Source organism: Mesoplodon mirus (genome assembly GCF_964341445.2).
Source record: "Mesoplodon mirus genome assembly, chromosome: 20".
Lineage (NCBI taxonomy): Eukaryota > Metazoa > Chordata > Mammalia > Artiodactyla > Ziphiidae > Mesoplodon > Mesoplodon mirus.
This window is the reverse complement of record NC_138996.1, coordinates 36477559-37630991: the sequence shown is the minus strand read 5'-3', so window position 1 is coordinate 37630991 and position 1153433 is coordinate 36477559. Positions and strand designations below refer to the sequence as shown.

Genomic DNA, 1153433 nt, shown 5'->3' with positions numbered 1-1153433 from the left:
GGCAGCCTTGTCTTTTTCCTGATCTTAGTGGAAATGGTTTCAGGTTTTCACCATTAAGGTAGATGCTGGCTGTGGTTTGTCATATATGGCCCTTATTATGTTGAGGAAGGTTCCCTCTATGCCTACTTTCTGGAGGGTTTTTATCATAAATGGGTGTTGAATTTTGTCTAAAGCTTTCTGTGCATCTGTTGAGCTGATCATATGGTTTTTCTCCTTCAATTTGTTAATATGGTGTATCACATTGATTGATTTGTGTATATTGAAGAATCCTTCTATTCCTGGGATAAACCCCACTTGATCATGGTGTATGATCCTTTTAATGTACTGTTGGATTCTGTTTGCTAGTATTTTGTTGAGGATTTTTGCATCTATGTTATCAGTGATATTGGCCTGTAGTTTTCTTTTTTTGTGACATCTTTGTCTGGTTGTGGTATCAGAGTGATGGTGGCCTCATAGAATGCATTGGGGAGTGTTCCTCCCTTTTCTGTGTTTTGGAAGAGTTTGAGAAGGATAGGTGTTAACTCCTCTCTAAATATTTGATAGATTTTGCCTGTGAAGCCCTCTGGTCCTGGGCTTTTGTTTGTTGGAAGATTGTCAATCACAGTTTCAATTTCAGTGCTTGTGATCGGTTTGTTCATACTTTCTGTTTCTTCCTGGTTCAGTCTCAGAAGGTTGTGTATTTCTAAGAATTTGTCCATTTCTTCCAGGTTGTCCATTTTATTGGCATAGAATTACTTGTAGTAATCTCTCATGATCCTTTGTAGTTCTGCAGTTTCAGTTGTTACTCCTCCTTTTTCATTTCTAATTGTATTGATTTGAGTCTTCTCCCTTTTTTTCTTGATAAGTCTGGCTAATGGTTTTTCAATTTTGTTTATCTGCTCAAAGAACCAGCTTTTAGCTTTATTGCTATTTGCTATAGTTTCCTTCATTTCTTTTTCATTTCTTTCTCATGTGATCTGATCTTTATGATTTCTTTCCTTCTGCTAACTTTGGTGTTTTTTGTTTTTCTTTCTCTAAATGCTTTATGTGTAAGGTTAGGTTGTCTACTTGAGATGTTTCCTGTTTCTTAAGGTAGGATTGTATTGCTATAAACTTCCCTCTTAGAACTGCTTTTGCTGCATCCCATAGGTTTTGGGTCGTCATATTTTCACTGTCATTTGTTTCTAGGTATTTTTTGATTTCCTGTTTGATTTCTTCAGTGACCTCTTGGTTATTAAGAAGTGTATTGTTTAGCCTCCATGTGTTTGTATTTTTTACAGATTCTTTTTCTGTAATTGATATCTAGTCTCATAGCGTTGTGGTCAGAAAGGATACTTGATATGATTTCAGTTTTCTTAAGTATAGCAAGGCTTGATTTGTGACCCAAGATATGATGTATCCTGGAGAATGCTCCAGGAGCACTTGAGAAGAAAGTATATTCTGTTGTCTTTTGGATGGAATGTCCTATAAATATCAATTAAGTCCATCCTGTTTAATGTGTCATTTAAAGCGTGTGTTCCCTTATTTATTTTCATTTTGGATGATCTGTCCATTGGTGAAAGTGGGGTGTTAAAGTCCCCTACTATGATTGTGTTACTGTCAATTTCCATTTTATGGCTGTTAGTATTTGACTTATGTATTGAGGTGCTCTTATGTTGGGTGCATAAATATTTACAGTTGTTATATCTTGTTCTTGGGTTGATTCCTTCATCGTTATGTAGTGTCCTTCTTTGTCTCTTGTAATTGTCTTTGTTTTAAAGTCTATTTTGTCTGATATGAGAATTGCTACTCCAGCTTTCTTTTGATTTCCATTTGCATGGAAAATCTTTTTCCATTCCCACACTTTCAGTCTGTATGTGTCTGTAGCTCTGAAGTAGGTCTCTTGTAGACAGCATCTATTTGGGTCTTGTTTTTGTATCCATTCAGCCACTCTATGTCTTTTGGTTGGAGCCTTTAATCCATTTACATTTAAGGTAATTATCGATATGTATTTTCCTATTAACATTTTCTTAGTTGTTTTGGGTTTGTTATTGTAGGTCTTTTCCTTCTCTTGTGTTCATGCCTAGAGAAGTTCCCTTAGCAGTTGTTGTAAAGCTGGTTTGGTGATGCTGAATTCTCTTAGCTTTTGCTTGTCTGTAAACCTTTTAATTTCTCTGTCAAATCTGAATGAGATCCTTGCTGGGTAGAGTAATCTTGGTTGTAGGTTTTTCCCTTTCATCACTTTAAATATGTCCTGCCACTCTCTCTTGCTTGCTGAGTTTCTGCTGAAAGATCAGTTGTTAACCTTATTGGGATTCCCTTGTATGTTATTGGTTGCTTTACCCTTGCTGCTTTTAATATTTTTTCTTTGTATTTAATTTTTGATAGTTTGATTAATATATATCTTGGCATGTTTCTCCTTGGATTTATCCTGTATGGGAATCTCTGTGCTTCCTGGAGTTGATTAACTATTTCCTTTCCCATATTAGGGAAGTTTTCACCTATAATCTCTTCAAATATTTTCTCAGTTCCTCTCTTTTTCTCTTCTTCTTCTGGGACCCCTATATTTCTAATGTTTGTGCAATTAATGTTGGCCCAGAGGTCTCTGAGACTGTCCTCAATTCTCTTCATTGTTTTTTCTTTATTCTGCTCTGCAGTAGTTATTTCCACTATTTTATCTACCAGGTCACTTATCCTTTCTTCTGCCTCAGTTATTCTGCTATTGATCCCTTCGAGAGAATTTTTAATTTCATTTAGTGTGTTGGTCATGATTGTTTGTTCACTCTTAGTTCTTCTAGGTCCTTGTTAAACATTTCTTGTTTCTCCATTCTATTTCCAAGATTTTGGATCATCTTTACTATCATTATTCTGAATTCTTTTTCAGGTAGACTGCCTACTTCCTCTTCATTTGTTGTCTGGTGGGTTTTTGCCTTGCTCCTTCATGTGCTGTGTGTTTCTCTGTCTTCTCATTTTACTTAACTTACAGTGTTTGGGGTCTCCTTTTTGCAGCTGCATGTTTGTAGTTCTCATTGTTTTTGGTGTCTCTCCCTATTGGCTAAGGTTGGTTCAGTGTGTTGTGTAGGCTTCCTGGTGGAGGGGACTAGTGCCTGTGTTCTGATGGATGAGGCTGCATCTTGTGTTTCTGGTGGGCAGGTCCACGTCTGGCGGTGTGTTTTGGGGTGTCTGTGACCTTATGATTTTAGGTAGCCTCTCTGCTAAAGGGTGGGGTTGTGTTCCTGTCGTGCTATTTGTTTTGGATAGGGTGTCTAGCACTGTAGCTTGCTGGTCGTTTAGTGGAGCTTGGTCTTGGCCTTGAGATGGAGATCTGTGGGAGATTTTTGCCGTTTGATATTTCGTGGAGCTGGGAGGTCTCTAGTGGACCAATGTCCTGAACTTGGCTCTCCCACCTCAGAGGCACAGCCCTGATGCCTGGCTGGAGCACCAAGAGCCTGTCTTCCATGTGGCTCAGAATAAAAGGGAGAAATAAAGAAAGAAAAAAGTAAAATAAAAAAAAAATTTAAAGTTATTAAAATAAAGAACAGAAAATAATTGTTAAAAACAAATTTTTAAAGTAATTAAAAAGAAAGAACTAAAGGAAAAAGAGAACAATGAAACCAATAAACAAATGCACCAATGATAACAAGCTCTGAAAACTATACTAGAAAAAGAAACAAACAAAAAAATAAATAAAAAATAAAAAGTGGACAGACAGAACCCTAGGACAAATGATAAAAACAAAGCTATACAGAGAAAATCACACACAGAAGCATACACATACACACTCACAAAAAGAGAAAAAGGGAAAACAGTATATATATTGTTGCTCCCAAAGTCCACCTCCTCAATTTGGGATGAATCATTCTCTATTCAGGTATTCCAGAGATGCAGGTACATCAAGTTGATTTTGGAGATTTAATCTGCTCCTGAGGCTGCTGGTAGAGATTCCCCTTTCTCTTCTTTGTTCTCACAGTTCCCAGGAGCTCAGCTTTGGATCTGGCCCTGCCTCTGCGTGTAGGTTGCCTGAGGGCTTCTGTTCTTAGCTCAGACAGGACGGGGTTAAAGGAGCTGCTGATTTGGGGGCTCTGGCTCACTCAGGCCAGGGGGAGGGAGGGGTACGGAGTTCGGGGCGAGCTTGCAGTGGCAGAGGCCAGCGTGACATTGCACCAGCCTGAGGCATGCCTCGTATTCTTCCGGGGAAGTGGTCCCTGGATCCCGGGACCCTGGCAGTGGCGGGCTGCACAGGCTCCTGGGAAGGGAGGTGTGGATGGTGACTTGTGCTCGCACACAGGCTTCTTGGTGGCGGCAGCAGTAGCCTTAGCATCTCATGCCCGTCTCTGGTGTCCGCGCTGATAGCCGTGGCTCACGCCCGTCTCTGGAGCTCCTTTAAGCAGTGCTCTTAATCCCCTCTCCTCACGCACCAGGAAACAAAGAGGGAAGAAAAAGTCTCCCTCTCATGAGTGTAAATTTTAAAGGAGATAATTTCTTCCCTTTCCTTAGTTCAAAAGAAATCTGTATTTCATAGCACACCTAAGTCCCTCTTATATTACTAATCATGCAGCCTAGCCTAGGTATATAGCTTATTGCTTTGTTATATAGTTGAGGTTTCATTTAAAATATTCTTATAACATGTTGAATACATCACTACTTTAGATTCTAATTTGTAACTGTATTTTTTATAACCAGTTATAATATTAGAATTTCTGTATCATACACAGAAAGTAGTTTAATGAGCATTAAGTGGTTAAGTTGTAACATGCATTGTTGAAAATTATATGCTCCTATTTTTAAGTTCAGTAGTATTTGTAAATAATGTGAACAATAATGGTCTTATAAGTATATAAATACAAATATATATATTCTTATGTCAAACATATTTGGAAAATATGTATCTTCTTGAATGAAATACAGAGTCTCTGACAAATGGTTTCTGTATATTTTGCTGTTACAGATTTTTTTAATCAAGAATTATTTAAGCTTACTAATACTTTTATAAGAAAAAAAGTATTGCTCTTTTCTTGAAATTTATCTCTTTAAACTATATGAGATAAAAACTGCAGTATTTGCATTTTTGCAAATCTGGTTAGGATCAGCACATTAATTTTGCTGGTTTTTGCTGGCTGTGCATAATTTTTGCACTACTATTTTTTTTGTAGATATATGCAATGAGACTGTTTTTTCCGTTCTTAGTTTTAAAAACTATGTTTATTCGATATATAGTTTTAAAAGGTGGGGTGAAAGATGATATACTTGAAGGGAAGCAAATATAAGTTAAAATTAAACTACTAGGAACTTATGTATGAAGACCTTAGGTTAATATTGAGACTTTTTTTGTTTACACCTTTATTGGAGTATAATTGCTTTACAATGGTGTGTTAGTTTCTGCTTTATAACAAAGTGAATCAGTTATACATATACATATGTTCCCATATCTCTTCCCATAAGCGTCTCCCTCCCTCCCACCCTCCCTGGCCCACCCCTCTAGGTGGTCCTAAAGCACCGAGCTGATCTCCCTGTGCTATGCGGCTGCTTCCCAGTAGCTATCTATTTTATGTTTGGTAGTGTATATATGTCCATGCCACTCTCTCGGTTTGTCACAGCTTACACTTCCCCCTTCCCATATCCTCAAGTCCATTCTCTAGTAGGTCTGTGTTTTTATTCCTGTCTTAACCCTTGGTTCTTCATGACATTTTTTTTTCTTAAATTCCATATATATGTGTTAGCATACGGTATTTGATTTTCTCTTTCTGACTTACTTCACTCCGTATGACAGACTCTAGGTCCATCCACCTCATTACAAATAGCTCAATTTCGTTTCTTTTTATGGCTGAGTAATATTCCATTTTATATATGTGCCACATCTTCTTTATCCATTCATCTGTCGATGGACACTTAGGTTTCTTCCATGGCCTGGCTATTGTAAATAGAGCTGCAATGAACATTTTGGTACATGACTCTTTTTGAATTCTGGTTTTCTCAGGGTATATGCCCAGTAGTGGGATTGCTGGGTCATATGGTAGTTCTATTTTTAGTTTTTTAAGGAACCTCCATATTTTTCTCCATAATGTTCTCCACTGTACCAATTCACATTCCCACCAGCAGTGCAAGAGTATTCCCTTTTCTCCACACCCTCTCCAGCATTTATTGTTTCTAGATTTTTTGATGATGGCCATTCTGACTGGTGTGAGATGATATTTCATTGTAGTTTTGATTTGCATTTCTCTAATGATTAATGATGTTGAGCATTCTTTCATGTGTTTGTTGGCAGTCTGTATATCTTCTTTGGAGAAATGTCTATTTAGGTCTTCTGTCCATATTTGGATTGGGTTGTTTGTTTTTTTGTTATGGAGCTGCATGAGCTGCTTATAAATTTTGGAGGTTAATCCTTGGCCAGTGGCTTCATTTGCAAATATTTTCTCCCATTCTGAGGGTTGTCTTTTGGTCTTGTTTATGGTTTCCTTTGCTGTGCAAAAGCTTTTAAGTTTCATTAGGTCCCATTTGTTTATTTTTGTTTTTATTTCCATTTTTCTAGGAGGTAGGTCAAAAAGGATCTTGCTGTGAATTATGTCATAGAGCGTTCTGCCTATGTTTTCCTCTAAGAGTTTGATAGTTTCTGGCCTTACATTTAGGTCTTTAATCCATTTTGAGCTTATTTTTGTGTATGGTGTTAGGGAGTGATCTGATTTCATACTTTTACATGTACCTGTCCAGTTTTCCCAGCACCACTTATTGAAGAGGCTGTCCTTTGTCCACTGTACATTCCTGCCTCCTTTATCAAAGATAAGGTGACCATATGTGCGTGGCTTTATCTCTGGGCTTTCTATCCTGTTCCATTGATCTATCTTTCTTTTTTTGTGCCAGTACCATACTGTCTTGATTACTGTAGCTTTGTAATATAGTCTGAAACAAGGGAGCCTGATTCCTCCAGCTCCGTTTTTCGTTCTCAAGATTGCTTTGGCTATTTGGGGTCTTTTGTGTTTCCATACAAATTGTGAAATTTTTTGTTCTAGTTCTGTGGAAAATGCCAATGGTATTTTGATAGCAATTGCATTGAATCTGTAGATTGCTTTGGGTAGTAGAGTCATTTTCACAATGTTGATTCTTCCAATCCAAGAACATGGTATATCTCTCCATCTATTCATATCATCTTTAATTTCTTTCATTAGTTTCTTCTAATTTTCTGCATACAGGTCTTTTGTCTCCTTAGGGAGGTTTTTTTTTTTTTTTTTTTTTTTTTTTTGCTGTACGCGGGCCTCTCACTGCTGTGGCCTCTCCCGTCGCGGAGCACAGGCTCCGGACACACAGGCTCCGCGGCCATGGCTCGCGGGCCCAGCCGCTCCGCGGCATGTGGGATCCTCCGGGACCGGGGCACGAACCCGTGTCCCCTGCATCGGCAGGCGGACTCTCAACCACTGCGCCACCAGGGAAGCCCCTTAGGGAGGTTTATTCCTCTGTATTTTATTCTTTTGTTGCAGGGGTAAATGGGAGTGTTTTCTTAATCTCACTTTCAGATTCTGTTTCTTAAGGTAGGATTGTATTGCTATAAACTTCCCTCTTTGAACTGCTTTTGCTGCATCGCATAGGTTTTGGTTCATCGTGTCTCCATTGTCATTTATTTCTAGGTATTTTTTTATTTCCTCTTTGATTTTTTCTGGATAACTTCGTTATTAAGTAGTGTATTGTTTAGCCTCCATGTGTTTGTATTTTTTACAGATCTTTTCCTGTAATTGATATCTAGTCTCATAGCATTGTGGTCGGAAAAGATACTGGATACAATTTCAATTTTCTTATATTTAGCAAGGCTTGATTTGTGTCCCAAGATATGATCTATCCTGGAGAATGTTCCATGAGCATTTGAGAAAACTGTGTATTCTGTTCTTTTTGGATGGAATGTCCTATAAATATCAATTAAGTCCATCTTGTCTAATGTATCATTTAAAGCTTGTGTTTCCTTATTTATTTTCATTTTGGATGATCTGTCCATTGGTGAAAGTGGGTTGTTAAAGTCCCCTACTATGATTGTGTTACTGTCAATTTCCACTTTTATGGCTCTTAGTATTTGACTTATGTATTGATATGCTCCTATGTTGGGTGCATAAATATTTACAATTGTTATATCATCTTGGATCGATCCCTTGATCATTATGTAGTGTCCTTCTTTGTCTCTTCTAATAGTCTTTATTTTAAGTTCTATTTTGTCTGATATGAGAATGGCTACTCCAGCTTTCTTTTGGTTTCCATTTGCATGGAATATCTTTTTCCATCCCCTCACTTTTAGTCTGTATGTGTCTCTAGGTCTGAAGTGGGTCTCTTGTAGACAGCATATATATGGGTCTTGTTTTTGTATCCATTCAGCCAATCTGTGTCTTTTGGTGGGAGCATTTAGTCCATTTACATTTAAGGTAATTATTGATATGTATGTTCCTATTCCCATTTCCTTAATTGTTTTGGGTTCGTTATTGTAGATATTTTCCTTCTGTTGCGTTTCTCACCTAGAGAAGTTCCTTTATCATTTTTTGTAAAGCTGGTTTGGTGGTGCTGAACTCTCTTAGCTTTTGCTTGTCTGTAAACGTTTTAATTTCTCCATCAAATCTGAATAAGATCCTTGCTGGGTAGAGTAATCTTGGTTGCAGGTTTTTCTCTTTCATAATTTTAAAAATGTCTTGCCACTCCCTTCTGCCTTGCTGAGTTTCTGCTGAAAGATCAGCTGTTAACCTTATGGGGATTCCCTTGTGTGTTTTTTTGATGTTTTTCCCTTCCTGCTTTAGTATGTTTTCTTTGTATTTAATTTTTGACAGTTTGATTAATATGTGTCTTGGCATATTTCTCCTTGGATTTATCTTGTATGGGACTCTCTCTGCTTCCTGGAGTTGATTAACTATTTCCTTTCCCATATTAGTGAAGTTTTCAACTATAATCTCTTCAAATATTTTCTCAGTCCCTTTCTCTTTCTCTTCTTCTTCTGGACCCCCTATAATTTGAATGTTGGTGCATTTAATGTTGTCCCAGAGGTCTCTGAGACTGTCCTCAGTTCTTTTCATTCTTTTTTCTTTATTCTTCTCTGCAGTAGTTATTTTCACTATTTTATCTTCCAGGTCACTTATCTGTTCTTGTGTCTCAGTTATTCTGCTATTGATCCCTTCTAGAGTATTTTTAATTTCATTTATTGTGTTGTTCATCGTTGCTTGTTTCATCTTTAGTTCTTCTGGGTCCTTGTTAAATGTTTCTTGCATTTTGTCTATTCTATTTCCAAGATTTTGGATCATCTTTACTATAATTATTCTGAATACTTTTTCAGGTAGACTGCCTATGTCTTCTTCATTTGTTAGGTCTGGTGGGTTTCTATCTTGCTCCTTCATCTGCTGTGTGTTTTTTTCTGTCTTCTCATTTTGCTTATCTTACTGTGTTTGGGGTCTCCTTTTTGCAGGCTGCACGTTCGTAGTTCCCGTTGTTCTTGGTTTCTGTTCCCAGTGGCTAAAGTTGGTTCAGTGGGTTGTGTAGGCTTCCTGGTGGATTGGACTAGTGCCTGTGTGCTGATGGATGAGGCTGGATCTTGTCTTTCTGGTGGGCAGGTCCACGTCTGGTGGTGTGTTTTGGTATGTCTGTGGACTTATTATGATTTTAGGCAGACTCTTTGCTAAAGGGTGGGGTTGTGTTCCTGTCTTGCTAGTTGTTTGGCATAGGGTGTCTAGCACTGTAGCTTGCTGGTTGTTGAGTGAATCTGGGTGTTGGTGTTGAGATTGAGATCCTTGGGAGATTTTTGCCGTTTGATATTATGTGGAGCTGTAGGTCTCTTGTGGACCAATGTCCTGAAGTTGACTCTCCCACCTCAGAGGCACAGCACTGACTCCTGGCTGTAGCACCAAGAGCCTTTCATCCGCACAGCTCAGTATAAAAGGGAGAAAAAATAAAAAGAAAGAAAAGGAAGGAAGGATGGAGGGAAGGAAGGAAGGAAAGAAAGAAAGAAAGAAAGAAGTTAAAATAAAATAAAGTTATTAAAATAAAAAATAATTATTAAGAAAAAGAAATTTTTTTAAAGAAAACAAAAGCAGAAAAACCCTGGACGGATAGAACCCTAGGAGAAATGGTGTAAGTAAAGCCACAGAGACAAAATCTCACACAGAAGCATACACATACACACTCACAAAAAGAGGAAAAGGAGAAAAAATAATAAATCTTGCTCTCAAAGTCCACCTCCTCAATTTGGGATGATTCGTTGTCTATTCAGGTATTCCAGAGATGCAGGTATATCAAGTTGATTGTGGAGCTTTAATCCGCTGCTTCTGAGGCTGCTGGGAGAGATTTCCCTTTCTCTTCTGTGTTCGCACAGCTCCTGGGGCTCAGCTTTGGTTTTGGCCCCCCCCTGCGTGTAGGTCGCCTGTGCGCCTCTGTTCTTTGCTGAGACTGGAGGGAGTTAAAGGAGCCGCTGATTCGGGGGTTTGGGCTCACACAGGCCCGGGGGAGGGAGGGGCACAGAGTGCGGGGCGAGCGTGTGGCGGCAGAGGCCAGCGTGACGTTGCACCCGCCGGAGGCGCGCCGTGCGTTCTCCTGGAGAAGTTGTCCCTGGATCACGGGACCCTGGCCGTGGCAGGCTGCACAGGCTCCCAGGAGGAGAGGTGTGGACAGTGACCTGTGCTCGCACACAGGCTTCTTGGTGTTGGAAGCAGCGGCCTTAGTATCTCATGCCTGTCTCTGGTGTCCACCCTGTTAGCTGTGGCTTGCGCCCGTCTCTGGAGCTCCTTTAAGCAGCACTCTTAATCCCCTCTCCTCACGCACCAGGAAACAAAAAGGCAAGAAAAAGTCTCTTGTCTCTTCCGCAGTTCCAGACTTTTTTCCCCGGACTCCCTCCGGGCCAGCTGTGGTGCACTAACCCTTTCAGGCTGTGTTCACACCACCAACTCCAGTCCTCTCTCTGCGCTCCGACTGAAGCCCGAGCCTCAGCTCCCAGCCCCACCCGCCCCAGCGGGTGAGCAGACAAGCCTCTCGGGCTGGTGAGTGCTGGTCAGCACCGATCCTCTGTGCGGGAATCTCTCCGCTTTGCCCTCCGCACGCCTGTGGCTGTGCTCTCCTCCATGGCTCCGAAGCTTGCCCCCATCCGCCACCCACAGTCTCTGCCTGCGAAGGGGCTCCTAGTGTGTGGAAGCCTTTCCTCCTTCACAGCTCCCTCCCACTGGTGCAGGTCCCGTCCCTATTCTTTTGTCTCTCTTTTTCCTTTTTTCTTTTGGCCTACCCAGGTACGTGGGGAGTTTCTTGCCTTTTGGGAGGTCTGAGGTCTTCTGCCAGCGTTCAGTAGGTGTTCTGTAGGAGTTGTTCCACGTGTAGATGTATTTCTGGTGTATCTGTGGAGAGGAAGGTGATCTCCACGTCTTACTCTTCTGCCATCTTCCCCTCGTCTCCCAATATTGATACTATTAACAGTCTTATAATAGCAGACAATAAAGGTATGCACCAAAGAACTAAGTATTAACAACTTCTTAGGAAAATTATAAATATAGAAAGGCTTATCCTGTTTATTTCTATAAGCTCTGTACCTAAGACAATATCTAGTACAGTTTAAGTAGTTAATAAATATTCGTTTAGTGAAAGAAGGAATAAGTGAATGTTTTTTATGAAAATAATATATTTTTTAAATGTAACAGTAAAAATTAAACGGTTTAAAAGGTGTCAGGATATTCATACATACTTAGAAAATTAACACAGTGAATATTATTTAATCACAGAATAACTAAGAGAGAAAACGGTTTGAGTTTAGCATATCTTTCATAATTTAAAGTAAAACCATTTGCCTTTTTCAGTTCTAGAAATAATTCCATTTTAGCTTTCAGAAGTTAGTCTTAGGAATTAAACATAGTAAAGTAAGTAACTACAGATCTCAGCCTTCATTTCGGGTGAGTGCCCAGAATAACCAGTTCTGATGTTTGCAAAGATACATTGTGTTCGACAGACAAGAGCAGAAAATATTGAATCTTTAAATAGTAGACTTGGCTGGCAAGTGAAATCAGTTCTTCAGACGGTATTGAAATCAACATTTTTAGGAATGTGTTCAGGAGAAATTGTAAAATATTTTAAAACTGTGCGCAGTATAAACTATTTCTATATAATCTATGAACATAATTAATGTTAAAAATTAGTGAGCCACTGAGGACTCTAAAGAGTATTTACAGAATTGGAACAAGAAAAATAATTAAAATCCCAAAAGAGCAAGTGATTGGGAGAACACATAAATTTATTAATAAAGTTGAATTTATTGTTAGAGAAAGATGAGAGATTTGATTGACAAACAGGAAGCAAAGCCCTATATTAATCCCTATAATTCATAGAGTGATGGAGAGTCATCCACGTTGACTTGTTAGAATAATCACTGACAAGGGTAATAGTATTTCTTAGCTTTTTTCTACTACTGGTCCTTATAGAAATCACCTAAATACTGCAGGTTAGCAGCACAATTATAATTTTTCATACTCAGTACCTTGTAATACAAATAAGATGACAAACTTCTTAATATTTTGGATATATGGTTTAATGTCTTACTTGAAAATTAATTTTCTTCCTTTCATCTTAACAGATAGAAAAAAATTTTTTAAACAAACAGTACTTTTATTCCTTCAGTGACTTATGAGCAGAATTTTTCAGTTTCTTTTGAAGCAATTTCTGATTGCTTATTGCTTGATGAATTTTTGGAAGTAAATTGGCATTGTAAGACTTACACAACTTATAGCCATATATATTATAAATAATAGATATCTTATCATCATGATATTATAATCAATGGTTCAGTCTCAGTACATGGAAAACAAACCAAATAGAGTATTATATGTACCCAGAATTAAATTTGCTGAATTACTCAATACATTTTGGAGTATAAATTGTGGCAGTATTTGAAGGGATACCTGAACTAAATGGAATACCTTAACTCTCATATTTTACATTATGTTTAATGAAATTGTAATAAATCTTAAAAGTAATCTGTCTTTCAACTGCTATGCTCCTTGGAGTGTTCTTTTCCAAAATCAAAAAACTTCTCATCAACATTTTCACTGATCACATTTTTAATCTAAACATAATTTTAGGTGTCTCACTCCTGTATAAAAAGTATTATCATGGATTCATTTCCCTTCATAGTAAATCAGTGTTATCCTTTGTGTGTTTTCTTACTCTAATTCTCTCTCATTAGGTAATGTGCTAAAGCTGCACTATGGTAGCTCCACTTTCCATTGCTTTAAATGATAATTTAGTTAATAGGTCAACTTACTAAACTTCATTTATCATCCAGATAGAAAAGAAGTCCAGTTATACTCAGATGAAATCTGACCATTACTTCAGTGTATAGAATTATATATACATATGTTTTTTAACATAGGATCTTTCTAACTGGAATTCTAAATGGATGAATAGCTATATGCTTATCAGTATAAGTTATTTACCAAAATAGTATGTCATATCCTATCAATTATATACAAAGAATGATAGCAAATTCATGCTCCCATACCTTTAGTTTTTTTTTTAATTGAAGTATAGTTTTTTGCAATGTTGTGTTTGTTTCTACTGTACAGCGAAGTGGAGTTCCCTGTGCTATACAACAGATTCTCATTAGTTACCTATTTTATACATATTAGTGTATATATGTCAATCCCAACCTCCCAGTTCATCCCACCGGCCCTTTCCTCCCTTGGTGTCCATACATTTATTCTCTATGTCTGTGTCTCTATTTCTGCCTTGCAGACCGGTTTATCTCTACCATTTTTCTAGATTGCACATATATGCGTTAATATATGATATTTGTTTTTCTCTTTCTGACTTACATCACTCTGTATGACAGTCTCTAGGTCTGTCCATGTCTCTACAAATGACCCAATTTCATTCCTTTTTACCACTGAGTAATATTTCACTGTATATATGTACCACATCTTCTTTATCCATTCATCTGTACCTTTACTTTTAATTTTGCCCCAGAGGCTCATGATTAATTCTAAGCCTTTGCACAAAGCAGGAAAATCTATTTCTCATGTCCATTTAACAATAGTGTAGACCACTTATTTCTCAGGCAGCGTTTTGTCTCATTGCACTGTGTTATCTCTGTTTAAAATTTATTTAGTTCAGCGAACTGCGTAATATCATTATAATATCTATCCTTAGCACAACTACATCTCCACATGTATGTACCATATCCATCCTCTTATATTTTCTTTGTACACAATATCACTATGTGTGATCAGACAGCATATGGTATAATGGTTCATTGAGGCCTTGAGCAGGTTACATAGTCATGATTATCAGCTTCCTGGAATGGGAATACAAAACTCTCTGGATGATTTTAAATACTAGTTTGTATAATGAGAACAAATCATCCAATATCGCACCCAGGATATAGTTATTCAACAAATGTCAACTTCATTCCTTTTCAGTGTAGTTAATGGGTGATCTACCCCTTATGAATTAAGGAGTGTAGAATAAATTCAGACAATGTTAACTGCCACTGTAATGAAAACTTAACAAAAATAAAGACTGACAGTATGCAGAAAAGAATATATGCATTTAATTTTCCACACACAATTTATTATTTTTTTTTCTGTCAACAGGCTTTAGCTGCAGTGAGTTATAAGCAAAATAATTAAATTACTGAGCTCTGTGTAAATCAAATGAGAAATAATTGAAAGGTTCTATGTACATGATGCATAGATTGCTCATAGTCAAAGAATGGGAACTTAATAACATATATTAAAACTGTCCTGATTATGTTTTCTCTGTGTTTATAAATAAATATTAAGTTGTTAAAGTATATCCTTATGATTGGTAGAACATTAAGTTTTAATTGAAAATATTGCAATGTAGAAGTATTGGTAGATGATAATATTTTAATAATATTTCAGGTAATCAATATTACTACTCAAGGAAGTTAAGACTGAAAATTAAAATGTATCTTAACATAAACTCTAAAACATGAATCTTTAAATATAAAATTGTCAAATAATATGTCAAATATAAAAATTATAAATTAAAATAATTGAAAACTATTATGTCTTTGTATGTCATATTTAAATACATTATTTTTAAAAAACATAATTATGACCTGATTTCACCAGATATAATTATCTTAGAGAACATTTTGTTTCAGGTATAATTTATTTTTAATTGTTATATAATGTAATATATCCAATAGTCAGAAAATGAGTATGTGCCAGTATATTCAACATAAAGAATTGGTGCTTAGTAGGCAGATAATATTTTAATTAGGATTTTTCATTTTTCTTGTGACATTCATGTGTAACTAGTATAATAATGGGAAATAATAAATGGAAAGAAAACTTTCCATTATCCATTTTCTTTATTTATTTAAAATGCCAAGCTTAGTATATTAAAATGAATTAGAAGAAGTATAATTTCTGCAAATATTTAAATGTCCTTTTTATTGTTTCTTACAAGTAGTCTTTATATTACAGTGTTAATCAGTGATGGATAATTCCCCATTTCATAAGTATTACAACTACCTGTCAATTTTAAGTTGTTACTTGAACAGCTGTATCCTATAAAAGAATTTCCAGCATAAAGATAAGAATTTAAAATAATAATTTTTGGGAATTCCCTGGTGGTCCAGTGGTTAGGACTTAATGCTGTCACTGCCAAAGGCCTGGGTTCAATCCCTGGTTGAGGAACTAAGATCCCACAAGCTGCGTGGCACAGTCCCCCCCACCAAAAAAATAAATAAATAAAATAATTTTCTTAGTAGAACAAAAGCTGAAGTTCAACAAAATAAGTTGTTTTTGAAAATATGTTTGAGAACCTATGTTGTCTTGAAAAATAATGAATTGGAATATTTTCTTATAGGAATATTAATGATGATTATGGCATTTAAAATAAAAATGAAATCCTGTAACTACAGGACTATAAATCCAGAATATCAGATGGAGAATACAGGTGTCTTGATAGCTCTGAAAATTAATAAAACAAATTTCAAAAAGAAACAAGAAATTGGACGTTTATGGCAGATGGAAGAGTAGGAAGACCCTGAGCTCACGTCCTCTCACGGGCACTGAAATTACAGAGCCACTGCTGATGAGGAAGTCCAGGGTATACCAGAAAGGATCTTCTACAGCTAGAGATATAAAGAAGGTACCACGTCGAGATGGGTAGTAGGGGCAGCGTTGTGATTTAGTCAAGACCCATACTCCCAGATGGGTAACCCAACAATGGGAGAATAATTATAATTGCAGAGGTTCTCCCTAAGGGCTGAGGAGTCTGAGCCCCACATTGGGCTCCCCAGCCTGGGGGTCTTGCACCAAGAAGAAGAGCCTCCAGAATATTTGGCTTTGAAGGCCAGCAGGGCTTACTCTCAGGAAACCCAGAAGGCTATGGGAAATAGAGAGTCCATTCTTCAGTGGTGCTCACAAAATCTTACACCCTCTGGGACCTGGGGAAGAAGCAGTAATTTGAAAGGAGCCTGGGTCAGACCCACTTACTGATCTTGAAGAGTCTCCCAGAGAGGCAGGAAGCAACTGGAGCTCACCTTGGGGACATAGACACTGGCAGCAGCCATTTTGGGGAGATACTTCTACCATCATGGACACAGTTGGCTTGCAAGCACCATTTTGGAACCCTCTTTCCAGCTTATTAGCCTCAGGACCCAGCCCTGCCTCTGCCCAGCAGCCTGTAGGCACCAGCACTGGGAGGCCTCAGGCCAAGCAGTCATCCACACGTGGACACAGCCCCACCCACCCGCAGGCAGGCTGCCTTAGGAGCCCCCGAGCCCCAGCCGTCTCTGGACATGGCGCCACAGACCAGTGCACAGCACTAGACCTGGGACCCGCCACGGTCCTGTAGCCAGAGACCCTGGGACCTGGCTCCGCCCACCAGTGGATGGCTGCCAGCCACAGAACACCCTGGGCCCAGTCCCATCCACCAGTGAGCTGGCTCTAGCCTCGGGACAGGCCTCGCCCACAAGTGGGCAAGCACTTGCCCCATGACACCCTGGGCCCCGGCCCTGCACTTAGTAGGCAGACCCCAGCCTCAGGACTGCTGCAGGCCTGCAGCCTGCCATGGCAGGAACCAGCCTACCCACCAGCAGGCCAACATCAGCTCTGAGACACCCCCAGCTCCTCAGACAGCTGCCCTGGGATCCGGTCCCACTCACCAGTGGGCTGATACAAGCTTCAGGACACCGTGGACCCTGCTGCCAGCTGTGTCAGCAACTGTCATCATCCATCAGCAGTCTAACACCAGCTCTGGGACCCCTAGTCCCTGCAGCCAGAAGCCCCAGGAGCTGGCTCTGCTGCCTGTGGGTTGACACTAGCCCCAGGACCTGGATTCACCCACTGGTAGCTGGACACCAGCCGTGGGATCTCCCGGACTGTGACTTTACACACCAGTGGGCAGGCACTGGACCCAGGACCACCACAGCACCACAGCCTACCTTGTGAGGTCCCAGCCAACACATCAGCAGGCTGGCACCAGATCTGAGATGCCTTGGACTCCTCATCCAACAGCCCCAAGATCCAGCCCCAAGAACCAGCAGGCCATCACCTGCTTTGGGACAGCCTGGGACCTGTAGAGAATTTTGTCAAGAACACTCCTACCCATCAGCAGACCGACACTAAGATCTGGAAAGCACAGCCCTGCAACCACCACCACCCCCACTCCAGTCCATAGCTCTGTCCACTGGTGAGCCAGACTAGCAACAGGACCCCCCCAAATGCTGCAGCCAGTTTCTTCACGACACAGCCCTGCCAACTAGCAGCCGGTAGCCTCACAAAGGCAGGGCGGGGTAACCAACTGGACGACGGGCCAGCCGCACCTGCCAGACAGTCCATAGTAGTCAGCCCACCACAACAGAAGGACACAAACAGCCCACAGAGGAGGCACCCCTAGAGTATATAGCTCTGGTGACCAGAGGTGCGTGCACTGCTGGGACTCGTAGGACATCTCCTATAAAAGGCCACTTCTCCAAAGTCGGGAAATGTAACCAACTTGTCAGATACATGGAAATAAAAAAGAACATACCAAATGAAAGGACAAGGTAAACCACAGAAGAACTAAGTCAAGTGGAGGTAGGCAATCTACCCAATAAAGAGTTCAAGGAAGTGATCATAAAGATGATCAAAGAACTTTGGAAGAAGAGTGGATGAACAAAGTGAGAATTTTAACAGAGTTATAAGACATAAAGAAGAACCAAACAGAATTTAAGAATACAGTAGCTGAAATAAAATATACAGTAGAAGGAATCAACAGTAGATTGGATGATACAGAGGAATGGATCAGTGAGGTGAAAGAGTAGTGATAATTACTGAAGATGAACATAAAAAAAGAATAAAAAATATGAAGAAGGAGGTCAGTTTAAGAGATTTCTTGGAAAACATCAAGTGTACTAACATTTGCATTATAGGGATCTCAGAACAAGAAGAGAGAGAAAGAAAGGGGCAAAGAATATATATGAATACACAATCGCTGAAAACTTCACTAACCTGGGAAAGGAAACAGACATTCATGTACAGGAAGCACAGAGAGTCCCAAAGAGGATCGACCCAAAGAGGACCACACCAAGACACGTCGTAATTAAAATGACAAAAACTGAAGATAAAAGAGAGAATATTAAAAGCAGCAAGAGGAAAGTGACAAATTTCATACAAGGAAACTCCTGTAAGACTATCAGCTGACTTTTCAGCAGAAACTCTGCAGGCCAGAAGGGAGTGGCATGATATATTTAAAGTAATGAAAGGAAAAAAACTACCACCAAGAATATTTTACCTGGCAAGGCTCTCATTCAGATTTGATGGAGAGATCGAAAGTTTTACAGACAAACAAAAGATAAGAGTTTAGCACCACCAAACCAGCTTTACAAGAAATATTAAAGGAATTTTGCTAAGCAAAAAAGAAAAGGCCACAACTAGAAACATGCAAATGATGAAAGGAAAAATCTCATTGTTAAAGGCAGTAAATCAATGACATACAAAGCTAGTAGGAAGGTTAAAAGATGAAAGTAGTAAAATCATCTATGCTCACAATAAGTAATGAATTCATACAGAAAACAAAAAGCTGTAAAATATGGCAAAAACAGTAATCATAGGCGGAGGGGATTAAAATGGAGAATTGTTAAAATGCATTTGAAATTAAGAGATCAGCAATTTAAAATAATCCCATATATTATGTCTATAGATATGTAGACATATCTATATATCTATAGGATAGGTATAGTTATATTGCTATATATAAACCACATGGTAAATACAACCCAAAAAGTTATGATAGATACACATGCAAAAAAGAGAAAGAAATCCATATGTAACACTAAGGATGATTACCAAATCACAAGGGTAGAAAACAAAAGAAGAAGAAGAAAAAAGAATTACAAAACAAACCCCAAACAATTAATAAAATGACAGTAAGTACATACCTATCAATAATTACTTTACATGGACTAAATGCTCTGATCAGAAGACGTGGAGTGTTAGAATGGTTACAAAAACAAGACCAACATATGCTGCCTACAAGAGACTCACTTCAGAGCTACAGACACACACAGATTGAATGTTAGGGGATGCAAAAAGGTATTTCATGCAACTGGAAATCAAATGAAAGCTGGGGTAGCAATACTTACATCAGACAAAATAGACTTTAAAGAGTGTTATAGGAGACAAAGGACATTACATAATGCTGAAGGGATTAATTCAAGAACATATAATAATTGTAAATATATATGCAGCCAACATAGGAGCACCTAAATACATAAAGCAAATATTAACTGACATAAAAGGAGAAATTGAGAGTAACATAATAATAGTAGGGGATTTTCGTACCTCTCTTACATCAATGGACAGATCATTCAATCAGAAAATCAATAAGGAAACACTGGCATTAAATGACACATTAGACCAAATGTACTTTATAGAGATATAATGAGAGCATTCCATACAAAAGCAGCAGAATACACATTCTTCTCAAGTGCATGTGGAACATTCTCCAGGATGTATCACATGCTGGACCACAAAACAAGTCTTGGTAATTTTAAGAAAACTGAAATCATAAGAAGCATTTTTTCCAACTGTAACATGATGAGACTAGAAATCAACTACAAGAAAATACTGCAAAAAACATGAACATGAGGCTAAATAATATGCTACTGATGAATGGATCACTGAAGAAAATGAAGAAGAAATAAAAAAATACCTGGAGGTAAATGAAAATGAAAACATAATGATCCAAAATCTATGGAATGCAGCAAGAGCAGTTCTAAAAGGGATGTTTATAGTGATATAAGTCTACCTGAAGAAAGAAGAAAAATCTCAAACAACCTAATCTTACACCTAAAGGAGAAGAACAAACAAAGCCCAAAGTTAGTAGAACGAAAGAAATCATAAAGATCACATCAGAAATAAATGAAATAGAGATTAAAGAAAACAATAGAAAATATCAATGAAACTGAGAGGTGGTTCTTTAAAAAGATAAGCAAACCTGATAACTCTTTAGCCTGACTCATCAAGAAAAAAAGAGAGTGGGCCCAAATGGATAAAATCAGAAATGAAAAAGAAGTTACAACTTACACCACAGAAATACAGTGGATTATAAAATATTACTAAGAACAACTATGTGCCAATAAAATGATCAACCTAGGAGAAAAGGACAAATTCCTAAAAATACACAATTTCTCAAGATTGAACCAGGAAGAAATAGAAAATACGTACAAACCAATTACCAGTAATGATACTGAATCAGTAATAAAACAAACAAACAAACAAACAAAAACTCCCAACAACAAAAGTCCAGGACCAGAAGGTTTCACAGGTGAATTCTATCAAATATTTAGAAAACAGTTAACACCTATCCTTATAAAACTATTCCAAAAAGAATTGCAGAGGAAGGAATGCTTCTGAACTCATTCTGTGAGGCCAAAACCAGGCAAAGGTATCACAGAAAAAGAAAATTACAGGCCAGTATCACCGGTGAACATAGATGCAAAAATCCGTAATAAAATATTAGCAAAACAAATCCAGCGATACATTAAAAAGATTGTACATCAGGATCAAGTGGAGTTTGTCCCACGGATGCAAGGATTTTCATATCTACAAATCAAAGTGATATATCACATTAACAAATTGAAGAATAAAAATCATAAGATTGTATGATAATCCCACAGCTAACATCATACTTAATGGTGAAAAGCTAGAAGCATTTGCTCTAAGATCAGGAGGAAGGCAAGAATGCCCACTCTTGCCACTTTTATTCAACATAGTATTGGATGTCCTAGACACAGCATTCAGACAAGATAAAAAAATAAAAGGAATCCAAATTGGAAAGGGAGAAGTAAAGCTTACTGTTTGCAGATGACATGATAGTATATATTGAAAAATCCTAAAGGTGCACCAAAAAATGTCTAGAGCTCATCAGTGAATATGGTCAAGTTGCAGGGTACAAAATTGTTATAAACAAATCTGTCGTGGGCTTCCCTGGTGGTGCAGTGGTTGAGAATCCGCCTGCCGATGCAGGGGACGCGGGTTCGTGCCCCGGTCCGGGAAGATCCCACATGCTGTGGAGCGACTGGGCCCATGAGCCATGGCCACTGAGCCTGCACGTCCGGAGCCTGTGCTCAGCAATGGGAGAAGCCACAGCAGTGAGAGGCCCGCATACCGCAAAAAAAAAAAAAAAAAAAAAAGAAAGAAATCTGTTGTATTCCTATATCCTAGCAATGAACTACCAGAAAAAGAAATTAATAAAATAATCCCATTTACAGTCACATGAAAAAGAATAAAATACCTAGAAATAAATCTAGCTAAGGACGTAAAAGACCTATACTTGGAAAACTATAAAACACTGATAAAAGAAATTGAAGGCTACACAAACAAGTGGAAAGCTATACTGTGTTCACGGATTGGAAGAATTAATACTGTTAAAATGATCATACTACTCAAGGGAGTCTACAGATTCAATGAAATCCTATCAAAATACCAATGGTATTTTTCACAGAACTACAACAAATAGTTTAAAAATTTGATGGAAACACAGAATACCCCCAATACCCAAAACAATCCTGAGAAAGAAGAACAGAGCTGAAAGTGTCACACTTATTGACTTCAGACTATGCTACAAAGGTACAGTAATCAAAAGAGTATGATAATGGTACAAAAATAGACTAATTGATCAGTGGAATGGAGAGCCCAGAAATAAACCCACATGCTTATGGTTAATTAATCTACAACAAATTAGCCATGGATATACAATTGGGAAAAGACAGTTTCTTCAATAAGTGGTGCTGGGAAAACTAGACAACCACATGTAAAAGAATGAAATTAGAACATTTTCTCACACCAGATAAAAAATATATAAGCTCAAAATGGTTAAAAGACCTAAATGAAAGACTGGAAAACATAAATCTCCTAGGAGAAAACATAAGTAGAACACTCTTTGACATAAATAGAAGCAGTATTTTTTTGGATCTGTCGCCTAAGGCAAAGGAAGCAAAAACAAAAATAAACAAATTGGACCTAATTAAACTTTAAAGCTTTTACACAGCAGTGGAAACCACTGACTAAATGAAAAGACAACGTATTGAATGGGAGAAAATATTTGCAAATGATATGACTGATAAGGGGTTAATATCCAAAATATATAAAATCTTGTACTACTCAATATATTGAAAGAAAGAACAACTCAATTGAAAAATGAGCAGAAGACCTGAATAGACATTTTTCCAAAGAAGATATACAGATGACCAACAGGCACATGAAAAGATGGTCAACATAATTAATCAGAGAAATGCAAATCAAAACCACAGTGAGCTGTCTCCTCACGCCTGTCAGGATGGCCACCACAAATAGCAATTGATGGTGAGGCTGTGGAGAAAAGGGAACCTTCATACACTGTTGGTGGGAATGTAAATTGGTGTAACCACCGTGGAAAACAGTGTGGAGGGTCCTGAAAAACTAAAAATAGAACTGCCAAATGATCCAGTAATTCATTCCTGGGTATATATTCAAAGAAAATGAAAACACTATATTTGCAAATATACATGCACCCCAATGTTCATAGCAATATTATTTACAATAGCCAAGATATGGAAATAATCTAAGTGTCCATCAACAGATGGACGTTGAACCATAAAGAATAATGAAATTTTGCCATTTGCAGTAACATGGATGGACCTGGTGGGTAGTATGCTTAGTGAAATAAGTCAGACAGAGAAAGACAAACACTGTATGTTATCATTTATATGTGGAACCTAAAATATAAAAGAAAGAAATGAATATTACTAAACAAAAAGAGACTCACAGATGTACAGAACAAACTAGTGATTCCCAGTGGGGAGAGGGAGTGGGGGAGGAGCAGCCTAGGGGTAGGGGATTAAGAGGTACAAACTACCATGTACAAAGCTACAAGGATATAATGTACAGGACTGGGAGTATAGTTTATATTTTATAATAATTTTAATTGAAATATAATGTATAAAAATTTTGAGTCACTCTGTTGTACACCTGAAACTAATGTATTATGTCACTATACCTCAACAACAACAAAAAAGCAATAATACACTGGAAAGAATCTTACCAGTCACACACACACACACACACACACACACACACACACACACACACACACACACACACACACACACACACCCACCCCAAGGTCTCATATGAGTGTGTCTGCACAATGGGTATCAACTTGAACCCTGTGTGGAAAAAAACTTAAAAATTCAAATTCCTTGTGTGTCAGCTATACTCAGAAAACTAGTTAGTGTTGAGTTATCTAAGAACTATTAGTTTTTAAACTTCACACATATCAACTTCCATGTGCTTTTACTTTAGATAAATTTTAATTTAGATAATTTTTTCATGAAAATACATTATTTTTAATGAATAGAAATATATCCACAGAGTGTATCATAACTTTTTATTATGAAGCATGAGGCTTGCTTTATTTTGTATCACCATGTATTTATTTATATATTCATGTACATGGGCATTATTCTGTGTGTATATTATACATATATATAAAAGGATTACATAAAATGCCTAAAGTATATGGAGTTTAAAGTCTGTCATTACTTAGGATTGTAGAACATGTCAATAGATTTGACATAGTTGTGTGCATTTTGATGATTTTGTTTATAGAATTGCATATAACTAGCAAGAAGACCCGTGTCTCATTTTTTTACCTTAACTGTAGTGGTTAATATCATGTAACCATAAAAATTCCCCAGATACTTCTTTTTAATACATTTTTAGATTTATTATTTTTAGCACAACTCATGTATCTTAAAAGAAAAGTTATGATTAATCCGTGTACAATTTAGCAGTCTGCAAATCCTTCATAATTTAATACCGAGATCCTTTAATGTTTATCTAGAATATGTTTCTTTATTGTATTAGTAACATATTAGTTATTTGCAGTTCAGACAAGTGGAAAATTGCTTTCCATAGTATCTTTTGTAAATATGTTTTCAGCTTTCTTCTTATAGGTTGCTAAGCTAGCAGTGAAACACATTTTCTGTTTGATGCAATGCACTAATTTTCATGTCAACATAATACACTTGTTCTAAAGTATAATTTCTTAAAATGATAGTGTTTTTTATTAATAATTAAGGTAAATGGTAATTTCTCATACTGCCTTATTTCCCAAGAGATATAAATGTTTTGTGATTGTAGTTTCAATAAGAAGTGTTAAACTATGGCAGTTCCTTATACTTACAAATTCAAGAATAGAACAGAAACTCAAATTATCAGGTGTGGAATATAAGGTGACTGCTGTTACCTATACTTGCCTAACATGAAAGTCACAGTGCAGAATAATGAAGAATATGTTTACTGTTTACATTTGCTGTTCTTTGATAATGTAAGATGTCTTATATAAACAGCATTCATACCAAATTATAAACCAATAATTAAAGTTTTCCAAGTCAAATGTTCTTATGTTGATTAAAATATCAAAAAAATTCTGCTTATACAGTTGAATTTACAGACTTCAGTTTTTAAAAGAAAGAAACCTAATCCAAAGTGTATAGGTATATTTGGGCAATCCTAAACTAAATTGAGCTTCGCTAAATGAAGTTCTGGAAATGATCAGTTCTTATGAGAAACAGAAAGGCCCCATATACAGAGAAAATCAATTTGCTATGCATATTACTTCATTCAAAGCCCATGATACTGCCTTTAAGTTTCCTAGAAAATTGATGGGGCCAAATGTTTTAGCAGTTTCGTTGATACTGCTGTTTTTTATCTATCCCAAAGAATTTACTGATTGGCAAAGACATATGGAAATGTTGTATCAGTTGATATACCCAGAATTAATTTTTATCATAGCTTTTCCGTTTTTCAAATATTAATTTTAAAGAATAATGGCTTGTTTAATTTTTCTAAAAACCCAAATGTGTATTTTTCATTTTAATTTGTTTATTGAAACTTTTGTTGTTAAAAGAAAAAAGCATCTGAAGAGAATTAAGTCAGTATTGTTTTTGTGGGTGAATAGAAGAAAATTGTGTAAGATTTTAATTGGGCCCAGTTAATGAAGGGCTGGGTTTCTTTTTTTTTTTTTTTTTTTTTTTTTGCGGTATGCGGGCCTCTCACTGTTGTGGCTCCAGACGCGCAGGCTCAGCGGTCATGGCTCATGGGCCCAGCCGCTCCGTGGCATGTGGGATCTTCCCGGACCAGGGCACGCACCCGTGTCCCCTGCATCGGCAGGCGGACTCTCAACCACTGCGCCACCAGGGAAGCCCAGGGCTGGGGTTCTTAGTTACAATTCTCAAATGACATAGGTGTGCCTATGCATAAAGTTTTGTAAAAATTTAACTTCGTAGCTTCTATTTGTGCAGCATGATAAAAGTTCAGGAGATGGTTGGTGCCGACGGTTGCACTACAGTGTGCATATACTTAATGCAGTGGACTGGTGTGCTTAGAAATATCTAAAATAGGAATGTTAAGTTATGTATATATATTTTTTCACTGTTAAAAAATAAAGCTTAGTATTTGAAAAGTAAGCTCTTATTGAATAGTGCCATTCACGTGGCATATTGCAGATGCCTGTCTATGATAAATTTGCCTTGTTTATCATCTAGCATGTAAATACTTTATCACTTTATGTATATCATTCTAAAAAAGTTCAATTTGCTGGTAAAATTATTTCAAATTTCGTAAGAAAATAACTTATGAATCTATTTGTAATCTTTAAATATGTTTTCATTTGGATCTTCAAATGTAACATCTTCCCTCGTTATCATCTTTTGGAATTCCAGTTGCATCATTTTTCTTTTCCTCTGGCTTTCTTATTTTCTTTATTCACATCAGGTACTAATTTCTCTGTCTTTCCTATTCTCTCTGTTCTACAGAGGCACTCAAGCTCTTTCCTCTGCCCCCAGGCTTCTCTCTTCCTTTCTTTGCCTTATGTTCTGCCTGTTTATCTCCCAGGACACCATTTCCCTCTGGCAGTTAAGCACTTCAACTGTTAGAGTTTGGATTTTCTTTGTCCTAGTTTGCTTTAACTCTATCCATCCCATTCCTGCTAAAATATGATATTGCTCTTGGTCATTGTTTTCATTGTTAGAAGTGATTCTCTTCTCTGATAACCTTTGTTTTTTCAGTTGATGGGAAAATCAGACCAGCTCAGAGCATTTTTTTTTTTTTTCCGGTACGCGGGCCTCTCACTGTTGTGGCCTCTCTCGTGGAGCACAGGCTCCGGACGCACAGGCTCAGCAGCCATGGCTCACGGGCCCAGCAGCTCCGCGGCATGTGGGATCTTCCCGGACCGGGGCACGAACCCGCGTCCCCTGCATCGGCAGGCGGACTCTCAACCACTGTGCCACCTGGGAAGCCCCAGAGCATATTTTTGAACTCAAAGAAAGATGCCAGGCAGTAAACTTCTTTTTGGACTCATCTCCCTACTTCTCTTTGATTTTATTGGATCTACTGATTTTTTGGTGATGGCCCACCTTGATTAGACTATACTGACTGTACCCTTGGGGGACACATTCCCTTCTCCCCTTTCCTCTCCTTTTAATACTTAATGAAGTCTTGTTTATCCCTCTTTAGCAGAAAAACCGTGTTAATTAAGATAGGCAACAGACTCAGTCACCTTGGGGTCAAATTCTGGTTCTGATATACTCTGATTAAGTAAACTTGAAGAAATTCATCTCTCAGTGTCTCAGTCCTTAGTTCAATTCTCCATTAAATGGTCATAATAATGTTCAGATCAGTATTTTAAGGATTAAATCACATACTCAGGTAGAATCCTTAGAACTGGGCCTTGTTTTAGTCTGTTCTGGCTTCTGTAAAAATGCCATAGACTGGGTGGCTTTAAAGAAGAGATACTTATTTCTCACAGTTATGGAGGCTGGAAGTCCAAGACTAAGCCACTGGTCGATTTGGAGTCTAGTGAGAGCTTACTTCCTGGCTTATGGTTGGTCCTGTTCTTGTAGTGTGTTCACACGGCAGAGGACCATGTGAGGGAGCTCTCTTAGGTCATTTACAAGGTCACCAATCCCATTCAAGTAAGCGTCATCCTCACCATCTAATCACCTCCCAAAGGCCCCACCTCCAGATACCATCACATTGGAGTTTAGCTTTCAACATGGGAATTTTTGGAAGGCACAAACATTCCATCTATAGCAGACCTGAAAGAATAAATAATCAATAAGCATTTATTTTTATCATTCTTATTATTGGTTATTATTTTATACTGAAGCAGAATTTCTAAAAAGGTAACTTACAATTAAAATATAGGTGATTCAAGCATTTTAAATAGGATATTTTGTTACATTTGTTCATTGCATATAAGACCCCATAAGTTGTAAGTAATCTAAATTTTTTAAAGTATATATTTTAATTATATCCATAATTTTAAAACAAAGTTATATACTTTGGCCATGAAAAATATTTAAAATGTATCAAAAACTAAAAATTACTTCAAAAATAATTTTTTGTTTTTTAGTAAAAGCTAAAGCTTTTAACTCCAGGTTCTAGAGTATTTGTCACTTTTGCTAGACATACAACTTTTTAGATATAATAACACTGAGTATGTATAAAATAATTAACCAGGGTCTATTGATGAACCCTTAAGAGTGTGAGCACCTTGTTGTTTTTTTCAGCCGCATGTTTACCATTTATTCTTGATAACATCATTACCACCCCAGACATCTCTGGAGAACTGATTTACCATGTGCACCGGTTAGAAGATTCTGGTTGTGCTGCTGGGAAACAGAAATTGGAATTGGAAATGGAATTGCTCCAAATTTGAGCAACTGATCAGATTCTCTTTCCTAGATTTTCAAACCTGAGCTGAAGCACACCTGAGCTGCCACTGAGCTGGAGTTAATGCAGTGAACATAATGAAACTTTACAAGCTCCGTATGCTGATAAACATAGTTACCTTTTATTTTAAATAAGCTTTTATTATGGGAAAGTACACAAATTATAATTTTTCAGATGTGTGTATTTCATGATATGAACACACCTATGTCATTCACATCGAGAAATACAGCTTCTTACTGTGGGATCACCTACTCTTCCCAGGTTGCTCCAAACTGTCCTCCATGGTCCAGTGAAGGTCCCACTGATGGGTTAAATAATTTGCCCACATTCACTAAATCAGAACATATTAGAATCAGGATTTGGCCCCAGTGGGGCCTGACTCTGATGCTATTTCTGCTAACTGATATGGGTGCGCTGCATCACCATTAGTTAGTGAGAAAAACCAAGTTTTTCAGTTAAATCTCTGACATTAAAATAAGATCTTTATTTCTGAATTTGTTTTATTTAGATTAAGGTGTTGATCATCTATAGCAAATGCTACAGATCTGTTTTTAAGCACTTTAGTTAAGAATATTAGAACAGTATTTTAAAGGGAATAAGCAAGAGTTAAGTATAAATAGGAAAGGTATGAGAAGGAAGAACATGGTTCCAGTGGTACAGCCAGTGTGGGCAAGTCGAGGGAGGACATCACAGTGCAGTAGGTCCAATAAAGCTCAGGATGTAATGGCAGAAGATGTGTATCTTCAGCTTCACTAAACACTGTCAGAGTTTTCCAAATTTACACTCCCATCAGCCGTGTCTAATAGTTTAAGTTACTTCATGTCCTCACCTAAACTTGGTGTTTTATGTCCTAAATTTTTTTTAAAATTTCCCCATTTAGGTATGTTAGTTAATTGTTTTCCTTCACATTTTACTGATGACTAGGGTGTGCATCTTCATATGTCTTGGGATTTACAAAGTCTTTTATGTGAAGTACTTTTTCCAGTGTCTCCCCATACTTTTTGTACTTTTTGTCTACTTATTAGTTATTTGAGGTTTACATATTCTGGATACAAGTCCCTTGCTAGTTATATGAATTATAAAAAATTCTGTTTCTTTGTGGATTGTTTTTGATGAAAACAGTTTTCTAATTTTAGCATAATTGAATTTATCAATTTTTTGTTTAGTGTCCTTCATGTCCAGTTGTTTACCTTTTCAAAGGCATGAACAAATGTTCTATATTTCAAAACGTTTATGTATATTTACTATTTACAGTGATATCTGTGATCAAAGTTATTTTGGGAAATACATGAAGATAGGCTTCACATTTAGTTTCATTGTGTTTTGTTTTCCCAATATGTCTGATCAGTTGACTCAGCAATAATTATTGAAACGTCTGATCTTCCCATGTGTCCTGTGGTACTACCTTCATTATAAATCAATAATCTATGCATGTGTGGTTCTACTTGGGGGCTCTCTATTCAATTCCAGTGGTTTATTTGTTTACCTTTACACTGTTGTCACACAATCATAATTAGTGATCTTTCTAATAAGTTTAGATTTCTGGAAGTCAGAGTTCTCCATATTGGTCTTTCAAAATACTTCTAGCTCTTCTTAACACTTTTCATAAATAATCTTGTTAATTTCCATATAAACAAATGTGCTGAGGTGTTCATCAGGATTTCATAGCATCCAAAGAACAACATGGATAAAATTGTGTCCTTTGCAATATTGGTTCTTTAAACAGTGAACGTGGTATGGCCTTCCATTTACTTGAGTATTCTTTAATTCTATTCTGTTATTTTTATTATTTTCAGTATAGAGGTTTTGTAAGGCTTTTATCTGAGTTATTCCTATTATCTGGTGGGTTTTATGCTATTAAAAATAGTAGTTATATTTTTCTTTATTAACTTGTTGGTATTTAGAAATAAAATTGATTCTTGTACATTTACTTGTATCCAGTAAGTTAGCTAAATTTATTTATAAATTCTAATAGTTTATCTGTATGTTAAAAAAATAATCTGTATTTTACATTTATATCTGTTATAAAGAATACCATTTTATTTATTTCTATTTAATATTTATTTTTACTTATTACACTGGCTGAGGCCTTCATTATAATGTTAAATACAAGAATACACATGGTAATAGTAGACATAAATGTGTCATTTATGATTTCAGAAAGAGCTTTCAAATTTTGTCATTTAATCTGATGTTTACTCAAGGATTTTTGGTGTTCCCTTTAATAGAGAAGTTTTCTTTTGTTGGGTGGGTAAGAAATTTTATGAAATAACATGTTGGATTTTATGAAATGGGTTTTTTATGCCTCTATTTTTATACTCATTTTCGCTGTTGGTATTTGCCTCTATTTTGCTGTTTTTTTACTTCTGTTAATATGGCATATTACAAATTGGTGTATGAACATGAATCCATTATGAATTTTTGGAGTAATCCCATCTTGGTTATGATATCATTGTTTTTGTCACTGCTTTGATGTTTTATATTGGGAGTCATCCTATTATTTGTTTAGAATTTTTTTTACATCTCTCCCATTTCAGCTATTTTTTGGCATACACATATTCATATCATTCTCATTATCCTTTTGAAGACTATACATTAATAGTAATGCTCTGTTTTTTCAATCCTGGCATTGGTAAATTATTTGTTCTGTACTTTTTTCTTTGGGAGAAGATGTGGTGTTTGTTTGTTTTGGATTTTATTGATCTGTACTTTCAGTGTTTTATTATTACTTATTAGTCTTTTCAAAAATTAACTTTTGATGTAGTTATTATCTCTAGTATATACTTTTCTATTTTATTATTTAATATTTTCTTTAAAATTATCTTTTATTTTAACTTTGAGAAAAACACTTGGATCATTTTCAGCCATTCATCTTTTTAATATAAACACTAATGTCTATAAATTTTCTTCTACACAAAGCTTTAAGTGAATTTCACAGCTATATACTTTTCATGTTTCAGTTCAATACATGTCATAACTTCCTTGTGATTTCTTCTTTGAGACATGTATTATGTTTAAATTGATTGCTAATTATCAAATGTTTAGGGGATTCTTTTAGTTATTTTTTTTTGTACTTAATTTCTGGCTTAACTTTACGATGGTAAAAGAACATATTTATTATTATTTCAATTCAGTGTTATCAAAACTTGCTTTATGTTCTGCTATATAGCATAAAATTCTATTTTTATAGAATTAACTGGTACTAGTGCTTTTATTTATATTTATATGGATTTTGTTTGTTTTCAGATGAGCATTGGCAATTTCTTTTCATTTTTTATTCAAATCTGTCTGTTTAGATCATTCTTCTCTTCTGGGACAAATATGGTTTCTTTGTTTCCAAATATTTTGCAAATATATTTGTAAGACTTTTTTTATATTTGTTATAACCTACTGATATGTTCTATCCAATATGTATTAATTATCCATTTACTTATCATTTTTCCCCAAAAACAAAACTTTGGTTTTATTTTATAGTTTGATATTTTTCTGTATTCTTATTAATATATATATTTTTTCATTTTCCTTATATTTTATTTCAGTTTTTCTTTTTCTCACATTATCTTGAGTCAGATACATGCATAATCGTTTATTATGCTTCACTTTATTACACTCCACAGGTATTGTATATTTTACAAATTAAACGTTTGTGGCAACTCTGCTTTGAGAAATCTATCAACACCATTTTTCCAATAGCATTTGCTCATTTGTCTCTCTGTTTCACATTTTAGTAATTCTCACAATATTTCAAACTTTTTTATTATTATTGTATTTGTTATGGTAATCTGGGCTCAGTGATTTTTTTTTTTTTTTTTTTGCGGTACGCGGGCCTCTCACTGTTGTGGCCTTTCCCGTTGTGGAGCACAGGCTCCGGACACGCAGGCTCAGCGGCCATGGTTCACGGGCCCAGCCACTCCACGGCATGTGGGAATCTCTCCCGGACCGGGGCACGAACCCATGTCCCCTGCATCGGCAGGCAGACTCTCAACCACTGCGCCACCAGGGAAGCCCTGGGCTCAGTGATTTTTGATGTTACTATTGTAATTGTTTTGGGGTGCCACTAACCATGCCCATGTAAGATTGCAAACTTAACTGATAAAAGTTGTGAGTGTTCTAACTGCTCCACCGACTGGCCATGCCCCCATCTGTTGCCATTTTCTCAGCCCTCCCTATTTCCTGAGATACAACAATATTGAAATCAGGCAAAAATAGTCCTACAATGGCCTCTAAGTTGAAGCCTTTGCTCATTTGTCATTTTGAAAATTCTAGTGCCCTTAAGAATTATGCTAAATCTACTCTGCCTGTGCTCTAGAAATGGAACCACAAATCCTGGATAACAGCGTATCTGCTTACAACATAGCTTACTGAATATTTTAAACCCATTGTTGAGACCTGCTGCTCAGAAAAAGTAGATTCCTTTAAAAATACCAGTGCCCATTGACAATGCACCTTGTAACCTAAGATCTCTGATGGAGTTGTACAATGAGATGAATGTTGTCATGCCTGTTGATACAGCATCCATTCTGCAGCTCATGGATCAAGGAGTAATTTTGACTTTCATGTCTTATTATTTAAGAAATACACTTCTTAAAGCTATAGCTGACATAGATTCCTCTGAGGGAATCTGGGCAGTCACTTGAAAACCTTTTGGAAATGATGGACCATTCTAGATGCCATTAAAATCAATTGTGATTCATGGGAAGCGGTCAAAATATCTACATTAACAGGAGTTTGGAAGAGGCTGATTCCAATCCTCATGAAGGAGTTTGAGGGGTTCAAGCCTTCAGTAGAGAAGTAACTTTAGATGTGGTGGAAATAGAGAACTAGAATTAGAATAGAATATTTTAATATTCATTGCCTCTTCTTTTAGTGGAAGAGAATTTAGAACATCTGTCTTCACTGAATATCTTCTATTAGCATTCTATTTAGTTATAGCAATAAATGGGCTTGGGAATATATATCACAGAAGAAGAATATTTCTCTCTTTTATTCAATATATTCTAATAAAATCATTATATTAAAATGTTTTTGAAAAAAAGATTAAAGAGGCAAGTAGAAATTTGTAGGTGCTAAGAATGTTTTCATTAATCTTGACTTTTATCCGGGGTGTTGAGTGTTAAACTTCAAAATAAACTCTAATAAGTATGAAAAGGTTTGAGGTTGAGAAATCCCCCTCCACCACAAACTTATAATTCTTCATATCTTTCCTTTAATTTTCATTTAAAATTGCACAGTTCAAGTGAATAGAATTTACAGGTGTAAATAGCAAAAGAAAAAAAAAGCTCTCAGAACTTTGAACAAATGGAAAAAATCGTGACTTTGTTGAAAAAAAAATCAATAGAACTATAATAAGGAATAAAGCAGTTCTTTCACTAAAGTGACAAATTGTTAAACCATTCATATTTAAGTTTTTCAAATGAAACACAATAACATCCGTTAAAAATGACACCTTTGAAGATTTTTTTAAGCTGGTGTTTTTTTAAATTCCGTTAAGTGATTGATTAATTATTAATCCCCTTAATAATTACAAATTGAATTTTCTTTTTTATTTGTATAATAGTCCAAAGGACTTAGAAATTATCCTGAGTGGAAAGGAAATGCCCATTTTTCTTTTTTGTTTTTGCATAAAGAATTAAGTGGAAGTCACATTTTTATTTTCTTTTATCACAGTTCACCGTTAAATATTTTGACCTGTATAAAGTTTACTTGCAAAGTCCTTTAGCAATAACTGCCCCAACCATTTTCTCCTGCTGCAGACACCAGCCATTGTCCAGCTTCCTTACCTCTCCGTTTCAGGATTGGCTATGATACATTTACATGTTTCACTTAGCAATCTTAAAGCATAATTGAATATCACTTAAGTATATATGTAAGTGATTATTGCCTGTTATTACCCTTCTTCATATCTGGTAGTGCATTAATTGAAATCAAAAGCTTAGGTGGGGAGAGGGGGAGAAAGCCCTAATATTAGGCTTCCTGGTACAACCTGCTATTAGAAAAAAATTCCTTTAGGGGGATTAGTCCTCCTCAGTACCCCTAATACAAGCTTCTCCACATAGCCACAGTCTACTTATTTTGGTAAAAGAGAAATCATATTAGAATATGAAGTTAAATTACTTACTTTATTACGTGTTTCAGATGGACATCAAAGGCAGAAATTTTATTTATCATCTGCACTGTCGAATTCCCATAGCCATAGGTCTGATACATAGAAGGCACTCAATAGTAATTTATTAAATGAATGAATAACTATAAACCCCTGTTTCTTTAAAAGCTATTGTAATTTTCACTTGTGTAGAGGATAAAAATCAAGTACCATGATACGCTGGCGATCTAGAGTTCTCCAGTACCATCCTTAGGCTAAGTGAGGACTCAGAAAAGCTGTTTACTCATAATTATGATTTATTACAGTGAAAGGATACAGATTAAGATCAACAAAGGGGAAAGGTAAAGGGGGTGAAGTCCAAACTAAATCATAGGGACATACTTAATTTTCCCAGCTATCATGTGTGACGACACATGAGAAACATTGCCAACCGGGGAAGTTCACTGGAGCCTTGTTCTCCTGGGTTTTATTGGCATCAGTCACATAAGTATGCAGGGGACTCAGCTACTCAGATAACCCCTCACCTCCCAGCAAAAATAGGCATTCACCTTAAATCACAGAGTTAAGATGCATTTATCTGATCAACCTGGTAGAGCATGGCCCAAGGCCTTGGCCCATGGCCCAAGGGATACAAAAATATAGAATCAAGAATCACACAGAATATTCCAAATTCCCAGAGATCATCTGACAGGAGCTGGTCAGGGAAAAACCTTTGTCCTTTCACTTCAAGTGTAGAGTATTAGAGTTTAGCATCCCAGGGCTGCTGAGTTAACCTCTCCCTGCTCACAGGGCATGGCATATAGATCCTTTTCATAATATTTTACTAAATTCCTTTTCTAGAACCTTCATCTACCACTTTTCCTACTCCATCTCATATCTTCCCATAATCTGACTATATTGAATTACTTTTTTTCCCAGGACACGTATGTTATTTGATGTTTCCATGTTCTCAACCCTCTGTCAGATTAAGTATCATGACCCTTTATGACCCACTTTGTTCAAATGTTTCAGTGACTGCTAGGTGAATTGTCTGAGATGACATTCTCTAAGTGGCTACATGGCATATAAAGAAACAATCAAGACTTAAAGCTGGGAGTCCTGGATTCAAGTTTATTTTTCACCATTTAGTAACTAGGTGATTTTAAGTTTGTCAGGTAATTAAGGTTATGAAGGGATGATTTTAATGCTTATCTCATGGGAAATTATGAGACTAAACTGATTTACTGACACTGAAAAACATAAGTAAAGATTTGATGGATGAGTTATATATGCATTTGTGTGTATTTTCTGATATATTGTCAACAAATTAGTTTGACGTAGGATTTTAATATATACAGATATATTAAATCCTTGTTTTTAAGATATAACACATTAAATATAAAAATATTATATATGTATATTAAAACCCTTTGTTTAAATCTAATTATCTGTTCATGTAAACTGCCACAATAGAAGAATTGGCTCTTATTATTTTTAATTGTATATTATGATTAGGAACAATCTGTCTCTGAATCTTTTTACAGTGCTTTTATTATAAGGCAAAGGGTCACTCGGTTGTGGTATTCATATATATGGCTCTTATCTGTTGTATTAAGAGCACATAACTTTGAAGTGAAACTAAAATTGAGAACCATATTGTGTGTATAATAGTTTTCCTTTCTTCATCTCTGTGATTGATGCCAACGCTGAAAACAAAACAAAAACTCCTATGTTATCTTCCCCTGTTAAGCTGTCTACAGGACACAAGCTTAGTTTGCCCGAGTTCCCTTTATTTTTCTGTCCCTGTCCATCAATCTCTTGAATGAGAGGAAAAATGACATCAAGTGATGAGCGCTTATGAAGGTGGCGAGCTTTCGGGCCACACTCTGCCGACTTGCTTATATCACTTAATAGAGTCACTGTAGTTAAGCATTTCATTGCCCGTGCTATAGCAACAGGTTTCAAAATATGGATAGGCTATTTCTAAGAGACATTACTTTGCTTGACATAAAATTTATGTTTCATAACTCAAGAGAGTTACATATCCATCAAAACAGCAGTAATAATGGAAAGTTAACAGAATGATAGCAGTCATCAGCTTTCTATGTTTAAAGCTACTGTCACTACATTTTATCATGGAAAGTGTCTTCCAACAAGACCTAGTTATAGCTTTGTTTGCTGCATGGCCACTCCCTTCTTTACTACAGTGATGCATATTTATAGCCTTTTATAAGTATTTTGGGGCAGAAAAATAAATCACTTGGTGACAGAGATAGAAGGCATGGTATATTCCCTCGACCTGTCGTTCACCTGAAGCTTATCTTTTATAAAATTATTAAAAACATTATTAACCATTGACCCCTTTAGTGTCCAAAGTGAGTTTTGTGTAAAACTTTCTTTCAGGTTTCCCTTTCATTGTTTCACATAGTTGAAGAAAATATTGAGGTTTAGGTCTGTAAATGCTGTTCTGTCTTTAGCTTCTGTCATAAATATCAAATTGTACATTTGGCTTTACACTTAGTGACACAAAACAATATTCATTCTGTGTCTTGTGACTTCCACTTGTCCACTCCCTATTTCATATTCTCTTTCACATATGAGATGTATTGAACTCTGCCCACTGCGCTTCAGGTTTCTTGATAGATGGATGGCATTTTAATGAAGCTGAACACTGAAGATGACATTGCTATGTTCTAGTTAGTTCAAGACCTATATTACACTTTCTTCAAAATATCTAGCATATCATGTGTCGAATAAATGTTGGTCTAACTCTTGAGAGAATGTAAGAAGCTGAATTATTTTCATTTCATAGTAAAATGTTTTTATTTTATTATGCTCAGAATTTTGGAAGAAGATATTTCCTCGCTCCAAGGAAGAATTTAAATATTTTCAGCTCAATTAATATGAGTGCTCATTTCAGAGATAGGTTCATTAAGGGAAAGTTCTCAGATTGTTTTTAAAAAAAGGTATTGTTAAAATACCTTCAAAATAATATGAACTGAACAAAACCGCTTTATCCTAAGAGGTTTGGGACTCTGGGTGTTGTCATTTTTTATTGAAGCAAATAGCATTAAAATTTTTATTTATTAATTAATTTACTTACTCTTACACCCACATTGCTGTCGTTACTAGTTGCCATATTTAATCCCTGGGGATAAAAACATGTTATTAATGTAATAGAAATGCAACCAACAAAATGGTCTGTTTCACTCAGAGTATAAAGCTCATTTCCTAAATATGCCTCAAAAGGGAAACAACAATAAATGGAAATTTTAACTTGCCACATTGCTAGATGGATGGACACATTCTGTCATGGGTTATCTGAAGCTTTCAATAGTGAAATGTTTATAACAAACCCAAATTCATTCAATTGGTTAAATTATTGGCAAAATATCAGGTAGTATAATTCTTCAGGCACATTAAAATATATCTTGGGGATTAGACTGATATTTACTATTAATGCAAGATTTGGGGAATAAAAAGAAAAGCCCAGTTTAAAATATAAAGATGTGCTGCCTCCACACTATATCTGTATGTACATATGTAGACACATACGTTATCACATATATATTTTGGCATACACTTGTATACATATTTTAAGAAAATAATTAGCAAGCAGAAAATTGTTTGTAATATATACATCTACAATGTTTATAATTCTAAATTTGAATTCCGAATTAGATGATTTTGATGTGAAAAAATTATATCTGTGGAATTTAGTTGCTTAATATTTACATTACACATAGTTATGTCTTTTAATGTTCAGGTGATCAGTATAATGTGACTTTAACACAGTCACAATATAGTTTTCTGAAATTTCCCCTTGACTATTATAAATAAACTTTTATATATTTGTGTTACAGATACAATATCAAAATTATTTTTGAAAACAAGATCACGAAAAGGCAGGCTATTCATCTTAAAATTGCTGAAATGCAGATATATGTTTCATGAGGAAAGGGGTGATCATCCCAAAGTTTTAAATGAATTATGATTATTTATTAAAACAATATATATTTCAGAATTTAATCTTTATCATACCAAAGTTAGATACTTTTAAATAAGTTCATCAAAGGAAGTCATACATTTAATTTAATTACATGATTTGACAGTTTATCAATGAAAGGTTAGTGAACATACTCAATATGGAATAACAACAAATTTAGTCTCTTACATGAAACAACCAAAACTTGGAAAAAAATATATAAAACAGTGTTTTCTTTCAAGACGCTGGACATCTATAAATGAAGGACAGTGGTTCCTGAGAGACAACAACAACAACAAAAATAAAGTGACGTCCTGTGTTTGCCCAGCTTATTGCCTTGAGAGAGTTTTCAGGTGAGGAAGGGGAACCCTGCTGGAGCCCGATGGGCTCCTGGAGTAGAGTAGTTAGAGTTGAGAGAGTCCAGGGAGATCAAGAAGGCTTGAGTTTCTAAGACAGAGCACCAGGGGGGTGAGAACTACACAGAATGGGAACATCATAGTTCTGAAGGGGGTCTCCATTAAGAAGTGAGCAGTTGAGTGATCAGGATATGCCTGTGAGGAAACTATCCAAAGGGGTAAAAATACATTTAAATTGGATCAGAGGTAACAGTGCCTACAAACTATGTTTGGAATAGTTTTCTTTTACCCCAACTGGACTGGAAAACATCATGATGCACAGAACATTGGCTCAATAATAGGGAATAATTAACTCTAGACTAAATGGTGTTCTATTAACATATAACAAATTTAAAAAGTACTAGAGAAAGAATCAAGTGGTCTTGAAGTAACTTAAATGAATCCCAACATAAAGTGCAAGAGAAACTGTAGGAATACAAAACCAACCAGTGCCCCAAAAGATAAAATGATAATCCCTACAATTCAATAAAAAAATGATCAGGCATGGCAAGAAACAGCAAAAATTGTCCCAAGATAAGGAGAAAATTCAATCAATCAAAATAGAGCCAGCCAATATTGAAACAGATGTTAGAATTAGAAGAAAAATATGTTAAAACAGTTATTTTTACTTCATTGTATAGTGCATCAAATATTGTATATTTAAAAAATTGAAACTAGAAAGTGAAAACTACGAAATGTTGAGTGAAGACATGGAAGGTATAGAGAAGATTAAATTAAAATTCTAAAAATGAGTACTACGAAATGTGAGGTGTAAAATTCACTGAATGCAGTTAATTATCCATTAGACTTTGCAAAAAATATCAGTGAAATTAAAAATACAACAATAGAAAATATTCAAAATAATAGAAAATATTCAAAAAGAGACAATATAAAGATATGAAAAGAGTATATATGCAAGCTATGAGACAACCTCAGACAAAATGTACATGTAATTGTAGTTCCCGAAGGAGAGGAGCATAGACAGGAAAAATATATGTATTTGTAAGAAATAATGAGGGAGAGTTTCTTAATTCGATGAGTTTTACTTGGAAAGAAAATGCTCATAGACATTATTTTTCCCTGTAGTTCTAACTTTGTTTTTAAGACTAGTATTTTCAAGGATACCATTAATTAGGTCCCCCTCTATAACTCTTAGGTTATTTTGGGTCCAACACATCCCTAGCCCCTTTTATCAGATTAAATTAAGCAATTCCAATTATGTCAATTTAACCTCATCCTCTAAGGAGCAACTAAAATCTGCTTTCAGATAACATCAAAGTTAGTTAAATAATTAAATATTATTTAAATTTACCATTAAATTATCATAAAATTGATCATTTGACTTGGAGCTGTGAATTTTTTTTTTTTTTTTTTTCTTTTTGCGGTATGCGGGCCTCTCACTGTTGTGGCCTCTCCCGTTGCGGAGCACAGGCTCCGGATGCGCAGGCCCAGCGGCCATGGCTCACGGGCCCAGCCGCTCCGCGGCATATGGGATCCTCCCAGACCGGGGCACGAACCCGTATCCCCTGCATCGGCAGGCGGACTCTCAACCACTGCGCCACCAGGGAGGCCCGGAGCTGTGAATTTTTAAATCAAGGCACATGTATACATATGTCAATATTTTAGTTTAACCAATATTTATTGAAAGAATGGTATGAAAGACTTTCAAGGAAAAATTTTTTTAAATAGGTTAAAGAATTTGGGTGAAATTGATGAGGGGTTGGGTGGATATCCCATCTTTGATAATAATAATGTTTCTGTAATTGTGTTAGTTGCTGATGTAGTGTATGATTGTCTTCTGCCATTCACCACATACGCATTTCATTTAATCCCTCTATTAGTGGAGTGGCAGTGTGAAGGTTTAATCCAGGCCTATATTTTTCTGTAGATAAGTTCTGAACAACGTCACCATTTTAATTTGTTTTAGTAGAAGTATCAGTAAAATCTCATCAGCATTTTGACAGATAAAGAGTTTACTATTGCTTTTAAATCTTTCTCTTATTTTCTGTTTTCTTGCAGTCTCTTAGCCTACATTCTCTAAGAAAAATCACATTAATTCTTTAAATTATAAAGAAATATAATTGTTAATGTATATTATGGTTCATTATAAATAATTTTCAGAATATATGTTAACGGCCTTCTTTAATAAGACTCTATGAAGGTTTATTAGATAGAAACCACTGAGATGTATGAAGTCACCTTCTGATTGATAATAATGTGAGTGTAGCTTCTTGTAACTTATGAATTCCTTTTTCTTAGTAACGTTTTTTCAGCAGCATGAAACATCATGTGATTCTACTTATTTTCCTTTTCTAAATCATGCAAATGTGGTTCCTCTACATGTTGAACATAAAACACAATGTCTGTGTGAAATCTGTCATACCTAGGACTTATTTTTACCATATTCTTCTTCAAAATATTTTCATGCTATTAGAATTTCTAAATAATCATAAACTAATACACTTGCCAGTGTTTGGAGGAAAGCAATTTTACGAAGTGACAGGTTCAACCACTTGTTTGAATTGTTACAGCTATTTTTCTTTAATAACTGTAATTAAGTTGACAAAATCAACTGTAAAAAAAAGAATGATGATACTTCAGTGAAGAAGGTGGTGGTCATATTTAGTTCATTTTTATGGTATAAATTCATAGAACTTACAACATTAATGTCTATCAAGGGTATCAATTCTTAACTGCAGTGATATTGGTTTGTCTGTTTAATGAGAAAAGTTTCAAGTAATCTATTACTTACATAGAAAAGTACATTCACTATAATTCCCATAATAATTTATTACTCATGAATATGGCAGTAGGTTTCCATTCATGGGAGTAGGAGTGAGATTACAATTTACAAAATATAAATAATAAACTTTTAAATTTGTTGGTTAGTGATGATTAAAGTTATATTTATGCCTTAAATGTAATTATCTTTGTGCTTGTGAGTTACAGTCATTCTCATTTTGTAACTCACAGTTGTGATTGTGCATTACTAAGTAAGAAAACGATAGCTGAAGGAAACAGCAAAAATATACATGTATGGCAAATTAGCAGGAGGCATGTATGTGTATTTTTTTTAGTAACATTAAAAAGCCGCTATAAACAAATTAAATGCAAACCATATTGCATGTGAAAATTCCCCAAATAGGATATATGTCACATTCTATGAATCTTTTAGTAATATTTACTATAGTATTATATGTTATTTGCCTGTGTGGTTATTCTTTAATAATTAACCTACTTCATTGGGCAACATAAATATAACCCTTGGAGTAGTTCTAGAAAGCATACATGAAAATTAGTTTATGTGGTTTTCTTTTTCTTGTAAACTGGTACTGTTAAGAATTTAAGGAGATTTACTAAAGTTACAGTGAAATCTGTATAACAGTCTCCATCTGTTAAGAAAAGTTGCCTGTGATGATTTTAACCTTCTTTCTTCATATGTTTTGTTGGGGCTTCTTGTCAGATGTGTGCATGCCTTTGGAAGTTTCTTGCCATTGGGATTATCTTTGAAAGGCATCCTTACCAGTAGAGGATATGAGCCAGAGGCTATAAGGCACAGATAGATGCGTGAAGACGGAAGCAGTTGAATTATAAGCAGTAGATAAGATTCAATCAATGATGCATATTTATACAATGTCATTGCAAAATCAAGTGCTCCTTTGGTATATTTATATCAATGTAAATACCTGTTACACCATAGGAATTCTGATTTTTCTGTGCTTTGTTTTTCTCAGCCAACAAGTGGGGGTGGTAATTGTACCTATTCAGTAAGATTGTTGAGGGGGTTAGGCAATGTGAAGCAGCTAGAACAGTGCCTGACTCATGATAGGCATCCAGTAATTGTTTGCTTTCATAGAACTTATTTCCATTGCAGTTAATAATATTTTCCAAAGCAGTTTAACTTACATTATTTAACACAATACCTTTGACATCGGTACAGATATTATTAGGTAACATGTTGACAAATAGGCTAGTACAGTTTTCTTGAGTGTAAAATACCATACTAATACTAGTGTCTCCTAAAACACTGGTAATCTAGAAGAGAAGGCAGTGTGAAGCACATGAATCTTATGCAGAGGAGAAGGGAATACGTGGTATATTGGAGGTAAAAATCAAACTCTCACAGGGAGCAGAGAAGAGAGTTGTTAATCCTTATGTGGCTTGCAAAAAGTGCAAATTGTGCTTTGGGAATGGATTATCAAATTAATTTTTCTACTCTTTTAGAAGAAGCCTCTTGAAAGAACAATTTATAAGGGCCTCCAGTAGTTCTGTTACAAGCCTAGACAATCTCAAGGGATACTTAATTACAGGTGTATACTTTGTATCTCTCCCAGCCTAAAAAGAAAATATCCACTACCCCTACCCCTCTCATCAGTGGGCTTTCATGTTTCACAGTGACGCTGCTTGTAGCTTCTCCAAATCAGAATCCTGACCCTGCACCTCCAATTTCTGGCTGCTGAATTCCTTTTTCTTAGGAAAAGAATTTTCCATTCGCTCAGTTACTTTTTTCCTCTGATACAAATCTAGAACTTTGTCTTGTCAATTTTTTAAACTTTTTATCTTTCCATACTGTCTGTCTCAGAATTTCATATCCTGGGCTTCCCTAGTGGCGCAGTGGTTGGGAGTCCGCCTGCCGATGCAGGGGACACGGGTTCGTGCCCCGGTCTGGGAAGGTCCCACATGCCACGGAGCGGCTAGGCCCGTGAGCCATGGCCGCTGAGCCTGCGCGTCCGGAGCCTGTGCTCCGCAACCGGAGAGGCCACAGCAGTGAGAGGCCCACGTACTGCAAAAAAAAAAAAAAAAAAAAAAAAAGAATTTCATATCCTGCCTCTGATACTTGCAAGGCCCTGCTTTTGAAGACTTCAGACTGGCTTCTTCCTGGATCTCAGGGTTTCCCTGAAATTGCCTAGAATTGCCAACCTGTAAATGTGTGGTGTTTGACTCTTCTCTTAGGCTCCCGCTTCCTTCTGAATTCTTTTTTTCCTCTTTGACTGCTCCTTCTTTTCAGCTTGTGCTGCCACATCTCTCTCTCCATTTTTCACTTCAGAAGCCAAGTAACAGATTATGCTAAATCTCATTTGAAGATCCGCATTAAGATTGCAAACTTGAAGACATATTCAGTTCTCAGTTGCAGTAGCTGTGTAACCTTTGATGGGCCAGTTGACTTCTCTAAATGTCAAGCATTATTTGAATGCTTTATGTCATCCTTTTCGGGTCTAGAATATAATGACTTTATAAATCTAACTCAATTATTTGAAATAATGTATAAAAAAATGTATAAACTTAATACCCAAGTGCACAAGTGCATTACTGTTATATTTTGCTGCCATATAATTTTATAATGATATATAAAGTTTTTAAGCTGCACCTTTGGAAATGATTTTAATACATGGGATATCCTTTGCTTAAAGGAGTGAACCAGGATTAGGAAGGAGACCAGCCAGATATGTTTCAATGCTATGCTTTTGTGAAATATTATGCCAAATTATGTGAAATATTTCATGATTTTTGGTCTATAAAATGGCTATTTTACATAACTCAACCTAATAAAATTTGAATATAAAATTTCCCTTTTTGACATATAGAATTATAGTAGTACACATATTACACAAGAGATCATCTTGTTCCATCCTCATGTAAATACTAGGAGGTATTTATCTTTGATATATTTTTAAGATCATGTAAAGTCCCATATTAATTTTTACACACATTTTACTATATTTTGATAATTTATCACATTTTAATAACTTACATTTATCTTATATGAACTTTGAACTGCTCATTATTTCCATTTTATTATAAATATTTAAAATTTTATTGCCATAACATATATTAAATTCATATTTATATAGAAAGCTCTCAAGTAAAGTATAAAACACTCATAGAAAATAGTTATTTAGTATAATATAAATTAAATGGCTAGTTCATGTAATGCAAATGACACTATATTACTTACAGAATTTTTATTGTTCGGGATTTATTAATATTTAAGATCAGTGACATGAGAATGAATACACTTGGCACATTACTCTACTTTAAAGCACAAAGGATTGCAACCAAAAATGGTACACAGAGCAAAGCCACTACTTGTATTTTCTCTAAATGTTTTCTATTTTGAGAAGCAGACCTATGGAAGAAAAAGGAAAGTAAATTTTATATCCATTTGAGAAAAATACTTTTTCTAGAATACAAATAGAATTAAAAACTAAGAAGAATAAAAACAAACACAACCCGAGTAATAATTTCTAAGGCATATTTTTCTCCTGTCTTAGGGTAGAAGGAAAATTTACTGAGCTAAGCTTAGTATTTATGACAAGTTTTCACATTGTCATTTTACTAATCCATGAATATAAGGATTAATCACTTCTTCCTGTGGCACAATATGTTCCTGTCAAGTCAAATTCTTTTTAAAAGAAAATCCGCGAGCCTGAACATTTCAGATAACAAAAATCAAACTAAATTTGTTAAACTTTCCAGTGCTTACAAGTAAATATGTCTTATTTATACCTGTTTAAAAATGACATCATCCTGATGAAAAACACTGAATCACATTGTAACCCAAAATGGCATGTGGCCTATAATATTAATAACTAACGTTCATAATTTTCTTATCTATTTGAGCCCTTTAAATGAGTGTATTACCATTCTGTGCAACTGGTGCTACAGATTTACATAGTATGTTACTATGAATGACACCATAATTAAATGCACTAGATTGATGATGCAGAAAATATTTTATCTTTCAATACAGGATTATAAAATACCCACTATGAAAAGTACTCTTCATATCAAAAGCTTGCCCACTCCCACCTGCCAATGATAGAAAACAAATTTATTACTAGTAGTTAAGCAGAGATTATTAATTCTCAAATCACATTTCCAATATTTGTAGGTAAAGTAAGTCAAATAAAAATGATTTGCCCCGTGTTGACAAGAATTATATAATTATGAGCACTGTGCGCTATGGGACTGGCCTACTTCAACTTTACTAATTTCAGTTTAAAGTGAAATAAATGCATATTTTTTATGTGCAAGCAGTAGACTAAATGTCAGAGAAATAAGGTGTCACTGTATTTTACCAGTATAAGTTAGGTTAGTTCAATTCAACAACCACTTTTTGAGCATAAACTAGGTGCTGGTCACTCACTGTCCCCGGGGGCACAAAATAAACTAGATGTGGGAGCAGTCTTTGAAAAAATTACAATCATATAAATTTGCAGACAGCCATGATCCACTGGAAAAATCCAATGGCAAAATCAGGCAATGATAATTATGAGAAAAAAGCTAATATTGTGCAGGTGTTTTTCTTTACTTGTGCTTTTTTGCCAGCAATATGTATGTAAAACTTCTGAATTATTTTTATTCAAGTATTAATGAATTGGATTAAATCCTTAGCTATTAAGTAGAGTCAAAACCTTGTATTTGCCTTGTCAAATACATTATATTCCACTCAGGCAAACCATCAGACAATCTTTTTTTGACGCTGGATGGGTCATATTATACAAGTTAACTATTAATTATTTCTCAGAAGAAATAAAACTTTCAAGCATTTGTTAACTTATTGGAACTTGTAAATGTGTCATGGAAAGCAAAAGATTTGTAGACTCATCTTCTACTTTGGGGTATCGATGTGATTTCTTGGACTATAGGAATATAAAATGAAAAGTGAGATAGAGCATTCCTCTCCACTGCACGTTATTATTTCTCTATTTAAAAGTAGCATGAATGGGAAGAAAGAGGGTAAAAAAGAAAAAGAAAGGTGATTTTTTTGCCTCCGTTTGAAAATATCTTTTAACAAGACCACTGTGATCAAAGTATGGTTTTGTCTACCAAGTTTTAGGGTAGATATAGTTCCTTTAGTGCAGTAAAGCACATTAAGTGTAATGTTTTCCCTTGCAGAGAGTATTTCTTGTTTTCATGTTCCTCTTTGATGTCTTTTACATTGAAGTCTTAGAACCTGTAAATCACATATTCAGAGTTCTTCTTAACCTGTGACAGTGACATATTTAACATTTAGAGTTATCTTTTGTAGTATAATTTATTTTCCTTTTCAATGCAGTGTTCAGTATGTAATAATAATTAGTTGGAAAATTTATTTGTAAGTACAATTAAAATATTTGAAACTAGTTTGGCATGAAGGAAAATATAATATGAACTGAGTTAATTTATAAATTAGAAGTGTATGTGTTTGCTGTAATGTAAGTTTATCATTGCATGCGTATGGTAAAGCTATATGAACCATATGTTTTCATTTTCAGAATAACATATGGAAAGTGTTTAAAATAAGTACATTGTAAAAATATGACAGGTTTGCTAAAGGGTACTTTTCTAGTAAATAAACAATACTCCATGTGAGTGCAACATGAACAATGGATAATAATACATTTCAACTAGAAATCTTGACAGTTCAAGTACTTAAAGAGGATTACTGCACTAAGGTCATCATTACTGTTTGTTAATATAACCTTTATTGTGTAAGTGTATGTGTGCCTGTGTGTGTGTGTGTTTGTATGTGACATGGTGAGACAGTTATGATGATTCTAATCACATTAAGCAATGGTAAAAAACCCCTTCTAACAGTAATTGAATAGTGCTCATAACCTCTTCACGAGTTGGAATATCAAAGGGACTATCAACATGATTTCCAAAAATATACTTACATATCTAAATTGTAACATTTCAGTAAAGGTATTGAGGAATATCAAGATCTAGATTTGTTTATATTCAAAGATGCAAACAGCACAATAATAGTCACATTCTTTTTTTTAAACTTAATTTTACTTCTTTATTTCTTTATTGCAGGAATAATTATTTAAATTTGTAGTGCTTTACAATTTTCAAAAGTTCCACACAGATTATTTCATATAATCCCTAAATAACCCTTTTTTCCCCACCACTATAATGCCCCCCCTTCCCTCTTCCCACTGGTAACCACTAGGTTGTTCTCTATATCTGTGAGTGTACTTTTTTCTTTGTTTTATTAACTAGTTTGTTGTATTTTTTAGATTCTACAGATAAGTGATATCATACAGTATTTGTCTTTCTCTTTCTGACTTATTTCACTTAGTATAATGCCCTCTAAGTCCATCCAAGTTGCTGCAAATGCCAACTTTCATTCTTTTTTATGGATGAGTAGAATTTCATTGTGTATGTATATATACACAATGTGTGTGTGCGTGTATATATATATATATATATATATATACATATATATATACATATATATAAAACATCTTTATCCATTTATCTGTTGATGGACACTTAGGTTGCTTGCATACTTTGGCAATTGTAAATAATGCTACTGTGAACAGTGTGGTGCATGTATCTTTTTGAATTAGTGTTTTAGTTTTTTTTTTTTTTTTCGGATATATACCCAGGAGTGGAATTGCTGGGTCATAATTACAGGTCAATTTCACTGATTAACATAGATGCAAAAATCCTTAACAAAATATTAGGAAACCAAATCCAACAATATATTGAAAGGATCATACACCCCAGCCTTCCCTGGTGGTGCAGTGGTTAAGAATCTGCCTGCCAGTGCAGGGGACATGGGTTCAAGCCCTGGTCCGGGAAGATCCCACATGCCGCGGAGCAACTGAGCCCATGCACCACAACTACTGAGCCTGCGCTCTAGAGCCTGCGAGCCACAACTACTGAGCCCACATGCCATAACTACTGAAGCCCGCATGCCTACAGCGCGTGCTCCACAACAAGAGAAGCCACTGCAATGAGAAGCCCGCACACCGCAAAGAAGAGTAGCCCTCGCTCGCCACAACTAGAGAAAGCCCACACACTGCAATGAAGACCCAACACAGCCAAAAATAAATAAATAAAATGAATTTATAAAACAAAAAACAAAAAACGGATCATACACCTCCATCAAGTGGGACTTATCCTAGGGATGCAAGGGATGTTTGTCGATATCTGCAAATCAATCAATGTGATACACCACATTAACAAATTGAATGTAAATTGATACAGCCACTATGGAGAGCAGTATGGAGGGTCCTCAAAAAACTAAAAATAGAACTATATGACCCAGAAATCCCACTGCTGGGCATATACCCTGAGAAAACCATAATTCAAAAAGAGTCATGTAACACAACATTCATTGCAGCTCTATTTACAATAACCAGGGCACAGAAGCAACCTAAGTGTCCATCGGCAGATAAATGGATAAAGAAGATGTGGCACATGTATGCAATGGAATATTACTCAGCCATAAAAAGAAATGAAATTGAGTTACTTGTAGCAAGGTGGATGGACCTAGAGACTGTCATACAGAGTGAAGTAAGTCAGAAAGAGAAAAACAAATACTCTATGCTAACACATGTATGTGGAATCTAAAAAAAAAGGTTCTGAAGAACGTAGGGGCAGGACAGGAATAAAGATGCAGATGTAGAGAATGGACTTCAGGACACGGGGAGGGGGAAGGGTAAACTGCTACGAAGTGAGAGAGTGGCATGGACATATATACACTACCAAATGTAAAATAGGTAGGGAGATCAGCTCGGTGCTTTGTGTCCACCTAGAGGGGTGGGATAGGGAGGGTGAGAGGGAGATGCAAGAGGGAGGAGATATGGGGATGTATGTATATGTATAGCTGATTCACTTTGTAATACAGCAGAAACCAACACACCATTGTAAAGCAATTATACTCCAATAAAGATGTTTTAAAAAATGTATATTGCAAAGAAACAGAAAAAAAAATGGAAGAATCAAAATCATATGATCATCTCAGTAGATGCAGAAGAAGCTTGTGATAAAGTTCAACATCCATTTATGATAGAAACTCTCGAGAAAGTGGGCATAGAGGGAACATATCTCAGTAGAATAAAACCTGTATATGACAGATCCACAGCTAACCTCATAGTCATTGGTGGAAAGCTGAAATCATTCCCTTTTAAATCAAGAATAAGACAAGGATGCCCACTCTTGCCACTTTTATTCAACATAGTTTTGGGAGTCCTAGCCACAGCAATCAGAGAAGAAAATGAAATAAAAGGAATCCAAATTGGAAAGGAAGAAATAGAACTGTCACTGTTTGCAGATGACATGATACTATGCATACAAAATTCTAAAGAAAATCCTAAAGGACCTCCTTGGTGACACAGTGGTTAAGAAACTGCTTGCCAATGCAGGGGACACAGGTTTGATCCCTGGTCCGGGAAGATCCCACATGCCATGGAGCAACTAAGCCTGTGCACCACAGCTACTGAGCCTGTGCTCTAGAGCCCGTGAGCCACAACTACTGAAGCGTGCGTGCCTGGAGTCCGTGCTCCATAACAAGAGAAGCCACCCCACCGCAATGAGAAGTCCACACACCACATCAAAGAGTAGCCCCCACTCACTGCAACTAGAGAAAGCTGACATGCAGCAACAAAGACCCAGTGCAGCCGTAAATAAATAAATAAATAGATAGATAGATAGATAAATAAATAAATAAATTTAAAAGAAAGAAAATCCTAAAGACACCACCAGAAAACTACTAGAGCTCATCAATAAATTTGGTAAAGTTATAGGATACAAAATTAATGTTCAGAAAACTGTTGCATTTCTATACACTAACAGCAAACTATCAGAAAGAGAAATTAAGGAAACAATCCCACTTACCATCATATCAAAAAGAATAAAATACCTAAGAATAAACCTACCTAAGGAGGTAAAAGACCTGTACTCAGAAAACTATAAGACACTAATGAAAGAAATTGAATACAACACAAACAGATGGAAAGATATACCGTGTTCCTGGATTGGAATAATTAATATTGTTAAAATGGCCACACTGCCCAAAGCAATCTACACACTCAGTGAAATCCCTATCAAAATATCAATGGCATTTTTCAAAGGACTAGAACAAATAATTTCAAAATTTGTGTGGAAACACAAAAGTATAGTTCAAGTTCACTGTTTCCTTATTGATATTCTGTCCGAATGATCTATTCATTGTTGAAAGGGGTGTTGAAGTCCCCTGTTATGATTGTATAATCATTTGTATTGAACTATTATTTGCATATCACTCTTGGACGGAGCTGTAGAATTTTATTCACTAAGGTTTAACTTAAAACTTTTCGTTCTTCTTTATAAGTGCGATTCTCTGATTATATTATATTTTAGTAGAATTTTATGGAAGTATATCATCGATATAGACAAGGACATTAAATGAAGTTGCAATAACTGAAATGAATTATCACACAGTTAATATGTGCATATTGTGACCCCTCAGATCAAGACTTAGAAATTTACTGGAACTCCAGAAGCACCCCACAAAGCTCCTCTCTGTGTCCCTCTCCAAAGATACATATAATCTGACTTTAGACAACAACAATTATATTTACCTGTTTTTGAAATTTATACAAATGGGGTCAAAAAGTGTTACTATTAGTACTGCTATTTTAATGATGTTTTATCATTAATATTACAACATAATTTTGGAGCTTGAGGATGTTCTTGTAGTCAAACACAATTTTCCATTTATAACCTCTTTCAAATTAGAAAAGTCAGTTTATATTCATTATAACAAAATATTTTCTCATATTCTCCATACTTAATTTAGTTTTACTTAATTTGGCATAGGCTGACAAAGGATAGCTAAAGATTCTCATTTCTGATGTGTTTTCTTTAACTCTTTTATCCTTTCTCTCCCATGCATCCATTATGAGTTAAAGGCTTTGCTCTTCGGTTAATAAATATTTGTATTGCTTTCTCATTGTGGATTGCAAATATCATCTTATTAAAATTACCTTTGTTACCTCTTTAATGCCATTTGTCTAATTTTGGAAACAATACTGATGTTTAATTTTCTTTGTACTTTTTTATTTTCAAGATATTCTCTAATTATTATATTTTACTTTTAATTCAAACACAGATTACACAAATGAATAATTAAAATCATTTTTTATAATAAAAAATTAGTCATTTTCTCTTATGTTAGCTACTTACTGTTTAGGATATGGGGATAATTTCACTATACATACATCTGTATTGTAAATGATGGACCAAAATAGTTAGATGAACTGGATAACTTGCCAGGTACTTCCTTTCTTTACAGCTTTCTCAAGGATGATTGTATTATATATTTGGAAGCCTTTTTGTTTTATCAAAAGTATATAAGGCACTAATACTTTTCTACTAAAACTAACAGTTAAATTTTGATGACGTCTTTGTAGTAATAAGTAGCAAGTCTTTTGGTAGACCCTGTATAAAAATATGAAATGTAAACTAATTGTCTTAGCAGGTACAATTTGTCAACTTCAAAACTATTTTTCATTAGCACACATAAAATTGTAAATTCTGAGATCCACAAACACAATTACTTATGTAAAAGTTATTTGTACATTCGAACACTTTGGAAAATTAACATCAAAGTCACCTCTCCTAAATAAAAATGACCTATATAATTTTTGTATTATTTTAAAATTAGTATAAAATATTTTGGTATGGCTATGGAAATATTTTATTAAATACTACCCTGTAAATATAAAATAAGCTTTTAAATTTTGTCACACAAAAATCTATTTTTTCTCAACTTGCTCATAATTTGCTTACACTTTCATAAAGGTGCTTAAAATAAATAATTAGAAACACATAAGTGATTTTGGGAGAGCTTGATTATCTAAATGCTGTTATGTATTTGTTCAAATGATATATTTAAAAATATAATGACACAAATCATCACAACGCTTTACGACTTCATTATAGGACAGCTGCTAATTTATTATTATAAATATTCACCTCAAGATACAGTAAGATTCACGAAATAAACATTAAATTGCCATTAAAAAAATGGGGCCATGGTTTGTTTTTTTGTTTGTTTTGTTTTGATTTGTTTGTGGTACACGGGCCTCTCACTGTTGTGGCCTCTCCCGTTGCGGAGCACACACTCCGGATGCGCAGGCCCAGTGGCCATGGCTCACGGGCCCAGCTGCTCCGCAGCATGTGGGATCTTCCGGGACTGGGGCACGAACCTGCGTCCCCTGCACCGGGAGGTGGACTCTCAACCACTGCGCCACCAGGGAAGCCCGGGGCCATAGTTTTATGTGTACCATTTATGACTTAAGTAGCTAACTCAAATTTAGTTTCCTGTTCTGTGAAATAAGATTAATAATCTTTGCCTGATATCCTTGTGGATTTCTCAGGAAAATAAAGTTGAAAAAATTATTTGAAATTATAAAGCACCACTCAAATATTAGGTGGCATTATATAGTCCTAGTGACAAAACTCCGATTGAATTCATTTAATTACTATGATCTGTATATTTAATCTATATTTTAAAAATGTATTGTTTCAACTTTCATAAAACTATATATGTTAAAGTTACACATTTCTATTCAATCATATTTCTGGCTACTATGCAAGAAATGAGAGAAATTATATTAAAACAAAATTTTATAGCTTTTTCTAGATTGTACTTCATTTAAATTGAGTTGCTCCTTTCTTATGTTAATTGAAAACACTATTATTATTTTATTCAATATATCAGAAAGTGTGTTGAACATTATCAAAATAAATGATCACATTTTATTCTGTCATGTCAATATTTATAATAAATAATATAAAAATGAAACTCCAGTTTAGATATTAATATTTAAATATAGATATTATTTGTATATGCACATGTGGTTTTAGAATGCTTATTAATTAGAAGATTAAAAATGCATAGCATCAGGATTTCAATAAATATTTTTCTTTAGTACCAACCTTAATCCTAATTCCAAAAGTATTTGTTTGGTACATATTGATAGAAATTAGCTTGACATTTAGACATTTCCCGTTAGCTTTAGTAGAATCTGATGAAATCGTTATTTCTGTGTACTGTTGTAGGCAAGTTGGGAATGAATCTTTACTCATCCTCGATGTATATTTTCAATTGTAAAGTCTATTTACATTTTGGTTTAGTGATAATCACAGGCTCATGGCTGTAGTTGCAATAGGAAATCTGGAAGAATTTTAATAGATTAGAAAAAAGTAGAAGATTGTTGAGTTTCCCTCTAGAAATTTGTGATATCTACAAACTAAAAAGACTGGTTCTTTTATACCATATGGATGAAATTGTTCTGTTATGCACATTAGTCAACCATTGTTTTGTATTCTGAGAAACCAAGATGATGGCTTTTGGGGAGCTTCACAAGAAAGAAAATTCTCACCATGAACACAAAGACAACAAACCATTTAACATTTGTCTATCTACATATACATTATAATATATTAAGGCACATTTCTTTTTAGTGAAATAACATTTTTACTTTTCAAAAAGATAAACAAACGGAGGTACATTAAAATTTTGAAGCATTTGAGCGAAACATTGATTTTAATTGGACAGTGCCAAACCAAAAATGCTTGGGAGCACTCTATCCATAGGTGCTAGGGAAAGGTTTTTATAGAAAAGATGTGGAAGCAAAGCAAAAAAATTATTTGATTGACTGTAGCTTAAGTGGTTGCATTATTCAGGAAAGAGTAGTTGACTTTTTATTATTAGCTCTTTTTAAGTTTTGTATACTTGGATTTGGGTGCATTGTCTCTGATGTAGGTTTCAATTTGCTTACATAGGCCGGCCACCAAAGCATTAGAGCCACCTCAGGCTAATGGCTTTCATGTTTAACACTTGCCCTCTTTTGGTCATCCTCTCCTACATGAGATAGTGAGCAAAATTTGGTATTAGCACCACTTTCAATGACCATCAAGGTTCAGTTGTTCTTGTCTAATTGTGAAGCTCATAGGTGTGATTTCAAGTCTGTGGAAGAATTGGTTTTGCTGTTCATCTCATTGTTCAACTTGTTTCTGTTGCTCCAAGTTCAGTGAGACCATTTCTTGTAATGCTGATGGCTGCTAACATATATTTAAGACCATGGAGAGAAGACAATGTACCTGGGAGTCTACAGTGCTGATTTCAGGAGGGTAATGCCAAGAGACTGGCATCTGCTGCTTAGCAAGTATCCCCATGAACCTAACAAATTGGTATCAAATAAATCAAAGAATGTATCTGAATAGACATCAATCTCATTTAGCCAAATAGCTTGTTAATTTGTTGTTTTTGAGTTTCTATAATACCAGAAGTGTTGATCCAGGTACAGTAAGAGGCATTTGCTTTGGTACAAATTCCTCTTTTTTTAGCCAACAAGTAATCTAAAGCAATGCTCTTATCTAAAACTACCTTATCAGCTCAAAATAATCCTATGTGAAAGAGGCATATTTTGCAGTCGCTACTATTCATTCCCTGCCTTTGAAAATTCCCCAAGAAGTTTCACAGTTTAGAAGTTCAGTTGGTAGATTGTTCCATCTCATTTAACCAGTCTCTTAGTCCTGTGAATAGGTCAATTCAGTTAAACAGTTATCTCATTTCAAGAGATAATATTCCAGGTGGGCTCCCAAAGTTAGGTCTGTGTGTTGAAAGCAATCAGGAATTTAATAAAAGGCACTTTTCTGGAGACAAAAGAAAAACAAAGGTAATTGATGGAGCAGATTATAAATCAGTTTCTGAGTCCAGAGGGCAGCCAGTTGATATTCCCAGGTAGCAGGTTCCTAGACATTGGGCTCAAAGCATCTTTTGTAGTCTGAATGTCTCTGGCGATGTCATCAGACGTTCTAGTGAACTTTTTGAGTGACCCACACAACAACAGATGAAAAGGTTGTCCGTACATGAGCTGTTATCTTGATTTCTCTGAAATTTATATCAAGTCATCTAGCTTCAGTTTACAGGGCTTAAAGAAAAAGGAAGTTTTCATTTTTATAATTACAAGTCAGAAAGATGGAAGAAAATTGGAAAGGATAGTTTGGAGAGTTTGAGCCAGATATTGGAGGAAACTAGAAAAATTCAGGATCCAATCCAAGAATAGTGATTTATGTATATTCTAAAATATTATGATTCCAGGTACAGCTTTGATGATATCTAATGGCCTTTAAGTTCTGAAACCAGAATTTTTAAAAGATAAACTGAGGTACATTAAGAGTTTATTTGAGCAAACATTGATTCCAAACCGGCAGCTGCCAAACTGAAAATGGTTAAGAGCACTCCATTGACAGGAGCTAAGGAGAGGCTTTTATAGAAAAGGTGGGAAGCAAAGCAAACAAATTAGATTTGATTGGCTATAGCTTAATGGATCACCTTGTGTGGGGAAGGCTGATTAACTGTTTGTGATTAGGTGTTCTTAAATTTAATTTTCTCAAATTTGAGTGCATTAACTCTGGCTTAGGTTTCAGTTTGCTTACACAGTCCACTGAGGCATTACAGCTTCCTTAGTCTAATGACCTCCTGTTTAATTACTTTAACAAATGTATTATTTTCAAGTAGAGTGATACTTTCAAGTTATTAGTCACTCTGAATTACATTAAATTGACTGTTACTGCTATATGCAAGAGCAGTTAGAATGAGATATGATGCTGGGAAATTTGGGAGAAATCATGACTATGTTTAACTGAATCCTCAAAATAAAATTTCATTAAAATGTTAGTTTTTGTTTGAATCCATAGCAACATATTCTTCTAGTTTGTCCATCTGGCAAAGGCATGACGATAAATTTGAACAATATTTAGTACTCAAAAATTTGTTTTTCAATAACCTGAACTTTGAAAATTAACACGTATGTCCATTACCTTCTGGGCATTTGATCTGGCCTCCTGCTTTAACAGTATATGACATTATATAACATTTCACAGTTTCTTTAAAAGCAGCTGTGAAATAAGTCTGGTCTAGTTTTATCATACTTGACCTCAAGAAGCTATTAGAAGAAATAACTTGTAAAAGGATAATTACTTAATAATTTTACTGCTGTAAAATATGGTGTGCAGTAGGAGAACAGAGAACACATGCATCTAAACACAGATGTTGGGTTAGGGAAGGTTTCCTGGAGCTGATCATTATATAGTAGTTAATTAGGTGTAAATTGGGGAAAGGACAGGAGGAATGGTTTTAATTATTTTAAAGAAAGACAAGGGAACAAACCTATTAGCTCAAATACGGCCCTCCAAGCCAAGCTCTTCTCCACGTCCTCAGTTAAATAGTGATTGCGCTGTCAGAAGTCATAGTTCTCCCTCCCCAGGGTTTCAAACTAGTATTACTACTTTGTTGTTAAAGGCTATTATTTAACTTCCAGAAAATTGTCATAACGTATCTAGTGGCCAAGAATTCTGTGACCTATTAGGAGAAATAACTTATGGATAAAGTCTTTCTATATATCTAATGCTGAAACTGCAATTTTGATGTCATCTTCATGATAAAATTCAGTAAATGAGCATAGTATGCTAGACTATGTTTATCCAAGTTCTTTTCTCAGGAACTAACAAAAATAGTCAATCCTGGGGCCTCCCTGGTGGCGCAGTGGTTGAGAGTCCGCCTGCCGATGCAGGGGATACGGGTTCGTGCCCCGGTCTGGGAGGATCCCATGTGCCGCGGAGTGGCTGGGCCCGTGAGCCATGGCCGCTGAGCCTGTGCGTCCGGAGCCTGTGCTCCGCAACGGGAGAGGCCGCAACAGTGAGAGGCCCGCGTACAGCAAAAAAAAAAAAAAAAAAAAAAAAAAAAATAGTCAATCCTTTCCTATACTAACTTTAAGGGATTGTATCTTTCTATAGTGTCTACATACTCCTTTTTTTGTTCTACTCTTTCTTGACATAAGGTTATCAAAATTCTACACAATATAAAACATTCTATTTGATCCCTTTTCTACTCTCTTCTTCTCTATACCTCCTTCTCCCCACCATCAAATTCTTTATTTGATTAATTCCTACTAAACATTAAGTTTCTACTTTATTTTTTTTTAATTTTTTGCTTTATAACAAATTTAATCAGTTATACATATACATATGTTTCCATATCCCCTCCCTTTTGCGTCTCCCACCCACCCTCCCTATCCCACCCCTCCAGGCGGTCACAAAGCACCGAGCTGATCTCCCTGTGCTATGCGGCTGCTTCCCACTAGCTATCTGTTTTACGTTTGGTAGTGTATATATGTCCATGCCGCTCTTTCACTTTGTCACAGCTTACCCTTCCCCCTCCCCATATCCTCAAGTCCATTCTCTAGTAGGTCTGTGTCTTTATTCCTGTCTTACCCCTATGTTCTTCATGACATTTTTTTTCTTAAATTCCATATATATGTGTTAGCATACAGTATTTGTCTTTCTCTTTCTGACTTACTTCACTCTGTATGACAGACTCTAGGTCTATCCACCTCATTACAAATAGCTCAATTTCATTTCTTTTTATGGCTGAGTAATATTCCATTGTATATATGTGCCACATCTTCTTTATCCATTCATCCGATGATGGACACTTAGGTTGTTTCCATCTCCGGGCTATTGTAAATAGGGCTGCTATGAACATTTTGGTACATGTGTCTTTTTGAATTATGGTTTTCTCAGGGTATATGCCCAGTAGTGGGATTGCTGGGTCATATGGTAGTTCTATTTGTAGTTTTTTAAGGAACCTCCATACCGTTCTCCATAGCGGCTGTACCAATTCACATTCCCACCAGCAGTGCAAGAGTGTTCCCTTTTCTCCACACCCTCTCCAGCATTTATTGTTTCTAGATTTTTTGATGATGGCCATTCTGACTGGTGTGAGATGATATCTCATTGTAGTTTTGATTTGCATTTCTCTAATGAGTAAAGATGTTGAGCATCCTTTCATGTGTTTGTTGGCAGTCTGTATATCTTCTGTGGAGAAATGTCTATTTAGGTCTTCTGCCCATTTTTGAATTGGGTTGTTTGTTTTTTTGCTATTGAGCTGCATGAGCTGCTTATAAATTTTGGAGATTAATCCTTTGTCAGTTGCTTCATTTGCAAATATTTTCTCCCATTCTGAGGGTTGTCTTTTGGTCTTGTTTATGGTTTCCTTTGCTGTGCAAAAGCTTTGAAGTTTCATTAGGTCCCATGTGTTTATTTTTGTCTTTATTTCCATTTCTCTAGGAGGTGGGTCAAAAAGAATCTTGCTGTGATTTATGTCATAGAGTGTTCTGCCTATGTTTTCCTCTAAGAGTTTGATAGTGTCTGGCCTTACATTTAGGTCTTTAATCCATTTTGAGCTTATTTTTGTGTATGGTGTTAGGGAGTGATCTAATCTCATACTTTTACATGTCCCTATCCAGTTTTCCCAGCACCACTTATTGAAGAGACTGTCCTTTCTCCACTGTACATTCCTGCCTCCTTTATCAAAGATAAGGTGACCATATGTCCGTGGGTTTATCTCTGGGCTTTCTATCCTGTTTCATTGATCTATCTTTCTGTTTTTGTGCCAGTACCATACTGTCTTGATTACTGTAGCTTTGTAGTATAGTCTGAAGTCAGGGAGCCTGATTCCTCCAGCTCCATTTTTCGTTCTCAAGATTGCTTTGGCTATTCGGGGTCTTTTGTGTTTCCATACAAATTGTGAAATTTTTTGTTCTAGTTCTGTGAAAAATGCCAGTGGTAGTTTGATAGGGATTGCATTGAATCTGTAGATTGCTTTGGGTAGTAGAGTCATTTTCACAATGTTGATTCTTCCAATCCAAGAACATGGTACATCTCTCCATCTATTTGTATCATCTTTAATTTCTTTCATCAGTGTCTTATAATTTTCTGCATACAGGTCTTTTGTCTCCTTAGGTAGGTTTATTCCTAGATATTTTATTCTTTTTGTTGCAATGGTAAATGGGAGTGTTTCCTTGATTTCACTTTCAGATTTTTCATCATTAGTATATAGGAATGCCAGAGATTTCTGTGCATTAATTTTGTATCCTGCAACTTTACCAAATTCATTGATTAGCTCTAGTAGTTTTCTGGTAGCATCTTTAGGATTCTCTATGTATAGTATCATGTCATCTGCAAACAGTGACAGCTTTACTTCTTCTTTTCCAATTTGGATTCCTTTTATTTCCTTTTCTTCTCTGATTGCTGTGGCTAAAACTTCCAAAACTAGGTTGAATAAGAGTGGTGAGAGTGGGCAACCTTGTCTTGTTCCTGATCTTAGTGGAAATGGTTTCAGTTTTTCACCATTGAGGACGATGCTGGCTGTGGGTTTGTCATATATGGCCTTTATTATGTTGAGGAAAGTTCCCTCTATGCCTACTTTCTGCAGGGTTTTTATCATAAATGGGTGTTGAATTTTGTCAAAAGCTTTCTCTGCATCTATTGAGATGATCATATGGTTTTTCTCCTTCAATTTGTTAATATGGTGTATCACGTTGATTGATTTGCGTATATTGAAGAATCCTTGCATTCCTGGAATAAACCCCACTTGATCATGGTGTATGATCCTTTTAATGTGCTGTTGGATTCTGTTTGCTAGTATTTTGTTGAGGATTTTTGCATCTATGTTCATCAGTGATATTGGCCTGTAGTTTTCTTTCTTTGTGACATCCTTGTCTGGTTTTGGTATCAAGGTGATGGTGGCCTCGTAGAATGAGTTTGGGAGTGTTCCTCCCTCTGCTATATTTTGGAAGAGTTTCAGAAGGATAGGTGTTAGCTCTTCCCTAAATGCTTGATAGAATTCGCCTGTGAAGCCATCTGGTCCTGGGCTTTTGTTTGTTGGAAGATTTTTTATCACAGTTTCAATTTCAGTGCTTGTGATTGGTCTGTTCATATTTTCTATTTCTTCCTGGTTCAGTCTCGGCAGGTTGTGCATTTCTAAGAATTTGTCCATTTCTTCCAGGTTGTCCATTTTATTGGCATAGAGTTGCTTATAGTAATCTCTCATGATCTTTTGTATTTCTGCAGTGTCAGTTGTTACTTCTCCTTTTTCATTTCTAATTCTATTGATTTGAGTCTTCTCCCTTTTTTTCTTGATGAGTCTGGCTAATGGTTTATCAATTTTGTTTATCTTCTCAAAGAACCAGCTTTTAGTTTTATTGATCTTTGCTATCATTTCCTTCATTTCTTTTTCATTTATTTCTGATCTGATTTTTATGATTTCTTTCCTTCTGCTAACTTTGGGATGTTTTTGTTCTTCTTTCTCTAATTGCTTTAGGTGCAAGGTTAGGTTGTTTATTCGAGATGTTTCCTGTTTCTTAAGGTGGGATTGTATTGCTATAAACTTCCCTCTTAGAACTGCTTTTGCTGCATCCCATAGGTTTTGGGTCGTCGTGTCTCCATTGTCATTTGTTTCTAGGTATTTTTTAATTTCCTCTTTGATTTCTTCAGTGATCACTTCATTATTAAGTAGTGTATTGTTTAGCCTCCATGTGTTTGTATTTTTTACAGCTCTTTTCCTGTAATTGATATCTAGTCTCATAGCACTGTGGTCAGAAAAGATACTTGATACAATTTCAATTTTCTTAAATTTACCAAGGCTTGATTTGTGACCCAAGATATGATCTATCCTGGAGAATGTTCCATGAGCACTTGAGAAAAATGTGTATTCTGTTGTTTTTGGATGGAATGTCCTATAAATATCAATTAAGTCCATCTTGTTTAATGTATCATTTAAAGCTTGTGTTTCCTTATTTATTTTCATTTTGGATGATCTGTCCATTGGTGAAAGTGGGGTGTTAAAGTCCCCTACTATGAGTGTGTTACTGTCGATTTCTCCTTTTATGGCTGTTAGTATTTGCCTTATGTATTGAGGTGCTCCTATGTTGGGTGCATAAATATTTACAATTGTTATATCTTCTTCTTGGATCGATCCCTTGATCATTTGGTAGTGTCCTTCTTTGTCTCTTCTAGTAGTCTTTATTTTAAAGTCTATTTTGTCTGATATGAGAATTGCTACTCCAGCTTTCTTTTGATTTCCATTTGCATGGAATATCTTTTTCCATCCCCTTACTTTCAGTCTGTATGTGTCTGTAGGTCTGAAGTGCGTCTCTTGTAGACAGCATATATATGGGTCTTGTTTTTGTATCCATTCAGCCACTCTGTGTCTTTTGGTGGGAGCATTTAGTCCATTTACATTTAAGGTAATTATTGATATGTATGTTCCTATTCCCATTTTCTTAATTGTTTTGGGTTCGTTATTGTAGGTCTTTTCCTTCTGTTGTGTTTCTTGCCTAGAGAAGTTCCTTTAGCAGTTGTTGTAAAGCTGGTTTGGTGGTGCTGAACTCTCTCAGCTTTTGCTTGTCTGTAAACGTTTTAATTTCTCCATCAAATCTGAATGAGATCCTTGCTGGGTAGAGTAATCTTGGTTGAAGGTTTTTCTCCTTCATCACTTTAATTATGTCCTGCCACTCCCTTCTGGCTTGTAGAGTTTCTTCTGAGAGATCAGCTGTTATCCTGATGGGGATTCCCTTGTGTGTTATTTGTTGTTTTTGCCTTGCTGCTTTTAATATGATTTCTTTGTGTTTAATTTTTTTTTTTTTTTTTCTTTTTGCGGTATGCGGGCCTCTCACTGTTGTGGCCTCTCCCGTTGCGGAGCACAGGCTCCTGACGCGCAGGCCCAGCGGCCATGGCTCACGGGCCCAGCCGCTCCGCGGCACATGGGATCCTCCCAGACCGGGGCACGAACCCGTATCCCCTGCATCGGCAGGCGGACTCTCAACCACTGCGCCACCAGGGAGGCCCTGTGTTTAATTTTTGACAGTTTGATTAATATGTGTCTTGGCGTATTTCTCCTTCGATTTATTCTGTATGGGACTCTCTGTGCCTCCTGGACTTGATTAACTATTTCCTTTCCCATATTAGGGAAGTTTTCAACTATAATCTCTTCAAATATTTTCTCAGTCCCTTTCTTTTTCTCTTCTTCTTCTGGAACCCCTACAATTCGAATGTTGGTGCGTTTAATGTTGTCCCAGAGGTCTCTGAGACTGTCCTCTGTTCTTTTCATTCTTTTTTCTTTATTTTGCTCTGCAGCAGTTATTTCCACTATTTTATCTTCCACCTCACTTATCCGTTCTTCTGCCTCAGTTATTCTGCTATTGATCCTGTCTAGAGTATTTTTTATTTCATGTATTGTGTTTTTAATCGATGCTTGATTCATCTTTAGTTCTTCTAGGTCCTTGTTAACTGTTTCTTGCATTTTGTCTATTCTATTTCCAAGATTTTGGATCTGGGAAATAGAATCTTGGATCATCTTTACCATCATTATTCTGAATTCTTTTTCAGGTAGACTGCCTATTACCTCTTCATTTGTTAGATCTGGTGGGTTTTTATCTTGCTCCTTCTCCTGCTGTGTGTTTTTCTGTCTTCTCATTTTGCTTATGTTACTGTGTTTGGGGTCTCCTTTTTGCAGGCTGCCGGTTCATAGTTCCCGTTGTTTTTGGTGTCTGTCCCCAGTGGCTAAGGTTGGTTTAGTGGGTTGTGTAGGCTTCCTGGTGGAGGGGACTAGTGCCTGTGTTCTGGTGGATGAGGCTGGATCTTGTCTTTCTGGTGGGCAGGTCCACGTCTGGTGGTGTGTTTTGGGGTGTCTGCGGACTTTTTATGATTTTAGGCCACCTCTCTGCTAATGGGTGGCGTTGTGTTCCTGTCTTGCTAGTTGTTTGGCATAGGGTGTCCAGCACTGTAGCTTGCTGGTCGTTGAGTGAAGCTGGGTGCTGGTGTTGAGATGGAGATCTCTGGAAGATTTTTGCCGTTTGATATTATGTGGAGCTGGGAGGTTTCTTGTGGACCAGTGTCCTGAAGTTGGCTTTCCCACCTCAGAGGCACAGCACTGACTCCGGGCTCCTCAATTTGGGATGATGTGTTGTCTATTCATGTATTCCACAGATGCAGGGTACATCAAGTTGATTGTGGAGCTTTAATCTGCTGCTTCTGAGGCTGCTGGGAGAGGTTTCCCTTTCTCTTCTTTGTTCTCACAGCTCCTGGGTCTCAGCTTTGGATTTGGCCCCGCCTCTGCGTGTAGGTCGCCGGAGGGCGTCTGTTCTTCGCTCAGACAGGACAGGGTTAAAGGAGCAGCCGCTTCGGGGACTCTTGCTCACTCAGGCCGGGAGGGAGGGAGGGGCGTGGAGTGCGGGGCGAGCCTGCAGCGGCAGAGGTCGGCGTGACGTTGCACCAGCCCAAGGCGCGCCGTGCTTTCTCCCAGGGAAGCCGCCCCTGGATCCCGGGACCCCGGCAGTGGCGTGCTGCACAGGCTCCCGGAAGGGCGGTGTGGGCAGTGACCTGCGCTCGCACACAGGCTTCTTGGCGGCAGCAGCAGCAGCCCCAGCGTCCCACGCCCGTCACTGGGCTCCGCGCTTTCAGTCGCGACTCGCGCCCGTCTGTGGAGCCCCTTTAAGCAGCGCTCTTAATCCCCTCTCCTCGCGCACCAGGAAACCAAGAGGGAAGAAAAAGTCTCTTGCCTCTTCGGCAGCTCCAGAGTTTTCCCGGACTCCCTGCCGGCTAGCTGTGGCACATTAGCCCCCTTCACGCTGAGTTCTCGCCGCCAGCCCCAGTCCTCTCCCTGCTCTCTGACCGAAGCCCGAGCCTCAGCTTCCAGCGCCACCCACCCTGGCGGGCGAGCAGACAAAGCCTCTCGGGCTGGTGAGTGCCGCTCGGCACCGATCCTCTGTGCGGGAATCTCTCCGCTTTGCCCTACCCAGGTATGTGGGGAGTTTCTTGCCTTTTGGGAGGTCTGGGGTCTTATGCCAGCGTTCAGTAGGTGTTCTGTAGGAGTTGTTCCACGTGTAGCTGTATTTCTGGTGTATCCGTGGGGAGGAAGGTGATCTCCGCGTCTTACTCTTCCGCCATCTTACCCGGAAGTCCTCTACTTTAATGAATTGTCATTATAAGAGATATCAATGAGCCATAAATCTAATTCAGGCTCTACATATTATAATCTCAACTATCTTTTACTTTCATTCATAGAATGTTTTTCTTTTATATGTTTTTCTTTTATATTTGCTTGAGGTATTTTTCTCCTGTGACTAGATCATAAGCTCTCTGAGGGTAGCAATCTTGCTTCTCTTAACCACTTTTGTTTCTCTATATCTAGCACTCAAGAAAGCCTCAAAACATATTTGTGAACAGAATGAATTGGTGGGCAAATGGATAAGAGATCAAACACACTATATATTTTAATATTATAATTCTGTAAGTCAAGAAGAAATTATTTTTGGCTGCCTCATCATTTTATATAGACTTGCACAGAACTGAAAGCCAAATTTTGAAAGTTTATTATTAAACTCAGTGGCTCCATCTCATTCTGAATGCTGAATTTTTTGCAACTGTCAAACTTTATACCAGTTCCCATTGACTCCGACCTTAATAGAGCCTAGAGTATAGGTTCTGGCTTCAAATTAATCTTCACTTTAATTTTTGTTTCAGTCTTACTACATTGTAACCTAGAGCACATTACTTAACCTAAGTTGCAGTTTCCTCATCTATAAAATTAGTAACATAAAACCTACCATATTAGAACCAATAGAAAGGGTACTTATATATAGACAGAGATTTATTGTAAGGAATTGGCTCGTAATTATGGAGATTGGCAAGTCCAAAATCTGAAGCATGGGCCAGCAGGCTGTAGACCTAGGAGAGCTGATGTTTCAGATGAAGTCTGACGGACATCTTCTGGAGAATTTTGCTCTTGCTCAGGGAAAGCTGGTCTTTTGTTCTATTCAGGTTCAATTGATTGGATGAGGCCCATTCACATTATGGAGGGCAATCTAATATACACAATAATCGCTGACTTAAATGTTAATTTCATCTACAAAGCCTCACAGAAACACCCAGAAGAATGTTTGATTATCCATCTTGGGCACCCCGTGCCACAGCCAAGTTGACACAAAATGAACTATCACACATACCAAAAAGGGCCTGTATAAGACGTCAAGAAATCATGCATAATAGACTGTCTGATGCATATTAAGTTCTTAGAAGATGTTATCATGTTTGTTATTGTGTAAAAAAATAGTAATGATTATCAGTCTTTTTACATCTAATTTTTCCACAAGTGTCATGAAAATTAAACATGTATCTGGTACAGTTACGGAAATATTATTACTTTAAAAGAAGTATCAATATTTATATCTCTTTAATATCTATACCTCTTTAATAGTTGTTAACATCCCTTAAATTTTTCATTAGTTTGGTTATTTTAGCTCCTATGATACTGACCTAAACTATAAGCTCTAGCAATAATGGAACACTTGATGGGTTTTCAACTATTAAGCTTTTATACTTATTACTTAACTCTTATTCATCACTCAATGTCCAGCTCAAATGTTACCTCATTTTTAAAGCTTTTCATGATATCATTAATACCCTAGACTGTCTCTCAAATCATAATATCATTGTCTCTAATTTTATCTTAATATATTCATCAATCGATTTTCAGTGTTTAGAATTAGATTTTAAAAAGCTATGATTCCAAACTTTTTTTTTTTTTTGATTCACTGAGCAGTAGACTTGAGATTAGATACTTTCTCAATTCAGTCTTTCAACTGAGAAAGGTACTTACTTTCTCAGTTCATCTTAGTAGTAAGATGACATTTTAGCTACAAAGCTTGGGAACAATAGAGATTTGCCTTGGCATATATATTTCTTCAGAGAAATCTCTGGAAGGGAGAAGTAAAGAAATAGTGTAACATTTTATTATGATTTTGGATGTTCATCCAAAAATAGAATTTACTAGAATTTAGGGTTGGACTATGAAGACACTTATTTATCTAGGGTGGAAGCATTTTAGAACTTAGGACCAAAGCAAGACCCGGGGCCCACTATTCCCCAAATGTAAGTCCATATCACACAGTTTTTTACTCCAATAAAGAAAAAGTTCACATCCATGACAAAATACAGAGAGACTCTACTAATGTTAGAAAATACTTTTTTATTTAATGCTAATGATTTAATTCCCTAGGCTACCAGTGGTTAGATACACCAGAGGGTTATGCTGTTTCTGCCTTCCCACGTTTCTCTTAGATCATGTAACATAGGTAGAGGAGGCTCATGAGTTACAGTATGGGAAGTGTAGACCTTGAAGTCAAGAAGTTGATTTCACTTCCCCACATCCCCTCCTACTACGTCTTTACAGTCAACCTAGTCTCCTCTTAATCATTGGAAAGTAACAATATGCTTTTCTCCCTGTAGTCTTCGTTTTTCACAAATGGTTTATTACGGTGTCTTTTGAGTCTGACTTCTTTCACTTATACTGCATTTTATATTTATCCATCACGTGTGTGAATCAATATTTCATTCTTACTTATTGCTGAGTAGTATCACATTGCACAGATGAAATGTATTTTGTTTATCCATTTCCTAATTGAAGGACATTTGGGTCATTTTCAGGTTCTGGCGTTTAGGATTAAAGGTGATATAAACAGTGGTATCCAAGTACTCCTGTGAACATAGTTTTTTAAACTTAGCTATTCCAATGGATAATGTCTCACTGTTATTGTAATTTGTATTTCCCTAATGACTAATGATTCTGAGCATCTTTTTACACGCTTCTTGACTCACCATATATTGGTGATGTATCTCTTCACATCTTTTGGTCAATTTCATCAGGTTGTTCATGTTCCTATTGTTGATGTTGAGAGTTCTGTATATATTCTGGATACAGGTCCTTTGTCAAATTTGTATTTTGCAAATATTTCTTTTTCCAGTCAGGCTTCACTTTTATTCTCTTGCCAATTTCTTTCACATGGCAAAATTTTTTTAACTTTTGGTGAAGTCCAATTTATCAATTTTTAATGGATTATACATTGATTTTATATTGTCATAGCTAAAAAAGTCTTTGCCTAATCCAAGTTCACAAGGACTTTCTCATATGCCTTTTAAAATTTTGGAGTTTTATGTTTTAAATTAAACCTATGAGCCATTAAAAAATTTATTTGATTTTGTATATAGTAAAGTGTAGATCCATATTATTTTTTTGTAGGTGGATGTTTAATCTATCTAGCACCATTTGTTGAAAAGACCACATTTTCCACTGAATTGCCTTTGCATCTTTGTGAAAATTATATTGACCATACCTTTGTGGCTCTACTTATGGACACCATTTTGTACCATTATACTTTTGCCTATTTTACACTGTCTTAGATATTGTGGACTTTTAATATAGTTTTAAAATAAGGTTATGTGATTCCTCTGACTTTGTTCTTTTTTTCAAAATTGTTTTTTGCCCGCACTAGTTTTAGCAACAGCTTGACAATTTCTACCAAAACAAAACAAAACAAAATTACTGGGATTTCAAATGAAATATGTTGAATCTCTAGGTCAATTTGGAAAAATTAAAATGTTAACAAAATTAAACCTTCCAATCAATAAAAGTTTATCTCTCCTTGATTTAAATATTCTTTGGCTATTTCCACTTGCATTTTTGTTAGTTTTGGTATGCAGACCCTGCACATATTTTGTTAGATTTTTGTAGGAATATCATTCTTTGTTGCCATTGTCATCTGTACATACAAATGTAGGATTGTAATAACTTCTTAGTGAATTGACCCTTTAGTATTATGCAATGTCCCTGTTTATCCCTGGAAATATTCCTTCTTTTACTTTGGCCGATATTAATAGAGCCACTCTAACTTTATCTTGTTTCATGTTTGCATGATACATTTTCACTCAATCCTTCTATATCATTATATTTAAGATGAGTTTCTAATAGGCAGAATATACTTGATTTTGTTTTTCTATCTGATATGTCTTTCAATTGATGTATTTAAAACATTTACATTAAATATTACTCTTGAAATGTTTCTTTCAGGTTTGACATTTCCTTTATTCCTTTTATTTTTCTCATCTATTTTTTGTTTCTCTGCACTCACCATTTCTTGCCATCTTTCAGAATTTTTGGAATATTTTTTAGAATTCTGTATAATGTCTCTATTTTTTGACTATATCTGTTTATTTTCAGTGGTTACCAAACTTCCATAGCCTATTTTGAGTTAATGTTTTATCACTTAAAGTAAAACATAGAAGCCTTATAACCATATGTTTTCTTAGCTTTTAATCATCTGAGAATGTCAATTTGCTTTCATTCGTGAAAGAAATTTTCACCTGCATAGAATTTTGGGTCAATCATTCTTTTTTTCTTGACCCTTAAAAGGGATTATCCCATCTTGTTCTGCTATCCTTATTTTGTCATGAGAAATATGTAGTCATTTGAATGGTATTTTCCCTGTATAAAACTTTTTTCCCTCTATTTGCATTTATTGTGTCTGTACATGGTTTTCTTTGAGTTTAGCCTCTTTGAGAATTGCTGTGTGTGTGTGTGTGTGTGTGTGTGTGTGTTTTGCGGTACGCAAACAGAGAATTTTCAGCCATAATTTCTTCTTCCAAACGAGTATCTTTTTCCTCTCCTTCAAGAATGTTAGACCTTTGATATTTCGCCAGCATTTCCTAAGGCTCTCCTCATTTAAAAAAAAAAAATCTTGTTTTTTGTTCTTCAGATTGTAGAATTTCTATTGATCTGTTTTCAATTTACTTTCTCTTTTTTCCTCACCACCGTTAGGTGAGCTGACCCAGGTTGTGAAAGAATTCACAGAAAAGGTTAGCAAGGGAAGAAAAGAAAGTTTTTATTCACTTTGCAGGGGTGGAAAGGGGCCAGACACAGAGAAAGTTTTTATTCACTTTGCAGGGGAGGAAAGGGGCCAGACGCAGAGAGTGGCGTTGGCACCGAAGGGTGGGCGTTTGAGTCTTTTACTGGGCTTCAGAGGGCACGGTGCAGGAAAGGGATGGCTTTATGTCTCTTCCGGCTCACAGCACTACCTGGGCTGGCTGCATCTCTATAAGAGGTGTTTTTTTCAGAGAATAGACTTGCAGTCTTCAGTAGTTTTCCAGTCCTTGGGTGTCTGAAAGCGACTTGATAGTGGCCCTGGACAGGCGCTACTCTGTCGTGAGCAATGTTAGATGTGTTTACAACCACCGTCCTGCTATGGAGCCAGTGAATTCTTTAATTTCAGGTATTGTATTTTTAAACTCCGTAGTTTTCACTTGGTTTTATTTTGCAGTTTGTATTTCTCTGACAAGGATTTCTGTTTTTCCTCTTCCTTAAATGTTCACCTTTCCCTCTTGGTGCTTGATTGTAACAGTGGCTTCAAGTCTCTGTCTAATAAATACAACATTCGGGAATCTCATACTTGGCATTGATTTGCCTTTTCCTATGAAACTGGTAAGGTTTAATCGTTCTTAACAAATCAAGAAATTTTCTGTTGCATCCTGGACATTTTGAATATTATGTGATGAGATTTTGGGCTACATTAAAATCTTATCAGGAATGTAGATTTCTTTATTTGTTTTAGCAGGCAATCAGTCGGATTTGGTTTCAATCACAGGTCCCGTCTTACCTTCTATGGGTGGTTCCAATGCAACATCAGTTTTCTAAGCCTTTGCTGTTTTTGGCATGCGCCCCTTGCATGATTGTGACTTTGGCTTATGTTATATAATTAAGTTCTCAGTGTTTTTGTTTATAATTTTCCATGTGTGTTCCAGGCATGCACAGCTTGAGTGTAAGCCCAAGACTTTGTTAGTTTATATTAAAGTTCCTCTTCTCTGGCTCTCCCCTCTCAAGGACTTCTGCTATACCCTCTGGCTCTCAGAGTCTCATTTTAAAACCTTCTCTGTTCAGAAGTATGGGGTTGTTTCAGATTTTAGCTCCTTGTGCTATTATTGAGCAGCAAAATGTGACAGACCAACCTAGGAGTTAAGCTTTGAGAGAAAAGAGAGGAAAATAATAGAGATTATCCTCACTCTTAGCCCCCGCTCACCGCAACTAGAGAAAGTCCGCGTGCAGCAGCGAAGCCCAACGCAGCCAAAAATAAATAAATAAATAAATAAATAAAATTTAAAATTAAAAAAGAAAAAAAGGATAGAGAAGATATTTATAAAACAATGATCAGAGCACATTGACCCATATACGAGATCTTATTTTTAAAATTTTAGTCAAGATATAGGTGGTGATTAACAGATTTTACCTGTTTTTTTTCCTTATTTGCCTTCAGATAAGAAAATTATGAACGAAACATTGACACTGCATCAAAATTAATTCATTCAGAAATTATTAAGTCCCTTAAGAATTTCTTCAGTGATGTGTGACTACTGATGGCAGTATCTTATGCTTTAGGAACACAGTATAACTAGAAGCTTAACATAGAACGCTTGAAGCCCTGATCAGTGAGATATCTGGCTTTTGGGATGGCTACAGCAGTCAACAGGTATGAGGCAGAAATGCTGAAAAAGAAAAAATATATGTATATAATGAAATGAAGAACTAAATTTGATTTTTAAATGGATCAGAGTGTTTCATGAAAAATTAGTCCTTATCTATATATAACACAGTAGGGTCTAGTCAAATAAATATAATTCAAGTATACAAAGGCCAAGGTAAAAACAGCTTTTCTTATGTGCAAACAAACAAAACCAGGTTGGATCAAAATGAGATTTGTGGGAAAATATTTAAACCAAGCAGTCTTTACCTGGCAAAATTGCCATTTATATGTGAATGCAACACAGGAAAGTATGAAACTATATTTTTATATATTTGTTTAGAACCTGTGCAGAAGGGGCAAGGCAGCAGTCCAAGGGGTGCCTCCAGAGTCTGGGGGTGGGGCCCTGGGTGAGGGGGTGTGGGTGGGGTTTAGGCCCAGCACAGTTGGAGGGGGTCTCAGAGGGGGCCTCCGAGTGTAGAGGTGGGGCACTGGGGGGGTTACAGGGGCGGGGCGTGGGCTTTGCACGTCAGGAGGGAGGCTCCGAGGGCGGAGGATTAGGCCAGGGAGCCCAACAGGCTCCCCAGTGCCTAAGTGGGCAGGGAAAGCACTGGTCCCTTTCGCTTCCATTGCTCTGCACCTCCCAGTCTCTCCCAGGGTCTCCCCCATCCCCACTGGAGCCCTAACCGTGGGGGGGTCCCGCTGGGTGTAGGAACTCCTCCCCCCGCCAAGCCGCCCCTCAGGAGTGCTGGTCCCATTGGTCCAGTCTTTACTTTTGCTCCCCCTTCCCTCCCTCCCTCTCCCTCGAGATCCGCGTGGCTGGAGGGGGCCTCGGTGGGCAGAGGATCAGGCCCAGGATCCCAGCGGGTTCCTGGGGGTCCAGGTGGGCAGGGGAAACCGGGCCATGCTCCCTTTTGATCCTCCCAATGGTTCCCCCATTTCCCCCTTCGGGCGTGGGATCCCTTCCCCTCCCCCAGCCGCCCCTCAGGGGCGCCAGTCCCACCCAGCGTCCACTCCTCCCCCCTTACTCCCCCCCACGCCCAATGGCCCATCCAGTCACTGGGGGTTCCTCCTGTCCCCTTAGGCGCCCATGGTCCCCCAACAGTGCCTGGTAGGTGCCTAGTTGTGAAGAGACGCAAATTCTGCATTCTCCTAGTCCACCATCTTGACTCCGCCCCCCCCATACACTTTATACTTCTAAAATTGTGAAGTCCGAGATACTGCTAAATCTGTGAGTGAATTAACTGAAATGCAGATGGAAGTTCTGAAGCCCTAAATGTGACAGCAGAGAATAAGCAGGAAAAGCCTTATTCTTACTCTGAGTGTCTCCAAAGAGATTTAAGAGGAATTTTAATCATTAATACTCTTACTCAACTATGACTATTGACAAACAGACATCTGATATTATTTTGTTTGACTGACTTATCTAAAGTCTCAAATTCATTCTGAACAATTATCTACTAGTTCTAGACTTCCAAGATGTTGTTTCATGTCCTGGATCATATTTTTATGATTTTCTGATTTCATTTTTTGTAGTATAATTTTTTGGACACAATTATTGGGTTGGGTCAACATTTTCTGTCTACCTCTAAACCCACTTATGATTTATATACTATGCAATCACAGTAAACGTTAGTAAATTATTTTTTTAAAGGACCTGATAAACTATTCCTGATGAGGAATAGTTGCCATGAGTCCACTCATGGTAACTGGGAAGTGGAAAAAAGACAGATCCTTTACTGTTTTGGGTATAATATCGCCCTTGTAAATTTTAGTAACTCATTTGAATGCTATTTTCAATCATGTCCTGTGATGGACAACATGGGAATAATCTCCCATAATATGTAAGAACAGAATTATTTACACCATGAAAGTCAACCTCTTGCTTTCAAGGCAGCATGATATGTTTGCTCAATTTAGACAATGCAGTTAGAAATCAAGAAAATAGCATTGGTAATCTTCAAATGTATCTTCCAATTTACTGGGAATTAAAATGTGCCTAGGATCCACATGTATAATACAGCATTAAAGAGAAGGTGATTGTGAATCTTTGAAAGAGTGCCCAAAATCTGCCCACCTGAAATAAAGAAGCAAAATTCTACTATAAAGCTATGCTAAAAATGACTTGGTAATAAAAATCACTTAACACAAAGAAGCAAAGATCTTCATTACCCTCTTTATTTTACTGTAACAATATGATCTAAATACATTACATTCTCAAGGCTAATTCTGTTCCCTCATAAAGAATTTACTCTTTGCTAAAGATTGTAAACTTTACTTAGAAAGAAAAGTTCCAGAAAATATATATTCTGAGGCATTTTTTATCCTACTATGAATTCCCTCTTAATTTTATACTGGTAAATGTTGGGATGTAGAAAGGAGAAATCTAAGAATAATATCTGCATTTTGGGAACTTGCCAGTTGAAACTGTCTTGTGAGAAATATGTGAGATTCCCAGAATAAGAAAAACAAAGGTTAATGTCCCCCTTGACCTGTGTGTCTAGTTAGTAAAATGTATAGAGATTTTTCATAATAACTTTTATATGAAGATTAAGAATGGAGTTGCTACACATATTATGCTCCCCCAAAGATTACCAACTAAAACATCATACAATCCAGATTTGTCCCAAATGCATGCCGATTTTAATCATTCAACCAATAAATGATCGGACATATAGTGTTAAAAACCTGGTCTTGAGCTCTACCCACCACCAGTCGCTCCCATCAGGAAACTTCTGCACATCTCTTAGATAGCCTCATCCACCAGAGGGCAGACAGCAGAAGCAAGAAGTACTACAATCCTGCAGCCTGTGGAACAAAACCAAATTCATAGAAAGATAGACAAGATGAAAAGGCAGAGGGCTATGTACCAGATGAAGAAACAAGATAAAACCCCAGAAAAACAACTAAATGAAGTAGAGATAGGAAACCTTCCAGAAAAAGAATTCAGAATAATGATAGTGAAGATGATCCAGGACCTCGGAAAAAGAATGGAGGCAAAGATCGAGAAGATGCAAGAAATGTTTAACAAAGACCTAGAAGAATTAAAGAACAAACAAACAGAGATGAACAATACAATAACTGAAATGAAAAATACACTAGAAGGAATCAATAGCAGGTCTGCTATTGCACTGCTTAAGAGTGGAGTCTTGGTTTCTTATAGCCCTCTGGTAAGGCCCACTTGTTTTTAAGCCAGCTAAGGGGGGCTTGTCTTTCTGGTGTTGTACCCCAGGGATGGCATGACTGATAGGGAACTCGAAGCCCTTGCTCCTTAGGGAGGATCCCTGAGCCTCCTCTTCCTGTCCATCCACTAGGGGTGTGGGTCCCAACTATGTCACTTACCTCCCCTCCTGCTGCATTCCATGTTATTCTTTCATTACAGCCTTGGTTTTGGATGAGCTGTTCTGCTACTTTTCAGGTCGTTCTCAGCAAGAGTTACTGTATATGTAGTTGTAGCTTTTATGTGTTCACAGAGGGAGGTGAGCCCAGGGTCTTCCTACTCCGCCCTCTCGATCTCACCCCCCTTAACCTTCCTTTTAAAATGCACTGTTTATTGTGATTTATTATCTATATATGCCATTAACTCCAGTATGCCTCATAGTCAGAACATCAACATCCTTTCTTACACCTGTATTCTGCCAATTTTGAAACTCTCCTGTTAGTTTCCTTAAGTGTGTTTCTACAAAAATAGGTATAGATTGATAGGTAAGTAGATAGGTAGGTAGGTAGGTAGATAGATAGACAATCTTAAGCTCGAACTGGTAGATTCTTCTGTGTGTCCTTCACTGAGACTGACACCATTTTCTGCAGATGATTGTTGAATTTGATCTTCTGTGATGTTATTATCTTTATCATCTGACACAAAAGAGGTTCTAATTTATAGTTCTTAATTGAAAACATAAAATATTAAATGGAAGTGTTACGTATTAATGGGGCAAGTGTCTGACCTTACTGTAATGCTATAAATTTATTTTAAACTTAAAATTTATTTTAAACTTAAAAAACTTAATACTGAATTAAAGGAATCTAAAAAATGAATATTTATCTTATATATAATCATATACATTTATCTATAATAACTGTTAGTATTGCACTATTGCATTTATAAATGTCTTTATCCCTTTTCAATTCTTATGTCTATCTCTTCTTTCCTCTCACCCTCCCTTTTATATCTCAATTCTGCTTTTCACATTCAAAACTATTTCTCTATTACTTGCATGCTGTTTTTTGCAATATTTGTAGTTCAGAGTTAATTTTGATGAATGTAATATTTGCATTAATGTTCTCCAACTATAATCCTATGAGATTTCCCTCTTGCTATGGAATATTTTCTATTTATTCTAGACAGCAATTCACCCCTAAAAATGGAGATGAAATTTGCTTTAATCAATAGATTTCTTGTCAGGCACATATGCAAAGCTTCTTTTATCTCAAGTTCAGATGTTTATTTTCTTCCAGCAATTGCTTGTGCTTTGCTGGTATTTATTCAGTGGCCCATAGCTTAGTTATATTATTTATAGTAAGAAGGAAAATTTGTGTGATTTCAATTTAACTTTGCTTTAGTCTCAAATATTCATTTATTTTGTGAAATGTGAGCACATAAAGTTTCTTATATCACACAATTGCAAATTTTTAATATAAGTAACTTTGAACATCATATTTAGTAATTAATTACATTTCTAATAGCCAAAATAGGCATATTAACTTTCTAGTAGTCATTGAAATTGTTTCACTTCAATCTAATGTTAATAATATCCTTTATCATTCTCTACTTATGGAAAATCAAAGTTTAATGGAGTAGAATGGCCTTGGTTAGCCACTACTCTGGAGATTTGGATAACTGCCTAGGAGTTCTAGATGTGTATGAATTAATATAGGCTATACTTTGCAATTTAAGTATTTAAAAAATTGTGTCATTACCCCTCACAATAATATTGTTTGCTTATTTCTATAGCTTTTATCAATACAAAATTTAAAATTAGTATTTTATAATTACTTAACCTTGTAAAATAAGATCTATTGATACATTTGCCCCCTAAAATGTAAACAATATAAGTGATAATTGGCAATTCAATAAACTTCTTGATATTTACCCAAAGGTTTTGAAAACTTATATCATACAACAACCTACATGTGAATATTTATAACACCTTTATTTATAATTGCTAAAACTTGGAGGCAACCAAGAGGATCCTCAGTAGGTGAATGGAATAATAAACTGTCATACATCTAGACAGTGGAGTATTATTCAGCACTGAAACTAAATGAGTTATTAATCCATGAAAAAACATAGAGGAAACTTAATTGCATATAACTAAGTAAAAGAAGCTAATTTGAGAAGGCTACATACTGTACGATTCCAACTATATGATATTATGGAAAAGGCAAAACTATGGAGACAGTAAAAAGATCAGTGGTTGCCAGTGGTAAGGAGGGAGCAAGAGCTGAACAGGAAGGGCACAGAGATTTTTCAGGGAAGTGAAACTATTCTTTATGATAATACAATGGTGAGTTGGTGTCATTATACATTTATTAAAACACACGGAATGTAAAACACCAAAAATTAACCCTAATGTAAACTGTGGACTTTGGGTGATAAGGATATGTCAGTGTAGGTTCATCAGTTGTAATAAATGTACCACTCTGGTGCAGGATGTTGACAGTGGATGAGGGTGTTCATGTGTGGGGACAGGAGATATAGGACAAATCTCTGTACTTTCTGATCAGTTTTGCTGTGAACCTAAAACTGCCCTAAAATATGAAGTCTGTTTTTTAAAAAGTAACACTTAGTGGAAAAAATCAGAAATATGTATCTTATAAAGAATTTATCCTTGGGAATTCTCTGGCAGTCCAGTTGTTAGGACTCTACAGTTTCACTGCCAAGGGTGTGGGTTCGATCCCTGGTCAAGGAACTAAGACCTCGCAAACTGCACAGCGTGGCCAAAACTAAAAAAAAAAAAAAAAAGAATTTATCCTTTCTGGAACTTACAGTTTAATTCAGATTTGTACAATTAGACCATAGAATATTCACCCTACTCCTTCATTAACCAGCATTAGAAATATTTATAAGAAAAAGTATGTTGGACCTGGAAGATAATCGTGATGAATGAGGAATATTTTCTGCCCTTAAGAAGTCTACCACCAAATATTATCTGGGGAAAATCAAATTTTAAGTTATTAAAAAGTGAAGGGAAAATATAATATTAGATATACAAAAAGTGCTTTGGAACCAAGAAGAAAAAGAACAATCTCTGTTGTTGTACGTTGGGGAATTTGAACCTATAGATATTTTAATTGAGTGGAAATAACTTCATGGCCAGTTAATCTTTTGTAAGGACTTATGCGTGTCTTTATTTTCACAGAAAGATCTCTTATGTAGACCATGGTATTTTCAATTATGAGTGACCCTTTACCATGTATCACAGGGAAGACAGTCAAGGGTTTATTAGGAAATTTCCTTAAAAATGGGATAGGCTGGCCTTCCCTGGTGGCACAGTGGTTGAGAGTCCGCCTGCTGATGCAGGAGACACGGGTTCGTGCCCGTGTCTGGGAAGATCCCACATGCCGCGGAGCGGCTGGGCCCGTGAGCCATGGCCAGTGAGCCTGTGCGTCTGGAGCCTGTGCTCCACAATGGGAGAGGCCACAGCAGTGAGAGGCCCGCATACTGCAAAAAAAAAAAAGGGATAGGTTGATAGTAGAGGGAAATTAGACAACAAGAAAAAAATAACTAATTCTTCCTATTCTTGTTCAGAAATATTCACTTTCTTCTTTAAATATCTTTCCTTTTTTTTTTTTTTTCCATTTGTAGGCATAGAAGCAGTATTTAAAACTTCTGACTGTCATGGGCAATAAATCTCTCTGATTAGTTCATATTTTCAAACTTTTCTAGAGTAATGAATAAAGACCAGTATCAATCTCTAGCAAGAGCCCTTGATGCAATTTTGTCCTGAGTCTAGAGGCTTTAGAACCAGTGATACATATAATAAAATTTTTATATTAAGTTGATGAGTCCAAAAAGCTATGTCCTTTTAAATGCAGGTTCCCATAAAGCCTTTAGTTAAACAATGAGTGGTAATAGGTTAAAATTGATGATAAAATGCATCTGGTTATTTTCACATTTATTATAGCCTTCACAAGTAATTAAATATATATTGTGTTCAGTGTTAAACACTAATGCTAACCACTTAAGTTATATTTTCATAAAAGTTATAAGACAAGGCTTTTTCTTCAATTAATCTTGATGCATTCACTAAGATGTCAGTGTTCACCTTGCAAAACTATGCCGTAATTGCAGAAACTTTATCTAGATAGAAATTTACCGTAGCTTGGCAGAGAGGAAGCACAAAATAAATGTATACTATTTTGTTTTGTTTTGAAAAACATAATGCATGTTCTTCCCGTTTTCCACTGGAGCTATTAAAATGTTAATTATAGTTTTTTAAGCTTCCCTGCTTGTTGATATCAACACTTACGTCGCTTATATATTTTTTCTCTGTAGTTTCTTCTAAGGATCCATCATGCCTTTGGTATAATATCTAAATAATTTTTGCCTAACCCCATGTCTCAAATACTTTCTATTTTATTGTAAAAGTTTCATAGTTTTCAGTCATATATTCAGGTGTTTTGCCTATCTTGAGTTAAATTTTGTATATGTTGTAGAAATATGTAGAAAGTCCACTTTCTTTGCATATGAATATCCAATTTTTCTAGCACTATTTCTTGAAATTAATATTCTTTCTCCATTGAGTTGTGTTTCCACCTTTGTCAAAAGTCAGTTGACTTTGTGAGTCTGTTTCTGGTGTCTCTTATCTGTTCCAGTGATCTGTATTCCTATCATATAACAAATACATTTTACATTGCCACCAGCAATGATTGAGAGATTCTGTTGCTTCAGATCCTCATCAGTGTTTGGAGTTGACATTCCAGTAGGTGTGTGTTGTTTTCACATTGCTGTTCTGTCTTTAAATTCTTAGTGACATATGATGTTGAGAACCTTTACATATGCTTATTTGCCATAAGTGTATCTTCTTTGGTGAGATAGTCGGTAAGAACTTTGGTCATTTTTTAATTGGGTTGTTTATTTTCTTATTTGTATATTTTGGGTACAAATCATTTATCAGATATGTCAAAAATATATCACCTCTATTGAAAGTCAGATGATTATATTCATGAGTATTTCTGGGCACCTCTGTTCTGTTCCATTGTGTTTGTTAGTCTCTTTCTGGGTTCTCTATTCTCTAATTTTTTTTGGCAATATTACCCTGTCTTGATTAATGCAACTTTATAGTAAATCTTAAATTCAGATAGTGTCAGACCTCAACTTTGTTCTTCTTTTAAATATTGTCTTGGCTCTTCTGGGTTTTGCATTGTTGCATAAACTTCACAGTTAGTTTATTGATATCCAGAAAGTAACTTGCTGGGATTTTGACTGGGATCACATTGAATCCATACCTCAATTTGGGGAAAATGGCATCTTAACAATACGGAATATTCCTGTCCATGAATATAGAATATCTGCCCATTTATTTAGGTCTTTTTAAAAATTTCTTTTATCAGAGTTTTGTAGTTTTTCTCATGTTGATATTGTACATACTTTGTTGAATTTATACCTAAGTATTTCTCTTTTTTTGATGCTAATGTAAATGGTATTGTGTTTTAAATTTCAAGTATCAATTTTTTCTTTTGCTGGTGTATAGGAAAGCAATGCTTTGTGTATATTAATCTTGTATCCTGCAAATGTGTTTTGTATACTTGTTAGTTCTATGAGTTTTTTGTTGACTCTTTGGTATTTTCTACATAAGTAAATCATGTCATCTCTGACAAAGAGAGTTTTAATTTTTTCCTTTCCAATATGTATACTGTTTATTTTCTTGCCTTATTGCATTAAGAAGGACTTGTAGTACTATGTTAAATAAGACATCTTGCCTTCTTCCTGATCTTAGCAGGAAAACATCTAATTTCTCACCACCTAAGTGTGATGTTAGCTGTAGGGTTTTTTGGTAGGTGTTGTTTATCAAATTGAGGAAGTATTGCTCTTTGTTGAAATTTTTTATTGTGAATTGATATTGGGTTTTCTCAAATGCTTTACCTGTATCTATGGATATGATCATATGATTTTTTTGTTTCCTTTGGCCAGTTGATGTGATGGATTATATTAATTGATTTTCAAAAGTTGAACCAGACTTGCATATGTGGAATAAATTCCATGTAGTCATGGTATACAATTATTTTTACATGTTCTTGAATTTGATTTGCTAATGTTTTGTTGAGGACTTTTGCATTTATGTTCATTGGATATATCAATATGTGTATTTTTAATTTCTTCTAATATATTTGGTCTTAGGGTAATGCCAACCTCATAGAATGAGTTAGGAAATACTTCCTCTGCTTATCCATTCTGGAAGAGATTGTAGAGAATTGGTGTTTTTACTTCCTTAAATACTTGGTAGAATTCACCAGTGAAACATTCTTGGTGTAGTGAACATTTTGGTGTAGTGCTTTCTGTTGTGGAAAGTTATGAATTATTGATTCAATTTCTTTAATAGATATAGATATATTCAGATTATATATTTTTCCTTATGTGAGTTTTGGTAGATTATTTCTCTCAAGGAATTTTTTAATTTCTTCTAAGTTATCCAATATGTAGGCATAGAGTTGTTCATAACATTTCTTTATTATCCATTTAATGTCCATGGGATCAGTAGTGATGACTCCTCTTTCATTTCCTATATTAATAATTTGTGTCTTCTCTCTTTTTTTCTTGGTTAGCCAGGCTACATATTTAGCAATTTTATTCATCTTTGCAAAGAACCAGGTATGGTTTCATTGATTTTCTTTATTGATGTCCTATTTTCAATTGCATTAATTTCTGCTTTAGTTTTTATTATTTCTTTTAATCTGTTTATTTATATTTAACTTTCTCTTCTTATTCTAGTTTCCTAAGTTAGAAATTTATAGTACTGATTTTAGATCTTTCTTCTTGTCCAATATATGCATTCAGTGCCATAAAATTCCCTCTAAGTAATGTTCAGTGCATCTCACAAATTTTCATAAGTTGCAATTTCATTTTCATTTTTAAATAGATTTAAAAAATTTCAGATAGATTGGAAGTCAACCAATCGCTTGATACTAGATTAACAAGTTATCTCTTGCTTCATAACAAGTCACCTAAAATTTAGCAGATTAAATAATTAACATTAATTACCATACAGTTTTTCAGGGTCAGGAATCTGAGAGCAGCTCAGCTGCATAATTCTGTCTCAGGATCTCTCAAACTATTTCAGTCTTGCTGTTAGTCTGGGATGCATTCATCTCTAGGCTCAATTTAAATTAGAGAATCTTCTTCCAAGTTTACTCATATGGTTAAGTAAGCTTTAGTTTCTTAATGGACGTTGGTCTAAGGCTTAAGTTCCTTGCTATGTGAACATCTCCATAAGAATTCTCACAAAGTGGCAGATTGATTTCCTCCTAGCAAATCATTAAATAGAGTTAATGAGCTAAGGAGCGAACTCCAGGGATGGAAACCTCAGTCTCTTATACTTTAATCTCTGAAGCAACATACCATTACATTTATTTGCCATTTGCTGTTAGTCACAGAGACCAGTCCTGGTATCACGTGAAAGGTTGTGGATATTAGATGTGGAGATTACTGAGGGCCAGCTTGAAGACTGGCTAGCTTTGGTATCTTGGTTGTTTGTGGTCACTTTGACGAAAATGAAAATATCTGATAAAGAATTAGAGGCTACCAGGTCTGCCAAGCTATGGCAGATGATGGTGTCTATAAAAAGGAAGGAAGTGATGCTAAAAGTGAATTGAGTGGGTATTTCCTTCAATGGGAAAACAACCCCATCTGCCTGATAACACAGTAGAGACCATGCAATTCATAAAGGAAGAGGATCAAGTGATAGTCAAAAGACAGGGATAATGAGTCGAAGAGTTAAGTCATTTTGTGGACGGAACTTAACAGCTTCCTGGTGAGCCACTGCTGAAATGTATTGTGTACATTTATGCAAAAATATTTATATATCGGTGACTATAGTGAACTGTATGTTTGCTTCCCCCAAGTTCATACTTTGATATCTCTGATGGCATAGGGAGGTGAAGACTTTGGGAGATAATTGGTTCATGAAGGTGAGCCTTCAAGAATGGGAGTAGAGCCTCATAAAAGGGACCCTAGAGCACTTTCTCTCACCCTTTTTCCACCATGTAAGGATACAATGAGAAGTCAGATGTCTGCAGCCTGGAAGAGGGCTTTCACTACAACCCAACCATGCTGGCACTCTGCTGTCAGATTTCCAGCCTCCATAACTATGGGAAATTAATTTCTATAGTCTATAACCCACCCAATCTATAGTACTTCGTTATAGCAGCCTGAATTGACTAAGATACCAAGAAGTAGGGGTGCTGCTGTAACAAATACCTAAAAATATGTAAGAGGCATTAGAAGTGGGTAATGGGTAGAGGACGAAAGAACTTTGAGGTGCGTGTTATTACAGGCCTAGATTGCTCTGAGTTCTATTTATTTATTTATTTATTTATTTATTTCTATTTTAACATTTTTATTTTAAAAAAATTTTGGCTGCGTTGGGTCTTCGCTGCTGCGCGTGGGCTTTCTCTAGTTGAGGTGACTGGGGGCTACTCTTCGTTGCGGTGCACAGGCTTCTCCCTGCGATGGCTTCTCTTGTTGTGGAGCACGGGCTCTAGGCATGTGGGCTTCAGTAGTTGTGGCTCGTGGGCTCTAGAGCGCAGGCTCAGTAGTTGTGGCGCACGGGCTTAGTTGCTCCACGGCATGTAGGATGTTGCCGGACCAGGGCTCGAACCCGTGTCCCCTGCATTGGCAGGTGGATTCTTGTCCACTGAGCCACCGGGTAAGTCCCTGCTCTGAATTTTTAAGGCAATTCTAGTGAGGACTCAGAAAGAAAAGAAAAGAAGAGGGCTGTAGAGAAACCTTACATTTTCTTAGAGAATATCTAAGTAATCATGAACAGAATGTTGGTGGAAATATGGACAGTAAGGCCATTCTGGTGAGATTCCAGAAGGAAATGAGGAACGTGTTATTAGACAGCGGAGAAAAGGTGATCCTTGTTATAAATTAGCAAAGAACTTGGTTGAATTGAGCTCATGTTCTAGTGTCCAGTAGAAGATTGAACTTGTGAATGATGAAGTTGGATATTTAGCTGAGAAGATTTCTAAGCAAAGTGTTGAAAGAGCACCTTGTTTCTCCTGAATGCTTATAAAAAAATGTGAGAAGACAGAAATGACTTGAAGACAGAATTATTAAGGAAAAAGAAACTGGAACTTAAAGATTTGGAAAATTCTTAGCCTTCTCATATTGCGAAAAATGAGAAAATGTGTTTGGTAGAGAACATTAAGGATGTGTTCAATGAGTCTTTGATAAAGAGATTGGTATATTTATGAATCACAGACTTAAAGGCTATCTCAGCAGAAGCCAAGTGCTATTCTTTAACACACAAAGCAAGGGAATAAGGACCACACAGAAGGCAATTCAGAGATGTCAGGGCTGCCACTCCCACCACAGGCCCAGTGTGCAAAGGCCAGGGGGTGGAGCAGTTTCAAAGGGTAAGGCTACCTCACCAGTGCAGGCAGGCCAGGATGCTTCCTCCTAGTGCTCCAGGTGTGGAGCCCCCCCAGCGAGCTGGAGCAGGGGCTGTGCCCAGTGGAGCCTAAGAGCAGGGCCACCAAGGATCACAACCTAAGTCTGGGAGAGCCATGGAGGGGAGATGGTGTCCCTGTGGTTTTGGAGGGCGGAGTGTTGAGCTGAAGAGGATTATTCTCCCAGTTTAAGGTTTACTGTTTACCCTTTTAGGCTTTGGACTTACTTGAGAGTCATTATCCCTTTCTTCCTATCTATTTTTCCCTTTTGGATGGAAATGTCCATCCTCTGCCTGTCCCTGTTGTATTTTGGAAGCACACAACTTGTTTGGTTTCACAGATTCACAGTTGGAGAGGAATTTTGCCTCAGGATGAACTGTACCTTGAGTCCACCCTTATCTGATTTAGATGCTATTTAGAGGAGATTTTGTTTTGGACTTTGGAGTTGATGCTGGAATGAGTTAAGAGGTTTGGGGCTGTTGAGGTGGAATCAATGTGCTTTGCATATGAGAAGGACATGAATTTTGTGGGTCCAGGGGCAAAAAGCAATGGCCTGAATATTTATGTCCTGCCCAAATTCATGTTTAAATCCTAACCCCTAAAATATGGTATTAAGAAGCGTGGCCTTTGGTAAGTAATTAGTTCATGATGTTAGGGCTCTCCGGAATGGGATTTGTGCCCTTATAAAAGTGTCAATAGAGAGCTCTCTTGCTTTCTTTATGCCATGTGAGACTATAATAAGCAGTCTGCAACCTGGAAGAGGGTCCTCACCAAAATCTGACCTTGGTAGCACCTTGATCTCAGACTTCCAGCCCTCATAACTATGAGAATGCATTTCTATTATTTATAAGGCATCTAGTCTATTTAAGGAAATCTTTGAAAATGCAAGAGAGGAGTCTATAGATCCTCTGTAAGTGCCAGTTCATACCACACGATGTAGAAGGTGAGTTATGATTCTGAGTAAGAGACTGTAAGAAAGGGACTTGGGACTGTTAGTGCTAATGGGTAAAATGCCCTTAGTGTGGTGAAGGAATTTTATTGGGATTATTGGACACTGTTACACAGTGTAGCACCATACACAAACCTGTTGACTGAAAGGTAAAGACAACATAATTAAGTTAGGAAGGTACGGTGATGTAACTAGAAGACATAAAAGTAAAAATATGGCTCAGAGTAGGAGTTGAATGAAATTATAATGGGTTTTAATATAACCCATGCATGAATGTATTACTACAATAAATGCGATGTCTGAATGTGGTATGATAGGAATGGGTTTGCATGAAAGTCTGCTGTTTGTCCCATTTTAATTGGGCATTCTTGGTGGAATCTTTAGAATTACCTTAAAATATTTCTTTGTTTATTTTAAAACAATATAAAATACCTAGAGGTCATCAAGAACTTTTGCCTTAAATTTAAAATCATGTTAAATGAAATTATATTAATATCCACAAATCCCTTTTTTGGTGGCCTGTAAGAAAATATGGGCTGTGAGAAATCGTATGGATCTTGAGGTTTAGTTATAGCCTACAGAGGATTAAATACATTTGTACCTCCAAATGTATCAGATGTGTTCAGTGTGGTATTAACAATTCAAGTTGGGCAGTAAGTTAAAGGACATTGGTATTCTGTGACTGATTGGACTAACACTTTTTTCTTAATTTCTGTCTTGCAAGAAAATCAAAACCAGTTTGAATTCATGTGTGATGGACTCCAATACTTGTTTACCGCACTTTCTCAGGGATATTTAAGTTTACCTGCTTATGTCCACAACCTGGTGAGATGAGACTTAGATTTGGTTCAATTGAAAAATAAAGTTATTTGTTGTATTTATTATATACTGCTGATATTGCAACCTGAATATTAAGCTAAAACTGAATTTTAAATAGTAATTAAATGTACAACCACAGGGGAGTGGATATTGAGCTAAGATACAGGTCCCAAAATAAATGTTAAAATTATGAGGAATAGCAGAGGCCAGAGCATTAGAGATACTCTTCAAACAATCAAAAATGTTATTACCTCAGCCAGTTCTGAAATCAAAACAAGAGGCATAAGATTTGAATCAGTTGTTTGATTTGTAGAGACATCACCTGTCACATCTGGAAACTTTAATAGCCCCTACTCACAAATATGATGGAAAACTAGTAGACGTATATGGTGCTCTAAACAACTGCACGCTCTCTTAGAGCTTCAGAGAACTATTACCCAGTTGATTCCTTCGGGTTCACAGTACTCCAATGTTCAAATGACATTGAAAGTGTCAGCAATTTACACACAGACAGGAGCCTTTGGCAAAAGCCCCTGATTGCCAACCAGTGGTGACCATGAAGGCTTTGGATTAGACAGTTACCTGAGCTGGCCTCAGGATACAGTCCCTGTGAGAGGCAACTGCTAGTCTGTTATTGAACTTCAATTGAAATTGTTTCTGTTACAGACGGAATTCAAACTATTTTAAGACCTGAAAAACGGATCATGTCTTGGGTTATGTAAGAACAACATTCTAAAAGTGAGGGGGATGCATTCTCTAAATAGAAGGGGTTTATTCAGTAATACGTATAAGGGCATCGCTGGGGGAACCCCTCATAATTAAATAGGAAGCTCTTATGACTTCAAGCCCTACATTAGACCCCTCTGGTAACTTAATTGATTCACAGCTAAATGAATAATTTTCTATTTTTACCAGAAGATAGTAAACAAGTGATATGGTTTACAGATAGTCGGTAGCTCAAGGGTAGAGGGCTAAAATTCTAACTAGACGGCAACTGTATTGCAATGTGTTGTAACGCAGCTGTACGTTGACTGAAGAAGGAAAAGAAAATCTTCTCATTGGGTAGGATAAAAATTGGTAATCCTCACAGCATTTTAGGAAATGGACAATAGCAATCACTACATTAGGAGATGTCAATAGGGCAAAGCCTGCAGAAGTCATCCTCCATTGTAGCTGAAGGTCCAGATGGGTCTGTGCAGATTTAAGGAGTATTCGATTTAGGGTAATCTATGTCTGTGATGTATCTTGATGCAGCTGCATGAACATCTGCAGTAATTCTAAGGTTTTCACGGTCTTTTGGTTTCCATTTGACAGGTTTATCTGTGACAGAGGGCACCTTCTCAGGTACTAATGAGAAGTGCTGCCTCCTAAATACACGCAAAGACTTGGTCAGCAACAGAGATATGGAAACGTGTAATTTCTAAACTAATGATCTTTTCAGAAAGATATCCACCTATAATAGTTATAAGTATCTCCTGCTTTCCCAACTTGTTATAGTATCATGTGACCTAATGCATATAGGTTATGTTTTGTAGATGGAAGGCACTGATCCAGGCAAATCATATGCGGTAAACTGAAAGCAGTGTCATTTGGAGATGATTTGGAGCCCTGTGAGTCCTTTCCACTATCCAACACTGTGGATATGCAAATACCATTTCTCTAGCGGTCCCCAGCTTCAAATTGCATCAAGTCTATTCCTGAAGTATGTGAACTCATATTAATACGTATCTCTACAGGGGAAGGCACTCTGTAGACATTTTTGTTTTAGTTTTTTAAATTGAGGTGAAATTCATGTAACATAGTATTAACCATTTTAAAGTAAACCATCCATCGCCATTCAATACATTTACCATGGTGTGCAGCCACTACCACTGTTTAATTCCAAAGTACTTGCATCAACCCACGGGGAAAACCCACACCATTAGGCGATTACTCTCTATTGCCAGGAGCTAGTGTGGTGGTAGAGGAGGCAACAACCAATCTGCTTTCTGTCCCTACTGATTTACCTGTTCTGGGTATTTCTTTTTTTTCTTTTTTTTTTTTTTTTTGCAGTAGGCGGAGCTCTCACTGTTGTGGCCTCTCCCGTTGTGGAGCACAGGCTCCGGACGCACAGGCTCAGCGGCCATGGCTCACGGGCCCAGCCGCTCCGCGGCATGTGGGATTTTCCTGGACCGGGGCACGAACCCGTATCCCCTGCATTGGCAGGCGGACTCTCAACCACTGCGCCACCAGGGAAGCCCCTCTGGGTATTTCATATAAATGTAATCATGCAGTGTGTGACCTTTTGTGTCTAGCTTGTTTTACTTACTATAATGTTTCTGAGGTTCTTCTACTGCTTGGTCCAGCACTATATTTGATGCTTGGGAAAAAGCACTGAATAGAGAAGATAAAAAGTCATGCTCTCAGGAGATTGCAGTTTAGTAGCTAGAGAAGGTTAAGAACAACATCTACAACACATAAAAATTTATATAAAATGTATAGGGTGGGAGATGGTGATAAATGACATGTGAAAAAAGAAAATATAAAGCCAGCTAAGAAGTATTTGAGAGATGGAGTTATTGGTTGCAATAGGCGTGGTTGTAGTAATAAGTAACTGGCAGAGCCAGGACTTTTGTTTTTTTATTTTTGTAAATTTTATTTTATTTATTTCTTTTATACAGCAGGTTCTTATTAGTCATCAGTTTTACACACATCAGTGTATACATATCAATCCCAATCACCCAATTCAGCACCCCACCACCCGCACCCCACCACCGCTTTCTCCCCTTGGTGTCCATACGTTTGTTCTCTACATCTGTGTCTCAACTTCTGCCCTGCAAACTGGTTCATCTGTAACATTTTTCTAGATTCCACATATATGCGTTAATATATGATATTTGTTTTTCTCTTTCTGACTTACTTCACTCTGTATGACAGTCTCTAGATCCATCCACGTCTCTACAAATGACCCAATTTCATTCCTTTTTATGGCTGAGTAATATTCCATTGCATATATGTACCACATTTTCTTTATCTTTTCATCTGTCGTTGGGCATTTAGGTTGCTTCCATGACCTGGCTATTGTAAATAGAGCTGCAATGAACATTGGGGTGCATGTGTCTTTTTGAATTATGGTTTTCTCTGGGTATATGCCAGGAGTGGGAATGCTGGATCATATGGTAGTTCTATTTGTAGTTTTTTAAGGAACCTCCATACTGTTCTCCATAGTGGCTGTATCAATTTACATTCCCACCAACAGTGAAAGAGGGTTCCCTTTTCTCCACACTCTCTCCAGCATTTGTTGTTTGTAGATTTTCTGATGATGCCCATTCTGACTGGTGTGAGGTGTTACCTCATTGTAGTTTTGATTTGTATTTCTCTAATAATTAGTGATGTTGAGCAGCTTTTTACGGGCTTCTGGGCCATCTGTATGTCTTCTTTGGAGAAATACCTATTTAGGTCTTCTGCCTATTTTTGGATTGGGTTGTTTGTTTTTTTAATATTGAGCTGCATGAGCTGTTTATATATTTTGGAGATTAATCCTTTGTCCGATGATCCATTTGCAACTATTTTCTCCTATTCTGAGGGTTGTCTTTTTCTCTTGTTTATGGTTTCCTTTGCTGTGCAAAAGCTTTTAAGTTTCATTAGGTCCCATTTGTTTATTTTTGGTTTTATCTCCATTACTCTAGGAGGTGGATCAAAAAATATCTTGCTGTGATTTAGATCAAAGAGTGTTCTTCCTATGTTTTCCACTAAGAATTTTATAGTGTCTGGTCTTATATTTAGGTCTCTAATCCATTTTGAGTTTCTTTTTGTGTAGGGTGTTAGGGAGTGTTCTAACTTCTTTCTTTTATAGGTAGCTGTCCAGTTTTCCCAGCACCACTTATTGAAGAGACTATCTTTTCTCCATTGTATATCCTTGCCTCCTTTACCAAAGAAAAGGTGATCATATGTGTGTGGGTTTATCTCTGGGCTTTCTATCCTGTTCCATTGATCTATCTTTCTGTTTTTATGCCAGTACCATACTGTCTTGATTACTGTAGTTTTGTAATATAGTCTGAAGTCTGGGAGCCTGAATCCTCCAGCTCCCTTTTTCTTTCTTAAGATTGTTTTGGCTATTAGGGGTCTTTTGTGTTTCCATACAAATTGTGAAATTTTTTGTTCTAGTTCTGTGAAAAATGCCATTGGTAGTTTGATAGGGATTGCATTGAATCTGTAGATTGCTTTGGGTAGTAGAGTCATTTTCACAATGTTGATTCTTCCAATCCAAGAACATGTTATATCTCTCCATCTATTTGTATCATCTTTAATTTCTTTCATCAGTGTCTTATAGTTTTCTGCATACAGGTCTTTTGTTTCCTTAGGTACGTTTATTCCTGGGTATTTTATTCTTTTTTTTGCAATGGTAAATGGGAGTGTTTCCTTAATTTCTCTTTCTGATTTTTCATCATTAGTGTATTGGAATGCAAGAGGTTTCTACGCATTAATTTTGTATTCTGCTACTTTACCAAATTCATTGATTAGCTCTAATAGTTTTCTGGTAGCATCTTTAGGATTCTTTATGTATAGTATCATGTCACTGCAAACAGTGAGAGTTTTACTCCTTCTTTTCCAGTTTGGATTCCTTTTATTTCTTTTTCCTCTCTGGCTGCTGTGGCTAAAACTTCCAAAACTGTGTTGCATAACAGAGGTGAGAGTGGGCAACGTTGTCTTGTTCCCAGTCTTAGTGGGAATGGTTTCAGTTTTTCACCATTGAAAACGATGTTGGCTGTGGGTTTGTCATATATGGCCTTTATTATGTTGAGGTAACTTCCCTCTATGCCTACTTTCTGGAGGGTTTTTATCATAAATGGGTGTTGAATTTTGTCAAAAGCTTTTTGTGCGTCTATTGAGATCATCATATGGTTTTTCTCCTTCAGTTTGTTAATATGGTTTATCGCATTGATTGATTTGCATGCATTTGAAGAATCCTTGCATTCCTGGGATAAATCCCACTTGATCCTGGTGTATGATCCTTTTAATGTGCTGTTGGATTCTGTTTGCTAGTGTTTTGTTGAAGATATTTGCATCTATGTTCATTAGTGATATTGGTCTGTAGTGTTCTTTATTTAATGACATCTTTGGTTTTGGTATCTGGCTGATAGTGGCCTAATAGAATGAGTTGGGGAGTGTTCCTCCCTCTGGTGTATTTTGGAAGAGTTTGAGAAGGATAGGTGTTAGCTGTTCTCTAAATGTTTGATAGAATTCACCTGTGAATCCATCTGGTCCTGGGATTTTGTTTGTTGGAAGTTTTTTAATCACAGTTTCAGTATCAGCGCTTGTGATTGGCCTGTTTATATTTTCTGTTTCTTCCTGGTTCAGTCTCAGAAGGTTGTGCATTTCTAAGAATTTGTCCATTTCTTCCGGGTTGTCCATTTCATTGGCATACAGTTGCCTGTAGTAATCTCTCATGATCCTTTGTATTTCTGCAGTGTCAGTAGTTCTCCTTTTTCATTTCTAATTCTGTTGATTGGAGTCTTCTCCCTTTTTTTCTTGATGAGTCTAGCTAATGGTTTATCAGTTTTGTTCTCAAAGAATCAGCTTTTAGTTTTATTGATCTTTGCTATCATTTCCTTCATTTCTTTTTCATTTATTTGTGATATGATCTTTATGATTTCTTTCCTTTTGCTAACTTTGGGGTTTTTTGTTCTTCTTTCTCTAATTGCTCTAGGTGTAAGGTTAGGTTGTTTATTTGAATTTGAAGAGAATTTTCTCACTTGCATCATGACATGAAACAGTTAATTTTCTTTTTGTAAATATTCTAGGACCTAAGTATAACTGTCTCATCCTTGTACATTCTGCATCTTGCCTTTTTGAAATCAAAGGAGGCATTCTCAGAGAAGCTTTCAGTCTGAAATAGTGCTTGATTTTTGCATATTTTGAAAAAGCACATAGATGTAAGCATCAGTATATAAGCTATTCTTAAGTTGGGAAAATACTGAGTTCTGCAATTGCCATTACACTAGTCTACTTATTACAATTTAACAATGGAAATAAATAATTTTCTTCCGTCTGTATTACCATATAGTATTGTGTTTACAAATATGGTTACATGGGGTTTTTATGATTCTGCACTGACTTGAAAATATTTCATCATTCTCTGAGTTGCTGCTGGACAGCTGCAAGCAGCCACATTGTGTTAAGGGCATTGCACAACATACAGGTGGAAGTCCCTTAACCCACAGAACTGGAAAGGCACGGTGAGATGGATAGAAACCTCAGCTTGCCCTGCCTGCAGCAACTTCTCTGGCCGTTTTAGACCTGGCATTGATGGGTTTCTGAGGGGGTGACATTCATATGCCCTTGGGCAAAACCACATCATCCTTTATGAGGAATGGAAAGGCTGAATGCTTTAAAGGTGGAATGTAAGATCTTTTTAAAAGTAGTGATTTCAAAGTTTTCTTCTTCCCCCAACTATTAATATGAAAATTCAGACAACTTTCCTTTAATCTGTACTTCATGTATCAACATGAAAGGCATTTTTAATCTTGACTTTATTCATTTTCTAGATATAAGCATCTGATGTAAAAGTGCACTTTCTAAAGGCTTGATACACAATATATTACTCAGTACTGCTTCTCCCCTCACATTGACTCCCACTTAACAACAACCATAGAAAACAAGTCAGCGAAAGTACTATATCGCCTGGTTCCCAAACTCAATATTCCCTCCTCAGAAGTGCTCTTGGGATCCTGTGATGCAATGCAAATTTCTACAGAAGTTTTCCTTAAGCTGTGTGACACTCGTTGAATATATTGGTTTAATCTTCAATACTTCCAGGAAATTTTGCTTATGAAAAATAGCCTTTCTCTTTCATAAAAGAGGAAATACAGATAGTTAAATATAGCTCAACCTCATGATATATAATTGGTAGCATATATTAAATTAAAGTTTAACAAAAGTTGGTATTGGTAATTTTCCAGTTTTGGAAATTTATCTAGAAAAGAAATAAAAAGGTGTATAGTATTCAATTCTGGCCAGATTAGGCATTCTCATTTATTATTCGTGGGAGTATAATCCATGAAAATCTCTCTACAGACCATTTAGGAATAGCAGTCAAAACTACAAAATGTATTAAAGTCCAGTAGCTCTCCTGCAAGGGAATAATTACACTAACTTGTGCATATTGTTCAGTAAAGCCTTGCTTCTCATAAAAATTTTTGAAAAATTTAAATCATCATGTCTAGAGGATTGGATAAATTATGCTACTTTATTTATTTTTTTTCTTTTGCGGTACGCGGGCCTCCCACTGTTGTGGCCTCTCCTGTTGCAGAGCACAGGATGCGCAGGCTCAGCGGCCATGGCTCACGGGCCCAGCTGTTCTGTGGCATGTGGGATCTTCCTGGACCGGGGCACGAACCTGTGGCCCCTGCATCGGCAGGAGGACTCTCAACCACTGCACCACCAGGGAAGCCCTATGCTACTTCTATGCAATAAATTACTGAGCATATATTAGAAAGACATGCTCTCTGTATACTCTAATTACAAAAATTACCAAAAAACTTACACAGTATTATTATATTATAATTATGATGATTACATATATTACACACACACTTTTGTGGAAAATTATATCCCCAAATATGCACAGTGAATACATTGAGGTAGAGGTAAAAAAACCTTTCACTTTCAAACTTTTTCTATTTTTGAATTAAAAAGTATATATCAGTGTACTAATTGTAGAAATATATATGTTAAAAAAGAAAGCAACAAGGATATGTCAGAATATTGCACTTTGAAATTTTTAGAATACTGAATCTTGAGTAAACCATGTAAAAGATACAGATTTTCAATTACCTGTAAGACTGCTGACATACTATTTCAGTCTGTGATTTCCTAGTAAAAAGAAAAATTATGAGTCAGGTTCTGTCCTAGAAGGTTTCTTGTATTATCTAGGTCATTCCTCTAAACAAGCTGAGGCTCAAGAATGGTCAAAACAAAAACAAAACATCCATGCTGACATGATTTGACTATATTTGAATCTTGGTTTTCTGAATCCAGTCAATTTCTTCTGACTATAACTTAATATTAGACATGTATCTCTTTAAGGGTAGGGGAGAAGAAAATTATTTTGTATTTTAATCTTACAATCTTGTGAAAGAGTTAATGGAAGTAAGGCAGTAGCACTTTGTAGTCCTTTACAAAGATATTCTCATATTGTTATGCTACCTACAATGGTCCAGAAAGGGAAGGTTGAGGAGGATCTAAGGAGCTCTGTGATGGCTAAAATGCAAGTGTGAGGAAAGTTAATATACCTACTGGAGGTTTTCAGCACCACCCCCCCAATTTTTTTTCTTTTGTTAAAAATAATTTTGGATATATTTCCTTTATGCAGTTACATACAGCCCATTTGTAAGTGAATTGAACATATATTAAACTTAATCTGAGAGGGCTGTTTGTTTTTTCGTCCTTAATATTTACATGAAGACAGTGTGACAGCTTAAGCCACTAACCTTTTGTCTGTCAGAACTGGGAATTAATTATTTTATCTGCTGTTTCTATCTGAAATGTAATATGGTGATAGTTCCTTAAAAATTTTGGCGAAGTGAAGTAAAATACAATACTATTAAATCACAGTTTTCTGTTTTTAACAATAAGGCTAAGGAGTTTATGTGACAGTGTTTCTATTTACGTAATAGTTTTCTAAAGTGTATAGATATACCCGAACATTCCTAAAATCTTTATAACTTATATTGAGTTAAACATGTTCTTTTATGAATGAATGTTATATCTCTTATTTTATAATTATCTCACTTCCGTGCTAACTATCTACAGGTTTAAGGAGTTTTAAGAATCTTGAAGTAATATCCTTCAAGAATCATATGGTAGTCTTGTTTATTTCTGATCTGTATATCCTTTGTGACTGCAAAAATTTCTTTTATTCCCCAGTGTTTATTTCTAGCCTGAAAAAATTTAATATTTCCTTTTCATCATATAGTCTCATAATAAAGTCAATCTTAGAATCTTAGTTACCTTTATTTGAAATTATTTTAGGCCTGTAACATATTTCTTCTTATTCAAAGGAAAAAGAAAAAAAAAAAAACCTGAAGGGATTCTCAGTATGATAGTTAAGCGGAACCTCTCACGCTTTTACAGAATGGTTTATAACCCCAGCAATATTTTTGATGTTGTGTAGTTACAACCTAAACATGCCTATGTAAATAAGACTGGGCAGGTACTTTCTTAGAGATGATATAGTAAAAGAGGAAATGCCAAGAAGCCTAAAAGAGAAGTACTTAAAGTTATACATTATATGTATTGATGGGAAGGAAGCCTAGATAATTATAAAAATAAATAAAAGCATATTGAAGTTTTTCCTCAAGGGGCAAAAAATCAAAAAGCAACCATTTGGATGTCCTAAAACTCTGTTTTGTGACCCTAAGAGAAGAGCAGTATTTACAGGGAAGCAAAATCAAAATACTGAAGATATTTAAATTAAATATTAAAGTATCTAGAATTATGTAGAATTCTTTTATTGTTTTCTACTGGTATAAATCAAAGTAAAATGTGGAAGTATTTGTTAAAAAGGTTATTCCTTTTGCAGTATGCATTTAATTGATACCACTTAAGATCATTTCTTCATTTATTCAAATAAAATCAACTCTAATACTGCATTTCCTGCTTTTAAAAAAATTATTGAACATTTACATTTTCAATGCATTGTATTTGAAGCCAAGGGATGACCAAAGTAGCATATGACATTTTCTCAGATATCCAGAGTTTAAAATCTAGGTAGAGTAAGGGCACATTTTTAAAAGGATATTATGCATAAATGGAGGGAAGGATCTCTGTGAAAAATCTAGTCAGCAGTTAGATATGAGTGCCTGGTGCTTAGGTGATAGACAGCTATAAAAGGCATTAGCAATAAAATAAAATGTGGAACCCTGTGAGTAGAAAGCATCTCTTGAGTGAAAAAGAACATGTACCCAAAAGCAGAAGATAGATCATTGGAACACACCAGTATTACTAGATTAAGTAGTTGATAAGAAACCTATCAAGTAGCTGATAACGGGTACTAAACCCAAGAAAAAGAGAAATTAAGAAGGAAAAAAAATAGAGAGAGAAAAAAGGGTGTCTTAGTTGCCAGGAAAAAATGCCAACAATGCCAAGTTCTGATGAAAGGTCATGTAAAATGAGTAAGAATAGGTTATTTGGAGATCATTCCTACGGCTCTCAGCCATGGAATTAGCACACTATTATTTTGAGTGACTTTGGCATAAAAGGCCAAATGAGAGTGACAAGCAAGAGAGGAACTTGGAATTAAAGCAGTAACTTTTACAAATGGAATATACATATGACAATTTAAAGCATTAGGAAATGGCATGATTTTAAAATACGGAAGCAAGGGGATCATTATATCTACCTAGTAAGGATCTAAGAAACATCCGAATATATCCATACCTGGATATATTTTTACTGGATATAAATATAATATTTATATATTTAAAAGTAAAACAGTACTTTTAGCTCACTACAGATGACAGATTTATCTAGCAGATATTTTTCTTTCATCCATCAGATATTTCTTATTGTGAAGATTTTAGTTTTTACCTTTAAAAGATTGATTGCTGCAAGTAGTTAGGAAGACAGAACATAAAGCCTAGGATATGCCCATGTAGAGCTGGTACCACACAAAACTGGTACCACAAAGGGCTAAAATAAACTAAAAGAGTAAATAAAAAATACTTGGAACAATAAGTGAGATTTCTATCTTGAATCTGGCACTGGATGGAGGAGAATATATTTACTCTGAGAATTTGTAACCATAAGTTAGTCCTCATGAAATTTTTGGGGCAAATTCATATGACTTGTATGCCCCATTAAACCTCAATAAAGGGTTTAATGCCATATTTTTCCCAAGTTGGGAATATTCCTGTGGAGAAATGCAATTCTACTCTTTCCTCAAAGATTAAAATTGTGGAAAGAAGGCACCATGACTGTGAAAAAACAAACTCAGGAAATAATATCTGCATCAAATATTTTTTAAATATTAAAAAGTAGGAAATTATAAAAGTATAAATAAAGCTAGTTATATTTGGAAAAAAAAAACCTGAAATATATGTTCTAGAAATGAAAATTTTTCCATTGATATTGAAAATACAGTGACACTTCAAACTGCTGATTAGATAGTGTGAAAAATAAAATGTGTGGACTAGAAAACGAATCCCAACAAACTGCAGGAATACTGCATTATATTACACTTTGCTTTATTGTGCTTCAAAGATGTTGCATGTTTCACAAATTGAGAGTTTGTGGCAACCCTGCATCAGGGAACCCTGTTGTTGCCATTTTCTCTAACAACAGTTGCTCACTTCCTATCTCTATCACACTTCGGTAGTTCTTGCAATATTTCAAACGTCTTCATTATTATTATATTAAATAGCACGGTGATCTGTGATCAGGGAACTTGTTTTGAGGTGCCACGAACTACGTCCACATGCAATGGCAAAGTTTATCAATAAATGTGTGGTCGGATTTTTCCACCAATGAGCCATGTCCCGTCTCTTTCCTTTTCCTTGGGCTTCCCTATTCCATGAGACACAAAAATATTGAAATTAGGCCAATTAATAACCCTACAATGGTCTCTAAGTCTATGTGTTCAAGTGAAAGGATGTCTTTCACTTTAAACTAAAAGCTTGAAGTGATTAAGCCTAGTGAGGAAGGCATGTCAAAAACCAGGATAGGCCAAAAGCTAGGCTTTTTGTGCCAAACAGCCAAATTGTGAATGTAAAGGGAAAGTCAAGGACATTAAAAGTACTACTCCAGTGAACACATGGATAATAAGACAGCAAAACAGCATTACTGCTGACACAGAAAAAGTTTTAGTGGTATGGATAGAAGATGAAGTCAATAACAACATTCCCTTAAACCAAGGCCTAATAGAGAGCAAAGCCCTAAGAGCTTGGTCCAAGAGGTAGAAAGAAAGAAGCCAACTTCATAACACCAAAGTGCAAGGTGAAGCAGCAAGTGGTGCAGAAGCTGCAGCAAGTTATCCAGAAGATCTAGCTAAGATAATGAATGAAGATGACTAAACAACAGATTTTCAATATAGGTGAAACATTCTATTATTGGAAGAAGATGCCATCTAGAACTTTTGTAGCTAGAGAGGAGAAGTCTGTCTGGTTTCAAAGCTTCAGTGGACAGACTGACTCGTTAGGGGCTAATGCAGCTGGTGACTTTCAGTTGAAGCCAGTGCTTATTTGCCATTCTGAAAATCCTAGGGCCCTTAAGAGTTATTCTAAATCTACTCAGTCTGTGCTGCAGAAAAGGAACCACAAAACCTGGGTGACGGCACATCTGTTTACAGCACGGTTTACTGAATATTTTAAGTCCATTGTTGAGACCTACTTCTCAGAAAAAAGGATTCCGCTTCACAATATTACTGCTCATTGACAACGTGCCTGATCACCCCAGAGTTCTGATGGCGATGCACAGTGAGATGAATGTTGTCATGCCTGCTAACACAACACCCATTCTGCAGCCCATGAATCAAGGAGTAATTTCATTGTAGTTTTGATTTGCATTTCTCTAATTATTAATGATGTTGAACATTCTTTCATGTGTTTCTTGGCAATCTGTATATCTTCTTTGGAGAAATCTCTATTTAAGTCTTCTTCCCATTTTTGGATTGGGTTGTTTGTTTTTTTGTTATTGAGCTGCATGAGCTGCTTGTAAATTTTGGAGATTAATCCTTTGTCAGTTGCTTCATTTGCAGATATTTTCTCCCATTCTGAAGGTTGTCTTTTGGTCTTGTTTATGGTTTGCTTTGCTGTGCAAAAGCTTTTAAGTTTCATTAGGTCCCATGTGTTTATTTTTGTTTTTATTTCCATTTCTCTAGGAGGTGGGTCAAAAAGGATCTTGCTGTGATGTATGTCATAGAGTGTTGTGCCTATGTTTTCCTCTAAGAGTTTTATAGTGCCTGGCCTTACATTTAGGTCTTTAATCCATTTTGAGTTTATTTTTGTGTATGGTGTTAGGGAGTGTTCCAATTTCATTCTTTTACATGTAGCTGTCCAGCTGTCCAGGCCTCTCTGGATATTTCCATTCAAAACTAAGTTACCTCCTATGTGCTTCTGCCAACAATGTGATTACAGTCGGCCCTCCATATCCTCGGGTTCCGCACCCACAGGTTCAACCAAGGGCAGATCAAAAAATTTCCAGAGAGCTTCATAAAGCAAAACTGGAACTTACGTGCACTGGCAAATGTTTACATAGCATTTATATCACATTTACAATACTTTATATAGAATGTACCTGGTATTAGGTAGTAGACGTAACCTACAGATGATTTGAAGTATAGGGAATGCTACGCATAGGTTATATGCAAATACTGTGCCATTTTATATAGGGAACCTGAGCATCCAAGGATTTTGGTGTCCACAGGGGTGCAGGAACCAATGCCCTGCAGGTACTGAGGGAGGACTGTATGTCTCCTTCAGCATTTACATTGTGTCTTACATTATTGAATGTGTATTATTCCCTCTCGAATAAAATCCTTGGGAAAAGGGACTACATTTTACTGATTTTTATAACCTCATTATACCTACTGTGCCTTGTAAATTTTTAATACATTCCAGCATAAATTTTTACTGATGGAACACCACAAACTCCTTATCTAATAAATCATCGTAGACACTAAGAAATGCATTGTTCTGTTTGGCATAGGGCATTTGTTATCTTGGCCTTCTAGTTTTATGATTTGGATTTTACATAAAAGAAAACAGAGTCATTACTTCTTTCAGTGCAACACAGTATTTACAGAGAAGAACGCTAATTTGTTTCTGTCCTTGATCCTCAGTGTTTTTGATGACTGCGTGCCAGCAGATGAGTCTGTAATTGACTAAATAGGAGAAGACATGGTCTCTAGTCTTACATTATCTTGTCTGTTTCGAACCTAATAACATAAATAGTGTTCATAATATTTCCATTTGCATTATTAAAGGATCAAAATACATCATGCATTTTCATAGTTCACTCACCCTTCTGCTAATAAAAAGAGCCGTAAAACCTGAGAAAGTTTATTGGCTGTCTACAGGGTGGTCCAGTTAATGGAGTTTATAGCAAGAAATTGGAAGCCTGGAGGTGGAAGAGGTCAGGGCTGTCTTTCCTGCTCCCTCCCTTCTCCACGACCTTGGATCTGGTGGTAGCATCACACCAAGATTAAGGTTCCACCCAGTGGCCCCTCTTCTGTGTGAACAACGTTATTTCCATATTTACCACCTTAGCACCAGAGGTGGGAACAGCTTCTTGTTGTTACTAGATTCTGCATGTCATAACCTCCCTTACATCCTTAATCCTGCTCACACCTATGAATTCAAGAGTCCATATGTCATTTTTACATATGTTTGTATTATCATCTGTCTAGGATTGATTGACACGAAGGACCCCATATCATCTGAGACTCAGCTGATTTCAAATTATATGTCTGAAGGCTGAGATATTATCCTCATGGAACCAGAATTGAAAAGTTGCTCTGTTAAGGCTGCAAGGTATGTTTAAATTTGTGTAAACTCAGAAGAATTATTTAGAGAAACTCTGCATCTGGCTGATTATTATAGTGGTGGACACTGTTTGATATTGAGGCTGCTACTGAAAAATGCTATTTTAAGAATGACATTTTGCTTTTAAAATATATTCTACAGTCATTATGATAAAATAGGGGGGAAAAAGTGTGAACATAAAGTTCATTCTTACTTAAAGAACAGAAACCCTCAGGGTGAATGTCAGCCTTGGTGCTCTCTTACCTCCCAGGGCTGTATTAGTTTCTCTTTGCTTTAGTCCTTACGGTTTATTTATATTTTGTTGGCAAAGGTATGGGTTTACAAAGGGGATTTTTTGGCTTCATTTTATCCGTCATTTAATAATTTTATTTGGGAATGTCTTTTAATGTATGTTAGCTGCCATTATGCTTCTAGAAATAGAAAGTATGACTATTAGATTCTTGCCTTCATGTTTCCCAGGGAAAGCACATAATAAACATTCAAAAGATAGGTTATGTGAATGCCTGTATAGGAATGTGCATGTAGCTAATCTCATAACCCATAGTAATTCTTAAGCCCTCTGATGAATATCTGTCTCTTTGCCTATATGTGCTACCCCAAACACTATAAGATAAATACTACTGATATTTCTGAAGCTTTATCCATTCTCTCTGGTAAATTGTGTAATCCCAATAAGAATTGAATAACTTGTAGAACTCTAAACAACCTTTTGTAGCTATCATATTAAGATAAGAAAAAAGATACTTTGGGTTTCTTAAGCCAGTACTTTTTATTAGGAGCTTCTCATTATGCAAGAAAAGAAGTAGGATTTCTAGACTTCACTTAGACCTGCGTCAGAGAGGTGAGGGGGGCAGAATTACTTCCACAAGTGCTCACCCTGAAGCCAGTTTCTAGGCCTGGCTTCTCACAGAAACTACTAAGTCATGGGCAGAAGTACAAAAACAGTGAATTATGTCAAAGGGTGATCTTTCTCCCTCACCTGAAGTAAATATGAGTGCCTGATTAGCTTTTTAAAATTTCTAATGCAGAATCACAGCATGTTTTTTTCTCTGTATTTTGAGTAATTGAGATATTTCCAGGTTGATTGTAAATCACATCTCTGATATCAATATTATGCTTATTATTGTGAAAACTTTATTATCCATATTGAATGTTTTATATTTTAATTTTCAATTTTAATAAAATAATTTTATTCAGAATATTTGGTAAAGGAAACAAGTGTACCTTTGCCATCCATGATAACTTTTAAAAAGTTAGATAAAATTAAGCTTTTGGCCTGAGGCTCAATAATGGCAAATTTCCAGATGAAAGGCAAAATATTCTTCATTCTGAGAACATGGAAATAGAGATATAAAAGAAGATTCTTTTGCAGCTGTTAACTATACCTGTCACTGCACATGACAGATGTAATGAGTGCGGCTCTCTTGGGTTCCAGGGAAAAAGAAATAGGAACTTCAGGAGATCTTATCATTTACAAGAAACTTAAAAGGCTGACAGGTATTTTTATTGGATATGTGTAATTTTTGTATCGCTCCTCTATGATTTTCCATTCAGCATTGTTATCATTACTAATGCCACTTACTGTATTGTAAACAATGCTTCAGAGCAGTGTGTCCATTAGAAGCATAATATGAACTACACATATGAGCTAATATATGTCATTTAAAATTTTCTAGTAGCCACACTAAAAAAATTATAAAGAAACAGAAAATTAATTTTACTTATGTAGAATTTAATTTTACACACAATATTAATTATTTGGCTGATATCAGTACAGATTTTTTTTGCCGTTTTTTGAGAGAGGGATTATTAAGAAAATAGAATCCTGAATATTAACAACAGGTGGAGAATGAACGTACTTTAAGAAAACAAAAAATAATCCTTATTATGTCACACTCATAGTTGTTTCATTACCTATGGAAATATTAATATATACACTAGATAAATAAATGAGCATGCACCTAGAAGTATAATATCTTTGTGAAGATGCCCATTTAATTATCTTCAGTAATTTGATTATTATTTCCATAGAAAATGGTGTCATGTATCCATTCGTCAGCTCAGTTGGCTGAAAAGAGGCTCTGTAACCCATAGCGTCCATTTTCTCAAGATGCGAGCTGTGTTCTAAGCATTTTCAAGGAGGGTGGTTTGAGGAAATCTAGGGATAATATCGATTCTATTTGTTTTACTTTCCTGCTTTCCTGGACTATAAACTATAATTTCAGTTTCACTATAATTTAAGGGTTAAGAATTCAGGACATCCCAGGTTGGTTTTATGAGGAACATAAAATATTGCTGTATTTGTTTAAATATGGATTTGGGTGTATATAAACTGAAAGATTTCCCCAATTTGCTGCCCTTTGTCTAAATAACCTTGTAAAGGGAATAAATCACATCTTACTGAACACAAAATAAAATTAACCAAAATTTTACACACACCCAATTTTGTGTCCATCTCTTTTGCAAAATTAGACATTGGCAGAGAAGAGTTAAACACACTCTTACTAGACAGGTGTGAGAGAAACCACTTACAAGAGCCCTGGCTGACAAGCAGGCAGTCAGTCAACCTTCACGCATTGTAATCGTAACCGTTATTGATCATAAACCTGCCTTTAAATTAAGTCATTCAAGACTGTGTCAAAATAGACCATTCAAGTAGTAAAAGGAAGTTTACCAATTTGAACAGGAAGCCTATGCAATCATTTGTACATTTAAAATTTTAAAATGTACTTCAAAGTTCCAGTCTTTTGATAAACACAGTGGAAACTGATTGTTCTTGCCTTCTTTAAAAGTATTCCAAATCAAGACAAGATGTGCCTTGGAAAACTATTCATTATTTGGGCATTTATTTGTTTTCCCTTTGGGGAAGCTGTAGGGTACTCAGTAAAGCACAGAAAGAAAGATGGAGATTTTTAGGGAGAAACATAAAGGTATGGTTTTGATTGAGGGTATATTAAAATACTTAGAAAACATAGAATATTTATAATTTTAGAAGTGGTTTTTAAAATTAATATATCTGAATAAATTCATCTTAGAACAATTAATATAGGAAGAATACTTTTTTAAATGTCAAATAAACTAAAGTCCAAAAATCTGATGATATATTTAAAATAAATGTTTCCAGTGAAGTAATGTTTTAGAAGTGTTGAAAAAGTATACTTATTAAACTAGGAAGCATATAGTTAGGTAGAGTAAAAATGGAGTACTTTTTTAGGCCACAAACAAACATATTCTTGAGTTTAAAATATAGTAATCTCAATAGATTCAGCTTTCTTTCAAGAACTTATAAAAAGATTAATTAGTCCTGAACTTTCCAATAAGTGTAACTTATATTGACTGAATAAAATAGTATTTGGAAAAACTATCTGCTTAAATGGTATTTGTCTGTCTGAATTGATTTGATTTAAATATATTAGTGCTTACTTCTGCCTTTCAGAATTTATAGTGAGAATTAAAATATATGGTCATCATCCTAAAAATAGTTTGATTTTTATGAACTATGGTATGAAGTATTAAAGAACTTTAAAAAATACTTTATTCCTTTTATATATTTAAGGAAAAGAACTGTTACTTAGTGTTTTTAGCTCATATATTGGGATGGCACATATAAGATACAGTACATTGCATAGTTAGATTTAATTAATTTTATAAATACGTTTGTGTGTGATAATGACTGTACTTGAATCAAACTGTAATTATTTTTGTTTGTTAATTTATTTCTCAGAAATATTTCTTTTAAGTTTAAAAATCTCCTATTTCTTCTACGGATTCATGTAAACACAGAAACTTAAAGTTATGAAACAGATGTTCAACATCATAAAAATATATCAAAAATCCATAGTCTTAGGAGTTATTCTTCTGGGAAACAGCTCAAATTTCTTGGTTGGTAGGCACCATACTCTTGCAAAACATATGCACTTTGACCAAATTTGATAGAGACAGGCAGTTAACCGACTGATCAGTTACACATATCGAGTAGTTATCACTTCAGGTGCTATGAAGGCTTACAAATGAAGTTAAAGATTTTCACCCTTTCTCAAGTAATGTAAAAAGAAACAAGAGTGGTAAAACTAATACAATTGAAAGTAGGAATATAATAACCAAATTTGTAAGTTTATAAGACTTATACACATCTGTAGCTATACTTCTTAGAAATTTATGTATTTATGCTTAAGATGTGGTGTATAATTGATTTCAGTAAACATGTATTATTTACTAACTATGAGACCTGGGAAAGGAGTTGAAGACGCATAAGAATTAATTCAGTGCAATTCTTACCTAAGCTAGTGAAGAAGACAGGCATGTAAATATCTAATTGTAATTATTTTTCACCATCAGTTTTTTTTTTTTTTAATCTACCATGTGCAGGGCACTGTATTAGTATACATTAGGGATTTTAAAATGTATGAGATGGTTTTTATTTCCAGTGGATTTGTATTCTGATTACAGAAACAGAGCATACACTTGCAGTACATGAGGACATGCTAAGGGCTACACTGATTATATAAGCAGAAAGTATTTGTAAGCAATGAAGTCAACATCGAGGCTAAAGTAGGTTAATGCCCTACTTCTTTCCCAGGAACTTCACGTGGACTGAAGCCATTGCTATCCTGGTTACAATGATGCAAGTAGATGGTAGCACTTAATAAATATAGAGAATATGCCCACCTGCAGGTGGGGCAGCAGAATGAGCATCCAGAACCACTGGGAGACTGAATGAAAGTTAAGACAAAAACTCATTTTTAAAAGGAATTTGAAAAATTAAGGAGGGGGCGGGGGGTAGTTTTATCACGATTGCATTGGAAATATGTGGGTGTCATAGTGGTATCAGCAAGTGATTGATAAGCAAGCAGGGCCAGATCTAAACATTTGGCTGTCCTTCCGAATTATTTCAGTGAGGTCTGGCCAGTCCAGGTAGTTTGTCATCCCATGGAGGTTGTCACTCTAGTCAGCTAATCACACTAACTAGAATATCATACTCCTTCAAACTGGTATTCTTTATTTATTGAAGAGAGATAATTGATACCCTATCATTATAAAATTAGTATTTCATGTTTAAGTGACATTTGTTACTGGCATTTATTGGGTTGGCCAAAATCTGCCTTTGTTTTTTTTTGCGGTACGCGGGCCTCTCACTGTTGTGGCCTCTCCCGTTGTGGAGCACAGGCTCCAGACGTGCAGGCTCAGCGGCCATGGCTCACAGACCCAGCCACTCCGTGGCCTGTGGGATCTTCCCGGACCGGGGCATGAACCCGTGTCCCCTGCATCGGCAGGTGGACTCTCAACCACTGCGCCACCAGGGAAGCCCTGCCTTTGGTTTTTAAGTAAAAATAAAAGACACATTTTTCATTTTCACCAAGAACTTTGTTGAAAAATGTATTCACCCGTTTGTTCCAGTACCTTCTGCCATTTTTCAGGCAACTTCACAATTCCATCTTCCCAAACTTTTTTAATCTTTTTGAGCAAAAAACTATTCCAGGTGCCTTTTACAGTCTTCCAGGGAATTGAAATTTTTTTCCATTAAGCGAATTTTGTAAAGACGAAAATAAATGGAAATCCAAAGGTGCACTGTCTGGTGAATACGGCAGATGAATCAGAACTTCTCAGCCAGACTAACCGTTCTTGCCTGGTCATCAAAGAAATATGCAGTTTTGCGTTATCCTGATACAGGATTATGCATTTTCTGTTGACTAATTCTGGACGTTTTTCGTTGAGTGTTGCTTTCAGTTGGTCCAATTGGGAGCAGTACCTGTTGGAATTAATCATTTGGTTTTCTGGAAGGAGCTCATAATAGAGGATCCAATCCCACCATATACACAACATCACCTTCTTTGGATGAAGACCGGCCTTTGGTGTGGTTGGTGGTGGTTCATTTCGCTTGCCCCACGATCTCTTCCGTTCCACATATTGTACAGTATCCACTTTTCATCTCCCATCACAATTTGTTTTAAAACCGGGATGTTTTCATTAAGTTTAAGTAGAGGATTGCTTGTGGAAATATGGTCAAGAAGGTTGTTTTCGCTTAACTTGTGTGGAACCCAAACATCAAAGCAGTTAACATAACCAAGCTGGTGCAACTGATTTTCAGTGCTTGACTTGGATATTTTTAGTATGTCGGCTATCCCCCGCATGGTATAATGTTGATTGTTCTCAATTAATTTTAATTTTAATTAATTTTAATTTTAATGAATTTTTAAAAGTCTGGATTTCATCGCTATCAACTTCAACTGGTCTACCGGGCTGTGGAACATCATCCAGCAAGCAAACTCCAGCATGAAACTTCGCAGACCACTTTTGACACATTCAGTCAGTCACAGCACCTTCTCCATACACTGCACAAATCTTTTTTGCATTTCAGTTGCGTTTTTACCTTTCTTGAAATAATAAAGCATAATATGTTGAAAATGTTGCTTTTTTCTTCCATCTTCAATATTAAAATGGCAACAAAAAATTCACCAATTTTGATGAGTCTTTTTTTAAATGCATGCTTGGTATGACAGCTGTCACGTACAGTCTAACAAAATTGTTTCGAATGAAGTTAAAGACATCTAAGTGCTACTAGAGCCATCTTACGAAAAAACCAAATGAACCTTTTGGCCAACCCAATATTCTATTTTTCAAACAAAATATGAGTATGAAGCATACCAAAAAGTCATTTTCAATTAATTAAACAAATCTCTCATTCCCACTTAATTATGTCACACACTGTTGGCTTCTGTATTTTAACCAACTCCAGACTGATAGATGAGTTGACAGAAAAGGGGTTGTTCATCAGCCACTAGCACCTTCTACTTCATAATCAAGAAAGAAAAGGAAAAAAAAAATCAAAAGCTATAGGTCTATACTTGGAAGTAGGGGTTCTTTTTCTTTCTTTCTTTAAAAATTTTTTTTTCGTTTGAGAGATTTATCTACTTTGATGGAAAGGAGCAATGTATGTTTTGAGGAATTTCTTGTGGAAACCTGAATTGATCTGCAACCATATTTCAGAGTTGCAGTGGTGTTTGAATATTCTATACAGATTGCTGCTCCAGTCAGCTGCCTGTCTGCTCCAGGCCTTCCTGTAGAGTCTAAGTGTGGGAGTGTCAAGTAGCCCTTCGGGCAGAATGTGCAGTATTTATAGAGCAAATGAGGCATAAGCCTGGACTTAACTGTTGAGTGGGTGTAAGAAAAGAGATGGCTTAAGAGCGTTCCATTCAGGGCCTCTGCAGAGACTAGAGTATCAATGATAATTCCAGAAATTCTCAATCTATCTAGGAGCAAAATAGTTTAATGGAGGGGCTTCCCTGGTGGCACAGTGGTTAAGAATCTGCCTGCCAATGCAGGGGACATGGGTTCGAGCTCTGGTCCAGGAAGATCCCACATGCCACGGAGCAACTAAGCCCTTGCACCACAACTACTGAGCCCATGAGCCACAACTTCTGAAGCCCACGTGCCTAGAGCCCGTGCTCCGCAACAAGAGAAGCCACCGCAACGAGAAGCCTGCGCACCACAACGAAGAGCAGCCCCCACTCGCCACAACTAGAGCAAGCCCACACGTAGCAATGAAGACCCAACACAGCCAAAAATAAAAATAAATAAATAAATAAAATTTAAAAAGTAATAATTTAATGGAGAGTTATTTAGAATTCAGTCCTTCATGAAGCTACAACAGACTAACACTTGCTGGCCTTCAACATGGTTTAAATATCAAAACTATATAAACACACCCACAAACGCAGGCATGTATGCACACACTCAAAGAACATGGAAAATTCAGATAATCAGTGACTTGATTCTGAGAGAACATAGGTCTAGATTTTCTTACCATACTTTCTCTTTTCTTCCCTCTCCCTCTTCTGGCTCCTCCATGCTCCACAGTCACACCCTTCACATTCGTTCCTCAGGAATCATCCTGGGGCCACCTTTTCTGTCTTTCACCTAAAGTGATTACATTCAACCCTGTGGCTCTACCTGTTGATGTTTCCCAAACATCCATCTCCTGGTAAGACCATATCTCTACTGCCTAAACAATTAAATTAATGTATGGGATTTTAATAGACCTCTTAAACTCAATAAAACAGAGCTTTTCACAGACTTTTCCTCCTCCAGTCACCGAATCTAAGTACTAAAATGGGAACCTGCCTTCTACATCTCCTTGCAGCAAAGGCCTGGAGATTTTCCTTGATCTCTTCCTTTCCTCATCCCACAGATCCAGTCAATCAGAATATCCTATTGATTCTAACATAAATTTTCTTCAACTGCCAGCACCCTATTTCCAAGCTACTATCAGCTCTCACCTCAACTCTGCAAGAGTCTGCTTTGGACTGATCTCCCTGCTTCTGCATTTGCCTTTCTAAATAGCAGTTAAAATAATAGTACACTAACCCTTTTCTTTAGTAACTTCATGCCTTTTTATAAATTTTATTTATTTATTTATTTATTTTTGGCTGTGTTGGGTCTTGGTTGCTGCGCGCGGGCTTTCTCTAGTTACGGGGAGCGGGAGCTGCTCTTCGTTGCGGTGCGCAGGCTTCTCATTGCGGTGGCTTCTCTTGTTGCAGAGCACAGGCTCTAGGCATACGGGGTTCAGTAGTTGTGGTGCACGGGCTCAGTAGTCGTGGCTCATGGGCACTAGAGCGCAGGCTCAGTAGCTGTGGCGCATGGGCTTAGTTGCTCCACGGCATGTGGGATCTTCCTGGACCAGGGCTCGAACCCATGTCCCCTGCATTGGAAGGCAGATTCTTAACCACTGCGCCACCAGGGGAGCCCCATGCCTTCTTAATATATTAGGAATAAAAGCCAAATTCCCCATGACTGCAATGTCCAACATAAATCAGCCCCTTATCACCTTTCCAATATTTTTATTACTGTTTTCTCTTTAATCATATTTTCCATGCAAATAGACATTATTTTAGTATGTTGAACTTACTCAAGCTTTTTAAGGCTCAGGGTCTTTGCACTGGTTATATCCATTGCTTGGAACACTCTTCTCCTTGACCTTAATTTGGTGAGCTCAATTCCGTCTTTCCAATCTCAGCATAATTGTTACCTTCTCAGAGAGCCCTATTTTTCCACTATACCCAAAGTAGTCTCCTGACCACAGTATGCCCTGGGCATTATGTTCTTTCTTGCATCACTACATTTATTCATTATTTTTTCATGGTACTTATCACTACCTGAAATTGTGTTGTATCCATGTTTATTTTCCACCTTGCCTTTTTGAATAAAAAAATACCATGACATCTATCCCACCCCGGCCAAAAAAAAGGGAAATTTTTACGCAAAATGGGTTACATTAAATGCAGAATCTAGTGACGATAATTTGACTATGATATGTAGGATGATGTGTGAGAATATTTAATGAGATATTAGGTACCAAGTTCTTTTCACATGTTCTATGCTAAGTGTCTAGTATTTAGTTCAGACTTACTAACTGTAGTTCAGACTTACTAACTGTAGGCTGTTAGTGTTATGATGAAGATGATTATGATCATGAAGAAGGAGGAGAAGAGAAAAGGAGAAGAGGGTGTAGAGAAAGAAACTAGTTCATGGCACGACAAGACCTCAGTAGATTGCCAACAACGAAAGAGAAAGGAAGCAACAAAGCTGAGACGCACAAATGAGATAGAGTGTATGGTGGGGCATGAAAATATATTCTAATGAAGAAGCTAGGTTTGACTCCCACATTTATTACCTAAATTTTTATGTGACCTTAGACAATTTACTTAAATTTTCTAAGCCACAACATCCTCATCTGTGGAAAGGGGGTGTGCTCTAATTATCTATTGCTGTATAACAAATTACCCCCAAAGTTTAGAAACTGAAAGTCACAATTTATTATAATCTCTTACGGTTTTGGGATTTGGACTCAGGCAGATGGTTTTCACCTGGGATCGCTCCTGAGGTGACAGTAAGATAATGGGTGGGAAGGGAATTATCTAAAGGCTGTTCATTCATATCTCTGACATTTGAGCTGGGATGGCTGGACAAATTAACATCTAACCAGGCATCTCTCTTTCACCATGGCTTTTCTAAAAGGCTAACGTGGACTTCTTCGCTGCGTGTTGGTCTCAGGGATTTGGACGTCTTTCATGGCAGCTGGCTTCACTCATAGCAAGCTTTCCAAGAGGCCCAGGTGGATGATGCTGCCTTGAAAATCTCAGAGCAGCAATTTGCCAGTAGTGGGCATCAAAATAGTATTTTAAAAATTTGTTAATTTTATGAGAACCTCAATGAGATTATTGCCATCAATATTATATATCTCTTACTGTAAACCAGAAAAGTTCTTTATCTCTCAATTAATTATCAATTTCACAAAGAGCAATATTATAACTTATTCTATTTTTCAGGAAAGGCATAATTTGGGAGTTTCTGATTTCTCTTTCTGTTTTCATTTATTCAGGCAATAAATAGGTCAATCATTTGCTTTAGTCAATTTTCTCTCTCTGTTCTCTCTTCAGGGTAAGGTTAATAAATATAGAGTCAGAAGTGAAAATGGTTTTACAGTGAGAAATAGAGATGAGACATTTGAGTAAGGTGTGAGTTTAAGGGAAGTCATGAGGAATAATTACTACTGTGCACACAAGATCTTAACTATTTCCCAGTAAGTGGAATAAGGGGTGGTGTGAAATTTCACACGGCATTTTTGATGTCAGTGACAACACCTCCACAGTTTCCCAAACTCTCCTTCTTAACTCCTGTCAACCAAAATTAATGTGTCCACAGAACTTAATTGTTTGCATGGTCCAGGGACAGACTTTTATTTAACAACTTTAGTGTGCGTTCTTCTGTAAGCTTAATTTTTTGAACCAGGATCTGCAAATGGAAAATTCTCAAAATATTTAGTGCTGTGTTATGTAAAGGAGGAATCGTAGGCTGAATAATGTCTGCAGATCCTAATGGCTGGAACCTTTAAATGTTACCTTGTGTGGAAAGAGGTCTTGGCAATGTGATTCAGTTATGGATCTTGACATGTGGGGAGTATTTTGGATTACCCAGATGGCCCCTAAAGCCATCACAAGTGTCCTTATAGGAGAAAAGCAAACGAGCTTTGACACACAACACAGGGCAGTGAAGGTTGCGTGAAGATGGAGGCAGAGATTGGAGTGATGCAGGCAGAAGCCAGGGGACGCCGGCAGCTACTGAAGCTAGAGGGGCAAGGAGCAGTCTTCCTCCAGGGGTACATTGATCTCAGCCTTCTGCCCTCCAGAACTGTGAGGGAGTAAATTTTGGTTGTTTTATACCATCAAGTTTATGATTATTTGGTACAGCAGCCTCAGAAATCTAATATAGGAGGAAAATAAGCTAACATGTGGAAATTAAAATAGAAAATAGTGGAAATCTTTAAGATGCCTGGATTTGAAGAAGTATTATTAGATGCCCCATCCTATCGACCCTTGCTAAAATTCTCAGTCATATTTTCTTATGTCCTTTTGATCTATCCGTTTGCCCTCCTAAAATGGCCATTTATTTATGCAACAAATATTTAACAAGAGAAGACACAGGACTAGATTCTGAGGAATACAAAGTAGCCATAGAGTTGTCATTCCCCCAGAGCACACGGACTTTTAGGTAACAATTTATGACTTAATTATTGATTAAATGGAATTGTTTTAAGTACTGTGAAGAAATACAGGATAGTATGAAAGTGAACTGTGTGATTTTAAGCAACTTACTTAAAATCACCAAGAACCTTTGTTCTGTTTTGTTCTATTTTGTTTCACCTTGCTTGGAAAGGCTTGCTTGTAAGACATTTAAGTGAGATTATGTGTCTGGCACATATGTAGTTTATTAAAAAAATCCCTTTGCATTATTTTTCTGTCCTGTCTAGACTCATATTACCCTAATAAGACTGAGACTATAGCCATGGTGTTAGAATTCTTACTCTCTTCACAAGTATGCTTGTTTTTAAATCATCCTTAATTCATAATCTTACCAAATGAATATAATTATAGTTCATAATATATTTTTCTATATCACGTCCCTAGTGTCAGTTCTCCCAGTACTGTAAATTGTGTAACATTACATTGTGGACACTATAAACCGTCAGTAAAACTTGTCTGTAGGGTGTAGCTGCTTACCAGATTTTCCTGGTCATGAATAATATCCTAAAATAAGGTATTATTTTTGACTTTCATATATATTTAAAGCTTTCAGCAAACCCTAAGTTTGCCTCTAAAATATGCATATTTTAATGCTAATGCTGTCAGGTATTAGGAGTAAACCTGAACTGAACAATTTGTATGCCATAAAATCAAAAAAAGAAAAATATATTTCTTAACCTGAATATTTACCAATGAGGAAGCATTTTAAAAGCGGCTGTCTGAGACCAATCAGCACTCTAGAGAACTCAGTAATGATTAAGATATTGGTTTGAATTAAGATCCAACTTACATTCTACTTCAAGTTAAATTAAACGTGTAAGATGAACATTTTATCATAGTTTCACATCAATCTGTGTGAGTCTAAGCCAGTCCAACTGGGTCGAAATCATCAGGTAATCTATCTTTGAAAAATATATAGCAAGCTTTTGATTAAGGTACTCTGTTTTAACTATTTTTTTCTTATTGGACCACTATGTTAGTTTATGTAGATAAAATGGATTTAGTATATCCATATTTATATTAGAAAACCACCTGCTTTTATTTCTGGGACAATCATAGCATTAGCTCAGAGTACGTACAAGCTGCTTCTCCCCAGCTCACTCACACTATTTCTAGGACTGCTCTAGGTGCTAAAATAGTCAATTGTGGCACCCAAACTAATTAAATGAATATCTGCCAATACAGAATTAGATCAAATCCATTTCCTGAAAGAACTTAGATAAGTAAAAATGGAAATTTCTTATTTAAGAGTTAATAAACTAGACTTAGCTTAAATGCTTAGCTATGGCCATTGAGTTGAAAATGATGGTTATAGTTTGCAAAAATCTATATGTGTAAAAAGAAATACAGATTGAGATCATAATTTTTTTTGCCTTTGATTAGGGAATTGGAAAAATGAAAAGTAGAAACATCTCAAATAAAGAGAGAAAAGCCTCAATGTGACTGTTAGCTAAATGAGCACAGATTTCTGTTATTCTTCCTACAGTAGAACACAATTATATACCCTGGCTGAGAAGGCCAGGGGCTGGTGCCAGCCTGCTAGTGGGCAAGGTCGTGTCCTTGCATGACTGGTTGTGCAACCTGGGGGTCCCAGGACTGATGCTGGCACACTGGTGGGTGGGTAAGCCCCTATCAATAAGAGGCAGAGAAAAGATGCCGAAACGGTCTCTGCTGGCACCAGTGTCCTCATGGTAGAACCAGCCCCTCAGAATGGCTGCGGCTAACTAACATTTATGTCCCCGGGGAGGGTCTCCGTTGCCTCCCACCTCTCCAGAGGCTCTCCAGGGTCGCGGGTGGGTCTGACCCAGGCTTCTTTCCAGTGACTGCCTCTGAGCTGGGGCCCAGGCTGTGTGAGGTTTTGCTTGCACCCTTTCATTGCGGAGTCTGTTTCTTTCAGCCCTCCAGCTCTCTTGTACCCAAGCCCCACTGCTCTTCAAAGCCAGACTTTCTGTGGGTTTGTCTTCTGGGTGCAGGACCCCTGGTCTGGGAGCTTAATGTGGGGTCAGACCCCTTGCTTCCTGGGGAGAACCTCAGCAGCTGTGATTATTCTCCTGTTTGTGGGTCAGACTTCCCTGGGGCGAGTCTTGCCCACACTGCATCTCCACTCCTCCCACCCATCTCATTGTGGCTCCTTTTTTTATACCTTTAGTTGTGGAAAATCTTTTCTGCCAGTCTTCAGCTCATTCTCATAAAGAGGTGCTCTTCAGGTAGCTGTAATTTTGGTCTGCCTGCGGGAAAAGGTGAGCTCAGGGTTCTCCTGCTCTACCGTCTTTGCCACATTCCCGTTTCTTTTTTTTAAAGGAAATGTACAGTTTCATGACCATGCTATACTTAAATCTATGGTTTTTAGATGGAAAATGGGAGGAATTTCTGGAGGATATATTTTAGTAAATTCTTTGAAAATGGGGACAGTTGCATTTCGGTTTGAAAGATTGTTTCCTTTACTAATGTAAACAAATATTTTTCTATTGATTTTTGAGTAGTTTATAATCTAGTAGAGGGGAGGCTGATTATAGAAGATAAGTTATAGCATATGATATTGTGTGTTTCATGCAAAATAGTGATAATTCAGACATCAAATGACATAACCATGAGCTGTGGTAGTTAAGAAAGGATCTAACAAGGATGGGCATAGGGGGTTATTAGGATGTTATAGGATTTAAAAGGGGGTCAATACATTTTACCTTTACATTTAAAGCTATACATTCTAGTTCTGTGGACAATAGATCTGTAGGGAAAAAGAAGAGATCATGGTCATTGTATTAGATAAATTAGCTTGCATGATTATGGAGGCTGGCAGTTTCAAAATGTGTAAGGTGGGCTGACAGCCTGGAGAGCCAGGAGAGCCGATGATATAGTTCAAGTCCAAAGGCCATCTGCTCGGGGGAATCCCCTCTTTCTTGGGAGAGGTCAGGCTTTCGTTCTATTCAGGCCTTCAGCTGATTGAATGAGGCCCACCCATATCTTGGAGGGCAACCTGCTTTACTCAGAATCCACTGATTTAAATGTTAATCTTATCCAAAAAACCTTGAGAGAAACATCCAGAATAATGTTTGAGTACACGTCTTGGCACCAAGGCCCAGCCAAGTTGATGCATAAAATTACCATCATAGCCATCACTGCAGTGATATAGTGTAATACCTTTAAAATGGGATATGCATATACTTAGGATGTAAAAGGGGATGGGACTTTTTATGGGAGTAACTTTCCAGATCCTGAGCTTCCTCATCTACTCTTTCTTCAAAGTGATCTGTCTGAGAAGACATACTGCGATCTACCGCTTCTTCTTTTTACCTTTCTTTTATTTAATAATAGTCTCTACTCCACTTGGAAGACCACGTTTAGCAAAAATATAGAGAATAGATGTATCCAGTATTTAATATGCTAGAAATTACATCATTTATAACTACTACTAATATTAAATTTCTCTCCCAATGTAAGCATTGATGTCAAAGTTTTTTAGATGTCAAATTTCAGGGTTTATGTGAGTCAAAAATATAGATATATATTTTGATATATAGATATATAGCTATTGATAGCTTTGATAATGTGAGTTTTTACTATGATATTGCCATTAGTGCTTTAAAAATATCTATCACTCTTTTTACTGCTGATAACAACCATATGTATGCTCAGTATCTAGAGATAATATAATGTATAAAAACTGAACTATTATTAAAATTTACAAAAATGAAGAAAATAATGGCTCTGGTTTTTAACCAAGGGTGATTTGTTTCCCAGCAAGGGACATTTGGTAACGTCTAGAGAATTTTTGGTTTTCACGTTCGGGGAGAGTGTGCTACTGGCATCTAGTGCGCAGGAGTCATGGACGCTGCCAAACATGCTACAATATGTAGGAAAACCTTAAACACAAAGAACTACTTGTCACAGAATATCAAGAGTGTCCCTATTAAAAATAACAGAAAATCTGAAATATGGGACATTTCATAAAAGCTTTACAGAAGAAATATATGCATTGCATAATATCAGTCATTAGGAAGATGCAAATTAAAATCATGAGATACCGTTCCTCATCTGTTAGAATGGATAGAACAAAAGACAGAAAATACCCAACGTGCTGGGTAGAGATGAGAATGTAGAGCAACTGGAAATCTCATACATCACTGATTAAAAACTAAAATGGTGTGACTACTTTGAAGAACTCTTTTTGTGATTTCTTAGAAACCTAAATAAAATCTATCCCATGACTCAGTAACACAACTATGTGTTTAAAATGAAAATGTCCCAACAACAAGAAATGTAAACAATGTTCACAGTACTTTTATTGAAAATAGTCAGGAACTGAAAACAGCCCAGTGTCCACTAACTGGAGAACAGATGAGCACACTGTGTTACATCCACACAGATGACTCTCAAAGGGAGAGTGTACTCTACTCATATACTCTGCTGGTATTCACATCTATCGTACAGACATAATTCATTTGCCCGTTCAATGACATTGACAAATATAAAAAATATATATACTATGTTGAGAAAAAAGATAAAAAGACACCAAAATACCTTTCGTATAACTCCACTTATATGAATTTTTTGAGAAGGTAAATCTAATCAATGGTTATAGAAATCAGAAAGTGGTTACCATTGAAATGGAGAGGGAGATTGAAAAGAAGCTCAAGGGAATTTTTTAGGATTATAGAAATATCTTTTAGCTTGTTTTGGGTGGTTCTTACATGAGTGTCTATGATTGTGAATATTGTAAACTTAAAAATGAAAATGGTATAATAATCACTAAAAACTTAAGGTCCGTACATTTAATTTTATGTAAATTTTATTTTCATTGAAATATATAACACATCACTCACACTCTCCTGCTATGCAGAAATTTCCCTCCACCTTTAAGTAGTCCTGGAACCTTCTGAAGATGAGTCAGAGATCCATAGTAAGAAGTTCTTTGTAATTAATACAAGGGACCACTCAGTATTAGTCCAGGAAATACAGCAGAAATCAGCAGGGTTTTGGATGAAATTCACTGTAAGTTGTTAAAAAAGGAGACCTTGAGTGACTCTTCTAACACCATTGAAAGACAAGATCAAGAACAGGGGAGAAGTGACCATGAAGCAGTGTTTAACATGCATGGGAAATATTTGAAATGAGATCATTAAAAAACAGTCTAGGGGACATGTGATAACTATACCAAACGAACAATCAGAAAAAAATCAGAAATGTAATCAAATGCAATAGGAAGCAACACCCCAAAGGACACTGAGGGTAGCTATGCTTTGTATCTTGCCTGAAAGCCTGTGAAAAAGTTGGCCTCTGGAAAAAAATCACTCAAAGAAAGAGAAGAAATGAGAAACAGATAAGAAAACCAAAATGAGTGACAAACTTTTTAGTAGAATACTATTCTGGATTTCTGGTTCTTGTTGATGACTTAAAAAAAACACCTATTTAGTCCTTCTTATGTTCCAAATATCTATTAGAATGATTAAGAAATGTAAAAAAAAAAACAGGAAAAAAAATCCAGTGCCAGAAACTATGGAAGCATTATATTTACATGGCAGACTCTAGTATATATATACACTGTAAAGCTGTAATGAGACTAACTAGATAAATACGTTTATATTTATCTCATTGGAAGATAAAGCAATTCTGAAAAGTAATTTGAAGAGATTCTTTGTGAACCCATGAATCCAGTTCAGTGCAGAGTAGCAGAGTAGCATATCCTTTCATTATTTCTTATAAAGGAGTCATAGAGTACCTGCCATGAACTGGTCACTTACAGGCTCATGCAAATAAAAATACATCCATCCATACTTGTTTCCAGTCTTTTACAAACTGAATAACTAAATATTTTAAAGCATTAACTCATTTCAGTCCTATCATAGGCTTCCTTTCCTTCAACCACTTAATCATCTCCTACATGACCTATTTCAGATGATTCAGTATTCTGCAAAAGACATCAGAGAAATATTTACCTTGGACATCACCACACACACAAAAAAACCTTATCAGATATTCTTTTTTTAAAATGTACTTTATTGAAGTATAGTTGATTTACAATGTTGTGTTAATTTCTGCTATACAGCAAAGCGATTCAGTTATACATGTGTATATACATTCTTTTTCATATTGTTTTCCAGTATGGTTTCTCACAGGATATTGAATATAGTTCCCTCTGCTATACAGTAGGACCCTGTTGTTTATCCATTCTATATAATCATTTGCATCTACTAACCCCAAACTCCTGATCCATCCCTCCCCCGCCCCCCTCCCCCTTGGCAACCACAAGTCTGTTCTTTATGTTCCTTGTCAGATATTCTTGACTACTTTTCAAGCAATTAAAGCACAAGGAATTTATCTTTGAGTGTATACTAACCAATTAAGACAACTTCACCCATTATCAAAGTAGAAGATTATACCCATAATCTTCTGTCTTAAACAGAGGGTCTCCAGAAGACTTCTAGAAATAGTCTACAGAAGCAAACTACAGACCAAATCTTTGGAATATGCATGAGGTAACCAGTATTTGCTAAATGCCGTTGGGACAAGAGATTCTTAGATGCCTAGAACCATGTTTGTAATACCCTCTTTACATACATTTCCACTTTATCCCATCAGCTATATTTTTCCTCTGCCCACCTTTAAGGCTACATCTAAGATGCCCCCTTACTACTACTACTAACTTGCCTAGATCTAGGTTTTACCAGGGACAATCTATAAATGCTTTCCCTAACTAATTTTAATATATTCAATTTATGTAATTTTGCACATGCAATGCCTACAAAATACAAATGAACTAACAAATTCAGGTTGTATCTGTCTAACTGTTCAAGCATAGGAAAACAATGAAAAATAATATAAAGGGTATAGCAGACCACCTTAGCTATACTGATACTCTTTTGAACATAAAGGAAATTATCCTTGGGATGAAATAGGTAAATAAATGTTCTAGGGGTGTAGCAGTGATTTTTTTTTTTCAAGAAAACTGCCAGAGACAGTATACTTAGGACTCCACTAAAATTGGTTACATATCTTGCACATTTCCTAATTTCTTTTTTTATGTGGGAATCATTCCTTTTTTTTTTTCTTTTTCTAAATACCAATCTAGGAACAAAGGCTTATTTTTCTGTGGGATAAAGAGTTGGACAATTACAAGTATATGACTCTCCAACTTTCTCAGAGGACAGTCTTCTTGAAGAGATAGGAGGGACAAAATTCTGGTAATAGAACTAATACTTTTTAGAACAGATTCCTAAGGATGGTTACCCTACCTATTGGAATAAACAATACAAGGTGGTAATCAAAAAATGTGTGCCTCACTTTACCTGATAAATACAATTGCATATTTCCTGGTGGCATAGCCTACCAATTTAATTCCTTAGCTTAAGTAATTACAGATGAAAGAATAGCCTCTGATTTTCTTTTGGCCAAGCAGCAGGAAGTCTGCACTATTGTTAGACTGCATGTACATAAGTAAATACCACAATTAATATGGAAATTCTATATCAGTACTAATGAAGAGGCAGCCCTGCTAAACTTCATCTAATTTAAAGAAAGGAATGTATGTAATTAAAAGAAAATATAGACTTAGGGAGTCATTGACACTTGTTTTCTTGATCAAGCCTGAAAAATCTTATAATAATTTGTTATACTTGCATGTTTCATGTCCCTTTGATATGTTATCCAGAGCCTGATGCTTTTGTGCAGCCACTGTCCCTACATGATTCAGTAAGTCAGTCAAAGAAAAAAACCAGTATGCAATCATGCTAATCAGCCCTCAAATTGATAATCAGACTTTTACAAACCTTTATCTTCTGGTAGCATCAGCAACACTGGCAAGGTTCTAGACACTTCCTGGTAATAGCTCCTGCATTTCTGGCTTAGAAGGACAAAAGCCGTGGACTGAGGATAGAAAACTTCTGACCGAGGAGGGAAGGACTCATCTTTCTTAGAAACTAATAACATCTAACCACTAGAGCTGTGTGAAAGTAGTTCTAAATGATCCATGACAATTCGGCATCAGTAGGCAGGCTTCTGAGAGCCAGCCAATAACAACCTTACGCTTTCAGGATAAGAACCTTTCAGGCTTCTGAAAGTCAGCCAATCCATAAAGCATCGCTCCAGTTTACATACTTTTGAAATCCTTGAAGTTCATACTTCTAAACACCTGTATACAATCATTTGTCCACTTTGTTCAAACACTGCCTGTGTGTCTTACAGCTCTCCCTTAGTTATTGATTAATATTGTAAATTCAGCTTTCTTTCTTCTCTTCCTTCCCTTCCTCCCTCCCTCCCATCCTTCCTTCCTTTTTCTCCTTCATAATGAAGTTTGACCTCTTTATTTATCATCCATATTTAACTGTGCAACTTAGTTCATATCAATTTGTAGCCCCAAAATACAAAGGTGAAAATATGTTACCTATTCCTTTATTTCATATACCCTATATTTTTACATAAGTGATAAAAAATTAGTAGTTACACAGTATAATGCATGCATGATATTTTGTTTTACTTTCATAAATCAAAGAAATGTACATCTTGATTCTGTTTTAAAAAAGAGCCATAAGTCAGCAGTCTTGTGAATGTCAAAGAGAGTCAGCAGTGCAGACAATACAAAAGTAAGGCTGTGTTTCATTTTGTCAACATTGGCTACTAGAAATTTAGAGAAAATATTGAGAAAGAAAGGAAAAATTCATCATGGCATTGACCTATCTTAACATCTGATGGATATCTCATTAATAGCTATTTCTTCCATTTCCAGATTTTCTCAGAGAATGTATCTTTTTTCCTTAAATGATAGTATTCACTACAAAAATGAAGAGCTATGTATGAAATGTTTGAAAGCAGAGAAATGCTTTAGGGGGTTGGGAGAAGAAAGAATATCCTGCAAGGACTTTGTTCATGTAATGTGTTTGCAAGTCGAAGTATATCAAAGGAAATAGAATCTCATGATCTTACTCTAGAGAGATGCCAGCTACTAGGGAAGAAAACACTTACGGGCTTTAGCAAAACTCACAGTATAGGTCAGTTAAATGCAAATTGTAAAACACAAAGGTTGATTTTAATCCACTTTGCTTGCTTGGAAGAAAGCTTTAAGCCTTTCAAAATTCAGAGAGGCTCATAAATTGAGAGCTAGCTAAAATCCTATTAAACCAAAGAGAGATTATGTAGATTAATAAAAGGGTTTGTTTTTTTGTTTGTTCTAGTATAACATTCTCTGAATCAGTCTTGATTATTGGTGTCTTCCCATCGAGTCCTTTTTTGAAACTAGTATTCATACAGTCCTTATAAATGAGGGAGATGGCTAGTTAATACTTTTTAGTGACAAATTTTACCAGGAATGAGGTCATTAAAAATATTTTGCTTATAGCAGTATGTGATAGAAGAACATATTAAGATTAAAAATTAAGTGTGGAAAAATAGCTGCATAGGCTAGATCCACCAGAGCGTTGCATTTGCATGCAGGATGGGAAATTTTGCCAGGTTTATTTAAATTTCTTGATTTTGTTGCTGTAGTTCCTCGCCCTTCCTCCTACCCCCCCCCCAAATTGGTCAGAAGATGGATAGATAGACAGACAGATGTATGTATATAGATATCTATCTCTGTCCATCTATATACTTGATATCTTATTTGTCTGAGTAAACTTGAAAACTTTGTTAATGATACATTGACAGTTCTTAAAGAGATTTTTAGTTCTTCAAAAACTTATATGACTTGATCTTTAGAACAGGATAAGGGCTAATAAATGCAGGGTATGTATATACAGTTAGCCCTTGAACAATGTGAAGGTTAGGGGCACTGACCTCTGTGCAGTTGAAAATCCACTTGTAACTTTCCAGATCCAGGGTTCCATATCCCCAGATTCAACTAACCGTTGATCATATATTTCTGTAGTATTTACTATTGAAAAATATCTGCACTTAAGTGGACTTGGGCAATTCAAACCCAGGTTGTTCAAGGGTCACCTGTGTATATTTTTTTCACCTAATATTTCTTTAAATCTAAGATAGCTACTTAAAATGGAAAATTAGTGTTTTGATTCTTATTAGGATACATAATTAGAAGGTGTTGTCTATTTATTTAATTACTACTTATGAGTCCCTAAGATGTTTCAGGGATGGTGCTATGCACTGTGGATGAAGAAGGACTCTGCCCTTGGGCCATCCACTGAGGGAAGTTGGTCATTGATTTCTTTATGTATGTCCAGACCCTTATTTATGTAATGAATAAAGATGCAGAAATCTAGCAGGCAGAAGTAAGTATCCATACAGACATAGACACAGTGTAGAAAATAATTAGGAAAGTATAGATGTATAGATAAAGGCATAAAATGTAGATACAATTAAATATTTTAAATTAAGTCAGTATTTAAAAGTGAGTAAGGCTCTTAATTCCATTCCTGGGTTATATTATTCCTAAAAAGGAACATGATTAAAGGCTTGTTTTAAAATATCTCCAAAAAAGACAGGGTTATTTTTAAAAATTGGTTGGGTAGTCCAAATGGGGAAAAAATGGTAGAAAGAAATACCTTAGAGGAGAGTTTTGTTGTAAAACATTTGGCCTTAAATAAATGCATGGACCTGCTACTGAAAATGTATTACATATGTCAAAGGAACAGTAATTAAACTGCTCCCTCTAAGCTTTTCTGATAGGCCATTTTCAGAATGAATGGCTGAGGCTGAGAAAGGGCACTTGGCATTGAAGATCCCTACCTTTAGGATATTATTCTCCCTGATTTTTCCATTCAACATGATTTCTTTTTTCACTTTCATGACAACTTAGAAGAAAGTTTTCTGCTATTTAGCAAAAGATGACTTTAGAGCCACATAGAAATTGTAAATTGTAAATTGTTCTTACAGTATATGTAATTAATTTAGTCATTAAAGAGAAATGATGAGGATACATATATATACTAAAGAAAGATGACAGATTTAACAGGATGTCATGGTAAAAATTGCAAATTTTACAGTTTGGCATTGACTAATGGAAATTAATATATACCACAGTGATTGTCACAAAATAGTTGAAAGTTATCATCTATTTAAAGTTGTTTTTTGTGTATGTATGATATATATAAATATAGTTTGTGATCACAGCCTACAATTTCTTTTTTTTTCTTTTTTTTCTTTTTTTTTTTGTGGTACGCGGGCCTCTCACTGCTGTGGCCTCTCCTGTCGCGGAGCACAGGCTCCGGACGCTCAGGCCCAGCGGCCATGGCTCACGGGCCCAGCTGCTCCATGGCACGCGGGATCCCCCGGACCGGGGCATGAACCCACGTCCCCTGCATCGGCAGGTGGACTCTCAACCACTGCGCCACCAGGGAAGCCCCTGCAATTTCTTTTTGAGAACAAGTTATTCATGAACTAAATCCTTACTAATATTTAAAAGAAACTGATAAAAGTTAAACTGTTCTTTATTAAAAGTAATTATTAATCACTTTCAAAACTCTTGCTTATAAAAATTAAATTTAATTGATATTTTCCATATACTCTCATGAGTTTCTCTTCATTGTGTCTCAACACACATCATACAAGTGTATAGCACACATACTAACTTGCTGCACTAAAGGTAACATATTTGTTTAATATTTGTGCTGGTACCTCTTTCTTATTCCCAAGTCTACTAGCAGTAACTGGAAAAGGAAAGGGAGCAGACTAATTCAGAATTAAGTACTAAACCTCATCATTTCAACCTGTATATACTCCTGGCACATTTTATTTTTTAAAATCCTATCACTGTCTTTTCATTCCTATCTTAACATGCTTTATATTTTATTTCAATTTTTGGAACTATTGTCAGTCCACTTGTATCTTTTTGTATCTTTTTTCTTCCTATGTGTTTACAAGTTGTAAACCAAACTTAAAAAATTAGTCATAAGAATATAGTTCACACTGGCCAGAGTCTTAACAATTAATCACACAAGCATTCCTTCTATTTTTTTTAACATTCTCTGATTCTTATATTCATTTATTCACTTTTAAATTTTACAGATATTTATTAAGAACTTATTGTGTGCTAATCACCTTTCTTCTCATTAGGAAAACAAAGATAGTTAATAGCCTCTGTCCTCAAAGCAGTAAAAATATGAGAAATAGAGAAACAAGATAACAATTACAAGGTGAGAAATCAATGATGGCAATAATGAAGCAATAGAAAAGGACTCCTAAATAAGTTAGTAATAAGGAAAGGGTGTGATTGTCTGGAAAAGACTTAGAGAAGCTTACATTCAGTCTGAAGCTTAATAGATGCTTGGTGAGTATAAGTATATGAGGGAAAGGGTAAGAACCATCATTTCCCAAAAGAGACGGAATGATTAAAAGAAAGGAGGCCCCAAATGTATATACCATTCCATGAATATTTTAGGGGAGGATGAATTAATAATGAGAAATAAACCTCTTGGTAATTGACAGATATCTATATGTGTGCTGCTTCCTGAAATTCCAGTAAAACCACTAGTTGTTTAATTAGTGGATGTGAAACCAAACAAATATAACAGACTTAATTTTGACAGTTCTCAGTTTCTGTATTCTAAATGTCTCATCCAAGGAATTCTCCTGCCATATCATATCATAAAATATATAATATTCTAAAAGATAGACTAGGTGAAGTTATACGTGATACTAACTGTACTTAAAGGTATAGAATTATCAGAAATGACCTCAAAATCATCACCCTGATTTGTAATATGGAAAAGCTTGATTTAATAAACATTAATAAAATCATCATCTTAACGTAAGATTTTTCAAAAAACCTACCTACCTATTGTGGATAAACACATGGAGGGGCCATTTGGTGTTTGCAGAGTATCTACATGGCTATTTGTAGATGACTATTATATCTTAAGAACCAAGTTATTAAGAAGTTATGAATTAGTAGAGCCAAGGCTTAAGACAGCCTCGTTCCAAAACCCATGTGATCTTTTGTTACTCAAATTGCATTACGTTAAGCCTAGGAGAGTCGTTTTTTCAATATGTTCATAAGTGAGTTGGGGTTGGTCGGCAGAGGAGGTTCCTACAATGAAATAATATGCAGTCTCTCAATATATAAAACAGACAAAATTGGTACTCCTACACTTGAAACAAGATTGTAAACTGCTTTTCATGAATCATGATATAACCTTTATTGTCCATGATGAAGAATCTGAAATTCACAGACAGGTATTCACAAACAGGTCATCATCATTTTAATTTTTTTAAAAGATATTACCACAGAAAATGTGACATTTTGAGTTACCATTTTTTTAATAATTTGCTCCTTGATGTAGCAGATAAATAAAATGAAACAACATACACACAATGATAATTTAAAAAATACTTTGTTAAATAATAGTGACTGAAATCTTATGTTTCAGTAATTATCAGCTACAACTGATTTAATGAAAAAATGTTATCAATTATTAATACTTCATATTATAAACTCTCAAATCATTTATAGTATGCATGCTGTTTCTTTGCTTATATAGGGCAATAATTCTGTTTCTTTCCTTTATTTGTCAAAAGCTCACAACACATAGTAATTTGGCTCATTATTTTTTAGGGAATGATTCCTAAATGTTTATAGTGTTTAATTATCAACTGATCCTTGAATGCAAGGACAAAATTCCATTATTTAATCTTAGAGTTAAACACTTAAACATGAGAATATGTAGCTAAAATTCCCCCAATAAGCTGAAATAATTCAACAGTGGTTACTGATTTTAATATAATTACTTTAACAGGTAGTCATATTTTTTTAATATGCAGTACTAGCCAGTTATCCTGATAACTTTATGTAGCAGGTAGTTGTTGAAAGAAATTTCAAAAAGGAGAGAACTGAAGTTATAATTATTGACTTCTAATGATTTATAATGTAATCGAAGATACTGCAAATGGAGTTTATTTGGAAATCACTGTATATATTGATCTACATTGTAGATTTTTCTTTAATAGGACACTTAAAGTGTTGTTCCCTTTCTTAGTAAACAAGAGAGATGATAACAGAAAAATAGTCTTGCCTTAAATATTTTTCTGTAATCTGATGTGAATGGTATCGATTAAGGTTCATACCATAAGTGTGATTTTTCTATTTTATGTAATTTTAAAGAAATAAGTCATTGAATAGTTAAACATGATTTTAATTATATAAAATCACATATTTAAGAAAAGACATATAAGTGACAATTTTAAAACTGATGAACCCATACAGAGAATATATTCTTCATTTATTGAGCCTTAGTAAAAGTAATACTTGTCCTGGCATCTTATTCACATGCTTTAATTAGAATATCACAGAGTAAATATTTGTTTATAATAAAAAATCCAACTCAACTTTAATTTATTAACCAGACACTGATATCTCATGATACCCAAGGACAGAAATATCTCTATATCTTAAAAACCACTGGAACTAGGAACAAGAATGTCAGGATGACTTGGCCTCTTGGTCTCTTTTTCTTTTCTTTTTAGTCTCTTTTTCTTTTGTTTTCATTCTCTTCTTTTTCTGTTTTAGTTTTTGCTTTCTTTCATCTGTTAGTAAGGATGGTTTTATCCACATAACAAGAATCATACCCATGGATATATTTCAAATAAAATAATAATCTATCCCTTAATAGTATCTAAAAATCCCAAGCATTTTTTGAACTTAATATAAATGTGGAATGTCAAATCAATAGGGACATGTAGATTAATTAATACATATTTGCAGATTGAACATTTGTTCAAAAGTACAGGTGGATTCATATCTACCATATTACATTCAAATATAACTAATTCCATTTGTGATTTATTTTAATGGACAGTATGAGGCACAAAAACGTTTTAACATTTTCCAAAGTGTTACCCAATAAGTAATTTATTGGATAATGGTACTTTCTCTAAACATGCCAACTCCACGAATACAAACTAGGGTCTGTTTCTATTTTTTTCTTGTGTTAATATGACATTCTTTTACCAGGAGTTAGGAAATGCTTCAGAATCAGATAAAGTATTAAAATAACTATTTTTAAATATGTTACAGCTGTCCACCTAAAACAGTTTTTCGAATAGCTCAGCAATGTATTATTAAATTTCAAATGAACAAAATACCTTTATAAATTTTACTTCAAAAGATAGAATTATAAATTCATGAATTTCAATAAGAGAGGACTATCATAATCAAATATGGTGCTTTTAAAATTACCATAATTCAAAAAGAGTCATGTAGGGCTTCCCTGGTGGTGCAGTGTTTGGAAGTCTGCCTGCCGATGCAGGGGACACGGGTTCATGCCCCGGTCCAGGAAGATCCCACATGCTGCGGAGCGGCTGGGCCCATGAGCCATGGCCGCTGAGCCTGCGCGTCTGGAGCCTGTGCTCCACAATGGGAAAGGCCACAGCAGTGAGAGGCCCGCGTACCGCAAAAAAAAAAAAAAAGAGTCATGTACCAAAATGTTCATTGCAGCTCTATTTACAATAGCCAGGACATGGAAGCAACCTACGTGTCCATCATCGGATGAATGGATAAAGAAGATGTGGCACATATATACAATGGAATATTACTCAGCCATAAAAAGAAACGAAGTTGAGTTATTTGTAGTGAGGTGGATGGACCTAGAGTCTGTCATAGAGTGAAGTAAGTCAGAAAGAGAAAAACAAACACCGTATGCTAACACATATATTCGGAGTCTAAGAAAAAAAAAAAAGGTCATGAAGAACCTAGGGGTAAGATGGGAATAAAGACACAGACCTACTAGAGAATGGACTTGAGGATACGGGGAGGGGGAAGGGTAAGCTGTGAGAAAGTGAGAGAGTGGCATGGACACATATACACTACCAAATGTAAAATAGGTAGCTAGTGGGAAGCAACTGCATAGCATAGGGAGATCAGCTTGGTGGTTTGTGACCACCTAGAGGGGTGGGATAGGGAGGGTGGGAGGGAGGAAGACACAAGAGGGAAGAGATATGGGAACATATGTGTTCTGTGAGTGTTCTCTCTTGTATGTATTTAGGCCATATCCATTCCCAGACTTCTAAGTATCTTTGTTTTTGGAGGTAAGATTGTTAGCACGGTGAGCTGCATGGTATATGAGTGTAAAAAAATGTGCCGTGTGAGGGGTGGACCACCCCAGAGTAAGTTCTCTGTCAACAACACTTCCTTCCCGAATCTTACTATTTTCAAAATAGAATTCACTGTTTATATATAGTTCCAGAATTACGTTTTCAACATTTTCTACTCAAAACGGTATTACGTTTGTGTTTTATAGAATTAAAATGCTTCTATTTTAGCTGAAATTCATATGTGGTCTTCAGTTACTGTATTACAAAATAGGAAATAAATTCCCTTCCTAGTCTATTAAACATTATCAATGGATACAGAGAGACTGATACCTTAGTTCTACCATTAAGAGACTGATTAGGTAGGTGCTGGGTATATAGTTGTGAAAATAATGCAGTTTTGCCTTTGATGTATTTAAAATCCAAATAAACCAGTTACTATGAAACTACAAATTATGTTCATATGTAAGCCTACAGTACAGGGTTTTAGAAGAGAAATAAATTTTATATTTGGTTACGGACAGCATAGAGAAAGCCTGGCTGAGGAAGTGTTATTTAAAATTTATGAGTGTTACACCTGAAACTAATATAATATGGTAAATCAACTCTACTTACTTAATTGCCAACAATGTATCAGAGTGATGATCAGTAGGAATTAGCCTGTGAACTCATACTGGGTAGTAGAGGGGCTGAGGGAGAAGAAAAAGAACTTTCTCCGTAGAAGGAGCAGCCCGTAATGACCTACTGATTAGACTGTTGATTATCAGGAGATGCTACTGGGGGAGGAAGATTGTTGTGTGATGCGTTGCTCCAGGGCTGCTTTTCTGACAGGCAAGGCCGTTCCCTGAGGTTCACGTCACTTTAGGACAGCAGAGGTGATGCGTCCTCTTGCCTCCCAGTCCACTCAGTCCGCACTTAGGTTCATACACTCGTAAACAGTGATGATCAGAGGTGCTGTAATCCCTCTCTCCCCTCAAGCACGGAAGGAGTGCACGATTTATCCCAGACATCTCGAGTGTACCTGGAGGCAGCCCCTCCTCCTTCTCTACTCCTCGGACCCAGTCATTCCACCCAGCTGCAGCCCAGTCTCTCCAGGAGCCTAGTCAGGGAAATTCCAGGCCTGCACCCAGGAGCTTCTGCTACCCGCTCTTAATCTCCTCGGGTTTGGTGGCGATCTGGGACCGAATATAGTTCAGACAGTTCCCACCCCCTCCCTACTGGCTTCCTTAGTATCCTCTGAGGTGGAATATCCTTCCCTTCCGGGAAGTGGCCACGGAAGCATTTGCTCGCTGCTAAATAGCCAGACTCAAGGAGAGGCTTAGAGAGGGCTTCATGCCCATCATCATGCCCAGCTCCCCCATTAGCACAGAGTATAAATAAAAGCAGTGTGTCTGCTCCTTAAACGTGGTGTCAGGACAGGCCCCCTGCACCTCCCAATCGCTGTGCCACAGTCAGCGCTTCTCCGTCGTCGGTGCTCTTGATGCTTCAATAACGAGCCACCTCTGAAATGTAGGGGCTACCAAGGGTAGAGAAAGCACTTTGTCCTTAAAAAAAATAAAACCTGATTGTTTTATATTATGAATAAAAATACACACATTTCTGATTTTGGGGGCGTTCATTTATGTATTTGTAATTCTGAGCTACTTGTGTTGGTACTACTAATCAAAATGTGATTTTTTTATCTAATTAAAAGTTCTTGTAAAATAATAATGACAGAATGACTTTGGAGATTAGAAGAAATATTTACAATGCTGTTAATTTTCAAAAGAGAATTTAGTAAATAGTGTCCTTGATGAAAGTGCATGCCAGAGGGATATTGATTTTTTTCTGTTAATTATGTCTACTACAGGCACAGAGTATTCAAGACTCTTTCTCTTCATTCTTTGAAATATGTGTGTGTGTGTGTATATATGTGTGTGTGTCTCTCTCTATATATGTATATACTGTGAGATATATACTATATCTCCAAAAATTGGAGAAACTATCACTTGTCGTAACTAGTATTGGAATTAATCTCTGTTGTGATTCTTAATTTGTAGGATTTGTAGGGGTCAGTGCTGGTATTATAACTTAAGAGGGTTCCCTTTTACCCTTCTTTCAAGAAATAGTTGGAAAAATTGCAGTCTTCTCAATTGTTATGAAAATTATTTTAAAAACTGATTAAAATAAAATCCCTCCAAAATTAGAAAACCCAATAAATGAATCACTTCATTCTTCATGACAAATTATACTTTTCTATAATGACATACTATATTTTGCCTGAAAACGGAATTTGTAATTACATATATTAGATAAAGAGAGCCTTAGTATATTCTACAGGGTGGTCATCATCCTTGTTCTGTAAAACATGTTTATTAGTGAGTTGACCTAATGATAAAATGTGCAACAATATTGTGGTGGGGAGTGAATAAAATATGTTGCATCAAATGATTCAAGAAAGATGGGATAAATCTAACAATATCAAATTTAATGGAAATGAGGTCAAATTATCCATCTTATTTCCAAGAAAACCAAATGATATTAGGAAAGTCAAAAGAGAGAATACATAACTTAGCATGAAAATCAGGAAGAAACTATTATAAAATAAGTAAATATTATGTTTGAAATTAGTAAGAAAAATGGCAGTAATACCAGAAAGATCATTTAATTTAAACTGTACTGATAGGAGTAGATTCAAGTCAAGAATGAGATGATGGCCCTTGGGATGATAGTGGAATATGACCTGTAACTCTATTGCTAGTCCCCATGTTAGGATGGCCTGCTGAATTCTTCTGGTCCCCTAGGGCAGTATCTAATTGAGGTTGTTAAGAGATAACATTCCACCTGCAGCAAGTTTGCCATGAGGACACCAGGCTTATCACATCACTTGTTTTATTTTTCCTGTGCCCTGTGTACTGTGTACAGCCTATTAAAAAGCAAGGGCATTGCAGTAGTTCATGACATCTAACACATATTTCCCTGCAATATGGCCTTGGTGTTTCCCATCTTTTCATCTTTAATCAGCGATTTAAAAGCAAGATTAACAAGACACTATCTTATCTCCCACTTATAAAATTTTTTAAAAGTGAGACCATCCGGGTTAAACATTTCTCCCAATGTCTGATGCTTCCAGTCTGTCCAGTGATCATCATCCTGATAGTGACAGCTAGAGTGAAAAAAAGAAGGGGTGATTACAGTTGTCACACCGTCCTATGTCTACTCCTTCCTTTTGGTGTTTGCCATTTTTTATTTCACAGAGATCTAATGCTTTGACTGTCCACTGCTTCCTGCTAAAATTTGACCGTTATGACATGCGTGATGTAATGCCAGATTTTGAGATCTTGACTTTCAGAATTAGCATCTGAAGCTAGAATTTAAGTAATATAATTCATCACAATGTGCTCCATATATAAAATTTGTAATTCTAGCAATATGGCTGGATCCATCTGTAATATGGTAATTCCATGCACTTGTCTGTTGTTGTTTTTTTTCCTGTCCCCTGCCTGCTGAGATTTAAATGACTAGAAACAGAGCTCAGAGGCTTCACTCGCTTGGTGCTCTTGTGAACAGTGACATTAATCCCTTGTACATCATCCACATGCTGACTTTCCCACACAGGTGTTGGTGCATCAGTTCCCACACCTGCAGAAGTACTCCAAGCCTGGGTGTGATCAGCTGCAGTTTACCCTCATGCTGTGTCATGCATAGCAGCCCCTGAGTCAGGCACTACAGCTTGGCCTTCACCACCTATATAATCTGAAGGAGCTGCCAAAAATTCTGCATCATCATTTGCTTCATGAAATACCAAAAGAGTAGCAAAGACACTGGGATCACACTACCTGGCCTATTAACAAAGTGCACAAACAGTCCCATCCTAAAAATTCTGCAGTTTGTCAGCATCTCAAGTGAGGCAATTAGCTACCTCCACCCCAGGTTACTTGTCCTCAGAGGTCAGGGTCATACAGAGTGGCCATAGGTGCAAACTCTTCATAGCAGAACAGTGAATCTTCTCTTCTAGGTCTGATGCAAGTCTGCCTCTCTGTTTCCCAGCCCTGGGTTTCTCCTCCCCTTTCCCCTGAATGGAAGCTAGATAGATAGGTTTCTTTTCCTGCATTTCCTCAAAATGCCCCTTGCTAGCTCTCCCGATGGCTGGCTCCCTTACTTCTTTCAGCATTTTGCAGCAATCCTGGCTTCCTGGTGAGATCTGCCATGAGCATCACATACACAATGGTAGTCCACTCCCCACCTTATCCCCTATCTCAGTAACACTTTTCTACATCACACTTATAACCTATTATATAACCTACTTGTTTATTTTGCTTGTTACTTGTATCTCCACACTGGGATATAAACTCTAAAAGGATAGATAATATTGTTTTGTTGTGTTTTGTTTTGTTTAGCGCCAATTCCCCACTATTTAGTACAGAGCTCAATAATTACTGAATAAATTAATTCAAAGTAACAGCCCCACATGTAGACCACAAGATTTTTCTTATCAATCAGCAAACTATAGTAAACATTCTAGGGCAGAATAGATATGGGTTCCATAATGTCATTGTTCATTATGGTACTTATATTATTATGGCACAAATTGTTTCTAAGTTGTTAGTAATTATTTTATTATTGTTTTATCATTGAATATAGGATACGTATCCCAGTATCACTCATGGGCATATCTGGAGTTCAGCAGTCAATGTGATCAATGGGAAGGAATGGCCAGAAAAGTTGCTACTTTTTATACCAGGCAATGGCTGTGTTCAAGGTAATTTGCTACTATGTTATAGCCTACTACAATTTACTTTTAGGAAAACTATAGATTATCCACGTGTTCTATACATTGACTGTAATATGATACATAGCAAATACAGATTAATATAATATGAACGTGAAGTTGATAATGCTAAATACTATTTACTATAGTAAATTTACTAAAACATTTTTTAAAAGTAACAGTAGTAGCAGTTGAATACATTTTATCCCTGGAATAGTCAATAATTTAAAGCTGGTAAAATAAACAGCAACCATAAATTAAACAATTTTTGCAATCTCAAAAGATATCAAAAGACCAAATAAAATAATCACCTTACTTACACCACAAGCACCTTAAATCCAATCAGAAACTAAACTAAGGTTAAAATGTTATTTTTTGTCCAGTGGAATTAACTTATTATATTACAAGGTGGAAAGACTATTTATTCTACAAATTTTATTTCTTCCAATGTTAAATATAAGTAATTGGTAACTGCAATGAAAAATAATTGTATTGTAATATTTTTATTTATTTATTTATTTATTTTTGTATTGTGGTACACGGGCCTCTCACTGCTGTGGCCTCTCCCATTGCGGAGCACAGGCTCCGGACGCGCAGGCCCAGCGGCCATGGCTCATGGATCCAGCCGCTCCGCAGCATGTGGGATCCTCCCGGACCGGGGCACGAACCCACGTCCCCTGCATTGGCAGGCGGACCCTCAACCACTGCCCCACCAGGGAAGCCCTGTAATATTTTTAAAATGGCAATTTATTTTAATCATCCATCAGTATATCAATAAACAATATCAGTATATCAATAAGCAAAAATGTACACATTTTTACAAAATAAAGAGTAAGAAAGTACAATTTTATGTGTGTTATTAAGGCGTATTGAAATCTAAATGAATGAAAACAAATCATACAGACAGATTTTTCCGTAAAGGTAGCATAACTTTTACACAGAACCTTGTATATATTACTTGACAGTATAATAATTGTCATATAAAAGTCAGGGGTACAAAGCAGGCCAATTTGTATAATTTGTCAGGTAGGTAGTTAACTAATTGAAAAACTATCAATTTAGTTTTTTAGTTCAAGACATACACTTAAACAGATACAAGATGAAAACTGTTAAATGAAAAACAACACACAAATAAACAAAAATAGTTTTAGAAATTGAAATGTCAACATTTGAGTGTGAATCATGCTAACAGAATGGATGGGTCGCCCTATATTGGTATTTCTCTTGAGGCATTTAATGATTTGCTAGAAGAATGAGATCAAGAATCCAAAAATTGGCTGCTTCACTGTGTCAAAGAACTGAAAGGTTAGAATTCATGGTTACAAGGTCAGTGAGGGGTTGAGAGACTAAAAACCTATAGGAGACACTACTTGAGTTCAAGACATAGTGTGAAGCTACAGTAATCAAGACAGTGTGGTATGGCAACAACAACAACAAGGGGAAAAAAGATAAATAGATCAGTGGAACAGAAGAGAGAAGTCAGAATAACCCCCAATATAGACAACTGATCTCTGACAAAGGAGCAAAGGCAATACAGTGGAGCAGAGATAGACTTTTAACAAATGGAACAACTATGCATCCACGTACAAAAGAATGAATCAAGACACAGACCTTACACCCTTCACAGAAATGAACTCAAAATAGATCATAGACCTAAATGTAAAACATGAAACTAAAGACTTCTGGATGATAACACAAGAGAAGGCCTTGGGTATGGTGATGCATTTTTAGATACAATACCAAAGACATGATTCTAGAAATAAATAATTGATAAGCTGGATTTCGTTAAAATTTTTAAAAGTCTGCTTTGCAGAAGACAATGTCAAGAGAATCAGAAGGCAATTCACAGACTGGGAGAAAATATCTGCAAAAGACACATCTAATAAAAGACCGTTATCCAGGATATACAAAGAACTCTTAAAACTCAATAATAAGGAAACAAAAAAAACCTGTTAAAAAAAATTGACCAAAGACCTTTACAGGCACCTCATCAAAGAAGACATACAGATGGCAAAAAAGCATATGAAGAGATGCTCCTCGTCTTATGTCATCAGGGGAATACATATTAAAACAACAATAAAATTCCACCACACACGTATTAGAATGGCCAGGTTGCAGAATGGACAACACCGAATGCTGGTGAAGATGTGGAGCAACAGGAATTCTCATTTATTGCTGGTGGAAATGCAAAATGACGTAGCCATTTTGGAAGACCGGCAGTTTCTCACAAAACCAAGTATATTTTTACCCCCATGATCCAGTAATTGTGCTCATTGGTAGTTACAGAAGGAGTTTAAGTCTTATGTCCACACAGAACCCACACATGGATGTTTATAGCAGCCTTCTTCATAATTGCCAAAAATTGGAAGCAACCAAGATGTCCTTTGGTAGGTAAATGAATAAATAAACTGTGGTACATTCAGCCAATGTAGTATTATTTAACACTAAAAAAATGAGCTCTAAAGCCATGAAAAACATGGGGGAACCTAAATTGCATATTACTAAGTGAAATAAGTCAATCTGAGAAGGCTACAACTGTATGATTCCAACTGTATGACTGTCTGGAAAAGGTGAAATTATGTAGACAGTAAAAAGATCAGTGGTTTCCTGGGGTGGGAGGAGAGAGGAAGATGAATGGGCAGAGCGCAGAGGTTTCTTTAGGGCAGTGAACTCACTCTGTGTGATGTCATAATAATGGAGACATGTCATCAGACATGTGTATAAGCCCATAGACTCTACAACGGCAAGAATGAACCCGAAGAGAAGCTGTCGACTTTGGATAAGTATGATGTGTCGATATAGGTTCATCCTTGGTAAAAAACAAACAGAACATTCTGATGAGTGATGTTGATAGTGGGAGCATGTGTGGGGCAGAGGGTATGTGGGAAATCTTTGTACCTTCCTCAATTTTGTTGTAAACCTAAAATCGCTATTAAAATGAAGCCTTTATAAAAAAGTCCTACAGGAAAATGTACCGCAGAATGGCAAACCCAATTTTTTGTGCCACTTTTATTCTTGAGGCATTTACCAATTTCTAAGCTGTGCTTCCCAAGAGGCCAGCCAACTAGACAGTGGTCTTAAGTGAGGACAGTGGTCTTAAGTGAGGAGATTGGAAAATTAAGCAGTCTCAAAGGAGTAAGGAGAAAGGTAGAGAGTTCAGGAACTGCCAAACAGGAGGTTTTCTCAAAAAAGGTTTTTGTTTGAGATCCCAGAATAGCTCCACACTCTCAGCAAAGGCAAATAAAAATAATATAGATCTTAGAATGATTGAACCAAGCATTAAATTAACTCCATGAAAGAGTGGATGAAGTGACATTTTTCTTCTCAAATTGGCTGAGTGGAGATATATATCTAGACCAAGATAATTTTATCCAAAGTCTCTTAACTATTTTCATACTTATTGCCCAGCCTTAAAACAAAATTACTAGACATGTTTGGAGATAAGATCAAATAATAGAAAACCAGTGGAAAAGAAATGAAAAAGATACTAGAAACAGACACGAGGATGCATATATTGTAGTTACCAGGCACAGCGTTAAAATCCTTAATATGTTTAAACTTGTAGATGAGAGATGGAGGAAGTCCATGTAGAAGCGAAATCTCCATATGTAATATAACCAAATAAATTTTTATAAATCAGAAACTGCTTGATATGTCAGATGACTCTGATGAAAGCATGTTAAAGGCAAACATTTTAATGTTAAAAATGCATAATTTGTTTGTGAGCAGGTAAGATACAAGCAAAAAGAGAAAAAATTATAGTGAAATAAAATGTAAAAATTAATCCAAAAGAAGTTAAGTAAGGAAGAAAAATAAAATACAAAAGTAAAGAATGGGTAGTGGTGCCAGATACAGTCCCATAATATATTGTTTAAGTCTATAAATAACAGTGATCATAAAAGTAAATGGGCTGAATTGTCTAGTTATGATGTAAAAAGTATCACACGAGATGCTTTTTGCATGAGAAACATCTAAAGAATAAGGACCCAGAATGAATGGAAGAATGTATATTAGGTAATGTTCAATTTTTAGAAAATCCTTGTATAGTGTTAGGCACATCAGACAATACAAATTGAACAGCAAAAATCATAACATGGGATAAAGTTTTCACTATAAAATTCAAGATATTTTACTTATCAAGATGATATGTAATTCTAAACTCGTACAAAACACAAAATCGGGAATATGCTTAGACTGACACAAGTAGGGAAACTGGCCTCAGGCCTGCACTTTTGAGGACCCTTCTCTGGCCTTTCTCGAGTGATGCCTTTTCCCAAATGGGTGAAGAGTCCTCTGGGCATAAAGGAAAGTTTTCCTTTATTGAACCTCATTAAATTGAATAATACTATTGGTATTAAAAACACAACACAACATGTATTTTTAAAAATATTATGTAATTATGATAAAGCTATAAAGCAAAGCAATGAATCGCAAAATTCAGAATCACTCTGGGGTGAGAGAAGGAATTATGATCAAGGCACACAGCGGACCACAGACTCCATTTAGTGTTTTCTTTCTTAGGTTTGTCAGTGCGTGCACAGGTGTTCATTTTATGGTTCTTCTTTAAAGGGTGTGTGTAGTTTATACCATCTTTTGTATGTATGATTATTTCACAAAAAGACAATATTAAAAGAAAAAGGAATTTGAAAATAAGTATATAGATTACACAGAATAACTAACAAAAACTATGAAAATAATTGAGTTCAGAAGAAATATTCTGAAGTAAAATACACTGCAATTCTGAGGAAGTAAAATGTAAGGTGATTTTCAAATAAACAACAAAATAAGGCATGTTGGATTGCTCTTTATGTTGTTAAGGCTTCTTACATTTAGGAGCATAATCAAGAGGCTTCTATGTACACTTCCTTAGGTTATAAAAAATTACTTAGGTGTTTAATTTCTTTGATTTGCCCAAGTGTATTGCTTATAAGATTGTTTGCCAAAATTTTAATGATAGCAGTATCTGTGCCAGTAGTGTTTATACCAGCTGTACGGGACTAATTATTTGGTTTCCTCAAATGTCTACTTTTGAAATAATTATGGTTTTTGAACACATAATAGACAATATGCTTGGAGTATACAAGAATTTTGCCTAAATCACTTCTTTAAAAACCAGGCAAATCATTTCCATATTCTGTTTTACAAGGCCATTGGCACCCAGACCCCAACAATCTTGCTCTTGTCATTATATAAGCAAATTTTACCTTTAGGTATATATACCCTTTAGTTTACTTAAGGTATGATTTACGTAAGTCCAGAATATGTTTTGTCCTGTAAGTACTTAAAATATGATACAGTATCTCCCTCGATTTTTTGGAAAAAAAACCACATAACATTTCTAAGAGTAAATTTGAGATGTGAGCCCAGAACTGCACTGTGTGATGGGTCAGTGTGCCACATCACTATCAGTTATCAGAGTTATTATTTTAGTGTGAACTAAATTTGACAAGCTAAGTAGAATGGAATGTTGATAGCATAGGTAGCTTGTATCGATAGTTGTCCAAACACACGTACAAACACACACACACACACACACACACTGCAGTGATCATAACACTAGGCAACTGGACAGTTGTGAAAATATGATGGTTTCATATCATTTAAAGTCCTACTGTTTCATAACCTCAAGAATGTTGAATATGAGAAAAACAATATCATATAAACAAGTTAACAATGTTTTATTTTTCTCCCTTTCTGGACAATTTAAAAAGATTTATGTATAACTTCAGTGCAGAATGCATTTTAAAACATATTGCATCACATGACTAGTCATACACAATATTTTGAAATTTTGCCACTCAAAAGCTATTAAAAGTTTTCAAGCTTGATAGCAAATGAAATCATACAAATCATTTCAACCATGAACAGATGAAGAAACCGCATTCAGTGCCTGAGGCATCATTCAATTATTTCTTTCCCTTTATAATTTTCAGTATGACTGACAATTACATTTACGTTTTTCTCAAAAAAAATATAGCCTTCTTATTTTCTCATTTTAATTGAAAACTATAGAGAAAATGTCAAGAATTTTGTTCTGCATTTTAACTTTCTGTGTTTACTGATTAAATGAATCTATTCACAGGATAATTTATTTTAAAATATATTAATATGTAAAAATATATTTTCATTTCTATTACCCTTTACCTTTATATTTTAAGTTCTTCTATTAGTATTTTTCTCCATACAAAATATAATGTATTTTTAAAATGTAATAGTTTCTTTTAAATTTCAATTGCTACTTTATTTTCTTTCTAGAAATAGAACATAGAACATTTTCTAGTTCTATAAATTTCTATCAAATTAATAGCTTTTTTCCATAACCTTTATAACACATTGTCCAGTTATTGATCATTCTGCTTATTTAATTACGATTTACAAAAAAACTCTTTCCAAACTTCACTCTATTTGTGTATCAGATTTTTTCCAGACTCTTGTGGAAGTTTTTACCTTCTACAGAGCATTCCACAAGTAGTACTCAATACATATGGAAATGTTTTGTGCTAACTTTCAAGTTTATAAGCTCAATTATGGCACATTTATTAATTACCAATTGGTGGAAAATTTTCTGTGTAAATTGTTAAGGAAGTAGTGTTTTAAGTTGATTCAAATACTGAAGGAACTCATATCAAGTTGGACAGAACTCTCTCTCTCTCCTGAAAAAATCCACTGAAAATATTCTAAAATATACAATATCTACAAAAAAATCTCCTCTAAAGGTGTTTCCTTTTTAGTCTGACTGCATATATTCTCAATCCTTGACAGTCTTTAATGTTTGAAGTTGAGCAGCCTTTGAGCTTAAGTAGGTATTTAGATTTATAAGTTTTTATTTACATGGTAACATATGAACAGGTTTTTCCTGAATGAAATATGGTCACATGCATAAAAATGTTATCTGGTATTTAATCAATTTACCTTTGCTTTAATATTTGTCACACCCTTATGCAATAATGCATCATTTTAAAAATAGTTCACCATAGTCCTTTAATTCACTTAAACTAAAATGTATCTTCTCAGCGTTTCATTTACCATCCCGTGAGTCATATGTTTTGTTACAACACTACTAGTCTAACACTCCCACTGAGTTAGCCAAGGGTGGTCCACTACTTCTATTAAGAGGCTGATTTTCTGCCTTAGCCCGTGGTTCTAGAAAACAGAGCCTGAGAGATATGTATTAAGGTTTTATCGGGCAGTGTAATCTCAGGACAGTAACAGCCAGGGGAAAGGGAAACTGAAGTAGGAAAGAGAGAAAACGTATACAAAGTGAGGTGATGTTTTACTGAGCTGGCCACAGATTTTAAGAAAGTGCCAGTTTCCTTGGTCCCGCGGGATGACTTTCAGAAAGACCTTGAGGAACCAGCAGCCTCAGCATAGTCCTTTGAGGGAGGGTGGGAGAGAACTTGGTCCAAGTTGTGTTTCCGTCTCTGTCTCTTAATTATCAAGGCTCGTTCCAGGAGATATTAACTGCCTCGTTTTGGATTATTCTGTCTCTTGGCTGCCGTCAGGGAAGCAAGGTTCCATAGCTGGTGGTGTGGTACTTCCTCTGAATTCAAAAGTGATGGGAGTAAGTCATAGCTTCCATGAGTTAAGAAATGTTGAAAAATATGTAAACATACTCTAATTTCTTATTTGGACACTGGCTGTAGAGGTGATCTCAACTAATACTTTGAAAAACTATTTTACTGTGTCAGAAGTTTCCTGTTTCTTTAAACCCTACAGTTTCTTGTTACGGATTACAGTTTTTTGTTTTTTTAAAAATTCTCCAATAAAAAAGAAATGTGAACAACACAGTCTTATATTCGTAGGTACTATTATAATGTATGTTCATTTTATTGGGTTTATACTCACAAAAACATAACTATAGGAAAATAATATAAGTGAGATTACAGCTGATGAATATTTGGCTACTGGACTATCATATCCTGCATGAGGTCTCTGGGTGTTGGTATACAGGATGTGCAATGAACAAGGACAAGAAGCCGTGGACCCTGCGTGGAACTGAAGGAAGGAGCCCTGTTGTAAGGATGTGGACTACCTTCAAAATTTATGTGCCTGCCCAGTTGTGATATGTTTTTCTAATCGAAATACAGGAAGTGTATAGACTATTGGCATCTCTGAATGTGAATTCAAGCAGAATTATAAGTGGGGCCTGGAGCAATTATAATGGTTCTTGATCGTGTTAATCAAATATTAACCATTTTCACTTTATTTTATGCCATGTAGAAAGCAATCTTGTGAAAATATTTTGAATCATTCCATGTGTTTAGTGATCTATAGTATCTCCTCTAATATACTCAAAGGAAATGCCAATAAAACACAATTCATCCACATGCTGTAAAGCAAAGGTAAAACAAATAAACCAAAACAATCCAGAAAACGTCCATCATTTACATTTACATTTTTTATATTTAAATAACAGACGTTAGATGCTAGACAGTTTGTTTTAAAGGGTTGTAGGTGAAATCCTCTAATCCAATTACAAAGAAAGTCTTCCCACCTACTTCAGATCCCTGGAATTCATTCAACTTAGGGGAGACAAAATGAACATTGCTTTTTGAGATAATATTTCAGTGTAATCAAGTCTTAAGTTTATTTGTCAATGGTCAGTCCCATAAGTTAATGCAAATAAGATATCAATCATCAAAAACTTGCCCATTTTTATAGGAAGAGTGGCGATGACACATAAGGTAACTGTAATAGGAAAGCATTCAGGGAGTTGAGGATGTATCGAGCTGGTTGAAAATGCAAAAAATTTGCCTAGGTGAGGACCAATTTATTTTTTATTAACCAGAAAGAATATTTCACTTAAGTTTTTTTTTTTTTTTTTTTTTTTTTACCACATAGAAGCACAAAATTTAGCCATTTAAAAAATTTAAGCAATTAGAAAAATTACTCAAGGCATGTCTTCTTGAGTGGATATACAGAGAGAGATAAATAGATATAAAGAAACAAAACTGCCAGTCTATTTTTTACCTCTATTTTCTAAGCATTGATTCAGCACAGAAGAGATTTTATTTTTTTAATTTGTTATCATTAATGTTTTATGAGTATCCTATTATCATAATTTTTAAGTACTTGGAATCATTTTATCAATGTCTTTTAGTACAGACACATCCTTGAATCAGTCTCACTCTTTTAATAGTGGCTACCTTACTCCCTGTTCTCTCTACCATGACCAGCCAGTATTATTAAGGATTTGTATGCGTCCTACTCTTTATCTCTTCTTATCTATTCATGTATATTCTCATATATACATATATGTGGCTTCAATTATCACCTTATTTTTATACAAATATAATGATATCACATACATTCAATTTTTCTCATTTAGTAATACAATCAGAATATTCTTCAAAGGTTCATATTTCATTCTTTATATGCATATATAATTATGAAAGTATGTGAAATATATAGATTTGAATGTTCAAGTATGTCTTTCTTTTTTACATACTTACTTTACTACTTTTTGCTTCTACTTATTTTTACTATTTTTTCTCAGTATGCTACACTTTTCCTTTCCTGAACTTACGTTGCTCACTTTAGCAGCAGCGTCTTTTGACCTTTTCAAAAACCATTTCAAATATCATCTCTTACTTATAAATATGTCTCAGTATGCTCATATAGCAAAACCGATAGCTTATAAGTTATGCATGTTTCTATCAAATGGTATTAAACCACATATTACATTTGATATAGAATTACTTGATTGCGTGCTTTTCTGGTAAACTAGAAGTTTTCTTTATGATAAAAATTGTATTCTTGGGGCTTCCTTGGTGGCGCAGTGGTTGAGAGTCCGCCTGCCGATGCAGGGGACACGGGTTCGTGCCCCGGTCTGGGAAGATCCCACGTGCCACGGAGCGGCTGTGCCTGTGAGCCATGGCTGCTGAGCCTGAGCGTCCGGAGCCTGTGCTCTGCAACGGGAGAGGCCACAACAGTGAGAGGCCCACGTACCGCAAAAAAAAAAAAAAAAAAAATTATATTCTTATTTTATCTGTACTGTCTTGCATAGTTAATTTTTTAGTTCATGGTAGATAGTATCACTTACATGTTGGGTATTTAAATTTAATGACAGTTAGATTTGGCACCATGGCATGGAAGAAGGGGAAAATAAGAATTAAATTAAGAATATCACCAAATTGAAAAATCATGAGGATGAAAATTATAGATTAAGGGAATACTTTATAATAAATGAGCTAGACATACTATATGTGTTAAATAAATGATTGAACTAGCTTAATAACAGACTTTTTAATTTTTTGCAAAATATTTTAGTAATGATATTAGTGTTGTATAATCTCATTTGTGAAAATGGTTGTTTAGCGTAAAGGGTATTTTATATATTTGTGTAAGCAATTCCCTTATACCCCCCCCAAAGTATTTGAATATCACCCAAAAATGCATACCAGATTGCTATTCTTGGACATAAACCAATTTTATTCCCAGACGAAACCTGATGGTAAAATCCAGAGCATGGAAGTACAGGAGTCTAATGTAGAGAAAAAAAATAAAGGAGAGAATAAAGGCTGTTTAATTATGTTATGGATTTTCCCGTCTTTATCCAACTTAATTCAAATAACTGGCAAGAATCTGGTAATACTTATGACTCAGCTGGGACACAGATACCATTAATTTTGCCTGGTAATACTGTCTGTGTCCTTTCCCAGCACATATTTATCACAGAAGCAGTCTTACAGTGTCAGCCATGAGCTTTTCAAGTTAAAGGTCCTGTGTTTTATATACTGTTATTACTTGCAAAATCAGGTAAAGGAATTGAGCTGTTCTGAGTATTCAGTTAACATATTTTTCTTTGATTATTTTCCATATACTGTACTTGGGGGTCAGTAAAAGTCATACATGCTAATAGTTCCACTCCATTAATAATAGAATGGCCTTTCATATAAAATTATTTTTTGTTTAAAAAATCAGCAAGAAGAAGCCAGTTACCAAATGACAGTTGTCTAGACTTCCCATCTTTTAGGCAAGATTTATTAAGATACCAAGTCAAACACTGTCTCTGCTTCTTGACAGCATCGAATTCAGAGTAAAGTCCCATGTCCTCAAATTATTTGTGAAATCACCTAATACAAACCCAATTTCTAAAGCAAGTTATTCCTAACACACTTTTACCGAGACACCAAATGGCTTCCTATGGTGTGTGGTCTCCCTCACAAAAACGAGCAATAAACCCAACTGTTCAGCTACAGGTGCGTTCCAGGTCTTCTTTGGCTTCCCTGGAGGACATTGATAAATATGTTGAATGTGATTTTGGACACTAGACACTGGCACATATATACTAATGCCACCACCTCCTTTGCATTTTGGTCTCTCACTCACTTTTTCTCTTTCCCTCTCCCTTTTCCTTTCACCTTCCCTCCCTGTTTTTCTCTCAATCAGTCTCACTCATCCACACACTCATATAAAAAAAAAAAAACCAGTACAACCAGCATAAAAATTTGCATAAAACTAGACTCCATAAAATGCCTACAACTCTACCCACTGTACTGTAGAGCTACTACTTTTAAATATAACTACTTGCTCTAAGAGAAAGTAAATATTACTAGCTGTGGGTAACTTGAAAACAGTGATAAGAGCTATTGACTACCATGAATGTTTACAGTTTGAGTATTGCCAACTGCAACTCATTTGTAAAAAATAAATGTAACTTATGGATTATGTGGCTCCAAAATTCAGTTACAGAGTCACGAACATGTACATGAGGTTATTCAGGAAGCGCACTTCACAATGTGAAACACTTCTGATGTTCTTGGTGTAAAAAACATAAGCAACACAAAAGAAAAACCACACCCTGTGTCCTGAGGGAAGAAATGAGAACCCAAGAAGAGTTAACACTTTCAATCAAGATCCCGCTCTTCTACTTTTAGTGAAAAATCTTACGGCCGATGTGTGGTGATATTCCACAGGGATTATTGCCATTTGAAAGACAGTTTTTAGAGCTGGCTCCTGTGTGTCCTCTCTGTCTCACTCCCACACACACATACTTCAAAGCACTCCCCAGTCCTACTTTTTTTTTTTAAACATCTTTATTGGAGTATAATTGCTTTACAGTGGTGTGTTAGTTTCTGCTGTATAACAAAGTGAATCAGCTATAGTATACATATATCCCCATATTCCCTCCCTCTTGCGTCTCCCTCCCACCCTCCCTATCCCACCCCTCTAGGTGGACACAGAGCACCGAGCTGATCTCCCTGTGCTATGCGGCTGCTTCCCACTAGCTATCTATTTTACGTTTGGTAGTGTATACATGTCCATGCCACTCTCTCACTTTGTCACAGCTTACCCTTCCCCCTCCCATGTCCTCAAGTCCATTCTCTAGTAGGTCTGCATCTTTATTCCCATCTTGCCCCTAGGTTCTTCATGTCCAAATCCTACTTTTTACTTGTCTCCTGTGTAATTTGATGTATATAGCAGAAGTTGACAGTTAAAAAATTGAAGCATCTATGGAAGGATTTTGACGCTTTTAAGAAAACATGAGAAATGCTTCTGACTAAATCACTTCACAGTATAACACAAAATAAATGATTAAATTTGTCACCCAAATATATTTCATAAACAAGAAAGTTGTTTTTAATTGCTGCTACCCCAAATTCTGTTAATTGGGTAATGAGTCAAATTTACCACTTTTGAATAATAGAACAGTTTTACTAATGTTAATTTGAAAAGGAAAAAGAGTATTTGGTGATAAATCATTCATTACTTATGAAGAGTGCTGGCTTATGTGGAATCCTCCTTCTTGTTTAGTTTAAATAATAGACAGTCATTTTGGTGTACATTTTTACCCGATAGCTTACTTAAAGTTATTTATCAATATTATTTGCACAGTTGAGAAAATAACTGTGTAAAGACCCAGGGTAAAATATGCCACAATAGAAAATAATCTCTTTTATGTATGTATTTTTCCTAAAGACCCATATCTGTCTGAAATTCTTATGGAAGAATGGGCTATTTCTTCCGGTGATTTCTATATATCATTGAGCTGTGGGACACCATTGGCAATTTAGAGAAGACTAATGCCCTACAGGTTAGAGACCAACAGCAGGAGTTTCTCCTATAAAGACAGATGTTCTAAAGATTTATCTGTTTACCTACAGAGTTTTTTCCTGTTTAAGGTACCTAGGGATTTTTGTGCACCATTTGGCACTGATTTGTAGGGTACTGTTGTCATGAGAAAAAAAAAAAAGAATGTTATATTTCTCTCATTGAAAATACCTCATTTTCTAGCATTTAAGGAGTAGCAGAGCCTATTTAAAAAAAGTTTGTGAATTCCAAAATGATGCTGCTAATTGCCTTTGAAAATCTAAGTACATTAATGGCATTTTGAATTTTCCATTTGTGAAAACATCATGCTTAATATAATTTTAGTGCTATTCAAAAACTTAAAAAAAGCTTACTCTTTATATTTACAAAATCTCTAACCCGTTTTGAAGAATGTAACATATAAAATTAATTTTTGAATACTCTAGAACTATTAAACAAAAACATGTTACAAATAATTGGCACTAAGTCATAAATATGTCAAGCAACTATTTTCAAAGGAATTACATAATTATTCAAAAAATTAAATAATTTCTGTCAGGTACAAGCAATAAGTCACACTGTAACATAAATACTTGCATTATAATAAAATTACAATTATGAATAATGGCATTGATATTAGTTGAATTTAATACTTAGATATCATTATGAGCCTAGGAATGGTGATCAGTGACTCACTTAATCCTCATAGAAGTGATGTGAAAGCATCTTTTCCTACCCTAATGCCACCATAAGGAAATTAGGCACTGAAAATGTGTGTTTATAGTTAATGCAGTTGTTTAAAATAATGTTATAAAAGCCTACCACTCCATGGCTCTCCCCTTCTGAAAAAAATAGAAGAGATTAAAACTTTTACCTCAGTTTAGAGCGGTCTTCCCCAATCTCATATGCATATCTAATTTTTAGCCAGTTAAGTATAGCTCTGTAGTAAAAAGTGATCTATTTGATCATTCTTAGATGGAAGATACAACAGAGAATAAACAGAAAAGTTCTCATACAGAAATTATTTTTCTCTGTCTACTCTCTTTACTCTAATCCGCTGAAGATTTTATTATGAAAAACATGGTCTCTTCTCCACAGTGGAGTAGCGTCCTCACCTAGTGGAAAGTTGTTTACATGTCCACATTCCTAGCTTTGATAGCATATGTGAGGAATTTTATGCTCCATGGAAGAAAGGCCTGCCTTGCTCTGAAGGGAGCATTATAGTTATTACACGCAGGGCCCTTGTTTAAGGATCTGTCTTTAAATGACAACTACAAGGCCCATTTAAAATTCACTTCAGCTTCAAACATACTGATAATTTAACTTGAGAATATCCAAGTCACCAGTGTACTATTTGTAGGATGTAGTTCTGATTCAATCTACATAGATCATTACTGACACCTAAAAGCCGTTCAAAGATATGTAAAACTTGGTCTGTTGAAGGTTAAATGAATTAAAAGAGACTATCATCAAATAAAGAGTCCAACAGTGTGATCCGGTAAAGTCCTTAAAAATAAGGAAATATATCAAACTATTTGCCTTTGTATACTGCAACTACAACAATTTAAAATCGTATGAAAATATTTTCTTTCAGTCTTAAATTAGGCACTTAAGTTGGAACCTGTCAGTTAACAGTCAGAAAGTGTATGAACTATCCCAAATAGCAAAATTTAATGGATATACATCTGTAGGGGACTTGTTTTTGTTTTTGCTTTTTGTTTGTTTGTTTGTTTTGGTATGCTTGCTTTATCTTCCCTTAGAGGATCTACAGCCTTAATCAGATTCTCAAAGGTCTGACATGTCTATATTCATGGATTTAAATGGAAGAATTTCCTCATGACAATCATTACTCTTTACTAGAATAGTAGTTGGAAATTAAATCCCAGGAAGTAGCTAATCAGAAAATACTTTTCACTTCTCTAGATTACTAAAAAAATTACCATATGTTTCTCTAACCTCAACTCACTTATGTTAAAGCACAACTAGAAAGGGGAGCACATATGAATATTTAACATTTTTTTTCATGTGTTCTTTCACAGCTCAACTTGTGACCTACTTGACTGCATGATTTTTAAATCTTTTGGCTTCCCGTTGACTTTTTATATCTCTGCTTAGAACACTCTGTACAACAAATGTATATTACCTATTATGTGCCAGGTATCAAGGACACAGTTATAAACTAGAAAGATGGTCCCTGTTACCACTGAGCATGTATAGCCTAACAAGCGAGACAAATATTAAACAAACACTTGCACAAATAATGTTAAATACAGTTGTAACAAGTGCTATAAAGAAATATGGAATTTTGTGTAAGTACATAATAGATCCCAAATAAGCAAAGAGCAAAATGATCTCAGAATATGAGAATAACTTCAGATGAGAAAGAGCTAGGCTTAATGGATACTATATTTAAACTAAAATAGCTTGAGAAATTGCTCAAGTTCTCACTTCCTAATGTAAAATATCTTTATAGTCATACAATCATTGTTTCCATTATCGACCAATATCACATTGTTTGGTGATTCTTTTCCATGATATATTCTTTAGACAGTGTATTTGTTATTTTTTATTTCTAGAACATTGGAACTTATGATTACTAGTCTTTGATGACCTTCTATCTCTTCCAATATTAGTCTAAATATACTTGTCATTTTTATTATTCCTTTTTAATATAATTTGCATTGTATGCAATCACTGAGACTCTAATCAGAGCATATCGATATCACTTTTTATGTGACTGAAGTCTCAAACACGTAGACCTGCTGCCCCCAAATGCAAAGTTAAGCAATAATATCAGCAATGTGAAGTCTACCATTCCATATTGTAGAATATTTAGATTTAGTATTTTCTGTTACTGTTCATTGTTGAGAAGTTAGTGGAGATTGTACTGTCTTTATGAGTGAACCTTATTGCAACAAAAGGCCACAAAATGATATTATTTATCCCCCAAACACTTTCCTTCTGGTTGCATTTAAAAGGAGTGTGTTGACACTAACAACTTCTCTGAAGTCTAGAGAATGTGGTGCAATATACCTTGGTATTGTCTATCTGTTATGGCTTTGATATTTCTGCACGATGCAGACACTGGCACAGTTTTTATGTTTCTAAGGTACAATTTAACAACTAAGTAATTCAGGTTGAGCATTTAAAAGGAACTGTGTCATGCAAAAGACTTATGAATAGGACAAAATCAAATGCTTCAATGCATACTGTTTCAAAAGAAAATTTGAAATTATTAACAAAATGAAATCTTCTTAAAGAAGAAAAGTATTTTTCTTTTTCATTTTTTTAACTATTGTATCTCATAGCTACTCAGACTACCAGGATCTTTTTCTGCAAAATGGGGGTAAATAATTGTGCTTATTTCATAGAGTGGTATCAGGGTTACATGAAAGCAGCACGACTGACAGAGATATAGTACATCAGCTATTCTTTTACATATTATTTTTGGCCAAGCTCATTTACTTTAACATTTGACACCATTCTGCCTTGAGGTTCATTTAACTTAGTTTATATAAAGTCAGTTAAATCTCATTTTAAACTATTATGTGTGTTAAAGGTAAATGAAGCATTTTAGATATATTATGCAACTATCAAATATATTGTACATAATTGTAGCAAAATTATCATGAGAAAATAGTCTTGATTTACCAAATGAAAAATATTCATTAAGCATCTGGTTTGAAAACACTAAGATGAACGTTAGGAGAACTGTAGTGAAAATTACATGCTTCCTTTTATCAGTCAGTGACTCTCACACAAGCCTTTGTGTTCCCTTCTCAGCCAGACTGTCAGGAAATATCTGCTGATATTTTTAACTCTTACTCTTCTATAAATTTATAGATCCTAGTTTTTATTTCATTTCATTATTTAGATATATTTTAATGAGTTGAGATACTTCAAATTCATTCCTCATTTATGTAATGCATTAATTTTGAATGATTTTTTACTGAAGAGGAGTTACATGTGCATATATATGTATGCACATAGATTAATATAAATTGTTAATTTTATAGAATAATAGGTAAATTTTGCTTTGCAAAGGAATGTTAACTTATGAAAAATCACCCCCCTGTTGGCAAAACATTAGATTGAATAAACAAAAACATGCTGTATTCGTCTCAGGATAACTGGTACTTATCCCACAGAGCATGAGACACTGGGTACAACAGTTATTTGGAAAAATTAAATGAATGAATCCCTAGTCTTCACACTATTGCCTGCCTTCATCATAGCAAAAATCCTAATATTCTCTTGCTGCTTACTCTCTGTCTTCGCGTATTGTTTTCTTCTGCCAGCATGACGTTTATGTTACTACGTAGATAGACTTCTAAAACACTATCCTGTGTATAGCACTCCATTAATTAAAACTCCTTCATGATTCAATAAAATTTCTCAGTGTGGTGTTATAGATCATTTATGAAGTAGTCCTAATCTGTAATTCTTTTCTACTTACTCTCCCTCCTATAATTCCTACTTTCCATTCTCTCAAAACTCTTCTGACTCTATTCCTTCCCAGGCCTTCCCCATTAAAAAGCACAAAATCTGCTGTCTAGTTGTTCACATAAAATTTAGGATCAACTTTGATTCTTCTTTCCTTACACTTGAAATATCAATCTGTCATACATAAGTGATATCATACAGTATTTGTCTTTCTCTCATTTAGTTACTGGGTTGGTCAAAAAGTTTGTTCAGGTTCTTCCATGAGATGTTACGGAGCAATAACTAAGCATAATATTCTCTAGGTCTAGCCACATTGCTGCAGATGCTACAAATGGCAACATTTCATTCTTTTTTATACTCCATTGTGTGTGTGTGTGTGTGTGTGTGTGTGTGTAATACTGAATAATACACCATTGTGTGTGTGTGTGGGTATGTCTCCTTCCTGAGCCTATTTTATTTTAAAATGTGGTCATTTATTTTTATAATTATAGAAAGTGTTTTTCTATTTATAAATCAATAAAAGGCATTATAGAATCTTTGGAAAACTTAGATGACTAATAAAATCAGTTAAATTCAATAGCCAAGAGGTGATGTCACTTACCAACTGTGGATGTGTGTGCATCTGTGTGCTTGAGAGTGTGTGTATGTATAAAATGTATTATTTTTGGGGCTTCCCTGGTGGCGCAGTGGTTGAGAGTCTGCTTGCCGGTGCAGGGGACACGGGTTCGTGCCCCGGTCCGGGAAGATCCCACATGCCACGGAGCGGCTGAGCCCGTGAGCCATGGCCGCTAAGCCTGTGCGTCCGGAGCCTGTGCTCCACAACGGGAGAGGCCACAGCAGTGAGAGGCCCGCGTACCGAAAAAAAAAAAAAAAAAAAAAAAGTATTACTTTGAAACTGTTTCTCTCAGTTAAGAATTAAGAGTATACATTTGACTTTTGTTGGTATAGGTGCTTTTTATGTCATTATTCTTAATTACTCCCTAATGTTCAATCAGATGGATCTGTCAAAATATGGAACCAGGTTCAACATTTTGATTTTGGGGGGTTATTTCATAAATAATTTTTATTAATGTAATCAGAATTCATTTAAATTATCTGTCATTTGCATGTACTATCAATATATTTTACTAAAATAGAATATTGGTTCCTAGGTCAATCATAATACCTATTGTTCATTAGGTTTTACTATTTAAGCAGTATGTTCAGAATTTTTACAAATATTAACTCACTGAATAGGGAGCAACCACTTCAGATAGGTACTATTATTATTGACAATTTTGACAATAAAAAAACAAAAGTTAATAGTTATAAAGGTTTTACACAGTTATTAGCTAATGTTAGTTTTAGTAAGTTTTGTAAAATTGATGTGAATTTGTATATGTAACTAATTATAGTTACATATAATCAGTTAGTTACATATAATCAGTTAAAGGACTTATTTTGTAATGGTAGGGGCTACCTGCTGGGACAGAAACTGCTTAAAGTATATAATTTTTGAATTTCTCTGCAGAGCTCTAATATAATGCCAATTTTGCCCTCTACCCCTATCACAATAGTGAAGTAAATAAAATTCAGAATTAAAATTTTGTATCCTCTATTTCCTAGGATGTTAGATTCTGCCCCCATCCCCCAAGCAGAAACTGTTTTTTCTAAACAATGAGAATGACATAAACAACCTAGAGTTTTTACTTTTAAGTATAGCAATGAAGGATAAAACTGTCCAAAATTATGTACTGAGGTGCAGTTCATATCCACCCAGAATGTTAAAAAATAGTTTATATAGTGCTATACATATTGTCTAAAGATCAATAGGTGCTGTCCACCATTGGTTTCCAAAGCATTGAGGTTTATAATATAAAATATTGGTTTCTCCCCAATTCTTGACAAATGATAACACTTCTTAGTCTAGTTGAAGCCCGTGTGCTCATGAGTTTTAGAAGCAGTTGATAATCTACATTTCTTTGTCAGACTGAGCACTAGGTTGTATCCTGTTGTCTCCTTATGTAGCTAATGGGAGAGTGGAATAAACTGCAGCCAGGTCACTTAACTCCTCTTTCTTGTTGGGGGAATGATAAATTCTGGGACTTGAATCATTGTTTAATGTCCTTTTACTTATTTTGAAATATACCATGACATTGCATTGTTTTGAAAGATTTCCAGAAGACAATTAGTGATATTACAAACACTACTGATAATATACCATGATCTTAAAAAAAAAAAAGAAAGAAAAAGAAAAGGTGACTTAAAGTCACAGAAGAGTAAATAACATGGTCTTACCAGAAAAGCCATCCATCCATCCACTTTCTCATTTGTAAATTGCTCAATGCCACTATATTATATTTCTGTAATAAGATGCCATATCAGACTTCTTAAAGCATGTGGGTCCAGGACTTTTACCTAGGGACTTCAGTAATGCAAGAATGTTTTGCATTTGAGAGCAGGGACACCAGTATAGCCAGCAGGTATATGTTGAGCATCGACTAATTGCCAGAGACTATAAACTGTAACTATACTAAAAGTATTACAACCCAGGCTTTGGAACTCACTGCCCAGTGATAGTGACACATAGGCAAATAAATTATGCAAACAGCAATATAAGCAAGAGGCTTGATGAAGCATTTTGAGAGTTTCAAGGCTAAGATATAAAAGAAATGCCTAGAACAGAAGATCCTTTATCCGAGGTTTTTCAGAGTCAAGGTCTATTTCAATTCTCTCATATTCAGTGTGGTGAATGACAAGTGAGATAGATGTTAAATTTAAAAATATATGAAATTTAATTATGGTGTGTTTGACTGCACTTCTATTCCAGGATACATAGGTCTCTGTCAACAAAACTGAAAAATAAAAAAATAAAAAATATTCATCAAGTAGGCAATATTTATATATTGCACTTACGTAAGTAGGCAGTATTTATATATATCTGCCTACTTCCCCTTTCAATGCCTTTTGCCTTTTCAGTTCCCATCCATAGAAACAGACAAAAAAAAAGAAAATAACTGAAATGGAATTTTAACAGAAGCAAATATGAAAAGGATGATGATGTATGTATTTATCATCACAGCCTACTAATATTAGCTTCAGTTTCCTATCTGCCAGTAAAAAATACCTGCTTTCCATGATCAAATTGAAAAACATGTACTGTCACCTTTTCGTTAAATAGGTTTTTATTTTACTTAGGTATCATACATAAAGAAAAGTGCACAAATATTGTTTACTTTTTAATCAGATGTGCACACATGTGTAACCAACTGAAATCAGGTACCCAAAGTCCCCATCATATACCCTGTCTGTCACTAATCTCTCTTTTACATTTTTGGAATTGTATGATGGATACCTTGTGTCTGCCTCCGTTCACTCAGTGTTGTGTTTGTAAGATTCATCCATTTCATGGTGTGTAATTTTATTTACTTAATTTTTATTGCGATATAGTGTTTCATTGAGCATATGACTTTTTCCAAGCACAGATTTGTCTTTATTCTCAAATCATTAATGTGAATTGGATGGATCATGTAGATAAGAAAGGCAGTGTAGCATAAAAATGAAGGGTACAGGTACTAGAAAGTGGATGTGCTCTGCTTAATGGAGCAAGTTAATTAAGCTTTTTCCTTTTTTTTTGTTTTGTTTTTTTTTTGGTTAAGATTTTTGTCTTCCTTACCGCATTGGTTTTGGGGTAACTAACTGACCAAGAAACACATTTTATTTTTTGTTTGTTTGTTTTGTTTTCCTATACAAAGTCAAAACAATCTGCCAAATATGAGCAGCATTATAAAGGAAAGGATAAACTCCATTAATAGTATGTGGGAGTTAGGTGTGACTTCAGCTTAAACTTAATGCAGACCTTAGTTCTAAGTTAAGTGAAATGTAGGTTATTAAGAATGGAAATAATTTCCTTCATTTCGAATTCTTTGATATTCTCCTAAATTAAAATAAATCAAAATGCTTAATCCTGTTTTCTAAAAATATCATATGGAGAATTTGAAAATATTTATAAACATATCGTTGTATTATCATAGTTTTCCTACTTTATAATATTAGTATATGTGCCAATAATATTGGATTTTTTTGCCATCACCTTTTTATTATCAAAAGGTTTTAACATGGCTATGCCTAGTTTTCCTCTGTTTCCACCCAGATCATCTCGTCAAACCTTTTTTGATTATTCTTACAGACCTTTATTATATTCATATATGTGTATAATACATCATTTATTAATAAATGTATTTCTGTTCCTTGCAATTTTTTTTCTTTTTAGTACATTATCTGACTTGGAGAGATATATTTGTGTCTTTGATTTTGATTTTAAAATGTTTACTGTAAGACCAAAAACTTATTCATGGTAGCAAATTTGTAGACTACACTGAAAAAATAAGAATAATAAACAGTAATTATTATAATCTCAAATTAGGAAAAAGATTGATAAAGAGAAAAGAGGGAGAAAGAGGAGGAACAATTGAAGGAGAGAGGAAGGGGGGAGGGAGGGAGGGAGGAGGGAAGGAAGGAAGGGAGGGAGGGAGGGAGGGAGGAAGGAAGGAGAGAAGATAAGATCAAAATGTGCTAAGCAGAAATCTTAAGATGGGCCCCAAGAATCCTGGTCTTGTGCATACATACCTCGCGGTTATTTAATCAAACAGTAACTAGTTTATTCTGTGCTCTGTGAAAGATTTTGCAAACATAATTAAATTTGTGGTAATTTGTTATGCAGACATAGAAAACTAATACAATTTCTGTCCAGGTACTCCTTTTTTATTAAAAGTTAAAAAAATTAAAGGGTATTTAAATGAAAAATTAAAGCGCTTCTCAACATGGATGTCTCTCCCCACATAATGACTGATTCCTAGACTATGTCTAAACAAATACAGTGTACACACTTTAGCGTTTATGATCTAAATAAAAGATACTCTATAGGAAATATTTTACTGCTTGTTTCTTTTTAACCTATAACTATATCTGGGCTATAGCTGCATAGCAGAAATAGAGATCAACCTCATACTTTTTAATATCTGCATCATATAGCATGTTATGTGTTTTTGTGTTTCATTTAACCAGCTCTCTATTGTGGACACTATATTTGCTTCCAAACACTCACTAGTGCAAAAATATGCAAAAATAAATAGTCTTCTCTTGAAAAAATTTAATTGTGATTGCGGTTATCGTTCTATTCAGAATTACTGAGAATTTGAAAATATCTTGCTATAAAATTTTTCATATTCTTTGTGTATTCTTCCTATTGATGGTTTATCATTTTCTATTCAATTTATCATTGATTTAACATCTAAAGAGTAGTTTATTAAGATATATTAATTTGTCATGAAGTATGTCCATTTTAGACTTTTATAAATATTTATAAATTGCCTTCCACAAAATATCCACAACTAATGCTTCCTCCAGCATTACATGAGGACATGTTTTTCCCTCATCTGCATCAATGCTAGATATGTGAATGATGGGTTTCTTGTTATTTTCTTCTCAAATGGTGATTCATTTTTGTTATCTTTCTGGATGGACCCTTTTTTCTTTCAGTTTTTAAGTTACTGCCATGCGTATACAAGAAATTCTTGACTTTTATCAGCTGATTATCTGAAGAGGTGGTAAATTAAGTATCAATTTATTGCTTTTGGTACATTTCAGTTGATTTTTTTTGGCTTTTCTAAGTATTTAGCGTATCATCTTAGATGATTACCTTCCAATATTTATAAGTAAAAAAATTCCTGTCTTGTTTCACTGAGTGTTAATTGCTAATATTAGCAGTAATAGTAGGCTTTTTTCTCTTAAAATTTTTAAGTGAGAAGACTTTGTCCTTTTAATGTTGTGCAATGCATTCTGAAAGTTCCTGATACATATATATAGTTGAAAAAGTTGAGGTTTATTTTTTTAACTTAAAATTTAGGAATATGTGCTGAATTTCCTCAAATATTTTTGAGATATTCTCATCTTTTGTTAATGTTTAAATTTAACTAATTTATAGATTGAATAAAAAGAGTCCATTACATTGAATGGTATTAAGTGCATTTATGTATATGCCATTGATCAGAATTATTCATTCATATATGGCTTGATTACATATGCTAAAATTTATCTTAAAATGTCAGCTGATATTAATGAATAAGATTGCTTTCCAGTTGTTGTTATTTTTTATTATTTTATTATTTTGGAATATGTGTTGGAGTAGTTTCATTGAATAAATTTGGAGTCTTTTATGTAACATCTCCATGGAGTAAACATTTTTAATAGAAGTCACTTCAAATGTCATCACATGATTAATTTTTAAGCAGTGTATATTGACCACATTTTGCAACTATTTAATGTACATATTTGTAATTTTGTGATTTGTAATTTTAAAAATTGATATTCATCTCAAGAAACATGCACTTGATTTTTCATATATTTTGCCATAAATTTCCAGATACATAGTAATGTATTTTTTTAATGTTTTTTGTTTGTAAAACAAACATTTTTGTTTGTTTGTAGTTAGCTCCAATTTGGACTTAATGTTTCTTAAGCTAGAAGAGTTATGAATTCTTGGGGATTATATAGTTATTGTGCCATTTTACAGAAGAGCAAATCTAGGAACAAATAGTGACATAGTGTACTTTTTTTCTTTTTAATATGTTATTACAAGATATTGAATACGGTTCCCTGTGCTGTACAGTAGGACCTTGTTGAGTATCTATTTTATAAAAAGTAGTTTGTATCTGCTAATCCCAAACTCCTAATTTATCCAAACGCGTAACTTATTATGTTGAGATATGCTCCCTCTGTACTCACTTCGGTAAGAGTTTTTTTTAATCATGAATTAATGTTGAATTTTATCAAATGCTTGTTCTGCATCTATTGAGATGATCATGTGATTTTTTTCCTTTCTTTTGTTGATATGGTGTAGCAAATTGATTGATTTGCCTATGTTGAACCATTCTTCTGACGCTGGGATGAATCCAACTTGATCATGGTGTATGATCTTTTTTTATGTGTTGTTGGATTTGGTTTGCTAATATTTTGTTAAGAATTTTTGCATCTATATTCATCAAAGTTATTGGCCTGTAGTTTTCTCTTTTGGTATTGTCTTTGTCTGGTTTTGGTATCAGGGTGATGGTGGCTTCATAGAATGACTTTTGGGAGTGTTCCCTCCTCTTCAATCTTTTGCAAGAGATGAGAATGATCAGTATAAGTGCCTCTTTGTATGTTTGGTAGAAATGCCCAGTGAAGCCATCTGGTCTTGTACTATTTTTGCAGTGATTTTTTTAATTACACATTCTATTTCACTTCTAATGACTGGTCTGTTCAAATTATCTACTTCTTCTTGCTTCAGTTTTGGTGGGCTGTATGTATCTAGAAACTGGTCCATTTCTTCTAGGTTGTCCTATTGGTTGGCATAAAATGGTTCATACTCTTCTCTTATGGTTGTTTGGTATTTCTGCTGTATCCATTGTTATTTCTCTTCTTTCATTTCTTATTTTGTTTAATGTATCCTTTCTCTTTTCTTCTTGGTTACCCTGGCTAGAGATTTGTCAATGTTGTTTACCCTTTCAGAAAAACAGCTCTTGGTTTTATACATTTTTTTATTGTTCTTTAATTTCTGTTTTATTTCCTCTCTGATCTTTATTATTTCCTTCCTTTTTCTGACTTTAGGTTTTGTTTGCTCTTTTAATTCTTTAAGGTGGTAGATTATGTGGTTTATATGAGAGTTTTCTTGTTTTTTGAGGAAGGCCTGTACTGCAATAACTTTCCTCCTAGGACTGCTTTTGCTGCATCCCATAGATTTTATATGGTTGTGTTTTCATTATCATTTGTCTCAAGGTATTTTTAAATTTCCTCTTTGATTTCATTGTTGATCCATCAGTTTTTTAGTAGCATGTAGTTTAGTCTCCATGCAATAATTTTTTTCTCATTTCTCCTTCTGTGGTTGATTTCTAGATTCATGCCATTGTGGTCAGAAAAGATGCTTAAAATAATTTCTATCTTAAATTTGTTAAGGCTTGTTTTGTGGCCTAGTATGTGGTATATCCTAGAAAATGTTCTGTGTGCACTTGAAAGGAATGTATATTCTGTTTCTTCTTTTTTTCTTTCTTTTTAATGTAATATCCTGAAAATATCAATCAAGTCTAATTGCTCTATTGTATCATTTAGGGTCTCTGTTGCCTTATTGATTTTCTGTCTGGAAGATCTGTCCATTGATATTAGTGGTGTGTTAAAGTCTCCTGCTGTTATTGTATTCCCATCAATTTCTCCCTTTATGTCTGTTTGTATTTATTTTATGTATTTAGGTGCTCCTATATTGGGTGCATACTTGTTAACGAGTGTAATATCCTCATCTTGTATTGATCCTTTTATCATTATATAGTATCCTTCTTTTTCTTTCTTTCTGGCCTTTCTTTGAAAGCCTATTTTGTCTGATATGAGTATTGCTACCCGGCTTTCTGGTCATTTCCATTTGTATGAAATATCTTTTGCCATCTTCTCACTCTCAATCTATGTGTGTCCTTCCCCCCAAAGTATGTCTCTTGTAGGCAGCATATTGTAGGCTCTTGTTTTACTGTCTAATCTGCTACTCTATGTCTTTTGATTGGAGCATTTAGTCCATTGACATTTAAGGTTATTAAGGTTATTATTGATAGATATGTATTTATTGCCATTTTAAACCTTGTCTTCCATTTGATTTTGTATTTCTTCTTGGTCCTTTTTTCTTTTTCTTTTTTATTTTGTGGCTTTATGATTTTATTTTGTATTTTGCTTGAGTTTTCTTTTTTCTTTTTTCAGTTTTCTTTTTATTTTATTTTTTTTGCGGTACGCGGGCCTCTCACTCTTGTGGCCTCTCCCTGTTGTGGCCTCTCCTGTTGCAGAGCACAGGCTCTGGACATGCAGGCTCAGCGGCCATGGCTCACAGGCCTAGCCGCTTCACAACATGTGGGATCTTCCCGGACCAGGGCACTGGTCGGACTCTCAACCACTGCGCCACCAGGGAAGCCCTCTTTTTTTGGTTTTCATGAATCTACTGTATGTTTTTGATTTGTGGTTACCCTCTTTTTCAAGTATGTTAACCCATTACTATATCTAATTACTTTAGACTGGTAGTCATGTAGGCTCAAACACATTCCAAAAAAAAAAAAAATGTACATTTTCTTACACCCCTCTCCCACATTTTGTTATTTTGATGTCCTCTTTTACATCTTCATGTCTGTCCTGACATAGTGTATTTTTGATATAGTTATGTCTCATTTATTTCTAACCTTGCTTATAGAGCTAGAAGAAAGATTATTTAGTCACAATGTTATCCTGATACATAATTGAGGAAACCTGGTAACAGATGCATAGTGAAAGCTTTTGTAGTTGTGTTCTCTTTCCCCTAATCTTATTTATAAAGCTAGTAGAGTTCTTAGGCACTGTGGTTAGTAGCTGATATTTTTAAAGCATCGCTTCTGTTTCAATTATGTAGATATTAAAATATATTAGATCAATCTAATCAAATCTAATCTAATCAAATACTTTGGTTTAAATTTAAAATTCAAGTTAAACTTTAACATCAAATAATTTAATTAGTAATAATAAGCTAACAGATTAGTGTTAGTTTTTATAAAAGTATTCAATTTGTACATCGCCACTTACATTTTAATGTCTCTAATAAAGCAAGAAAATTTTAAGAGTTTATTTAGCTAACACACACTCTTCCATTATTATGCAGAAGAGGCAGTGAATGAAAAGGGTGATGAAAATGTGAACTTTTTAAGAATCAGTGATCAAACCTCATATCCTTATTCCCAGAGCTTGACTCTACTATTTATATGGAGATACTATAAAATCATATTAATGCTTTTATCTCTGACCCCAAAATATATTAAATAAGGTTGACTGGTAGGCATATTTGGTTTTTGATGTGACATATTTTTGAAGGCCTGCAAAGATTCAAAGAGGTTACAAACAAATTTTTTAAAAAAATCCCTCTGAAGTTTTGATAAAAATGGGATATGTCTCAGTAGTTTTCTATTTTCTGTTATTTGTTACTTTCTGAGTCCAGTGGCCCATATGGCAGAAGACTTCTAAGAAATTGTTTAGCTCCGCTGAGATGTATAAGGGCAGAACCACATGCCCTTCATTATTTGTATGCACAACATACATTTTCTTCCTTCTAATACTTCCTGGTTCCCTTTAACTTAAAATCACTGACTCTTCCTTTGAAGAAAAGCATCCATCCTTGTCGTTAGGAAGAAAGCTGTACACTAACACTCTATTTTTTCTTCAGGTGAAGCTAGGTGAGGATGATGTCTCCTTTACTTCTTTCTAAGGCATGAAGGCACAGGCTCAACATTTTTTCTATCAATTCCTTGGCAGTTCTGTTTGACAAAGTCGGAGGAAGAATTTACCTCCTCCCTCAGGCTTACAGGTTAGGTTGTAAGATTCTCAGAGATTTCCACTGCATAGCTTTCAACAAATTCTTGTTCTGAGGAAAAAAAAATCAAAAGTAAGCCATGTAAAGTGTTAGCAACAAATCTGTCTCTATAAATGACATAATCTGTCCCGACAAGTTACAGTCTGTTATGTGCTAATGTTTAACCGATTTTCATCTCAGTATCACAATGGCTCAAAATATTCGGTGAATTCGTATTTTTGGTTATGTTATCCACCATTATTTGTGTTTAAGTGGGGGGCTTTCATGTCATCTCATTCCACCATGTAGGATAGAATTATTTTCAAAAATGTGAAACTTAGCCAGGTTGTCTCTGGGAGTAAAATGAGAGATTCAGAAAACAGAGGTCAGAGGGTATAGGAATAGTGAAGAAAATGATTTTTCCTTCTATCTATGGTATCAGATGAATAGACCAGTATATTCTACATCCATTTCATCTTTCACCAATTGGCTTTCATATCTCATAATTAAGCATATTTCTATCTTTAGTCTCCCTTTTTTAAAAAGTTCGCATTCTCTATTATGTATATGTAACTCATGTTTATGATTATTGACCTTCCTAGGTGACAGTGGCCTGAAATTTAACTGGAATTTGGAGTAATAACCCCTAGTAGTATTTGTGAACCTCAGCTCCACTGGTTGAGGAATATGGGTTTCAGAATATAGATGTGAATGCAATGGTCTCCGTGTTCTTACCCAGATTGCCGTATTTCTCTCATTTCCCCTCTCAACCCCTAACTTTTTCCTTTGGTTTTTACTAATATAATCATCACATAGTGTGTTGGGCTTGGGATTGAGTTTATTTACTCTAGAAGGAAGGGAATGCACAGGGAAAACATACAGGTATCATTAGTCATTCTGATAATTTATGAGCTTCCATAGTCCTGCAGGCACAGAGTCTTGTAAACATCATAGTTTACCTTTCTTGCACACAACTGTAATTTATTTCTCATATAGCCCAAAAGTCAATTGTAATTTACAATCACTAATCTACTCAACATTCTGGAATCACTATTCTACCCTCTTAGACACCAAATTTTCTATATATTTATATCCTAACAATTTCCCATGTAACTAAAATTGTGTTTTTTTTCATTCTTTAAACTTACCTTTGAATTCAACATGTTTAGCATACAGTGCTTAGTGCTGGAGTAACATTTTACAAAAAGCACATTCATTTCATTTTACGTATTCAACAAATTTATGTTTAAGAGGGGAAATACTTCCCTAGGTATCTTTTCCCCAATAGTCCACATACTTTTTTCCTTCACATTGGCAACCTCCTTGTGGCTGAAGCAAAGATTTATCACCCCGGGAAGGGAAATGTGGGTACTGCCAAGAATGGTGATTTGCAGTCCTAGATGCCCTTTAGAACCAACCACCTGGGAACCGTTTAAAAATTGCCAGTGCCTGGGATCCAATCCAGACTAATTAAATCAGAATTTGGGGGGATGGGTCCTGAAATGATTATAGAAGTACTCCAGGCATAATACTTTTCTGTTATGCAGCCAGAGTTGAGAATGATGGATCTAGTAAGAAGTGGATGACTTGTCAACTTAATGAGATTCCTATTTCTTAAAATCCAGAATATCCTAATCCAAACTTTTGAAATTCAGGGGAAATTATCTACTTACGTATAGTTGGAAGAGATGGAAGTTAGTTTTATTATTGATGATATGAATTTATAATTTAATCTCTTAAATACTTAATGAACACCTACTATATATATGCAAGGAAAGTGTGATTAAAAACCACTCCTGGGAACTGTTGGTTTGTTTGTTTACTTTGGGTCATAAATGAGTCCAGGATGGATGTATGAGTCTCTTTCACAGTGGAAAAGAGATGGTAGTAGAGTGAAACTAGTATCTGAGTAGGATTTAATAAAGGAGCTGTTTATCATGATGTGGGCAAAGTTTAGGGAAATCAACAAGGAAGGGGGCAGGATCCTAGAGCTGGCTAGTAACGGTGAGAGACATCAGCATTCCTAAGCCTGAGGGTGCCAGTCAGCCTAGCTGTATTGGGAAGCCTTCCTGACAGAAGCAGTGAACCTCTTCAGGGTGATGCAGCCAGTCCCACAAAGACCCTGGGTAATTCTAAGTTAATTCTAGCTGAGTTCCTGCCTCATACAGCCCAAATAAACCCAATAAAGACAAGCAATTTACTGTGGAATAACAGTGCTGAGTAAGAATTTGGCTTTGACTTTAACTAACCATATAATGTCTTAATGTTATTTTGAAATTTCTGTTTTCAGTTTCCTATAGAGATGTGATTTGGGCACTGTTGAGGGAAAGATGCAAAAAAGTGCAAAACCAAACCAAAACACACATAATGTCTGTGCCCTTATGGTTATTGTAGACTGAAGCCGTGGAGTCCTAGGATGAAAATGTGTCCCCAAGGTATATTTTGATTGACTTTCAAAGGGTCTCCACGGCCCTGGGGGAAGGATCTGAATGTTTTTTGACGGAGTATTGTGCACGTCCCACTTAGTTATTATTCTGTCTACTACCTCTATCCTACAGACCATCCAATTCAGTGATTTTCTGCATGAAGTCTCTGGGGCTTCAGTTATTTGATGTTATGATCTATGATTTCTTAGATGATGAAAAATTCAAACAGGAAATAAGTTAATGGGAAAGTCCGACTATTAGGAGAATCTCAAAGGAAAGTACATGGTACAATGAAGATGATACCAGGTGTGTTAGAGAAAATTTCTCATAGCAAGAGATTTTGTAAGTTTGTATTTGAAAATGTGTATGAGATTTCCTAGGTGGATTGGGGCTTGAAATAGAGCAATAGAAACAGAGCAAACCTGAAAATTCTTCTAGTGCAGAGTTTCTTAAAGCGTGATCTGTGGACCCTGAAGGGTCCCTGGGATCCTTTCGGTCCGTCTGTGAGATCAAAACTATGATGTTTCACTGTGTTGAGATTTGCACTGATCATGCAAAAAACAATGGTGGGAAATACTACTGGACCTCAGCACAAATCAAGACAGGGCACTAAGGTTTTAATTCTTTACTATCACTTACTCGCAGAATGTAAACATGCCTGTTTCAGATAAGAATGTCCTTGGTAAAGAATTAAAAATTTTAAATTTTATTATATAGTGATGCTTCAGTACCTATCTTTTTGATATTCTGTTGGACAGTTGAAACCACTGATAAAGCACTTCTCTTGTAAGTTCTTGTGTTGACAAGGAGCATTTACATGATCTTTTCTGTTGAGAGTGGAACTAGCTACATTTTTTTAATGGGAAACCATTTCTACTTACAAATAACAGTGTGGTGAAAGTAAGTCAGAATTGGTTGCTGAGGGACAATTCACAGAGGGCCTTTTAGGCATTAAAGATGATGCCCTTTCACATAGGAACAAACAGAAGCCATTTAAGGAAGTGAACATATGTGGAGATAATTACAAAAATTAATTGACCAATTTCTCTTTAAATGAATTATTTCAAGTTTAAAATTAGGCCTCAAAAACGCCCCTGCAAACTACCCATGTTTCTGTATCAAATTTACTTCCCCACTCCATCAGCTAAAATTTACTATATTATTTTATTTTCTATTTCTCATGTGTTTCCCATATGCCTTTCTCTATTCAAAGTTTAAGTTGGTCATCTCACTTGTTCCTCACTCAGTAAAAAAGAATTTACCAGATGACAAGTCCTTCTTCATATTAAGAATATAATATCCAGTCTTTAGAAACTATCTCTATAATTCTTTAGAGATGAGGAAACTACAGGCCTAATTGCCTACATTTTTTAGTTGCAGATTTAAAAGCTAGATCTACTGTCTGCCAGCCTGGCAAGATTTGTGCCTAATATATTTATAAAATACTATTTATTTATTCTGATAGTATTTTAACCTATAAGTAACAATATTTAGGGCAAAGCATTGGAAACTAGGAAGACATATATTATCACTATATTTTCACAATCAATCCTGAAGCTAAAGTGTTTTTCTCTCTTGCAACAATTTTACCTTCGATGTGGTTCCTAGCCTAGAGCTTTTAGAGCTGTTAGAGACAGGTGATACCAGACCAGGCCACTTACCAAAAACAAAACAACAACAACAACAAAAAATGGAGACTCCCTTAATAGAGACTTTTTCCACATCAAAATTATAGAAGGTCAATTTTTTTTTAAGGCAATTTCAGTCAACAACTAGAGGAAACAATCTTCAGTTCTTCAGGCAAGTCAATGTAAAATTCTTCATTTTTGTCATCAATCATTATTGTTGACCATTATCCCTAACTTCCTGTTGAAATTTCTTAAAAGTTTTATTTTCCTCATCTAATAATTTTCCTTTAATAAAGTGAATTAGCTGACCCTGAAAATATTCCCCTAACATGTTACTTGTAGAAGCTATGTACAGTCTTCAAATAAATGCCCAGTTTTATCATTTATCTTTGTCTAGATAAATGATAAAATCACAAATGGATGGATATAGCATTTATCACAGAGGGGCTAAGAGGAACATTTATAAGGAACTTAGAGTTCAGACTTTGGATTAAACATCTCCATTACCCTGTACTTCCATTCAGAAGGATAAAAACAATGGAAAAATAGCTCTTTATCTTGCAACTTTCCCCTTGAAATGTAAATGATCACACTGTGTGCGGCATGAATTCATAATTTTACACATCCTAATATCATAGAGTAATGCATATATGCTTTATTATATACTTTTTGTGTTAAAGATCTATATATAAACATTTAAAATACCTAGCCTTTGGTGTTGCTCTTTTTTCAATTCTTTGTTTTCTAATACACTTGAAGCCCCTATATGCAGAGGTAACTCCAAATCTCTAAATCTCTGAGAATTCCAGTTTAATAAAAACAAGGAAATAAAAATTAAAAAAGAAAAAAAAAAAAAAAAAAAACAAGGAAAAATTTTCCTCCCATTTATACCATTAAGTATCTGTCAGACCAATAAGAAATAAATGTATTTAGGGAAGTTATAGCAGCATAAAATCAGTAAGTAAATTTTGGGTTTAAAATATAGTTTAATGTATTGTTATTAATTGTTTATTTTACATAATGCGATGTTATTTATTCAAGAGTTATCGATAGATGAAAACTATATATCAAGCTAAAATTCACTTCAGTAACAGATTTCCACTTTTGGAGAGAAAAGTAAAGGAAAAATAAAAGATAATATGCATTAAGCAGATTCTGAAAAGGAAAAGATGTGGTGGGAAGTAAAGGAAAGCTCAGTTAGAGTAAAAACATTAGACCTTAAGCTGAGTTGATAAAATACTAACTAAACAACCAGCCATACCTACTGGCATTTTAAAGTAGCATTCCCAGGGAGGAGTGCAATTGTGTGTGTGTGTATGTGTGTGTGTACCCGTTTCAATTGAATAGATTGGAACAGATTTGAAGTTATAACCACAATAGTTGCTTAACTGCAAAGAAATCTAAGTACAAAGCCATTGTTTTCCAGTTAAAATTATTGTTATTTCATAAATACAGACTAACTTTTCCCAAATTTTTATTCTCCCATATGTTCTGTTTATCAGAACTATTTCTTTTCTTTTTTTAATAGAAAATTCTTCTGTTTCCAGCAATAGTAAGTTGCAAAAATGGGCATCTGTTTTACTTCCTTATGTATAGCCTTTACCGTCTGACTGCAGTTACTCCCACTGAGATGTGAAATCTAGTTCTCTTCCCCTTGAATTTGGTGTGTTGTGATTTTCTTTGTCTAATAGACTGTAGCAGGAATGATGGTGTTCTAGTTCACAGCCTTGTTTGCTTCCACTCTGCATTTTTGGATTACTGGCTCCCATGTGGGATGCCTGGGCTAACCTGCTGTAGAATGAGAGATTATGTAGACCAGAACCATGTCATTTCAGATGATGCAGCCAAAGCTCCAGACGTTTAAGAGTAATGAATCCAGATCAGTAAATCTAACACACAGCTTACATGCATCTGACAACAAATGAATGAGAGAATCCAGCTTCAACCAGAAAAACCACTAAGCTGAACCTAGCTGAAATTGGCAATCCACAGAATCATAAACTAAATAAATCCTTAGCCACTAAATATGGATATGTTACGTTATGCAGTAATGACTAAGTTACACCAAAACCCATATTGAAGTGTGTTGATTCAAATGCGAGAATGTCCTGCTGTAAAACAATTTTTAATTAGTAAAACTGGTTATCTTTTCATTTCACTTCAAGGCAGGTAGATAAAATATATATAATTAGAAAATATACAAATTATCTGACTTTTCTTCTATTATTATCTTTAGAATTTTTATTTTTACATCATGTTTAAATTTACAAAAATATTCTTATTATATGGTTAAGCAGGAAATTATGCTATTACTTTAGATATAAACCATTGTTTATTTTATACAAATTATTAAGTGAACAAAATATTATTTCATGTGAATATTGAAGTTTGTATATATTTTGCATATTATCATAAAACTGTTCCATTAGTCATGTATTTTAAGCTTTGCTTAGCTGCAAATGGAAATTATGAATAAATGGTATAGATTTAGTAAATCTACATTGAAAACTCAGCTGTTGTAAATTGACAAATAAATTGTACAGTTATTAAATAATTAAGTTCTATAATACTGAATTGTCTGCTCTAAGAATGAAATACAGTAAACTATAGTTAAATAAAATATCATTTTAGGTATTAACTATTACTCCATTAATATGTGCTACCTTGGAAAAACTAAAATCTGACAAAATAAACTTCCACAACTGAATGAAGTGGCTCCTGTTCTGAAAACTTGAATTTTCTCTCAGAACTTATTTCATTTCCATGGCTCTTGTGTAGAACTCATATCCTATGTCGCATAAAAATATTACATTTTAAATTTTTATTGAGAAATCCTTACTGTAGTGTATAGACACATAAGGATTGGATAGCATGCATACTTATGTAAATGTACAGAGAGATTTTCTATGCAATTTTTAAAAAGAATGTGATGTATGATACTTACATTCTGTTTAAAATTGCATAGAAACACTGAACTTCATTACAGTTCCTATAAAAATGATTTAATTTTGCATTATGTTCATAAATCATCTCTGGCGTTGACTATATATATATATATATATATATATATATATATATATATATATATATAAAATGTAATGGATTCAAGTAACATAGAGATATGTATGTTTCAACTTATGATGAAAATACCGGATCGTAGATCCTCTTAGAGTAGAGAGATTTCATGGTATATACTCTTTGTATTAACTCCTGGTTTATAAAAAGTTTCCTGGTTTATAATGTTCATTTCAGTTGTGAAATATTTAATGTCATTAATGTCACAAGATGGCACTTGATTTAGCATGAAAGGGAATCTATTGCATGGACTTGAAATCCATGGATCCTTGCGTTTCAGTCCATACTTTTAAATCATTGTGTAAGTTTCAACAATCAATGTTAATTCACTTTGCTATGAGACATGTAATTTATAATTTACCTTGTTTTATGAACAACATAGTATAGTAACTTTTAAATTTCTATGTGTAATTTTTTGAAAACTTATTTTTATTGTATTATACAAATAAATGAAGATATAAAGTTGAGTGCTAGGGAGACAACAATGGAGAAATATCACAAAGATTTATTTTAATCTGAATGAAAGCAGAAAATTGTTATCAGTAAACATCATTGATAAGAGTTTTTAATTTATTTAGAACAATGACTACTATATTTCCCATTTTGGTTATATGGCATATATTTGTGGATTTCCTTCTTTTCGCCTGAATAATATTCACATATATAGTCTATGAATGTATGTATCACAACTTCTTTATCCATTCATATCTACAAATATTATATCCTCTTGTTGGATTGACCCCTTTATCATCATATAATTATATATATATATATATATCATATAATGAGTTTATTATAGTCTTTCTAATAAAGATGCTGACATTCTTAATGATTGCAATAATTAAAATTAATTAGGTTTAATTAATACAAAATAATTAACAGACTTCACTTGGATAGAACATTGTATGATGTATCAAAAACATTTTTCCTAGTTCCAGAATTTATTATTCCGAATTATTTTAATGTCACCTGTATTCCAGGCACATATTTGTTGATCCCCAATCTTGGGAATTCTTCAGGGGAAATTCAAAACTGGCTCTACAGACAGAGGGAAGGGAGAGACCAAAGGAAGAGGCTGACCATTTCAGATTGGTAAGTGGCAGTTTTGATAAGCAAAGGAACTTTTATATGAGGCTTGTCTTGGACAAAAGGTGTAGATCTCTGCACCTGCTTGCCAGAATTTTAATACAGAATTTTAATTTTAATTTTATACAGAGGACTAATGGGGGTTCAGTCACTTATTCAGTCCAGATTGTCTCAATAGCACATTACTCTCTCAAGTCTGCATCCCTGGAATGGCTGCCAATATGGGAATAGTAGACAGAATGTACGGTCCAAGGACAGAGAGAGGGTAACAAGCTTCCAGTTGTCTGGTCCACCTTTTGGGTCAACTGGTGGTCAAGTCCTTCTGATGACCTCCTCCAAAAACATTAGGAGGAAAAAATGTATATATATATATATATATATATATGTATAAAGGAGAGAGAGAGGGAAAGATAGAGAGGGACAGAGAGACTATTTAAAATTTAAATTGTAAAATTTAGTCATTTTGAAATAGTAGAACATTAAATACATATGCTTTTTTTTCTTTAAAGCATTTTATCTAAGGATTAGATTTAAATTGATAGCTAAAAGATACCCTAGTAATTATCTAGTTAAACCATATAATTTCATAGAAAAATTAAGGTAATCTACTGGGATAATAGAATCATTATCTAAGATTCTATGTTGAGACTCTGGATACAGGTACAAATGTTTGTTTTAGGAAAATTTTGCTCGTTGATTATTTTATTTATACTTTCTTAATTAACTGCAAGAATGTTTTCACATTTAAGTTTTAATGTTATGTTTAATTGTGTATGCTTTGCTAATTTTTAACCTTTAGATTCAAGTATAATTAATACATGTGTAACCTAATGATTAAAACATTGAGTATGAAACAAAGCATGTGTTCTATGAAACCAAAAGTCACTCCTCTACATCTATCATCTACAAAGAGATTATGCAAAGTTAAATATTTCAAAGGATTGCAGGCAAGTGAGGGGAACAATGTTAGTAGGTAAGGTAACAACAAAGAAGCAAAGTTAATGAATATGATTTATTATGCTGTTGATACAATGCTAAAAATAAATGAGTCACTAACATATAGACAGTTTTAAGTAAACAAGCTGACTTAAATAACTAGAAAACAGTGTTTTGACTAGAAACCCTAAGGCTAATGATTAAAAAATTATAATAAAAACAAAAGCTGTATTAAGTTCTTCTGCCCATTTTTTAATTGAGTTGTTTGTTTTTCTGATGTTGAGTTGAATGAGCTGTTTATATATGTTGGGTATTAACTCCTTATTGGTCATATCATTTGCAAATACTTTCCCCTATTCAGTAGGTTGTCTCTTCATTTTGTTGATGGCTTGCTTTTCTGTGCAAAAGCTTTTAAGCTTAATTAGGTCCTATTTGTTTATTTTTGCTTTTATTTCCTTTGCTTTAGGAGGCAGATCAAAAAAAAATATTGCTACGATTTATGTCAAAGGGTGTTCTGCCTGTGTTTTCCTCAAGGAATTTTACAGTATCCAGTCTTATGTTTAGGTTTTAATCCATTTTGAGTTTATTTTTGTATATGGTATTAGAGAATGTTCTAATTTCATTCTTTACTATGTAGCTGTCCAGTATTCCCAGCACCACTTATTGAAGTGACTTGTCTTTTCTCTGTTGGATATTCTTGTCTCCTTTGTCATAGACTAATTGACCCCAGGTGTGTAGGTTTATTTCTGGGCTCTCTATTCTGTTTCGTTGATCCATGTGTCTGTTTTTGTGCCATTACCATACTGTTTTGATTACTGTAGCTTTCTAATATAGTGTGAAGTCAGGGAACATGATTCCTCCAGCTCTGTTCTTCTTTGTCAAGATTGTTTTGGCTATGTGGGGTCTTTTGTGTTTCCATACAAATTTTAAAATTATTTGTTCTAGTTCTGTGAAGAATGCCATTGGTATTGGTATTTTGATAGGGATTGCATTGAATCTGTAGACTGCCTTGAGTAGGATGCTCATTTTAACAATATTTTTCCAAAGACGAAATGCAGAGGCCAACAGGCACATGAAAAGATGCTCAACATCACTTATCATCAGGGAAATGCAAATCAAAACCACAATATCACCTCACACCTGTCAGAATGGCTATCATCAAAAAGAACACAAAAAATGTTGATGAGGGTGTGGAGAAAAGGGAACCCTCATACACTGTTGGTGGGAATGTAAATTTGTACAGCCACTGTGGAGAACAGTATGGAGGTTTCTCAAAAAACTTAAATTAGAACTACCATAGGGGGATCATCTCGGTGCTTTGTGACCGCCTGGAGGGGTGGGATAGGGAGGGTGGGAGGGAGGGAGACGCAAGAGGGAAGAGATATGGGAACATATGTATATGTATAACTGATTCACTTTGTTGTAAAGCAGAAACTAACACACCATTGTAAAGCAATTATACTCCAATAAAGATGTAAAAAAAAAAAAAAAAAAAGAACTACCATATGACAGCAAGTCCACTCCTGGGTATATATCCAAAAAAACAAAAACACTAATTTGAAAAGATACATGCATCCCAGTGTTCATAGCAGCATTATTTACAGTTGCCAAGATATGGAAGCAACCTAAGTGTCCATCAACAGATGAATGGATAAAGAAGGTGTGGTATATATATACAATGGAATATTACTCAGCCATAAAAAAGAATGAAATTTTGCCATTTGCAGCAACATGAATGGACTTTGAGGGCATTATAAGTCAGACAAAGACAAATACTGTGTGATAACACTTACATGTGGAATCTTAAAAATACAACAAATTAGTGAGTATAACAGAAAAGAAGCAGACTCACAGATATCAGAGAACAAACCACAAAAGTGGTTACCAGTGGGGAGATGGGGACAGATAGGATTAGAAAGCTTCTTTACAGAATAATCCCAAATGATATATTGATATGGGTTTCTTCCCTTTCTGAGATGGAGCTTATTCATCCCTCCCCCAAAATGGGCTGGAATTAGTGATTGCTTCCAAATAATAGAATATGGAAATGAGAAAATAGTAACTTACAATAGAGAAATTCAGCGAACACCACCCTAACCAACCTTAACTAAGTGATCAAGGTTAACTTCATCAGCAGTAGGGCATTTTGGTGTCAACCTTTTGATACCTGACACAGTGTGAAGAAGAGCACGTCACCTCCATCTGTTTGTCCTCAAAATCCATAACCCAGTGCAACAGTCGGACAAAGAAAATAGCCACACCCCAATTGAGGGACTTTGTACAACTCTTCAAAACTGTCAAAGTCATGGGAAAACAAACAAACAAAAAACAAGGGGAGTCTGAAAAACTGTCACAGCATAGTAGAGACTTAGGACACATGATAACTAAATGCAAAGTGACCATCTGTGATTGGATTCTGGAACAGAAAAAAAGGCATTAATAGAAAAACTAGTGAGATTCGTATAAAACCTCAAGTTTAGTTAATACTAATGCACTAACATTAATTTTTAGTTTTGACAAATGTGCCATGGTATGTAAGATGTTAGCATTAGGGGAAAATGAGTAAAATATATGTTGGAACACTCTGTACTATCTTTAAATCCTTTCTGTAAAGGTAAAATTACCTCCAAATTAACATTTATCTTATTTATTAAAAAAAAATGAGAGCGAGAGAGAGAGAGAAAAAAAACATTAGGAACAGACCATCAAGTATTCAAAACTTGAGGAAATGAAAATTTTCATGATTGCACTGGAAGGAACTTCATCTCACCAACATGCCTGCAGATATAGCGGGAGGAAAATGAAATGAATGCTATAGGAAGGAAGTTAGGATTAACATATTAAGTCTCACGACAGTTTAAGAAGCATTACTCTGGCAGCAACGTTTTATGTGAATTAAATTTTCTTTTTATAGTTTCCCCCCACCACATAATTTATTTGAAGCTTGCCTTATTTTCAGGTAGGAATATAACTGAATTAAAATCATCCTTAATAACACAGTGTCTGATACAAAATTTGTGGCTTCCCTGAGTTGGGATAACAGGGTTTCATTCAGATAAACTATGTGTGGAAAAGAGGTTGCTGTGTTAAATGGAATTGTCCTTTCACATCTGTTCTCTACACTTCCCACCCGAGGAGCTTTTGAACAGACTCTTAACACTTCTTCTGTTTGACTTCAGTTAGGAAATAAGAGGGCCGAGGAGGGTAGAATTGTAATTGATAATAGTGTATACTCTACAGAAGGCTCCTATTGGGAGGTTTCTCCTGCAGCTTAAGCTTTCTATAGCTTCTAGCAAAGGGTCCCTGCTTTGGGCTGAATTGTCTCCCCCAAATTCATGTCAAGGTCGTAAACCCCAGTACCTCAGAATGTGACTGTATTTGGAGTTAGATCTTTAAAACAGGTAATTAAGATTAAATGAAGTCATTAGGGTGGGCCCTAATCCAGTATGATTAGTGTCTTTATAAGAAGAGGAGATTAGAAAACACACATGCACAGGCAAAGGACCATCAATAAGCCCAGGAGAAAAGCCACAAATCAAATTAACCCTGCTGACACCCTGATCTCAGACTTCTGTGCTCCAGAATCATTAGAAAATAAATGTCTGTTGTTTCAGCCACCCACTCTGATAATTTGTTATGGCAGCCCTTGCAAATGAATACACTCCCACACGTGTCTCTTTTAGCACAGCCTCCTCTTACTACTGTTGCTAGTTCTGAGATGCTTCACCATCTCTTGTTGGTTTCCCTTATCCCTGAAAAATTTTGTAAGTTATTTTTAATCAATCACTGAGATTTTAGTATATTATGTTATCTGCCAGGATCCTGTTGGATGTATTACTCATCACAAAATAAACAAAGTGAACAATCCTTTTCTCTAGATATTCTAAATAAAATATATGTCAGTTTTCTGGATTATGAATCACAAACTGGATTTTAAACAAATGTCCTCAATGAGACATAGCTGGAGTTTGGGGGTAAGTATTCCACTAATGATCATTCTCATGTAGCTTAGCATCTTTGAGTTTATATTAATATGATTAATTTATACATATACCAAAATATATGTTTAAGTAGCCGGCCTCTTTAAATTATGAGACTCTTAAAAGAGTTAAGTCAACATTTCTTTGCCAAATATGTCACCTTCATTTTGAAACTCATTTAAATCACCATTTCTTGTCACACATAAGATAATTAATCCTATTGCTTTGTATTACATCTTGCTTTTGAGAAAACTGGTATAATTCATTTGGATTACTCTTTCTGTCTAAAAAATAAATCCTGCTGTTTTCCAGTGATGATGAAGATTTGTCATCACAGGGTACTAAAGATCTTCCAGGAACGTTTAAATGTAAATTTATTATTATTTTTTTAAATTAATTAATTTGTTTATTTTTGGCTGCGTTGGGTCTTCATTGCTGCGTGCAGGCTTTCTCTAGTTGTGGCGAGTGGGGCCTACTCTTCGTTGTGGTGTGCGGGCTTCTCATTGCAGTGGCTTCTCTTACTGTGGAGCACGGGCTCTAGTCATGCGGGCTTCAGTAGTTGTGGCACGTGGGCTCAGTAGTTGTGGCTCGTGGGCTCTAGAGCACAGGCTCAGTAGCTGTGGCCCACTGGCTTAGTTGCTCCGTGGCATGTGGGATCTTCCTGGGCCAGGGCTGGAACCCGTGTCCCCTGCATTAGCAGGCGGATTCTTTAACCACTGCGCCACCAGGGAAGTCCCAAATGTAAATTTAAAAGAAGTGTGTCAAAACTGGCTATATTAATAAAAGTGATTTTGGATTAAGTATATTGTACAGCTTGGTGACTATTCCAAAGTACTAGTTATTGAAATAAGTATGTTAAAAGTTAATTTCTGCTTGTTTTGTTTGTTTGTTTTTAGTATCTTCAAAATATATTATTCTCTGTGATATATTTACTTTAAAGAAACATGGATTATTAAGTACTGACAAAGTCTGAGCAGAAAAAAAAGATCTTTATACTAAAGAAAAGAGAAAAAACATAATTTTAAATAAATTCCAAATTTTGAGGTTCATAGTATTGGCTTTTTTAGGCAATGCATTTTGTATTTATTTACATATACGATTTCTTATATCTAAGATATTAGAAAATTTCAAAGAAATCACTACTTTTTTTTTTTTTTTTTTTTTTTTTTGCTTAGCTCTTGCTAAATATTATGGTTGTATGGACAAGGCTTTGTAAAATGAAATGATTTAAGTTGATTTATATGTGTAGAATGTATATTTTTCCCATGACTCCAAATTTAGGTGAGACTATAAACCCCTTGGATTGTGCATAAATGTTCACTAGGCATTGCTGCTTAAAATTTTCAGAAAGATAAAAATTATTTACAGTCTTTTATGAAAGCATTGTCCATCAGGTTGCATTTAGAATGGTACAGAAAATTCATGAGAGTAACAATTCATGTGTCTGTCAGTCAGACTAAAATGGATACATTAGATTTCATAGAGATCAAAATGAAACAATTGCCCTGCTGATTGTAGGACAAATCAGTGAAGCCTCTTAAAACATCTGCTGGAGGTTGTTAAGTGTTTGCTGATGTGAAGCCTGCCTTCTATTCCCTGCCATCATTCAGAGAAATCCTGACCAGTTTAAAAATCAGTGTTCACAGATGCACATAAATCACCAGAGATTAGTGTTATATTTTCAAAAGGCTGACTTTTTCTCTTGTACCTCTGAAAGTTTAGCAAATAATTTAATATTCATTTTCAGATCCAGAAGTTGATTAAATTATTCTGGAGATCTTAAGATAATCAACCAGAATTTTTCACCCAACTTAATATGTAAAGATAATAGTGATATTTACATTTTCTTAGTAATCAATAGTTTTCTTGATTCCTCGCTTTACATTGTAAAATTGAAACACTGTTGGAATATAAGGAGAAAAGAGTGAGACGCAGGGCATCATCTTTATTGAAGATTTCCATGTGGTTGGCTTTGGCAAAAGGGATAAGAATGACCAGTAGGATTTCAGCCCCTCTAACTTCACTTTCTATCCTCTTTGGCCTTTAATTTAGCTCTATTTCATTTCTATAGTAGTGCTTATTCCATCAGCTAGCAGAAACAGACATTTTTAAGAAGGTTATAAAAGTTCTCTTTTAGATTTACATGTCCTAATAAACATATGTTAACGGTAATATCTACCTTAGAATGTAGGACTAATTTAGTTATCTATAAAATATACTGAGAACAGTGTCGAGACATATTAAGAAATACGTAAATATTTTCTATCATCATCATTACTCTCATTATTATTATGAGAAGAGTTATTTGATTCACAAAAGTGTATTATAGACATCTACTTTGCTTCAGGAATTTAAAAAAAGACTCTGAAATATATTCAAAATAATGCAATAGCTTATTACCCAGTCGTATAACCTAAAATGTGATTCCTGAGTGTTCTGAGCCCTTGTGGTTTGACTCTTTTCCTCAGTGGAATCATCAGAGGATGCCCTTAAAACCTCTCTAGATTACAGCTACCTTTTCCTTTGGACCTAAATTATCAGTATCCCTATTAATGATAGTTAAGATTATTCCCCTTACTCATCAAGGTGACTCTTACTGTTGCCTGCTAGTTCAGTAAAAACCTTATCTTCCTCTTGAAGCAACCAGTATGTGTATACCAGTGAAGTATTTCTCACTAGGAAAGCAAAAATTCTAAGCCAGACAATCCCAGTAGGCAGAGAAGGGGGAGAAGGAAAAGCAGAGGTTTTTGTTTTTGTTTTTGTTTTTTCAGTTGAATCCTCACATGTAATAGTGAAAGATATGACTGCTTTTTCCATCTCTTTTTCTTTTCTTTTCATTTTTGTTTTTATTTTTTAAAACTCTACATTCTGACTGAAGGAGAGGAAACTCCATCATGCATTGTTAGTGTATCCCTAGAGCTACTCAGCTAACGTCTACATGTATTATCAGCTGACAGGCTTCGTTACTAAATTTTCAATATGTCACTTCATATTGTAAGGACTGTTGTTCTAATGTGAGGGGCAGTATGATAAGTGCAATGAAGGAGGTGGGTTTTGTTAAAATGTATTTATCATATAAATATAAACACTTTTGAAGAGTCTAGGAGAGAAATGAGGATAATATTAATAGGTTGACCACAAAAATTGGTCTAATCCAGGACCATTTCAGACAATCCTGGATTTAAAGTCTTCCCAGCAATGAATGCCATGGACCTCAACCTATCATATTAAATATATGTTCGTACATTAAATTATTCGCCTAAAATCATTGCCATTACTAGGTTTCTCATGATGTGATATAAGGCATTAAGCAAGTCCAGATATGCTTGGACTAACAGTAAGTACAAGAAAGGAATCCATATCCCAAATAATCAAGAGTAAACCTTGCTTCTCCAAATGTAATCAGCCTTCCATGATGTGTCTGCTTTGCTGTGAGACAGCACAGCAGTGTGGACATCTAGAAATCCTTTTAGCTTTATTTCCATTCAGTGGAAAATGGTCAGATCAGCACAACAAGTGTGTTTTTTGTGGCTTAAAGATTACTTTAAAGAGCTATGTCTCTTCATTCATTTTGGGAACAGTTATTGTACACACCCTAGAACACTAGATCAACAGAAATTTTACTGAAATGACAGACACCTAATTTTATGGAATTAATCTCCTACTTTATGCCCGAAATAATTCTTAGCAGTATATATTATACCTGATACCCTGTGTTTTCTAAGTACTATCATAGGGAGATGTAAGGAATTTATGCTGTAATGTCCCATGCCATGTTGGACATTTAAGGCCCTTTTATTCTCATTTGTGTCTTAGAGCCAAAGGGTGACTAAAACCCAATGTGATAGTATGAACATATGCTGTTATCTCTGCCTTCAGCTTCTGGTATTCTCTAATTATTGGAGTGAGAGGGGAAAAAACCCACATTTGACAGTTTAGATGGTATTTATCAAATCGTAGGGCTCTATTGATTTGCTCAAGTGAGGAGTACACATCAGGTAAAATCTCCGAATTTGAAGTTTCCAATTAATGAAACATGTTAAACCACTATCTTTCTCCCAAAACCATGTGACTTCTTTTGAGAACAATCAGGAAATCTTATTTTATTTCTTTGTGGTGATACTAATCTCTATGATTCCCCAAGTGAAATAGTATTGCCTTTGGTTGAGTATTTTTGGAGAAAGATGTTTCAATTTGGTCCCTCATGCTCAAATGATCATATAAGGATTAGAGCAAATATGAGAATTCTGCCGAATGTTATTACAAATATATGTTTAAAAAGCAGTAAAATAATTTTAGGTAGGATTAAAAGACTCACTAAGAGAAATATTTATCACTTGACAAAGAAAGCTCCACTCTCAGCAGTGGACCCCAGAGGTGTTCAGTTTGCCCAGAATTCATGAAGAGCTCAGAGCCAGTTTTGAATATTTTCTGTAATGTTATTTTCAAGATTTTTTTAGTTTCCTAATACATATTTACTCTGTAAAAGTAGCAGCAATTATATTTGAGGAATTCTAGGAATACGAATTATGGAACATACCTGTGATGTTTTATGAAATACTTTTGAGACTTTGCTGTCCTGGGAATCCTGAGGTTCCAATTGAAATCAGAAATGCCCGTTTAACTGAAGTACCTCCCTACAGTGAACAATGAATCTACAGCAACCAGGTTCCTTATGAGGAATTCATTATGGTGGTCATAGTCAAGACCACTATGGACTCTGTTTGGTAGATTTCTTAATGACTTGGTGAATGAATTGACCTCTCTGTCCATTCAGAGAGCATTGTTTGGGGGCAGTGAGTGTCTTACACCTGATAAATCTACTCAAAAATTTTATTTCTCTGTGTTCTTAAAGTCTATTCACTACATTTTAATCAGGGATTTCTGGGATTTCAAATTTAGTTTTCATGGCCCACTACTGAATCCAAATATGTCATCTAATCAAGAAGAGTGATTATAAACACTCCCATCTGCTTGACCTGGCACACAGAGTACAGAATATCTGGCAAATGCACTCATATTCATAAATTCAAACCAACCAAAATTACGTTCAACCTTAATTTTTTACAGCCTTCAGAAGCCATTCACAGATTTTCTTCTCCTGATTTTATTCTAAATAATGAAATTTAGAACAACTTTCAAGTCCTTAAGTCCTTACATGTAGGTCTTCTGCTCCCAGGCTTGACTTGGTAATTCATCCACAGAGCATGATCTCATCTGGTACAGTCTGGAGAAAAGGGGGAGACTTGCATAATATTTCATTCTTCTTGCAAGATTTTTCTTTCAGGAGAGGTTGCTAATGGATCTTCAGAAAGGAGAGGAAGAAGTGATCCTACTAGCAAGGGAGACTCTTCACTATAAGATGATGTTCATGACAGAGTGATACTGGGTTTTTTCAGCATCTAGAACAGGATGTAGAATGTAATAAACTCTCAAAAGAGATTTGTTGAATGAATGAATTAATGAATTCAAACCTTCAGATTTGACCCCCATTCTCTTTTGCAATCAGTTCCCAAATGTTACATAGAAAATCTAAAAGGTTATGAGTTCAAGTGTTATTGAAATTTTGCAAGAGAGGATTTGAAATTTGATTTTTTTCATCAGTTTTCTTAGCTGTGTGGCTGAAAAAGATAAGAATGTACTTTAGCATAATTATAGAATTATGGAATTTAGCCCAATCCGAGAACATAGAAATGTGAAGTTTACATCCTTTTTATTTAAGCCGAGTATTTGAAAGAATCAGCCTTCCTCTATAGTATTTGAAATAATAAAGTAGAAATACTTAATTTTCTACTGTGGCAGTGGCAGTTTATTCCTGTGGTCTTTAACTCATTTATCCATTCAATACAAAGTGATTGGTGAGAATCCATCACAGCAGTGACACAGCAGTGAATAAAGAGATATCTTTATCCTGTGGAACTAGCAATTTAATAAAATGAGACAAGCAATAAACAAATTGAGTGAATATATGGCACATCTAATGAAGACGGATGCTATGCGAAGGAAAAAAAATAGTTTATAGGAGGATAGGGGGTGCTGGGAAAGGACATGGGTTGCTACTTTATATTTTCTGCCCTTTCCTACATGGTGTTCATTTTTCCAGGTGATGAAAGGGGATCATTTGATTAATTGTTTTATAACTGCACTCCTTGAACTGACATTAAGCCATCCCTTGTCCTTAACTGGATCTTCACTGCTTTAAGTCCCACCAGTCCAGATGGCTTCTCCCACATGAACCCAGATAGCCTACTCTTTGTGTATAATCAGTATATGCACCAGTCGCTCTGTCATTCAGGTTTTGGTGTTGAGTGTGAAGGCAAAAAACAAAACAAAACAAAACACAACAATAAACTGCAAAATTCAAGCAGAAAAATAAAATTGTTAGAAACTGGTTTTAAGATCAATGGAAGCTCAAGATTGTTAGAGAAATAACAATGTGATTACACAGTCACAGGGACGATACCCCAAATAGTAACACAGAATCAGCCCTCTCATGGCACAGATACACTGCAGTTTCTACCAAAATTCCACAGTTGTTGGATACTAGATGCTGCTACCCGAACCGTTACCACATCTACCTTTATAAATTATTGCCACTCCCACAGCGCTTGCCAAAACTTATATCATCGGATTTTGTTTAAATGATGGGGATGTGTTTATCTCATTTATTGAGATTATGATGCAGTTATGACCTAGCCTCAAGGAAGATAAAAATTGCTGACTCTCTTGGTAGGTTTTGATCAGAGGATAGATCTAACCTAGATATTTCAATCAGAACGTTATACATACAGAGGATTGGAGGCTTACCACAGTGTTTAAGTGGAGGATGAATGCCAGGAAAGCTGTCACTAGAAATGCAGGAATTGTAGGAAAACAACACTAATGATCACAGCTCCCTGATGCAATGAAATGACTCATTCACTAAAGAAGAGCCATATGCTTCTAGAAAAATATCTCATTGACTATCTGATGGTCACAAATTTTCTTTTTATTTTTTAGCAACCTTATTAAGGTATAATTGATATATAAACAACTACACCTATTTAATGTCTATAATTTGACGATTTGAAACATACACACACACGATACCATCACTACAATCAAAGTAATAGACATATTCAACATATCGCAAAGTTTCCTTGTGTCTCTTTGGGAATTTTTTTGTTTGTTTGTTTGTTTGTTTTTATGGTAATAATGCTTAACATGAGATCTGCCCTCTTAACAAATTCTGAAGTGCGCAATACCGTATTTTAACTATAGGCACCGTGTTGTACAGCAGCTCTCTAGAACTCACTTATCTGGCATGGCTACAACTTTGAGATCAGGCCTGATTAGTACTTGGATGGGAGGCCACGAGCTTTCCGTCACTGCCAAATCAGTAACAGCTTCTGACTCTATTTTGGTTTATAAGTTTCAAGCAAGTGATTCTTGTTGGTAAACTCTAACTCAGAGGTTTGCTGTAAGTGAACTTAGAGAATATTGTTCTAAAGTTTCCAGACATTTTGATGAGAAGAGAACATAGAAAGGGGCTGGGACTGGAACACACATGGCAAGACTCTATCCTGTGCATTCACTTCATCAGCCTTCCTGAGGCTAATCACAGGCACATGTACTCATACAACATTTTTTAAGGTAAAAAAAAAAACAACAAAAGTAATTATGTAATCAGTGTTATGAATAAGAACAGAAAGAGGAACTCTAAGAATTTAGAGAAATATTATTAGAAAATGAGAAATGAAAAATAACCTGGTAGATCTCAGAAAAGAACTGAAAGAAAATAAAGAACCATTACAGTATTTATGTGAATGTGAAAACAGTACAAAAGGACATAGCACTGTTAATATAATAAATTAAGAAACATAAAAGGCATGATCAAAAATAGTGAGAGAAAGGAAATGAAAATTAACAAAGTGTTAAATAAATTGAGTGAAATAATTGAAATGGAAGGCAAGGAAGAAAATCTAACTTCTGCCTAATTGGTGTCCTTGAGGAAAGAATTAAAACAATAGATTTAGAAAAGAGAGAATATTGAATACAGAAAAAAATTCCAGGAACTAAAAATAATTTTTACACATACAAATTAAAAGGGCATATGTTTTCCAAGGAGATAAAGGAGATTTGGCATACAATAATCAACACAAAGGTACAGCTGGTAAAGGTACTGAAATTTTCTAATATAAATAAACAAGTCTTAACAATTATAGTAATTTCTAATGGAAAATTTATATCCTACTTATCCCTTACTACATCCATTGGCAGAAAATAGTGACACAATGAGATGTTTCTCCAAGACATTTTGTAGTAAACAAACTATCGTTCCCCCCAAAAAAGAAAAGGTAGCTGAAAACTGTTGGATCAAGTAAGAATTAGTTCCCATAAGCCCTTCTTTTAGAAAGTACTAAATACTAATATTCAAGCAAGCAAGAAATTACTCAAGCGATTTTGCCAAAATCTTGGAGGCAACCAGTGACCATTGACTATTACAAAATAATAAAAGTAATACCAAAATAAATATGGTCACAAGCCAAGGGTATTAATGATATAAAACCGGCATATGTAGAAATGATGTAAAAATATGTGAATAAAGAAAGTATATGCAGAAAACTACAAAACAGTGATGCAAAGTGTTAGTGACGATCTAAATAAATGAAGAAGTAAATCATGTATATGAATTGGAAGACTTGATATTCTTAAGATGTTGATTCTTCCCAGTTGTATCCATAGAATCAACATAACACACATCAAAATCTCAGCAAGCTATCTTGTGGATATCAATAAACTGATTCTAAATTTTATATGAAAACTATAAAAACCTGGAATATCCAACACAGTTCTGAAAAAGAAAAGGAATATTGGTGGACTCACATTATCTGATTTCAAAACTTACCGTCGGCCACATTAATTAAGATAACATGACATTGGCAAAAGAAAAGATATGTAGATCATTGGAACCGACTAGAGAGCCCAGAAATAGATCTACACTAATGGAGTCAACTGATGCTTGACAAAAACCAAATTTCCAAAAAAGGAAATTAAGGAAGTGATTCCATTTTCAATAGCATTTAAAGTCCTAAATTAACTTACGGAAATCAGTGGCCTTTTCATATAAAAGCCACAGATAGAAAATATATCAAAAAAGTTCCCTTTACAATGGCCAAAACTGTGTTAAAGCCTCTAGATATAAACATAACACAAAATGAGCTTGATCTATGTGAAGAAATATTTAAAATATTACTCCAAGACCCAAAGATGGCATAAATAAATATAACGTATATCAGATTCTACATAGTAATATTCAAAATGATAAGAATGCCATTTCTCTGTATGTTCTTCCGTAAGTATAATGAAATCCCCCCAAAAATAAAAATAATATTTTGTGGGAAGGAGATGAAACAATGAATCTGGTTTTAAAGGTCACATGAAAAAATAAATCAGCATGATCAGCTAAGAGCTTTCTAAAAAAATAGAGTATAGTGGAAAGGCAGAGGGGGTTAACCCTATCAGGTATTAAAGCACAATGTAGAAATGCACAGATCAAAGTCAAAATTCTAGAAATAGCCTTCACACAATTCTGGAATCTACTGTATGAATTATGGTACATTTAAAAACCAGTGGGAAGAAAAGTTGGATGATTATATAAACTGGTGGGGAAACTGGAATGTCAGGTGGTTGAAGGGAGCCATATATTTTTTACTAGAGGCAATATTTAGCTTCTTGGAAAAAAATCTCTACCAGGTATAATCTATATAGGTAACACTTGTATACGTTATACTTACATATGTTATATTTTATATTTTACGTAAGTTGAAAGCATTTGAACCATACCATATTACATTTGCCCTGAGAACTAGAACTATTTTAACGTTTGGACAAAAATGTAACCCTATATTGCAGCATCAGATATGGAGCAAACTTCTTGCATGATCTGATGTTTAGATAGTTTTTTTTTCCTTTTATTTTCTACTCTATAAATTCATCAGTCAGGTTGTTCGTATAATTTCTGTTTGGGTTGTAAACAATGCAGTAGAAGAAGGAATATATGACTTCTATTTGCAAGGTCTTTTTCAGAAGTAGAATTTGATGATGTGGAGAACTTACTTGTAATAAATAATCTTATTGAATATGTTAGTCACTATATTTTCTCTCCCTTATATTGATTTGCAAAGTTTGGAACATTGAATGTGCTACATAAATATATTGATTGGGCAAATGAGATTTATATACCCCTGAATCTTAAAACAATCTATGGAATAATTATAATAGTGGTTTTCCTCATTAAACTGTACTTCAACATAGTGTCAATTATTTATTTCTGTACGTTATCTACACATTAAATTTGGACTTGATTAAATAATATATTATAAACAATAAAAGCTAATTACAACAGTTTAATAATTAAAACTGCATGATAAAATTAAACAAAAAAATGTGTTTCACACACTGAATTCAGTAAGTGGTTGTTTAAAAAATGCATAGAAATCAATGATCTTCTCACATAGAAGCAAACACCAGTAGCCTCTAAGGCCCAGATATATCAATGAATTGAATCAGGAGCAAACTCATCTGCTTCTAACTAATCTTTACATGGGATTCTTCAGTATATGCTCAGAGGTTCTTAAATGGTTTGGTTGTAAAAGAAGATTTGCAAATTATCATATTGCTAAAGAAATAGAAATATGAAATCTAAGCCATTTTTCCTTTAACAAAAGAACCCCTTGCAACATCTTCATGAAACCTTTAAGGATTCACAAGCTGAAGGTTGGCGAATGCTGCACTAAACTAAACAACTACCAGTGTTTTATTCACCATTGTGTTTCTAGAGCTTAGCCTAGAGGATTGAATAAATGCATAAAGAATACATGATTAGTGAAGTAGGAAATAAGGGAAAGAAGCTTCGCCAGCATGACTTGACACACAATAAGCTCCAATTACTTTCAGATTAAATGGCCTAATAAACATTAAGTTGTCCTAAGTAGAATTTTACTGTCAGTTATATAACCTTAAATATGAACATGTTCCTAATGATTCTCTTTATAGGTTCTAAATTCTCAGTGTAGTAATGAAGCAAATGATGTACGAAACTTTGAAGAAATTTGCTGAATGGCATAAAGCTTGTGCGTGACAGTAGCAGAACTGGGACCCAAGTTTTCATAACGTATTTTAATCATTTTTATAAATTTTAATGACAGTTATTAAACAAATATTTTTAAAATAAATACATTTAATATAGACACAGCTTACACTATCTCAAAGTTTCAGTTCGTATCTACTTTTATTATTGTCCTTCTCATTATCTGTTCTTTTCTGCTTCCTTTTCTCAAGCTATATATCAAAACAATTAAAGTTAAAATGCATACCAATATAGTAGCACATTTCTCCCAAACATTGATTCATAATATTGATTATGTTTCAAAGTCTTCATACTTTAAGGAATTAAAAAGTAGAAAAGGAGTTTTGGTTTTTTTTCTGTATCCCCAGTTGTGTTGCATGATGGATATAGTGTCATACTTTATTGATTGATGAAGGGCTTAACAAGAATTTATATTATGCTTTGATAATATGTATTTTAAATAATTAACCTGAAATTATGTGTTACATGTCTTTAAGTTATTTACTGAACATTGTTTATGTTTGAGTAAAATGTGCTTTCTATACTTTATAACACAGAGACTATTCCAAAGAGAAAGAAGTGGGATATCGATACCTCTGTTAAAAAACTAATTTTTAGAAGTAGCATGAACTAATGCCTAAAATACTTTCAGATAGGATTCTGTATTTTTCTACTGGGATTTTCTTAATACATGTGGTATGATCTTTATAAATAACAAAAATATCTGAAAGAAATTTCCAAAACTTGAGCATGAGAAAATGAGTCAATTAATGACAAGTAAAGGAAATAAAAGGTTATAAAACAACTTCCAAATTGTTCATAAAATTCCTTCACTTTCTTTTTTATAATTAGAAAACTGGATATTGTACCTAATAGAATTACAAGTTCAAAATCAATGGAAATATTGATAGATCCCATAATTAGGCCAACTAAAATAGTAATGTCAGCTGTAAGCCTTATTGATGGCCCTTAATTTTTCAAATACATATTGCTTTAAAATATATTAAATTGTACAAGTTTATCAGTGTTAGAAAAACAGTTGCTCATGTAAGATTAGGCTATGGCCCACAAGCAAATCTATTATAATTGACAATTAAAAATGCACTAATTTTCTTTAATCTTTGCATAACATTTCTATTCTTCAATACTGAAGGAACTAATTCTGTTTATTTCATAAAAGTAACTATAATTTGCACATGGTTTTCATGAGGAAACAGTAATATACTGTATTTTTTAAACTGTGCCAACCACATATTATCTGGTGAATTCATTCTCCTTTATGTTTAAGAAGGATTGTCTCAAAGCTTCAAATTCCATTCAGTATGAAGTTCCACGTCCATCCTCAAGATTTCTGCAGAGAATCCGAGATATTTATTGGTTTTCTTGCTTACCTTTGCCACTGGATTTCTTCTTCAATGAATGTTCTCTCTGTTTCATGTATTATTAGCATGATCCATAATTCAACTTTATCATTAATTTTGTTACATGCTCTGGTCATGCACATATTCATCCATTTAGTAGACTATATTAAAGATATGACTATTTTAAGTGTTCACATATTTAAAATGTGAATAGGTAACCACAACATTTCAAATCAGTAAGGAATTCATATCTAAAATATGCAAGAAATTCTTCCAAATAACATGAAAAATATAATTATCTGTAATCAGATGAATGCAAGTTTTAAAATGTGTTTTCATCAGCAGTGTATGAGTGGTCTGTTTTCTCTGCATCCTCACCAGCATTTCATGGTGTTACTATTTATTTTTCAGCTGTTCTGATAGTTATGTAGTGACACTCATAGTAGTCTCAATTAGCATTTTCCTTAAACTAATGATGTTTAACATCTTTTTCATGTATTTGTTTGCTATCCATATAGCTGCTTAGGTAAAATATCTCTTCCTCAGTAGTGTTTTGTTGTATCCAGTATATAAATCTTGTATACACTTTGTGAAATTTACATCTAAGTGTTTTTATTTTTAAGAAATTACAGATGAAATTGTATTTTTCATTTCAGTTTCCACATGTTGATTGCTAGTATATAGAAATATACTTATGTTTTGTATGTTGATCTTATATTCTATGAACTTGCTGAACTCACTTATTAATTCTAAGAGAGTTTCTTAGAGATCCCTAGGGTTTTTCTAAGCAGAAAATACTTTTATCTGAAAATAGGAACAGTTTATTTCTTCCTTCCTAGTATACATGTCTTTTGTTTCCTTTTCCCCTTATTGCACTGACTAGACTTTGAGTATTATGTTGAGTAGCAGAGATGAGAGTGGAAAATTATGCCTTGTTTCTGATTTTATAAGGAAAGCATTCAGTCTTTCACCAAGCATAATGGGAATTCTGGGGGTTTGTAGATTTTCTTTATAAGTTGGGGAAATTCCCCTCTTCCTAGTTTCTGAAAAGTTATGAGTGGGTATTGGATTTTGTTGAACATACATTTCTCCATAAATTAATACGATCATATATTTTTCTTCTTAACACTGTTATTGTGGATTGTGATGACTAATTTTCGAATATTGAATCAGCCTTGTATACATTTGATCATGATATATAATTATTTTCAAATATTTTGAATTTGACTTAATATTTTGTTTGAAAAACTTTACACTATATTAATGAAGGATATTGACCTATAATTTGCTTCCTTCCTTTCCTCCTGCCTTCTCTCTCCCTCCCTCCCTCCATCCCTCTCTCTCTCTCTCTTAAATTATTTTCTTTTGGGTACTGCCTTTGTCTGGCTTTTGTGTCACTGTGATGCGGGCTTCAGAGAATGAGTTGAGTGGTGTTCACTTCATTTTTTCTCAAAGAGAATCTGTAGAATTGCTGCTAATTCTTCTTTAAATATTTGATAGAATTCTCCAATGAAAGCATCAAGACCTGACAATTTATTTTTCCAGAGGTGTCAAAGTATGAGTTCAGTAGTTTCTTTTAGTAGTTAAGGGGTTATTGAAATTATTTATTTCATATTTAATGTTTGTTGAAGTAGTTCCTACTTTCTGACTAAATCATATTTAATTTTTCATATTTAATGTTTATATATTTATTCATATTTAATGTTTGTTGAAGTAGTTCTTACTTTCTGACTAAATCAAAGTGTGAAATTTGTGTGTGTAGCACTGTTTATAGTATTACCTTATTATCCTTCTGGTGTCTGCAGAGTCTGTAATGATATCTCGTTTCATTCCTAATATTAATAGTATGTCTTCTCTTTTTTTTCCCCCTTAGGTGTCTTGCTAGAATTTTGAAAATTTTATTAATCTTTTCAAAGAACCAGCTCTTGTTCTATTAATTTTCTTCTTAGTTTTTCTTTTCAGGTTTCATTGCAGTCTCTGCTCCTATTTTTATTTTTTCCTTCTACTTCACTTTGATTTTTGTTCTACTTATTCTAGTTTCTTCTGATAGAAATTTAAATTATTTATTTGAGACCTTCCCTCTTTGCTAATATAAGCATTTAGAGCCATGCATTTCCAATTCAATACTGATTTAGTTGTGTTCCACATATTTTAATATATTGAAATTTTTATTTTCATTCAGTTTAATTTTTTTTTTTTTTTTTTTTTTTTTTTTTTTTTTTTTTTGCGGTATGCGGGCCTCTCACTGTTGTGGCCTCTCCCATTGTGGAGCACAGGCTCCGGACGCGCAGGCTCAGCGGCCATGGCCCACGGGCCCAGACGCTCCGCGGCATGTGGGATCCCCCCGGACCGGGGCACGAACCCGTGTCCCCTGCATCGGCAGGTGGACTCTCAACCACTGCGCCACCAGGGAAGCCCCAATTTAATTATTTTAAAATTTTCTCTCAATGCTTTTCTTTAACCAAGGGATTATTTAGACATGTGTAATTTAGTTTCCAATTATTTGAAAAGTTTCCTGTTTTCCTTCTGTTATTAATTTCTAGTTTGATTCATTGCGGTCAGAGGATGCACTCTGTAGGATTTTAATTCTTTTAACATTGTTGAGGTTTGTTTTACAGCCCAGGATATAGCCTATCTTGGTATAACTTTTGTGGTCACTTGAAAAGAATACCTATTCAGTTGTTGTTGGATGGAACGTTCTATAAATCTCGATTACTGTTGGTTGATGGGGGGATTGATATCTTTGCTGATTTTCTATCTAGTTGTTCTTTCAGTTGTTGAAAGAGGGCTGTTGAAGTCTCCAACAATTAGAAGTTTGGAGTTTTTATGTGTTCTTGCAGTTCTGTCAATTTTTGCTTCACGTGATTTGTAGCTATTTTGTTATTCTAGATGCATAACATTTAGAATTGCTGTGTCTTCTAGATTGGTTGAATCTCTATGTCTCTAGTAATTTTCTTTGCTCTGAAGTCTTATTTATCAGATATTAATATAACTACTCTTGCTTTCTTTTGACAATATTTCCATGGTATGTATGTGTGTGTGTGTTCTTTTATTTTCATACTGCCTATGTTATTATATTTGAAGTGGGTTTCTTGTATACAGCATCTAGTTGGTTTTTTATATATATTTATTTATATATTTATTTATATATTTATTAATATACTCTTCTAATCTCCTTCTTTTAATTGATATGTGTAGACCTTTTACTTCTCATCCAGTTATTATTAGTATGTTAAAGTTTAAATCTGACCTTTTTGTTCCCAGTCAATTATCTCTCTGCATTTTGTTTCTGCTTTCTTTTCCCTTCTTTCCTGTGGATTACTTGAATATTTTTTAGAATTCCATTTTTATGTATCTGTAGTGTCTTTGAGTATCTCTTTTAATACATTTTTTTGGTGGTTGAGATCTATCTGTCTTTCTGTCCACACACACACACACACACACACACAGTATTAATATTTTAATAAGAAGCTTAAGAATCTAAATGTTAGAATGTCAAGTGCAATGACATTTGTGTGAAGCAAGAATCATTTCAATTCCATGGAATTATAGTAATTTCAAAACTAGTAATTTCTAGGGCTTCCCTGGTGGCGCAGTGGTTGAGAGTCCGCCTGCCCATGCAGGGGACACGGGTTCGTGCCCCGGTCCGGGAAGATCCCACATGCTGCGGAGCGGCTGGGCCCGTGAGCCATGGCCGCTGAGCCTGCGCGTCCGGAGCCTGTGCTCCGCAACGGGAGAGGCCACAACAGTGAGAGGCCCGCGTACCACACACACACACAAAAAAAACCTAGTAATTTCTAGAAATAATTAGTATCGTAAGCATCCACGTGTAACAACTCTAAACACAAATCTGCTTAGAGTACCGATACTTCAGTTTCCCATTTCTGTGATGCTCAGGGGTTAAAATGAACTTTGATCCACAGTGGCTTAGAGAGTCTTTGTCTTGAGATTGTCTTTAAGACTGAAAGTTTTAACAAAAGAAATATTCCACAAGAGTGATCTATAAATCTGTAAACCCTCCCGTGGCTACAGAACCTCATCTAAGAGGCACCCCTTGACTACCGAACAGTCTAAAATACTATTTCCTGTTGCTGCTGCTCTTGCCATGTGTCTGTTCTAAAACCTGCAGACTGGCTGCTTCCATTGTGCCATCCAATTGCATGCGCATGTCTGAGGTTGATATACCAGACTGAATTGCCCACGTTTATCACAGTTTGGCTTTCCAGCCTTAGTCCCTTCACTCACTATCACTCTGTGGCAGAAAATACTTCCATTAGCTCAGTTTTGGGAACTTGTCCCTGCCCTACCAAAGCCCACATCAGTCATGTGCCACTTTGGTGATTCTTTTATTCCGACTCCCTAGCTACAATCAAAAAGAAAAGTAAGTTAATTCTCTGCTTTCTTTGCCATAAATGTTTCATCAAATCACAGAGCTTGAGGGGTTGATATATGTAAACTAATAGTACTGGTACCACTTCTCGTGAGCCCTTATACTTCTAAGAAACATCTTTCTCCCTAGCACTTCCAGCTCTTTCCTTCCTCTGAGTTTGGTTTGCACATGTAACTTCAATCTTTCTGCTTTTTCTTAAAGCTTTACCTCCACTTTTATTCAATAAATAATTCATATTACTACATTCATCTATTCATTCACTCATTGTAAAAATAATTCCTTCAATGAAAGCATTACGTAGTACTGAAGATAGAATAGGAACACTGGTTTTAAGATTTTTTTTTTATTAATAATGGAAAAGAAGGAGATAGCAATTTGCACATTTGTAGGCACTTGGTATATCACGTAGATTTTGCCTGGACTAATACACCTTAAAATAGTACTTCTTAAACTTTACTGTCAGGGATGTTGTTAAATGCAAATTCATATTCATTAGGAATGACATAGGGCATGAGACTTTCCATCTCTAGAAAGCCAGGCAGAGTGCTACAATTGGAGTGGGACGGTCTTAGGTAGTTTCAGTTGAATATATCATCTTCGGGCAATGTGTTAGTGGCCTTTTTTTACATTAATAACAACACTTGAAAATAATATAAACCACGTTAAAACACAAACCTGGAAGAAGAGTACACTGTGCATAAAAATGGATAAATCTTTATTTTGTTTTTAATTGTATCACCAGCATTATTTCTTTTATTTTACTTTCTAATTAGTTCCACACAACTTGAATTGAGAATTCATAGCTTTGCCTACTCCAGATTCATTTGTCAGAAAATGACTAATATGACACAATTTGATTAAGTAATAGTCATTCTCTTGAAGTTTATCTCTAAGATATTTCACTTAAAATTTTTTAAAAAGATATGGATATATTCTGATTTACCTTAAGTACTTCATGTGCATTAACTTTTTTAAAAGGGAGTTCATATTATTTTGTGTAAAGATAAGATGTTGAAATTCAATTTTTTAGACCATTCAAGTTTTCATATTCTTACTTGTCTAATGACCTATTACTTTTGAGATCATTTATCATTATTTTAATAATTTCTATAATTTTCTTCATAATATTTGATTGCATAACAAAACTATAACTCGTTATCTGTTTAAGGTTTACAAAAAAAAGAAAACTTCAGATTTCCTAATGGCACTGCACCCTTAATTACACTTCAAAAATGACTAGCCCAGGGCTTCCCTGGTGGCGCAGTGGTTGAGAGTCCGCCTGCCGATGCAGGGGACACGTGTTCGTGCCCCAGTCTGGGAAGATCCCACATGCCGCGGAGCGGCTGGGCCCGTGAGCCATGGCCGCTGAGCCTGTGCGTCCGGAGCCTGTGCTCCACGATGGGAGAGGCCACAACAGTGAGAGACCTGCGTACCACAAAAAAAAAAAAAAAAAAAGACTAGCCCACTTAGAAATACTAATAAAACATATTAAATATGCCTTTGCAATCTATTGATCTAAAGGAGAAAAAATTGCTCTTTATATTAAATAGCTCTGCAGCTTGCTGTAAATGGAATTAGATATGGACTTATTTAAAATATATATATATATTTAAAGTTATTTGCAAGATTCAAATAGCATAAGAATTTAGTTTCATAGAAGAAACTAAAATTACCACCACGCCCTCACACTTCAAAATCTTGCATGACACCTGATTTTCAGATACATTATGCCCTTCATAAGTTGAATTTTTATTGCTATTATTCTGGCTACTTTCAATATCAACCAGGCAGCAAAGGTTTACTAATTTTTTACCACTAGTAATTCTACTCCTAATACTACCCTAGGTGGTGGATTTATGAAATGCAGTTACATAATAGTAAATTTTTAAATACAGACACTTACTCAAGTAGTCCACTTTGGGATGCTATCCATTGATTCCGTAAAGCTTTGTAATCCACTTTTTAAAAAAATTTCTTTTAGATGCCACAAAGGTCCAAGATATAGCTTTGGTGTAGTTCATTCAGATCTTCAAGTATAGATACCTTCTTACAAAATTGTTTTATTATAATGTAAATAGTTAAGTATAACCCCTCAGTTTTCTAGATCTTATTATATAATGGTGTCTTAATGGGCTTTAGAATTTTGTTGCAGTTTCAAATAATAAAGAAATGAGCAGTTTCTTATTAAAGAAATTTCATTATTCACAGTATTTCTGAAACTTTTCTTTAAGAAATAATCTTAAGGCCATCGAGCAGCAACATAATAAAGTTGGTCTCATTAATTTGTAGTTTCATCTTATCTCTGACCTCAGATATTTCGACTCAAATTACTTGTCATATTAGCTCCCATGTTCTAAGAGAAATTACGACATGAGTGCCATATTTTCTAGACCTATATATATAGACATGAAACTAAAAGCATCAACTCATGAGTCTAAGAGGTTAGATGAAGCTCAGAATCCACAGGCACATCTCAAGAGTTCATGTAAGTCAGAATTTAGGAAGATTTAATGGGTAAGAAACAATCCAAACAAGGAGAATTTGCCAGTGGAGATAATAAAGATGACCAGAGTTTGGGAAAAAAAGGATTGGTTTACCCTAAATATAGCTCATGTTTTTTGCTAGCCATGCTGTTTTTCATGTTTCGTGGAGTCCATCTATTTGAACTGCTTTCCATCTTTGCTTATACAAATGTTTTATCTTATCCATGAGTGATTGAAGTGCCATTACTTCCTCCAGGGACCCTAACTGATTCTTTTAAGACATTTATTCTCTCTTTGATTAAATGTGACAAACAGCATACCATCATATAATAAATACTACTACAATTTATCATGTGTGTACTTATTTTCACAGTTGGATTTTGTATTGATTTGTTTTTCAAAACCTTATAACACAGAGCTCAGAAGTAGGCACATGGTAGATATTAATTAAAATAATAATTGATACAATATATAAAGAAGTAGTTGAGAGCAACGACTGCAGCCAAATTGCCTGGGTTTGAGTTACAATTTTATCATGTTTTAGATGTTACTTAACCTCTCTGTGGTTAGTTCTTTTATCAACAGAAATGAAAGTAATGTTACCTTTTAGGTTTGTTGTATTGATTAGTGAGCAAATATATTCAAAAACTGATTCCAGTTCTGGGAGAGTAATGAGTACACAATAAATGGTGGCTGCTTTTATCCAGCAATAACTTTTGTGCTGATGATCTTTTCATCCTGTCGCAACTTACTGCTTACTTCCTATAAGAATACAGTTAATGACTAGGTAATTTATCTGTAAGATTCTGAGATGTTAATTACAACTATGAATAACAATTTTCCTATAAAGAGTAAATATAGAATATTCAAATAATGCTCTGACATTTTGGTTCAGATACACTTCATTTCAACATTACCTAAGTTAATTTTCTCAGTAAGTCCTCTTTATTTAAACAATAATAGTTTTATATGAGTTCTGTGAGCCTCTTCTCTGTCATCCGTATACCGTGGTTAGGACTAGCTTTTTGCCCTTGAGTATCAATGGTCTGCTGCCAGATTGCGCTTATCGAGCACAGAATAGAACAAATGGTCGTATTAAATGAGTCAGCGAATCAGCAACACTCTTGGGAAGAGGATAATTATTGATACATACTTTCATCAGGCGTGGAATAATTAGAGGCAAGTTGAGTGAGGTCTCAGATGTGTTACCAGGGTGCTCACGTCTGATCTCATGTAGGGATGCTCTTGTACCTTTGACTTTAGATTTGTATACCCAGCCACAGAGAAGCCACTGCCAAGTATAACAGTTGATGGTATGGAAATATACAATGTCTTTGTGCCTTAGATACATGAGCAGGGTAAGAAGATTGTAAATCTAAAATCGGATTATTGGAAGGAAACTGTAGTTGGTTGAGTATTATTAATACATGCAGAGTTTCAGGAGTCACAGAATACTTTAATCCAGTGTGTGTGTGTGTGTGTGTGTGTGTGCGCTTGTTAGTTTTTTAAACTAGAATTATCTTAACTGAAGGAAGAGGGAAAAACACTTTTATTTTTTCAAATAACTGTCTATGGATCAGCTATATATAATCAGAAAAATAAACAGTGATGCAAAATTGGGAACAGATGCTAGTCAATACATAAGGGATATACTGTGCAGTGTGATTGCTTGAGCAACCCAAGTAATTGATAGAAATACATTAAAACACTGCTTTGTGTTTGGCAGAAACCAAAATAAATCAAAAGAAGAGAAAAAGGCATTTTTGATTGAGGGATAATAATTTTCCCAGATTATTTAGAAAATTGTATAATTTTACATAATATAGAGTGGCCTTTGTCTAACTTTAGAATGCACTATTTTGATAAAATTGTAATGTATGACTGTTAGCCATTCTGAAGTAGCCGAATCATTCTTCATTTGAGTTAAGCCTTTTAAAGAAATCTGTATATAATGTATGTATGTTTTTAAATGATTAAATAGCTAGAAATAATATTTAATAATGATACTATTCCCTGGCAACATTATGCTATATAAATTATGAATTAATTGTTTATAGTTGTAAGTCTAACTGTATATTTTAGCTTAATATTTTACATAGCAGCATTCTGTGTAAATATCTTTTGATAATCAAAACTTAGCTTAATGAAGTATCTGGTTGAAGAATGGGGCAGCACATAGCTCTCTATGAGAAATCAAGCACGTTTTTAGTTTCCTCAAACTGGGTTCAAATTCTGGGTATTATCAACACTAGTTTATTAATCAAAACTTCATAAACATATTATCTTCTCTAAACCAGAGAAGTTCCTTTGTCCATTAAAAAAAAAGGGACTAATAATAAGCTGAACAATCTGAAATTACCATTTAGTACTTCAAAATGATCGAACAGCAGCAAATTCATGTGTTTTAAACCTTTAACTTTCCAGTTTTAGTGAGAATATAAACTTGATACATTAGCAATGCTTTCAAATGTTAGTTTTATTCATTTCAGCATTGCTTTAATAGTAAAAGACTATGAACGCTCAATATCTATCAGAGAAAATTGTCTAATTAAATTATGATATCTAAACTAAGCCTCAGACTAGTAATAATAGTAATAAACCTAAAATATAGAGTTAAGTAAAAAGAGAAAGTTAAGCTTAGTTTTTTTTTTTACATTTTGTATTATAATGAAGTAAAAATATATACTCATATTTTTACTTATATTGATATAAAATAATCTCTGGAAGCATAAACAGCAATAATGGAGCTTCTGTTATATAGAGGATTGGTAACTTGTTCCATGGTGTCAAGAAAAAATCATTTTTTCTTGCTGTATAATGTTTCAGTTGTAATAATTTTGAAGCACTTGGATGCATTCAGAAATTAAAAATAAAAACCATAGATAAAGTGCATTGTCTTTCTTTTCCTCATGGTCACTTCCCTTTGAGCCAATCTTTTACATCACTGTAGTTGCACTAATAGTAATACAACATTTCCTGATACAGGTTTCAAGTACTTTAGACTTTCCTTTAATTGTGTAGCTTCTTCTAATATTTAGATTTCAAAAATTGCAACATATATAAGAATTCATGGAAAACTCCATCAATGACTCATCCCATTCCAAGACACAACAGAAGTAGCCCAGTTTACTTGTTAATCTTTCATCCATTTAAATTCCTTCAGGTTTCTCCCTTTTGCTTTTTTCTCCTTTGTATAGCAGTATCAAACTTTTCAAGAGAGAAACACCCATTGGGAGTGTCTCATCAACAGTTTAATGAAGCATCCATAATGAGAGGTATCAGACCACATCCACATGTGTAGGTCCTTTTTCGTGCCTAGTCTACAGGTTGTTGTTTTGGCTCAGGCATCAATCCATAGAACAGTAAATTGTGGCCACAATAACATGGTGGCATTGCATCAGACATGGCACAATTACACAAAAAATTCTCCTGTGAATATTTTTCCAGATTGGAGCTCTGGGCATAGCAAAATTTTAGTGTGTCTGTGAATATCAGTTACACAAACATCAAACTTACTTTGTACAGTCTATGTGAATTTTCCCACAGCTTGAGTGGCTACATCACGTGGACCTTCACGACAATGATAAACCATTTATTGATGAGGAGATATTGAATTGTTTGAAGAGCAAAATATAATGTGATTTACATTTTTTTAAACAAATTTATTTATTTATTTTTGGCTGTGTTGGGTCTTCGTCTCTGTGCGAGGGCTTTCTCTAGTTGCGGCGAGCGGGGGCCACTCTTCATCGCGGTGCGCGGGCCTCTCACTATCGCAGTCTCTCTTGTTGCAGAGCACAGGCTCCAGATGCGCAGGCTCAGTAGTTGTGGCTCACGAGCCCAGTTGCTCCGCGGCATGTGGGATCTTCCCAGACCAGGGCTCGAACCCACGTCCCCTGCACTGGCAGGCAGATTCTCAACCACTGCGCCACCAGGGAAGCCCGATTTACATTTTTTTTTTTTTTTTTTTTTTTTTTGCTGTACGCGGGCCTCTCACTGTTGTGGCCTCTCCCGTTGCGGAGCACAGGCTCCGGACGCACAGGCCCAGCGGCCATGGCTCACGGGCCCAGCCGCTCCGCGGCATATGGGATCCTCCCAGACCAGGGCACGAACCCGCATCCCCTGCATCGGCAGGCGGACTCTCAACCACTGCGCCACCAGGGAGGCCCCCGATTTACATTTTTTAAATGAACCTCTGGCTCTCCACGGAGAACAAAATTTGGCGGGGGAAGAATGGAATTGAGAAGACTGGTGATAAAGTTCTTCCCCAGGGACAGCAGTGGGGAGGAGACCAGCCTAAATTGTTTACTTACTGACTAGGTTGATAATTGTTCTTAAAATTGAGGTTTGAAACATAAAAGTAGGAGCAGTTTTGATAGAGTTTATGGGATAAATTTGGACTGTGTTTTTTGCTTATGTACATCCAAGTTATATTATAGTAATAATATTTTGTTACATGAGAGAGAAAATTCATATGAAGATATAAATTTATGTATCACCACAGTTAAAAAGAACATATAAAGAATATAAGTACTCTTTTAAAAATATGTATTTAATCCTAATATAACATCAAACTTAAATTATTACTTTAAATACTATTTTTTAAAACAAACAGAAAACTTCTTTTACTTTATTCCCCAATTCAAAGCCAGAGTGCAATCAGACTGTGCCGTCGCAATTGTAGAAATACTCATATGGTAATATGGATGAATTGCAGGAGGTCGAATCGAGTGTGGACTAGCATAAGAGTCTTAATCTTCTAGGGCATGGGATGACTGCTGCTGGGTATGGGGTTTCTTACACAGTCCTGTGAATATACTAATACACATTGAATTGTACAGTTTAAATGGGTGATTTGTGTAATATGTTAATTACACCCCAATAAGCTGTTAAAAAATCGAACACAGCGGGTACTCTAGAGTCAGACTAGAGTGGCCAAATCATTATACATCTCCATAAATCTTTAGCTTCGTCTCTAAAATTGGAACAATATTCTTCAAATTAACTATACAAATAACACATGATCAAGATAGAGCACTGAGAGAAGTGCCTGGCATATGACACTCAATCATTATTAGTTATTATAGATATCTGTTAACCTTTGGATATGAGGTTCCATATTTGAAAGTTTCTATGAAAAGAGAAAGAAAACCTCTCTAAGAGAAATATCAGACTCATATTTGAATGAGTTGTTGGTAGAGTGTAACACAAAATGGCAAAAGCGAGGTTATTAGAGTCTGTACTTACATTTCCACTGTGTTATGCATCTATTTGTTCATTTAAGTAAAAAAGTAAAACAAAGACTGAAGAACATCCATATGGATGAAACACCAAAAAGGTCAATAAGAAAGTACATTGGAATGACACTGGGTTGAAGTGCAGGGGCCAGAGTCAGCCACATCCAAGGCTTTAAATTTTATCCTAAGTACAAAAGTCGTCTGAGAAGGAATAGATTTCAGAGAATACTCTGTGGCCAAGATCTGCTGTAAACACTATTTGATTAATCAAATAAGGTATAGAAAATGGGGTCATTGACAAAATGATATAAATAAATCTGAGTTGATATGAGGATATAGAAAAGGTTTTATAAGAGGAGGAAGCCTGTTCAGAGGTTTAGTAAAGATTAAGTGTTAAGCAAATGCATATGTGTGTATTGTATGTTTATTTTTGCAAAGTAAACATATTCAAATTGATGTAGGTGCATTACATGTTTTAAAGGATCTGTAAAATATACCTAAGAATTAGATGATGTTTAAATTTGCAATGATAATTTAAATCAGTGCTGTGCAATGCTGGCTAAACAGTAAATTGCTTGTGAGACTTTCAAAACCAAAAAACCATGCCAAGTCTATTAAATCAAAATTTCTGGGCTTCAGTAATGGATACAGGTATTTAAATGTTTTTTTTAATTTTAAGTTTTAAAGGTTTTTATTTTTAGTTTCTCCAAATGATTCTTAAATTAACCAGGTTTGAGAACCATTGATTCAAGTAATCCAAATGGTAAAGGGCTTTTACATAAAGGAATTTTTTTTAATATAATCTTTTTATTTCTGTCTGTGTTGGGTCTTTGTTGCTGCGCACGGGCTTTCTCTAGTTGCGGCGAGCAGGGACTACTCTTTGTTGCAGTGCGTGGGCTTCTCATTGTGTTGGCTTCTCTTGTTGTGGAGCACAGGCTCTAGGCCCACGGGCTTCAGTAGTTGTGGCACGCGGGCTCAGTAGTCGTGGCTCATGGGCTCTAGAGCGCAGGCTCAGTACTTGTGGTGCACAGGCTTAGTTGCTCCCCAGCATGTGGGATCTTCCCGGAGCAGGGCTGGAACCCGTGTCCCCTGTATTGGCAGGCGGATTCTTAACCACTGCACCACCAGAGAAGTCCATAGAGGAATTTTTTTAATTGGTAAAAATGGAAGCTATGATGGCTTACTATTAAACACAGCCCATATTTTAAGACAATATCTTTATTTAGTAAGAATACTATTTCAGAATTAGAATGAGCTTAAATAAATGAATTTTTTTTTTTTTTTTTTTTTTTTTTTTGTGGTACGCGGGTCTCTCACTGTTGTGGCCTCTCCCATTGCGGAGCACAGGCTCCAGATGCGCAGGCTCAGCGGCCATGGCTCACGGGCCCAGCCGCTCCGCGGCATGTGGGATCTTCCCGGACCGGGGCACGAACCTTTGTCCCCTGCATCGGCAGGCGGACTCTCAACAACTGCGCCACCAGGGAAGCCCAATAAATGAATATTTGATTTATCTTTGTTTTAAGCCTATTAATTCAAGAAATTCAGATTTATTTAAATTCTATAATTCCTTGGTGACTAACAAGAAAAAATTGGATCTTTGGGAACACCCACATCATTGTGATATTAGTAATCAGGTCAAAAATTGGCAGAGTTTAATAAGGTTGCTGATCATGGGGAAATGTATAGCATTGATAAAATACATTGAGGGAAATGGTGAATGCTAATATACTGGTCTGTGTTCCACACTTTGAAATATATGCAGATTTAATAGCCACTGTTTTATGCATATTGTTAAAGATTATTTTACTGGCAAGTGATGGAAACTCAACTCAAACAGCTTCAGCAAAAAGGAATTTTATGTTAAGTACTGAGTACGCACATGGTTCACAGGATCAAAGAAATAACTCAGGTTTGATCTGTTGGTTGTTTTGGCTTTATTTTACCAACAAATTCTCTCTCTAAATGGTTCAAAGTGTAGTTTTACATCAGCACAAAGAAAAAAATTTCCCAATGTTTATATAGTAGTTCTGGATTTTTTTTTTAACTGCTACTACTTGGTCATTTGTCCATCCCTCAGGAAGACAGCCTTGATATATAGATGAGCCTGAGCCAAATGTCTATTGCTGTGTGTTTTCTGTAACTAGAATAAAGAAGTGGGGAAATTTTATATGCAGAGGAAAAATAAGCTACCACAGTTCACCCTACAGTGATTAAGAAAATAGTGTAAGTATTGAGGTAACCATCTCTTCATTTTATCAATAACCTGTCTTGAAAAATCAATGCCCATTTCTTTCTTTTTTGAGTTATGTTACTATAAACAGTAAATCTGTATTTCCCCTAAGGGCCCACCAATATTTAGTGCTACACAATGTTAAATTTATTTTGTATTGTGTGGTGCCAAATTGAAACTACTGATGAGTTAGTTAGATAATAGTAATTCTTCCATTCCCTTAAATCAGTAGTTTTCGAAGTTGCTTCTAACAAGTTCCCAGGTGTTGGTGAGGATGCTGGTCTGGAGGTCACATTTTAAGAACTACGATCCCTGCAATCTATAAATTACATAAGTATAAAAAGAAATGTTTCTATTCAAAATTTTATTTCAACCTTATGAACACCATGGTTATTAGGAAATATATAAAATACCTTATGTTGAACAAATCTTGATAATATCTTATAGAAGATAACATAGCATTTATGAAATACTGAGAGTTATGACAAGATGTGATACGTAATATAAAATCCAACTCAAACTGGCCTTGACAAAAACTGACTTTATTGATTCAAGTAATGAAAAATCCAAGGATGGTGCTGGCTTCAGTCAAGACTAAATCTAATGACTCAAATGTCAGCAAGGTCACAGTTCCTTCTTTTTCTGTACCTTTGCTCTATGGGTTTCATTCTCAGGTGATGATGAGAGCCTTTTACTCACCCAGCCAACATGGACAGCTCCAGAAATTCCGCTATTGGTCCAGAAGAGTGGTGGAAGCCACAGCTTCTCATTTTGGACCATTCTTCATTCTTGACTCTTAACAAATCTCACAAGTAAGTCTCCCATTCAATTGATTCCCCTAAAATACTGTGAAAGTTTTAAAATTCAATATTTATCTTCAAGTTCAGAATTTTAAGTGCAAATGCAGGTAGAAAAACATGGTATATACGTTATACTGTTTTTCTTTCAAGGGAGAGAACACAAACTCAAATTCACAGGAACAGGGAAAAGGACATTTTAGGCTTAAGGGAAGAGGATTAAAATAATCTCTGTAGGATCAATATCTTCTCAGGCTCTTTGTGGTCTCCCACTGCTTTAGACTCTCCACTTATGGACATAAGTTGGCTACAGCCTCAGAATTTACCATGTCACCCCACCAAATCCATGAAAGAGAAAAATGTAACGTAGCAGAAACTCTAACAGAGGTGTCCAGTATTTCCTTCTTAGGCCATGTGTTTATTCCTGAATGAACCATATTTGTTAGAAGAATGAAATATATAGAATGGCCAGTCAGAGCTAATGATGGTGTCAACTTACCCGCAACCACACAGGTTGGATGGAGGAGTTGTGACTTTTCAAGTGAAAATCAGAAAGCTGTGCTTGGAAGAATGGGGAGATGTGTGTTGTGCACAAAGTTAACTTGATAGAGGGTAACATGGTGTATTTATTTTCTATTGCTGACATTAAAAATTACCACAAACTTTGTGGCTTAAGTCAACACAACTTCATTTTATCACAGTTCTATAGATCAGAAGACTGAAATAGTTCTCACTTAGCTAAAATCAAGGCGTTGATTGGGCTGCTGCATTCCTTTCTGAAAGCTTTGGGGAAAGGGACTTTGTTTCCTTGCTCATTCAGTGGTGGACAGAATTCAGTTTCTTGCTGCTGTAAGACTGGGGTCCCCATATTCTTTCTGACTTTCAGTGTAGGGCCATTCCCAACTTCTGGGGGCTGCCATCATTTCTTGACTCAAGATTCCATTTCTTCATCTTCCAAGCCAACAACAGATATCTGAATTTGTCTCATGCTTTGCATCTATTCTGCATTTTCCTCTGTCTTTTCTCTCCCTAACTTTATCTGGGAATGATTCTTTGCCTTTAAGGATTCATGAGATAAGCCAGGTAAAGTCTCCTCATCTCACCATGTCTACTTTAATCACAGCTGCAGAGTCCTTTTTCCCTGTAATGTAGCATATTTACAGGTTTTGTAAATTAGAGAATAGACTTTTCTGGGAGGGGGGGAGTCATCATCATTCAATCTCCCAAACATTGAATATTGTTGTAAACCGAACCTCTATGCTTTGCTTTCCAACGTTGTTTCACTAACTTTACAAATGTAAATTTGAGGTTTATTTTTAAGTCAGAAACTGAAGATCTTACTACTTGCAAGGTAACAAGTACCCTGTTACAGCATGAAATATATGTATATAGTGCTGTAACACTACAAATATATTGTGTGTGTTACAGAAAGACACAAAAATTTTAAAACAAAGAAATAGGCCTTTTATTATTCACAGCAGAAACAGCAACCAGAGCAACATCTTGCTCTGATGATGGCTGGACATTACCTGTGTGCACAGTGGAAGAACCCCCAAGTTAGGAGATGCTGAGCTTTTACGGGGCTGCTGGCATAGCTTCCCATTCTTTCCTCCATAGAGAGAGATTACATAGTACCCTTAAGTATAAGTAAGTCTTCTCTGGGAGAAAAGAGGGAAGATATCTTAGGTTTATTACTATGGAATGTAAGCAAATGTGTCTGAAGAGTGGAAAGATAGGACTTGAGCTTTAACACCATGGTATGCTCCCCGGGAGTATCTTTCATTCTCTCTGGGGCATGTACTAATTGTAGCTTCCAAGACATATATGCTATTCAAACATGTCCTTTGTTCAGAAGCCCAAATCATGCAAAAACCCCATAAATCTATAGAGGATTTATCTCCCAACAGTGATATTTTAATATTTCTGTTTTTGAATCAAAACCAGATTATTCAAATCTTTAAATATAAGTAAAACTTATAGTGGAGGAAGTGTTTTATCTTTGATAAAATATAGATAAGCTTATAGGTAGACATATGTTATTTCTTTGAACGTCATAATTAATAATTGCGTATGTATATTAGGTATTATAAATCAGACTCTCTCTAGCTACATTCTTTATAACAAAGTTAAGAATAGGTCAAATGTTGCAGTTTTTAGGATGTGGCAGTGAAAAGAATGGTGTAAGTTAGTGATAACCAAAACTGTTACATCTTCCAAACCTCAGTTAACACAACTTGTTTTCTGTGATTTAGTTACGAAGCATCAAGAAAAAAAAATATTTAAAGAAGTGTATTTTTAATCTATATATATATATCAAATTTTATTTTTTTAAAATTATCCAGGGCTTCCCTGGTGGCACAGTGGTTGAGAGTCCACCTGCCGATGCAGGGGACACGGGTTTGTGCCCCAGTCTGGGAAGATCCCACATGCCGCGGAGCAGCTGGGCCCGTGAGCCATGGCTGCTGAGCCTGCGTGTCCGGAGCCTGTGCTCCGCAACGGGAGAGGCCACAACAGTGAGAGGCCCGCGTACCAAAAAAAAAAAAAAAAAAAACACAATTATCCAGAAAGATACTTATGCCTATTTTTAGATAGTGTCTCTCATCTTTTTTGAGATATGGAGTCAAAAGTAAGTAATTTTTCATCTGTATAAGCTAAGAATAAAGGAAATTTTCAATCCATTGTAAAATGGCTTCTTACATCCTTTTTTATACTGCAGTGTAAAGATTTTAACATTGAATTTACCCTCAATAATATCTCAGCTGTTTTCCCTTTGTGATCACTAAACTGTTGTTTTATTTTAAGATTTTATCATTATCTACAAAAATTCCTACTTTTTAGGAAGTCTAGAAAATATTGTTTCTTTTATTTTAATTGAGCATATTTAAATTATTATTATTTTTGATGCATTGGTTTATCTCCTTTAAAAAAGCAGATATAGTGGTTGCTACTGCAAAAAACTGTGACCAAATGAACAATAAACTATGTTAAAATAACAGAAAGAGCCAGCAGCTTTTCACATTTAAATACACTCTTTATTCCACACATTGAAATGGCATCTCATTTTTCAGTGAGTCCCAGAACAGCAGGCATATACAACTCCATCAAAACACATGAATCAATAGACTAAACAAGTTACACTGTAGCAGTTTATACATCAAAACCACTTGTCTATTTCTTTGAGCAATATCGTCAAAATCAATATATCCCCCAGTCTACAGCTATTCCCCAAACTACCCTTTCATATTACATATTCTAACAGCTGTAAACAAATTAATAAATTGCTGTGGACTTCTGTTTTCTCTCCTCCTGAATTTTAATTGATTCATATCATGAGAAAATCCATGCAGGCTTGTTATCTTGGCTTTTTCCCCTTTTCTGGCATGAAGATGAATACAGTGAATAAGAGTTTCAACCTCACACTTCACTAACCACTTGTAGTTTTGATGTTAAACTCAAACAGAGTTCTTCTGTTAAACATTTAGTATGCAATTTTCTTCTATCATTGAAACACAAAGCAAAGAGTTTTCTTATCCAGACCATAGTGATGAGTCCTATAATGCCAGTGAAGCACTAAATGTACAGATGTCATTAGAAGGCATCCAGTCTATGCCAGCTAATAAAGCAGTGATTAGATAACTGACATCTGCATAAGCTAGAACACTCAGGAAGAGTTTATTGCTAAATGTCTTACTTGCATGTTATATTAAGGAAATTACCCTATTGAATTCCTTCTTCCTTTTTATTGGCTTTTTTCTGTATTTATGTATGTTTTGTGCTCTTATAGTGAAATGTTATTACTTAAATTTGAAATATTATACCTAGAAAACAAACTTCAACCAACCAACAGTTTAACTGTATTTAATCTTTTGTTGCTGTTAAAAATCATTAAGTTGATTTCAGATGAGGCTCGTATTTGATACAATCCTAGATATAAAATTATAGATATTGTGTAGTGGTAAACAAGAAAGCATAAAATGTATAGGATTCAGAATTTTGAGGCAACATAGCTATTAACCTGGCCACGTGGTGTGACTGATGTTAGCCACAGGTTGTCCAGCTGTGTTGAGTGATGATAATGATACACAGCTCTTATGGTTATTTTCAAGGTTAAAGATGAAGTATTATAAAGTATTTAGCATACTATTCAATAACATTTTTTTCTGTATATCCTCAGTTCACCACATTTATTTGCTCAGTAATCAAAAGAGTTGCAGATTTTGTGTGACAAGCATCGAGTGGACAGGAATCTCAGGAAACTTGACATGGTCACACAATGTCCAACCAAAAAAACTCAAGTCACTTTTCTATTTGTGTTAGGTTATTTAGGGTTAGTTCATCAAGAGGATAAAACAATTATAAATGCACACATTGGGACACCTAAATATATAAAGCAGATATTAACAGACCTGAAGGGAGAAATAAACAGCAATAATAGTAGGAGACTCTCAACAATTGACAGATCATTCAGACAGAAAATCAGTAATGAAGTAGTGGATTTGACAGCATTATAGAATCAAAGGGGGACCTAACATGTACAGAATATTCCATCCAACACAGCAAAATGCATATTTCTTTCAAGGGCACACAGACATTCTGCAGGGTAGATCATATGTTAGGCCACAAAACAAATCTTAACAAATTTGAGAAGACTGAAATTATATCAAAAATCTTTTCCAACTACAATGGCATGAAACTAGAAATCAATAACAGGAGAAAACTTTGGAAATTGCCAAATGTGGGAAATTAAACAACACATTCTTGAACAGCAAATGTGTCAAAGAAGAAATCAAAGGGAAAACAAAATATATCTTGAGAGAAATGAAACTAGAAACACAACATACCAATACTTACAGATGCAACAAGAACAATTCTAAGAAAGAAGTTTATTGAGATAAACACCTACATTAAGAAAAAAGAAAGAATCTCAAATAAAAAACCTAATTTTACACTTCTAGGAACTAGAAAAAGAAGAAAAAACTAATCTCAAAATTAACAGAAGGAAGGAAATAATAAATATTAAAACAGAACTAAATGGATTAAGGCTATGAAAATAATAGAAAAAAATCAACAAAACTAGGAGTTGGTTTTTTGAAAAGATAAATAAAATCTACAAATCCTTAGCTAGACTAAGAAAAAGTGAGAAGATTGAAACAAAATTTGAAAAGAAAAGGAGAGATTACAGCTGATGTCACAAAAACATAAAGGTTTGTAAGAGACTACTGTGTATACTTATATGCCATCAAATTGAATATCCTAGAAGAAATAGATGCATTCCTAGAAATATACAACCTACCAACACTGAATCTCGAAGAAATAAGAAGTCTGAACAGATCAGTAATAAAGAAGGGCATTGAAGCAGTAGTCAACAATTTCCCAGAAGAAAAGCCTGGGACCAGATGGCTTCACTGGTGAATTATATCACTCATTTAAAGAATTAACACTGATCTTCTCAAACTCTTCCTAAAAGCTGAAGAATAGGGAACACTTCCAAACTCATTTTATGATGCCAGCATTAACCTCAAACAAAACCAGACATGGGTACTAGAAGAAAATACAATTAATGGCCAATATCCCTGATGAACATAGGCGCAAAAATCCTCAACAATATATTAGCAAACCTAATTCAACAGCACATTAAAAGGATCATACAACATGATCAAGTGGGATTTCTTCTAGGGATGCAAGGATTGTTCAGTTTCCACAAGTCAATCAGTATAATACACCACTTTAACAAAATGAAGAATAAAAATCATATGATAATTTCAGTAGATGTAGAAAAAGCATTTGCCAAAATTCAACATCCTTTTGTAATAAAAATTCTCAACAGATATAGAAAGAATGTACCTCAACATAACAAAAGACATGTATGACAAGCCACAGCAAACATTATTTATGCTCTACGGTGAAAAGCTAAAAGCTTTACTTCAAAGATCAGGAAAAGTGCATGGGTGCCCACTCTCACCACTTTTATAGAGTGCTGGATGTACTAGCCAGACCAATTACGCAAGAAAAAAAGGCATCCAAATCAGAAGGGAAGAAGTAAAACTGTCTGTTTGCAGACGACATGATATATATAGAAAACCCTAAAAACACCATCAAAAATCTGTTAGAACTAATAAATTCAGTAAAGTTGAAGAATCTGAAATCAACATACAAAAATCACATTAAATGAATTATCTAAAAAAAAAAGTAAGGAAAAATCTCATTTACTGTAGCATCAAGAAAAAAAAAACACTTAGGAATAAATTTAAACAAGGAGGTGAAAGATCTATACACTGAAAACTATAAAACATTGATGAAAATATTGAAGAAGACACAGGTGGAAAGATATCTTGTGTTCAAGGACTGAAAGAATTAATGTTAAAATGCCCATACTACCCAAAGCAATCTACAGATTCAAGGTAATCTCCATAAAAAATCCAATTGCATTTTTTACAGAAATAGGAAAAATTCTGAAATTCATGTGAAACCATGAAGGACCAGAAATACATAAAGCAATCTTGAACAAAAAGAGTGACACTGAGGAGAGTGCACTACCTAATTTCAAAATATACTACAGAACTATAGTAATCAAATCAGCATGGTACTGGCATAAAAGCAGACATATAGACCAATGGAACAGAACATAGACCCCAGAAGTAAATACATGCATTTGCTATCAATTGATCTTTGACAAAGATGCCAACACACTGGAGAAAAGACAGTCTCTTCAATAAATTTTACTGGGAAAGCTGGATATCCACATGCAGAAAATGAAATTGGACCCTTACCTCACACATCTACAAAAATCAACTCAAAATGATTAAAAACTTAAATATAAGATCAGAAACTGTAAAATTACTAGAAGAAAATATAGAGGGAAAGCTTCTTGATATATTCTGAGCAGTGGTTTTTTTTTTGGATCTGATTCCCCCAACACAGGCCACAAAAAGCAAGTATTGACAAATGGGACTGCATTAGCCTAAAAGCTTCTGCACAGCAAAGGAAACAATCAAAAGAGTGAGGATACAACCTCCATAATGGGAGAAAATGTTTGCAAACCATCCATCTGATAAGGGTATCCAAAAATTATAAGGAACTCAAACAGTTCAATAGGAATAAATCAAAAACAAGATTAAAAATGGGCAAAGGGCTTGAATAGACATTTCTCAAAAGCAGACACACAAATGGCCAACAGGCATCTGAAAAACATGATAATATTTTAATCATTAGGGAAATGCAATTCAAAGAAAGCCATGATGTGATATTGCCTCACACCTGTTAGAATGGCTGTTATGAAAGAGACAAAAGATAACAAGTGTTGGTGAGGATGTGGATAAAAGGAAACCCTCCTGTACTGTTGGTGGCAATGTAAATCAGTACATCGTGGAAAGCAGCATGAGGTTCCTCAAAAAACTAAAAGTAGAATTGCCATATGATCCAACAAAATCACTTCTGGGTCTATATTCAAAGGAAATGAAAACAGAATCTTGAAAAGATATCAGCACTCCCATGTTCATTGCAGCATTATTCACAACAGCCAAGATATAGAATCAGGCTAAGTGTCTATTGATGGATGAACGGATAAAGAAAATGTGGCATATATATATATATGTGTGCATTTACGTATATTTTTACATATATATATATATATATATGGACACATGGAATATTATTTAGCTTTAAAAAAGAAAGAAATCCTGCCATTTGTGACAATATAGATGAACCTGGAGGACATTATACCAAGTGACATAAGTTAGGCCAAGAAAAAAAACAATTACTGCATGATCTCACTTATATGTGGAAGGTGAAAAAGTTGAACTCATAGAATCAGAGAGTAGAATAGTGGTTGCCAGGGGCTCTGAGAGGTGAGGGAATGGATAGATGTTGGTCAAAGTATATGAAGTTTCAGTTATGTAGGATGAATGATTTCTGGAGGTCTAATGTACAGCATGTTGACTATGGTTAATAATACTGTATTATATACTTGAAATTTGCTAGGAGTATACATCTTAAATCTTCTCAACACACATAAAAAATACCATGTGAAGTGATAGATATAGTAATTAAATTCATTGTGGTAATCGTTTCACAATTTTCAAAACATCTTATTGTATACTATAAATATACATGATTTTTATTTGTCAATTATACCTCAATCAATCTTGAGAAAAAAGAAAAAAAATTGGATCTTTGTATTTTGAAAGTTCCTCCTAGACTGTTTTTGTAGACAAGCTTGCATCATGTAAAATATTCTCATCAGTCCAATTCCAGGTATCAATAAAAATAAGTCTTTTAAGCAGATATTTAAACATAGGGAAGTGGAATCTCATATATTTTAAAGTGCAACGAGAAGGCACTGGTGCCAACTATCTACTAATATTTCTCTTTCACCCATGGTTTCTGAATAATAGATTTTATAGACTAGGTATTCTTTTCTGTAGGATGGATTTGGCTTCTGTGTGCGCCGAGGAAGTCAATCTATGATATGTCATGGATACAAATTCCTTTAAAATCCCTCCAAGAAGACATAAAGGAGTAGTGTTTGATCTCAGTTTGGCAAGGTTGGGTGTTCAGTACAGCCCACGGCAAGAGTTAAGACCTTTTACACAAGTTCCCCACCCCCCCGTCCCAATTTTGTAAATCCATCAGCACTTCTCTGTCAGAATAAAGATAGTTCTTTAACTGGTCCTTTTTCCCTCAGGTTGTTACATCACTAGAGGCTTTTCTCTAATTGACCATTTCTTCCCCCTTAAACCCAGTCTTAGGCTTGAGAATTAAAATTACTTTTGGTTTAAACATTTTATCTTACTTACGGAGACAGGTATAATAAATCAAACATTCTTCTAAGTTATGATAATCAGTATAAAATTACCTGGGCTTCATAATGTGTTTTATGCTGAAACTCACTCCCTATGTGAACTGTAAACATGCCAAATTCTTTTTGTTTTGCTTTTCAAAACACAGAATTTAAAATATTATATGTATAAAATCATTTTCATAAGATGCATATTTTCTTTAACTCTCTGGCCTGCCTGTTGACTTCATCACGAACAAAAGGTTTTAAAAATACCTAAAAAAAAATTTGCATTGAGATATTCAGCCTGGACTCTAGAGAGAGGGAAAAGAGTTTCATTCGATGAATATTTAACTTTGATCAGCTTCTTCCTCATTTGAATCTCAAAGCAGTGTCTGAAGTAGGTGTAATTATTTCTTTTTGCAGATTAGAAAATTGAAGGACTGTATGACTCATTTGAGTCACTCATTTGAGGTATTACATCTTTTGAGTGATGGGACAAAATTTCCATCCAATCCTGTTAAGCTCCAAAGCCACAGTATAACTATGGAATGACATATGAAACAATACAACATACTGATAATGAATTCTAATTCTGGGCTCAGAATATGTTAATTTATACCCTGGTACTACCACATAATTAAAAGTATCCTGGGAAAGTTACTTAATAATCTTATACATCAGTTTCTATGAAATCTGGATAATAGCAATGCCTATCTGAAATAGCTGTGAAGACTAAAAGAGATAATACAGGTAGAATGCTTAGCACACAGCGTGCCTCAAATTTATTAATTCAATATACATTCAATTTTCAAGTCCCATTTATTAAAACCATGCAGATTCAACTTATGTGTTTCTACAACTAAAATTCCCTTTCTAGTGGATGGTGGAAAGAGGAAACACCAACATTTTGATGATTCAATATTTTTAGAGGGTTTGTAATATATCTGGAAATTTGAAATCAGATTTGAGATTTCAGGCCATTTCAAGCCAATTATGTTTTCTTAAAAAGAAAAACTAGGGAAATTAATTTGAATAAGTCATACTAATAATCTCTATTCAAATCCAACTCCCAAATCTTTCCTCTTCACTTCATCAAGAGTTATCAAAGTTTCCTAGTTTTTGTCCTCGAAACCTGAGACTCCATCTTGATTTTTCTTCATTCTGCATTTTCCACAGCCATCAGTGTATTTCACTGATTCTGCCTTCAAAGTACCTCTTAGAGCTATTCACGTTTTCCCACCTCATTATTGTTCAAGTGGACAATTTAAAAAGCTTTTTAACCATTCTTCTTACTAAATGTTTACCTGACCCTCTGCATTTCTACAAGACCATCAATTGCAAATATAAATCTGATCATATCACAACGCTTTAAATATTATTGAAGGGGCTTCCCTGGTGGCTCAGTGGTTAAGAATCTGCCTGCCAATGCAGGGAACACGGGTTCGAGCCCTGGTCCGGGAAAATCCCACATGCCGCAGAGCAACTAAGCCCGTGCGCCACAGCTACTGAGCCTGCGCTCTAGAGCCCGTGAGCCACAACTACTGAAGCCTTCATGCCACAACTACTGAAGCCTGCGTGCCTAGAGCCCATGCTGTGCAACAAGAGAAGCCACCGCAATGAGAAGCCCGCACACCGCAACGAGGAGTAGCCCCTGCTCGCTGCAACTAGAGAAAGCCCACGTGCAGCAGCGAAGACCCACCGCTTCCAAAAATAAAAAGAAATAAAAAAATTTTTTAATATATTATTCAATATATTACAATTAGGTTGAGCATAAATCCCAAATGTTTTATCATAGTGTATTATTAGATACAAACCTGTATGCTTTCTAGGAGTCCTTCAATATTGCTTCCCTCTCTCTCTCTCTCTGTTCCGCTGTCTTTCTTCTGTTAATCATTACCCTTCATTTTTCATATCATCCCTTCACTTGTGTGCTTGATGAAGCCGCAAACTATGGGGTTTCAGAGCATGATGACAAAACCTGAAAGTGGAGGGATGTGAGTGAGATCTTTGGCTAATGGAAAACAAGAAATGGAAGGGATTTGCACAGATTAACTGTCCCCCAGACCTTTTTTCCTTTCACAAAACTATCCAAGTTTAGTTTCCTTCTTAAATCCTCTGGAGGAAGCCTCACTTTCTGAGAAAACATATTTACTAAGAGTCCAGCTGTGTCTCTTCTCAGCATTTTACAAAAAATGGGCCAACGATGTAAATTATTGCATGTAATTTCTTTGCATTTTTCTTTCCTGTTTGCTTCTGTTTATTTTTCAGCTTCCCACTGGGAATGCAACTCACAAGTAAGCTCTCAGAATTTTAATCCTTACTTTGGATTCTATGACTGTGGACAAGGGCTCGGGCATATATTCCATAAATGCCTGAAAGATAGATTCCCAGCCTGACACTACCACATTGTCCCCTGACCTGGACCTTGAAGACTAGGTGCAGGCACTCTGTTTCTCATTGGTGTATGAAAACATAACAAATTTTTTCTTGTCTCAGCCCGTAGCAAAAGTCAGTCCTTTTCCTAAGATGCTCTTCCTTCGCATACCTTGATTCCTGTCTTCCTTCCTTTTTCAGAAAAGCTTTGGCACACTATACAAATCAGATCTGGTACACCATTAATCTTTCTAACAGCATTCTGTTATTTATGTACCTTTTCACATTTGAAATTATAAATTCATTTGCTTTGAAATTATTTTTAGTTTTCACCAAACTGTAAGATCCATTAGAGTAGAAACTGTGTTCTTTTCTCTATGCAGAGTCTGATCCTGACTGTGGTATTCATTAAGTTTAACTGTTTTCTAATTAAAAGGATAAATTTCTATAATTACTGGCTTGGTCTCTAATCTACCATGTATAGAGAGACAATATATCATTCCATGTACTGAGGCAAATCGCAAATAATACTGAGCAGAGATTTCATAAGTCCGCTATTTTCAAAGTATTTTAGAAGATGCAAATGCCATAATGACTATTGACTTCTTCCATTTGTTTCATGAATAAAAATATTGAAAGGGAATAATGCTTTAAGAGTCATATGCTCAGTGGCATATGCTTAATAAAAGTATTTTTTTCTAAAAATCTAAAAACCTTTGTCAAATATTGTTATGACAATGTCATTTTATGGATATTCATAACTGGACTTTCCCTTACATCTAATTAAAACCGACTATTATTGATTACTTAAAATCATCAAACTTTTAGGTAAATATATAAGCAAGATTTAAGTTGATTCTTTCTCCCTTATCTCACCCCATCTCCTCAATTATACTTTTCCTATGTCTTACCATTTGCGTAACTGAAAAATTAAATGTGATGGAGAAGGAAATAAGATGATATATCTAGCTTATCTATAAAGTGATAAGTATACTTGGAAAATTTTGAATTGAAGAGATAAAGAAATATTCCTAAAGACGTATTAATTCAAAAAATGCATTATCTACAAGGTAGATAAGTCAGTCTGGCCTCAGATTTAACTGCAAAATGAAATTTGAGCAGAAAATGAATTATTCTCTACTGAATACTGAAGAGAAAATACTATGTAAAAAAAAAGAATAAAAACCCATCAGTTGTCATTCAGTGAGGACATTTACAACATGTTAAGCCCTGAAGAAACAACACTAAGACAACCTTGCAGGAAAAAAGCATATGCATGCATATATAAACATATATGTGTGTGTATGTCTATACCAAATAAGTTCTCAAAAAAATGAGAACTGAATAATGGGAAGTCATGGAATTAAAGAACTTACGTTTAGCGTGGAAATTACTTAACAATATTTTCCTGTTGCATTTTTCATGGCTACCTTGATAACCTAAATGACAAAAACTTAACTGAAGCTAACTGAAGCAAAACAAAACAAAAAATGGCAAAGGGGATTGACAGATGTAACTGAGATGTTTAGAAAAGTCTTGAGGTATAAATGAAATTTAGATATATCTAAATTTCACGTTTCCCTTTCCCACTCTCAGCACACAATTTATATTATTTTCAAGTATACATGAGATACTTAGCAAAACTGATCATGTATTGGACCATAAAGAAGCTTCAGTAAAATTTCACAGGTGAAATCATTAAGGATTTATTACCTCAACACCGTGGAATTAAACCAAAAATCAGTAACAAAAGTTAAGGTGTGGGGCTTCCCTGGTGGCGCAGTGGTTGAGAGTCCGCCTGCCGATGCAGAGGACACGGGTTCGTGCCCCAGTCCGGGAAGATCCCACATGCCGCAGAGCGGCTGGGCCCATGAGCCATGGCCGCTGAGCCTGCGCATCCGGAGCCTGTGCTCCGCAACGGCAGAGGCCCGTGTACCGCAAAAAAAAAAAAAAAAAAAAAAAGTTAAGGTGTGATTTCAGCAAAGAGGCAGGATAAACAAGTCTTATTCAAGCTGTTCAAAAAACACTACTGATTGGATAAAATGTGGATAGAATATGTAGTACAATAAAGCAAGAAGTTTTGCTAATGAAGATTACACAAACTTTAAACAAAACTTTTAGAACAAGATTCCTCAGAGTATTTAATAAGCAAATATAAATTGTTAATTTTCAAGTGTGTATAATACACAGGTTTAATTCTGTGGCCCCGGAGCGGAGCACTTCTTTCCAGGAGTACTTATCATCACTCCACACATCGGTGTCCAGTGGAGTACAACCTGGGCCATGTTGTTCTACGAAAGTTATTATTCCCAAATGTGTTCTTTGTATGTTTGCAGTGTTGTCATAGGATCTGCACATGATTGGAAGAGAGAGAATAATAGGGAGGGGGCTTTTTAGGTGTCCCGAACCCCATGATTCTTTTGTGCTTAAGATAGACAATATGGAAATATATTTTTTAAAGTCTCATGATAAACTTATTGACCATACTGAATTTGTGGTGGAACCCTAAGCTACGAAGTAATGTGATTATAGATATTGATAATTTTTATCATCTACTCGGAGTAAACAGATTGACTTGCTCCAAAATAAGTTTTAAATATTCTTGCAATTTAGTATATTGGCATGTGCTAAGATATATAGTATCAATATTTACTCTATGTGTGAGACACAAAGAAATGAAAAATGAATACGGAATAAACATTTTTAAAACTTACATTTTATCAATGTAAATAAAAGTATAATAAAGAGGAATAATTGATACAATTCAAACATAATTGTGAACTACTTACTGATCTCCTTATTGCAATAAAATAACCCTATGATCTCATTCTGAAAGTAACCATATGGAACTGACAAGTCAGCTGACTCTTAACATATTTTGAAATTTCCTGGAAGCTTAGTTAATCAGAGCCATGATTTCCAAATTGCTCCTACAAGCTGACTGCTCAGACTTCATGAGGTTGAAAGGACATTTTGGCAACAGTTTGCTTTCAGGTAAATGAAACTGTATTACTTAAATCTCTGTACGGAACATGAAATGTTAAAATGAATTAAGTATTACCCAGTTACTCAAATGTCCTAATTATTTAAACAACATTTTTGGTTAGTTTAGGCGTATGCCACAGTTTTCTTCCAGTGGAAAAATTCGGTGGGAATTTACCATAAAATATTGTTTCTTCCACATTCAGTTCAAATGTCACCTCCTCTATCATTCTGTTCTTGTAGGCATGGACTTTTCTTCCTGTTGATATGTAGACTACAAAATAACTTTTCAAAAAAAATTCCCTTTCTGTTTAGGTTAACCCTAAACACATGGTAGAAGTAAAGATGTGTGTGTGTGTCTGTGTGTGTGTGTGGTGTATGGTGTGTCTTTGTGTGTATTCCTGGTAAAGATGTGCCCATCAGTTCCTGTTCTACGAGTTTGGTTTAACCAGAATATGCATGCATATTAAATGTATTTTCCTTGTAATTCTATAAGAGACATCTTTTTGCTGGTGAATGGTATTTTAATATGCTGCTGTGTTCTTTTTCTAATAATTTCTTTATCATATTTGCATTATTTTTATGAGTGAGAGTTGACTATAGTCATTTATAAGTATTTTAGAAAATAAAACGGGACAATTGCATTTTTGTATTATACAAAGTTTATTTTTCAGTGCTTTGACATTCATACAATATTTAGATTATGATTATTAGTCTGTCATTAGGGATTAGATATTTGAAGTATACACAAACTTGAACAAAAATTTTAAGATGTCTGTTTTTTTCCTAAAAAATGTTATTTATTTCTGTGTTATGTACTTCTTATCTATTTTATGTAGTTCTTACTGGCTTTATGTAGTGTCATTCTCATATATTTTCTTTGGGTTTCAAGACAATTTTCCAGAACTAATCAATAAAGTAAAGAAGCAAGCTACTGAAATAATACAAAATACAATAACATTTTTTTCTGATTAAAATAGCACACAAGCACACACACACATTTGGAGGAACATCTTGAAAAATAATATCCCATCTTTAGTATTATTTGTGGACAGTAAAGATGGTCACTGAGTATATTTAGTGTTTATCTATTATAAAATTACTCTTTTAGTTTTGAAATGTGAAAATAACTAAGGTATAATAATGACACGAAAAATGACATCATTATTGTGTGTGTTTATTAAGATTTAAATCCTACAGTGAGGTTAAAACATTGGAAGGTACTAAAACAAAATTGAAACAGATATTGTACTAGATTAGAGGAATTGTAGAACCTATTCTTTGTCCAGAGGTTTTTAATTAGTTCTTGTATTTAAATGTAAACATATTATCAAAATACTTTTTGTCATGTGTTGAGCAAATTTTGAATCAAAATGTTTTTATAGAGAGTGATTTAACATGATCAGCATGTCATTGATATCATTAAGGGACTGTTCACTTCCTTTGAGTGATTATGTTATTTCTCTAGGAGTGTTTACTAAATATCACTTGTAAATAGGTTGGATAGACATAAAATTACTCAATATGCTCATTCAAACATATTGGATAGCAATTAATTCAATATTTTGCAGCATTTTTTGATACAAGTCCAAATATTACTATTTCAATTTGCAAATATTGATAATAAATGTGCAAAAAGATTTAAATGTGTGTTTAAAACATATTTGACCAGATCTTATCAGAACAAGAAATATATTCAGTGAAAATTTTAATCAGCCTTTTGTATATTATCATATCATTTTACCAATAATATGCAGTTGTATAATTCAACTCTTTATGTAAGAATGAACTGCAAATCCCCATGTTATTTGTTGTAGTTACTACATTGAATTTTAATTATTTAAATTCTGTCTTGGAGGAATGTCAGCATAGTAACTTGCAAAAGGATGAACATAGCTGGGTATCATTTTTTTATGTGTAGAATATGGACCCATATGATAGATTTTTAAGCTATTGATGACTACTTATGCGAAACAAATTATAAAACATAGTCCACATTTGCAAATAGGGACAAATCTTCAGATATAACTGAAAAATGTATGTATTGTCAACATTTTAAAATTTTTTTCAAAAGTGAGTGGCAAGCATTTAATTTTTTCTTGTTTATGTACTTCTCATTCCAACAATGAACTCTCAGCTAATGCTGATGGAATGAAGTCCTAAATGAGACTCCATAATAAAAAGTTTTCAAGCTCTTTTTGCTTTGCCTCATTTTCCCTTATTTTTTAAACAGTTATGTCATCTATACATGGAAAGGAAGATGAATAGTAATGATTTTCTTGCTAGATCTTCTAACTTTAATTAAAATAGCCTTGAAATATTCTGAGAAGCATCATTTGGTGTTCAGTTTGCTTAGCATTCTGGAAGCATTATATGGCATGTAACATAGTTTCTTTGTATTTGATAGAGAAACTCTACAGAATTTGTCTCTTCTTTCCTAGGCATTCACAACTATCCTATCCAGAGAGGAGGGTTTTTGTTTGTTTGTTTGTTTTTTGTTTTTTTTCCCATTTAAGAAAACCAAAGTGAGAGAGAAAGTAAATAGTAATTAGTTAAGAGGTTCTATGGATTCACCTCTTTTTTGGAAAATAAAAGGAAATAAACCATTGTTTAAATGTCCCTTTCATATTGAAAAAATAATAGTGCAAAATATCTACCTGTTTTTTTAACAGCTAGGCTCACCACAAACTTTGAAAGACTACAGAGAAACAGATTGAGACCTCGCAAAGCTGTACACGTCTTACTCATGCATTACACATGGTCTAGTCATAAGGGACTCAGACATTTTTAACCTAGGTATTTAAGAGGACTAAATTATATATAAACTTACTCCAGATTAAATTTTGAGGTTAAAATAAAACCAAAGCCCACCTGATCAAATATCCTGGTTCAGAGGATATAAAGACTTTGATAATTCAATGAAAATTTACCCCAGAATTCAAGTGCTACTGGATTTCATTCTGTGAGTTGGTCTCTATGTTTTCATATCAGTTAGTTCTTAGTAGATTGATACATATAATGTTATTGGGAGATATTCTCCACCTTTTGACACCTTTTTGTTGACTTTCTTATTTACTTTAATGTTCTAGTATTTGAACTTCCCAAGGGCATGCTTTGCAACTTTTTTGTATCTCCTTTTCTACATTATTTTTAATGTCTTGTGTATTATGGTTATATGTTTACTTTGCCAAAAAATTGTTATTTCCACTTTGGAAAATGTGTTAAAACTTCTAGCTATTAGAAAGTTTTATGTTTGTGTGTGTGCACATGTGTGTGTTTTCCCAACCTCTCCTCAAATCAAGCTCTTGTTCCTATTTTTCTCTGTATCTAATTTATTCAGATTCTGGCAGGCTATGATGATCTGTTCTATTTCTGGTTTATGGCTGTTTTCAATACAGTAAGCCGGTAGCTTTGGATTTCTTAGAAATTAAATTGAAAACGTTGTTTCCATTGGGTTTCAACTTATTGATAAGCATATCATTAGTTTTGCTGTAAATTGCTGGAAAATTATAATAGTTTTTAAATTAACAAAACAATTTTCCAGTCAGTAATATAGTCTGGAACAGTAAGGGATGTTGCTGGTATTGAAGTGGTTTAATGGTTGATGATATAAGATGGGACATTAAAAGAAAAATGTCCTTGTGTAACTCATTTTATTAGAGTATCAATATTTTTCTTTCACGTGTGCTGTATTTCTCCTAATGGAAGCAGGGAGTTCCAATGTAAAGCACATCAGACAAAGAATGGAGTGAAGTATATTCTGTATCAGTTCTGTCACTGACTGTTTAAATGTTCAAATGTGCTTGCTATTTTGCCAATTTAAATCCTATTAAGATGAAATACTAAAAAGCATAGAGTTTTGAGATGATTGAGAGGAATAAAAAAAAACATTCTTTTCTTATAATTATCATCTGTGAAAGGCTGCCCATCATGATAATATAAAATTTATTTATGTGATTATTTTATCTTAAAACTATTCATAACAATCATACGCATTTTAAATGATTTATTTCATAATAAATAATATGTTTTCTATGTTATACTTTTATAACTTTTATAACATCCTTAAACTCTTTTCTATCTTTAAAGTATTAACCAATTAGGGACTTCCCTGGCGGTCCAGTGGTTAAGACTTTACCTTCCAATGCAGGTGGTACGGGTTCGATCCCTGGCTGGGAAGCTGAGATCCCACCTGCCTCGCAGCCAAAAAAACAAAACATAAAACAGGAGCAATATTGTAACAAATTCAATAAGGACTTTAAAAATGGTCCACATCAAAAAATATGTTTTAAAATAAATAAAGTGTTAACCAATTAATGAGATATAAGCCACAAATTTGTAGCATGAAATATTAAATTCACTTTCCTTTTCATTCTGTTGGCTCATAACTATCCTTTCAAAGAGTAACGTTGAAATAAAACTCCAGAATTATTTAAGGACCTGATCACCCTGGTCTTCTTTACATAAAAAATGCGAGAATGGAGATCGATGATTACAGTGATTGATTTTCATAAACAACTTCTTTTTTATTATAGTGATGAATACGTACCTATTATTATATTTTTATTAATATTTTTTTAAAGGGAGAAGTGTTTTTTTAAACTGTAGAGTAAGAGAATTTTTCTTATATTCTAATGAGTAATGCAATATAATTGTATTTTGAATATTAACTTTTTCTTACATTAATCAGTGTTTTCCTGTGGTCAGAGCAATATACTTGAAATTTGTATAGTGACTGTACTTAAATACAGAATGTTTATACTATCTGTGTGGAAAGCAGAAGGTATAATTATTATATAACAATACCTCTGGGTGCTTGAAGGCACATGGCTGCATCTGGCACAGATATTCTCTTTAGGGATGATATTAGGTCATGATAACTATTATACCCCCATGGCCTGTTATTATTTAAGCTTATTCTTAACCCCTAAAATCTACTACTGAAAAGTCTATGCTATCACAAGCTATAATATCACTGATTTAATGACATATTTTTTCATTTTTTCTTTTTCTTTTTCTTTTTCTTTTGCGGTACGCGGGCCTCTCACTGCTGTGGCCTCTCCCGTTGCGGAGCACAGGCTCCGGACACGCAGGCTCAGCGGCCATGGCTCACGGGCCCAGCTGCTCCGCGGCATGTGGGATCTTCCCGGACTGGGTCACGAACCCGTGTCCCCTGCATCGGCAGGTGGACTCTCAGCCACTGTGCCACCAGGGAAACCCTCTCGTTTCTTGTTTAATTATATCAAAAGCTATCTAAAGTTGTTTTCGGAGAGTTTGTTAGTAGTAAGTAAACTTGAAAATGGAATGATTAAATCTCCCGCTCTGTAGTGGATTTTTCTGTTAAATCCTTTTAGTTCTTCCAGTTTTCATTTATGGCACATTGATATTAGGTTCTGGTAGCTTACACGGTTAGTATTGATATAGCTTCCTATAGAATTGTCTCAATCATTTTTTTTTCTTTTTTTAACATCTTTATTAGAGTATAATTGCTTTACAGTGGTGTGTCAGTTTCTGCTTTATAACAAAGTGAATCAGCTATACATATACATATGTCCCCATATCTCCTCCCTCTTGCGTCTCCCTCCCTCCCACCCTCCCTATCCCACCCCTCTAGGTGGTCACAAAGCACCAAGCTGATCTCCCTGTGCTATGCGGCTGCTTCCCACTAGTTATCTATTTTACATTTGGTAGTGTATATATATCCATGCCACTCTCTCACTTTGTCCCAGCTTACCCTTCCCCCTCCCCATATCCTCAAGTCCATTCTCTAGTAGGTCTGTGTATTTATTCCCATCTTGCCCCTAAGTTCTTCTGACCATTTTCTTTTTTTTTTTCAGATTCCGTATATATGTATTAGCATACGGTATTTGTTTTTCTCTTTCTGACTTACTTCACTCTATATGACAGACTCTAGATCCATCCACCTCACTACAAATAAGTCAGTTTCATTCCTCTTTATGGCTAAGTAATATTCCACTGTATATATATGCCACATCTTCTTTATCCATTCATCTGTTGATGGACACTTAGGTTGCTTCCATGTCCTGGCTATTGTAAATAGAGCTGCAATGAACATTGTGGTACATGACTCTTTTTGAATTATGGTTTTCTCAGGGTATATGCCCAGTAGTGGGATTGCTGGGTCGTACGGTATTTCTGTTTTTAGTTTTTTAAGGAACCTCCATACTGTTCTCCATAGTGGCTGTATCAATTTACATTCCCACCAACAGTGCAACAGGGTTCGCTTGTCTCCACACCCTCTCCAGCATTTATTGTTTGTAGATTTTTTGATGATGGCCATTCTGACCAGTGTGAGATGATATCTCATTGTAGTTTTGATTTCCATTTCTCTAAAGATTAGTGATGTTGAGCATTCTTTCATGTATTTGTTGGCAATCTGTATATGTTCTTTGGAGAAATGTCTATTTAGGTCTTCTGCCCATTTTTGTGTTGGGTTGTTTGTTTTTTTGATATTGAGCTGCATGAGTTGCTTTTATGTTTTGGAGATTAATCCTTTGTCAGTTGCTTCATTTGAAAATATTTTGAAATATATTTATTTTGAAATAAAATATATTGAAAAAACAGGAGAGGGAAAGAGAGTGTGTCATGGGAAGAGGGAAAGTAACTTCAAGGAGGTGTCTTACTAAACTGCTCATAGACTTTCAAAACATTACTAGTTATTTGGATACATAGAGGGGTTTTATGGCTACTGCCGCTTATAATCAGCTGTCAGGGAGAAGAAGTGTATGAATTTAACTTCCCAATTCCGATTGTCTCCTTTCTTTCACTAACAAAGTTCACTTCATCATGCATTATTTTTCCTTCTCTTCTATGTTGAGTTATAAGGTCCTTCTGTGCAGATTCTGGGGAAAATGAGGGACTCTGTGTTCTGAGATTTTTTGTGTTATTGGACCCAGATGTTGGTAGTGCCTGGGCTCTGACCAAAGTGGGCACAAAAAAGGCTGAGCCAAAGCCACCCTTATCTCGTGGAGGAGACTAAAATAGCCAGCAGTATTAAATCAACCTTCCAAGTGCAGGCACTTCTGAGATGGAAAGGGGTTATTATTAATGACACTAAGTATAATAATTATACTAATGACATAGGCATAAACTGGGCTGGGCACACACTATGAGGCACTTACTATTATTATCCACTTCTACAGGTGAGGAAGTTGAGTTACAGTATCCTGTTGTATGGGGTGGAATTTGTTGGAAGTACAATAAATATAATCCCTCCTTCTCTATCCTATTTAAAAATTGATAGTAAAATAATAAGTAGATGAAGAATAAAAATATAACTAATATTGATAAAAGTGATACTTGAGAATTTGGCTTAGACTTGGAATACTCTTGTATTTTAAATACTCGGTATAAAAATAGTGTTCAGCTGATTAGATACAAGTCCCATAGGGGTAGAGCCTTTATGGCTAACTGGGAGTATGTTAGAGAGTAGTTAAAAGTGTTTTGTTTTTCTTAGTGGTGATCCTAAAGGAGAGCGGTAGATCAATAAGTTGACGCATCTTGCCAACTTCTTCATCCTAAAGCCACATGAGCAGACTGGTAGAATCCAAGAGTCTTAGTTTGAAGCTCCCTCTACATGGAGGGACATATTAGGAAAGAGATCCTCCAAGAAGAGACGTTCAAATTGTTTACCAAAATTATCACATCACAAAAAAGATGCTGTAATAGGTTTCCAGGTGTTAATTTTTTTTGCATGTAATAGAAGGTGATATAGTCCTATCAGTGGAATTGTTGGACCAAAGTGCATGCATCCTTTTTAAATCTGGGTTCATAATACCAAGTGTGCTTGGTAAAAAGGGTGTGCCCATTTATACTCTTGTTCACACAAAGTAGATACTGAATATATTTTACAGTTACTAGAACACAGACACTGACCAATTAGAACAGATGCTGGTAACAGTTGGAACATATGGTCACACTGCTGCATCCTACCTCAATATCAGCCCGGCACAAACAGTACATGAAAATGACAAATTCCCCCATTCACTTGTCAAGGTGGGATAGTATCTAACTTTGATTTGTTGCCAATTCAATATAGGAAAAATGGTGTATTACTGTTATTTGATTTGCATGTCTTTAATTAGGAGTAAGTATGAGAATATTTTAAAATTTCACTCACTATGTACTTTTAAATCTACCATATTTGCTTCATTTGTCCATTTTTCCTCTCGTATGTTTCATATTTTTAAAATTAATTTATGAGTTTCTGGCAAACTAAAGAACTTAGACTGATATCCTTCATATATGCTACAAATTCTCTTCATACAAATATATTAGTTTTCATGATATTTTTGCTATACCGGATTTTCAAAAAAAAATTTTATTTTAGTCATATCTTTAGTGCATTCTTTATTGCTTCTTGGTTTTCTTTTTTTTTTTTTTTTGAAATCTCTTTTCAACCTGATGATTAAAAATCCAAATAGTTTTGTTAGTACTTATATAAAAACATTAGCTATTCCATATAGAATTCATTTTGGTGTAAAGATTAAATTAGTGATCCAACACTTTCTGAAAAGAACATGCAAGCTACATGTCCCATTACCATTTATTGAATAACTCATCTCTTTTATCACTAATTTAAAGTAGGTCTTTATCATTTACTAAATACAAATAGCTCTCAGTATGGACTCATATGTTATTTCTACTCTAACAAATCCCTGCAGTCATAATCATGATTCCCAACAATGTCAATGCGTTTACTCATTTGATCTATACTACAGAAACGAAAGTGGTTTAATTTCTATACCAATACAACTACTCACAACAAATATACTAAGTAAACTTCAAGATTCCTTTGTAGTTATTTTGTCCTAATAATAAATATCCCATTGAGAGTGAACAGTCATAGTGTTGTGTTTTAAAGTTAACTAAAGTAGTTCTTAGTATGTGTGGTTATGTTTTGAATTTGATATAGGTTTTCTATTTTGCTGTTTTAAAAGTTCGTTATAAAGTTTTTACCCTGATTTTAAATTTATTTTACATTTCAGAAAATGTATCTTTTGAACATGGACATTATTAACATGTTAGGTCAAAATTATCTTCTATCCAATTTTACCCACCTTCTTAATAAGCATTTTTACTGATTTCTGATTTGTAAATGCTTTCTGTGTTTCTTGTATTGTTTTGCAACAGTAAACAGATATATTTCAATATGTTTAATTGCTTTTAGTATTCTGCACATTGCTGTTTTTTACTCTCCCTTAGCTGATTCTGCTGATGTAGATCCTTCTTATTATTTCTACTGCTGCACAGAACCTCATTGTGTGGATGTGAACCAAGTCTTCTATACATGGGTGTCTGGGTGTTTTCCAATATATTGCTATTACAGATTCTGCTACAATATTTTTTTTCAAAAATTTCAAGATATATCCTTAGCTTTATGCCTAGAAGTGGGATATCTGGGTCCAAGGGTGTGTGTGTGTGTAGCTTCATTGGATGCACTAAATTTCCCTCTCTAGGCGGTCCATGTTGCATTCCTGCAAGCAGTGCGTGGGCGAACCTCATTCCCCGCAGCTGTGCCTCCTTAGTTTGCTCTGAAGCCTTAAGCATTTCTATAATCTACTAGAACAATTTTTATCCTTGGGTACTAGTTTTATTTTGCATTTTTATTATGTGTGAAAGGCCATTTGAGTGAAGCGACTGTTCATGTTCTTTACCAATTTTCTGTGTTTTTCTTCTTGATTCTGAAAACATTTTATATGTTAAGATGTTTGGTTTGGTTTTTGACTTCTTATATCTGGTGCTGCTATTGAGCAGTCTGATGATTGGAATCAAGTAGCTTTTTAGACGGCTGTTTTTTTTTTCTCTGGAAGCTTTACAAATGTGTTAACGTTCTTAAATTTAACTAAAATGTGTCTGCTTCTATAATTGTCCTTATCTCTTCTTTGGCATATTTTGAGCCTTTTAAATGGAAATTTAATCTTTATTTAACTCTGGAAAATTTATCACCATGTTTCTTCAAGTACCTTTCTATCTACATTTGTGATATTTTTCCTTCAAAACTCCTGCTCTATGGTTGCATTTATTTTATATTATGTTTTTCTTTATCTTCTCGAAGTGACTTCAAAAGTATTCCTCTCTCTCATCCTTCTGTTTACTAATTTCTTTGCTGCAAAATTCATTCCAATGTTTTTCTCAACTCTTTTGTCCTTTACTTCAACAAATAAATTTTCTTGTTAATATTTCCATGTCTTTTTTATTTTCTTGTTAATATTTCCATGCCTTTTTTATTTTCTTGTTTTTTAGTCATATTGCTAATAAATCTCCTTATTTTCTAGGTTTTTTTTTTTCCTGCCTATTTAAAATTTGGTGTACATGTTTCACTAATTCTACTTTCAGTGGTGTACCTGGTTCCAGTCTGCTTTCTGTCTTTTGAGGGGCTGTACTTTTCAGGCAGGTGTCTGCTTATAGCCCGTAAGCTCTTGCTCTCCTAGACACGGCAGCTCTCTTTTGTGAGAAAGTACCCGGGAAGATTTGAAGCCAGGGCTACCATTTATATGGAGTTTAAAGATAAGGGTGTGTTGAAGAAGAAAGATGAGAAGAAGCCCCACAGAACAGTTTCCCAGGCCCCTGAGACGATTGCTAATCTCTCCCTTTTACAGCCATCCCATTTGCTTCTGGTCCCAAGGTTTACCTCAGGGAGAGCAGCTGCCTCAGAAACGGTGGGGGGATGCCTGTCCCAGCGCATCTCCTCAGCCCCTCCCTGTTTCCCTCAACTCCTGGCCCTGACGTGGGTTGTATTACACCCCTGTCTGTGGAACCTTAGCCCCATTACCTGTGACCTGAACTGACCACATAGTTCTGCCACAGTGGGAAAAACCAAGAGCGGAACTTAGACACATTTCTCTTGTGTGTCTTCCCACCACTTCCTCAAGCACGTGCTGCCCACTCCACACACTCCCCCCAAGGCGATACCACTTCCAGTGTCACTGGGTGTTTCTCATTTCTTGGTTTGCTTTCAGAATTCTAGTCTCCCTTGTGTTTTGTCACTTCTTTAGACTGACTTTGGAGTAAAAGGACAGTAGCTCATACTGGTTTATCTTCTTAAAGAAATAGAAGCCACTTCTCATATTTTTGTTTGCTAATTAGTTCACCCTACTTCTGATAGCCACCTAAACCCTATCTGATTACTGATACACTTAGGGATGCAGACCCTCAGATACTAACCCCAGAAGTGTCCAGTCAGCATCTCTGGGCTGTGGTTCAGAGCCTGTGCATTTAAAACTCCCCAGGTCCTCCTGATGACCAGCTCCACTTCGCAACCAGTTGTCTAAACCATAGACTTGAGCAGTTAATTTATTACTCATAAATACGTATCTTTTCTTCTTATTATAAACTAAGTTATTAATTTGCTAGAAAGGACTCAGAGACACACAGACAAACACAGACACATACAACACACACACAATGTGGATAATTTAACACTAATGTGCTGAAAATTATTAATGTCATAGGTCAAGTCTAATACAGAGTTCTCTGCTTTCTTTCCCTTTTTTTCAACCCTAAACATTCGGTTGTGGGTTTTGTTGATACATGACTATAGTCCGAATTCCACACTCTTCATTTCTTTCATTCAGTCTACAAATGTTTACCACTTACTATATGCCAGTCATTGTTTCAGGTGCTGGGATACAGTAGTGAACAAGATAAAGGCATTACTCTCATGGCACATTCTGCAAGGAAAGGGAGATATGCAGTAAACAAACAAACGGACTTAGATTGCATCAGGTAGTGGTAAGGGCTATGAAGGAACAACATAGCTAGAGAGTATGAGGTGTGCGATTTTAGACAGGAACGTTAAGGGCGGCCATCATAAGAAGTGATGTTTTACATAGAACCCAGAAGAAGCGGGGTCTCCACTCCTGCAGGCAGGTGTGGAGAGCAGCCAGAGGGAACAGCTGCACAGCTTCTCTTCTCTGCTCCTGACTCCTTTCACATAAGGACCCCTGTGGAGAAGGTGGTGCCCTAGGATAACAGGATATGGGCGCTCGTGGCCCAGCTGTCCTGGGGTCCATCCTGAGCTTGGAGAACCGCGTGGGGAGGGTCAATATCTGAGTATTTGTTAGAGCAGTTCCTGACAGCAGGCTGGGAAGCTCTGTTCTGGGTCCTTGTAGCCATGTAAAGGTACAGGAGTTTGTTCTGAACAGGGGGAAAAATACTGGATGCCCTTGTGTTCAGGACTTTAGCTGAAGATTTCTCACCAGGATTACCAAGAATCTTATGGAGCCAGAGTGTTTTTTCAGATCCTGTCTTTTTTCACTTCTCCACATTTCATACTCCTCTTGTCCAACTTTTTTTTTTTTTGAAAGCTTTGTTCTCCTGTGGAACTACCCTCTCTTATTCCTCCTCTCTCTGCCCATGACTTTTTTTTTTTTTTTTTGCGGTACGTGGGCCTCTCACTGTTGTGGCCTCTCCCGTTGCGGAGCACAGGCTCCGGACGCGCAGGCTCAGCAGCCATGGCTCACGGGCCCAGCTGCTCCGCGGCATGTGGGATCTTCCTGGACCGGGTCACGAACCCGTGTCCCCTGCATCGGCAGTCAAACTCTCGACCACTGCGCCACCAGGGAAGCCCTGTGCCCGTGACTTTTGACCCCTGTTTGTTACTAACTTTTTTTGCTACCCCTTCATTTTTGGTGCTCCCCTGGGCTCTGTCTTTAGAGTTTGCTTCTCTTAATACATCATATCCAAATATATGAGTTCGAATACATAGATACTCTGGAGGGGCTCCTTCTCTTGTATTCCCAAACTGTTAGCGCACCCCTTTACTATAATATATAGTTTATACTGTAATTCTTGGAATGTTTGTCTCCTCTGTAGTCTGTTAGTTTTCCTTTAAAAAAAAGGCTTTATTTTTTTCTAGCAATTTTAAGTCCTCAGGAAAATGGAAGGGCAGGTACGGAGATTTCCCTGCCTCCACACAGGGGTAGCCTCCTGCGTATCAACATCCTCTACCAGAGTGGTGCACTTGTTACAAACTAATGAAGCTACACTGACACATGATTACCACCCAGAGTCCATCGGTTCCCTAGGGTTCACTCTTGGTGGTGCACATTCTGTAAATTGGGATGAGTGTGTAATGACATGCACCCACCATTGTTCACTGCTCTAAAAATCCTCTGTGTTCTACCTGTTCAGCCTTCCTCCCTCAACCCCGGGCAACCACGGGTCTTAGCAGTCTATATAGTTCTGTGTTGGTTTTATTTTGATGACAAATACTTATCTTTTCATATCCTTGTATTTCTGTCATCAAGCTCAATGCCTGGCATATATATATATATATATATATATATATATATATCCACAGATATTGATATTCAGGAAAGAACACCATTCCTCCTGTGATAAGTTAAGTACAAAATTTGCACCTAACCTATGCTTGAATGTATGATTAGTCGAACAGCTCATAAGAAAGCAGGTACAAGAAAAGAATATGTTTTTAAAAGAACTGTGAAGGGAGTAGAAACAGGATACAGAGAGAAAAAAGATAGGAGCAGAGTTAGAAGGAAAGAGAAAGAGAGAAGACAGACAGAGAGAAAACAGCTTGCGTCAGCCAAGGGTAAGGCTGGATAATTTTACATGTCAACAACCACCATACCACCACCACTTCCCCAAAAGAGTATATGCCTCTGCCTTCTGAAAGCTGTAGAGACTGATAGGTTCCCATTGTAATAGATTTATTTTACAGGCGTGGTGAGTAACAAAAATATAGAATGCATTTATTTCTTCATGAGGACATTAAATATTTTAATACTCTGTAACCAAATAATCTGTTGATTTGTGATATTATTTAGGAGAATTATGCATAATTCAGCTCATGTTGATATAAACAATAATAATTGATGCTTTATAAGGTATTATATAGTATAAAAAACACTTCAGTATACACTCTGTACATTAGTCCTAGTAAGGTCGTTAAGAGTCTGTCTTTTCCAGACAGAGAAATGGACACAGGAGAAGCTGATTGATTGAACAGCAGAAGCGCCACACCTAGATCAGGTCAACACTTCCCAGGTCAATTTCATGGCATCAGCTCTTGCCATAAAATCATCTCATTCAAACATCTTCACCAGCTGGTTCAAATAAAGTTGGCATATATGTAACTCATTTCTTATTCAGAATTCCCCAACACTTGTAACCTGAGAGTGGGTTCTCAGAAGAAGTCATTGCATGAATTTGTTGTGTAAAAGCTAACACTTTAAATTGAGAGTATATGTGTTGCCACTTTTAATTGACAAATTGACCACCTCCAAGAAGATTGCATTCAAGTTCACAGTGTCAGTTATTATCTCTGTGAGAACAAACACTTAAAGCCAGTGAAAATTTTCAATTTTTGATATTTATAATTTATTTTCATGTGATTCAGTGTTATTTTGAAGTACCAGTTTGCCTGAAACAATTTTATGAAAGATAGGAATGCTTTTCTGAAATAATACTTTGATAAACTTTTGCTACAGAAAGTTAATTTTTCTAAAGTTCTAAATTTTAACACATATATGTTAGTTTAAATTAAATATGAAAGTAAACACTTATAATTGGCTAACTTCACTGACTTTGTAAGGAACATTTAAGGAAATATATTTTGTATTATTTTCAGTTGTTTAGTAGCAGCATGAGGTCACTGCACTTATAGTAGGTAATTAGATAGAAGGTTCAAAAACATATTATCCAAATATCACATTTTCCATTTTAATTAGATTATACTTGCAGACACGGCAGGTATAGGTACCCAAATTAAGTTAAATTGTCCTATAAATTTGTAATCATCTTGGCTCTAATCCTTCATGGCAAAACAAAAACTTTGTCTACAATAGTATATTTGTATGTATATAAATATATTTTCTTTCTCTTTTTCTCCCTCTCTACTGCAAACAAAATATTCCAAACGAGGAAAGTAGAAGGTGCTAAAATGTATGGCATTATTTAAACTCAAAATCTCTCCTTAGTGTGTCTCAGAGTACAGCACTGGGCTCATTTGCATCAAAATCATGTGGGGAATTTGTTATAATTTCAGACTTCTTGACCCTACCACAAATTTGAATCATAATCTCTAGGTATGGAATCCAAGTATTTATATTTTTAGCAAAATGCTATGTAAAACTTGACAACCAATGCTATAGCATATTAATTTAATATCAAGCAATTTATCTCCAATACTTTCTATCTCACCTAGAGAAGGTACAGTAGCTATAAACGTAGCTGGACAGCTGGAGAGGTAAATAGGGGTAAATTGATAGTCTTTTACTTAGCAGAGCAAGACATGGAAGACTGGGAATTTCTGGTTTCTATTTATACAAAGCGCGTGTTGAAATTGCATAAGTAAGTAATGCTTATGTAAGAAGGACACTGTTAGGAGAACTCAGGCCACTAGAAAAGGGTGGGTTTTGTGAAACCAAAATAGAACATGAGTGAAGCAAGTAGCTTCTTCACCACTCTGAGCTTGTTCCATCATCTTTAGGGGCGGTAGGGGTGGTGTCTCAGGGCTCCACAGACTTGAGAAGTGAGACGACGTGACTGAGAGTGCCCGATACAGAGTATATAGCCCCTCTCTCTCTCACTCCCTCGCTGTCTCTGTCACTCCTCTCCCACCCCCAGTATGAGTGTATGCGTTCTATAATATGGTGCACGTACATTAACATTTTGTAACATTAATTTCAGTAGGTGTAAAACAATAGTGCCCATACTGTTTGGGGGTGTAAAAGATAAGCATTTGTATGCCAGTTTATTAAAGAAAGAAATCTATTTTTTCTTTAACACAGTGTAATATTTAACACTAAGCATTATTCTATTGTTTCCTTAATTATAATTATTTGTCTTAAATTTAAGAAAATAAATTACTAGCATGCACAACAGTATCTGATTTTGCTGTTAAATGTTTGAATATTAAAACTTTCAATGGAAGTTTATTTTGACTTCTTATTTCACTGAGATTTTAAGCTTATTCATTATTAAATGTGTTTTGTCACATTACATCTCTTAACATGGTTTTTCTTCAAACAAAATGTTTCAAAATTAAAATGAGTCAGAGAACATCATTGTGACACAAGAAATATTTCTCAGCGAACTTAAATTGGAAACCATGTTTTGCGCCATGGCACTGTCCTCTCTTGGTTTCAGATACATGAGGAATTATGTGTGAAGAAGAACCTACTGTTCTCCCCTCCTCACTGATATTTTCTTTTTTTCTTTCTCAGATGAGACAAGTGACATAGGCAGATACCTGCCAGAATAGAATAGTCATCTACTGCTTTCCCCCCACCTGTCTGATATGGCTATTAGAATGCCAGATCACACAGTTAATATCAGATAGTGCAAAGAACAGAACACCTTCATTGAATCTGGCATCTAAAATGAGAAATGAAGTCTTGGATTACCCAAGGAAGCTGAACGTTGCCATTAAATGCTGGAAGTGTTCAATTCTCCTTCTTACAGACTCTTTACTTTTCTAGTCTCTCTCTGTTCTCTTCAGTTAAACCTGACAAATGTCAGACCTTTATGGTCCATTACTGTATGCAGTAGAAATCAAAGAAGTTGAATATAGGCACCCTAATTTGCTTTTTATTGAATGTTTAATTAAACAGGATTGCTTGGTTGGAGAGAGAGGGGAGCATTGTTTGACCTCATTAAATGAAAACTTCAGAAATCTTTACGTGTTGTTACCTTTCCCCAAAGTCCCCCCTCATCTTCATGATTTCATGACTAGTGACTGCTTCTCTTCCATCACTGTTGTTTCTTTCTCATCCTGCATCAAAAAAGACTGCTAAGAAAGAAAGGCCACTTCAGATTCATAACTTTCCTCCTAGTAAAAGATCACCATAAAACTGAAATGTGGGGGGAAAAGACTACTCAGTAGCCTCAAAAAAAGGACAGGGAAAGAGGATAAACTCATCTGTTATATCTTTCATTCTCTTAACATCACCCTTAGAGAATAATATCTTGCTTTTTGCATCTCAGTGTTTTTTTTTTCATTTTCATCTATTCCTATATCTGTGTCTTTGTCTGTGTCTATGCCTCTGTCTATCTGTCTGTCTATCCATCCGTCCATCCATCCATCTTGGAGAGAGTTCTTCAGGAACCTCTGGGCTAAATTGTTTTCATCCACGGACTCCAAAGAATATCTGAATTTATTTTATTTTACTTTTATTTATTCCTATTTTATTGTTTTTTTAACATCTTTATTGGAGTATAATTGCTTCACAGTGGTGTGTTAGTTTCTGCTTTATAAAAGGTGAATCAGTTAGACATATACATATGTTCCCATATCTCTTCCCTCTTGCGTCTCCCTCCCTCCCACCCTCCCTATCCCACCCCTCTAGGTGGTCACAAACCACCGAGCTATTTTATTGTTTTTGATGCTACTGTAAATTGGATTGTTTTTTTTTCAGATAGACTAGATTTTATTCTTTAAATTTAAAAAATTTATACAATTTTTGAAGGTTACTTTCCATTTACAGTTATTGCAAAGTATTGGCTAAATTCCCCGTATGGTACAATTCATCCTTGAGCCGATCTTACACCCAATAGTTTGTGCCTCCCTCCCCTGCCCCTTGTTCCAGGTGCCCCACTTTTAAGATCTGTGAACCCTGTTCGGCCCTTCAGCCATCTCCTCCAGAACCAGCGAACCACCCTAAGTAAAAGTCTGTCCCTAAATTAAGCTTGTATCCCAGGTCATCACTCTATTTTAACTTAGTAATTTCTAACTATTTTCTAGCTCTTTCATGCAGATGGATTTTATACTTGTCCAGATTTTTTGCTTTCTTTCAGCTGGAGGGTAGGTCTGGATAATTTAGTTAACAATAAGCAGAGGTTTCAGAATGGTCTTTTTTCTCTCAACTTCTTTGCCGAAGTAATTTTTTTTTTTTATAATGTGAAATTTATTAGGAGTAATTTTTTTTATTGGGTTCATGATGCTTCCTTCTTACTCATGCTAATTATGGGTGGTACTACTAAATGCATCTAAATTTTCAAACCTGATAGAGTGAATTACCCCTGACTCCTTCTGTAGGTAAAGTTCACATTTTAGTCCAATAAAAGTATAAAGATTCTGTCTCCCCCCTGGCACTATCATGGTTAGGAAAATTCTCCCTAAAATGGAAGGGAATGTGTCTGTCTCCAAATTTATATGCTTTTAACCTTTGCTCTTTTACCAAAACACAAGGGCTGATGACTGATTAACAGCTTGTAGTAAATTGGAATCTTTAACAGAAAGAAGTGCACAAAATTATTTTAGAGGATAAGATACATTTTCCTAGTTAGAAGTGTTCTAGTTTTATTAGAAGGGAGATGAATTTTTTTTAATAGCAGGTACATTTATAGTGTTGGACTAACCACTGAGCACAATTAAAATGCCACCATTTCTTGTGATGAGATGAGAGCTTGTTAAATTATGGAACCCTGTTGATGTATTGTCATCAACAGTGTACAGGTGAATGTATCATTTCAAAAAGAGAATTTTGGACCAGAATTTTTTTTTAGAAACGTGTTATTTTGTAGGTATGTTGTGTGCATGTAAAAATAGATGTACATGATTATTTTATACTATTTTTATATAATATGTTAGATTAAAATCGGCATTTATGTTTAAAGGTAGTTAAATCATAAACATTGAAAGATGGCATTAGAGGGAAACAATGAATAATTGTGCTCTGTTCTGTGCTCAGATATAGGCAGGATTGAGAGGTGACACAGGAATCAGGCAGATGTAAACTCATACTTGTTTTATGTCTGGCTGCAGTCTACACTTGTCCACTTACTTTATCATGGTACACCTTGAATTTAACTTATACACCCCTCATGGTCACACACAGTACGAAGACAGTGAATCACTACAGCCCTCCACTGTAGAGCCTGCCCACGTATACGTACTGCAGAGAGCGGCGTGCTGTTTCGGGTAGAAGATCCTCATAAAGGCAGAGAGTGGGGCCTAATCAGCCATGCTCGGTGCTTCTGCCAGACTCACCAGCCATATATGTCACTGCCTGCACCAGAGGGAGAATTAGGGGGCTGAGGCAACAGACATTATTGTACTAGGGGACCTCCCTGTAATTTTTATTATATTTTATCATAGTTATTATGCACAACTAATTGTTATAATTACCTTATATTATCATTGTACGTAAGGCAACATGTAACTAGCGAAAAGATGTCCTCAACCAGGAATATTCTTCCCTTTCCACTAATCCTACTGCACTTAATTCCACGTCCAACAGCTTTTGCCTAAAACGTTCCACTGAAGTTTCTCTTCCAAACCATACCAATTCCTTCTTCAAAAGCTTTTAAGACAAAATACCCTTGTGATTACTTCATAGCCACCAGTATCCGTTCCCTCTCAAACTCTACTTTATTCTCTTTCCTTGTTTGCGTGCTGTTTTCTTTGGCTACATTTCGTTATCCTGCACTCCCTAAGGATATGGACTGAATCTTCTGTGTCTTCTGTTCTTCCTAATTGTGCTGAGTACAAGAGTGGATATTCAATATTTTTTACGTTAAGGTGAAATATAAGGAATGTCTCCTGGTAAATATTCTGGAGCATATAACTAATTTTAAGAGAGTAAGAGCCTATCTCTCCACTGTTATTCCTCAGAAACTATGTGATTGTTGTCCGGTAAGAGTAACCATGTAATACTTTTTTATGATTAGTGGTGAGTCTCCTGGCCTCTGCGAAGAGGCGCAGATCGATTTTCAGCTTATTTTAATCGATACCATGAACCTTATGAAGGAAGCTGCTCAGTTACCAAGAACAAACAGAACGCAGAGGGGGTTCAACAGTCTGTCAGGGACAAACGAAACTAAGCCAGTCACAAATTACACAGAAACATGCTCTTTGTAAAGGAGTGTGATTGTACATGTAAGTGTGGGTGTCTGCTTGTATATATTCAGACACATTTTGATAAGGTTTGGACTGTGTACTGAATTCTTATTTGACTCTAACATGGCTCAGCAAAAATATTTATTGATATTTCAGAAAAATACATTTAAAACACCTTGTAAACAAGTTATCCTGGGAGAAAATTATACTCAAATCAGACCATAGTAATTTAGTACTTTGGGCTTAGAAGGGTAATATTTGTGGTAGGTGAATAGGGAATTTATTATTTTTCCAAAGTTGAACTATATTTTAAGAAATGTAATTATTCCATACCTAAGAATTCAGAATACAACATCAACAGAGGGAAAAAAAGAAGAAGAAAAAGGTACTTATTCTACACTATAGCAAGCTTACCGAGGCTTTAAATGAATATATATTTATAAAATTCCTTCTGACAGTTCACATGATCTGATTATGTGGCAGGATATGCTCTGACGAAGGGTTTGATTACATGGCGCATTGAGCTGTGGCTGGTAAATAATAACCTTCCCTGTTCATGCTTCTACTTGTTATTGTTGGGAAAGAGGCAGGATACTGAGAATTAGTTTATATCATAAACAAATCAATTACTGATTCAAGACCTAGGATGGCATGACATTTATGTTATGCCACTGAATTTTATGAATGGATAATAAATTTTTCTAAAGAGGATGTTAATTTTGATTAGGTCAGCTGTGCTTATAGTAACTGGTCCATGTCAAAGATTCCTTCCATCTGTTCTGAACGATTACATAGGCCTGTAAAGACGTTTCTTAGGTAGAGGTGAAAGTCATTAATCACGCTTTTCTGGGGCAAGAATTACCTAAGACTCTGTATTCAAGTTCTGTGTAAGAATTAAAATAAGTGATAATTTACATATTAGGGCATAATTTATATATTAGGGGAAGAGTTTGAATTTGGGAGAGAAGAATTTCAGGAAAGCCTACGGTTTAAGCTATAAAAATCAGAATTAATTTTAATATAATTATTAAAAAACTAGTTTTCTTTATATTGCATTTCCTGTTGAGTAAATGTGCTTGGCACAAAAATAGATGCCGTGGCAAACCCCACTGAACTCAATTATAGGATTTATATTATAAATAAGTGTGTAACTATATGTGTGTGTGTTTGTGTATATTTACAAATGATATGAGGAAAAATTATATATATTCCAAAGAATCAAAAATATTACTGTAGCAAGTAATTAATCTCAGAAATGCAAAGTACTCACAATGGGAATAGTGATATTAGTACATGTGAATTATGCATGTAAATTGTGAAGGTTGTATGCATTATAAAACAGATTGGGTAAAGTTTAAATTTACTTGGCTTTATTCAGTTTATTTTTTGACTCGAAGTTTGTGATGTGTAGATATTTTATTTACATATGGCATAGTGTCTTACACCAGTAAAGGTGTTCAATAAATATTATTTGATTTTAACTATGAAATTTATAAATAATTCCACATCTTCTGACACAGATAAAAACTAATGATTTATGTGACTTTTAATACTGAAGATTAAATGATTTCTAACAGTATCTTTATTGTATGGTTTTTACTGTTCTTATTGCATAGACGGATCATGATAGAAATGTTGGATAAGCCAGTTGATCCAGTCTCATTCCAGTCTATCATCTGGAACTGCAGGGAAGATATAGACAACATTTCCTAGACCATCTTTAAGCTAGGAGTCCTGATATAGTGGGTGAATCACTGTTCTCACGTGGCAGCTGCAGCGTGGCTCCGGAGACAAGTGGTCTGGAGCACACTTCCTGGTTCCTAAATTGAAGCCAAGTTATTGTGTTCCTGAAGCCAGAATTTTAAAAAGTTATTTTTTATCCCCAGAGTGTGGATAAAAAGTAGTCTTGTGTCCAGCAGTTGACACATGGCTTTCTGAACACGGTAGTCCCTTCTTATCTGAAGTTTCAGTTACCTGTGGTCAACTGCAGTCTGAAAATATTAAATGGAAAATTCCAAGAATAAACCACTTGTAAGTTTTAAACTGTGCACCATTCTGAGTAGCATGATGAAATCTCATGCTGTCCCGCTTAGTCCTGCCTGGGAACTGAGTCATCCCTTTGCTCAGCATATCCCACTCATTAGTCACTTAATAGCCGTCCCGGTTATGAGATGACTGTGGAAGTATAGCGGTGCTTGTGTTCCAGTGGCCCTTATTCTAGTAATGTCCCCAAAGTGCAAGAGTAGTGACGCTGGCAATTCGGATACGCCAAAGAGGAGCCATAAAATGCTTCTTTTAAGTGAAAAGTTAAAAGTTCTCCACTTAATAAGGAAAGAAAAAAGTCGTGTGCTGAGGTTGCTAAGATCTACAGTAAGAACAAATCTTCTGTACGTGAAATTGTGAAGGAGAAAGGAAATCTGTGCTGGTTTTGGTGTCACTCTTCAAAATACAAAAGTTATGGCCAGTGCGTGAGAAGTGCTGGGTGAAGATGGAAAAGGCATGGTTTGTACAATAGGTATTTTGAGAGAGAGAGAGAGACCACATTCACATAACTTCTACTATAGTATATTCTAATTGTTCTATTTTATCAGTAGTAGTTGTTGTTAATCTCTTCCTGTGCCTGATTTATAAATGAAGCTTCATCATAGGTATTTATGTATAGGAAAAACAGTGTACATAGGGTCTGGTACTGTCAGTGGTTTCGGGCCTCCACTAGGGGTCGTGGAACGTGTCCACGGCAGCTAAGTGGGGACCACACTGCAGCAGAGGCAGCAGCTCTCCTGATGGGCAGGCTGTACGGTGATGCATGGGAAGGCGTTTACCGAGCCAAAACTAGCGCCCGCGTCTACAGCCCTCTCAACAATCTGTAAGCACCTAAATTCCTAAATTTAATCGGTTAATGCTTGTAACACCTAAAATTATTTCTATCAATATTACCTACCTACAAATCTTAATTGTTATACAGATTAAGTTACTGATAAAACCTTGTGTCATTTCTTTAATTTTATTATATATTGTGTTGCTTAAGTTGAGCAGACTGGGATTTTGGAATAGTTACTAAAAATTTAAATGCTAGGATACCTATTTTGGAGGTTTTGATGAAATAACAAGAAGAAAATATTTTATCTTTCAACCAATATATATTTATTCAGTGTGGGTCACATGACACACGGGGATAGATGCTGGGGATTTAACTGTAAACTAAACAGAGTGCCTACTCTCTAAAATACCAGTGTATATTATGGGGAAAAGATAGATAAACACATAAATTAATATGCAGTTTAGTAATGCAACAGCGAAAATCATGCGTGAAATTTTTTTTAAAATGTGTTTTTTCTGACATATCAGGCAAACTTCTATAAAATAGACACTTGGCAAGAGTTAGCCGGTCAAGTCCTATGGGGAGCGGAAGAAGGGCTCCAGCAGCACTCCTGGCTCTAAGAATCATCAAGCTGTTTTCCTGCAATAATAGACCATTTAGTGTTGCTCGACCATAAAATACAAAGGGATGAGAGGTTAAGTAGAGACTTAGTAGTCAAGCAGACCCCATCATGAATGACATTTTGTGACTTTATAGCAATTTTCAACAAGACCCAGGAGAAAGGGTAAACACTGGCATGATTCAGACCAGGAAAAGCATGACCTTATGTTAATGTGAATAATATTTTTTCAGCGTTTGTGAGGAGGCTAGGTCAAGGATATGAGACAACAACTAAATAGTTGTCGAAATAGAGTAGGCCAAAAAAGTGAGAGGTGTCTGAAGGTAATTTCCAACTCCATGCTGACTGGAACAGGAGCCAAAAGGAAAGAAGCTGTCTAAGATGGTTATCAAGTTCTGGCCCGAGTTGACAATACTAAGATTAAAAACAAAATAAAGAAAATGTAGATAAAAAGTAGATTGGGATTACATATGATTGATGTTTCATATTTTATATGTTTGTATATTAACTTAGGTTATAGCCAAGTTTTGCCTGATAATCATCTTTTCTCTTCATTATGTTATTTTACAAATCTTTCAACGGGTATTTTGTTGTTGTTGATCTTATACCTCTGAGGAGGAAACCGTCGATTCCCATGTAGATCACTAGAATGTGGATAGGTAGGGTTATTGATTCTTTCCTTTCTTGTAAACCTAAAATTCTATTCTGTAAAGGCATAGTATATTATACATGTCCATTCTTTTTGCTGACCTGTATGTGGCTGGAATGATTGTTTAAAAAAAGACAACCTAAAGTTGCTGGCATATCAATACTCTTTCTCATTAAATATGTTTATATTTATTTTCCAAAAACGATCCCATTTTAGAGATATTTGAGATTAAAAATGTTATAATCACACAGTGTGTGTGTGTGTGTGTGTGTATGTCTGTGTCTCGCAGGTATCTCAAACTTTTCAAAGAGTTCCATAATCTAACACACACACATATGCAAGTCAGTCCATGTCCACACATGTCTACACACACACACACATTTGTAGGCTCTGTATACTTTCAACCTCAATGCAAATTTGACTAGATTGCTAAATGGAACTTTTAGAGAAGACTAAGGAATGAGAACTATGAAATTTTCTTTGTAGTAGCCTTTTACACTTTAAAATATTCATAATTATTGAGACAGTACCACTTCACAAGATTTATTATATGGAAACTATTATAAGTTGAAAAACATTTCTGTGTTATGTGGTTTTTGTATCACCATAATATGAAAAGTAGAGGCTACATTTAGGTTCATCAGAGGGAAATGGTTTAAAAAAAAAGTAAACTTTCATATAATAGAATATTACACAGTTCCTAAAAATAAGATCGTCGAGTAACTAATAATGTATTTATGATATGAATAATATGACATAGTAAAAATAAGTATTATAGAAAAATCACCTTTATAATACATTAACTTTTAAATTTCTTATTAATGAAGTTATAGTTATGTGCAGTTTTACTTCTATATATTTTCAAAATAAAAATAAAATAATTTTATAAGAACAAAGTGGATTTCTAGAAATTGTTCTTGAATTCACTAACTTTTATATAAGCCTCATCTCTTTCATTGTACTTTATTATTATAATTAAACACAAACAAGCAAATAAATAATACTGGCAAAATTCCCTTGCTCCACCTTTTACTTGATGTGTCAAATCAAAATATATACTGAAAAAGCCTTTTGAAATGTAGCACATTATTATTAGTTGGCAGAATTAGAAGCATTGGTGTCATTTATATATCACTGCCACGGTGAACCATATCATAGAAAGAACATATAAATTCTTCATATAAATTTTCATGTAAAGAATCCTGAACTAGTGGTAGATAAACTTGGTTTCAACACAATATCACTTTGTTCATAAGAACTGTAGCCTTGAAACTTTAAAATATGACAGACTAATGTTTTTATGAGTAAATTTAATGTACTGAAAATAAAAATTAAGAAAAAAAAGAATTATAGCCTTGAGCCAAGAACTTCATGTTGGTGGGAAAACATTAATTTCCATGTGTATAAATCGAAGAAAAAAAAGTTAGTGCTTATTAATAAAGAAATATAGGTGTTTCTTAGAGGGAATCTCTGGACATTGGATAATATCTGATCCTATACGTTTTGCCTTGGGAAATATTCTTCTCATTCGCAGTGAAAGATGAAAGAGTCCTATCAAACATTTTGTGTTAGCTGAAGAGACCAATCATTTTTTCTAAGTGATTTCCTCATCAAATTGGAAAATAAAGAACAAATAATAATTTTTGAGATAATAGAAGTATAGCTGTATTTAATAATATATATTTTATCTCCTAGTATGTTTATGCATACCATGGTATAATGATATAAAATAAAATTAGAGTTATTCCGAATTGTTAATTAATTATAGAAAAATACTTCTCTCTTTGGAATGGGTGACCAGGGCTGCCATTCATGGTGTTGCAGGATGGCCAGTGCATAGCCGGCCCTGCTCTATGCAGAGGAAATGGAGATATAGAATAACAAGGGCAAGTTTAAAACTCACCAGGATAATTTTGGCAATAAAACAAAATATGTACTTTTTTTTTTTTTTTTTTTGCTTAATCATCTAAGTATTTCACAGATAAAATCTGGGGCTATGCTACTTCTTGATTGTTTTAATAATCCATTTCACTTTTGACTGCTCTATGTAACTTGTAAATTTAATTCTTGAAAACAGACTTGAAGTACAGAACAAAAATTATAATGGTTTGCTTTTGGAGATTATCAGTCTTGCTCCTGGATGCACATGTGAAATAATTCTCATGATCTACTGGCTAGTAGTTTTTGCTACACTAAATTTTCTCTCTCATTAAGTTTTTATGTATACATATATGTACATTTTAATACTATATATTTATATCTCATTAAGTTTTAAGATAGATAGATAACAAGTCATGTGTGTATGTGTACCATCTAAAACCTTAACCATTAAGACAAAAAATGGGCGTTTTGAAATAAGGTATATTGAGTCTTATATAAAAAAAAAGTACGGAACACAAAAATAATTTAAGACCTAAGGCAGACTAATGGGAAAAAGTTTAAGAATCAGCTAGAACAGTGTCCTTTTCTCAGGAGGGTTCCGCTAATGAGATTGCTCTAGTATGATCTTATGTTTCCCTGGTAGGATATGTTATCACTTAACAACCAGTTGAGAATCCTGGTACTAAGATATTGTAGATGGACTCAGATAAGGGAGTGTTTTTCCTCCTGCCGTGTTACTGTATTAATTTCTTAAGCTCAGTTGTTCTTTCTGTAACTTATCTTAGGTCTCTTGTGTGCCACTGCTTCTTACTTTAAGTATATAACAGGTATCGTGTTGACACCTGTGAACAAATGTCTTATAAATTGTATAACTAAAAAACCAAAGGAAGTCACAGATATTACAATATACTTTAATATTTTATCAAGTAACCTTTGTGATTCCTTCTACTGGATACATATAAAATAAGTGCTTCTTCATGACATTCCTAAATAAAAAGAAAAAATTGAATAACTGTTCAGAAATATTACTTCTAGATATTATTAGTTATATGGAAGATATAGATTACTAGTCTCATTATCTTTTGGAATTTATTATTATAATCATTATTATTATTGAGAACAGAGAAATACTATATACTGATTACACAGTATGACAGATAAAAATGTATTTATATATTACATGACTACCATTCCTAACAAGAAGAATCTCCAACAGATGTATAAAATTTTCAGATTTGATCTCTATTTTATGAAAATTATTCAGTGGAAATTATATTAAGGAGGAAATAATAATTATTTTGAAGGAAATGTTTCATACAAATAATTATCTTAAAATTACAAATGTGCTATATACAATGGAATATTACTCAGCCATAAAAAGAAATGAAATTGAGCTATTTGTAATGAGGTGGATAGACCTAGAGTCTGTCATACAGAGTGAAGTAAGTCAGAAAGAGAAAGACAAATACTGTATGCTAACACATATATATGGAATTTAAGAAAAAAAATGTCATGAAGAACATAGGGGTAAGACAGGAATAAAGACACAGACCTACTAGAGAATGGACTTGAGGATATGGGGAGGGGGAAGGGTAAGCTGTGACAAAGTGAAAGAGCGGCATGGACATATATACACTACCAAACGTAAGGTAGATAGCTAGTGGGAAGCAGCCGCATAGCACAGGGAGATCAGCTCGGTGCTTTGTGACCGCCTGGAGGGGTGGGATAGGGAGGGTGGGAGGGAGGCGCAAAAGGGAGGGGATATGGAAACATATGTATATGTATAACTGATTAAATTTGTTAAAAAAATAAATAAAAAAAAATTACAAGTGTGCAAATATTTGCAGGAAAATTAATTAACATGTTTTCCAGCTAAAATTCACAGAACGGATTACTGTATTCTAGTACATTTATAAATAACAAAATCAAAAACGAAATAATATCCAGATGCTATAGAAATGAATTATTATTGAATGCAAAGAGTATTTTATATTTGTTTTCTTTTTTGGTAAATAAATTATGTAATATTCTTCATAAACAAAATTAGATTTATTTAGGATAAGAGTTCCATATGGGAGGAAAAAACACTATTTTCAAATTTGATTTTGGCTTTTATCCCAAAACAATAATCAGGATTCATTCCACTGAAGACTACAAAAAAAAAAAAAAAAAAAAATCACTGAATGATTGGTTTTCCTATATTCCAGGTTTTTGATGCCTCTTCTGTGCAAAATTTGGTTCCTCTCAGTAGTACTGATCAAATAACAAGGAGCGAGCCATAAGCAGCTTAGAGGTAAGTGAAGGAAATGCCAATTTTTTTTTTTTTTTTTGCGGTACGCGGGCCTCTCACTGTTGTGGCCTCTCCCGTTGCGGAGCACAGGCTCCGGACGTGCAGGCTCAACGGCCATGGCTCACGGGCCCAGCCGCTCCGCAGCATGTGGGATCCTCCCGGACTGGGGCACGAACCCGTGTCCCCTGCATCGACAGGCGGACTCTCAACCACTGCGCCACCAGGGAAGCCCGGAAATGCCAATTTAAAGCAAACAAAAGAACATAATAAAATATCATAATGGTTGCAACAGAATAAATCCTGAGTGTTACTCTAAACAAGAGATCGGAGAAAATGAGCAGATAATGCCAAAGGACAGAAACTCTGTTGGGGAATTTAAATAGGGTTATCTCAGAACAAACTTTGCAGGAAGAGACAAAGCACATGAATGAAGGCCTGGAAGAGTGTGAGAAGGTGAAATCACAGGAACCTGCGAGTGTTTTAGTATGTTACCCTGTAACCGAGGAAGCAATAATGAGTGATAATGGAAAAGGAAGCATAGGTCAGATCATGACGATGTGCACCACACTGAAGCATTTTGTCTTTTGCTGAGAGAAATTGGGTTCCATTGAATAGTTTTAAGCAAGGGAATGCATGTTTCAAGTTTAGAACAGAGGTTGGTCAATTTTTAAAAAACGACCAGATGGTAAAAAAAATTCTTTGCTTTGCAATACTGTTTCTGTTAGAAACTACTCAATTCTAATACTGTAGCTCAAATGGAGCTGTGAACAAAATATGTGAGGGCATGTAATTTACAAAACAGCAGTGTTGGATTTGACTCATGGGCTGTGGTTTGCCAACCCCTAGGTTAGAAAGATCAGTCTGGCCTCAGTGAGGATAATGGCTGCTCCTGGGGACACAAACCAAGTAACTGTAGGCCACAGAACGAAGCCTTTGGGAATGAAGAATTACAAAGTTATTTAGGTTATAAAATACAAAGAACACAGCACCAAATTAGATGCGAGGGTTATGGGAGAGACTAAATGTGGGACGGCTCCCAAATTGCTGGCAGTGACGAGCAGCTGCATGGTGGCAATGCTGTTGGGTGGGCACAACAGTAGATTCAGGAATGTGAGGGTAGATAGAAGTTAAACTTGTGTGTGTTGGGTCTTGGATGCCACTAGATATCCAGGGAAAACTTTCAAGTAAGCAGTGAAATGTGCATCTATCTAGAGAGAAAGATCTACTCTGGGCTTTAACATGTAGGGGCTACCTGATGACATAGAAGCAAATAAAATTACTCAGGGATAATATGTAGTGTGGGATGAGCTTAGTGCTTAGGACAATATCTTAGAAATGCTCACATTGATGTTATTAGCCACGAAGGCTGAATGTGCAAAGGAAATGTAGGAGAAATAGCTAGAGAAATATGGCAGGTAAACAACTGTGTATTGAAAGTTAGAGATATTCCAGCTCCCAGGTCGTAGAGAGCTGAAAGGAACATCGTTCCTACTCCAACAACAACAAAAAAGCTCACCAAACTTCTAGATCGTGTATTTGTTCAGATATAGAGAAATCCAAAAGTTTAAATTCTAAAGCAATACAGGGCACATGGTGCCTTCAAGTAGAGAAGACAGGGGAGCAGACACTCATCTGAAATTGAGGCCACTGGATAGGGATAAAAAGAGTTCTTCCTGAGAAATTGACAAGTGAGTACCGAGTGCTGACTGGAAAGACAGTGTGAAAACCATGGGAACTGCAGGACTGGGGGAATCTTGCAGGTCTTCGTGACTCCCACTGGGCACTCCCAGAAGATAATGGAAGAAGTACTAGGAAGTGCCCACTGGGGATGCTGCTGGAAAGGAGAACAGCAGCTTGTGAGAAGAGCATGGACCTCTGCCTAGGTCCTTCCCTCCTTTTTCTACTGTGGGGGAAAAGCCTTGATCTGTGAGGGAGAGGGCAGCAAGCACTGGTGTGTTTACTACGGTGGTAAAAACGTAAGGCGGCTGCAGGGAGAGCACAGGGAAGAAAACTAGTTCTCTGAGCTCACAGCCACACGGAGGGGGAGGGGTCAGGAGATCCCAGGAGGCCAGACCCCCATGACCTAGGAGCATTACAGCTGTCTGAGACTACGGTGGCTTTTCAAAACAAAGACACACACACCGCACAACCCCTCCTCAACAAGCCAGTAAGACTGACTAGTAAGACAGTAGACAGTTCGTTGGGAAGGGACGGAGGAGCAGAAAGAGGACAGAGAGATGCCCTCGTTGATGCACAGCACAGAACTCACAGTCAGAACTGAGCGGACAGGCCTGGGACATCAGCGCTCATCGGAATTCCAGGGTGTCTCTATAGAATTGAAGTCTGAAGGGCAAATATGTATAACGACAGCAATCATATATCCCGGCCCCAGCCCAAATCTGTATAGATTAGCTCAACCCCCGACACTGAAGGTCCAGCAGGAAAAAAGGTGTGATCACTTCCTGGTACAAATATTTATATAAATATGAATATTTATATACAAGATACATACTATAAAACTTATTTAGATAAACCACTATTTTTAAAAGAAGATATAACCAATACATCAATAGAGGAGATAAAATGGAATCAGATAGAAGACAGCTAGTGAGTTGGTAAATTATAATCTAGCATATCACCTTCAATGTGAATAATTTTACACACCAGTTAAAGGAGATTGCCAGATTGAATAAAACAGTAAATCCAAATATATGTTGCCTACAAGAAAATCACTTTAAATAGAAAGAAAATATTATCCAATCACATGTATGACATATGACTTGAATTCAGATTTTATAAGGAACTTTTAAAACAATAAAGAAACAAATTAAAAAAAAGTGACCAAAAATGAAAAGCAATTGGAACTCTCCTATAGCACTGATAAGAATAAGAGCAGTTTTGGAAATCAGTTGACAAATTTCTTATGTATTCATGAATGCTCCTAATATATGGCCAAGCAATCTATCTGCTATCCTACTGCTAGGTATAAGAGATAAGAGATAAGAAAGAGGTAAGAAAGAGATAAGAAAAGAGATAAGAAAACTTTATAGTTACACAGAATCTTAATGTGCATGTTTTATTCTATTCATAATTATAAACTAATGTGCATATGTCCTTCAGTTGGAATATTAATAAGCAACTATGATATACCAGTAAAAAGGAATGTTAATACGTAGCGAATGAAAGGAATAAACTGTTGATTCTTGCAAAAACATTAGTGAAACTTAAGTGCAGTTTTCTAAGGGAAAGAATCCAGTACCCAAAGGTTACATATTGCATGATTCCATTTATGTTATCATCTGCAAAGAAATTAGATCAGTGGCTGCTTAAGGGGTGGGGTGCATTTATTTATACAGGCGTAGCCTGAGGGTGTATTTGTGCTGATGAAACCATTCTGTATGAAATTGTGATGGTGGACACATGACTCCACATATTCACAAAACTGCACACAAGAAGGTAAATGTTATAACCACCTTCCGAGCTCACCCAAAATTTGGTTTAGATGTGCAGACAGATGACTCCACGTGTACATACCAAGAGGGTTTGGAAAGGTTTATTACTTACATATTCGAAGTCTCTAGGGAGAGCAGGGAAGTCCTCTCAAGGAGCTTTGAAATGCCTTGAGACAGCAAGGAAAACAATCAAGCCTGGGATTTAATTGGAGACGGCTCATTCTCCTCACCAAGGGATAATTAGGAAAAGAATAAACTGGTCATTAATTATTTTAAAAAAGGAATAAACACTTGCAATCAGGGAATCAAAGGTTTTTGCAGTAAAACATTTGGAAATATAAAGGAGGAAATATCTAAGAAACTTTCAGCACACCCATGCATTCCCCTATTCAGATGACACATCTAATGAGGAACTGAGTTGAAATATATATAAAATAAAAATTTCTGGTCATATGTCATCATGGGTAGACTAATAATGTAGCTCTAGTATTTGGGCTGGTTAAAGGAAAACATTTTTTTCACCAACAAAATTACTCTGAACCTCTGGGACCATAGCTAGAAGCAGGATTCTGGAAGAGATACTCAGTGGCTTCCAGACAGTTAATTAAAAAGAAAAAAAGTAATAGTACACTTTTCAAAGGAAAATTAGAATGTCTCTTGTATGCATTTTATCTGGAACAAATTTAAATGAATTTAATATTATCTCCTTGAGAATAAATAGGAGTTACAAAGTGTTTTCAGTTAAATCTAGGAAAGTGATTGACAGATGGACTCAGCAACCATTTATACAGATTTAACCTACGTAAGTTGCCACTGTATTGTGAGATGCTTCTGAGCTGCTCTTAATAACATGTTGTGCTCACTGCAGTTCTCCCGAGTCCATCTTCATGATTCAAGTGAATTGTGTACTTTTTTACACCAGGGACTAAAAAGGGGAAAGATAGTAGCTGATGAGTACATGAACACATTGGAAAAGATAAGCTTGGAGCCAAGCCTGCCTACTTCCAGGACAGAATAATTTGCCCCATACATTCATGTTTCTCATTAAGAGAGAGGTGACTTTGAGGTAAAAGAACTTTAGTAGCTCTGTGTTTTAGTAGATAAAATTAGTAGTTCTATTGAATCTAGATTCAGCTATATGAGTCACTCCTTGCTTTTCCAATTCTAAAGAGGCCTAGCAGAGAAGATTGGATCCTATGGTATTGTCCTAACAGGATGGAAGTAACTCCAACTGATATAGCTTCATTCTGTGATCAGAGATGACCCACTTCATAGTGCCATCCCCACCACATGTACACACGTGAGTTCACGCCTGCACACTGGAGAAAATTCAGTTTCGATTCAGCTTCTTATTCGTCTCTATAGGAGCAGACGGCATCTCAGAAGGGCAGTGGGGACGGCAAGGTGGCTACTCCATAGATTGCCTCTGAAAAATACAAACAAAGGAGAGTGAAATCTAACTTTCACCGGAGTAATAATTTATCTTATTTAGGGACATAGTTTTAATAGATCATATTACACGGCTGGGCCATATTACCAAACAAAACGGTTTATTTGATTCAGAATATGATTACTCATTATTTAAACTAAACATTATGTGGCATGGATTTTCTCTTTTTCAAAGGGCAAAAAATCTGCAGGAAAAGATTCTAACAAACAGCCTAAACATGTTTTAATTTTTAATCCAAAAGCCCAAGGTAGCTAATCACCAAAATAGCCTGGAGATTTTTCTCTATAAAAACATATTTGATATTTATTTCAGTGTATCTAAAACTCATTATAAAGGCTCTCAAGGATCCTTATCAAACCTAACCTTCCTCCCCACACCCGCTCCCCCAAACCTAACTGTCTGTACTTAGGGAAAGAGTAATATGAAGTCTTTATTGTAGAAAGATTATGGGAAAGATTCATTATCTAAATATTATGTCATACAAGCATGCTCTGAAAATACAAGATGACAAGAAGTTCAGATTTATCCTCAATATAAGAGAATCACCTGTGTAATTCTGGCAGAAAAATAATTTCTAAACTATTACATCTAAAACAGCAATGTACAAGTAAATGAGGGATCTCCTCACACCTGATTTCCTCTGGAGCCTCATTGCTGCTCATAGACTAGTATGTGACTTTCAGAATTAAGGAAAAACAGAGTCTCACTCTGTTTGCAAACACTGTTTAGTTATTCACCTAACAGAACTGGCGCCTGCCAGCTGGAAATCGTGGGATCTATTTTTAGTTGGATCAACTGATTCACTCTAACTGAAGGACGTTTCCCCTGATGCTGAGTGAATTGTTCTTGGTTTCACTGGGGTCTGTATTGTGGCTGTCGCACATCGACAGCTTTATCCATGGCCGTTTTTTTTAAAACCGTAGCCATGGCTTCTTGGGTTAAGAGAGAGACCTCATGACTGGAAGAAACTTAGGATATTTCATGGATCACAAGTCATTCAGCATTCTCTGTGCCATGCTCAGTTTATATCCTGGCTCAAAGAAGGAGAATGTCATATAAAATTATATACTGTAATACTGGAGCCTATAAAATTATAGGCTCCAGTATTACAGTATTTCCTACTTGTTCTCCAGTTACAACGGAGGCACCAGGAGAGTTTTCTGCTGTGATTTTATCCGTGGGATTTGTTCTCATCTTTTCATATCCTAAGACTTACAACCTATCAGTATACTCAGCATTAACCATCCAGATATCCTCACTGACATTTTATGTGTCCATGAGGATTCAGAGTTCCCATAAGAGGAATTTGAAAATAAAGTTTTCTAAATTAGTGAATTGTGTTAAAACAAACACACACAACCTAAGACTAAGAACAATTGAAAAATCTTCAGGCAAAATCATCTCCGTTCAAGGGTGTTCTGTTTTGAGGAGGTGTCAGATTTCTAGCAGAGAATGAGGCAAGTAGAGGATTATAATTTTATTTGAATTACAAGCCCCTCTATGCTGAATATTAATGCCAATAACCTCTGCAACTAAAACATATAAATACCCCTAAACACCTACAAGGTGGCAAAGTTAGGCAGGGACTATAAGGCACTCTTCCTTCTCTGCCTTCTCTTCTATTAAAACATTTTAATGCATTGCCCCAGTGCCTTTCCGTTTGAAATGTTTCCTCTGACGCTCCACCCAGATGCCCTGCCTTGGCTCACCCAACGGGCTCATGTTTTGGTTGTGATTCTCAGAACACCAGGCCCTACTAAAATATCTCACTTTAGATCTGGCCTCCTTCATTATAGCTGTGCTGGATTCTTCAATTCTATGATCTCTATACTTCTATTATTCATCTTCAGTCTTAAAGGAAATTTTGTATTTCATTTTCTCAGAATCTTCTAATCCCAGATTTCTTTTTCAGTTGTGAGTGGAGTCTGCCCCAAGATATTCTCCCTAGGTTTTCTGAAAACTCTAAGGAGGCATGTGAAGGGAGAACTCCTAGAAAAAGAAAGAGGTTTTATGGAAATGTCTAAGTGACAGTTCTCTTTACTTTACCTAGCAAATAAAAGATACACATACATACCTTTGATTACCTAATAAGGGAAACCTTTGTATAATTAGAAGTTTCCTAGGAAGCCAACCAAAAAGAGCAATTTATTCCACAATAACTAAATTTTATTTGCATATATTGACATGTTGGTTCAAAATACCAAAAGTGATATTTCCTTGTTACCTTTAACAAAAGAGAGAAAAGGAGCACAGAGAGGCGTACACAATAAAACAAACTGCAAGTAACACATTCAAGCGAGATTACTTTATAGGTTTGTTACTGTAGTCAGTATATATGATGGTACCTTGTATATTTTAATTTAAATGTAACTTTATGATATCACAATTACGGTTAGAGTCACCTTGTTTCTGTAATTTCAATAATTCATTTTATATTAATTTCAGTGAGGAATACATTTCCAATATTCATCAGATTTCTGTTTGCATTACTCATTAAATAATAAAATGACAACCTTTATAGATGCAAACTCGCCTTCATCCAGTGGGTGCTGAGAGAGCAGAAGGAAAATGAAAGAGCTCCAGAAATGGCGCAGATGTCGGCTTGACTAGAATGTTAATGCGCTAGTGTTTCCAAATGCTACTTAGTCTGAAAGAAGAAAATGGTGCTTGTGTTTCAAGAGACTGACGCATAATATGCCATATACAGCTGGCTGAAGGGAGAAAGGGAGTGAAAAATTATGATTAGGAGAGTTTAGATAGGAATACAAATTGCCTACTGTGGAGAGATATTGCAGTTCTTCTGGTATTTGATTTTCAGTTGGGTTACTTGGGAATGAATACTAAAGATCATTTTGGATAGTCTTCAGAATATCCCCACAGTAACAGAACCAGGTAACATTTATCATCGACTGCTATCATCTGTTTGCAATAGAAAACTGCACATCACTCTTTATTTCTGACTGACATATTAGAAACACAGATAAGCACAGAATAGTTTAATCCAGATGAAGAAGACCATGGAAGGTTTCACCATGTCCAACTGAGTTGAGTTCATCGTTCTTCCAGTGTGTCCTCTGTAGCTGTGATCCTGGGAATAGACTCCAAAATTATGTATGCCAGAAGAGAAATCCTGAATTTTCCACTCAATAAATGATATTTATTGATTTAACAAATTCTATTTAGTCTTTCTTCTAAATAATTATAATATAACCTTTCCTGTTTTTAGTCTCAATCTTCATTCAATTCCATTTCCTGTAGTCTCCTGTCCCTTCTCACTTAATCACCCCTCCCCATTCGTATCAGTCTGTTCTGTTTCTTATAATTTCCCTTCATATTGTGTTGTTGTTTCACAGTCTCTGTCTCCATCTGTCTGTCTGTCTGTCTGTCTTTCTCTCTCACACACACATAAAGTATCGAAATTTGAATAAACAACAAGGATCCAGGTTTTGTTTACAAGATACAAACCACTTCCTCATACCTTTCTAAATATTTAACTTTTACTTCAATTCCTTTTTAAAATTCAGATTTGCTTTCATACTATAAAATCCATATTTCAGTTTACAGTTTAAGGGGGCTTAGGAGACACATACAGTGATTTAATCACCACCACAATCAAGATACAGAGTTTTTGCATCTGAAGGATTTTAGCAATATTTTAAAAGAGCCACTTCAAAGTTATATGATTAAACCAAGTTTAATCACAAGTGACATGTCCCAGGCCATTTCTGAACTCCTGTAGCTTGTGACTCTGGATGTTTTCCTAGCCTTCTTTATGTTTCATAATTATCTGTTGAAATAGTTGCATCTACTTCACTAGAAATGTGTTAGTATATGTACAAAGTTTAGACATTGGCACAATTAATGCTAAATGAATCAAAATAATTATTATCAATATCGTTATCACCATTATGACAGCCTTTACCCCAGGAAGTCCTCACTTAAGGACAGACTGATTGCTTTTGTGGGGGGAATGGAGAGTAGTGGTAATGACCAGTGACAGTGCTTGAACGCAGAAATATCTGCTCTGATACCGAGCTGCTGCCTATTTTCTCCTCTCCCTTTGAAGCAACAAGGGTATCATTCTGCTCTGCTTTCTGTTCTTTTCGAAGGTGTTTTCCTACCACTGGGATTGTTGTGGAGCCCTCATGACAAGCAAATAAAGCTCAGTTCCAGTAGTGATTTTGTGGATAACTGGACCAGGCATGGGTGAGTAACAAAAGTAAGACATCTTCAAAAGTTTATGATGTTAGTATATAACTTCAGCATAGCTATTAAATTAATAAGTAGCAAATATTGGAAATTTCAGTAATTCACGTATATTCCTGATGCTAATATTCACCAGACTCCCTACATTACCCTCAAGATTGCCCTTTGCGTAGACAAATGTCACATTCCTGTTAGATAACTTGTGATCCTAACTCCTGTCTTTATTCAAATCAAATGGATAAAATATTGTGTCCTTTGCCCAAATAAGCTAATCTACATTTATGAAATACTACAGACTAGTGATACCCTAGTCTGTGTATTTAATGGAAATTGTTTCTTGTAATTGACCAGTTCCTTTCAGTGAGTCTTACATAGGGGATTGTCACACTACTTGGCATCAACAGGTCACAGAAGGTCAGAAGGCATCTTCTAAAAATCATGCGAATAGGAGACATTCTGGGGAGAGGAGGCGGGCTTTCTGACTTTGGCATATGCACCTAGTTGATATTTTCAATCTAAGTTTTTGTCCAACTGTTAGAGGATAATATTCATTCCATCTTATATGAAATGTCTAATAGAATACTCATTTTATGGAAAAGGAAATCAATTGAAGTGTTATTGCCTTGCTCTTATCTAGATCATTCTATGAACAGCTTTGAAACTCATTTATGTTCCTAAAGGCCTTAGGCATTTTCTGTGGCAATCATTGATGGATTTTCAGTCAGAGGAAAATAAGAGGCAAATAAGTTTACACATGTATTTTTTCATTGAATTTTCACAATGTGTTGTACCAAAAGATGTGTATGGAGGAGAGAAGAAATAGGAACAGGTAAATAAATGTCAGAAAAATTCGGCATAAAAAAAATGAGAAGCAGCGTATGGAGAAAGATTAGTAATTATAGTTTTGACTTTGCAAGGGCATTTTTACACAGAAAATCATATATGTGTGTATATCCATATATGTAGTATAATTTACATATGTGAAATATAATTTCATGGGTCAATATATTTTTTATATTTTTCTTAAAGTACTCAGTGATAAATTTTATCATTCACATCTTTGCATCTACATAGCAAAGTAGGGAGCCAATGACACGGATTTCCTTTTGTCCTGTATTACAGGCAAACATGCTTTTAGGGTTACTTTTTTCCTTTTCTTTCAAGTTCTATAGAAACTTTTACAGAAAAAAAAAAAAAAGGACCTTAGTTACCAGTGAGCCTCACCCCCGCCTGCATCACATTTAGTGTCTTCTCCACTCTGTAGAGCAGTCATTCAGAAGTAAAAAAAAAAAAAAAAAAAAAGTTTTTTAGCCTGTTACCAGTTATTAGTTAGAAATATTTACTTCATATCTACCTATTCATAAAGTACTTTGAAAGAGGATGCTTTGTGTCTTAAAACAGAAGTGCTGAATAATAATTTGTGACATCAAATACATCTTTGAATGATCATCCCTTTTATATCCCAAGAGCACCTGAAAACTATTACATTGGTTATTGTGGTTTGGCCACTGTTCTACTTAATGTTAAGTGAGATCTGAACTTCAGTTTCTTTCCTGCAGCCTCTTATAATTTTACCAGTAATTTGAGCTCCTTAAAAACAAGAGAGGTTAAAAGAGTTAGTCTTAATGGAAAAAAGAATGCAGTTAATATTTTCAGCATATTTATAGGTAGCATATAATGTCAACTTGAAGCTGACATTAAAATTCTACATTAAGGCCTTCATATAAGTCTTTCAGTATATATTTAATGATGAGTCTACAATGTGGGTTTAAAAGTATTTATCCACAAGAAAATATTTTAGTAAAAGTACCTGCATTTAGCGTAATAAGACACTTAGTCTCTCCTCTACTGTTACTCTTACCTTGTCACTCCAGTGCCCTCACAGTGCATTTTTCCTACTTCTCTTCTAAGAAGTATTTTAAGGTATGCAAATCATATAATTCAGAGTACAGTTAGACATTAGGCCCAAAGAGAGGTGTAAGTATGGTGACAACACTTTCTGTTTATTTATTTAGAATAATGTAAAATTAATACATTTTATCTACACAAATTTTTTTAATATTAAAATTATTCTAAAATATGGAATATAAACATATACATGGAAAATGTATAGATCTTATTCATGTTGACTTCAGGGGATGTATATAGATCTTATTGTCATGAGAAAAAATAAATAAAAACAACTATTATTTGTGTATACACACAGGAAAAGCACCTGTTTTTAACTCTAGTGAAAGTAATACTTAGCACAGATCACACAATGTAGCAATTGAATACATAACAGAAAATAACACTGATTCAGCATCCATAAAAACAACACCTCCTTAAATTTTCTAAAAATTAGAGCAAAATAGTGTGTTAAAATCTTACTTGTAAAGAGTCTATAAATTTCCTGATCAAATGTCCAGTAAATGCATATAATATAAAATGTGCAAAAATTGTAAACTAATGTGATTAAAAATTTTCAGAATTCTATGTCATACCCATTTCTAAAGGAGGCACTTTATTTTTGACAAAATTATATCATGAAAAGAAGAAAGTGTTCCTGTATCATTTAAGTGCATTTTATATGTGGTTAACAAAGAGTACCAGGAATGTTAACACGTGCTAATCAAATATGGTCATCTTTACTTGTGATGTTAAACTATATCTAAAATATGGATGACACGTCCTCTATCTTTTTCTCTCTCTCTCTAAATATATGTATATATGTATATATATATATATATATATATGTGTGTGTGTGTATATATATATATATATATATATATAATACAGGCACGCACATATATGCATTCTGATTTTGTGGAAAAATAACTTTAAAATGCTTAGAAAAGTTTCATATCTGTTGGACAGTTAATTAATGTAAAGAAAGTATTGGAATGTAGGTTTCCATACCTGTGATATTGTGATTTATAGTAAGAAATATGTATTTGGTCTTTGTCCTCATTTCTGGCACAGAGTTCCTAAAACCCTTGAATTTCCTAAGTGTTGAGAGCAACAAAGGTGTCTTTTGTTATGTTAGTGAGTCGACCTTTGGAATTTTCAGTCCCGCCCTCAGATCTCTGGGGGGGGGGGGGCATGGGACGGGACTGGAGATTCAGTTCAATCACAAATGGCCAACGATTTAATCAATCATGCCTATCTAATAAGGCCTCCATAAAACCCCAAAAGAACAGGATTCTGAGAGCCTCCGGGTTGAGGAACAAGAGTGTTTCCACCCATGTACAAGGGTGCCAGACCCCAAACTCCACAAGAATAGAAGCTCCTTTGTTCAGGACCTCACCCTTCGTGTCTCTTCATCTGGCTCTTGATTCCTATCCTTTAAGATATTTGGTAATAAGTTCTAGTGAGTAAACAGCTTCTAGAGTTCTGTGAGCTGTTGTAGCAAATTAATTGAAGCCAAGGAGTGGGTCACGGCAATCTCTGATTTATAGACAGTCAATCAGATGTATAGGTAACAACCCGGACTTGTGATTGGTGTCTGATGTGGGGTGGATGGGGAGCAGGCTTGTATCCTTAGTCTGTGGGATCAGACATTACCTCTGGGTAGGTAGGGTCAGAATTGAGTAGAATTGTAGGACACCCAGCTGGCGTCGGAGGATTGCTTGTTGGTGGATGGGACACCCCTCCACACGATGAAACTGGGTCCAGGAACCCAAAAGAATACCTCTCCTGGCAAAGAAGGTCATAAATTGAGCTAAAGCTGAACTATAGATGTAGAGTTTCAAGGAAGGATTTTCTTTGATTGTTTTAAGATGGGAGAATTATAAACATATATAGAATCTTACTGGAAAGATCCAAGATTGAAATAAAGATTAAACACAAATCAGAGAACAGGTATAATAAACTCTCAGGAAGTAGAAGGTGATGGAATTCATCATACCGAGTGATTACCTTCAATGAGACTAGGGACACACACATGTACATTCACATGCACAGAGGGGAAAGAAAATATGTGTGGATAAATGTTGTTCTGTAGATTTTATGATAGGAAATACGTGGAGTAAGAAAAAAAAACACCTGAGGCCTAAGGTTATATGTTGTCACCTAGGATCTTCTCCCATGTGATCTATACCTACCCTCATCCCATCCACAGCACCACCCTCTCCAACTTCCCAGATTTTCTACCTTATGGTCTGGAACCCATGGTCTAATATCAGAAAATCACCATCACATTTTGCTTTGAAGAGTCCCTTTGCTTTTTTCGTTTAACAGAATCTGGTTTTCTATAGCTTTCATTACTTATTTTGTTGCCTTTCGAGGAAGAGGTTTTTGTTGGTTAGGTTTGGTTTGATTTTTTCACCTAAGTAGGCCCTAAATAGCACAGATTTGTTGGTGGGATTGATATTATCCTAATTGCTCTTTATGCTACTTCCAAATTATCCCTCTTCATTCAAAACCTCTTTGCTAGGAATCTTAAGGTCAGTTCTACCCAGTCAGAAGTTTTCAACCTCTTTCCCTGCATCGCCCTCAGTGACAGGTTGAACACCACAGAGGCAATCCACCTAACACCCTTGCCTCTCAGTTATTTCAGATCTGCACTTCCACATCTTGTCCTCTAGGCCCCCAGAACCCTTAACATATAAAATCATATTCTAGAACTTGATGCCATCCATCATTTCACTACCCCCACAGTTCAATTTCAAACATCCAATCCCCACATATTTTTCTATTGTTCCAGCTTACTTAACCCTATTTAGGAAATAAGGCTGTTGTAGTAATTGTGTGACTCATTGGAGCCCTTTGTCGACACAAAACAGTTGTTTCTAACCATCCCAAAATCTTTGTAGATTTAGCAATTCTTCCTTTCCTAATTACCTTCTTTAATATATTGCCTTTCCCATAGTTATCCTCACTATCGAGTACAATTTATGTTTTGCTATGTTATTTACAATAATCTTTACTAGTTGAAAATATGTCATATCTTTGCTTATTCAGTGCTGACTCAGTTACTAGAATGCAAGCTCTCTGAACACAGGGAATTTTTCTCTCATTGCCTATTCCACCCCCAGGTTTGGCAAAGAGTAGGCAGTAGTAAATATCTGTCTAAAAAATAAGTGGATGAATGAACTGATTGTCATTTCCACTCTACTGAATATATTTAAATATGGATGGTAGCCTACATTTATACCTCAGTTATACTTAGAGTCAAATCATGCATTATCATTTCAGTTGTGGGTTAGATCATTACAAATACATAATTATTTTGGAACAATAGAGAAAACTATATAATTAATTTTGTTCTTTTTTTTTTTTTTTTTTTGTGGTGCACGGGCCTCTTACTGTTGTGGCCTCTCCTGTTGCGGAGCACAGGCTCCGGATGCGCAGGCTCAGTGGCCATGGCTCACGGGCCCAGCCGCTCCACGGCATGTGGGATCTTCCCGGACCGGGGCACGAACCCATGTCCCCTGCACCGGCAGGCGGACTCTCAACCACTGCGCCACCAGGGAAGCCCTAATTTTGTTCTTAAAGTTGCTATTTTGTAATAGTGGTTTTCTTAATTAGTATTTATCAAAAACACTACTCATGTAAGCTTAAAGATATTAGAAGCAGAGAAGCCAGTGTTTAAACACTATTCTTTGAAATTGTGTCATATTCTCTTTAAATTGTGAAAGCGCAAACTATGCACTCTGAAAAAATTGTTTAAATTAATTTTGTCAGACTAGGTAAGAGACTAATATATGTAGTCTGCAGCATCCATTTTCATGATCTCACTGCTTATCATGCTTATCATTTATATATACATTTCTCTACCGGGTTATACATGCAGAACTATGTAGGGTGAACTTAATGGGTGATTCAGGTGATTCTTCATTTTTTTTTTGTTTTTTACTATAAGTGAATTTCACTTAATGCATAGGTTTCCTGTAAAATCTAACTTCTACCTAGATGCAATTCCGTTTTTCCTGAATTATGACAATTATAAGGCTAAAAATTTGGCAAAGCTTAAAGAAAGATTGCTGTATATTGGCCTTAAAAATGCAGATTTCCTTGAAACAAAATGTGCTTCTTTTAGATGAAAAATAAAGACACAGAATGAATGAGATATTTGGAATAGATAATGCTGTACAAATGGAAAATATTATTAAGTAGTAACACTTCGAGTTATATATGTATTAATGTTACACCTAAGTAAAACTATCTTAGCAAGGTTCCTTATGTAGAGAGTTTTATTCCATTTCAGATTCTTCTTATATTGTACAATAGGCAGTGAATATAATTATACAGATGACACCATCCACTGAAATATTATTCATAGTCTCATCATTTTCTTTGGCTCACTCTATTTATCATATTTTTTGTCCTCTAACCCTTTCTACACACTTTAATTCCTGCAGCCTGAAAACAATTCAAACTCATCTACTTTCATAGTAAGAACAAATTCATTGTCTTTTTTCTCTATTCCTCCAATTCAAGCCCATCTCCTATGGAATACCATGTTTCATAACCAAATACTCACTTAAGGAAATTAATATAATCAAGAAAAAATTTTAATTTCTAAATGAATTCAACCAACCTCCTCAGTAATCTTCTTCCATTATTCAAAAACTATAGTAATATGCTGCAGTGATAAATAGTAAAGTAGAAAATGTAACATCAGTAGCAATAATTATAGTAAAATTCATTCAAATTTCTTGAATTGCTGGATTTGTCCCAGGTATGCTGTTTCTATTAACTTACTTAATTCTCACACTTATTATTGGTTAAAATGTAGTTCCAACTCTGTAGAAAATAAATTCACAGGGGGAGTCTAGCTCCATACCTCTTCTCTTAGTGCTGTGCTACACTGCCTTTTCCATGTAGCATACCTGGTCTTGTTTTAGTGGTGCATGGGCATCGAGTTAGGGGATGATGCAATGTGGTGGTGTCTTTAATGGGAGGAGAAATGAGAAAAGAGTAAGGCTAAGAAATAAGACACAGAATGCAAATAGGGAATTCAGTAGGCAGTATTTAGATATGAAATTATCTGGGCTTAATGTTTCCCTTTTAATATTTGATTTAAACATATGTTAACTATTTGGAGAAGTAGCTATACCTTTTATAATTCATATAGCATCAATCTTTTAAAATCATAGTATATATTATTAAATAAAATATACATCTAATAGAGTAACATTGGTCCATAAACAATGTTCGTTATAGGAATTATAGTATGAAAAAATACACTATCAGAAATGAATTAGTTTCCTCTGCAAGTACTTTATTTTCAATCAGGAACCCAAAACATAAACTTCCATTCTGCACTAGCGCTCTTTTCTACCATATTTGTTCCTTCCCTACAGGCAGGGCGTCCATCTTTCCTTACTGCAGGTTCACACACACACACAGAACCCAAAGTGCAGTTTATTAGGGGCTGTTCACTTCTCTCTCTGACCTGAAATAATTCTAGCCACACTAAAGCTTTTAGTTATAGGCCTACCTTGAAGATGTTGTGCATTTGGTTCCAGACCACTACAGTAAAGCAAATATAACATTAAACTGAATCACATGAGAATTTCTTTTTATTTCCTAGTGCCTATAAAAGTTATGTGTACACTATACTGTAGCCTATTAAGTGTGCAAAAGCATCATGCCTAAAAATGTACATACCATAACTAAAAAATACTTTATTGCTAAAAAATGCTAACTAGCCATCATCTGACAAGGCAGGTTTGCCACAAATCTTCAATTTGTAAAAAATACAGTTTATGCAAAGTGCAATAAGGTGAACAATAAAATTTGTCTTTATACTATATGGAATACCTATAGGGAATAGTGGAGCTTTGGGGCTGAAAAAATCTAATTCTCATAGCTGTCTTTTCATAAATCTTCTATACCCTGTCACATTGTTTGTAATAGGCCTGTTGACATGTAAGTCTCCCACACTTGATTGATTAAAAGAGAGGATTGATAAAATAAAACTTACAAATAGTCAAATTAATGTTATATATAGAATGAAAAGAGTGCATTTTACTTTCTTCTGTAATTTATTAGCTCATCTAATTTTAACTTTATGTAGTTTCCTGAATTAAGAACCAACCATCCTAGTTATAGCCAATATACTGTATTCCAGTGTTTTAGCTAAAAACTTTCACTGGAATATGACCTTAGTTGAGAGCTCAGGTAGGAGATATGCCAGTCCTCAAGGATCCTGTCCTATGAATCTCTTGAGACGTAAAGACTTCATGATGAATTTTCCAGAGATGCTCATAGACACCTTCTCAGAGAGGCCTGGTGTCTGTTGTTTCTGGTCAGGACCCTTAAGGAGGCCTGACAAACACACATCCTCAACAGGCTCTTCTCTCATTCATTGAAACCTGGCACGTGGCGCTGCACTAGGAAAAGACGTCAGCTGTCTTAATGATGACATGTGTCTCGTTCACTAAGCACAGATCAAGTGTCTGGGATTGTGATAGTTTGCCCCTCCTACACACACACACACACACAATGTTACATGTAATCTCACAGCTTGTGAAATAAAATTGCAGTGAGCCATAGTTCTCTTGTTCAGTGTCTGCTGGTTTTACAGTCGTTGTTTTAAGGTTCAGCACAACTGGAGACTAGGTAGCTTCCTTCAGGAGAATGTGACTGAGGGATTATAATTGTTAAATATATAAATGAAATGACTTCTCACAGGGTGCAAATTTCCCCAAAATAATATTTTACACAGAAGTGCACCGTTGAGGCTTTTTGCTCACAAAGGATCAAAAATCCAAATTTGTTTTCATTATCAACCCTCAAAAGAAATAAATTAGTCATAAATGTAATTAATATGAAAAGTTATCCTATCCTGATTTTTAAATGAAATCAGAACATATGTGAAATCTAACCCCCCATTTTCCTACTATATATTTAAAATGTGTGTATATTGAAATAGTTATCTATGAAATGTTTTAATCAATGTCACTGCATCATATTTATTTAAAATAATAGTTGTCAGAGGAAAGCAGTTAATGTACATTAAGAGAATCTAGAGTTTCAAGTCTTAATTTTGAACATCTCACAGATGATAAATAATAGTTTATAGACATGTTGAGAGACATTAAAAATTAAGGAATTAAAACATAAATGGGAAAAATGATATAGACTCAAAATCTTAATTTCTGTATAAATACATTAAAATTAAAAGACATAAATATAATGAAATATTTATTTTAAGTGACATATAATTTTATTTTCACAAAATATGATTGTCCCCTATTGAAATGCTATTGATTATAGATTTTCATAATTTGGCAATATTATATATTTAGTAATCATAGTTCCACAATTCAGGTGCTTTTTAAAATTATTTTTTCTTCACTTTCTCTTGCAAAACCATAAGAAATATATATGAAAAACAATTCAATGCTAATGTAACAACAAGGTTAGAAATCTAAACATATAGGTCAGAACAGAAAAGTTACAGTTCTCATGGTAACATTATATTATCAACATTATACAGCATGCACACTAAAATATGTATTTAGAAACCTAACTGGTAATTTAAAGTAGCACATGTTATATAAAATGAGGATAAGTTAGCATCCCTAGGAGAACCTTAACTTACCTAGTTTTGTATTAATATGTCTTAAATTAATAACATTTTACTATTAGAAGTTTCTAGTGTACAGCTGTAGTCACCCTGTGCTTGAATTCTTTTGCCCTTTCTCTTCGTGCATGGATTTATTATAAAACTGAGTACAAAGGGTTGGAAATGTGTTGAGATGGTATGTTGTATACATTACATTATTAGCCTCAGCATTTTTTCTAGGATAATGCTCTGCTATTACCATATTTTATGACAATATGATAACTCTACATCTGATAGAAAAACAAATTAGATGGAAGCCATACCATTAGAGTGTCGAGATGTAAAGCTTCCATTCTTGAATTCTGAGTAAAATATTTATGATCTTATTTAAATAATAATGAGATAGAATACACACAGTGCCATTGCTTAAGAATTATGCCACATATGTAATACTAGAGGGACTTCTCATCATAGGAAACCTAGGTTTCAAGCTAAGAACCAGATTCTAAGTCACACAGTTCCAACCTGGTTAACACATTGAAATAGACCCTGATAACTTCTGATATGTAAAAGTATTTATTACACAAAACCTTTTCATATGGCACCTTACATGAAAATGTGTATATAAATATATACATATATATCATTAACATTTCAACATGGTGATTCTAATAATTCCAATCATATTAAAATTAATTTATAATGCCATTTCTAACAGAGTATATGTTTATAAGCTCTCTCCCACATAAACCTGAAAATGTAAACTAAATTTTTTTTTGATGTGGACCAATTTTAAAGTCTTCATTGAATATGTTACAGTATTGCTTCTGTTTTATGTTTTTGGGTTTTTTCTTTGGCCCCGAGGCATGTGGGATCTTAACTCCCTGACCAGGGATCGAACACGCACCCCCTGCGTTGGAAGGCAAAGTCTTAACCACTGGACTGCCAGGGAAGTCCCAAAATGTAAACTAAACTAAGTTTATAGAGAAATATGTATCTTTGGATAACTTTTAATTAGACAGTGGTTTGACTTTTAGGTCCTAAAGGTATTTTGAGAGCTCAGTGAGGTGCATGAAGTTGAAAGATAATAAAAGTCACGTTTTATTTTTCAGTGGAATTAGGATTGAAGCACTTACGTATTTTATTTTCTGGCCAACTCCAGTTGAATTGGACATAAATATGCCTGCCATTTTGTGTTCTTTTTTTCTTCTTCTTCTCCACACTAAATTATCAGGGTCATAAAAGTTTTTATGTATTCACTTTTTCAATAGAGTGCATAGCCATTTGATTGAAGATACGATACTCTCTTTCATATGTCTCAGTTGCATTTACTGGAAATACCCGAGTATTCAAAAGCATTAATTAAATAGCATTGCTGTTTTTGCACATCGTTCATGATTCTGAGTGAGGTTAGAAACAATCAATCCAATCCTTAATTTATATTTTACTTGAAAATTAAATGCTATAATTTACTGATAGAACTTGAGTACATAAGCAAAAAGCAAACTGGCTCCTTCTTCATAAAAAGAGAAAAACAAATCAGAAGAATAAACATCCCAGTATCCGCGAGGTCTTGGTTTAGAGTTGTTCCCAGTGAAATGTTACTGTGTTGTCGGAGAAGGAATTCAGAGACAAGACAGGAAGGTTAAGAAAGCAAAGTGAGGATTTATTTAAGCAACAGGTGGCTGTCGAGATGAGAGGGGGCAGTTTCGGGTGATGAGCTGCCCCGAGTTTCTTTGTCAAGCCAGTTAAGTGGGGCGTACAAGTGAAGGGATGGAATATTCATTGGGGAGGGAGGGGTTTGGGAGCTCTATTCCCTGATTTTCATCCCAGCACTGCCTTCCTGAGGGGAGGAGGGATTTTTGTCCATATTTAGCTTTGATCGGAAGTGTCAAGGTGTAGGTGCATGATGGGAGCTTCTTGTCTGCAAGGCTAATTTTATTGTAATGAGGGTATAACGAGCAACAGGTTACACTCTGACGCTGGAGATTCCCGCCTTTTCCCACCTTCTTTGTCTGCCTCCAGGACATATATCACCCCAAAATGTGTGGTTTCCTGTCAGTCTGGAGGTTCCTCCTGCCTTTCTTTGTCTGCCCATGGACCCCTGCTGTTTATAAGATGCAGGTTTCCTGCCCTCTGGCCTGTGCCCACTTTTTCTGCTCATGTCAAGCTATCTGCCTGCTATAACAGTCAGTAGCTTGTAAGTTGCTTAAAAGGTGATTTGTGTCGGGGCTTCCCTGGTGGCGCAGTGGTTGAGAGTCCGCCTGCCGATGCAGGGGACATGGGCTCGTGCCCCGGTCCGGGAGGATCCCACATGCCGCGGAGCGGCTGGGCCCATGGGCGATGGTCGCTGAGCCTGTGTGTCCGGAGCCTGTGCTCCGCAATGGGAGAGGCCACGGCAGTGAGAGGCCCGCATACGGCAAAAAAAAAAAAAAAAAAAAAAAAAAGGTGATTTGTGTCTTGTTTAAAATAATACTTTGCTGTAGTGAAGCACCTGGTCGGTGCTCAGTAAATGCTGTTGTATGGAAATATGTGCCATAAAGGTAATCAAATACTTTTTATAATATGTTGTAACTGCCATATAAATGCATGGATTATTATTATATAAAATATCCTGGAAAATGCTATTCAAAAATCTAGTAAAGAAATTTAACTAGATTCTGTATGTATCATTGAATTTCTTAGTTATTTAATACTCATGCCACCGTCACAAATATCATGGCAACTTCTAAGACCACTCTCATTTTAGATTGTGTATTAGTTTTTTAATGCTATTACAAATTACCACAACCATGATGGCTTAAAACAATAGAAATGTATTATCTTATAGTTCAGGGTGTTGAAATTCTATAATGGGTGGGCAGGACCATGTTCCTTCTGGAGGCTCTATGGAATAATCTGTACTATTGCCTTTTCCACTTCTAGAGTTTGCCTGCATTCCTTGCCTGACAGTCCCTTCTATTTTCAGAGCCAGCAGTGTAGCATCACCAATGTCTCTCTTTCTCTCTGTCTCTCTATCTCTGCCTCTCTCTCTCTCTCTCTTTCTGAGCTCTGCTTCTGCCTTCCTGTCTCCTCCTCTCCATCTGCTTCCACACTCACATTGCCTCTTCTGACTCTGGCCCTCCTACTTCCCTCTTACAAGAATACTTGTGATTACAGGGGCCTCTGTAATATAAGCCCTGACAGTTGCTTGTTTTTGTTTTTGTTTTTTGTAATGGAAGTGCCTGACTTAAGCTTTGATTGCCAAGGCATCCACTTCAGAGATGGCTATCTTGAATAAACACAGTGGCAGCCACAGGACTAGATAAAGAGCCAGACTACAACCTCTCCCCCACCCCAGACTCCTTTATTTTAGAGATCATGGTTGATTCCCATAATTACCACTGCTACCTCAAGCCAGCAGTGGAGAATTTCTGGAGTGTCAGATCTCCTAGGGCCTAATATCTCTTTCAGCAGAAAGAACCCAGGTCCTTCTAAGGGCTGAACTGATTCGGTCTGTCCACTTAGGATAATCTCCCTTTTGCAAAGTCAACTGTGCCATAACATAACCATTATCACCCTTGATGTTCAAGATATTTTTGTACAATGAGCCTTTTCCAAATGGGGAGGAAATTTTGCTGACCATCAAAGAAAAATATACCACTTTAGAAATAGTGATCTGAAAAATAACATCTTCATTTATATCAAATTTCAGAAATCTCAGTTTGAGTACATTGAATTTTTTGACAGAATTTCTACGTGGTTCATAATACCTTATCACTTAAAGATTATTGTAATTATACCATCTTATCTTTTTCAAGTGTGTGTGTCTAATCCAAGCACATCCTCTTATTTTTTTTGCCAGCTTCCTCATGTATAAACAAGAGTGCTGAACTGTGCATCATAAATACATATGCATACTGATAACCAAATAAGGTAATGTTCATGCACAAAACATAAGAGTCTTGTATTGCTCTTCAAACACTTGTGAATGTCTTATTGTGAAATGATACAATACATATCTTCTCTGAATATAAGCTGCTACATTTCTTCACCCCCCTTTATCATCAAGGGCATAATTTTCTGGTTACAATTAAAATGTAAATGTCATTGGAAACAAAATGGAGAATATCCAATTCACTCTGTGTAATGTGTCACCAATTGGAAAACTATGTCAAGCAGTATAATTTCCAAACCATGATTGCAAAACTATATTATTGAATCTAGGAACAAGTGGAATATAGTATCTTTAAGATATATGGGAATTATAATTATAAATGTTAATATATCCTCAAACTGATTTGAGAACCTGTAAATGAAACACAGGGCTGTTTAGGGAAATCAACTGTATAATGTTTTCATTTACATGTTTTTGTTGTTAACATTAAAAATACAGAGATCTTGACAGGCCTGATAAGCTATAATGTAAGACAGGGACTCTGATGGAAATGGGAGGGAGTTGTCTGTCTCCTATGCTTTCACTGGAATGTTGTTTAAAATCATATCTATTTTGCCAACTGCCAGTTCTGTGTCTCTAATACTTAGAAAAGCCACATTATATTAAATATCAGCCATCTTATGCGATTGTAGTCTTTAAATGCTTCCTTTTCTTGGGTCATATAGGCACTTTTGGTTAACATTCTATATTTCGATATAGCTTTATTTTGGCATTTTGCTTGGTTCAAAGATTGTGCAGGTGTCAAAACAATGAATTTCTGGAGGCTATTTTTTTCCTTTTCTCTTTCAAGAGCTTGGGTATTGTTAATATCAACAGGAAAAAGAATTACAGTGACACATAAAGCAGAAGTGCAGTTTTTGTTCTTTATAGGTAGCTGGCAGTGGTTCTCTTAATTTACCAATGTAATAAAACAGAAATGACAGTGCTTTTTCTAAAAGGGGAAAACATATTTTCTAATATGTGGAGAGGCCAAAGCGGTAATATTTTTAATCACAAGTCCCACTTAAACAGCATGATCCCAGATAAGTGTGTCAGAGTGTGTTACTATGTGAGTTATTGTCTAAGCTCTCAGTAGCCTACTGTAGTGAAAGCAGGTGGTTTGAGTTCATATCTTTTGTGCTTCTCAGTTATTGATGTGGATTATATGCGAAGATAATTGGCAGGGTTTTGTACATAATTGATATAAAACGCTGTTTAGGATCTTCTCTGATTTGTCAAGTTTCCGGGACATCTGGGACAGCAGTCTCCTGGATTACATATGAAAAAGATAGAACTTTCAATCATCTGTATGCTAGCAGCAAACTGCTATAATGCTTTATAATTTTTCTGTGCATTTGAAAAAATTAAAATAGGTTTACTCTTAGGAAAATTGCTTGATTCAGAACTGAGAAACCACTAATTTAAAAAATATTTCTTTTTCCTTTATTTTTCCCTACACAGGAGGGTAGGAAAATAGGTAAAAAGACAAACCCAATTTAAAAGGAAGAGAAGGGGAGTAGAATGTATTAAAGCTATGTTTGCGGCACTCTGCTATTTCTCCTTAAATACTTTTCTTCAACACAAGATATTATAATGATCTTACATGTATCATCATCTGTCTGGAGGCTTGAAAAGCACTGGGAGAAATTTGAATAATGATAATGTTTATAACAGCAATCAGATTGCCTAGCAGCACCTATTTAAGTAGGTGGAATTTGTATCTGGTATCTCCTCTTTTCTGTAATGCCCACTATTCCCCTCAATTAATCAACCCAAGTGTTTTCCACAAGTAACACATTATTATACTATCTTACAAATCCCAGAATTCTGTCTGACTACCAACTGGAAATTTTGCCTCTCTTATTTGTCTTCCTATTTTCAAATACCATGTTAAATTTAGTAATAGCAAATAAGTAGGATGTTGACCACAGACAGATTTTTGACAGATTTTAAATGTGCAGATTTCAGGAAATTCCAACACACACACACACGGATAGATAAATAGATTAATGGATGGATATCTTGATCTCGATAACAATATTTCTTAAAAGGAATATATTTGTTTACGTTTGAGAGGTTGGAAATAAATTCAGAAAGAATAATGAGTCAATAATCATGTTCACTAAACTAGTCATGCCAGACTGACAACTTTTAGGTACTATGATTACAGTGATAGTGTAGGTCAGTTTTAGTCAATTTAAAAAATGCTCTATAATGTCATTATAGATAATACTGGAAACATACGATATATCTAGGCTCTAGCCCAGTATACTTATAATTTTACATCAACCACACTCAAAATGTGATGATTATCAGTGTGTCATTTGGGGAAAACCACATAGTTCTGCCCTTGAAGCTGTGCTTCCAAAATGTGAATTACTTACTTGTATTCTTGTTGCAGATATTTTTCTGGCTTTCCCCAAAGCATAATTATTCTCCACTTTCCTCTACTTTCAATGTCTGTTTCCTCTAGATTTTTCCTGTAGTCAAGCCTTGTTTAAACTAAATAAGTAATTACATTTCAAAAACTGTACTATCTTCAGGTAGCATGCTGTATCTCCTCAATCCATTAGGTTTTAAAGGTTTCTTAAGAATATTCTACGTGTTCTCTGTCCAATTATTGTTTTATAGTTCAAAACCCTTCAACACTTCGCAGTCTGCCTCCAGCCAGACTCTATATGATGTGATATTCCTAATACCTAAGATTCAATCAATAACCAATAGACATACAAATAAATGGGGAAATGTGATCCAAAGACGAGAAAAAATGTAGTCAGTAGAAAAAAAAAACTGAAGGACTCTGATGATAGTTTTAGCAGAAAAGAACTTTCTCCCATGCATAGTTCTAATAAAATAATAATGCAACATAAATGTACATTTCTCACTCTTGTGGGTGCTCGTGATTAGACAGCTTTACTGAGCACCTCTCCTCAAGGAGGATATTCAGTGATCCAAGGCCCTTCCACTCCTTTGCTATGGCATCTTCCTAGAAATGAGAAAAGTGGAGGTGTGGGGACCATATATGAAAGTCATCTACTGACCTCTTTCACTTCCATAAAACTCCATTGCCCAGAAACCAGTAACATGACCAACTATAACTACAGAGAGTTTGGAAAATGTATTTTAGTAGAGCGTCCGGGAAGAATTAGTTAAGCTTGCTGAGAATCTCGCTAATTCCTCCCACGCTCTCCACCTTCTCCCTTGGCTCCTTTTCCTTTCATTAAACATAAAGTAAACATTTTTCCTTAACTAATATTCTAAGATTTCTTTCCTTCTCCCTTTACACTCTTTCTCAGAATGATCATCCCAATCTATGTCTCTAAATGGCATGCCTATACAGTAATATATTTTTTAAAATATATACACTGGATAATTTTGAACAGACCCAGAAGAATGGAGAGTAGTATAATACACATTTAAGTAGGACAAAATAAATTAACAATTCACTTTGTGCAGATATCTTAAAATTTGTATGCATGGATGGGCAAAATTTCTCCCAAATCTGAGATTTCATTATTCTCTTATGTCTACTTTTGAGTTTCTGTCTTATCTTTTCTCCATTTTCTGTCTGATATTTTCTTTAATTGTTTGTTCCACCTCTTCACCTGGAAATCTCTCTTGCAACTCATGCTCATTGTGTTCAGAACTAAACTCAACTCTCCCACAAATCTGTTCTTTGCCCTTTGCACCATAAATAAGATAATGTCAAATTTCTCTAATTCAAACTCAAAAATATAGACTTAAATGCATTCTCCTTTTTGTCTCCATTATTAGGCTAAGATTAGAGTCACTATAATGCCAAATTTAAAATGATATTTTATGGTTTCATTATAATTCAAACTTACGCATATTTCAGAACATTGATGCTTATAAATCACTTGCAAAAATTTAGAATCTGGATTTCTTTGTGAAATCCTAATTGCTTAAATATACATTGGAAACAATAAGTTAACTGTAATTTATATAATACACATTGATATGGAGATTTTAGTTGATCACAAGTCAGTTTTAATTGAAGGAGGCTGTATGGTTGCTAATGCCAAGTATAGTGTCATTCTCAAATAAGGTAATACTCACATTGAACTTTGTACTTCCTAAATGTTATGAAAAGGGAAGTTGACAGTCTGAAGTAGGGCCATAAAAGGGTTCCCAGAAGACTGAAGAGTTGGAAAATGAAGTAATATAAGGAGCACCAGAAGTAGCCCATGTTATTTAATATGGCTAATAGAAGACGTAGGCATTTGTGATAGTTCTCTTAAAATATCTGAAAACTATGCTCTGCCAAAGAGAATACATCTTTTATTTGTGCTGGAAAGCAGAACTGGAATACACAGGTATGCAATACCAAGAAGTTATTTTTTTTTTTTGTCTGCTCTAAGAAAGAATTTTCCAAAAGAGCCCTTCATAAATGGAATGGTAGTTTTATAGATATTCGTCATCCACCATTGAAATTATTCCTGGTGTGGGGAATGAATTAGAATATTTCATTTAAAAGGTCCCCTCCAAACTAAAGTTTTATCATTGTATGCATGTGTATCAATTTAATAATGGATAAAATGTATAAAGAAATATGTTAAAATAAAGGAAAATACCATTTTGCATCCTAAGAACTCACATTTTTAAGTGCTTAGAATGCAACTCTATCTCCAGTGAAGAGAGGATAGAGCAATTAGTATGTATCAGAGATCCAGAACATTGGCCTATGTGTTCTAACTCTCAGTAGGAGACACTGAAGTAATATGGGCAACTAATGTATAGGCTCTTAAGAAAAGAGTTAAAATTGTGGTTCAAATCTAGTGCTGATTAAAGGAAATAAGGTCTGTAAAAGGACAACATTTACCTTCTTTGAAAATATAGTCAAGTGATCTTTACAGGGAAAAATGCCTTAATGGAGTAGGCCTTTATTTGAAATTCTCTATATGTTTTGTAAATGCGACTTTACACGAGGAAGTCATACTATTTCACATTTTTACCATGTGTAAGAGCGTAGCTTTGGCCATCTTTAGCTACAGACTTAAATGCATTCTGCATAAGACTCATTTTAAAGGATGTCTGCTGATGAAAATATTAATATGGCCATTTTAAGTAACTTCTTCCAGATAATTGTTACATTAGTTGCATAAAATTATCCTAGCACGTAGTCTATACTGGCTGAACCAGGTAAACTAAAACCTAATGTATATTTTTGAATGTTTTTAAATTAATGCTCTAAAGATTTGAGGAATATATCCAAATTAGATATAAACCTAATGTTAGATTTAAATAACTTAGTATGACTGCTGTAAATTTATGACTAGTAAATTCATTAAGTCTTATATATAAATTCACTACTATTTATATACAATTTGGAGATATACTACCTTACGTATTAGTCAATCATAGATGACAATGTCTTACAAAATTCATTTTCAGTACCTCAGATAGAAATACTCTTGGATGAGTACAAGGTACCTTAACCAGAGATTAAATGAGTGATATAATTGATATTCCCAGAATAGTGCTTGAATAGTTCCTGAAAAGATAAAATGAGTTACCCAAATAACTTCAATTGAAAATTTTCTTTTTTGTGAGGTACGGTTGATTTACAATATTATATTAGTTTCAGGTGTACACCATAGTGATTCAGTCTTAATTATTGATTATCACATTCAATGAGTCATACATATTGCATTCATATTCATACATTTTACATTCAAAAAAGTTTGTTATTCTAGATTTTCTTAAAATATCTTATATTTTATCAGTTTTTTATTGTTTGTATATCTTTAAAAATCATATCACGAACTGTATATAAACACAGTTCATGTGAATACGTATAAGTATGTATTATATATACATACGCATACACACTCACATAAAACAAATTTAAAGATAGTTATTTAAATGAGGAAAAAGTCCGTAGCCAGGTAACTTTAATGTTAATACTAGCATTTTCCCCCAGGATATTGTCATCTCCTCAGGGCTCCAGAGTTACTTAAGAGCTTAAGACATTCAAAAGTATATCAGTTCATCTCAGTCAGTGTAGAAAATGACATAGCAAAGCCTGACTTTTGTACTCTGTTTCCTACACTGACAGACTTACTATTAAAAGTTAAACAAAACATTGTATACTTTATCTTTCCTCTCTGATAATGTACATTTTCAAAATCTTTATTGTTCTCATAATAAATATTTTTTCCAGTCTTTTTCCATCCAGTATTCCTATTCAGCTATCCCACACTATTAGCTATTACAGTAAATTGAACTTTGGGACATTTATACCAGCACCACCCTCAAACGCAGCACACCCTTCTGTGCTCGTGTCCTTTTCTGAGTCCTACGGTAAGTTTGTCAAACGACTGCCACCATCTCCTGTAGCTTTCTTGGCTGCAACTTAAATCCACACTCTTCCACTCCCCAAAGTCCTGGCTGTCTACATTTTATCTTTCAGGCTTCCCCTGTCTCACATTTACTTTTCAGTTCCTTACAGAGGACAAGAGTGGCTGCTGGCATTGTCACAGGGTTAGGTGGAATGACTGAGGGAACATCTCTCAGACTTAAAGCTGAAAGTAGCGCTGAAATCATAGTAATGTACAGAGCCAGGAGTTCAGGAAGGTGATCGAGTTGTAAACTAGAGAATGAGGTACAACCTGGCCTTTCCCTGCAGCCTTTCATCTCTTTGAGAAAGGCAATACTTTCATTAAGGTACAGCTTAAACGTTTTGTCTGTATACCAAGAGGACTCTTCTAACTGCCCATACCAGGTTTGGTTTCTCTTTTACATGTTGCAGTAGAACACTGGCTTGTTCATAATATAAGACTGTATACAATTTATTTTTACTACTCACATGGTAGGTTATGAACTCCATTTGAATAGGAACCCTATCTCTTATGTACAGCTAAATCACCAGTCCTTAATGTAATGGCTGACGAATAGCAAAAGTTCAGTGAATATTTGTTGAACAAATATATAAATAAATAAATGCATAAAGAACAGGACCTCGAGTATATATAAAGAGCTGAGATACTGTACAAAGAAACTAAAACCCAGGGAGGCAAAATCGTAAAGCATAAATGGAATTTGTAGGTTGAGGTGGGTTCTGGGTGAATACCTCGGGGTGGCACTGTTGTTCCAGATTGGCTTTTATACACTGTGTATAGCATGACTTGTAGAAAAGCTATGTTCATAAGTCAAAACATGGTACATCCATTCAAAGAATATTCATTGAGTATGTATTATGTGGCAAGATACTGTGTGCAAGGAACAGCATGGAACAAGATACAGAGATCTTGGAAAGGAGACAGTCAGTAGTCAAGAAATAAAAACCATAACTTGAAATTGTGATAAAATCAAACAGAATTATAATATTCCTGAACCTAGACTGCTTAAAACAGTGCCTAGAACAGATTAGGGCCTCAATAATTATGTATTCAATGACAAAATAATAGGGTAAAAGGGACATTGTACTACTCCAAAGGAGTAGCATTTAAGCTTAGATCTAAATGGAAGGGGAAAAAAAGAATAGAAAAGGGAAACATTGGAGAAATCAAGCTCAAAGACACTGACATTAAGAAATAGCTCAATAATCTTAACTCCAGAAAGCAGGCCGTGAATACATTCCATGAATACATCCCCAAAAGACAGAACACTGATGGATATTAAGCAAGGTGGAAAATAATTTATTTGCATTTTCAAAAAGGTGTTTGTAGCTGTTTTGAATAAAGGATTGTAGAGCAGGTAAGATTGAAAAATATAGAACCCAGATCGGAAGCCACTGGCAGTTTTAAGAAATGAAACCATCATGATTTGCTCATGGGGTAGAAATGAAGGTGAGAAAAAGAAAGACATAAAAACATCATGACTCCTACGTATCATTGGCTGAGCAACTGTGAGGCTTAGGTTAGTGGAGAAACATACTTTATTGTGTGTGTGTGTGTGTGTGTGTGTGTTAGGGTATGGAATTGTTTGAAAAGCCTGTGATACTTATGTAATATCCAAGAAGAACTAGCATTATAGGAATTATTTCAGTTAGTAGTTTGTGGTTTTCAATGCTTAGCACCAACTTCTTATATGAAAGTTCTTCCACTCTTAAACTTTTAATTTTGAACTCTAAAATTTACTTTTAGATTACTCAGATTATAATTTCCATAATATTTTTCAAGGGTAATACATGGAAGATATAATTCTGGAGGGCTTGGATATCTGAAAATTTCTTTCTGCATATTTCAAATGTGTGAGATGACTTAGATAGAAATAGTATTATTGAGAAATATCATTCTCCCCTCAAAACTCAGTTCCATTGTACTCTTTATATTTTGAAATATATTTTATTTGAATATATGTTTAAATGACAAAAGTAATATACACTTATTTTAGCAAATTCAAATGGACAAAAATGAAAAGAAAAATGACTGTGCCCTTTCCTCCCACCCCCTCTCTCCAGAGGTGTCCACTGTTAAGTCTTTTTCTATCCAATATTATCTAGACTATAAACTACACTTTTGATTAATTTAATATATTGTTGTTTCACACTAAAGGTGAAATTTTTTTTGTGGAAAACCCTCCATTGAGAAAAAGAGGGTCCGATAAGAGAGTCACAAAAGTAGGCCACTGTATTGCTTGTTTATTTGGAAGCTCCCTAAAATGACGCCTGCGGTGCTTGAGCTCTTGTACCTGCTCTGTCACTAACTGTGTGTGAGAATTCTGACAAGTCACCTCACAGCTCTGGGTCTGTCTTCCTAGCGTGAAATTCTTACTGTATTTATGCAACTAGCTGTGAGCCTATTTGAAACACATATGAATATTTTGAAATTCATTTTTGAATGAATCTTTGAAATTAAATATTTGAAATTCATTTTTGAATATTTTGAAATAATATTTGAAACCATATCAGTCTCAGCTCTCTGATCTTGGATCATATCTGTTAAGTGACTGGACTAGAGGCTCTAAGCTCCTTTCTGTATCAGGAGGTCTGAGCTTGCCCTTCCATCCTTCCCTCCTTCCCTCCCTCCTTTTCTCCCTCCCTCCTTCCTTCCTTCCTTCTCTCTCTCTTTCTTTCTCGCCCCCTCCCTCCTCCCTCTCTCTCTCTTTCTTTCTTTCAACAGCTTTATTAAGATATAATTCATATACCATACAACTCACACATTTACAATGTATAACACAATGGTTTTTAGTATATCGACATGTATGTGGAACCATTATGTCAATTTTAGAACATTTTCATCTTGAAAAGAAGTCCATACCCTTTAGCTATCACCCATCTACTTCCCTATCCCATCCAGCCCGAAGCAACCACTAATCTAATTTTTATTTCTCTAAATTCGCCTATTCTGAACATTTTATATAAATGGAATAATATGGTGTCTTTTGACTGGCTTCTTTACCTTATGTACACATTTCATTTTGATATAGAAGTCAAAGGCAGCCCTTTCCAACAGGGGCACAACCATTTGGAGTCAGTAGACATATTCTGAGAAATGTGAGGATTAATATTCTACTTTTTTTTTCCACTTTGGGGATCTTCTATTTCATGAGAGGAAAGCTGACAGAAACTCCAGATAGGTTACTCTTAATTTTATTTGATGGGAAGTTAGCAGAGATTTCCATGGGGTCTTAGATTATTTGTTTCTCCAAAGGTCATAGGGTTTAGCTCTTTAAAGATTGTCAACATATTTCGTTATTTTCATTTTATAATTATTATAGTTGGAAATTTGAGAAAGTTATATCAGACAGTGCTAGCCAGATGCCACAAGAGGCCTAAACAAACATTTTTCGGTAACTGCAATCAATGCACATTCTCTTCTTCTGCGTTTATACCACATTTGCAGTTAAAAAGTAAAAACCTAATGAGCCAAAAGCAGACAGTTTCAACCAGGCCTGTTGCTATTAGGAGACATTTGAAAGAATCACAAAGGAAGTAATTGTAGTTTAAAGGTCATTGCAAGATTTGAAGAGACACTTTCTGCAGAACTCTGATCAGAAGTTTTTCTTTTCCTTCAAATGTCAGGAAAATTGATTAAACTGCTCCCAGTGCAGCAGTTCAGAGGGAGAGAAGGGCCTTTTCAAAGCAGTCGCTTTGCCTGTTAGAGAACAACTTCATATCTTCACGTTCCTACATTCCCAGGGATCTGCGCCAGTAAATAAAAACAGAAACAATGCACACTGAAGCAGTTCAACTGATGTTCTCTGTTCTTTAAAAGTCTCAACTTTAAAAAAAAGAGCAGGCTAAGACAGATGCTTCTCTGCAATTAGTACCAGTCAGTTCTGACACAGAAAGTGACCCATCCAATGCAGAAGTGGTTTGGATCGATGAGCACGTCTTTTACTGAGGTGGGACACAGAAAAAGAACAGAACTCTAATAGAAAAATACTGCATGAAAAGAGGATTCTGAAAAGGCCAGGACAAGGGTGTTTCTCGTGACTACATTTAGTTAAACATCTTCATTCTTTCTTTGGGAAGAAAATCTGATAACACATAAAGTATGCTCTAAGCTTGTAGTTTGATCTGGGTGCACAAAAGTTAAGTAATTTTTATCTGTATGTACTTGATTCCCCAGTTTGGGTTCAGCCCTCTTTAAACACTGGTGTAATTGTTGTTGTAAAAGAATCTTTTCTCTTATTAATGGGACAAACTAAAGTGTGTGATCTTAACTGACAGTAACCTGGAAATCTTAATTATTACAATATGTAGGAAGGAAATCCTTACCATGTGGTGCTTACACAGGGTTAATGTCTGTTTCAGAATGTATAGCATTCCATACTTGAATATTATTTTAGCATTATATTTTCAATATATTGGTCTGTTTACCAAGAATGCTCGCACATTCATTTAATTGAGATAATAGATGGAATATGCCCTGATTTCTGAATGAGTTGTGTCCAAAATAGTACTGCTTTGAAAGACTATTAGCAAACTTTATTTTTCATTGAAAAAGAAAAATAAACATGTTAACGATGAAAATCACACTTACAACAGCTAGCAATAGATAGCTTCTCTAAAGACTCTTGTGTTTTATCTTCTCATTTTTGTCCTTTATACTTATTTACAAAATTGTAATTATATATAAATAAACGTCCTTTTCTCACTTCTTATTCCATCATGAATTGCATATCATGAAATGCATTTAATACATGACTTCAGGCCTCCATCTTATCGTACATAACGGATATACCAAAATTATATAACCATTTTTCATTTTTTTTTTTTTTTTTTTTTTTCTTTTTGCGGTATGCGGGCCTCTCACTGTTGTGGCCTCTCCCGTTGCGGAGCACAGGCTCCGGACGCGCAGGCCCAGCGGCCATGGCTCACGGGCCCAGCCGCTCCGCGGCATATGGGATCCTCCCAGACCGGGGCACGAACCCGCATCCCCTGCATCGGCAGGCGGACTCTCAACCACTGCGCCACCAGGGAGGCCCCATTTTTCATATTTTGAAACAGCAGACATCTTCTGTATTTTTAAGGTACAAGTAATATATTTGAATATAAGTTATAACCTAATAGCTAATTCCTTCTTCAGTATATATTTCTAGAGCTTAAATATATGAACATTTCAAAATACTTTCTTAGTTATATCCAAATTGCCTTCAGAAAAGGATGTTCAATTTGCATATTCAGTTTGTTAGAGTAATATCTCACTCCACCCTCAACAGTATTTGTTATTATTATAATGAAGTGCTTTGTAATTTGATAGAAGCATATGGAATCCTTCTTTTTCTTTAATTTGACTACCTTTTATTTCCGGCTAGGTTAAACTTTTTTTTTCAATTTATCTGTTAACCAGCTGCTTATATGGTGAATAATCTGTGACTGCTTTTGTTCATTATTATATTAGAATATTATTTATTACATGATTTATTTACAGGGGCTATTTTGATTTAAATGACTGAACTTTAGTTTATCATCTTTGCAAATCAGTCATTATCTTATTTTTCTGAGTACACAGACTTATACTTCTGCTATACAGAAGTTGTATCCGTGTCTATTTCCTTTCCTTTGTTTTCCTTTCCCTAATTTTTGGGTCTTCTGCTTAAAACATTTCCACCAGTTGAGAACAAGTCATTATTGACCTATGTTTTTATTCTGGCTTTTTAATGATAACATTATTCACATTTAATTATTTAATGTATCTGCGAATTAGTTTGGTTTAGGCTTTGAGGAATATTGCTTATTTTAGTTCTCCCCTTACCTTGTGGTTTGTGATGTAACTGCTCTGTAGGACACAGATTTGAAATTCTCACATTTATACTTTATTCCTTCAATCTGCATATGCATGCAGCCACCATATTTTACTTATTTTATAATTATATATGATTATGTATTATGTATATATTATATATAATTATATGTAAGCTATAATATATAATATACTTTTCATTATGGAAAATTTCAAATATATATATAAAAAAGAGAACAATGTAATAAACACCAGTTGCACATCAGACTGCTCTGACAATTGTCAACGTTCTATTGTCTTTTCACCTATTTCCCTCACATTTTTTGTTTGCATTTTAGACAAATGGAGTATTTTCCCACTAACAAAAAAAGGAAAAATTTAAACATACAGAAAACTGGAGGAGCACGTCTATATCCTCCGTGTACATTCAACATGTAATATATGCTGCTGTAATATTTGAAAATAAGTTGCATGAAACTTGTAGAAAGCATGATATTTCATTCTCAAATACGTTATCATGTAGCCTCTAAGAATGAGGGCATTCTTTCATAAACCACAATAACATTTTCCCTTCCAAGGAATTAAACATTGAAACAATAATATCATCTAATACAGAGTCTATAACATCTTTCCCAAACGCACTCATCATGTCTTTTTTAAGTGTAATATCAATTCACATATGTATTGACCTCATTATAACTTTGGCATCATAAAATATTTCTGTTTTTTATAACTTTTATTTTTGAAGAATCTATACCATTCGTCTAAAAAAGTCACGAAAAATCTCAATTTGATTATTTCATGTGAATAGATTCAGAGAAAACATATTTGGCAAGACAGCTATAGAGGTGATGTTATATACGTTCTGTTGCATCATGTCATAAGGATATATATCAGTTTGTTTTAATGGTGGAACTATGAGCGTCTGCCTTAGTTAAGTTGCTGCTGTTCACCAGCCTTTTCTGGAAGTACATTATATTGCATTTCCCTTTGGAAATTATACTTAATCTGTGTGAGGTTTTGTGAATATCTTATTTGTCAATAGTTGTTGAAGTTATTAATTGCCTGAATTAATTCGGGTATTAATTGTCTGAATCAATTAACATGCAGTTGGTTACAAAATGGTGATTTTTTTTCTCTCATCCCTTCTAAATTATCTGCCATTTTTCAGTATATGCAAGCTTTCTCCACTTCCTTCAATTTTCTCTCATAGTTTTTTTTAATATGATATGCTTATGGATTCATTCTCTAGTCAAAGCATTATTGAGATATAATTTTCATTATTCTTTTCGGTGGTACAGTTTCCTCACATTTGGCCGGTGGACGCCCTTCAGGTCGGCCTTAGTGTCTCCGGACGCATCTCTCGTTTGGTTCTACGTCTGAACGTCAGTCCCTAGAAGGTACTGCAGCGTCATTTCTAAAACAACATGTTCACAGCCTCAGGATCTGTATTCAGTACTTTCTTCAAGGAGCTCTGGTTCCTTTACTGGGGAGGATATTTAGACCCCAAGATCTAGGCAATATGTATGCTTACTGCTACTGGTGTGTCATTTCTTCCAGGCTCTTTCAGTGGACAAAAGTAAGGAACATATTTTGTAAAAGATCACGGCTTCATACCAATTTCTCCAGCTCCAACTTAACGTCGCAGGATTCTTTCTCTTCTTCTGTCATTTCAAATGTTTACTTTCCTACTGCCACAGAGGATATGCTGGTTCCTTATACTATCTTCTATTTAATCATTTGTTCTATCTTATAATGTGCACATAACATGTCTAGAATCATGATACTGATAACACTACCCCCCACCAAAAAGAACCACTGCCCTCCAAAACAACTTAACTAAACATGTTTACAATAGACTGGAAGATTATTTATCTAATTAAGGGTATACATATGATTGCTGTGCTCAAAGGTTACTTAAGTTAATTGATTTTTGCTTGTAAGATGTGTGTGCATGTGACTTTGCTGTAACTCAATAATGTTTAGGTAAATCTTGAGCTTTCTTTCCATTCAATTTTTTGTTTGGCTTTTAATTATCCTTTCCAATTCTGTATTATATGCCTAGAATCATGTATCTAACGTGCAAGATCGATACAGAATAAATTTGGCTGTATAAAAATACTTTTAAAAAGAAAGAAAAACAAAGGTTAAAGTGATCCCAGGAAGGAATGAAGACAATGACAAACAAACATAACTGTATCACAAATGCATGACACAACTTAAAGCCGAGGGTGAGAAAACAGAAACTGACTTAAGTGACTTTGGAAACTCAAATTTTATTGGACACTATAAAGCCAAAGGAATTGAGCCCAAATACTGTTCTCTAGATGGTAAATGGGTTTCTCACAGGGTAAACCCATGAGTTAGCAATTCTGAAACTCCTTTTTTATATATCCTAGGGTTGACCAAATAAGTAAATACAGTGAAGATAATGGAAGCCAGGTTTCTCAGGTTCTTTGTAACTTCAGAAAAAGAAGTTACAAATAAACGGGAGAGGGAGGCTAGAATGAACCATTCCATAGTGAATTAGAGTTGGAGATATCAGCAGAACCAGTTATAGATACATGTGTGTATATGCATTAGTGCCCTGATGGAGAGTTTCTAGCTCTGTCTGCTGGGAGGGCCCTCCAGCAGCTGCGTACAAATGCCCATTACCTATATCTTGGTTTCTAAATACAATTCCCCAGTGAAAGGAACCAGGGCTCCTTGGAGAAATGGCTGATTCTAGGACTGGGTGACGGAATATAAAATAGGATCCTGGAACACACACACAGGAAGGCTACTGAGCTCCACCTTCTGGTGCAGAATAGTCAGGAGTTGTGGTGGAAATTATCTACATAAATTATTTAGATTTGTCTCCTTTCTTTCTTTCTTTCTTTCTTTCTGTTTATATCATATAGAGTTGAATAAAAATAATTTATTATTTGAGCTATAATACTATCATTGTTTATTTTGATGCTCCAGTTATTTCAGATTTGGATATTTGGAGCCCCTTCATATGGGCTTCTGTGCCCTTTGCCATGCCCCACTCCTGGGCAGGAACAAGAGAACAGCTGGGTCTTGGGCCAAGAGTGTTCCTTTGGTGGAATCCTCTCTACAGGGAAGTGTGAAACCAGGGTACAGGTGATTCCCCTTCTAGTAGAAAATTATTTCAGGAATACCATTTCATGGGAAAGAAACACCTTTCCAAATTATTTTGAATCTAAATCAATTCTAGTTGGTTCCCTTTTTTAATTGGTAAAAATTAGACCAAATATGTCTGACATTTTACTGTAGCATTTGTTGTTGTAGTTTTATTGAAGTAAAAAAATAAATAAATAAAATAAAATCTGTCAATAATGGAAATTTTACCAGGATGAATATGATGAATAAAAAACTTTCATCTAATCAAAATAAATTTACTTATTAAATAATTCATGGAAAGATAGAAGATTAGAATAAGTGTCTATAAGAATAGAAGAAGATAGAATAAGTATTCATTGGTAAAACTCCAAATTTCATAAAAGCCAGTTTATTTCATTTTAAACAAAGTGGTTTCTTTGTTTCATTAAACAAAGTTTTAGATATAGCACTGCGTAGAAAAGGGTGCTGCTGGTGATGATACTACATATATCCATGAAGCAAGATTGCCAATAAAAATTGTATTCCTCTCCTTATTATTGGAATTTGTAATATATTTAGTAACAATAAATGCTAATTACAATGTGTAGTGCTTTTACTAAAGCATGGGCCATTGACAAACATTCCCAATTATTCTCCTATACCTGTTCAATTTGCTCTCTAAAAATCGATAATATGTTATTTAAGCTTGTGTTTCAAATTACAGCCCTCTCCTAGTATTCATGAAGGATTGGTTCCAGGACCAACCCCACCCCAGAAAATACCAAAGCCCCAAGATGCTCAAGTCCCTTTTATTAATATAATAGCTTGGTATTTGCATATAAATTTAGCACATCCTCCCATATACTTTAAGTCATCTCTAGATTACTTATAATACCTAATACATTGTATGTGGTATGTTAATAATTGCCTGTGTATGGCAAATTCAACTTTTGCTTTTTGGAACTTCTGGAATTTTTTTCCAAATATTTTTGACTTGCAGTTAGTTGAATCTGCTGATGCAGAATTCGTGGATATGGAAGGCCAACATTATGCATGTGATTATTTGACTTTCAGTTTTTTAAGTGCAGAATATAATATATATGGTGCAGTCCACTTACTGTAAATGAACAGTGTAATAAATTGAAAACCCAACATCCTTGAAACCATCATTATAGTCAAGAAATAACATAGTGTCAATATGCCAGAAGCCCCTAGAACAACCCTTCCCAATTACCTACACCCCTTTAACCCATAGTCAACCGCCATCATGTTGTTTATGGTAATCACACCCTGTTTTTTGAGAATGGTACCTCCTAACTATATGTACTTTATACAGCGGAGAATAGATTTACTGTTATTTTACTGTATGTACATGAAATCATCAAATGGGATTTTTTCATGATGGCTTTCACTCAGCACCATGTTGTTTCAATTGATTTATGTTCTCGTGCATAACTGTAGATTTTTTCCACTGCTATATAATATTCATTTGTGCATAAATATAGAGCAGAATAGGATGGACTAGAATAGAGTAGAATAGAAAGGAAAAGAAAAGAAATGGATTGAGTTATTGAGGAATTCCCTGTTTATGGCTAATAAGAACAATGGTGAGACTTTTTTTACTCTAGTTCGATGCTCACGGTCAAAACACTACTCTTGAGTATATTTCTAGGAGTGGAAATATTGCATCAGTAGGAATATAAATCTTCAACTCTGTAGCAATGCTATACTGTTTCTACTGTAGTTGTTTCAATGTACATTCTTAACAGTTGAAAGTTCACACTGTTCTATATTTCTGCCAGTAGTTGATGCTGTCAGATGTTCTCACCTTATGTTGTTTCTTTATAATGTGTGACTAATTCTAGTGAATTATTAAAACTAAGATGGTCATGGGAATCCCAAATTTATGGCCAATTGGTCAGAAATGCCAATGGCCTGGGTACCCCCAAAGTACAACTGGGGTCTGAAATAAGGGCATTCTTGTTGGAGGCTGTGCCCTTTATCTTGTGGGGTCTGCAGGTGGTCACTGTCAGAACTGGATTGCATTACACCCCAATTTGGCTTTTAAGAGAATAATGGGCCCTGATGATTGGCCAATATTCTCAGGATCTGAAAAGCCACAACATGTAACTAAGAGCTACTGCACCTGAATGTAATATAACAGCAATGGTGGTAGTAACTTAATTTTTTAAAATCAGTTGCACAAGTTCAAGATAAGAAGGAGGTGATTTTGAATGCTTCGGTCTTATATCCCTGATGGCCTTTGCTTACTTCAGGGGTTCCTTTCACATATTTTTTGGAAGAGTTCTCTAGATGCCCTTCATATCTCACTCCTTTACAAGATTCTCCAGGAGGAGCCTGTCCTGACCCCAGTTCAGTGTGCATTGATATCTGATTGGTTTCCCCATGCCATGCTAGCTAACAATCAATCAGACTGTTTTTTGTTTTTGTTTTTTTGCCGCGCCATGTGGCTTGTGGGACCTTAGTTTCCCCACCAGGGATGGAACCCATGCCGCCTGCCGAGGAAGCGCGAAATCCTAACCACTGGACCACCAGGGAGTTCCCCAGACCGGTTCTTACTATCAAAACTTTTCAGGAGCTCCCCTGGCTTTAGGAGACATTTGAATTGCTGTCACATGACTTAAAGATCCTTCATAATTTGGATCCTGCTTATTTTTCCAGTTACCTTTCTATTCTCACTCAAACTGCAGTGTTCCTACACTGAATTTAAGTTTTTCAAATGACCCATCCTCTTGTCAAAATAAGTGGTTTTATCTGCATCAAATGTTCTTTACTCACTTATTTCCCTAGATATGAATATACAAAGTAGCTGGTAAATACTCTAATTTTAATTTAGAGCTGGGTAAATAGGTGACTTTACTTAGTAACTGCTGAGGGTTATGGGTTTTAAATAACCTATACAAATAGGGACTTTCTATAAGTTTCAATTTTCTGTGATTATTTTAAAAATACATTGATTTAGTGAATAAATACCTAAAATTTGAAAAACTGTAAGGTAAATCCCAAAGTTCTCTGAAATATATCATAGCTATAATTTGAGTTACACTTTCCAACAAGACAAAAAAGTATTTCCAAGTTATTACCCAGTCAATCCTGCTTATAGGTTATTATCCAGGTGTGTGTGTGTGTGTGTGTGTGTGTATGTGTGTAGAGTCTAGTAAATGTCCTCGAGATGATATGATGGGTAGAGGGATTTGCTCTCTTTTTTTCTAGCATTAAAGCCCTGGGTATCCCCATGGCTATGCATGAGGAAGGCATCCCTGTGGCTATGTGTGAAGTTTAAAAGCTTTATTCTTGTTTTGTAAGTTTCTTTAAGCGTAGCAACATTCAGAGATGAACCTAAAAGCAAAATAACTTTTAAGCTTGGAGTTCTGCTATGAAGATTACTTCCTTTGGTAAAGAGAATACACAATAGCATCTGAAAACAGGTCTCCATAGGCACATTTTAGGATTTGAAAGACTTTCTTTTTTTTTTCTTTTTCTTAGAAAGGCTGTTTAGAAGCCTAAATAACTAACTTTAGTGAAAGAGAAAAAGAGCTCACCAACTTTGGAAAGTAGAAAAAGTACCTTCCATTTCCTGTCTTCGATCCACAGCTCAGCTGACAGAATGGTAGCCATACCACCTAGGATCAAAATCACTGATTTTCTAAATACCAATCTCTAGGTATTTAGACAACAACAAACATTTTCAACACATTAGTTTGTCATATTAATTTAACACATTTTGCGCTTTCTCATCCTATTCATTCTGAATGTATTTTTCTCCTTTACTAAATTTGACACCTCCTATGTACCCCTTCAGATCCTTTGGTCTTTCTCACCTGACTCTTACTTCAGCTATTGTGTGTGGGGGCTCCAGTCACTTTTTGACAGCACCTTTCCCTGTTTCCACACTGCAGCACATCTTACATTCTACCCCCAACCCACCTTGGTTGATGTGAAAAGTTATAGAAGCCCTCTCTGTGCTCATGCATGCACAACCCAGAGATGGAGGTGAGTTAATATTACACAGAGTATTTAACATTGATCAGTAGAGAATGTGGCCTAATAAAGAAATGATCACCTCTTTCTCCACCCTCTGTGAAGGACAATTTTAGGATGTATTACATATTGCTTCTCTGATGGTCCTAAAAGAACAAGCAACTAGTTTCCGACAGGAAAGGCCAAGTCAACGAGACAACATTGTCGTGGCTCTCCTGTTCCCCTTTCTCCTTAATTCCCTTTTCCCAGGATGATAGTCCCCCCATTTTCCCCTTACATATACATTTATTTCAGGCTCTTATTTCTAGGAGACAAAACTAAAATATTCATCATTGCATCTGATGAATCATTATGTATTTTAAGTTTTACTTATTAAAAAAATTGCAAACCTGGGCTTCCCTGGTGGCACAGTGGTTGAGAGTCCACCTGCCGATGCAGGGGACGCGGGTTCGTGCCGCGGTCCGGGAAGATCCCACATGCCGCGGAGCAGCTGGGCCCGTGAGCCATGGCCGCTGAGACTGTGTATCTGGAGCCTGTGCTCTGCAACGGGAGAGGCCACAACAGTGAGAGGCCCATGTACAGCAAAAAAAAAAAAAAAAAATTGCAAACCTGTTATTCCCAGGAACACTGCTTGTATCAGAGCTTTGGTCCAGAGCCTCCTTATTTCTGACAGTAGCCTCCCGGTTTCCTTTTTACACACTCCCCAGATTCTTTTCATTACCATCAATGTTATCTTTCAAAAACTGCAAACCCTGCCCACACCTCACTGCATCTACTGTACTCTGATTAACATTGTAGACATTTAGCATGGTAAACCAGTCAATGGCTGCTTCTCTAGCCTCATGCCCTGTTCTTAGGCATGTAGATATTATGTTTGCAGGTAATAAAAACTTCTAGAAAGATAAGATGGGGCTATTTCATAAATAGTTCTCTTTGCTATGGTAGGTAACTGTTAAGCAGGAGACATACGTATACACTTGGCAACATTTGTGTGCGCCTCTGTGCACATGGCCGTAAGAGTATCACCCCCTGTCTGGTATACTCGTCAGCCTGAAAACATAGTCAGATATTACTTGCTCTGAAAAGTTGGCCCTGATCACCTCACTTGATGTAGATTTCAGCACTCCTTTCTCTGTGCTGGTCTGTACCTGCTCTTCCATCTGTTATATCACAAATCCTTTTTTATCTTCTTCCAGATATTTGTTGAGTTGAGTTGTGTGTGTTCACCATCAAACTGTTTTAAAAGTATTTTTCTTTTTTAGTACGTTGCTATGCCAGTAGTTTACGCATATTTTATAAGCACAGGTTAATTCTACATCTGTCTGGCGTACTTCCTAAGAAATTACTTTCTACGTGTGGTAGGTGCTTGGATAAAATGACATATATTAAACCTCTTGTTGTCCATTGTGCTAAAAATTGAAAAGAAGTGACAAGTAAGGAAGAGTCCTATACAGTCAATTATATCTAACATTGCCCTTTAGAGTTTCTGTATAAGCAATAGTGAGAGGCCAATCATACATGAAACACTGAGAAAGTGTCATGGCGTTATCACAAAACCGGTAATATAAGTAGTATGAGCAGTAAACAATCTAGAGAAAGCAATAAATAATTCAGAGGAAGGAAGTATTGATTTTTACTGGGGTGTTTTGAAAGGTTTATAATTGAGGGATGGCACAGGCTATTTTATTGATGTTGCAGAATTAATTCAAAAATCCAAAAGCAGTATCCAACACGTGACAGAACTGTTAGTACTTAGTACACATTGGTACATGAAAGATACATACCATGATAGAGGGGACAGAGGAGTTCAGATAGAGTAGATCAAGAAACTGGTACTGAGTGGAGCTCAGTGGATTCTGACTAAGTACTTAAAAGTACTGAACTACCATAAATCTATTAAATAACAAGGTGAAAGAACATTTTAAATGGTGAAACACTTATTTATCAGTTATATAAAGAATTTGATGCTTGCCTACTATATATTATTATTCAATTTTTTGAGGTTCTGGAAAATTAAATACACAATAAAATTATTTAAAAACTTATTGAAACTTCATAAAAGAAAAATTAAACTATCTCTTTTTTTACTGGTGACTTGATTACATTTAAAGATAAAGCCTAAAGGATATATATAATAAAATTAAGTTGAATTAAGATAGAATGATAAATATCTTTATATAAGCTGAAAATAAATCATTGCATGTTCTATTTAAAAAAATAAGTACCTAGAAACCAAAATTTGAAAATAAAATAAAATCTTGATGAAAGGCATGGAACAAGGTTTGAACAAATGTGAAGAAATTATGTGCAATTGGATAAAGACATAGTATAAATATACAAATTAAATAAAGTTACAATAAAAGTGTTAAATTTTTAAAGTAGATGATTTTGAAAGTTTATGTAAAAATAAATGTATAAAAATTGCCAAGACAGTTATTAAAAAATAATATATAAAAAAAGGGAAACATACTGTGACAGACACTGATAGGTGGCTTCACAACAACTGATTCCAAATTTCTTTTCCATTAATTGACTTCCACTCTCCTGATTAAAAAAATAAGGACTTTTCTAGCCATCACATTCTTAAGTGTATGCATGGTAACTACATCTGCCCAATGAGACAGATCTAAGAAGTAATATTGAGGGGGTTTAGCAAGACATTTCTCTTTGATTAATGATATGTCCACAAGTAATATTTAAAATTCTTACCTAATAAACAATTTAGGCCAATCAAAAAAAAATTAAATTAAAAAGTATGCCCAATAATTAAGGTCTCCCTTATTTCTTTTTTCTCCACAGTCTATTTTCCCTTTAGTTGAGGTAAAGTGAGCACCAAAGCGTTGTCTGTAGATCGCTTTTTGACCTCATGAACTGTGATTAAAAAATAAAGTTCCACATGTTTTTATCCCCTGTTATTTGAGGTTTTGTTACTCCATTTATTATTAATTCAAGAAATATTTATGGAATTTTAATTAAATGGTAGAAGTATATGAAACTGAAATACTAGTTAGCAAAGCAGAAAAAAAAAATTTCTGCCTTCACGGAACTTAACCTCTTGCATGAAGAAAAACCATAACTGGCAATTGATGGAGACTCTGTCATCAAAGTAATATAGGATAAGGACCCATTTTCAGCCAAGACGGAATAACTGAAATCGAATTCATCATTCTGCCTTAAACAGTTAAAAAAGAGTGCAAAGTATGTGAACCAACAGTTTTCAGAATTTGGACAGGACATGTCAGTGATCCCTGAGAAACAGGAACAAATCAGAGAAATGAAAACATATGATCATGCTACAATCTGTATATTAATGTTCATAGAAGCTTTATGGTAAAAACCAAAAACTGGAAAGGAAAAAAAAATTTCTCCATCAGGTGAATAGATAAACAATTTGTGGTATATCCATAGTACAGGATGCTACTTAGCAAAAAAAAAAAAAAAAGAATTAACTATTGATACACTCAGTAGATCTAAAAATAATTACACTGAGTAAAAGTAGCCACAGCAAAAAAGTATGTACTGACATACTGTATGATCCCATTCACATACATTTCTAGAAAATGCAAACTAATCAACAGTAATGGAAAGCATATTAATGGTGCCTTGAGAGTAGGTGAAGTAGAGGGAGAGAGAGGGATAACAGAAGGACATGAGGGAAATTTTGGTAGTGATGGATATATTTGTTATCTCAATTGTGGTGATATATGATAGGATCATAAATAAATATTTATCATTGTTTTCAGTAGTTATCGAATTACATATTTTAGATAATGTAATTCATTCTACATCAATTATACATTTTAAAAGCTGTAGAAAATACCATCAAGTCCCAAATGCCCACAAGTTTCTCAGAAGATGGTGTCTTCCTCTTTGTATCCACTGCCTAATGGCCTTCAGGAGCTTCAAATTCTATTAAAAATGTTTCTTTTCAAATAATAATAGCTACCAGTTCCTATGATTTTGTATGTGCCAGACAGAGACTAGTGCTCTGCGAACATTGTCTTTGCAGGAAGACTCCATTGTTTAGAACAGTTTCTGAATCTAACTTTAAATGTATATAAATACATATATAGAGAGGGAGAGCATATATTTTATATATTTATGTATAAAATACATATTTGTAAATATATGTACATGCACACATACATACATATGCATCTATCTATATATTGCAAGATTATACAAATTAATAATTAGAACTGAATTGGGAATCCAGAAAATAAGTAAATACATATACTTATTAGAAAGAAAATTTGAATTTTCTTTTCAATGGTTAAGAATGCTGTTTCATAAACAGCACCTGATACAACTGACAAGTTATTTGAAAGATAAAAACGTTGATTTAAATTTCATATCAGATATAAGTAATTTTAGATGAATTGTATTAAAGAATAGACATTAATAAATCATTAAAAAGTGAAGGTGATTGAGTGCATAGCAAAATGTAGTGGAGATAACGAATACAATAAAGATTTAAATGATATTTTGAGATCTACATTTTTAACAAAACAGTCACTGTTTATACAATTTATTTAAACCCTGGTTGGCTTCCAAGCATTTAATTTTCTGGTCCAATTATACTAGTGAAAACAAGTAAATCTTAAAACAAAAAACATGCAAACATTTCTGGCATTAGTGACATTTTCCGGATAATACATATACAGAATAAGTCCTTTTAATTTGAATTTCTTCCAAGAGTGACAAACAATTTTGAAGAAAAAAATTATAAAACATGCAATTAAATTCACTTTGAAAACTCACCATCGAAGTTTCCAAATTTGATATTTGTCTTTAGTTTCATCTTTCATGTTTTTAATACGGTTTTGTTTTAGTTCATTAACATAGAATAAATGAAATTTTAAGGGAACATATTTATTTTGGTTTTCCAGAACAAGCTAAATGCAATCTGCCAATTTGTTTTGTAAATAGGGCATATTCACATCTTGCACATACTCCATATTCATGTTCCTCTTAAGACATTTTACAGATGGTGAGCCACCTATGTAGACTAGTGAAAAAAAATGAGTTTGTTTGTTTTTGTAATAGGATATCATCACTGAACTTCCATGTTGATTCCGTGCATATTTATGAGCCTCTGACAATGTGCACAAGGACATGCACCATTTCTTTTCTTGCAAATTTGAGTTTTTATTCATTTCTCTGAATAAAAGAACATAAAGCCATGTGTTGATATTTGTATGTCTGACCAAAGCAATCATATGTTTTCATATGATTTATTTTTCTGGGTCTTCCAATAGACAGTTATGTATCACTGTCTTTCTCCTAATTTGAATGAAATAAATAGTATTTAATCTAACTGAATAATGTGGATAATATCTAAAAATAAACATACATTAAACATTTTTACCAAGTAGCATTTTGGTAGAATATAGAAATGGGAAATGTAATAATAGAAGTTTTATAGAAATATGTATTTGCTATCATAGTAGTTGTTGGGATTTACAAATATCTTCACTGCATTATGTCTATCGTTTGGCTTAACTGAAACTGGAAACTGGTATCCTACACTGTAACTATGGCTACTGTCTCTGAAAACTTACACCAACTCTGCTCATTTAAGAAACTAAAAGATGTAAATACCAGATTGATCCTTTCTATCTTTGCTATCAGCATTTACTTAGATATAATCCCATGTGTTTATACCATCTATATTTTGTAAATATAATAATTTTTAATTTCATTTCTATCATCAGAATTTACCTTTACCGGAAATGACATTTTTAAAAAATATTGCCTTATAATGAATCTCTTCTCTCACATTGATAAGGTCCAGTTGACTTCTTTGTCAGATTAGCTCCACATAAACAATGAAAACATAATAGTTGGAACTGCCTTTCCTTCCCACTCACTTCTGGCATGGTCCATTTGTAAATCATAAGCACCAGCAATTTTTACAAATGCCTTTGATATTCCACATGTACATGTAAGTGATCAAGAAAGGAAAGGAAAATGTGTTTTACTTATTATAGAGCTATGGTGAGTACTTAGAATGGCCTAGATATTCTACTGATTTATTACACTGGCCTGCCCAGATGTTTGATCAGTCTGAGTGAATATGCCTGCTGCTATAGAATTATGTGGAAACAACCTCAGCATCTAGGTATATTTAGAAATGGTATGTTTTATGAGAAATAGGTCATATAAGTAAATGGAAAGGTATCTTTTCTTACTTCTAGATTAACCAGAGTAGACCTGTTATCATGGATCAAAACTCAACATTGATAAGTGATACTGAGTCAAATTGTGTTAATTCCAACTTCACTATATGTATAAGCAAACCATATTTTTAGATATTACCACCAGCAGAGTCTATGGGGACTCTGGAAATTCTGACAGAAAATGAGTTATCTTGTCCACAAAACTGACCGAGTGGCTAGACAGATATAACACAGAGTGTTTTACTATTCCGTTTCCTCTGACTGCACAGGTTCAGTAAAAACCAGTTCACTCTGCTATACAGATGAAAGTTTATGCCCATAACCATGCTGAAATGTCATAATCAAAGGTGAATTTCCCTTAATTCAGTATGACAAGTCCATTACTATACAGAGTTCAATGGTGTTTTAGTCATCCTACTATTAAGTGCTATTAAGAAAATACTATAGACTAGATGGCTTAATACTATAGACTAAATAATACTTAATACTAGTTGGCTTAATACTAGATGGCTTAATACTGTAGACTAAATAATACTTAATACTATAGACTAGATGGCTTAAATACTATAGACTAAATAAACAACAGACATTTATTTCTCACAATCCTGGAGACTGGAAAGTCCGAGCGTGTGATACAAGCACATCTGGTGTCTGGTGAGGGCCCTCTTCCTGGTTGGTAGATGGCTGCTTTCTCATTATGTCCTTACATGGCTTTTTCTTGGTGCATGTGTGCAGGGAAGCACTCTGGTCTCTCTCATCCTCTACTTATAAGGACACTAACCCTCTCATAGGAGCTCCACCTTCATGACCTCATCTGATTAATTACCTCCCAGAGGCGCCCACCTTCTAGCACCATCACACTGGGGGCCAGGGCTTCAAAATATGCATTGGAGGGAGACACAGACATGTCCCATAGCAAACAGTGTCCTCCCAGACTCGTGTCCGCTTGAAGCCCAAGAACGTGATCTTACGTGGAAACAGGGTCTTTGCAGGTGTCGTCACATTAAGATGAGGCCTACTGCATTAGTGCAGGCCCTAATTCAATACTGGTGGCCTTAAAAGAAGAGGGAAATTTAGACGCGGAGACATACACAGAGGGAGGATGGTGTGAAGAGACATGGGGACACACAAGGTGGAAGACCATATGACCACCAAGGCAGAGACTGGAGTAAGGAACACCAAGGATTGCCAGCAATCATCACAACCTGGAACGGACAAGGAAGAATTCTTGTCTAGAGCCTTCAAAGGAAGAATGACCTTGCATACAGCTTGGTTTCTGAATTCAACCTTCCAGAACTGTAAGAGAATACATTTCTGTTATTTTAAGTAGCTCAGTTTGTGGTAATTTGTAACAGCAACCCTAGAAAACTAATAAAATTACTAAGGAAAAAAAAACATATTTCATAACAAATCCCTCCTAGGAACTTGGCCTAGTATTTGCCCTTGCTCGATAGCTTTTAAATGTTCAGACTTACAGTGGTAAAGAATGTTGCCTCTTGGAAGATCAAGAAAACGGATAATATGTGTAACCTCAGATAAAGAAGACATCTCTACTTTTCTTGAGTTTTCAGAAGAAGAAAAGCCCCTGGAACAATAGCTTCTGATTCAGGAGGGGGCTTGGAAACAAGGACAGGGATAAGAGAAGCCATCCAAAGTGCAGCCGTGAACATTTTACTTAACCTCTAGATAGAAGTTAACTGGCTGTCTGTAGTAGATATTCACCACTTCCTAAAGGCTCTGGATTTGTTGACCACACTAAAAAGTTTTTCTTTGCTAATTAATGCCTGTTTCTCCCTGATCTGAGAAAAACTGGCTGAAGAGAAAAAGATATTCATGATATAAAAGCTGTGGTCCAAAGTATCTGAAATAGCTACCACTGAAACAGAGTCACCATGGGACCTTTTAAACACAGGACGTTTATTTTAGTTTTCAGAGTTAGAGTCTGCTAAATTGAAATTTAAAGTTAGAGTAAGAAGGAGGAAAAAGGAATGTCATCATCTTCCCATGAGAAAATAGAATGAGAAAAAAATGTACAGGAGAAATATGAGATACTAGGTATATTCTATTAACCTTCTTGAATGTTCTAGGCATTAGTAGGATCAGAAATACATTCATCAATTAAAAATTGCTTTCTGTGGGAAAGCATTCTCTCTTTATTTCTATCTGCCAGCCCTCAGCACACACACACACACACACACACACACACAAATGTTCCACAACATACATACACAGGAAAAGCATTTGTGAATTCACATTGGGATTTATTAATAGAGTTATGCATTTATTCTGCCTAAAAAATTTAAAAGGACCCATAAATGGGTTTGTTTATCATCTGTTTTGAGTGCGTTTGAGATGTAAATTTCCATGATTTAGCCATTTCCAGAAGAGAAAAATATTAAAAGTGGTACGTCTGACCTTTACTAATTAAATCAACTACTTGCTCTTAAAACTGACTGACTGGAACAATCTTAAATGTATCATGAGTGTGGGTTAAATAAGGGGATTTCTGGATGCAGCTGTCACTTCCTGCTGCCTGTGCTGCTGACACTGGTGACTAGATGCAAGCTTTTAGTTTGCTCTATCAGCCGCTGCAGTGTGACGTACGAGATGAGGTCTAGAAATAATCTTACAAACAGTCAACCAGTCTGTCTTTCAAGTTTTCCAGCTCTGCTGCTATACAAGCAAGCTTATTATACAGGTCACAAGAATTACCCCTATAAGGGTAACTCATCTACATGGAAAGGGACTACCCTAAAGTTTATCCCTAATTATAAAGAGGTAGAAAATAAATTTAAATGGTGCCTTAATTCTTTGAAACATAAGTACATCTAATATTCATACTATCGTAACCTGTTCTAGTTTAAATTTGGTGTATATCTTGCTCAATTCCAGTGGATAGAAAAATTTCTCTTTAGCCCATGCCTTACCTTAATCAAGATACACTTTCTCTCAGTATATTGGACAATTGTCACTTCCCATTGGATCTTTTCTTTCTTAGATATGACATATTTGGCATGAAATGCTTCATAATCCATATTTCATACACAGATTTCATGAAAAAATTGATATAATGCTCTCTTTTGCCCTGAAGATAGATATAGTCAGAGATTATCACTTAAAACTAAATACCTTTTGATAATTCTCATTTGAAATAACTCTAAGGTCTTTTACAAATAGGAAAAGTTTTCTTCTAGAACCACCCAATGTATTATTTTACTTGTGAATTACAGAATATGTCAAGTTGATAATTTACTTCAAGTCATCCTCATATAATGGAGAAAACAGCAAACATGAAGATTTTACAGGATTTTCATAAAAGCCAACAGAGAAAAGACTTCATAAAGTTTCTATGCACTTTTTTCCCTTCTCAAAATGCTGAATTTTTGAGGGAGTGTATTTCCCAGGACCTATGATTAATGTTTTACTGACTACGAGTGCGTGATTTACTGGAATTATTATATGATTGTCATATATGTGATTATATAATGATGCACTTCTTAGTGTTACAAGATTGGTCTCCAGGACCCGCCTGGGAGAAGATTCTTTTTCCATTTGGGTTCGTGCAGCCTGTACTGAGACTGAACCAGCGGGAGCTTTATTCCGGGGCCAGACAATGGAGAAATGGAACTTAGTTCACAAATCAACTTCTCCTGGTGGTTGTGAGGGGGTGATCAAGGCAAGACTTTTAAAGGTAGGGTTAATGAGGGGGAGGCATAGGTATTAGCTTTCTGGGAAGAGGCAGGTTTCTCCCTGGAACTGCGGTGCAACCTCGTTTTCTTCCTTCTGTGGTCCTGTGTTTCCTGTCATGGCCGCTGGTGGGTGTCATTTGCAGGTTAATGTATTAAAATGAGCATATAGTGAGGCTCAGGTACTAGAGGTCAAGGTGGTGACTCAACCAAATTACAGCTGGATTTTGTTTTTCTCTTTGGTTTCCTCCTTTTGAGGTTTGGTTCTACAAATGAAGGGAGCACAGTCAGTTTCCATTTGAGGGAGGGGCCGGGGTACAGGGCAACAACCTCAGTGACAGGTAGTGAAAGCGTACCGTTAATGCCGTTATTAAAATATTAATATATTCTTAATAATATAGACTTGTAATCCTCAAATTAATATAGTTCTTTTCACCATGAATTTCTCAGTTAAAATATATAGAAAGTAGCATAGATTATTAAGTTACCCAAATTGTCAAATTGATGATGGCAGAGTGAAATACTAATGAAAAACATTTCAGAATCACCCGGTTAGTTGTGTTTGGCATACGTATTATCTCACTTAGTTTTTAAAAAATTAATTAGTTGGTAATATAACAATCAGAAGTTTAAAAATAAACATCTACACTTTGGCTTTAATTAAAACTTTAAATGATCTGGGATCCCTCAGCCCACATTCTAGCATGAAAATTTAAAGGACCTGAAGAGCGATACATTCTTAGACTGAAATTTCAGAATTCTATCCTGACATTAAAACAGTATACTTCTCCTTAAACCTGGCCTACAGCCCTCATTTTTAATTCCTGTCTGGTAATTGCAGGCATGGTATTTCAACTATTAAATGTAGGTGTCATTGATCTTTTATTGGAAGGTTTATAAGGTACTGAATTAGTAAACTAGCTCTTGGGAAAATCAATCAGTAATTTATAGCAATTCAAACATCATGTAATCATACCCTCATTATCTGAAATTGTGCAGTTAGAAACATAATCAAAATATACTTTTTGGTATTTTATTTATTTTTATATTTTATAACATTTTTATAATTTACATCAATAATAACTTTATTTTCATTCCTCCAAATATCTTTGAGATTTGAGTTTCGTCACATTTCATAACCAACACTTTGTTCCAAATGGTATTAAGGGACACATAATAGCAGCTCGTAAAAAGAAAGAAAAAAGATGAACCGGTTTGCAGGGCAGAAGTTGAGACACAGATGTAGAGAACAAACGTATGGACACCAAGGGGGGAAAACCGCAGGGATGGGGGATGAATTGGGCAATTGGGATTGACATGTAGACACTGATGTGTATAAAATCATGACTAAGAAGGACCTGCTGTATAAAAAATAATAATAATAATAAAAAAAGAAAGAAAAAGACTTGGGTAACTCATTAAGAGAAGTTAGGACTGTGAGAGACCCTTCTACATACAGACTTGATGTCGTTCTCAGCCTGGAAGCACAGCACCATAGAGAGTGTTTCTGGGTGTCAGGATGATGAGATGTGGGTGTTACTGGCCTGCTGGCCTTTTGTGAACAATCAGGGTGGCCAGATCTCCTACAAAGCCATGTCCACTATAACAAAGAATTACCTCTGTTCAGCAGAGCTTGTGAATGCCCTGAATATCTTAAGACGGTGCTTTTCAATCATTACTATGTTTAATGCATCACCTGCAGATCTTGTTAAATTATCATTTCTAACCAGCTCTCAGGTGAGACCTATGTTGTTAATCCTTAGACTGCATTTTGAGTCACCAGTCAGGGGTCATTAATGTATGTGAAAACCTATTTATAAATTTTAGAGGTAAGAAACTAGTTCTGTTTTGCATATAAATGCAAACTCTTTTTAACAGGGTTCTTATGTACTCTGAATTTCCCAGGAATGGGAATACCTGACAAATGGAAGAAAGATTGTACTTTGTTCAGACTTTACCAAAGATTGTTTCATTTCAGAAAAATTACATCATCAACAACAGCAATGCTGCTGCTTCTGTTTGTAATAAAACACACTGTATCAGTCTGGATAGTAGCTGCCACAACAATAGTAATTCTTCCTGTAAGTGAAAGCATTTGACTATTTCATTAGGTCTAATAGGTAATTGTGCCTACAGACTTACATATTAAAATTCTCATTTTATGATAAATTCCTTTTATTTTTCTTTATATTATAATTACATTGATTTTTAAAAACTGTGTGTATATATACATTTTTTCTATAAATTTTATTTCTTAATAGGAAATGGAGTATAAAAAAGTATTTTTTCATAAAAGTGGGGCATTGAGTTTCAGAGAGCCAAAATCCACTGTCTAATGCAGAGGATTTTTGTTGTTCTGCTCTGATTTGTCTTTCTAATTCTTTAAATAATTGGATTTAAAATATAATAAACCTACCGATTATGGTTTTAAGTCATGTAATGAAGAGTGATCTTATCAGGGTACCTCTCTAAATTCCCCAGCAATTAGTACAGAGGTGTTTTCCCCTAGGCTCTTTTACTGAAGATGTTACCAAGCAAGGGCTCAATGCCAGACATGCATAGCAGCCAAGGCCATGGCAGCAACTTCTGAGAAAAGAGCTTTATTCTGAGATCGACAACCAAGGAGACAGAAGGCAAGGCTCTCAAATCTATCTCCTCGATTCAGGGTTGGGGCTAAATTTAAGGGTTTAGGGGAATTTCACACTTGGAAGCTGATGGGCTAGTCTTGAATCAGTTCATCTGGCTTCTGCTGGAAGCCAGATTTTCCTTATTGAAGGACTTGCTTCCTAAAGGGCTCAGGTGGCAACATTTCTATTCTTTAAGTTCTGTAGACTGAAGATTCTTGGTTTGGTGGGTCATCCAGGAGACGTGGGTTCCCCTCTTACACATGAGCAGGGCTGTCTCTGCAAAATAATGCAAGGCTTTGATTAATCAACAACCTGTTTAAGGGGACAAAACCAAGTTTAAGCTTGTCAGCGTTTTAAGTGCTATTTCAAAAGGACCAACAGTATTGGCATCACCTTGGAGTTTTTTTCTTTTAGAAAAGCAGAATCTCAGGCTCCACCCAGATCTCCTGAGTCCTAATCTACATTTTACCAAGATGTCGAGGCAGTTTGTATTGCACATAACATTTGAGATACACCGCCCTACCCTAAATACTGGTACCAGCAGCAGTCCTGGCCCCCTCTCTCTATTTTGTGCACCGGAATCTGCAAAGCTTATGTAGTTCAGCCTGCATCTTCTGCGTGTTGACGTGTTACTATAGCCCATCATTCCCTGAATGTGAAGGAAGTCTGCAGCATGGGTTATCTTCTGTTTTATTTTGGGCAAGTTGGAGATCGTTGTTTCCGTAGGGAGGAAATTGGGAGATAGTAGGGGCAATAACAGGGTGTCAGGGAGGGGCTGTCAGGTGGGCCTAACATGTCCCGTAAGAACAACAGTGATGGAGCCGGGGTGCACCCTTGCCTCACAGGGGCTCTCGCCTCCGCCAGCAGCCCTGGCCTTGTTCATTACTATCGCTTCTCCAAGCAACAGCAGGACACAGAAGTTGACAGTTTACCCAGGTTCAGGTTTCCTTTCTTGTAGATTTTCTCTTATAAATAAATAGTTTTTTTGGTCCCCTTTAAACATTTGAAATACAGGGTTTGAGTACATCTTTTCTCTCCCATTTCCCCTCTCCAACTCTCTAAGGATGACTGCTAACCCTCTATAACCACATGTAAGCCAAGTTCACTGCAATAATCCTTAATCACATAGGGTCTGTAATTGAACTAGGGATTCCTCCCTTAGCCTGTACTTGCCCTCAAAGGAAACCAATCTTCCTTAATACCCAAGACACAGGAATTTCTCATTACACTAAATAATGGGAGACTTTACCTCACGCACAATAAAACAAAACAAACAAAAAAGCACTAACTTTAGTGATTCTAAAGTACTTTCCTCTGTCCACTTTATCATAACGGGGGAATACATGGGAGGAGGCTGTCATCAAGGCGAGTTTAAGGTAATTTTCTGGAGTGATCTCTGTGAAGAACGAGGGGAAAGCTGTCTCTACCTGGTACGGTCCGCTAAAGAGGTAAATACAGGAGAATGTCAAGGACAAAGGGGATGGGTGCTACCTGCAAAGTTTGAGGTTATTTTCTAATTTGAGACTGGATCAGAAATAAGGATTCCTGACTCTCCATCACATTCTTCCTGGAATTTAGGTTTAATGTCCTTTATATCAACTTTTACATCAACTTGAAATCTCTTGATTATCCTCAATAGCGACTAGATAGGAATGAGGAAAAGCTAATGGACAGGAAAATATTATTTGTCAATTTCCATTTCCTGAATTCTTTGGAGGAAAACTTTCCATTATTTCTAGGTTTTTTACATGTTTATTTTTGTTTTGTTTTTATCCCTGTTTTTGTTTTATTTTGCTTCCCTAAATCTCTCCTATTTAAAACCTTAGAAATAAAGAGGTTTTAGCCATACTTCTAAGTAATCATTTAACTCAAATTTCACTCAAAATATGTATGCATTTATGGTTCACAGCTGTTAGTCAAGCAAGGCTCACGCAGGCTGCTGCTGACTGTAATACACACATTGTGGTTGTGCACATCTGGCAGTAGTTTGTTCTGTACTGAGCCAACTGACATGTTTTGGCCATCTGGAATCATGCTGTCTAATAGCTAAAACACAGACGATTAAGTTGCCCTGCAATAACTGTCAAAGAAGTTCTGGAATCATTGATTATGAACAATAACAAGGAAAAATACATAGCCTCTTAGTTGTAGCTTCCTACTGCTGTAAATGTGAAGAGGCATTTTATATCCTCAGAGAAAACGTATACGTGTCAGACTTTGTTGTTGTTGTTTTCTATGCCCCCTACACATTTCTGAGCCTACCTGAACGTGGCACCTTCAAGCTGACTCTTACACCTCCGGTGAAGAGATCCACTGAAATGTTGTTCCCTTAAAGATATATATAGATATATAGATTTAGAATCTGCTGTATTCTACTGAGTCAATCCCTGTTTATGTCTAGCTGATGTCATGTGGGTCTCGAACACTCTGACACAGTAGGAAATCCAGCTGTGTTTAAAGGTATGTATGTAGCCATGTGTGACCTTCAGGGAGCATGTAAATACCTTGTCAGAGCAATCAGATCCTCCCATTCATACAGCAGGTTCTTGTCTGCATGCATTAGCCCGTTTGTCCTTGGAATACCTTTTTATCCCTTTTGTAGACAAGACCAGTAATTCATGAGAGAGCTGGGAGGAGAAAACAGTCCTCCCTTTTCCCAGCAGACGATTCTTGCCACTAGGTTATATTGACGCCTTGTACACATAGCCATTTCACTTGCACACTGAAACAGATCAGTATTTTTGATTGAGTTTGACATTTTGAAATCTAACTACAATAGCTTACCCTATAAACAGGAAGTGACTGTAAAACAGATGTTCTTATTTAGGGAGCATGTTACCAAAAGAGCAAAACACTAAATTTGTCCTTGCTGTAATTGTGTCATTTAAACCAAGAGGAAAAGTCAGAGTCCTAAGACTGAAGAAACCCTGATAGAAAAATTATACCATCATTCAGTGCTATAAGATGTCACCTGAAGAAAGAATGTGATTTAAGCCTCAACGTTGCTCCCATGTGATATGAATACCAATTTCCAAATTCTGGTATACAGTTACTGAGTTTTGAAGCCTTCCAGTATGTGTGGAAGTAAAGATTTGTGGGTGGTTTTTAATGAATTAGGGAAAAGACTCATCCTTAAACTCTGGAAGCTAATGACTATGTTTTTAAGTTTTGTTAAAATTAATCCTGTGCATTCATTAATCATGAGCTTTTGTCTGTGAAAGTCATGCAAATGATTTTTCATTTGTTTATAAAAGACAAATTTAGCATGAAGGCAGTCAATTCTGAAAGCAAACTTTATCAGTTTATCATGAATGTACATGTTGAATGGATTAACTATTGAAAATTGTTTAAACCATTTTGAGAATGATAAAGCAAGTATTTTCAAGTACTTTATCTTGCAATAATAATTATGACTGTCCTGTGATGCCTCCCAAGGTAATCTACACTCAATCACAGCCCCTCAGAAAGGGTGGATACGGGGACCATACGTGCGCCTAATGGATTAATTTACATGGTCACAGCCGATGGAGCCATGGTGGATGACTGTCCCACGTTGGGGCAAAGTATTTGGAATGAACACGTTGACAGATTTGATCAGTTCTGTATCAGAAGCCAAATAGCGTATGTGATTTTTTTAAGGTTATAAGTAACAGTGCCTTTTGGAGAGGCCATAATGACACATGACCCACTGGAGTTGAGATCAGATAGTGCTCATTTGTTTAGAGAGGAAAATGAATCAAACACAGAAGGAAATGCTGTACTGAGAGACTCCATAGCTCTGTTGGAGATAATATTGACTTGGTTCTTACTGCTCAAGAGTAAGTCCCAGTGTGATCTGTCTGTACTTAATTTCCAGTTCCTAAATGATGTGGCATCTACTAATTCTTTCTTGTGAAAAAAAGTAAAAAATAAAAATTGACTCCATTACTTAAGCCAGCTTGACTGGGATAGTATTCTATATGTAATGACTATAATATTCCAAATGTTCTTGAGTCAGACACATTCAGATATGTAATTTCAAAACTGTATTTCTAGAACTGGCTTTAATTTTTAACTTTGATTTTGCCTAATGGCAGAGAATTTAATCTAGACCCTTGAGCTTTCAATTAAATAGTCTTTTCAGGATATATAAATTAATGATAGTCAATTTAGGAACTTCGTTTCAGTATTACCTGCTATTCTTGTAATTAATGTCCTGCAGAGAAGCATGGACCTACCAAAGTAGCCTCCACAAGAATGTACTTAGGGAATTGGGCACATGCCAGCAGTGGGCATTAGAATGGACCAGAGATTCATCATATTTCTGAATAAGGGGGTTTTGGGCTGGCATCAGCCACTGATTTTCTCATCACTGTGGAAGGAAGATGTCTCATACTGGCCCATACAAGTGAGTCATTCTAATTTGCTGGGTGAAAACTCTGATTCCCCTGGTGTATTTGGTTATATATTTTATCTACTCTGAGGTAGTGACATTATGGTGCATTTCTCTAATGTGCTACTCCTTGATTCAGGGGATGATGAAACACTTCAATTATTACTAGCTTCTAAGTTTATCAGGAAAAGTTAGACTTCTTTTTCAGGTACTTAAAAAGCACAGAAATCATAAGGAAAGGGATTATCAAGGGACACCTCTCATATGTAGTTGCAACATAACCTTCTTGGGTATTCTCATCAGAGAGTGAAATGGAAATTTTCTATTCTAGTTCCTCACTTAAAATTCTCTTTTCTCAGATAATCCCTAAAATTCGGAGATCTTTCTTATCTCACAAGATTTTATTGGTTACACTTACAGTATCGGAATGGAGTCTTTGATCCCAAGGAACTTGTTATTTTATTCTTCCCATATTTCCTGTATTTATTTATAAAGTATAAGAAAACCATTAAGCATCAATTAATTGAAAAGCTAAAAGTTATTATAAAACCACTAATGAGCTGTATTGAGGAGTATAGAATTGTAACAAAACGATATGTATGTTCTGACTTCTGTAAAGGTATGTATAAGCAACCACCCCATCGATGGCAATAACCAAAAGAGGGGAGGATTAAAAAAAAAAACATATTGAATATAAGAGAAAGAATAAGAATAATGAGAGGAAATGAGAGATAGCGGCTGTGGCCATTTATGTTGGGATAATCTTTATAAGAATAAAAGGTGAACAGAAGTTTTGATTGTCCTTCAAACTTCTTATCTATTTCCATAGATTTCAACAATAATCATCCCATGACCACAGTGGGTAGTGATAGCCATTTAGTGAAATAAATCAGAGCCATACATAAGCATTTTACTTGCTTTTTTGTTCTAGTCTCAGGAAGCAAATTGCCTGAACATGTCACGTTATTTTTCACTCCACCTTACTTGTTCACGTCTCCACCCTCTATAGACATTCTGGGTTCTGAGACTACTAAAGGAAGCCTAAGGCCAATAGTTCAAAACAAGTAATTTTCATCTATTAAGAAGGGGAAATGGATGAAATATAAACATTTGTTTTGCACCTTTTATTCTTTTCTCTGACTGATTCTTTGTGATAACTATGTACCCTAAACACAGTAATAGACTTAAAAGGGATCACAAGACACTCTATACCTATAATTCATCTCATTAAAGATGCATGATTTATATATTGCCTGTATCTAAAAGCATTCAAGAAATTTAATGCAGTTCAACTGTAAAAAGCATAAACATTATTAAAATTAGGTGATGTAACTAGTAATGGTAAACCAGTAATTTATTCGTATGATTATTATTCTTTCTCACAAGTAGATTTCTATATTCAGGGTTAAAGAGGTTATATCTCTAAAATACTACAGAAATACCCAATAGAAAAGGAAGGCATCAAAGGAGGTTACAAAAAAAAAAAAACTGTAGTTCAGTTATCTGAATTACAATGTAATAGAAATATGTTTTATTAGTATTCTAATAATATGATAAAATATAGGATTTTACATGTTAATTTATAGAATATTTTAACTTTAAAGAACCTTTACCCTCAGAATCTTCTGATTGAAATTACTTTATTAAAAACCAGAAGAATAAAATTTGCTATAAAATTAATTAAAATAGTCAAGAGAGTTTGTAGGAACAGAGACATGACATTATAAATTATACATAGCCACCTTTAAACTCTTGAAAAATCATGTTTTAAGAGATCACTTCCGCATAATATGACTCAAGATTGATCATCATTCTCTTTTTTAGAAGAAATTGTGAACGTTCTAGAGCACGTTGGGAGAATTTTAACAAGGTTTTAGTATGTAGTGCCTAATTCAGACAATGTTGAATCAGTTGCAAATGTGGTGAATTTCTGTTGTTGCTTTTTGTAGGGTCAGAGAAAAGAACCTGAATGACTTCAGGAATAAAATAGCCTGAACCTGTTATTGTTCACATTAAATTCCTTTTTTGTGCATCACTCAGAGCTGATATAAATCTTCTACTATTATACACAGATTGGGAAAGAAAATGCTGCTGCCTGGTAACTCCAGGCAAGGTCCCGAATCTGGTCAAGGTAAAGTGGACTTAATAAATTCCAGTCCACTTAACAAGTTTCAAATCTTTAAAATTCTGCATGAACCTACTTCCATATCTTACCTGACCTCCCTTTATTTACTTTGTAAGAAGGCGTAGATAATATACCAACTTCTTTCCCCGTTTTCTTCTCTGGCCTCTTTGCATTTGGTATGTTCCCCAGAGGCCTCCTGGAAAGACGCTGGCAGTCATTTACATACATCCTCTCTCTGTAGAGGCTGTTCTTGGGAAAGACTAATTTTTTTGTCTTTACCGTACTTCCTTCATGGAAAATTCTTTCAAACTTCTTTCTTGCGTCTTCCAGCTTGGTCTTCTTGAACTTTTCTTATTTTTTGTTCCATAAATCCTATCAAAGAGCAGCCAGTCCCAAAGTTAGTTCCATGTTATGGAGACTTGCTCAAAATACATGTATCTTGCTTGATGCCTTGATGTTCATAATTCCAAAAGCAACTATACTGTATTTCCAAAGGTGAACTAGGATTCATATGATACTTGGTGACATTTATCCAGCAGACACAAAAAATAGTACAAGTTTTCTTATAAGCTTTGGGTTAAATGTTCAGTTCAGCCAACACATCAAAAATTTTAAAATGCACATCAGCCCAAGACTTGTCGCTGAGGAAACAAAGCACCAAACCAACTAACCACCACCACCAAAATGCTAGCATGTGGAAAAAGTTGCGTAGATAGACAGATAGAGATCTATCTAACATACTTATGCATATACACACTTTCCCTTTTTTTTGTATTAAATACTTCTCCAAAAAAATGTAAGAAATTTAGAGATAAGTGTTTTCCCTCCATTTCAGTTTTAGAGTTGGTTTGATAAGGAAACTCATCATCCTCTATAACAAGGCCAACGTATTTGCCATCCTACAAATCGCTTCAGCTTCAATGGCTCTATTAAAAATAACATGGTGTACTACTATAGGTAATATAGATATTAGTATAATAATGAAAAACTTAAAGATTCTTACGGAATTCCAAAGAGATAGGGACTTTTTTTCTTGCAAAAGGAATGCCTTGGCATTAAACTCTTTCCTAAATCAAATCAAATAACTCCTGTAATATTTGCATAGTCAAATTGAACTTATTTTCCAGGCTTCATGACTATTCAGTAGAAGTATCTAGGCTCCATCTCTCACTTTTACCTCTAAAACCTTTCCTTTCAATATGACCCATGCGAGATTCTCATTTTTTTAAATGAAAGGATTATAGACCTATGACAGCCCTAATCTACCCTGAGCACTTCTATTGATTTCAACCTCTATATTTTTCTTTAGTTCTCCATTTTCAGTTTTGCAATCAACTGTGAACTATAGTTGAGGAAAATGAAGACTGGAGTAAGGTATTTTAACATAACCCCCTGAGAATCAGGCAGAGCCTGTGATGTCTCAGCCATTGTAATCATGGGCAAATCATGGGCATGTAATTGTGGGCAAATGTCATTTTTTTAAACTTACTCTTTCTCTATCACCTAAAACCTGGATTTGTTGAAAATTATTAGATTATTCAGTGTGTACAGGATTCAGTTGTAAGTGCCGAGAAGACTATAAGTCTCTGGAATGGTCTTGAAACTTCACAAAGTCTTCTGTAGAACTGAGGACCTCCAATATACATCCCTAGTATATACCCGTGGGACTTTACATGCCTAGTTGTTCGTCGTTTTGGCACACAACTCCCAATTTTAACCCAGGCCACCTTTGCTGAGTGGGGCATCTTGGTAGACACTAAATAAATACATAAATAAATAAACAAATGCATTTACATAAACAACATTTACACGTATATGTATAAAAAACTTATTTATTTACATTATGTGGCTGTATATATTATTATTATGTCACCCCATTAAAGCCCTTGTATTACTTGATCCCAGCTTCTCTCTGGCATCATCACTCAGTATATTTCCTCATGCACCCTATATTCCAGGCTATTGGACCACAGTTTATGTTTTCAAAGAAACATTATATATACTGTCTTGAGTCTTTGCATATTATACTCCCTTTGCCTGACATATCTGTCCTCCTTTTGCCTGGTTCTTTCCAGCTTTCCTTCAGGATTCACCCCGAACTCACCACCACAGTCTATCTTACTCTGCCCCTTCTGTCCCCATCAGCCTGTCCACAGATAAGAAGTTCGCCGGGTTAACAAGTAGTATTTTTTATAGTTTTATTTATCTTAAAATAGATATTCTTCAATCTTCAAGTTCAAGTAGTCATGTTGCCTAGACAGTAATAACTACTCAAAATGTTAAGTGATCAAATAGTTGAATCAATGAATGTACTGAAGTCAGTAGAATTTGTTGAAAAAGTAACACCTCAGTTCCTGGCAGAGACTGGGAAGTTGTTCAGAAAGCCCATTGTTTATTTTCTGTTGCCCATAATCCTAGCCTATCCTGGCCCAAATTGCTGTAGCAGCCCATGTGATTTATTTTAATCAGAGTTGTAGGAGTTCTGTATACCACCTCTAGTCATGGCCAACTAAATATTTCCTATATGATCCTCTTCTCTCTCTCTCTTTATCCATCTGCTAGGATTTGATTCATCTCAAATCCCGGGGTAAGTCTGAGAGTTTTGAAGTTTACATCTCCTTCTTCTCCTTCCTCTTCCTCTTCTTCTCCTCCTTCTAATACAACAGCCTATTCTAGAATATGTGGAGCCTGTTTCCTCTCCATTCTTGTCACATTTTACTTGGGCAAGATATAAACTTTTCTTGTTACAACAGCTAGCATTATTTAGTTAATACAAACGTTATTATAGAAGCGGGATACTAAATTAAAATTCCTTAAACATGTCTCATTGTTGGTCAGGCAGTGAGCTCCTAGGATATTGATAAAAAGATTGGAAAAAGGGAGATCTTTATTATGTAGTGAGGAAACAAATGTTCAAAATGGTATCTGTGATAACTTATGAGGCAGACTACATGCCTACTAAGCCTCCAGCCCTAGCAGAAGCGATTGGAAAACAGAACTTAGTAATGTATGTTGGTCGCTACTAACTGCATTTAGCAAAGTATTAAAAGAATGAAATGGCCTCAAGATATAACTGCCTTATTTACAAGCAGAAATGAAAGTGAATAGAGAAGGTGCAAACATTTGAGTCCACGGTAGATTAGCTTCTAGATTCCAAAATAATAAGAATAAAATTTTAAAATATTTTGGACATCAAAACGCTTTCTGACCCAGTTTTGAAAAAAAGCTAAGACTAATGCCATCAGCTTCAAGGTCACCTCTGTTAAACTGAGCAAGAATGGAGACAAGGAAACCATTAAGTAAGAAAACAAGAGACAATGGGAGGCATCTGGAACTGACTAAACAAATATTGCATTTTTGAGGGGATGTTACTGTCAAAGAAGCTGCAATTCTAAACTAAAAAAGAAAACCTTTGACAGTTAGACTATTCTGGTCCAAAAAAGTTATCAATAGGAAGTTGGCTGCAAAAATGATAGCCTCCAAGGAGGCGTCCATCTCAACCTCACCTTTGTCGTGGCTACCGAAGTTGTTGAATAAGTAAAATCCTTCCAGCTGGTGGAGCCAGGACAAGAAGGTCACTGAAAGCAGATCCATAGTCTAGTCAAGGCATTGCCATTTTCCCAAGTGTGGGCCTGCAGGCTGCACCCTGCCTGACCTATGCCATTGAGAGCTGTGTCTCTCCCGTTTGTTTATTTTGTGAATTAGAGTTGTCGTTGTGGTTATGATGCATCATCTCTATTATATATGTGTTTTTAGATAAATTGTCTTTTTAATTTACAGACCCCCTTAGCTCAAAGAGCAATGTAGATTTGAGCCAGTGGCTAAATGGGGTTTGAGAGAGGGGGTGAGTGTGATATGTGTTAGTGCAAAAAAAAAGATAAACAGCTACTTGGTGAACAGAAGGGCAGAGTATGACAGAAAATGGCTGGAAGTTTTCATGTCCTTATTTTTTGGACACACAACTACATCTTATTTTTCATTCTTTTTTTTCATATGTCCTTATGTCTAAATTCTGGCAAATATCTGGCAAATTATGAGTAGGTGGCATATTCCACTTTTAGCTAAAACACCTTCTCCCACACATGCATACAAAATAAAATAAAATAGTAAGATAAAAAATTTCCGTGCAGTCATCTACTTATTTTTTCCTGGCGACTTGACTGGCACTAACACTCAGAGTCACGTGGAAACCACTGATATGTGAAGGTGGCAGCTCCATGTCAGCTTGGGTCTCCCAGTGGACAGGCTTGAAGAAATGCCTCCTTCACATGTCCCAATGACCTCCCCCAACACATGCAGGATAGGACCTTACCTGAGCAAGAGAGAGACTTTTATTATGTTAATCACTGAGGTTTGGGGGTTATCTGTTTCAACAAATAGCATTATTTTAATTAACAGAGTAACTTTCAATTAAATCCCAAATTTAACGTGTTACTTTGATAGAATAACTCAGTAAAAATATATAATCTCTCAAATACCATTTAGTGTCCTTCTAAAGATGATTTTATTTTCATGCATTTCCGTCCTCTTTATACTTAAAATGCATATACATTTCTCAACTACAAAATGTGCCCATCTTTCCTGCTGATCCGACCTGGGGATCACACTTCTGCTAGTCTCTCCTCCTAGCTGCTACTTCAGTGTATTTACCCTAGGGCGGCTTTCCTATAACGCTTTTTGTGTCTAAAAGAAGAATTTCTATTTTTCCTGTTTTGAAAATGATAACCCTGATTAACTCATTTCAGTTTCTCATATTCCCTGTGAATCATCAACGAGGTGGCTAAAAATAATCTATATATCTAAATAAACTACATTAACATTTTCAAAATATTTTCATGTAGAATATTTTATTTGATATGCACATGAAATCCTGTGTCAGAGGCGAGGCCACTGCTATTAGTCTCATTTTACTAATAAGTGAAAGCCTGGGAGTTGTTGAGTTGCAGGTCATCCAGCGGTGTCTGGCTGACTCTGGTCTTCAGATTCCTAGCTCAGGGCACTTTTAACCTCAGCAAAGTGCCATCAGTTTGTAATCTACCACAGCAATCACTGCCGGTTTCTTTTCTTGTTCTCTTTTTTAAATTCATTCCTGAGGTCAGAGAAAGTATTCTATATCTGTGTACTTTTTAGCACCCATCATAGTTTGTCAAACATCACAGACCCCGCTTTTAAACAGAGTTGATTGGATAATTATTTTTCTAAGCTTCATCTCAGTTATTTATTTATTCATTTATTCTTTCTTTCATTTTTCTGTGAGGAGTTACTCTGGACTTTCCTGACCATTCACAGCTGTCTTCTCTCTGGGGAGTTTATTTCCAAATACAATGCTTTATAAATGAAAATTTTTATCAGTTTATTATTCCTATCTGTTATTATTACCAAATACTTGGAAATAGCATTAAAGGGGAGGAGGTTACACTTCAATGTGATTTGTATAATTGTGTATCCGTAGCCTTTGAATAAAATTTGGAAGAATAATGTGGAAATTTTTCCTATTCTTGATGACTTCATGCAAATATCTATAAAAGTAAGCAAGCTAATATCAACCTTTATAACTATTATGGAAAGACATGTATATTATTAGATAATTTGTTATTTCTTCTCATTCTATTGCTTACTAATTAGTTGATCATATCTTGTAAAAACATAAACATGTCTTGTCTGTGTATCATGTGTCTGGGTTTATGTGTTTAGGGGGAGGAGGGGGTCATACTGCCACCCTCACAGGATTGATTGACAGGTTAAATGAGAACCACATGAGAAAAGGATGTTGCAAACAATACAATGATCTCATGTTGTCATTGAATAGTTTCCAGATACACAAAGAAAAGTGTTTTAGTTAAATTTTCAGAATCATTAGAAGGGAAAGAGAAAACAATAAAAAAATAATGATATCATAATTAGAAGATTGGATTAGGGGAGTCACACTGGAGGAGAGAGGGTTAGTGCAAGGGTCCTCAACCCTCAGGCAGCTAAAGGAGGCCGGTCTGCGGCCTGTTAGGGACCGGGCCTCACAGCAGGAGGTGAGCGGCGGGAGAGCGAGTGAAGCTTCGTCTGCCGCTCCCCACCACTCCCCGTCCCTCCCCACCACTCCCCGTCGCTCCCCGTCGCTCCCCGCCGCTCTCCGTCACTCCCCGTCGCTCCCCGTCGCTCCCCGTCCCTCCCTGCCGCTCCCCGTCGCTCCCCACGGCTCCCCGTCACTCCCCGTCCCTCCCCGTCGCTCCCCGTCGCTCCCCACCGCTCCCCGTCGCTCCCCGTCGCTCCCCACGGCTCCCCGTCGCTCCCCGTCGCTCCCCACGGCTCCCCGTCGCTCCCCACGGCTCCCCGTCGCTCCCCGTCCCTCCCTGCCGCTCCCCGTCGCTCCCCGTCGCTCCCCACGGCTCCCCGTCGCTCCCCGTCGCTCCCCGTCGCTCCCCACCGCTCCCCGACGCTCCCCGTCACTCCCCGTCGCTCCCCGTCGCTCCTCGACGCTCCCCGTCGCTCCCCGTCGCTCCCCGTCGCTCCCCACCGCTCCCCGTCCCTGGCATCACGCCTGAGCCATTCCCACCCAGTCCATGGAAGAACTGTCTTCCCCGAAACTGGCCTCTGGTGCCAGATGGTCGGGGACCGCTGGGTTAGTGGGAGACGTCTCCGCTCACTGCCACCAAGGCTTTCTTTGAACAACCTGGTGCTATGATTGCTTGTGTTACTTGGGGTCATGCCGCAAGCTTCAGGCCAAATGGGAGATGAGCTGCTCTTTTTAATGGGATGTTAAGACTTGTGAGGATCTCATGAAAGACGGGCCACATCATTTCCCCAGGGAAGCCAGAAGAGGGAAGCTGTTAGTCCATCTGAAGTAAGTGGTTCCCGTGTAACCTTGTAGCCAGGATCTATCTCCAGGCCAGAGGAAGTCCCAGAATGGAACAAAGTGTTCTCAGGCAGAATAAACACTGCCAGTGGGGTAGTGGACCCGCTCCCTTCTCTTCAATCACTCCTAACCCATGTGCCTGAGAGAAAACTGCTGTCTGCAGATTCCCCTTGCTCATTTCTTTAGTCTCATAACCCAGAGTTATCTGGAATTACCTCATTTACTTCTCACCACAGCCCTGTGATTTGGGTATTGTTAGCCTCCTCTTTCAGACAGGCAAATGAAGTTTAAAGTCGTAGCTGCTTTCAAGAAAAGATAACAGCAAAGCTAATAATGGGAGGAGGTGAGTTTGAATAGAGTTCTGTGTGACCCCCCGAATTACTGTGTTCTTCACTGCTTGCCTTTCCCTAACGACATCACATAAAAACACTTTTCAGAGAAGGAAACCGAAACTTGGAGGCATTAACTTCTGAACACTGTCATGGCCTGTACCTGGCTTATCAGGCCGTGGACGTTTCTCTTCAGTTTCTAAACCCGATGCTCTTTCCACTATACCACTCTCTACTTTAAACTGACATTTTAATAAGAAAAAAGGGTAATTATGTGGAGCGACAGATGTTAACTAAACTTATTGTGGTCATCATTTTGCATTATATACATATACCAAATCATCATGTTGTACACCTTGAATTAATACAATGTTATATGTCAATTATAACTCAATAAAACTGGAAACAAATTTTAAATAAAAAATTCAATAATTGTCATTTTACATCAAGTTGACATGAGAATTGGTAATGTTCCCAATGTTATTTTGCTTATGTATTATTGTAAACACTAGAAATTCTGGATCTAAGTCTTAGTTATAATATAAGCCTTTGAAAATATTTTAACTTCAATGACTAGGATTTTGGGTTTGATGTTTAAAAAAATCTGCAGTTTTGGGCTTCCCTGGTGGCGCAGTGGTTGAGAGTCCGCCTGCCGATGCAGGGGACGCGGGTTCGTGCCCCGGTCCGGGAGGATCCCACGTGCCGCAGAGCGGCTGGGCCCGTGAGCCATGGCCGCTGGGCCTGTGCGTCCGGAGCCTGTGCTCCACAGCGGGAGAGGCCACAGGAGTGAGAGCCCCGCGTACCGAAAAAAAAAAAAAAATCTGCAGTTTTATCCATATAATTTTTTATCCAAAACATAGGAAACCTCATCAGTTTGATCCTTTTAAGTTTGTTTTTAAGCCAAAGTGTCAGTTAGTGGAAGTACATATAACAGAGTACTCCTGTCATATTTTTCTAATGATTTTTCATGTCAACAAACCATGTATTCTTTGTGCTGTTTAAAATAGTAGCATGAAAATATTTCTAGCTTTATCTTATGGCAAAGTGCCATAACACGGGCTTATTCCTGAATAGCCATATGGCAATGGTACTGCCATCTGCTTATCCTGATATTCCTTTTCCTGGCAAACCTTGGACCCATATGGGTGCTTTGTGTCTCTGTGTACATCACTAGGAGAGGCAAAATCAATACCTACACTTTTCCCTGGAAACAACTTTTTATAATTACTCAGAACATGAAGACAATTTTCTTTTCTGTTTACTGTCTTCTTCCTCTAGTTTTCACACACCTGCCTTGTAATAGAAGCAGAAACAATTTGACTTCAGGAATATGTGAAAGCTGTCAGGGCAAGCTGTCGGGTTTGAGGCATCACAATCACCTTAAAGGACTGATGGCCTGTGCTTTGTGGAGTTGAAACTTCATCACTCAGGAGATAAAATGATCCATCCTTTTACATGTTGACAGGATGGCAATTTGGTGTCAATTTGGAGAGTCACATATTCAGGCAGTAAGGCATATGCCTTCAGTCTATGAACGGGCCTCGTATTTCCAGTGACAGGCGTTTTCAATAATGCCTAAAATATTTGATAAGGGCTGTTTAGAATAATTTTAAGCAACTATGTCAATTTCTTGGGTGATACATTCTTACGCTTTAGTGGAAATATGGTAATGGCCCATTTGCCATTCTTTAATGTTTGTCTTCAAACTAAATAATTTTATTTATATTATTAAAATATTTAAATGCATCTATGTATGCCTCTTTTTAACTGTAGTATATTTCAATTCAATTTGAAATCTGTTTGGGGGTAAGTGAACTTTTTTTTAAACTTAAAAAGATCTCTTTCATATGAAACAATAAATATGAAAAAAATCACAGCCATATTGGGAATAATTAAGTGAATGGTTGTAACTCATACAGGAAACTCAATGTTTACAAAAGGACTGACCCATAGGCTTGCTTTGTGAAGATCTGTATTAGGCCAAATTAATGTTTTAGCAAACACAATTATGAGCGACATGATATTCACAAAGGAAATTTTTCCAGAATACAAAGCCCATCTTTTGGCTTCTGCACCTGTCCCTGAGACTGGTGTAAGCTGTCACTGTACTTGAGAAGTCAGCACAGGTTCCTTGACAAGAGCCTCTACCAAAGCTTCTACCTATTATTTTGTTCCTGCTGCCCCAACTACAGGAGCTTCAAAAAACTGAACAGCTGTAAAATGGGCACATTTCTAAAGAAGACAGATTCTAAATTTGAGAGAACAATAATTTTCACTCAGCAAGATTTAAGGTAATATACCTACATATTTTAAAGTATGACTAATCTGAAAGATGACCATTTTGAAGAAAGTGAGTGGGTGGTGATAGAAATCAGAAGTTACAAGGACAAAGGCCAAAATTTGCATTTTATGTTCTTCCAAGGAAGTGAAATCTGTGTCTAAGAATTTAAAAGAGGAGTAGAAATGCTTAGTGTGCTTTCAGACAACTAAAAAATTAGTTTATCCTGTTTAGCTTGCCTAGAAACAACTGTGGAAAGCACCTAATAAATGTGTATTTTACTATTTGATTTGATTTGATTCTGGACTTTTCTAAATTAAGGCTTCCTACATGCTACCAGGTGAGAAAATTGTACTGGTAATACTGCGTTACAGAAAGCACAATGGTGACACGAGAAGTGAGTCTCTAAATTCAGTTTCACTAAGAAACTTTGATGTTCAGTTTTTATAGATGGATAGATTCTACATTTCTGCTTAAAAAGTTTACTAAAAGTCTTTCAGTAAAAATAAGTTCCATAGTAACCTATTTTCTAATGAAATTTTTGAAAAAAAGAGGCAAACATGTTTCTTCGTAAAGAACACAGGCTAGAATACAGGTGACCTAATAGCAGGCTGGAGAGTATAAGGAAATAGAAGGCACAGGAAGTCATTTCAGCTGCCACAGCCGTGACCAGCAGGCATCTTAGGAGGTTATAGCTGCCTCATAAACCTGAGCTGCATAAAAAAGATGCTCTTACATATCACAATTTAATATTAAAATCTGTTTCTTCATATAAAAAAGGCCTTAGTTTTCTAGGCACAGTCAGCTGGAGGGCCATCCTTAAGAAACTGTGGAATCAAAAGTCTGGTTAAGAATTGTCTATAAAATGAAAATACTATTGTTTATCTTCATTACCTTATCTTTCATTCTATTCATCAGAGGCAATCCTTCTCTTTACTGTGTATTTCCTTCCTGTACTAGAATATCAGAAGTGAGGGCTTTCTCTCCATTTATTTCTTCCTAAATTATGCTCAGAGGATTGAGGGAGGCTACACTTACTGCATGCACATTTGGGACGGTATTTAAATAAAGGAAAACTAGGGCCTCCCTGGTGGCGCAGTGGTTGAGAGTCCGCCTGCCGATGCAGGGGATACGGGTTCGTGCCCCGGTCCGGGAGGATCCCATATGCCGCGGAGCGGCTGGGCCCGTGAGCCATGGCCGCTGAGCCTGCGCGTCCGGAGCCTGTGCTCCGCAACGGGAGAGGCCACAACAGTGAGAGGCCCGCGTACCGCAAAAAAAAAAAAAAAATAAAAAAATAAATAAATAAATAAAGGAAAACTTCTTTCAGGTGGGTATCAGTGACCAGCGCAACTCACTTGATACTTTTAATAAAATATACTTAAGGTTTAGATTTAAACATACACATAAGGAGTAGGGCAAAAAAAATTTTCTTTATCCAAGTAAAGCAGACAAATCATTATCCCATGGAAAATTTGCTCCCATATCTATACTTGTTTTCCCGATCCATCTTCACCTCTCACCCACCTCTCCCAATAGACACAGGTATGTGCTCACTCAGAGGTTTTCTGTTTCTTTGGTGTCTAGTTCATACTGAGTCCTTCATGGGAACTACAGGAGCACCACAGGTAGCAATGCCCTGCTTTAATCATCTACTAAAAGCATGCACTACTGTGACCACTGGATTTTTGTTGCATCCTGAACAAATCACACTCTCAGGTAATCACACTCTCATATTCTGAACTAATATGAAAATCATGAATTTTTAGTACAGTCAATATTCCAGTAGAAGCAATCTGCCTTCGTTTACCCATCAAATTGCTGGTAACCGTATTGCTCACACTACTCTTCCTGACCCAACTACAAGAGGGAGAATAATGATTTCCCTCTGTAGAATTCAACCCATTTGTAGGTGGACAACTGTCGCTTTTGATTGCCAATTGTTCATTCCCTTTTCTCTTTGAACAGCTCCTTGATTTTCCAGTGATTCAGTGCAGACCGTTTCCATTTAGTGGCTCCAGATATGTCAAGTAACTCAGGTCTATTTGATGAGATACTACATCATTCTGACCAAAATTCCTAATTAAGGGTCAAGTCAGGCCAATCAGAGCCATTAAACATCTCTTGTCATTGTTGGTCAAGGATTTTTTTTTTTTTCCCTGCTGTGGTTGTAAAGCTGAAAGAAAATTACCTAGAGTTATTGACATCTTCTTTGCCATTGATTGTAAAGAGTTTGAAATCCAGAGAAAGTGTAACAGAGAACATTGTTTGAACACTTGAATCTGACAATATCTTAAGTCAACTCTACCTGTGGGTTTATATTATATATACCAATAGTCTCTTTTTAATTTAAGTCAGCTGAGTTGAATGTTTAGCTAATACCATTCTTACTATCAGCAACTAAATATCAATACAATTCACAAGCCTGAGTATCACTATGAATTTATATAATTTCATCACCTGTTAGGTTTAAATGACCTTAACTGCATATGTGCTGTCCTCAGTATAAAGTAGAGATTTCAAAGTGGACATCTTTGGAGAGGTCAAAAGGATGACCAAGATGACACTGCCTACCTACTATATCCCCTACTGGTGAATGATGAAATAAATAAATTGTTTTGGATATTGTCTATCTAACAAGTATAGGAGATTATAAGAGATATAAGGGTCAATATGAAACATCAACTTAAATAGCTTAAATTGTTTTGGATTGACAACCTTAATACATTATTTCAGAGAGTATAATGATGCACTACATGGGGATTTTCACTATGTATATAGATGTTGAAATCATATTAAGATTGACATTTTTCGGGCTTCCCTGGTGGCGCAGTGGTTGAGAGTCCGCCTGCCGATGCAGGGGACGCGGGTTCGTGCCCCAGTCCGGGAGGATCCCACATGCCGCGGAGCGGCTGGACCCGTGAGCCATGGCCGCTGAGCCTGCGCGTCCGGAGCCTGTGCTCCGCAACAGGAGAGGCCATAAAGAGGCCTGCGTACCGGAAAAAAAAAAAAAAAAAAAAAAAGATTGACATTTTTGAGGGCCCAAATATGAAAATTTTAACAAAATATTTCTACCTCATTTACACTTACATAAGCTTGGTGTTTTTTACCACAAAAAATTATTTCTGATGCCTATTGATGCTGTTGTATATCAGTAGTCCATTACTTATATTAAGTGGCATGCCACTATATGGATATACCATAATTCTTTTAATCTATTCACCTGTTGAGAGATCTTCGAGTCACTTTCAGTTTTTTGTCTGTTAAAAATTAAGCTGATATGTACAATTTTGTATAAGTTTTTGTATAGACATACCCTTTTTTTTTTTCCTGAGTAAATACCAAGGAGTGAAATTCCTGGATCCTATGGGAGATAAATATTTAACTTTTTCAAATAAACTGCAAAATTGTGCTTCAGTATGGGGATACCATGTTATACTCTCAACAGGAGAAGATGATAGTTCCAGTTCTTCCACATCCTCACTGACTCGTGGTGTATCCAGTGGTTTGAACGTTAGCCGTTCTGAGATGTGTGCAGTGATTTGTGGCTGGGGCATAATTTATGTTTCCCTAGTGGTTCGTGATGATGAGCATCCATAACATAGTTTGCTGCTATGTTATTTTTCTTGTTGAAGTTCCTGTGCAGATAATGTGCTCCTTTTAAAAATTGGATTGTTCGTTTTCTTATTGACTTTTGAGAGTTCTTTATATATTTTGGATGCAGGTTTTTTAATAAGGTATATGATTTATTAATGCTTTCTCCCAGCCTGTGGCTTGTCTCTTCTTTCTCTTAATGATGTTTTTTTGAAGAACAGAAATTTTTAATTATGATGAAGTCCAGTTTATCACTTTGTTCATTTTATGGATCATACTTTGGTATCCTCTATCAAAATAATTATGCTGATTGAGAGAAGTCAAACAAAAAAGAGTATATACTATATATATATACATTATAATTACATGTATATTATGTCATATATATTTATATATACATAATATAATATTTTATATATTTTTTTAAAACTCTAGAATATTTAAATTTATCTGTAATGACAGAAAGTGGATCAGTGGTTGCCTGGGGGATAGAATTACAAAAGGGATATGAGGAAACGTTGAGAGCATTGGACATGCTCACTATCTTGATTGTGGCAGTGATTTTTAGTGTATATTTATGACACAACTTACGAGGTTGTAAGTTTAAGTATGGGTACTAGATTGTATGTCAGTTATATCTCAATAAAGCTGATAAAAACATATATATTGCATGGAAACATAAGTGAATGCTAGGAGCTCAAATCAAATTGAATAAAACATGATTTATTTTTGTTATCACTGTGGCTTGAATAGCTTTTGAACTGTTCTGGGAACTGATTCTTAAATATGGAAAAAAATTCTTAAATATGGAATTGTCATCACAGAAGGATTCAAAGGGTAATGAGATATATGGATATGTCAGTTTGCACTTTCCAGTGTATGGTAAAGTCCAGCTTTTATTTTCCATGTTAACTACAGAGACAGCCCTGACCCTATCTAGTAATAATCATAGTTACAATATTCCGTTACTGAATCCCCTAATTTTCCCCCAGGTGACTTATTATTACACTGAGTTACTGTTAAATTCTGTTTCTGCAGCTTACACTCCAGGTAGAATGCAGATTGTTTATTTTCCACAAGACTAGCCTTGGAATAACTCCTGGTCATAGTGTTCTGACAGCCTATTTAGGGAAAGAAAAAAGGTAGGAAAAAAATCTGTAAGTAGTGAAGGTCAGAATGTATGGCAATGAAAACTGTAATTAATTTTCTTTTATTTAGAAAAAGAAATAGTGATAATACAATCAAAATGTGCTTAGTTCCAGGATAATTTGGCTCAGAAAAGATCATCACTTCTTTAACAACAAATGCGGTTGCCTTGGGCATATCGGTAGAAAAAAACATGGGCAGTAAAGGTATATAAATTCCAGCCCTATTGCTTACTAGCTGAGAGACTTCACACAAGGCATTTAACCATGAGTAGCAGATTCCTAACCTAATTTATTTGTTTAAAAAATAGGGAGAAAACATTGATTCTTCTACCAGCATTAAAGCTATCAATTGTTTACTCACTGTGAAATGAAATTTTAAAAAAATTACAAGCCATTTAAAAGCAACGCTTAAAAGTAGAAGTGTACTATTTAGGAGTAAGACAAAATTTTGGTTAAGACTTGAAACAAAATTTGGAACAGTCATGAGCACACATATTCACTGAAAATTGCTAGGTATAAGGGGAGAAGACTCCTCTAGGCTTTACTATGACAAGCACCGATCCTATCCTTCACAATACAAAAGTATTAGTTTGTCTGCAAATTTTCTCTGTGCTCTTTTACCCAAAAAAAAAACCTTTTCAGGAAGCAAATACATCTATCCCAGGCAGATAACATCTTAAAAGTCTTAGTACACCCTTCAGTTATCACATTTAAACACTGTCTTTCTATTCTTTCCTGAAACTATTCTTCACCAAGGAAACAGCTTTTCTCAGGGCTGGGGTCTACTTCCTGTAGGTGTGATATCAAATACACTAAAGATAAATTTAGGGCTTCCCTGGTGGCGCAGTGGTTGGGAGTCCGCCTGCCGATGCAGGGGACGCGGGTTCGAGCCCTGGTCTGGGAGGATCCCACATGCCGCGGAGTGGCTGGGCCCGTGAGCCATGGCTGCTGGGCCTGCGCGTCCAGAGCCTGTGCTCCGCAACGGGAGAGGCCACAGCGGTGAGAGGCCCGTGTACCACAAAAAAAAAAAAAAAAAAAGATAAATTTATACACATGTAATCCCTCCATGCAAATGTGTTGTTTTTTAATTGTGGTTAAAAAACAAACAGAAAAACCATGTAACATAAAATGTACCACCTTAACCATTTTTAAGTGTTCGGTTCAGTAGTATAAAGTGTATTTGCATTCTTGCACAACAATTCTCTAGAACTTTTTTTGCAAAATTGGAACTCTATACCCATTAAACAACAACTTCTCATTTCCCGCTTCCCCAAGTGCCTTGCAACCTCCATTCAACTTTCTGTTTCTAGGAGTCTGACTACTTTACATATCTCACATGAGTGGAATCATATGGTATTGACTTTCTGTTACTAGCATATTTTATTTAACATAACATCCTTAAGGTACATCCACATTGTAGCATATGACAGAATCTCCTTGTTTACTACAGCTGAATAATATTTCATTGTATGTGTATACCACATTTTATTATGTCCATTCATCTGTCTATGAACATTTTGTGTTGCTTTGTGGGATAATGCTTCAGTGAGCATGAGTATGCCAATATCTCTTCAAGGTCCTGCTTTCAGTTTTTTTGGACATGACCCAGAAGTTAGGTCGCTGGATAATAGAATAATTCTATTTTTAACTTTTTGAGGAACCACCATACTGTTTTCCATAGCAGCTGCACCATTTTACATCCCCACCAGTACTGTGTAAGAATTCCAGTTTCTCAGCATCCTTGTTAATACTTGCTATTGTCTGGTTTTCAATTTTGTGTTTGTTTTTTGTTTTTTAATAGTGCCCACCCTAGCCCCAATAGTGTGAAGTGATTGTGTGGTTTTGATTTGTATTTTTTTTAATGATTAGTGATGTTGAGATTCATTTAGTTTGCTTGTTAACTCTTTGTATATCTTTTTGGGAAAATGTCTGTTCAAGTCCTTTGCCCATCTTTAATTGGGTTATTTGTTTTTTCTTTGTTGAGTTGTATGAGTTCTTTATATATTTGGGATATTAATTCCTGATCAGATATATAATTTGCAAATATCTCCCTCCATTGCCTTTTCACTCTGTTGGTTGTGGGTTTTGATGCACAGAAGTTTTGGAGTATTTTGGTAGTCCTATTTGTGTATGTTTGCTTTTGTTGCCTGTTCTTTTGGTGTCATAGCCAAGAAATCATTATCAACTCATATGTCATGAAGCTTTATCCCTGTGTTTTCTTCTAGGAGCTTTATAGTTTTAGGCCTTATGTTTAAGTCTTTAATCCATTTTGAGTTAATTTTTGTATGTGGTGAAGGGTAAGGGTCCAACTAATGCTTTTGAATGGGTATATCCAGTTTTCCCAACATCATATGTTAAAGAGACTCTCCTTCCCCCATTGTGTGGTTGGTATTGGCACCTTTGTCAAAGATCATTTGACCATATATGTAGTGTTTATTTCTAGGCTCTCTGTTCTTTTCCATTGGTCTATAAGTCTTTCTTTATATAACTGTCACACTGTTTTAATCACCATAGCTTTGTAATATGTTTTGAAATCAAGAAGTATGAGGCCTCTAACTTTGTTCTTCCTTTTAAAGATTATTTTGGCTATTCAGGTTCTTTTGAAATTCCATATGAATTTCAGACATTTTAATAGTGGTAAGTCTTCCAATCCTTGAACATGTAACGTTTAACCATTTATTTGTGCCTTTAATTTCTCTTAGGATTGTTTTATAGTTTTCAGTATACATGTCTTTTCGCCTTCTTGCTTATATTTATTCCAGAATATTTTACTCTTTTTGATACTGTTGTAAAGTTTACACCTATAAGCTTCCATCTTATTACTGCCTTTGCTGCGTCACATAAATTTGGTGCATTATATTTTCATTGGTTTTTGTGTATTTTCTAAATAACCTTGTCATTTCTTCTTTGATCATTGATTTTTTGAGTATATTGTTTAATTTCAACACATTTGTGAATTTTTCAGCTTCACTTCTGCTAGATTTCTAGTTTATTTCCATTGTGGTTGGAAAAGATACTTTGTGTGAGTTCAATCTTCTCAAATTTGTTAAGAATTTTTTTTGTAGCCTATCATGTGGTCTATCCTGGAGAATGTTCTGTGTGTGCTTGAGGCGAACTTGTATTCTATTTTTGTTTGGTGGAGTAGCCTGTATATGTCTGTTAGATCACTTGGTCTATAGTGTTGTTCAAGTCCTCTGTGTCTTTATTGATTTTTCTATCTTATTGGTCTATCCATTATTGAAATTGGGATATTGAAGTATTCTACTATTATTATGTTGCTGTTTATTTCTTCATTCAGAACTGTCAGTGTTTGCTTAATATATTTGGGAGTTCTGATATTAGATACATATATATTTATAATTTTCATATACCCCTCCATAACCAATACAGTATTGAAGGAGAAGAACAAAGTTGGAGGGCTGAGTCTAACTGACTCCAAGACTTACTATAAAGATACAGTAATCAAGATGGTGTAGACAAATAAATCAAAGATACAAATAGAGAGCCCAGGAACAGACCCGTGTAAATGTAGACAACTGATCCCTGACAAAGGAACAAAGGCAATACAATGGAGCAAAAATAGTCTTTGAAACAAATGTTGCTGGAACAACTGGACAGCCATGTGCCAAAAAATGAATCTAGAGTCAGACTTCATATGCTTCATAAAAATTAACACAAACTGGTTTATAGACCTAAATGTAAAAGGCAAAGCTATAAAACTCCTAGAAAATAATGTAGGAGGAAACCTAAATGACCTTGAGTATGGTGAAGACATTTCAGATACAACACCACAGTCATGATCCATGAAAAAATTTGATGAGCTTGACTTTATTAAAATGAAAAATTTCTGCTCTCCAAAAGGCAATGTCAAGAGCTGAGAGGATAAGCCACAGACTGGGAGAAAAAAATTGCAGAAGAAACACTACCTAAAATATACAAAGAACATTTAAAACTCAACAAGAAGAAATCAAACAACCCAATTAAAAATGGGCCAGTCTTTAATAGACACCATACTGAAGAAGATATACAGATGGTAAAGAAACATATGAAAAGACATTCCTTGTCTTATATCATTGGAGAGATGCACATCAAAACAACAATAATATACCAGTCCACACCTATTAGAATGGTCAACACTGACAACACCAAATGCCAGTGGGGACATGGCACAACAAGAGCTCTCGTTCGTTGCTGGTGGGAACACAAAATGGTGCAGCCACTTTCGAAGACAGCTTGACTGTTTCTTACAAAACTAAACATACTCTTACCATTCAATCTAGTAATCACACTTTTCTGTATGTACCCAGATAAATTGATAAATCACATCCACACAAAAACCTACACACAGATGTTTATAGCAGCTTTATTCACAATTGCCAAAACCTGGAATGTCCTTCAGTATGTGAATGGATAAATAAACTCTGGTAAATCCAGATGATGGAATATTAATCATCACTAAAAAGAAATAAACTCTGAAGCCATGAAAGGACATGGAAGAACCTTAAATGCGTATTACTAAGTGAAAGAAGCCAATGAGAAAAAGCTACATACTGTACGCTAGTAAAAAAAAATGAGAAGTTTCCAGGCATTTGGTGAGGAAGGGAATCAGGAAGGCTAAATAGGCAGAACATAGAGGATTTTTAGGCCAGTGCAAATACTCTGTATGAAACCATGTTGATGGATATATGTCATTATACATTTTTCCAAACTCATAGAATATACGACACCAAGAGCAAACCCTAGTGTAAACGGTGGACTCTAGGTGATAATGATGTGTCAGAGTAGATTCATCATTGTAACGAATGTGTAACACCTTGGTGATGGTGAGGAGGAGCTACACGTGTGTGAGGTTAGGGATTTATGGGAAATCTCTGTACCTTCCCCTATATTCCATTGTACACCCCAAACTGCTTTTAAAATAGTCTTAAAAAACAGGCCACCCTTGCCTGTCTCGATAGACTGACTTTGTACAGGTAAAGACTTTCACCAATCAGTCCAGATAGAGATTCTGGGGACCTCTGAAATCTACTGGGGATATATCATCTCTGGGTCCATTTGTAATTGGCCAGTTAAAAAGGGTTTGCCTGTTTCTTCTCTGAGGTCCATGATTTCTTCCTCCTTCTGGTGTCTGTCTGCAGGGCTACAGTCTCTTCTACGTTGTGACTGGTGGTACTTACCTAACTCCAAGTCGGATGAGATGGAAACCAGCCTCTGGGATAGCTCTGCCACAAAACCCTTCACGTTAGATACATAGTACCTTCTTCTCTTTGTCTCCTAAGGAAGAAGCTGTGATTTGTGAGTTTTCTCCTGATCACAGTGTGTGGTGCTGGGGGTGGGGACTGGCGTGAGTAAAATGCTATGAATCTTCCCGCCTGCTTTGATGTACCTCTCCTTGCCTTGCGCTCACCTGCTAAGAGGCTCTGCAACCTCTTCAGTGCGCTCTGGAGTTCTCACAATGATAACATTGTCTGCATATTGTTGTTAAATTGGCGATTCCCTGGAATCAGGAATGAGCGCCTGGAGCTTCGTTCCTATTCTGCCGTCTTGTTAAGATCACTCAAATGTGTTTTAAAAATAATGACTTTATTCATACATTTTACTACTTTTTGTATTCTTCTCTGTAAAACCTGCTGAGCCTTTTGTCATTTAGGATGCTGTAAAGAAACCAGAACTCATTCTGTATATTCCAGCAGAAAATGATTTAATCCAGGAATTAGATGATTATAAATTATGGGGTTTTAAAACCACCTTTCTGAATGATCTGGAGTCAGGTGGCCACAGCTTGATTGCTGAGTTCCAAATGACATCTTCATAGCAGAGATGACAGATAGTTTTCCACCTCCACTATCACTGAAACTGCTTTTCCATATCCAAAAATCCTGGTGACTCAGCACTGCAACACTGAAACTGGCCAGTTTCTAATCTCCCATATCTCCAAAAATAAGAAAATATTTCCACTCACTTGTACTTCCCAAATGTCATTAAGTGTTTTCAGTTGAAATAATTCACTCACAGAATCTTAGCTGCAAGAAGCTCCTGAAATTTTCATTTGTACCTTTTCACCTTCACTGTTCACAAGTGGACACCAAATCAAGTGAAAATAGAGACTAAGTTCCAACTGGCCACAAGTGCCACACACCCTTCGGGGTACTTAGTATTGAAATACATCCTCGCACTCAAAAGGACAAAAATAATGTGCTTATAACAAAATAATGAAAAATTCCTCTTACATGCACAATTTCACTCCTCTCCCCAAAAGGAGGTATTTGATGACCAACAGTCATTCTCTTCTTCGCTAGATGTTCTTTCTCCTCTAGTTTAGTCATAATCCAAGCTTGAACTACATCTCAAGTAATAAATAGAAAGTTGACTAGCAAAAAAGTCAGCTTAAAGTAACCGAGACTGTTCAGTGTTCTGCTTATGCGTGAGATGTACAAAACTGTAAAGAGAGTCGCTTCAATTTAACAAGAAGAAAAAGCTGGTAAACTAAAAAAAAAAAAAAGAAAAGAAAAACCAAACAAAACAACTTTTTTGAACTCGTCAGAAAGTTGAAGTCCCAGGACAACCAGATAGCATAAAAGGTGATAGAGTGAGGCAACTCAAAATGATGGGATAAGGACATGGGAGCACCTGTGCCAGGGAATATGCAGCAGTGCTGGGGGATTATCGACTGCTAAGAAGAATTCACTGAAACTTTTTAGTATTTTGCCAAAAATTTAGTGTGGACTAGCAGGCAGTTCACAGTCCCTGCAGCCACAGATATGAGTAGAGTTTTTACCAACTCGCAAAACTGTTCTTCAGAGATCTCCACTGGATTTCATGACAATAAGATAGGTATGAAGATACAGAGAAGTCATATTGATTACCTTTTTTTCATTCAGTCACCCAACAGGTATTTATTTGTTACAGGCACTGTTGTAAATGGTGATGACCCAGCAGGTCATAAAACAGACACCGCCCTACTTTTCTTAACTTATATAATAATAATGAACAAATGATAACATTAAAATTAAGGCAGCTTTAACTTGATGCTATTTATCCTGTGGTCATGAGAAAGCTATTGAAATAAAGTATGGAAGTCTAAAATGTAATTTGAATGCTGAACAAGGATATGATAAATTTCTTACATTTTATGAGTTAACCAAAATTAAGGTGTGATTTATAAAATTTCATAAAATATGTCTTATATATTTTATGTCTTATATATTTTAATATAACTACTTTATATAGTGGTTATATTAGTAGTTATAAAGTAGTTATATATATTATATAAAGTAGTTATATTATTCCTTTTTAAAAATGTAACATTAAGGTAGAATTATTTAGGTAGATACATGATCCAAAATACATTTTTTCTTTCTCTTTCTTGATTACATATACATACACACACACACACACACACACACACACACACACTTTCTTTCATTTCAATTCCTACCTCTTTCCCTTTCCTTCATATATTACTTACATTTTATTATCAAGGAGCTTTAGCATCCTCTGACATTTATATCATCTTATGGAAACTGTTACCTGAAATGTAGACTTAATAATTTATAATTCATTTCATTTCTAAGAACAATTCATTTGTTCTCTGTGCCAAATATATAATTAAGAAATGTTTACTGTGAACACAACTACAATTTTAGGAGGCCTATTGTTTGCTGAGTGGTGGAGTTATTAACTCTGCAAATCATGTTCCATCCCAGGCATTCCAAAGCTGACAAGCGCAACTATATGTATAAATGTAAAACGGGTAGACCATATCGAATTTAATTACACTCTATTTTACCGTTTGAATAGAGTTAAAAAGGAAACAACATAAATTATTGTTATAGTTACTTATTTATTTGCCTTGAAATATTTTGACCAGCATCAAACATCTTTAGGTAATCAATTTATCAAGGGTTCTATATGAAAAAAGAGAAGTTAAGATAAATTAATAAGTTAAATTGTCTAATGAGTTAATTGTATAATTAACCTCAGAAGCATTACCTAATCTTTCTAATCTCCAGAATATATTCAAAACATTTTACTTCACTATTTTATGTTTAACATATCTTTCTGATTAGAGATCAAATTTTAGCATTTAGGCCTGTTATCTTCATATATTTCAGGTCTGTATTTGATACTACTGATGAATGATATTAATTCAAAAGTGGCTTAAAAGATCAAAACGTGTAAAACCCCACTTGAGTTTAGTTATATGATGTATAACTTTTCTGGGAATAGGGATGTTGTATTAAAAGGAGAAGAAATCCAACCATATCAATTATAAAGATAAAAGTATACATGAAAAAGTTTTCAGAGTGTTTCATATATAATCTCCATGACAGTGAGCCCTAGTAGGTTTTGTTCATCATTTCATCCCCAAGTGTTTGTGTGAAATTTGCCCAATAATTATTTTGTAATGAAATGGTAATGAAGAAAAAATATAAATATTTATAGCCATGTCAAAAATGTTTCCTGCCTCAAGAGTTATGCCATTTCTGTTTTGAGAGGAAAGGACAGGAAATGGGGAAAACAAATACTGAAGACCCCATATGTCCTTTGCAAATATTTTTCTCATTCAGTATTCACATCAACATTGTGTGGAAGTTGTTGCCTTTATTTTCCAAGAAAATGAGGCAAACAGTATTGAAACAATGTAACCAAGATTGTAGTTAAGAAAAACAATTAGTTTGAACATATTTGCCAGGGGAATTTGTTCCATTCTCTCTTAGAACTTAAGCCAAGGCTACATTCACAGAACTAGCAAAGAGGGCATAGTCAATTTGGTTATGCTAGCCATTCCAGTTATCCACAACTGTCATTGAATTAAGAATGCAGTCATCTGTTAATGAGAAAATTACTTAAAACTTTGATCATATGTATTTAATTATATATATATATATATATATATATATATATATATATATACACATATATAGTATTAATCTCGAAGAGTTAAGTGTATTTGCAGAGACTATGATCTTTGTTCCTGACTGGCTAGGATTCATAGGTTCTTGCAAGAGTCACCCAACACAATTTTCTAAGAAGTTAAAATCATGGGATACTCTAGCCAATTGCATTCACTTAATTCCCAGCAAAGACTTCTAGTGTGATTTTTTTCCTATCTCTGTACCTAAAGAAGAGAGATAAAAACAGTGTATCATGAAAATTAAAGATTAACTGGTAACCTGGTCTCTCCCTCTCTTTCCCATCCGGATCCTGATATGATCCTTCAAAATACTTGAGAGTAAAACAAGCCTCCCAGTTAGAAGAAAACAACACCGTCTCAAACTTTTTCCCTTCGAATTCCTTTAGTCTTTTTCTAGCAAGTACCACTCAGTAGTACAGAGAAGATATATTGTTCATCTGATGACCAACAGTGCATGAGAATGTACAGTTCTCTTGTCAGCTTTTACTCTTTCATCCCATTCTAGGTAGGAGACTGGGCTACAGACTGAAAACATGGGGTCATTTTATAATCCTTATGTGATGCAGTTCAAATGATACGTGTGTAATCTTCCATGAAGATTATATCTTCTTTGATTATAATCAAGTCACTGAAACCAGTCAATGCTCTGAATCCTTCTATCCAATCCTAATAATCTAGGAGGTAAATGCTGTATGTATAGGTAATTTTATCTTGATATTACAGATGTAAATCTGAGACACTCCTATTTCAATATATAATGCTGGGAATTCCATTTCATCAAAAAGGGACATCACCAGAATGATGAAAAATAAAGGTGTTCTATTCTTAGGTAACATTTTAGGAATAACTGATGACCTTAATGACATATCTAGGAACGTGATGTAGCAAGATTACTATATTGGCCCATTTCAAAGCTAAAATGACTGCTGCCCTGGCCCATTTTACGCTTAGATTTGCTTGGTTTTGAGAATGTCATTTTAAAAATCATTATGTTAATAATAACTCTCAAATACTAAGGACTTACACTGTGTAAGACTCTGGGCATAGAGCTTCACGTTTATTGTTACATTTAATCCTTAGAACAATCACTTTTATTTTGTATTATATTTTCCATTTTATAGCCAAAGAAACCTAAGAACAACAACAAAAACAATGTCACATAACTTGCTTAATACAACCAATTTAGTAAATGGTACTTAGAAATTGATTCATTTTCTTGATTGACTCACTATTACAACCCTTGTACATGTGCTACAGTTGAAATTATTTTCAGTGTGTTGATGATACATATACTAGAATAAAATTATTTTAAATTTCTAAGTCCTAAATTTAAGAAATAGCCTATTGAAAGTATTTTTTTAATTAAATATATTATTAACATTTATATTGATTTTAAATTTCAAAGCCCTCTATTATAAGTGATGCCAAAAATTTATAAATGTAGGTAACAAATTGATATACAAATATATTTTCACATAACACCTATCATTATAATTATTGTAATTGGTAAGTTCCATCATCCTAGTATATATTACTTTCTTCTGTAAAAAAAAAAAATTGCATAAGTCCGTTTTTTGTGTCTGCTTAACAGTATTTTTAATAATATCACTATTCATTTAATGGAAGATGTTTAGACAAATTTGATTTAGCTTAGGTAATACAATTATCTAATATTTTCTCTCTACTAAATATTTTATAATATTAGTAAACTAAAATGAATCAGTGTTTCATCCATCTAAATTTATCTATTTAAATTTATTGAAAACTAAATCTATTATTATTATAAATATATATGTAGAAATAAGAAATAAATATATGAATGTATATTATATATAAATATAAATACACAGTAGTCTCCCTTCATCTGCAGTTTGGTTTTCCACAGATTTAGTTACTGTGTGGAAAACATTAAACAGATAATTCCAGAAATAAACAATTCATAAATATTAAATTGTGCACCGTTCTAAGTAGCATGAGGAAATCTCACGACATAAACTCCATCCTGCCCTGGACTTGAGTCCTCCTTTGTCCAGAGTAGCCCAGCTGTAGGAGCCGCCCACCGGTTAGTCACTAGGCAGCTATCTTGGGTATCAGGTCGCCTGTCAAGGTATCGCAGTGATCATGTTCAGGTGACCCTTACCTTATTTAATAGTGGCCCCAAAGCACAAGAGAAGTGATGCTGGCAATTCAGATATGCCAAAGAGAAGCCATGAAGTGCTTCCTTTACGTGAAAAGGTGAAAGTTCTTGATTTAATAAGGAAAGAAAAAAAATCATATGCTGAAGTTGCTAAAATCTAAGGTAAAAACAAACCTGTTATTGAAATTGTTGAGAAGGAAAAAGAAATTTGTGCTAGTTTTGCTGTCGCACTTCAAACTGCAAAAGTTTACACTACAGTGCCTGTGATTAGTGCTTAGTTAAGATGGAAAAGGCATTAAATTTGTACAGTAAGATATTTTGAGAGACCACATTCAATTAGCTTTTATTACCTATATTGTTATAATTTTTTTCTATTTTTTATTAGTTATTGTGTTTAATCTCTTACTGTGCCTAATTTATAAATTAAATTTTATCATAGGTATGTATGTACATTAAAAGGCATCGTGTGTGTGTGTGTGTGTGTGTGTGTGTGTGTGTGACAGAAAGTTAACTGGAATAACTATTAATAGGTTCTAGGAAAAAACCTGAACTTTTATCTTATGCTGATGACCACTCAATGATGTGATGTGTCAGTAACAAGCACTCTTGTTGCTTGATTGACAAAAAAAGTGATGCAGGTGTACAAGTGCATTGTGTGTGCATGTATGAGCATAATTCCTCAACTATTGAAATAAGATAAAAATATTTTCCCACCATTATTTTAGAGTTACACTTTTAATTAATGTGATGATTTTGAATTATTTTGACATCCTTCTTTATAACAAGTATCACATATAAATAATTCTGGATAGGTTTCCTTGTTCTCATTAAAAAAACAAAGGAAAGTACATTATATAGATTTGCTTAGTCATGCATAAGTGGAATCAAGCAGCTCTGGTGGCTATACTTCATATCACATCTTTGCTTAATGATTTCAGTGTGCCCCTGGCATTTTATGGGAAATAGTTACAGGAATACAGTGTACCTGTCTGGCTTACACAATTTATACACTTAAAAAAATTAAGTACATTACATGAAGTAAATCTTAATTATTTGAAAATAAAATGTTAATGAAATACATTTATCTTCTCCTTTTATTAGCTACTGAGAAAGTTAACAAAACTCCTGAATTTAAAAATAAACCACTTGAATATTTAAAATTTGTTCTTTGAATTTAAAATTTTTTCCATTATTATTTGGGCATGTACAGCTGACTTTTAACATAGATAAATATTTGGTTTTCACAGTCTTTCTACTTGGCACTTGTAGACATGACTATTTTCTGAATATGTATTAATGTTCCCTCAAAAATTACAGGGAGGTAGAATGAAAACAAAATATATTTTAAAATAATAAAGGTGAGGTAAATATAAATTTGCTTCTGTGTTTCTAACCATAAATATAGAAAAGCACATCTGGTACTTTTTCCCATCCCTGCCCTCCACATACTCCTAGGAGCTAGTGTGATATTAACTCAAGAAGAATTTTTTGCTTAGTTTTCTAGGTTGCAGATTCTAAACAGAGTGACCTTTGCTACTTTATTCCCTCTCAGTCTCTTTTAATTTTAAATTTAGAACTATGGATTAAGAAGTGCTGGGCAACCGAAGGATTTTAGGGTTAATATTTTTAAAGATATTGGTATTTAAAGTGGGTTTCTTTATTTACTGAACAATGGATCAGAATTTCATGTGTATTGTCGGGCATTTGTACTATCTAGTCTTAGTTTTGTTATTAGTTTAAAAAATAGGTAACATCTACATTACAGGATTTGTTTCTTTTTTTAAGTTTTAATTTAGACATAATTTTGGAACTTATAGGCAAGTTGCATGAGAAGGCCAAAGAAATCGCAGATATCCTTTCCCCAGATTCAATAAATATTAACATGTTATTACATTTATTGATTCTTTCTCTCCTTACTATGTGTGTGTGTTTGTTTGTTTATACACACAGGACCTTAACTAAAAGTTGAGGATGCCCCTTTATTCAAATATGTACATCAATAGGTATTTCTTAAAAACAGGAATTTTATTATATTACATAGTAAAGTTATCAAAATCAGAAAATGTATATTAATCTAATACTATTATGTAATCTACTGACTTTATTCAAACATCATCAATTAACCCAATACTATTCTTTTTTTTTAATTAATTTTTATTGGAGTATAGTTGCTTTACAATGTGTTAGTTTCTACTGTACAGCAAAATGTATCAGCTATACATATACATATATTACCTCTTTTTTGAATTTCCTTCCCATTTAGGTCACCACAGTGCATTAAGTAGAGCTCCCTGTGCTATACAGTATGTTCTCATTAGTTATCTATTTTATACATAATATCAATAGTGTATATGTGTCAATCACACTCTCCCAATTCCTCCCCCCTCCCTTTCCCCCTTGGTATCCATATGTTTGTTCTCTATATCTGTGCATCTATTTCTGCTTTGCAAATAAAGTCATCTATTCCATTTTTCTAGATTCCACATATATGCGTTAATATATGTTATTTATTTTTCTCTTTCTGACTTACTTCAGTCTGTATGACAGTCTCTAGGTCCATCCACATCTCTACAAATGACCCAGTTTCATTCCTTTTTATGGCTGAGTAATATTCCATTGTATATATGTACCACATCTTCTTTATCCATTCCTCCATTGATGGACATTTAGGTTGCTTCCATGTCCTGGCTATTGTACATAGTGCTGCTATGAACATTGGGGTGTATGTGTCTTTTTGAATTATAGTTTTCTCTGGGTATATGCCCAGTCCAATAATATTCTTTATAGCAAAACAAATCTAACATCATGCATTACATTTATTTATCATGCCTCATATGTCTCTTTAATCTGACAAATTTGCTGAGTGATTCTTTGTATTTCATGACTGTGTTTCCTAGGAGTGCAGGCCAGCTGTTTTGTAGATCACATTCAATTTGTGTAATACTGCCACATGATTGCATTCAGGTTATGTGCTTTTGGCAGGAATACCTCAGAAGTGATGCTGCATCTTCAGTGATTTATAACTGGATTCGGATATTACTGATTAGTCCTGTTACTATTCCTGTTAGATCACTTGGTTCAGATGGTGTCTGTCAGAGTTCTGTGCAGTGCTTTACTATTTTACCATTTTCTAGTTAATAGTTATTGTGAGGAGATATGTTGAGACAAAGTAACTATTGTTACTCTTCAAATGTCTGCCTACTATTTCAGCATCCATTGTTGTTTCTTGCTTAAATCTGTTATTGTGATGTACAATTCCATGTGTACTTGGAAACTCTGGACTTTCTATTTTATTGCAAAGGTCTAGCTTTATATTCATGTGTCAGTACCACACTTTTTAATTATACAGTCTTCACAGTATGTTTCATTATCTGATATTTGGAGCCACCTCACATAGATTTTTTTTTATGTGTGTGTGTGTGTGTGTGTGTGTGTGTGTGGTGTGGTGTAGTGTGTTTTCTTGGCTATTCTTGAATGTTTAGATATCCATATGAAGGTTTACATCAAATTTTCTAGTGCCAGTAAAAGGTATGTTAACATTTATATTGGGATTACATTTAATTTATGAATTAATTTAGGGGAAACCGAGTCCTCTATTATATTGAATTATCATATCTAAGAATAAGAAATGTCTTCCTACTGGTTCAAGTCTACTTTAATGTCATTCAGAAGTGTTTTAAAATTTTACTCATACAGTAAAATTTTGCATATTTTCTGTTAAATTTACTCTTAGTTTCTTTTCTTCCTTTCTGATATTAAAATTTTTTTTTCTCGTTATATCTACTATTATTTATTATGTATATGGAAACTATTGATTTCCTATTAACTACTGAGAAAGCTTATAAAACCCCTGAATTAAAAATTGCAATCTTGAGTATTTAAAGTTTGTCCATTGAATTTTTTAGTTTTTTCATTATTGTTTGAGCATTTACAGCTAATTTTAACATATAAACAGATATAGTTTTCACAAACTTTCTATCTCTTTGAAGAACATTTGTAGACATGACTATGTCAGACTATTTTCTAAAGATGTATGTATTTTGTCCTGATTTTCCCTCATAAATTGCAAGAAGGTAGAGTGAATGCAGCGCCCTGCACTTTTGTGTTCTTACCACTGAACTCGGGTGGCCCGGTGGCTCAGTCATGCATGAATATCCTCTTATTTGAGCCTCCTCTGTATTGAAGTATTTGGGCTGGGAATTCACTTGGGAAATTGACTTCCACATTTTGCTCTCTTTACTTACTTTATTGAATCCTTTTATTGTTTGAGTTAATTTTATCATTGTGTATGTTTGAGTTAATTTTATCATTGTGTATCTGGGATTTTCCAGATGACTAAATGGATCATCTACACATAGAGATCATTTTATTTCTTGTCATTTAATTCATATTCTAATTAGTTTTCCTACTTAATGGAGTAATAGTGGAGATAATGGACACCTTGCCTTGTTTCTGATGTTATTGGAAATGCCCATGCTTTTTCCTCAAAAGTAAGTTAGTGTATTTAGGATTAAGATACACTGCGTATAATCATCGTAGGAAAGAATTGTTTCTCATTCTCTTGTGCTTTTTTTTTTAATTAGAAGTGAGTATTGAAGTTCATCAAAAGCTTTTTCAGCATCTATGGAGATATTTATATGATTTTTCCTTAAGTATTAATATAGTATATTACATTAATACAGTTATATAAATAGATTTGCTAACACTGAAACAACGTTGAATTCCTAGAATAAATTTTGCTTGATCTTAATGTATCATTTTCTTACTGTGGTACTAGTTTCTATTTATTTTTTGTACAGTGTATGTATATGTACTTTTTGTTACAGTATATATGTAATTTTTGTTTCACTATTTGTAAGTGATATTAGTATAAATTTTTTTCCTTTTTTTGTACAGTCTTTTTCAGGTTTAGGTATCAAAGTTATATTTAGGAATAATTTATGATACTTTGAGACAATATGGCCCTTGAGATTTGGTAGATTCCTTTGTGATACCACCTTGCCCTTTCACTCTTTCCTGGGTTACTTTCTTAATAACATTGTTAATATCTCCAAGGAAAATTTATGAGTTGAAGCTCTCTATTTTTAATGTGGTTATTTTGGAAAATTGAATTTCCCTAGGAAATTCTCCTATTTGCAAAAAAGAGATCATAGTTTTTACAAATTAATTTTGTTTCAAAGGTCCTTTTCCCTTTAGAATCTTTTATTATGTTTCTGTGTATTTTCTTTGTTTTCCTTAATTACATTTGTAAGCAATATGTCTATTTGTTAATCTGGACTAGGCACACACCTGATAGAAAAGACCCATAATCATCCAAATTTCTTGAACTTTAAGTTGAATGAAGTAAATAACTGGGAATTTGAGAATGATTCCCTTGGAGAAGGGGTGAGTGTTTTATATGTCTAGGAAAGGGCATATGCAGATGTTTGGTGGCCAAAATGATGCACTGTGTTAGGAATTGATTACTGTGTTAAAATATCCATTTATTGTCTCTGTCTTCAGTCGTCTGTAGAAATGGTAGTGTCACTGGTTTATCAGCATATCACCACATAAAAGAAAAACTACATTACTAAGCTCCCTTGCAACAAAATTTAGCTAAAGATTAATGGTGAGTTTATGTGCACATTCTAGGAGGGGTCCACAAAGAAGGGAAGAGGTTTCTATGTCTTTTCTCCTTTACTTTCTACCTTCATATTGACTAGGCTTTGGATATTGTGTCTGGAGCAGCTGTTTTCTGCTCTGAAGATGATCTTTTGAATGGAGCTTATGCACAAGGGAAAACTAAAGATAACAATGTCTGGTTCTCTGATGCAATACATACCACAGCATTTGTGGAGAAATGAATGCATGTCATCCTTTTGTTTTGGGCTATTTTGAACTTTAAAAAATGAAATTGTACAGTGGATATTGTTTTGAACCTAGTTTCCTTTGCTCAAAAATATGCATACATTTGTGTAATATAACAATACTTTTCTCATTTTTAATACCTATAACCTAGTCCATTATATGAACTCACCATAACTTCTTTAGATATACTGTTGATGAGTATCGGCTCTGTCTACTTTGCAGTTAGTGCTATGAAGATATTCTTATATTTCTCTTTTGGTAACTATGTGTGTGTCTGTGTCTGTGTGCACTCAACTGAGTAACATATTTATATATAATATTAATATGATTTCCAATTTACTGCTAAAATTCATCAAATTATTATTTCTTGAAATATTAAATTAATTTTAAATTTCATGTCTAACAATTCCAATATCTAGAACTTCTGTGTATCTTCCTCTACCTCGCTCTTCTTTCCTCCTAATTTGCACTTATAGTCCCACAGTCATTTTGTATTACTTTACTTTTTAATGACAATCCTTATATATGAAAAATTCTAAATAATTCAGAGCTTTGGTGTGATGTCATTTTCTATCTGAAAGGATTAACTTTTGCCTCTGGTTAACAGTTGGCAAGGAAGAGTTATCTTAATCCAGTCAGATATTGAATTTATTTGAAGCTTGGTTTCATTTATTTTAAAGCCTTATTTATTTATATCTTGCTGTTATTCTTATGCCAGAACCTTTGAATCTTCAAAGGAAAGCCTGGAGTATTTACAGTGTCTCCTTTCTGTAGTGGACCCTTAAACCAAGCTTGGTGGGTTTTTTTGTTTGTTTGTTTTTTTCCTTCCAGCACTTTGAATCTCCTAAGTGTTCTGTTCTCATAGCAATTGCTTCCAAGTCAATAAAAGTCGTACCGTACGTTGAACTCTTATTTCTTGGCTTTCATTCTCATTAGCATCCTGCCACTACAAGTCCACAAGAGTTCTCCAGTGCTTCCAAACAAATTGAATTTATTTTTTATTCCCACTTTTAAAGTTTTTCTTATAAGGAAGACTGATCTGAAACAAGCTAGCCCACCATTTCTGAAAGTGAAATCTGCATCCACAGTCACCTATAAGCCAGTGTTATTTGGGTTTTCTTCATTTGAAGATGAACATAATTCCAGATAGTGCCAGCCTGATAATAGATAAAGGTTTAGAACAAATTATTTGGCAAATAACTCTTCTTATATTAAGAAACGATACTGATTTGCCTACGTCTTAAAGGCTGAAATTCTCATTTCTGGGCACCATCTAAACTGTGACCTGACATCCATATGAAAACTGGGTGTTATATCCAGAAGCGCTTCATTATCACTTGGAATTAGACTGAAGCAGCCCCTGAAAACACACTTCCTATGGATCTTAATATTCCCATGTGAAGAGTTACATATAACTATTAAATTCATAAATAATTGTTTAAAATGAGTCTGCATTACAGAAAGTTTTGTACCACATGTCAACACACTGATTTTTACAGTATTACAGCTGAGCCCAAAGGCATCCTTGAAGCTCAGTAATGCATGAACGTCCTCTCATTGGTCAGAACTTCAGGTAGTGTATTTCATTGGCCAGTTTTCTTGAATTGGCTATGAACAGCATGAATAAAAGAGGCTTTGAGGGATATCAAATTTTACTTACATATGAGAAAGGGGAAGCACCCTAATGTTAGTTTTACTATGATTCTTGTTAAGTGTTTGCTGCTGTTGACTCTGTGAAATCACCTGCTGTCTTTTAGCGATATTTTTAAAATTAAGTAGCCAGATGGATTCTGTTATTTGTAAGAACCCCTAGTAACATTGGATTAATAGTTAGTTTCTTCTTGAAGTATTTCTCTCTCCTACATTGCTTGAATGCAGACATGGTGATAATTGAGAAAAGTTTTCATACAACAATGGTTCGTGAATAATACTTTTTCTGAGTCTTTAAAAAAATGACTTAACATACAAATAAGCATATACCAATATAACTATCACATATGTTTATATATACTATGTTTATATATTTTATTTATTTAATTAATTAATTTAAAAGAAAGGAAGTAGAACATAGTTTCTAATCACTCCATCTAGAAATGAATCATAGTGGGAGACCTTTTTTCAGAAGTATAAAATTTAATTTTATGCATAATGTAAATCTTATTCTCACTCATTCTTTTTTTCTATATGTGATTTTATGTTACTTTTATAGCATAACTCACTGTTTATACCTTTGTTAATTCTTTTTTAGGGGAGAGGTTGGTTAGAATGAATAAAGAAAACATAATTTTAAAAGGTACTGTCATTTTTTAATAGAAATGAAATATTAAAGTTGGATATTATTTTTATTTTCATTCAGATTTCCTAAATACTAGAAGAATGTCAAAACAGTTTTCTGGGTTTTAAGTATTATTTCTTTTAAATTGTTTTTCTCCTTTGTTTATAGCAGGTTCATATAACTGTGCCCTTCCTTATACAGTATAAGCATTAGCTAATTGTCTCAACGTAAAAAAAACAACTCTTGAAATTAATAATTATTTTTCTTTATGTAGAAAATTCTTTCCTATGTTTTCGTAATATAATAGTCCCACCATAATTAAAATAATAATACGGAATATATCAATTGCTTAATGTTTAAAATTGGAGCAATGTAGGTTTTATTTTATATATGATTTTGCCTTCCACTTATGTTAATTTTTCTATACTGAAACAGAACATCCTTTCTTAAATGTGCTATGGGATACAACAAAAAGTAAAAATGTGTCATTCTCATATCTACCCTCAACTTACAGATATATTTACATAATGAATAAAATAGTGTTAACCCATGGTCAGCATGTAGTTAATGATGTATGCCATTAAGAACCTTGTTCTTGGGGCTTCCCTGGTGGCGCAGTGGTTGGGGGTCCACCTGCTGATGCAGGGGACACGGGTTCGTGCCCTGGTCCTGGAGGATCCCACGTGCCATGGAGCGGCTGGGCCCATAGGCCATGGCCACTGGGCCTGCGTGTCTGGAGCCTGTGCTCTGCAGCAGGAGGGGCCACAGCAGTAAGAGGCCCACGTACCACAAAAAAAAAAAAAAAAAAAGAACCTTGTTCTTAACCATTCTTTTTTTGTGTGTGTTTCATATTCTTTATATGTTCCTCTATAAACATTGTGTTAATTTATACATTTTTCTTCTAGATTTTTTTAAGTTTTCAATTTTTAAAAAGCATTTTGATTTTTTTATCTCAAAACCTAACCTTCTTAAAACTGTGAATATCTTTCCTTTAGATCACCATTTTCTTGTATCTTTGATAAGTTAATGTTTGTTAATGAATTAATGTATCTGAATAATTTTCAACATCATTGTTAGTAAATATTGTGGTATGTTGTGAGTGTATCAGAATATCTCTATTTCTTAATAGAAATTCCCAGAGCACAAGGACATGAGTGTAAGTTCCATATGATCAGGATTTATATAAATCTTGTTAATTTCTTTTTCTTACACAATGCCTAGCCACAATATTTGTCACATAAATTAGTTGACCAATAATTGTTTAATTACTAATTAATTGTGAAAATACATCAAAATTTTCAAACAATGGTATTTCAATCTCTTCGATAAATGTCTCTCAAATATTTCCAATGGATTGCCTTTAACAGCAAAAGATAAAACAATATTTCTTGTGTCCAGTTCAGTTCTATTCCATTTGGAAAATTCACATGAACACTCAATCTATTTTTTAAATGTATAGATTTTGATTTCTGTTTCATAATATATCTGCGTTTTATTACTGTGAAAAAATCCTGTTTTCTAGTTTATGAAATAAAAAATAAAATGGAAGTTTCTAGTGTGTCAGCACACCATCACTGAGCCAGCTCCATCATGGTGCTTGTCCATGTAAACCCCTGACTCCCCTCCCCACGCCATTACCTACACTCAAAGAGGTAGAAAAGAAACTATTTCTTTCCTTTAGGATATTTCCAGAGTACTTTTGTGCAGGCTGGCTTGGTGTTTGGCACTACTTTTTTTTAACATGAATAAATGTTTATCCAATTTGCCGTGTACTATGTATAACCTAAATTTGCAGGTATGAATCAGAGTATGATTATAATAAGTGCCTGTCTGCATTTTTTATGTAAATTAGAATGCTATTCATTTACAATCCTGTTAATCTTTTATAATTATACTTTTTTATAAATTCATTCCAAGTAACTTAAAATATTTACTTATATTTTGGATTAAATTAGTTGACCAGTAACTTGTGTTACTGTTCATTAAACAAGATATATTTTGTTATTATTAGGTGTGTTTCTTCATATCTTTAAGTGTTGTGAACATCTTAACTTTTTCTTAAATGGAAGAGTGGGTGATACTTGTTGTAAGAGAAGGAAAGAGAGAGAGAGAATACTTTACTTTCCAAAGTTGAATCATGTCATCTTAACACTCATTTGTCATCAATGGCCCAAAATTCTTCAAAATGTCTTTCCGGTAATAAATATATTTTGTTTTTAAAGTTTTATGTCTCTAGATTGGAAGTTCACTTAAGTAAATACATTTCTCTGTATTCATAAACTAATCGAGGAAAGGAGTGAGGCTAGAGTCTGACACAGCATCAGACATCTTGTAGTCACATGATAAAAGTTTTTTTTTTAATAAACTGAAGGAATTAATTTATTTCCATAGAGGTACAAGTTCATTCATGTGATCATTTGTCTTTGCAGAGAAAATTTAGCTGTTTTATGGCTTTAACTTATCTAATCTTCCCGATGGTTCGTTCATTTGGTCACTTGAAAATATTTATATATTGAGTGCTACAGTATGCCAGACATTTCTATTCTACAGCAGGGAAAGGTAATAAACAGAATAAATCATAGAGAACTATGAGTATTTTAGACTGAAATAAATACTAAAGACAAAATAAATTTGGAGAAAGTAAGTGATAAAGAAGGGACTCTGGAAGCATGGGTAATGAGTCAAATCCATTTCACCTACCTTCACAAAATAAGGTCTTTTTTTTTTTTTTTTTTTTTTTTTTTTTTGCGGTACGCGAGCCTCTCACTATTGTGGCCTCGCCCATTGCGGAGCACAGGCTCCGTACACGCAGGCCCATTGGCCATGGCACACGGGCACAGCTGCTCCACGGCATGTGGGATCTTCCCGGACCCGGGCACGAACCTGTATCCCCTGCATCGGCAGGCGGACTCTCAACCACTGCGCCACCAGGGAGGCCCCAATAAGGTCATTTTTAAGACTTGCATGTTCTCCAAGTGGCACATGGCCTAAACAGTAAGATGTTTGCCCGAGTTGTTTTCCAGAAACTTAGAGTCAGCTGTGTCTAGTTGGAGCTGGTTAAAACTGGATAGGACCACTGACCCTCCATGCGCATGTGCGAGTGTCCCCTGGGTGACCTTTTGAACGAGCAGAGGCCTGTAGCTTAGTTATGCCTGCGCAGAACTATGATTAACCACACCTTTTTCCAATCACTTTTCCCCACCTTCCCCATGCTCCCTGCACCTTGGACTCCTGCTTCTTCATTCCTCATCCCGTCAATAACCCGAGCCCCTTGCCCTCAGGGAGGCGGACTTGAGATGTGTTCTTCTGTCTCCTTGCTTGGCTGCTGTGTGAATGAGCCCTCTCTGCTGAAGGTCTCGGCATCTCAGGGTTTGGCTGCTGCCTGTCGGGAAGAAGAACCTGGTTGGTAACAATCTTTACTTAGAGTGTCGGGGGAAAAAGCTCACTGTTACTTAAATTACAATGAAAGGAATTGACTGAATCAACCATGTTGATTGAGAGTAGAGAATTGGGAGTAGAGAATTCTAGGCAGACTAAGGTCAAGAACAGAGACCCTGTGAAGGAAGTATGTTTAGCAAGTTCAAGAAAAACTGATGAAACTGGAGGCAGTGTAGGGAATAGGAGTAAAGTCAAATAAGTCAAGACTTCCATATCTCGTGAGGCCTTTTAGCTCATCGTGGGGGATTTGGTATTTACTCTGAATGATACGAGAAGCTGCTAGGGGGGTTTGAACGGGAAAGTGGGCTGATCTGAATTAGACTAATTTTTCTAGCTTTATTGAGGTGTAATTGACAAAAGTTATATACATTTAAGATGTACACATGGTATTTTGATATACATAATACACTGTGAAAAGATCAACACAATCCAGTTAATTAACGTTTCCATCACATAGTTTGCATGTGGTGAGAACACTTAAGGTCAACTCTCTTGGCAAATTTTGAGTATACAATATATTTACCATGGTGTATGTTAGATTTTCAGAACTTATTCATCCTGCATGACTGATACTTTGTACCATTGGATCCACATCTCATTTCCCTACCCCAAGCCCTTGACAGCCACCTTTCTACTTCTGCTTTTATGAGTTCGACTTCTTTAGATTCCACATATAAATGAGATCATGCAGTATTTGTCTTTTCCTATCTGGCTTCCGATTTTAAATTTAACGGTATTCCTCTAACTTCTGTGTTGAAAATACATTGAAAGGAGGCAAATGGGTGGAAACAAGAAGAGTTAAGCTGCCAGGGCGGTGCTCCAGGTGAGAGATGTGTAGAGGCAGAGGGAGGGGCTCGTGAGAAGGAGCCAGATCCCCGTGTCCTTGGCTCCAGTTTACACACATTTTCCATATTCCCTAATTATACCAACCCTCCACCCACCTTGCTTATAGCACGTCATTGCCTTTCTCCTGTTTATCACACAAGAAATGTTCAACTACTTTTCTAACAAAAGCTATCAATCAACACCCTTCTAAAAAATAAAATTTCTCCACAAAAGTTTTCTTGATTCCTCCCAAACCTATGGCCCTCCGAGGTTCAATTTGTTCTGTCCAGTATTGGCTTCCCCTGGCTAACCTGCAAGATTCCTGGGAGTGTGAAATTACTTCTTATATTTATGAAAGCCCTCCAAAGAAAAGATGCTCCCTCTCCCCCAAGCATAATGAAATCTAAGACACAGAGAGTTTAAATGATGTTTCAGAAACTGCCCAATGGACAAAGTACAGTGCTGGATCTTAAAGCCAGTTCTGTTTTGCTTCAAAGCCCCGAAATTTTTCACCCTACCACATAGCCGCCTTGTTTGTAATTTATATCATCATAGGTAATAGCAGCATTTCCACTGAATAAATCCTATGCTACTTAATGCAGGAGCTCTTTGTGACTCACCTTGGAATTTCTTCCAATTGACCACTATACAAACTGAAGTTTTCTATTAAATTTCTCCTTTTGGAAGGGAGGTAACATTAGTGTGTATTTTGATAACATCCGAGTAGTTTATTCTCCTCCGAAAGAACCTAAGCTGTTCTGTTTGATTCCAGTATTGCAACTATGCGTTTACTCCAGTTAGGCCTTTTAGTCTTATAATCTTAATTTAGATGTTTTAATAATATAAAGTAATTCAAAATGTCTGAGAAGTCGATTTAACTTATAAGTTAAATAATTAAAAATTACTAAATTAGCCCACTGTGTAATTTAAGTCCTTTCTCCACTGCTTAAATTAGGATTTAAATTAGGTTTTAAGATTAGGATTAGATTTTAGGATTTGATTTAAAAATAACATAAATTTATATCAATTGTATATTGTATTGTGAAAGCTTTATGGTTAGCACCTAAATCACTATTATGATATTATTATCATATAATGGTGGTTATTATTATTGTGAGATTCTTTTTAAATTAAAGGTTCTAGGGATTCTAATTATAGGATACAAATTTCTTCACATTTTTCACAATTTCACTAACTGTGATATATGTGAGATTGGGTGAAATATAATTAGATATTACTAGAATTGAACTTTGCAAAAGGAGTAAAGATAAGAATGTTTTTCTGGAAGAATCCATACTAAAGGCACTTCCTGTGCTAGAAAAGTATTAAACAGTTTTGGGGAAATGCTAGAAGCCACCCAGGTTTTACTATAGTTACTGAGCTTTAAAATACTGTGTTCCAAAGAACATTTTTGATATTGAATATTTTTTACCTTCAAGTATATGGTAACAGAGACCATTTTTAAAATGTATAATAAAAGAGAAATATCTTTGAGATGCATATTAATATTTTATTTCTAATTTTATCAAATAATTATGTTTAAAATGAATGTCTCCTTAAGATCATCAGATTTATGGAACATACGTATAATTCAGTGCTGAAGGAATTTATCATTAAAAGGGCAGTTTTGGTTGGTCATGCCATTTCTTTAATCTGTCTGTCCAAAATTTCATTAACTCTCATGGCTTTGAGGAAAACTTATACAAAGTTCTAAATAACTGAGAAAAGTTTATACTTCTTATATGTGTATAAAATTTTAAATGAGGAAGCCATAAAAGGGGTATTACTAGTTTTTTTTTCTCTAATTTTGTCTGAAATTTCAGTCAGCTTAAGTTTGAAATATTGAATCATTATTATTGCAGATGTCTTGTAGTGATAATTATTAAAACAATATTAACCTTACTATCTAAATAACAGACAAGCTCATTTTTCCTTTAGAAGTGTGACACTTCTAGTGTTTGGAAGTGTTTGGGACCTAACATTTAACAGTCAAAAGGCCAACTGTCATCATTTTTATAACATTATTTGGTATAGTAAACTTTGGTGTCTAGAGAATACAGTACCTCCGTTTAAACATGTTTCTCTGACCAAACAGCGCCTTTATTGTAATCCTCACAAACAATCAATGTGATATTTATTTGTTCTCTATGTCCTGTGTGCAAGGCACTATAGAGAGTATGAGGATAAATGGAAAAATACTGGACAGTTTATTCCACATTCTTTTTTGAAATGAATTGAGCAAGGGGTGGAGGTTAGGCCAAAGAGAAATGAGTACACATTTACAAAGTATACTTTAAATAAAAAGAAAATGTGTTTTAAAAGACCACATAACAAAAAAGTCATAGTCGAACAGTAAAATAAAAACAAAGGAAATGTTAGTGCAAAGAAATGCATGTGACACATACTACAAATGTCCTAAATCTGTGATGCACGATCATCAATGCAAAACAGCTAAACACGATCAGTTGTAGAATTCATTGTTTAATACTTGGCGGCATCCCAGTAAATCAGAAGAAAAGGAATGTTCTGCTGATGCTTATACATATTTTTAAAAACCTTGTAGTTAGGCCCTCATGAAAGGGCAACTTGGTGATTTAGGGAATATGGCCTCTGACATAAACAAATAAAACCACAGAGATTTTCATGTGGCTATCTGTTAAAGTATGTCTGCTTCTTATTTGTCTCTTTTAAGAGTTATCTTTTAAAAATTACCTCTTCATTCTCTCCAACCCTGGATTACCCTGATAATTACTACTCTACTTACTGTCTCTATGAATTGGATTTTTCTGAGTACCTCATATAAGTGGATTATACAATATTTATCCTTTGGGGTTTGGTTTATTTCCCTTAGCATACTCTTTTCAAGATTTATCCATGCTATAGCATGTATCAAAATTTTGTTTCTTTTTAAGGCTGAATAATATTCCATCTTATGTATATACTACATTTTGTTTATCTGTTCACCCGCTGTTGGGCATTTGGGTTGTCTCTACCCTTGGGCTAATGTGAGTAATGTTGCTATGAACATTGTTGCACAAATATGTGTTCAAGTCCCTGCTTTCAATTCTTTGGGAATTGAAATTCCTACAAGTGAAATTTATGGATCATATGGTAATTTTATGTTGAATTTTTTGAGGAACTGCCCTATGTTTTACAGAGGCTGCACCGTTTCCCATTCCCACTAGCAGTGCACAAGCATTCCCATTTCTCTACGGCATCACTAACACTTATAAATTTTTATTACTTTTCTCTTAACGGTTCTCATCCTAACGGGTATGAATCTTACTGTGGTTTTGATTTGTATTTCTCTAATGATTAGTGATGTTGAGCATCTGTTCTTGAGCCATTTGTATATCTTTTTGGAAGAAATGTCTATTTAAGTCCTTGGCCCATTTGTTTTTCTTGTAAAGACTTTTTTTAGAGCAGTTATAGGTTTACAACAAAATTGAGTGGAAAACACAGACATTTCCCATATGTCTCCTTCCCCCATTATTTATTTTTTTAATTGAAGTATAGCTGATTTACAATGTTGTGTTAATTTCTTCTGTTCAGCAAAGTGACTCAGTTATACACACACATACACACACACACATATAAATGTATTCTCTTTCATATTCTTTTTCATTATGATTTGTACAGGATATCAAATATAGTTCTCTGTGCTATACAGTAGGACCTTGTTTTTTATCCATCGTATAGTTTGCCTCTGCTAATCCCAAACCCCCAATCCATCCCTCCCTTACCCCCCTTCTCCCTTGGCAACCACAAATCTGTTCTCTATATCTGTGAGTCTGTTTTTGTTTCATAGATATGTTGATTTGTATGTTATTTTAGATTCCACATAAAAGTGATATCATGTATTTGTCTCTTTCTGACTTACTTCACTTAGTATGATAGTTTCTATGTCCATGCATGTTGCTTCAAATGACATTATTTCATTCTTTTTGATGGCTGAATAATAGTCCATTGTGTGTGTGTGTGTGTGTGTGTGTGTGTGTGTATCTCACATCTTTATCTATTCATCTGACCATGGACATTTAGGTTGTTTCCATGTCTTGCCTATGGTAAATAGTGCTGCTATGAACATAGGGGTGCATATATCTTTTCAAATAATAGTTTTGTCTGTGTATATATGCCCAGGAGTGGGATTGCTGGATCACAGGCAACTCTATTTTTAGTTTTTTGAGTAAGCTCCGTACTGTTTTCCATAGTGGCTACACTGATTTACATTCCCATCAACAGTGTAAAAGGGTTCCCCTGTCTCCACACCCTCTCCAGCATTTGTTATTTGTACAGTTTTTCATGATGGCCATTCTGACCAGTGTGAGATGGTACCTCACTGTAGTTTTGATTTGCATTTCTCTAATAATTAGCAATGTTGAGCATCTTTTAATTGACCATCTGTATGTCTTCTTTGGAGAAATGTATATTTAAGTTTTCTCCCAACTTTTTTGATTTGGGTATTTTTGTTGTTGTTGAGTTGTATGAGCTGTTTGTATATTTTGGAAATTAAGCCCTTGTCATTTGCATCATTTGCAAATACTTTCTCCCATTCCATTGATTGTCTTTTCATTTTGTTTATGGTTTCCTTTGATGTGCAAAAGCTTGTAAGTTTGATTAGGTCCCATTTTTTTTGTTTGTTTTTATTTCTATTGCCTTGGGAGGCTGACCTAAAAAAACATTGGTAGATTTATGTCAGAGAATGTTTTGCCCATGCTCTCTTCTAGGAGTTTTATGGTGTCATATCTTATGTTTAAGTCTTTAAAACCATTTTGAGTTTTTTTGTGTGCATGGTGTGAGGTTCTAAGTTTATTGATTTACGTGCAGCTATCCAACTTTCCCAGTAGCACTTGCTGAAAAGACTGTTATTTTCCCATTTTATATTCATGCCTCCCTTATCGAAGATTCATTGCCCATAGGTGTGGGGTTCTTTTCCTGGACTCATTATTCTGTTTCATTGATCTATATGTCTTTTTTTTTTTTCCAATACCACACTGTTTTGATTACTGTAGCTTTGTAGTATTGTCTGAAATTTGGGAGGATTATGCCTCCTGCTTTGTCTTTTTCCTCAGGATTGCTTTCTCCTGTCCCCATTATTAACATCTGCCACCAGAGTGGTACATTTGTTATAATTGTTGAGCCCACATTGACACGGTGTCCAGAGTTGTGTTCACTCTTGGTGTTGTACATTCTTTGGGTTTGGACAAATGTATAATGCTGTATATCCATCATTATGTTATCATGCACAGTATTTTCACTGCCCTAGAAATCCTCTGTGCTCTATTCATCTCTCTCCCCACTTACCCCAGTCCCTGGCAACCACTGATATTTTTTACTGTCTCCATAGTTTTGCCTTTTCCAGAATGTCATATAGTTGGAATCATTTAGAATATAGCCTTTTCTGCTTTGCTTCTTCCACTTAATAATATGAATTTAAGTTTCTTCCATGTCTTTTTATGACTTGATAGCTTCTTTTTTGTGCTGAATAATATTCCATTGTGTGGATATACCAAAGTTTATTTACCCATTCACTGACTGAAGGACATCTTGGTTGCTTCCAAGTTTTGGCAATTAGGAATAAATCTGCTATAAACATCTTTGTGTGGGTTTATGTGTGGACATAAGTTCTCAACTCCTTTGGGTAAATACCAAGGAGTGTAATTGCTGGATCACGTGGCAAGTGTGCTTGGTTTTGTAAGAAACTGCTGAATAGTCCTCCAAAGTGACTATACCATGTGCATTCTTATCAGTATTGAATGAGAGTTCCTATTACTCTACATCCGTGCCAGCAGTTGGTGTTGTTAGTGTTCTGAATTTTTGCCATTTTAATATGTGTGTAGTGGTATCTCACTGTTGTTTTAATTTTAGCATTACCCTGATGACACAAGACGTGGAGTGTCTTTTATGCTTATTTGCCATTTGTGTATCTTCTGTTGTGGGGTGTCTGTTGAAGTCTTTGACCCTTTTTAAAATCAGGCTTTTTACTTATTGTTGAGTTTTAAGAGTTCTTGTATATTTTGGATAACAGCCCTTTATCAGATATTTATTTTGCAAGTATTTTTCCCAGTCTGTGGCTTTTCTTGTAATTCTCTTGATATTGTCTTTAACAGAGCAGAAGTTTTATTTTAATGAAGTCCACCTTATCAGTTATTTATTTCATGGATTATGTCTTTGACATTATATATAAAAAGGCATACCATACCCAAGGTCATCTAGGTTTTCTCCTATGTTATCTTCTAGTAGTTTTGTAGTTTTACATTTATAGTTTTGCATTTTACCTTTAGATCTGTGATCTGTTTTGAGTTAATTTTTGTGAAGAGGTAATACTTCTGTCTAGATTCTTTATTATTTTTCTTTTGCAAGTGGATTTCCAGTTATTCCAGCACCATTTATTGAAGAGATTATCCTTGGCCTATTTTTTTAAACCAAGTTGTCAGTTTTGTTGTTGTTGAATTGTTGAATCTTTATATATTCTGGATGTTAACCCCTTACTAGATATATGATTTGCAGATATTTTCTCTCATTCTGTAGGTTACTTTTCACTTTTTTGATAGTGTCCTTAGCACAAAAGTTTCCCATTTTAATGAATTTCAATTTACCTATTTTTCATTTTGTTCTCTGTGCCTTCAGTGACATATCCAAGAAATCACTGACAAATGCAATGATATGAAGCTTTCCCCCTGTGTTTTCTTCTAGGCTCTTATGTTTAAATTTTGATCCATTTTCATTTAAGTTTTGTGTATGGTGTAAGGTAAAAGTTCAGTTTTATTCTTTTGCATGTAGATAGCATCTCCCAACACCATTTATTGAAAACACTATTATTTCCCTATTGAATAGTCTTGGCACCCTTGTCAAACATCATTTGACCATATATGTGAGGGTTATATCTGGGCTGTCTATTGTCTTTGACTGGTCTCTATGTCTCTCTTTTTGCCAACACCATATTGTTTTGATTACTGTAGCTTTGTAGTAAGTCTTGAAATCAGGAAATGTGAGCCAACAACTTCATTTTTCTTTTCCAAGATTATTTTATCTATATGGAGTTTCATGAAATTATATATGAATTTTATAATAAAATTCTCAACTTATCAACTTGTACATTTAAAAATCATATAATTTATTGAGAATGGTTTATTGTATGGTCTTTCCAGGAGACTGTGGCATGTGCATCTGAAAAGAATGTGTATTCTACCAGAGGGGTATTCTATAGACGTCTGCTAAGTATAGCTTGTTCAGAGTGTCATTCAAATCTTCTATTTTCTTACTAATGTTCTATAAAATGATAAATGTACTGTGTTTATGCCTCTTATTATTGAATTATCTCTCTCCCCTTTTAAAACTTTCAGTTTTACTTCATGTATTTTGGTATGCTATTTTTATGTGCCTATATTTTTAAAATTCTCAAATTTTGATTGTAAATTGACCCATTTATCATTATCAAATAACATTTTGTTTCATTTATGGTTTATTTTGTATGATAAAATAGCCACTGCAGTTCTTTTATGACTGCACTGTGCATTAGTTATATTTCTTCCATTCTTTACTTTTTACTTGTTTCTCCTATACACCAGGGGTCCCCAAACCCCGGGCCATGGACTGGTACCGGTCTGTGCCCTGATAGGAACTGGGCCGCACAGCAAGAGGTGAGTGGTGGGCGAGTGAGCAAAGCTTCATCTGTATTTACAGCCACTCCCCATCACTCGCATTACCACCTGAGCTCCACCTCCTGTCACAGGAGCAGCGGCATTGGATTCTCATAGGAGCATGAACCCTACTGTGAACCGTATATGCGAGGGATCTAGGTTGCGTGATCCTTATGAGAATCTAATGCCTGATGATCTGAGGTGGAGCTGAGGTGGTGATGGTAGCACTGGGGAGCGGCTGCAAATACAGATTATCATCAGCAGAGAGGTTTGACTGCACAGAGACCATAATAAATCAATTGCTTGTAGACTCATATCAAAACCCTATCAGTGAGTGGCAAGTGAAAACAAGCTCAGGGCTCCCACTGATTCTGCATTATGGTGAGTTGTATAATGATTTCATTATATATTACAATGTAATAATAATAGAAATAAAACGCACAATAAATGTAATGTACTTGAATCATCCTGAAACCATTCCCCTGCCCTGGTCTGTGGAAAAATCATCTTCCACGAAACCAGTTCCTGGTACTAAAAAGTTTGGGGACCACGGCTCTAGACAGTACAGACTTGGATGTGAATTTTCCAATAGATAAACTTTGCTTTTTGTTTAGATTGTTCAATCCATTCGATTTTAATATTATTATTGATATTGTTGATTTAACATCTGCTATTTTGCTTTTTGTTTACTACACATGGTGCCTTTTTGTTTCTCCATTCCTCCTTTAGTACCTTATTTTTATTAAGTGGGTGTTTTCTAGTGTAACATTTTAATTCCTTTAAAAGTTTAACAATTTTTTTGAAAATTTTCAGCTTTTTAAAAAATTTTACAAGTTGAGTTTTGAGAACCAGCACTTCAATAGCAGGTTTTTAGATTATACCACTGAATATTAACCTATTGTTCAGGCACAAAATCCCAATGATGTATAGCATAGAAATATTTCTAGTCATGTGTTACTCATACCTGATATCTTCTCTTTATATATATTAATACATATTAATGTTTAACCTTAGATTGTTTAAGGTTATAAATAAGTAGACTATGTCTTTTATTAATGTCTTATCTTGCTAGTTCCTATATATCCTAGAAGAAAAACAATACATTACAAATTGACTTTTCTTTCACCTCAGTGGCATTTTCTAGAACAAAGTATAAATCTCATTTTAAACCATGAGCACGATCACAGTGGAAAGGATGTGGTCAATGCCTGTTTGTTACTGTACTTAAAATCAAATTAATGAATAAAATTATTTTCAAATTAATAAATTCATAAGGAATTGCTATCATAAAATTTTATATTATATGGAATTATGTAATTTGTTTACCTTTGTAAACAAAAATAACTGTCACAAAAATAACTTCTTAAAGAGCTCGAAGAACTTTACTCTGCAAAAGTAGTATGCTCCCATTTCTGTAGATACCACTGTACATCTTCTTAGATTTTTCCTGCTTGAATTATTGAAAGGTAATTCCATGCACTCAAAACACCTTTATTTTCTTTATGAGATCATGGTGTCTCCTACTAATCTATTCATGTAGCTTCCAGAAGCATCTATTGCAAGCTACTCTTTTATTTCAAGATTTAGTAGTTTATTTTCCTGTTATATAAGTGACCTTTCCACCTATTGATTTCCAGGACAAGAGTATGTATAATTATGGCTACCTGGTCTGCTAAAATGCCATTTTGACCAACTGTGAATTAATTTTATCGGTATCCTTTGGGAAAATGAAACTCAGCTTATTTTGGATTATCCACATTAACATGAAATACCCAAATATGTATCAAAAGAATAAAATTAATCCACAGATGATTGTTAAGTCAAACCCAATATATAACATCTGTCATCATTACTGATATTTACAGTAATTGCTTCCAGACTTCAAGGTTTGTGCTGCAGTGTTAAAGGAAATTTTATTTGAGCACCTGAGTTACTAAAGTATCTTATGATTATAAGTAATAAAAATCCACAGAGGCTAGTTTAAGCAACAGAAGGTTGGAGGGGGGACATTTGCTATATGTCAAATAATTTTCTTTATAAGCAAAAAATATACAAACACTAGCTTAAATGAAGAGAAATGGTTATTATAAGGTTATAGAAGTGGTTCATGGAATGCAAAGGCAGGGATGGATCTCGAACTCAGATTAGACTAAAATTAAGTACTGGTGTGATTCAGAGTAGTGCTTTTCAAACTTTAATGTGCATACACAGTGCCAGGAAGATATAAACTCATATATCAAGACTTGAATGCTCATAATCACTGCAGGTTTATTTGTGATAGCCAAAAACTAGAAAAAAAGCAAATGCTCATCAACAGAGGAAGGGATAATCAATATTACACAGCCACTAAAATGAATGAGACAAGATGAGACAAAAATGCTAGATAAAAAGAGTACGTTCTCCATGATTCCATTTATATAAAATTCTAGAAAATGCAAACTGACTATAGAAAGCAAATCAGTGACTTTCCAGGCATGTGAGGGGGCAGGGAGATAGGGGCTAGGGAAACTTTGATGGTGATGTAAATGTTCATTACTCATATTGTGTTAATAGTTTCACAGGTATAGGCATTTGTTAAAACATATCAAAGTTTCATTTATTACATGTCAATTATATCACAATTAGGTATTTTAAAAAATAAAAGAATATTCACAGTAGGCACAACATGGTGAAACTAAAAAACCCTCCCCATGGGTAGGAGAGAAAAATCTTCAAATCAGGCAGTGGAGAAAAATTATATTTAGAAGAGCAGTAGTTAGGTTGGTAGCTGATTTTGAAATATCAACATTGAAAGGAAGAAGATACAGGGGTAATATCTCCTATTGTCTGGCAGAGGGTAAGGGAGAAGTGGGAGACTTGCCGAGGTAGAATTCTATAAACAGCATTTTTTTAAACAAGAAAATAAACAAATGGAAAGAGCAGAATGAACTTTAGGCAGAAGGAAGGTGCTCTCGCATAGGAAGTCTCATATGCAGGACAGAACAAAGCTGGAGATATATAATCTAAATATATGTCTACTATATTAAACAATAGAATACTAATGTATCACAGGGATTAAAGGAATATAAAATACATTATACAAATTTGGGAAGAGATAAATGACATCACAGTGTTTTAAGGTCCAGTGTGAGAGTGAAAATATAAAAAGTGGGTGGGAGGTTCTAACAAAAAATAGGCAAAGATTGCAAGTAATTATCATTAAAAGAATGGATCAGAAAACCTCAGTAAATCCAAAACTATATAGCAATTAAAATAAAGTAGATCGGGCTTCCCTGGTGGTGCAATGGTTGAGAGTCCGCCTGCCGCTGCAGGGGACACGGGTTCGTGCCCCGGTCTGGGAAGATCCCACATGCTGTGGAGCGGCTGGGCCCGTGAGTCATGGCCACTGAGCCTGTCCGGAGCCTGTGCTCCGCAATGGGAGAGGCCACAACAGTGAGAGGCCCATGTACCGCAAAAATTAATTAATTAAAAAAATCGTATAGGCCAGCATATGTAACTGAGGTAAATGAAGTCAGACAAAAAGTTACAAAGGCTATTTGTATATGGGTCACATATAAATAGTAAGATTATAAAGGCTCCATAAAAGAGGACAACAGCCTTAATTATATAATTCAGGAAGGGAAATAGAAGAAGGGAGAAAACATTTTTTGGTTTTTAGTTCAACATTTCATTTTTTGAAAACACAAGACTGAGATAAGTTTGGCTGAAAATTAATATGGTGAATATTTACTCTCTCATATTCTCTACTTTTAAACTTGAAATGACAACCTAACAATGTTTACAAAAAATAATTGCTCTTCCATTGATAGTGTTAGACTTAACTATTTTTAGAATTGAAAGATTTAATCGAGGTAATTGATCTTGGAGAAGAAAAATATTTTGGTGACAGGCATGTTGAAGTATATCACTATGTAGATTCAACAATTAAAATGCAACAATAGGCTTCAAACAATTGGTAAAGATAATTCAATAAAACTTTGTAATTATACTTTACTAAAATCATGAGGAGGAGTAGTTCTGGGATATTTGTTTGCAGAAAAAGCTTGGGAGTAGAGGAGGGGAAAGTCACTGAAACAGGTTTTTTAAAAAATGTTTAAACAATCGTGACAGCATTGAGCAGTATTCCTAAAGCATTTGATGTAAAACACCATTTCTAAGAGTTTTAAGAACAGGTTACATGATCAAACTAATGTAAAGAATGGAAATGCTGTATTTTTCCTCTTTAAGTTGGCAAGGCACATTACTAACATGAAAGATTCTGAGAAATCTCAGGAGAAAGAACTGTTTAATTTTGTTCATCCCAACCCATGCTAATTTGATCACCAGAGATTTTTTTTTTTTAACTAAACATCTCATACAACACTCTAGTTACCTTGGAAAATTCATTTGTAAAATGAATACTGCAAGAGAGTGTCAAATCATACAGAGATGTCAATGAATATGGATGAAGAGAAACCATCACATATGGTGACTGGGCATTCACTGGTGTTTTGCAAGACAGAAGCTTTAGGAAAAAGTGAGTTACAAAGGAGAAAGTAGGAAATGTAACAGTAGGTGTAAAAAACTCAGTTAAAAGGAGAAGCAATTATAATATGAATGCAAGAAGGGAGAAAGTGCAAGTTTTGTCAGTCTTGATTTAATATCTGTAGTTTCAATTATGCTATAGATATGGATCTGAAATTGCATATAGTCTTAAGCACAAATTTAAATTTCTTAGTCACCATATCTTGAGGAAGATGGAATGGAGAAAAAAAGAGCTCTTAAAGCAATGTTTCTCAAAATGTGACTTTAGAACCAGTAGCCTCAAAATTACCCCAAGACATGGGCCCAAGTAAATGGCATTTCAGAGAAGTACTCTAGGTGAGAAAAATCTGTTCTTTTCTGATTTCATTTAATATGATAGAAAAAACTTAAGTGCCCCTTAACAGTAACTTTTTCTGGAGAAGCTAGATAACAGTTAATATGATATAGAATTGTCACAATTAAAAACAGTGTAATCAGGATTTTTTAAAGTATAAAATTATCAATTCATTAAAGATAGGTATCAGCGCTTTAAAATTACTGCATTGCGCTCAGAGCCCACAGAGACAATGTGGATGAAGTCACCCCTCCAGTCACTTTTGGTCATGCTGCTTTTGAAGGTCACCAGCTCTGACCATGCACTTGGAGAAGTTCTCCAGAAAAGAGACAGGTTAGCTGTGTGTACAGAAATGTCTCCACCCCTGCGCTTCCAATGAGGCTTCAGGTAGTTAGTCCACTCAACGAAGGTCTGAGGCAGGTTACATTACATGCTGCTTTAATTTGATGATTTTAATTCTTCATAGAAAATTTTCCTTTCCTTTCAGAAGCATTTATACTTTTGTTTAAATTAGAGAGAATATCATTTTTTGTTCTGTTGATTTCTTACAGTATAATCAATTATGCTTCTTGCATTTTAAATCACATTAACTATGATTTTCTTATATTAATCATGTTATCTTAATTTTGAGTATGCATAGGAAATGTGTGTGATGTTTCTAAAATACTAACTGCTGAATTATTGAAAATGAAGACAATGCTGTTCCCTTTCTATCAATATCAAAATATATATTCATTTCAAGCTGCATTGAAAACTTCATATTCTTACATACGTCTTTCTGAATGTAAATATGCTCTTATTTGTGACAGTATATCAACAGAAGAGAAGAAATAAGAGCAATAAATCAATAAATCAGTTTTATTTTTGGCAGTGTAGAAAGTAACTTTCTTTTGGTTTCTGCAAAAAGTAAATATACTTTAAAATGATCAACTCTATGACCATATGAAGTTCTGTGATATTTGAAGAAATTATTTCAGATAAATTTTGAAAATAAAATATTCTATGATGTTATATACAGTGAGCAAAAAAAACAATATTTGGAGACAGTGAAATTAGGAATATTCATTACCACTTTTTAAAATTATAGTAATCTTAAATATATGCATGTATAAGCACACATACATATTGCACATACATTTTCACACAAGTCTGTTGCTAACAAATTTTATCAGCTCTATTTTCTTGACATTCGTTTGCTATTATTATTTTAATTTTAAGAGAATACTGCCTAAATATATATAGATTATAGATGGAGTTAAAAGAGACATGAAATGTTTCTGTGCTATTTCATTGGTCAGAAAATACATGTGGGCTATTTTAAGATCTGCAGTAAGGAAATCAACTAAACCTAGTTTTGCTCTTCACTCTCTATGACAGATCTGCAAATATTGGACAAATAAACCCAGGGAGGTTACATGGACTGTGAATGGCTCTATGTTAAGTGTTAGTTTTATTATTTTATACTTTGTTAAAAGATAGATTAGGGGGGACCTTCAAGATGGTGGAGGAGTAAGACACGGAGATCACCCTCCTCCACACAAATACATCAGAAATACATCTACACGTGGAACAACTCCTACAGAACACCTACTGAACGCTGGCAGAAGACCTCAGACCTCCCACAAGGCAAGAAACTCCCCACGTACCTGGGGAGGGCAAAAGGAAAAAGAAAAAACAGAGACAAAAGAATAGGGACGGACCTGCACCAGTGGGAGGGAGCCGTGAAGGAGGAAAGGTTTCCACACACTAGAAGCTCCTTCATGGGCGGAGACCGCGGGTGGCAGAGGGGGAAGCTTCGGAGCTGCGGAGGAGAGCGCAGCCACAGCGGTGCAGAGGGCACAGTGGAGAGATTCCCGCACAGAGGATCGGTGCCGACCGGTACTCACCAGCCCGAGAGGCTTGTCTGCTCGCCCGCCAGGGCGGGCGGGGGCTGGGAGCTAAGACTTGGGCTTCAGAGGTCAGATCCCAGGGAGAGGACTGGGGTTGGTGGCGTGAACACAGCCTGAAGGGGTTAGTGCACCACAGCTAGCTGGGAGGGAGTCTGGAAAAAAGTCTGGACCTGCCTAAGAGGCAAGAGACGATTGTTGCAGGATGCACGAGGAGAGGGGATTCAAAGCACAGCCTAAATGAGCTTCAGAGACGGGTGTGATCCGCGGCTATCAGCGCAGAAACCAGAGATGGGCATGAAACGCTAAGGCTACTGCTGCCGCCACCAAGAAGCCTGTGTGCAAGCACAGGTCACTCTCCACACCTCCCCTCCCGAGAGCCTGTGCAGCCCGCCACTGCCAGGGTTCCGGGATCCAGGGACAACTTCCCCGGGAGAGCGCACGGCGCGCCTCAGGCTGATGCAATGTCATGCTGGCCTCTGCAGCCGCAGGCTCGCCCCGTATCCGTACCCCTCCCTCCCCCCAGCCTGAGTGAGCCAGAGTCCCCGAATCAGCGGCTCCTTTAACCCCGTCCTATCTGAGCGAAGAACAGACGCCCTCCGGCGACCTACACGCAGAGGCGGGGCCAGATCCAAAGCTGAGCCCCCGGAGCTGTGCGAACAAAGAAGAGAAAGGGAAATCTCTCCCAGCAGCCTCAGGAGCAGTGGGTTAAATCTCCACAATCAACTTGATGTACCTGCATCTGTGGAATACCTGAATAGACAACGAATCATCCCAAATTGAGGAGGTGGACTTTGGGAGCAAGAGGAGACTTGGGGTTTGCTTTCTGCTTCTAATTTGTTTCTGGTTTTATGTTTATCTTAGTTTAGTATTTATAGCTTATTATCATCGGTAGATTTATTGATTGATTTGGTTGCTCTCTTCCTTTATATATGTGTGTGTGTGTGTGTGTGTGTGTGTATGTATATATACACACACACATACATATATATATGTATTTGTCCTGTTTCTCTTTTTATGTGTATGTATATGCTTCTTTGTGTGATTTTGTCTGTATACCTTTGCTTTTACCATTTGTCCTAGGGTTCCGTCTGTCCTTTTCTTTTTCTTATTGTAGCTTTTAGCACTTGCTTTCGTTGGTAGATTTGTTTTTTGGTTTGGTTGCTCTTCTCCTTTTTTTATTTTTAGTAGTATATATTTTTAATTTTTAGTTTTAAAAACTTTAGTTTATTTAACTTATTTATTTACTTATTTATTTATTTTCTCCCTTTTCTTCTGAGCCATGTGGCTGACAGGGTCTTGGTGCTCTGGCCGGGTGTCAGGCCTGAGCCTGTGAGGTGGGAGAGCCAACTTCAGGACATTGCTCCACAAGAGACCTCCTGGCTCCCCTAATCAATGAATTTGGTAAAGTAGGATACAAAATTAATGCACAGAAATCTCTTGCATTCCTATAATGATGAAAAATCTGAAAGAGAAATTAAGGAAACACTTCCATTTACCATTGCAGCAAAGAGAATAGAAAACCTAGGAATAAACCTACTTAAGGAGACAAAAGACCTGTATGCAGAAAGCTGTAAGACACTGATGAAAGAAACTTAAAATGATACCAACAGATGGAGAGATATACCATGTTCTTGGATTGGAAGCATCAACATTGTGAAAATGACTATATTACCCAAAGCAATCTACAGATTCAATGCAATCCCTATCAAACTACCAGTGGCATTTTTCACAGAACTAGAACAAAAAATTGCGCAATTTGTATGGAAACACAAAAGACCCCAAATAGCCAAAGCAGTCTTGAGAAAGAAGAACGGAGCTGGAGGAATCAGGCTCCTGGACTTAAGAGTATACTACAAAACTACACTAATCAAGACAGTACGATACTGGCATAAAAATAGAAAGATAGATCAATGGAACAGGATAGAAAGCCCAGAGATAAACCCTCACACATATGATCACCTTATCTTTGATAAAGGTGGCAAGAATATACAATGGAGAAAAGACAGCCTCTTCAATAAGTGGTGCTGGGAAAACTGGAGAGCTACATGTAAAAGAATGAAATTAGAACACTCCATAACACTATACCCCCAGAAAACCTCAAAATGGATTAAAGACCTAAATGTAAGGCCAGACACTGTAAAACTCTTAGAGGAAAACATAGGCAGAACACTCTATGACATAAATCACAGCAAGATCCTTTCTGACCCACCTCCTAGAGAAATGGAAATAAAAACAAAAATAAACAAATGGGACCTAATGAAACTTAAAAGCTTTTGCACATCAAAGGAGACCATAAACAAGATGAAAAGACAACCCTCAGAAGGGGAGAAAATATTTGCAAATGAAGCAACTGACAAAAGATTAATCTCGAAAATATAGAAGCATCTCATGCAGCCCAATATCAAAAAACCAAACAACCCAATCCAAAAATGGGCAGAAGACCTAAATAGTCATTTCTCCAGAGAAGATATACAGACTGCCAACAAACACATGAAAGGATGCTCAATATCACTGATCATTAGAGAAATTCAAATCAGAACTACAATGTGGTATCACCTCACACCGGTCAGAATGGCCATCATCAAAAAATCTACAAAGAGTAAATGCTGGATAGGGTGTTGAGAAAAGGGAACCCTCTTGCACTGTTGGTGGGAATGTAAATTGATACAGCCACTTTGGAGAACAGTATGTGGGTTCCTTAAAAAACTAAAAATAGAACTACCATATGACCCAGCAATCCCACTACTGGGCATATACCCTGAGAAAACCATAATTGAAAAAGAGTCATGTACCACAATGTTCATTGCAGCTCTATTTACAGTAGCCAGGACATGGAAGCAACCTAAGTGTCCATTGACAGATGAATGGATAAAGAAGATGTGGCACATATATACAATGGAATATTACTCAGACATAAAAGGAAGTGAAATTGAGTTATTTGTAGTGAGGTGGATGGACATAGAGTCTGTCATACAGAGTGAAGTAAGTCAGAAAGTAAGCATACAAATGCCGTATGCTAAAACATATATATGGAATTTAAAAAAAATTGTTCTGATGAACCTAGGGACAGGACAGGAATAAAGATGCAGACGTAGAGAATGGACTTGAGGACACGGGGAGGGGGAAGGGTAAGCTGGGACGAAGTGAGAGTGGCATGTACATATATACACTACCAAATGTAAAATTGATATCTAGTGGGAAGCAGCCACATAGCACAGGGAGATCAGTTTGGTGCTTTATATCCACCTAGAGGGGTGGGATAGGCAGGGTAGGAGGGAGATGCAAGAGGGAGGAGATATGAGGATGTATGTATATGTATAGCTGATACACTTTGTTATAAAGCGGAAACTAACATAGCATTATAAAGCAATTATACTCCAATAAAGATGTTTAAAAAAAGATAGTTTAAAGCGATAGCCAGTAATTTTCCAATGCTATCTTTTTTTTTTTTTTTTTTTTTTTTTTTGCTGTACGCGGGCCTCTCACTGCTGTGGCCTCTCCCGTTGCGGAGCACAGGCTCCGGACACACAGGCTCCGCGGCCATGGCTCGCGGGCCCAGCCGCTCCGCGGCATGTGGGATCTTCCGGGATTGGGGCACGAACCCGTGTCCCCTGCATCGGCAGGCGGACTCTCAACCACTGCGCCACCAGGGAAGCCCCCCAATGCTATCTTTTAATAATCAAACACATTTTTAATAACTCAACGTTTAATTCATTTAATGAAATGGAGAACGTTTATCCTTAATTCTTGGACAAACGAGGTTTTTCATCACTGATGGCAATGCTGTAGTTTGGGTGAAATATCAAAATCAGTCTTATGATGCAGGCTAATTTTTTCTGCAACACCAAATGCCTTCCACTTGCTTGAACACTTATGACACCTATTATCTTCGTCAGTTTGGACTGCTGTAACAGAATTCTATACACTGGATGGTTTAAGCAACAGACATTTATTTTTTACAGTTCTGGAGGTTTAGAGGTCTAAGATTAAGATGCAGGCAGGTTTGGTGTCTGATGAGGCCTTGGCCTGCAGATGGCCATTTTCTGCTGTGTCCCCACATGGCAGAAAGAGGGGAAGCAAGCTCTCTAGTCTCTGCTTGTAAGGGCACTAATCTCATCAGGAGGACTTCACTCACATGGCCTCATCTAAACTCTCCTGAAGCCCCATTTCCCAATACTATCACATTGGGATTTAGAGCCGTAACATATGAATTTGGAAGGAATGCAAACATTCAGTCCTTAACACCTGTCTTGCTCCATCTTTGCTCTGTGCATTTTAAGAATGTGGACAGAGATATTTGTAGAGTCTATATTAGTAAACTTGTTGAATTAGAATATCGGTTCATTCTAGCAACCGTTCTAAATTCATCATAAAGTTGATTTTGTATCTTTTTATGTTTTAAATATGAATAGTGTCATATATTTTTAGAAAGCAGTATTTCCTTTATAAAATAAGCACAATATTTACACTTTCTTCTGACATACTTCTGATGTGTGTTCACATTTACCCTTTTCATTGAATATACAGTTATTCTGCATTTTTAACTTCAATGCATGTTATACAAGAAAAAAAAGAAGAATGTATATATTTTCCATCCCAAGAAGGCTTATACAATTAATATTTAATTTTTAAGTAAATATTAATTTTTATTCTGTTCTTTCTCTCACTTTTATTATTTTTCTGCCATTTAAATTCTCAGGAAATTTGAGAATTAGGGGAATAAAAATTTTTAAAAACACTTTTATTGTTTAAATAAGAGCAACACCTGATAACTACAAGTCCTTTATCATAAAAATATATATATATAATTATAAGATACATAATTACAAAGCTTTCATTAATACTTCTTTTCCATAATTATTCTTTTGTAATATATTTAGAGTTTATTCTCATACCTTGTAACTGGATGGCTTTCACTATCTCCTGTTCATCAGTGTAGAACAAATTATTCATGTTTCAGTACTTCAGTAATGAGATGTCAGCCCATAATCCTTGCTGTTGAAGGGACTGTCAGAAATGATTGAATCCTTGGTGATGTGACCTCAGTGCCATTTAAAGCTTGCCCTCGTAAGAGAGTACATGCTCTCTGAGAAGCCCCTTTTCTTCTTAGCTTTTTTTTGTTGTTTTGCATAATATTATACATGTATATGCATAATTCAAACTGAAAATCAATTCAGCAATAACTATATACATGTGGAACATTTATTAACTACTATTTATTTTGAACACTCACTGTGAAGATATATGGATATCATGTTAATTTTTATTTCATAAAATCCAGCATGGTTCGTTGGGGCTGCTAATTTTCAGTTGCTCCATGGTAGATGTGTTTGCCTGCTATTAGGATGTTTGTTTGCTTAGTTATTTAAGTATTATGCCTTTGATAATTACTTAAGTGAGTAAAAAATCCACCAAAATGATTTTATATCCATGAGAATTTCCATTGTCATAAGTTTGCAAACCAGAGACGTTACGTATTAGGGTCCCGCCAGCAAAACGAGCCAATACAGTACATATATTACAAGACTTACTGTAAGGAATTGCATTACAGAATGGTGTGGGCTGGCTAAGCAGTTCTGAAATTTACAGGGCAGGCCTTCAGGAAGAGCAGCCTGGAACTCCCAGTCAAGAGCTGAAGCTGCAGTCCATAGGCAAGTTCTTTTTCAGGGAAACCTCAATTCTACTCTTGAAACCTTTAAAATGATTGAATCCGTTTCACCCAGATTATCTAGGATAATCTCCTTTACTTAATGTCAACTCATTATGGACCTTAATCACATCTACAGAGTATCCTCAGAGCAATACCATGAAAAAGAGTGTTTGATTGAGTAATTGGGTACTGTAGTCTAGAAAATTGACACGGAAAACAACATTACAGGTTATTTCCTATTTTTACAGGATTAGTATTCGCCTGATTCATGAATGATGAAACTATGAGTGCTTAACTCAAGTCTCAATGAGCTTAATTCGTATCACTGGGAGGGAGGAGGTACCGTAATATCTTGAAAAGTTTACTTTTACATATTCAATTTCAGTACTACTTATAAATTTTGATATATATATATATATTTCAGTACTACTTATAAATTTTGAGATCTTAGGGCTGGTTAATGCTTACAGTTTCAACAGATTTTATACATCATACTTTGACCAAGATCTAGTTGCAATTATATAAGCAGACTTAATTGTACTTATAACCATATATTTAAAAATTCAAATCAACTTATGGACATAGTCCAACTTTAGCTCATTCATTCTGTATTAGTCATGCATATAGATTAAATATATAAATAATAAATAACAGAGGTAGGTCAGTGAGTATAAGAACTTTTTAACCTAGATGACACAGAATAGATATTCAAAATTAACCTTTCACTCAAAAACTATGATTTAGGAGGTTTATGGACAGTGGCTAAGGTACAGTACTTCTAGCTGAGGAACTTCATTTCAAAGGGTGAGAAACCTCACACCAGATACCTTAGGCTTCAAATGTTCTTTCTGTTTTTTACTTAAAAGTACCTTTTTATTTTAAAAGTCTAATATATCTCTAAATCCCTCTGCTCCTTTTCTTTATAGTATGGATTAGTTTTCTATTGCTTCATAACAAATTAGTACAAATTTTGTGGCTTGAAACAAAAGTTTACTATCTCACAATTTCTGTGGGATCATGAGGTAACTCGGTTCGTTACTGAGGGTCTCACTAGGCTGAAATCAAGGTGTCAGCCAGGGTTGCTCCCTCATCTGAGGCTCAAGAGTTTTCATCCAACTGGTTGTCATCAGAATTCAGCTCCCTGCACTTGTAGAAATGGAAGTTCCATTTTCTTGCTGAATATTGGCAAGGGGCTGCTCGCAGCTTCTAGGGGCACCTGTAGGTCCTTGCCACGTGCTGCCCTCCATAGACAGTTCACAGCACATGTATTTATTTGTCAGAGGCTGGGAGGAGTGTACCTCGTTTGCTTTGAATGTGTCTGCTGCTTTGAGTCTCTTTAAAAGATTCATCTGATTAGGTCAGTCCTACCCATGGTAATCTCTCTTTTGGTTAAAACAAAGTCAACTGATTAGGGACTTTAATTATATCTGCAAAACGGAATCACGTATGCCAACATTTGAAATATCTAATCAACTGTTAAGATTCTCTTTTTATTTTCCATTATCTTCAACTCTGAGCGAATATATAGGCTTCCACAAGACACTAAAAACCAAAAAATGAACAAAACAAAACAACACAAGGCAGAGCCAGTTTCACTGCGAGAGAAGCTTTACATCTGTCCATTAAAAAAAATAAGTATATTTTACACATACACACATATACGAGTGTGTATATTTACTCGCATTTAATCAATAAATAAAACTTACTATTACCAAGGGCTGTTCTCCACTGGCAATTGAATAAATGAAAGGATATGATTTTCAAGTAGGTTTTAAATTTGCAAAGCATCTATTAATAATGTATATAAAGGAAAATTATGAATAGTATAACTTATTATTACTCTCCAAAATTTAAATTTTAAAAATAAATCATAAGTACTCCTTTGTAGATTTGAAGTCCTTTGAGGAAGTGTTATGCTTCATTTATACATTATACCATTTTACTGTTTCTGTTCAATAATTACATATTGTTGACATTTTTAATGTAGTTATGCTTGCTTTTATGGTTCTAAGATGCAGCTTATTGTTATGTGGAATAAATGTATTTCAGTTTCATGTTACTTGGAAAAGTAATGGATGAATCGAATTGTACTTCATGGATACTCATCCCCTCTGAGGCGTTCAGTTGGTATTGAACACTGCAATACTAACTGCTTTGATACACTCGATATTGCCCTGAGTCAAAAAAACCTATTCCTCAGAACACTTACAGTAACACAAAGGAGTAATGTTTCCCAGTAAAAACAAGCAATATACATTATGTAATATTTTGAAAGGAAATTAGAATCTGTCACTACTTAAGCTATGAACTCACATTTTTATGAGAAAAGGATTTAAAATTGTTACAGAATAGTGAGTGGTACATTAACCACAAATGTAATAATTATTAGTGACTTTTTGGCTGTATAAAATTAAGATCATACTTGAGCAACTTACTGCAAAAAAATAGGTGGAAAATTAAAGTATAGGTTTTTAAAATGTAATTATCCAGCAATAATGGAAAGCAAATTGTTTGCTTATAATAATTAGTATTTAAAAATACTGGGCTGAATTAAAAATAATTTAGTAGCTGCAGCTATGATTAGATAAGTAGAAAGATGTCAAGGTAATAATACAATATGTAAAGTTATAATATGAAGTACAAAGATATAAAGGTAGCAAAATAAACATTACCAGACATAAGTAAGAATTAATGAAATGAATATTGGCAACAATATAATTAGATGCCCTAAAAATGTAAAGGTGAGATTTTTATAAAGCATATTAATGAGTTATCATTACTCACTAGCCTAGGTTAAAGCCTAGAGTTGAATATCACATCATAAAAACTGCTTTGCAGAATAATACGACTTTGAAACACTGTATGAGCCTGAAAAGGAAACCTTTGGGAAATGATTAATGGTAGTAATTGTATAACACACATTAGGATAGAAGTTCAACCATATAAATATTTATGTCAATTATCTAGGAATTAGATGCAAGGTTAAAACTATATGTGCCATATGAGAACTAAATACTTCAAAAGAAATATTGTTTGGAAATACAGTGAGAGACCATTCTACAAATTGGTATGTTATCATAAGTGCACTATTATATAAGGGTTTTGATTTGATAGTGTAAGAATAGGTTACACAGTTCATTAGAATAAGGAATGATGCTCTTTTCTATAGGGAATTCATAAATAACCTGGACAAAGACAACTCTATAAAGCAGAAGCTTCTAGTGGTATTGCTTCTAGAACTAAGGTTTAATTTAGGAACATAAATATACAATTTTTAAAATTATTTTATCAAAAAGTTTGGAACAATCTTCATACATTATATTATGAGTTAAACTATGTAATGCTATTTAGTATGAAAAGGCAAAGGAGCAATATTGTTATATTTTAATTGTGTAGATTGAACTAAAAGCACACCTCAGTTTTTTTTGTTGTTGTTTTTTGTTTGTTTGTTTGTTTTTTGTGGTACGCGGGCCTCTCACTGTTGTGGCCTCTCCCGTTGTGGAGCACAGGCTCCGGACACGCAGGCTCAGCGGCCATGGCTCACGGGCCCAGCCGCTCTGCGGCATGTGGGGTCTTCCTGGACCGGGGCATGAACCCATGTCCCCTGCATCGGCAGGCGGACTCTCAACCACTGCGCCACCAGGGAAGCCCCATACACCTCAGTTTTTAAAACCATGTTTTTATTTTAAAGTTGTGCAAAGTAACCCAACATAACAGAATCATCAATAAGTTTATTTCCACTTTCATTAAAGTAAAAACCTTGTATTCACATGATTATAAATACCACAAAGATATGTTTGGAATATATCTAATTGAACCACTTGATTTTATTTATAATCTTTATTTTTTATTAATAAAAAGTCACCATGGAAAACATGTAGGAGAAAATATTTGAGGGAAGTATAAGTTCATGACATCTTAGGGAAACAGTAGTCTGTATGACATAGTATATTCTCCTAATATCTTTTCCTGAATTCAATACTATATTAAAATATCCTTCAAAAATATGCATGTTATTAAATGTATTTATTCAATGTTAATACAAATGAACAATAATTTATTTCCAAAACATGGTGTAAACAAACAAAAAAGGGAAAATATTAAGAATGGGCAGTAATTCAGAATAGTCATGGGGAAAAATACACCTTCAAAAATGCAAAATGTAATATGAATGAAGTGAATAATAATGGGAAGGAGAGAAAATATTTAAGAGATCTGTTTAAACTCAGTTTCTCTTCCATTGTAATTTGCATCAGTTTATTTGCTTTCAAATTCTTATATTGAATAATTTGCAAACTCTGTATTAAAGACTAAAACACAGCTAAACATCACTGACAACAAAAGGAGTTGGGTTGGTAATGCTAATATAATGCTGTTGAGGAAATGGATTTGACATTTTTAAATGGGATAAAATGTAAAATTCCTTCAACATCTCTCTGAATTTAGGCTTATTTGAGCTTAACAGAGGCTTGACATACTTCAGGGAGTAAAAGGTGTGTGTGTGGGGGGTGTTTAGAACTAGTTTTGTATGTTTTGTAAAAAGAAAAATAAAGTAATACAAAAATTGAAGACGTAAATACCATTCTTTGTAAGGCATCAGTGATTATTTCCTAAATTGGATAAATAACTTTACACTGAATCCACTACAAGATGCTTTTTGACACAGTGTCAATTTTCAGTTTATTTTCAAGTCTTAACTAGATTCATACTTTTCTATGCAATTTCTTTTAGAACAATTGAGACGTTTCTAGGCTCTAACATGCTTGTTAGTAGAGTGCAATTAAACCTATTGTTTATCTTTTGTTTTACTTGCAACAATGCTTTTACATCAGGTGATACCATATCAGTATGTGATCACCGATGATTTTCATTTCTGCAGTTATTAACTAATATTTTGGGGAAATTTTCTGTGTACATGATTGTTTCATTCTATTTTATATTTTTGCTATATGAGGAGGATTTTTAAAAGTTCTTTCCACTCAGTAGCTGAAAATATTAGATGGAGAAAGGATAAAGGAACTACTAATTGGGTTGGGAGGAGAGAGATGTGTGGGATACTGAAATGATGGAGAGGATGATGATGACACCAGTTTTCTGTCCTCTAGAGCAGGATGAATGTTGAATCCATTTTCTAACTAGGGATCATCAGAGAGGAGACTGTTTTTGGAGGAAGCTCATGCGATCCATGTTTTATCCATTTTGTGCTTGATTTCCTGTAGAGACATCCAATAGCAACATCAAAGAGGCAATTTTTTTTGCACAAATTCAGTACAGAGCTATTTGAACTTGAAGATCACTGGCATATATGTGGTGATCGGAATGTGGATGAAATTGCCTAGACAGAGAACATATGGAAGATGAGGTCTAGAAGGAAGCTGCAAGAAACCCTACATTTCACGGCCAATTGGAAGAGAAGAACTTGCAGAGCGCATAGAAAAGAAGCAGGGTAAGTCACACATGGGGAAACTGGGGAGACTGTGATGTCACAGAAACAAGAAAGGAGTGCCTCCTCCCACATTGTGACTCTTCCTATAAATAAAGAGTGAGCTTGGGAGCATACAAAGGATTGTGCACTGGGGCAGTTGTCTGATTTCAGCTTTCTCACAATTTAGGGTTTGCTAGCTTCATACTAATTTTAACAGCTCTATGTAAAACCAGTACATCACTGTCACTTTCTTGCATGTTATTCATCCTAATGCATCAACGGTTTTAGTCTCCAACTATAAAGAGCCAGGACCTTATTTTAAAATACAATTTCCTTATATTCTATAAAAGAAATAATTACAGAGCAATCACCAGCAGGAATGGTTGAGTCCTTTCTAGTAAAGAATTACGTAGGAACTACAAAACTAAAAACTTTTACTGTTAATGTATCATTAATCTCATTTCCATTTCCTTCTCCAAGGGGAGGCTTATTAGGGGAAGGGTTAATGACACTGACCTCAAACACCTGCAGTTATGTTCATTCTATCTATATCACTTGACCAGTAAAGAGTGTGAGTAATAATATCATGCATTCGTGGATTCTAGGCTTATTGGACCTTCAGTGCTATTTTGGCCTCATAAATGTTCTGTTACTAATATCTGCTAAGCGTTAAGGGATTTTATTCAGAGTCAGTCATGACATCTGCTAAACTCATCACATGTGAATTCTCAGAACTCAGGTGACTATATCATGATGGGAGATCATTTCAGATATTGCATCAGGGAACAGAAAGAATAAAAGCATACTTTTTAAAAGCCATCTGGTGTATTATTTAGAATTGTATTGTGAAGCCACTTGTATTGGAAAGTGTTGCCTTGAACTTCCCTTTTAAATGATACTACATTGAAATTACTCATTATTCACTCCCATCAGTTGCCATCCTCAGGGAATTGATTAACCCTAAAATGTGAATCTAATTCTTTCTTAACACTTTCTAAGCAAATGTTTAAAGTCTATCAACATTTAATTTTTTTTGAATTTTATTTACTTTTTTATACAGCAGGTTCTTATCTATTTTATGCATATTAGTGTATACATGTCCATCACAATCTCCCAATTCATCCCACCTCCACCACGCCCCACCCCAACCCGACCTTTCCCCCCTTGGTGTCCATACATTTGTTCTCTACATCTGTGTCTCTGTTTCTGCCCTGCAAACCAGTTCATCTGTACCATTTTCCTAGATTCCACATATATGCAATAATATACAATATTTGTTTTTCTCTTTCTGACTTATTTCACTCTGTATGACAGTCTCTAGGTCCATCCACGTCTCTACAAATGACCCAATTTCATTCCTTTTTATGGCTGAGTAATATTCCATTCTCTCTATATATATACCACATCTTCTTTATCCATTCGTCTGTCGATGGACACTTAGGTTGCTTCCATGACCTGGCTACTGTAAATAGTGCTGCCATGAACATTGGGGTGCATGTGTCCTTTTGAATTATGGTTATCACTGGGTATATGCCCAGGAGGGGGATTGCTGGATCATATGGTAATTCTATTTTTAGTTTTTTAAGGAACCTCCATACAGTTCTCCGTAGTGGCTGTATCAATTTAAATTCCCACCAACAGTGCAAGAGGGTTCCCTTTTCTCCACACCCTCTCCAGCATTTGTTGTTTGTAGATTTTCTGATGAATCCCATTCTGACAGGTGTGAGGTGATACCTCATTGTAGTTTTCATTTACATTTCTCTAATAATTAGTGATGTTGAGCAGCTTTTCATGTGCTTCTTGGCCATCTGTATGTCTCCTTAGGAGAAATGTCTATTTAGGTCTTCTGCCCATTTTTGGATTGGGTTGTTTGTTTGTTTAATATTGAGCTGCATGAGCTGTTTGTATATTTTGGAGATTAATCCTTTGTCCGTTGCTTCATTTGAAAATATTTTCTCCCATTCTGAGGATTGTCTTTTTGTCTTGTTTGTAGTTTCCTTTCCTGTGCAAAATCTTTTAAGTTTCATTAGGTCCCATTTGTTTATTTTTGTTTTTATTTCCATTACTCTAGGAGGTGGATCAAAAAAGATCTTGCTGTGATTTATGTCAAAGAGTGTTCTGCCTAAGTTTTCCTCTAGGACTTTTATAGTGTCTGTTCTTACATTTAGGTCTTTAATCCATTTTTAGTTTATTTTTGTATATGGTGTTAATTTCATTCTTTTACATGTAGCTGTGAAGTTTTCCCAGCACCACTTATTGAAGAGACTGTCTTTTCTCCATTGTATATCCTTGCCTCCTTTATCATAGATTAGGTGAACATAGGTGCATAGGTTTATCTCTGGGTTTTCTATACTATTCCATTTCTCTATATTTCTGTTTTTGTGTCAGTACCATATTGTATTAATTACAGTAGCTTTGTAGGATAGTCTGAAGTCAGGGAATCTGACTATTTCAGCTTCATCTTTTTCCCTCAAGATTGCTTTAGCTGTTTAGGGTCGTTTGTATATCCATACAAATTTTAGTATGTTTTGTTCTAGTTCTGTAAAAAATGCCATTGGTAATTTGATAGGGATTGCATTGAATCGGTAGATTGCTTTGGGTAGTAGAGTCATTTTCACAATATTGATACCTCCAATCCAAGAATATGGTATATCTCTCCATCTGTTTGTGTCATCTTTGATTTCTTTCATCAGTGTCTTATAGTTACCTGAGTACAGGTCTTTTACCACCTTAAGAAGGCTTATTCCTAGGTATTTTATTTTTTTGTTGCAATGGTGAATGGGATTGTTTCCTTAATTTCTCTTTCTGATCTTTCATTGTTAGTGTTTAGGAATGCAAGAAATTTCTGTGCATTAATTTTGTATCCTGCCTTTACCAAACTCATTGATTAGGTCTAGTAGTTTTCTGGTAGCATCTTTAGGATTCTCTATGTAGAGTATCATGTCATCTGCAAACAGTGACAGTTTTACTTCTTTTCCAATTTGTGTTCCTTTTATTTCTTTTTCTTCTCTGATTGCTGTGTCTAGGACTCCCAAAACTATGCTGAATAATAGTGGCAAGAGTGGACATCCTTGTCTAGTTCCTGATCTTAGAGGAAATGCTTTCAGTTTTTCACCATTGAGAATGATGTTTGCTGTGGGTTTGTCGTATATGGCCTTTATTATGTTGAGGTAGGTTCCTTCTATGCTCACTTTCTGGAGAGTTTTTATCATAAATGGGTGTTGACTTTTGTCAAAAGCTTTTTCTGTATCTATTGAGATGATCATATGGTTTTTCTTCTTCAATTTGATAATATGGTGTATCACATTGATTTGCATATATTGAAGCATCCTTGCATCCCTGGGATGATCATGGTGTCTGATCCTTTTCATGTGCTGTTGGATTCTGTTTGCTAGTATTTTGTTGAGGATGTTTGCATCTATATTCTCCAGTCATATCCATCTGTAATTTCTTTTTTTGTAGTATCTTTCTCTGGTTTTGGTATCAGGGTGATGGTAGCCTCGTAGAATGAGTTTGGGAGTGTTCCTTCCTCTGCAATTTTTTGGAAGAGTTTGAGAAGGATGGGTGTTAACTCTTCTCTAAATGTTTGATAGAATTCACCTCCATGTGTTTGTGTTTTTCACATTTTCCCCCCTGTCATTTATTGCTAATCTCATAGTGCTGTGGTCGGAAAAGATGCTTCATATGATTTCAATTTTCTTAAATTTACCAAGGCTTGATTTATGACCCAAGATTTGATCTTTCCTAGAGAATGTTCCATGCGCACTTGAGAAGAAAGTGTAATCTGCTGTTTTTGGATGGAATGTCCTATAAATAGCAATTAAATCTATCTGGTCTATTGTGTCATTTAAAGCTTGTGTTTCCTAATTAATTTTCTGTCTGGATGATCTGCCCATCGGTGTAAGTGAGGTGTTAAAGTGCCCCACTATTATTGTGTTACTGTTGATTTCCTCTTTTACAGCTGTTAGTAGTTGCCTTATGTGTTGAGGTGCTCCTATGTTGGGTGCATATATATTTATAATTGTTATATCTTCTTGGATTGATCCCTTGACCATTATATAGTATCCCTCCTTATCTCTTGTAGCATTCTTTATTTAAGAGTCTATTTTATCTGATATGACTATTGCTACTCCAGCTTTCTTTGGATTTCCATTTGCATGGAATATCTTTTTTCCATCCCCTTGCTTTCATTCTGTATGTATCTCTAGGTCTGAAGTGGGTCTCTTGAAGACAGCATATATATGGGTCTTGTTTTTGTATTTATTCAGTGAGCCTGTGTCTTTTGTTTGGAGCATTTAATCCAGTCACATTTAAGATAGCTATCAATATGTATGCTCCTATTACCATTTTCTTAATTGTTTTTGGTTTGTTTTTGTAGGTCCTTTCTTCTCTTGTGTTTCCTACTTAGTGAAGTTCCTTTAGCATTTGTTGAGGAGCAGGTTTGATGGTGCTGAATTCTTTTAGCTTTTGCTTGTCTGTAAAGCTTTTGATTTCTCCATCAAATCTGAATGAGATCCTTGCCGGGTAGAGTAATCTTGGTTGTAGGTTCTCCCTTTCATCACTTTAATATATCGTGCCACTCCCTTCTTACTTGTAGAGTTTCTGCTGAGAAATCAGCTGTTAACCTTATGGGAGTTCCCTTGTATGTTATTGGTCATTTTTCCCTTGTTGCTTTTAATAATTTTTCTTTGTCTTTAATTTTTGTCAATTTGATTACTATGTGTCTCGGTGTGTTTCTCCTTGGGTTTGTCCTGCCTGGGACTCTCTGTGCTTCCTGGATTTGGATGGCTATTTCCTTTCCCATTTTAGGGAAGTTTTCGACTATAATCTCTTCAAATATTTTCTTGGGGCCTTTCTCTCTCTCTTCTCCTTCTGGGAACCCTATAATGCAAATGCTGGTGTGTTTAATGTTGTCCCAAAGGTCTCTTAGGCTGTCTTCATTTCTTTTCATTTTTTCTTTATTCTGTTCCACAGCAGTGAATTCCACCATTCTGTCTTCTAGGTCCCTTATCCGTTCTTCTGCCTGAGTTATTCTGCTTTTGATTTCTTCTAGTGTATTTTTCATTTCAGTTATTGAATTGTTCATGTATGTTTGTTTGTTCTTTAATTCTTCTAGGTGTTTGTTCTTTAATTCTTCTAGGTGTTTGTTAAACATTTCTTGCATCTTCTCGATCTTTTCCTCCATTCTTTTTCCGAGGTCCTGGATCATCTTCACTATCATTATTCTGAATTCTCTTTCTGGAAGGTTGCCTGTCTCCACTTCATTTAGTTGTTTCTCTGGGGTTTTACCTTGTTCCTTCATCTGGTACATAGTCCTCTGCCTTTTCATCTTGTCTGTCTTTCTGTGAATGTGGTTTTTGTTCCACAGGCTGCAGGATTGTACTTCTTCTTGCTTCTGCTGTCTGCCCTCTGATTGTTGAGGCTATCTAAGAGACTTGTGAAAGCTTCCTGATGGGAGGGACTGTGATGGGTAGAGCTAGGTGTTGCTCTGTGGGCAGAGCTCAGGAAAACTTTAATCCACTTGTCTGCTGATCAGTGGTGCTGAGTTCCTTCCCTGTTGGTTTGGCCTGAAGCGACCCAGCACTGGAGCCTACAGGCCCTTTTGTGGGGCTAATGGCGGACTCTGGGAGGGCTCACACCAAGGAGTACTTCCCAGAACTTCTGCTGCCAGTGTCCTTATCCCCACAGTGAGCCACAGCCACCCCCTGCCTCTGCAGGAGACCCTCCAACACTAGCAGGTAGGTCTGGCTCAGTCTCCTTTGGGGTCACTGCTCCTTCCCCTGGGTCCCGATGCGCACACTACTTTGTGTGTGCCCTCCAAGAGTGGAGTCTCTGTTTCCTCTAGACCAGTCGAAGACCTGCAGTCAAATCCCGCTAGCCTTCAAAGTCTGATTCTCCGGGAATTCCTCCTCCCGTTGCTGGACCCCCCAGGTTGGGATGCCTTACATGGGGCTTAGAACCTTCCCTTCAGTGTGTGGTCTTCTGTGGTATAGGTGTTCTCCAGTCTCTGAGTCACCCACCCAGCGGTTATGGGATTTGATTTTACTGTGATTGCGCCCCTCCTACTGTCTCACTGTGGCTTCTCCTGTGTCTTTGGATGTGGGGTATCTTTTTTGGTGAGTTCCAGTGTCTTCCTTTCAATGGTTGTTCAGCAGTTAGTTGTGATTCCTGTGCTCTCGCAAGAGGGAGTGAGCAAGCTGACATTCTGACAAGGTCATATTCCAATTCAAAATAGTTTCCCATTGATCAGGATGAATCTAAATGCCTGTGCATAACATACAGACTCTCCTTGAGATCATTTTACGCCTATTGGCCTAGCTTGGTATCCAATGTATTTCTCTCCATTCCAGCTACACTGCAGTTTGCTGTTCTCTAAACCTGCCATGTTAGTTTATGCTTCTATTCCTTTGGATTCACCCCTTTACATAATTGGGGTACTGCTTCCTCCTTCTGTGTATGTGAAGTTCCCACAAATATTCTAACCCTCTCTCAAGTCCTGCTGACTCCTATCATCCTTCCTCCAAGTTCCCACTTCACTCTAATTGAGATTTTCTTTCTCTACTTCACTGTAAGAAACTTAGAAAGTGGTCAGTTTTATTGTTTTTACATTAAATGGTAATAATAAAACAGTATCAAATATGTGTTACATATTTTGTTATAATGTGAAGGTAATGAGCAAGTAGAAATTGATGTAGAGAGTATGAATTTTTCTGACAGAAATAAAATGGCAATAAGTGAATATGCTGGAAATAATATACTCAGAGTGGGCAGTAAAGTTTTCAGCATTCATAAAAGTTATGAGTTTAGAAAGAGTAAAGTTGGCAGGTAGTGAACTGAAATTTAAAGATGAGATGTTTTAAAATTACCCAGTGGTCTATTAAAGAAACTGTTTTAATAGAAATTTGAAATTCAGAGTTATGTTTGAGAAGAAGACACGTTCTGTTTTTAAATGTAAATGATTTAAGGTTTTCATGGTCATATGCAGCTATTCTAAAACAAATTCATACTTTCAAAATTAAAATTGGCAATCAAATTTAAATATGAAGAAACAGAAAAGTTAACAAAATAATACAAAAGTGTTATGATTTCTTGTTTTCAGTCTCCAAATTATCCACTAGATTTTAATCCATATAAATTAAGTAGAAAATATGTTACAATATTTTTATATAGCATTTCCAATACTTTTAATGTTGTCTCATTATAAAGAAATATTTCTAAAGTCTTATTTGAAATATTAATAGTGATTTTAAAGGATGAAAAATTTTCAAATAATGGAGTATTTGGTTGGCACCATAGTGACATCAAAGACACAGTGTGAGGCAATTAAAATACATGACTACATCCCAAATTTAGTTATCTATAGTCTTCAGGAAATAAAACCAAACAGTTTTGGAAGACACTGTGAAAGACTCTCATATAACAATTATACAAATGTCTTTAATTACATACTAGTAAAGGAATTAAGTGAAATGAACTGTGTAAGAACTTTCCAGGAAAAGGCCAATCACAATCTGGATGTAACAGTAGCTAAACAAGAAATTTGCCACCTGCAAGGTAACAAATCTGTGTGAGGAGGTGTGGCCTATGCATTCTAGTGGGTGCCTAGCTAACTCATTTGTATTTAACTTCTCAGGGACATTTGGCACTTTCTGCTTTGTAACTCAGCAGATTTGGAGGATTTTCTTATTTACCTTAGAGCCTGAAGAGCAACTTAATATTCATCCTGTTTTTACTGCTTGAACAGTTAGTTCCCAGGTAAGACTGACACATAATTTTCACAACTTCCTCTCTCTTTTTACATTTCTAATCCAACTTTAATTCAATAACATCTAGCATTGTGGAATTCTCAGTGAATTTGTAAAGTCTCATACACGTGGATAATTTCATTTTGCCTCTCAACGTGTTCCGAAAAACCCTCAGAGACACATAATTTTATATTTATTTAAAACCCCTTTCAGGGCCTCCCTGGTGGCGCAGTGGTTGAGAGTCCGCCTGCCGATGCAGGGGATACGGGTTCGTGCCCCGGTCTGGGAGGATCCCATATGCCGCGGAGCGGCTGGGCCCGTGAGCCATGGCCGCTGGGCCTGCGCATCCGGAGCCTGTGCTCCACAACGGGAGAGGCCACAACAGTGAGAGGCCCGCATACCGCAAAAAAAAAAAAAAAAAAAAAAAAAAACAAACCCTTTCAGAACGTTCTGTTAAAAAATAAAGTTAAAAAGCAACTGACAGATCAATCAGTAAGTTACTGGAATATCATTGGTTAAAAAGTTTAACTGCATAAATAACTATTAATTTTAGTAAAAGAATTACTGAAGTACACACTCTACCCTTCAACTGTGCTGGGTAAAGGTTTTTGTTTTATTGATAACTCTAGGGTTCCGCTAACTTTCCAACTAGGAGAAAAGATTTAGAAACCCAAATGCCAAAATAAAGTTTGAAATAAGAAAAGTTTCACTGCCTAATTAGTAGATTTTGGAGACAAAGTTAGCAGGTAATTAATATTTCTTAATGCCTGTTTTGAGCCAGCCTCTATGTTGGCTGCCTTTTTGTCTCATATCCTTCTCACAAATCTGAGGAGCTGTTCTGTTCTCCATACTATATGTTGGTAAACCAATGGGCACAAAGGTTAAATCATTTGCACATGGTGCTAAAAATCATATGGCACAGAAAGTCTCAAATACTGTTCTAGATGATCCTAAAGTCCACAGATCTTTCACATTGTTACAAAATATAATTTTGATGATTAAGTACTTAATTCAAAAATTTTTCCCATTAAAATAATTTTCCCCAGAGCAACAGATATAAAATCAATCAGAATAACTTAAATAATGTGAAACGCTTCATATAAACTAGTTGTGAAGTTGCAATACTGTTATTTTTTTTAAAGACTTTATTTTTTAGAGAAGTTTTAAGTTCACAACAACGTTGAGCAGAAAGTATGCAGATTTCTCATATACCTCCTGCCCCCGCACGTGTATAACCTTTGCCATTATCAACATCCCCTGCCAGCATGGCACATGTATTACAGGTGGTGAACCTACATTGACACATCATAATCACCCAAGCCCATAGTTTACATTACACTTCACTCTTGGTGTTGAACATTCTATGGGTTTGGAAGAACATACAGTGACATGTACCCATCCTTATAGTAGTATACTGATTAGTTTAATTGTGCTCCATCTGTTCATTCCTCCTGCTTATCCCTGGCAACCACTGATCTTTTTATTGTCTCCATAGTTTTGTATTTTCCAGAATGCCATATAGAAATAATTATACTATATATAGCCTTTTCAGATTGGCTTCTTTCACTTAGCAATATGCATTTAAGTTTCCTCTATGCCTTTACCTGGCTTGATAGCTCATTTCTCTTTAGTGCTGAATGATATTCTATTATCTGGATATACTACAGTTTATTTATCCAGTCACAGACTGGAGGACATTTTGGTTGCTTCTAAGATTTGGCAGTTATGAATAAAGCTGCTATAAACATCCGCGTGCAGGTGTTTGTGTGGATATATTTTCAACTCCTTTGGTAAATACGAAGGAGATGTATATGGATATTATGCTGTGGATATGTGTAGTTTTGTAAAAAACTTGACAAACTGTCTTCCAACATGGCTATACAATTTTGCATTCCAAACAGCAATGAATAAGGATTCCTGTTGCTCCATTTCAATACCAGCAATCGATGTTGTCAGTATTCTGGAATTTGGCCTTTCTGATAGATGTTTAGCAGTATTTCACTGTTTTAATTTGCAATTCCTTAATGACATGTAATGTGGAGCATCCTTTCATATGCTTATTTGCCATCTGCGTATCTTCAGTAAGGTGTCAGTTAAGGTCTTTTGCTCATTTTTTAATTGGATTGTTTTCTTAATGGTTGAATTTTGAGAGTGCCTTGTACAATATATATTTGGATAAAAGTACTTTATCAAAGGTATCTTTTGCAAATATTTCCTCTCTGTCTGTGCCTTGGTTGTTCCTTTTCTTGATAATGAGTGACATATGAGAATGTATTCCTTTCCTTTCCCCACCTCAGTCCCTGTCTCAGTATAGATGACTTTTCTGATTAATTAGAGGTTGATATTTTAGCGTGATATTGGAATATAATCCAAGGAGATAAAAAATTAATCCTATTCACAGTTGAGTCCCAGTACATCCTGTCAATTCTTCTGGCTTCTCAGTACATCAAATATTGTGCTACCAAACATTCTGCCATTTCATATTGTATCATTGGGGTATTGAGTTCCCAAATAACTTTACACTATATAAAATAAATAACTTAACATGAAATAAATTGAGCTGCCTCTAAGATGAAAAAAGAAGATGGAAAGAAAAAAATGTGTCAAGAAAGACAGTCTAAGGAGAAGAAAAAAGTATGCCATTTTATTATGCAGTAACAACAGAAAACACTACTTTCCTTCCTATCAAAATTAAAGTCTTTGTTATCTAAATTTCTTTCAGGGTTTGCAGGTGGTATGGGTGATTGCTTATACAGGCAGACCTCAGAAATATTATGGGTTTAGTTCCAGACCACTGCAATAAAGCAAATATCACAATAAAGAGAGTCACTTTTTTTTGGTTTGCCAGTACATATAAAAGTTATGTTTACACTATAATGTAGTCTAATTAAGTGTGCAATAGCATTAGGTCTAAATAAACATACCTTAATTTAAAAATACTTTACAGCTAAAAACTGCTAACCATCACCTAAGCCTTCAGAGAGTCTTAATTTTTTGTTGGTGGAGGATCTTGCCATGATGTAGATGGCTGCTGACTGATCAGGGTAATGGTTGCTGAAGGGTGGGGCATTTGTGGCTATTTCCTTAAAAAACACAACGATGAATTTGCAACATCTATTGACTCTTCCTTTCACAAAAGATTTCTCAGTAGCAGGCAATGCTGTTTGACAGCATTTTACCCACAGTAGAACTTCTTTCAAAATTGCAGTCAGTCCTCTCAAAACCTTCTGACGCTTTCTCAACTAAGTTTATGGAAAATTCTAAATCCTTTGTTGTTATTTCAGTAATCTTCACAGCATCTTCAGGAGTAAATTTCATCTGAGGAAACCACTTTCTTTGCTCAGCCATAAGAAGCAACTCCTCAACTGTGCAAGTTTTACCATGATATTGCAGCAATTCAGTCACATCTTCAGGCTCTATTTCTAATCCTAGTTCTCTTGCTATTTCCACCACATCTGCAGTTACTTCCTCCACTCAAGGCTTGAACCCCTCAAGAACTGAACCCCTCAATCCATGCGGCTTGGAATCAGCTTCGTCCAAACTCCTGTATGTTAACATTTTGACCTCTTCCCGTGAATCACAAATGTTCTTAATGACGTCTAGAATGGTGAATCCTTTCCAGGTTTTCCATTGAATTTGCCCAAATCCATCAGAGTAATCACTACCTTTGGCAGCTATAGCCTTAGAAAATGCATTTCTTCAATAATAAGACTTGAAAGTCAAAATTACTCCTCGATCCATGGGCTGCAGAATTGGTGTTGTGTTAACAGGCATGGCAGCAACATTCATCTCATTGTGCGTCGCCATCAGAGCTCTTGGGTGTCCAGGTGCATTGTCAGTGAGCAGTACTATTTTGAAAGGAACCTTTTGGTCTGAGCAGTAGGTCTAAACAGTGGGCCTAAAATATTCAGTAAACCATATTGTAAAAAGATGTGCTGTCATCCATGCTTTGTTGTTCCATTTATAGAGCACAGGCAGGGTAGATTTAGCATAATTCTTAAGGGCCCTAGGATTTTCAAATGGGCATTGGCTTCAACTTTTGGTCACAACTGCATTAGCCCCTAGCAAGAGAGTCAGCCTGTCCTTTGAAGCTTTGAAGCTTGGTGTTGACTCCCACTCTCTAGCTATGAAAGGCCGAGATGTCATCTTCTTCAAATAGAAGGCTGTTTTATTTAAATTGAAAATCTGTGGTTTAGTGTGGCCACCTTCATTATTTATCTGAGTTAGATCTTCTGGGTAACTTGGTGAAGCTTCTACATCACCACTTGCTGCTTCACCTTGTATAATACTTCGATTTTACAAAGTTGGCTTCCTTCCTTCAACCTCATGAACCAACATCTGCTGGCTTCACACTTTTTTTCTGCAGCTTCCTCACCTCTCTCAGCCTTCATAAAACTGAGGAGACTTAGTGCCTTGCCCTGGATTAGGCTTTGGCTGAAGGGAATGTTGTGTTTGGTCTGATCTATCCAGACCATATCAGTGATAAGGCTGTTTCGCTTTCTAAAGATGCATGTGTTCACTGGAACAGCAGTTTTGATTTTCTTCAAGAACGTTTCCTTTGCATTCACAACTTGGCTAACTGTTTGGCATGAGAGGCTTAGCTTTCTCCTGCCTTGGTTTTTGACATGCCTTCCTCACTAAGCTTAACCATTTCTAGCTTTTGATTTAAAGTGAGGGACATGCAACACTTCCTCTTACTTGAACACTTAGAGGCCATTGTACGTTTGCTAATTGGCCTGAGTTCAAATTGGTGTGTCCCAGGGAATAGGGAGGTCTGAGGAAAAGGAGAGAGAAAGGGGAAAAGGTCGGTTGGTGGAACAGTCTGAACACATACAACATTTACCGATTAAGTTTGCCATCTACGTTGGCACAGTTCCTCGTGCCCCCAATTACAGTAATAACATCAAAAATCACTGATCACATATCACCATGGCAAATATAATAATAATGAAAAAGTTCAAAATATTGCAAGAATTAACAAAATGTGACACATAGAGATGAAGTGAGTAAATACTGTTGGAAAAATAGTACAAAAGACTTGTTGAGACAGGGTTGCCACAAGCCTTCAATTTAAAAAAACAAAACACAAAAAACAAGACCAAAAAAACCCACCACAATACTGCTGAAGTGAAATAAAGGGAAGCACAATAAAATAAGGTAGGCCTGTATGATCTGAGTATGTTCATCCTGTCAGTTAACATGATGCCAATGAGGAACGTGTCAGGGACTGCTCCAAAGTTGGTCCATTGCTACTTAAACAGGTATAGACTTACCCCCAAGTGAGGTTTCCTAATTCATGGTGAAATATCACTTTCATGAAAAATTTTTCAAAAGGAAACACTCTTGTATAATAATTTTAAAAACAAACAGCTAAATGTTTTCTATAGCAATAGGATAAGAATCTCTATTGGAACATGCCTGCCAGTGGTAGATCTTGGACAATGCTCTTATAGAAATCTCAGCATCTATTTCTTTCTAATTTGGCATTTAAAAGAGCTAAAATTACAACCAAATTGAATGGAACAAAGTGAAAAACTTATTTAAAAAAAAAAAAAGGTGTCCAAAATCACATACTATTAATTTAATTCAAATGATGCATACGTCTAACGTTAAGGCCCTCTGATATTTTGCTTTTATCTGCAATAAATGTATTAGTAGATTTAACAAATTTCTTTATTTTTCCATTGAGCCTATCATATATCATAATGCAAAGTAATAAAGTCAAATAATATCAAGCCTAATTCAGAATATTTAAAATTTGTAACATATAATGAGAAGCATCAGAAATATAGTCACCAAGTATAGTAGTAATATTTTAATTGTAAGAAAATATATATAACATAAAATTTACCATTTTAACCATTTTTAAGTGTACAGATCAGTGGCATTAAGTACATTCACACTGTTGTACAACCTTCACCAGCATCCAGGGCTAATATTTATACTCATGTAACAGAAAAACTCTGGTAAGAATTTTGGTAGTACCATGAAATTTGGCAATGCAAAATAATCTTATTTCTCTTATAAAATAACTCCCTCATATTAGGACTATATATCCTACTATTGGACTGTTTAAGTACATTAATTGTCTTTATTACATTTGCGGAAAGAACATTGGTCTTTTTTTTTTTTTTTTTTAGTTTCTGCTTTATAACAAAGTGAATCAGTCATACATATATATCTGTTCCCCCATCCCTTCCCTCTTGCGTCTCCCTCCCTCCCACCCTCCCTATCCCACCCCTCCAGGCGGTCACAAAGCACCGAGCCGATCTCCCTGTGCTATGCGGCTGCTTCCCACTATCTATCTACCTTACCTTTGGTACTGTATATATGTCCATGCCTCTCTTTCGCTTTGTCACAGCTTACCCTTCCCCCTCCCCATATCCTCAAGTCCATTCTCAAGTAGGTCTGTGTCTTTATTCCCGTTTTACCCCTAGGTTCTTCATGACATTTTTTTTCTTAAATTCCATATATATGTGTTAGCATATGGTATTTGTCTTTCTCTTTCTGACTTACTTCACTCTGTATGACAGACTCTAGGTCTATCCATCTCATTACAAATAGCTCAATTTCGTTTCTTTTTATGGCTGAGTAATATTCCATTGTATATATATATGCCACATCTTCTTTATCCATTCATCCGATGATGGACACTTAGGTTGTTTCCATCTCCAGGCTATTGTGAATAGAGCTGCAATGAACATTTTGGTACATGTCTCTTTTTGAATTATGGTTTTCTCAGGGTATATGCCTAGTAGTGGGATTGCTGGGTCATATGGTAGTTCTATTTTTAGTTTTTTAAGGAACCTCCATACTGTTCTCCATAGTGGCTGTACCAATTGACATTCCCACCAGCAGTGCAAGAATGTTCCCTTTTCTCCACACCCTCTCCAGCATTTACTGTTTCTAGATTTCTTGATGATGGCCATTCTGACTGGTGTGAGATGATATCTCATTGTAGTTTTGATTTGCATTTCTCTAATGATTAATGATGTTGAGCATTCTTTCATGTGTTTGTTGGCAGTCTGTATATCTTCTTTGGAGAAATGCCTATTTAAGTCTTCTGCCCATTTTTGGATTGGGTTGTTTGTTTGTTTGTTATTGAGCTGCATGAGCTGCTTATAAATTTTGGAGATTAATCCTTTGTCAGTTGCTTCATTTGCAAATATTTTCTCCCATTCTGAGGGTTGTCTTTTGGTCTTGTTTATGGTTTCCTTTGCTGTGCAAAAGCTTTGAAGTTTCATTAGGTCCCATTTGTTTATCTTTGTTTTTATTTCCATTTCTCTAGGAGGTGGGTCCAAAAGGATCTTGCTGTGATTTATGTCATAGAGTGTTCTACCTATGTTTTCCTCTAAGAGTTTGATAGTTTCTGGCCTTACATTTAGGTCTTTAATCCATTTGGAGCTTATTTTTGTGTATGGTGTTAGGGAATGATCTAATCTCATACTTTTACATGTCCGTGTCCAGTTTTCCCAGCACCACTTATTGAAGAGGCTGTCCTTTCTCCACTGTACATTCCTGCCTCCTTTATCAAAGATAAGTTGACTATATGTGGGTGGGTTTATCTCTGGGCTTTCTATCCTGTTCCATTGATCTATCTTTCTGTTTTTGTGCCAGTACCATACTGTCTTGATTACTGTAGCTTTGTAGTATAGTCTGAAGACAGGGAGCCTGATTCCTCCAGCTCTGTTTTTGTTTCTCAAGATTGCTTTGGCTATTTGGGGTCTTTTGTTTTTCCAAACAAATTTTGAAATATTTTGTTCTAGTTCTGTGAAAAATGCCAGTGGTAGTTTGATAGGGATTGCATTGAATCTGTAGATTGCTTTGGGTAGTAGAGTCATTTTCACAATATTGATTCTTCCAGTCCAGGAGCATGGTATATCTCTCCATCTATTTGTATCATCTTTAATTTCTTTCATCAGTGTCTTATAATTTTCTGCATACAGGTGTTTTGTCTCCTTAGGTAGGTTTATTCCTAGATATTTTATTCTTTTTGTTGCAATGGTAAATGGGAGTGTTTTCTTGATTTCACTTTCAGATTTTTCATCATTAGTGTACAGGAATGCCAGAGATTTCTGTGCATTAATTTTGTATCCTGCTACTTTACCAAATTCACTGATTAGCTCTAGTAGTTTTCTGGTAGCATCTTTAGGATTCTCTACGTATAGTATCATGTCATCTGCAAACAGTGACAGCTTTACTTCTTCTTTTCCAATTTGGATTCCTTTTATTTCCTTTTCTTCTCTGATTGCTGTGGCTAAAACTTCCAAAACTCAGTTGAATAAGAGTGGTGAGAGTGGGCAGCCTTGTCTTGTTCCTGATCTTAGTGGAAATGGTTTCAGTTTTTCACCATTGAGGACGATGTTGGCTGTGGGTTTCTCATATATGGCCTTTATTATGTTGAGGAAAGTTCCCTCTATGCCTACTTTCTGCAGGGTTTTTATCATAAATGGGTGTTGAATTTTGTCGAAAGCTTTCTCTGCATCTATTGAGATGATCATATGGTTTTTCTCCTTCAATTTGTTAATATGGTGTATCACATTGATTGATTTGCGTATATTGAAGAATCCTTGCATTCCTGGAATAAACCCCACTTGATCATGGTGTATGATCCTTTTAATGTGCTGTTGGATTCTGTTTGCTAGTATTTTGTTGAGGATTTTTGCATCTATGTTCATCAGTGATATTGGCCTGTAGTTTTCTTTCTTTGTGACATCCTTGTCTGGTTTTGGTATCAAGGTGATGGTGGCCTCGTAGAATGAGTTTGGGAGTGCTCCTCCCTCTGCTATATTTTGGAGGAGTTTGAGAAGGATAGGTGTTAGCTCTTCTCTAAATGTTTGATAGAATTCACCTGTGAAGCCATCTGGTCCTGGGCTTTTGTTTGTTGGAAGATTTTTAATCACAGTTTCAATTTCAGTGCTTGTGATTGGTCTATTCATATTTTCTATTTCTTCCTGATTCAGTCTTGGCAGGTTGTGCATTTCTAAGAATTTGTCCATTTCTTCCAAGTTGTCCATTTTATTGGCATAGAGTTGCTTGTAGTAATCTCTCATGATCTTTTGTATTTCTGCAGTGTCAGTTGTTACTTCTCCTTTTTCATTTCTAATTCTATTGATTTGAGTCTTCTCCCTTTTTTTCTTGATGAGTCTGGATAATGGTTTATCAATTTTGTTTATCTTCTCAAAGAACCAGCTTTTAGTTTTATTGATCTTTGCTAATGTTTCCTTCATTTGTTTTTCATTTATATCTGATCTGATCTTTATGATTTCTTTCCTTCTGCTAACTTTGGGGGATTTTTGTTCTTCTTTCTCTAACTGCTTTAGGTGCAGGGTCAGGTTGTTTACTCGAGGTGTTTCCTGTTTCTTAAGGTGGGATTGTATTGCTATAAATTCCCCCTTAGAACTGCTTTTGCTGTGTCCCATAGGTTTTGGGTCGTCGTGTCTCCATTGTCATTTGTTTCTAGGTATTTTTTGATTTCCTCTTTGATTTCTTCAGTGATCACTTCGTTATTGAGTAGTGTATTGTTTAGCCTCCATGTGTTTGTATTTTTTACAGATCTTTTCCTGTAATTGATGTCTAGTCTCATAGCATTATGGTCGGAAAAGATACTTGATACAATTTCAATTTTCTTAAATTTACCAAGGCTTGATTTGTGACCCAAGATATGATCTATCCTGGAGAATGTTCCATGAGCACTTGAGAAAAATGTGTATTTTGTTGTTTTTGGATGGAATGTCCTATAAATATCAATTAAGTCCATCTTGTTTAATGTATCATTTAAAGTTTGTGTTTCCTTATTTATTTTCATTTTGGATGATCTGTCCATTGGTGAAAGTGGGGTGTTAAAGTCCCCTACTATGAGTGTGTTACTGTCGATTTCCCCTTTTATGGATGTTAGTATTTGCCTTATGTATTGAGGTGCTCCTATGTTGGGTGCATAAATATTTACAATTGTTGTATCTTCTTCTGGGATCGATCCCTTTATCATTATGTAGTGTCCTTCTTTGTCTCTTCTAATAGTCTTTATTTTAAAGTCTATTTTGTCTGATATAAGAATTGCTACTCCAGCTTTCTTTTGATTTCCATTTGCATGGAATATCTTTTTCCATCCTCTTACTTTCACTCTGTATGTGTCTCTAGGTCTGAAGTGGGTCTCTTGTAGACAGCATATATATGGGTCTTGTTTTTGTATCCATTCAGCCACTCTGTGTCTTTTGGTGGGAGCATTTAGTCCATTTACATTTAAGGTAATTATTGATATGTATGTTCCTATTCCCATTTCCTTAATTGTTTTGGGTTCGTTATTGTAGGTATTTTCCTTCTGTTGTGTTTCTTGCCTAGAGAAGTTCCTTTAGCATTTGTTGTAAAGCTGGTTTGGAGGTGCTGAAATCTCTCAGCTTTTGCTTGTCTGTAAACGTTTTAATTTCTCCATCAAATCTGAATGAGATCCTTGCTGGGTGGAGTAATCTTGGTTGAAGGTTTTTCTCCTTCATCACTTTAATTATGTCCTGCCACTCTCTTCTTGCTTGTAGAATTTCTGCTGAGAGATCAGCTGTTAACCTGATGGGGATTCCCTTGTGTGTTATTTGTTGTTTTTCCCTTCCTGCTTTTAATATGATTTCTTTGTGTTTAATTTTTGACAGTTTGATTAATATGTGTCTTCACGTATTTCTCCTTGGATTTATTCTGTATGGGACTCTCTGTGCCTCCTGGACTTGATTAACTATTTCCTTTCCCATATTAGGGAAGTTTTCAACTATAATCTCTTCAAATATTTTCTGAGTCCCTTTCTTTTTCTCTTCTTCTTCTGGAACCCCTATAATTCGAATGTTGGTGCGTTTAATGTTGTCCCAGAGGTCTCTGAGACTGTCCTCTGTTCTTTTCATTCTTTTTTCTTTATTTTGCTCTGCATCAGTTATTTCCACTATTTTATCTTGCACCTCACTTATCCGGTCCTCTGCCTCAGTTATTCTGCTATTGATCCCATCTAGAGTATTTTTCATTTCATTTATTGTGTTTTTAATCGATGCTTGATTCATCTTTAGTTCTTCTAGGTCCTTGTTAACTGTTTCTTGCATTTGTCTATTGTATTTCCAAGATTTTGGATCTTGGAAATAGAATCTTGGATCATCTTTACTATCATTATTCTGAATTCTTTTTCAGGTAGACTGCCTATTTCCTCTTCATTTGTTAGGTCTGGTTGGTTTTTATCTTGCTCCTTCTCCTGCTGTGTGTTTTTCTGTCTTCTCATTTTGCTTATGTTACTGTGTTTGGGGTCTCCTTTTTGCAGGCTGCAGGTTCGTAGTTCCCGTTGTTTTTGGTGTCTGTCCCCAGTGGCTAAGGTTGGTTCATTGGGTTGTGTAGGCTTCCTGGTGGAGGGGACTAGTGCCTGTGTTCTGGTGGATGAGGCTGGATCTTGTCTTTCTGGTGGACAGGTCCATGTCTGGTGGTGTATTTTGGGGTGTCTGTGGACTTTTTATGATTTTAGGCCACCTCTCTGCTAATGTGTGGTGTTGTGTTCCTGTCTTGCTAGTTGTTTGGCATAGGGTGTCCAGCACTGTAGCTTGCTGGTCGTTGAGTGAAGCTGGGTGCTGGTGTTGAGATGGAGATCTCTGGAAGATTTTCGCCTTTTGATATTACATGGAGCTGGGAGGTCTCTTGTGGACCAGTGTCCTAAAGTTGGCTCTCCCACCTCAGAGGCACAGCACTGACTCCTGGCTCCTCAATTTGGGATGATGTGTTGTCTATTCATGTATTCCACAGATGCAGGGTACATCAAGTTGATTGTGGAGCTTTAATCCACTGCTTCTGAGGCTGCTGGGAGAGATTTCCCTTTCTCTTCTTTGTTCTCACAGCTCCCAGGTCTCAGCTTTGGATTTGGCCCCACCTCTCCGTGTAGGTCGCCGGAGGGCGTCTGTTCTTTGCTCAGACAGGGCAGGGTTAAAGGAGCAGCCGCTTCTGGGACTCTGGCTCACTCAGGCCGGGGGGCAGGGAGGGGCACGGAGTGCGGGGCAAGCCTGCAGCGGCAGAAGCCGGCGTGACGTTGCACCAGCCCGAGGCCCGCCGTGCGTTCTCCCAGGGAAGCCGTCCCTGGATTCCGGGACCCCGGCAGTGACGGGCTGCACAGGCTCCCCGGAAGAGCGGTGTGGACAGTGACCTGCGCTTGCACACAGGCCTCGCGGCTGCGGCAGCAGCCCCAGCGTCCCACGCCCGTCTCTGGGGTCCGCGCTTTCAGCCGTGGCTCGCGCCCATCTCTGGAGCTCCTCCAAGCAGCGCTCTTAATCCCCTCTCCTCGCGCACCAGGAAACCAAGAGGGAAGAAAAAGTCTCTTGCCTCTTCGGCAGGTCCAAACTTTTTCTTGGACTCCCTCCCGGCTAGCTGTGGCGCATTAGCCCCTTCAGGCTGTGTTCACGCCGCCAACCCCAGTCCTCTCCCTGCGCTCCGACTGAAGTACGAGCCTCAGCTCCCAGCACCGCCCGCACCAGCAGGCGAGCAGACAAGCCTCTTGGGCTGGTGATTGCCGGTTGGCACCAATCCTCTGTGCGGGAATCTCTCCGTTTTGCCCTACCCAGGTACGTGGGCAGTTTCTTGCCTTTTGGGAGGTCTGAGGTCTTCTGCCAGCGTACAGTAGGTGTTCTGTAGGAGTTGTTCCACGTGTAGCTGTATTTCTGGTGTATCTGTGGGGAGGAAGGTGATCGCCACGTCTTATTCTTCCGCCATCTTCCCCAGAAGTCTCAAGAACATTGGTCTTACAATTAGAAAAGTTAGTACATAGATATAATTCTACCATGTATGAGGAGGTGCTTAATCTTGGGCATATTGAGAACAGATTAAGAAAAATGAGGGATCCAAATGTGTCTCATTACTAACCACTGTCCAACTCAATCTCACATCTGCAGCTAAACCACACTGTCCTATCACTCACATTCGAATGCACCCTCTTTTACTTAGCATTTACATTTAGACAAAAACTTAAGGCAAGCTAAGTAATTAAGCAAAAACCAAAACAAATATTTTTTAAAAATTGTGCCTATTCTACTGTCATAATTATGCACCATGATTTATTTTGTGTTTCTTAAATAAAACATGTTAGACAGGAAATAGTTTATACTAGATCCTATGGTGCTAAGTTGTATTGTAGAAATGAATATCTTCACCTCATTTTACAGTATTTGTCTTTAAATCAAGCAAATGTGTAACCCCTAGGAATCATCCAGAGAACAAGCTAATTTAACTGTAAATTGGTTCAACTTTGATTGAAAATATTAATCAAATTATCCAAATACTATAAAATTAAGATGCAATCAGATGCGTGGTGTAGCATGTGAATGCTGTTGAATATATTTATTTCAGTGTTTTGTGAAGGATGATAATGACATATCTTTAAACTTCTATGAAATTAATTGAAGATAGTATATAAAGGAATGATGTTATTTTTCTTTATAACTCCTATTTCTTTCTTAATCAAGCTTCATTCCTTTTATCACTAGCATTTGTCACTTTCCTAAGGCTTTCAAAATAACTTAATAAACTAAAATTTATATTCCATATTTACTGTATAAATATCCTATCACTTACTTATATATTCAAATTAGATTCTCCTCTACATTTATAAATATTTAGTGTTAATTGTAATAGGTAATTTTATATCATGAAAAAATGCATATTCACTCAGCTATAGGCATATTTACTGAATGTCTTTTATTTATTACAAAGCCATGGGTTAATTTCTGGGCTTAATAGTGCATAACAATAGTGGTATTAGAATTCTGAATATGAAATCTTTTAAATATATATTCTATTTGCAGAAATTTGTTATAAAAAGAATATTAAAATGTTCCTTCCGAAAATTAACAGTTTATATTGTACAGTATGATCTCTGAATTTTACAATAAGCAAGTAGATCAGTTTATTGTACTTCCTTATATCTCATAATTAGCAATTACATTTATTGACAATATATTATCTATATGCACTTTAATAATTATACTGTATAAGTTACTTAATTTCTTCCTCACAAATTCCTTTGGAGGTAGACATTTATAACCATCTCCATTTTACAGATGAGGAAATTTAGACACAGAGAACTTAAGTAATTGAGCTTAAATCACGAAGAGAATGAGCACTGCAGATTAAATTTAGATCTAACCTGACTGATAAACCTATGAGTGTGGTAAACTGGTGTGAATAGATGAGAAATATCTGTCCTCAATGAGTTTGTGATCTTGTTCAAGAGCTAAAGAGTACACAAGAACAGCAAAATACACATAGATATATAGCAGTCAACTCAGGTTCTGAAAGCATTAATATTATTGGCTCTGCTAGAGGAAGAGGCCATGGAAAAGCTGGAAATAAGCCCATCCTTGATAACTGTCTATGATTTGGACAGAAGATAACATAATCAAAGTATTTAAAGTTGGAGGAAAATAGCTAAAATTATGCATTAAAAAAAACCCAAATGAGCATTCATTCATTAGACTGTGAAGACACAAACCTCATGAGAAGGGTCTTTATTCATTGAGCACTGGAAGGACAAGGACTTAAATCTCCATAGATTTTCCAAGTTGATTGGTTCCATTTAAAAAATGTTGATAGAGGATTCAGTTAAGATGGCAGAGTAGAAGGATGTGTGCTCAATCCCTCTTGTGAGAGCACTGGAATCACAACTAACTGCTGAACAACCATTGAAAGGAAGACATTGGAACTCATGAATAAACTACCCCACATACAAAGACACAGGAGAAGCTGAATGAGACAGTAGGAAGGTCCCAATCACAATAACATCAAATCCCATTACCACTGGGTGGGTGACTTACAAACTGGAGAACATTTATACCACAGAAGTCCACCCACTGGAGTGAAGGTTCTGAGCACCACATCAGGCTTCCGAAGCTGGGGATCTGGCAATGGGAGGAGGAATTCCTAGAGAATCAGACTTTGAAGCTAGTGGGATTGACTGCAGGTCTTTGACAGGTCTGGAGGAAACAGAGACTCCATTCTTGGAGGGCACACACAAAGTAGTGTGCGCATCGGGACCCAGGGGGAAAGAGCAGTGACCCCATAGGAGACTGAGGCAGACCTACCTGCTGGTGTTGGAGGGTCTCCTGTGGCGGCAGGGGGCAGCTGTGGCTCACCACGGGGACAAAGACACTGGCAGCAGAAGTTCTGGGAAGTACTCCTTGGCATGAGCCCTCCCACAGTCCACCATTAGCCCCACCAAAGGGCCTGTAGGCTCCAGTGCTGGGTTGCCTCGGGCGAAACAACCAACAGGGCACAGACAGGGAACCCAGCCCCACCCATTAGCAGACAAGTGGATTAAAGTTTTCCTGAGCTCTGCCCACAGAGCAACACCCAGCTCTACCCACCACCAGTCCCTCCCATCAGGAAGCTTTCACAAGCCTCTTTGATAGACTCATCCACTAGAGGGCAGACAGCAGAAACAAGAAGAACTACAGTTCTGCGACCTGTGGAATGGAAGCCACATTCACAGAAAGATAGACAATATGAAAAGGCAGAGAGCTATGTACCAGATGAAGGAACAAGATAAAACCCCAGACAAACAACTAAATGAAATGGAGATAGGCAACCTTCCAGAAAAAGAATTCAGAATAGTGATAGTGAAGATGATCCAGGACCTCGGAAAAAGAATGGAGGCAAAGATTGAGAGGACGCAAGAAATATTTAACAAAACCTAGAAGAATTAAAGAACAAACACCTAGAAGAATTAAAGAACAAACAAACACACATGAACAATACAATAACTGAAATGAAAAATACACTAGAAGGAATCAATAGCAGAATAACTGAGGCAGAAGAACGGATAAGGGACCTGGAAGACAGAATGGTGGAATTCACTGCCGTGGAACAGAATAAAGAAAAAAGAATGAAGAGAAATGAAGACAGACTAAGAGACCTCTGGGACAATGATAAACATACCAGCATTTTCATTATAGGAGTCCCAGAAGGAGAAGAGAGACAGAAAGGCCCCAAGAAGATATTTGAAGAGATTATAGTCAAAAACTTCCCTAAAATGGGAAAGGAAATAGCCACCCAAGTCCAGGAAGCACAGAAAGTCTCAGGCAGGATAAACCCAAGGAGAAGCACACCAGGACACATAGTAATCAAACTGACAAAAATTAAAGACAAAGAAAAATTATTAAAAGCAACAAGGGAAAAATGACCAATAACATACAAGGGAACTCCCATAAGGTTAACAGCTGATTTATCAGCAGAAACTCTACAAGCAAGAAGGGAGTGGCATGATATATTTAAAGTGATGAAAGGGAAGAACCTACAACCAAAATTATTCTACCCGGCAAGGATCTCATTAAGATTGCACAGAGAAGTCAAAAGCTTTACAGACAAGCAAAAGCTAAAAGAATTCAGCACCAACAAACCTGCTCCTCAACAAATACTAAAGGAACTTCTCTAAGTGGGAAACACAAGAGAAGAAAAGGACCTACAAAAACAAACCCAAAACAATTAAGAAAATGGTAATAGGAACATACATATCGATAGTTACCTTAAATGTGGATGGATTAAGTGCTCCAACCAAAAGACACAGGCTTGCTGAATGAATAAAAAAGCAAGACCCATATATATGCTCTCTTCAAGAGACCCACTTCAGACCTAGGGACACATACAGACTGAAAGTGAGGGGATAGAAAAAGATATTCCATGCAAATGGAAATCCAAAGAAAGCTGGAGTAGCAATACTCATATCAGATAAAATAGACTTTTAAATAAAGAATGCATAAGAGACAAGGAAGGACACTACATAATGATCAAGGTGTCAAACCAAGAGGAAGATATAACAATTATAAATATATATGCACCCAATATAGGAGCAGCCCAATACATAAGGCAACTGCTAAGAGCTGTAAAGAGGAAATCAACAGTAACACAATAATAGTGGGGCACTTTTTTTTTTTTTTTTTTTCTTTTTGCGGTATGCGGGCCTCTCACTGTTGTGGCCTCTCCCGTTGCGGAGCACAGGCTCCGGATGCGCAGGCCCAGCGGCCATGGCTCACGGGCCCAGCCGCTCCACGGCATATGGGATCCTCCCAGACCGGGGCACGAACCCGTATCCCCTGCATCGGCAGGCGGACTCTCAACCACTGCGCCACCAGGGAGGCCCTAGTGGGGCACTTTAACACCTCACTTACACCAATGTACAGATCATCCAGACAAAAAATTAATTAGGAAACACAAGCTTTAAATGACACAATAGACCAGATAGATTTAATTGGTATTTACAGGACATTCCATCCAAAAACAGCAGATTACACTTTCTTCTCAAGTGCACATGGAACATTCTCTAGGAAAGGTCACATCCTGGGTCATAAATCAAGCCTTCGTAAATTTAAGAAAATTGAAATCATATCAAGCATCTTTTCTGACCACAGCAGTATGAGATTAGCAATAAATGACGGGGAAAAAAACATGAAAAACACAAACACATGGACGCTAAACAATACGTTAGTAAACAACCAAGAGATCACTGAAGAAATCAAAGAGGCTGTCAAAAAATGTCTATAGATAAATGACAACTAAAACATGATGATCCAAAACCTATGGGATGCAGCAAATGCAGTTCTAAGAGGGAAGTGTATAGCTATACAATCCTACCTTAAGAAATAAGAAAAATCTCAAGTAAACAATCTAACCTTACACCTAAAGGACCTAGAGAAAGAAGAACAAACAAAGCCCAAAGTTAGCAGAAGGAAAGAAATCATAAAGATGAGATCAGAAATAAATGAAATAGAAACAAAGAAAACAATAGCAAATATCAATAAAACTAAAGCTGCTTCTTTAAGAAGACAAAATTGATAAACCTTTAGCCAGACCAATCAAGAAAAAAAGGGAGAGGACCAAATCAGTAAAATTAGAAATGAAAAAGGAGAAGTTACAATGGACACCGCAGAAATACAAAGCATCATAAGAGACTACTATAAGCAACTCTATGCCAATAAAATGAACAACCTGGAAGAATTGGACAAATTCTTAGAATGGTATAACCTTCCAAAACTGAACCAGTAAGAAATAGAAAATATGAACAGACCAATCACAAGTAATGAAATTGAAGCTGTGATTAAACATCTTCCAAGAATCAGAAGTCCAGGACCACATGGCTTCACAGGTGAATTCTATCTAACATTTAGAGAAGAGTTAACACCCATCCTTCTCAAACTCTTCCAAAAAATTGCAGAGGAAGGAACACTCCCAAACTCATTCTACGAGGCTACCATCACCCTGATACCAAAACCAGAAAAAGATACTACAAAAAAAGAAAATTACAGACCAAATCACTGATGAATATAGATGCTAAAATGCTCAACAAAATACCAGCAAACAGAATCCAACAACACAGTAAAAGGATCATACACCATGATCAAGTGGGATTTATCCCAGGGATGCAAGGATGCTTCAATATATGCAAATCAAGCAATGTGATACACCATATTAACACATAGAAGAATAAAAACCATATGATCATCTCAATAGATGCAGAAAAAGCTTTTGACAAAATTCAACACCCAGTTATGATAAAAACTCTCCAGAAAGTGTGCCTAGAGGGAATCTACCTCAGCATAATAAAGGCCATATACAACACACCTACATCAAACATCATTCTCAATGGTGAAAAACTGAAAGCATTTCCTGTAAGATCAGGAACAAGACAAGGATGTCCACTCTCGCCACTATTATTCAGCATAGTTTTGCAAGTCCTAGACACAGCAATCCAAGAAGAAAAAGAAATAAATGGAATACAAATTGGAAAAGAAGAAGTAAAACTGGCACTGTTTGCAGGTGGCATGATACTATACATAGAAAATCCTAAAGATGCCACCAGAAGACTGCAAGAGCTAAACAATGAATTTTGTAAAGTTGCAGGATACAAAATTAATGCACGTGGGCTTCCCTGGTGGCACAGTGGTTGAGAGTCCACCTGCCGATGCAGGGGACATGGGTTTGTGCCCCAGTCCAGGAAGATCCCACGTGCCGCGGAGCGGCTGGGCCCATGAGCCATGGCCGCTGAGCCTGCGTGTCTGGAGACTGTACTCCACAACAGGAGAGGCCACAACAGTGAGAGGCCTGCGTACTGCAAAAAAAAAAAAAAAAAAAAAAAATTAACACACAGAAATCTCTTGCAATCCTATACACTAACAATGAACGATCAGAAAGAGAAATTAAGGAATCAATCCCATTCATCATTGCAACAAAAAGGATAAAATACCTAGGAATAAACCTACCTAAGGAGGAAAAAGACCTGTATGCAGGAAAATAGAAGACACTGATGAAAGAAATCAAAGATGACACAAACAGATGGAGAGATACACCGTGTTCTTGGTTTGGAAGAATGAATATTGTGAAAATGACTCTACTACCCAAAGCAACCTACTGATTCAATGCAATCCCTATCAAATTACCAATGGCATTTTTTACAGAATTAGAACAAAAAATCTTAAAATTTGTATGGAGACACAAAAGACCCCAAATAGCCAAAGCAATCTTGAGGGAAAAACACGAAGCTGGAGCAATCAGACTCCCTGACTTCAGACTATCCTACAAAGCTACTGTAACCAAGACAATACGGTACTGACCAATAACAGAAATACAGATCAGTGGAACAGGATAGAAATCCCACAGATAAATCCATGCATCTATGGTCACCTAATCTATGGCAAAGGAGGCAAGGATAAACAATGGAGAAAAGACAGTCTCTTCAATACGTGGTGCTGGGAAAACTGGACAACTACATGTAAATAAATGAAATTAGAACACTCCGTAACACCGTACACAAAAATAAACTCAAAATGGATTAAAGATCTGAATGTAAGACTGGACACTATAAAACTCTTAGAGGAAAACATAGGCAGAACACTCTTTGACATAAATCACAGCAAGATGTTTTTTGACCCCCTTCCTAGAGTAATGGAAATAAAAACAAAAATAAACAAATGGGACCTAATGATACTTAAAAGCTTTTGCACAACAAAGGAAAATATAAATAAGATGAAAAGACAACCCTCAGAATGGGAGAAAGTATTTGCAAACAAATCAACGGATAAAGGATTAATCTCCAAAATATATAAATAGCTCGTGCAGCTCAATATAAAAAAACAGACAACCCAATCCAAAAATGGGCAGAAGTCCTAAATAGACATTTCTCCAAAGAAGATATACAGATTGCCAACAAACATATGAAGGGATGCTCAACATCACTAATTATTTAAGAAATGCAAATCAAAACTACAATGAGGTATCACCTCACACTGGTTAGAATGGGCATCATCAGAAAATCTACAAATAATAAATGCTGGAGAGGTTGTGGAGAAAAGGGAACCCTCTTGCACTGTTGGTTGGAGTGTAAATTGATACAGCCACTATGGAGAACAGTATGGAGGTTCCTTAAAAAACTAAAAATAGTATTACCATATGACCCAGCAATCCCACTACTGGGCATATACCCAGAGAAAACCATAATTCTAAAAGACACATGCACCCCAATATTCATTGCAGCACTATTTACAATAGCCAGGTCATGGAAGCAACCTAAGTGCACATCAACAGAGGAATGGATAAAGAAGATGTGGTACATATATACAATGGAATATTACTCAGCCATAAAAAGGAATGAAATTGGGACATTTGTAGAGACATGGATGGATCTAGAGACTGTCATACAGAATGAAGTAAGTCAGAAAGAGAAAAACAAATATCGTATATTAACGCATATATGTGGAATCTAGATAAATGGTACAGATGAACCAGTTTGAAGGGCAGAAATAGAGACACAGATGTAGAGAACAAATGTATGGACACCAAGGGAGGAAAGTGGGGTGGGGGTGGGGGTGCAATGAATTGGGAGATTGGGATTGACATGTATACACTAATATGTATAAAATGGATGACTAATAAGAACCTGCTGTAAAAATAAATAAATAAAATTAAAAACAAAATGTCATCTTGCAAAGTTCACACCTGGGGGTGACACCAAAACTTCAAAGCTGGGTGGAGGGGCAGGTCAGAAATAGGAATCAGATTATAAGGCTAATGTAGAAGCACAGACAAAAAATGTACATCTGATACATGCAAGAGAGAGAAAGATAAAATGTAAATTATAGTTAAGATGAAGATTGAGAAATGTTGATGATTAAATGCATGGTGATTCGGAATGGGATGTGAGAAAAATCTTGGAATCCAGATTTACAGACTTGAGCAGCTCTGTTCATATTAACTGAGACAGGGAATGTGGCAAAGAAGAGCTTTGGTGGTAAATCGATGAGTGTTACTGTTTTGGACATATTCTAGAAGTTCCTGGAGGAAGTCCAAAAGGAGATATCCAAAGGTTTTGCACTGAGACGTGGATGTAGAAATGGTCACTATCTATCTTGTAACTAGATTTTTGAGTGTTCATGGGCTAATTTAAATGAAATCTGAAGTATCAGAAGTGAAAAGACCGAGAATGTTGCATCAGGGAAGTTGAGGGCAGAGTACTTCCTATTGACGTTTAAAGGATAAGTGGAAAAAGAATAGCCCATGAAAGAAATTAAAAACGGATATCCAGGGAGTTATGAAAGAACCATAATAGAATGGTGTCAATTTGTCATGTTTCTTAACCTTTATTACAATTACATTGTTCTTGATGACTAAGATCATTAGTCTAATAACTATAATTAGTTATAATTATGCAAAATGGGAATTGAAGTTAATGTGTTCTCTATTTACTGTTCTCAATAGGTCTCATTAATACTGTTTATGAACAAAGTGTTTATCTCCATATTAGACCGTCTCTAAGGTCCTTCCAGCTATAAACATAGACTGCATATGAGCTCATGCTATGTTTAGAATCATAGACTAATTCCTAGAGGTGCAAGTGGCTTGCACAGAATTTTGCACATAATAGTTGCTGAAAAAATCCAAGTGACTTTTTTTCAGTCTAATACTCATTTTATAGATAGGGAATCAAGGCCAAAATATGATAATTCAAAAAGTTCAAAAGGATATCTAATATCATAGCTAGGAGGAAACAGGCCTTTATTTCCTAGTTTCATCATCATTATTTTTTTCTCACAATATGATATCACCTTTTCTTAGGCAATTAGGAATATTTACAAATTAATACATCTTAAGTGATGCCAACAAAAACTATTAAATGAAACCTATCTTTTATTTATATCATAAGTTTACATTAAGCCAAGCACTCAACTTATTTTTTCATTCAGTTTATTTTTTCATTCATTTTAGCATGACCTGACCTTCTCAGATAGCATGCCAGTCTCCTTAGCCGTCAATAAATTACAGGCTGAGCACTTTCTTAAGCACTCTTTTAAGTGCTTAAATGATAAGACACTGCTCTTGCAAAATACATGGAAGTTATTTCTCCTATTTATACTCTGTATGTATCTATAAGTGCACTGGCAAAATCAGCTTTAGGATCATGCAGGGATGAGGGAGTGGGAGACCCAGGGCATGAAAAATTCACTAAGCTAAAACCACCTAGGACCACTTGCCGATCTGCCACCTGTTTCTTCGCATTAGTGCCTTCATTAGCTTGCAGACTCATTGTGCATTTCCCATTTTTTATATTATTTTCCAAGTGTATTTAATTTTGTATTTTGGTTTTATGGTTTTTATAACTTAGAGAGTATAATGTCTGTGAATTACTAGGGGTTGCTAAAAGCCAGAAGCACCTATTAAAATTCTGCAAATAGTTGTTTCCTTCCCTTCCTTTTGAGTTATGACTTCTGTGACATAATATGCTAAGGGTTGTATCAGCCCCAAAAGATAATGTTTCTTTAAAAATGATATTTGTGATTTATCTTTATAATATAGTAATTATCTAAAATTATATATTATTAATTACATGTTTATATATTTATAACATTATTATGTGATTAATCATATTATAATATAGAAATTATTTTAAATACTTGTAGTATAAACTACCCTTCAAAAATATTAAGAAGTTGAGAACATGTATTTTGCTGCACTTTAAAATCTATTGGTAGGGACTTCCCTGGTGGTGCAGTGGTTAAGAATCCGCCTGCCAGTGCAGGGGACACGGGTTCGAACCCTGGCCCAGGAAGATTCCACATGCCGCGGAGCAACTAAGCCCGTGCGCCACAGCTACTGATCCTGTGCTCTAGAGCCTGCGAGCCACAACTACTGAGCCCCCGTGCCTAGAGCCCGTGCTCCACAAGAGAAGCCACCACAATGAGAAGCCCCTGCACCACAATGAAGAGTAGCCTCTGCTCGCCGCAATTAGAGAAAGCCCACGCACAGCAACAAAGATCCGACGTGGCCAAAAATATATAAATAAATAAATTTATAAAAAAGTAAGATCCCTTGATACTTAAAACATCATTTTTTAAACAGTAATTATTGATAGAGGAAAATGAACATAAATTTGTAAGTACAAATCATGTTAGCAGTTGTAAATAGTATAATTGGAAACAAACTTCTCACTCAACTGTTTTTATAAATAATCTAATAAGAGAAAAGTTTTGGTACAAATACATTTGTGAGATACTCTAACTTTATTTTATTAAAATCTTTTCTAAAAGTACATTTCGGATTTGAAAAAAAAAACTGTAAAGTGAACACAGGCATGGAGATTTATAAAGTCGTAAAATTGGACAGATCATTCTGCTTGAACATTTCTTTGTTATACATAAAAATATAAAATTCAGAATGTGTTCAAGTCTTTTTACTTATAAAAAATCAAAACAAGAGGCATGATTTTTACACTTAAGCTGAAAGCATTTTTATAAACTGCATTTTCTATGTTTATTATGAGGAGGTTTGCAAATGTCCAAACTTAAATGTATTTTCTAGTAAAAAATACATGATCTAAAAGAGTATTGAGTAGGAGTACTCTGACGTCTGTTGCTTTAAACATAAGATATATAATACCGTAAATCTGTGTGATACAAGCCAACTTAATAATCAAAGGGAAAGATTGTTATGCTTCAAGTGCTTCTGTGCTGCAAAGTTTCTAAGAAGCTTTTGAGTTTTCATGATTTTTTTTACATGATCTTTTAGATGGTAAAAGGAAGTAAATGTGAATGTTGAAAAGTAATACAGTATCCTATTTTCTGTTGATTCTAATAATTGCTAAAATGAGACAGCTAATAAATTCTGGAATATTTTAGGTTGTAAATCAAGTTTATTTTCCACTGTGTTCATGTAACATGCTTGAGAGGTAGCTGTCAAAAAAAAAAATTAAGGACAAATGATACAAATTGATATTAAAAATAGTACAAGTCAAAGAAGTATTTTATAAGGGCTATAAGTTCAAACACCATTGATATTGTATCTTTTCATCTTTATTATCCTTTTAAATCCGGATCACAGATAATAACCTGTGAAAAATTTGCTGAATCAACTATGAATGTTTTTCTAATGACTGAGTACTCATGCTCATAAGTTTGCTATACTTATCAACATGGAAGGACTATTTATGATACTCTCACAAAATAAAATTATCCCAAAGACTTGGGCCTTCTAAATTTTTCAATTTCTTTTAATTTAGTTATGCTTGTAAAAAATTCATCTGTTGTTCACATGTAGCATATGCTTTCAAAGGTCATAATTTTTGTCTGAAAAAATTACCAGAAAAGTACTTACTGCCATTTAAACAGGAAGATTATTTTATTTTATTTTATTTATTTATTTATTTTTTGCGGTACGCGGGCCTCTCACTGCTGTGGCCTCTCCCGTTGCGGAGCACAGGCTCCGGACGCGCAGGCTCAGCGGCCATGGCTCACGGGCCCAGCCGCTCTGCGGCATGTGGGATCTTCCTGGACCGGGGCACAAACCCATGTCCCCTGCATCGGCAGGCGGACTCTTAACCACTGCGCCACCAGGGAAGCCCAGGAAGATTATTTTATAATGAAACATTTCTCTCTGTGTCAGAAAATATATTTCAAAATAAATATTTTACAGATTTGATGTACTCCCCATATTCAAAAGCTAAATCACCGGATCAGACTTACTGATTTACTTTTCAGTGTGCTCACTTGACAGTATTTAGAGAGTTTCTGTGACCTCATGTGTCAGAGCTCATGCTAGAGGACAGGAAATTTGAATTTTTGGTGTGTTTTTGCATTTTCCTCTTCAATTTTAAAATTAAATCTCTTGTATTATACCGTAATCACATTTTAGCTGGATGAAGAACAATCTGAAAACCACCCTGAGAGCTTCAGAGTGGGAGATGTTTGTATGGAAGGATTTCCAAGCTATCAGGGTGTCAGCCCACCTAATTAAGGAAGAGCTGCGAAAGGGGTTCCCTGGCCTCAAAGTAATGTGACAAGTACTTACTGAGCATATAACTTTAGCCTAGAGCTTAATTCCTTTTGGGGAGGTCCAGAAGAATGCTTAAACCAGTCACTTTCTGGGCTCGAAAGTCACAACAAGATCTACATGATGTGGCATCTTTCTAAACAGTGTTCCTAAATTATCTTTTGAAGTGGTGGAAAACGGAAGATCTCTCTATGTGCGGATGTTCTACTAACAGAGGAAACGATTAGATTAACTGTTGAGTTTATATGAGCGTTCCTTCAACGTTGTTTATTTTGAACCTGTATCAGGGAAGTTGACCTCCTCCAAGAGTAGTGCTGACACATTTTCTTATAATCCAAGATTAACTATTATCATGGAAAAGAAAGTCTACTGATTTCTAATAAATATGGGACAAAGTGACACGGTGTTTAGACTTTTCCTTGCCTTCTGAACTCCACAAAATTTTTGGATTGTGACTATAATGACTTTATACACTGATAATAAAATGAGACATTCTGCAACCACACAGGAAAGTGTACTGTTATATTAGAATTATAAATCACAAAAAAGAAGAAAGGAAATAAATGAAAGGGAGGAAGAAAGGAAATAATGGAGGTAGGAAGGAAGGAAATTATTAGCAGAAATAATTTAGGACATCTCAAAAAGAAGTAGAAAAAGGAATTCACTGTTACGATTTCATGGCCAAGGCCATCTGGATTTATTTTGTCTATATAACACAACAAAATTGGAGCATCACAGTGATGTGAAATCCAGAAGCCATAAAAGAAATGTTCTAAATTTTGCTACATAAAATTAAGTAAGAGTTTATATGGCAAACAAGCAAACATGCAAAGATGTCAAAGGCAAATTACATACGGGAACATTTTGGTCACATCCTTAAAATATAAAAGCCTTTAAAAAGTTCAAAAAAGTCCAAGAATCTGATTGAAAAAATAGCAAAAGTTATTAACAGCTCATAGAAAAAGAGAGGCCCTTATAAGTATGTGCATGTGATACGCTAAACATTAACTATAAAGCAAACAAAAAAATGTGATGATAAAATTGGCAGTTGGAATAGATTAAGGACTTACTATGTGCCAGAAAATTTAGCATCTCATAGGAATTATCTTTTTCATGCCTCAACCTCATCAGGTCAGTATAGTTAACACCCCTATTTTACAAAAGAGAAAAGTATGGTTTAGAGAGTGTTAAAGACAGAATGTTTGTGACCCTCCAAAGTTCATACGTTGAAACCCTATCCACCATGTGAAGGTATTAAGAGGTGGGGACTTTGGGACATAATAAGGGTCATGAGGGTGGATCCCCCATGATGTGGCTGGTGCCCCTATAAGAGTCATGAGAGAACCCACTTCCCTTCTCTAATCTTTTCCAAGTGAGGCTACAAGGAGAAGTCATCCATTTGCAACCTGGAAGAGAGCTCGCACCAGAACCAGACCATGCTGGCACCCTGATCTCGAACTTCCAGCCTCCAGAACCGTAAGAAATAAATTTCTGTTGTTTATAAGCCACCCAGTGTATGGTATTTTTGTTGTAGCAACCCAAACAGACTAGGAGAGATTTTCTTGTGAATGTTATTAGATGAACAAAATTTAGAATACAGGGAGTCCCCCTTATATTTGAGTTGTTCAAAAAGCCTTTTTGTGGGAAAGAAAGGTTAGACATATTTTTCCCTATTCCTCCCCCAGTACAGCTGAAATTCCTGGGTGTTATATATAAACAAAACACAAGCAGACTCTGAAAGGAGAGAAGAAGATGAACTGACTAGGTACCTAGGGACCCAAGGAACAGGAATGGCATGGTGGTAAGTTCCTTGGTTTTTCTCTTTACCTCATTTATCACAGTCTCTGTGTTTGGTGGAGAAATCAGCCAACCAGTAAACACAATGGGTGAAGGAAAAAAAAAAAAAACCAAATACACAAACCTAGCTTCTTTAGCCAAAGGACCAGTCTTGAAGGACAAAAAATACTTACGGATTAACGGTAAATCTATTCCAGCCACACACTACACACACAGAGTCTAAACACTCTTCCCCTCCCTCCGCAGGCAAAGGCGTAGATTCCCACCTTGGTCCTGAAGTAACGAGGGTAACGAGATGCTCCCATCCCACACCCTCCCCCATGTGGTGTCAGAGAAGGTTGAGGGGGGAGTGAAACTTCTGTCTCCACCAGGTTAATGAGCCCCACCTTCCTTGCCTCAATGTGTTATTACCATAGGGTAGAAGTCAAAGCTTTGTTAATGGTCAACCATTAATGTTAGAAAAGTATCCAATTAATACTAGTTTCAAATGCTTATAAATGTCTTTCAATGAAATGTATTTAAATATAGAAGTCAAAGCAACCAATATTTCTTCCTAAGGATTCTACATTATAGTACACAAACCTTTTAACATCTCATTTTAAAAATCAATACATTACATTCATTCGGTGGTTATACTGTGGAGAATATATATACCCATACACACACATATATATCTCTATGTACAGACATATGTATACAAAACTAATACACGTTAACTGTATGAAAGATATGTGATCAAGTACTCGTGGCTTTGGATAAATTTTCAAGTAATAGCATAATGCATGGATTTAAAAACCATTGTGTATCAAATATTTCTAATGGAGAAAAACATGTATCAGTAAAACTATTGGGTTGGCCAAAAAGTTTGTTCGGGTTTTTCCGTACCGTCTTACGGAAAGTCCGGAACGAACTTTTTGGCCAGCGAAATATTTTGATTATTGAAAAGTGGTTCATGCAATGATGAAGAAATTAATGGGAAAGATAAATGTTAAGAGAATTCCTAAGAGTGTTGTTCATAATTTGTGACAGTGGTTAAAAGTTGTATGACAAACAGTATATTATACCTGCTATTACATGGTAATTTTAACTAGGTTTTTTCCCCTAAGATACATTTTCCCATACTAGGAAGTAATCTATTCCCCCAGTTATACCTTATTCATTTTTCCATTTCTAATGTATATAGTAAGAGCCTAATAAATGTGTTTTTAGTGAGTAAACTAATATATTTTTTATTTTAAAAAGTGCCATATGATACATTTTTTATAAACATGGAAGGCTTTATTCTCTACTAATATAAAAATGAGTACATAGACACTCTGCGTATCAGCATTTTTAACAATTCTGTTAAATACACAAAGGTGGCATCTCTCTGGTTACATATTGCGAAAATATAGTTCTTGACTTCCTCATGTCCTTGTGTTAACTCTTGAAGCAAATAAGAAGACAGTACTCTTCCTGTTATCATAAAAGGGCCATTTGATCTTCATGAGAAAAAACACAAGTCTTTTTCGCCCCCGAGGGCAGCACCGAAGCCAGGAGCACTGGCTCTCGCTGTGGCTCCCTGAGCACAGGGCTGCACCGAGAGGCAGCCTGCATGCTGAGCGAGTAGCTCCTATGCCATGATCCTCCCTAAGGGGAGGCCACCTCCAAGGGATAGAAATCTACCCCAAAGAGGAATCACCCAGGGCTTTGCAGCCGTCATCAGAATGGGGAAAGGGGGGGCAGAAGGATTCAGAGGACCAAACTGACCCTCAGCTCAGTTCTGTCAGAGGAGATCGATGGTACTAAGTACATAGTGTGGGCTGGAAGGTCTTTGGGATGGACTGAAAGAAACCCTGATTCCGGTATATTCCCTCTGACCTCCGGCTCTCGGCTTCCTCATCTACACAAAGAACTGAGTCAGGTGATCTCAGAGGTTCCTTCTAGCTCTGGGTTTCCGTGGAATTGTGATTAGTGACACCACCATTTGTGTTTCAGGCATGATGCCAAGTCCTTTTATGTGTCATATTTAAGCCTCACAACCACCCTATAGGGTGGAACTATTATTGTCATCCCATCTTGTATGAATGAGCAAGGTCACACAGCTAGCAAGGGGTACAGCCAGGACTCAGACCCCATCTGTCTGAATCTAAGACCCAGACTTTTTTATTTTTAATTTTGATTACTATATTTACATATTTATTTAAAATAGTTTATTGAAGTGAAAGTCATGAAACATAAAAGTAACCATTTTCAGTGGCATTGATGACATTCACAATTTTGTGCAGCCACCATTTTCATCTACTTACAAAACATTTCTGTTCCTCCAAGCAAAACCCCATTTATCCCCACGCCTCCTCCTCTCTTCCTCTGGCAACCACCAATCTGCGTCTCTCTTAAGCAATCAACTATTCTGAATATCCAGATTTCATATAAATGGAACTATACAATATGTGTGTTTTTTTAATTAAGTGAATAAAGCCAGGTTTGTGGAATTTTTTAGACCTTATCCTTAAATACTTTTGTTTTTTGGTGGGGGGATGTACACGGGCCTTTCACTGTTGTGGCCTCTCCCGTTGTGGAGCACAGGCTCCGGACGCGTAGGCTCAGCAGCCATGGCTCACGGGCCCAGCCGCTCCGCGGCATGTGGGATCTTCCCAGACCGGGGCACGAACCCGTGTCCCCTGTATTGGCAGGCGGACTCTCAACCACTGCGCCACCAGGGCAGCCCCTTAAATACTTTTAACACAATCTGCCTAAGGACAGAGCCAAAGATCTCTGGGAATATATGGAATTCCTCAAATCTCTACTAAGCAAAGCAAAGCAATTTTCTTCAGATGTGTTAATTCTGTCTTATTGGAAAGGGGCATCTGGAATTCTTATTTTGTATTTCTGGTCTAAGATTTTCACATTTCTCTTCATTTATGTTGTTTTGTCCTTGTCTTTTGAATATGCTTTTTGGAAGAGTTTATCAAATTTATCTTCCACATTACTGATACAGTTTTCTACAAAATAAACTCTGCTCTTCTCTGACTCCAATAAAAATGTTAATTTTGTTACTGAACTTTAAGATTCTAAGCAGTGAGTCTTACTGTCCTTTATATTGGCACATTTACCTTTCTGCTACCGTTTCATGAAAATCATAATGCTTTGCCGCTATCAGATGTTAAATAATTTTCTAAGATAATTTTCATTTTTTTGTATTTGCAAAGATTCAGTTAACTCAAAGACAATACATTTTTTTGCTACAATAATCTAAAGGCAAGGGATAAAATGATAGAAATCCATTTTACCAGAATTTACTTGCACGCTTATAACTGATATCTCTTGTATAACTTATTTAAGAATATAAAATTCTTAATATTCTCATATTCTTAGAAATATTATTTTTATCCTAATTAATGTAAACATTTTTATGATAAGGTGGGGATATTGAAGACACTGTATCATCAGCATGCAAGTATATTTGAAGTGCAAACATGGCTTTTAATAACAGATTCTATAAGTGTTTCAACATAATGGTTATCTATCTTCTTAACTTATTATAAAGTTACTCTATAACATCCGCCCAATATCAAGGTAAATAAACCTGTCAGACTCAATGACCTCTATATTCCTAACAAATATATTGATTCAAATTTTAACTTAATGATTTAACCTACTTTAGTCCACTGAAAAAAATGCACAACCTAAAAGTTGAGAGTTACGTTATATTCGGTGGACATTCTTAGGACTTCAAGCCCGGGAGCCAGCCTCTCAGATAGCTCTAAGAAAACTGCTTTGAGGAGGCCAGGCTTTGTTTTTTTGCAACAAAGGGCAGGTAGTCGGAGCATCAAAAGATTCTTGTTAATTAAAGAAAAGCAGATATCTCAAGTTAGGGAATTTAGCACTTTTATATATATGGGAAGATGCAGGAGTCTGGGCTCACTGGAATCTTTGCTTTGCTTTGCACCTCAGCTACCTGGGGCCAGTATCCTGTGTTTTCTCATCCTCAGTTCCCTCAAGCTTCACCCTCAGGGGTGGCTGCAGTCTGGTGGCTGCTAGATGGCGGGCATTCCTTGTTTCCTTCCTGACCTCCCTCAGGGCTCACCATCAGGAGTTGTTGCAGTCGCTGATGGCTGTGACATCCATCCTGTTTATTGATATGGCAGGCGGCATTCTTAGTTCACACTGTATAGAAGTTATGTTTTCACCTTTTGTGTTTATCATCACTGCACGTTTTGCTTGGATCTTGAAATGAATGAATAACCAATTAAATGAATAAAATTATCTTTATGTTGGTGAAGAGAAGTTAAAATCATAATTTATTTAGCAGGAAATCTAGGTTGACCTGAACTGAATTGAATTTTCTAGAGTATGGTAAAATAAATAAACATAAGATTTCATAATTGCTCAAATTATCGATATTTTCAGAACATCGAGTTATCTGTTCATACAATAAATGGGATTTCTGACTGTTATTATAAATATAGCCCTTCTCACTATCGTGTACTGTTTAAGATACAAAGATATAGCAAAACTGAGAATGCACAGATTTGTGATGAATACCATACTAAGAACTAAGTAGATAATTCAGCTTAATTTAAAAATCACTTTGATGGTTCCCATCAATTCGAATTAATCAGATAGTTACACAGCTCTGGCTTCACAATGGGTATCTGCTGAAATAGAGATATTGAAAAAAAAGATGTCTGATACTTCTCTTTTAATCTTGACCATTTTGTGTAGGGAAAACAATTATGCAGGATTTCATTTTCACATGCCTGCTAGGGCTGATGGGGAATAGAACTCTGTTTAAAAAAAAGGGGGAGGCAGGGGAGTGACGGTGAAATGGAGAACGCTCTGACAATTGCATTTGATTAATTAAAAACAACACATACAAAAACACCAAGCAAACACAAATCAGTCTGAAGGCCAGATCCCAGTAGCTTTCCATTCCTATATGTGACTAATGGGTAAAAACATGACTTGACAACAGAAAATAAATGACCAGCAATTAAGTTAATCTAATTGATTTTGGTGTCACTTAGAAATATTTGGTTACTATATTAAAAAACCTTTTACTTAAATGATCATTAAGGGAATATCATTCTTTAATGATTCTAGAGTCACTGACCATATATTTTAGTAAATACAGAGTATCAGCATTAAAAGTAGAAAGAAAATTGGAAGCATTGTGGAGAATCTTCATGCCACGGCCGACTAGAGTACAGAATTTCATATGACAAGGCTCTGCCTTGGACCATTTGCGAGTGAAATAATTTATTAAGGGGAAGACATTATAGCTAAAATAAGACCCACTGATATTATTAATGTAGAAATACTTAAATGTCGAGAATAAAGAAGTCTCAATCCTCTGCTGATTTGTGTGATTCCAATAAAACAAATTGTAAAGACACTTCTACTCCTCACAAATTCTAAGTGTTTGATATAGAATAATGAGATTATAACAAAAATGAACTTGATGGTCTAGAATCAGCTTACGGGCATCATTTAATCAACATTTTGTTGGGAGCCTCTGTGGAAGAAGTCATTAGTAGGGAGATGAGCAAACAAACAACAAAGAAAGATGGAACCATCTGAAGTGTCAAAGTGAGGTTATTGCTTCTTTCATGAAAGGGCAGTCTGCCATTTTAAAATTCAAATGAATGACCTTTTCCAACATATTGGAAACAAAAATACATAAATAAAACTGGGATGAGTTTTATGATTCTAATTGTTGGAGGAGGGCCGTATATGGGCCACAAAGTAAGTTTAAAAATTTTATAAGAATTGAAATCTTACAAGGAGTGGTCTTTGAAAAGAGTGTAATGAATGTGAAAACTAACAAAAAATGATATCTGGAAAATCTCCAGTAGCCTAGAAATTAAACCATAGACTTCCAAATAACCCAGGAGTCAGGAAGAAATGACAATGCATATTACAAATGTTTAAAGAAAATAATGAAGGGAGAATCTGTTAAAATTGGGTAATACAGCTAATACAGTGTTTCTAAGATATTTCTTGATCTTACATGCATATATTAGCAATGAAAGAAAGCTGAAAATCTAAAAGCAGACCTCCCATCTCAAGAATCTAGTAAAACAACAGAAAAGGAATAAGGAAGGGAGGGAGGGAGGGAAGAAGGAAGGAAGGAAGGAAGGGGAAAATACTAAAGGAAAACCAGAAATTAATGAAATAGAAATGAAAGTACAATAGGACACATCAACAGAGTGTTGGTTCTTTGAGAATATAAGATTGATATTCCTTCAGTGACAAAATTAATAAGATTGATAAACTCTCAAAAAGACATAAAAATGTAAACATACAATATCAATAACAAAAAAATGGAGTGAAATGAGACAAACAATTAAAATGATGGTTTGCAACATTGTATAGGCACGAAAATATAATATAGGGATATGAAGAGCCACTTTAAGTCATTAAATTTTTAATCTTGAATACAATGGGGGAATTTTAAAAATACAGCTTACCAATATTGATGCACACATAAAATATGAAATCTGAAGGGTTGGCTATGTATTAAAGAAATTGAAGCTGTTAATAACTAATAACTTTCCCACAAAAATTTGAAAATGAAAAGTACTAGTCTTAAAAAAAATCTTCAAAGAAAAACAGAATGTACTAGCACAAATATTTTGTAAGGTTGTCTTTAGCATGATATATAACCCAATAACAGGGGCATTATAAGAAATGAAAATTACCAACCAATCTGTCTTGTGAATATGAATGTACATGCCTTATACAAAATACAATTTATTTTATCAATTTTGGAGTTTATTCCAGAAACACAACACTGATTTAATATTTGAAAAGTTATCAGTATAACACACCCACCGTATTCATGGAAAAGTGAGATGTATGATTATTTCAATAGAGATGGAAAAAAATGTAAAAACCGAACACCCATTCATGATAAAGATTATTCACAGACCAAGAATACAATAAAACCTTCTTAATATTATAAATAATTGGTACAAAAACCTATAGTAAGCATCATCTTAATGATTGTATATTAAAATATTTCTTCCTCAGATCAGAAAATAATCAAGGGCATCCATTATCACTATTGCATTCAGCTCTATGCTGGACATCCAAGATGGTGCACTAAGGTAAAAAAAAAAATATATATATAGAATTGTTTTAATTTATGAAAACATGAAAGAAAAAACTAAAACTGCCATTATTTGCAGATGGCAGAATTGTATAATTAGAAAATCTAAAAAACCTTCAGCCAAACTGTTAAATGTCAATAATTAATTTGGCAGTGTTTTGGGGAAAAAAGTTAATATTTGAATCAATTTTATTTCTATTTCTCGACTATAACTATAAAATTAATTTGTCAAAGGGACATCGTTTTCAATATCTTTAACACATAAAATACCTAGGTACATCTCATAAAGACTATGCAGGAACCTGAAACCCACAAAACATTTTTGAGGGAAATTTTAAAAGACCTCTGTTTTAAATAGAGGATTATACTATGTTTATATAAATTTTAAAGCTATAAAAATATCAGACCTTTCCAAATGAATTTATATTTTCAATGACATTCCAATTTAAATTTCATCCACTTTTAGAGAGGAGCTGATGATTGACAATCAGTTTATAAAATTTGCATGAAATAGCAAATGGTCAGCAACAGTTATAGCTTTCATAAAGAAGAAGAACAAAACTGGATGGTTTATATTACCAGACATCAAGAGAAAATAGGAAGTCCAAAAACAAACTCAGCATGTGGAGCCACCTGATATATGAAAAAGGCTGTACTAGAATGCTGCTGGGAAAATAGAAACTTTTCAGTAAATGTATCTAGTTTAACTGGGTATCATTCATAAACAGAAAATGCGTTTTGATCCTACACCATACCCCAAAATATATTTCAGATAGATCACAGACCTAAATATGAAACACAAAACGATGAAGCTATAGAAGGAAACATAGACGAACATATTCATAAGTTGGGCATACGAAGAGTTTGTCTAAGATGCTACAGACAGGAATAATTTTAAGTCAAAAAATGATGAATTGGGTATATTAAGATTAGAAATAGGTATTCATCTTAATGTCTTAATGTCATTTAAAATGACAGATTGCCCCAAAGGAAAAAAAAAGGGGGGGGATTGCAAAAAAATTCACAAAAGAGGTTATTCAGATGGCAAATAAATGTACAGAAATGTGCCCAACTCCATTAGTAATAAGGCAAATATAAATGAGATACAGGATAATACTATATTCCCAACAGAATCACTAAAATGAGAAAGATACAGTAAAGACAAAATGTGGAACAAATGGAACTCTCATATACAGCTGGTGAATAAAATGGTACAATCACTCTGAAAAGCTATTTGGTACTATTTACCAAAGCTGAACACAGGCATAACTAGGGTAAAACATAACCCAAAACCTGTGTGTTACCCCAAAAATATGTACTAGAAAGTCCATGGTAGCATTATTCATAATAGCTTAAAATTGGAAGCATCCAAATACCCATGAACTGTGTAGAATGAGTATTTACCTAAAGAAATACCACATAGAAACGAGAATGAGTTATAACACAGATGAGTTTGAAAATAATGCAGAGCAAAAGAAGCCATACATACGTCCATACAGTATGATTCTATTTCAATAAAACTCTAAATCAGGCAAAGCATATCCATAATTTTAAAATAAAGATGGTGGTATGGTAATTACCCAGCGTGGCAAGGGGCAAGGGATTATGATTGAAAAAAGAGCAAAATGGGGCTTAGGGAATGTTAGAAATGTTCAATTTCTTGATCTGAATTCTAGTTACACAGATTTGTTTCCTTTGTAAAATTCATTGATATGTACACTTGTCTGTAGGTAGGCTATCTTAATAAATATTTTAAATATTTTGCATTGGAAGAAAGGAATTAAACAGATTAAAATATAAAGAAGGTATATCTCTGTGAGGTAAGATCCATCCAACATTCTTACATCTATTTCACAGATTGTAATAGAATTAGCATTCAATTAGATGTTAAGAAGTGTCTTTAAAGAGTAACTGACTCAAATATCTACTTCTTAGTGAATGACAATTAACATTCTCATACTAAAAACTGAGAAATTTCATATCAAGCATAGCTATTTAACCGTATTTAACTTAGTATTCCACAAAATCAATCGTCCATACACATACATAAGTAGAGTGTTGTTTCATTTTGCGTATTTTAACTTCGTTTTATTCCACTTTTCCTTTTACAAGTTGCTCGCTTGCCTCATTTGTGACGATGATCCTCGGCATACAGTTCATTTCTCTGCTATTTAGATGACACTGTTGCTTGAAATCATATGCTTTCTTTCCCTGTAAGTGGTATACACTCCCCCGCTTCATTGACTTTTGAACTTACATGCGTCTTGCTCTGGCCAAAGGTCTCTGAATAGAAGTGATGTACAATAGTTCTTTACAGGGGACTTTAGAAGCACTGGAAGTTTCCACATCTGTGGACAAGGGCTCTCTTTCAGCCAGTTTCCTGGAAAGAGAAGTTGACTCCATCAGTTGACTGAACTGGGCTTGCAGCATGGCCCAGAGTCCCGCAGGCATATCTATATTTGCAGACATGTGGCCTGTGTAAGAAATAACCATTTGCTGTAAGCCAGTGAGATTTAGAGACTGTTTGTTATATAGCATAGCATGCCAAAACCTGACTAACACCTGAGGGATTATGAGTTGCATTAATACCAATCTAACTAATACTACATGATAGCCCAGTGTATGAATATAGTAGGATATATCCACTCTTCTGATGAAGGATATTTAGCTAAGGATATTACCCCCAAAATCAGTGGTGTACTTGTATATATCTTCTTGTGCACATGGGCAAAATCACTTCTGAGTTATATATTTAGAAGTAAAATGCAGGAACATTCATAATTGTATATTCATCTTGATTAGATGCCAAATTGCTCTCCAAAGTGGATACACTAATATAAACTCCAACAAGCGGATTGATAGATGCCATTTCTCATACCTCAGAAAAGTTTGTTAATACTTTCTTTCAGCCAATGTGAATGCTGTGAATTGAAATCTAACTTTTGTATCCCTGAACAAAACCACAATATCTCTTCAAGTTTTTTTTTTTTTTTTTTTTTTTGCTCTCCTACTTAACACTAGCAGCATGTTAACATATCGGTTATGGCTCTTTTGGTTAGATATGATTAATTTAGGCCTGGGTCGTATGCTTTATCTCCTGGGGCAGAGTGAATGGTCATATATGAAAACCTGAGAATTGAGAGTAGCAAAATCTAGATTCTCAAACAAAATTTATGATGGCAGTAGAGAAAAGGGTACAGGATATATAAAGGAGAAGTTGCAGAATTTTACAGTACATGTAACTCTCTCCTTGAATGTAGGAAAAGGAAACAGATAAATTACAAAAAAAGCATAAAATAACTATTCACAATATTAATCAGTGGCATACTATTTTGTATTACACATCAAAAATCCATAGTAATTGCAAATACAGACTGTTTCAAGAAGCCAGAATCTCAGATATCTTGTGCAACGAAAAGAAAGTATGATGCATCATTTCTCATAATTTGTACTCACATATTAACACGTTTGTTATCTTTATGCTGTATGACAAAAGGAATTGTGACAAAATTTTTGTTTCAAAATTTAAGGATTTTTAAAATTACCTTTCCCCAAGGAGGTCAATAAATACTATTCCAGTAATAATGACGTTTCTGTTAAAGTAGGGTTAATTTTGGATGGTGTAGGCTCACAACCCAGACTATGCATTTGAGTCAACAGAGAAGCTTTCTAAAAATAATAATGCCCAAACTTCCACTGGGTAGAGATTGACTTAATGGGTTTAGGCTCAGGTCCAAACAAAATGACAATCAACACTCATCAGTCGGTAATGAGAATGCTTCAATAAATAACTCCTTTAAAATACTCTAACATATACAAAGTAGAAATTATAGTATAATAAACTCTATCAGTTAAATTAATCAGTGCATGACCAATTATCCAATTATGTGACTCTGGTACTCTCATCCACTTCTCCACCTTGATTATTTTGAAGCAAACAAGATACTGTATGTTTTATTATATAAATATTTCTATATCTGCTATCTTAAAGAGAAATTTTAAAAAATTATAACCATAACAATGTTATCATACCTTAAATGATTAACAGTAATTCTTTAAATATCCATCCAGTGATTATATTTGCCCTGTTGTCTCTCTTTTTAAAAATTTTATAATCCAGACAAATGAGCTCCAGAGATTCACTTGGTTGTGTTTTTTAAAAAGAGTGTCATATGTCTTAGATGCCTCGGTGCCGTCCCTGCTTACTCCCGTTGTCCATGCATAATTTATAATTGCAGTCACATTCTTCTCTCAGTGTCTCTTATTTGGATGACCAATTATACAGTTATCCTTCTCTTAAGTATCTTTTAATCTGTAGATTCTACTCTTTCTTTTTATTTTCCCCTTAGAATGTATTTTGTTGAAGAAAGCAAGTTGACTCTCCTGTAGATTTTTTTGTAACCTGTATTTTGCCAATTGCATCCTTGTTTGTTGTTGAACATGTTATTTTGTCCTCTGCATTTCCTGTAAATTTATTGTCAGATGTAGAAACATTGTTAGATTCAAGTTTGATTTTGGGGGAAGGAATATTTCCTGGATGGTATTCCATAGTTCCAACAAGGGGTTATCTCTTGTGATGTTTGCAGGTATTAATGATCATTCTCTAGACTCATTATTTCATAAAAGTGGTGAACTTCTGTCATACCTTCATAATTTTTGGTGGAATATTTCTTCAAAAGGAAATGTCCCCAGTAAACAATTAGATTCTCTGAGGTATAGTTTGTATAGGAAATGCAGTATAGTTGCCTGATGTTTCCCTTTATTTGCTGATTCTCAAATTGTTGAGTTGTTTCTTTAGTAACAGCAAAAGGGACAATTAGGAACTCATGCATTTAAAATATTGAATGTGATTCAATTCATTTTGGTTAGTATTCTTTTTGAAGCTCAAAATTTTCCATCTCTTGTCAATGGTTGATTCCTCTCGCTGTCTCCTCTGTACTTTCAACAGGAACACCATAATTTTTGATAGCTTGCTTGAATTCCAGTTTGGCTAGATATTCCATGCTCATTTTAGACCTGTCCTACCCCAGACATGATATCAGCCAATTAATTTCTCTATAGAGCCCATATTCCCTTTTCTTTTGGGGGGCGGGGTACAGAGGAGGCAATGGCATATAGAGAATACAGCCTAGGTGTTAGTGATGCTCACTGCTATGGAGTGGTCTTTTCAGGAGACAGAGACGGGAAATATGTTTGTTTTATGAAAAATAATATACAATATGTGCTTATTCTGGTACATTCAGGAATATAGGTTTTTAGGTTTTTAGTTGCCCTCATTAATCTTATTTCTGTAACTCCTTTGTACACAGAAAATCCAAACTGGCTGTGACATCAACATAGCCATTTACATTAATTCACAATAATCTCAAGACAGTCTCAGAATAATGATAGCTACCCTGTCACCAAGAATTATCAAATAGTTTCAGATATTTTTGTCAATTCCCCCTTTAAGATATATTGTACAAGGGAGTTATATTCAAATTACAGTATTTTAACTTCTCTTTAAAAAAACCTTTCTTACCATGTGTTATGTAAGCACTCATTATACTAATATTAATTGGTTTCTTTTTTAATGTTTTTTAAGGATTACATTTTAAACTATTATTTGCTTTTTTATATAAAATATTTACATGTTTCAAATCAAATGTACTGAAGAAAATAAACATAAAGCTCAGTTTCTTCCTGGTAACTTCCAAACTGTGCGCTTGAATTCCCTCCCTCGTGTGTAACCATTTTTTAAAAATAGTTTGGTTCACCTTTCAATTTATATATCTATTCAATATAGACATATATATAAATTTAATATACATAAATATATAAATCCTATATGCATATAAGTTAATGTCTGTATATGCATTTCTTAAATATATGGGAAGTGGTAGCATATTTTACACACTTTATATGCCTTTTTAATTATAAGTATCTTGAAGATAACTTCATACATTGTATATAAAAATGCACATCCTTCCTTTTCAGACTTGCTTGGTATCCATTAAATGATTGCATCATGGCTTGTTCAACATTCTCTGATTGATGAATATTTTTAGTTTTCTTGGTCTTCTGTTGAAGTACCAGAAGGATAACTTTATGTATATTAATGATATTACTGGAAAGGCAATTCAGAACTACTTTGAGCAAAAAAGATGACAGTACTTACACAGAGAGTTTTGTACTAATTCTATGGTCTCTCAAAATTAAGGATTTTTTCCCCTCTGTTAAGAGACTATATTCCAGTTATTTTTACTGCATTGACTAGGAAACTCTTGACATGGTGAGTCAGAGACCACTTGAGTTACTTTACATATTAACTAATCTAATCTGGAAATTATCCTCTAGCAATGGTCCTATGAACACATATTTTATTTTCTTTAATATTATTAAAAATATTATTTATTTCATCAAAACTATCTTTTGGTGGAGGAAAGTTGAGAATAAATTATTTTTCCTTTTTCTATGAGATATATTCTTCTTTTATATTATGCATGTAGTAATTTGTATTGCTAGAAGGATTTCTCCTTTAAGTTTTGATTGTTAAAACTGTGGAACAATTCTAGTCATGCTCGTATAATTCACATTTCTAAACATTTTTATGTGCTCATCATTGTTTTATCTTTCTCATAAGATATAATTTATATTATCTGATTAACTGATATATCAACATACTTTTTATTACTGAAGGAGATATTACCATCATGTCATTATTATTAATAATGGGAAGAATAATAATTATACTTGTTTCCAAGATCACTCTTTATCCACAATGTCAAAAAACTGATCAACTTATTTTTAAATATTTATATATTAAAATGTAGTCTGTCTTGTCACCAGCTTGTCAACTTAATCAAAGATTCTTCTTCATTAGAAGTTTACAAATAAGAAAAAACACACTTTTTCTCTTTTATTTATTGAAGTTTTTCAGCATATGTAATCAAAGGTTTTTTTTTTTTTTGGAGGTTGTCAGCAGGAAAAGATAATTTAGTGGGTAGATGATGACTTCATAACCTGCAATTATACACATAAATAAAATAGAACAAAATTAAGCAGTATCAACCTTAATGCATATTGTAAAATTGAAACATCAGTAGAATAAGTCAATTAGTTGGTTGAAAACCAGTGATGTTAGATTTACTAAGATGTGCTTTAGAAATCGTGACCATAGAATGATATGCTAAATGCCACCTGCTAACCCTACAAGTATATCTCACACTTTATTCGACCACAAAACAGTTGAAAGAACCTTTGAATCCAACCAGCAGTTGCAATCAGAGGCAATTAATGATCCATAAAAAGGGATCAATCTTCATGTGTAGCTTACCTTACTGATTTTTTCAGAACAGTAGCCCAGATTGAACAAATTAAAATAGTACAAAGTACTACATGAAAAGGTTTCATATGTACAGATTTAAAAACCTTACAGAAACAAGAAAAGCAATCTCATATTAAGAAGGTCTTCCAACTCCAGAAAAAAAGTGCAGTCCTTTTTCTTGATTCCCCTAAAATACTAAAGATTATAATACATGATTCTCAGCAAGTTATAAACTAGCATGGTTGTAAACTAGCATGAAATTTGTAGAGTAACTTGCTAATCCTTGTAAATTATCTCACATATTCTTATTCACCTTTATACTAAAATTTTTTATATATAGTAATATAACATACTTCTGAATTTCATATTTTACTTACATACAATGAATACTTAATAATAAACATGGACCTAATTGTCCCATATGAGACTTAGACTACTATTAGTTGTGTATTTGGGTCCTTTGTTTATCATATTTTACAATCGAATTGTTGTAACAAATACCTATTTTAGAAATCCTGATTTTTAGATCCCCAAAAGTTAGTAGAATGTACGTATGATAAATTTAAACCTTTCTGGAATTTCTAACTTGGTCATGAGGGTAAACAACCAATATAATTACAACAGTTCTGTACCCATACAACCATTCTGTTCTTCACCTTCAGTATAGTATTCAATAAATTACATGAGAATTCAACATTTTATTATAAAATAGTCTTTGTGTTAGATGATTTTGCCCAACTGTAGGCTAATTTAAGGATTCTGAGCATGTTTAAGGTCAACTAGGCTAAGCTGTGATGATCAGTAGGTTAGGTATATTAAATGCATTTTCAATTTACAACTTTTCAGTTCACAATGGATTTATTGGACATAACCCTATTGTAAGTGGAGGAAGATCAGTATATATTTACTAGTTCATTACTTTAGCTGTAAAATCTTCTATTAATTAGTTTTTTCAACAAAATATTATAGACACCTTTGCAACAATTTTGTTTTCTGAACCTATGTTTTGCTCAGTCCACGAAATAGCATTAGTATAACTATTTACAGCTATTTTACAAACATGTTTTGAGTAGTCTATTGTAGGAATCAACGTTGCCATTTTCAATTGCTGTTGGTAAGAAAAATGTCATTTTATTTCCAGATCTATAAATTCTACTTCTGAAAGTCACTACAAAAACTAATGGTGGGAATGTAAGTTGATACAACCACTATGGAGAACAGTATGGAGGTTCCTTAAAAAACTACAAATAGAACTACCATATGACCCAGCAATCCCACTAGTGGGCATATACCCTGAGAAAACGATAATTCAAAAACAGTCATGTACCACAGTGTTCATTGCAGCACTATTTACAGTAGCCAGGACATGGAAGCAACCTAAGTGTCCATCGACAGATGAATGGATAAAGAAGATGTGGCACATATATACAATGGAATATTACTCAGCCATAAAAAGAAATGAAATTGACTTATTTGTAGTGAGGTGGATGGACCTAGAGTCTGTCATACAGAGTGAAGTAAGTCGGAAAGAGAAAAACAAATACCGTATGCTAACACATATATATGGAATCTAAAAAAATATAAAATTGGTTCTGAAGAGCCTAGGGGCAGGACAGGAATAAAGAGGCAGATGTAGAGAATGGACTTGAGGACACGGGGAGGGGGAAGTGTAAGCAGGGACGAATTGAGAGAGTGGCATGGACATATATACACTACCAAATGTAAAGTAGCTAGCTAGTAGGAAGTAGCTGCATAGCACAGGGAGATCATCTTGGTGCTGTGTGACCACCTAGAGGGGTGAGATAGGGAGGGTTGGAGGGAGGCTCAAGAGGGAGGGGATATGGGGATATATGTATATGTATAACTGATTCACTTTGTTGTACATCAGAAACTAACACAGCATTGTGAAGCAATTATACTCCAATAAAGATGTATTAAAAAATGTACTGTTTTCCACAAATCTTGTTTCTGAATATAGATTTTATATAAGTAGACTTTGGAGCTCTCTATTTTACAATGATTATTATGAGTGTGATAAATTTTTTTGATCTAGGAGGTGTTTAGGCATTCTGAATGCCCAGTTTCTTTGTAGTCAAGGAAATAAATCAAAAGGTTATAACACAAAAAATTGTTCTAGACTTATAGTAACGTGAAAAAAATTAAACACTTGTGGATTCTTTCTGCGTGAACTCTACTGTTCATGGTTCAATCTATTTTTTAAACACCTCCTTTCACAGAGGATGCATCCTCTAAATGTATTTGCTTTACGATTGCCCATTGAAAATCCAATAAAGTTTAAGGATAATATAGTTTTCTTTACTCTCTTTACTTTGTTTTGACTATCTCTTTCCTTGCAGTGTCTCTCTTCATACTTGTCATATAGCATTTCCAAACTCTAATGAACTTACTTGCTTGTGTATGTTGCTCACTATTAGGTAACATATCAAAGAGATCTGTGCATCTTATTTATTACTTTGTTCCAATTATCTTGCATATTACCTGACACAGTATAGTCAGCTAAGAAATGTTAAAATAAGGACTTCACTACAGAAATATTTTGTGGAAAAGCTGACTTCAGGCACTTATATATCCAGATGTTCACAAAGTTTGGTCCTGTGTAAACATCTCTGGCATTTGCTTTCTCCTGCGTTAGTAGCTTTACCCGGAAGCAGGTCCCACTCTTTGTTTCGGCAGAACCACCACCAGCAGCTTCAGGCCCGATTCCTACTAGCTCAGCATCTTCAGCAGGAGGACAGATTTCATTTCCCAGAACTTTCCACTAAAGCCTTGGCATGTCCCCTGAAGAGACTTGTTTTAGTTACATGCCCATATCTGTAGTAAATTAGGTGGAGTTAGTAGAAAGGGAAATATACAGCCTGGCCAAGGCATCATCAGTGTGTGCCTCTAGCACTGCATGGTAGGGTGGGGGCAAGGGCAGCCCCACCTCAAGTGCCAAATTGGAAAGAGCGGAGGGTTTAATTTCCCAAAGGGAAAAGGGGATACTTCACGGACCAAAACAACAGATGACCGCTACAAGATCCTAAGGCATTAGAAAATAGCCTGTAATAATCAGCATGAAAAACTCATATTTCTCTATAGTCCAACTATAATTAACTTAGATAATACTAACATTAAATTAATAAGTTGTATCATGTTAAGTGACAACCATTTGCCATTTGTTTTTATTCTTTAAAAATCTGTAGTGTCCCTCAAAATATCTGTTGCTGTGTATATTTCATTGAATCTGTTTTTTTTTATTTTCATTTTAACAAGTGAGTTATAAAAAGGTGTTTATACTTTGGACATGTGGTAAAGAGTTAAAAATATATTTGTGGTAATATAGTAAAAATGTATGCACAAGAGTTCCATTAAGAAAAATGAAATGTAGCAAAGGAATTTTTCCTTCTCTTTGATATAAATGCATACACATCTATACATAGAAAGAGAGAGAAAAGGAGAAGACATTGAGAGAGTAAAAGATACACGTGCACATGCACACGCACGTGCACATGCACACGCACACACACACACACACAAAATATACCCATGAAAATGTCTTGCTTTATTTCTGACTGGGTATATAAAAATTCAAAATAAGAAAAGTATCATAGAATTCCTAGGCTAAAATATATGTAAGAATAAATATTACAATCACAAGTTATTCTAAAACAGGCAAAATTGTTACAAGTCAATTGTAAAAACGCATGAGACAAAAGAAATACATATGGAGGGATTTTAATTTAAGAAAGAGTGACATTCTTTGCAGCTAAGAGGCTATATTAAAGAAGTATCGAACCAAAATAAGAAACTAGAAAATAATAAAGGCAACAGTTGATTTATTTAAAACCATGAAAATAGTAGAACTGACTTTTTTAAAACCTGAATTGTTTTTCCCTTTAGGCCATATAGACTACCTTAGAATTCACACAAGTAAGTTAATTTAACAAATGTTTTCAAATTATCTAGATCTCTACTCGCAATATTGATCACTAGTCTATCTCCATTGAAAACTTTTCTGACCTGACATCCACAAATGCCCTTTCCCCCAAAATGTTTAATTTAGAATGACTTTACATTTCTCCTTACTTAAAGACATATATTAACATTTAGTTCTTTTAAAACTCACCATCTTGTGACTTTTTTTTATTAACGGATAACAAACCCCTCCTACCACTACACCATCTGGATACGTGTCCACTGTAGCACTCATTACTTTATTTACAAAGATTCTTTCCATGTCTCTCTTCTCTTTGTTCTATAAACCCTTCAGAGCTCAAGTTGTTTTTCACTATTTTGTGCCTGTGTGTTGCCTAGAATATAGGAAGTGCTTAATTTGTGTTTGCTGAATAAATGATGAGAGAGAGTTTTGTGAAAGGAGGAAGTGGAAGGGAGGAGAGAAAGGTCTTGCACAGATATATTTGCACATCGGTGAGTGTGTCTAACTATATAATTTAGCAGATGGGGAAAATGGTCTGTTTATTCAGGATAATACCCTTAAATCCAAGATGTACTTTTCTTCTTTGGGTTTTTTAGGACTCTGTTGGAACCTTAATAAATCCTCAAAAACTCCTTAAGCCCCATCTAAATTGTGATTATTTTCCTTTCTAAGGAGTTTTTAAAAACAATGCCGTAATTGTGCAGTGTTCTGTTTGATTTGTATCTTCAATATTAACTGTTAATAAGCAATGAACCAAAGTCAGGAATTTTTGCTGATTAGCAACAAATGATTTTTACAAATGTTATCATAACTGGGCTTTGTTGAAGTTGCTACAATGAATTTAAATCAGGAACAAAGGATGTTTTAATTGATCAGTGCCTCCTTTCCTGCAAAGCCAATCAATCATTTGTCTCTTGAAACCACAAAACATTCCAATAAATACTCAAGGAAGACCCGGTAGTAGTTTATTTCATAAACAGGAAGATATAGACAAGGCTTGATGTGTTCTACCCAACTTTGGCGGGAAGTTTAAAGTACAGCTTGAAAGGTATGGAAAGACCTTGCCCAAGGCTACAGATACAAATGATTGCCTTTGTGGAGAAATTCTTTTTAATCAGTAGATTATACAAGATGGTAAAATTATTGATTGTTCAGCAGTTTGACAAAGCATTCCTGTAGGTTATTCTATTTGCAAATAGTAAAAATGTCTTTCTAACTTCCTCCTGGCACTTGCCTCATTTATTTAACCCCTGTAATACTATGGGAAGTTCATCCTTCACTAAAATAGATTAAATTGCAAATCTCTGAAGTGTTTTTTTTCCCCCAATTGAGGATACTAATAAATAAGAAGACAGCAGAATTCTAATTTCAGTTATTATCAGTATATCCTATTTTTAAATGTTGGATTCCAAGGCATCAACTTTCCTTACATTTTTTTTGTGAAAATATTTGGGTAGAGTATAGACAGAAAAAAGGTTTTATAATAAAAACGCAAACAGGGATATTGCATCTCTGAAAGATGCTGTTATGAATTGGTCTTGATATTGTCCTGTCAAGTTTCAGTGCGGTAGCTTCATTTAGCCAGGAAAGTATTTCTAAAATATACAGGAATTTTGTGATACAAGCACATATGATTTGTATACTTTGCACAAGATTAAGAAAAATAAAGGGTGAAACTAATGCCAATTTTAATAATCAAATATTTTGTCAAACCAATCATTATCAAATATTTCTTTTAGCAAATCTTATAAAGGAATCACTACATTTTTCAGTCAACTATGAAATTGAATCATGATCTTTCAGTCATGTTAATGGATTTTTAGATAGCCTTCTCAATTTCACAAATAGTAAAACATAGGTGACATATTAATATCTGATATGATTTTCTGGGAGTGCTGATTTAACTTGGTATAGAAAGTGGAAACAAAATTATTTTCTGTGTAGCCCTTGTACTTCAGTTTCAATACACCCTTAATTTTATTAGCCCTGGGATTAAGAAAAATAAAATAAAACAAAGAAGTATAATCCCAGCAAATGCAACTCACAGAAGTATTTAAGTGAGAAAACATAGGAGCAAGAAGGAAAATTAAGTGAAATAAACTTTTTGCCCCAAAGAGGAAACAGTTGATGAGAGAAATATGTTTAAAAAAATACACATAAAAGGGGTACAAAATTAAAATGAGGAAGTATATCAAAAACTCATTTTAATATGATATGATTAAGCAGTAGAAATTATACATAGCTAATATCTTAGTTGCAGTTATCTTTTTTGTTCAAATCCACTTGTCCATTTTCTCAGTTTTGTATCCATTAAATCAGAATAGAAATTATGGAAGTCAGATATTTGAAATGTGTCTATATTAATCAGCCTTTTTTTATGTATTTTGCATTTCAAATATTTGTACACATAAAATATTCTAATTAGCAGAAAAAACAACTTTGGCCAAATTTTATATTTGTGCAATCAAAGCATCCTTTGACACAAGTTGGCTAATATGTCTCCAGCCTGTGCACCTTACCATGCTCCCCATCTGTTTTTTTTTTGTTTTTTTGTTTTTTTTTGGAGTAGGCTGTGTCCAGTTCTTTGAAGTTGAAAGGTAAACAGTAGCTGGTTGTTTTATGTTCAGAACGCCAAGCAACTATCAACCAACCTACACTTAAATCTTCTAGAACTATGTGGGCTCTCTGGAGTACTAGTGGATACTAGAGTTTTCAACATGACTGTGGGGGTCAGGAGTGCTCAGAGAAGTCTTGCCTTACAAAGTGCTCTTTTCAATCAAAATCTAAAGGGGTAGTGACACTAGTCAGGGATGGCCAAGGGGCAGGGTTAGCTTCAGAGGAGGGAATGGGATGTTTCAAGGCTCTAGGGAGGAGCAAATCTGGGGCATTTAGAGGGTGAATAACAGCCCAGAGGGGCTGGGAGGGCTGGTTTGTGGAAATCCCAGCGAGCAGCCAGGGGTTAGGCTGCAGTGGGAAGCAAACAACCAATAGTGCAGGTCTTTTTAGACCTTCATCTTTTAAGCTACGGTAATTTACTAGAGAGATTTACAGAGGACAGCAACAAGATAACAGATGGCATATTTTAGGATGCCGACTGCAGTGTAGAAAATACATTGAGGTTGGGATAAAAAATGGAATAAGAGAGCCCAGATAGAAATCTATTATATGTGCTCAGATGAGAGATTGTGATACCTTAGAATAAGGCAGTAGCAGAAGACCGATTTGAGAAATGTTAAAAGGATAAAATTGCAAGAACACTTTGGTCCTCTACAGCTCTACAGCTACAGTATCTGCGCATTGAGGTGTACTTGATAGTTCTAATCACTTCATACCTTAAAGACTTATTTTTATATGCTCATATTAAAACTTAACAAAATAGAGACTTCCTCTTTAAGAATCAACGCACATTCCTTAGTCTTTGGTTATGCAGGGAATCCCTACTTGTTCTGAGCACTAAGACATTGCTTCTAGTTTTCAGACCTGAGTTTATGTTGAACCCTTTTTCCCCCCTTGCTTCAATTAGAAGGTTTAAACTGAGACTCAGTGCCTTCATTTGCCCCTCCTTTATGATACGGATGTCTGAACACCAAACCAGCAAAGTATGTTTATGTTTTCTGCCTGGTGTGTGCTTGTAATAATTACCAAGCAAATGAAACCAAGTGCTTTAATTGTTCATAAAATGGTTTCAGAGCTAGACATATTCACTTGTGTTAAAGCAATAACTAGTAAAGAAATTGTCTCACTACTGAAGAAGAATGTTGATAAAGTTATTGGGAGACCCTAGCATTCTTCAAGATTTTAATGCACAGAATAGATATTACCAGATGTTTTAGTTTCTGCAGACAGGCAACTTTGTTGCCAGGAAAGGAGTGCATCTTGAGAAAGAAGTAGCTACACACCATAAGGAATCTATATAATTTATGACTATTATTACATTCTAACTTCACTGCAAATCTATGAAGAAGTTTTGATACTTTACTCACATTTGAAACCTAAGAAGACTGAGTCACAGGAAATTTAAATAATATTTTTGATGGCCTGGAGTTAATTTGGACAGTAAAAGGCGAAGAACTTTCCAGAAAGCTAGTTGGCATAATGTAATAAAGCCATTAAATTTTCATAAAGAGATCTCTAAACCTACCTCAAGAATTCATATCAATGCTATAGAATGATCTTAGAGACATAATTTCATTATGTTAATTTTCTTTATCAAAATGACATTCTCTTCTACTTTAAGACCTGCTTCAGTATCACTTGTCTATACTTCTTATTTGCTGACATATAAAACTTATGTAATTCTCTTAAAATTTATGCATATATTGAGTGAACCATTTATGTTCATTGTAGAATAATCAAGAAGTTCATATAGCAAAAAAGACAAAATGCACCCATAATGTCAGTACTCCAAAATAACTTTATGGAGTATATTTATGTAGTATTTTTACACATATAAATGTTCAGTGTTTTTTGTTTTAGAAATGGGATCATGTAATAGATACCAGTTTATAGCCTAGTTTTTCCTCCAATATACAAAGAATTACAAATATTTAATGTGTACATTTTGATAAGTTTGGACGTATGCAATAACCAGTGATACCATCACCAGGATCAAGGGAATAGACATATCCAGCGCTTCTCAAAGCTTCCCCTGTATCTTTTTGGGTTTTTTCTTTATCTTGTTTTGTTTTCTGTTTTTTTACTATGGTGACTTTTAAAAGAGTAAAATACAGGTATGTTCTCAGCGTGATAAAACTTTTTTTCGTTAATAAATTTGAAATCTGAGTCATCTGTATTTTCATACTTACTAGGAAGTTTTATTCCACCTTGAAAATCAGAATGAGACTTAAGTGCAATCTTTTGAACTGTGTTATAATCTTATTTTCTTTTAAAAAATTCTCTAAAGATGTTTTCTTGCAATTAACTTATTCAAGTTTGCTGATGAAGTTAAACATTGTTTTTATATTTATTAATCATTTGCATTTTACCAGGTTCTGTTTGGCTCCCGCTATTACTTCTAGAAGACTTAGGATGGGTGGAGGGAGAAGAGAGATGGAAAATAAAATAAGATTTTGAAATGTGATGAGAGGAATAGAGTGGGGAGAAGAGGAGGAGGGGCAGTGACTCTAATCCTCAGACCTTCCTGGGCTGACTTCCTTCCCCTCGGCTAGATTCCGTCACTACCCTCTGTTTTAGAGCTTGACTCCTTTTAACTCTAAGTTGGTTTATTTTGACCAGGATTTCATTCCTTAGTAATCCTTCCTAGAGACTCCGGTGGACAAAGGGTCATTCCGGACCACGGAGCTTTCTCATTTGATCTGGAATGTTGATGAAATGATAACCATATCTCACTTTTAAGTAAAATATCACTGGGAATACTATATTTAATCATTATTGGTAGCAACTCCTGGAAAATAGAGCATTGTATTTTACTTATATACTGCAATTACAAGCATACCTCATTTTATTGTGCTCCTCTTCATTGTGCTTCACAGATACTGTGTTTTTTTGCAAGTTGAAAGTTTGTGGCAAACCTGTATCGAGCAAATCTACTGGTGCCAGTTCCCAACAGCATTAATTTTTAATTAAGGTATGTGCATTGTTTTTTTAGATATAATACTATTGAAGAGACTACAGTATAGTGTAACCATAACTTTTATAAGCGCTGGGAAACCAAAAAATTTGTATTACTTGCTTTATTATGTTATTCACTTCCCTGTGGTGGTCTGAAACTGAACCCACAATATCTTTTAGGTATGCTTGTACTACTTCATTACTTGCAAAATATCTTTAATTCTTGGTGATAGACATTCAAAAACTACATTTCATCCACAAATGTTAAATATTCAGAATTGTCTATGAGTGGAGACAATATTTCTGGGCTTCTAAGAATATTCAGATCCCTAGAAAGTGATACACAAGAGTATTAATTCTCTAGGTTCTCCCATAGTGCCCATAAAATACAAGTCTACTTTGGAGAGACATGCTCACCAACTTTCCAAGCATGAACTTGGTTTTCCTAAGAAGGGTGTACTGACTCTGGGACATGTGCATCTCAGTATAAATTAATGACGTTATATCCTTCCACTTTGTGAAGAAGACATTATGTGCATTTCAGCAGTTAAAGACTACCCTCTAAATGTAAGGCGAAAATCCTATTAATCTAGTGTGCAATTTGTACGTAGTAGTTACACAAATTATTTTGAATGGTTAAGACTGGTTTCCTAAATAAAGTTATCTGTGGACTCTCTCCCCATACCCACATTCACTACTATAAATAAATTAAATTTTGTTGTTAAAAATCTTAATTGGGGGTAGAAGGAAATATTGATACATTGTTTCCTCTCTGATTATACCTGATGGTTTCTATTTGAAATACAGTTGACCTTTGAACAACAAAGGTATTAGGGGTGCTGACCCTCAGCACAGTTGAAATCCAAGTTTAACTTTATAGTCAGTGCTGGGTATCTGGTTCCTCTGTATCTTTGGTTGAACATCTAAAGATCATGTAGTACTGTGGCATTTACTGTTTAAAAAAAAACAGCACATATAAATGGACCTGTGTATTTCAAACCTGTGTTGTTCAAGAGTCAACTCTATAACATGGTATCTGAAAATTTGTGAGAGGAGAATTCCAATCATAAAACATGCCATTTTTATAACCTAAAGATTTTACCAGAAAAAAATTAATTTCAATTGATATTTGAATTTTCTGCTAACTTCTTTTCTTACATGTTTATATTTTACACTTGAAGAATAATCTTCAAAATATTTGATTGTTGGAATACAACAATTCAAAGGCATTAGATAAAAATGCCTGTTGATGGAGCTTCCCTGGTGGTGCAGTGGTTGAGAGTCCACCTGCCAATGCAGGGCACACGGGTTCGTGCCCCGGTCCAGGAAGATCCCACATGCTGCGGAGCGGCTGGGCCCGTGAGCCATGGCCGCTGAGCCTGCGTGTCCGGAGCCTGTGCTCCGCAAAGGGAGAGGCCACAACAGTGAGAGACCCGCGTACCAAAAAAAAAAAAAAAAAAAAAAAAAGCCTGTTGGTGGAAGCCATACTTTCAGTCTGCTCTTAACACCCCCCAACATTTCAGTAGCTGTCTTCTGGCTACTCATTCTGAGACTGAAAAGCTACAGTTATTTCATTTACTTTTCTGTAATATAGTCTCTCAACCTTCCATTTCCAGTGCCTCTTTGCATATGATATATACTTTTTTAACATCTTTATTGGAGTACAATTGCTTTACAATGGTGTGTTAGTTTCTGCTTTATAACAAAGTGAATCAGCTATACATACTCATATATCCCCATATCCCCTCCCTCTTGCATCTCCCTCACTTCCACCCTCCTTATCCCACCCCAGCTAGGTGGTCACAAAGCACCAAGCTGATCTCCCTGTGCTATGTGGCTGCTTTCCACTAGCTATCTGTTTTACATTTGATAATGTATATAGCTCCATGCCGCTCTTTCACTTCATCCCAGCTTATGCTTACCCCTCCCTGTGTCCTCCAGTCCATTCTCTACATCTACATCTTTATTCCTGTCCTGCCACTAGGTTCTTCAAAACCCTTTTTTTTTTTTTTTTTTAGATTCCATATATATGTGTTGGCATACGGTATCTCTTTTTCTCTTTCTGACTTAACTTCACCCTGTATGACAGTCTCTAGGTCCATCCATCTCACTACAAATAACACAATTTCAATTCTTTTTATGGCTGAGTAATATTCCATTGTATATATGTGCCAGATATTCTTTATATGTTAATCTGTCGATGGAAACATAGGTTGCTTCCATGTCCTGGCTATTGTAAATAGTGCTGCAATGAACATTGTGGTACATGACTCTTTTTTGTTTGTTTGTTTGTTTGCGGTACGTGGGCCTGTCACTGTTGTGGCCTCTCCCGTTGTGGAGCACAGGCTCCGGACGCACAGGCTCAGCGGCCATGGCTCAGGGGCCCAACCGCTCCGTGGCATGTGAGATCTTCCGGACCGGGGCACAAACCCGTGTCCCCTGCATCGGCAGGCAGACTCTCAATCACTGCGCCACCAAGGAAGCCCTATATGACTCTTTTTGAATTATGGTTTTCTCACGGTATATGTCCAGTAGTGGGATTGCTGGGTCATATGGTAGTTCTATTTGTAGTTTTTTAAGGAACCTCCATACTGTTCTCCCTAGTGGCTGTATCAATTTACATTCCCACCAACAGTGCAAGAGGGTTCCTTTTCTCCACATCCTCTCCAGCATTTATTGTTTGTAGATTTTTTGATGATGGCCATTCTGACTGTTGTGAGGTGATATCTCATTGTACTTTTGATTTGCATTTCTCTAATGATTAGTAATGTTGAGCATTCTTTCATGTGTTTGTTGGCAATCTGTATATCTTCTTTGGAGAAATGTCTATGTAGCTCTTCTGCCCATTTTTGGATTGGGTTGTTTGTTTTTTGATATTGAGCTGCATGAGCTGCTTGTAAATTTTGGAGATTAATTCTTTGTCAGTTGCTTCATTTGCAAGTATTTTCTCCATTCTGAGGGTTGTCTTTTCCTCTCATTTATGGTTTCCTTTGCTGTGCAAAAGCTTTTAAGTTCCATTAGGTCCCATTTGTTTATTTTTGTTTTTATTTCCATTTCTGTAGGAGGTGGGTCAATAAGCATCTTGCTGTGATTTATGTCATACACTGTTCTGCCTATGTTTTCCGCTAAGAGTTGTATAGTGTCTGCCCTTACATTGAGGTCTTTAATCCATTTTATTTTTTATGTACAGTGTTAAGGAGTGTTATTTCATTCGTTTACATATAGCTGTCCAATTTTCCCAGCACCACTTATTGAAGAAGCTGTCATTCTCCATTGTATATTCTTGCCTCCTTTATGAAAGATAAGGTGACCATATGTGTGTAGGTATATCTCTGGACTTTCTATCCTGTCCATTGACTTATATTTCTAATTTTGTGCCAGTACCATACTGTCTTGATTACTGTAGCTTTGTAGTATAGTCTGAAGTCAGGGAGCCTGATTCTCCAGCTCCATTTTTCTTTCTCAATATTTCTTTGGCTATTCGGGGTCTTTTGTGTTTCCATACAAATTGTGAAATTTTTTGTTCTAGTTCTGTGAAAAATGCCATTGGTAGTTTGATAGGGATTACATTGAATCTTTGGTTGCTTTGAGTAGTATAGTCATTTTCACAATGTTGATTCTTCCAATCCAAGAATATGGTATATCTCTCCATCTGTTTCTATCATATTTAATTTCTTTCATCAGGGTCTTCTAGATTTCTGCATACAGGACTTTTGTCTCCTTAAGTAGGTTTATTCCTAGGTATTTTATTCTTTTTGTTGCATTGGTAAATGGGAGTGTTTCCTTGATTTCTCTTTCATATTTTTCATCATTAGTGTATAGGAATGCAAGAGATTTCTGTGCATTAACTTTGCATCCTGCTACTTTACCAAATTCATTGATTAGGTCTATTAGTTTTCTGCTTGCATCTTTAGGATTCCCTGTATAGTATCATGTCATCTGTAAACAGTGACAGCTTTACTTCTTCTTTTCCAATTTGGATTCCTTTTATTTCTTTTTGTTCTCTGATTGCTGTGGCTAGAACTTCCAAAACTATGTTGAATAATAGTGGTGAGAGTGGGCAACTTTGTCTTGTTCCTGATCTTAGAGGAAATGCTTTCAGTTTTTTACCATTGAAAATGATGTTGGCTGTGGGTTTGTCATATATGGCCTTTATTATGTTGAGGTAAGTTCCATCTATGTCTACTTTCTGGAGGATTTTTATCATAAATTGGTGTTGAATTCTGATGAGAGCTTTTTCAGCATCTATTGAGATGATCATATGGTTTTTCTCCTTTAATTTGTTACTATGGTTTATCACATTGCTTGATTTATGTATATTGAAGGATCCTTGCATTCCTGGATAAACCTCACTTGATCATGGTGTATGATCCTTTTAATGTGCTGTTGGATTCTGTTCACGAATATTTTGTTGAGGATTTTTGTATCTATGTTCATCAGTGATATTGGCCTGTAGTTTTCTTTCTTTGTGACATCTTTGTCTGGTTTTGGTATCAGGGAGATGGTGGCATTGTAGAGTGAGTTTGGGAGTGTTCCTCCCTCTGTGATATTTTGGAGGAGTTTGAGAAGGATAGGCGTTAGCTCTTCTTTAAATATTCGATAGAATTCACCTATGAAGCTATCTGGTGCTTGGCTTTTGTTTGTTGGAAAATTTTTAATCACACTTTCAATTTCAGTGCTTGTGATTGGTCTGTTTATATTTTCTATTTCTTCCTCATTCAGTCATGGAAGGTTGTGCGTTTCTAAGAATTTGTGCATTTCTTCCAGGTTGCCCATTTTATTGGCAGATAGTTGCTTGTAGTAATCTCTCATGATCCTTTGTATTTCTGCAGTGTCCGTTGTTACTTCTCCTTTTTCATTTCTAATTCTACTGATTTGAGTCTTCTCCCTTTTTTTCCTGATGAGTCTGGCTAATGGTTTATCAATTTTGTTTATCTTCTCAAAGAGCCAGCTTTTAGTTTTATTGATCTTTGCTATTGTTTCCTTCTTTTCTTTTTCATTTATTTCTCTTCTAATCTTAATGATTTCTTCTGCTAACTTTAGGGTTTTTTTCTTCTTTATTCTCTAATTACTTTATGTGTAAGTTTAGGTTGTTTATTTGAGATGTTTCCTGTTTCTTGAGGTAGGATTGTATTGCTATAAACTTCCCTCTTAGAACTGCATTTCCTGCATCCCAAAGGTTTTGTGTTGTCCTGTTTTCATTATCGTTTGTTTTTAGGTATTTTTTGATTTCCTCTTTGATTTCTTCAGTGATCTCTTGGTTATTTAGTAGTGTATTGTTCAGCCTCCATGTGTTTGTATTTTTTACAGATTTTTTCCTGTAATTGATATATAGTCTCATTGCATTGTGGTCAGAAAAGATACTTGATATGATTTCAATTTTCTGAAATTTATCAAGGCTTGATTTTGACCCAGGATATGATCTGTCCTGGAGAATGTTCCATGGGCACTTGAGAAGAAAGTGTATTGTGTTGTTTTTGGATGGCATATCCTATAAATATGAATTAAGTCCATCTTGTTTATTGTATCATTTAAAGCTTGTGTTTCCTTATTTATTTTCATTTTGGATGATCTGTCCATTGGTGAAAGTGGGGTGTTAAAGTCCCCTACTATTATTCCGTTCCTGTCGATTTCCCCTTTTTATGGCTGTTAGCATTTTCTTTATGTGTTAAGCTGCTCCTATTTTGGGTGCATAAACATTTACAATAGTTGTATCTTCTTCTTGGATTTATCCCTTGATCATTATGTAGTGTCCTTCTTTGTCTCCTGTAATAGTCTTTAAGTCTCTCTTGTCTGGTATGAGAATTGCTACTCCAGCTTTCTCTTGATTTCCATTTGCATGGAATATCTTTTTCCATCCCCTCACTTTCAGTATGTATGTGTCCCTAGGTCTGAAGTGGGTCTCTTGTAGACAGCATATATACGGGTCTTGTTCTTGTATCCATTCACCAGTCTATGTCTTTTGGTTAGAGCATTTAATCCATTTACAATTAAGGTAGTTATTGATTTGTATGTTCCTATTACCAGTTTCTTTTTTTTTTTTATTAGTTTCTGCTTTATAACAAAGTGAATCTGTCATACATATACATCTGTTCCCACATCCCTTCCCTCATGCATCTCCCTCCCTCCCACCCTCCCCATCCCACCCCTCCAGGCGGTCACAAAGCACCGAGCTGATCTCCCTGTGCTATGTGGCTGCTTCCCACTATCTATCTACCCTACGTTTGGTAGTGTACATATGTCCATGCCTCTCTTTCGCTTTGTCACAGCTTACCCTTCCCCCTCCCCATATCCTCAAGTCCATTCTCAAGTAGGTCTGTGTCTTTATTCCCGTTTTACCCCTAGGTTCTTCATGACATTTTTTTTTTTAATTCCGTATATATGTGTTAGCATACGGTATTTGTCTTTCTCTTTCTGACTTACTTCACTCTGTATGACAGACTCTAGGTCTATCCACCTCATTACAAATAGCTCAGTTTCATTTCTTTTTATGGCTGAGTAATATTCCATTGTATATATGTGCCACATCTTCTTTATCCATTCATCCGATGATGGACACATAGGTTGTTTCCAGCTCCGGGCTATTGTGAATAGAGCTGCGATGAACATTTTGGTACATGTCTCTTTTTGAATTATGGTTTTCTCAGGGTATATGCCCAGTAGTGGGATTGCTGGGTCATATGGTAGTTCTATTTGTAGTTTTTTAAGGAACCTCCATACCGTTCTCCATAGTGGCTGTACCAATTCACATTCCCACCAGCAGTGCAAGAGAGTTCCCTTTTCTCCACACCCTCTCCAGCATTTATTGTTTCTAGATTTCTTGATGATGGCCATTCTGACTGGTGTGAGATGATATCTCATTGTAGTTTTGATTTGCATTTCTCTAATGATTAATGATGTTGAGCATTCTTTCATGTGTTTGTTGGCAGTCTGTATATCTTCTTTGGAGAAATGCCTATTTAAGTCTTCTGCCCATTTTTGGATTGGGTTGTTTGTTTTTTTGTTATTGAGCTGCATGAGCTGCTTATAAATTTTGGAGATTAATCCTTTGTCAGTTGCTTCATTTGCAAATATTTTCTCCCATTCTGAGGGTTGTCTTTTGGTCTTGTTTATGGTTTCCTTTGCTGTGCAAAAGCTTTGAAGTTTACCAGTTTCTTAATTGTTTTGCGTTTGTTATTGTAGTTCTTTTCCTTCTCTTGTGTTTCCTACCTAGAGAATTTCCTTTAACATTTATCGTAGAGCTGGTTTCGTGGTGCTGAATTCTCTTAGGTTTTGCTTGTCTAAAAAAGATTTAATTTCACCATCGAATCTGAATGAGATCCTTGTTAGGTAGAGTAATCTTGGTTGTAGGTGTTTCTCCTTCATCGCTTTAAATATGTCCTGCCACTCCCTTCTGGCTTGCAGAGTTTCTGCTGAAAGATCAGCTGTTAACCTTATAGGGATTCACTTGTGTGTTATTTGTTGTTTTTCCCTTGCTGCTTTTAATATTTCTTCTTTGTATTTAATTTTTGTTAGTTTGATTAATATGTGTCTTGGCGTGTTTCTCCTTGGATTTATCCTGTATGGGACTCTCTGTGCTTCCTGGACTTGACTGAGTATTTCCTTTCCCACATTAGGGAAGTTTTCAACTATAATCTCTTCAAATATTTTCTCAGTCCCTTTCTTTTTCTTTTCTTCTTCTGGGACCCCTGTAATTCAAATGTTGTTGCATTTAATGTTGTTCCAGAGGTCTCTGAGACTGTCCTCAATTCTCTTCATTCTTTTTTCTTTATTCTGCTCTGCAGTATCTGTTTCCACTATTTTATCTTCCAGGTCACTTATCCCTTCTTCTGTCTCAGTTATTCTGCTATTGATTCCTTCTAGAGAATTTTTAATTTCATTTATTGTGTTGTTCATCATTGTTTGTTTGCTCTTTAGTTCTTCTAGGTCCTTGTTAAACATTTCTTGTATGTTCCCCATTCTATTGCCAAGATTTTGGATCATCTTTACTATCATTACTCTGAATTCTTTTTCAAGTAGACTGCTTATTTCCTCTTCATTTGTTTGGTCTGGTGGTTTTTTACCTTGCTCCTTCATCTGCTGTGTGTTTCTCTGTCTTCTCATTTTGCTTAACTTACTGTGTTTTGGATCTCCTTTTCACAGGCTGCAGGTTTGTAGTTCCTGTTTTTTGGGGGGTCTGCCCCCAATGTCTAAGGTTGGATCAGTGGGTTGTGTAGGCTTCCTGGTGGAGGGGACTAGTGCCTGTGTTCCGATGGATGAGACTGAATATTGTCTTTCTGTTGAGCAGGTCCGTGTCCAGTGGTGTCTGTGACCTTATTATGATTTTAGGCGGCCTTTTTGCTACTGGGTCGGGTTGTGTTCCTGTCTTGCTACTGGTTTGGCATATTGTGTCCAGCCCCATAGCTTGCTGTTCATTGAGTGGAGCTGGGTCTTGGCGTTGACATGGAGATCTCTGGGAGATTTTTGCCTTTTGATGTTACGTGGAGCTGGGAGGTCTCTTGTGGACCAGTGTCTGAACTTGGATGTCCCACCTCAGAGGCACTGGTCCAACACCCGGCCAGAGCACCAAGATCCTGTCATCCACAGAATAAAAGGGAGAAAAAAAGAAAGAAAAAGTAAATAAAATAAAATAAAGTTATTAAAATAAAAAATTATTATTAAAAATTTAAAAATTATTAAGTAATAAAAGAAAGAGAGAAGAGAGTAACCAAACCAAAAAACAAATCGACCAATGATAAGAAGCACTAAAAACTATACTAAAAAAAAAAATACTGGTAGACACAACCCTAGGACAAATGTAAAGGCAAAGCTATAGAGAGAAAATTACACAAAAAATCATACAGATACACACTCAGAAAAGAGAAAAAGGAAAAAATATATATATCGATATATTAAAAAAATAAAGAGAGCAACCAAATCAATAATCTACCAATGACAGTAAACTCTAAATACTAAAGTAAGATAAACATAAAACCAGAAACAAATTAGATGCAGAAAGCAAACCCCAAGTCTACAGTTGCTCCGAAAGTCCACTGCCTCAATTTTGGTATGATTCATTGTCTATTGAGGTATTCCACAGATGCAGGGTACATCAAGTTGATTGTGGAGATTTAATCTGCTGCTCCTGAGGCTGCTGGGAGAGGTTTCCCTTTCTCTTCTTTGTTCGCACAGCTCCTGGGGTTCAGCTTTGGAGTTGACCCCACGTCTGCATGTCAGTCGACTGAGGGCCTCTCTTCCCTGCCCAGAGAGAAGGGGGTTAAAGTAGTGGCTGATAGGGGGCTCTGGCTCACTCAGGCTGGCGGGAAGGGAGGGGTACAGAATGCAGGGCTGAGCCTGTGGCGGCAGAGGCCGGTATGACACTGCAACAGCCTGAGGCACACCATGTGTTCTCCTGGGGAAGGTGTCCCTGGATCACGGGACCCTGACAGTGGCGTGCTGCACAGGCTCCCAGCAGGGGAGGTGTGGACAGTTCCTGAGCTTGCACACAGGCTTCTTAGTGGCTGTAGCAGCAGCCTTAGTGTTTCATGGCCACCTCTGGTGTCCGCGCTGATAGCCTCTGCTCGCACCCATCTCTGAAGCTTGTCTAGGTGGTGCTCTGAATCCTCTCTCCTCGCGCACCCCGAAACAATGGTCTCTTCCCTCTTAGGCAGGTCCAGACTTTTTCCCGGACTTCCTCCCGGCTAGCTGTGGCACACTAGCCCCCTTCAGGCTCTGTTCATGCAGTCAACCCCAGTCCTCTCCCTGTGGTCTGATCTCTGAAGCCCGAGCCTCAGCTCCTAGCCCCTGCCCGCCCCGGCAGGTGAGCAGACAAGCCTCTCGGGCTGGTGAGTGCCAGTCGGCACTGATCCTCTGTGCGGGAATCTCTCCACTTTGCCCTCCGCACCCCTGTGGCTGCGCTCTCCTCCCCGGCTCCGAAGCTTTCCCCCTCCGCCACCCACAGTCTCCGCCCACGAAGGGGCTTCTAGTGTGTGGAAACCTTTCCTCCTTCACAGCTCCCTCCCACTGGTGCAGGTCCCATCCATATTCTTTTGTCTGTTTTTTCTTTTTTCTTTTGCCCTACCCAGGTACGTGGGGAGTTTTTTGCCTTTTGGGAGGTCTGAGTTCTGCCAGCATTCAGTAGGTGTTCTGTAGGGGTTGTTCCACATGTAGATGTATTTTTGATGTGTTCATGGGGAGGAAGGTGATCTCCACGTCTTACTCCTCTACCATCTTGCAAGTCTTAACCTGTATATGATATTTTTATATGTTTGGGTTAATGAAGTTTTTTTACAAGCTGTATTTTGCCTTTTATTTTAATGACCTAAAAAACTCTCAAACTTTGTTTTTATTTTGCTCTCAAAAATATTCAAAGTAGAATTTACATTTACCACTTCACTGTGTTTGTAATAATCAGCAGAATGAAATGGTAAGTACAGGAAATTCATCTTTTATGGTTGGAAAAACCCATCAATAGGAACAAAAAAAGGTTGCCTCTCTTTTTTTTAATAATTTTGAGAAAGCATCTGTCTTACTCTAAACAATATACTTCACCAACCATGTAAGAATTTATTTCCATTGTCCTGATTTACTTAGTTGAAAAATGGCCTTACCAGCTTGCAAGTTACTTATTGTTCTTATTAAAGGAAGTTTTTTCTTTATGGAAGGCAGTGGACACTGCAGTAGATAGTAATTTTATACAGTAGAGATTCTAAAACTAGTGCTTTCTTAACTATTTCTTCAGTGTCTAAATATCATCAACATACAGGGAGTTAAGAGAACTGATGACATAAAAATCCTCTCAATATATGCAGCATGGAAAAAGACTGAGAATTTGAAATCCCAAATCATGACTCTTTTACCAATGTCACCATTGAATCAAAAGTGAAGCTAATTGCATGATGAGAGAAATAACCTTATTCAGCACATAGCCAAAAGGTAATTTAACAGAATGTAGTTATGTTACAAGAAGGATGTAGCAGATTTAGCTCAAAAGAATTCCTTTAACCTCCTATTCAAGACTAGATATTTTACTGACACTAGTTCAAAGGTTATAAATTCAACAAACTGGATATTTGTATTTCTCATATGGTTATTATATATTTTACCACACAGCCAAACGTGATTATCAACATGTTAGATCTGTTTCAATGAATGGGTGGGTTATGAAGTCAGAGAAGATTTGTAGATGATGTGACATTTAACTACATTTGAAGAATAGTCTTTGGATGATAAGACAGGAAAATATAGGAAATACTAAGTATGACACTGAGCATGAGGGTTGCTTCAAGTATTAAATAACTATTACATTTTAAAGGGTTACTGATAGGAACAAAGAAAGGTACAGTTCAAGGAAGTAGGAAATAAATGTGCTATAGCTGTGGCTCTACTGGTTGCTCTAAGGACCTAAGCTGAGTCTGTTTGTTTCTGCTCCTTGTGCTGTCATTCCCCTGGGTGTTCAGCTGAGATTCTCACACAGCAGCTCTGCATTCCATGAGGGCAGTGAACTGGTGGCAGCTCTGAAACCCAGTTAGGCACCTGTTGCCAGATCCCCCTACTTTAAAGGGAGGAAATGTTCCTTGATGAGGGTGAGGTTCTTATACTCAGATATGGTTCTCTAACTCCTGGTTTTCCTGACATTGATTGAGCACTGGATGGTTACTTCTTTTTACAACTGTCTTCAGAACACAGATAAATAAGAGAAGAATCTGTTTTCTAAAATCAAGTAGTTGAATAAACATAATAAGTGTATTGTGGTAGGATAACACAGATAAATGGGCAGATAATTGGTAAAATTATATTACATACTTAGAAAATGTTAAGTAGCTATTATGAGTAAAATACACATTTTATTGGCACCATGATATATCTGAATGTGAAAAACTTACACATTCTAAATTGAGAAGGCCATTTTGTACAATTCAAAATTGTTAGAATATTCTTAAAGGCAAAAAAAATGAGATCCATAAAACTTAAAGTTTCAAAGTATGTGTGTGTGTGTGTGTGTGTGTGTGTGTGTGTGTGTGTGTTTCAGGCTGAGAATGATATGCATAAACAGGACAACATACATCCATAAGTAGGGTACCTGAGCTAGAGGGCTGGCAAACTTTATATATTCCATGATGGAAAAAAGGGAATTCAGTACCCAGCAACTTGTAATTCTGCTAGATACTATACATGTGACTTCATTATGCCTTACAGCACCCTATATTACCACAGTTTTTAAAGAATGGTCATTTATTTTCAAGATGAGGAAGCAGAAAATGAACGATTGTCATTAGCTTGTTTAGTTCAGTCAGTGTCAGAGCTGAAATTAGAATCTAGGTGTGTTCAATTAAATAGCCCATGTGATATCCAATAAACCAAGTTGGCACAGTTTCCTGATTCAGGTCCATGGATACTCTGTTAAGTTTATAAATTGTAATAATGGGAAAAAGATATTTGGATGTTTGTAACTATAGTCTCTGCATTAAATGTTTAATAAGAGTTGTAAGAATTAGGTGTTGAGAAATAGAGAGGAAAAAATCTACTGAAATACATACTACTAAGAGTGAAGATTAGCTCCCAGTTTGAGTTCCCTAAAATAAATGAGCATAAACACTTGAAATAAATCTTGGATGACTTTTGAATTATTTATTTTATCTAAATACATTTTAAGGTGTTTGCAAACAGATTCTTTCCCTGCTCTCACTTACCCCATCCCATCCTAACTCCCCAAGGTTTCACAATAAACTTCACCCAGTAGCAAACAAAAAGCAAACAAAACAAAACAAAAAAACAGTTTTTATTATAGTACCTAACTTCTGATGGGAAGGTAAACATTAAATCTTGTTTTATTAATAAATTGAAATGGTCAAATGCACAAAAAAGCTTTGTAAGATATCCAGAGAAAAACAGCAGGCAACTTATTGGGAAAAATCCAATTTGAATGACAGTAAACTTCTTATCAGAAATCATGGAAGTCAGAAAGAAGTAGTACAATATTTTTCAAATGCTGAAAGAAAAGTTAACATAAATGCAGAAACTTAAAGTCAGTCAAAATATTAATTAGGTGTGACAGGTCACGGAAGACATTCTCAGATAAAGAAAAATGAAGACAGTTTGTCACAGGCATACCTATTCTAAAGAATGGCTAAAGGAAATTCTCTAAACAAAAAAGAAATAATTTACAAAACAAACTTTGATACTTCAAAAAGAAAGACAGAACACAGTAAGCAAAAATATGGGAATATACGTTTGGCTTTTATTCTCCGCTTGAGCATTTAAATTCTGTTTGACAATCGAAGTGAAAATTGTGAAAATGTCTGATATGTTTTTAAATGTATACAGAGGAAAGTTTTAAAGCAATTATACTGTAAATGAAAGAAAGTAAAGAAATTTAAGAGGAAAATGTCTCTATTTCATTCAAACTAGTGAAATGAGGACACCAGTGGACAGGGATAAGTTATGTGGATATAATACAGTGCTTAGAGCAAACAATTAAAAAGCTATGCAAAGAATTACAATCAAACACACTACAGATAAATGAAAATAAGATTTTTAAATGTTCGAGTAACACAGGCAAGAAAAAGAGAAAGAAATGAAAGAGAAGAACAGGAGAAAAATGGAAATGTCAGACTTAAGCTCTAACAAATCAATAATTACATAATTTCTAAATCAGTGGTTGGAAGAGTGGATTAGTAAACATGCTTCCACTATGCTCTGTGTACAAGAAACTCACTTCAAGTATAATGATTTAGACAGGTTTAAACTAGAAGGATGGAAAAAAGATACATCATAAAAATTTTAATAAAAGAACAACAGGCATGGCTATGTTAATATTAAAAAAGCCATAATTTAATAAATATTACATAGACTTCACAGCAAAGAAATTTACCAGAGTAAGCGAGGGTCATTATATAATGATAAAGGGTTGATACAATAAAAAGACATATTTCTTTAAAATATTTATAGGAACATTTTCATATCCAAAGATACTAAAGTTTAAAGAGCTATGTAACATGAAGACAAATATTTTCAATTCCTATCTGCAAAAAGGATTAACTTTTGATAATAAAAAACCATTACAAATTGGTAGGCGGGACCTTCAAGATGGAAGAGGAGTAAGATGTGGAGATCACCTTCCTCCCCACAAATACATCAGAAAAACATCTACATGTGGAACAACTCCTACAGAACACCTACTGAACACTGGCAGAAGACCTCAGACTTCTCAAAAGGCAAGAAACTCCCCACATACCTGGGTAGGGCAACAGAAAAAAAAAAAAAACAGACAAAAGAATAGGGACTGTATCTGCCTCTCTGGGAGGGAGCTGTGAAGGAGGAACGGTTTCCACACACTAGGAAGCCCCTTCACTGTGGAGACGGGATGGTAGGGGGGAAGCTTTGGAGCCACGGAGGAGAGCACAGCAACAGGGGTTCAGAGGGCAAAGCAGAGAGATTCCCACATGGAGGACTGGTGCCATCCAGCACTCACCAGCCCGAGAGGCTTGTCTGCTCACCCTCCGGGGCGGGCGGGGACTGGGAGCTGAGGCTCGGGCTTTGGTCGGAGCGCAGGGAGAGGACTGGGGTTGGCTGCATGAACACAGCCTGAAGGGGGCTAGTGCACCACAGCTAGCTGGGAGGGAGTCAGGAAAAAAGTCTGGAGCTGCCGAAGAGACAAGAGACCATTGTTTAGGGGCGCATGAGGAGAGAGGATTCAGAGCACTGCCTAAATGAGCTCCAGAGATGGGCACGAGCCGTGGCTATCAGCGCGGACATCAGAAACAGGCATGAAATGCTAAGGCTGCAGCTGCAGCCACCAAGAAGCCTGTGTGCAAGCCCAGGTCACTGTCCACACCTCCCCTGCTGGGAGCCTGTGCAGCACGCCACTGCCAGGGTCCCGTGATCCAGGGACAACTTCCCCAGGAGAACACACGGCACGCCTCAGGCTGGTGCAACGTCACACTGGTCTCTGCCAATGCAGGCTGGCCCCGCATCTGTACCCCTCCCTCCCCACAGCCTGAGTGAGCCAGAGCCCCTGAATCAGCAGCTCCTTTAACCCCGTCCTGTCTGAGCGAAGAACAGACGCCCTCTGGCGACCTACAAGCAGAGGCGGAGCCGAATCCAAAGCTGAAGCCCAGGAGCTGTGCGAACAAAGAAGAAAAAAGGAAATCTCTCCCAGCAGCCTCAGGAGCAGTGGATTAAATTTCCACAACCAACTTGATGTACCTGCATCTGTGGAAAACCTGAATAGACAACGAATCATCCCCAATTGAGGAGGTGGACTTTGGGAGCAACTGTAGACTTGGGGTTTGCTTTCTGCATCTAATTAGCTTCTGGTTTTATGTTTATCTTACATTAGTATTTAGAACTTATTATCACTGGTAGATTTGTTTTTTGATTTGGTTGCTCTCTTCCTTTTTTTTATATACATATATTTTTTATTTTCCTTTTTCTCTTTTTGTGAGTGTGTATGCTTCTTTCTGTTTTTTGTTTGTTTGGTTGGTTTTTTTTTTGGTACGCAGTCCTCTCACTGTTGTGGCCTCTCCTGCTGCGGAGCTCTGGACACACAGGCTCAGCGGCCATGGCTTACGGGCCCAGCCACTCCGTGGCATGTGGTATCTTCCTGGACTGGGGCATGAACCCATGTCCCCTGCATCAGCAGGCGGACTCTCAACCACTGCGCCATCAGGGAAGCCCTGTTTTTTTATGTATAGCTTTGCTTTTAACATTTGTTCTAGAGTTCTGTCTGTATTTTTTTTCCTTTAAGTATAGTTTTTAGTGCTTCTTATCATTGGTGGATTTGTTTTTTGGTTTGGTTGTTCTCCTCTTTCATTCTTTCATTCTTTCTGATTTTTTTAAGTTACTTTTTCATTTTTAATAAAAATTTTTTTATTTTAATAACTTTTATTTTACTATTTTCATTATTTTTTTCTCCATTTTCTTCTGAGCCGTGTGGCTGACAGGGTCTTGGTGCTCTTTCCGGGAGTCAGGCCTGAGCCTCTGAGGTGGGAGAGCCGAGTTCAGGACATTGGTCCACCAGAGATCTCCAAACCACACATAATATCAAATGGCAAAAGCACTCCCACAGATCTCCATCTCAATGCTAAGACACAGCTACACTCAACGACCAGCAAACTATGGTGCTGGACAACCATGCTAAACCACTAGCAAGACAGGAACACAACCCCACCCATTAGCAGAGAGGATGCCTAAAATAATAAAAAGTTCACAGACATCCCAAAACACACCACTGAATGCAGTCATGCCCACCAGAAAGACAGGATCCAGCCCCAGCCACTAGAACACAGGCACGAGTCCCCTCTACCAGGAAGCCTACACAACCCACTAAACCAACCTTACCCACTGGGGGCAGATCCCCAAAACAACAAAAACTATGAACCTGCAGCCTGCGAAAAGGAGGCCCCAAATGCAGTAAATTAAGCAAAATGAGAAGACAGAGAAACACAGAGCAGATGAAGGAGCAAGGTAAAAACCCACCAGACCAAACAAATGAAGAGGAAATAGGTAGTCTACCTGAAAAAGAATTCGGAGTAAGGATAGTATAAGTGATCTAAGATCGTGAAAATAGAATGGAGAAAATACAAGAAACGTTGATGAACAACACAATAAATGAAATTAAAAGTTTTCTAGAAAGAATCAATAGCAGAAAAACTGAGGCAGAAGAATGGATAAGGACCTGAAAGATAAAATAGTGGAAATAACTACTGCAGAGCAGAATAAAGAAAGAATGAAGAGAATTGAGGACAGTCTCAGAGACCTCTGGAACAACATTAAATGCACCAACATTCAAAGTATAGGGGTCCCAGAAGAATAAGAGAGAAAGGGACTGAGAAAATATTTGAAGAGATTGTAGTTGAAAACTTCCCTAATATGGGAAAGGGAATCAACTCCAGGAAGCACAGAGAGTCCCATATAGGATAAATCTAAGGAGAAACACACCAAGACACATATTAATCAAACTATCAAAAATTAAATACAAAGAAAAAAATATTAAATGCAGCAAGGGAAAAGCAAGAAATAACATACAAGGGAATCCCCATAAGGTTAACAGCTGATCGTTCAGCAGTAACTCTGCAAGACAGAAGGGAGCAGCAGGACATATTTAAAGTGATGAAAGGGTAAAATGTACATCTAAGATTACTCTACCCAGCAAGGATCTCATTCAGGTTTGACAGAGAAATTAAAACCTTTACAGACAAGCAAAAGCTAAGAGAATTCAGCACCACCAAACCAGCTTCACAACAAATGCTAAAGGAACTTCTCTAAGCAGGAAACACATGAGAAGGAAAAGTCCTACAATAACAAACCCAAAACAATTAAGACAATGGTAATAGGAACATACACATCGATAACTACCTTAAATGTAAATGGATTAAATGCCCCAACCAAAAGACATAGACTGGCTGATGGATGCAAAAATAAGACCCATATATATGCTGTCTACAAGAGACCCATTACAGACCTTGGGACACATACAGACTGAAAGGGAGGGGATGGAAAATGATATTCCATGCAAATGGAAGTCAAAAGGAAGCTGAAGTGGCAGTTCTCATATCAGACAAGACAGACTTTAAAATAAAGACTATTACAAGAGCCAAAAGGGACACCACATAATGATTAAGGGATCAACTCAAGAAGAAGATATAACAAATGTAAATCTTTATGCACCCAACATAGGAGCACATCAATACATAAGAAAAATGCTAAGGGCCACAAAAGGGAAAATCAACAGTAACACAATCATAGTAGGGGACTTTAACACCCCACTTTCACCTATGGACACATCATCCAAAATGAAAATAGATAAGAAAACACAGCTTTAAATGACACATTAGACATGATGGACTTAATTGATATTTATAAGACATTCCATCCAAAAACAACAGTATACACTTTCTTCTAACGTGCTCATGGAACATTCTCCAGGATAGATCCTGTATTGGGTCACAAATCAAGCTGTGGTAAATTTTAGAAATTTGAAATCATATCAAGTATCTTTTCTGACCACAATGCTATGAGACTAAATATCAAATACAGGGAAAAAATCTGTAAAATACTGAAACACATGGAGGCTAACTAAACACTACTAAATAACCAAGAGATCACTAAAGAAATCAAAGAGGAAATCAAAAAATGCCCAGAAACTAATGACAATGAAAACAGGATGACCCAAAATCTATGGGATACAGCAAAAGCAGTTATAAGATGGAAGTTTATAGCAGTACAATCCTACCTCAAGATACATCTCAAATAAACAATGTAATCTTACACCTAAAGTAATTACAGAAAGTAGAACAAAAAAACCACAAAGTTAGCAGAAGGAAAGAAATCATAAAGATCAGATCAGAAATAAATGAAAAAGAAATGAAGGAAATTATAGAAAAGATCAATAAAACTAAAAGCTGGTTCTTTGAGAAGATAAATAAAATTGATAAACTATTAGCCAGACTCATCATGAAAAAAAGGGAGAAGACTCAAATCAATAGAATTAGAAATGAATAAGGAGAAGTAATGACTATCACTGCAGAAATCCAAACACCATGAGAGATGACTACAAGCAATTATCTGCCAATAAAATGGACAACCTTCAAGAAATGGACAAATTCTAACAAAAGCACAACCTTCAATTACTGAACCAGGAAGAATTAGAAAATATAAACAGACCAATCACAAGCACTGAAATTGAAAGTGGGATTAAAAATCTTCCAACAAACAAAAGCCCAGGACCAGATGGCTTCACAGGTGAATTCTATCAAACATTTAGAAGAGACCTAACACCTATCCTTCTCAAACTCTTCTAAAATATAGCAGAGGGAGGAACTCTCCCAAACTCATTCTTCAAGGCCACCATCACCCTGATACCAAAACCAGAGAAAGATATCACACAAAAAAGAAAAGTACAGGCCTATATCACTGATGAACATAGATGCAAAAATCCTCAACAAAATACTAGCAAACGGAATCCAACAGCACATTAAAAGGATCATACACCATGGTCAAGTGGGATTTATCCCAGGAATGCAAGGATTCTTCAATATATGCAAAATCAACGTGATACACCATGTTAACATATTGAAAGAGAAAAACCATATGATCATCTCAGTAGATGCAGAAAAAGCTTTTGACAAAATTCAACACCCATTTATGATAAAAATCCCTACAGAAAGAAGGCATAGAGGGAACTTACCTCAACCTAATAAAGGCCATATATGAAAATCCACAGCCAACATCATTTTCAGTGGTGAAAAACTGAAACCATTTCCTCTAACATCAGGAAAAAGACTAGGTTGTCTACTCTCACCACTGTTATTCAACGTAGTTTTGGAAGTTTTAGCCACAGCAATCAGAGAAGAAAAAGAAGTAAAAGGAATCCAAATCAGAAGAGAAGAATTAAAGCTGTCACCGTTTGCAGATGACATGTTACTATACATAGAGAATCCTAAAGATGCTACCAGAAAACCGATAGAGCTAATCAATGAATTTGGTAAAATAGCAGGATGCATAATTAATGCATAGAAATCTCTTGCATTCCTATACACTAATGATGAACAATCTGAAAGAGAAATTAAGGAAACACTCCCATTTACCAGTGCACTAAAAAGAATAAAATACCTAGGAATAAGCCTACCTAAGGAGACAAAAGACCTGTATGCAGAAAAATAGAAGACACTGATGAAAGAAATTAAAGGTGTTACAAACAGATGGAGAGATATACCATGTTCTTGGATTGGAAGAATCAACATTGTGAAAATGACTGTACTACCCAAAGCAACCAAATATTCAATGCAATCCCTATCAAATTGCCAATGGCATTTTTCACAGAACTAGAACAAAAAATTTCACAATTTGTATGGAAACACAAAAGACCCCAAAGAGTCAAATCAATCTCGAGAAAGAAAAACGGAGCCAGAGGAATCAGGCTCCTGGACTTCAGACTATACTACAAAGCTACAGTAAGCACGACAGTATGGTACTGGCACAAAAACAGTAATATAGATCAATGGAACAGGATAAAAAGCCCAGAGATAAACCCACGCACATATGGTCACTTTATCTCTGATATAGGAGGCAAGAGTATACAATGGAGAAAAGCATCTTCAATAAGTGGTGCTGGGAAAACTGGACAACTACATGTAAAAGACTGAAATTAGAACACTCCCTAACACTGTACAAAAAAAGTAAACTCAAAATGGATTAAAGACCTAAATGTAAGGCCAGACACTCTAAAACTCTTTGAGGAAAACATAAGCAAAACACTCTATGACATAAATCACACCCACCTCCTAGAGAAATGGAAATAAAAACAGAAATAAACCAATGGGACCTAATGAAACTTAAAAGCTTTCCCACAACAAAGGAAACCATAAACAAGACCAAAAGACAACCCTCAGAATGGGAGAAAATATTTTCAAATGAAGGAACTGACAAAGGATTAATCTCCTAAACATACAAGAAGCACATGCAGCTCAATATCAAAAAAACAAACAACCCAGTCCAAAAATGGGCAGAAGACCTAAATAGACATTTCCCCAGATAATATATACAGATTGCCAACAAACACATGAAAGGATGTTCAACATCCCTAATCATTAGAGAAATGCAAATCAAAACTACAATGAGATATCATCTCACAGTGGTCACAGTGGCCATCATCAAAAAAATCTACAAACAATAAATGCTGGAGAGGGTGTGGAGAAAAGGGAACCCTATTGCACTGTTGGTGGAAATGTTAACTGATACAGCCACTATGGAGAACAGTATGGAGGTTCCTTAAACAATTAAAAATAGCACTACCATACAACCCAGCAATTCCACTACTGGGCATATACCCTGAGAAAACCATAATTCAAAAAGAGTCATGCACCACAATGTTCATTGCAGCTCTATTTACAATAGCCTGGACATGGAAGCAACCTAAGTGTCCATCGACAGGTGAATGAATAAAGATGTGGCACATATATACAATGGAATACTACTCAGCCATAAATGGAAACGAAATTGAGTTATTTGTAGTTAGATGGATGGACCTAGGGACTGTCATACAGAGTGAAGTAACTCAGAAAGAGGAAAGCAAATACCGCGTGCTAACACATATATATGGAATCTTAAAAAAAAAAAAAAAAAAAAAAGGTTCTGAAGAACCTAGGTGCATTACAGGAATAAATTGCAGAAGTAGAGAATGGACTTAGGGGGAAGGGGGTAAGCTGGGACGAAGTGAGAGAGTGCCATGACATATATACACTACCAAATGTAAAATAGATAGCTAGTGGGAAGCAGCCGCATAGCACAGGAGATCAGCTCGGTGCTTTGTGACCACCTAGAGGGGTGGGATAAGGAGGGTGGGAGGGAGACGCAAGAGGGAAGGGATATGGGGATATATATACATGTACAGCTGATTCACTTCGTTATACAGCAAAAACTAACACACCATTGTAAAGCAATTATACTCCAATAAAGGTGTTTAAAAAAAAAAAGCCATTACAAATTGGTGAGAGAAAAACTGAAACCGTGAATAGATACATGGGCATAGGTTACAAGCAGATAATTTTCTCTAGATCAGTATCAAATGACCTGTATAAATACAGAAGAATATTCAACCTCACAAAAGTAATTAAATAAATGCAAATTAAGAGAAAATGTAATTTGTTAAGCTAATGAAATAAAGGAAGATTAGAGACTTGATTTGAAAATCCACCGGCATGTAGCAGAAACATCTTTATTATTGACATTTATCTGATGAAATCAACATACAAATGCTTGTGAAAATTTTTAACAACCTCATTTTTAAAATGTATTTGACAACCTTTATAAAAAGCCCACAGATACCTATACCCTTTAACATAATATGTGTTCTTCCAGGAATCTTTATGAAATGACCTGTGACAGAGATTTACATGTAAACATATTGATCACAGTGCTATTTGTAATAATAATAAAAGCTAATATATACTGAGTGTTTAATATGGGCAAGATCCTATTATAAAACCTTTATATATTTGTGATAAATACAGTTAGTGTTCATCAAATATTTCAGGTGTTTCTCCATGTTTTCCAGCCTTTATACCACTTCCTTTGAGCCCAAGTGGCTGTTTTGGTCAATAGTCTGCCCGGACCTGACGTGTGTTGCTTCTGGGCTGAGGCAGTTACAAGCCAGTGTACTTTGTCCACCCTTCTCGTCCTCTGCTAAGAGGACCTTCGAAGCCATGTGAACATATGCTTGTGATGACAAAGAAGCATTACAAGAGGAAGATAGTCTTGTTTCTTAAGTTAACATGTAGAAGAGATTTCCAGTGATGCATGTCAGACTTGATGTGAACAAGACATATGTTTTCCTGCCAAGTCACTGGGATTTCGGTTGGTATGTTATTCCAGCATAACCTTGACTGACTAATAAAGTACATTAGAAATCCATTAGAAATCCCTAACAGGTAGGAACAATCATTTCTTCATGTTACTTTTGAGGAAATTAAGATATAGTGTGGTTAAGAAAAAAATTATCAACGTGAAGCATGCTGTGAGTCCTGCCTGCTCTAATCTTGCTGTTTATTATGACTGCTGATTCTTGCTCATGGGAGTTCATTTCAGCATGTGATTTGTAATTTTATAATGTGTAGCTTAAAATTTGCATAATATACAGCTATTGTTATAGTTTTTATCTGTGAGAATTGCTCCGCTCCTGTTTTGTGGAGAAATTGTATCCAAGGATTGGCTTTAAAGGCAGTCTTCCTATCTATTATAATAACTATTGTTATTGAAATCAGTTAAAGTAAAGCTCCAGGTCTCATAAAAAAAATATATACTAATATAAATTGAAATTCCTCTTACTACAAATTCCTAGAAAAGAAGCAAGATACGTAGTGAACATTGTTTTAAATGCATAGCTGAGCTTACAAGAAAGGAAAATCATCAAATACTAGAAATTAAGAAGAAACTCTTAATAAACAAACTGAGGCCATAAGCAGGTGTTGTCACTGCCATGTAGACGTGATTGGTCACGAGGGGTCTTTGGGGTTGGTGCCCACACAGGAGGAGTGGTGAGGACCTTGGTCTTCACACGAGAGGGTGTGAACTGAGAGATGCCTCCAGAGCCAGAATCTTAAAGGAGTAAATCTCACTGGACCAGGGGAAAAAAATCAGCTTTTGGCACAGGAAGAATAAATGTCTTTCTCTGCCTCAAATCTGACCAACCAAAAAGTTTCTCATAAATATATGAAAGCTTAAACTTGCACTTCATATGGAAATTAGAAATTTATGCCATATTTGTGTCCTGAAAAATCTCAAGATGCAAAAATTACCCAACTTAAAACAGGTTGATGGAGCTTCTGCAGCTACAAAGAAACAATGGCAAATGGCTCGGGTGGGATACTCTCACCAAGCAGGAGAGGAGGGATTCTCATGGGGAAAAACGATAACAATTACTGTGCATCAGCTCAATATCAGAAAAACAACCCAATCCAAAAATGGGCAGAAGACTTAAATAGACATTTCTCCAAAGAAGATATACATATTGCCAACAAGCACATGAAAGGATGCTCAACATCACTAATCAGTAGAGAAATGCAAATCAAAACTACAATGAGGTATCACCACACACCATTCAGAATGGCCATCATCAAAAAGTCTACAAACAATAAACGCTGGAGAGGGTGTGGAGAAAAGGGAACCCTCTTGCACTGCTGGTGGGAATGTGAATTGATACAGCCACTATGGAGAACAGTATGGAGGTTCCTTAAAAAACTAAAAATAGAACTACCATATGACCCAGCAATCCCACTACTGGGCATATACCCTGAGAAAACCATAATTCAAAAAGTCATGCACCACAATGTTCATCGCAGCTCTATTTACAGTAGCCAGGACATGGAAGCAACCTAAGTGAAGTAACCTAAGTGTCCATCAACAGATGAATGGATAAAGAAGATGTGGCACATATATACAATGGAATATTACTCAGCCATAAAAGGAAACAAAATTGAGTTATTTGTAGTGAGGTGGGTGGACCTACAGTCTGTCATACAGAGTGAAGTAAGTCAGAAAGAGAAAAACAAACACCATATGCTAACACATATATATGGAATCTAAAAAAAAAAAAAAAGCCTCTGAAGAACCTAGGGGCAGGACAGGAATAAAGACGCAGACGTAGAGAATGGACTTGAGGACATGGGGAGGGAGAAGGGGAAGCTGGGACGAAGTGAGAGAGTGGCATGGACATATATACACCACCAAATGTAAAACAGATAGCTAGTGGGAAGCAGCTGCATAGCACAGGGAGATCAGCTCCGTGCTTTGTGACCACCTAGAGGGGTGGGATAGGGAGGGTGGGAGGAAGGGAGACGCAAGAGAGAGAGGATATGAGGGTATATGTATACATATAGCTGATTCACTTTGTTATACAGCAGAAACTAACACACCATTGTAAAGCAATTATACTCCAATAAAGATGTTAAAGAAATAGATTGACATATATACACTAATATGTATAAAGTGGATAACTAATAAGAACCTGCTGTAGAAAAAAATAAACTTAAAAAAAGTTTAAAAATAATAAAATTATAAACTTAATAATAATTAGTGTGCATTATGCAGATTTCAGGCTACACATAAAAAATTACAAATCATATGCAGGAATGAACTTCCATAAGCAAGAATCATCAGGCGTTATACGCAGCACAATTAGACCATTATAATCATCACAATTATGATCATAGTATGGTTTTCATTTTTATGAAATTTAAGGTCAAGACACTAGGCAAAAAGAACAGGCAGCTTTGAAAAATGGAATAAGTTGCACAAATAGAATAAAATAGCCACCGAAGCAAAAAGAAAAATAAATTAGCTAAGTAACAGATGAGACACATTTAATGAGCAAGTTCGTGAATTTGAAATTTGTAGAAAGAGGAAATAACTAAGAATGTTGCATAATGATTGAGATGTGTAAGAAAAGATAGTTCAATACAGTAGTCTCGCCTTGTCCATAGTATCCCTTGTCTACAGTTTCACTTTCTGCAGTTTCAGATATCTGTGGTCAATTGAAGTCTGAAAATGTTAAATGGAAAATTATGAAAATAAGCAATTCGTAAGCTGTACACTTTTTGCATAGCATAATGAACTTTTGTGCATTTCACTCAGTCCTGCCGGGGATGTGAATTATCCCTTTGCCCAGCATATCATGTCCATTAGTCAGTAGCCACTGGGTTATCAGATTACCTGTCAATATCACAGTGCTCGTGTTCAAGTGACCCTTGTTTTACTTAATAGTGGCCCCAAAGCACAAGAGGAGTGATGCTGGCAGTTCGGATATGCCAAAGAGAAGCCATGAAGTGCTTCCTTTAAGTAAAAAGGTGAAAGTTCTCGACTTAATGAGGAAAGAAAAGAAATGTATGTTGAGGTTGCTGAGATCTACAGTAAGGATGTACCTTTTATCCATGAAATTGTGAAGAAGGATAAAAAAATTTGTGCTAGTTTTGCTGTTGTTTGTTGCACCACAGTGTTGTGTGATAAGTGCTTAGTTAAGACGGAAAAGGCATTAAATTTGTACAATAAAATATTTTGAGAGAGACACCACATTCATAAAACTTTTATTTCAGTATATTGTTATAATTGCTTTATTTTATTATTATTGTTAATCTATTACTGTGCCTAATTTATGAACTTTATCATAGGTATGTATGTATAGGAAAAACATTACATATACATACACACACATATATACACACACACACATATATATATATATATAATACATACATACATATATATCCACAGTTTCAGGCATTCATGGTTTGGTATATCCATGGCTTCCAGCATCCACTGGGAGTCTTGGAAAGTATCCCCCGTGGATAAGAGGGAACTACTGTATATCTTACTGGATTTCCAGACATATAGACAAAAGAGTTGGACAAAAATATCTCATGTAGTGGCTGATTTTTGTCTGGTATGTTGAAATAAATAATTTCTCAGATTCAAATTAGCTCAGTGTATCCTTAGCAAAAAGAAAAAAAAAGAAAAAAGCATAAACACCTAGGTAAAACATAACAGCATTATAAAATAACACAGAAAACATGGTTATGAGCAGTGTAATTGCACTGAGAGCAGACTTCTTCCTTAATAAGGCATGCTGAGGAAATTCTGAGGCAAAACACAGTTTACCAGAGAATTCTATAAACCCATAAAAACTGAAATTCAAGTGAAAGGATTAAAAAAAGGAAAAAGAAAAGTCTTAAAGAATTTGCTAGTAACAGAGCCTCATCAAAGAACAATTAATTAAAATATATTTTAGAAACAGGGAAACTGAACCCAGAAAAAGAAGATTGAATTGAAGAAGCAGTTGTGAGTAAAGAAAGTGATACATTTGTGGGCAGATCTAATAAGAAAAGGCTATATAAACACCACCTCTATATTAATAGTGACTCATTTAGGGGGGCATAAAAACAAGATGATTACGAAGTACTATAGAAGAGTAACATGCCAGAAATGGGGCCAGGGTAATAGATGTCAGAGCATACAAAAGCCTTTGCAGTATTTTAAGGACGACAGAAATAGGATCAGCAGTGAATTTTGTTATTAAGCCAATTATCTTTTTTTTTTAATTTTTTGCTTTATAACAAATTTAATCAGTTATACATATACATATGTTCCCATATCCCCTCCCTTTTGCGTCTCCCTCCCACCCTCCCTATCCCACCCCTCCAGGCGGTCACAAAGCACCGAGCTGATCTCCCTGTGCTATGCAAGCCAATTATCTTTTAAGAACAGGATATTGAATGGGACAAGACAGTGTGGAGGCTGCCCTTGAGGCGTTTGTCATGGCTAGCAGCAGTGTTCCCTGCGGGGAAATTCAGTGGGCTTCCTCATGGCTTCCCCACGGAAGGTGCTGAGGCAGGAGCTGTGTCACCCACACTCCCCCTCCTCCGACACAGGAAGAGCTGTTGCTTGCACACGATGTCAGAGACAGCACTGCTTATGGCAGAGGAAAGGTCCTGCAACCTTCCCATAAGACCGCCATGATAGAGGCAATTCCGGTCAAAGAAGAAGTGCACATCCTCTGGGTAAGTCTTTACCTCTCATGGCATCTTTGTGTGCCTTGATTTGAAGGAGTCACGAGACAGAGGAGAAGGAGGAAGTCAAGAAAGGGACGCTGAATATATTAAATCTCCCTCCCATCACAGGCGTCTGGGGCAGGTGAGAGGAGAATGATTGGGTTTGACATGGGATCAAAGTTTTAATTTAGAGTGGCTGCAATTTTCACACGAGTAGATGCAAATCATCAATAAACAATCTATAATAGAAATAGAAGAGTGTCATTTGAGCCAAACTGAGGACTAGGGGACACAGATTCAAGAAACACTGTAATTGCGTTCTGCAGGGCTGCAAAATAGGGAAGGCTTATATAGGCAAAAGCAGCAAAGTTACATAAATCATGCGTCAAAAATCAGGATTGGGACTGGCAAGAAGTAAGGGAGTTTGTTAAGCAGGAATTGGTTGGGGTCTGAAATGGTTGCATAGTTACAAGGGGAGACCTTGTGACCATAATGTTGCAGCTGGCACCTACTACTAGATATTGTTTTGAAAATGGCTGAGGGTATCCTTTAGTTTGATACAGTTCAGGAAATTCAAGTTCCCAGGGATGCGGGAATGTGTCTGAAACCACATCCACAATGGCCACCGGGCTCCATTTTGAATCCCTGAATCACAGTTACTCCATTTTGATTTCTAAATGCATTCTTTTCTTTCATGGTTAAAGCTGTCGAACAGTGTGTGATAAACAGGCCAGGAGACAGGCCATTCTCATTAACATAAAGTTCAAGCCAGAATGATTTCTGTATACCTCAGTATGTGAAAATTTCTTCTATCACACTTGAAAGTGAATAGTAACTCTCTAAAAGACAGAACTGAAATTCATAACAAAATTGTGGGTTCTGCCCAAGATGACATCTAAATTGAAGAAGGGCATTGCTACATGGCATGTTAGAAGAATTAATGGGAAAAACATTCATTCATGTGTACAAGGAGACATGTTCAGGGGTCTGGATTCTCCATGAAATTGAATACTTTGAGTTAAAAGTGTATGCAAATTAAAGAATAATGTTTCATATTGTAAATTTAAAAAATAACATTTAGGAAGTTAAGCAAGTTGCAAAAGGATACATGCAGAATGATATCATTAATATAAAAGCCTAAACAAAAAAGTATAGTAAGCATTTTGTGTTTATATACATTTTTGTGTTATATATATTTTGTATAAATATATGTGTAAAGCCTTAAGTAATTCTTGGTTATGTGGACAAATATATTACTATGTCTAATGTAGAATCAATTCCAAACTTCAACTATTTATACTATTTTTTCAGCATTTTGTTAACATTCACAAAAATAAGTAATGATTTATATGTTTTTACACTGTTAAGTGTGTTGAAATTCTTGGTATTGGCTTGAGTATAGTTCTGTTTAATGATATTAGAAAATGTCTTAGTTCTGCCTACAACATGACATGGGTTTTGCAGTCTAATTAATTTTTTTGTTTTGTTGTTGTTTTTTTTTTTTGCGGTACGTGGGCCTCTCACTGTTGTGGCCTCTCCCGTTGCGGAGCAAAGGCTCCGGACGCATAGGCTCAGCGGCCATGGCTCACGGGCCCAGCCACTCCACGGCATATGGGATCTTCCCGGACCGGGGCACGAACCCGTGTCCCCTGCATCGGCAGGCGGACTCTCAACCACTGTGCCACCAGGGAAGCCCCCTAATGCATTTTTAATAATACAGCAGTGCATCCATCTATGGCCCATTCCTTTATACATAAAAGGAGATGGCAGTCATCATATGCCATTAAGTGTTTATCAATGGAGTGAATGTAATTTCCCTAAAGCATTATTTACACTAACATTGTTAAAAACAGTGTCATACACACACACACACACACATATGTGTATATATATAAATATATATATATTTATAATCGTTTTATCCAGTGGAACTTGTTAATAATAAAACCCACTCATACAAATAACATAAGATCCAAAAAAGGTATTTTAAGATACTATATTTTTGAGTTAACTTATCAAGCTTAATACCTTTGTAAGTTTAATACATTCTGAAGTTTAAATTTTCAAAGTTTTGAGATGATAATTTATTTTACTTCAATATTGTAGAGATTGATTTTTAATCTTACTTACAAGTTTAACATGACCTTCCATAGTTGAGGTAGCTTAATACATGGAGTAGTGTCCTTTGTATTTTAATAGTGACATAGGATCATAAATATTTAAAATATAAATGGAATGAAAAATATAATCCTCTTATCTTCTTACAGTTGAACTGATCCAAGAAAGAAAGTTGATAAAATTACCATAGAAAATTAACAAATGTTTTCCTCATAAATGGCAATCCTTATTTCTTGCGTGGATGATCTGTTTGTAGGAAGATTCTGGAAGACTACATAAAGAATATAATTTTTATGATAGGGCTCAGTGACTGCCTTTATCCAAGGTCAAGTTTCCCTGAAAATTTGAAGACCTAAAATTCTGAAGTTTATAAATGTCAAGATTTATTTACTCTTGACAATATGCCACCTCTTAGTTCAAAGGAAAATAATACGTATACATTTAAGAGCTAAGAAATAAAGCTCAGTAGAGTATTTAACTTTATATAGCTCTTTAAAATGAAAAATTTTTATGACTTGAGTGCAAGATAGTAAAAAAAAATCATAGATTAACTTTTCTTCACCATGGATTTGGAGCTTTAAATGAAAGTTGAAAGTGACCCTAAAATGTTCTATTGGTTTCATACTTTCCAAAGGAAAAAAAATATTGGTGATAATGTATGAATCCAACTGTGTACTTCACTTGGTTGACTGGGGAGGAAACAATATATAAATATTAAGACAGTGTCTATAAGAAAGCAATAAATCCTTTGAAAACAATGTAATTTGGGAAATCAGATACTTTTCTTATTTTTATTAAAATTATAAATTTGATTAATGTTTTCACTGAATTGACAGATTATCTACATTGTTTTGTCTGTTTATGCTGATTAATTTCCACCTAATAATTATATTATGAAAGATCCTACCTGCAGATTTGGGGAAGGAGTAGATTGATTACAAGTGGTCTTATGAGAATATGTGTGAAAAAATCTCAGGTTTTTCTACATGGAATTAATCATAACACTGTGAATAACTTTATCTCTATGAATTAAATGCTTGTTAAAATTGGCCTAATGTATTATTTTGGCATTAATTCCAGTCACACAGTTTGGTCTCATGTAAATTTAAGACATGTAATCTTTTCTTTCCTCTCTCCTTTTTACGTCCCTCTGTCATTCCCTTAGCCTAATGCTTATTCCTCAAAAAACAAAATCATGAGATGACCAGTATAGTGAAAATTATCAATCTCATAAATTTTGAGTCCAAATGCCCTAAAATTTTGAGTCTCTTTTGAATCCAAGAAAGTTAGAATAAGAACACAACTATGGAGAGAGCTAAATTTTGTTTCAAAGTTCTTTATTACCATCATCATCATTATTATCATTGTTATTATTATTATTTTTAATCTAGGGAATTGTCAACAATCAATAAGGAATTATGTAAACAAATTGTTGTATATCCAGAGAATGGACTTCACTGGCCTTGCAACCATTAAAAATATCATAGAAGAATACCAGCCTACATGGAAAGGTATTACTGGTATTTCTTAAACTGATAATAATTAAAAGTATTACATACAACAAAGATGCCCTTCAATAGGTGAATGAATGGACAAATATCAAGGCAATGGAATAATGCTCAGAAATAAAAAGAACTATTGATTCGTACAGCAACATGACTGAATCTTAAATATGCTATGATAAGTGAAAAATGCCCGAACCGAAAGGTTATGGATTGTATGATTCCATTTATAGGACAATATGGAAAAGGCAAGGCATGAAGGCAGGAAATAATGGTTTGTGTGGTGGTGGTGGTTCTCCGGTGTGCCACCCTCGAGTCATGCAAAGAATATGTCCAGTCACAGTTCTAGGAGGACGTGACCATATGAAGAAAACCTTTTCCCTTTTTAGTTGGATCCCAAATCTGCTTCATCCAGTCCTCATTTGAACCCCAACTACCCACAAGTGTAAAACTGAGAAAAAAATGCTCATGTGACATTGATAAGACATGCATGACGTTAAGATTTATGGCTGTTCGTAATAGAGCATTATTGTGACAATATCAAAATGACAGAATCTGACTACATAAAAAATATGGTTAAACGTACACTTAACCATATTATAAAAAATTAAGAAATGAGAATTGTAGCAAATATAATATATGATGGAGTTTTATCTGTAACACACAGAGAGCCCTTATTGTGGAATATAATCAATAAAATGGACAAAGAACATAAATAGTTCATAAATAAGAGATACATAATATGAATATATTACAGTATTTTTAGCACTTCAAAGGTAAATTCAGTCAATAAGGAGAACCCATTTCCCACATTTCACGACTTGTATTCTATTTGTAGAAGGAGGCTGTTAGGAATATGAATGAGTATAATAGTCTCTAATAATGTTTGATGATATGGAGCATATTTTAAACCCAGTAATTACTTTTCAAGCAATGAACCTAAGGGGCGTGTTCATCTTTAAAAATCCATTTGTACATTTAGTACAAATAGTCTAAATTTGTACAAACTTATGCAAAATTTGTATATATACACATATTTTTACATGAGTAAAAATACTACAAGTAGATGTTTAACTTTCTTATAGCAACAACAACAAACTCCTCTATATCAAAATAAGGTGACTGGTTATTAATAGATGCTACATCTATACGTCTATTAAATAATGAAAATTTTATAGATAAGTACATAAGAAATATATATATATATATAGTTCTAAGATGTATATATATATTATAAATTTGGTTGGAAAAGGCAGGTTGCAAATACATATATGTATATTCAAACATATTGACACGTAATATATGGTATATATATTTCAAATGACACATACTTTTTAAATGTCAACTATTTTTAAATGACATCTATACACAGAAAAAAGAAGACTAGGGCTTCCCTGGTGGCACAGTGGTTGAGAGTCCGCCTGTCGATGCAGGGGACATGGGTTCGTGCCCCGGTCTGGGAATATCCCACGTGCCGCAGAGCAGCTGGGCCCGTGAGCCATGGCCGCTGAGCCTTCGCGCCTGGAGCCTGTGCTCTGCAACGGGAGAGGCCACACAGTGAGAGGCCCGCGTACCGCAAAAAAAAAAAAAAAAAAAAGACTAGAATGGATTGTGTCAGAATGTAAGAAATTTTTAGTCATTGGTTATCAAACTTTGCATTGTATGCTCTTAAAAAGTATTGAGGATCCTGGAAAGATTTTATTTATGTTGAACATAACTGCTCATATTTATTGTATTATAAATTTAAACTGATAACTTTTTAAACAAAAACAATGACACACAGAGTAATGACGTCCATGTAATGCAGCCTCTGCAACAGAGTACCCATGAAAGAATGAGTGTGAACAAGACAAATATAGGTTTAGTATTATTATGAAAACAGTTTCAACCTAACTGACCCCAGAAAGGATCTTGGGAACTTCCAGGCATTCTTGAGCCACACTTTGTGTATTGATGGTTTAGGTAGTGTCATTAGTATGAATTTATTTTTTTACACATATTTTAAATTTTAAGAATAATTTTACATCTTAACCATGTACGCATATACAGAAAAAAATCAAATTTATTATTGTAATAACAAAAAGGTCACTAGCAAAGCATCTCCAGTCTGATCTTTCTCATATTCTGCATGTGACACTAGAATACTTTTTCCTTATGTCTCTATTTCTTCTCCTCCCTTTTGTCCTTCCTTTCTTTCCCTGCCCTTTGACCTTCCAACCATTTCTTTCTTTTCTTTCTCTTTTTTTTCATACAAATCAAACTGAGTACCACACACATATTTATCACTGGATATATATATATATATGTTTTTTTTGTTTGTTTTTTTGTTTTCTGCGGTACGCGGGCCTCTCACTGTTGTGGCCTCTCCCATTGTGGAGCACAGGCTCCGGACGCGCAGGCTCAGCGGCCATGGATCACGGGCCCAGCCGCTCCGCAGCATGTGGGATCCTCCCGGACCGGGGCACGAACCCATGTCCCCTGCATCGGCAGGTGGATTATCAACCACTGCGCCACAAGGGAAGCCCTATCACTGGATATTTAAAAGAAAGTGACCAATGCCCTGTTTTAGAAGCTTATAATTAAATGAAAAATAACATGTAAGTCCTTGATTGTCTTGCATTCAACTCCCATACTAGATAACACAGATTTGGGGTTTTTTCCCATACATTCTCTAGATTGCCTAGAGCCTCATCTTTCCAAATATTTTCTCAGTGTTTTAGGTCAAGTTCAGGCCCCCCCACCATGAAGAATTCTCTGAGATTTCTAGAACACAAAGCTTTGCCCCTTCTTTTTAAGTCATTGTGAGATCTTCAGTTATCTCTGTTTCTCTGCTCTTCCCAAATACATTTAAAGGAATTTAAGACAGCAGATGTGTATTATAGTTGATTATATTCCCCAGAGTGTCATGCATCTTTTCAGTACTTTCTTGATGCTCTCTGAAGAACTGTTGGCTTATCAATTGCTTTTGTATCTGAAAATTTAGGGGAAAAAAAAAGACTGTCATACATTGAGATAAACGATACTGTTAGACACTCATACTCACTGGCAGGAAATAAAAACTTTATTGTCTTTAAAATGGAAATGACAAAGTATCTTGAATAAAATTATTATTAGGATATAAAGTGCAAATTGGTATTACTATAGATGAAATCTCAAAGGTATGCAAATATGATATTAGGAGGTGTGTTTAGAAATTATATAAGAAAGTATATGGAGAATTTTAGAAATTGAACTTAGAAATGTCTTTAACCATTACTTTTTCTTCTTTGTCAAGTGCAGGAGTCCTTTTTATTGTTTTAAAACAAAATCTTTTAGCATTAATTCATAATAGTGGTAGTTTTATCCACTGATTTCTTTCAGAAATATGTTATTAATATACTTTAACAGACCAATTAACAGACCAATACTGCTATAAGGGCCAGAATAAATTCTTATATAAACAATTTAGAATATTGTCATTTTCTTATAAGAAGCATATATTTTAATTGCATAATTTTAAAATTATAGTGAACCATTTAAATTTAAGTATAAATAGTAAGACCCAACCATATGTTTTATGGGCATTACTACTGTTGAAATTTTATTACATTTCATTCATATTTATCTATATATCTCTATGTTTACCTGCTCTATCAATATATAACTACACATATATGCACATAAGTATACATATGCATATATAGAGAGAATTGTAGATATAACTTGAATGTTTTGACATGTCTGCAACATAACATGACAAACTTGTTACAACTTAAACAAAATTATATATTATTCTTATGATACTTTGATTTCCTTTTTAAAATTCTACTTGTGCATTTCCAATATTTTATTTGGTCATTAGTAATTTTTTCTTTGTTCCTTTGTGAATTTTTTGGCCATGGCTTTGTCATTGATTGATTAGGGCATTTAATGGAATTTTTATTGACTGGTATGGACTATATTTTGCACCAGCACCAGTGGTCATGAGTTTGAATTGACAAACAGCTCACATCTACAATATGTCCTTCTATGTCTGTGCAAGAATTTCTGTGAAATACAAACCCAGGAACAGAATTACTGGATTGAAAGATGTACGTGTATGTGTGTGTGTATGTGTGTGTGTGTGTGTGTATGTATATGTGTATATATGTGTGTGTGTTAAATTGGATTAAGTGATGCCAAATGCATTCATATTTGTAAGATTTCTCTAGTGTATATGTATCTGGGTAGAAGTAAAAATATGTGTGTAAGTGTGCAATCTTTGTGAATTTCAACATTAGTTTCTGATGAAATTTTATCCTTTATCATGTTCTGGATTAGTTAATATAACGTAAAAGAAACCTCAGATAAAATCATCTGCTCTAAATGTAACAATGCAGTTGACTATTTTTACAAAATCTTTAGCCTCTTAGAGATTATTTTTATTCATTTTTATGAATTTTAATTAATTAAAAATGTCCAATGTCTTTGTATTTAAGAATTATTTTCTTTTTTATTTATTTCCAGTGTTGTCTATTTTGTTTATTTATTTGTTTTATTTCTGTTTTCATTTTGATAACTTTCTTTTGCCTTCCTGTCTTGTTTAATATGTTTGATTAACAACTTGAGACATAGTTTAGCTCATTTATTTTCATAATTTTGCATTAAAGACCATTATTTTACATTAAAGACCATCACTTATTACATATATTTATAAGATTTAAAAGTTCAAACATATATTATTCCATGTTTATTAATTGCATGAACGGCGTTTTTGTTATAGTAATTTTTTCTGTCAGAGAAATGTTAAATTATTCACCATAATTATGTACAGGTCTACCCAGAAGAGTCCTGATTTATTGCTGTTTTCTCCAGTATAATTATAAATAATGATACTTTCATCCTCAGAATATCAATTTGTATTATAAATTATGTGTTCATTCTAACAAAATTATTTATATTGATCTGTTATGTTTAAGGTTTGCTTTATGTATTATGATGCTAATTATGAAAAATTATAATAAAAATAAAACTAGTTAAATTTTATCTGAGAACTAATTATTTGCTAGACATTCTTCCATACACTGTCCATGCATGAAATAATTTAATACTCAAGCCACCCTGTGAGGGGGCATTAGCCTCATTATACAGATAACAAAAGTGAGACATAGAGAATTAAATGTTTCCTTAGGTTCCCTTAGTTTAACAAAAATAAAAATTAGCATGATTTCTTATTTAATTATGTATTTTATAATCATTACATAGTTAATTTTATCTCCATCTGAGGGATTGTTGCTTTATAACAGATTAGGATAAATCATCTAAACAAATAATTTAAAATAGGTTTACTTTTGTTACAGAAAATGACAGAATAGGAAGCTCCAAGCTCTTGTTCCCCCCAGGGAGAGATCAAACAAATAAAAACTCGGCTAAATTAACCTTACAAGAACTCTGGATAGAAGAAGGCCTACACCAACCAAGTGAACGCCCCCTCAAGAAAAAGCCACATCATAAAGGTATGAGATTTGGGGCCATTTTCACTTATGCTTGCCTCATCCCCTCACCAGCTCAACCTGGTGGAGGAAGTGGAGGAAGCAGAGAAGACTTGCTTGAAACATTCTAACCTGACTGGGGGCTGCCTGAAGGACTAGTGCTTGTTTCACCTAACTTAGATCTCAGGCAGGGAAGGCAGTGGACGCCTCTTGGGAAGGCTGTCGGGAGATTGCACCGGCAGACACCTGGAGCGAGAGAGTACAGGTGAGGCAAACAGTAGACCATCAAAGGCCCGGGGAAGCTAGGGTGAGACTCTTGAAAATCAAGGCATTTAAAAGCAGTGCATGTGGAAGGGAGAATCAAAAAAGCCCCCCACAGACCCAGGCAAGACACATGCTCAGGAAAGACCTGAGAAAACCTTACTATTAACTACAGTCACCATGCTGTATATTAAGTCCTCAGAACTTAATCATCTTTTTTTTTTTTTTTTGCTGTACGCGGGCCTCTCACTGTTGTGGCCTCTCCCGTTGCGGAGCACAGGCTCCGGACGCGCAGGCTCAGTGGCCATGGCTCACGGGCCCAGCCGCTCCGCGGCATATGGGATCCTCCCAGACCGGGGCACGAACCCGTATCCCCTGCATCGGCAGGTGGACTCTCAACCACTGCGCCACCAGGGAGGCCCAGAACTTATTCATCTTATAACTAGAAGTTTGTGCTCTTTGACCAACATCTCCCCATTCTCTCCCAGCCCCCTCCCCAGCCCCTGGTAACCCCTGTTTTACTCTGATTCTAAGAGTTCTGCTTTTTCATATTCTAAATACAAGTGTACTATATGTTATTTGTCTTCCTCTGTCTAACTTATTCCACTTAGCATAATGCCCTCAAGTTCAATCCACATTGCTGCAAATGGCAGGGTTTCCTTCTTTCTCATGGCTGAATTTCATTCCACTGCATATACATGCTGCATCCTTTTTATCTGTTCATCCATCAGCAGACTCTCAGGTTGTTTCCATGAGTCGGCTATTGTGAATAATGCTGCAGTGAACATGGGGTGCAGATCCTAGTTTCATTCCCTTTGGTAAGATACACAGAAGTGGAATTGCTGGATCACATGGTAGTTCTAGTTTTTAATTTTTTGAGAAATCTTCATACTGTTCACCATAGTGGTTGCACCAATTGACATTCCCACTAACAGTGCACAAAGGATTCCTTTTCCTTTACATCTTCAGTTACACTTGTTAGCTCATACATTTGATGCTAGCCGTTCTAAGAGGCTTGAGGTGGTATCTCACTGTGATATTGATTTGCACTTCTCTGATGATTAGTTAGGTTGAGCATCTTTTCATGTACCTCTTGGTCATTTGCATGTTTTCTTTGGAAAAATGTCTATTCAGATCCTCTGTCCATTTTTAAATTGAATTGTTTGTTTTGCTATTGAGTTGTATGAGTTCTTTATATATTTTGTATACTAACCCCTTATCAGATGTATGACTTGCAAATATTTTCTCCCAATCCATAGGTTGCCTTATTTTGTTGTTTCTTTTGCTTTGCAGAAGCTTTTTATTTTGATGTCAAATTCAGTTAGCTCATGCGTTACATTGGCATAAATAAGAGAACACTATATAATCCAAAACAGAGTTGAAAATTAAACATAATAATCTTTAAAGTTTTTTTATTATTGTTTATTCTCAGACCATATGTTTCTGCATCATATATCATTATCTCTTGCAAACGCAAAATCCTCAATTTATAATTTCGATTGTTTTTTTCTTTAAAAACATTATATATCCCATACAAACCTTATCTTCTAAAATACTTTTTAAAATCTTAACAGAAAAAAGATTACTTTTGTTTGATTACTCTTATTTAATAAGATATATTCTGTACATACAATACATTCAAGAAGGTTAGACATTTAAGGATTTCAATTAAAATAAATTATGGAATATATACTTATGTAATTTAATAGAACTGATATTTACTTCTTATTTTGAGGTTACCTGGAAAATGTATATGCATGTTACTAAATAATAACTTACTCAACTATTCCATATTAAGCACTGTGAGAAATAAGATAATATTTACTACATTGTTTCTGATCTCATGTAGGGTACTGGGAAATATGTCAAACAGTACTAAAATTCTTGAAAACAAAGCAAAAAAAAATTATTTGTAAAGTTTGCCAACACGACACACACTCTTTCATGGACTGTCACCTTAGGTAATACTTAACAGGAAGACACTGGTTTTCCATCAAAATTATAAAAATTATATTATAAAATACAGTAATTGATATTTATGTAATCCTTTCTATCTTCTAAACACTTAGCTTTGGGCACTTTCAAACCAGTTCATAGTCTTATTGAGTCCATTTTTCCTAGGTATTCAGGCTCAGAGTTCTTAAATAAGTTACCTATATTCTTTAACTCCATGGTCCAAGCTCTTTTCACTTTACCATTAAAATTTGGGTACTTGGGTAAGGACATTAAGGAAGCACAAAATATTAGTAGGAAATAAAGTAGGGGGAAATACACAAACACACACATACACATGCACATATTGACTTTGAAATAGTTTTGAGTTATAAAACTATAAAATAACTCTACAAAAATAACACTAGAGAAAGAAAGAATTAAGGAGCGGTATGGTCACAAAAAACTTCTGTTTATGAATGTCCTATCCATCTGTGGTTTGTGAAAATACAAAATTCCTCAAGTTCAGCAATGCAATTTGCTTCTAATCTAAAGGAACTGCCTTCCCAGATCGCTCTTGCAGATGTCTTCTTATAGTCTTCAGATTTGTAATACAGGCAGAGACTGTAAAACTCTATTTACTTTGAAAAGTAAAATATTTCAGTCCAGCCATTCACATAACTCTGGCTTCATCTTCAGCCTAAGTCAACTCAATGGGAATTGGCAGACAAAACAATGTTAATATTCTCAGTTGTTGCCGTACTGTGTCTGCTTTCTCATTCTTATAGAATTCATCCATCTCACCGTATTGAAATGGGTTTATGGCTTCCATAATACATGTATGGATTAACATAATTTTCAGTGGTAATATTTGTTGAGTTTTAACATAGTTAAAAAAACAAGAAAATAAGCAAATGATATTTATTCATATCCAGATGTTGAAGAATAGCAGGGTTCTAGTATTGAGGACTGAGAAAAGACAAATGACTGTAATAGAGACACAGAGTCTCACCTCTCCTTTCTACTTTGCTGCAAAAACACAGTGTGCTTTACTGAATGACAGTGGCAATTGCTATGATAACAGCACTTTCGTACTGTGGCTTTCAAAGACCTCAATGATTATATTAAAGAAAATTGCATGTCATCATTTCAAGAATTCTCTTTTAAAGATTCTGGGAATAATTGTGTTACATTTCAAGAAAATGTGTAGATAATAAGGAGTGCAGATTTTATACTAAAAGTGCACTTTCGCATGTATATCAAAACATCCCAAAGAACATACCAACATTTTTTTTCATACTTCTGCTAGTAATTATTTAGGATGTTTTTCAACAGCAATTGCTGTTTACCCAGAGATCATCCTGCCAAGCATACAACTGCCACAAAATCTACTCTAAGCACATTCTTTCTTCTAGAAATGGAAAACTTAATATAGATACTAATGTCAATAAACACTTTAAAGGAAATTTAAACAATAAAAGTAAACATTCTGTTAATACACAGAAAGCTTGGTGGAGATAGATTTAAATGCAGAATTTGAGTGTGGACCAAAAAATGACATGGTGGAATAGAAGAAATATAGGAGCAATAATGAATTTATTGCACTTCTGTGTGTCTAAGAAACATCTTAATGATATATGGACATGCTCATAGTAGATGATTACATGATAAGTTATTACATATATACTATAATTTCAAATATGTAAATTTATGAAATAAAGATCAACATGCAAAGTTTTAAAATATAAATTGCTTATATCTACATGGCATGGGCATGCATGGTTGTTCTTTATTCATACATCCTTAAATTTTTCAAATTTTATCATTGGTAATTCTTTTATTTTATAAAAATAAGTTGATTTATGCATTAGAAATAATTCTATTTTCAATATTTACTATATAGTCTTTGAAATATGCTAACAGAAAACTAAAGGAAAACAATGTCTATCATGAAAATAGAATTCTTGTACTTCTGTGATTTCTTTCAGTTATAGTATTTTTCTACATTGTGTATAATCACTGGAAATTCATTATTCTCCTTTTTACTTGATATATATATATACATATATATGATGTCAGGTATATATATATGTATATCTCTCTGTATATACATATGTGTATGTTTTCTGAACATATGATCAAATGTGAATAGTGACAATTCAAGTTTTTTTAACATTCATTCTTGAGAAAAATTTGAGTGTTCTCTATTTTTAAAGACAATGAATTATAAAACTAACTTCAATATTGTCATTGAAACTTAAACAAAAATAGTATCTTAAAATCAGAATGTTTACACTACTGGCAAATGCAAGTTATTTTCTCATTTCTTTAGTATTAATTATGTCCCTGATTACGTTAGAATTTTCTTCTGGGCTGACTCTTAAAACCTAAATCAGTCATGACTAACTGGCCAAAGTGACTTCCATTTTTCCCTTAATTTTATATTGATATCTGTGTAGACATATGAATGACTAGCTGAAGGCTGATTAATATTCAAAAATCACTGGTGGTTCCAAGAAAAATGGTAATGTGATATTTAAATACATCATTCACTAATGATTACATGGAAAGTTTTAAAAAATGGGAAAATAAACCCACTGGACATCTGAGGTTAATAGAAAGTGTGAGATGACAAGTAAACTAAAAGACCTACAGTGACCAAGCTGGTGATATTGAAGTCAAAGTTTGCTTCCTTCATATTTTAATCTAAATGAACTTCATATATGCACTGAAGGATAAAATACTAACCTGTAATTGTGTGAGATAAACTGTATGATTTTTTAAATTCCTCATGGATGATCCTTTGTGAATCACTTGTTTCTCAACAGAAACTGTTTTTTCCTCGAAGGTGTAATGTGAGCTTATATGTTACACTCAGAGACAACTTATGCTCTGGTTAAATAATATGGAAGTCCAGAAATCAAGCTTAGAATAATTACATTTTAATTCATGAGACTACTGATGGTATCTGAACTGTAAAATTTCCATTTGATAACATATGAGTGTGTGAACGTAAATGTACATGTACAGAGAATTAGAATTTATTGTGTGTATGATTTTTATAGGCAATAATAATGTTAATTAAATGCCTACTAAGATTCAGAGAGATGCAAATTATCTTAGAAAGATAAAAATCTGAAATACTTGCTATCATGACTCAATGGGCTAAGCATTTTTGCCAAAGAAGACGATCTTAAATTGGCCTCTTTTTATTTGTATTTATAAAATAATAGCTTGAATCTATCATATTGACAAATACCTTCAGATTGTCTTCAAGCAAGAACTTTTCAAAGCCGGAGATGCCAGTTTACATTTTATTCATTTCACACCAACTGAATCTGATATCTCTTATTACTTAACGTTAAGAGAACTTGAACACTCCCAAGAGGGTGGAATTCAAATGTACATTCCTGACTTCAGACACATATTTACATACAATACCTATTATTTGAATTCAACCAAATTTTCCTATATTAGATACATGCAAAGCAAAGGTGTTTCCCAGCTTTTTTCTCCACATATTTATTTATAGATTTTTTTAAACCACATCTATTAGGCTTTATTCATAAGAGTGACTTGTTGAATGCTATAGAAAAGATCTGAGTTGCCGAATATGAAAGGTAAGAAAATACAACCATTAAATATCTATCATCCAATTATATTGGATAAACTGATTTATTTTTCAGGTTAATAAAATTGCATTTTATTTTTTGCTTTTTCTTTTATTACCTACAGATTTAAATTACTCCTGTTGCTTCATGCCAATGTCATTTTCTTACAAACAAAATATGAAAAAAAATTGATAACTCAAAACTATTTTAAAAACCTAGTAGCAAACTCTGTATCTAGTGAAATGGCAAATAAGGTATCCTGAAGATGCTATAAAGGACACAGCTAAAAATATTTTACATAGTTAAATAAGTATCTTTTAAAATTGTATTTGAAGTATCAAGAAAGCTATAGTCAATTTAGCAGAAGCATGGCTCCAGAGATTTAGTAAAACGCTGACACCAATACTACCCTCAGAACAAAGACTGAACATTGGAGCTTTAATATTCACAGCCTCATAAAGGGGAGGAGCTAAAGCCTAGATTTTTTTTTTTTTTTTTTTTTTTTTTTTGCGGTATGCGGGCCTCTCACTGCTGTGGCCTCTCCCGTTGCGGAGCACAGGCTCCGGACGCGCAGGCTCAGTGGCCATGGCTCACGGGCCCAGCCGCTCCGCGGCATGTGGGATCTTCCCAGACCAGGGCACGAACCTGTGTCCCCTGCATCGGCAGGAGGACTCTCAACCACTGCGCCACCAGGGAAGCCCTAGAAATTATTCATGGTCACTAATTTAATAGTATGTCTTCACCAGATATCTGCCACTAAAATAGCATTATTTTCAGTAAGAATGAAGTGGAAATAAACCCAAGTGAAAATAAGGAAAATAAACTGTCTCCAGTTTTGGAACAAGGTGGGGAAAAAAAAGTCATCTCTAAAAATTTGCAATCATAAGCTTACCCTAACAAAGATTTTCATTCTAAACAGCACCACCTAAGTATTATAAAAACTTCAGGTAAGGTAGAGAATCATCTTCAAAAGAGGCCTCAAAAAATTCTTTGAATTTTATTTGATATGTGTGCAGTCAAAATTCTCAACAAGGCAACTAAACCATGAGCAAGAGAAAACAAGAACAGCTGTCAGCAAAATCATATCAGCAAAGACTTTAGATACTCGAGTTATTCACAGAATATGAAAGTTATGCTTAATATTTTAACTATATTCTTAACTTTTTATTTTGAAATATGCTTAGACTCATAGGAATCAGCAAACATAATGAAGAGGATACCCATATGACTTTCACCCAATGATAACATTTTGAATAACCATAGTACATTACCAAAAAAGAGGAAACTGACATTGGTACAATACTATTAACTCAGTTATAGACCTTATTTAGATTTATCATTTTTTGCATGCACTACTCATTCTTGGTGTCTACTTCTATAAAATTTTATCACATGCATAGTTATGTGTAACCACCATCACCCACCCCCAACTCTAAACCCTGACCCCCCACTGATCTGTTCTTAAGCACTGTAATTTTTGGCATTCTGAGAATGTTACATAAATGGAATCATAAATATGTAACCTTTTGAGATGAGCATTTTTCACTCGATATAATGCTATTGAGATACATATAAGTTGAGTATATCAATAGTGTGTTCCTTTTTAATATTGTATATCCTTCATGGTATAAATGACCCACAGATTATTTATCCTTTCACTCACTGAAGGACGTCTAAGTTGTTTTCATTTTTTGGCTTCTAAAGTTAAAACTTCTATGAGCATTTGTGTATAGCTTTCTGTGTAAACACATGTGTTCACTTCTTTAGAAGTCTAATTGTTGATTCGTATTGGAAGTATACGGTCTTTACGAAACTGTCAAACTATTTTGCAGAGTTGCTGTACCATTTACATTCTGAAGAACAATGTATGAAAGATTCAGTTGTCCCTTATCCTCACTAACACTTAGTATTGTCGATGTTATTACAGCTGTTCTGAAAGGTGAATGTAAAATCTCATCATAACTCTAAGTCTTATATCCCTAAAGGCTAATGATAATGAGCATCTTTCATGTTCTTTATCGTCATAGATGACACAGATGTCTGTTCAAGCCTTTTGCACAGTTCCTCATTTGATTGGTTGTTTTCTTGCTGTTTCATTCCGAGAGCTCTTTAAATATTCTGGATACAATCTTTTTGTCAGATGTATAACTTGCAAATATTCTATCCCATCTCATCTAATTGAATCTCCATTTTTAAATATCTTTGAGTAAAAGAATAGCAAGTAAAATTAAGTCATTGAGAAGGTCTGGGTAAAACCAATTTGCATATGCTTTTCAATACCCAAATTTAGTAGAAATTTGGTTTAGAAAGAGAATGATTACATGACTAACAGGTGAATAATTTTACAAATTATTTGAATTCTAATTTGCTTTTAACAAATTTGTAGAAAGATTTGATCATCTAGATACATAATATATCACCAAGATAATTCTACTTTTTAATAGACAACACTTGTGAATTTTATCTCATAACTTAGAAACACTTTAAAATCAGGTAACGTTGCTGTACAAAACACCTTCCATTTCCATTGACTTACTTTCAGATACACTGTTTTCTCATTGGTTTCATTTCTAAAAATATACTATAGAATAAAATTGATGAACTCACTCTAATTCTTGCACCAAGTAATACTCATTCATAAATATATGAACTATCTAACAAAACATTACATGTAGGTAGATATAATATTAAGAGCCTTTTTTAAAATTTATTTTTATTGGAGTATAGTTGCTTTACAATGTTGTGTTAGTTTCTACTGTGCAGCAGAATGAATCAGCTATACATATACATATATCCCCTCTTTTTTGGATTTCCTCCCCATTTAGGTCACCACAGAGTGCTGAGTAGAGTTCCCTGAGCTATACAGTAGGTTCTCATTAGTTATCTATTTTATACATAGTATCAATAGTGTATATATGTCAATCCCAGTCTCCCAGTTCATTTCGCTCCCTCCTTCACCCCTTGGTGTCCATACGTGTGTTCTCTACGTCTGTGTGTCTGTTTCTGCTTCGCAAATAAGATCATCTATACCATTTTTCTAGATTCCACATATATGAGTTAATATACGATATTTGTTTTTCTCTTTCTGACTTACTTTACTCTGGATGACAGTATCTAGGTCCATCCATGTCTCTACAAATGACCCAGTTTTGTTCCTTTTTACAGCTGAGTAATATTCCATTTTATATATGTACCACATCTTCTTTATCCATTCATGTTGATGGGCATTTAGGTTGCTTCCATGTCCTGGCTATTGTATATAGTGCTGCAATGAACATTGGGGTGCATGTGTCTTTTTGAATTATGGTTTTCTCTGGGTATATGCCCAGTAGTGGGATTGCTGGGTCATATGGTAGTTCTATTTTTGTTTTTTTAAGGAACCTCCATACTGTTCTCCATAGTGGCCATATCAATTTACATTCCCACCAACAGTACAGGAGAGTTCCCTTTTCTCCACACTCTCTCCAGCATTTGTTGTTTGTAGATTTTCTGATGATGCCCATTTTAACCCATGTGAGGTGATACCTCATTGTAGTTTTGATTTGCATTTCTCTAATAATTAATGATGTTGAGCATCTTTTCATGTGTTTGTTGGCCATCTGTATGTCTTCTTTGAAGAAATGTCTATTTAGGTCTTCTGCCCACTTTTTGATTGTGTTGTTTTTTTGCTTTTGAGCTGCATGAGCTGTTAGTATATTAAGAGACATTTTCAATATAACTTTAATTTTATGCCTTTTTTAAAAATTTGCAATACATTTTTATTGTTTTGACCAGGTATGTGCTAAAATAATTGAAGTCTTAACTCAGTTCTGAAAAAATCTTTTGAAACGTACAGGCTTATGGCCTAAAGAATTAAGCATAGAGTTCAATACACATATGTGATTTTATAGATAAAAATTATTACATGATGATTAATAGAAGACTTTCCAGTTTAAAATTTATAATATATAAGGGTAATAGTCTATGAGAAATGTGAAATGAAAATATGACCTAAGAGGGAAAGGTGACATGGTCAACAATTTGACTGTTAAAAATGGGTTTAGTTATGTATTTTTTTCTTCATAGATAAATGTGAGTTGTCAAATTGCTTTGGATTTAAATGGGTCATTTCAAAGAGAAATGTATAATTTTATTTTAAATATAAATATTTACAACAATATAATGGAGATTACATTTGTCATTTATTATAAAACTATTAAGAAGCCTATTATCTAAAATGTAGATATCATCATAAAATATGTGATTATTCATCAAGGGCAAGGACTGTTGTCTTTTTGCTTGTCCAGCACAAGCAAAATCTCAAGTACGAAGACATCGCAATATGCCACAATTGATTAAATTAATATTAGTAATTAAATAACTAGGTTAACCAGTTAGGATTTGTTATCTCACCATGTTTCTGAATTTCCCCTTGAAATAATGTCCTTGCCTTTGGGACAACCTATTAATAATACTACCATAATCTGTGAATTCAATCCAGCAAAATAGAAACAGGCACAGTTTCTACAAAAGGATATGTGATGCTGTTGAGAAAAATTTGAGATGTATGAGATTATAGAGAGGACATATAAATTTTAAAATAAAGTACATATACAAAATAACAACCTCATATGTTCTTCAGTTTCTTTCAGTGTTATTTGAAGCAAATATTTCAATTCATGTGAATAGTATGCTTAGACACCTCTTTCTGGTTCTAATTGCCTACTTGAACTTTCCTCCTTAAAACTTTTTGCCTACTTGAACTTCCCTCCTTAAAACTTCTCATATATATTCTACTGACTCATACAAAAGTAGTTGATGTCTGTGTATTGTTATTGGTAAAATAAATAAATTCTTTGAATATTTCTGATATCTTACAATTACATCTAAAGGAAAAATCTGCTTCTATCCATATATTTCAAAGAATTTTACATAATATCATACCTATATACTAAAATTTAGTCTTGTGTTTAATGGATACTGTATTTATGCCATATAATTTGGAAAAAAATTGCAGATATCTATTATTCATATTTTTTTGCTATTTAATGCCATTGATTACTTCAACTTCCTACTTTCTAGAAGTACAAATAAGACAATTAATTTTATTCTCTCAGAAAATGCATCATATATTTTATAAAATTACTTTCATTTTAATTAAATTACTTCAGTTTTGCTAGACTACAGTATCTCCTATGCACCTTCATGGAAAAAGTGATTTGAATACTTTTATATAATAAAGATTTATATAGATCGTATCATAAGAGATAAAACATAGATCATGAAACATTTCAAGATGTAGAGAAACCACAAAAATCGTATACTTTCAAAGGAAATGACAACTTAAAATTGAAGAAAATTGTAGTCTGTTAATTTGCAGTGATTTAAAGAAATACAAGCTTAAAAGTGTCAGATTTGGGGCTTCCCTGGTGGCGCAGTGGTTGAGAGTCCGCCTGCCGATGCAGGGGACATGGGTTCGTGCCCCGGTCCGGGAGGATCCCACATGCTGCAGAGCGGCTGGGCCCGTGAGCCATGGCCGCTGAGCCTGCGTGTCCGGAGCCTGTGTTCCGCAACGGAAGAGGCCACAGCAGTGAGAGGCCCGCGTACCGCCAAAAAAAAAAAAAAAAAAAAAAGTGTCAGATTCTTGGTATATTAGTACCCATTTTATTTTACCCCTTCAGAGAAAATTAACTGCTCTGAATGAACACACAGAACAATCAAGGGCACACAATATATTGCTTTGTACACTAGCAATTTTAGTCTTAATTTTCCAAAATATTTCTCCCATCAATACTTTGATTGTCCTAGAGAATATTAAGCTACAGCCCATCCAGTGCTCTTCAAAAGAAAAAAATAAATGAAACAAAAAACAAACAAATACCAGAGAAATTGCACTCTCGAATGAGAAGCACAAGGGTTGTGTTTATTCATTTCACTCTCCTATTCTAGAGGAGACAAGTGGTTTGTTTCTGTCCCCAGAGAAAGCTCTTGGTATGAGCTTTGAAATGTCAAGTATAATTAAGACAAAGTATTGTTTTTATCCCATCAAAAGAAATACACCTTTCAAAATAACCGTCTCTTGAAGTTAGAGAACACAAATAGTCGATCTCAGTTGAAACAGCTCATTGTGCTAAATCAGTTGTCAACTTCAGCGTGGCTCCACATTGGCATAGCATCTAGCTGGTGCCCCATCACTGCCCAGCATGGCTGGTCCAACCCATGGTACAATCACAGCACATTTATAAAGTTCTGACTGTTCAGTCCAAGAGAACCAAGGTGCCAACTGCCATAAAATGTAAACAATATGAGTTTGTTTGTGACAGAATCAACTTAAGTTGAAATAGTACATTCAGGAGTAGTTGGAATGAAACGTGTAAGAAAAAAGGAAGACTTAAACACAGTTTAGCATTTCACTGAAATTTCTGATTTAGCTCTCATGGTACATGCTATATTTTAGACATGTGAGAGTTCATTTCTTCAGAGAACAGCCATACAGCACACTTATATAGAAAATATACAATCCTTTGTGATTTCATGGATGGTTTCTCCTAACAGAATGTATATTAACATAACACAAAAATATGTGTAAACCTTATTGTAGGAGAGTTTTTCAAGGAATACACTTATGCTCAATGCCTGGCTGGATACAAGTATGTTATCAGAAAAAAATTGTTTTAATTTATTAAAATTTCCTATCCATATTTTTTCAAATGGGAAAGAAACCAGTGTGATTTTTATGAATAAATAATTTTTATTTTCATTATTTTTTCTTGTGAACAGCTAAGAAGAAGCTCCAACATGCAGTTGACAGACCATGCTCTTAGATTAAGGGATACTTTAGTTCCCAGACAGATATGCCACTAACAGACTGTATGATCTCAGCAAATGGTAAGTGACCTCATCATCATAATTACTACTTTATTAGGTGCTGTGGGCTTTATGATTAAAGCCAGTTTTCATTCAATGTATAATAATTCCTATCTATACTTCTGTCAAAGGGGTGTTCTTGAAGTTTCATACCTGGAAGATATTTTTGAAACTTGGAAGGACATTTTATTGAAGGGATGCATATAGCTGGCCTAATTTCAGCTTCATTTTGCAGTTTTGAGAACTCCATGTCTTTTCTCATACTCATGCTCCTGCTCTACATGGCATTCTCTAATTTTCTCTTCCTGGACATGTTTATCTGTTCTTCAAGATGAGTCAGTTGTGACCTCGTAAGTAGAGTGTTCCCTAATACTGGAAGGCGCTTTAATAACCCCTTTTACTTTGTTTTCAAGACATACTACTGTTGTATTTGTTCTAGTTCTTATTCCATTGATTATGGTAGGTTAAATATGTACCTATCCTCTAAGCTAATGATCAGTTTTTCAAGGGCAGAGGATATATCTTTTTAATTTTTAAATCATTAGTTCCTGATAACAAGTAAGAATTGATAAAGTATCTGACATGAATATAATTCAGTTTAAATACCTTGCTCACCATTTTAATCAGTCCATATTAACATAAGTGTAAAAGTTGAAGAAGATCATCCATATTGCATTTATGACCCTGTTTATATGTCTTCAAGACTCATGTCCACAGCTCATGGGGAAACAATGTGAACAGGACAGATTAGATGATAGGTGCAGAAATAATGTCAAGAATACGAATGATTTGGGAGAACTATATTTTACCAAAAATACAATATATTCTAAATTTGAGCCCCTTCTTGACAGAGTGATGCATAGAAAGACTTCTTCTTAGACCCCCCCCCCAAATTCACCAAGCTTCTTGTAATAATTTTGAGCTTTTTAGACAACTAGAAGGCATGAAAATAAGCCCAAAAATCAGTCAAGAGAAAGGGAAGTCTTCATTTTTTTAACAGAAAAACTGAACCTCAAGGAGATCTCACATCCCCTTTTACCCGTCACTCATCTCCTCAAGTCTGTATCTGTACACATAGTGTTAAATCACTTAAGAACCATGAATGGATGGTACACATTCTAACTGCCCATCAGTTAATCATTTATTGGGCCATATATGTGCCAGAGTATGTTATTTGTATGCTTTGCCTTATTTCATCTTCATAACAATTTTAGGAAATGTATTTATGGATGGTAAAATTGAGGCTTATAGAATTTTCTCAAGTCTATACAATTTGAAAGCCTGTGTTCTGAAAACCCCTCTGTACTCTTTTCTTGAAGGACAGCTCCTGATGACTATTCCTCATTAATGATTGTTGTGCTAAAAATGTGTTTTTTGCCAGTGTGTTAAAAAATTTCCATCTGCTTTCAAAACATTTATAAGTATAGATTATTAAAAAGTGGCTAAATTTTGCAATGGAAGTAGCATGTTGATCTATAATATCAGGAAGAGAGACTCAGCTAAAATGCATAATGCCAGAATATTTCAAATATAAGATAACTCATGCACATTAAAATATGCTCAGTGAAAGTATAATCAGGTGTGTCTTCTTCCCCTTGGCCTTGCATATGACCATAATTCCATACCTTGGTTTTTTATACGGCTCTGGAGATGGACCCAGCTTCAGCTCCTGTGATGTCAGAAAGCTGACCCTGAGAGTCTGGGTTCCAGTGTAAGATGTGAGTGATTTGCAGGGATGATCCGAAAACTGAGCACCATTTAGCCTTTACTCTTTCATCTGGTACCTGAAAGTACATAGTAAAGTATTCCATAGTGCCACTTAAACGTTATCATTATTTCCTCATAACTTAAAACTGTTCCAGATAAGAAGAGATCTAAATGCAAGTTCCACATCTCGGGAGCAGAGATTGTCTATTTGTGAGTACATTGAAAATAGATGCGTCTCAGAGCCTTCAGGTCAGACAGCTATTGCTTTATTATAGATTGCCCCCAAATGTGTTACTTCCCCCTACAACCATCATTTATTCTGTACAAAATCTGCAATTTGGGCAGAGCTTGGTGGGGACAGCTAGCTACCTCTTCCCCAAGTGGCACCGGCTAGGCTGGCTCAACTCTAAACTGGAAACTCCACTCTTAAGAGAGCTAGTTCACATGACGGACAGGGTGATGATGACTGGCAGGTGGCAGCTCAGGGAGGCCGGGGGGCAATGTCCCTGGAGTCCCTCCACCCTCCACACAGGCATCTGCACAACCCGCTTGAGCGCCCTTAGGAATGGTGCCTAGGATTCAAGAATGAACGACTCACAAACGACTTCGCTGGAATCTGCCAGTTTATTAAGGGTTGATCCTGTACACCGTAAAGTGTAATTTCCACTGTATTCTGTTGTTCAAACAGTCAGAGTCCATATCCAAGGCGGGCTGACATAGACCTCACCTTTCAACGAGAGGAGCGTCAAAGAATTTTCCAGACATGTTTCACAACGGCCACAAACCACAAAAGCTGAAATCACTTGCCATTTTAACCCTTTGTTATTGAAAAGATAACATTAGAAAAAACAATATTTTCAAAACAGCAATTAGAGTAAATGTTAACCAGAAAGGAGAAATATATATTTATTATTAAAATATAAGCATCCATGTGTATTTGTGAGTAAATATCAGTTATTTGCAGCTGAGCAAATGTTTCTTAATAGTATTGACATCTAAGAACACCTTCTATAATTCAATTGCTACATTTGTTAATTATTTTCACTAGAAATTCATAGAACTTCATACTACCCTCTTTGAAGGACTTTAGCACCATTGTTAAGAGTTTAGCTTCTGAAGCCAAAAGGCTGAATTTACCACTCCTTTTTCCTAACTTACTACTAATTTTCTAACTCCTCTATTTCTCAGCTTACCTATAGGGAAAAAGAGGTTAGGAAGACCACCTACCCAAAAAAGACTCTTTTGAAAAGGTAATGAGAAAATGTTTCTAAAGCCTTTACTTTGGTGATTAGCACATAGTGAGCACTCCACAAGTCTTAGTGTCTTCACTGGGAGGGTCTGGTTTAAAGTGGATTAAGTTCAGATGTCCTTGATGCAGCATTGTCATTTAGATAATTTGAAAGATGATCAAAGAAGATAAAAACTCATGAACTATTAAAACGTTTCACTGGAAACCTATATAATGTCAGATTTTTTAGAGAGTGCTGTAAGGTAGGATCCTAACAAACGGCACCGCGAAACAGAGGAAAGCGTCAAGTGAGCTTTATTAGGGGGCGCTCCCGGGCGAGGTTCACTGGTCCGAGAGAAAGGGGCCAGAGAAGTCGCACCCGGGCGAGGGTTGGGCAAGATTTTATAGGGGAAGAAGGGAAAGGGGCGTGGTGAACCTGGGAGGGCGCAGGGTATTCCTTATCTGGTGGTCTCTTCGGGTATCCTGGCAATATCTGGTGCCGGTTACATCAGACTTGGGACCGCTAGTCCCGCCCCTCGAAAGGCGGGAAGGCTGGGCAGGGAGGGAGGTCCCCAGGTCAGTTCCTGGAACTGGGTGGTCCGGAATGTCTCCAGGTCAGTTTCTGGAACTGGGTAGTCCAGAGAGTTTCGATCTGATGCAACCTGTGAATCTGATTGCGTTCCCCTGCCTCGGGCCAGTTGGCCTTACAAGTGCTACAGACTGTAATACAGATGAACTTAACTTATACTATAGGTTATGAAAAATAATTTTCCCTCTACTCTTCTGGGGCTCGGCTGAGACACCACCCCTCCCCATTGTAATAAAAGATTAACAGGAGAAAAACAAACAGAAGTTTAATAACATGTATACCTCCTGTGTACATGGAGGAGACCCAGGAAAGTGAGTAACTCCCCAAAATGACCCAAGCCACCACCTTAAATACTGTGTCCAGTTAAACCAAAGAAGGTGTTGGGGCATGGGAAAGCCAGCTATGGGCAGCGGCTGTCAGGAAAAGCACAGTAAATAAGGGTAAGGTTATTGTGCAGATTTAGGGCATTGTCTTCTCCATTGATAAGAGTTTCTAGAGATTTGGTCATCCTTCTCTTCCTGGGAACAAAGAGGGAGACACCCTTTCAAATGGAGATTTCCTATATAAATGTAGATGTCTCTTACGAAAGGGTAACTTCTACTCAGTTTTCAGAGCTTTTCCTAGGTCTGCTGCTTCTTAAAAGTAATCAGCCTATAATAAGCCTTATGCCAAAGCGGTATATTTTGGGGTGGCAAATTCTGCCCTCCTTCAGTACGCACACACTGTTTAGTCAATGGCTCATGTAGGCTTTATTTCTTACAAAAGACACTTCCTGAAAAGAGGTTAAAGGCTCTTTGTACCTACTTTAGTAGTTTCCAGTCCTCCATTGAGAGACCCATGGTTGGTATCAGTCAGAAACCAAAGCCCTGGTCTTTGTTATAACTAGAGCACTGCCCCAAACTCTCCACTTTTCTGCCTTCCCTCAGATATTGGACATCCCGTAAACTAAAAATCTACTGGATGGGAAATGAGAATGTGGAGGTAGAGAAGGAAATGGCAAAGGATTGTGAGGACCTGATAGCATTCTGGGAAGTGCAGAACTGATTCCAAGTAAAAGAGGGAAGGTTGGAGTGGAGGTGGCTACCATAATTACAGTTCATACGGGAATTAATATTTAACTATTTATATATTTAAAATATGTGAAAACTAGGCCATGAAGGAAAGACTGCACCTCTTAAGTTGGAGTTACGGTAGCACACATAGTCCTCTAAGTGGGTGAGAACGTGATAGAAGCTGTGTACTTTGTACAGCTCAGAATTTACCAGACTGGGGAAGGACTGGGCCACCCCCCAAGGATACTGTGTAGACAAGGCTATGAGATAACAAATCTTTGAGAGGAATCTTAGCTGGTCAAGGTAAAAATTCAAAGAAAAAATAAAATAATAGTGTTATTGGTAAATACAAGACAGAACCAGATAAAGAAGTATTATATGAATACTCGGAAGCAAAATCTATTCCTAGAAATTATCTGTCTCAGAGTCCAGGAGACAGTTTCAACGTATTTGTCATTTTTAATGTTATGCTAGGTGACATAGCCTCTACTATAAGAGCCCCAAGATCCTCCTGAGAAAATCAAGTGGAGTTGAAAATTCAGCAGGATCCAATTAAAATTTAACAGAACATGAAGAAAAAATAACTTCTTTAAATTAAGAGAAATAAATGATCTATGGCAGGACTTCAAAAGAATTTAAGTCTAATGTCAGAATACATTTCTATAGTAGAAGCAGTAAAAGGCAGACTTTATACTGTGGAAATCAAATTTCAAAGCTCAGTCTTGATGACAGCCTGAGCTGACACGTGCAGTCCCCCTCTCGGTACACAGTGACACACGTACATGGTCAGGCTTCAAAAGGAATGGGAAATTCTATCTTGGAACAGAAAGAAAGAGAGAAATCAAAGCCATTAAGTGTGAACTGATGCCACATCAGTTACCAGCTTTGGGGCTGGTAACTGGAAGAATGCACCCTGGCTCCAGAAAAGACTGGAGACACAGCAGCAACTGTAGGAGCTGGGCCTGAACTCCCCGCAGGGCTCCTGGAGCCTTGAAGTACCACCAGGTATGTGAACCAGGGCCGGATTTGGCTATTCTTCCCAGAATGGCAGATTAGGTGATTTGGTCCCATCTTTCTGCTGATGTCATTTAGAAGAGTTGAAAAATATTATAAAACAATTTTTTGAAGGGACTCAAGAGCTAACCAGAAAGTGAAGAATTGTGATATCAAGGTCCAGAGGAGGTTAACCCACAGGTATGACATGGTATTTATGACCATTTTTTCCCTAGGCACATCTGTTGATTTCAACAAGTAGCTTAGAGGAAGTAATAGTAAATCTGAGAAGAATAGTGGGTTTTTCTTTTAGAAGAAAGAAGAGGAAGTTTAAACGTGGATTGGGCTATTATATGCCTAGGTGGTTCAGAGAATAGATAATGCAATCAATTTGTAACAAGTTGAGTTTGATGTGTATTATGTGTACAGTTTGATTTGTATTTTCAAATTATCCAGGCTATCTATTAGGTGTTATTTATCCATTTGGTTAATTTGTCAGTGAATAAATGAAGAAAAAATGGAAAATGAATGGGGAAAAAATAAATAAATAAATAGACATACCCAAATCAGAAGAATGGCTTTTGGAAACCTAATACATATGAAAGAGCCCACTTGCCAGTATTTTTCAGCTCTTCATAGATTAATGGGCATTATGTTAAAATAGTTTTTGTATGCTGATTTAGCTTAGTATTATAAAACAGAGGACCTGTTAAAAATTAATGACTTTTATATTTGGTTTACATTCTGAAATCTATTAATTTACTCCCTTAATGTTTTATCTATTGAAAAATACACAAATGTGTTCTGTATAACACCAATACTTATTTTCCTAGAGAAATTGATATGCAACACAGCATGAGCACGTCTCTTTCTCTTTTTCTTCCTCTACACGTGCATGCACACATGCACACACACACACACACACAACACAATCAGGATTATAGACCTACTGAGCAGATGGCCTTTGGCTTGGAGAAAATTGGATCTGGGATAACTTTCTGAATTTATCTTCAATTCAAATTGTCTTTAGTATGCACAAGTCATTAAAGCACTAGTCTGGGTCTGAAGAGGTTTTCCTTCAATATTTCATAGGTAGGATTTTGATCTATGATTTATCAGTCAACGGACAGCACTAAGGGCAGAGAGGATTTTTTCTTTTCCATTAGGAATCAATCCTTCTGGTAGATAGATTTTTATTTCCATCCTCATTCCGCTCATTGAAAAAAATCTGCTTTGGGATATGTCTGTCAATTTGAGTGACCAGACACATAAGTGGTATAAAACACAGGCATTTTTAAGCTGTGAGAAGAACTGCAGTGTTGCAAAATACATAAAAAATGAATAAATAAAAACTACCAAGCGTCTTCTCTGGTTTGTAGGTTCTTTTGAATGCAGGAAATATTAAAGAGGAATGCATTTTGTTTATGTAAAGGTCACCATTAGGTTTTATTTTTACATATATCTCCCCAGCTCATGTATAGAATAAAAAACTTTGTGGACAAACGTGATTATATATCTCAGGGAGATCTGTAGTTCATCTTCACAGTATTTTGTTTAGTTTCATCTGTTTTGTTATAGTTTGTGATTTATTGCATGTCATGCCAGTCAGTATATTTTCCATTCCTCAGAAATATGTGACTGAATTGCAAGTAAATTTTTCAGTCAGTTACCTGGGCTTGAAAAGTAAATATTATGGAAAAGAAACTATCAAATTTTATAAGGAGATATATCTTGCTACTATTTATTTCTGCATGCAAAGCTGACTGCAAAAAGCTGTCAGGCACAGAGAGCTGGGTGGCAGCTGCTAGGCTTCAGGTGACTATCAAATAATTTGGAAATGGCTTTCTTAGAGTAATGTTCTCTTCTCCTAAGAAATCATGGGTTGGGACGTCCCTGGGGATGCAGTGGTTAAGAATCGGCCTGCCGATGCAGGGGACACGGGTTCGAGCCCTGGTCCGGGAAGATCCCACATGCCGTGGAGCAACTAAGCCCGTGTGCCACAACTACTGAGCCTGCGCTGTAGAGCCCTCTAGCCACAACTACTGAGCCTGCGCGTCTAGAACCTGCGAGCCACAACTACTGAGCCCGCGCGCCTAGAGCCCGTGCTCCGCAACAAGAGAAGCCACCACAATGAGAAGCCCGCGCACCTCAACAAAGAGCATCCCCTGCTCACTGCAACTAGAGAAAGCCCACACGCAGCAACAAAGACCCAACACAGCCAAAAATAAATAAATAAATAAATTTATAAAAAGAAGAAAAAGAAATCATGAGTTTTAGGAGATCGTTAGTCTTTCAAACTGCTTCCCTGAAAAGTTGCTAGGTTTTCATGAAGGTTCTATTATGACAATGAATTACAGTTAAAACAGAGCTCTACCACCGGTGTGAGGAGATACTGCAAATAGTAGACTTTTATCAGGTTCTTCCTATTGATTAAATAAAGCATTTCAGGGTCTTTATTCATGTGATGCATGAATATGCTGCTACTAAAACTATAACAAATACAACACTTATTTATATTTATCAGAATTATGGAGATGCCTCTAATAGTACATGTAGAGGAAATATTTTTTTAAATATGGTTCATTGTGGTCCTAGGACTTTAGCCCCCTGCCCCCCATCATGATCTTGTTAAAACAGAGGTTTTTGCTTCTATCCTGTACTACACTCTTCACATGATTGTTTCTTTTGGAATCTAAGCTACTTGGAAGTATACATTTCATCATTTATTATTAGGATCACTAATTTGCATATGCCCACATATTTGCTGAATATCTTTAGCCAAAACTCCACTGTAGCTTTCAGAATGCTTTTACCAAGTGCAGAGCATAGCATATTTTCGCTCAACTTGCCTCCCTAGGGTACCAAAGTAGAATAGTAAAATGGCATATTGTTTCCCCTCTCTTTAAACTGCCACTTTGTGGCAAATACCCATGTCCAGGTTTACATGTGGTACACATGGCTTTGTGTGTTTGTACTAGAGTGAGAAATACTAATATTTAATGTGTGTGAAGGGATGGCTGTCTGTTTTCCCCAGGAAATACTAGTTGGCTCCAAGTTGAAGAAACACTGCTCATCACATCCTAAGATAGAGGCAGAATAAAAGTGTTAGGCAAAGGAGATACTACTTAAAAATTTAGGATATTTTTTTTGGTTTCTTGAGGGATACTGTTCTCAAGTAACCACGGGAGTTTGGCTCAGCTGGGGTTATCTATTTTGAAAAAAATGATGATGGGTAGAAAAACAACTAGGAAAATAGGAGAATAAACTATGGATAAAATATAAGATGAAATGATGACATTCAGCCTCATTATGGAAGGATAATGGAAGTTATTAAAAGTATCTTTTAAGATTGACTCGGCATTTACTTTAGATATTTTAAATTTCTTACTGGTGAACAATCTGTAGTGTGAAATATGTCTATTATGAATTAACAAAATCTTGTATTGAGGATACACACCCACACACAACTGGGTTATGAACTGGTCGTATTGGGAGACAGGGGGTCACTGCAGGTTAAGGAGACTATATTTCTGAGCTAGAAGCATATAAGAGTTACATTCCTTCCAAAAATGGCACATGTCATTAATCTTTCAGTCATGTAATCATTTAAATGTTCCCCATTGCCATCAAAACAATCTAAATGTCATAATCTGATCCCATCTACATTTACATTCTAACCTCTCACCATGCCTATTTTTCCAATATAATTTAGCTCATACACCTGCTTGCAAAACACGGTACGTGCACATCTTTTGGATTTCTTGTCTTTTCACCTGCTGCCCTTTTGACTTGCACTGCATTTACTCTTGCCCCATTTCTTTTACGATCCTATTAAATTATGGTTTAGCTGACATTGCCTTCTGAAAGCCTTCCTCAAATACCAACTGTAACTGGGTTATACGTTTTGTGTGCTGCCATAGTTATGTATGCATGCTTGTTTCATAGAGTCTGACACTGGCAGTTACTTTAAGTCCATTCTTATGACTTTATGATTCCTGAAGACAAAGAAAGCTTTTATCCATCTATGTTTCTTTAGCAACCATCCTGGTGCCTAGGCCATGGTGGAAGCTAATCCCTTGATGAAAGGAGGAAGGGAAGGAGAGAGGGAGGGAAAAAAAGAGGGAGAGGTAGGAAGGAAGTAATGAAAATAATGACATATAGTAAGGGAAAAAAAACCCAACTTTCCTCCAAGAAGAAACTTAACTTTAGTATGAGAAAAGAATACTAATATTAAGGAGAAAACGCTGGTCTTGAAGTCTGGATATGGGTAAGTGTCTTCATTTCCAACTCTTGTTCGTCATGGGAGCTTAGGCAAGTACCGTAATCTTAATGAGCCTTAGGTTCTCATTCTGGAAAGCTGAAATAACAACGTACGTTCATCCTGCTACTCCGGGGTGCAACAAGTGTCACATTTAGTGATATTTGTTTACGTGCTTCATAATTTTACAGTACAGAACAACTACAGGGTCTTATTATTTCAAAACATATCAAAGATTTTAAAATGACTAGATAAATATAAAAACGTATACATAGCATATCTGTAAAATTATTAAAGAACGAGTGATTTTCTAATTAAAAGCAGTCTTAAATGGAAGTCATAAGTATTCTGTAATTAAGTATGCTTTTTTTGTGTTCTTAAGCAAGTACTTTGGGCAATTACAGAACATTTTCCAGGAAGACTGCTTTAGTACCTAGCTGCTTTTGCTTATACCTACCATATCCCTCCCTCCATTTCTTCTCTATTCAGCATTGTTAGTTTATTATCTGGGCTTCCAAACAATTATTTCAGAAATGTTTTCATTAATTATAAAATGAAAGCCTTAGCTAGTAGTTTTACCTATAGAGCATTAGCAGGTTTATTTTTCATGTGCAGTTTTTGTATCACAAATCTAGGAAAACTTGTGGCTTTATTTGTGTGGAATATTCCATTCGTTCAAACTCACCATCTCAAATACTTTCTTTTTTTTATTTCTGGGGCTATCTGGAGGCCTATAAGTTCAAAATAAAAAAACTAATGTATGAATTCCCTTAGTACTTCAAGGAACATTCTTTTATACCTCATTTAATCAACAGTGTTCTCAAAAGCTAACAATGTATCTTATTATACTGTCTTATTTGTCATTTTTGCTGCAGTAACAAATGACCAGAATATCTCCAAAGGTTTATTTCTTGCTGTCATTACATACGAGTTTTGAGTCAGTGGTAGTTCCACATTTCTCTTTCATTTCATGATCTAGACTGGAGAAGCTGCCCCACATATGGGGTATGGTCTTCTGCTGAAAGAGGGAAAAAAAGCAAGAGATCCTGAAGCCAATACATCATGACTCTTAAAGCTAAAGCTGCCTTGAAGAACTGGTCTATTGGTCATTCTGCTCACACATTTATGAGCCAAATAAGCCAAGTGGCCGAGTTCATGTTCATGGGTAGAGAAGTATATTCCTTCCCCCAGAAGGCATGGTGGTTGTAGAACAACACAGTGATGCATTATCCACTTAAAAGGAAAAGGAAAACAAAGAAAACAATAGTGCAAAGAACAGTGTCTATCGTCTTAGTGACAAACATTTGCTTCTCTTTTTTCCAGGTGCTAAATATTGCCAACCCCTCCCCAAGGAAGATATGACAAAATCCAATCCAGTCATGACAATTAGATTGAAATTTCAAAATGTGTTGATAATCTCTATTGCAGGTCCAAATCTGGCTTTTTAAATTTTGGTGGTACGTGAACACACACACACACACACACACATACTCTGCATTCTGATTTCTATATACTCAATGATAATAGAGGAATAAGGGTCAGATATCCACAATTAACAGTGTTACTCAGAAATGGGACAAATTAGTGTCATATGGTGATCAGCGGCCCATAGTAATTCTGGAATTCTGTTGGCCAGGTTTTTCAAGGAACATAACATATTTCTTGATTATGACCTAATCTTGCTTCCTGGAAGTTCTCCAATCTGTTCTTCTCAGTGGCTCTTAGCTCTACTTCCTGGACAATTTTTATTTCTTATACAGTTAAACTTGGTTATCTCTGAAGAGGGCATTGAGGAACACACCTTTGTTTGTGCTTGAACAGCTTGCTTACTACTTTCGGACGTTATATACATCTCTACAAAGCTGTTATACATCTCAAATGGTCACAGTCTTGTTTAATTCATGTTGGTGGTTCTTTTGACAGTGCATCCGTCTTTATAACTTTACTTTTCATCTGTTTGATTCCAGTCATTACCATGTGCAAACCGTCATACTCACAGTGCCTTTTGTTTTTTTTTAATTTTTATTTTATATTGGAGTATAGTTGATTTACAATGTTGTGTTAGTTTCAGGTATTGAGCAAAGTGATTCAGTTATACATATACAAATATCCATTCTTTTTCCAATTATTTTCCTGTCTAGGTTCACAGTGTTTTCTGAGGCAGCCCCTGGCCCTCTTCTTCTGCCTTGTTTTTATTTAAAGCCACGTTGAGTTTATCAGACTTCACTCTGAAGCCATTTTGGTATGTTTTCTGTGACATATTTTGTTCAACTGAAATGATTTATCTGTAGCTACCATAATCTATTCAGACTTTTTAAACAAGAGCAAGATGACAATTATAGGCATCCCCTTGCTTTTGGAAAGTTTGCTGTAGGCCACTTTGCTTTTACAAAAGACTTGTTTTTTATATTGGTACCTGTTTTCACTAACAGAAAAATCTGAAGAGGATTTTAGCTTTTACAAAAAAAGGCGAAAAGGGAAAATAGCTTTTCATCTGTGTTTTGCAGTGAGCTGTTCCAGAGACAGTGCACACGCCCAGAGCAGCCAGCACGGCCCTGGCGAGCTTCTTCCCAGGGAACCACACTTAGCATCTCAGCCTCAAGCTGCCAGAGCCTTGGACTGTCCATGAGCATCTGTGCTTTGTCGTAGTTTATTCTGTGCATCCATTAGCAACATGTGTTCTAAGGTAATTGCTTCTTCACTTTATACTCTTTTGGCTTATGAAAATTTTCATAGGAACTCTCTGCTTTCCCATAGGAAGGTGAATCTGTATCTTAATTTGGTCTTTGCTCTGGGTTAATTAGTCTTAGCTGGTTAGAGTACTTCCAAGTTTTATCACTTATTGGTAGCCTATTAGAAGCAGTTGAGTTTTTCAACCCTGCAAGTCCTTAGTTGTCTACATTGTCTTATTCCTCTTTTACTCCTTGCTAACTAGTGAGTTCTCTTCTGTTTTCATCTTTGTTTTCTTAAATCCAGCCAATAACAAAAGCACGCTTGATACTGTTCTGTGTCTTATCCCTTTTGCCAAGAGTCACAAGTTAATTATTTACCTTAAATGGCTTAAATGTTACTGTAGAAAACACTGTTACCAATTTCATTAATACATAAAATTTCATCAGTACACAAAATGAGTTGCCATTTTCCATCCTTCAGTTATAGTTCACTTCATGCCCATAGCACAGCCCTGGAACCAGTAGCACAGACACTGAGTTTTCTATGTGGCAGTGCTTCACTTTTGTACGATTTCTCAACTACTCAGCCTTGCTGTGTTAATAAACCACCCCAAAGTATCAGTGACTTACACCAGCACATATTTATTCCTCTAACGTTGGCTGAAGTTGTTGACAGATCTGCTCGTACTCCACTTTTTTCTTCATTTTAGGATGAAAAGGAATTACTCCATATTGTGACATGCTGCCCTGTGGCAGATTAAAAACAAAAAACAAAACAACAGAGTTGGATAAAACCTACAGTGGCTCTCAATGCTTTTGTTTGGAATTGACATCCTGTCACACCACTCACCAAGAGAAAGCACATGGCCAAGTCCATGGCTTAAGTAAATGCACTCTTCCCACCCCCTGCTGGAAGGCACTGCTGATTCAGGCCAAGCAATTGATAAATAATCCTCTTCAGGGAATGGGGTAGTAAATAATTGGGAATAATTATAATCATGATGTCACAAATGGTCTGATACCTATTTATCCCTCAATGCACTCTGTATAAAGCTCATTAATTTCTTACAGTTTTCTGTGCCCAAACTCTATCACACAGTTTAGATAGTTAGCTTTGTGTTTGTCCTTGACTTCTTCACTTCCTCCCAATTGTATGTCCTTCTAGCATTCTATGGGCTCAGCTTCGTCTAATTACTTTAGCCTGGCAACACACCAGGAACCAAATTTACAAAAGTAAATTTCATCTGAAATTGGCTCTCTGCCCTAAGTCTCATCTATATAGTATAAGTGAGTTGCAGTACTTCTGGTGAAAATGAAGCCTGCTCTTGAAATCCAGGAGGTTTCGTTAAGGTTCTGATTTCCTGGCTGGCAATTGCCATCCTTCTCCCTGGAGGGTTGGTCCTATTCTTTTCCCTTGTGGGTGTCTTAGTTTCCTGCATCAACACTACACAAATATATACTGAGATCTCTGTAAAGTCCTTTCCTGAGACCCCTCCAGCTTATCCTCATCTGAATATTTTAGAGAACAGAGACTAAATTAAGACTAGGTTTTCTGGGCCTCCCTGGTGGCGCAGTGGTTGAGAGTCCGCCTGCCGATGCAGGGGATACGGGTTCGTGCCCCGGTCTGGGAGGATCCCATATGCCGCGGAGCGGCTGGGCCCGTGAGCCATGGCCGCTGAGCCTGCGCATCCGGAGCCTGTGCTCCGCAACGGGGGAGGCCACAACAGTGAGAGGCCCGCATACCGCAAAAAAAAAAAAAAAAAAAAAGACTAGGTTTTCTATTCCATTTGAACATTGCAATTTAAACTATGATCAGCCCAATAAAGGCAAGCTTCACTTTAGAACAGCATATTCCCCCTTTCCTCTGATCTTCCTGTTATCTCATTTAGCATTTGCTTTAGCTAAAGCTATATAGGTTTTAAACTTTGGGATAAAACGTACATGTATTTGATTTGAGTCTGACCACCTACTGTTGGTGGAATACTTGATAAAATATTTAATTTTCAATAAATGACTACAAAAAAATAGCTATCTACATGATAGAAACACAGTTTGTTTTCTTTTTATTACCATCATTGTAAAGAACTAATGTTAGCTCATCACAGTTCTGAAAAATTCATAAGGGGACCCCATAGTGGATGAAATACAAAATTGTGGGTATCAGACCCCTGGTGTTTGTTCTTTTTTCTAAATTAATTAATTTATTTATTTATTTATTTTGGCTGTGTTGGGTCTTCATTGCAGTGCGCGGGCTTCTCATTGCGGTGGCTTCTCTTGTGGCGGAGCATGGGCTCTAGGCACGCAGGCTTCAGTAGTTGTGGCTCGCGGGCTCAGTAGTTGTGGCTCGCGGGCTCTAGAGTGCGGGGTCAGTAGCTGTGGTGCATGGGCTTAGTTGCTCTGCAGCATGTGGGATCTTCCTGGACCATGGCTCGAACCCGTGTCCCCTGCATTGGCAGGCAGATTCTTTTTTTTTTTTTCGTTTTTGTGTGGTACGCGGACCTCTCCCTGTTGTGGCCTCTCCCATTGCAGAGCACAGGCTCCAGATGCGCAGGCCCAGCGGCCATGGCTCACGGGCCCAGCCGCTCCACGGCATGTGGGATCTTCCCGGACCAGGGCACGAACCCATGTCCCTTGCATCGGCAGGAGGACTCTCAACCACTGTGCCACTAGGGAAGCCCGGCAGGCAGATTCTTAACCACTGTGCCACCAGGGAAGCACCCGCCCCCATCCAAGTGGTTTTAATAATTATTTGACAACTAACAAGCTATAATTTTGTCAAAGCAGAAATTGTATGTTTGTAAGTTATAGAGCTGGTGAGAGTGTAATAATCATTCTTGATATTATGTAATTGATGATTTGGCATCTTAAAAATCATAGGCCAAACTAAAGGCCAGAATTGCTTACTTATACATCCATATGATCCCTGTGTTTTCATAGGCATGCGAAAATCATATTATCAAACCTCTAGGGCTCTCTAGTCACCATAAATACTTCTTATGAATTGGTTGAAAATTTAGTTTTCAGGTAAACGTGGACATCAAAGAGACATGGGAGTTTTTTTGGGGGGGGGTTTGTTGTTTTTTTTTGGCCGCACTACCTGGCTTGTGAGATTTTAGTTCCCAACCGGGGATCAAACCTGGGCCCTCAGCAAGCAGTGAGAGTGCAGAGTTCTAACCACTGGACCATCTGGAAATTCCCCGACATGGTTTTGTATGAAGATGTACAGAGGAAACACACGGATCTGAATAGAGGTATTATTTAAAAATAAAATAAGTAAAATAAAATAGCCTGTACAATTATTTCCACACTTAAAATTTGGAGAACTGCAAATATTTGAAGTGTACATTCCTCACAAAACCTTAGCGTCTTTTGAATGTTAATTGAATCAGTTCTTACCACAGTACTAGAAGTTTAAAAGACTCTGGTGAACAAAGGAACACACAAGGCCATACAAAACAGTCTCTAAAGGTAGCTATGAGGCAGTTTGCATGGCATTATTCAGAAGATTTTATGTATGTTTAGTTTTCTATCAAAAGTCTTAAAGCCAAATATACATATTTGTAATATTCAAAAATGCAAAGGATTTGGCCTGAATGCTTTACTCTTGTTATATTTCCAACATTCAAGTTGTGTTTATATGTATATATACACACACACGGACATATATATACACGTATATATGTCTGTGTATATATAGAGAGAAAGTTAAAAATGTAATCTATCATTTAGCAAATTTTTAGTTCCTCCAACATGTATTTTATGTGTTCTGGTGGATCCTGAGCCTGCCTTTTTCTCAAACTGGAAAGTCTTAGGAGTCCTTGCACGTGGGAAGTTGGTGATGAAGCCGTGTCTCTTTGTTTTTCTGTGACTTCTTGGACAGATGAAAAGGTCATTGTTTAGATTAGAACCATTTAACCTTGGTGTTGGTAGTTCATGTCTTTTCTCTCCCTCACCTGGGGTTTCTTACAGATGAGTCCTTCTTAGTTGCCTCACTTAACTGATAGATCTCTCCTGCAGGACTGGCATAGACTTACTTAATGAAAAGAATAATACTCCACACTTCACCGTCAGTGAAGTAAGGGGCTAAAAAGAAATCATAGGTTAACATTTTATCATCTCTGAATATATTTGTTTTAATTTACAGTTCTCACGTTCATCTTACAGAGGGCTGTCATAATTGTCACGTAAAGTACAACTTGAGGTGACAGTTCCTGTACAAAAATATTGTCACAGGTGGATCCACCAAGTCCCGAAGACACAGAAACGTTGGCCTCACCCAGCCACGCAGCGCTCTTTTCCTCAAGCCGTCTCTGTCTTCTTCCATTATTTCCCCACCAAGCTGCTTGAAAGGGGCTGTGTTTCCACTTCCTCAGCTCCCACTCGTATTTTAAATTATTAATCCCCAGTTTCACACACCGCTCTTGGGACTCTCATCAGTGGTCATCTAGGATCTGGTTGATAAGTCGAAAGGCACAGTTCATTGTATCCGACATCTTCTTCTTGGCTTTAACTGAAATGGCCCTCGCATCTATGCCAGCAGCTCAGCTACTTACACACATCTGGACCCGATTTGCACCTCTCTGAGCAGGTCCGTCTTCTGTCCAGCCAGCACCTAGAGCTCCACCCATGCAAGCACAAACTATGACTGCTTTCTCACAGACCTCCTCTGCCCTCCTGTATTTTCTAAATGGCATGACCGTCTACCTACTCTTTAAAACTAGCCATTCTAGGCTGAATGTCACTCTTTCTCATTCCCTGCAAAAGTCAGCCATCAGTTCAGGTTCACTTCCTGAGAGCATCTCTCCCCAGTGGCATCTCCTCACCCCTGTCACTGCCTGTCCTGCACCTCGTCGTCTCATTTACATTATTATAGTAGCCTCGTCGACATTAGGATCTTCCCACACCTAGCCATCAAATTGACTATTTTAAGAAGCGAAACGGCTTCAGTTTTTAAAAGCTCAAATCCTCTTTCCCACAGGATAAGATCCAAACTCCTCAGCCTTTCACAGTTTGACTCCCATTTCCACCTAAATATCCAGCCACTAACCTTGTAACCCTTCTCCGCTTCTGCCCCATTGAATTGCTTTGAAACTCTCTCCCTTCGCACATTCTCTTCTTTTGCACTTTGCTTTCAATGACACTGAACCCTCTTCTTTTATCAAACTTACCTGTTACCCGGTTTAGATACCTGTTCGTCAGGCAGTATCTTCCATGATCCCCCTGAAAATTTAATTACCCGACATCCCGTCCTCCCGTAGTACATGGTTCATGGACATTTCTGCCCTCAGCCAGGATGTGTTGGATTTGATCTGCGGCAGAGAGTCCCCGGCTCACTGAAGCTCTGAGTTCTTTGAGGACATAGGAACTGTTGATTCACATTTGCTTCTTCAGCTCTGAATACTTCAGATGAGCTGATTAAAATCTTCACTGACTGCACTGCCTTCCAAGCAGTGCCTGAACCCGCGTTCTCAGACCTCGGTGGCATAGTCCCCAGTGCATACTTCCCGCTCGTATCAGCTCAAAATACCTTCTTATTCCTGCCTCTGAGTTTTTGTTTATGTTCAAGTTGCTCCTAAGCTGTAGGCCCCCTTCATTATACAGCATAATCTCCTTCTCCTTTGAACACTCTTAACCAGAGCTGGTAGTTGGCTGGTTATACAGCAGGGGTATTACATGAATGCAGGCTGGTACCAAACACACACCAGTTAAATATTCTGATTGGCATTCCTATCCGTATCACATTAGATGTAACTTTCTTAGAACATCTGTGTCTGACGTTATAGTTATTATTTATCATACATGAGTCCTGGAGGTGTGTTGGAGCGAGTTCCCAATGGCTCATGGGAGCCCATTTTTAAATCTTCAGGAATTTGTGTGAAAAAGTTGTTAAATACTGACATTACTTGAAAATTAAATTATATAAAATTACAATTATTATCTTAAAAATAGAAGTAATACTCAAAACTCATTATTTCATAATCAGTTTGCTAGTACATGTTACGAGGTTATTTATGTCTAGTGTGGGAATACTGTGTAATATTGTGCTACCGTGCATCTCTTCTAAACATCGCCTTCAGTAATGCTGCACAGCTTGAAATCAGGTAATGGAAATATTTATATCACTGCAGTCAGAAAGCTTTACAGATCAGGCCTGGAGTTATTGTTTCAATGAAACAAAACAGAAATTGTCTAAACTTCAGAAAGTGATGTAGAAAATATTAATAAGGCAATTTAGGTGTAAAAGTGTATTGCGTCTGTAGCCATTGCATGGAGAACAGTTTAAAATTTTGAGGAAAGATGCCTTCATTTTCTGAAAACTTTTTTTCCGAATCAGAAAAGAAGCTATTCATTTCATTGTTGAGTTTGTATTTTCAACATCTTCATTGTTTCTTTTTTCTCACTCATTAATTTAAATGAAAGTATCAAATAACTTTCATTTTGGAATGACAGTTTTTCATCAGTTGCAACTATAGGTGGTGGGTGGGCTGGTGATGCAGAAGTTCAGCAAAATCAACAAGAGCATTCTGGGAGAATCAGCTGGCTCTATGAAAATGGCAGTAAAGAATATTGCATATTATATTATTTGAATTATGTATTAAAAAGCTTTATATTAATACAATTTACACTAAAAATATGTATGTATAGGCACACATTTTCTTAGAACCAGTTCTTATACGTTTACTGGTTCACCACCAATAAGACTACGTAGGTATCAACCAAAAAAAAATTACATGATTGAGATCACTTGCCTGTTAAGTCATAGAATAATATAATTGAAGAATATTCACAAGAGTTTACATTTTCTAAATCAGTATTCTGTTAATAAAGTAAATTTTTCTAAATAATTTTCTGTAAAGCTTAGAGTTAAACCCAGGTTTCCTGATACTCACTACCATTTCATGTTTAATTCGAGTTATTTTTGCCACCCATCTGTATGATCTGGTACAATGTTTTAAACATTTTTTGGTTTTTATATTCATCTGTAAAATTAAGTTATTAGAATAGATGAATTTCTAATATTATGTAACGTATTAATTTTCTTATCAACTACAACACTATCAATTACAATGAATTTGTAAGATATATGCCAAAATGAAATATTTGCTGAATCTATGGTAGGAGGATGATTAAACTGAGTGAAGAAAAGTCTTAATCAATAATCCTTGGTTTCAAGGAAAAGAAGCCACTTGAACAAGTTTAAACTGGGGGGGAAAAAGTATACTTCTTAGGAATGTTTAAAGGTATCATAAAATTTAAGTCTAAATGAACCACACCTGGGACTGTCGCAAACTGTCTGGGACCTCAACTCTCTTACTTCAGGAATCTTCAGGAGTCTTCCCCTCTTTCTCTGCAGTTCCTCTGCTTTGGTTATTCATGAATAATCACTGCTGTTCCTACAGGGCTTCCATTGCCTCAAGTCAACAGCCCATCATCTAATATTTGCCAAAAACTGACCCCATTTAAAAATTCCATTGAAAAAGTCATCCACTGGCCCCGTTTGGGTAAAGAGCACCCTCCTCCTTCAATCAGTTATGGTCATGAGGCCTGTATTGCAGTCAGCACGGGCTGCAGGTCCCACTCAGGCAGTCCTTGGAAAAGAAATAAGGGCTGAGTGTCACCTTGAGATTTTTCGAAGCAACTTTCTACTTAATCTTAAGCAGCTTCATTACTTGGCTTAGACTATATGTCTCCATCTTATTTGATTCGAAGGATAGCCTTAATAAAATCATATTTTTGAAGAATATTCTTTTTCTGGAGAGTTTTTAGCAAATCTGTATTTTTATACCACTTATTTTTCTCTTCTAAATTACACATCCTTTAATCTTAAAATAGTTAACTTTATCCATTTCTGAAAGCAAGACCATTACAGAATCTGTACTTCCACTGCATATTATATATAAACCAAATAAGCTATAAAATTTAAAACCATTATTTGTCATAATAATTTTTCTATAGTTTAAGGGAAAATGTAAATGGAAATTCCACAAAGAAATAATAAACTAACAGTACCTTAAGTGATTTCATTAAAATGTTTTTGATTAATTAATTTGCATATTAATATGACAAAAATTATTGAAATCATTATTTCTTTAAATAAGCACCAGAAATGATTTTTTTTTTTTTTCGGGACGCAGGCCTCTCACTGTTGTGGCCTCTCCTGTTGCGGAGCACAGGCTCCGGATGCACAGGCTCAGCGGCCATGGCTCATGGGCCCAGCTGCTCTGTAGCATGTGGGATCTTCCCAGACCGGGGCACGAACCCGTATCCCCTGCATCGGCAGGCGGACTGTCAACCACTGCGCCACCGGGGAAGCCCCAGAAATGATGTTTTAATGTCCTGGAGGTCATCAAGGCATGAGAACTTCAAAACAAATATAACCACCAAGCCCAAATGGTGATTTCTTGGCGTGAGTATATTGCCAATTAGCACTTTTTATAACCCTAATTATATGTGGAACGAAGATGTACTATTGATACTAATATAAAACAAAATTTGGGAATGAAGTGTTCAGGATTGATGCCTCTGCATACAGCAGAGAGTTTAGAATGATGTGAAATATGCTGAGTATTCACAAGGAATATCTGGCACATCTCAACCCATTAAATCATAATTTCCAGTATAAGCAAATGATTAAATCTCTGAATATGTATTTCTATAACTGATCTTTTGAATAAATGTTAGATGTTTTATGATCCCTACATTGTGTTTATTGCTGTAATAACACTGCAAATATCACAGGATAAACCATTTTTATTTTATTTTAAAAGGACCAAATGAAAACTGCAAAGGAAACACATGCTAAGCAATTGTTAAAATTAGCCTTTCCTTGACAGAAGTCATATTAGTACATAGAATTCTATACTTCTAGCTGCGGTGGCTATGCATTTCTACTAAAATAATTAAATGGATTATAAAATGTTTTACTGTAAACGTGGTATTTATTTTGCTAGATTCTGTGGGTAAAATATTGTAATTTTCTAGCAAGTTTTCTTCTCTTCAGAGTCAGTGCTATTGTAACCGAAAGTGGGGTCTGGCTGCTCCCCGCTCAAAGGCCAATACAGAGGCCAGGTTTGTGGAAAGGAAAGTTTGCTTTGTTTTGGATGCTGGTAACCAGGGAGGGGAGGGGGGGGAGTGGACACCTGTCCAAAGGCCAGCTCCCCCTCCCCAGACAGTCAGGGGGCAAGAGCTTTTATAGACAGAGGGAGCGGCTACCTGCAGAAACAGCGCAGGCAGCTCTGTCATCTTGAAATTGGCATCGGTGGTCTGACCAGCGTCATCTCGATAGTTTTAGGTACAGTTAATCTCAGTTCCAGAGTTGGTTTGTTTCCATTTCTTTGAGGCCAGTTCTCAGAATTGTGGCAGCTTATGTCTGATTACAGCCTGGTCATCATGTGTTAACGTCTTCCACCTGGTGGGGTTTAGCATCTATAACACAGCTCACAAGATATGGCTCAAGACTCTCTTATCTATAGCCCTTGAGGAGGACCTAAAGGTCCTTGACTTTGCTTAATGACTAAACAAACATTATTTTGTCTCCTCTGACCAAATAATGGTTTTCCTTTGTTTCTGCATTTTCTCACTGCTGTTATTAACCTTATTCTTTGGCTAAAGTTTTTCCACAGACAAAAGGCAGGCGGAGGACCTGGGTGGTGAGGACCATAGGGTGTGGCTCCGTTGCACTGTGAAGTCCAATACACCCTTCACATCACTGTGCTCTAAGTCCTTAGAGATACAGCTCTGGGTGAATGACACCTAGTGATACAAATGAATTAGTTACTGATGATGCAACAACAGGGATCTCAGCGAACATCACATTGAGTGAAAGAAGCCAGGCACAGAGAGCATTACTGTCTGATTCTACTCACATTAAGTTCCAGAAAAGACCAGTATAATCTGCTGTGACAGAAACCAGATCAGTGGCTGCCTAGGACTAGAGCTGAAGAGAGGACTGAGTGAGAAGGTGCAGGAAAAGAGATTTGAAGTGTTGGAAACATCCTGTATCTTGATTTGGGAGGTGGTGACATGGGTGTGTACATATATCAAGGCTCATTGAAATGTGCATCTGAGTGGGTACACTTTATATAAATTATACTTCAACAAAGTATGTTAAAATAAACAAAAAAAGCCAACAAACAACAGGAAGAGCTGTCAGATCGGCCTGAGGAGGCAGAGGTCGGTTTCCTGGAGAAAGAGACGTGACGAGAACTGGAAGGTCAGAGTCGTCAGGGAGCGGAGGCAAGGTTACGCGGTTCCCCAGGAAAACCCTCTCTTAGGAGATGCACCTGAGAGTGAGAAGTTGCCCTGGAAGATTGTTATCCTCGGGTCTTCTGGAAGAAGCAAATAAGGTTCTCGTTTGAGACTGAGAGCAATAAAGAAGGAAGAGACAGGTGGGACGAGATCTTCCCTTTTACAGGTGACGGCGTTTCCCCGCAGCCTGCATGGCGGCTGAACTTGGGCAGGAGGCGGCTTTCTGAGTCCCGCTGCAGGGCTGCTTCCACTGTGCACCGTGCCTCCTGCACCATCCGCAGTCAGAGCATCTCGTGCAGCAGGAATACCCACGGGCTGTGGTGCCCAGAGCCAAGGACGAGCATCCTCGTCTGCCACCTACTAGCTGTGTGACTTTGGCCAAATTACTTAAATTCTATTTGGTTCAGTTTATTCATTGGTGAATGAGACATATCCATGCAGTACTAAATGGGGCCGCACATACCGAGTACCAACTGCAGCGGCTGGCACACAGGAAGCTTGATGTTTTAACAGGAGCTCTTACTGAGCTGCAGTGATAGAAACCAAGCTTCGCGGTTCCCTTCTGCTTGATTACTGTTCTCTCTCATTTACGTTTTGTGAGAAAACTTACAATTCACATAGGCTCTTCCACTCCTCTCATCTTAGCTGGCGTTATGAGTTACCCAAAGGTCTTTGGGCCACATCCTTCTTGTATGATCCTTAAGTTGTTTTCAGGACAAAAATCACACGTGAAGCGTATCCTCATGATGGGAATCCTGGTGGGCTGACAGTGCCCCCCTCAGAGACGTGCACACCCTAATTCCTGGCACCTGTGGATACACTGCCTCGCATAGTGGGATTAGTTGAGGGTCTTCAGGTGGGAGATGAGAATATCCAGGTGGAGTCAATGTGACCCTGACCTTATAGGAGGGAGGCGTGCAGCTCCCAGCCAGAGCTGGAGCTGCGCTGCTAGAAGCAAGATGGCGGGTGATGCGGAGAAGGCGTCGTGAGCCGGGGAGCACTGGCCCCTCGAGACGCTGAAGGGGACGAGGAATTCTTCCCGAGAGCCTCCGCGAGGAGCGCAGCCCTGCCGGACACCTTGATTTTACGCGTCTGAAGGTAAGAACGTGCTTTCGTTGTGTGAAGACGCTCTGTTTGCAGCATTTGTTGCAGCAGCAGTGGGAAACTCGTGCCGGCGTGTTGGGAGACGCATGAGAAGGTCCGCACGTGCTCTCTGCAGCCGCCCCTGGACTCGAGTCACCTGGACTCTGAGACCATGCTCCTGGTCCAGCTCCCCTGAGGCTGCTCGCTATTACGGCCCCTTGTTCCTAGGTTTCTCTGAGAGGCAAGGCGCATCCATCCCACCACCTTCCCACCCCATAGCTTCGGAGCGGGGAGGGGGAGAGAGTCTCTCTTCTCTGCCGTCGAACTGGCAAATAACCGCGCTGTCGCTAGCTATTCATTTTTTAAATATGGGCTATTGGTCACAAGGCTCTTGCTGAGCTGGCCAAGGAATGACCCAGGGCAAACTCATTGCTGCTAATGGGATAACCAGAAAGTTCTGTGTGTTTAACCGGAGCTAGAAATAGAGAGCAAGGGAATGCGTCTCTTTTCTTTGGTCTCCTGAGCACACTTAAGGGGCACTAAGGGCTTAAACCGTCCCGCACTTTTCTTATGTTTAGAAAAGTAATAATTAAAATGAACATGTTCCACATCATTCTTTGAAATGAAAATTGTTTATAGTAACAGTTGTCTTTTAGGAAGAACTGTTCAATGAGTTGTGTGTGTGTGTGTACATGTGTGTGTGTGTGTTTATGTATGTATATATTTTGCTGCCTTGCAAAGTACCTGGGAGAGAGCTGTTTTCTTCAGACCGATGATTGTGCAGAGAGCACTGCAGGTTGAATCACTTTAGGGATAATGAGACATTCAATTAAAATAAAAGCGCTTGTGTAATGGCTATAATTACAAAGGAATGTGTTACAGAGGAGAAAAGCTATATTTGAAAAATCTATTTTGTGTTTCTTGTGAATCTAAATGTAAGAAGACGTGTAGAGGAAGCAGTTACTCTAAACGTCCCTTTGTTTTCAAGTGAATGTAGATGGAAATTCTTAAATACCTGTTTCAGGGTACTGTGAATTTGGTGACTTTCTCTGGAAGAAGATTCAATGGTGGTAAATACCAGTGGGAGGGCATAAGGAATCAGAACCTTGCAAAATAGGGTAAAATCCAGTGGAAAGGACTACTCTCTGGGTGGACGAAACCACAAAGCTTTAAGTCACTGCCTCAGACGCTCTGTGATAGTTTCTCAACTCTGGCTGAGGGTTCAGAGGAATCACCTGGGGGGCTTTCAGTATCTGATATCCCAGCCCCAGAACCATGGGCTTAATTGGCTTGGGGTGTGGCCTGATGGGTTATTAAAGGCTCTTTCTGCCTCGGTGGTTGGAGTGTTCAGCCAGGTCTGCGACCCCGCCTGCGTTTCTTCCTGGGCTCTGTGGCACCGCTGGGAACCAACCTCACCCTACGGATATGTCCCCTCTTCGTTTTAAAAAAAGAAAAAAAAAAGAAAAACACAACGTTTGGTTGGCTGAGCCTTAGAAGGTTTCAACATGGTCTTATTTCCTCTATGAAAGATAAGTAATGACTCAGCCTGATGATTTTATAAACTAAATATTGTCAAAACATCTAAGACTCCTGCCACCCATTTTATCTTCCCATAAAAAAAAATACAACTGGGATCCATTAGTGAGTGGGTGGGAGGGTGCGAGGTGGACAGCTCTTCCTGGGGGGAGCATCTTCGTTCTGTGAATCCCATCCTGCATCCTGAGAAATTCTCCTTCGTTACATGTCTCTTATTTATACTGGTCTCCAACATTTTATATTTTAAAATATAAAAATATTTTAACAGGCCTTTAAAATATTTTAAATTATTGTAAGTCAGCTGAGAAGGAAAGGTAATGCGAAATATTTTGCAGATGTGTGGCCATTAAAGGTTTTCCTGCTTTAATTGAAAGTACTTTTTCCCTTTTAAATTTTACAGCCTTATTTATTGTAAAAAAAATAATAATAATAATAATTCAGTAATCTATTAACATAAATATCATTACTTGTTAAATGTAATGAATTATTAATGCCAGTAATCCGTTTTCTAGTGTGTGGCTTGGGCTTTACTAACCTAAAAGTTCAGTGATATAAAGGGATGTACATGGGAAGCTTTGTTATCTTATCCTGGGTCAGGCTCATTTCTTAGTGGCTGAATAGTGTGTGTGATGCCTTAAGAGTTTTGAAGGTAAAATGTTAAACTGTTGAGACTCTTTGTTCCTGTCAGGATGCTCTGAAATTGTCAGAGCTGGGACAAAGTGGTTGTAAGCATCAGTCCTTTCTCCTACCTCAAACAATATAAACTGTGTAATGATAGAAAACATATAAATACAGTGTGATCAAAAAGAATAAAAGGATTTCTCAGAGGAGTAGGAATTAAGAAAGTAGGGAAGAAGATACTGAAGAGTGAAATGGCTGCACATAGGAATATTGAGTATCTGCCGGGGAGAGGCTCACAGTGATGTGGGCACATCAAGGGTGTTGCATGCCTGGAGGTGGTGGACCCCAGCAGCAGGAGAGGCATGGGAGCGCCTGGCAGGGAGATGCTTTCAGGTACTGCAGAGGAACTGGTCAGGCTGCTTGATTCTTTTGTGTTTCCTTCTTCCCTGTGAGCCAGGGCGTGAGTTGGGGCATCTAACAAAAGTGGGAGCAGTCCTGAACACAGAGGCAGGACGGTGCTCCTCCAGCGGCAGGTTTTGCCAAGCTCAGCAGATAGGGGACTGGGGCTTCCTGCTGGGGCGCTTCCCATTCCAGCCCAAGAGGAGGTATGGACATATATACACTACCAAACGTAAAATAGATAGCTAGTGGGAAGCAGCTGCATAGCACAGGGAGATCAGCTCGGTGCTTTGTGACCACCTAGAGGGGTGGGAGAGGGAGGGTGGGAGGGAGACGCAAGAGGGAGGAAATATGGGGATGTATGTATACGTATAGCTGATTCACTTGGTTATAAAGCAGAAACTAACACACCACTGTAAAGCAATTATACTCCAATAAAGATGTAAAAAAAAAAAAAAGTACGTGTCAGAGAGGTGGATAAAGGATCTGAATAAGAATTCACTGAGAAGAAAATAAAAATGGCCAATTCATATGTGGTTGAGGGTTGTTTCATATCTAGAAACTGAAATTCAAAAAACAGAGTAAAAATACAGTGTATTGGCAAAATTCCAAGTCCAACAATAACAGTAGTTAGGATAAAGGGAGAAAATTTACTGTCCTATTACTGGTGGAGGTGAAAATTATCATGGATGCTTTAGAGGAAGCTGGCACTATCTATTCAAAAACGTAACACATGATTCAGCTACTTCATTTCTGTACATAAAACTGGTCAATAAAAAGATGTAGAAGGATGTTCATTGCAAGTGTATGTAATGAATAAGTGGAAAACTGTTAAATGATCATGAAAAATACAATAGGTATGCCATAGTCATAAAATACTATTCAGTTTAAAAGAATTCACTACATCTACTTGTATCAAAGTAGAACAATATACTGAGTAAAAGCAAAACACAGTTTATGGTATTATAATTATGTAAATAAAACAGCATTTCAACAAAGTTATATATTTACTTAAACATATTAATTGACTACATTCCCCTTAAGTATTAACTTTGTTTCCCTTAGTAACAAAACTTGAACAAGTTGTTTGTACTTAATATGTTTAGTTTCTTATCCTGTAAGGCCTTGTTTCTACCTCTGTTAAAATCACTCTGCCAATGTCTGTGACCTTTATCTTGTTAAATACATTGATCTTGTCATAGTCCCTGAATTTCCTGATTTTGTTTCACCAGCATTTAACACAGCTGACTGTTGCCTCGGTTTTGAAATTATACTACTGATTTTCCAAGGTACCATACTTTTTTTCAGAAACCTCAGTTCTCTTTCCAGTTTTACCTCTTCCTGAACTCAAACTTTTGCCTTACGCAAAAGGCTTTCTCCATGCTTGTCTTGACCTTTATCTAGACTCTTCTAGGTGATCTTATCATTCTCATTTTCTATACTACATACAGACTAAACTGATGACCCTAAATATTTAACTCCAGGACTAACTCTGGCCCTGAAATCCAGACTCTTAATGTTAAATCACTTTTCATCACATCAGCTTCTACCTTATTACAAGGTACTATAATTTCTTACTTGGAAATTGCAACAATTTTCTAAAATGTGTGAACTTTCTCAGAGCACAGGAGGAGACAGAAAATAGTAGAATAATTAATGTAAAAATCTGCTAAATATGAGGATATCTATAAATCCACAGACCCCAAAACTGAATCAATACCAAATAATAAAAAGAACCTCTCCAAGGCAAAGAAAGTGATAGAGGTACGTTCTTTAAAGCAGGTAGAAAAATGTACATTACTGTCTATACAGAGGAGCAAAAATGAGTGAGAGCAGACTACTTGTCAGAAACTAAGGAAAAGCACAAGGTGATGACATTAATTTACTGAAAACATGCCAGTGTAGAATTTTATACCAAGCAAAAATATAACTCAAAGAAAATGATTAAATTAAACTTAAAAGCTTTTGCACAGCAAAAGAAACCATAAAGAAAACAAATACAACTTACAGAATGGGAGAAAATATTTGCAAATGTTGCAACTGATGAGGGATTAATCTCCAAAATATACAAACGGCTCATACAGCTCAATATCAAAAAACAACCCAATCAAAAAATGGGCAGAAGCTCTAAAGAGACGTTTCTTTGAAGACCTACAGATAGCCAATAGGCACATGAAAAGATGCTCCACATCACTATTAGAGAAATGCAAATCAAAACTTAAATGAGGTATCACCTCACACCATTCAGAATGGCCATCATCAAAAAGTCTACAAATAATAAATGCTGGAGAGAGTGTGGAGAAAAAGGAACACCCCTACACTGTTGGTGGGAATGTCAGTTGGTGCAGCACTATTGAGTACAGTATGGAGGTTCCTTAAAAAAACTAAAAATAGAGCTACTCTATGATCCTGTAATTTTACTCCTGACTGTGTATCTGGAGAAAACCATAATTTGAAAAGATGCATGCACCCCAATGTTCATAGCAGCATGATTTACAGTAGCCACGACATGGAAGCAACCTAAGTGTCCATGGACAGATGAATGGATAAAGACAATGTAATATATATACACAATAGAATATTACTCAGCCATAAAAAAGAACAAAATAATGCCATTTGAAGTAATGCCAACACAGATGGACATAAGGATCATTATACTAAGTGAAGCAAGCCACACAAAGACAAACATATGATAGTGTTTATTTGTGGAATCTATAAAAATGATACAAATGAACTTATTTACAAAACAGGCTCAGACAATAAACTTACTAAAAGGGAAAAGGGGAGGGAGGGATAAATCAGGAGTTTGGGACTAAAATATACACACTACTATATATCAAATAGATAACCAACAAGGACTTAATGTATAGCACAGGGAACCATGCTCAATATCCTATAGGAACCTATGATGGAATAAAATGTGAAAAAAAGAATACATATATATTTTTATATATGTGTAACTGAATCACTTTGCTGTACATCTGAAACTAACATAACATTGTAAATCAACTATATTTCAATTTAAAAAAAATTTAGGAAATCTAGAAAGTGTGCTGTGGTATAGAATTTGGATTTAATTTGCCTAATGACATTATTTTGAGTATCTTGTGTTTTTTTGCCGTCCATATTTTTTTTTTGGTGAAATGTCTCACGTATTTTGTCTACCTTTCTATTAGGTTTTTTTATTACTGAGTTTTGTGCATTCTTTGTATATATTCTGGAATCAATTTCTTTATCAGATAAGTAACTTTCAAAAATTTTCTCAGACTGTTGTTTACCTTTACATTTTATTTAACTGTATATTGTGAAGATAAAAATACTTGAAATTTTGATTAAAGCTCACACTACCAATTTCTTGGATATTTTTAAGTATCATATTTAAGAAATCTTTGCAAGCCCAGTTGCATAGATCTTTTATGTTTAACTCTGAAAGTTTTTATAATTCTAGGTTTTATATTTAAGTATATGATTTGTTTTGATTTAATTTCTGTATATTGTACAAAATAGGAAACAAAGTTCACATTTCCCACACAAGGACATACTTTTATAGCAATATTTGTGGAAAGCACTATCCTTTCATCACTGAATTGCCTTTTAACTTTTGTCAAAAATCAGTTGTGCATATGTGTGGGTCCACTTCTAGATTTCCTATTCTGTTTCATTGATCTACCTGTCTGTGTTGAGGCCAGTAACACATTGTCTTTTACATTACTGGGATTTTTAAAATCTTGTAGTCAGTGTTCTCCAATTTTTGTTCTTTCAGAATTGTTTTGCCTATTGTAATTTCCTAGGATTTTTCATATAAATTATAGAATTTCATTGGAGTTATTGAATATATTGGCACAAAGTTGTTCATAATACTCTTGAAATCCTCTTAATGTTCATAGAATATGACAGATATGTATTCTTTTAATTTAAATACAGTTATAGTTTTATCCCCCTTTTTTTCATGGCCAGTCTGACTAGACTCTTAACAAGATTAATATATTTTCTCCTCTAAGAGCTAGTTTGGGGGTACATGGATTTTTCTATATTTTACTTCTTATATCTGCTCTGATTATCAGTTCCTTCTGCTCATTTGGGTCTAATTTCCTCTTTTTGTAGCTGCTTAAAATAGAACATAAGGTCATTAATTTGAGTTTTCTTTTTTCTAATACAATTTTATGGTCTAAATTTCTGTCTGAAATTTGGTAAATTGTATGGTAAAGTGTATTTACTGCCCATACACTTCCTATGTTTTGTGCTTTGATTTATATTGGGGTCAAAATATTTCTAACTTCCTTTTTGATTTTTTGCATTGACACGTATTATTTAGAATTGTTATTTAATTTCCAACTACTTAAGGATTTTCCAGAAATCTTTGTTAATCATTCGTAATTCTATTGTGGTCAGAGAACATACTTTGTATAAATTGAATCCTCTTAAATTTTAGACTTCTGTTATATGGTCCTGGGTATGGTCTATCACAGTAAGTGTTCTATGTACACTTGAGATGACTGTATATTCTGATGCTGAGAAGATTACTTTAAAGTTGTCAATTGGCTTGATTTGGTTGATAGCATTATTGAAGTCTTCCATACACTTATGTATTTCTGTCTATCAACTATTGAGAGAGTAGTTTTAATCTTCAAATGTAGCCTTGGAAGTGTCTATTTCTTCTTGCAGTTCTACCAGATTTTGGTTTGTATTTTGAAGATGGTATGTATGTAAAGCTGAGGATTTTGGTCTTTACAAATTGACCTCTGTGAAAAGACCTTCATTCTTGATTACATTCTTCTCTAAACTACTTTGCTTACTACCATAGTTAGAGCAGATTTATTTTGATCAATTTAGAATGGGCTATCACTTTCATCATTTTACTTTTTACCTACTTAGATATTAATATTCAAAGTGCATTTCTTTTAAGCAGCATAAAATTGGGACTTGCCTTTATCTAAGCTGACAATCTCTGCCTTTGAATTGTGGTATTGTCACTTACATTTAATGTGATTGATATGGTTGGGATTAAGTTAACAGAGGAATTTGACTGTCCATCTTCAACTTCAGCATGGACTAAGGCATATTCATATTCCTAAACTTTGTTAAAAATTGAAGATGAGAATTTGACAGTCTGTCACAAAACTGACCATAAAAATAAACGTTTACCTACCTTTCTATATTTGCCTTTCTAAAATGCTAACTTCTAAGTGTGGCAGTATTTAGCAAAAGAGACTATAAATTCTGTCTTCTGCTATAGAGGTGAGGCTTAGTTTAAACAAGAAATATCGAAAGGAAAATTTTCAACTAAGTTCTATAGGCAGTTCTATATGGTGCACATAAAGCTAGTTCAATAAATATTAAACTGCACTGCTTGTATATTGTTGGATATCCAGTCCAATACTTCTTGGCCTACGCCCTAATTCTGGTTTTCTAGATTCCTAAAAATTACATTGAGGCTTCCTGTCCATGCTAAAGTTTTAGGCTGACAGTACAATAGAAGTGGCCAGATAAGTCACCTGTAGATACGGGAAGAGTTCGGTCCCACTGGTTACATTCTCAGTGTTGTCCAGTCACATATGCTGCATTTTATAATGTGGCCTGTACTCTGGCATTGAAGGAATATGATTTTCTCACTCCTTTACTGACTCCACCCATGAGGGACCTCTTTACACATCAAAAGAAGGTAACAAGCTTGATAAAGATGGAGGTTAAATTCTAATAAAACACCTAAAACTGGTTTATGAATCCAGTGAGAAATTCAATATTTTACCTTTATATTCTCTGTAATATATATTTTACACCTAAGAGATTAATGCATATTATACATATGGTATGTAAGAAAAATTGAGCTGTTAACAAAGTTACCAATGCACATACAATATTAAATGTAATGGTTGTGGTTTTGATATACTTAGCTATTGCTAGAGGGAATGAATATTACAACTCAAATTAAGGGTCAAATTTAACAGTTGTCTGTGTTGTGAAGATAAGCTTCTGACGGGATATCTTTTGGTTCAACTGATAGTTATAATAATTTTGGACCACTTATGTGTACTTCCATAAATAATGACTGATTTTTAAAGACAAATATTGGCTAACTTGGTTATATCTAGAGGCCTATTAACTTCTTAACAAAATTGGGTCATAGAATATTTTCAGAGAAAACTATGATACTAGCTGTGAAAACCTTGTTCTGGAGGCATATAATTATGTTTCTGACTAAAAGGTACTCCTTTTTAATAATTGTGTCAGCAGACAGAACTGAGGAGTATTTCGCTAGGAATATACAAGTGCTGATTTGCTTGTGATGTGCTAATGACAGTCTGAGGACGATCATTATAAACATGACTCCAGATAGAATTTCATCCTCAATTTTCACTAGTCTAGAGAATGACTGCTTGAGACAAGCAAGAGGGCAGTTTATAGAAACGGTGGTAATCACATCATATTCCAGTAGTTAGTCCTGAGACTCAGCTCTTCTAACAGCTTCTCATTTTTTTTAAAGTGATTATATGCTGAGAAAGAGTGACCCTGGTGGTTGCCACAAGTTCATATCACATTAAGCCTTCATCCACAACTGAATGAATCTGCTGGGGGCAGGGGGGGAGGGCAGAAGGGGGGTGGCACTTGAGGAATAAGAGCAACTAGGTAGTGCTCAGGATTGTGTATAAGTAGAAGTTCAGATGTGCTCCTGACCTGATAGACTGGAAAGCTGGAGGGTTTTTGATAGAAACAATATTATAAATGGCAGGTGGTTCCAAGCAATCTCAGAAAAGCTTACAGGTGTTCGTATTTATGCATATTAGTATTTATGCATTTTAGACAACAAACTGGATAAGAGGATAATGGTGTTGAAGTTAATGCTACTAATAGAAACAATATTATAAATGGCAGGTGGTTCCAAGCAATCTCAGAAAAGCTTACAGGTGTTCGTATTTATGCATATTAGTATTTATGCATTTTAGACAACAAACTGGATAAGAGGATAATGGTGTTGAAGTTAATGCTACTAATTTAATTTCCAAATCATTTAGAAAAGCTTTCAAATTCAGAATGCCATCAGCATAATATCTTGTTTCCTCTAGTACTTCTTGTGAAAGATTGTGTGTGTGGCCACCTTTGGAAAATAGACACATGTATATAATAAATATCATCTATATACTCTACTCACAATGTAATGTTGATGTGCCTCCACTGAGAAGTGTGGTCTGTATTCCCTCCTCTCAAACCTGGGTGGGCTTCTGTGACTAATTTGGCCAGTAGAATGTAGCAGTGATGTTGCACTTGGAGGCCTAGCCAGAAGGGGCAGTGCAGCTTCTACTGACTATCCTTTTCCTGGAACACTTGCCCCTGGAATGGACAGACCACTTGTAGGTTATTCTGGCTGATAGTCCCAGCTAGTCCCCCCACTGACCATCAGCATCTATGATCAAATGTGAGCAAATGAGCTCCAAATGTTTCCAGGCCTGGATTTGAGTCTTCCAGACACTGTGGAACAAGAATTAAAACCATCCCCATGTGTCCTCCAAATTCATGACCAATAGAAACAGATAATAATAATTTAGAGCCTCTAAGTTTGGGGTGATTTGTTACACAGCCTTAGGTAACTGATGCGTCTCTGTAGCTCTGGTATTAAGTTCTTAAGATTGTGCCTGTGCTCTTCATGCCACCCCACAGTTGTTCCCCAGCCCACAAATATTCAGCCTTAATGCCTTTTTGCTACAGTGGCAAGATTTAGGAGCTCTGATGTCAGTGTGAGCCACAGTGTCAGGAGGAAGAATGAGTTGGACAAGGACACAATGTTCCGGGAGGAATGATTATTCCTGGGGCAATTACTACAAGTAGGTTGAATCCAGTGTTGAAGGAGAAATGTTAGATCCAGCAGCACTTTGGGTCCCAATTATATGTAATTTCATAACAATTATCTTTTTTTTTTGCTTAGATTTTCCATGATTAAAATAAACTTTATTTTCTTCCAGTTTTGTTGAGAAATAGTTGACATACATCACTGTATAAGTTTAAGGCATACAGCATGATGGTTTGTTTTACATATATTATGAAATGTTGGCTGAACCTATTGTGGTAATCCATCCATTCTCTCATACAGATACAACAGAACGAACAGGAGAAAGCAGTTCTCATCACAAGAATTTTTTCCCTTTATTGTTACAATTTACCCCCCAAAACTTTCCTGCATATCATATAGCTATAATGTTAGCCATAGTCATCATGTTGTACATTACATCCCTAATACTTATTTATTATATAATTGGAAGTTTGTACCTTTTGATCACCATCTTCCAGTTTCCTGTACCCCACTCCCCAACAAATGGCAGTTGGGAAATAGGATAAAGACATCTCCATGTTTTCTGAATGTTCAAATTGGATGGTTATTGGTACCATTTATTGAGCTAAAATATGAACAGGAATGCAGAAAAGATGATGATGAGCTCAGGTGCCTCTGAGAAACAGTCAAGAACATATCAAGTAGAGAGTGAAATAATGGGTCTGGGGCTTGAAGAAGAGATTTAATGTAAATAAATAAATTGCTTAAGTCCTCTGCTTAGATGTAGAAATGCAAACTATAGATGTGAATGGGACCTTTTTAGAAGAGATGTTAGAGGAAAATTGCTCAAAAATGGTACTACTGACATTTTGGGTAGGACAGTGTCTTTTTATACGGGGCCGTCAAGTGAATTGTAGGACGTTTAGCAGCATCCCTGACCTCTACCCACGAGATGCCAGTAACACCCCTAGTTGTGACAGCAAAAATGTCTCCAGTTATTGCTCAACGTCCTTTGGGGCAAAATCACCTCCAGTTGAGACCACTAGGTTAGAATAAGAAGAGGAGAAAAAACCTTTTGATCTCATATTTACTATATTTTTCTATTGGTAAAATAAAATGGAGACCAGGCTTGAAGATTCCCCAAGCAGACAGAACAGCTAAGACAAGTAAGCAAAACTTAATCTAGCTCATTTCATAAACTTAAGCACGAATTGATGTAGGTTATTTTTTGTAAGTGTCTGTGATAATCATAAACAAAACTTAGTCATCGACCTAAAATGGTATGAGATAGTCAATGTTAACCAATCCCCTGCTGTCTGGAAAGTCCACTGTAATAAGCAGTCATTGTAAAGGTTAAACAACTTCATTAATTTCTCTTTCTAAGTCATCCTGCAGCGTCATGCCTCTAAGGAATACCACTTTCAGGTTTGAAGTCTCCCTGTTTAGTACATTTCTCACTCAAAATACATGAAGTAAAGCTCTCTGAATTTTTATTCACAGTATGATTTTTAAAGTGTTTCTGTAAAAGTTCAATTCTTCCTAACATCTTTTCAAAAATCTATTCCCCAGAGTATATCTGTCTCTCTAAATCACCTTTAATTTAGTAGAACTTTTGTGCATACTCTATTATCTTCATATTTTATGACAAAACAACTATACTATTTCATTTTTTTAACATCTTTATTGGAGTATAATTGCTTTACAATGGTGTTAGTTTCTGCTTATTCCTGAACATATAGTATAACATACTATTTCACCCTGATGTCTTAATTCTGTTCATATTCTATAAGAATAATGTATGATTGATATTCTTCAGAATAATTAGAATATTCTTGGAAAATGTCCATTTTACATAAAACAAATATTTCAAGGACATTTTCTATGTTGCTTTGGTTTAAATGCTCTGAAAGTCAATCAGAAATCTCTTTAGAAATACCTGAACAACCTCCTATAGTTAAATATCTGGCATACTTCTTAATATGTTGTTAGATTTATAAATGATATAATAATTTCAAACAGGCAATTCAAAATTGATTCATGTAACAGAGCCCTCAATTATAATGTTAACTGTCTAGAAATATACTAATCAGTTCATGATAAAATTAGTGCTGTAGAAGAGAAAGGTAAAATATTACATTGATTTATAAAACATAGTGATAAACAGTTTGGCAGTATTTGGTTTTCTGGTAAGAAGCCTAATACCTTGAGATTATTTCAAGATTTCTTCTCGGTTTAACTTTTGTGTGTGCCATATCATTAATGTAAATCTTCCTAACCACTGAATAGACTTCTTTAATATTTACACTATTCTGTCTTTATCTTGGGTCAGTATCTTGTACTTCTTCATCTTTGCATCTAATTGTTAGCATAGTCTGAGATTTGGCCCTGGATTCTCTTCTACTTCAACTATATCACAAGGAACACCTCATTCAGCTGCATATGCTTTAAACACCATAATCGTGGACCCAGGGATTCACCGAGTACTCCTGCTTCCTCTAGCTTCGTATTTATGTCTGGCCCCACCAATCACAGAGGACAAGGCAAAACCTTATGTGTTAATAAAACGGCCCTTAAATCACCGCCCTGAAAACAACCATCAGCAGTGTAGAGTGAGTCCTATACTTTAGTGCTTCTGAAAAATTCCCAAACACCCCTTTCTGTCGACGCTGACATCCTCACTGTATGTATTTGCTCTAGGAAAATCAAGACTCAATTTATAACGCTCTTTTCCCCGGTTTATTCCAGTCATCACAAGAAGCCCAGGACATCTCAATTATCATTCAGTCCCAGGATTTAAACAGCTCTGAAAACTTTTCTAACCATTTTTCCCATCTGTCCCAACTCCTGGAATATTTTCAATCTGCCGTTTTTACCTTAGTATTCTGAAAAATCTCTATATCCTCAAGCTCTTTTCTTCACCACTTGCTCTAAACCTTTGCTCTCTTCTGATTACACAATTGCTTTTTCAACCCTCTCAAATGGTGAGGTTTTCTCTCCCTCATCCCTCCTAGATTAGGCTGGGAGATGGAGTAAGTTTTCTCCTACTGTATACTGCTGCTTCCAGAACTTTCTCCAGCACTTCATCACCTCTCACCTGTCCCTTCATTTTATCCATTGGGATCACCCTACATTCCACCCTACTTGCTGCCACCTAAGGACAACGTGGATCCCTCTCATTTCTTGGGAAAAATTAGCTCCTATTTCATTGCCACTCAATCTAAAACTACTTGTGCAATATTTTGGTTATTTCTTTGTCCTCTAAGTCACTGACCTCCCAGCTCCTTGACAATCTAAACTCTGAAGTTCTCCTCCATTCTGTTTTAGCCACTTACTCTCATGGTCTTATTACTATGACATTATTACCAATAACTGAAAAATCAATACCTAGTTTCAGTATCCCACTTTTTAATTATTTTTATAGTTTATAATTGTTTGAGATTGATAATAGTTTAAGATATAGTACAGAGCTGCTATATATCCTAAACCCTGTTTCATATATGATTAACATCTCACATTTGTGTAGCATATTTATTACAATTAATAAGCTGGTATTGATAAATTCTTAAATAGTCTATACATTATTCATATTTCTTTAGTTTTCATGTAATACCTGTCTTTTTTTCTTCCTGAACCCCTCCAGGATATGACATTACATTTAGTATCATGTCTCCTTCTTAACTATCCTACTCTTTATCACTTTCTATCTTATTAATGTCATCATATTTACAGAAACAAACCACAACTTTAACAAGACCTAAATTCCAATGATCATACCAGTATTTCTCTGTTCCAACCACCTTCTCATCTTTACTTCTTAGCTGGATTAAATTTGATGGTAGGTAACTATAATTACATTCTATCTTATACCTTTGGTTTCCTTGCCCCCTTTATCCTTTGTTTACCAAACCATCACCCCAGTCATGTTTTCCTCCCTTACCACCCTACTGAAACTGATTTTTGCCAAAATTTACCAGTATGGCAGTCCCTGAAAAATGACTTCTGTGTTACTAAATCCAATGGTGAGTTTCTCATCACTCATCTTATCCGGCATACAAGACGTTTGATTCAGTTGATTACCTTCTTTACTTTACAGCATTCTCTCCAATTATTGTCTGTTGCATGTTAGTATCTTTATTTTCCTCCTATATCACTATGCTTGATTTCAAACTACTTTGCATTTTTCTTTTCATATCTTATTTGGCCTTGGAATGCCTCAGCATTCAGTCCTTTTCAACCATGTCAATTCTTTATCCACTGATCATATGCTGTCTTATGGTTTCAAATAGTATCTGAAGACAAATAACTCCCAAACATACACTTACATCTTGTTATCTCCCCTGGATTCCAAACTTATATGCCAAATAGCCCCCTTAATATCTTGCATGGGTATCTAACCAGCAACTCAAACTGGCTGTGTACAAAAGCAAATTTCTGAAACCACCCTGTCCCACAAAAGTAAATACGTACATATACACACATACAAAGTAAAACTCCTGCAGTCTTCCCTTTCAAGACTTAGTTTCCATTTGGTTTTGATCCTATCACTTATGTCGGGGCCTGGGTACTTGATGTTTCTTATGTCTGGCATCCTGTTCTCAGATATTTTCATGACATGGCCCCACGACTCTAACGTGGTTTAAAATGGTTATATTTTAGCTGCATTACAATCAATCTCAGTATCTTTATGAAATTCTCAGTGATCTTTCCCAAGTCCAGAAGTGAATCCTCTTGACCCAGAAACATAGGAAATCAAACACTACTAAGTTCTCTCCCCAAAACCAACATATCATAGTGAAACAGAGATGGGATAACTGCATAAATACTCCCATTCAGCAATGCAAAGAAGGGCAGGCACTTAGAAGCCACTAGTTCACCGTGATTCTGAAATCCCACTGGACCAGTTTTGTGATGTCCTCTTGTACCGGGCCCGAAGTCTCTGAGGTCTCTCTATCCTTGATTACATCTGTGTTTTGCTCCCTGAATGTAGTTTCCCACAGTCTGTTCATTCATTTGGCACTTTTTCCGTTTGGCTGCCCTCCATTTTTTCATCCTCCTCCTTGGCCGTCTCTGAAGAGAGTAGTGGAAGCCTTTCAGTGTCTTGGATAGTGTCAGTGTCCTTTAATACAGGCCAATATAACTTAAAAACCTGGAGGTGTCCTATTCATTGGATTCTATTTCATTTTATGTGCCCAAAGTTATACCCACGATTTATTGTTCTCTCTCTAGATTCAAGTAAAAATTTGATGGTATAAAGGGCTTCATGGGACAATGTCTGTAGTCTTCTAGGACCCAGTAGGTCAAATTGAAAGGGTATCTTATCAGTCTTAATGACAATGACCTTGATATGATTTCTGTCTTAAGACTATGATGTAAGGGCAGACATCTGAATTGGGTCTTCTCCCTGAGTTCATGATTTAATGGGTATAGTTTCTGTTGATGAGAGTTCATTTTCTAACTCAAAGTCCTAGAATTTCTGGGATCTCCTTATTCATCTACAGTATTCTTCGAGTACCAGTTCTTCTCTGAGTCCATTTTTTTTTCTGTTGCCTTTGTAAGTACAGCTATCAAGCAGACAGCAACTGCTTTTAACATTTTGCCTCAAACCTGCCTTGTGCCATAGTGCATGTTATCACTGCTAGGCTACCACAGTTGTGAATTACACCACCACCCTGTGTGCTGCTACTTTATATCCTCTTATAAGGATTACCTCACTTCTCAGTGCCCCGTCCCAAAGCCAATGGCACATATTTTGTGGTAGAACAGCCCACACCCTAGTTCCAGTACCAGTGTCTCTCTTAATCTTATTTTTTTGGATAAAAACATCAAATCACTATATTGCACATCTGAAACTAATAGAATATTGTAAGTCAACTATACTTTCATTGAAAATGACCTTAGTTTCCTCAGATTTATAAAGCAAACATTTGTGTTGATGAGTATGTGATCTGGGAGTTTAGAGCTTGCATAATATTGATGATATTCGGCTAAGCGTAGATCCAGGTTGCGGGTTGGGTCAGGTCCATTCCACTTCTATTTGTTGTTATAACACAAGCAGCTACCTAAGGCATGTTCTTCTCAGGACAGATATCAGGAAGACAAACTAAACCATGTAACCACATTTACATCTTAGTGGAATTGCATAAGACTATATGATACAGTAACCAAATCACATGGCAGTGCCAGCAGCAAAGTGGCAGGAAAATTTACTTTCTCCACAGTAGAAAGCACTCGGACATTGCAAGGCAGAAGCATGAACGTATAATTCTATTACAGAGGAGTAAAGTATTGAGTCTACCAAAACATCATTTCAGTGAAATCACCCTGATTATCATATTTAAATATAATCCTCTCACAATTTTTCCTGGCTGCTGAAAGAATATATCTACATATCTCTTTACTTAGATATCTAATACACCTCTCAACACAGTATAATAGTTGACCATTTAATAGAATGGCATAGTCGACCATTTCTCCCACACACTGTACCCCATGCTTACCCATATCTATATTTGGAGTCAGCAGTTTGATTAAAACAACAACAAAGGAAAAACCTAACTGTATATGAGTGTATTTCACTCTTTACTTTTTCTCTGACATGTAATCCATCAAGTCCTGTCTACTATACATCTAAAATCTATTCCATATTGTCTCCTTTTTCATCTTTCTAAATATCAACTTGAAAGTCACCATGATTTCATGTCTGGACTGCAAGAGTGTGTTTCAGGAACTTAGGGTAGCCTTGTTTTCTGGATCCAACTTAATTTTCACAAGTCAGATCTCAGTTTAACTGTTGCTCCTTTGAAGCTAATATGTATTTTCTTGGTTTCTCTTTGAGCTCATATCTTGTCTTTGGTTTTCAACAGTCTCACTATGATTTTTTTTTCTTTGCATTCTGCCTGGGATGCTCGTAGATCTTTGAATTTGGGGATTTGTTTCTTTTATCAGTTTCAGAAGTGTTTTGGTCATTATCTCCTACCATAGCGGTTCTTTTCTCCTTCCCTTAGGGCCTCTATTTATTTACATGCATGAAAGATTGTTTCATTGTGGCCCACGTGGTTCTAATTTTTTTCTCAATCTCTATTTTTAAAATTTTAGGCTGCTTATGTTTAGATATTCCCAGATGACTTTCTTTCCAGTTCAGTATTCCTGTCTTCTGCATTTTTTATGTGTTATTAAACTCAATGAAAGTGTGCATAATTTCAGATGATATGTTTTTCCATTCTAGAATTTTCATGTTGGTCTCTATTGTAGATTACCATTCTCTGGTCAATGTTTGGTGCGTATGATAAAATGGACATATTTTAAGTAGTGATAGAGTAAATTTGAACCAAAGTTATTATTGAGTATAATAATTACACATACTCTGAATGTAAATAAAGCTTAAATAAAATCATACCCAATCAAATCGTAAGTTTAATACGTAACACATATATTGGGATTCAAGAACAAAACTTATGTCTGAATTTATAGGACAGAGTATATTCATATACATGAAAAATTGGGAAGAGCATTTAAAAAGCATAAGAAGATACAAAAGTCTTTGGTGATACAATGAAAACTAGGGGGATTTCAAGATGAAATGTATAAGTTACAGGGATGATAAGATTCCTGGAAGAGGCCTGAGAGATTTCATAAAATTAGAATATACAAAGAAAACCGTCATTGCAGATGTGGTAACATGTTGACTCTTAATAAACTAAGTGAAATTAAAGAGATATAAAGATCCAAAGGGAAAAAAAAAGCTTATGAATTTAATTCATATAATATTTAAAGACTAAAACTATTTGTAAAATTTTATATCATCTTTACTGATGATGCTGAAATAACCATTTCATGCTTCACAGTATTTAAAAATGTACATTAGATATTTTTAGTGTCTTGTTTTTACAGATGCTAACTGCAAAACTCTCTACTTTCACAAATCTCGTATACATAGTGGGCAATGTAAACACATGAGACTTTAAATTGAAATGGATAACCTATCCCATTCACATTTTAGTCACAGGAAAATGCTTAAGTGCTTGAAGATCCAAATTTGCTTTGGGAAAGAGTAATAAATATGGGAATAGTAATGCTTCCAAATGGAAATGGACAAGATGGGAATTTAGTAAAACTTCTAAATCAGAGCACCCTTCCCATAAAACACCCTGAAAAATTGTTGACTTATGAATTTGTTATAGCAATATGTCAAATTATTAAACTAATTATAAATATAAATATCTTTGCATTTTTATAAAATGAAACTAGCTGTGGTCTATAGCTCTCTCACTTACTTGCAAAGTGACCTTTCAAAATTAACCAAATCTGGCTGAACCCTGGTTTTTCAGCTATAAAATAATTCTATAATAAAATTTACACATATGATGTTATTTGGCATGAATCATTTGTGAAGTGCACATTGGTATGAAATAAACTTTGCAAAGTATATGTCAATATATCTTAGTTAGCATTTGTCTTAGTAAAGAAGAACATTAATTTTCCAAATTATCCACACTGATACAATTCATGGCTGCTTTCTTGGTTTCTTCAAACATCTTGATACTGAGTGGGAGAGTAACTAAGGGAGAGTGAAGGAAAACACATAGTCTAGTAGTGGGTCAAAAAGGATCTTGCTGTGATTTATGTCATAGAGTGTTCTGCCTACATTTTCCTCTAAGAGTTTGATAGTGTCTAGCCTTACATTTAGGTCTTAAATCCATTTTGAGTTTATTTTTGTGTATGGTGTCAGGGAGTGTTCTAATCTCATACTTTTACATGTAGCTGTCCAGTTTTCCCAGCACCACTTATTGAAGAGGCGGTCTTTTCTCCACTGTATATTCTTGCCTCCTTTATCAAAGATAAGGTGACCATATGTGTGTGGGTTTATCTCTGGGCTTTCTATCCTGTTTCATTTATCTATATTTCTGTTTTTGTGCCAGTACCATACTGTCTTGATTACTGTAGCTTTGTAGTATAGTATACTAGTATACTGTATACTGTAGTATACTGTAGCTTTGAAGTCAGGGAGCCTGATTCCTCTAGCTCCATTTTTCGCTCTCAAGATTGCTTTGGCTATTTGGGGTCTTTTGTGTTTCCATAAAAATTGTGGATGTTTTTATTCTAGTTCTGTGAAAAATACCAGTGGTAGTTTGATAGGGATTGCATTGAATCTATAGATTGCTTTGGGTAATAGAGTCATTTTCACAATGTTGATTCTTCCAATCCAAGAACATGGTATATCTCTCCATCTCTTTGTATCATCTTTAATTTCTTTCATCAGTGTCTTATAATTTTCTGCATACAGGTCTTTTGTCTCCTTAGGTAGGTTAATTCCTAGATATTTTATTCTTTTCGTTGCAGTGGTAAATGGGAGTGTTTTCTTAATTTCACTTTCAGATTTTTCCTCACTAGTGTATAAGAATGCCAGAGATTTCTGTGCATTAATTTTGTATCCTGCTACTTTACCAAATTCATTGATTAGCTCTAGTAGTTTTCTGGTAGCATCTTTAGGATTCTCTATGTATAGTATCATGTCATCTGCAAACAGTGACCGCTTTACTTCTTGTTTTCCAATTTGGATTCCTAGTATTTCTTCTCTGATTGCTGTGGCTAAAACTTCCAAAACTATATTGAATAAGAGTGGTGAGAGTGGGCAACCTTGTCATGTTCCTGATCTTAGTGGGAATGGTTTCAGTTTTTCACCATTGAGGATGATGTTGGCTGTGGATTTGTCATATATGGCCTTTATTATGTTGAGGAAAGTTCCCTCTATGCCTACTTTCTGCAGGGTTTTTTATCATAAAAGGGTGTTGAATTTTGTTAAGCTTTCTCTGCATCTATTCAGATGATCATACGGTTTTTCTCCAATTTTTTAATATGGTGTATCACGTTGATTGATTTGCATATATTGAAGAATCCTTGCATTCCTGGAATAAACCCCACTTGATCATGGTGTATGATCCTTTTAATGTGCTGTTGGATTCTGTTTGCTAGTATTTTGTTGAGGATTTTTGCATCTATGTTCATCAGTGATATTGGCCTGTAGTTTTCTTTCTTTGTGACATCTTTGTCTGGTTTTGGTATCAGGGTGTTGGTGGCCTCGTAGAATGAGTTTGGGAGTGTTCTTCCCTTGGAAGAGTTTGAGAAGGATAGGTGTTAGCTCTTCTCTAAATGTTTGATAGAATTCGCCTGTGAATCCATCTGGTCCTGGGCTTTTGTTTGTTGGAAGATTTTTAATCACAGTTTCAATTTCAGTGCTTGTGATTGGTCTGTTCATATTTTCTATTTCTTCCTGGTTTTGTCTCAGCATGTTGTGCATTTCTAAGAATTTGTCCATTTCTTCCAGGTTGTCCATTTTATTGGCATAGAGTTGCTTGTAGTAATCTCTCACGATCCTTTGTATTTCTGCAGTGTCAGTTTTTACTTATTTTTCATTTCTAATTCTATTGATTTGAGTCTTCTCCCTTTTTTTCTTGATGAGTCTGGCTAATGGTTTATCAATTTTGTTTATCTTCTCAAAGAACCAGCTTTTGGTTTTATTGATCTTTGCTATCATTTCCTTCATTTCTTTTTCATTTATTTCTGATCTGATCTTTATGGTTTCTTTCCTTCTGCTAACTTTGGGGTTTTTGTGTTCTTTCTCTAATGGCTTTAGTTGCAAGGTTAGGTTGTTTATTTGAGATGTTTCCTGTTTCTTGTTAGGATTGTATTGCTATAAACTTCCCTCTTAGAACTGCTTTTGATGCATCCCATAGGTTTTGGGTCGTCATTTCTCCATTGTCATTTGTTTATAGGTATTTTTTTATTTCCTCTTTGATTTCTTCAGTGATCACTTCCTTATTAAGGTATTGTTTAGCCTCCATGTGTTTGTATTTTTTACAGATATTTTCCTGAAATTGATATCTAGTCTCATAGCATTGTGGTCGGAAAAGATACTTGATACGATTTCAGTTTTCTTAAATTTAGCAAGGCTAGATTTGTGACCCAAGATATGATGTGTACTGGAGAATGTTCCATGAGCACTTGAGAAAAGTGTGTATTCTGTTGTTTTTGGATGGAATGTCCTATAAATATCAATTAAGTTCATCTTGTTTAATGTATCATTTAAAGCTTGTTTCCTTATTTATTTTCATTTTGGATGATCTGTCCATTGGTGAAAGTGGGGTGTTAAAGTCCCCTACTATGATTGTGTTACTGTCAATTTCCCCTTTTATGGCTGTTAGTATTTGCCTTATGAATTGAGGTGCTCCTATTTTGGGTGCATTAATATTTACAATTGTTAGATCTTCTTCTTGGATCGATCCCTTGATCATTATGTAGTGTCCTTCTTTGTCTCTTGTAATAGTCTTTATTTTAAAGTCTATTTTGTCTGATATGAGAATTGCTACTCCAGCTTTCTTCTGATTTCCATTTGCATGGAATATCTTTTTCCATCCCCTCACTTTCAGTCTGTATGTGTCCCTAGGTCTGAAGTGGGTCTCTTGTGGACAGCATATATACGGGACTTGTTTTTGTATCCATTCAGCCCATCTGTGTCTTTTGGTGGGAGCATTTAATCCATTTACATTTAAGGTAATTATGGATATGTATGTTCCTATTCCCATTTTCTTAATTGTTTTGGGTTTGTATTGTAGGTCTTTTCCTTCTCTTGTGTTTCTTGCCTAGAGAAGTTCCTTTAGCATTTGTTGTAAAGCTGGTTTGGTGATGCTGAACTCTCTCAGCTTTTGCTTGTCTGTAAAGGTTTTAATTTCTCCATCAAATCTGAATAAGATCCTTGCTGGGTAGAGTAATCTTGGTTGTAGGTGTTTCTCCTTTACCACTTTAAGTATGTCCTGCCACTCCTTTCTGGCTTGCAGAGCTTCTGCTGAAAGATCAGCTGTTAACCTTATGGGGATTCCCTTGTGTGTTATTTGTTGTTTTTCCCTTGCTGCTTTTAATATGTTTTCTTTGTATTTAGCTTTTGATAGTTTGATTAATATGTGTCTTGGCATGTTTCTCCTTGGATTTATCCTGTATCGGACTCTCTGTGCTTCCTGGACTTGATTGACTATTTCCTTTCCCATATTAGGGAAGTTTTCAACTATAATCTCTTCAAATATTTTCTCAGTCCCTTGCTTTTTCTCTTCTTCTTCTGGGGCCCCTATAATTCTAATGTTAGTGCGTTTAATGTCCCAGAGGTATCTGAGACTGTCCTCAGTTCTTTTCATTCTTTTTTCTTTATTCTGCTCTGCAGTAGTTATTTCCACTATTTTATCTTCCACCTCACTTATCCGTTCTTCTGCCTCAATTATTCTGCTATTGATCCCATCTAGAGTATTTTTAATTTCATTTTTTGTGTTGTTCATCATTGCCCGTTTCCTCTTTAGGTCTTCTAGGTCCTTGTTAAATGTTTCTTTCATTTTGTCTATTCTATTTCCAAGATTTTGGATCATCTTTACTATCATTATTCTGAATTCTTTTTCAGGTAGACTGCCTATTTCTTCTTCATTTGTTAGGTCTGGTGGGTTTTTATCTTGCCCCTTCATCTGCTGTGTGTTTCTCTGTCTTCTCATTTTGCTTAACTTTGTGTGTTTGTGGTCTCATTTCTTCAGGCTGCAGGTTCGTAGTTCCCATTGTTTTTGGTGTCTGTCCCCAGTGGCTAAGGTTGGTTCATTGGGTTGTGTAGGCTTCCTGGTGGAGGAGACTAGTGCCTGTGTTCTGGTGGTTGAGGCTGGATCTTGTCTTTCTGGTGGACAAGTCCACGTCTGGTGGTGTGTTTTGGGGTGTCTGTGGCCTTATTATAATCTTAGGCAGCCTCTCTGCTAATGGATGGTGCTGTGTTCCTGTCTTGCTAGTTTTTTGTTATGGGGTGTCCAGCACTGTAGCTTGCTGGTCGTTGAATGAAGCTGGGTGTTGGTGTTGAGATGGAGATCTCTGGGAGATTTTCGCCATTTGATACTATATGGAGCTGGGAGGTCTCTTGTGGACCAGTGTCCTGAAGTTGGCTCTCCCAACACAGAGGCACTGCTGGCTGGAGCACCAAGAATCTTTCATCCACACAGCTCACAGGGAGAAAAAGTATAAAGGGAGGAAGGAAGGAAAATAAATATAAAATAACGTTAGTAAAATAAAAAATAATTATTAAGAAAAAATATTTTAAGTAAAAAAAAAAATGATGGACAGAACCCTAGGACAAATGGTGAAAGTCAAGCTATTCAGACAAAATCTCACACAGAAGCATACATATACACACTCACAAAAAGAGGAGAAGGGAAAAAAATAATATACCTTGCTCTCAAAGTCCACTTCCTCAATTTGGGATGATTCGTTGTCTACTCAGGTATTCCACAGATGCAGGGTACATCAAGTTGATTGTGGAGCTTTAATCCGCTGCTTCTGAGGCTGCTTAGAGAGGTTTTCCTTTCTCTTCTTTGTTTGCACAGCTCCGGGGGCTCAGCTTTGGATTTGGCCCCGCCTCTGCATGTAGGTTGCCTGCGGGCGTCTGTTCCTGCCGAGACAGGACGGGGTTAAAGGAGCAGCCGCTTCGGGGGCTCTGGCTCACTCAGGCCGGGGGAGGGAGGGGCACGGATGCGGGGCAGGCCGGCGGCGGCAGAGGCCGGCGTGACGTTGCACCAGCATGAGGTGGGCCGTGCGTTCTCCCGGGGAAGGTGTCCTTGGATCCCGGGACCCCGGCAGTGGCGGGCTGCACAGGCTCCCCGGAAGGGAAGGTGGGGATAGTAACCTGTGCTCGCACACAGGCTTCTTGGTGGCGGCAGCAGCAGCCCCAGCGTCCCACGCCCGTCTCTGGGGTCCGCGCTTTTAGCCGCGGCTCGCGCCCATCTCTGCAGCTCCTTTAAGCGGCGCTCTTAATCCCCTCTCCTCGCGCACCAGGAAACCCAGAGGGAAGAAAAAGTCTCTTGCCTCTTCGGCAGGTCCAGACTTTTCCCGGACTCCCTCCCGGCTAGCTGTGGTGCACTAACCCCTTCAGGCTGTGTTCACTTAGCCAACCCCAGCCCTCTCCCTGCGCTCTGACCGAAGCCGAGCCTCAGCTCCCAGCCCCGCCCACCCCGGCAGGTGAGCAGACAAGCCTCTCGGGCTGGTGAGTGCGGGTCGGCACCGATCCTCTGTGTGGGGATCTCTCTGCTTTGCCCTCCGCCACCCGCAGTCTCCGCCCGCGAAGGGGCTCCTAGTGTGTGGACACCTTTCCTCCTTCACGGCTCCCTCCCACTGGTGCAGGTCCCGGCCCTATCCTTTTGTCTCTGTTTTTTCTTTTTTCTTTTGCCCTCCCCAGGTACGTGGGGAGTTTCTTGCCTTTTGGGAGGTCTGAGGTCTTCTGCCAGCGTTCAGTAGGTGTTCTGTAGGAGTTGTTCCACATGTAGATGTATTTCTGATGTATTTGTGGGGAGGAAGGTGATCTCCGCATCTTACTCCTCCGCCATCTTCTTCTGTCTCCTTTGTGTTTTTCTTAATTGCATAAAAGTGGATATAAAACAATGTTACATGCTAATGGACACATTTAGAAAAAGTGATACAACCGTTTAAAAAGAAATGTTTATAATCCCTGAGAAATTACATCTTCAAATATGGAAAGTTAATATAAAACATTTACATAAACAAACTGTATAGTGATTTCTATTTTTTCTAATTTATGTAGACACAAGAACAAGACAATTTGAAGTGATAAGAGACGTTTAATTCCACATACTGAGCCAGTTTTCCCCACACTATTCCACAATCCCCTTGTTTTTCTTCTTTGCTTATCTAACAACTTTATAACTTAATAAATGCTATAAATTATAAAATTTATAATTGAATATAAAAATACATATATCCATTTCTAACTGCTGTTTTATTTTTTCTTGCTTTAACAGTATTTTGAAACCATTATGGCCCTGTACATTGCACTTACATATGATAGGATGAAACTTCTCACTTTTGTTTTCTTTTATGAAGTTGACTTAGTTAATTGCAATATTTTTCTATAAAAAAAACTTAGAATAAATTGTCCAAATCACTCAGGATATCAAGCTCAGTATTTAACTGGGATTTAAATAAATACTTATAAGCATAGCAAATCTGTTTATTCAAAACTTATTTAATATCTTAAGTCATTTTGAAATTGTTCTCTCTATCAAATTAACATGTTTTGTATGGTTGGTTCCTAGACTCTTTAGAGTGTTTGATAAGAATACGAATGAGTTTTTAAAACATTTTCTAGTATAGCTTCCTAATCAGGTTCTGTGGTATACAGGAATAATACGATCAATCAGTAGAGAATCCTGCAGTCTTACTGTAATGCCTAATCTGCTTGGCCAGAATCGGCAGTTTTTGTTTTAAATTGAAAATCAAATTCACAAAACACAAATGGCCAGTAGCAAGCTTACTCTAAAGAAGGAAATGAGGTAGGCAGCATAGCATATATAGTCAAGTTCTGCAGGGCTGTTGACTCTCAGACACATTAATCAGCATCCCCACCCTGCATGCAAGAAATAGGGCTCTGTGGGTTCAAGCAACCTTAATTAAAGCAAACCTTTCCACCTGGGAAAGCTTCAGCTCCATCTCATTAATTTCAGGTTATGTGTAAGTTAAAGATTACTCAGTCAATGAATCTCAACAGTGAGTTACAGCTGTTCAGTTTGTTAACAGTAAATTTGGCCGGAGTCTCATGTAAGTGGATCCAGTAGACTCACTGAGTTAGTATGGTGAGGAATATCTGACTAGGGGCCAAGTTTTCAGGCATCCTTAAGGCTAGTGCATGCTACAGACCAGCTGATCATGCATACTACCAATTTCCAGCTCTATTTGGTGTGTATTTTGTCCAATATGTTTGATGAAATCATTAAAATTCATGACACTTGGTCATGGCATACTACCATTTTCATATCACTGGAGTTGATTTCCTAATAGTTAAGAGTATCTATGACTATGTTCATGTTGAATGTTAATTTTATATACATTTTTTGTGTAATCTCTTCGGTTTTGATATCGGGGTAAGTCTCTCCTCATAAAGTAGAAAGTACTTCTTCCTCTTTTTTTTTGAAGTTTAAAAATAATATTCTCAAAGAACACTGAAAGTTAGGAAAAGTACTCCTACGATATTACAGAACTGAATAGTGTATATGATCTCACCTCATTAACATATATATCATTATATGTTATCAGTGATATCTTTCTGACATCTCCACATGAGTGCTCAACAGGTATGTCAAACTTGACCTGTCTATATCCAAATTTTTTTTTCTAACTAGGTTTTTTTTTTAATTAGTTTCTGCTTTATAACAAAGTGAATCAGTCATACATATACACCTGTTCCCACATCCCTTCCCTCTTGCGTCTCCCTCCCTCCCACCCTCCCTATCCCACCCCTCCGCCTGGTCACAAAGCACCGAGCTGATCTCCCTGTGCTATGCGGCTGCTTCCCACTATCTATCTACCTTACGTTTGGTACTGTATATATGTCCATGTCTCTCTTTCACTTTTTCACAGCTTACCCTTCCCCCTCCCCATATCCTCAAGTCCATTCTCAAGTAGGTCTGTGTCTTTATTCCTGTTTTACCCCTAGGTTCTTCATGACATTTTTTTTCTTAAATTCCATATATATGTGTTAGCATAAGGTATTTGTCTTTCTCTTTCTGACTTACTTCACTCTGTAGGACAGACTCTAGGTCTATCCACCTCATTACAAATAGCTCAGTTTCGTTTCTTTTTATGGCTGAGTAATATTCCATTGTATATATGTGCCACATCTTCTTTATCCATTCATCTGTCGATGGACAGTTAGGTTGCTTCCATGTCCCAGCTACTGTAAATAGTGCTGCAATGAACACTGTGGTACATGTCTCTTTTTGAATTATGGCTTTCTCAGGGTATATGCCCAGTAGTGGGATTGCTGGGTCATATGGTAGTTCTATTTTTAGTTTTTTAAGGAACCTCCATACTGTTCTCCATAGTGGTTGTATCAACTTACATTCCCACCATTAGTTTTTGTAGTGACTTTCAGAAGTAGAATTTATAGATCTGGAAATAAAATGACATTTTTCTTACCAACAACAATTCAAAATGGCAACATTGATTCCTACAATAGACTACTCAAAACATGTTTGAAGAATAGCTGTAAATAGTTACACTAATGCTATTTCGTGGACTGAGCAAAACATAGGTTCAGAAAACAAAATTGTTGCAAAGGTGTCTAACATTTTGTTGAAAAAACTAATTAATAGAAGATGTTACAGCTAAATTAATGAACTAGTAAATATATACTGATCTTCCTCCACTTACAATAGGGTTACATCCAATAAGTCCATTGTGAACTGAAAAGTTGTAAATTGAAAATGCATTTAATATACCTAACCTACTGATCATCATAGCTTAGCCTAGTTGACCTTAAACATGCTCAGAATCCTTAAATTAGCCTACAGTTGGGCAAAATCATCTAACACAGACTATTTTATAATAAAATGTTGAATTCTCATGTAATTTATTGAATACTATACTGAAGGTGAAGAACAGAATGGTTGTATGGGTACAGAACTGTTGTAATTATATTGGTTGTTTACCCTCATGACCAAGTTAGAAATTCCAGAAAGGTTTAAACTTATCATACGTACATTCTAACTTTTGGGGATCTAAAAATCAGGATTTCTAAAATAGGTATTTGTTACAACAATTCGATTGTAAAATACGATAAAGAACGCAAATACACAACTAATAGTAGTCTAAGTCTCATATGGGACAATTAGGTCCATGTTTATTATTAAGTATTCATTGTATGTAAGTAAAATATGAAATTCAGAAGTATGTTATATTACTATATATAAAAAATTTTAGTATAAAGGTGAATAAGAATATGTGAGATAATTTACAAGGATTAGCAAGTTACTCTACAAATTTCATGCTAGTTTACAACCATGCTAGTTTATAACTTGCTGAGAATCATGTATTATAATCTTTAGTATTTTAGGGGAATCAAGAAAAAGGACTGCACTTTTTCTCTGGAGTTGGAAGACCTTCTTAATATGAGATTGCTTTTCTTGTTTCTGTAAGGTTTTTAAATCTGTACATATGAAACCTTTTCATGTAGTACTTTGTACTATTTTAATTTGTTCAATCTGGGCTACTGTTCTGAAAAAATCAGTAAGGTAAGCTACACATGAAGATTGATCCCTTTTTATGGATCATTAATTGCCTCTGATTGCAACTACTCGTTGGATCCAAAGGTTCTTTCAACTGTTTTGTGGTCAAATAAAGTGTGAGATATACTTGTAGGGTTAGCAGGTGGCATTTAGCATATCATTCTATGGTCACGATTTCTAAAGCACATCTTAGTAAATCTAACATCACTGGTTTTCAACCAACTAATTGACTTATTCTACTAACGTTTCAATTTTACAATATGCATTAAGGTTGATACTACTTAATTTTGTTCTAATTTATTTATGTGTATAATTGTGAATGATTGATACAATTCTTAAATACTTAAGTGAATTTACCAGTGAAATCATTTGGCTTTATAATTTTATTTGATGAAAGATTTCGATAATTTTTTAGCAGATACATGGCTAAATATAATTTTCTCCAAATACTCTAAGATGTTGATTAAACTCAGCATCACTGGTAATGGGTCTGAGTTGCATAATCTCTGTGCCTGTGAGGATCAGGTTTTGTCCTACTTTTGAAATGTAAATCTAATACCTCTGGGTTTCTCTGTCCAAATCAGTTTGTTGGAATTCCGTTCTAATTTCTGTCATTTCTTGTATAGGTTCTCTGTTCAGTCACTCTGGTTCCATATTATCATTTGTTGTAGTTTTATCTACTCTTGGGGACTTAGCTTCTAGTAGGTTAAAGTTATTAGGGTCAAAAGGTTATAATAATCTTCATCTTCAGGGTGTGAATTGGTGCCTTTAGGAGCAAAAGGGCCTGGGTTTCTTCCTGCTCTGGAAATTAACTTTTGGGGCCTTTCCTTTCTGTCTGCATCTGTGTCACTAATGGCTCCTAATAACATCTCTGGAATTTCTTATTTGCTCTTCACAACATAGGCTATAACTTACTGGGTTGGGTGATCAGGCCAACATCTGGAATATGGTAAGTTTTGTTGAGACTAAGTCTTCAGTAGGTCTCCAGGGGTCCTCAGAAGTTAATACATAATCCAATCTATCCCTAAAACACCCCTTAAGTGCTTTTGGCAGGGTTAATTAGAGAAGCAGATTAATTATTATCCTCCTGTCTTTCTCAATAGCGTTTAAAGTGTTTTATCATAGAGACCCTTAGTAAAGTGTTCCAAATCATTTGTAATATGGTAGAGCAGTATTAAGATGAGTATTGTGGCCGGCATTAGTATCCCAACTATAACAGCACAATTTGTCTATTCACGAGCTATTTAGAATTTCAGTAGGATGGCATAGATGGTAAATAGTTCATTAAGTTTAAAGTTTGTCAATCAGTCATGATGGGCTTCACCAGATTTTAGTTGGTCATGAATTTAGTGTAATTTATGAACTGTTTTTCAAATTTGACATGGAGTATGGTACATCCTACAGCACCAACCAATATTAATTATTATTACTCTGAGTTGGGTTGCCAACTACACCAATCATTTTGCTTTGGGACAAATTATGCACAGACTGAGATTGTCTTTTGCCCATATTATATTTCCCACAGGTTCATTGTGCGAATTATAGTTTATAATATTTCACAGTCAATAGCGTACAGGATAATGTCTCTTAATAAGCCCATAAAGACATAACACTCCAAACCAATGATGGATTAATCAGACTATTATTCCAGGCAAAGGGGAGATGAAAGGTACAAAGTCCAAAGTTAGCTGAGGTGTACCTTTCTACGAGCTCATTCTCAGAAGAGACAGCTTAGCTATTCAATAGCTGATGTCCAGCTGCCAGTGCAAACAGAAAGCCCCTCATTGCTAGAGCATGATTCTAGTGGAACCAAGGCACTGGTGCAGGCAGGCAAGATGATCTTGTTCTTGGGACCAGTGCACAGTTTTCACCACAGTTGGCAAAGAGTAGCCTTGCGAAGGCAGGAGCTAATGTCTCAAGGTCTTTGGAGAGCTATTTAGGTCAGCAAAGAGTAGCCTCGCCCAGGTCAAACACTGTCATTAAGTCCTCATAAACACCTTGGTATTTAAAGTTCACATGTCCATCATGTCAGTAGTCATTCCTCCGTATGTTCATCTCAGTAAGCACTCAGCACGACAGTTTTGCTGACATGATCCTGACTCAGCCTCCCCGATGTAAACATACTCACCCTTAGATCAAACAACTTTACTTAATCCATAAACAAGTGGACTTGAAATCATAACAAACCAATCACAACAGATATGCAGATCTTTAGCTTTAGGCCTTCTAGTAGGTATGTTGTGACATCTTATTGTAGTTTTAGTTTACATTTCCCTCATAACTTTATGCTGAGCAATTTTTCATGTGTGTTTCCCCTTGGGAGCATCTGTCAATTTTTATTTCTAATAGGTTATTTTTCTTATTACCTAAATATATATATTTAATGTATATATATATCCTGAATACAATTCCTTTATCAAGTAAAAGTCTTGCAAGTATTTTCTACTGGTCTGTAGCTTTACTTTGTATTTTGCTAAGAATGTCTTTTGAGTAGGGAAGAAGTCTAATTCATCCATTTCATTCACAGTTTATGATTTTGGTATCCTATCTAAGGAATCTTTTACCTATCCCAAGGTAAATAAATTTTCCTATAATTTCTTCTAGAAGATTTTACAGGTTAAGCTCTTAGATTTAGATTGATCCATTTCAATGTAATTTTTTGTCATTTTGGCATATAGTGTTGAAACCGTGCTCCTCAGATTGGGACTTGAACCCCTGTGCTGGAACTCGAACCCGGCCAAAACCCATAGTCTTCCAACTGAATCACACACCTGGTTTCAGGATTTAATGAAGCTCAGGTTCTTGATGTCTCATCGCAGAAAGAATTCAGTGAGAGACAAAGTGATACGTAAGAAGTGGATTTATTTAGGGAGAAACACACCCCACAGACAGAGTGTGGGCCATCCCAGAAGGTGAGAAAGGCCTTGGGAGAAACACACTCCACAGACAGAGTGTGGGCCATCTCAGAAGGTGAGAAAGGCACCAGGGTATGGGGTTGTCAGCTTTTATAGGGGTGGGTAATTTCATAGGCTAATGAGTGGGAGGAGTATTCCAGCTATTTTGGGAAGGGGTGGGGATTTCCAGGAATTGGGCCACCACCCACTTTTTGATCCTTATGGTCCGTCTTGGAACTTGTCATGGTGCCTGTGGGTGTGTCATTTAGCTTGCTGTTGTGTTACAGTGAGTGTATACTGAGGCTCAGGGTCTAGTGGAAGTTGACTTGTCCACTATCTTGGACCCATTTGACTCTACTCAGTTTGTCATGTCCTTGGGTTATGTCATTACGTCAATCTTTCAAAGGTTGTGCCCCGCCCCCCCTTCCCTCCTGTTTCAGTGTTAGTAAGGATATATATATAATATGTAAATAATGTAATGATTATCAAATTCTTCCAGCACAGTTTGTTGAATATATTATTATTAACCCATTGAAGTGCTTTGACACTTTTGTTGAAAATTAATGATCATATATATGTAGGTCTGTTTCTTGACTCTTCTATTTCATTAATTTATAGTCTACTGACTTTAATTACATATATATTTTAATCATTTTTGGTATTTTTTTTAGAGTTTACATTAGCCATCTTCAAAATTTCAACATTTAGACTTAATATTCTGTCTTCCACTTCACCCTTGATGGTTCTAAAATCCCATTTTCTTTTTTGTTCTTATTTCATACTTTATATTTTGAACCCTCTTTGTTCTGTTTTCCTATATTTTTCTTCTGCATATTTTCAGTGCTATTCTTAAATAGTCATTTGCCTTCAAGAAACAAATAGAAAAATATTGTGTATTTTCCCACTTGTTTGCCATTTCTGATACTGAGTTTTTATCTGATGTCATTATCTTTTTGCCTAAAGAGCATTCTTTAGCATTTCTTCCAGTACAGGTCTTGTGGCTACAATCCTCAGCTTTTATTTAACTGTAAAAGTATTTCCTCTTCATTGTAAAAAAAAAAAAAAAGAAAAAAAGAAAAAAATTTCTTGGATTTTGTGTTGAAACATTTCTTTTGGCACTTTAGTGATATCATTGCTTTACCTGTGGCTTTAGTGGGATCTTTGAAGTTAGATGTCATTCATTTTAGTGTTGCTCTGTGTATAATAATTCTTTTGTTCTCTGGCTGTTTTCAATTTTTCCTTGTATTTTTCAGTAGTTTTACTATGATGTTATTTTCTTGATATTTATCCTGGTTAGTGTCTGCTGAAATGTGTGGATATCTAAGTGTATGTTTGTAATCAAACTGGAAAAAAATAATCCTTGTCATTCAAATACCTTATTCTGTCCCAATCTGTCTTCTCTTTCTGTGTCTCCAACTCTAGTTATGTTAGACTCTTGTTGGTAATCTTTCTTCAATCTTTTTTCTCTATACCTTGAGACCAAAGCATTTTCACTGATAGACCTTCAACTTGACTGATCATTTCTTCTATCCTACCCAACCCGCTACTAACAACAAACGGTGAATTTCTCATTTTGATTATTGTACTTTTCTTTTCTAAAATCTGTGTTATTTTTAAATCATTTCCATTTATAGCAATTCCCAACTGTTTACTAAGGTCATATTCCTTTAATCCATCATAATATTCATAATAGCTGCTTAAAACTTCAAAATTCCTGTCTTCAACTCAGTATATGAATCATCTTCATACCTTCTGCTATTGTCTTCTATTTTTTTCTTGACCCATTAGTATATTTTTGCTTGGTATAGAAATCCTGTTTGAAATACTTTTCTTTTAGAATTATAAAGATATTTCTCCACTTTCTGTGACTTGTGTAGTTTCTGAAAATAAATTTGTTTAAATTCTTGTATCCTCTATATGAACTGTTATTTTTCTTTTGCCATCAAGATGTTATTTACATTTGTTTATCAGCAAATTGACTTTAATTTTTTTCTTAATTTTTCTTTCATTTTGTATTTATCTTGTTGCACTTACCTAAACTTCTTTGGTGTTTTGTATTCCTTTATTTTGGAATTTGGGGGCCATTCTCTCTTCAAATAACTCCTTGGCTATTTTCTCTCTTCTTCCTCTATAAATAAAATACTGTATGTAAAGTTTTTTATTCTATCCCACAGGTCTTAGATGCTCTATTGTATTTGATTTTTAGAAACTTTCTCTGTGCATTTTATTTTGAATGCTCAACTGACATATTTTCCAGTCCAGTAGAATCATTCCTTATCCATAACTAGTTTATTGGAGAGAGTGTTAAAGGAATTTTTCGTCTCGGATATAATAAATAAAATTTCCAGACATAAAATTAAGAACAAGCGAGATTGAGATACATATTATTTATGACCAGAAATGGGTATACCTGCTTCTTTATCAGTCCGTTGTTATGGAGAGTTAGGTTAATATGCTGGGTGGTTGAGATAGACTTGTGTTTTGCTGTTATCATTTTCTTCCAATCCCACAGACTTCACATTCGTTCAGCAACAAGCCATCACTGTGTGTGCTTCCTGTTAGTCCTGAGGTTCTGAGAACTTAGTGTTTCTGTCCGTGTTTCCCTCATGTTTCACTTTGTTCCTGGGTTCTTGAATCACAGAGTGGTCTGTCTCTCTGCTCTTGTCTCTTCCCCAGAGGTAGATGCTGCAGCTGTGTACTTGGTATTATTGATGCTATTGCTTTTGCTTACATTACATTCGATGTAGGGAGTTTTGGGCTCTCCTGCTCTGTCACTGGTCTTTGGATGGCAGGTGTGTTTGGCCTCGGGGGATGGGCCTTCCCAGTGTTCCTGCCCCTGCCCCACCCATGGCAGCTGACCTCCACCTTGTATCTAATGTGGGTCTTGTGCAGGAGAAAGTTATCTCCTCTTTTCTCAGTGATAGCCGAGCACTGTCTTGTTTTGGCGAGGCATTCCAGGACTGTTTTTCTTGCCTCTCCTGCAAGGGCAGAGGATTTGGCATCTGTACTTCCCCAGAAGCCTTGGGATGCCAAGGATCTTTGCCTTGCCCTTGGGAGCATGAAGGCGGTTTTTCCCAACCCTCCCCTAGATGCAGATGGGTTCTTCTGTAAACATCCCTGCAGGCCTGTGTCTGAGAAAATCAGCTGCTGGTCCATCATGAGGGTTAGAAGAGCTATCTACATGGCTTTCCCGTTCTCCAGTGGCACCGGATCATCCCCTGTGGCGTTCTGGCAGCGTAAGGAGACTTCAGTCTTCTCCTCTGCCCCCAGTCTTTCTATTAAAAATCTAGAGGAGGCCCATGTACAAGAGTTTCTGAAATAATACACACTCCCTTTATGTGTAGGGCTTGCTGCTATGGGAACTGGTGTCCAGCCCTACCCTACAGTTTTCCTTTAGAATATTTTTTGTTTTGGTGTTTCTTATTATTTCTGTCTGAGCCCTGCCTACAATTCCTATGCCTCTTCTCTCCAGAAGAGCTTGTCACTCCTTGAAATTCAGAGGAGTGACAAGAGCCTTGTAACTTCAGCTCTTTGACCAATTCCCCAAAATTATATTTTTGTATTTTATCTGGTTGTTGCTCACTTGTAGTTTGTGATATTCTCTTGCAGTTTTCTGTATTCAGAGTGGAAGTTGCACTCCTTTCTTATGTACTTTAATAAAATTTTAAATACAAGACGTTGCTGTGCACAGCCAATATTTCTTTATGTCTTCTCACTTAAATATACATTTTCAGTTAATCTTATCTTGTTTTTCTTCTGCCTGATTTTACCCCTTAGTCCTCCCTTCATCATAGGTTTCTTGCTGATGAATTACCTGTATTTGGCGTTGCTGAAAATGCCTTTGAGTTTTTGTTTGGATTTTCAGCAGTTCTACCATGATGTGCTTAAGGATTGATTTTCTTCGTAGCACTTCTTGAATCTGTTTTTTTGAATTTCCCTAATTTTGGAATATTCTTAGCCTTTGTCTTACTAACATGTACACTAGACTAGGTTCTAACTATAGGTTTGAACAATAGGTTCCTGTAGATTTCTTTTTTTATTGATTTTAGGTTTATTATTTTTTTCATACTTAGTTTTTTCAGACTTACATAGGTATTATTGACAAATAAAGGTTGTATACATTGAGGTTGTACAACATGATTTTTGAAGGTGTACAATGTGATAACTTAATATACATTGTGAAATGATTACCACAAGTTAATTAACTTATCACCTCACAGAGTTAGCATTTTTGTGTGTTTGGTAAAAACACTTCAGATCTACCCTCTTAGCAAGTTTCATGTATGCAATACAGTAGATATTAATAACTATAATCACCATGTTGTACATTCTTTTTTAACTATAATCAGCTTGATAGATCCCCAGAACTTATTCATCTTATAACTGAAAGTTTGTGCCTTTGACCAACACTCCCCGTTCCCTTCATTCCCACCCATGGCCCCTGGCAACCACAATTCTACTCTCTGGTTCTGTGAGTTTGACTTTCTTACACTTCACATATAAGCAAGATAATGCAGTATTTGTCTTTCTATGTCTGGTTTTTTTTACTTAGTATAATGCTCTCCAGTTTCATCCATGTTGTTGTAAATGGCAGAATTTCCTCTTTGTGGCGGAATAATATTTCGTTATATATATCCATTATATATAATATTTTATTATGATATATATACTACATTTTCATAATCTATTCATCCATAGATTTATTAAGCCCTCTTTTAGTTTTCTTATTCACTATGCATAGTTATGCATAGTTCATCCCCCCTGGGTGTTTTCTCCTGATACATCCTCAATTCCTTAATCCTCTTTGCCTTTAACCAACATGCTGCTAGACTGGCCTGTTGAATTCTTAAACTTAATTAATGCATTTTTCACTCCTAGAATTAACATTTGATTCTTTTTCATAGATTTCAGTTCTCTGCTAAATAACTTTATCTCTGTGAACATTTAAGCATTTTTATTTTGTCTTATATGATCATTGTCAGCATCCTCTGTGGTTGTGTTTCTGTTATCTAACTTTCTTCTGGCTTTCAGTCCTATCACCTTGTTTCCTCAAGTGCTTGGTAATTTTGATTGAATGATAGACATTTATACAAAAAAAATTTATACGTAGTCTCACTAAGTCCTTCCAAGAATATTTACCTTTGCTTATGGAATGAAAATAGGTACACTATCATCCCTGGATGAGTATAATGCAGTTAATGTGTTTAAAATAACATGACTTTGGACTTCAGTGCATGTGAGGCTAATACGTTTCTAGTGTTTTCATTCCTGCTTAGTAATAGTTTAGCCCTTCAGGGAGCCAAATCGAACAATCGGAGGTTTAACAAGCTACCCCTTCCGTGGTGGACCCTGGACTCCAAAACCTGTCTCTCTGTCTCCAAGAGGCTGATAGAATCCATGCATATCTTCTCATTCTTTTAGCTACCTTTCCCAAAATAGAGAGTCTTAGGTAAAAAGTTGCCCTAAATGATGGGTCACAAAATATTTGTTTCCTTTTTCAGATTTTAGCCTTGTCTTTCTCTACTGATACATATAAACTTAAATCGTTCTCAGTTAAGAGTTGGTCCACATTAGCTAGTGTGTCATACTGTGAGTAAAAGTATATTCCATCTTTCTTCCATTTTTATTCAACACATATGCAAAGTAATTTTTTTTTTTTTTTTTTTGCGGTACGCGGGCCTCTCACTGTTGTGGCCTCTCCTGTTGTGGAGCACAGGCTCCAGATGCGCAGGCTCAGTGGCCATGGTCCCAGCCGCCCCGCGGCATGTGGGCTCCTCCCAGACCAGGGCACGAACCCGTGTCCCCTGCATCGGCAGGTGGACTCTCAACCACTGGGCCACCAGGGAAGCCCCACAAAGTAATTTTTATATGGTAGGTATTACTGAAGTGATTAGAATAATCTACAGAATAATCTATAAATTGTAAAGCAATTGACAATTTAAAAATAATTTAAACTATTCCTTGAATCACAGTTTTGTTCCAGGAGGATATGCTCTGTGGTCCTTTGACTTTATTTTACACATAAAAAAATAGATTCTATATGAAGTGATTTTCCTAATACTACAATGATGGTAATTACAGAGGAATCCTTATCTGATTTCCAAACAAAACTTTAACCTCAATGACAGTTCATTCCAGTGTCTTATGTCCAAACTCAGTTCATTCTAATACACATCTATCATCACTGCCAAGATAGATGGGGAGGGAGGGAGGGGAGATGGTGGGGATGGAGGAGAAGGGAGGCATACCTATGTTTTAGTAAGCCTTTGGAAATTTTGAGCTTTAAAGAATAGTGTGTGAGAAATATTTTCCATATATATTAAATGATTACATCATCTATCTAATATGAGATTCTATGAGTAGATTCTCTATAAATCAAATCTACTCAGTGAAAGCTTCACAGTTAAGAAACAAGTTTTTGAAAAAATCTATTACCTTTGATTAAAATGATTCTACTTCATTGGCGCCTTTTATTTTAACAATTTGAATTTCTAAAGCCTCTCACATTTCTGTATTAACAGAGAAATATAAATAATACCAAACTCAAAAGTAATTGTCTACTGTTCTGGAAAAGTGTAGACTACCTGTAATTCAGGATTTAACATTTAATTTACATCTCTGTACTTCTGTTATTCATAGTTTAGTTGTATATTGAAGTCACCTCTTTTTACTTCATTTTGTTTTCTTCCATTTGTTTTGGATCTTTGAACACACAATCTTGAACCAGATTGGATCAATAAATTTCTATAGGAAATAAACCTTGATAGTAAAACAAAATAATGAAAGCTCTAGTCTTCTAAGATAAAGAATTCTGTAATGAAAAGGTAGTTATTAGTAAAAAGAATGATAATTTCACATAATCTATTGAACTATAGAAGTAATTTCAGATTTAGTAACATAAAATCTTGACAGAATTTCTGGCAAAACAAGTACAAGCTATAACTCTAGTATATGCTGTCCTTATTCTCTTGTAAATCATAATTAAACATCAAACACTCTATCAAAAGCAATATAAAATTCAGCAATTTTCCCTGTAAGCATTAGCCACTCTTTTACAAAAACTTCATTCACAAGTGTAATTATGTAAATCATAATGAAACATCAAACAATCTATCAAAAGCAATATAAAATTCAGCAATTTTCCCTGTAAGCATTAGCCACTCTTTTACAAAAACTTCATTCACAAGTGTAACTATGCATATTTACCAATATTTAAGAAAAAGATAACTCCAATTATTTTTATTCTTTATATTTCTACTGAGAGCTATCAGCCCATATGTTGATAATATTGCCAATGTTTAATGTTAATTAAACTCTACAAATGGATTGAGTAAATGAGGGTAGGTAATGTCTTTTACATATATATTATAAAGGAATTTACTCCTAGAAAATTTTATTATTGTCATTATATATATTTTTAGAAAGTCAGTCATAATCATTTACTGCCCTTTGGTATATTGTACTAAGCATTATATTAGAGCTTATGTTACATTCATCACCATGCAGTACTGTATTATGACATCATTATTTTTTTAGATGTAATAATGTGCCCTAAGAATTCTGAAGATTGACACTTGTAACTCCATGCTTTTCATTTGGAACCATTTCCACCACTGGTGGTGCTCTTTCCTTAAAAGCAGTAGCATCTTTAGGACACCATTTACCATGAAGGTCTGCTAACTCACAGGCATGAGGATAATTTATTCCTTGTTAAAATCTCACCTTGAATTGAAAATACGTTTGATCATTTGCAGTTTCCTTATTATCTTTTGGTAGAATAGTTCTCCTATAAAAATATCTGGTACTTGCCTTATGGATGTGTTTTTATTTTCCTGATTATAAATTCTTTTTATGTATAACACAGGCTGTGAAATAACAAATGAGTTCAGTTACAATGATAAACTCTGGACACAAGCAAATAGGTTAAATTCTCCCAATATTCCCGATGACCTTCTAAATCAACTTAGTGTCCCAATATGTCTCTGTGTAACGTCAATTTTCAAACTGATGGACTTAGTATAATGTTTAGATTTAGTGCCACAATTTAAAATTCAGTATAGATTCGACATATTGAGGTTTACTAAAAAGTTGTTTGTTATGACTTATTTCATAAATGACTTTGAAGCAAACTTAAATATTTTGCTATATCAATAAAGTAATTCCGAATTGCCATTGTGAATGTTAACCATTGTAATATTTCATGTAAGACACTTATAATTCATGTAGTTATGCCAGCAGGTTTTTCACATACAACCAAAGTGACTCAAGTGAGGTAATTGTAATTTTAATTGAAGTGGCTAAGACATAAATGACCTGAAATGGCATGTGTTTCTCCTACATGTATTTAAAGAAGAAAGAAAGATAAGGCAGGCAATACATTGAGGAATTCCAACTACTTTTAGACTTAGATAGAATTCTGAAAAAAAAAATTCATCTGATTTGTTATAAGGAGTAAGACATTACATATAAGAGTATTTAATGTTGTATAGGGATATATAACTTTCTCATGGAATCAAAATACAAATATCAGTTAGTTTAAAATTATTGATGAGACTCATCCTTCTAAATGAGTATACACATACATATGCACAATTTGAATAATTTAATATGATTTATGGAGTTCAGAGCTTGCACTTCCTGCACTTTTGGTATTACTAGTGATGTTACAGATAATTGTTCATAGCTGTGCTAATATTGTAAAAGTTTTATGAGTATATCTTCTAGAAAATTCAACTTCTGGCCTAACACTGTTAAAGTAAACTTGAATCCTATTTTTGCTGACATAGTGATATAAGACCTATGTTCTCTCAGGGCATTCTGCAGTGTCATTTATATATGAGCATATTGGCTTTCTTGGAAGATAAGTATATGGTTTATTTAACTTGGGTGATGTCTGTACTTTTCATGAACACATTTTATGAAAAATAAACAGGCAGTTGGTGCTTAATTTATTAAATAGAACACAGCGGCTACAAATATGCCACCTGTATTATATAATCTTAATGCATTGGATGTACATGTTATTTTGAAAGAGATTTAATGCTTTATGATGTAAGTAACTTATTCAAATTTAAAACCAATTAATCTTTATAGATAAAATAAAACATATGAAGTATTTATAAGCAGACACTTGTATATAGATACAGGATCTGTGACAAGTATAATAAGATGAAATTTGATTTTTTAATTTTCCCAAACAATCTGAAGTTCTAGTTGGTGTTATTTCAACCACATACATTGATTTCTATATCCTATTATATGCTTTTTTAAATATCATCATCATACTTTAAAAAATCGGTTATTCCTTACTATCAAATATCTAATAGGTATTCAATTGTCTACTAATCTTAAACATCATAACCTTTTTCCCTTCTATTTATGTGATAAGATAAGGATCTCTTTTTCTTTAACTTGAAGTATAGTTGCTTTACAATGTTGTGATAATTTCTGCTGTGCAGCAAAGTGACTCAATTCTATACATTCCTTTTTATATTCTTTTCCATTATGGTTTATTGCAGGGGATTGGATATAGTTCCCTGTGCTATACAGTAGGACTTTGTTGCTTATCTGTTCTAAATATAATAGTTTGCACCTCCTAACCCCAAACTCCCAGTCCATCCCTCTCCCTAACCCCCTCCCACTTGGTAATCACGAGTCCGTTTTCTGTGAGTCTGTTTCTGCTTTATAGATACGTTCATTTGCACCATATTTTAGATTCCACATATAAGTGATATCACATGGTACTTATCTTTCTCCGTCTCACTTATTTCACTTAGTATGATAATCTCTAGTTGCATCCATGTTGCTGCAAATGGCATTATTTCATTCTTTTTTATGGCTGAGTAGTATTCCATTGTATATATGTACCACATCGTCTTTATCGATTCATCTGTTGATGGACATTTAGGTTGCTTCCATGTCTTGGCTATTGTGAATAGTGCTGCTATGAACATAAGGGTGCATGTATCTTTTTGAATTATAGTTTTGTCTGGGTATATTCCCAGGAGTGGGATTGCTGGATCATATGGTAGTTCCATTTTTAGTTTTCCGACGAACCTCCATACTATTTTCCATGGTGGCTGCACCAACTTACATTCCCACCAACAGTGTAGGAGGGTTCCCTTTTCTCCACACCCTTTTCAGCATTTCTTATTTGTAGACTTTTTCATCATGGCCATTCTGACCAGTGTGAGGTGGTCATACTACCTCATGGTAGTTTTGATTTGCATTTCTCTGATAATTAGTGACGTTGAGCATCTTTTCACTTGCCTACTGGTCATCTGTATGTCTTCTTTAGAGAAATGTCTATTTGGGTCTTCTGTCCGTTTTTGGATTGGGTTGTTTGTTTTGACATTGTTTAGAATTGCCAACAAATGCTGTTAGTAAAAAGCAGAACACCTTTAATGATTTTAATATTGGTTCTAGATTTTAATATTTGTTTAAAATTTTAGATAACACAACCCTTATCGTTTGTACTCCGAGCAAACAATTCAATCTTATCAACCTTGATATATCCCCCACTCCCTGACTACACTTTATCCATTACTAGGAACTTTAATGTTTCTAGTAAATTCTTATTCAACCAACACTAATTTATTAGATAATCAGTTAATATGAATCCTTTGAGAGAACTGATTTTTATATTTAGTTTTAATAATAAGGCAAATCTAGTAAAATAAAACCAAATTTAAAAAACATTCCATTTAAAGAATAGTAAGAATATAGTATTGTTTTGCAATTAATTTTAAGGTTGACATTAGTTGAGGATTTCTATGCATCAGAATTTTACATAAGGGATTCTTCAAGTCAATGAAAGAAAAAAATTAAAAATTTAAAAAAGCATAATAATTCAAATAAATGGAAATATATCCCAGGTCTTGGCTTGGAAGCATTAATACTGTTAAAATGGCAATACTACACAAAGCAATCTACAGATTTAATGTGATCCCTATCAAATCACCCATGACATTTTTGTATGGAACCATAAAAGACCCAGAATTGCCAAAGCAATCCTGAGGGAAAAAAAAGGAGGAGGCTTAATTCTCCCCTACTTCAGATAATACTAGAAAGCTACAGTAATCAAAACAGTGTGGAATTGGTACAAAAACAGACATACAGATCAATGGAACAGAATAGAGAGCCCAGAAATAAACCCACACAGCTATGGTTAATTAATCTTTGACAAAGGAGGCAAGAATATAAAATGGGAAAAAGGCAGTCTTCAGCAAGTGGTGCTGGGAAAGTTGGACAGATGCAAGTAACTCAATGAAGTTAGAACACAAAATGGCTGAAAGACAAACACAGGACATGACACCATAAAACTCTGAGAAGAGAACATAGGCAAAACATTCTCTGACATAAATCTACCAATGTTTTCTTAGGTCTGTCTCCTGAGGCAACAGAAATAAAAACAAACATAAACAAATGGGACCTAATCAAACTGAAAAGCTTTTGTACAGCAAAGGAAACCATAAAAAAAAAAAAAGACAACCTATGGAATGGGAGAAAGTACTTGCAAATGATATGACAGACGAGATTAATCACCAGAATATACAAACAGTCCATACAGCTCAACAGCAAAAAAACAACCCAATCGAAAAATGAGCAGAAGATCTAAATAGATATGTATCCAAAGAAGACATACATTTCACCTCACACCGGTCAAAATGGCCATATCAAAAAATCTACAAACAATAAATGCTGGAGAGGGTGTGGAAAAAAGGGAACCCTCCTGCACTATTGGTGGGAATGTCAATTGATACAGCCACTATGGAGAATGGTATGGAGGTTCCTTAAAAAACTAAAAATAGAACTACCGTATGACCCAGCAATCCCACTACTGGGCATATACCCTGAGAAAACCATAATTCAAAAAGAGTCATGTACCCCAATTTTCATTGCAACACTATTTACAATAGCCAGGGTATGGAAGCAACCTAAATGTCCATCAACAGATGAATGAATAAAGAAGATGTGGTACATGTATACAATGGAATATTACTCTGCCATAAAAAGGAATAAAATCGAGTCATTTGTAGTGATGTGGATGGACCTAGAGTCTGTCATACAGAGTGAAGTAAGTCAGAGAGAGAAAAACAAATACTGTATATTAATGCATATATATATGGAATATAGAAAAATGGTACTGATGAACCTAGTGGCAGGGTAGGAATAGAGACACAGATGTAGAGAATAGACTTGTGCGGGGAGGGTGGGACGAATTGAGAGTAGTGTTGACGTATATACACTACCATGTGTGAAATAGCTAGCTACTGGGAAGCTGCTGTATGCCACAGGGAGATCAGCTCAGTGCTTCGTGACCACCTAGAGGGGTGGGATGGGGAGGATGGGAGGGAGGGAGGGTATATAGAGTTACATATAGCTGACTCATTTGTCGTACAGCAGAAACTAACACAACATTGTAAAGCAATTATAATCCAATAAAGATGTAAAAATAAGTAAATAAAAATAAAATACTTGAAGAAATACTGTGGTTCTAGGTTCTAAATAATTGTGACAGTTACCTGTGGACTTTAATTGTATATATTAAATACACTTTTGAATATACATATATACACACTAGAACATATTTTAAATTTATCCTTTAATAAATATTGATTGTATTCTCCAAAGAATTTAATTCAGAAAACACCCATTATATAATACACCTCTTATATATGGACATATGATTACCTTGAATCTTGGTTTGTAATAGCTCAGAACCACTAAAATTTACTTTGGAAAAAATTTGTGTCCCCAACCCTGTGTTACTAGATAGGTATTCCTGACTACAAAAAGCAGATTGAAAGTAAATGATGAGACTTTATTTATTATATAGACAAGAGCAAGATTTGTTTCAGTTCTGTCATTTCTTGGAATGCCAGGAGAAATGAGCCCAGTTTAGCAAAGTTGCATGATACAAAGCAATAAATAAAACTCATTTTCATTTCTTGTTACAACTGAATTGAGTAATTGCATATGGCAATTAAAATAAAACAAATGTTTTCAATAATATCAAAGAATGAAATAATTTTAGAAAAATTGAAATATGTCCCAGGTTTATATGCTGAAAGGTATTAACTTCGATGAAAGAGACTAAAAACTAAATAGAGAACTACACTTTATTCACAAATTGAACCGTTTAATACTGTTAGGATGTCAGTTCTCCCAGAATTCATTAAAAAATTCATTATAATCCTAATAAAACTCCAGCAGGACTTTCATAGATTTTGTCAGCTAATTTAAAATGTACACAGAAGAGCAAAGGACCAAAGTTTTGATGAAAAATTACTAAAAGGTTCACAGTAATGAGTTGAAATTTACTCTTCAGGTATGATAATCAATAGAGTGGGATGTTATAATAAACATACGGTAAGTTACAGAGAAATAGGTACTACAGATACGTGATACATTTTTGACAAAGGTGTCAAAGTTACTCAATGGCAAAGGGTAGTATTTTCAGCAAATTGTGCTGGAAGAAAACCCACAGGTACCATATAGAAAACCACTGAAAAAGGAATAATAGGCCTAAATTTGAAGCCAAATGTGTATACATTTTGAAAGGAAACATTGGAAAAATGTAACATGTGGTAGGAAAAGAATTCTTAGGCCACAAAACACATAAAACCCAAGATTTTTTTAAAAAGGGATATTGCACTTTAAACGAAAAATATTTGGCTCTTCAATAAGATCATTATTGAAATAACACACTATATCTTAAAACAAATCTGATATGGGAGCATATTGATATATACATGGGATATATATTTGCAAATACATATTTTAAAGGACTTATATTCAGAGTTCATGAAGTACTCTTATGCTCAACAGTCAGAATAAAATAGCCAACTAAAAAATTGCAAAAGATTTGAACAAATGCTTCACTAAGGATGAGATAAAAATGGAAAATAAACACATGAAGGATATTCATTAGCATTATTCATTAGAAGAATGTAGATTAAAAATAAGAGATACCACTACACATTTGCTAGGATGGCTAAAGACAAAAAAAAAATCCAAAACGAAATTGGAAGTGTTTGGAAGGGTGAAGGATGAGCATTTGACACTCACATGTTTCTGATTAGAACACAGAATAATACAGAGACTTTGGAAAATCTTTGGTAATTTCTTTAAAAGCTAAACATACTCTTGCCATACAACCCACCATTCTCATTCCTAGGTAGTTCCCAAAGGTAGAAGAATGCATGTGGTCACTTAGAGACCGATACACGTATGTTCTTAGCAGCCTTCTTTATAATTATGTAAAACTGGAATCACCTGAAAACATGTCACATGGTAAATGGATAAACAAATTAGTTTATTCATAAGGTACTACTATCATCATAAAAAGAATTAGAAGGATGAATCGAAAAGTGTAAAGCTAAATAAAATAAGCCAGATATAAAAGGCTGCATGTTTTATAATTAGCTATATTTTATAAAAATATATATTTACACAGAAACAGGTTGTTGCCAGGTACCGGAAGCACAGAGAAAGGAATATCTAAAGGGAACTGAGGGAAATTTTTACAGTAAAAGAAACATTGCCTATTTCAGTTACGGTGAAGTTTCCATGGCTCTACTTAGTTCTCAAAATAATTGAATTGTACACCTAAGCAGGGTTAATTTTACTACAAGTAAATTATATTCAGTAAACCTGAAGTTGAAAAATACATAAAAATTGTTAGGGTTCAAAGAGTTTTTAACTGCTTGGAGACCATTGTTTGTCCTGGAAGAGGATTTTCAAATATTATACTTTGATAGTCAGATATTTGTATTATCATCTCATGTAGGACTAGGAAGGGATAGTATTTTTTTTAATGTATAACCAAAGGAAAAATAGGATAATAAAAAGATAAAACTGATAGAACAAATAGAAAGCAAAGCATAAGATCTTAGATTAAAGCTATGTCAGAAACTGCATTTAAAAGGACAGAGAAATGACTCCAACCAGAGAAAGCAAAATGTCTTTCAGAGTAATTTTTAAACTTGAGTATTTTTACACACAAGAGCTCTAAAGCATAAAGTATTTTGAAGTTAAAAGTTACAAGAAGAAGGAAGGGGAAGGAGAAGAACTTGGAGAGGAAGATGGTTTCCAATTCAGCTTGTAAGAAGCTTGGAAGGCACCACTTTGTCCTAACAGAAAAAAGCTGAACAGACTGAAAAATCAATGACTCTTCTTGGATTCCTAATAAAGAAGAGGACACAGGGTCAACCACTCTCCTCAACTGGGGAGACAGAAGGGGAATACAGCAGTCATGGCTTACAGAAGCAGAGACTCCAAAGTGTAAACTACTGAGTGAACCGGCTCTAGGGAAGGAACCCTGAAACCTAATGCATGAATTGCTGGAGCTCAGTCTGGACGACCCAGAGTTACAAGCTCCAGGGAGACCCAGTCGTTGGGGGGGGGGGAGGTGCTCTCCACAGTTTTGTGAGATTGAGTTCCAGGAGCTCGACCAAATTCTCACAATAAATATGGGAGAAAAATTCCTCGTGACTCAACAGAAGGAGGGGAGAATGCTTTGATTTTTGAATTGAATTTAGTTGATTTACAACGTTGTTAGTTTCGAGTGTACCACACAGTGATTCAGTTACATATGTGTATAAATATATATTTTTTCCAGAATCTTTACCCTTATAGGTTATTACAGAATATTGAGTAGAGTTCCCTGTGCTATACAGTAGGTCCTTGTTGATTATTTTATACATAGTAGTATGTATATGTTAATCCCAAACTTGTAATTTATCTTCCCCCCTTCCCCTTTGGTAGCAGTGTGTTTTCTATGTCTGTGGGTCTATTTCTGTTTTGTATGTAAGTTTATTTGTATCATTTTTTTTTAGATTCACACACATGTAAGTGATATATGATATTTGTCTTTCTCTGGCTTACTTCATTTAGTATGATAATCTCTAGGTCCCTCCATGTTGCTTCAAATGACATCATCTAATTCTTTTTTATGGCCGAGTAATATTCCTTTATATATATACAGTACATCTTTATTATCTGTCGCTGGTCATTTGGCTTAGAACACGTTTTGAAATAAGCTAGTACTTTCCATGATTCTCACAAGACCTGCACTCAAGAGAAGCTAGTTGACCAGAACCTAGCTGGCTAGGGTACTATCAGAACCTAAATGACCTGGAAGAAGAGAAATACCTAATCCCAGCTCCCCCTAGACTTCCACCTGGGAAAAGAGAAATACCCAACCACAGCCTACTAGAGCCATCCTGTCCCATGTAAGGGGAGGAGAACACAACTGAGAAACATTTGTGGAATTCACAGTCGGGCGGCGTAGGCTCCCTAGGAGCCTGGACTTAATCATGCACTACAGCCCAGTTGCCCTCCCTCCTCACCTCACGACCACATTACTGTCTATGACAGCAGTTCCTTTTACTCAGTATATCATGTCTGGTCATGGAGAGAAAATTACAAGGCATAGCAAGAGGCAGAGACCTCCACAGCTAGAAGAAAGAGAGCAATCATCAGAATAAGACATGGTGTGGAGTATTACTCAGTTATATATTTTTTAAAAAATGAAATAATGCTATTTTCAGCAACATGGACGGACCTAGAGATGATCATACTAAGTGAAGTAAGCCACGCAAAGACATATATGGTATTGCTTATTGTGGAATCTAAACAAATAAGATACAAATGAACTTCTTTACAAAACAGAAATAGACTCACATCATAGAAAACAAACTTATGGCTACCAAAGGGAAGGGGCGGGGAGAGGGATAAATTAGGAGTTTGGGATTAACACATACACACTATTATATATAAAATAGATAGCCATCAAGGACCTACTGTATAGCACAGGGAACCATATTCAGTATCCTGTAACAACCTATAATGGAAAAGAATGTTAAAAAAATATATATATATATATATATATATATATATATATATTCCCTTCTAGGTTCTTTGGCTGGCCTAATAATTAAATTGACATAAGACAGAGTAACAAGAGAAAAACAAATTTAATTTTGTATATTTGGGAGCTCATAAAAATATGGGGCTCAAAGAAGTGACCAAAGCAGGCAATTATTTAGACAATTATTTGTGAGGCTTTGAAAAAAGAAAACGGTTTGGGCTTGGGGTAGCAAATCAATGAAGTAACAAGGTTTGTTTACATAGCCTTCTCAGCCTTGAATTCCCTGTCTCTGGTGATAGGATGCCTTCTACCCTCCTAGTACAGGGAGGGTACCTTCATATAAAAGATTTTTTTCCTGCTTATAGGGAGACAGAGGAGGGTCAGAGCATCCGTCTGGCACTGGCTGTTTCTTAAGGGACTTTAAGTCAAAATGATCAACAGGGCACAGTGGCATAGTTAACTCCCCCTCACTGTATTTCAAACGACTATCATAAAATCAAAGAGAGAAAACAAACACACTCAATTTTGAAAACATATTATGACTGTATATTCTTAGGTTGTTTGTATGTTTGTTTTTAATCTTAGGTTGTTTGTTTTTAATCTATCAACTGATCTTGGCTTTTACCAGTGTGATGTGTGTACATACACATAATGGTATAATGGTAGCTATTCTGAAAATATTTTTTTATTAGGTAGTTTAAAAATATATGAATATATGGAAGGTTGATTTGGGGAGGCAAAGTTTACACAGTAAATGAAGAGAGATACTGATATGAAATGAGGAAGCCAAGGAGCAATCCTGTAATGTTGGACTGGAATTAGAGCTATCACTGTGAAATTATGAGTTTATATTTTTAAATTTTAGATATTGAAATTATAATATATAAATGTCTTTATCATAATATATAAATGTCATAAATAATTTAAGTTTAATATAATTATTCTACTATAACTTTCATATATTTGTAATTGGTGTGTTTATAGGTGAATGATGAAATGTTTTTTCCTAGTCCTTTCCACTAAAATGGCCCAGAAGTGGATACTCCAGTAGCAAAGGGCAGTGCACTTAGGTCAGAAATCTTGGTTGCTAAATACTATTTCCCAATAAGAACTAGACTCTGTGGGGAAATGACTGATTCCAGTGCTGAAACAGGATAAGTATAAGATGAGTCTGGACATGCCAGAAAGTAAGAAAGTCCTTAAAAAAAATGGGTCATGTCAAACGTAATAAAAAGCCATTTTGAATAGCCTCCCCTGTCCAAATATATCATACAATTCAAACATCAAAGTAAAATGACAGTAATGAACAATAGTCCATTGAATAATATCAAAATGTTTGCCTGTAAACACAAAAAGCAATCAAAGGAGGAAAGGAAATTTGTTCCTTACAGTAGAATGCCAACTAATAAACATAGAAACAATAAAATTAGAAAAATCATCACCACAAAACTTTCAAAAGAGTCGATTCAAAAAGGAATCATGCAAGATTGCTAAATCTATTGGGTGGAAGGTTGAAAGAGAACAGAATATTACATAATAAATCTCCAGTTATTTCTTTGATTACTTATCAGTTACACAATTAGTAACTTTTACAGTGAAAAAACTTGGTGGAAAGTACTTAAATTACTAGTGTTAACCTCACCGCTAATAGGGCATACGGACAGAATGTTCCTTATGTGATGCGCTCTGTGTGTGTGTGTGTATGCATACATATACACACACACATATATATATAATCACTGCTTTACATTCCTGTTAGCCAAATTACGTAGTTTTGCCACTGGAAGTACCTTATCAGTATGAGGTTCCAGGTTTAATAAAGTCTCAAAGTAAATACTTCTGAGGGTCAAAAATCAGGCAATTAAATGCTGTTGCTTTTGCATTGCTTGTGGTGAAAACATTCATTTTCTATCTTACTGCATACATTTTGAAAATGTATCAAGTTAGGCAAAAGTCAAGGGACATTGAGAGCATGGGAACACACCACTATATCTGTATCACATTTTTATTATGCCAGTGTTTTGCTCTTCTTTCATTTGTAATATCTTTTTAAGATATTAAATACGTAAAAACCACTGAAATTCCATTGATTTCTTTTAAAGATTCTTTCATTCATTCCATGTGCTTGACTATTATTTTATCTTCGTTTTTTTATTAAGACTTTCTTTGTTTACATGGTTCAATTTTTCACCCCAAAATTGAGGGGGAGGTGGAGATTTTCTGCACACACTGCCCCACACCTGCACAGCCGACCCATTATCCACATCCCCTGCAGTGATAATTTATTATAACTTACGAACATTATTATCACCCAAGATCCATAGTTTAATCTTGGGCTCACTTTTGGTGTCATACATTCTATGGGTTTGAACATTTGTTCATTTGTATAAGGACACGTATCCACCATTATGGTATAATACAGAGTATTTTACTCCCCTAAAAATCCTCTGTGCTCTGCCTGTTCATCTAGCTGCCACCTTACCCCATGCCCCTGGCTGTCATTGATCTTTTTCAAAATATCATATAGTTGGAATCATATGGTATGTAGCCTTTTTTGATTGGCCTCTTTGACCTGGTAATATATGCATTTAAGTTTCTTCCATGTCTTTTCTCATTTCTTTTTAGCACTGAGTAATACTTCATTGTCCAAATGTAAGAAACCACCAAACTGTCTTCCAAAGTGGCTGTTTCACTTTGTGTTTCCACCAGCAATGTATGAGAGTTCCTGTTGCTTCACATTCTTGTGAGCACTTGCTGTTCTCAGTGTTTTGGATTTTGGCCATTCTTATAGATATGTAGTGGTATTTCATTGTTCTAATTTGCCTTTCCCTGATGACATAGGATGTGGAGTATCTTTTCATGTTTTATTTGCCATCTTTATGTCATCTTTGGTGTGACACCTTGTAAGGTCTTTGGCACATTTTTTAATCAGGTCGGTTTTCTATTTCTAGCTTTCAGAGTTCTTTGTATGTTTTGAATGGCAGTCATTTATCAGATGTCTTTTGTAAATATTTTCTCCCAGTCTGTGGCTTGCCTTCTCATTCTATTCACATTTTCTTTCACAGATCAGAAGTTTTTAATTTTAATGAAGGCCAGCTTATCCATTATTTCTTTCATTGATCATGCCTGTGGTGTTGTATCTAAAAAGTCATTGCCATATCCAAGATCATCTAGGTTTCTCCTATGTTACCTTCTAGGAGTTTTATAGCTTTGTGGGGTTTTTTTTAACCTCCCTTGCTAAATGATTAACTCATTTATTTTAGTCTCTCTAGTATAATAATGAACATTTTAAGGCTATAAATTTTCCTTTATATTCAGCATTCTCAATATCAAATATGTTGTATATACTATGGTCACTTTATTTGATCTTTTCAAAAATCAGTAATTTGAACTTGGGTAACCTAGACATGGGAGCTATCTAGGAGAATGTTTTAAACATTTAATTTCAAATTGTTTGATTTACTTATATGTCCTTTTCTTAATCATTTCAAATTTTAGTATTGTGAGATTTTATATATGGTCAAGTAGATCTTCTTTATTATCTCATAGCCAGAGGACAAAATAGATGTATCAACTTTGCATTGTATTAAAGCTTTGTAAATGTGAGTGTGCACGTACATATACACATATATACACTTTATATTAACTTTATGAAATATATTATTTAGATGTTCTGTATCTTTATTATTTGAATCCTTATTTAAATGAGTGAGAGTGTTGTAAAGTCTCTCAATATCTCTGCATTTTATTTTTCCTTATTTCTTAAATAACTGATATGATTCATACACTTGATGTAAAATTATTAGATATATGAGGTATAATAGCAGTTATAACTTTTTCATCTGTATATATGTATCAAAATATTTTTATTAGTAGAAATGTTTTTTGTTTGTTTTGTTTGCTTACATGTGCTAACAATTCCTTGTTGAGAGAGACTGTAAGCTATCATTAGAGATTCAAAGGCAACTTATCTTCCTTGGATAACCAAGGTGATTTTCTGCTGCCTCTTGTTAGAGCAAGAAGATAGGGGAAAAAGTGAACTAAAACATTAACCTTCAACTAGAGTATCTGTCTTCTAATGTCAACTTACTTCACACGTTGTCATTTCCCATGTATGAACAAATTCTAACATCAAAAATATGAAGAAAGAGAAATCAAGAAGGTTCAGAAGCCATTAATGTACTTCTCTAATCTGGTCTTTTAGATAAAGCAGTGATATACAGGCTATGCACAAAGTATTTCTAGTTTTACAGTAATACCCATATGATATAATTTTAAAAGTACTTTAAATGTAGATCAAAGAGAATGAATATCTTTACTACTCTGAGGGACACTGAAATACAGAACTCCCAAAGAAACTGAAAATTTACATTTCAAATAACAGTGTATAGTAGTTAATTGATTTTGATACTTGAAACAGTATTAAAATAGAATTAAAGCAAAAGTATGTCCAGAACACTTCAAATACATTTTTTGTCTTTAACTCGTTGCATTAAATGACATAACCTAGCGTTTTACATGTCCTCCACAGATACAGAATAATTTCTTCATACTGCAGTGTCCACATATATGATATTTCTAAGTGTCCCAGTGTATCTTATGTTCAGTAATTTATTCTAACAGAGAATGAAGTTTAATCTATTTTGACTTTCATTTTCAATCATTAGATTTCATTAATCCTAAACCTATAAATTGTGCTTGTGGAGAAAAACTCTGTTATACATATCTTTCATTCCATGCATAATCTAAAATCATATTCTCTGGTAGACTGATCCCTAAAGAATTATTTATCCTACAAAGAAACCTGTGGATAATCATGGTTCCTTGTTAAGTGAAATGGGCATTTATTCACTCCATTATCATCAACATTATTATCAGTATTTTTATTTTACCGTATCTGTGTGCTTCATTAAGGAGCAGTGAAGGATACCATGGCTCCAAGTACAGTTTGGTGCCATTACCTTGGATTATGCTAAGGTAAAAGAGGCAAATGTCAACACAGAAAAAAAGGCAGGTGATATCACCATATTATTATGAAATAGTAGTACTGTTGTCCTACTTTTTAGATGAGGACACTAAGCTACGGAAACATTAAGTAAGTGTCCTAAGGACAAAAAGCTGGAAAGCAGTAGAGTTAGAATTTGAAACCAATGTATCCAAATTCAAAGCCAGATCCCTTAAAGCCTAGGATTTTAGGGAGAGGGTGTTGGTGACCCTGATAAAATAGTTCCATGAGCCTGTCTCCTCAAATTTCCTAGTGCACTACATTTTAACCTTCAGCCAGTTTTTCCAATTTTTTTTCCTTCTCTGAATTATTTCCTTAAATTATATTCACAATCAAGTGTTATATTGAACCCATAGATTGAAAAAGCCATATGGAATAGTCATCTGAGTAATTTTTTCTAATGTAAAAAACAAAAAAAAAAATAGATCTATCCTTCATTTGTGTGAATTTGAGCAAATTACTCAACTTCTGTGAATCTGAGGCTTCTTATACTAAATACTGATATTAAAGAGTTGTAAAGTTTAGCCAAGATATTACATGGAGTTCACCTATGGCAGTAGTAAACAGTAGTAATAAATAGTCTTTTAATCTAAAGATATACTCATGCTTTTTCTTGCCATGGTTTTTTATTCATCTTCCTCTGCAGTGAATTTCAATTCAATAGTGAATTTTTTAATTTGTTTAAAAGTTCATTGTTAATCTATGGTATTCCAAACTAAATTTATTAGATTTGTTAATTTGTACTTCCTAGAATCCTTTTCTTTTAAAACTTCATGACTCTTTAGTGGATGCCATTCCACTATGACACTTAAGCATATTATATTGTTCGGCTAAGTATCTAACACTAGGATTAATTGTAATTATTGTAAAGACTCCTGTCAAGTTTATGATTGGACAGAAGATTTAAAAGGAACATCAAGTAAAGCAAGATTTGTAGAAATACAGTAATTTCATTTGAATGTCTATTTGCGTATGTGTGTTTTGTGTACAGATATTGGTAAAGCTAACTTGGTAAAAATCAGAATGATGCTAATGTAATTTCTTCATACATTACAATGTGAAAAGGAGAAAACCAGGGGTGCAACCACTGATAGTGATATTTGCGTATCTGTTTCTATGAGAGTGTGTATACAAATTCTTATGTGTGAAATATTCTGAATAAAATATTATTATTCTCAGTTTCTTTGCTGATTCCTGACCTTTCCCCAGGCTTAGGGTGTCACAGTATCAGCCCTTGCACCTCTTCTCTTCTGTCTTTATTCATATCCTCAGTAATAGCCTCCTGCCTCATGGTTTTAAATTCCGTCTATAGCTAATTACTCACAACTCCGCCATCTAGCAGCTTACTGGGCTTCATCTCAAACTCAGCATGCTTAGAACCCAATTCCTGATAACCCCCCAATATCTACTCCACCATCAGACTTCTTTAGCTAGTGAATTCTGTATTTCCAGCTGCTTAGCCACAGCTGTGGTTTCCTCCTTGATTTCTTTCCTTCCTACCCCATAGGCATAGTGGGAAAAGGTTCTTTAGGATCTACTTTGAAAAATACTTCAAGTATAACAACTTCTTACTTGCTTCATTCCTCCAATCCTAGTCTGAGACAAGATAATTTCTCATCTGTGACCCTGCATGTAGCATCTGTTTCATCACAGATCTGTGGGAATAATCGTTTTATAGTGGAAGTTACATCACTTCACTCTCCTCAGAAACCTCCAGTGCTTCATGTTGCTGTAGGTACAATTCAGAGTCCTTACAACGGCCTCATCATGTTCCTGACTTCATGCCCTACAACTGTACCCCTTCCTTGACTGGTCTTTTTTTTTTTTTTTTTTTTTTTTGCTGCTCTTAATGATGCTAGATACACCTCATATTAGAGCCTTTTTACAGGCTGTTTTGCTCTGTCTGGAATGTTCTGTCCTCCAGATATGCACAGATATCGCTTTCCCACTCCTTCAAGCCATTGCTCAAGTGTCACTTTCTCAATGAAGCTTTCCAAAACCATCATATATAAAACTGCAAACCCTCAGTACCTACCCTTCAAAACTTTCCTTCACTTTGTGCCCTGGTGGCATGGATCATATTAAAAGAGACAGCATAGTGTATTTCACTAAGATGTGCACGGTTTTATTTCTCCCACCACTAGAATGTAAACCCAGGAAGGAAAGAATGCTTGTCTGCTTTATTTTTTTTTCAGCAGGTCCAGGTGCCAAAGATAAAGTGAGCCTTGAGTAAATATTGGTTGAATTAATCAGTATCTAGCAACATATACTATTATGAGACACTTACGGAACACTTACAAAAAGTGATCATCTGTTAAGATCATAGAGAAAATTGTAATGGATTTTTAAAGATCGAAATTACAAGTACCATGTTATAGGTACCATATTCTCTGATCATGATATTAAAATGATTTTTTAAAATAGGTAAAGTAACTCCACACAGCAGGGAATTTAGAAGTTTGTCCTAAACAAGTATTTGTGAGGATAATATTAAAATGGAAATACTGACAATAAAAAAATCCTTCACTTCAGATTATTTCTTAAGTGTTAAATTCAGTAAGTTAAAAAGAGATGAACAGAGTTTAATAAGTATGAAAGCAGGAATGTTAATTTATGGAGAAATTAGATTTGATAAGTCAAAGAATTGGCTTTTTGAAAAATATAATTAAAAGATAAGCAATGAGCTGCCATAAGCAATAAAAACACAGGGAGGAAAATACACAAAATCAGAAATTGTATATGGATATAGAACAAATAGGAAATTGTAAATGTCTAAAAGAATATTTTAATCAAATTTGAAAACCTCTACGGCATTGATGGATTTTAGAAAAATTAAATGGCTGTTACTAACTCTCAGATATACGTAAAATATCAGGCCAATTATTACAAAATAATTGTAAAAGTTATCAAAATCTAAGTACCTAATAAAGATAATGCCCAGAAATTTTCAGTTTAATTACCTAATCTAAAAAGAACAAATTCTTATACTATTTAAACTTTCCAGAGAAAAAAGAAAGTTTCCAAAACTATTTTATAAAACCACTGTAACACTAATTTATATTTTGGAACAGGGCAGAATTTAAAGAAATACTGTATACACTTTCTGTAAGATATGATCTTGTTAAACATGAATAAATGTGATGAAAGAACATTCATACATTCAACTTGCATAAAACATTTTTCAAGGCCAAATTACCACCAACCATATAGAAATATAAATGACTGGGGAAAAAATGCAATGTAATGCAACAGACTATTAATAGAAGAACACTTGCAGAAAAGATATAGAATCCAATTTATTGGTAAAATCAGGTAATTATATTGGAATTATATAGGTAATATGTAGCTAAAGACATCCATAAGAATATTCATAGCACAATTTATAACAACTAGTAACTGAATACTGCAAGTATCCATCAATAATGGAATAAACACTAGCAGTATATTTTTATAATTAACACTATAAAAATGAAAAATTACTGCTAGTTCTAATAGCATGCATAAACTTCGCAAATATAAGATCGAGAATGATTCTATCTATATAAAGTTAAAAATCAGGCAATAAAACTTTATTATTAGAAGTCAGGATAAGGTTGACCGTGGGATGAACGGAGGAAGTGGTGATTGGTTGGTGCCTAAGGAGATTTCTGGATTACTGGGTGTTTTTAATCTTTTGATTTCTTTGGTTGCACAAATATGTCCATTTCTAGATAATTTACATTGGGTACTTGTGTTATATTTACTTTCGTAAACATGCATGTGTGGTTTTATATCAAAAAAATTTCTGAACACACGGGGTAAATAGATCTGTCGCCTCCAAGTTGTAGACATTAGCCAAATTTTTACTTTCTATGCCTTATTTTCCTCATCTGTAAAAGTGGGAAAAATAAAATATCTACTCTATAGGGCTGTTACGATATTTAAGTGAGTGAATGTAAAGAGCTTAGAATAGTACCTGGTACATTGTTAAGATACATAATAAAAGCCTATTATTGTAATCATTTCCAGACAAATATCCTTAAAATTTTGACCCCTTTCATCTCACCATATGCATTTTGCAAAACATTAACTCTGAATGAATCTAACTCTCCACCTTTTCAGCGACCACACCAGTGCAGCTGAGGGTGTTGAGGAAAAAAAAAAAAATACTGCGCAGTCTCACTTTGGATTGCTGAGTACTCAGTTCACTGGGCTTTTGGTTTTTATTTTATTTCACATCTTTATTGGAGTATAATTGCTTTACAGTGGTGTGTTAGTTTCTGCTGTATAACAAAGTGAATCAGCTATACGTATACATATATCCCCATGTCCCCTCCCTCTTGTGTCTCCCTCCCACCCTCCCTATCCCACCCCTCTAGGTGGTCACAAAGCACCGAGCTGATCTCCCTGTGCTATGCGGCTGCTTCCCACTAGCTATCTATTTTACATCTGGTAGTGTATATATATCCATGCCACTCTCTCACTTCATCCCAGTTTCCCATTCTCCCCCACCCACCCGTGCCCTCAAGTACGTTCTCTACATCTGTTTCTTTATTCCTGCCCTGCCACTAGGTTCATCAGTACTGCCTTTTTAAATTCCATATATATGCATTAGCATATGGTATTTGTTTTTTCTGACTTAACTTCACTCTGGTATGACAGACTCTAGGTCCATCCACCTCACTACAAATAAATCAATTTCACTCCTTTTTATGGCTGAGTAATATTCCATTGTATATGTGTGCCACATCTTCTTTATCCATTCATCTGTCGATGGACAATTAGGTTGCTTCCATGTCCCGGCTATTGTAAATAGAACTGCAATGAATATTGTGGTACATGACTCTTTTTGAATTATGGTTTTCTCAGGGTATATGCCCAGTAGTGGGACTGCTGGGTCGTATGGTAGTTCTATTTGTAGTTTTTTAAGGAACCTCCATACTGTTCTCTATAGTGGCTGTATCAATTTACGTTCCCACCAACAGTGCAAAAGTGTTCCCTTTTCTCCACACCCTCTCCCGCATTTATTGTTTGTAGATTTTTTGATGATGGCCATTCTGACTAGTGTGACGTGATACCTCATTGTGGTTTTGATTTGCATTTCTCTAATGATTAGTGATGTTGAGCATCTTTTCATGCATTTGTTGGCCATCTGTGTGTCTTCTTTGGAGAAATGTCTATATAGGTACATCTGTCCATTTTTGGATTGGGTTGTTTGTTTTTGTGATATTGAGCTGTATGAGCTGCTTGTATATTTTGGCGATTAATCACTGTTAGTTGCTTCGTTTGCAAATATTTTCTCCTACTCTGAGCATTGTTTTTTCATCTTGTTTATGGTTTCCTTTGCTGTGCAAAAGCTTTCAAGTTTCATTACGTTCCATTTGTTTATTTTTGTTTTTATTTCCATTTCTCTAGGAGGTGGGTCAGAAAGGATCTTGCACTGATTGATGTCATAGAGTGTTCTGCCTATGTTTTTCTCTAAGAGTTTTAGAGTGTCTGGCCTTACATTTAGGTCTTTAATCCATTTTGAGTTTATTTCTGTGTATGGTGTTAGGGAGTGTTCCAATTTCATTCTTTTACATGTAGCTGTCCAGTTTTCCCAGCGCCACTTATTGAAGAGGCTGTCTTTTCTCCATTGTATATTCATGCCTCCTTTATCAAAAATAAGATGACCATAGGTGCGTGGGTTTAGCTCTGGGCTTTCTATCTTATTCCATTGATCTATCTTTCTGTTTTTGTGCCAGTACCATACTGTCTTAATTACTGTAGATTTGTAGTATAGTCTGAAGTCAGGGAGCCTGATTCCTCCAGCTCTATTTTTCTTCTCAAGATTGCTTTGGATATTCAGGGTCCTTTGTATTTCCATACAAATTGTGAAATTTTTTATTCTAGTTCTGTGAAAAATGTCATTGGTAATTTGATAGGGATTGCATTGAACCTGTAGATTGCTTAGGGTAGTATAGTCATGTTCACAATATTGATTCTTCCAATCCAGGAGCATGGTGTATCTCTCCATCTGTTTATGTTATCTTTGTTTTCTTTCATCAGTATTTTATAGTTTTCTGAGTACAGGTCTTCTGCCTCCTTAGGTACGTTTATTCCTAGGTATTTTATCCTTTTTGTTGCCATGGTAAATGAGATTGTTTCCTTAATTTCTCTTTCTGATCTTTCATTGTTAGTGTATAGGAATGCAAGAGATTTCTGTGCATTAATTTTGTATCCTGCAACCTTACCAAATTCATTTATTAGTTCTAGTAGTTTTCTGGTGGCATCTTTAGGATTTTCCATGTATAGTATCATGTCATCTGCAAACGGTGACAGTTTTACTTCTACTTTTCCAATTTGTATTCCCTTTATTTCTTTTTCTGCTCTGATTGCTGTGGCTAGGACTTCAAAAACTATATTGAATAATAGTGGCAAGAGTGGACATCCTCGTCTTGTTCCTGATCTTAGAGGAAAGGCTTTCAATTTTTCACCATTGAGAATGATGTTTGCTGTGGGTTTGTCATGTATGGCTTTTATCAGGTTGAGGCAGGTTCCCTCTATGCTCACTTTCTGGAGAGTTTTTATCATAAATGGGTGTTGAATTTTTTCAAAAGTTTTTTCTGCATCTACTGAGATGATCATATGGTTTTTATTCTTCAATTTGTTAATATGGTTTATCACATTGATTGTTTTGTGCATATTGAAGAATTGTTGCATCCTTGGGATAAATCCCTCTTAATTATGGTGTATGATCCTTTTAATGTGTTGCTGGATTCTGTTTGCTAGTATTTTGTTGAGGATTTTGCGTCCATGTTCATCAGTGATATTGGTCCATAATTTTTTGGTGTGTGTGATATCTTTGTCTGGTTTTGATATCAGTGTGATGGTGACATTGTAGATAGAGTTTGGGTGTGTTCCTCCCGCTGCAATTTTTGGAAGAGTTTCAGAATGATACTCTTCTCTAAATGTTTGATAGAATTTGCCCTTGAAGCCTGTGATTGGTCTGTTTATATTTTCTAATTCTTCCTGGTTCAGTCTTGGAAGGTTGTACATTTCGAAGAATTGTCCATTTCTTCCAGGTTGTCCATTTTATTGGCATAGAGTTGTTTGTATTAGTCTCTTATGATCTTTTGTATTTCTGCGGTGTCAGTTGTAATCTCTCCTTTTTCATTTCTAATTTTATTGACTTGAGTCCTCTCCCTTTTTTTCTTGATGAGTCTGGCTAAAGGTTTATCAATTTTGTTTAACTTCTCAAAGAACCAGCTTTTAGTTTTATTGATCTTTGCTATTGTTTCCTTTGTTTCTATTTCATTTATTTCTTCTCTGACCTTTATGATTTCTTTCCTTCTACTAATTTTGGGTTTTCTTTGTTGTTCTTTTCCTAGTCACTTTAGGCATAAGGTTAGATTGTTTATTTCAGATTTTTCTTGTTTATTGAGGTGAGCTTGAATTGCTATGATCTTCCCTCTTAGAACTGGTTTTGCTGTGTCCCATAGCTTTTGGATCATTGTGTTTTCATTCTCATTTGTTTATAGGTATTTTTTTTATTCTTTGATTTCTTCAGTGGTCTCTTGGTTATTTAGCAGTGCACTGTTTAGCCTCCATGTATTTTTTTGTTTTTGTTTTTTTACTGTTTTTTCCTTTAATTGATTTCTAATCTCATAGCATGTGGTCAGAAAAGATGCTTGATACAATTTCCATTTTCTTAAAATAACCAAGGCTTGATTTGTGACCCAAGATATGATCTATTCCTGGAGAATGTTCCATGAGCACTTGAGAAGAAAATGTATTCTGTTGTTTTTGGATGGAATGTCCTATAAATATCAATTAAGTCCATCATGTTTAATGTGTCATTTAAAGCTTGTGTTTCCTTATTTATTTTCATTTTGGATGATCTGTCCATTGGTGAAAGTGTGATGTTAAAGTCCCCTACTATTATTCTGTTACTGTTGATTTCCCCTGTTATGGCTGTTAGCATTTGCCTTATGTATTGAGGTGCTCTTACGTTGGGTGCATAAATATTTACAGTTGTTATATCTTCTTCTTGGTCTCTTGATCATTATATAGTGTACTTCTTTCTCTCTTATAATAGTCTTTATTTTAAAGTCTATTTTGTGTGATATGAGAATTGCTACTCCAGCTTCCTTTTGATTTCCATTTGCATGGAATATCTTTTTCCATCCCCTCACTTTCAGGCTGTATGTGTCCCTAGGTCTGAAATGGATCTCTTGTAGACAGCATATATATGGATCTTGTTTTTGTGTCCATTAAGCCAGTCTATGTCTCTTGGTGGGAGCATTTAATCCATTTACATTTAAGGTAATTATGGATATGTATGTTCCTATTACCATTTTCTTAATTGTTTTGGGTTTGTTATTGCAGGTCTTTTCCTTCTCTTGTGTTTCTTGCCTAGAGAAGTTCCCTTAGCAGTTGTTGTAAAGCTGGTTTGGTGGTGCTGAATTCTCTTAGCTTTTGCTTGTCTGTAAAGGTTTTAATTTCTCCATCGAATCTGAATGAGATCCTTGCTGGGTAGAGTAATCTTGGTTGTAGGTTTTTTCCTTTCATCACTTTAAATATGTCCTGCCACTCCCTTCTGGTTTGCAGAGTTTCTGCTGAAAGATCAGCTGTTAACCTGATGGGGATTCCCTTGTGTGTTATTTGTTGCTTTTCCCTTGCTGCTTTTAATTTTTTTTTTTTGTATTTAATTTTTGATAGTTTAATTAATATGTGTGGTGTGTTTCTCTTTGGTTTTATCCTGTATGGGACTCTCTGTGCTTCCTAGACTTGATTGACCATTTCCTTTCCCATGTAGAGAATTTTTTGACCATACTCTCTTCAAATATTTTCTCAGAGCTTTTCTTTTTCTCTTCTTCTTCTGGGACCCGTATAATTCGAATGTTGATACATTTAATGTTGTCCCAGAGGTCTCTGAGACTGTCCTCAATTCTTTTCATTCTTTTTTCTTTATTCTGCTCCCTGGCAGTTATCTCCACCATTTTATCTTCCAGCTCACTTCTCCATTCTTCTGCCTCAGTTATTCTGCTATTGATTCCTTCTAGAGTATTTTTAATTTCAGTTATTGTGTTGTTCATCACTGTTTGCTCTTTAGTTCTTCTAGATTCTTGTTAAGTGTTTCTTGTATTTTCTCCATTCTGTTTCCGAGATTTTTGGATCATCTTTACTGTCATTACTCGGAATTCTTTTTCAGATAGGTTGCCTATTTCGTCCTCATTTATTTCGTCTTGAAGGTTTTTACCTTGCTCCTTCCTCTGTAACATTTTTTTGTTGTTTCACTTTTTTGATGGGTGGGGCTATGTTCCTGTCTTACTGGTTGTTTTGCCTGAGGCGTCCAGCACAGGAGTTTGCTCACAGTTGGAGAGAGTCTGGTGTTGGTGCTGAGATGATGACCTCCAGGAGGCCTCACTCCAATTAATATTCCCTGGAGCATGTGGTTCTCTGTTATTCCAGCAGTTTGCACTCGGCACTCCCACCACAGGAGCTTGGGCCCAACCCTTGGCCTGGAAACCAAGATCCTGCAAGCATGGTGCAGCAAAAAAAAAAAAAAAAAAAAAAAAAGATAAAGGAGCAGTAAAATAACAAAGAGTAAAAAGCAAAATAAAATTAGAAAAATAATAACTACATTAGGAAAAATATAAATATAATTGAAACAACTGTAACAAGGTAAAATAAAACCACAACAGGATAAAGAAAAAAAAATAAAAGGGGGAACAAGCCAAAAGGAGAACAATAACAAGGTATGAAGAATAAAATAAAATCAGAAAAATAAAAGATTTATTAGAAAAAGTAAAAATATAAATGAATCAACAAGGTAAAACATAACTGCAATCTAATCTAAAAGCGGGGGAAAAAAGAAAAAAAAAGCCTTGGCTATGGGAGTGGAGTTTAGGTGGGGATGGAACTTAGGCAGGGGTGGGGTTTAGGGTGGGGCGGGACCTAGGCTCAGGATCTGAGCAGTCAGAAAAGGCCTTGGGTGCGGGGGCCTAGGCGGGGCACATTCAAGCATGGGGTGGGGCCTCGGCTTAGGATCTGCTCAGAAGGGGGAGGCAGCATGTGGAAAGGAGGGCCTCCCTGGTGTGGAGCTCCAGAGCTTGGAGGTAGGGCCCCGAGTGAGGGTGTGTGGGAGGGGTTTAGGGGATCTCAGAGGGGGTCTCCGAGTATAGAGGTGGGTCCCTGGTGGGGGGTGTAGGGGCGGGGCTTAGGCTGTGCAGGGCAGGATAAAAGCTCCAAGGGCAGAGGATTAGGCCCAGGAGCCCAACAGGCTTCCTGGTGCCTAATTGGACAGGGAAAGCACTGGTCCCTTTCCCTTCCATTCCTCCGCACGCCCCAGTCTCCCCCAGTGTCTCCCCCCATCTTCGCTGCTGGAGCCCTAACCATGGGTGGGTCCTGCTGAGTGTAGGAACTCCTTCCGTCCACAGCCACCCTTCAAGGGTGCCAGTCCCGTAGGCCCAGCCTTTACTTTTGCTCCCCCTTCTCTCCCTCCCTCTGCCTCAGGACCCATGTGGCTGGAGGGGGCCTTGGTGGGCAGAGGATCAGGCTCTGGATCTGAGTAGGCTTCCCAGGGGCCCACGTGGGCTGGGGAAATGTGGCCATGCTCCCTTTTGATCCTCTGTCCTCACAGTGGTCTCCCGATTTCCCCCTTCGGGTGTGGGATCCCTTGCCCTCCCCCAGCCGCCCCTCAGGGGCACCAGTCCTCTCCTGCCTCCACTTCTCCTCTCCCTTCACTCTTCCCAGGCCCCACGTCCTACCTAGTCACTGGGGGTTCCTCCCGTCCCCTTACGTTTCTGTGGCCCCCACCAATGCCTGATTGGTGCCCTAGTTGTGCGGAGATGCGAATTCTATGTCTTCCTAGTCTGCCATCTTGACTCTGCCACTCCTGGCCTTTTGGTTTTTAGACAATCATGCATTTATTCTCCATTCCCTCTCCCCATCTCTCACACATCAGGTTCCTGCATTACCCTTTTTCTTCAAAACCTCTGATATCTAATTTTCTCCTCTCACACTCAGCTGCTGACCTATTTTTTTCTTTTCACTGAGAAAACAGTAAACTATGAGAACTTCTGCAAGTTCCCAATTCCCATATATATGCATTTCTACCCATATCATCTGCTTATCTCCTACAGTGGGTGAATGGACCTCGTTCTTAGCTAAGGCCAACCCTTTCTTTTATGTGTTTAGTGCTACCTTCTTGTCTCATTATTTTCTATCCTGTACCATTTATTCACTGTTCAAATACACTTTTATTACTTCTATTTTAAATGCTATGCATAACAAAATCACTCCCCTCTCCAGAAACCAGCCCTTCTAGCTCTTTGAAAACTTTCTACCTGCAGTTGTCTTAAATTCATCCAGATTTTCACCCCTCAACCTTTACCAAGATTCCCAATATCTTCTATATTAATACTTAGAATAATTAATTCCCAGACGTGATTTTATTCAGCCTACTAACAATGTTTGACATTTTTTGGTGGGTATGCTGCTGACAACATTGGACATGATTGATCATTATATCCTTCTTGAAAGGCTCAATTCGTTCATGGCACATTATCTCTTGATTCTCCTACTCACTGGCTGCTATTTTTAAGGTTTTTTGTGGGTTTTTGTTTGTTTGTTTCCCCCCCACACATCTCATAAAGCCGGCATCTAAATGTTGAACTGACTCAGAGCCAGCCCTCTTACTGTTTCTCTCATATATTTGTACAAAAGCCCTAGGTAATCTTTTCTGGCCTCACAGCTTTAAATTGTAATATGGTGCTACCTCCCAAATGAATGTATCCAGATTCGTCTTCTCCTCTGAAATGAGATCCATATTTTTAATCACCTACTCAAATTTTTCTTTGATATACAGTATACATATCAAACATAACATATCCAAAACTGATCTCTCAATGAATCTCCTTAATCAGCTCTTACAGAAACCTTTCTCATCTTAATAAAAGTCAACTAAAACTTTTCAGTTGTTCTGACCACAAAAGTCTTGATGTTAACCTATTATAAACTATAAATTATTTTTTCTCTATCTTCATCTGCATTATATTTTTTTCAAAATCCACAAGTATCCAGAAATAAATTGACTTTCTACATCCTCAGCACTCTCCCGTGTCAAAGTTCTGAACATCTCTTTCCTGGATTATTGCTTTTTCCTCCTAACTGGTCTTAACCATTACAGCCCTTTTTCCATATCACTCTCAGCTTCATCATAGCAGGAGTGATTTTATTAAAAGGTAAGACACATCATTTCATTCCCTGCTAAAATACCTGCATTCACCATTTGTTTCACCCAGATTGAATGCTGAATTCTTGACAAGATCTTACAGAATTCTCCATGAGCTGACTGACCATTTGTGGTTGTTCCCCCTCTTGCTCACTCCCCTCCAGTCACTGTGGACTCTTCATGATTGTTCACACATATTAGGCACATTTTCATCCAGAGTTTTTGCTCTTAGTGACCTCTGTCTAGGTGGAATGCTTCCTTTTCCCTTACCCCCTGCCCAGAAAGTCAGACAACTCCTCAATTCCTCCAGGTTACTCAGGGAAATCTTTTCAAGAATATTCCCTTGGCCTATTTCAATGCCCAGAAAATTCACTCCTTTTTTCTTCATTGTTTCTTTCATAAATCCATAAATTTTCTTCATTTATATTTGTGTTGTTAGACTTCCTCACTAGAATGAACTAAATGTGTGATGGAATGGTGACAACTATAGTAATATTAATACCTACCATGTAGGGACTTCCCTGGTGGTTCAGTGGTTAAGAATCTGCCTGCCAATGCAGGGGACACAGGTTCGAGCCCTGGCCCGGGAAGATCCCACATGCTGCGGAACAACTAAGCCTGTGAGCCACAACTACTGAGCCTGCACTCTAGAACCCATAAGCCATAACTACTGAGCCCATGCACCACAACTATTGAAGCCACATGCCTAGAGCCCTTGCTCCACAACAAGAGAAGCCACTGCAATGAGAAGCCCACACACCACAACGAAGAGTAGCCCCCACTTGCTGCAACTAAAGAAAGCCCGTGCACAGCAGTGAAGACCCAATGCAGCCAAAAGTAAATAAAATTAAAAAAAAAAAAAACCTGCCATGTAGTAAATGCTTGTATCATGGCTGGCAGGAAATAGAAGGCATGCTGGAATTGGGTTAATTTCAGTGAATTATTATCCACTGAAGGGTCAAATGGAGAGAGAACAAGAACGCTGTAGAGAATGCCATCCCATTGGAGTTATGGCTTAGGTATTGGACTATAGCCAGCCCACGAGGGGAGATTCTGCAAGAAGGGAGCTGGGAGAATGTATTATTTGATTACATTCACCCTTCTCTCTCCTATAACATACAGGGCTTTCCATTGCCCATGTCCAACAAGAAGCTAGCTGGCAAATGAGCTATTTGATACAGTGGGGGTGATTTAGAGAGTAAGTTGAAGATATATAGCATAGCATTCCATAAATAATGATGAGTGAATACTTCATTGGACATCTGGATAAACACCTTTGGCACACAATTCTGTTTCCTAGAAGTATAATTACTACCCAAGGAAATGATATATTAATATGGATACTTGCAATGTGGCATTCTAAAACCAAAAACAGGACCCTTACTATCATCCCACCAACAATGTATAGGCTACCAATTTCCTACCATTCATATCATCAGAGATATAATTTGATGTTGTATTAGTTTCTTACTATTGCTGTAACAACTTATCCATTAAAAAAAGGACTTTGTGAAACAGCTCTCAAACAATGATGAATGGGAATTGGTATATAAACGTTCCAGTTTCCTTGCCCCTCAAGTGAGCTACTCTTAGGTTTGATCTATACCGTTTCCAAGAAGTCCCCACCAGGTCTGAGACCCAGGTGGCCACAATGGAAATGTGGTTATGAATGCAAGCTGTGAGGGTTTCATGTTCTTCCATGTCTCACTTGCTTTTTTCCCCTATAGGTGCTTTATCAGATTCCTCCAAAATTGTCCTCAAGTCTTTTGTCTCAAGATCTGCTTTTGTGGAAATCTAACATTAGACATCCTTGTAATAACCCCCCAAAAAACACATGCTGTGGAACGTTGACCAGTGCAGGTTAAGAGCCAAATGTATGCTTCTTCAAGCACATTTTATTTCAGTTTTATGTCATGATAGTTTGTGTATGGGGGGGGGAGGATTTCAGAACTACTTACATAGTAAGTTTTTATATAGTAGCACTGAACAGTGAATGTAGAAATTTGCTGCTGCTAGTTCAGTGCCATAGAGTGACATGTGGGCTGACAATATTAGATCCTGCTTTCTCATCTTCTTTCTAACATGACTTTACTTTTAGATTAAGAGAATCTATATTAGTTCAGAGCTTCTCAAAGAAGACAGGCATATGTCCCTTCTAAATTAAACTTTTTTATTGAGGTATAATAGACATTCTGGTTTCAAGTGTATACATAATGATTTGATATTTGCATGCATTGCAAAATGACGCCCACAGTTAGTCTAGTTACCATCCGTCGTCATACGAAGTTAGCTTTTAGGATTTACTCTCTTGGCAGCTCTCAAGTAGGCACTACAGTATTAGTTACTATAGTCACCATGCTGTGCATTACTGCTCCATGACTTATAACCACTATTTTGTTCCTCTTGACCCCCTTCACCCACTTTTCTCACTCCACAATCCCTCTCCCCTCTGGCTTGTTATATATGGTGTTTATTATGTTGAATTATGTTTCCTCTATACTCATTTTGTTTAGAGTTTTTTTCATAAATGGATGTTGAATTTTGTCAAATGCTTTTTTGCATCTACTGAGAATCATATGATTTACATCCTTCATTTTGTTAATTGAGTGTATCATGTTGATAGATTTGTGAATATTGAACTATCCTTGCATCCTTGGAATAAATCTCACTTGATCATAGTATATGAACCTTTTAACAGATTGTGATTTGGTTTGCTAATATTTTGTTGAGGATTGTTGTATCTGTGTTCATCAGGGATACTGGCCTATAATTTTTTTTTTTTTTTTTTTTGGTGATGTCTTTGTCTGGTTTCGGTATCAGGGTAATGCTGATCATAAAATGAGTGTAGAAGTGTTCTCTCTTCAATTTTTTGGGAAGAATTTGAGAAGGATAGGTATTAAATCTTTGAATATTTGATAGAAATCACCAGTGAAGCTGTCTGGTCCTGGCCTTTTATTTGTTTCGAGGCTTTTGATTACAGATTCAATCTCCTTACAAGTAATCAGTTTATTTAGATTTTCTATTTCCTCCTGATTCAGTCTTGGAAGATTGTATGATTCTAAGAGTTTATTTGTTATAGGTTGTCCAATTTGTTGGCATGTAATTTTTCATAGTAGTCTCTTATGATTCTCTATATTTCTGTGTTGTCAGCCGTAACTTCTTTCATTTCTGATTTTATCTGAGCCTACATTTTTTTCTTGATAAGTCTAGCTAAAGTTTCATGTTTTCAAAGAACCAGTTCTTAGTTCAAGTTTTTGTCTTTATTTCTACTCTAATCTTTTCTTTTTCTAGCTCCTTTAAGTATAAAGTTAAATTGTTTATTTCAGATTTTTTTTGTTTCTTGACATAGGCCTGTATTGCTACAAGGTTCCCTCTTAGAACTGCTTTTGCTGCATCCCACAGATTTTAGTATGTTGTATTTCCATTTTTATTTGTCTCAAGGTATTATTTCTCCTTTGGTTTCTTTGTGGACCCAATGACTGTTCAGTAGTGTGTTGTTTAACCTCCACATATTTGTGAATTTTTTTCATTTTTTCTTAGTGACTGATTTCTAGTTTCATACCATTGTGGTCAGAAAAGATGCTTAATATAATTTAAATACATTAAAATTCTTAAATTTACTGAGATTTGTTTTGTAGTCTAACATGATTTATCCTAGACACTATCCCAGATACACTTGAGAAAAATGTGTATTCTGCTTTTGGATGAAATGTTCTGTATATATTCATTCTCTAACTGGTCTAATGTGTTGTTTAAGTCCAATGTTTCTGTAATGATTTTCTCTCTGGATGATGTATTCATTGATGTAAGTAGGCTGTTAAAGTCCCCTGCAATTACTGTATTGCTGTCAATCTCTCCCTTTAGGTCTGTTAATATCTGCTTTGTATATTTTGGTGCTTCTATGTTGGGTGCATATATATTTCTAAATGCTATATTTTCTTGTTGGATTGACTTCTTTATCATTATGTAATGCCCTTTTTTGGTCTTTTATTACAATATTTGTCTACTTTGTCTAATATGATTGTAGCTACACCATCTCTTTTCATTTCAATTTTAATGAAATATTTTCCATCTCTTCACTTTGTGTGTGCCCTTTCTTCTGAAGTGAGTCTCTTGTAGGCAGTATATGTATTAGTGTTGTGGTTTTAATCTATTCAGTCACTCTGTCTTTTGATTGGTGCATTTAGTCTATTTACATTTAAAGTAATTATCGATAGGTATTTACTTATTGTCACTTTAATTGTTTTCTGGCTGGTTATGTAGCTTCTCTCTGTTTCTTTCTTCTCTTATGGTTTGATGACTTTCCTTGGTATTATACTTAGGTTCCCTTCTCAATTTTAATTTTTGTATCTACCAAAGGTTTTTGCTTTGTGGTTACTGTGTGATTTACATATAACACCCTATGTATATAACAGTCTATTTTAAGTTATTAGCAACTTAATTTTTAACTCATTCCAAAACTCTACATCTTTACCTGCTCCATGTTTTGTTTTTAATGTCATATTTTACATCTTTTTATTTTGTGCATTATTTAATTATTGTAGTTTTAGTTAATTTTTACTAATTTTGTATATTAACTTTCATACTAGCTGTGTAAGTGATTAATCCATGACTTTTACTATATATTTACCTTTTTATTTTCTTATGTGAGATTTTTATTTTCCTATGTTTTCTTGTTATTAATTAGTGCCATTTCTTTTCAGCTTACAGAGCTGCCTTTAACATTTTGCTTGTCTGGAAAATTCTTTAGTCTCCTTCCATTCTGAATGATAACCTTGCCAGATAAAGTATTTTCAGTTGGAAGTTATTTTCCTTTCAGCACTTGGAATACATCATGCCACTACCTTCTTTTTTTTTTTTTTTTCTAAATAAATTTATTTATTTTTGGCTGCATTGGGTCTTCCTTCCTGTGCATGGGCTTTCTCTAGTTGCGATGAGCGGGAGCTACTCTTTGTTGTGGTGCATGGGATTCTCACTGTGGTGGCTTCTCTTGTTGCGGAGCATGGGCTCTAGGTGCGTGGGCTTCAGTAGTTGTGACATGCGGGCTCTAGATCACAGGCTCAGTAGTTGTGGTGCACAGGCTTAGTTGCTCCATGGCATGTGGGATCTTCCCAGGCCAGGGCTCATACCCGTGTCCCCTGCATTGGCAGGCACATTGTTAACCACTGTGCCACCAGGAAGTCCCATGCCACTCCCTTCTGACCTGCAAAATTTCTGCTGAAAAGTCTGCTTGTATTCTTATGGGTTTTCCTTTTACATAGCAAGTTGCTTTTCTCTTATTGCTTTTTAGATTCTCTTTAACTTCTGCTGCTAATTATAATGTATCTTGGTGTGGCTCTCTTTTGGTTCATCTTATTCAAAACACTCTGGCTTCCTGGACCTATATGTCTGTTTGCTTCCCCAGGTTAGGGAAGTGTTTAGCCATTGTTTTTTCAAATAAGTTTCCCTCCCCTTTGTCTTTTCTTCTTCTGAGACTCCCCCGCCCCATAATGTGAATGATACTCTGGTTGATGTGGTCTGAGAGGTTCCTTAAGCTATCTTTTATTTTATTTTTTTCTGCTGTGTTTGGGTGAGTTCTGTTTTCCTGTCTTCTAGATTACTGATCTAGTATTCTGCTTCATCTATTCTGCTGTTGAACCCCTCTAGTGTATGTTTTAGTTCATTTATTGTATTCTTCAGTTCTGTGGTTTCTGTTTGGTACTTATAATTTTTATCTCTTTGAGGTTCTCACTGTGCTCACCCATTCTTCTCAGTTCAGTGAGCATTTTTATGACCATTGCTTTGAATTCTTTAACAGGTAGATTTTATCTTCGTTTCACTAATGTGTTTTTTTTTTTCTGGGGTTTTGTATTATTCTTTCACTTGGAACATATTCCTCTGTTTCCCTATTTTTCTTGACTCTGTGTTTGTTTCTTTGTATTAAGTGGAACAGCTACATGTCCCAGTCTTGAAGGAATGGCCTTGTGTAGAAAATGAAAGTCATTGTTCAGCCTCGCTCTAGCTCATGGTTGTCTCTCAAACTTTCATGGTTGTCTAAGCAGCCTGATTTGTACTCAGTAGGTCCCCGTTGTTGAGCATGTGCCAAGACCTATCAGTGTTCCAAGAGAAAGGATCTCATTTAGCACCTAGTTTCATGCTGATGGGAAGCCAGACTTCAGGGAGCAGCTTTTAAAGTAAGCAAATATATACAGTTCTGTGGGGCTGCAATCGTAAACCCTGCTGGCCTCCAGGTCAGGACATCTGAAGGTGTTCCCCGGGTAACAGTTGGAAAAACTGGGGCCCCAGAAGATTTTTGTATAAGCTCCTTTCTGGGAGGTACTGTTAGGCTATAGTAAAGTCAAGGAACTGTGCAAGGAAAGCGTCTCCCTGCTTACAGTCCCTGAGAGTGCCTTGGTAGCCTCTAGGTGTGCAGCACACCTGAAGCCTGTCCCTCAGGCTGAAGCTTCAAGTAAATGGGCCTTTTTCACAGGAAGGCTGGGGCTGTGTTTCAGTCCGCTGTCTGTGCAGTGCCCTGGGGGTGGTAGCCTACCAGTAACTGGCTTTTCAATCGTTAAAACCCTGTGTTTCTGGAGCCTAGGAAAGCAGGCCCCCTTGGCCATCAGGCCAGGCGATCAAGTGGCCTCCCCTGTGGGGATGGTGTGTACCTCCTCCTGCTGGCTTTAGTGAGGCAGCTGGAGAGTGTGCAGGACAGGGCATGCTCACTAGCTTCAGCGAGGCAGTGGGAAAATGCCTTGACTGCATGCACACGCCGGCCTCAGAGATGCAGAGGGTAAGTGACTTGTCTGTGTGTGCCCACTGGCTTCAGCTAGGGAGTAGGGGCAGCCAGCGATTGCTCTGGATTCCCAGCCCCAGCCCGGGAGCAGGGGAGAACTGCAGCCACCCATGCTCACCGGCTTCAGCGAGGGAGGGGGTAGTGCCACAGCCAGCTGCCCCCGGAGGCCTCAGCAAGGCAGCAGGAGGTTGCCATGTCAGTGTGTGCCTGCCTACACCAGCAGGGTAGCGGGGAGTGTAAAAATGTTGTCTGTCAGCACGTCTATCTCTGGAGATAGTCCTAACTACCCACTTCCCCGCTAGCACTGCTTTAAGGTTAGCAAATGAATCTTCACATACAGTGTAGGTGCTTTTCAAACTGCTGCTTTTGCGCTGGGTCGCCGGGCAAGGGAATTGCATGTGAGCCCTTTAAAGGACGATTTGTTACCCACAGCCCTTTGGGTCCCTTGGATGTAAGCCCATTTGTTTTCTAAGTCAGATTTTTTTGGGGGGCTCGTGTCTCTGGTGCAGGTCCCGAGGGTTGTGTTGCCTGCTATGGGGCGCAAATCTCTCCCTCCTCTGGGAGGAGCTCCAGAACTTACAAGAGATCCCTCCCTACTGCGGATTGTTGCACTGGGGCTGGGGGTTTTGGTGAGACCCCACCTGCCTCTCCTGCCCATCCCACTGCGGTCCTGTGATTCTCTGTTGCGGAGGAGCCAGGTTATCTGGTTCTCAGTTCTTTTTCAGCAGGAACTGTTCCATATGTAGCTGTAGATTTGGTGTGTCCCTCGGAGGAGTTGAGTTCAAGGTCTTCCTGTGTCGCCAACTTGGGCCACCCTCTAAACTTAAATTTCTGATGCTTGTCTTTTCAGATTATGTAAAACTGAGAGGAAAATAAACATTAGCTTTAAAGCATATCGAATTAATAGAAATGTTGTATGGAAACACAGCCCTGATTCTGAAACCCTTGCAAATCGGTCAGTCACATGATATCTAGCTTTTTTTCTTAGTTAAGATCCACACTCATGTTTAAAATTATTCTATTATATCCTTTTCTCTATGACTGCTATAAATATATAAAGATAAAACATAGCAAAATATGTCTTTCTGTATATGTCATCTATATAGATAGATATAAGTATTATTGCATAGAGTGCTGCAAATTTAAACAGATAGCTTAATATCTTAAAATTAAGTTTATTAATTGAAAATCATTACATTAAATATGATTTAAAACATAGCTGTCCAATTATACCAATATAGCCATGTTTCCCCTCTTAAATTATATCTTCCCTTCTTAATTATTCATATGCATTTTGATTCACTATTACAATCATTACTAAATGTATTAGGATTTAAAATTGCATTTCTGAATACAACCCAACTTGAATTGTTTTATTAAAATCAAAATAAAATGTTAAAATAGTGTAAATCCTAATATATACTATGTAGAACTTCTCTAGCCTAACGTGTAATTTTATTCAATGTATTTTTTGGCAGTTACAATTGGAATCTATCATTAATTAAATGGGATTTTTTATCTCTGAAATGATAGAAGATTGAGAAACTACCTTTAATCAACTGACCAAAAGCAGGGTTTATTTTTTTTCCCAAACCATTGTTCATCACATCAAACAGACTTGATATATCTTTGATTAAAGACAGAATAGTTCTTACCAGATAACTAGTTTACCTTTTGAAGATTTTTTTTACTCATAAGTTAATAATTAAAGAAGTCTGGATGACAAGTATCAATTCTTCATAAAGAAAAGATACTTAAAATATGAACAGCATTAAAAATATATAAGTACAGTAGTATAATGTTTAGCTTTCTTAAATTGAGCTTGGATTTTATTTGTGTGTAATACAATGAAGTAAGTTAACTAGACTCTAAAATATATTCAGGAGGCAAGCAAAAGAAATTTTATTCATGTAAAACTTTATCTTTCCTAATTTTTGGTAGATATTTTCTTCACTTTAATAGTTTCTTCCTCCTAATTTTTTGAAAATCAATGGGTGGAATGAGCAGTGTTAAAATTATATTTAGGAACATATATATGTTCAGTGCATTTGGTACAAACATGTATAGATACACTGATCTATCTATACAATGCATTCTTGCCATTCTCATCCTTAAGTGAACCATGAGTCAAGCATTTTTTTTAAAGCCACTTAATTCCTAATAGAAAGAGAGTGAAGTTTCTGCCTATGATTCAGTTAATTGATTTTGATATCCCCATGATTTGATCTGGATTACCAACCAATGTTTGGTATTATGTAAACAGTAATAGGTTATAACACATTTCTATCCAAATATATCCAAAATAGCCAAAGCAGTTATTTGTACTTCGTGAATTGATTACATTATTCTTCAATAGAAAGTACTATTTTTAGAATAAAAACGATTTTTGTATTTTTGTAGAGAAAATATGTCACTTCATTTTATTCCTGAATACCTAGTTAAGTTTCCTTTGAAGGCTTAGTGTCTCTGAAGCAATAGTCTTGTCTGAATAAGTAAATAACACTTTAGAACAGCTGCTCTCTTAAAACTATACTTTTACATTGTAAAAGCTTAAAGTAATTGAATAGTAGTGATTTAGCTTTCAAAATACAGAGTAAAATCAGATAATTAACAGATAATTAACAAAGGTATAGACGAGAGAATCATTTAAATTGAGGATTTATGATTCCATTGGAATAAAAGCTACTAGTTAATTTCCTATTTTGTAGACTAGACTCTGGGCCTAATTTTAAGCCATTTAAATACTTAGGAGAGCAATAAGGAAAAGTAATATCTACATACAGTATGTAATCTGCTTTGGAAAAACACACAAACAGAAAATTGTGTGAGCATTCTATGCTATTTGATAGTATACATATTCTAGAAAGGCATATACCGTGGGTTATTTGAAAAATAGCAGAATAGAAATAAAAAATGATGGCTTTACCTAACTTATAACTACCACTGAATGGGTTAAACAGCCTACATGAAACAAATTATCATTGTTTTATGCTTAGAAAAGTAATACATATTCATGTTGTAAAAAAAAAAATTTTTTTTTGGTGTCCTGATATGCATACCCTGGTAGCAGTGGGGACTGAAGCCCATGATGATCTGACATGAGCCACAAAAGCCAGGCCCTTTGTATTGAGGCATGACAATTGTGGAGTGCCATTGAAACTCTAGGGGTGCCTGTGAAATCAGCCTGAGCCATACTGTTTAGCTTTTTCTATACTTTGTTTTCTTTTTAAATTAATTTCTATTGGAGTACAGTTGATTTACAATGTTGTGTTAGTTTCTGCTGTACAGTAAAGTGAATCAGTTATACATATACATATATCCACTCTTCTTTAGATTCTTTTCCCATATAGGCCATTACAGAGTACTGAGTAGAGTTCCCTGTGCTATACAGTAGGTCCTTATTAGTTATCTATTTTATATATAGTGGATATGTCGATCCCGATCTCCCGATTTGTCCCCCTGCCTTTCCCCCTTGGTAACCGTAAGTTTGTTTTCTACATCTGTGGCTCTATTTCTCTTTTGTAAATAAGTTAATTATACCATTTTTTCAGATTCCACATGTAAGTGATATCATATGATATTTTGTCTCTCTCTGTCTGACTGACTTCACTCAGTATGACGATCTCTAGGTCCATCCATGTCGCTGTCTGTCCCGTTCTGCTTCCGTCACTCCCTTGCCCATTTCACTGGAGAACACTCTTGCAGTAAATCATTTACATAAAAACTCCCCTTTTAGGCCTGAGTCTAAGGAATGAGACCTAAAAAATATGAGATGATATTAACGTTAGAAATATACATATTATGGAAAGGCCACCAAAGTCAATCATAATTAATGATTTGATAGATATTCTTTATTTTTTGCTTTTCTTGTAGGAACAAATTTTTGGAAATTATTTCTTTCAAAATAGATGATTGTACTTTTACTGCTTAATGTGATTTTAATGTACTTTTTTTGAGAAATGTATATTTTATTTTTGTCAAATACTTATATACTATCTGCCAAGCATGGATTTAAGTACTTTATAAATGTTAACTCATATAATCATCATAAGTGACCCATGAGGCACAGAAAGGTTAAGTAATTTGCTCAAGTTCACATAGTTAGTAAACTATGGAGCCAGGATACAAATCCAGGCAGTGTGGCTTCAAATGGCCCATAGACATATAAAAATGCTTTTGCATTCATTCTAAAGAATTGCATAATTAAGACAGTGAGATATCACTTTTGCCTATTATACTGGAAAAGATGAAATATTGATAGTTTGATAGTTTAACCTATGCTGATAAGCATGTGAATAAACAAGCATTCTCACATATTGAGGGTGGAACTGTAAATTTAATGACAACTTTCTGAAGGGCAATTTGACAAAATTTAGGAAAATTATAAATGAATAAACATTAACCAACAATTTTTCTTACAACTCTCCTTATAAAAGGACAGGGGGTTATGCACAAGGAGATTTACTATAGTATTGATTGTAATGAATGTAGTTACTTTTTAAATTTTAAAATAGTCTTAGATTTACAGAACAATAATGAAATAGTACAGAATTCCTTATATATCCCACATTCAATTTCTCATAAGTAAGATGTTAATTCTGATGTTTCTCTAGCTGCTCCAGCTTTTTAATTTTTTTAATTTTCGATTAGAATTAGCATGGCATATCTTTCTAGGGTCCTTTACTTTTAACCTGCATCTTTATATTTTCTACAAGAAATCTACTTTAAATATATACTTGCTTCATATTTTTTATCTGCTCTGACAATCTCTGCCTTTTAAGTGGTGTATTTATACCATTCACATTTATAATGTTCATAACTAATACCTATTTATTGCATTTGCTCTGTTTTTGTTCTCTTTTGCTGTCTAGTTTTCATTGAGCACTTATATGATTCCATACTAATTTCTCTCTTAGCATATCAATTATATTTACTTTTATTTTTATTTTTCAGTTGTTGCCCTAGAGTTTACCATATATATTTTAATTTTAAATTCACCTTTGAGTAATACTAATATATCACTTCACCTGTAGTACAAGTACCTTGTGACAATATTCCTAATTTCTCCCTTTTTTTCTACAACTGGTATCATCCGTTTCACTTATCCATATGCTATCATTACTCAGTACCTTCTTACTACTGCTTTAAGCAGTTATATTTTATATTAAGAATAAGAAAAATGAAGGGTTTTAATTCCATTTACTTATTTTCCAATAATCTTCCTTTTTTCATTTAACTGAGTTTCTGAACTACTTTTCCTTCTGTCTGAAAAAACTTAACATTGCTTTCAGGGAAGGTTTACTGGTGTGAATTTTCTCATTGTTTATGAAAATATTTATCCTTCCTTATTTGAAGGTTGATTTCACTGTATTTAGAGTCATATGCTTTTTTTTTTAACACTTTAAATAACTCCTCTAATTGCTTGCTTGGTTTATGTCAAGAAATCAATTGTAATTCTTTTCCTATTCTATAATTATGTGCCTCTCCCCCCTGCTTCTTTCAAAAACTTCCCTTGTGTCTGGTTTTCTACCTTTTGAGAAGAGTGAGCCTAAATGTAGGGCTTTTTGTTTGTTTCTTATATTTATCCTGTTTGGTATTCTCTGAGCTTACTGAATCTGTGGTTCAGTGTTTGTCTTTAATTTTAGAAAGCCCTCAGCTATTTTTACTTAAAATATTTTGTCTGTTATGTTTTCTCTTTCTGTTTTCTAGTTGTGCATATATTACACCCTTTTGTCTTGGATATTCTGTTCTGGCTTTTTTTTTTTTTTTTCCTCCCTGCTTTGCATTTCAGTTTGGGAGGTTTCTATTCACTTATCTTCAAGTTGCTTGATTCTATCCTCAGCTGGTTTACTGACCATCAAAGGTATTCATCATTTCTATTGCAGTGTTTTTGATTTCTAGCATTTCCCTTTGCCTCTTTCTTAGAACTTTCACCTACTTTCGTTACCTTGTGTTCATGCATGTTAGACTACTCTGTCCATTAGAGCACCTAACATATTATTCATAGTGATTTCAAATTTTTTATTAATTCCAACATTTGTGTCATCTCTGCCTCTGGTCTGATGACTTCTTTGTCTCTTCAGACTGTTTTATCTTGCCTTTAGTCATGTCTTGCAACCTTGTAATTTTGTTGAAAGTCAGATATTATGTATCAGTTATGGTTACTGAGGCAAATAGACCTTTCTATTGTGAGGTTTTGTTACTCTGGCTAAGAGTTGAGCCCTGTTTAATATTCGCTTTGGCTATGGGTGCCAGAGGTTTCGCATTTCACATTCCCCTGGTATCCTTGTTTTGTCTTATCTCTTGACTTTAGGCTTCCCTAGGTAATCTTCCTCAAAGAAAGTCTGTATCTTGCTGCTTTTCAACTACCACTGGTACTACACCAGTGCCCTACTGCTGTGGTAGTAAGGTGTGGGGTAGTGGAGGTGTTCTACAATCTTCTGTTCATATGTCACTCATTTAATGGGCTCATCTTTTGGAACTGTGACCTTCATAAATCTTTCTCCTCAGTGGAATAGCTTTTTTCCCCCTCTAATCCCAACTTCCTTCTCTGGCTGCAGCATCCCGTCTATTACCTTGAAGCCTTGAGCTTCATTCATTGTAGGTTTTTGTTTTGTTTTGCCCTTCATGAGTCAGGAAGGATAAAAGGGGCTGGAGTCGGAGGAATGGTCTTTCCCCAGGAGAGATAAGTCTCTGGAAAAGTGTTCCCTGTGGAGAGTTATGGAGAAGTCTATGTGAAATATACCAAGGAGACCTTATTTATGGCTCACAATGATTATTCTTCCCCTCCTTCCTGGAGCCATGTGGGGGACGTTCTTAGAACCTCATCATGAGAACCTAGTAGTTTTCCTACAGGTAAAGCCCACAAGAGTATAGAACACTTCTAAGACTGCTGTCCCCAGCAGTTTTTCCTTCCAACACAAGTCTACATTCATTCCCAAGCAGTTCATCAAAATTATCATTTAAATGTTCCTAACAATTATGGTTCCAGCAGCTTCTGTTCCAGGTAAAGAGATTTTGGCTGGTTCTTATTAGATGAGCCTGTACCTCCAAATTTCAGGTGGCAGATTACCCTGCAATCTCTGTCCTCTTGTGGGTGCAGGAAGAGTTGCTTCTTTTCAGTTTTTCCGGTTTCTTGTGGTAAGGACAGGAGTGGTGACTTTTTTACATGTTGGAGCTGAAACCAGAACTGATATTGTTATATTTTAGATAGGGCTCTTCTTTCCACAGTATGAAATGTGGCCATATTTGTAAATATCTTATTTTTTCTCAATTTCATAGCATTATGTTACATCATCTATGAATTTCATGATTTCATAATTAAGGTCAACTATTCCTATTTTTCAGAACTGTTACAGATTATATTCTTAATATTTTGTTTATTTCAATGGTATTTGGGAAAGGACTAGAGACAAATAGTTTAATATATATTGTTACCTTGAAACACAAAGTCAGCAATTTTGGGATATAAAAAAATTATCTACCATGAAAAAAAGATTAATGGATTCTGTAGTAATCTTCATAGAACAAGTTTTGTATGAAACCCTTCAGAAAGTCAACTAAATTTTGACTAGCTCTGGAACCTTAAAATTAGGTAGAAATATTGGAAGTCAGTCATAAAAATGTGATTATTAATGTGGAGGAATAGTTTTATAGATATTTATGTAAATTTGAAAACTGTTGCCTAGTTAAGCAACAGCAAAAGGCTAAGTGTTCACAAACACTTTTATGATGTAAAACAAATAGTTTAGCAGAATAAAGATTATGCTGATCGTCTGAATGAGTATCAAGAAAGAAAGGTTAAAATTAAATTAAAATCGAAATAAATTAAGGAAATGCATTAGAATGTGGAATCTACTTAAAGGTAGATGTTTGAATATGTTCAACACACGTACTAAGATGATATAAAAATGAAGAAAATTATGAAAAAAACTACTGAATTCTAAAACTCTGAAATAAATTGATAGTGGGTTTTTCCCCAAAATTTCTTTTTCTTCTTTATAGGTGTTGACTATTTCAAAAACCAAATACAGCTTAAAAAAAAAAAAAAGTGACTCTAGCCCTTAAGGAATATCCAATTGTGAAAACAAAATAAAGCTCTATAAATATAATACACACATACATAAAACATAAGTGTAACCATAAATATAGTTGTCTGAATTTATGTGGATACCTGTGGGAAAACAAAGTGTGCATGTGGATTTGACTGTGTTACAGACTGAATTTAAATGTAATGACTTTTACTAATTTGCAGTCTATCTAAATTTCCATTCAGTAGGAGGCTGTAATCTAATTTATAGTTGTATTCAAAATAAATTAGAATGGTCTGAGGTTGGAATGTAAAATATTTTTGGTGTAAACATTTAAAAATGACCACAATCCTGTGTGGGTTTTTTTTGTTTTTTTGTTTTTTTTTTGGTTTTTTTGCCCCCCCCCCACCGTTTTTTTTTTACTGATGCTTTTAAAAATGGTAATTAAGCACATATATATTTGGGATTCTAATCTGTACTGAACGGTATGGTTTAGTATCAAGAAGTATATGACATAAACTAAGTATAACTCAAGTGATGCTACCTTACCTGAGGAACTAAAATGTTCATAGAACAACAATGAGTAGCATAGTCAGCTTAAAATTAAGACCTAATTTTTGGACTGCTTTTCCAGTGCTGGAGAAGCACTGGTCTGGAGAGCAGTGGTCTTCAAAATGGGGTCCACATATTTCTGAGGGTATGCCAAAATTTCCTGAGTATATACATACAGATAATTTAAAAGACAGTAACATCACATCTTCAACCTCTGTACATACTTTTCTTAAAATTAATCAGCCAGATTATACCAGCATTTACCCATTTTCTAAAGAAAGGCATTTCTTCTTTCTTAGTCTAGGCATTGCCCTGAGTGTAAAATATCCTGGAGCAATGTATAAAGAAGATGCACTGCATATTGTTATTTGTGTTGAGAAAATGTGAGACTAGTGACTAGGAAACACATTTATTTCAAGTCAAGTGGTCTTCAACTCTTGGCTCAGGGCAAAAATTGAGTAAAACCAGAACCAAGCTATTAACCAATGAAACAGGGTTTATTTTTGATGGTAGAGTACTATATGATTTTTGAGTTTTAAATTAGTAGGGGTTTAAATAATTGTGACACTGCTATATCACAGCACATTTCTTTCTGTTTTACTTATTTACGTGAAGAAGTTTTCTCAGTGGTTATGGTAACAAAGTTGAAAAAGAAAAGTAGAGTTGATGCAGAACACTGCCATATTCAACCAAAAAATAATATTGACTTAGAGATCCATAAACTAAATTCAAAGGCTTATTAATTTAAGATGTATTTTGAAAAAATGTTCATTTCATTTGTATTTAATATTTATGCATGACAGGCATTTATTTAAACCAATTATATATATAAGTAATAATTATTACTACTTAATCCCAAGAAAACTTATTTAAATATTTGACCCTTATAATTACATGAAATAATGAATGTACACATAGGTACACATACATAAATGCAGTTTAATATGTATATATATTTTGCTAGAGAAAATAAAATATTTTAAGCATAAAACAGTTTAACTTTTTGGAATTATAAATAGGCCTTCAAAGAAAAGCAAGAATGACCTTTTTTGGGTCTTACAGAGACTTTTGACATAGTTTTTTTTTTTCTTTTTTTTTTTTTTTGTGCGAGGGCTTTCTCTAGTTGCGGCGAGCGGGGGCCACTCTTCATCGCGGTGTGCGGGCCTCTCACTGTCGCGGCCTCTACTGTTGCGGAGCACAAGTTCCAGACGCACAGGCTCAGTAGTTGTGGCTCACGGGCCCAGCTGCTCCGCGGCATGTGGGATCCTCCCAGACCAGGGTTCGAACCCGTGTCCCCTGCATTGGCAGGCAGACTCCCAACCACTGCGCCACCAGGGAAGCCCCATAGTTTTTAAATTAATGAAATATGGTACCAAATAGCTCTGATACATAAACTTGATTACATTTTAAAAAATATAATAATTTTTCTTTAGAATTACCATATATACGATATATTAGAAATTATTTACTTATAACTGCTGAATTTTATGAAAAAAATTGACAAATTATATGTGCAAGGGATTGGACAGTTTGTAAAGTTCTTTAAGGGGTAGTTATAAAATATTCAAAGCTACTGCTGTACATAATATAAGAGCAAGGATCTAGATCTGGTGAGAAGAGATCAGTGAGATGGGGGACATAAGGTGAGCACTGAGGGAGAGGTGTCATCAGTCTTAGAGACAAGCAAGTGATGGGGGTAAGTATCTGGATAGATAGGAGTGTAGAGATTATAAGGCGATCCAGCCATAAAATAGTGTGTCAGAACTATGTGACAGGATTGGAATGCTGGTGTCCTGCAAAATTATGGAAATCCTTAAAAATTAAACAATTTTGGGTTTGACTTATGAGCAAGTTAATATCTGTTAAAAGTTTTTGAGCTTGAGAGTTCAAGCATTATATTAACAATTGTATTTATATATAATTTTACTTACATATTGATAAATGATTTACATAGTATACATATAATTATAATAACCACTATATTGTCACAATTTATCTTAATAATTATAAGCTTTATATAATTTTTAGCTATGACATAAATTTCTATCCAATCATTTAAGGAAAATAAAAATCACTGTGTCACACAGTGTTGCTGAGAGTGTCAGGAAGACTCAGGTAAAAGAGTAGAACAAGCCTGAAAGCTGTCTTAGAGGAGAACTGTTAAGGGGCATTTATATAATCTCAGGGATATTTAGAAAATATGGTATCACTTATGTTGCTTTCAACAATATAACATGGGGCTTCCCTGGTGGCGCAGTGGTTGGGAGTCCGCCTGCCAATGCAGGAGACACGGGTTCGAGCCCTGGTCTAGGAAGATCCCACATGCCGCGGAGCAACTAAGCCTGTGTGCCGCAACTGCTGAGCCTGCTCTCTAGAGCCCGTGAGCCACAACTACTGAGCCTGCGAGCCACAACTACTGAAGCCCACAAGCCTAGAGCCCGTGCTCCACAACATGAGAGGCCACCGAGGTGAGAAGCCCACGCACCGCAACAAAGAGTGGCCCTGCTCACCACAACTAGAGAAAGCCAGCACGCAGCAACAAAAGACCCAGCACAGCCAAAAATAAAATAAATTAAAAAAAAAAAACAGTATAACATAACATTCCTTTCCAAGAAATTAGATATCTTCACCTAGGTAGCCAAAAACTTTGCATTCCTCTTTTTATGATCTTTCTCACATTCAGGTTAGCACATGACATACAGTCCTGCTCAGTAATCTAGGTATATTGTTAAGGAATTTTTAAGTAAAAACTGACTCACTACAAATAGTGGTTATCCTTAGTTAGTATAATATAGGCTGTGGTTATTGCTTGCAAAATTAATTTTCACTTATATCAAAATCCCTGCACTTAAACCCAGCACCATAAAACAAACGAAAGGAGGGCCAGAGGGGAAACGAAGATTTTGAAGACTTTACTTCAGGACTGAAAATAGGAGAAAAAAACAAGACTACAAGTGATCTCTTAGGACACAGTGCATAAAAAAACAGAAGACAAAGGCCAACCCTTGGAAAATTCCCAGGGGCAAGACAGAGCACAACTAGCCAAGGGATAAAACAAATTAATCATTAGTCATGTTGAAAGGCATTCAGAATAATGTATTGATAGTACAGGCAGGGCAAAAAAAATCCCCAAAACACTACATTTAAAGAAGACCATCATTAGCAGTGACAAAAGAGAAAAACACAGAGCAATGGTTTTGAGTACTCATTTGAGGATTCTGGTGTGAAAAAAGAAAAAGATCCATATCAAACTTTATTGACCCAAATCCATAACAGCACTATAATTAATTGTGTGGCTTTCCAAATAAGAAGACCCATCTAAGCACCTAAGAGATAAAGGAGTTCCACTTAGAACACAGCCTGTGATTCTCAACACCAGGGAATATATAATCTGGAATTTCAGACTGAGAGTGCGGAAAATATTGATGCATACCTGTGTTTGAAAAAACTTGCCTTCAACTTCTTAAAAAAATAGGTTGACATTAACCTGGTGATATGAGAATACTGACTTCAGGTGTAGATCAATGCATTTTTAAAATAGTTGTCTGATAATTTAGAATGGTTATTTAGCTGTACTTTACATTGATTCCAGAAGAGCATATTTTACTAAAAAATATTTGATCTTATTTTTTCCCAAAGATACAACCATAATGTAAGAAGAGAACTGGGTAGATACTGAAAAATTATGGGATATTTCAGTAAAAATCAACATCTTTTAGATAGAAAAGCAGCATTCAATTCCAATAAACGTAATTGAAATATTCAAAACTCATGTATCTATTTGAACAAGATAGTTTTTATTTAATCTGCCTCCTATCAGTAACTTATATGATGCTTAACATGGTATGAGAACTCTTCTAGATGCTTAAAGGAGTAAATAATATAATTACTATAATTACCACATGAAATAGATGATAAAATTCCTAGCTGTTTACTTTTTCTTTAAAAATTAGCATGTAACATAAAAAATGGGATTGTAAGCATGTATAAAACCTGCAATATGTATCTGTTTAAAGTCATTAGGAAATAGTGATAAATAAGTCTGAGGTAAAAGCAAAATTTTTTTCACAAGGGAAATACATCTACATCTTTATCTTACTAGTAGTAAAGCTGAGACAGATTTATTTTACATGTATAAAAAGGAAAGATTGCATTTTTGTTGTCAAGTGATAACAATTTCACTGTAACCTTCAAGACTATCTTGTGTTACTTTTAGACAAGATGGATGTGTTACTAAAATAAAATGATGGATAAGCTGAGATACTGTGGAAATACAAATCATGGAAAAAGGGAAGTTCAAGGGAAGTGAAAGTATTAAAAGTGAGATTGATTGCTATGGCAGTAAGTAATAGTGGATTTCAAACATTTTAAGTAGATCCTCAAGACTACCAACATTTACATATGGAAGTTCAGGATCACATATTGTTTAAACTTTGAAACTGCACATGTATCCAGTATCATATTCCTTATGGCATTTCCATCATGATGTTTATATGAAGTAGGGTGGCTAAGAATGAACTTATTCAATCTAGCACTTAATAAAAGGCAAATTAACTAACTATATTGTAACATAAAAGATTGTATATTACTGTAATTCATTGCGATGTCTTCTGCCCAAGAACCCACAAGCAGTAGGTCACTGAGATGGAAAATGAATTGCTGCAGTATGCTGTTTGAGGTGTGGAATAAGGGTGACGGTAGTCAAAGAGTCATTTCCATAATGATCCTTCTATAGTGTTACCTCTTACATCTTCAGTACAGATAACAACTTTTTACCCTATAATTTTTTTGGACTAAACCCCTTTTTGGCATAAATGCTTTTTTAACATCAAACATACTAGATTAATACCTTATAAAAAGTCATATGTTGACATTTGGCCTTAGGTGAAGACCCACTTATCAATTTACTTGACATGTCAGTGTTCTGTTGAACAAAATACTTGAAGCACAGCTATAGAGTGAGGCTATCAAGGTAGCGCGGTAAGAAGCTTCAGGCCCTTTTTGCCCACAGAAACACTGAAGACGCAACTGGAGACTAGCTGAAACTCTGGAGAATAGTCAGTCAAGAAAATGACACATTCAAAATGGACGGCATTTTTACTAGCCCCTGCTCCGACCCCCCAAAGTGCAGCACGGTGGGGTGTACGAGACGACCCTCTGGCCCATTTCCCTCCTTTTTAGTTGCAGGGAACAGAGTAAACCTTATTTACCCTGTTCTAACCTGCTTGGGGGCTACCTGAGGGATTGGTTTCTGTTCCACCTAACTGAAAACTCTGGTGGGGAAATCTGCATAGCTGGGATCTCAGGCTCTGAAAAGCTATGGGAAGCAGTGGGCACAGCTTGTGAAAGCGGAAAGGGGCTACAGACCCGCAATCAGCAGGGACAAAAGATTATGGGTAGAGTAATAATAGAACATCTAAGGTACTGAGAAGAAGCTTGGGAGAGAAAAGTCATTTTAAAACATATTTGTATGTGGAGAATGGGCAAAAGAACACACAGAAACGTGGAGTGAGGCATGGCCAGAAAATACTTTAGAACATTTTACACCTTGAAACCAGGTTGATCCCAAGGCTCAGAACATGCCCTGCTAACTAATGAAATTCTTCCCTAGCACAAAGCAAGTTTGTAAAGACTGGGAGAGGTGACTCTTTTTCTTTTTACCGAATGCCAATTTTCAACAAAAATCACAAGGCTTATAAAGAAATGGGAAAACAGACACATTCATAGGAAGAAATAAAGTGGTAGATATTGTTCCTGAAGAAACACAGAGGGAGACATTACTACTGATCTTAAAGAAAGAAAAAGAATTAAAAGAGTATTATGAATAATTGTACAACAAATTTGATAACCTAGATGAAGTGAACAAATTCCTAAAAAAAAAAAAAGCTTATAACATACCAAGACTGAATCTTAAAGAAATAGAAATTCTTAATAGACCTATAACTAGTAAAGACATTAAATCAGTAATTAAAAAGAAGAATCCCAACAAAGAGATGCTCAGGACCAGATGGCTTCACTAAAGAATTGTACCAAACACCTTAAAATTAAACACTAAAAACCTGTCAAAAATAATAGACAAACTCAGCACAGTGGCAGGATAAAAATAAATATGCAAAAGTCACTTCCATTTCTATCCACTAACACTGAACAATCAGAAAAGGACTTTAAAACACTTTCATTTACAATAGCATCAAAAAATAAAATATTTAGGAATAAACTGAACCAAGGAGATGAAAGACTTGTACAATGAAAAGTTCAAAATGTTTCTGAAAGAAATTAAAGAAGATACAAGTAAATGGAAACACATCCCACGTCTATAGATTGGAATACTTAACATTGGTAGTATGTCAAAATGACCAAAAACAAGTTACACATTCAATGTGGTCCGTTAAAATCTCAATGACATTCTTTTGAAGAAATGGAAGATCCTAAAATTCATTTGGAATCTCAAGGGACCTTATATAGTTAAAAACAATCTTGGAAATGAACAAAGTAGGAGTTCTTGTACTTCCTGATTTCAAAACATGTTACAAAGATACAGTAATCAAAACTGTGGTATTGGCATGAAGGTGGACATAAACCAATGGAATAGAGAGAGTGCAGAAATAAACTCACATATATGGTCAAATGATTTTCTAAAAGAGTTCTAAGGCTATTTAATGTGAAAAGGACAGGGGTTTTTTTTTGTTTTTTTTCTTCCAACAAATGGTGCTGGGAAGACTGGATATCAACATACGAAAAAATTAATTTGGACTCTTATCATACACCATATACATATATAATTACCTCAAAATGGATAGGAGAACTAACTGTTAGTACTAAAACTATAAAACTCTTCGAAGATAACATGGGGGAAATGCTTTGTGACATTGGAATTGGCAGTTATTTCTTGGATAGAATAACAAAGGCACAGGCAACAAAAGTAAAATAGATAAATTGGTGTCATTGAAATCAAAAGTTTTATCCATCAAAGGACACTATCACTAGAGTGAAGAGGCATCATACAGAGTGGAAGAAATATCTGCAAATCGTACCTGATGAGAGATTAACATCCAGAATATATAAAGAAAACCCAATACTCAACAATAACAACAAATAAATGAACAATCTAATTCAGAATTGGGCAAAGGACTTGTAAAGAACTTCATCAGTGATGGAAGAACATTAAAGCACTGCTATAATCTCTAAAATATTTTTCTCCAAGTGTAATTCTTGGTATTCTGTCATTTGCCAAAATTTGAGCATTTCCACATAAATTTTTCAAATAAGAAATGATAGTAGTTAAGAGTTGCCATTGTTTAAGATACTCATGTAATTCAGTTACCAGACTGAAATCTTTGAATAAATTGACTTGCTCAAGGTAGAACCCCAATATGAGCCAGTCTTGTCATTTGCATTTTTGAGGTAAGAAAACTCTAATATAGAAGTTTAAATAACTTGTTCAAACCACACGACTAAATTGGTTAAGTGAAGACTTTAATTATTTACTTTTCTGCCTTAACACTGGTTTAACTTCAGATACACTAGCAATGGCAATACCCAATATTAACAATAGCATTCTGCCATTAACAACAGGATGTCTATATATTGTGCTTCTGTTTCCCAAGTTTGTAATAGTCCTATCACATGACCTTTAAAGAAGCATTTATTTTTAAAAGTAAATTAGATTTTCTGTACAAACAAAAAATGGAAACTAAGACATTTTACTTAAGTTACTTCAAACATGAGACAATATTTATCGTCACTTCCATAATTTATTAGCAACAGAATAAAATGTAGTAAGTTTAACTTAATTATAGCTCATATTTTAGGATTTTTTACTGTCTGCTTTTAGACAAATGTGTGATCTTTCCCATGATTCTTAGTTTAGGCTATCATAAAACCAACACTATTAGCAGGAATAGTCATGTTGGCTTAGTTTGCATTCTTCATAGAAATTTCAGTACACCAGAGGCTACAGAAGACATTATTTACAGAGTAATTACATATTCTATTTCCTGGGACATAGAAATTTCAGTACACTAGAGGCTACAGAAGACATTATTTGCACAGTAATTACATATTGTTTCCTGGGACAATGTCTTCTATATATAGAACTGAATATTGTTAGATGACTTGTGTCATTTTAGAAGACTTATAACACTTTAAAAAAAATTTTTTTATTGGGGTATAGTTGACTTACAATGTTGTGTTAGTTTCAGGTGTACAGCAAAGTGAATCTGTTATACATATACATATATACATTCTTTTTAAGATTATTTTCCCATACAGGCCATTACAGAGTATTGAGGAGAGTTCCCTATCCTATACAGTAGGCCCTTATTATCTATTTTATATATAGTAGTGTGTATGTGTCAATCCCAATCTTCCAATTTATCCCTCCCCCCCCTTACCCCCTGGTAACCATAAATTTATTTTCTACATCTGTAACTCTGTTTCTGTTTTGTACAATAGATAAGTTCACTTGTAACCTTTTTTTAGATTCCACATATAAGCGATATCATATGATGTTTGCTTTTCTCTGGCTGACTTACTTCACTCAGTATGACAATCTCTAGGTCCATCCATGTTGCTGCAAATGGCATTATTTCATTCTTTTTCATGGCTGAGTAGTATTCCATTGTATGTATGTATGACATCTTTATCCATTTCTCTATTGATGGACATTTAGGTTGCTTCCATGTCTTGGCTATTGTAAATAGTGTTGCAGTGAACACAGGGGTGCACGTATCATTTCGAATTATGGTTTTCTCCATATATATGCCCAGGAGTGGGATTGCTGGAGCATATGGTAGCTGTATTTTTAGTTTTTTAAGGAATCTCCATACTGTTCTCCATAGTGGCTGAACCAATTTACATTCCCTCCAACAATGTAGGAGGGTTCCCCTTTCTCCACACCCTCTTCAGCATTTATTGTTTATAGGTTTTTTGATGATGGCCATCCTGACTGGTGTGAGGTGATAACCTCATTGTAGTTTTGATTTGCATTTCTTTAATAAGTAGTAATGTTGAACATCTTTTCATGTGTTTGTTGGCAATCTGTATTTCTTCTTTGGAGAAATGTCTATTTAGGTCTTCTGTCCATTTTTTGATTAGGTTTTTTGTTTTTCTTATACTGAGCTGCATGAGCTGTTTGTATATTTTGGAGATTAATCCCGTGTCCTTTGCTTCGTTTGCAAATATTTTCTAACATTCTGAGGGTTGTTTTTTCTTCTTGTTTATGGTTTCCTTTGCTGTGCAAAAGCTTTTAAGTTTAATTAGGTCCCATTTGCTTATGCTCGTTTTATTTTTATTTTATGCTCGTTTTTATTTTCATTACTTAAGGAGGTAGATTGAAAAAGATCTTGCTGCAATTTATGTCAGAGAGTTTTTTTCCTATGTTTTCCTCTAAGAGTTTTATAGTATCTGGCCTTACATTTAGGTCTTCAATCCATTTGTGTATGGTGTTTCTCTTTCTGATCTTTCTGTGTATGGTGTTTCTCTTTCTGATCTTTCGTTGTCAGTGTATAGAAATGCAGTAGATTGCTGTGCATTAATTTTGTATCCTGCAACTTTACCAAATTCATTGATGAGCTCTAACAGTTTTCTGGTAGAATCTTTTTTTTTTCTTTTAATGTCTTTATTGGAGTATAATTACTTTACATTGTTGTGTTTCTGCTTATAACAAAGTGAATCAGCTATACATATACATACATCCCCATATCCCCTCCCTCTTGTGTCTCCCTGCCACCTTCCCTATCCCACCCCTCTAGGTGGTCACAAAGCACTGAGCTGATGTCCCTGTGATATGTGGCTGCTTCCCACTAGCTATCTGTTTTACATTTGGTAGTGTGTATATGTCCATGCCACTCTCTCACTTCGTCCCAGCTTACCCTTCCCCCTCCCCATGTCCTCAAGTCCATTCTCTATGTCTGTGTCTTTATCCTGTTCTGCCCCTAGGTTCTTGAGAACCTTTTTTTTTTGTGGTAGATTCCATATATATGTGTTAGCATATGGTATTTGTTTTTCTCTTTCTCATTTAATTCACTCTGTATGACAGATTCTAGGTCCATCCACCTCACTACAAATAACTCAATTTCATTTCTTTTCATGGCTGAGTAATATTCCATTGTATAAATGTGCCACATCTTCCTTTATCTGTTCATCTGTCGATGAACACTTAGGTTGCTTCCATGACCTGGCTATTGTAAATAGAGCTGCAGTGAACGTTGTGGTACATGACTCTTTTTGAGTTATGGTTTTCTCAGGGTATATGCCTAGTAGTGGGATTGCTGGGTCATATGGTAGTTCTATTTTTAGTTTTTTAAGGAACCTCCATTCTGTGCTCCATAGTGGCTGTATCAATATACATTCCCACTAACAGTGCAATAGGGTTCCCTTTTCTCCACACCCTCTCCAGCATTTATTATTTGTAGATTTTTTAATGATGGCCATGGCCATTCTGACTGGTGTGAGGTGATAACTCATTGTGGTTTTGATTTGCATTTCTCTAATGATTAGTGATGTTGAGCATCCTTTTGTGTGTTTGTTGGCACTCTGTATATCTTCTTTAGAGAAATGTCTATTTAGATCTTCTGCCCATTTTTGGATTGGGTTGTTTGTTTCTTTGATATTGAGCTGCATGTGCTGCTTGTATATTTTGGAGATTAATCATTTGTCAGTTGCTTCATTTGCAAATATTTTCTCCCATACTGAGGGTTGTCTTTTTGTCTTGTTTATGGTTTCCTTTGCTGTGCAAAAGCTTTTAAGTTTCATTAGGTCCCATTTGTTTATTTTTGTTTTTGTTTCCATTTTTCTAGGAGGTGGGTCAAAAAGGATCTTGCTCTGGTAGAATCTTTATGGTTTTCTATGTAGAATATGTCATCTGCAAACAGTGACAGTTTTACTTCCTTTCCAATCTGGATTCCTTTTCTTTTTCTTCTCTGATTGCTGTGACTAGAACTTCCAAAACTATGTTGATTAATAGTGGTGAGAGTGGGCAACCTTGTCTTCTTCCTGATCTTAGAGGAAACACTTCCAGTTTTTCACCTTTGAGAATGATGCTTGCTGTGGGTTTGTTGTATATGGCCTTTATTATGTTGCTGTGGTTTGTCATATATGGCCTTTATTATGTTGATATAGGTTCCCTGTATTCCCACTTTCTAGAGTTTTTATCATAAATGGGTGTGGAATTTTGTCAAAAGCTTTTTCTGAATATACTGAAATGATCAAATTGAATGAGTTTTTATTCAATTTGTTGATGTGGTGTATCACACTGATTGATTTGTGAATATTGAAAAATCCTTGCATCCCTGGGATATATCCCACTTGATCATGGTGATCCTTTTACTGTGTTGTTGGATTCAGTTTGCTACTATTTTGTTGAGAATTTTTGTCTGTGTTCATCTGTGATATTGGCCTTAATTTCCTTTTTTTGTGATATCTTTGTCTGTTTTGGGTATCAGGCCTGATAGTGGCCTTGTAGAATGAGCTTTGGAGTGTCCCTTCCTCTGAAATTTTTTGGAGGAGTTTCAGAAGGGTAGGTGTTAACTCTTTAAATGTTGGATAGAATCCACCTAACACAGGCTTATTTTTAACAAACTGACAATTTTAGGGAAAACAAAATCTAGTAATGCTTTGTTAGTCTGAGACCCTTGAAATAGTTATATTGCTTTGCATATAGGGATAAAATAAGGAATATCAATGAGAACATAGATGTAGATATTATTGTAGATATAGATATAGACGTAAATAGTGATAAAGGGGACACTAGAAGTGAATTTTGGATTTTAAAATCCCTATAATTAAGCAGGTTTAGACCTTTCAATAGAGTCTAAACATAATTCAAAAATAAAAGAGGGCCTCCCTGGTGGCGCAGTGGTTGAGAGTCCGCCTGCCGATGCAGGGGATACGGGTTCGTGCCCCGGTCTGGGAGGATCCCATATGCCGCGGAGCGGCTGGGCCCGTGAGCCATGGCCGCTGGGCCTGCGCGTCCGGAGCCTGTGCTCCGCAACGGGGGAGGCCACAGCAGTGAGAGGCCCGCATACCACAAAAAGAAAAAAAAAAAAAAAAAAAAAAAAAAGATACTTCATTCAAACCTTATTTCTTTAGGATTAATATTCAGCTTTTGCCTTAGTTTCACTTTAACCTTGGTGAGATTCTGTATAGACCACCTGAAAGCAGGGAAATTATAAATAGATGACATGTTGAGAACATTATCAGAATTAATATTATATTTATTTTTACATAATTATAGTGTTGAACTAAACATCTAGAAAGTAATTTTTTTTCCTCTTTCAGTGTTTTTTCCAGAGTTATCTACCTTGAGTACACGTTAAGGTGCAGCTGCTGCTAGAAATTCAGGTGAAGGCCACGTCAGAGGTCATGTGTTTAAACATCTATCTTTAGTACAGAAATGATGCCTTCTTCACAGGGCTTTACCCTCACCAGTTTTACTTTTCATTTATTTGCAGTGGCCTTGTTAATAAGAACCCTAAAAGAAATCTCTGGCCTCAACTTTGATTCATGTTATTACATTTCAAAAGTTACTAAACTTAGTTTTATATTTCTTATGTTAAAGATAAACATACTGTCCATCAAGTTATGTTTCTTGTAGGAAGACAAAAAGTTCAGTTAATTCAATTCAAACTGCAGTTTTAATGTGATCAGTATCTAAAAATTCACTGAACATCAGGGTGATTTTATACATGTGGGTAGGACTGTAGAAATACTTCTGGCTTTGTAACACTTTGTATAAGAGAAACACTTGTGAAAACCGTGGAGTTCTTTAAATAGGGATGCTCTGGTTCATTTTCTTTAAAACACTTCAATATGTCTACTTCGGAAAAGACCTGTGTTTTAGTCCTTCTCCCAGATGCTAAAATATCTGTTAGGGCTACTCAGTGTTTCGAAAAGAAATGTTTATTTCTTTACTGCATCAAAAGTATTTTCTTTCTCTGTGTATTTTAAACAATTTGAACATATAAATCATATCATTGGTATTTATATGTCCTGATGTATTTGCATCTGAACGGCATTCAGTGAAAATGAAACACTGCTGAGGATGACTTGCAACCATAGAATATCAAGTGCTGATGATCTTTCTTTTTTTAATAATATGAACAAGATGACAGAATTATCTGTAGGTTTTCATGCTTTTAAATTTTGTTTTTCCTTTCCTTCCTGCTGTAAGGCCCATCTGTGGATACAGGCTTTTGCCTAATAAATAGGGGAAAGGGGCAGGTGTGAATTCGTAGACTGGAAACTCGGGAGGAAAAGATTGATGTGCTGATTTGTTTTTGTATACCTGCCCGAAAGCTGAGGGATGAGTGTAATCTAATGATCATAAATAATAGACACCCTCATCAGCTGGGGTGGGAAAGGAAATGGCGGCAGTCTCCATCAGAGGGAGGAGGACCAGCTGTTGCTGCTACCAATGAACAGAATTAGAGGAAAGCTTTCCCCAAAACAGCCCAAAGGAGCTGGGAAGGACAGTGCGGACCTGCCTCTTCAGTCAAACAAAAATTTTTTTCCTTCAACAACATAGAAATTTGAGAGTACATTTATTGTTCAATGAAAAATTGGATGCAGAGACATTCATCAGTATTTCTCCCACTCTTTTAAGAGGCTTAGTGATCCTGTTATATTTTCCCCTTTTCCAGTGGGAAAAGAAACCAGGCTGAAACCAAGCTTCCTTCTTTTCCAGGACAAATTATTTAGTGGCAAATTATTTAGTCATGAAGTTATTAAGTGAATAATGATGAGATTCTCTTTTAATTACTTGGTTATTGTTACCAATGTCATCATGGCTATCAAATAATAAAAATACTCCCTTGTGGTACAGTGGTTGGGAGTCCGCCTGCTGATGCAGGGGACCCGGGTTCGTGCCCCGGTCCGGGAAGATCCCACATGCCGCAGAGCGGCTGGGCCCGTGAGCCATGGCTGCTGAGCCTGCGTGTCCAGAGCCTGTGCTCCGCTACGGGAGAGGCCACAACTGTGAGAGGCCCGCATACTGCAAAAAAAAAAAAAAGACCTCCAGAATTTGAAATGAAATGAAAATAATATATTCAAGGGGTGTTTTTTAAAGCTCTAAAAATGAGTTCCATATATATTTTCCATTTCTTCATTACAAAAAATATTGGAAGGAGGTAAGGCATGTATTATAACCAGTTAATAGCTAATCAAGAGAAAGTAGTAGTCATGCAGGCAGTTAGAGAGTATCCATATCCTATTTCACTCTCTTTAATAATATATTGTTAAAATACATCCTTAGCATTCCTTCTTTTTATTACAGGCTGTCATTTTTCCTTACAAATGACAATGTCTCATGCTTCTTTCAGGTAATTAAATATCTCTCAGAAAAGATGGTCATACTATGATTTAGCCTCACATTTCCATATTCATAGACTCTTCATTTAGAAGAGGTAACTTCTTTCTGCTTGCAGATGAAATTCAATTTCCATATTGACTGCACGTGAACACTTGAAATACATTACCATTACAAGTTAACAACAATATGTTAACTTGTATTGGAACACATATTTACATATATCTCAGAGTAGCCACTGAAATTGGCCACTTTGGGAAAGAAAGGAAGAAAACTCTGTTCCACTCCAAAAGTCCTTGTTCTAAAACTTCACCAAGTAAACACATCATGTTAAGGTTATGTCATTAGCCATGAGGCTGGGCTTCAACTCAGTAGCAAAATGTCAAGTTTGAATGGAAAAAGATAATCTAATATATATTTGGATCAAAAGGAAACTATAACTTTGAAAGTCATACATCAAAAGGAAATTTGGTTCTATCTCTATGGTCTGTCTTGCTGTTTAAGTAAATGATATTCTTGAAAGTCAGAAACCATTTACAAAACAATAGAATGGCCAGGAATTATTTATTAGGGAGAACAGAAATGTCTTCCTTTCTAAACATCTCAAGCATGGCAATATACATCAGTTGTTCAAAGATTCTTCAAGTTGTTTGTTATAACTGATTGTTTTTCATTTATTTTTGAGCCCAGAGCATATTCTTACTGTGTAGTACTTTGATTTCATGAAACTTACAGAAACCACTCAAAATCATTTTATAAGTAATATTTTCTGTTACTAATACATGTTTTGATTTGGTATTTTCAAAACACAATTATTTTAAAATTCAAGTAGAATGCAACAACACTTTCTTTAGATCTAAACTAAGTTTTAGTTTCAAATAGGTTAACTAAGTTCGCATGTTATAAATACATTTTAAATTGTTAGGAATTTATTGAATAGATAATATTTGCAAAGGTAAAATAAAATTCAAACAGTGAAGGCATATATATATCTGTATGTGTATATATGTCTATACATATATATGTGTATATAGATGTATGTGTGTATGTGTATAAACCAAAATGAAAGTTAATCTTCCAGTGACCTTTTTTCCTCTGGGACTCAGATTTCCACAAATGCCACCATAGAAGAAGTAACTGTCAAGCGTTGCTTGTGTAATAATCCAGTAATTGTCATTCACCTTTTCCATTACTTCTTCCATCCTAGATGCTACACACCATAGACACTGTTCTACAAACTCTTTCCATATAGCATTTTGCTCTGGGGGTGGGGTTCATATCAGTGATGGCTGTGACACATTGTTTTTGTTTGTTTTTTCAGTTTCATAGTACTTCATTGCAAGGGGATATTATACTTCATTAGTATTGTTGGACAGTAAATTGGTTTGTATATTTTGTTACTACAAACATACCCCAATGAATAGCATTGTACTGTACATACCTATCTTTACATATATATCCATGGGCTCATAGTTGGATGTAAAATCTTAAACATTGAGTTGCTAAATCAAATTATGTGACATGTGATAATTCTGATAGATATTAGCTAATTAACTGGACCAAAACTGGGACTGGTTCTTGTTATGGGAGTGTTCCTCGCTCCACACTCTGAGCAGCAAGTTATCACGCTATCTTTCTTAATTTGTAGTAAAAAAAAAAAAATATATATATATATATATATCATGATTTTAATTTGCAAATTATTATTTACAGTGAGAATATTTGTGTAAATGTTATTTGTATTTATATTTCAGTATTTTTTTCCTAATGACCTGGTCAGTTAAATCCCTGTTTGCCTTGTATCCATATCAACTGGTGTTAAGGAAGCATGCCCTATTCAGGTGTATAGGTTGCAAATATTTTCTCAGTTTGAATTTTTTATGCTTTAAGTTTTTTACATTAGCATTTTTCATTTAAAAATTGTACTTTGATGTATAGCAGAAATATGACTTCAGGAATATGACTTCAAGATTATATTTTTATTTTAATTTTTATTTATTTATTTATTTTGCTGTACACGGGCCTCTCACTGTTGTGGCCTCTCTTGTTGTGGAGCACAGGCTCTGGATGCGCAGGCTCAGCGGCCATGGCTCACGGGCCCAGCCGCTCCACGGCATGTGGGATCTTCCTGGACTGGGGCACGAACCCGTGTCCCCTGCGTTGGCAGGCGGACTCTCAACCACTGCGCCACCAGGGAAGCCCCAAGATTATATTTTTAATATGCTGATTTCAAAAATATAATCGCTTAATATCCCATGATTTCTTCAAATAATTTTGTGGTGCATCTTTAGTATTTAAATCTACTATTGATGATTAATTTGCAGTTAAATTGTTATAAAGAGTGAAGGAGGGAAGGAACGATTTTGTTTAGATGACTATCCTAGCAATCCCAGTGTCATTTTCTTAATACTCTATTGATTATCCACTTATTTTGAATGCCACTTTTATCATATGTTAAAACATTTTTCTATTTCTGGTCTTTATTGTATTGAGCTGTGTGTGTGCAATTACTATGATACCATAAATTCTGTAGCTCTGCAATGTGTTTCAGTATCCAATAGGACTAGCCTCCTCATTTTAGAATATCTCTGCCCAATTTTCATTTCACTTTTTCATATTTAAAGTTTACATAGTTGACAAAGCTGTTAATATTGTTATGGAGATCATATTTGTTCAGGAAGGGTTGACATATTTATAATACATGGCTTCTTTATCCAACCTTAGTGTTTACCAGTGCAGTTTATATTATTTTGATCAGCAATGATATAGAGATACAGACAGAGAAGGTGAGAGGGAGAGATCTGAAGAACTTATGATGATGTCTAGCTCTGTGAATTTTTGTTGTTATTGAGACATTGGTTGTTTCCATAGGTATTTACTGTCTAATAATTCTTAATATTACTATTGTATGTATTGCTCCTTTGAAGTGTTAACTAGCTTACCTTAGGATTTCTATCTATAAAATTGTAAAATGTGCACACAACCACTTTGCTACTGCTGTTTATTTCTTACCAATTTTATACATTTTTCTTTCTCTTGTTTTCACATCATCTACTCAAAGAGAACAATGTTAATGATAATAGTAAGCAACTTGATTTTTTTCTGATATCAGAGAAGACTATCTTGGATTTTGGCTTTAAATATGACTCCAGCTTAGCGTGCACGCATCAACTTGCATACTGAACACCAGGAGGGACAGCATAGTGTGGAAATTCTGGGCACCGGATCCAGAGCCCTTTTCAGCTCAGCCCCCTTCTTTCATGTCCTTGAATGTTACAAATTTCTAATGTTGGAAAAAGGATCTGACATTCTTCAAAAAACAGTATCGGGCCTCCCTGGTGGCGCAGTGGTTGAGAGTCCGCCTGCCGATGCAGGGGATGCGGGTTCGTGCCCCGGTCTGGGAGGATCCCATATGCCGCGGAGCGGCTGGGCCCGTGAGCCATGGCCGCGGAGCCTGTGCTCCGCAACGGGGGAGGCCACAACAGTGAGAGGCCCGCATACCGCAAAAAAAAAAAAACAAAAAAAACAGTATCAATGAGGAATTATTAAAAGTGGCTTAAATATTACACTGTAAATGGGAACAGGCTCATAACTGTACAAAAATCTTCTTAAAACAATACTTCAAATAATAATTTCCTTGTTATATAAAGCCTTACAGAGTACACAGAATTTAAAAATATCCTCAGTGCATTGTGAGAGGCTTGGATAATTTTCACACCAGAAAATAATGATGGATCAACATCAAAGTACAAACACTTCACAGGTTAAAAAAAAAAAAATGCTTTTATGAACAAGTAAAAATGCCAAGGACTACATTTCAAAAGTTACTAATTATATTATGAAATTTTTGTCATTTATCATAATGACCTTTAAAGCAGATTATATAACCCATTGTTCTATTTTATATCACAATCCTGTTTATGTATGACTGCTTTAATGATTAAATATTGAATTTATAGTAAAAGTAAAGTCTCCATTTTCAACATTATTCACATGCTTACTTTCAACCTCTATGTTAAGCACCTTAACTTTCAATTAAATTCAATTTGTAATAAAACTAACTTAATACCATGTCAAATGAAACACCTGATATTCTGCATCATTCTAAGAGCAGCCTCTCTTGTGGTGAATTTAGACTTCTGCATTTGAGTGTTAAAAGCAGGACAAGAAAAGGAGGGAAGAAAGAAAAAAAATAGGAGTATGAATGTTTGTATTCTTATCACAGAAATTCTATTTTTATTTGATTCCATCCATTTAAATTTTATTATATGATTTGGTCATTGTACAAAAAAATAATGATAAACACTTTTTACTACAGCTGACTACAAATCACACAAAATCTGGAAAACTCTGAGGGAAGTTTCCCTTGTTATAGCAATTATTCATTGGTTGGCATCTGTTGAAATGATTTCTGAACAAACATTTTTTTTCATTATTTATGGAAGAGAATTTGCAGACAGTTGTTTGCTGAGGAAGAATTTGCCTTATATTATCTCTTACAAATGGCTACAGTGGTAATACCAACTTCTCTTACTCCTAAAAAATAAAGTTGCCTGAATATTAGTAAAATTCGTTAAGTTCTTTTATGGTGACAACTCCTAAAATGAGTATTAGAGGAAAGTAATCTCTATAAAAGTTACAATTGTATTAAAATTTCAATGGAAATATTATTTCCCAAATCTTCTTCAAATCCTAAACCAGTGGACAAAAAAGATATTAAAATCTGTATACTAGTTATTAAATTTTTAATCTCAGGTTGAACTGACATGTTCTTTATGAATAAAATTCTCAAGATACTTCCTGTGCTACTGTCCAAATAACATGGGGGAAAAGCTCGTGGATGACATTACACTTTATGAATATTAATGCAAAATTAGAGTTCTTATTACTGATTTGATACCAAACCAAAGGTTTCTTATTAGAGGAAAAGCACTGTGGATGGCATTAAGTCAATATGCTAATATTTTACTCAACAAAACTCATCAAGGATTTGTTACAATATTCACATATTCCTGAAAAGGAGTATAGACCTTCTTAACGATACATTTATAAAATATAAAAATAGGTGGAACAATTGAAGGAAAATTGAGTGGATAAATATGGTGTTAATAGTTCAACCACTTTACTCCAATTATGTTATTAATATAAATGATTATTTTACAGAATTATCTTGATGGCTGAGAGGTGAAAACAATCCAGTCTTGCTGACAGGAACCCAGTCAGCGGGGATTCTGAGGCTGACTTTCACTGTGGAGCTCCATTCTACTCTGGAATCGCTGCTGTTTTGGCGGGACCCCAGTGTCTTCCTTGCTAAGTATGTTACCAAAGACTTCTCCACTTAATCCTTGTAACACTCTGTGTGAATCAACCTGAGTGGAATACTTCCCCAAGGTCAAACCTAACAAATAAGAAATCTTGAATGAATCCAAACCTAGTTCACTGTTGATTTCAGTTTCTTATTATTTTTCCTTACAAAAAAAAAAAAAAAAAAAAGCTTTGTTAGTTTGTCTGACACTAGTTAGTAGCGGAAGCAAATGAGAGTAAACCGTTTTCTGTCATGCTAAATTGGTCTGCTGCAGAAAACACAGAGCTGTAACTTCTCCTGTTGAAATTCCGGCGGTAGAACCAGAGGTGATGAATAAGTCAAATCTGTGTCACAGACCAAAGGAAGCAAATAGATTCCTTTGCAAGTTGCCGCTGTCCTTCCTATGCTCAATCGCCTTCTACTGGGGCCAAATGTGAATAAATAATTTTGGGTTGTGAAAAGGTTGGATATAAAAAGTAGATAGCCCACATATTCTTGACTTGAATTTAGGTTCAATTTGGATTTTAGTTGGAATCAGGTAAAAAGAAAAAGAACAATTCTGTTGCTTTTCAGTATCTACACTTGGTGAGTTTGAACGTGATTACAATCACTTGGCAAGGAGATAGAGGAAGAAGGTGATCAGGGAAAGAGGGAGGATGAGAATAGATGTTTTATTGACTGGGTGATAGATCCGGATAAATTAATGGAGACAATCGATGTGTTCAGACAGTAGAACTGAAAATAAGTTTTTGTTTTTAATTTCTAAGTCCTTTAGTCTTCCTGAAAGTAGGTAGGAAACTATGCTTTATTACAGATGTATAGCTTGTTTTCTAAATGGCTCAGATTTTATTTTTTTCTGCAGCTCCAGCGGAGAAATCCCGATTTCTCACTCTTCTGGGCTAACACCAAGGTTGAAAAACAGAAACTTGATCAGTACGGTAAGTCAGAACTCTGACAGACCTCAGAGGCCTCCATTCATTTATGTGCCCAAGCTGGTGTCGGTCTAAATAATATTTCCAGAGTACCTGTTGTAAACAGGCACTAAATATAAAGCAGTGACAAAAAAATCAAAGTACTCTGTCACAGAACCTACAGACTTGAATAATAAAAAAGACACTTAAAAGTTTAATGCATACAGTTATGTCTTAGAGGAAAAGAAACAAGATTTTAAAATGTAGAATAGGAAAGTAAAAGTCTATTTTAGAATTCTGTATCGGACAATCTGAATTTTATAGTATAGACCTAGAACCTAAATGCAGGGAGGGAGAGGAGTATGTGAAGACTGTAAGAAGAGTGTCCAGAGCAGAAAGAACTACAGCCTTGAAGACAGTGCACTGGGCAAGTGGACCCCTGCTAACTCCGTGGGGCATCACCTGAGGCGAGCCATGAAATGTGAGTACAAGCTCCTTAGACATGAGAAAAATGCCCTGAATTCTAATTTTGTTAGCACTACTATATATACACTATAATATATACTGCATTTAGACAGAAATGCTCTTCGTTGAAATCTGACACATTCTAACAATAATCAGAGGTAACTGTTGTACTCTTATGCAGAACAAATTTAGCTCAACTAGGTAAAATGACAATTTATACAAATTTCACCTTTTTAAAAGGATATTAAATCCAATACATTTGTGTATATGTGAATTGAATATGGCTGGATTTCACCTTTTTAAATGGATATTAAATCCAATAAGTTTGTGTATGCATGAATTGAATATGGCTGGATTTTTAGCAATTCGTATGTAGACCAGTGCTTTCCTTTTTACACTATTTTTCGAATTTTGAAAGAGTAGGTCATAAACTTAATTGTAGATTTGACTGAATTTCAGCTTCACAAAAATAAAAGGTATTAAATTTTTGCAGGAATTCATATTGTAGTATCTTATGAGATGTTATGTCAATATTTTAAGATTCAGCTTCTTAGAAACGGGGTACTTCAATGTTGTTTGAATCAACTATATTGAGATATAATTTACACTCAATAAAAAGTGCCAATGTTAGGTGTACAACTTGATGAATTTTGACAAATGTGTGTAACCACCAATGAAATGTCCATCCCTTAAAAAGTTCTTAAAAATCTCCTTTACAGTCAATCTTGATATGCTTTCCATCACCGAAACACTTAGTTCTGCCTGTTCTAGAATTTACTAGAAATGGAATCATTCATGTAAATTTTTGACTGGATTATTTCATGCCCTATAACTTAAAACGTATATCAGTGTTGTTGCATGCAGGATTCATTGCTGAATAGTATATGGCTGACCCTTGAACAGCACAGGGACTGCGGGTACTGACCTTCCACATAGTCAAAAATCCTCATAAAACTTATAGTTGGCCTTCTGTAACCGTGGTTCCACATCCATGGATTCAACCAACTGTGGATTGTGTAATACTATAGTTCGTATGTTGGGAAAAAAATCTGGACCCACACAATTCAAACCGTGTTTTTCAAGGGTCAATTATATGTCATGTGAGCATGTGACCCAACTTGTTTATCCATTCGCCAATGATAAATATTTGAGTTATTTTCAGGTTTGAGATTTAATTAATGAATAAAACAGCTACAAACATATGAACAACTCATCTGTTCTAATCCCTCTTGGATATAAATAGGGAGGAGTGGAAGAGCTGCGTCACACAATATGTACATATTTCACATTATAAGAAAACGTTCCCTATTAGAAATGTATTAGAGTTCCAGTGGCTCCAAATCCTTGCCAACAATTAGTAGTAAGTCTTTTTAACTTGATCTATTATGATAGATATGTAGCAGCATCTCATTATATATGTTTATCAGTGGAAATTTAATACATTTTTGCATGTTCACCCCCATGAAACCATCATTGCAATAAGATACTACACACACCCATCACTTTCATAGTTTCCTGTGTAATCCCTTTCTCCCATACCTCTCTCCACCCATCTTGTCTGTCCCCTGGTAAAAAACAATGTTCTGTCAATTTATTTTACATTTCCTTGAACTTTTAATAAATGGAATCATACAGCACATATGCTTTTTTTTTTTGGTATGGTGTATTCTGTTCAGCATTACTTTGGGGATATAACAACAGTTCATTCCTTTTTATTGTTTAGCATTATTCTACTGTATATATATCACAATCTGTTTATCCATTTACCTATTGATAGACATTTAGACTATTGTAATAAAGTTGCTTTGAACATTTCTGTAGAAGTTTTATGCTTATACATGCTTTTGTTTCTCTTAGGCAAATACCTAGAAATTTTGGCTAGTAATATTGGCTAGTAATATTGTAGCCATTATTACTAAACATTATAATGTGTAACAGTAATAGTGGCTGAGTCATAAGTTAGGTGTATGTTTAATGTTTTAAGAAGCTGCTAAAATGTTTTTGCAAATGGTTGTATCCTTTTACACTCCCACTACAGTGTATGAGAGTTCCAGTCATTTTCCATCCTCTCCAAAACTTGGTATGATTCACCTTTTTAATTTTTGCCATTATAGTGTGTATGGAGTAGTAGGGCATGGGAGTTGTGATTTGCATTCTCAGAGTCAAATGCTGTCAAGTACTATTTAATATGCTTCTTTCCCAACAGAGATCTTTTTTGAAGTATCCAAATATTTTGCCCATTTTTAATTGGACAAAATATTTGTCTTTTTATTATTGATATATATATAAACACATACATACAGTGGATCCTTGAACAACACAGGTTTGATCTGCAAGAGTCCACTTACACATGTTTTCTTTTTCAGTAGTAAAACTATGGTACTACATGATCCTCAGTTGGTTGAATATGAGAATAGAAAGGAACCTCAGATATGGAGGGCCAACTCTAAGTTATACAAAATTTTCGACAGCATAGAGGGTGGGTACCTCTAAGCCCCATATTGTTCAAAGGTAAACAGTATACAGATTCTAATGCAAGTTCTTGTTGGGATGTATGTTTTGCAAAAATTTTCTGCTAGCCTTTTAAGGTTTAAGTGTCTTTGGAAAAGCAAAAGTGTTGACTTTTTATTGTCTATTTTATTAATATTTTTCTTTTACAGTTCATAATTTGTGTCAAATTTAAGAAATCTTTGCCTGACATAAGTTCACTAAATTCTGTTTTCTAGAAGCTTTATAGTTCTTGTTCATGCATTTATTTAGGTCTCTGATCCACTTTAACTTTTGTTTATGATGTGAGGTTCATTTTTTTCATGGGGTATCCATTTGTTGAAAAAAAAAAACCTTTTACCATTAAATAACCTTTGCAATAATGCAGCCTGAAAATATCTTGATATCAGGCAGTGATAAGTATTTCTACTTAATTCTTTGTTTTCAAAATTCTTTGGACTCTCTTCTTGGATCTAGGGATTTATACTATTAATCAAATTAGGAAAAAAATGTTCACCATTATTTCTGAAACTCCTTCCTGCATTAGGAGACTCCAATTACAAGAACATGAACCCACGTGAAGTTGTCTTACAGTTCACTGATGATTGGTCATCCTCTTCCTGCTCCTCTGCCTTCTCCTTTGACATTTTCTTTTATTTGGGACATTTTTTGTTGCTATGTCGTCAAGTTCACAAATACTTTGTTCTGTAATCTGCCGTTAATCCTATCCGATGAATCTGTTGTTTCAGATATTATAGTTTATTTCAGATATTATAGTTTATATGTCTAAAAGTTCAATTTGTGTGTTTGTATACATTTCAGTAGATGTAAAACATGTCATTCCTCTGTCATCTTGAGTATATCAGAAATAGTTATAACACCTATTTTAAGGTTTTTAAAATACTATTATCTATGTCAATGTAGTCTTTCTCTTGATTGATTTTTCTCTTCATTATGGGTAGCATTTCCCTGCTTCTTTGCATGTCTGATAATTTGTCAGACCTTATAAATTTTACCAGTGCTAGATGTGTTTGCCATTTCTGTAGATCTTCTTCTCCTATGTACTGTGACACAGTTAAGTAACTTAAAAACAGATGTCCTAAGTTATTTAATTTATTGGCATAAACTATTTTATTACCTCTAAGATGATTATTAGTATCCTTTTGTATTTTGAGAATTTTCTATTTTTCTCTTGATCTGTTGTTTTAGCAATGTAATAATTGGTTTATGTGGGTTTAAGTGGCACTTTACCATGATTCCTTGAGCATCCCCTATACTCTCATGTTCCCACAAATTCCTCTCCCTTCTAGGGAACAAGAGAAACTCTTACTGTTGGAGAAACACAGATGTGCACCATGAACTTACTTAGACTTTCTCATTCTTACTTTACATATGACCTACCATGTTTTTCTCTTCATTTGGGCGCGATTTGCATTTGTAAACATTTTTAATTGAAATATAGTTGATGTAAAATATTACATAACTTTCAGGTGTTCTATATAGTGATTTGACATTTACATAGATTATGAAATGATAACCACAATACAGATAGTAGCCATCTGTCCCCATACAAAGCTATTAAAATATTATTTACCATATTACTTATGCTGTATATTACATCACTGTTATTTATTATATAACTAGAGGTTTATATCACTTAATCCCCTTCACCTATTTCACCCACCTCCCAACCCTCTCCCTCTGGCAAATATTCATTTGTTCTCTGCATTTGTCTTGTTTTGTTTCATTTTTCAGACTCCACAACTAAATGAGATCATGTGGTACTTGTTTGTCTTTCTATTTGACTTATTTCATTTAGAATGATACCCTCTAGATCCATCCATGTTGTCGCAAATGGCAAGATTTCATTTTTAATGGCTGAGTAATATTCCACTGTATATGTTTACCACATCTTCTTTCTTTATTCGTCTATCAGTGGACACATTGTTTGCTTCAATATCTTGGCTGTTACAAATAATGCTGCAAAGCACATTAGTATGTATATATCTTTTCGAATTAGTGTTTGTTTTCTTTGGGTAGATACCCAGAAGTGAAATTGCTGGTTCATATGGTAGTTCTATTTTTAATATCCTGAGGAACCTGTATACTAGTTTCCATAGTGACCACATCAATTAAAAATCCAACCAACAGTGCATGAGGGTGCCCTTTTCTCCACATCCTTGCCAATATTTTTCATTTGTGGTCTTCTTGATAATAACCATTCTGACAGGTGTGAAGTGATACCTACTTGGGGTTTTGATTTGCATTTCCCTCACAATTATTGATGTTGAGCATCTTTTCATGTATCTAGTGGCCATCTGTATGTCTTCTTAGGAGAAATGTCTATTCAGATCCTCTGCACAGTTTTTAATCAGATTTTTTTAAATGTTGAGTTGTATGCGTTCTTTGTATTGATATATTTTGGCTATTAACCTCTTCTCTTGGCTATTAATATCTTCTCCCATTCAGTAGGCTGCCTTTTTGTTTTGATGATAGTTTCCTTTGTTGTGTGTTTACTGTAGCCCCAGTACTTAATTTTGCTTTTGTTTTCTTGCCTAAGGAGACATATCCAAAAAAAAAAAAAAAATACTGCTGATGTCAAGAAGCTTACTGCCTATGTTTTCTTCTTGGAGTTTTATGGTTCCAGGTCTTACATTCAAATCTTTAATCCATTTTGAGTTTACTTTTGTATATGATAAAAAAGTAGTCCCAAGTTATTATCCATGTAGCTGTCCAGTTTTTCCCAACACTATTTATTGAAGAGACTGTCTTTTCCCCATTGTATATTCTTGCCTTCTTTGTTGCAGATTAATTGCCCATATAAGTGTAGAATCATTTCAGGATGCTCCTGCTCCACTGATTTATGCATCTGTCTCTGTGCTGCTACCATATGGTTTGATGACTGTATCTTTGTAGGATAGTTTGAAATCAGGGAGCATGATACCCCAGCTCTGCTCATCTTTTCCAAGATTGTCTTGGCTATTGGAAGTATTTTTTGCTTCCATACAAGTTTTAGGATTATTTGTTCTAGTTCTGTGAAAAATGCCATGGGTATTTTGATAAGGATTGCATTGAATCTATAGAGTACCTTGGGTAGTCATTTTCACAATACTAACTCTTCCAATGCATGAGTATAGTATATCTTTTCCATTTGTTTGTGGCATCTTCAATTTCTTTCATCAATGGCTTATACTTTTCTGTGTAAGGGTCATTTATACCCTTGGTTAGGTTTGTTCCTAGGTATTTTATTCTTTTTGATGTGATTATACATTATTTTTAAAATTTTTCTCTGACAGTTCATTGTTGGTATACAGAAATGCAGTAGAGTTCTGTATATTAATTTTGCATCCTGGAACTTTACTGAGTTCATTTATTCTGATAGTTGTTTTATGGCATCTTTAGGATTTTCTATATATAGTATTATGTCATCTGCAAATAGTGACAGTTTTACTTCTTCCCTTCCAATCTGGATGCCTTGTATTTCTATTTCTTGTCTGACTGCTGTGGCTAGGACTTCCAATGGCATGTTGAATAAAAGTCGTAAGAGTTGGTATCCTTGTCCTGAGTCTGATCTTAGAGAAAATATTTCCTGCTTTTCACTGGTGAGTAGGGTGATGAAAATGGGTGTGTCCTAAATGGCCTTTGTTATGTTGAGATATGTTCCCTCTATACCCAAATTGTTTAGCTTTTCTCATGAATGGGTGTTGAATTTTGTCAAAAGTTTTTTCTACATCTATTGAGTTGATTATGTAATTTCCATTTTTCAATGTGTTGATATAGTGTATCATACATTAATTGTTTTGTGGATATTGAACAATTCTTGCATCCATAGGATAAATCCCACTTGCTCTTGGTGTATGAGCCTTTTAATGCATTTCTGAATTTGGCTTGCTAATATTGTGTTGAGGATTTTTGCATCTATGTTCACCAGTAATACTGGCCTATAATTTTCTTTTTTTGTCATGTCTTTGCTTTGTTATGGTATCATGGTGACATTGGCCTTGTAGTATGAATTCGAAAGCATTCCTTCCTCTGCAATTTTTTGGAATAGTTTGAGAAGGATAGTTGTTAACTCTTCTCTAAATGTTTGGTTGAATTCTCCAGTGAGGACTATGATCCTGGACTTTTGTTTGTTGGAGTTTTTTGATTACCAATTCAGTTTCACCCCTGGTAATCGGTATGTACATATATCTTTTATTTCTTCCTGATTCAGTTTCAGGAGACTGCATTTCTAGGAATTTATCCATTTTTTCTAGGTTGTCCATTTTATTGGTATATAATTAATTGTTCATAGTAATCTCTAATAATCCTTTGTATTTCTGTGGTGTTGGTTGTAACTTCTCTCATTTCTGATTTTATGTATTGGCCCTCTGTTGTTCTTGATGACTCTGGCTAAAGGTTTATCAATTTTAAAGAAACAGATCTTAGTTCCATTGATCTTTAGTCTCTATTTCTTTATGATTTATTTTCTTCTACTAACTTTGGGATTTGTTTATTCTTCTTTTTCTAGCTCCCTTAGTTGTAAGGTTAGATTGTTTCCTAATGTAGGCTTGCATTGTGATAAACTTCCCTCTTAGAACTGCATTTTCTGTGTCCCATAGATTTTAGATCGTTTTCATTATCATTCATCTCCAGGTGTTTTTTGATTTCCTCTTTGATTTCTTTAATTACCCACTTTTTTTTCTAGTAGCATATTGTTTTAACCTCTGCATGATTGTATTTTTTGCAGTATTCTTTTATTTTTTTCTAGTCTCAAACCATTGTGGTCAGAAAAGATGCTTGATATGATTTCAGTCTTCTTAAATTGACTGAGACTTGTTTTATGTCCTAGCATGTGATCTATCCTGGCAAATAATCCATGTGCACTTAAAAAGAATGTGTATTCTGCTGTTTTGGAGTGAAATGTTCTTTATATATTTATTAAGTCACTCTGATGTAATGTGTTCTTTGAGGCTAAATTTTTCTTATTGATTTTCTGATTTATCCATTGATATAAGTGGGGTATTAATATACCCTTCTATTACCCTTGTATTACTGTCACTCTCTCCCTTCATGTCTGTTATATTTGCTGTATATATTCAGGTGATCCTATGTTGGGTGTAAAATATTAACAAGGTTATATCTTGTTGGATTGATCCTTTGATTATTATGTAATGTCCTTCTTTGTCTCTTGTTGCAGTCTTTGTTTTAAAGTGTCTTTTATTTGATGTAAGTATTGCTACCCCAGCTTTCTTTTTTGTTTCCATTCTTTCACTTTCAGTCTGTGTGTGCTTTAGGTCTGAAGTGAATGTTTTATAGGTAGTGTGTGTGTGTATATATGTCTTTTCTTATCTATTTAGCCACCCTATTTTTTCTGATTGGAGCATTTAGTCCATTTACATTTAAAGTAATTATTGATAGGTAGTTCTTTTTTTGTTCCTTCTTTTGCCCTCTTGCCTTATGGTTTGATAACTAACTTTGGTTTTTTGTTTGGATCCCTTTATAATTTTTGGTTGTGGTTACCATGAGAATCATAATATATATGCATACACATTCATATATATATATGTCATTATTTTAGGTGATCTCTGAAGTTTAAACATGTCCTAACAACTCTGTATTCTTATTCTGTCCCCACATTTAATGTCTTTAACATCATATTTTACATATTTTTGTTTTGTGCGTTCCTTAACTACTTATTGTGGTTATAGATGATTTTACTACTATTCTGTTTTAACCTTCCTACTAGCTTTATAAGTTGTGAATCCACTAACTTTACTAAATGTTTGCCCTTACCAAGGAGATTTTTTATATTTGTAATTGTAGTCTTTTCTCCTTAAATAAATGCCTTTAACATTTTTTCTGTGTGTGTGTAAAGCCAGCCTTGTGTTTCAGAACTCCCTTAGCTTTTTGCTTGTCTATAAAATTATTTATCTCTTCTTCAAATATGAATGATAACCTTGACAGGTAGAGTGTTCTTGGTTGCATTTTTTTTTCTTTCACCACTTTGAATACATCTTGCCACTCTCTTATGTCCTACAAAGTTTCTGGTGAAAAGTCAGTTCATTGTCTTATGGGAGTTCACTTGTACATACTTGTTTTTCTCTTGATGCTTTTAATATACTTTCTTTACCTTTAATTTTTGCAATTTTTAAAATTTATTTTATACTATAGCTGATGTACAATGTGTTAGTTTTAGGTGTGCAGCAAAGTGATTCAGTTATACATATATTCATTCTTTTCCAGATCCTTTTCCCATATAGATTGTTACAGAATATTGAGTAGCATTCTCTATGCTATATAGTAGGTCCTTGTTGATTATCTATTTTATACATAGTAATGTTTATATGTTAATCCCAAACTCCTAATTTATCCCTCCTCCCACAAAACAAACTTACGAATCTGTTTCTGTTAGGTAAATAAGTTACTTTGTATCATTTTTTTAGATTCCATAAATAAGTGATATCGTATTTGTCTTTCTGACTTACTTCACTTAATATGATAATCTCCCCCAGGTCCATCCATGTTGCTGCAAATCACATTATTTCATTCTTTTTAAAGGCTGATTAGTATTCCATTGTATATGTGTACCATGTCTTTTTTATCTGTTCCTCTGTCGATGGACATTTAGGTTGCATTCTTGTCCTGGCTATTGTAAATAGTGCTGCAATGAACACTGGGGTGCATGCATCTTTTCAAATTATGGTTTTCTCTGGATATATGCCTAGTTGTGGAGATTGCTGGATCCTATGGTAATTCTATTTTTAGTTTTTTTTAGGAAACTCCATACTGTTCTCCATAATGTTTGTACCAATTTACATACCCAGCACAATGTAGGAGGGTTCCCTTTTCTCCATGCCTCTCCAGCATTTATTGTTTATAGACATTTTAATGATGGCCATTCCGACTGGTGTGAGGTGATACCTCACTGTAGTTTGGATGTGCATTTCTCTAATAATAAGTGATGTTGAGCATCATTTCATGTGCTTCTTGGCCCTCAGACATTTCTCCAAAGATGACATACAATTTAGACCTTCTGCCCATTTTTTGATTGGGTTGTTTGTTGTTGTTGTTGTTTGATAATGAGCTGCATGAGTTATTTGTATATTTTGGAGATTAATCCCTTGTTGGTCACTTTGTTTGCAAATATCTTCTCCCATTCTGTGGATGGTCTTTTCGTTTATGGTTTCCTTTGCTGTGCAAAAGCTTTTAAGTTTCATTAAGTCCCATTTGTTTTTATTTTCATCACTGTAGGAGGTGGATCAAAAATATATTGCTGTGATTTATGTCAAAGAGTGTTCTTCCTATGTTTTCCTCTAAGAGTTTTATAGTACCTGGTCTTACAAGTTAGGTCTTTAATCCATTTTGAGTTTATGTGTGTGTCGTGTTAGATTGTTCTAGTTTCCTTCTTTTACATGTAGCTGTCCAGTTTTCCTAGCATGACTTATTGAAGAGACTGTCTTTTCTCCACTGTATATTCTTGCCCTTTTTGTCATAGATTAATTGACCACAGTTGTGTGGGTTTATTTCTGGCCTTCCTGTCCTAGTTCCACTGATCTGTATTTCTGTCTTTGTGCCAGCACCATACTGCAGCTTTATACTATAGTCTGAAATCAGGGAGCCTGATTCCTCCAACTCTGTTTTTCTTTCTCAAGATTGCTTTGGATATTCAGGGTCTTGTGTGTTTACATACAAATTAAATTTTTTTTTGTTCCAGTTCTGTGAAAAGTGCCAGTTAGTTTGATAGGGATTGCATTGAATCTGTAGATTGCTTTGGGTAGTAGAGTCATTTTCACAATATTGCTTCTTCCAATCCAAGAACATGGTATATCTCTCCATCTGTGTCTCTTCAATTTCTTTCATCAGTGTCTTAGAGGTTTCAGAGTACAGGTCATTTGTATCCTTAGGTACATTTATACCTAGGTATTTTATTCTTTTTGATGCAGTGGTAAATGGGATTGGTTCCTTCTTTCTTATCTTTTCTCGTTAGTGTATAGGAATGCAAGAGATTTCTGTGTATTAATTTTGTATCCTGAAACTTTACAGAGTTAACTGATGAGCTCTAGTAATTTTCTGGTAGCATCTTTAGGATTTTCTGTGTATAGTATCATGTCATCTGCCAACAGTGACAGTTTTACTTCTTCTTTTCCAATTTGGATTCTTTTATTTCCTTTTCCTCTCTGATTGTCCTGACTAGAACTTCCAAATCTACATTGAATAAAAGTGGCAAGAATGGACATCCTAGTCTCATTCCTGATTTTCGAGGAAGTGCTTTTCACTGTTGTATATGATGTTACCTGTGGGTTGTCATATATGACATGGCCTTTATTATGTTGAGGTAGGTTCTCTCTGTGCCCACCTTCTGAAGCGTTTTTGTCATAAATGGGTGTGGAATTTTGTCAAAAGGTTTTTCTGCATCTATTGAGATGATCCTATAGTATTCATTCTTCAATTTGTTAATGTGGTGTATCACACTGATTAGCAGATATTGAAGAATCCTTGCATTCCCACTTGGTCATGGTGTATGATCCTTTTAATGTGTTGTTGGATTCACTTTGCTAGGATTTTATTCAATATTTTTGCATCTATGTTCATCTGTAATATTGGCCTGTAACTTTTGTGGTCTCTTTGTCTGGTTCTGGTATTAGGGTTGATATTGGCCTCATAGAATGAGCTTGGGAGTGTCCCTTCCTCTGCAATTTTTTTGGAATAGTTTCAGAAGGGTAGGTGTTAACTCTTCACTAAATGTTCGATAGAATTAGCCTGTGAAGCCATCTGGTCCTAGACTTTTGTTTCTTGGAAGATTTTTAATCACAGTTTCAATTTCAGTACTTGTGATTGGTCTGTTCATATTTTCTGTTTCTTCCTGGTTCAGTCTTGGAATATTCTAAGAATTTGTCCGTTTTTTCCAGGTTGTCCATTTTACTGGCATAGAGTTGCTTGTAGTAGTCTCTTAGGATGCTTTGTATCTCTGCAGTGTCAGTTGTAACGTCTTCTTTTTCATTACTAATTTTATTGATTGGAGTCCTCTCCCTGTTTTTCTTGATGAGTCTGGCTAAAGGTTTGCCAATTTTGTTTATCTTCTCAAAGAACTAGCTTTTAGTGCCATTGACTTTTGTGTATTCCCTGGGGTGTCCGCCACCAGTGTCCTTGCCCCCACAGTCAGCCATAGCTGACCTCTGCCTCCCCAGGAGACCCTCCAAGACCTAAAGGTAGGTCTCACCCAGGCTTTTCCTGAGTGACTGCTTTGCCCTGGGTCCCAGTCCTTGTAAAACCTTGTGTGTGCCCTCAAAGACTGGAGTCTCTGTTTGCCCCAGTACTGTGGAGCTCCTGTACTCAAGATCCACTGGCCTTCAAAGCCACATGCTCTGGGGGCTCCTCTGAATGCCAGGCTCCCAGGCTGGGGAGCCTCACATGGGGCAGAACTCTCACTCCTGTGGGTGAACTCTGTAATATAATTATTGTTTGTGGGTCATCCAATTTGGCAGGTATGAGATTTGATGATATCATGAAAGTGCCCCTCCTGTGGCTGCTGCTTTTGTCTTTGGGTATAGGATATCTTTTATTTAGTAGGTCTGAGTCTTTTTTATTGATGGTTGTTTAGCAGTTAGTTGTGGTTTTGGTGTTTTTGTGAGAGGAGGTAAAGTTCAAGTCCTTCTACTCCACCATCTCATCTCTCTCCATTCTAATTTTTGCCCTTTTAACTACAGTGTGTCTTGGTGTGGCTCTCCTTGTTTGGGACCCTCTGTCCTTCCTGGATTTTTGTTTCTTTTCCAATGTTAAGCAAGTTTACAACTATTATTTCTTCAATTAAGTCATATGCCTCCTTTTCTCTTCTCCTTCTAGGACCCATATAATGTGAATGTTAGTACACTTGACATTGTTCCAGAGGTCACTTAAATTGTCCTAATTAAAACTTTTTTTCAGTTCATGTTGATTTCTACTATTTTGTCTTCCAGTTCTCTGATGATCCATTCCTCTAGATTCCTTCTAGTCCATTTTTTATTGTATCAGTTTTTATATCCTTTAGCTGTGTTAAATTTGTCTTCATTCTTTCTGCTCCAGAGTTTGTTGAGCATATTTATGATCATTACCTTAAACTTTTATTGGGTAGATTAGTTATCTCCACTTTGCTCAGTTCTTCTGGGGTTTTGTCTTATTCTTTCATTTGGAAAATACTCCTCCAATTCTTTGTATTTCTCAATCTGGCCTTATGCAGGAGGTCCCTGGAGCCCAGCAGCACATTCTCCTCTGGTCACCAGAGCTATATTCTCTAGGGGCAGCTGCATGTATCCTTCTACTTGGGCAGGTTTGACTACTGTGGGTTCACTGGTAGGTGAGGCTGTACCCTGACCCAGCTGGCTGCCAGGCCCTGTCTTGTGCTGTGGCTGGTGCCACAGGGCCAGGTCCTGGGGCAGCTGACTCTTCCATCTGGGGTCCTGGGCTGGTGGCAATTTTATACTTGTATTAAACTTTTCAAAGAAGTAATTTTTGTATTGGCCTATATTTCTAATGTTCATAATTTTCAATCATTTCTAATTTCCTTTTATTCTGAACTTAAATACTGTTTGTTTTGCTTTTGAATCTTATACTGGTGGAAAAGTTAACATATAGTGTGCCAGAATATTCAGAATTAACTGTTGGCAATTTAGGACATCTTTTTGCTTTTACGTAGAATTAGCCTTATGGTACTTGTAGTGTTTAAGTGAAATGGAAAAGCTTTAATGATCATCACAATTCTTTTCTTCTTTATAAATGCAAATATTCACTAGGTAATAAAGTTAAAACAGCTTACAAAGGATAAGATGCTATGAGTGATTTGCTTGTATTGTTAAATGCCTAAGAAGTTTAACATTGTAGGAGACCATTTAAAACTATTTACAAAATTTTTTGTTTAGTATGAGATCTAAAGTTTTATAAATATTGACATACATCTGTCAACTAGTATTTGACTATGTTTATCTACAGTTCTAATGTACAGTTCTGTCAAGAAGTGATGTATGTACTATACATTAGGTATGTGGACAAGTGAATTACTTGTTTGTTTTCCTCATTTGCTACGTGGAATTTCTTGAAGTGTTCTGAAAAGTGGCACAGTAGATGTGAAATTATGACTCACACTTTCCTTTATAACTACTTTGAAATGAACTTATAGACAGTCTCTAAATCCAGCTTAAAATATTATCTATTTAACTTTCTTCAAAGATTTCAAGAAATGCTTATATTTTAAGGGTGATGTTACAGAGACCAGAAAAGTGATCTATAACAATTGTTTAATATCAGGACGATGCTGGGCTGACCTGCTCTCACAAACACATCAAAACTACAACTATGTATAGAACAATTCTTGCTGAAATAAACCTGGGGACTAGCAGGATGGCTCTTCTACCACCAAGCCTGTGAAAAAAGATCCACACTGAGTCTGGTAGGAAGGGAGGAGGAGTGATCTGGTTGGGACCTGCACCCCTAGTGGGGTACACAGAAGTGCAGGGGGATGTCACAGCCTCAGGATCCTCCCTGGGATGTGAGAGTTTTGAGCCACACATTGGGCAACCCAACCCTGGGGTCTGACCCTGGGAAGACAAGCCCCCTTAGCTGGTTTGAAAACCAGTGGGGCTTACCAGACAGAGGTCTGTAAGAAACCTAGACACTGCTCTTAAAAGAGTACACACACAGACTTGCTTACCTACAATCACAACACAGACACGTGCATGAGTGAATCTAACTCCAGGGCAGAGATTGCAACCACAGGAACGCTCGTCCCTGTGCACACTGGGCGAGGGAGTGAAGCCAGCTCAGCAATATAGCACCAACCCCACCTCTAACCAAGGTAAACACACCAGGGAAAAAGTAAAACCCCAGAAGTGCAGCCCCATGCCCTCAGCCCCTGCCATACCCCAAACCAAGGCAAAGACTGCCAGCCCACTCTGGAGGAAGACACAGCCCCTGTTCACTTCAGATCCAGCTCTTGCATCAAAGCTGGTCACACGCTGCTTGAAGAGAGAAGTTCCCACACAAGGACCAGAATAGGTAACTGTTTCACTTAATTTCATAGAGGTAGAGAAAGTTAAACAAATTGAGAACACTGAAGAATTTGTTTCAAATGAAAGGACCCCTAATGAAACAGAGATAAACATTCAAAGCAATAGTAATAAGAGTGCTAACTGAACTGGGGAAAAGAATAGATGAATACAGTGAGGATTTTAACAAAGAACTAGAAAATGTAAATGTAAGAACCAGAGTTGAGAATACAATAACTGAGGTGAAAAACACTCTAGAGGGAATTAACAGCAGATTAGGTGATACAGAAGAACGTGTAAGTAAGTGATCTGGAAAATAAATGATGGAAAGCACTCAAAGATAATGGTCTGAGACCTCTGGGACAGCATCAAACATTTGCATTATAGGGGGTCCCAGAAGGAGAAGAACAAGTGTTGAAAATGTATTTGATGAAATTATGGTTGAAAGCTTCCTAAACCTGAGGGAAACAAATACCCAGGTATAGAAGAATAGAAAGAGAGGTAGGGCTTCCCTGGTGGCGCAGTGGTTGAGAGTCCGCCTGCCAATGCAGGGGACACGGGTTCGTGCCCCAGTGTGGGAAAATCCCACATGCCGCAGAGCGGCTAGGCCTGTGAGCCTGCGCGTCCAGAGCCTGTGCTCCGCAATGGGAGAGGCCACAGCAGTGAGAGGCCCGCATACCACAAAGAAAAAAAAAGAAAGGTAAATAATAAAGATCAGACAGGAAATAAAGACCAAAAAGCAATAGAAAAACATAAAACCAAGAGCAGGTGTTTTGGAAAAGATAAAATCAGTATGCCTTTAGCCAGACTCAGTAAGGAAAAAAAGAGGGAGGACCAGGTAAACAAACTAGGAAATGAAAGAGGAGAAATTACAACTGTTATCACAGAAATACAAATGATAAGAGAACAATATGAACAGTTATATACCAACAGCTTGGACAACCTAGGAAAAAATGGATAAATTCCAGGAAATATACAATCTTCCAAGAGTACTTCAGGAAGGAATAATTTGAAGTGACCAATTACTCATATAGAAATTGAATCAGTAATCAAAAACCTTCCCATAAACAAAAGTCCAGAACCAGGTGGTTTCACAGGGGAATTTTACCATATCTTTCTCAAACTAGACCTAGAAATTGAAGAGAACAGTCTGAAATGCATTCTACAAGGCCATTACCCTGACGAAAACCAGACAAACTACAAAAAAAGTTACAGGCCAATATCTCTGGTGAACATACATGTAAAAATCCTCAACATAATATTAGCAAACTGAATTCAACAATATTTAGAAAGGATGATACACCATGATCAAGGGGGATTTATTTCAGGGATGCAAGGATGATCTGCAAATCAATCAATGTGATATACCACGTTAAACAAAAGGAAGGATAAAATTACATGATCATCTCAGTAGATGCTGGAAAAGCACTTGACAAAATTAAACATCAATTCATGATTTTAAAAAACCTCTCAAAACAAAAGCCAAAATATACAAATTGGACCCAATTAAATGTCAAGGCTTGTGCACAGTAAAGGAAACCATCAACAACATGAAAAGACAACCTAATGAATGGGAGAAGGTATTTGCAAATAATATGATCAATAAGGGGTTAATACCCAAAATAAAGAGCTCATACAACTCCATATAAAAAAAGCCTGATTAAAAAATGAGAAGATCTTAATAGACACTTTTCCAAAGAAAACATACAGACAGCCAACAGGTACATGACAAGATGCTCAGCATCACTAACCATCAGGGAAAAGCAAATAAAAACCACAATGAGATATCACCTCACACCTGTCAGAATTGCTGTTGTTAAAACAGCAACAAATAATCAGTGTTGGCAAGATGTGGAGAAAAAGGAACTCCAGTCCACTGTTGGTGGGAATGTAAAATTAAAACATGATTCAGCAATTCCATTTCTGGGTATATATCCCAAGAAAATGCTAACTTGAAAAGATACAAGCACCCCAGTGATCACAGAAGCATTATTTACAATAGCCAAGATTGGAAGCAACCTAAGTGTCCATCAACAGATGAGTAGATAAAGAAGATGTGAAAGGGCTTCCCTGGTGGTGCAGTGGTTGAGAGTCCGCCTGCCGATGCAGGGGACACGGGTTCGTGCCCCGGTCTGGGAGGATCCCACATGCCGCGGAGCGGCTGGGCCCGTGAGCCAGGGCCGTTGATCCTGCGCGTCCAGAGCCTGTGCCTCCAGAGCCTGTGCTCCACAACGGGAGAGGCCACAACAGTGAGAGGCCCACATACCGCAAAAAAAAAAAAAAAAAAAAAAGAAGATGTGAAAGATGTACACAATGGAATATTACTCAGCCATAAAAGATGAAATTTTGTCATTTGCAGCATGGATGCACAGGAGGGTGGTATTACGCTTGGTGAAGTGAGTTAGAGAAAGACAAACACTGTATGTTAGCACTTATATGTGGAAGCTAAAAGATAAACAAAAGAATATAACATAACTAACAGACTCATAGGTACAAAGAACAAACTAGTGGTTACCAGTGAGAGAGGGGTAGGGATAGGGGCAAGATAGAGGAAGGGGATTAAGGTCTACAAACTGCTAGTGTAACGCACATAACATACAAGGATGTAATGATGTGCAGCATAGGGAATATAGCCAATTTATAACAATTTTAAGTGGAATATAATCTATAAAAATTATTGAATCACTTTTGTACACCTAAAACTAAAATAACGTCGTAAATCAACTATACTTCAATAAAAAAACAATTATGTCTTAAATTTTATTAGTAGAGTCATCTAAAATGAGAGAATCCAGGCCTCTAAAGAGGATTTCATTAACTCCTAAGCTAAGTTTTCTTGTTTACCTCTCTACGTAATTAAGTGAATCACCTAATATTAAGTGCTTCACTTTTTAAAACCTTTGTTCTATGGCTAAAGAATTTTGTGTACACTTTACATGAGTTAAAACATTAAATTGAGAAAATTAAGGCCACAGCATTTTAAGACTAATATGCTTGGAAAGCATAAGCATTTAATAAAATAGATTCAAGTATTGCATTTCTTTGAAGTAACAAAAATGACCTAAAAAGAAACAAGGGAAAACTTCAGCACTACTTTTAGAAATAGCTTATTTTCATTATTATTAGATGCAACCCTAGTGCATGTTCTATAAAACCAAATAATAACAAATGAATAAGCAACATTAAAGTATGAGTGAGGTTACCTAGATATTAAAACCTACTTGCATGTTTCATTGTTTTGTCTTTGCTTATTTGCACAGATCGTTTGGTTGTAAGTTTATACATCGATCAGTTTTGCCCATTAGAATTTCTGACTAAAAAAAATCAATTCACATCATTATTTTGAAATATTCTTGTGTAATAAAATAGACTAAATAGGAAATACCATAAAACACAATGAAATAAGTTGTTTGAGGTTGCACATACTTTATCTGAAATATTTAATGGGTTATTACCAGTGTTATGTAGCATTCTTCCTGCAGTGATGAAATCAATTGATCTTTGATTAGTTGCATAGCTGCAGTCATTTTTGAAAGCATTTTTCCTCACCATCACATTACTAGATTGTAAACATACATTGAATATTCTCAAAACAGTTTTATTAGGACACATTTAATGCTAAACTGAGCAAAACTAGAGGAAATAGTCAATAGGAACTCAGATTCTGAACTTTGATGTCAACAGGCTTCTCTGCACTCCAGCTCTAACAATACCCAACTTGAGTCATCTACTTTGTATTTCAATTTCCTTATTTGTAAATGCAGATAAGAAGAATACCTGCCTCACAGAGTTATTATGAGAATTAAATGAAATAAAGTTTTTGTTACAATATTTTGTATATTACAGATGTTCGACAGGTGTCAGAAAATATTGTTAAGTAATTATTAATGGAAAATAAATCAAGTCAAGAGCTGCACAATGATGGAAGAAGGTTGGGATGATTTTGTAATGCTATCAGAGGATCATCTGCGATCTTTCATCACCCTCAGTCACGATTTTGATACACACCCTCACCAGTGGGGCAGCCTCCCTCTTCGTTCTAAATGATATTGAAAATCACCAGAGAAATGAATGATTGACCCCTCAGAGGTGTGGAAGAAAATAGTCTAACGAACTCTGCTAGTAAATCCCAGTATCAGCAATGGACACAAAACATTTCAAAAAGCAGTTTCAAATGCTTTAAATCTGGATCTTCACGCAATGATAGTATGCTGCTCTAGCCTGTTACCACAAGCTTAAAATTAAGCCATTATCATAATCAAACGTTATCTTCAAAATTAAAGTTGAAGTAGACTAGAATGGATCATGCATATGGTGAAAAATATGCATAAAATATAGTATTCGTTGTATTAACAGGAAAAATCTAATGTCAAAATTGCAGGAGTGTCGCTGAATTAAGCATATCAGAGAAATTCAATGTATAATAGCATTATGTAAAGTATTTCAACTGAAATTAAAATCCTTATTGCCTTGTTTTGTGATTACCTGAGAAAAGATAAAAAGCATTTACTCTGTTGTATAAATAATATGTATGATACATGCAGTGACCCAAAAGGCTAGGTTTAAAATCACTTTTACATAGCTTTCATCTTAGCAATGTTTCATTTTACTCATTTCTAAAAAAACACTTTGGATTTCCAGTGTCCTCCGAAAAGCAGAAAGAATAAAACCCCTTATATTTACTGAGTAGAGGTTTTGAGAAGTAACAAGCCTCTCCAATATAGGTTTCTGTGTTTAGGCACTGAAACTAATTTTAGTTTTGAATATACTGTCCCAGAAGGAGGCTTGTCATATAAATCAGTGGAAGCATCGAACAATGATTCTTCATACCATCCAATTAACTTGAATTGACTACAAATATTCAACAGCACACTACAAACAAGTTGATAGCGAGTTGTCTTCTTTATAATCAATACTAAGTTATACGCATTTTAGTAAAGAGCCACTAAATCACATTTTTGCTAAGACTAGAGACCCTATCCATTTTATGATAGCACACAAGCAAGAGATAGCAGACATTTATGTAGTGGGTATTTATTCTTCACATAACACAGTTGTAGCCATCCTGATCAGCTGGATTAATGCAGGAACATATTACAAATATTTTTGAAATGTGTCTACTCAGCTCAGAAGCGATTTCTTTTTTGATGTGTCCACTTTAAACTACTGGAGCCCATTACAATTTTGATCTCACTGTAAAATAGGAAACAACATCACATTGGTACTTGGTGGATAGGACCAAAAAAAGTTTATACACGATGATAGACTGAAACTTCAATAAAAGATTTTGAAAGTCATATTTTAAAAATAAAAACATCCTTCAAGATAACTTGAAATACTCTTAAACAGAGGAGGATTTTTCTCTACATATAGGTAGAGAATCAGAGAGAATGGTAACAGAGTGACGGCTACTTCTTCTAGCCCTGGGGTGGGGAAGTGCTCTATTGATTCAGGGAGAGAAGGAATTATAGCAGGAAAGTATTGCAATATTTTGATGCTATAGTAGGACCATCTGTATAGAAAGTATTTAGATTTGCAATGAAAAACAGAATTTATATTTTTAAACACAGCTGACTTGTAAGGAGTATGGATACTCTTAATCTGTGAAGCATCCTGATGAATTTGGATGTGCAAATGTAAAATGGGTATTGAAAAAAAAGTGGTGACTTGATCTACCTAACAATAAGGAAAATAGTTTTAAGGGCCATCAAGGATGGATTAAAGAGTTTTAAGGGCAAACGAGGATGGATTAACATGAGAGATGAGTACGAAAGGGAATGGAATGAGTGACGTGGGAAATGGCCGAGAAGCTCATGAAGTGAAGGAGTCGTGGGAACATTTTAGGGAGTGAGGGTGGGTGAGGTTTTCATCATTCAGTGTAAGCTGTTACCCTCAATTTTTTTTCATTTCACTATAATAACTAGTAGCCTCATAAATGCTTTGCGCAAGAAGTTTTATTTTTAATAACTAATTTTAGAAGAGAAATTTTGAATGAAACTGAATTTTGTTTGGGGCTTAAAAATGTGAAGTAAATTCAGTAATTATAGAAGGTATAACCAAAGTCCAGGGAAGACCATGATATTATTGTTCCCAAACTGACTATTAGGTATTTAACTAGGACTTCATGTTTCCACAAGTGTATAATAGGCTTGAACCAAGCAGACCTAGATTTCAAGGGACCAAGATATGGCCATTGCTAATGAGTTTCATAATAAGTGGTTTTCTTTCGTTGTTGTTATTTTGAAACATAGCATTCAGGGATCAAGTAACAGTGTGGAATAATAAAATATGGTAGATGTCATGTGGAGGTATCTATATGAAACCATGGATATTAGAAAAAGAGAAGATTGAAGAAAGTCTATTAATGTAATGTGGGAAATGGCATAAATCCTGAATGATGATCTGGTATAATTAGATCAGCCTCTCAGTTGGGGAAGAGAAAACTGAATAGGGTGATGCACAGTTGGGTCAAAAGGGAGTGACTTAAACATCAAAGAAGCCATTAGGAATAGTTGATAAAATATCCCAAAACTATTTCATTAAGATGCAAAAAATCAACTAAGTTAAAGAACATAGTATTTTTAAAATCTAAGCCTGAGATATACTTGACATATAGAATATACTATTGATTAATTCATACTGTATCTGCTCTGGGATAATTTTCAAGAATACAGATCTTTCATGATCTCTGAAATTCTGTAGTATTTACCTAAATATCAAACTGGGATTTGAATATAGGTATACAGTCTTCTGAGTTGCTGCTGTTATGTGGTTACTAATTCTATCCCATACTAGATAGGACGTAACCCCTATATTTTGAAAAGTACCATATCCTGGCAAATGAAATTACTATAAATACAATTACATATAATATTAGAATTTCCATAACAAATATTCAAGTTCTGGTTGTTTCATATATTTTTACCTGTCTTCAATTTTTTGAGCTGGGTCATCGGTTTTATATGCCTGGCTTTATCTTCTAAAATGTTGCTTTTGGTTTCATCTCTAGCCAAGAATATGAATGGTTTGTTACCATGGGAAACTTATACTTTTCTCACCCTAGGTGCCTACCATTTTCTCCCATTACACAAATGGTTCCTTCTGGTTTGGGCTACTATTGTGATCTGCATCTGAATCTCATTTGCTAGAAACATCTCTCTATGTGTCTGTAAGAGACCACAAAACTGGAAGGGAACCTAGGACTCAAATAGTGCTATTTATCTGTTTTATAAATGAGGAATGTGAACCAGCAGTATTAAATGTTTATCCAAGATCAAACTACATGTGTTTGCCTAAGTCTGATCCTAGATTCCATGTTTCTGCCTATTAGTTATGTGCTCTCTCCATCTAAATAAACTTAAGTTTGTCTACTTCAAACAAAGTGTGGATTACTAAACATTTATACACATGCCTAAAATTATCTAATAAGAAAAATAATTAAGGTAATGAATATCAAATTTAAGTGGCATCAATAAATTTATGTCCATCTGACCCTTTCCCAAATACCACTTTCTTCTAGTAACTTTTTCAGAGGCTATTAAAATTACCAGGAAAGGCTCCTTTCAAATTAGGTACTCATTCTACAAGTTTCAAAAATCTCGGCCCTCAATTTGAGTCCCAGCACTTACAAAACCAGTGCCATCATTTGAAGGAATTAAGTTTGAAGGAATGTTTCCTGGTATCATTCTTAGGACCAAGTTTTATACTTTTCTGACTCAGTCAGAGGATCAAAAGCCATACTAAGTATTTCAAACACAGAGGACTTAATTTGGTTGCAGTGTGCTGTAAAGCTGGCAGAGGACAGATGGGATGCTGAGATGACACACCGATTACTGTCTGCAAGCAGCAGCTAATCTCTGTCTGTCGGGGCAGAGGAAAGAGGTGGGGCTGAGGAGATGGGGGAGTACAGAGGAGGGGGCTGTGATGCTGGGGCTTAAAGTGTGGGAGCTGGTGATTCTTTCTCAAAGGACAAGTTGCTTTATGTGGGAGCTGGGAATACCAGCAGCAGCTGGAGTGAGTAAACCACTTGTGGCTACTGACTGATTCTCACAGGAATAAAAGACATCCCACCCCTCTTCCTCCAGCTGGCCATTCCCCTCCAGCATCTTCAGCAAGTTGGACATAATCGGAAAACCCTGCTGGCAGGGGAGTCAGAGCCTCAACCTCACAGAGGAGGGAAGGGAGGAGGGGAAGATGGGCATGAAAGTGAGAGAGAAAAGATTTATAACTGCAGACCAGGATACTAACGCAGGAGTCTTTGGTGACTGTCGCGATGGCGCACGGTAGCAGTGGATGCAGAAGCCTCACTTGTGAAGGTGCAGAATGGGAGGAGAGAAAGTAGAAGCAGTGCATGTGGGCAACTCTTATTGAAGTGTTAAGGGCATGATTTACCAAGAAATAGAGCAGTAGCTGGAAGAAGATGTGTTTTAAATCATCTTTATCGAAGTGTACTTTATTATAAAATTCACCCAATCAAGATATAGAACGTTTTCCACCTCAAATTCTTCTCAAGCTCCTCTTCAGTCAACACTCCCCAGCCCTACCCCAAGCTCCGCAGCTGGCCCCTGTCAACCAGGCTAAGCTCATTCATATATATGGAACACTATACCCCACGGCAGCACAATACATACTCTTTTCAAATGCTCCTGAACAGTCACATAGACCATATTCTGTGCCATAATACCGAAGCGAATAATTGTAAAAGGAATGAAATCATACACAGTGTGCTTTCTGACCACAAGGGAAATGAATTAGAAATCAATTATAGAAAGTAATCCAGGAAATGCCCACATGTGGGAAAAATTAAACAACACAGTTCAGATGGAATATGCATCAAAGAATAAACCACAAGAGAAATCAGAAAACATTTCAAGTGAACAAATGAAAAATCTCTGGGACACAGCTAAAGTAGAGTTTAGAAAGAAATTTACAACTTTGAATACACACACAGACACACACACTGAGTAAAGAACTCAAATCAATGACTTGAACTTCCACCTTAAGTTGTTGAAGTTTGAAAATACAAAATGAAGTTTTAAAAACAATATTATCAATTATCAGTAAATACAATACCAGTAACTTCTTGGTATGAACCTAATTTTAAGCAGGATAATTTTTTTAATATTCTTATATTAATTTTTAATATAAAAAGGCAAAAATAAGGCAGTAGTAAGGCAGTTAGCTAAAATCAGCCTGTTTTCCTGGGTAACCTTCTACATTTATGCTTAAAACTGAGGTTTAGAATGTAACTGTGAGGCATTACAACATCCAGAAATGTATGAAATATCAAAAAAGGACTATGGGCCATTTGTGTGAAACTCGTATTTATGTACAGCATATTACAGTAATTCATTACATTGATACCATTTCCAAACAATGCAAAGTAATGGAATTGACTATTGGTGATTAATTTATAGATCTATAGGATAGTTCTGAATTCACACACTGAAGTGTTGTAATATTTCTGGCTGGTAATGACAAACAACAAATAGTGAATTTATTATACCACTTTTACTTAGTTTCATTAGTTCTAGAAGTCACCTTCTTTCGATTGGGTCGAAATCGGGGACTTTTCACTTTCTTCATTCATGTATGCTCCTTGGCCACATTCTTTGATTCAATATACACACAAATACATATCTACACATACACATGCAGAAGCCTACGTACTTGTGTAGAGTTCAGCAATTAGGTGTCTATTCGACCTACTTGTTTTGAGTGAAATTAATGATAATAATCAGCAAAGGATCTAAAAAAAAACCTCACCTTCCTTTATGTTCTTCCCCTCTATAAAGGAAAGGGAATGAAAACAGAGATATCAGAAACCCAACCTCATAGAAATAGAATGATGTACAGATAATACTGCTTCTGAGTGAACACTGACATGGTGTCCCTAAGGAGGACACGGGGGAAGGACAGCCAGGCTGACTTCACTGCACTGAGGGACACGGAGGCCCTGCTCTTTGCGTGGCAGCCAGTGTGTCCCCCTCACCCTGTCATCACAGACACTGGCTTATCTGTCAGTCGGCTCTTCCTAGATCCCCTCCTACACCTGTCTAACAAACTTCTTTGAGAACTTTCACTGTATCAAGCATAGTGCTAAAGACCATAACCATATTAATGAATAAGACACAGTCTCTGTTTTCAAAGAGACAGAGACAGTGGAGTCCGTGATAGAATGAGAAAAAGGGTGAGAAGTGCAACAATCAAAGCGTGTAGAGGGTTCACTTGTAGCTCAGATGAGACTGAAGGGATCTGAGTGAGGTGGGAAGGGCTATGTTTGAGCTGTTGGTTTCTCTTCTCCTTTTTCTAAGAACAGTGACCCTCAGTTGTGGGCTACACGCACACTCTAAAGAGGTTCTTAGGAAAGCCACCATTGAGTAGGTGCATTCCTCTTAGGAATCAAATTGTTCTTGATGATTCAGTTGTGGAAAAACATCAACGAGCAACTCAGCCAACATAGTTTCAAGACGAGTATTGGAGCACGGTTTAGGGGAAAGGTGCATCCCGTGACAGCCTCATGGGATGAGGCTATACCAGAAACAGAGTCCAACTTCAACACATCCCAGTACAATCCGCCATCACAGGGTTCCCAGTTCCTAGAGAGAGGAAGTAATGTGTCCTTTGGTCTCTACTTCAACATTTATGCCAATGCTAGTTTCTCAGTAGGGATTCAGTATTTTCCTGTTGATATAATTTACTTTTCAATTATTTTGGTTGTAATTAATAGTTATTTTTTACAGCCAGTATAAGAACCTCTACCTCTTAATTTTCACATAACTCACTTAAATCACTCACTTTTCTATCAGTGAGGCTAATTTGACAACATTTCTGAAAACCCCCACCACTCTTCTCTGTGATAGCGGCCACGCTCTTCAGGCCCTCAGCGTTCCAAAGAGGCTGAGGCCATTTTTAACTTTGAAGCCTCAACAATAATAAAAATGAATGTATAAATATATATATGAAAACAGGGTTACAAAATGCTTTCCATTTTTTTTCCTCTGTAATTTTCTCATTTGAGAAAAAAAAATGTCTATCCAAAATCAATACTCACAGCACTTTGGGAGTTATTTGTGGACACGTACTGAGTGGTAAAACATTTGAGTCACCCAATGAGCCTGTTCCCAAGTGAGATCAGGCAAGGGGACACTCAGTCTCCTCATTTCAGAGGTCACACTATAAACAAGTGTCCTTTTTGTAGTACATGTATGTCCATGTTTTTCCAATTTTTGTGCCTTATATTGGTGATTTTATATTTAAAATGGCCCCCAGGTGTAGTACTAAGGTGCTGTCTACTGTTTGTAAAGATAAGAAGGCTGTGATGTGCCTTATGGAGAGAATGCATGAGCTAGACAGGCTTCCTCTAGGTATGAATTAACAAATTGGCAATACGTTTTATAAAACAAGGCCATGTGTGGATAAGTTGATGAAAATGTAACCCGAGTCTCTCAGGAACCTAACTCTGCATCCCCCCCAGGAGCAATGGTTCAGTATTCGTTCAGTGTCCACAGCCACTTTACAGAACTACCTTCAATGACAAGAGCTGACTGTCTATATTCAAGAAAAGACTTTTTAAAGCTTTGTGAAATTAGTCACAATTAAAGAGGTAAATGAGAATCCACATTTTGTAAGTACCTAATAGTCACTAAGCTCTGTCCAAAGTATAAAGCAAAGGCAAATTCACTTGATCTTCACAACATGATTATGTAAACAAATGATCAGAAACATCAGAGAACTTTCAAAGACCATATAGGCTGTAGGTGACCGAGCAGGGATTGGAAGTTATCTTTGTCTTCAGAGTTTATATACTTTTTACTACAGCACTCCGCCTAACAAACCGATTTCTGAATTTAGATACTTTTACATACCTAAATGTGAGAAACATTTTGAGTCTGAACTTCAAACCCAGTGTTTTTCCTACCTCTCCCCTAATTGGCCCTGTACATTTCTCCATAATAATTTTTAAAAATGTATATCTGGCTGTGTTTCACCTTATTATCTTTGGATTGAAATCCCAGTTAAACCCTCTTCTTCTCATTCTATATTCTGTTCTGTTCTCTAACTTCTCAATTCTTAATACCAGTCTTTAAGTTATTTTTTCTATTTTTTTTGTTCAAAAATCAAATTCTGCAGCTGCTTATAATTCCTCTGCAGGTGCCACTGATAGATAATTATTCCCTATGGGTTTCTAGTACAATTCCACCAGGCTCATTTATCACATACAATTACATCTATTCTACTTTTAAAATGTTTTTTGTTTTGTTTCTGGTAGACTTACAAGAAACATCATTATATCAATTTTCAACTAACATCTGTGGATAAAAAGCATCATAATACAACAGAAGTGTCTTCAGGGTGCAGCTCAACATTATGTTTCTTTCTTCACTGCCTAAATAGCACTACACTCATTTTATTGTCTTGAAATTTTGGAGGAAAAAAAGAAACAAAGCTTATTTTACCACGATAAAACTTGATAGAGTAAGGTTTGCTATTAAGGACTTAAGGTTGGCCAGAGAGGAAAAAGAACAGTGATTTCTTGTATAAAGTTCTCACAATAAAAAGCAGCTATAGCCTTAGCTCTTTCTTAAACATAAAAATAAGCAGTAGAAGAAACACCCCCATGAACTCACTTCCAGTAACTCCCAGGCATGCTACATTTATGTACTCCGAGTGTACATATATGAGAGTGATGGATAATGACCAGTTGGAACAGATCATGTTTTTTTTTCCTCAGGTATTTATGTCAGTCCTAATGTTAAGCCTTTGAGGAGGAAGTGGAAAGCATTTCAGACTAATATGCGAATATGAAATCTTTCTTTTAAAATTGGTTGACAAGCATTGTGTGATTTTCTCCCTTTAGGATCACAAGCTAGCCTATACTATTTTAAATTGTTCAGAGCAGAATGTTGCTCGAGAATGGAAATGATTAGAAGAGCTCTTTCTGCTAACAAAGTAACCGTGTAGTTTTATGGAGTGCTTAGCTGAATCAGCAAGAGAAATTTTCCATCAAAATAACTTGAGAGTCAAGGTTAGGAACAGAACACCCTTGTAAAAATTGGGAGATGTTGCCATAAAAGCATAATCAAATTGGTCTGAATGTGTAAATTCAGAATAAAAGAGAGAACTTGAGAAGTTCTGTTGTGGTGTTGGGAGGAATATTTTTAGAGAAATTCCAAGAATCCACAAAGGAAACTGGGTTTGGGACTTTCAAGACTGAGGAAGTTCTATCATTCCGGGTTATTCTGGAGAGACTTTTAGCTGATCCATGTATTTCTAATTACCTGAAGATGGAGGGATTGAAGAATCAAGTTGTGTCAGTGGTTTTTAACAGACTTGTTGAGTTTTGGCTGGAAGAAATGAGAGAATCTTTGAGAAGATTCTGGAGGTGAAGGGCAGAGAGAGAAAAAGACTAGTGAACAACAACCACAACAACAACAACACGTGACCTTCCCCGTACCCCACACGGTGCTCTAGAGTTTGAGAGCCTATAGAGAGAAGTGGACTAAATCCTTACAGGAAGTCCTCTGGGAGGGGACAAAATATAAATCAAAGGCATTCTTGCTAATTATGGACAAGTTGGAGGATGGATTTATCACCCGAAATGTTGGGAGAACATGGAGAGTCCATCCTTATGAACTAACTCATATTCTCATCTTAATCACTCTGTAAGAGAGATGAGACCCCCTGGAGCATCAGTGAGGGTGACAAGTATGAAGGAAAAGACCCTGGTTGACACTCCAAGAGCTCAGGGGAACATCTCCCGTGGACAGTCCAAGCTTGGCTGGTGAGGTCCGGGTAAGAAAGCCGACATTTAGGAGGCTTCCTTCTCTAGGCAGTTGCTCAGTATTTGAGGAATTATTGAAGCCTCTCTCAGAGAGGACTATGATAAGAGTAACTGATCAGACACCAGTTCTTGGGAACTTAATGGGAGATTAAGCAAAAACCCTGTGGCTGGGAGGGACAGTTTTAAAAATCACCTGTCTTCACAGGAAACATCTGAAGCTCCAGGAATTAAAACAATTTCCCGATTATGATGTAACCTAAATGCATAACTTCTGCCACGCTAATTACAAGTAAAAACCTTGCTGACACAGTGAAACACTAGACAGCTCAAGAGTTCAGCTTATTTGCCATATTACAAAATGAGTATAGCAGCTCATTTTATATTGTTTGTGATTTAGCTTTGTGTCTATCTGATTTACTTTTCTCTGAATTCCCGTCTAATTATTTCTATCATCTTAATCAACCACATCTTAATCAACCACATGTATTTTTCTGTCTTCTTAAATAATTTTATCACACAGGATAATGTATAATATATTTTAATTCTTACTTCTTTTGCATTTTCAAGTTCACACTCCTCTAATAGAAGGCAATTTACTAATAATGTTTGGTTATTTTTATCAAGGCATGTATTGTCTTGGAGCCCTAATGATTTTCTACACCATGACATTGAAGGGCTATAATTAGGTACTATGGATATTTACATGTTAGCCTTGCCACCTGGTAGCATCTTCCATAGATGTTAGTCCATGTCCATAAACTGATTTATATATACATTATTATAAGGTGTGCAAAATTTATACCCACTATTTTGCACATTGTAGCTATTTTGATATGTAAATGGAATACACAAAGCAAAATGGGCTAAACACTGAAAAAGGTGACATTAAATGTATCAAATTTAACAGTAAACAGTGTCATTTTGGAAATAAAAGCAGTGAACCATTGCTGTATTTCCAGATACTAATGTACACAGAATAGAATAGAATATGAAGGAGAATTAGACCTATTTTTAATTTTAATAGCACTAACATTTTTTTCAAAACTGCTCTGATAAGTCAATGAAGACAAAATGAAAATTTTACCAAAGGGCATTTTTGCTTTCAGTTAAAATGTAGACACTCCCAATAGAACATAATTCCCAAACTAACCACAAGAATATTCGGGAAAAGCTATAAGATCAGAGTTTTAAAAACCATCAGAGATTTTCGATGTCAAGAAATTGAAATGCAGAAATAAGACATAAGGCTGGCCTCAGTCCTTGAGGAATGGTGGGAGAAAGAACAAATCTGACATAGATTTTGGGGTAAGGAGAAGCCAGACACACTTTTAATGACCTTTTAATGGCTGCATGTGGCTTGTATGATGAATTCTAACTCAAAACAGAAACAGAGTCTGTCCCTAGCCACCAATTCTTTCCCACAGAACCTTCACTGTAGACATGGGGTAAGGTGGGGGTAGGGAAGAACTGAAAGCGAGTACTGTAACCCCTCCCCAAAGGCAGAGAGGGTCTTCCTGAATGCACAACAGCCTACTAACCGTGATGGAAGAGCATCAAAGCTGAGCCACATCACCTACAGGTGGACGAGGCGTCCATCTTGCATGGAGGTAGAATAAGGGCTTCCACCACGTGCACTGCAATTCCTAATGCCTGGGGGTAGAACAGAGACTCAGGTTCAAGAGCAAAGAGCAATACCTAGTGATCTGAAACTGAGCAACTGCTCTGTAGAGCAGAGAGAAATCAACCTGGTTTGGAAAGCTTGTGACTGGCCTCTAAAGTACAGACATCTAAAGTTGTGCCAATAACCCAGATCCCAAGCCTTGCTGAAGAAAAAGTCCAAATCCTGCCCTGAAAATAGTGAAATCCAGCAGCAAAGTGAGCCTAACTAAAGCTCTGACAAAGTCCAGAAATACTTCAGCTACCGACTGGACTGGCTGAGCTGCTACACCAGCAATCTGTGCGGTGTAGAAAACACCTGTGGTGTAGATGAGGCATGCCCCCTAGCTTGGGTGAATATTATTTCCTTTCGTTCTTACTGTTATTTTACATATACAGTGGCAGGAATACAATTGGTAATCATGAGACAAGAAGCAGAAAAATTATTCATAATCAAGGGGGAAGATAAAAATGGGAGCAGACCCACAGATGCCCCAGAAGTAGGAACTAGCAGATAAGGACTCTAAGAGAATTAGAATAACTATGTTAGAGGAGCTACGGAAAAAGCCAGGGAATATCAACAGAAAATTTCTATATAAAAAAAGAAAAATGCAAATAGTACAAATAAAGATTTCATTGGATTTCATCGTAATCTCACAGAATGTCAGCAAAAAATACATAAACTGAAAGCACACACATACAAACAGGTTAAATGAGCAGAGCTTCAAAGATTTGTGGAATTAATATGTATAATTGGAGAACCAGATGAAGAGGAGAGAACATTTTTGAAGAGCTAATGTCAGAAATATCTAAAACTGATGAAAAGCATCAAGCCACAAATTTAAAAGGTCATGGAAGCCCCAAAATTGTAAAAAGGCAAAAGAAAATCATACTTAGGCACCACTTAATTGAAATTTCCAAAAAACTAATTTTTAAAACATTAAAAGTAGAGAACAGAGACACCACACATAGGGGATAGGGGATATAAATGATAGACGATCTCCTTCAGAAACAATGGAGGCCAGAAGATTTTTTTTTTTTTTTTTTGCGGTACGCAGGCCTCTCACTGTTGTGGCCTCTCCCGTTGCAGAGCACAGGCTCCGGACGCGCAGGCTCAGCGGCCATGGCTCACGGGCCCAGCTGCTCCGCAGCATGTGGGATCTTCCCGGACCGGGGCACGAACTCGTGTCCCCTGCATCGGCAGGAGGACTCTCAACCACTGCGCCACCAGGGAAGCCCCTAGAAGATTTTTAAGTGATGCGAGAAAGAACAAGTAAACTAGCAAGCACTTGTCAATTTAGAATTCTATATCCAGTAAAAATATCCTTCAAAAATAAATGTAAAATAAATGTATCTCCATAACTTCAAAAATCCGAGAGAGCCGTATTCCAGGAGACTAGCAATATGAACAATGTTCAAAGACCTCTCAGTACTAAAGGACAGTGGTACTAGATGGAAGCCCTGATCTACATGGAGGAATAAAAAGCAGCTTAAATTATAAATGATTATTTAAATAAAACAGAAAACATATTTTCTTATTTTAATATATATTATGGTAGGCAGAATAATGGCTTCCTAAAGATATCTAAGTTCTAATCCCCCAAATTTGTGAATATGTTTAATTATACAGCAAGTTAGAATTAAGGCAGTTGATGAACGTCCATCTGCTACATCAGCTGACCTTTAAATAGGACAGTCACCTGGATTATCCAGGTGAAGCAACGTAATCACAGCAGTTCCTAAACGTATACGAGGCAGATAGAAGAGTCAGTATCAAAGCAATGTGATGTGAGAGAGATTCATACATGTTTTTACAATTATTACTGAATATAGTTGTTAAATGACTTAAAAATGAAGGTGGAAACTTATGTGAAAATAAATGAATACTCAGTGTTCTAATCTAGCAATATTGAATCATTCCTCTTTGGTGGACACTTTTTCGTGCTTAAGATCAATTAGCCTAAGAGTAATTGTGGTTCTTGGGGTAATTGTGATGCCCCAAGGTCTGGGTGTCACGGGTGACAATGAAACATCTGACTACTTTTGTTTGGAATTGCTATCACAAAAGTCTTCTGTATGATAAGAAAACTGTCCCTTTTCAATGTGTGATTCTTATAACATTATTCATTTTTCAACAAACTGTCCTGGCTTATAACCACTGCGTTCATTCATGTGGCATTGCGCTAGGCTGAGGACACAACAATGAATAAATACAGGTCACGCTTCCTCTCCTTTTCACTTTCACCTAATTATCTGTACTGAGATGCTGTAGTTCTATAGTTTAGCATTAAGATTTTTGTTTATGTGCAACTGTCTTTTCATTATTGAAGCATATTTAAAATTTCAGAATAGAACACAAGAAATAGGTAAAACCCATTAGCATATATCACAAAATGATTACAATGTAAACCTGCAATGTCATGAGTACAATTGTACGTTTATATTCTGCTAAGTGGAACTAATGGCATACTTACATAGCTTTTGTCGTCAGGCTGCACTAGTCAGTAGGTATCAAAATCTGCCACTCACACAGGTTTGGGTTCTTGTATCTCCCCTGTCATATTTCAGTACATCAGTAGGATGACATCACAGTATTCTTGGTGAATTCAACCAGTATTTCAGGGTATGCTTATCTCATTTTCTTCTTTGAATTCTAGACTATGTGATAATACTTGTCTTGGATGACTTTTTTTTTTTTTTTGAATGGCAATGTAGCATGCTGGTTGAGAACATTCCTATATATTCAGACTGCCTGGGTTTGAATCCATTTACCAATTAGATGACCTTAAATAATCTCTCAATGCCTCAGTTTACTTATGGAGAAGATAATGGCATCTGTTTCAGAGAGTTGTTGAGAATTAAATCAATAGATGCAAAGTACTTAAGAGTCAAGGCTGGCACTTACGTTTTTTATAAGTAGGCAAAATATATGTAAGGCTGAAAATCAAAGCAATAAATGTATGTTTCTGGCCCCTTTGAATTTCCTAGCTTGCAGCTAGTGGTGGAACCCCCTGACTGAGAGCCATTACCTAGGCACTTGCCTGTCATCACAGAAAAGTTTGGGATCTGGAAAGACAAAGATTCCACTGAAAGACAAAAACAAAGGTTCTACTGACTTTTGCCCTAGAGGCTCTAGGGACCTCTCAGGACAGTACTAGGTGTACATGGTTATATTTCCCTTCTTAAAAACAAACAAAAGAAAAAAACCCAAACTTCCACATAGAATCATTTGGGAGAGGCTACTGTAGCTACACATTTTACTTTAGTGTCCATATTTTTTTTTTTTTTTTTTTTTTTTTTTGCAGTACGCGGGCCTCTCACTGTTGTGGCCCCTCCCGCTGCGGAGCACAGGCTCCGGACGCACAGGCCTAGCGGCCATGGCTCACGGGCCCAGCCGCTCCGCGGCATATGGGATCCTCCCAGACCGGGGCACGAACCCGTATCCCCTGCATCGGCAGGCGGACTCTCAACCACTGCGCCACCAGGGAGGCCCTTAGTGTCCATATTTATATCACTTTACCTATTGATAAAACTATGACATATGCTAAGTGGGGAACAAGACAGTCAACTTATCAAGTCTGTCCTGCATCTCAAAAGAGAGAGAGTAACAATAATGTTTTCTGTTGTGTTCATCTGTTTAAGCCAATTATTGTAGTACTTTGGAATATCAAAGTCACAAATACTTCAGAGAAGGGTCAAACTGATGACTTTGATGGGTAAAATTATCAGAGACACAATGAATATTTGTTACCATGCTCCTGCCAATTTAATAAATAAGGACTGATAGAAAAGCTTCTATCAAATCTAGAACGAATGAACCATGAAAGTAATAATAAAATGTTCATTTCATTGGTCTAGTAAAGCCAACTGACAAGATTGTATGCCAGTAAGATATTCACTGGATGGAGTTAAAGCAAGAAGACTTGCAAAATAGCTCCAAATCTGTTACAAGCCCACTGTGGTAGGAGTATGTTTAAAACTTTTAAGATCAGTATCAGAATAAACTAGATTATGCTGTAAGTAAAAAATAATCCCCAAATCCCTGGGGCTTAAAATCACAGGTTTATCTTTGTTCATGCAGAAGTTGACTCTATATTTGTGTTTGTACAATTGCAGAGGCAGAAAGAAGGCATTATGGGGAACCATGCCCTGAATGTTAAGGTTCCACACAAATTTAATATGTCTCTTCCACTCATGCCATTCACCAAAAGAAGGAGCAAATTCACACGTAATTCAGTGACCATAGGGAAGTGCACTGTTACTGTTTGCACCAAAATATTTGACGAATGCCATTAATGAATACTCATGACTCTCATTCCCAAACTTTGAAAATATATCTTTAGTTTTCATTGGAAAAACAAGAATAACCATCATACCTCTACCAAAGCAAAGCTGATATGTCAAGACTAACTTTCTAAGATGTTTCATCTATATCTCGCTCACAGTGTGTTAATTGTTGTCGAGCACTTAATGTGAGATCTGCCCTCTCAACAAAACTTAGGTGTACAATACAGTACAGGCACAGTGTTGTATAGCAGATTTCTAGAGTTTTTTCTTCTTGCAGAACTGAAATTTTACACCCATTAAACAGCAACTCCCCATAAGGAGTTGCTCATCTGTATCTCTCTGATTCTTTTAGTGGATGGATGCAATTTCAGTGTATGAACTAAACAAATTTTTCTTCGCATGATGGATATTTAAGTTTTTTCTGCATTTGTGCTATTAAAGATAATATTGCATGTACATTTTTACCTACCTATCATTTCTATAGAGATTCCTAGAAACCAAATTGCTGAATCATAGTGGTTGTTCATTTTTATTTTAAATAGGCACAGAAAATTGCCTTCCAAAAGCTTGTCAAATTCGCTTGCCCATAAACAGTCAAATAGCCACATATTTCTATTTGTTTAAATTATTAAAATTTTATGTGGTTGTCATTTACTTTGATACTTTGAAAATTTGAAATTTAAAACAATGGTCTTAGTTGTGTTAAGGTTAAAAACCAGCTTTTTACCCTTTTTTGCTCTGCCAGAAAACCCAGGGTAAATAATAAATTCCACAAACAAAACAACTAAGTGAAATGTATTTTTTGGTAACACTGAAATCTGCAAATTGGAGACCTGGAAAAAACTAGATCTGGCCCAACTGATAAAATTAATGCCCAAAAAGATGTGGCTGAAAATACACACATTAAAATGTTGATTGACTAAAAATTAATGAAAGGATTTAACCCAGATGTCACTTGGATTGTGAGATTTTAACCCACAGAAACTCTACATGGTTGAAATAATGGTACCAAGGCAACTTTCAATGGCAAGAGTAATAGTTTGTAAACATTGATGTTCCCTGAAGAAACAATCAGCAAGTCAAATATTAGAAATTTCCAGAAAAGCAATTATCCTGATGAAAATTATTTTAATGACATCAACATGGAATAAACTAGAAACATATAAATGCTATTTTAAAAAACATAAAACAAAAGTGAAATTGGCTAATTTCATTGGGGAGATATGTGTTTTCAGTGAAAATGCAGTACATAAATTTTGGTATAAATCTGATTGAAATGCTTGTATCCATAATCAACACTGCCCAGTTGCTTGGAATCAAAATGGAAAGGCACATAGATACGAGGTATTTAAACTTTCTGACTCAAAACGTGGGCAAACAAAACAGTGCTTCCTGAGCTCCCTGACTACACATCATGCTGTACTCCCGGCAGCCTTGTGTGCCAGGAAGTGAGGGTCTCAGAGGTAGACCTCGTAGAGTGGACACGAAACTCAAGACATCAAAATTGGATTGCGGTTATTCTAGTTTCCCTCATCTTACTATTTGTCATGGACTGAATTATGTCCCTCCAAAACTCACATGTTGAGACACTTACCCCCGATGTGACTGTATTTGGAGTCAAGGGCTTTTAGGGAGGGAATAAAAGGGTAGGGCCCTAAATCCAATAGGAGTTGTGTCATCATAAAAGAAAGAGACACCAGAAATTGATCTCTTTCTTGTTCTCTCTCTTGTTCTCTGCCTCATTCTTTGCACATGCCCAGTGAAAAAGCCATATGAGGATACCACAAGAACTCTGCCATCTACAATCCAGGAAGAGAAGCCTCACTAGAAGCCAACCCTGATAGTACCTTGATCTTCCAGCCTCTAGAACAGTGAGGAAATAAATTTATGTGTTGAAGGCACCCTCTCTGTGATATTTTGTATGGCAGCTCTAGCAGACTAATACACCATCCTAAGATCTCTTTTCTTCCTTGCTAGAACTTACAGACATTTGCATTCTCTCTTCATAAACGGAAGTCTTCTATGTAATTGCTTCCTCTTTGATTTTAGTGCCATAGTTCATAGAACAAGCTCCGATGCCCAAATATTCTTGTTTAGCATTTTTCTATAATCTACAGCCCAAAAGTAAGCCTTTCCAAAGCCTCTGGAAGAGTTAGGCATATTGAGATGTTACCACAAATCTGAACTACAAACACCCAATTACTCCAAGTTTCATAGGCAAATGAAAAAATTAGAACTGCATGGCAAAGGTGAAAGCACAAACATGGGTGTAGTCTAAAAAGAAATGTAATGGAAACAAAAAATATGTATGGTAGTTTTGTATGTAGGTATATTTAGGCAATATAAAAATCTATGATATTGAAAAACTTGCACAAGCCTCTTAGATAGTCTCATCCACCAGAGGGCGGACAGCAGAAGCAAGAAGAACTACAATCCTGCAGCCTGTGGAACAAAAACAACATTCATAGAAAGATAGAAAGGATGAAAAGGCAGAGGGCTATGTACCAGATGAAGGAACAAGATAAAACCCCAGAAAAACAACTAAATGAAGTGGAGATAGGCAACCTTCCAGAAAAAGAATTCAGAATAATGATAGTGAAGATGATCTAGGACTTCAGAAAAAGAATGGAGGCAAAGATCGAGAAGAAATGTTTAACAAAGATCTAGAAGAATTAAAGAACAAACAAACAGAGATGAACAATACAATAATTGAAATGAAAAATACACTAGAAGGAATCAATAGCAGAATAACTGAGGCAGAAGAATGGATAAGTGACCTGGAAGACAGAATGGTGGAATTCACTGCTGCAGAATAGAATAAAGAAAATGAATGAAAATAAATGAAGAGAGTCCTCTGCAACAACATTAAACACAACAACATTCGCATTATAGGGGTCCCAGAAGGAGAAGACAGAGAGAAAGGACCCGAGAAAATATTTGAAGAGATTATAGTCGAAAACTTCCCTAATATGGGAAAGGAAATAGCCACCCAAGTCCAGGAACCGCAGAGAGTCCCATACAGGATGAACCCAAACTTCCCATCCTCTGATCAAAATATCAAACCTACTTTGTAAGAGAATCAGAGTTTTCCAGCTCTAAATTCTAGGAGTAATGTGTTCCCTGCGTACTCATATGGATGACAAAGAACAGGAGAACAGACAAGGTCTTCAACAGCAGCTTATCAGCAAAGCCTAGAAGCGTTCTTCGTCTGTCCACTTATTGAATCTATCCTTAATAAAGCCAAGGGCTTAACATTAAAAACAGTGCAATGAAGGCATTTCTGCAGAAGTCTGAGCCAGTCAGGTAAGCATTTTGACAACCAACCTAATAAAAATGATAAAGTTTATACTTATTTGAGGTGTGATGCATAGTAGAAAGATAACTTGGGTTATCTTTCTTGAGTATGAGTCATCCTTTGCATGAAGAAAAACAACTTCAACTTTAAACTCCTTGTTATGAGCCAAGAACAGGAGAATTCTGGATTCCTGAAATAGCAGTGCAAATATTTTACAATAGAGATTGAGAAGTCTAATCTGTATTCTGCACAATGTAAGTGCTACAGAGAAGAGAACCAGAATTTTCTGAATCAATTTAAGGTCATTTTAAAGTGTGCCTAAGTGAGATCACATATTGTAGACAAATGTCTCAATCATACACAAACTTCAGCGAGGCTCCCACAAAGGTTTTCTTCTACCTATAAAACTGCATATTTTTTCTCCAAATTCTATATACCATTTGCTGGAGCCATTATCCAATTAGATCCTCAAGATAGAAACATGATAAATATAACTTAATTTTCTAAATCCCCTCCCCCTGCATTCTCTAATTCTAATCAATATCTAAGCTCCACCAATTTTCTCTCTCAAGAATATATTTATGATATTCCTTCCTTTTCCCCCAACTCATACAGTCCTCCTTGGACCTTCAGTTATAGCTACTGTAGACCAACCATCCTGGCTTTTCACCTCACTTCTTTTCAAGCTATGCTTCCAACTTGCCATTAGAGACCTTTTTACGGCATAACTGTGGATCAGCACTCATGGAAAACCTTTTGATTATCTCCCCCAGCTATCAGGCAAATGTCTAAGGTGTGTGTGAGAGAGAGAGACACACACACATTTTCCGAACATCTCACACACAGTCACTGCTGTGTGGTTAGAGTACCACACAAGTTGAGATAAATGAAACATAGCTAGTTTGATGACTGCTTTGGTACGAAAGATTAGAAACTTTCAATAGGTGATCAGGTGAGGAAGGAGAAACTCAAGACTGAAGGAGGGCAATATGATGGGGAAAGTGGGGTTGGACTTCGGCGTGGTAACAGAGATAAGATTTGGGAACAAAAGCCACTGCAGGTAATATTTATCAGTAATGTAAAGGGAACTAAACCGACTCTACAAGTGGGGAAGAATTTTCGATATGATAGACTCTGGATCTTGAGGAAGATTCTAAATAAAGCTGATGGTGTATCAGCTGTAGTGCCAAGGCTCCATCCAAAGCCCTAGTTTTTTATTTGCAGCTTTGTGCTTTTTCTACTTAAAAACAGCTCATAAAATTACACAAGCTTCTGGCCCTGAAAAACCTTGGTTAAAAATAGCATTAAACCAGGAAAATAGGAAATATTTTCAGGCAGGAAACCAGGCAGGAAAACATTGAGGCCCTCATTTCCATATGTTTGCCAGTTTCCATGGAGTGGCTGTAATTTGACCATCATAGTTTTCTGTTCATGTCTCGAGGTGAATAGTACAGGGAAAATTCCTGATTTAATGTTTTATGATCTAAAAATTTGAGGACAGCTGGAGCAAAACATAATAGGGAGAATCTGAACATCTGTAGTCTATGGGCTTCTGTTCAACTATATAGAATGGCATATATATATATATATATATATGTTCCTACATGTATTCCTAGATATGTATATATATTTATTAAAAATCTCTTAAAAATTATTCAACCTCTTGTCAATTTCCACTTAAATTCTATAAAAAGTGGAGTGAGGAAATTCTCCTCCCAGAGACTTCTTAATTAGAAAGTAAATAACAGTAACTATAACTATAATATCCTGTCAATAACTATCAATTATTGAACACCTATTCTGTGCTTTTCTTTATAAATGTGAAAGATAAATATTATTTTATCTTATAAATGTTTAAATCCATCAAAGAAATTAATCTGCCACAGGCCAGTAAGAGCCTGTGCAGGTTAAAACCCATTTTGCATTGATTGTAAACCTAATCTTTTTAGTAATCCACTGGACCACTCAGTTTGAAAACAAGTCAATTGCAGCACACTGGCAACAAAGGAATCCGGGATCCTGATTTCGAGTCTTGTTTACTTTCCAAGGAGGAATTGGCAGATTGAGAACTATGTTACTTACAGAAGTTGGAGGCCGTCATTTACAATGAAGTTTTCCTCCCTGAATGGGACTTCCTTCCCATTTCTGTATTTTGTGTTTTTATGGCCTGATCATAACAAAAGTAGATGTTATGTGTTTTCATAATGAGACTGGACTGTTCGTGGGTAAGGAGATAAGTTTTCCAGTGGCTAAAAGCTGGACAGTTGATGTCAGATAAGAGTTGGATTTTAATACTGGTATTATTGTTTGCTAACACTATAACTCTGGGCAATTTCTAAGCCTCATTTTTACCATCTGTTAAATGAGAATAATCATATTATACACACATAATATTGTTATAACAATCAGGTGTGATCATGCATATTAAATGCTTAGAATTTCCTTTTTTTCCTTATCTTCTCCTTGCTGACTTTCAGGGGAGATTTTTCAGTCACAGGGCATTACACTGAGTAACAGATTCCTAATATATCACTGAGGCTGATTTAAAGTTGAAAAATTCCCCTAGGGTGACAGAAGGAGAGGTAGGTGCTTCTTAAAGGGCCAAGTGATTCCACTGATCTCCAGTCATTCTGAGAATTAAGTACTTATTTTTCAATATTTATAAATGAGATCAAATAATAAAGTACATTAGCTAAATAGACAAATGGAAAATGGATAAAGTGGTAAGATTTCAAAGGCAAACAGAATACACCCAAGCGCTAAACTCTACACAGAGGAGCAAACAGTGCTCTCAGAGTTACAGGTACCATAACCAACTCAGGTATTCTCTGAAGCTGCATCCTCAGCTTGGGGGGCACCGCATGAGGTCTTTCTTTGAACGCCCTGAAGAAACACCAGGTAGAGAGCCAGAGTCCAAAACAACCCGTAGGTTCAAGCCTTTCAGTGTAGCAGTAAAGTCCCTACTGGAAGGTAGTGCATTCCTAACAAACTTAAGACGACTCAGCTGAGCTCTCTGCTGGGGCATATCTTGAATAGTCCAAGAAACAGCTTCTGCATTTAGCCATATAACTTTCCTGATTCTTGGAGGCATATCCAAACAGTCCTTACTGCTCTATTTTAATCCTCCAAAGAATTGTACCTGGACCAACATCAAAGAGTCACATAATAAGCTTCAACGTATTTTTCTCTTAAAATTTGAACTGAAAAAAGTGAGGATGAAGAACTACGTGGAAAGTAGGATTTACTTGTATTATGTAGGACGTCATATTATACATGTACACAATTGAATATCTCTCTGAATAATACTGTGGGTAGATTTTATTTTCTAATCTATTAAAATACTTAACACAAGGAATTTATGGTCATTATAATCAGAAAATAATAGCATTATTCTATCACTGCTATTATATACACATGTAGAGTGTTGACATTTATCCACATAATTTTCTTGGCTTTTTTCAACTTGCATCACTATGTGAAACAAAGGGCACTTAAAATTCCATTTTAAAACTCAAATTAATAATGTCTGATGTTTTATTGATATTACTTAGTTTAAAAAATTTACGGTAGACCTCGGACTTCCCGGGTGGTACAGTGGTTAGGAGTCCCCCTGCCAATGCAGGGAACACAGGTTCAAGCCCTGGTCCGAGAGGATCCCACATGCCACGGAGCAACTAAGACCGTGAGCTGCAACTACTAAGCCTGTGCTCTAGAGCCCGCAAGCCACAACTACTGAGCCCACATGCCACAACTACTGAAGCCTGCACACCTAGAGCCCGTGCTCTGCAACAAGAGATGTCACCAAAGCCTGCATGCAGCAATGAAGACCCAACACAGCCAAAAATTAATTAATTTTTTAAAATTTACAGTAGACCTATAAAACACACATATGCCTTAATAGACATCTATTATTTCTTCTGATATGAAATAGCACTTTAATCAGAAATGTCTTCTCTTTAAATTAAGGGTATAAATCTTGCCAGAATTTTATCCTGTCATCATATAAAGCCATCAAATGCAATGTTTGATGAATACTAATAGCAATATACTAGTTGGAATTGATAAAGTGTGAAACTTATTTCATAAAGATGAGCTAAATAGTACTAATGCATTCTCCAACATGTTTTCACTCTGTGACTTTTGAGATATATTTGATGGCCAGGTAACAGGAAACGTGGTCTTAAGGCTAAACAGTAACTGCCCAATTGAAGACATAAAAATTCCTCCAGAGGATAAAGAACAATGAATTTACAAACCCCTTCTACTTATTTCAGATGCATATACATATTTTTTTATTGTGGGTAGTGGAACAAGATTAATTTAACTTAATATAGGATTCTACTGTCTTAATAAAAGGAAGTCTCTACATTATTTTTTTCCCCCAAGACAGTGTGAAAATTATGCCTTCTCATGAACCTACGAAGAAGCATGTACTGAATTCACCCAAACCTCCTAGAGTACATCCTCATATTTTTGAGTTATAAACAAAATACAGCAGATCCTTCGTGGACTGAGGTATCTAAGATTTTAATGAGGAAAGCACTGTGGTACCTGCCATAGCAGGACAGGGCCCATTCTCAACTTCAGGTTACCCAGTATGAACAGCCAATTGAACTGGGGTTAAAAAAAAAAAAAAAAAAAAAAACAACAATTTGAAACCATTTGCCTAAGTTGAATTTAGTTCTCTGGTTTTCATATAATCAATCTCATATCAGAAGAAGGGGTTAATGACCATCTATGTCTGCTACCGACCTTAAGAATTTCTTATGTTTAAGCTAACAAACACTGTGTAATTGATTTTGCCAATGTGGACAGGACAAAAATATATTCCTCCCTTTCAGAATAAACTGGAAAATACATGTAACCATTTTTGTTAATTTAAGGATTTTCTAGTACTTTTATCGGACCATGTAGTAAAGTTGAACAGTAAATGAATAATTTATATGCCAACATGGTATTTTGTATTGAAATTCTTTGACATCTTCATGACTATAAAAATAGTTTTATAATATTTCTATACACGTAGTTTTATGGGTTTTCTGTAAATTTTCCTCTAACTGATTAATGGAAACTCAAGGTCAATCTACTCATACATAATAACGAGTGCCGGTTTCATTCATGGTTAAATGTTCATTTTTGATATTTCAGATCTCAGGACAGAAAGATCTCAAGACCTGTATTTCCTTTTACTGTGAGCACAATCTGCGGGTTTTAGGAGAGCCGTCAATCTCTTCTTAATACGTTCAAGTCCTTTGGAGGAAAGCCCACGCCAAAGGGAAAAACCACAGGGGAAAATTTCTGGAGCTGATTATAGAGAAGGCTGCATAGTAGTCAAAGGTAAATTTCCAAAGGGATCTGATTAACATTGCTCTATCAAATAAGAACAGGAGAATAAGCCATTAATTTTATGACACTTTTTTCTTCTATCTGCGTTTTCATAAGTTGGACTTCCTTCCAGGCTAATTAACCACTAAACATTTTACATGCAATCCATGTACGGAAGCAGTAAAATATGAATTGCACTTATGAACTAATAGACAAAGAGTATACTGGGCACTTTAAGTAATGGTGGTGTGCATCCTAATACCAGAAGAAAGGCTTATGTACTGCCACTTGACAGGGCATCAGTTAATCTCAGACCTCAGCATCAGATAATGAAGACTCAAGGCTAAAATGAACTCACACATACTAGCTGAGGGTATCCGAATGCAAAGAGCTTCTGAGAAAACACTTAGTTTTCTTGCCTTAGCATTATATCAAGATATCCCTGGTGTTATCTCAGATGAATTCCCTGGTTATTTTATTTTCTTCTGACAGTGAAGTCAAAGCCAACAAACCAAGGCAGTTCTCAAAGCAACTCAATTACTGAAATGTCTGACAGCTTGCTTTGCTTCTTACTAAAGTTTCCAAAGTTCCTTGCAGCCTGGATAATATAATAGTTTGCTTTGCAAGACATGCATTATATTTTATAAATAAAAATTTAAATACTATCAAAAGAAAGATAAAATTTTCAGAAACAAAAATTTTGGCTAAAAAGAGGCAAGGTAATGATAATAGATTTGGAAGTAGTCACCTTTTTTTTTTTTTTTTGAGAGCCTACTAGCTTTTTAGTATTGTTCATGGCAGTTGGTAGATAGATAGAATATGAAATTCTGTCTTTAAGACCGAAACCTATCAAACATTTATGGCTATGAAATCTGAAGTCACTAAAATAGTTTGAATTCAACTGGTGCATTCCTAAATTTTAAAATGTTTTATTTCTGAATAACAATATCCCTGTGTGTTGAATAACTGCAGTGAATGGCCATCGGAGTGAGTTTAATTCACAAAGAAATACTAGGGAGAAGCAACAACATTGTATCTCTATTTCAGGGCCATCCCACCCAGGCCTAACTTCAGGGCAATGGGCAATAGAGAATTCCATTAAGGATTAGTGTTCTTTCTGTAGCCTGACTTCAAGTATAAGAGAACAATTTGCACTGACTGCCAAGTTAGTCATTTCCCTTTTCTGCTCTCTCCCAGGCTTTCAACATTTTTAGGAAAAAAAAAAAAATTGAATTATGTGTACAGGACAATTTTTTTTTCTGAGTTGTTAACACTTAAAGATTTTTATCCTCCCACCCCAAAAATGGGCCTTTCTAAAACTAGAGGCTGGCAGAAATTTGACCTGTCTGGAATTTAATGATCATCTGGTCCCAATGTCTTCATTGACAATATGAGGAATTCAAAGTTAAATAAATTCCTTAGGTCAAGTTTTTGTTTGTTAGAAAAAAATGCATTTGGGTTCTACACTGATTCATACCCTCAAACACCAGATGTAGTTTTTATCATATATATAAAACCTACTCCCATACATCAGTTTTCAAATACCTACTGTTCTTTGAACAAATTTTAAAATCAAAATTAGATAATGTGTTTCTTCATTTTATTTGATGCATATTTTCTAGAGAATATGTTATGCCATGTACTTTCAGTTATATCACATAACAAAAAAATCTAATTTTTCCTGGTAATATTATACCAGCATGCATTCGTTCATCAATTTCTAGTACTTGGCCCCAAGCAGAGTTAACAATAATAGATAAATAGTTACCTGAAATACTGTAACGCCCTTTCAACAAAGTGAGTCAGAAACCATTGAATGTGACAGAAAATTCTGACTTCCCATGACTTCTGCCCAATTCACCCCTTTTATCATTGTTCTCCCTGAAGAAAACCTCATCAGTGTTTAAAAGTCCCAGCTATCTGCTTATACTGTGATGGACACTGCGTGTGGGGAAACACAGCTTAGCATATGCAAAGACAGCCTGGAAGTGAGCATTAAACTGCTTTGTAGAGCGATGTGTTTTCTTAGTAAACTGTCTTCCACTTTTGTAGGTGACTGTGTCCTACCTTCATTTAAATAGTAACTAAATAGTAACTGCCTAAACATTGTCTAAAAAAAAAATTGGGATTTGTCAATACATTAAAAAAATTTTAACTTCTTTATTGGAGTATAATTGCTTTACAAGGTTGTGTTAGTTTCTGCTGTATAACAAACTGAATCAGCTATATATATACATATATCTCCATATCTCCTCCCTCTTGCATCTCCCTCCCTCCCACCCTCCCTATCCCACCCCTCTAGGTGGTCACAAAGCACTGAGCTGATATCCCTGTGCTATGCGGCTGCTTCCCACTAGCTATCTATTTTATGTTTGGTAGTGTATATATGTCAATGTTACTCCCTCCCTTCATCCCAGCTTACCTTCCCCATCCCTGTATCCTCAAGTCCATTCTCTATTCTTTTAAAATTCCTTTATCATCAGTATTATTCTTTCCTTTGCCTTATTATTTATGAAGAAAACCCCACTGCCGAATGCTCTCCATTTGTCATCTGATTATATACTCTTCTTCATTACTTTCAGTTTCTTGAGGAGAGATGTATTAAAGCCACCTGATCCTGAGTTTTCGATGGATAGTTTCTCACAGAATCTTAGAATTTGTCGATTTAAAAGAGGCCTCTGTCAGACCATCTAGTTTATTTCTCTTCACACAGCTATTTGTTTTTATAATAGCTCTTAATCACTTCTAAAATTGGAATAAGTCATAATTCTCCAATTTTCTTTTGCCACTGATTTCCTCTGCTAGTTCAAACATATACTTGGTGTTACTATGTTTTTACTTAATGTTGACATGCTTTTATTCTATGTTACTCACCAAGGTAAAAAGAATCCATTTTACCAGACATCTAAAATAATTTGATTTCTATCATTTGGTACTATTTGTTACCATAAATTTTATACTTTTTACCTAGATGATTTTTCTATATTTTTATTAACTATCACATTCATAACTTGCAACCTTATGACTGTATAGTACTGAAGGAAAAAAGGTTAATATGCATGTCATATACAGCTAAAATAAAATTTTCATGTAATATAATTAGAAGTAATTATTAACAGTTAAGAAACAAATTATTGGGCTTCCCTGGTGGCACAGTGGTTAAGAATCCTTCTGCCAATGCAGGGGACATGGGTTCAAGCCCTGGTCCAGGAAGATCCTAACTGCCACAGAGCAACTAAGCCTGTGCACCACAACTACTGAGCCTGCGCTCTAGAGCCCTCGAGCCACAACTACTGAGCCCACGTGCCACAACTACTGAAGCCCACAAGCCTAGAGACCGTGCTCTGCAGCAAGAGAAGCCACCACAATGAGAAGCCCGCGCACCACAAAGAGTAGCCCCCTCTCGCCGCAACTAGAGAAAGCTCGCACGCATCAACGAAGACCCAATGCAGCCAAAAATAAGTGAATAAATTTAAAAAAAACAAATTATTAAAATACCCAGAAATTGAATATTTATTATAATATAAATTATAGTATTATACCTTATAAGATTTCAAACTAGCTTCCAGATCCAAAGATACTGCTGTAAACATCAGAGAATTAATTATATTTTGGAAATCATAAGAAGCAGTATAATTTTTGAATAAGTAGGCTTAGAGGAAGTGAGAGTGTGTGGAAAGGACAAGATTGATAGAATAAGAAAAATTTAGAAACACAAGTAGCAACAGGAGAAGATCGTAAGATAGAGAGGAAAGAAGATTAGTGGGTGATAACACCCCCACTATTGACAGTGGGGGGAAAATAAGCAAGAAAAGGGTAAGGAAAAAGGTGCAAGAAATAAGAAAACAGTTTCTCAAAAACGCTGATATCCTAATAGCTTATACAAATAACTTGTTCAATCTCACTCAAAATCAGCGAAACATAAGTTAAAACCAAGATGAAACACCAAGACACACAAACTCAAATAGCTAAAATGTATTGATAATACCAAGTTTTGTTGAGGATCTGCAGAAATCATAGTTTAAATTGATAATGTCTTTTAGAAATATGGGTGCCATGATATACTAAGGTGATCTAAGCCCAAACCAGGACTCAGCATTTTCATATGTAAGAGAAATACACACATATGTGCATCAAAAGATATGGATGAAATATTCTCAGCAGCATTGTTCAAAACAGCCAAACTCAGAAAAAAATCCAGATGTCCATTAACATTAAAATGGTAAAGAAAATCATGATATTGTTACAATGCAATAGTACACAGTAATAGGTAAACATGAAAAGACAAGAGCGATCTGCAGTTACACACGTAGCAGGAAGGAATTCTACCAACACTGTGTTGTGTGAAAGAAGCCAGACACAAAACCATATAAAAGAAAATATTGTATATTTTTATATGAAAGACTTTTAAAAGGAGACCAAACTAACCTATGATGTTACTTATTAGGATAGGGATAACCTTTGAAGAGGAAAGAGAGGTTAATATTTGGAAGGGGTAATTAGGGGAATTTGAGGTTTGTTAATATTCTATATTTCTTAATCTGGGTAGAGGTCACATGATATGCTTACTTTATCATCAGTCACTGAGCTGCATTTTATGTTTCTGCACTTTTCTGTGAGTGTATTTCAGCAAAATATTATGTAAAGTAAAACAAACAAAAATGTATATACACCAGGGAGCATACACCAGGGAGAATATACATCTAAATACATAGACATCCAAGGAGAAACCACCTGATACAGAATAGATTTAAAGGACAATGAGATCAGGGAAGTTGAAGGATTTTGTTTAAAAAATGTTGAACATACTAGAAACACGTTTTTATAAAAATAAATAACCACACACACAGGCCCCCCCACACACATAAAATAGGTGAAAACCAGGTAGATTTTTAAAAATAAATAATGGCTGTATGTTTTAGATAAGACTATTTCTGGTTTTATAAAGTGTAGACTTAAAGGACACAATTTATTGATATAATAAGGTAAGAACCGAAAGGGCTCCCAGGTAGTTCAAATTAAATATGAAGAAAGTAGAAGTCTAAAATGAAGATGAAGTTAAGGTACTGAATGGTTCAATGTTAAAGAAAGAGACGGAGTTACACAAAATGAGAAGTCAGACCATGTCTCCGAGGCATCTAACATAACTGGAGATGTGTTCTCAGTAGACAAAGTGGGGCGGGGACTGAAAAGTTGGGGGGATATCTTTTTTTAAGATAATGACAGAGGTGAAAGGATTACAGGGAGAGCTGCTCAATGAAGCAAGTGTGTCCACGTAACAGTTCCTGTTCTTTCTGTCCTCACTTTCCCCTCTGTGTGACCAAGGGGAAAACATGTTGAAGGGTCAAGAGGTTGTGCACCTTGAAGACCTAAGAAATATGCTGTTTTTAGGATGTCTGCTTCCCCTGTCATGACCTTTTTTCCTCCTTTGAATTCAATCTCATTCAATCACTGAACTAAGGCTTTTTTCTTTTCTTTCTTTTTTCTTTCTTTTTCTTTAATCACAGCAAGGGGTTCTGACTTAATGTGTCACCACTTACTTGAGAGTTTGAATTTTTTAACATGACAGTAATTATGGCAGGCTTGGGAGTTATAAAAATAAATAAGTCATACTCCCTATCCTTGAAAAGCTCATGACCTACTGAGTTCAGAAAACCAGGAGATGATTTTAAAATGTCTAAACTAAGAAAGCATGATGTACTAAGGAACAGATTCTAAGACCAGAAAAAGAGATTTCTGAGCAGGACCATAAGCTCAAATAACAACACATTCTCTGCCAAAGTACAATTAGTTCTCTGCTTCCTGAAAGCATGAATGACTAATTACAATGAACTTTAAAACTTCTTTAGGTAGGCCTGAATTGATTAAAAATTAAATGTGCTCATATGTTCCAAAGAAAGCAGCTTCTCTTTTGGTAAAGGAGGCTAATGGGAGTCAAAGTGACAGAAATGAGGTGAAATATACATAGAGGCATTTCTACCCATTGCAAAGTACTAATTTTAGTCAAAAAATTAGACAAGTATGTGCCTTTGGTAATTAACTGGGATTGAATTAAATTCAACAAACACTTATTCCCTTTCTATTTTGGTTTAATTAAATGCAAATCAAGGTAAATCTGTACCCCCAAAATACTCACTTATAGCCATAGCAAAGGCAAATATTACTTAAGAGAAACACTTACCTTTGATGGATAACACATAATTCTGCTATCCTAAAATATCACATGCTAATGAAATTTTTCCCTATTTTACATTAGTGATATATTCAGATAGCATTGAAAAATCACATGCATACTGCTTAATTTACAGTAGCTTTCCCCCCCCTAAACTCAAGTTTACAGAAGATAGAGTAAGATTAGCTAAATATAGAAAATAAATTAAAATTATATATTAATTAAATATATAAATTAAAGACATGAGTGTATCTACAAATAGTTATATTGCCTTTTGTTAATGCTATGGAATAGAAAGTTTCAAATCAGAGTATCATAACTAAATCATATGTACAATGACATTCAGTTAAACTCCAATATTTGAATGAAGGAGAAACAAAACATATCTTACCTAATTAATACCTGGTTTATCATTAAAATCCCTAGCTACCATGACTGTTAACATGAAGCAAATACCAACTTTCTCCCAGTTTCGCAGCTTGCAGTTTGCTTTGTGTTACTACTGAAGAAACAAAAGAAAGTCTGATAGTCTCTTAAATCAGGATGTAAATATGAAACCATTTAACAGAAATGGAAAAACCATAGCTTTCTAAATTTTGCCTTTTGACCCCTGTGTGAGCTACCAAGAATTTAATTACCTTGCTTTCTTCCCAGCACATTTAACAACCAAGTGTACATTTCTACCATATATCTGAAATCCTTGCTTTGCTGCCTTTCAAAGAATGAGAGTTATAATAGTAAAGTGACACCAAAGGATTACAATATATCAATCCATTCCCTTATTGTTATCTTATTGGCAGAAATCCTATCTATGAATGTTTAACAATGACAAGATATCTCACCCCTAGAGAATCCAATAATGTTCCAGAAGACTTCTAGAAAGATGGTGAGAAAGTGTTAATTACAGAAAAGTTGAAAGATCCATTGTTAAAACAATTGAGAATTATTCTCAAGGAAAGCAACAAAACTATTAATAAAAGCTAAAAGAGAAATTTATTACAAGGAAAATCACACAGTCAAAGCTTATTTTAAAAATAAGAGATTTTCTCCCAATCTCTAGTCAATCAATAACCTAAAAGAAAAATTTACAAATTGGCATGATATTCATGAAAATAATAGCAGTTTCAGAAACATAAAACTTTTGAACTGGAGTTCAAATATGACTTGAGTATACTTAATCCAACAGCCCGTTGATACAGCAAGAATCCTTTATACAGACATCAAGGTGGCGGTATCTATCCTCTACCTATCACCACGTTTTTGGGGAGTGGAGTCAGTTCTTCCCAAGAAGCAGATACCATGTTAAACAAGTCTCACTGTTACAAAGATCTTAGCAGTGCATTAAATGTTATATTAAGAGAATTTTTTCCAACCAGCCTTCCCTTTGCCCTAAAAAGTTCAAGTTCTCTTAAAAATGAATTATGATTTACTGTGCAATATTCTCTGGAATTCTGTCATTTCCCAGTTTAAGACAAACCATCAGCCAAAAGCTTACTTATCAGTCAGTTATTTGTAACTGGTGATTTTGCCATAAAACAATGAAATATACCATGGCCACGGGCTCACTTTACTACATAAAGAAATGCACACCTACATACACACATACATGCATATATACATTAACGAATGAATAAATAAAACAATCCCCTGAGTTTCATTCTGTAGAAACTAAACACTTATGTATTCATGCACCAAATATTTTCATGTTTTATAATGCAAGGCACAATGACAGAAGATAGTATCAACAATATTTATAAATTTCATATGTGGAAGAAAATGCATGTGAATATGCATTATATTATAGGTATTCCATATTATATATGTGTCATTATATCGTATGTATTATGTCAGTCTGGAAGAATGTACTCAACAATTAAATTCTAGATGCTAAAATAATCTACAGAAAAGTGACTGGAATCAAAATTAAATAAGGTGAAAGACTGGAAATTTCATCTTAAGATACAGGAGCAGTTGTACCAGGCAACTCCCAGAAGCGGTCACATTTTTATCTATGTGAAGGGCACCCCTGGCAATTGTGCAGTCAGTGTACCTCTGGTGTGGTCGTGGACAGTGGCCCTGAGACGTATACTAAAAGATCACTAAGAGAAGTGAAAATATCTAAGGATCACCTCCACCTGAGGAAGCAGCGTAGGCTTTGGAAATAGACATGCCTTGGTTAGAATCTTGGCTACAGTGCTTACTGACTATATGAAACCAAACAAATTTTTGTTTGTTTGTTTAAGGTAAGTATACAATAAAACGTCCCTAGAAGAGTGGGATGAATTACTCATCTGCATGGTCCTAGTCCTCCTCTAATGCTGGTGGAGTTGGAGGAGGTCATGGAGACGATGTGACCATCGAGTGGCCCACTAGCTGGACCTGGACAATCAGAGGCACCTCACCTTCTCCCCTGTCTTTGGAGTGGACACCCTGCCGAATGGTCCCCCACTAGGAGCCATTTCCAAGGTCACATCCTTGAGAGAGCAGTGTGTCCTTCAGACCATCTGGGTGTTAGACATGACTGAAACCAGTTAAGACCTCTGCGTGTGTAAACATTTCATATTCTGGTGGGTGAGTGTGAAGATCTCCTTGTCTTGGGGCTGCTCGTATGTAAGTTCCCTTGCTTATTAAACCTGCCACCTACCTATCTAGAGTGGTCTGCCTCCTTCTTGGATTTCTCCTCCCCCTCTGGGTACGGGGCCAGTTTGCAAACCAACAGTGGATGAGGAAGGTAGATGTCAGCTCTAAGAAGCAGACGGCTGGACATGCACATTCACAGCAGAAGGGCACCATCAGTAAGTGGAGAACTTCCCACACTGTTGGTGGGAATTAAAGTTGGCGCAGCCACTATGGAAAACAGTATGAAGGTTCCTCAGAAAACTAAAAATAGAATTACCATATGATCCAGCAATCCCACTCCTGGGCACATATCCAGACAAAATTATAATTCAGAAAGATACATTCACCCCTATGTTCATAGCAGCATTATTCACAATAGCCAAGACATGGAAACAACCTAAATGTCTATCGACAGATGAATGGATAAAGAAGATGTGGTACATATATACAATGGAATATTACTCAGCCATAAAAAAGAATGAAATAATGCCACCTGCAGCAACATGGATGAAACTAGAGATTGTCATATTGAGTGAAGTAAGTCAGAAAGAGAAAGACAAATGCCATATGGTATCACTTACATGTGGAATATAAAATATGACACAAGTGAACCTGTCTACCTACCTATGAAACAGAAACAGACTCACGGACATAGAGAACATACTTGTGATTGCCAAGGGGGAGGGAGTTGGGGGACAGATGGAGTGGGAGGCTGGGGTTAGCAGATGTAAGGTATTATATATGGAAAAGATAAAAAAACAAGGTCCTACTATAGAGCACAGAGAACTATATTCAATCTCCTGTGATAAACCATAATAGGAAAGAATATGAAAATGCATATATATGTATAACTGGATCACTTTGCTGTACAGCAGGAATTAACAACACTGTAAATTAACTATACTTCAATTTAAAAAAAGAAGTGGGGGACTGACCATGCTGGGCGAGTAGGTGAATGTGTACGTCTAAACAAAGAATGAGGTCATGCTGGAAATTCCCTCAGCAGGGATCTTCCATGCTGACATGCAGTTCTATAAATGCACAGTTTTCTCATTATCTTTTCTGTATAGTTTATAGAAATATTAATTTTAATAAGTAAATATTTTAGTTTACAAAACTGATTTCTCATCTTTATAGAATTAAAACACAAAATTCTGAATTTGAGGAAAACAATAAAAAGTTATGTATTGGGGAACTGTATAAAATTAACTATGCACATTCTAAGTAGAGTTGCTTAAACCAACCTACAGGAGCCGAAGGTGATGTTCATTTTGACCCTGTAATACTTCAAGAAAAGGAATCCACTGGCTATCAGAATTTTAGATGTTTTATTTTCATTAATATTCAATATCAAGGACTCACAAGATTTCCGTTATGTTTCTCTGCTCTCTAAACCTCTTCATAAATTATTTTTAAAATATTTTCCAAATCAGTTAAGTGTATTAATGTAATTCTTCTTTTTTTAAGGATTAAGTAAAGAAAAAAAAAAGAAAAAAGTGTCATTTGTTAATTCAAGTCAGTGCATCTGAACTTAACCTTCTAGTAAATTTGGATTGTTTTATCGATTATTTTATGAAGGGTAGGCTTGTAATTAATAACAGCTAGGAATCTCCATTTTGTAATTTGGGGAGGATAAGTTATCAAATTAATCACATTTGGACAAATCTCGAGTTTTTAAAAGAGGAGAGATTTGTGTAGACCTTTTAGGCAACATTTTGAAAATACTAAATTAAAAAGGTACAGATATTTTAGCTAACCTTGTTCTAAAGGCAAAATATGAATTATCTTTCCTCCCAACCCCAAGTGAATTAGGCCATTCATGTCTTTACATCCTACAGAGATTCCTCATTCTCTGAACTCTTCTAAACATTCATTTTCTCACCTCTGCATGTCTTTAGATGCTTACTCACTGTTCCAAGAGAAGCTCTAACTAGATCACCCATGATCTGCAGAGAGCTGGGATTTCAGATGCGCCCTGGAAAATCATGTCGCCATTAGGCTATAAGCAAATTTGAAAATGGAAAGTAGAGCCTACATACTACACCTGACAATTCTCTAATTACAATGGTCTATATTCATCATTTATTTATACACATTTGTCATTTTAATTAATTAGGGCTCAATTCAATCTCTTTGCTGCATTCTAAAATTTCCTATTGATTTAAAATAGTATGATTGTTGCCATCGAGTAATAGACTTTTTGGAATCAGTGTTTTTTAGACGATCAAGAACTATTCTAAATAGTTTGTCCTCTACATGAAGTTCAGGTTCCTGCCACTTACCATCATTTTGCCTTTCTTTTTCCTATGACTATGAATACAAAGAATCTCTTTTGGGTGTTTTAGAAAGTCACTTAAGAAATTGTCTTCAGTCTTAACAAGTCCCATGTTTAACATCATTATAAGTATTCATAAAGGTTATTATATTTTATGTTGTTAATAGTTGCTTTAAATAAATATTAAAGGCTTATTTGGTAGGTAACATGTTTGCCTGTGAACAAATTCATTCATAGGAATCAAGATTAATGTTCAAATACAATACAAACAGTCTTAATTATTTATATAATACCTTTCATTCTTGAACTTTTCATTTCTGTTATAAGTACATTCTTGGTTTTTAATGTATTCAGTAACTTTAGAGATTTAACTGGTGTCACAAAAAAAGTCATTCACAACCACACGACAGAATTCCTTAGGTTTTGAGTAATATAAATTCAGGAGGAAAAGCATTCTTTAATGTTCCAAATTAACTAAATCAGAATCTACACTAAAATCCAATTAATTTAAATTGGTTACGTGTGTGTTTCCTTCATGAATTACTTACCAATATTAGCTAGTTAACTAAAGCATGTATATTGTCATGGGTGACTTCTAATAACTGCATTTATTGTTTACTTAGACTAAGGCATTTGTTCTAAGTGCTGTATGTAGACAAAGAGACTTAATCACAGCAAACTTTTCGCTTACACTCTATTTCCACCTCCATTTTATAGAAGAGAAAACTGAAGCACAGAGGGGCTATGGAATTTCCCAAGTTGACATGGTAGGTGACACATTAGATTTAACCTCAGATTCTGTACATTCAGAGCCTGCACTCCCCTAACCATTATACTCCACCGCAACATGTTTTTGTTTATTTTCACTATATTATAAAATGTTAGATGGTTGAGACCTAGTCGTAGCCATCTTGTTTCTCTCCCACAAGGTCATTAAAAAATAAGTACTGAGTATTTTTCATTGACACAACACATTTTATTAAAACCCAACACAATTTGTGACCAACTCAACATATGAACTGGGCCTCTTACTAAGTGCAAGATTTAGTTTGTTGGACAGCTTTATTGAGGAATAAGTTACATTCAATAATTGTCATTTTAAATGAACAATTTGATGAGTTTTAGGGGATTGTTTATATTCATGTCATAATGACCACAGTCAAAATACAATATTTTAGCAATGTCTCAAAAAGTTCCCTCAAGCTCCTTTACAGTCAGTCCTCTTTCCCTGAAGCCTACATATGGTGACATGCTTTCAGTCAGTATTATTTGCTTTTACTAGAATATCATATAAATAAAATCCTGCAATATGTATTCTTTTGTATTTGAACTCTTTCACTAGCATAATGTTTTGCAGTTGATCTAGATTGTTATATGTGTCAACTGTTTTCTCCTTTTCTCTGTTGCTTAGATTCCACAGCATAGACATACCAAAATTTGGCTAGAATCAGTCGATGAAAATTTAGATTATTGGGATTATTTCTAATTTGGTGCTATTTTCAGCAAAGCTACTACCAACATTTATATACAGGTCATTGTGTGGATATATATTTCATTGCACTTGTATAAGTTTCTAGAAGTGGAATTATTGGGTCATGTGTAGTTTTAGATTCAACTACCTCTAAAGCTAATTTGTTTTCCAAAATAACTGTGCAATTTTATATTCCCACCACCAAAATAGGGAGAGTTCCAGTCACTCCACATCCTTACAAATGTGTCTTCTAAATTTCAGCCAAAGTGGTTATAACACCCCAGTGGTATACCACTGGGGTGTTAATTTGAATTTCTCTGATGACTAGTGATTTTGATTATCTTTTAGATGCTTACAGACCATTCATATGTCTTCTTTTGTAAAGTAATTATCAAAAATGTTTACCCATTTTACTGTTGACTTGAAAATGTCTTCTAGATATTTAAAATACAAATCCTTTAAAGGTTTATGGAATTCGGCAGGGCAGTCATCTCTTTGAGAAGTTATTTTTTGCAGGAAAGATACTAATTATGAATTTGATTCCTTTCACTGAGAAGGCTTATTTACATTAACTGTTTTTTTTCCTGGGTAGTTTACAGAAATTTGGGCCCATTAAGGATAATGTTGAACTTAGAATTATGTTGCTCATAATAGCCCCTTGTTATTACTTTATTTTCCTCAGGATCTACAGTAACTTTCCTTCTTTCATTACTGATATTGTTCATATGTGTATTCTCTACTTGTTTTTAATCAGTTTCAGTAGGGTTTTATCAATTTTAATGACCTTTTCAAAGAATCACCTTTTGATTTCATTGACTTTTCTCTACTTTTTCTATTTCATTGATTTCTGCTGTTATCTATGCTGTTTCTCCTTCTCCTTACTTTATGGATAATTAGCTTTGCTTTTTCTGTGTTCATTAAGAAGACACAGATTGGGCTTCCCTGGTGGCGCAGTGGTTGAGAGTCCGCCTGCCGATGCAGGGGACACGGGTTTGTGCCCCGGTCCGGGAAGATCCCACGTGCCACGGAGCCTTAAAGTCATAAATTACCTTTAAGAACTGTGTTAGCTGCACCCAAATATTTTGATAAGTTGTATTTACATTTCAATTTAGTTCAAAATATGTTCTCATTTGCTGTGTCTTCTTTCTAGACCTATGGATTATTTGGATATTTCTGTTTAATTTCAAAGTACTTGGAAATTTTTTAAATGCTTGTTTTATTGTTTTTCAATGTACTTATGTTGCAGGAATTTCAACATATTTTAATTTATTGATACTTAATTTATGTCCCAGCATGGGATCTGTCCTGGTGAATATATCATGTGCACTTGAAAAGAATGTGTTCCTACTGAGTAGTGTCTGTAAATATCAAGTAGGACAAAGTGATTGATAGTGTTGTTGGGCTTTCTATATTTTTACTGATTTTTTGTAATCTAGTTATTATATTAGTTGCTGAAATAGCAATGTTAAACTCCTCTAGCTATCATTGTGGACTCATGTAATTTGTCCTTTAATTATGTGAATGTTCCTATATGTATTTTGAAGCTCTACTATTTGTCACATACATATTTACAATTGTTATGATTTCAAGGTGAGTTGACAATTTTATCATTAGGCAATGTCCCACTCTCCCTATGGTAATAATTTTTTTAAATTTAAATCTATTTTATCCAGTACTAATAGATTAATAAAAGGCCTGCTACCCTGCTGTTTGCATAGTATATATTTTCCAGCCATTTGTTTTCAAACTATAGCTGTCATTGTACTTAAGACATGTCTTATTTTTCATGAAAATTAATGCCTTTTAATTAGAGAGTCTATTACAGTTTAATGTAATTATTAATATTGTAGCATGTTAATGTAATGCATTATTTGTTTCTCTTTGGCAACTCTGTTTATTATGACTGACATTTCCTAACTTTTTTATTGAAACATTTTCATATATATTTATTTTCATTTTGTTTTTAGTAATTTTTCAAAGGATTCCATCATCTATTTCAAGTTTATATTATTCCACTTTACATAAAATGTAGAAAACGTTAGCTCATAAAGGTTAACTTATCCTCATCCTCATCTTTTACACCACAGTAGAAATCTATAACTTTATATCTCTCTTATTTTAAAAAATAAGCCATTATTTTTTCAAATATTCTGTCTTTCTTTCTGTATTAGTTTGCTGGACTGCCATAGCAAGGGACCACAAACTGAGGGGACATAAATAACAGAAATTTAGAGTCTCCTAGTTTTGGAAGTAAGAAATTTAAGATCATGGTATTAGCAGTCTTGGTTTCTTCTGAGGGCTGTGAGAGTATGTTCCATGTTTCTCCCCTAGTTTTTGGTGGTTTGCTGGTCATCTGTGATGTTCCTTAATGGGTAGAAACATCACCTTGAACTTAGCCTTTATTGTTACATGTGTTTTCCCTGTATGCAGCTCAGTGACCAAATTTCTCCTTTGGATAAAGAAACCAGTCATATGCGGCAGGAGTTCACCTTACTCTAGTATGACCTCATTTTAACTTATTGCATGCAATGACCCTATTTCCAAAAAAGAGTCATATTCTGAGGTACTTGGAGTTAGGATGTCAACATATACATTTTGGGGAGACAATTCAACCCCTAACACTTTCTCTCTGGGAATCAAATTATGTGTATGTTAAACTATTTGGTATGATCTAACAGCTACCTGAGACTCTGCTTTTTTTCTTTTTAATTAATTTTTATTGGAGTACAGTTGCTTTACAATGTTGTTAGTTTCTACAGTACAGTAGAGTGAATCAGCTATATATATGCATATATCTGCTCTTTTTTGGATTTCCTTCTCATTTAGTCACCACAGAGCATTGAGTAGAGTTCCCTGTGCTATACAGTAGGTTCTCATTAGTTATCTATTTTCTACATAGTATCAATAGTGTATATATGTCAATCCCAATCTCCCAATTCATCCCACCCACCATTTCCCCCTTAGTATCCATACATTTGATCTCTACGTCTGTGTCTCTATTTTTCCAATTTTTTTCTAAGACATAACTTTAATTGCTGCATCTCCAAGATCACTGTCTTATTTCTCATGACCCTTCCCTTGGATACCAGCTATTTTTTCAAATTTCAGATATTGGGTGTTTTCATATCTTTGATTTCCATTTGTTACTTTTATTGTTTTTATCCCCTCTAGTGATGTTTCCTATATTTTCAATCTTTGTAAGTATATATACCTACATATTTTATAAGTATATATATATATATATATATATAAGCAGTTTTAAAATTATTGTCTGTGAATATCATTTGGTTTATCTTTGGTTTGTTCTCAATTGATTGTTTTTAAAACTGGGTACCTAATTATAGATGCTTTCCATCAGGTATTTTGGAGTGTGTCCCAGAAAAAATTCATGTTAAGCTGTGGGGACTCTGGATTTATTTGTTGTTCCTGAAAGTGTTTTGTTTTAGCAAACATTTGTGTTGTTTTAGCAAATATTAGTTTTAACAAAATATACTTTGTTTAGATGCAAACTGTGCACTCTGTTTTCTGGGGTAGCCACTCATGACCTTCATTTTGATCCTTTCTCTTTAGCTGAATGCTTCAAGTCTGGTCTATATATGCATGGTTCAAGGGTCAGCCAGATAAACAGAAAAACATGATCTGAGTACACTCTTTCTGGCTCTTTCCTTTCCTAGATTCAGCCTTCTCTCTCTAGTGGTCATGGTTGACTTCATGCAATTTCCTGGATTCTAAAGCCATAAAGTTTGAGTTTTCTACTGACAGCCTCACTGCTCTATGCTAACTGTGCCTGCCTCCAGTCTAAACTTAGCAAAAATGGGGAAACTACTCTGTTATTCCTCCTCTGAGTATGATTATCCAACCAGAATCTGCTCCTTCTGTTCACTCTCCAATGCCTTCAAGTATCAGCTTTATGTATTATTTGCAGAGTTTATTACATGAGCTGTACAAGGGTCAGGCAGGTAGACCCTTACTCTCCCATTACCCAAAGGGAAAGTCCTGTCTGATTGTTCCCACTGCACTGTACAACCATTTCTTTAAAACTAGTGACCCTCTGGCATGGGAAGCTCCCTAAAAGCTTACCATGTGGATTGTTTTATAGTAATAATTAGAGGAGAGGGTGACAGATTTAATTGTAATGATAGTAGTGACAGCAGTAGTATCAGTATTAATAAAATAGAAATCAGTGAATACTTCGGAAGAGGCACTGTGCTATGTGTTTTTCATACATTCTTTCATTTAATCCTCATGTAGTGTTATAAGTTAAATAATAACATTATCATAATTTATCCAAAGTCATATAGCTTCTAAGACACAGATTTTGAAACCACATCAGTCTGACTTGAAAGCCTGTGCTCTCAACTTATACATTCTGTAGTTGTTTTTCACGTCTGCTTTATCAAGGCTAATTATATACATTTATAGTTACTCTATAACAAATATTATTGCAACAACTTAAAAATGTTTAGGAAAGCAAGTGCTCACATCATATGTGTCTCATTTATAGCACAAAAAACCCCACAGAATTTAAGATGTTGTACGAGAGAACTCTCAAGTGTTGACTCAAAGGAAAAAAAAACCACCAAGAATATTACTCTAGGCAAGGAACACAGTTTTTAAGGGCTGAGTCTGGGATCTGATCTAAGACAGGGATGAAAAGGAGCTCTCACTTTGGTGAGGCATTTAGAGGCAGGGCTTAGGGATTCAATGGAGTGAATTTTAATTTCAGTAAGTATTTTCTCTTAACTTTTTCGTATTTTTCTCATAATATATTCTCCAACATTCCAGAAAGCAGATACTGAAAATCAACTATTATGAAATATTTGTCAGCTAATTAACAATGATTCCAATATTCAATGTAGGTATTAAATAAAAGTCATGTTTCAAAATACCTGAGCAATCTGATCAAAACCCTAATTAAGGTCAGAAATTCAGAGTGTGCAAGAAATATTTGTTTAAAGAGGAACCGATCAGCTATTTCTATTTGACCTGGTCATGCAAATAGACGAGACTTGGATGTACTTTGGATATTACCAATTTTATATAGGCAATTCGGTGTTTACCCATACTAATCACATAAGGAAAGAAATATTCTTTTACCCTGTTTTAAATAAATATTAAGTGCATTATAAAAAATTAAAACCCAAATATGGACAGGGTAAAAGCTATCTCCTATTAATTTTTGTACACTGTACTCTGCTTTACTCTGAATAAGTGTTCAGTAAGTATGTTCGCATTGGAAATTCAATATAAAATGATCAGTGACCTCACTGATTTAAATGATTGATGTAAATATTTTAATGATTATATTTATTTTGTTATTAGATATGAAAACATTATATATGAAAGTTTTAGAAATTCACCTTTCAGATATACTTCATGAGTTACTCAAAACAACACATTCCAGTAATTTTATACTTTTTAAACTTTCTAACATCATGAAGGAAACCAAATTCAAATTTCCTACTTTACTACCAGGTGAGAATGACTGCAAATGTGCCAAAGGAGTATGAGTCTGAATGTTCCACCCAGCTTCTTGTGATGAAGTATAAATGTCCTTAGGGTTGAGAAGAATCAGCCATTGCGGTAAAAAGGAAGGGGAAAAAATGAAATAGCTGTCAAATGAAACACAAACCCCAAGGCCAAAAATATTTTAAATGGTGGATTGAAAGGTATTATAGCTATTGAATCCAAATATTCTCTCAGAATTAAGATTTCTTCTCTACAACTTTAACAAGTATTATAAATGCTGGTTATATGCAGCATTTGAGGACAAATGTGACCCTGGGTAAATAATAATAAGGCTTTGGTGAAAGAATGGAAAACTTCCTATAGAATTTTAATTTATAGGAAAGAATTAAATGATTTTCTAGAGCAAATGTGTATTATAACTGAAATTAAGTACTCAAAGGATGGAATAAGCAACAGATTGGACAGCAAAACACAGATTATCAAAAGGAAGCTATGTCAGGGAATAAGTCAATCTGAAGCACAGAGGGAAAATAAAGAGTAGAAATGTGGATACAAGCTTGGAAGATAAATGGAACACATAAAAATCTTAATGTAAACATACGTAATTTAAATAACAGAAGGAGAAGACAAAATGGGGGTCAAAATCAAACTTTGATGACATAATTGCCACAATGTTGCCAAATGAAATATCAATTCAAAAATTTAAGCATCTCAGCATACCTCAAAAAAGATAAAATGAAAACAACACTTAGATAACACCCCACTGAAAGCCAAAAGAAATAGAACATCTTAAAAGCATTATATATATATTGTTATGGGCTGAACTGAGTCTTTCCAAAATTCATGTGCTGAAGTTCTAACCCCTAGTACCTCAGAATGTGACTGTATTTGGAGACAGGGCCTTTAAAGCAGTGATTAAGTTAAATGATGTCATTAAGGTGGGACCTAACCTAATCTGGCTGATGTCCTGATCAGACGAGGAAATTTGGACACACAAGAGAGATACCAGAGACGTGTAATCACAGAGGGAAGACCATGTGTGGACACAGCAAGAAAGCCACCATCTGCAAGCCACTGAGAGAGGTCACAGAAGATATCGACCTTGTGAAAACCTTGATCTTGGATTTCTAATAGCAAGGAGTTAAAATTCTGTTGTTTAAGCCACCCAGTCTTTGGTATTTTGTTACAGCAGCTCTAGCAAATGAATACACCTCCCTTCAAAGAAGCAACTCTAAGACTGACAGCTGACTTCTTAAAAGTTAAAAGCCAGAAGATAACATAGTAACATATATTTAACTATTGCTAAATAAGAAAACAGTATCTAACCAAAACTCATTTAACTGAAGCACATGCCAAAATATTTATGAATTTCATAAATGTGTAATGTTGTGCAAAGAAAGCCAGATGTGGAGTAAATACTGCATATTTCCAGTTTTATAGAGCACAAAAACAGGCAAAACTAGCACACCATTAGAGTACTCACATCCGAGCTTATTTTCACTGGATGTTGGTTACACGGTAATGTCCCTTCGTTAGTTTACATATTTTTTAAAATTGGAAACTATGTAAACTGAGGATAACATGTAGTTAAAGAGGAACTGAGGTACTGGATCATCTGGAGTAGTGAATTTAAAGAAGAAATTTATAAAGTTAATGAAGCAAAAGAAAACTGCAGAAAGAAATAGGAAATGCAAGAGAGAATGATGGATACTACAGAGAGAGTTAAGTTTGTAAATATATATGAATACCAACTCCACAAAACAGCAGCAGTAATGTCCTGTGGGCTTTAAAATATATTCAGAGGGAAATGCATGACAGTAAGTATGTGGAGCGTAAAGCGTCTGAAGGTAGATCCTGGGTTCTAATGTTCTAGAATTATTAGGTAAATATTTGCATTAAACTCAAAAATAGTCAAGGATATATGACACAATCCTTAGGAACATTAAATTATTAAAAATGAAAGAATGCCAAATTATTAAATGGAAATATGGAACAACTACAAATATTTATTCATTGAAAAGAGGAAAACATAGGAGGAAAATAGCATCTTATAAGGGAATTATACAGAAAATATAATAATGTTATAGGTAAACGCCCAGTGATATCAGTTATTACACTGAATGTGGGCTAAATTCTCCAAGTAAGATGCTGATATTGTAAAACTAGATTTGATCCAAAACCTAAACCTATGCTACTTTCAAAAGATATACTGTAATGATAAAATACAGAAAAGTTGAAAGAGAAGTTTAGGGAAAGATGTGTCATGTAAAGAATAACTTTAATCATCTATTAATAGTAGATTTTAAGGCAAGAAACTATACTAGATGTGTAGACATTTCATAATGATGAGTTATAAATATTTTAAAATCCCAAACTTCTACATACTAGTAGCATAGCTTAAAATCTATATAGTAAAACTCAAATGATCAGAAGACAACAATTTACAAACTTAATGGGAAATACTAACAAACATCATCCAGTAGTCGACAAAAGAAATTAAAAAATGATGAAGAAAATAAAATACTTTTTATAAGTTAAAAAATTTAACTTCATTTTCATATATAAAACCAGGTGCCACAAAACAAAAGAAATCACATTTTTTTCCAGCTGCCATGAAACATTTGCCAAATTTTACTGTTGGTTAAAAGAAATTTCAAAATATTTATAACATTGAAATGTGATTTCTCTGACCACAGTGTAACTAAGCTAGATATCTACTTTTAAAATAGTTAACTAGAATATCCCTCAAGTGCCTAGATATTGGACCACACACCTGATACATGCCATACTTCAAACACAAAATCCAATGAAAAGTTGAAAATATATACCTGAATAATATATGAATTTTTGCAGGACATAATTAAAACAGGGGTTAGTGAAATGCCTTAGAGGAATATATAAGAAGAAAATAAAGGTATTGACTACTTGAAATTTCTTCCAATTGACCTATGAAAAGAACAGTAAATCAAACTTAAAATGTAGAAAGATGGAATAAAGAGTAGAAACCTAAAAAAAAAAAAAAAAACTAGAGAATTTAGACAAAGAGTTGATTCTTTGAAAAAATTATTTGATAAATGCCTAGTGTGACTATTTAAACTAGACAAAGCATGTTATTAGGTGCCAGAATTTAACACTGCAACATACACCACAGATAGTATATAATAATAATAAAAGTATATTATAAAAATATGTTGATAAATATGACAAGGGGGTAAAAATACTAACTCTAATAGAGTCCTAAATAGAAAATGTTCATATTTTGTTATTTGTTAAAGAAAGTTAATCCATTACTAAACACCTTCATAGAAAGAAAAACTAGCTCATACGGCTTCATCTAGAAAATCTTCTAGACATCCAAGGCAGAAATATCAATTGTATATAAATTCTCACAGAGAAAGGCAAAAAAAAGAAAATAGAAGATTAGATCAAATACATGGCCCTCACAACTATAATAACAAAAGCCATACACATCATTTCATTAGCAGTATCAAATATATGATCTATGAATAATACAATCCATATTCTAACGTTTCCAAAAATGTACTCTAGAGATTCTTATTCCCCAGCCTACGGTTCAGTTAAGCACCATGAAACTATATTAGATTGTCTTCTGAATCTCTTTTAATTTCAAACCGTCTTCCAGGCTCTTAAAAAAATTTATGACATTGCACTGTTATTATTACTTGGAAAATTCAAGTAGTTGAAAAATGCAGTTATACTGCAGTTTACCACAAAATCTGGATGTTTCTGAATATTTTCTTTCTTATAGTTAGATTCAGGTTAAACATTCTGAGCAAGAATGTTAGATAGTTGGGTGGTGTTCTTTATATAACATCAAATTACTAATATATTTACTAATTTGTTTTATCTTACAATTGATACAAAATAGTTCCAAAATTACTACATGAATAACTCTAATCAAAAGGAAAGATTGAATAAATCTAACATATACTATAGATTTTTGCCTAAAGAGTATATTCCAGGAAAGGTCTTTATTAATAGTCCTGAGCACAAGAGTTTTATGAATTGATTATTTTTGTATAATAATGTTAAAAATTAACATACAATTGAATTAACTTGTTTCTGACGTGTTCAGTTTTAAGTTGTTTATTATCATTGCTGGAACACTCATTTTTTTCTCTTGAGAACAAATATTTTCATGGTTTGAATGTTATCTCTACCTCTGATAGTATTCCTTTTTCTATAGTTGGCTTTGCCAGATGGTGATATACATGTCAGCTTTGTTATGATTAGCATTTCCATGGTAAATATTTTTTAATGATTTCCTTTTGATCTATGTCTTTATTCTTTAACTGCTATGAGCTATGTTGAATACATGACAGCAAAATACAGAAAACATGATTTCTCTGTAACCTTCTGTCAATCTAATAATTTATAAACATTTACATTTGGTATGTGGATCCAAAAACTGCATTCATGAAAAAGGAACCCTTGTACACTGTTGGTGGGAATGTAAACTGTTGCATATGGAAAACAGTATAGAGGTTTCTCAAAAACTTAAAGAGAACTACTGTATGATCCAGGAATTCCATTCCTGGGTATCTATGTGAAGAAAGTGAAAACACTAATTAAAAGAGATACATGCACCCCTATGTTCATCACAGTGTTGTTATGTACAATAGCAAAGATATGGAAGCAACTTATAGATGGATGGATAAAGAAGATATGGTATGTTCATAGGATGGAATATTTCTCAGCTGTAAAAAGAATGAAATCTTGCCATTTGCAACAACATGAATGATCTAGAGGGTAATTATGTTAAGCAAAATAAACGAGACAAAGAAAGACAAATACCACATGATTTCACTTATATGTGTAATCCCCAAAAAGAAAACAAACCAAAACAGACTCGCAGATAAGAAAGCAAACTGGTGGTTGTAAGAAGGGGGAGGGGAATGGACAACACAGGTGAAAGGGAGTAAGAAGCACAAACTTCCAGTCATACAATAAGTAAATCATGGAGATATAAGGGCAGCACAAGGAATATAGTAAATAATTTTGTTAAAAATTTGTATGGTAACAGATGGATACAAGAATTATTGTGGATATCATTTCACATAAATGCACATAAATGTCAAACTACTAAGTTGTACACCTGAAATCAACATTATATGTCATCTATACTGCAATTTAAAAAAATGCATCCATATGCAATTCAAGAACTCAGTTTAACAAATAAAGACGTATCTCTGAGGGAATTATTTCCCTTTGTTTTAACATGGATTCTTCCCTCCATGCTCTGTCCCCACACTCTTGTTGAAATTTTACTTTCATCAAGATTTTATGAAAAGTGTTTCTGTAATAAACTAATTGTTTTGAGTAATTTGTGATGGAATTTAAATTTCTACAAAACTGCACTTGAGAGATGTAAAATATCACCATGCTTCATTACTAGAGTATTGCCAGTCTCTAGTGAGACTGTAAACATAACCCAACTTCTTTTTTTCAAAACATATGAATGCTTATAGCAGGAAAACAATTTTTAAAATTGCATCAAAAAGAATGGAAAGCTTAGGAATAAACTTAACCAAGGGGTTGAAAGACCTATACTCTGAAAAGTAAAACACTGATGAAGGAAACTGAAGATGATACAAAAAAGTGGAAAGATATCCCATATTCATGGATTAGAAGAATTAATACTGTTAAAAAGTCCATACTACACAAAGAAATCTACAGATTTAATGGAAACCCTATCAGAATGCCCATGACATTTTTTCTCAGAACTAAAACAAATAATCCTAAAAGTTATGTGGAACCACAAAAGACCCTGAATTGCCAAAGCAATCTTGAGAAAAAAGAACAAACCTGGAGATATCATGCTCCTTGACTTCAGACAATACTATAAAGCTACAGTAATCAAAACAGACACATAGATTAATGGAATAGAACAGAGAGCCCAGAACTAAATCCATGCACTAATGATCTATGATGAAGAACGTAAGAATGTACAGTGGAGAAAAGACAGTCTCTTCAATAAGTAGTGCTGAGAAAACTGGACAGCTACATGTAAAAGAATGATTTTAGCACATTTTCTCACACTATATACAAAAATAAATTCAAAATGGATTAAAGACCTAAATGTAACATCACAGAACTCCTAGAAGAGAATAGAGTCAAAACGCACTTTGACAAAAACTGTAGCAATATTTTATTGGTTCTGTCTCCAAAGTCAAAAGAAACAAAAGCAAAAATAAACCAATGGGGCCTAATTAAACTTAAAAGCTTTTGTACAGCAAAAGAAACCATAGACAAAATGAAAAGACTACCTACTGAATAGAAGAAAATATTTGCAAATGATATGGTAGATTAATATCCAAAATATATAAGCAACTGACACAACTTAATACCAAGAAAACACCAAACAACCTGATTAAAAAATGGGCAGAAGACCTGAACATTTTTACAAAGAAGATATACAGATGGCCAACAGGCACAGGAAAATATGTTCAACATCGCTAATCATCAGAGAAATGCAAATCCAAACCATAATGAGCTATTACTTCACAGTTGTCAGAATAGTTATCATCAAAAAGTCTACAAAAAACAAGTGTTGGCAAGGATGTGGAGAAAAGAGAGCCCCAGTACAATGCTGGTGAGAATGTATATTGGTGCAGCCACTGTGGAAAACAGTACAGAAGTTCCTAAATAAAACTAAAAATAGAACTACCATATGGGGCTTCCCTGGTGGTGTAGTGGTTAAGAATCTGCCTGCCAATGCAGAGGACATGGATTCAAGCCCTGGTCCGGGAAGATCCCACATGCCGCGAAGCAACTAAGCCCATGTGCCACAGCTACTGAGCTTGTGCTGAGAGCCCATGAGCCACAACTACTGAGCCCATGTGCCACAACTACTGAAGCCCGCACGCCTAGAGCCCATGCTCCACAACAAGAGAAGCCACCGCAATGAGAAGCCTGTGTACTGCAAGAAAGAGTAGCCCCCACTTGCTGCAACAACAAAAAAAAGAAAGCCCACGTGCAGCAATAAGGACCCAATGCAGCCAAAATTAAATTAAAAAAAAAAAAAAGAACTACCGTACGATCCAGCAATTCCACTCCTGGCTATATATCTGAAGAAATGAAAACATTAATTCAAAAAGATACATGCACTCTAGGGACTTCCCTGGTGGAGCAGTGGTAAAGAATCCACCTGCCGGTGCAGGGGACATGGGTTTGATCCCTGTTCCAGGAAGATCCCACATGCCATGGAGCAACTAAGCCCATGCACCACAACTATGGAACCTATGCTCTAGAGCCCGCAAGCCACAACTACCAAGCCCTCGTGCCACAACTACTGAAGCTGTGTACCCATACTCTGCAAGAAGGGAAGCCACTGCAATGAGGAGCACTTACACCACGATGAACAGTAGTCCCCCTGCTCACTGCAACTAGAGAAAGACTGTGCACAGCAACAAAGACCCAATGCGGCCAAAAATAAATAACTTAATTTAAAAAAAAGATACATGCACTCCAATGTTCACAGCATCAATATTTACAATAGCCAAAATATGCAAGCAACCTAAGTGTCCATCAACAGTTGAATGGATAAACATGATTATATACACACACACTCAGGCACACACACAAACACACACATATACAAACAATGGAATACTACTCAGCTATAAAAATGAAATTCTGCCATTTTCAACAACGTGGACAGACCTAGAGGGTGTTATGTTTAGTGAATTATGTCAGACAGAGAAAGACAAATGCTCTATATATAGAATCTAAAGAATAAAACGAATATAAGAAAACAGAAACAGACTCACAGATATAGAGAACAAACTAGTAGTTACCAGTGGGGAGAGGGAAGGAGAGATGGGAAAGATGGGGTAGGGGATTAAGAGATACAAAGTAGTATGTATAAAATAAATAAACAACAAAGATATATTGTACAGCACACATAAATATGGCCATTATTTTGTAATAACTTTAAATGGAGTATAATCTATAAAAATATTGAATCACCATTTTGAACACCTGAAACTAATGTGATATTGTAAATCAACTATACTTCAGTAAAAACACTAATGCTTATAGAAGGAAAAATATAGTATTTGAGATTGTATGAAAATCTGCCCATTTGGATTCTATCATCAGTGTTGTTGAGTCTTTCCATTCACCTTGTCTCTAGTTAATCAAAATTTAAATATAACGTGCTACTTTCATTACACTGCACAAAATTTAGCAAAGCTTTAAGTCTTATGAGAAAACAGACATATATCTGATTACCTACCAAAAATATATATATTTTACCATGCTGTACAGTAGACCTCCAGAACTTATTCATTTATACCTTTCAAACAACATCTCCACATTTATAATAAAATAAAATTGAAGACTTTTTTTTTTTAGAAGTTTTAGGCTCAGAGCAAAATTGAGCAGAAAATACAGAGAATTCTCAATAACCTCTGCCTACACACACTCACAACCTCCTGCACTATCAACATCTCCACCACAGGGGAACATCTGTTACCATCCACACACGTACACTGACACATCATTGTCACACCAAGTCCATAGTTTACATTAGTATTGACTTTTGGTGTGGTACCTTCTAAGGGTTTCGACCACTCTATAATGACCCATATCTACCACCACATTATCATACAGAGTAACTTCTCTGCTTGGTTCTCCACCTATTCACTCATCCTGCCCTTCTAACCCCTGGCAACCACTGTTTCTTTTACCATCTCCATAATTTTGCCTTTTGAAGAATGTAATCTAATTGGAAGCCTATAGTGTGTAGTTTTGTTCAGATTAACTTCTTTCACTTAGTGATATGCATTGAAGGTTCTTTCATGGCTTTTTATGGCTTGAAAGCTCACTTGTTTTTATGCTGAATAATATTTAATAGTCTGGCTGTACCACAGTTTAATTATTCATTTGCCCACTGAAGGACATCTTGTTTGTGTACAAGTTTTGACAATTATGGATAAAGCTCCTATAGACATCCATGTGCAGTTTTTTGTGTACACACACCTTTTTGACTCCTTCAAGCAAATAACAGGAGCACAGCTGCTAGATCGTATGGTTAAGGATATATTTACTTTCGTAAGAAACATCCAAACTGTCCTCCAAAGTGGCTGTACTGGCTGCTCCTCTTACTGCATTGGATCCCAACTCAGAAAAGCTCTAGAAAATGCATTAGAAGCCATTAGGGCTAATTTGACTGTGATCTATTTCCCCTTTAAGTCAGTTAGGGAGGCTGGGAAGAGACTAGCAAAAACTGTGAAGGAAAAGTCTTAGTGCAAAGGGAAACAGATACACAACCTCACCTCCAACTCCTACTACAACTATACTTTCATCCCAGGGGGAAAGCACCTTTTACTTTATCCCACAGATAGTCCAAACGGTGCTAGGAGAAACACAGAAGGTAGTGGTGACAAGACACAGAGAGCCAGGGGAAGCAGACGAAAACTCACCAACTGAAGCAATGCAAATTCAGTTGTGTGGCTGACAGGACCTTGGTGTTCCAGCCAGGTGTCAGGCCTGAGCCTCTGAGGTGGGAGAGCCAAGTTCAGGATACTGGACCGCCAGAGACCTCCTGGCCTCACGTAATATCAATCGGCAAGAACTCACCCAGAGATCTCCATCTCAACACTAAGACCCATCTCCACTCAAAAACCGGCAAGCTCCAGCGCTGGACACCCCATGCCAAACAACTAGAAAGATAGGAACACAACCCCACCCATTAGCAGAGAGGCTGCCTAAAATCATCATAACTTCACAAACACCCCAAAACACACCACCAGATGTGCTACTGCCCACCAAAAAGACAAGATCCAGCCTCATCCACCAGAACACAGGCACCAGTCCCCTCCACCAGGAGCCTAGACAAACCACTGAACCAACCTTACCCACTGGGGACACACAACAAAAACAAAGGGAACTACAAACCTGCAGCCTGGGAAAAGGAGACCCCAAACACAGTAAGTTAAACAAAATGAGAAAACAGAGAAATACACAGTGATAATGGAGAAAAGGAAAAACACACCAAACCAAACCAATGAAGAGGAAATAGGCAGTCTAGCTGAAAAAGAATTCAGAGCAGTGATAGTAAAGATGATCCCAAATCTTGGAAAAAGAATGGAGAAACTACAAGAAATGTTTAACAAGGACCTAGAAGAGATAAAGAGCAAAAAAACAATGATGAACAACACAATAGGTGAAATTAAAAATACTCTAGAAGGAATCAATGGCAGAAAAACTGAGGCAGAAGAACGGATAAGTGACCTGGAAGATAAAATAGTGGAAATAACTACCACAGAGCAGAATAAAGAAAAAAGAATAAAAAGAATTGAGAACAGTCTCAGAGAACTCTGGGACAGCATTAAACACACCAACATTCAAATCATAGGGGTCCCAGAGGAAGAGAAAAAGAAAGGTACTTAGAAAATATTTGAAGAGATTATAGTTGAAAACTTCCCTAAGTTGGGAAAGAAACAGTCAATCAAGTCGAGGAAGTGCAGAGAGTCCCACACAGGATAAGCCAAGGAGAAACATGCCATGACACATATTAATCAAACTATCAAAAATTAAATACAAAGAAAAAATATTAAAAGCAGCAAGGGAAAAACAACAAATAACATGCAAAGGAATCCCCATAAGGTTAACAGCTGATCTTTCAGGAGAAACTCTACAAGCCAGAAGGGAGTGGCAGGACATATTTAAAGTGATGAAAGGGAAAAACTTAAAACTAAGATTACCCTAACCAGCAAGGAGGTCATTCAGATTCAACAGAGAAATTAAAACCATTACAGACAAGCAAAAGCTAAGAGAATTCACCACCACCAAACCAGTTACAACCAATGCTAAAGGAACTTCTCTAGGTAGGAAACACAAGAGAAGGAAAAGACATACAATAACAAACCCAAAACAGCTAAGAAAATGGTAATAGGAACATACATATCAATAATTACCTTAAATGTAAATGGATTAAATGCTCCCAAAAAAGACACAGACTGGCTGAATGGATACAAAAACAACACCTGTATATATGCTATCTAAAAGACACCCACTTCAGACCTAGGGATACATACAGCCTGAAAGTGAGGGGATGGAAAAAGATATTCCATGCAAATGGAAATCAAAAGGAAGCTGGAGTAGCAATTCTCATATCACACAAAATAGACGTTAAAATAAAGACTATTACAAGAGACAAAGAAGGACACTTCATAATGATCAAGGGATCAATCTAAGAAGATATAACAATTGTAAATATTTATGCACCCAACACAGGAGCACTTCAATACATAAGGCAAATGCTAACAGCCGTAAAAGGGAAAATGGACAGTAACACTTTAAAAACCCACTTTCAGCATTGGACAGATCATTCAAAATGAAAATAAATAAGGAAACACAAGCTTTAAATGATACATTAAACAAGAAGGAGTTAACTGATATTTATAGGACATGCCACCCAAAAACAACAGAATACACTTTCTTCTCAAGTGCTCATGGGACATTCTCCAAGATAGATCATATCTTGGGTCACAAATCAAGCCTTGGTAAATTTAAACAAACTGAAATCATATCACGTATCCTTTCCGACCACAATGCTATAAGACTAGATATCAATTACAGGAAAAAAACTGTAAAACATACAAACACATGGAGGGTAAACAATGCACTACTAAATAACCAAGAGATCACTAAAGAAATCAAAGAGGAAATCAAAAAATATCTAGAAACAAATGACAATGAAAACAAGATGACCCAAAACCTATGGGATGCAACAAAAGCAGTTCTAAGAGGGAAGTTTATAGCAATACAATCCTTCCTCAAGAAGCAAGAAAAATCTGAAATAAACAACCTAAACTTACACCTAAAGCAATTAGAGAAAGAAGAACAAAAAAACCCTAAAGTTAGCAGAAGAAAAGGAATCATAAAGATCAGAAATAAATGAAAAAGAAATGAGGGAAACAGTTGCAATGATCAGTAAAATTAAAAGCTAGTTCTTTGAGAAGATAAACAAAATTGATAAACCATTAGCTAGACTCATCAAAAAAGGGAGAAGTCTCAAATCAATAGAATTAGAAATGCAAAAGGAGAAGTAACAACTGACACTGCAGAAATACAAAGGATCATGAGAGATTACTACAAGCAACTATATGCCAATAAAATGGACAACCTGGAAGAAATGGACAAATTCTTAGAAAAGCACAACCTTCCGAGACTGAACCAGGAATAGAAAATATAAACAGACCAGTCACAAGCACTGAAAATGAAACTGTGATTAAAAATCTTCCAACAAACAAAAGCCCAGGACCAGACGGCTTCACAGGCAAATTCTGTCAAACATTTAGAGAAGAGCTAACACCTATCCTTCTCAAACTCTTCCAAAATACAACAGAAGGAGGAATACTCCCAAACTCATTCTATGAGGCCACCATCACCCTGATACCAAAACCAGACAAAGATGTCACCAAAGAAAACCAACCAACCAAACAAATAAACAAACAAAAAAACAGAAAAAAACCCTACAGGCCAATATCACTGATGAATATAGATGCAAAAATCCTCAACAAAATACTAGCAATCAGAATCCAACAGCACATTAAAAGGATCATACACCATAATCAAGTAGGGTTTATCCCAGGAATGCAAGGATTCTTCAATATACGCAAATCAATCAATGTGATACACTATATTAACAAATTGAAGGATGAAAACTATATGATAATCTCAACAGTTGCAGAAAAAGCTTTCGACAAAATTAAACACCCATTTATGTTAAAAACCTTCCAGAAAGTAGGCATAGAGGGAACTTACCTCAGCATAATAAATATATGACAAACCCACAGGCAACATCATTCTCAATGGTGGAAAAATGAAACCATCTCCAATAAGTTCAGGAACAAGACAAGGCTGCCCTATCTCACCACTATTATTCACCATAGTTTTGGAAGTTTTAGCCACAGCAATCAGAGAATAAAGAAAGAAAAGGAATCCAAATTGGAAAAGAAGAAGTAAAACTGTCACTATTTGCAGATGACATGATACTATAGAGAATCCTAAAGATGCTACCAGAAAACTACTAGAGCTAATCAATGAATTTGGTAAAGTAGCAGGATACAAAATTAATGCACAGAAATCTCTTGCATTCCTATACATTAATGATGAAAAATCTGAAAGAGAAATTAAGGAAACACTCCCATTTACCACTGCAACAAAAAGAATAAAATATCTAGGAATAAACCTACCCAAGGCAACAAAAGACCTGTATGCAGAAAACTAGAAGACACTGATGAAGGAAATTAAAGATGATACAAAGAGACAGAGAGATATACCCTGTTCATGGATTGGAGGAATCAATATTGTGAAAATGACTATACTAACCAAAGCAATCTACAGACTCAATGCAATCCCTATCAAATTACCAATGGCATTTTTCACAGAATTAGAACAAAATATTGCACAACTTGAATGGAAACACAAAAGACCCTGAATAGCCAAAACAATCTTGAGAAAGAAAAACGGAGCTGGAGGAATCAGGCTCCCTGACCACATTCTATACTACAAAGCTACAGTAATCAGGACAGGATGGTACTGGCACAAAAACAGAAATATAGATCAATGGAACAGGATAGAAAGCCCAGAGATAAACCCACACACATATGGTCACCTTATATTTGATAAAGGAGGCACGAACATAAAATGGAGAAAAGGCAGCCTCTTCAATAATTGGTGCTGGGAAAACTGGACAGCTACATGTAAAAGAATGAAATCAGAACACACCCTAACACCATACACAAAAATAAACTCAAAATGGATTAAAGACCTAAATGTAAGGCCAGTGACTATAAAACTCTTAGAGGAAAACATAGGCAGAACACTCTATGACATAAATCACAGCAAGATCCTTTTGGACCCACCTCCTAGAGAAATGGAAATAAAAACAAAAATAAACAAATGGGACCTAATGAAACTTAAAAGCTTTTGCACAGCAATGGAAACCGTAAACAAGATGAAAAGAAAGCACTCAGAATGGGAGAAAATATTTGCAAACAAAGCAACAGACAAAAGATTAATCTCCAAACTATACAAGCAGCTCATGCAGCTCAACAGGAAAAAAACAAACAACCCAATGCAAAAATGGGCAGAAGATCTAAATAGACGTTTCTCCAAAGAAGATACACAGATTGCCAACAAACACATGAAAGGATGTTCAACATCACTAACCATTAGCAAAATGCAAATCAAAACTACAATGAGGTATCACCTCACACCAGTCAGAACGGCCATCATCAAAAAGTCTACAAACAATAAATGCTGGAGAGGGTGTGGAGAAAAGGGAACCCTCTTGCACTGCTGGTGGGAATGTAACTGATACAGCCACTATTGAGAACAGTATGGAGGTTCCTTAAAAAACTGAAAATAGAATTACAATATGACCCAGCAATCCCACTACTGGGCATATACCCTAAGAAAACCATAATTCAAAAAGACACATGCACCCCAATATTCACTGCAGCTCTGTTTACAACAGCCAGGACATGGAAGCAACCGAAGTGTCAGATGAATGGATAAAGAAGATGTGGCACATATATACAATGGGATATTATTCAGCCATAAAAGGAAACGAAATTGAGTTACTCATAGTGAGGTGTATGGACCTAGAGACTGTCATACAGAGTGAAGTCAGTCAGAAAGAGAAAATTAAATACCGTATGCTAACAGATATATATGGAATATATTTTTTAAAATGGATCTGAAGAACCTAGGGGCAGGACAGCAATAAAGACGCAGATGTAGACAATGGACTTGAGGACACGGGGAGGGGGAAGGGTAAGGTGGGACGAAGTGAGAGAGTGGCATGGACATATATACACTACGAAATGTAAAATAGATAGCTAGTGGGAAGCAGCCGCATAGCACAGGGAGATCAGCTCAGTGCTTTATGACCACCTAGAGGGGTGGGATTGGGGGGTGGGATAGGGAGGGTGAGAGGGAGCCACAAGAGGGAGGGGATTATAGCTGATTTACTGTGTTATACAGCAGAAACTAACACACATTGTAAAGCAATTATAATCCAATAAAGATGTTTAAGAAAAAAATGGAAAGCATAGTACTGAGATCCAAATCTCACGTGGCTCACCTTATAAATTATTGATAAAAAATTTAAGAACATATTTACATGGCATTTAAAAAAACCTATTGTCTTCTATAATGGTCTTAAGTAGCTTATTAAAGTTTTAGAAGATTCTCAATCATTAGAGAAAAACAAAGTGTCTGTACCATTTTGCATTCCCACCAGCAAGGAGTGAGAGTTCCTGTTGCTCCACAAACCACTGGCATTCGGTGATGTCTGTGTTCTGTGTTTGCTACACTATCAGATGTATAGTGATATCTCCTTGTTTTAATTTGAATTTCCTGGATAACATATTATGTGGAACATCCTTTCATGTACTTATTTATCATCTGTGTATCTTGTTTGGCGAGGTGCCTGTTTAAGGTTCTTGAAATTCCGATTATTTGGTTCTTTGTGGGTAGCAGATTAATCAACAGAAAGTGATTCATAGAAGCCTTCCTTTTATTGATCACATAATTGCAACAGTCTGATTATTCAAATTGTTTTTATTTCCCCATTTTATTAGAATTTGGTAAAAGTGCCAAAATGCAAAGCAAGAGATGATTAAGCATTACTGTGTTAGAAGGAGATAGGCACCCTGCATTACGGGGAGACAGGCTCCGAATTATGCCTTCCAGGCCTTCCTTAAAGGTAGCAAAACAGATCTGTGATGTATGTTCCCAATCTCCCAATCAGCCTATATATTTTTTTTAAAGGCTAGAAATCTTGAGTTTGTGCAGGTCAACATAGGATAAATGAGAACGGATTTGGATATAATGACAAGGTTTTAGCCCAGAGCCACCGTGGAGAATTTGGGACGATTTATTTGGACGGGATATCTCAGAGACATATGGTATTTCTACAAGGAGAGAATGACATCCTACTCCTGGGCTGAATGTGAGCCAAGGTACATAAACTGTTAAGATACGTTCTGATCCATCAATTAGGAATACCTTGAGAGATTCTTCTGGGAGTTGAGCATTTGTTCTCAGAATATTGACAGGGGCATACTGTCTTAGAAATGGTGTAGACTTTTGAAGGCAAAAAGTAGCTAGGATAGGTAGAAGGCAGCAGTAAGATGGACTGAGTGCCCTTCTTTGGGCTTAGGAAGGATGTGGGAGGGGGGTGTCAGTCGATACCACGGCAGAGAGACAGCTTGTCTTCAAAATAACTAGCCAAGAGCAAAGCCTTGTGGAGCAAAAAAAACTCAGTAACTAGGTTCTGTAGGCAGATTTGCAGGGGCATTGCAAGAGTTCAGTTAAACAGCAAAGAAGTGAACCCTAGGGGAGGTACCGAACGTGAATGTCTGCTTCAAATAGCAGAATCATGACAGCTTCCACGATACAACATTCGGCCTCGTTCCTCTGTTCCAATGTACCCAACGTCCGTCCTGGAGACTCCACCAGTATCACATGGGAGAGGTCAAAGGGTAAAGAAGCTACCACAACCCAGTTCCCTGCTGTTGCCCCTGAGCTGAGGAGAGAGGAAAATAGGATAATTTGATATGGTATTGAGGTTTTAAGTTGGACACTGAAATTTTTTAATTTTGATACTTTGATTGTCTTAATTACCAAAGTGAGACATTTGTAATGGCTGAAAGTGACAGGAAGACTACAGACTATCCTTGAGATCTCTAAAAAGGGCAGGGCAGGAACATGATAGTTGAAAAGACTGATCCATTTCCTCTTTGCACTCAACAAATTCGAAAATTGTTATAGACTGGTTACAAAGCAAATAAAAATATACACGCATGCTTTATTTTGTTTCAACTTTTTCTCCATGTATTTTAAATGAAACCTTTATCATAAAATAAATCTAAACAACAGTGTAAACTTTGTATAAACAAAGTGGGCTTTTCATTTTGTTTAATGATCTGCTAGTTTGATTTATTATAGCCAAACAATATAATTATAGATGTACTACAGTATACAGAACATGTAACATTCTGTATAATATAGTTTTTCATAAAAATATTTATATATTCCATATTTTATGTTTTATGTGATAGAGCATATATTACCTATTATATAGTATAATTTTAGGGCTTTAATATTGAAAATATAAAATGCATATAAAAATATTTTTGTATTTGTTATGGTTGGTAGCTAAGAAAGATTGGATACTGGTGATACACATGTATTTGTATATATGCATGCACACATACATATATACATATACATATCTTACACATATGAATCCAGATAACTATCACAACTATATATTTATAGATAAAAAAATGTTAAGCTGACATTATATAAGGAACATCAATACATGATTTCCTAAAAGAATCACACAATACTATTTTTAAGGTAAGAGTTAATAGTGTATTAGTCGTAATTTTTAGTTTGCTAAGCCTTTTCCTTCTCTTCCTTGGGGATGTCTTTATGTTGCTTTGTTGGTTTGCATAAGTAAATGTTTTATTATTGCCTGTGTATCTGTTACATGTTCAGAATACATTTACACACCTTATAAATTGTCCTGACCATTTGTAAATGCATTTAAAAATTTCTAATGTTTGACATACTTCAGTAACACCTGTGTCAAAAAGAGAGCCATGGTAACAAGACATTGAGAATCTGTTTTGATATTTAATCACAATTTTTCAAGTCTGAAGGATCAAGTAAAGCTTATAGTCTTTGAGTTTTTGTTGTTATGGTTGTTTTTTAATTAAGCAGAATCACCTTCAAAATAGCACACATGTGGAATATATTATTTTCTTGGACACATTAAAGAAGTTGGTTTTTACTTTCTTACCCATTTATATTGATCAGCAACTGTATCTTGCCAAGCATAGGGACTTGAACTTGCTGTTTTTTTCCTTTAATTATGGTTTATTTTATTCCTTTAAATAATTTTTTTTTAACAAGAGCCACAGTCAGGGTCATTCTAATTTCATGTGTTGAAAACTAACACAGAAACTAGGTAAACATGATTTTCCTTTCTTTAACTTGGGGGATACTTGTGCTTCACAAATGTTATTTCATGAAGATGAATAATAACAGAATATAGTTGGACTAGAAACATTTTCTTAAAAATCATACCTTTTCCTCCCCTAAATTCATTTCCAGAACACACAGTGATACGGTTTCCAGTCATCAAAGAATATTGCAACACAATTTTCCTTTCTTAGTTTTTTTTTTTTAAGTCAAATCTAAGATTGAATCAGTATTCTAGGCTTTGAATCCCATAGAAAGTCAGAGGATGAAAAGAAAAAAATAACAAGGGCTAGCATAGCATGACTACATTAAGCCTGGGAATCTCATGAAATCCAGAGACTTGCTCTTCCCATTTGATACCATATTAGACTTTACAACCAACCACCAAGTCAGTGAGGGTAAAGTCTGTCCTTAGAAGAAGAGTAAATAACTCCCCTTAGACAATCAGTTTGACTTTCTTTAGTCAGTGACACACCTGCATAGTATAACCAGTTACCAAGAACACTGTTCCCACGTGGCAGTTATGTTAACGTAAATTATCTAAATTATTAAAGAATCAACCAATCCTTATTATATTTCTTAATATGAAGAACCATTTATTTCTAGCAATTTTTATAGGTTGTCAACATGTCACTTTGCAATAAATTATGTACCCTTAATCTTACTCTTACTATTTTAAATTCATATGAAAACTGCACTTGTCCTAGTATTTATAAAGTATAATTCACACAAATTATAGTTAACTTTTACAATACTGGAAAGTTCTGACCACTCAAGGAGTATTTTTTCTATTTTCATGACCTCTATATTAAAATATCAAATATTACTTCATTCTGTGGAGAGACAACACACAATCCTTTAAAGCACCATGAATTTCTTGTTTATTTTATATTAGCTCATGAAATTTCAATCACATGGGTATCTGTTCTTATTTTAGAAAAAAAAAAGAACAGAGAAGATAAATTGCTTAGAGTTTTGAGCCAGAGGAAGTCAGAGATATCTTCCTAAAGCTTGGGTCAGATCAAAACGTTTTAAGTGGATTCACTGTGCATGTGGAACTAGGTTCCAAGTAGATTAACTGAGAATTCAAAGCTGGAGATAGTTTGCCTCGTTTCTAAACTTTCTTTCTCACCGTTTCTCTTCCTAAACTCGGTTTCGCCACCATCTCAAAGTTAACCAGCATTGCCCCAATGCAGTGTGCATTTTCATAGCTGTGATATTTAACGCATGCTACCGTTGCCCTCAAAAATGCCGTATCTCCTCCACTTGCACAAGTCCTACTCACCTATCCCATTTCAGTGAAAATTACCATCTTCCCAACAACGCTTCCTTCTTGCCCGGTTATTGTACATTTAGACATTTTTCTGTCATGCCTGCCTTGTTGGTATAACACTGTAACATAGTATTCACTTCTTTCTCCTTTATTACACAGCAAGTAAAGTCCACCACTCCTCTACATTTTTCATTAAGTGGAGAACACTTCTTCACCAGATTTTCAAAAAATAAGAATTCAGCAAATATTGATTCAAATCAAACCTTTGTATTTAGCAGTCATAATTCCAAAGCTGGTATTGGGTGTTGCCCTAACCAGTGAAAATTAAAAGAACATTTCTTCAGTGACTACTTGGTAAGGAGCACTGCACTGAGTTAATGCGGGCTCCACTTCACTGTTGCTTACGATTCCAGCACAGCCATACCAACCCCACGGGGTCCTGAATGTTGGGCTGGCATTTACCCAAGGCAGTTTTTTTTAAAAAAAATTATTTATTTATTTTTGGCTGTGTTGGGTCTTCGTTGCAGTGTGAGGGCTTCTCATTGCCGTGGTTCCTCTTGTTGTGGAGCACGGGCTCTAGGCACGTGGGCTCAGAAGTTGTGGCTCACAGGCTCAGTAGTTGTGGCTTGTGGGCTTAGTTGCTCTGCAGCATTTGGGATCTTCCTGGACCAGGGCTCGAACCCGTGTCCCCTGCATTGGCAGGTGGATTATTAACCACTGCGCCACCAGGGAAGTCACTAGAACAGTTTTATGTTTACAGAAAAATTGAAAGAGTTCCCACAACCCTGCACCCAGTTTCTCCTGATCCTAATGTCTTACATTAGTAAGAATATTTGTTGCAATTAGTGAATAAATATTGATACATATTTATTAACTGAAGTCCAGACTTTATTCAGATTTCATGAGTTTTTACTTAATGTCCTTTTTCTGTTAAGGGATCCCATCCAGGATACCACATTAAATTTAAATCTCATCTCTCCTGATACCATCTCTTGGCTATGACAATTTTTCAGACTTTCCTTGTTTCTGATGACCTTGACAGCTTCGAAGAGTAATGGTCAAGTATTTTGTCAGATGCCCCTCTATTGGAATTTGTTTTTGTCATGCCTGCAGTGAGGTTATGAGCTTAGCTTTGGGGAAGAAGATCACAGAAATAAAATGCTATATTCATCACCTCATACCAAGGGTACAAGCTAGCAACATGATTTATGACCATTAATGTTGACTTTATCGCCTGGCTGAGGGAGTGTTTGTCATTTTTCTTCACTGTAAAGTTGCTTTTTTTTTTCACATCTCGTTTCTGTGATGCCCTCCTTGGCAGGAAGTTACTTGGTGCAGCCCACACTTAACGAGTGTGGAGTTGTGCTTCTCCTCTTTGAGAGTGGGTAATCGACATCCATTATGTAGCTTTCTCCCACATGAGCCATTTTCTCTGCTCCCCAATTTATTAATTTGTGCAATCGTTTATTTATAATCATATGGGCTCATGGATATTTGTTTTATATGTCGGGTTATAATCCAATACTATTGTATTTTACTCCTCAGAATGTTCTAGTATTGACCCTGACTGCCTCCTGTCTCTTTGACATATTCCAGTGTGTGTATGTGTGTGTTTGTGTTTAGCACGTTCCTTAACTTCTAGAAATACAAGATACTCCAGACAAATCCTGTATGTTTGCTGCTCCAGCCCTATAATCAGCCATTTGTCCTGGGTGCCATAGTTCATTTTATTGGAGAATTAGAAACCAAGATCTGGGTGCTAGGTGTGCCCATCGCTACTTGTGTGTCATTTCTTTCAGGCTCTCTCAACTCACAGGGCAAGGAAATCTCTGTGTGTGTGCTCACCTGTGTATATAACACATATCTTTAAGTATTTCTATATGTAACCATCTGTACTAGGATAAACATGAGTTCTTACTTAGGCCTCCCAATCAATTTCACTACACATGGCTCCTTCCAGCATCCTCTCCTTGTCTGTGAATTCACACTCCCAACAGTGACGTCTCTGGCTCCCACCATCTGCCCTTCAGATCTTTTGAGCATTTTCATTTGGTTTGTTTACTTTCTTACTGTTGCACTCTAAGTGTTCATTGTATACAGTATTTTGGGTATACAGAATATTTGCTTTTAAACTGTAGGAATAAAGCTGTCATACCCTTAAAATTTTAGTCCAGGGAGATGGCAATACTAGTTCAGAGTCTTGTGATAAACTAATGTCACCCCCTTCACTATTTGTATTAGTATCTTCAACTGCTTCTGTATAATCTGTGTCTTTTTTTTTACACATTATCTTTTACTCTTTTTTTTTTTTTTTTGACAGAAGAACCAACCGAGAAGGTAATATTTCTTCTGTAGCTCTCTTTCCCAGGAATAAAAACATTGCAGTCTCCGCTGAGTTTCCTTTGCTATTTGTATTGCCCACTTCATCTCCTGCTTTTACCTCTTTGGGGAATAGAATGTATCATGTATCTTTCTGAGGCCTTTTAAAATTCTATATTATTTCTTCAAAATGTAAGAAGATATAGTGCTCCAAGGTTATTTATACACATCCATACAGATGTAAAAATTAAAATATTAGCATATAAAACAGATAAAAATTGTATTATAGCCTCAAAAAGCAAAATAATATATAGCTTTGAAAAATTCCAGAAACAAAAACTGTGAAATCATTCTTTTTTCATGATTTAATGTTTACTTAGCCCTACATGCTAGGCATTCTTCTGATCATTACAGATAGGACACATAAAAGGACAAAAAATGTCCAAAGTCTCATGGCAGTGTTTTCTAAAAGGAGACAATGAGCAAATTAATGAGTAAAAAAATGTCAATTAGTGACAAGTAGTATCAAAAAAAAAGCAGAAAAGAGTAGTATCTTCTAGTCTGTATTTCCAAATAATAGTAGCTTTAATTACTTTTATAACTAAAGCAATTTATAGACTAAAAATAGTTCCATTTTAATATTCTAGACTTTATCTTCTTTTAGCTATATTTGCTTATACTCAAACTTTAATATGCAGGATGTACCCAGCATATATTTGAACGTATTTCTTCTGTAAAAAGACATAGAATTCTCATGCAGTGCTGTGTGTGAATATGAGTATTCTTGTTATCATAGTTACAATTTACATAGCTTTTCAGAGAGCATCAGAATTTTAGAAAGTATATTTAATATGTAAATGTGCTGTGCCATATTTTATTATCCTGCAGTCAAAGCACAGAGAGAGAAATATTTCTGGGTGTGTATGGGATTGAAATCACACTTTCTGATCTGAGGGCTCTACTTTTTATAGCCTTTGAAATAGGATGTAATGTCATACAATAATTATATGTATTTATACCTCCAAAAATAATGATTCAGAGTGTCATCTATAGAGCTGTGTGGTACAGCCCGTGGCCTCCGTCAAGAATACTCCTAAGGATTTAGAGCTGAGTGTGTGCTTGAATGCACTTATAACTGAATCATGTCCCTCGACAGAGCCATACGTGTGCGCCGCCTGCCAAAGTGCTGCTTTATCACCAGTTACATGAATCAAATGAATGCCTGCCTGATTTTTTAAAATGGGTGGTGGATATACTTGGCAGGAAAAAGTAGCTACGCCTGGATATTTCTAAGGAATAAGTGAATCTATAAACAAACTGTGTGCGTGAGGGGGTGTATATGAATAACAAATTAATGTGTAAGGAAGTCACAACCTGGAGAAATACAGGCCAATCACAAACAAGTGTCATCATGACATGATACAAAAATGTGCTCTATAAATTTGAAGGAATGGTATTACAACACCACAGGGACCTGGATAATGGGAAGGAGAAATATTCCTTCTGCTGCATATTTTTCTAGACCTGATGGTAAAGGCCTGATATTTTCAGTAGAATCCATTAAAAAGTATGACAGTTTTAACGGTTCTAAGGAGATACTCCTTGCATTGAAATCAGTAAATGATAGAAATCACATCAAAGGCCCTGAATCACGTCTAGAAAACATACCTTTATAAGTTGGAACTTAAAAATGCTTTGGTAGAAGCTCAAGTTTCCTGGGTCATCTGCCACCATAATATGGAAATGTGATTGCAAAGTGGTGATAAGTTTGCTTTTTTAGGGAATCTCAGTGATTTGGTTAGCTGACATCTTGGCTCCAAAATGCTTGAGCAGTGCTGTATCACTTGCCTAAAAGTGGATATTGGAAAAAATTGCTCTCCTGAGGATTTTATCAGGTTGGCCAAAAAGTTTGTTCGGGTTTTCCCATAAGATGTTACCCAATATATCTAACTGCTTAGATGTTTCCATCAGGGGCAGGAATCAGAAGCCCACAGACAGTGGGAAGGTAGGTTAAGATTCCTGGGCCATATTTCTGCTGCTGATTAATTATACTAGGTGATTTGATACTCTACAATGATTCCTTTTAAAAACCACATATTTATACGATCTTTTATATGTTATCTAGATACCTGCAGTTCTGTGCGTCAGGTAAGGAAATGATATTGCCTTCATTTTGCAAATGGAAGTAAACTGGTCTCAGAGAGGTTTAGTGCCTGCCTTCAAATGAAACTGCCAATAAATGATCACCAGATATACAGATGGGTCATCTCTTCCCATGCCCCGTCAGCATCACACCACACATGGCCTTGTTATAAGAGAGAGGATGAAGGTCCAGGCATTCTCTGCCCCTTGAATCTCTGTACATGAATCAGACAACATGTCTGTGATTTTAATTGAACTATATATGAATTAAGAGAGTGGGAAAGTCATTGTTTTCCTTCACTCTTGACATTTTAGGGATTTTCCTAAATATAATCTCCCTCTTAAACTCACTTTTATTTTTATAAGGTACAACCTAGTGCAGCAGAAAGAATATTAGAATGGATCTCAAGACAACTCTAGCTGGGCCACTAATAATATGCTAGATTTCTTCGGACATGTCTCAACTGATTTAGCTTCAGCTAAATAGGTTTAGAAAAAGATGAGCTCCTAGATATCTTTGAGCTATGAAGTGGTATGATTCAAAAATAGAGTAATTACTCCCGTGGATAAATCTCCTACAAATACAAACCCAACACATTAACACAAGTGCCATAAATCATTATTATTCTTTTCTTATTTCAGAAAGATTTCATTATCCCAGTCATCGGTATTCTCAAGGATGCTGCAAAGCTTGAACATGGCGCTTGACAGAAATACATCCACAATGCCTACATGGAGGAGAAAACCTCTCTCAGCCTCTGGTCAGCACAGCGGCCAGAGCACCCTGGCCTGAGGGCACGTTCCCAGGCACCTCCATCCAAAGCCACGCTCTGCGCCCTTCCTTGGTACCATCATCTGACTGAGGGAAGAGCACGAATCCTCTCGTGGCTTTAATGCCGCAATTTCCAATAATGGCAACTCCCGCAGCCGAGGGGCAGAGATGGAGTCCAATTACAAAACTGTTGGCTCTTAGGACAATGGTTTAAAATTCTCTGGAGAACAAGAAATTGTTCACGAGAAATCAATGACCTTTTCTGATGGAGAGTATGGCTGTGGAGGGTGTGGGAGACGCCAGAATCATAATACTGCCTAAGGGGGATCATGTATCCAGACCTGGAAAAAAATCTGTAAATATCTACATAACCCAAGGAATAGCAACCGCATACCGTTAAGTGGGGAAGGTGCTAATTAAATGCTTCCTCAGGTAAATATCCAGTTAAAAACTCCTACATGTTAACACCTTTCTATAAGAAAGAGCAAGACCTGAAACTAACAAAAAGAATGTTGAAGACTGAATTTGTCAATGTATAAGCATGCCTCTTTTCTTTATGACCTAAAGAATATCAATATCCTGTCTACTTGGTAGATCTTTTTCAGCACTGCCCTACCGAACAACGATTATTTGAAAAACCCTTTAGAAAATTAGGTCATTTTTTTCCTTTCACACCCTCATTCTGGGTCCCACAAGACAGGTTTTGTAGATAATAGGAAGAGTTCCAAAACTCACACTGACTTTTTATTTAATGAGAGATACATTTGATTTTCTCCTGCCACTTAAAGAGGAGATTTATTCCAACACTCTCTTTGAATCTGAACAAAAGTCAACCCAGGCTCATTTTTAGGGATAAAAAAATCATTGTAAAAGGGCAAACCATCAAATCAGTGAACTATCTAACCCACATGATCATGGTTTGGGTCACTGAGCTGCTTGCTTCCTTGGGAGTGTGAAGAGCTGTATTGTGCACAGGAATTCTGGAAGGAAAACAAAAGGAAATTCCAGCAAATAGAAATGCAGGCAACTAGAATTTTCCATGTAATACAGATTTTACCCCCCAAAAAATGTCCATTTTAGGAATTTCGTGTGCCTTATCTGCATATGAGACCTAATATGACTTGAGACCTGAGGACAAAATAAATGTTTTAAAACATCATCTGTCCCTTAAGAAATAAAAAGTTTGTGTTATTGGGACTGATTTTTGTCTTAAGAGATGGTGGATTTAACGATTTCTCAAGGTCCATATTTTAGTGATGTGCCAGAATGCTGTATCTATTAGAAACATATTTAGAGGCAATGCATGTATCTTTATATAAGCTAATGACAAATATTATTTTATAATAACAGCATCTGGTGATAAGTACAAATGATGAAAATTTGCAGTATCTATATGTATGCATATATGTGTGTATATCCTGTCAACTTTTATTTTGTTGGTTGTTATTAATGGGAAAGAAAAATAAATATTACCTATTTGTGAAAGAAGGCCCACAAGTTACTTGAAAAATTTAATTGTAAAATTCTTGGGTTCTTACAGTGGGGCAAGACAAAACATACTGGATCACATCTGGTTTAATGACATGGGAATATGGGGAGGAAGAGCCTCACTCAAAAATTTACTCTTTCTCGGGCAATCAGTGTCAGCAAACAATAATCAGATTTCATACAAAACCATATTTTCAGTTCACTTCTATGACCCTCTAGTGTTGTTCTGTCTTTCAATAATAGGTAATTGGAAAAGCCACTATGCATTTTACAAATGCCTTCCCTTGGATTTCTGAAAAGGTGACTTTTTCAAAAAATAAAAGCCAAAGCATTTCTAAGCCAGAAAAATCTCATATAATTAAAGCCTCCAGCTGCATGCATTTTTAATTCCACAGACAACATAGTAATTGACATATGTGATTCTGGATCACACTTCAGATTTTAAATTATTTTAATCTGCTGAAATGTGTTTAAGTGCACTGACCAGATATACTTACAGTAATTCAGCTCTTAATGACTATCCTTCACTTCAGAGCTACCTTTGATGTTAAAATAGTCTAAGAAATAATGTAATTTCCCCACATGCTGGTTGGGTTATGGTCAGATGTTTCTTAAATATTTCATGTAAGAACTCTCCCTGACCCCTACCACTGTGAAAATGTGAGGAGATTTTACTTAGAATAATTTTATATCTTGCAGTTCACTGAATTAACTAGGATGATCAGGACCTCAACCAAATTGATTGCTGAACCAAAAATGAGATCAAAGCAATAAATCAGAAGGATATAACAGAGGTAAAAATACAAATTACAAGAATAAGTTCAGAATAATTAATATCTGCAAAATTGCACTGCAAAACACCTTAGAAGGTATAAAGCTCATAGCACATTAAAATCTAAAATTTTAAATAGGCCTCTGAACCTGAAAAAGACTACCCATTCCTACTTATTTCCTGTAAAGCTAATGGACATGATACCATAGAGCTTTATTAACAACTACACTATCTACTTTCTATGCTTACTTCCTCTAGTGCCTGAAACCTCTTGCTGCCAGATTATTCAGATATATGAGAGCATTCAAAAGATTTCTAATCACCTTTCACATATATCAGCCAAGATTATAGTTTTCTATATTCTTCTCCTTAAATTGTTTACACAAAAAATATATCTGAAGGAAAAGCATAGAGATAATTAATTAAATTTAATAAGCATCCAATAACTCCCATTATTAAGGAACTATGGTGTTGTTTGGGTATATGAAGAGATGAAATCAAAACAATCATTGTGAGATATCAAGTGAATGGTTATCGGTGCTAATAGCAAAATTCAGGAAAGAGAAGGAGGGAGACTGTGAGATATTTGGATGTTTATGACCTCATAACATGATTGTAGCCTCTACATGAAAGAACCTTTATAGTGTTGTATTCCCAGGAAAAATTACCTCTTAGTTTTGAAAAATATTTGATGAAATAATTTGAATTTATTTTAGTTGGTTATTAAATATTCATATTAATAATGGAAATTGGTATGCAGAAAGTTCATTGAGTTGTGGCCTCAGAATAATCTGTTGGGAATTCATATGGACTCTCAAGGGACTCTGAACAGCAGAAACAATCTTGAGAAAGAACAAATTTGAAGGACTCACACTTCCCGATTTCAAAACTCACTACAATGTTACCATTATCAAGAGTGTGGTCTGATGTACTGACAGACATATAGACCAATGAAACAGAAAAAGCAGGCCAGAAATAAACTCTTGCATGTACAATCAAGTGATTTTTGACAAGAGTGCCAAGACAATTAAATTGGGGAAAGGACAATTATTTCAATAATGGTGCTGTGAAAACTGGGTATCCATGTGCAAAAGAATGAAGTTGGACCCTTATCTTATACTATATACAAACATTAAATACGCAAACTGCATCAAAAACCTAAATGTAAAAACTAAAACCATAAACTCTTAGGGAAACAGTTCCATGACATGGATTTTGACAATGATATATTGACTATGACAGCAAAAGCACAGGCAACAAAAGAAAAAATAAGCAAGTTGAATCACTTCAAAACTCAAAACTTTTGTGCATCAAAGAACACCACGAAGAGAGTGAAAGGGCAACCCCAAAACAGGAGAAAATATTTGCAAATCATGTATTTGATAAGAGATTTATATCCAGAGTATGCAAACAACTGCTAGAACTCAACAACAAAAAACCAAACAACTCAGTTTAAAAATGGGCAAAGGCTTGAATGTACATTTCTCCAAAAATGGCCAATAAAGACATGAGATGATACTCAATATCACCAGTCATTAGGAAAATGCAAATTAAATAGGCAATGAGATACCCCTTCACACCCATTAGAACAGCTATCGCCAACAGAAAAATAAGTGTTAGGGTGTGGAGAAATTAGAACCATTACGCCTTGCTGGTAGGAATGTAAACTGGTACAGCCACTTTGGAAAGTACTATGGCAGTTCCTCAAAATATTAAACATACAATTACCATATGATCTAACAATTCCACTTCTAGCTATATACCCCCAAAGAATTAGAAACAGACCTTTGTACACCAATGTTTATAGCAGCATTATTCACAATGGCCAAAAACCAACTCAAGTGCCCATCAACAGATGTATGTTTACAAAATGTTGCATATACATATAATGGAATATTATGTAGCCTTAAAAAGGAAGGAAACTCTTGATTATACTGCAACATGATGAACCTTGAAAACATGATGCTAAGTGAAATATGCCCAACATAAAAAGACAAATACCATGTGATTCTGCATACACAAGTTGTTAGTGTAGTCCAGTTTATTGGGACAGAAAATAGATTCATGTTCACTAGAGGCTGGGATGAGAGGGGGTTGGGTGGGTACTGTTTTATGGTACAGTATTTCAGTTTGAGATGTTGAAAATGTCCTGGAGATGGAGATGTTTGCATAATAATGTGAATGTGTTTAGTGCTACTGAACTGTATATGTAAAAATGGTTAAAATGGAAAATTTTATGTTATGTATTTACCACAAAAAAAAAATCAAAAAGGGAAAAAAACATGTTGGGGAGTGAAAGAAGTAGGATTAGCAGAGGGGTGTTAACTGCAGTGAGGACACAAGAAAGGCCTCAGCAACTCCATAAGGGAACGCTGGACCTAGGCTGTACCTTCAGAATTGACCCATCTTCAGCACAAGGGCAGGGATCTTTATACCAACGGCATCTAATAGACTTGGGTACAGGCTGCTTCCAGGGGTAGAATAAGCTTGGTGAGGCTACTCTATTCTTCAAGATCAAAGGAGGCACATACCTAAGCATCATCAGCCACCAACACTCTCAGCAGCTGGGGTGGGTGACTCACTCTTTGAGGGGAGATTTGGGCAACAAACCACACCACTCATTACAGTCCACACTTGTGGGTCCCTTATTTAACGCTCTATCCTAACAGTGACATTGTTCCTTCACTTACTGTTGGCTTTCTCTTTCCCAATCCTATAAGAGCCACAACAGATGCACGGTCATGGGTAAATCCTGTGTAAGAGGTGAGTGCTTCCCCATCAATAATATCAATACCTATTTCATATGCAACCTGATAGTTTTGCCCATCTTGACCCAGCACCCTCAGAATCCAATTATTTCCATATCTTCTCCCAGTTCTTCTTCTTACATGTTGACTAAATCCTGCAGCTCTTTCAGTTCTAAAATGTATTATTACTTCCTAGCATGTATTAATAACACTTGGAATACTTCTGATGACTTTTTAACCTATTTCTTAGTTCTCTTTCTAAAAAACACTCCTGATCACCTGATTAACCTCCACTAACTGAAGACTGCCTCCTCTGTGGATAAGAAAATGACAGCAACATTCTTTGTAGTTTTATTAGATGTTTTACACTACATAGATTGTCCTAATGACTGTGAGGCAAATTTTATCTCAATTTTACAGATAAGAACCTGAGACTCAGAGAAGTTAACTGACTTGAAAAGGATAAATAGCTAATAAGTAATAGAGGAATAACGTGGCTGCCAGACTGTTATCAACCACTTCTTTCTTAGTAATAGTAATGAAACCTATTTATTGAGCATCTACAGTGTGACACACATTGTGAAAGTCACTCACATTTCAAATTTAACACTTATACCCACCGTATAAGAAATAAGGAAAAGTGATATTATAAGTAGTATTATTCCAATGTTTCTAATTGGAACCTGAATCTCAAACAGGCAAAATCCTTAACATAAGCCCACCTTCTCTGTCACAAGACACCCTGTTTTATAAGTGTGCCATACCCAGTATGAATCCCTCAAAAACCTTAGGAGTGCTCAAAAGCATCAAAGAAATTCTATCTATCTATATATACACATATAAACTTATGTATGGAATCATTCAGTTATAAAGTATTACTTTTGTGGATGTATAGCACCAATTTCACTGTACGTATTTTCGCTTAGGAAAAAAGTCACAGAATAACTACCTGGCAAATTTAAATGGCTTTTTCTCCAGCACAAAATAGTTGAAATGTGTCACCTTCTATTTAATATGAAATATAGAGATAGCCTCATTCACCAGAAGACAGAGAGCAGAATCAAGAAGAACTACAATTTTTCAGCCTGTGGAAGGAAACCACATTCACAGGTAGACAAAATGAAAAGGCCCAGGACTTTATACCAAAAGAAGGAAAAAGATAAAACCCCAGAAAAACAACTAAATGAAGTGGGGATAGGCAACCTTCCAGAAAGAGAATTCAGAATAATGATAGTGAAAATGATCCAGGACCTCGGAAAAAGAATGGAGGTAAAGATCGAGACGATGCAAGAAATGTTTAACAAAGACCTAGAAGGGTTAAAGAACAAACAAACAAAGATGACAATACAATAACTGAAATTAAAAATACACTAGAAGGAATCAATAGCAGAATAACTTAGGCAGAAGAACAGATAAATGACCTGGAAGACAAAAAAGTGGAATTCACTGCTGTGGAACAGAATAAAGAAAAAAGAATGAAAAGAAATGAAGACAGCCTAAGAGACTTCTGTGACAACATTAAACACAACATTCGCATTATAGGGGTCCCAGAAGGAGAAGAGAGAGAGAAAGGACCATAGAAAATATTTGAGGAGATTATAGTTGAAAACTTCCCTAACATGGAAAAGGAAATAGCTACCCAAGTCCAGGAAGTGCAGAGAGTCCCAGGCAAAATAAACCCAAGAAGAAACACTCCAAGATACATAGTAATCAAACTGACAAAAGTTAAAGACAAAGAAGAATTATTGAAAGCAACAAGAGAAAAATGACAAATAACATATATGGGAACTCCCATAAGGTTAACAGCAGATTACACTTTCTTCTCAAGTGCACATGGAACATTCTCCAGGATAGATCACATCTTGGGTCACAAATAAAGCCTCAGTAAATTTAAGAAAATTGAAATCATATCAAGTATCTTTTCTGACCACAACACTATGAGATTAGAAATCAATTACAGGGAAAAAATGTAAAATACACAAACACATGGAGGCTAAACATGGAGGTTATTATTAAATAACCAAGAGATCACTGAAGAAATCAAAGAGGAAATCAGAACATACCTAGAGACAAATTACAATGAAAACATAATGACCCAAAAAAACCTATGGGATGCAGCAAAAGCAGTTCTAAGAGGAAAGCTTATAGCAATACAAGCCTACCTGAAGAAGCAAGAAAAATCTAAAATAGTCTAACCTTACACCTAAATGAACTAGAGAAAGAAGAACAAACAAACCCAAAGTTAGTAAAAGGAAAGAAATCATAAAGATTGGAGTAGAAATAAATGAACTAGAAACAAAGAAAACAGCAGAGAGATCAAAAAACTTAAAGTTGGTTCTTTGAGAAGATAAACAAAATTGATAAACCTTTAGCCAGACTCATTAAGAAAAAGAGGGAGGACTCAAATAAATAAAATTACAAATGAAAAAGGAGAAGTTACAATGGACCCTGCAGTAATACAAAGCATCATAAGAGACTACTATAAGCAACTCTATGCCAATAAAATGGACAACCTGGAAGAAATAGACAATTTTTTAGAAAGGTATAACCTTCCAAGACTGAACCAGGAAGAAATAGAAAATACAAACAGACCAATCACAAATAATGAAATTGAAACTGTGATTAAAAATCTTCCAACAAACAGAAGTCCAGGACCAGATGGCTTCACAGGTGAATTCTATCACACATTTAGAGAAGAGCTAACACCCATCCTTCTCAAACCCTTCCAAATAATTGCAGAGAAAAAACACTGCCAAACTCATTCTATGAGGCCAACATCACCGTGACCAAAACCAGATAAAGATACAACAAAGAAAAAAAACTACAGGCCAATATCACTGATGAACATAGATGTAAAAATCCTCAACAAAATACTAGCAAACAGAATCCAACAACACATTGCAAGGATATACACCATGATCAAGTGGGATTTACCCCAGGGATTCAAGGATTCTTCAATATACGCAAATCAATTAATGTGATACACCATATTAACAAATTGAAAGATTAAAAAACGTATGATCATCTCAATAGATGCAGAAAAAGCTTTTGATGAAATTCAACACTGATTTATGATAAAAACCCTCCAGAAAGTGGGCATAGAGGGAAACTAACTCAACATAATAAAGGCCATATATGACAAACCCACAGCAAATATCATTCTCAATGGTGAAAAGCTGAAAGCATTTCCTCTAAGATCAGGAACAAGACAATGTTGTCCACTCTCATCACTATTATTCAACATAGCTTTGGAAGTCCTAGCCATGGCAATCAGAGAAGAAAAGGAAATAAAAGGAATGCAAATTGGAAAATAAGAAGTAAAACTGTCACTATTTGCAGATGACATGATAGTTTACATAGAGAAACCTAAAGATGCCACCAGAAAACTACTAGAGCTAATCAATGAATATGGTAAAGTTGCAGGATACAAAATAAATACACAGAAATCTCTTGTACTCCTATACACTAATGATGAAAAATCTGAAAGAGAAATTAAGGAAACACTCCCATTTACCATTGCAACAACAACAACAAAAATACCTAGGAATAAACCTACTTAAGGAGGTAAAAGACCTGTACTCAGAAAACTATAAGACACTGGTGAAAGAAATCAAAGATGACACAAACAGATGGAGAGACATACCATGTTCTTGGACTGGAAGAATCAGTATTGTGAAAATGACTATATTACCCAAAGCAATCTACCGATTTAATGCAATCCCTATCAAATGACCAGTGGCATTTATTTTTAAAAGAATTAGAACAAAAAAATCTTAAAATCTTTATGGAGACACAAAAGACTCCAATTAATCAAATCAGTCTTCAGGGAATAAAACGGAGCTGGAGGAATCACACTCCCTGACTATACTACAAAGCTACAGTAATCAAGAGAGTATGGTACTGGTACAAAAACAGAAATATAGATCAATGGAACATTATACAAAGCCCAGAGATAAACCCACACACTTGTGGTCAACTAATCTATGACAAAGGAGCCAATGATATATAATGGAGAAAAAAATAGTCTCTTCAATAAGTGGTGCTGGGAAAACTGGACAGCTACATGTAAAAGAATGAAATTAGAACACTCCCTAACACCATACACAAAAATAAACTCAAAATGGATTAAAGACTTAAATGTAAAGCCAGACACTATAAAACCCTTAGAGGAAAACATAGGCAGAACACTCTGTGACATAAATCACAGCAAGATCCTTTCTGACCCACCTCCTAGAGAAATGGAAATAAAAACAAAAGTAAACAAATGGGACCTAATGAAACTTAAAAGCTTTTGCACAGCAAAGGAAACCATAAACAAGACCAAAAGGCAACCCTCAGAATGGGAGAAAATATTTGCAAACGAAGCAACTGACAAAGGATTGATGTCCAAAATTTATAAGAAGCTCATGCACCTCAATATCAAAAAATCAAACAACCCAATCCAAAAATGGGCAGAAGACCTAAATAGGCATTTCTCCAAAGAAGATATACAGATTGTAAACAAACACATGAAAGGATGCTCAACGTCACTAATCATTAGAGAAATGCAAATCAAAACCACAATGAGGTATCACCTCACACCAGTCAGAATGGCCATCATCAAAAAATCTACAAAGAATAAATGCTGGAGACGGTGTGGAGAAAAGGGAACACTCTTACACGGTTGGTGGGAATGTAAATTGATACAGCCACTATGGAAAACAGTATGGAGGTTCCTCAAATAACTAAAAATAGAACTACCATATGACCCAGCAATCCCACTACTGGGCATATACCCTGAGAAAACCATAACTCAAAAAAGAGTCATGTACCACAACGTACACTGCAGCTCTATTTACCATAGCCAGGACATGGAAGCAACCTAAGTGTCCATCGACAGATGAATGGATAAAGATGTGGCACATATATACGATGGAATATTATTCAGTCATAAAAAGAAACAAAACTGAGTTATTTGTAGTGAGGTGGATGGACCTAGAGTCTGTCTTACAGAGTGAAGTAAGTCAGAAAGAGTAAAACAAATACTGTATGCTAACACATATATATAGAATCTAAAAAAAAAAAAATTGGTTCTAAAGAACCTAGGGGCAGGACAGGAATAAAGACACAGATGTAGAGAATGGACTTGAGGACACGGCGATGGGGAAGTGTAAGCTGGGATGAAGTGAGAGAGTGACATAGACATATTTACACTACCAAATGTAAAATAGATAGCTAGTGGGAAGCAGCTGCATAGCATAGGGAGATCAGCTGGTGCTTTGTGACCACCTAGAGGGGTGGGATAGGGAGGTGCAAGAGGGAGGAGACATGGGGATATATGTTTATGTATAGCTGATTCACTTTGTTATAAAGCAGAAAGTAACACACCATTGTAAAGCAATTGTACTCCAATAAAGATATTAGAAGAAAAAAATAAACAAATGGGACCTAATGAAACTTAAAAGCTTTTGCAAAGCAAAGGAAACTACAACAAGATAAAAAGGCAACCCTCAGAGTGGGAGAAAATATTTGCAAACGAATGAACGGACAAAGGATTAATCTCCAAAATATATAAACAGCTCAAGCAGCTCAATATCAATAAAACAAAGAAACTAATCAAAAAATGGGCAGAAGACCTAAAGAGACATTTCTTCAAAGAAGACACACAGATGGCCAAGAAGCTCATGAAAAGCTGCTGAACATTACTGATTATTAGGGAAATGCAAATCAAAACTACAATGAGGCATCACCTCACACCAGTTAGAATGGGCATCGTCAGAAAATCTACAAACAACAAATGCTGGAGAGGGTGTGGAGAAAAGGGAACCCTCTTGCACTGCTGGTGGGAATGTGAATTGATACAGCCTCTATGGAGAACAGTATGGAGGTTCCTTAAAAGACTGAAAATAGAATTACAATATGACCCAGCAATCCCACTACTGGTCCTATACCCAGAGAAAACCGTAATTCAAAAAGACACATGCACCTCAACGTTCATTGCAGCACTATTTACAATAGCCAGGTCATGGAAGCCACCTAAATGCCCATCATCAGACAAATGGATAAAGATGATGTGGTACATATGTACAATGGAATATTACCCAGCCATATAAAGGAACGAATCTGGGTTATTTGTAGAGACGTGGATGAATCTAGAGTCTGTCATACAGAGTGAAGTAAGTCAGAAAGGGAAAAACAAATATTGCATATTAACTCATATATGTGGAACCTAGAAAAATGGTACAGATGAACCAGTTTGCAGGGCAGAAATAGAGACGCATGTAGAGAAGAAACGTATGGACACCAATGGGAGAAAGTGGCCGGGGGGGGGATGGTGGTGGGATGATTGGGATTGACATATACACAGTAATATAAAATAGGTAACTAGTAAAGAACCTGCTGTATAAGAAATAAAATTTAAAAAAAATTTTTAATGAGAAAATATAATATGTAATATAAAGTACATGAAAGAAGATGTGTTTAGAAATTAATATGTAGAATATTCTAAGCTGGTTTTAACCTACTCAGAAGAAAATCATCATCTCCTTTATGAGGTGTACTAAATGCACTATTTTTTTCTCAAAAAAATCCCTAAAACTGTATACAGCTAAATGGAATTTTACTACTATTTTAATTAGGCTTGAATGATTTAATTCGGTAAGCCCAAATCACTTTATTATAGCAAGTACTAAAACAACATTTAGTTATTAATTGTTAATATGACAATCTAATGGATAAAGCTCTTCTGGGTTCCCAGAGGTAGGGGGAAAACCAAACTGGTGACTGAGTTTCAGGGTGAATGGAGAGTTTAAGGGCATTTTGTGTAGATTACCCACCTGTGTCTGTGGTTAAAATACATGGAATCCCCAACACTGTATTCATTTGCAAGTGGTAAAGCAAAACCTCAACAATCACCAAAACTGAAACAAAAATCTGAGCATATTATCTCAAGAACAGTAGGTGTGCCAGGACAGTATTTCACATAATAAATAACAACTAGAAAATCTTAGAGGAGCTCAGTTCATAGTTGACGCCAATGTCCTTGATTTGAAAAGCTTTAAAGCGATGAGTTGGGCCCATATAGAGAGAGGAGCACAGTCTAAATTCACTCTAAGTTTAGAAATACATGAAACAGAGATTCTATTTCCTATAACACAGGTTCAACTGCAGAGTGGGTTAATTTTATGAATTTCTTCCTAAAATGGGTTCAATAACCCTTACCCGCAGAATCATGCTTTATTTAGTCTACAAATATTTGCAGATAACAAATGGTAACTGCCACAAATTAAATTTAGTCCTTTTCAATCTTGTGCACAAAAGATCACAAATGTTGGAAGTAAAATGCAATGAAGCAGCATAATCACCGAATTTTTTCCACAAGCGTGTACAACACTTGGAAAATGATTTTAGAGTGACAGTTTCCTATCTGGATTATTATACCTCAAATGTTTGAATAAAACAGAAAATAAGAGCAACAAGCATTCTAAACAGAATATGTGACATTGTGGAATTGAAAATACAATTGTAGAATTCGGAGAAATGAAATCCTCTATTCAGTGACCTTTTAATGTTTTGGGTTTTGTTTTTTAACAGTATGACTTCAACTGAAATCAGTCAGAAAAGAGGTCAATTGGAAGGAACTCTCCCTTCCCAGTGAAAAATGAAGTTGAGTATGACCATTGGTAGAAAGCAGTAATCTCTATTAAATATGACTTTGTCCACATTTCTGTTTTTACACTGCAAATATGAGCCTTTTCCAAATCTTAGGCTTTTTCCTACCAAAAAAAAAAAAAAATCAAAGTAGTATTAGAAACAAGGCTAATGTTTTCTCCACATTATGAATACAAATGTTTTAGTTGCTAATTATATCAATGATGGAAAATTAAAGTGAATTATACTGCAGCGGAAAATTAGTCTAAACCATACAGATGATTTTATAAAAAATTATAAATGTGGCTAATGTTCCTGACAAGACAAGACAGGAAGGGCATGTGTAGAGAACCCTGAGAAAAAGTAGGGCCATACAACCACAGGCTCAGGCTGAGTTTGTATAGCTTCACCAACCAACAGACAATCTGTCATGATTTTACTGTTTCAGGCTATAAGCCTATTACACTCAGCAAATGAAGATGCTGATATTTTGCTGTACTGGTTGAAATGATTAACAGTTCACAAAGAACAGGACCAATTGTGCCAAATTAAAAATATTAAACTTTGAAGGCTTTACATTCCATACGCCCTCCACTGTAAATGCACGTAACAGTATAGTTTAAATGGCCTTGGTGGCTCCCTTAATGATGCAGTGGCATGTCAGGTTTGGAAATACAATTTAAATCTTTGCTATTAAATGGTGTTTTTAAACCATTTTTAAGTATGCCTAGTGATGGGGAAACAGTGTAGCAGGATATATTTAGAAGTCTACACACACACACACACACACACACACACACACACACACACACACAGGGTCACTCATGCCCTGGCACACCTTAATAGACTTAGGAAGTAAAAATACTTAGATAATATATTTTTCAATTTTCATACATAGTTAATACATTTTTAATCCATTGTGAGTCTTGATGGTTTTTTCTACTCCTTTCAATTCAAAGTTGCCTTTAATTACACATTTCTTTTTAAAAGAATTTGTTTCCTTTTATATGAATGTAGATTCCATGGAATCATAAGTTATTTTACCTGCTTCCACTTCATTCTCCTCATGTGTAACCTATTGACATTCACACCAAATCTACAGATTTGTAATGAGGATTAAATCAATATAATATTTTAAAGCATCTACCACAATGTCTAGCATATAGGGGGGAGGACAAACATGTTATATAATAATGCTCATGATAATAGTAATTATCAGTATCTCACATGTATATTGCATACTCATCTGGTATTTATAAAAAAATACCTCAGAGAACTGAAAAACTTCTGTAGACTCTGGAAAATATACACTGTCTTGCCCACCTCACTTCTGGTGCTCCAGTGATGACAATATATCACTCGAGCTAACCTCACTGCTTCCTCTCCTACAAGGACAAAATTCAGCAGCATGTTATATTTTCTCCACTAGAAATGCATAGTACCCCAAAAGGCTTTTCCTGCCTACCTTGATGAATAACACAGAGCATAAGGAAATCAGGTTTCCTGACTCACATGGAATAGAACCATGCCTCCGGTTGTAGCTATGGGCAGACTCTGTGTGCATTTCCACTTGTATTCAAGAATGCTGCTTCATTTTTAAATGCAAGAACGTATTTAGCCCAGTGCTTATATGTGCATATATATCAAAGGTCACATTTGTATATTATTCAACATGATGGCTTGTCTCAGTAAAACTTCATGGTTGGTATTTTCAGAGGCCTGAAAACTAGCTTAAGATGGGCTACTTACAGAGGTTAGGAAGTAACTTACTGACTTGGTTAAACATGTAGACCCAAAACTTCTTGCAACTGCTAATTATAACGAGATCAAAAATGAAAGAGGATGAATCAGATCATGGACGTCATTTACAGGGAACTTTGCTATCACCTTCCCAGGTTGGCAACAGATCCTATCACGCATCAGATAACTTCCTAAACTTCTCCACAAAAAAGACAAGCTAGTGATGGCTCAAGGCATGCCTTCTCGGTAATTATTTTCTCTTCAAGACTGTTATCAATGTCCCTGAGAAAATGCAACATAAGGACTATATAACCAACATGTTTTCATTTCTCTTTATGTAGAGGGGAAGGGGAGAGAGATGCTATAAATATATCAAAAGTTAAATCCTGGTGTTCAGCCTTTGGGATATTAGGACAGGTATTAAGAGCTTTCATTTGGTGGCTTAAAAGTCTGCCTCTCACTGATATTCTCAATATATGCAAATATATATACACACACACACGTGTATATATACACATATATATATCTTAAAGGATTAATTCTTTAAGGGCTTTGAGTCATGCTTTTAAATAGTATGCAGTTTAAAATAAAATCAACTAAGATGCTACTCAAAGCATATTTTTAAAGTTAGATGTTTCAAAGGATTAAGATAAAACCATGAGAAACAAAGAAAGAATTATAGTTTTGAGCTAACTGATAACCAGAGAGCGATACCCAGATTTGATATTCTTCATACGCTGACTCAACTATTCACGCAGGGAGCAAATACTAAGTTCACTGCATGTTGGCCACTCTTATAGGTGCTATAAATATAGCGGCAAAAAATTTAAAAAGAGAAAATCCTGACATTACAAAGTCCACAGTGTGTGGAATATGTAGAAAAACTAAATTTTTTGTTTTCCACCCAATCCATAGTCCTTTAAATTCTCCTCAAGGATCATTAATTATTGCTGGTGAATTTCAAAGGGCTAGATTTAAAAGTGAGAAAAAATCAAAAGCCAGATAATTGGATGGCAACGACTTCTTCAAAAGACTTTGAAATATCTTTCCTTACTATAGACAATTATTTTTAAAGTAATCTGCTTCATGTCAATTTATTATCACAAAGCACCAAAATGACTGAAAACAGAAGAAATTCTCTATGTTGGTGGACTGGTAAATATACATCTCTCAAGACAAACAAAATTTCAGCATTTCCAAATAACATTTTCAGCTTGAAATCTAATATTTACCTCCCTTACTGTATATGAAGGAGGTTACTAATATTTTAACATTTTAAAGAGATTGTGTTATTTACCTTTAATGATTGTGGGCAATATATTTTAATATTGTTTTTGAAAAATGCTGTAGAACTGGATCATTTTGATAGGTTTTTCTGTGAGAGATAGAAGTTATTTCCCTTTCTTTCTAAGATGTAAGATGGTGCTAGGTCTTTTATGATATTTATAGTTTTTATATTTCTGACCAAGACAGCCATAATAGCGTAAAGAAAAATAAAACACACATAGATATGTAGATATGACTATTAATATGCATTATTTATAAGTTTACTTTCTGCATGAGATTTTTAAAGCATACTTAGAAATATTAATTTTAAATTAAATATTCATTGTTTTCCACATATTATGATACCTTCCTAGACAAATGTGAATTTCTCTTTACAAAGGTACTGAGATCACTAGAAATATTGCCAAAAGAGCCACCTCATAACAAGTTGGGCTTGCTGATTCATAATTTTGTGTCATCTAAGCAAGAACAGTTTACAGGTGGTGCTCCATTGATACTGCACAAATTTTGTGAAATTCAGCGTTGTGACGATGTATATCCTAACTATAAACTGATTTTATTTTAGACAAACCAGATATAATGAGAGGTGCGTTATGTAACCATCTGTAAGAATTTACATTTAAAAATCTGGATGGAATAATTAAAATCAGAACAAAACAGTGATTATGAATTTGTGATTTGAGAATTAAACTGTGAGTGGAAAACTGATAAATTCTACTGCTAAATAACAAACATATAGTTTCTGTGTTAGATGTCAATTTCACCCTTGCTTCCTCCACTGAGAATCAGTAAGTTATGCCTTATTACATCAGCTTAGTCATTTGAGATATTATTAAACAACAACCAGGAGAGTAATATTTGTTACACATTTTGATTCATTAATCCAGTAATGCTTTAAGCACAGAATTTGAATACAGCTCATTCTACCATTTAACAAGTTCACCACCTAAACCTTGTACAAAGGAGGCAGGAAAAAAAAAGTTTTGACAATCTTCAAAAACGTTAGCAAAATTATCAGAGTTATTTTTAGTAAGCTGATCTTTTTTTTCTTTTTTTTTTTTTTTTTTTGCAGTACACGGGCCTCTCACTGCTGTGGCCTCTCCCGCTGCAGAGCACAGGCTCCGGACGCGCAGGCCCAGAAGCCATGGCTCACGGGCCCAGCCACTCCATGGCATGTGGGATCCTCCCAGACCGGGGCGCGAACCCACGTCCCCTGCATCGGCAGGTGGACTCCCAACCACTGCGCCACCAGGGAAGCCCCAAGCTGATCATTTTTTAATGTTTTACAATTTAGAAGATCTTTCAGAGGATACAATACTTCTAAATATATCTCAAAAACTAGATCAAATAAAATTTGAAAATACTCCTTTGAGAAATACCCTTTGGGAAAACCATAGTAATTCTCTCCCTAAAGTGCAAGAGATCAGTTATGCTGACATTCAGGGAACAAACACTGAGGTCCCACAACAACCAGGTCTCTCAAAGGAGGTCAGAATGGCTGAGGTCGATAAAACCTCGTCTTCAGGTCAAGCAAGAAACAAATCCTCTCTACAAGAGAATATCTCCAAATAAACCCTAGTTCATGCAAATTAAAATCCAGTAGGATTTTCATCCAGCAGAGCAATTATTCAAGACTGAAAATAAACAAATGCACTTTCAGAGGAACAAAATTGATTTTTTTTTTTTAACCTCCACAAACACAGTTGTACTGAAGGAGCCCATAAAGACCTAACTTCAGAGAGAAGGGAAACAATCTGAAAAAGAGGCTGGGATGTGAGAAGCAAAGGTAAACAAAGAAACTGGTGACCCTACAGGAAAATCCAAAATATTTTCCCTATATCATTGTCATATTCTATGAAATTAAGAAAAAGACATAAGTAAAATACAAGATCACAATAGCCCACCTGCAAGTATTGTCTCTAAGTGCTTAATGCAAAATAAGCTGCAGCAGTAAAATCATTCCAAGTTAAAAAAAAAATTGGTCATGATTTATGATGCAGGGCAGGAAAAAAGGCCTATTTTTAAAAAAATAAACATAACTGTCCCTCAAGTCATGTGAAGATTTATCAGACGTATTTTCACCATTTCACATTCTCAAGAATAATCCAGGGAGAAGAGATTTTCCTTTTGGTTCAGTTGTTTGAGCTGCTTTCGCCTTGCTTCCCACCCTTTCGGTAATCCTCACACTATTCCTGCAGACTCTGGGGTGGATGTTTTTCGTGATGCCCTTTTCCATATTTATGAATTACTTTTCTCTCAAAAAAGATCATAGGTCCTATAAACACAAGGTCTCATTCCTGCTGGTGCAGCACCTGCAGTGAAGTATCAGTTTTATCTTCCAGATCAGCAGGATTAATATGAACAGAGCAAGCTGTGTATTGTCTGAGCAATGTCGCTAGGTAGCTCAACGTTGCCAAAAGATTTCTGTTCAAAATAGCTTCCGTGGATTTCTTTGTCTTACCACCAGTTACTTAATGTTCCACACCAAAATTGAAAAGTGCAACAAAAACCAAGTTAACAATGACACTTTATGTATTTTATATACATACATATCAAGATGTGTAAGTAATCATTAGAAATCATACAACCACCCCTCCTTTGTTTCATCTGCAGCATAATGTTAAAACTGTAGATTTCTGTCCTGCTCATTGTTTTATCGGAGGCATCGCATTGCCATTATTTGGTCAAAAACATCATGGAAGATGTGAATAAGCTTCTAACAGTCTCAGAGTTACTTGTCCACTCTTTACATTTTTAATTACTAGGAAGACTCATGCGTAAAACGGTATCAACATGGTCTTACATATTTTCCCAAATATTATGAAATTTGGGGTCATGAGCAAATTATGATTTTAATTCTTCCGGGAATCAGAATTAGTAACTTAGAAGTTTTGACTCAGTTTCCAGCTGACAATAAATATCAGTCAAGCAAGTGAAGGCTGAGCCTACCAAGGGGCAGATTTTCCAAGTAGCTAGGCTAATCAGTAACTTAGAATGGAGAGTGAGAGAGATGCCTTTGGACAGAGTTGCTGTTGTGCTGTGAGGCCCAACACTTCCTGCCAAATGGACAGGAAGTGTCCAGCGGACGGTCCGGGAAGTGCTGCTTCCTCCTGAACCCTAGTGAGAGGTGACCCTCTTGAACGACCCTTAAGTTGTTTGTATTCATGGAGTTTGGAAGGAGGGCAGACTCCTGTCCTGAGTCCCACTCAGGAAGTTGAAAAGAAACAGAGATGTGCTGCTGAAATTCTTTGGTAGTAAACTTAGCCTTCACTGGAGAATTCATCAAGGTGAACGATAGGTGAGTCATTTAGGTCAAGGTAAACAACAGAACCAGATATTCTGTCACATGGGAGGAGGAGAGTCAGCCTGGAGTCCATGTGCCTTGTGCTCAAGTCTGGGTTACAATGAAACTCAAGCAAAGAGTTTTCCATGGAGGAGGGCCCTGAAAAACCAGGGTCTTACAGGGAGTAATACTCAGGGGGAGGGTACCCACAACCTATGACAGAACAGAGTCCAAGTGGAGGACCCCCAAAGACACCATATTTTTTCTCCAAAATGATGAGCAGTTTATTGAAGATGCCATAGAAGTATAGTCTGTCACTTGGCACGATCATGGGGCCAAAACTAGGAGAATTTTACAAGACAATGAATTAATGGCTGGGCTACAAAATGGAAAATTAGAGCTGTTAGGGCCAGTAGATCATCGCTCTGAACCACTGGCTGAACCATGAAATAACGGATCGTTTTTAGGGAAGGGAGTATGGTTACCAGGCATCTGAAAGGATGTTATCAACACACCACTGTCATCTTTTTGAGCACCCACTTCCTGTTAACTCTCTCTCTCTACAGACTTGTCCTCAGAATGGAGAGGAATAAACGATATAATTTTGTTTCCTCTTTGTAAAATTGAGTTAGGTTAGGATTAGGAAAAAGATTCTCCAGTTATTCAGAAGGGCAGATCACAGATTGGTAATGTTCACCTGTCACTCTCATGAAAGCTGAGACTAAACTAGTATCTAGTGAAAGTCAGCTGTAGCCATTTGCCAGACCTAGAGAACAGAAATTCATCTTAGAGCAGCACCGTTTTTAAGTAAAATCTTTGTATAAAACTCTACGCCTTTGCCACGCCCCCTCTCTGCTCCATCTTGGCGGGCTTTGGGAGAGAGTGAGTAGCAAAGAGAGAAGTAGCTGGCCACTCCTGTTCCCAGGCAGCAGGCAACCTGCCTGAAGCCCGTTCCATTCTCACAGTGGAGATTTAAATCAAATTCATAGTTATGAACATTATAAAGGGCTGGATATTTTAAGTGCCAACTTAATATTGTGTTTTGTGATTTAAAATGACCTCGGCACTCCCCAAAAGGGAACAGAAGAGTTACAGGACCCACCAAAACTTCCATTTAATGGCAAAAGAATACCTTCTCTCATTTAACAATAGCATTAGGGCTTCCCTGGTGGCGCAGTGGTTGAGAGTCCGCCTGCCGATGCAGGGGACACGGGTTCGTGCCCCGGTCCGGGAAGATCCCACATGCCACGGAGCAGCTGGGCCCGTGAGCCATGGCCGCTGAGCCTGCGCGTCCGGAGCCTGTACTCTGCAACGGGAGAGGCCACAACAGTGAGAGGCCCGTGTACCGCAAAAAAAAAAAAAAAAAAAAAAAAAAAGAATAGCATTAAAGGGAGAGGAGGGACAAATAATTAGCAGGTAAATTAAAAGAATCTGCTAAGTCATGTCCACTCAATATCTGTGTGCCATTTGCATAAATGAATCATCCTTTCTTCTATTCAAAGGAGGACAGGACATAGTTCAAATATTAGATCAACTTACCCTATAAAGACAGAAAGTAACGTGGGAAAGAAAATGTTATAGAAGTTCTTCTTTTCTTTCTATGCTGCCCCTCTCAGTATAACCATCTGGCAGTTTGCCTGTGACAATTACTGTGGAAACAAGTGGCTCTGATCCCAGTAGTCATTGAAACACACAATAGATATTTAGAAGAAAGAGAAGCTCCAATCATATGCAACACAGATGTCAGAAATGTAAAATGGTTGCATGGAGTTTGATTTCTTCCAAAGTTTTACAAGGCCAATAACATATTTCAATCACCCTCTCCATCTGAGTACAATGACTTATCTAAAGCAGGGTCTCTGTTTCTTGGCACTAATGACATTTGGGCCAGGTAACACTTTGTTTCATGGGGCTGTGCACATTGCAGGCTTCAGCAGCATCCCTGGCCTTTATCCATTTGATACTGGCAACTCTCCCTAGCTGTGACAGCTGAAAATATCCCAGACATCACAAAATATCCCCCAGGCATTAAAATTACCTGTACCTCCATGACAGCTACGGGTTTAAAATCAGCTGGCATACAAAAATTTTGGTTTACAATGGAACGTTAATGTAATTTATTTTTATTGAGCATTTAAAAAATTCACAGTAATTCAACATAAAATGATGTAACTTGTTAAAACCCAGTTGGAAAGGCTTGATACATTAGAGGAGTATTGAAAATTAGGAGATTTTGTTTCCCTATGCCTACCAGGGCCCTTCAGAGACAGACTTTTTAAGGTACTATTAAAATGTGTCATGAAGTTTGGAAAACACAGAATCACTTTCATAAACAACTATTTTATTGAAAATTAAAAAGACTGTATCTCAACCCTAAGATTCTAATGCCACCTGAAGAGCAGATAAGTGTTGCTAATTCTAGCCCAAACTGAGCAGGGTCAAGCATCTACTATCACCCCCAGATTTATTGAATGTCACTGTAAAGGACAGTGTTCCTGCTGCAGTATATCTTATTTCTTTGATATGCAGCCATAAGAAAATAATCTCTTATGATACTCATTTTATTGTTCTATAAAAATGCTTTAGTTTATTAAATATTGAATATCTCAGTCTTAGTATGAAGAGAAAGTGTCTTGAATATATTTTGAGTCAAACTGGATAAGCATGGTCTTAATTTTCATGAGCTTTTAAAAATATTCAGACCATATCATCAATTTTCTGATGTGCTAACCATAATGAAATATTTTTTATTTTAAAAAATAGCTTAGCCTGTAGATTTTCTTAACTCTTTTGTAATAGAAATGGAATTGTCAGGGCCCCTCCCGATTAGGTACCTGCTCTTGAGGACATTTTTGTTTCTGTTATCATAGGAACAATTACTCGAGAAATTAGAATGAAAACAGTTAAGAAAGAGAATCAAAAGGGTATAGATCAAAAGGGTATACCACTATGATGCCAATCCACTTTCAATCAAGAGAGACAGCCACTATTACATTTTGATAGATTATTTTAACAGAGAGGTAGCTGAAAATATTTGACAAGAAATATTTTAAAGGATCCTGTTTTAATGGACAAATTATTTTAAACTAAGCAAGAACATACATTAGAATTCCCATTCTTTTAAATACCTATTTTCTTCTCCAAACTCTATTTCCTCAGATGATATCAAGTGAAATCATATGTCAGGCCAGCAAAAAGTCAGGCACCATTAGTGTATATCCCATCTGCTTCTCCATCCTGAATTCCTAATGTGAGTGTGAATAAGAGTTTGAAGTTATGGGTGTGTGTGTGTGTGCGCGCGCACGCACAGTATATTTTTCTTCTGAATAAGATAGGAGCATAATGGTGTCAAACAAAAGGCAGTATATGAGGTAATAACTTAATGGCCTTTAAGAAATTGATTTAGAGCATTCCATGAGCAATGACGTACCAAGAAGGGATCACGTATAAAAATTTACATAAAATGACAGAATGCTCAAACTCTCAATCTCTCTTCTAAAACCTAGAAAACTGAGACCCCTGGGTTACAATGATATGAATAAGGTCCTACTGAAAGGCAGTGCCTTAGCCAGGACACTACAAAGAATCCAGAATCATTTGCTTCCTCAGGCGATATTCCTTTCATGACACAGTTTGCTGCATATAATGCATTGAATGGAGAAGGAAAAAATGTACGTTACTTCAACAAAAGCTTGAAAATTAAGCACTATAATACATGCTAAAACGCAGGAGTGAATTTGGGGACATTAAAACATTCAAAGATTTACTTCTATGTCATAACATCCCTCAGTGCACTTATGATGCCCTGTCTTTTGAACTCCTGGTAGCTACTCCAGTTGCTATGAACTTTGCCTAAACATCCCACACTGAAAGCAAAGAAATGACAAAAAATATATATCTACAGTAACTAAAAGTAAACTGTATTTTTAGGTGTTGTGGTGGCAATAATTCAACGCATGGCCAATCACTGTGCAAATGAATGGACAAGTCATTTAAGCAATAATACAGCTAATGCAGTGGTAAAGAGTGAAATAAAAAAGAAAACAGTTGTGTGTGAAACATTGTCATGACAATGCAACAAAGGGACAATAGAATAAGCTAAACTCACTCTCATTATGCTCCTTTGAACAGTGTCACCAGACAAAGGCATCGTTGCAGGTAGAAATTCAGGCTTCAATGAGACAATCACCGTTCACCTCAGTGACAAGGCTTAATGCTTATTTATTAAATTTTCAATGAAGTATTTATAAATGAACACAAATTCTAATTAATCAAGAGTCATTTTATAAAGGGAAACTAATAACAAGACTTCTAACCCACACTCTTTCCCTTCAATGCTAAAAAAAAAAAAGAGAAAAAAAATCATCATATAGAGTCCATTTTTATTTGGGGGAAAATACAATAGATTTTCAGTAATGCTATAACTGACATAATCTAATGATAAAATGAGCCATGGCCTTTTTCTTTAATCAAAATAATGTGTGCTATTGTTTGGGGCTTACCTGTACCACCTTCAAAAACACTTAGTTTCTGTCTTTAAGACATGCTGTATCAGGAACCAGAGGGTTTGAGAGACTAGAAACGAAATTGGGGAAAGATCATAGAGCATTTCACCATAATATCCCTGGTTAACTATGGCCAGTTCACATTCAGCAAAATGTGCCCCATCTAATTACAGTGCGTATCGATGTGGAATGAACTAGACTATAGAGGGGAAAAAAATAACTGTGGGAAAAAGTTCTGTTTCATTTCATCTTGATCCTAGTAAAAGTTGTTCTCATGTTAGCAAAGCTCTGGACATTTTGTAAATAAAAGCAGAGGAGAGCAAACATTGCAGTTCCCTCCATTGGGAAGTCTGCATTTCTTTTCCCGGCATGACCTCCACAGGTGCTAGGTAATTGGGGCAACTGGCTTTGTGGCAGCTAAGGTCTCGGCACTGCTCTGAGGGACCCCACTGGGCAGGATGCGATAAAATCCCGTCCTGGTTTTCTCCACTGTTGCCTCCACTGGCCAATGGGAATCACTCATGCATCATGCCTTGTCCAGGTATCTCTGGCCCTCATGAATTTATTCCATGTCACTCTGTCTATCCAGTCAGGGGAACTGATGAAAAGAGTTAAATTTGAGGGAAACTTGTAATATGTCAGGTAGTGCTTAGTAAGAGCGAGTGTGATGAATGTGCACTCTTTTATTTAGGATTGCCTGGGAAGAACACTCAGAGGAGGTGATATTTGATAAGAAATCTGAATGAAGGGAAGTAAAGAGTCATGGGCATATCTGGAGGGAAAACAGTCTAGACGGAACAACAGTCCAAGGACCCCAAGGCCTGAGCTTATTTGGTAGATGTAAGGAAAAGCTACGAGCCCAAGGTGTTTACAGTAGAATGAACAAGGGAAAGGGGATAGAAGAAGAAATCAAAGAGAGCAGGAAATGGAAAAGGGAGATCTGTAGCAGCAGATCATACCAAATCACCCCAGACCATTGTGAAAAGTTTACATCATATTGCGCACATCAAAAGAGGCCACTGGAAGATTTGAAGAACAGGAGTAACATCATATGATTTTTCCATAGAGGAATCTCTACAGGCTCCAGACGGAAAAGATACAGAGTATGATTTGCAACGGTGAATCAGATCAGTCAGGTGGTTGCAACAGACCATATGAGAAATTATGGTGGTTTGAGCTACTGGAAGATGTGGTAAAACCTGGCAGGAGTCTGGATATATTTTGCAGACAGACAAGAAGATTTATTACCAGGGGTCAGATAATTTGAGAGTTTTGTGGAAAGCCATTCTCTAGTAAATTTCAGAGCTGAAATTAAACCAGTTCTGCCTTCAGGTGCACTTGAAAGTCCACTACCCAGTGGTTTCCAACCCAGGATGATCATCGTTGTGCATAGCAGTATTGACAAAACACAGGTTTCTAAGTCCTGCTCCAATCCTACAGAATTAGACAATCTGGGAAAGGAGATCAGGAAATCATTATTTCAGATATTCAACCAGGTTGGCAAACCACCTCATATATCATGCAGTGATCAGGATAATGGGTGTAGACATAAGACACAGACTTAACACCAAGAAAAACGACTCTGTTTGGGAAGTGTGCAGATAACACCTGTGTCAGAGTATTTCACAAAAGATAAACCATAATCAGGACCTTGAAGCATGAATTGTAGTTACTGAATGAAGAATGGATCCAAAAAAGTAGACTTCAAACAGAAATTTCAGGAGGAAAAATCTTAAACTCTAAATGGGCCATTCCTTCTGAGCCTGGGACAGAGAATTGGAAGAATGAAGTGGGTAACAACACATTTTTAAAACAGAGATTGGTATCAAAGCAAGTTTAAATCAGCTGACCTCTACTTTCTCTGTAAAATGGAAGATGAGGTTAGCTGTTGAGGTGGCAGATTATGATGGATATTTGGTCAAGAGGCTTGAAGAGAACAGAGAATTGTTTGAATCATGGCAGAAGAGAATGAGAAAGTGACCTGGAAAGAACAGCACTCGGATGAAATTTCAGAGAACACACTGTAGTATATAATGTATAGAATAAATTATGTATTAACCTACTCAGCTGTGTGACTTCCATCTGTTCTACTCCACAGCCTCGCATAGGAAGGAAGACACAGTACTGAGGAGTGATCCAAATTTGAGGATTGTGGGCTTTGGAGGTGAATCTCACAAATTTTATAGGTAAGGAATGCGTACTTGGTTTAGGAGCTGTGTGAGCTTAAGCAATTTACTTAACTTTGTGAGTCCCAACTTCCTCATTTGCACAATTGAGGTGAATCTTAACTCACTATGCTGTGGGGATTAAATTAGATAAACTAAATTGATTTCTGTCTGATAAATGGTAGAGAGTCTAGAACTGATAACCATTATTAGTATTGTTATTACTAGGAGAGTATGTTCTTAAGTGGAATACATATAAATGATCAGAAATGAGAAGGCCAAGAATTAGGATAGAGTTTTGGAATGTTCACACGCAGAGACCTTGAAACACCGAGAATAATGGCAGGAGACATCCTGAGTAAATGTGGAAAACTGACACGAGGGGAGCTAACCTATTTTTATACCTTTCCAACCGGGTGAGACCACTGTGCATCTATAATCCTTCCATCCCAACAGTGTGCTTGCTCTAACTTCTGGCGTTGAGTCACCCGTAACTTCCCTTGATTCACTTTTTATATGAGCACAGTGATCTACCTAAGTCCTTTTGGTTTTAACTCACAAGGGTGAATGAGAAGGCAGGGAGGGTTATTGAACACATTCTGGTTTTGTGATCGGTTTTGTTTGTCACTACACAGGGCCGAGTTTCCCCTCCCCTGTTCACTCCTTCATGCATTTCCAATATGGCCTCTTGGCCAAGCTCCACAGAAAACCCTCCACTAGAGCCACGGATGACGGCTAGGTAGCCACATCCCCAGGACCGTTTCCAGTTCTCACGTTTCTGGACTTTTCCATTGCTTCTTGAAACCCTCCGCGCCTGGCACCTGTGTCACCACCCTCTTCTGGTTTTCCTCTATCCTGCCCACTACTCTGTCACATTCAGACATAAGTTCGGCAAACGCTATGGGATTATGTGGCCAATCACTTCTATCCTTGGACTCCTTAAATGCTTATAAGAAATATGATTTCTTCCTACCTACACATGTGGCTATGTCCATCCCTCTCAAGGTAGAACATGTCAAACCTAGTTTTGCTCCTCTTATGTGACCTCTACATTTTAACCCTTTCCAGGGCATGTGTAGACCCCTCTTTCCAGGGACTTTCTCCTCAGAGGGGGGCTGATCATCACCCAAGGATCGTTAAGCCATTTACGGTCTTATCACATCTAAATGCATGAGTCTAAGTGGCCTGCTCTCAACCCTAGACTCAACAATTCAAAGGATATTCATTCTCATGGGTGCCTCATATTTAATGTTAAAGACAAGCAAACAAAAACAATTGAGCTGTTATGTCAAACCCATATTTTCCAACTTATTAGAATTTATGTTTCCAAGCCTTCTCTTTTTCTATAAATATATTATATTAACTATAAATTACAAATTAAATTTCCATTAAACAGCCAGGATTACCTTAAAAAAACACAGACATAAGAATTGACTTTAAGCTGTTAACTAGTCCTCACTGTACATCAGAGAAAATTCAAACTCCACATCAGAACCTAAGATGCCTTCAGTCTGGACCAGGCCATGTCTCACGAGACTTTTCCTACATCTATAGCATTGTAGACAGGTGGACCTCCTTCCAGATACCTGAAGACATACAAGCTCTTTTGCCAACTTTAGGGAATGCGGGTCTAACTCGCCCTCTTTCCTAGAACCCTCTTCTCTATGCTCGGCTGGTTTCTTCTCATGACTCAAGTCTCATATTAAATGTCACCTCTTCAGAGAACACACTGTTAATATCTTTCTCCTCCACTACTCTCCTCCCTTCACTTTTTTGTTTCCCACCTAGTATTTATCACACTTTTAATTATATGGAATTCAGGTTTATTGTCTGCTTTTCTTCCCTCCACACACAGACACCATGGCCTTGAAAGAGCCGTGAGCCAGAGGGCACAGATGCTGTGTTTCCCACTCACCATCCAGCATAGAACTCAGACCCAGCATGTAGTAGGCAAACCAAGCTATTTAGAATCAGTGAATACATAAAATGCCAGAACTCTTTCTAACCTTGTGAAATAGGTGTTTTTGTGTGCAAGGAAATTTTGATTAGTTAATAGCAGAAAAAGCTCCAAGAATATTGTTTCTGTAAAAGTCCCTAAACAATATATCACTTTATTTTTATATTTTACCTTATCTTTGACATAGACTTTTCATCTTATGATCCAGAAAGAAAACTGCTTATATCAGGGGAGAAAAATGTCCAAGATCTATACAATATCTGATCACATTAAGTTTTATATTGTATTTGTTTTGAGGATAAAGGTTTTCAGTGTAATAGCCAACTTGAAAGGGAAAATTATATCAAATATAATACATTTACAATTTAGGACTGAATTCATTTTAGAATCTTCAGGCAAATCCAGAATATGCTTAGGCTGATTTCATATAAACAGTATATCTGCCAAACCTCCAGTGACCCTAGTCAGCTTTTCCTTCTAAATGCCAGAAAATGCATCAGAGTTTGGTTATAATCTACCTTACCATTGGTGTTTATTTTTTAATAATAGAATTATTTTGTCAGTATTTAAAACCATTTTGTAACTAATATAGCACTTTTGGAATAGGCAACAATACTATCCTAAAACTGCTTGTATATTACAAACTAGCATGAAATAGGTTATTTTTGCTTCAGATTTCTGTTTTTGCTATTGGGAATGTTTTAATACATCTTAATAGCTTCATTAAATAATTATATTAGTTTATATCAATGGAAAATAATGGATTCAAATTATACCTTTGTGTCTTTCAAAACTATTTTGAAAAAGTCTTAAGAAATTAACTTTTTGTTAGTTATCTTTTCTTACATAAAAACATTTATCCAAAAATAACATCATACTCTTGCCACAGTGAGACACTGTTAAGCTGCCAGTCACTGCCCACTGTGGAAAAATTTCATATTGTAATTTCATGGTTCTCCTTGAACAAAGAAAATCTGATTGATTGCCATCATTTACACAGCCAGAGAAGAGAAGAATATTAAAAAAATCAAATATATCATTTTAAGCTTCTATCTACAAAGCTTTGAGAAGTGAACTAAAATGAGAAATCCTGCACTCCTTCCAGATTGCATAAAGCAGCTGTAAATTCAAATTCCACACTTCATCTTTCATTTTGATGTGCATTCTTTTGATCCCCAGAAATATATTTATAATTTCCAAAAGAACTGCCTCAGAGGTAAGTGGTATCCAAATATTGTTTTGCAGAGATAAAAAATAAACAATGTCAGTGGTATCTGGCTGTGGACTGATGATGCATTGCACAAGAATATAGAGACATCATTCCTATAAAACTTGTAACATTATGGTTTAGAGACTACTTAAGCTTTAACACAAATCATTTTTATTTTCCCACTGGAATTTAAAGCACTTTATTCTGTTATATTGTATTTCCTTTTGTTTCCCCATTTCCCCTGCATTATACTCACTGAAAATTTTGTCTTTGGCAAGCTGTAAAGAAGAAAAGAATACGGAACATGACTGCAAGAGAAACAAATTGGGAAAAGATGGAGAACCAATTTCCAGAGAAGGTATATTTTTAATGTAAGTGAGCTTAAGTCCATGCCAGCAAAAGACTTTTTTAAATTAGAAATAAATTGGTTCTGTTTTTTTTCTGGTGAGTTCTGCCAGATAAACCCAGCAGTAAACAATAACAAATCGACAATATGAAAAATAAACATACAGGCAACAGTACATTTTATCCTCATATTTTTCCTATTCAATATTGTAGAATGTTCTATTAGAATTACTGGAAGGCACATCACTGACAATGTGTAAAGAGAAGAAAATAAACTCTAAGTGATCTTGAAAATAAGAGAAAGGGGAAAGTCAGAGATAATTCCATTTCATAAATAATCTGACATCAGTGACAATTTTGAGTCTTCCTGCTGCTGTATTTGCTGAAGACGTGTGCATTCGTTAAGGAGTTCTTCAGATGTACTGCACATGGATGAGATTTAACATGTCTCTTCTTTCTAACAGAATAACATTGCAGTTGGTACAGTGTCAGAGAGAAATAAAGAATAAAATGTTTTGAATTCTACTGGGACAATAAAAATGATTTGTATTAAAGGTTAAATAGTCCCTGAACTATAATGTTACAAATTTTATGGGAGTGATGTGTCTATATGCTGGAGCAATGCATCAGCAGTTCACTGCCAAGAACCATGGCATTGTACATTTCTATTTCTGCAGAACTGTATTTGGATAGGATCTGCCTCTCAATAGATCCTTCCAGATACAGGAGCAATGGACATCTTATCAAAGAATGAAATAAGGGATCATGGCCCTAAATGGCACAACAGATTATTCAGCATAAAGGCCATTGTTGAAGTGTTTACCATCTGACTACATTTTGTGTTTCTTCAGTTTTTCAAGCAAGCAAGTTCTTTCTGCATGGAGTGGGGAATAGTTTGATTTAATATAAACTGAGATTTGAAATAGTTATACTTCGCCTTTTTAAAAAACATCCTTGAGATGTGGGAGTTTTTCAAAGCTTACTAATGAATTATATTTAGGAGGCAGTTTTACAAAAGGATGCACAGAATTGGCAATTATCTGTTGAAGTCAGGTTATACAAAGTCATTCAAGGAAACGAAATATTTTAATTAAATGAATGTCATGCAAATGTGCTCTAAATATTCAGAAAAGTCTAACTGAATATTAAATTATTTCTGCATATGGGAAATATTATGTCAGACTCCTTAAAATAATTGTAAGCAGTATGACTTCATAACCTCTATTTTCACGTGGCTACTTGCATCTCTTCCCAAGTAAGCAAAGGCATTCAGAATGAATAAATGAAAATTTTCATGGAAAGTCAATGCCTTATATAGGATATTTTTGGAAAGGCCCTTATCTTTTATGTTCATTTCTCTTAGACTATAGGTTTAGTATAGTGTATAATTTAATGTCTATATCACTTCGATGAAGCATAAAAATTTAAAGATATATAGAACAAAACCAAATTAATTAGTTTCTGGTAAAACCATAAAAGCCCATTTCTAAGTTTCCTTAGATCTAAGATATATATCATTATGCTCAGGGTGAGTTAAATACAATCTCTCCAAGTCCTCATCATTAGCTTGGGAGTTATCAATTGATTTAACTTTAGATCTAGAGTCAAATGGAGAGGTGAGGGGCATATAGCATAAATGAGTGTAATAGATTGATTGTTTAAAAAAGTCATCTGTCACAAAATATCCAAACTTTGTATGTACTGAAATATGTTGTAATTATATTGCAACAAAAACAGGTATGTTACTGGCAAATATATTTTAAATTTGAAATTGATCTCAAAAAACAAAACATACCTTCCATCACTACTATTTCCTTTGATTTGTAAAGTAAGCCTGAAACCCTTTCTTCTGCATCTATTATCAAGCTCGGGTCTTATGCTTTACATTGTGCTGTGCTTTCACAGTGTATGAACCTTGGCTTTCAACCTCTTAATAGCAGCAGTATTTAATTTATACAGTTTCCTACCAGAAAACAGACACTTCCATAAAACTAAGGTACTTCCATACACAGAATTTTTACATCACAGCTTTTATACTTAGAATAGCTACTACAAAGTTTTCTATAAGAGTCAGACATTTCAACAATGTTGCCTTTAATGTTTGGAACTGCACTGCACCATGATAAAATTTCTAATTCTAGCTCTTGACTCACCTAACCATATTATATGATTGAACACTGCGAGGTCACTGTCATCAGTTTTAAGTTTGAAACTGTATTTTTCTTTTCTTCTTTTTAAAAAAAATTTTTTTAGGAAAGACATTTAGACAATCCTGTTAAGTTCCAGAAGGTGATTTCTGACAAGCTGTATGAGCCAGGTTAATCCTTAACAAAGGGGTTTCTGAAAGGCACAATTTCACAAGAAATTGGGCAAGCAAATCATATACTATTACTGTCTTTATTCTACATAGCATTTTATAAGGTGCTTAGATGATGAACAATAAAAACAAAGAGACTTTCATCAATTCCATCTTTACTTGTGAGTTGAGATGGATTTTTATTTTAGGTGATAGAAACTCATGGAATTTTACATCTTAAATAATATGTTCAGTATCAAATGACAAATCAACTAACTTCCACGCAGTTCAGTAGACAGTGGTTGAAGCCAAGGAAACATATGCAGATGACTAGCTTAATCTTCCTGTACAACAGGAGTTCTATTTAAAATTCTTAGTTAAAGCAGATCAAGGTGAATGATGAATTGAATGAGGGTAATTAGTGTGTCATTGCCAAATATTTCTAAATGGTATTTAAGAGTTATATTAAGTTCAAAAGTAACTGATCACCTTCGAAACATTGCCTTCAGTCATTTTCCTTGGCAATTTTATCTTAAGCATTTCCAGAACGATCCAACATGCATGCACACATATACATACACTCATACACAAAATCATGTTATGAGTGCATCCCAGTCATGAACCTCATGTCCACAAGTTCTGAATCACATCACAATCCCACTGATAACACATTACAAATGCATGCCCTCAACAGATGAAAACAATACAAATCAGTTTTTGTTTTTTTTTCTTAATGTGAACTGGGTGTGCTCACCCATACTTTATATTTTCAAGCTTCTGGGCAACAGTTATGTCAGTTAGTCTTGTATTTGCCAACGTTTGTTCTATTTCCGTATGTACTTTTTTTCTTCATATGATAAGAGCATCTCCAAACTAACCACTTTAAAAAAGTATTGATAAGAAAACTGTTTTCATTCATGATGTAACTGCTTTTCAGACTAGAAGTGCTTACTTACATTAAAAAATAAACCCTCTTAAAACTTTTCCTTTCAGTTCATTGTTTTTCATGACATGTCTTTCCTTCATGTGGTTCATCACTATGACTGTGGTTTGTTTAAAAATGGTGCCTTAAATTGCAGTCTTTTAACACAGATGTACTTGGTTTGCATTTTAAATACATAAGAATATTCTTCAGTTCCACTAAATAATATCTTCTTCAATTTTCCTGAAACACTCCCCTTCTTGGTTTAACTTTTATAAATTTGCTTTTGTTAGGAGCACTTGTACAGAAGAATATTATATATCTTTTAAAAAGAAATTTTGTAAGCACAATGGAATGGAAATATTTTTTAATTTCAGTGTCAGGATAAGGATGCAAGCAGACATCATGGGAACCATGGACAACTACAGAGGAGCCAATGAGCAGCCCTACACAACTGTGGCCAAGAGGGAATGTTGGCTTTGAGTTTGGAGCTCTTCCAATTTTTCAAATGAACTTGGAGATTGGGATTTTTGACCTGACATCTCATGATTTTTGAGTGTTGGTTCAAAATTGTTTGAATCTCTGTGTAGGAAAACAAACATGATTAAACCTGCATCTGATACTCAAGACCTATGTCTTTGACCTCTAAGTGTCCCAAGTCAACCTACATCTTTTTATAAAAGAGGAAACTAAGATTCAGAAAATTGATTTGCCCAAACACACAGAGTGAGGTAATAAAGTTAAGAAATAAATTATGGGGCTTCCCTGGTGGTGCAGTGGTTAAGAATCCACCTGCCAAGGCAGGGGACAAGAGTTCGAGCCCTGGTCCAGGAAGATCCCACATGCCGTGGAGCAACTAAGCCTGTGTGCCACAACTACTGAGCCTGCACTCTAGAGCCCGCGAGCCACAACTACTGAGCCTGTGCGCTACAACTACTGAAGCCCACATGTCTAGACCCCGTGCTCCGCAACGAGAGAAGCCACCACAATGAGAAGCCCGCGCACCGCAACGAAGAGTAGCCCCTGCTCGCCGCAACTAGAGAAAGCCCGCGCACAGCAATGAACACCCAACACATCCATAAATAAATAAAAAAATTTTTAAAGTCATTAAAAACATAAATTATGATATGGGGAAATATAATGGGATCCACCACATTTAAAATGTGTCTAACATTAATAATTTCATTGTGATTAAATTTTGAATCAACCAGTAAATATTAAAGAACGCTAAAGATGTAAACTCTACCAAAATAACACAGATCACCATCTGCCTTGGATTATGTCAAATTCAACCTGAATATACGTTTCTCAATATTTTTGTTGCTGTAGAAGGATAAAGGCAGAACTCCCAATTACACTTTAAAGCAAGTGCCTTATAGAAAAGTAAATTTTAAAATGTGCAGTTACTACGTGATTTCAGATGGGCATTAGCAACTAACGTAAGCCAAAAACTCTGACGACTAAATTGTCTTAACGGGCTCTTTGGACAGAATCAAACCCTGTTCAATCCTAGCTGCATGGCTCTACCCTCTGGCACCTAAACAGCAAGCCCAAAAGAATCTCATTAAGAAATAAAGTACATTTGGTAAATGTTCAGGAGAGCCAGTGCCAGTTGGAAAATAAAGTTCTGTTGATTTTGCCAAACCACTTTTGGTGAGTAGATGAAAAGGTTAGACACGGGCATTTGCTCTGTCTTGGCAATATTGTCTCAAAACTATGTTACTTTTCTAGGCCAAAGTAAATAAAATGGTGTTTTGACATAAATATATTCTAAACTACGTATTTAAAGACAGGAAAAACTACCGGACACCTTTAGGGTAATTAGTTTAAAAGTTTTAAATGCTAAATACCTAACACATAGCCCTTCAATATTGCCTTTTCCTCAGCATATAAAATAAGGTTCAAGTGTTCTAACTACAAAAGATTAAGCATTGTTCAGAGAATGCTTTTTAAAAGCGCCTCATGTCATTAACTGGCACTCAAATTCCCGCTAATCCTTCCTGAAATTGTAACTGTCTTAGAAGAGCGGCAGCAAATTTCAGCATTTCTTTCTTTCTTCCTAAATATACCACGTTACCTTTGCCCTACAGTTTGACATAAAAGGAGACACTGAATCATAAAGAACTCAGCTCTGTTATAGCTCCTTCTAAATTCAGATACGTTTCCCAAGCATGAAATTCTCTTTAGGTTAATATGCCCCATGGATGCGTATGTGGAAATGGAAATAAGCAGGAATTATACACTATAATTATAATTATACATTATAGCCAACTTTCCTCAACTGCACACACAAAAAATAAGGCAGAGGCATGAATTTCTATATCTCATTATACCTTTGTCTTTGGAAAACATCTCACTCTAGATATAATTTACCCCAGATATTTCTAAAGATCTGGTCACAACATTTCTGCAAGATGACAAAGCTCTGTGAGGAGGAAGATCTGCATTTTTGTTCCATTTCTTCTGAGATCCCCCACTCACAACTCCTTTTGTTTCAAAGACTGTCTTGAGGCTGACTCATCCATTCAACGAGCATTTCTTTGAGTGCCTGCAGAGTGCAGGGGCTATTTTAGTTACTGCACATACAGCAGTGAACAGAAAGGACCACATTCCTGCCCTTGAGGGCTACCATTCTTGCGGGGAAAGACAGACAAAAAACAAGAGGACAGGTAAATACATACAAATCACACAGCCGAAGTTGACAGGCACAAAAATCATATTCAGTCAAGGGGTTGAGGGGGCTGATGTTGATCTCTGAAAAGATGAGCTAAAATTTTCCTTTTCTCAGCATTTTATCATGAATCCTTAATCAGAGTATAAATATTTGCATTTCTACACTTTCTCCATCTCACTCAATCTCAGTAACTGGTCTTAAATTTTATGTTATGGCAGGGGCTTCCCTGGTGGCGCAGTGGTTGGGAGTCCGCCTGCCAATGCAGGGGACACGGGTTCGTGCCCCAGTCCGGGAAGATCCCACATGCCGCGGAGCGGCTGGGCCCGTGAGCCATGGCCACTGAGCCTGCACGTCTGGAGTCTGTGCTCCGCAACGGGAGAGGCCACAACAGGGAGAGGCCCGCGTACCACAAAAGCAAAAAAGAAAAAAAAATTATGATATAAAAAGAATAAAAGGAAATGTCTTGAAGAATAAAAAGCCTAAACTACCTGGCTTTAGAGTCCAGGCATCAGGATGTTCCAGTTTACTGTGTGCGTGACAGTGAGGAGCCACCACTGCCCTGGTGTCATCTTTCTTTGCAGATTTTCATCCTAATAAATCATTCGTTTCCATGTAGTGTACGCATTCTTGTTGGGGAGTGGGTGTCCTCACTCTTTTTCTTCTGCCACTAAGTCTACGTTATCTTATCAGTCATCCACTTAGCGTAGGTGAGTAGGGATGCTTTTCTGAGACTCGAGTTGAGATGTGAGGCTCTATTAGTCAAGTGGAAAGAATCCTCCAGAGTGAAATTATCCTCATCCTCACTGCTAAACTGACTGGACGGAAGTGATGTTTCTGGTGAATAGTGCAGCTGGGCTCTTTGGAGAATATTAACACACAAAGTGCATGAAAGGCTGAACAATGTTGCTAGTGAAATACAGCATGTAGACTGCTTAATCCAGTACACGTGCAACACCAAAAAAAAAAAACCCAATTACTTTTGCATATATACATATGTATATATATAAACATAAAATATATCTAGAACTTCTAAAATATCTATATTTAGGTTATAACAATTGGCTCTGAATAGCATAACTATTTCACTTTTGCTTCACAATTTTGTTTTTAGCTACACTTGTCTTAATCACTATATAGAAATTGTTAATTGCGTGCCAGAGGAAAAAGATACAAATTTTTCTTTTCATCAGAAAAAAAAATACCACTTTTAAAAATAATTAATTAATGAGAAGTTTTTTAACCAGTACGTTTCTAACAATTCACATTCACCCAAGAGTAAAAAGAAAAACTATATAGCCTATGTTGAGACAAAGTCTAGCGAATTTGAAGAGGTTTAAAAAGACCCAAGGATAGCAGAATGCAGTCCATATATGGCTAGAGTAAATCTTAAAATGTGTGTGTGTGTGCATGTATATGCATGTGTGTGTGTGTGTGTGTGTATGAGTGAGTGAGTGTAAGACAGGTCAATTTGTGGGTCACTTCTCCTGAAGGCAACAGGAAGCAATATACACTAAGGTGGGTTTTCTAAAATTATTAATCATGAATCACATGATGAGATTGTATACAGGTAGGAAGCAGGGTTGTAAAAGATTACTTAGCTCATTATTTTAGATAGATTCTCAGGAAAGAATAGAGATAGGATATCTATAACACCTTTATCTTGAAGATTTGTAGTACTTTTAATTGAAAGGGAATGGATATTTAACAGGAAAAGGACAGGTGGCAAAGCAGGTGACCAAGATAGCTAATGAACACTGAATATACTTATATCCTTTGAAAACTAATATATTGATTTTCACTGTGTGATTTTAACACATTACAATTCTCACATGTTAGTGGCTCATTATTCTTTAACCTTTGTTCCCCCACCAATGAAACTGGGAGAAGATTGAACAAAAATAAAATTAAACATAAACACGATCAAACTAAAAGCAGTCTCATTAGTAGTAACTAAGAAAGCGAATACACTAAAGTCACAGCTGAGAATGCCCAGATAGAGAGAAAATAAGGTTGGTTAAGCACCACTTGGGTGAAATCTGTAGCATTAGGGAAGGCATTCATTTCTTCAAGACAAGGTGCTAGGAGGAAGAGAGAGATGATAGGAATGGTAAAAAATCACCTCAACATTGCTTACGATTTACTTAAGAATCACTGATTTTTGGGGGTCAGGCGAGGGACTCAAGACTTATTATTCATTCAACGATCTTTACTTGAGAGATTTCAATAGTTATCTCTGCAATGGTACTTCTAGCTTATACTAAGTGGTAAATATTATCCCAAAGTAGAGAGAAAAAAGGAATCTGGTATTTAGAATCAGTTCAGATCCTAATCTTTGCAGTTTATTTTCACCTTGACTTCTGTATAGAAATGCCTTGAGTCACCATTTACCTTTTTGAGTTAATTATTTTCTACTGATTCAACCCCATTTGAATCTCAAAGTTTTCTAAGCATTATATGTTATAATGAACATCAGGTAGCTATCCAACTTCACAGCCTCTGGAATCCAAGCATGGTTTTCAGCCACACAATTCTACTGTCCTTATAGCCCTCTGTAAATTTCTGGCCTTTTCCTAGGTTTCTTCAGGGAGTTAGACATCTAATGAATTTCCCTTTTGAGAATGTGGCTCAACACTTGGAGGGGATGGAGATGTTACAAGTATTCAGATCAGCTTGGTAACTATCCAGGCCTTAATAGTATATCATACACCCAGCAAAGGTTCGAACTTCCATAAAACTTTTAGATTCTTGGTTTTATTTCTCCTGCAATGCTTTTACCCCTCCTCCAAAGCTTGTAATATACTTTAATACAAGAAAAGAAGAAAAGTAGGAAACTAGACAATGTAGACCAGGGATTTCAGAAAGTTAGCCTTTTTTAAGAGGATAAGGATTTGTTACTCAGTGATAATTTTACTGAAAGCCACAACGAACAAAACTGACATGTCTACTTTTGCTAGTTATGAATGTGAATACTTGAAGGTTGATACTCAGCTGCAATATTCTGTTAAAATATTTTAAATGGAGCATTGCAAAATGTCTATAAAGTATCTTATGAAATTGCCCTCATCATTTGCAATTCCTAAAGAAATATACTACAAAGAAATGTATTTTAACAATATTAGTAGACTTTTATTATCCAAAAGCCATAGAATTTCCTAATATATAGAATTGAGAATTTTAACTTTAGCTTCAAATACTACTCATGTCACCAAAAAAATTAATGTGGTGGCCTCTGAGTAGCTTAATCACAAAATGGGAGATTGGTAACTTCCTGACAAAAATAGCTTACAAATAAATAATAGCTCAACACTGAAAGAGAAGTACTATGTTGAGTATTTTGCATACTGTCTTTCCATATTTGTAGAATTCATATTGAATGATGAACACCTCATTGTTAAAACCCACTGATTAACCTATTTTCTGAGGACGTTTGTCTGTAATTGCACTTGGTTGATAATATTATCTTGATCAAGCAGTGTAAAATTTAGTATGTCAGTACTAAATTTCAGGAAAAAAGATATGTTCTATACACTGACATGGAAACAGAATCCTGGAATGCAGTTTGGCTTTTCTTTTTTTTTTTTGTTTTGTTTTTCCCTATACGCAGGGTAAAAGGATACTGCATCTCATTCAAGGAGAAAAAGAAGTGTGATCTCAAGGGAACGCATTTTATTGATTATAGCAAAGAAAGGGGAACAAGTTCAATGGCTCACACTACTTGGGTCCTGACATAGATGCAACTTTGCTGAGGAGAAAATGAGTATGAGGTAATGCTGTCATAAATAACTGCTGAATCATCTTGGGACTATAGAAGCTCAGGTTTTGTAAAAGGAGAAAGCCCTGTAAATGTAAATGCACAGAAAGGCAAGCTCTTAAGGTAATTGAGGATTTTTCATTGGACAGAAGCTTTATACTATACAGGGTTTTAAACCTCAGTATGGAATTCCCTCTATTTAAACTTCAGGTCAAAGCAGCTTTTACATTTTTTACTATTAGTTTTAACTACTACAGACAGAATTAAAGGGACTAATGGAACAAACCCAATTAAAGAGCCTCCCATCCAACACTGTACAGTGACACAGCCAGGAGAGGGTGTTTGTTACAAATAGCTCAAAAGCTTTTAAATGTATTTCTCATCTGAATATTGAAATCAATATTGATCTGTACATTTAAAAAAGAAAAATCCAACAATAGATTTAACGAAGACCATTAAGATGGACCAGTAGAGTTTCCAGGATTTATTCTTGTCCCTTTTGGGAAAGCCTAAAGTGAAAGATGGAGTGGGAAATGTGATGCCATTTATATGATAACTTTGTCTTTTTTTTCTAAAATACCTTCTGACCTCAATATTTAAAGTGAAAGTTTAGTATACTCTTATCATCCTGCTTCCTTCTCAGGGAGATTAAGAATTTGCTTCAAGTCATATAGCTGGCAAGTAGCCAACTAGGTGTCAGTCCTATGGAACGCTGTCTCAGTTTTATTTTTAATCGAGAAATAAAGAGAAACTGGTACCCGAAAAATAAAATAAATAGTACAAGTTTTACTATGGCCAAATCTACTTCAACATTTTCAAAGATTTTACTTCATTTTAACTTGCAATTGAACAAAATTAATTAGTATATAATAATAGAAGGCAGGTACCCTGCTAAGTGACTTAACGTCTATCATCTCATTTCACAGGAAACACTTCGTGGGAAGTGATCTCTATTTTATAGTTGAGGTAACCACAGCGTGGAGAGGTGAAACAATGTGCACGAGCTCCCACAACCAGTAAATCAGGAGCCCACCCTTGACAAGGACGGTGGAGCTGGTAGAAGGCTCGGAGCACGGCTTTGGAGACAAACCACAAGGGGGATCATTTCTGCCACTTGCCACCTGTAGGACGTCTGTCAACTTTGTTACTTAGTGGTGCCTCAACTTTCCCTTCAGTAAATTAGGGTAATGGCTTCAAAGAGTTATTATAAATATTAATTGTATTAATATTGTTAAGATGCTATAAAAGTGTTTGGTAAATCAATAAAAGACATCTCTCAATTTCCAAAACAGGATTTTCCTTTAAATCTTACAATACTGCTCCTTTACTATCTTCCCAGAGTGGTTTGTTTTTGTTAAATGTATTATCTATCTAGTATGTGTAGGAAGCAATTTGGGAAAGTATGCATTGTACAGAGCTGGTAATGTTTTGGTAAAATGGAACTCATTTATGAAACAATGTAACTGATAAAAATAATTTAAAAGATTTTAATGTGTAAACCTGACAAACCATCAATTGCAAAGACATCTACCAGAGAAAGCCTTTTTTTAGCAAAAAATAAGATGTTACTGCAGAATTTACTTAAGAAGTGTACAAGTGTCTATAAACTTCTCACAAGAATGATTAATAGATTTTTGCAAGTAATTCTCATTTAAAATATGGTTTTCCTAAAGATTACAAACACTAGTTTCTATTACTCCCTTTAAACTATTTTTCAAAAAGTTATATTATGAATTAATGTTAACCTGACCTTTATGTAGTTTGCAAATAGGACTTATACTTAAAATGATTCCCAGAAGAAACCTAAGAACTATTCTCACCAAAAGACAAAGAAGTAAAATAGGAGTGTTAAATGTAAATTTTTTGTCTAAAAAAAACCCTTATTTTATCTACAAAAAGTGATGCCATTAAATTAAATATCTTTAAACTGTTTGTCCAGCAATGTATTTGATTGTTATTATGTGCTAAATAAGTTCCTCACTGTATAATATAATGCAAGAATACAGTATAATTCAAGAATATGTCTTTATAACTCAAAGAGACTAAAGTATAAAGACTAAAATACATCATGATAACCTAGAAAGACTAAAGCTTAGGTCTTATTTTAATTCTCTAATTCTAGCATAATAAAGGAGAATTTTCTAATCTAATATAGTATTTTTGAATTTACTTCGTCCATAGGTTTAAACTTATTAAATGACTAGTATTAGGCAATTCCCTTTTACATGTAATCATAGATTGGCATAGGAAGCAGTACATCCTATAAATATTTAAGAACATGAAATGAGAATGAACTTAATAGTGTTTCAACCAAGTAATAAAAGTATGATATATTGATAAATATAATGTACTAAGCAGATTACAGATATATTTCATTTTACTCAACAAATGCCTAAAAACTTGTATGTAAATCATTTTTTTTTCAAACTGAACCATAATTTAAATGAAACTGAAGAATTTGTAGAGACCTCTGCTTTGCCTCTCACTTCTTTTTCTCCCTCTTGATGTGAAACTGCATGTGACTGCAAAAAAAAAAAAAAAAAAAACTAAATAGAAAAAAGTCTCAAAATGCTTTAGTCTCTTCTCATATTGTGCAGAAGAGGAAACATTACAATGCAGAGGAAAGATCAAAAATATTGTTAAGTAGAATCTCGACTAAAATAGAAAAATATCTTGAAATTAAATATAGAAGGGAGAATATTGCGTATGGGTGAAAAGCTAGATTGTTCTTAGACTTTCATGAAGCACCGTCAGATAATAGTCTCATCAAAAGGCATGAAAATTTTCTCCTAGGTTATGTGTTCTTGTGTGTCAACCACATGGAGATTGTTCAATTACGCAGATGTGATGTCTTTAGGTGTCATGAATGCTTCTCAGTGCCAAGAAAGTTTCTTGAGATACATTTATTATATGACTGTCTTCAATAAAACCAAGTTGCTTTCCAAGGTTGAGTACTCATGTTATACTACTAAACCACCCCAAATATATTGTACAAGGAGAACTGGATACCATGCCCTGTTTTGCAGATGCGTTAATTAATAAGGAGGCAGTATTTTTTAAAAAGTACTTGAGTAGTCAATAAGAGGCCAGAGATAATATGCATAAATGGAACATCACTTAAACAGTTGTGAATATACAGAAACATTTGTATTTCCTTGCTACCATCTTTAATTAGCATCCCAGGCAAATAGAATGTATGGACACTTTGATGATAAAGCTTGCTATAGTTTCACATCATGGCTCATTTCCCATTTTGAACGTTTTACACTGATTTTTCTCCTCTTCTTAAAGAGAATGCCCTTCTTGATGACCACTTTAACTAAATTTGAATAATATTAAAAAAAAGAAGTTTATCAAACTTATAATAAGGAATTCAGGTTAAATCTAGGAAAAGCTAACATTTTTTTCTCCCATATTCTTGGAACAGCAGACAAATTGCCATGTTCCAGCGACTGTGTCAAGAATTTATAATAAATTATTTATTGAATGCTTTTTATAAATTATTATACATATGGTCACCTACCTGAGGAATCACTGTTGAAAAATCAAAACCATGCCTGCCCTCTAACAAGAAACTGGGACATCTAATTATTATGAACCCCATAATACAAAACTTAAGAAAACTGTACAATTCTTCTAAAAGTACTTCAAAATATAAAAACCCAAATAAAATAAATGGGAAATAGTATTAAGGATTGTTTCCCAATGTAATAGTGAATAAAGTTTCACAAGCTATCATATTGCCAACATGAAAGGAAAATGTTGATTTTGGCACCTAAACTTACATCTCTTCATCACCAAGAGGAGAAAAGTGACTATGTTGATACATGGTACCTAGGATAGCATGGTACAAAAACCATCCCTGTCTTCCTACAGCTTGCAGTCTGACAGACAGCATCACTGTTGGATGTAAGGAAGGTCTATGATACTATTATTCTCACCAGTTGGCAGGGCTGAATCACAATGCCACCACCACCTTATGTCAACAATCTATGTCAACAGCTCTTGGAGAAGCTGCAGCTAACTTTGGTCTCAATGGTCAAAGCTGAAATTTTACTTTTTATCATACAATTGATTCATGCCTGAGACCTCTCCCGTGCAGTAAATTCAATAGGATTAGGGGCTGTTTTATTGCTCACGATTGCATCCTTAGCTTCTAGCACATCACCTGGCCTCTTTGGAAGAGATGAATGAATAGCAGCAGAGAGAGACAAGAGAGGGAGAAATAGAAAAAACAAACCTGACACAAGGAGGAATTCAGGTCTAAGGGTGAAAGTTGCTAGAACTTAACAATGGACATTTTTAAAAGCAAAACAACTTTTCATTTATGTCAATTTTATGAGACTTTTTCAAAAAGGCTGACAATGAATTAAGGCCTTATATTACATAGCTCTCTAATCAAATTTTAAATGTTATAAGCTTAATGTAAATGTTAACTTAAATACATTTTTTGTCAAGTATCTTGTCTTCAAACTTTCAGAAATTTCTCTCAGTTAATGACTGGAATTATTATCTGTTTTCTACGGAGTAATTTTTTCAAGTGGAACAGACTTCTTTGTTTGGTCCACCCACCCCCACTTCCAAACTCTGAATATTTTTCTACAATCATATCCCGAACAAATCCAATTTTGTTTAACTGAAAGAGGCAGGAAAGGGAAACGTCTAACATGAACTGGGAGGTCATTAACTGGGACAGCAGCAGTCTAACATGGCCTGAGACACACCTCGCCTCCTCCCCCTGGGCTGTCCATTAATACTGTACTGGCTTCAGCGAGAATCAGACTTGCTGGTAAAAGGTTAACAGTCTCCCACTGAGGAAAACATCTATTCAGCTGTCAGGTCCCTAACAGAAGGCTACAGATTAAGTTACTGTGATCTTCCCTAACATCGTCTTTCTTCCCACCAAGCCACAAAGGGGCAGCTGATCACACTGAAAGAGAACGTGTTCTTTATAGTGAAAACCCATCACCTGAGTACTCTCAGGCAGACTCCAATTACCCTGGCAGCATCCAAAATATTCTACAGGCGCCATTCTGCACATAAGAGACTTTCTGATCTGAGCTTTGCGTGGCAATGTAAATACTTTAAGATATATGAAGACAGGCATTTTAACGTGTTAAATTCTTCTTATAATGGGAATTTCCTGTGTGTGCAAACTGAAATACATAATCATCATCTGAGGGTTGGGAGGAGTTGGGGAAAAAAATCAAACACACAGTTAATGGACAGAAGCTTCCTTGAGGGAACGTTAATTGTGATGACATAAGGACAGCTAACTTATACCATTTATAAAGGCATAAAATATTCCAGCTTTGTCATATATTCTCATTTCACCACATGTTCACCATTTTATTACTGTTATCCAATTTTGAGGGTTGAGACCTCTGATTCTTAAAAACAAAGAATTATAGCAGGGCTAGGGGCCAAATTCCGACCTTTTGACTAAAGTTGAGTACATTTTTCATTATCTGGCCTTCTCCAAAACCTCTCACCCCTTTCCTCTTCTACTGTAAAGTAGTTATGAAATGTGAGAATTCTTTAAGCTGATTCTGTCTTTTGTTTTCACTCCTGAGATGAAGCAATATGTATCAGAAAGGAGAAACTTCTCAGAAAATAAGGCACTGTGGCTAGTCAAATTAGATTCTGGTCCCTGCATTGCATCCAGGCTGTTAAGATCCTTCCTGAGTTTTCTTTTTCCTCTATGTTTTACTGTATCTGGGACTGTGAGTAAATTCTTCCTCTGAAACAAGAAGCAACTTTAGCACTGTGCTGAGTAAACAATGTTTGATATAAGACCAGCATAAATACATTTAAATTAAATACCGAAACTGCCTTAATCTTTCCATTTTAATCCCCAGACTATCTTTATGAAAAACACTTCAAGTGCAACAGTGCTCATAAAATGCTTGTTATTACCAATGTTAAAAACCCGTAGTCAGTAATGAAAATTTACATGACTTCTGTCTGCTAAAAAACAGCATAAAGTGAATATTTCTCATTTCTGCAAATGTAAACTGTCCTTTGTTATCACTGGTTTCAACGATGAAAAGGATAATTACAATGACTTTTTTTTTAAGGTAATTCTTACAGCTTCTATAAAAGGAGGTAACTTTGCTTCCGTTAGTGTTACTGAAACTGTCTTTTTTCATTAAAAGAGGTTTCATAGGATATACTGCTTTATATAACTTTTCAGTAACCAAAATTACATTATGTAGCATTTAAAAATTCAATCAAAGGGCTTCCCTGGTGGCGCAGTGGTTGAGAGTCCGCCTGCCGATGCAGGGGACACGGATTCGTGCCCCAGTCTGGGAAGATCCCACATGCCGCAGAGCGGCTGGGCCCATGAGCCATGGCCGCTGAGCCTGCACGTCCGGAGCCTGTGCTCCGCAACAGGAGAGGCCACAACAGTGAGAGGCCCAGGTATTGCAAAAAAAAAAAAAAAATCAATCAGAAACTGAGAGCTGATACTGTTAATGATGACCCTAAAACATCACAAAATTTGTGTACCAAGTAAATCATTTAAAAAAATAAATAAAAGCTAAAATTGATCAGTGCAACAATGTCACCTGGAATGGCAGAATAAAGACTCGCAAAAATCTACTCCACCATAAAAGCAATGAGACCACCACAAACTTTTTCAGAATCAATGGTATCACCATTCTGAAAATTAACCAAAATCTTTCAGTAATCTAGCAATAGTTATTCAAGAAAAAAAATGCCTGAACAATGAACACTGTGACATTTTAATTTGCCCCATTTCTAAACACCAGCTCAAAGGTAGCCTTGAACATCAACAGCCCAGCAATTACAGTACTCATGAAAACCAGCAGCCTTGTAGCCACTGGAGGGGTTGGGGAAGACCTGGATGGGAGCTACCCAAAAGGTTCATCTGCAGACCATTATGATCATCTGACAGCTCCTAGAAACACACGCACACAGGGCTTGTCTTTATTTGACCTGACTTGAAGCTTGCTCACTGCAAACAGCTTTCTCCTAGGGGCATTTGATGAAAACAATCAGTGGAAAATATCTGGAAACTGAACAGAAAGGAGCAATGAAGAGACTCAGAGATCCTTGGGGAAACAATCAAGTGTAGCAACAGACACATAACGAATATCCCAGAAGTAGAGGAGAGAAAAGTGGGCACAAATAATATTTGAATAAATGATGTCCAAAAAATTTCCGTACTTGAAGAAAAGCATTAATCTACCTACCAAAATAATTCAACAATCTCCAAGTAGGATAAATTCAAGTATATACATATATATGTGTATATATGCATATGTGTGTGTATAAATCTTTCCTAGGAGATTTAAGATACAACTGCCTAAAGCAGTAATCATTAAGCTGTAGTTATTGATGATCATATAATGTACAAAGATGCAACTTTTATAATAATGACATAGAAAAGTGTATACTAGAAAATATCTAACACAAAAGAAGACAGTAATGGAGGAACAGAGGAACAAAAAGGATATAGCATACAAATAGCTATTTGGAAGATGTAAATGCTACTTTATTGGTAATTACACTCAATGTAAGTGAATTAAACACTAATAAAAATAGAGATCTGTAGATAAACTCTATGCTGTCCACAATAGATACACGTTAGACCAAGACAAATAGATTGAAGATAAAAGAATAGAGATAGCCCATACAAAGTAATATCAGACAAAATAGACTTTAAAACCAAAACTGTTACTAGAGGCAAAGAAGTACACTTTACACTGATACGAGAAAGAAATAGACCATTCAAGAATAATAGTTGGATATACCAATATTCTTTTACTTTCAGTAAAGAACTACACAGAAGATCAACAAGGATACAGAAAGCTTGAAAAACACTGTAAATCAAGTAGGCCTAGCTCACAGCTATGGAATATTCAGCCCAACAAAAATAGAATATACATTTTGCCCAAGTGCAGATGGAACATATCCAGGATAAACTATAACCTAGGCCATAAAGCAAACCTGGATTAATTTACAAGGGTTAAAGTCATACAACATATGCTTTCTAACAGAGTGGAATGAAATTAAAATTTAATAATGAAAGGAAAATTAGGAAATTTACAAATACAGTTGACCTTTGAACAACGTGAGGGTTGGGGTACTGACCCTCCACATAGTCAAAAATGCACATTAACTTATAGTCAGCCCTCTCTATTTGAGATTCCCCTGTAGCCTAGGTTCTACATCTGCAGGTTCAATCCACTCTGGATCATGTAATATTGTAGTATTTACTATTGAAAGGAATCCACGTATAATGGACTTGTGCAGTTCAAACTTACATTGTCCACAGGTCAGTTGTACATCAAAATTAACACACTCCTTAATAACTAATATGTCAACAAAGAAATCACAAGGTATATTGGAAAATACTTAGAAACGAAGGAAAATAAAAGCAGGGTACCAAAAAGTATGAGATGTATCTAAAAGTAATACTCAGAAGAAACATGGACATTTACAGCTATAAATTAAAAAAGAAGTCAGGAATCAGTAACTTCATTTTCTACCTTAAAAAATAGAAAACAATAGCAAACTAAACCTAAAGCAAAAAGAAACAATAATAAAGATTAGAGAGGAAATAAATGAAATACAGAATAGAAAAACAATGGAGAAAATCAAAACTAAAAAATGGTTCTTTGGATGAATTGACAAATTGAAAAACCTTTAGCTAGACACAGCAAGGAGAAAGAAGACAAGTGACTAAAACAGGACTTGAGGAGAGATCACTATTACCAATGTCACAAAAATAAAAAGGATTATCAGGGAATATGATGAGCCACTGCCTGCCAATAAATTTGATTACCTAGATGAAATGGACAAATTCCTAGAAAAGACAAAAATTACTGAAACTGACTCAAGAAGAAATAGAAAGTCTGAATAGGCATGTCAGATGGCTTTGCTGGTGAATTCTACTAAATTTTTAAATGAAAAGCAACATCAATTCTCTACAACTATTGCAAAATAATGGTATAATGCTGAAAGCTTTCCCCTTAAAACCAAAAACAAAATGAGGATGGCCCACCCATGTCACTTCTTTTAAATATCATACTGGAGTTTTAAGGTAGAGTATTAGGGCACAAAAATAGGGGGTGGGGGAAAACATCTATATTGAAAAAGTAAAACTCTCTTTTCACAGATGACATAAAAAATCCAAAGGCAATAAATCCAAAGGAACCTCCCCCCGAAAGAAAAAAATTATTAGAGCTAATATGAGTTTATTAAGGTTGCAGGATACAAGATCAATAAACAAATATTAATTGTCCTTCTATACACTAGCAATGAACAATCAAAAGTTTTTGTATGAGAAAATATTCATTTATATCAAAAATAATAAAATACTTAGCAATTAATTTATTAAAATAAGTGCAAGTCTTGTACAAACTTATAAAATATGTTGAAAAAAATTGAAGACCTAAATAAATGGAAAGACATCCCATGTCAATGGATTAGAAACAATTTAGTATTGTAAAGGTGGCAATAACACTCCCAAATCAATATACAGATTTGATGTATTCCCTAAGAAAACCCCAGCTGTTTTTTTTTCTTTCTTGAACAAATTGTTAAGCAGATCCTAAAATGTATATGGAAATGAAAGGGACCCAGAAGAGCCAGAAACATCTTTAAAAAGAACAAAGTTGGAGGACTCACACTTCCCAGTTCAAAACTTTGTACACAGCTGGAACTATCAAGACAGTATAGTACTGGCATAAGGATAGGCACATATATCAATGAATAGAATTAAAACTCAAGGTATAAATCCTTACATTTATGAACTGAATTTTAACAAGGATGCCAAGATAATTCAATGGGAAAAAATAGTACTTTTCAATATATGATGCTGTGACAATTAGATACCCGCATGCAAAAGATGGAAAATTGAGCCTCTAACTCACACCACTTACAAAAGTAACTCAAAATGGATCAAAGATTTAAATGTAAGAGCTAAAATTATAAAGATCTTAGAAAATATCAGAATATATTATTCTGTGACTTTTGTTTAGGCAATGGTTTCTTGGATATAACATCAAAATTGTGAGGAAAAGAGAAATAATGGATAAATTGGACTTAATTAAAATAGAAAAATGTCTGTGTTTCAAAGGGCCCCATCAAGAAAGTGAAATAACAACCAACACAATGAGAGAAAATATTGGTGAATCATATATCTGATAAGGAGCTAGTACTGAGAATATATAAATAACTCAATAACGAAAAGATTAATAACCCAATTTAAAAATGAGCAAAAGAACTGAATAGATTTCTCCAAAGAAGATATCCAAATGGCCAATAAACATATGAAAAGATACTCAACATCATTAGTAATTAGAGAAACTCAAATCAAAACCACAATGATGCATCATTTCATACTCACTAAGATGGCTTTGATCAACAGGGGTGCAACAACAAATTTTAGTGAGAATGTGGAGAAATTGGAAGGTTCATTCAGTGCTGGTAGAAATGTAAAATGGAGCAGCCACTTTGAAAAACAATTTGGCAGTTCCTCAAGAAGTTAAAACGTAGTTACTATATGACCTAACAATTCCATTCTTAGAATTGAAAACATATGTCCACATAAAAATTTGTGCATGAATGTTCATAGTAGCATTATTCCTAAGAGCCAAAAAAGTTGAAAAAAACCCAAATGTTCATCCATGGATAAGTGGAAAAACAAAATGACATCTACCTATATAATGGGATAATAGTCATAAAAATGAGTGAAGTATTGATCCACGCTACAACATGAACAGTGAAAACATGTTAAGTGAAAGAAGCCAGGTGCACAGCCCACATATTATATAGTTTAAGTGTCCCAGATAGGCAAATCTATGCTGACAGAAAGGGGATTAGTAGTTTCCAGAGATTTGAGGGAGGGTAAGATGGGTAGTGACTGCTTATGAATATGAGGTTACCTTTGGGGGTGATGAAAATAATCTAGAATTGGGCAGAAGTGGTAATAGTTGGTTTAAACATATTGAAAACCTCAGAAATGTATATTTTACAGGGGTAAATTTTACGGTATTGTATCTCAATGAAACAGTTTGCTCAGGCCAGCTTAGTGTTAAGCTTACTTTATGTTAGCACGTTTTGAAGTTGTTAATCCATACTTGAGGCTGTAATAACCTGTTAACTAAACATATGTAAACTGTTGTGTAGTACTTTTATAGAGCAATATGTTCTTTCAAGCCTTGTAAAATATATCACTATTGGGGAGGACAATAGTATTCCCCTCAGCCAGATAATCTAGTGCAGCTTCTCTGCCCTACTTTCTGATTGAGGTAGCTTTTATTTTATAATCATGGTAACAGCAGAATCTCCAGTCTCACATGTTCTTCTACTACACTGTTTGTCCCGGTGTGCCTGGGATTTACCTGGTTTTCAAACCAAAAGTCGCATGTTCTCAGAACCCAAATGTGCACCAGAAACAAATCATCTGGCTCTGTGTCCGATCTGAACTCCAGACCCACACAATCTATGAACTTAATATAATGGTATTTCACCACTTCATTTGGGGATGACTAGCTAATTAGCAACAGCAGTGGGATACCAGTTACTCACCTACTTTCCTACCCCTTAACCTTAAGTTTGTTTCTGAAGACACTTAGTATCTTTCTTGCCCCTGTGTTCCCTGTGACCCAGTGTTCCCCTTGCTTTATGTCTTTAATTAGAGCTCTGTGTTTATCTGATTACTGGTCTTCTTTCTGTCCACTGCACCATGTAAGTACTTCTATGGCCTGCAGCAGCACTTAATGAATTTCATGTTGTTCATTTCACATATTTATCAAATTCAGTCAGATTGGTTCCGACCTGTTTGCAGGCAATGTCAAATAAAACTCAAATAATTCTTCAAATCATGTAGAGACAGTGATTAAACTCTGTATCTGTGACAATGAAGGAAAAATAGATATGGGTAACTCAATTCTAAATCTCTAAAAGTAATAATCAACTCTAAATCTCTAGAAATAATTTTTCTAATATTTGTCTTTCTGGGTACTCACTACACATGTCAAAGATGTCAGATGTCAAAGACATATTTGTCCTTAATCTTTTTAATAATTTTTAAAACAGCATTAGTCTTGGGGAAATTCATCTGCCTTAACAATAAAGGTATGGTTTACCATTATATGTAAAATGCACTTTCATTTTAAGCGAAGCACAAAAATGAATCTAATTTATTGCATATTTTATATTCTTGTAGTTTTGGAGGTACAAAATAATAGCTATTTCTATAGAAGATTGTGGGGTGAAAGTACATGTATTATATCTTTAAGCAGATGATCAGAAATGTGATGGAAGCATTTATATCTGTAACATGATTCATCATTAAATCCAAGCAAAAAAGCAAACATATTATGAAATATTTATTTCTTAAAATTTTGAAGTGTGTTTTTTCTCCTGACCTGACACTCTGAGGAAAACGTTTTCTATCAGTGTCAGAAACTCTCATTTTTTAATAACTGTGTAGGTTCTTTGAACTTTTCATACTGCAGCTATGCTACATGAGAATTCACTTCAATATATTTCCAGACTCATAGCAATTCTGCAATACCCAAAATTTTTACAATGCCTTCTGCCAAAATGTTAGACATGAGACAGAAAACAAAGAAGCAAACAAACAGATGAGTAAAAGTATACACTTGAAAACTCCCCTACTGAAAACAGAGGGCTAGAAAATAATTGGCTTTTTTCATAAATAGCTATTTTTGATTAGATGCAGTGAGAACCTTTGTTTCTCATGGCCCTATTGTTATTTATATAGTCAAATAAATTCCTGTTCTCAGAAACACGAAGCAAAAATAAATGTATCTTAACTTCCTGTGAAGATTTTGAAATAGCTGTATCTAAGTAAATATGTTACTACCTTCCCAGTGACTGAAGCGGAGTCTAGTCTTAACTAGGTACAACGTTTTAAATCTTGGACAGGTTATTCCCATAGATGAAATGAGAATAAAATTCATGTCTACTAAATAGTGCTCAGTCCTTAAAATGGAATAAATGCCCAATACATGTTCACTAATTTATAACTGCTATTATTAAACAAAAAATGAGTAAATTGTTAGGTACTCAAACATTTATGAAATAAAGGACACATGGTCTTTAAAGTTTGCAGTGTATTATCTTCTTTTAAATGAACCCTACAACTGTAAAACCCAAAGTTTGTCTATTTGCACGTAATATCATTTGAAACAGCAAAGTTGCCTGATCAAATTAATGTAGATAATCTGTTATTTCTATCACTAGTTTGTTAAAATATCTTTGCTCTTGATTTCAAGCAAAGTCCCACTTATCTTTATAACTTGCATTTAACTTTTTATATTTTTACTTAGATATATTGCCTTACTTCAAGTCAGTCTAAGATTTATTATATTTTCCCCAAGCTGATATACTCTCCAGATTTTTTTTCCTTCTCCATCTGGACCCCTTTCTCTCTCTCCATCTCTTGACACATGTAAGTCAATCTACCACAAAGGTTTATATTTTTCTCCTTCAGAGAATGTACCTGGTTGTCAAAGATAATCAGATACATGTTTATTTGCTCCATTCAGTATTTTTAATTAGTCTATTCCTTTTTCACTGGTAGCATTTTCAGAGGTTCATCATTACCATTATATTCTTTCCTCAGCTGTGTTTTAACTTTTTGTAGAGGAAGGTGCTTACTATCACAGAAGTTGGTAGCATCAGTTAAATTTCTTTCAAGAATAATTTCTGGTGGGTCTTTTTCAGAAAAAAAAAGTTATTGTTTATAGATTGAACTAATTTGACATTTCCCAAATAGTGACATTTCTTTACTGTTCTCCTGTGGGACTGTCTACACTAGAGCTAATTTTTCAAGTGAACACAATTGTGTCCAATGGAATCATCTAGTTCCATTTCCCATGTTTCAACATCTTTTAAATCTTCAAACAATTTGACAAGTTTTGCTCTAAAGTATAGCTGAGATCCCATGTGTAAAACATCATAATTTGGTAGTCTATTGCTTGGTCAAGTTCTTTCAAAACTCCAACAAGTTTCAAAATTAGATTCTAAAGTTTTGGGTAAAAGATGTAATTAAAGCCACTTATCTTTAACTGATTGATAAAGCATTTCTAATTACTTCTAAATTTTTCTCCTTCAAAACTCATTTGCACAGGCAAGGTAAACCCAATGTTAGCTTTATAATATTCAATAATAGCCCAGTCCAACCACATCACTTTTTAAAGTTCCAAATACAACTTCATCTAGGTTGAAAGTCATCTGAAAAGGTATTACCTTTAGAATTAAAGCAGGGAACAATTTTGGTGAGAATAATGTTTAGAAAATGGATTCCATAGTAGACAAATTAAAAGACAGATTTCCAAAGGTTATCTCTCCTGGATGGATACTCAGGACAAGGTACCAAGCAGAGCATTATGGGAGATGCCAGCTGTCTCCATACACCATCTTCCAAGCCTTTATCCAGGAAGCTTAGTTGGAGGATAAACATACTCTGATTCTTTTCTCAAGCAAGAACATAGTCAACTTTTTCCAGCAAACCTTGTCATATTAAAAAAATAAATCAAACAACAAAGTGTTCCCATAAAAAAGAAAATCAGAAGATTTCCAGGTAAAAAACAAACTGCATTTGTCAATTCCATAATTTACTGGACGTTCCGTCACTCTCAGCCTGCATTTTTAAATGACAAGTAATGCATGGAACTCTGTAATAGATACAGCATCAGCCCTCTAGCTGCAGTGTTTTTATGCCATCTCTACCCCGGTGTATTTTGAGGTTTCTAGTTTTGTCTTTAGAGTCTCTGCAATTTTCTCTTGGTTTGGGGTCTACTTCTACATTTCTATTGTGAACAACCATATTTGAATTAATCTTGGCTTCAGATAACACACTGCATAGATTCTCTCTGCAGAGCATGACAGCTAATACCCATGGCACCCTGAAAGCTTGCAGCCCTCAACCACTTCTCTGGAATAGGCCTGGGTCTTCTGCTCCCACCAGTTGGTTTCATGCTCACCTAGACTTGGTTGTGTTCTTCCCACACAACTTTGATTATGGCAGGTGCAGTTGTTATTAAATTTGTGTGATTTACCCAAGTACTGGGTTGGCCAAACATTGAGATGTTATGGAAAAACCCAAATGAACTTTTTGGCCAACCCAATATTTGTTAATCAAATGTGTGCTCCTGTGAAAAACTAAGTTGAATGCTTTTGAAAGACCATATATACGTGAAGACCCCACATCAGACCTCCTAAATATCAATAGCTAAAGCAAACCCTGACAGAATTGAAAGGAGAAATGGCTATACAAAAGCAATAGGGGAATTTGATATTCCATGTTCAATAATGACTATACAACCAAACAAAATCAACAAGGAAATGGAGGACTTGAATAATACTATAGATCATTAGAGCCAACAGACATATACAGAACATTCTACCCAACAATAGGAGGATACACATTTTCTTCAAGTGCACATGGAACATACTACAGGATAGAACTTCTTTGCTACATAACAAGTCTCAATAAATGTAAAAAGTATAAAATCATAAAATCATTAGAAAAATATCTTTTCTAATCACAATGCAATGACATTAGAAATGAATAGCAGAAAGAAAACTGGAAAATCCACAAATGTGGAAATTAAACAGCACACTCTTAAACAACCAATAGATCAAAAAAGAATTCACAGGGAAATAAACCCAAAGGTAGTAGAAGGAAAGAAATAAAGATTAGAGAAGAGATAACAAAATAGACACCAGAAAGTCAACAGAGAAAAATGATGAAGGTAAGACTTGGTTCTTCAAATCAGTCAACAAAACTGACAAACTTTAAGCCAGATTGACTAATAACAACAACAAAAAAGAGAAGTCTCAAACAAAATCTGAAATGAAAAAGCCCCAACCATTACTACTGATTTTACAAAATGAAAGAGGATTATAAGAATGTACTGTGATCAACTGTATGTCAAACAACTGAAAAACACCACTAATCAGTCATTAGCCAGATACAAATCAAAGCCATCACTGAGATACCACATCACCATTAGGATGGCTGTTACTTAACAATAAATAAAACCAAAAAACAGAAAATAATTAACAAGTGTTAGCAAGGATGTGGAGAAAATTGAACCCTTGAGCACTGGGTTGCAGTGGATTGGAATGTAAATTGTGCAAATGCTATGGAAAACAGTATGGTGGTTCCTCAAAAAACTGATGAAAATAGAATTATATTATCCAGCAAGTCCACTGCTGGGTCTATGTCCCCCACAAAACAGGAACTCAAACAGATTATCTGTACAACCATGTTCATAGTAGCATTATTCACAACAGCCAAAAAGTGGAGGCAAATCAAGTGTTCATGAATGGATTAGCACAATGTGGTATTTACATACAATGGAATATTATTCAGCCTTTAAAATGAAATTCTGATACACATTACAACATGGATGCTCCTTAAAGACATTATGTTAAGTGAAATAAGCCAGTCACAACAGAACAAATATTTTATGATTCTACTTATACTGCATACCTAGAGTAGTCAATTTCATAGAGGTAATGGTGGCTGCCAGGGGCTAGAAGGAGAGAGGAATAGGGAGTTACTGTTTTGTGTGGGAAGATGAAAACGTTCTGAAGATGGATGTTACTGATGGCTGTACAACAGTATCAATGTACTTTAATACCACTGAACTCTACACTTAATAGTTATAATGGTCAATTTTATATTATGTATATTCTACCACAATAAAACAAAAAAGGAAAAAAGCATTTATGTGTATATATATGAATAGAAGGTGTCATTTTATTTTCATTTCATTTGCCTTTGCTTTTATTACACCCATATTCTTACAAAATTAATATTATATAAAAATAAAATGTGCATGTTGGAAATAGAGACACCTCCAGGAAAATCTTAATATTGCTGATTACTTGTTCAACAGCTCTGAGGCATTTTCATTATCATAATAAATTATATCATTATATAATTATAATTCTATCACACAACTATAATTGTAACTAAATGAACACATCCTAAGCAAGTACAATACTCCAGGGGTTGTATATAATGAAAAGATATTTTACTTTATTGGTTTTGTCCCTTTCCAATTTTGAGAGGACCGTTTGCCTTCTTTATCTTTTGATGCCAAAAGTACTTCTTCTTAGAGGGTAAGCTTTCTCTAAACTTTTCCATTCCCATACCTACGTTATGAACCCTAGAAGTTTTTGCAAGTATCCTAACAGCCTATTTAAAAAATCAGAAGAGCCATCATACTAATTCTTATCTCATTTATTTTAAAAATTCCCCAAGCTATTTATATTTATGGGACTCAAAATAGATGTCCTATTAAACTGTTTGAGATTACATAAAGAGAGAAGCACACAAGCTTGAAGGCGAATAGAGAGAGGTTCAAAACATGTATAATGTATTTTGATGAGGAGAATCAAAGGATTCCAGATTTAATCACATGCAGAACTTTAAAGTTTAATTATAGGAGTCCATCATCTGGAGCCAAAGGCCAGAAAACTAATTCTTACTCATAAATGTAACTGAATTGAAGCTCATTTTGCAGAAGTGTCATCTGAGCTTCATGGAGCCATGGTTGTTTCAGCCCTTTGCTCGATTTACTTTGTTAGCAAAATTCTACTGGAATATAAAACAAATTTTGGAACTCAATTAGAAATCCTCTAATGCATTTTCAGAAAGGAAGAATTTCTGACCTAAAGCAATTTCAACCAGTAAAATTACATATATAGTCAAAATTCAGGCTAGGTTGGTAAGCAAACATAGTACTGGTAAATGGAGTCCTTAAAATTATTCATACAGTGTATATGTATATATTTATATATATATATATAAATAGGTTATTTTTTATTTTTTTTGTTACAATATATGGAAAACTGAAAGAAAAAATATAGGCATTAATAATAAAGAAATTCAAAATTTAACCTGGAAATTCATAAACAAGAACAATGACTATGTGAATATGTTTCACTTAATCAGAGAATAAATTATAAATAGAAATATTTACTTATATTTAGGTCAGTGATCCTTGCATGGCTGAAAAATTGAGTTTTTCACAAAACATGAAAACCGACTAAGCTAAGCAAGGAATTTTCATTGCTCTTTAGTGAAGGATATACTAGTTTGACATTGTAAGGAAATATACAAACTGACATTTAACCTTCGGCTTGTTTAGTTTAGGGGCATTTCAATAAAGTATTTCTGGTGCATTTTTTTTTAAACTAATATGTCTCATCTGCTTAAGTAATGCCTGACACATACTAGGTACCTGATAAGCATTTGTTCATTAAGTTAGTATCTGGGATGTGGTCATGACAGCATTTCAGTTACAAGCAAAATGGGTGATTTTTTGCTCATTGGTAACAGCACCCTTGTTAGTCCTTGAAAATGGAAATCATTTTTCATTTGGATCCACACTGTTCTCACACTGTAACAATCAGCTACAACGCCAACAATAAGATGTTTTTGTGGAAGGAGATGCCAGCAGTTTCCTGTTGTAAAGTGTCTGAGTTTCAGATTATCTTCCAACTACTTCTAGAAATGATGACAGCTGTATAGTCCCCACTAGAACCTGGGAAGACTCAGAAGCTCCTGGAAAAGGGTGAATTTTTGAGAGCTCCTTCCAGAAATTGCTGGCATTCTATACATTTGCCTCAGAGTTACAGACTCTCAGAATTGAGAAGGATTCCTATCAGGAAAAAAGTTGTGATTATATTTTCTGATAACATTAATATTCATTTCAGAAAAGAAGATACAAGATACAAATGAAAGTAATCCATCATCTTATTAGCGTTTAGATAGTGATTATAGGCGACAAACTTTTTTTGGGGGGGGCACTGGTTTTCCAATGTCTCTTTGTGTATTTTGCATATTTTTTTTCTTTTTTACCTGGGAATCAAACACTTATACTTTTTACAAACGTGCTACAAGCCTGGGAACAAAGTTTTGCTGCAACTGAGTACAAGCCACGAAAGAAGTAAGGACACATTGAACTGAGCAGGCTATGTGACATGGTCTGAATTAATAACCACTTGCAGAGAACAAAAAGTAAGAAGAATAGAGTAGTGTAGCAAGAAAATGATTCCGAACCAAGGTTGCCTCTACGCTGGTACATACTTTGCCTCAGGCATGTGTGAGGAATACTGATACCACACTGAGATAATTACTACAGACTTGTTTTGTGTTTTTGTGAGTCCTTGAAATCCAGAGTGACGGCAAGAAAATCTAATGGAAGGGAATGTTACTCTGATTTTCACTTAAAAGTCTGTTTTTGTATTTCCCATGTACTCATTCTTTGAAAACAGAGTTGTATTGTTTACATATCTATTATTTCCATCTGCTTGATTCAATGCAATGAACAATACAGTAGGTGGTATATTCATATATTTCACTGTCTATTTCTCATTTTTTAAAACAGATTTTATTTGATGTTATGCTGCCTGGCATGTAGTGTTTTCAATATATATTGAATATTATTGGTTTGACTTCAGTTGCCCTTGTTTTATTCATTAGATCTTCTATCCCCATAATAAGACTAAAATAAAGAAATAACCTTTCTTTTTTTTTTGCGGTACACGGGCCTCTCACTGTTGTGGCCTCTCCCACTGCGGAGCACAGGCTCCGGACACGCAGGCTCAGCGGCCATGGCTCGCAGGCCCAGCCGCTCCGAAGCATGTGGGATGTTCCCGGACTGGGGCACGAACTCGCGTCCCCTGCATCGGCAGGCGGACTCTCAACCACTGCACCACCAGGGAAGCCCAAGAAATAACCTTTCTGAAGGAAGAATGAGTAAGATGCAGCAAATGCCCCTTGAGAAAAGGACATGATTTAAAATAGCAAAATAACTTTTATTTTCACATTGATGGAGTTTGGTACACATCCCTGCCCAGTGCTGGGAAACTTCAGGAGAGTATTATTATTTTTTTTATGAAAGTCAAATTAACTTCTGTTCTATGATGTGTGGTGGACCTCCTACATTGTCCCAAAGCCTTCTTTTAAAGATTGCTTCGGCCCTCAAACTTGAGTTAATGGAAACCTTGTAGAATAGCAGCTCTGGCCACTAATAGGGTTGGTCATTTTGCCTGAGCAAGCATTCATAAGGAGACAGACCGTGAGGGTAGAGGCATTTTGAAATGGCTCAAAAGGTGTGGCATGGTACTTTGCACCCCATGATAGGAGGAATATTGCCTTGAAACATTGCATTTGATTAAAAAGATAAGCTTAGAAAATAAGGTTTGGGGCTACTTACATGAAACATATTTGTAAAAGTTGTTCAAGAAAACGAGAAAAAAATGAAATAATGTCTAAATAATGTCAATAGAAATTAAGTGTATTTTCTGCCTAATAGAATGAAAAATTGTCAGTTTGGACCAAAGATAAGGAGGCGGGGGGGGGGGGAACGTTAGAGATACATATTGTCAAGAAGGAGAGGCTTTCAGGAGGTTTTTTCTAACCTCAGCCTTAATAGAAGCACAAAGTGAGTTTTAATAAAGAATTAAATCAAGTGGCCTTACTAGACAACTTTCTTTATCTGGGTCAGGGTCTAAAAACATAGCTAAAATAGACAAATATAACTCCTCCATGTATTAATGAAGAAATGAGGTAATATGGGCTGAACCAGGGGTCAGTAACCATGGCCTATGGGCCAAATCAAGCCATCTCTGTTTCATTTTTGTTTTTTTAGTAAATAAAGTTTTATTAAAGCGCAGTCATGCTCATTCACTTGTATGTCCTCCAGTCTATGGCAACTTTTATGATACAATGATTGAACAGTCAAAACAAAGACTATACAAATAAGGCCTGCAAGCCTAAAGTATGCACTATCTAGTGCTTTACAGAAAAAAATGTATTGATCTCTGGGCTCAAACCTTAGGAAAACATTTTTGGAGAAAGTGAGTCTTTGGAAATTTCTTAAGCGCTCTTGGGAAAAAGAGAAAACTAAGATGTATAGAATAATGATGTTAAATCTTGGGATATATTTCTTTCACATGTGCTTAAAAGAAGTCTATGATATAGGTGCCATCAATACAATAGGTACAAATACAAATACAACAGGTACGAATGAGCAAACCGGGGGTCAGATTCTACACAATGTTGCTCAGTCCGGGGTCTCTTCATACTCTTGCGGGGGTTATATATTACATAAGTGTGTTACATTTAAGGAAGTGCCATCTGTCCACAGACATAATGTATTTATATGTTTATGACAATTATCTGATGGCAATAAGATGTTACATCAAAACCAGTATTACAATTGGAAGTCAAGCATATTGAGATAGCACGCCCTTATTTTGAACTCACATGAAGACGCCATCTGGGCTATTGATAGTGATTCATAATACAATGCTATACCATATGGAAATAACAAATTAGCATATTAGGTTGGGATGAGAAACCAGGTAAACAAAACTTGAACAAAGGTTTGAATTAGCAGCAAGCATGGTTTGTGTTTTGGGTTTTTCCCCCTGCACAGTGAAATGGTATCAGAGCATAAAGATATAAATGAACATTGGGAGAATGAAAAGACAGCCTCATATTTTGCCACATAAAGTTGTTACATATTCTTTATGGAGACTGCTTTTGTGCACACCCTGATTCTTGTGGTGCTATTAAAATGTAAATTTTGTAGCAACATTAATAAATGAGCATTTCTGTTAAATGTATGCGTCTCACACAGAGCTGGGCTCCTTTTTATGTTAAAGGAATATGCCTTGTTTACATTTTAATATTTCGGATTATATGACTCAGCTTTAAATATACAGACCCAATATCTGCAGTAAAGAAAATTCGCTAGAGATGGTGGCTATACTACCAAAATAAAGCCAATCCTGTCATATTGTTAGCTTTTAAGATCACTGTATTTTAATACTGTTAGCATTTTCACAAATTCTAATGAAAAAAGTTCTGGGCGATTTATATTACTCTAACTCTAATATATACATACATTTATATGCGCATTACTAGAACAGTTTCTAACTGAATACTGTTTTGGAATTTTTTCCTTCAGTAAATTTAAAAATACTGTTATAATGATAAACTCATTTACTAAGTAAGTGTAAGAATAAATGTGATATATTCTAGAAATAGGTACAAAGTAGAACAAATGAAGGAGAGTTTATTTAAACTGGAGAATTTCACTGCAGGGTTGATATCTCAACTGAGTGTTAGAAAACAGGTAGGATTCAGACGGATGGAGCAGGAAGAAAGCAAGTGTATCTCCGGCAGAAAGATGTTGGGAAGATAACTAGATAGATAGATAGAAATTCCCAGTCAGAGAAATCAGCCCAAGGACGCACATTTGGGACTCATCTCTGTGAAGAAACCAAAAACAGTTGTGTGGACATAAGCTCACTAAGGGTGACGGTGTTGAAAAGGAGAAAGAAACAAGTGCAGAATATTCCGGCAACATCCATGTTGTAGAGTAAGAAAAAGTTGACAAGACAGCATGGGAAGGAGAAGTAAGAAAGCACGTCGTGAGGGAAGATCACAGAACTTCAGAGAAGTGTGGGCAGTGTCAAATGCTCCGGAGAAGAAAAAGAGAAGAAGGGATTTGAAAGGGTGATGGACCTTGTCAACTACAAGATTAAAAACAGCATCATTAGAGAAAGGAATTTCAACAGAAGGCCAGTTTACAGAGGGATGAAGCTCCACTCTCCAGAGAAATGAGAGCAGAGACAGCACATGCACACCTGTCCCTTGTGGTCTGTAACAAGCTCAGAAGCCAGAGTCTAGGAAAAGGTAAGAGTACTTAACATTATTTTTTAACTTGTGTGTGTGTGTGTGTGTGTGCACGCGCACGTGCATGTTTGGGTTCAATTTGGGAATAGGTGAAATTTGATACCTCAGCTACTTGAAATTAAAGAGGTAAGAGACTGAAGAGATGAATGTCAGAAAATACTGAAGAATATACATGCTTAGTTTGAATGCACTAGAGGTAGAAACAGGTGACAAAGCAGAAAGAAGAGCATACTGGTCAACATTTAAAAGAAACTGAAGGGATCTTTAACATATACCTGGTTCCTGGAGTGAATACATTGAGTACCACATACACAGTAATCATAGAGACCTGAGAATCCTAGGATTAGTTTCCACGATTATCTAGATTCTACAGGACCTAGAATACTTTGGTATACAAGTTGTTTCCTTTATTCTGTTTAAGGAATTCAGCATGATCTTACACATAAATATTTCAGTTAAATTAATAAGCCATTTGAGAGATAAGAAGAAGCTATTTTAAGTTATCTTTCAAAGACATGAAACTTTCCTCAGAATGAACATCTTTTAAAAATTTCAGGATCTAAAAAACCTCTGACTACCTCACCCAATATTAAGTTAAAAAAAAGAGTCTTTGAGAGTGAACAGAGCAGGGAAAATCATCTTGGAACACAAATCGAATTATTTAGCAATGAAACACTAATACATTGGATACGCACAGACCCAGCTGCTTCTGCAGTATTTCACTGGAGTAAGGCAGTTTCCTGTCGCTAGTAACATACTTCACACTTTAATCTCCTCTACAAGTTCCCATCTTCTTCTGGAATAGGGTATCCTGCCCTCTTCTAACCCATACAACCTCACCCCTTGGGACAAACAAGCATTATCAAATTTCTTGGCTTGCCTTGCTTTTGAAAACGAGGTCACTAATTCTAGGTCAAGGAAAAGGCAGACTTTCAAGCCTTCTCTAGGCAGAGGAAGTGCTCTAGTACTTTTGTGTGAGACCAAGACAATGCATTCTCAGTTGTGTTGTATTATTTTGTCTTTGAAGTTCTTTTGACAACCATCTTTCAGCATCTGAATACTTCCGTGTCAACAGGCTCCATCCCAGTTCACTCCTGTTTAGGAAGGCGCAGTTAGGCAGAAAGACCCCAATGGCAGCCGAGGCTGGAACAAACAGGGAAGTCCAGAAGTGTCCCCTCTGCAGAGAAAGAGGTGAGCGTCCACAGGCTCTCTCAGCTCTTCTAACCCTGTGGGTCACTCATTCATTTGGCCAGCACCCTGATTAGTCCTATCTCTGTACTGAAACACCACATGTACTGAAGTCTCTGCCCAAGACTACTTTGATTTTGATAGCTCTGAATAACTGTGTACTCACAGTCCTCTCAGCTACTATTGGGATTCCCCTTATCCATCATATATTTATTTTATTTTATTTTTTTTTTTTTTTTTGCGGTACACGGGCCTCTCACTGTTGTGGCTTCTCCTGTCGCGGAGCACAGGCTCCGGACGCACAGGCTCAGCGGCCATGGCTCATGGGCCCAGCCTCTCCACGGCATGTGGGATCTTCCCGGACCGGGGCATGAACCCGTGTCCCCTGCATCGGCAAGCAGACTCTCAACCACTGCACCACCAGGGAAGCCCCCATATATCTATTTTAAATCAACAGTTCCTTAGCTTGCCTCTTCCTGTCTAGCATCTGGCAAGGGTAACTCTGGAGAACACAAGAGGGAAAGCGATCTGGAGATACTTCCACATTTTTTAATCATTCAAAGAGAAATTTCTTTCTGTTCTCCATACCATTACCTTTCAAAAGGTAAACAAACAAACTGGATGCAAATGTACATGTGCTCTAGCACATGGATACCCTCTTCCATGTGGGAACAGGATTTCCAAATGTCCGTCTCACATTTGCCACATTTTGGTCTAAGACGTATCTGAGTTTCTCCACTTAATGATCCTTTAAGGGAGATAGATTGGACTTAGCTTGCAATTCACGTTTACTGTTTCAGTCACATGGGGGCTCAGTGACAGAATGGGGGGAGGTGCAAAGAGGAGGGAAAAAGGGGACCAAGTCCCTCCCATCTTTCAGGTACGAAGCAACGAAGAAAATTATCTAAACCTTGTAGCTCGTTCAAATTTACAATACGGTAGAACTGTATCTTATATATTCTGTTTCTATGATTCATTGGGGCCTGTGAATTATCAGTGTATGGTACATTTATGTCCATTGCATAGAACACGGAGAATGATTTTATCATTTAAAATTGCACAAATTTATAGTTGTATGTCTTACTTTATGACATATTTTCAGTCATGTCTATGATTTATTTGCTACCGTATAATGTCAAATTACAACATTGTTCCTGTGAAGAAACATAAAACCTTTGGAACAATCTGCTTTACTCAGGTTTCTAAGAATGCGTTGTGGTAACAAGTAGGAACTTGCCACAGCAGTTTTATGAACTCTCCTTGGCACAGATTTATGGTTAAAGGATAAACTGCCCCTTGTGAACATTTAGCAGTGTATGCCAAGCAAATTTTAAAATGTTGAGAGACATACTGTGTTTTAATCTTAACCTTAACCCTGAAAGGCTACTTCAGGACTACCTCACTGAAATACACCCCTCTCTGTGCTCCTGGCCTGAGGGTAGTTAGTTTCCTAAAGATGCTGTGTGTCTTTTTCATTTGACACTTAAACATAAACTGCTTTGAATTGCTATTGTAATTCCTTAGCCTTTCTTTAGAACGCCATCAATGCAGTATTATTTACATAGGAAGACTACAGGTTGTTAGACTGAATTAAAGAATATGCATTATACTGTTTCTAGAAAAGGCAATTCACCCCTGCACACGTGCGTACACACACACACACACACACAGTAACTGTGGCTTCTTAATAAAAAAACATGGTGACATAAGCCTCAACTTGTTCCGATTTCATAACATTTGCAGACTCACAATAGAAAGTAAAATCACTGAGCAAAATAATAAACTTGACATCTGAAGCAAAAGTTTAAACATACTAATTACAATGATCACTACAATAAAATAGTTTTAAGTATTTTACAGATAATTATTATAGTATATCATTCTTTGTTATATAGAAAATTAAGGTATTTAGAAGACTTCAGGTATAAAAATACATACTAACTTACTTATTAAATTACTAAAGTACTGTTTTGCAAATATTTATATTTATTTGGGATATACCTTAAAAATGTTAAGGTATAATTCCAATTGCAAAGAAGTTTTGTCAGTGAATGCCTAAAGATCTATCTTACCTAATCTTACACGTAAAGAAAGGAAAAAAAGGAAAACAAAGCAAGCCCAAAGTTAGTAGAGAAAGGAAATAATAAAGATCAGAATGGAAATAAATGAAATAGAGACTAAAAAAATTAAAGATTAAAAAGACCAAGAAAAGTAAGGATTGGTTCTTTGAAAAGATTACTACACACAATTTTATGCCAACAAAGTGGACAACCTAGAAGATACAGGTGAATTCCTAGTAACATACAATCTTCTAAGACTGAAGCAGGAAGAAACAGAAAACATGAACGAACTGATCACTAGTAATGAAATTGATTCAGTAATCAAAAAACTCCCAACAGGACCAGACAGCTTCACAGGGCAATTAAATATTCAAACAGTTACACCTATTCTCAGTCAATTTCAAATAATAAGAAGAAACACTCCCAAACTTGTTCTACAAAACCAGCATTACCCTGAAACCAAACCAGACAAAGATATCACAAAAAATGAAGATTATGGGCCGCTAACTCCAATGAATAAAATCCTCAATATTAGGAAACCAAAACTCCTCAACAAAATATTAGAAAACCAAATTCAACATTACATTAAAAGGCTCATATACCATAATCAACTGGGATTTATTTCAAGAATACAAAGATGTTTCAATATTCATAAATCAATCCATGTGAATACAGCACGTTAACAAAATGAAGATTAAAAATCACATTATCTCAATAAGTGCAGAAATAGCATTAGACAAAATTCAACATCAATTTCTGACAAAAGTTCTCAACAAAGTTGGTATAGAGGAAACATACCTTAATGTAATAAAGGTCATATATGACAAACCGGCAGCAAACATAATACTCTATGGTGAAAAGCTGTAACCTTTTCTCCTAAGATCAGAAATAAAGACAAGGATGCCTACTATCAACACTTTTATTAAACATAGTATTGGAAGTCTTAGCCACAGCAATCAGGCAAGAAAGATAAAAGGCAACCACATTGGAAAGGAAGAAGTCAAACTGTCAACTATTAACAGATGACATGATATTACATATAGAAAATCCTAAAGACTCCACCAAAAACCCTTAGAACTGATAAATTCAGTAAAGCTGCAGGATACAAAATCAATATTCAGAAACCTGTTGCATTTCTATACATTAATAACAAACTATAAGAGATATTAAGGAAACAATCCCATCTACATCCACAAGAACAAAGTACCTAGGTATAAATTTAACCAAAGAGGTAAAAGACTTGTACCTATACATCAATGTATAAGACATTGATGGAAGACACTGAACATGACACAAAGAAATGGAAAGATATACCATGCCCATGGATTGGAAGAAATAATATTGTTAAAATGTCCATACTACCCAGAGCAATCTAGATTCAGTGCAATTCCTATCAAAATATCAAGGGCATTTTTTGCAGAACTGGAGGTAAAAATCCTAAAATTTTTATGGAACCAGAAATCACCCCAAATAACTGAAGCTTCCCTTAGGTTTGGACAATGTGTTTGGACATGGATCCACCATTAGAGTATTCTATACAAGTTTCACTGCCTTAGAAATCCTTTGTGCTCTATCTAGTCACCCCTCCCTCCTAAGCCTTGCTTTCACTGCATCCATCAAATTTAGATAAATTGTGTTTTCATTTAGTTCAAAATATTTTCACATTTCTCTTGTGATTTCTTCTTTGACCCATGCATAATTTAGAAGTGTGTTGTTTAATCATCACATGTTGGAATTTTCCAGTTATGTTATTGATTTCAAGCTTAAGTCCACTGAGATCTTAGAGAAGACATTTTGATTTTTATTCTTTTAAACTTGTGAAGGTGTGTTTTATGGCCCAGAATGTGGTCTATCTTAGTGAAGATTCCATGTGAGCTTCAAAACAATGAGTATCCTTATGTTGGATGAAGTAGCATATAGATGCCATTTATATCCAGCTGGTTGATGGTGGTGTTGAGTTCAACTATGCCTTCACTGATTTTCTACCTTCTGGATCTGTCCATTTCTGAGTGAGGGGTGTCAAAGTCTTCAAGTCTAATAGTAGATTTACCTTTTTCTCCTTGCACTTCTATCAGTTTTTGCCTCATGTAGTTTGAGGCTCTGTCGTTAGGCACATACACATCAGGAATTACTATGTTTTCTTGGAGAACTGACTTTTTATCATTATGTAATATGTTCACTTTATCCCTTATTTTGAAGTCTGCTCTGTCTGAAATTAATATAGCTATTCTTGCTTTTTTCTGATTAGTGTAAGCATGGAATATTTTTCTCCATCCATTTAGTTTTAGTCACATGTGTCTTTATATTTAAAGCAGGTTTCTTAGAGACAACATAGACTTGGCTCATGTTTTTTGATCCACTCTGACAATCGGTCTTTTAATTGGTGCATTTAGACCATTGATATTCAAAATGATTATTAGTATAGTTGGGTTAACATCTACTATTTTTTTTTTTTTACTGTTTTCATTCATTGGGCTTGTTCTTTATTCCTATTCTTGTCTCCCACTGTTTTTCTGTCTTGTATGCTTTTAAACATTTATATGATTCCATTTTTCTCCTTCCTTAGCATGTTAATTGTACTCTTTTCAGTGGCTGCCTTGGATTTTACAATACGTTTTTACAGCTAACCAAAGTTCTCTTTCAAATACCATTATACCACTTCATGGGTAGTACAAGTTCCTTAAAAACACAGTACTCCTATACCTCCTCCCATCCATCTCTTATCATTGCTGTCATTTACTTCTCTTATATATAAGTATACATAAGCATATATACACACACACACACACACATATGCATACATGCATAGGATATACACATAAATATACAAAATCAAATACATTGTTATTATTTTGAACAAATTGTTATGTGCTAGGTCAATTAAGAATAAGAAAAGTAAAAATTTTTAGTTTACTTTCACTTATTCCTTCTTCAATGCTTGCTTTCTTTATGTAGATCCAAGGTCTGCTCTGTAAAGAACCTTTTTAAAACATTTTTTTTTGTAAGGCAGGTCAGTTAATGACAAACTTTCTCCATTTCTGTTTGTCTGAGATACCCCTTATTTTCTCTTCACTTGTGAAGGATAATTTTGCAAGGTACATAATTCTAGGTAGTGAGGGTTTTTCCTCAACATTTTATTATTTTCATTCCACCCTCTTCTTTCTTGAATGGTTTCTGAAGAAAAGTTAGATATAATTCTTATCTTTGTTCCTCTATATGTAAGCCCCCACCCCGGTTATTTTAAGGATTTTTAAAAAAATCTTTGATTTTCTGTAAATGGAAAAAGATATACCTTAGTTTGTTTTTTGTTTTTCAGGGAGTTTTTGGCATCTATCTTGCCTGGTATTCTCTGATCTTCCCGGATCTTTGGTTTTCGTGTTCGACATTTGTGGAAAGTATCAGTCATTACTGTTTCAAATATGTCTTCTTTTCCTTTCTCTCTTCTTCTTCTGGTATTCTTATTAAATTTATGTTACACCTTCTGTAGCTGTCCCACATTCCTTGGATATTCCATTCTGATATTTCTCTTAGTCATTTTTCTCTTTGCTTTTTGGTTTGAGGATTCTATGGATGTAGTTTCTAATTCAGACATTCTCTGCTCTGTGGGTTCTACTCATCAGTCCATCAAAAGCATTCCTCATTTATGTTATAGTGTTTTTATACCTAGTACATTTTTTTGGTCCTTAGAATTTCTATCTCTCTGCTTACCCTGCCCATCTGTTCTTAAACACTGTCTACTTTTCCATTAGAACCCTTAGCATATTAATCATAGTTGGTTTAAATTTCTAGTCTGGTAGTTCCAACATCCATGCCAAGTCAGGGTCTGATGCGTTCTCTGTCTTTTCAAATTGCGTTTGTTGCCCTTTGGTGTGTCTTGTCATTTTTGTGTGATAGGTGGACAGTGTGTACTAGGTAAAAGACACCACTGAAAGTAGGCCTTTAGTAATGTGGTGATGAGGTGTGGGGAGAGGGAAAAAGTACTACAGTCCTGTAATTAGGTCTCAATCTTTTAGTGAGCCTGTGTCCCTTGCCTGTGAAATTCTTAAGTGTTTCTCAGTCTTTTTCTCCTCTCTTAGGTGTGACAGGATGGCTAGAGTGGTCCAGAGTTGGGCATTTCCCTTCTTCCACATAGAAGGCTAGATCCAGCTGAAGTTGTTCATTTCCTTTCACCAGGTTAGTCAGACTCCGATAATACCCCAGCAGGTTGGCCTCTGATTAACTAGTTTCCCCTGATAGCAGGCTTTAGTAAGAACAGAGTGCTCTGAAATATTTAAAAATGGTTCTTTTACCCCTTCCCCTGCCAGAAGCCTGAGAGCATTTTTTTCCCAGATACTTACTGTGGGAATCTGGTCAAGCTCTGGGTGGTACGTCTCTAAATATTATGCACCTGCCATGACTAGGTCCCCCTGGAGTTTTTAAATTGGAGACGCATCCACATGGTGCCTTCAGCACTTCATCAATGGCAGTTCAGGTTTACTACCCCTGCACTAGCTCCCGTGGCAGTTTCTGCCTCCAAGTCTCTGTTCCAGTAAGCTGTGACCCCCTGTGTTTTTCTCTGTCTATGATACTGGTGGCAGTGTTTTGCCCTGTGTCCTCCTCTCTTATGGATCCAGGAAGAGTTGTTGATTTTTCAGCCTGTTTCAGCTTTTTACACGTTGTTAGGACAGAGTGGGTAACTGCCAACCTCCCCGCATACAGAACTATCAACTTTGTCCTAATATTTTGGTATTTACTAATATTTACTTTTCATAAGTTGAAAATATTTGAGATAATAAAATACTAATTAATTACATATTAATCATACTTAAATACTGACATAATTGCTTTTGTAACCATATAAATATACAGGGATTTTTCCTAACAGGAAAAAAATTTTTCATTGTTATATAAGCATCTTTAAGTTTTTACATACTTGTGTGGTTTATTTATTGGGAAGAAATGTGTTACAGAGAAATAAGCCACTGAATAACTGGTCACCAAATTTTAGTTCTTATCCAGGCTGTTTTTTAATCTACCTATAATGTAGTGAGGTATTTATATTGTATACATAATTTTCCATGTAGGTATATAGTTTATTTATTTTGGAGACAAGGGTTTCCATAACTTTTATGAACATCTCAAATAGATATGACCACAAAAATAAACAAAATTATTACCCTAAGGCATCAGGAACAAACTTTCACCAGTAAATACTGCAATGATATACTTATACTGAATGCTACGTTTACATTTAGCTGTCAACTGAGAGAAAAAGAAAATGTCTTTTAAAAGTTCAGAAATATACCTTTGCCTACAAGTTTAGGAAAACACTTCAATTTTTAAATATCTGTCTTATCTGATTCTGTTGCTCTGAGAAACTATTATTTTCATTATAGAATTAATGGATGCTACATAAAATCTCAAATGAACCAATTATCACTGAATTTCCAGAAATATTCAGTTATATAGGTGTTGGGGGCTGGCATGTGTTCCTACAAAAGTCTCAAGTTTTCAGCCCTAACCTCCATAGCTCAGAATCTGACTACATTTGGAGAGAGAGTCTTTAAAGGGTTTATTAGGTAGGAATTGAAATTAATGTCATTAGGATGGGCCCTAATCCAATCTGGCTGGTGTCTTTACAGGAATAAGAAATCGACAATTGGAGATGCAAGGGGCCTGTGGACACAGAGGAAAGGCCATATGAGGACACAGCGAGGAGATGGCCACCTTCAAGTCAAGGAGACAGGCCTCAGAAGAAACCAAACCTGCTGACACCTTGATGTTAGACTTCTAGTCTCCACAACTGTGAGAAAATAAATTTCTTTTGTTTAAGCTCTCAGTCTATAGTACTTTGTTATGGCAGCCCTGAAAACCAGTACATTAGGTATATTGTAGGAAGAAAATAGTTGGAGGATTCACTCAGAATAAGCAATGACACACTCTACTTTTAAATTGTCTTTAAAAATGAAGGAAGAACAGGGCTTCCCTGGTGGCGCAGTGGTTAAGAGTCCACCTGCCGATGCAGGGGACGCAGGTTCATGCCCCAGTCCGGGAAGATCCCACATGCCACAGAGCGGCTGGGCCCGTGAGCCATGGCCGCTGAGCCTGCGTGTCCAGAGCCTGTGCTCCGCAACGGGAGAGGCCACGGCAGTGAGAGGCACACATACCGCAAAGAAAAAAAGAAAAAAAAAGAAGAAGAACAAAGGTATTCTCATAGACTCAAGGAATAAGTAAATGAGAAACAAATATATATATAAAAACTAAAGTATGTGCTTCAGGCAGAAAGAAAATGATTCCACATGGAAATATAGAAATGTGAGAAGGAATGAAAAACCCTGAAAACGGTAGCAATCATGAATAAAATTGAAAATGACTCTGCTAAACAACAACCGCAAGTTCCTATAAAGTCCAATTATATGTACCTCAATAGACATATTCATGATAATGCAGAAGTTGAGAAAGGAGTAAATAGAGCTTAATGGTTTGAAGGTGCCATTGGTATTGTGGAAGTGGTAAAAGTAGTAATTTACTTTAGACTCAATACATTAAAATTATGCTGTAATCTTTATGGTAGGTGGTGAAAGAATAGTAAAAGAATGAATAAATAGTAAGCTAGTAGATTGCAAAATGAAATACTAAAATATATTCAGTTAATCAAATGAAGGCAACGAGATAAAAGAATGTAGAAGAGATGGGTCAAAGAGAAAAGAAAGAGTAAAATGAGCGGTATCAGTTATATCAATAAGTGTAAATAAATTAAATATGCCAAACAAAGCACTAAGAGCATCAGCCTGGAAAACAAACAAACAAAAAACCCATAAAAACACTTTGCTGCTAAAAATAAAACCCAAGAAACAAAAAACAAAAAAACAAAAAAAACCCTTAAGTATATGGACTCAGAAAGGTTAAAAGCAAAGAGAAAAAGGAATACCATGAAAGTACTAACAAAAAGTGGATCTATCTAGACTAATATCATAAATTCAACTTTAAAGCAAAAAAAAAAGTCATTACTAGAGAAAAAGAAACATATTTCACATGGTGAATATGCATAGTTAAATGACTGTTTTGATGACCTCAACTGTGCACCTCTTACTGTATCTATGGCCTTTGAAACTCATTGAACTAAAGAGTTGGAGTATATTTTCTCACCCCTCTAATTTGTGCTTGTTGATGCTACTTGTTTCTGTGAAATTAAAAAAAAAAGATAGCAGACTGAGCAGAAGCATGGGCTTGATGAAGTATGTGTGTGTTTTATTTTTTTTCTCTTGCTTCTCTGCAGTACTTGTGAGAATATGCCTGAGATATCCTTTTGTAAGGACTTTAGAGACATGTAGATAAAAGAAACACATGGAAGAGAGATGGGTTAATCCAATCAAGCCTGTCATAGACAAGCCAATAATCAGAAGACTTCCAAAAATGGGGTGGAAGGATGGGAAAGACCAGGAAAATCTACAGAGTAAAGGAACCAACCTTCATCTGACTGGGATTGAAGAAGTTAACCCAAAAGAGAACAGGACAATGAGTCAACTTGTAGACACATAGGCAATATTAAATCATTTTGTAAAGTCATTATGTTTGGAGATGATATGTTATCCATCATTATTATATAAAACAGATAACTGATAAGAAACGGGTACTAGAAATATGACGCTGTCAAAAAAATCTATACTATGGAACTGACTTTGGTATCTGACAATGGATAGATGCTGAAAAAACTGGAAAAACAAACTGATAGCAAAGGCTGAAAAACGGCAAAGAACTTGTTTTAGGAGGCTTGAAATACAGCTACCAGTGTTTTGCAGTAGTGAAACAATCAGAAGACTATCACCTGAATTAAATTAGAAAATAGGAAAAATGTGCCTAATGAACACTTGGAATTTTTTAAATTGCTATATGAAATACTGAAGATTCAGTTTGCTCTTAAGAACTATAAATGATAAGCTTCTATGAGAAAGAAACAAACTAGAAAAGATAAAGCAGAACTTATAGGAAATAAAGAACAAAGAAAACTTGATGAGTTTGATAAGAAAGTATAATCTCCAAAATTTCTAGATGGCAAAATATTCCTAAAGGGTCTTCGCTGGTGGTGCAGTGGTTAAGAATCCACCTGCCAATGCAGGGGACACGAGTTCAAGCCCTGGTCTGGGAAGATCCCACATGCCACGGAGCAACTAAGCCCATGCACCACAACTACTGAGCCTGTACTCTAGAGCCCGCAAGCCACAACCACTGAGCCTGTGTGCCACAACTACTGAAGCCCATGTACTTAAAGCCAGTGCTCCGCAACTAGGGAAGCCACCGCAGTGAGAAGCCTGCACACAACAAAGAGTAGCCCCTGCTCGCCACAACTAGAGAAAGCCTGTGTGCAGCGATGAAGACCCAACACAGCCACAAATAAATCAATCAATAAATTTATTTTAAAAACCTACTCCCAAAGGAAAATATGTCATGGAGTTGAAAGTTAAAAGGATGTGGCAGGAAAATGCTTGTGAATTAAGACAATGTATAGGATATTATCTCAGCTAGGAAAAAAGAGCTTCCATAATCCTAAGAACATTGTGTGATGCATCAGCATATCATACCCAAAATGGGTTTATCTAGGGAGAGAAGCATACATATTTCTAAGGGAATTATACGAGTGGATTCTGGTAAGTGATGTGTAATGGAATCACATTTATAGACAACCCACCAAGTTTCTAAGGGAATTTAATTGGCTAATTTCTCCAGCCTGGACTAAAATGGACTGATACTGTTTAAAATGAAAACAAACAAACAAAAAAACCCTCTCTCACATCTTTCTGCAGACAGAATGACAATTAAAAAAACATGAAAAAGTCTCAAATTTTCCAGCATCCTTTTCAGAAGTGATCAAGGAGTGGAACCAGAAAGGATTTATGTTCAAAGTACCAGAGACAAAAGATGTCCAAAAAAATGGGTTGAGGAACTACTCCCAGGCATTATAATTAAGGCCAAAATGAAAAACATTCCCCAAACTTGGGGTATTTGCCATGATTTCCCAAGCTAGATTTGTGAATACTAATAAAACAATAACTGCTACATGTCCATTGTCCCCACTCTTGAGTAGGAAATTCTACTGTAGTTATCTTTTCCTGTATCTTCTGATGCAGTCACTGCATGCTCCTAGCCTCATGCCCACAGGAACGCACTGCGCAAACTCCTACTAGCCTAGGCTTAAGTGCACCCTGGAGGGTTGTTTCCACCCACTCTCGTGACATGGAAACCATGTGCTTCAGGCTTCATGAACAAGAGAGGTGCCATGACACCCTCTATGTGCCTGTTTACCAGCCTCAATTCTCCTTTGCCCTGATGGTCATTCTTCATGGACCTTCTACATGGACTCTGTGTGCTCCCTGTTTCCCAACTACAGTGGCATCCCAAATCCCACTGCATGCCTACCCACCAGGCTTGACTCACCTGCACATTTGAAGGTTATGACCTGATTGCCAGAAAACTGGACTAGTTCTGGCAGAAGCAATCACCTTCTCTAATGAGATTTGACCCCTAGCTTTAGAAAGGGCACCCTTCCTCTGTAATTTTATTCTTCCTTAAGGACTCTCTCAAAACCCTAGGCTATTCATTAGTTATTTTTCCTTTTTATAGATTGCTCTGCTAATATAGTTTCATAATTACTTACATTAAACTTCTATTTAAACAACTATGTCATTTTTATCTCCTGATTGGTCCCAGACTGACACGCTTATCTTGCCTAATAGGATGTTAGCAGGTTTCTTACCAGCAAAGGTTTGAAAGAGTGTTGCTTGTTTCTACTTTGTCTTATTTCTCTGTAGCTATCATTAGAATATTCCATGAAAACTATCCAGATCAAGGAATTGAAAAGAATTGTAAGCATGAAAATCACAGAAGGAGAGAAGAGTTTTCACATAACTTGTAAGGGAGCTGAGCCAAGATCAGCAGAATTGGCCTAGGTGACCCACAGCTGACTGCAGAGGCATCAGTGAGCCTGGCTTTGACCATAAATTTTGTCCAGTCCATATGCTTGTTAGAAATATATCCTAACTGTCTGGAGCCAGTAGTTGTGGTGTAATTCCTTATACAAGAATAGAGAGGCAAAAGATAGCTGACCCAAAGGCCAATAGATATGGAAATCCTAACTCCACAATCTTAAATCTGTATGACACCAATAATCCAGTTTTAAAATGAATAAAGCAATAGCAAACAAAATTAAAGGAGAAATGTTAAAACCCCCAACTTTACATCATTTAATGTAATGGGAAAAATCCAGAAACTATCAAAAAAGGACAAACTCAGTATAAATTGAAAGAAGAAAAAAAGTGAGCAAGCATTTAACTGAAGATTCTCAAAACATACGCAAAGTTGCTCGGCACTATTGTCATCAGTGAAATGCAAACTAAAAGCACAATGCAATATTACTGCAGGTACACCATAATGGCTAAAGAAAAAGGAAGAAAGAAATAACACTCTTCCAGTTATCTACTGCAGCAGAATGAAATACCTCAAAACTTAGTGGAGTAAAACACATCAATTCCCCTCTCATGTTTCAAGAATTCCAGCAGCCTTACATGGGGGAATCTTGTGTTCTACATGGAACTGAAGGGGTCTAGTGGCTGGGCTGGTGGGAAATATTTAACACAATTTCACTCTTGTGACTGGCATAGAAGGTTTTCTGGAAGACTGGGATTAACTGATACTGTCAACTAGCCCTCCCTAGCTTCACGGTCTGAGGGTGGTCAGACTATTTACATGATGGCCCAGAGTTCCAAGTGAGGGGCCTTCAAGATGTCCCAAGAGAAGCTGAGATGCTTCCTATTATTATGAGTAAAATTCCAGAACTTCTGTTGCAGTCCATTGGCCAAGGAATTCATCTAGGTCAGCCCTGATTCAAGAGGAAGAGAATTAGACTCCACCTCTCAACAGGAAAATGAGGCAAGAATTGCTAGCCATTAACAACCTACACAAGTACAAGTATTTGCATGGAGGGTAAATACCTGGTTGATGGGAGTGTAAAACGGTATATCCAGTTCTGAACACTAGTTGGCATTATCCTCTAATCGTATGCATGTCTGAACATACAGTAATTATACTCCTAGATAATATCATAAATGTAAAAACATATTCCCCAAAAGACATGAACTGAAATGATACCTGCAGTGCTGTTGTGCCCCAAATGGGGGAACACAGGAATGTCCTTCAATAGTAAAATGACTAAAAGGTGTGTGACAGATTACAACCTCCCATCCAGCACTCTTCTTAAAATAAGATTTCGACAATTTTATTCCAAAGGGGTGGGATGTACACTACTTCTCTCCTCTTGAATCTGGGGGGATCGATGGTTATTGTTAGAGTGACACTATGTGACTTTTGAAGCTAAGTCATGAAATAAGCCTGAGTTCCTGCCTGATTCTCTTGGGATGCTCACTCTTAGAACCAAGCACTGTGCCATAGGGAGCCCAAGTATTCCACTGAGAGACCAGCCTGGAGAGAAATGCACCTTGCATGAGCCCAGAGCTGTCAGCTTGTGCCAACAGGCCTGAGACATCAGTGTTGGGACCAGAAAGCAGGTAAAGCCCTAAAGCCTTCCTGAGAAGAGTGTTAGTGAGATCCTGAAAGGCCTCAGGGAGGCTGTTAATGAAGATGTAAAGGAAGGACATGTTACTGGAAGTTGGAGGAAAGAGGCCCCATGTTATGCACGAGTGGCACTGTTGGTAGGTAACACTGCCCCCTGCAGGACTGGGGAGGGTGGGAAAAGTACCCAGTGAGCCAGATGACCTGGCTGAGGAGATTTTCAGATAGAATATTTGAAGAGCCACCTGTTATCTTCTCACTGTTAGGATTAAAAGTGAGAAGAGAGGCATGACTTCAGAAATGTTTAAACAGTAAAAGCCAGGAAATACTGAGTTGTAAAAGAAAACTGTTTCTCATCTCCAATCTCTCCTCGTGGCAAAATATTCTCAAATTATGAATCTTAAAGACATTATTCCAGGGACCTTCAAGATGGAAGAGGAGTAAGATGAGGAGATCACCTTCCTCCTAAGAAATACAAAAAAACCCCACATCTACACGTGGAACAACTCCTACAGAACACCTACTGAGCGCTGGCAGAAGACCTCAGACTTCCCAAAAGGCAAGAAACTCCCCACGTACCTGGGTAGGGCAAAAGAAAAAAGAATAAACAGAGACAAAAGGATAGGGACGGGACCTGCACCTCTGGGAGGGAGCCGTGAAGGAGGAAAGGTTTCCACACACTAGGAGCCCCTTCATTGATGGGGGTGGGCGGGGGGGAAGCTTCGGAGCCACGGAGGAGAGCGCAGCAACAGGGGTGCGGAGGGCAAAGCAGAGAGATTCCCGCACAGAGAACCGTTGCCGACCAGCACTCACCAGCCTGAGAGGCTTGTCTGCTCATCAGGGCAGGCAGGGGCTGGGAGCTGAGGCTCGGGCTTCGGTCGGAGCACAGGGAGAGGACTGGGGTTGGCTACGTGAACACAGCCTGAAGGGGCCAGTGCGCCACGGCTGGCCGGGAGGGAGTCTGGGGAAAAGTCTGGAGCTGCCGAAGAGGCAAGAGACCATTGTTTCGGGGATGCGTGAGGAGAGGGGATTCAGAGCACTGCCTAAACGAGCTCCAGAGATGGGCGCAAGCCGCATCTAACAGCTTGGACCCCAGAGATGGGCATGAAACACTAACGCTGCTGCTGCAGCCACCAAGAAGCCTGTGTGCAAGCGTAGGTCACTATCCACAGTGCCCTCCCCCCACCAGGAGCCTGTGCAGCCGGCCACTGCCAGGGTCCCGTGATCCAGGGACAACTTACCCAGGAGAACACACAGCACACCTCAGGCTGTTGCAAAGTCATACCAGCCTCTGTGCTGCAGGCTCGCCCCGCATCACAATTATAAATACTGTACCCCTCCCTCGCCCAGGCCTGAATGAGCCAAAGCCCCCTAATCAACCGCTGCTTTAACCCCGTTCTGTCTGGGTGGGGAACAGATGCCTGAGGGTGACCTACAAGCAGAGGCGGGGCCAAAAGCAAAGCTACACCCCAGGAGCTGTGCAAACAAAGAAGAGAAAGGGAAATCTCTCCCCAAAGCCTCAGGAGCAGCGGATTAAATCTCCACAATCAACTTGATGTACCTGCATCTGTGGAATACCTGAATAGACAACAAATGTTCCCAAAATTGAGGCAGTGGACTTTGGGAGCAACTGTAGACTTGGGGTTTGCTCTCTACGACTGATTTGTTTCTGAGTTTTATGTTTATCTTAGTATAGTTTTTAGAGCTTGTTATCATTGGAGAATTTGTTTATTGGTTTTGTTGCTCTTTTTATTGTTTTTTTATTTTTTTATTTTTATTTATTTTTTTTTTTTTTTGCGGTACGCGGGCCTCGCACTGTTGTGGCCTCTCCCGTTGCGGCGCACAGGCTCCGCGGCCATGGCTCACGGGCGCAGCCGCTCCGCGGCACGTGGGATCCTCCCAGACCGGGGCACGAACCCGTGTCCCCTGCATCGGCAGGCGGACTCTCAACCACTTGCGCCACCAGGGAAGCCCTGTTTTTTTTATTTTAATAATTATTTTTTATTTTAATTTTTATTTATTTTCTTTCTTTTTTTCTCCCTTTTCTTCTGAGCTGTGTGGCTGACAGGGTCTTGGTGCTCCAGCCTGAGCCTCTGAGGTGGGAGAGGTGAATTCAGGACATTGGACCATCAGAGACCTCTCTGCCCCACATAATATCAATCAGCGAGAGCTCTCCCAGAGATATCCATCTGAACACAAAAACCCAGTTCCACCCAACGGCCAGCAGACTCTAGTGCTGCATGCCCCATGCCAAACAACTAGCAAGACAGGAACACAACCCCATCCATTAGCAGAGAGGCTGACTAAAATCATACTAAGTCCACAGACACCAAAAAACACACCACTGGATGTGGCCCTGCCCACAAAAAAGACAAGATCCAGCCCCACCCACCAGAACACAGGCACCAGTCCCCTCCGCCAGGAAGACTACACAAGCCACTGAACCAATCTCACCAACTGGGGGCAGACACCAAAAACAACAGGAACTACAAACCTGCAGCCTGAGAAAAGGAGACCACAAACACAGTAAGTTAAGCAAAATGAGAAGACACAGAAACACACAGCAGACGAAGAAGCAAGGTAAAAACACACCAGACCAAACAAATGAAGAGGAAATAGGCAGCCTACCTGAAAAAGAATTCAGAGTAATGATAAAGATGATCCAAAATCTTGGAAATAGAATGGAGAAAATACAAGAAATGTTTAACAAGGACCTAGAAGAACTAAAGAGCAAACAATGATGAACAACACAATAAATGAAATTAAAAATTCTCTAGAAGGAATCAATAGCAGAATAACTGATGCAGAAGAAGGGATTAATGACCTGGAAGATAAAATAGTGGAAATAACTACTGCAGAGCAGAATAAAGAAAAAAGAATGAAAAGAACTGAGGACAGTCTCAGAGACCTCTGGGACAACATTAAATGCAGGAACATTCGAATTATAGGGGTCCCAGAAGAAGAAGAGAAAAAGAAAGGGACTGAGAAAATATTTGAAGACATTATAGTTGAAAACTTCGTAACATGGGAAAGGAAATAATTCTAGGAAGAAGAGAGAGTCACATACAGGATAAATCCAAGGAGAAATACGCCAAGACACAACCAAACTATCAAAAATTAAATACAAAGAAAAGTATTAAAAGCAGCAAGGGAAAAGCAACAAATAACATACAAGGGAATCCCCACAAGGTTAACTGCTGATCTTTCAGCAGAAACTCTGCAAACCAGGAGGGAGTGGCAGGACATATTTAAACAGATGAAAAGGAAAAACCTACAACCAAGATTACTCTACCCAGCAAGGATCTCATTCAGATTCAACAGACAAATTAAAACCTTTACAGACAAGCAAAAGTTAAGAGAATTCAGCACAACCAAACCAGCTTTACGACAACCTCTCTAGGCAGGAAACAAAAGAGAAGGAAAAAACCTACAATAAAAAACCCAAAACAATTAAGAAAATCATAATAGGAACATACATATCCATAATTACCTTAAATATAAATGGATTAAATGCTCCAACCAAAAGACATGCACTGGCTGAATGGATTAAAAAAAAAGATCTGTATATATGCTGTCTATAAGAGACCCACTTCAGACCTAGGTACATATACAGCCTGAAAGTGAGGGAATGGAAAAAGATATTCCATGCAAATGGAAATCAAAAGAAAGCTGGAATAACAATTCTCATATCAGACAAAATAGACGTTAAAATAAATACTATTATAAGAGACAAAGAAGGACACTACATAATGATCAAGGGATCAATCCAAGAAGAAGATATAACAATTGTAAATATTTATGCATCCAACATAGGAGCACCTCAATACATAAGGCAAATGCTAACAACCATAAAAGGAGAAATTGACAATAACACAACAACAGTAGGGGACTTTAACACCCCACTTTCACCAATGGACAGATCATCAAAAATGAAAATAAATAAGGAAACACAAGCTTTAAATGACACATTAAACATGACGGACTTAATTGATATTTATAGGACATGCCATCCAAAAACAACAGAATACACATTCTTCTCAAGTGCTCATGGAACATTCTCCAGGATACATCATACCTTGGATCACAAATCAAGTGTTGGTAATTTTAAGAAAACTGAAATTGTATCAAGTATCTTTTCCAACCACATATACTCTGAGACTACATATGATTTTCAGGATAAAAAACTGTAAAAAATACAAACACATGGAGGCAAAACAATACACTACTAAATAACCAAGAGATCACTGAAGAAATCAAAGAGGAAATCAAAGAATACCTAGAAATAAATGACAATGAAAACACGACGACCCAAAATCTATGGGATGCAGCAAAAGTGGTTCTAAGAGGGAAGTTTATAGCAATACAATCCTACCTCAAGAAACAAGAAAAATCTGAAATAAACAACCTAGCCTTACACCTAAAGCAATTAGAGAAAGAATAACAAAAAAAAAACCCCAAAGTTAGCAGAAAGAAATAAATCATAAAGATCAGATCAGAAACAAACAAAAAAGAAATGAGGGAAACAATTGCAATGATCAATAAAACTAAAAGCTGGTTCTTTGAGAAGATAAATAAAATTCATAAATCTTTAGCCAGACCCATCAAGAAAAAAAGGGAGAAGACTCAAATCAACAGAATTAGAAGTGAAAAAGGAGCAGTGACAACTGACACTGCAGAAATACAAGGGATCATGAGAGATTACTACAAGCAACTATATGCCAATAAAGTGGACAACATGGAAGAAACAGAAAGTGTCCATTGATAGATGAATGGATAAAGAAGATGTGGCACATATATACAATAGAATATTACTCAACCATAAAAGGAAATGAAATTGGGTTAGTTGCAGTGAGGTGGATGGACCTAGAGTCTGTCATACAGAGCGAAGTAAGTCAGAAAGAGAATAACAAATACCGTATGCTAACACATTTATGTGGAATCTAAAAAAGAAAAAGTGGTCCTCACGAACCTAGAGACAGGACAGGAATAAAGACGCAGACATACAAAGTGGACTTGAGGACACGGGGAGGGGGATGGGTAAGCTGGGACCAAGTGAGAGTGGCATGGACATATATACACTACCAAATGTAAAATAGATAGCTAGTGGGAAGCAGCTGCATCACACAGGGAGATCAGCTCGGTGGTTTGTGACCACCTAGAGGGGTGGGATAGGGAGGGTGGGAGGGAGACGTAAGAGGGAGGTGATCTGGGGATATATGTACATGTAGAGCTGATTCACTTTGTTATACAGCAGAAACTAACACAACATTGTAAAGCAATTATACTCCAATAAAGATGTTGAAAAAAAATAAGATTATTCCACAGTTGCCTTACAGAGAGAGCAAGGCGGAGAAAAGCTTATGGCTGTGGGTTCTGTCTGATATATCACACACATACACACATGTATATCATGTATGACTGTTTTAAGCCACTATGTCTTCTACAGTAGTTACAGCACAGCAAGGATCACAGGAGCACTGAGGTATGTTTATGTAGCAGAACGCTGCTATAGGCAATGAAAAATGACAAACCCTACAGATACGAACAAAAGCATATGGATGATTCCACAGTACGGTTAGGACCAAAAAGTGTATATAAGGCATGAATCAATGTTTAAGGTTTACAAGTGAGCAAAATCATTTCATTTTTAGAATTCATGATAGTGCCTTGTCTTGGAAGTAGTAAAGATTAGTAGGGGTACAAAATGAATTTTTCCTATCTTAGGTATTCTCTTTCTTGGTCTGAGTGCTCTATCTGTGGGTGGGCTCGTTTTATAAGATTTTATAAAGCTTTATATTTATGATTTGTGCCTTTGCTGTATGTTTAACTGTTATACTTGTGTCCGTCAGGATTCAGTCTTGGAAACAGAGGGAGATCAATGCAGTTAAAAGTGTTCTGGGTTCCAGCCTTGTCTGGAAGAACATAAACGTACTGAGTTATGTTACACTCTAACAATGTAACAACAATGTCTGGGATGCATACTCTAATCTGGAAGGTAACCACAAAAAGAGGAGGTAACCCGCTAGCAGGAGAATGTATCATTAACAAGCTAATCGTAGAGAAAAATCAAATAAATACGGTAAACACAATATTGGCCCAAAGGATGGCAAGAGAGAATAGGGAACAGCTCTGACATCAGAACAAGGGCAAGTCAGAAGACAAAGTAAATATGCCAGTAACTCCTCGACTCTAAATGACCTAAATCAGGTCAAAGAAAACTACAGCATTTCAAAAGGCAAATTAGTTTCCCTGATAACCCTGATCCAGGTTTGTGACACCTTTGTCCTTCTGAAACTGGGGTGCACATGGATGTGTGGACAACCACAGGACCGTTTCAACAGAGAAGAGGTCCATCAGCCCTCTGCCTCTCCTGGGTTCAAACAGATTACTCCCGGAATTCTTCCTGTGCCTTTAAGCTAGTTACTTTGATTACTTTACACTTCTGTTCTCCTCATCTGCTGAAGACACAATAATAGTATCTACAGTATAGGTTTTGAGAGGATTAACTGAAGACAGTTCTTAGCAAACTAAGGTAGCTAATAACAATAGGCAGAGCATAATTTTAATTCTGTTATTTCTACACATAAAGGAACTCAAGGCTCACCAGAAATAATGGTAGCTTCAAATCCTGAGTTCATTATTTTTGTTTATCTCTAATTGTCTAGATATTCTTGTCAAGGAATTTTTCTTTTCCTTTTTAAATGTACAGTTCATGTTGTTATTTCTCTAAGTTTCTTTTCTTTTCCTTTTTAAATGTAGAGTTTATGTTGTTATTTCTCTTAAGTTCTTTTGTGCTTGTACTGGAATAATATTGTTATCATGAATAATATACTTGGGTCATATTTTCATTCCCTCAGTACTTTTAAAACACGGTTTCATTGTCTTCTGACTTTGACTCTTACTATGGAGAAGTTGAAGACCAGGCTCACTTTTCCTGCTGTGAGGTGATATTTTTTTGGTGTGATGGTCTAAAGAATTTTATCTTTATCCTTGAAGTTCAATAGTTTCACTTCAGGCTATCTGCAGTCTTTGTTAGAATACCCTGGCTTTTGTTAAATGCCCTTTAGTAGAGTCCATTTCCATTAATTTCCCGGTGTATCCTCTTCCCACAGAAGGACACCATTGGGCTTCAGATAATTTCCCCAACCCAATATGTGGCTCTGGGGTCTATTTGTTGGAAAGAATCCGCCCTGTTTGATTTACGATGTTGTACCTTTTTCTAGCTGTCAGTTTCTCCTCTTCCTCAGTCAGAGTCGGGAAAAGAAAGTGTGCCCACTCACTTCATTCCTCTACACACCTGAAGATGCTAATGGAAATTCCCCAGGACTGTATCATTTTACCAGGATGGCTTCTAGAGAAAGAAGGCAGGTTAAGGAACTGGGATTCCTTTTTGCTTTTCCTGCAAGATTCGAATTAAGAGAACCTTGTTTTATCCCCTGGCTTGAAGTTTTGAACACAATTTCATTAAATTATATCTCTTTCCTTATTTTATGTTATGGAAATTTTGGTGGGTTTTTGTTGTTGTTGTTTATTAGCTTTTACTTTTTTTTTTTCCGTTTCGTCAGGATCTGGGAAAGGAAATTCCATGAAGTTTAAGTTCACTGCCATACTTGTGCTCTTATGTACAATTGACAAAGAAGGCAATTAAAGACAAATATATTTGAAGGAGAAAACAGACTTGGAGAGCCCTACATGAACCTAAGAGCTTTCAAGTCAATAAAGGAACTTGAAAAAAATAATGATTCTTTCTTAATCAGAACTGAAAAATGTGAGGAAATTTTTTTGAATATATGAAAAGAAGAAGAATCGAGAATCATGTGTAGTTTGTAGAAGCATAAGTAATTGTCATGCTGTTAATCTTATAACCTCCAATAACTGTATATAAGCTATTTTCTAATGTACACTGTTCATGGAGTACATGAATGTAATGTTTTTTCCAAAGTGACATAAATAACCTAGATGAAATTTATAAGCATTTTGTAGCACCACTAGAAAAGAGAGTTGAAATATTAAACTACCACAAACACTCCAGAGTACATTTGCACATTTGAAAACACTGATTATAAGTGTTAAGAAAAAATAAAAATAGAAGTTATGAACGGTTAAAATCTTAGTTACATGTTGACCCTTGTACCCTATGGCTGCTGAATATATACATTTATTCTTTCAGCATCATGGTTAGTGTTCCTAATTCTAGAAAATGTTATAAAACATGATATCCATTAAATGACTTGAGCTGTTTATTATTATAAACTGGTACCTGGCTCTTGAAAAGAAATAGACATATAATTTGAAGGAATCTTAGAATTTTAGACCTAAATAGGACCATAAAGATCAGATATTACAAACTCCTTCATCTTATAGATAAGAGTCTCATAGATGTGAAGTCTTTCAAGCTTCCTGCTCATGTAACAACTAGTAACAGAGAAAGATGTAACTCTTTCCATATGGAAGGGAATAAGTATATTCTCATTTTTAAATAAATCATGACTTCTATTTTCTTTTCATTCTTAGAATAAGAGATCACTGCACAATTGCAATTGCTTCCAAAATTTACATTTCTACATAATAAAAAATTAAACCATTTCTGTAAAAATTAATAAGTATTTTCAATATTTGCTGAGTCCTTGGTCTCCAGCTTTTTTTTAAAGCTTTGTGGTCATACAAGGTAGTTATACTTGAGCCCCAGCCAAGAATTAACACACATGTAGAGCTGGAATAAGAATCTGAGATGTGAGTTGAAAATTTTCTTCTCATAGAATCCTGATCTTGCTTCCAATGGTGTGTCCATCAACTCTCTGTAGAGCAGGACTAATGATATGAAATTGAGAAATAAAATTTCATAGTAGAGTATTCCTCCCAGAAATAACCCATTTTAGTAATTTAGAATGAGAGAGTGCAAGAGTGATATTCTGGCCAGTTACATCTCTTTGTTTACAAAGAGGAGAAAAGTCCCAGATTTATAAGAAAATGTACAGCATTTGGAAGGCAGGAAATTCTGTTTTATGTCAAGACAAGTATAAGCAGACATCACCTAAGACCTATCTGAATCTTGAATATAAACAGTCTAAAAATAGAAACATCCTCTCATTAGAAAAGAGTTCCTATAATGACTGCACAGGTACTCTTTAATAAAAGTACAAAAGCAGAAGTTCAAAGACACCCCAAAATTGTTTAACAGTAGTTAAACAATTTTCCTAATAATAATAACTACCCTAAGAAGCAGATAAAGTACAGCCCTCTTTCCCTAGGCTTTGAAGTCCAGGAAATCAGTGAGAACCAAAAAAAAAGAGGTCCAAAATAAAGTGTGTCATGTTGTGTTTCCTTGGTTTTAAAAGTGTATCAGTGGATCTGTTACAGCTAATTGGCATCAACAAATAAATACATCTATTTTCTATAGATCATTATGGAAATTATCTCTAGTTTCTCTGGATAGCTTTACAAGCAATTCCTAGTCTTCTACTGATGCTGTGTACATAACATTTAAACGATGTAACCAGCCTAATACTGCCCATGTTCACAAATTCAAGGGTCTATACCATCATTGGATGGTGTATCTTCCAGTTATTATTAGGCCATCTTGGAATTATAAATTTGTTAAGAGTTTATTGTACTGATTATGTTCTTTCCTACTTGTGGCTCACCAACTAACTGTAAGAACAAACTCAGGTTCAAATTGAAAAACTCAGGATATAAAAAGTACACACTAGGGCTTCCCTGGTGGCGCAGTGGTTGAGAGTCCGCCTGCCGATGCAGGGGACACGGGTTCGTGCACCGGTCCGGGAAGATCCCGCGTGCCGCGGAGCGGCTGGGCCCGTGAGCCATGGCCGCTGAGCCTGCGCGTCCAGAGCCTGTGCTCCGCAACGGGAGAGGCCACAACAGTGAGAGGCCCGCGTAACACACACACACACACACACACACACACAAAGTACACACTAATTATAGACTCCTATCTTCCTTTTAATAATTCATGCTTAGCTGATATACACAGGTACCCTTTCCTTCCCCTGCAATCCTCTGCCAGTTACCGCTTCCAGTGTAAACACAAAATATTTTTCAACTCAGACACTGAAATGGCTTAAACTACTTCTTTGATTCTGAATCTATAGTACAGTGATCCTTTCTATGTGTAATACTGATGTCTTCCCCTTACTCGTCCTATTTTAATGTTGTTTCTACTCCTTTTCTGCACAAAGCTAATTTTATGTATCTGTGTAAGGATCACAGTGTTTTCTCTTTCCTTCCATTAATTTAATACATTGCTTATGATTTCATGCAACACTGAACAAAGTTCCTAGGAGGGTCTAACTATCTAGACTGTCAAGGACATGTGATATAACCACCATCCATGCTTCACCCCAGATACAAGATTGGCAGAGCAATCCTACATATGCTGAGATAAAAACTGACTTTTCTGATCTGCAAAGCAACTCTGGGAAGAAGAGGGAATCAACGTTGCATCCTCATTTTCCAACAGGATGAAATCTAGTTTTGTTCCATCAAATAACTCGAGACAAAAATACAGGTCAAATGCAATCAATAAAGTGTTAGGAAGAAACTTTAGCAAAGTTTTGAAGAAATGTTTTATTTCTGAAACACATTTGAGTATTTCTGCTGGTGAAGTCCCACTCTCCTACCCCAGCCCTGATCTCTGATCTCTGCTTTATCCTCTGTAACCCAGGAGGCTAACTCCTCAATTCTGTGCAACTCACTATTTCTGCCTGCTGGCCTTGAGATTAGAGGAAAGAAAGATGGATATGCATCTTCCCTTCGGACACGTGTCCCTCTCTCATAGCACTTGTGACCTCCCCTAGATGCAGGGAGACCTCCTGCACCAGCTCAGCGAGGTGTCTGGGCCTCCTGAGCTCCAGCTCTGAGTTCTAGTAACACTGTTTCACCTCCTTGGGCCTTTAGGCCTAGGGGTGATAACGTCTTTCCAGTGGTGGTGCTCAGCCCTAGGTGCCTGTATTGAGGCCTTGTGTGTCGCTTCATCCCCGCCCAAGCCATTGTAAACAATCCTCTCATTCTCCTCATTAGTACTTTTTTGGTGATTTGGTTTCCTGCCTGAACCCTGACAAGTACATCATTATAATGCCAAATGTTAATAATTAACAACAACTCATGGTGTTGCTTGCTACCTTATATATAATTTATATAATTATTTATATTTATAACATAAATAATGTATTTCAGAAAAGCCTGTGTTGTAGGTAAAGAACTTTGGCATCTAGCTCTTAATTAACCTCTACTGGTTATAACTAAACAGAAAACAGAAAGAAAGGAATAATTATTAAGAGACTTCCTGGACATTTGATTTGCACATGTATAGCTCTGCTCAAAGATAGAAACTGACAATGTCTTGCACGGATTAAAGCCATTCTATCAAAAGCAACCGTAAAGGCAGAATATCAGCCGACCACATGGGCACTCTCACCAGTAGACTTTGCAGTGTAATGAGGTTCTATGGCTTATAAACTTTTAAGACTATTTTGAAAAGAGAAGTTTAATTGAGAAGCAAAATTGAACAGAAGGTGCAGAGATTTTCCATATGCCCCCATCCACCACACGCACAGCCTCCTCTGCCATGAAAATCCCATCTCAGAAAGGTACATTTATTACAACTGACGAGCCTACATTGACTTATCACCCAAAGTCTATAGCGTACTTTACAGCTCACTCCTGTTGTATGTTCTAGGGGTCTGAACAAATGTATTTTGACATGTATCCATCATGATGGTGTCATACAGGCTATTTTCACTGCCCTAAAAATCCTCTATACGCTCCCTATGCATTCCCCTCCCCCAGCCTCTGGCAACCACTGGTCTTTTCACTGTCTCCATAATGTTCCCTTTTCCAGAATGTCATATAATTGGAATCATACAATATATAGCTTTTTCAGATTTTTTTTTTCACTTAGTAGTGTGTATTTTCTCCATGTCTTTTCACGACTTAGTAGCTTATTTCTTTTCAGTACTTATCTACTTGTAACATCCATCAGGAAAATGCCAGCAGTGTGGCCCTAAAGAACACCTGCCAGTCTTGACATGAGAGATGCTTCAGCATTGCCAGATATCAACCTGGCTTGACTTTGACTCATGATGATGAGCTGGGACTGAAGACTGATTAGAACCAGGGATTTGGAGTCCACATGCCATGAAATCATGCCATATCAAGCTGTGTGACCTTGAGCAAATCATAACGTCTCTTGACTCAGTTTATCCGTTAACTATGCAATTAAAACCACACTTCAGAGCATGGTTGTATCAAATAAACTACTCAAGAGCACATAGAATAGAGTTTGGAAAGGCTTCGGCACCAGTAAACATTAACTGTATCATAAATGGGGAAAAAGAAAGGTATCTAACATTCCTCAACTTCAATAATATAGACATCCAGGAAGAGAAAGTGTAATGATTTTTCCAATTATTATCCTATGACTTCCCCAATTCTTGCTTTTGTTTGAATAATGTTCTTACAATCCTGCTGTTGTGAAGAAAGGGCAGGCTGTAGGACCGGAGCCACAAAAGTGGCTGAGGACCGAGGTGCTGGGCCTCAGTTCCTTATAGAAATGTGTCTGCCCTATCCCGTATTTCTGTATTGGAGGCATAAAATAAAAAGCTATAAACCATTGGTACACTGAATACAGAATGCAAGAGGAAGAATCTCACACAGATGGTGCTGGATGAGCAGAACCGATACTTTAGTTAATTCTTCAAATAGGAACGAGCAAGACTAACTGACATGGTAACTTGAAGATATAGGGAGTTGCTGACTACCGAAAAAAAAGGCTTTACCATGTTGTGAGAGTCCATTGATGTGCTTGGCTTTCTGATACAGTTGCAGAAAATTCGAAGTTGAGATGACAAGAAAAGACAGCAAGGATGCCTCCAAATGTTTACCTTGACTACAGTGTTTTAGTGAATTACAAACTACATGTTGGTCTATTTGAATTTCAGATGAAAAGCTCCAAAATAAGAGTAAAAAATGCAAAATAAAGTTTTAATATGATCTTCAGTTTTATTTTTTTAATGTGTAAATAAGGTCATAGTAAGGTTAAATTAGGAGAAATATTGTAAGGAATTTAAATGAAATGACAAAACTTCAAAGAAATTTGTCTTAACATTTAAAAAAGGAATAATGTTAATAAAAATGAAGTACAAAAATTGATTCAAAATACAATTTACAATAATATCTGGAAAACAAAAGGAAATAAATTATGAAATGTTCAAAATATAAGAAAGCATCCAAATCAGTAACAAAAGACCAATGAGATTTTTAATGGACTGTAATTTTAAAAACTTACAAATCGGGCTTCCCTGGTGGCGCAGTGGTTGAGAGTCCGCCTGCCGATGCAGGGGACACGGGTTCGTGCCCCGATCCCGGAAGATCCCACATGCCGCGGAGCGGCTGGGCCCGCGAGCCATGGCCGCGGAGCCTGTGTGTCCGGAGCCTGTGCTCCGCAACGGGAGAGGCCACAGCAGTGAGAGGCCCGCGTACAGCAAAAAAAAAAAAAAAAAAAAAAAAAAACTTACAAATCAACTACTAAAAAAGAAAACACATTTGTTTAAACGTCATTTAGGTGCTCTTTTTGTCTTGAATGGCTGCTGGGTGCTATTCAGAAATACTTGCTCTCTCTCTAAGCTGTGCCTCTCATGGGAAAATGTTTAATTTATTTTCAAATCAACTCCCTTCAGGATGGTTGCTTATCTCCTATTTCCTTTCCTCAAAAGATAACTCAGCTTGGGTGGCTATTTTTGCTAAATTACACATCTCCTTAGGCATTGCTTGTTTATTTCTAAATGGTCTTTCTCTAGGGTGATATATGGAACATTTGCTTTGTCTATAATAAAGAATGACTATTTTTTTAATGAATAATGCATGTTAGCATGAAAAAGCTATATACACAAAATAATTAATTCTGAAATTTGTACATATGAAAATATTTTATTTTTGTGATTTAAATTGAATCTATAGCATTCACTTCTTAAACTCTGTGAACCCTTACACCACTAAAATAAACCAAAAAAGGAATGCATCCCCTACTTTCAAGCTTTTCAAAACTGTTTTCATACTAGAGGAAATAGTACTTTACAGAGATAATAGTTCTTCTACAGAGGCCATTTCAAATGCTGGTAGGATGATACCCAACACAATTTTATAATGTTTGAGTATATAGGTAAATGACGATTAAAAATATTATGTTGTTCAAAACATCACCCCTAAAAAAATCTCCAACTAATTCCTACAGACTATTTTATCTCATATAGAATTTATCCTAATTTATCTGCCAAGAAAATCAGGTAAAGTAAGTCAAGGTATGAGCAACAATTTTAAAAGACGTTAACATATATTCTGTGGAAGAACAGGTGATTCAGGCTACATTTTCTGCACTCATTGCATAATCTAACATTAGTTTTCTTTCCAAATGAAATAGAGTTTAATGATCTGGACTGCCACCCACCAGACTGCATTCTAAGGTGACTTCTGTGTATCTGGCTGATCAATTTTAAAAGACTGGGCACCTGTTCAACTACCCTTGCTTCCCTTTTAAACTGTGATTCCTACTGACATTTTCCTGGGTTCTTCTACTCTGGCCAACCAATTTGAAGTTAACACTTCAGGTTATTCTGAGCCAAAAGTTTATATCAAATTAAAGTCTAGTATTATCACTCTATTTACATTTATGAGTCAAGTCTCATCCAATAGCCAGTTTTCTACCAGCTCTCCCTGATTTAACTCTTGTAACTACTTCCCAGAATGTTATATTATTCTTTTCTACAGAAGAGATCTATAAAACTAGTAATCTTCAAATAAATATCTCAAAAATGAATATTATGAGTTGAAGAAAATATTTATTGAGTACATACATAATATTTATAAATTTTCCTAAATATTATTTCATTCAATATTGAAAATAACTTTTTAAACTAATGAGTAAATGGAAATTCCAAGAGATTATATAATGTTCTTTATATAGATAACTAAGCATCAGCTTAAGCTTAAAATCCATCTACATGGAAATCTAATATTTTCAGGGCTGTATATGCTGCTGCATATCAAAAACATACATTCCTACTCATCATTTTCAATGACCAGGTTTACTGTTGTATCTTTGAGTATCACAAAGCTATGATAGAAAGCAAACTGTTTTTTGTTGTTGTGGTGGTGGTGGTGGAGGGGAGAGAATCCTGCTAATATCACTGTGAGATACTCATAAGCTTGACAAATCTTTTTTAACCACGATATACAAGTTCATTGAAAAGCCTCAATTGAATATGTGTGGTGATACTGTTGTTAAAATACTAACAAGTCAGGGGACTTCCAGATTCCAACATGGCAAGTAAGGAGCTCTGAAGTCATCACTGTTCTAATGACAAGGAAAAAGATGAAGAAATTTTAAAACTTAAAATTATTCTTAGACCCATTAGAGAATTGAGATTTCAGGGGAAAAAGAAAACTGCCCTCTATATTGGAGAGAGAGACAGGCAAATACAGACAAACACAACTCAGCTTGAGCTGAAGTCCCCATGAGAAACAGAACCAGTTGGATAATTTACACAGTAGTTAACAATTTGCTGTAATCTCATGTAGACTAATGTAAAGGTTCCAAACTCCAGGGGATCCAGTCTTAGGGTGGTCCCTACACTATTTTGAGTTTTATCTCCAGGAGCTCAACCTGGTTATCACAATATTGGAGAAAAATTCTGTCTGGCCTCCAGCAGGGGAAGGATAAAAGCATCCATTTTGAAATATGCCAAAGCACTGTCTTCGCAACCAGGCCCGCCTTCAAAAGAAACTATTTCACCAGAATGAAAACTACTGGATTTTTTCAGGCTGAAACAGACCGGGGGAAAGTCCACTCTAACCATGCTGTTCTACGGGGCAGGGGTGGGGTAGTGTTGCGAAAAACTCTTGTGAAGTTCACAGCCCAGAGGCACAGCCTCACTTAAAGACTGACATTAATCATAGGGCTTTAGAACGTTTCCCCGTATCCACACAACTTGCCACTATGTTATTAAAAAAAAACATTTACAGCAACTCCTTTTACCCATTACATCATATCTGGCACTCAAGAAAAAATTACAAGGTATACTATTAGGAAAAAAAATACGGTTTTAAGAGACAAAGCAAACATCAAAATCAGACTCAGTTATGGCAATGTTGTTGGAATTGTCATACTGGGACTTTAAATCAACTATGATTAATACCCTAAGGGAGCTAATGGATATAGTAAATAGCATATGACAACAGATAAGCAATCTAAGAACGAAGAAGAAATTCTGAGAATTCAAAAACAAAAATACTAGAAATCAAGAATACTATACCAGAAACAAAGTATGCCTTTGAAGATGCCTTAGTAGACTGGAGATGATTGAGGAAAGTACATTGGAGCTTGAGGATATCTCTGTAAAACTTCCAAAACAAAAAGCAAAACCTGAAAAAAACAGAACAGAATATCCAAGAATTGTGGGACAACTACAAAAGGTCTAGCATATGCATGATGGAAATACCAGAAGAAGAAATAAAGCAATAGAAAAAGTATGCGAAGGAATGACTGTGGATTTCCCTAAATTAATGGAAGACACCACATCACAGATCCAGGAAAGCTAGAAAAAAAAACAAGCAGGATAAACGCCAAAAACAAAACAAAAACAAAACACACCTGGGCATATCACATTCAATCTGCAGAAAATCAAAGATAAGTAAAAACTCTTGAAATTAGAGAGGATGCCTTACCTATAGAGAAGCAAAAGTAAGATTACATCTGACTTTTCCTGAAAACCATGCAATCAAGAAGAGAGTGGAGTGAAATATTTAAAGTTTTGAGAAAAAAAAACCCACGATCTAGAATTATGTACCCTGAGAAACATTCTTCAGAAGTAAAGGAGAGGGTGGAGGTTAAAAAAATCAAGAAGAAATATAGATTTTCTCAAACAGAAATTGAGGGAACATGTTGCCAGTACACCTGCCTTGAAAGAAATTTTAAAAGAAGTTCTTCAGACAGAAGGATATATGTTGGTGCTGAGATGAATTGGGAGATTGGGATTGACACATATACACTAATATGTATAAAATAGATAACTAATAAGAACATACTGTATAATAAATAAATAAATTTAATTTAATTTAAAAAAAAGGATATAGGTCAGAAAATAATCAGGTCTGAGCATCCGAGAGGGAATACTTGAAGGTAACATAATATTTATTTCTCCTGTTCTTAATGGATTTAACAGACAACAGCTTGTGAGAATAACAATGGCAACAATGTATTCAATTTTGTATGCTCATATATGGATATATGTGTATATATGTGTGTCTCTATATACACTCACATACAGTCATCTCTCAGTATCCAAGGGTTTTTTTTTTCCAGGAGCCCCTGCATATGCCAAAATCCACAGATGCTCAACTCCCGTAATCAGGATTCTCAGTTCTGCATCTGCAGATTCAACCAACCATGGATCATGAAGTATTATATGTATTTATTGAAAAAAATCTACATATAAGTGGACCTCCACAGTTTAAACCCATGTTATTCAGGGTTGGTTGCCCTCTCTCTCTCTCTCTCTCTCTCTCTCTCTCTCTATATATATATATATATATATATATATATATTTTATATATATACATATATAAATATATATATATATAAATAAACTATGGTTACATGTATAAGAGAAATGAATGTCACCAATGATACATGGGATGGGAGGGAGGGAGGAGTTAAGAACAGTTTGTTATTTTAAGGTCCTTGAATTACCCATGAAGTGATAAAGTGTGAAAGTCAAAAAATAAGAACAAAGAACAAGTTCAGTGATTAGAAAACACTAGTAGATATTAATCCAACTGTAGCAATAACCAATTTAAATATCAATGGTCTAAATACGCCTATTGACGGATGAAGATTGTCAAAATAGATCAAAATACAAAATCCAATTATATGTTGTAAGAAACACTCCAAATATAAAGACTTACGTATATTAAAATTCAAAGTATAGACAAAGAGATACCATACTAACTCTAATCAAAAGAAAGAAAACAGGAGTAGTTATATTAATTTTGGACAGAGTAGACTTCAGAACAAAGAAAGTTATCAGGGATAAAGAGGGGCATTACAAAATGATAAATTCTCCAAAAAGACATAACAATCCTTAAAGTGTATGCTCCTAAACAGAGTTTCAAAATACCTAAGGCAAAAGCTGACAGAACTGTAAGGAGAAACAGATGAACCCATTATTAGAGTTGGCAACTTCAACACATCTCTGTCATCCAGCCGGCAGAAGCACACAGTTGTGTTCAACAGCACCATCCATCAATTGGATATATTTGACATTTATCAACTACATCATTCAACAACAGAATACACATTCTTCTCAAGCTCACGTGGAACACTTACCAAGGCGGCCACATTCCAGACCAGAAACCACACCTTAACACATTTAAAAGGATAGAAATCATACAAGGTCTGTTCTCAGACCATAATGAAATTAAACTAAAAATCAGTAGCAGAAAGATAGCTGGGAAATCCCAAAATATGTCAAGATTAAACAACACACTTTTAAGTAACACATGAGTCAAAGAAGAAATCTCAAGAGAAATTTTAAAACATTTTGAATGAAATTAAAATAAAACTACAACTTATCAAAAATTATGGGATGTGGCAAAAACAGTGCTTAGAGGGAAATTTATAGCATTAATTCCATATATTAAAGAAAAAACATCTAAAATCAGTCATCTAAGCTTTCACCTTAGAAAATTAGAAAAAGAACAAATTCTAAAATAAGCAAAGAAAACTGATGTTAGACCAGAAATTACTGAAGTTAAATATGCCGTCAATAGAAAAACATCAGTGAAACCAAAGCCTTCTTCTTTAAAAAGGTCAATGAAATTGATAACTATCCAGCCAAAGAGATAGAACACAAATCAGTAACGTTAGAAATAAAACATGGACATTACTACAGATCCCATGGAAATTAAAAGAATAATAAAGGCATATTTTGAACACCCTTATGTCCACTAATTTGAAAAACTAGATGAAATAGACCAATCTCTTGAAAGATATAATCTGCCAAAACTCATACAGGAAGGAGCAGACCATGAGAATAACTCTGTATCTATTAAAGAAAGTGAGTCAAAAATTAATAACCTCCCAAACAGAAAGTACCAGGTCTAGTTGCATTCACTGGTGAATTCTATCCAAAAAAAAAAATAAATAAATTATACTGATTCTTTACACTCTCTTTCAGAGGTTAGAAGTAGAGAGAATATGGCCTAGCTCACTCTATGAGGCCAGCATTACCCCAATACCATAATCATACAAAGACATTACAAGAAAAAAACAACTACACACCAATATCTCTCATGGACATAGATGCAAAAATCCTTACCTAAGTATTAGCAAATTGAATCCAACAAGATATAAAAAGAATTATACACCATATCCAGTTGAAATTTATCCCAGGTATGCAAGGCTGGTTTAACATTCAAAAATCAATGAATGTAATCCATCATTATCAACAGACTAAAAAAAATTTACATAATCACATCAAGAGATGTTAAAAGAAGCATTTGAAAAAATGCAACACCCATTCATGATAAAAACTTTCAGTAAACTAGAAATAGAGAACTTCTTCAACTTTATATAAAACATCTTAAAAACCTACAGTTAGTGTTATACTTAATGGTGAAAAAATCCAAGATTTCTCAGATCAGGAACAAGGATGTCCCCTCTCACTATTTCTTTTAAACATTTTACTAGAAGTCCTACCTAATGCAATAAAAAAATAAGGCAAGAAAAGGAAGTAAAAGGTATACTAATTAGTAAGAAATAAAGCAAACTGTCTTTGTTTGCACATGACATCATTTTTTTTGTAGAAAATTCAAAAGAATAGACCAAATAGTTCCTGGAAATAAGTGAATATAGTTAGGTTACAGGAAAAAAAGGTTAATATACAAAGGTCAAATCATTTTCCTGTGTATCAATGAACAAGTGGAATGTGAAATTCAAAAACAGTATCATTTACATTAGCTCCCCCCCCCAAATAAAATACTCAGGTATAAATGTAACAAAACATGCCCAAGGAATGTATGAGGAAAACTACAAAACTGGTTAAAAAAATTAAAGAGCAAAATAAACGAAGATATAGTTCATGTTCATGAATAGGAAGCCTCAATATTGTCAAGATATCACTTATTTCCAAATTAATCTATAAATTTAATGCAATCCCAATCAAAATTTCTGCAAGTTATTTAATATGGACTTTTACAAACTGCTTCTAACGTTTATATGGATAGGAAAAAGACCCAGAATTGTCAACACAATGCTGAAGGGGAACAAAGTTGGAGAACTATGTTGTCTGACCTCAAGACTTACTGTAAACTATAATAATCAAGAAAGCATGCACAAGGATGTTTATAGCAAGTTTATTCAGAATTGCCAATACTTGGAAGCAACCCAGATGTTCTTCATAGCTGAATGGATAAATAAATAGTGGTACATGTAGACAACTGAATACTATTTAGTGCTGTAAAAAAAAAATAGCTATCAAGCCACAAAATGACATGGAGTAACCTTAAATGCAAAATGGATCATAGACTTAAATGTAAAAAGCAAAAGTATGAAATTCCTAGATAATCTTGGGCATAGTAATGACTTTTTAGATACAACATCAAATACATGATCCATGATAGAAATAGTTGATAAGATGGACTTCATTAGAGTAAAGCTTTACTACAAAAGACAATGTCAAGAGAATGAAAAAACAAGTCACAGGCTGGGAGAAAATATTCGCAAAAGACACATCTGATAAAGAAATGTTACCTAGTTAATTAAAAAAAAAGCAATTATACTCTAATAAAGATGTTAATAAAAAATAAAATAAAATAAAGAACTGTTATCCAGAATATACAAAGAATCTTTAAAAATCAACAATAAGAAAATAACCCAATTAACAAACGTGCAAAGACCTTAACAGACACCTCATCGAAGATGATATACAAATAGAAAACAAACACATGAAAAGATGTTCCACATCATATGTCATCAGAAAAAATGCAAATTAAAAAAAAAAAAGAGATACCCCTACACAACTACTAGGCAAGGCAAAAATCCCGAACACTGACAACAGCCAAATATTAGTAAGGATGACGAGCAACAGGAGCTCTCACACACGGCTGGTGAGAATACAAAATGGGACACAGCCACTTTGCAAGATAGATTGGTATTTTCTTACAAAATTTAATCTTCTCTTACCATGCAACCTAACAGTCATGCTTCCTGATATTTACCCAAAAAAATCACAAACTTATGTCCATGCAAAAACCTGCTCATGAGTGTTTATAGCAGCATTATTTATAATAGCAAAAACTTGGAAATGACAAGACATTCTTCAGTAGGTAAATGGATAAATAGACTGTAGTACACCCAGAAAATGTAATATTTTTCAGCACTATAAAGCAGTGAGCTATCAAGCCATGAAAAGACATGGAGGAAACATAAATGCATATGACTAAGTGAAAGAAGCCAATCTGAAAGGGCTACATACTATATGCTTCCAACTATATGACATTCTGAAAAAGACAAAACTGTGGAAACAGTACAAGGATCAGTGGTTGCCAGAGCTTAGTGAGGAGGGAGAAGTGAACTGGTGGAGCACAGAGGATTTCTAAGGCATTGTAACTTCTGTATAATACTGCAATTGTGGATAGAGGTCATTATACGTTTGTCCAAACCCCTAGACTGTATAACCGTAAGAGTAAACCCTATGTAAATCATGAACTTCAGGTAATGTCAATGTAGGTTCATCAAGTGTAACCAATGTACCACTCTGCTGTGGGATTTTCATCATGCAGACGTATGTGTTTATGCGGGAACAGGGGTTATGTAGGAAATCTTTGTACTTTCTGTTCAATTTTTCTGTAAGCCTAACACTGCTTTAAAAAACAAAGTCTATTCCAACATTGAAAAATAGTACTAATAGATCAAAAATAAGAATGAGAAGAAAAACATTTTGATATCTACCCCAGGGTTAAACTGAGTTCCTTTTGACTTCTTTGCCAGCGTCTGGTCTTTCTTTAGTACACTGACAATTGTCTACTGATATGTAATAATGAGTGACCAAAAAAACCTCCAAAATGAGTCAAAACAATTTTGTAAAAAGAAAAACAAAGTTGGGGAACTTACACTACCAGAGAGTCAAAAACAGAGTGATATTAATGTAAGGAGAGACATATAAACAAATGGAACTAAAGAAAGAACCCAGAAGCAGATTCATACATGCATCAATTAAAAGTGTTTTACAAAGGTACCCACATAATTTAATGGAGAAAGGATGGTCTTTTCAGAAAAATGTGCTGGGACAATTGGCTATCTGTACATGAAAAAATCAACCACACCTCTTACCTCATAACATTTATGAAAAATAATTAGAATTCACCTAACTCTTAGAATTTAAAGTATAAATTTTCTAGAAGAAAACATAGGGAAAAGCTTGTGACCTTAGGTTAAGAAAATATTTCCTAGAAACTATATTTTAAAACCCTATTCATAAAAGAAAAAAATTGTTAAATTTGACACATCAAAATTTTAAATTTACTATTGAAAAGAACCTGCTTTAAAAAAAATGTAAGGGCTTCCCTGGTGGCGCAGTGGTTAAGAATCCGCCTGCCAGTGCAAGGGACATGGGTTCAAGCCCTGGCCCGGGAAGATCCCACAAGCCACAGAGCAACTAAGTCCATGTGCCACAACTACTGAGCCTGTGCTCTAGAGCCCGTGAGCCACAACTACTGAGCCCACACGCCACAACTACTGAGCCTGTGCATCACAACTGCTGAGCCTGCACTCTAGAGCCTGCAAGCCACAACTACTGAGCCCACATGCCACAACTACTGAAGCCTGTGCGCCTAGAGCCCATGCTCCACAACAAGAGAAGCCATGACAATGAGAAGCCTGCACACCACAAAGAAGAGTAGCCCCCACTCACCACAACTAGAGAAAGCCCACGAGCAGCAACAAAGACCTAACACAGCCATAAATAAATAAATAAATAAATAAATAAATTTATTAAAAAAAACAAATGCAAGTCATAGACTAGAAGAAAATATTTGTTGAATACTTATCTGATACAATATTTGTATACATAATATATGTTGAACTCTTACAATTCAGTATTAAGACAAATACCCTCATTTTAAACCAGATAAAAGATTTAAATAGACAAGTTGGCACAGAAGAGAGACAAACGGCCAATTAGCATGTGAAAAGATAATCAACATCATTAGTCATTAGGGAAATGAAACTAAAATCACAAAGAGCTACCATCATATACCCAGTAGCTAAAATTCTATAATACAAAACGGTAAAAACGTGGAGGAACTGAAGAATACATACATTGCTGGTAAAAATGCAAAATGGCAGTCGCTTTCGGAAAGCATTTTGGTGGTTGCTTATGAAGTTACACATATATTTACCACCTGACCCAGAAATTCAGATACTAGGTATTTACTGGGAAAAAAGTGTACTCCCACACAGAGCTTGTACTAGAATATCAATACAGTTTTCTCTGTAATAGTCAAAAACTAAAAACAACCCAAATGTTATCAACTGGCAAATGAAAAGGCAAATTGTGGTATACCTATACAAGGTATTCTATTTAGCAATAAAAAGAAGTAAAAATCATCTCAAAAGCATCATGCTAAGTAAAAGAAGGGAGACACAAAATTATGATATGATTCCACTCACAGGAAATTCTAGAAAAGATAATACTTTGCTGATAGAAGCAGATTAGTGGTCATAAAGGTTCAGGAATTGCAGCAAGGGATTAACTACCAAGGAAATTTGAGGGGTGATGGAAGGTCCTATATCATGACTGTGGTGGTAGTTACATAACTTATACATTTGTTGAAATTTATCAAATTGTACTCATATCTGGTTAATTTTATTTCCTATCAATTGTATTCTTATAAAACTGACAATTAAAACAAAATTAAGTTGGTTTGAAAAATAAGTCATTATAAATGGTGTAAACCAGCTTTCTTTCAAAAAGAAAAAAAAAAAAAAAAGGAGGCACCAAGTTTGGGAACTAAGCATCAGTCAGAGGAACTAGTTGAGAAACTCTAAGTTCAGAGTGAGAACCACCATGTCTGCGGGAACCTAGGCCATATGAGTGACAAGTGTATGGCACCTCAGCCAGGAGCCCATGGGTGAGCCTGCTGCTAGAAGCTCAAGGTCATCACCAGCCTTTCACTGGGTCATTATGTTCACCCAGGACACAGGGATCACTACATATGTCCCTACATTATAGATCCTGACCCTAGGTATTCCCTACATAAACTATCTCTAGATAGATCCATCTTCTCTACATTAACAATAATGGACTGCTTTGCTTCTTTTGCTCATATTACTTGTGTCTTGTTTTAAAAGTAATGTCTATCATTTTTGTAAAACATTAAGATTTCAGCAAAGCACAAAGAAAAAAGTGAGAATTGCCCATAATGCCAGTATCAATGACAATTTGAAATGGCGATAATACATGATTTTTTTCCAAAATATTCCAAAAGACTTATCTTTTGTTGCAAATATGGAGTTTACTGGCAGTAGATTATAAACTGGGCCTTGTTTCTCTTGGTGGCTCCCCTACCTCTTAAGTCTCCTTTATAGCTACTCCTCATTCCTGTCCTGCATTTTCTCCTGTCTGTTAAATATCTGATTTAATGCTGCAAAATAAAATTTAACAGATCTTTCACTACTGAGAGAATTTTAGAATCCTGAAACCCCTACTGTATTATATGATTTTTATAGCTCATAGTGTCAGGTACTGTATTAGTATTATCTTTCCTTCTTACCAAGATAGTCTTGCTCAGAAAGCTGTATGAATTGCACACAGCATCACTGTTAAATAGAAAACCTACATCCAATCCTAGCTTCCTTTTTAATCACCTGAAATCTACTCTTTTGCTGGAGCAAGCATTATGAATATCAGTTATCACTGACCTTCAGATGTACATTTATATGTTAATAGTTTAACTTGATATTTTAATTCATCATGTACTTCTAAATAAAAACTCTCCTTCAAGCTACTTATTATCTGATAAATTCTTTATTAATATGAAAGAATAATCCCCTTGCGTCCCATGATTCCTTCATTCTTTTTTGCTTCTTCGTCATTTTAGTGTTATTTAATGACTAGGACATTTCAAGAACAATGAGTCTGATGTGGAAGAGACCTTAGAAGTTTTCTTCAAAATATAAAATTTTGTTAAAAATTCATTTCTTTTTGTTTGTTTGTTTTTTTTTTGTGGTACGCGGGCCTCTCGCTGTTGTGGCCTCTCCCATTGTGGAGCACAGGCTCCGGATGCGCAGGCTCAGCAGCCATGGCTCACGGGCCCAGCCGCTCCGCGGCATGTGGGATCTTCCCGGACCGGGGCACGAACCCGTGTCCCCTGCATCGGCAGGTGGACTCTCAACCACTGCGCCACCAGGGAAGCCCCAAAATCCATTTCTTTAGAACACAGTGGTGATAATATTTAAGACAGGAAGATAGTGTAGAATAAGTATGTCCAAAGGATGTGATTTAGGCCCACAAATTATAGATTTAAAAGGACTGATATTGAGAGAGAGCGTTTTTCAAGACCAAGGCATGAGTTTGATCATGACTTTGGCAGGTCATGTCCTAAAGGTCTTTGAAAAATGAGTTAGTGATCTCTTTCCTCTTGGTAATGGTTAGAGTGTCCACTTCAGATATCTAAGCATCAACTTCTTTCTCCCTCTGTAGCCTAAGCAGAAACTCACAGCACTGGGTTTTATAGGTACAGTGAACTATGCTTTCCATCTCTAAGTAGCCGCACAAGGTCAATTTTATAGCTATTACTTATCTGAGTATTTTCCAGGTTGTTTCAGAATATTTTAGTAACTAAAGTGCTAAAATATTTTTTAAGTATTTACTGTTTTGAAAGTCTTTACATTTAATATATATATATAGATCAATATATATGTATATATCAAGTCATTTTCCCCTTAAATCTGCTGCTGAGAGCTTTTTAGTACAATATTGCTTGAGGTCAACTACAGGGAAATATAATACGCAATTACCTTTCATCTCAATTTGTAGGGTGCTACCATGGGTCATTCTCCCAGAAAAGAGAGTCTGGGACAGAAATGTGGGCACACAGGTAGATTATTAGGCTGTGTTTTCAGAAACAATCTCTTAACGGGAAGCCTGAAGCAAGACTGGACAGAAGGAAAAGGTGAACATCAGTACAGTTGTAGGAGAGACCTCAGCTGATGTCCTCACTGCAACAGCCTTTTGGAGATGCACAGAAGTGTATTTTGTAAGTTACCATTTTTGTAAAGCAGAGATTCTTGTTTATTTATACAGCAAAATGTTACATGATTAAATTTTGGGAGGGGAACTGGGAGGCTGGAAAACAGGACCTATCATAGTGCAACTTTTTGTACCATTTTCTTTTATACAATGTGCATGTATTAACCTATTCAACAGTAAGTTATTTTGCTATACAGATAAATGATGCATATTGGTTTTGTAAGTCATTTAGGGCATTCAGGTTATTTTTTTTTTTTTTGCTTTGCTTTCAAAAGAGATAAAATGAAGGAACAATTAATTTTCTCTAAGAAATAACAGGTACAATTTAAGGAGTACTTAACATTTGTCAGGAGTTTAAATTTGTTATTTATAATCACAGGGAAAAATATAAACCATTGTTTGGATGAAGTCAATTAAATTCTAAGTTATGTCATTTTTCAAGGTCACAAATAGCACTGAAAGAAAGAGGCAGGCAGATTTTAATCCATATTCAAAGCATAGAGTTATCAAATTAGACACATCTCCCATCTAGAAAGCAATTGACACAACCAAACATTCAATTTAAGGTCTTCTAGCAATCAGGAACCTGCCTTTTTCATTGGAAAGGATTCTGAAACTTTAAGTGAAAGAGAGGATTAGAGTGTTGATGGAGGAGGGTGGGGAATGTGTGGATTTAATCAGAAAGAGAACCATGATTTAAAAAAAAAAAATCTGTGAATAAGTTGACTATTTGTATGCTATCCATTTTATACCTAAAACATAACTTAAAAATGAATAAGATGTTTACTCCACATTTTTTATCATCAAACCTCCAAACACTCAGGAATAGCAATGTATTAAATAGCTAGTGACCAAATTTTATAACTTGGTCAGTATAAAATAAAAATGGGGGGATGCTTGTTAACACATTAAGAATTTCAAGGGCTTCCCTGGTGGCGCAGTGGCTGAGAGTCTGTCTGCCGATGCAGGGGACACGGGTTCGTGCCCCGGTCCGGGAAGATCCCAAGTGCCGCGGAGCGGCTGGGCCCGTGAGCCATGGCCGCTGAGCCTGCGCGTCCGGAGCCTGTGCTCCGCAACGGGAGAGGCCACAACAGTGAGAGGCCCGTATACCGCAAAAAAAAAAAAAAAAAAAAAGAATTTCAAGAGTGTGACAGAGCATTACACCAAGCACATGGCCCTTCCGAGTGCTTGAGTGGAGGGCCTGCTCCCACCACCAAGGTACCATACCCTGAGAGCCTGCCCTGTCTCTGTATCCCATCCCTTCAGTCTGATATATACTTAGTCCAGCCATCACCTCTTCAGATTAGTCAACAAAAAATCATGCCATCACCGAACTCAAACATTATTTAGAATACCACACTCTCCTGCTTTTTCTTCTAACACAATTCTCTCTCTTTGCGATTTTTCCTTTTACGTCCCAAACTCTATATACTGAATTACCCCAGGACCCTCTTTGTTTTCTTTTCTTCTCTATGTATACTCATTCAATTGCTACTCTCATCTAATTCATCATTTTAAACGCCATATATTGATATAAGCAGACAACTCCAAAATTTGTCTCTTGCCCAGACCTTTCTTTCAAACCACAGACATGAATCTCTGTCTGCCTCCTTGATCCTTTTATTTGGATAAATATGAAGAGGTTCTTTTAATATAAGAAATACTAAATTGACCTTCTGATTGCCCCACAACAACAAAACCATCACCACTCTCTACACAGCTTTCCATCTCAGGAGATGACAACTCAAATCTCCCAGTTATGTAAGCCAAGACCTTGGAGTCATTTTGTTTCTCTTACAATCCACACTCAGTGTAACAGCAATTTGGGAGTCTTAATCTTCATAAGATATCCAGAAACCAAGTACAGTCGGGCTTCACTATCTGAGGCTTCCATATGCGAGCAGATTCAACCAACTGCCTGTCCAACCACAGTTGGGTGAATCCGTGGGTGCGGAACTCACGGAAACTGAGGGGCACCTGTAAGGTCACCAAATCCACCACTAATGCTCTGCCCATCCTCATTATCACTGATCATCATTATTATCAGTTATTAGTAGTAGTAGTATTGCAATAATCTCCAACATATTGCTTTGCTTCCTCCTTCATCCTTGCAGCCAACAGTGCAGCTGAAGTGATCATTTTAATATAAGACAGAGCACACACTCCTTTGCTCCATACCCTGTAACGGGTCCCCTGTTTTACTCAGAATGAGAGGCCAAGTCTTCACAGAAGCCTAATGACTGATGAGCCCATGAGTCATCTGTCTCCCTGCTACCATTCTCTCCAACCCCTCCTGCTATTCTCCCCCCAGCTCACTCCACTTCAGACACAGAGGGCCCCTTGTAACACCACAAACATACTTATAAGGCCCCATCTTAGGGCCTTTGTTTAGCTGGTCCCTCTATGTAAAATACTCTTCCCAAGATATCCCATTGGTTTAAGTTCTCTATTCAACTCTTTCCTCAATTGCAGTAAAATTTATCTTGACCATCTAATTTAATCCTGCTCTCACCCACTACCTGGCATCCCATCTCACATGTTTTCTATCTACCTCACTAATCTGTTATTCATGTCTCCATAACACGATAATTTAATTATTATGCACAGTTTTATTATCTATCTCCCTATGCCCAAATATATGATATGGAAGATTCGCAAGGTACATTCTGTTCACTGAGGTACTACAAGTTTTGGAGATGCCTGGAGTGGTACCTGGAACCTACCAGGTACTACAGGTGCTGCAAATACTTATTGATTCAATAAATTGATAAAATATTTTCAAAAGCAATGTTATTACCAATTTGTGTTTTCCTTCCTCCAATATTTTAATTTTTGTTTAACACATTAAAAAACCTTTAACCTTATCAGTGATATAGCAATGTATTTATAACCTCTTTGACCTTGGCACTCACAACAAGTCTGAATTCTTAGAAATCTGCTAGTGGGCTAGATCATGCTTCTGAATGGAACTTCTAGGTTTGCATAACATGCATTTTCTGGGAATATGTCTCACAGAATGTTTAGCAGTAGACTACTCAATATACAAAACCAATTATTTTCATTAGGGGAAAAAGAACCTTTGTGATGTTTAGTGAGCACGGTGACAGAAGAACATTCAATTACCCAGTCAAGTGGCCTAGTTCAGGGCATCCTCTTGGCCACATCTGCCACGACTATGATTAATGGCTAATAAGTGGATATTGTATGGAATGCACTGCCTTTCATTACAGGATTACACTTGAAAACCTAGGAGGTAAATCAATTCTAATTTTATCAAATAACTTCACAAAGAAAATTTATCGTATGTCTTAGTGTTGTGTTTATCAATTTGCATTCAGAGTAAAAACTAGTCCCCTTACTGGCATACAGTGCTTCCTTAATAAATATTTTTGTTACAAACAAATGACTAAGATGCTAATAGAAGCTTAGCAAAAATAAAAATAACAAAACTGTCCTATGTTCAAATCATTCTACAAATAGACTGTAGTGTTAAGAAGAATGAAATGACGATTTTCCTTTAAGAACATCAGTCTTGTTATGATGTGGAGAATGGCTGAGTGAAGGACAAAAATGGACCAAGGAAGATGAGCTGGGTGGTTTGGCAACACTCCTACTGCAAAATCATGGCATCTTAGACGACTGAGATTTGGAAAAGAAGACAGAATCAAGATCTGCATTAGAATTATATTGGTCTGGATTGGAAATAGCATCAAGAGATTTTGTGGATATACGGCAAAAAAAAAAAAAAAAAAAAGGTGGGCATGTGAATAAGAAAATATAGGACCACATATTTTTCCAGGAGCTATTAGATAGTTATACAACATACTGAAAAGACAAACTCAGTGAGGATAAGGTTTAGAAGGAGATACTGATTAATTTTTTGAAACTGAAATATCTGTGCACTATGCACGTGGCAACACAGACTGTGTGAGTAGGAGAAGAGGTCCTGGCCACAGATAAAATTTGGGAGCCATCATGCACTAGGAATATGAATGAGATGTTTGGGAAAATATATTTAAAAACCAAGTCGGCTCTCAACCCAGAAAATCTCTCCACCAAAGTAGAAGAGGAAGAAAACAATGTTATTACTGTGTAAGCATTAAACCAGAATGTGACGGGCATCACAGGCAATCCACTAAGAGATGACTAAGACAGAAAGAGATCTTCCCTTTAGAGAGTCAAGCAGGTATCACCCATTACATACATGTTCTCAAGATCAGCAGTCACTAGTCCTCAAGGAAGAGGACTTGACAGTGCCAGTTAATACAAAATCCACCCTAAATTCACCGGGCAATTAGCGACTATCTGTGTCAGTTACTTGGCTTTATACAAAGGAAGTTAATACAGGGGTGTTACCATAGCAGGGAGAATTTAGGTAAGGTAGACAAAACGTTTTCTGAAAACAAAGTCAAAAAGCTGCAAGTCCACACTCTGGGATAGCTTATCCACATGCACACTGCTCTCATGGAGGATGAAGGCTCATTTCAGTGTTGTGGTGAGACCAGGAGATGAGAATGACGTGAAGAAGGTGAGTTAGCCAGGACAGCATAACCCTCAAGTAGGCAGTTTTGGGGCTTTTGTCTTTGATTTTTTTTTTTTTTTGGAAGTGGAGGGAGGGCTGATCTGGAAGCAATGACCAGGAACAGGGAGATGGGTCCTGATGCCCACCTGCTGGCCTTCAGGTATGTGAGATGTGAGAGAAAAATGGACCCGATTTGAGAAAGCTGTAAAGATGAGACTCAGGAGAATGTAGGCTGAAGAGAAAGCGATCTTGAGAGATTAGGTTAAAATATAGAGGGTTGTGTAGTTCGAAGATGTTGTGGTGTTCTAGAGACCACTGCTAAAGGCCTTCAGCAAGAAGAGGGCAGGGGGCGACTCTATAGGCTCCCATGTTGTACATCAGAAAATGGGAAGCAGTGTCTGGGTCACAGCTGACCTCCAGGGAGCCTTGAACTCACCCTGGTGAAGGTCAACAGGGCATGAGTCACAGCTGGTTTACTGCACATAGTCTCCAAGTAAAGTAGAGAAATCACAGCCATTACTCTGGATCCATCTGCTTTGCTCTGTTGTATGATGGCCTTTGCAATGCTGTCATTCAGTGCTGGAAACTGATTACTGTGGACTGAACTGGGTCCTTCCAAAATTCATTTGTTGAAGCCCTAACTCCCAATGTGATGACACTTGGAGATGCAGTCTTTGGGGGGTCATTAGGGTTAAGTCATTCCTAGGGGAATAATTAAAAGATTTGTCCAGGACTGACCCATTATGTCCAGACTGGGGCCAATAAATTAAAGTATGTATATACACCTATATATCTGTATATACGTATGTGTCTTTAGGTGTGCGTGGTATCTGTATCCTCAGGTGATTTTTTTAGTTTTTTTTTTAACATCTTTATTGGAATATAATTGCATTACATTGTTGTGTTAGTGGCTGCTGTATAACAAAGTGAATGTCATACAGAGTGAAGTAAGTCAGAAAGAGAAAAACAAATACCGTATGCTAACACATATATATGGAATCTTAAAAAAAATGGTTCTGAAGAACTTAGGGGCAGGTCAGGTGATTTTTAATAATCGTCCAAGTTTGAAAAACATGATTTAAATTTTGTCACCCAAATTGCGTTCTGTGGGAGCCATGAGAAATTCAGAACATAAAGCTAACTCAAATCTACTGAATCAGAGTATTCATTTTAATAAGATCCAAAAGTGGGTCATAGTAATATTACAGATTGAGAAGCTCTGTTCAAAGATATTCAAAATATTGCATGAAGGAGAAATGCAGTCGAGGATACAGAACACTGCTTCAGGATAGTAAGGCAAAAGCAAACACATGAAAATCAGGCAAAAGCAAAAAATCCGAGACAGAATGATGAGGCACTAACAAGCAGATTTAACCAAACAATTAAAACCGATGATCGAACAACTGTGAACATCCAGCATGTGTGATGGGAAATCACGTTCTTCAAGCTATAGGAAGATGAAGGCAAATATCCAGACAAAGCTCTAATAATTCAAAAAGATACATGCACCCCATGCTCATAGCAGCACTATTCACAATAGCTGAGACATGGAAAACCTAAATGTCTATCGACAGATGAATGGATAAAGAAGATGTAGTACATTTATATAATGGAATATTATTCAGCCATAAAAAAGAATAAATAATGCCATTTGCAGCAACAGGGATGCAACTAGAGATTATCATACTACATGAAGTCAGAAAGAGAAAGACAAAAACCATATGATATCACTTACATGTGCTTATATGTGTAATCTAAAATATGACACAAGTGAACTTATCTATGAAACAGAAACAGACTCACAGACATAGAGAACAGACTTGTGCTTGCCGGGTCGGGGGGGAGTTGGGGGAGGGATGGAGAGGGAGGTTGAGGTCAGCACATGTGAACTTTTATATATAGAATGGATAAACAACAAAGTCTTACTGTAGAGCACAGGGAACTATATTCAATATCCTATAATAAACCATAATGGAAAAGACTATTTAAAAAAAGAATGTATATATATGTATAACTGAATCACTTTGCTGTACAGCAGTAATTAACAACATTGTAAATCAACTATACTTCCATTAAAAAATACTTAAAAAAAAGATGAAAGACACACAAATGGGAAAACCAAGAAAATCTCTTATAATTATATCCTAGGAAATGGAAGTATTAAACAACATATACATTTTAAGAGATATTCACAGATTGTCTATAACATAATTTAGTAAAAGCTGTGGTCTGGAAGAGATAAGAAATAAGACGAGGAAGCTGGCTAACATTCCACTCCACATTTTGGATTATGGGAATGCAATACTCCAAGAAAAATAAACAAAAGATTAAAAAAAAAAAAAAGAGGAGCGTATTCATAAACTAATCCTATGTGGTTGGTTTGGAAAGCATAGTTAAGCTTTGTTTGGTTGATCCTGTGTTAAAAGCAAGAACAAAAAATAAAGAGGCTGGCAGTTCATGACCAAGGTCTGACCGTTCCGGGCTGCTTGCTGCAGAGGCCATGTGTCCATGTCCTATTTTCATGGCTGGTCTGGCTATTGCCCATTTTATATTCAGCCTCTTAAAGGGCAGAATTCACTCAGAGTATAGGACATACGTGGCTGTTCTAGGAAGGATAGACTTAGGATGGAGGATGAACCTGGAGAGTCAGGGTGGTTCAAATTATAAAGGTCTTTGAGAGCACACTGAAGAATGCGAGCTACATACTTAAGCTACTTGTTTAAATGGGATTGTTTAGAACAATTTTTTTCTGTCCCAAATTAGCCTCCAAATTAGCCTCCCTATCTAAGTTCAAATGATAATTGTCATCTTGCCAATACCTGTATTTAATCTCTGATAGATTTAAAAGTATGACCTAAGGCATATGCATCCCAATTTTGTGCTCCAAGCATATGTTTCACCAGCAAAATGATGTCAGTATTCTGAATTAACAAGTGTCGGAGGTTGTGTTGTAAAAGATATGTTATACGGATGGAAGTATAATCAGGGAATTTTACATCCACCACTCAGCACTACCTCCAGACCTGAAAAAGAATCAAAATACATTTTGTCTAATTTCCATTCTAAAAGAGCCCAGGAGTTTACAGGAACTCTTGATTGCGTGAGAAATGTATTCCAAAGAAAGGGAGGCCACAGGTGGCTTCAGGGAATGGGTTTTCAACTTTTTATTAATTGGAAGAGGCAATTAGGAGACAGGAAGACACTGAAAAGAGAAAAAACTTGCTCTGAATACTTTTTAACTGGTACTGTTATTGCAATGATAAAGATATAAGCCATGATATAGCAATCTTTGTAAAAGCATATTGACTCGCTAGGACTTGGAAGGAGTCCCGGTCCAGCAGGCAGCTTTCAGGAGGCCCTTGATTGGGTACCCCAGGCTGCCAGAGCAGCAAAGTCCCTGCCGAGGAAAAGGCAGATGAGAACTATTACATCAGGATGGGGCCGACGCTCAAAGCCAGAAGGCAGTAGCCAAAACTGCTGAATTTTAATAAAATTCCAGATGTAACACCCATGTATCTGAGTGACTCCAATGGTGTTCTTTGAGACTTTCAAGTGAATTAGTAGTTTACATGTTGTTAAACACTTGGATAATGTAAATCTCATTTAAATAGCAATGGACTTTGGGCAAAATAATCCACTATACAATGCAAAGTAGAAAGTTTTATTTTTTATTTACATGATTTTAAATATTCTCCTATAGTTTGGTAACTATATATGAATATTTCCACAGGGTTTTGAGGCAAAACCATACACAACCTTGCCTCCCTGACTGCTAAGCAGAAAGTTGAAGGAGCTGACAAGTGATTGCAATCATGTTGCTGAAAAAATCTCCTTCCTTTCCTACTGCTATTTCCAGGATAGGAGAAAAATCTAGAAGTGGGGGAATTTCCACTCTGAGTGAATATGCTTCTTTCCTCCAGCCTAAAGGCAAAATGATATCCTTGCTAATTTAGAGAATTTTAAACAGCTTTTTATGGCACCTAAACAAACTTAAGATTATCTGACTAAAGAAAACATCTAGAGGAAGGATTATTAAAGATAGAGTTCGAAGATGTTATTGACATTTATGCAAAACCAGGTTTGATTCTGTTCACGCCGCTTTCTAAGGAGTGGGTCTAAGCTTCCATCATAGGCTCAAAGTGACTATGTGACCCAATAATTTAGAAGCACTCATCTAAATGGTAGGTAATGTTTAGTGGCCTTTACAATGAAGCTTCAAGAGCTTTGTACTGGAGATCAGGAGACCTGCTTCTAGCTGAGACCCCTCTGGTACCATTCTAAGTATCCTTCTAGAGCAAATTCTTTCTCTCTTCTTGACCTCAGCCTTCTCACCATGAAAACATAGACAGTGGAATTAATCTTTAAAAAACATGCAATGACTTGTATTACTTGACCCACTCCTTAGTCTATTGCACCTGTAATGTGTTGAATTATGTCCCTCAAAGAGATATGTTAAAGCCCTAATCCCCAGTAACTCAGAATGTGACCTTATTCAGAAGTAGGGTATCATTTATAAGCATAATCAAGTTAAAATGAAGTCTTTAGGCACTAATCCAGTATGACTGGTGTCCTTAGAAGAAATTTGTACACAGAGATATGCACATAGAGAAAACAATGTGAAGATAAAGGCAGAGACAGGAGAAATCCATCTACGAGGCAAGGAACATCAAACCTTGCCAAGAAAGTGCCAGAAGCTACCAGAGATGAACGTACTAGATTCTCCCTCGAAACCCTCAGAAGGGACCAACCCTGCCAACACTTGATCTCTGGCATCCAGCCTCCAGAACTGTGAGACAATAAATGTCTGTTGTTTAAGCCACCCAGTCTGTGGTAGTTTGTGGAGGCTCGAACTAGTATACATCCTAAACCAGACAAACAGCCTGACCTAATCCATATTATACTTCTGCTATGCAATGGTGGTGAGAAGAAATGCTAACCTACTGTCTTTCTTCCCCAGCATTCCTTATGTCTGTTGGCTTTCCTTACGTTGTTTGGGGGCTTTCCATCTTGATTTTAGCCAGTGGTATGGCCATACAGAATACTTTAGAAGCCAAAGGTCCTCAGGGAACCCTGACAAGGTGCTCTGAAGTTTCAGTTGAAAACCTGTTAAGCTCTTATCAATAGAACTCTACAATTTAACAAAGTATAAATAGCTTAAAAAAGAATAGCTAGTGGGAAGCAGCCACATAGCACAGGGAGATCAGCTCGGTGCTTTGTGACCACCTAGAGGTGGAATAGGGAGGGTGGGAGGGAGACACAAGAGGGAGGAGATATGGGGATATGTGTATACATATGGCTGATTCACTTTGTTATACAGCAGAAGCTAATGCACCACTGTAAAGCAATTATACTCCAATAAAGATATTTTTTTTTTAAAAAGGAAAAATATCTTTAAAAATTCTCCTTCCAATTGTATACTGTTGTCAGCCTCTTCTCTCGGTATCATTTAAACAGTGAGTTCACCTACACAAAGCAGCGTCAGAATGCACTGACGAAAATATAAACAGCGCTTCTTTCCCAAGCCTCTCAAGCATCACTCATGACCCTAAAACAGGATGTGTGATTCTAGCTTCTTGGCTACATTGGTATTACTTAGATTTGAAAGTTGACTTTCGCTTGACCATCTGTGGCTGCTAGGCCTCACTCATCAAGCTTCCGGAGGACTGACCTGCCATTTGACACTGATTTCTAGCTGTTGCTTCAGCTCTGGCAGACACCGCTTATTTATTTATTTTTTCCTCAAGGAGTCTAGCTACCAACTCCCCGACACTGATCCTTTTACAGATTTCTTCCTTTTTATTGGATACCCCATCCATCTGTTTTCCTCCAGTAATTTTCTGTGTGCCATTCTTTTTTTTTTTTTTTTTTTTTTTTTTTTTTGCGGTACGCAGGCCTCTCACTGCTGTGGCCTCTCCGGATGCGCAGGCTCAGCGGCCATGGCTCACGGGCCCAGCCGCTCCGCGGCATGTGGGATCTTCCCGGACCGGGGCACGAACCCGTGTCCCCTGCATCGGCAGGCGGACTCTCAACCACTGCGCCACCAGGGAAGCCCCTCTGTGTGCCATTCTTGAGTGCCATTTTCCAGTTTATCACTGTCCCCTAGAACCTTACATTCTGATCCATAAAACCAGCTTCCGTGTGTCCCGCGCCCCAGTGTGGCTATGCGCTTCATCGGCCAACAGCTCACTGTGTCACTGCTGTCCCTCCAGCCCCTGCTCGTGGCCAGTGGCCCACGCGTCATCAGGACAGAGCCGTATCCAAAAAATGTGCTGATTCACAGGGTACAGGTGGAAAAAACGCCTTCCTGATCTGTATACAATGGGAGAGATGGATCTTGAACGATTTTAAATGGCAATTTAAGACTTATCAGAGAAAGACAAATATCGTATGATATCACTTATACGTGGATTCTACAAAATAATACAAATAAATGTATATGCAGAACAGAGACAGACTCACAGACATAGAAAACAAACTAGTGGTTATCAAAGGGGAGAGGGGAGGGGGAGAGGCAGAATAGGGTATGGTATTAAGAGGTGTAAACTACTATGTATAAAACATATAAGTAACAAAGGTATATTGTACAGCACAGGGAATTACAGCCATTTTCTTGTAGTGACTTTTAATGGAGTATAACCTATAAAAATACTGAATCACTATGCTCTACACCTGAAGCTAATATAGTATTATGTCAACTAGACTTTAACAAAAATTTTTTTAAAATAAAACTTATGAAACAAATTTAAGGAATGAAATCAACTTACTTGTAAGGCAAGATGTTAACAAATGTGTTCCCAATGTTCTGTCATAAAAGACCATTTCTTTGACATATGATCAAATCAGGAAATCAGCAGTAAGAGTAACTGATACAAAAGAACTCAGTTTTTACACCACTGATAAAGAATAAAGCTTACAAGAAGTAGGAAGGAATGAGGGTGTTTCAAACAATGTTATGAGTTAGGAAAAACATTGGAGTCGTTTTACGTAAGAATGATGACCACAATAAGGATAGAGGAGTCTCTGAAATCATGTTGAAAATATTTAAATTACTATTTGTAACTGACAAGAACTGAGGGGTGAGATCAATATGACAGGCTTTTGTTGGAGGAAATAGTAGTAGCATAACATATTTAAGAGAGCTTTGTTATCAATATGTCTTATTTAGTGCAGGAAGATTTTGAGTATTTTATATCTATTTTCCTACTCTAAGGCCATTTATATTGTGATATTGTTAAAACCATCCCCTTGTGTTTCCTCAGTTTGCTGGAGATCCTGCAATGGCAGGTAGGCACTATGGTTGGAAGAATAAAGCAGCACCCATTCTTTGATTCTTTCTTAACACAACCCTTATTCTGTGTCGATATAAAGTAGTGATAACACTTCTGGGAGTTAGGTCTTCCACTGGACTCATGAATTAAATATTGTTGATCTCAGCTAATCATGGAGACTGAATCATTGTTCTGAATTCTTGATCCCATCTCTGTAATGCAACTACACAATCACACCCTTTACTGTGGGACTTTACAATGTTTCCCCCACTGGGGAAAGAAGTTGCTTCTCTCCCCACTGATACTGAACCTGCTTGTGTCATTTGCCTTGGCTAGTGCAGGAGAACAGATATAATATATGGCAGGTACTACCAGGACCCTTAAATTTGCCTGTGTGGTCTTTGCAGTCCTCTTGCAGACTCAACCCACCACCATTAGATTAAGGAAAAAAAAAAGTCACAAATAGACCCAAAAAGAGACAAAATAAAACCACAGCAGAAATTTAAAAGATAATGGGAATATTATTAACTACTTTTTGCCAATAAAGATGAGATTTAAATGAAATAAAAACATTTCTAGAAAATAAACTGCTATTTAATTTCTCTGTTATAGGTTAAATCAGGCTATTGAATTTTAGGTTAAGTGGACCAATAACTCTAAGGAAATTAAATAATTTTTTTCAGTTTTATTGAGGTATAATTGACAATTAAAATTGGAATATATTTAAAGTCCACATTGTGATGGTTTGATGCACATATACATTGTGAAAAGATCCCCACCATTTAGTTAACACATCCATCATATCACATATTTACTTTTTGCGTGTTTGAAAACACTTGAGTTCTACTGTTAGCCAGTTTTAACTACACAAAACAGTGATATCAACTACAGTCTCCGTGTTATACATTAGATCCTCAGACGTCATTCACCTTAAAACTTTACCAACCCCTCCCTATTCCCCCCACTCCCCAGGCCCTGGCAACCAGTACTGTACCCTGTTTCTATGAGAGTTTGCCATTTTTTTGGATTCCACATGTGTTAGAGACACCATGCAGTATTTGTCTTTCTCTGGCTTATTTCACTTAGCATAATGCCCTCCAAGTTCATCCATGCTGTTGCAAATGGCAGAATTTTCTCTTGTTTTTTTAAAGGCTGAATAGTATTCCATTATATGTATATGCCACATTTTCTTTATTCATTCATCCATTGATGGCCATTTCGTTGTTTTCATACCTTGACTATTGTGAATAAAGCTGCAATGAACAAAGGAGTGCAGATATCTTTTCAAGATAGTGATTTTGATTTCTTTGGATGTACATCCAGAAGTAGGATTGCTGGATCATATGGTAGCTTTATTTTTTAAATGTTGAGGACCCTCCACACTCTTTTCCATAGTGTTGTAATGGTTTATATTCCCACGAACAATGCACAACTGTTCCCTTTTCTCCGAATCCTTGTCAACACTACTTATCTCTTTTCTTTTTGATAGGAGACACCCTAACAGGTGTGGAGTGTGATACTGTGGTTTTGATTTGCATTTTCCTGAAGATTAGTGATACTGAGCACCCTTTCATGTACCTGTTGGCCATTGGTATGTCCCCTTTGGAAAAATGTCTATTCAGGACCTTTGCCAATTTTTTAATTGGGTTATTCATTTTTTGCTTCTGAGTTTTATGAGTTCTTTGGATGTTAACCCCTTATTAGATATGTGGTTTGAAAATATTTTCTGCCATGTCATAGGCTGCCTTTTTATTTTGTTGATGGTTTCCTTTGCTGTGCAGAATCTTTTTAGTTTAATGTAGTCCCACTTATTTTTGCTTTTGTTGCCTTTGCTTTTGGTGTCAGATCCAAAAAATCATTGCCAAGAACCAAAACAAGGAGCCTACCCCCTATGTCTTCTTGTAGGGGTTTTAGGGTTTCATTTCTTACATCCAAATCTTTAATCCATTTTGAGGTGATTTTTGGTTTTGGAGTAAGATAGGAGTACAGTTTCATTCTTCTACAGGTGGATATCCTGGTTTCCCACTACTATTTATTGAAGAGACCAGCCTTTTCCTATTGAGTATTCTTGGTCCCCTTGTCAAATATTAGCTGACCATAGATTTGTGAGTTTACTTCTGGGCTCTCAATTCTGTTCCAATGATCTATGTACCAGTTTTTATGGCAATACCAAACTCTCTTGATTACCTTACCTTTTTAAAATATAATTTAAAATCAGGAAGTGGGATGCCTCCAGCTCTGTTCCTGTTTCTCAAGACTGTTTTGACTATTTTGGATCTTCTGTGGTTCCATACAAATTTTAGGACTTTTTCTATTTCTGTGAAAAATGCCATTGGACAAAATCTAACTAGAAAAGTCCACACCAGATCACTGCTACCAGGGAGCATAATAAGACTTTTGTTTTTCTTGTCCCTTCCACACAAAGCCCAGTGGGTCTCATTGGCCGTTTCGAACACCTATCAAACAGAGGTGAGCATAAAACGGATGAGATGATATTGCTGAGTTGCTAACTGAAAATTTGTCATAAATGTCTTAAGGAAAATATACAGAAATAAAGAAATCTAAACACTCTAGTAGCTAGTCCAGGTGAAGTTTTTTTTTTGTTTGTTTTTTTTTTTTTTGCAGTATGCGGGCCTCTCACTGTTGTGGCCTCTCCCACTGTGGAGCACAGGCTCCGGATGCGCAGGCTCAGCGGCCATGGCTCATGGGCCTAGCCGCTCCGCGGCATGTGGGATCTTCCCAGACCGGGGCACGAACCCGCATCCCCTGCATCGGCAGGCAGACTCTCAACCACTGCGCCACCAGGGAAGCCCAGATGAAGTTTTTTAAAAGATGCTTTATAGTAGTAACAGAAAAGACACTTAGGAATAAGCCAACTAAAATCTGTGCACAATTGGTAGGCAAAAATGGTGTAAATTCAAAGACCTTAAAGCAAACTTAATTAGATGGAGAACAATGCCATGTTAATAAATCAGATATCTTAATATTGTACATATGTCAATTTCCCTAAAACTGATTCACAGATTTGATGCAATTTTTTAAAAAACACTTTTTTCAATACAACTTGACAAACTGATTCTAAAATGTATATGAAATAGTAAAGACAAACAGTAAACAAGATGCTGATGCAAACAGAAAAATGTTGGTGGGAACCTGCCCTACCCAATGTCAATACTTATTATTATTGAGAAAATAGTGAAAACTATGGTACAAAGATGGACAAACTGACCAATGGAAAAAAAAATAAGTTACAAGAGACAGACCCATTCTTCTAAGGAATTTGACATAGGACAGAGGTGGCATCAGTGGAAAGGCTGCCCCATGAAGGGCACCGTGACACTGTTTCACCACATGGACAAATGAGGCTGGAGTCCTACCTCACAACCTGTAATAATGAGTTTGACTACTTTTGATGTTTTACTGCTGACAACTTTCAACCACATCATTCCTCCTTTTCCTCTTGACCCAAAGTGGGCAGGAAGTTCACATACACAGAGTCTGTGCAAGGGAATCCACGGCTCAGCCCCACACCCTAACCAACATAAAAGCCCTGAGATCAAAACCTCTCCTTTCTGCTTCTGTCCAGACATTTTTGGACCTGCACAGAAGTCACCCTGCTCATTAGGTGAGTAATAAACCATTCCATTTATATATATATATATATATATATATATATATATATATATATATATATATATATATATATATATATATATAAAGGCTAACAACCTTATGTAATAGTGCTTCATTGATTGTAAGGAATTTACCACATTAATGCAAGGTGTTAATCTTAATGTGTTAGGTTGTAAAGGGGTAATGGGAGTTCTCTGTACTTTCCTGTTGGGTTTTTGTTTTTTTTTTTTTTGGTAAAAATAAAACCAATAATTTGAAAAAAGCAACCTAATGTAAAATTTGCAAAGACATGAACAGACATATAAAAGAGAGATCACAGAGAGCGTAACTGTTTGCTCCACTTCATTAGCCATCAGAAAACACAAATTAAAACACAGAAACATAACGTTACACATATCAAATTCCCAGTATTAAGAAATCTGAAGATACAAAGTGTTGGACATGATATAAATGAACTGGAAGTCCTCAGTTCTCATAGTGAAGGTGTAAATTGATAGAACCATGTTGGAAATCAATACAGAACTGTAAAGTTGAATAACCACATACTGTTATAACAAATTTCCAAAGCTAGATTTATTCCCTAAGAAACATTTTTACATGTGAAATAGAAGATCTACTCCAAAATGATTAAAGCATCATTGTTCATAATGAAAAACAAAAGCCAACCAGGGACAAAAATATCATTCAACAGAAAAATTAATACACTGAGCTCTATGCATGTGATGCAATTTCACGGGAGGAGAAATGAACGCTCTACATAGCAATGTGGGGGACTCTGATATGTAATATAGTGCAAAGAGTATAACCTAGGACATGAAATACAGTGTGATTCAATTATTATACCGATTAAAAGTAAGTAAAACTAATAATGTTTTATGTAGGAATATATATATATATATATATATATATATACTTATGAAATTAAATTGTCTTTCAGAAATAGTGCAAGAAGAAACGCAAAACTCAGGGCAGTGATTACTTCTGGGGGGAGCTAGGGAATGAAAAACACAAAAATGCAGTAATTCTGGCTCTCAGACTGACTACTGATTTCATCATTCTCATCCTTAAACTGTGTTCTATTACGTATGTATCTTACTTAACTCTCTCTTGCATGTATCGAATAGCACCAAAAATAAAAAGGAACTAATTCACAAAATAAGAAAACAAAGAATTTACTGGGAGAAATTGGTTGGGTGTAGATTTATTGGTTGTAACAAAAAAGGATTAAATCTATACATGGGATAGTTAAAAAGAAATCAATTATCGAGAACAAACGTATGGACACCAAGGGGAGAAAGCGGGGCTGGGATGAATTGGGAGACTGGGATTGACATATATACACTAATATGTATAAAATAGGTAACTAATTAAAACCCGCTGTATGAAATAAAATAAAATAAAATGAACTCACGTCTAAAAAAAAAAGTGTAGCCTGAGGGCACTAGTAGAAGGCCACTGAAGCTTAGGGAGAGGAACACAGGCAAAAAAACAAAAACAAAACAAAACAAACTCTACCCACAATATAAATCAATGGAACAGGATAGAAAACCCAGAGATAAACCCACACATATATGGTCTCTTTATCTTTGATAAAGGAGGCAAGAACATACAATGAAGAAAAGACAGCCTCTTCAATAAGTGGTGCTGGGAAAACTGGACAGCTACATGTAAAAGAGTAAATTAGAATACTTCCTAATATCATATACAAAAATAAACTCAAAATGGATTTAAGACCTTAAGGTAAGGCCAGACACTATAAAACACTTAGAGGAAAACATAGGCAGAACAGTCTATGACGTAAATCACAGCAAGATCCTTTTTGACCCACCTCCTAGAGAAATGGAAATAAAAACAAAAATAAACAAATGGGACCTAATGAAACTTAAAAGCTTTTGCACAGCAAGGAAACCATAAACAAGACGAAAAGACAACCCTCAGAATGGGAGCAAATATTTGCAAACAAAGCAACTGACCAAGGGTTAATCTCCAAAATATACAAGCAGCTCATGCAGCTCAATATCAAAAAACAAACAACCCAATCCGAAAATGGGCAGAAGACCTAAATAGACATTTCTCCAAAGAAGATATACAGATTGCCAACAAACACGTGAAAGGATGCTCAATATCACTAATCATTAGGGAAATGCAAATCAAAACTACAATGAGGTATCATCTCACACTGGTCAGAATGGCAATCATCAAAAAATCTACAAACAATAAATGCTGGAGAGGGTGTGGAGAAAAGGGAACCCTCTTGCACTGTTGGTGGGAATGTAAATTGATACAGCCACTATGGAGAACAGTATGGAGGTTCCTTAAGAAACTAAAAATAGAACTACCATACAACCCAGCAATCCCACTATGGGGCATATACCCTGAGAAAACCGTAATTCAAAAAGAGTCATGTACCACAATGTACACTGCAGCTCTATTTACCATCTCCAGGACATGGAAGCAACCTACGTGTCCATCGACAGATGAATGGATAAAGAAGATGTGGCACACATATACAATGGAATATTTTTCAGCCATAAAAAGAAACGAAATTGAATTATTTGTAGTGAGTGGATGGACCTAGATAGAGTCTGTCATACCGAGTGAAATAAGTCAGAAAGAGAAAAACAAATACCATATGCTAACACATATATATGGAATCTCAAGAAAGAAAAGTGGTTCTGACGAACCTAGAGGCAGGATAGGAATAAAGATGAAGACATACAGAATGGACTTGAGGACACGGGGAGGGGGAAGGGTAAGCTGGGACGAAGTGAGAGAGTGGCATGGACATATATACACTACCAAATGTAAAATAGATAGCCTAGAGGGGTGGGATAGGGAGGGTGGGAGGGAGATGCAAGAGGGAAGGGATATGTGGATGTAGGTATACGTTTGGCTGATTCACTTTGTCATGTGGCAGAGGCTGGCACAGCATTGTGAAACAATTATACTCCAGTAAATATGTTAAAAAAAAAAGAGACAGATACAAACTACTATGTATAAAATAGATAAGCAACAAGGATATATTGTATAGCACAGGGAATTATAGCCATTATTGAGTAATAACTTTTAATGGAGTATAACCTATAGAAATACTGAATCACTAAGCTGTACACCTGAAACTAATAAATGAAATATGCTTCAATGGAAAAATTTAATAAAAAAATAAATAACTGCATAGAAAAAGAAAAAAAGAGTAAATAAGACAGGCCAAGTCCTGCTTTCAGAATTTCATAGAAGAGAGACATTAAATAGATGGTTATAATTTACACAGTTAATTAATGAACTATAATTTCCATAATTGGACTTCCCTGGCAGTCCAGTGGGTAAGACTCTGAGCTTTCGATGCAGGGGGCGTGGGTTCGATCCCAATCAGGGAACTAGGATCCCACATGCCACGTGGCATGGCCAAAAAATATACACACACACACACACGTATATATATGCACATATGTGTATACACATGCACATATATGTGTATATATATATAAATTCCATAGTTCTTACATATGAAGATAGTTAATGGTAACATTTTTTAATTAAAAAAAAATGTTTGGGCTTCCCTGGTGGCGCAGTGGTTGAGAGTCCACCTGCCGATGCAGGGGACACGGGTTTGTGCCCCGGTCCGGGAAGATCCCACATGCCGCGGAGTGGCTGGGCCCGTGAGCCATGGCCGCTGAGCCTGCACGTCCAGAGCCTGTGCTTCGCAGCGGGAGAGGCCACAACAGTGAGAGGCCCGCGTACCGCAAAAAAAAAAAAAAAAATGTTTGTCGGAGTGTGGTTGCTTTGCAATGTTGTGTTGGTTTCTGCTGTATGGCAGTGTGAATCAGCCGCGCGTATACATGTATCATTTGTTCCTTGGATTTAATGGTAATGTTTTAGTATATGTTTATTCAAGCTATTTATAAAAGCAATATATTCATTAAATTTTTTTAAATTAGATAATACCATAAATAAACAACTCTAACCACAAGGGAGACACAGAAATATGTGCTAGGCCAAACATTATATATGTAGGAGAAATACCGCTTGCGAAGTCTACGCCATTAAAAAAAAAAAAAGAAAGAAACAAAACAATTATCTAGTTCTACCACCAAAATAGCTCAAAACTAAAACATTTAAAAAGAAATGATGTGGGACATTAACTGCTATTCTTTCTTACTTCGAAAGTATATATATATTCATCATTTCAGCTAAGAAATCAAAGTTTGAAAAAGCAAGATATAAGACAGTAAACTTCATTTCTGCTTCTCACCTTTCACCAATTTGCTACCCAAAATATACAGTTTCTGTTCACTTCTCTAGGCAATGTATACCCAGGCTGGAGTTCAGTCATCTGCCATTGACATGTTATTTATAAACAGAATATTTCTATCTCACTTAAAGCAAAACAAATTAAGCCAGAGAGTATATTGTGACAGGGAGGAAGATCAAAATTTTAAACCCCTGGCTAATCCCCCAGGATGAAAGACATTCTAAATATTTCATGCTGGGCCATCCTGTGCACAATTTAATGAGTGAATATTTTTCTCTTTGGAAATTGAATTTCTAGGCAGCTGTTCATCCTGAAAATACTATAGTTCTCAGAGTTGCATTGTTTTTCTTTATCGCTGGGTACCTGTTCTCCTGTGGGTGTTATGTGCACACAACTTCTCCCTTTCTTTTGGCCTTTTGTTTTGGGATCACAGTGGAGAAATTCATTTAGAAGTGTAAATAAAGTATTTTTTCTTATTCTGAAATATGAATTAAGGTATACTCAGAAATATTAACTTTTCTCTCTCGAGCGTCTGCCCACCAGAAAGGAAAAATATTCTTGTCGTTTTGCCTTCTTTCAGCTTTTGTATCATGGTTCTTTTTCCTTTGATACAATGGTTACCATTTTTTTTTCTTCAGTTGGCTCTACCATCCATCACTAGTGTCTATTCTCTTTCATTCCCACTGGGTCCATCACTTCCCTTAGCAAAGCCCATCATCCAGAAACTACAGTATTACCACATGCTCCTAATAACCTAAGCTAGGAATCCTTCATGTAGACCTTGTCTTATTTTCTGCTTCAGTGGTTTTGTTCAGCATTAGTTTAGGAGACTTTAGAGAAAAGTAGACACATTTGTTCATTGTGCTGTTTGAGTACACAATACCGTGAACCACTGAGAAAAACCCACATTTTAGCCATAAAAACACAAAGCTCAGAATTCCAGCTGTAATCTGATCATCAGTAGTCTAATCATCAGCTAAAACTGCATGTCTATTTAAAGCTTACCTAGACCCCATATGGTTTTCTGGGAAAAGAAATGATAACTAGCAGATTTACTCATTCCTATCAGCCCCAGATGCACTGTTTCAGCAAAGGATTGGCAGAATTTGGAAATTCCTTTTAGGGATTGTTTTTCCATCAGCTCCCTTTGAAACCTGATGTTCACACTGAATAGCCTTCATAGATCATAATTGGTGCTATTATTGGAATAATAATAACCACCACAGTGAGAACCATTATCAGCATCTCATCTGTGTTGTGCTTATGACTCCTAAAACTGTGAGGCATTATGGAACAGAAATTAGACCTGTTAAAGACATCAGTCCTTCTTCATTTCTCTACCCCACATCTTTATCTCTATTACAGTATCTTTCCTTCTTTTTCTTCAGTCTTCCTATTTTTAAGCCTAGAGAGACCTTACATCCTGTTTTACCCAGGGCAGCCTTGGCTTACACCCATCATACCCAACAACTGTATACTATTATATCATTATTAATAGAGCCTCCTTTTATTCTTACAAGTTTTCCAGTTTGGGGACATTATATGATTCCTTTATTTGAGCCCAAGAGGTTGATCTTATCTTTATGAAACCATCCTGAAATGCTACCAACCTCAAGTTCCATTAAGACAAGGGTAGTGGTGAAAGATGATAAAGATGACTCAAGCGGAGAAATGTGAGAAAGAACATCATTGCTGCCCTCATTTCCATTTCTAACGGAAAGATGGTTTAAAATGTTCTACCTCTCCCCAACCCACCCCATTAGCTGTCAGGATTAGATTTGGCTGCCCAGAACACAAAACTCAAAATATAACTGGTTTAAATATACAAGGGTTTATTCTATCAAGTAAAAAGGGGTTCAGTGAAGAACATCTGAGTTTGATATTACAGCTTCTATTACAGGAGAGACCATGCTCTACCTGAGTAACCATACTAGCAGTTTCCACCCCTGACATCCCTTTGAGATCCAAAGTGACTGCTCAAGCTCCAGTCTTCCCACTTGCATTGCAGCCAAAAGGCAAAAAGGATAGAGAGCGATAAAAGACACACACATACTCACCAGCACGTGTGCAAACACACGATCACCTGACTACCTATCCCACTTTTATCATCCCATTCTTGAACTCCAACTTAACTTTTGTTATCACTGGTCAGAACTTAGTCACACCTAAGAAGGAAGATCAGACCTAAAAAGAAAGGGGGATTACACAAGTTCTCCTTTAGCTGGGCATGTTACATTCTCAGAAACAGAAATGTTCCAATAGCACACAGAAGAGTGGTAACGTAGACGTTGGAAGGGCAATTTGTAATCCGAAACGCTGCCAAACACGCCACGTGTTCAGGAGGGCTTATAGGACAGGGTCTGTGCCAGATGCTCTGGACTAAACACTTGTGCGAGTTATTTTAACCTTAACATGACTCAGCTCCCTGAAGGGGAGACTACAATCACTCACATCAGAGGATTGCTTTGAGGACCGAGGTCATCTGTGCAAAGCTCTCTGAGGAGTTCCTCACACGACCCACACACTCCCCAGATACGGTAGACTGTTTCCATTGTCATAATATGGACACGACTTAACACAGTTACTTTGAGGGTCCTTTTGTGACTCCCCTTATCGTATGTTCTCATTCAGTAACCTGCCCTAAATACAACACTGAGAGAAGACCTAGGTTAAGTTCAGAAATCTACACTTAATACTTAAGTTTACTGAAGAATGTCCATTAAGTGCCAGTGGATACACTTACATGGCCTCTAATTCACAAAACTACACAAGATAAAGATGTTTCAAAATTGCAGTGGGAAGTCAAGTTGGTGCCCAGGGGCATTTCCTTTGAAAGAAGTTGGCAGGTTCTCCTCCAAAAGGTCTCATAGGGTAACACGTATCATGTTGGTGAATTTATACAAGCTTTGGTTCTCATATTTGCAGGCTTGGAATCCCCATGCTGCATGGGGATTAGTCTCTCAGGTTGCCTTTCATTAACCAAACCCACAAGTTTCAATTTATAATGACAAACATAACCAGACTAGAAACTCCCAGATAACCAGACCCACATAGGAAAGATAATTTTCATCAGAATGGTGTTTGCTGAATTAAAACAAACAAAACTCTTCTAACTTTGAAAGCCATCTCCACAAACGTCATTGCTTTAAAATGGCAACATTGACATGTACACACTGCTAGATTTTAAATGGATAACCAACAAGGACCTACTGTATAGCACAGAGAACTCTGTTCAATATTATGTAACAACCTAAATGGGAGAAGAATTTGAAAAAGGATAGATACATGTATATACATGACTGAGTCACTTTGCTGTACAGCTGAAACTATCACAACACTGTTAATCAACTACAGTCCAATATAAAATAAAAAGTTAAAAAAATAAAAGAACACAAAAATGGGTCAAACAAATTAAAAATAAAATTAGCAACACAGTGGTTGATGATTGGACTTCACGCCAGGTTCCCTGGGTACACATCTTTCTAGGCTTCCCTTGCTTATCAAGTTTTCCTTTGACAGGCATGTTCTTTCCTTAGAGGCTCAATACATGCAGTCAGGTTTCAAGCAAGCCTCGTACATCCAGGAGCCATTCTGCCTCTTAACGCATGTATCTGTCAAGTTATATTTTGTATGATATATAATTATATAATTATGGACAGTCCGACTTGTAAAAGTCTACCTATCGGAGAGGGCACACCTCATTCCCTAGCTCATGGAGATCTTTCCCCGGAATACTCTTGGGGTCCAGGACAGGCTGCCCCAAAATATGCCTCAATGGCATATTGATTATTTTGAAGTAAAGTTACTTGAGAAACAGCCTATGGTAGAAAAATGATATTAAAGAAAACAATTCTGACCACCTTCTTTCCCCCTAAAAGCAGGAAATAAACCTCCCATGTGAAGTTATCCTCCCTATACAAGGAGAATAGAAAGCATCCTAATCAACAGTTAGGGAATTCAAGACTAAGAGAGAATGTTTGTATTAAAACTTTGTTACATATTCACTGATTTGCTCACCCAAGCACAAGCCTGCTTTGGTCACTTACCGGGTTCCATTTCCAGCAGACCTCCATGTGTGCAAATTAAATTGTTGTGTTTTTTTTTTCCCCTTCCTGTTACTCTGTCTTGTGTCAATTATTAGGCCTGTCAAAAGAACTCAGTAGGGCTGGGGGGCAGGGGAATTTTCCTTCCCCAACAGTAAACAAACAAAAAACCACCAGGTCAAGAAATACCCACCATTGTATGAGCAAGAAGCCATGGTTAATTTGAAGTGAAAACAGCAATAAGTAAAAGAAATGGTATGAAACCTGATTATGACTCCATCACTTTCTCTTACAGCAGTGTATTTGCTAGAGATTCTTTGAAATATTTTCCTTTGCTGTAGTTTATTGCTTACTCTCTATCCACACTACACATCACCCTACGTTTTGTCATTTAACATATATTCACTTGTCTGGAGGGAAACAGAAAAACATGAGTGCATGATTTGGCAAAAGCATGAAATACACGGAATGAGTTATGCACCAAATGTTCACAGATAGATGCTTCAGAGGGGAAGTGTACTTTTAATAGCAACCTTTGGTGAGAGATAATATTCCCTAAGGATAGCAACCTCCATAATCATTACTTCTTGCTTCTCCCCTTACTGTCTGTTTCAAAAAACACCAGCAAGCCTTCTCATCATCTTTGCTGTAACAGTCAGCCTTGTAGTCAGCCAGGTGGTTTCACTAAGATAATGCAGTCCGTGTTCACACAACAATAGTAGAATCAAGCATGATTGAAAATTAGGGACAGTCCAATTTGTCACAGCTCAGTACAATAGTCCCAGACTGGTATTATAATGGCACAACTGACATAATCAATATTAGGCTTCTTGTGGGGCTGTGTAGGCAGATTTTACTGAATAAAATCAACAAATGTTGTAGGTACTTCTAATCCCACCATAACTGCCTAGACGTCAAATATAGTCTGTCATTTGGAAACATGATCTATAGGGTCCAAGGTGAAGGCAAGTTCATAGACCAAGAACCAGTGGTTTAGATATAGAAAAGACTGAAAGATTGCCTACCCATACTTCTACCTAAGATAGCATATTATTCTCCAAAAATTGTAATAATCACTCATTTCTTTCTTCAACACCATCAGTAACGAGGAATTTACAAACACACAGAGTAATCCATTCTTTTGTAAAAGTGTGATTGGTAGGAAGTTCTTTATGTAAAGACCAAACTTGGAATGCACATAATAGGGCATCTCTGTTCTGTATGATAGTTGTTTGGATCTTCTGTCATAGTTAGGTTGCCTCTAATAAGGATTTCCTGCTCTAGAAATGTCTCCAATATCCCTCATGTGACCAAATTGTAAGTCTCTCTACTTTCCCAGGATGAATTCCAGTTTATCCAAGCCTTTCTCAAAATATTTTTGCTAAAGTTTACAGAACACCAGGTGTCACCTCCCTCATCGTGAGTGCAGTATATCTATTCATACAAGAAAAGAGAATATTTTTATGAGTCATCCTGAACTTTGAGTCAAATGGGCCACTGAAAACAATTACAATAGCTAACCTGTTGATTGCTTACCCTGTTTTGGGTGCTATCTTACAACAGTTCTAAGAGCTAGGTGCTGGTGTTACACCCACTGTGCAGGTCAGGGAACTAGACCACAAGCGAGTTAAAAGAAACTCACTGAAGTTACCCCAGCCAGTAAGTAATGGAATTCAACTTGATTTCAGGCAGACTAGTGGCTAGATATCCCGCTATTTACTATAACTCTAGTCCAATGGTTATCAAAGGGCGGCCTGTGGACCAGCGACATCAAAATCCTCAAGGAACTTGGTGGAAATGTAAATCATCAGGCCTAATTCCAAATCTATGAATCAGAAACTTTGGGGGTGTAGATGAATGCCAACTATTTCAGCAAGATCGTCCACCAAGTCTGGTGGATGCTTGAGTTTGACAGCCAATGCTCTACACGCCATCCATCCAGGTTCTTAAAAATGCAACGTGCACATGACTTTCAATCAAGAAGACTAGAAACAAAGAAACAAAGGGCCTGGACAATGAGACCTGGTGTTCTTGTAAGTTGTAGAGTCAGAAAACCACACATGGTGGCTGCCGACAACAGATTTTTCAAGAATAACTCACAAGAGAGAAGGCCAACGTGACAACTCATTCTAAAGTAGCATGTCAATGTAGAATTTCTATGTTGTTTTTAACACTCAGTATCTTTGAGGAACTATCTGGACCTCTTAAACTGGAAGACTGAACCACTACCAGCCTCTAATCATTGATAAAAGCTTAGAAGATTTGTCTATTTCTTGGGAATTAACAGATTTCTTATTGCCTATTTACAGTGATCATAAAAATCCAGTCTGTAATTCCATGACTGAATCTGTATCACCAAAAACTCATCGATGGGAAATGGATTCCTTGTTCCAGACATAGTGAGCAGAATAAAAATGAATGCGTTTTCTTGAGCTACTTAAAAGACCATATTGAATGAAGTCAAGGTCACTGTAATCTTTGGGGGTCGATCACTTTGGTACTTCTAAGAACTACTGCTGAATCAATCACCGTGATTGTTGGGTTACAATTACTTTTATTGTTTATGTGAAATTACAATGTATGGTTATCAGTCCCAGATACAGTAAAGTAATAACCAATTACAATTTATAGTTGCCACAGGTACAGAACCAGTCAAAATATATCTGGGTGCACTAACTGGGCCTAAAATTTAATAAGACCGTCTCACCAAGACATTTGTACCTACCATGCTGCTGCCTCTGATGAGAGTAAAGCCAAGCAGCAATTCCTGTTATAATACTTTTTAGGTTACTTGTTAGCTTAAATTTCCTTAATCCCAAAACTATCCCCAGGAAGGATGAACATATGTTACTGTTTGGTTTTAATGGTGGGGAAACATGCAGAATTAGCGTTTCATGTACATGTAGATACTCTAATAATAATGCCAATTATTTCCAATCATTCTCCCAAACGTAGATGGTGAGGAGGGAGCTGTGGTTAATAAAAACAGCACTTAGTGCTGGAATCGGAAGACCTAGGTTATTCACCACAGACCATCTGTGCGACCTTGGGCAACTCATCCCAACAGCTCTGGGCTTCATTGCCTTCATGTAACTGGACATACTAACACTTTCTCTTTTTACCTTACAGGATACGGATGAGGATTCATTGAAATTTATAGGGAAAAGCTTGTGTAAAAGGTGCAACTCAGCTTGCATAAATAGTTGTAAATTATTTTAATAAAACTACTAATTTATTCACCTTTCTTTCTATGGATCCATTTAAACTCTCCCTACATCATGGGAGAGTATTTGAATTTTTCTTTGTCTTAGGATGTCATGTTTTCCTTTAAATATTGCAGAAAATAGAAAAAATCTCAGATGAACAAAAAATAATCATACCTTTGATTTATGTTGTGGTTTTCTTTTCTAATATCTCAGAGATTAGAAAAAAGAAAATTAACACTCAACTAAGGCATATTTATAAGTATTTTTCAGTGCGAGATTATGGCTTTGCTAGTAAGAGAATCAGGGACCCAAAGATAGAAAAATATGTTGCTAATACGGATTTGCATGTGGGTGTCAAATTTCATGGACCAGGTGTGCTTTATGATGAAGACACTTTTGATACAGACTTAAAAGTGGGGAAAAGTCAATTTCCTTTTCTTATGTGCAATTATATTTTATGTGTGTTTATATAAAAAGATAAGAGTAAAAGAAAATATATATGTCCTATCATTCCATCTGCCTCCGTCACTAGACCTTGCACTTAACTGAATTTCTAGAATAGCAAGATAAAAGTATATAAATAAACCTCCAATTTGAATGGACTCTTATCTGATAAGTATCTCCATGCACCTGTCTTCTTGCAGAAATGTTTCCAAAGCATAGCTGGGCTATTCAAGAAAATAATGAAATACACTTCATCCATTCAAATGCAATTCCTTACACCATCACAGAGTTTCATTTTCATGTTCCTCAAATCATATACTTATTTTTACCTAGATATAGATATTAACCTTTTCTTTTATGACACTATTCTTATCATCATCAGCTAAAATTCTTTTTTTGGAAGATCTATTGTATAAGAGGAAAAGGTACTTTCAATAAAGAAAGGGTATCTCTCCTAAGGGAGATGACAACAGAATGTCATGTTGTTTGTATTAAAAGTGCAATTCTAGCTGAGGTTTTATTTTTTTAAATACCTAGTACGCCAAATTATCACAAAGTTGAATCTATTCCCTGGTGGTGTATTAGAAAGCTGTATTCACAGGGCACTAAGTCGGTTACTATTAAGTAAGCTTCTACTCGGCATAGGGCCAAATTTCTGTTTTTAATTGACTAATATTTTCTTGTGGTGAGAAAGAAACATAATTTGAACAACTGGAAATTAAAGAGGCAAACCATACCTTTGACATTATTTAATATAAAAGAGGATCATGACTTACACATCCACATTTTAGAGTGATTGTATGACTGTCAATCCTTTAGGGAGACAAACTTATTATATAATAAATTTGAGTCAGAGAACTCACAACAGCCAAGACAATTTTTCCTAGAAGTAACCATATAGTTGAAAAATAATGGTGAATTTTTTTTTTTTTGTAGGGAGGTCAAGTATGAGTCTTCAAGGTGAGATTAATAGGACTCCAAAAAACCACAGAGACGGTGGCACTTGTTGGCCAAAGAGAAGTGGTTCTGAAATAAGGAGGTGAGCTTCCTAATTGCAACATTATTTTTTGTGCTTATAACTTTTGGTTTATTCCCTTAACAAAATGAATCATTTCAGGTCTCTGACTGAAATTCTGGGTAAGAAGTAGAGTGTCCTTTGAGGACCCGGGGCGGTAGTAGGAAGGATGTCAGTGAGGTTTATCCTCTAAAGTGACAGCTTCTTTCAATATCCAACTGTCATTTCCCAGTTCCCGGAATCATGTTTAACCGCCTACGTTTCTAAGATTTCTCACCATGTAAGGCTGAACTGGGATCTCCTTAAAAATACAGAGGTCATAAAAGTATCGATTAAGATCCTGTGACTGGAAACAGACAGTTACACGTTTAACTTTCTGATATGCCCCTTATCAGCACTGTGAACTTCAGGAAACCACTTAACTTGACCAAGTTTTTTTCTTCATCTGTAAAATTTGAATATCAATCCCAAGTGGGGTTCATTTGGAATCATGTCTAGGCAATAGCTCTGTGGCCGATAGGTCTGGAGGAGTGAACTTCCAAAAGGAAGAAAAGGTCACCAGTATCTAATTCTGAAATGAGGCCAAGGAAAGGGAATAGACCACGTACATCATCAGGGCCATTAAAGACACAGATTACTGGAGACATTAGTAATATTAGCTGTTATTATTTCAGAAAAGTGAGGGTAAAAATAAAATCAGAATGGGGTGGGTTGAGTAGTAACATGGGAGGTGCTGGAGATGGTGAGTCTCAAAGGAACAAGAGTTTTGAAAACAGGAGGAGGGAACTGAGAGCCTAGAAGTGACAATGGGAGCAGGACTAGTTGACAAGCCCAGCTCTAGACCCCGAGGGCTTAGGTTAGAAAGAATCAAATAGTTCACAGGAAAGGACATGGGGGTAATTAACATCCTCAGAGAGACGCAGGTCCCAGGCAAGGCAGGGAGAGAGAGAACAGCTGACAAGCAAGCTAATATATAACAGCAACTGCTGAAGAAGTAAATGCCTTAGGGCAGTGCAGAAAGGAGGGAAGTGAGGAACGGGGCTCTGAGTCAAGACAAGAAGCCTGACGCAAGCATTACAGCCTGGATCCATGAGGGGAAGGCAGCTGGAGGCCTGGAGACACGCACTGAGGCTTGGCCATTAATATCAGAAATGCGAGGTCGGTCCTGGGCCTCATACATAAGCATTTTGCTTCCCTCAATCTTGCTTTTTGTCATATGGGGTCACGTTCATTACAAGTCTGTCTTCTTGCAGAAATGTTTCCAAAGCATAGCTGGGCTATTCAAGAAAATAATGAAATACACTTCATCCATTCAAATGTGCTTATGTTTGAGATAAAGACTTTCTTGCTGCATATTTAGCCACTGGGATGTCCTCCTAAAGCTGTAACCTGTGTTTTGTTTCATGCGCTGCTCTACCAAGAACAATACCTTGGAGTCACAGCGTTTTTCCTCTGAGGGTCTTAGCTGTGAAACATCACATTTTCCTACCTGCCTCTCCCAGAGAGAAGTTGAATTGCTTTGATGACTAAGATTTAATTAAATCTTTATTCCCAGGGAAAATAATGTTATTTTTCTATCTCTAAGGCAGTATTTCTCAAAATTTGGTCCTCAGGTAATAGGCATCTCCTTCAAAAGAACTCATTAAAATACACATTCTTGAGCCCTGCTTTAGACTCACCAAATCAGCATTTCTGGCCAGGAAACTTCTGCATCTTCTACTGAATTCATCTTTACTAACGTTTGAGGAACATTTTTTAAAAATCCTGCCCCCAATTAGAAACAATTGCAATATTTCTAAGAAAATATAATATAGTATTTCACAGAAACAGTAGAAAAGTGGTTGCCATGGCCTGGGGGTCGGAGGAGAGTATAGCAGACTTTAGTAAAAGCATACAAACTTTCAACTATATGATGAATAAGGTCTGAAGATATAATGTAAAATATTCTGATTATAGTTGATAACACTATTATATAATTGGAATTTGCTAAGAGTTATATTTACTAACTTAAATGTTCTCACACACACAAAAAATACATGAAGTGATGGATTTGTTAATTAACTAGATAGTGGGAAATATTTCACAATGTGTGTGTGTGTATATATATATATACACACACATACATATACCAGATCGCCAAGATTTATACTTAAATATCTTAAAATTTTGCCAATTAAATCTCTAAAGGTGAAAAAAAAGTCAGTCTAACTGAATTTCCCTGGGGCACTAATTCTCCACAAGTCATTTCCTTTGATGGCTGGTTTTGTTGTTGTTTGCTTATTTGGTTTTTCTCCTAAACTCCATTCATTAAAAAACCAAGTGGTAGATAGGTTTCCTACTTTCCCTTATTATTTACAGACCATTTTCCCGCTCATCTCCCTCTAGAGAAAGGAAGACAGGAGGAAAGAAAAGGAGGAGGGTGCCTCTTCCACAATGAAGTTTCCATGGGTACCACGCTAACCCTTCCTTGGTGCAGTAACGGATGGACCTCCTGGTCGTGTCCCCTCATTCACTGGGTAGGAGACGGAGATCACTGCCTTTCTTGCCAGCTCTATTTCTTTCAGCACTCCTGGTGAGGTCACCATCCAGAAAAAGAATCTACCCAATATTCTGGCCTCTAAGTTCCTTGACCTTGTGTCCAGACATCTTTATTTTTTTTTCAGTCTCAACTCAGTTACTTAACGTCCTATTTGTACCTTTATCAATAACTACATTTTAGCATCATCAATAATTCAACTGGATACAAATCTCAGCTTCATTCATGCAGTTCTCAGATGTGTGCCTCTCATTTTTTTCAGTTATGATAGGAACCCAAACCTCCCCATCTTACTCTTGAAACCCCCCTGACATTGATTCCATCCTCTCTTTGATTGTCCGCACTTCCTTCCTGAAGTACTTGCCTTCTTAAACTATTCAGATCCATGGTGCAATGCACGCTGCAAAATTATTCCCTATCATGGAGTTTCAACTTTCTTCCGCCCCTCTCCCCCTCTCATTCTCACCTGGCAACACCCCAAATCTGGTTCAGTCCAGTTCTCTTGATACTTTGTGCCAAAAGTGATTGGAGAAAAACGAGTCATGCTGGCTGATTTTAACACAGGTATAAGTCCAAAACTTTCAAGCAATCTTCCAATGCTACTCAGCAACCTCAGTCTATATTTTCCTGGCCAATTTTTCCTCCTTTCTTCCAAAGATGATTGTTCATAGCTTCTCCTTTACTTATAAACCTAACATACTTACCCTTTCCTCTTATTCAACTGTTCATTTTAAAAAATATTTTCACTGTCTCTTCACTTACATTCTTTGTTTTCCTTAACATAATGTTGGATAAATTTTCCTTGCTCCTAATTAAATACAACCCTGCATTTGTGTAATCTCACCTAAACAAAGACTTTGCTCCTATATTTCTCCCCACATGATTAACTTTTTAATTGTCTACAATACTCTCATCAACCTGTATCTCCCATTTTAAAAACAAACAAACCCTGATCTCATAATTTTCTACAGATGAGGACAGCCCGATTTCATTCACGTTAAGAGTAATATTCCTTTAAAAAAATATGTCTGTGCTAGTAATCCCTACAGGCTCATGTCCCACTGACTCCTTAACCCACCTCAATCAGACTTTCATCAAGACCATCTCACTGAAATTCACCTTGAAAACATCACCGATGACCTCCATCAGGTAGTTACCTGAGGCACTTAACCACCACTCCTCCTTAACACATTTTCTACCCTATTCTGGTTTTCTGCCTAAAACACTGGCTTCTCCTTGTCAATCTATGTCAATCTTCTATTTGGACCTTTAAATGTCCTAAATATCCAAGTGTTCTAGGGTTCAGTGCTTCACCATACTCTCTCTCTCATTCTCAGTTTCTGAGTCCCACATCTTAAAATATCGTTTCAATACGTATTTGATGAATGAGTGGAAAAAAATAAGAAATGATGGTAGAATTAATCGAGTCACTTTGTGACTCTGCCGTAGGTTAAGATCCTAGGAAGAAAGGGTGAGTTTAAGAAGTTCTCCATGAATCATTCAGAAGTAGAAATTCGAAATTTAGGAGTCAAATGATCATATGCATATCATCTTGACTCCCAAGTTTGAAATCATTTCTGTTCACGTATGTAACTGCCTAATTAAACATCTCTACTTGGAAGCGTACCAGACATCTCCAACTTGTCAAGTTTAAAATAGAACTCTTGACTCTAATATTGTGTTCTTCACCATATAATATCAAAAGATAAAATAAAACAAACCTGCCTCACCTACCCTCTTCTCCATCTCAATATATGTTACCACCATTTAATCAGGCCAAATATCTAGGAAATATTGTCTCCTTTCCTTCTTTCTCATCCAAATCAAGCAGTTCTACTAGGTCTACCTGCAAAATAGATGCCCAGCTTCTACAGCTTCCATCTGACAATTTCTTACCAATGCCTCAGTCTAAGGCATTTTCAACTTGTACGTGGACAATTTATCTAGACTCCTTCCTAGCCTTTCTGCTTCACCTCTTGCCCTCCTGTGGTCCGTTCTTTACACGGTCACAAAGATCTTTTAAATTCGTAGACCACATCATTACCCTGCTCAAAATCTCCCAAATCTTCCCATTGCTTGCCAAACAGTACCCCGAATTCTTACCAAGGTAGAAGAAACTCTACTTGCCCTGGGTTCGGTCTACATTTTTATCTGTGTAATGTAACAAACTCATCCTCAGTCTCATGATTTCAGTTACACTGGCCTTTTCACTGTCCCCTAAACACACAAAGCTCACTTTCACCTCGAACTGTGCCCATATGGTTTCTCCTGTCTGATACTTTATCTCCTCCTTAATATTACCTCTTCAGAGAAGCATTCAGAGAGCATCCTACCTAAAACACCTGCCCAGGGTTTCAGTGTCTCTATTACCTTGCTTTATATCATATTTATATGTTACCTTTATTCTTTATATCACTATATATATTTATCAAAATTCACTGTTATTTGTCTGTCTTCTCCACTAGAATTCAATAGATTTGTTCACAGGTACTTCCCCAGTATCTAAATTAGTGCTTGGCATAGAGGGTATTTTCGATCAATATTTTTGAAAGGAACATCAACACAAGATGGATGGTTCCTTCAGGTATCTTGCTAGAGCTTCAGGTGGCAAGACTTAAAGATGTAGCCTGGCTAGTTTTTAAATGTGAACTATTTAAGGTTACAGCTTAGAGTTAGTGCTAAGAACATGGTTGATCTCTTATATAAAACTTGATGCATTTCTGGTACTATGGATAAATAATCCTGAGATTGTTAATGTATTACATAGGTCATATCTTCTCTGGATATTGAAACTCCTGGTTAAATATATAATACAGTGATGGGTCATTATATATTAAATCAGTAAGTTTCAAGCTCTTCTGAGTTTATTCTATGGCAGAAATTTATTTTACCAGCACAAGAAAATTTATGCATGAGTTTGAATAATTGAAATGAAAGCTTAGCAAACATTGATTCTACGTGTAATGTATGTCCAGCTTTTCTACTATACTGTATTCTATTCTACTCTAGTTTTGGTTTCATTACATTTTTTAAATGTTCTTTCAATATTATGATTTTATAATGCATAAATGTTTCTCAAACCATAACTTATAAAGCACTGTACATTACAAGAGATTTTTAAAAAGAGGAAACAAGAACAAGTAAATTTTGTCTCAAATCTAAAGAAAAAGCTCTAAAGATGCAGACCTCTCTACACCTCCACCATCCTTAATCTTTTAAGTAAGTAATAAACAAGGGATGATGCCTTGTATGCTTGTGGTTATATCAATCTTTCAACAATGTGTCTGATAGATCTAAACATAAATCCAGGTCAAGGAATCACAGAATCCAATAGATGCTCATGGTTTTAGCTCATTCCATTCCATTTAATCACCTCTGAATTATGTAGAAACTTTTAATTTTAGTTCAGGTTCCTAAGAAACAAAGCAATGGAGGAAATGTTTTAAAATCTACAGGTGCTGGAGGGCAAGGACTAAGAATAGGCTTGAAACCTGGACAAAGCCTTCATGGATTTATTCCGAAGCCCAGAGAGGAAAGTGTTCTCCATGACATATGTGCTGTGTGCCAGGAAATGTCAAAGTGAACACTGGAGGCCTTGAAAATTAAAGTCAAAATAATCACCATCTGAATTTGACTGGAGTATCTATTGAAAAAAAAACCTATGACAAAAATTACTCAAAAATCTACAAGCATACATATCACCATGTATGTAGAAAGTAGAGTCATGTGAGACAGAAAAAATTTTTTGATTTTGAAATCAGCTGTGGGGAAAAGGGTTGAGTATCAGAGGGAAGCTGTAATATTTCTTTTTAAACTAAACGTATTGCATGTTTATAGATCCAGATAGAGTTAATTCAGGGAAAATAAATCATTTTGAAGAGTTACATATAATTATCTCTAAGAGACATTCATTTAAATCTGATAGTCTCAAGATTTAGTAGTGGGAAAATGACCTGATTCTCAAAGTGATCACCAGTGTATTATGAATTGCATCACTAAGTTTATCTAATAACAAGTCACAAGTTGTTAGAAATTTTGTAAATACAGAATTTTCAGAAAATAAATTTTTGTACTTTGTCTTCCTTGTTTAATTATTTTCTCTAAATTGTACCCAAAGGTCTTTTGAAAAGATGGAATGTAGTATACAGATGAAAACAATGTGTACTTAAATACATAAAATAGAACAAAGTCCACATCATGTACCCACAAACACACCCAAAGTAAACAGACTTACATGCCAAAGCTTATTGGAATGTTTAACTAATAAATGTAGATATAATTTTCTGGCATTATTAAAGAAATAGCCAAATTGGATTACATAGTATTTTCCATCAAGAGAAATCATATATTTTGATCTCCAAAAATACATTTTAGCTAAACTCCAGCTGGAAATTATCGATGGGTAGTTATATGAGAATCAGATGATCCTACCGCAAACATTTTTTTTTTTTTTTTTTTGCAGTGTGCAGGCCTCTCACTGCTGTGGCCTCTCCCATTGCGGAGCACAGGCTCCAGACGCGCAGGCTCAATGGTCATGGCTCACGGGCCCAGCCACTCCGCAGCATGTGGGATCCTCCCGGACCGGGGCACGAACCCATGTCCCCTGCATCAGCAGGCAGACTCTCAACCATTGTGCCACCAGGGAAGCCCCTACCGCAAACATTTTTATAAAGTATTTAAAACTGTAACAGCAATAACAGAACAGCAACAACAGAACACTGTTCTATCCAGACAGCAATTACAGTGATCATTTCTAAAATGAGAAAAGGCACAAAGTGGTGCAGGTAGTTTGACTCCAGCAATTTACATTTTGAGTTCTTTTAATAATTAACTAGGATTTGTTATACATTAGATTATTGCCTCCAAATATGTGATCTCTTGAAACTTAACACATGATTTAACTAATAATGCCATCTGCTAATAAATGACCCTAGTAACAACTGCATAAGAAGTTTTATTAAGACTAAACTTTGAACCTCAAGAGGGATAATGCTTTGATGGCTTTCCTGAAATTGGTATCACCTGGCAGGCAAAGCAAAAGCTACAAGAGGACACAAAAGATGACTGATTCAAATGAGATCAAGAAGACCCCGTTCTCATTGCATTCTAGAATAGAAAAAGAACATTAATGGAAACACTAGGGAAATATGAATAACGTCTATGGTTTAGTTAACTGTATTGTATCAGTGTGAATTTCTTACATAATTATAGTGCTGCTGTCAAAAGTAAGATGTCAACATTAGGGGAAGCTGGGTAAAAAGATGAAGGGAATTTACTAACTTTACAATTCTTATTTAAGCCTAAAATCATTTAAATAAAACATATACATATTACAAAAGAAAGAAGACCCTATTCTCCTCATTCAGTCGTTGAGTATGAATATTCAAAATGAATGTCATTTTCTATGATTCACTTCTTTTAAAATTCAAATAAACCTAAGATGACTAACATGTTAAGATGACATTAGCCATTAAACCCAATGTGATTTTTTAATCCTTTCCTAAAAGAAAATAATTGGGGGAGGAGACAGGACCATAAAGGATCCTGTAACCTCAGGGAATATAGAAGTCCTAAGTGTTCAGATTAGGATGCCTATAGATTCACCACGAAATTCAGCACTTGGTGATTTTGCTTAGTATTCCTGAGGTTTAATCTTGAAGCTAGGTAGGAATAACAAAGATATGAAGATCTTAAAGGATTTGAGAAAAGAATCTCTCCCAAAGTTCTTAAGTAAGACATAATTCACAAGTATTATCTGTATCTTATAGGAGATATGTATAACTATGTATCTGGATTATACCGGTGGAATAAATGCATACATCTTCTTTTTCCTAAAGAAAGCTTTTAGAGAATCAGGCTGGCTGAAAGTCAAGCAGACATAATCAAGTTTACCGTGAATTATGCTTATTCCTCAATTTTATTGTCATGAGGAGGAGCTGCTGGGAAAGGAACATACCCATTCTTCCTGCCCCCAGTTTTTCCTTTTCTCATGAGCAGAGGAATGACTTAGGTCATCTATTTGTGATGGTCCTGCTACTGGTATTTTCACAGGTCATCTATTTGTGATGGTCCTGCTACTGGTATTTTCTGCATGCTCTCCATGTACAGGCATTGCATATAGAATTGGGTGAGGGAGCCTTGTCATTTTCCAGGCCTTCCTGAGACTGGATGGGTAGTTCCCTGCATTGCCATGATTATGGAATAGAAAAGCCGTTAATTCCAAACACATAAGAATGGTCTTTCCACCCGGATTTTATCTGCAATATGGTGATTTGTTGGATTCTTGTCCATTTCTTAGTTGATCCAAATTTGGGTAGGAAACATGGGTGTCAAACCCACGCCACACGCATAGGCTGGGATGCTTCAGTATTAGGCAACGAGTGAAATTTGGGATCAAAATAACCTACAGAGAGGCTTTAGGTGGGCCCAGGATTAGCTTTAGCGGCAGACGTTTGAACGCAACATCACTGCAGCCCGTGGCCAGCTTCTCCAAGGAAAAGCCTGTGTTTCCCAGGTGAGTGGCTCTTCCATGTAAGCAGGAATGGAGGTTTGCCACCAAACAGGAGGTGGCCTTTGGCAAGGAAAGCACATGCTGGTTTTTACACTGCACACTCTACAACTGATCTTGAAGTTCATGGGCTGAGCTCTACTAAAGAGTGCAGCTTTAGAACGATTACATCTAAAAGGAAACATTTCCATCCCAGTAAAGACCCTCCCTGAAAAGTAGACAATGACAATGTGTGCTTATTTCACTGTGTTAATCATTTGACCCAAGAGGATAAAACCTGGACAGACAGCAGAGTAGAGCTTTTTAAATGGCAGACATGGAAAGAGATGCCTGAGTTCAAATTCTAGTTCTGTCATTTTGACCTGTGTCCTTGGGCAAATGAGTAAGACTTCTGTATGTTATTTTCCTTATCTGTAAAAGAGGAAATGATGACAATATTAAGTTCCTCTTAGATTGCTTTCAGTTAAGCCACATATGCATTTTTAAAAGTGATGAATAGGAAAGCCTTAGTAAGCACCAATTATTACTTTTCCACTTAGGCTAGATTCTAGATTGTACAGATTGTACATTCTAGATTGTACAGAACTACCTCCATTATTTTTTTAAGTGAAGTTCAGAATTGCCTTCAGGGCTGATACACAGCAACATTGAAGGACAAACTGAATTCAAGTGTGATGAGCTTTAGTCACCATTTTACACGTGGTCTTAAAACAGCTTTCAATTTATTAATTCTGTAAGTTCTGCCCATGGGTTAATATTTCAAAAGCCAATCTATGTATACATCCAAAATAGTGGTCAAATAAAGAAATGGGAGTTATCTAGTTCTATTTAGGCTATAGATGTATCTGAGAGAACACCATTCCCACGAAAGTAAACCCCAGACAAAATAAAATTCATAGTTTTTATGGAGCTAGTAAGAGGTGATAGATAAAAATAAGCCTTGATGCACTGAAATCCAGAGAGAAAAATCCCTTCATTGGTAAGCAGATAACCAGGGAAGTTTTTAAACCTGGGGGTAGGTGTACACATCTGGGAATGGGTGTACCTTTAGTAGTACACAGATAACAGCAATAATATAAAATCAACCAAGTCTTAGAAGACACTATGGGATAGATGGATGGATTGGAATCTGGAAGAGATATAAACACAAAAATTGCCTTAGCCCAACAAGACACACACACACACACACACACACAAAGGCTGAAATGGTAGGACAGCAGCAGTGAGAAAAAATGCTGGGTAGGGAGAAATGTTAACATGAACATTCCCACAATGGTTGAACCAGGGGCCCTGTCAGAATAAAATCCAAAAGGGAACCCACATATCTGAAATAGTAGCCAACCCATCCCAGCTTAAATATCAACAAATTTATTAAGAGGAAGGCTTGGAAAAGTGGATGATGAGCTAATCACAGGTGAACTCAATGTAATTAAAGACATAAATAAGACCTACTGTATTCACTATAAACACCAGACGGTATACAGAAAATAATTGTCCTCTTGAAAAATAACAAAATGAGGCAAAAATATTACACTTATTTCTTATATACAATGTCTAGAATAAAAATAAATAAAAGCTATGCAGAGAAGCAGTACAGTGTGTCCCATAATGAGGAAAATCATAGTCAATAGAAGCAGAACTACTGAAGATAAAATTACTGGAATTAGCAGACAACTAAAAAAAAAAAAACCTTTTTTTAATTTACAGAAAAAGATAGATATAAAAGGGTGAGGAGGAAATGTTCATTCCAAAATAGAAATGGAAGACCTAACAAGAACCAGAAGGATTTTCCAGAAATTAAAAATACAATATATTAATAAATATTTATTGGATGAATTTCAAATTAGACACTGCAGAACCAAGGTGAAGTAACTTGATAACAGGTCAATAGAAATTAGTCTAATTTAATCACAGAGGAAAATAAGATGGAAAAAATGTATAGAGTATGTGCAACCTGTGAGAAATATCATCTAACGTGTATGTTTGTAGTCCTAGGATGTCAGGAGTAAAAGAATGGGCAGAAAATACATTTGGAAAAAAAGTGGCAAAACTTTTCTGAAGAAAATATGAAACCACATATCCTAGAAACATAGACAACTCTAAAAGAACAAGTAAAAATAAAAGTACGCAAATCTATATCACAATTAAATTGATGAAAGTGAAAGATAAACAGGTATTTTTAAAGCAGCAAAATAGGAAAGACACAATACATTTAATGGAACAAGTAAAACAATGGAAGGCTTCTCATTGAAAAACAATCAAGTTGAAAAACAATGGAACTAAATCATTAATGTGCTGAGTAGCAATAAGCACCATCAAAAACCAAAAAGAAAAAAGAAAAAGAGAAGAAAACCTGTGAGAATAAAATTCTATATCCAATAAAACTGCAACACACAAAAGTGAAGGTAAGTGAAAACAGAGAAATTGGGACTGGAACAACACTACAAACTCGATTCATAAAATGAAAAACCCACTGACATGCTGCATAGAAGTTATAAACTTTGTATAAGCACAGAGAGAAAAAAAAAAGAGGGAGGGGAGTATACTGATATTAGATAAAGTAGTTTCTAAGGCAGGAGAGAGACATTTTTACTAGACATGAAGGACATTTCAAAAAGATAAAAATACTAATATCAAATATCCTAAGTATGTTACTATAACAAGGTTTTAAATGGAAAAAACTTGAGAATTAGAGACAAATCAACAAATCCACAGTTACAGCTCTAGATTTTGACTCTTCTCACAGTATTAAAAAAAGGAAGAAGATTTGAACAATACTATTAACAATCTCATTTATTGATTTTTATTGAATTCTGTAACCACAACTGCAAAATATACTTACCAAATATGCATGGTATTCAGAGAAAAAAAATGTCAGGTCACAAATAAATGTCAAAAATGAGAAGAATTGAGAGCATACTGAGTATGTTCTCTGATAACAATTAGAAATCAATAGCAAAAAATAAATTAAAAATCTGCCCCCCTAAATTAAAAAGGTGACCACCATCTTCTAAATAATCTATTTAATCAAAGAACTCAAAAGGCAAAGAAAAAAAAAATTCCAACTGAATGGTAATGAAAACAGTGTCAGAAATTGTGGGATGTAAGTAAAGCTGGCTTTAGATAGAAATTTATAACTTTAAATGCTTACGTTACAAAATTCAAAAAACCAAAGTTTCTAGCTTAAAGCTGAAGAAAACTAAAGTTTGGAGAAGGAAGGAAAAGATAAATATATCAATGAAATAGAAAACAAAAATAAAAACAAAATGACAGAGCAAAATTTTATTCTTTAAAAAATAAAATTGACAAATTTTTTTAAATTGATGAGTGCTTACCAAGAATGGACAATACAGAGAAAACACAAATTACCGGTACTGGTAATGCAAGAAAGTATATCATTTCAAGCACTATGTATACATGAAAACAATATATAAGCAAACTTTTTGTCAGTAAATTCAACAACCTTGATAAAAAGAACAAAGTCAAAGAAAGGCACAAATTACCAAAACTGACCAGAATAATTATAAAATCTTAATCATCCTATATTTACAATATAAATAGCTTCCAACAAAGAAAATTACATATGCAGATAGGTTTACTGTTTAAGTTTAGCAAACAGTTAATGAAGAAAGGATACCAGTCCTATAAAAGCTTCTTCAAAAATAGAGAATATTTCCAACTCATTTTATGAGATCAGTGTAACTCTTATACCGAAATCTGACAAGGATATTATAATAAAAAAAATTCACAAGCAAAAATCCTACCTAAAATATTACCAAGTCCAATGCAAAAACATACATCATGAAATGATTATATATCGCTCAAAGCAATGTACCACATTATATGGAAGAAAACCTTATGGTCATTTCAATAAATAAAGGAAAATATTTGATGAAATTCAACCATCATTAACGATTAAAAAAAACATGGTAAACCAGCACTGGAACAGAATTTCATCAGAATTGTAAAGAAAATCTTCAAAAAAGCTATGGGTAGATTTACACATAATGAAACAGAGCAAACCTGAGAGAACAGTGCTCAGGGGAAAAAAAAAGTAGAAAGGAATGGAAGAAAGAAAAAACATGGATGAAACTTATAAATATTACATTGAGCAAAGAAAGGTAGACCTGAAAGAATACATAATTGCTTGATTCCTTTTATTTGAAGTTTAGGAACAGGTAAAGCTAAGGTTTGGTATTTAAATCACAACAACTAGTTCACTTCAGAGGGTTGGAGATTGACCAGAAAGGGCATAGTGATGTCCTGGGATGATGGAAATACTCTATCCAGTTGACCCTTTAACAACACAAGTTTGAACTGCGAGGGTCCATTCATGCTGAATCTTTTTCAACAGTAAATACTACCATAGATGGTCCATGGTTGGTGGAACCCAAGATGCAGAACCATGTATAAGGAGGACCAACTGTAAGTTATATATCTCTAGGATGAATAGGTGAAAGAGTGGTTTGAACAGTAAATGATCTTAGCAGACCCAGAACTCACTGATTTTGAGATCAGTGAATGAAGGTATCCCCATAAAATGTAATATTGTAAAGTATGGTACTATGCCAGAAAGAGAAGGAAAAGGAACAGAAAAGGCATCACTCCAGTCCAGAAGTCCCATCAACCTCATACTGAACAGAAAAATCACTGGACCAAGTTCAGAAGCAGGTTAGTAACACGCTGTAGAAAGAAGTAATGGAACATCAGAGAGAACCGCGAAGGAAAGATCATCCCGATACAGTTGTGGCCGAGGTAGTTTAGTTCCAGAAAAATCCCGGGCAGCTTTGGGAGTCTACTGATGAGAATTTGGTGGTTGACACAAATACAGGGACAAGGAGACATCTTTGTCTAGAAGCTAGATTTTCAAGAACACAGTAATTCCACAGAAAGAAGCAATGGCATCAAACTGTCATGGTTCTGGGGTCCAGAAAAGAGGAGCTTGAAAAGGAAAAGGAAATTGTGAGGTTTAACTATGTTCCATGAGAGAGAGGACAACCTGAAATAAGTCCCAGGTTTGGGTGGCCAGCATTTCAAGTTTATAAAATTTGCAAGAGTTTATAAACTTTGCAAGAGTTTATAAACTTGGCAGCATCTCAAATGCCATTCTTTGAGAGAGGAGACAGTATGCAATAGATGGGTTTTATTCCAGATACAATAAGTATAAAAGGCAAACATTAAATGAAGAATTCTTTGAGTTCTCACTTCATGGCTTCTGGACATATGGTACAGACTGACCAGCATTCTAGCCAAAAAGACTTTTCTTTCTACCCTGCCTTCTTCACGAACCCTCTCTGCTGTGGTCTTCAGCAATCCCAAGCAGCAGGGTTTGGCTACATACTTTTTTTTTGCGGTACGCAGGCCTCTCACTGTTGTGGCCTCTCCCGTTGCGGAGCACAGGCTCCAGAGGCGCAGGCTCAGCGGCCATGGCTCACGGGCCCAGCCACTCCGCAGCATGTGGGATCTTCCCGGACCAGGGCACGAACCCGTGTCCCCTGCATCGGCAGGCGGACTCTCAACCACTGCGCCACCAGGGAAGCCCCCTATGCTCTCTCTTGCTTGAAGTTTTGTAGCCATGGGACCTGCCATCTCAGGAAAATCTTGTATCCCACCTCTGACTAGTTGGGAAAGTCTATCTTATTTTGATGTTCCCTCTTTGCAGCCTGTTGCTGCCATTCACTCAAGATACATTAGCCAACCTAACATTATCAGGTAATGAAGGTAATATTTTTTCCATCTACCTGACTCCCATTTCCATTTCTTCTTGGGTGTTAAACATGGGTGGTGAAGAGACACATTGATTCATCAGCCCCATCAAGCCTTTCCACAGTTGTGTAAAAGGAAGCCTGGGAGCAACAGTAGATTTAATCAGGATAGACTATGAGGTCACTGTGCTCAGTTATGCAGACTGCCTTCACCCAGACGATTTGAAACAATTATAGATTTTTGGGCTTCCCTGGTGGCACAGTGGTTAAGAATCCGCCTGCCGACGCAGGGGACACAGGTTCGAGCCCTGGTCCAGGAGGTCCCACATGCCATGGAGCCACTACTAAGCCCATGCGCCACAACTACTGAGCCTGCGCTCTAGAGCCCATGAGCCACAACTACTGAGCCCACGAGCCACAACTACTGAGCCCACGTACCTAGAGCCCGTGCTCAGCAACAAGAGAAGCTGTTGCAATGAGAAGCCCACGCACCACAGTGAAGAGTAGCCCCCGCTCGCCACAACTAGACAAAGACCGCACACAGCAACAAAGACCCAATGCAGCCAAAAATAAGTAAATAAATTTTTTTTTAAAAAAAGAAAGAATTTTAGATTTTCTTTTCTTCTAACAATTCTGTTGTCATCTCTGTACAGGAGAAAATCTGGGGTGGCGTAGCTGACGATCTTGAAGTTTATACAATAGAGATAGGCAAATATGGGCAAAACGGATGTTACAAAACTGAATGCCAATGGAAACGTCATCTCATACCTTCTGGGGTTTTGCATCATTTTGAGCTATTAGACAAAGGTAAAGGAAGAGGGAAAAGCAAGCAACATTCATGAAAGACTGGGATTCATTCTTTCCTAAGCTATGTGCCATCAACTCAACTCCCACAAGCATCACTTCAGTCCCATGGTTAAATACATTTAAAATATCAACCCATCAAACTGTTTTAAAATTTAAAAATCACAGCTACTGAGTGGCAGTGCTAACATTCAAACCTGGAGTCATGATCTTCCATTATCTAATGCAAATGGTAGGACCATCTCATGCGCTCTTATACTTCTTGACCATTTTTCCGAGGTATCTTAGGATGAGAATACTTACTTGCCATTTACATTTTTCATCCTGATGGCAACAGCTTTGTTTCCCAGAGTATATGCTATCATCAGAGCAAATAAGCTATTATAAACGTAAAGCAAAAGAGATGAAGAGTTGTCTACTTGAGACTGAATAACTTTGCTCAGTAAGGTGTAAATTTGTACCTAGATCAGTGGCACTTGTTGCTGTCCCCCAGTTGAGGAGGTCACATTTAACAGATACAGTCTAACCATTATTTGAAATGTTTTTATTATGCTTTTTTAGTTGAGGTGTTGCTATTTTCTGTTAAATCATTCTCAAGAGACAGTTTTAGATATGCTTATTTTAAAGGGATCCCACTATTTTATATAGCTTTATCTTTCTCATATCACATTAAAAAGACAGCCTAGTGATGCTATATATTTGATTAACTAAGAACATGTGCCATATGGAGTAACTGACAGCCAACATTTGTGATAATTGATTAGTAACCTCACTTCAATTGATGTAGTATGTACATTAATTCCCTTTAGGCTCTAAACAGCCACATAAAAGAAAGAAAGAAGGCATTTAACAAATGAGCAAAAGTTGCGTGTTCATTTCTCTTATAACAGAGGGGAAAAAAGTCATATGTGACTGCAAAAATTACCATTAAAATTTCTCCCAGGGGAAAAAAATATATTTTGTTTTCTCTGTTTAAATAAATCCAATCTCCCAGATTGTACATGATATGAAATTTTCATCCACCCAGAGAGCATTCATTTCACATCTCATCTAGCCTGTGAATGAGATGAGAAAATCATTTTCACTTGTTTTTACTTTAATAGCATAAAGAATCCATGGTGAATTGCACATTTACAATCTAGGATTATCCAGTCTGTCATTTTCAGGATGTCAACTCACTGCACTTCTTTGCATTGTAGACTCGCAACCACATTGCTTCACGACTGTGCCATTCTTTCCACACTTATTTCAATAAATCATGATATTTCAGGCAGGCTTCAAAATCCAAAGGCCAGAAACTTAAGCAAAGAAGGAAAAACTAAGTCTAAAAAAACCCTGTTAATCAAATTCAAGACTATACAAGCTCTTTGAAGCATTCTTTATTTTCAAGGGCTGTGCTTAAAAACACCATTTTCCCCGCAGTTAGCAGTTAGAATTTCATCATAAAATACTACCGTAAAATCTATTTAATTTTCCACTACAGGGAGGGAGGGTTTGACCTCTTATTAAACATTTTATGGAAAAGTCTAAAAGTGCCTTCGATTCTTTATCGAATTGAAATCGAGGCCTTGGAAACTGCTGGCATCACACACACATAATAGTATCAGCCCACTGAGTACCATTAGGTCATAAAGCGCTGCTTCAGCAACATCTCTGGTACAGCTGCTGGTGCTCATGCAACTTTTACGACAGTTATAGAGTCATTTATTACGTTTTCTTTATGATGCTAATGCATTGCAGTCTGTTACTTTATTGCTCCCACTGTGATACAGGCTGAAATGTATGATATTGTAGGGGAAAAAGATATCTGTATCTATCCATCTATCTTTCTAGATAAGTAGACCTAATAGCAAAGCCTGTTGCATTAAAAATCTCTTAAAGAGGGCTTCCCTGGTGGCGCAGTGGTTGAGAGTCCGCCTGCCGATGCAGGGGACACGGGTTCGTGCCCCGGTCTGGGAAGACCCCACGTTCCGCGGAGCGGCTGGGCCCGTGAGCCATGGCCGCTGGGCCTGCGCATCCGGAGCCTGTGCTCCGCAACGGGAGAGACCACAACAGTGAGAGGCCCGCGTACGGAAAAAAAAAAAAAAAAAAAAAAAATCTCTTAAAGAAACTTAAAACATCCATAAAAATATTAACAAGGGATATCAAAAAGGAAATTTTTTGTGGGACATTTTTTGTCATTTTGTTTCACTGTTCCCCACAGAATTATTTTAAGTTTTACCTTGCCAAAATATACTAAGGATGATCTGAGTATCCGACCGTTTTTTTTTTCTCCCCTTAATTACAATATCATCATCGTGTTAGAATATAATTTGTAATTCACTAGGAGGAACAATGACTACGTAATTTCCAAAGAATCACATGAAAAAGAACAAAGTCATTCAAAGATACTCATGTCCATGGACCCAAAGGTGCCTATAACTGATAATTACATCTTGTTCAAATTGCCTAAACTGAACGCTCCCCTATGATACAATTGTACATAAAGAGAATGCAGTTTTCTGTTGAGGGACAAAATCAATTATGTTAATTAACTGCTACCCTGTGCTAAAGCTGAGGTAGCAGGTGACACCTACAGCACGATAACTCCGAGGGGACATTCGTTCCCACACTGGGGTCCTTTCGTGCTGCTACTGCTGCTTCTCCATTTCTTCTGTTCTCCATGCTCTTTCCCTTCCTCTTTTACCAATTACACACACACAAAAAAAGTTTCAAGAACGAGAAAAAGTCCAAAGGAAACAATCATTTGTTTAAGCAGGTCTTGAAGTGGGACGTTCTGTTTACGATTTTTTTAATATTCAATTTACCCCCCAAAGCAGTGAGAATGAAAAGAGAGAGAGCATTTAAGGAAAAGCTTAACAATGTGTTTTGTAAATTATACTGAATTTTATTCTAGTCTCCATTTTTATCTTTCTATTATCAACATGATTTTTAAATTGTTCCAGCCACGAGCTAGCACAGTTTTAATCATGGATCTCAGTATTATTAGACTACTAAAATGACTTAATATTGATACTGAATTTGGAGCTGGATGGACTCTTAGAAACGGTTTTACTCATTTAACTGAGAACTAGAAAAGTTCATCTCGAGAGGTTTTTATGTAGCTGCATACTACGTACTCCATTTCTTCTCAACCTGTTTTTAGTCTCAACACGAGCATCGGGATGGAAAAGGGACCATTCTCTTGAAGTGTAGGCTTCCTCACAGAGATGAAGAGTGGAGTCATTAAGACACTTGGTGCCTTTCTCATGGCTGTGAAGTGCAGAAGCAGCCCAGTGTGAGCTGCCTGTGTCTTGGATCGCAATCTGATTATCACCGGAAGAAATTAAGACTCCTGGTCCTGCATGTTTATCTCAAAACTAAATCGGTACTCTAAATTTTGTGTGACAAATTCCTACTCAAGTACAAGTTGAGATAAATAAGATAGAAAAATTGTATGTGTATTCAAATTAGATGAAGGAAGAAATACAAGTGCATTAGATAAACTATTTTTAAAACTTGTATCTAACTGCATAACTCTGGGCTCTTAAATACATTCCAAATAAGAAGATTACATCTTACATGGATAAGTTTATTATACCATGAATAATACATTTTAAATAAAATGATGATCTAAGAAAATGAGACCACCAACAGCACATGTCCATCTGTTAATTACAGTGACCTTCAGAGAAACACTGTAAGAGTGTTTAAACTTACTGAGAATCTATCACATTAAGTCTCTAAATCATGTGCTTAACATTTAAGTCTCTGAGAAGCAGTAGTAATAAAGTGAGAAGAGATCTATACCAATGTTATCTATTTAGTATAGGTTGAGTACATTTTATTTTATCAGCACATAGTTATTTTTATCAGTATATATTTAAATGTAATGTGATATTTACCATATTTATTTGTAATAGATAATGTTTTCTGAACCAGAAAATCAAAGGAAAGAACGCGGGAAGCAGCCGCATAGCACAGGGAGCTCAGCTCAGTGCTTTGTGACCAGGTAGGGGGGTGGGATAGGGAGGGTGGGAGGGAGGGAGATGCAAGAGGGAGGGGATATGGGGATATATGTATAACTGATTCACTTTGTTATACAGCAGAAACTAACACAAGTTTGTAAAGCAATTTACTCCAATAAAGATGTTATTAAAAAAATGAATGATAGGCTTTTCTCAGTCTGATGTAATAATTTTAAATCAAAAAGCATGTATTTTATGTAATATTTGAACCATTCTATTTTATACCAGTGATTGCCAGCCTTCTCTCAGTCTCCTAAATGTGTGGAAGATGAGTTAATTTTATGTCTCTAGATATGTGAAGAAATTATATTAGATTTCAAAAGATATTCAATAGTGTACATGTTGATTTCTTTGTGTGTAAATATAGAGAATATGTGAATAGATAAATCTCACAGAATGACAAATGAACTTGCTTCTAAGTGAAAAGATCCACTTTATACACATTTGTTTGTTGAAGGAAATTTATTACAAAATACTATCAAAGACCAAAGTGCTACAAATATCACAAATAGTGACTAGAGCATATTTGACCTTTTTCTGCCATCTAAGGCAATGTAGTTTTGTTCTCAAAAATTTAATATATGTTTCATTGTACTCTATGAATTTTCTTTTTGGACTACTAAACTCAAGTGAAAGAACATTCATATCTCATGGTGTCTATTTAGCCATAGTCTTGCAAAATGCAATTCTGTTAGTGAACCAAAAACTCTGCTCATTGTTTGGGTCAGAACACATTAAAATGTGTCGATGCTTAAAAGCAGCAGCATTTCAGCCTTAGGAGAGATGGAGGGTAAAAGCCAGACAAATAGACTATTTACGGATCATATGAGAAAATACCCTATAGAAATGAATAAAGGTAGACACAGATGAGAAGGGAGGTAAGGGAGTGTCTATTCCCAGGTGACTGCCTCCTGTTAAAATGAACTTAACCTTGTTTAACATCGTAAAACACATTTGGTTTTAACACACACGTAATTCAACTTTGCACATGAATCACATATACCTGTGAAAAACAGGTCAAAGATGCCTCTAGAAACACATGGGCGAGTAAAATACAGTTAGTGGGTTTTCCCACAGTCCAAGAGACTAAGCAAAATTCAGGAATGGTAAAATATGACTGGACCTCAATTGAGATGTTGATGAAATCAAGTCGGGCTTATTATAGAATTCCCACCTGCTCTTAACTGCATTAAATTTTTAAGTTGTGCTTTTGTAAACTGGACCATATGTCATGTTTCTCCATATGCTTCTTAGCAGGCATAGAGAGTTCTTAGTACTTTTCTAGACAGACTGAGCCCTGTGATATGATTCATTATCATGTATAAGTCCTGGGTTATTACCACATCTTCGCCATTTGGAAAATGGTGCTCACACACTTGAAGTAAGGGGATAGATTAGATGTGTGTAGTTAACTCAACTATAGGCTTAAAATACACAGTGTATTTCCAGGATAAGTAGATGAGTTACTGAGGATTAAATCCTCTCTGTGAAACTAATTTAGGAAGCAGATGGCTCCAGACAACTTTGATGGCCCTTCAGCTTCTTTATTGCAAATCAAATACTTGCTAAGTTGGGTAAAAACAAAAGAAGACAGCTGTCTTATCAGTATGTATTTTGATAAGGATACCTAACCAGGCTCTAAGTGATGTGACCCAGTTTAAAAACAAAAAAAATCCTCATATTTGTCATTATTGAACATAATATGCCCCAATGATAAGGCACTGAATTCTGGGGTTCCAGAAATGATTCATTTCAGAAAAGTGTAAGCCATGGGATATTTTCAGGAAACAGGAGGATTCATTGTGACTCTGATAAAAGGGAGTGTGAGAGCACAATGGCATAATAAAAGTTATAATTAGCTGCTGTGAGCCTTGAGAAAATGTAAACCATCTTCTGTCTCATAAAACATTGCTCCCATCGTGGTTAAATTATCTCTGGAAATATATAAAGATAGGTAGTGCCCTGTCTAACCTGGCAAAATTAGATTCGCTCTATAATTCATAGTCTCCCAAATATAGTATTTCCCTACTCCAGTGGCATTTTGGACACAACCCTCATTAGGGATTTATCATGCTGTAGTGATTAATTGTTTAAATACAATTCTCCCCTACAGCGCAGAGAGGTCTCTGGAGGCATGAACCATATTTTTTCTCTTTTGTAACACCAGTGCTTGGCACAGGGCTAGTTGTGTGATTAATTATCAATTAACTGTTAATAAATTAATTATTAATTTTACAACTGAATAACAGAGAATATAGTAGGGGGTCTACGATTAAGATATATGTATGAAAGGTAACCACAGCAAGAATAGGATGGGGATAAAACCCTGTTTATGGCATTTTACTTGTGGATGGTAAAGTGGATGTGGGTTGTTCCAGAGATAGCCAAATGTATGCTAATACTAACTACAGCAGGGGTCACAGACCCAAATGGCTACTGAGAGAAACTCGGTATTTATAGAGAAGGTATCATATGCTTATTTTGCTATCAAGAATATTACTTTCCCAAAATTATTTTTCAAAGTATCACATATGCCAGTGTTTGAGTCCTAATCTGTATGCTACTCAAAAAGGTAAATCATTTGAAAATAAGATGCAACTGTTTCAAGGGAATGGCCCAAGATGTAGTAAGAACTTCTGAGCAGGAAAATGCATAAGGAGCTATTACAGGCTTGAAAAACAGCTCAAGGACACAGCATAGAAAGAATAATCAAGCCAATACAGGAAGTTAGCTGAACAAAGAAAGAATACAAGCAAAGTGCATGGTCCTCTCTTCCTGAATAAAGAGAAACCACCTGATACACTAAGACAATGATGTCCAAACTTGTTACACCCAGACCTCTTGGGAAATTGCTATATGATCTTTAATAGAGAAATAATTTTAAGTAAAAGAATATTCTTTTAATAGAACAGATAATCATGATTTATCCTATATATAGGGGAAACAATCTATAATATTTTAATTTGAACTATACATGAAACATTGAACAGTACATTTCAAAAGTGACAGCAAATAGTGTTTCATTTAGGAGTCAAATGAATATTAAAAGACGTAGTAAGGTGTATTCATCATGATATATCAAATATTAAAAAATCTATTCTTATATCCTAACATTTGTAATTTTATATTTACTGATTTTTAAAAAATCAAGTGATTTTTTGTGAGAATAGACTTTTCAAAGGGCAAATATGGTTCTGCCACTCAGTCCCTCCATCCACTCTTAGCTTGACACTCCACAGCTTGGCTTTGCACCAGGATGGCACCCAAGTGGGGCTCACAGAGTGTCTGACACCCTGACTGCTTCACAGCCCTGTCAGCCCCACCTTCCTTTACACTCCCATGAGCCTCCTGGTCATCTATCACTTCCTCACACTTTCTCATTCATTCCTTTAGTGGGATCTTTGAATAAGATCCTTCCTTAATAATATGAAGCCTCCCACATCCCCTCCCTGTGTTCAGATTTCAGTTCAAGTTTTACTTCCTTGGGGAAACCATTCGTGACCCCAGGGGTTTGCACTGTAATTAAAAAAAAATTATTGAAGTACTTAAAATATTATATTAGTTTCAGGTGTACAACACAGTGGTTTGATATTTATAGATTGAGCACTATACAAAGTTATTATAAAATATTGGCTATATGCCCTAAGCTACACATTATAGCTCTGTAACTTATTTTATAACTGGTAGGTTGTACCCCTTTCATTTATGTGTTTATACAACCTCATTTCTTCCTTCACAGCACTTGCCTCAGTTTGTAAAGATACTCTCCTTGGTGTGATTCTCGTATGAAGTATGTCTCCTGCATGAGAGCCAGGCACCTGCCCGTCTTCTCTCCTCTACAGTGCCTAATTCCAACTTAGAGTTCCTGAAGCGTTTTAGGCATCCCTTAAGTATTTACTGGTGAGTGCAAGAATGAATCAGCTGTTAAAATGCACATGTAGTCTGAGATATGCTTATATTTTTATAGTTAATAAAGCAGATATTTTTGTGATTAATTAGAAAAAGTGTAAGATGAGCAGAAGCCCTCAAAACAAAGCCTCAAATCAATTAATTAAATGAAAAGGAGTGGAGAGCATATTAGGAACTGGAAGACACTAATATTGCTAACCACAAGTTACTTTCTACCTAGAATGGGAGAGTAGGAGAGGAAATAAAGTATTACACAAAATGCAGGGTAGGAACAAGGCGAGGAAAAGTCCAAGAGACTAATGGATGAAATAGGCCCACGTTTCAGAGTTTAGTAAAGCATGGGGCAGGCATGGATCACGTTTGGATTTTCTTAATGCTTTTTTTTAAAAATGTCCCTCTTTTTCTCTTTAAGACCTTACCTCTAGTTGCCGTGCCGGATGAAATATTTTAGTATACTGAGAGAACTTCACTACCAGTGATAGACACATACAGAACCTTCCTTTGAAGAAGATATTTATTCCTTGTTTTTTTTGGGTTTTGCACTATTTCACTCTTTTCCTCTTTGCATCTAAGCATTTTATAGCTAACCCCCTTAGAGCTGTTAATTTGAATTTGCTTTCAAAATAGTTCTATTATTTGTGGTGGAAAAGCAACTTGTTAATTAACAGAACTGCCCTCCTCATCCCTTTTTTATCATAGATTTGTTAATGGAATTAGGTGGTTTACAATAGTTCACCTGATAAAATAATGTCACGAGTATAATGTCTCTCTTTAAGGGAAGCAGCAATGGTGTGAAGATGAAATAGCAAGCTCATAATAAGAGAGCGCGATCTGAGTGGGAGTTTAAGATGTGAAACTATTACACATCAGGGGTCAAAAGAAACTCAGCCTACAGTAAAGCAGCAAAAAGTTGAGTTTCTAGGTGGAAAGTTCTCAACTACCAGGCTATATCTAGTTGGTACATATAAAATATTCTATTTAGAGTTGTCCTTAAAAGTGTTGGTAACCTATTTAATTTTCCTTGAATGCTGGGTAGAGGTGTAAAGGTCAGGCCTACATATAAAACTTTTCCAGAAAATTCTAGCCAAGATATAATGAAAAGTTCTAACTCCTTTTGTTCCATGTAGATGAATGTCTCCCATGTCACCCATCCCCACTTGGCAGGAAAGGATGTCATACTTTACCACATGCAGTTCCTGAAAAAACGGAGGACAATGTGAAAATAAAGGACAGAAAACAAACCTACAGGAGATTAACTTTTCCTTGGAAGCCGAGCTTTAGTGAATATGTAACACAGTAATCTCTTCCTGAAAGCTCAGACTGTGTGATTCTTTTGCAAAGAAGGTAACATTTTTGCCACCTTCGAATCAAGGTTTTAGTCACAATTCTTCGGTTGAAAATATGAGAATGTGTGGCTTTGTTACAGGTTCTTTTTAACTGTCTGATAAAAAGTACATGCTGAGGCTGTACTTCCATCTGCCCTGACATACATGGCCTGTTCATACTGCCGCCACCACATTGTCCTTCGGTTCACCTTCATGATGGCTGCTTGGGTTGCAAATTATTCATCCTTCTGTGTATACAGACTATCTAATAGTAAAGGATGTGACATTCCTTACCCCAGTCCGTGACTGGGGTTAGGTGTCAATGAATTAACATACAGAAGGACTTGGTACAGAACCTGGTATGTAAGAATTCAATATATGTTGGCCATTATCTTGACCCTAAGTGAGAATATATATTTGAATACTCCAATGTGTGTGAATTCCATAACTTCTACCAAAACACAATCATTTTTTAGTCCATTTCCATATGAAGCAAGTATAGTCAATTCTCATTATTTGTGGATTCAGTATTTGCAAATTCACTTACTTGTAGAAATTTCTAACCTCCAAGATTAATACCAGCCGTGCTTTCATAGTCATTCACAGACACATGCAGATGTGAGAAACATGAGTTGCTGGGCACACACATTCCCAGCTGAGGTCAAACCAGGGTGGTGTTCTGCCTTCTCCTTTCAGCTCTCATACTGTAAACAATGTTCTTTTCTCAGGGACACTTTAATTTCACATGTTGCTCACATTTATGATTTTTGTTGGTGATTCCACCATGTAAAACGGCCCCCAAACAGATGGCTCAAGTGCCTTTTAGTGTTTCTCAGAACAAGAAGGCTGTGATGTGCCTCACAGGAAAACTACACTATTAGATAAGCTTTGTTCAGGCTGAGTTATAGTGCTGTTGTTTGTAAATTTATGTTAATGAACCAACAATATATACGGAATAAGATGTTTTTAAACAGAAACCCACATTAAAAAGTATGTAATAAAATTGTTGTGACCAGAGGCTTGCAGAAACCAACTCTGTATGTTCTCTAGGAGCAAAGGTTCAGTATTCCTCCATTCAGAGTTCATGGCAACTTTACAGAACATTACCACAAACAATGAGAATTGACTGCACTAAATATAGAAGGTTATGTATGAAAATGGGTAAATTATTTAATGTTCCTGAAAAGCAAAAATATTAATAAACTAGATTGGGGCAAGAATATGATTTTGTATGTCATACATAATGAGTATTTTTTTTAGGCAATTAGAAAATCCATTAAATATTTTTGTTTAGACTAATTATCTAGAACCGATCCCCCCCAAAAAATAACCCAGAATGAAAAGAATGCTTCTAAGCCTTCATTTAAGGAAAAAATCCTAGGGAGCAGAGAAATTAGAACTAAGAAGTCAAAATCAAAGTTTAGTTGGAAGGGAAACAGAGACCAGAGGCTGGGAAGTGCTGGAGCTGACATCAAGCCAGATAGTTGAATTGAGAGCCTAAAGGGACAGTATACAGAGATCTCATCAGCGGTGGAGCTAAAGAAAATGAAATAAAGACCAAAATGCTGAGACCAAGATGCTCTGGACCTAAATTTTCAAATGTGAGGAATCTATTTTATGAAGAACCATGAATATCTCCTAGAATGGGGGAGCTCCTTAAAGAAAATTGGACTGCGTAGTATAAATATTAATATACTTTAAGATAGCATTATGTATCTCAAAAGATTCCTGAATCCTTCTCTATGAGGTCATAATATACAGTCATCCCTCAGTGTCCATGAGGAATTGGTTCCAGGGCCCCCATACATCCCAAAACCCCTGATGCTCAAGTCTCTCATATAAGAATGGAGTGGTAAGGTGAATACAGGCAGCCCTCAGTGTCTATGGTTTGGCATCCGTGGATTCAACCAAACACATAATCACATTCCAAAGTTATTTAGCTTTCCATCCAGCTGAAAAGATTCTTGAGAGCAAAAATCACTAGTCCAGCCATCATGTTTGTGGTGTACCCCCAAAACTCATGAACTCATGGTTCTAGGAACAAAATAGTTATTTATTGAATAACTCGACATTAGAATAGAATCTTCAGGAATAGAATTCTTGGAATATATTCTCCCTCTCTCTTCCTCTGTCTCTCACTTGCCCACCCCCAATATTCTTTAGCCTGTGTGTGGGATTGACACCATCAAACATGGTTGTGCTTCTGGTATGTTCACAGAGGCTTTGGGAAAATCATGAAATCTCTTAATATTATACGCCATCCCCCTCTCCCACATAGGGAATAACAAAGCTAGTTATGGCTATATTCAAACCAAATTTTGTACACTGGGCATACTAACAAGAAAAATCTTACTTTGGGGACAACATTATCTATATTATTATCACAAAATAGGAGCTTTGAGATCACGGAAAAAATTAGCTACTTTAGTCACACAGTACAGGCTTTCTGACAATCTTAAACATGCTCAAGTCGTATAACAAGCCTAATTAATCCTCTTTCCTACAGAATAAAAGTAGCCCGTAACAAAGTAACATGGGAAATATGGTTACACAACAAATAATGAAAGTGTTAATGATAATGCCTCTTTAGAAGGCAGCCAAACAGTTATTCGATTGCTAAAGGTTACTGCACCAAAATCTCTAAATTACACATTTTAAGGAAGTCCTTTAAAGTCATCAACTTCTTTTATAGCTTAGTCTCCAAATTTCTAATCAAATCTAATCACTGTCATAAGTCCATGTTGTGTTATTTAAAAGTCACAAGGGAAATTACGTGGTAAGGTAAAACTATGTGCTAAGGAAATAACAGTTAGAAATAGAACGGAACATATTCATTCTCCAAAGGAAAGTTGATCTTAGAAAGTCCAGAAATAAGAAAATACTCTTATATCATTAATCATTTCACATTTTTCAGGTGTCATTCAGTTCTAGTCATATTTATCGGCACTTACTTAATTTTGAAGTATACACACATGAAGAGTTATAAACCAAATCTGCTGAAGAAAAAGTAAATGAAGGAAAGAGCTCCACTAAATTCCACTAAATCTGGTACAGCTATTACAGAGAGGAAAGTTGTTCTTCAACGTGTAACAAGCTTCTGTCTCCAGAGTGATGTGGTGATAACGAATATATTAGTTTTTTCATTAACCTATTCAGCAGTCACATACTGGGCTTCTATAAGAGACAGTCACTTTCCTCAAGGATCTAGAAGTCTAATTATTCCTCGAGACACCTGAACACAATTGCAACATTCGGAATTGTGCTTTAACTATCTGGTGATCTGAGAAGGCAGAAAGACTAAAAACACGTGTCTTGAAGGGTAAGCAGGAGTTTACCTAGTCCAGACAAGGACGTTCCTAGCAAGAGAACATACTGTACAGAAGAGAGATTTTAAAAATACATCTGTCTAGAACTGTGAGAAGATCTGAGTGGTTGGAAGGCAGATGTTGGAGGGAAATCTTCTAAGAAAGTAACAGGATCGAATCGTGAAGGATCTAGTTTACCGCGCTAAGTTTGGAGTTTTTCTGTAGTCAGTGGGAGGCCATCAGAAAGTCCTGGCGCTGAGTATCTGTCTCAGTTTGCCCAGGCTGCTGTAACAAAATAACAGAAACTAGGTGGCTTACAAACAAATATATTTCTCACAGTTCTAGGGTTAGGAAGTCCAAACTCAAGATGCTGGCAGATTCAGAGTCTGGTGAAAGCCTGCTTCCTGAGTATAGACTGACTTTTTGTTGTGTCCTCACAGAGTGGAAAGAACATAGGGGTTTTCCTCTAGTCACTTCTATAAAGCCAGTGATCCTACTCATGAGAGCAGAGCTTCCCACCTCTCAAAGGCCCCACCCTCCTAATACCATTAAGGGTTAAGGGTTAGATTTCAATATATGCATTTGGGGGTGACAATGAATGTTTGGATCGTAGCAACATCCTATTATCAGGCTTGCCTTCTGGGGAAGGTAGAAGGTACTGTCATTAACCTGAGTGTGAAATATTGGAGGATCTTGATCAGAGGGAAGACCAGACTCTCTCTTATTAAGACCACCCTTTTCTTACTGCCAGGTTCCTATGGTGTGAACATGATTTGCTGATCAGAGAGGACCAACACTGATCTTCCACCTGTCTGGATTTTTCCGTTCCCTCTGCTAAGGCCTTATTGTAGTGCCTTCTTACTTTTAACAGGCCATCTGGTTTCCAACTAATCTATCGCTAATTTAAAACATTTTCAATTGTCTCCCAACTCCAGTTCTGGCATTTTATACCCAGATTTTCCCATCCAGGTATGATAGTGCCTCTTGTCCTAGAGAGAAGTTATTTTATTACACTTTACCGTAAAGAAACATTTGGATTAAAAAGAAGAATGTAAGAAGAAAACCAGCCCATGTTAAAAGAGATCCAGCCAAATAGCCCAGGAATTAAAGTGTGAGGGGCTCTTGGCTAGAAACCATCTCAGAAGAGTTAGAAACATCCCATATTGGTGGCTTCTTCCACGGGAGAAACTGTACTGCCTGTCCTATTGATGTCCTTGGAACTGGACAGCTCAGTCTTGAGCCTCGAAGGACTGGTCCAGATGTCAATCTTCTTTCAGCATATCTTTGAGTTTTATAGTCCCATGTACATAGATTTAAGACCTGATAAACTTGAGTTCCTGGTTTGCTGACTTACATATGCCCTATGCCCGGGATAAATAGAATCATTGGAAAGTCCTTCTTCGGCAATATAAACAGCAGAGGCATTTGTACACATATGCATTCCCACTGTGTATTAGAGGAACTTCAGAAAAGAAGGAGAGAAGCCTTTCAATAGAAAATAAATTTACCCCCTTCAAAACCATGTAAAGGATCCAATCAATATAGAATATGAAGGAAAAAATAGCATATTCCAGGACTGAAGAATTTTATAGCAATAATTTCTTTATATTGGTTTTAGGTCAGATGACAGCTAGTTAACTGAAAAGAGTGTAATTATTCATGGCACCATGAATGCTTTGAGTATGTGTATTGCTGCAAATTCCAACATTACTGTAGTGAAACCAAGGTCCTGTGCATGGACGCTTCTATTGATTAAAATAATTTCATATTACCTAGACTTCACGGTAAGACCTGTTAATGTTATAAGCAGTTTTTAGCAATTGTATCCTGTGATGTTTTCCTAATGTGTGTATTTATGCATATTACTGTGTGAACTGTTATGCTTTAAGCATTTTTAAGAATTCTAACCTGTGATATTTTACTAGTGTGTGTATTTATGCATGTGACAGAAAGCTGTTAATGTTATAAGCATTTTTCAGGACTTTGCCCAGGGATATTTTTAACAAATGTTTGTAATTACTAGGAAATCCAAATGTGTCTTGTTAGAAAAATATAGCTTGAAGTCCCTTTGTTTACACAAGGCACATGGCAATCCTGCGTGCCTTTCTCAGAGTCAGGTTTTTCGTTCCTGGGAGTGTATCTCTGAAAGAGGATGTGTTAAATAAAGGAGTGAAATGTTTAGAGAAAATAAAATTGATAAATTCCTAGTTCTACATTACTGAAATTTACAAATGTTTATTGGATAGCTAGTTTATACAAAATAGTAGATCAGATCATACAGAGGACAAAAAAAGTATCTCTGCTCACAAGGAGATCATAATTTAGCAATGATATATGCAAAATTAATTCTAACAAGGTAATGTGGAAAAAGCCATGGTGGAGAGAGAGTGTAATGGGAAAGTAGAGGAAAGAATAATTCTGAAATAATTGCTGGTCTCTAAACACGCTCTACTCTTACTTTTCTGTAATTGTCCTAATGTTTGTTACTTTTCTACCTGAAATACACCTTCCTCTTCTAGTTCATTTATCAAGCTTCTACCAATCCTTCAGTGTTTTCCCTTAACAATCCTAAAATCTACAGACACAGTAGAAATTTCTTATTTTTTAAACCACTTTAGATATGATCGATATGTAAAAATCTATACATATTTCATGGACATAGCTTGATGAGTTTGGGGATGCATATCCACCATGAAACCATCACTCCCATCAGGATCACACACATATCCATCAACCTCCCAAAGTTTTCCCCCACCCACCCCCATGGTGATGAGGAAGAGGAGGAAGAGGATTGGGAGGTAAAGACATAACATTCTTTTCCATGTGCATTTGCAAAGTTATTCTGTACCAACAAACCCCAATGTCTCAGCAGCTTAATACCCAAACCCTACAAGTCAAACAAACTCCATAATACATTTCCAAAAGGGTTTTGCTCCAGGCACTTGAGAACCTTTCCCAGCAAAGTGGGATCTTATCACTTCCCAAGGCTAACCAAAAACGGAACAACAGATCACCTCTGCTCTCAAATTTCCCAGTATCTTATCCCAGGTTCCCTCAAACCCTGCAAATAACACCCACTAGTATATCCTCCCTTTGGAGTTCTATCTGATTCTCCTCTTTACTCTAACCCCAACCTCAACCAGCAAAGTGAAGATGGGGAAATGTCTGATAAATTCCCCCAAATGTTTTTTCTTCTTACACCTGAAAATTTGTGTAATTCAGAAAAAAATCCAAAATTTTGATCCCATTATTTTTAGATTCGGATCTAGCAAACCTCCCATGAGCTAATAAATGCTCCTGTACTGAAACCCAAATGGGAGAGGTACCAAAAGAACAGAAAATACTAGAAGAAAAACTCCCATTCGTGAATAACTTCAGATAATATCCTAGTACAGGTTGATATTAAAAAAACTTTTACTATAGCTCTTTTCCTTTACTATTTGCATCTTCCAGCAGGACAGCTTCTAGTATTCTAAATCAAACTCATTTACAAATACAACCAAAAAAGTTCCATTCAGTTTAGTTCACAGAAATCAAACAGCCTAATATTCTATACCCTGTCCCACCTGGGAAGGCAATCTATTAAGCTCCAATTATCTTTACCTCCAATGTTTTCTGAAACAAGTAAATCATTCAGATCACTTTTGAGAGGTTTTCCATATTTCAGCAATTTCAGAGAAAATTTATAGAATTTTAAAGAAAACTCTGAGACTGAATAGGACACTTTTATTCAAACCTCAGTCTTCTTAGAAGGCTGAGGTGGGTATCTGTCAGACAGCACAGTTCAACAGAAAATTCCATTTGCCTTTTGACTTGGGTTAATGTTTCCTGAGTCTGGTTCTTTTTCCATAATAAGACACTGAAATTTGTACAAATCTTTGCTGGGTATAAGAGATTATTCTTTTAGGCCTTATATCAAACACCTTTTTCAGCTCAAGGGCAACTACATACAAAAACCATGTTTTATTTCTTCTGAACACACTGAAAGAATATAGCAAAACAATTCTGATTCTGAGAGCGTATGTTTAATAGCATACAGTTAATAAAAGAACCAGTTCAAAGAATCAAATTTTCTGAATAATTATAATTTCTTATTTAGGTAATACTTTACCTTTTTTCAAACATGCTCATATGTCTTAATTTTTGTTTTATACATAGCTCTGTTTCAAAACTTCTAACTTTTCTATGAACCTAAAAATAATTCAAGCTCACAGAGAACTAGAAAAACAGAATCATAAACAGAGCAAGATTTTCCTACTAAATAGAAGTCACCATTGATAATATTTCTGTTGTCCTTCCTTTTTTATAAATCATTTTATTGTGTAGATATTATGGTCTATACACAGATTTCCATATATTTAATCTTTATCACAATACTGAATGAAATTAAAGTTGTTCGTTATGATTGGCTAACAATCTATGTACCATAATTTAACAATTTCTTATTGCTAGATATTTTGATTATTGCCTGTGTTTTTGTTAAAATTTTTTTAAAAGTCTAATATATAAATATAATTCTGCATAATTTCTAGGGTATATTTTGGATTATTCTCTTACATCATGTATCCAGAAGTAGAATTACTGAGGCTTGTACTATAAATCACCCATGAGAATGTGACCCACAGCATATCATTGACAGTGATCATGACCCATTCCCAGGGGAGTCATGAATATAAGGTCTTGAACCCTTGCTTCCCCCAGAGGGTCAAGACAGGTAAAGACCTTTGAACCTAGAAGCTTGTGGTCACCAATGCAGCTCTAATTTATTCTTTTATTTAATGTAGTCTAATTTTCATTTTGCCGTTTCTTTGGCTTAATATCTGCAACTTTCTGAAGCTCTGTTTAAGTATTATTAATTTATAGATATTATCCAGGGTTGCATTCTGTTTTCTGCTTTCTTAAAAGGTGAGTAAGTTCAGAACTTTTTCTGTACTCGAGTATAGATTTTTAAAAAATCCTCCCAACATTCATTATGATAAAGTCTCAACAAAGCAGGTATTGCAGGAATGCATCACAACGTAATAAACATAAGCCCCCAACTAACATCATACTCAATGGTGAAAAGCTGAAGGCTTTTCCTCTAATATAAGGAACAAGACAAGGATGCCTACTTTCACACTTTGTTCAACATAATATTGGATGTCCTAGCCAGAGCTATTAGCCAAGAAATAAAAGACATCCAAATCAGAAAGGAAGAAGTCAAACTGTCACCATTTGCAGATGATATTATATATAAAATCCCTAAATTCTCCACCAGAAAACCGTCAGGACTAATACATTCAGTAAAGTTGCAGGATATGAACCAATATATAGAAATCAGTTGTTTTTCTATACACTAATAAGAAAATATCAGAGAGAGATTAAGAAAATAATCTCATTTAAAACTGCATCAAAAAGAATAAAATACCTGGAAGTATATATAAATAACCAAGAAGGTGAAAGACCTGTACACTGAAAACTGTAACACATTAATAGAAGATATTCCATGCTCATGAATTGGAAGAATATTGTTAAAATGTTCATACTACCCAAAGTCACCTACAGATTCATCCAATGCAATCCCTATCAAAATTCCAATGTCATTTTTCATAGAAACAGAGCAAAAAATTCTATAATTTGTGTGGAATCACTAAAGACCTTGAAGAGCCAAAGCCATCTTCAAGAACAACAAAGCTAGAGGTATCATGTTTCCAGATTTCAAACTATATTACATAGCTTCAGTAATCAAAACAGTATTGTATTGACATAAAAGCAGACACGTAGTTCAGTGGAACAGAACAGAGAGCCCAGAAACAAACCACACATACATGGTCAATTAAGTTATAACAAATGAGGCAAGAATATACATTGGGGAAAGGACAGTCTCTTCAATAAATGGTGGTGGGAAAACTGAACAGCCACATGCAAAAGAATGAAACTGGACCACTCTTACATCATACACAAAAATGAACTCAAAACAGATTAAAGATTTGAATATAAGACTTAAACCATAGAAAATTTAGGTGGTAAGCTCCATGACATCAGTCTTAGTGGTGATGATTTGAATCTGACACAAAAAGCAAAGGCAACAAAAGCAAGAACAAGTGGGACTACATCAAACTAAAAAAGCTTCTACACAGCAGAAGAAAGAATCAGCAAAATGAAAAAGCAACCTACCTAATGGGAGAAAATATTTTCAAATCATATCTGATAAGGGGTTCATATCTAAAATATATAAAGTACCCCTACAACTCAATAGCACAAAAACAATCCAATTAAAAACTGGGCAGAGAATGTAGACTTTTTCCAAAGAAAACACACAGATGGCCAAGAGGCACATGAGAAATTGCTCAACATCACTCATTAGGAAAATGCAAATCAAAACTACAATGAAATAACACCTAACACCCTCACACCTATTAAAATTGCTATTATCAAAAAGACAAAAGTGCTGGTGAGGATGTAAAGAGAACACTCGTGTGCCATTGGTGGGAATGTAAATTGGTTCAGCCCCTATGGTAACAGTATGGAGGTTCCTCAAAAAAATTAAAAATAGAATTACCATTTGCTTCAGCCATTCCACTTCCAGGTGTTTATCCAAAAAAAAAGAAAACAGTTACTTGAAAAGATAGCGGCACCACCATGTTCACTGCAGCATTATTTATTTACAATACCAGAACATGGAAGCAATGTAAGTGTCCAATGTTGGATGAATGGATAAAGGTGTGGTATATATACAATAGAATATTTCTCAGTCCTAGAAAAGGAAATCCTGCCATTTGTGACATGGATGGACCTTGAGGTCATTATGCTATGTAAAATAAGTCAGACAAAGACAAATACTATATGATCTCATTTATATGTGGAATCTAAAAACAATCTCATAGATACAGAAGAGATCGGTGGTTGGCGGGGGAGGGGGAGGCACAAAGGATAAGTGTGGGCAAAGGTACAAACTTCCAGTTTTAAAGTAAGTCCTGGGCATGTGATATAAAGCAAGGTGACTATAATATTGTACTGCATATTTCAGAGTTGCTACTTAGATCTTAAAAGTTCTCATCACAAGAAAAAAAAATTGTAACTGTGTATGGTGATGGATTTTAACTAGACTTATGGTGGTGATCATTTTGCAAAATACACATGTATCAAATCATTATGGTATACACCTGAAACTAATGTGTCAGTTGTGCCTCAATAAAATGGATATTGCAAAGAAAAATGTAGCTTCTAATTGCATACTATAAAAATGAACTTGACATTAGTTATATGCACTAAAACACTTTAAATGGCTCTTAGTTAGAAACTGTATTTGACTGAATTAGATAAAATGTCCAAAAGAGCAGTGAATTAAATGAGATGAGAGTTCTCTCTCACATAAAACAATTCTGAAGTTATCAATTCCAGGGCCAAAATGGCAGTTTATTGTCATCAACAAGCCAAATGTCTTCTTTTTCTCTGTTGTTCTAGTGCATGGCTTTGTCCACAAAATTGCTTCCTGGTCTAAGATGGCCACTGAGTTTCCAGCTACACATCTGTGGTCTAGCCAGCTAGAGGGAAGAAGAGAATAAAGCAAGGGCCACAACTTCTGACCTGAACAGCTTCCCTGAAGCTTCCTTGAAGAATCTTCTCTGACCACCACTTTCAAGGAGATACAAAATAAACTGCAGATTATCTTACAAGCCCACCTCATTGGTCAGAACCTAGTTCTTTGTTCACACCAGCTGCAAGGTAGGCTGAGAAATACACTATAGTCAGCTTCATTGACAGCAAAATATGTAAGCTGTCAATATTATTTTACCAAGTAAGAGAAGAGGCATACTGACTAGGCAACCAACAACCTGCTATCTGTGACAACTTTTCTTCCACTTTGGTCAATCTGTCACACATACAATACATAGTCTTATTAAAATTGTCAGTTTCCTCCTACATATTAATTCTATATAAATGCAACAGAATATCTACATTTTTAAATTGTTTTTTGGAAATTACAAAGTTAGCATCTCCTTACTCCATAAAATGACTGTCTTTGTTACAAGTTCAGATTCATGATCACTGTATCTTCATTGAGATCTACTCCAAACACAGTAAATAAAACACTTTTACACATCTAATACCTTTACCTTGAATTTAAATTTGTCTGAAACTAATGTCTAGCTTTATTTTTATTCCTGAATAAATTGTTGCCTTATCTCTCATTTTTAACTTTTTACGAGTGATTCTGCTTCTGGGGTATCTCACAAATGACTATTTTTAAATGAACTTCATTGTCTAACTTTCAACACATTTTGTTCTCAGAGTAGTAGCTGGTCTTCTTCTGTTCCTTTGTTCTATGTTTTTGGGGTTTTATGCTTTCTAACTTCGCTCATACTTTCTTTCACACATTATAAGCTCAATTATATTTGCTTTATGTTGATATTTTCAGTTATTTTTAAGTATATATCGTGCTTTTAATTTTACTAGAGCATTTTACAAAACAGCATTTTAACATGCATTATTGTTTATTATATTCAAGCATCAGTACGTTTTTACTTTAAAATGAGAGATGGTGGGGGGGACCTTCAAGATGGTGGAGGAGTAAGGCGCAGAGATCACCTTACTCCCCACAGATACATCAGAAATACATCTACACGTGGAACAACTCCTACAGAACACCTACTGAACGCTGGCAGAAGACCTCAGACCTCCCAAAAGGCAAGAAACTCCCCACGTACCTGGTTAGGGCAAAAGAAAAAAGAATAAACAGAGACAAAAGGATAGGGACGGGACCTGCACCAGTGGGAGGGAGCCGTGAAGGAGGAAAGGTTTCCACACAGTAGAAGCCCCTGCGCAGGCGGAGACTGGGTGGCGGAGGGGGAAAGCTTCGGAGCCGCGGAGGAGAGCGCAGCCACAGGGGTGCAGAGGGCAAAGCAGAGAGATTCCCGCACAGAGGATCGGTGCCGACCGGCACTCACCAGCCCGAGAGACTTGTCTCCTCACCCGCCGGGGCAGGCAGGGCTGGGAGCTGAGGCTCGGGCTTCGGTCGGAGCGCAGGGAGAGGACTGGGGTTGGCGGCGTGAACACAGCCTGAAGGGGTTAATGCGCCACGGCTGGCCGGGAGGGAGTCCGGGAAAAGTCTGGACCTGCCGAAGAGGCAAGAGACTTTTTCTTCCCTCTTTGTTTCCTGGTGCGTGAGGAGAGGGAATTAAGAGCGCCGCTTAAAGGAGCTGCAGAGATGGGCGCGAGCCGCGCCTAAAAGCGCGGACCCCAGAGACGGGCGTGGGACGCTAAGGCTGCTGCTGCCGCCACCAAGAAGCTTGTGTGCGAGCACAGGTCACTGTCCACGCCCCCTTTCCGGGGAGCCTGTGCAGCCCGCCACTGCCAGGGTCCCGGGGTCCAAGGACAGCTTCCCCGGGAGAGCGCACGGCGCGCCTCGGGCTGGTGCAACGTCACGCCGGTGCAATGTCACGCCGGCGCAATGTCACGCCGGCCTCTGCCAACGCACGCTCGCCCCGCCTCCACGTCCCTCCCTCCCCCCGACCTGAGTGAGCCAGAGCCCCCGAATCAGTGGCTCCTTTAACCCCGTCCTGTCTGAGTGAAGAACAGACGCCCTCAGGCGACCTACACGCAGAGGCGGGGCCAGATCCAAAGCTGAGCCCCGGGAGCTGTGTGAACAAAGAAGAGAAAAGGAAATCTCTCCCAGCAGCCTCAGAAGCAGCGGATTAAAGCTCCACAATCAACTTGATGTACCTGCATCTGTGGAATACATGAATAGACAACGAATCCTCCCAAAATTGAGGAGGGGGACTTTCGGAGCAACTGTACACTTGGGGTTTGGTGTCTGTGACTTATTTGTTTCTGATTTTTATGTTTATCTTAGTATAGTTTTTAGCACCTGTTATCATTGGTGGATTTGTTTACTGGTTTGGTTGCTCTCCTCTTTTTTAATTATTTTTTTATTTTAATAATAATTTTTAAATTTTTCTTTCTTTCTTTTTTTCTTTTTTCTCCCTTTTCTTCTGAGCTGTGTGGCTGACAGCATCCTGGTGCTCCAACCTGGAGTCAGGCCTCAGCCTCTGAGGGGGGAGAGGTGAGTTCAGAACACTGGAACACCAGAAACCTCCAAGCACCATATAATATTAATCGGCAAGAGTCCTCCCAGAGATCTCCAGCTCAACGCTAAGACCCAGCTCCACCCAACGGCCAGCAGGCTCCAGCAATGGACACCCCATGCCAAACAACTAACAAGACAGGACACAACCCCACCCATTAGCAGAGAGGCTACCAAAAACCACAATAAGTTCACAGACACCCCAAAACACCTCTGGATGCAGCCCCACCCACCAGAACACAGGCACAAGCCCCTCCACAAGTCACTGAACCAACCTCAACCATTAGGGGCAGACACCAAAAACAACAGGAACTATGAGCCTGCAGCCTACAGAAGGGAGACCCCAAACACAGTAACTTAAGCAAAACAAGAAGACAGAGGAATATGCAGCAGATGAAGGAACAAGGGAAAAACCTACCAGACCTAACAAATGAAGAGGAAATAGGCAGTCTACCTGAAAAAGAATTCAGAGTAATGAGAGTAAAGATGATCCAAAGTCTTGGATATAGAATGCAGAAAATACAAGAAACGTTTAACAAGGACCTAGAAGAACTAAAGAGCAAACAAACTGATGAAAACATAATAAATGAAATTATAAATTCTCTAGAAGAAATCAATAGCAGAATAACAGATGCAGAAGAATGGATAAGAGACCTGGAAGATAAAATAGGGGGAATAACTACCTCAGAGAAGAATAAAGAAAAAAGAATGAAAAGGATTGAGGACAGTCTCAGAGACCTCTGGGACAATATTAAATGCACCAACATTGGAATTATAGGGGTCCCAGATGAAGAAGATGAAAAGAAAGGGTCTGAGAAAATATTTGAAGAGATTATAGTTGAAAACTTCCCCAACATGGGAAAGGAAAGAGTTAAGCCAGTGCAGGAAGTGCAGAGAGTCCCATACGGGATCAATCCTAGGAGACACATGCCAAGACACATATTAATCAAACTATCAAAAATTAAAGATATTAAAAGCAGCAAGGGAAAAGCAACAAATAACATACAAGGGAATCCCCATAAGGTTAACAGCTGATCTTTCAGCAGAAACTCTGCAAACCAGGAGGGAGTGGCAGGACATATTTAAACAGATGAAAAGGAAAAACCTACAACCAAGATTACTCTACCCAGCAAGGATCTCATTCAGATTCAACAGACAAATTAAAACCTTTACAGACAAGCAAAAGTTAAGAGAATTCAGCACCACCAAACCAGCTTTACAACAAATGCAAAAGGAACTTCTCTAGGCAGGAAACACAAGAGAAGGAAAAGACCTAAAATAAAAAACCCAAAACAATTAAGAAAATCGTAATAGGAACATACATATCCATAATTACCTTAAATATAAATGGATTAAATGCTCCCACCAAAAGACATGCACTGGCTGAATGGATACAAAAAAAAGATCTGTATATATGCTGTCTACAAGAGACCCACTTCAGACCTAGGTACATATACAGCCTGAAAGTGAGGGAATGGAAGAAGATATTCCATGCAAATGGAAATCAAAAGAAAGCTGGAATAACAATTCTCATATCAGACAAAATAGACTTTAAAATAAATACTATTACAAGAGACAAAGAAGGACATTTCACAATGATCAAGGGATCAATCCAAGAAGAACATATAACAATTGTAAAAATATATGCACCCAACATAGGAGCACCTCAATACATAGGGCAAATGCTGACAGCCATAAAACGGGAAATCGACAGTAACAAAATAATTGTAGGGGACTTTAACACCCCACTTTCACCAATGGACAGATGATCCAAAATGAAAATAAATAAGGAAACACAAGCTTCAAATGACACATTAAACAAGATGGACTTAATTGATATTTAAAGGACATTCCATCCAAAAGCAACAGAATACACTTTCTTCTCAAGTGCTCATGGAACATTCTCCAAAATAGATCATACCTTGGGTCACAAATCAAGCCTTGGTAAATTTAAGAAAACTGAAATTGAATCAAGTATCTTTTCCAACCACAATGCTAAGACACTAGATATCAATTACAGGAAAAAATATGTTAAAAATACAAACACATGGAGGGTAAACAATACACTACTAAATAACCAAGAGGTCACTGAAGAAATCAAAGAGAAAATCAAAAAATACTTAGAAATAAATGACAATGAAAACACAACATCCCAAAACCTATGGGATGCAGCAAGAGCAGTTCTAAGTGGGAAGTTTATAGCAATACAATCCTACCTCAAAAAAACAAGAAAAATCTAAAATAAAAACCTAACCATACACCTAAAGCAATTAGAGAAAGAACAAAAAAAAACCCCAAAGTTAGCAGAAGGAGAGAAATCATAAAAATCAGATCAGAAATAAATGAAAAAGAAATGAAGGGAACAATTGCAAAGATCAATAAAACTAAAAGCTAGTTCTTTAGAAAATAAACAAAGTTGATAAACCATTAGCCAGACTCATCAAGAAGAAACGGGAGAAGACTCAGATCAACAGAATTAGAAATGAAAACAGAGACGTAACAATGGACACTGCAGAAATACAAAGGATCATGAGAGATTACTACAAACAACTCTATGCCAATAAAGGGACAACCTGGAAGAAATGGACAAATTCTTAGAAATGCACAACCTTCTGAGACTAAACCAGGAAAAATAGAAAACATAAACAGACCAATCACAAGCACTGAAATTGAAACTGTGATTAAAATTCTTCCAACAAACAAAAGCCCAGGACCAGAGGGCTTCATAGGTGAATTCTATCAAACATTTAGAGAAGAGCTAACACCCATCCTTCTCAAACTCTTCCAAAATATAAGAGAGGGAGGAACACTCCCAAACTCATTCTACAAGGCCACTATCACCCTGATACTAAAACCAGACAAAGATGTCACAAGAAAGAAAACTACAGGCCAGTATCACTGATGAATATAGATGCAAAAATCCTCAACAAAATACTCACGAACAGAATTCAACAGCACATTAAAATCATCATACACCATGATCAAGTGGGGTTTATCTCAGGAATGCAAGGATTCTTCAATATATGCAAATCAATGTGATACACCATATTAACAAATTGAAGGAGAAAAACCACATGATCATCTCAGTAGATGCAGAAAAAGCTTTAGACAAAATTTAACATACATTTTATGATAAAAATCCTCCAGAATGGAGGCACAGAGGGAACTTAACTCAACATACAAAAGGCCATATATGACAAACCCACAGCCAGCATCATTCTCAATGGTGAAAAACTGAAACCATTTCCACTTAGATCAGGAACAAGACAAGGTTGCCCACTCTCACCATTATTCAACATAGTTTTGGAAGTTTTAGCCACAGCAATCAGAGAAGAAAAAGAAATAAAAGGAATCCAAATTGGAAAAGAAGAAGTAAAACTGTCACTGTTTGCAGATGACATGATACTATACACAGAGAATCCTAAAGATGCCACCAGAAAACTACTAGAGCTAATCAATGAATTTGGTAAAGTAGCAGGATACAAAATTAATGCAGAGAAATCTCTTGCATTCCTATACACTAATGATGAAAAATCTGAAAGGGAAATCAAGAAAACACTCCCATTTACCAATGCAACAAAAAGAATAAAATATCTAGGAATAAACCTACCCAAGGACACAAAAGACCTGTATGCAGAAAACTATAAGACACTGATGAAAGAAATTAAAGATGATACAAAGAGATGGAGAGATATACCATGTTCTTGGACTGGAAGAATCAACATTGTGAAAATCACTATACTACCCAAAGCAATGTACAGATTAAATGCAATCCCTATCAAACTACCAATGACATTTTTCACAGAACTAGAACAAAATATTTCACAATTTGTATGGAAACACAAAGGATCCTGAATAGCCAAATCAATCTTGAGAAAGAAACACTGAGGTGGAGGAATCAGGCTCCCTGACTTCAGACTATACTACAAAGCTACAGTAATCAAGACAGTATGGTACCGGCACAAAAACAGAAATATAGATCAATGGAAAAGGATAGAAAGCCCAGAGATAAACCCACGTACATACTGTCACCTTATCTATGATAAAGGAGGCAAGAATATACAATGGAGAAAAGAAATCCTCTTCAATAAGTGGTGCTGGGAAAACTGGACAGCTACATGTAAAGAAATGAAATTAGAACACTCCCTAACACCATATAACAAAAATAAACTCAAAATGAATTAAAGACCTAAATGTAAGGCCAGACACTACAATACTCTTAGTGGAAAACATAGGCAGAACACTCTATGATATCAATCACAGCAAGATCCTTTTGACCCACCTCCTAGAGAAATGGAAATAAAAACAAAAATAAACAAATGGGACCTAAAGAAACTTAAAAGCTCTTGCACAGCAAAGGAAATCATAAACAAGACGAAAAGACAACCCTCAGAATGGGAGAAAATATTTGCAAACGAAGCAACTGACAAAGAATTAATCTCCAAAATATACAGGCAGCTCATGCAGCTCAATATCAAAAAATCAAACAACCCAATCCAAAAATGGGCAGAAGACTTAAATAGACATTTCTCCAGAGAAGATATAGATTGCCAATGAACACATGAAAGGACGCTCAACATCAGTAATCATTACAGAAATGCAAATCAAAAGGACAATGAGGTATCACCTCACACCAGTCAGAATGGCAATCATCAAAAAATCTACAAACAATAAATGCTGGAGAGGGTGTGGAGAAAAGGGAACCCTCTTGCACTGTTGGTGGGAATGTAAATTGATACAGCCACTATGGAGAACAGTATGGAAGTTCCTCAAAAAACTAAAAATAGAACCACCATATGACCCAGCAATCCCACTACTGGGCATATACCCTGAGAAAACCATAATTCAAAAAGAGACATGTACCACAACGTTCATTGCACCTCTATTTACAATAGCCAGTACATGGAAGCAACCTAAGTGTTCATCGACAGATGAATGGATAAAGAAGATGTGGCACATATATACAATGGAATATTACTTAGCCATAAAAGGAAATGAAATTGAGTTATTTGTAGTGAGACAGATAGACCTAGAGACTGTCATACCGAGTGAAGTAAATCAAAAGGGAAAAAAACTACTGTATGCTAACACATATATATGGAATATAAAAAATATTAATAATGATAATGGTTCTGATGAACCTAGGGGCAGGACAGGAATAAAAACACAGATATAGGGCTTCCCTGGTGGCGCAGTGGTTGAGAGTCCGCCTGCCGATGCAGGGGACACGGGTTCATGCCCTGGTCCGGGAAGATCCCACATGCCGCGGAGCGGCTGGGCCCGTGAGCCATGGCCTTTGAGCCTGCGTGTCCGGGGCCTGTGCTCCGCAACGGGAGAGGTCACAACAGTGAGAGGCCCACATACCGCAAAAAAAAAAAAAAAAAAAAAACACAGATATAGAGAATGAACTTGGGGACACGGGGATGGGGAGGGGTAAGCTAGGACGAAGAGAGAGAGTGGCATGGACATATATACACTACCAAATGTAAAATAGATAGCTAGTGGGAAGCAGCCACATAGCACAGGGCGATCAGCTGGGTGCTTTGTGACCACCTAGAAGGGTGGGATGGGGGGGGAGGGAGAGAGAAGAGGGAGGGGATATGGGGATATATGTATACATATAGCTGATTCACTGTTATACAGCAGAAACTAACAAAACATTGTGAAGCAGTTATACTCCAATAAAAATGTTAATAAATAAAATTGTTCTTAAGAGAAAACAATAAAATGAGGGATCAGCACACTATCTCTATTCAACTATTCCCTTCAAAATGTGTCTTATAAAGATAAAAGTTGTATTTATGTTTAAAAGAAATAATTTGATATTTAAATTCTATTATCTTTTTTCTGCAGTTCGATACTGGTATAATTTCTGAGCCTCTCCATTTACAGTATTTTTCTGCTGCCTGCACGCATGGATAATAGATTATAGCAAACTCTTATTCCATTCTCTTTTCACCTTTAAAATATCTAGTATATTGTTCCCTTAAGTTTTAATTGCAAAAAAGATAAGTATTCTAACATTTGTTTCTTTGATAATTTTATTAATACACTGTATATGGCCTATATTAGAATTTCCTTTCTCAAATTCCTTGATTATTTAAATATTAGAGTTCATGCTAACCTGTACACCTTCTAGAAGAATTAAAATATAAAATTCATGTTGAAAGTTATTTTTTTTCTACAGCATTTCTGGTTTTGTTATACTGTCTGTTCCAACAGAAACCTAAGCAGACATTCAAGTGTGTCATAAGGATGTTATTTGTCAACATGACAAATTCACATTTTTTGTTTATTAGATTCTTTAAAGCAGCTAGACTTTTGTTTGCATGTCCTTTTCACTGTCACCAATTACATTTTTTTTTCCATCCTGTCATAGACCCCAAAAGTCTAGTAAAGCACACTGATGGGCACTGAAAGGGCACAGTGGTGAATTACATCACGTGGTATGCTAACAACACAGGTCATGAGCTTTAAGTTGTAGAGCTAACAGCAGCCCTTTGTAGATCTTATGCTTCCAGTTTTAGCTACATATTTTATCTGGTCAAAGTATCATACATCAGCCAACAGCCATAATGAGAGGAAGGCTGACTTTTCTTCCTACATTACTCCAGGGAAATGGCTATTTTGTTTCACAAGAAAGGGAGTGCGAACCAGTGTACATCGCTGGTTCAGTTTTCCAATTTAATCTCATTAACCTCCACGCTTCTGAAAGGTGATAAAACACAGAGGTTAAGAGGATGGATTCTGGAATCAGATGTCAAACTTGCCTCAAAGTCTGTTTGTCAAATCGGGAGAATAACTACTTCACTGAGTTACTATAAGGATAAAACAAATTACTACAGATAATACACAGTCGTGCCTATCGTGTCAAAACCCCATAGCAGTGTTATCTGTCATTACTATTGAGTGAAAAATCTCTCCCAATCAGCCCAGTTCTTCATTCAGTGAACATATCATTGGTCATAGTTTTTTAATTTGCTGTCACGTGTATCTCTTTGCAGTTAGGAGAGACTTCCAGGATTGCTAACCAGACAAGGCTCTAAACCAGAATTCAAAGGATGCCTTTGGTTACTGGAAGTCAACTATCCTTTTACTTACATTTCATCAAGAAAATAGACAATCTTTGTGCTTGTTTTCTTAATGTAATTCACAAGGCTATGGTCACCTTACTGCGACTAGAGTGTAAACAACCTGATAGCACTATGGCACTATGACTTATTCAAATTTTCACATGGATTTAATGCAGTCTGTGACATAGCTTGTTACTTCCATTTTTCATTGAATAAAGGAATACATTAATGAAAAAGGGATAGAAAGACAGAATCTGTGTAACTAATCAAGGCTCTATTTTCTTTCATTGTACCCCAAAATTTTAATCTGAAATTGGTAAAGAATAGATTGGGAGGAAATACAATGAACTTGAATAAACTTGCTTAACTTTGGTAGACTCTAGAAGTAAAAATAGCAAACATATGGATTTCACATCTCTTAAAATACACAAGGATTAAAATTAAAAGGAATAAAGTGCTCGGCAAACATGATTTTTAATTCAACAGATGGATGTTTTTTCTACTTTTGTTGATAAAAGAAATTTAACATAATGAAAATGTGTATTCTGCCTTAATTTTTGCATTTTCTTGCACTTCAGTAAGAGAACTTAAAATCCCTCTGGCCTCTTCAGGTGTTTCGACAGTAAAGATTTTATTTTAACGTTTTTATTTTTCTTGGCAGACAAGACAGTAGAACCTATCCAGGTACATATTTTACTAGATTATAGAAATCTGCTAAATTTGAATAGGTTAATGATCATGGACTTATAGCAATGGCATTAAGTTACATGCCTACCAGCCAGCAACATATTACTGATATACACATAGTTTACCATATTTCGAAAGCTACTTGAGCATCTTTTATTGAAATTATGACTACATTTACTATTAGGATTCTATAGAATTAAAACAACAAAGTAATTTTGAATTTTCATTATCTGCTCTAAGAACGTTAATTATTCTTGCTATTTTCATATTAATTTGAATTCTATGAAAAAAATAAAATTTTGAACTAAAATGTGGGCAGATACGAAAACAAGTATTCTCAAATATCTTGTGGGATGTATCTTCCAGCTTAGTCTTCATAGTCTATTTCAAAATTATTTTGTTTTCCAGGTTCCCCTTTTTATCAAAATAAGCATACTTCACTTAGAACCTAAATATATGATTTTTATTTGTCAAGTATATTTCTATTAAAAAAATTTGAATAAGACTCCATTTTGAAGTTATGTTGAATTACTGCAAGTATTTAGTTATGTTGACTAACCAGTAGATTAAAATGTGCTAAATTATGTGAAAGAATCCACAGGTATTCATGCTATAAAATTCATTTTCGAAGGTTATATTCCTTTTCAGTATTCCATATTCAAACTCACTAAAATTTTTTTTTAAAATTCAAGTGTTAAAAGATATCTAAACTACAAAAAAATTAAGAATTTAAACAAAATGGCTATAGTTAATAGTTAATATTAACAATGGTACAGGAAACAAATAATCAGATTGTAGGAATTTGCCATACTTCAATCTGTTTTGGCAATCAATTTAGCAGTATGTATTAGTAGCCTAAGACACTTGAGAATTTAGTAATCTGGGTTAAGATATATGTACCACTGGTAATAGTGTAAAATGCCTGGAATTATCTAAGTGTCTACAATATTATGATGGTTAAATTATACTAGTTTTATGATAGTATTAAAAAGTCATGTTTGTGTGTGTGAGAAGAGCTTTAAATGTTTGTAGTCTTTGAATTATTCATCCTGCTAAAAGCCTACCTTAGCTATAATGACATGTAGGCAAAGACTTATATACAAGGCTATTATAGCATTAGGTAAAATATCTAAAGGAGATTTTTTAGATAAATGTATTCTTCTATTTAATAGAACAATCCAGTAATTTAAATCATGCTTTTAAAAGTCTTTAATACTTGGTGGGGGGGAAAGGTTAATAAAAATGGTAAATGAAAATTCAAGGAGCAAAACAACACCTAGTTTTTTGTCACCAAATTTTGTAGGTAAGATACATAAATTATAAACACTCACAAAAAAGAAATGCAAATACTGTGAATACACCTAATACACCTATTAGAAACTAAAGAAATTTACTTATGACCTGGCTGCATGTTTTTCCTTTATAATTATGTACATTTTAAAAATTTAACAGTGAATGTGAATATAATATTGTGGTATAAATAGCATTTGGATTAAATGCTAAGAACACTATGCAAAATGGCTCATGTATTTGATTAAAACTATATGAAGTATGTTTTGGGCAGATACTAAATTGCATGGAAATTACTAAGTTGTATCTTCAATGACTTTCTATTTTCTTCATTGTTTCTACATCTAGTAGTTGGAACTTTTCTGTAAGCAACATTTGTCCCTTTTCTCCCACTTGTTCAGTCAGTTTCATCAGTATGGACTCATGGATATTAATTTTATTTGGGGGATTATAATCCATTACTATCACCATTTTGTTGGTGACATTTTTCCAGCTTTGGGTCGGTTCCTGTGTCCTTTATAACGTGCCCCCATCCTTTTTGTTTTTAGTACTTATTTACTTTCTGATATTGCAAGACGCTCCAGGTTTATCTTGCGTATTTCCTGCTCCAACCCCAGAATCAGCCATTTCTCCAAGGAGCATGGCTTCTTTTATTGTAGAATGGCACTTAAAAACCAAGATATTGGTTTCTTATCATTACTGGAGCATCACTACTTCTGGGAACACTGTAGTAATAATTTATGCAGGCAAGATGCATAGACAAATGTTAAAATGCAGTCAAAACTTAACAGATTTTTGCATACCCCTAAAATATTCATTATTGTGATAATTTTAACATGTCCACAAATCTTTAATACCTCTCACCTCAAGAGATGGAATTTAACCACCACTATCCTCTCAAGTGTGGGCTGGACTTACCTTCCTTTTAGTAATTGGAGTATGGAAAAAGGGAAGAATAACAACTTACCACTGAGGAATCCTGGCAGACCCTTCTTTAAGCAAATAGTCCAGGTTAACTCACTGAAAGTAAATCATGTTGATAACACCCCAATATGATGTGATAAAACCTCAAGGGTGCTCTTCCATTAAATCTGTAGCATCAGGTTAATCATAACACATATGAGACAAACTCAAACTGAGGGACGTGGGCAAAAAATATCTAACCAGCTGTCTTCAAAAGTGTCAAGGTCAGGAAAGGTGAAAGACCATCAAACTCTCATAGATTGGAATAGACTGAGGAGACAAGACAAAATGCAGTGTGGCATCCTGACTGGATCTGGGAACAGAAAAAGGGCGTTCGTGGAAAAACCAGTGGTATTCAAGTAACATCAGGCAGTTTCGTAAATATTATCATACCATCGTTCACTTTATAGTTTTGATAAATGCATCACGGTTATATACAGTGAAACCATCAGAAGAAGCTCTGCAAAGGATATATGGGAACTCCGTACTATCTTTGCAATGCTTCTGTCAGTCCAACATTTTGAAATAGAGTACAAAGTGCAAAGGTAGGACAGGGTTCGAAAATTCACATCTCTTAGTTAACACAGTGCCATATAAAGGAAGGGCTGCCTGCATGTTTGTTTCATCCCATATCACAGAGCCTAGAACAAAACAGACGCTGGATAAATGGAGCCTTCAGTTATTAGTAATATTTTAGAGTAATGAGACAATGTTAAAAATGTAAATGGAAGTTATATTCTCTTGGAAGTTGAAACTGGAAATTTACATGCAATATCATAGGCAGTATGGAATGATTGAAAACGTGTGGATAGACTGAAGTGCATCTAGGTACACAAATGGGAATCATATATAGTGATGCTATCTAAAAAGAAATGATGATCTTCAATTTATTTTTATGCAGCCCAACTTGGAGAAGGCAGAGACTAAATATTGTTTTATGGGAAGAGATGTCTTGCTTAAATACGGAATCATCCATCGTGTACGTCTCTGGGACCCGAGTCATGCCTTTGATTTCTCTTTTATCCCTCTGATGACTAGTTCAGCATTCTTTACATTGAAGGCTCTCAATAAGTCCTTACTGACTGAATGCTTTTTGCGATTCTTTCATCTTCACTCTGATTTATTGCACTCCTTTGAACCAACAGCGAAGCACAGATGGGGAAATTGATGTAGCACTTCTGAAACCTGTTCAATTAGTTGTTCAACTATATTTTAAAAGGGAATGTGCATCTGTCAGAATGGGAGGAAGGAGAAAGTATTTTTCATTTTAAGAGCCTGTGTCCATTTGACTGATTCTAGTCAAATGGAAGAGGTTAGCAATGATTCTGACTTCAAATGTCAGGCCTCCCAACCCTTTCTGCTTAAAGCTGTGGAACACAAGCATTTTTCCTGCCTCAAAGAACTGCGGAACTTTATCTGTGCTTTTAAGAAGCATTCAGTGGTGGTGATTTGACACATTGGTCCCATAAACCTGACTAAATATATGGCACTTGGAAAATCGGGACAATTTAAGTGTTTCGGGTCTCATATAAAACAAGAAAGTTCATCTGGTTCTGATGAAATAGGCTGTGAAAATAATGTGCACTGAAGCAAAATTAAGACTCAATAGTTATTAATGTTTCAACTTTGTGTAGCATTGTCAAGGGAAGCTATAATTCTATTAAGAAACTACTTCAATTTGTTACAGAATTATTTAGCTTACAGCACTATGTTTAGAATAATTCTGAATTAACCTGCATATGAAAAACTTTAGACTCAATTCTTCATTAAGCCAACTGACTACCCTCATTCTTCTAAGTCTCCAGCAGGTGACAGTGAAATTTTCATGGCTATACAAAGTATTTAGCAATGACTAAAATACCTTGGCTTCAGAAAAAAATTCAAATTTTAAAATGGACCTTGATAAAAAAATAAATATATCAAACCCAATTGGTGGTTGTACTTCTCTATAATTAAGCCTAAAATGTAAATCTAAATTAACAGAACTCAAAACTTTGATGCAGAGGCAATACTCATACCCCAAAAAAGAAATTTTATAGAAAAAAATCTCACTATCTTAAAAGACACAATGCAATTAAGCAGATGTTTGGCAGCTAAGAACTTATAAGCAGAGAGGTACATTGTCTAAGAGGAAAGCAGCGCATTATTCACACATTGGAACATTTCAATACAGTACATATATTTATATTTAAAAAATAAAGGTGTTTCATCCGCATAAGAGGCATCCGTGCAGAAAAAAATGGGCCAATCAATTCTATTTCCAAAACAATGTTTGCATCCTACAGAAACAGATTTATCCATATGGTACATGCTGAGATTAGATCTGCATCTCTCTCACCCTTTCCTGCTGCCTTAGCAGAAGAAAGTTCTTCTGCATGTGGAAAATCCCAGGGATTTAACTGCTTTGGCATCCTACTCAGGAATCAGGTCCAAACCTCTTTGCCATGAAGACAACGATACCTATGAAAAGACGACTGTGCCTCCTGCTTCTGCCATCTTTAGATTGTGTCAACAAGGAAGAGGGAGTTGGAAAAAGCTCAAAGAACACATTCTGCCTGGATATATTCCCTGCATGTAAACCCAGGCAAAATTGAAAGGTAGCTTAAATATCTTACATTGAAAGACATCCAGAAACCTGTCATGGCTGACTCTCAAATAACATTCGTGTTACAGTTTAGTATAAAGGTAAAAACTACCACACCATTTAATTGGTCTTTCTGTGGTTATTTTTTTTTTAAAAAAGCTTTATCAAAGTCCATATACTGAGCAATAGAATCTGCAGAACCATTTTGAATGGGTTCAGCCGTATCTCCTAGAAAGCAGACATAGCATGAGATGGCAGAAAAAAATAAACCCCATCAAGTCTGGTAGTGCGGCCAAGCCACTGGTATCAAAGCCACACGCTGTGCGGTTAATTCAGTGAGGTCATGACCATGCGGGGGGTGAGGGATAACTGCAGGGCAGCTGAGCAGCTTAGAATGAGCTGAAATGAAGCCACAGGGGCAGGGTTGTGCATGTGTTCAATAAACGTCCCCAAAGCACAGTGGGAAGCAGGGACAAGCCCTGTTGACATGGAGCATTTTAGTGATAGAAGCTGAACTTAGATAAGGTAACATTCCCCCTTGAGCACTAGAGCTTTTGCCATACAATAAGGCAGCCTTCACATGCACTGACAAATCATTGGTGGCATATGGAAGTCACTGTAGTTTAAGATATAGCATCATAATAGCAATAATCGTCTTTTAAAAATAAGTTGCAGTTACTCGGAACAAAAAATGAATGAAATAATGCCATTTGCAGCAACATGGATGCACCTAGAGATTATCATATTAAATGACATCAGTCAGAAAGAGAAAGAAAAATACCATATGATATCACTTAAATGTGGAATCTAAAATATGGCACAGATGAACCTACCTACGAAACAGAAACAGACTCACAGACGTAGAGAACAGACTTACGGTTGCCAAGGGGTAGGGGTGGGGCGAGGGATGGCGTGTGAGGTTGGGGTCAGCAGGCGTAAGCTATTACATATAGAAGGGATAAACAACAAGGTCCTACTTTATAGCACAGAGAACTGTATTCAGTATCCTATGATGAACCATAATGGAAAAGAATATATTAAAAAAAAGAATGTACATATATGTATAACTGAATCACTCTTCTGTACAGCAGAAATTAACACGACATTGTAAATCAACTAGACTTCAATTAAAAAAAACAAAAAAATAAGTTGCAAGGATGTAACAGGTAGCACAGGGAATGTAGCCAATACTTTTTAATAACTTCACGTGGAATAGAACTTAAAAAAATATAAAATTACCATGTTGTATCCTGAAACTAGTATAATATTGTAAGTCAACTGTACTTCAATTTTTAAAAACGAATGAAAAATAAAAAATATACTGGGTAAAAGCTTCAGTGACCCCACAGATTTCAGCACATCAACTGGTTGGCATGAAGGCCTAATGGCTTTTACTGGTATCTACCTAGAACCCGGAGCGCAGGATTCACTTAGTACATAGATTCTGAGTTAATAGTTCCTTCGTGAAATATACCAGACACCGAACTAACTCAGCCTCTGTGTAAACGTCATAATCGGCCGACTCTCTGGAGGTTTCAAAGCAAGGATGACTGGGTCGGGCAGACGTCTCCGGGTGACTGCCAGGGACCTGCCCTAAGACAAAGGTGCGTGAACTTATCCCTGTCCACCGACGTTGTGACGCTTTCGACGTAAGCTCACTGCTACCAAACCCAAGCCTGTGCTTGCAGGACAGCGTCCACATTCCACCCCATGTCAGGATCTCACAGCAGGCTTTAAACATGTATTCTACCCTATCTGCTGAGTGGAAAAAGAGAAATGGTAAAACTGCTGTAAGATATGATTTAAAAAATATGTTTTACTCCTTGAATTTCGGTCACAGCCATTGTTCACAAATGCCACTTTTTTCCTGTGACAGCTCGAGGGGTAATAATGACATTGGTACAGGGCATGTTTCAGTCCCTGTTGGTTTAGCAAAAAAACAGGAATTATGTTGAAAGCATATTTCTACTAGCGATTCCAAAAAGGAATATATGACAAACACAGGAGGGCAAAGTCATTATGAACTGAAGTTATAGATGTTCTAAATGGTGAACTATTGTGCTTGGAAGAATATGTTATAAGCCACTTGATGAAAAAAAGAGCAACTGGACTATAAAAATGAGCAAATAAAAAAGAGTATAAAAAGGCCAGGGTGAAGTAAGTAATAAAAGGCTTTTAGTACCAAGACATTGACTGGAGTCCATTAAGAAGTGGAAATGAGATTGCAGGTGTATTTGCAGAGCTGGCCCTGTGCTGTATTCCAACTCAGTGATTCTACAGGCATAGAGCAGATGAACACAGTTTCTAGAAAAAATAAATGATCAACAAGGCAGAAGAATGTAAGCATTAGTGATAATCACTGCTGGAAATAAGAAACTTTGGGGCTTTAAGTTCTTCCATAGGTGCTCAGTGGCATATACTCACAGGTGAATTTCTATGCAAAATAAAAGTGCATATAAAATGTGTTAGTGATAATTACGGGGGATCAACTTCTCCACATTAATGAAAAACACACAGCTTAATTATGGACAGTGTGTCTTGTCAAATATCTATATGACCAGAGAAGAGAATGAGAAATGAAGAAATCAACAGTAAGGCCAAACATAGCTTAAGATTAAAGTAACATAATTCAAAGGCAACATGATAAGCACTGACAGTCTTTTTAATTACCAAATAGCAAAAAGTAAGCAACAGCACGAGCTTTCAAGATTCTGTGTCTGTCTAGCGCTGCATAAATTATCCCTCAGTCTGTTTTGATCCACTAAATAATATCTACACACATAAATAAGGAATATCTCCATCACCTTGCTATAAGAACTAAATCTACACAGTATAGAGCAAATGGCCAAGACAAGTGGAGACTTGATATGGGAAGTTCTAAATTTATACTTATCGTGCCACGTAAATATACAACCTGAATATTACAGTGAGAGTGACATGCAAACACAGCTTCACAACAAATCCCCAAGCTCATGCTTCCACCTAGACTGTTGCTCTGAAGCCCCTCCTATATGGAAAACAAGGGCCATCTTTAATCATCACATAACTCTCATCAGCCTAACTGCCCACAACGTGGAAGACTGTTGAATGTCTTGTATAAACTCTCATGGGCAGCGCCATCTGACACTCCTGCACTTGTGCAGTGTCTGCAAAAGAGGCCTGAGGGACAGAGGCTGAAGGTAATAAAGTTCACCGATTCTCCCAGTGGAGGACTAGCATCTCAAATATTGATACATTTGGAAAGCAGAGGGACACTGAACGCCGTCCACTCCGATGGTGGACTGCTGTCTGCATATTTCTCTCCTCCAAAAGTAGCCAGTCACCCCTGCCAATTTCCTGGGTCAAATTCCAGGAAAAATTTACAATGTTTACAGCTGAGCTAGGAAAAAAAATCCCTGGGGAGTGGTGGGGTAAAGGCCATGAATGTACTTAGCATTGAGCCTTAGGCTCCAGTCATGGAGTCCAGAAGAAGTGGCAGCTAGAAAGTCTGCAACATAGAACTGGGAAGTGGTCTCTGTGGACTGCCGTTCACAGTGGCCCACATTCCCGTGTGGAACTATCCTCTATCAGAGTAAAGCCCAAAGCCCTATCAGCGACCAAACTCTTTCATGAGTTAACAGCGCTGGACAGGGCAGGGAGCCAACCTCTTCTAGAGTACCTACTATGTGGTAGGCGGCGTACAATCTACTAGGTGCACAGTATCTCTTTTCATCTTGTCAATAGCCATTAAGGTGGACAGCAGCCTATTGCATCAAGAAAAAGAAAGCTAGAGGAAGTTAACTGCTTAGTGCCCAATGCCAGGAAATAATCGCCCAGTCCAGATGAAATCTAGGTCTGTGTTATTCCCAGTCCCACGTTCCTTATGGCGGGCACGCTGACTCACCAGAAGGCTACTTCCAGCCAGCTTCTGCTAAACCACTCACACCCGTCCAACCTTGAAGGCCAGCCAGCACGTGCCTAGTTACAGAGTATCCCTGGAGCCAATGAGGAGAAACATGGCCCACAAGCAAACATGATAGTGACTGTGGTTATGATTCTTCAATATCCTGATTGAGTTCATAACTGTCAATTGAGAAATTTGAAAAGAGTCATTCCCTAAAAACTCAGACATGAGGGGAGAAAATTAAATGTTCAGTCTTCTGTGAACAGACCACCTGGACTAGGTAGATGCAGAGAACCTATCACCTCAGCTCGGAAGAACGTCATTTTGGAATTTTCAGAATTTAACAGAAACACCAAAGGAGGCTGGATAACTGTTAGCAAAAATCGTCTATAGAGCTCTGCATGCAAGATCAGCAAAGACTGGAAGGTGCCCAGTGCAACGTCAGTGCTGAGGAATGAATCTAACATGTAAAGCTGTAGACCCATGGGCATCAGCAAGGCCAGGACTTGACACTGCAAAAGGACATTGCATTACTGCGAAAATGTGTAATTTAGAAGGCGATTCTGAACATAGCTCTAGACTCTGGTGATTTTGGTGTCTAGGCTAATAAAACTTACGTGTCATATATGTATTTCAAGAAAAAGTAATCGTAATAACTTAATCAAAGAAGAAGAGCACAGTTGATCCTTGAACATCAATTTGACCGCAGGTCCACTTATAAGTGGATATTTTTCAATAGTAAACGCTTGGCAGCTGCAGAGGACACTGTAAGTTACAGGTGGATTTTTGACTGCTTGGAGGGTCAGTGCCTGGCAAACCGCCACATTGTTTAAGGGTCAACTGTATACAATTTCATGTAAAAAACTGAATTATCAAGCCATGGTTCTTAGTTTGGAAATAAAAATAAACAATAAAAATAGTAATTGAATGAAATTACTATGGGTCTTTAGTTAAAGACAATAGCATAATAGGGGAAACAACGTATCTCCAATATCCTTGTTAGAGCTTTAGAGCTACTTTGTGAAATTATCCCCAAGGTGTACAATTAGTTGTCCAAATTTAGTGACAATACAGAATTACATGAAAAATAGAGAATACATTTTTGCAATGAATCAAGTTTGCGATATTACTTGTATGGTTTAACCTACAGACATGAAAAATAATACTATTTATAAAAATACTTTTCTGGGGGAAAAAACCTGATATAATTACAATGCATGTATAGAATGGCTTGAAAATGAATAGTATTTAAAATCCTATTTATCAGAAATGTGAAAAATATTGGTATTTTTATTGATGAGCTGACACTATTAATCCTTATAAACAGGAACTTTTGTCTTTTGCTTTTGTTCTCCCACCTGTAGCAGTGGTGCTGTATTTTCCCAGAACCACTGGGAAAATGATCTGGATGATTCTATTGCACCTTATAAGGGCAGATCTTAGTCACAGAACAAAGCAAAAAAATTGACCCCTAGTCTTGCTTGCATTTGGCCTGTTCCGAAAAATCACCTAGTAACCAGACACCGCTATGCAGTTGAGAATCTTCATTTTGAAATCTAGAACTTAGCTTAATAGCCAATTTCCTGAGACATAAATGATTATTACACAGTTAAGTGACCTTACAAATTTTGTTTTGTTTTGCACAGTTCTCTACAACTGTGGACATTATATAAATATTTCTGCACTCAACTAAGTGCCTGGATAATTGTACTTGTCAGATAAAATTTTGTTCTGTGAAGCTTTGTCTTTCAAATGCATGTTTTTCCCTTCTGTACCCTAAGTAGCTCACCGAGTGTCCATCCACAAAAACCTGATACACCATCCTTCACCATTTAGTGTGACTGGGACTTTGTTTTTCACACTTCCTTAGAGCCCATCTCACCTGGAATTATGTACACTGTATTTACACACGTTGTAGGTAAATATTCTCTAGATCTGCTACAATAAGACAGTTGCCCCCCTACAATTGAAATACCTGCCCTGTTGGCTTCTACCGCTATAAATCAACGCCTGTGTTTCAAGAAGAGAACATCTGTCCATCTTCAAAAGGAGAATAAGTGCATGAACACATCGATTGCCTAGAAGTAGTTAAGAAATAACACTATCCGTGTTGGAATCACTGAATAGTAGAATTTGAAGGACCTGATTTATTTTGCAGATAAAGAATTGTACTTAGGAAGAAACATAATTCACTTGGTCTCACACAGCTGGTAAACAGTATAGTGTGTGAGCACATGTGTGTGAGCGCATGTGTACACACCTTAACTCCCACAATCAGATCACTGCTCATTCTGTTACTCCATCTGGGAATTGGAGATGCCAATGATATGCTTCCTGCTGTGCTATTAATATCACTCTCCCCTCAAAAAAAAATCATTTCCACTGTGTTATTTGCATAGAAACATACAAGTGAAAAGGGCAGTAACATAATGACAATGTTTATGGCTTTCTTATGTAGCCTGATAGAAGATGCTACCATGGAACTGTTCTTCCTAGTTTAAGAAGGGATGTAAATCCTGCCTCACGGGACCTGTGGCCACTTATCAGAGTAACTGTAATCTGGAGTAAGGGAAATAAATGCGTAAGACCCTGCGATCGTCCTCTGGGGGCTGAGAGGTCTCCAGCTGACAGCTAACAAGAAGCCAGATCCAAGTTGCACAACCACTACAAACTGAGCTTAGAAGAAGACCCTCCCCCACACGGCCTTAGATGAGATCATCACCCAACCAGTACCTTCATTTCAGCCTTGTGAAACTGAGCAGAGAAACCAGTCTTGCTGTTCCAGAACTTCTAGAGAATGGTGAGATAATGCAACTGTTTTGTAAGCCACTAATTTGTGGAAGTTTGGTACATAGCAATAGGAAACAAATATATTATGGAACCATTCCACTCCCCCCTAAAAGTCATAATGGTCTCCTGGGTAGATTGGGGTCTATTGGAGGCTAGATGATAAATGGAATAGCAGTCCAAGTCTGTCTTACTCTAGGTCCAATAAGTCTGAATGAGCCACATGTTCCCAATTATCTGGGGTGGGTATACATGGCAACTGTCATAACCCCCAATCTACTGAACCAGATTAAGAGTCAACATTGTAGGAAGGGCCAAGTAGAAACCCTGGAATCTGCCATCCTTCAACCTAATTAATAAATCAGAAGCAAAACAGCATCCAGGTAGATTTGAAAAGTTTGGCAACATCCTCAGACTTAAATTATGTAAGTGTGGATTTTGATTACCAATATATCCCTTTGAATTCACGTTTATGGCCCCTTCATAAACTAGAAGGATAGTGGAAGATAAGACGGGAGTAGAAGAAACAACCACGTGGAAATCCTTTCTACAGCTCCTATGCTGTAAGTGATGTGTGCACTGAAAGAGATTAACACCACTTCTGGAATGTAGCACACCGCTGTTGATCTGATGAATCCAAGCTTTTCAATCCTCATCAGAAAGCAGTTCATTCTTATGTGGAAAGGGCAACAGTACACCTACAGTCTGGCTTCAGTTTGGTGTTACCTCCTTTTCTCTCGAAACTACAGTCTGTGAGGACTTGATATCTTATGGCACGAAGTGTCATGCAGGCTTAGTGTATGGTAATTGCTCCAGGGTATAGTGGCAAGTGCTTTAGAGGGTGAAAACAACAACCTCAAGAGATTCAGAGGCCTTTCATATCGGTGAAGTTTTTTGGGGGTGAGGGGTTCTATGATCTGGGACACTCCAGGAGCACTTCCGATGCAAACAAATTAGTACACCTGGAACTCCCTACTACAAAATAAGAGTCCAGCACTTGATGGCCCCTTGAGATTTTAGAGACAACATATGTCACTCTTGCAAATACTACTCTGACTCATCTATTGGTTGGATCAAAAGGGTCCCAGTTTCATGTGGGGCTTAGAGTGAGAGAGGAATGTCAGGTCCACTCTGGGCTGCAAAATCCCTACCATGCGACCTGCATGATCTGGGAAAGCCAGTGCTATGATAAATAACCCTAGTAGCTAAAGATGCAGAGAAGCGTCTGGAAAGCCCCCATAGAAGAGTCACAGCACAGACCCCTAGGGTCCCAGAGCAAGGCCATGTTATTCACAGCAGAGTCAACTTCCTGCTATGCCACTGGGTCCTGATAATTAGTCAGTATCTGACCATGGAACATCAGTGACTCTGAAATTAGAGCTTCACATCAGGAGGTGAATACCCACAGATCTCCACATCATAGGGTCAGCTGGCACAAACCCTGTACTTGATGGATACGGAAACTTGGTGAGCAGGTCCAAGCATATCCAAATGTCTCAAGTTTCATGAACAGGATTGCCTCCTAACTCTTGGACCGGCACCTTTGTCAGCTCAACCTATGGCATTAAAGAGGTTCCCTAAGACCAGCATACAGAGAAGAAAAAAACTCAGCTCTGGTTCACAGATGGGCAGCTTAATATGTTTGTGCTGGAAACACATCTTTTGCTTAATAGTGTTGCCACTACAGACTCACTTACAGATGGCCCTGAAGACATCATGAGGGAAAATATTCCCAGTCGATAGGGTTTCATGCTGCTGTGAAACCCCTTTACATTCACTAAGCTGTGTCTGTAAAGAGGCTGCATTAGCCTGAGAGAAGAATATACATGAACTCCTAGCCAGGGGCAAGTATCTTGGCTGTGGGTCAGGATTCTTAAAATAGCAAGTTTAAGATGGTGAACAAGGAGATCTGGGGAACAAGTACGTGAATGGGCCTCTGGGATACAGTATGGACCGTGGGCATCTTTGGGTCTCATGTCAATGTCCACCAGAAAGGATCCTCCACAGAGGAGGTGTTCAACAACCTAGCTGACGAGATGATTTGTCTGGTGCTTTCAGCCAGCTCCTGTCCTCAGCCATCCTAACGGGCCCACATAAGGAATAAGCATGGTGGTGGGGAAGAGACCGTGCCTGGGCACCAGAGCACGGCTTTCCTCTTGCCAAGGCTGGGCTGCCTACCCTCACTCCTGAATACTTGCCGCATTAGCATACATTGCACCGTGGTGGTAACTGACCTGAATATCCTGAGTATCTAGGGTGGTTGCTACTTACTGGGACAAGTCATCTGGGACCTGGAGGAATCCCTGAGACATCACTTGGTACTTCTAGGCCTGCTGACACAATGAACGGGGATCATAGCATTCTGAGCTGATAGGAGATCAAGTCCCCCGAGAGATGAAATTCTGCACCTCAGCTGCCATCAGCAAGCTAAAATGTGGGCCAAGAGTAAGGGACATCCCGCATGGATGATGGAAAAGGGAGATTATTAATTACAGCCCCGAACTGGCTGTAGCAACGGGGACTCCATCCTGTTACACTTACTTGCCTAAGAAAGGTGTGGCTGACTTACCACCATGCTGAGATGGGCACAAAAAAGACCTAAGGATGCATCTGAGCAGCACAAAGGATGGACAGGATGCAGACAGAAGAGGAGTTGCTGCCCCTTTGCATCCCTTTGGCCTGGCTGTCATTTCAGAGCTAGTGAGATTGGGCAATTTCATGCAAGGTGACCCTCAAACTAAGCCTTCCACCATAATTCCTTTCCATGGTTCTTTCGGATTTCTGTCATAGAATCATCTTCCAAGTCTAAAATTCTGACCAATGGGCCCTGTACAAATGAAGCAACTGACAAAGGATTAATCTCCAAAATTTATAACCAGCTCATGCAGCTCAATAGCAAAAAAACAACCCAATCCAAAAATGGGCAGAAGACTTAAATAGACATTTCTCCAAAGAAGATATACAGATTGCCAACAAACACTTGAAAGAATACTCAACATCATTAATCATTAGAGAAATGCAAATCAAAACTACCATGAGATATCATCTCACACCAGTCAGAATGTCCATCATCAAAAAATCTACAAACAATAAACGCTGGAGAGGGTGTGGAGAAAAGGGAACACTGTTGCACTGTTGGTGGGAATGTGAATTGGTACAGCCACTATGGAGAACAGTATGGAGGTTCCTTAAAAACTAAAAATAGAACTACCATATGACCCAGCAATCCCACTTCTGGGCATATACCCTGAGAAAACCATAATTCAAAACGAGTCATGTACCAAAATGTTCATTGCAGCTCTATTTACAATAGCCAGGACGTGGAAACAACCTAAGTGTCCATCATCGGATGAATGTATAAAGAAGATGTGGCACATATATACAATGGAATATTACTCAGCCATAAAAAGAAATGAAATTGAGCTATTTGTAGTGAGGTGGATGGACCTAGAATCTGTCATACAGAGTGAAGTAAGTCAGAAAGAGAAAGACAAATAACATATGCTAACACATATATATGGAATTTAAGAAAAAAATGTCATGAAGAACCTAGGGATAAAACAGGAATAAAGACACAGACCTACTTGAGAATGGACTTGAGGATATGGGGAGGGGGAAGGGTAAGTTGTGACAAAGCAAGAGAGAGAGGCATGGACATATGTACACTACCAAACGTAAGGTAGATAGATAGTGGGAAGCAGCCGCATAGCACAGGGAGATCAGCTCGGTGCTTTGTGACCCCCTGGAGGGGTGGCATAGGGAGGGTGGGAGGGAGGGAGATGCAAGAGGGAAGGGATATGGGAACAGATGTATATGTATGACTGATTCACTCTGTTATAAAGCAGAAACTAATACACCGTTGTGAAGCAATTATACTCCAATAAAGTTGTAAATAAATAAATAAAACAATTGTACAAGGTAAAAAAAAAAAAAAAAAGATGTGTTACAGAAGTGAAGAGTAGTTGATACTAGGAAATCCTCAGCCAATACAGGAGGAGGGCTGGTGGATAAATGCTGCAGCCCAGGGCCAGGTCTGGGAAGCCTTCTACATGCTTCTCAGATGTCCCTGCAAAACCCCATCCCTGGTGCCTGCAGCAGAGACACAGGTAACATACTCTGGTCACTCCCTCCGTTTTCCTCTGTGTCCTCACTCCTACCCGGAGTCAAGTCTCAAATCAGCCTGCTGCCCTGATTGCAGACCCTGCTTTCAGAAACAGAATGCAGACACCTATGTTTCATGGAAACCTCCTAGATATGAAGAACGATTCATACATACTTATCATCATTTGTAATATTAGCATTATTGAACTGGTGCTAGATAAGTGTATATTATGTATGTACATTAGCATAGGTAAATAAGATTATTCCTGTATGACCTGTGGTTTTATCCACTGATGATATTAAAGTTTATACTGAAATACGTCTCTCCATTATAACTGTTCAAGTATACAATTATCCATCTGCTGAGCTGACATTTTTCAGCCTGACATTTAATATTGTCACAGACAAACAGTCCTACTGAGCCTTGCCTAGGTTTTCAAAGACAGTGTCTCCAGGCAGAAACGTTTTAATTAAAGTTTGATTTAATGAAAATTATGAGTCACAAAAAGAAATGCTTCAAGTAATATTAAATATCCAGACTGGAAATAAATCTGGGAAGTTCTAACCTAAAAGCTTTCAATCATCTCTAAGTTTGCTATAACAAGCACAAGGTTCAGATTTCCACCACTGTCAATTTTGTTCAATTTACTAACTTGTAGAATTTGTAAACAAGCCCATTTCCCTTTTCAGAAATGAGCAGTACTTTTTGTTGTTGTTGCTATACCGTTTTCAGTTTTGCATTCCCCACAGTGATTCTCACATAGTAATAAAAGGAATATTAGCTAACGTTTTGATCTCATGCTATGTCATAGATTGTTTCACACATGTTCCCATATGTAGTTTTTACAGCATCTTTGTGAAATAAAGTGATCAGCCCCATTTTACAGATAAATAAATTATGGTACAAAGATATAAAATAAACATATCCAATATCATGCCTGGTGGTAACACAAGGAGAAAAATCCCTGCAGTCTGACTCCAAACAATACATTTCTAACAACTAGACAATTGTGAGTAAAAATATATTTTAGGGAGGTAATTCCTCCAATAAAACCCTTAAGGTTTTAAGAAATACAGCTGTATCTATGCAATTTTTCACCATCCCATATACCAACATATACCTTTATATTTCAAATATTCTTTGAGAATATGCTTCATTCTTATTCTAAATCAAGAAAATAATTTAATGTAAAGGCCAAAAAGCCAATCCTCATGGCACCACTCAGCACGATTTCTTAAACTGACACCATATTTTGACTACCAACTCACATTCCATCAAGTCTATCCATACTTAAGTGCATAAATATCTTATGAGTTTTTTAACCAAATTCTTTTGATGAAAACAATGTTTTCATGGCTATAACTAGGCTATAAAAGGTAGGTCTTTCTACGTGGTTAGAGAAATATGCCATTAGGAACTTACTTTCTTCTGAAATTTAAAGAAACAATTAAGCAAACTCATCCGTGTTTAAAAATCACTTGAAGAATAAAACTGTCTGATTTATGAGGAAAAGTCTAAGAAGCTAGATAAGCTGATACCTGATGAGAGAGAAAATAAAGGTAGTAATATAACTGAAAGTTATAAACACCACTGAAGACAGAACTATTTGTCATCCTGGCTTTTCTGCTGTATCCTGGAATAGCGCGATACTGTCAAGTGCGAAGAAGATTTTTCCCCACTTTTGAGGTTTTTATAATCCGCTGCCTTGGAAATGCAGCTCCCTGATAAAAGTAGAACAAGTTTGCCATTTATATAATAGGTACCAATTTGCTGTGAATAGACTTAATTTTATTAAATCTTTTGAGATTCTATATGAGTCATTCTGTCAATATTGACTGCAATTTAAATCAAAACGATTCAGCTTTGGAATCTTCTCCTTTTTGTAAACTATGCTCATCTCAAAAGATAATTACTTAAAGCCTGCTCATTTACAAAATGGCCCCAGAATTTATCCTTTATCCTGCACTCCTACTGAGGTCAGGTTCTCCTCACCACTAGGCATGGGGCACACCAGTTTGATGAGAATGCTTCACATTGGAGGAAGCCCACTTACTCTATGGCGAGTTCCAGCATGGGACAACCCTTTTACCCGATTGCCAGAAGGACTTCCGTGTAACCAAGTCAACTCTCCCCTGTAGAGGATCAGGGAGTGGAAGATGGACCTGTGGGTGAAGCAGCTGAGAATGGGCAAGCAAACCACATGCTAGTAAATATAGAACCTAACCTGACATCAACATCCAATGTCTAGAAATCCAAAACTTTCTGTCAAACTCTTGAAAAACAGAGGACAAACACAAATAGAATGAAAGTTAAAATGAAGCATAATATCCCCTAAGGAAACAAAATAGGACACAAACTGTTTACGTTTCCTCAAGACAGATGAATACAATGATTCAAAAAGAAAATGTAAGCAATATATATAAATTAGTGAAATGAAAGAGAATGAAGACCTATTTAAGATGCCCAACTGTAAAATAGATAGCTAGTGGGAAGCAGCCGCATAGCACAGGGAGATCAGCTCCGTGCTTTGTGACCACATAGAGGGGTGGGATAGGGAGGGTGGGAGGGAGATGCAAGACGAGGGAGGTATAGGGGTATACGTATAGCTGATTCACTTTGCTATACAGCAGAAACTAACACACCATTGTAAAGCAGTTATACTCCAATAAAGATGTTTAAAAAATAAAATAAAATAAAATACCCAATGCTTTAACAAAGTCTATAAAAGTTCTATTGAAATTCAAAGAAACACAAGCCCAGGCACAGAGCTATGATATATGGGGTTGTTTGCAGGGGTCAAGCCAGGAAAAACTACCTTGAGAAATACTTTTAAAATTGCCAAGGATAACCGTTAATAAACTAAGAACATTAAGAGCACAAAATGATTATGTTTAATTAAGTTTACAATCTATCTTTCCTAAATTATACATGTAATTCTCTAAAATAGAAATTACTTATAATTCTAAAAATAGGTGAATCATTTTTTCATTTGAATTGCTATTGTTCACGTATTACCTAAAATAACTTCTCAACTTGGTGCGTCACTATTACCACAGCATGTTTCAGATGCCTTTATGAGATAAAGAGACCATGGGGGTAGGGATAGTCAGAGAACAATTATTTCAGTTTCATACACTGAACTTGAGTTGTCAAGCCCAATACATAGACAACTCACAGGAATAGATATTGCCCTTGACATGATCATTATACAAAGGTTTGAACTGTTGGGCAAGATGGGAAAACCTAGGATATGTTCCCCTTTGATGCATAATCATTCTTCCTTTTCTGGATTTTCCCATTATGTATTTTATTTAGCCTTACAAATGTCAGTTTTCTGGCGGGAAGCTGGTGGCAAGATCATTTGACTGTTGGATGGATTTAATGTGAGCCTCTATGAAATGTGCAAACCTCACATGTGGTTAAGAATTTTCACCTTGAACAAATTGCTTGTTACATGCAGATAACTCCAAGTACAGTCTCCGGCTTTTAAGTGTATATTATCCCACGGGGCTAAATTATGATTCGCCAAGCTTAAGTCTCAGAAAAATTTGAATGAATTTTTAAATAGTGGCTCTTTTATCTTATAATTTGATTAAGTTTTATAAAATTGAAACAAATTCTAATAGAATTATTCAAAGTTAATTACTATTTATAGAAAAAGTTATTTGACCTTTTATAATCATGAAGGGCAAAGGGGAAATTAATTGTATAATGTTATTGAAAAAGTCCATGTAAGACATTACATCAGTAGTATTTTCAATGTAAATGTTTTAATCCCACAAATACACTGCAAGTGTTTACACCATTAAATTTACCACTCATTTTATTTACCATACTCTGACACAAAAGATTCAAAGGTATTTTTATGATTCATCTATCACACCAAGTTTGCTGTGGACATGCAATTTTCTGCCTGAAAACTTTATCCATCTTTAAACCTTCTATATAGGGAAGTCGAGTATGAAAGATTCACTGGAGAAATCACAGGTGTAATTCTATATACTTAGTTATGAATGTTTCGGAAATGTCACCATCATTTCTATAGTAAGCATCTTCTTATTTCAGGATGGCTGCTTTCCATACAAAGCACAGATATAGAGAACTCAAATTCTTTCAATAACAATGGGCATTCTCCTTCAAATGTGCCTAACGTTTTAACTCCTTTAGACATCTATGTAATTTGTGTTCGTATATCTTTAACTTTGTCTAAATACCAAGTATTTTGGCAGAAAAGAAATTATGAATATGGGTATGTGACACAAAAACTTGTCTGAAAAGTCTAGAAGCCCTTTGATGATGGCAACCAACTAATGAAGTCATTATAACACCGGTTAGACAGCAGTAGAAACGAAGGGAAACTCAGGAGAACAGAGCGCTGAGTCCACCTGCACTGATCCACAGGCAAAGCATCAACAGTATGCAAATGATTTAACAGCAATACAGGCTGCATTCCCAGAGTAAACCATTTCATCATTTTCATTTTGTAGACAGCTACTGAAAGCTTTCTGCTTGACCCTGAATTAATCGTTCCAGCAAGCTATATCTTGCAGTTTAGAGTAACACTACCTGCAAACCTTTGGAAAAAAAGATCAAGATTTGCCAAGGACTTCTGCAGGGAAACTGCTCAAAGCTTTAATTGTTTCTGTAAATGAAGGTCTACACAAGAGTGGAAATAGAAACAATTTCCACACACAATGCCACAGGTGGGTAACATACAGCCTCAGTGCCAGGGTAAGGAGATGAGCGTTCCTGTCAGGAGCTGGGTCACCTCAGCAAAGACATTCTATTTCTTTACATCTGTTTCCCACTGGCACAGTGACCTTAATTCTTGCTTGCCAACTTCAGGGAGCTGTTGTGAGAATTAAGTCAAATAATAGATACAGAAGTGTACTTTCCCGATAAACTTCACAGAAATACTTTATCTGCCCTGGGTTATTGGACAAAAACATGATCCTACTTCTATTTGTTTCCTTTTCTCTGATTCCTTATTTTCTCCTCTGTTAAAAGATTTGTACTAGAGGAGCCCATGCTCTCAAGCTCTGAATTTCTGTGATTTTCAGGGGCATATGCTCTAAAGAAACTTTCAGAGATTAAGAAGCCTTGAGTCTCTTCCTTTTGTAAGTAGCTAAGAATATAAGAAACATATTTAATAATTTAAGTAGTAAAAAAATTTCTAAATCCTGTCAGTAGTTATTCAGGTTGTATTCTTACTGTCATCTAAATATAAAGTTATGGCTTAACTTGAGGCTTTTCAAGCAGAACTGGTAGAAACAGTGGAATGGTGGTTACCAAGGGCTGGGAGTCAAGGATTGGGGAGATGATGTTTAAGGGTAGAACTTGCAACCAGTAGATAAATAAGCAGATAAACTAGTCCTGGAGAGCTAATACTCAGCATAGTGATAATAGCCAACAATACTGCATTATAAACTTCAAAGCTGTTAAGAGACAATTGTTCTCATCATAAAAAAAAATAATGTGACATGATAGAGGTATTAGCTAGTGCTACAGTGGTACCATACAGCAATATATGAATTCATCAAGCCAATACCTTGTATGCCTTAAACTTATACAATGTTAGATATCAATTGAATCACAGTAAATAAAAAATTTGAGATTTTCTTAACTGTGAGGTTTAAACAATTCATTGTGCCCCAATCCCTCAATTTCCCACATTCTTCCCCCTAGAGAAAGGTACTCTTGGGAATGAAAGCATAAAATATCTTCAGACTGTTATCAACAAGAAAGTCCTATCAACATCATACAACATCCAAAGCACCTCTAGTTACCTCTTGAAACAATTAGGCTGACTTTTAGGTCACATCCTGAGAGAGAGAACATTTCCGCTTACACAATAGCAAAAACAAGTTCACATCAAATAGTACAACAGAGCATACGAAACTGCCCCACACACACGCACAGAAGCTGTCTTTGCTCACATGGCTCCCATGTGCTTGAATTCCAGTTACTATGGTTAAGTTAGATAATATAGTCCCAACAGCTCAAATTTAAGTTACCATTTCATATTAACTATGAATAATTGCATTAATCACAAACTTTGCTGCTAGCTCTTCAGGATGCAAACTCCAATGTAGATATCAGATGTGCATTGTGATCAGAGCCCATTCAAGTATCTCAAACTTCATTGGTGACTCACTATGCATCTGTTATTCAATTCATGCAGACAGTAAAGCATGTAGTTGTGCTGTCTCCTTGTCTCCCAGTCATAAACCCAAGTAACATTTTTACAAAGCTCGATCATTCAAAGAGGATGTGACTAATACAGATAAAAGTATAGCAAAGAAACCTAAAAACACCACAAGAAGTCAAATCAGAATAAAACGTACCTGGAGCCATACGCGAAGTCAACCATGGGACTGTTGTCACTGTTGCTGGTCCAGAAACTCTGGATATGCAGCCAGAGGAATTTAGTGAAGCCAAACTGATCCACATCAATAAGAAAAGTGGTTGTAATGAGAAGGATGAAAATGTCCCAAGGATCAGAAGTGGGTAAGAAGCTCATATTAAAAGGAACTCAGCAATATTCCACAACATCAATGGCACAGGATAAAATGATAGCTGATTCCAACTCAGCATATGACAATTAGTGTAGGATGTAGGCACAGAAAAGACGCTCACCCCATATCAGAAGTTGTACAATGAGGGAAAAAAGTACTATTGAAAACTATTCTTGTACCTGTTTACGAAGAATTGGCCATCCCATGCAACTGTAAATTCAGCAACCAAATGTCCTCTCCCAATAGGAATCCTGACTCCAAGGCAGGTGGGTGTAGGATACGCAGAGTATAGAACCCAGGGAAGGAGCCATGCAGTCGGACCAGCACTAGGTCAGAGAGATTTCTCTGATTCACACTTACCTAAGATGCCACCACTTTCCGCCATCACGTGAAGAAAATGAAGTCACTGTTGGAATAACGTTCAATATCTACTGTTGTCTGTTGGCTGAAAAACAACAACAAAAAAAAACACTTCTCAATGTTTCCAACGTGTCAAATTACAGTGAATAATTTTACTGTTTTTCATTTCCCTATACATTATAAATGACCAAAAAGGAGTGTTTAATATTTAGACCAAAATTTATAAAAGTCATAGAAAAAACATGATGTTTGCCATTTATTAGATCCCTTTGCAGTTTCAGTCTACAGAGTAATTTTCATGGTTCCACAGTACCATTCAAAGCCAATCGATGTATCTACACACACACAACGGGGTAAAGGGAGATGCTTTTAAGGATAATCAAAGCCTTGAAGGAATAGGATTGGATCAAGAGTTCAGCATTGAGTTTTTTTCATGCTGCTTTTATTTTACTTAATTGAACTTGGTGCTCTTATGTATATAAACTCATAATTAACATGTATTTCTTCTAAAATGTTCATGTTTCTGCTCTTCTTACCTTCAAGGTGACATCTCCACCACCACAGGTGGATTTAAGAAGAAGCTTATTTTCAGTTCTCCATATGGCTGACTTGACTTTGCTCTAGCCATTACAAGGCACATTAGTTTCTTGCCAGGATGCTTTTTATCATGGAAGTAGGCTTGAGGCCTATCACACTCCATGATTTTAATGTTAAATACCTTTCTTTGCCTTTAAATAAATCTCTTCAGCTTCATTATTTTCCCATTGTCCTACCTTTGGCACTAGAGAGTGTTATACTTTCTATTTTTAATCAAAAACATCTCGTGTGTTCTTTTAACACTTCTATTTTGCATGATGATGCTTTAGTCATCTCTATAAAATCTGAAAGGCCTAACAAATTTCAGGGACCTTGTCAAGTTAAAATAAGTATTATGCTAACATGTAGAAGGATGTCTACAGTCTGCTGCACTGAGAAACTTTTCTCTTAATAATCCTGTTGAAAGTTTATCTGATGAAGCTTTTCTAACTGGTTCGTACTTCTCATGTTTCCTGAATTATCTTCTATCTTTTGTTTACAGAACCATGGCACCTAATTTTATAATCAGTTGTAGGTTGTCATTAATTATGCATTTATGCTAAATAATCCAAGTTTTTAAAGGGTTTCCCTCATCGTCTACTGTGTATTAATGTATTGATAGTATAGATGCTATAAAATACTGTATCATACAGAGAAATTCAGTTTTAATAAAAGATTTGTTATTCCTTACTTTTGTTAGCACTGAAACAACATAAGTGAAAGCAAGATATTGCTCAAAGAGTTATGATTTTATGAGCAATCTACAAAGAAACTAAAACTGTGATACATAACTTGGTTCAAATGTAGGCATCTAAATTGCTCTGGGCACGTTTCACGCTAAGTTTTCGACCTTAGACAGAAACGTCAAATCCATCTGTAACTCTTTCTGAAACCTATTATCAAATGAGAAAAAATTTCCTGGCTGACACCCTTATCTTATGATGGAGCTTTGACACTTGAATCAACTAATAATTGTAGCTGTTTCACAGAAAAGGTCAGTTTTGACAAATGGCCTCTTGCACCTGGTGCAAACACTCATTCACGGTTAGGCTCAGGCTTTATTCAGTTAATGCAGTTACATAATCAGAGGCATCTTTGGATGGACCACAATATACCACAGGGCTTTCACCTAAAGGAAAGCATAAAGCTACATCTTTGTCTTAATTGATCCTAATGACAAGAACAAACAGATTATTATAAAAAGCTATAGGCAGCAGAGTTATGTGAACATGTCACTGCAGGTATGTAACAGTAAGACCCTGGTGCCAAGCAATCAAGGGTAGATGAAAGTTAAAAGACGATAATTATACACAGCTCCCATTGTACCCTATTATGAGAAAACTTGGTAGTGAAAGTCACAAGTAAATGAAAAATCCAAAGTAGTGACCTTCTTCATACAAGTCTGGTTAGATGGGCAAATTCACATGTATTCATTTTTTTAATTTAAGATTGAGAAATGAATGTTGTATAAGTTATTTTCTTCTCTAGTCTCTGAATAATTCTCATAACTCATTAACTTTTTAAAAATTATCCCCGAATGTCATCAGAATTAGCTGAAATTCTTCTGGACATAATAACCAACACACTAAAATGTTTTATTTTAGAACTTGTTTGCAAAACAGAAACAGACTTACAGATATGGAAAACAAACTTATGGTTACGTTGGGGAAATGTGGTAGGGAGGGATAAATCAGGAGCTTGGAATGAACATATACACACTACTATATATAAGATAGATAACCAACAAAGACCTGCTGTATAGAACAGGTACCTCTATTCAATATTCTGAGATAACCTATATGAGAAAAGAAGCTAAAAAAGAATGATTGTATGGACATATATGACTGAATCACTTTGCTGTATGCCTGAAACTAACACAACATTGTAAATCAACTGTACTCCAATAAAATTTAAAATAGGTATCATTCTAGAAAAGAGAATTCTTATTGTGGTCACATAGAAAAGGGGCTAACACACAACTTTCTGAGAAATGTGGACCTGTATTCTATGACCAAGAATTGATCCATCAAAACAAGTGTTTGTTTGAATGCCTATTGTGTGCTTAGCAGTGCTACATTATGTGGGGAATGGAAACAAATGGTATCACAGTGCATTTTATTAGACGAAATTTGTGTGTTGCACTAAGGCTTAAACAATTATAACCCTTGCACCTGGTGAAAACACTCGTTCACTGTCAGGCTCAGGTTTTACACCCTTTCACCAGGTGCCGGGACAATGTAACAATTCACAGGAGATGAAGATGAAAAGGGGCCAAAGGGAAAGGATGTCCTGACGGAGGATACTGGTTTTCATTTTTGTCATCAGCATCTACTAGAACTTTGATAGGTTAGAAGAACACTGAGCACCACGACAAAGAGGGAGAAAAAGTGGAATCATGGACAGTGGTGAGGACCTGATGTTATTTCTGGACAGTGGGGCAGGAGAAGAAGGAGGGAGGAAGAAAGGAGAATACGGGGCAGGGGAACGCTAACACGTAAGAGACAGAGGGAAGGCTGGTGGAGAGGGAGTGATAAGTAAAATGACATATTAAGATAGGCCTGAAAACCCAGACAAGTTCATATAGAAAAGAGTAAATCGTTGTTGCTCTTCTTTTAAGAGGGCAGTGAGATTATGAGAGTGCTGTTCAAGGCCTTTTCATCTGGCAATGCAGTGTTGCACCAATTGCCTTCTTGCCAAATCTTACCCCTAGAGGGACCCTGGAATGGAGGAGATCAATGTCCCAGTGGAAGTGAACATTTGAAGATTCAAAATATTAGAACTGACATCCAATAAGAATTCAGGACACATGATGATAAAGCAGCAGCGTCACAGAAACAAGAGCTGTAGCCATTAAAATGGGTGACCAAGGAAGAGGATTAAAGAGAAAACTTCAAGAAATACTTGTGGTTGAAGCCAGTAATTGAGAAATAAAAGCAGTATTAAGAAGGAAAGAGAAGCAGGATAATGAACTGTTAAAGAAATCGAGGAGGAGACATTAAGAGGCTGACCTAGCGAAGCTGTTTCAAATGTCAGAACAAAGTCAAGAGCAATCAGGCTATGTTGGTAATGATGAGGGAAGAAATCTGCGAGGTACAGAGTGTCAGCAAAGTTCTGAGGAAAAATTACAAGCGAGTAAAGGAAAGGAAACAGTTGGGTAGTAAAGAGAGAGAGGAAAGACATTGTACGTCCGAAATAAGTGCAATGGGAATGAAAGATCTATCCTTGGAAAGTCAGGGAGCAGCTATAGTGCACGGCAGTGGAGCGCATGAAGTTAGACTGGCTCATTTCAGGTCCAAGGTTGACTTCTCCACTTGCTGCTTATGTACTCCAGACAATTTTGTCTTCACCCTTTTCCTTCATCTGAAATAGAGATAATTAGGGTGTCTATTCCATGAGGTTGGTTTGAGAATTAAATACTTAACCTAGGAAAAACACTTAATACATGTCTTAGCAATGTGTCATTATAGTATTATGCTGACAGTTTGTTTGTACTGGGAACGGAGTCAAAGAGGAGAATGTGCTAGAAAAGTAGTGACCACGTTCTAGGAGCAATGATGTGGAGGTTACCCTGATGTCACTATGGCATTGGACCTCCTCAGTCTTTTGGAACAGATTAAAATCAGCAGTTTTCATAGATTTCTAATTCTGTACTAAGATTTTCCCACCAATACATAAATCTTGGAGATTTAGTATAAAAGATCTTACACTTTCCACAGAAGAACCTTATAAACAGAGTACCTCTAGGACTCACCAATAAAGTCTAAGTTGGTATTCTGTCACTTAGTCCTTTGATTTCTTGTACCTCATTAAGAGCTTTAGAAAACACTTCCTAAATGATGGTATCATATTGCCATTCTTTTTTGAAAATAATATTTCTTGGAGTATAGTTGATTTACAATGTTGTTTCTGTTGTACAGCAAAGTGAATCAGTTACACAGATGTAGAAAACAAACTTATGGTTACCAAGGGGGAAAGGCGGGGTGGGGGGATAAATAGGGAGATTGGGATTGACATATACACACTACTATATGTAAAATAAGAACCTACTGTATAGCACAGGGAACTCTACTCAATACTCTGTAATGACCTATATGGGAATAGAAACTAATCAATACTCTGTAATGACCTATATGGGAATAGAAACTAAAAAGAGTGGATATACACATATTGCCATTCTTGGTCTGCTCTACAACAAGGTAAAGTCATATTCAGTTTTTTGTAACAAAGATACAGTGGGAAAAGATAAAATAGTAAAGGCAATTGAGAAGATGACATTTTCTCCTTTAAATCAATAGCAGCTTAAGCATCACCGATGGATTTTAGGAATATCACACCATTTGGCACTAAGTCTTAATTATGTCACAGGACTTATCTTTATTTCTTATTTTATACTTAATGACATACTATTTCTACCTAAAATTTGAACGTTTCATAGTTACAAATATGGCTTGCTTTTCTAAATGATTTGGTAACGCCAAGTTACCACGGAACCTAAAAAAGACCATTTCATCCCTATATGGACGTTTCCATTAACATGGCACCAGCAAGGACTCCCTGCTTACCAAGTTTTACATTGTGTGGTTGTGTAAGTTGAACAAAATGATAAAAAGCTGTCTAAAATTCAAATATTCAAGGTATATAGGCTTATTCTTTAAATAATTCTTTGGAAAATGTTCAGTCGTAATGCAAAATAATTGAGCTTATAAAATACATTGCCTGGTTTAGATGTGCAGGCAACAGGGCACGTCTTATGCACTCCTACTGGAATACCCAGACATTACCAATGTACCCCAGATGGGAGTGTTGCACATTAAGTAACAGAGCCTCCTGATTATTGTCCTTTAAAATATGTGAGATTTATTATAAGCCTAATTCTAATTCAATGAACGCCATCAACTGATTGTATGATGGGTCATTTTCACTGTGGGGTGCAAGAGAATTACTAAGAATTTTGACAGGCAGAGGACATTAGAAAACAATCTGGTAAATTTGATAACTGATACTTGCAAAGTTGCATTTATTCAAAAATAATGTGTTCTATACATACGGTGACGTGCGAAATCTTAGGCCATCCCGAGAAAACGAAGTGAAGCATCTTTAAAAAAAAGAAAACAAAAACTGATTTTGATGCTCTGCAGTAAAAAGAAAATCTATGTATTGATTTAAAACAGACCTGTCGGGCTTCCCTGGTGGCGCAGTGGTTGAGAGTCCGCCTGCCGATGCAGGGGACACGGGTTCGTGCCCTGATCCGGGAAGATCCCACATGCCACGGAGCGGCTGGGCCCGTGAGGCATGGCCACTGAGCCTGCGCGTCCGGAGCCTGTGCTCCGCAGCGGGAGAGGCCACAGTGAGAGGCCCGCGTACCGCAAAAAAAAAACAAAAAAAAACCCCAAAATAAAAAACAGACCTGTCACTGAAGATGGCATTTTTAACCAAAAGCAAGCCAATGCTTTAGCAAGTATGTGAATCCATTATTCAATGGATCTCAGGAGTGAAGACAGGGCTCTTGTCTACCTTGCATAGAGGCCTCACAGACCCCGGCCAGCCACTGTGGAAGTAAGTGCATGCCTCCTCCCCATAGGTCGGGATGGAGAAGCAGCCTAGAAATCCTTAGTACATTAACAGGTACCCAATATTCTCTGAGCTACCCAACTGCCGTTGCTAAGTCCTAGCTCTATAAGCAGCAATTAGAAGTACTTGGAGACATGTTTGCCAGAAACTCTGAAGATCATTGGTTGCAATTAAGCAATTTGCTTACACAATTAGGTTGTTGGGGGGTTTGATCAGAGAATCTGGAAGAGAGAGGGCCTTTTTCCCACAGTTATCATGATTTCATTGTTTCAAGCTCTAGATCAGTTGTCATATATACATCTCACGCCAGAATTTTATATTTCCAATAACCACAGTAAGAAGTAAAAAGTGAAACTTATCAATATATTTTTCAAACCATATATATTTTATCCTGTGTATATATAAAACTTTTCTTACTAAGTCTTCAAAAGTCAGTGTGCATTTTACACCTATAGTACATTTCAATTCAAACTAGCCACCGTTCAAGAGCTCAGTAGGAACATATGGGTAATGGCTACGATTTTGGATAGCACAGATGTTGATCGTACCCAATATCAAAGCTCCATTATTTTCTTATTATTTATCAAAACCAGAGCAGTCAGTAGACTAAAAACTTGAAGAAATACCTACAGAATTATCTAAAAAGAGTTAAACTATGTGCAGATAATGAAAACAAAATTTCTATCAGAATCCAGATGTTTTGCCTAAGCCATAATGCCAAAATTACATTTAGATGATTGATTGCAACATTTACTTTTCATCAACCATAGTAATAAAATGCTGCTCTATAATTTACCCTGTTAGTTTAGTTAACATAGAAATCACAGTGGTTATTTTAGATTCCACCAAACTTTGGATTCTGAATTATATGTATTGCATGTCAACACTGATCTAATTTTATATGAGGACACAATTTCCTTCTACTTTATGATCAGAATCTCAACCTAAATTTATTTTAATTATCAAAATCCTTTATAGATATATTTGGTAATTCTGTGACTTATTTCTTGCTTTAATTTTCATTTTCCACAAATCCTATTCAGAGATCTCAACAATTTATCATTAAAAAATCTTAGGGGTTTTTTTTGCCATTCTTAGAACAAAAAATCTAATTTTCTTGAGTTATATTTAGGATTTATAGATTTGTAATATCAATTTTTAAATTATGTCTATTTTATGTACTGGGTTATCTGTAATTTGAAACTAAAAAGGTAAAGACCAAAACTGAATGAATGGTTATTCTTCTTATTAATCTGTAGTTAGAATAATTGTTTCTTTTCTGACTAGGTCTTCACTCTTTTGCAGCCTAACCTGGGCTTAGCATCTTCAAATGTTTTATGTACAAGGTCCATACTATTAAAAAAAAGCTTAAATTCTTAAACCCGGCATCAAGATTTTAAAAGTACATTCTCAAACTATTTTGCTACTCTTGTATGTATAACAAAATCATTTCTCTCTGCTTACTTTCCTCCAAAAGCAGTAACCATTTTTCAGCTTCCAGTTGCTGGTACCAGGCTTTCCCCATCACTGAATGTTATTCCTTCCTCATTTAACACAGTCAGTTTCTACCCATACTTCAAGTCCCACATCAAACATTTCTTTTTTGGAAAAATGTTTCCAGAGCCCTCCAGCCTAGAGCAATCTCTCCTACCTCTGATCTCATCTAGTGCCTATTATTTAATCGTTGTTTTAGTTGGGATTCTTAAGAGGCCAAAAAAAAAAAAAAGTCTAAAGAATAAAACAAACAACTCTGCCTAACTGTAAGTGATTGCAACTGTTGTTGGAAGGATTTAAGATCACTCACAGGATTTAAGGCAACATAAAGATACCTGGACCAGATGTGAACATGCAGCCATCTATAGCTGGGACCAATACACACTTAGATGGACATGTCAATCAAATGCATCAATTGTAAACATTGTAACCTCCTCATTGTAACAATTAAGCCTCAATGTCCCAGGAGAGAAGTATATGATTGGCCAATATCACCTGCCAGTTATTTAAGTGTAAATGGTGAAGAAAAGAGATCTGGGAGAAGTATGCCAACTAGTCCATAATAAAAAGAGACTGGCAAGCTTCAGGTATACCATCTCACCAATGCAGAGAGAGATGCTCCTTCCCTGGGAAGCTGGGATGATATTATTATGGCCAAAAAGATAATGGGCAGAAATAAATATCACAGTCTAGTAGTTTACTCATTCACATATTGAGCTGTATTTGTCCTGAATGGCTATTTAACTTTTCCTATGCATAAGTTATTTTTCCCCTTAAAAATTTGTAAATAAAATTGTTTCTTTACATCTTGTGTAATATCTTATATAGTAGGATCTTACTTTGTTTTTTCCATTTAGTTCCTTTCTAGGAATGTTGGCAAATATTTTTACTATAATATAAATGTTTAAGATCACACGTGTAAACAGGCACAGGTTGACACATACTTTCTCCATATCCATTCTTTTACATGTCTCAATTTAGTTCACTTCAAACATATAGAGCTCATATTCTGTGTCAGCAACACACTAAACTCTGGGACAGAAAGAAAAGATGTCCCTGCCCTCGGATCTAGTGCTTCTATATTTTATAGTTTTGGAAAATAAGTGCTATAATAAAAATTATGGTCTAACAACCTGATTTTAAAATGCCACTGATTTTGTTTCCAGCAACTTAGAATGTCTGAAGATTTGAAAGATATTTTTACTAAACCAAAGGGGGGAAAAGAAATTCTCATGAAAGCAAACATATAAAGTCTATTTCTTTAGTCTTCATGGCACAAAGAAATCAGGCATTTTAAAACTAGTATTAGTGGCATGCACATTCTTAACTATAAATAATCTCATTTCTAATTATATTCCCAGAAATGAGAAGTACAATGCCCAGCATGTAAATACATCACTTATTCTTCTCGATTTCTGGCATTTTAAAAGTCAGTTTTAAATTAGTCTGTACAATACTTTTTCTTTGAAATATTTAACTAATGATTAAGTACCCATTATGCATAAGCTATAATGCTAAGCATTTCTGGGACCAGAAACCTGAAAAATATAGTGCACCTTGAAGAGTTAACTTTTCAGTGGAGGTAAGTTCTGTCTGCAAACAACTATAATATCAGGTAGTATGTGAAAGTTTGCAGAGAACAGTTTAACTGCAGAAAACTCAGAGGACAGAGATATTTTTGTCTATGGTGCTTTGGTAAATTCCCTTAGCTGCAGATGTAGATTAGCTGGACTTGGAGGATTCCTTCTATTTTTCTAGCTTCTTCTACTGACCACCTCTCTTCTTCCTCCTCCTCTCTGAACAATCTTTAAAATCATACTTGAGCTTTTCTTGACCCTTTGTTCTCGTTGCCACAAAACTTCCAATTACCCTTATCATTCAAGGTTCAATGAGTCATTCGAACTCAGTTTGAGCTTCTAAACATTTGCCAAGTCCTGTGCTACCAGAATCATTGCCTTCAGAAAGAAACACTGTGGGAATAATCCCACAAGTCTAGGAGAGGTATGGAAATCAGCTAGGGGCAGCTGAAACTGAAGTGGATTGGATGGTGGTAAGACCAAGGAAGACCTTCCTAGAAGATGCAGTTGGGTAGGATTTTAAATATTGAGTGTTCCAGGCAAACAGCAGTAATTATGAATTCTAAGTGTTGTAAAAATAGCTGAGGCACAGTGTATGAATGGGTGTACTCCACCACCATTGGTAGGGTGAGACGCAAACCAAAGTACTTAAGCTCTGGTCCACCAGGGGTGCATCCTGATGGGGAAGGAGGGATCGCAAGGAGATGGGCCAGAGAAGAACCAAGAGCACTAATCTGCCTACATCACTGGAAATGTTATAGTTCTACTCCTATTTAAAAAGTTATGTTGCACAAAATTTTAGTAGGGCTAGTTGCTTTAATTTGTTTTATTTTTGACCACACTGTGTTACAACTACAGGCATTATGGGATATGCTACTGAAAGGCTTTTAAATTACAGCCATCTAGACATGATCGTGAATCCATATCATCACTGAAACCATAGCACTTCCCATGGTATTACTCTATTGACAAAACCCCGAGGTTAAGCATTTCCTTCCAACATCCCATTTGAAAATAATGTTCAAGTTTAATACTTCTTTATCTCTAAAAGCACACCTGACTGAAAAATAAGATCATAAATCACTTTCACTGATAAGTTACCTGTGAATCACAAGTTATTAATGCAAAATTTTGCTCAATAATTTGTTAGCTCAAGTATAGGACTTGACATTGCCTCTAGAGGTTGATGAAAAGAATGTACAAGAAAGCAGAAATCCTGCATCATTCAGGTGACTGAGAAAAGGGTTAACTTGTTGACTTTTAAATAAAAATGACCTACAGATTCACAATCCACTGTCCACTTGCCAACGAGGTATGGTTACAAACAGTAGAAGCCAACTTCATTTAACCCTCATTGTGATTCTTTTGAAAAAAGCTGCATACACTCATGTTAACACCCACTTAAGGCAAAAATATATTTCAACTTCAAATATGTATCTACTGTAAGTACTAACCTGTTAAAAGTGGGTGTTTCTAAATCTTAAGATGGCATAACAATCCAGTGTTTAAGCATCGCTAATGCATTCTAAGAGTGAAACAATATTTTACATCTAGAATTTAATAATATTTTTTAAATCATGGGCAATCTAAACAAAATACAAGGTAACTTTGTGAAACAATATTTTACATCTAGAATTTAATAATATTTTTTAAATCATGGGCAATCTAAACAAAATACAAGGTAACTTTGTAATGAGATTGCATATAAATGGGACCCAAAGTGCTGCTGGATCTAACATTTCTCCTTCAACACTGGATTCACCCTACTTGTAGTAATTGCTCTAGGAATAATCATTCCTCCTGAGACATTTTGTCCTTGTCCAAACTCATTCTTCCTCCTGACACTATGGCTGGCACTGACATCAGAGCTCCTAAATCTTGCCAATGTAGTAAAAAGTAGTTAAGGCTGAATATTTGTGGGCTGGGGGATGAGTGTGGGGTGGCATGAAGAGCACAGGCACAACCTTAAGAACTTAATACCAGAGCTACAGAGATACATCAGTTACCTAATGCTGTGTAACAAATCACCCCAAACTTAGAGAGTACAATTATTATCAGGTTCTGTTGGTCATGAGTTTAGAAAGGACACATGGAGATGGTTTCATTTCTGCTCCAGTGTCAGGAACACAGCTAGAAGACTCAAAATCCAGACCTAGAAATATCTGGGAGCTCATTTGCTCACATGTTTGATCATAGATTCTGATGATCAACTGGGGTCTAGCTGGGACTATCAGCTAGAATAACCTACAGGTAGTTCTTCCATTCCAGGGTCAAGTGTTCCAGGAGAAGCTACTTTGCCTCTTCTGGCCAGGCCTCAGAAGTCATGCAACATCACTCTGCTGCATTCTATTGGTCAATGAAGTTACAAAGATCCACCCAGGCTTAAGGAGAGAGAACACAGACCATACCTCTCAATGGAGTCATATCAACATTTTAAGTAGTGTATATAGGATGATATATACTATTATACACATGCCTTGTGTAGCTGTCTTTGGAAAATAGAATCTTCTGCAAGAAGTACTAGAAGAAGCAAAAGTCTTTTGTTTTTTTCCAAATAGCATTCTCAATTTGAAACTACTTTTCCAAATACTTGGGAAATTACTTTAGTAGTAACATTAAGTCAGTTCAACACCATTAGCCTCTGTACCCAGTATGTTATCTAAAATGCATAAATACCAATTCGGTACATATAGTTTTTTCTGAGATTGGAACCAGCTTCCATTTATAGTATTGCTTCTATAAAAACCCCTCTGGCCTTCCACACTTACTATAAGGTCAGGAGCACATCTGAACTTCTAGTTACACACAGTCCTGGGTGAGCACTGCTGATTTGCTCTTCTTCCTCGAGTTCCCCACTTCCTCCCTCCCCCACCAGCAGACTCATATTCCGTTGTGGATGAAGGCTTAATGTGATATGAACTGGGGACACACACCAGTAACGCTCTATTTCCAAATCATGCATTCCAACATAACCTTAGGACACTCTTCTCAGCATATAATTACCTATACAAAAATGAGAATGCTCTTAGAAGTGCTGAGAGTTTCAGGACTAGTTATTACTGGAATATGATGTGGTCACCATGGCCTCGGTAAACTGCCCTCTTGCCTTGGCTACAGGAACCATTCTCTAGATGAGTGAAAACAATGTGAAATTCTATCTGGAGTCATGTTTATAATGATCGTCCTCAGACTGTCATATTAGGGCATCACAGGCAGATAAGCACTCATATATTCTTGACTAAATATTCTACCATTTTGTATGCTGACACAATTATTAAAAGGTATCATATCTTTTTGTCAGAAACATAATTATATGTCTCAGTAATGAGGATTTCACAGCTAGGATCATAATCTTCCCTGAAAATGTTCTATGGCCTAATTTTTCTAACAATTTAATAGTCTTCTAGATGTTATAACCAAGTTACCAAATATTCTGTCTTTAAAAAATCTGTGATTTATACAAGTGTACATAAGTGGTCCAAAATAGTTATAACTACCAATTGAACAAAGGAATATCTTGTCAGGAGCTTATCTTCACAACACAGGCATTTATGAAATTTGGCTTCTAAGTTAAATTGAAGTATCCATCCCCTCTAGTTAATAATAGAGTGAAGTGTGTCAAAACCACAGTCATTAGACTTAGTGTTGTAGGTATCAGCAAATTTAAAAGTTCAGTTTCTTATATACCATATATTACATGCATTAATCACTTAAATATAAAATGTATATCAAAGAAAATATCAAGGTTAAAATGTTGAATTTTTCTCATTGGATGCACAATCAAGTTTTGGGTTTTTTTTTTAAACTATAATTTAACCTCCATCTTTATAAAACTTGATAACTTCTTTTGATGGATGTGTAAAAAGGTTCCTCATGTATGGAACTGGTGGAAGGAGTGAGAATCACATTCCTTTAATCAGAGAGTGCAGGACACATAAGATGCAGCTCGTGGGATCGGACAACATTGGAAATGTGACCAGTGGGACCAAAGGCTTCCTGAATCTGAAGATGACTTATCTGACTGTTCTTTACCGTACTGCCAACTTACAACTTTAGAATAGACCAGAAGCCTCAACACCTCAGGAATCTAGAAAACCAATAGTGGGGAATAGGCCAACAAGCACTGGACTAAATATCCAAGATGACACAAGCACTGCAATTTAACGGATACTTACTGAACAAACTTTACACGCAGCATGTAGTACTGCCTATAAAGCTGAGAACTTTCCAGTTAAGATTTTTATTGTTTAAAGGAGGCCTCCACCTCTGCAGTAGAAGATAGGATTAATTTATAGTCTCTCGTTAAATACTGTGATTATTTATAGGTTAGCACTTTATACAGGCAAATATGGAAATGTAGGTAGGTAGAGGTTTATTTTTATGTTCAGTTTTGTGACCAATTCAAGAATTCTTATTTCCAATTTTTAACAAAATGAGGGAATATAAATATGCCTTTTTCCATGCTGAAGTTGAAGAGGGTTAGTCATAAGCTCCAGTATTAACTTCAAATGTAACTTAAACCCAACCATATCCTATTGAATGTAAATGACAAACGTACAGTTACAAGGCAGAAATTGTCAGGTTAGATAAAAAGGTATGTCCCAATTTTATGCTGCTTAAAAGAAATGTATTTTAAATATTAATATCTAAGTAAGTTAAAAGTAAAAGGATGGAAATAATAGACCATCCTAATCAAATATGCTGTAACTACATTAATAGAACGCAAAGTAGATTACAGAAGAATATAACCAAGAATGAACAAAGTCTTCTCAAAATGACCAAGAGGCAAATTCATCTAGAGGACAGAAAAATCCTGAACTTTACATGTGTAACAGATCTTCAAAATACATAAAGCAAATCCTGATGGAACTTCAAGGAGAGACAGACATTTCCACAACTAAAGTTGAAGATTTCAATACAACTTTCTCAATAATTGATAAACAAGTAGACAGAAAATCCAAAAGTCTATGGAAGACTTCAGTAACACTATCCACCAATCAACCCAATTGACAATTTTAGAATAATCTTCTCAGGATCAGAATATACAGTCTTCTCAAGGGCACAGGGAACACTTACTGAGATGGGTCATATCCAGGATGTAACGAAAGTCTCAAACTTGAAAGAATTCAATTCATACAAAATATGTTCTCTGACCACAATGGAATTACACATTAACAAAGATAATTGGAAAATTATCTGGAAAATTCTTATATAACTGGAAATGAAACAACACTTCTAAATAACATGTGGGTCAAGGCAAAACTCAAAAACAAAATTAGAAAAGTTTTTTGAACTGAATACAAATGAAAGCAGAGTATAAGAATAAGTGAAATTCCACTAAAGCCATACAGAGGCACAAATGTAGAGAATGAAACTGTGCTATAAAAAACCCCTCAAATTCATCATCTCATGCTGCATTTTAACAATAGAAAAAGAAAAATTAAATCTAAAATAAACAGATGAAAGGAAGTATTAGTGATTAGAGCACATACAAACAGGAAAAAAAGAGAAAAATCAACGTACACCAAAACTGGCTCTTAGAAGTGAAAATGAAAAGTGAATCTAGTCAAAGTAGTCTGGAAAATAAGAGACAAAGACTATCAGGACTAAAATAGAATATAACTATGGATCATATTCTACAAATACAAAGAGGATTTCAAGGAATTATGAACAATTTTGTGCCAATATATTCAAAAACTCCAATGAAATGACAAATTCCTTCAAAGTTGAAGAAAAGTTAAGTTGAAAATCTCTATATTACAGAAAATGAGTCTGCAATTTTTTTTTAATGTCTGATAGAGCTATTTATTTAGTCCAGAGCCCATGCAAGGTTTACACATTACATTTTTTTTAATATCTTTATTGGGGTAAAATTGTTTCGAATGTTGTGTTAGTTTCTGCTGTATAACAAAGTGAATCAGCTATACATATACATATATCCCCATATCCCCTCCCTCTTGCGTCTCCCTCCCACCCTCCCTATCCCACCCCTCAAGGTGGTCACAAACCACTGAGCTGAGCTCCCTGTGTGATGCAGCTGCTTCCCACTAGCTATCTATTTTACATTACTTTCGGGATGCCCAGAGTCCCTTCGGTGTTCACTTCGAGAAGCTAATGATTTCTAATGATGGAGAACTCTTCACCTTGGCTAGGTACATCAAGTTAATTTCTCCATCAGGAGGTCGGAATTGCTTTCTAATCAGAAGAAGCCATATCATTTTTTGAGCTCTGTATAGGTATTGTCATTTTGGTTGTAGTTCCACATTTGCACTGCCCAAATTCTTATTCCACTACCAACCTTTTAAATCCTGACAGATGGCTTGAACTACAGGCAAAACACTGCTTTGTATCCATTATTTTATTTCAGTTAGTTACTGTCTGCCTGCTTGACTATTAGTAGTTTTCACTGTTTAAGGAAATCCTGACCTGTTTTCCTGTCTTGGTTTTGACCTGTGATTCTGTTTCATGCTTCATTAGGTAAATTTCCATCTTCCATTAAGTCTTTGAGAACTAACTCAACTTCTAGATCCTGCCTTGGATCCAGAAGACTCTCTGCAGAATTTTTCTTCTAGGATAATTATGTCATTTTTTGGCTCTCAGGGAGCAGGGAGGAAAAAGGAGGGGGGAAACTAAATTCCATTCTCAAGTCGTCTAATATTTTCATCTTACTATGTTACTTAAAACACATAAATGAAAAATAATGCACAAGACCTACCAACTCTGTTAAGAAATTAGACATGACCAACATGGCTGAAACCCCGTGTATTCCTACCTTCCATATCTCATGGCCTCACTATCTTCCCTGAAATGAACATAACCCTCCATTTGCTTTGTGTGAGGTCCCTGCACAACTTTATGGTGGTGATTAATCTTTGGAATTTCTTCAGTTTGGGGTTGAGGGTATGTCCTTTGGGGAGTATTGCTTCCTTCTACCAAAAGCCCCACTGTGCTCACGTTCAAGGCCTTGTCTCTTGTTCCGTACGTGTTCCTTAAAATGCAAGCCTTTTGGTTACCAAGATTAGCAAAAGACTCCAATGCATGTATAGCTTCAGCTGACGGCTCTGGTTTCCAGTCCCCTCTGGTTTTCCACACTAGGATCTTTGCTCTACAGCACTCCTGGATGTTTTGTGTATTGAAGTGGAAGCCAAGCTCCTAGATAGCTTATCTGCCATGTTGCTAGAAGCAGCTTTGTGCTTACTTTTTACATTTCCTTTGATAATTGCATTTACATATTTTAAACTATTAAATTTTCTTTAAGTTGAATGTGGCTATTTCAACTGACTATTATTACCTATTAAAAGTTACAGTGTATAGGGCTTCCCTGGGGGTGCAGTGGTTGAGAGTCCGCCTGCCGATGCAGGGGACACGGGTTCATGCCCCGGTCCGGGAAGATCCCACATGCCGCGGAGCGGCTGGGCCCGTGAGCCATGGCCACTGAGCCTGCATGTCCGGAGTCTGTGCTCCGCAACGGGAGAGGCCACAACAGTGAGAGGCCAGCACACCACAAAAAAAAAAAAAAAAAAAAGTTACAGTGTATAATCTAAAACTAAAGAGTGGTTATTGTAGGTATTGCAGATTATAATTGTGTTATGGTGCTTATATTGTTATTTTATTCAATTTCATAATATGTAAGTTATAAGGTCTAGATATAAACAATTATGGAAAAGCAGAATAAAAAATTAAGTTCCCCAAATACATTCTAAAAGAGACCCAGGATATATTGGGCTTCTGTTTCCAATTGTCAGGATGGATCATCATGTCTAAACAATTGGTGATAAATTGATCTCTCACTGTTGGTGACCCAGGATATATTGGGCTTCTGTTTCCAATTGTCAGGATGGATCATCATGTCTAAACAATTGGTGATAAATTGATCTCTCACTGTTGGTGCTGAAAGCATTCTCCCAAGAAAATAGAAGCTACTATCTCGAAGTACGTTCATCACCACAAATGATACGAGATGGACTCACTCTCGTTGTTTTTTAATGAGGATTAATAATCTCTGCCACTTTCACCACACACTCTGTATCAAGAATAATACTGCTACTTAAGAGCCATCACTGCCAGGTGTTCCAAACTCAATTTCCTGCAGAGGAAATTATGAAAAACCATATACCTATGTCCTTAAAGTAAAATTGGGTATTACAGATAACAACTGAATTAGGCCAGCAGAAATTATAAAATGATAGCAGAGTCAGATAATCTACATAACAGACAAGATTATCAATTGAAATTGATGATTGTTGAAGTCAGGAGAGCAGGACTGGCAGGCTCTAGGTGATACAGCCTGTGTGGGATTCTAGAGGAGTTACAGTGTGGGACTTGGTCAAGCAAGTGAAAATCTAGGAAGAGATGTGACCACACAGGAAAGAAACAATCTCCATAAACCCAGCAACTCTACATTCAAGCACATGTCTTGTCAAGGACACATCAAAATGAAGACATATCCATTCTAGGGGCAGTCTTCAGGAAGTATTAGATCTCTTAACCTGACGTAGGTGTTCAGCAGATTAAGTTTTCTCAAGGAAGTCTGCCAACTAAAAATAGATCTGTCCACTTAGTCCCAGTCAACAGTATTTTCTTCTGTTTTGTGAAGTGTTTGTGCCAATGAGATTCTTCTACTTCCTGAAACCTGCCACTAAAATGTATATAAAATCTGCATTACCTCTATTATATAGACTGCATTACCTCAAGATGAATCAGATTAATTTGTCTCTGGCAGATAGATGTGGAATAAAAAGTCATCTTTCTTTAAAGTGAGTGCTCAGATTTGTAGATGCTCTGAGTAAAGCAACCATCACTTCACAAGTGGAATAAAAGGAATATGAAAACAGTTTTGACTCATACTCTTCATGGATTGTAAAAGAAACCAACTCAAGTCTCAGTTTCCTCCTGTTTTTCTGTGGGATTTTTACAGTTGTAGTTCTCATATATTACGATCTAATTCAAGTTAATATTTGTATATGACGTAAGGACTGAGGTTCACTGTTTTCCCACATGGATAGTCAGCTTCCAGGACCATTTGTTAAAATCCTTATTTCCTCTGTTGAATTGCCTTCGTACCTTTGACAAAAATCAATTGACCATAAATGTACAGGTACGTTCATTTCTGACCATTCTATGTGGTTTCATTGATCTGTATGTCTGTCCTTAGACAAACACCCAACTGTTTCTACTGTAGGTTTCAAATCTTGATTTCAAGTACTGTGTATCTTCCAAATTTTTTCAAAATCGTTTTGGTTATTCTAATTACTTTACCATGAAGTTTAGAAGTGGTTTGTCAATTTTTATAAAAAGTGTTGCTGTACTATCGATATGGACTGTACTGTACCTAGAGATCAATTCAGGGAGGATTGGAATTTTTAAAATATTGTCTTTCAATCTATAAATAGGTATCTCACCATTTCTTTAATTTCTCTCAGCAATATTTCAGTGTATATTTCTTGACCATATTTTCTTAAATGTACCCCTAAACACTTTGTCATTTGATGCTATCATAAATAGCATTTTTATTTCAATTTTCAATTTTTTGCTGAAAGTACCAAGAAATACTAATTGAGACTTCCACATTGACCTTGTACCCTACATGCTTTGTAGTTTCACTAGCAACTTACGTATTCTATAGATTTTGCACTTAGGAAATCATGTCATTTGCAAATACAGACATTCTTTTCCAATGCCAGTGCATTTTTCCTTGCTCTGCCTGTTACTACAGCCAGGACTTTTGGTTCAATGCAGAACGTAAATGTTAAAAGGAGAAATCTTTGCCTTGTTCTTATGGGGGTGGGCATTTCTTTTTTCACTATAAAGTATGATGTTAGGTTTTTCCCATAGAAGTCCTTTATTGTGTTGCAGGTTTTTCCTTCTAATGTTATCTCACTGAGAAATTTCTCAAGGATGACTGAATTTTGACAAATCTCTGAATCCACTGAAATGATCATTTTTCTTCCTTAACTAGTTAACATGGTTAATAACATTGATGTCCAAATAAGCCAAACTTGGATTCCTGTGATAAACCCGTTTGTCATTATTCTTTTATACGTTGCTGGATTTGATTTGCTAAAATGTCCTTAAAGATCTTGTCTATGTGCTTAAGTGGTATTGTCTGTAGACCTCCTTTCTTGTAAGGTCTTAAGTTTTGTTTTATTATCAGAGTAATGCTCGCCTCCTAAGATGAGTTAGAACGTGTCCTGCTGTGGTGTGCGGAATTGGTTAATTTTTTTCAAAATGTATCTAGAGAGAAATTTTCATTTGGAGGTTTGTGACATCCAATGGAATCAGGTTAACATTTTCATGTTCTAGTGAGATATACCTTTAGTGCTTCTCTGGAAAATTGCCCATTTCACCTAAGTTTCTTATTAAATTGGTACAAATTTTTTTATATAATTCCTCCTTATTATTTATAAACAGGGATTAGTAAACTTTTTGTAAGATGCCAGATATTTTAGGCTTTGTTGCCATACATTGTCACAATTATTCAACTCTGCTATTAGAGTACAAAAGCAGTATAGGCATGAAAATGGCTATGGCTGGGCTCCACTAATACTTTTAGTGACCAGCAGGCTAGATTAGGCCTAGAAGCTATAGTTCACTGACCTTTAAATATCCGTGGCATCTCCTGTGATTATCTGCATTTTTATTCCTGATCATGGTAATTTTATCTATTGATCTTTCCAAAGAAACCGTTCTTGGTTTCATTGACTCTTATTTTTATTTTGTCATTTGTGGCTTTCATTTTTATTATTTCTTTCTGCTGTTCACCTTGTGTTTACTTTGCTCTGCATGCTTTAGTTTCTTAGAGTTGAAGTTTATATCATTGATTTGGAATCTTTGTTCTAACATCAGCACCTAATATTATAACTATCCCTGTAAGCACTGCCTTACCTGCATCCCAGAAGTTTTAATGTGTGAATTTTAATTTATTTTGAAACATTTTAAAATACTTTTTTATTTCCTTTATAACCAATGAATCCTTTAGAAGTACACTATGTTACTTCCCACTGTTTGGTGATTTTATGTCTTTATGTTGATTTCTCATTTAATTTCAAAATGCTCAGGAGATACTCATTTTTCTAATCCTTTAAAAATTGAGACATTCTGTGGCCCAGAATATGGTCTTGATCAATGTTCTGTGGGCACTTGAGAACGTTTTTGCTGTTTGGCATATTATTCCATAAATGTTATAGGTGTGGCTGCTTGCTGGTACTCTTCACACCTTCTGTGTCCTTATCTGTATAACTGCAGACATGCTGTAATTGAGTTACCCAGTTTTCCTTATACTTTGATTAGATTTCCTCTGCATACTTAAGCTTATTTTGCATATATAGATAGGAGTTTTGTATCTTTGTAATTGAGCAATTTATCAAATATTTTTCCTTATCCTTGGTAATATTTCTCCTTCTGAAGTCTACTTAATCTGATATGAAGTAATTTGTGTTACTATATTATAGTATTTAAACTTTTATATTTAACCACTCTATATCTTTATAAAATAAGTATGTGGGAGATAGCATATAATTGGTTCTTGCTTTTTTAATTGAGTTTAACATCTGCTTTTAGTTGGTTATTAGGTCACTTAACATTTAATTCATATGGTTGATCTTATTTGTTTTCTATTTGTTACCACTGTTCTTTGTACATCTTTTTCACATTCTTGTAGATTGAGTGAGTTTAGAACTTCTTATATCCCCAGAAGCCTAATAGCTGCATTTTTGTTTTCATTGCTTGCTATGTTTAATATACATCTTTTAGTGTATCTTTAGTACATACAGAAAAGCCTTACAACTGTATACTTCTGTTTCCCCTCCCATACATTGTATTCTTGTCATATTTTGCATCTACTTAAGCTATAAAACTTTATAATCAGTTTTTGCTTTAAGTTATTTTAAAATATTTAAAGATAAGAGTGACTCCTCTTGCTATTTTCATAATACTAGGAGTCCTAGAATAAAATTACCTATTTGCACATGACAAGACCTAAAAATTGAAATGCAAACCCTAAAGTTTACACAAAACACCAAACTGTTAGAACTAAAAGAACTCAGTGAAGTTTCTGGATATAAAAATATATTGGCATTTCGATATATAAACCAACTGAAAAGGAAATTAAGAACACAATTCCATTTTCAATAGGATCAAGAACGTTTAGGATTAACTTAACCAAGGAGGCAAAAAGACATGTATGCTGAAAACTATAAAACACTGCTGAAAGAAATTAAATTTGACAAGTAAAGGGAAAGACATCATGTTCATGGACTGGAAGAATGTTGTTAAGATGACAACACTACCCAAAATGATCTGCGGAGTCAATTCAATCCGTATCAAAATCCCAATGAAGTGTTTGGCAAAAATAGAAAACTTTATCCTAAAATTCACATGGAATCTCAGTAACCAAGTTACAGTCTCCCATTTCCCAATTGCTTACCATAGCTTTGTAGCAAGTTTTGTAAAGAAGGGTGGTACTGTCACAAAGAGGCATACAGACAGTAAAAGAATAGAGAGCCTCAAGTTGGACCCTTACCTTATGCCATATACAAAAATTAACTCAAAATGGAAAGTCTAAATGATCTGGAACTATTAAATTCTTGGGAGCAAACATGGGGGAATAGTTTCATAACACTGGATTTGCCAATTATTTCTTGGATATGACACCAAAAACATAAATTGAACATCAAAATTAAGATCTTATATGCCAAGTACACTATCAACGTAGTGAAAAGGCAACCCATGGAATGGAAGACTATATTAGCAAATCACTATCTGATAGGGAATTAACATCTAGAGTATATAAAGAACACCTACGAAACAAAAATCAAATTTGTTTTAAAAATGGGCAAAGAACTTAGACATTTCTCCAAAGAAGATACACACATGGCCTGTAAGTACATGAAAAGACAATCATCACTCATCATTAGAGAAATGCAAATAAAACCATACTGAGATACTAACTTGCATCTACTAAGATGCCTATCTAAAACAATTACAACAAATATTGGCAAGTATATAGAGAAATTGGAACCCTTGTGTACTGTTGATGGTAGAACAGTGCAGTCATTGAGGAAAACAGCATTTCTTCAAAAAACTAAAGATAGAACTACCCTATGGCCCAACAATTCAACTTGAGTGTATACCCAAAAGAGAAAGCAGAGACTTGAACAAGTTTTGTGCTACCATGTTCATAAGAGCCTTATTCACAACAGACTAATGGTGGAAGCAAACCAAGTACCCAACGACAGATGAATGAATAAACAGTACATTTTAAGACAGTATGCTTCTCCCTTATCCTTACCGCTGCTGCTACTGTCAGACTTAGATTTTTTCCAATTTCATTATTATTTTTTAATTTCAGTTTCTAAGTATGTGGCTAAGTTTAGGATTGCTCTATGTGAGGAGGCCATTTTGGGGGGTCTGCACTGCGTGGATTGTGGGATTTCAGTTCCCTAACCAGGGACTGAACATGGGTCACAGCAGTGAAAGCCTGGAATCCTAACCACTAGGCCACCAGGGAGCTTCTGAGAGGCCTTTTTATTTTCCACTCCCTGAATTCCACTAAGATCCTTCACCCATCTCTGAGAGGTTTTTAATTCTTATTGACTTGAGGCAATTATATGTTTACACACAAATTGTCTGCTATGTCCATTTTAAATATTTTCTCCAAGAATCTAGTCACACTGAGGTTATTTTTTGTCCTCATGCAGTCCACCTTAGGATAGGGACAGGAGCAGCTTCCTGGAAAGCACCCCCCTCTTGGGCTAGAATGGGAAGCGCCCCAGCAGGAAACCTCAGTCCCGACTGCTGAGCTTGGCAAAACCTGCCGCTCGGAGCACCACCCTGCACCTGTGTTCAGGACTGCTCCCACTTTTGTTGGATGCCCCATCTCACAGCTTGGCTCACAGAAGAGACAGGAACATACAAGGATCAAGCAGCCTGACAGGTCCCTCTGCAGGGCTTGAATTCATCTCCCTGCCAGGTGATCCCACACCCCTTCTGCCGCCGGGGTCCACCACCTCCAGGCCTGTATGGCCTTGATATGGCCCCACCATTGTGAGCCTCCCTTCTGCGGGCTCTCAATATTCCTATGTGCCACTATTTCACTCTTCAGTAACCTCTTCCCTACTTTCTTAGGAATTCTTCACAGTTCCTTCTCCTCTGAGAACTTCTTTTACTCTTGTTAATCACACTGTATTTGTGTGTGTTCTATCATTATATAGTTTGTTTATATGGTTTGAGGTAGGAGCAAAGACCGAAGCTTACCACCACTTTGTCCCAGCTCAGACAATTTCAGAGCATCCTGGCAGAAAGAAAGAGGCCCAATAGCTCCACTACAACTGAACTTCAACTTTTAAAACTCTTTGAGAAGATGTGGCACATATATACAATGGAATATTACTCAGCCATAAAAGGAACCGAAATTGAGCTATTTGTAGTGAGGTGGATGGACCCAGAGTCTGTCATAAAGAGTGAAGTCAGAAAGAGTAAAACAAATACCGTATGCTAACACATATATATGGAATTTAAGAAGAAAAAAATGTCATGAAGAACCTAGGGGTAAGACAGGAATAAAGACACAGACCTACTTGAGAATGGACTTGAGGATATGGGGAGGGGGAAGGGTAAGCTGGGACAAAGTGAGAGAGTGGCATGGAAATATATACACTACCAAATGTAAAATAGATAGCTAGTGGGAAGCAGCCGCATAGCACAGGGAGATCAGCTCGGTGCTTTGTGACCACCTAGAGGGGTGGGATAGGGAGGGTGGGAGGGAGGGAGACGCTAGAGGGAAGAGATATGGAAACAGATGTATATGTATAACTGATTCACTTTGTTATAAAGCAGAAACTAGCAGACCCCTGTAAAACAATTATACTCCAATAAAGATGTAAAAAAATAAAAATAAAAAAATTAAGTTGGGTCATGTGATTTAAAAAAAAACTCTGAGGCATAACGTAGGTTTCATTCACCCCCTAAGAAATGAGCCTGATGCCTGATAAGATCAAACAAAGCACTCCGTATACATCCCCTTATATCACACAACTTCTAGGTTAGGAAGCCCATAGCACATACTAGAAAAAAGATAAAGTTATTGGTATCAATAATTGGTTACAGTTAAAAATAATGATACTTATGTTAATAGATTACTGAATTAATATCACAATAAATAAGGCTGTAAAATTTTAAAGCAAAGCAGTACTTTCAATTAAATCAGGACAACTTTGAATGTCCACACATCTACAAAATGTAGACCTTTTTCCTTTCCTTCTCATCTGAATTAAGATACTTTTCAATGGCAGGCCTGTAGATGTTGGCGCAAGTTAGCAGTGTAAACAAGGGCCAAGAGGGAGGATTTCTCAGGCTAAAGGCTGGGATTCACAGCACTGAGGTGCTTCTCCAGTAACAGCTGTGCACCGTCCACTCACTAATGGATCCCAGTTGTTTGAGGACGTTTTAATGTGAAGATAAAACTGGTGGCAGAAGCTCAGTTGGTCAGAGTTAACTAAGGAAAAAAGAGCCTGGGACTTCCCTGGTGGTGCAGTGGTTAACAATCTGCCTACCAATGCAGGGGACATGGGTTCGAGCCCTGGTCCGGGGAGATCCCACATGCCGTGGAGCAACTAAACCTGTGAGCCACAACTACTGACCCTGCACTCTAGAGCCCGCGAGCTGCAGCTACTGAGCCCGCATGCCACAACTACTGAAGCCTGCATACCTAGAGCCCATATTCCATAATAAGAGAAGCCACCGCAGCGAGAAGCCTGCACACTGCAAGGAAGAGTAGCCCCTGCTCGCTGCAACTAGAGAAAGCCCACGTGCAACAACGAAGACTAAACACAGATAAAAATAAATTTTTTTTAAAAAAGGGGGAAAAAAACAGGTGCCAGAGTCTTTTTTTTTTTTTTTTAAACTGAGAGGGGGCCGGGGCATTGACTAAGGATGGACCCCAGCAGTGTCACAGAGCCCAGGAAGAAATGCAGGTGGGGTCGCAGACCTGGCTGAACACTCCAACCACCGAGGCAGAAAGAGGCTTTAATAACCCATCAGGCCACACCCAAAGCCAATTAAGCCCATGTCTCTAGGGCTGGGATATCAGACACTGAAAGGCCCCCAGGTGATTCCTCTGAACCCTCAGCCAGAGTTGAGAAACTATCACAGAGCGTCTGAGGCAGTGACTTAAAGCTTCGTGGTTTCGTCCACCCAGAGAGTAGTCCTTTCTACTGGATTTTACCCTATTTTGTAAGGTTCTGATTCCTTATGCCCTCCCACTGGTATTTACCACCATTGAATCTTCTTCCAGAGAAAGTCACCAAATTCACAGTACCCTGAAACAGGTATTTAAGAATTTCCATCTACATTCACTTGAAAACAAAGGGACGTTTAGAGTAACTGCTTCCTCTACACGTCTTCTTACATTTAGATTCACAAGAAACACAAAATAGATTTTTCAAATAGTTTTTTCTCTGTAACACATTCCTTTGTAATTATAGCCATTACACAAGCGCTTTTATTTTAATTGAATGTCTCATTATCCCTAAAGTGATTCAACCTGCAGTGCTCTCTGCACAATCATCGGTCTGAAGAAAACAGCTCTCTCCCAGGTACTTTGCAAGGCAGCAAAATATATACATACATAAACACACACACACACATGTACACACACACACACAACTCATTGAACAGTTCTTCCTAAAAGACAACTGTTACTATAAACAATTTTCATTTCAAAGAATGATGTGGAACATGTTCATTTTAATTATTACTTTTCTAAACATAAGAAAAGTGCAGGACGGTTTAAGCCCTTAGTGCCCCTTAAGTGTGCTCAGGAGACCAGAGAAAAGAGACGCATTCCCTTGCTCTCTATTTCTAGCTCCGGTTAAACACACAGAACTTTCTGGTTATCCCATTAGCAGCAATGAGTTTGCCCTGGGTCATTCCTTGGCCAGCTCAGCAAGAGCCTTGTGACCAATAGCCCATATTTAAAAAATGAATAGCTAGCGACAGCGCGGTTATTTGCCAGTTCGACGGCAGAGAAGAGAGACTCTCTCCCCCTCCCCGCTCCGAAGCTATGGGGTGGGAAGGTGGTGGGATGGATGCGCCTTGCCTCTCAGAGAAACCTAGGAACAAGGGGCCGTAATAGCGAGCAGCCTCAGGGGAGCTGGACCAGGAGCATGGTCTCAGAGTCCAGGTGACTCGAGTCCAGGGGCGGCTGCAGAGAGCACGTGCGGACCTTCTCATGCGTCTCCCAACACGCCGGCACGAGTTTCCCACTGCTGCTGCAACAAATGCTGCAAACAGAGCGTCTTCACACAACGAAAGCACGTTCTTACCTTCAGACGCGTAAAATCAAGGTGTCCGGCAGGGCTGCGCTCCTCGCGGAGGCTCTCGGGAAGAATTCCTCGTCCCCTTCAGCGTCTCGAGGGGCCAGTGCTCCCCGGCTCACGACGCCTTCTCCGCATCACCCGCCATCTTGCTTCCAGCAGCGCAGCTCCAGCTCTGGCTGGGAGCTGCACGCCTCCCTCCTATAAGGTCAGGGTCACATTGACTCCACCTGGATAAGCTCATCTCCCACCTGAAGACCCTCAACTAATCCCACTATGCGAGGCAGTGTATCCACAGGTGCCAGGAATTAGGGTGTGCACGTCTCTGAGGGGGGCACTGTCAGCCCACCAGGATTCCCATCATGAGGATACGCTTCACGTGTGATTTTTGTCCTGAAAACAACTTAAGGATCATACAAGAAGGATGTGGCCCAAAGACCTTTGGGTAACTCATAACGCCAGCTAAGATGAGAGGAGTGGAAGAGCCTATGTGAATTGTAAGTTTTCTCACAAAACGTAAATGAGAGAGAACAGTAATCAAGCAGAAGGGAACCGCGAAGCTTGGTTTCTATCACTGCAGCTCAGTAAGAGCTCCTGTTAAAACATCAAGCTTCCTGTGTGCCAGCCGCTGCAGTTGGTACTCGGTATGTGCGGCCCCATTTAGTACTGCATGGATATGTCTCATTCACCAATGAATAAACTGAACCAAATAGAATTTAAGTAATTTGGCCAAAGTCACACAGCTAGTAGGTGGCAGACGAGGATGCTCGTCCTTGGCTCTGGGCACCACAGCCCGTGGGTATTCCTGCTGCACGAGATGCTCTGACTGCGGATGGTGCAGGAGGCACGGTGCACAGTGGAAGCAGCCCTGCAGCGGGACTCAGAAAGCCGCCTCCTGCCCAAGTTCAGCCGCCATGCAGGCTGCGGGGAAACGCCGTCACCTGTAAAAGGGAAGATCTCGTCCCACCTGTCTCTTCCTTCTTTATTGCTCTCAGTCTCAAACGAGAACCTTATTTGCTTCTTCCAGAAGACCCGAGGATAACAATCTTCCAGGGCAACTTCTCACTCTCAGGTGCATCTCCTAAGAGAGGGTTTTCCTGGGGAACCGCGTAACCTTGCCTCCGCTCCCTGACGACTCTGACCTTCCAGTTCTCGTCACGTCTCTTTCTCCAGGAAACCGACCTCTGCCTCCTCAGGCCGATCTGACAGCTCTTCCTGTTGTTTGTTGGCTTTTTTTGTTTATTTTAACATACTTCGTTGAAGTATAATTTATATAAAGTGTACCCACTGAGATGCACATTTCAATGAGCCTTGATATATGTACACACCCATGTCACCACCTCCCAAATCAAGATACAGGATGTTTCCAACACTTCAAATCTCTTTTCCTGCACCTTCTCACTCAGTCCTCTCTTCAGCTCTAGTCCTAGGCAGCCACTGATCTGGTTTCTGTCACAGCAGATTATACTGGTCTTTTCTGGAACTTAATGTGAGTAGAATCAGACAGTAATGCTCTCTGTGCCTGGCTTCTTTCACTCAATGTGATGTTCGCTGAGATCCCTGTTGTTGCATCATCAGTAACTAATTCATTTGTATCACTAGGTGTCATTCACCCAGAGCTGTATCTCTAAGGACTTAGAGCACAGTGATGTGAAGGGTGTACTGGACTTCACAGTGCAACGGAGCCACACCCTATGGTCCTCACCACCCAGGTCCTCCGCCTGCCTTTTGTCTGTGGAAAAACTTTAGCCAAAGAATAAGGTTAATAACAGCAGTGAGAAAATGCAGAAACAAAGGAAAACCATTATTTGGTCAGAGGAGACAAAATAATGTTTGTTTAGTCATTAAGCAAAGTCAAGGACCTTTAGGTCCTCCTCAAGGGCTATAGATAAGAGAGTCTTGAGCCATATCTTGTGAGCTGTGTTATAGATGCTAAACCCCACCAGGTGGAAGACGTTAACACATGATGACCAGGCTGTAATCAGACATAAGCTGCCACAATTCTGAGAACTGGCCTCAAAGAAATGGAAACAAACCGACTCTGGAACTGAGATTAACTGTACCTAAAACTATCGAGATGACGCTGGTCAGACCACCGATGACCAATTTCAAGATGACAGAGCTGCCTGCGCTGTTTCTGCAGGTAGCCGCTCCCTCTGTCTATAAAAGCTCTTGCCCCCCTGACTGTCTGGGGAGGGGGAGCTGGCCTTTGGACAGGAGTCCACTCCCCACCCCTCCCCGCCCTGGTTACCGGCATCCAAAACAAAGCAAACTTTCCTTTCCACAAACCTGGCCTCTGTATTGGCCTTTGAGCGGGGAGCAGCCAGACCCCACTTTCGGTTACAATAGCACTGACTCTGAAGAGAAGAAAACTTGCTAGAAAATTACAATATTTTACCCACAGAATCTAGCAAAATAAATACCACGTTTACAGTAAAACATTTTATAATCCATTTAATTATTTTAGTAGAAATGCATAGCCACCGCAGCTAGAAGTATAGAATTCTATGTACTAATAGGACTTCTGTCAAGGAAAGGCTAATTTTAACAATTGCTTAGCACGTGTTTCCTTTGCAGTTTTCATTTGGTCCTTTTAAAATAAAACAAAAATGGTTTATCCTGTGATATTTGCAGTGTTATTACAGCACTAAACACAATGTAGGGATCATAAAACATCTAACATTTATTCAAAAGGTCAGTTATAGGAATACATATTCAGAGATGTAATCGTTTGCTTATACTGGAAATTATGATTTAATGGGTTGAGATGTGCCAGATTTTCCTTGTGAATACTCAGTGTATTTCACACCATTCTAAACTGTCTGCTGTATGCAGAGGCATCAATCCTGAACACTTCGCTTGCAAGTCTTTCTTGCCAGGAGGGTTATGGACAGTACCACCAAGAATCTGTGGGTTTAGGAAGATGGAAGAGATTCTACTCAAGTGTTGACTGCAGATAGATGCTTGGGTGTCGGCAACTTACTGACTTGGGAAGCCACCTGTGGATTCTGGATGCCCTATTAAGAGTCGTCTGCTTTAGTTCAATCACAGCTGAGACTGTTGGAAGTGGCTTCTTTGTACTCCTTGGGCTTCCATATTTTTTCACTCCTCGGACCTTCCAATGGTTTTGTTAGCATCTCATTTTCTGCGTTGAATGTATTACTGGAAATAGAAAACCGCAAAGTAAACATCGTGATACAATTAAAAGAAATTACAAGGCTAAGGCGAGGAATACACTGGATGTCAGTGAGAGGAGCCCAGCATTTGAGATCATTCTGCCCAGAATTAAAACAAGACAAACAGCTGAGGGAATGAGCAGGAAACCTTCATCCTCGTGGAACTAGTAGGACAGGAGCTGGAAGAGGCCCTGCCATCTATATAGCACTGTAACCACCCTTTAAAGTGCTGTCTCCTAAAAGTAAATATAAATAGCAGTAAACAAGTAGACCGTAGCACTTCTGTGAGTTACATCAGTGATCCAAACTAATCTCATGCTCTGCAACTGGGTTTGGCTGATCATATATTTCTAATGTCCTCAGGTACCTGAAAGAGGTTTACAACTGTCTCTGAAAGAATATTACATCATCTAACATTTTGACAATTATTATTTCTAAAAAATGATGTTTCAACTCAAATGTTCAGCACTCAATCAAGGATATCTAGAGACGTAAGAAGCTATGACATCTGAATGGAGACCAACACACAAAAAATGTTAAGCAAAAATAAGTCCTCAGTTACTCCAGGTAGTAGAATCAATAGATATGGCTTGTAAAATAACTATGCTTCCTGTGGAGATAAAAGGAAAGCGTAAGCATTTCAGCAAAGAGCTCAAAGATTTTAATAAACAAATTTTATATTCCAGGTTTGAAAAAGAAGTAAAAATTCTACACTAAAAATGCAATTACTGAAATTGAGGACTCGGTAGCCAAATATAACAGAACATGAGATTTAGCTGAAGAGAACATTAGTAACTGGGAAATAGATGAGAAGAACTATCAAGAATGAGGCACAGAAAGACAAAGGAATAAAAACTACAGAAGAGAGGATGAGACAGCAAGGATACAGTTAGAAGATTTAATACGTTTAATTGTGAAAAGCAAAGAAAATGCAAAATACATGAATAAATACAAAGTAACACTGACTGAATAAAAAAATTAGATACTGTGGTGTTTGAAAGTATTTATAGAATTAAATAAGTCAAGAGAGCATAAAATGTCTAGGTTAACAACTAAAGAAGACTAAAAGACTATATAACTAGCCCACCAACAGGAAAAAATGGAATAATAAAAATATCTGAATCAATCAACAAGAAGGGAAATGAGAAGTAAAATACTGAGGGCAGATAAGAAAAATACAGTAGTATCATATAATGTCCAATATATAAATAAATGGCAATGAACCATGTGAAAGAAAATGCTTGATAATCTAAATGAAGTACAAACAATATATACTTGCTTCTAAGAGATATATCTGAAATATAAGCATGCAGAAAATTTTAAGTAAAAGGATGGAAAAGATATGCCATGTAAACACCAATCAAAGAAAACCGATGTATAGGCAGACCTCAGAGATATTGTGGGTTCAGTTCCAGACCACAGCAATAATGCAGATATCACAATAAATTGAGGCACACATATTTTTTTGGTTTCCCAGTACATATAAAAGTTATGTTTACATTATAATGTAGGTTATTAAGTGTGCAATAGCAGTAAGTCTAAAAAGAGCACACCTTAATTTTAAAATATTTTATTGCTAAAAAATGCTAACCATCATCTGAGCCTTCAGCAAATTGTAATCTTTTTGCTGGTGGAGTTCAAAATATTGCAAGAATTACCAAAATGTGAAACAGAGACATGAAGTGAGTAAATGGAAGTTGGAAAAATAGAACCAATAGATTTGCTTGATGCAGTATTGCCAAAAACTTTCAATGTGTAAAACAAGGCAGTATCTATGAAGCACAATAAAGTGAGGTATGCCTATACCTATATTAATATTAGACAAAGTAGACTTTAAGGCAAAACAAAGTCCTAGAGATAAAGTAGGTCACTTTGCAATGCTATAAGCTTTACTTCACCAGAAATATATCTTGACCAGTAAAGAACTGGCCAGCCTAGCCCAGTCCAAACTTCTTCCCATAGAATCATCACCTAATTAAATAATGTCTTCTGAAGTTACTGCTTTGTGATGTGGCTGGATGCATACACAGACAAATCTAATTGATACTCGGAGGAAGAAAAGCTGCAGAAAAAAATTCAGCAACTATCTTACTGGTAAACTTTGCTTTTTTTCCCTTGAGTTCAGAACAAAATAAGAATGATTGACATTATTATTCTGATTCATCATTGTGCTAGGCCTCCTAAACAGGTCCAAACATGGCCTGAGAGATCAGAGAAAAGAGACAGGGGAGGGGCTCCTGTGGTTTGGACCTCCCACCAGCGCATCAGAGGAAGGCATCCTTCTCAGCTTGCCCAGGTGCAGGGCAGAAGGGAAAGCAGGGGTGAGGCTGAAAAGCTGTCAGCAAACATCAAAATAGGGCACCAGATTCTTTATTACGCTTTCTCTCCCCCGTATCTTGGACACCGCTAATGTATAGGTCTTAGATCCCAAAGAAGATATGTTTCCACCAGGAATCACAACAATGGCTGCTCTGAATCACCAGTTGAGGCTGCCACATTGTCACTTACGGCTAATCAGTCAGCAACAAATGGGGATCACAGTTGATTGATCTTGTTTATCAAGGGGAAAATGGAATTGCTACTACAAAACTGACTGAAGAAGAAGAATGTCTGGAATTTGCCCCTGTCCAGGGCTACAAGTTAATGAAAGGGTACGACACCCCCAAAAAATTGAGATCTTTAATGACTCACAATTTCAGTGATAATTTGGTACAATCTATGAAGTTAAGAACTTTAACTGGATGAGGCTCTAGTTGAGGGCAAAGAGAGCAAGAAATTGGTATTGGAAGAAAGAGCCTAGAAATCCCAACTTGTGACAAGTTGCAGAAGCTCATTCCCTTCCACTAATATTGTCTATATGATGAGTGGTCATTAAGTTCTATGATATTAAAGGAGGGTGATGATCAGGCTACTAGATGAATATGTATCACAGAAAACTACAGAGACTTATAAGAAATTTTGGTCCCCTATTTTTGGGTTCATAATGGGCACATCTTCCTGGCACCATGTTCGGCAAAATATGATGTTGCCACTGATGAGTTTGGAAGTTCAAATAAGAGAATAAGATGTATAATGAACTAATTGTCCAAGGGGGTGGACCTACCAGATACAGTTTATAGCTTTTCAGAAATATTCTCACTCTTCTAACGACTCACTGAATTTCTTGGATTCTTTGCACAACAGGGTTCAGTTGTATTCTTCCACGGAGAGGCACTGTGTACGATTTGGAAGGCAGAACCAAAGAGAGGTCATCCTGATTTGGTGGTGACCACCGGGGACAAGCACGTGGGCACCGGCTTGGCGGATGTGTGGTTTTGCTCATGACTCGGGGTCTTATCTTTTGACAAGTACTAGCCACGGCACGACAGGCAAGTCGGATCATTCATGACTGAGACCAGCAGCCACCAAGTCAGGAACACCTTCCTGAACCCACTTTAGAGGGTCAGGATCTTTGCGATCAAGTTTAGTTATTTGCTATCATGAGACTAGAATTTTCATATATGCGTCAAGTGTGACTGACACTGGAATTAGAAAATGACCTTTTAAAGGTCAAAACAATGGCAGAGATGACAAAGGAGATATTTTTTAAAATCCTAAGCAAAATTAAATATCAAATTTGAAATTTCATATTCCTGTCATATAAAGATGATTTTCAAAGCTGTAAGAAAAATACCCTTCTTTAAAAAGTGGATAAGCAGTAGATAGAATGTTCATGCTCCTAAAGCTATAAATATATATTAAAATATTAATTATATATTACAATACTCAACCTCACTCATAAACAAAGAAATTAAATTAAAATGAGAACTCTTTTTCTCCTAAAAATTTTTTCAAATTGTCAAATATTTTTTAAAGTCATCCTTTGTATTACCAAGGGTATTTTGAAGTAGGTGTCCTCAGACAGTGCTGGGGGATATATATATTATGTGTATATTATATATCAGCCTGCATCGTTGCAGGAAACAGAGGGCATACTCTGAGTCCTTAACTGAGGACAGTTTAATGAAGTTTCTCCTTTTGCAGTGCAGTTGCAGTTAAGGGCATCGTAAGGAAGAGGGAAGGATCAAGGGCTAGCAGCAGCAAAACGCCATTACCACACTCAAGACTGAGAGGGGAACAAATTGGGCTGGAGGAGACTGAACAAAGTCAGGCTCTGGAAGTGTGGGTTCTATACGGGAGCTGCAGGTTTACAGCACAGCCATTGCCCAGAAGAGAATTAGTGAGCTTGTGGTGGGTAGAAATAGTTGCCCTGACCTACTCCCAGCTCTCCATCTCCAGCTGGTGTCTCCCTGTGACTGAGCCCGACTAGAAACTGAAGAGCAAGGAAGCCTAAGTGATGTAATCAGATTCCTGCCCATGAACTTCCCGGACAGAAAGCTGAGGAGGAAGGGGCAAAGAATGGATGTTAGGGTCAGGGCTGGAGGAGGGAGAGGGAAATAGAATACAACCAACCATCATATAGTATAAATTATATCTCTCTAGTAGACATATGGCATTGTGAGTTAAGTTTCATGAAAATGTTCATATGCTCGATTGAATAATTCACCTCTAGGAATTTATCTTAAGGACACTATTGAACGAAAATACAATTGCCATTGCATTATTATTTATAACTGGGAAAAAAGAAATAGCTTAAAATTTTAGAGTAATAGGTTAGTATGATGGAGTAATATGTCACCATTATAATCATGATGTATGTGGGTTCTATGCTTCGTCACCCCTTTGTATCCTCAACATCCTCACCTCTATTTGAGAAAGTGTCTTTCTTTAAGGCAACAGGATTTAAGTATCAAAAACAAACTATACATATATATATAATTTATATATATTTATTTATATATTTAATTTTATTTTATATATATGTATAATTTTTTCTCTTAGGTCCTCCTCTCTGAAGAATTGCAAATATGGATAGCAGCATATGGATTAAAGGACGGGCAGTGTGTAGCAGAGTTGTTACCTACGGAAAAGAAGCAGAAAAGACAAAGGGAAGGAGACCAGAGGAGGAGTCTTCTACATGTTGATATGTGGTCACTCTGTCACTACTTAAAAAAGGACCCAAGGCCAATGGTAAAGAAGAATCGGAGCTGTCACCTGGACTTCAGATGTACTCCTGGTCAACTCTGTATGACAGTGGGTCATTTCTAGTTAAGACTTCCACCTGCATGCTTTTCTCATATTTATGGGTTAAATTAGCATTGCAACGTATGCAAGAATACTTTGGAATCTGGAAAAATAATGTGCTGTTAAGTATAATAGGCAGGTTACAAGAGGTAATATACCTTTACAGTGTACACTGTCTTCATGATCCTAATTTAGATTTTAAAATACCTATTTTAAAATGCCCATATGAACACTATTTATGAAATGTTAACAGAAGTTAATTCTGGATGGTGGAATCATGCTAACTTGGTTTTTCTGTTCCCTAAGAAGTTTTCCAAAATTTTCTAAATATTTATTACATGTATTATCAGAAAATATCTCTTAAGGAAAGGAATTTTTATCTCAGTGTGGACTGTGCAATTCCAGTTAGTGAATGCTGACTTAATAAAGCTATTTTCTGAGAGTGTTACACATTATAACATGCCAAAACTAATCACTTCAACAAATCACATAATTTAAAGCCATGCCTAAAATTTTTGAATTACACAATACAACAGAGAATGAGAATTTGAACCACAATAAATACCATAAATGCATAGGGATACACAATTTGCCGCCTGACTTATACAGATTAAGGTACAATTGCAGCATGATTAAGGTACCATTAAGTGCAGGTGTTGTGACTTGATCTTCAAATAATAGGAGAGTTCAGAGATCTCTTTATTTTAAATAGTCCTCATCCTTAGGTTCCTTCCAAGAAAGAAGGAGTTTGGGAAACTGAATGTGACACTGAAACTCTCAGAACAAAGGGCATTATCCCCCTCGCCATATGAACCACGCACAAAGATGCACCAAGAATTACCGTAACAAGCTTTCCAGTTTAAAAATAGGGGCAAAAACTCACTGAGTTTTCACTGTTGTAGATTTTAGTATGAAATTTTCATTCCCTGAGTTGATTTAATTGTCTGGAATTGAATGAACTAATGAACTCAAAATAGAAATAAGGGTTGGGAACTCTGCTTAATGATATGTGGTAGCCTAGATGCGAGGGGAGTTTGGGGAAGAATGGATACATGTATATGTATGGCTGAGTCGCTTTGATGTGCACCTAAAACAATCACAACATTGTTAATCAGCTATATGCCAATATAAACTAGAAAGTTTTTTTAAAAATTAAAAAAAAAAAGAAAGAAGGTTCCACTGCAAATGGGGCATTTCCACATTGTCCCCTCAACTCAAGTGTATTTATTTTGGGGAAATGAAGTGAAGTGTATTTATTTTGGGGAAATGAAGTGCATGACATGATTATTCTTGTAACTAAATAGATTCTGTGTTGTATCGAATGTAGCTAAAGTACGAAGAAAAATTAGTTCTTTTTGGTGAACACATTAATCCATATAACTCTTCACCTATGCCTTCCCAAACTTCTAAAATATGTGCTGTTTATGGGTCAGAACTTATATTTTAAACATTTGGAAATAGAACTTGACCATCAACTCTTTCTAGTTCATTGTTAGTTGTACAGTGTAAAATGCAGTTAGAAATTTTGGTGAGAATATTTAATGAAATAAAATAATCATCATAATAATGTAAGAAACCAGGACTACAATTATTCAGTTTCTAACTATAATTCATAATTGCTACCTAAGCTTTACCGTATGCATGCATACTTCCCTAAGAGGATAAATGGTAAATCTGATATTAAAATGTAGAGTAGCTTTTATCATTTTATGTGTAATCATAGTAGCCTAAATTACACACATTTTCAACATCAGATAATTCATGTAATTGCTCTGCTTTGGTTAGACTGAAGCTCATAATTTCTCTGATTTGTCCTGAGTATGATAAAAAGACAACAAATACTGTGGCATCAGATGGTATTAAGTCAGCAACCAGACAGTGTCAGGGAAATTAGAGTTTTCTGAATGTTTAAAAGAATTTATTAGGGAAAAAAAGCACTCTTGATTACACTACACCTGTTTTCCTTTGTCTTTATTGTAGGGAATGGGATAAATTGATTATCTGGATGTTGGATTTGCCTCTTTAAAAAAAAATCAGTGTTGTAAAGACAGTCATACAGGTTGAGAAAAATGAGGTGAGCTTTATTTCATAAGCATGGATTTTCATTAATGCTTATGGTTGCCAAAATGTCTCAACAGAGATGCGAATGAGGAGAAAAATATTTTCTCGTAAATATTTTCCTTTTAGTCATTCTTTAAAATTATCTAATTTTCCTTCCACTCACCAGGTTCAAGATTTAGTTTAAAGCAGTAAAGAGCAAAATATTTTAAATGACTTAGTACAGGATTTTCTAGTCATTTAAATAAAAATTTGAAGCTGCCCTGTTAGAGCTCATCTATGCCTATTTCATAACCAGTCTATAGTTCTACTAAATTTTACCTTTGTTAACTATTGATAGAAGCCACAACTACTGACCACCAAAAACACAGGTGGCCAAAAAAAATGTGGGTTTATTTAGTTTGAAGCAAGGGATGATACACACAGAAATGATGGTGGGGCATTCCATAGGAGAAGTTAGGGAAGGATAATCTTAGAATGTGGCTAAAGTTAGTCATAAGTTTGTCTTGGCAAGGGTTGGCCAGGATGCATAAAATAGGCAAGGTGCTGGGATAGTCAGTGATCTCATCATTAGAACACGTGTCTGTGAAGAGATATAGGGAAGTTTTTCTATACTGTCCTTTTATTTCCTGGAACATACGGGTCTGATCAAGCTGATATCAGGGGACTCATTGCAGACAGTGTGTGATGCATGTCATGTTTTTGCTTGGTAGATTTATCTCTTCTGTGAGTAATATATCAGGCTGTCTTATGAACTGCAGTTTCTATGTAAGTTCCCACCCCCTACCACGACCACCACCTTCTACAAACACACACACGCACACACAGCCTAGCTGTCTCCAGAGACCGTATTTTTTTCCTTTATTCATTCCCTCTTCTCGTGGGTTTTCAGCCTGGGCTAAAGGATGGACCATCATCTCCTGGGACTGTCATCAATCCAAACGGACAACACTGTTCATTCAATGGATAGTGATCTTGTATCATATTTATAATGGTTATATTTTGACCCCTTTAAGCAGAATTCCTTCTTGTACTTTTCTTTAATGATCATTTTTTAATGATCATGAAGTCACTTGTGAATCAGTGACTTCACATACCTGGTGGTTATCAAGACAAGAGTATGGGGAATACTATGATTTAAGGAGAAGGGTGTCTACTAATAATTTAGAACTTTATACCGGTAGAGGAAAGAAAATAGCCTAGAGGATGAATAACAAAAATTTCAAATAAACATATTGCAATTAGTGGCTTCCAGCATCAGAGTGCTTTTAGGCAGAAGCAGCCTGCCCTATGCTGTCACTGGTTTATCCAAAGGGTTTTTTTTTTTTTTTTTTTGCGGTACGCGGGCTTCTCACGGTTGTGGGCCCTCCCGTTGTGGAGCACAGGCTCCGGACACGCAGGCTCAGCGGCCATGGCCCACGGGCCTAGCCACTCTGCGGCATGTGGGATCCTCCCGGACTGGGTCACGAACCCGTGTCCCCTGCATCAGCAAGCGGACTCTCAACCACTGCGCCACCAGGGAAGCCCCAAGGAGGGTATTTTTTTAAAGCATACATGAAATGACTGGCACTGAAGAGTAACCAAAAGTTGGCCTTATTAAGCTTGGTCCGCACCCAGCAGTTAGCTATATTGGAGTCACACAGACACACACCGACATATTGATTTTTGTTTTCTCTAATAAAATTACAGACCTGAGCTTTGAGTTTACTTCTTAATGAGAAGCCATTTATTCTTTTGTGATGACTCCTTTAGGCACCCTTTTTTGGGAATGTTTATATAAACTAGACTTTAAATAATGACAAGCAATCATCGTATGACCTCTCTATAATGTTGCTATGTCAATCTCAGAAAACAAATGTTAAAATTTTGTCTAGTATGTATTTTAAATCAATAACATTACTATGGCAACTATTAGCAAATCCATTTTAATCTGTACTTCTCTTGTAGACAAAATAGAATACTTCAACTTTTAATAAACATTGCCACTTAATTGACTTTTACTCCATAGCCTATTTATTCTGGTAGCTATTAGTTTTTCACACAAAGTAAGATAAAGAAACAGAACTTAATTGAAAATAGTAAATACAACATATTTTACTTTTACCTGAGAGCATGTTCTGAAAATGGATTATTCTTAAAAATAGTGGATGTAATTCCACAGGTTTTCTATCATGTATGATATACTAAATTGTAATTATTCAGGGTAGTGAAGGAGACTTTTCTTTGGATATCTCAAGAGTAATAGATAATAAAACATGCACTACATAAGCCAATTTATAACATACTTTATATCTGTAAATAATCTTGGATCTATTTGATATGGTAGGAGGCACTACAATTTCCACACAGCTAAAATATCACTAATGAAAAGACAAAAGAATAATTTTATTGTTTCTATAAATTCATAAAATCAACACCATGTGATTCTGAGACTGAATAATTTGAGAATCAATCACAAAAGTTATGGTGTTTCAACATTTAGAGGCATGTATGTTTTCATTAACTACCAAGCACACAGTTGTATGAGCCACAAATTATCTTAGTAAAGATAGCAGTAGTTAAATCTTAAAGCAAACCCTTTCCTTATATGCATTCTTAATCTAACAATATAAGCCATCGTTTTTAAAGATTACTTTATTCCCTATGTTCTCAATAAATGTAGTAAGCCAACATATGTTTTCTTTTGCTTTACATTTTGCTGTAATATGGTAAAAATCCTCTCAAGATAAGACCAATAAATATTATTCACTTGAATTTTCATGTGCAAAAAGGCAGTGATTTAGTTCAATAATTTTACTTTAATTCGTTAGAACTTCAGCTACTGTCTCATCTGTGAGTATCTCTGTGATTGTATAATTTTTAATATATACTTTTTGTACCACCTCCTTAAATAGATAGAAGACAAATTTAATAGGACCAAAATTCTATCAAAAATGTGCAGGTATATGTGGAACTGATTAATCAGGAAACAGTGTTGTTATCAGAAGAATTTGTCATTATCTAATGCCATGAACCACTAATAACAGTTAAATGACTTCAACTTTATATATTCAAGCCATCACTGTTATAACAGATATACAATATTTTATCTTGGGAAAATATTTTGAGATGAAGTAATAAGCAGAAACAATATTTTCAAAGTCTATATTGTGTCACCAAAGCTACAAGCATGAATCTTTGGGAAATAATTATTTGATTCATGAGTGTAGCACTTTATAATATTTTTCTTAAACTTCCTAGGGTGATTCTTTTTATATAATTTCACCAAATGACATTATCTCCCTTTCTTGTAAGCATTCCAAGAGAAATATCAGCAATATAGGACAAGCACTCTTACCACAAAGATTTATTAAGGAAAATAATCAAATAAACCACATATATAAACAGATATATAAAATAAAACATATTAAACAAGTTATATGTGTGCACGTAGGTAGTGAGAAATCTTGAGCTATCTCAATCTATTAAACCTCTTCACTCAGCTCCTCCCCAAAGATAATAATTTAGACTTTTTTGAACTGGTTTTTAAGACCTTTGAGTGCAGTTGCTATATTCAATTCCAAGTTCTTTGCACCTCACCCTATGCCTTCATTGCTGCTTTCGGTCCAGTGGCCATCCTCTGTGCTAACATGGCTTGCCCTAATGTCCACACACCCAGGCTTTGAATTTTTCACCTCCTGTCTTTCAAGAAGCTATTATCTGCCTAGTTTCTACATGAGACACCACCATGATGATCAAGATACAGACCAGCCTTCCAAACCACACCCTCGCATTCTCCTGGTCCTTTCTCTCTTGTCAAAACGCAACCATAGATTTATTTTTGGCAATTTCTAAATTTCACCCAAATGGAATCATACATTATAGACTGATTTCATCTGACTATTTTGCTCCACATTATGTCTGAGATTCTCTCTGGGTGTTGAGTATGGTAGCAGAGGCACATTGTTTGTTATCGCTATAGAGCAGCCTTCACAACCTAGGCACTCTTCACATTTTGGACTGTTAGAGACTGTTCTATGAATGCAGAGTAAGATGTTTAGCAGGAATGCTGGCCTCTAGTCATAAAATGCCAGCAGTAGTGCCCCAAGGTGTGACAACCAAAAATATCTCCAGACATTCTCCAAAGTACAGTGAGGAACAAAGTTACCCCCAGTTGAGAACCATAACTATATAGTCTTCTGTAGTTGGAATGTATCTTATAATTATTTATCCAACTTTCACTGATAGAAATTTGGTTGTTTGGAGTGTTAGTAACAACCTGGACTTACTCAAGAAAATAAGGCCACCCTAATAATCATGAGAATAAAGTGGTTTCGTAGGTAAATTAGAATTTACACAAACTTCGTGAGAGCTTGGCAGGGGTGGTGGCAGAGGAGGAAACATAGGATAAATATAAGGAAATTGCCAAAAAATGTAAGCACAGGTGAAGAAGAAAGTTTGGGAAGCAGATCCTGGGGACTCCACCTGAAGCACCAAGGCAGGTAGTTGTCAAAGGCCCCCAGGAAAGCTGCATGCTTCTCAAGGTCTGCGAGAACACGCCCCTTAACTGTCTCAGTCAGCAGCAGCAAGTTAGATTTCCAGCTGCTCCCTGAGAAGATGCTCTGAGTCGTACATCCAACTGCACACCAAGGTCAAGCAGTTTCAGTGAGATTCCTGGGAGAAGAGGGCCTCCACTCCTCTTCCCCTTCCACTGTGAGATACTCTCATTGACAAAACTGAACCCTGAATAATATCAGGATGGGATTCCGGAAAATGTCATCCTAAGCTTCTTTTCTGCATTTCAAGGGAGAGCAGAGAGTGATGCTCAGTTGACAGGAGACAATCCAACACAGCAGCTGCTCTAAAGATTCTTGCATGTGCCTTTTGGTGCAAATATGGACTCAGTTGTGTTCGATGTATATGAAAGAGTGATACTGCTGTGTCACATAGTGGGGGTCACAGAGTACTACCATCAGCAGTGTCTGAGAGTTCCAGTCACCTCACATCCCTGCTATCGCTTCATACCACTTTACATTTTGAAATTTTTGTTTGTCTTAATTTTAGCCATTCTGGTTGGTGTGTAATGGTACCTTAGTGTGGTTTTAATTTGTACTTGCATGTTGACTAATGATGATCATTTAGCACCTTTTCTTATACCTTTAATCCATTGGGATACATCCTGGTTTATAGTGCTGGTCTGTGGCCCTTGTCATCATTTTATTAGTTTGTCTATCTTCTTCTTCTTAATTTGTAGAAATTTAAATGTATGTATATACACATGTATATACATATATATGTACATCTATTTCTATATCCATATTTATATCTATGTCTAGATCTAGATCTAGATAGATCTGGGTATGATATCATTGTTACTTATGTGTCACAATTATCTTTTCCTACTCTGAGACTTGGCTTTTAATTATCCGAATGCTGTATTTTTTTATTTCATTTTGATAGTAGGGTCAGCTGCAGTCCTAAGATACAATACAGAGATTTCCTGTGTACTCTTCCCCATTTTCCTCCAATGATAACATTATGCAAAATTAAAGTATAATATCAAAACCAGAAAACTGACATTAACATAATCTATTAATCATTCAGATTTCACCAGTTTTATACACACTCATTTGTGTGTATGTATTTTAGTCAAAAAATATCTTGAGACAAATGAAAATGGAAACACAACATACTAAGACTTATGGGATGCAGCCAAAGCAGTTCTAAGAGGAATGGGTAGAGTTATAAATGCATGTATCAAAAAAAAAAAGACTTCAAATAAACAACCTAACATTATACCTCAAAGAACTAGAAAAAGAAGAAACTAAGTCTGAATTTAGTGTAAAGAAGGAAATGATAAATAGAGAGCAGAAATAAATGAAACCAAGAAAAAGAGAACAAGAATAGAAGAGATTAACAAAACTAAGACTTTGTTCTTTAAAAGATAAACTTGACTAATAAAGAAGAGAGATGACTGAAATAAATATAATTATAAATGAAAGAGGAGACATTACAACAGATGCCACAGAAATACGAAGGATCATTAGAGACCACTACAAACAGTTATATACCAACAAATTGGACAACCCAGAAAATGGATACATTTCTGGAAACATAAACCTACCAATACTGAATCATGAAGAAGCAGAAAATATGAATAGACCAACAACAAATAAGAAGATTTGAGTCAGTAATAAAAATACTCCCAGCAAGTAAAAGTTCAGGACCAAATAGTTTCACTGATGAATTCCACCAAACATTTAAAGAAGAATTAATACCAATCCTTCTCAAACTCTTCCAAAAATTAAACAGGAGAGAACATACCCAAATTCATTTTACAGAGCCAGCATTACCCTGCTACCAAAGCCAGATGAGGATCTACAAGAATAGAAAACTAAAGGCCAATATCCCTGATGAATATAGAAATAAGAATTCTCAACAAAATGCTAGCAAACAGAATTCATCGAAACAATGAAAGGATCATACACCATAATGAAGTGGAATTTGTACCTGGGATGCAAGGATGGTTCAACATACACAAATCAATATATGTGATATATCACATTAACAGAATGAAAAATAAAAATCATATGATAAAATCAACAGATACAGAAAAAGCATTTGATGAAATGTACCATTTTTATGATAAAAATTTCTCAACAAATTAGAAATAAAAGAACCATGCCTCAAAATAATGAAGGCCATATATGACAGACCCACAGCTAAGAGCTGAAAGTTTTTCCTCTAAGATCAGGAACAACACAAGTGTGTCAACTCTCACCACTCCTAATCAGCATAGTAGTTCTGAAAGTCCAGGCCACAGTAATCAGGGAAGAAAAAGAAATAAATGCATCCAATTTGAAAAGGAAGAATTAAAATTGTCTCTGTTTGCAGATGACATGATCTTAGATATAGAAAACTCTAAAGACTCCACCAAAAAAAAAAAACCTTCTAGAACTTATAAACAAATACAGTAAACCTGCAGGATAAAAAAAAACAGCATATAAGAATTAATTGCATTTAATTGCATATCTATATACTAACAACAACTTATCTGAAAAAGAAATAAAGAAAACAATCACATTCACAATAGCATCAAAAATGTTAAAATACTTAGGAATAAAATTAACCATGGAGAAGAAAGATCTGTACAGTGAAAATTATAAGATACTGAGAAATAAAATAGAAGACACAAATAAATGGAAATATATCCCATGGTCATGTATTGGAGGACTTAATATTGTTAAAATGTCCATAATACCCAAAGCTATAGATTTCAATGAAATCCTTATCAAAATTTCAATAGTATTCTTCACAGAAATAGAAAAAACAATCCTAAAATTCATATGGAAATGTGAAAGACCCCAAACAGTCAAAGCAATCTTGAGGAAGAAGAACAAAACTGGGGGCATCACACTTCTTGATTTCAAGCTCCACTACAAAACTCGGGCAATCAAAAAAGTATGTTGCCAGCATAAAAATAGACACATGAGACCACTGGGACAGAATTGAGAGTCCAGAACTAAACCCATGCATATAGAGTCAACTAATATTTGACAAGGAGCCAAGAATACTCAATGGGGGAAAATAGTCTTTTCAATAAATGGTGTTGGGAAAACTGGATATCCACATGTAAATGAATAAAACTGGATCCCTATCTTACACCACTTACAAAAATTAACTTAAAATGGATAAAGATTTAAATTAACTCAAAATGGACAAAGATCTGAAATCATAAAACTCCTGGAAGACAACACAGGGAAAAAGCTCCTTGACACTGATTTTAGCAATAAGTTTTTGGATATGACACCAAAAGCACAGGCAACAAAACCAAAAATAAACATGTGACGTGCAATTACATCAAACTAAAAAGCTTCTGCACAGCAGAAGAAACAATAAACAAAATGAAAAGGTAACATATGGAATGGGAAAATACATTTGCAAATCATATATCTGATATGTGTTTTATATTCAAAATATGCAAGGGAGTCATACAACCCAATAGCAAAAAAAATCCAATTGAAAAATGGACAAAAGACTTGAATAGACATTTTTTCCAAAGAAGAAATATAAATGGCCAACAGGTACATGGAAAAATGCTTAACACCACTAATAATCAAGGAAATGGAGATCAAAACCACAATGAGCTATCACCTCACACCTGTTAAAATGACTATTATTAAAAAAATAATAAAAGATTACAGATGCTGACAAGGATGTGGAGAAAAGGAACCCTTGTGCACAGTTGGTGGAAATGTAAGTTGGTGCAGCCACTATGGAAAAGAGTATGACGTTTCTCAAAAAAATAAAATAAAACTACCATATGATCCAGCAATCCCAATTATGAGGATATATCCAAAGGAAATGAAATGTCTATCTCAAAATGTTTTCAGCACCCCCATATTCATTGCAACATTATTCATAATAGACACAACATGGAAAGAACTTGAGTCCACTGAGAGATGAATTGATAAAGAAAATGTGATACATATAATAATATATTAATATACCTATATATAAATGCTATTCAGCCATAAAAAAGAAAGAAATCCTGCCAATTTTGACAACATGGATGAAACTTGAGGGTAGTTAAGTGAAATGTCAGAAAGAAAAAGACAAACATTGCATGACCTTACATAAGCAGAATCTTAAAAATACTGAACTCATAGAAACAGAGTAGATTGGTGTTTGCTAGGGGCGAGGAAGGTGAAATAATGGGTAAAGATGGTCAAAGGGTACAAACTTCCAGTCATAAGATGAATAAGTCCTGGGCATCTAATGTAAAGCATGGTGACTATAGTTAAAAATACTGCTAAATGCTAAGAGAGTAAATCTGAAAAGTTTTCAGAGCATACACACATACACAGACACACACACACATACACAGACATACACACACGCACACACATACACACACACGGTAACTATGTGAGGGGATGCTTTTTTAAGTAATGTTACTGTGGTAATCATTTTGCAATATATATGCGTATCAGATAATTACGTTGTATACCTTAGAGTTATAAGCTATATGTCAATTATATCTCAATAAACCTAGAAAAAATAAAAATGTAATTTCTTTTTCTCCCTGCTGTTATTGTTTCTACTGAAAAATCTGGTATTATTCTTCTTTTTGCTCTGTTGAAAAAAAAATGTGGTACTTACTCTGGCTGCTTTGAAGATTTTATATTTATCTTTGTTCAGCAGTTTTATATAATACATGCAGGTGTGATTTTCTTTTTATTTCTTCTGCTTAGGACCATCAAGCTGCTTGAACTGTAAGCTGTTGTCTTTGCCAGTTTTGGAAAATTCTCATGCAATGGTATTTCACATATTGCTTCTGTTTTATTCTCTTTCTCTTGGACTTAAATTAAATGTATTTTAGATTTTTTTCAGTGTATCTTCTATATCATTTATACTCTTTCCTGAATTTCCCATCCTATTTCTATATGTGTTTAAAGGATTCTGTTGTTTTGTGTTTTTTTTAGTCTCCTAATTTTGTCTTCTGCCATATTTAATATATTAATTATTCTACTTCTTTCATTCTTATTTTCAGTTACTGTATTTCTTTAGTTCTAAAATTTTAAGTTGACCTTCTTATAGATTCCAGGTCTGGAAAGTCCCCATCTTTTCATCAACTGTCAATCTATTTTTACTGCCTGTATTTTTTATCTTGGTCTTTGTGCATTTTATAGACATGTTTAGTAATTTTTAGTCATAAAAATTGTAGTGTTTCTGCCTGATGATCTTCCTAAAAAGAGGATTAATCTTCACGAAGGCATAGACTGTTTTGGTGGATCACCCTGGTCCAGTCAAGGAAAGGTTTGGGGCTTTGTGAAGCTTGAACTTTCTTTGATCAGCTCTTATCTCTAAAGCATAGACGTATGTCTATGGGCATATGCTCTTAGGGGGTATTCTTTCTCGGATCTTAACTGAAAACCTCTGAGCATCCTTTGGAGTCATCCAATGTGTTAATCTCTAAACTGTTGCTTCGTTTTCCCTAGAAGCATTAAACTGCTGAAATATTTGCTCAGTCCTTCAGATCTCCAACTATAGCCTGCTGCTTGGTGTCCGGATGTCTCTTCCTGAACACCCCATAGTTTAGGAAGTTTACCACCCAAGCCTTGGTGGTAAACTTCATGCAGTCTCCCACACACTTGTCTGCAGTTATTTTTTCCCCTCAAGTTCAGTTCTTGGAGGGTCCCAACACCAACCTCTGTCTCCCCAGCATGAGGCCTCTGTTAGTTCTAGGCCTCCACTTTCTCTCCTGCCTCCTCACCCATGGACTTGGCAAAACACTGAGGACAACTGCAGAGAGGAATGTGGGACTCAGAAGTCTCTCTCCCTTATCTCCAGAATCTGGGCCCCTCTTCTGCCTGCCTCGATTGTCCTTCAAAGCTTTTCAAGAGTTGTTTCATATCCTAATCCAGCTTTTATACTTATTAAGAGAAGGGTTAGTCTGGTGGGTGTGACCTTGTTGTGGCTGACAATGGAAATCACTGAATTATGTGAGTTTGCAGTTATGAGAAATCCTAAGTGAACACATCTCTTGAATAAATGTGACATCTCTGAACACTGAAAAAATATCAGATACAGTTACTTCTACTCATAAGATTGCATTTTCTCTCTCTCTCTATGTTGTTTCATCTTTTCCCATTCCTTCTCACTCTGTGATGGTGGTGGGAGTTTATCACAACCTGCTTTTAGTCAAGTAGAAAAGTTGCCAGATCATATTTAACCTAAGAGTTTTTGTTAAGTGATTATGATGATTTCAGTAGAACACAAGAAACAATCTTCCCTGTTGTATGGTAGCAGCTCAGGATTTCAGGGTTAACTAATTCCATATCTGCCTGACAAAATTTAAAATTTATAACTAGCTTATTTTCCTTTAAAAAAATGCCCAAGTATGTTTTAAGGAACACTTAATATTTGAGCATTTGTATGGTCCTTTACTGATGTTTTATTCCACCTGCATTGAATACCTATGTGTGAGAAACCCTCAGGATGTCAGCAAAACATTTGAAGTGCTATGAACTGAGTTATTTAAAATCTAGTCTCCAAAAAGTACTTGAAGTGCCTATAACTCAGCTAGCTGAAGGCAAAATCACAGAGTGGAACTTTCTATTCCATATGCTAAAGTAGCTCATTCAACAAAAAGGTGCATTAATGTCTACTATGCAGAGAAATCTAACGTTAATTTTTTGACTTGTGGCCAGTGGAGTCTGCTGAGTCTGTTATGGTAAACATGAGATTTTCAAAGAATTGTCCAGAGAAATCAGCCCATGAGAGATTTCTTTTTTCTGGACACTTTCTTACAGAAAAGAACCAAAATGCTTGCTGTGAAGTGGGAGGAGGTGGTGGTGTCAGGGTATAAAAACTTAGAAATAGGTTACTTCCAATCGCACTGGATTTCATCCCCATTCATTCCTATGAAATAGAAATGAAGGTTTATGGGATCTGTAAGATAGATGAGCACTTTAAATCACTCTGTCTAGTTTCACTGCAAGCTGATGTCTTATTAAAATCAAACAACAGGGCTTCCCTGGTGGCACAGTGGTTGAGAGTCCGCCTGCTGATGCAGGTGACACGGGTTCGTGCCCCGATCTGGGAGGATCCCACATGCCGCGGAGCGGCTGGGCCCGTGAGCCATGGCCAATGAGCCTGTGCGTCCGGAGCCTGTGCTCCGCAACGGGAAAGGCCACAACAGTGAGAGAGGTCCACATACCACAAAAAAAAAAAAAAAAAAAAAATCAACAGCATACTTGGGGGCCAAAAGTTGTTACAAGTCTGCCACACTGGGAAATATATGAAACAAACAAAACAAAATATAGTGAATAGAGCTACTTATTAAGCATGAAAATGATCCTCATCTGGGATTATTTGGATGCAGTTTTAGAAGCATTTCATTCCTCAGTTGTCATTTCTGCAGTAAGCACTAAATCATTGATGTATTTTTCCTCGCAATTCATGATTTCCCATCTTAGAGCAGGAACTGAGGGAAGTATTACAAACTAGGATGGTTTTATGAAAGAAAGGAAAAACAGGAAAGTGATAGATAAAAGTAATGATTTATGAAGTGATATGTAAAAATCAAGGCACAGATTGTCTGTGGAGGGTATAGGGAAGAGCATCAGAATGTCAATTTTGAAGAAACTGTGTTCTTCTATTATTTCTTCCAAACCTGGAAGCAGAATAGTAAGTCCAATGCAGACTTAGCTTGAATTACAAGAGATTTCAATAAACTGCCTGTCTGGGACCCCAAAAAGCCTATTGTGCTGTTCATTACATAAGACATGAAATACAGACAAAGCTCAAATCCTGACAGTGTACACTTTTATTTACCCATGAAGATAACTTTATGCAACTAACTTTATGCAGGAATAGATTAAACATCTATTACTGTAATCCTGATGATTTCTAATAAATTAAAAATTACTTTTGGGAGCCATCCAATTATTAATCATTAGAAGGTGTTGCATTCTTTTAATTAAAATAAATGACTTGAATAATGCATGAATATGTGAATACAAGAATAGTTAATTGTTAAACAATGTAACGATATTTGAAGTCCTTGGGTCAAAATCTGTGGTCAAGTGCATGTACATAGACCCACTGCCCTGAAACATTTAGATACTCCTCTCTTGGTTATTTAAAGAACAACAATCAGTTTTATCTGGAACTGATAGCCTTTGTTAACCTTTAGGTTTGATCTTCTTACTTACAACTTTAAAGCTTGCTCTGAATTCAGAATTAATGGACAATTTACTAGAACACTAGATCAACAGAATTTTATGTCTGGAATGCATAGAAATGTGCAAGGTTGTAAGATCACACCTGGCAGAGCTAACTCTTCAATTGAGAAGGACTAAGGGGAGCTCAGTGGAAAAAACCTTTTTAGAAAGTATGACATCTCCCATCAACCTGAACGTTCAGTGGAGGTCAGCTGACTAGGTTTCCATTTATTCATCCATTTTGAGTCAGTTATTTATGAATATTTATTCACTACCCACTAAATTATTAATTAGGTTTCTTACATCTCCCTCCAGCCTGTCTGGACCCCTTGATCATCAGAATTTTTCTTTTCTTTTATCTATATTTACTTCTATGAGAGTTTTCTAATTTTAAAACACTGATATGCTCTATTCAAAGATTTCAGTCCTGTAACAGACTAAATTCCCCTGAAAATGTAATCTATCTCTACATAATGTGGAAACACCACATAATATTGTCTTAATCTGCTCGGGCTGCTATAACAAAATGCCATAGACTGGGTGGTTTAAACAACAGACATTTATTTCTCAAAGTTCTGGAAGCTGTGAAGTCCAAGATCAAGGCTGCCAGCAGATTCAGGTCCTGCTGAGGACCTGCTTGTAGAAAGCTGCCTTCACACTGTGTGTTCCCTTTCCTTGGTGCAGGCATTGTAGAGAAGAGGGAGGAGGGGGAGAGACAGAGACAGAGAGATCTGTCTTCCTCTTTATAAGGACACATCTCATCATGAGAGTCTAACCCTCATGACCTCTTATAAACCTAATTATCTCCCAAAAGGCCCACCTCCAAATACTATGACATTAGGGGACAGAGCTTCAATATATGAATTTGAGGGGAGGGGGACACAAACATTCAGCTCATAACAATGTTTATTGAAGCTTTATTAAACTATGTAAACGTCTCCTATAGTTTTCTTAGTATCCATGCATTTTTTTTTCTGAAAACATTGCTGAATGTTTATCAAGTTCTAGGAACTGTGATAAACACAAATTTCTCGAGTTCATGAGGAATTTACAACTTTGTGCCAGAGAAATGCACATTAACAGATAATCATAGTACTGGTTACGGCAGTGAAATAAAAATATATAAAAACTGATGTAAGAACACAGAGAAACTAATTCATTATGACTGGAGGGACAGGGAAGGTTTACAATAAGAGGTGAGAATTAGCTGGATCTCAATGCATGCACAATGGGAAGTAAGGTTGGAAAAATCTGGAAGGCTATCTGGGCAAAGCAAACTGGTCTACAGATGGATCATGGTTTTTCGAAAATAACCCACTTAGAATTAGCGAATAGCATTCCGAAACTCTATCAGAAAGTTTGTGATGTTTACACAGCCACATTTTAAATTTTTATTTATTTAATTTTTTTTTTTTGGTATTGACAAGAGTTGAGGATGGAAAAGGGAGTTTGGACCAGATTATGAAGGACTTTTAAATGGCACGCCAGAGATCTTGGACCTCACCTGGTAGACAGTGGGAAACCAGCTCAGCTTTTTTTTTTTTTTTTTTTTTCAGTACGCGGGCCTCTCACTGCTGTGGCCTCTCCCGTTGCGGAGCACAGGCTCCGGGCGCGCAGGCTCAGCGGCCATGGCTCACAGGCCCAGCCGCTCCACGGCACGTGGGATCCTCCCGGACTGGGGCATGAACCCGTGTCCCCTGCATCGGCAGGAGGACTCTCAACCACTGCGCCACCAGGGAAGCCCCAGCTCAGGTTTATAGATGGTGAATGAGTTAAGATACCAGATTACTAACATATTAAAATAATAGCTAACATGTATGAAGTGCTTTTGGTATACCTTCTCCATATAATTCTATAAACTTTACATGCATTAACTTATTTCATGCTCACAGTAAACTCATTACGTAAATGTTAGGATTTTCTTCAATTTATAGGTGAATAGACTAAAGCTTGGAATCACTTGTGTAAGATCACACAGGGAAAAAGTATCAGAAGCAAGTTTCACACTCCAGTCTTTCTGTCTCCAGGGATTTCACCACTAACTTCTAAACTATATAAAATTAAATTTCTCAGGGTGGTTTATAAAATGAAATGTACAAGTAAATGATTAAAATTTTGGTGCTAATCTCCTCTTCATTTTGTTCCCCCTACCCTGGACTTGGAAGAGGCTTGTTTTGGATCTTGGGGGCTGGGGCTATGGGGGCAATGGGCATCTACTGTACTTGAAAAAATAACTAGAAACAATAAAGGAAAGCTAAATAACATCACCCATAAAAAAATCTATTATTGCACTCCACTGCTTTTTAATGCTTGCTCTAAAAAATTATTGACATGCTCAATATCTTCCTTTTAATTTCTCAAGTAACTTCCAGAGAATTTACGTGAGGTAGATAATAAAAGAGATAATAAGTGGCTCATGAAAGATGATGAAGTTGAATTTAAGAACATACTTTTAAAACCCTTCTAATAAATGTTGCTTGTTTCAAAGCTCTTTTCGGTTCACAGTGCAGGAACAAGATGGCAACATTAATGGAGATTCAGAATAGATTCAAATATAAAATTATGTTATATGATGTGTAGCCATAAAGAGGGATATTTTCCCTGATTTGATGATCTGCTTCCTATGCTTGGTGACCTTGAAATATTATCTTGATTCTATTCGCCTCTGTTTTTGATTTATGATTTCCAAATTCAAAACTAGATCTGATAAATTTATCCTGATTCTTATATACATTCTTCTTTACAGAGATTGTTTTTTCATTGTGAAACTTGTTTTTCCTGATCCTTGTTTATAATCCTGCTACAAATTAGTCATTCTGTTGCCCTCCATCTAATGCTCCCTAAAAGAGCATAACTTTTCACCAAGTACATTACTCACCCAAATGGTTCATAAAACTAATAAAAGTCCAACAGACTTTTGAGACTGTCAACAGACTCTCAAGGTGTCCAATGGTTGAGTTACAGAAGTTGTAAAATAAATAATAATACATTTGTTACAATCACAAGGATTATAGCTTAGGAGCACAGTTCCAGTTTTGGGGTTTGGGGAATTGGAATAGAAATAAAATCCTGGAGGAACCAAAAGAGAAACTCAGGCATAGGAGCAAGAAGACATAAATTCTCTTCCTACAATTTTTAAGTGGATCCTGAAACTGAAGTTTGGCCATAATAAACAGGGTTAAAACAATGTGACCTGTAGACTGATGGCATCAAGGTTGATTCGATGCTGAGTCCAAAGAGAAGAACCAAGTGCTTTTTGTATTTGTCCCCAGAAGATGGCCTAGTTGCAGGACCTTGGGTCATTGTGAAACCAGCCTCCAGAAGTTAAGCCATTGCAGAATGAACAGCATGGTAATGAGGTAAGAAAAGGGACAGGTCCCCAAACCCTCAATCTGTAAGATACATGAATGGGAGGGGCACCAGGGATTTTTAGGGCACTGAAACTACTCTGTGTGATACAATAATTGTGAATACACGTCATTCATTATACATTTGTCCAAACCCATAGAATATACAACACCAAGAGTCAGCCATAATGTAAACTCTAGACTTTGGTTGATAATGACATGTCAATATAGGTTCATCGATGGTAACAAATGTACCATCTGGTGAGAAATGATGATAATGGTGGAGGTTATGCATATGTTAAGGCAGAGTGGGAAATCTATGTCCTTTCCTCTCAGTTTTGTTGTGATCCTAAAACTGCTCTAAACAATAAAGTCTATTAAGAGAGAGAGAGAGGGAGAGGGAGAGGGAGAGGGAGAGGGGGAGAGAGAGAGAGAGAGAGAGAGAGAGAGAGAGAGAGAGAAAGGTGAAACCAGCAACAGAATAATAAAGATGAGGGAAGATGATTCTAGAGGGAAGATTTTCATTGGTCATGTTCCCCAGTGTCCTAGAACAATGGAGGAAAACATTTAATGCCTTGGTATGTCCCCAATTTTTTCACTTTACTATCATTTTAGAAATTCAGAGGTAATAAACTCTTGACGATAGTATTTTAGTCAAGTACTAGCTGGTCTCCTTGAGTTCAGTCTCTCCTTCCTCCAATCCACATGCTACACTGCTTCTATGTTTATGTTTCACAAATCTCTAACTTCACCCCCCCACTTGAATTTCTCAATAAACTCGTTACCAGATGAAGTCTAATTTTTCAACATGTCATAGTAGGTCTGAGCAGGTTAAATGCTGCAGTCACCATTTAGTTTACAATCGAGGAATAGGTAAAATAATATTATGAATAAAACACACATACAAATGTGTCCTCTCAAGAAATGGGGAGTATAGTAAGGAAACAAATTGTACAATGTGAAATACAATAAAATCTGATAGATAATAAATTAAACAGTAAAGCAGAAACAGGAGGCAATCAGATTAATTCTAAGAAAGAAATTGTCTCCTGATGAGGGCCTTGTAAAGAAACATGAGTATAACCAGACTAGGGGTTGGGAAAAATTGCTTAAGCAAAGATTAAGCCCGGCTGAAGCAGTGAGTTTAAAATGTGTTCACTTTGAGGAAACAAAGTAGACAATGTAGTTAATTTGGGGCCAAAATGAAAAGAGTGTGCCATGTTTTGATTTTACAAAAATACGTATAACATCTTAAAGAATAGGAAGTTTCAATGAGCTTTTGAGATCAAGCCAAATGATAAAATCAGCATTCCACAACTCAAATACTCAACAATTTGAGTTTCAGTTGTAGATTGGGCTTGCCAGAGGAATTAAAGAGAGTGGATTCAGTTTACTCCAATCTGACCAGATGGACTTAGATGGGTATAATAAAATCAAGTCCTGATTTTAAAATAAATACTAATAACAATGATAATAATAGTAAAACAAGGCTATTAATTAGAGGAGACAGAGGAGGAGCAGTAGATAATGGGATTAAAGCTTTGCCCAGGCTCATTACAAAGGAATATGTCCCCAGTTCAGGCATTTTTCCTCAGGATGGACGTGACTGGTGAGAGAAATGATATTAGCGGTTGTTGAATTCTGCTTTTGCTGTTAGTGCCTGCCTTGGGTTTCTAGTACAAAAGGTCCAAGTTGAAGCTCCAAACTTACACAAACCAGCAAACTCTGTGTTCCAATAATCCCACCCCTATGCTCATTCCTGTTACTTCTGCTCCTCTTACTACCACCAGAGAGAACGGTCTTTTCTCACTGATTTATTGACTCCTCGGCACTCCTTTTAAAAGCCAGTGCCAATTTCAGGTGTACAGCAAAGTGATTCAGTTATACATATACATGTATCTACTCTTTTTCAAATTCTTTTCCCATTCAGGTTATTACAGAAAACCTGAAACTAACACAGCATTGTTAATTAAATATACTCCAATATAAAATTTAAAAAATTTTAAAATCCATTAAAAAAAAAAGAATTTTACTTTGCATGACTCTGCCACCTCAGGACTCAGACCAGAAGCATTTTTAATTTAAAATGTTAAAAATAAAACTGTTTAAATTCCAAAAAAAAAAAAAAAAAAAAAAGCCAGTGCCTAATTGTTAGTGGCTCAACTGTTTACTAAAAGAGCAAACGTTTAGGGGAAAAAATAGATATGAAAATACTCTGAATTTACCACTCAGTGATGATTCCAAGAGGGTCATCTTTGCTTTTTTCATCACACTACTTAGACTCATACACAAATTTCATCTTTCCTTTCCTTCACCTTCTAGTGCAGTGCTTAAGATTATGGACTCTAAAATCAGACCACTTGAGAGGTCACATCTTAGCTCTGTTACCTACCGGTCATGTAATCACATGACCCAGATATGTAACCTCGCTGACATCAGTTGCCGTATCTCTAAGACACCGAGAATGATGGACTCCTCTTCATAGTTTACTCTGAGGAGTAAAAGACTCAGTACTTGAAACAAATTAAAATATTGCCAGGGACACAATATAAGCGCTGGCAAGACGAGGAAAATCACAAAATGCAATTGATCAATACGTAATTCTTTCTATTGTCCCTTCTAGGAAAACAAAGGTCATCAACACTCTCCACGTTGCTACAACCAACGGTCAAGTCTTCAACCTACTCGACCCACCAGCACTGGCTCCCTCACCCGGCTTCCCTTATACCTCGCTCTCTGGATCCCCACCTGCCACTGCTTCACTGGCCCATCATGGCAGATTCTGCCTTTTCACACAATGTCTCAACAGTGCAGTGCCCTAACACTCAGCACTCAGACCTTTCTCTTTTCTCCTTATGTGATTTCATCCAGATCCTGATTTACAAACCTTTCATTAAATGATGTCTCCTAAATTTAAGTATCCCAGATAGAACTCTCTCCTGAACTTAAAATTCATGCATCCAATTACCTATTGAAAATCACCATGTGGGTGACAAATAGATAGCCCACAATTAAATTCTTCCTAACTGAAAATCGGAGCTTTCCCAACACCTGCTGTACCCACAGTTTTCCTGATCTTATTTTACAACTACATCATCCTTTTTGTAGTTTAGGATAAAAGCCTTGAAAACATCCTGGGTTCCTCTTTACTCTAAAGCTGTATGTCTAAACTGCCAGTAGATTTTGTTGCTTCTGTCAGTCATCAACATACACCCCAAATCTGACCACTTCTTTAGCATTTGCACTGTTATTCTGGTCCATCCTGGTCCAGGCCATCGTTATCTCTTGCTAGGATTATTTGGATAGCCTCCAAATTGGTCTCCTTCCTTTTACCTTCCTCCCAACAATCAGTTCTCAACTCAGCATCGACTGGTGCTTCTAAAATATCATTTCATTCACAACACTCCTCTGCTTGCACTATTCCAATGGCTGTCCTTTTCACTCAGAGTAAAAGCTGAAGCCTCTCCCTGAACCTACAGGGTCTATCCTGACCAGAACCTCTTACTTCTCTGAATATCTCTCTTGGTCTACCTTTAATAACTAATAAATAATGAGAATGAGAATTTCTGGCATACGTAAAATGAGTAGATTAGCCAATACAATTTATCTATAATATAGAATAAGAGGACCAGCATGATGTATGATTTTGAAAAAATGATTAAAGTTCTTATTATTTTGACTTTCTTATGCCAACTTTGAAGAAAATGAGTTTGCTACCAGATGAAAGAAAAGGGAAGGGAAGGGAGAAATTGAGAGAGACAGAGAGAGAGAGAGAGAGAAAGCAAGGAAAGAAGGAAGCTAGATCTATACATATAAACACAGCTATATACCAATAAATATAAAGTTATTTTACACACTATTCTTGCTTTTAAAACAAACAAAGCAACAATTTATTCCAAGATAAATTACAGTCACAGAGGTATCTCAAGTGTTTGTAAAACCACCTATACATTTAAACAAATTGTAAAATATGTTAAAGAACATCAACTATCTCAAGGATGATATCTACTAACATACTGCAAGAATTCCCTAACTAAGGAATTCTTACTGATTATGACCGTCATTGTAATTAACATCTCCTGACATAAGTTATCTATAAACAAAGAACTTGAGTACAGTTTGCCAATGTCCACTTTTACTCATGAATGAGTTTTACTCAGAATCCCACATAAATTGATCATTCTATGTAAACACATAACTACTGATGGAGTTGTTTTCTTTGTATTTGAGATGGAGAGGAGCAATCCTATCCAACTGCCATACTTGTGGGTTATTAATTAATTTCATATCCACGATTATTAAAATATTATTACTCATGGTTGAATGTGTTGATGAAAAATAACTACTTGGCACAGGCAAATATTATCAAAAGAGCAATAAGGCAATGAAAGCCACACAGCCAAAAATGTAATCCATTTGTCACTTCATTGAAGAATTCAATAACGCTGGAGACATGCAATCGTGTAAATAATCTTGGTTTATTTGTGGGAGAAACATTCAGGACAAACAATAATAATATTCTGGATTTATTTTTCTTTAGATACTCAAAAAAAATTTGTAATACTTAAAATGTTGGGAAATATAGGATAATATTTCCCATGCATGGAAAATTTGAGAAATAAAGCTAAATTTAGAAAAAAACACATATTCTGATAAAATATACTGGGGGAATTAGTTCAGGCCATAGGATAAATTGATCACATAAATCTCTAGCAAAATATATTAATAGCTACAGTAAAATCCAATAAAACAAAATTAGTACGCTTATGCCTCAAGGCACATTCGACTTCTCTCACAAATCTGTTTCCAACACCATTTCAGCTCGATGCCCTCTGTCTGCCAAGAAAGTTTGTCTTTAAGACTTTTTTCTCAAATAAGGAATCTTTTTAACATTGAAAAACTTTGTATTAGAACTGTACAAAGCTTGTTTTGAATAACCATTTGGACAGATAACTAGAGAAAAACTTTCTTTTCCTTGCTTTCCTATCATTAGTCTAAAAACAAAAAACTAAAACCATAATAATGCTCTTAATTCTGGCAGTTATGCCCCTATTTGTATGTCCATTAAATGAAATAATGTAATGAAGATTTTTTGCAGACCGTAAGGTTATAAAATGGTAGGCGGTATGATTATCATTTTATTTACAAGAAAACACCTAAGACAGGGACTCTGTTATGTATAGCTGGCCAACAAAACATTGCTACCTGTCCTAAAATAGAAGTTTAGATTAATAGAAATTTGCTATCTTTTCCAGAATACTCTTTTAGTGCTCTATTTAACCACTTGATCTGCTTCCAACGTAGGTAAATTAATTTTGTTAAGCAAATATTAGAATTACTTATTAGCATAATCATGTTATTAATTTATTATTCAAAAGCTGACTTAAGTAGTTAAATAGCTCATCTTCAGAATGCTTTGCATGAAAGATCCACATTATTTTTCTTCTGGAATAAGAACAAAATCCATATATTCTCACAAGGATGAGGACCCTAAACCTAGGTCTTTAAGGAGTAGGACTAGATGGAAATGTTTTCGATATTTTGGGATTAGTCTTTCATGGATTAGCATGTGATTTGGATAAGTTTTAAAACGATGTTTACAGATTCAGGACGATATCCAATCCATCAGGAAAACCCTTGGGTTCTACTTTTAAAATAGATTTGGAATCTAACCTTCTCAACAGCTCCCCTCCCACTACCTTGAAATCTACGGCCCTCCTACTGGTCTACCTACTTCCTCATTCTCCTCTACAGTCTGTTTTTAGCATAGCAGCCTGATGATCACTTAAAATGTAAGCCATCACATCCCATTCCTTGAGTGGAAACCCTGAAAGGCCTCTCCATTTCAGTCATGCCAGATGTGTACTGTGGAACCAAAGGAGCTCTCGGATCTGACTCCCAGCTCCCACCCCTGATGACTCTTTTCACTCACTCTGCTCCAGCCATAGTGACCTCCTTACTCTTCCTCAAATATACCAAATGTGCTTCCTTTTGTATTAAGTGTTTTTCTGCCCATAAAAAAAACATCTCTTCTCCCACATACCTGTAAGGCGAGCTTCCTCCTTCAAGTATTGGGTTGGCCAAAAAGTTGGTTTGGGTTTTTCTGTAAGATGGGCAACCCAATATTTGATTAAATGTCACCTTCTCAATAGGACTTATCTAGACCAGCCTATATAAAACTGCAACTCTGCTCATCTACATCCACATTTTTTTCACCTTGTTCTAAGTTTCCATTTTCCTATTATGCAATATAATGTCTTTATTATGATCAGTATTTATCACATGTTGTCTATATCCCCAATTTAAGTGCCATGAGGGGAGAGATTTTTATTTTGTTTACTACTATGCCTAAATCATTTTAAACAATGTCAAACACGTAATAAGTACTCAAAAAATTGTTGCTTAATAAAGTTAAGGACACAACAAAAGAGGATTCAGACAAGCCCAGAACAGACCCCATCCTAATCCTAACAAAGATACCAAATTACTGCAAGAAAGAGGTTTTTCTCACTCATTCTTTTCACTCATATTTATTGGTCTAACTACAAGCCAGTTAGAGTTCTAGGTGCTGGGGATACACTGATAAACAGAAACTAACAGAGTCCCTAACTGCATGAGTTTATGTACCAGTGGGGTAATCAAAAATTCTAAAAAGCACAAAAGTAAATCTCCTTTGTTATAATAGTTAGGGTGTTACAGGGAGATATATACCTTCATCAAAATTAAAAACTTGTGCTTCGTAGAATACCATCAAGAAAGTGGACAAAATAACCTATAGAATAGAAGAAAATATAAAGGACTTATATCCAGAATACATAAGAATTTACAATTCAACAAAAAGAAAACTGAATTTTAAAAATTGGCAAAGGATCTGAATAGAAACTTCTCCAGAGATGATATACAGATAACTAAAAAGTAAAAAACATGCTCAAGATCTTTAGTCATGAGGAAAGTGCAAATCAAACCTATAAAGAGATATCAATTCACACGCACTAAAATGGGTATGAGCACAAAGGCACATAATAACAACTGTTAGTGAGGATATGAAGAAATCAGAAACCCCATACAATGTTGGTGGGAAGGTAAAATGGCACCATGCTTTAGAAAATAGTGTAGCCATTCCCCATAAAGCTAAACGTAGAATTACCAAATGACCCAGAGATTTCACTCGAATGTATATGCCAAAGGGAACTGAAAGCAAATATCCTCAAAAAACTTGGTCAAGAATGTTCATAGCAGCAATAATTACAATAGCCAGAAATTGGAAAAAAAGTCCATCAACTGATTAATGGATAAACAAGTGTGATATAATCATAAAATAGAGTATTAATTGTCAACAAAGAAAAATGAAGTATCAATACCGTTAGTCAACAGAAAAGGCGTAATCTTCCATCAGGATAATGCAAGACCGCATGTTTCTGTGATGACCAGGCGAAAGCTGTTACACCTTAGCTGGGAAGTTTTTATTCATCTGCTGTATTCTTCAGACAATGCACCTCCAGATTTCCATTTATTTCGGGTCTCTACAAAATTCTCTTAATGGAAAAAATTTCAATTCCCTGGAAGACTGTAAAAGGAACCTGGAACAGTTCTTTGCTCAAAAAGATAAAAAGTTTGGGGAAGATGGAATTATAATGTGGCCTGAAAAATGGCAGAAGGTAGTGGAACAAAAGGGTGAATACATTGTTCAATACAGTTCTTGGTGAAAATGAAAAATGTGTCTTTTATTTTTACTTAAAAACCGAAGGCATGTTTTGGCCGACCCAAGAGTATTGATACCATAAACCAAAATCAATTTCAAACAGATAAAAGAGTGAATATTTAAATAAATTATTAAAAAATAAAATTAAAGGAGTATTTAACTTGCTGATTTGGAAGCAATTTATTAATTACTAAAGCAACAAAAAAAATTACCAAAAAAAAAAACAAAACTGAAGACCTGAATGCACAGTGACTAAAGCTTCTTAATGCCAAAAAAGAACTTAAATAAAATCAACATAAACATTTTTAAGTTAGAAAATATGACAAGGTTAATGTTGTGTTTGTATACACACACACACACACACACACAAACACACACACATATACCCTTAAAAAAAATAGGAAAATGTAATAATGAATAGGCAATTGGACAAAAGAGAAAATATTCCATTTCTGTAGTTACTAAAGTGGTTGAAGAAAAACATGCTCTAATATGTGAAAAATATGTTTTAATATATTGTGCACTGCTCATGAGTGGGTACAGGGAATATAAATTGGTTCAAACATCTGGAAAACATTCAACAGTTTGCATCGGGAGACTGAAAAATGTGTATACTATTTGACTTAATTATCCTAATCCTGACACCCTTCCTAATTACATCACCACATATTTGGATATAAAAATATGTAAAAATATCTCCATTACAATATTGTTACAATAACAATCTTGTTATAATATGTAAATAAGTCAAATTTTCAACAATTAGAAAACAGTTCACTTAATTAGGACATATCTATATACAAGACTATTTTATGTAATAAAAATAGGTGTTCGAAAAATTTTAATGTCAAGAGAATATTTTCACAGTATAATATCTAGTGAGAAAAACACTACATATACTGTATTAGAGTTTGTTCACAGTTTGGGGGTAGAAAAAATATTGAACAGAAATACACAAAATGCAAATATGCTAATGATGAGAATACATTTTGGTGAGTATGAAGTGATTTTTATTTTTTCTTAATTTGTTTTCCATTTTCTAAACTTGGCACCTATTCCTGAGATAATCATATATACCACACCAGGAAGTGGCTTCTGCTGGAATTGTACTTCTGTTTGAATAATTTTTCTTATATCCTGCTAGTTTGCAATTATTAAAATGTGACTCTGAGTTGCAGAATTATATTGAGTTTCATTTAAATGATAAAGCAAGTTTTTGCCACTGCCAACTTTACAATAAAATTGATATTTTATGCTATTTTCTCTATTATCAACATAAATGAGTTTTATGAAACATAAATAATAATTGTAAAGGCTATTAGGGCATTCACATCTTTTTTTTTTTTTTTTTTTTTCAAGGGGTGGATTATTCACCAAATGGGTGGATTAAAAGACTAAAAATTTGGGAAAAATAGGGAAGGCTTTCCATTTTATACCAAACACCAAAAGCAATTCCAGTTTGATTAAAGTTTTTTTTTTTTTTAATTTTATTTTATTTTATTTTTTTGCTTTATAACAAATTTAATCAGTTATACATATACATATGTTTCCATATCCCCTCCCTTTTGCGTCTCCCTCCCACCCTCCCTATCCCACCCCTCCAGGCGGTCACAAAGTACCAAGCTGATCTCCCTGTGCTATGCGGCTGCTTCCCACTAGCTATTTACCTCACGTTTGGTAGTGTATATATGTCCATGCCGCTCTTTCACTTTGTCACAGCTTACCCTTCCCCCTCCCCATATCCTCAAGTCCATTCTCTAGTAGGTCTGTGTCTTTATTCCTGTCTTACCCCTATGTTCTTCATGACATTTTTTTTCTTAAATTCCATATATATGTGTTAGCATACAGTATTTGTCTTTCTCTTTCTGACTTACTTCACTCTGTATGACAGACTCTAGGTCTATCCACCTCATTACAAATAGCTCAATTTCATTTCTTTTTATGGCTGAGTAATATTCCATTGTATATATGTGCCACATCTTCTTTATCCATTCATCCGATGATGGACACTTAGGTTGTTTCCATCTCCGGGCTATTGTAAATAGGGCTGCTATGAACATTTTGGTACATGTCTCTTTTTGAATTATGGTTTTCTCAGGGTATATGCCCAGTAGTGGGATTGCTGGGTCATATGGTAGTTCTATTTGTAGTTTTTTAAGGAACCTCCATACCGTTCTCCATAGCGGCTGTACCAATTCACATTCCCACCAGCAGTGCAAGAGTGTTCCCTTTTTTCCACACCCTCTCCAGCATTTATTGTTTCTAGATTTTTTGATGATGGCCATTCTGACTGGTGTGAGATGATATCTCATTGTAGTTTTGATTTGCATTTCTCTAATGAGTAAAGATGTTGAGCATCCTTTCATGTGTTTGTTGGCAGTCTGTATATCTTCTGTGGAGAAATGTCTATTTAGGTCTTCTGCCCATTTTTGGATTGGGTTGTTTGTTTTTTTGTTATTGAGCTGCATGAGCTGCTTATAAATTTTGGAGATTAATCCTTTGTCAGTTGCTTCATTTGCAAATATTTTCTCCCATTCTGAGGGTTGTCTTTTGGTCTTGTTTATGGTTTCCTTTGCTGTGCAAAAGCTTTTAAGTTTCATTAGGTCCCATGTGTTTATTTTTGTCTTTATTTCCATTTCTCTAGGAGGTGGGTCAAAAAGGATCTTGCTGTGATTTATGTCATAGAGTGTTCTGCCTATGTTTTCCTCTAAGAGTTTGATAGTGTCTGGCCTTACATTTAGGTCTTTAATCCATTTTGAGCTTATTTTTGTGTATGGTGTTAGGGAATGATCTAATCTCATACTTTTACATGTCCCTATCCAGTTTTCCCAGCACCACTTATTGAAGAGACTGTCCTTTCTCCACTGTACATTCCTGCCTCCTTTATCAAAGATAAGGTGACCATATGTCCGTGGGTTTAACTCTGGGCTTTCTATCCTGTTCCATTGATCTATCTTTCTGTTTTTGTGCCAGTACCATACTGTCTTGATTACTGTAGCTTTGTAGTATAGTCTGAAGTCAGGGAGCCTGATTCCTCCAGCTCCATTTTTCGTTCTCAAGATTGCTTTGGCTATTCGGGGTCTTTTGTGTTTCCATACAAATTGTGAAATTTTTTGTTCTAGTTCTGTGAAAAATGCCAGTGGTAGTTTGATAGGGATTGCATTGAACCTGTAGATTGCTTTGGGTAGTAGAGTCATTTTCACAATGTTGATTCTTCCAATCCAAGAACATGGTACATCTCTCCATCTATTTGTATCATCTTTAATTTCTTTCATCAGTGTCTTATAATTTTCTGCATACAGGTCTTTTGTCTCCTTAGGTAGGTTTATTCCTAGATATTTTATTCTTTTTGTTGCAATGGTAAATGGGAGTGTTTCCTTGATTTCTCTTTCAGATTTTTCATCATCAGTATATAGGAATGCCAGAGATTTCTGTGCATTAATTTTGTATCCTGCAACTTTACCAAATTCATTGATTAACTCTAGTAGTTTTCTGGTAGCATCTTTAGGATTCTCTATGTATAGTATCATGTCATCTGCAAACAGTGACAGCTTTACTTCTTCTTTTCCAATTTGGATTCCTTTTATTTCCTTTTCTTCTCTGATTGCTGTGGCTAAAACTTCCAAAACTAGGTTGAATAAGAGTGGTGAAAGTGGGCAACCTTGTCTAGTTCCTGATCTTAGTGGAAATGGTTTCAGTTTTTCACCATTGAGGACGATGCTGGCTGTGGGTTTGTCATATATGGCCTTTATTATGTTGAGGAAAGTTCCCTCTATGCCTACTTTCTGCAGGGTTTTTATCATAAATGGGTGTTGAATTTTGTCGAAAGCTTTCTCTGCATCTATTGAGATGATCATATGGTTTTTCTCCTTCAGTTTGTTAATATGGTGTATCACGTTGATTGATTTGCGTATATTGAAGAATCCTTGCATTCCTGGAATAAACCCCACTTGATCATGGTGTATGATCCTTTTAATGTGCTGTTGGATTCTGTTTGCTAGGATTTTGTTGAGGATTTTTGCATCTATGTTCATCAGTGATATTGGCCTGTAGTTTTCTTTCTTTGTGACATCCTTGCCTGGTTTTGGTATCAAGGTGATGGTGGCCTCGTAGAATGAGTTTGGGAGTGTTCCTCCCTCTGCTATATTTTGGAAGAGTTTCAGAAGGACAGGTGTTAGCTCTTCTCTAAATGCTTGATAGAATTCGCCTGTGAAGCCATCTGGTCCTGGGCTTTTGTTTGTTGGAAGATTTTTTATCACAGTTTCAATTTCAGTGCTTGTGATTGGTCTGTTCATATTTTCTATTTCTTCCTGATTCAGTCTTGGCAGGTTGTGCTTTTCTAAGAATTTGTCCATTTCTTCCAGGTTGTCCATTTTATTGGCATAGAGTTGCTTATAGTAATCTCTCATGATCTTTTTTATTTCTGTAGTGTCAGTTGTTACTTCTCCTTTTTCATTTCTAATTCTATTGATTTGAGTCTTCTCCCTTTTTTTCTTGATGAGTCTGGCTAATGGTTTATCAATTTTGTTTATCTTCTCAAAGAACCAGCTTTTAGTTTTATTGATCTTTGCTATCGTTTCCTTCATTTCTTTTTCATTTATTTCTGATCTGATTTTTATGATTTCTTTCCTTCTGCTAACTTTGGGATGTTTTTGTTCTTCTTTCTCTAATTGCTTTAGGTGCAAGGTTAGGTTGTTTATTCGAGATGTTTCCTGTTTCTTAAGGTGGGATTGTATTGCTATAAACTTCCCTCTTAGAACTGCTTTTGCTGCATCCCATAGGTTTTGGGTCGTCGTGTCTCCATTGTCATTTGTTTCTAGGTATTTTTTAATTTCCTCTTTGATTTCTTCAGTGATCACTTCGTTATTAAGTAGTGTATTGTTTAGCCTCCATGTGTTTGTATTTTTTACAGCTCTTTTCCTGTAATTGATATCTAGTCTCATAGCATTGTGGTCAGAAAAGATACTTGATACAATTTCAATTTTCTTAAATTTACCAAGGCTTGATTTGTGACCCAAGATATGATCTATCCTGGAGAATGTTCCATGAGCACTTGAGAAAAATGTGTATTCTGTTGTTTTTGGATGGAATGTCCTATAAATATCAATTAAGTCCATCTTGTTTAATGTATCATTTAAAGCTTGTGTTTCCTTATTTATTTTCATTTTGGATGATCTGTCCATTGGTGAAAGTGGGGTGTTAAAGTCCCCTACTATGAGTGTGTTACTGTCGATTTCTCCTTTTATGGCTGTTAGTATTTGCCTTATGTATTGAGGGGCTCCTATGTTGGGTGCATAAATATTTACAATTGTTATATCTTCTTCTTGGATCGATCCCTTGATCATTATGTAGTGTCCTTCTTTGTCTCTTCTAGTAGTCCTTATTTTAAAGTCTATTTTGTCTGATATGAGAATTGCTACTCCAGCTTTCTTTTGGTTTCCATTTGCATGGAATATCTTTTTCCATCCCCTTACTTTCAGTCTGTATGTGTCTCTAGGTCTGAAGTGGGTCTCTTGTAGACAGCATATAGATGGGTCTTGTTTTTGTATCCATTCAGCCACTCTGTGTCTTTTGGTGGGAGCATTTAGTCCATTTACATTTAAGGTAATTATCGATATGTATGTTCCTATTCCCATTTTCTTAATTGTTTTGGGTTCATTATTGTAGGTCTTTTCCTTCTGTTGTGTTTCTTGCCTAGAGAAGTTCCTTTAGCATTTGTTGTAAAGCTGGTTTGGTGGTGCTGAACTCTCTCAGCTTTTGCTTGTCTGTAAACGTTTTAATTTCTCCATCAAATCTGAATGAGATCCTTGCTGGGTAGAGTAATCTTGGTTGCAGGTTTTTCTCCTTCATCACTTTAAGTATGTCCTGCCACTCCCTTCTGGCTTGTAGAGTTTCTGCTGAGAGATCAGCTGTTATCCTGATGGGGATTCCCTTGTGTGTTATTTGTTGTTTTTGCCTTGCTGCTTTTAATATGATTTCTTTGTGTTTAATTTTTGACAGTTTGATTAATATGTGTCTTGGCGTATTTCTCCTTGGATTTATTCTGTATGGGACTCTCTGTGCCTCCTGGACTTGATTAACTATTTCCTTTCCCATATTAGGGAAGTTTTCAACTATAATCTCTTCAAATATTTTCTCAGTCCCTTTCTTTTTCTCTTCTTCTTCTGGAACCCCTATAATTCGAATGTTGGTGCGTTTAATGTTGTCCCAGAGGTCTCTGAGACTGTCCTCTGTTCTTTTCATTCTTTTTTCTTTATTTTGCTCTGCAGCAGTTATTTCCACTATTTTATCTTCCACCTCACTTATCCGTTCTTCTGCCTCAGTTATTCTGCTATTGATCCCATCTAGAGTATTTTTTATTTCATGTATTGTGTTTTTAATCGATGCTTGATTCATCTTTAGTTCTTCTAGGTCCTTGTTAACTGTTTCTTGCATTTTGTCTATTCTATTTCCGAGATTTTGTATCTGGGAAATAGAATCTTGGATCATCTTTACCATCATTATTCTGAATTCTTTTTCAGGTAGAGTGCCTATTACCTCTTCATTTGTTAGGTCTGGTGGGTTTTTATCTTGCTCCTTCTCCTGCTGTGTGTTTTTCTGTCTTCTCATTTTGCTTATGTTACTGTGTTTGGGGTCTCCTTTTTGCAGGCTGCAGGTTCGTAGTTCCTGTTGTTTTTGGTGTCTGTCCCCAGTGGCTAAGGTTGGTTTAGTGGGTTGTGTAGGCTTCCTGGTGGAGGGGACTAGTGCCTGTGTTCTGGTGGATGAGGCTGGATCTTGTCTTTCTGGTGGGCAGGTCCACGTCTGGTGGTGTGTTTTGGGGTGTCTGTGGACTTTTTATGATTTTAGGCCACCTCTCTGCTAATGGGTGGCGTTGTGTTCCTGTCTTGCTAGTTGTTTGGCTTAGGGTGTCCAGCACTGTAGCCTGCTGGTCGTTGAGTGAAGCTGGGTGCTGGTGTTGAGATGGAGATCTCTGGAAGATTTTCGCCGTTTGATATTATGTGGAGCTGGGAGGTCTCTTGTGGACCAGTGTCCTGAAGTTGGCTCTCCCACCTCAGAGGCACAGCACTGACTCCTGGCTCCTCAATTTGGGATGATGTGTTGTCTATTCATGTATTCCACAGATGCAGGGTACATCAAGTTGATTGTGGAGCTTTAATCCGCTGCTTCTGAGGCTGCTGGGAGAGGTTTCCCTTTCTCTTCTTTGTTCTCACAGCTCCTAGGTCTCAGCTTTGGATTTGGCCCCGCCTCTGCGTGTAGGTCGCCGGAGGGCGTCTGTTCTTCGCTCAGATAGGACAGGGTTAAAGGAGCAGCCTCTTCGGGGACTCTGGCTCACTCAGGCCAGGAGGGAGGGAGGGGCACGGAGTGCGGGGCGAGCCTGCAGCGGCAGAGGTCGGCGTGACGTTGCACCAGCCCGAGGCGCACCGTGCGTTCTCCCAGGGAAGCCGCCCCTGGATCCCGGGACTCCGGCAGTGGCGGGCTGCACAGGCTCCCGGAAGGGCGGTGTGGGCAGTGACCTGCGCTCGCACACAGGCTTCTTGGCGGCGGCAGCAGCAGCCCCAGCGTCCCACGCCTGTCACTGGGCTCCGCGCTTTCAGTCGCGACTCGCGCCCGTCCGTGGAGCCCCTTTAAGCAGCGCTCTTAATCCCCTCTCCTCGCGCACCAGGAAACCAAGAGGGAAGAAAAAGTCTCTTGCCTCTTCGGCAGCTCTAGAGTTTTCCCGGACTCCCTCCCGGCTAGCTGTGGCACGTTAGCCCCCTTCACGCTGAGTTCTCGCCGCCAGCCCCAGTCCTCTCCCTGCGCTCTGACCGAAGCCCGAGCCTCAGCTTCCAGCACTGCGTGCCCCGGCGGGCGAGCAGACAAGCCTCTCGGGCTGGTGAGTGCCGCTCGGCACCGATCCTCTGTGCGGGAATCTCTCCGCTTTGCCCTACCCAGGTATGTGGGGAGTTTCTTGCCTTTTGGGAGGTCTGGGGTCTTCTGCCAGCGTTCAGTAGGTGTTCTGTAGGAGTTGTTCCACGTGTAGCTGTATTTCTGGTGTATCCGTGGGGAGGAAGGTGATCTCCGCGTCTTACTCTTCCGCCATCTTACCCGGAAGTCCCATTCACATCTTTTAAATATGTTCATAGTTTATATTTTCCCCCAACTCTTCCAAGTATTAAATGTTCAAAGAAACAAGTTTAAACAAAATATTATTTATACTTTTTTCATCTTTACACCTCTATATGTTATCAGTTTGGGAAGATACGGTCAGTAAGTTTATGAAGAAACTTAAATTATAAGTGAAGCTTATGAGTCACATAAAGTACACATCTTTAAATTACAGGCACATAAATCGATACAGGACAAAACTACTTTCTAAGGAGCAATGAGGTGAAACTTAATACTAATTAATTTGTGTTTGCTTAAGTTCAAATGCAAATTAAAAGTAAAGGACTTCTTCAGGTCATTGTTTCCATGCTATCTAACAATAACCACATTGATATGAAAGAGGCATCATTTTTCTGACATGTGATATTACTTACAAAAAGCAAATACTGAAAGAGTAAATTGTACAGAACGCTTTTTGGTTAAATCATTTAAATGAGGTTATTACCTCTTTTGGTCCTATATCCTCCCCCAACACTCCCCCCAAAATCCAAATATTTTAATCTTCAGGCAAATTCACACATGAAAATTAGAGTAATATTTAATTCAAATCCCGTCCTTCTCCTCAGCCACAAACATGTTTTTAAATTTTATAATAGCAAAAGGCATTGAAAGAGCATCAACAGCTTATTCTAATCTAAGTTTAAGTTTCCTGATTGCTGGTTACAGTCCTCATTCCTTAGATACTTTATAAGAATTTGTTTTTATGAGAATAAAAGCCCAAGCACAATTTTTAAAAAGATATTACAATCTTGTGAAAAATTGAATCAGCTGACCTTCACATCCTTTCATTCTCATCTAAGCTATTTTAAAAATTGGCTATTTGGGGTTTGGCTTTTTTTTTTTTTTGTAATTTACAGTGTATATTGGTACAAGTTAGATTGTCTTGCCCATCTCATTTTTATTCCAAATCTATTTCCCCTGAGCAGTCAAAATTACAAAACTATAATATCACATTTATTACTATCTATTTTTTATTATTCCTCAACCTTGTAGCTATGCATCACTTCTTTGAATTTCTCTCATTAAAAGTAGAACCTAGGGGTAAGACAGGAATAAAGACACAGACCTACTAGAGAATGGACTTGAGGATATGGGGAGAGGGAAGGGTAAGCTGTGACAAAGCAAGAGAGTGGCATGGACATATATACACTGCCAAACGTAAAATAGCTAGCTAGTGGGAAGCAGCCGCATAGCACAGGGAGATCAGCTCGGGGCTTTGTGACCACCTAGAGGGGTGGGATAGGGAGGGTGGGATGGAGGGAGATGCAAGAGAGAGGGGATATGGGGATATATGTATATGTATAGCTGATTCACTTTGTTATAAAGTAGAAACTAACACACCATTGTAAAGCAATTATACTCCAATAAAGATGTGAAAAAAAAAGTAATACACATATATGTTTTAAGCTTGTAAATACATTTCATGTCATATACTATTGGACTAGCAAAAATAATATTAATAAATCAACCCATGTTTGCAGGACTTCTGTCCCCCTCTTTTCTCACTCTCTCTCTTTCTCTCATTTAACTCAGCATCCTCAAAGTGTAGAAATGATTGGATTTTCATTAAGTCAGCAAAATAAGTCTTTACACGTTACAATGAGCAGCTATCACTTAGGAAATGTCAATAACCTTAGATGTCAACCTGTGCTGACTCGCTTCCATTGAAGCACAGACAAAACTCTTCCTCTGGATTTATTAGCTATTCATACTGGGTACATTCAAATACAATTAAACTTTTGAGTATGGACATGGGTCATAAGGAATATGGAAAGTGCACTGTGTTGAATGTAGAAACTGTGGCTTCTAATCATGGCTTGGTCCCTGACCAACTCTGAGAGCCTCAGCAGACCAGTTACAAGATCTTCCTGGATCTCAGTTCCATCTATAAAAATCGTATTTGATCATGATTTCAAAATTGTTATTCAACTATTGTTGAGGAAATATAATCAAGAACAAAATTTTCTTCCAACTCATAGAAATCACATAACATAAAATTATATATATATACACATATGTCTATATGTCTATATATGTGTATGTATATACACATATATCTATGTATGTATATATAGAGAGAGAGCTTTATTATAGGAATTGGCTCACACAATTAGGGAAGTTGGGAAGTCCTACCATCTACCATCTACCAGCTGAACAACCAGGCAAGCTGGTTGAACTGGACTTGAACTGGTGTAATTCACTCCAAATCCAAAGGCCCGAGAACCAGGAGCACTGATGCCCAAGGGCAGGAGACGATGGATGTCCCAAATCAAGCAAGAGAACGAATTCACACTTCCTCTGACTTTTTGATCTGTTCAGTCCCTCAGTCAATTGGATGGTGCCCCCCTGCGTTGGTGGGGGACATCTTTTTTACACAGCCTGCAGATCCAAATGATAATCTCTTCCACAAACATCCTCACAGACACGCCCAGAAATTATATTATCAGCTTTCTGTAAATTATGTATACCAGCTACATTATACCAGTCAAGATGACACATAAAATTAACCATCACATAATAACAACAACAAAAAGTTCTTGTCATGGTCTATAATGTTTTAAGAGATGTCTATGTGTGTGCCTAAGACAGAAATCTGTGGAATAGTGATGGGATAAAAACACACAAAGAGCTTCCCTGGTGGCGCAGTGGTTGAGAATCTGCCTGCTAATGCAGGGGACACGGGTTCGAGCCCTGGTCTGGGAGGATCCCACATGCCGCGGAACAACTAGGCCCATGAGCCACAACTACTGAGCCTGCGCGTCTGGAACCTGTGCTCCGCAACAAGAGAGGCCGCGATAGTGAGAGGCCTGTGCACCGCGATGAAGAGTGGCCCCCGCCTGCCACAACTAGAGAAAGCCCTCGCACAGAAATGAAGACCCAACACAGCCAAAAAAAATAATAATAATTAATAAACTCCTACCCCCCAACATCTTCTTTAAAAAAAATACGCAAAACAAATGGGTAGGAATCTATCAATTATGGACATATCATGAAAGGTCCAGTGTGATGAGGAGACAATCAGGAAGTAAGTGAAAGGGAGGGAGAGCAGAATAAGAGTGGGAGAGGCCACTCCAATCCTGGAAAGGTCAGTAACAATTTTAAGGCATCAAGGCTTTTACTTAATCACACATTTTCACTGAGGTTGCTTGTAGCATAACTATATTCAATTAAATCTATGTTCCTTCTAAAATCATAGATTCAATAAAAAAATTTTTTTGCTCTGTTACTCATCTTTCATTGATGAAACCATGCATTTCTTCAAAAGGACAATGTGATAAGGCAGAGAATTAGTGTGTGATTTAGACAGAAAATGCTACACAGCCCCTGAGGAAGTACACAGCAGCTTCTTTCTAAGATTTGTTTCCTTTTTTGCATTACTCTGGGGCCTTCTTTTCAAGGGAAAAAGACGAGCTTATTGTTCAGTCAGGGAAGGAAAGAGCCATACACTCAATAAACGTTGATTTCTTATAAAGTTTTTAAAGTACAGGTATTTTTTCTATGTTTTTTGTGTGTAATTTTACACAAGGGAATTTGTATATCTGTTTGTCACATCTAGAGTGTCATTTTCTTCTCCTGTTATGAGCTGCATGGAACCTATGAAAAATACAGAAAGCATTCAGCGTAGACTGTGTAACATACGTAAAGAAACATATCTAGTGTAGATTGAGACAGGTTTGATTTAAACCACATCACTACAACCACAACATCGACACACACATTACACAACCATGCCTGCAAAAAGGAAGAAGAAAAACGTAGTCAAAGGAAATGCTTTATGACCTGTTTTACCTACTTTAAGATGCTGACTATTGAATAATTCTGCTGCCTCAGAACTAGGTTAACTACTTAAAGTTGTGTAAACGTTACTGATTATTTCTGTTCTTTTTCATACAATTAACATAAACGTGATCTATGTTGGTAATTTTTAAAAACACGCACACAAAGGACCTCAGGCAGCATTAAAAATGCTGATCTGCAGTTTGCTCCCAGGAAAGCAGAAGCTCATTCTTACATACCCTGAGGGTGAGCGAGTTTAGGATATTTTACTAAATTCACAAGTTAAGTTCTATAAAAGAGAACATTTAGAAATTAATGCTAACCTCTAAACAGGCTTGGATGTACCACACTAGATCTCAAATGATTTGCAAAGGGTTTTTTTAGGAAAAAAAAAAGCAATAGCATAATTTATAAAACTACTTTCAAATTCTAGGCATTGAAAAGAACTGTTCACCAAGCTACTCTCCAATTAGAGTTGACCTGCAAACAAAGCACAAGGGATTCCTAAAGGACATAATCTAAGGAGCGGTTCTCAAACCCACTGCATATAAAATCATCGCAGAAATTCTTATGTCATTATTCTGAGACAGGGCCCCTTGTCTAAAGGATGCTTGGGTTATGATTGGCATTGTAAGCCTAGAATATTCCGATGTTAGCATTATACGTATCCTTCCCACATCCCCATATGCAAAATACACTAAGGACAGAGAATAACTGAGGAAATCAACCTTGTCCCACTGTCTGATAATGGTATTGTCTAACCAGTGCTTTATGGATCCAGTTGAGGAATAGCACTGAGACTTGATGCTAAGCGAACACACTGGGGTGAGAAGGGGAGGGTGGGAACTAAAAACAGAAGGAATAGATGTTGGGATAAAACACCCTCCAAAATTTGTTGTTAAACTGGTTTGGGCCTTACCTTCTAGGCATTTCCCCATCAATGAGCCCCTTCCACCACCTCAGCTGTGGTGAAAATTCTCTGAAATCTTCGATGACAGAAATTTCTCCCGGTCAGGAAATAAGCCTTTGGTGCCTCTCCAAGCTGTTTTGTTTCTGCATCTGAATGATGCAAACTCCAAGTTCAGTCTATTGGTTCGCAAACTGGTTCCCAGACTCAGAAGCGAGAAGAGACCAAGAAAGAGGCGGCCACTCCAGACTGGGAGGTGGCAGGTTTAATAAGCAGGGAATGTACACAGGAGGCTTGTCCTGGGTGCCCCTAGATGTGCAGATCTCCACCCACCCTCCAGAATCTTAAGAGTTGACTGGTGTCCCTCATTTTATTGTGCTTCAGAGACATTGTGTTTTTTACAAACTGCAGGTTTGTGGCAACCCTGTATTCAGCAAATCTATTGGCGCCATTTTTCCAACAGCATTACTTTTAAATTAAGATATATATATATATATATATATATATTATATGTAAATATATATATATTTTGTAGACATGTTATTGCACACCTAATAGACTCCAGTATAGTGTAAACAACTTTTATATGCACCAAAAAAATTCGTGTGACCAAAAACATTGTGACTCATTTTATTGTGATATCCACCATCCAGATGGTCTCAACAACACACTGCTCTCTCAAGGCTGCATCCTTGCAAACAGCTTCTGGTGTGCGAACAATGGGCAGAATGTACATTCCAAGTACAGGGAGCAGGGAAGGAGCCTCCAATGGCCTTGGGTCAACTGCTCGTCACATCCTCTCAATTATCTGCTTCAACAATTTTCCTAATTTGAGATAGACACTTAGAAACAGATTTTAAAAATAAATTGCCTTAACTACTGAGGTGAAGAGAAAAAAGCTGTATTTTAGATTCATGATAGAATTACTAACAAAATAATGTAATATTCACCTGTACCGACCCTAAAATTGTACGTTCCACTCTCCAAACTCTAGTTCTGACCGACATTCAAAACATGGAAACAGGGTCATGTCAGGTATAAAGAAACAAACCCAAATCAAGGCTGGAGAATAACTGATTACTTCTATCTCCTGTCCTCCGTTATTTTGGCACAGGTACCTTCACTCTAAAATCAAACATGGAGACTTCTGCTTCAGGCCATCTCAGACTTCCTAGAACTGAAATGACCTTTCTGCTATTAATAAATAGAAAATTTGACAGCATATATAAGGAAACTGTTTTCAGACATTGGGCAAAAAACAGCACTTGACTGTAATCCCTAAAGGAAAGAAAATGAATGTGGTGAGACCTATCATAACCCCAGATTTCTGCCCAAAGGCAAATCAGTTTCTCTTCCTTGAAGAGGAAGAGACCAGAGTTCAAGGAGGCTGAAACAGTCAGAATAGAGTACAGAAGAGAGAAAACTATGCAGAGAGAGAGCTCCAGAAATCTGCTTACTGTTTCCCTTAAGTTTATTGCTGAAAGCTAAGATGCACAGGCAAAGAGTGAAACTCCATGAGGCCAGGTGAGAATACTAGGAAGCTATAAACTGATCTATTCTCAGAGCTCACCCCGGGAAAGGGAACATTCGAGTTCTAAACATCCAGAATAGAAAATCTTCACTGAACACACAGGGTATCTTTTAAAGACCACAGAAGAGTATCGCCTTAGTCATCAGGTTCAACAAGCCCTACATGAAGATCACTCTATATCCACCTGTGTAGAAAGAGCTCTAAGACAGTCTCCAACACTCCTGCCTCTGTCACACATGCTTTGTACCAACCCCTTCCCTTCAGTGTGGGCGGAACACTAACCACTTAACAAAAAAGTTACATTTATTTATAATGTAAAAACTCTCTGAGAACCAGGAATAAAAATAAACTTCCACAAAAGATAAGAGTAAAAATCAATGAAATAGACAATGAAAAGATAATAATGAAAATAAATGATACCAAAAGTAAATTCCTTGAAAAAAAATCAGTAAAATTGATAAAACTTGAACTAGACTGATCAAGAAAAAAGAGAGGATATAAATTATCAACATCACAAATAAAATGGGTAATATCGTTAGATACTAGAGACATCAAAAGACTAATAAGGGAATATTATGAACAATTACAAGCCAATAAATTTGATAAATTAAACAAATTACTTATCTTAAAAGACAGAAAAATTGACTGAATAAAAAAAGTAGAAAACTTAAAGAGCTTTATATGTTAAAGAAATTGGATTTCTTTACTTTAAAATTTCTCTTAATTAAAACAAAAAAACCTTTTCAAATCCCAGATAAGTGCCCACAAAAATAAATAAATAAATAAATAAATAAATTTAAACACTTGACATGTGAAAATAAAATTTAAAACCTCTAGGCTCAAATGACTTTATTGGTTTAAAAAAAAAAAAAGGAAAAATATCCAACAACCATCACGATAACTCCCAGAAAATTAGGGATAGAGAGGAACTTTTTTAACTTGATAAAGAATATCTACAAAAAACCTAGAGCTCACATCACATTAAACATGGAAAAACAATAATTTCCCACTAAGATAAAAAATAAAACAAAAATACCCACTCTCATCTCTTTTACTCAATTTTATTAGCATACAAAAAGGAGGGAAATTGAAATAAAATTCAAACAGATTGGGAATGATTTCATGATCCTGCATAGAGAAAAAGCTAAAGAAATATACAAGAAACTTAACAGAATTAATAAGTGAATTTAGCAAGGTGTAGAGTATAGAGTTGACAAAAATAAATATATTTCTAAATAAAAGCAGTAAAATAAAACTGGAAATTTAAATTTAAAAATTAATTTATCTTATAATAACATCCAGAAACAAGACATTCTTGTTCAACTTTGAACAAGACAGGTACAGTGAAAACTACAAAATATCGCTGAAATTAAAGATTTCAATCAGTGAAGAAATTGGGACTTCCCTGCTTGTCCACTGGTTTAGACTTCCAGTGCAAGGGGCCCAGGTTCGATCCATGGACAGGGAACTAGATCCTGAATGCCACAACTAAGAAACGGCGCAGCCAAATAAATAAATAAATATTAAATCAATGAAGAAATATACCATGTTCAAAGACTGAAGAATGAAAATTGTTAAGATGGCAGTTATTTCAAAATTGGTCTTTAGAATCAATGCAATCACAATCAAGCACATTATTTCTTCCCATTCTCCCTTCTTATTGTCATTGATTTTCTTTCACTGTTCCATGTAAAAACCAAGGTTACAAAAGAGTGTTTCTGAGTCTATTGAGCTGGGAAGGAATAATAGTGACTTACTCTCAAGAAGCATCAATATTTAGGACATTGGCAAAAAAGGAGAAAATAGTGAGTGAGACTGAGGGTAAATTATCAGAGCAATTGTAGAACAACTAATATGGAATGTTTCAAGAAGAAAAGTAAGGGGAATTATCATTTGCTGCAAAGAAATCCAGTAGAATGAAGAAGTGAAGAGAGACCACTGGTATGATAAAGGGGTTTTCTGGTATCCATAACAAACACCTCCAGAAATGTGTCCCCAATGTACGTGTCCTTTCCTTTGAGAATCATCTTTCATCCATCTATCCATAGGAATGTGTGCTTTCAGTCATATACATACTGTGCCCCATTAACATAATTTGATGGTTGATTGGTGCTGTTCCAATAAAGTTCTCTCCAGATAAACTGGAGTTTAATCCATCAGGTTCAGTTACTTGGTGCTGGATCATTTAGAGAATTTAAAAATTTTCAACTAAAAATTGAGCCTGTCATTGTATGTGTCAGAAAGCAAATTGTCAATATCAAAATGTCTCAAACTAGACTTCTAAAACTGACCATAACCTCGAATTTCCTACCTCAGTGAATATCACTCTACACACAATAGATTCATTTACTTTCATTTATTCAACCTTTTAAAAAATGTGTATTATATTTGTAGGGCAAAAAATATGGTATATATTAATTTAACCATATCAATGATGTTGTTCAAACCTCCAATTTCTTCTTTATAATTTATGTATTTGATAATACTTTAATGAGAGTGGTCTATTAATGATTCTTCCAGTAACTGTGTGGTTGTCTTTTAAACTTGGATTTTCGATGGCTTTTGTCATAGATATTTTGCTCTTCATGGTTTTATGACTAGATTGTCTTCATCACGAATTATGCCTGAAGGAGTTATTGCATATAATGAGCCTTCAGTAGTAATACACTACACATAGGCAAAAGTGGCAATTACTGTCCTAGGAGTAAAAAATTACCCTCTTTGTCTCATGTTATTGAAAGTTTTTCTTGAAGGAACACTATGCACTCGTCACTGTGTCTGGCCTTGGAGATAGACTCTGTCCCCAAGGAGTTCACATTTTAGTGAGATTCAATACACAGCCTTATTATGGAATGTAATGATTTTTATCAACATAAAAATTAATAGTTTTATTCTCTTAAATTTTATTTTGTCTATCATTAATTAAACTCCCATGTGTGTGTCCTTCCTCTTGTTTGTCTAATAAATGTTTGCCCATTCTTTCAAAATTTTCAGGGTAACTCTGCTTTAGGTTTTTCCATTATGGGCAGCATATAATTGAATTGACTTTTGTTTTTGTTTTTTGACAAAATCTGCGAGCGTTTTTGTTTCAGCAGGGGACTTTATCCTGTGAACATTTATAGCAATAACTGATGTCCTTGGTTATGTTTCTGTTTTACTGTTTTATGTTTTTGGTTTATTAGACTTCCTTGTTGTTTCAGTTATTTTCTGCCTGTTTATCATATGCACAGAGCTCTTCTACTCTATGCAATGATTTGAAAGTCGAGCTTTTTAAACATTCCAGTGTTATTTGTCTTTAAGTTTTCCAAAACCTACGTGAATCTACTTCTCCTAATATGAGAGTTAAACAAATATACAAAAATGTTACTCTCTCTTATGCTGGAGGAAAATATATCTTTGATTTTTCTACCCCTCACCCATTTCTATTTTCTTGTGAAATCACTCTTGAAATATAAACCCAAATAATCATTATTTTATTTTTAAGAAATTATAAGTATTTCCCTTTTGTTTTATCCATCCCAATGGGAACTGATTTAAAATTTTCATTTCATGTTAATATTTCAGCAATCATAAGTAGTACTTAAATATTATGAAGCACTCATTCTTAAATTCTTCATTGGCATTTATCTCAAGTTCAGTTGTTCAGAGGGAATAAGTCTTCAAGACATTCACTCTAATCCCACTATTCCAGCACCCTGAAAGACATGTTTCTGAGAAAATCTTTTTTTGTTGTATTTACATATATATATCAACTTGCTTGGGTGTTGACACTTCGTTTCAAAACTGTTTTCTCTCAAAATTTTATGGCTGGTTATTGCTCCACTGCCTCTGGAATTTCACGTGGTAGATGATTTTTACCATAGGATTTTTTCTAAGTAACCCAGATTTTGTTATTGTTGTTCTGCTTGAAAGCCAGTAGGATTATTATTTTTTTCTTGAGGCTGAAGATGCCACTAATATTTCTCTAAGGAAGGGTCTCTTTTTCAGTTTTGCCTAGAAAGTAACAATCTCTTTCAAGCTTGAGATTTTATTTTTACTTCATTAAAGTTATCTTCATTCATCTTTCATTCATTCTGTTTTTTAAATTGCTTCTGTTCCATTCATTTTGGCTTCTGCTTCAGGATTTTATTCTCTTATAAGCTTACAGAAAATATTTCTACTTATTATCTTTCCACTCATTATCTTATCTTTTATCTTTTCCTCTGTATTTTGGAGTAACTTATATACCATCTGACTCACTCAATTTTCTGTTGACAGCTCTATATTGATTTCCTGTAGTTCTCAAGTCTCTTGCTATATTTTTAGGATTCCTTGCTGTTACTTCTCATTTCCGTTCTCTCTCTTCATCTCTGCTTGCCTCAGAAGCTCACCATCTTCCTCTGCTGTTCTGTTCCAAGCATCATACTAAGCACTGAGCTTATAAAGATGAATACAACATAGCTCCTGACTTCAAAGGGTTCACATTCCAAAGAATGAGACAAACACAACAGATAATTGGAAAACACTCTGATAATGAACTAATAGAAATGTGTAGAGAACATTATGTGTCCATCAAGATGAGGCCCGGTGGAGACACGAACGTTCCCTGGAGACAAGTTGCAAAGGACGACTAGGATTTCACCACATGAGGTGGGAAGGGGAAGGCTCTCTAGATTCAAGGCATTTTGGACAAGTGCCAATAATACTTGTGTGAAATACAGTCGATTCGGTACTGGTGAGCCTCAAGTGCCTTGTGAGAAGTAATGAGAAATGAGGCAGGATATGCACATAAGTGTCTATTCCTGGAGATACCTATGGCAGGTAGGTTGGATTTACATTGTGGGTGGCAGGGAACCATTGGAAATTGTAGGCTTTTATGCAGGAGAGGATTTCAGAGAAATAAAACTAGAAGCAGAGAGATGAACTGGGAGTAGAATAGGTGTCTCCTTACCGTCCCTGCTCTTGTACTTTGGATCATTTTATGAATATAAAGGGATTATTTATTTTTACCATATCTGATTTCTCTTTCAATTTTCACAGATTCTTTACTCAGAGCTTTCAGAGTAATGTTCCCTTCCCTTCATAGTGCAGATTTTAATGGATTTCACATGCAGTTGACATACCTTTGCTCACTTTTGAACGAGGATGTTTCTTTTTAGGTCTGACTTTTGCCAACACAATAATACTAAAATGTTCCTAGTCACCACTAACTTCATTTCTAACTCTAACTCCATTCATGTCATAGCTAGGAACATTTTCCTCTCAAATCTAAACCAGGAGTGAATTATCATGCTACTACCTTCAGTCTTAATTCCAATAACTAATTTAGGATTATTCTAGAGTGACTATACTGAACTATTAATTTCTGTCAAATTCTAAAACTCTGAAAAGAGAAAAAATGCCGAATAAAAGCAGTGGTCTCCAAACTGGTTTCATCAAAATATCCCATCAGAAACAAAAACAAAAAAACAAAAAAACACACACAGTATATGATACATGAGAGTTGATATATTAATAAGCTACTCTCCGATCTAAGTGTTCCTGTTCAGTCATGGAGTAAGTGCACTTTTTCTAGTTTAAACATCCCCTGTGACCCAAGCCAGAAGACAGATAAGTAGAAGTCTTCTGTTTCTTACCTTCTTATTTCCCTCCAAGTGTGCATAGGCAAGGATTATGTTTATCATTCCAGCCCATCAGTTTTCAGTTAATTCTTCCATAGCATGACTACTATTTTTAGGTTTCATTGTCATGGTTTATTTTCATCACTTTCATGTGTAGGCAGACAGAAGGAGATTTTCATGAGCACTTTAGTTTGAACGTGCTATAGGACATATCATAGATGGCCAGTCAACAATTCACCCAAGAATATCTGAAAGATCAACATTCTAAAATAAAAACCTGATCATATCACTCCCCTCGTTAAAATCCTTCAGTGACTCCCAATCACCTACAGAATACAATTCAAACTCCTCCATGGGGGATGTGGTCATTCATGACCTGGCTTTTGCCTTCTGTTTTAATATCACCTGTGTCCATTGCCCCAGACATACCCTGGCCTCTTATGCTTTGGAACTACTTTATTCCCAAACATCATTTACTCTTTAATGCCATATGTCTTGGCATATACTTCTTTTGCCATAAGAAATAAAGGGAATCTACTATTCTCCTCTCCTGTCTCTTCAGTCAACAAGTCATTTTTCCAGAGAGCTAATATGTAAATCACCACAAGAAATGGGCATTCCACCTCCTATACATGATTTTATACATGTGTATGATGGTGTGTATACATAGATGTCTACACATACATACATACACATGTATGTGATTACATTAGACAAAGTATAATAGAGCTTCAAAATAATGAAGACATCTTCAAGTAGTGTCTTCTCTCTCTCTCTCTCTCTCTCCCTCTCTCTGTTTTATAACATGGTACTATGTTATGTATTTATTTCCATCCATCTACCTTCTTTTTTTGTAGACCAGCTTCTTTACTTACCATCTACATTATGTATTACCCCAATTTGCATCCCACAGTCTCTGTATCCCAAATATAAATGTATAAATCTGGAAGAGACCATCTGACTTGTGTTCACCCATGACCCAGTAAAATGCAGCAGAGCAGAGAATGTGAATTTAAGAAAAATGCCACCTACCAGGCCTTGGTCCATATACCTTGTCTAAGAGGATATATAAGGGCAGTCAGGGAAGAAAGAAAAGAACTGATATGTCTGGTGCAGGCAGTAGGTTTAATATTCCTATTCTCTGGCTGTCTTCCTTACTAGACTGAACTTCTTCTAATAGAGTTTTTGTCTTTGTCATTTTTATATTGTCAGGGTCTACTATATATCAGAAACATAGTTCATTATTTGATGAGGTGATGAAGGAATGAAAGGTAGGGTAGCAAACTAAAAGGGAGTAACTATACATAGAAAATATTTTTCATATGGAGGAGTCAAATATATTGGTAGGCTGAGAGGTTGGGCAATCTACTGATTCAATGCAGTTCCTATCAAAATATCAATGGCATTTCTCACAGAACGAGAACAAATAACTTTAAAATCTGTATGGAAACACAACAGACCCTGAATAGCCAAAACAATCTTGAGAAAGAAGAACAAATCTTGAGGTATCACACTCCCTGACTTCAGACTATACTACAAAGCTACAGTAATCAAGACAGTATGAACTTGCACAAAAACAGACACACAGATCAGTGGAAAAGAATAGATAGCCCAGAAAAAAATCCACACACTTATGGTCAATCAATCTACGACAAAGGAGGCAAGAACATACAATGGAGAAAAGACAGTCTTTTCAATAAGTGATGCTGGGAAAACTGGACAGCTACATGTAAAAGAATGAAACTACAACATTTTCTAACACCATATACAAAAATAAACTCAAAATGGATTAAAGATCTAAATATAAGACCAGAAACCATAAAACTCCTAGAAGAAAACATAGAAGGAAAACTCTGACATAAATTGTAACAATATTTCAGAGGCTCTGTCTCCTAAAGCAAACTAAACTTAAAAGCTTTTGCACAGCAAAGGAAATGATGACAAAACAAAAAGACAACCTACTGGATGGGAGAAAATATTTGCAAGGCATACAAATTTTTAAAATTAAACAGATAAATATTTTGAAGAACTTTTAGTAATTGAGTAGGGGTGGGTGGGAAGAAGCAAACTTTAAATTTTATATTTTGACTATGTAAGATATAATATGTAGATTTTAACACCATCGTTGAACTCACCTTAATGATGTTGCAAATACCAACATTTCTAAAAAATTGATATTGCATATATCAATATTTCTAAAAAATAGTTAACGAAAAAAGCATCAAACCATGGATATACCTAATGTACTCAAAATACCATATTATTTGCACATATTAATTAATATTCTGCTTATCCCTCAATGAACTTGTAGTCATAGTAATAAAATCTGATAAAATATACTAGAGATAACCTAATCTAACATATTTTTAAGAATGAGAATCCAAATGATTTCTGATTACTCCAGAAAGATCCCTGAGTATATGAAATGCACAGTTTATTTTTATGAAGAAATATGCTAAGCCACTGAATTACCACTCAGTCCTTTACAACTCTTGAACTAAAACTCTATATTCTGTTGCTTCTTCTAAACTGGTTTCTATATAATTCCCAGAATCCAGGCCTGTAAACTAGGGCTTGTCTGTATCCTCTTTTACAATGTAGACAAGGCAGCATTTTTGTCTATTTTAGTAAGAACCTTAGGTCTCTTTGGAGGATTATTCAAACCACTGCTAACCCAGGATGTTAGTTTAATGTTGAAACTATTGTTTTGCTATTTTGCAATTAAACAGATTTTTCTTGATGCAAATATTCAGCAACATTCTTTAGGGACATTTTTAAGCAAACGTTCCCACTTTGTGTGCTGTAACAAATGAAGAATTTTTTGTATTTTTCCTGTTACATTTTGTAAGATTGCAAAAGTGCTTTGCTCCTAGAATGCCCTATAATGGCTATAAGCACAGCGGTATGAAGAAAAGCTTTAAGAATACAGAAACACAGTTTGAAACAATGTGGAGTAACTGTGTCGACTTCAGGGAAATAACAACAGCAGACAGAGTGACCTGGCACACAGCAATAAGAAATGAGCTCATTCACATTTAACAAAGAGCCTTGGGTGTTTTAAGGGAAAAGAATAAGCCAAAAACAACCATTTCCCCAAGCCCAAAGATTCTTCAGAGGTACAGTAAAAAAAAGCTCCTGATTCCATACGGGTCCATGCAAGTACAACAAGAACATAATCTTGTCATATTAACTTCAAACATGGAGTCCAATGTAACGTATTAGTGCAGATTCAATAAATGTCTTTAACCAAGCAATTCAACATTACTCTCTCCATTTTCAACTGCTGCCTTTAGCATTCTTATTTTCTATGTTATTTCTTCAAGTAATTTTCTACATATTCAGAAAACAAAGTAAAAAGATTTATTGGAGAACTGTGAATCATGTTCCGCTAGCTGGTAATTGACATGCTTTCTGAGAGCACACTTTTCAGTAGGTTGCTGCTATGGGGGAAACTTTACCTCCCGTGGATTGTCTTCAAAGCTATAAAAACTCATTTTGTTTTCTTTTGCCTGAGGTTGGGGTGGGCCGTGATGTTACGTCTTCATTCAGATGAAATGATTTTTGTTCCGTACGTTCTGTTTGAAGGCCTGTAATTTCACCATGGTTGATGGTGGAAATGAAGTTTGGTGGAGGAAATGATGTGGAAAGCTGCATTTGATATTTCTGGGGTGTCCTAGCGAGCTGGAGAGTGAACAAGCTAACAGATTTTACACACAGCCTCTTCCAGGACATTAGAAAGCTAAATGTCCTTTCCTTTTCAAAGAATAATTATTGTGGTTTGATTTATCGATAATGTTTTCACTGTAATTATAATAGAAGTAATGAATGGATCTTCTGTCTGCTAAGAGTTATGCTCCCTTCTTTGGAGCTAGTTGGTGGGCTCTATGAATAAGTCAAACAAATTTAACATATTAAGGCTGTTAGGCAGAGTCATTTTCAGCAGAGCAACACAATAGCTCTGTTTCCAGGCAATAGTTTCTTGTGATAAATTGACATCAAAACAAAGGAAAAGTTGGAAAGTTATTTCTGCTAACATAGAAATATGTATTATATAATGGACCTGTTTGCATGTAGGTGTATGGTGAAATCAACACTTCATCTTACTGCATCATAGTATTGAAATGCAGAAATGAACCAGGCTCAAGCAGAATAAACATGGAGAGTTCTGAAATCTATGGTAGAACAAAGCATAGGTTCAAAAACCATCCGGTATATGGGTGGGGGCTTCTGCATCCTTCCTCCTTCCCTCCCTCCCTTGTTTCCTTCCCTCCTTCCTTCCATCCTCTGAGAGACGTTACTGCAAAAACAATATGATCCTTTCAATGAAATAATGCCACATGATTTCTTAATCACTTAGCCTTTTGCTTGGCCATTTGGGGTGGTCACGCCTGTCACCTCCCGGCTGCAGGCAATAATGAAAACGGACCTTTTCATTAGTCACATACAATACATAACGGCTGCAAGACTCTAACATCCTCTATGCAAATGATTTTCAGAGTTTATTAATTAGTTTTTGAGGAATATTAATTTCTCCAACCCTCCAGAATTATTGCTACTGGGAAATAGTCTTGAATTCATTTTAACTATGATAAAATTGCACTCAGTGACAATTAATGGAGCAAAGCAAGAGAGACCTCTGTATCAAATGAGAAGCACACTCTTACAATAGCTTCTCGTGGATACTTATAGTTTGTATGCACAGACACGATTTTAAACACAATAAGTACTATCTCTGGTCAGATAAATGTTTCAGGCGCTGGGTTTGAAAATAATTTATACGCAGCAAATTAAGTTGAGTTCAGAGGTGTTTTATAATCAATGTGCCTATGTTTCTGTACATTGAAAAAATGAAAAGTAAAAATTCAAAACATGCCCAAGGGAGCATCTAGTAGTGTTTTGCTGGACCGCTACTGAGCTATTTATGCTCAACCAATAAGACTGCCAGGTGATGCCAGGAATGCATCCTTTATGACTGCAAATGAGGGACTTGGTTTTAACTAGAAACACCGCGGGGCAAATATAAAAAACACTGACAAAGCACAAAGTTAATTTTGTTAAAATTAACAATATCTTTTATTCCACCAGTTTACTGTTAGGTACAATACCTTAGGCAATGTTAGGAAGCAACCTGTATTCACATTTGTGGGTTAGGGATGTCCGAGCTGAGTTCCATTTTATTTTCTACCTTAGGAGTAAGTGAATATAGTTTCAGAACTTACATATATGTTTTAAAATATATTCTTGGAACACTGAATTTGAAAACGCCATCAAAAAAAGATTTTTAAAAATACGCGAAATAAAATATTGTGAGCCACATTTTGTGATTTGTTTCTTTGTGCATTAAATGCTAGTTTAAAAGACTAGTGTCTGTGACCTATTCAGAGAAGAAACTGATGAGCCAACAATTAAGTTCGGGAAGAAAAACAACCTAAGATTTTTGAGATTCTCAGATTGGTGAAGGACGAGCTCCTTTTATGAGCAGTAAATAAATGCTTCAAGTTGTGGCAACCTATTTATGTAGAGAAACACATACTGTTATACAGTATCCATCAAGTAGTATAAAAGTGACTACATCAGAGATGAGAAAACAACAGCTACCGTTGAAACGTGTCACCCATTTTTATTGCATGCATATCTGTTGGCTCTCTTCAAACGTGTTTTTGAAGTTATTCAAAACAGGTCCAAAGTTTTTCATAGGTTGTGAGGTCTCAGCTCCCACTGAGAATATAAATCATGTTGTGGACTCTCCAGAAAAAAAAAATTAAATATGCATATATAAACTGTTGCAAGGTCTTTTTATTGTTGCCGGTACTCTGAAAGCAATCTTTGAATCCTCCTGTGATTCAAAGATCTAGGCCAGGAAACTCTGGTTTAGCCAGTGAAAAGCTCTTGAAAGTTGCTGAAAAACTAACATGTCTAAAAACATTATTAGTCTGCCTTCATGTCTAAAGTGGTCCACTATTAATATTAAAGTGTTGTATCTTGGAAATCACTTGCTAAGCATGCTATGCTAACCGTCAACGCTTACATAATATCATATCAGCATGTAACCTTGTCAAGGTAAGTCAAGTGCATGTTCAGAAAACTGTCTACCCTGAGGTTTAAAACAAAGCAGGCAAACAAAAACCCAGGCCCATTCAGACCCAGGTAAAGTGCTACAGGAACCAGATGCAGCGCGAGGACTGGGAAGTCCCGTGACTGGCTGGGATGCAGGAGACTCATAAGAAAGCAGAGGGGGCTGACAACCAACGTTTCCTTTCTCACAGTTTTCTGTACTGAATGTTACTAGCTTGTGATGGAGCTACTAGGTCGCATCTTATGTCTAAGAGTGATGACCATACAAAACTGGACAAAACCCAGATCTCTAAAATGTGCTGGTTTCACTTACGAAAATAACATACGTTTCATCTTTATCTTGAGAATACAGTATTGGCATGCAAATTCACAGGAAAGTAACTTTGCTCTTTTTGTTAGGAACTTATCTCAGGACATTTCAAGTAATCAGAATGTGGTCTATTGATCATTCAAGGGTAGAAAAATCAGTCTCATGAAGGACCTGAGTCCAGTGTGTCTCATTAATCTTTTCTTTTCTCATTTCCTACTTAAAAAAAGATTCTGCCCAAATAAGACTCTTTGTATGTAGGAGACATGTTTATCCCTAACTCTATTCTCAACACTGGATGGTAGATGGTAGAGGCAGGGCAAAGTCGCCCCAAAGAAGGAGGTAACAATATAAAATTATCAATAGACGGATCTGGAAAGAAACGAGTATAGCATCATGCCATGGGAGAGTAGGATAGAGAGGTAGCTCCAGCGGCGGTAAATGGTGAGATGAAACTCCAGGGCAAGTAGGATTTCTACACTTTGAGGCTGAGTGGAAGGTAGAGGAGAACTATGGAAGGCATTGAACCCAGGAAGCATGTGAAGCAGTTGGGAAGATGGGATGGAGAGTAAAGACAACAGGAAACCCCAAATCACCTTGATGATTCACTCTGCACAATTCAGAGCACCATTGGAGGAAGCATGAGAGTCATCAAACAGAGAGCTTGCTGCACGATTGCTGCTCCAACAGTAGACTTGGAAGTAAGAAAGGATGGTTTTTCCTCTGAGATAGAAACACATAGCAAAGGGCAGAAAATATGAGGCCATTTTAAGGCATAGCAGAGGGAGTTAACATGAGATAGTCCTGTTTATTTTATCAAAATAGAAGAGAAAGTTAGTTAATGAGAGGGAAGTCAGGTCTTGATGAGAATAAAACAGTCTAGGACTGTTCAGGGGTCAAAAGCTAAAAAGAAGTGAGGAGATTTGTGGAGCAACAGTAAAGGATCCAGTTGGTGTTGAATAACATGAATTTCAGTTGAACTCAATCAGTGTGATTACATAACTTGCCACAAAAACAAAACTCCTGGGGCTTCCCTGGTGGCGCAGTGGTTGAGAGTCCGCCTGCCGATGCAGGGGAAACGGGTTCGTGCCCCGGTCTGGGAAGATCCCACATGCCGCGGGGCGGCTAGGCCCGTGAGCCATGGCCGCGGAGTCTGCGCGTCCGGAGCCTGTGCTCCACAACGGGAGAGGCCACAACAGTGAGAGGACCGCGTACCGCAAAAAAAAAAAAAAAAAAACTCCTCAGATGGAAGTGGGAACACTGGTATCAAAAACTGGGAAAATACTATATATTATTATATTATATATAATTATATTATTAATATATAAATATACCATAATTATTATATATTATATATATTACAATTATTATTGTATTATAATATATTCTAGTGAATATATATATTCACTAGAATTATTCTGGAAAGAAAAAATTTTTAAGAGATATGTGGATAAGCTACATCAAGTGCACACTTAACCAAATCGACTGCATTCACCAACCAAGGACATGATCTTGTAACAAAGGATAGCTTTGAAACTGAATGGCACTTTGGACGCTGAGCACTGAGGTGAGGTGCAGGCGGAGCAGAGTGACTTGTCACAATACAGAAGGACAGCACCGAGACTGGGTGGAAACGGGCTAAATATCAAGGGGGAAAAGCCCAGGACGTGTGGAGGAATCCCACTGTAAAGTCTCTCCTGCCTTTACAGTGTGTGGGGAAAGTACCAAGGAGGGAAGAGATGGACATAGGACACCCCCGGTCTTGGAAGCCCTCTGAAGAAGTGTGGTCCTTTTACAAAAGCAGAGGGAGGATGCTGAAAGACTCAGCAGGACGCTCTGATATGGGTTCTCCCTGTGTAGCAGCCTAGGTTGGGTTGAGGATAAATCAGGCCGTTAAATTTGGGTTTCTGCAAGGTTTGGGGCTTTGCCAGGTGAAATGGAGAGTGATGCTTAATATACAGCAAAGAGAATGGCTGGGATGATGAGCCTTAGAATCTTAAGTACCTACGCAAGAAAGTAACAACAGAAGGGGCCATTACACTGTATAAATGTGGAGGGGACATAGATTGACATTTCAAATACAATCAAAAAAGGAATGTACTGAGAATAACAGAGTAAAGGAACTGGAAATCTGTTCTTGGACTTTTCTTTCAACTTTAAGTTCTAGATACTCTTCCATCCTTCACCGCAAACATTTTGTACATGACACCATGCATACTGTGGATACTTCATGTATGCAACTGACATTATGCATGAAGGTTTTTACCTTTTCCAGCTGGGCTCAGAGACCTAAAATTGCCTGCTCTTGGCCTTATTTTCATAGTGTCAAGACGCCTGCAAATGTATTTGCTCATAAAATGGCTTAAAAGCAAGAGTTTTATCAAACACTATGATTGAAATCCTAGTAGTATGTGCTGTACAGGAGGCATGGGTTTCTGTTTAAAGTGTGAGAGTTTGGGCAATTAACTGAATTAGTCAAAAGAATGGGGGAAAATCTCTCTCTAGGTTTTAAAAAATTTTATTAATGACCCAGGTAGTGCTACAGCAACAAGGTGCAGCATGAGGACTGGGAAGTCTTGTTATTTTATACATGATCTATGACAAATTAAAAGCAAAGGGGTACCTAAAACCCAATAAGGATGTGACCTTAGTGGCTTATTCACTGGACCATGGAGTGTCACATGCAAAATGTCATTTTAATTATTTATGCAGGAAAAAGAAATTCCATCATGGACTTTTAGTCTCAATTCACTTCTAGAAAGAATGAAATTTTGGGTTTATATAGTGCATTTTGCCTTAGGAATACAAAGTGCTTTGAAAACATTATTGTAGGTTTTCCAATAGAGTGAGAATAGATGCCTATTTTTATTCTCCTGCACTGAGTAGAAAAATGACTTGGACAAAGTTAGTCAAGTTAGTGACAGAATTCAGAATTAAACTCAGGACAAAAGGATAAATACTCCAAGACAAAAAGGCTCATTCAAAGGAAAGTAGCACATTATTTTTGGCATTAAAATATATGTGTTATCAGATGTATCTTAAAAAGCTTTTGAAAATCAGAATTAAAGATAAGACAGACTAATAATGGAACCCAAAGTCATGTAGGCTACCGAATGAATGACCCAGCCATTCCTAATTAAATATGTAATGCTCAACACATACAAGTTAGCCATTTTTAATTTTTTCTCAGGAATTAAGTTTAATGAGTTAGGAACCATGAAAGCAATATTCTCTTAGATAAGAGTACAATATTCAGTTTGTTTTGTTTTTTGCCTGTCATTGTTTTGAGACTGAGATTGATAACATTTTGCTTATTGGGTAATTGCAACGTTAATAAAAACAAGAGGTTTATGCCTTTGGCACTTTTCTTCAAAATAGACACATACAAACAAACAACAGCCAGTTATTCTAACCCTAGTCTGGGTCCACCTCAGGCTTCCACGCCTTTGGTCTCCCAGGTCCTACCATATTCAGATAAATTCAAATTCCTATATTAGAGCCCATATACAGATTGCTATATTAAAGAGCTCCTTTCCCTAATACTCATACTAAATATTTTCCTGGCTGAATCCAGAGAGATGCAGACAATTTCACAAAGGAGAAACTTAAGCAAGGTTCTGAAAGCTAAATAGGAGTTCATCAGGCAAACAAGCTACAGAAATCATTCCTGTATAAGAGAAGAGCATGGCCATTGGATGCAAATTAATTGTTCTGAATCTATGAAGGAACAAAAAATATGCATGGCCAAATGCTCCCAGAATTGTCCCTCTCTCTAGCCACTAAGACAGATGATGCATTTTCCTGCTTAGTTTTAGCTCTTCACTCAAATTCCAAGGAGTGGCCCAGCCTTGGGATCAAAGGTTGAAAGACAGAGGTCAGCTTGGGGCTTAAGGAGCCCCACTCATAGACAGCTCATCTGAGAATAAACTCAGGCAAGGTGAGCAGAGCCAGATGGGAAGACAGAAGCTGGGCTCTGATGGGATAAATTGAAGCCTCATCTCCAGCCGTGATTGAAATTAGTTCATCTCTTGGATTTCTCAGTCATGTGAAGAAAGTGAAGAAGAAAACCTTCTTTCTATAAAACACTTTGACTTCTGTTTACATTCACTCAGAAACAGGGGTCCTGATTAATAACACCGTGTCTGAGAAATGTAAGCTTTCAAGTTACTGTGAAATCTTTCCTTGGTTCCCACTCTGATTCTACAATCCCTATAAAACTGTACAAAAATGAAGTTTTATAAGTGCAATTCATTTTTCAACAAATACTTATTGTGTCAAATAGTGCCTGGCACTGTACTGGGCACTGGTCATTCAAAAAGATGAACAAAGATGCTTGTCCTGGAGGAGCTTACATTCCACCAGATAGAGACAGAAAATAATTGGGAAAAAAAGTCACAAATAAGTAAGTTATGTAGCATACCATACAGAGGTAATAGGTGTCTCCTTCCTCAACCCCAGCTGACCAAAAAGGAAAGAACTCACCAGTTTGTGACAACTGCTTGACATCCCCTTTGACCCAGGGATGCCCCAAGGTCCTACTGCCTGCCTCTCCCCAGTTACTTCTCTCTTTAACCAGCACCTCTTTACTCATATGGGTAGCTTGACAAGGGGCCCTTACAACATGCTGTGATGAATTTAGAAAAACAAATTCCCTTTTTGGTGGCATCTGCAAGTGCTGGTTAGGAACCAAATCCAATCAGGTGATGGTGAGTAGGAAATGTAGGGCAGCTTGTAAATATCCTGGTCAAAGAGTGTCATTGCAGTGACTCAAGGGCAGGACCAATACAGCAGATAAGACACGTACCAACTACCACACCTATCTTTTCAGTAAGAAAAAGGGGCCGAACAACAAAATAACCATTTTGCTACAATTTCCTCTTGGGCTATGCCTCTGGTGGCTTGGGGAGACTTCCATTACATTACTTAACACGTTACCTGATTCACATCTCCAGTATCAGATACTTTTAGCTATTTTTCCCACTAAGGTTAGTGGATAGAGTAGTATTTCTTACAGGCGTGCTCCCTTTGCACTAAATCAAGATGCACATTAATTGCTGAGTTCAGAAGTTATTGGATATCTCCTGTATCCCCAGTTTTTCTTTTTTCTCTAATTAAGTTACAGTATTCAGTTAACAATATTATTTTTCTATTGAAAAATCTAATAACATTATTCAATATAAACCTTCCTGTTATAACAAAGCAACATGTCTTATGTATATAGACTTCTGTGAAACAGGGCTTTTCTGAATGTATTGTAGGGATGAGCTGTAAATGTGTACCTTAGCTCAGGTAGGAGGGGAGCTATAGGAAGGTTTGGCCTTCTGGGTTATGACAATCTGAAGATATTTGGTCCACGGGGGAATATGAAGAAGAGAAGCTTATTTTTCCTCTCTGATAGTAGCAGGTACATTTCAATCAACCTAGTGGCCTTTGATTTCATAAGGATATAGCCATGAATGAGAGTTAAACTGAGTTAGGAAGTGGAGTAGGAACACTTTATGAAGAATTGAAATTACTATTTATCTATCCATTTATTCATCTTAAATATATTTATTTTATGTGTCAGACATTTCAATTAGGCACAAAATGTACAAACACGAGTAAGCTGGCTATTTTCTCAATATTTGTCACATTTTCATAAGACAATAAATACTGCATATATATGTAAATAAATAAAATCATCAGGAAAAAATTCACAGATGATTGAGCATAATGGAACTTATCAGTCCGGCAAGAAAGGAAAACAAAAACATTACAGGCAGAGGGATGTTCTTGCGTACATCCTAGTCTTTACCTGAAAGAGGTCTACAGTAAGTCCCCTACATACGAACGAGTTCCGTTCCGAGACTGCATTCAGAAGTCCAATTTGTTCATAAGTCCAACAAAATTAGCATAAGTACCCAACTAACACAGTTGGCTATATAGTACTGTACTGTAATAGGTTTATAATACTTTTCACACAAATAATACATAAAAAACAAACAGAAAAAATAATACAGTTTTAATCTTACAGAACAGTACCTTGAAAAGTACAGTAGTCCAGTACAACAGCTGGCACACGGGGCTGGCATGGAGTGAACAGGTGAGAAGAGTTACTGACTGGAGCAGGGAGAGGAGGTGGGAGGTGGTAGAGCTGAAGGATCGTCAGCAACAGGAGACGGAGGACAAGCTGCAATGTCACTCACGCCTGACGCTGATGGAATGCACGTGTGCATCTTTGAAGGTCTGCAACTTGAAGGTTCGTGTGCAGGGGACTTAGTGTATTTGCATATCTTAAAAGCTGCCACCTGAAGGTCATGCTTCTCACTTAACACACATCGAAGGCTGACTGTGATCCTCTAAGGAAACAAGAGAGGCCAGTGGGCACCACCTTCATGCTCTCCCTCTGGCCCACTCCAGTTTGCCCTTATCTCCTTGAAAGGAGCTTGTGCATGTGTCTGGCACCCCAGCTTTGGTGGCTGCCACCCAGAGGATGCACCCCTTTATCACCTGGCTCTGGTGGTCAGTGGGGCTCATGACAATGGGTTTCACAGGATGGTAGCAAACAAGGAAACAGTCAACCAGCTATCCCCCCAGGGCTAGCCTCTGCCCAGCAAAGGAAACCATCAACAGAATGAAAAGGCAACCTACAGAATGGGAGAAAATATTTGCAAATCATATATCAGAAAAGAAGTTAATATCAAAAATATATAAAGAATACTTAACAACTCAATAACAAAAGAACAAACAATCTGTTTTTAAAAATGGGTAGAGGGGGACTTCCCTGGCAGTCCAGTGATAAAGAATCTGCCTTCCAATGCAGGGGACACAGTTAGATCCCTGGTCAGGGAACTAAGATCCCACATGCTTCAGGGCAACTAAGCCGGCACACCACAACTACTGAGCTCCTGCGCCTCAACTACAGAGCCCACGTGCTCTGGAGCCCGCATGCCACAATTAGAGAAGAGAAAACCCACACGCCACAACTAGAAACCCATGCACCACAACAAATGATCCCACATGCCTCAACAAAGATCCCTCATTCCACACCTAGGACCCGAAGCAGCCAAAAAACAATAATAAAGAAAATAAATAAAGAAAATAAATTTTAAAAAATGGGTAGAGGAACTGAGTAGATATTTTTTCAAAGAAGACATCCAAATGGCTAATATGTTCCTGGAAATGTGCTCAACCACATTAATTATCAGAGAAATGCAAACCAAAACCATAATGAGCTATCACCTCACACCTGTTAGAATGGCTATTATCAAAAAGACAGGAAATAACAATGTTAGTGAATGTAGAGAAAAGAGAACCGTTGTTCACTGTTGGTGGGAATGTAAATGGGTGCAGCCACTATAGAAAACAGCATGGCGGGTTCTCAAAAAATTAAATGAGAACTACCACATTTTCCAATAATCCCACTTCAGGGTATATACCCAAAGGAAGTAAAATAGCATCCTAAAGAAATACTTATCTGCACTCCCATGTTCACTGCAGCATTGTTCACAATAGCCAAGATATGGAAACAACCAAAGGGTCTGTCAATGAGTGAATGGATAAAGAAGATGTGGCATATATACTGCAAAGTATCATAAGAGGCCATCTGCAGTAATGAGTATGTTGTATACCTTGATTGAACTTATAGCTTTGCAAGTGTATGCATTTGTCCAAATTAATCCATTATACACATTAAAGGAATGTATTTTTGGCCTATAAGTTATACTGCAACAAGGTTGATTTTAAAAATCCATCATGATTAAGTTTCCAAAGACATCAGCTAATGGGATGAAAAACATTCAATAAATTAACCACTATTATGGGTGGAAATCTGTTCTCTCCAAATTCATTTGTTGAAGTCCTAACGCCCAGTACCTCAGAATGTGGCTATATACGAATATGAGGCCTTCAAAGGGTGATCATGTTAAAACAAAGTGCTTTAGGATGAGCCCTAATGCAACATGACTGGTGTCCTTATAAGAAGATTGAGACAGAGAGACAGAGAGACAGAGGGAGAGAGAGGCCAGGGATGCTCACACATAAGTGAAAGGCCATGTGAAGACAGAGAAGGTGGCCATCTACAAGCCAAGGAAAGAAGCCTCAGGAGAAACCAATCCTGCCAACAACTTGATCTTGGACTTCCAGCCTTCAGAGCTATCAGAAAATAAATTTCTGTTGTTTAAGCCAATGAGTCGATGGTATTTTTTTAATGACAGCCAGAGCAAACCAATACATATCAAAATATATAAATATTTAACATAAATATCTTATATATTTATATAAATATATATATAAAAATCATAAGTAGATACATAAAATCTACTTTACAAAAGTTAATACAAAAAACCCAGTAGATATATAAAAATCATAGGATAAAATTCAAATTCTCTAAATAACTTTAAAGAGAAAATTATTAGCAGAATAGGAACAGAAGGATAATACCTAAAGTGATGACAGTATCTTTCTAAAACCTTGATCAAACATGATTCATACTGATAAAACATTAGAGACCTTTCCTTTAAAAGTCAGGAATATATGAGGGTACTTAACTACTGTCGTTTCTAAACGGTGACATAAAAAGAGGAAAAGAAATAAAACCATAAATATCAGAAAGGAAAACTCACTATTTGCACATGTTATAATTGTGTATATGGAAAATCTAAACATATCTACAAACTTTTAGAACAAAAAAGCGAATTCAGCAAGTTTGATGACAAGAACATTGTAAAAAATCTATTGCTTTCCTGTAAAATAGCAACAACAGCAATAATAAATCTTTAAAAATTCAACTTTACAATGACAAATAAAACTGATTTATCTCAAAAAAAAAACTCCAGCAAAGATGTGCAGTATCTTCATGGAATTTTTAAAACAAAAGGAGGTATATGAATTGAAGACTCAATATTGGAAAGAAGTCAATTCTGCCAAAATCTCTAGAGCCAAAATGATTCCTTTCAACATTGAAACCAACAATTTGCATTTTTTGCTGTTGTTTAGGAGAAACTTGACAAATTGAATCTAGAGTGTATATAAAAATTTCAGTGTCCAAAAATGACCAAAATTCTTAAAGAAAAATGACAGTGATACCTAAGAGTTTTATTATAAAATAATAATAAATAAAATAGTGTGAATTTGTGCAAGAATAGACAAGAAGACCAGGGGAACTCAAGGGTGCTCGGGATTGGAGCCCCACGTGTTTGGAAACCTGATATAAGATAGACTTATCATAGCAAATCAGTGGGGATAGGAAGCCTTTTTCAATCATTTGTTCTGGGACAGTTGGTTTCTCCTGTAGAAAATGAACAAAATGACCTTAGATCCTTACTTCAAACCACACACAAAAATAAATTCCAGGTGCATTAAAGACATATATGTGAAAGCATTTCTTTGAAAGTTTTGGAATAAAATATGTAAGAGTGTCTTCTAATTTCAAGATTAGAAAAGAATTTTTATATAAAACAAAAAAATTTAATATGAAAGATTAAGTCATTTCTGTATGAGAAAATTCAATATAAACAAAATAGGAAAAAAACCACAAATCAGAAGAACATATGTATAATCTATGTCAACAAAAAATAGACACTTAATATATTTAAAGAATCCCTTTAAACTGATAAGAAAAAGAAAAACATTGTTATAAAGCAGAAACTAACACACCATTGTAAAGCAATTATATTCCAATAAAGATGTTAAAAAAAAAAAGAAAAGCAATCCAATATAAAAATAGGCCAAAGAAAATGACCAATTTGCAGAAAATCCAAATGGCTATCAAGCATATGGAAAGTTTCTTAAACTCACCAATATTCATAAATTGCTAATCCTAACAATAATGATATACTGTTTTACGATTGGTTAGACTCGTCAATATTCAAATTTGATAAGGTTTCAAAATATGAAAGTTTGACCTTATCAAGAGTTGGCGAAAATGTGAAGCAATCAGAACTCTTGCAAAGTGCTGGTAGGAGTGTATATTAGTACCGTTTTCTTGGAGAAATATTTGAATATGGAGTTTCACACTCATTCACACACCACAGAAACAATGTTTATAAGAGCAACACGAATGAATCTTCCCTACGGGAAGTGAGGCATAGGAAAGTCAACTGACATTCTTAGGGTCCCCCGGCTAGTAAGTGGTGAAATCGTGATTCAAATCCAGGCATCTGACTGCAGGGTCTCCCTGCTACCAACTCCAGTGGGTATCATAAAAGTGGGTATATACCAGTATCATAAAAGACTTTGCAGCCATTAAAAAATTATCCAACTCTGTTTACTAAAATTTAAATGAGGTCTAATATACTGTTACAAGAAGAATCAATGCTAATGAGTGTGAATAATCTAACAGGATCTACAAATAACACATTAGAACTAATAAATGAATTTGGATAATTTGTTACTTACAAGGTCAAAATGTGAAAATCATTTTTATTTCTATACACCAGCAAGAGCAATTACAAAATTTAATTTTAAAAAGATACTTTATGAGCACATATTAAAAGTCAAATACATAGGACTAAATTTAAAAGTACACAATTATTGAAAGAAATGAATAAATCCTAAACAAATGTGTGGGTAAATGCATATATATATATAAACTAGAAAAAACTGATAAAATTAGACTACAGTAAAATTTTAAAATTCTATTTATCAGATGATACCATTAAGAAAGTAAAAACCAGATCACGTAATGAGAGAAGACACTTGAAACACACATAACCAAGAAACGAGTTGTATCCAGAATACAGAAATCATTCCCTCAAATCAATATGAAAAGATACACAACTCAATCATAAAATGGGCAAAAAGGATATCCTCTCACAGAAAAGATATACAAATGACTACTAACACATGAAAAGGTGTTCACCTTCATTAGTAATCTGGGAAATTTGAAATAAAACCTCCATGAGACACCACTAACTAAACATGCATTAGAACGGCCAATGCTGGTTTTCTGAATCTCAAAAAGAGATTCACAGCTAAGTTTGGGTGAGCATGTGAAGTATAGGAAGTCACGAACAGTGCTAGACGGTGTGTAAGTGCATGCAGCCCCTTGCAAAACAAGGCTTATTAAACTTGATCTGTGGCCAAACAATTCCACTCCTGGTATATACCAGCGTGGCATCCACGTGTACCAAAAGACATTTTTTTTTTTTTTTTCTGTACGCGGGCCTCTCACTGTTGTGGCCTCTCCCGTTGTGGAGCACAGGCTCCGGACGCACAGGCTCAGCAGCCATGGCTCACGGGCCCAGCTGCTCCGCGGCATGTGGGATCTTCCCGGACCAGGGCACGAACTCGTGTCCCCTGCATCGGCAGGCGGACTCTCAACCACTGCGCCACCAGGGAAGCCCCAAAAGACACTTTAAAAATATTTCTGGCAGCTTTAGTTATAAGCTCCCCAAGCAGGAAAAAAAAAAAAATCTATCAACATGAAATGAACAGATAAACTTGTGGTACATTTTATAAGTGAAATCCCATACAGTAAATGCAATGAATGAACTATACCTACACATTCACAAATGTGTACGTTTACAAAAATAATTTTGAGCAAAAGCAGCCAGGCGCAAAAGGATATACACGGTATGATTCCAGTTATATAAACAGGCAAGATCAATTTCCTATAATATTAGAAGTCAGAAGTGGGGAAGAAAGAACAAGTTGCTGTTGTATGAGGCACCAGGGAGGGATGGTCATTTGAGGTTTTGGCAAATTTCTATCTCTTGACCTGAGATGTGTTTACATTGGTGTTATTAGCTTTGATAATTTTTGGGGTTGTACATTTATATGGTGTATACTTTCATATATGCATATCATACTTCATTAAAAAAAGATTTAAGAAAACAATATTTAAAACACACTGTATTTTTTTATTGTCTGCCTGTATGTACATAGTTTATCTAGATATATTACATAAGTGATGATGGTTATACTTGATGATAATGTAGATGAAGGATGGGCTGTCCAATGTGTTTGAAAATCATCCCTACTTTTAGGTACTTTCACACTCTACATGTCAAACTAGAAAACTTAAAACTTTGTTTTCAATACAAACTCTCCAATTATTTGGGAGAATCTTTTAGCTCTCCGATGTTTTAGATAATTTCTCCATTAAGAATCAGAGTGGTGGGCTTCCCTGGTGGCGCAGTGGTTGAGAGTCCGCCTGCCGATGCAGGGGACACGGGTTCGTGCCCCGGTCCAGGAAGATCCCACATGCCGCGGAGCGGCTGGGCCCATGAGCCATGGCCGCTGAGCCTGCGCGTCCGGAGCCTGTGCTCCGCAACGGGAGAGACCACAACAGTGAGAGGCCTGGGTACCGCAAAAAAAAAAAAAAAAAAAAAAAGAATCAGAGTGGTGCCTATTGTTTGTGTTGCAGAAATAGAATTAAAACACAAAATCTCTCCTCAACTCAGAAAAACCTCCACTACAGTAGAAGAGAAAGAAACCAATTTTGTTACTGAGTAAGCAGCAAACCAGAATGTGATGTGCGTGGCACACAATCCAGTAAGAGACTGTGAAAACGAAAAGAATTCTCACCTTTCATAGAGCCAAGCAGATACAGCCCGTTACACACATGTTCTCATCATCAACAACTAGTCCTCAGGTAAGAGGACTTGACTGCTCCATAAGTCACATACAGTTCACACACGGAGTTCACCCACCCACATAGTTGTGGCAACCATCTATGTTAGCTAATTGGCTTTATCCAAAGGAAAAATAAACTTCTAATATCTTTATGAAAAGGGGTACTTTGCGGCTTGGAGTGAGGTACCCACCAAGGTCAGACTTCCCCCTTCCCATAGACGCTGGGAGCTAGAGGCACTTTCTTCCTTCATAATTACATTTTAAAGAGATGGTTCCTGGGACCTTGAGAAACACAATCCTGGGTGATAAATCTAGCCAGAGGCTTATTTAACTTTTTAAAATATTTACATACATTTTAAAGATAGAGAGAAAGAACTTAATTACAAGTTTTCTAAAGTAAACACTTTAAGAAAAGGGAAAGGAGAAAGTCTCTTCTCAACAGAGAGCACTAAGCCTCTTATTTAATTTGTTTTTGCCTTTACACTTGCCACTTAAAACCTAATGAATGAAGAGAAAGGCTATCTTTAATAATATATTTGATAGATTCTGAATTTTTTACTATGTCCATATAGTATTTATCATGTATATAGGTATTTCTACTTACACGTTTATATACACGTATATGTGCAAATTATACATTTTTTAAAAGAGAGAACTAAAAGAAAAATGATAATTCAGTTCAGACATATAGAAAGTTTAAAAATTGAGTTTAATTGTTTCCAGCATAATATCTATAAGTATCCCAACTATTTTTCCCATTCACATGGCAATATTGAATCAGGCTAAATTCCTAGTGACAACTTAGAGGCAAATTAATCCTTGTTAATTCAACAACGCACTGTAATGAGCTACAAGGATGGAGGGAGATGCAGATTCTGATTTGTGGCTGCAATAGCACCTCTGATTTTGTCATCACTGTATTAAAATAGCATTTTAATATTTTGAAACTCAGCATCTCCATTTTAAAAATACAGTAAGTCTAATTGCCAGCCTCATCAGGGTCTCACCTAGTTGATTAAACCTTACTGAAAGGTCTAGTGGGGAAGCTCCAAGCTGCTCAGTTGTCTAATAAGCTTGTATCAAGCGATTCCCCTCACTCACAATACAAGTTCCAAGACACGAGGGACCTAGTTAGGGGATGGTTTTAAAAAGTGTCTGGTGAGCTTCTTAATTAAAAGAAAGAATCCCTGCTATGGTCAGTATGTGAATAATTTTTTAAAAGACTGCCACCCTTATTTCACTCCCCAAACCAATAATGTATACATGAAATGTGAATGTTTTTATGGCTATGCACTTTGCTAAAAATTACTTTCAAACAAATATAAAATACTCGGTGAAACACAGTTCTTTACTTAATGCAGGGCAACTAAGACCTTGATAGAAGCAAGGAAGGAAGAATGAATTATTTTTTCTTGCTTTCATCTATGATGGTAATTAAACAATACAATATATATATATATTTAAATGTATACATATAAAGTTTACATATAAAATGTTATATTATATATATATATATATATATATATATTCACACACATACAGAGAGAGAAAGAGAAAGAGAGAGACTACAACATAAGTCTCTTCAGCAATATATTCCAAAATCTCGAGGCACTTTACTATGAAATTCTTTTTAATAAAATCAAATTATATTATGCCAAATTAAATATATTTAGATTTGCTCTTGTTATTTCTTATGTGGAATAAGAAATACTCCATGTCCATCTCACTCCTATACATCCTTAAAAATTCAGATTAAATCTCTTTTTTTCTACATATAGGTTTTTCACTTGCTCCAATCCCATTGAATCTATTCTCTGAAATGATACACAATGATTAGCCCAAACCTCACAATTTAGTCACCATTGCCCATAGCCTCATGCTGTTCTAGAATTGTCTTATTTTCCAGAATAGAGTATAAATTCCTAGAAGACTTTTCTTAATCATCTCATCACAGGTAAACTATTTCAAATTGACCCAGTCCTTTAAACATCAGTATGATATTCTTATTAAACTTCTTAAATCCTCAGCCTTCCTTTTATGTTTGACTCATACCATTCTCAGAAATGTGTCTCTCCCATGTATCGATTGCAATTTCACACATTTTTAAAGTAGGACCAAACACTAGAGTCAAACCTAGCTTTTGAATTTCATCCTATTTTTACTTGCACAGTTAGTCATTTATTTCGTATTGTTGTTGCTATTTGTCCAGGCTTCTGTTTGTTTGCTTGTTTTCCTGTTGCAGTTTGGTTTTCCTTCCCAAGAATTTTTGTTCGCAGTGAGCTTCACTTACTTCCTTTATGGCTGTGGTTCCATTTTCAAGGGTCATTTTATAATCATTCTATCACTAAAACTGACAGTTGATAGAGTGGCACAGGGAAGAGTTCAAATTGGTAAACTGGGTGAAAGACAAGTTACCAGCATTGGATTAAATGCATTTAAGTCTGAAGGAATTCAAGGGAGAAATAGAGGAAGCACGAGCAAAGATGTAACACCTGTCATTGTGAAAGGTGCTTGTCTCAGAGCCCTGACCTGCAAGAGGATCATCAGTCCAATCTTAGCCCTGCCTCCATGGGCAGAATTACGGCTACCCATGGACAGATGGCCACCCCACTTTCAGCAACCAGAAGCACCTGGCCAAGCAGCATGTCGTTATTCCCCGGCCCTGTTGACTTGCAGGATCTGAATACTGTCTTGATTCCCTAAGTTCTGTCCCTGAATCCCATCTAACCCTTCGCCCCTTGCTATAAACTACACCAGAAAGTCAGGTTCCCCACAGGCTCTCTCTACAAAGAGCTTACATGAATCTTCTCTCAGAAAGTTGATGTTTCAAATGGGGAAGTGAAACATCCTTGAGACCATCATCAGGAGACCAAACTCTACCCCCAAGATTCCCACCACCACCACCACATGAGTTGCTATTTGAAAGATTAAGTAGCCCCAGGGAAGGATTGGTATGGAGCCATCAGTGAAATGTTCTTGGTGTCATTGCTCCACAGAGCCCCTCCTACATAAAGTTTACTTTTAAAACAAAAATAGTCACAGATGTAGAAAACAAACTTATGGCTACCAGGGGGAAAAAAGCAGGGGGGGGGGATAAATTGGGAGATTGAGATTGACATATACACACTACTATATATAAAATAGATAACTAATAAGGACCTACTGTAGTACACAGGGAACCCTACTCAGTACTCTGTAATGACCTATATGGGAAAAGAATCCAAAAAAGAGTGGATATATGTATATATATAACTGATTCACTTTGCTATACAGCAGAAACGAACACAACTTTTTAAATCAACTACACTCCAACAAAATTTTTTTTAAAAAACGAAAGATAACATATCACATCTTTAAACTTCTCTAGCAACAAATACCTATCAAATTTGTAACAGTTCACATAGGATTTAGCAAATTCATTTACTTTAATTATTCTTGCCTGTCTCTTCTTTATTTTCATTTTGTATTTTTGTTTTTTTTTTTTATTGTTCTGTTTTGGTTTCTGTGTTGCATATGCCCTATGAGTTCATTAAACCTCTTCATCACATACTCAATACTGTTTTTGTTTGATGTTTTGTTTTGTTGATGTTATTTTGAGCAGAATAATAATAAGGGATGCCAGATGCAGTGTCAGTCATCAAGGATGCAGGGGCAAGCAAGAATCATCCCGCCAACAAAGGACTTCACAACCCAGCGCAGCTGACCAATCCATAGACGACGAGTCATCCTAGGTACACAGAGCAATGATAAACCCAGCATGGGCAGGGTGATGGTGCAGAAGGATTAAACAAACCAGACTGAGAGTCACAGGAAAGTTCCTGGAGAAGGTGACAGCTCAGCTGAGCCTAAAACAGTGACAGGTAAATGGGGGATGTTACGTCTCTTCGTGAAATATGAAGAGAGGGAAGTGTAAATAAAAGTTTAGTGGTAATAAACAGCTCTGAGAATGTTTTGTATCATTGATTAACACACTGCAAAAATCTTATGCTCCTCTCTGAATTGGTTTTGCCTACCATTCAATTTCAGTATGAGATGTGCTCCCCCAAAAAGGAAACGGTTACACCATAAGGGCTGTCCTGCTAACAGAGTAAGTGACAAGTGAATAAAGTTATTACTGGTTACAAGACAGATGTGTACGTTGGTAGAAAACTTATAAAACATTATGTGTTGGGCTTCCCTGGTGGCGCAGTGGTTGAGAGTCCGCCTGCCGATGCAGGGGACGCGGGTTCGTGCCCCGGTCCGGGAAGATCCCACATGCCCGGAGCGGCTGGGCCCGTAAGCCATGGCCGCTGAGCCTGCGCGTCCGGGGCCCGTGCTCCGCAACGGGAGAGGCCACAACAGTGAGAGGCCCGCGTACCGCAAAAAAAAAAAAAAAAAAAAAAAAACAAAAACAAAAACATTATGTGTTAACTCTGGAAACATTCTCCACTTAGCACACAATTCAATTCTACCAGTAAACAACAAAAAAATTATTTGAAAGGTGAATTATGTTTTGTCTAAAAACTGGGACCTCACTGAATCTCTTGTCCTACAAAGTGAGTTGAGGATCCATACGTTGTTTCTTGCGCCTTGTAAGGGACATCTTGCTTGAATTCGATTTGTATGTGGATGAAACGTTCAATCTGCTAATTTACTGGTTAATATTCCCCTTTGCCACATACCAGCAAAAGATAATTGGCAGTAATGTGATTTAAACTTACTTGAATTTGTAGCTGTTAATCGAATTTTCATTTCTAGTAACTCTTCATTACAGCCTAGAAATAACTGAATTCACAAAAGATGCTCCCATATCTCCTTTTGAAGAGATAAACCATCAGACTGGGAAAGCTCTGTATCCTCCCTCCCATCTGGAACCTAGGGGATCAACTCTAAATAACCTGTAGCATTATCATCTATACTCATGATTTGGTGATTATGGAATGGGCTACTTCTCTACTTATCTCTCAAAGAAAGGAGAGAGCAGCAGGGTGCGAGGAGGAGCCATTAATCCAAGGAGGGGACCCTGAACTAATTTCAGTGAGGGATGAATGTCGTCAAGAGGTGATTTTAAACTGTCATGATGAAGAAAGCAATCAGCTGATGCAGATTTTAGACACTGTACCAGGAACAATAATGAGAAAAGAAGATACTTAATCACATTCGCAAAAGAATTATAGGAATACATAATTAAAGCAATGATAATGAGCAATAAAACTCTTGGTGAGATATCTTTCAAATATCACTAGCAAAGGAGAGTAAGAAGCAAAAGAGACACTGTCGTCTGTGTTAGTGATAAAGATTTTGCATAGAAGTTCAAGAAGACAGTGGGTAAAGACAGAAAATTCTAAAGTTAAATGCAAGTGGCCACTGGATTTGTGGAGAAGGGTTTGAACAAATGTGTAGGGTGTACACTGTACAAAACCAACAACAACAACAAGACATTTAGTAGTTTAGTATATCCTAAGAATAGGGGAGTGGTAGCTAGGAATTTATACATGAAATTGAGGGAAAACTGTAGAAAAAGTAAATGTCTTTCAAAAATGCAAATGTTAGCACAGAGAAGCAAAACAAAAGATCTCATGGATTAGAGAGAAAAAATGGAAAGCAGGTAATTTTGTAGATAGAAGTATTAGTAAGAGATTAAACAGAACATGACAATGAATGAAATACATTCACTGCCGGAAATCAATGTCACAAAAGTACAGGTTCTCTAAGACCTAAAACTCAAAATTTTTTCTTTACAAAATGGAAGTGAGGACAAGGTAGAAATAAGGTTTATAAGCACCCAGAGACCAAATATTATGGAATAATGTATGCAATAAATAGCAAAATGCAAGGGAATTAAAATCATAAATAACAGTGATATTAGCTAGATATCCAGTGTATAGTATAGTTATACATGTATTTACATATATGTGTATAGTATATTTATACATATATTTACATATACGTGTAGATCAATAAATTTATTTCATCATTCCTGATGTCCTGTGTGTGTGTGTGTGTGTGTGTGTGTGTAGAATAAGCAGCAACATACAAGGGAAATAACATGCCATGTTTGCATGTATACATGCATGTATGTAGAAAATATAATGATGTATGTGACAGACAGATAGATATGCATATAAACATTACATATGTAAATGAGGATTAATACTCTTAGTACCCACCAGGTGCCAATTACAGTTTTAAGTGCTTTATACATTAACTCCTTTAATCCTTGTAATTACCCTATGAAGTGTGTGTGAGGTAGGTCCCACTATGGCTCCATTTTACAGAAACAGCAAGCAAACATGCTTAAAAAAATAGTAAGTAGTGGGCTTCCCTGGTGGTGCAGTGGTTGAGAGTCCACCTGCTGATGCAGGAGACGCGGGTTAGTGCCCCGGTCCGGGAAGATCCCACATGCCGCGGAGCGTCTGGGCCCATGAGCCATGGCCGCTGGGCCTGCGCGTCCAGAGCCTGTGCTCCGCAACGGGAGAGGCCACAACAGTGAGAGGCCCGCATACCGCAAAAAGAAAAAAAAATAGTAAGTAGCAAAGCTGAGATTTTGAACCCAGGACACGTGGCTCTATGGCCCTGCTGTTAATCCAACTATGCCTGCCGCTTCCCGTGATACAAAGACGGTTGTGTACAGCAGACCAAATTTCCTTCAAAGGAAATTAACAACATTTTTCAAGAAATAAAAGAGGAAATCCAAAATGTCAGCCTTTAAATTGTATTCCTTTCCGCTTCCCAGAAGGGATTAAGTGTGATCACCGACTTCACATAAAACTCAGCATCGATGGCCCAGCAACTGTAAACAGCGGTTTGCCAGGTGAGGGACCACTCAGTCAAGCTGCGCGCTTTCACGTAACCTAGTAACCTAGACTCGATGAAACCAACCCTGGGGCCCTCCGAAGCTACAGATGGAACCTCGGTGTCTTTACCTATTATATTTAAAGACTCACTGAGGAACGGTTAGGATCCCAGAGTCTGAGCAAATGCAAACATGTTACCCACTTTACAAAAATAAGTAAGTACATTACGTTATCCTGAGGAATTATAGACTAGTAAACCCAAGGAAGGACCTGGAAAGGTTCTGCAGCAATAAATGACAGAATCAACGCACAAGGCTTCCACAGTTCCGGGGGGTGACGAGTAGGAAGGAATATATTCACCAAAATGGGTAACAGCTCCCAACTTTGCTAGCTTCCTCCTTCTTTAAAGCAAATAAAACTGAGTTTTGGGCTTCCCTGGTGGCGCAGTGGTGGAGAATCTGCCTGCCGATGCAGGGGACACGCGTTCGAGCCCTGATCTGGGAGGATCCCACATGCCGCGGAGCAACTAGGCCCGTGAGCCACAACTACTGAGCCTGCGCGTCTGGAGCCTGTGCTCCGCAACAAGAGAGGCCACGATAGTGAGAGGCCCGCGCACCGCGATGAAGAGTGGCCCCCGCTTGCCGCAACTACAGAAAGCCCTGGCACAGAAACGAAGACGCAACACAGCAAAAATAAATAAATTAATTAAGAGTTAGGACTTCAAAATATTCATTAAAAAAAAAAAAACCATGAGTTTCTAAATGTATTGTGGAGTGTTGATGATGGGTGGAGAAAGTATGGGTGAAATTCTCAACTCTATTATGTTTTCAATGCTTTCACACAAGTCAGTTTCCCTGGCAAGTGTTCTATTTTCACCTTCTTATTTGTACTTGTACGTTTTCACTTTTTCAATAAGAGTGCTTTTAAAATATGCACAGGGATTGTTTCCTGGCCTAAGAACATAACAATAAAGTATAACTCAGTACGGAAATTTCTGGAGCAGGTAAGCTGATTTTCCCCCTCATCCATTCACTATACTTAACGATTAGTCTGTGCGAGTCGTCGATAACGAAGACAAAATGAACACAACCCCTGCTCTCAAGAAGCCTGCAGGCTGGTTGGTAGGGAACAAAACAAAACAAACAAAAGAACCCTGGTGTTGGGGTGGGTAAGAATGGGAGAAAAGATGTCCAGGGTATTGCCCACGGGTGGGGTCAGTTCAGGTTTTACTGGAAGCTGGTATATAAAACGCACAACAAAAGGTGAATTAAAATGCCAATAAAATTTAAAAGGAGGAGGGAGAGGATTTAAGGGAATGCATTCGAGGGAATGCAAAGTCCCCAAGATGTGAAACCATTTCATGTGTTTGGGGAGCTGAAGGTAGTGAAACTCGGGTATGTGATTTTCATCTGTTTTATTTCCGCTTCAGGAAAGAATTCAGCTTCTGTCATATATGGATAGAGGGTGTGATTGTGAAAACTGCCCATCCCTCAACCACTCTTTAAACCTATTGCTTCAGAATCTCTTGCGGGAGAGCCTAAGGAACTGCCTTTCGGGCAGCGTCCAGAGGTGGCTTTCTGCGTGGGGAAGTTGGAGTGTGACGCAAACCACACAGTCTGCAGTGTGTTCAGAGGTTTTCAATCAAAGCTCCTCTGCATTCCGTGCAGCAGTGTATCCGACTGAGGGTAACGTGGCCTCAAGATTAGACCCAGAAATCAAGGTAACATCAAGGTAGGCATGCGTGTAATTGAACAAATCAGCCTGCTTGGTGGAATCCTTCATACTGATTATTTGTAATTATAATTTGGAGAACAGCTATAAAAAAAATAAAACAATCCACTTAACATGTATAGTTAATACTCTCCTGTTCTTTATGATCGTTATTAGATAATACTTGAGTCTTGAGGCCTCTCCTATAAAATCTTAGCTTCAAATACATGGGATTTCTTTCACTCTCTGCATAGGGCTGTTCACATGTTTTACTCATTAACTCAGCAGAATTCTTTACCTGTGGTCAGATACCAGCCTGCCATAAGCTTGTAGGGAAAACAGAAAAGAGAATCCAATTGAATATTCAGCAGGAATGATAGTCTGCTAGAATTTTTCTTTTCTTTTAGGACCCGTATCATGCAACAAAGTTCAAATAAAAGACACTTATAGTGAAGTATTTTTACTGTCTTCAAAAATAATTATACTTGGATAAAAGTTAAGCTAGCTCTCCCTAATTGACAAGACGGCATAATAAAATTCAGGGACAGAGAAGGGTGACGGTCCACATTTCTGTAACGTTCTTGATTTGAGGACAACCTTTCACTTATTCCCTGTCATTCAAACTTTTTCTGTTTATTAGGGATAAAGAGTGGCAGGGGTGTCCTGGAGTGGCTTGGAATGGACTGGAAGAGAGAATAACAAAATACTTGGGAGTTTTGTGAGGTTTAACACCCCTGGTAGTCTAACTGTGGCTACAGTGGGAGTGTTTACATCACAGAAAATCACAGGGTGTTTTTCACTTTTCTTTTCCAGTTTACTAGGACATCAGTGCTGTGTACTTGACAGCACAAGACTTGGAGGTTTGGTGAATGTAAGCTTAAATCTTTACTCTGCAATCACTCCCTTTGTGAATTTAGGTAACCTCTTTGAACTTCGGTTTAACTTCTCCCTGAAAGGGATAAAGTTACTTATCTTGATAGAGAATTAACTTTATATAAAATAACTTTTGGTTAGAGGGTTTAATCACTTTAAAATGACACTACTACGCCTTGCTGGCCTTGTAAAATTTGCCCCTTGTGTTTTAATATAATGAAGAGCCTACTGTTTAAAATTTCCATGGCCTTTGTCACCGACAATTTTTCAGATTTGAAAAAGATAATTCTTTCAAAGCGTTGTTCAGAATGTCAGACATCTGATGCAATTACAAAGCAAGACATTCTGAAGAAAAAATTACTCAGAGAAAAGTTTCAATAGAGTCAACAAATGTTCTTAAAATTTGCCTTTAAACACATCGAAGTAAATGATTTAAAACATTTTTAATTACAAAAGTTAGTAACCGAACATGAATGCTTACTGTTCATTTCCCCTAAGAAAATGTATTTCCTTTGCTCTATAGTGGAGTTGGTAAGCAAGCTGCCCAGTTATTTCATGGGTACATTGTTAAGAACTTAAAACTTGAGAGGAAGCAGTGGTGAGGATGTTTTTAAATTTGAAGTTTGTGAAAGGGATGCACATCACAGCTCGATGCTAGTGGACAGAAATGTATTAGTAGATACTAAAGTACTGAATGCACAATGCAACATCATGTAAGAATCAAAGATATTCAAGACACCTCCTTCCACACTGGGAAACCAATTAGCAGCAGTTCCCAAGAGAACTTTCTGCAATGATGAGAAGGTTTCCGACCTGTGCTGTTCCACATGGTAGTCAACAGCCACAAACAGCTTTGGAGCACTTGAAAATGAGAATAGTGCAAATGAAGGAGTGAAATTTTTATTTTATTAAAATTAAATCAAATTAAATTTAAGCCTAAATATCTTTATGTGGCTAGTGGCTATCGGTGACAAAAGTGCAGAACAGATTTTTAAAATATGCTCATGCCTGTGTGTGTGTGTGTGTGTGTGTGTGTGTGTGTCCAGATGGTGGTAAAGATAGAATAGTGTAAGCCGTAATTGTAGCATTTATATAACAGGCTACAAGCCTCATGTTTCTTCCTCATTTTAAAGCTATGTGGGACTCATGAGTCACATCTCTTGAAGCGCCTTATTTCACGTCCTGTCTGCTGTAAAGCTATGAAAAGAAATGTGCTTTCAGGCTTAGTAAGTGGCTTCCTAAGTTTAATTTTTGCTGTATAATGACTGATCTTAGGTAAACAGTAAACAAATAATACAATGTATTTTCTCAACAAATATTAAAGAATATTTGTGTTTCCAAAGCATTATTGTGTGCGGTCTATTGAAGGAACCAGTAACATTTAAAAATCATTTTTAGACTCTCCTTTTTATAATTTACTTCCCTATAATGTAAAAAGTAGAAGAGATTTCTTCTGCCAGCTCTATTAGTCTTTTCTCTCCTTCATGGTCTTCATAACAGACAATATTTACAGTTAAAATGAATAAAAGTCTATCGTAGAATTTTCAATCTAGAGATTCCAAGTTTTATTCTTTAAACTAGTGGTACAGCTAGGACCTCAGGGGGGTGAATAAAGATGAGTGAATAACTTTTGATGATCTCTTTCATATTTACAAATATGCTGGCATTACACTACATGATTCATACCAAGGTACAAACTACCTAAATAAATGCATACCTTTAAAAAGTCTTTACATCTGTTAAAAAAGGAAGAGCATTCAAAAAAAATCAAATGTCAATATGTATTAATATTACGAAAAATGAGCTTAGCAAGGTTCAATATATGATGAGAGTTTTTTCCTTGACATTTAACCCATCATATTAAAAGCTTCTTCAAAGAAAAGAAATATCAGCTTGTCACCTGGAGATCAAAATTGAGCTGTTCTAAGACAAACTGCTGTTTCTTCCCTATGATGAAATTCATAGGATGGACAAAAATGTCAGGATAAAAATAGACCACCTAGGAAAAAGAAAAAAGCCATCAGGAGAAGAAGTATAGCTATTGTTATAATTACAACTAAAAATAATTTAAAAGCCAGTTATTTTTCCCTAGTAACGCATAAAAAAACACATAGCACATTGATTTATATTGTTAAATACTTATGTGAGAATAAGATGTGATAAGACAATGCTTATGGTAGCCTGTGGGTTTAATTTTAATAAAAGATGAATCGTGGAAAACGTGGTATTTTAAAGGATGGCAAATATTTTAACTTATACTATGCAAAGAACATACCACAAACTGGCATTTCAAAATTCCGGGATAACAAAAAGGAAGACACATATGAATATTAAATATCATGCAAGATGCTGGAAGTTTGGGTACAAAATAAACATATCTTATAAGGAAAATCTCTGAAAATTCAAGAGTGACAGAACAGTAAATAAATCTAAATATAAAACTTATCTTGGATACATGCCATAGAACAGCAGCAGACAGCTCAAGATGAAATCTGTTACTCCCAAACACATTCCCCCAAAGAAAAGACTGAATATTAAAATAACAGGCTTTTCTGTTTCTGTGAAGTGGAAGAATATGAATTTGCGCAGATTTTATGAAACGCAAATACTGTTCGCCACTGGCCACCCCATATTATTAATTGCTCAGTTTTCAACGTTATATTCTGAGAAAACTATTAGCTACTTTCATGGAGACTTTACCCTGTAGGTTATATTCCAGTATTACCTAATGAGATTTTAATCCTTGGCAAATGAATACAGTTATCAGTCATATTTGGATTTTACTTAAGAACTATGATTATCACTTTTTATAACTCATTTTCAATTATTTAGGGATGCATTTTCTAGTCTTCTTTATTCTACACTGCTTTCCCAATCCATATTTCTCCTATACAGTGAATAATGCAAAGAGAGAAGTTCAAATCAGGTATGGGCCAAAATTCACTGCGACTTTAAAGAAAATAAATATCATAGTATGTGATACACCTGGCATATCAGATTGGCAAAATATTTTTTAATTTTGTAAAAGCGTTGGATTTAGATTTTAACAGTGAAACAGAGAAAGAAAGGAGGAAGTGCTTAATGGATTATTTTGGCTTGTGTATAAAATGTGTTACAGAAGGAATAACTAGTGACCAAGCCCTCAGAAACAAAAAATAATAATAATATAATAAAGTATAATTCTGCACAAGCTAGACCTAAGACTTGGTATATTTTAGCTTCCCAGAGTGAAAATACTGGCTAGTATTAGAAGACCAGAATGGCAGACTTGTCAGTTTATGATGATAGAAATGTTTTCCATATCTGTTGTGTGTTTATGGCATCGTGAAAACATACAAGAAAATTGCCTTAACCAGAGATGATCCATACCACATTCAAAAGTGTGTAACATTTAAAAACCTAATATGCAGGAAAACTTAAGGGTTAACACTGAACGTTCTTCTCAGTTTTGTAAAGGGATTTCAAAACAAGATTTAGAATAGAGTATGTCTGTGTGATCAGTTGTCTCTATGTTTTAAAATATAATTTAACATGATATTTGATTTTCACCACAGGTTCACATAACTGAATTAAACACTTACACAAGTCATGTTTTCACATTTTTCAGTCGACATTAAATTCTGAGGATCAGCCATGTCAGTTAAGTATTCCATTGTAAAGGACCAACACATTTTGCTTTTTTCACTCCCCTAATAATAAATACTTAAGTTGCCTCCAATTTTCTACTTCCACAAACATAATCAGTCATGTCCCTGCTTGGAACTGAGGACTAGATTTTCAGAAGTATAATAACAAACACTGGATTGTTGAATAAGATATAAGCATTTGTGGGGGCTTCCCTGGTGGCGCAGCGGTTGAGAGTCTGCCTGCCGATGCAGGGGACACGGGTTCGTGCCCCGGTCTGGGAAGATCCCGCATGCCGCGGAGCGACTGGGCCCGTGAGCCAAAATTGCTGAGCCTGCGCGTCTGGAGCCTGTGCTCCGCAACAAGAGAGGCCGCGATAGTGAGAGGACCGCACACCGCGATGAAGAGTGGCCCCCGCTCGCCACAACTAGAGAAAGCCCTCGCACAGAAACGAAGACCCAACACAGCCAAAAATAAATAAATAAACAAAGACATCATACAAAATGATGATAAAATTATTTAAAAAAATATATATATATAAGCATTTGTAAATTCACTACTATGTATTTCCCTCCAGAAAGGCTGCACCAGACTATGATCCTACAAGTTATAGGTAACAAGTATCATTCCTCCATATTCTGATATCTTTCTCATTTTGTGAATCCAATGGGTGTGAATTAGTATTTTATTTTTGTTTTATTTTGTGTTTATCTGATTATTAAAGAGGTTTCACATCTTTACATGTAATTAAGTCATTTTGTGCCTATTTATATTCTTTGCCAATTTTCTGACTCATTTCTCCACCTTTTCTGTTTGCTTAGAAGACATTCTTTGTACCGTTTCAATATTTAGCCCTTTGCAAACATCTTCTCCCAATCTGTCATCCATCTGTGAATACTTTCTGTAATAGTCTCCACTGAACAAAATTCCTGAATTTTTACGTAGATAAATCTATTGCGTTAAAACCATATGCAGGGCTTCCCTGGTGGCGCAGTGGTTGAGAGTCCGTCTGCCGATGTGGGGGACGCGGGTTCGTGACCCGGTCCGGGAAGATCCCACATGCCGCGGAGTGGCTGGGTCCATGAGCCATGGCCGCTGAGCCTGGGCGTCCGTAGCCTGTGCTCCGCAACGGGAGAGGCCACAACAGTGAGAGGCCCGCATACCGCAAAAACAAACAAACAAACAAACAAAAAAAACCATATGCAATGTATTTTTAGGGTTCTGAAAAGAACTTTCTTCTCATCCCCAAATTTTTTATAGTTTTTCTATTTACATTTATATCATTAATCAACCTGCAGTTCACCATTGCATGGGGTAGGATACAGGAAGCCAACTTTATTACTTTATTGTGGAAGTCTGCTTTCCCCAAACAATTCATGAGCTGTTCAGCCTTTCATCACTGGATATGGAACCGCTTCCATTATTATCTAGTTCCCAGATCAAGGGGTCTGTTTTTGAACTCTATTTTGTTACATTAATCTTTGTGTTATTTCCTACAATAGTAATAATTGTGTTTATTATTTAGGCTTTGTAGTGCATCTGTATATCTCTTAGGAGATACCTTACTTCTTTTTTTGTCAATTGAGCTTTTCATGGATATTTATGTACATATGTTCAATTCTTCTAAATGATTTTTTATTCGAATCACATTGAACTTATAAAGTAATATAAAAAATATATTGTTAAAGATATATTATGTCTCCACATTTATTCAGATCTCCTTTTATTTCCTTTACTACCATTTTAAAATTTCTATTACAAGGGTTTTGTGTATTCTTTCCCAGGTTAATTTTGACACACTTTTAATTTTTGTTGTTGTTGTTTCATATTACATTTTTTAAAGTAGTCATTACTGATTTAGATGAATGCTGAAGAAATAAATAAGTTGACCTCATATTCATCAAAATTACTCATTTTTCCTATTAATTTATAATTTGTTAATTCTGCTAGGATTTCTATGGCAATCATATCTCTGAAATGATAGAGTTTACTCATTTGTTCTTTTTCTCAAATGTTCTCAAAATTCACATTTATTTTACTGGATTTTAAAGAATTATTCCTGATCTCCAGTAATTTATTGAACTTTAATCATGAAAATTGGACACCTTTGTTTTGCTCCCAAAGATAATGTGTCTAAAATTAATCTTTAGATATGACATTTGATATAATTATGGTATAGGCTTTTAACACATTGAGAGTTTGTAAAATTTTCTGAGCATTTTAAAGTACATATTTTAAATAGAAATACAACTTTCTAAACTGTTTCAGTATTTATATTGTTTGTTTCAATATTTAAAAGATAATGAACTTCACTGAATTCTTGTTTAGCATCTATTGACATATTTATGTGATTTTTCTCAGCCTATTAAGGAGTTGAATTACACTGGCAAATTTTACAAAGTGAAACTATCCTTCTGTTCTTATTATAAACCTTATTTAATCATAAAGTACTTCTAATTATATTTTAGGATTTAGTAGGCTAGTAAAATGGCATACTCAGATGGGATTATTTCCCTACATATGGCTGAAATTCTAGGAAAATCGGTATTAACCACTCCCATAACCCACAGAACTCTAGACCCCTCCCAAGCAGCACTTGCATGCATATGACCCTTCGGTCAACCTCCACCTCCATCATAAAAGAGGTAGAGAAGCTGAACAAGGTTGGTAATCAAGGGGATGATTTTTCAGAAGCCATCAATCTACTCTAAGGGTCAATTTCCCCACTGGGAAGAAGTTGGGAGTATTTTAAGCCTAGAGAAGAGTTTCAAGGAGCCCTGGATTTGTTAGAACAGCAATTAACTGAAGTCTGACAAAGGTCTGTGATGTCAAGATGGGAGGATTTGGAAATGGACAGAGAATGCTGTACAGAGATAGAGCGTGAGCAGTGCAGGAGACCAGCTATGACCCCCCTATATCAGCTGGGGAAAGAGCATGTGAGTGTTTCTCATAAACCCAACGTGGGCTACATGGAAATAACATTTGCCAAAGAAATTTTAAGTCCTTCCAAAGGACCAAGTAATCACAAAAGGGGGCTGGACCACCCAATTCCAGGGGGCTACATTTCCTACTTTGTGGAAAATGTAGTCAAGTTTTCCAACAGAGGCTTTCAAAGGACTCAAAAGGACTCACATAAGAATGAGTAAAGTATAGACATTCTCCTGGCCAGGAGGAAATAAGAAGAAAATTTAAATCAATACTAGGGAAAATATCTGTGTTAACATTTAGGTAGGTGCATTAATATCCAATTTTTTGTATGTATACCTATATGTATGTATTTTTATACACTATGTATGTGTGTATATGGGTACATATATGTGTGCATATGTGTATAAATACATATATAAAATATGTATATATGTATATGTACATATATAAAATAAATTTGAGCTTAAATTGTTCATAAAGTGCAAAATACTGGGGTTTTTTTACTCAAAACTATACCATAAATGTTTTACTTATTAATAGTATTTTCTAAATCTTATATAACATTGAAATTGACTGAACCAGGGTTGGCAGGTTAAAAACAGAAAATAAGTACATTTATTTTTCACTACCGTTCTTTCCAATTTTGAATTGTTCTTATTCATTCCTGGATGAAATAATAGGCAGGTCTGCCTTTTTTTTCTGATCACTCTTAGGTATTAACAAGAACTCCCATTTTTGGGGGGTATAAAAAGTCCTTTCCAGCCTAATATCTAAGCATGAATCTCTCATCCAATTCACTTTCCTCATTCTCTCTTCCTTAATCTCAGACAATTAGTGACAGACAAATAAATCATTATTTTCTCTCTCGTGGATTCCTTGGTGGTCTTCCATCACTGGCGTTTCCTCCCTGTCAACCTGGTCAGAGACACAACGCTTTCTCCCCAGAATTAACACACTGCTGCCTATCCCCACTATTCACTCGTCTGTTAGGACAACTTCCAGGTGGACCTTTTTGATGGGGTTCATTTTGAAATCATTAAGTCACTCAAGTCCAGCTTCTTTCTGACTGCTCTGTGTCTGGCCCCCTGGAAACATGCATTTTTAAAATTGAACTGTAGTTGACTTACAATATTATATTAGCTTCAGGTATATAACATGGTGGTTCAATATTTTTGTAGACTATACACCATACAAAGTTATCTTAAAAACATATTGACTGTCTTCCCTGTGCTGTACATTACATCCCTGTGACATATATTTTATCTTATAACTGCTCGTCTGTACCTCTTAATCCCCTTCACCTATTGCACCCCTACCCTTCTCCCCTGTGGAAACCACTAATTTGTTCTCTGTATCTATGAATCTGATCCTGTTTTGTTTTATTTGTTCACTTTGTTTTTGAGGCTCCACATATAAGTGAAATCATACAGTTTTTTACTTTCTCTGTCTGATTTTCACTAAGCATAATACCCTCCAGGTCCACCCGTGGAAACGTGCATCTTTACCCCAACATCAGTGGTTGTGCACCAGCCTCCCACTCCATCTTTCTTCCTACTCTGCCAGCAATTATAAAGCTTTTAGTCTTTTTCTCACACCTGTGTCAGGTACCAACCCCTGTGTCTACAGCACAGTCCATACAGGTCAAGATCCCTAAGTACTTTTCCAAAAGCTCTCCTAATCTGGTTTAAAAAGAAAATGTACCTCACCTCCCTAAAATTTTTGTCCAAGGAAATTTACATTTAAAAACATCCTGTAATGAATTCCTAGGCTTCTCTTATATACCTGGAGGTGGGTGATGGTTTAATGGTGCAGAAAGAGTTTGAGGCCACCTCCTTTGTAATTCATAGATGGCCTAAAACAGCATCTCAGAATATGGGACCATCTGGCTTCTACTTTATTTCTGTTTTGGTGCTCCAGCTAAAGTAAAAAAAAATTCATTGATCAAGTCCCTTAGATGTGATTTTTAAAGTTGTATAATGTAAAACACTTAAAGGTATCAAGACTTAATTATCTTCCAAGCCCTTGCAGAATGAAGGTTGTCTTTATGTTCTTTGTATTCATTCTTTTATATAACAAATGTGTATAGTAATTGCTTACTATGAGCAAGGTACTGCTCTAAGAACTGGAACTGTAGTAGAAAATAAATCTATTCTCATGGAATCTACATTCTAGTGAGAAAGACAGACATAAATGAATAGTTTTATTATAAGTGAATGCTATCGCAAAAATATAGAGTGTAGCTAATAGGACCGGGGACGGCATTAAGTGTCATTAGGAAAGGTAATGAGTAGATAATTAAGTAGAAGTTGTAAAGCAGTGACAGAGGGAGGCCCGCTTAGACTACGGAATAGCATCCAGGCAAGTACAAGGGCCCTGCAGAGAGCATGTGTTGTCCCGTTAGAGGAAAAGCAAGAAGACCAGGAGAACTCTGAATAGAAATGGTAAAGTTGAGCTTCCCTGGTGGCACAGTGGTTAAGAATCCGCCTGCTAATGCAGGGGACACGGGTTCAAGCCCTGGTCCGGGAAGATCTCACATACCACAGAGCAACTAAGCCCGTGCGCCACAACTACCAAGCCTACATGTGAGAGCCCACGAGCCACAACTACTGAGCCCGCTTGCCACAACTACTGAAGCCCATGCACCTAGAGCCCATGTTCTGCAGCAAGAGAAGCCACTGCAATGAGAAGCCTGCGCACAGTGACAAAGAGTAGCCCCCGCTTGCCGGAACTAGAGAAAGCCCGCGCAGCAATGAAGACCCAACACAGCCAAAAATAAATAAATAAAATAAATTTATTGAAAGAAAGAAAGAAAATAAGTGGTAAAGTTCCAGAGTCACAGTCTCCTCTTTCTCATGATCTACTTTCTTGATGCTAAATTCACTTTTCAACCTGCACTGGGAAAGCAAGGTGACATACATTCTTTTCACAGCCTTTTTGTTGTCTACCAGGCATTTATTTGACAGACCTTTCCTAGAAACCTATAGGACTGTCTCCTTCTCAAATGCCCATCTCAAGAAAACTCTGAAACAATGTAATACATGAAAAAAATACAGACTGTGTAATTAATCTGAACTAAGGCTAAAAGTTTACTAGACTCATGCCTATCAAGTTATTCCAATACAAATGGCCACATTTAAATAAGAGATACACCATGTACTTCTGGTCATCTCCAATTACTAGCTCTTTAATTTTCTCTGAGTTTTTAAACATCAGTCTTGTCTCATTCAATATTTTAATAAGTTTAATTTCAGTTGATATTTTGTCAAATCTAAAAAAAATTTTTTAAGATTAAAAATAATGTTTGCACTGCATGAACTCATAGCCATTTGGGGGAAAGAGAACAAATAAATTGGACCAGAGTTGCAGTGAGGCTTTGCAGAAAGTACAAAGAAAGTACTATGGGTATAATGTGCTGGTCTTAAAAGATGGCCCCAAGTTCTTTGACATGCCTCACCTTTTGAATTTGGGCAGGATTGTGACTGCTTTGACTTACAGATTACAGAGCAAGTGATGCTATGTGACTTTCAAGGTGAGATCGTAAGAGACATACAGCTTCCAGGGGCTCTGTTGGAAAGCTTGCTCTCTAGATGCTCCCCCCCAGAACACAGCCCTCGCAGCAGCTGCTGTGCTGGGAAAACCCTGAGCAGCATGGAGCAAGCATGTGTAAGTGCCTGGCTGACAGTTCCAATGGAGCCTTCTGGTCAGCCCAGCCCAGCCCAGGAACCTGACTTGTAGGTAAAGAAACCTCCCAGTGGCTCCAGCCTCAGAAGTGTGGCACCTCCACCATCCCAGTCTTCCCAGGTGCAGCCCCAGACATGGAACAGAGACAACTTTTTCTGAGATGCTGTTTTTATTCCCAATCCACAGAAAATCAAAGCATAATGAAATGGTTGACATTTGACATCTCTAAGTTTGGGGTGGCTTTTTATGTTGCAGTAGATAAATGAGATCATCTATTTCAGAATTTCAGATGGCCTTTATTTCAAACATTCAGTAACCATAATCCTTCACGATCCTTCAGACTGTCAGGTATTGGGCTAGAATTTTCTTTTGATAAGAGCAGACCCCGTATCACTTATTCTGCCTGGGAAAGTTGGGGAAGGCTTCAGAGCACACGTACCATTTGTCAATATTATTGAAAAACAGCCTGATCTATTTGATGTGTTCTCTGCACCACCAGTCAGGACCAATACCCAAAAGCCTTTCATGTTTTGAAAAGCACCTCCAAATCATTTCTCAATTGCATAGTACTTGATCTTCATTTTTGTCATCTGCCTGAACTTGGTACAAACCCTGTGTCATTCTAGAGGTAATTTCCCAAGGCAGGCCAGTCAGTATTGTCACAGCAGATTATGGGAAAAGGAAAGCTGCCTGCTTTTGTCCCTAAAAGAAGAAGAAGGAAGGTAAGAGGGAAAAAAACACACAAGGATTCTATTGCCTTTTCATCTATCATATCACTGTCCGCGTCAGTTCTGCAATGTAGAGGCATCATTTAGTCTTTGTGCCTGAAAAATAAATGGGGGCATTTTTTTTTCTTTTTTGCTAACCTATTTTTTAAAAAAGCACTTAGTTAGGCCCAGAGGCTGTGCAATGGGAGTATACAAGGTTTAGGAAAAATAAAACCAAGGAGTGAATCAGGACATTTTGTATGCTTGAAGCTTTTAGGAGGGCAAGTGCTGACTGAGGACGTGTGCCATTGTTATGAGGACTGATGCGTCATGAACAGCATGATTTCAGAAAGAAAAGGAAAAAGCCTCTACAAGCAGCTTACTGTCAGGTCTCCACAATAAGATTCGAGATAGAAGACAATGAACCCTACGTTCAGGCATTATTAATCTAGCATTCCTCTACCTAGATTTTCTATTACTCTGTTCATTATAAATCTATTTCACATGTCACTTTCCTTGCGAGTGCCCCCTAGTTGATTTTTCCCCCCAGCTTCTGCTCTCTCAGCCCCAAACCCTTACCTACTCTCTGCTCTGATGATTTCAGTTCCACAAGGTATCTGTTGCCAAATTATCACAACTAATTTCCTCCTTTCAACTAAAGGTCATCGTTTGTTTGAGAAGAGCACAAAGAACTACAAGAAGCATATTGACATTATGTAAATGAGAGCCAAACATCAAGGGGTGTGTGGTTAATGAACAAAGGATCGTTGCTTAGTGTGTGACTGCAACATTAAACTCCACTGTATGGCTGTGAGAGAATGAGTGAAATAACCAAAGGACATATTAGTATTATCATAGAAATGTTTTAACCTTCTGGATTCCCTGAAAGGGTCTCAGAAAATGTCAGTATATTCTGAGAACTCTTGTCTTATATCCAAAGTTCCATTCTAGCTAATATTGATATTCTGATTTAATTTCTAAGGTCCTATTGACTGTTTTGAAGCTTATGATTACTTTCAAAATACTAACAAAGAATGTGAACTGAATACTCGGTAGAAAAATGTTGAATTCAAAATAAAGGGAAGAATAATAGAAAAACGGTTTTTATTAGAAAGCCAACTGTAATAGAAAACTTAAATCTATGTACGCACCAAGTTAAAAAAAAGATACGGCTATTAAAACACTTGTCACATGAAAAAAAAAAAGGCTTCCGGTTAAACTCCCTGCAAAGGGCATGTGCCAGAGGACAGCCCGCCAGGCCCGAGAATGCCCACCCCAGGCAGTGGGTTCTCTGGCCTTCTTCCTATGTACAGTCTGATACTTCGGACTTAAATGCCTATTAAAGAGAACAAAACGCGTTTTGTTTCTCTTGTACACAGATACATAGGGAAGTACTTATAAAATATGTGCCTGTTTATATTATTCAGCACAACACCCTGTGTAACGAAATTGCCTCTGTTCTCCTGTGGGCCGGGAAAAACAATGTAAGGAGGAAAGATCATTCTGAAACACATATTAGATATCAGGCCTATGATTCAAAGACTAGATAACTGTGCAAATAATAAATGCAGCTACAACTATATCTTATGATGTAGTCACCAAATAAAGCAAAATGATAAACACTTAAGAGGAAAAGTACGACAAATAAATTGCTGGAATATATTTTTACCTTACACAAAGAAGTTTGTAGTTAGAATCATACTTTTAAATTAGTTATGCTATGCTGGAGTAGTTACGTGTGTGTGTGTGTGTGTGTGTGTGTGCGTGTGTGTGTTCCATGAGAGAACATAAAATATATTTTAATATTTTAAATTTCAGTGTCAACGTTTCATTGGAATGTAACTTCAGTGTTTGCTGATAGCTCGCTGATTTATGGTTGCAGAAAAAGAAACACGGGTAGACTAGCAATTAGTTATATAATTATCTGATGTGAAAGCTTTATAAAATACATAGGAATCTTACCTTTAATACAAACTTTATGTTTTAATACCTCATTAAATTTGGCTTTCAGCTGTCAGTTATACATTATTACCATCACTATAGTGATTAACACATTTGGAGTTAGATGAGAAGTGAACCATTTGTCTATGTTTCGTATTTTAGATTTAGCCTAAATTGTATGTTTAAGTATATGTTTAGATAGTCACTCATCTAAGATAAAAAAGGAATACTATCTCTACATATCCACCAGCAAAGATGCTAATAGACAAACAATGTGTGAAGTGAACGTTGTGGAAAATAGGGACCATTTCAAAAACACTAACAGAACAATTTTGCTATATTATTTCAATGTTCATTTCATTTCTAGGGATAATTTTCCTTACCTATAAAAATTAAGGTTTCTAAGGTGTTACTGTTAAAAGTTAATCACTTGCATAAATATTCTTTGCTTAAAAATTAGAGATAGTCTGTTCAGTAACTAACAAATACGATCCCTTTATTAACAGTTTAATCTTTGGAATTACAGAAGTATAGGGAGTGTACAAATCTAAGACATACCCTCTATCCTAAAAAAGTTTATCATTTCAGGAGGCAAACCTAAACCACATGAGATGATCCAAGACAGCATAAAATTAGGACAAAGCTATATTATATGAGCTGCAAGAGCTGTGAAGGTTCACAGGCAAGGAGATCAAGGAAGCTAGAATCACTGGGATGCTTTCATGGGGGAAGCTTTCCCATTCAACAACTCAGGATATTGAGCGTTTTCAGCTAACCAGCTCTTGGTCACTGTGCACCTAAACTTTTACTCTAAAACCGAAACTACATTTAGAAATGGAAGTAGAGGAAATTATTCTTTTTTAATTTTAGGAGATGTTCACTGACAAAAATTCAAGCGATTTTCTATGAAAAAAAAAAATTTTAATGTACAGCTCACAAAATACAGAAGAACCAGTAATAAATGAAATATTAAAATGAACAGTTTTCAGTAGCATAAAGATCAAATAAGATAAGCTAAGTCTTACTTATTCGTTTTCCACTCACAAGTTTAGAAAGTAAATTATTCTGGAGAAAGAGGTTATCCCTGGAAGAATGAAAAGGAAAGCCAAGTCAGAACAATGCACACTGGCTGAGGGGTAATAAAAGGTTCTCTCAACAGAATTCATAAATTTGATATGGGTCAGCAGTTCCATAATTTTACTCTTCAAATTTAATTGGAAGAAAATTAGATAATAATTTATTATGTGGTTACTGGGAGCAAACACTCCAAATATTTTTAATTTACAAACAATAATAATGGAAATGCAAGCATCTGAGAACCTATAGGATGAGAGTAAATGGGAAACATATCAAAATGGGCTTTCTAGCCACCCTCAAGATTCAGAGAGGAGAGGTCTCACACTGGAGGAGAGACATTGGGATAAACAGGATAAAGAGGAAAAGATCTAATGGATCTGTCTGTAGTGGTAGAGACAAGACAGATAAATGTACAACAGCTAGAAAGACAAGAGGAACTTACATGGGTGATTACTAACTGGCCAGCAGTGTTGAACATATAGTACATGCTTAATAAATAAATACTCCTTAGTTGATTTCTATATTGCAACATGAGGAAAGTTAATGCTACGGAGTACAGGGAATGTAAATACAAACTGGTCATGAACACAAAACAAGAAAATACTGGTTGTATCCCATTATAGAAAGAAAGCTAGATTTTAAAAGACATTTTTAATAATATATTAATTATCATTTATAAATGTGAGCTGGAAGAAAAAGAAGAAAAACTTTTTGAGTTAAATATATTGATATAATCAATCAGATACTACAAAATGTTCAGATTTTCTTCAATGCCTTTTTCAATGGGGATAAAAGAAAACACATTGTACAAAATGGTACATCCAACTGTACTTTCTTTGTCATTCATTCCCCCACAATGATCTCAGGAATACCAGTTAGGTAAATTTAGCAGTCATGAGTAAATAAAAATCAGGTTAAAATTGGAAAAGATAAATCCAGTGAACTATTTATGACTTCAAAACTGTGAGACATCAAGAAATTTAGATAATTGAAGGAGGAAAATGTGCACATAATTCAATACATTATTTAACTGATAGCATATGAAACATGAATATTTTGCCTTAATTGAAACTAAATGTTTATTCCCCAAGAAAAACATGTCAAGGAAAAAGATAAAATTGGGTACACCTCTAAAAGAAATAGTAAACCTTCTCTGCATTATCAAAATGGGGTTTTTCCTGTGTTTAGCTTTTGCTTCCACAGGCTTATCAGACATGGCAGGAAATGTTTGGCTTCCAAGCGTTCATTGTGGCTGGTGACTGGGATGCAGCGGAGCCATCATTGGCAGTGAATAGTTAATCTCACTGTTCTTATTAATTCATCCACAAGAAAGGACAGAAAAACAAAATATCAAAGGAGTACTGGGAATGGCTTTAGTAATAGTGAGGACCCTTTAGGCAAAAGAGCCTCTGAAATGAACGTCAAAAAGACCATTAGACTCTAATTTTATTAGCTTACAACATAGAATGTGGCAATGGGTACCAGAGGCGCTTCTTTGAACACAAAGCCCCACGAGCACATCCTCAAGGGGCAGGCAGGTGGTTCATTATCCATTACCCAACTGCTTTATCTCCAAGGAGAAAAAAAATAACCTCTCTGGCTTCCTGTGTTCACATTAAAATAAAGCATACATAGACATCAAAGGTACTATGTTTCCTAGAAAACCATGGATATGTATTTTTTTATATCTAAAATGTAACTAAATATAAGTACTACAAAACATATTTTAAAAGGGAATTTTAAATAGTTGTATTCATATAGTCACAATAGCAATGCAATTCATATTTTTTGTTCTATCAATACACCTTTGAATACAATTTTCAAAAAATATACCAAATTGAGTACATTTTGCATAAATTCAATATATTATGTTATTGTAAATAATGCAGCAAAAGTCATATTGACTCTAGGGAAAAGGACTAAGACTCATAAAGTGTTAATTTTTTTTTTTGACATGTCTCTACCACGCCAGGTGTTTACCCTGGCCTGGGATGACTCTCTAATTCTTCAATGTGTCTACTATAATTCTGGATATCTCCCTAGTTCCCTAAAGTTTCTACTCTATGTTGTTTGTTTCACTTACACCCCACGTATGTCTAGACTGACTGAGGTTGTCACCCTAATTCCCCAGGTGTGTTTGACCATGGACATCTTCCCACTTCCCCGATGTGTTTGACCATGGACATCTTCCCAATTTCCCAGGTGTGTTTGACCACAGACATTTTTCTAATTCCCCAGGTGTTTGTACACTGACTAGTGATTTCTCCCTAACTTCCCAGATTTGCCTACTGTCACCTAGGGTGTCTCTCTAATCCCCAGGAGTTTCTAAACTATCGTTGGATGTTGCCCTAATTTTGCAGGTTGTAAACACTAACCAAAAAAGTCTTTCTAAATCCCTGGGTGTGTCTACACTGACCTCGGTTGAATCTATAATTCCCCAGTTCAATCAATGTCTTTGGATGTCCACTCAATTCTCCAGGAGTGTCTTTTCTGATTTGGGATGCCTCTTGAATTAATCAATGTTTGTATCCTAATCTTGAATATCTTCCTATTTCCCCATGGTTGTCTATATTAAACTGGGAGGGTTCCCTCATTTTCCAAGTTTTTTCCAACCCTAACCTTGTATGTGTGCATAATTCCCCTGATGTGTCTACACTGAACTGGGATGGCTAACAAATCCCCCAGGAATTTCTACACTGACCTGGTATGCATGTAAGAGTTAATTTAATTTGCTTTATTTTAGGAAATATGATTTAAGTCAGAAGAAAAATCATTGGAAACATTAGAAAAATCATAGATTACAATCTTCACAAAATACTGATAAATTTTCTTTTTGAAAGAAATTATTTGAATAAAAAATCTTACTTTGAAAGAAGAGAACTATTGAGTTTATAGAATACAACAAAACTTGAGGATGACAAAATAAATGTCTATATATCGGTGTACTAAAAAGATATTGCGTAGTAGGCATAATGTATACTTGGCTAAAAGGAGTAATTTGTCCTAATTATTCAAGAAAAAGTTAACATTTTTACTGTCAAAACATGGTAATGTTAACGTTGCTACATCTCAAAATTTTCTAATAACAAGAACAGAGATGTCAGATACAAAGTAGAACTACGTATTTGTATTGATAGGGATGCTGTTGCCCTAATAAATTAATTCTGCTGATGCTGATACCCTGACATCATGCAAATAATTGTTCATTCCTTTAAAAGAACAGTATAGAAAATTGCACTTCAATATTTTTTCAAATAATTCACTTGGTTTTTTAAGAAAAGGAATATCCTCAGGGAAATTTTCAAATAAGGATTAAACACAGAGACAGATTGCCTCAAAACGGAGATCATCAACTGTACTTGCAAATGAGGTATCAATGCAGAGCATTTCTTAACATTTCCATTTTAATTACTAGTTAAATTGTACTTATTTGTAATTGTGAAAATCAACACTCTGAAAGTTATTTTTAAAGGTTGCACTCCACAATCGTTATTGTTACTGTGTAACTAAAACCTCACGTACATGACACCTAGGATTTAGGTTTTATGTTTTTTCTTCTCATTTTGAGGCTACAGGGACTTGAAGTAATCCAAAAATTAAATCATCTATCTTTTTGATATTTCAATACTGACAATTATAGACCAGACACAAGGAATTGAGTCAATTATTTGGATATTACAAAATATTTTCCCATTTCCTATCACACAGGGGAAATTATAGCTATTTAGGACAATTTAAATTATTTATTCAGAAATTCAGTGTCATGTATATAATATTACATGTGGATTTGTTGTGATTTCAGGACACTTGTTTAAAAATACCTAAACATCTTCCATTATGAGTATAGCATCTAAAAACATATCTTGCTGATATTTTAATTTCCTTCTAATTAAAAATATAAATGGTATTCCAGGCAAATTTTTTCATCTAGAATTTTATTTTTAACCTACATCCTAACTTTTTGACCCTCAGCAATTGATAAATGACTGTAACATTTGTCAAGGAGTGGGGATTATGTAAAATATGTAATATATATTTATATTTTATGCAGTAGTTAAAATATGCACATGAAATATTTTACACATATAACCCTGATTTGTTTTGAGGTTTTGATTCTAAAATACAGAGATGACTGCTACTCTAAGATGTTGAATATATGTTGTTAAAAATATAGCTATCAGATAATTAAACATTCAAGTACATAAGATATACCTTACAGTTTGAGAGAAAGTTATATATTATTTTCCTAACACAGAAATCTATCAGCAGTGATATTTGCCAAAAGCTTGAACATAGTGACCTTAAAAAGAAACTAGTATTAAGAAATGTATTTCACTCTTTTAAAATTGTATCAATGAAATTCATGTATCCATAGTTGAAGAGAGAAATCTAATTCATATATATATATATATGTATATACACATGCACACAATCAAAACATGCATTTTGTCATAGTAAATGGACTTTTTAATGATCCATTCAGCAAGGAAAAATTGTTTCCCAGCAGGAATTCCACAGATTTCAAAACTGTCTGAATGCACAGTAATGAAATTACTTGAGCTCAGGTATTGCCTTTTTTATTATTTTTAGCATCTGCCATTCTTCCATGAAAGCACATTCATTCATTCTGTCACCCAGCTAGCATCATAGCAAGTTATAACAAACCAAATAGCGTGGGTAGGGAATCAAAGATAACATATTTTGTCCAGAGAAATAATCTTATCTGTTTGCCTTCTTTTTCACATACATCTCAGCCATCTTATAAACTCAGTCTCTCAAAATCAGACTAAAGTCCAGTCACATGGCCATGCATAATTCAGAATAAAATCTGCATGCTATAGAGAAGTCAGTGATCTGAATATTTGATTATGCTAATAGAAATGGCTTTCTAAACTGGGGGATTTTCAAAACTTATTTTTATATTGTGAAAATACTCTTAAATGTTCAGTTTAATTCTCCTTGTATTTTACTTGTTATTTTGAAACTAGATAAGTGCTTTGCAATAGAGCAGACTCACCTGCTGTAGTAAATGTGACCTGGATTGTGTTTTTGTTAAATTTAAGCTATTACCATGAAAATTGTATTTCATTAATTCATAATTAACAAATAACTTCATCAAATGGATTTATGAAACGTTCCTGTGATTTGGGTTGAGAAGGTTTTTACCCGTGCACTTTGTCATTTATAACAAAAGACCACCATGAACATCTCTACTGTGGAAAGCTCACATCTGTTTATTCAGGTTGACTACAGGCTCAAATTTATCACTGGAAAGTATATTCAAATGTCTAAAAAAAAGTCCTTTAACCTTATATTTATAATTATGTAAATCATCTTTGACTAACAGGAGTTGACGTGTAATGTTTTTAATATACGGCTTCCAGACTACTTAGACACAAAATTTCAGAAATTTAGAGTAAAATCACATCAGGAGTTTAACCTGCCTCAAGAGAGCACTTCAGTTTGTGTACACAATTGCCATGGGTCACTGTAAGTATTTTTCAGTCAACAAACATTTATTGACTGGTGTTTATGTGCCAGTCATTGTGCTAGAATGCTAAGTACATGGGGATTAAGTACATTCAAGGCCTCAAAGAGCTAGAGTTACAATCCAGCAGGAAACAGAGCCAAGAAAATCAATAACACTTGAATACCATTACACAGGAATACAACAGATGCAATAGAAGTAAAGAGAAAGAACATATAACCCAAACTGAACGGAGTCAGGAAGGGCTCTTCTGATGCCTAGGATGAAGTACACTAGCCCAAGAAGATGAAAGTGGTTTTCTGTTGCTGTTGCTGTTTGTTTGTTTGTTATAAAGTAACAGCAAATGCATTTACAGAAAGACAACAATATGATGTAAGTTCAATACAGCTGGAGCGGAATTTGGCGATTACCATTGACCAAAACAACTGATGTTTATTTTAATGGCTTAATAGTTCATATATGTTCTTCTATATTCTTCATTTCTACCTGTAGAAACTCTTTTGAAATGTGTAAAATTTTTTTTTAAATCTCTAACAATTCCACCATACAAAAATAATTGATATTACTCTTTCTGTGTATTTCTTTTCATTGTTTTTTCAGTAGAGCTACATATTTTTTTTATTAAATTGGAGTCACTGAGTATATGTAGTTTTATACCTGTTTTTCTCTTAACATTGTGAATATTTTCCCATGTCGCTAAATATTTTAAATTCTTTTTTAAAATAATATTTTTAGTGACCATAAATACAGCATCCTCAAAATGTACCAAAATATACTTACTCAAGCCCCTAGTTTTTTTGTTTGTTAGCTTGCTGCTATTTTTTTAACATCTTTATTGGAGTATAATTGCTTTACAATGGTGTGTTAGTTTCTGCTTTATAACAAAGTGAATCAGTTATACATATACATATGTCCCCATATCTCTTCCCTCTTGTGTCTCCCTCCCACCCTCCCTATCCCACCCCTCTAGGTGGTCACAAAGCACCGAGCTGATCTCCCTGTGCTATGTGGCTGCTTCCCACTAGCCATCTATTTTATGTTTGATAGTGTAAATAAGCCCCTAGTTTTTTGCACTTAGGTATTTGCTATGGACTAAATTGTGTCCACCCAAAATGTATATGTTGAAGTCCTAACCCCCAATGTCAAAGTCATGGTATTTGGAGGTGGGGCCTTTGGGAGGTAATTAGGCTTAGATGAAATCATGAGGATGGGACCCCCCTGAAAGGACTAGTCTCCATATAAGAAGAGAGATCATCTATGTGAGGACACAGCAAGAAGACAGCCTTCTTCAAACCAGGGGAAAGGCCCTCACCAGGAACCAAATTGGCCAGCACTCTGATCTTAGACTTCCCAGACTCCAGAGCTGTGAAAAACAAATGTCTGTTGTTTAAGCCACCCAGTCTCTGGTATTTTATTATAGCAGCCCAAACTGACTAAGACAGCATTTATTTTTAAAAATAATAATAAAATTAATTTTATTAATTAAATTTTTAAAAACTAACATTAAATTTTTAAAAATTAGAAAAAATGTCAATATACACCTACATGTGATATTATCCCTGATTATTTCTTTAGGATAGATTTTTAGAAGTGAGATGACTGGAGAAGAGTATATAAACATTTTTAGGGATCTTGATGTAAACTTCCAAACTGTTAACCAGAAAGAATGCATTCCAACCAACAGTATATGAGAAATTTTATCTTCTAAGCATCTCTTATCATATTTCTCATCTTTTAATTATGTGGATATTTTTATCTTGGTCTAACTTTTTTTGTGAATATGCAAACTAAATTTGAAGGTCCTCTGTCACATTATGTATACTACTAATTATTATTAAGCCACTATGACAACATATACTCATGGTTAACAAAGTTAAAATTTTATAAACCTGAGATTTTAAACTTCATTTTTCTCAAATGAGAATATTATTAAAAGTATAGCTTTCCTCAGCAGTTGAGGTTTTTGAACCCTCCTTATCCATGACTATCCACAGGCTCTCTAAATAAAGGCATATGATGAAGGAATGAAGATGCAGTTATGGAGTATCAAATTCCCCTTCTCTCCTGACCTTCTCATCCACAGATTTTTTAATTATGTTACATATTGAGACTATATAATGTGAAACTTTCCTTAGAATTCAGAATATTTCTGTACATTTTTGTCATGCTCCAACATAACCTAAAATGGGACAAGTTCTTTTATTTGAGCATATTCTTTTTAAGATCAAAAGAACTTTGAATAAAATCTCAAACCTCAGGGTTAATCCCCTTAACCAACCACTAGCCAATAGTATTTCCAACTAAGATTACAAATTTTCATAAGACCCAGAGATGGTGTCAACAATGTTTGATGCCAAAATTAAGTTGGTGCCAACATTCGCTTTAGCTAAGAAAAGCATGAACTGTGCATCTGTTTCCTATAGACAGAACAATTCTAGTTCACTCAGAAGAAGTTCCTGAGTAGGACTCCATGTAGTTCTAGATTAATGTAGATCTCTGGATTAATACTTAAAGGTCCTACAAAACATATATACATATAACTGAAGATTCTGTAAAGCATATATACAATCATTTGTAACCTTATATTCTTGAGGATAACTAAGTTAGCTTCTGCAAGAGATACACTTCAAAGTCTCTACGGCTTAAAACAATACAGGTGGGCTTCCCTGGTGGCGCAGTGGTTGAGAGTCCGCCTGCCGATGCAGGGGACATGGGTTCATGCCCCAGTCCGGGAAGATCCCACATGCCGTGGAGCAGCTATGGCCGCTGAGCCTGTGCGTCTGGAGCCTGTGCTCCACAACGGGAGAGGCCACAACAGTGAGAGGCCCGCGTACAGCAAAAAATTTAAAAATAATAATAATTTAAAAAAAAAACAATATAGGTATATTTCTTGTCCACCTGAACTTCAACAAACTGAAATCCAAAACTGCTGTCTGAAACACACGCCTCCAACATCAGAAGACAGTGCTCAGGAGAGACACACCAGCTCTTATCTACCTCGGCTCCTAGTGACCTGCCATCTCTGCTCCTAGTTCATTAGCTGGAACAGCATGAAAGGCTAGGGAATGGAGAGGAGCAGAGGGAGGGTGGATGTTACTCCTTGTCTTTGCCCTGTATCTTAACTAAAGGATTCTACACAGCTGTAATACATGAACGAGTTAACAGAGGTCAGATGTCTACTATAAAATGTTTATTGAGCGAGTTTTCAACCTTATTTTAGACCCTATCACAAAACATAAGAAGTTGAAGATATAATCTCTACCCACAAAAATTCTGAAGTTTATGATATAGTTAAGCAGCTGATGAAAAATGTATGAATAGTTTAAGGGCTATTTTCTGCACCACAGAAACTGAACACTTTAATATGAAAGGGGGAGATCCAGAAATAATTAGAGTAGGCTTCATAACGAAGGTAGGGTGTAAGTTTGTCCCCAGAGGACAGAATCATGGGATTTACAAAGGAGGAAGGAAAAGAAAGAGCAGTGGAGGCAAGATGATGGGCTCCAGGGAAGGCAAAGGTGAGAATGAGTGTGATAGCCTCAGAGAGCCTTAAGGAAACGGGCCTAATTAGACTAGTGAGCACATTTTGAGAAACAGTAGGAGATAAAATTCAACAGACAGAGCAGAGACTCTTGTAAACCACACAGAGGAACTTAAAATTGATACAGTAGAAAATTGGGAGACATTTAAAATTCCTGAGTAAAAGACTCAGATCTATTTGGTTAAGAATTATACTTCAGGAGGACCTTTAAGATGGCGGAGGAGTAAGACGTGGAGATCACCTTCCCCCCCACAAATACATCAGAAATACATCTACATGTGGAACAACTCCTACAGAACACCTACTGAATGCTGGCAGAAGACCTCAGACTTTCCAAAAGGCAAGAAACTCCCCATGTAACTGGGTAGGGCAAAAGAAAAGAGATAAAACAGAGACAAAAGAATAGGAATGGGACCTGCACCTCGGGGAGGAAGCTGTGAAGGAGGAAAGGTTTCCACACACTAGGAAGCCCCTTCACTGGCAGAGATGAGGGGTGGGTTGGGGGGGAGTTTCTGAGCCACAGAGGAGAGCACAGCCACAGGGGTGCAGAAGGCAAAGTGGAGAGATTCCCGCACAGAGGATGGGTGCCGACCAGCACTCACTAGCCCAAGAGGCTTGTATGCTCACCCACTGGGGCAGGCAGGGGATGGGAGCTGAGACTCGGGCTTCAGAGGTCAGATCCCTGGGAGAGGATTGGGGTTGGCGGCGTGAACACAGCCTGAAGGGGGCTCATGTGCCACAGCTAGCAGAGAGGGAGTCTGGGAAAAAGTCTGGACCTGCCTAAGAGGCAAGAGACCACTGTTTTGGGGTGCATGAGGAGAGCAGATTCAGAGCACCACCTAAACGAGCTCCAGAGACGGGTGCGAGCTGCAGCTATCAGCGCGGACCCCAGGGACGGGCATGAAACACTAACACTGCTGCTGCCGCCACCAAGAAGCCTGTGTGCAAGCACAGGTCACTCTCCACACATCCCCTCCTAGGAGCCTGTGCAGCCTACCTCTGCCAGGGTCCTGTGATCAAGGGACAACTTCCCTGGGAGAACACACAGCATGCCTCAGGCTGGTGCAACGTCACGCCACAGGCTCACCGCACATTTTGTATCCCTCCCTCCCCCCGGCCTGAGTGAGCCAGAGCCCCCAAATCAGCGGCTCCTTTAACCCCGTGCTGTCTGAGCGAAGAACAGACGCCCTCAGGTGACCTACGTGCAGAGGCGGGGCCGGATACAAAGCTGAAACCGGGGAGCTGTGTGAACAAAAATGAGAAGGAAAATCTCTCCCAGCAGCTTCAGAAGCAGCAGATTAAATCTCCACAATCAACTTGATGTACCCTGCATCTGTGGAACACCTGAATAGACAACGAATCACCCCAAAATTGAGGTGGTAGACTTTGGAAGCAACTGTAGGCTCGGGGTTTGCTGTATGTGACAGACTAGTTTCTGATTTTTATGTTTATTTTACTATAGTTTTTAGTGCTTGTTAATGTTGGAGGATTTGTTTATTGGTTTGGCTGCTCTTTTTTTAATTTTTTTAATTTTTAATTTTTTTATTTTAATAGTATTTTTTTATTTTAATAACTATATTCTATTTTATTTTATTATTATTTTCTTTCTTTCTTTCTTTCTTTTCCTCCCTTTTCTTCTGAACCGTATGGCCTACATGGTCTTGGTGCTCCTGCCAGGTGTGAGGCCTGAGCTTCTGAGGTGGGAGAGCTGAGTTCAGGACATGGGGCCAACAGAGACCTCCTGGCCCCATGTAATATCAATAGACAATTGCTCCCCCAGAGATCTCTGTCTCAACACTAAGACCCAGCTCCACTCAACGACCAGCAAGCTCCAGTACTGAATGCCCCATGCCAAACAACTAGCAAGACAGGAACACAACACAACCCATTAGCACAGAGGCTGCCTAAAATCATACTAGGTTCACAGACACCCAAAAGCACACCACTGGACATGGTCCTGCCCACCAGAAAGACAAGATCCAGCCTCTTACACCAGAACACAGACACCAGTACCCTCCACCAGGAAGCCTACACAGCCCACTGAACCAACCTTACCCACTGGGGGCAGACCTGCAAAACAACGGGAACTAGGAACCTGCAGCCTGTGAAAAGGAGACCCCAAACACAGTAAGTTAAGCAAAATGAGAAGACAGAAAAATATACAGCAGATGAAGGAACAAGGTAAAAACCCACCAGACCTAACAAATGAAGAGGAAATAGGCAATCTACCTGAAAAAGAATTCAGAGTAATAATAGTAAAGATGATCCAAAATCTTGGAAATAGAATGGAGAAAATACAAGAAACGTTTAACAAGGACCTAAAAGACCTAAAGATCAAACAAACAATGATGAACAACTTATTAAATGAAATTAAAAATACTCTAGAAGGAATCAATAGCAGAATAACTGAGGCAGAAGAAAGGATAAGTGACCTGGAAGATAAAATAGTGGAAATAACTACCACAGAGCAGAATAAATAAATAAAGAATGAAAAGAACTGAGGACAGTCTCAGAGACCTCTGAGACAATATTAAACGCACCAACATTCACATTACAAGGGTCCCAGAAGAAGAAGAGAAAAAGAAAGGAACTGAGAAAATATTTGAAGAGATTATAGTTGAAATTTTCCCTAACACATGGGAAAGGAAATAGTCAATCAAGTCCAGGAAGTGCAGAGAGTCCATACAGGATCTAAGGAGAAACATGCCAAGACAGAAATTAATCAAACTATCAAAAATTAAATACAAAGAAAAAATATTAAAAGCAGCAAGGGAAAAGCAACAAATAACATACAAGGGAATCCCCATAAGGTTAACAGCTGATCTTTCAGGAGAAATTCTGCAAGCCAGAAGGGAGTGGCAGGACATATTTAAAGTAATGAAAAGGAAAAACCTACAACCAAGATTACTCTACCCAGCAAGGATCTCATTCAGATTCGACAGAGAAATTAAAACCTTTACAGACAATCAAATTTAAGAGACTTCAGCACCACCAAACCAGCTTTACAACAAATGCTAAAGGAACTTCTCTAGGCAGGAAACACAACAGAAGGAAAAGACCTGCCATAACAAACCCAAAACAATTAAGAAAATGGTAATAGGAACATACACATCGATAATTACCTTAAATGTAAATGGATTAAATGCTCCAACCAAAAGACATAGACTGGCTGAATGGATACACAAACAAGACCTGTATACATGCTGTCTACAAGAGACCCACTTCAGACCTAGGGACACGTACAGATGGAAAGTGAGCAGATGGAAAAAGATATTCCATGCAAATGGAAATCAAAAGAAAGCTGGAGTAGCAATTCTCATATCAAACAAAACAGACTTTAAAATAAAGACTATTACAAGAGACAAACAATGACACTACATGATGATCAAGGGATCAATCCAAGAAGTAGATAAAACAATTGTAAATATTTATGCACCCAACATAGGAGCACCTCAATACATAAGCAAATGCTAACAGCCATAAAAGGGGAAATTGACAGTAACACAATCATAGTAGGGGACTTTAACACCCCACATTCACCAATGGACAGATCATCCAAAATGAAAATAAATAAGGAAACACAAGCTTTAAATGACATATTAAACAAGATGGACTTAATTGATATTTATAGGACATTCCACCACAAAACAACAGAATAAACTTTCTTCTCAAGTGCTCATGGAATATTCTCCAGGATAGAATATACCTTGTGGCACAAACCAAGCCTTGGTAAATTTAAGAAATGAAATCATATCAAGTATCTTTTCCAATCACAATGCTCTGAGACTAGATATCACTTACAGGAAAAAAAAAAACTGTAAAAAAGTACAAACACACGGAGGCCAAACAATATGCTAATAAATAACCAAGAGATCACTGAAGAACTCGAAGAGGAAATCAAAAAATACCTAGAAACAAATGACAATGAAAACAGGAGGACCAAAAACCTATAAGATACAGCAAAAGCAGTTATAAGAGGGAAGTTTACAGCAGTACAATCCTACTTCAAGTAACAAGAAACATCTCACATAAACAACCTAACCTTACACCTAAAGCAATTAGAGAAAGAAGAAAAAAAAAAAAAAACCAAAGTTAGCAGAAGGAAAGAAATCATAAATATCAGATCAGAAATAAATGAAAAACAAATGAAGGAAACGATTTCAAAGATCAATAAAACTAAAAGCTGGTTCTTTGAGAAGATAAACAAAATTGATAAACCATTAGCCAGACTCATCAAGAAAAAAAGGGAGAAGACTCAAATCAATAGAATTAGAAATGAAAAAGCAGAGGGCTTCCCTGGTGGCGCAGTGGTTGAGAGTCCACCTGCCGATGCAGGGGACGTGGGTTCATGCCCCAGTCCGGGAGGATCCCACATGTCACGGAGCGGCTGGGCCCATGAGCCATGGCTGCTGAGCCTGCGCGTCCGGAGCCTGTGTTCTGCAACGGGAGAGGCCACAGCAGTGAGAGGTCCATGTACCGCAAAAAAAAAAAAAAAAAAAAATAGAATTAGAAATGAAAAAGGAGAAGTAACAACTGACACAGCAGAAATACAAAGGATCATGAGCGATTACTGCAAGCAACTATATGCCAATAACATGGACAACCTGAAAGAAATGGACAAATTCTTAAAAAAGCACAACCTTCTGAGACTGAACCAGGAAGAAATAGAAAATATAAACGGACCAATCACAAGCACTGAAATTGAAACTGTGATTAAAATTCTTCCAACAAACAAAAGCCCAGAACCAGATGGCTTCACAGGCATATTCTATCAAACATTAAGAGAAGAGCTAACACCTATCCTTCTCAAACTCTTCCAAAATATAACAGAGGGAGGAACACTCCCAAACTCATTGTACAAGGTCATCATTACCCTGATACCAAAACCAGACAGATGTCTCAAAGAAAAACTACAGGCCAATATAACTGATGAACATAGATGCAAAAATCCTCAACAAAATACTAGCAAACAAAATCCAACAACACATTTAAAGGATCATACACCATGATCAAGTGGGGTTTATTCCCAGGAATGCAAGGATTCTTCCATATATGCAAATAAATCAATGTGATACACCATATTAACAAATTGAAAGATAAAAACCATATGATCAACTCAATAGATGCAGAAAAAGCTTTTGACAAAATTCAACACCCATTTATGATAAAAACTCTCCAGAAAGTAAGCATAGAGGGAACTTACCTCAACATAATAAAGGCCGTATATGACAAACCCACAGCCAACATCGTCCTCAATGGTGAAAAACTGAAACCATATCCACTAAAATCAGGAACAAGACAAGGTTGCCCACTCTCACCACTATTATTCAACATAGTTTTGGAAGTTTTAGACACAGCAGTCAGAGAAAAAAAGAAATAAAAGGAATCCAAATCAGAAAAGAAGAAGTAAAACTGTCACTTTTTGCAGATGACATGATGCTATAAATAGAGAATACTAAAGATTCTACCAGAAAACTACTAGAGCTAATCAATGAATGTGGTAATGTAGCAGGATACAAAATTAATGCACAGAAATCTCTTGCATTCCTATAAACTAATGATGAACAATCTGAAAGGGAAATTAAGGAAACACTCCCATTTACCATTGCAACAAAAGAATAAAATACCTAGGAATAAACCTACCTAAGGAGACAAAATACCTGTATGCAGAAAAGTATAAGACACTGATGAAAGAAACTTAAGATGACACAAACAGGTGGAAAGATATACCACGTTCTTGGTTTGGAAGAAACAACATTGTGAAAATGACTCTACTACCCAAAGCAATCTACAGATTCAGTGCAATCCCTATCAAACTACCAATGGCATTTTTCACAGAACTAGAACAAAAATTTTCACAATTTGTATGGAAACACAAAGGACCCCGAATAGCCAAAGCAATCTTGAGAAAGAAAAACGGAGCTGGAGGAATCAGGCTCCCTGACTTCAGACTATACTACAAAGCAACAGTAATCAAGACAGTATGGTACTGGCACAAAAACAGAAAGACAGATCAATGGAACAGGATAGAAAGCCCAGAGATAAGCCCACGCATATATGGTCACCTTATCTTTTTTTTTTTTTTTTTTTTGCGGTACACGGGCCTCTCACTGTTGTGGCCTCTCCAGTTGCGGAGCACAGGCTCTGGACGCACAGGCTCAGCGGCCATGGCTCATGGGCCCAGCCGCTCCGCAGCATGTGGGATCTTCCCAGACTGGGGCACAAACCCATGTTCCCTGCATCCGCAGGCAGACTCTCAACCACTGCACCACCAGGGAAGCCCAAGGTCACCTTATCTTTGATAAAGGAGGCAAGAATACACAATGGAGAAAGGACATCCTCTTCAATAAGTGGTGCTGGGAAAACAGGACAGCTACATGTAAAAGAATGAAATTAAACACTCCCTAACACCATACACAAAAATAAACTCAAAATGGATTAAGGACCTAAATGTAAGGCCAGACACTATAAAACTCTTAGAGGAAAACATAGGCAGACACCCTATGACATACATCACAGCAAGATCCTTTTAGACCCACCTCCTAGAGAAATGGAAATAAAAACAAAAATAAACAAATGGGACCTAATGAAACTTAAAAGCTTTTGCACAGCAAAGGAAACCATAAATAAGACGAAAAGACAACTCTCAGAATGGGAGAAAATATTTGCAAATGAAGCAACTGACAAAGGATTAATCTCCAAAATATACAAGCAGCTCATGCAGCTCCGTATCAAAAAAACAAACAAACAATCCAAAAGTGGGAAGAAGACCTAAAGAGACATTTCTCCAAGGAAGATATACAGATTGCCAACAAACACATGAAAGGATGCTCAACATCATTAATCGTTAGAGAAATGCAAATCAAAACTACAATGAGGTATCACTTCACACCGGTCAGAATGGCCATTATCAAAATCTCTACAAACAATAAATGCTAGAGAGGGTGTGGAGAAAAGGGAACACTCTTGCACTGCTGGTGGGAATGTATATTGATACAGCCACTATGGAGAACAGTATGGAACTAAAAATAGAACTACCATATGACCCAGCAATCCCACTACTGGGCATATACCCTGAGAAAACCATAATTCAAAAATTGTCATGTACCACGATGTTCATTGCAGCACTGTTTACAATAGCCAGGACATGGAAGCAACCTAAGTGTCCATCGACAGATGAATGGATAAAGAAGATGCGGCCCATATATACAATAGAATATTACTCAACCATAAAAAGAAATGAAATTGAGTTGTTTGTAGTGAGGTGGATGGACCTAGAGTGTCATACAGAATGAAGTAAGTCTGAAAGAGAAAAACAAATACCATATGCTAACACATATATATGAATCTAAAAAAAAAAAAAAAGCAGGTTCTGATGAACCTAGGGGCAGGACAGCAATAAAGGCGCAGACGTAGAGAATGGACTTCAGGAGACAGGGCGGGGGAAGGGTAAGCTGGGATGAAGTGAGAGAGTGGCATGGACATATATACACTACCAAACGTAAAATAGATAGCTAGTGGGAAGCAGCCCCATAGCACAGGGAGATCAGCTCGGTGCTTTGTGACCACCTAGAGGGGTGGGATAGGGAGGGTGGGAGGGAGATGCAAAAGAGAGGAGATATGGGGACATATGTATACATATAGCTGATTCACTTTGTTATAAAGCAGAAACTAACACACCATTGTAAAGCAATTATACTGCAATAAAGGTGTTAAAAAGGAATTTAAAAAATTATACTTCACCTATTCCCATGAGGACATGAAGTAGCTTACAAAATTAGGCATCAAGGAATAAAACCGAGCAGAGTCTGCTTGATGAATTTAATGGACTTAATGACTTTAATGAAACAGAAGGAAGAGATGCTGGGCTACACAGCACTTAAAACAACATCTGGGCAGTGATTGCTCAACTGTGTATGAGTTTAGCTCTTAATTTTCTTACTTAAAACAAAAAGGAAAAAGATGGGGTTATATATTTTTCACCATGGGCCAAAAGAAATTAACCTTCGCCAATATGTGTCATGATACCAGCAGTGTTTGAGAAAGGCCTGATTGGTAATTGTCTCCAGAGTGAGTTGGAGTGACTCACAGAAGTTAGAGGGAGCAAAGCCATCATCACTAGGGCCCTGCACCATTCTTGGCCACCAACACCCAAAGGACCAAAGTCATTTTATGGCGGTGGCAGTGATCCAACTGTAGGAGAAACTGCCTGATATGAGTTGATCATTGGAGTCCCTAAATATTCTCTGAGAAGTAAGTGCTCCTAAAGGAACGTGTGGCATTCTAGAGTTTTCACAAATTAAAGAAGACATCACTGAAACTGAAACCAGGAGCCATGCACTGAGCTTCATACTGACGTTTCCACAAATGCAATTAGAGTCCTTTTTCCTTCAACTCATCCCTTTTATCTCTGCCAAGGGGCATAACATTGATGTTGCTAAAGCTTTACACATGCTAGCGTTGATTATTTAGACAAGATAAGGAGATGGCTTATATGAATAATTTAACTTGCCATGACGAATGGTATTGCTTTCGGAACACCCAAACTTCATTCAGAAAAATCACACAGTCTTAAAAGTGTTAAGAATCCTTTGGCGATCATTCACGGCGCCTTCTCCTTTTCATGTAACGCCACATCTAAATCATTATAATGGCTACTATTTTAAAATCTTTTGGAACAGAAGATGGCATACTCTCTAATTGATAGTAGCCTTAGACATTATAAAATATATCCAGTTTACAGATTGCTGTTTTTATGGAGAAAGATGACTAAAGGTCGACTCTCTGTAATATAGAATAAAGGAACCAATGCAAAAAAAAGAAAAAGTTTAAAAATGCAATTATGTTTGTTTTAAAACAAATTAAGTAAGATAAGATAGTAAATTCCCTAACACTGTTCCTCAGTTGCTATGTTCCTTTTTCAAATGACAAAAACATTGTGATACATCTTCTTGTGTGACCACTTAGAAAAGACTGTTTTATAAAAGCATGTGGTTAAGAAATATACATGATTTTAACAAGAGGTAATGACAACCGACTTCATCTCATTTATCACTATCTTCTGTGTAATACAGAAAAAAACAAAATTTAAAATCTATTCAAGAAAACATGAACAACTAAATAATTACAATGAAATATCAGCACAGTAAGTCAGTGCGCTTTCAGCTGCTTCCACCAGTTGTTATAAGTTCTGAGTAATAATTCAATCAACATTGTTCATGCACAGATATTTGTTGATTCTCTCATCATAATATAGATGATACAGTTTTGCTCCCTGGGTTAACATGTAACAATCCTCCAAGTCGCTGGGTTCTATACTGTGGATCTCAAAACTTATTGGAGACATTATGACATGTTTGGGGCTCCTTTGAAACAAAAGGTACCAATCTGTTCATTCTACATTCATAGGCTGTGGTACAGTATCAGTGCAGAGGGTTTTACAAGACTGACAACTGTATGAAGTGCCACTGTACAATGAAAAAAAAAGGCTGAATTCAAAGAAATATGAACATTATAACTAAAAGCCATGTTTCCTTTCAATCAAATAATAAGATCTAACAATCTTTTGAGACTCTCCAAACAATGGACTAATTCTTTGATTCTGTCAGATTAAATTAAAAATAAGTTACAAAGTAAGATTCTTTTTACTTTCTTTTTGTATGCTTTTTCTTTGTTAGCTTGTATCCTTTGCTCATCAGTTTTGCTCATTTCTTTAAAATGGAGACAACCAATGGAAAATGCGCTAGAAAAGGTCACTGAAATAAATGCATAAATGTACAATTTTGGGAACATTGTTACAGTAGCACTATAGTATATTCACAAATATGTAGCTTGGCATCTTTAAAAGCATACTGTCAAATTGACCTATCTGAGTCAAACTGAGACATTATTGACAATAAAGCTAATAAGCATTTAGACATTTTTAAACTATCTATTGTGCCTTTGATAATTTACGACCGCTTCATTGTAAGCATCATGATCTATAATTCTCTAAAAGTATAAGGCCACTTTCATTACCAAGAGGATTGTACTGACTTGTCTATGACTTACAAATGGCAAAAATGTATCACTTTTGATTTCTAAAAACTCCAGGGGTCTTGGATATTGATGCAGAACAAAGTAAGTTCATAACTAGCTTCAAGGTGTCAGAACTGCTAACATCACTCTAGCATCTCAGTGCTGTCCAAATAGCATAAGAAATCACTAAATCCTAATCTTATCAAATGACAGTTTTGTGGGGACTCAAGTTCAGTTCTCATTTAAGCCAAGAAGTTCCCTTTCCGTGAAAGATAATTTACCAACACCCATAAAACACCAATTCTTCTCTCCAACCACTCAGAAATGAATTTACTTGTAAAAATAAGTTTTCACTTGTGTATTTGCTGTAAGAGAGTGCCTATGGATTTATACTCACAACAAATATATATAAAACACTTATTATGCCTGATATTCATATGTAAATGCGTATATATATACTATTGGTCATATTTAGATTTTAAGTCCTTAATAGGTGGATACCCTACACTATACACACTGTATGTAATGTGTGACATGTAAAAACAGTTAAGTCTCAGCGACGGCTAAGAACAAATGACCTCTGACAATAAATACAGCAGATCTACTGTCACAGTTTTGTGTTTGACCAGGCGCCCATATTGATTCTACTTCCAAGTTGTAGAAGATAAAGCTGGCATCACGTACGTACACATTTTTAAAACTTACAAGTATTACAACCCCACAGAAATAATGCAACCTGTCAATATTTTTTGCTAAGACTAGGGCCCCACTATATTTTATATTTTAATGAAACAGATATTTTTCAACTAATGTCTTCTCTCTGCCAGCCCTTATCCTCATAATGTGTCTAATAAAAACTGGCATTTAGGTGCAGATTGTACTACATTATGCAGAAGATACCCAGATGAGTGCATCAGATGTTTTACAATTCCAAGGGTAAATTTACTGATAAAAGTGTATGATGTGAACTAACCTGACTCCCATCAATAACAGCAGATTCTATGAGTTTTCTGACGAGCTAACCTGTTACTCCTTAAGGCGCAATCAAACACATGATTGTCGTAACATTAAAACAATGGGCCTTGGTTAAAAGGCTCAGAAATTTTCTTTTCCACAAACTTAGAAAAGGCTTGTTTTAAATTGAGTGTTTTAACCGCATGTACATTTTTCTTAAAACCTCTTCTTCAATAATGTTTGTGCCAAAGTGTACTTACTATGCCATCTTCAGGACATTTTTAGAAAACAGCTCTAGGCAGGGAGTTAGAATATAATATCCTTGATAGGGTTTTTTAAGAATTATTTAAAAGATATAGAAATTTTTGTATATATACATATATTTTTAATTATAAAATCTGTTGGTTAAAATTCTATTGTAAAGCAAATAAACTTTATGTGGCAATGTAAACGTATGAAAAATTTGACATTTAAATGTGTACACATATATACATACATACATACATATTTAAAGTACTTTACACTTTCCAAAGAACTTATATATCATCTTATTTCATATTTACAGCATATCTAGTATAATCCTTTTTCAAATGAGAAAATTCAGGTATTGACATAAATTAGTTTGTCCAAAGTTTCAAACTTTTTGAACCGTGTAGCCAAGATTCAAGCCTACATCTTTGTACTCCAAGAAGAGAATTGTTTCCCCTAGCATAATGATTATTATCTTTATAATCAATGAAAAAATATACATAACTCCTAATTATTCTTGTTCAATCATTTTTAAAAACATCTGTAATGAAAGTTGGGGTAATTCCTGCATAGGATGGTCATATATCACCAACAAATCAGACATTTATATCCAGCTCTATTCTTTCATAATTCCTGAGCTTGAAGAAATCTATAGGAAAACAAGGAAATATCTGACTAGTAGAAAATTTTAGGAGAATTATACAAATCAGTTCACATATTGCTTATATGATAAACCAGAATATACAAATACAAATTTGCTTTTCTTGTACCTCTAAGATATTCTAGAGAGAACCAACACAATGCTTTAATGTCATTTTGGGAAACGATATGTCCTGGTTTACTTGGGACAGTAGTGATTCCTAGTAGAATGCCTTTTTAAACATTCAGATGTGTACAACTTGGACAATATATGAAGTGATCAACTGAAGATGGATTATGAAGTAGAGCGGCACACCTAATCAACGGTCCTAATTACAACGTGAAGGTGGAAAGCAAGATGGCAGCACCATGAAAGGCTTCCCCTCGTTAGTAATCTATCCATTCTAAATGCATCCTGGAAGTAGGCTTAGAACCAGAAGACATACAGTCGGATTCTAGTGTTGTCTTTTATAAAGTTGGTGAATTTGTGCCTATCCCTGAAATTCTCTAAGTCTCTGTTTCCTTGTACCAGGATAATAATACCTCCTCCCCAAGGTGTGTGTAAGGACTAAATAAAACAACCACATGAAATCAACTAGAACTCTGCCCAGCACCAGGACTGTAGGAATCAACATCTTTTATACATCTGTACATCTCTGAGGATTAGAGAGATGGCCTGGACATAAGCGATATCAAACAGATGCTTTTATTGAATGAATTTTAAAGGACAGGGAAGCCATTACCTTTACAAGAGGAGATTTTTTACATATAGCCTAATCAAATTCATCTATTTTTTGAAGATTAACAATTCTCACAAATAAACCAACAAAATATGTCTTTCCCTGATATGAAAGAAATGCCAAAACCCACTGGATGCTAATGGACTTCAGACATCACCGACTCATGGACTTTTCTAATGAGAATACCTCTTCCTAGAGATAAGGTTCCTAAATGTATGAGTTACAAGCCCAGTTTGCAAGCCTGATGGAAGCTATGACACTACTTCTAAAAACAAATAAATTATATATAACAAATAAATTATATATGTGTATATACATATATTTATACATATGTACAATACACACTTATGCACAACCATACATACAATTTCAAGAGGTTTATGAAAAACTCTAAAACCTATCTCATGGATTTTTGGTTAAGAATTCCTAACCTCAAGCAATGGCTTGTTCTTAACACATGTATTAATATAGATATTAAACAACTGAGATGGCTGTTTAATGAAGTAATATTTAGTCTTGCTACACGGCTCTCTGCTGATATTTTTCTACTCTGTTCCATGCCAGTGCATTCTATTACATTCTATTCTGTACTATACTGTGCTGTTTTAAAAAAAATAATAAGAGCTGGTTTAACCAACTATATTGATTTCAGATTTCACGGTCAAATTGAAAACTATTGCTGCAGGTATGACAGCAGTGGGCTCGGTACCATGAAGGCAAGATACTGCTTAGCTGCTGGTTAATGACCTAAAGGAGACAGACTTTGAAAGGAAAAGGGTAGACAAATGGCACTAAAGGATCTGAGGAAAGCACAGCCTCAGGCTCCTCCCTGTCTGTGGACAGACCTCTGGTAGACTTCAGAGAGGACGCATCCCCTACAAAGCCATTCTTGGTGTTTATTTCAAGTAGACTATTTAATTTGTATTTGCACAAAAATGAATGGTGGGTGAGGGAAACATGAGCCCTGGATGGTGCTACACGTTCTTAAAATAAAGCAATCTTGACACACCGTACTGAAGGAAAAATATTTTCTTAGCAAAAAGCCCAAATAAAATAAATGGGAAATGAAAGCATTTTCAAAAGTAAGTTTGTGCGTTTATTTACACTGACCTTGTTTCCAAAAGAATTTGAGAGGACTTCAAAGGAAATCTAGGATTTGTTTTTTCAAATTAATTTGGAATTCGGTGCATTAGCAATGAAACACTGAGAAAGGTAGAAGAGTTGGTTCAATAAGAATACTCCGCTATGCACAAGAACCATGGATTGCTGAGTTCAAGGTCCCTAGACACTGTCAAGCAGGTTCTAATTGTGATGAGTGCAACCTGTATCATCAGAGCTGTTAACCTTCTGAATGAAAGCCACACTGGGTGATCTTCGCTGCTATTGGTTGTTTTGAGCAAAGACTAATCCATTAAAGGGTTACACAAGGAATACTTGCAGTTAGATTCACATTTCAATTTAGAAACAGAGACTGGGGGCTTCCCTGGTGGCGCAGTGGTTGAGAGTCCACCTGCCGATGCAGGGGACACGGGTTCGAGCCCTGGTCTGGGAAGATCCCACATGCCAGGAGCAACTGAGCCCACGTGCCACAACTACTGAAGCCCACGCGCCTAGAGCCCGTGCTCCACAACAAGAGAAGACACCGCAGTGAGAAGCCCACGCACTGCAACGAAGAGTAGCCCCACTCACCGCAACTAGAGAAAGCCCGCACACAGCAACGAAGACCAAACACAACCAAAAATAAATTAATTAATAAAAAAAAAAAAGGTGATAGGTGCTACAAGAAAAAAAAAATAGACCAGTGAAAGGAAGAGGAAAGCAGCATTGGGGAGAACACAAGTAGCACTGGAAAAATGGCGCAGGGGCAAAAAATAATGGTGTAAAACAGATTCAGAGAAAATAGGTTTCTCAGAAGTTTTGCCACCTAGATGATTCAGGTCTTTTTGATGTACCTATATTACCAATCCAGCTGCCCAGTTTTTCTGGCAAATTATAGTCTGTGGTGAGTTTTAAATAAGTGAGCTTACTCTGTTTTAAAAACAACTGTGACGTCTAAATTTCATCCAAAAAAAAAAAAAAACCCTCCAGTAAGCATTATTTTAATGTATCAAAGAATAGGCTATGTTAAAAGCAATTTGAGAGAGTTTATGAATGTTACTTTGGGCAAGAACATTAGTGCTATTTTCTGATAACCTTACGTATCAAAGCATTATGACACAGGTCATAGTTATTGTTTTTTTAATTTATATGGAAATACAAAGGATCTAGAATAGTCGAAACAATTTTGTTTGGCTTTTTAATTTGTTTGTTTGTTTTCTGGCTGCACTGTACAGCAGGTGGGATTTTAGTTCCCCGACCAGGGATTGAACCTGTGCCCCCTGCAGTGGAAGCAAGGAGTCACAATCACTGGACCACTAGGGAAGTCCTAGATCATAGTTTATCAAAAGCTACATAATACTTAGCTTATTATTAAGCTCTATGCAGCTCCGTGAAAGTATCTAGTCACTAGAAAATGGTTTAAATAAATGTCTACAGATATAACCAATGAGTTTGTATCTTGTGCTTTAGATTGGGAAATTTAATAAGTTCTGACCACCAGCTCTACTACAAACAGAAAATACTTCTGAAGAAACGGTCCATCATTCTTTGAAAATTACATAATTTGGATTACTAACCTATCTGTATCATTTGATTATATAGATTTAGTCCTAATCTTTGCATTTGTTTTATATAAGCAAACAGGACTATTTGGAGTAGCCCACCAGTTGTAACCTTAAAAGCACAAAGGACATTTCATTGCTCACATCCATAATTCTCAAAAATGTTCCTGAGAGCCACTATATTCAAAGGGGCTAGGATATCATATATTATAAATACTAGAGTCTAGAGGGAAAGACATAAACATTTTTTTCATTCGAGAGTTGAGTTGGAAAGCACCAGAGAGAAGGCACGTACAGGGTCTGCCTGGGCATGTGTATGTGTGCTCACCTAGAACACGGACCTATTAATCAAATTCATACCAATTCATCATTCGGTTCTTTTTTTTTTTTTTTTTTTTTTTTTTTTTTTTGCGGTACGCGGGCCTCTCACTGTTGTGGCCTCTCCCGCTGCGGAGCACAGGCTCCGGACGCACAGGCTCAGCGGCCATGGCTCACGGGCCCAGCCGCTCCGCGGCATCTGGGATCTTCCCGGACCGGGGCACGAACCCGTGTCCCCTGCATCAGCAGGCGGACTCTCAACCCCTGTGCCTCCTGGGAATCCCTAGGTTCTTTTTTAAACCATTTTTCATTTGATCTATTATAGAAGAATGGTTTTCTAACACTTAGCATTCTGGCAGTTTACGTGACTATATGTCTGTAAAATCTCTACAACTAAACAGGATTTTATCTGCAATGTGTCCTTTACGAGGCTGCTGCCCTTGAGAGTTCTCCTCAAACTCAGTTGTCCTCTTGAGACCTGAGCTCAGCCCCAGGCCCACTGTGGGTGCCTCGGCCATCTCTCAGAGTTTCAGGATTCCAGCTTCTGCCATTTGATTCCAAGGCTTATTCTTGTGCTTCTTTGTCCTTGATTATGACAAGGAGACCTTACACATGGCACGTGTCAAGTAAGAAGTGCATACACATATTCACTCTGCAGAAAATCTGTTTGGCTGACTAGGGCTGAGAGAATGCTATTTATTCCCCAAACCTCATTTCCTTTTCCTTTAGGCAAGCAGCTAGATTATATTTCCAAGCCTCACTGACAGGCACATAGAGCCACATGACTGAGTCTCTGCCAAAGGCACGTGGGCAGAAGTGGTGTATGCCATGTCCAGATCTCCCAGCTTTGCTCCCTATTCCTTTATCCATGGAAAACTTAAGGCTTTAAGAACCACTAGCTACATAGCACAGGGAGATCAGCTCGGTGCTTTGTGACCACCTAGAGGGGTGGGATAGGGAGGGTGGGAGGGAGGGAGACGCAAGAGGGAGGGGATATGGAGACATATGTACACGTATAGCTGATTCACTTTCTTATACAGCAGAAACTAACACAACATTGTAAAGTAATTATACTCCAATAAAGATGTTAAAAAAAAAAAAAAAAACTAGCTAAAGGTGCCTGGTCCCCTAATGCTTGCACAGAGCACCTCTGACACACTCCACTGTGACCTAAATCAACAGACCAGAATGTTTGTGAGAAACACACCCTTACTTGACAAGCCACTGAAACGCTGGGTTGTTTATTTCAGCAGCATGTGTCATTTACCATCTTTAAGACAGTTTCTGAGGATGGATGGGCTGGGATGCTATTGTACATTGTTTTCACATATCTTAGTGAGCCCACTGTCCTCGATAAGAGACTGAGAGCATGGACACTATGATTTTATAAACAAGTAACAGTTCATGAGAGATAAGGGCTCAGAGGACAGGAAAGACGCCCAGAAAAGGAGATATCTCAAATTGTAAAAGACGGGTATCATACATAAATGCCAAGTCCTGAATAAGACCCTAGAGAACATCTTATTTTTCCTAGTTTCTTTACAAAAAATGGAAATGGATGTCCCATGGCTTCTGTTTGTTTGTTTTTACTTGGAGTATTGTTGATTTACAATATTATGTTAGTTTCAGGTGCACAGCATAGTGGATTCAGTATTTTTGTAGATTATACCCCATTATAGGTTATTACAAGATAATGGCCATAGTTCCCTGTGCTATACAGTATATCCTGTTGCTTATCTATTTTATATATAGTAGTTTCTATCTGTTAATCCCATGCCCCAAATTTGCCCCTCCTTCCCCCCCCCCTTGGTAGTTTGTTTTCTATGTCTCTGAGTCTGTTTCTGTTTTGCATATACATTCCATGGTTTTGAATGAATGCCCTAAAGTCGCATAAACAGTTGGAAGCAGAGCTAGAACAATAACCTTGATCAATCGTTACATACCGTTATCCTAGAAGACTACAGAAACTCCAGGATACTTCTGTAACATTTATTTTCCTGAGAAACTTAATGGAACTCAAGCCTGCAAAGAACTGGGGAGGAAGTGAGAATCCAGTAAGGATTCTTAGAGTTTAAAGAACATACTCAAAATTGCCAGCTGCATTTTCCATCTTCTCCTTCAAAAATTCCCCAATTACTCCATCTAGGGCAAATCCTGTCACCAGTGTGTCCATCCTGGGGATGCTGGGAAGGACCTGGATGTCTAGAGCGCTCGGCTTCTTTCCATACTCTGAGAGCAACTTAATCCATTTACCCAAGTGTGTGATATAAATATCAGTCTTCTCCATACCTGCCACAACAAGAAAAGGAATTGGAGTAGGCACCGCTCTAGAGAAAACCTGATGCCTTGGCAGAATGACATTTGGAGCTGTGTGTACCGCAAGAACCCTATCTGATCAGGAGAAAGAAGGTGGAGGTGAAATCTATTTCTTTCAGTGGATTCAGTAACTAGAAGCTTGTGCCTCCCTAACCAGTAAGGGACCTCAGCCTTGGAAGCAATGACTTATCAACAAAGCACATTAACATTTACAGTTAATCTAAGTGCCAACTATTCCCATGTATATTTTAATCCAGGGTTTGGTAAACTACATCCCACAAACCAAAGCCAGTTCACCACTTGTTTGTATAAACAGAGTGTTATTAGAACACACGCAGGCCTGTTCGTTTATGTGTGGTTGGTGGCAGATTTCTCACCACTACAGCGGAGTTAAGTACTTGGGACACAGACCATATGGCCTGCAAAGCCTAAAGTATCTACTAACTGGCTCTTTCTAGAGGAAACTTGCCAGCCTCTGTTTTAATCCATCAAGATCTAAGTTCTCAATTTCATATTTATATTTCTAGGTCATTGCAAATTTAACAATCTCTGTTTGGGGCTTTAGTCTCAACAGCAATATAGAATTAAAATAAAGACAATATTTTCAAAATTTAATTCTGTGAGGAAAATCTCACAGGAACAGAACATTTTCCTGGGGTGCCTCATGATATTCTCTGACCCTTACCTTTCAGAACAAATCATCACTACCGTATTGAATAGGCAGAAGACAGATGAAAAGTAGGAGAAATCAATTTGAGATTATGAAGAAAGTGATAAATTGGAAGAAAAAAAAGGTTTTAACTATTAGAAATGAGTGTCAAGTTGAGTCATTGATCTCTAGCCAATTGACACTCTACTTTTTAAAACCCTTGTTTTAATGTCTTTTTATGCAAAGTAAGAAAAAGGGATTTCCCACCCGCAGACTAAATAATATACTTTGTGAAAGTACTGCCTCAGTTTAACCCCATAAAACAGGATGGACAACCTACAAAAGCCCAGCTAGCTTTTCAAAATAAACCACAACACATTTTTTATCTATTGGTGTTAATACCTCAATAAATTTTGTGGGTTTTTTTTTTTTTTGCTTTTGTTTGTTTTTATTTTCACTTTTACCTGGATTAAGACAACTATTATTTTTTGAATTAAGAAGTGTTTTAATTCCCTCAGGTCACTGGAGGCAGGGGAAGTATGAATCCCTCTCTACATCACTTCTGTATACAGTCCTTGGTGTAAAAAGAAATGCAATACAGTTTTGTTGATTGAATGATTCAATTAATAAATGATTCAGATAATGAATAAACATTTATTTTGTACCTTAATTCATGATTTTTCTGAACTTGATAAAGTTCCATTTTAACTCTGTAATTTCTAGTGCTGAATTTTTTTAAAAATATGATCATGTACAGTAGAAAAGGTGCTAAAAATAGCTTGCTATTCAAAACTGTCAAGTTAGTTATACTTACTTGCATTTTTTTACTGAACTGATATCCAAATTTTACTGGGCTTGCGTCCCTAGTACTGGCACATGAATTTCACATTCCGATATTCTCCTACACACTTATGTATGATATATTCACATATCACTTTTGATTATGCAAAAAAACCCCTGATGAACTGCATTTGGTAGTTCACTAACAATGAGATCATTCTATGAAATGGAAGAAAATATCTGAAAACCATATCTTATAAGAGGTTAATATCCAAAATATATAAGAAACTACAACTCAAAAGCCAAAAAAACCACCAATAACCCAATTTAAAAATGGGCTAAGGAGTTGAATTGACATTTTTCTGAAGAAGACACACAAATGGCCAACAGGTATACGAAAACATGCTCAGCTTCACAAATCATCAGGGAAATGCAAACCCAAATCACAAGATATCACCTCATACCTGTCAGAATGGCTATTATCAAAAAACAAGACAAGCATTGGTGAGGGTATGGAGAAACTGGAACCCTTGCACACTGTTGGCAGGAATGCAAAAAGGTGCAGCTGCTACTGAAAACAGTATGGAAGCTTCTCAAAAAATTAAAAATAGAACTAAAAGCAATCCTACTTCAAGGTATTTATCCAAAAGAATTGAAATTGGGATCTCAGATAGATATTTACACTTCCATGTTTATTGCAGCACTATTCACAGTAATCAAGATTTGGAAACAACCTAAATGTCCATCAACACATGAATGAATAAAGAAAATGTGGTATGACAAACAATAGAACACTATTCAGTCTTTAAAAAAAAAAAGGAACTTCTGCAATATGCAACAGGATGGGTAAACCTTGGGGACATGATGCTGAGTGAAATAAGCAAGTCACAGAAAGACAAATACTGCATGATTCCACTTTTATAAGCTATCAAAAATCAGCAAATTCATAGAATCAGAGTGGGATGGTGGTTGCCAGGTGCTGGGGGCAGGGGAGAGGGGAAGGAAGAAAATGGAAATTACCAGTCAGTTGGCATAAAGTTTCAGTTAAGCAAGAAAACTAAGTTCCAGGGATCTGCTGTACCACATTATACCTCGAATCAACAACAGTGTAATACACACTTAAAAAATGTAAGAGGGCAGATCTCATGTGAAGTGTTCTTGTCATAATAAAATAAAAAAATTTTAAAAACAACTAGACCACTTAGTATGTTCTACTCTTGCTTTTAAAAATTATCTAAACTTAAAAAAGAGAAAGAAAACAAAACTCCTAAAAAGTATAATAGCATAGTAGATAGATTTGTATAAACAAGCTAGATTTTTCTCTCCCACATTCTCAAAATACTTGATAAGAGGGCACTGGGAGTGGTTACCTTCAGAATTTCTCTAGAAAAATCTTAAAGTTACCAATATATTTTAATTAGGCTTTATGTTTATGTGCGTGACTTGTGGGTAGTTGACAGATACTGTGGGGCAAGAGGAAATCAGCCCACCTCCAGCCACCCCTAGATGTTGCCCTGTAGGTAATGAATTATAGTTATCTTGTTTTTATTTCCCCCCCCAACTGGAAAAGAATACATATGTTTTAGCATTTACAAGTGGGCAATAAACAAAATTTTTAAAGTATGTTTTGTGCTAGAATTCAGATATTGAGAAACTAATTTTGCTGAATCCTCAGTGACTGGTGAGCAAATCAAGCTCTACTGCCCCGAGACAAACTTTCTATTTCCAAGGATTATCATCTCTTCCTTCATCTCTCTCTCTCTCTCTCTCTCTCTCTCTCTCATACTCTCAAGAAAATTCTATTTGTAAAAGCTAAAGGGAACCTGTTTTAGCTTTATTGATGTCACACTGAATTATCACAGAGTTACTTTCTTAATTGTAGTATTTGATAAATATGCTGCTTTCCTCCCAGAGTCAATAATATAATGAAAAATGTTTATACAGCACTGAAGTATATATTAAAGGTTGCTTAAGGACAATGGAGAAGTATATTACTTAAATATATATCATAAAGATGCTAACGCAATCAAATGGGAACCTAATTTAATTGAGTTATTGATTTGAAAAGCAATTTTCTATCAGAAACTGCCATTATTCAAAAACTAATTTTACGCCTTTAAGGAACTTCTCCTACCATTTTCTTTCCTAAGAGGTTGATGGCTAGCAAAGGCAGAAATGAACTGTCACTACTGCTGAGACCATATTTGTTCAAACAATGTTTTGTTACATCTGATAAAAGTCTGTAGCGGAAGAGATTTCTATTAACTTCAAAAAGTGTCACTTTTTCCTAACAAAGACACCAGAACCACCAATTAGCCCTTCCAAATATGGTCAGTGTGCTACAAGGGAGTTCTCTAAGTACGTAAGCAGGGAAGAGGGTTACCAGGGGGTAGGCAGTTAAGAAATCTACCTGGGAATACTTAGCACGCAGGTTTCCGACATTGGGGGTTTAGAGTCTGGATAACAAGCCTGACAGGACAGCAAATCATGGTCTATAGATTATTTACTCAGTGTGTGATCACTAGCTTTATAGCAAAAGAGGGAAAAAAAGCAGAAGTCTGAAGTTTAGCTAAAGTTGAGAAGAGAAAAGTGAGCCAAAGAGCTATTCCTGCTTTCAAAAAAAGCAAAGCATGCAGCCACCATGGTGGCAAAGGCTTAGAATCTGTGGGGCTGGAAGAAAGATCTGAAGCCTTTTGAACAGCAAATGGCCCTGAGCAGTATTCCACGTATTTGCCTAACCAATGGAAAGCTGGAGAACAGTTAATATTGGGCATTTTTCCGACAGTGTGATGAGTTTGCAAAGTCAAAGCTCTTTGGCAGGCATGGCTCTTTGGGGGAGGAATTTGGGGCAACCCGGGTGCTGTTTTTACCCTATAAATCCTATTCTCAACCACAGAGGCAAACGAGGGGAAAAATGGTCATTTTCCTGATCACGGCATTTAAAAGAAAATGGGAATGGGGGCAGCTCATTCTTCCAAAGTCCTTTGTCGGAGAAGCAAAGAGAAAAGTCTGTTGAAATACATCTAGTACAAAGGAATTCATCCAGGTCATTTCTGAAACACGGATCATGAGTTTGTGACAATGTCTAAGAAAACTGTCTAGCACATTAATATGCTGTTAATGGAACTTGAGAATTTAAAAAGCATTTTAAATTATATGGCCATCCCAAAGATTAAATAATCACTGTTTACTCTGTCCTCGTTATGAAATATCATGCCAAGACTTAAATAATCCCCAGCTAGGCAAAGCAGAACCAAACATTGCCCAGAACAGTTAAAGCAGATATTTCAAATGCCACGTATTCTTCAACTTTTGTGTTTTTGAACTTTTCATCCGTGGTCCCAATGCTATATTTTCACAGTAGAAAAGCATGGAAATGTTCACCAAGTCACGGTAGTGGTGTTATTAAATGTTCATAGCATATATTTCCCTAGATCCCTTTGATGCTGCTGTTTGAAAGGTTATGGTAGCCCCCCAGATGTATAATGCTAGAGTTTTCTGCATTCATTTCATATGCTAAAATAAAAGAATTTAAAAAAAGCAAAGGGTGGACTGTAAAAAATAAATAAACTTTAAGTCTAACCTTAGGACTCTTTATGTGTGTAGCAACCATTAAGCTTTTTTTTTTTCCGACTAAATAGAAAATGACTACTTTATATTCAGCAGCCAAAATTGCGACACCATTCCAATCACAGTGTAAAATGCACCAGTTATATCCAACTGGTGATTTTCACATACATACACACACACATTTTAAAAGTATCTCTGCACTTTCTCCAGAAATACGAGGCTCTGTCTTAAATAGCATTTATAAAAGATGAAGGATAAGTATCAAAGTATAAATACCACAGATATGAAATGTATCTAGTGTGCCTATGCAGGAGAAAATGTTACTAAGTGAAATGTTAGAAAGGAAATTTCCATTACGTTCTAATATGCTAACACGGCTTCTAAACCATCATTTGCTTGTTTTTCTTAGAAGGTATATTCACACTCACAGTCCTAAGTCAGTTTCTTGGCACCGATAAATTAATTAAGCAAGGAGGCCATCAGATGCAGGTGGCTTTAATGTCACGGCGACCATGTGAGCAAACCCAACGCTAAGCCTGCAAATGCCTCAAGGTTCAGAAATCAAAACACCAAGGACATGCAGTCACAAACAGCCAACGAGGCTTTACACTATAGCCAACACCAACGACACGCAGTCACAAACAGCCAACGAGGCTTTACACTATAGCCAACACCAAGGACACGCAGTCACAAACAGCCAACGAGGTTTTACACTATAGCCAATCATTTTCTTACTTGGCTTCCACCTTTTCTCTATAAACGTCTCCTCTCCAGCTCCTGTGGATGGAGCGTTCCTAATCACTTCCAGTCTGGCAATGCCTGATTCGAATAGCTTTTTGCTCAAATAAACTCTTAAAATTTTTATTACGCCCCAGTTTATCTTCTAACAGTTCTGGTGCCAGAAGAGGAAACCAAACATTCTCCCGATACCCCCCAGGGGCAAAGAGCAACCACTCGCAGGTACTCTGAGCCCCTGAGGCCACCGTTTCCTTGCCACCTTCCACGGTCATGGGCAGGGCCCTCTCAGATCCTAGATCTGAGCTTTAGCATCATGAACTTTCAGACTTGGAGCATTTCTTTTTCCAGACTGGGTCCAGAAACCTGCTAGAGTGGGACTGGGTCTGATTTAGAAACCAGACTGTGTCCAACGTAGAAACCGGACTAGGTCCAGGGTTGGACAGGATCTGACTTAAGCTGAACCGGATCCAGGATGGGGCTTCAGGTGAATAAAATTTGTTTTAAGGTTGAACAGGCATGTTAACCTCAGCAAAGATCATCTCGAATTACAGTGGCCACAGTAGAGAACTTTTAACCTAGGTAAACGTATCCAGTTAGGAGAAGCCCTAGAAAAAAAGGGGGGGTCTCAGACAGGCCCTCACCAGAAAGGGTAGAGGGAACATTATTTTTCTCCTCTACAGTTTCTGGGGACCTGGATGAGACCCGCTGGGACACCCCCGCTTGCTCCAGAGCCTGCAGATGGGATCCCGGGGAAACTGGCAAAGCCGGCAAAGGGTGAGGGTTCTTACCAAAATCAGCCCTCCCGGACCTCTGCTGTGGGGCCTGGTCGAGAGCAAGGTACAATCTCATGCTGTGCCTTCCTTTCCAAACCTAGATGGGCAGGAAAAAATAGTTGTGAGAATGAGATCTTTGAACCGTGACTTAGCTTTTAGGTGCGCATTGGTTGGGAACCTTTCCCTCCCAGGGACAGCTCTACCTGTTTTTTCAAGTTCACGTGATCTAGTATTAATCTTCAGTAGATAAAAGATATTGAAGTTTGTGGGTTTAATTAAAATAGGCATGTCTTCCAAGTTATCAGCCTTAAATTTAACATAGACATGCAACTTTTATTCTGCCTGGATTGGCTAGTCAAATAAGTTATCTCTGTTACAAAATTTGTCAGCAAGAAAAATAACTCAAGATGATTTCTGGCTGTTTAATGTCTTATGAAATTTTCATGAGTAATCTAAACATGACTGTTATGAACAAATGCAGTAAATAGATGTTAATAAAAGTTTATAAATGAACTTTTGGATGATGATGAAGTTTTATAAAATATGCATACTTAAAAACAGCTCCTAAAATCTTTCGGTAACTTGAAACCTTAGATTTTTGCTGAGTTAAGTTAAATAATGGGCATTCGTTGACTATCTAGATAATTTCCAAATAAGATAAAATATCAATACATTAACTAATCAGCATATGTGTATCTACTTCTGGTTCCTTATTACAGAAAAACTAGACATGTTTGGGTCTATTAGTAAACATTTCTGTGCCGCATTTAAAATTTTACTATAAGAAAGAATATACTTCTACAAGTTATGAAATGTATTTATAAACTTATCAGTCCAGATCATACTAGTAACAGGCAGTGCACAACTGTTTACTTCTTAGTAAACTAAGGATTCTAAGGGTTAAGAAGTCTAATCAATATATGTAATTAAAACTATTTAGCAATAAGGGTGAAAGGAAACAACTGTGTATGAAAAGTAGGTAAGAAAGTTAAAATGACTAATTGTTCCAGAATGAGAAAGAGGAAAAAACATAGGACAAAATCTGAATAAATATCAAAAAGTTGTAGAAGGTTCATGGAAAAAGAAACTTGGGATAGGAATTTTATGGATGTTTGAGCTGGTTAATATTGGAATGAATTTACTTAAGCTTAAAAAATGAGTTTTAATATCAAAAGTACACTGATGAAAAATTAGAGTTTGGTTTTCTCTCTGCTAAAAAAAACAAAGTTTTCTTGGATTATTGACATACTTTTAATAAGATATTGTAAACAGAGATTTTTCTTTACGCTTTAAGTAATGTGCCCAAACAGCAAAGATTGTGTGTCCTACCAAAATAGTTTACAGTGCTTCACATTGTTTTGTTGTTGTTGTTGTTGTTTGCAGTACGCGGGCCTCTCAGCGCTGTGGCCTCTCCCATTGTGGAGCACAGGCTCCGGACGCGCAGGCTCAGCGGCCGTGGCTCACGGGCCCAGCCACTCCACGGCATGTGGGATCTTCCCGGACCGGGGCACGAACCCGTGTCCCCTGCATCGGCAGGTGGACTCTCAACCACTGCGCCACCAGGGAAGCCCTTCACATTGTTTTTATCAGGGCTTTGATTACTTAAGAAAACCCAGTCTTCTCAGTAATAAAAGAGCAAAGTTTTTTTCACAACTGTGTAAGGTTCTGTATTTGCCTTTAACATCTTCCATTGTCACTTCTGTTAAATATATAGTTAAGTATTGCTTCATAATGAGCTGTGATCCTAGTTAACTAAATGTCCAAACCTTTGGACAGTTTCCCAAAATCAAAGTCTAAAGGGACTCTTTTTGATCTTAAATCAACTGATATTTCCCAGAGAGCCCGTGGAAAATCTCAAAAAAATTTTTCTCTCACCTTGTAGAAGAAAGATGTTAAACTAATTAGGTTTACTTAATATGTTAAATTATGTGGGAAGCATTGTCAAATAAGAAGTGATAATAAACCTTCTTAGGTTATATGTGTGTGGATATATGTTACTGATATAGATATCGCAGAAATTGTTTAACGTTTCTAGAAATTTGTCAATACTCTCATTGTCCAATTATTATTCTAAATCATTGTATACCACAGAATAACTACATTCCTTCATCAGATTTTTTAACCATGACCATTAAAAAGAATTCTTTGTCATTTATAAACAGTTATTGTTTTACTCTGATGCTTCTGCAAATGTGCTTCACCTTCAGAGAGATTCATGGAAAGGATTCTGACAAGCCCTCTAGAATATAGGCTTCTGATAACTTTAAGATCAGAAAAACTGAACTGTGTAAGAATTTCCAGAAATAGTGGAAAAACTGGATTCAAGCAGAAGAGGAATAAATAATATGGGATTGAATGAAGTAATGAGGATAATTATGTATTTTTTATAACTTTTTCTTTGAAACATTGCTGGTTCCTTAATATTTTATTTTTCTAGATTTAAGGAAACCTTTTTCTCCTACACTAAGATTCGCAGTAACTTTGTAAATATACCTATGTAAATAGAACTGAAACGTTTACTTTTTCCCCCTACCTGATCACTCCAGAATTCAGAAACTTATTGAGTATTCTTATTTTCATGATAATATAGTTATTTGCATAAGTTCAATTAAAATGTATTCTCCTTATTACAGGACACAATTGGAAACAATGATTGTATTACCAAGGCTTTCAATGTCATATTTGAGAATATGCATAAAATAAGATATGACCAGACAGTTTTAAAGAACTATGGTTGACTTTATGGAGCCAATAAAGCCCCTTGGAAAAATGTCTGGTGCCTTGTTTACAGGGTTACCAGCAGCCTTACCAGGTAAGTAAAGAAGGTCATTTCCTGGCAGGCCCAGGAACCTCAGCCTTGAGGACCTCAAGAAGAGAGGAATTCACCTAAATGTATATGTATTGCAGGTAAAGTCTGATAGTAAGTTCTTGGCTTGTCTTCTTAGTCTGAGGAGGCTTTTAAAAAATCTAATCCAAGATTCCTTATGAAAAGTTCCAGCAAAGCATATTCAAAAACAGCCTATATGGTTGATCACTAATCTTGCTGCTGTAGTTATATAAATAATCAGGCCAGGTTTAATGACACTAGGCTTATCTTTGCAAAAAAAAAAAAAGTCTTATTGTGATTATCTTTGATAGAAAAAAGGGTGATTATAGAGGAAAAGTTATATTTCAGTAGAAAATTATAACATAAACTTATGGATATCAGATTCTAGACCTGTTCGTTGTCTTTGAGATTATCTGTCTGTAAACTGGACTGGATCCTGAATTCTACTAGTATCCTCAAATATCTGGCTACAACTCTCCAAACTCATGTTTCCAATTTTCTCACACCCTTCTGATTTGGAATCACTAAGATCAAAGCCTGCCCTTGAACCTCCTTGGAAGGGCCCATATACCAGGTCCTCCTCACTACCCAGATGGCAGCCAAATTTCAGGTACTTAAACCTCGGGTCCATATTCCCATTTGAAAAGGGCTCCTCCAGCCTTAGAACTGCATACCAGCTGGAGTTCTAAAATTAAAATTGAGTAGGGAGGTTCCTCCCCAGAAGCAGACAGCTTCTTGAGGTGGACAGCTCTCTCAAGATCCGTATCAACATCTTCACCTCCAATATGAAATCTGTGTTCCTTTTGCCTTTCTGCTACTTGCTTCTTTTCTCCATTAACGCACAGGAAAACAATGCTCCTTAACTCTGGCAACTATTGCTGAATCTACTGCTAAGGCCATAGTTGTATAATAGTCCCTAGGCTTTCTTGCTAAAGTGGTTTTAGATAATAGAGTTATTTTAGATAACTTGCTGGATGAACAAGGAGTCTGTGCCATAGCAAATACCTCCTGCTGTACCTTCATCAACACTTCTGCTACTGCAGCAAGTACAAGAAATTTACAAACAAGTCACTTGGCTAGAACATGTTGATGACCCTCAGACACATTCTTTCATGTATCTGATACCAACTGGTTTAGTTCATGGGGGACCTGGCTAAGGAGGATAATCCAGTTTCTCAGTATTGTCATCCTAAAAGTTATCATTGTAATCTCCCTAGTTTGCTATGTTCTCTCAAAGGTCTCAAATGCATGTTCACAGCCATCAGCAGTACATCAGATGGACTCACTGAACTTGGAGGGAGAAACAGGATGAACAATGAGATGAACAGCAAAAACTATCCTTCTATAGATCTGACATCAGAACCTATGAGTTTCACAATGAGACAAGAGCAACTTAACTCTGATGGTGACCGAGAATGGCACTAATACCAGTACACTGTCAGTCTCTCATGTATGAGAGGATGACCAAAAGGGGGGAATTATTAAATTAAAAAACAAGGAGGCCATTAGACTGAGGTAGCTCTAATGCCATGAGCGCCAAATCAAAATCTAAGCCAGCAAATGCCTCAAGGTTAGGAAATCAAATCAATAAGGACAACCAATAAGAGACAGTCAACAAGACTTCACACTATAGCCAATCCATCATTTTCTTACTTTGCTTCTGCCTTTTTTCCATTAAAGTGTCTCCCAGAGCTCTTGTTGGTGAAGTGCTCCTAACCACTTCCGGTTTGGCATTGTCTGATTTGAATTAATTATTTTGCTTAAATAAACTCTTAAAAATTTTAATCTGCCTCAGTTTACTAACAGAACACAGCACATCCTGTAATTCTCCAACTTTATGGTGCACATAATGCAGTTTCCAGCCTAACTTTTTCTCTCTTGTCTGGTTTGCAAGTTCATTAATTTGTTCAGAAAATATTTGAACAGCTAAGCATCCTCCAGGAATCTCAAAGATCATTTTTAAGCAATTTTATTAGAATCCTAGTGGAAAATGAATGACTTAAAACAAATAAAAATGAAGGATCATAAGAACTGAAACAACTTTGGGGCAGTTTTTACTTCACTTAAGATTCCTGAGATGGAGCATTACTTTAATGGAAAAATACTGAATTTTAATTCTTTGTAAACCTGATCTGTACCTATTTTCTTCAAAAATGAAAAGTTATTTCCATCCTAACCATATCTCACTTCTGCTCAAAGTCTGTTGTTTTACTTCACTGCAGTTTGCATTACATCAAAACATTATTTTCTGGACTTTTTTTTACTTGTTCCTGCCTTTCATCCGGTGTTTTTAGGTTACCTTATAATCCTTCAACTATACTCCAATAAAAACTAATTTTAAAAAATTTTTTAAATTTTTTAAAAACAAAGAAATTTGCTCCAAGTCCTGTTAGCATGTTTTTATTCCAGAGTCTTTCTTTACTTCTTCCATAGTAGTAAAAAAATTTAGCTGGGCACAGAGACACAAAGAATGAAGACTGTATTTACCAGATTCCCTTGCATTTATATATAGTTATGTGACTGTGTTCTGGACAAGAACATGTAAATTAAATTGTTCCTTAACAGTTTTCTAGATACTCCTGAAGAAAAAAAATAAAAAAGAAGTGAGGTGCATGTCCTTCTTCTTTTCTCCCTCTATACTACTGCCTGGAGCCATCTTAAACCATGTGTCACACAGAGCTGAGAATCAAGATAGAAAGAACTTCAGTCCTTGGCAGTGTGGACTACTATAGTGACCATGGACCAGCTACTTGGACTTGTATATGTGAGGGAGAAATAAACTGCTGTCTTGTTTTGAGCCACTTTGTTTTTCTTTTAAGTTTTTTCTGACACATACAATTCAATGTCATCAAAAGTATTTAGCCAACGTTTGCAGGACTGGACTAATTGTTTCTCACTCCTCACTCACTCCCTGTAATCTGCTTCTACCTCTTTGTCCATGTTCATGTAACTTGCCCCGTGCCCTTCTGTGGGAGTATATGGGCCTATTGGACTCACTGACTTTGGACTTTGACAGCCCATGTGACACTTTCCACATCTGAACAGAAGCCTTCGAAATGGCTGCAGTGGGCTCAGCCTGGCTCTATTCTTGCTCTCGGTCATGAGACCAGCATTAGACACGTGGAAGCTACTCCACCATCCTGGGTCTCTCAGAACCAGAAGACACGTGGACCCAAGCCAAGCAGAAATAAGTGTTTATGAAGTAAGCCACTGAGATTTTGATTTTTTTTGTTGTTGTTTGGTTACCTCAGTAAAAACAAATACAGAAATTATATATCAACTCAAACAACCATAAAGAATCTTATAAGAAACAAGGCTCCATAGACTAGTTTAAGTATGATTTTGAAAAAATGAGGCATAACTATTTGTCTTTGGTGGCAGTAACAGCATTTAACAGCCTTTGAAATTGCACATGGTACAACATGAGTAAGCCAATGAAGCATTTTTTGGTGAAAAGACTCAAGATAATCACAATGGTCTTTATAATTTGTTTATTTTAAATACTTTACTAATCCTTGCACTTTGCCTCACACCTTAAGTGAATTTCCCTTCTTTTGTGCTTCTATAAAAACTGGTACAAATATCATTACCCTTTGTATATTGAATGACCATTATCTCTAATAGGTCTGTCTGGTTGAAAAATAAAAAGTCATGATTTAAAACAAAAATAGGCAAATAGTGACTTCACCCATAAAACAAATCTGGCACAGAGAAAGGATTATAAGTAGCATATCCTTATCAACCTATTAAAAGATGTGAACATAAGATAGTAGCAGGGTAGCCGCTCTGTGACTAATATATAGGCTAAACTCACAGGAAAACAGGGATCAGAAAAGTACATGATATATGCTCTGTCAGCTGAGAGCCCTAGAAGCAGTGGTTTTCCAGAGTAGCAAGAATATTGAACACCTAGAACTTGGTTTTTAATACGATTCTGAAAGAAAAGCAATGAGGGATCTTTGGGAAAATGGCTGCTTCTGGATTTAGGGCAGACAATATATAAGCGAGTAAGAGGGACCTGGAGCATCTAGTAGTTCCAGAAAGTAAGGAAGAACTCATGAACATTAAAACAAAAAAACAAACACACCACAATGATGTCAAAGGGACGTGGGAGCCAACTGAAAGAGCTCCCAATGGCAGCAAAATATATAGTTGGATTATATCCCAAAATAAATATAACTATGCATGAGTCTATACAATTATAAATGATTAAATAATGAGGGAGGGAGGGAGGGAGGGAAGGAAGGAAGGGGAGGAAGAGAGAAAGAGAGAGAGAAGAGAAAGGGTAAGTATCCTATGCAACGAATTCCAAATAATTTACATAGGTACTCCACCTTCAAGGAGGTGGAACACAACGCCCTATGCCTTAAATGCAGCTGCACATAATGACTTATTTCTAAAGTGTACAGTGTGGAAAGGGGAGGGAAAAAGTAACTTTATAGCAGAGAAGCCTGTCACACACTATTCTCAATAATTGGGTAATTCTCAGTCAACACCAACTGTGGTTAGTCACCTTGCTATGACGCACCTTGATGTGACAAAAATGGCACACAACTGCTGTGGTTTTCCGCCCCCAAACACATAATTCCATTCTAATCATGAGGAAAACATCAGACAGTCCCAGATGAGAGAAAGCCTATAAAATATCTGACCAGTAACTTCAAAACCATCACGATCATGAGAAACAAGGAAAGTCTGAGAAACTGTCGTTCACAGCCAAGAGAGGCCTAAGGAGATATGATGGCTAAATGTAATTCAACATCCTGGATGGAATCTTGGAACAGAGAAAGGACATTAGGTAAAAACTAAGGAAATATGAATAAAGAATAGACTTTTAAAATAATAATGTATCAATAGTTGTTCATTAATTGTAGCAAATCTACCATATTCGTGTAAGATATTAATAATAGACAAAACTGGGTGTTGGGTATCTGGGACCTCTGTATTATCTTCACAGTTTTGCCATAAATATTAAAATTGTTCTAAAATGAAAAGTCTATTTCAAAAAGTAAATGTAGCTTTAAAATTTATTTTAAAAGCCATATATAATCCTCTTCTTAAAACCCCACATTTTCTTGATTAAAATGGGAATTAAAAAAAAAAAGCTTTTCAAGATACATTTATTTTATTGCCCATCCTATAGTATCAAAGTAACTAAAATATTATCTATATTAAACTTAGAATGCAATTTCATAATTTGAAGGTTTTACCATTTAAAATATCTAGAGGTAATTTAAAAGTCATTATAAATTATATAGATTAAAAGCTATTTCAAACGAATTAGATTCTTATTCATATGTTAAACCTTGTTCTATAAATATATAAAGTCTTCTAGGAAATCTAACATTATGCCTTTTAAACATGTGGATAAAATAGTGGTAAGATTTATACTGTGACTAAATGAAGAAGAAAAATTCAAATGTAACACTTGGTCAGAATGGTCTGAAGACTAGAAAGATGGATGAGAATGAAATTTCTAGGTTTTGTCATCTTATAACCAGTTTTGCATCAAAATCCAATTCAAGTAATACAGAATGAGAAGAAGCAGTAACTATAAATATGACCTAAATTACAATCATGTATCTAATAACTATTTGTATCATGATGCATTCATGTTAATTCCAGCCCTTCTTTGCTTCCTAAGCAAACCAAGAAAAGCATCATAGCACAAACTCTCAGAGGGATTAGCATTTCTTTAATAGTTTACATTAAGTGATTCTGTACTATAAATATATTTATTTATTTATTTATTTATTTAATTATATATATATATATATATATATATATATATATACACACACACACACTTTCTCCTTCTAACATATATAATTTCCTTTACAAATATTACCATAAAACTTACTTTGCTGGGTGATTATTGATTTTCTGTTTGCTCTTTGAAGCACCTGGTTTACTTTACTTGTTGATGTTTTCATTGATTTTCTATTTCCTTTTAGAAAGAGATGAGAGCGTTTAAAGAGATCATGCTACTTGGCAAGAATACGATGTTATGTTGTGTGGTGTTTCTAGGGAATTTCACCATTAAACTTACTACTTTTATTTTCATAGAAAGTGGTGATTTTTTTTACTCTGAATTGTACACCATTGTGTTGTCTCTTTATTTTACGTTTAAATGTGTTATTCTACAGATTAACTTTGCAAGAAAATATTGTGATTTTTTTTGACTGGTTTAAATGTATCACCATACCAATTTCTATTACAGTGAATTCTCAAAGGGAATAACCTAAATTTTGAAAAGCTTTTTCGAGTCTCATAATATATGTGTGTGTGTGTGTGTGTGTGTATTAAAAAAATCTTGAAAGTTGTGACAATTTAAATCATAACAGAAATATTAATTGCTCAAATAGCACTTCTGAACATAAACAATTATTGGGATAATTCAAGTAACGATCATCTTCTTCACCTTAATTGGGGCGATGGTGTGGGAATCTCATAATTTACCAGAATGTGGATTTCTGCCTTAATGGAATGACTATCTATCTGAGTGAGAAAACAAATTTGGCTTTTAAATTTTCTAAGAGAATACAATTTTGCTACCTACCCAGAATCAGCCATCCAAATGTCATGCAGCACTGGTCAAACATACTGGAGAGACCTGATTTTTTAAAGGATCTATGTAAGGGACATAACAGCCAATCATTCCTCTAGAACTGCCCGGTCCAGTTCACTAGCCACTAGTTACCTGTAGCCACTGTACACTTAAGATTTTATTAGTATTAATGGAGATGTTCTGAGAGTGAAACACACACCAGGATATCAGAGAAAAGAATGTAATATATCTGACATTAATAATCATATATTTACCGTACATTGAAATAATATCTTGACTACATAGGGTTAAATAAAATGTTTTTTTAATTTATTTTACCTGTTTCTTTTTTCTTTTTTTAGTGTAACCACTAGAAAATCCAGAAGTACCTAAGTGGTTTGCATTCTATTTTTACTGAACAGTGTTGTTCTAGATTCTCTCAGCTCTGTTTCTATGATAGATCTTATGAATGTACCGTGTCTGCACTGTTTTATCTTAGATCCCTATAGCAATGACATGATCAAATTAAAATGTAGTTCTATGTCTTTGATTTGTGAGATATGAAAAAAAGGTTCAACCTTACAATAGAAAATTATGGGCTTGTGCTATCAAACATCACTAGTGAAAGCTGTTCCCCAGAAACTTGTGACCCACAGGGATCTGGGCCAAAGAAGAGAGGGCTTTTATGGATGAGCCGTGCTAACCTTGACTCTGATTAGGCTGTCTCAGGAGATCTGTCCAGCAATGTTCCTTAAATATTCACAAAGTTTTCCCATGCTCTATTGCTTCTCTAGCTCCCTTTTTTCTTTCCAATGTCCTTAATGTAATAGAAACACCGAGTCCAAATTTTGCATCAGCAATGGAAATCATAAAATTTTTAAATTAAATTATAATAACGTTCATATCCACCGGCAGAAAAAAATGAATATTTATGGTATATGACTTCATGGGGTATATATTGCAAGTTTACTTTGTTAGTTTTCAAGCACTTCCCTGAAGGCCTGTGCACTATCACAGAAAAAGAAGTATTACTTTAGAAAAGAACTTTCTGTGTGCCATGCATGTCTAGAAAATAAGAAATGAGGGTTGTGTCTTAAAAGAATATTCAAGACTAATGATTCCAAACAGAGACCTGTTTTGTCAACTTTTCAGCAGGTGGTAAAAGCAACAGATAGCAATAGTCAGTCATTTAGAAATGGGAGAGAAAGAAAGGAGAATAATTTAGAAGAGGTAGCTGCGACCTAGAGGCAGATGGGAAACCTGCCTACAGTCTCCTTAGGGACAAAACAGCAGGAACCAAGCCATGGAAGCCAGCAGGACAGACCCAACAGGGGGCCATACTGCCATGTCATGGGGTTTTATTTGTGTTTGTTTGTTTTTGTTTTATACAAGACAAGAGATTATTTGTTTCTTTAATTGTGATGGAGGATTTCAAGCTATGCCCCACAAGCCCAATCCCCGTGATGGTGGAAGAAACTCTGCAACAAGGAAACTAAATAAAGCCTGCGGAATCATAACAATAAAAGAAGGTTGGTTCAAAAAAAAAAAAAAGAATGTTGGTTTATTTCACAGTGTTACATACCTATTACCAGTTGTAAGTTCTGAAATCTAAATTCAGTCTTGAAATTCTTACCCTTAAAAGGGAAATAGGATGAAGATATACTCTGAATTTTGCATGCCAGTAACCACATTTGCCACAAATCTCAAGATTAAGAACCAAGACGTGGGCTTCCCTGGTGGCGCAGTGGTTGAGAGTCCACCTGCCGATGCAGGGGATGCGGGTTCGTGCCCCGGTCCGGGAAGATCCCACATGCTGCAGAGCGGCTGGGCCCGTGAGCCATGGCCGCTGAGCCTGCGCGTCTGGAGCCTGTGCTCCGCAGCGGGAGAGGCCACAACAGTGAGAGGCCCGCGTACCACAAAAAAAAAAAAAAAAAAAAGAGACCCAAGACGTGGTCTTCCACGTGCTGCATACTAAGATCAGCATAATGTGCTCTAGAATATTTCCTACCAGCAACACACCCTGTAGTACAGCTGTTAAGGAACAATCCCTCTAAGAGGAACCTTACTGGACTGAGGCACTGAACAAGCATAAAAGGGCTAAAGATAGTGTTTGTCTGAAGTCTCATACCAGTGGAAAAAGAAGAAACGTGCCCTCTTTCCTTCTGATTCCCTCTTAATTGTCAACCCAACCATGCTCTACCATTAGCCTAATGTGGTTTGTTATATATCTGATTACTTTGGGATTTTTCTGTGCCCCAGTGATCTCTTATCGTTTTTTACAACTTTACTTAATTCTGCAAGAAGAGTTGTATGCCCCTGCTATAGAAGCACCACAGTGTGCTTCTCTGCTGGCAGCGATCTGGGTAACTGGGCAACAGTGGAGCTCTGGTTTGGAGACACTGACCAGGAAACTAGAGCCAATGGTGTAACGGGGGTTCTTACTGCCAGTTGGAAAAAATAAGCATTTTAGAGTCTTCATAATCATGAAGAAAAAAATTCTCCTATATAATCACTTCTATTTTTACACATTGGAAAACTGATATGAAAAAGTTAGAATTATATTTTGACAAAACTTACAGTTCTGCAAGGTCCAAATGAAAGTTTTGTGTTTTGGCTAAAGTTGAAGATACTACCTTTCCTCAATGGAAGACATCTTACCTTAACAGAATCCAAGAATTCCCTAATGGAAATAGAAAGAAATATTTGTGTTTTGGTCCCCCAACCTTTTATATATTCTTTACCTTGAAAATAGGCCTTTAGCCTGAAAAGTAGTATGCAGCCTTGAGTAAAATCGGTAAATATCATGTCTTTGCAAATTTATCCAAATCTTTAAAATTCCTGCACCTCAGTTTTCCTTACTGAAAATTATCATCATCATCATATTCTTATTGTTACTATTAGTAAACCTCCATACAAATAAACACTAAGTAGAGGATTGGTTTGAAACACACATACCTTCATTTCATGTGAGCACTGCTAACAAAGAAACCATCTGCTGACTTAAATAAATCAGCCTTAAAACACTGACAATAAAGGAAAAATTCAACAGCAGTTTGCTTAACCCCAAACTGGCACACATTCAGTTTAAAAGTCTTCCTATTTAATTCCCAAGTCTCTTTTGTATATAAAAAAGAAACCTTCACTTAGACTTTTATAAACGGTATTTAGCCAATTTGCTCTACAAATGATTCCTTTAAGATCTTTAGAGATCACACAAGTAGAAAAATCCCTCCTTTCCTTTTATTCCATGGCACTCAGCCATCCGTTTTGATATACCCTCACTCCTAACCAAAGCCACAAAAATATGTATCTGAAACCAGCTGTCAATCACAGCAGCTACAAGTCTCCAAGAGGCAGCCCGCCAGGTTTCTAAATATCAGAAATAATCTTCCACCAAAGTGCCTCAAAGTCTTCTGATGGCAAGTGCGTTCTGAAGATGTTAAAACCTACTGTGAAGAGCGAAGACTGAGCTTGTACTCTGACTGGATCATCCCAGGTTTAAGAACCTTGTGCCATGTTTGTGAAGGGATATGTTTTGACTCAGCCAAGACTCTCCTGATATTGGAGTCATCTGTACAGAAACATGAAGATTTCCTGTCTTAGTGCTGGAGGAAATTTCGCATGTTTTCTTGGCCCTTCTCTCTTAGAAGCTTGGTATATCACCTTGGTAAAGATAACATTGGAAGAAAATCTCCCTTAACATGTCTCCCCATTTTCCATAGTAGAAAATGAAGGCCAAGAGGGTTAGATTAAGGCCAAGAGGCCAAGATCTCACAGTTCATGGAAAAACCAGGATTCCTCGTGCGAAATTCATAATATTTCCTCTAAACCATAATGCCACCTGAAAAGAGATTTACTGCAAGAATTAGCTGTATGGCCTAGGTGAAATGGAGATACACAGAGGAATATACACTTCTTTCACCTGGATATCATGGGTGGTCACAAGGCAAGTCATCCAGATCTGGACTCCCAGTTTTTGCTCCTTGAAGCTGTGTTCTTGCACCATTTAAATCATCATAGTTTTAACCAATATCACTAAAGACCAGTGAGGTGATGTAATTTGGGGTTATATCAACCTACTCAATATTACACTCTTCCCTTTGGCAGGTTTATTAAAAATCAAACGATGAAGAATGAAAACAGATTGGATTGCTTGGTTGGGCTGCCTCCTGGTGGTAACCTGTACAAAGTACACGCTTGTTGAGTTTTGTGACAAATGCCTATTGATCAACTAAGCAGCATTTTGTTTTAAGCTGCATCTGGATTAAGGTTAGTGATCAGCTATCTCGTGGAAGTCGATTCATGAAGAAGCCCAAACATAAGAGACAGGAGCTTGCCTAAGGTTAAAAAAAAAAATAGCACCAGCTATCCTCAAGGACCGCTAAAACTAGATCCATTTTATATTTTCCTCAAAAAAATTATGCTTATTAAAATGTAATGAAGTCTAACAACTAGACTCCTTTCCTCAAATCATTCTTATAGATGGTGTAAATTAAACCAAATTAGGACTGGACTTGAAATTAAACAAATTGGGCTCTAGATTTGACTCAGTCGTGGTCTAGTGGTCATTCAACCTTTTTGACCTCGGCTTTCATGCTGTAAGATTAGATGAGCTCAAAGATCACTTCTGCTGCTACAGTATATAAGTGGAACACAGTGATGAATTATATTGGCTTGGTCCAAAAGTTCGTTCAGATTTTTTGCAACATCTTGTGAAAAACACAAACGAAATTTTTTGGCCAACCCAATAATACACGTGTTCGTTTATTTGACAATTATGAGTTTAAAAAATCTATTATGTCCTTGGCACTGTCATGGTAGATTCATATATGAGGCTTTTCAAGGGAGATTCTCCCAGGCTGTGAGGAGAGAAAACATCACATTCTGAAATTAAAATGCACACTATTTATTGTCTCTCTGGGTTTTGATCTCCAAATCAAATAGCAAATAATCCAGGTCCATTAAGAAATAACTACCTACAGAACTTGCTCCTATGGCCCTTATTAATGTATCACTACAGGGGATATATTAAGATCTGAATTCTTTTGACATTTACAATAAGGTTTGTGCTTATAAATACAAGACCGCACCATATTCAAACTTATTAGCATATTATAACAGATTAGATGCTTGAAATCTGCAAAGGCAGCTGGTCTGCAACCCCCTTGGGAAAAAAATCTAAGGGCAGTAACAGCAATAATCTCAAATCACAGAAATGCCTTTGAAAGTTGGTTTTATAGCACTAATTCAGGAGGAAAACATTGACAATAAAAAGAAAATTATTCATTGGAAGTCATTTTTTAGGACAGTCATCACACTGGACTACATAGCCAGTTTGCTTCATTAATTCAACAGGATAGTTCAAGACCCCCCGACCAAGGTACCCAAACAAAAGGGACACGGGAGCCCCAGGAAACTGGCCAACGCGTATGAGTGTGTGCTTTCCCTCTGACAACAGAAGCGCTAATAGGTTACTTCTTCTTGGGTTAATAAAATTGTGTGTGTGTGTGTGTATGTGTACATAAACACAATAAAGAGATGAATAATTTAGCTTTTTAGTATATTAAGAATATGTCATACAGAGTAAAGTAAGTCAGAAAGAGAAAGACAAATACCATATGCTAACACATATATACGGAATTAAAAAAAAAAATGTCATGAAGAACCTAGGGGTAAAACGGGAATAAAGACACAGACCTACTTGAGAATGGACTTGAGGATATGGGGAGGGGGAAGGGTAAGCTGTGACAAAGTGAAAGAGAGGCATGGACATATATACAGTACCAAACGTAAGGTAGATAGATAGTGGGAAGCAGCCGCAGAGCACAGGGAGATCAGCTCGGTGCTTTGTGACCGCCTGGAGGGGTGGGATGGGGAGGGTGGGAGGGAGGGAGATGCATGAGGGAAGGGATGTGGGAACAGATGTATATGTATGACTGATTCACTTTGTTATAAAGCAGAAACTAAAAAAAAAAAAAAAAAAAGAATATTTGTTAAAAGCTACGGGACCCTAAATTCCAGTTCTTAAAATTTGTTCAGGTAAGTTGCTAGAATTCTATTTAGTAAAAGTAAGTAACTTCAAATAATGTACTAAACGTAAATATCTTCAAATAATTGCTAGAGTTTATTCGTTACTGTGTGCTAAGCACTGTCCTAAGTCCTGGTGTGTTTAAAGTCATTATTTTTCACAGCATCCTTATGAAAAGATCCAATGATTATCTCCACTTCTCAGGTGAAGAAACTGAGTCAAAAATCAGTCAAGGAAAAAAAAAATCAATCAAGGAACTTGTCCAAGGATATACAACTAATGGGTGAGAAAACTGATGGCCACAGCCAAAAACGTCTGGCTGCAGAGCAATGAACCTGCTCATAGGCACAAATGCTCCTTCTCTGCACTCTCTCAAATAGACTACTAAGCAAATGAACTCACTGGCTCCTCCCAGGACCCAAATGAAAGGGCAGCTCCAAAGGGGACCAGGTGGCGTCATGAGAGGCTGCAGCCAAACCTGCCCTTCCGTCTAAGATGGCTCTTGGTGTGTGAGGGCTGCCACGAAAGAACCATGGGCACGGCTTAAACAACAAAAATGTATTTTCTCACTGCTCTGGAGGTTCTGAGAGCAAGGTGTTGGCGGATTTGGTTGCTCTAAGACCTCTCTCCTAGGCTTACAGATGGTGGTCTTCTCCCTGGGTCTTCACAGGGTTTATCCTCTGTATGTCCGTCTGCTAATCTCTTTTTATAAGGCTGCTAGTTCTATTAGATTAGTGTCCCACCCTAATGGCCTCACTTAACTGTAATTACCTCTCTAAAGACTCTATCTCCAAACACAGTCACATTCTGAGATACTGGGAATAAGGGCTTCAGCGTATTCATTTGGGGAGAATACAGTTCAGCCCATAATGACTGTTTTTGCTCATTTTCACGAGCATTCACACAGGTCAGGAACCTGCAAAGGTTGGGTTCTTTGAACATGCTGCACTTAGAATAGAAGTAATGTAAGTAATGACCATAGTACTTATTAAACATTCGCACTGTGCACAGTGCTACACTAAACACTCATGAAAGGATTGTGAATTTTAGCATATACTAATGTGGTTGTTCTTTGAGAAGGTCCAGGTGTGTAACACTCTGCTTGGTGCCATGAGAAATGTGAAGAAATGGAACAGCCCCGTCCTCTAGGTATTGGAAATCTTGTTGGAAAAAAGGAAAAGATAGGCATAAAACACTAACACAAAAGCATAAAGCAGCTTTACAACAGAGGCCAAAAGGAGTTTATAATTACAATTAGGTGAGGGTGGGGAAAATTAAGTCTGAACTTGGAAGAGAGAATGTCAGTTCTAAGAAGATATCACGGACTAGGAAGGCTTTAGTGGAGAATCAAACTTGACTTAGGGCTTCAAGACGGACAAGATTGAAGGAACAAAGTGAAAAGAAGGCATTTCAGAGAAGCAAAGCCCAGAAGACTGATCAAAGAATAGCAGGAAGATATGTTTTACTAAAGTGAAGGGTTCTATAGGAGGTGATAGAAGTTGGTTGGAAAGGTAGATTGGAAAGGTTACAGGCAGACTGCCAAGATATTTCAGGTTCAGTTTCAGACCACCACAATAAGGCAAATATCACAATGAAGAGAGACACACAAATTTTTTGGTTCCCCAGTGCATATAAACGTTATGTTTACACTATACTCTAGTCTACGTGAGCAATAGTATTAGGCCAAAAAAAAAAAAAGTACATACCTTAACTTAAAAATTCTTTATTGTTAAAACATGCGAACCATCATCTGAGCCTTCATCAAGTTGTAGTAGTGACATCAAAGATCACTGATCACAAATTCCCATAGCAAATATAATAATAAAATCATCATCATCAAAAAGTTTGAAATATTGCAAGAATTACCAAAATGTGACACAGAGACACGAAGCGAGCAAATGCAGTTGGAAAAATGGTGCTGATAGACACTCAACGCGGGTTGCCACAGACCTTCAGTTTGTAAAAAACACAGTGTCTGTGGATCGCAATAAAGTGAAGCACAATAAAATGAGGTATGTACATACATTATCTATAATCACCCAATCTTGGAAGGTGAATATTATTATAATCATCAAGTTACAGAAGAGGAAAGCAGATGCAAAACGTTTCATGAATTATCAACAGTTACAGGGTGGTAAGTAGATAATAAACAGCAGAGTTGGGATTTGGGAGACTTGCACCTTCAAGTTTCAACAAATCTACAGCAAAACTTGACTATTAGGATGCAGATACCCTTGACACATCTTCACGTTTATTTCCACCCTAATCGAAACCAAAATTTAATAATAATTTTGTTAAAAGACACCAATTTTTTGGCTCTAGTGTACTAAGACTTCATTATTAAGCTCACTGCTCAAATGGTCGGAAGGGGTCTCTGAGAGCCAGCACTAAGCAGTGCTTTCAGGCTCAGCTTTAAATGGGATAGAAACGTGGTAGGATTTCTGGGGTGTCAAGAAGCCTACATTCGCCTCCCCCAAAAGCTTTTAAATGCTTCTGAACGGGAAGCAATGCCTTCCACAAACTACATCTTCCTGCTGGGGTGTCTGTCTCTTTCATACTACCTATGGCATTAGCTGTGCCTCTCGTTGTCAGGTTGGGACCCCGTTACTTCTCCTTTAGTACTTACAGAATCGATAAATGAACAAAGCAATTATGATCAGCACTTACTAAAGCATCTCAAAATTAGTAACTCAAAATAGACCTAGGGCTTCCCTGATGGCGCAGTGGTTGAGAGTCCACCTGCCGATGCAGGGGACACGGGTTGGTGCCCCGGTCCGGGAGGACCCCACATGCCGCCGAGCAGCTGGGCCCGTGAGCCATGGCTGCTGAGCCTGCGCGTCCGTAGCCTGTGCTCTGCAACGGGAGAGGCCACAACAGTGAGAGGCCCGTGTACCGGGAAAAAAAAAAAAAAAAGATCTAAATGGGTAACTTACTGATTCCATTCAGCCAGATTCAGTGGGAGACAATGGAAAGACTATGGGCTCTAAATCATGTGTACCTTGCATAGAAATTCAACCCCAATCCTTATTGTCTGGTTGACATTGTTGGGGAAGCAACTTAACTTTTCTGAGCCAGTTTTCTAATCTGAAAATGGTAAATACTTAAATCACTGAGTTGTCATAAATATCAAATAATACGTAGAATAAGCACAGTGTTTCATATACAGTAGTTGCTCAAGAGGTATTAACTCCCTTTCTTTCCATTTTACTGAGTCTTCTTTGATAAGAAAAATGAAAATAACATGTGCACTGACCATCCGAAAGAGTGAGGATGGAACGTAAGATCTCATCAAGCAGAAGTAGGGCGGTGGTGTGCTGATAAACCAGACACACACACACACACACACACACACACACACACACACACACACAGCCCTGTTTGTAATGTTTGCCCATTTTAGTGATATAGATACATCCCTCTATGGCTAATTTCAGGCTACCAATAATATAACTACCAGCTCTCAAGTTTTAATATTTAACAATCCTTTTTCACAAGCCACACTAGCTGGCTCCACACCAGAGGAAACTGACAACTGTTAGTTTCCTCATGCAGTATTGGGCTCTTTTGTCCTTGTTTCTTGTCTTGTCTTCAAAGCATGTGTATAAGGAGTGGTTAGGCTGAATTTAGAACAAGCCAAAGTAAACGTTGATAGCTGGGAGGAAATACTAGTCACTGAGCAGCTATAAGACGCATATAGGATGGTGGGGACTTCCGGGTAAGATGGCGGAAGAGTAAGACGCGGAGATCACCTTCCTCCCCACGGATACACCAGAAATACAGCTACACGTGGAACAACTCCTACAGAACACCTACTGAACGCTGGCAGAAGACCCCAGACCTCCCAAAAGGCAAGAAACTCCCCACATACCTGGGTAGGGCAAAGCGGAGAGATCCGCACACAGAGGATCGGTGCCGAGCGGCACTCACCAGCCCGAGAGGCTTGTCTGCTCGCCCGCCGGGGCACGCAGCGCTGGAAGCTGAGGCTCGGGCTTCGGTCAGAGCGCAGGGAGAGGACTGGGGCTGGCGGCGAGAACTCAGCCTGAAGGGGGCTAATGTGCCACAGCTAGCCGGGAGGGAGTCCGGGAAAACTCTGGAGCTGCCGAAGAGGCAAGAGACTTTTTCTTCCCTCTTGGTTTCCTGGTGCGCGAGGAGAGGGGATTAAGAGCGCTGCTTAAAGGGGCTCTACAGACGGGCGCGAGTCACGACTGAAAGCGCGGAGCCCAGTGACAGGCGTGGGACGCTGGGGCTGCTGCTGCCGCCGCCAAGAAGCCTGTGTGCGAGCGCAGGTCACTGCCCACACCGCCCTTCCGGGAGCCTGTGCAGCCCGCCACTGCCGGGGTCCCGGGATCCAGGGGCGGCTTCCCTGGGAGAACGCACGGCGCGCCTCGGGCTGGTGCAACGTCACGCCGACCTCTGCCGCTGCAGGCTTGCCCCGCACTCCGTGCCCCTCCCTCCCTCCCGGCCTGAGTGAGCCAGAGTCCCCGAAGAGGCTGCTCCTTTAACCCTGTCCTATCTGAGCGAAGAACAGACGCCCTCCGGCGACCTACACGCAGAGGCGGGGCCAAATCCAAAGCTGAGACCCAGGAGCTGTGAGAACAAAGAAGAGAAAGGGAAACCTCTCCCAGCAGCCTCAGAAGCAGCGGATTAAAGCTCCACAATCAACTTGATGTACCCTGCATCTGTGGAATACATGAATAGACAACACATCATCCCAAATTGAGGAGCCCGGAGTCAGTGCTGTGCCTCTGAGGTGGGAGAGCCAACTTCAGGACACTGGTCCACAAGAGACCTCCCAGCTCCACATAATATCAAACGGCGAAAATCTTCCAGAGATCTCCATCTCAACACCAGCACCCAGCTTCACTCAACGACCAGCAGGCTACAGTGCTGGACACCCTAAGCCAAACAACTAGCAAGACAGGAACACAACGCCACCCATTAGCAGAGAGGTGGCCTAAAATCATAAAAAGTCCACAGACACCCCAAAACACACCACCAGACGTGGACCTGCCCACCAGAAAGACAAGATCCAGCCTCATCCACCAGAACACAGGCACTAGTCCCCTCCACCAGGAAGCCTACACAACCCACTAAACCAACCTTAGCCACTGGGGACAGACACCAAAAACAACAGGAACTACGAACCTGCAGCCTGCAAAAAGGAGACCCCAAACACAGTAACATAAGCAAAATGAGAAGACAGAAAAACACACAGCAGGAGAAGGAGCAAGATAAAAACCCACCAGACCTAACAAATGAAGAGGTAATAGGCACTCTACCTGAAAAAGAATTCAGAATAATGATGGTAAAGATGATCCAAGATTCTATTTCCCAGATCCAAAATCTTGGAAATAGAATAGACAAAATGCAAGAAACAGTTAACAAGGACCTAGAAGAACTAAAGATGAATCAAGCATCGATTAAAAACACAATACATGAAATAAAAAATACTCTAGATGGGATCAATAGCAGAATAACTGAGGCAGAAGAACGGATAAGTGAGGTGGAAGATAAAATAGTGGAAATAACTGCTGCAGAGCAAAATAAAGAAAAAAGAATGAAAAGAACAGAGGACAGTCTCAGAGACCTCTGGGACAACATTAAACGCACCAACATTCGAATTATAGGGGTTCCAGAAGAAGAAGAGAAAAAGAAAGGGACTGAGAAAATATTTGAAGAGATTATAGTTGAAAACTTCCCTAATATGGGAAAGGAAATAGTTAATCAAGTCCAGGAGGCACAGAGAGTCCCATACAGAATAAATCCAAGGAGAAATACGCCAAGACACATATTAATCAAACTGTCAAAAATTAAACACAAAGAAATCATATTAAAAGCAGCAAGGCAAAAACAACAAATAACACACAAGGGAATCCCCATCAGGATAACAGCTGATCTCTCAGCAGAAACTCTACAAGCCAGAAGGGAGTGGCAGGACATACTTAAAGTGATGAAGGAGAAAAACCTGCAACCAAGATTACTCTACCCAGCAAGGATCTCATTCAGATTTGATGGAGAAATTAAAACGTTTACAGACAAGCAAAAGCTGAGAGAGTTCAGCACCACCAAACCAGCTTTACAACAAATGCTAAAGGAACTTCTCTAGGCAAGAAACACAACAGAAGTAAAAGACCTACAATAATGAACCCAAAACAATTAAGAAAATGGGAATAGGAACATACATATCGATAATTACCTTAAATGTAAATGGACTAAATGCTCCCACCAAAAGACACAGAGTGGTTGAATGGATACAAAAACAAGACCCATCTATATGCTGTCTACAAGAGACCCACTTCAGACCTAGAGACACATACAGACTGAAAGTAAGGGGATGGAAAAAGATATTCCATGCAAATGGAAACCAAAAGAAAGCTGGAGTAGCAATTCTCATATCAGACAAAATAGACTTTAAAATAAGGACTACTAGGGCCTCCCTGGTGGCGCAGTGGTTGAGAGTCCGCCTGCCGATGCAGGGGATACGGGTTCGTGCCCCGGTCTGGGAGGATCCCATATACCGCGGAGCGGCTGGGCCCGTGAGCCATGGCCGCTGGGCCTGCGCATCCGGAGCCTGTGCTCCGCAACGGGGGAAGCCACAACAGTGAGAGGCCCGCATACCGCAAAAAAAAATAAAAATAAAAAAATAAAAATAAAAAATAAAATAAAATAAAATAAAATAAGGACTACTAGAAGAGACAAAGAAGGACACTACATAATGATCAAGGGATCGATCCAAGAAGAAGATATAACAATTGTAAATATTTATGCACCCAACATAGGAGCACCTCAATACATAAGGCAAATACTAACAGCCATAAAAGGAGAAATCGACAGTAACACACTCATAGTAGGGGACTTTAACACCCCACTTTCACCAATGGACAGATCATCCAAAATGAAAATAAATAAGGAAACACAAGCTTTAAATGATACATTAAACAAGATGGACTTAATTGATATTTATAGGACATTCCATCCAAAAACAACAGAATACACATTTTTCTCAAGTGCTCATGGAACATTCTCCAGGATAGATCATATCTTGGGTCACAAATCAAGCCTTGGTAAATTTAAGAAAATTGAAATTGTATCAAGTATCTTTTCCGACCACAATGCTATGAGACTAGATATCAATTACAGGAAAAGAGCTGTAAAAAATACAAACACATGGAGGCTAAACAATACACTACTTAATAACGAAGTGATCACTGAAGAAATCAAAGAGGAAATTTAAAAATACCTAGAAACAAATGACAATGGAGACACGACGACCCAAAACCTATGGGATGCAGCAAAAGCAGTTCTAAGAGGGAAGTTTATAGCAATACAATCCCACCTTAAGAAACAGGAAATATCTCGAATAAACAACCTGACCCTGCACCTAAAGCAATTAGAGAAAGAAGAACAAAAACATCCCAAAGTTAGCAGAAGGAAAGAAATCAAAAAATCAGATCAGAAATAAATGAAAAAGAAATGAAGGAAACGATAGCAAAGATCAATAAAACTAAAAGCTGGTTCTTTGAGAAGATAAACAAAATTGATAAACCATTAGCCAGACTCATCAAGAAAAAAAGGGAGAAGACTCAAATCAATAGAATTAGAAATGAAAAAGGAGAAGTAACAACTGACACTACAGAAATACAAAAGATCATGAGAGATTACTATAAGCAACTCTATGCCAATAAAATGGACAACCTGGAAGAAATGGACAAATTCTTAGAAATGCACAACCTGCCAAGACTGAACCAGGAAGAAATAGAAAATATGAACAGACCAATCACAAGCACTGAAATTGAAACTGTGATAAAAAATCTTCCAACAAACAAAAGCCCAGGACCAGATGGCTTCACAGGCGAATTCTATCAAGCATTTAGAGAAGAGCTAACACCTATCCTTCTGAAACTCTTCCAAAATATAGCAGAGGGAGGAACACTCCCAAACTCATTCTACGAGGCCACCATCACCTTGATACCAAAACCAGGCAAGGATGTCACAAAGAAAGAAAACTACAGGCCAATATCACTGATGAACATAGATGCAAAAATCCTCAACAAAATACTAGCAAACAGAATCCAACAGCACATTAAAAGGATCATACACCATGATCAAGTGGGGTTTATTCCAGGAATGCAAGGATTCTTCAATATACGCAAATCAATCAACGTGATACACCATATTAACAAATTGAAGGAGAAAAACCATATGATCATCTCAATAGATGCAGAGAAAGCTTTCGACAAAATTCAACACCCATTTATGATAAAAACCCTGCAGAAAGTAGGCATAGAGGGAACTTTCCTCAACATAATAAAGGCCATATATGACAAACCCACAGCCAGCATTGTCCTCAATGGTGAAAAACTGAAACCATTTCCACTAAGATCAGGAACTAGACAAGGTTGCCCACTTTCACCACTCTTATTCAACCTAGTTTTGGAAGTTTTAGCCACAGCAATCAGAGAAGAAAAGGAAATAAAAGGAATCCAAATTGGAAAAGAAGAAGTAAAGCTGTCACTGTTTGCAGATGACATGATACTATACATAGAGAATCCTAAAGATGCTACCAGAAAACTACTAGAGTTAATCAATGAATTTGGTAAAGTTGCAGGATACAAAATTAATGCACAGAAATCTCTGGCATTCCTATATACTGATGATGAAAAATCTGAAAGTGAAATCAAGGAAACACTCCCATTTACCATTGCAACAAAAAGAATAAAATATCTAGGAATAAACCTACCTAAGGAGACAAAAGACCTGTATGCAGAAAATTATAAGACACTGATGAAAGAAATTAAAGATGATACAAATAGATGGAGAGATGTACCATGTTCTTGGATTGGAAGAATCAACATTGTGAAAATGACTCTACTACCCAAAGCAATCTACAGGTTCAATGCAATCCCTATCAAACTACCACTGGCATTTTTCACAGAACTAGAACAAAAAATTTCACAATTTGTATGGAAACACAAAAGACCCCGAATAGCCAAAGCAATCTTGAGAACGAAAAATGGAGCTGGAGGAATCAGGCTCCCTGACTTCAGACTATACTACAAAGCTACAGTAATCAAGACAGTATGGTACTGGCACAAAAACAGAAAGATAGATCAATGGAACAGGATAGAAAGCCCAGAGTTAAACCCACGGACATATGGTCACCTTATCTTTGATAAAGGAGGCAGGAATGTACAGTGGAGAAAGGACAGTCTCTTCAATAAGTGGTGCTGGGGGGCCTCCCTGGTGGCGCAGTGGTTGAGAGTCCGCCTGCCGATGCAGGGGATACGGGTTCGTGCCCCGGTCTGGGAGGATCCCATATGCCGCGGAGCGGCTGGGCCCGTGAGCCATGGCCACTGGGCCTGCGCGTCCGGAGCCTGTGCTCCGCAACGGGAGAGGCCACAACAGTGAGAGGCCCGCGTACGGAAAAAAAAAAAAAAAAAAAAAAAAATAAGTGGTGCTGGGAAAACTGGATAGGGACATGTAAAAGTATGAGATTAGATCATTCCCTAACACCATACACAAAAATAAGCTCAAAATGGATTAAAGACCTAAGTATAAGGCCAGACACTATCAAACTCTTAGAGGAAAACATAGGCAGAACACTCTATGACATAAATCACAGCAAGATCCTTTTTGACCCACCTCCTAGAGAAATGGAAATAAAGACAAAAATAAACACATGGGACCTAATGAAACTTAAAAGCTTTTGCACAGCAAAGGAAACCATAAACAAGACCAAAAGACAACCCTCAGAATGGGAGAAAATATTTGCAAATGAAGCAACTGACAAAGGATTAATCTCCAAAATTTATAAGCAGCTCATGCAGCTCAATAACAAAAAAACAAACAACCCAATCCAAAAATGGGCAGAAGACCTAAATAGACATTTCTCCACAGAAGATATACATACTGCCAACAAACACATGAAAGGATGCTCAACATCTTTACTCATTAGAGAAATGCAAATCAAAACTACAATGAGATATCATCTCACACCAGTCAGAATGGCCATCATCAAAAAATCTAGAAACAATAAATGCTGGAGAGGGTGTGGAAAAAAGGGAACACTCTTGCACTGCTGGTGGGAATGTGAATTGGTACAGCCGCTATGGAGAACGGTATGGAGGTTCCTTAAAAAACTACAAATAGAACTACCATATGACCCAGCAATCCCACTACTGGGCATATACCCTGAGAAAACCATAATTCAAAAAGAGACATGTACCAAAATGTTCATAGCAGCCCTATTTACAATAGCCCGGAGATGAAAACAACCTAAGTGTCCATCATCGGATGAATGGATAAAGAAGATGTGGCACATATATACAATGGAATATTACTCAGCCATAAAAAGAAATGAAATTGAGCTATTTGTAATGAGGTGGATAGACCTAGAGTCTGTCATACAGAGTGAAGTAAGTCAGAAAGAGAAAGACAAATACTGTATGCTAACACATATATATGGAATTTAAGAAAAAAAAAATGTCATGAAGAACATAGGGGTAAGACAGGAATAAAGACACAGACCTACTAGAGAATGGACTTGAGGATATGGGGAGGGGGAAGGGTAAGCTGTGACAAAGTGAAAGAGCGGCATGGACATATATACACTACCAAACGTGAGGTAGATAGCTAGTGGGAAGCAGCCGCATAGCACAGGGAGATCAGCTCGGTACTTAGTGACCGCCTGGAGGGGTGGGATAGGGAGGGTGGGAGGGAGACGCAAAAGGGAGGGGATATGGAAACATATGTATATGTATAACTGATTAAATTTGTTATAAAGCAACAACAAAATAAAAAAAAAAAGACGCATATAGGTAAAGGCAGAGACATATAATAAAATATTTAGTTAGTTACCTAGTCCCAGAGTTACATCTTCAGCACCTCTGATAGTCCCAGTACATAGTACTGACGTCTATCATTACTAGTTTAATATATCAATTAGATATTTTCCTTTCATCGCAATTGAAATCTGAGTCAATATTGTATTGCATTTTCAGGTAAGTAGAAGTTTCAGCTGTAACTGACTTAGTTATAGCTGTGGACACTCAACATACCAGTCTGAAAATGAGGATAATGATACCTATTTCCCAGGGTTGTATAAATGCCTAGAGCCTCCTGGTGATACTGGATGGCAAAGAATTTAAGCGTATGGGCTCGGAAGATGTAGAAGCATCTTGGTTCTTCCACATGGAACCTGTGTAAAATAGTCTAGTGACTTAATCTCTATATGTCTGTTTTCTCATCTTTAAAATAAAAATGATGATACCTACTCACAAGGTTGGTCTCAGGATTACATAATATAAATTATACAAGCTTCTTAGAACAGTGTTTGGCACAGGATAAGCTAATGATAAGTGTGACCCATTATTATTTGTAATGTATGACCATTAAATAAGTGTTTATTCTCCTGCCCATCCCTGTTTCTTCTTACTTATGTTGGTCTTCATTGTCTTCAATGTTTTTGATAATTTGACCCTAGCTGCCAATTTAACCTTCCCTCCTTCTGCACTTCAATGTGTACCAACAGGCTCCTCTAACACTCACATTCAATACCAAGCTTCTAGACCTGTCAGAAATATCTTTCCTACTTTCTCCCACTGGCCTACGTCTGCCTTAACTCAGCTGGACCATATCTTCACTCCAGCCTTCATGGCTCTTCCTTCTCTGAACCCCTCTAGTAAGTACACTTATGCCACATAATTAATCATTTAATTATATAGTCCCTTGTATTTTTCTTTCTGCTCGAGAAAGAGAATTATGTTAGATATTTATCCTAGCTCTAGAATTGTATAAGAAACATAGTACTTCCCCCAATAACTATGCATTAATTTACTATTTAGAATTAACTATGCTATGGTATCGATAGAGCCTTTAACAAAAGAAGTGTTGTTTGCAAATGATACCCTCTGCATTAAAATGTCAACCATGTAAAAAAGAATGAAATAATGCCATTTGCAGCAACATGGATGGACCTAGAGATCATCATATTAAGTGAAGTAAGTCAGAGAAAGACAAATATCATATATCACTTATATGTGGAATCTAAAAAAATGAACTTATTTACAAAACAGAAATAGACCCACAGACATAGAAAACAAACTGATGGTTACCAAAGGGGATGGGGGTGGGTGAGGACGGATAAATTAGGAGTTTGGGATTAACATACACTACTATATATAAAATAGATAACAACAAGGACTCACTGTATAGCAGAGGGAACTATATTCAATATCTTGTAATAACCTACAATGGAAAAGAATTTGAAAAAGAATAGATATATATATGTATAACTGAATCACTTTGCTATACACCTGAAACTGACACAACACTGTAAATTAACTATATTTCAATTTTTTAAATGTTTTTAAAAAATGTCAACCTTTTAAGAGTATATTTAAGAGATAATATTTAACTGCTTAAAATTATTAATCATTCACTGTAATAGTGTGCCATTTGAATGCTAGATATTTCTGAAGTTTTAAGTCTACTGTCAGGGAACTCATTAGATTATGATAAAAATTTTATTTTAGTCGAGGTGGAAGCTTTACATACCAAAATGCAGTGAAAATATTTGCTCTGGTTTAGACTGCAACGTGAAAAAGAAACAAAGAAACGCCCTTAACGGGATGTAATGTGTAGATTCCGTTTCACTCAGATGATGATGAATGGCATGTGGCTGCCCAGGCCTCTAAAGTAGTCAGAACATCACATGGGACATCCTGAGACAGCAGAAAAAATAATTAAGAAGAAGTAATACGCTCCCAAAAAGCTCAACTCTGCCCTTGAAAGTAAGCTCGCGCCGACGGATGTCGGAGTACCTGAGCAGTCCACTAGCGCGAGGTGAGCGCACGCGCAGTTGCTCTGTGAGACCCGTAGTACTTTTGTCAGTTTATTTGCATCTAAAAGTTACTTGTGACTATTTCCTAACTCTGTTTGATCCCATGAGTCCAGGCTTCCGTCTGCATTTGCCATACCAAAGAAATTTTGTGACTGCAAAATTAAGGCTACCTAGACCTGCAAATGTCACACATAGTATAAGTCAAGTCAATCATTTCAGCATTTAAAAAGTTCAACTAAGATCCACCAGGGCTCCTCGACCAATGACTTCCTGAATTAGTTATCTAGGATACGGGATTTTGTTTCTTTTCATGCCTCTCTGGAATGTACTGCATGTCTTGTTTACACAATCCTACTTTTCCGGGGACGCACTGACAGAAAGCAGGCACTTAAGAAATGTTTGTTTTTCTACACTCTGACCTTTAAAACATAGAACGACAGAGATTGAAAACAATCACAATAAACCAGATGTAATGTATTTATTGGGATATGTGCAAGCTAAACCCTAAATATACATATTTACAAAATTAAACACCAAACACATAGAGAATTTTGAAAGATCGGGTTTGATTTTAGAACCTCATAAATTTTCATAAGTAAGACTGATCCAATCGGATCGTCCTGAGAGGAGAACGTGAAGGAATACGATCCTGCTTTCGGCATCCTGGGTCAAGGTAATCATAGCCACAGGCACCCAGGGTGGGACCTTGGGTACTTTAGTTCCCAGGTAGCCTCAGAGCCAGGTGGCGCTCCTGGCTTTCAATAAATGCTTATGAAAAGAATTAAAGTAGTTTGTAAAAAAGAAAAGAAAAACAGGATGTCCTGAGTGAGTGAGTGACAGAGAGAAGATACCGCTTAGGAACAGGCTAAGTTTCAAACTAAGACCAGGAAAGGGAGGCTCTGGCAGGACGAGGGTGGGTAGTGATGGGATCCAGAGGGAAGGGAGATCACTTTAACATTCTGTCTCTTTTTGTCCCACTGTCTTTATGTCCCTTCGTTTCTCATTTCCTCCTCAGTTCTTTTTCTTTTCTACTTTCTTCTTTATTTTGATGTACTTTGTCTGCTCACTTAATTTTATCTCCTTGCTTCTCTTTATTTTTTTCTTCCTCTAGTCACCAGCACTACTGACTCCATTCTCTGTAAGTTACTATTTTTGTTTGTTTGTTTTGGGTTTTTTGTTTTTGTTTGTTTTTGTTTTTCGGTACGCGGGCCTCTCAGTGTTGTGGCCTCTCCTGTTGCGGAGCACAGGCTCCGGACGCGCAGGCTCAGCGGCCGTGGCTCACGGACCCAGCCGCTCCGCGGCACGTGGGATCTTCCCGGACCGGGGCACGAACCCGTGTCCCCTGCATCGGCAGGCAGACTCCCAACCACTGCGCCACCAGGGAAGCCCTGTAAGTTACTATTAATTATGGTTTGGTCCAATGTCTTCAAGCAAAGTGTTGGTAATGAACACATCCTGTCACTTTTAACAGATTTCAGTAGAGATACATAAAAGCAGTAGGCAAGGCCCACAGCCAATAGAATAAAGAAGTACAATAGGCTTTAGCCAGTTATGCAAAGAAGTGTTACTCTTCCTGGCATGAAGGAGTAGTGGGTCGGGGTGAAGAGGTCTGTCTCCTCAATCAGAAATGATTTCCAAAGAACAGCCCTGTTTCCATGTGGCACCATCACACTAGAAAAGCTCTGTGGGAGGGACATTTGTTACAGATGCAATACTTCCGCAGTGGCGAAACTGTAGTAATTCCACAGTGCTTCTCTAAAATGGAACCAAAATAAGGACAGCATTGCAGATGAAATAATCTCTCTCCCAGGTGACACTGTGAAAATAGTTTTACCTTTAAAACAGTTTGCTGAGTGGATTTAATAGTTTAGAGAAATATGATTATAATGCCCAATAGGAAAACATTCAACATGTTTAATGTGAACATTCTATTGGAGTACAAGATACAGACAGACATCCTATGTATACAGGTGGATGACTTTTCACCAATCATATACCTAGTTCCTAAATCAAAACAAAGTATTATCAGAATCCTAGAAGTAACCCCCTTCCCCCATCCAGTTATACCTATCACAACCCAAGGGTAATCATTATCCTAATATCAAACATGTTTACTTTGCCTGATTTTGTTCTTCATATGATATTTAATGTAATATTTCATTTATTACTCATTTTACTATTTATGATGCCTAATATTTTAAAATAATTTCATTTGAGCCAGGTTATTTTTCTTGAAAATAACATGCATGGAATCGAAAACTTCTATGAATGAAAAATTTACCAATGATATGATTAACTTTGATAGATTTAAAACAAGTATGTCAGGGATTATGTTGCATAGTTAGGACACTATAGCAATGTGTAATCCCAAGAAATCTAATAAACTAAGGGAAAAGAGAACTATTTCTCTAATCAATACTATTAAGTTATAAATGCAAACACAAACTTAAATGTTTAATAAGTTGTCATACCATGGAATTAAGTTAAGTAACATTTATTTTAAAATAACAATCTGAAAGTTATTACAAATAAATATAAATTTCTAGGCTGTTTTCCAAAATTCCATTACATAATAAAAGGATAGATGACACCTCAGTTTTATAACAGATTATGAGGAAAAAGTCCTGGGAGATTTAGCTGATCCAATTGCTTGGTTCAACTTCTTTAAAAAGCTAATTCAATCCCAGGCTGTAGTAACAGAAGTATTGCATTGGCCAAAAAGATGGTTCTGGGTTTTCCGTACGATATTACCCAGTATAATACTCAGGAAGAATAATGCTTGTATTCTCTCAAACTGTCATACCCTTTCTGGCATGTCACACGTTCTCATTGTACCTTAAAAGACACAAGGTACTTTTGTACCTAGTTGTAAACTAGGTTGTCTGGAGGAGAGAACTCAATTTCTTCAGAAGATGTGGTAAAGGTTTCCTGTAATGAACAGTTGGAGAAACAGAAATATTTAGGGCTACAGAATAGAGTTTTGGAGGACATGACAGCTGTCTCCAGATATTTTAAGAATTGCCATGTGAACGGCAGAATGGACTTAATCAAAACTTTTCTTGAGGGTAGAACTGGCAAAAATTAAGTAATAAGGAAAAGATTTTGCTAAATATATATAAAAAATTCTACCTCATAATTATAGTTGTCCAGTAGCAGAACTGGCTGAATCAGAAGACTATTTCCCATTAGAGTAGAACTTAACCTTCAGGAAAATAATTTTCTCCAAATTTAAGAAAATTCTACCTAACAATTGTAGTTCTACAATTTGCTGACTCAAAAAGGCAATGATTTCCATAGTTACCAAGTGTCTGCAGAGGGAAGACCATGTTTACGGATGTTTCTACCTATGTACGGCAGTCATTACAGAACCCTGAGGTCTCTTTGAATGTTAAATTTCAATGATTTTATGTTTTATAATCATTGAATACGTTTTTATACTGCTTCTTTTTCTTTAAAAAGATAATTAAATTTTTCAATATGTTTTTTCTTTTTTATTGAAGTAGAGTTGATTTACAAAGTTCTGTTAGTTTCAGGTGTACAGAAAAGTGATTCGGATATATATATCTATGTATATATACACACACACACATATACATATATATGTATGTATATATTTTATATATATTCTTTTTCAGATTCTTTTCCATTATACGTTATTACAAGATATTGAATATAGTTCTCTGTGCTCTACAGTAGGTCCTTGTTGTTTATCTACCTTATATATAGTATTGTGTATATGTTGATCCCATACTCCCAATTTATCCCCCTCCAACCCCTAAATTTTGCAATATGTTTTAAAACTTGGGCACACTGTATTTTGTTAAATAACTAAGCCTACTGAAACTTTCTGTGCTAGCAACTAATGAGTTGCCAAACCATCACGTATCTCTTGTGTCAATCAGGATGATCAAACTAGTGATGCAGTAACCAAAGCCCCCCAGCCTCAGCGGCTTTGGAGAACAAACTTCATTGCTTGCCCTTACTCTGTGTCCATCACAAGCTGCCTGGGTCTAAGCTCAAGGTCTTCCTGGACCCAATTTGCAGAGTAGCCAGCTCCCTGTAACACTGCTGGTTATTAAGGCAGAGGAAGAAACAGTGGCAAGTCACACACACTGTTAAAGCTTCCACCCCGTGGGCATACACATCACATCTGCTCAGATTTCATCGGTTAAAGAAGGTTTATTAATTAGGAATTTTAACAGTGGGTGGGAGGACCTGTCAATTACACTTCCTCTATTTTGCTCTTTTGCTTCATGTCAGGACTGCTCGCCAGTAAGAGAAAGCTCCTTTACAGATGCCTACAGGAAACGCAGCCTCCGTGCAATGATTTCTCTGCATCCTTATAAACAAACAAACAAAGAAGCCTGCGCAGCACACTTATGATGCTAGTGCAAACTATAGCTGAAGTTGGAGTGAAAGATACTCAAACTTGAAACTTGTCTATTTTAGCTCATTGTCTTTCAGTGTCCTAGTGAGAGCTCTCAGTTATTGATTTGGTGTTATTTGGTGATTAGAAATGAACTTTTTTCTGAGAAATTGGGAGGCTCATGTACTAATTTCATACTAATACATACAAATCTTGTAAAGATTATAATTGATCTGTCTCACAAGTGGAACAGATTACACACGTACACACACACACACACACACACAGGACAAAAGCCTCACTAGTCACTGCTTCTGGAACTAAGAAATTAAATCAACTTTCGTATATTACAATGTTTCCTCCTCCTTCTATTACTTTGCTTCTTTTCTCTGGAAATATAAAATAAATATCTAAATCTTCCTCAAAATTATTTGTCTTTATTTCACCAAAATTCCATTTTTGTGGGCAAAAGACAAGACGACGTAGCTGTGAGTAGCACTCTCCTGTGAAAACAGTGAAACATTCATCGCACTGAGATATTTTTGATCAGTGACCTTAAAAGGAAGTTGGCTATTACAGGTCAAATTTTAATTCTTCCAAAATCATTTCCCACACGCCTCCAGAATCTGCATATTCCCCTCCTCATTTCTTCTCTCATGTGTCTTTTTCACTCCTTCCTGTTTGCCTAGAAAAGAGTTCTCTCTTGTTTTAATGATCTAGCATTTTAAATGGAACTAACTGCCTTCAGAGCTGTCTTGACAGATTCTCACAAAACCATGTCTTGGTGAGAAGCATTTCAGACAGTTTCTATATTTAACAAATCTGTGTGGAGTGTCCCCTTGTGTCAGGATGGAGACCAGGTACAGGGATTTAGAGATGAGCAAGCCCCAGTGCCCGACCTCAGAGATGTAACACTCCTGCAGGAAAGACTGAAAACCAATTATGGGATCATAATGGAGCATCTCATAAATGTAAGCATGTTCCCCATCTTCATTATATCCTTTCCTTTCAAGTATTTAAACACACTTAGTCCCAAATGGAAAACAATTTAGAAATCATCCCCAAATGCCTGTCCCAGGACTAAGGCTGCCTAACCTACCTAAGATTCTCAGTGGGGCTTCTAACAAATGTAGCGATGTTTCTTATAGATCCTTGGGATCTTTCCCAGGAAATTCAGATCTGTTAGACTGGAATGGGTCTCTGGGAATCTAGTTTTCCAAAGCTCCCGGGTGATTTTTCTACACAACCAATTTTTGAACTTCTGTATCAGAGCAAATAATGAGATTGCAGGCTTCCCTGGTGGTGCAGTGGTTGAGAGTCCACCTGCCGATGCAGGGGACACGGGTTCGTGCCCCGATCCCGGAAGATCCCACATGCCGCGGAGCGGCTGGGCCCGCGAGCCATGGCCGCGGACCCTGTGTGTCCGGAGCCTGTGCTCCGCAACGGGAGAGGCCACAGCAGTGAGAGGCCCGCGTACAGCAAAAATAATAATAATAATAATAATGAGATTGCCTTTCCATACACACACTCACACAAATACACACAAAGAAACAAACAGGCAATGAAGAATATTTTAATGACATAAGAGCCTATCAGTGTATCCCTACAAACCAAAATATCAAAAGCAATATAGGTCTAATTTTTTAAATGGAAATTTTGAGTAACTTGTGGGTATGGAGAGAGTATTGTTTCTTACCATAAAATGGTAAAAATGGAGCAGCACCTAGCTTATATGGTAGTAATATGTATGACAGGTTAGGAATATATAGTAAAAGAGCTAAACTACTGACTCCAATCAATTATTACCAAAGTAACATTAAATGGGTCAATAGTTTACATAAGACAATTTTTGGAAGATTACAAAGTAAGTGGAATGAAATATATGTAATCAATAATCGATACAAAACCAAAGGAAATGGGGAATGTTAAAAGACAATTTACTTGCCTCTGGGTAAGGAAAATACCCTGAATAAAATGGACCAAAATGGATAAAGAAGAAAAACAAGAAGTAATCAAGTTTGAGAAAGAAGCATTTGGGAGAGCTAAGATGAAGTTAAGGAAGTGGCAAATAAATCAATATACATCAGCAAGGGGGAAGGAAAGGAAGATGGTGCAAGAGTTTAAAGGACATGCTAACGCATTTTTCAAGTAGCAGGGGAACTGATATGAGAATTTATTGAGCAAAAAGAATGTATATCTCATACATAACCACATAGCTAAGTGCCCCGGCTTATTCCCAGAGCTGAGTATGGGAATTCAACTAGCCAAGTGGGGTTTGGGAGAGGATCATTTAAATTCTACTGTATTGTACCCCAAGCCCTGGGAATAGAGCATCCGTCTACAAAGAAAGGAATTGCAAATATTCAATACAAACTAGCTGATGGTGCAGAACCAGAAGGTATCAGACAAAGAAGAGACACAATAAACTCCAGCAACTCATAAATAAACTAGTAAACTAGCGGAGTCTATACAATTCCAGTAAATCTGGAAATCCATGGAGTTCATGTGTAGGTTGAAATCAGCCGAGCTATGTGATAGCACATGAGGCTATTACATGGGGAAAAAAAAAATGTGACTGTTAATTCATCAGCAATCAGAAACACAGTCGGAGTAAAAAGAAAAAATACACTGCACGATTTTAAAATTCAATGCAGCCGAGTAATTGAGGGTTTCGTGAGAAATCGGTTGCAATTTTTGGCCTAGTTCTCGAAGTAAAACATAATCTTCCAGAACGTATCAAATGCTCTCCAAGTCTAAGACACAGATTAACATTGTAAGCAAGTTTGAGAATTAAGTTACCTTTGGACAATTAGGGACAGCTTGGGTCACCTCATTAGGGGTTGGTCACAGTCCACTGCATGACATCTGACGCGAACTGTTTCGAAGCACAGGTCTGCTTCTTCTATTATTAATTTCTACCCGAGGGCAAATGCCAGGAGAACTTACTTTAGTTTCTGCCACCTGCTGCCATTTCAACTGTCAGGAACAGCGGGAGTCAAAAATGAAAGCACCACCTGAAAGAAAGGCTGTGCCACAGTGTCATTTTGAAAACTGACAGCTTCGTGCCGTCCCCAGTCTTAAGGAAAGGGATTTTCTCTTGTGCCTTCCGTTGCCATTTTGACAAAGGAAGACATTCTCCCACCTCTAGATTCAGGAGAATGGTTCTCTTGTTGAAATCCAAAATTTGGGGGGTGAAAAATACATCCGCAGGGTTCAGATGAGTCCAGGTGTTGCTTTTTCAGTATCTCAAGCCCAGAAAGATGAGTTGATTCTTGAAGGAAATGACATTGAACTCGTGTCAAATTCAGCTGCTTTGATTCAGCAAGCCGCAACAGTTAAAAACAAGGGTGGGAGGGAGATGCAAGAGGGAGGAGATATGGGGTCTATGTATACGTATAGCTGATTCACTTTGTTATACAGCAGAAACTAACACACCATTGTGAAGCAATTATACTCCAATAAAGATGTTAAAAACAACAACAACAATAAGAATATCAGAAAATTTTTGGATGGTATCTCTGTTTCTGAAAAAGGACCAGTTCAGAGGCTGATGAATGAAATCTGAGTGATCCACCTACAGAAACTGCAAGAGGCCAGACTCATATGTGATAAGTTAGAAATGGATAAAAGCTCTTTTGACTTGGGGAAAAAAAAAAAAAAAAGGCAAGTAGAAACAGATTTGCAAGTCACAAGTGGGAACTTCTTTACCCCAAAGACTGTAAACTATTGTGGGACACAGCATAGCTTAGAGTCTGTTCGTTCAAAAGAAAAGAAAAGAAAAAAAAAAAAATGAAGAAATGGATTTTTTCTGTCTGACCTTTAATATAATAAAGAGTCTAATTTACAGTGTGAGAGAGCCCACAACAAACCCAGAAGATAAAGTGATGCCAAGATTTTAATTTTTTAAAAAATAAAGAGAAACTATATTAGCTTTGTATTGTGTAGAAAAGATAATTCAGAAAAGATAGCTCTGAAGGAGACAAGAGGCTGAAAGTAACAGAGTGGACAGCTGCTTCAAGGTTAATTGTGAAAATCCAGGAAAGTTTTTTCAAAAGAAAATTTATTTTCAAACCTAAAATTCAGTGTTAAGAAAGCAGAATAGTTGTGATAAAGAGGCAAGTTTTCGGAGGCACCATGTTGTGGGATACTTCTACTCATTGAAAGGAAGAACAGGACAGATATACATCCTTTTTTCCCTTCAGACAAGCATTGTCATGAAATACAAGTATTTTGAAGAAACACAAATTCTATAATTACTGACTCTATTTCATAATAAAGATACCTTTAGTTCAGTTCTGGCACCTTTAGATGAGAATGAGGAGGATTTTGACATGCAAGAAACCCACAATAAGAACTCTGGACTCTGCGTATGGCTGCAGCGCTTTGACCTCGGACTTCACAAAGGCGTGGATTCTGAGAGAACGAGGGACAGAGAGAGCAGAGAGATGGCAGCCTGCTCAAACATCTGCCTCTGCTTTATTACATTCCCCAGGAACGTGCAGACCCAAGCCCATGTTGGAACTACCCACCAGGAGTGCAGACACAGGCCAAAAATGTGCTATTCCCTAGTGAAATTGAAGGTAAGCCCTGTTTGATTAGATAATATGGCAAAATGGCCAAGTTAGCCTTATCACCCCTCCCAGAGGTAAAGTGGATTCAGATTACCAGAGGAAAATTGCAAGTTAGTGACTGTCAGAACAAATTAAAATACCTAAAGGAAGGGGGGCCAACCTCTCTCACCAGAAGTGGGTTCTAATCTGAGTCTGAGCTAGAAGGACAACGTCCCACAGAGAACTGCAACAGTTTATCCTCAGATCGTGGGTCAGCAGGGGACTGCTTCCTTCTGCCGAGTCAGTGTCAGGATCTGCTCTGAAAGGATGAACTGGCATCTCCAGGTAATTCCAGTAGCAGCTGTGACGGTCAGAGTGGTACCTGGGGTTACCTGGGACAATTTTCCGGGCCCTCTTCTTCCACCATCTTCTTCTCCAACTTGAGGAACCTGTAACCACCTTCCCTCACGGCAGCCAAGTAATTAAGGATTTAAGTGGGATCTTTCTGTCACTGCCTTAGGATGCTGGTTTCAGTTTCCCACACGTATGGGTAGCCCATTTTCTGGCTATTGAATACATAGAATTATAGCCACTCATCTGACAGCAACTGCCTTAAAAGTGTTGATCAGAACTTGAGGGGTAAATGAACTCTCCTTTGCCAAGATGCTGGGAAGGCAGACTACTAAATCTGAAATTATTTGCAGCCTTTTGAGTGAGAAATATCAAGAGCAGGTCCTTTAAAAATCTACCATTTACTAGTAGAATAACTTTGAAAAAAAATCAATTAATATTTTTTATCCTAACATGAAGACCTCAAAAAAATGGGAGAAGTAAGATCTACCACGTATGTGGCCCTTCAGCACACAATGGATGGTTACTTTACTAATATGCCTTCACTTAAAATAGCCAATAGAAAGAAACATAATAAATTAGGCTTCAGGAGAGTGACTCTCTCCATATGGGACATTGCTATAAAAATTCCCTGGAAGTGGAGGTTGACTAATGTTTGTATTTGAATTCAATTTTGCGTCGGGCACCTGGGTGAGTGAATCAGGTATTACGCCCCTGTTGCTCTCATTCACCGGAGCTTGAGGTAAATCAAACTGATGAAGATCGGACCCCCTCATGCCCACCCTGAGTCCCCAGAGCTTTTGAGAAATGACGCAGCTTTGGCCTTCTACTGCTTTGGACCTCTGACTTCCTGATCCACCCTCTTTTCAACCCAGCCCCAAGTTTAATTTTCAACTTGGATCGTGCTCTCTGAATCCGGGTTTCCAGGTCAGCTATTGCCCATGGATCAGTCTGACAGCTCCAGCGAATGCTCTTGTACATGGACAATGTAACACTGGGGGTGGACGTATTTGTGTTGTGATTCCTAAAAGATTTAAATAACCATTACACAGGGTATGTGATGGGGTTTTGCAACGAGGGTTACTTGTTCAATTATGAGCACCTCATGCATTACTTGCCACCTGTGTGACAAGTTGCAATCAATTCTCTGTTCCCTTTTGCCTGGCTGCTACACCCACCCTCAACTTTGGAGTTTACGGGGAAAAAAAAAAAATGTGTTCATTACATACTTTTTTATTCCTGCTACACTTGTAGCAAATCACCCCTTTACTGCTTGCTATTCTTCTGTAGAGAAAAACACAGGATCACCTTCTATTCTTCTTCTAATCTTTCTATTTAGAGGACCCAGAATATGATACAAATCAAGAGCTTTTCAGTGTTTCTAATCCCTCCACTCTCCTAAAATTGCATTATTCATGGTCACCAACAACATTTTTAACTGTACTTTTTATTCCTTATTCATTGTATCCCATGCCAGGCCGTAAATGTTGAACAAACCCAAGGGGTGAAATAGAGGCGCAGGACTAGAGCAAATGTAGCAAAATTTTAAGGAGTGCCAGAGGCTGGATGATGTCAGCCTCAAAGACAGTCCATCCTGAGGATTAGACAAACCTGCCCATCAATAACTGTAGGTAAGTCACACATTCAAGCGTCAGGTGGAGCACCGAAGCCAAAAACTACATTAGATTCAGCAAACAATGGCAGTTGAGTCCAAGAAATACTGGATAGCAGAGCAGATACAGAGTTAAGAATGTGGTTTCAGCATCTGAGGATCAGCTACCAGCAAAATGCAGTGATCTAAAGGCTGGGCCAAGGTGCTTCTTAATGATTTTTGGCAAAAGCAGGAACCCTTCTCCAATCCTACTGGTAGGGGTAGGAATGAGGGGGTAACTGGGGTGGAGAGTTAGAGGCTGGGAAATAATGGCGCATCCCACCCCCGACACCAGCATGCAAGCTGCTGAAGGACCTGACCATCAATTCTATCTTGAAACATTTCTTTCCTTTCTTCTAAGACATCCTAATTTTCCTCCAACTTCCTTCATTCTTCGATCTCTACTTTCTTTGAAAACTTCCTTTTCTGAACACTAAATTTAGATCACAGCTGGGTTCTCTCTATAGATAGAGATATTGATGTAGATAGATATAGAGATATATAGATATATAGATAGATATAGAGATTTTGATGTAGATAAAGATGAGAGCACATACAGAGTTTATCATGTTGGTCCACAGTGGGCTTAAAACCAGCATATATATATATATGAACATATATATAGTCACATAGATACATGTAGGTGTATATGTATATACAGATAAATGATACATATAAAATATATATTTGTATATACACATAGTTTATATATACATTCACTGTAATATGTGTACATTGTTTTTGCGTGGGTGTGTGGGTCCGTATTCTCACCCTAGAATATCTCATCTCCTCATAGCTAAAGCCATGACATATTCATGTAGATAAGTTGATAAATAAACAGGATACAACCTTACCGTGAAGGCACAGTCCTACATCATAGCAACTGAACGGACAGATCCAATTTTGATCATCTACATTCCCTTAAATTCAACAGATCTGACACTAAACTCATCATCTTCAAAATCAACTTAATTAGGTTTAAAAAATTTTGTTTTTAAAGAGGGCGGGAGGAGCTTCCCTGGGGGCGCAGTGGTTGAAAGTCCGCCTGCTGATGCAGGGGACACGGGTTCGTGCTCCAGTTCGGGAAGATCCCACATGCCGCGGAGCGGCTAGGCCTGTGAGCCATGGCCACTGAGCCTGCGCGTCTGGAGCCTGTGCTCCGCAACGGGAGAGGCCACAACAGTGAGAGGCCCGCGTACCGCAAAAAAAAAAAAAAAAAGAGGGCGGGAAAGGGCTACATATTGAATCCTATACTGAAGATCTCACCAGGCACAAGTGCACACAGATGCACAACTGATGTCCTTTGAACATTCCTCTCTCCTCCACTTGGCTGTTTTCTTCTGTGATGATTCTTTTCTCCATCAGGCTCTCACCTCATTGAAATTTTCTTTCCCAGTAGATCCAATTAAAGGCCAGGAATTCAATTTCATTTTCCTACTTTAGGTTAAATGTCCATCCCCAAAATAATTGTTGTAGCCTGAGGCATGGAATATTGACTATCCAAGCCTGGGATAGAAGCCAGAAAGATGAACATGGACCATATGTGGAAGAGGGTTATTTCCCCAAAGGAAGGTGAAATGCCATTCCTAGAGGTGGGGAATGAATATTGGGCAAACACAAGAGATTCTATGACGGTTTGTTCTTTAATTATCTATAGAATCATATGGCTGTTTTTCTTGACTACCTTTTCTAAAATAGGTCCCCTTTTAATTGCTTCTTTTAACTCATCTCCTTCATATAACTTATAATGTTTGCAATTTTCAGTATTTCTTGTCATTTGTTTATTAACTGTCCAACACACTAAATCAGGGCAGCTTATTTAGTTCAACACAGCCGCATGAAGGCAAGAATCTCGTCTGTCATTTTTGGTTTTGTTTTTGTTATCTCAAGTGCCTAGTATGATCCCTGGTACATTTTTTTAACCCAAGAAATATCTGTTTTTAAATGACAGAATTGCACACAATGCATATGAAAAATATCTAGAAATACTTCTTTAAATGTTAACAGCTATCAGTGTGATGAACTTTGGGGTAATTTTTTCTTTTCTTTTTTATTTTTCCTTTGTTTCCAAAATGTCTGAGCACATAAGAATATCTATAGTTTTATTTTTATTTGTTTTCTTTTCATAAACAATATCACACTTTAAAATCTGTTTTAAAATTGTAAAACAAAAACAAACAAACAGAACAACATACAGCTTTGTTGAACTGCCTGGAGGCAGATGAATTCCAGGGGCAGGTGTTGTAGTTGCCCAGATATGAATGGCTTGGACTGGGCAGGGCCAGAGGGCCTGCAGACTGAAGAGATCCTTCAGCAGCTCCCATAGCATCTTATCTAACGCCTTTGCTATTCTACAAGAACTCACAGTATCTTCCAAATACCCTCACTCACTCATACAATTTGGTGCATTCTTTGTACATATCCCACCTTGAACTTATAGTCCAGGTATCATTTTTACAAACACTTGATGCAGACAGCCTGCAAAGCATATAAAAGAGGTGATAAGGCAAAGTAGAAACAGCACGAGTCTTACAAAGAAACAGTGGGAAAAGCCATAGGCTTTGGTGTAAGAGAAACATGGCTTGACTTAAGCATCCCTGAGCATGCCATCGGACTTCACACCTATGAGTCGTTAGCACTGAGAATCTATGGCTCATGGAGAGTGCAGGACTGTGTGGCCATCAGAGTCACCTTCAAACATTCTTCATGTTTCACGAGTTACAAATGTCTGAAAACTTTTCCTTCCTGTTGTATCTTTAACCCTTTCCTTTCACACTTATATTAAATCCTTGCCTTATCCTGTGTTAATTGTCTCAGTAAACCCACTCATTAGGCTACCATCCTTGCCCACATGTAAGGGGCTGTCTTGTATTTAAGCCTTTTTGTTTCACTGTGAAATGGCTCTTAATTTCTTAATCTGGGACAACAACAAATTATCTGGGAAGAACACACTAGCGTGAAACAACCACTATCAACGTTGATGTCAGATGCTTACAGAGACCACCAAATGGAGTTAAATTTATTAAGACAAATAAGCTTAATGCAAATTTCACCATTTTTCTGGAGGTTTGATCTCACAATGACAAGCGTTGGATGTTAAAGAAAAGACTTAATAAGAATCACTTTTAAGAGCATACAGTAAGTGGTTATATTGCTGAGGTGACAAAAATATAACCAGGGGACAGATGAAATAGTAAATGGGTACTTTTGTATAGGGATACATTTTTCAGAGACAGCACCATACATACATTCTTAAAATGCCTTATCTCAGAAAATGTAGATGGAATTAAAGACAATCTGCTCTAAAAACAGTGTCTCTGGTGATGATAAAGATCTTCCTTGTGCTGAAAAACACGTGAGAAGTTTGAATAAATTGTTTCATGGAAATGGAGCAAAGAAAAAAGAAATGTTTCTAAATTAAATTAGTTTCTATAATATGTTTATAAAAACTTATATGGTGATAAACTTCAATAAGTTAAATATTTTAAGTAGACATTTGACCATCTCCACTACAAGTCACAGACATGAAGTAGGGAAGAGGAGTATGACCTTGGACATGTTCCTTAAGTTTTCTACACCATAATGTCCTCCTGGGTAAAACAGGGATATAATATCTACCTCATAGGGTTATTCAGAGAATTAAATGAACTAAGTACTCTATGTCACAGCTATTATCAGTCTACACACACTTCACAGAGGATTTCATGTCTGGCCCACTCTTTCAGCACTTACACACCAACTTGATATTTAGCTGCCTACCCACTTATTTGTCATTGTCCATGTGGACTACAAACAGAAGAGAGCACAGAAGTCGCGTCGTGCATTTTCAGATCGCCCTTACACCACAAAGGTCCCATGCATGATTAAGGTACCCAACAATACTGCTGATTAATGACATTTGATTCCTCTCTAGGCACCTCAGCATTTTAGCATTTGTGTCCCACAGAGTTTATAAATGCATCAAATGAATTATTTCACTAAATAAAACACACTGCTAAGAGATTGCAAATCACTCAGTGAGTCTCTCAGGCACTGTAATTTTTTCCCACAACTGTCCTTATCTGACTTAAATTGTCCCTTTCCAGTTGGATCAAAGTGTGGAGCATTCATGGTCTATTCCTTTTGACAATATTTGCCTCTTCCCAGAAAGGCCACACAAGGCTAAGGAAATGGAATAGACTTGGGTCCTTTATATGTATTACCTTTAATCAAAAACTACATCATCTGATGCCCAGCCAATGACCAGGTCACAGGGCAGACAAACTCCTGGGAATGCAAAGCATGAGCAATTCTCAATCTATATGCTGTCGTTTGGGCTCACTAGGAGTTGTCCAATCCCCCAATACCTTCCCCCATTCTCTCTGTCAGTCTCCCTTTTGCTTGGTTCCATTGCCTGAAATACAGCAAGTAGAACTTTATTTGTAGCAGCCATCACCTGGAGATATAAAGAGCCTGTCATATTCAAGTATCCTGGAGAAATTATGCTGATAGGAGAAGAGAGGGAGAAAACTACTCATGAGCAAGTAATCCTAACTGGAAAACTTTCTAGTAGCTCCCCCATGAGTAACAGAAAGGAGACGTCCTGCATCCCCTGAGTGGAGGTGAACTAGTAAAGGATGTACTGTCTGTTGCAGGAGCCTCCATGAGAACTGAGCAAGGCAGAGTAATAGGCTTCACCATATACCTACTATGAGACAAGCATATAGTAAAAAAAAAAAAAAGAAAAGAAAAAAGACACTCATCATTGCATTAGAGAGTTTTCCTTCCTCCATTTTACTAGATTTTAGTTTTACTAGATTTACTAGATCCACAAATGATGATTAACTCCTTTGAGCCTCAATTTTCTCAAAAGATGACAATCATAATGACAATGTGATGAGATAATGACTATAAAATGAGGCGACCTATCTTAAGAGATTAGTACTGGGCTCAGTAAAAGCTAAATAGAGGTTAATTCCTCTTCCTATTTCTTAAATGGGTTAAGGGAACTCTTTTGCCACAGAGATTATTGGGAGGATTGAATGAGCTAATAGACAGAAGAAGAGTTTGCAAAATGTAAAGCACCATACTGATATTCATTCTTATGTCTACTAGCATGAGAATTATGTCTGGTCAGCTGACAAGGATCTGTGTCTCCAAACTGAGTACCGGTAGTTGTACTGGGTGTCAAGTCTAGTTGGTTGCATGAGTGAAGTAGAAAAATCCCCATTCTAGGAGTCCAGAAACCTGGGTTAGACACCTGCTACCTCTGTGAGTAGGTCACATCATCCCCCAAGCCTTGGTTTTCCTTTTGTAAAATGATTATAACACCTACTCGGCAGGCATTATGATATTTAAACAAATTCAGGGAGACGAAATTCCTTCTACAATTGTAAGGAGGCAGCAGGTTGGAACAGGAGCTGGAGCTGAGCTGGATTAGCAGCTCTGAAGCCCAACAAATTGCTGAACTTGTCTGAGTCTCAACCCTGCAGGATCAAGGCCTCGGGGCCCTTGCACAGATGTAGTGAGGTAGGATGACATGCTTCTCAAACATCTCAGCCAAAGTCCCTTTAAGAGCACAGGAGACTTCTCTGTGCATCCACAGGAACCAAGTGGAAAAGTGGAAAGGGCCACTCCAAGCATGAAATTTCTTTTCAAACAATAAATTGATTGTTACATTTTATGCAAACAGTGCGTTCCCCTGCACGATACGAGCGTACTTTCATTTTCAAAAATCTTTTGCCCTCAAATGCAATAATATTAATTTTCCAGGAAGAAACACTATATTTACCCACTCATTCAGAATAACCCAGTGCATCGCTACGTGGTATATGTACCCAGTTTGAGAAACAGAATGTTGTAAAAAGGTTTACCAGGGCTCAGGTTATAGAAATCATGCCGTCGTACTTGTTCCCTCCAAAGGGCAGCTGCATTGTCCCCAGCAGAGCCTTCCTGACTGACGTAGCAACTCTACCCCTCCTGTGCTCCTCTTCAGGGAAGATGCAACCATATGAGTTCTTTGCAACACATGCGATTCATTCCACTCCCACCTGATAGCAGGTTCTTTTATAACCGAACCCCTTCCCAGAAAAGTTTGTTCAGGTGTCATTCTGAAGAGTTTAAGATTATTTAGAATGCATCAAAATCGTTTTAAACCCATATTATGCATTGGTGAACTCACAGATGATTTTCAGTAGAAGCAGAGAACTTAGTCTTACATGGCCATATCCCAAGTTATGTCATCTAAAAATATGAAAACTGATGTGCTGTCTTAAGTAACTGTAAAAATTTACTGTCCTTCAGTATTTTCATACATACTTCTCTCTGGATCTAGGCTCCAGATGTAGAGTGTAAGTTTAGGCTATTTTCATCTTGTAAATTAATACTATAAAAATACTTGGGTCAATACAGTCATTCTGCATTAGTTAGCGACCCAATTTTCTGTGTCTTAGTTGTAGCATTAAAACTGTGTCATCGGGCCTCCCTGGTGGCGCAGTGGTTGAGAGTCCGCCTGCCGATGCAGGGGATACGGGTTCGTGCCCCGGTCTGGGAGGATCCCATATGCCGCGGAGCGGCTGGGCCCGTGAGCCATGGCCGCTGGGCCTGCGCGTCCGGAGCCTGTGCTCCGCAACGGGGGAGGCCACAGCAGTGAGAGGCCCGCATACCGCAAAAAGAAAAAAAAAAAAAAAAAAAAAAAAAAAAACTGTGTCATCTTTGAATGCACCCTCCATGTCTTATTCAACTTAGCAGCCCGCCCATCACTTGGCAAGCAGCCTTGCCCATGATAGGATCTTGGAAAAGGTTTGTTCAATGCATGAATTATGGATCCTTCCATAAACGCCCTTTGAGATTTAATGATTTTCTCTCACAAAACACTTTATGGATACTGTAATTTAACCTGTGATTGTAAACTTTATCACAAAAACTTTGGAACCCAACCAAATTTGTTTCTCTGAAGTTTTATGATTTATTGAAATTCTTTATGTCAGGGTCATTCAAGTAAAAAGCCTATACGTTACAATTAGTAGAATCTTCTCTAATAGAAAGTGATTCTCACAAGCAGTATAAGAATTTTCTGATTTTCTATTTTAAAACGCAGTAAATGGTTTTAACTAAACACATTTTAAAAGTCAATTATCTTATGTACCTAAATCTAGCATGTTCCCACAGGCTCCACGTTGACCCGTGTCCACTATTCTGCTGTTTTATATGGCAACAGTGTGACCCCTTAGTAGCAACATACAGTAATTTCAATACCTTTGTTCATATTGGTATTGACAGATTAAATCTAGGTTTACTATTTAAAATAATCAGATATTTATTTATGATGTCTTCATGATACAACTTACCCTCTTCCCTTCATTCTTTAAAACTCTTCACCTTGGGGCTTCCCTGGTGGCACAGTGGTTAAGAATCCTCCTGCCAGTGCAGGGCACATGGGTTTGAGCCCTGGTCCGGGAAGATCCCACATGCCGCGGAGCAACTAAGCCCGTGCGCCACAACTACTGAGCCTGTGCTCTAGAGCCCGTGAGCCACAACTACTGAGCCTGAGAGCCACAACTACTGAAGTCCACGCGCCTAGAGCCCGTGCTCTGCAACAAGAGAAGCCACTGCAATGAGAAGCCTGCGCACCGCAATGAAGAGTAGACCCTGCTCGCCGCAACTAGAGAAAGCCTGCGTGCAGCAACCAAGACCCAACGCAGCCAAAAATAAATTAAAAAAAAAAAAAAAAAACTCTTCATCTTTGCTCCCTTCTTTGCGGACTGATCTTAATTTGCCAGTTATTTTGATAGAAATAAGTTTGATTTAAACTGTGGAAAATAACTCTTGGAAGAATGCTATCTAACTGAATAATCTTACAGCTATCTCTCCAGAATGTTATATCTTCTAAATAGAAAATGTCTTTTATTTTTAAATATCCTATTAAAATATTCCATGCTATTAAATTAATCCTCTTTTTAAACAATACTAGGCACACTAGATGAGATACAACGTATTTCAAGTTGATATTTCCCCCAATATTCCAAACACCAAAAATCATTTTTTTTTAGATCTGCTAAAAGCAAAATGGCTGAAAAAGTACTAACTGCCAAAACGAGCAAAAAAGTCTAAACAAGTATCAACCCCCCACCTGGACATAAAACTCCTGCCATCACTGCTCGCTATACACTCTGTACTTAGATGTTTGCCATCTCTCCTTCCTACTGATGCTAAAATGCAACTATCACTTTATCAATTATAAAAGACTAGTCCCTCATTTCTTTTATCTACATGACCAGTAGGTTTACAAACTATTAGTGCCATAGCTATGTCCAGAGTTATAACTATTTTCTGGTTGTTACAAAAAGTCAGAAGGCATCTTTCTAAGTCTTGTACAAAAGGAGATCATTCAACCACTAACATCAGTGGAGGCCCTCGATATTCACTTGATGCAACAGAATCTGATTCTCTGCACACTGATTCTAGGAATGTAAGTTTGGATTAGAAATATATTCAAAGTACAGATTATGCCACCCTTAAAAAGATGCAAAAATCAAGGAGAAAGAAAATAATCTGGAGGTAATCAACTTAGAAAACAAAATGATTATGATGTAAGGTTGTAATAAGTTCATACTCCCCATGTTTGTTTCACTTGTGCATTTTCTTATAGAATTAATTATCTTACTAAGTATGCAAAGATGCATCTTGAAGATGTTTTATTTTGAATGAAAAAATATTAAGCAAATTTGGGACTACAGGGTATGAGCTGCAATTTGGTGACTGTAGATGACATGAATATACAGAAGAGGGGAAGTTCTGGGGCAGGAAGATTGTAAGCCCAGGTCTGAGGAAGGATCCTGAGGGTCATGGGTTTAATTGAACAAACGGACAAGAATGAGCAAAATGCATGTTCTTCATCTGCCTCCAACGAGTCTGAAATCCAGTCACAGGCATATTTCAAGTAAATCAAAGGGTATATGGGGAGGGGGCTGGAGTAGAGATGGGTGAAGGAGTCCAGTCACCTGGAGGGCGGAGCAAAAAAGTTTGAACACAACTGAGGACAAAAAGGGAGCCCAGAAGAGCATGCATAGGCTGGCAGAATAGGGAAGCTTTAGAAGTTACAGGTCCTTGTGAGAAGGGAGTAGAAGGTGAGGAATTCGGGCAGCATTGTAGATTCGGTAGGTACTGCGCTGAGAGGCAGGGAAGGACAGAGCTTGGTTAGAGACCTCAGAGCTTGAGCAACGCCTTAAACTATCTAAGTCCAAAGCTCAGTCATTCTGGTCTGGCAAAGTGAAATAAAAACAAAAGTCTGCAGAGTCTGGGAAACAAGCAACTGGGAGGAGCCTGAAGAATCATTCAAACTGATGCTGAAATAACTAATGATACAGAAGAAATGTAGATGGCAAGTGCTGCAATTATGGCATAAGGTGGAAATCGGTGACTTGACTTAGGGCTTGTTGAAAAATCAACATTTTCACACATAAATTTTATATAAGTTGCATTTTAAAGCAATCGGCTCAAAGGATAGAGATGTTTGCAAAGAACCAAAGGACATCAGGCCAGGGTTGATCAGTAGGCACGTTACCCCTTTTCCTCATGGGAGATGCTCTCAGGTTACAGTGATGGTGTCCAGTTCATCCAGGAGGGAGACATGCTGGACATCAAAAGCCAAGAAAAGGAGTTCTCTGAGAGTCTTAGTTCCCCGACAGCCTTGCCACATTTACCTAATGTGGTTGCAAACTACTTCGATAAGTCAAATTACCCAAATCTAACTTCCAAGTTATAGGTACAATCTCTGGTATACACCCAACGCCATATTGTTGCATTATTCAAAGACCACATAATAATGAGTCGGCAGTCTGTGTGTGCAGTCACATCGTAATTACATTTTGATGATCGTTGTGCAGACGTGGACCGTCATTAATCTTCTGCCCCCCGTGGCCTGGGGAACTGAGTAGAGCAGACCTTGCTGAGGCCTATCGGCACAGATTTAAAGAAACAAGGAGGCCTAGAGGGAGATACTGGGGTCACGTGAGCTCTGCTGGAATTTGATCCTCGCCACAAAGAAGTCTTGATGAGATTCTGGTCAGGGCATTTAAGGGGGCCAATAGATATCGAGCCGTGCAAGATTAGAAATTATTTCTGCAGTACTATAACTAACTAGACAGCCATCCTCAGTGTAAAACAGACAAGCTTTGTAAATGAGTATTACATGTCAATGTATTTCTTTATTTAGTACAATTATTATATTTGCAGCACTGCACCCTACCTCCAACTCCAACCTGGTCATCGTTCTTATCAGTGCCTTTAAATGGAGACAGAAGACACACAACAAATTCTAAGATCATATGAAATAAGACCAGTTTAAAAAAATGTCAAGCAAGCGTCAAAATGCAAACAGAACAAAACAAAACAAAACCAAAACCTATAGGCTAAAATAATGAGCTTACTAAAAGGGAATATTTAATTGGGACGGAAATAGCATATTTGTACTAAACACATCATTTATAGTTTCTAACAGACCACACCACCCCTTCTAAGGGGTTTCCCTCCTACGATTCCAGCTGCAGCTGTGTTTTGTACAGCAAAATGTGCCAGTCTGGATGCAGATAACTTAAAGGGGGGGCATCTGATCCAAGGATGCCATTCCCAGATGGTTCCATGAGTTTTGGGGGGGAAAGAAAAATATCAGAATTGGACGGTAACTGCTTTGCAATATGCAAAAACCGCATGATAATTTTTAAGAAGAGCTAAAAAAGAAATCTTAACCTTAAAAAAGAAGTTATAAAATAGGGAAAAGGCCAAGAGTGTGAAAGAAAAGCAGACAGAGCTGAAGGCAGTCGTGTGCCAACAGCTGGTCGATAAGCCGGGTGTGAAGAGATCTCTAATTTGCAGCACTTGACCGCTGGATGGTTTCTGTGACGTGAACACTCCCAGCCTGGCCAGTGTAAGGTGACCAGTGTAAAGCCACCGAACGTGTGGCTGGAAGAAACGCTGCCGCTGCACTCCCCACACGCTCAACAGGCGAGACCATGCTGGACTTGCTGGAATCTGTTTCCAGTCTCCACGAGCTTTGGTTTTACCATAGTTATTGTTTGGGAGTGGCCATTAAATTGCAGTCTCCCTCTTTAAAACTGAAGCTAAGTGAATTCATACTCACTATAATTAAAAGAGTCCCCTGTAAGACTTGCTTGTTGTTGTTTTTTTTAACCCAATTCAAAAAAAATGCAAATGCAGTATGTGGAAGATTTCAGTAGCACAGGCTAAAAGTATTTAGGTGCTTTAGATTGGAGAACGCGGGGTGAACTCTCTATCTCTGTTTAACATAGGACGTGAAAGCTGAATTTCCACTCCCTTCGTTCGTTGACGTTTTCGGCATTAATGACAACAGACAGCAATGACTCAAGGTGGCTTTGGCTTTGCTCCTGCCCCGAAAGAACTGCAGGAACAAAACTCCCCCCGCTTCTTCCCTTCCATGAAGAATGGGGACACAGGTGGGCCACCGACTCAATTATAGCTTCTCGTGGTCATCTCTGCCGTAACACAGTGGTTTCCAGAATGTCATGCCGGGACCAGTACCACCAGTCTCACCTGGGAACTTTGTGGAAATACAAATTCCCTTCTGAAGACCTCCTAAGTCAGAAACTCCCGGGTGGAGCACAATAGCCTGTTTTAACGAGCCCTCCGGGACATTCTGGAGAAAACTTTGAGATCCTTTAGTGTCACTCTTCCCTTGGTGGTGCTTCTCCTCGTGTCAGGTGTCCTGATGGTTAACTCAGAATGTCCGTGGCAGGGGCCACTTACATTTTCTACACAATAATTACTGTTATTAATAATAATTCAAATTTCATTGTATTTTGCTCTGTTCACAGCTGCCTAACGCACAACCCTCATCCGCTCAAAGTCTCTCCTCCCCACTTCCGGGGTCTTGGGGGACATCTCTTGTTAGTTTCCGAGATGCACCCTGACACTTTCTGCTCTGACCCGCTTTGCTGATGTCCTGGGAGTGGCACCAGGGCTGGAGAACTTCCGGATCGCAGGACCAAGGGGCAGCAGGCTTATTGGGAAAGGGGCTAAGGGATTTGCCTTGAAGTTAAGTTTAGAGGCAGACACGCTGTTTCTGCGTTGTTTACATGTTACACACCAAAAGACATGACAATGTCTACACATCAAAATGATCTGCCAGGAAATCTAACAGATGAGCTAGAAGTCACACGAGTTTGTGTGCACCAAGTAAAACTTAGTGAAGAAATGCCGAAAGCAATCATTGTAGCTGACAAATCTAGTGACATTGCTGATGGGGAGAAGCTGAGGGGCGCGGTGAACGTTTGCCGGGGGATAAAAGGTTGTTGAGAATTAAGCTAATTTCCTAAGCCATCAGAGTAACTATAAAAGTCCAAGCAGGGCTTCCCTGGTGGTGCAGTGGTTGAGAGTCCGCCTGCCGATACAGGGGACACGGGTTCGTGCCCCGGTCCGGGAAGATCCCACATGCCGCAGAGCGGCTGGGCCCGTGAGCCATGGTGGCTGAGCCTGTGCGTCCGCAGCCTGTGCTCCGCAACAGGAGAGGCCACAACAGTGAGAGGCCCGCGTACCGCAAAAAAAAAAAAAAAAAAAAAAAAAAAAGTCCAAGCAATATTCAAATTTCCATCGAAGACAGTGAAAAGAATTGACAGGTCCATCCAGCCCCCTGATGAATCTTTTGACCTTCCTGTTGAGTAATGTACCAGCTCCCTCAAATATGAGCTTTCCTCAGGAGTAGCAGAGGCTGAGACATCAAGGTGAAAAATCGTGTGCACTTCAATCCCACTGCAAATGCATTGCTTGCTCATTCTTCATGACATTTTTAAACTATGGCTTCAGTATTAATTCGGTGGTAGCAGAGTACACCTGCCTGGGATGTATTTATCCATGCTATACGGACTATGATAAAATAGCATCATAATTTATTCTAAACCTAATTCTAATCAAAACCATTTACACAGAAACTGATGTGGTAACATTCAGAAACTTTAAAGAAATGAAATATAACACGTGCTTGATGTCATTCAGCAAACTATGACGTTTCTATGAATAAAGAGAAATATCATATGCAGAAAAATTTAAGTAGTCAAAATGCAGTTAACCCAGTTGACGTGTAGCCCGATTAGTATAGTCTGTTCCAGTGAACTTTCTGGCAGTGTCTTTTCAGTGCCAACATCAATGAATTGTTTAAAAGTAAATCTCAAAAAGGCAACTCAAAGCAAAGCTTCTACTCAATGAATATCTAAGAAAACTAATTTTAGCTTTTATTAGCTTACAATCTAACACAAAGCAAGACTTGTATGGTATTCTATATCTTTTCGGTGAAACAGCTACAATGTAGGTTTTAAGAAAGTGTCTCGACTCAAACCTGTACTTGGCATTTTGAGGACGCTGTCACACTCTGCTCCCTTCATGGCTTTGCTCACAGGAGGGAACACAGAACACACAGGTGGGCTGGGGGGAAGGCGTTCGCTTGCATGTGGCAGGCTCCTGGCGGGCTCCAGAGCAAATATCAGTGTGAGGGCACGGATTGGCAACCTCCCAGAAATAGGAACATGCAGTCCACTTCATTGCTGCAAATGCTTACTTTTAAGTAAGCTATAGCCATGGCCATAAAATGTACACACATTTAAAAAAAATCAAATTCTAGGCATCTGATGAAAAGGTATTAGTAAACACTTCCTTTAAAATCCCAAGTTAATATTTATTTTAAAAATTGCAATGAACTCCTTTTTTGTGTTTTGAAAGACTTTGTCCTTGAGTAAACCGATGGCATATTCACACCAGAATCCATAAAATACAAACACTCTTAGAATAAAGTTGTAGTTTTCTAGCCAAAAACAAAAACAAAGCAGCTTTTGCATAACTGTATGGTGTACCTCAGGGTAAGATTTTTTTTCCAACACCAAAAGGGGAAGAAAGTAAGTTGATACACAGTTCGGTTGCTGTCTTTCCCCCTGTGAAAGCTCAGAGAAACAAAGAGAACAATGTCATTGTTTTATGATTTTAACTCTGCTGGAAAGCTGCTCTAGTAAGTTTCTACTGCAGGGCATGCATTTGATGAAAATCTTAAAAGCAATTGAATGGTATAAACCGTTGACTTTTATCCTTCCCTATCATGAGTCCCTTATTCTTTGAAGGATCTTTGCCTGGGAAGCTTTCAACATCCATTGTCATGCGAAGCCTCTTGTATCCAGAGATAAAACTAAATTAACTTTTCAAGGACATGGTGGTCTGGAAAGAGGAAAGTTATTTATGAACTAAACATAAATTCAGAAATCGAATCAGTTCCTTCACCGAATTTAAGTTTTGTGAACAACATATTTTCTCCCTTAGATCTATAGAGATTGTAGGTGAAACTCTACCTCCCCACCAAAAAAATTCTGCCAGATTGTCTGTATCATTTCTTCATTGGATTACACCTCTATTCATTTTTACTTCAGTTAACATGCCACTGAATGAATTCTGAAAGCCAGTTATAGGCGCCACAAATTTTCAAGAAATTTCTTAATTTTAAGTGTTTTATGCTGTGCCAATACAGGAGTACAACTACTGTTTTCATCTTGCTGAATAGAAATTTCTTCTAGAAAAAGCAGATTTCCTCTTTTCAAAAACTTTTAAGTCTAGCACTACTCAGCAACTTCATGTAATGTAAAATCGACTGAAAATTAATCTCTGCAATCAACTGTTTGAGTTTGTTAGAAACAGGTAAAAATGGAATACCACCAGCCTCTCCACACACCTGTAATTATACACACACACGTTTAATTCTTCATATGTGCATTATAGATGAGGCTCAGGAAATGTGGGTTGTTCTACTGCTAAAGGCAGATACAACTCAACCTGTGAAGAACATTAATAATAATATAAAATTTTAATATTAATTTAGAGCAAAAAGTAAACCAAGACTTCAGGCTCTTTCATACATTTACACAACTTATATTTATAAAACGTCTACTCTGTGAAATGCTGTCTAAGTATATCCACCTAGTAACCCATTTCCATTTCATTGCCTTCTGTCCTTTGAACTTGACTGGTGTATTTTTTTTTTAATCAAGTCTTAACCCTTTAACCTACTAATGAGATGCCTTAATGGACTGTTGAGTGATAGCCATTCTTTATCCCTATAATCGCTTCAGTGTTAGCAGAGATGGAAATTAAAATTATTCACTCCAGAGCCTTAATTTATATTATTATATCATTTTATGTTAGTCTTGATTGATTTGAGTACTTCATGGGCAGCCATGTCTGTGTCCAGTTCCCATGTGCTGCTTTTCTTCTCACAAGCATTTTGGAGGAAGACGAATATTTCTGAGCCACAGTGAATCAGAGTATAAATATCAAAAGATTTCAACAAGAGGGTAACTGAAAAGAAAAAAAAAATCAAGAAAATCTAGGCCTAGCTATAGAAGCAACAGATGTAGATTTTAGGGCACATAAACACTGTTTACTTTTGGACTAGTGTCTTGTCCAGCCAAGTTTAGGACAGGATAGAGTTAGGACCCAGGTTTCTGGGGTCTCAGCCCAATTTGTCTTCCATTACTCCACTCTGCCATCAGTGTCTCCTTACAGAAGAACATCTACCGTACCAAATAATTTACATAAATCCTCTTTTTAAAAAAAGAATGAGGGTAGAGATTAGTTGATTTTAAATGAAAAGTAATTTTTCATTATCTAATTAGGTATCTGCTCATCTGTGATCATATTTACCAGTTTCAATTTCTTATCAAATTCTACATTCATATAAATTCAACTTCCACATGGATGTTTTATCTTCCTTTTCCTTTCATTCTTTCTTTTTTTCTTCCTCTTCCCTTTTTTCCTTTTTTCTCTCTATGTTTTTTTAAAATAGTTTTAATTAATTAATTTACGGCTGCATTGGGTCTTCTTTGCTGCACGCGGGCTTTCATTGCGGTGGCTTCTTTCTTTGTGGAGCACGGGCTCCAGGTGCGTGGGTTTCAGTAGTTGTGGTTCGCGGGCTCAGTAGCTGTGGCTCACGGGCTCTAGAGCTCAGGCTCCGTAGTTGTGGCGCACGGGCTTAGCCGCTCCGCAGCATGTGGGATCTTCCCGGACCAGGGCTCAAACCCGTGTCCCCTGCATTGGCAGGTGGATTCTTAACCACTGCGCCACCAGGGACTCCCCTCTCTTTATGTTTAAGATTATGGATTTTTTCTACCTTAGCAGTTTTTCCCATCGATAGTAAGTCAGATGATGTGAACCACTGGTAGGTGTACAAATACAGACTATGTGGGACACGATTAAACCAAGATATTGTCTCCTTTGTCTTTCATATTCAAGTTTTCACCTCAGAGAATGATATATCTGTGAATAAGTAGATCTGAAAAGGTCAGGGTACGATCCACCACATGCACACACTAAACATACTAAGCCTGCCCTTTTGTTCTCTGCACTATATTAGTTTCAGATTTAGGTGATATTCTTTGGCATCACCAACCTCCCTGTTATCCCTGCTAAAACCTAAAAGACATATTTACCTCCTTCCTCTTCCTCATCTCCCAGAATTAACTGATCATAAAGTCCTTCTAATTTTTCTCATGAATAATTTTCAAATTATTCCATCTTTTCCATTTGGTCCTACTATTCCTGCCCTTCCTATCTCTCAGCTGGATGATGGCAATGCACTTTTAATTGGTCTTTTTTACCCCAAAGCCCCAACTCCATATCACTGCTAAGATGAATTATCTGAATTAAAAATCTGCTGAAAAGTCTTTAATGGCACTTAAAAATACGTCCAAACTCCTTACTCTCTCATGCATGGTCCTCTGGGATCGTACCTTTCCAGTGTCTACCATTTCAGTACTTCCCCACCTCAGCCCCATGTGAACTTCATAACAGTTTTACAACTGTTTTTCCAACTCAGTTCTGGCATCGCTTCCTCCAGGAAGCCTTCACTGGCTTCCCAATTTGGAGCTAAGTAACCTATCTAACCATGGCTCTCATAACATCAAACCGCTATATTGGAATTATCTATTTATATGTTTGTTTCTCCTACAAATTTGCAAGTTCCTTTCACAGTGAAAAGTTCTCCTTAAACATCGTAGGCATTCACTTAAGATGTGTCTAATTCTCTAATCAGTGAATTAACTAATGAGGTGTCCTGAAAGAAAACATGACCCACAATGAAGATTTCTGAAAGGAAAGATCACCTCCAAACAAACATAGCAAGAAAGATTTCACAGTGGCAGCAGCACTTGATGTGAGCCTTGTAAGATGCGTGAAATCCAATAAGCAGAGTTCCATGAAAGGGCTGGTCAGGAGAAGGTGTCAAATACAAAAGTGAGAGACTTGTCAGGAAGCAGGATGTAGTCCAGCTTCACAACCTTGGAATATGTGGTTGGTGTAAAGTAATGGGTGGAAGTAAAGACGAGAACAAAACGATGAAGTATTTTTACCTTCAAACTAGAGATGCTGACCTATGTTCAATTAAAAAAAAAAGAGCTATCATTTATTCAACATAGACTTTGTGATACAGATATAGTGTATATAGACATATATAACCTCTTTAAATGTATTGACAATTAAACCATGAGTAGATACTATATCTATTTTACAAATAGGGAAAGTAAGGTATATGGAGGTTAAGCAACTTATCCAAGATCACACAGCTAGTTAGTATAAAACCAGGGTTCAAAACTACACAATCTGGCTGAGAAACTCACACTCTTGAAAATTCTGAGGATTTTAAATCAGGGAAAGAGAAACGAAATCTTGGGATAGGTTTATTTTTAGCCCATCAAGAACCTGCTGAAGTTCTGACTGTCTACTTGATTGGTTGGTTGAAAGCTAGATTCAGTCATGGCCCAGGATGGATGAAGTTAAAAGGACAGCACTGTTTTGTTTTGTTTTGTTTTGTTTTTTTGAGCAATGTAAAAAGAATACAAAGAATAGGGAGAATAAATATTAACAATTCTCCTAGATTTTTTAACGAGTGACCACTAAGCCACCCCTTAACTCTGTCTTCTAAGGCTCCCTTTATCAAGACACCAAGCAATACATTGGTGAGATAAAGTGTTACCTCTATTCTTGAAAAGTACTATTATCTGTGGATAAGAGTAAGTCGCTTGAGCAGAGAGCTCAAATTCTCACCATGTCTACGCTTATTGTACAGCCTCCTCTCCCTCAAAAAGTCTTGTAAGAAGTACTCTGCCAGTTGATGGGGAAGAAAACATTTCACCTTCGTTTCCTAAAGCAATGTGTTAGAACCATGCAGAGGTGGACTGATACAGCACTTCACGACCATCAGGGGAGCTGTGATGGACAGTAGGAAAGATTTATCTTCCCAGGGGGCACCAATTTTGGTGTGGTTGGGGAACTGTCCTTCGGGACGTGATATACACCTCAAACCATCATCAGATATTTGATGTTAAATACCACAGACAAAACACACAGGCCTGGGAACCAAGGAGTGAAAATAGCATCTCTGTTACACCTGCAGTCCCTCTCATAATATTTTTGCTTCCCATCCCTGAAACTTTGGTATCTTGATTTTTAGAGGTTTTCGTACCATAGCGTAGACGGATAACTTCCCCAACACCAATGATCCCCCTCTGCAGGTTAATAATAGAACACCCTGCATATTTGCTCAGTGAATGGCTTCCCAGTTAGAGACGAGTTCCAGCTTTCCACTGCCTCTATATAGAGTTACGTGCCATAGTTCTAGCTAATGAGGTGCAATCTGAAGGATGCATGCAACTTCAAGGTCAAATCCTTTAAAAAGGAAAATTCTTGAACTTCCCTTCCTTTCTTTCCACACGTGTGTGGGCTAGAACTCACAGGTATAAAGCAGCTGAGCCAGTCCTGAGCATGCAGACGAGACCCTGAGGCATTACGGAGCTACAAGATAGGATAAGATTGACAGAACCCCTGGATAATCTTATTAAGCAAAGATACTTCTATGCCTTAAACCACCAGCCAACTCTGGACTCCTGTGAGAAGGAAATAATTATCTTGTGCAAGCTACGATATTTGGGGCTTTCTTCATTACAGCAAGTTAGCCTGCACTGTAACTTACAAAGGTACCCAAGGGAGAGATGCTGTCAGCTGAGAAAATGAAAATGGTCTCACTGCACTAGCAGATGAGGTCTGGTCACTTGGGGGTCCACATGTCACTGGGACAACAAAGAAGAACGGTCCAGTGACATGCATTTACTGCATTTACTGGGGTGATTAATACAGTTAAAGGGGAAATAGAGTAACTGCTATATTGTGAAGATAAAAAAGAATATGTCTGGAAAACTGGGGATCCTCTGGGTTGCCTCCCAACTCTCCTATGACCAGAAAGAGTTGAGTTACCCACAGAGAATAAACCCTGATTTGTTTATGTGTCATCTGAGGGAAAACAGGGCTTGGAATGGGTAGTGTAATGGTTAATTTTACGTGTCAACCTGACTGGGCCACGGGGTGCCCAGATATTGAGTCAAACATTATTCTGGGTGTTTCTGTGAGGGTGCTTCTGGATGAAGCTAACATTTGAGTCAGTAGAACCAGGAAAGAAAATCGCACTCCTAAATGTGGGTGATCCCATCCAATCAGCCCAAATGAAATTTTAAAAAGCTGCCTCCTTTCGGTTTTGCATAAGGGAACCCCTCCTGCCTGACTGTTGAGCTGGGATGTTGGTCTTTTCTGGCCTTTAGACTCAGACCGGAACATCAGCACTTCTTGTGTGTAGAGACGGTAGGGTCTCAGGATGGAACTTACACCATCTGCTCTCTTGGTCCTCAGGCCTTTGGACATGGACTAGAACCACACATCTCCTCTCCTGGGTCTCCAGCTGGCTAACTGCAGATCTTGGGACTTCTCAGCCTCCATCATCATGTGGGCCAATTCCTTATAACAATCTTGACCAATAGCTAGCTAGCTAGCTACCTAGCTGGATAGCAAGAACCAGATGCTATTTGTCTGTTGCACTGGAGAACCCTGACTAATACAGATAGTGAAAGGAAGAAGTTATAAATGCCCCCTATGTTCTCATGAAAGTTATATAGAAATATAGAAAAATAAGGCTTTAGAAACTACCAATATTTTCTTAATTTCTCTTAAGTATCTAATATCACTTCTTTATCTTTTCTCCCTTTTCTCTACTGCTTTTCTATAGGGTCTTCAATTTTACCAGTAGTGGTTAACTTTATAATATAGTCCACAGCTTACAGGATGACAGGGAGGAATGGATATCACCCAGAGATGGATGTAGGAACTGGTGAGACCTTGGATCTTCTGTCTGAATAGAGTATACTTTGCTGTCTATATGAGGAAGAGTTGCTGTTGGTTAAGTAAAAGCATGTTTCATTTGTGTCTATTATTGTTCTGTTGAAATTTGAGAATGAGAAGCAGGTCATGTATGCTTTTTGACGGGACCAAGAGAACGGCAAAAATATGAACCGTTTCACTCAACACCAATCCCAGTGCTCTGCTGGCATCCCCTCCTGTACTGCCGGAGCTAAGCATCTACAGCAACCTGCCTCTCCCAGACTGTCTTCCATCCACAGCTCTTTCCGTCATTAAAATACGCCAGTCAAATAACTCATTCAAGATTCTGATTAGAGGGGCTTCCCTGGTGGCGCAGTGGTTGAGAGTCCGCCTGCCGATGCAGGGGACACGGGTTCGTGCCCCGGTCGGGGAGGATCCCACATGCTGCGGAGCGGCTGGGCCCGTGAGCCATGGCCGCTGAGCCTGCGCGTCTGGAGCCTGTGCTCTGCAACGGGAGAGGCCACGACAGTGAGAGGCCCACGTACCGCAAAAAAAAAAAAAAAAAAAGATTCTGATTAGAAACTGATGGATGTGGGCAGATGCAGATCGCCCGTGAGCTGTAATCTGTAGAGAGACAAGACACTCTGGATTCAACAGATGGATGCCCTACCGGGCAGATGTGGCTTGGTTTTGAAGCCAGAAGGAAGGGGCAGCTTCCTGGTGGTGGCCGAGGCAGCACCTTCCTCTGAGCATCACGTTGAGGGGGAAGCCCAACCCAAAACTTCAGATTTCATAATACCGTGAGAGCCATGTAGCGCTTAGATTTATTTCTGTTTTTAAACTGCCCAGTTGGAGTATTCAAGTGTAGGTAATAAGCAAGTAGCGTTATAGTAGTACTGTGATTTTTTGTTGCCATCTCCTCTTTTTGATAATTTACTTAAGTAATCAAGATGACTAAGACATCTTTAATGTTAAAAGTTCTGTAAATCAAAAGTGTAAGGAAGGTGTAGAAATCAGGAGAGAGATTAAGACCAGTGAATAAAGAAGAAACAAATGGTTAAAGTTAAGAGAGTGAGTAGAAAGGCCAAGAGAAGGCTACAGAGATAGAAAAGATGGCCCAGGGTAGAATGTTTGGAATAACAGTGGGAGAAGATTAATAACTGATAATAACAGATAAAGCAGGCAGAGATAGGAGGACTATTAAATTCTGTGTCAGGAAAGCCAGGGTGACGGATTTCTGCAAAAGTGATGAGGGGCATTAGTGTCTGATGTCAAGGGCTTAGTGAGGGGGATGAAAAATGGAAAAGGACCATCGTTTATGTCATTATACAGTCACATGTGACCTTCAAGTTTGTCAATCCGTTGTTATGGACTTAAGGTGGAAGGCAGATTGCTGAGGGTTAATCAATGAGAGGATGCAGCAGAAATGGAATATCTGAGGGTGTCAAAATATTCTCTTTCCAAAAGTTTTGTTTATTTAAAAGGCACATCAGAAGCCAGTTCCCTGCGGAAATAGCGTGATCAGAGGAAAATTTCTATTCTATCTTATAGACAAAGGAGAGAGGCTAGTGGGGTGGAAGAAATTGAAAATGAAATCGAAAGAAATGATAATTAATAAAGAAGTGCTCAGAAATAATAGGGGAAAACTAGGATGAAAAGCTGAATTTATGCAGATGGTCTAATAACAGCCTAGAGAAACAATTATTTCTTCCAACAAGAAATCATTTACTGTATAGGTTAGGAACATTAATTTAACCAAGAAATCTCTCACGACTAAGTTTCTCTACTTTCTCTGTTCATCAGAAAAAACACAGAAACATAATTTTGTTGTTACAAAGACGTTAGGAGATTGTGCCTTACCATTCACATTCTGGGAGAACAAGAGTTCAGTGCCACTCTAGTCACAATTCAGAACAACTCTGCACCTTTTGGAAACATGGAGTTGCAGAATGTTGCAGCTAGAACGGACCTTGCAAGAGAACGTTGAGTTCTTTGCTCTTCATTTAAATTAAGGTTTTCAAAGAGGTCACGTGCAACATAAGCACAGGAATTCTAACTGAAACACAACCATAAAGAAAAAATTGTTGTCTCTTCCAGATGCACTTCAGAAGGAGTTCACATGAAGCCTGTGGTTCAAGGACAATTGTCTAAGTCCACACAACTGAAGTTAATTGGCAACAAAGTCTCAATTATGTATGTTTGATGGAAATGATCTGGGTGAACTAGAATATACCTGTATACTTCAGGACTAAATAAAATCATAGCACCCTTTGTCTTAGGACATTATTTCCCTCTTTTTACCTTGAATGATATAGGTTGATTATCCATATTGAATTCAATAAGCACTTTTCTCCCCATCATTTTGTCATCCATCTTCATGGTTTAGTTCTAAGTGAATGAGTTAAAACATAATGTAGTTTCTCATAAGGGTAAAAATACTCTGAATCATCATTTTGGGGCCTTGAGGACAAAGAAGCCATCATGTTTGAGTTTCTCTGAGAACTGTTCTAAAAGCAGTAGTCTTAACTAAATTCTGTATGGCAAATCCATAAATCAGGGTGACCACAACAAACACAAACCACACACTAACAGAAATATTGGAAACATGTGGCTGGAAAAAAAGAAAGAAAGAAAAATAAAAATTCTCCAGTCCTGCAAAAGTCACTTTAAAAAAATGAAAAGGAAAGAAAAAAGAAATAGAAAAAAATTTAAAAAAAAAAAAAAAAGAATGGACCTTGGGCATGGAACACTTCAGCTCGTGCTGGGCTTATCCCCTTGTGTGGGAATATCTTGTTTCAGGCTCAGTGAATACTCTTGTTCTGCTTAAGCCTGTGTGACATATGGTACCTGGCCAACCCCACTGCTTTATCTATCCTCTGTGGGGAAGAGAAGCGTCCTTCCATTGTGCATGAGAGGCATGTACATAGGTGAATAACCCTGTGTACCTGTGGGAAGAGACTTGCTGGCCATGGGGGACCAATGCCCACTGTTAAAGCTGATCTTTTGCTGTCTCTTCATGTAAGTAAAGCATTGCTGCATCCAGTGCTTGATTGCATTGTGCTTTCCTTGGCAACTTCCATACAAGATACAATGATCAGAAGTTTTCGGACTTCTGTTCCTGGTGGTTGGTGTAGTGATGACCTTCGCTATTCTGCATTGAGTTGGAGTCCTCCCTATGGGAATGATAATCAATGCTCAACAAGAAAGAGATTCAGAGAAAAGAGAGTGTCACTTTCCAGTTCTAGGATACATCTATCGGGCAACCTTCAAGTAACAGAGGTCTTTGTACATTTCAGAGACAATGGGCCAATAGCAAATATAATTAACAACCTGGCATCAGAGACAAAATGTTAGTTGGCCAAAGGAAGTACACGCAGATTGCCAAGTCTCTGGAGACTTTAAGAGGCTTCAGGCTCTCTATTAATGGAAGTACATTATAATATTTAGCATTCATAGGCTTAAAAAAATGTTAATCACCTCGGTGACTGACAGCCTCTAAGATGATCCCCAGTGAAATCCACCTCATCTCCTCGTGTTCATGCCCTTGTGTAAATTCCCTCTCCTTGAGTGTGGCCTGGACCTAGTGACTTGCTTTAATTGAGTAGAATACAGTAAAAGTAATGGAATGTCATTTCCTCAAAAAAGTATTGGTTTTCATTTTGGTGCCCTTTTTCATTCCCTCCATCCTTCACTCTGAACGAAGCCAGGCGCCATGTTTTAAAGTGATCCATAAAGAGGCCCATGTGGCACAGAACCATCTCCATCCAAGAGCCTGTGAGGACCTGAGACTCACAGGGGTGAGTTTAGAAGCCAGTCCTGCTCCATCAAGACTTGAGATGTCTGCAGCCTCTGCTAACAGCTTAGTTGCAGCTTAATGAGCTGCCCTGGTCAGAGACACACAGACACCCCTGTGCCCCATGCCTGACCTACCGGAAACTATCCAAGAATCATGTCTGCTTTAAGCTGCTAAGTTTGAGGGTAATTTATCACACAACAATAGATGACTCATACAGTCTCTAAATTTCTAATGTTAGATCTGTCCTTGGGATAAGTAAGGCATTTTATTTATTTTTAACAATGATTTGAATCCAGGCACTATTCTAAGTACTGTACAAATATTAACTCACTCAAGCCTTACAACAGTCCTTTGAGTTAGATTCTGTTGTTATTTATTTATTTTATTTTTGTAGATGAAGAAACAAACCACTTTCCCAATGTTCAGCACTTCAAGAGGTAACATTTAGATCCACACTTTTAACTATGATGCTCTGCTGACTCTACAAGACAGTAAACGTTTGTTATTTTCATTCCGATTTAGACAGAAACCGCCCCCCTCAAATAAATTCCCTGCAACTGAAGTATTCTAGTCAAATAAGCGGTTCATGAGTTTCTCAAGCCAAGAGCTCTATCTGTTTGTCTTGCCTCTACCAAGCACCTACCACATAGCATACATTCAGAAAATGCTGGTTGAAAAATATCAACTTAGGGGATGGGACAGCAGTGGGGTCATGCAGAGAAGAATCATCCTATGTGAAATGAAACATCCCAGAGTTAATGCTACTCACACTCCCTATAATTATTTCAACCCAGTCTGTAAAAGGAAGTCCAACCATACATTTACACAGATGCATTTTTTTAGCTGTTTCTCTTTACTTCCATCTTGTACCAGTTGAAAGGAAAGGTTTATCAGCTGGCCAATGACAAAGTAATTTATGAACAGTGGAAGTAATTTGGAGACACTGGACGCTCACCTGGGCATTGGGAGACCTTACTTTGTTGTTAGTAGTCATGCAATATCACACCTTCTGTATTTATTTTTAAAGTTGAGTGAATTGGTCCTGAATAAAGCCTCATGAGATTGTTTTACAATTAATACACAGAATTACTGTCAAGTAGAGAGAGCTTTACATGGACATCGTAGATTATCGGTTCATCTCTGAGATGTCTCACCACTTACAAATATTTCTTTTTAAAAATTTATATATATATATATATATATATATATATATATATATATATATATATATATATATATATATAAGTTTGGCTATGATGGAATACAAAAGAAAGAAGAAGAAATTCAGTAGTGAAAAGTTCAGGGAGAAAACACAATGAAGCAAGAAGCCAAGAAGCCCGTGAGCTTAAAACAGTTCAAGGGAAAAGAGGCCGTATTGTTTGGATCTGAGTCACTATGGTAACTGCAAAAGGACTTGGTCCACAGAATTAAAGGAGCTCATTTGTGAGTCCCTAAGAAAAGCTGCAGGTATGACTGCTTTCTTTCTCAGAGAAAGAGGGCAATTTCACAAAACAGAGAAGGGATGAGACGAAACAAGAGAGGAATGAGATCAGTTCCCTCCATCCCAATCCACGTGGTACCATCTGAACTCATAGGTATTTGAACATCAAGTTTCCCTTACTAGGAAAAGTTCAGAGATAAGTTCAAAAATGGTTCTTTAATCAACTGAAAAAGAACAATCCAATGTTTAGTTTTCATGACATTAAAGAAACACTGGAGAAAAATATAGATATGGAGTGTGTATTAATGCCAACACAATTACCAGTATATTCTTGTGACTGTTTGGAAATATGGTGACTGCTTTTATTATTGAGAACTTACAGAGTGAAATATTTCAAAAGGGCCTTTATTAGAGTATATTTTCACTTTCCATATTTACTGCTATATTTTTGCACATGTTCAACACCTTTGTTTATTACCTGATTTTTACTAAAATACAACGTAGAGGTCACACATATGCATTGTTTTATACTAGTAATGAACCCCCAAAGTGGAAGAGAATATACAGCAAAAAGCAGAAGGGAGGGCTTCGGCTGTTAACAGAAGAAATTCTGCGCTTCAAAATTAAATACTGAACTTAGTTGCTAAATACTTTGTACCTTGTCAATAAAAGCTTTCCTCCACTAGAGCAGTATTATAAATAACTAATATTTGCTAATAATTTTATAAGTTTTGAAGTGCTTTCATATTTCTTTTAATCCATACAAAAGCCATGTGAGGTGTGAACTCCAACTATCTCCTTGATGAGAAAAGAAGCTCTAAAAGCAAAATGGCTTGTCCTAGAATACCAGGTTTTTCAATATCAGATTTCACTTGTGTTTCTCACTGCATGCTGCCTATAATTACATTGCTGAGGAATATGCGATGCTCAGGAAGAATAAAATCAAGGTAGCTAGTCACTAATAGTATATCGTTTCCTTGAAACAGGTATTCCTGATATTTAATTCCCATAAAACTGTCATCACATGCAAAATATGACCAATAGGTAAAAAGGGAAAATACTTATACTGACTTCAATCCATATGACAAATGTATGTCTAGATAGCAGAAGAAACATGTTTAAAAGAAATGGGGAAATGCCAGTAGATAAAGAAACCAAATTATGCAACTGCATTCAGAAATAAAGGCCCTTACGACTATTTCTGTTTCCAGATATTAAAAAAAAATGGAAATGCATTTTCATGATTTACTTTCAAATAAGATTGACGCAAATGTGATGACTTGGGGACTTAGGGTAAAAATCATACCTAGGAAAAACGATAAATATGTTTATAAAATATCCTATACAATCGAATTATAAGGAAAATACGGAATGTCTGATGTCTCTCTGTCATCAGCAAGAAGGTGGTAGGTGTCGTGGCTACGGTATCAGCACACATGGCAGAGCATGATGCTTTCTTAAACTTTTTATTTTCCGTTGGTGTACAGTTGATGAACAATGTTGTGTTAGTTTCAGGTACCAAAGTGATTCAATTATACATACACATGTATCTATTCTTTTTCAAATTCTTTTCCCATTTAGGTTGTTACATGCTATTGAGCAGAGTTCCCTGTGCTCTACAGTAGGTCCTTGTTGGTTACCCATGTTAAATACAGCGGTGTGTATGTGTCAATCCCAAACTCCCTAACTATCCCTCGCCCCCGACCCTTCCCCTCTGGTAACCATAAGTTCGTGCTAAAAGAGCATAGTTTTAAAGAAGATTTCAACTGTGTTTACTTTAAACATTCTAAATATTAGAATACTGAGCTCTTAAAGGAGTTTTCAAAAATCCTGGCAAAGCCACATGCAAGGCATGGAAAGAATACCGTACTGCTGGAAAAAAAAAAAAAAAGCAAATTAAATGAGTCACTTTAGCCTTGACCTAAACCCAGTGACAGGTCTGATGTTCTGAATCTGTCTGGGAAAACTATATTCCACAACTGCTTGAAAAAGCTATGGGGCATCGTGATTTATAATAGCAGTTCTGAACAAATAAAAATCCCACGTTTTTACACTTGAGCAAAATTGGGCTTGGACAATAGGGAAACTGAAACTCATTTGGATTCACGCTGTGTTTCAAAAACACATCCCTAGGACCTCTCAGCCTCCATCCCGGCCCTAACTGATGGGCCGGACGAAGCGCTCCAAGCAAAGCTACACGTTGACCAGACTCTGCATGTTTAAAGTCGCAGGGGCTGCATACTTGCACAGGCTATCTTTTCTTTTTCCAGTGGGACACCTGAAGGAGGCCGGGAGGCAGAGAATGACTGTAATCCAAGTTGGAGATCATAAAAGTATGAATTAAAGTTTCACTGCCCCTCTGTGACATTACATTCGAACTCACTCTATTACTAAACTGATCACATATGGGTTTTCCCCAGTAGTCCAAATGTAATTCAGGAACAACAGCCATCAATTAACATTCATGCCTTGTGCACAGATAAGAGAATGGAGATCATTTTTGCTTTGTACCAGGAAGAGACGAAAATCTGCAGGCACTGAATTTCAGGAGCTTTAAAGTGTGTATCTTTTTCATATTCTCTGAATTATACTTCAGGATGTCTGAGACCCCCAGAGCTCAGCCTCCAATATCCTATGAGACTGAAGCAGGTGTTGAATAGGGAAAACGCTCTCTATTAGCTTGGTCAACTTCACCATTCTATTCTTATTCTTTTCTTGGTTCATAATATCTATTTATTCCTGAAATACTCAGGCACAAACTGAGCTACATTGCTGTAAAAATGAGAGAAAGAAAAGAACAGCCAGCTTCTTTCCCTTTACCAGGAGGGGTTACAACAGAACTTAATAGGAACACGACTGGATCAGGGGCAGACAGGCTGACAAAAGGAGGTCTGATCCTCCATAGGCAGAGGCTTTTAAGCCCCACGTGGCACAGAGGATATCAAAGTTTCCAGGCAGGATTCAGGAAATCCAGTTAACATTACCGTTTAGCCTGAACACATGGTTTGAATACAATAGATGGTTTTTATTTTTGTGTTATAAAGTCATATGGTATTTTAGGATTTGACCCAACTGTTCAGAAAATTTTAACTTTTCCCATAAAAGTAAACTGATAGGGACTTTTCATTATCAATACAGATTTGCTTTTCTAAAGTGGATTAAACATTTTGTTCTCTAAATTATGCTGCATAGGTAATGTTTCTTTCATCTTTTTTCTTTATTATCACAAAACCTGTATAATTTTATCATCATACCAGAGCAGAAGAAGTTACTATTTCATGAAGATATAAGCTATCATGGTGATTTCAGCCTGAGCCTTGGAGAATTCTATGTACAAACAGATTTTTTATAATAAAAGTGATTTTATAGTAAAAATGATTTTGATAATGATGGACAATGAGTACGATATAATATTGATATTCTTTGTTCCAAAGATTCTGCTCTTCTGGACTCCCTCTCAGAAATCCTCAAGCTAACGTTGTGTATAGGCAGCTTTGTATGTTTTAGTAACCAGATAACCTATGACTTTCCTACACAGGCAGAGGAAATGGGAATTATAATCAGTTACCAAATTGGGCAAGTGATAACAAGCCTACACAGACCTATCAAAAGGGGTCTACTCCCTCCGCAAAGGAACGTTTCCTTCTAATCACACAGATGGAGGCCTGGACCCCTCACATCCCTGTTCTTTGGCAGACTGACCTAGAGCAGCAGCAGGACTGTGATACACTCTGGCTAACAGAATGTTTCCCCAGCCTGGGAAGTTCCACTGGGCAGATCTACGGAGAATGTGCAGGTCACCACATTTCAAGTCCTGACGCTTAATGGACTTTGGGTGGGTTTTTTTCATGTGAGAATTACTATGAAATTTTATTTTAGTGTTTTATGTTCACTCCAACTTGAATCTCTACAGATTTTAAACAAGAAAATACACCATGTAAACTTTATTTCATGTTATCTGCTATATAGTTTTATTTTAACTTGGGGACTCACTCTCTTTATTTCATACATATTTTTTTCTTTGAAAAAATATATCATTTTCTAAGAACATCTCATATTTGCTGCCTTCATGGACTCTATCCTGTCATTATTTCTACTTAAATTGCTCAACCCCAATCTTTACCCATTATAAGTCTTCCAAGAACCCGTTCATCTGCTAATTCCTCAATGATTACCCCAGACAGACAGACTCTCCCTCTAGTCTGGACTCCTAGAGCATTTGGAGCCACACTTGCAGCATGTGTTACTTCTTGTGTCTATTTAGAGACTTATTCTCAAGCTAATTATAGTAGGCAGGGTAAGAGGAAGAAGAGGGGTGATAACATATTCTCTCATTACTAGTAGGCACTCAATGCACACCTACTAGATAAAACCGTGTCCTGGCAATTAAGAGCAAGTCTAAGTGTTCATATATTTTTCTTATTAAATGCCATTTATTAACAATTGTACATTTTTTCAGGAAAAATTCTAACAGTGGCAACTCTTTTACAAATTTATTGTAAGCACCAAAGTGGTATTTTGTCTTTAAAATCACTATTAAACATCCAAAGTTCTGTTAAAACTCTATGAGTACCAGAAACTACAGGCCAACCTACGAAAATAAAAGGAAAGAATGCCATGACAAAGAGGAGGAGGAATCAGCCAGAGTAGGACACCAAAGGAAATCTACAACATCACAGGAAATGACACCTTGAATCTACTGCTCTCAAGCAAGGAGTGAATATTACAACCGTATCAAAGTAACTGATGCAGGCAAAATGAAAGGGAAACTAGAAGAAAAAACATTCACACAAAAATGGATTGACTCTCAATGGCTCATAAATGGTTTCATAACTTACAAACCATAATGGTGCACCTACACCCTCCACCAAACACAACATGGCAGGTTTAGAGCAAAAAAAGACAGTTCAGTTATACACAAACGCACGATACAGGAGCCAGGTCAGACAGCACAGAGTGAGCTAGATGGCTAACACTGTCGAGAAAAATCCTGCAGGGGAGAAATGGATTTGAATTCTTCAGGCTAACAACCAAGTCAAAAGTCAGTCTAACCACAATTTTCTTTCTGAGACAGACCTATTCTGCTGACACCAAGTTGTGCTGTGCAGACATCATTAATGAGCAATCTATTCAGATAAAATTATTTGCTCTATTAGGATATCCTTATTTAGGACTAATCCAAGATGATTTTTTTGTTTATCATAAATTTTGCCTTTCTGTGATTTCAAACTCATTTCAGGCATGTGGCTGCATAGAATAATTATAAAGGGTTTTATCTTAGAGCAAGTTAAAACCAGATTTTTATAGACCAGTATTTTGACTTCCTCTCCAGTTTTAGTGGGTTCTCTTTCTTTTAATTTTCCTCTTCCCAAACCCACACCCAGAAGTACAAAGGCTGGAAATTCCCCTCCATGTCGATGCAAAAATTTTATTCAGGGGCTTCCCTGGTGGCGCAGTGGTTAAGATTCCGCCTGTCAATGCAGGGGGCATGGGTTCAAGCCCCGGTCTGGGAAGATCCCACATGCCACAGAGCGGCTAAGCCCATGTGCCACAACTACTGAACCTGCATACCACAACTACTGAAGCTCACGTGCCTAGAGCCCGTGCTCCACAACAAGAGAAGCCACCGCAATGAGAAGCCCACGCACCGCAACAAAGAGTAGCCCCGGCTCGCTGCAACTAGAGGAAGCCCCCACGCAGTGACGAAGACCCAACACAGCCAAAAATAAATAAATTTATTAAAAAAAAATTTTATTCAGACATTTGTGAATTCTATGTCTTCAAGCTTAGCCTAGTTGGTTGAGAAAGCTAGTTCTTGGTTTCCTTCACCATTCCTCAAACTTGTGATGCTTTCCAGCTGTACTCCAGAGTAGCTGTCTCATTGGGGTAAACTTCTACATAACAAGAGCAAAAAGATCTAATAAAGGAATGGAATTTTTCAATTTTATGTTATCAAAGTCCAGTTAGGGGAAACAGAGTATATCCAGTAACATAATTCTTAAGAGGTCAATTGGGAGAAAAACATCATGTTTTCTGCTAAATGCAAGCACTTGCAAAATCTTGTATGCTAGCTCTGCAGATGTACTTCCTTTTAAAATAGCTCTCTGTAGAATTCAGCAGTTAAAAAAAAACAAAAACAAAACCAAACTGTAAACCAGATAGATTTCTCACTTCAGGCTCTGTATACCACCAGTTATTTTGTTCCATTTTATGATTATACACATTTGGGTTAGGTATCAATGGCAATAAAATCTTGCATTTTACAGATCCTGCCAGGAGAAAGTGGACTATGATTATAAATACTTATAGAACACAGCGCCTAGAGGAAATTTTCCCCAGGTCCCCAGTACACACTAAATAAACTTTACATTAAAGCTCTAGGGTCGGGCTTCCCTGGTGGCGCAGTGGTTGACAGTCCGCCTGCTGATGCAGGGGACACGGGTTCGTGCTCCGGTCCGGGAAGATCCCACATGCCGCGGAGCAGCTGCGCCCGTGAGCCATGGTCGCTGAGCCTGCGCATCCGGAGCCTGTGCTCCGCAATGGGAGAGGCCACAACAGTGAGAGGGCCACGCACCGAAAAAAAAAAAAAAAAAAAGGTCTAGGGTCAAAAGAGGGAAAGAAATAGCCTTTCTTGAGTTACTATGGGTGCTGGGCCTGGAACCTTGGGTGCTTCGTGTAGGTTTCAGAACTTGACCCTCTAAGCCCAGAAGGAATCGGTCACGGTCATTGTACAGAGGCCTGGAGATTGATTTTCCCAAGTCATCCAGCTACTCACTGACATCATTGAGTCTGATGGCTCCAAAGTCTATGTGGTTTCCACCACAAAAACGCGTCTATTTATCAAAGTGGAGGATGAAAAAAGATAAGCTTTGGGTACAAAAAGGCAAGAGCAGGTTTCCTTTGCAAAACTTATTTTGGCTTAAAAGCCCACATATCTTCCCAGATCTAAATCAAATACCTCCTCCCCATCCCCTTCCCTTTTTTGAGTCACTAACCAGAAGTGATCTCTCCCTCCTAACACTCTGCAAATATGTTTTCATCTGACAAATCATCACTACATCAAACTCACGGGACGGCGCTCAACACCAGGGTGTCCCTTTTTAGACTCACACCTATTTCTTAGTTTAATGGTCAGAATGTCAACTGATCAAATGTCCAAGGGAGTCCCCCTGGCCAGAGCTCAGGGGGAATAAGACCCCAGGGTTATTGGTAATGTCTCTGCGTATCCTAATTACTGTCTTGAATCCTCTTTCTCCCTCTAGAAAAAAAATGGAATTTGGAAGAGTTTGCTCAAAATAATAAGAATAATGATTCGATAAACCTCATAAGTACTTATGTTTCTGTGCTTCTTAATTTGTTCCAGAGTTCATCATATGTACATATGTAAACCGCCAGAGAACTTTGTGGAGCCCGAGAACTCAGGGAGCCCAGGGTCCACACCACGGGGAGGGCCCAGGGTGGGTAGCAGGGTCGGAGCAGGAACCAAGGCACAGAGAGTCTGGACAGATGGGGGCTCAAACAGCCTTGAAGTTTCTCTGTGTGACCAGGGACAGGTAGGAAGCGGACGTATTGGATATATATCAGAAATGACCTGGATGGTAAAGACCAGGGTGATGACAGCTCTCCTCAGCAGACAAGTGTCTGAGCAAAGACTGAGCATCAGCTCTGTTGTCCCCAGTGCCCACCAAAGCCCTGTCACTAAGTGCCCAGAACAGACACTCAATCCTTGGATGAAAGGAAAGAGGATCCTCCAATTTGACTGAATGTGTCTGCTGGGGAAAAGGAACTGGCTCAAAGTATACACAGAAAAATAAAAACCCACATTGCATATATTGAGCTATAAATGCTTTATACGAATTAGCTCAATTCTCAGAAAAAGTTATTGATATTATTATTATTATTTTTTGTGGTACACGGGCTTCTCACTGTTGTGGCCTCTCCTGTTGCGGAGCACAGGCTCTGGACGCGCAGGCTCAGCGGCCATGGCTCACGGGCCCAGCCGCTCCGCGGCATGTGGGATCCTCCCGGACCGGGGCACGAACCCATGTCCCCTGCATCGGCAGGCAGACTCTCAAGCAGTGCACCACCAGGGAAGCCCTGTCACCTTTTGCAAGTATTAATTCATAGTGCTGTTTACCAAGCATTGACAATAAATTCCTAGTTCATAAAACTAAAAAAAAAAAAAACCCCAAAACTATAGTAATAAGTAACATTATGGAAACATTAAAAAAATTGGCTGATGAGGTCCATTTCCCCCTAAGTAAATTAAACTAATTAGAAGCATATTCATGTGTCATGTAGCGTTCACTAGAAAATTCAGCAGCCAATAAAAATGTGTATTACTGATATATTCAGTAGTATTTTGTAATAACTACAATCCATTAGTTTTACGTTTTTAATGAATATAAGAAGAAAGTATTAGTAATATATCAAGCTTTATTACAACCTCTCAACCCATCCGCATAAGACTATATTTAAAGATATGGTTTTATTTTCTGCCAGGACAAGAAGGTGATGTTCTTTAATTAAAGCTTTATCTTTCAGATCAAGATAATTTAGCTCTTGTCATTGACCATCTCTCTTTTAGAAAGAAAAGGAAGAAGGAAGATCCAGCTTTAGAAAGCCCTGGTCATTTGGTTTCAAATTTACACTAGAGAAACTACCTACCTCTAAATGGAAATGTGCAATTTTTTTCTGAATCGTTGGTATCTTTAGCAAAATTAGAGCTAACCAGAATGAAAACTCTGCTACTCAAAACCACAGCTAACACAAACCTGAAGTATGTTTCTTTGTCACCAACTTGAGTCAGAATTGCCTTAATTGCATTAGAATCTGAAATTTCAATTAACCTTATATATCTTTTAACTCTCACTTCCCATTTTCTCTTCCCTAACCTTTCCATAGTTAATGATGCACAAGAATCCTATTCCTTACACAAACTAAAATATAAATATGCAAGAATCCCATTAAAAACCAATTGGTTGAGGTGTGGATTTGGTCATTATTTAAGTCATATGCTTTATATTGAGTGGGATGGATACCCCATCTCAGTAACTATAACCCAGCCCTCTATTACGGGGCCTTGATTTCCTGATGAGTAGAAGAAGTAAAGTTCTCCTAGGAGGGAAGAAAATAGTACAAGAAGGAGAAAGCTAGCTAATAAAAAACCAGCTACAAGCTAATAAAAAGACTGTTTAAACTATTATACAAATGGAATATTGAAGGTTTGCAAAATACATTTTAAAAACTATTCAATCATCACGAAATAAAGAGAAAATATATTAAGCTCTTAAATACATAGGACTTTTCCAAAATGGTGCAATAGTCGTAATTAAATGAAACAAATTAATAAATTGAATATAGACATTTTGTGTTATTTTCATGATAGTAGTGGAGAAAAATAATAATCATAATCGGTAAAATGAGAAATTTGTTGACCTTATGAAAAAGAAGGCTGGCATTCTTAAAGTTAGATGTTCTTTTTCCTATTTTAATTTAACACTTGGAAAATGCTCACCACGTGTGAGGTTTCTGCGATAATACTAATCCTTAAGGGGCTCACAGTCTTGCTTAATAAGCATTCCTTTTTTTTTTCTCCAGAATAATACCAATAAGAATTTATTTTTAGAATTAATTAATCAAATATCAAAAAGGTTACCTTTTGTTCATAAGTCCATAAAGGATTTAAGCTTACCGTCTTTGTATTTCCACCAATAACCCTCTGAAATGAACTTCTTTGGAAGGCATGCTATCCTACTTCCAGTTTCTACTTTGTAACTTTTCCCCAAGATAACAAATATTACCTGAATTTAAAAGGTGTTGATTGACATAAACACTGCCATTAACACGAATCCGGGTAAGCTGCTTTGCCACTGGTTTTGACAGCAGAAGAATAGAATGGATTTTGAAAATAGTGAGTTCCCCGTAGCTTGCAACAAGAGTTTTGTTCGTTGGCACCTTCAACACGGTGGACAAGCTCTGGTTTCTCTGAACTAGTGCTTATTGACCACTCACTACATGCAGAAACTGATCTAACAACTTTACACTAATGAACTCATTTCATGTTGAGTTTCTATGTATGATATACAGTTAAGGGGGTTTTCTGTTTTGGGGGTTTGTTTGCTTGTCTTCTGCCTCAATCATTTTCCTGTTCATTGTTGTTCATGTGTCACTGAATTCACATTTTGTGTCTCAGAATGATTCTCACCAAAAAAGGATTTTGCCCATATACATTCCAGACCTCTTTGATTTTTCTCACCACTTTCAATTAAAAAAAAAATTATTGTTCCCACTTTTTTTTTTTTGTCATCATATCTATGTTCTTACTAGCACTTAATTCACTATAGTAAATCCCTTTCTCCTTAAAATAGACAGACTGGTGTCTGTTCACCAACTCAAAGCAAAACTTCTCTCACTCTGCTTTTTATTCTTTCTACATCTTGGTTTTAGAGTTTTTCCGAGTTCCTCTCAGCCCTCTCACTCTTCCAGTACATTCTATCTCAGCCTTAGAAAAATAACATAAAATACAGAGTGCCCTGTTCTTGTGGTCAAATAAAGAGTTCAAACTTCGGCCTTCTCCTCATAAGCTACACAACCCTGAGGGCTCTCATTCAAGTTCCAACTCAAGAGAGAGATTTACAGCATTTGCCTTGGACCTGGGATGCAGCGACCAGGACCCCAGACCCAGGTCAGGGGAGGCAGGTGTGCGGTAGGTTACATCCCCTGTCTGTGGATGCATCCTGCTGCGCCGGGCAGGGGACAAGCAACACTTTCATATCAGAGGTGAAAAGGGGACACATGAATAAAGAGAAAGAGTGGTGACTCCTTCAGCATAAGGGCAGGGATTAGCACCTGTACCATCTCCTAAGAGAAGTGCTGGATTCCACGCCTTCAACAGTGAGGATGGAGCCAAGACCCCTAACCCTGGAGCAGCCAACTCACTGCAAAGTCCAATCAGATGGCCTGTATCTCAGGAAGGAAGTAGAACATAAAAACCCAGCAACATACTCAAGCAAATACAAGCAATAGTCTCCTTGACTATTTCCAGAAGGAAAGTCTAAGGATGCCAATAGAACAACAAAAGCCTTCCAAATAAAGAATTCCACAAGCCACCATTACCTAGCTGTAGCAATTCTTGATCCCAGAATCCTGATTAATCCTTTTATTCACTCAAAATAGATGAATTAGAGAATTAGTACCAGGCATAATATATGCCAGGCTGAAGACATTTAATGAATAACACAGAGTGTCCACCTTCCCGAAGCTTCCATTCTCATGAGGAACAGCAACCATAAACAGGGAAGGAAGAGAATAATAACTTCCCATAAATGCTAAAAATATACCAGGTAAAGAAACGGGGCGGTGGGTTAAGTAGGTTGGTCGAGGAAAATGTGTTTGTAAAGTTACCATCTGAACAGAGATTGGAATGTGTGGAGGAACAGATCATCCAAAGATCTGAGGGAAGAGTGATCCATGTTTGGGGATGGAAATGAGCTTAGGATGTTCAAAAAAACCACAAGAAGGCAATTGGGTTGAAGTGCAGAGAGAGAGGGAGAGAGTGGTGGGACGAGGGACCCTAGAGAAGCAGTTTCCAATCTAGGTGAATGTTGGCACCTCCCAGGAGCCGTCAAATGCCAAGTAGCCAGCTCAGGTAGGATTCTTCAACTTTACAGGCAACTCTCAATGTGCGGTCAAGATTGAGAATCTAGAGCTTTCCTGACCAAAAAGGATTTTCGTCCAAGTGTGATGGGAAGTCAGAAGAAGTTTTTGTTTGGTTTTGTTTTTTCTGTTCTTTTAATAGTGGGGTGTCATTATCTAATTTATATTTGTAAAAAACAAACAAACAAACAAAAACAATGTTATTTGCAGGAGGGATGGTAGATTGTATGAACAGATCAAAACAGTGCCTGTGTGGAAGCAGAGGTGCCCGTGAGAGGGCCACTGTGGCCACACTGGGGGACAAAGGAGCGCCAAGAAGTGGGAGAAGTACTTGTATTTGGAAGGTTTTATTAAGAGCCAGTAGGATTTGCTGATGTAGGTTTGAGGAAAGAAAATCCAGGATGAATCCCAGGTTTCTAGTCTGAGCAACTGGAGGAAGGTGGCGTCACAGAATCAGGTTTCAGGATCTTCTAAACTTTGAACTAGATGAATTCTGAGCCTGAGACCAAACAAAAAATATTTCCAACTCATTGTGCTTCAAATGCAATGCCTAAGCATACGTAGACATAATTCACACTGCTTTTCCTTCCTCTGCCTGCAGGTAAAGGTGCTGAGACCCAGAGCAGACGTGGTATTTCTCTCTGTGATCAGTGCTCTTGTACTACAAAGAAGATTTGCACACTTCTTAGGATTTTTGTAGGGAAGGGTTGGAATTTGCTGCGGGTAATGTCAGAGAGATTCTGAACGGTGTGTATTACATTTTCTGGAGCAGAGGATTTGGGCTGAGAGGGTGGCCTCATGGTAAACTATTTTTTGATAATCTCTGCCTATGACATCATCCCGATGGGTCCTCTTGCGTAAACCTTGTTGTTGGAGGCCAGCTCATGGGCTATCTCTACAACTTTGGTTTTGCTTTGATGGAGGCTTTATTGAGGAGATAAAGTAACATATCAAATGAACAAGGAAGCAGAATTCCTCAACAAAGAGACTTTAAGTGGATGATTTTCTAAAGCTAGTTAATCTCCCTTCAGGCAGATATCTGTGATATGGAGAAAGGTATTTATTTGGCATACTTTGCTTAAGAGCAATGAGTCACACTACAGAAATAAGTGTTAAAGTCTACCAGAGAACGTATATAGGCATGTAGGTAGCAGCTAGCCCCAAACTAGGGGCTAGCACAATGCGATTAATTAATACTACAGTGGGTAAATAAATTGTAGAACAGTGTGTTACACACCAATGAAAAAGAAAGAACTATGATTCCATGCAACAATGTAAATGAATATCACAGACATAGTGTTGGGGGGAAAAGAAAAAAAAAGCCAGACATAAAAGGATACAAACTATATGTTTTCATTTACATAAAGTTCAAGAACAGGCAAACTATTCTACAGTGATAGAGGTCACATGAGGGCTTATTTTTGGAAGGGGATGGAAAATGGCTAAGTACAGCTGCTGGAAATGCTCTATACCTTGATCTAGGTGGTGGTAACATGGATGCATTTCTATATGCAAAAATCCATCAAGTTATACACCTAATATTTGTGCACTTACACTATAAACACAAGATGTACTTAAATATCTTCTATAGAAATATACAGATAGCACCTGAGTAATCACTTGCTTATGTTCATGCAGGTAGCCCCAGAAAACCTGGGGAAGTGGACCGCACAACAGATGTGCAGGCCTGGGCACCGCGTTTGCTCCGGCATGAGGTCAGACCAAAAACAAATGCACCCAGTATGCTGCACCACCCTTCACACGAGACTGTTATCAGTCTCCAGGTAAAGGTATTTAAAACTGAGTAATTCCAAATATGCTATTTTTGGACCGTTAGGTTCTTAGTATCAAGTGTATAAGATCACATTCCTGTTGCCAAGGAAGAAAATGTCTCTTTCTGAAGTGTAGATATTCCCAGTGCCAGTCCCTTTAGCCAATCTGTGCTCCTTTGTCAAGTGCAAGGGAGTCGCTTATTTATTGGAAGTTACTTTTGACTGTGAAACCAAGAGCCCAGGAGGAGGCTGCAATGCTACAAAAGTCAGCTGTTACTAAAACAACCTGGAACTGAGCTCAGTCTGTGGCTACGCCTTAGACCAACAGCAGAGGACTTTCTTGGCAGTTAAGATGCTGCCAGGGAAACCGACTGACGATGTGATGTGTTTTCTCCTAACTCCTGCACAGCCATATGGCACCAATAGCCCCAAGTGGTGGTCCACTTGGGTGGTCCAATAGAGGCCCTTCTTAGCTGGACCTAGAAACCCTTAGGCCTTGGTGGATTTGTGACTCATGAAAACAGGGGCTAGAGTTTGTTCATAGGGTTTCATTTTAATATGCTTTTCCCTAAAACTGTTCATCGCCAAGTCTCCTCGTTTTCCCTGTGTGAAGGGAGGTGCTACTGCTCAGGAGACGCCACTGCTCAGGAGACTTTAACACCAAGTGTGGGACCCGTACCTGCTTCCTCTATAACAGGAGATGGACTCTGCTACACTCAGGTTCTCAGAGGCTACTGGACTGAGAGCCCCAGTGATTAAGCCAGGAATCACCTTCTGAAGCCAATTCTCTTTCCAGAGTACACTGCTTGAGAAACAGCACAATTTGAAAAATATGATCACTTTTAAACCTAGTTGGGTTATCTTAGTCTTAATACAAAGATGACTTGTAAAACATCTGTGCCTCCTAAGGACAAAGCCGGGGAAAATATTCAGCTAGGAGCTACATCCGTTTCACATCTGCAACTAAAGGGCTCTACTGTTATGCTCTCTCTTGGGAAGAATCTATCCATATGGCCGCACGGGAGAGTTAAATAAAATATGTTGCATAGCGACAGATACAGAGAGAGTGTAATTTATATGCCTCAAAGAGAGTAAATACATTGAAAATAATTATAATGGTCACAAGTAACCAAGTTCTCATTAGAAGGAAAACTACTTACAAAGCCAGGGCCAGGAAGTTTGGGCTCCATGTACAGAATTTCCTGACAATATCTCATCAGAGACATACGTGAACAACCAAATCCAAGGATCTACACAATAATATTTAGGCCCAGCAGTTACATTCAAGCTATTTAATTTGGGCGCACTGGCCCTCGTTAATCAGAATGAATACCTGTTCAGAAGAGACAGCAGCTGTTGTGAGAGAACTGTGTGCCCAGCCTGCCCAAACATCTACTTTGCCTTTCATGAAGATGATAAAAGAATCCCCTGAAAAAGATGGAGCTCATACCCAGAAATGAGAACTATCTACAATTAGCGTATGTAGTTCTACATAACAAACCACGAAGCTTGAACAGTGGGTTCAAACTCATGTAGGCTGACTCCAGGGTATGTTGTCTTAGGTACTCTGCTGTGCTTCTGATACACCAAGACACCAGGAATAAGTACATGGGTCCCCTTATTAATAACCTTAGCCTTTGCTTGCAATTGCTCAAAGTATAGTTTTTAAGCATGAGTCTAAACCAACAAATATGCATGAAAGGTTGCTCTCCTAATTAGGCCCCGCGTATGACTGCAGGGTTCTTCAGATCTGTATTTCCAGCCTGAGTCCTTCATGTCTTTAACTTCTCAAAGGGACTGCATTTTTCTGGGTAGAATGATGGGAGGCTTGGGCTTTTAAAAATCACTCTGATATCCACTGGGCAGACTCAAGTGTGTCATGACACTTCCTATTTGTCACCGTTAGACAATCTCTTCCATTCTGGGAATAGATACCATTTAATTATTTCATGCCCAATATCATATATGTCATGCCTACATTCATGGAATGAGTTTTTAAGGTCATCTGTTCCGTTCCCAAGTCTTCTGAAATTACTACATTTACTTCCTGTCAAATAAATGAGAATGTTTATCACCAACAGACCAAAGAGGGTAATTTCTATTCTAATATCTAATACCTAATAACCCTCATTGTCAAGAAATGTCTTGTGTTTAAATAACCTAATCCTTTAGGCTTCATCTTAACTGGACTTTATTTCAATTTATCCTCAATAGTTACTGACCTTGAAATGTCACCAAACCTGTTAAAAGAGATGAAGCACTTTGGAAGATGGAATGAAATTTTATAGTGACCTAGAATAAATTAGTGAAGTAATGAGAACTTAAAAGAAAAAAAAGTTTGTTAAGACTGAACAAGTTATATACATATGAGATTATAACCTGACAGAACATAGATCACAGTGTTGGAAATCCGTATCTTTGTATTTTAAAAAAATAAGCAAAAATGGGGAAGAAAGGGTCCTTTATGCCCCTCAGAGCCCTATTTTACCACTAGGGTAGGTCTTACAACTAAGAGTGGCCTAGAAAATGTGACTAGTTCAGATAATAGTATTATGATGATTGGAAGGCTAGTAATACATAGACAGGCACGTCTAAGACTAATGAATGCTCCCTGAAAATGAGCATTTGTATAAAGGTCAAATAACTCTTTAAGTTAATTTAGTATTTGCCCCCAAAGAAAATGTTCTTTTGTTTCTCTTTCCAAACAACTAAGTAATGAAATGATTGTATATATTTTGTGTTAAAATTTTAGATGGAGATTGTCTTTTCTTAGGTTGTAATCTTGGTGATTACTATCTTTTCTAGGAAGAATCTGTGTTTTTTCTTAACCTAAACTACATACTTGGCTAGAGGCTTCTAACCCATAAATAAATAACCCATCATTAACTAACCCATGTTTGGTTAGAATTCACTGAGTTCACCTCAGATATTATTTAAGTGATTCAAAATGCTTTGCAAAATACCACCATTGAGCTCTTATGGCTGGTAATAACATTGTTTTTCTTGCATTTTCTCAATAACTATGCAGTTACCTTAGTCTCTATGTTTATATGTATCCCAGCCCTTATAATTAAGTTTGGGTGGTGGTAGGGGAAGATGGCAGCACTCTTGCTCAAGTTTAACAGACTTGTAGAGGTGGAAGGAGCTTTAGTGATTCAGTGATAGGCATGAGCGCTGTGATCAGCAGGACCAAGTCAGTTGCTATGGCTTAGGTTTATTCCACATAATCTTGGAAAGATTTATTTATGTCTAAACCAGATCCACCTTTCTGTGAGCAAAATCCGCTTCCTCTTGATCTGTCTTCAGACCAAGGATGTGGAAACTTTGTCCTTTGTTGTTCAGGAATTGTTTTTCATGGACTTGAGTACCATTTAGGTAACCTTCCTCAAATCAAAGCCATTTCTGCTCTCTGAATTCCAATGCCCATGTTAGCAGCTAAGTAATTCTTTCACTTGATCACCTTCCAAATTGCTCTCCTCAAATTCTCTGCAAAATGTGAAAGGCTTTAACTCAAAGGAAATCAACTAGAGAATTCTTAATCTAATATATTTAACATATTCTAGACATAGTCATTTCTTTTGCTGGTGGTTTAAGTGGAAAAGAGTGCACACGTGTGTTATGTGTGTTTGTGCATTTTGAGCCCTGGTTGTTTATGTGATCGCAATCAGATATTATTATATAATATGCTCCAATACAACATAACATTATACTTTGGAGGCAATATCGTTTACCATAAAAGGATGTGGTTTCTGTAGGCAGACATTATGAATTTGTATTCTGGCTGTACCATTTAGAAGCTATAAGAATTTGGATAAGGTATTTAACCTCTCTGGTTAAACCCACAGCTCACCTATACAGTGTTAGTAATAATATTAATTGTAATATAATGTTATAATGATAGTGCTAAGAGGATTCAATAAGTTAACACATGAAATATTTAGAATCAAATATTTGATTTGTGCTGGAATCACAGTAAGTACATAATAAATGGTAGCTGTCTGTCACCATGGTCATTTTTGTGTAAAGAAGGTAACATATTGATATATTTAGGCATCATCGGTATCACAGCTCCTAGCACATTCCCTAATTGGAAACCAAAATTCACACCCCCTTCAGGACAAATTAAAAACACCACCACAGATCCCTTCTCTTGCAGAAGGTCTGACTCTACAACCCGTCCCTTCACAGAAACATCAAATTTACTTGGGTAATTTTATCATTCCCCATTTTTCCCCAGTAGTTTTACAATATAACATAGGGATTATATAAATATCCATTATCATTTCAAGTGTTTTAAAAAAATTCATTAACTCAGGGGATCCCCATCCATCTCCTAGTTTCAAAAGAAATAATTCACACAAAGTGAAGAACCAAAGTCACTGAAAATTAGTTTCCCTTACACTTTTCCCACCTGGCCTATCAACTTCTTGTTGTAAAGAAGAGATGCTTGCTATCACTGAAGGGCTTTTAGGCAACCTGGTGACTTTGGTAAAATTGATTTTCTAAGTCAAATAATGAAACCTCTATCATGAAATAGCAGCAATTTTCAGTTTTTCATTTGTCTACACTTTGAGGTACAAAAGCATGTAACAAAATTATTTTTAAGGTATTCAAAATGAAAAGAAAAAAAGAGGGTTAGTCTAAAATTTAACAACTGTCCACAGTTTAAATCTGAAAATAAGAGGTGCAGTGCATGTTTTAAATCTTCATAAATTTAAACTTTTTGTGAAGGTCTTTGTTTTCTCCTTGCTGTTTCTCACTTCTGTCCTCGTGATTTCTATGACCCCAAGGCCTGTTCCTTCGTGCTCTACGGAGTTACTTCAACTGCTACTATAGGCTCCATTCAGCCCTGGGATTGGAGTATAGAAAATGGCACCTATCAAATTTAAGGGATGGATTTCTTCACTTCGTATTTGAAGTATTAGTGGGGTTTTAAAATATATATTTTGGAGAAATTACAATGAATATATAATTCTGATATCAATTCTAAAAATCTTTTCAGTTTAAATTCTCTTTTAAATAATGCAGAAAGATTAGAAATTGTAATGACACATTCACTGGTTTATTTTAGACCTCTCAGAAAGTTAGAAACAAGTGCTGAACTTAAATCCATATTATTAAAAGTGTTTCTTAAGACTTTCTGCAATTAGAATCAAAAGGAAAATAAACCACCCAACCTGAATGATATACGCTGTGGTGGTTATTTTTATGTGCCAACTTGACTGGCCTAAGGGATGCCCAGATGCTGGTAGAACAGTATTTCTGGATGTGTCTGTGAGGGTGTGTCTGGGAGAGACGGGCATTTGATTCAGGAGGACTTCGCCTATGTGGGTGGTATCATCCAATCCCTTGAGGGCCCAAATGGAACACAAAGGCAGGGGAAGGGCAAATTCTCTCTCTTCTTGAGCTGGGATGTCCATGTTCTCCTGCCTCTGACCTCAGAGCTCCTGGTTCTCAGGCCTCAGATCCAGACCGGGTTCCACCATTGGCTTTTCTCACTCTCCAGCTTGCAGACAAGAGACTGTGGGAGTCCTCAGCCTCCACAGCCATCTGAGCCAATTCCTACAATAAGTCTCATTTTATATCTACCTATTTATCTGTATCCTATTAGTTCTGTTGCTCTGGAACACCCTACCTAATACATATGCATTGGAAGTTCGCTTTACTATGCTTATCTGTGTTTTGGTTGCTCACTTACTCCCCCTGCAAGATTTTCTCTAAACACGCTTTAAAAACATAGTAACAAAAAGAGTCTTTACTGAATAATTTCTCTACACATACATCCACTTTTTGTGTGTGTTTAAATTAGCGATGGCAGCTCCCAGAAGAAGGTTCCATCTAGAGATAAAAGGTGAGTTTTTCCAATCAGAAGCCACAGGATAGAACAAAATTAATTAATTTTAAAGAAAAAGAAAACTATTTTATTACAATTTCAGTTAATGTATTTGACAGCTAACATACATTAATATATAGCATAACTCTATTCTTCTCAGTAATTAATATACCCTAGTGTTGTTTGCTTAAGATAAAATTATCTATAGAGCATTCACTAAGAGAAACACTGCCCTAAGTTATAATAAAAGTCTGTTTTTTTAAAGATATTAAAAAGTAATAGAGACTTCCCTGGTGGTACAGTGGTTAAGAATCTGCCTGCCAATGCAGGAGACATGGGTTCAAGCCCTGGTCCGGGAAGATCCCACATGCCGCAGAGTAGCTAAGCCCACACGCCGCAACTACTGAGCCTGCGCTCTAGAGCCGGCGAACCACTACTACTGAGCCCACGTGCCACAACTACTGAAGCCCGTGCGCCTAGAGTCCCTGCTCCGCAACAAGAGAAGCCACCGCAATGTGAAGTCCGCGCACTGCAACGAGTGGCCCCCGTTGGCCACAACTAGAGAAAGCCCAGGCGCAGCAACGAAGACCCAACATAGTCAAAAATAAATAAATAAATAAATAAATAAATAAATAAATAATTTTTAAAAAGTAATAAAGATTAAGTCCATAGTTTCATATAGTTATACACAGAAATGCCTGAAGATGCTGAAATAGTCTAATTTTTTGAGGTCTTTTTCTTCCTGAAGATGCCATGATTAACCACACACATAAAAAGTCAAGGCAACGTTTTAAGATCCTTCCCCTGGAAACATCTGGTATTGAGGGAGGGACGTGTCTGATATTTCACATATCTACAGACAGAATGATTCTGGAATCAGGCTAATTACCACCTTTGCTGTATTAGCCTTCACAGAGCACCTGATTTTTCCTCTCAGAGAGATGAGGGAAGCCAGGCAGCTACACACAGATTGACCCTGCACACAAATAATCTGGAGAAGATTGACAAGCTTCATTCTCTTTAACTATTTCATTTTGTTTCATAGAAAGAAAATGAAATGACCACACAATTCTCTGGCTTTATTTTGGCAAATGCTATCATTGAAAGTGTAGAACCAATCAATGATACCTCTGGTTGAAATTTATTTCTAAGGAATATCCCAAAGGAGTGATTTCTGAGGAATAATATGCAGCCTTCACTTGACTTTATCACAGCTGGATACGAAGTGAAATTCCCGGCTGGAATTTAACCACCCAGAACCAAGCACCAGATGGCTTATCTGTCCCTCAGCCCGACAGCTGTGTCCTGATATGCACAGCTGGTCTTCACATTTGAATGACAATATTTAAATGATAACATTATGTGATGTAGAAAAATGTGTTTGGGTGGCTCAGGTCTTGAAAACTAGATTGCACAGTTGCTCTTAAAAGTAAATGCAGGGCCTCAATGGCTCATTCACATTCCTTCTATTTGTGCTGATGTGTCTTGGCTGGAGATAAGAGTTTAGTGCCACGTGGAAGCATTCCAGTGCCATTCATATTGTGCTATCTGCCCATCATAACTCCCCTGGGTACTCACTATGTTAGATTTTCCTTCACAAAAAAATAAGCACAGCATAGTTTTCATTGCAAAGCTGGAGACTTTTAAAATTTTGTGATAATTAATAGATATTGCATTCTGCCAAGACAGAGGAGTTCAAAGGTACTTGGTAGAAAGCAGCTGCTATAGAAATTCTTCAACAGTTTGGGGATGTTATTATTCATTTCCCAGTTGAGTCACAAATATCACCAGATGAACAAACATAACAAAATTCATACCAAAATTCAGCACTTAAAAAAAAAAAAACCAACTACGAAAGGCAACTCTCAAAGAAAATATATTTGAATACATTTCGGACACGAATGAAAAATTTGACCTATTTCAAATGAGAGATGGATGAACGAATGTGCAAGGCTTTAACTAAAAAAATATATAGTGACAAGTTTTCTATGTTCACACTTTGACAGAGGTTCTCTGTGCTGCTTCTTGAACTTTGATGAATGTGCACATTACCCCGAGGACTCAAGGGAAACTTACCCTTAATATATATCCAAAGTCGTTGTTGATATAAGGGAGAAAACATTATGTTTAGTAGCAAGGAGACCTGGATATGTTACCTCCATGCTACTTTTAGTTACAACGAGTTTGGTCATGTCAGTTTCCTGCTATAAACTTCAATCCCTTCACCTGCACAACAGGAGTCACAGATGAGCTGACGTGTGTGTGCCTATGTCTGTAAACGGTGATGAAACACAAGGCAATGTGACTGTGACTGCTGTGTGGTTCCCCAGGGAGCTCTGCCCGTAGGACTCCTGTCCCTAGCCAGGGCTCTGAGTCAACTGCAAGACAGAATCCAGGAGGGGCAAAGAGCGGCCTGATGGTCACTTTCACAATAAACCAAGAGGTTATCTCTTTACCGCAAGTCAAATGGGCTTCATCCCATGAAACCCAGAGGCGGCCAACTTCCCCAGGCAGGACCACAAAGCACAGGGCAGGGCAAGGAGCCCATCCCTGGGAGCAGCTGCGGCTCCAGAGGAAAAGGTGAGTCTGTGCAGTTTTGTCTTCTCTGACTTATCACTCAGATAAGTCCCTCAGGGCACAGGCTGGAATGGCCAAGAGTTCAGTGAACACCGTCAATGAACAGGAGAAGGAATATAAGCCGTTAGGAGAAAGGCTTCCCCCTGACTTTCCTGGCGGAACCTCCTCGGGGAAGGGAGCTGCAGTTAGCAGGAGAGGCTTGTGATGAAGGACTTTGATGAGCTCCCCCCTCAACCCCCGAGGACCGCTCCTGTGAGTGCCCACTGAGGCCGCTGTGAGCAACATGGGTTCTGCCCTCCTAAGACTCGGTAACCTGTCAGAGCATGACACCAATTAAATCAACTCCAAGGGCACTCTGTTCCCAAAACCAAAAATGCAGTCCTTGTCCCATTTCTCATCCCGAGTTGTGACTGGTCACATCACCCAGCGTAGTCAGCTACCCCCAGGCATCTTACACCACGTATCCAAACCATCAGTGAGGCTATAGGCTTTTCCTTCAAAACCCATCCAGAATCTCAGCGTTTCCCATCACCGTCACAAGGACCATCCCCTCCGGCAACGCCATCACGCTGCCTCGTTTTCCTGCACGGCTTCCATGACTCTTTAACATACGACGTATTTGTTCAGTGGTTTACATAAGTTCCATCAGAGTAGGAATTTCTCTGATTTGTTCACCACTGTATCTATACCATATAAAAATATCCCTGACACATAATAAGCAACGAATAAATATTTTTGAAAAGAAGAAAGGGAAGGGGAGGAGAGGGAAAAAGAGGGGAGGAGGAGGGAAGGAAGGGAGAAAAGAAGGAAGGAAGGTGAATGAGGAAGGGAGAGAGAGGGAGAAAAGAGGGAAGGAAAGAAGAAGAGAAAAAAGGAGACAACAGCTGTTGAGGTTTCTAAGGCTAAGTCCAGCCCAGATTGTAAATTTCCTCATCCTTCATTTGAGGATGGAATCTGTCTTTGAAGCCTAGAATGTGATAGCATATGCGAAAAGGGCTGTTGCCGTTTATTACAACCTCCTTACTCTCCAGCCCTCCAGCCCTTGGCATCCACCAGAATGGGCCCTCCACCTTCACAAGACCTTCCACTCACCCAGTTTGGTGACTCTCCCTTAAACACACACACACACAGTGTTCAGCGTGAATGTTGCCATTGTCAGCAATACCAATAAATTTCCCATCAACCAAGTGGACTCCCTCCCCCGTAGCGGATGATTCTCACTTTTTACATTATAATTCAGATGCTTTAAAATGATACTAGAGAAAGGCAGAGACTATGATTAATTAGGATTCAGCAACATCAGGCTGCTTGATGTCGAATGGATCTGCTTCCATGCTCCACAATCTGTTTTGTTCAATTATTGCCCATCTTTATGATACGTCCCATAATGAATCTTCTAAATTCCCTCACCAATTTCTAGTCACCATTTCAAACTTGCTGTAATCTTGGCAGGTGATTTTTACTACGCCCAGAGAAGATGAAGATGATCAGACATTAAGCCCCCCATATTCCTTTAACCTCATATTCTCAAAACTAATGCTGTTTCTATCAAAGAGGGAGAATACCCTATGCCTTCCAACCTCCCTCTGGGCAGCATAATCATCATTCTGATGTTGAATGAGGCTCCTTTGATCTTGAGATGTAAATAAGATGGGCTCAAACTCCAATTTTATACTCGGATGAAGTCCAAAGTCCTTAAAAAAGTTTCTAGAAATTTACAAAGGTCTTCAACTCTCAAGGTCGCCTCAGTATCTGGCCTCTTTCTGTATGTGTTGATCCTATTATGTACTACACTGACCCAGAAGTGACATCCAGCCACTTCCTTCAAAAAAAAAAAAAGAAGAAGAAAAAGAAAGAACAAGAAAATGTTGTGAGTGTTGAATGAAGGCTTTTACTGGAAAGATTAAGAGATACCATTCTAATCAATGAGAACGAAGTAGTTTTCTGCTGGGCATGTCTGGGAATCTCCCACCCCCTGGCATGAACATGGATACGATATCTGGAGCAACAGCAGCTGTCTTGTGACCATAAGGCAACAAGTAAGTTCTGACATTTCAGAGCTACTGAACCAATGCCAACCCCTTTTTACTTCTTGTTTTGTGCAACAAAGTAAATCCTTTTTGCTTTAAACCGTTACTAAGTTTTCTGTTATTTGATACTCAAAGCACTTAAAGCTGATACAAAATTTCAAAATCACAGTTATCATAACCCTAAACCTGTGAAGTTCAAGAGTTTAAAAATGTGTGATCTAAGCTTTTACAGTTAGAGCCATCAGATTTAGTAGTTTAGTAGTTTAGGGCACCTAAACTACTAAATGCCGTCAGAACCTTGGGATGCAATTAAAAGCTAGTTGGTTCACAGCTCCTTAATTCTGTGACCAGAAGATGATAAAGATGGTAGGAGGGTCAAAAAGCTCCTCTTCCTCAGAATGAGAGGTCATTTTCTCTCACTACCTGACTCCCTGAATTTGCCCCAAATTTGGAGACCTGCCTAATACCTCAATCTGTCCTGGCTCTTCAGAAACCTGTGTTAGTAACGGGCCTTGCCCACCCACCTGAGCCATGTAAGAGTCCTGAATTCCTAATATTGACCTTCACCCATGAGCTAGCATGATATTATTTTAATTGCGACAGTCTACCATATAAACTCAGTGTACTACCTGACAGGTTAATTCTGAAACATTATTTATACATGAAGACCTACAATGTAAAAGACAGTAGAAAACGATCATTTTTGTTCAGTCATAAATGAATTTTATACCTCCACTACAAATTATGTTGTATGAGCAGTTAAAGATTTTCTGGGGTGCTCAAAATATTCTATTTGTTGACATGAATGGTGATTACATGGGTGTTCATTTTATGCAAAATTCTTTAGGTTGTATCTTTATGCTTTATGTCCTTGGCTATATTTATATTTCACAATAAAAAGGGTTTAAATGGTGTAAAGAATATTAGTGACACACAAAGAGGCTAAAGATATCTTTAAAAAGCAGGTTACACAACAGTTTGTGTATTGTCAAGATTTTTCACCAAACAGATATGTACCAAAATGTTAATGCCTTATCTTCAGTAAGGGCTAGAGTACAGAGTACTGAGAGATTGTCAAACACCTATGTGTTTCTAAAAAATGACAAAATGAACACTAAGTCACATGTAAAATAATCCTTCCTTTTAAATTTTTATATGAACCATTGGGAAATAAAGACTACTTAGATAGTTATACACAAGATACATTTGTTCACATTAGAATATTTTTCCATTTAAATCATGATCACTGGATGAGTATTACTTTAAATGGTGAGAGTAATCCTGTGAGTCATGGATTTTTTCTTTTTGCAATTTTGCTTTTATTGTTAAATTTATCCATTAAAGCCATTTGTGACACTAGTTAACGATGTGAAGGTGATGTTTAAAGTGGTAGGAAGACATCCTGAAGTTTGTTCTGTTGTCCCCGCCTTTCTTATTATAATGAATCTCATTCATGAAGACATCATAACATTATAAACAACTGTCATAAAAGTAGATTCCACCATGTAAAATGGTTTACTATATCCTTGTTATGATAACTTTATTGTAGCAGTAACCAGTATTAAAATTACAAATTGAAAATGTTGTATATAACTTATTTTGAAAAGAAATCACTTAATAAGACACTATTCTTCTACACAATCTTGGTCCTGTAAGCCACCAAGATGACTTTTAAAGGTTAAAAAGTCAAAAAAAAAAAAAAAAGTTTGTGATTTGAATCTCCTATGATTTGACAAATGGGTTCAAGGGCATGACCCAGAAAAAGTATTTCAGAAAGGAAGAATGCTTTCTTTTCTGATTTAGAGAATAATAAGATAACACTTATATCTGTATAATGACTCTAATTATACCAAAATGTACAATCAGGAAGAATCATCAAGTGTCCCAGGATTAGTGTAAAAATGGACACAAATGAGAAATGCAGTACCACGAGCTTCTTTTGTTAGCAACTGTCATTACTTACAGTCTGCAAAACTGACAAGAGCATACGCCAATCAAATAAATAACCTGTATTTAGATAACGCAGGTAGTAGTTCACTGGGGAGTTCTTGAAAAAATAAATTATTAGTTCAATGCCAAGTCACGCTTACAGCTTCGAACAAGGAGGAAAACATGGGCATGTTTCTCAAATGGATTTCACAGAATCAGTGCAAAAGCCGGAGGGGACGGCTTAGTTTGTTAAGCCTCAGATTTGAAATACCTAGACTCCCTGCAACTACAGCATTAAATCCTCTGTGGAACCACACTTTCAAATGCTATCAGGAGAGACTCAACTCTTCACCCTTCTGAGATTGATAAATTGAAAGCCATGAAGTTTAGAGGAAATAGAGGGGAGGCTGCAGCCGCCTGCACCTCCCCCTCGCCCCACAGAGGAAGGCTCTACCTGTAACACCGTTTAAGGTCCCATCTGAGGCTGCCTCCTTGGTGAGGCTGGAGGATGGTGTTTTTAAGACACTCCAGAAATCTCACAACCCTGCCATGGACCATCTTTGTAAACATTGAAACCACATTTTAGTCGAGGGAAAACATTATTTTTAATTCTCATTTAAGACAGTCGAGGAAGTTCTAAGTGCTTACTTAAAAATGCATTATAGGTATCTGGCCAACTCTTCACTAGTCCCGTGGAAAATGCTGAATCTCAAAATGATTTCTTTTTTGTTGCTTTGTGTATTTCTGCACCACCTCCTCCCTGACATCAATTGCTTGGCAGATGCCAATTGAACAATAGAATTTTATTGAATTTTCGTTATACTTTACCATTCTCTCACATCTCCTAACTCATTCCCAAAACTGCATAAGATAAAGAATAACACTCTTATTTTCTCCCTTTCACAGATGAAAAGTTTGCCTAGGGAAGATTTTATGAATTAACCACACTGATATGTTGTTGCCCTGTGTTTTAAGATCCAGACCTTGAGAATCCTCCCACAATACTACTAGTTATAAGTTCCATTTAGGAAAATAAGCTTTTGACCAAAGAAAACTGTGTAATGCATTCTAAATGTAAATAAAAGTAATGTATATCTAACTATTTTGATTTATCAATAATACTACATACTTCTGCTGTTATATATAATTAATGATTTAAAAGAATAAATAATTGGAGAGGATGCTGGAAAACTGTGGACCTTTTTTTTTTTTTAAGGTCTCTCCTATCTAACTGATTAACAGATATCTCTTTTCATTTAGATTTACCTCAAAATAAAGCATAAGCATCCAGTTATACACAGGCGCAAACGAAAACCTGAGAGTAACATGAGGTGATTTCTAGGACAGAAACTCAAAACTATGCTTCAACTGTGAGTCAAGGAAAAATTAATCCAGAAGAAACCCAAATATCCAGACTAATTTAACATCTTTAAGACACAGCTGCAGAGATGATTCTAAATTGAGGCAAACTGAAGAGTCGATCTGCCGGGTATTTTAATAAATGTTAGAAAGCCACCAAATAAGTTAGATTCCTTTGAGATGGCACACTAATTATTTTAAATACAAATATCCTTGGGGAAGCTAACATATCGCGATCTTTTCTCCGACACTCCCACTATCAAATAATTTAGCTGTTTTCCTCCAACCAATAGATGAACTGAACCTCTCTGATAGGAATTTTGATTTCAAGCAGGAAATCTGGACAAGAGTAGACTTAACAGGAGGTAACAAGTTCAGGCTCTTTTAGCCAGAAGAAATATACGTGCCCAACTAGGCAGAGCTATAGAGAGCAGCGGGCATGGAGACCAGGTTTTCACATATTATGTTACACAATTACTTTTATTTTTATTATTTTTTATTTATTTTTGCTTAAGACTTGACCTGGCTCCCGAGGTTGTATCAAGAAAACTAAGGCTTGGGCTTCCCTGGTGGCGCAGTGGTTGAGAGTCTGCCTGCCGATGCAGAGGACAGGGGTTCGTGCCCCGGTCCGGGAAGATCCCACATGCCGCGGAGCGGCTGGGTCCGTGAGCCATGGCCGCTGAGCCTGCGCGTCTGGAGCCTGTGCTCCGCAACGGGAGAGGCCACAGCAGTGAGAGGCTCGCGTACCGCAAAAAAAAAAAAAAAAAAAGAAAGAAAACTAAGGCTCAGTCCAGGTGCTAGTGAAAATTAATTGAAATTTCACATTTCAGCTGGCATTAATTTACCCTGATGACCCCCAGCACAAATGACTTGTTCCCCCTTCAAAATCCCACAGCAGAAGCTTATAACACTTCTCTTTAATTACACCTAACTTTTTTTTTTTTTTTTTAATTTGGCTTAATTGGGTCTTCATTGCTGGGTGGGTTTTCTCTAGTAGCAGAGAGCTGGGGCTTCTCTTGTTGCGGAGCACGGGCTCTAGGTGCACGGGCTCAGTAGTTGTGGCTCACGGGCTTAGTTGCTCCGCGGCATGTGGGATCTTCCCAGGCCAGGGCTCAAACCCGTGTCCCCTGCATTGGCAGGCAGATTCTTAACCGCTGCGCCACCAGGGAAGTCCCTACACCTAACTTTTTAATAGCACTTCCCTATCTTGGGATAATTCTTCTAGGCTATCTTATGCTATTTAAATTGTCTATTTAATTTCATAGCAATAAGAGCCTTGAAGTTTTTGTAAACCTTGCAACTCCTACCAAGTTAATATTTTAAAAGTCTGGGGTGGGGAGTGGGATGAATTGAGAGATTGGGATTGACAAATATACACTAATATGTATAAAATAGGTAACTCCACATCACCAAACTAAGACTTGACTTACTCACAGTTTTGTCTCTCCCAGAAATGGAATCTTAAACCAGTTAATCAGGAACCGTCTGGTCAGCACTAGTTAGGTAATCTGTTTCCTCCCCTATAGGCAAGTAACTTTGAAATAACCAACCTGCTTTTTTGCCAGTGTAGCTACCTTTTTCCTGCTCTCCTCTGCCCGTGAAAGTCTTTCATGTTGTACAGCTCCTTGGAGCTGCTTTCTACCTCCTAGATTGGATACTGCCTGATTAGAATTGATTTTTGCTCAAATAAATTTAAAAACATTTAACATGCCTCAGTTTATCTTTTAACAGTTCTAGTGTCAGAAGAGAGAGTGAAGTACGATATACCCCTGACACCCCGCCAAGAGCAAAGAGCAAGCAAACGTGGGTACCTGCTGAGCCCTGAGCTCACGCTTCCCCGCCGGCTCTGGAGGTCATGCGCGAGTCCCCCCGGATCTGAGCCTCAGCTTTCAGACTTCATGCGAGCATTTCTTTGTCCGCACTGGGTCCAGAAACTGGTTGGAGTCAGGCTGGGTCCGACTTAGAAACCGGACTGGGTCTGGGGTCGTATTGGGACTGACTTGAGCTGGACTGGGTCCCGTGTGGAGCCTCAGGTGAATCAAAGCTTGTTTTCAGGCTGAACAGCCAGGTTAAACTCATCAAGGATAATACTGAGCTACGGTGGCCACGGTGGAGGACTTTTCACCTAGGTAAGCGTATCCGGTTAGGAGGCGCCCTAGAGTAAAGGGGTCTCAGCCAGGCACTCACCAGAAAAGGTAGAAGGAACATTATTTTTCTCCTCTACAGTTTCTGGGGACCTGGATGAGACCTGCTGGGGCACCCCAACTTGCTCCAGAGCCTGCAGATGGGAGCCCGGGGAAACTGGTGAAGCTGGCAAATGTTCTTACCAAAGTCAGCTCTCCCGGACCTCTGCTGCGGGGCCTGGTCGAGAGCAAGGTACAATCTCATGCTGTGCCTTCCTTTCCAAACCCAGATGGGCAGGAAAAAACAGTTGTGAGAATGAGATCTTTGAATTGTGACTCTTGACTTAGCTTTTAGGTGCCCGCTGATGGTGACTCTCTCATTCCCAGGGACAGCTATGCCTGCTTGTTTGTGTCCTGAGAACTTGGCTTGGCAGCTGTCAGGTTGCAAGCCCCTGAATATGGCCTGGAAGAAATGTGGGCTGCATCCCATTTGAGGCTTGGGTCCTACTGACTGTTGCCAGCTTTCGGGGGGGAACTGTCTGAGTCTTTCCTTTGTTTTGGGGGGGTGACTCTGGATCTTGGGAGAGTAGGATCTTTTGTACCCTTTTGGGGGATACCTCTGCATCCAGGGGCTTGTTCAATACTGCCAGGAATCTACTCTCTGTCCCAGCTGACACCTGACAAGATAATTTGAGAGGATTTTTTTTCTTTTATTAAAGTAGCTCTACAGTCATAAGTTGGCCAAATTGGAAGCTGATATTTAGAGCCTGAGAGCAACTTTTTTTTTAGGTCTTCTCTAAACTAAAATGAAACTATGTACCCAGAGGGAAAGAAAAACATTCTGAAGCCTTTGTGGAAGGATTTACTAAAACATTCCAAAGATACAGAACTCTAAAATCTGAAACATAGAAATCTTTTGATTTTCATCTTAGTGGAAGATCTTCTCCCTGATATAAAGAAGCAAATTGAGGGTAAGTAGTTGGATGGGTGGGTCAGTCTCTTAATACCATTCAGGTTGCAACCCAATTATTTAAGGAATTACAAACATCTAACTTGTATTACAAATCAAGTCTTTACAGGAACAGAAAAGCAGCTCTAGAAACAATTCAAAGCACACTCATCCTTTTTTCTTTCCACCAAACCCCAAACTTCCCCAATGAGATGTCAAAAGACTTGCAGACTTTGTAAATGATCTGGATTTAAAGAACAAGAGTCTTTGGGGGAACTTGCATTCTTTCTCCGTGCCTTTTGAGATGTAACTCTTCTACCTGGTCTTCTCTAGAAACCAAGGTAATTCTTATCAGAAGCGGGGGTGGGGGGAGGATTTTTGAAATCCAGGCCTAAGAAAAATCTTAGAAATCTCTTTCATAAAGGTTAGTTAAAAGCTATCTGAACAGGTAAACATATCCTATCTACCAGGAACACAATTTGGATCCAATGTTCTTTTATAAACTAGTGAGTTTGCATTATCATACCTGTCTCATGGCTAAAATCTTAAAATGAAAGCTATAAGATCTCTGTTTGTACCTGTCTGTATGTTTATAATGTCTGGGTATATTATGGATGTGTGATTTTTTTAACCTCCCAATAGTATTGTCACAATTAATTTTGTAAACAGCTCTATTTTAATTGGCTTAAAGATAAACATTAAGTAAATCAAGTATACTCACAGAAATATAGAAACTAACCCAAATGTTTTTCAATTTCACATGATCTAGGCTAATCTTCGGTAAACAAAACCTAATTTAAGTTTGTCACTTAATTAGAAGAGGCAAGTCTTTGGAGCTCTCAGCATTAAATATAGTACTTTTATTCTACCTCGGTTTACAGAGGCAAATAAGCTCGTTATCTCTGTTGCAGAATTTGTCAGCAAGAAAGATAACTTAAAATGATGATTAGCTGTTTAATGTCTCATGAAATTTCCAAGAGTAAATCTAATTGTTAAGAACAAGCAAATTAAATAGACGTAAGTAAAACGTTATAAACGCATTTTTCAACAATCATTGTTTTATGGTACGTCTACTTAAAAAATAGTTCCCAGAACCTTTAATACGCTTCAGTTCACCTTTCAACAAGGTAAAGTCTCCGTTCCGCCTTTATTCAAACATTTATTAAGCACTTAATGGTGCCAGGCGTAAGGTAAAACACATTCAGAAAGGCACAGAAGAAGCTTCGTGCCCCGGAGGCGTGGGAAGGTACACTTCCCTGAGCTGGGGAGACGGCTGATTTCTGCTTCTCCAGTGTCTCCATTTCTTTCAGCTCAGAGATGCAAAACCAGAGGACGTCCTACAAAAAGCTGTAGAGGAAAGACGACTGAAGGTAGGGTGGGAGAAATCTAAAAGAAGCTTGGCTGTAAGCCAGGCCGCCTCACCTACACTCAAAAACCATCCCGGATCTCTGCGGCCAGGCACCCCACGGAGCACACTGTGAGCTTCGCAAACTTAGCGACTTCAACTTTTAATAAGAGGCTAACACGTTAAAAGCAAACTTGAAAGCTCCCAGGGTCGTGTAAGCCAAGGCCGAGCAATTTCATACTAACTTTCGGTTGAGTAGTAAAAAGAAAAAAAATCTGCGTAGACTTCAGAAGGACGGTAGCGCGGACCCTCGGCGCCCAAGGGGCACGAAGACCTCCCGCGGTCCCCAGGAGGAGGCCAGGTATCGCGAGAGTTGAGGCGCCGGGACCGCGCCCCAAAGGAGCCGGCGGGGCGGGCAGGTGGGCGGGGCGCCGGGACCGCGAGTTCCGGGTTCCCCAGCCGCGGAGGTACGGGGGCCCGGGCGGCCGTTGGCCTCGTAGCCGTTTTTCTTGGCGACGGCGCGCGGCCATGGCGCGGAAGCTGAGCCTCTGGCTTCTGGTGTTGTCGCTGCTGCTGCTCTGCCGGGCCCCGGTGTGCAGCTCCGGCCCTCTGCCCCTCATCCTCAACACTTGGCCTTTCAGGAATGCAGCCGTAGCAGGTGCGGGGCCGGGGTCTGCGCTGCCAAAGCTCGCGGGTGGGGCGGGCCGCCGCCGACCGCACCGAGCTGCTGGGAGCCGGGAGGCGGGCCTTCCGCAGCCGCCCGTGCGGCCTTTCCCGCAGCCGCGGCGCCTCGGGCACTGGACCCTCCTCCCCGCCACTGCTGCATTTTAGGCCCTCAGCGTTTTTTGTGACTCCCTCTCTGCAGTCCCGAGTCACTGTATTTTCCACCCTGCTGCCGACCCGGAGCAGTTACGGCCTTTCTGCTCAGACTCTTCCTCCAGTGGCTCCTACGCCGGCTTTTGCGTGACCTCCAGGCCTTTCCTGCCTCTCCACCTCACCTTTGGAGCCCGCCACATCTCCCCAGTACCCTCTACTTAGGCTTCGCCGACGACTAAGTTCCCCAACAAAGCGTGCTCGCTTTACGTGTACTTTTGTTGCTGCATGCTGACGCGCTGTATTTGCCACCTGGAAAAGGAGTTCCAACCTTGGTTATTATACGTTAGGATCATCCTCAGAGCTTCTCAAAAGGACCCGTGCCTGGGCCCTACCCCCTGAGGTTTTCCTTTCACTGCTGGAACCAAAGTTTTTTTGTTTTGCTTTTTTTTTTTTTTTAAAGCTGCCTAAGTGATGTTGATTTGCAGTCAGGACTGAGAACTACCAAACTAAGATATTACCTCTTCCAGGAAGACTTCCCTGGTTTACTGTCCTCAAACCCAGTCTGAGTCAGGTGCCTGGCTTGCGTGCTTTGATATCATCCTGTACATACTATTACCTTGTCATTTTCTTATCGTACTTGTTTCATTCAGTTTAAGACATACTACCCTAGGAGTAGTTTCGGACCCCTTCTCCCCCATTTGAGGCTGCTAATATGATTTTCTGGAGCTGAATTAGCTTTAGAATTTGATGGAGCTAAGTTTGTATGTTATGGTCAGTGCATATGATTCAGAGAAAAAATGAGGAAACAGGCTGTGAGACAAATTCCCAGCGATAATGAGACAGAAAAGAAAGTTCAGGGCCCTGGGCTGAGAACAATTCTGTGTATGTTGTCTGAATTCAGAGGGGGGAAACTTCTCTAAATATACTTTCAAGCCTGTTCTTTCAGTAGTAATGCTTATTATTTACCAATAGTGTCATTAACCCGTCAAGGAATTCTATTTTTATTAGTAAAGAAATTGACTATTGAACACCTTCCTCCCGCCCCATTCCATGTTTGGGGCTCTGGAGAGCATAGTTCAGTGTTAAAAGCATGGCCCCTGGAACCAAAATGGTTACTTTTGAATCCTGACGCTGCTGTCTACTAGCTGTGTGACCTTGAACAAATAACCTGTCTGGGTCTGTTTCTTCCTCTTTAAAATAAGGATAGTAATTGTACAGTACCTGAAAGATTAAATGAATTATCCTCGTGAAGCCCACGTTGTAATTATTTGCTGTTATTTTGTTGTTATGGAGACTTGCTGGTATATTTTTAATAATCTGATGATGCAGAAGAAATTTACGGGGCTATGATTTCATGAATTTTCAGTTTGCCTTTTAGTAGCTTCAATTGTAACTTTTAAAACTGAAGGAGAGAATACTTCTTTTCTCACACACACACACACACAGTAGAAAGAGGTATTATTAATAAGTGAAAAAACCCTCACTTTGCATCAGTAGCCAAAGTCTGAATTCTTCATGGTAAAGGGTTGTGTTATATAATTCTGTCTATATCACTGACTTTGCAGCACCTGATAGACGAAAATTTCAGTTTAACTTGGAGTAAATGTGCAAACAGATTTAATAATAGGAGTTTTCAAGCCGTTTTTGGTTTGTCGCCTTTGGCATTGAAAAAAAATGCGTGTCTACACAAGCACTCTTGGGATTTGATTGCCAGCATGGAGGACGTTAGCATCTGGAGGGTCTGCACTGGACGCGGTTGAGAGCGGCTGTGCGGCGTGTGAGCGGGAGAGGTGTGACGGCACCGTGGGCTTTGGCGGCAGCCCTGACGAGTCTGGAGAGACCACCCTGGATGCCATGATCATGGACGGGTAGGAGCGCCCTGAAAAGCCTTAGTGCTCTCTGCACCTCCGCTGCAGGTTGAGTTACATGTATAGTTGATTAGTCTTCTACTGAGAGCAAGATGGACAAATATATGTGTGTGTTTTAAAAATTTTTATTGGGGTATAGTTGATTTACAATGTTGTGTTAGTTTCAGGTATACAGCAAAGTGAATCTGTTATACACATACATATACATATATTCACTCTTTTTTAGGTTCTTTCCCATGTAGGTCATTACAGAGTACTGAGTAGAGTTCCCTGTGCTGTACAGTAGGTCCTTGTTGTTTATCTGTTTTAGATATAGTACTGTGTTATATGTCAATCCCAATCTCCCAATTTATCCCTGCCCCTGCAATATATAAGTTTTGATGCAGGTCAAAACCCCTAGCATATACTTGGCCTTTCCAAACACAAGGCGTTTCCCCCTCAATTAAAAGAAAGTCATGCCATTTGCAGCAACATGGAGGGGCCTAGAGATTATCATACTAAGTGAAGTAAGTCAGACAGAAAAAGACAAATATCGTATGATATCACTTATTTGTGGAATCTAAAAAAAACGATACAAATTAACATATTTACAAAACAGAACTAGACCCAGAGACAGAGAAAAAAACTTATGGTTACCAAAGGGGAAAGGTATGGGAGGGATAAATTAGGAGGTTGGGATTAACATTTACATACTACTATATATAAAATAGGTAAACAACAAGGACCTACTGTATAACGCAGGAAACTATACTCAATATCTTATAATAACCTATAATGGAAAAGAATCTGAAAAAGAATATATACATAGATAGAACTGGTTCACTTTGCTGGACACCTGAAACTAACACAACATTGTAAATGAACTATACCTCAATAAAATTTTTATTTTGAAAAAAAAAAGAAAGAAAATCATAATCATAGTAGAAAACTATCACATTGAGGTAGGTAGTCTCCTTAGAACAGGGAGAGCCCCAAGGTACAGAAATACGTCTCTGACCTGGTAAACCATCATTTACCCACCAACCACAAACGCTGTGGGTTGCCTTACCTGAAGCCTTAAAACCCCTTTCAAAAGCCATATTTAAAACGAGCCATGGGGGCCTCCCTGGTGGCGCAGTGGTTGAGAGTCCGCCTGCCGATGCAGGGGATACGGGTTCGTGCCCCGGTCTGGGAGGATCCCATATGCCGCGGAGCGGCTGGGCCCGTGAGCCATGGCCGCTGGGCCTGCGCATCCGGAGCCTGTGCTCCGCAACGGGAGAGGCCACAACAGTGAGAGGCCCGCATACCGCAAAAAGAAAAAAAAAAAAAAAAAAAAAAAAAAAAACGAGCCATGGGAAACTGAGAATTTTAGTGCTTTGGGAATATAGGGGTAATAGATTCTCTGTTCCTTAATATGTCTGAATGTAGGAATTTATATGAACTTCATAGATGTGCCGTCACGTCTACGTTAAGACAGTGGATTTATCCTACAAAACACTATAGCTTGAAGCAAAGCAATTTTAAAAAAATTTGTGAACCTATAAAAATACCTTAATAGATCTTACCGCACTTTTTTCTTGCAGTACTACCATGAACATTGGAGCAGTGGGAGATCTTAGACGAATTAAAAACGCCATCGGTGTAGCACGAAAAGTACTGGAACACACGACACACACACTGTTAGCAGGAGAGTCAGGTATATTTTAACTGTACTCAATTTTTATGTAGGCTTGTGTCTATCGTCTTCACTGTGAAAAAAGGACTCAGTATAAAATAGTGGATAAAAGCAGACCTAAGTTCAAATTCAATGTTTTACTTAATATCTATTTAACTTTGGATAAGTTACTTAACCTCTAAATTGTACTTTCTTCATTTTAAAAATAGGATTTTTAGAAATCAGTTTATTATTAATAAATGAGTAATTGCTGGAGGGAAACAGGATTCAGCATTATTTCTCTTCTTGTATTACATTTTTATGGGTGTAAGACCCAAGGCGCATAAGATAACAGAAGATGGGAACGGATGGAGTTTTGCTATGGCAATGGCACTTCCTTCAACACCTCCCAAGGTATATACCCAAAACCATACGGTGATCTGTATTCAAAAAGATCATTCTTAACCATGTATTAGCTCACAATTCCAGTAGGCACCCTTCAATTTTGTTGAAACAGAATGGAAAACTACCTGACAAACACAGGAGCTGTCAGTCTTTCATGGAATCCAGTGGTGCCTTTATTTGGTGTCTCAACGTTGTTTTACGCTCTGGGCATTGCACCCCAGTTAGAGTCGCGGTTGTTCTGAGGTGTCCCTTTCCTTTTGTGAAGTCAGAAGCAGGGAGGTTCTGGAGGGAAGGTGGGAAAGGAGAGCTGTCATCACAACCCCCCAAGGGTCTCAGCAGATCAGGGTCAGGAAGGACGTAGGGAAGTCGAGATCTAGAAACTGATGCCCATAACACTCTTCACGTGTGAATACTCCCTTGACCGTCTGTGTTTACCCCCAGGATGGCTGCGCTCCACGTACGAGACAGCTGACCCACAGCACGTCCTGTGCATACATTTTGTTTAAAAGATAATACTTAACTCATTTACATTTTTCTTCCTTATCTCCAGCCACCAAGTTTGCCGAAAGTATGGGGTTTATCAACGAGGATTTATCTACCAATGCTTCTTGTGCTCTTCATTCAGATTGGCTTGCCTGGAATTGCCAGCCAAATTACTGGAGGGTACGTATGCATGATTTTTAAAAGTAAATTATTTGAAAATATTACGTGACATCCCTTCCACTCTCGGTCATCCACCTGTTGCCTACAGTGCTAATCAGCACCCTGGTTGCACTTCAGAACCAACGATTGATGCCAACTCTGGGCACAGGATGGTCTCGAAAGCTCCCCAGCTGCATCCGATCCACATCCTGAGTGGGGCACTCCCGGCCCCTGGCAGTGGTTTCAAGCTGTGAAGGTTCTGCTGTGGGAGAAAGGCTGCCTCCCTCAGAACTGCTCTGCTGTGTTTCCTTGTAACAAAAGGTTCCATGTATTAAGAAAGTTTGGAAATCATTAGTCTAAAATATTTCTTATATTTTATCTATGTGAAGTATACCCAGTATCTTGCCCTTTTTTAATTTGAGGATTTATACTATTAGGTGTCTAGTGTGTTACCAGGAAGATAATTTATCTTTAAGTCAATGGGACTTTTAGCCTAAATCGGTTTGTCTTTCCTATCCAGAATCCTGCTGTGGAGCGTGTTAGTCTTTTACCTGTTTCTTCGCCAAATCCTAGTTACCTCTGAGTAACCAGGGAGTCACTTGAAAGAGGCCACTGCATGAAACCAGGTCATGGGAGGCACCTGGTGCGCAAATGCATAAGACATGAGTTGTTGGTTTCTTGCTTTAATACTAATCCATATCCACAACCTGAACTTATGAATTTGGATTATTTTCCTGAGCCTTTAAGATTCATAAAAGAATCTGAGAGTACAGCTTAGGATATGTTCACATGTACCTAGCTTTGAAAAATAGAAGATTTTAAAATAAATTTTGCTTTAAATTTCAGAGTAGCTCTTCTTAGGGAAAAAATTCTAAAATTTAAAAGTCATGTTCTGTACCTGATTTCTTTGAGAAATCTAAAAAAAATCTAATCTAAAAATCTTCATTTATATTTGCCATTGTGCTGAGAATTTTTGGCATATACAGAGAAAAACTGGGGATCTTTTCCGGATAATATAAATGTCTCTTCCGTATTATATAATTCTGAGACTAGACTAGGTATTTAGTAAAATTATATCCATCCGTCCATATAAGACTTAGCTAACCTTTGGCTTTTAATTCTTATCTTTCAGTTACCCAGTGTCCTTTTGGTTTCTTGCTAATGTTTAGTGATTGTACATAACTACATGCTGGTTTCTGAAATCACCCTTTCTAAAAAATAAAACTTAAATCTTGTTTACAGAATGTTATACCAGATGCTTCAAAATACTGTGGACCCTACAAACCACCTAGTGTCTTAAAGCAAGATGGTTTTACCTACAAAGAAACAGGAGATAGTTACGGTCATGATACTATTGGTAATTTGCCTTCTATACCGTTTTTATGGTTAAAGTTCAGCTAATTTTAATTGCCTTCCTGTAGTTCTTAACTTCTTTATCCTTAATCATGTACCAGAAGGTGATTTTGATTAACTGGCAATTAAGAAAAACACACACACACACACACACACACACACACATTCTTTTCATATCATCTGTATACATTTTGGTAAATTACTTTATACATAAATCTAATGATTATTTGCTTGGGGATTTTTAAATCTTTGTTTGATATTTAGTTCTTTAATAATGTTATGTTTGCTGCATTCAAATGATCTTTCCAGTCATTTCCTGTAATGTTGAAGATTTCCATTAGTCTATAGCCGTGATTCTCTTTGGCATTACCTTTGAAAAAGCATTGAAAAGTGAGCAATTTGAAGTGAGGATATGGGATGTCTACAAAATGATGCTGTGAAACAAGGTCATTAAAAAACACAGATTTTACCACTGGTGTAATTTTCAATATTCCCAAGATTCCTATTGTCTTCTACCTGAAAATAATGGAAGAGGATATTTATATTACCAACTGCTCTATTATTTGGTTATATTTGAGGTACACTTTAGAGTTGATACCTACAATGATTTTTTTTTTAATTTCTAGGCATGGTTGTCATCCATAAGATGGGAAATATTGCTGCTGGTACATCTACAAATGGTATAAAATTCAAAATACCTGGGTTAGTGTTTCTAAAAGACCAGATCTCGAAAATATGTACTGAATATCAACCAATATGTCCTAGGTGCTATGGGGGATGCAAAATGCAAAGCACAACCCTACTCTCACAGCTAAGATTATTGTGAAAGAAAATAAATTAGTAGCTGCTAAGTGCAAAGGAGAAGGTGTCTCAGCCAGGGCTGCAGAGTTGAGGGATGGTGGTGTGATCAGATTAAGCTGGGGCCATCAGGGGGGCCTGGAGAGAGGGGCTGGGAGCTGACCCTGACCCTGACCCTGAGAGAAGGACCAGGACATCCAGGCCAAGGCACTAGCAGATCCGAAGTAGCACAGGCTCAGGTTCAGGGCTCCCAATGGCCAGAAACAAAACCGCACATCTGTCGGGTGTGGGGGAGGAAGACCAGAGCCAGATTTCAGGGGGTCTTTAAGGGTTTCTGGATTTTATTTCAAAGTAGTAGAAAAGCATGGAAGGTTTATTACAAGGAAAAACTTCAGTAAAATGTTGGCACCTGACCTAGACAGCAGGAATAGATTGTAGGTGAGGAAAACCAGTTGGAACCTGCTGAGATAATCCAGAAATGAGATGATAAAGGATGGCGATGGTGGAACAGTCACCGTGAACCTGTGCCATCCCACCCCGTATGATGGGCTGCTGTGTGATTCTCATGTAATGAATGCAGGTTTATGAAAACCTAAGTGGAAAAACTAAGGAACGTCTATTCTCTGTATTCTGATGAAGAATTTACTTGAAACAATAGTCAGTGACTAAGTAGAAACGTCTCCTAAAAGAATTTTCTGCACTTGACTTCCTGTCCTGAATGACCATGCTGTGCCCTCCCAAAGTCGAATAGGAGACTCGCCAATACCTGGATCTGGGGCCTATGCCGACGACACTGCAGGGGCTGCAGCAGCCACCGGGGACGGCGACATTCTGATGCGCTTCCTCCCAAGGTGCGCCCTCCTACATTTGTGACTTCAGAGATCTTAGAAGGAGATATTGTCCCTCAAGAGAGAAAATAATTGTGCCGCGTGATCCGAATTTGTGTGTACGAGAGCTTTTCAGAAACCCTGCTTACCAACTCTTGACACCATCATTCTGACAATCCTAATCATTCAAATGAAGTAATCATAGTCCTCTGAAACAGAATAATACTGCTCACTCTGCTTCACAGATGAGAATACTTAGGATCTATTTAAATAATTTACGTAAGGCCACTGAGTAAAGGAACCATGATAATTGATGATAAAAGTAGAAAATGCAGTCGCTGTGTACAATTAATTACTGAGATAATCCTTGCAACTAGATGTTTTGCGCATGCCTAGTATTTTCCCCCATTGATTGTAGCCCCATTTCTTACTTAAATATAACCTCTATACTTTATATGACTTCAGGCTGTTTTTACTAAGTAACAGTTATTCAGCTGAAGCCAAAAATAAAAGTCCTTAATCTGAAATGAGTGGGTGGATTAGTTGAAAAGGTAGACCCGGTATCAAGGTTTACTTCCTTTCCTGTTGATACTTTCACAGGAGTTACAGACCTCTCTTCACTTACATGCACTGTATTTTGTCAAATGTGACCGTTTTGATGGTTTTAGATGTCTAACCTCAAGTAACCAAATTTGGAGTTAGTTTATTCTGTGATACTAAAGTTTTGCCTCTGTTTAAATCAGCTACCAAGCTGTAGAATATATGAGAAGAGGAAAAGATCCAACCACAGCATGCCAAAAAGTGATTTTAAGAATCCAGAAGTATTTTCCCAACTTCTTTGGGGCTGTGGTATGTGCTAACGTGACTGGAAGTTATGGTAAGTTTTATCTGAAATTCATGTTTATATGAACCTGCAGATGTTGATGAGGACACAGACTTTAAGATGTTGTTGGGTGTTTTAATCCTCTGCAGTAGAAACAGGGACTGTATTGCGTAGGCAATGGGTAAATGTTAACTGTTGTGTCAGGACCCCCAGAGTGTTAAAAGTATACCTGAAACTCTCCTCTGTTGACTGGCAGTGGTTAGGATCCAGTCTTTGGCTTTTCGATCTTACCGTTGACATCTGTCCTAAGGAAAGTTTAGCTTCGGCTCAAGTATGTGCTGAGATGGGCTAATGTAGTCAAATGTTTTTATTCATTAGAAGTAGGTAGGGATAAATGATCTTCCCCACTTCTCTGTTCATTATTTAAAGGTCTCAGTCATTTAGATCTCAGGGCTCCCAGGTACAAAATGTATTACTAATTAGTAAACTAAAGGCGTTAGCAGAATTATTTTTGCACTGTATTTGAGGCATGTCCTTTGCTTCATTTACTTTCCATATGAGCCTATCACAGTTTCAAAGCATTTCAAGATCAACCACTGCTACTCCTCATTAGTGAGATTTCAGATGGGGAAGATACACAGCCTACTGATCAATACAACTTATTAGGTTAGACTGCTTATTACTGTGCTTTGATCTTTTACTTCCCACAGTTTGGTATCCGAAAAACTTGTCTGAGGAACTCCTTACTCTTTTTTAAGTACTAAAATATAAAAGTCAATATAAGTTATGGGTGGGGAGGCTTTGTGTCTAAAATAAATCAGTTTCATTGATTCCCTCTTAGGAAATAAACCTTAGAAGGCTCAAAGTTAGATTTAACAGGATGTAAAATTGATAATTATATAATTGTAGATGAATTTAAAATTGACCAGCCCCTTATATTTAAAGTAATAGCATTAGAAGGGCTCCCTCCAGGTGTCTGAGCAGGTGAAGAAATCACTGTTGTCTGACAGAGCATCTTGACAAAACAAGGCTCACTTTCTACCCGTGTAGAAGCATAGAAGAGCAGGGTGCCTGGGGAGGGGAGGATTATGGATGGATGAAGGGATATGAAAACATTAAAATAACAGTAGCAATGACCGCATATGTGTAGGAGCAAAATATCAGCCTATATTCTGAGGTTCAAAGAGATGGCTTTCCCACTGCCTTTCTTTCCCCTCATGGACTGTCAGCTAATCTGCACTAAGGTGGACACACAGCCCACTTCCGTGTGGCCTGGCTGGACAGCAGGTACACAACAGCCAGTGTCCAGGTGGGGAAGCAATGTCTATATTGGTTGTAAATTACATGTGCATTCTATATTTAATCAAACAACTTTTTCTCTTCTTGGCCCCAGGTGCTGCCTGCAATAAACTTTCAACATTTACTCAGTTTCATTTCATGGTTTACAATCCTCTAAAAAGTGAGCCAACTGAGGAAAAAGTAGACTGCATCTAATCCATCTTTTCTGTCCGCATCTATATTTAAAGAAGAAAGAAACAGAGGCTGAAAAAGCTACTCACTGTCATCGTATAATGTGCCTCATGTATTCTAAAATTCTTTGTGTAAAATAAGCACAAAAATTTTATGCTAAAAGGGCATTTTCACTTTCTATATCTGAAAAATTTTTATTATCTGTTTTTATTTAAGCTTTGTATATCCCCTGAAAATATCTGTGTGTATGTATTTTGTATATGTTTAAATTTTGAGTGATATTTGGATTTCTGCTCAGTGTTTCAAGAAATTGCTACTTTGGAGATTTATTTCCATAAATAAATGATATAGTAAAGTGATATAGTAAAGCCACAAGAAATAATCTATATTTGGATACTTAAAATAATTACAGTAGCCAAGGATTTTAGACCCAAAGAAAAAGGTAACAGTGAATCACAGCATGATAAGTCCTGATTGAATCTCAGTACCTTAGAGTAATATGTCTCTTATCACTGATTATCAGTTGTACATAATGCTCTCTTCTAGCTTGAAGAGGAAAGAATGCTGTTAATCATAAAGGTGCGTTTTGTTTAGCACGTATTAGAAAATGTGGGCCGTCTTCTGACGAGCAACTGTGTTGATTTTCTTGGGCTTTTTCCTCTGATGGTGCTCTCAACGTGTGAAGGTTTTTAGCCACCAAAAAACATCTCTACCTTTTAGCTACAAATATTTAGTATTGATAATTTCTTCCGAAAATGATTTAGGGAACCTGATCTGTACTGTGGTTTTACCAATCTCTTGTGCAGATGGTGGTTTGAATTAGCAGTGAGTCAGTCACTCTCGTCTGCCTTGTTTTCTCTGAGCGCTCGGTCAGCCGTCTGCGGACAACTAGACAGGACCGTAAGTGCGCTTTCTCAGTATCATCTTTGCCTTCGTTACCTTCCTTTTACCTCAGGAGTCATTAATAAAACTATGTACAATATTGTCCCCCACCTTTAGTATATCTGCTCCGTTTTTTCCTACACTCATCTTAAGATTTAATGTTCTTTGTAAGTTAGGGCTAGAAAGCTGTGGTTTTGAGAATGCCCTCAGGTCGCCTGTTCTCATACCTTGTCCTGTGTCATCACTGTCTGGGGAGCCTCTTCACAAATGCCCTCTGCTCTGTCCCACCCAATCAGAGTCTTCGCAGATGGGAACTTGAAAGCTGGACTCAGCAGCTGCTGATGGCAGCCTGAAAACAGTCCCGCAGCCTCACACAGAGCAGAAGGGAAAATCTGACTCTTGTGGGTTCCCTCAAGGTACATCGACGTGCTAACATCTGATACGGGGCCTGGGAACAAGGGAAAAGAAGCCAGATTTAAACTTGGAATATATTTATATCAAGATGAAATGCCTGTTTTGTGTGTTTGCCATCAGTGATACGTTAGGCAGCCATGTACCACCAGGAAAATGAATTTGAAAGTCTTCATGGCCTGTCACTCCCCAGCAAATCAGAAGTTTAGCTGATCCTGATTTATAGAATTCTGACCCGAAGTTGTTAGACATATATATGTACACTATATACACATTAAAAAAGGGTCTGTTTCCATTACCAGCACTCAGATGATTCCTTTTGGTTTCAAAACGCAAATAATAAGCATAATGCCTTTTTAATTGAGATATCATACATAGACTATAATATACTTTTAAAGCCCATAATTTTTAATTGTTGAACTTCTTTTTAAAGTGTTATTACATCTGATGCTTGGTATTTGAATTTGGAGCTAAGAACATAATTGAACTCAGTATCTTAATAGTTTAATTAACTTCATTTGAATTAAAAACTGATGGGCCTCCCTGGTGGCGCAGTGGTTGAGAGTCCGCCTGCCGATGCAGGGGATACGGGTTCGTGCCCCGGTCTGGGAGGATCCCATATGCCGCGGAGCGGCTGGGCCTGTGAGCCATGGCCGCTGGGCCTGCGCGTCCGGAGCCTGTGCTCCGCAACGGGAGAAGCCACAACAGTGAGAGGCCTGCATACCGCAAAAAAAAAAAAAAAAACTGATGACATAAATATGTATCTTAATTGGATGCTAATTATGAAAATAGATTAAGACCTATTTATCTCACTTTACTGGTCGTTTATTCAAAAAGATTCCTAGACCTTTAAAAAAGCTTCTAAAAAGGCATATTTAATTGTTTTGCTTGTTTTCTTGAGTATTATGCTATTTATGTGTTACTCAATATATACTCAAACCCTGTCTTAGGAAGTTAAAAAGATGAGATAACAAGGTCTACAAAAATTGTTCATCTTCGAATTGTTTGTGCCCCATATGTGCTATATGATGAGTCTTTTCATATACAACCCAGGGTCAGCCAGTAAAGAGGTGCCATATTTCAGTATTTGGAAAAGCATAGCCATTTGAAGGATAAAGTCATTGCCACATTCAAGATGGATATAATGGGGAAAGTTAAAGCTGCCATCATCAACCTATTTGCTTCTGAGTTAAAGGGACAGGAAGTCATATAGTTCTAATGCAGGGACAGTGTACTAAAGAATTGGTCAACTGATTTAAACCTGTGACCTTTCTATGCTGTGCATTAGATGGGGTTGCTCACGTATTCTCTTTAATTAAAATTTGGTTTCTAGAATGTGAATGGTGACGTATAATAATATGAGAAAATCAGGTATTAGAGTAGCTTGGGAAAACAAAGTCCCTACCAATTGCCAGCAATCTGTCTCTATTTCTTTCTAACTTGTGCAAAAGCCTTAAACACCATAAATGTCAAAACACTTCTTTCCATTCCTAAATAAAACCAATGTCATTTGTCTTCCTCTCTTGTTCTGTTTATGGCCATAAAGGCTGATTGAAAATTAAACCAAAGAGTTAAGAATAAAAGTAATCCAAGCTCACTCAGTTGAGTTCTTATGATGCTAAAGCAGTGTTGTATTGGAGACCCTTTAACCAGGGAGCCAATGGTTAAATTGTTAATGTCCTGAAATCAGCCATGTTGGGAGTATTTATACCACATATGTCAGCAAATATTACTAATTAGGGCTTGTTTTCCCCCTAGAAAGACAGTTTACCAGCATACCATTGGCCAAAAGTGTTTTGAGATGCTATAGCATATATATCACTCACACTCTCACACACGCGCACACACACACACACACACACACATATGCATACACACACTGTCTTAGAGGAACTCTGGAACTTAATTCCCATCCTGGCTCCATCACTTACTAGCTGTATGCCCTTGAGCAATTAACTCGTCTTCTTTGTGCCTGAGTTTTCTCTTCTATAAAATGAGAATGTGGATCATACCAGTACCTACTTTACCAGATTGTTGTGGAGATCTGCCTAAAGTATTTAGAAAAGGGTCCCACACAGAAGGTGCTCAGTAAATGGTGGCTAATATCATTGGTGCTATCTAGCCTGAAGCAAGAAATCAGACTTTAAATAATATTTTGAGCAACTGTACCTGATACATCACTTATCTTACTGGCCACCATTTGCATCGTATCGAGCCCCTTGGCCTCTGACACTGCATTCACTCAGCACTGCTACTGGAAAACCACATGTGAATATGCAGTTACTTGTGACCATTATTCTCTGCCTGGGACCACAAAGGTGGCATTTATATACACCTACACACTCACCTTCCTTTTCCCACTGCATCTTCCCTGCAAGGAAAAAACCCAAGGCAGGAAGAGCATCAGTGAAATGTGTTCCTGAGCCTACTTAGTTATGTGTGAAATGTTGCTTGTGGGTGATTAATTTATTTCTTAATCACTGTCTGTTACTCAAAGAATGGCTTCTCACAACCTTCCTAACGTATAATAATACAAGTCAAGATGATAAACACGTGCTTATTTCCTCTCCCTCTACTGCTCTAAAATTACGTTTAAAAAGAAGAAAAAGAAAGATAAGTCCACAATATCAAAGGGAATGCAAGGGGATCAGTGGAAGACTTTCAGAAAATTCAGAAGATGGAAGAAAAATGTCAAAAAAGAGTGAAGGAAGTCATACCGAGAACTGGTGAAGAAGATCTGCTCATGCAACTCTGGGAAAATTAAGAGTTCAGATGTCAGTAGTAATACAGTAAACTAGTGAAATATAGAGTTAAAAACAAGAAAAAATATATAGGAATCCCCCCTACTCTCTGCCACACGCACACACAGAGGTTGCACACTTTGGATAAACTTGGAGAAGGAGCTAGGGAAGCTAGCTCAAAGAGTTCTTTTCCCAAACAAGGCACTCTGGATGCAGCGATTAAGACTGTCAGCTCCTAGCTAGTTCATCCTAAAATAAGGACTGCCAATTGCCAAGCCCTGCCCATGTTCACAGAGCACAGAGTGGACTTTCTGACAGTTGCCTTATTCTTGAATATTAGATGGTAATCTAGGATTGCTGGATAGTTGAAAAAAGTCTACAAAATGAAAGCCATTTTCTTAATGTAGGAGGAATCATACATCCCAGAATGAAGCAGGAGGAAAGAGAAATAACCTGGGGACACAAGACAATGGTAAAAGAGAAAGTGCAAGAAGTATTTTCAGTGATATTTTAAAATATAATATCCTTCAAACAAGAACAGGATAGTATGAAAAAGGAGCAAGGTAGAGGAAAGAAAATCTTCAACAAAAAAGAAGATCAAAAAAAAAAATAGGGCAAATGAATTTCTCAATAATAAGATACATTTCCCACAGTTTAAAGTGTTCACTGATTTTGCTTCAGAGATAAATAAAAAAGACACATGTTCAGACATTGTGAAATTTCTAAACTGTTGGATAAGTTTCTAAAAGCTCCCAAATAGAAGGAACATGTTGACATACAGGGAATGAAAATCAGACTAGTGCCAGACCTTTCATCTACAAAACACCGGATGCTGGAAAATGATGAAGCAACCAACACCTTCCTTTTTTTTTTTTTTTCAGGAAAAATTAAAACGATCAACATTAAACAATTATCAAGCAAGAGTAAGGGCTAAAATAAAGATCTCTAAAACATGTAAAATTCAGAAAGTTTACTTTCCGCCCATCCTGTCTTACGAAGTTACTTCAGGATATTCTCCAACACAGTGAGCATAACATTTGGGAGGGAGATGTGGGTCCAAGGAAACAACGGCTCCCAGTTTGAGAGCTTAGTGATGGTAGTTGTACAGCAGGCCTGGCATGCTGACTGCATTTGAAAAAACTATGAGGCTAGAATAAAGTTGATTAGAAAAAGTGAGATAAAAAGCAAGAGAGGTGGAGGGGAGAGAAGGAGGAGAAAGTGAAAGAAGAGAGAGAGAGAGAAGCACGTGGAGAAGAAAGAAGGAAGGGTGTGAGAGAGAGAGGGAGAGAGGGAGAGAGGGAGGGAGAGAGGGAGGGAGGAAGGCAGGAAATTAAGAGAAAGAAAAACTTCAGGAGAAAAAATACCTGGGAGAATCATAATACATAGAGAATATTTCCTGGCTCTATGGGTTATAATTGGAGCCTTCAGATAGGCTATGGGTAGGTGAAAAAAGAGACCATACACTTTGTGCCCTCCAAGTTCTCGACTGATTTTGTCAAGGATCTAGAAGTTGAGCTCAAGTGGGTGACTGATGCCACTTCCTTTCATCCCTAATGGGCAGGCAGCTGCCAGTGGCACTCTCCACACAAAATAAGATTGTGTCTGATGCGAGAAGCTTAATTTTGTTCTCTGCTGAAGCCCTTTCATATTCAGGATTTATATTACCATTTAGGAAGAAATGCCACATCTCTGAATGTGGTAAAAAGCAGAATCACTGCCCAAATGCCTTCAGCAGCACGTCTGCTTCCTATTTCACTGAATCCCCACATCACTATATCAAGAGAACAAGGTAAGCGCTGTTAATGCTTTTCAACTATTAGAATCATGGCTTAAGCTTTAGCTCTTCCACAACACACACACACACACACACACACACACACACACACACACCCCTTGAATGAACTTGTGGGCAGAGCTAGAGAAACTAGTGTTAAGGTTGCAATCATCACTTCAAGTACTGGAATCCAACACAAAACTTAATCTGGTTAAAGACCAGACTGTAACTGTATACTTGTAGACAGTAAAATTTAAATATAAATGATA

At 36.5% G+C, this 1153433-nt stretch overlaps 1 protein-coding gene and 1 long non-coding RNA gene across 2 annotated transcripts; one reads left to right on the top strand and one right to left on the bottom strand.

Annotated features, from left to right (window-relative positions):
• Nucleotides 1–522276: 522276 nt before the first annotated feature.
• LOC309795800 lies at nucleotides 522277–1040594 on the bottom strand. Its single transcript, XR_014292364.1, has 4 exons — nucleotides 1040577–1040594; nucleotides 913785–913963; nucleotides 884272–884356; nucleotides 522277–522516 (listed from the first exon to the last, which is right to left on the bottom strand). It is a non-coding gene; the product is annotated as an uncharacterized lncRNA (long non-coding RNA).
• A 96548-nt stretch (nucleotides 1040595–1137142) lies between these two features.
• On the top strand, nucleotides 1137143–1147717 carry AGA (aspartylglucosaminidase). The gene is made up of 9 exons (XM_082608793.1): nucleotides 1137143–1137379; nucleotides 1139252–1139405; nucleotides 1140968–1141080; nucleotides 1141994–1142106; nucleotides 1143328–1143442; nucleotides 1144065–1144140; nucleotides 1144980–1145087; nucleotides 1145807–1145940; nucleotides 1147280–1147717. Exons 1-9 carry the CDS (start codon nucleotides 1137250–1137252, stop codon nucleotides 1147378–1147380), a joined length of 1044 nt encoding a protein of 347 aa, XP_082464919.1. The 5' UTR covers nucleotides 1137143–1137249; the 3' UTR covers nucleotides 1147381–1147717.
• Nucleotides 1147718–1153433: the final 5716 nt, after the last annotated feature.

Excerpts from the sequence above, each read along its gene's own strand:
- AGA (XM_082608793.1), top strand. The coding sequence starts at position 1,137,250 with ATGGCGCGGAAGCTGAGCCTCTGGCTTCTGGTGTTGTCGCTGCTGCTG. Across the intron at positions 1,143,443-1,144,064 it reads TTACGGTCATGATACTATTG|GCATGGTTGTCATCCATAAG; the intron begins GTAATTTGCCTT and ends TTTAATTTCTAG. Across the intron at positions 1,144,141-1,144,979 it reads ATAAAATTCAAAATACCTGG|TCGAATAGGAGACTCGCCAA; the intron begins GTTAGTGTTTCT and ends GCCCTCCCAAAG.